Source organism: Alligator mississippiensis, chromosome 2, assembly GCF_030867095.1.
Source record: "Alligator mississippiensis isolate rAllMis1 chromosome 2, rAllMis1, whole genome shotgun sequence".
Classification (NCBI taxonomy): domain Eukaryota; kingdom Metazoa; phylum Chordata; order Crocodylia; family Alligatoridae; genus Alligator; species Alligator mississippiensis.
The window spans coordinates 241,785,737-242,939,169 of record NC_081825.1 but is presented as its reverse complement, the minus strand read 5'-3'; the positions used below and the strand labels follow the sequence as shown (position 1 = coordinate 242,939,169).

The following is a 1,153,433-nucleotide window of genomic DNA, read 5'->3' as shown; positions in this document are numbered from 1 at the left end:
GAAATAAAAGTTCATATTTCATAGGATTTCACAGAGGAATCAATAGATAGAAAACTCCTTTGGGCAGGCAGGTCTTAGCTGGGTAGGCAGCTCCAGCTAAGAACTGCCTGCCTAGAGGAGTTTTCCATCTATTGATTCCTCTTTGAAATCCTATGAAATATTAACTTTCATTTCTACCCAGGACAAGCTTTACAATCTTTTGCCTGATGAAGGGTGTTTGTGCCCAAAAGCTTGCAATTAAAGACTTTTTTTTTTGCAAAAAATCTTGTTGGTCTAATAAAAGATATCACTTCTACCATGAGCCCTGATTGCTATATAAATGATGGCATTTGATATGAATGTAATTCTTAGTTTCATATTTTGGCTGAGACTGTTTAGTAGGACAGTGATTAACTTAAAGTATTCCTCACCTATTCACACTTGAGAGAAGTAATCACTGATAATTAGCACCCAATATGGGTATATTTAATGGCTTTTCCCGACTTGGTCTGAGGCACATGACACTGGACCATCCAGACAATGACTAATTTGCATTTTAAAAGAAGAGACCCATAAGACAAACACTTGAGAACAGGCTAACAGGGAAGGATCTTTCTCATAGTGAGGAAAGAGATATTGTAAGACAGTATCTTTGGGATATAACATTAGAAATTTTTGTGTCTGAAATACGGTGACCATGCATCCTGGTTTGGTAGGGACAATCACAGATTTTGTAGAATCATAGAAAATCAGGCCAGTCCCAGCCAGTTGGTGAAGATTAAAATGAGCATCCCAGGCATGGGGCTCAATCCAGTAGAGGCAGAGTGGCGCAGCGCAACAAGAAGGCAGGTGAGCAGGCAGGCACCACTGCTGCCCACCTGCCTGGCACACTATGCCGTTCTGCCTCCACCTCTGCCCGCAGCAGTGCTTTTGCCTTGGAAGTGGGGTTGGCAGTGTTCTGGCAGATGTTCTGGGTTTCTTTATGGTCACCCTAGTCTTAAAGGATATAAATATTCTCTGGTTTATAACTAGACCAGGAAAGACTTCTTGTCTGGTAAACAAATACATTCTTGTGGGGCAGGAAATTATGAGCATAGAATGGGAGCCCCAAGAAGCCAATAGATAATGTGTATAAATGAACAGATAAAAAAAACATACTTAAGCTTTGTCATGGGAACAAGTTTTGTCTTTAGTTTGTTCCCAGGCATAAGGAATGACTTTAGGCCTTCAGCCAGTGGGCTGGGTGAAACAGGCTGCGGAGAACTTCCAAGTGTCCCTGACAGGAAGGTCAGAGGGCGGAGCTACTTCTTAACCTGTTGAGCTGAGTAGTGGCTGTATTCTCAAGTTTAAGATACAGGGTAAAATCAGATTATTGTTCTGATTTTTCCTTGTGTTTATTTATTCTTTTATCTCATCTCCCTCTGTATCTCAACATCGAGTTACTAATGGGTGGGGATTTCTAATGGGTGCTTGTGCTTTTATAATAATTTTTTTTGTTATCTTTTATAACTTACTGTTGTCAGTAGTAAGTGGGATTTCAGATTTTTTGACTATGCATACAGGCCTCTTCCAAGACCAGGGTGAAAAGTGTAAAGCCTGGCTGCCACTGGTGAGGGAGGTGACTTTTGGAGCATCTCAGTCTGTTTTCAGTGGTCAAGCAGCAGATGGCAGAGGGGATTTGGGGTTAAAGGGCAGTCTTGAAGCTATGAGAACACCCCATCTATCTCAAAGGTGCACCTGACTGCATTTGGGGTCATCATGTGTCACAGTTCCTGTTGAGAATTTTATTTCCAGAGTTGTTACAGAGATGCTCTCATAATCTAAAGATGTAATACTACCATCTGCCTTGCTTTGAACTCAGTTTCTCCAAAGCAAATGTGATACTGCTGGCTTGAGGCAATCAAATTCCTAGCTACAAGAGTTTAGAAGTAGGAATTTAAACATAAACCAGAGCTGCTAACTGTTCATCAGGGAAACATGTACACAGTTAGGATTCCATTACCAAGCTTTTACGTTAATCCATGTGATTTACTGTGTTTAGGGCTCAGTTTCCAGATGTTATGTAACCCAGTGTCATTTGTCCCATCTTTTCTTTCAGAAAATAATAAATGAGTAAAACCTATCCATGCCTCTATATTATCTAACCTACTTTATATCACATGTGCTTCCCAATAGTAACTAAAACAATTTAACCTCAGATTGTAACAAGATTTAAAAGAAAAACAAAATAGGGTCTTTGTTCACTTTATCTGAGCAAAACTTTCTTTGGCTTTCAGGAGAGTGTACATCAGTAAGGATTTGCACAGACTTGCAGATTATATTTTCATCCACACTTCTTTAAATCATCCTGAATTCAGGGACTTTGTGGAGTTTTTCCAGATTACAACAATGAGATCTCAATCAGACATAGATTTATCATTCCAATGATTTCAAAATGATGTAAGCAACAGTGTTTTTGGAGAATGAGTTCTTGATCAATAGGAAAAAATAAATATGAGGACTAATGAATTCCTTGCTCATTTCAGTAAACTCAGCTGAGTACAGAAAAGTGTCAGTAAAATGTCATCTGAGGGAGAACAGTGGGGTTGCAAAAAGTGAAATCTGGAATCTATTAGTCCTCTTCCTGCTTTCTTTCAATCAGCAACTCATTCCTTAAAACCTATCATTGCTGAAATCCTTAAATCCTCACAATAAACCCTCCTCTGGTATAGGACCATTACAAAAAACTTAACAAAGATCAGGCGGCTGATATGCTGAGACCCCCACCTATCATCCTGATGGTACCATCTCATTGTTTTCTCATACTTCTCCATCTCTCTTTATCCACCTCTTCTCACTTGTCCTGTATTGAGAAGAAGATTAACTACCTTCTTAAGCTCCAGAGCATCATCAAGTCCTTCCACATTGGTATGTGTGGAAGGGTGCAGTTTGATGGGTCACATTCAGAATAATTTGAAATCAAGAGTAGTGTCAAACAGGGCTGTGTCCTAACTTTGACGCTTTTTGGGATTTTCTTGACTGTGCTACTCAAATATGCATTCAGTGACAGAATGAGTATACCTTTGGACCAGATCCAATGGGAAACTACTTTAACCTCACTCATCTCAAAACAAAAACAAAAACCCAAGAAGTTCTTGTCCATGAAATGCTCTTTGCTAATGATGCAGCAATTGTTAGTCATTCAGAAGCAGGACTGCAAAATCTCATGAATCACTTTTCTCGTGCTTGTGATTTCAGTCTGACCATTAGCCTAAAAAAGATAGTAGTCATGGATCAACAAGTTGACCCCCACTCCTGAAGTTAAAATAAATAATGAAAGCCTGGAAGTGTTTGAAAAATTCACTTACTTGGTGTGACGGCAGCGTGCCGCCATCACGAGCACAGACTGAGGTCAGGAAGAGTTGCGGGGCAGACACAACCCCGAGACAGAACCCCGGGCGGGGTTACTTACCTCCGGGAGAGACGGCGGAGTCGGAGCCAAGACCGTGACAGCAGCTGCAGCCGCAATTACAGCCGCACGAGCCAGCACTACGCTGGTTATTTAAGCAGCTGTTCCCGGTGAGGGAAACAGCTGAGCCAATCATGGCGGCCAACACGGCCACCGCGGGAGAGTTTAAAAGCCCCAACAGCACCTGCGGGCAGGGGGAGCGAGAGAGAGAGAGAGAAGGCGGGCAGCACGTCCGGTGTGCTGCAGCTCCCCCTTGGGAAAGGCCCCAGCTAGGCTGCGCCAGACCCATGCTGAAGCTGAAGCAAGGTTAGGAGCCTCTGACAGAGGCAGGAGGAGGCTCGAAGCCTCTATCAGAGGCAGGTAGCAGTAAGCTCCCTGTAGGGAGTGGAGAAGTACCAGGATCCCTCTTGGGAGGAGGGAATCAGGGGGAGCAACAAGGCACCCTGCACAGATTAGTAGGGCCCCTAAGGGAAACAGAGACAGGGATAGGTGGAGCAGTCCCTAGGGGTTGCTGGGTCCCGGACACCAGTCCGGGAAGTCTCCCCACCCAGGCAGAATATTATTTCTAGAGGAAAAAAGGGAGGGAAGAAGGACCTCCAAAGCTAGCTGAGGAGCCAGCAAGAGTAGAAGACAGGCTGGCCCAGTGATATCGCTAGGCCTGGGTCCCCACAGTTGGAGGAAACCAACGGCAAGCAAGCCTGCAGTGCACCGCAGGCCACCATCCCACCAGCACGTGATCGGTTGGTGAGTGGACGGGGTGTAGGGGTGGCGGAGCCCCGTGGAACAACAGAAGCGACAACTGTGAGTACACCCACATCGGGGAACCCCTCAGATAAAGAACTCTACTGAAACCCTCTCACAAATCAAACATAACAGCAAAGTGGTGGCAGGCGGGACGAGGGGTGGGGCTACCTAGACGACGGGTGATACCGGACTCGAGACGTCCATCATCACACTTGGGCTCCACCGTCTTGCAAAATCTTGGCTTGGAAGCTGAAATTAACGCTGTCATTGTAGAGAGAAGCAATGCCATGACTTCAAAAGAGAGTTTGGAAAACAGAGCACTCACTCTATCGACAAAGATGTCCATCTACAGCACTTGCATACTTAGCTCTCTGTTGTACAGCAGTGAAATGTGACCTCCTTATGCCAAGGAAGACAGAAAACTGAACAGTTTCCATCTTTGGTGTCTCCGCCATCTCCTGGACATAACATGGCATGACGAAATCTCCAACTTGGCTGTTCTGGAATGGGTCAAGATACCCAATACGTTCATGCTCCTGAGACAGAGACACTTTTATTGGTTAGGACATGTGAATTGTATGAGCGATGGCAGAAACCCCAAAGACATACTCTACGGTGAGCTAGCTACTGACAAAAGTCAATTTGGGTGGCCCAAACTCTGTTTTGTTTATGGCTGCAAGAAAAAATCTTTGTGAGCTACACATCAATGGCCAATGCTGGGAATCAATAACTTCAGGCTGCTGCGAGTGGAAAGCCACCATGAAGCAAGGCCTACATCACTTTGAGATGGAGAGGCTCAATGATGAGAGAGAGAAGAGGCGTCAGAGGCAGGCAAGACAAGACAGTACTCAGCATGCCGCCACAAGCTCAACCAAGATTGTATGTGCAACTTGCTGGAGGGTCTGCTTGTTGTATATCAGACTCCTCAGCTGCTCAAGAAACTGTGGTGGTACCTGGTAACCCACCAAAGGTACAATCTCTATGGTCTCACAAGACTGATGGATGCCAATAATCACATTGGTGGCTCATTGTCATCTTCTGGCTGCTTATTGAACCCAGGTCTTTCTTCTCTTCTAGTAACCTGAACTTTATTCCAGACCACTTGATTAAATCTGTCTAGTGCTTGCCAGTACTCAGTCTCTTATGTATATTTTTAACAGATTGCTTGCTGCTGCCATTACAAACAAAATCACTGACAATATAAGACCAGCTAATTCCCATCTGCTTGCTACGTCATACAGTAGCTTCCTGGCATAAAGCAGAATTGCTAAAATATGTATTGTGCCTGCAAAAATATTTTGCTGGCAATGACCTAATTATTTGGGCTGTGCTATTGAAAGATGTTTCCTTTAGCAACTCTGTCCCAGTTCCTAGGAACTAAATGCAATAAAATATTTTTTTTAATCTTTTCTTTCCTCTGTTTACTAATTGGGCTATAAGAATTTAATGTACCAATAAAACAAAATTTTTCCCTTTCTTAACTCATTATTAGTTTTTCATGCATATAATGGAAATTAATTGTGTATGTATGAAAGTCTCTAAAGGAAACTCTTCAGGTTTTTTATAAGGAATATTCTGTTAGCAAATATATTATTTCCTTAAAATCAAATAATAGATTGTGACACAGCACATGACACTCTAGAGAGGGATTTGGGGGCTTATTTCATTCAAAGTCTATTGGATATAAATAAAACCATAATAATTCAACCCAGTAGGAATTTTAGTAAACATCTGTTGTATGTTGGACTTGAAGTCAGAATTCAAAACATCAGCACAGCTGTAAAATATTTCTTAACTGGCAGGCCCTTCAACATAGATTCTTTTCTAGCTGAGTCACATAATAAATAGGTAAAGTTTGCATGTTTAATCATCGATTTGGAGGCTCTGTTTAACAAACAACAGCCAGTCTCATGGGGGAAAAGACCAGCAGCAGAGAGGGTGGTGAAAAAAGTCTGTGGGATCTTTTTAAATCCCAGGTGACTAAGTCACCAAGTTTCTAGCAGAGAGGATACATCACCTCATTGTAAATAACTGAGTCCTTTTCCCAGCTTTCATATTGAACCAAATCATTTTTGAGCATTACTATTTTTCAATAATGCTCTTTACTTTTTTCACATTATTTTCCAGATTTGGAAGTTATAATAAAGATTGAACTTCCTGGCATTTCAAACCCAACTAGACCCAGGAAGTAAAACTAATTTTTTACTAGCAATTTTAACAGGAAAGCTTGTTCATACCAAATTTCCGATCTGATTACTACATTAAAAAATTCAGATTATACCTTTAAATAAAGCATCTATACCATTGTATGCCAGGCTTTCTGGAGGCAGATAAGGTTCTTTGGGTAAATTTGATATCTTTTTGAAGTTAATCCTATAAAAACACAAGTCTTTATATTTGAAGTCATCAGAAGATAGAAGAGCACACTTCATCTGCATTATATAAAGATACAGAAATGCAGAGAGAGAGAGAGAGAGAGAGAGAGACCCTTGCTAATATATATATTATTTAAATATCCAAAGCAAATAGATCAATATGGATAAAAAGACAAAAAATATTAGCTATGGGTCTGAACTAGATCTTTGTGAAGACTTTGTACCTAGATCAACCTCCACAGGCACTACCCCATCCCAGTAATCCACGTCACCAATGTTCATCTAATCATAACATCCTAGACACAATACAATGTTATGCAAAATTATATGAATAAGTATTTATAAAATGTCTTTACAGCTGGATAAACTTCAGATTGTTTCAATAAACTTAAAGCAAAGTGCTTTATATAAAAGCACAATGAATAGACCTAAAATTATAGAATCCGTTTGGATTCTCCTATTGAAGTCAGTGAAAAATTCCCATTGACTTCAGTAGGCCTGCATTTCATCTCACATCTTTGTATTTTTGTTCTCTGCATGCCAACTGTAATACTTACAAGAAAACTATTACCTTGTGTTCACTGTTTAGACTAAAATCAATAACACAAAAAACATTCAAAATTGAGACTAAAACGTATTGGGTTATACTAATATCTAAAATAATTAGGGGCTCATTTCTATCAGTGTGGCCAATTTTAAAAATATACTGTATTTATTCAAATATAAGATAAGGATTTTTCTCCCCAGTCAGCATGAGGAAAAAAATCCCCTCATCTTGTATTTGTATACCAGCAACCCCTCTTCCCCTCCATTAAAAACATCGACTATCATTAAACTGCTGCTAGAAGCAGCTTGAGCTCAGTCATGGAAACCAACTACGAAGTTGACTGAATGCAGCCCATGGATGCTTATAAAACACATGATCCATAGGTCATGTCCAGACGATCACAGCTGTGTGGTATGCGTGCTGCAAGGGAGTGAGCAGTATGGGGGGAGGGGGTTGACCCCTGGACATCCAGAGGTCAAAAAAACCCACATAAAAAAAGGACAGAGTAGTGCATGCAGGGGCAGCACATGCCACTCAAAACCAGAGTCTGGACGGCTGAATCCATGCTCCAGCTACTGTATAGGCTCCAAGCAGCAGGATCACCTCTGTTGCAGCCGCAGGAGGCCCCCAGAACTCCAGGTAAGGCTGCTGGGGCCAGCCCAGTAGTGGTCCCAGCCTCCCGTACCCCACCCAAGGTAACCTGCTGCATGCCAGAGTGCCACTGCTAGTTGTCCCCAGGGAACCAAATGTCCACACTCATATGGACATGGCCATGTTAGTCAAACACATTGAACCTACCACAAAGCTAAAGTAGCACAGTCCATCTGAATGATACAGTGCCCATTGTGCTCAGTCTCCCTCAATACCAGCTCATTTTTAAGTCACGGTGAATCATTATTTTAAATATGTTTCAATTTCCCCTTCGCTGCCACAAGTGAGGAGTGCCTTCTTTTCCATTTCCAACTATTCCTTTTTTTCATGAGTCTTAAATATCTAGCAAACATCACCAAACTTTATGTAGCTGAGAAGCTCTGCACCTCCTCTTTCAGGCTGTTGCAAGTGATCAATGTGGCCCTGTCCTCTATGGCGTGGAGACAGACCAGGCAGCCCCGAGTCTCATCTAAATATAATTTTTGGAGGACTTGTGACAAGAACACCAGGTTTCAGTTGGAAGTGAGGAGGGTGGGGAGCTAATTAGCATGTGGACCCTTTGTGGAGAGTATCTGAGCAGTGCTGGGCTGTGGGGTCACCATGGCTTGAAATGCTTTTGACTCTGATGGGGCCCAGTCCAATGAACTATATGATGGTAAGTCATGAGATTTTTGGTTCCAGAGTAATATCACAAATAGTTTGTGCTATGTGTAAGCAGGCAGCAAAGTAGTGCTCAAAAGCGTGTTTATGGAATACCTATACTGAAATTTGCATCTGTCAGGGCTGGGACCACAGTCAGATCCACAGGAGTCTCCTGTTCCCCTCTTCAGTTTCTGCTCTGCTCTCTGTCCCTTTCTCCCCCCTTACTGTCACTTTCACAGATGCCTGGGGAGGGAACAGAGCCTGAGCAGGTTCTGCAAAGTAATGAGGGGAAGGCTGTAGGGAGATGTGGGGGGACAAAGGACAAGGGGATCAACTGACCCCCTCTCCCCCATCCACTATTTTGCCTACTTTAGCAGTGGGAGGGGAATGCTTTCAAGACAACACTCCAATAATTAGTTTCACACCTGGAAAATGATAACAAAATTAAACATTTTCCATATATAGACTCAAATTATTGGGGGCTCATCTTATACTCAGGGTCATCTTGTATTCAAGTAAATAAAATGAGTTTTAATATATTACTAAATATCTGCTTCCTTCCTAAAATTTTAATGATGTAATGGCCCAGAGAGACACATTTAAATGCCAAACTTGAAGAATATAGCTGAAATCCTTATTGGGAGACAGAGCACTCCAACAAGATGCTTATCAGCACAGAGACTGACCTCTTCTCAGTCTTGAAGATGTCCATTCATTAGTCTATCCCACTGGACCTTAACACACAGTCAAAATTAAACACACTAAGTTAGCACCAAAGACAACCTATCAATATCTCACTGGTGGGAGATAACATGAGGAAGTTTGCAGTGCCACTGCATGTATTCTTCCTGTGCGGCAGATAAAGGATTTCCTTCCAGGGCTTTCTGGAATCCTTCACTCGCATCACGTTTAATTTAAAAACAAAATAAGCCATAAAAATGGAAAGGTAATTTGTCCGTTATTAGAAGGATTCTGAGTAGGTCACATATTTTACAGATGAACTAGTCTGAAAAATATTGTAGGCAGTTTTTTTTCACGGTTAATAGGCTTTATCTTTTATATCCTTCCTTGTGAAAAGTTGATCCCCAATACCATGGCCTACCTGACTGAATGCTTTTTAGGAGGGTAAGTTAGCCTCTGTACTGCTACAGCTAGACTGTTCCTGGAACTCAAGCTAGTTTATTTAAAGCTACATCAGGTATCTCTACACTAGATCAAGGTCTGCCATGTACCCTGAGTTTCACAGATAGAGATCAAGCCAGTTATGTTATACCACCATAAAGCCGAACTAAGTGAATTGATTATAAGACCAAAAGAGCTGTTATACAAATGTCACATTCTGAAATAGTGGTCCAGCACTACGTTTGGGGGCCCAGCAAGATGATATTGTGGCACAGAGCCCAGTGTGGGTGGCTATCTGCCAACAGCAGCTGTGTAGTGACAGGTTTGGAATGTCCTCTGAGTAAGACTGGTTGCAGATCTCCGAGGACTATGAGAGTGGGATGTTCTTGAATGGCCTGAGAAGTATGAAAGCTTCATTCAATAATGACGAAGAAATGTCATTAATACTTAGTCATGCCACAAGAGAATGTGAAAATAACCTTGCAACAGTGCTGCTATTTATTCTGCTAAAAAAACAAAGTCCCTGTTCTCATTATGTTTCATATACACTTCACTTTTTCCAATGGGTAGCATTCTGCAGACAGGATTCAGACTGCATCTCAGAATGTAAAAGTACAGATTGTATTAGGCTGTAATCCTGCTTTAAAGGGTGAACTCTGGTTTTGGTTGGTACCACAGATTTCAATATGCCTCAAAAGGGCTACTACCTTGCAAGAAACCCTAATTCTGCTGTCTGTGGTCAATAACAATGGGTCATTGTTTGAGTAATGGGGTTAATTACTGTAACATGGGCATATCATCTCTCTCAGATGTCCAAAAAAGACAAAAAATCTTCATAAAAGTCATTCCCTGTACTTTTTTGTTTTGAAACCTAGCAAGAGGACATGCATTCCACCCTAAAGGAATTCAGAAAAATTAATTTAACTTACATTACACAGAAGAATAACACAGAAGAAATGAGGATAATTGTATATGGGGTATTGCAACAATGTTTAACAGTATCAAGGTGCTGTACAGGTCTTTTTAAAAAGCTAATAATCATGAACTCCTTTAAAAATGTAGTTGCTAAAAACTGAAAGTGGAGTCTGGGAACCTGAGAGGCTCTAAGAAGTCCCATTGCCTGAGCTGTAAATTAGTTGCCTGCAAATTTGTGATTAATCTGCATATACATAATAGGCAAGTTACACTTTAGGCAAATGCATTAAAAATCATGCATGTATCACCCAATGAATGCAACAAAAAGCAACATATCCCAGTTTAGCAATATACCTGTTCTTTTAAACCAGTGGTGGCAAATCTTTTTCCATGGCGGGCCAGATTGGCAGTGCCCAGACTATCTGTGGATTGGATCCAGCCTATGGTCTCAATCTGGTGCCTTGGGCAGGAATGGCAGGCACCATCTGGCCACAGAGAGGTGCAGGGGGCAGCGGGCAGGCCAGCTGGAATGCGACCTCACAGAGGAAAGGAGCTCCACCATGCTCCACAGGCAGGAAGGGGACATGGCCCATACCAACCCAGGCCCTGTAGAAAGGGAAGGGGGCATGGCTTGGCCCTGTGAGAGGGGCAGGGGGGTGATATGTCCAGGCCCCAACTTGCCCCTAACAGGAGAGATGAGTCACAGCTGGGCCTCAACCAGGGAAGGGGATGTGGCCTGGCCCCAATTCATAAGCTACACCCCCTTCCCCTATCCATTGTGGAAGCGGGGTGTAGCTTCACTCTGGCCAGACGTGCAGAGGTTTGGGAATCTGAGAGGGGGAAGGTAGCCATATTAATGGTCACCCATTTCCTGCTGCCAAATTTCTGGACCCATGGAGAGCCCCATGGGCCACATGGAATGGCTCTGAAGGCCACATTTTCCCATGAGCCACAGGTTGAGCACCCATGTTTTAAACTAATAAGATGATAGTTTTGCCTTACTTGCCATATTGACAAGAATATCATTAGTAAAGGTTTCCTGCTATCTCCTGCAAATTCACACTGTCACACTCATATCATAGGATAGTAATCTGAGGTCTCACTGCTGTAAGTGAAATCAGCAAAATATACCTGTAAGTGGGAAAGCTCTAATGAATTAAACATTCTGTAGTGAAATGTGAGTTAGTTAGGGAGCCAGTTCACTCTGCAACTCTTTGGAAAATCAATTCAGAATTTCTCAGGAACCAAAATATTGTTTTAGGAGCCTAGTTTTAGGCAACTAAGTCTAACAGAATTTCATAGACAGCCTATAGAGAATGATCTCCATTCTGCAGGTTTATTTTGAACTATTCTGTAATACTTAAGGCAAAAATTAAATTTTTACTTAAATGCTTATGGTTGCTTTTAAAAAAAATGACTACAGAAAGATTTTCTTTGAAATTCTATAGAAATGTTATGTATAATCTCCATAGATCTACAGGAGCACTGACTCCACCATGTGCTCAATTTCATTCATAGGTCTCCAGCATAAACAACCTGATTTCTCCATCAGCATATGCTGCTTAGGAAGCAATTCTGTTACTGCTAGTTCCAAACCATGCTGTAACACCACAATGACCAGCATCAGAAAGAGCTAAAATTTAATTTCCTTTTTTAAATGAAATCATTTAGTAGTAGTAGTAATAGTATTTAGACTTACTTTCAATGATATATAAACTCATAGCAGTTGCAAGTTAGTCACCTTCCTGAAAAGAAAAGCAGCATTTCTGCTTGCATTCCCATCCTACAATCGAAATGCTGAGAGACAATCTTGTAATAACAATGAAACTATTCTCTCAAAAGACCTGTATGTAATAAACCAGAAGACAGGACCAACAGAGTGTAAAAAAGCTACAGCCTTTTTAAGTAGGGTTGGAAAAGCACAAGGAGATAGATAACATCTGGGCCGCCAATGTGGAGATTGGGCTGCTAATGTGGGGACGCAGCCAGGAAGGCTAACCGTACCTTGTCATGCTTCCGTAGGTGCATCACAAGCAGGTCCAAGGAGGTGATCCTCCCCCTCAATGCGACATGGGTCAGGCCACAGTTGGATACTGAGTTCTGGACGCCACACTTCAGGAGGGATGTGGACAGCACTGAGAGGGTCCAGAGGAGGGCCACTCGCATGGTTAGGGGGCAGGAGGGCAGGCCCTACGAGGAGAGGCTACAGGACCTGAACCTGTTCAGCCTCCACAAAAGAAGGCTGAGAGGGGATCTGGTGACCACCTATAAACTTGCCAAGGGGGACCAGCAGGCAATGGGAGAGTCCCAGTTCCCTCGAGCACTACCAGGGGTAACAAGGAACAACAGCCATAAGTTGACTGAGAGTAGATTCAGGCTAGATATCAGGAGGCACTACTTCACTGTCAGGGTGGCTAGGAACTGGAACCAACTTCCAAGGGAAGTGGTGCTCGCCCCTACCCTGGGGGTCTTCAAAAGGAGGCTAGACAGCCACCTAGCTGGGGTCATTTGACCCCAGCATCCTTTCCTGCCCATGGCAGGGGTTGGACTAGATGATCTGCTTAGGTCCCTTCTGACCCTACCAACTATGAAACTATGAAATGTGCCATAATTGGCACTATTGCATATTAGTGCAGATTAATGTTTTTGTGTGATGCTTAATTCCCATTGGACTAATCTACTGTGCATTAGCATATTAGCACAGTTTTTTTGCCAGCCATGCTAATGCACAGTAGAATTAGTTCAATGGGTATTAATGGGTGCATCTACACATGAACCTTAACCTGCACTAGCTTATTTTAATGCACATTAAAGAGTCACTAAAATAATGTTATTTAGTTAATGCACATTAAAATAGGCTAACGTGCATTAAGCACCACTTAAAAACTGTGCTGTTTAGTTAATGCATATTAAGACAGGCTACTGTGCATTTTCCTAGTACCTCAAAATGGAAGCCATTTTCACATGTGCTGTGGGATGCGGCACTGAGTGCCTTAATTAGCAAGCTGAGCTAATTAAAAGTGCCTGTGTGTCACATGTATCAGCATCACCACACATCACTGTGCTGAAAAAATGGTGGTGGGGTGCTTTGAACTAAAGCTGAAACGTGTTTAGTTTCAAAGCACACCCCCCGCTATGTTTTCAGTGCAGAGATGCACCGCAATGCGAATACATGTGACGCAGAAGGCTGCCAGAGCACATCAATGTCTGTGCTCCAGCAGACTCAATTGAGTCTTCTCTGCTGCGCTGGATTTCCAGCACATCAGAGCAGACTCCACGCACATGTATGGGAGCCCAAAGGTACTAAATTTAATGTGCATTAACAAAAGTGCATTAATGAACATGTAGATATACTCTAAGCATCTTGTGTAGATGCACCCTGGGAGACTAATAAAAGGTGGCACCAAAAAAACCCTTGCCTCTTGTACATTTCCTGGATTAGAATGAGTACAATACTCCAAATTACTAGATCTAATATCTGTCATTATGGTCCTGGTATGGTTAGAAAGAGTTAACCATAGGAACTTGATAATTTCTTGCTTTAAAAATCTCTAGGTTAGGGCACTATCCCAAATGATATCAAACACTAATTCCTGCAAAAGCTAGGGAAAATGCATACACAGGGTGCATCTACACATGAAATGAGCACAGTAAAGCATATGTGTAGATGCCCTCACTGACTATTTGATCTGGTTTAACAAACATTCTTATTTTCAGATAAGTAAGGCTGCAGTACAGATTATTTGATTCAAAACAAAATCACTTTCTCTGTCTTCTTTATGTATTATAATATCAGGACAACCCTTCACTTCCTGCCCTTTCTTTAGTATTAATGGAAGAGATACACTGACATATTGGTCCACATCATATCAGCACCAATAAAGGGAAAATTGACATTATTGGCAATTGGCTTTTTCTGGCTGATGTGGCCAATAATGTTGCTGATAAATGCAATGTACATATGTGCAACTGCCAGGAGTGCAGCCAGGCAGCTTGGAGAGCAGTGTACAGCTGATAAGTCTGTTGGGAGAAAGGGGCATGGGAGAGAGAAGGGGCATGGGGGGCAAGTTGAGGCTCCTGCAGTGAGGGAGGGAGTGGGGCTGGAACCAGGGAAGGGGTTGCACAGCCGGGGTGGGGTGCAGAACAGAGCCACAGCTTGTCTGAGAGGTGCAGGGGTGCAGGGAGTGGGGTCAGCTCTCACTGCTGTGTGCATCCCAGAGGAAGCCTGTGGCAGAATGCCATCCCTGTCTCTCTCCAAAACTCTGCTACCTGACAATTTGGTTATCATGGTCACCCCTCTGCCCCATCTCTTCATGTGACCCTGAGCTGGATACATTTCTGAGGGAGGGGGGAAACCTGCTCCCTTCACCTACCTGACTGGCATCACATACCTGGGTGAGGGGCTTAGGCAATTGTTCTAAGCAATGCCAGTCTACCCAGCAACCAGTGATGCATTTCAAATTGGTTGGCTGGCACCAACAGGTGCAGGCCTCCATTGGACCAGGCAAATGAGGTCATAAGTTCTATATAAGTTAAGGACTCCCCAGGAGGAGGAGGAGTAGCCATTATGAAAAAAACTCAGAGAGAGAAGCTGGACCATCTGAAACTTGCTCCCTTTCCTGAAACTCATGATCAATGAACTGCTTGCTTCCAGAGGGAATCTCCACCTGCCTCTGGATGATACTCATGAGTAAGCTACCTGAGATCTAACTAGATATATAGCTTGCAGTAACTCAGATGCGTGATCAAAGGCTACCCAGCCACCCTGTTTGTTCTATGGGATTTCTTTGATATTGCTTTACCCTGTAACCTACTCCAAACCTACTCCTTGTAACCAATAAAGTTCTCCTTTGTACCTAGTGTGGGAAACTTATTGGGAGAGGGGCTAGATTATGCCTTGGGGTCCCCTTGATTTGGCTGACTAAGGGAGACCACTATTTGTGCTTCAGACTAAGGGAAGCACCCCAAGTTCTTGAAATGGGCCAAGAACCCTCAAGGACTACTAGGCCTGTGTTTCCTAGGGGGCACAGAGCCAGAATCAGTCCAGACCCTGGGTGGTGGCAGTGTTGCTCCAGGAAGGGAGCACCAGACATAAGGCGGCCCCAGGGAGGCACTCAGAGCCTGGAAGTTGGTCAGGTGCAATGAGGTGGATGGCTCAGTGTGAAGGCACCCCCTACTGGCCAGCCACAGAGCCAGCCCACTCCCTGTTTAGATAAGCCACATCTCCGTCCCATGCTCCATCCAGCCCCAGCTGTGAAGCACCTTCCCCTGCCCCAGTCCCACTCCCTCCCTCACTGTGGGGGCCTCTCTCTATCCCCACAACCCTTTCCTACCACCTACCACCCTTTCCCCCGCAACAGATACAGACTTATCAGCCAGACGCTGCTCTCCAAGCTGCCAGGCTGCATATTGACAATTGGATCAGTATTGGCTGATATGGCTGGTTAATTATCAGCCAGTAGTATTGACCTAAAAAAAATCTTTATCAGTGCATCCCTAATTAATGGGGTTCTTAGCTCCAAATCAGAACTTTGAGCTGGGCTGTTTCTGATCCTTGGGCACTGGAAGATCTGCTATCTTCAGTGTTAAGGCAGTCTGCACCACTGTTTGGCTTGTATCAGAAGTTCAGCTAAATCATACTGTCTTGGCAAAAAGGTCTGCTTTGCTGAATTGGCAAGTTCTTGCAAACAGTTTTTCATCCGACTTTTTCCAGCCAACTTTATCCATAATTACTGGAAGACAAATTATGTTACAGGCAACAAGCTATAAGGCCTCAATAATAATGCTGTTAATTTGGGGGTTGAAAAGCATTATGCCAAGGTGTTTTTCCATCCTACATTCTAAGCTAATAATACATCATACAATATGGTTGGTTGTATTGATGTGCAGCAAGGACAAAAACAAGAATGGTTTGGAATTTAGGATTAGTAAAAGGCTGAGTGCTACTAACATTTTTTATTTTTTCTAACATCTGTGCTATAAATATTTCCCTTTCAGTGACAGTTGACAAATGTTCTACTAGATCAGAAATAATAAAAAACAACATTTTTAGACATAAAATTTACTCATAGCTTTATAATACTCAGTGGGATGTCCATTTATATTAAGTACTATTAAACAATGAAGTTATGACTAAATGTGTTCTTTCTTTTCACAAACTGCAAAACTGGCATAATCAAACATGATGCAAAATGAGAACTACAAATCTAAGCCATGGGTCTAGTTCAGAATTCAGAGCTGTTTGGGTTTTTTTAAATCTTTAGTTTTAACTTCTCTTGAAATAAAGAATAGAGTACAAACTGCAAACTCTTTGAGACATAGAATAAAAATGTCTCCCAGACAGCAGACAACTGCCAAAAACTTCCCAATGGAACAGTGACTAACCCTTAGCCAAGGGTGCTTTGAGAAATGGAGGAGTTGGATTGGGTCTAGAAGACCAGGCTTTGGGAAGCCCAAAGCTGTACTGTCTTGTAAGACACAATTCATGCATTGATAAGCTATATAAGAGACCACTGCTTTAAATTATTCTATTTAATTTTTCACATCATACTAAACTACCCCATAAGGCTGCATAGTCTCCCTGGAAGACTGCCTAGAAACAGGAGACAAAAATAACTGAATCATACAGCTCTTTACAAAGACTATCTCCCTGATCAGCCCCAATACTTCTACTATGATTGTTTTCCTTTTCTTACAAAATAAAGAGATACAAGAAGAGGAAAAAGTAGTAATTTACAAAATGTAGAACTCCCTATACATAACTTTCCTTTGCCAATCTTCCAAAACCTAATCTCTACTATATATTTAGCAATGTGACTAACTCATCGTGAGTATCCAATTCGTTTTAAACCACCTCACTTATTTTGATTTCATTTCAGGTGATTCATGTACAGTTCGCTGTACATGGATCGAAGAAAATCAGTAATTGTAAGACAATCAGTACTTGTAGGACAACCAGACAAGTCACTACACCAATGATTCTCAAACAGAGTACCACAGCACCCTGGATGTTAAAAACATTCTGATCTGTTGTGTCTTTTTGAGTCCTTTGCAACAGAAGAATTGCTCTAGTATTTTTCATAGTCAAAAAACAAGTGAAAACTAAGAGCTAGCATTTTCTGAGGTGTGCCTCGAGTCTTATGAGGGGTACTTCAATTCTAGAAAGGCTGAGTACCTGCATGTACTAGAAAATGGCACATTAGACTAATCTACCATGAAGTACTTGATGTAGATGTGTTATTGTGCATTAGATTAGTCTAATGCACAGTAAGCATCTCATGTAGACACATCCAGCATGTTCCAACACATGCAAAGTGATAAATTGTCATTACTTTTAAAGCAGAAGAAGGGTCCTGTGGGAAAGTTATGGCACAAAGTGAAATGAGTTCACTGTTTGAGATGGGTTAAAGTTACCAAACACAAATGGGATGCATTTATCGTGTCCTGTGTAATGTCAGTGACAATATAACTATAATAAAGATGATGTCAGGCTAACGTTAAAGCAAATTTGCTCACAGAATTCTAATAACATGACCGCTTTGGGAGTACAGAACAACAACAGTGATTCACTGACTCAAGAAAACACAGTTGTGATGAGATTAAAGTAAGGGGAAACTTCCGTTATAATTTCTTAGCAATTTAACGTAGGAGGGTAAAGTAATCCCAGAGCATAAACCCCAGCAAACTAAAATGGAAAAGTGAGAAATGTTTATTCAATGGAATATTTTATGGTGAATTCTTGTTGAGCATTTTAAAAAATCCCTCCATAACAGAACACTTGCCATCTGATTTATGACTATGAGAAAATAAAATATTAAATAGAGAATATAAAGTACAACATAAATAAATCATTTTGGATAGTTCCAAGGAAAATCTTCTTAGCTTTGTGCTGTCAGGCCCATAAACTCACAAAATTCCCCATCCCCTGAAAAATAAAGAATCAGTTTGTGAGGGGGGAGGGCAGTGAGGGGAGAGGGGAGAACTTTATGGGTTTGTTCAGCTTGGAAATTAATAGCATTTTTCTTGAATCAGGCATTTATTAGGCCTGTGCAAAGTGGCTAGTATTTGCTTTGGATTCGGCTGATTCAGGGGACAGTGATTTGATTTGGTGATTTGAATCACTATCCCAAATCAATTCAGCTGAATCTGATTTGGAGCTTCAGCTGCTGCCGAATCTATCAATCTCTGAATCACCCAGGCCCAGCCCTGGCCTGTTCTCCCAGCGGTCAATGGCTGCCCTGCCCACCCCAGCTCCTGGCACTTGGAAAAAAAAAGCCCAATTCACAGGGTTTTGCCAGGTGGGGGGGTGATCCCTGCTGCCCCTGCCCCACTTTGTGTGGAAGGGCTCTGCACAAGCCTGCTGACCCTGCCACCCCCCGTCCCTGCTCCCACAGTCCCCTCCCCTGGCTGCCTTGCCCACCCCAGCTCCAGCCCCTTAGGAAAAAAAAATCCAAACCCCCAACACACTGGTTCCTGCCCAGTGAGGGGCAATCCCCACTGCCCCACAGGGGGCTCTGCAAGAGCCGTCTGAAGCCCTGAGGCCACTGCAGGAGGTGGTGAGTCCCAGAGTTTTTCTTGTTTTGTTTTTTTTCTTAAAGGGCCGGAGCTCAGGTGGGTGGGGCAGCTGTCGCGGGAGGGGGGCGGGGGATCAAGGGGGCTCAGGAGGCTTGTGGCAGAGCCCCCCATTCAGTTTGGGGCAGTGGGGATTGCTCATCAGGCAGCATGTGCAGTAGGCAATGCACTGGGAAGGTATGTATACATATTTAGAAAAGGGGAAGAGGAGGAAGAGTGTATCAGTTCTAATATGCTATAACCCCAATGATGGAGTAGTTAGGGCACTCACCCAGATATTTAGAGTCCTAAGTTCTAGGCCCTCCTCACCCAATGCTCTGACCACAACACCACATTTTGGCAGTAGCTAGTATTCTTTCCCAACACTCCTTCTAAGGCTGAACCACACCCCCTGAACCACATCCCCTTTTAATAATCATTGCCCAAAGGATATGGAGTGAAGCAAGGAATTTTCTGCCCTAATAGAATCAAGGCCCCAGGTTGGGACCTGGGCACTGCTCTTTCAAGGACAGCATCCAACTCATCAAGCCTTTCACATTAATTTTTGTTCTTTTTTTGACTCCACATCTCCCTCTCTTAGTTTTACATCACTCAGCTGTTGGTGTAAAAACACATAAAGACCGCTCTTCTCTGGAGTCTAACACCTGTTAGCCAGAGGCCTTTAGACAGCTGTATTTTTAGAACGTAGATGCCAGAATGTGTCCATAATGTAGAATACATTGTCATATAGCTGCCAGCCAGTGTGAAGCCTATTGTGAATGCTCAGTCTACACATACATGCTTACATGTCCACACTACAGGGGAAGTTGAATTGCTAACTTTGCGTAAGGGCCAAAAAATGCCACCTAACATAGTTGCCATTATGATGCACAAAGTGGGGAAATAGAATTCTACTCTTAGCTGGCTCCTAGGTTCTCTCACGCTCTGAAATCTGAAGTCATTGATCCAGATACCTATATTTGCAGTCAACTCTATTTGCCAAATCAAGGGAGAATACAGCTAATTTGTAGCTACGGTACCTTATGCAACTTGCCCCACTATCTCTAGTGCCTACCCTGCTGCCACCCAGCCTGGATCTGGCCCGGGGATCAGAGCGTATTAGACTACATGATAAGCGTACTTTAAGCACACCAGCAGTCTAAGCATGGTTAAGTATTTTGTAGCCAGTCTGGTTTGTGTGTGTATGTGGATTTGACTATCTAACTGTAAAGCATGTATCCTTCTAAGTGTTCATTAGTCAGGGAGATCAATGTAGGGCTGTGCAAAGCTTTGGGTGCTGATTTGATTTGGAGGAGATTTGTCCCGATTCGGTGGCCAAATCTCCAAATCTGAATTGAATTAGGGGACCAATAAAAAGGTCTGAATTGATTCAAAGGGCCTGGGGGGACCAGCAGAAGAAGCTGAATTGTTATCTGGATATAAGGGCCCCAAACACCACTTATGCAGTTAGAAAACTGCCATTTAGATGCACAGAGGGAACTAGCATTTTTCCCCAGGTGTCTGAAATAGGACTTGGGCAGCATGTTAGAATCTACCAGAAGTGATCCAAAATAACTGTACACTGGTGGCTAAAAATCAAGTAGAGGCCCATATTTCAGATAGTGAACCTAAATAGGGCTTCCGCACATGATCAGAAGAGATGCAGACCAACACCAACACACCTGCCTCTCACCTAGATTCTGCTGTTATCAAGATATGAGGCTTATCAGTGCTTAATTGCTGGAGGGGACCTGCTCAGTTGGGCATCCTCAGAGTATGCCTAGGTCATGCTGATACTATTGATTTTATTATGCAATGCAGCAAACATGGTCACTAATTTAAAAACACCACAGGAGCTACTCACCTTCAGCGGTGGTTATAGAACTTATCTAGGAAGTGCAATCCTCAGTACCTTGAAACCTTACAATAACAACAGGAGATGGAAAAGCAGGAGTGGCAGAAACAGCATGTTGTGGACCAAATCAAGAACCCAGAGCCACCCACCTGACATGGACACACGTGCCCAAGCTGTCACAGAGCCTTTCAATCCTGAACTGGCCTCATCAGCCATCTTCAGACCCACAGATAAGGCAATCAAGGAAAACAATCATTCTCAACTGTGAGGCATTTCCAATGATGACGAGGAAGTGGGAGACCAGGATTTTAGACCCCTGTCAGCCTCAGGGGACTAGTATCTTTTACTGCACAGGGTAAGTAAAAGATCACCAGGCTGTAGATGTGAGTTGGTGCAGTTTCCACCTCACCTTATGAAGAAGCTGGGCCACATGGCAGCCAAGACCATAAGAGTCATGAGGCCAGGAGAGCAAGCAAGAGGATTCCTTGTGTCGAGGAGAAGCCCTAAGTTCTGGTTTACAAAAATCACTTTAGGTTGTCAACAGTTAAAAAACTGAAACAGTGCAAAGAACAGGGACCAGAACCCAGACATCCCCATCCCAGCTAACTGCTCCAACCACTAGCCTAAATAGTCAGACTCTGTCTTATTGGCCCCCTCTCTCTGTGCCTCCATGACTCTTGTCTTTTGGCTATACAGTAGCACTGCTGTTTCAACAGGAAAGATAGAAGCTGTTCTCCTCCTCCCTAGCTGTTTTATAACCTAGTAGTAAGCAGTAGCATAAGTGAGGGGAGGTACTGGGGTAGTAGCCCCAGGCATCACCTTTGTTGCAGGGGATATAGAAAAAGCCCATGACTGCAGCAACTGATGCACTTCCCAGTGCATCATATGGCTGCCCTGGCCATGCCTCTGAGAAGTGCAAGATGTGGTGTTGAATGCCTTCTGGCTGAAGAATACCTAGATCCCACATCACTCGTTCTGTGGGTTATCAGTCAAAATGTGGATTTCTTCACCAGTGTCCCTGGTGCTCTTGTTCCTGAGTGAACAGATGTGTTTAATGTGCAGTCATATGTCAGGTAGAGAAGCATACCCCCATACATAATGTTTCCTACTGGCATTCAGGGACCATTGGGCTTTCTGACTTATCTTAGGAAGTGCCCTTTGTACAGGGAGAATAGATACCTAATCCTGATTCTTTAACCAAGCTCCCGAAGGCAGGTACCATTTAGGTATTCAAATGTCTAGCTGGAGGCACATAGCAGGATGTCCACACTGTAGCAGCAGAAAGCCTCATGTGGAGCAACCCTGAAAATGAGGCAGTGATGATCTCTGGGGCACCACCCAAGATTCAGCTTTTGAGCATCCAGGAAACCTAGGTCTTAAGTGCAGTGCCAGAGTGAGATGTCCCTCAGGCCATCCTAACTGCTTAATATCTAGAGCTGATGCACATGGAGCAGGAGTACCTAGTCAGGACTTACTGCCTTGAAGGCCACTGAGGTGAATATGACCTCTACTTCAGATTCCTGTTCCCTGGACAAGTGCCCCTGAATGGTTTGAGACATTGCTGCTACTTCACTTCCGGCAGGTATGTATACAGAGTGATCCTATTTCTACAGGGTGAAATAGGATCCCAGACTGCATAAGTGTAAAAAATGCAGTTGTGGGATTGCATTTACACCATTTATTCATATAAAGTGAAATAGGATTTAGCCCCATGTGTCTAAAATTTTAACTACCTTTGAAAATATCAGGCTTTATGATAGTCATGATATTTTTGCTGCTCTCACCAATATTTTTCTGTCTTTAAATCATTGAATCATAGAAAATTAGGGTTGGAAGGGACCTCAGGAGATCAGCTAACTAACTCACTGCTCAAAGCAGAATCATTGCCAACTGTATCATCCCAGCCAAGGCTTTGTCTAGCCGGGTCTTAAAAGCCTCCAAGGTTTTATGTATAATCTTATTTCTGTTCTGTTCTATATTTTATCTTCCATGTGCAAAACCACTTTGCACATTTCACCAAAGCTGTGATAGGTGCAGTTGTAGCTCTGGACTAGGTCTTTCCCCTTAGATACATACACAAAACAAACAACTATGCATCAAGGAAAAGCAAATTCTGTGCAGTGCAGAGTCAAATATATGTTCCAGTCTTCAGGGAGTATATTCTCAACCAAATTAGTTCTCACTCTTCCTCTTGGATCTGTTGAAATATGCTTTCTATTATGGTTTTGGAGAATTTCCATTTACTGTAAGTCACAGACTGTATTGGTGAAGTCACTGTTTACTTTGAATGGCTTCTTTATTGAAGAAAGCAAGCACAATAGAGTGAGTCTTGCACGTAACATATTATTCAATTAATTCTAGCACAAGTGTATATGTCAGCTAACAGGACAGCTACTGAATGTTGCACATGGAAAGGGGCAACTTTAATATCACTGAGATCATTCAGCAATATGTGAGCCTTTAAGGATCACCATTGTTGCTGCATACAACTAAACAAACAGAAATAACATACTAAAGGGGAAGGTAGTGATGACATGGGGACCTTCCTGTGGAGTGGCACTGCAACAAATGTTTGTGCTGCTATAAATAACATTCCCTATCCTAACTGGTGGCAGGGAAAACTCAAAAGGCTCAGAGGTTACATACTGAAAAGCACCCATATCTTGCCCATAACTCTTTGATAGGGAAATGGCTGGCAACACATTGCCAGCTGCATTACTAACATCTTGTCTACGCTTAAAAGGTTTTCCAAAAGAGATATATCAGTAGAGATGTACTGGAAATCACCAAGTAGAGATTTAGCTTATCCTGGCAAAAAGAGTTCTTTTGACAGTAAAATTTAAATCAGTTCCCTAAACAGAATGACTTACCTTAGTAAAGAGACTTTTTGCTGGTATAACTACAGCTGCACTACAACTTAGTGAAGCATGGTTTTTTTCATATTACAAACTGACATACTACATTGATAAAACTTTCAGTGTTTTGGGTCCAGGCTTTTGTGAAAACCAAAATCAAGCAAGCTTTGCCTTTCTGCTCCACAGGAGGTTTCTGTCCTCCCTGAATTCACCTTCTGTTTCTAACTCCACAACTGACACTGGCCCCAGAGCGGGTCATACCCAGCACATGCCAGGCATTTGGAGTCAGAAGTGTCTTACAATAGTCTAGTAGTGACTGGTTTTGAAGATAGTATGTTAGAAATGTGTCAAAATGTCATATTTGCCTATACAGAATCCTCATACCAATATTATATAAAATAACTGATCCAGACTCCACCATCCTTTTATTTATTTATGGGCTGAGGTGAACAGGAACACTTAAGGAGTGAAGTACTACTAACATGCAGAATTACCAAATACAGCCCTAAAATATTATCATTCCAGGTAAAGAAATATCTCAAAAGTAAGATTAAGAAAAATTGCTATATTAGAGATAATCCATGCAAATATTTCAGTACCTCAAGATACTACCTGTGTGGGTTATGAAGAGGAATCCCTAATTTCCTAGTGGTTAAAGATAGTTTTTTGCTAAAAGATCAATAAGTCACTTGGCCATTGATCCACCCCTTGGGATAGCCAATGAAAGAGCCTGACTTGACAAGCCAACCCATCATAAAAATAGTCTGCTTTTTTTCATAACAATAGTGGTTTCCATTTTAAGCCAAAGTGAAATTATCAAGAACTTAGACACTGGCCTTTGAAGTATGTATAAACAAATCATATTTGAGGAAAAAAGAAAAAAAATAAGTCTGTGTTCTCTCTGCATTATATCCTTGAGAAATTGTCTGAGACACTTCAAGGAACACATTTTTTGTTTAGCAAAGGATATTTTTATGAAAAACAATTATTTAATCACTCTGTTTTGCACATCAGAATTATTTATGACTTACAGGGACTCATTAAGTAGACCAAATGAACTTCATCTGCAGACCTTAGAAAAAGCTTGATTTTATGATATTTTCTTTAGTGTGTGTTGCTACAAGACTTCAGTGAATGTGTAGTACATGAATATATACAAAGCTCTCAAAAATATGTTTACTTATACATTAACATGTGTAAGGTTACGTCTCTAAATTATAGAGTTTAGATTATTACACCTTGCTCAGTAAAGAACTGGGGTCTATGTTTCAAAATAAGTAAATGGATTTAGGTCTTTAATGTAAGGTAGCAATACTGTGAAGATACAAATGCACTGTTAAAGTACAGCTTAGAAAACTTGTACATTCTTTCTAAGCAACAATACAGGAAAAACAGCATAAACAAAACAAGGTGATGATACTACAGTATATTACTAAATATGGGGGTCTCACCAGGACCTTGTGTAATGGCATTATACAAGGCCCTGGTGATGCCCCCATCTGTAGTACCGCATCTGTTTAGAGCACCTTAGCTCACTGAGGATGTGCACATTCTTGCAAAAGTTCAAGAGAAAAGCTTATGGGCCAGATGCTCAGCTGGTGTATATGGACATTGCTCCATTGAAGAGTGTTTTAAAGGAAATGGGGATTATATTTATAAACTGAACATTTCAAAACACATATTATCATGAACAAGAGGAACCCTAAGGGATCTTCCCAGGAACAAACTTTGCTTTACATGCTCTAAATGGGGTCTTTAAATCCTGAAGCATTTATAAATATATGCCCATATAGAGGCACATCTGATTAGGGAACAGAGGAACTTGTACTTGAAACAGCTGCAAGAAAAATATATTAAGAGAAAGAAGCTTGTTAAACAGAATAATACAGGGGAATAAATTAGAAGTGGAATAGGTACATTTTAAATCTTGGTGAAGCGATATGTATCTTTACAAGGAATATGGGGTTATACATTCTCTTTCAAAATATCCACTTAACTGGGTAGAAAATGATATACAAACCTAAGTCATATCTATTAGCCTCTGTCAGCTGTCATCCTAGTCATGGGATAAAAGGAAAATTGGCATGTTTGAACACAAATTTGGCTATGTGAGTAGGAAATGTAAGGTAGTCATAAATGGAAAGTATTCAAGCTAAAAGTCAGTAGTGGAGTGTGACAGCAGTCAGTGTTAGGGATCCAGCTTTGAAATATTTACACAAATATAATTTATATGGTGATGTGGAGAGCAGAGTTTGCAGATAACACTTAATTAATGAGTACAGCAAATAATGAGGTATCATGCAGCCAGAAATATGAGATTTAGATGGTATGAAATCTTGGACTAACAGGTGAGCAAATCTGTAATTATAGCATATTTTTCAGGAAGAGGCAAAGGAAGGAATGTTTTCAAGTTCAACTTTTATGAAAGACATCAGCAACTGCTTTCTGCATATCTTACTGAGGTTTCTTAGAAGACTCAGCATTGTGTCCTTCTGAGACTTTCCCTCTAAATTTACCTCTGATGACTGAGTCATGGCACCAGAATCATTTCACAGTCCATTGTAGAAACTTTGATTCAGATATACAAAAGGTCCTTGATGCCTAAAGTGGTATGAAGCAGCATTTAGATGCTTAAGTCCAACAATGTGACCTTCAAAACCCCTGCCTAACCATTAGGCACCCAAGACTGCACCAATAAAATTCCCTAACCAAGTTCAAGGTTCCTGACTGTGCTGATGTTGTGCATTGTCCCACCTAAAATTTAAGTACATGTGCCCCTAGGCAGAATTTAAAAAAAAGAGTCATGACCTCCATACCATGAACAGATATGCCTGATCCCATATTAATTAGGATTCACAGCAACCAGTGTACTGTGCAAGGAGATGCATATTTCAGCCAATAAAAAGTAGGGGAATGTATGGTGCTATACTCCTATCCTGGAATTAAACAGCAGAATTTATACAGTCTCCTACAGTCCCCAGTTAGGCATTTTGGTAAGATGGGATCCACAGACACGAACCCCTTTCTACACTCTATCACTTAAGGCCCTAGCCTTATTGAATCAGGTGGAGGACAGTTTAGCTACCTTTGTCCAACAGCATAATAGGGTACTTGTCTAAAAAATGGGTTGAACCCACTTCTGTTGGCCAAGTTATGGGCTGGCAGGGCTGAGGATATCTTCCATCCTCCTTCTAAAGCTATTCCAATAAGCAGTCATGAGTGCAAATTTCATGTGCCCACAGGGATTATGACTCTGAGTCCTAGTGAGGAGGGCACTGCCCTAAAAGGAAGGGAGCCTGGGATGGCTTGTACATTTTGCATCAAATAGTTATTGAAGAAAATGCAAAAATAGAATAAAGAGCAAGGACCAGAAACCAGGGAGGGAGTCCAACATGAAACAAGCAACCTCCCAGCATGCATGAGGAAGTTTCCACAACAGGCGCACAGTGAGCTGTAGCTGTCCCCAGTGCCATGGGCAGGGCCAGTTTCCAGACACCATGTAGAAGCCCACAGCTAAACAACCATTCATCCAGCCAGTGTGAGGTCCTATTTGTGGCAGAAGCTCTCCCTTTCTGCAACAGTGACTGGGTGATATTTTCAGCTTGGATGGTGGGCTGAGCTCTCCAGCTAGGACTTTTACTCTATTGTCAGTAGCAAAGCCCAAATGCCCATACGCGCCTCTTATGGGACTCTTGTCTAGACAGGTACATCCCACTTGGATAACCTCAGGCGAAATAGGATTTGGCCCTAGCTGTCTTGTGAATGTAATAAATTTAGCTGTAAGTGGTGATGCTCAATGTATTTACTCCAATGGTGAAATAGGCCTCACACACTTGTGCATTAATAAAACATGAATGATTTATGGAAGTGCCACTCACTGATTATACCATGAAGATGATCATGAATGGATAAATTTAAAAAATGAATGCAATCCCTAGGCAATGTTTCTTTTTGGAGGTACTTTTCAACAGGTTATGTATAAAAAATGCATATATTATTACAGTGGAAGCCATTCCCAGGAGCACTGACTTTTCATCTTAATTTATTTTCAGCAAGTGGGGCCTAGGCAAATTCGGTGTGGGAGAATGTATTGTTTTCCAGTAACACTAATTCTAAAGGACCAATCTGGGCTTGATACACGGAGAAGCAATTCTTTCCATATGTAATACTGTGCCATGCAGAACCAGAAGATGAAGAAACACAGTTTGTTTTTTAACAGTTGAATGGAAGATAAAAAATGGGCTCAAACCAGAAACTAACAACAATCTTTCTATTTGGGATAGATTAGTTCAAGCACTGGTCTTTGAATTTGTTCAGTAAGGGTGTAAAATGAATGTACTTTATACTTTTGAATCATATATTTACATGTTAATATATGTCCAGTTTGACAAAACATCAAACTTTTTGTTTTCCTTTTTTAATTACCTCAGTGGGTGTAGGTTTCTAGAATGCTGCAAATGGAACAAATTTTAATCTCCGCTATCTTTCATAATTTTGTTTTTAATAAAAATATAGAAGCTATACATTGGTAGCATTCTTTTTTATAAGTGCACAGCATGAGATGTTTCATGTTACATGTGAGTGTCTTTTGATAAAATATAAGCCTTAAGCTGTGGGATCAGTTTCTTAACAGTTCTACAGAGAGTTCTGCTTTGAAATGCTAAAACAGATGCAAGAGGGGAATAGTGATGTTTTTATTCTTTTAAGTTGAAGAAATTAGGGCCAAACCTTATTTAGATCATGAACTTCTTGAATGTATTCAGAAAGGTCTGGTTCCTATAACTATTTTGTCCAGTCATTAATCAAAGCAGCTTTATCTCAGGGTGGAGTATGAAGAATGTTTTGAGCAGGATTGGCAACAGCTGATTTTTATTTTCTTTCCATTATTGTCCAGAGAGATCATTTCTCCCGGGGAAACTGGACTGAAGTACAAAATCCTAAATGTTGCAGAGTCAATTGCAGTCAATAATTTCACATCTGAGAAATTAAGAAACATACTATCCTTTATATCAGACAAATTAAAACTGTAGCAATAATGACACCAGCTGTGTAACTTTATGCCACCCATCCTTGTGATGTATGGATATTTTGTGTAGTTCGTTGCCATATCAGAGAAGAGTTACAGCCTCTAAACGCATGTAGTATGCTGCTCTTTAAGGCATGTAGAGAGATTTTAGTCCTCAAGAAAAAGGCTAGAGTAAAATTGGTACCAAACTACCATAGATAAGATTTTGAATCACCATTATGTTAATCTAGTGTAGACCCTTTATATTAGTATCATGACACTGACTTAAACATGTAATAGTGCAATGATAGGCCCCACAGTTGGTTCAAGCTAGATTTGTACACCCAAGACCCAACCACAGTTTATTCCATTTGACTGCTCATCAGGGATCTGGGTTTTCCGGGAAAAACAAAGAAAACCATGGATTTTCCCTTTTACCACAGGGAAACATGGATTTCTCAGTTAACTGGATAACCCTGTGGATTTTGCACTTTTGCAAAGAGCTCTATGCAGGCTAGCAAAGTTCCAGCCTGCGAGGGGGAATGGGAGGAGGGCAGTCAGGAAGGGGTGCCATGTGCATGTATATGCGCATGGCCACCAGACAGCCTGGAGAGCAGCTCCCGTAAGTAAGTGGAAGGAAGGGGGAGATAGAGTCCCCTATAGTGAGGGAGGGCTGGGGCTGGGGCTGGGGTCAGGTGAGGTGTGGGGCATGGGGCCCAGGGCTTCAATGTGAAACCACAGGGCCCAGGCAGGGAGTGGGACAGGATCACAGGTGGCTCGCCAGGAGGGCAAAGGGGGTGGGGCCAGTTCCTCAACTGCTCTGTGTATTCACAGGGGAACAGGGGGAACCCGTACCCCACAGATCTGTGCACAGGGCAGGGGTGGGTACAGGCTGCCTTATGCAGGCCCAAGCTCCCACCCTGCTGCCCTCTCCTGGTATCTCCAGAGCCCGGCAGGTATGACCTGGTGCTGCAGGGCACAGCGAAGTTGTACAGGGATCTCCTTTATGTTCTGAGCTCCATGCTGCCCTGGCCACACATCCCATGTGTGCACAGCAGCAGCAGGGGAGGCGGCATGCCCCTCACTGCAGTGATGCATACAGGGGATGTGTGGCCAGGGCAGTGCAGAGCTCACACAGCTCCACTGTTCCCTGTAGCATTCGGTCACACCTGCCAGGCTGTGAAAGCCCTGGGGAATGACAGCAGAATGGGAGCCCACTGCACACGGATTTGGGGGACACAGGTTCCCCTTACCCCCCAGGAGTGCACTCAGCTGCAGGGAGCCTCCCCCACCCCCAAGCAGGCAGCAGGCAGTGGAGGTGGGGGAGCTGTGCTCTGTACTCTGCTCTACTGCAGCAGCCACCTCCTCCTGCCAAGGTCAGGGGGCTACAGACCTAGGTCCCTGGCCCCATAGCCTTGGCAGGTGGGGGCCCCCTCCAGCAGAGCTGGGGGTAGCAGGGGGCTGGGACTGGCGGGGTGAGGGGCACCAGCAGGGCTGGGAGGGCTATGGGGGCGGGGAGTGAAGAGCCGTGGCCATGGGGCTGTGGGGGGGAGGGGGAGTGAGGGGCATGACCAGGACCAGGGAGCTGGGTGGGGCTTTCATTTTAATCACGGATTTGGAGATTTTTATCAGAGAATGTGCAATGTTTTTAATCAGAATATCAGGATCCCTGCCGCATATGAATTTCAGCAGGCACTTAGGGAAAAGTTTGTAAATTCCCCAAACTTCACATATTTTAGCATAAATTATTATTTTTCTACCGTTCTCACTGAAAACTTCTTCTCTGTTTGAAAAGAGAGTCACCCTTTCAAGACAAGAAAAACTCGCACTGATAAACCAACAGGAAAGTTTATGCTACTTTTAAATACGGGGTCTGTCAGATATGAGTGCAATGGGTTTATATGATATATCCCAAACAATTTACGTAGTATAAATAGCATCTTCAGAGGGTGATGATTTTTAGGAAAGAATACACAAAAAGAATAACTGGCCAATTCACATAAACATAAAAACCATTTAACAGAACATTTAACAGTTAGTTCAGAAACAGGTGGCAAAACCTTATCCGGACTCACATCATCTCACATCTTCATTGCTGCAACATCCTTCTCTTTGGCCTTAACAAATGAGATATTGAAAAATTATAAACCTTTTGCTTTAGCCATGTCAGTGCTGTCTTTGAATACTGCCACTAATATTTAAATGCTGGTTTCTGGTATTCTGATTTGGTATACATTCATGACCTAAAGTGACTCTTGTGTTCATCTCTAATGGTCAGTGGATAATTTGCACTTGATAATTGTACGCACATGGTGTTGGGAATCCTTTAACCAGCAGAATTTGAGGCTTTTGATGTATACTGACACAACAGACCCCAAAATACAAAGCAAAACCAAGTAAAAGCAGACACAAAAATGGATTTCGTGTTCAAAGGATGAGGACAACCTTTCAAGCTGACAGTCTGAAGCTTTACTGAGACATGTGATATTGGAAAGGAAAGTTGCCATACCCTAGAACTTCAACCTATGTAAACCGGTCACACAACTAGAGGCAAACCCACTAATCAAAGGAAACTGCTTCCTGTTGGTGCCTTGATCTCACCTCAGTAACACTGTTCCCTACCCTTTTCCCACAAACAAACAAACATGATAAGTAGATACCAGTGCTGAACAGCTGGGAGAACCAAGTCAAATAAAATAATATGCAAATGAGCTTCCATCAGATTAAATCCCAGACAAACCTTTTTTGTAGTTTGAAGAAGTTGTGGTAATTCTCACCCCCAGGACTCACTGACATAGTTTTTGCAAGATATTGCAAACACCTCCTGATTCCAGCTGGGACTGGAAGTGAAAATGCAAAATACCTAAAGGTGGTGGCTTTGCAACTGGAAAGTCTGCTCCGGTGTGATTTCCAGGCTAGTTTTTCACAACAAAATATAGCTATGTACTTTGGATAACATCCAAAAATCTAAGGCAATGTTTACAGCTTAACTTCCAAGTCTCTTCAGTTTCTTAAAAATCAAAGATGACCTGTTTTGAAATATAATTCTGGGAACAAATCCTCATTTATGCCTTTCATCTGAATCATCGTCACTGGTATGAACATTATGGACATTAACTGTATGTGTCCATGTAAAATTGGGACAGAAAAGTTCAGATAAGATTTTAGTTAGAGAACTGATCAGGAATGTTCAGCAAAATAATAATCTGATAGAAAATAAACCTTCATCAAAACTGAAACTTTGTGGGGACATAGAGGAACATAGGTATTCAATACATAATGGAAGAGCTAATCCAAGCCAGTGAGAAAGAGAGGGGGCCTTGTTACACATTAATTGTAGGCGGATCCTGGAGCTGTTAACCCCTAAACTGCCCACACATTAACACCTGAAACTAGTTTTAAGCACCATTTGGGCAGCTTAAAGTCATGCCACTCCAAGTAGGTTTTTCCCAGCTCATGTTACGCAAACCTCTAGCCACCCTTGGCTGCACATTCATGTAAATACCCCACCTGCCCTCCTCCCAAACTGGCCTTGATTGGGCCAAGTGCCCCCTGCCCCCAGTATCCAATTGGTCTGCCACTCCCCCACAACTAGTTGACTGGGGGGTAGGCTTGATTTGGGGGTCCTACCCCCCAGCATGCCCGTTCCCCACTCACCCCACTCTTTCTCCCCCTGGCTTACTGTTGGCTTCTGGGCTGTCCTGGCAGGGAGGCCAAGGAAGGTGGAACCTGCCTGCCCAGCCCCCATTGCCACAATTGTTGCCACCACCTCTGGGCTGGGCTCAGCCCAGAGAAGAGCAGCAGTCTGGCAGCAGTAGTGGCACTTATAGGGGCTGAACAGGTGGGTTTCCCTTCCCTGCCTGCTCCTCCAGGACAGCCCAGTAGCCAAAAATAAGCTGGAGTGGGAGATGGGGCAGGATACAGCTGGAGAGAACCCCAAGGGGTGGGTGGGGGGTGCAGCCCTGGAGGCAAGGGGGAATACGGGGAGCCCCAGGGGCAGGGGAAAGCCTGGCAAGGTGCAGGAAGGAACCACCAGCCCATATTGGCCCACTGTCCCCCTAACCTCCTCAGATTGGCCCCCTGCCCTCCTATCATCCCAGATCCCCACTCCCCCTCAGCACCTGGCTTACTTTTCGCTACTGGCATTGATTCGGAGGAGCAAGCAGGGAAGGGGAACCTGCCTGCTCAGACCCTGCTACCATCACTGCCACCCTGTGGGCGGGGTGGGTAGCCACATATAACCCAAAGGACACGGAGGGTGCAAGTGAGCCACAAAGTGGGTGGGGGGAACAGAGCAAGCCCTGTGGGGCATGGGAGAAGCCTGTTATAGGAAGGGAGGGGAAGGAAGTGTGGGATTAATTTGAGCAGCTCAAAGTGTAACGAGTAACAGGGCCTAGAGAGAGTAAGTTGAGTCTCTCTCAATGTCTCTTGTGTTTGAGCTTTTTTGTTTTATATAAGTAATTCAATATTCATGGGTCAGATAGAGAGCAAGGCTTTTGGTCATCCTAGAATAGCTAAGAACCTGACAATTATTTTACTCACCTTGGTTATAAAAGACTTCATATTCAAGTCCTAGCTCCAAAGACTGTTCATTTGTTTATAAAAAAGTGAACTAGCTCCAAGAAGACAGAGGAAGACCAACCCAGAAACAGCAAACAGCCTGCTGGTTAGGGCACTTATTCCAACCAGAAATTTGAATCTGAGTGCTACATCAAGGGTAGTTCCCTTAAAATAGGAGGTATTGGCTTTTCATGGCTAGGTGAGTCTCTCTTCATTTTTTTTGAAAGGTCATTGTTTCATCTGGATGTGGAGAAGGAATTGGGATAGGTATATTGTTTAAATGTTGCGACTTACAAGATAGGAAAACCATTCCCTCTGCTAGGTCTATTTAATAGCACTTACTTTAAAAGGGGAATTCTAACAATAGAGGCATGAGTATATTTATACATCTTGATTCTTCAGTTTGAATAAATATGTAGTTTTCAGTCTTCTGTTTTACATTTCATAAATGGCAACACATGTATATATTTCTCCAGTTTTTAGGGTTTAAATACAAACATTTGATCAAAAAAGTGTTTTTCATGCATCCTTGTTTTAATTTAAAAATCTGGGAAGGAAACAAATAAAAACAATGTTCTGTTGCTCAATATGTTCTAATATATTGAAAATGCCAACTTAGAAAACAATCTGAAATTCACAAACTATTGACTTTTGGATATTACATATGATAAAGTTGAGAAAATAGGTCATTCTGAGGGCAGATGACAATAATGAAAGCTCATCTTGGAGTTAATCAGAAGTGAACAATATTTTCCTTAGTAATAGTAACTATTGTCATGTTGATGGGACAGCATTATTTTAGTTTTTGTCTTTTAAAAAGAATTTTAAGTAATGTATTGGCTCCAATAATTTACAATGATGCAAGCTCCAAAACTGATTTTGCAAATTATTTTAGACTGGTAAACAAAGAACATGTGAAGAGAAAAGAAGAGAGATTAATAACATGCTCCTATGTCTCATGATCCTTAGAAATGGTCAAATGTAGATAAATTATCTTTTTTGAGGACACGTGCACAATGGCTGCTCATGGTGTAGGTATACTTGAAAAACACTCACAGTGGCCTCATTTCATGGCTCAAGGAGAAATGAATTTGCTGATCTCAATCTTGTTCCCAGTAACCCTTGACTTAGGTTAATTTCAGATTCTGGAAAATGTGGGTAACAGGAATGAAATATGGACTATATCACAGTTTTTTATCGTGTGTATATTTTAACAGTTATAGCATAATTTTCAAAATTCTTTTTGGGGACAACATGTACACTTAGGAATAAAAATGTCCTGAAATGTAAATACAGAGACAAACACAAAGCCATGTCTAAATGTTAGCAAAATTAAGAAACAAGGCATAGCCAAGGCAACATTTTGTACTTCTGAAACATATGTTGAACATTAAAAATGTGCGCTATGGATACTGCAATATACTCTATGAAAAATGAATTATTTGTGGTACCAGTACAGTAGACTGAAGGATTTCCCGACTTTAGTGTTTTCTCTCCCCATTCACTAATGTGATATAACTACCTAAGAAGCTGTACTAATTTTTAGGCAAGACTGTTATCTACACTTTTTAAAATAAATTATATGAGGTTCTCTGAGCTTACCCTACAGGATGATGTTAGATTGGATCAATGTACTGTTTCAGAAACACAGGGCCTGAACACATGGCACACTCAACAGTGTGATATACATCAGTTTTGTTCAGCAATATAAATTACACAAAGAGTCAACATGCACAGATAGCCACCAATCTGGGGGGAACTGCCTGTTGCTTATATCAGTTGGGTTGCCATGGATAACTGTGGACACAGAACATTTAATGCTTACAAAACTTACATCAGTGGAGTTTCACCTCACTTTTACTTGGGAGCAATTCTACACCAGATTAAAAATTACACCACCATAAGAATATATGTGTTCTGTCTCCTTCCTTATGCTCCTGTAAATGCTGATTGCATCCATGCAAACTTTTTTCCTGAAGCCCAGACAGCTGTTTGCAATCATTCTGATTAGTGCATTAGCTGGTTGCTATGGAATTGCTCTTTTATGTAACAGTTAGCAACTACGAACTATTTGTCGAGAAGGCTGACCAGTGAAAACCACTACTGTAGTTATTATATATAGATAACACCTTAGAACAACCAAACATTCCTTCAGCAAGGTCTGCATTGAATGGAAAATTTTCTAAAAAAAATTCCCTCTGAAAATCCATCACAATCCTGTTCAGAAATTGTACTCTTCATTTGTCTATATTGCATGTTTAATGTAGAATGAATCCTATAAATATATAGGTAGATTTTTATTCTCTGTGACAACAAAATTTTCCTCCCTGTTTTTCTTTACTACCTTTCATCTATTTGAGGGATGACATACTCAGGAGTGGGAAATGAATGTATAAAATATACAGTTTGAAGTAAAATTCAATACAAGGAACCTTAGCACCCCCTGACCAATCAACCCTTTGTTGATGTGGCATGAGTGCCTTTCTAATGAAATTCCATTTCAACTGCAACAAAACAATGCACAGAATAGAGATGAATTATGGCCTGCCTTTATCATGTACTATTCTCATCAAGGAACCATCAGGCATTTTTCAAGTCTCCAGTGCAATTGGACAAGGAATCCCAAGCATAAATCAACATAGCCAGGCTATTTCATTGAAGAAGAATCTGTCAAAAGCTGAAGCAATGTTTATAAACCTCTATAAACTACAGATTGTTCATCATAACTTTAAGGCACTAAGCAAAATTATAGAATCCAATCCAAAGGGCCAATCAGTCAGATGAACTCCTGTTAACCTCATATTGGTATTTTGCTTAGTACCTTGAATCTAGGTAAAGCTCAAGGATGGGAGGAAGAACAACACACTTCTCTACCCTGAGTGATTTTCTCCCCTGCAAAATGTTCTATTTTTCCTCCATCTTTGATTGTCTGCTAATCCTCTTCTTCTCTCTAGCAATTGAAATGCTGCATCTGCTCTCTATTGATTCTACCCTCATTAAAAGCACTAATGACAACATAGGCAAATTTTCAAACCTTCTCAGCATGCACCACATGTTGCAATGATATGGAAGAAACACTACAAGAGCAAAGGAAACCTACAGGTTTGGGGCACTGTATTTACCTTTTATAGTCTAGCAGCTGAAGTCTACAGGGCATTTTCAAAGCAATCCATAATAGTCCAGAAATAGCTCCCAAAACTTCAGCCTCCTTGTCCTATGAAGTACAGTGGCTCACAACAGAACAGAACAAATTCAAATTTCACCTTTCTCCCAGAATGCCCTCTGCTGTTCAAAATATGGGCCACTAAGGAGGGCCATATTATATCTGACCAATGAGGGACAGTACCTGGGGAAAACATTTCCATTGTTTTCATAACAATTTTAGCTTTCAAAAAGGCTAACACACCTGTTAAAATGTGGTAATAATGAACTGTCATCATGGTTTCAAGTCACCCTATCGTTTTCATAAAATGGATTGAGAATCAGAATCTTGTTGCTTATGTGCCTTTACCAATTATACCTTTTACAAGGCTCTGCTGTGGTATTACTTATATTCCACTAGTCAATATTTTATGTATTGTCATAAAAAAATCTCACTGAGTACCAAGCAGGCATGAATATCAGAAAAGGATTTTTTAGGTTACACTGAAGCATTTTGATCTAGCAAGCAGGCTGCTGAAATGATGAGCAAAAGGGCTTGTGCTTGTTAAGTCACTTTCTTTAACACATTATTTTCTGTCACATCAGAAGACCAAATTTAATTCTCCTTTATAGTGGTGTAGCTCTGTAGGTGCAATTCAAACCAACATTTGGCCTACAGCTCCTCTTGCTCTCTGTGCCTTCCTGCTGTGCTGACCAGGTCAAGCATTTAACCTGAAGGGTCAGAGGGCAACTAAAATTTGCCCTGGCCTGACTCAAGTGATCAACAATAGCACCACATTTCAAAAAGTCTTTTCCCTAAGTATCCAGCTGAAATGATAATTAACTAGCTAGCCGGTAAGATTTAAAGCTGTATCAAAATCTACACTGTGTTTGAGGAATTTTAATAGCAGAGCAGCTGCTTCCCAGAATGTCACACTTGGTGTTTCTTCTGTTAAGAATTTTACCATTTCACCTCTCATTGTTTGCAACCTTTTTATTCTTGTGTGGCACAAGATATAAACTAAAAAACTTTATACAAGCATTGTACAAAATAAGTTCACTAAACTGGTTTTAAAAAATATAGGGATTCTTTTTGCACAAGAAATAATTTTTTTAAGAAAAGCAATATTTTTCTAAATCCTAGACTGAAGAAGAGACATCATTTGGTCCTGCGGAAGATTGTGCAGAGTCTGTGTTTCTGCTCAGAACAGCTAAGAGGCTTTCAGGAGGCCATCACAATTCTGACAATGCATCTATACCAGCCCCAAACATAGCTTTGGGAATGTTGTCCTAATCTAGGCCAGGTTGCCATGGTCCTTTAAAGGAGTACTCTAAGAGTATGTCTATATTAGGGTTACCACACATCTGGGTTTTCTTGGATATGTCCTCTTTTTGGGTCCTCCAATCTCCATCTGGGCAGTTTTTTAAAATCTGAACAAATGTTCAGTATTTTGCTCTGCTCCGCTGGTTGGAGTGGGCGGAGGGTGATTGGAGATAGGGGTCACCACGTGCATCTGCGTGCCCACATGCACGTGGCCAGCATACAGCCAGGCAGGGTTGTGGGAGCAGCTCCAGCATCTGGATGCAGGTAAGTCTATGGGGGGTCGGAGGGCCAGGGTTTGGGGAGTGTGTGTGTGTGTGTGTGTGTGTGTGTGTGTGTGTGTGTGTGTGTGTGTAGGGGATGGGTGTGTGAGGGGGGGAGGCAAGTGCCTGCTAGCACTTGGGGAAGCTGTCAGGGGGCTCGGGCTGGGGCTGTAGCAGGGCAGGTAGTGGGAGGGGAAGCGCCTGCCCATCCAGCAATAGAAGGGGTGGGGAGGCACTTCGAGGGCAGTTGGGAGCTCTGTGGTCAGGCCAGCAGCACTGGGGACGGTGCCTGTGCTCACTGGGGCAGAGTGGCCAGGAGACGCTGCCTGGGGTGGGGTGGGGGGGTCATGACCAGGCCGACTGATGCAGTATGCAAGCCCCAACCCAGGGTGAGGAGTGCCACAGGCCTCCTCTCCTCCCTTTAGCCCATGCCAGGGCTGAACTTACTCCACCGCCACCTGCATGAGTCAGAGCTGTCATGCTTTGGCCTGGTTGGCAGTGGAGGGTCCCCTCTGGCAAGGCTGGGGAGAGCAAAGGGCTGTGGTTGGGAGTGAGGATCACCAGCAGGCCTGAGGAGGGGGGGCCTATTGCTTGGGAGTGAGGGGCACTGGGGGTGGGGGGCTGAGGGCTGTGGTTTGGCAGTAAGAGACACTAGCAGCACCGGGGGGGATGCAGGTTGGGAGTGAGGGGCAGCAGCATGGCCAGGGCGGCAGGTTACTGTGGGTTGGGAATAAGGGGCACCAGCAGGGCCAGGGGTCTACAGGCTGGGAGTGAGGGGCAGCAGCAAAAACAGGGGGCTACAGGTTGGGAGTGAGGGGCACTGGCAGGGCCAGGGAATTGTGCATTGGGAGTGAAGTGTCCCCCATTTTTTTGGAACTGGAAATATGGTAACCCTAATATATATGACTTTGGTGATGCTCATGCCTGACCATGTCCCACTTATTGCTGTTCCTGCCTTAATGTGCCAAACCTAGAAATGTGGTGCTGAAGGCATACTATGGGGTGTCTCTGTATGTCCGCTCTTAAGACCTCTGCCTCTAGCATGTTTGAGATGCAGGGGGCACCCCCATACTGGCTTCAGCACTGCATTTCTAGGTCAGGTGCTTGCAAGTGAGATGGAGTGGGAAATGCTTAGAAGCCTTCCTCTAAAAGAGCACAGCAAAAGCTGTGTAGATATAACCTCTTTGCCACCACCAACACAAACCCTGTTGGGTCCAAGTGAGGCAGGGTCCTAGCATACCAAATGATAATTTCCCTCCACTGCCAGAGACAGGCAAACTGCAGAACATGCCAAGATCTAACCAAGAAGACTTCATAATATTCTCCACCCAGAAGGGATTCTAAAGAAATAGTTTTGCAAACTGAGTTACAAAATGATATACATTAGCATGTTTACAGTAAAATGCTCTTCATTAAAAATAGCTCATTTAATTCTTCCCTTTGAAAAGTATATTGTTTCTACAGCTCAGGATCAGCAGCATACCTTCTGGCATGGAGGAGAGTGTTGAGGCCTAGTGTCTTACCACTCAAGTGAGTTAGGATGGGAACATTATATAACTAGAAAGAGAAGGCTTACAGTTTAGTGGATTATAAAGTGATTTCTTCCAACTCTGAAAGATCATGAGATACTGGAAATTAAAGCAACAACATAATGTTTGGTACACACCAAAAACAACATTAAAAGGACATTATTAATGTTCCAAATCAAGCCCTCAATAGTCAAGCCATTCCAGAATTATGTTTTTCTATAAAACTTTTATTTGGTCCTCTTTTGCATATGCATGATAACTTGTTCTTTAATTACATTATTACGTGCCATTTTTTCCATAGGAGCTCTCATCTCTTTCACTCAGTCTCTTTACTTATCTACTTCCAATTCTCCCCTGTGCCCTGACTCCTTGGCAAATTTCTCTTCCTTTCCACTGTGCCACTTTCTCGTCTGCCCCATGGGTTCTCAGCTCCAGTCTCAGTCTCTCCCCATGTACTTTTCTGCAATCCTTTCACCCCGCCTTTTCCTTTTCCCACCTCCCAGATGCCGTCTTCTTGCCTAGCAAAACCCAGTCTCTCTCATCCCAGCTCACAATCTCTTCTTCCAGCTCCCTGTCTTCCTTTCAGCTCCTTGCCTAGCCAGTCCTCAGTCTCTCCTGATTCCCAGTCACAGTCTCCTTGCCTTCAAGTTCCACTCTACCCCACTCAAACTCCTAGGCCAAGTTTCCCTGCCTTCTGCCAGCCTCTAATCACAGTCTTCCCATTAGACTTCTCCTGCCCTTCCATCAGTCAATTTTTGTCTTCTCTGCTTTGAGATCAGACAGCTTCTTCCTCCACACTGCTCAGGCCCATCCCTAACTTGCCGTGTCACAGCCCAGGCTACAATTACAGGGAAAGTCATGATCATCACTTGGCTGGAACATGCTCAGCATAGACAGAACCTTGAGGGACTTTAGCTGTAAATCTCCAAGACTCTACCAAACATGTGTGAACTATAATTTTTTAAAGCTTATAGTGTGGCCAAATTTGGGTAGATCATCACCAAAGCAGTAAAAAGTGAAACTGGAACACAAAGGGAAACCTCTGCCAATCGTCATGCTTTTGCTCCAAATCCTAGTAGCTCTAGAGCCTTGCAAAGAAAAAAATCATCAGAATTTTTTTAATGAGGGCAAAACAATGTATTTTCCCCTAAACTTATTCTTGGAAATGGCTGAACAATTCTGACAGAAATTTTCCAGAAAGATTAAGCAGACACCCAGCAGGAAAATAGGCCAAATAGTCAGCTTGGCAGACATATGAGCAATAAAATAAAGGGCCTTGTGAAGGAAACTGTTTGCAATCTTACTAATAGGAGGTGCCACCAGCCCAATCTGTAATATACAGATAAGCTATTTCATTTTTTATGACTTGTCTGGAAATGTCTATGAGGTTTTTTTCACCTAAATTTTACATTTTTTTGCTGTTGCATCTCCCAGAAATAGCTTGTACTAGGAATACCAAATATGTTGTAGTCAGTAGTTCTCCAAGAGACCTGCTGAAGAAAATTAGGTGGAAAATCTCAGCAGTGGGGGAAAAAGCAGGCAGATACATCTAGACAGAAAGGCATGGGTGGCAAAAGTTTCAAATGCATGCAAGAAAAGACAAGTCTCTCTTTTCACATCCAGTGATAGTCTCATAAGTATTACTGCACTAACCATTTGCAAAATGATAAAAGAAAAAGAAAGAATGAAAAATAAACTTATTTGGTGACATTCCAGGAGCAATTCCAGATTTTACAACTACTTCCAGAGACAGCTTGGCTAGTGTAGGACTTAACAATTCCTTATATTTATATATGTCTCAAGGTGTCAATGAAAGGCGACAAAGCACTTTAAGACAGGTTTATGCCATTCGTTTTAAAATGAGTTTTTAAATCACTTTAAAAAAAGAGTATACAAATAGAACACAAGGCACTGCCATCTATGACATAGTGGGTGTGTCTACATGTGCATTTTACAACACTGTAGACTAATTTACTGTGCAGTAAAGTGCCACTGTCTATGCATGGGCGGTAATTAGGCTGGGGTAGACTAATTTACTGTGTCATCAGTTAGTCTTGTCAAACACATATCTGATGGCACAGTAAATTACAGAATTAAACATATGTATAGATGGTGATGGGGCTCGCTGGAGCATGAGGTTACATCAGCATGAGGTTAGCCAGCAGACAGCTCCTGCACTCAAGCACCCTCATGCCCCAGCCTACCACTCCACAGCACATGAAGCCCTGTCAGAGCAGCCCTGAGCTGGCAGACTGACCTCCACGAGTTCCATGCCAGCCCAGGCAGCTCCCACAAGGCTCCATATGTTGTGCATGAATAAACTCAGGAGCTAATTGCTCCTGGGCGCGTGTTCAAGCAGCACACCCAGGAGCAATAAGCTCCGGAGTTTATTGGTGTACATTAATTGCACATGGAGATGCACCCAGTGTTAGGCAAATTAAGGGCACTGACAGACATGGCAGGGAAAAATGCCATTTACCAGAAGCAGCAGTACATTACTTTGACCTGTCTCTGCAGTGTCTGTATTTCAGGTGCTTCAAGCGGGGCTTTTTGGCACTGTTAGCTAAAGCTGATTCAATCAGCTATTAGATAGAAGTGCCAAAAAAGCCCACTAAACTGCCTGATCTATACAGATGTTAGGAAAGTCATGTGCAAGTAACGCACTGCCTCTTCTGGACATGTGTTGGGCTTGGCACAGTAATGCGCAGAGTTTAAAGTAAAACACCGTTTTGGTTCTTTTCCCCACATCTGCAAACAGCCTAAGTTCCTAGTTCTGCTTTTACCTTGAAAAAGCTGGTCATGTGCTGCCCTATCACATGCTTTCTCCTTCCTAATATTTCTAGAATTTAAATGCCTAGATCTCTCTCTCTCTTTCTCTCTGTTGCTCTTTATCAGTTATCCTGCAAACTGGATTTAAGAGCTCCAACCTCCAACTGATTTGCGTAACCTTTTAATCCTACCTTATAATACAGATGTAGAAACAATTTAGTAACATTTAAATCCTTTTTAAGCTCTGAAAAGTAAAGTCCTCTATTTATCCACTAATCAGGTACAAGCAAAACAGTTGTTTCATAAGTGATACTCACATATCAGTACAGTGAAGTGCCTTATCTTTGACCTGGAAGACTCATCACTTAATGGTGAGGGAATGTTTCCATCTACATGTCCAGGCCTTCTTGTCCCCTCTGCTGATAGTGCACATATAGATGCCAAATATGAACATCAGTACTAATCGTGATGTGCAACGGTCATCTGTTGAATGGGAACTGAAGTTGAATGCCATTTCATTCCATATGTATTAATCAGCCATCGGACAGCATAGCATACCTTTGGTTATCCGCATCTCAGTTTTCTGAAACCTTGATTATCTGACCAGCAACTTTATTTTAATAACTTGTAACTTCTGGTATCTATAACAAATGGTTCTCTTTGACATGTTACTGTCTTCAATGGCCGTATTTTTGTTTGGCACACATTGTGCACCATGTGTTAACAGGTATCATTTCTTACAATATGCTGTTGTTTCATTTATCTGAACAAATTCAGCTACCCAAATAGCTTTTCAGGGGATGCTTTTCAAAGGGGTTGGATAACTGAGGCTATACTCTAACAGTTTCAATCCATTATTGAGAAGGGCAAGTCAAACTGAATGTGAAATTCTTCAATTATCCTTTAACAATCCTGGAAACAATCCCTTTATAAAGCCACAATTTCTTTCTATGAATTTTTTATTATGTTTAGAAATAATTTAAATTACAAACAAGAAAAAGTTTATTAGAACTGAAAGAAAAGGAATTCAAGCATTTCTAAATGTTATTTTAAGTTCAGTATAGAAAAAGAAACATGTTACAGGAGCTCTACTGTCTCTGGGAATCTGACCATTTTTAAAAAATGTGAATAAAGTAAACTATGCCAGTTTCCATTCCAACATCTGCTGTGCATGTACATGAATCTTTACCACCTCATCATTCTCAACTGCTACCTTTACCTACAGCTTTGGGACAATTTGTTCTACTGGGACACAGACTTTTGAGAGAAAAGAATATTTGATGACCACTCAACAGTAGGACTTTGAGCATTGTCCTGGCCTCACGTTGTTTACAGCACTAAGGAGTTAACATTTAGAGAAGAAACTCTTCTTCCATCTCATGGACCTATGATAACTCAGTTTTGCTTCAGTAAAAATTTAAGGTTCCCATCACGCAATCCAAGACCACTCATAAAAAAAATATGCACCGTTTTAAACCTGGAGACAAATGCAAGTATTACAGAAAAGGTGTCCACAACAGGTGAAAGGCACCAGGAAAAAGTAATAGGCTCTCAAGTTAGGATGAACTGCCACTGGAATCAAAAAACAAATTAATGACATGAGTATGGAAACACTTGTGAGTGTTATTAATGTTACCCAGGGAACTTTTTGTTGTTTCGTCATATGCCAATCCAGTTTCAGCAGATGAGAAATGCATTCAACTTAATAAAAGATCAGAGGCTGAAGCAGAGGATATAAGAGTAGGAATAAAGCATGCTCTTATAGTTGTCTCCATCCTACAAGACCTGTTTTATTGGCAGGAATGGGTGTGGAAGAATGACTGGGTTAGTAGTCTGAATCAAAGGAGCTGTTAGATCACACACACAATCTTCCAGCAGAGAGCACTGTGTACACTATAATAAAGAGATAAATGCTTGGGAGATAACGTTATATCTAGGTTGAAAGAGATATCTGAAACATGCCTCTTCAGTATTTAGGGCTACTTCTGCCAGTCCTGACACTCAGTGGGCATGTCTACACAAGATGCTAGAAATGCAGTAGATTAATTCTACGGTGCATTAGTGCATCATGGTGAAAGCTGTGCTAATGCACTAACGCACAGTAGAATTAGTCTTTTGCACACTAGTGTCATCTAAAAGATGTGTGCCAGCACTACTGCGCATTAGCACCAATTACAGCACATTAACTTTAGTACTCATAATAACAGGTACTAACTTAACATGCCGTAATTATGGTGCATGAATACACATATATGTGCCTAGTGTACCTTACTCTACAAACAGAAGAGGTACAGTGTGGGCAAGTGATGTGTCTAGTCCACTTCTTCATGAAGACTGCCAACAGAAGTACCAATCGGGGTGGGGATTAGGTGTGCTAACATGATTCACAAGATAAACCCAGAGATTTCAAATAGGAATCCACCATATTAAAAACTTTCTGACCTGTTGTGGTCTTGCTGAGTTCTTTGCAACAGAATAATTGCTCTAGTATTTTTCTGTAGTCATATAAGAGTGAAACCTAACAGCTAGCAATTTCTGAAGGAAAACTTGAATCTATCAAGGCATACCTCGAGTCTACAAAAATTGAAAACCACTGGCATAGACAGAGACAGACTTATATATCCACTATAATGACATGAATAAAAGAAACAGGAGAAGTTGCTATGTTCCCAATGTGACCTTGAGTCTTGTTGATAACTGCAGTGCAAGAATGAAGCTCTGAAGCATTAGTAGAAGGTAGCAAATTATGTTCAGCTTTACTCATCCAAATTGTAGTTCCTCAGACGTTCCATTTTTTTCAGGATTTAAAATTAACATCCATCTTGATTCAATAAAGACAACTGCTATAGGTGCAATGGAATAAGAACGTAAACTACAGGTGCTGTAGGTTATGAAGAACTTATTCCATTAAGTCAGAAGCATTATGCTCATGAACCTTACTCAGACTAGAAGAAGCAGGGCAGTTATACATGGTGCTTTGAAAATACTTAACTTGATGCACTCAGCCACACAGCTCAGTTTCCTGCAGTCTGTCTAAAATCAAAAAATGATCCAAATCTAACTAATTAATGGCTTTTCAAGGCACATTGGGAACATAACAACTACTCCTGTTTCTTATATTCATGTCACTATAGTGGATATTCAAGTCTTAGGCTTTCTATATGGTGCTGTTTTCTTATTTTAGTTAATCTCAAAGATTTTTTCTCCTATACCCTCTGCACCAGAGTTTTTTTATCCCTACACATAGTATCACATAGTATAGTATAGTATCACATAGACCAGTGATTCTCAACTAGGGTGCCATGGCACCCTGGACAACCATAAAATCCTTTCAAGAGTGTCAAGGGTGCCACACATTAGGTGTGCTACCATGACTCACAAGATAAAGTCAGAGATTTCAAATAGGAATCCACTCTTTAAAAACAGTCTGACCTGTTATGGTCTTTCTGAGTTCTTTGCAACAGATAAATCAACACAAAAAAAAATTAGGTCTGCCTTCGTAATGTGTTTCCCAGAATTTAAAGGCTAAAACCACAAACTATCAAGATGCTTTGTCTCCCAGAAATTTTCTGATCACCCCATCTGTTCATATTTCTCTAACTATAATACACATGAGAAGTTTATTTCCACTAGTTTTAATCCTGAACACTAGGCTTTTCACAGCGTTGTATACCCTGACTTTCTGCACATCCTTTATGACTACATAGCCAGTGTGAATTTAAAGGACCATTTTTTCTCTGACATTTGAGGACACTTCCTAGGACTGGGCTCAGTAGACTTGCCAGGGTAGGAATTAAATAAGGACTTAAGCATTTGACCTGAATTATAAAGTGCTTTGGATCATTCAGACTCTACAGAGTATTAGTTCAAATGCTTAGTCTTTTGGTTACATTTCAAAACACAAGAAAAGTAATGATTCATTCATCTAAATGAATTTTATTTTTTAATCAGGTCTATAGTACAGTACATTTTCTATGAGCTGAAGAAGGAAATGAGTTTGAAAACATTTATCTTGGAGCAGGTTGCATTTTTTTTTAGATTGGAGCTAGCCAAATTGTGATCTTATCTTCTGCAGAGTGAATTTTCTTAAAAAGCAATTCACAGAGTTCGTCTGAAGGATGCAGGAGCTGAATGGGAGTATGTGGCACAGCCATGAAAGATCTGGCTGCATGGGCTGAAGTAATTCAGTATGCTCAGACTTTTGGAAAAGCAGAAGGCACCTAAAGGTCCTCACCCACGGAGGATGGGTGCACAAAAATATGAAAGGGCAGAAAAGAATTTGACATCCTCCCTGAAAGGTTCTTTTGCCATTTATTCAAAATCTTCTAAGATCAATCAGAAACCATGGAAATTACAAGTTCCAATATAATAGCCAATATCTGTCCTTGTATACGACCAGAAGAAAATGAGTTAAATGGTTTGAATCTGTCTGAAGTTTAAATATAATGTGGTCCCACAAATTCATTTTCTAATGCCTTTTTTTTTTTTTTTTTTTTGATGAGCGCAGCTCCTGGATATAGTTCACTTAAGTGCACATGGTTCAGCCTCCTGTCTGAATCAATGGAAAGACATATGAAACATGACAACATCACTAGCTGGAATTAATCCACAAATTTGGATTCTGGAAGCCGGGAATCAGACACCTAGGCTGCATCCACACAACAGCACATGTGCATTTTGCAGCACCTCAAAGGCTTCTGAGGCACCACAAAATGCACCCTGTGCATGTGATTTGGTGCCCTGTGCTTCATATTTGCAGCAGAGAGCCAAATTTAGATCCTGGGAAATCTCAATATCAAAAAAAACAAACATACAGAAAAAAAAACAGGGTGGTGCATGTGGTGGCAGTGTGCACCACCCAAAACTGGAGCCTGGCCAGCTACAGCAATGCTACCCCACCTGGAGGATTTTCCCCCACACTAACCCCATGTGCAGGAGCATACACTGGGGCAAAAAGCAGCAGCATAAATTTGTGTCACTGCTTTCTTCCTCATGGAAACCACATACCTCTGCTCATGGGGATGTGGCCCTAGCGTGCTGTGACATTCCTTGCCACTCTTTATCATGTTTTGTGGTGTTACTGAAAAGGCACAGCTGGTTAGTTTTTATGTCACAATACCATATCCATGGGTTGAAGAAGGAGCCATCTCACTCTTTCTGAAAGCAGACATTATATTTGCTGTAGTTCCAAGGAAAGCAGTAGTCTGGAAAGGTTCAAATCTATCTTTTGGACTGTAAATAGGGGTCTGATTTTTCAGGGGTATTGAACATCCAACTCTGAAGGATATCATATGAACATTAAGGTTCACAACATCTTTGATAATCAGGCCCAATATTTTGTCTGTCCTCTCTGATCTGATGAATAACAGTAACACTTGAGTGAAAAAAAGAACTAGCTAATATACTGATGATTGTCAATGACATTAGTCACCAGGGCCATCCATCCCTGGGAGGAGTGGGGAGCAAATCAGGATGACTGCCCCAGGCCCCTCACTTTGGAGGGCCTTGCAGGCAGTGCCAGACAGGTTCCACCACAGCCGCCACATGCCAACACTGCTGAGAGCCACCAACTCTGCTGCTGTCGAGCACTGCCAGCTCCGGCCACTTCTATGCCCCCCTCCCCCGCCCACTGCCAATGCCGCCACCAGCTTCTGCAGGTGGTCGCCACCCCCACCCCCCGGCCCTGCACTGGCTGATATGCCCTGGGCCCCACACACCCCTAGGGATGGCTCTGCTAGTCACCATTAAAAAGAGTATATGCCTATAAACTCCCCAGCTATTTCCAAGTGTTATGTAGTTAAAAAAGTATGATTTACATACAATTCAGTACTGATATACATTGCACCCATTTCAGCCAGGTAAACAGGGGTCCTCTGTGCTTCCAGTAAGGAGGGATATCTAGGGGAAGGCAGGTGAAATCTTGCTTCCAGTGGCTAAGGACAGACATTCAAAAAGTCTGAGCCTGAATTGATTCAATCTTTGCAGGTAGTTTAACCTATCTAATCTAAATCACTTTGTAACTGCACAGACATCCCAGAAATGCAGGCACTTGCCTGCAGTGGCTCAGGCTAGAAGCTTGGGGGGTGCTAGAGCAGCCCACCCTTCCCTTCCAGACTACTGAGCTGGGGGGGGGGGGGTAGGGAGCATGGCCAAGCCCCATCAGGATGATCTGATTAGCCCAGCAGGGAATTGATAACAGTGTTTATCACCCCTAACTTGGTATTTATCACCCCATTAAGAAGACAACAGTGTGACATTACCAACTAGCTGTTGATTCTACCTGTTTACTCAGCAGGGACCATAGCTAGCAGACCACATGCTAGCTAATACATAGACACCTTTCTGCAAGGCAGAGGGGACGGGGGAATTTCTGCTTAGCAGAGAGTGGTAAGGGGGAGGAGAGAAGCAACCCGCAGTCTCTGCTGGATCTGCAGCCAGGGGTAGAGGGGAGGAGCCAGCCCTGCTGTGGAGCAGAGAGCCCTGCCCAGCCCAAAAAGCATGCTGGGACGCTGAGGGAGTCTGGTTTATCTTAAACCAGCAATGGGTCTGGAACAGACATTGCATAAACCGGTTTGACCCAAATCAGTTAAGTCTGATACTACATTCAGCCAGGTTTATCTCAAACCAATTTCAGTCATTTTCAAACTGGTTTATGTGTACTAAACATCTGTTCTGTTACAGGTTTAAACAAGTTTCTGATAATTTAAACCAGTTTATGTGTAATGTTTGTCCCTAGCCAATGAACGCAATTGTAAAATGTGTTGGTGACACCACAGTTTTCAGCAACAGCTTTTAGATAATTTAACTTCATTTAGTGACCTGGCCCATTATTAAGCCCCTTCCACTGTTTTGATAAATTGGATAACAGAGCACAGTTACATTATGGACTCATGTTGTCGGATATGGAAGCTCACCATACCACACCCATTCCTGGTTATTTTTCCTTACAGCCCAGAGAAGACAGAAAGACTCAGCACCCCCTCTCTTTCCACAAATGACTCTCACAAATCAGGAAAACTCTTTTAAAGAAATATAGATAAGACTCAGATACACATATTTGCTTGCACATCACCGCTCTCAATGAGGCCTTAATTAAGATAGAGGCTGGTTGGTAAAACAAGTAATAAACACAAGTAATAAACAGGAATGACATAACACCAACACAATTGCCAACATGGATGCAACTTCTAAAGAAAGAGAAATATAATAGTACAGGCAGTCTTTGACTTACAACGTTTCGACATACAGCGTTTCACACTTACAACATTTATAAATTGAGACCTTGTTTCAACTTTCTGAATTCAGTTTTGACTTTGCAAAGCTTGATCTGATGCCACACCACAGCAGTGAACAAGTTCATTGCATTGCCCATCTCCCTGGATAACATCTGTCCAAACTTCCTTGGACATTTTCTTTACAAAAGCAGACAAGGCTCCAGAAAAACCTGCAGCCAAGACTCCTGAGAAGATTTGAACCGAGAGCCCTTCAAAAAGTCCAGCAAATTCACCTCAAATAAGTCCTTTAAAATCAATATAATTGCTATTTACAATATAAATACATGAATGTAGCTATATTACTCACCTATAATTAATTGAGTACAAAATTCTGGGTTATTTTTGGTGAAGATAGGGTATCGGGCCTTGGTTCAGGATCCAATCCCCTTTTTATAACATTGTTTCCTATGGAAAAATCGGTTCTGAGTTACAACGTTTCGACTTAAGAAGTAGGTTTCAGGAATCAATTGTGTCATAAGTCTGAGGAGTGCCTGTACCCTGTACAGTTTATAGTCTATATTTTCTTTCCATACTAAAACATTTATTTTCCTATCTATCAATCTTTAGCATAGTTTGATCCATATGCATGGATGCTCCATTTTCACTTAGAAATTCTTTATGTTGGCTTTATTATATGAAACAAGTAAACATAAAATAAAATAAAATAAAGGTGGTGGATGCCTGACTGCAAGTAGCTTGGCTTTGTGAGAAAGATGCCAGCTTTCAGTTCAGTAGATGGAAAGACCTAATGTTCGGTACTTACCTCTCCATCCACCTTGCATTCTCTTCAAAACCAGAACCACAAAATCTACGTTGATTAAGGCTTTTCCATGACAGCATTTTGACAGCATCTGAGATAAAGTTTTCATTCCTATGACTCTTGGGGTGAACAGAAAAAAACATTTTATAATTAGAAAAGAAAAAAAAACTATTTTTGGTCTGTTCCTTTCCTGTCCCTTAAGATATTTTAGTTAATAAGCTAAAAGGAAAACTTTTGATTGAGGGAAAAATGCTGAGAACCCACAGTTTTTATATGTTACATATTAGTGGCACCTTCTATATCACAAGAAATTTGCACATTCCTTATAAAATAAAGGATTGACACAGACACCAGTATCCCATTTGAGTTGAAATATGCTGCGTAAAGTTTCTACATGCATTATTGGGAATTGCCATTGCAAAATATGTGAGAATGTATTCCCAATAATGCATGTAGAAACTTTACACCTTAGTATACAGGAGCAAGGAATAACTGTTTAATCCTTTCACACTTGTTTTGTTCTTATGGTCAGATATTAGAAAGAACTCTTCAATTGTCACTTGCAAAATGCATGCATATATCCAACTTTGCATGAATATTTATGTGGGCAAGCAGGAATATCCATGCAGTTTTTATATAAATGATTTAGGTACATCCTGTGGAAATTTGCCCTTTAACTTCAAAGCAGCCAGTGGCAAAATGCATTGTTATACAAAATGGTCATGTTTTAATTTAGCTAATTAACCCAGGTCATAAAATGAATAATTGTTAATGCACTGTAAACAGGATTATGTTCTACATTCTTCAACTATTAAAAAGACTTGTCTTTTTTCATTTTAATTATAGGGGTGGTGGTGGGAGGGTTACAGTAATGCGTAAGAAGTACAAACTTGACTCACCCTTTGTTAGACCCCAAGATGGGAAGGCTTGTGCAATTGCCTACAGCTTTTTGGCAGCACCAACAAGTATTTCACCTCTGGTTCATTTCTGTTATCTGTGGAAAGTAGAAGTCTGACATGCTGTACCTGTGAAACAGATTTAAATAGCACTGATGGTCATTACTAACACAACCTACATGATCTTTGCAATATAGTCACTGCCTAACTATTCATCCCTTTTCCTGTTTAGGTTTTATTCTGTTAATTTACAGGAAAGGGAGGGAATGAGCAGATAGTCAGATAAAGCTTTCTGACCCTAAAGTTTGTAGAAAATCAGGTATTTTTGGATTCAGAAGAAAATGATTCAGAGTATCTAATCTCCTCACTATGAAGGCATATAACTTTCATTCATGCCAACAGAAATGTTGAGCCCATATGAAAGAAACTAGAGCACCAACCTGAGAAAAACACACTTCTGTACTTTACTGTTAGCAGACCTGTGAGGATATTGGTCTATGAGCTCATAAAAGAAGAACTTAAAAAACAGAGGGTCAACAGACTCACAGTCTTTCCTGTTTCCTGCCTTGAAGCTCTCCTACTGGGGCTAACCATTGCCCCTAACTGATTTCCTGGCTTGCTGTAACCTAATTCCCTTGCTCACTATAGCTGTCATGTAAGCTGATGGAGCCGGTCTCCCACTGGATTTCTTCCTTGGTTCTGAACTCCCTTGCCAAACTAAACTTTCTTACAGGCTTCCCCAATTTTCCTTACTATTCTCAGTGTTTAGCAAACCCATGAATGCTTGGCTGAGTAACCACTAACTTGACCCCAATTACATTAATTTGTTGGCTTGACAAATTAATGACTAGCGTGCTATTTACTGGATCTTTACCTGCCTTTCTCTTTCAGAAAGCTGCCAGTAGTCTTTCATGGGGTAAACTGCATAGGTGCCATTTTTTGATCAACAGCTTGTGATAGGGTTTCACTTTATTCTTTACCTAAGATGATAGGAACATAAAGCTAGACCACTAAAAAATGTTAAAAATCAAGCATCTTATTCAAAGCTGTCTGAATTAGGAACAATTGGCCATTTCAAACAGCAGTCTTTATGAAAAAAAGTTGAGACAGTCCAAGACCTAATTTTAAAAAATACCCTGCAAATTAGTCAGTACTCTGAGTAGGAATGTCAAGCAATGTATGTGCCTGGAGACTGAACAACATTTTTACTTGCAAAAGCAACTTTCTCCATGTCCAAGTTTAAGCACATTGTCCTGATGGTACAAGAAGCTTGACAGCGGCAAGGGTGGCCATCATAGAGGACATTCCTGTTTTCTGCTACTCTGTCGTCTGTCCTCTATTGGTACGAAACTCAAAACCTTTACATCCTCTGTTTTTTTCTTGAAGAGAAAGGCATCAGGTTTTGTATCAGAGGACAGAGGACAACTGGACTGTCCTCTATGATGGCCACCCGACCTGCCACTCTCCACACCATGTTTGTTTCAGGCTTTGATACAGAATTTCAGATTCTATGGCTATCAGCAAAGCTCCATCCATCCGCAGCAAATTTGCTTCCTTTCAAAGCAAAAATCCTGTATTATTTCCCTTCTTTGTTCATTTTGCTGTGGGTATATTTGACTTGGGCTCATAATCTATTGGGCTTCTTGATTTTTATAATTAACTATACATTTTTTGTCAGAACCTTTTTATAAATTAAATGTTTTTCTTCCATTTTTTTAAAATAGATTTGATCCACGTTTAAAACGTTCAATATATTTAGGATGTTTGTAGGCAATTTGTTTAATAAAGCTCCTAGAAATATGAAAATGCCTTGGAAGTGAATTATGTTATATATCTTCTATGCACATTGTATCACAACCAAGTAACATGAATGTCGTATAAAAAATTATTTTGCAGGTTATCACAGAAACTTAATGCATCTCTAATTGGAGTGAAAATTAGGAAGCAATGTAGGTAATTAATTTGAACAATAAATTTATATAGAATGATTCATTTCCATAAATGTAGTGCTGTGGTACAAACAAAACAGATACACAGCTATCTCATCACTGTATGTGGGTAAAGAGTGGACAAGGCAACTGCACAGATGTGTATGAAGTAACATCTTATCTAAAGATTAATTGTTATCAAGATGACAGCCTGCATATCCCCTTACTGAATTTACTGCAAGCTTTGCTCTGCATCCCAGAGATGAACACACTGATTGCTTTAAGTGCATCTCTGCTCTCAGACAGAATCTCATAAAAATAGCAGCTTCTTAGTCAGCAGATCTGTTCCCTGTGTGAATTCACCATCAGAGTTGCTTCTCTCATTGACAAAAATAAGATTTTTTACTACTTTTCTTCCTATTGTTACTGCAGAGCTAATGCAATTTGCAGAAATAAATTAACGATTCTCTTTCTTCTTGTATATCATCAGCAGAAATGTTTACCAAGTTCCACCTTTATGACCAATCACTGAAGGCAATGGGATTGCACAGATGTCACTGTATACATGCCACATTTGTTACCTTTAAGCCTGTTGTGGACCCGCATAAAAGAAAAATCTAGCTTGATTTTCAGTCTTAGGTTGAATTTCCAGGGTGACAACAAAAACGAGCTCCCTTTTTCTTGTAATCTATCCATAGGTGGTCTGTAAATCAGCTGAAGGCAATAAAGATGCCTCCTCATAGTGCCAACTTACAGTTATTATTCAGAGTGGAAACGTTCAGATATTGTTAGATACAATACCTGAATCTGCAAAGTGCTGAGTATCTTCAACTGACCCCTCACAGAAGGCACTCAGGCCCACAAAAAGAGTTAGGTGCCTACAGTTGAATTTAGGCACCTTCAAAATCCCCAACTAACCTCTCAGGCAACTCAGGTTTTGTCAGTAACTTCCCCTGGGTGCCTAAAGTTCTGCTTCTCTGTGTGCCCAGAATTGCCACTGCCTGAACAGACTCAGCAGTTTAGCATCCACCTCACCCTTAGGCTTAGTCCTTCCTCCAGCTCTCCCTTTTAGGTGCCTGATCTGGTAAGCATGCTTGGTTCATGCCTAATATATGCTAACAGCACTGAGCTCTGCACAAAACACAGCAGGCACCACTATTTTGATTAAAAATCACGGCCAGAGGAGGAGGCAGTGGTCCCCTTTTATACAAAAGTTCAGTCAAATATTCACCCAAGATATGAGATAGCCACAGGTGTTATTTTCCAGTAGACTGCCTTAACTGCCTGACTATTGCCTGCCTTTCTCTGGCTCGATAATCATGTGACATACCCAGGACACCATCATACAAACATACTAGTTATTCATCATAATGCCCCAGTGGGGCAAAAACAGGTCTGTATAACTTTGAGCTGCCCTAGTACAGAGCTTGCTTAAAGAAACCCTTCACCCTTCTTTCTTAGTTACATTAAATTAAATTAAATTAAATTAAATTAAATTAAATTTTGTTACCTTTACATATGTGGAAATTAGGTGTTCCTTCCTTTTAGTCTCCTGAAAGGCACAGAGTGGTAGTTCTCAGATCATGCTTAATACATCCCAACAGGCTCTGTCTCTTGTGGATCTGCAGTTATGGCCACTGTTTATTTCAAACAAAGTAGAGGTGGCAGTAATCAGCTTTTATATCAGTGGTCTCCTACTTTTTTAAGTAGGAGATCACCTTTGGCATTTAAAAGCAATCCAAGCTCTACCATGGACCAATGTCATCCCCCCCTCCCCACCCCCACCCAGCAGGTAAGTCTGTGGGGAGGCAAGCGGGTGAGGTGGGGCAGATTGAGGCAAAAGGAGAAAAAATTATTTGGGAGCCTGCCTTCCCAGCAGGTAAGTCCCACCCGGCCAGGGCCCCACTCAACTTACCCCTGCTCCTGCCTCTGCTGCACTGTCCTTCACCACGGGGGCCTCAATCTAGCCCCTGCCTCTTCCCTCCCTCATGGACTGACCTGCTGGGCTGGGGTGTGCGTGCATGCATGCAGGCACTCAGCCCCTCACCCCAGCCTCAGATCGACTCCAAGGGGCTCCAAGATCTACTGCAAGAGGCTTCGAGCTCTACCGATGAACTGAGATCCGCTGGTTGGTGACCACTGTTTTATATAGTGGTTATAGTGTTAGCCCAGGAAGTGGGAGAGCTGCATTTGGTTTTCTCCTTAGTCTAAGGGGATTCAGACCCACAGTCATCATCTTCAAGTTGACAACCCTCTCCAGCTGGTTACAGGCTCTTCTCTGGAGGGAACACTTTTTACACATCATACTGAAGCTATGTCTCCTTGCAAAATAGAATTCAATATTCATTAGACCAAAGAGAGGGAACAAGTGAGGGTCCTGATCCCTAGACTAAAGATTCATGTCCTCTTTTGCTCCTTCTGTTTTATCTAATTAATGTTGGTTTGGTTGTTTTTTTTTAAAGTGAAATAGCTTCAACAGGAGAAATAGAGTTTGTCCCAGGGTAGCCTGTAGCCAAGTGCTTATAGTGCTCTCCTGTAGGAGAAAAGACAGAATTTTGAACTTTGCCAAGCAGAGGAAGAAACTGAACCCATGCCTCTCACAATCTGGGATGAACTCTATAATCATTCAGATACTACATAGAAGAGGGCACCACTGCTTTCTCCAACCATATGCTCTGTCTTTAAAGGGACAATTTAGGCTTTTAAGACCAGGATAGGATTTGGGGCTGTGAAACCTGATCTGAAATTGGTACCTCCTGAAGCCCCACTAAGGGGTATGGTTAAAGACACACCCATCTCTTCAGCATTTCCTACTGGGTAATTTAAATAGTTCCTCTGCTAAGCATGCTGCTGTATTAATCCCATGTCAAGCAATTCTAGTCCACTCTTTCTTTGCGATTAGGCAGTAAACTTGGGGCTGTGGATTCCACTCCAAAAGCCCAGTGCCTAAGTTGTTTTGTTGAATTAACTGTTAATACTTCCTAGAATCAGGCCTTGCAGTTTTATACAGGATGCAGATTATTGTTCAGTCTAAGCAGCCATTGTCTAACAGATATTGCATTACTTATTGTAGCAATAGAAGTTGTAATTTAGAGTCACTACTTTACTCAGAAGACTGTAGACATTGGGAATTGGGACATTCCCTCAGTTAAGGGAGTTAATTAGAAACCAAGACCAGGTACAGACTTTACACTTTCAGCAGTATAAGTGATTGGAAACTGGTCTATACTCATAACAGAACAGAAGATTGACACACAAAAACTGGTCTATAACCTTAACAGAATACAGGTGCAGCACACACAGACTGTTTTAAAAACAGCAGAACCTGGTCTACATTTCCACCCCACCAAAAGGCAAATGTGTGCTCTGTTTGCTACTGATCTCAATTATGTCACATAAAGAAAACTGCCTAACTTAAATCATCTGTACCTAGCACAAGGGTCTGCAAAGTTTGCCTACCTCTGCAGATTCATTGTTCAGTTCTACTCATTCATGTGATCCTGTATTTACTGAGCCCAGTGATGTCTGACATCCAGAAAATGAAATGATCATATCTATTTAAATGTATTTGGTTATAATTTTAATGCTTATAATTTTACAGCAGAGAAATCACTTCAGCTGTCTTTTAAAAACACAAGACCAGTATAAAACTCAGGAGTCAATTTGGGTATTCCTAGTCCTGCAAACACACTCAAGAAAGACAAAGGGGCACTTTGAGGAACAAGATATGGCTAAGTAACAGACAAGATAGCAATATAAAGCCAATAAGGATCAATTAATTTAAAAAATAAATAAATTACAGGCTGAACACCAGTTACAGAAGAGTTTAGCATCTGGACACTGCAGTTAGGCTGCCTGTTTGCATGTGGTTCTGGGAATGCATGAAAAGTTTAAATTGCCCAACCTGTCCAAATATGTTTTAAAAACTATTCTCCTCCCATTTGTATTGTAGTGGAGTATTCATAAAAGAAAGCACAGCCTCTAGAGAATTTAAAAAATAAAGATTACCCAATTTTTAATACATTTGGTAAATTTTACTAAGTGAACTAACTGAAAGTACATAGTACTTCACTTCACTTTGAAATGAATTTGCCTTTCATAAAAGTGCTTAACTCATAAACCAAAGTGCGTTTAGTTACATGTTTTAACAAATGTCTCCCCTACCTAATTTGTTTTCCTGACTGTGTGCACTGAAACACTAACGTTCTGAGCAGAACCTGGCTTGGTGCCATTCACTCATGTAAAGGCACCACAACTCTGTGAAATAAATAATCCTAATGATTTTATCAGGTATTCTATGTTGCAGCATGCTTAAACACACCAAAGGAAACTAGATTAATGAGGGGGACGTTTTTTATAATCTCAATGTTTTTAAAATAATAGTAACACAAGCCAACTAAAACAAAAGTCCCTTCTGAGAAGCCTACACAGATGTAGCCTACATTACACATCTGCAGACATTGTTATTAGCTGTGTCTTAAGCAAGGCATTGCTAATTCACATGCCTTCAAAGTTAGCAATTTTATCAAAACACAGTCCTTCTACACCAGGGGTGTCAAATATAACTGGCCTCATGGGCCATGAGTGACATTGGGCCAGTCCACAGACCAGATTGAGCCCACAGCTCCACTCCCCTAACATGCCCGATCCAGCACACACAGTGCCTGCTACAGAACTCGTGCCCCACACAATGCCAGCCCTGACCAGTCAGGGATCTGTGCTGCACATGTAGGGTGACCATTAGGGCTGTGTGAAGCTTTAGTCAATGATTTGATTCGGTGGAGATTTGGCCCAATTCGGTGGCCAAAACTCTGAATCTGAATCGAATCAGGAGACCCTTTAATCTCTCCGAATCAAATCAGAACCCTCCAGATTGATTTGGAGAGATTGGGAAAGATTCAGCGATTCAGACATAAACCCAGCTTTATATGTTTTTTCCACATACCTCAAAGTAGGAGGCGGCTCATGAATGCTGCAATGCTGGAGTGGATGGAGTGTCCCACAGGAGCATGGGGGGCTCCCCAGGGCTTTTGTCAGCAGACCCAGAAGTGGACCAGAAGCACTTCCAGTCCACTATGGGTCTGCCTGGGAGCACACAGTGGGGGCCCCCGCACCCCCCCTCAGCTCAATGACTGGTGCGTCCTGGGTCTGGGGGGAGCACCCAGGGTCCCCCCATGTCCGATCACTGAGCATGGGGGGGGGGGGGGACCCAGCACACTCCCCGGCGGACCTGGAAGCAGACTGGAAGTACTTCCAGTCCACTTCTGGGTTCACCACCGAGCACATAGGGCTGCCCACCCTGTTTTTCCCCCCCACTCCTGTAGGATGCTCCATCCAGCCCAGCATCTCAGTGTTCACAAGCCACGCCTGGTACCTCAAGGTAGAAAAAACATTTAAAGTTGTGTCTGTGGCCGAATCACTGATTCTCCGAGTCAGCATCAAATCTTCAGATTTGGATTCGACCGAATCAAATCGGGGACAGTGATCCAAATCAACGAACTGAATCACTGTCCCCGATTCAGGCTGAATCTGAATCGAATATGGCCCATTTTGCACACCCCTAGAGACCATATGGGACAATGTGAAAACTGGGACACTGACCAACCCTGCACCCTCAACTGCTGCAGGCAGAGGTAGGGGGCAGGGTATTGCTGGTATTACTGTTCAGGCAGCTAAGGAGTCAATGGCCAGTTAATGACCCATTGATTTTTTTCACAGGTTTTAACAATCCCCTTTTTAATAGTCATTCCACTAATCAAGGTAATATTTTAGGGCAACTTTATAGTCTGCTAGGGATTCCAGTTTCACAGCTCCTGCAGTTCTGCCTCCCTGCCCCAAGCCTGGGACGCTCATTTTAGTTTTCACCAGCTAACCAGGATTAGCCTCCAAAATCTGGGATGGTCACAGCCAATCCGGGATGTATGATCTGCATGATCACCCTAAACATATGGCACCCCCCACCTGGGCAGTCAAGGAGTGTGCCACACACAGCACCCACTCCAGCCAGTTCAGGACCCAGGCTACATGTGGCACTCATGGGCAGCACAGGTCCCAGACTAGCTAGAGCAGGCCCTGCACGAGGTGCACATTCTAGGCCCTGCACACCGGGCTGGCCTGGCACTTGCTGTGTGGCCTGTGGATCAACTCAGACAGGACGGAAGGCCAGATGAGGAGGCTCCGCTGACCAGATGTGGCCTGTGGGCAGCATTCCCTCTAAGCTACATGGCATGCATGGCCACGCAGGTGCTCCTGGAATTGCGGCATGAAAGCACCTGTGCAGCTGCGCATGCCGTGCAGCTTAGAGGGAATGCTGCCTGTGGGCCACATCTTTGATACCCCTGTTCTATACAGATGGATAGATAGGGTTCAATACTCAGTCGATGGTGTGGATGTCTTCTTCTCTAGAAAATCTGTTCTAGACAAAGCTTCGCTTTTTCTATGTTTTCTGCATTTCTTCCTCATTCTTTACTGAAAGGAACAACTGCATTAAAAGCAAAAGCTAAGTAGCTCATCTCTATGGAGTTTCCATCAGTTGACATCATAATCCTTCCATCAGTTAACATCATAATTACAGTTTTTTCTAGAGCAGCTATTATAAACAAAGATAATTGCCTAACTCTAATCTTACTGCATTTTTACACGATTGATTTTAGGAGTAATTACACTGCTTTTCATTATACTTTTGATTTCAGAAATAACTCCATTGATTTATACTAGTGTAAAGAAAACCAATATTTGGCCCAATCATTTGTGTATTTAACTGCATTTTATGTAGTCATTCATATCAATGCAAAGTAGATGTAAAATGGTACATGCTGTTTAGGTAGAAGGTAATATTGTTTTGCAAAGGTGTAAATGAATATACATGGTACAGGGCCATGAATTACATGTCTTGAGTACACATGAATGGAATCACACATTGGTACAGCATGGGTAAACTTGAAGTGCCAGTACTTGTACTTCTCCTCTGGACATATTGGTGGGTTCAGTACCTTCAATCTGATACTCCATTCATTTAAATCATTTAAATTAAAACGTTATGCAATTTTAATTCCAGAATGAAATGCTTTGCACCATGCTAATGTTTTTTCTAGTTTCTAGGTCTTGCTAATTAATGCCATAGGTTCCCAGACAGGCTGCAACACAAATAATTAATATAGGATGTAAATGAACCTGAAAAGTAAAAATCAGCTGTTTTTAGGCCTGAGTGTGTAAATCACTTAACTGTATTTTACAGCTATAGCCTGAAGGCTTTAGCAGATAGTTTACAACAGGGAGATCTGAAGGGAGGTAAACTTTCTAGTGTTGGACTATAAAGTAATATTGAAAACAGAGATTTGTTTGCAAGCTAGAAAAAGGTTTACAAAAGGACAACTAGGTTGTGTTTTCTCATAATGTCCTACAGAGTACATAGAGAAGAAAATTCTGCCATACAACACTGTAAATCCAGAAGAACTTTAGTGAAGATTTAAGTTTGTGTAACTGAAAATTCACTCTCTAATGTTTAACAAATGCAAGTTAAGAGGTGTTACCTAAACTCAAGTATTAAAAGTACAGAAGTATATAAAAGGCAAGTCTTGCAAGATGTTATGAAAATTATCAGATTTAGAATTAATCTAACCTTTGAAAAACTATTCCTAAACTTAACCCCCTGGACCAAGAATGCTTTATTTCCATGCCTATTTATCTGTGGAGAGCTTTGTGACTGTATAGTAGCAGAAGCATGCAGCTGCCCTGCTTGGTCATAAGTAGAGTGAGGGTCAATGAAATAACTGGATCTTGTTCTGTTTGATGTTTTTAATGCTGGGATGCAGGCCTTAAACTGCCTGTGGAAAAGGACTGGAAATTTGTGGAGGGGTGATTTCTTCACAACAGGAGAAGGTTATCTCCTGCATCAAGCAATTCCTTTTCACTGTTGCCACTTTCAGCTCAAATACTGCTCAGTGGGCATGTCTACACAAGATGTTAAATGCAAATTAGAATAATTCTACTGCATGTTAGCGCATCATGGTGAAAGCTGTGCTATTGCACTAATGCTCAATAGAATTAATCTACTGTGCATTAGCATCACTTAAAAGGCATGTGCCAGTGCTACTGTACAGTAGCACATGCAGTAACCACATCACATTAATGCAGTGTAGGCATGCCCAGTTAGTTACAACAACCCAGACTGGAACCTAGAGCAGTATATTTTCAGTCTGATACTTAAAGGGGTAGTGGTTCTCTTCATACTAATAGTAATGCAATCAAGAGGGATTTTAGGGGTTAAAACCATAGGCAGAAAGTTGAAAATATAGCTTCTAAAATCATAACTCTTAAGGAGAAAAAACAAGAAAAATAGAACTACCAAGCATATGGCTTTTGCACAAAACTAGCAAAAGAAATTATTGACCTCATCATAGGACTCTCAGATAAACTGTTAAAATTTCATTTCTGTCAGTTTGATTACCTGCATACATGTTTTTTTCTCCCTGATAAATTAATATAGATAGAATTTATTCATGTCACTTCTTTGCTTTCCCTGATTCATTTCAATTTGATATCAGAGGTAAAGAGGAATCTTATCAATAAAGATCCTCTCACAAATTATGCCTATGTCCTCTTCCTACTTTCCTTGTGACATTCCCACCCGTTCAGTTCTTAAACTCCATTCTGGGGGCACATCATAAAATATTCCACGTTCATCACAGTTCAAGAACCACCACCCGGTAAGAGTCAGTTATGCAGTAAAAGAGAGAACGAACCAGGTTATACCTGGCATTCCTTTTCTAGGCAAACAACGATTAGAACAGGTTGGTTTGTTTGCCAGACTGAACTGCACAGTGCTAACCAGGTAACCAGTGAATGTGTTCTTTTAGGTCTGTATCAACTGAATGCACTAAAAATTACAAAAGGATAAAGCATTTTCTACAAGTCATTGATGTGGTTTTATATCACATCTTTAATCTTTTATATACAGCAATCACATCTGTACCCATTTCCCCTCCCAAAGTTACCTAACAATGTTGGATATTTCTTTAGTTCAGTTTTCTACTGTAGGTAAAGTACAAAGATTGGTCAAGATTGCTAGTTACCTGTAGAGTGGCTTTATCAAGCTGAAGTACTACATATGGAAGCATCACCTTGGAATCATACTGGATTTTTAGAAATATTCATGGCATACTTTATCACCTACAGCCATATCACCTTGAGCTGTGATGTCACAGATGGGTCTGATCTTTACCCACAAGGAAGACTTCAAAATAATAACATATTTACCCAAATCCAAGCCAACCTCAAATTTAAGAGGATCTCCCCCCCCAATAATTAGATTCTATATGTGGAAAATTATAAATTTGTTAGAATTTTCCATGTATATAATCTAGTTTTGAAAGGTCATTTTAAAGTGGTCACTGACTGCAGTGGGGGGGGGGGGGGGGGGGAGGGAAGGGGAGAGGAGAGGAGAGGAGAGGAGAGGAGAACATGCAGCCTGCCTCTGTACCTTGCTCCTCTACCATTTGCCCCCTCTGTGTCTGTGGCCCTGCCACCTGTCTCCCCTACAACTTTTCCCTCCTTCTGCCTGCCCTGCCTACCTGTTTCCTGACCTATGATGCCACTCAGCCCCCTGACCCATGCTACACTTGCACTGCCACCTATTTCCCAACCCGTGCTGCTACCCAATCCGTGACCCTAGCCAATGGCTCCTGCCCCAGACTCACCACAGCTGCTGCTGTCTCCATGGCTGTGACTCCAAGCAGCTGCAGCAGAGGCAGCTCTTGGCTTAGCCCTAACCCAAGGCAGGCAGCAGCTCCAGCCCCAAGCCTAGGCCAATAGCCAGGGCTGAGGCCAGGGCAAGAGCCTGAGCAACCACCTGCCCCAGGTTGGTAGTCAAATCCAAAATGAGGCTTGTTTCCCCCCATGTTGAATGCGGGGGTGGGGGGGAAAGGATTTATCTTGGATTCATATAAATATGGTAAGAATATGCAACAGGAGGACCTATTGTTGACTCATTGGGTGGCACAGTTCCCTTTGAGTCAATACTGAACTGATAGATTGTATTAACACGAGGTAACACTGCTGGACTTTGCCTAGTTCTGAGGAAGCCTGAAATCATGTACCTGGCTATTTGTATTTAAAGAGCCTATGCCACTTTTCTCCAAAGCCAGTAATCCTGGCCAAGGCCAAATGTCAACTCAAACAATTACAATCTATTAACCTAAATGTCTCCTGCAGCTTTGGATAGGAAAGGCATTCCTCCCTTTTTAAAAACTATAGTATTGCTGGTGTGAAATGGTCATTGTGTTCTACATCAGAGGGAGCAGAATTTGAAAGTAAAGTAAAATTTGTACATAAAGCCTGTAAATCTTCTGCATGGCAACTGTAATACTGTAGATGTAATTAATAATTAAACAACAAAGGGTGTTCCAGAAACAAACCAGTACATTTTGGTACTTGAAGGTCCAAATGTCCTGATCTTGTTTCATTGATACAGGGAGCAATATCCAGGAGAGTCCTAAAGAGAGTATGTCTAAGAATACACAATGAGCACACATTTCTTCTGCCTTCTTTCTGCCCTCTTCAGCTCTGCACTAATGGGAAATAAAGTTCAAAATAATGAAAAAAATGTTTGAAGTGAACTAAAACCAGCTGTTACTGTTAAGTGCAATAGTCTTGGCTGGGCAGAAGTAACCCTATGAATTAGATAAGGGCATATTTAAACTGTAAAAGCATTTATTCAATGCAAAACAAAGCATAGTGAGCTTGTATCTGTGGCCAAAAAGCTAATGTGTATAGCACATTGTGAATCAGAACAGTTCTGTTACATGCTGAATGTAAAAAATGCAGCTTACAAGTGTCTTAAATTCTTGAGGAATTCAAAAGCAAAAGCAGTCTTGCAGCGTCAGTAAGAGCCTGTACTGAGCTGATAAATCAGCAGGATGATTTAGCAGTCATGTCATTCCACGTCAGAAGTGCTATCAACTGGAGAAGAGAAAATCTATTCAGGTAAATTAGACTGGGTTTGTTTCAAATAACCTTCTCGTTACCTTTCTGGCATGTCTATCAGAAACTTTACGTTAGAGAGGTAGCAAAGGGACAAAAAGTATAGGATTGTTCAGGGTAAATGCACATTTGTCATGACTGTGGGTAGTTAGAACTTTGTCATAAAAATTTGCTGTGCCATGAGAAAAGCTTTGATTGGAAGCTAGATCTTTTCCTTGCTAAATAATTTTAATTTGATTATATCCAAACTAAAAGAAATTGATGGTGGGTAGATAATTTATAGTGCTGTGCGAAGCTTCAGGTGGTGATTAGATTCAGAGGAGGTTCGGCTCAATTCAGTGGCTGAATATCCAAATCCCAATCGAATCAGGGGACCAATAAAAAGGTCCAAATCGATTCGAAGCTGTCCAAATCTTCAGAAAAGATTCGGAGAGCTTTCATTATTTGGGCAGTCCCCACCTGCTGCAGCAGGTTGGTAAGTAGGAGGAGGAGGAGGAGGGCTGGAGGAGGGGGGAGGGGACCACGGGGGTACCCCTGCCAGGCCCCATCCCCTGCCTGCTCCTCCAGGCGCCCCCATGCCTGCCCCGCCCACTCCTGGTGCTTTAAAAAAAAGCCCCCACTCACTGGATGCTGCTGGACAGGTGTCAATCCCTGCTGCCCCCCAATGCCCCATGCTGTATGGGGGGCTCTGGAACGAGCCCCACAACCCTCCCCATGGCTGCCCCACCCACCCCAGCTCTAGCCCTTTAAGAAAACAAAACCTGAAAAAACCCCAAACTCACCAGTTCCTGTAGCAGCCTCAAGGCTTTGGGGCACTCATGGAAGAGCCCCTCCCACATGGCACGGGGCAGCAGGGATCACCCCCCACCGGGCAGGAACCTGTGACTCTGGGGTTTTGGGGGGGGGTTCTTGAAGGGCCAGAGCTAGGGTGGGCAGGGCAGCCATGGGGGCGGGGGTTGCGGGGCTCATGCAGAGCCCCCCCATGCAGCATGGGGGAGTGGGAGGCAGTGGGGATTGCTTCCCACCCAGCAGCACCCTGTGAGTTGGGGCTTTTTTTTTCAAAGTGCCGGGAGCTGAGGTGGACAGGACAGCCATTGCCAGGGCTGGGAGAGTGGGTTGGGGATGTGGCCTGGGTGATTCAGAGATTCAGCCAAATCAATTCAGGACAGTGATTTGAATCACTGTCCCCCGAATCGGCCGAATCTGAATCCAAAGCGAATACTAGACACTTTGCACAGGCCTAATAATTTAGACATTTAGATTGTCTTTTATAGTTGTATAACTAATGTGGGGTGACCAAGGCAGCAGCCCCAGGCTCCAACTTGGAGGGGGAGGGCAGAAAAGTGACATCTGCACATCTGCGCTGTCAGCACCAGAAGCTGGAAGTAGTCACTCTCCCTAGACATTGCCACTGCCTTGTGTGCCCAGATTAGGGTGGCCATCATAGAGGACATTCTAGTTTTCTGCTACTCTGTCCTCTGTCCTCTATTGATACAAAACTCGATGCCTTTATGTCTTCTATTTTTCTCTTCAAGAGAGGCCATAAAGGAGTCCAGTTTTATATCAATAAAGGACAGAGGACAACCGGACTGTCCTCTGTGACGGCCAACCTAGCCCAAATGCTCTGTTATCCTTCTTTTCTTTCACCATTATCTCAACCACTGTAGACAACATCAGCATACTAACCAAGCAGTCCAAAAATAACTTTGGTATCATCCTCCAGCCTCACTTTAGGTCTTCACATCCAAACAATGTTGAAATCCTTCTATATACCAGCTGGAGGTACATTTTTTTTTAATCCATCCATGTAACTAAAAATCTCCCTAGGCTTGAGTCCTTCACTGCAATTTGTGCAACAACCTTTTTTTGGCCTTGACAAATACAGTTGTGTCTAACTCACACCAACTCAGAATGCTGCTACAAAGATAGTTTCCATTGTCTGTTACTTTAGCTATGTTACCTATCTCCACTGGCTCCCTTTTTTCTGTTGTGTCAGATAATGGCCATCTATTTGCACTTTCAAGCCCCTTTATGACTTATCCATATTATCATTCATGCTTTCTTCTGTCCCTGCACAGCTTTCTGTAAACTTCCACAAGGCAACCTCATGGTCCTCTTGCAGTTCCTCCTTAAAACTCCCATTACTGTGAAGCTTCTGAAAAGTTTGACAGTGGTTAGGCAGTACTGGATTACTGCTTACCATGATGCCTAATGATGTCTCATGGCCTGTGTGTACTTCCCTGTCTGTTGCTATCTGTCTGTTGTCCCTTGTATTAGTTTTAGATTCTGAACTCATTTTCTGTGCACAGCATCTAGCACAATGGGAATCTGGACCATGGTTAGAGCTCTTGGGGCTGCAGTAATACCAATAATAACTCGTAAAAAAGAGAACATGAGTTCACTGTCAAGTTCTCCATGAATGAATGTGCCTGTGAGAATGTGTTATCTCAATAATAAGAAAAGGAAAGTCTAATGACATTAGATACTAGCTGGAAAGAGAGAGTGCCAATCAGCTTCTGAATGGCCAATTAAAGCTGACGCTACTTAATTCTGAGTATGTTGGGAAAGGTGAAAGGAAGCAGAATAAAAGCATAATTCTCCAGTGAGTGTTTCAGCTGCAGTTAAGAGGCACTCTTAAAGATAAATGTAGACAAGGATTTGAAGTCTCGGAGGACAGGTGACATGTTTGGAGGATGTTTTGAGACTGTAGCCGAGAGTTTAAAGCAGCTTTCTGTTGAAATTACATTTCTCTGTTAAAAATTTGATACCCCGCTTCCTGCCCGTAGTGTATCACTACCATCACACCACAATCCTCACCAGCAAAACATTTCATAGATAATAATTAGATCATTAAATCCAATATATATTGTTTGCACTCTCACCTTGCTGCTGAACATTTTTTACAATGTTCCTATGAACCACTTTCCTATCATCCACTGCTAAGTGGTTCGACCGTCTCTCACAGACTGAAGGATGCCACTATCTTCACCATCTTCACTGCTAAGAGCTTTTAAGGCAAAAGAAGGTTTAAAGCAAATTTGAGCAAATGTTATATGAATGATACTTTCATCGAGACAATTAGAGGATGATTCTAAAGAGTCAAATAAAACTACACTGTTATTTTCACTTTCCTTCTCTCTAAACATTCAGGTTTACAACTAAACCACAGCTTCATTCCTCCCAACGGTATACTTTTGTCTACTTTTACCTAAACACATACTCATGAAGTTTCCTGGAGGTCAGCCAAGGGGAACCAAACTGGAAAAGACAGAATTCAACAGATACAAATTCTCAACCTGCTGCTGGGGGATGAGGTGAGAGAGGGTATGAAATTAGTAAAACACAGCTCACATATTTTCCATGTCATGTTATACATTATTTTAGATATAAAATGTTTTTAAGTGCAGAAAAAGACAATACTTATGGAAGAAATTAACCTATTACAATGAAAAGAAAACAATTCTGGGAAAGCAATAAAATCATGTGCCAAAGGTCTGAAAAAAAAACCACATAAAAGAGAAAGATGTCATTCAAATCCATAAGGAAAACAAAATTAAAATTGTGATGTCCACTATGAAAGTTTTTCTTGTGGAAAAGAATATGAATATCTACCAAATTCTTACCATTATATCATTGTCTGTTGATTTGTACTGGCAACTGGAGGATATACACCTGTGCCTACATAACCTGTGATCCCCATCAGCAGCTACACAAACCCATATTCACCTACAAATAAACAATCAGGATCATGTTTACTGATTTTGCATTCATGCATGCTCATTTTCAGATACAAATTTGCATGTGTATGTTTGGGCAGAAGTGGTCTATTGTTATGGTCTTATCTTTTGTAAGCAACTTTTGAAAATCTGGTATACTGATATTGTCTTCAAACAACCTTTCCAACCCCGAGTCACAGTGGATAGTATAATGCTATGCCAGCTAGAATGTGTGGAGTGTTGTTTCAAGCAGGAGAGATCCATACTTTCATGGTAGATAAAAGGGATTCTATGCCGTCTTCTATGCATAGAGGCCATGTCACTCTATGTGGATGTTGATGTTTCTTTGACATTTAAGAATTGGACTGAATCATCCTTGAGGTCCTTTCCATGCCTATGGATGTATAATTCTATGATAATTAACACTTTTCCCTGCTTTCTCTTGGCCCTTAGATATTTCTCATAGTCCCATTACTGTAGAGTCTTTCTTTGCATTAATTAGTTGAATCCTGCATGCCAGCCTGGCTCTTTGAATGTCAATCATAACAACTGTGCAGAGGGAATTGCAATCCCTGACCCTTATATCATGATAGCACCTCATTATGTTCATCAATGACATTGATATAATACCATACATGCACAATCATTTGCTGTGTATAACCTCTTTTCAGGGCCAGGACTACAGTAATGTGATGAGGGAAATTGTAAATGAAAGTTGTTCTGCAATGTAAATCTCTCAAATTATTTGTTTTATCCCTTGTATTTTAGCAGCATAAATTTAATTTTACTTGTATGGGAATACAAATAATGGGAACATACAATATTAAATTATGGTCTAGCTTCTAATAACTTTCCTACAAATCTTAGCCATTTCCTAGATTCAGGAGTAGAGGTCTATTTTTAAATCTGAAAACCCAAGCTTTTAAGTTAATTGGCCCTTTCCCATAATCTCACATGGTTGAAAACACAGTAGCTGTAGTTAGATATACTCTCCTTACCTTGCATTCCTTATGCAGAAAAACTCCAACTGAAAACGATAGGGGTTTTATTTTACAGGAACTGTAGGAATTGATGCATGGATATATAGCCACACAAGCATGCAACATACAGACAAACTCCTGCTGTCCTGCATATTGTGCAGTAAATTAATCAACACAAACAAAAATTCAGCCTGTACAGCATCCATTAGAAACCAGCACCAAAAATCTAAGGTGTTCATCGCTGAACTTTTCTCTCAGAAATATCTTCTGGCTGTTACATCATGTGCTAGACTGTTTTTACCAGGAATGTATACAATAATGCCCAGGGCCTAGACACATTTACTCCAGTGTAATTTACATCAGCATTGTAGACCAGTAGATATGAGACCAGGGTCCATAATCAACAGAGGAACATCTATCTCAGGGTAGCTATATGCAGTAGGTGCTATTCCAAAACTTTGCCAGCATTATACAGACTGAGTGGAGTGGAGCTATCTGCTAACTGTTTCAGGTACAATCATGGTCCTATTTTATAAAAAGCAAACCATTTTTAAGAGTCTATTTTAAAATTCTATTTTAAAATGACAAATCTTTGCAAAATCCCTGTCAATTTACAATGCAATTATTATTTTGTAACTTAAAATTCCAAACTGTTTTACTCCTACTCTCTACAGTATCCTGAGACCTGGTTTTATCAGCCTTGTGACCCATTCATGGGATGAAATGATAATTTATTTTGTCATTTTTGGCAACTAGTTAATGCCTTCTTTTAGATATAATACAAGTAAAATGCTGAAGGCAATAATTCCTTAAAAATCTGGAGAAAGATAATTGGCTGTAACCCATCTGAATGACTCTTTTTTTGGCTATGCTGTTATAGAACGAATTATTTACATCTAAATGGAATTTATTCTGGAATAATTTGTCCCAGATATAACATATGTTTGTTTGCTATGTGCTTCATAACTGAACTGGGAGAAAGGGCAGTGGGTGGAAAGGAGGATTATTCCAGTGTAAAAAATGTAAATACTGATATATATTACATATTGCATGCACAATATAGAAAAATATAGAAGAATGCTATTAAGGTTATAAAGTCAAGAACTCAAGAATTAGGGAAGTGCCAGAATCAAAGTTGACTGAGCAATCATAACACAGTCCTATACATCATGAGAGTCTTTAGTTTCACATTCACAAGCTGTTTTTCCCACAGGACCCCCTGCCTCATTCAGTATATGGGTTCGACCAGTTCTGGATAAAACCAGAGTTGTCTGGAGAAGTTGGAAGGCATACAGGAAAAGAAGCAGTGGCTAGAATAGTCCCATGATTAGGGCAGTTAAATGCTACCTTGGATAATTTGATATAGTCCCTGCCTTTTCTGTCTTACTATCACAGCACTTAAGGTACACATGAAAAGTTTAGTTTATTTTCTGATGCCTGACTTGAAGCCCTGCAGCCTGTTTTGCAGCTGCTACTGAAGTCAGTAGAGTTCTACTTAGAACATGCCAAATGCTATATAATGCCTCATGCTTTGAAATATCAGGCCTTAATCTCTCTAAGATTATGTTCCCCAAATGTAAAATAGGGATAATCCTACTCTCTGCTTTCTTGGGATGGCTGAAAACATAAATTCATAATAAAATTAATTCATACTTATGAAACACTAAGAAACCGAAGCAATAAAAAGCTCATGAAAAACATAAAAATTCTGTCTTCAGGAGTTTGACTAGTATCTAATACATGATGCCTATGACAACATATTGAATGATAAGAATAAAACAAAACACTGAATAGCAATTCATTAATTGAATGCTGCTCATTCTGTGCACTGAATTAAGCAGGGATCCTTTGGGCATGATTATGATTATGATTGCCTGATTATGAGCATGTAAGAAAACACTACTGTAGTGCACGCTCCTGAGGGAGATGAATCAAAATTCCAAATGCAATCTTTAATTATGGTATTGTCAACCTTCTGAGTACCTGACAACCTGAATAATGTTGTATTAACATAGATTTGTGGATAGACAGCAATCTGGGAAAGAGAGAGTGAGAGAGAATAAAAAGTGGAGTATGTACACGAGAGAAAGATCCGAGCAGGGTTAGAATCTAGATCCACACGATAGTAGTCAAGAGCCATATCTGGCCCCCAGGGCCATGCCATTTTGCCCACAGGACTTCCCACAGATCCAAGAATTTGGGCCCTGCACACTTGATAGGGTACACAGGATGGTGCAGTCTGATCCCAGTGCACAGGGCTGGGCAGAAGCAGTGGCAAACCCCAGAGCCTGATCCCAGCATGTGGGGCTGGGTGGGGGAGTGTAGGCCAGATCCATGTGTGCTGGTATTGTGTGGTCCCGGCGCTGTATGGGTTGTTTCCATAACGATTCATGCCCACCAATGCCATGTTGCTGTAGTCACTGCAACATGGCATTGTATACCTGCTACATCACTGTAGCTCATTGCTATGCCAATGTAGTATCTCGTGTAGACACGCCCATTGAATTCAAAGCTAAAGCCTGGTTATGGAATCTTCAGACAATTTAGCTGCAAAACTTTCCTGAGCATCTTCAAAATCTATTCATAGATTCATAGATTTTAGAGTCAGAAGGGACCACAATGGATCATCGTGTCTGACCCCCTTCCCCTGGCAAGAAAGAGGACAGAGGTCACATGACCCCAGCCAGGTGACTATCTAGCCTCCTCTTGAAGACCTCCAAGCTAGGTGATAGCACCACCTCTCTTGGAAGCCCATTCCAGATCCTGGCCACCATTACTGTAAAAAATTTCTTCCTAATATCTAACCTAAATCCACTCTCAATTAGTTTACACCCATTATTCCTAGTCACTCCCTGGGGCGCCTTAGTAAACAGCGCTTCCCCTATTCCCCGTTCACCTCCCCTAATAAATTTATAGGTGGCCACAAGATCTCCCCTCAGCCGTCTCTTGTGAAGGTTGAAGAGATTCACCTTTCTCAACCTCCCCCCGTAGGGTCTATCATAAAGGCCACTAATCATGTGAGTGGCCCTCCTCTGGACCCTCTCAAGATTCCCCGCACCCCTCTTGAAGCGTGGTGCCCAGAACTGGACACAGAACTCTAACTGCGGCCTGACCAGTGCCGCATAGACGGGAAGCATCACTTCCTTTGTTCTATTAGTCATGCACCTGCTAATGCACAACAAGGTGCGATTGGCCTTGTTGATGGCCTCGTTACACTGCCAGCTAATGTTCATCTTGGAGTCAATTATGACTCCAAGATCCCTCTCTGCCTCCGAGCTGCTGAGAAGGACACTCCCCAACCTATAGGTGTGCTGGGGGTTCTTCTTTCCCAGGTGAAGTACCTTACATTTATCTTTATTAAATTGCATCCTATTTCTCTCTGCCCATTGATCCAACCTGTCCAGGTCTGCCTGAATCTGCTCCCTGCCCTCCGGTGTACTAACTTTGCCCCATAACTTGGTATCATCAGCGAACTTGGAGAGGGCGTTCTCCATGCCCTCGTCCAAATCGCTGATGAAGATATTGAATAATATCGGTCTGAGGACCAAACCCTGCGGGCCCCCACTGCCCACCTCCCTCCAGGCTGAGAAGGAACCATCCACCACCACTCTCTGGGTGCGGTCCCTAAGCCAGTTGGCCACCCACCTGACCGTGTAGGCATCCACTCTGCAGTCTGCTAGCTTCCCAATGAGGATAGGATACAAAACTGTGTCGAAGGTCTTCCTAAAGTCCAGGAAGATGACATCAGCCTTGGCTCCCGCATCCAGGCAGTGCGTGACCTGGTCATAGAAGGCTACAAGGTTTTTCAGGCAGGATCTACCTGTGACAAACCTGTGCTGGTTTCCCCTCAGCATCGTTTCCTCTGCTGGGCCTGCACAAATGTGTTCTTTGATTATTTTCTCTAGCATTTTCCCAGGAATAGAAGTAAGACTGACTGGTCTAAAGTTACCCGGCTCATCCCTTCTCCCTTTCTTGAAAATGGGCACCACATTGGCCCTTCTCCAGTCCTCAGGGACCTGGCCAGAGCACCACGAGTGCTCAAACAGCTGTGCCAGTGGCTCAGCTATGACACTGGCCAATTCTTTCAGCAGCCGTGGATGGAGGTCATCCAGGCCTGCTGACTTGTACCCATCCAGCTCTTCCAGGAGCTCCTTAACTATTTCAGAACTAACCATAGGCGGACTGGTGCCATGTGGACATCCATCAATGATTGAGGTGGGGGAATCGGCTTAGTTGGTACACAGAAATAGTGAAGCGAAGAACTCATTGAAGAGCTCTGCTTGTTTCCCCGCATCAACCACCAACTGTCCTGATTTGTCCTGCAGGGGCCCTATGTTGCTCTGAGCTTTCCTTTTGCCCGCTATATACCTGAAGAAGGACTTTTTATTGTCCTATGTTTTCAAGGACTTGTTACTTGGCCAAATATGGGCACATTGAAGAAATATCTCCACTCAGTTAGGTCATGAAAGCTTGTGATAAATATATCAAGTAGAAAGCAGGGTAGATTTGCATCTTATAGGGCCCTTCTACGTGTGCAGATAAAGGCACAATGGAATCTAATGTGTGATCCACACAATCGTGCCTCCTACCATATCACATGTGCATGACAGGAGGTGCAATTGTGGGATTGCATATTATATGCCATTGTGCCTTACTCTCGGTACAGGGCAAGCCTGGGATCACCAAGCGCTAACCTCCCATGGCTGGGATTCCCCCCCTCCCTCCCAGTTGAGCGGTTCCCAGATGCGGTGTCACCTCTCACTAGGCCAGTGCTATGCTATTCAGTTTAAGATCAAAGCAAAACCAACTATAAGTGTATAGGAGCATGTACTGATTTACTAGATTATATATCAAGCTTGAAAAAAACCACAACAAACTAGATAAAAATAGTGAAAAAAATAAAGTTTTATGAGTCCTATTGTACCTCTCTTATTTAGATTCATCAAACAAAATATGACCTTCTTGAGCATTGTGATAGTGCCTCCAACATGTTACTGTCAGTCCTTTCTGCACCTGAGTTAACAGTATCGCATCAAAGTTAAGGCTTCTGGCTAGACCTAAAAACAGTCTGCAAAGCTGTGAAATAGAAGAGAGACAGTCCTAGGAATTTCTTATAGATGGCAACACTGCGGAAGAAAAGAGAGCTTGGTTAATGGACCATCAAGACCATGAAAGAGGAGAGAGGGTCATTAGCACCTGTGGAGTGGAGAGAGATTAGCAAGAATCAGGGAGATGACAATCAGTCATGAAGTCAGTTGACTCCCTGACTGCTGCCTAACTGGAATGCTGCTGTACCTCCCAGACAGTTGGTTTTAAAGACTGGGTGAAGCTTGAGTTAAAGGAGGAGAGGTGGGGGGCACTGCACCACTCCATCCCCACTGGATCCACCTCTAACAAGAACCTTGCTGAGCTGGATGATAAGATGGAGGTGAAAAGGAAGAGAAAGACAGAAATAATTCAAGGTTTTTGGCTGTTCAAAAATAACTTTCAAAGTTCCTTTTTCACTTATTCCATGGCCCCTTTTGTCTTTATTTAATAGATTTTTTGTTATGTAAATGTTGAAATCTTTTAGCTGATGAGAGGAAATTACTAGGTCAGCATTTGTTTTAGGCAAAAATATTGATCATTCTGAACACAGGAACAAAAAGTTCATAAGAGCCAAAGCAGAGAGCTTTTCATACTTACACTACAGTTATTCAGAAATAAGCTTTTGGTGAGTAAGGAATTCTACACATTTTGGCTGCTAATGTCTGTCAGAACCTTTGGGTCTGAATAGCATCTACACAGTTACTGCAGAATAACCATACAGTCAGTCTGCAAATCAGACAGACGCACAGAGGAAGTTCAGGAAAAATCTGTACAGTTAAGGATTGGTAATTACAGAGCTTCACTACATTCTGAGTAGCCTAGACTCATCCATTTCACTGTAATAAGAGATACAGAGCAGGAAGTGATATTTATTTATCATGGACATTCATTTCCTAAATTAAAGAGGCATGTGTTGTAAGGCCACGTATTTTTCAAAGTTCAAAGTTCTGTATATGAAAGTACTGTACATCCTTTCACAAAATGTATGAGCCACAGGAAAGGGAAAAGTTAAGGAAGTACAGTATATGTTTAGGCCCAATGGGATCTAATGCGTGATCCACACAATAGCGCCTCCTGCCATGCCACATGTACATGTCAGGAGGTGTGATTATGGAGGTCTGAGGTCTGATGCTGGTCAGGAGGTCTGATGCAGGAGGTCTGATGCATGTCAGGCATCAGATCCTATCAAGCCTTATTGCTGGTACAGGGGGTGACTGGGATCACCATCCTGGGCTCCTCCTGCACCAGCAAATAGCAAGCTCCTACAGCTACGAGTACCACAGATGGCAGGACTCTTGATCCCAGCTGTGTCCCATGGCTGCTGAGGCTGAGAGTCCTGCAGCTGACAAGACTCTCAGCCCTGGCTTTCATGGGGCACCCCCATGGCTGGGAGATTGTTGCAGCTGTGGTATCCCACCCGTGTGGGGCACAGGCTACACATACAAATTAACTCTAGAAATCAGCTATAAAATTGTTACTGGAAAATATGTCATAACTGTATAGTTGGTTGGACCTTTGTAAGGTGCCATAGTTAATTTGCATGTGTAGCCAGTCTGAATAAATTGCATAATTAACCCAGGTAATTGTGTAACAGATGTAACATCTGAAGGAGGCCTTTGTCTCATAGAAACTAGACCCAAATGCAGTAGATCCAACACATAAATATGGGCAATCTAATGTTATTTTAATGTTGTCAATTTCCTCTAAACTTGGTTGGAAAAATCAGATCACATGATGGAACGTGCCCAATACCACATTATACTTCCAGTATGAAGCCTTGTTTTTGTATACCTAGATGACTCCAAAATACTTTCCACTTATTTGCTCTCTGATTCTCATCTCATATCCATTAGCAACTACTACATTATATATTTCCAATGCTTTAAATCTTTTTTTAAACATTCGTACTGTTTGATCTAGTTTTCTTAATATTTGGTATTCCTTAAAATTAAATTCCTTTCCTTAAAATTCCATTACTTAAAATTCAGCATTAGCAAAATGAAATAAAAATAATTTTATAAAGGTGCCAGTTCAGTCAAATCCCTGTTTTGGAAACCATTTAAAACCTACTGAAAAAGAAAATAATACAAGGAATAAATAATCAGTTTTCAGTATGGGAAAATGTTTATTTTAATTATGTGACAAAAATGTTATGTAGCAAGGTAGCAAAGTTTGCGAGCAGTTATTTAGGGCTTTATTCCATATTGCACTTTAAGCTGCTCAAATGTTGATTGGTATTAGTGCTAGCTCGAGTTTGGAGCTGTCATGTTTTAAGACCTTAAGGCTAAAAACCTCCTCTAACTGTTCCCTACCTCCACAGCTAATGTTTGTCACTAGATGGCTGGCAAACCTGGCAAGGTAAAGGCATGTGAGAGATGGGTTGGGGCAGGGAGGAGGAGGGTAGGAACATAAAGCTGGAAGGCAGGGAGTTAATGGGATAGGTGTGGGTAATGAAATAGGAGGTGGAAAGCGAATAGGAGTGAGAGAAAGGTGGTGAAATGAAGTCAGCCAGCCACTGAAGGATAAAATAAAAAGAAGGATAAAATAAAATACAAATGTAAAAAGAAATGAAGAGAAAATAAATTAAACAAGGCCGCATATTTTAATAAATTGGGATTTTGGATTGGGGTGTAGGGGGTGCTTGTCATGTTTTCCAAGGTGGCTGGGATGAGGGAGGGAGCAGTAAGGAAAGGTGCTTTTGGAGGAACCTGAGAAGGAAGTCCAGCTCCTGGAGACTCAATCTGGCTACCTACCTTGTTCCCTCCACTCTCCTTGACTCTACTCCTGGACCTGTCCATGCCCTGCAACCTGGCTAGCTGGTATGTACTCTGCAGGCTGTTTGCATGAGGTTGCACCCCTGGGGGTGGGTAGTTCACACCCCCCAAAGTGGGAGAGAAAGTCAGCTTGGTGCCAACTCAGGCAGTAGATTTTAGGGAGTGGAAAGTCTGTCCACAAGGACAGCAGGGTGGGGGAGGAAACACTTTATCCTGGGATGCTGGAAGACTGCATCTTAAGCAGCTCATCCGTGAGGAGTGGCCACACATTAATGGAACATGAGCTTGGTAACACAGATCAGAAATAAACCTGCCCTGCAGTGGCGTAACTTTAAGCCACCTAAAATGTGCTTAAAACTAGTTTCAGGTGTTAATATGTGGACTATCCAGGAGTTAACAGCTCCATAAAATTAATGTGTTACAAGTCCTTTAGGTTAAACAGGCCAAGAGTGGAAGTAACTTCAGGTAATGCTAACAAAACTGGATGAATGGGAAGTAAACAAGGAAATGATTGTGGTAGTTCTACTAACCAAAATATGCCAAGAAAGAAAGGAAATAATAGAAATATTTACATACATTTCTGAGTTCTCAGTTAACAATACCTGCTTAAGTAAAAGTATAAAGTTCATTGTTGGCAAATGAAAATCGCAACAGCTATTAAAAAAGCCAATAAAACTTCAACTTTTCTAAAGAATACTGAAAATATGACCATTGCTTCCATTATTCCCATTAGTCATTACTGTGCAGTCATCTAGTAGTTGTATAAACAAGTACTAGATGACTGCACAGTAATCAGAGTTACTGCACAGTAGTGTCATCAAATGGCTTTTTCATGATGCTGAAGGCACAGTAGCCTGAGACTACTGCACAGTAGCATTGGGTCATGCTTCCTGCCAAGAAACACTAACTGCATAGTAGTCACGGGCTACTGCGCAGTCAGCATCTTGTATAGACACAGCCAGAGAGTAGCTCCCTATGGCATCAAGAGACTGAAAAAAACACAATACAGAGAAAGATAGATAAATAAAGGCTGTTGAGAACAAGTGGTGGTAATCTATGCCAAGAAAAATAGAAAAAAATCAGACATTTTGAAGGAGTTTCCAAGTGAGTTTCTCTGAAGTAGAACATTATTCTTCAGCAATGGCTGATGGAGAAAAACAAAGTTCTAAAGAATAACAGCAAAAATTGCTTTTAATCCTAAAATATTACTTTAGGAAACACTTACCTATGGCACCCCGCACACCTATTAAAGACTCATTTCTTGCCAGATTTTGTCATTAAAAGATATCTAGACTAAGATTATTGACAAAAAGCATGTTCAAGTGTCAAATGTCTTAACTGCTGTCTTCATAATAATATAGGACCAAGGAGACAATCATTGACAGTGAGAAGTCTAGAAGAGATCAAAATTTTTTTTTATAGAAGCATAGGCAACCTGAGACACATTTTTACAAAAAAAATCATTGAGGCCTACAGCCTAATAGGAATAAAAAAGAGGAACAGACTTATACCTCAATAATAAGAACAGCTACCATTATTTTACAGAGAATAAAAATACTATATGGGAACACAAAGGCCCAAACTTTAAAGTTTATATCTATCAGTAAATTACTTCCTACATGGGTAGGTCATTCCCATATTTGGGATGGAGACTTTTTTGGTCAGGGTGGGGAGGAGATAGCTGGTTGGGGTTTTTTTGCACTATCTACTGATCATCTGGTACTGGCAACTGTCAAAGACAAAACAGCAGATGAAAAGGGTCAAATGATATCTTCAGTCATTAACTATAACCTCACTCCCCACTCCATAGTCTGAGGAGGAAATAGTATGGTAGGAGAGATCTCAGCCGTTTAAAGTAAACTGATAGCAAAAAACTGGCCTGAAAAATCAGTAGTTATTTCAAGTTTACAGCAGTAGTAGATAAGTCTCTGATTTCATTAGCTCCCATTAGCTCCCATTGCATGATTCATTTCCATTAGATAAACCATACGAGTGAACAAGTACATTGCAATTGTAATGAATTATGTTTAAAACACTGAAATCAGTTACATCACTAGTAAATGAAGCAAATTGTTCAATAATGTGCATATTCCAGAAAGTAGCCTTCTAACAGATCCTTAGGGCGACAGAACTTAAACGCTTGCTTACAGTTAAAGAAGGGCATATATACTGCCCTAAACTGGTGTCCATATTTTGTGTATTACTATGGAATTACCACCAAAACATTTATCTCAGGCCTTTGAAAAAGATGCATCTGCTTAGATAGCTATAAATCAGCGCAAAGTGCACAGCTAAGTTTCAGGTTTTATGGGGAATGCAAATGATTAACATTCTGGTGATCAGATTGCAGTCCTGTAATGATCATTCTAAAAAAAGTTTGGGTGTTTTTACAGCACAGTTTAGAAAATGAAGTTCAATAACTCTTGCATTCTGTGACTAATTATAGATAAAACCAATGTAAAACCCACAAAATTCCAAGACCATTTGGAGGCTGTCATAGCAAGACAAAGGAATCTGACAGTTCCAGAGAAAAAATTCAATTTCAGGGTAATGCAAGGAGAAATAAACATATGCAGTGCACGCATATATAGAGGGAATCTTCAGTTTGAGTCCTGGTAAATCATATCAGATGGTATGAGAATGGCCTGATCCTGAGCTCTGAAATGTGACATGCACACAAACTGACAAGTTTTGCACAGAGAAGTGTTTCTATTAAAGAACTAAGAGTCCTTTAAAAAAACATGGTTCCTGTTAACCTGCCTAATATCCTCTCTCTGCACTGACCACCACATACTTGACCATACCATGTCCTTGTAGAATAGGATGAAATTATACAAATTCCTTACTGAACTGGTAATTTTGTTGAGTTACTTTTGGAGAGGTAAAAAACAGCAATCGAAATTAAAGGCACATCTTTGCAAAGTCATATGGTTTAACAATAGCTTCAAGGTTAGAAAAAGATAAAAATAACAGCTCTGATATTTCTGGCAATCTGTTATTAGAAAAATGTTAAGTTGTGGTCCAGTAAGCTTCTTTGTTATATCACTTGAACTTTCATCTGCAAGTCCCTTTTGTGTCTGCCAACTGATGGCCAGACACCATTGCAGACCTAATGATTTACTGGACTCTCCACATCCGGTGTTTAAGCTCACTGTGTATATACTTCCTGGACATTAACTACTGTTGAGACTTAAACCAAGACCCTTGTGGTCTGAGCATAGCAACTCTACCTGAGACAGAAGAGATCCTCCCTCTGAATAAATCAGTAGGGGCTGTGTTAACTAAGCTAGTCTCATCTGGCAGCCTTTCGTTGCATATCTTGCTGGTCCCTCCCAGAAAGCACAGAAATATGCTGGCAAAGAAACAATGACTGAAAAAAGGATTCTTTGTTCTCTGAGTTCCAGTACAGTTTGATAAATAGATATAAAGATACCCTTATGCCACTGAAGTTTAATATTTCATGTGGCATTGTTATTGATTTGATATATGAATAGAAAAACCAACGTGCAATCGCATGAACAAAGTGGAAGAGCTCTGCCACTCCAGAAGCTAATGATAGTAATAAATAAAGATAACTTTTGGGCAGTGTCCCAGCTATTATCCAGGTGGCGTGCTGGACGGAAACCAACCATTTCTGGATGCTGATGCTGGACAAAGATTGTTTTTACATTTAGTTTACGCACTTAATGCTAAATTCCAGGTGCCACTTACTTGGTGCTGAACGTATCAGCTATCCACTCACTTGTCCAAACACCTTTGCTACCCAAAAGGAAAACAGTTTGCATATTACTAAAACAGTTCCAGAGAACAGGATGTATTTGATCACATGGTCACTTTCCAAAGAATAAATGAAAAACCCACAAGAAGTTCTCAGCCTAATCCACAGACAGGATGGATAGCTGATTTTTTTTCAAATTAACCTCAGGCAGTGCCCAAAGTAAACAAGACATGGCCGAATTATTTCTTTGAAACATTTTTTTTAATTAAGGGTGTTACCCTGTCCTCGTACCTGTTAAAATTGGAAATTTTTATCCTTATTAAAAACAAAGAACAAATTACTCTCATTCTTTCTTGAAGAAAGTAACAGTGGTATTATTATGTCAGGACGGATTGTGTTTTAACTGAATTATCATAATACAGTTAAACTCGGTATTGGCATATGGGTGCCTCTTCCAAGTAGCCTGAAACCCACACATTGTAGTTTAATTTCTTCGCCTCTCTGGAATTCAGCATTAGTTACATTGGAACAACATTCAGCTAAAGTCTTCTCATTTTTTGCTGCATGTAAGGTTCCTATCTCAGACCTGCCAATGCTATACCTGATAACTTCCATCCAGAAATGCACTCCTACCTTCTCTATATGTTTGATTAAAACAGATCGAAACAAGAATAGGGAGTTCTCACCATGCTAGCCAAAAGGACAAGGTGTTGGAAAGTAATGCTTACCAACACCAAGGAGAGGAGAAGCTCCCTCTCTGCTTTAAGTAAAGGTGAAAGAGCTGCTCTCTTGTCATGTGTCCTTCCATAACTTTAGAGCCATGCTTATCAAGGTGGTTATAAACAACTGCTGCTGTGACTCAGCAGAACACATTAAACTTTTTCTAGCAGCACAAGCTAACAGGGAGGAGACTGCAAGTAAACACATCTATTACGGCAAATTGGGAGCTGCTTCTGTATTTTGTAAGAAAAGAAGAAGGAATTAAAAAAGAAACTGCTGGTATAAGTTCCAAATACATATGTGCATGAAATATGAATCTACCCATAGATAAAGCCCGAATACAACAAATTCACTATATCTGGCTTTTTAAGCAATGTGTTATTCAGCCTGCCACTTGAATTCATGGGACTTCTGCATGCAGATCAAAGGAAATACATAACCCTTAGGTGGACTGAAATATGGAGAACATGCTTTTACACAGTTACGTTTGCCCTTGCACAGAAAGATACCACAAGGATCGGAGACAGGATGTGGGAAAATGAGAGGTCACCATAAGAAAGTATAAAGTGAAGTGGCAATTTGTTATGCACTTCCCACATGGACCATTCACTAAATTATTTACCTCGGCTATGGAGGAAATCTTTTCTATGTTAACCAGCCCCCCGTGATTAATAACAATGAATCAACATGATAAATTATTTCTTTAGTAAAAACAAATGACACCACATCTTGAACTCAAAGAAAAAGGACACAGCTTTCTTTAAAAAAAATAAAACAAGCCAAAACAACTAAGCATTACACCCATTCAGCTAGAGTCCATACATTCTTCCAAGCAAATAAACCATTCCTTCACTGTTGCCCTAGCCCCATGACCTTTGGGAACAAAGAAAGCTCTCCAAGCCTTTCATATCACCAACAGCAGCAGAACAGTCTAGAATCATTTGACAGCATCAAAACCAGTAGGTCACAAAGTCGTAAAAGGAAGAAAATACACTAAAACTGCCTTTCTCGGAACTGATATTAACTCAGTGGGTGCATGTACACGCGTGCTTTACTGTCAAGTTGAGTAATTAGCTGTGCAGTAAACCATTACAATCTACACATGCACCAGTATTAGGGCACCATAAATTAATTAACTCTGTTGTAGGATAGTCCTGTCAGGAACAGCACTATCCTATGGTGGAGTAATTGCATGCGCTGAAATGCACATGTAGATGGTGACAGGAGCTGACTGGGGTGCAAAGGTGCTAAAAAGTGGGGGCTACCTGCTGCCTAGCCCCACACTTTAGCACCCTCATGCCTCAACCACCACCCCCTCCGCCACCCAATGCCATCACTTGGAGCCTAGGGCTGCTCCCATAGCTCCCTGCCAGCCTGGGGCTGCTCTGCCCCAGCTCAAAAGTGCTGTGGTCCCAGGCACATGTATAGACGCTGCACCCAGGAGCAGCCAACTCCAGCACAAACTGCAACAGAGTTTATTTCATCGCCTTAATAGCACATGTGGATGTACCCAGTCTGCAATTCACCTCTCACACACAGGCTTGGAAACACTCCTTCCTCTCACTTTCTCTCTGCCTCCCATGCTAAAGACCCTCCACTTAACCCCATTTAATATATCACAGGATACAAACAAGCCTTCACAGGATCCAGCTCAGGTTTAGTCAGCCTTGTTACACAGTAATTTTAGGTGGCTTCTGGAGCTTTTAACCCCTGGACTGGCTGCACATTAACACCTTTTAAGTGGCTTAAAGCACTTGTTATTTGGCTTAAAGTTATGATACTCCAGGGCGGGGTTATATCTAATCCACCCAATTTTGTTCCTGCTCCATTAAGGTGTGGCCACTCCAGACAGCTATTCCACCCAAGCTGAAGTCCTCCAGCATCCCAGAATGTAGTGGCCCCTCCTGAGTGGGGATGCTGGGGCACAGCAGGGACAGGCATGGCACCTCTGCCCCCACATCACTCACTCTACTCAGGCCCAGCAGTGGGGGGTGTACAGGGATGTGACTTCCCAACCCTCCTGTGGCTTGGTAAGTAGCTGAGAGTGGCACAGACTCTCTACCTGCTCTATGCAGCCCCAGCCCAGATGGGCAGCACTGAGCCCTGTGCTCTGTGCCCAGAGCCGCTCGGCTGCTACAGAGGGTTCAGGGGCTTTAGGCACCCACCAACCAGTGGCTTCAGCACAGTAGGCTGAGGTCAGTTCCCACTGATCCCATGCTCCACCAGGCTGCGCAGGGTCTGGCTACCAGCTCCCCCTGCCTGGTTTACCTAGCAGTGACTGCAGTTAGCAGGCACCCAAAGCTCTAAGGGGAGCAATGCTTTTCAGACTTCAGGTAGCACCCAGCTGGCCAGCAGCCTGGGTGGGGGCAGCACAAAAGGGGGCAGACTCCAGAGAAACATGGATCAGGCCCCTCAGAGCTCAAGCAGAAAGCTGGTCCTTCCCCTATCTCCTAGTCCTGCCTCTGTTCACCAAGCCTCTGGTGGCAAGTCACAGCTGTTCAGGTGAAGGACACCAGAGATGGTTTTTCACCTTAAGGCGTGACTGCTTCACTAAGCCGAACAACACTAAGATGATTAACATTTGTTTGGCTTACAGCATAAGGTGTAACAAGGCCCTTAGTTTAAGACATCTAAACCAGAATTGGGAACTTCAGATGCAAACTTTTGACACTTGCTGGGAGGAGGCGCAACTTACTGAGATGAGGCGCAGGCAGTCAGAGGTAAGTTGAGGGGGAGGTGGGCAGGGGGCAAGTCTGCTGGGGGGAAAGGGGTGACAGATCCAGAAGGGATAGTGAGTCCAGCAGGGAGCTGCCTAGTCTGGAGGCAGGCTGGTTTGGTGGGGTGGAAGGAGTGGTAAAGATAGCCTGGTCAGGGTCAGTGGAGGGAAGGGGGGCCCTGGGGCTGTGGCTGGGCTTTCCCAGTCCCAAGCCCGGCGGTGTTGGAAATACATGGAAGTTTTCGTTAGGCTGAATTAACCCCTTTAGGCTGACTTAACCCATATTGACATAAAGTTGATTCTTATCTGTTGAAAACTAACTTTTGTTCAGACCCACCATATTTAGGGAGACCTTAACCCTGTGAACGCTTGCACACCTGGGCATTTAGATTGCCCTAAGCTTGGTCAGAACGATCTAAATGTAACACTTATACCTACCCTCTCTTGCTCTTGTATGAGCCATATGCGTGTCTGTCATGTCTCTTCCCCTACAGTTAAGTGGAGAGAGACCATTACAGTCGCAGCTACTGAGGCAGTGTCAGAAGGTAGGAGCAGGCCTCAGCATGTGAATATTATTCACTTTTGTTTCTAAGATTCCCTCTCCTTTCCCTCCTCCCTCTGAAGTTGTATCCTCTGCCTCTTTCTTTTCTCTCCATCATTAATTTAGCTGCCTTTTTATCTCTCCCCCTCTTCACTTTGAACAAGCTAGCCCTATTTGCCTTCCCTAGTCTTGGACCCCTTGGCCATATCCAGATGAGCATGGACGTTTAATCCCTGGGGACAACTAGCTGTGACACACCTTGTGCTGCTGCTAGTTATCCCCGGGGAACACCCATGCCACATGCACTGGCATGCGGCAGGTTACCCCAGGTGAGGCAAGGAAGGCTGGGACCAGCACTGGGCTGGCCCCAGCAGCCTTACTTGGGGCCCTGGGGGTCTCCTGGGGCTGCAGAAACAGTGATCCTGCTGCTCAGAGCCTGGCCAGCATCTGCAGCATGGTTCCTGCTGGCCAGGCTCCAGTTTTCAGTGGCGCATGTGGCCCTCACATACACCGCTCCACTTTTTTTGGCATGGGCTTGTTTGACCCCTGGATGTCCAGGGGTCAAAAAAACCCTGTGCTGCTGCCTTGCAGTGCAGAGAACAGCTGAACATACCAGTACGTGGTGCTGCATACCTCATAACTGTGCTCATCTGGACGTAGCCCTTTTGTCTTCCATTTTCCAGTTTAATTACCACTTTGTCTCTTCCTCTCTCTCTCTCTCTTTGCCCTCCACTCAATTCTTTTTTCTTCCTCTCTGCATTTCATATTTATGTCCAATTTGCTGTCCCTCACTCTCCAAAACCCATACCTCCAGTCGGTGCCCCATTCCTTCACTAACTCTTGTCCCCACTTTGGCTTTCCTTTGGTCCCAAATTTTTAATTTATCCTTCCTTCATTCTTTTCTCTCTTCACATTTCCCTCTGCCACCCACTCTCTGTTTATCTATTTGTATTACAAAGCAATGGGTGACTGGACAGATATTAGAAGTTATAGACAAAGCTCCGGACATTCATTACAAGTGTCCTGGTGGGAGTCATGTGTCTGAAGCTACAGAGGCTTGAAGAGCAATGAAAGCTTCTAACAGTTCAGTATTCTAACTCCAGTGCACAGATGATCTTAATACACATAAATATATATTCTTTCACTCTGTTGACTTATTTAGATCAACAGGACTGCAGCATATAAATTAACTGGAGAGGAAAAGGGGTTGAATTGACTCTGGTGTCACTTTAGGTCTCCTTGGCAAATAATTTCATACTGTATTTGTACAGATTGAAAACACTTGTTTATCAGTCTGTGTGGGCAGTGGGAGGCCTGAAGACAAGTGTAAGTACCAAAACCAGTACTGTATTCCTAGAGAGTCACGAGAAAGGAAAATAAATTGGGATTTTCCCAGCCTTCTCCCTATCGGGCGCTTCTGTTCTGGGACTAGATAAGCAACAACAACTTGTCCATTTACAATCCAAAATAAATTAATTGTCAAGTCAGTTATCCTTGAGTTCCTTGTAACTCTTAATGTGAGTAGAGATTTAAGAATCTTCTGTTCCTTTAGCCTTTTCATCCCTCCATCATTTGAAAATAGAAAGAAAAGTTCCTGGGAGGGGGGACCTCCCAGTCTGTGAAAGATCACAGGCCCATGAATTTTTCTTTAATCTGCCTCCCTGACATGGGAATGAAGCAAGGGGCAATAAGATGTGAATGAAATAGAGGTTTGGGAGGTTTGAAGGAAGAATAGGGTAGATGCAGCATCCACACTCACTCCACATGTTTTCAGATATTCCCAAATGTTATGTACCAAACTGAGCCACACGTTCTAGATCTTCAGATTCTATACAAGGATATATGTTTTGAATGATTTAAGCAGGTGAGGAGGGGGGGATCCTAGAATAAAAACTTTATTACTGATTAGTATGCATTTTAACAGAGAAAACCTTATTCTATGGAAAGATAGTGCAAGAAAAACAATCACTAATCAAAATCCACAGTTAAAATTATATCAAATATATTATGCATCTGCCAGTAAACAGTTGTCTCTTTTATGACATGTCACTCATCATATCCAGACTCAGAGTATGAAATGTCTATGTAGGTATTTTACCTGCACAACATTTCTGTACTTTATTGTCATCAGTGAGAATGAGCATCAATGAAGGGTGTTTGTACCCGAAAGCTTGAAAGAAGAATTTTCCCAACTATTTTAGCTGGTCTAATAAAAGATATCAGATTTACCCAAAGAACCTTGTCTGCCTAGCATCAATGAAGGTACTTTTCAGCAGTTTATTTTGGTTTTCTATTGACCTTTGTCACTGAGAGAAGCACCCATGACTTGAAAATAAGTCTCAAAACATTTCCTGAAATGTACATTTACAAGAGATATTTGGAAGTTTTTATCTATGCAGAGGTTGTAACTGACAGTCACCCTGATGGAGCCACCTGGCTGGACAGGGAGTCTAAAAGGATTTGTTGTAAATATTAAACTTTGCAAAGATATGGATAGTCCCATGAACAGTGCAAAACTGGCAAATCTCCATATTTAGAAATACTGTTTAAAATAGCTGAGGACATTAACACATATGTTGTGTAATTTTGGTCAAAACTAAAATACTTCCCCAATGGGCTGCACGTACCATTATCCCATGGTATATGTACCAAGAATGACATCAGGTGACAAATTCAAGTAAGGTGTGCTGTATCAGTTACATCCACTTTAAATTTTTCAAGATCTTCCTTCTTTACAAATGTGAGGACTTAAAACCATATTTAAAAAAATAAGAACTCAGTTTCTAAAGCATCCATTTAATGTCAAATAGTTTCAATAAAAGATTCTGTTTCAGAAATATATGACCACAAACTTTGCAATACAGGGTTTGAAAAAGAAACTGGGGGCAGCCTACAGTTATAACAGCTTCTCCACACTCACAACAGTCCTAACCTACTCCACTGATTAGTGTCCCTGGAAGTGTGAAATATCAGCTGCCTCTGAGGTCTGGGTACAAGCTTTATGTCATGGCCTGTAAGGCAAGCTCTATCGGCCCTCCAGTCACTAGGTCCTTCAAATTCCAGGTCTTGGTAGGGTCTCAAAAAGGTTTGTGCATTATGAGAAACAGAGGAGTCCTTTATGATGTCTTTCAATAACAAATGGTGTACATAGTCAAAGCACAGATAAATCCAACAGTTTCCAACTCAGCTCTGGGGACACTTCTTAAAACATGTAAGTAGCAGTCTCAGTATTAATTCTTTCTCACTGTTCTCCTGCCTTCAGGCAGCTGCCTTTTCTCCAGCAACATGTTTTCTGGGTCTAGCTCCTATGGCCTCTAAACTTCACCTCCCAGTTTGCTTTGGCAGACAGCTCCCTTGCTGCTGGATCCCCAGGCTGGTATTGCACTACTCAGCCTTCAGCTCTTTCTTAAACCTGCTATGCTGTATTCTCTTGTATTCCACATGTAAAGGAATAGCTGAATTTTGAAGTGGGTAGTAAAAGTACCCAGTAACAAGGCAGCAGAAAATGCTGCTTCTATCAAATTAAAACATTTCACAGGAACCAATAAATATTGTTGTTTTTTATGGGAAATTATTGAAAAAAATTGTTCCAGAAAGGTCAATAAGTAAGTAAATAAATAAAATATTGCATTTCTATGAGTTCAAACATTTCAACTTTATCATTTCTTACAGTCTAGTCTATCTAGTCTTCAAAGGGTTTCAGATATAATATTCTACGATACTATACTATACAGAGGGATCTATCAAAGTCAAGGCACCTGCTGGCTGATTTCATGGGCAGGCAGCCATTTTTGTGGGTAGAGAGTGGCAAGGGGCAGAGCTGTATGATGGACAGACCTCACAGGTAATCAGTGGCAAGGGGCAGAGGGGGCAGCCATATTATCATGCTGGTAGCCCATCTCTTGCATTCTTCCCTCTCTCCCCCAACCCCAGTGGGCTGCACAGCCAGGCCACAGCAGCCTCAAGGACTGTTGGCTCCCCAGCGGGTGTGAGCATTTTATTTTCAAGGTTTGTTTTTTTTTCTGGGAGCCCGCCAAAAGCATGGATCCCATGCTTTTTTGGGAAACCTACCCGAAATCACAGTTTCCATGAAAATCGCAAAATTGCAAGTTCAGTAGTTCTGTAACTATGCAATATAATGAAAATCATATATTTGAAACTGTTTCCATAAGACTGAAACTAAATATTTTGGAATGTTTTGTTTCACAAAGATTTCTTCATTTCTACTTTTTGTCCCAATTTGGGATGAAATGAAACCTCAAAATCTTGAAATTTATTGTAACATAGAAATTCTGTTGTTGGATTAGTTCTAAGGAAAAGGAGAGACCCTGGTGGCAAGCAAGTAGAGAATGCAGCCAGAAAAAGGAAATATTTTAAGCCAGGTAGGGCACACATTTGCTAGTTGACTGGAGGATATTTTATCACTGTTAGTCTAACTTTAGGCTAAATTAAAATGCCATTACTTGTAAAGTAATTGCAGGAGTTGACAACAATGAACTCGTGTTTTGTGGCAGGATATTGATTTTTATCACTATACCCCAGATCTCATGCTTCAAACTAAAAATACAGGCTAGCAAATCCATATGGTTTCTTACATGTCTCTGGCTTAGGTTTTGGCATGCTTAAAACTTAGGTACCTGAGGCCACATTCAAAGTAGTTCAGTAGAGCCTACACTGGGTGGGAAGCATCCTGTGTACCTGTATCTCTGTTTCTTCAGTACACAAGTGCCTGATGTAAAATGGCTCAACAATGCTAGGGCAAGCAAGAGGGAGCCTGCCTCTGTAACCTACTACATGTGGCATTCCCCAGGGAGGCAGGAGTCCTGGATCCTGTTCTCTGCTGCCAGAACTATTTATTCATGATACACTTCACAATCATTGTTAATAAACAGAAATAAGCCTGGCAGCAGAGTCTAGTACACAGGACAGAAGGCTGAGAAGGCTGAAAGGTGATCTTGTGGCTGCCTACAAATACATTAGGAGGATGCAGCAAGGGATTGGAGATGCTCTGTTCACCAGGGCGCTTCTTGGGGTAACAAGAAACAATGGTCACAAACTGACAGACAGCAGATTTAGGCTACATATCAGGAAAAACTTCTTTACAGTAAGGGTGGCCAAAATTTGGAATGGGCTTCCAAGGGAGGTGGTGCTCTTCCCTACCCTGGGGGTCTTTAAGAGAAGGCTGGATAGACATCTGGCTCAGGTCATCTGACCCCAGCACTCTTTCCTGCTTAGGCAGGGGGTCAGACTCGAGGATCTGTTGAGGTCCCTTCCGACCCTAGCAGCTATGAATCTATGACACTCCCCACCTAGTGAAGCCAAGGACTGTCCCCCCCCCCTCCCCCAGGAAAGGCTATGACCTCTTGACTACACCGGTCAGTTTTAATAGGAAGGATGGAAAGTGTCTCCTTAACCTACAACCTGGGCCATTGTCGTAGGAAGTGGAATATGTAGGTTAATAATCATTCTAGGACAAGAAGGGCCAGAAAATCAGGTCTCCCATTTTCTGAGCAAGTGCTGTAATCGCTAGGCCATTGGGCAAGAGATAAGAACCACCACTATCTTTGACTTTATTTCATTCCTCTCAACATAAATTAGTATGTCTCCTTCCCCCTTCCTCCACCCCCAGTCTAGTGGCCTAAAGCTCTCCAGGGACTTCAATAGAGTTTAAGTGCTTTCCAGGAATAAATCTGAAATGTAAGAAAGTTTAGGCAGAGGTATGGCCCTTCTGTGCCTAGGCACTCAATATGAAAGACTCTGAGCATGTTCATAAGCCCTGGGGCAGCCATTATAAGAACACTGCAGTCTGAAATGGAGATACCAAATTAGTTTTATGGCTGATGGTAAAAGGTCAATTTGAATCATTCTTTGGACTGTGTCCTATTTAGACAGCTACAGAACCATTTTGAATCCTGCCCCTATCTGGATCCTGGCCAGGTTTCTTAAATCAAACTCCCTTGAGCCAGCCCTTATTCCAGTCATTCTGCATCCATCAAGAGACAAACCAAAATCAATTGTTCATTAGACTGGGAATATTGTGTAGTCTCTCTGCAGAATAGAGAACACACAAGGAAAAAAAGTAAGAGCATTGTGCTGTACTGTGAAGTAGCTTGCTTTTCTGTGTCCTTGACATTCTAAAGTACTGCTGTGGTCCTCACTCCCCAAGTCCATTTGTATCACTGAAAGGTAAAGCACTCTTTACTGATATTTCTTCTGCTTCTGTGGTCTGTATTGCATGTTACTTACTGTCATGACAACAATGTTTACAGGCACAATTGCCTACTAGAGCAAGTAGTGCTTATCACTAAGAAATTTTATCCATGAATCCCAGTGAAGCTACTTAAAATGGTACGTGTGCTGAAGTTCACATGCCATGATTCATGGGCACCTTGACTGCTTTTCCACATCCTCCTAGTGCTGCAATGAATGTTAGGCTATCATCATATCATTTTTTAAAGTTTCACTTTGTTTCTTTCTTGACTCAAGTACTTCAGTAAAAAAAAAACAACATAGCCCATGTTTACAAGCTTCACTTTCTTTATAAAAACAAGACCTTTCTACCAATCATCTAAAACAAACAAAGAAAAAACTAAGCACATTGCACAATATTTTATTCTTGTCATATTGGACATACAGAGGTGTGTGCAGGCAGTCCTAGGACTTATGACACAATTGGTTCCTGAAAACTGCATCTTGAGTCGAAACGTCGTAACTCGGAACCAATTTCCCCATAAGAATAAAGTTATAAATGGGGGATTGGTTCATGAACCAAGGTCCGATACCCTATTTTCACCAAAAATAACCCAGAATTTTGTACTCCATCAATTAAAGATGGGTAATATAGCTACATTAATGTATTTATATTGAAAATAGCAACCATATGATTGGAAGGACTTCTTTGAGGTGACTTGCTGGATTTTTTGAAGGGCTCTTGGTTGGACTTTTTGAAGGGTTCTTGGCTGGAGTCTTCTCAGGAGTCTTGGCTGCAGGTTTTTCTGGAGTCTTGTCTGCTTTCTTAAAGCAAGTGTCCAAGGAAGTTTAAACAGATGTTCTCTAGGGAGATGGGCCACGCAGCAAACTTGTTCACTGGCATGGCATGGCATTGGATCAAGCGTCATAAAGTCAAAACTGACATCAGAAAGTTGAAACGGTGTTAATTTATAAACATCATAAGTGCCGTTCATTGTAACTCAAAACATCTTAAGTTGAGGACTGCCAGTATTAAAATGGGAGTAAGCTTGGCTTCAAGCTTAAGTTTGAAGGCTTAGAGCAAAATTGTGGAGCCCTTAATAGCTTGATCAGCACTTCTTCAAGGGAATAGGCCAATTATGAATATTTTCTAATACCTGGTAGTCTTTGGGACTATTTTTATGGGTAACTAATACCCAATTTCCTGATTTGGATTGCAATAGTGCTGCTAATTGTTGACAGAGGGAATACATTCAGACTAGAAGCACATCAGAACAAATTGAACTGATCCTGAATCACTTCATTTCAAGTCCAGTCTAGTTTCTAGACATCAGATGGCATACACAACAGAAAGCAATTGCATTTACTCCTCTCAGACTGGTTCAGCAAATCATTAACATCAGTTAACATAATGGTCCAAATAGTTTTAATGAAAGAAAACGTGAATTGTAAAAATGAAATCTTTTTCCCCTCTTCCAGATTCTTGTCTACCACTCTGTATGACATCTCAATACAATGTATAGATTTTATAGAGCTGGACAAAATCTTTAGAATAAAAAAAAGTCATTGAAACTGTTAACAATAATGACATGCATTTTTTATCTACTAAAAATGTTCTTTTTTTCAAGTAAAACATTTACTAAAAGCTCTTGTAGTAAATGTAAAAAATAATTTTCAAATAAAAACTTTAATAATGTATTTGTTAAAATGTATGCAAACACTTTATTAAAAATAAAATACCTATGAAATTTCACACTTGTGATCTTTTATTTTTGGAATGGTTCCAATAATTTATCAATGCATATGACTTGATAAATAATCAAGACTATTAATAGAGCTATAGCATTCTGTTAACCTAACAGATTCTTTCTGTGTCTATTGTAACTTGAGTTAATTGGAGATGAGAAAGCTTATAAATAACAATTGAATAATTGCCCCTTTTTAGGTTGACAAAACCATACCATAGTAATTCAAGTCAAACAGTATAGTATTGAAAGCCAACCAATTTGTTATTATTAAATCAATAACACATTTCTCCATAGAAAGCTGAAAATATTCTGTACTGCCTTAATAAATTAGAAAAGTAAGATTTGAAAAAAAATTTTTTTTTTTGGTCCACAATTTTCCTGTAAACGTGTGTTTTTGACAGCTTAGAATTCTACATTGCTTGGTATATACTACACATTTTTTGTCTGGGGTGAAATGAGAAACAGATATCAAAGCAGAGCCAGTCTAAAGGAGCTTTGATCTTTTATGTTAGATATGACCTGAAACAAGGAAACTAAATTGATTTTTCCCCTGTGTAGGACTAAATGACAACCTCTACCAGGTGGTAGAGACTGATTCATCAGTTCTGAATGGCAGTGTAATAGCAGCACTTCACTGCCAGGTGGAAATACTCTGGAAGGGTCCAGTAACATTTAAAAGATAGAAGATAAAACTAAGCTCTTCTGCAGACCCACAGAGGATTACTTGGTACAGGAATGGTGACTTTGTACTTTACAAAAAACAAAAAAATCCCAGACTATGAGAAAATAATTAAAGTGGGCACGATAAGGATCATTTTACAAAGCTGCAGTTCTCAAAAGGAGATTAACACGAGTAAAATATTACTTAATGGAGTTATAAATGAACTCTTTTGATGAATTTTGGTGATCCTGAGTTTAAAGTTTTGTGTCCACAAAAATTACAGCTATTTTTTAATGACTTACATTTACTTCATTTATTTTTACTAGTTAGGTGGCATAAAAGTCCATTTCTGGAAAAGAAAGGGGCCAGGGCACTGGCAGCAGGCAAACTGGGAAGTGGCCATCTCTAATACTGAAGGGAGTTTATATCATGGAGGAACTCTCCAAGCCAGTTTGTTCCCAGATACTGCCAAACACATACCAGTCTAACACTTTATTTGCCACTAATTAAATCTACAGGAAACCAACACAAGTGACAACATTTGGATGGGGGTAGAAAATTCCCTCAACTTTGTTCTCATGTGGTGTTTGATTAAAACATGTATGGCAATGTAACTAAGGAAAGAATTACTAGTTGGGCAATTAACCCAGATCTGCAGGACTCAATTCACTGCACAGGCCTGCTCAGGAAATGTTTATTTATGAAAATAAAATTATAGCTAGAAATGCCTGACTTCATAAGATAAGGTGGGTTCTGTACAGCAATGCCATTGCTGGTTTGGTTGGGGGGAGGGGGGGTTAATCACCTTTCCTTTTTAGTCTGAAGCAGTGGTTTATCTTAGGCAGGCTATATAATTTCATTAGGAATCCCTGGGGTTTAAAACAAGTTCTAAATGTCGCCTCTGTTCTGGTGTGAAAGAAGAGAGATATTTATGGCAGCACACATGGGTATCAGAATAGATGGCTATGCAAAAGTTATTATTCTGGCTTGTTTCATGGAAAACCTTCAAATCAGAGGCAAGCATTGGTTATTAACTGAACTTATCAACATACATGTCAAAACTAATCTCTTTTTCCATACCAAACATGGGATAAGCATGTATTTGTTCAACACTGTTAGCTATTCTGAGCATAAATCTCAGCTTGGTTTGATCTAGGTGTGGAAGGTAACAGTTTTACAGAACACAGAAGTTTTCATAATGCATACATCTGTGCCAACCCTGCAGGCCCAGAAACTGGCACAAGAAGCAAGGGAAAGTTCCCACTTTTATACAGAAAATCATAGAGGTTAGGGTCACAAATCAATGGGTCAAAGGGAGGGAACAGGTAAAAGGTAAAGAAAAATCAACACTGTGTAGGTTTACCATATTTCTAGTTTTAAAAAAAGGACACCTGTGGAGAGGGGGGCCGGGGAAAGAAGGAGGTATATGATTGTTGGGGAGCGATGATATGCCCGTGCCCTGCCCCTGCCCCTCACTCCCAAGCCTCAGTCCCCAACTCTCCAGACCCTGCTGGTGCCTTTCACTCCCAACCTACAGCCCTCCCCATCCCTGTTGATACCCCTCACTCCTAACCCTCAGCCCCCTTACCCCCCACTCCTGCCAGTGCCCCTCACTCCTGACCTACAACCCCTTCCCTGCCACAGTCCTGCTGCTGATGCAGCTCCCTGCTGCCCCTGAATGATCAACTCTGTGTTGCAAGGCACTAGGATGTTGTTTAAGAGAACAAGCAGCCTGAGAGGTTGCTTGCAGGTGTCGGGGAGAGTTAATGAGGGTCTCATCTGACCAGAAGAGGGCTATATAAACTCAGAGCCTGCATGCGTCAGGTAATTTCTCTCCTAGCAACAATAGGTGGTGGAAGGCCAGGGCTAATGGGGCCTAGCCCTCCCAAACTAATTTTGCAGTGGCCAGCAACAGCAGCAGCACCATGTCGCTGCTGTCCCACAGCGCCACCACCCGCAGCACCACAGCACTGTGCCCGGTGCTCCCACCACGCACTCCTCTGCTGCTGCCACATACAGCACCAGCACATGCCAGCTCTGCAACGGCCCTGCAGGAGGGAGGGACAGGGGCCAGTCCCCCAAAATAATATTTTCTCCTGCCGTCTATGCCAACAACTACAAAGTGCGGAGGTCCTGGGTGCAGGGCAGCAGGGCTCCTAAAGAGATTTGGATGGAGCAGAACAACCCTGCAGTCCTCGGAGCAGAGGCAAGTTCCCTAGGCAGAGAAAGACTGGTTTGTAGACAAGTGACTTTTGTTTTATGTTAGCCTCTAGAGGGTTTGAGGGGCCTACCAGTGGTCCATGAGCCCAGGGAAGGGCTGAGCTGGGACCAGAGGGTCCAAGGGTTAGGGTATAGCTCCAGGCTGGAAGGAATACCTGCTGGGAGATAAGGAAGGTTTGCTTTCCTAAAGGGACAGAGGGCTGCTTCTGCTGTATGTGTCTCTATTATAGCCCAGGGGGTTATGGTTTAGATTACTGTTTAATCTGTGGTTTGGGTTGGGACTACAAGGGGCAGTACTGGAGTTTCCATTAGTGCCCGAGAGGCATTAATGCCAGAGGCAGACTAAAGGCCTGAGCTATTATTGAGCCCAGAAAGGGGCAGAGTGAAGGAGCACAATGAGATAGGGGCCAGGAGCTAGGGCTCAAGAGGAGCACAGTCCCACAGTGGCCCAGGGCCCAGCAAGCAGGGGCCAGGCACTCAGTGACTGAAGGTGATCAAGTGAAGTTAGTGCCTTGAAGCCAGGTCTGACACAGTGGACCTAGGCTAGAAGGCCTAGTGAGACTAAAGGGGCAGAGGCTGAGGAAGCTGTGGCGTCAACAGAGGGAACAATGTTACCATACACCTGCGAGGCATCGGGCACAGTATAGGGGAGGATTTGGAGCCACACAATTAACCTGTAGGACTTAAGGTGCCCTGAGTGGCACAGTTATGGAGTGAGGCCCAGTGAGGGAGCCTGAGGACCAGTGAAGACTAGTGGGGTGCCAGGGAACCTTAACAGGGACTCAGGAAAATTGGGGCCATGCAAAGGCCCGTGGGCAGCCTCCCTATTTATTTATTCCATCAAGCCATGGCAGGTGAGACAGGAAAGTGCCCTCGGGGCAGAGCAGGCACAGTTGCAAAGCCACTAGGGGGTGTCATGGCCACCCCTGTCATCCCAATATGTTACAAACTACCTCAAAATGGCCAAATGATTGTGAATAGTTTAAAAGCAATCAGAATTTTCAAATGAGTTTAACTACATGCTGGATGACACCTTTAAGAAAGAGGGAGAGAGAGAGAGAGGAGAAATCTGCATGCTACATGACAAGACATGAATCAAAATGATGCCCCTAATAGCCAATGGTCTTCTTTATGTACTTAGATCATAATGAATGATAAAGACAAACAGTTTTAAAAAACAAGCTTTATTTTTAAAAGTTTGAAACAAGTTTACTGTTTAAAAATGAGGATCAATTTTAGGAAACAATCACAGAAATCTTAGTTCAGAGTACTATTAACAGCAAATATAGGCATCAATGCACATATACACTTGCGGAATATCTTTGTCCCTAAAACTTTTTAAACTGTCCCTTCAGTTTTAAATCATTCCAGCATGGTACAGTGTTTCCTGGTGATTACTAGCATTTAACATTGACAACTATTCTAAATCTAATATACAATCATTAATTATGGTATCCTGTACATGACTGCAGTGCATTAGTTGAAAAATCTGCATTAGTACATGTATTATGAGCTCCCTCTGTGTGTCACCACAACCGAATTACTAGCATTTTCACCTTTGCATCAGATAGCTATGGATCCAACTTTTCCCTTAAATTTGGATTTATATTCTACTGTGACAAAGCAGTTCTGTTGCATGCAAAGTCCTGCACTATTAAAAATGCTGAGCTTCACTTTCCTCTGATTTAGACTGGTGTTATTTTGTTGACTTCAGAAACTGGATTACTTCATTACTACGAGCATAAATTACAGAAACCTCACCCCTGCTGTTCTTTACATCAGACATTAAAGAGAAGACCCCTTCTGACATTCTCTTTAATGTCAGTCTGGTCAGAAGTTAATAATTCCATAACATTAATGAAGAGATCCCAGGATAACCCAGTGCCCTGACCAATAACCCCTCTCACTGAAACAGATTCTAATTAGGGCATTGTAAACCTGAATTGAAATATGACAAGGCCTAGGAACAAAACTGAGATTTCTAGCTTCTGAGGTTCATGTTCATAGCCTGGTGTAGCATACCAGGAATAAATTGTCCCTGAGTCTTTAGCTAATACTTGGACTCATATTAGATCACTAATAACACATCCTATTTTATCATGGATATTGTATGAAACCCGGTGCCATGTCTATGGGGAAAAAGCTCCCATTGACTTAAATAGGCTTTGATTCTGGACCTAATTGAAAAGTTAGCAATCTACATGACAGTGGCCATGTCTACATGAGTTGTTTACTACAGAGCTGACTACACTTGCAGTCCTATTAGGCTTCAGTAAACTAATTAACTCCTCCATAACTTAGTGCTTGTAACTAGATACAAGTACCATCCTATGGCGGCATTCTTTAGCACACAGCGATGCACATCTAGATGCTGATAGGGCTGGCTGGGGCACAAGGATTCTTCATTGAGGGGGCTGCCTGCCATCTAGCCCCACACTGGAACACCCTTGTGCCCTAGGCCTCTATTTCCTAATAAAAAGGCATACTTGATATTTATATTTCAGCTCCTGTGTAAACTACACCCTATGGGCTTTTTACATGTGCAAGCAGCGCAGTGCCGGGCGCTTTGAAAAGCACCTGGCGCTGTGATGTGTGCAGTTGTATAAGTGGCAAAATGCACATCAGCATAAAGAAAATGGGGGCGGTGCACTTTTGAACTAAAGCACCTCAGAGGCAGCACACTGCACATCAGCTCGCATGTGGAGCAAACTCAATTAAGTCTGCTCTGAAGCGGCAGATCTCCAGCACTTTGCAGCACAAAAAGGTACGTGTATAAATGCCCTGTGTGTATTATGCAGGAATGGAGAACAATTTCTGTTGCTAAAGAGTGTGAAACTACTGAAACATCTGATTTTTCCATTATTTGTAGCAGACTACATATTTTGGAGAAGATTGAGATACTCGAGGCATATCAAACAGTTTGAAAATATATCGCTCTCTGCAGGTTTGGGAGTTGTGCAGTAGGATTTGTATAATTTTTAAGGCATGAGTTGACAAATTAGTTCAAAGTAGTATCGCTTCATTTTTTCCCATGATAAAAAGTTTGTTTACTACTTGCTTATGCTATAACCTGCCACATGCATTCCATTGTGTTGTCCAACTGAAGTTGGTAGCTTCTTCAAGTCTGATATACAGACCACTTCCTGGAGATTTTCAGAATAAAGTATTTTGAGAATTAGAGTGGGAGTATTGTTTTGGAAAAGGAGGGGATTCCAGAAGAGCATCTGTCTCTTACCAAGTCCTTTGCTGAATAACCAAGTCAAAGAATCACTGGTTTAAAGAATTAGCCATGACAGCTTTAGAGAGATCTACATCCACAGATAAATAAAAATACACATTCAAAATCAGCAAAATGAGATCTTAGGTTCTGGGCACATCTACATGAGATGCTTTACTTAAGATTAAAGCAGTAAGTGTTACCATCTACACATGCAGATGTTTACCATGCAGTAATTTGCTCTAACTGTGAGTAAATTTGCTACCTGTAAATACAAGTAGCAAATTTACTTGAAAGTAATTACTGCACAGTACAACACATGTAGACAGCCAACCAGGAGAAAATGTGCTCCCAGTTAGCCATGCAGCAGGGGCAAAAGATTGCTCTCTGCCCCGGGGAGCTATCTGCTGCCAGGGCAAGCTCTGCCACTGGAGCCCAGGTGAGGCCCCTGCCCCGGTAGCAGGGAGTTGCCAGCCCCTGCTTCGCAACTGCAATTCTTATCTCCCAGGCCCCACTCCGCAGTCATGGAGAGGGGGCTGGGAGATTCTTATACCTTCCAACCCCCACTGTAATCATGGAGCAGGGGCTGGGAGGTCTCTGCTGCTGGGACAGGGAGATATTGTCCCTGCCTAGACTCCAGTGATAGTGCCAGTCCTGGCAGCTCCCAGGGGCAGGAAGCAATCTCCCAGCCCTTGCCACAAGACAGCTGTCTCCTGGCCCCTTGCTGCCTGCCAGCCCAAGAGCTAACACCCAGGGGGAGCCTAGAGGGGCAGAAGTAGACTGCTGCCATGAGCAGCAAATCTGCTCCTGCTTCCCAGCACATGTCCATGCCTGTTTGGGGTGGGTTTACTCTAGAGTAAATTACACTAGAGTAAACTCACCCTGGAGCATTTGCACGTGTAGACACATCCTCTCTATTATAATCCCAGAGAAGTCTTAGTCTCTAAAGTTGTTCTTTATGTTGTTCTCTACTGATTGACTCTGGGAGTGACACTAATGAACTTCAAAAGGAACAGTGTGGTATTCTATTCTCCTGGCCTAGCTGCATTGCTAAAGGGTTGATGGGAAGAGTTGAAAGAGAATAATATTGTAATAATATTATTAATAAGTTCAGAAGTATTTAGGCAGTCTCTTACTCTTGTTTAGCAAAAGCTCTCAAGGCTCTGCCTCAGCCACAAACTGTTGGCTTGCTCATACTTTTCTGTTTGTTCTTGCCATTTCATAGTGTATCCTTGGGGTATTACATAAACTGTGAGGGGCTTTTTGCATATAGACTAGTTCTAGAGAGACTGTATTTGTTTGCTTCACAGAGATTTATGTATATTTTTTACTGCAGTTCAAGTTCAAGTGAGTTTAAGAAAATCAAAATGAAACTCAGTCAGAACTGTGTTCCCCGTGATTCAGTTGCACTAACAGGCTAGATACAGCAAATTTCACAGTTAAAATGGAAATGTCATTCATTTAGGGATGAAGTAGGCAGATTTGTATAAAGTAACTGGCCAAACCATTGTCCAAAACCTCTAATCATGTCCTTTTTGAGGCTTAGGCAAACTCAAAAATCATTTCTATTTTTTATTTTTGAACTAAATAAATGTCTCCTCTTTCTCTCTGTCTCTGAGATAAACAGTGGAAATAAAATGTCCATGAGAAAGTCTATTCTTGTGAGTCCCTATGTTCTCATCAAAAATGCATAACAACATACCAAAAATTAAAAGTGCCTCGATAATTCCTAAATACAAGTCAAAAACTCCTACTCAGCATGAACACTTACCAAGTTACAGCACAAAATGGTCCCCTAGAGAAAATCCTAAAAAGCAAAAAATGAAGAAAGAATTGAGGGGGGCAGGGGAAGGGAACCTGCTTTCTGTCCCTTCCTCTCTTCTCCCTCTGTTTTTTGTTCTTTTCTTTTCTTCCACCTTGTGTAGTGACTGAGTGACAAGGCTGGTTCTGTGCAAGGCTGTTTTAGGTAACTGATCGGTTGGGCTAGGATAGGTAGCCTTATAAAAAGGCAGCCCCTAGCAAACTGGAAGCAGCAAACAGAGGGCAACAAATGGGAAAGGAGTTTGCCCAGGGAATTCACCCAGGAGGGAGCCAAGGAGCAAGACACTCTGTGCATGCAAATGTGTGTGAGTGGGAGTGTGAGCAAGGATCCGGGTGCAGGCGTTTGATGTGCAGGTTCGTCATGTATCTTCCCCCACCTCTCTCTTTTTTTCATCCGTACATCATAGGTGTTCTCCAGGGAGCAAGGGAGGCACACATGGAGTCTGGGTCAACTGTTGTGACCTGCGTGGGATATGTCATGATCATGTTCCTCCTAGAGGGTCAGGAGCACTTCATCTGCACCAAGTGTGAGCTGGTGTCTGCCCTGGAGGACAAGATTAACAGTTTGGATGTACAGGAATCTATGCTGCATTATATCTGGGACCAAAAAGATTACTTGGACAAGAGTTATGAGAGCCTTGTACTGCAGGGGCCGAAGGGCAATGAGGAGAAGTAGCAGCATGTGACTACTGAAAGAAAGAAGGCTCCCTGAATTGAAGAGGAGTGGATTGAAGTCAGCAACTGCTTTCAAGCACTATGCAGTGGAACTGATGAAGAAGAAGCAGAGAAGAGGACGTCTGCAGACATGAGGAAAAGGGAGCAGCAGCAAAGTAAATTTAGTTGCAGAAAAGTTGCAGCACATTACATTTAGATTGGATATCCAGAAGAACTTATTTACTGTGAAAATAGTGAGGCAGTGAAATAGACTGCCTAGGGAAGCTGTGGACTCTCCATCACTGGAGGTATTCAAGAAGAGTTTGGACAGACATGGGGATGATCTAGTCCTGGCTATGCCTATTTTCTACTATGGGTATTTCCCATGCTTCTGGGCTTTGCTGGTTGCTCCTGTCCTACTTTCCCCTCCCCTCCCTATTTTATGCTATATGTGTCAGGGTGTTTTTAAGCCTCCCCAGAGGCACTGGGTGTTGGCTACAGCTAAGTCTGGGTAATTCAACTTGGGTGTGCTGAATCTCCTGCTAGGGGATAAACTGTAGGTTCTGAGCTACAGGGTCTTACCCCTCCACTCAGGGTCAGACCAGTCATCATATTTGGGGTCAAGAAGGAACTTTACCCCCTGGTCAGATTGGTATGGACTGTGGGAGTTTTTGCCTTTCTCTGTAGATGGGTGCTTGGACCTCTATCCAGGACCTCTTGAGCATATTTTGACAACATTTTATAGAAACAGGACATTGTCTGCCATGGCTCCCCTGCTTTACCTGTGGCAGGTTAGGGTGTTATGCCTATGTTGGGTCAGGGTTGAGGGTGGATTTATGTAGAGTTTAGATTATGTTTGTATAGAATGGTTTGGGTAGGGATGATCCTGTCCCTGGAAAGGGATTGAACTAGATGACCTCTGATGGCCCCTTCCAGCTGTACTTCTCTATGTTTATTACTATATGAGGTGTACCTCAATGGAGATTGGTAAAAATGTTTCTTCTAGGCATTGGACTAGATTTAGGTTTTGGATCTGAAGACTTAACTTTGAATTTGGATATGCATCCAGATTTGCACCTTTGGCCTATCTCTACTTTCATTGGATCCTCAGGGAAACAGGAGGCCATCAGCAAATAATGGGAACATGCAAGCTGCATGTCAGACTACAAAGGATCATATGAAGATCAATTTGTGGCAAATAATAAACTTGCCCTCTGCTATAGATGTTGCCACATAGGGTTCTGTATAGTGCTCAGTTACCAGCCTCCTTGCTTTGAAGGTAACTATAATTTTAACCTCTTTTCACTAGACACACCACCACACACCTTCTTTGACCTCATGAAAGCCTTTGACACTGTCAGCCAAGAAGTCCTATGGAAGAACCTTCTGAAGTATGGATGACCATCAAAATTCATCACCATTCTTTGCCTGTTTCATGATGGCATGCAAACAGTGGTCCTCAATAATAGATCTATCACAGATCCTTTTGAGGTTAACATGGAAATTAAGCAAGGCCACATCAGCGCTCCAACACTCTTCTCAATATTCCTTACAATGATGCTACATCTGAGCACCAACAAGCTTCTAGTCGGAGTGGAGCTAAACTACCAAATGGATGATAAACTGTTTAATCTCAGCTGACTCCAAGCCAAAACCAAGACCACCCAGACCTCAATCACTGAGTTCTAGTATGCTAATGATGCTGTAGTGTGTGCTCACTCAGAAGCAGACCTTCAGGCAATCATCAATGTTTTTACCAAGGCATACAAGAAAATGAGACTGATGCTTAACATTCAGAAGACTAAGGTCCTCCATCAACAAGTTCTTAATAAGCAGTTGCTAGCTCTAGTAATTCAGATTCACAATAAGACTCTGAAGAACGTTGAGTATTCTTGTACCTTGGAAACAGTCTCTAACAGAAGGCTGACATCAATGAAATCCAACATTGCCTGAAGAGTGCAACTTTCAGACACCTGAGGAAATGAGTATTTGAAGATCACAATATCAGATCCAAAACCAAGCTCATGGTTTATCAAGCAGTCACGATCCCCACCTTATTGTAAACAGCTGAGACATGGACAATGTATAGGAGACACCTTAAGTCCCTGGAGAAGTACCATCAATTTTCCGGTGGAAGATCCTTCAAATCCAGTGGGTAGACAGACACACTGACATTAGCATCCTCTCACAAGCAAACACCATGGGCACTGAGGTGGTGATCATCTGACATCAACTGTGCGGGACCAGCCACATCATACAGATGTCTGACTCCAGATTCCCATAGCAAGTTTTATTCCTCCAGCTCAGTCAAGGCATATACTCAAGAGGAGGGCAAAGAATGCACTTTAAGGACATCCTCAAGGCTGACTTGAAAAATGAAACATCAATATCAACTCATAGGAAACTATCACCCAGGACTGCCCAAGATGGAGGAAGAGTCTGCTGCAAGAATCTCAGTACTTTGAAACCTTATGATGCCAACAGGAGACAGAAAAGTGTCAGCAGCAAAAACAGCATCGAGGACAAAATCAAGAATCCAGAGCTACCCACTCCACATGGAAACACATGCCCAAGTTGCAACAGAGTCTGTCAATCCTGGATTAGCCTTGTCAGCCATCTTCAGACTCACAGATAAGACAATCATGGGTCAATCACTCTGGACTGTGAGAAATTGCCCATGATGAGACACACCACCAGCTTCCATCCTAACCACACCATCCAATCCATCATCTACATAACTGTTATCTGCTCTGATACCACTGACCAGGATGCATACCTTGGATCTGGAGCAGGAATTCATTTGCTTACAATACAAACCCCACACCATAACCATTCAGATCAACAGAACCATACTCAAGCTCCATTCTGACCTACTATGGTACCAGCCTGTAACAGGGAGCCCTGGCCCTGTAGTCAGGTCAGCTGACTGGGGGGCATCACATGACCAGAAGAGGACTATGGCCAGATCTACATAAACCCTGGGATTGAGCCAGTCAAGAAGGCCAGCCCTGAGAGTCATGGAGTGCAGTGCTTGGGGCAGCAGCACAGTGGGATCCCTGAATCTACAGTGGGGCTGGAAGAAAGCAGTTCTGCAGGCCTGAGAACAAGAAATAGCTACCCTGGGCAGAGAGAAAGAGATACTTGTTTTGCAGGCAAGTGGCCTTTATTTTATATTAAACCCAGCAAAGATTTGGGTGTCTAACAGGAGGCTGAAGTTTTTTTAATTTCAGTTGTACTGGTGGCTTGGGTTTGGGACTAAAGAGGTAACTTGAAGGTCCTGTCCTAGGGGCGTATGATTGTCTTGAGCCTGGAGCAGGGCAGAGATGGGGGCCAGGGACCCAGCACCTGAGAGGGGCAAGACCAGGGCTGGGGCCCAGAGGCCAGGCCTAGAACAGTGGGCCTCAGCTGTGGGACCAGCCAGAGTAGAGGGGAGGAAGCCAGGAAGGCTAAAACCCCAACAAAGGCAGGGAGGCCTGAAGTGGCCTGGAGATGTGGCCTGAAGTAGCCACCTGACTGGTTACTCAAAACACCTGTGAGGCATGGGGTGTGGTGTAGAGAAGGAATGGAGCCATGCAATTAGCCCCTAAGGCATGGACCCCTGACACCTGGGGATCATTAATGTAAGATCAGGGCAGCCTCCAGTGCTTTAATAACCATTTATATCAAGGCATGCTGGATGAAAAAAGGGTGGATTTCCCCGAGAGGAGGGTGTAAGGAATTTGCTTAGCCTCTAGCATTTTATGGCCACCCCTGCAGATGGCACCCTGTTATACAGCCCCATGATGATAACAACAGAATTCCTCTTGTCTCCGAAAGCCCCAGGTTTGAACATCTTGGATCCATCATTAATGACCTCCAACCCCTCCTGAAAAATGATGATCATCTCAAGGAAGCCTTGGGGACAAGCCTATCCTACCTTACAGGCAGCCCCCAACCTCAAATGACATCTCTCCAGAAACAGAGTACCTAGCTCCTATATTCACCATGGCACCAGGTATCATTCCAGACCCAGATGCCAGCTGTGCCCCCTCATCAACATGGATCACATCATCACTAGACCAAACCACAGGGATTATAACACTTGGGGTTCATTCACCTGCTTCTCTACCAATGTCATCTGTGCTGTCATCTGCTTACTGTGCTGCTCTGCTGTCTTCATTGGCCAGACGGGGGTGATCCCTACACGAAAGAATGAGAATAAGTGGACACCAACCTGACATCAATTCCAGAAAAATACTAAAGTCTGTGGCAGAATGCGTTAATCTCCATGGATATTCCATCACTGATCCCCAAAGAGCTGTTCTTAAACAGCAAACCTTAAAAAAAAAAATGGAATGAAAAATTGCAGAACAAGGCATCACGGACAGACCAGGTTGTATTAAATATGATGTCAACAGAGACTGTGGATTCTTATCCCATTATCTGTTCTAGCTTTTATAACACTTATGTCCCTCAGTGGATTAACCACTTTGTTTATCCTATTTGATTTCTTCAACCCATCTTCACCTTTCTCAGCAGTGCCTCCTTCCCCTATCTTGTCCTCCCTCCTTCACCATCCTTTGAATTTAAATAATTTTATTCCTCCATATTTAATACCCCCTGCTCTCTGCAAGTCAATTCATAGTATCTAGTGAAGTAGGCTGTCACCTACGAAAGCTTATGCATTTCTGAATGAGGTGCTACCCTACCCTATCTTCTTCCTAACCTTCCCATTACTACCCTAAGCTGAATTTAGGCATGTCACAGCTATTGCTTCATATGTTCAGTGTGTTTATATTTGTTATGAAATAGATTCATTCCTGTTATGGAATATGACAACTTCTTTTCTTTCATTTCATTGTAGTTGGCTATAAAACACCATTAATGCTTAAAATATTTTGGTATTCTGTGGTAAAGGAATTACTCTGCAGTTAGCGGAGCATTGCCTGTCTCTCTGGAATGCCAATACTGTGCACAAGCAGGAGTGTAGGTAGTTATGTCCCCTGAGGCTGGCTAGTTTGAATTCCATAGTCAGATTATAAATTAGAACCTTTTGCATTGATAAACTATAGCCAAAATTACTATATTTTTTCCTGCCATGGTCAGACAGCCACTGCATTATTCTTTTACTTTGTTCTCTCAGAACTGCATACCAGCTCTAATAGTCTCATCTGCTTTCATTAGTAATGCAATACAATTAGCTGACAAAAGGGAATGTGGACATAAACTACAATATTGATGTAGATTCAAATGATTTATCACAATCCAATCCAATAAATTTACCAGTTGGAATGGGTCAGTTTAGAGAAAATGGCAATCAATTCATATTTTGTCTCAAAGCAGCAACTAATTTCAAAATCTTGAAGGAGGTAGGCCACTATTTTTAAAGCTGAGTATTTAGAGTTAAATAACTACATCCATATGTAAGTATTAAATAAGGGGCTATTTTATTTCAAAGGTGTTAAGCAAGCACTCCCAGTTGCATTTGAAGTTTTCATGCACACTTCTGCCCAGCTTTTTACTGATCATGGATACTAAATTCTCGATTGAGCTCTAAATGAATGATTCAAAGATTCCTCTTGCCAGGAAATGCAGTAATTTTAAATGAAGCAACTGTTTAACTTTTAAGATGGAGCAAAATGATATGGAAGAGGAAGTTGACTGCCATCAGTCTTAATAAAAGATTGGTAGGGATTATAATAGGACACCAGGGTGATAGTCCCTGTTTTTATTAATAGTATCCTAACTAACAGCAAGCCAGGGCCTTAGTTTTATGTCAGTTCTAAGCAATTTGTGTGATTACTGTGTTCCCATTATTATTATCATGAACGTATATGTTCCTTTGGTTCATTATGGTTCTGACTGCCATTTTTTCCCATTCTGATTAACTTTACCCAGCCCACAGGGACTGGTTCTCACTCTTGCATAGGAAAGGAGCCATAAGGCAGGTATCTATACAGTTCAGAAACCCACTAAAGCTCATCATCCTGTCAGAATGTATAAAGAGGCCTTAATATAAATGAGAACCAGATTATCTGATTGTGCAATGTGATGGACCAGGAATGTGTGAAAATGTAGGAATGGATAACATGAACAAAAAAGTAACATCTGGCAGAACCAGAACCATAAGGAGAGAACCATAAGACAGACAATACCTCTGTTTCGGAAGGTTCCTACTTTTTTCTCTTTACCATGAGTCAATATAAAAAAGCACACAACTACATCAAGTATTAGTTATGGTCCAAAACAAAATGCTGTTGTCCTGGACTCTGTGGTGCTAATGAAATCACAAACATTTAGGACTTGTCAGCATTTCCCCTGTGCTGAGCCTCGAACTGGAACTGACAAGTGATTCCTGCCCAGTTGCTCCTCCTTAGGATGATACACCAAACCTCTATAATTAAGCAATGTAGTGGCTTAGAATATATCAGGTTGTGTAATCCAGCACCACTCTCAGGTTCTCTGTGCAGCATGTGCTTACTGGTGCACCTTCAAGGTCACCCTAACTAGTAGGGCTGTGCGAAATTTTGCCGGCAATTTCGTTTCAATGCTGTTTCGACTCATTTCGAGCTCAAAACAGTGAAATCAAAATGAAACAGAGAGCTTTGAAGCAGTCTGAAAACAAAATGAGGCAAGTTGAAACGATTCAAAATTTTCTAAATGTTTCGAGTTTCGAAGCTCAAGCCAGGCTTGCCTGCAGGGAAAAAGAAAAGAAAGTAAGAAGAGGGAGGAGGAAGGCAGGGGGAGGACTGCTCTCATTAGTGACTATGTAGCTGGCCAGTGACTGTCAGCCTTTCCTGAGGTCTCTTCCAATCCCAGTGCTCTGAGGGAGGGATGGAAAAACTGCATAAAAAGCAGCATTGTTTTGCCTGTCAGCAGCATGAGGTGCAGAGTCCCAGGACCCAGACTCCCCCTGCACCTATCTCTTGACAGCTGGCAGCCTTCATGGTCTCAACAGGGCCTAACAGACCTGCAGTTTTCAGTCCCCTGTGCCCCAAGACAGACAGTCAGTTTCACAAGCACCCATATCATGAGTTTTGCCTGTCAGCAGCCAGAGGTTCAAGGCCCCAGAACCCCTGCACCTATCTCCTTGACAGCTGGCAGGCTTCATGGCCTCAGCAGGGGCTAGCAGGCCTGCAGCTTTCACCCTGCTGCGCCTTAACATACACACAGTGTCATCCATGCCACAAGTTTTGCTTGTCCGCAGCTTAAGATGCAATTTCCCCAAAACCCCCACACCTATCTCCTTGAAACTTGGCAGTCTGGATGGCCTCAGCAGGGGCTAGCAAGCCTGCAGTTTTAACCCTGCTGTGGCTTAACACATACACGTGACATAAGTTTTGCTTTCAAACCTTGAGGTGTAGTTTCTCTGAAACCCCTGCACCTCTCTCCTTGAAACTTGGCAGGCTTCATGCACTCAGGAGGGGCTGCCATTTCTACAAGTGTCATCCAAATCAAACCAGAAATGACAATGTTATAGGCTGTTTTGAGCTTCCCTATGGGTGAAACATCGAAACAGCAAACTTGTTTTGATTAAACAAAACAGAACAGCGGTTTCAAATCAAAACAAAATTTGAAACAAAATGCTGTTCCATTGAAATGCAAGTCAAAATGGAACAGTACCATTTTGCACAGCCCTACTAACCAGTCACCTGAGTTTTGGCAGGTGCTAAATGGAAGTGAGTGGATAGGGCTTACCTCTCAACAATAATCCTGGGCTAAGCACAGAGACAGTGAAGATGTGGCCTAAGAGTATTTTTTTTAAATCTATGTAGAGAAAATATTTCAAAATAAAAGACATCCGGTGCTCTGCTAATAATTAAATAAAACACACAAAAACGACAAAAATGAATTCTGCTTTCCATGTGCTGTTTGGTGTGCAAGCAGTTCCAAATTGGCTCTTTCTTTTTTTTTACTTTCTGGTCTTGCAGACATTTCTGTGAGAGAAGAAAAAAAAAAAAGGAATTAGTCTCAGAGGCCAAGAGCAAGTCATCTGCAAAGTCCATTTTAATGATGGAATGCAGCTTGTTGTTCATTCACTCTTTGTATAGGTTCTGCTACTTTTCACCAAGGTAAACATCTCAGGCATGTCAGGATTGAATATCCAAAATGTCATTTCTAACCATTGCTGCCTACAAGTCTGACTGCTTTGTTTTAGTTAATTTTATCACAAAGCAATTAAAATTAGCAGCATGTTTGTCAAAGCTGGTAATATGAGTGCAATCTCTTGCATATTTAGTGCAGGTCTGGTCAAGATGACTACTCCTCATGCAGCATCCTTGAAGACTCCCCTTCCCCTATTTCCCCTTATTAAATTCTCCTCATCTAACATTTTTAATCTCAAAACCATCATCTCATCTCCCAGATCATATTTTTTTTATGGAAAAGGCAGATCTGTAATTATTCTTTAAACCAGTCAAACTTTGCGCACAATTATAATAAAACACACAACTGAAGAGATGAAAAAGACCCTATATAACAAGTTGTCTCCTCATACCAAAAATGTAATTATTTCCTCACCTACAGGAAAGCTTAGAAAAACAGATCTGTTTTGCAAGCATATCCTGTGGGACTCCAACTCTTTGATAAAGGAAGATTCTGCCTATAATGTTTTCATTTTGTCAATAAGAATTTTGTGTGCGTGATAACCAACCACTGGGTAGGAGAAAAGTGGCCTAAAAAATCACAATACCTAGAACAGCTAGAGGAAAAGCCATTCTCTGCCTTTTCCTCTAGCTGTTCTAGGTATTGTGATTTTTTTTCGAGAGAATGCTGGTACTACTCACTCTGATAATAAAATAATAAATGGTAATACTACTACTGCCACTAAACAGGACTCTCACTGACAGCACAGGCTGATACCAGGTCACATCATCCACAGGTGACTGATAGGGGGGTATGGTGGGGGGGCACATGCCCCCCTGAGATTGGCCCCCGAAAGTGGGGCAGTTTTTTTGCCGCAGTTTTTTTGCTGCGCAGGCAGGCAGCATGTTGGAGGAAGGGGCACTAAGCCACGAGACAGAAGTATACAAGTGGATATGGGGCTTTTGGCCTGCCCCTGGTCCCCCCACAAATTGTCCCCCCCCCCCCCCCCCCAGACTCAGGAGGCACCAGTCACCCCTGACATCATCTTTATCAGGGAAAACTCACTGTCTTATGCCAGTTATAGACAGAATGAAAGAAAAAAGAAAAATCTCACGTCTTCTCCAGCCCCCCAAGCCCAGCTATTCATTATTTTTAGCTCTAACAGACTTGTTTTTAATGTCTAGTTTGCCACATGGTTCTCTTAAATCTTACTTTTGTTGCTATAATGATGTAAGCACAGTTAAAGCAGCAGTTGCTCTTATAGCAATACAAAAACACATATTAGTGTAACTTATCTTGAGTCAAGAACCAAAACAAACCATGTAAGTATAAAGCACCTTATTTGTTAAACTACATCTGTTAGGACTTTTACCAACATAACAATGTTGCCAAAAAATCACACCACTGGCCAATATTGAAATCATAGACCAGTCCCACCATGTTCTAAATTACCTTTATATATTATCTCTGATTAATTGAGCAGCAACCAAGAATAATATGCATTGAACTTTGCCTTGGTAACTCAGTCCCCACAGTTGTCAGAAGAACTGATATACAGTATTTCTAGAGCCAAGTTACACACAGGTATATATGCCACAGCTATAACCAACTTGAGTTTATCAAGAAGCCAGAGAATAAAAACTTAAAGAGTTCTGAAGAAATTAAAGCTTAGAAACAAGTTTATTAAGTAAACCATGTAGCAAGTAAATTACAATAGTCTAATCTCTTCAGATTATTAGAACTTGAACCAACACCTATAAAATAGGACAATGTGCTTCATTCAATGTATGCTCTTTGCAAGATATTATCAACAGAACCTTCTATTTTTTCAGTATGGTCATTAAATTCAGAATCTGGTTCATTCAAGGGATTTGTACAGTATACACAGTTTTTCTCCTCAACCCCAGCTATTCTCATTACCTTTTTAATGTAACCAGGTACCTGATTGAAATTAATAGCAGTTGTACATCTAAATACCTTGGACGATCTGAGAAGTGACTTGCTCAGGGTCACACAAGTCTATATTGACACAGGGATTTGAACCTGGGACTTCCAACCCAACCCACTTACTGCTGAACCAGCTGTGTTATTGTAGGACTATATGAAAGCTGTTGGGTGGCTCAGAAGTTTGATGGTTTCAGCCTAACTACAAGTGAACAAATTACAAATTTTTATAAAACTACCAGTTACATTTTATCACAGCATCATGCTCACCATCTGTTTCCCTAGAAAGACTTAGGCTTTGGATGCACTTTGCATTTGTAGTGCTATATACACCCATGTAGCACTCAAAAGGTGAATGTGCTTATCAGTAATGCCACAAAATGGGAGGATTTGCCACAAAAATGAGAAGGGCAGCAAACTGTCAGGCAACCAGTGCTGCCCCAGTTGCCAGCAATGTGCTACCCTCCACAGGAGACTGACAGTCTGCCCAGTCTTCCCTTCCCTTGCAGAGATGAGAGCAGGCTGTCAGTGACTGGGCTCCATGACAGGTTCCCTTGGGGCAGGGGGATGGAAGGAGCAGCCCCTATCCCCTCCTTGCTGGAGAGCATACTTTTTCAGTGACTATGTAGCACTCCAGCCAGGAGGTTCTGAACATGCATACAGTCTAATTTTTGTAGTGCTACAAAGCAGAGGCAGTTGCTTTGAATGTATATCCAAGGCCTTAGGCAGACTACACTTTGGCCTTTATGACTGACCATCTGTACTTTCCAAAATAAAATTTGTTTAAAAAGCCTATAAGAAAGCATTGCCAAATATAGACAAGATCCATTGCTCTACATAGAGCCAGCAAAGGTCTTGTGAGCTGCTTAAGTCCCACTTAATCTTTATTTTAGATAGTTAGTGGAACTGATGTGGCAAATGGAGGGTGTATCTACACATGCAAGTAGTGTACATGAATAAATTCTGGAGCTTATTGCTCAGGAGTTTTTTGCTTCTGAGCATGAGAATTGAACATGCACCTGGGAGTGGAGCAAACAGGTCTGGAGTTTATTCATGCACAGCATGTAGAGCCTGGTTGGAGCAGACCTGCTGGCAAGGGGCCCTGGGGATCAGCTTGCTAGCCTGGGGTTTCTCTGACCAGACTCAGTGTACTGCAGAGGGGCTGGCTGGGGCACAGGGGTGCTTCAGTGTGGGGCTAGCCAGCAGGCAGCCCCACAGTGAAGTACCCTCATGCCCAGCCATCAGACTCAGCATTATACGTGTGTACTGTGCATGAAAAAACTCTATAGCAGGGTAGTAATTGTAAATACAAGTACTACCCTGCTGTGGAGTTTATTAGTTTCCTGCACCTCAATAGGGCCAAACATGTGGCCCTATAGACTATAGGCCCTATAGACTGGCAACTATAGGCCAGTCAGTCTCACCTCCATGCTTGGCAAAGTCTTTGAAAAAATTATCAAGGCTCACATATGCAAGAGCCCGGCAGGACAAATTATGCTGAGGGGAAACCAGCAGGGGTTCATGGCAGGCAGATCGTGCCTGACCAATCTAGTCTCTTTTTATGACCAGGTTACGAAACGCCTGGACACAGGAGGAGGGGTGGATGTCGTATACTTAGACTTCAGGAAGGCCTTTGATACGGTATCGCACCCCATACTGGTGAACAAGTTAAGAGGCTGTGACTTGGATGACTACACAGTCCGGTGGGTGGCGAATTGGCTGGAGGGTCGCACCCAGAGACTCGTGGTGGATGGGTCGGTTTCGACCTGGAAGGGTGTGGGCAGTGGGGTCGCACAGGGCTCGGTCCTTGGACCGATACTCTTTAATGTCTTCATCAGCGACTTGGACGAAGGAGTGAAATGTACTCTGTCCAAGTTTGCAAATGACACAAAGCTATGGGGAGAAGTGGACACGCCGGAGGGCAGGGAACAGCTGCAAGCAGACCTGGACAGGTTAGACAAGTGGGCAGAAAACAACAGAATGCAATTCAACAAGGAGAAATGCAAAGTGCTGCACCTAGGGAGGAAGAATGTCCAGCACACCTACAGCCTAGGGAATGACCTGCTGGGTGGCACAGAAGTGGAAAGGGATCTTGGAGTCCTAGTGGACTCCAAGATGAACATGAGTTGGCAGTGTGACGAAGCCATCAGAAAAGCCAATGGCACTTTATTGTGCATCAGCAGATGCATGATGAATAGATCCAAGGAGGTGATACTTCCCCTCTATCGGGCGCTGGTCAGACCGCAGTTGGAGTACTGCGTGCAATTCTGGGCGCCACAATTCAAGAGGGATGTTGATAACCTGGAGAGGGTCCAGAGAAGGGCCACTTGTATGGTTAAGGGCCTGCAGACCAAGCCCTACGAGGAGAGACTAGAGAAACTGGACCTTTTCAGCCTCCGCAAGAGAAGGTTGAGAGGCGACCTTGTGGCTGCCTATAAGTTCATCACGGGGGCACAGAAGGGAATTGGTGAGTATTTATTCACCAAGGTGCCCCCGGGGGTTACAAGAAACAATGGCCACAAGCTAGCAGAGAGCAGATTTAGATTGGACATTAGGAAGAACTTCTTCACAGTTCGAGTGGCCAAGGTCTGGAACGGGCTCCCAAGGGAGGTGGTGCTCTCCCCTACCCTGGGGGTCTTCAAGAGGAGGTTAGATAAGCATCTAGCTGGGATCATCTAGACCCAGCACTCTTTCCTGCCAATGCAGGGGGTCAGACTCGATGATCTATTGAGGTCCCTTCTGACCCTAACATCTATGAATCTATGAATCTATGTAGATACTGAGACATTTAGTGTGGAGCTAATTAGTAGGCCTGTGTGAAGTGGCTAGTATTCACTTTGGATTTGGATTCAGCCAATTCGAGGGACAGTGATTTGATTTGGTGATTCGAATCACTGTCCTGAATCAATTTGGCGAAATCCAATTCGGAGATTTGGCTGCTGCTGAATCAGCTGACTCTCCAAATCACACCGGCTCCATCCCACACCTGCTCTCCCAGCCCTGCCCAGCCCCAGCTCCTGGCTCTTTGAAAAAAAAGCCCATGCTCCCCAGCTCCTGCCCAGCAGAGGGCAATCCCTGCTGCCCCCCACTGCCCCATGCCATGTGAGGGGGCTCTGCCATGAGCCCCCCGACCCCCACCCATTCACCCATTCTCCCAGCCACCCCATGGCTGCCCCACCCATCCCAGCTCCTGGCCCTTTAAAAAAACAAAAAACAAAAAATCCCAGAGTCACTGGCTCCTACCTGACAACCTCTGCTGCCCCTCACTTCCCACGCTGCATGGGGGCCTCTGCCACAATGCCCCAAAAGCCCCGAGGCTGCTGCAGGATTTGGTGAGTGTGGAAGGTTTTTGGGTTTATTTCTTAAAGTCTGGGAGCTGGGGTGGGCAGGGCAGCCATGGGGGGCTGGGAGAGCAGGTGAGGGTTGGAGGGCTTGTGGCAGAGCTCATGGAAGCTCAGAGGGGCTGGAGGAGCAGGCAGTGGATGGGGCCTGGCTGGGATCCCCCACATGGTCCCCTCCCACCTCCTCCAGTCCCCCCTCCCCTGTCCCCTACTTACCAGCTCAGAGTCCGGGTCCAGCTCCCTGCTGCAGCGGGCGGGGACTGCCCGAATTGCCGAAGCTCTCCAAATTGATTCAGAGAGTTTTGAATTAATTCAGACCTTTTACTTGGTCCCCTGATTCAATTTTGATTCAGAGATTTGGCCACTGAATCGGGCCAAATCTTCTCCAAATCGAATCAGTACCCAAAGCTTCACACAGCCATACTAATTAGTCAGCTCCACAGTAAATGTCTCATATAAATGCAGCCACAGACCTTGATTACCTTTCTACACTGGGGGGAGGGGGGCCTTCATCCTATTATTTTAGATCCACAAAGGCATTTGAGCATTAATTCCCATTGACTTAAATAGGAATTAAGGGTGCCCATAGACATACAGGATACCTGCTCCAATATACTTTGATTACAGGGCATCGGAGCAAGTTTGATTAATCCCTGAGCCTCAAAATGGCACTGGGGGCACTTTAATTAAAGGTCATTGGATGAGCTTTAGTTAAAGCACACCTGCTGCCATTTTAAAGCATGGGACACTGAGTACACAAGACACTGAGACTCTTTAATTAGAGTGGCTACCAAGAGCTGTTCTAACTAAAATGCCCTTCCCACCCCTAGAACATTTTTAAAGATGCCCTAAGTGGCTAAATACCTTTGTGGATAAGGGCCTAAGCTCTACAGAATGTAGCCATTATGGTCTCAATAACTGTAGTCTAACTAAACACCAAATGAAAGGTGCCACCTGAAGCACCTCATTTTGTAAAAGCTTCCAAAGAACTTCTTAGCCATCACTTTATCAAAAAAACTTTTGCTAGAAACAGCAAGTTGGAAATTGGAAGACAATGATTGGAATAGCAGAGTAGAAGTGGTGCATTTTCACAGAAAATTAATAATTGCTATTTCCAAAACAACTGGAAACTGACCAGGAATAAAAAAATCCTAAAACCACAGCTGTCACAGACAGTGATTCTTTCATAACCCAGGTAAAAGAAAGTATCTGAAGAAATGGCTGGATACATTTACCAAAGCACTTTAGCAAGCTTAAATAGATAAACAGTGAGGTACTTCTATAACAATTTATGCACTTTAACAGCTGGATCTGGCATGCTGGGCCACAGAACTTTAATTAAATTAGTTTTTCTGCTGTAAGAAATTATTAAACTGCTCACCTATCACCCTTGAAAAGAAGTTAGTATGTGCAGATGAAAATTTGGGGCTCTAACAAGGAAAATATTGGGAAAAACTAATCACTGGTATATGTTCCCCCATGTAGATGAAAAATGAAAACTGAAAAATCTGGCAGTATCCAGGCATTTTCTATCACTGGATGCACAATTAATTTTAACATAGTGAAATAAATACCTAGTTTTCCATGTAAACTCAAGTCAAAGGTATGTCCTGTTTATACCATCTTTAAAGCCACAGGCTATGAATGATAAATAATTATCCACATATAGGGCACACGTGCATTTAAGCACATCTAAATTTAATGTTCATTAAGCTATTTTTTGGCAGGTGTCTACACGTGCAGGGACTTGGTACTAAAGTTAGTGCATTAATGCCAGGTCCCTACAGCCCTGCCATATGCCCCAGTTGCTGGGCAGACCTGGCACTAAAGTTAGTGCCGGGTTGCATCTACATGTGTGTTAATGCACTTTAAGTAATCATGACTAAATGTGATACTTGCATTTGTAGGTATCAAATTTAGGTGCAATTAGCCTAATTTGGCCATTTTTTATGCACAATAAGGGCGCACATGTGTAGATGTATGCCTGTCATGCACTTTAAATTAGGCTAATGTGCATTAATGTGTCTCATGTAGACGTGCCCATAGTGCAGTATGTTCATCTAGAAGTATCTTATTGATGCCTAGAGATCATATAGTATTCATTAGTAAATTACAGCCACTTCTCATGTAGAACTGGGCAGCTAACCCTGTTTTGGAGAGGGACAGAAGAAGGAATATGTATATTTACTCTTTTGGAAATTACAGGGGAAACTCCAGGTAGAGCTGAAGGGTATTTGCAGAGAGGTATTTGGTGGAGTAAAAAGAGCTTTGTGGAAGGAAAATTAGAATCTCCAATCTCACCACTGGAGACAGCCAGGGAAGTAATTCATGAACAGAACCTTAGTAAAACCAGAGTATAACTTTTTGTAAGGCTTGCTGGGTGCATCTACACATGCAGTTAATGTGAAAGGATAATAAACTCTGAAGCTGTTTGAGCCAGAGTACACTGCTCCCAGCCACAGCATCTACATGTGCACCTGGGACAGCAGCAATTTGAGCAGCCTTGATGGAACAGGCCTGGGCTGGCAGTAGGCTTGGGGGATCAGCCCAGGGCTCTGGGAATTAACGTACTAATCTATGGCAGTTTTGGGCATGTCTACTCTGTGTCATGTGTGAAGAAACCTGATGCAATGGCAGAGCAGTTACAGTAACTTGCTATAGCAGATAAGGCCTTATTTCAATAACCATATCCCATAGCAGTAAATGCCTAATCATTCAGGATGTGGAGGCATAGGCGGCCATGCCATACTCTTGTGTTCTGCTAGCTACAAAAACTAGACACCAATGTGATGAGTTATTCAGCCCAGGTACCTTTGACCTTTATGGTTAAGGCCCTGGAAAAACCATATTTGGAGTATTGTGCATAATATAATGAAGAAAGGCAAGTTAACACGAGCGGCAAAAAGCTAGGCCCATTTAGCATAGAAAAATGAAGGCTGAGAGGTAACATAATTGCTATCTATAAATACACCCAAGGAATGCTGCCAAACACCAAGGAGGGAAAAGGAACTATTTAAATAATGGCACAAAAATAAATGGGTATAATCTGACCATGAATAAATTTGAGCTAGAAATCAGAAGGTGACTGGAACCAGTGTCATAACCAGGGTGGGACAACTAGGGTAGTCACCTTGGGGACTGACTTAAGAGGGACCAGAAAAAGATAGCTACTGCCACTACCACATAGTCTTACTAGTGGTGGTGGCAATCGGAAGTTGCTGCTCTCCCTGTGTGGCAGATGTCCTAGGTGCCTGGACATGTCATTACACTTCTATCTGGAACAGTCTTTGAATAACAGTAGTGAGGGCAACAAATCTAACTGCCTTTAAGACAGAACTTAATCCATTTATGAAGGGATTGGAATGTCCTAGAAGATCATTTTTTAGTCCCATGTTTCTGTATTCCTGATTATGGTAAAGTTTGTAAGGCACTATGTGGATATTAAATATTATTAATTTAAATAGAAATGTATGTGGAAAGCAACTAGGAATATAGAAGAGAGACTGGTTAAGCTAATATTTAGGGTTCAGGTGTGAAGGGAAGTCAAGACTCAATCTTGTATTCAGTAATACCAATGGAAATGTTACAAGTTTGTCTTCTCTACATAAGATGCTGACTAGTGTTGGCTGAAATCTCAAATAGTTATCTATTTGTTCAAGATTGCAAACATATCTGAATCAGAGCTTGGATTATAGGCTCTTTCTCTCTAATATTTGAGCTTGAATTTAAAACACAGGAGCTGGTTTAAATCTTGGGGTTTACATTTAAGCCTTCAAAAGCAAAGTCATATGGATTTGATTTAATTATTGCACAAAGAAAAGAACACAACAGATTTATAGAAACAGAGTTAGAGAGATGAGACAAGGAACAATTGCTGCATTGATTTAAAACACAGTAAGCAGAAAAGTGTAATTGTTTGTCACCTTTTCTATAAAAAAAACTGAAAAATTTGAAGATGGGACTTTGATACACAAATCATTTAGGCACCTTTGAAAATGTTATCCCTTCTGCCTGAATTTGTGATAATAAAAAAAGAAAACAGTCTGAAAATTTTGCATCTAATTGCCACAAAAGAAATAAAATACAAGATATCCCATAAGAAAATAACCTGTGACTGATCCTCGTGCCCACCAGTGTTAAGTATGTTAAACTATGGAAAGTCAGGTAATTTATTGTATCTCTTTTGCTATTGTAGAAATGAAATACTGTTATCAGAGGAAATGAATGGAGCCTGACACACAGTTATTCATTTGTCTGATCTATGAAAGAAGAAAATTATCTTCTGCAAAAAACAGCCAAAACTGCACAGTAAGGACAGAAGTCTATTTTGCTTTACCTACATAAATGGCAGTTATCCAGCTGCATAACTACCATTTTTGGCACTTACGTAGTGTTGGATGCTATTTCATCCTGCATGTCTATCTGCTGAAATTGAAGTGGGGGGAGGAGGCAAAGGAGGAAGAAGTCAACCTTTACTTTTTTTAGCCTAATGATTAGGGACTGATCCTGGAAGTGGGAGGCCCTGGTTTTAGGTCCCTTTCCTTGAGGCAGTTTAAATAAGCCTCTCCTGCTTCCCAACCCATTATTCTAAATACTAAGCCATAGGTTATGCATTATCCAGACCCTGTTCCACCCCTCCTCTTGAAGCTGAGTCTCTCAACATGCATACATCTCAATGACATGGATGCTATGGATAAGAAGGGGGCCCTGATTCTTGCCTCAGCCCTTACTCTGAATGGGGCAGAAAGTCCCCTACTGCTCTTTACCTGTTTTATCCAATGAATATTAAGTGCACAGTGCAGTGGCTTCAAAGGAAGGATGCAGAGCGGCCTAACACAAGGCCTTGTAGTTAGAGCAATGTGCTAAAAAGCAGGTTATGCACTTTCACATGTCTTCTGTGTAAGAAGGGCTTAGATCCTGGTTCTCCTACTTCCTGGGCTAGTGCCCTAGCCTCTAACTTTTTGGTCTAAAGCACAAAAGAGTCACCCTCCTTCACCATCTACTACCAGGCCTTATGCTCATATTTAGGCAAGTGAACAGTGCCATGTACCTGCCTAGCCAAAGTATAGCCCAACTATACATGCTCAGTAGACACATAAAAGCTTGTGCCCAGAATTGAATCCCAAACTGTGCGTAAGTATCAAAAATGGCAGTTACATGACTGTGCACATGCCTTTTAGTTGCCTAAAATGAAATAGGAATCTGCCCTGGATGAACATATTTTCGGGTCTTGAGAAACAAATTATACAAAGAAGCCCTTACGCCTTAGCTGCACTGGGATGTCAAAGCTATTAATATGCTACTGGCAAAAAGCATATTCCTTTCATAGAGTCAGATATATTTCCTCTAAAAATGCTTAATTACTTTGATATGTAACTGAGTAAGCAATTCTTATAATTAATAAGGTCTTGATTCAATGCTAGTTGATGGCAGTGAAAAGAGGGTTCAGTTGATTTCAGTGAGTACTGGAGTAGGCCCTTATGGTAAACTGAAAAACGTAGCCATTTGTCCTGGAAAAAATATGAGCCTGGTAAATCATTGTGTTAATTACTAAATAAGAGTTATTCAGTTACGTAAAATGAACTGGGTATCAAATATAAAGGCTTGCTGATTTACTGGCTCTTTAGATGATAAGCTCTTGAGAAGGTCTTTGAAATATGAGGATCGTGCATTTTAATGTTTGAGGACAACTGACCCAAAAGCTAAATGATGAAAGGTGGTTGTTGGCTTTGTTTATCTTTCTGATATGCCTTTTGCAATATAACCATTTACAATGTGTTTTCCTACTGCCTTAGAAGATCATGGGAAAATACACTTAATGGGATCATAATCTATAAGTTAAACACAGAAATTATAAAATAAACACATATGTAAATGTTTCAAAATCTCCACTGATGTGAATTTGGCAATTGTGTAGGCTTGGAACTGCCTTTTAACATTAACTCCACTGGTAAATCATGTCTGATGATACATTTTAAGAGAAGAAGATCCGATATGCAGACAGAGAGAAGCAGGAGATTTCAATAGCAAGTTTTAGGCAAATACTGAATGGTTTTGCTTTTTTTAAAAATTTCTGGTTCAAACATGGTTGTACCCAGAACAAATATTAAACTTCTCTAAAAAGATTGGCTGAAATCTCCTCCGGGTCCCTTTGTCTCTGTGGTTATGAATTTCCTGTTTTGGTGCATGCCATCAAGCAAACAATGTGATTCCTTTCTGCTTCTCCATTTCATGAATGAATTTGTCTCGCACCAAACATTTGAAAGTAATAGCTGTTAGCAAGCAAATAATTTTTTATCTTAGAACACAAAACAATAATATATTTTACTATCCAATTCAGAAGTTCTTTTTTAAAGGTAAAATTATCATGTTCATAGATAGGCTGTAAACTAAGCCTGACGGGGGATGGGGGGACTACTGCTACTGCTGGCCTGCTGAGCAACCCTTGCAAAGCCAGCAGGCCAAGGCACTCTAAGAAGACCACCCCTGCCCCAGCCGTGGAATGAAATGTAAGCAAGGCAGGGGCCCCCAAAGGGACAATTGTGTGCCTATACACAAATGCCAGGAGTTTGGGGAATAAACAGGAGGAACTTGTCCTGCTGCTAAGCACAAATAATTATGATGTCATAGGGATAGGGAAGACCTGGTGGGACCCCACCCATGACTGGGCCACGGGTATAGATGGCTATACCCTGTACAGGAGAGATCGAGTGGACAAAAGCAGCGGGGCTGTAGCTCTATGTCAAGGAAAGCTACGTGTCCCTGCAAGCTGACATTGGCATCCAGGGTGGACGACTAGAGACCCTCTGTTAAAATCTGTGGGGAATATGGCACAGGTGACACTATGGTTGGAGTCTACTACAGACCCCCTACCTAGGATCAAGACCTTGACCAGGAGTTTGCCAGGGAATTGGCTGAGGCCACACGCTCCTATTGCACGGTTGTCATGGGAGGCTTCAGCTACCCAGACATCTCGTGGGAAGAGCACTCGGCCAAATCCGAGTGGTCGCAAAGCTTTCTCTTGTGCATGGATGAGCTCTAACTGATGCAGGAAGTCTACGGGCTGACAAGAGGTAAAGTGCTGCTCGACCTGGTACTGGCAACCAGGGATGACCTAATCAGTGACCTAATGATCGAAGAGAACCTGGGTGACAGTGACCATGAGCTGATCACCTTCACCATCCACCATAAAGCTGGCAAATCAGTCAGTAATACAGAAGTCCTCGACTTCAGGAAACCTGACTTCAACAAGGTAAGGAGGATTGTCAGTGAGGCCCTAAAGGGCCACAACCCAAAGGGGAGGGGACTTCAGGACGAGTGGTTGCTCTTCAAGGGAGCAATCCTGGATGCTCAAGCAAAGTCTATCACATCTCTGAGGAAAGGCAGCAAAAGGGCACAGCAGCCCCTTGGCTCTCCAGGGAACTAGCAGACCAACTGTTTCTTAAAAGAAAGATCTACAAAGGATGGAGGACTGGATCCACCTCCAAGGAGGAATACTCTGCACTGGTCCAGACCTTCAGGGAGCAAACCAGGAAAACCAAAGCTGCGACCGAACTCCAGCTAGCTACAAATATCAAAGACAATTAAAAGTCCTTTTTTAGATATGTGGGGAGCTGAAGGAAAAGCAAAGACAACATTGGACCCCTGCTAGACCTGATGGGACAACTGACAACCAATGCCCAGGAAAAAGCCAACTTGCTAAATGGGTACTTTGCATCAGTTTTTCACCAGTCCCATGGAATGTCCCTGCCCACTATAGGACAAGGAGGGCCGAGTGAGGGAGATTTCTTACCCTCCATCAATGCTGACCTAGTGAAGAAACACCTTGAGAGACTGGATACCTTCAAGTCAGCTGGCCCTGACAGTTTACACCCCAGGGTACTCAAAGAGTTGGCTAGCGTCATAGCCCATCCCCTGGCACAAATCTTCAAGAACTCCTGGTGCTACGGTGAAGTGCCTGAAGACTGGAAGAAGGCTAATGTGGTGCCTATCATCAAGAAAGGAAGAAAAGTGGATCTGGCAAACTACAGGCCCATCAGCCTGACCTCTATCCCAGGGAAGGTCTTGGAAAAGATTATCAAAGAGGCCATCCTTAACAGACTGGCTGACAGCAACATCCTGAGGGATAGCCAGCACGGGTTTGTTGTGGGTAGGTCTTGCTTGACCAATCTCATTTCCTTTTATGACCAGGTGACCTATCACCTGGACAAGGGAGAAGAGATTGATGCCATACATCTTGACTTTAAAAAAGTATTCAAGCTGGTATCCCACGATCACCTCTTGGCAAAGCTGGCTAACTGTGGCCTTGGCCTCACAACACTCCACTGGCTGGGGAATTGGCTCTGCAGTAGGACCCAGAGGGTGGTGGTTGACTAAAGTCAATCATCATGGTGCGCTTTGACCAGTGGGGTCCCTCAAGGCTCTGTCCTAGGGCCTATATTCAGCATCTTCATTAATGATGTAGACATTGGTGTCAGAAGCAGACTGGCCAAGTTCGCCCACAACACCAAACTCTGGAGGAAAGCATCCACACCTGAGGACAGGAGGGTGATCCAGACTGACCTTGACACGCTCAGGAAATGGGCAGATAAGAACTTGATGGTGTTTAAAACCAAAAAATGCAAGGTTCTCTACCTTGGGAAGAAAACCCTGCAGCATGCTTATAGGCTCAGCAGTGTTACACTGGCTAGTACTATGGATGAAAGGGACTTGGGGGTCATTATTGACCACAAGATGAACATGAGCCTTCAATGTGATGCTGCGGCTAGCAAAGCGAGTGAAACGCTGGCTTGCATCCATAGATGTTTCTCAAGCAAATCCCAGGACGTCATTCTCCCGTTTTACTCAGCCTTGGTGAGGCCGCAGCTGGAGTACTACATCCAGTTTTGGGCTCCACAATTCAAAAAGGATGTGGAGAAGCTTGAGAGAGTCCAGAGGAGAGCCACGTGCATGATCAGAGGTCAGGAAAACAGACCTTATGATGAGAGACTTGGAGCCATGGGACACTTCAGCCTGGAAAAGCGCAGGCTCAGGGGTGATCCAGAGGCCACTTATAAGTTTATCAGGGGTTCTCACCAGGACCTGGGGGAACATTTGTTCACCGGAGAGCCCCAAGGGAAGACAAGGTAGAATGGTCACAAACTCCTCCATGACCGTTTCAGGCTGGAAATAAGGAAGAACTTCTTTACTGTCCGAGTCCCCAAGGTTTGGAATAGACTGCCGCCGGAGGTGGTTAAAACACCTACTTTGAACACCTTCAAGAGACATGTGGATTTTTATCTTGCTGGGATCCTATGATCCCTGCTGACTTCTTGCCTTTGGGGCAGGGGGCTGGATTCAATGATTTTCCAAGGTCCCTTCTGGCCCTAGTGTCTATGAATCTATGAAAAAAAAATTAGTCATATACAGATGGAAGAGTAACTTTTACCAACACATCATCTTCTGGATTGTCACCTGTAATTTCTGAGAATCAAATCACCGAAGAACATTTTGTGTTCAATGCTGAAACTATTTCTCAACCATTGTATAAGAAGACCTTGCCAGGGTCATTGAGATGTTCACATCTTAAAATGGTAGGAGAATATTATTTTTCCAACAAAACAGGAAGATCAGTTTCTAGAGCATGAATATGGCATCCTTTAAGTCAAACACAAGATCACAGCATAGAGATGTGGTTCATTTCATCTTGGCAAAACAGAATTATGGAATATAATAAATAAAATAAGAAATCTTTGTTTGATGGCAAAGGAAAGCAAATTATCTAACCACTTCAACAACTGTTTGTGGAAACAAAGTGTTCTTGTTTGGGAATTTGGTTAAAACAAAACAATGATTTCCTGGCTCAATGGCAAAAATGGCCATTTCTAAAATAACTGCTTATAATATTTTATCAAAGAAAACAAGTCTCATTCTAAGGCCTTACTTTGAGTTTCAAATGGAACCCTAGGTATATTAGTGATGCTACATCTCTCTCTTTATATACATAGTTAAAATTCATTTTGATATGTTTTTTAGAGTTCCTCAAGAATACCAAAAGAGTATAACATACAAAGTCAATTCTCCCCCTAGTGAAATTACCTGGACAATTCACTGGTTTGCAGTAAGATCAGTATCCCCTTCCAACTAGCTAGTTTTCAATAATAATTTTTGGCCAAAGCATACATATTTTTTACAAAAGCCACTTTGCATAGGGGAGTGGTATACAGAATACACAGGGATGAGTCCTGTCTCTTCCCTTTTGGTTTGGAGGTTCTTTTGACAGTACAAATCATACAGTCTCTCTCCTCAAAGAAAGGAGAAGGACTTAGGGGATACCACACTGAGACACATATTCCTTTTTGGTGTGAAGCCCAAGGATGTGGGGTTTCTCTGCATGCTAGTGTATATTAGGGATTTGGGAGCAGAGGCATAGGATTCAGCCTCCCATTGAATCTCTTCCCAGTCTCAGGAAATTGATAGGATTCTGACTTCAGTCCTAGCTGTCAGGTTAGAGTAGCTTTGGAATTCAACAGTCCCAATAGGTACTTATTGAGGTAGCAAAGATGATCCAGGAAGAATATTCTTTTCTTGAAAGGCTTTGTTTTGTTTTTTTAAGAAAAAGGTAAAACTTTGTAGACAAATATTAACCAAACAGCTAAATTCAAAAGCTCATCAGCTATTTACCATTTGTTCCTTAAGAATCCAATGAGAAATAGTACCAACAGCCTACAGTGAAGCTTCTTGTTACATTCAAAGGATGTTCTAGAGTTCTCCACAATAGTGGTAAAATTTTAAGTTAACGCATGTATATGAAACATTTACAAGAAAAGTCCAGCTCTAATAACAGCATTAACATAACATAATTGAAACAAAGCAAGTAATATTTATTAGCAATATAAATAAACATTATTATTATTATGCAGAATAAGATCAATCCCTTAGACTAATTATTTGCCCGTTACAAATATAAATTATTTGCTCTCATATTTTACTTGTATAATAAATATAAAAGTTAACTAGAAGTGTCTTTCATGCTAAATTTTCAGCCATAGATGATGCCAGTAGTCATTTCATTATACCACATGAACAAATGGAATAATAGTAATTGTATGAGAATTCTCTTCAGTTAGTACTTCCATTGAAATACATACATACAAACATACATATATGTATGTCTATATATATGCATATCCAATATATGTATTTCTAGAAGGTTTCTTATTCACTATTTGTTTCACAATGATGTGGAAATTGACTGTAGAATAGATTATGACAACTAAATTGGAGCTATAATGTACAGGACCACAAAATGTTTTTTACTAATGTAGGATCTTACATTGTCAGTTCCTGACATGTGTTAGGCAGCTGTATGCCATTTCCAGCCTTCCATTGGATTTTAAATTACATTTTTGTTGAGCATGTAAGGCTCTGAGAAACCTGTTTCTTATCAAATTAATGTAATTAGAGAAAATCTAACACATACATCTTAAATTGAAAACTATACGAAAGGGCTTGAATCATTTTAAAACAATAGGCTGACTAACATCCAACAAGGAGCTTGTGAGTAATTGCTAGATTAATCAGGATGTGACTCACAATGTATGTCGTCCGTTATTTAGAGACTAAACTACCATCCCGCTGCACTCAAAAGGAAAATACCCCATTTTAAATTAATCCCAGAAGGGTTTCCAACCCAAGAATTTTTTTTACTGACAATCTTCAAGCTTTTACTGATAGCCAAACTTTTTTACTGCCACATGTTTTTACTGATATATGTTTTACATAATGTAAATATAACTCTTCTGCTAGGTTGTGCCCTGCTGCCAGGCCCCAGTTAGAAGAGCAAGGTTCACATTTAGGGTTTTAACATCAACTATAGTAAAAAAGTAAAGGAGTCTGGTTGTTAGCAAAAAGTTAGTAGTAAATTTAAAAGATTCTTAGGTTGGCAATCCTGCTTGACTGCAGTGATGGATTTACACTGTGCTACCCAATACCCTAATGTCCCTGACTGTACCCTGCACCATTCTGCTCCCCCAAATCCTGGCATAAACTCCCAAAGAAACTTACTTGCTACCCAACAGTATTACATGCAGCCAGCAAGCAATAGCACAGGGCAGAGAGGAAGTGTACCTGGTGCTGCACTCTTGTTTAGACATCAGGTAGTAAGCCTGTGCTCTGTCTACCAGAGCTTCAATCAAGCAGCAGCTGATAAGTGTTTTTTACTGAAAACTAAAGGGTTTGGTTTTTTTTACAGATTTTACTGATACCTATTTTTAGCCTGTTTTTTTTTTACTCACAGCCAGTAAATTTACTGACATTTGGCAACCTTGCATTTTAGTCAGTTCTAAAATCCATCTTAGATACAGTGCATCAGCCTCACCACTTTTGTCACCAGCAATCCCTCCATATGAAGATGACAGTTTTCCAGTAAATAGAGAAGCTGATCTGAGACCCATATGTTCAACTGCAGATGTGTCAAATTGTTCTGAGAGGAAGGAGCTGATCCTCGTGATGTCAAGTCACAGCTCTTTCCCTTTCTCTCTTTCTTCTATCTGCTTCCATAGTGAGATGAGTTTGCTCAAAATGACAGATGTCTGCCCATATATCACAGTGCTATTCAGTGCTTAAGTTTCCCAAGTATTGATGACAGTACAATATCTCCAAACCAGCAGCATAACTGAAGAGGCCAAATGGGAAGTAACCCCAGGCATTGTATTTGGGGAGAGTGGAAAAATAACCATTGCAGAAACCGGTGGTGCCCCCTGCACTGTTGCTGCCCAGAGCGGGGAGCGGCCCTATTACACTATCTACCATGTGGATCTCTGGGGAAGATCCCGGTGAGTCCTGAGGAGGAGGTCCTCTCTCCCAGGGCCCCGAGGAAGGCACCAATGCCACCGCAGTGCCTGATGGGTCTCCACCCCCCACCTCCCAGAAAAACCTTGCTATCAGTCCACCCTATGGCCCCACACCAGAGGGGGTCGAGGTGGGGTCCCCTGACTGACAGGCCAATCTTGTTTAGGACCCCACACAGACCTCCTGGGGTTCCAGCTCTGCCTTGCCATCTTGTGAGGGAGTCCCACCCCCACCCTTACCCCCATCCCCATCCCAAGGGGCTTCAGAGCTCTCAGAATCCCAACCAGAATCCAGGGTTGTAGCAGACAAGGGGGTTTAGACAGTGCCTAAGGAGCCCACTGAACTCCAGAACTGGGAGGAGGACGCCCAAGAACCAGCAGGCTCCATGAAGCCTGCGGGCCTCTTAATCCTTGCGGAACCAGGGGTGAGCTACTTGCATTCCTTGCAGTCCGCCAGCAAGAAGCAGCTCTCCTTGGACTGCTGGGGAGATTTTGACAGTGTCCTCAGCGCTGCAAGGGCACTGGTGGGGGAAGGCAAGGGGCCCAAGTGCTGCAACGCCTGGATCTATAGTTGGCCCTGAAGTTTAATAGATGCCCTCTGTGCTTATGGGAGGGTACCATGCAAGCCGGTTGCCCCATGCCAAGTGCTGAGGTATGCAAGGCCCCTGCCAAACAGTCTGCATAACTCCCGACAGCCATGAGGTTGTTTAAGATTGTGATCCTCAATGTCCATGGCTTCAGGAAAGGTCTCCAGAGATGCTGGATGCTCAGGATGGGGGGAACCCCATGGTATTCTTGCAGGAGACCCTGACTACTCCAGCCGACCAGTCTAACTGGTGGCTGGATGGGGAGGCAGGGTCTTTTACAGTCACCTCTCAGACACCTCTTGTGGAGTGGCTACCCTGTTCTCCCCAGGCCTGCATCTGGAGGTTCTCCAGGACATTGAGGTGAAGCTGGGCTGCCTGCTGCACCTCTAGGTCTGAGTGCATGCTTGTGCACCACACGATCCACCATGCCGCCTCAAGTCCTGCCCAGACCCCAAGTGGCAGGACCTGCTCAGCATGGGAATAGCAGGGGCACTCCAGTGGCTGAACCTGTACTCCACCCTCTTCCCAAGAGGCACTGGGGACCTCAGCTGGCAGCTTCTCCATGGAGTCATCACCACAGGCATGTATGTGGTGAGCTTTACCAACACCCCAGTCTCCTGCCCCTTCTATGGGCAGAGGGTAACCCTGGTGCACATCATGCTTGAGTATGCCAGGCTGCAGCCCTTCTACCTCCACCTCTGGAACCTCCTATTGAGCTTCTGGATGAATTTTACTCCCCACCTTTTTAATTTTGGCTACCCCATCCACAGCCCCACCAAGTCCCAGGATCTTCTGGTCAACCTCCTCCTGGCCCTGGTCAAGTGGGCCCTGTACATGACCAGGAAGGAGGCTCTGGCCAGGAAGGAGCCTGGGGAGTGTGAGGCCATGTTCCTCTCACTGGTCCAGACATGTTTCTGGGCGGAGCACCACTGGGCGGCATCCGCCAGCTCCTTAGACGTCTTTGAGGCCTGGTGGGTGTCTCCCTGGGGGCTCTGCTCCGTATCCCTCTCAGAAGCACGCATTTTCACATTTTGACCTTTTGATCCTCACATCACTCCTGTCCTGTTTTTTGCCATTGCTGTCCCAAGAATTTTGTTGTGTCATCCATCCATTGGGCCCATACTGTAGGGGCTACTGGTTAGCTGGGTGGGCCTCAGGGCCCATGATAACTGGATGATATAAATAGACAGGAGCTTCTGAGGCCTAGACAATTGGTATCTGGGGACAGTACCCCTTGTGCCAGCTGGACTGCTGAATCAGCCCCAACTGAGAGTTCCCTGCACCCTCCACCCACTGCAGCAGTCTGGCAGTAGGGGTTGCTGCCTGGCTGTGACCTGCTGCCACCTGTGACAGCATTTGGCCCCAAGCCTGCATGCCTGCCAGACCTGCCAAACACAAATGGGGACTACATGGCCACAGCAGAAGCATCTGTACCTCTCGGCCAGCTGCCAGTGGGCTGTGGCTACACAGTTGGCCTTTGTGTGGCACTACTGCCATGTGTGCCACCACCCTGCCACCTGGGCAGCTATGCCCCAGAAGATATTCTCAGTGTTGTGGCCTGTTTTGAACTGTCAAAGCATGTCTTACTGGCCCCCAGTGTCCAGGAGGTCAGCCACCTCCAGCTGGGTCCCACGTGCCAGCCCTGATCATTCTCTTCTGCCTGGGTCCTGCCACTTGCCTCACTAGCAGGAATTTTAAAAAGGCAAAATCTCTGATTAAAAAAAAAGCCCAAATTCATGCTTTAAAATACCCCCAAATCTATGTTCTTTCACAAGTGAAAAAAAAGACCACAATTATATATATATATACACACACACACTAGCAAATTGCCCATGAAGCATGATGGGTGGGGGGGCGTGGACAGAGGCCTATGTCACGCCCCCCCCCCACTGCCTTGGGTTGGAGTCTGGCTTCCCCTTTTCCCCGCCACTGTCTCAAGTCCAGGTCCTCACCCTCCCTTCCCTGCTTGCTGCTTTGGGCCTAGGTTCCTTCCCCACCCTTCCTCCCATTGTTTTGGATCCAGTTCCTCCCCACTGCTTTGGGTCCTGGCCCATGCACCCCCACTCCCTGCCTCCCAGGACTAGGGAGGGAGGAGAGCTTGCACATGGCACTGCCCCCTGCTTCCCACTCCTGTCCCTCCCTCCCCTCCTCCCCATTGCCGGCTGTTGTTAGGGGGGCCTGATCCAGCCCTTGGCTCCAAGGAGCAGGGCGGGTGGGGCGAGGCCCACAGATTCCCCCCGAATGGCCCACAGCTCCCCACTAAGTGGCATGGGGCCATAGCTCTCTCCCCAAGTGGCACAGGGTCTTGGGTGACAGCCCAAGAGGGCTGGAGCTGCCCAAAGGTGCACAGCCTTGCGCCAAGCCAGCCCAGGCCTGCACGGTATGGCACAGGTAGCACTGGGTGGCAGGTGGCCAGGGATGAGCCACACTGCCCTACACCACATGGGGGGCTGTGCCAGGAGGGCCCCAAGTACCCGGGTGGTGACTGCTGCTGTGGGTGAGTTGTGGGCTGTGTCGGGTGGGGCTGTGGGTCATGGCAGGGGGGCATGTGGGGGACCCACTCTTCCCAAATGGCTCTCCCATGATTCCCCACACCCTCACAGCCCCCCCTCCAATCCCCTCCCACTCCCTACTAACCTGGACCGTGGACTGGGTCCAGGTCACTGCAGCCTGAATTGCTGTTTGCCCTGCATGGGCAGGTAGTGTGCTGCAGCATCAGGGCAAGGGGCAGGCATAAAGACTCTCTGGCTGGTTACCAGAGTGTCTCTTTGGAGGACCCAAGCCTCTGGTTACCTCAGGGCATGGTAATGTGCCATGCCCTGCTTTTTTGGGGGGAAGGTTGTTGATACCTGGATATCCAGGTATCAAGTTTTGAGCCTCCGCTGCAAATATGCAGCGTGAGAAATATATTTTTGTTCCCAGAGTGCCTCTTGCCATGTCTCAAACTGCATGTGTGGGTTCATTTGGACATGCCCTAAGGGGCTATCTACACCACATGGAATTCATGTGATTTTCAACACCTGGCAAGCTACAAATGATTTTACTTGAACTATTCTTTCTTACACACTTTAATATTCCTGAGTAATATGGAAATATTAATCAATTGTGGGATTTTGTATTTATTGAGAAACCTTGTTTCTGTTTTAGAAATCAAGCTAGCCCCTTGTGTCTTATGAATTTGTGGAGCCCTTTTGAGTAACACAAGACAGTACAGGGGTGGCCACATAAGGAAAAGACAGCTAAAGATATGGCTGAAGCCTTTCTTTACAGGTAATGGAAATGACATTCCGGAACCTTGTTAGGGTGAGCTGTGGGGGGAGAGAGAGAGTTTAATTATTCTTAAAAAAAAAAAAACCCAAAAAACAAAAAACAAAAAAACCCTGACATGTTGCTGATTACATTTTGGTAGGGACCTACCAAATTCACGGGCTCCAATGGCCAGTTACATGGCTGTAACATGGCTGAGGGCTCTGATTTCATGGCCATATCATGGCTGAGTCAGCCATTTTGAAGGAAGAGCAAAGTGCCCCCCCCCCCCCCCGATTGGCTGAGTGGTGCCACAAGTTCCACCCCTCCCAGGCATTCATTAAAAGCCCTAGCTGGAGCTACCTGGCTTGTTAATTCAGTAATTAGCACCCTTTTCAAGGGGTGGAGGATGATAATTACTGAGTAAATAACCAAGTTAAGTGTGGCAATTAAACAGTTCCTGGGCCCAATTGTACTGTAAAGCCAGCTACCTGGCTTATATAAACCAATGGAGACAAAGAGTTTGGGTGGGCTTTTGCCTCCTCCCCTTCTCTCCCCTCCCCTTCTGGAGATAGAAATACAGGAACTTTTCCTTCCTCTCTCTCCGCAACCCCCTCTGCTTCAGGAGATGGGCAGCCTGCCTTTTTTTGTCTCTTTGCTGTCTTCCCCCTTCCCCTGCCCTTCTAGGAGACAGCTTTGTGCCAGCTCTTTCCCAGCTCTGAACATAGCCAGTTCCCCATGCTTTTTCATGGGGAACTAGCTGTTTCATGGGAGACTGCCATTTACATGATTTCTGTGAGATCTGTGAATCATGTATTTGGTAGGTCCCTACATTTTGCAAAAGGGAAATCTCCTGCCAGGGCATCAGATGGTTTTGGCCATGCCATGACGTAATGCCATATGCTGCAAGGAACTTAGTTCAGATTTTACATATGCTCATTTTTGTTGCCAGAACCTAAAATTCTGTGGGTAGACTGACTATTATATTTAAGTTATTGAACATCAAAACCCTCCCTCCTGATGCTTGTGGAAAATAAGTACCATGTGTATTGGCTTTATCTCCCTTGTAAAATATAATACTAGAAATACATATAATTCCTTACATCCTCACATAGAAATATGAATTCTCACAATGGCTCTTAAGTGGAAGGGGCCTATGCTGCTGGAGTTATAAGGAGATGAGTTCTGTCTCCATTTGTGACTATGAAGTTTTTGAAGATTTCTGGCGCACACTACATATCCAACATGCACATAGTCCTCATTTCACTAAAGTTGTAATTTCTCAGCATATTAGTTTTACTTATCTTAAATGTCTTTCTTTTTTTCTTTTTATGTTGGGCCCTGACTTTGCACTTCAGCAAGGCAAGAGGTTGAGACAGGCAAATGTTTTATGGTCTACAATCATGGCTGTCATGGAGCAGAACCAGAAGTGCCCTCAGGTTTTAACTCCTAAACATGATGGATAAAGACCCACTAGATTAGGCTGAGACATATTTCTATTTGGCCTTTCAGCTAAGATTTCAATTTGACCAAGAGTAGGGCCAGGTAGGAAAAAAATTACTGGTAAAATGAATTGAAGGTAAAATGCACTTTCTAAATATTTTTAAAGTAATTTTGAAATATATTAGGTTTCCCCATTTACTTAACTGATATAAACATACCATTTAAGAACAAGCAATATAGCAGACCTATTAAATGTGATTATGAGAGATAGCTGAATCATTGAGAAAGGTTATGTTCAAAATATTTAGAAATTCATTGTTATAAATTAGTTTTTCAATAATTTTATTGGAATAATCTGGAAACTTCTGATGTTTACAATGATAACATAAAATGTGATTTAGGAACACATCAAAGAGAATTATGGCTAAGGGTACCTCCCCACTTCATTTACTTCATTTAGCACAGCCTTCCCATCTGGTTTAAAATGTAACATGCCCCAAGTGTAAAGCATTGTTCTACTCTAAGGAAAATTGACCTTCAGTTTTGATATCAATAAAGTATATTACACAGGTAGAAGGCCTCCTAAGAATACACAGGCAGCTAATGTGAACAAACTGCAGGGCCTGTATTGTTGAATGAGAATTAAATTGGCACAGGACACTATTGATACTTAATCCCAACTACTTGCCTTTCAAGGACAGAGACAGTTTGTCCATGAACATAACAAACCAGTCTCATTAGACCTTAGCCTGCAATCCTGATGCAGGACATTCACACACAGAAACTTTTTTCCTCTTTCAAATACTTTGTGTATTTGACTAATTTAATTTGACATTTTATTTATATATTTCAAACAATCTTTTTATTGTTGCATAAAAAGGAGCTATGTGAAGAATGGACACACATACCTAGGCAATGAAAAAAAAATCAAAGGAAAGATGTAGACCATTTACCAAATACCTAGACTGTGAGTCAATAGTATTTTGGATGCTTCAAGTCTTACCAGTGTTGTGGAAATTGCTAAAATTGAAGACAGCAAGGCTACTGCTAGTAAATTATGGCTTAGAATTAAACCAAACTATTTGAACCTTAAATCAGTCAATTGGCAAAGAAAGAGATGCAGAAATACACAACATGAAGTAATCCTGAAGCAAAATAGGTGAATTTGAAAAGAGGTCTCTATATACTAGTGAGACGCAGAAAACAAGGTAATCTTATCTAGCAAGAATGGGTGTTCGAAAGTGTAGTAAATGGCCAAAGGGACATGTCTAATTCATTCATCATTTTATCACTTCATGTGTTATATTATACTATGTTTCCCATATGGCTAGTAAACTTGCCAAAAGTTGACATTCTAAGAGCACAGAAAATATTAAAGTCCCAGACATATTTTCAAAGAAATTTCCAAATTTGGCTTCATTGTATTAGGAGGATATGAAAGGGCAAGTGGCTTGGATTATCTCCAAACTGCCTGCAATACCTAGGAGGAGTTTACCTCAAGGTCTCTGATTCTTTCATATGGTCAACTGGCAATCAGACAGCAGTTGTTATATTTTTTATTTTGGTTTTGATCCACCTAAAAAAAGAAAAAAGGCAATGAGTTTAGCAGTTTAGAATCAAATGCTTCTGGAAAAATATCCGCAAACCAATTCAGCGTGGAAATATTTTCTTGCTGGATAAATTTTTGCAGCTTTTATTGTAAAATGGAAAAATATAGAGCTGTTCATTTATACCATAAAAGGACAAGGTACTCATTCAGTAATGTCTGATCCAAAAATATACTCATTGCTCAATATAATATGACTCGCTAAATCATACCCTTGATTAAAGCTTGATTAAAGAGTGGTTTCTTTTGAAATGTCTAGTAAATGATCACAGCACTAGCTAGATTGTGTAGCAGGAAAGGGGTGTTTATAACTTTTTAAAATGAATGATCCCTTTAAAGAAAACAAAAATATCTCCTACATCGCTGGAACTTTTTGTTGAGAGGTGAAGAATAAGCAAAGAATGCTTAATCCTGATGGCAAAAAAAGTACTAATTTCTCTCAACTCATGTCAAGTTCAACTGAGTCTAAGGAAAAAATAATGATCAATTTCTGATTGCCCTGTAAAATGGTATCATAGCAGCTGGTTTCAAATGCTGTTGAAACATCATCAATAAAACCAAGTATAGATTCATTCATTTATTAAATGAAAAAATAATGAAGTCTAACATTTATGAAAGTTGCTAGATTGTCTGCCCTGGTGAATAAAATCAAAGTAATATTTCAAACCTCAAAACAATCTGTCCGAAGTCCTTTTAAGACACTTGTCCTCACAGTTTGAAAGCAACCTTAGATATTTATTATTTGTAAAAAAGTAAAGCATGGCTGTATCTATATGAGACACTAATGAGCAGTGGTTACTGCACATGTATTTAGTACTTGTTTATACAAGTACTAAATAATACAAATACTAAATATAAGTACATTATACAAGTACTAAATACATGCACATTAACCTGAGTTACTGTGTAGTAGCACCGGCAAACACCTTTTGTGTGATGCTACTGTGAAGTAGCCTAATACTACTATGCAGTAGCATCTTGCCATGGTTTTTGGACACGTAATGCTACTGCACAGTAGTATTGGGCTACTGCATGGTCAGCATCTTGTGTAGATGCAGCCCCTGTGAGTGAGAAATATATGTCCAACAAAAGTGTCTGTGGCCAGCCCTGATATGGAAAGATCTGTAAGGAACCCTCTGAGATTTCCAATAATGGTGCTAATAGAGCTACTTTTGCTAGTGATTTTGTATTGTGAACACCTGTTTAATAGGAAATGTGGTGAGATCAACAAGTCATTTCACAAAGATAAACTAACAAATGTTAAATGGCATTATTTTTTGGTTCTGAAAGGCTAGATTCAAGCCAGTAGCCTTCTTTAGTATTCTTAGAGAAGTCCCCCTATGCAGGGTAGTACATTTACTGCTGCAAAAATTGCAGCAGCATAAATTTGTGCTTTTTGCCACTGTGTATGCCCCTGCAAGTCAGGTTTGGTGTGGGGCAATTAGTCCCAGGTGGGGTAATGGAGACGGGGGCCAGCACCTGTGCTGGTCTCAGCAGCCTTACCTGGGGTCTTGGGGGCCTCCTGGGGCAGCAGCGGTGCCAATCCAGCCGCACAGAGCCTGACTGGCAGCTAGAGCATGGCTCTGGACAGCCAGATTCTGGTTCTGGCAGCACATGATACTGCCACATGTACCATATCACTTTTTTGACACGTAAAATTTTGGCACCATGCTGCAAATTAGCTGTGCAACAAACAGTTGCACATGCGCCACATGTGGTTTGTGGTGCCTCAAACAGCTTTGAGGTGCCACAAACCACGTGTGCATATTTGTCTGGACATACCCCTTGTGGCTTTCCATTAAAGTATTTTGGCTGTGATAATGTATTTTGTCTTTGTTTGTGTCATCTTTCTGAGCTATTATAAGCTAACTAAAACAGTGCAGCAGGAGATAAAAATGCTGTACATGGCTGTGGGTTTTATTACTCTCACAGTTTAATTATTTGCACGTAAAGGTATTTTGTGGGTTTCTTCTTCTCCCTAGATTATAATCAGTCCTCTATCCTGCTGTAACACAAGTGGCACTGACAGATATAGATATTGCAAAAACAGATATAGAGGGTTATTTTAGTTTTATTAATATTTTCCAACTATTTTCTTAATTACCTGCTAAATTTCTGACAGAAGAAAAAGAGAGAGAGAGAAAAAACTAAAGCTACAGGTTGTAGACATCTGCTCTGAAATTTTTTGAGAGTAATTAGTAAACTGATACCTGTGAGAAGTAGGTCATGTCAGTATTATCTCCAGGTGGTTTGCTATAGTGATATTTACACTATCAGCACATATCTAATATTACTGTAGATTTTTTGTGTAGAAAAGAAATAAATTAGAATCCTATATGAAACAAAAGAAAAAGAGTACAATACACAAGTCAAGTCAAACCTCTTCTCTGTTCATCTTGCATACTGAAGGTAATTAATATCTATTGCATTTCTAAATCAGACTGCCATCTGCAGCTGTGAAAAGACAGAAAAAAATCATTTGCCCCCTTACTATAGAGGCACCATTCATGCTGCAATACAGATATGGCAAAGGGGATTTCTTTTTTTAAAGCCCATCAGGAGTGGTAGACTGCAAATAAATTAGAATCAGATTAAAACAGCGAAGTATACAAGCTCCTTTCAAAGTAGCATATTGGGTGGGGGGGCGGAGTTCATAATTTACAATGTTATTAAGTTGCTTTACTTTTAGCTAATAGTGAAAAACACATGTTTGCAGTATTAGATGCTTTTTGTTCCATTAAAAGTGTAATAAATAGCTTATATAATGAGAACTTTCAAGTTATTAGTCCAAGCATACTGTAATATTTAAGAAGGCTGAACTATTATTAGAAAATGGTTATGGAAAAGTTAATTAATACTTTTTATTGTATTTTTTCATGACATATGCTTCAATGCTATGCTAATTCACAAAATTGCATTAAAAGTAATATGACTACATTCTGTCACTAGAATTCCCTCAAAAAAGCAACACACGATAAAATTAATACTTGCTATTCTTGGTATGCCTAGTATAATATAATATAGGTAAAACATAGGGCTGTGTGAAGCTTTGGTTGCTGATTCGGAGAAGATTTGGCCTGATTTGGTGGCCGAATCTCTGAATCAGGGGACCAATAAAAAGGTCCAAATCGATTTCAAGCCTCTGAATTGATTCGGAGAAGATTTAGAGAAGCATTAGAGAGTCTGAGATTCAGGCAGTCCATGCTCAGTGCCACAGGGAGCTGGACTCGGGCTCCATGCCAGTAAGTAAGGGGCGGGAGCAAGGTGGAGGAGGAGGGAGGGGACCATGGAGGGGTCCCCGCCAGGCCCCATGCCCTGAGTGCTCCCCGACCCCCTCCCACTCTCCCAGCTCCATCAATGGCTGCCCCACCCAGCCCAAGTGTCTTGGCACTTCAAAAAAAAAAAAAAAAAGCCCCACGCTTACAGGCTGCCGCAGTGGCTGTCGGGGCTTCTGGGGACTCGTGGCAGAGCCACCCCATGCAGTGTGGGGCAGTGGGAAGCAGTGGGGATCACTTCCCCACCTGGCAGGACCCAGTGAAAGCAGGGGGGGTTTTTTTAAGTGCCTGAGCGCTGGGGCCGGGTGAGGCAGCCATTGATGGATCTGGGAGAATGGGCAGGGGAAGAGGCCTGTTTCATTTGGAGATTCCACCGATTCAACAGCAGCCAAATCTCTGAATCACATTTGGCCAAATTGATTTGGAATAGTGATTTGAATCACCGAATCAAATCACTGTCCCCCAAACTGGCCGAATCCGAATCCAAAAGGTTCGGTCCTTGGACCGATACTCTTTAATGTCTTCATCAGCGACTTGGACGTGGGAGTTAAATGTACTCTGTCCAAGTTTGCAGATGACACAAAGCTATGGGGAGAAGTGGACACGCCGGAGGGCAGGGAACAGCTGCAGGCAGACCTGGATAGGTTGGACAAGTGGGCAGAAAACAACAGGATGCAGTTCAACAAGGAGAAATGCAAAGTGCTGCACCTAGGGAGGAAAAATGTCCAGCACACCTACAGCCTAGGGAATGATCTGCTGGGTGGCACAGAGGTGGAAAGGGATCTTGGAGTCCTAGTGGACTCCAAGATGAACATGAGCCGGCAGTGTGACGAAGCCATCAAAAAAGCCAATGGCACTTTATCGTGCATCAGCAGATGCATGACGAATAGGTCCAGGGAGGTGATACTTCCCCTCTATCGGGCGTTGGTCAGACCGCAGTTGGAGTACTGCGTGCAATTCTGGGCGCCACACTTCAAGAAGGATGCGGATAACCTGGAGAGGGTCCAGAGAAGGGCAACTCGTATGGTCAAGGGCCTACAGACCAAGCCCTGCGAGGAGAGACTAGAGAAACTGGACCTTTTCAGCCTCCGCAAGAGAAGGTTGAGAGGCGACCTTGTGGCTGCCTATAAGTTCATCACGGGGGCACAGAAGGGAATTGGTGAGTATTTATTCACCAAGGCGCCCCCGGGGGTTACAAGAAACAATGGCCACAAGCTAGTAGAGAGCAGATTTAGACTGGACATAAGGAAGAACTTCTTCACAGTTCGAGTGGCCAAGGTCTGGAACGGGCTCCCAAGGGAGGTGGTGCTCTCCCCTACCCTGGGGGTCTTCAGGAGGAGGTTAGACGAGTATCTAGCTGGGGTCATCTAGACCCAGCACTCTTTCCTGCTTATGCAGGGAGTCGGACTTGATGATCTATTGAGGTCCCTTCCGACCCTAACATCTATGAACCTAACATCTATAAAACAAATACTAGCCGTTTCTCACAGGCCTAGTAAAACACCTTTTAAAAGCTGATTAGTCCACAATACTGTGGTTAATATACCCTGACAACTTTCCCTGCAATGTTTTGGAGTCAATATTTATATTATAGTGTCAATCCACTAAGAATAATATACCAAGTCTGAGAAATTCCACAGAAGGAATAAAATATACACTACATTCTTAACATACAATAACCCCCCCCCCCAACTCCACCTCCAAATACCAACCTCAGAGAAAGAATTAACAATGAAATAATCAACAACAAATACTACCATAACAACCTCTCCCTCTCAGAGAGAAGGGCCATAGAATCTCGAAGTTCCAACCACCAATAGTAATAACACATAAAGGAGGAGCTATAGTTATCCTTAACCATGAAGACTACATAAAAGAAGCTGACCACTTCTGACACCAGCTACTATTAAGAATAGAGGAAAATGCTACTCCCCTTTTCACCTCAAAACTCAAAATCGCCATCACATCATTTCCATATGAACTACAAGAAAAACTACAGAACTTACAAGTATCAAATTTACTCATGATTAATTAGTGTGGTAATGCACATGCAGAAACAGCTAGGGAGCAAATTTGCTCCCAAGTCAGCCCTGCCAGTAGGGGGACAGCCTGAGGCTAGCCCCAGAGCTCTGGGCTGGGAGCCTCTCCTGCCCCAAGATTGGGCTGACTCTATGGAAGCCCCTGTCTCAGGCTTTTAAAAGCCTGCAGGCATTTTGAGCTCCAGGCCTCTGTGTCCTCCTGGATAGGCCACAGGCCAGCTTCCCCCATGCTGCAGGCTCTAGCCAGGCCTGTCAGCCCCCAGGTCCGGCTGCAGGCAGCTTCTAGCTGTCAGGTCCAGCTCTACCTGCCCACAGCCCACCCCCAGCCCTGAGTTTGCAGGTGCTGCAGGGTATTGCCCCTGCCATGTGTCTGCCAATTCCTTGCTGAGCCCCTAAACTGGGTGCTGCAAGGCAGCTGCCCAGCCCTGGCAGCATGGGGACAGCTGCACGGAAGGCCAGAGAGCTGGTGCTGGACCCATGATGGCGTCGTCTTCACTGATGCCCATGCCCACCATCTGGGGCCCCAACTGGTTGCAGGAGGAGACTGGCAACCTCATGGCACTGAGACATGAGGCAGAGATGCAGCACCTGTTCAAGTGGGATGAGCACTCCAATGCCCACATCTCTGAGGGGCTGTCAGGACAGATGTAGGAGTGCAGGCACAGCCAGTCAGCACAGCAGTGCCACATAAAGGTCAAGGTCTTGTGGGCATGATGGGTTGTCATCACCGACCACAATCTTCAATCAGGGAATACCCATAAGTCCATGCCCTTTATGCTTGTGACAGGGGGCACAGTCGGGGCCGAGACTCAAGCCAGCCCACCCACCTGTCTATGGGGCAGTCCACCCAGTCTTTCCTGCCATGACTTTGCTCTTACAATAATCTGTTGGCAAATGCAGGAAGCTGCCCATTACATGCCTCCATGGCTCTGTACCATCCCTACACCATGGCCCATGCCTCACAGATGGCATCATAAGTTCTTAATGGCTCTGGCTCATGGCCAGACTAAACTCACCCACAATTAAGTCTCTTTCATTCTTCCCAGTTATCGACCTCATGCATACAGCCCCACTCTCACAGGGGCTTTGTTCACTCCCCTTGTCTCTCTCTTATACTGCCCTCTCTTGGGCCACACATAACCCGCCCCTGTAGAGCCATCACACTTAATCCCCTGCTCTCCTCAGCCAGCAGGCATGAAGCCTTTGGGGCCTTTCTCATGTGCTCATCTGAATGTATGCTGGGCAATTCACAGAACTGAGGCTGACTTCACCCCACTCCCCTTTCCAGCCCACTTCTCCACCCCTATCACTCTAGGGCCTCATTCTCCACCCCGTCGTCAGGGTTCCACACTGGCCCCATAGGCTCAGGTGTCTGCCTAGACGTGCTTGTCCCACCAATTCTAATTAAAGACCCACTGGATGGTGGAGACTAGGGTTTAGGAACCCTCCCCTGTCTTTCACTGGGGTGGCAACTGGCCTGGCATTTATCGGGTACTCCTCTGCCACCAGGATCCCCAGCAGGCCATCCCTCCTCAGCAGGGTGCAGTTTTAGATCATACCAAAGACCACTGAGGCCTCCTCCTCTCCCACAGCCTCCCTTTTACCTCCAAGATGTTCTTGGAGCTGGAGCTCAACAGGGAGATGTTTCTTCCCTGCTGGCTGGTCACAAACTGCTCCCTTCAGCCCAGAGAGCTGGGCATTAAATAGCCACCCTAATCAGGCACCTGCCCTCTCCCTGGCCTAGCCCTTAAAGGGCAGCAACCACAGATGCAGCAACCAGCAACCAACAATGCAGCAACCAACAGATATCCTTGCATCCCAGGACCCAGGCCAAAGCTGTGCTGTCTACAGCAGCAGGGGGAGCCTGCCCAAGCCCCCACCCCAGACACGTCACTGGGGGAAGGGCTTCTTGGGCATCCAACTGCCCGTTCCACTGAGCTCCCCAGCTGCATCCTCCACCGCAAGCTCAGGGACCCTGGGCCAGCCCTTTCTGCACCAGCTATGCAGCCCCCACCCCTGCTATGACGTATGGCTTGCCATGACACCACCAGCCACCAGCAGTGCCAGTTCCTTCCTAGGGATGCCCCCAGCCAAGTGCTCACCTGCTGCACCCTGCCATCCGAGGATACTTCCCAGAGCTGCATGCCATCACTGCCAAACTTGACCATGTGGAGCTACCACATGGAGCTACCAACCTTGCCAGCTCCAACCAGTGGTATCTCAAGTGGTGTCTCGAGGCAGGCTTCAGCTTCCTGGACAACGACCCGCACATTACGATGAGGGACATGCTCAGTTGGGATGGGCTTCACCTGTCCCCCAAAGGTAAGCGTGTTTTCTTCTAGGTTGGCGGATCTCCTCCGGCGGGCTTTAAACTAGGCTCGTCAGGGGGAGGGGAAGATGAGGGTGGGGGAAGCTGTGGACCACCAAACCATGTGACACCCACAAGGACAGCCCAGTCTGAAGAAGGAGAACATTGGGAACCTGAAAGCCATGGGGTGGCCAGCCAGCACTACAGCACAGGTAAGCAATGAGAAGGTAAGAAATAAGGGGCCCCTTGGGACTCGGAACGGGGGGGCAGCAAAGGCACCAGTCGCAGGGCTCAAGTGCCTATATACTAATGCTAGGAGCATGGGGAACAAGCAGGATGAACTAGCGCTCCTGCTTGCACAAAACACCTATGACTTAGTAGGGCTAATGGAAACCTGGTGGGATTCGTCCCATGACTGGGCTGTACATATTGAGGGCTATAGATTGTACAGAAAGGACAGGGTGGAGAAAAAAGGGGGAGGGGTTGCGCTCTATGTCAATGAGCAATATACATCAACCCTCATCAAGATGGAATCAAAGGATGAGGAAGTAGAAGGATTGTGGGTTAGGCTACATGGGGGGCAAGGAGAAAGGGATTTGGTGGTAGGGGTCTGCTACAGACCCCCACACCAAGGGGAAGAACTAGATTCGGGGCTCCTGAGGCAGCTCTCGGAGACCATAAAAGCTAAAGAGGCGGTAGTTATGGGGGACCTAAACTACCCAGACGTCTGCTGGGAGATGCAGACACCAAAGTCCCACCGTTCACGCAGGTTTCTAACCTGCGTACAGGACCTCCACCTGACACAGGAGGTACATGGTCCCACTAGGGGGAATGCCATACTGGATCTGGTATTGGCAACAGGGGATGACATGGTAGGGGACCTACAGATCGGTAGCCATCTGGGGGACAGTGATCACCTAATGATAGAATTCACCATAAGACGTTGAGTGGCTAAGGTAACTAGTAGGTTGAAAGTGCTAGACTTTAGGAAAGCTGATTTCAATGAACTCAGGCGATTAGTGAAGGACGTACTGCAGAGTAGGAGTTTTGAAGTGATGGGAGCCCAAGAAGGGTGGCTGTGCCTTAAGGAAACGACACTTTGGGCACAAAGCGAGACGATCCCGATGCGAGGAAAAAGAGGGAAAGGGGCCAGGAGGCTTCCTTGGCTGACCAGAGAAATCCAGGGCAGCCTAAGGGCCAAAAGGGGAGCACATAAAAAGTGGAAACAGGGAGAGATCACCAAAGATGAAGATACCTCCTCTGCTCATGCTTGTAGGGAGGCAGTTAGACGGGCCAAAACTACCATGGAGCTGAGGATGGCATCCCAAGTAAAGGACAACAAGAAATTGTTTTTTAGATATATAGGGAGTAAAAGGAAGGCCCAGGGAGGAATAGGACCCCTGCTAAATGGGCAGAAACAATAGGTGACAGACAGGGGGGACAAGGCTGAACTCCTCAATGAGTTCTTTGCCTCAATGTTCCTAAGAGAGGGGCACAACAAGTCTCTTACTGGGGTTTTAGAGAGGCAGCAGCAAGGCGCCAGACTACCATGCGTAGACCCTGAGATGGTGCAGAGTCACTTGGAAGAACCGGATGCCTTTAAGTCGGCAGGCCCGGACGAGCTCCATCCGAGGGTGCTGAAGGCACTGGCCAACATCATTGCAGAGCCACTGGCGGGAATATTTGAACGCTCGTGGCGCACGGGCAAAGTCCCAGAGGACTGGAAAAGGGCCAATGTGGTCCCCATTTTCAAGAAGGGGAGGAAGGAGGACCCAGGCAACTATAGGCCAGTCAGTCTCACCTCCATCCTTGGCAAAGTCTTTGAAAAAATTATCAAGGCTCACATTTGTGAGAGCTCGGCACGAGAAATTATGCTGAGGGGAAACCAGCATGGGTTCGTAGCAGGTAGATTGTGCCTGACTAATCTATTCTCTTTTTATGACCAGGTTACAAAACACCTGGACGCAGGAGTAGGGGTGGATGTCATATACTTAGACTTCAGGAAGGCCTTCGATACGGTATCCCACCCCATACTGGTGAACAAGTTAAGAGGCTGTGACTTGGATGACTACACAGTCCGGTGGGTGACAAATTGGCTGGAGGGTCGTACCTAGAGAGTCGTGGTGGATGGGTCGGTCTCAACCTGGAAGGGTGTGGGCAGTGGGGTCCCGCAGGGCTCGGTCCTGGGACCGATACTCTTTAATGTCTTCATTAGCGACTTGGACGAGGGAGTGAAATGTACTCTGTCCAAGTTTGCAGATGACACAAAGCTATGGGGAGAAGTGGACACGCCGGAGGGCAGGGAACAGCTGCAAGCAGACCTGGACAGGTTGGACAAGTGGGCAGAAAACAACAGGATGCAGTTCAACAAGGAGAAATGCAAAGTGCTGCACCTAGGGAGGAAGAATGTCCAGCACACCTACAGCCTAGGGAATGACCTGCTGGGTGGCACGGAAGTGGAAAGGGATCTTGGAGTCCTAGTGGACTCCAAGATGAACATGAGTTGGCAGTGTGACGAAGCCATCAAAAAAGCCAAAGGCACTTTATCGTGCATCAGCAGATGCATGACGAATAGGTCCAAGGAGGTGATACTTCCCCTCTATCGGGCGCTGGTCAGACCGCAGTTGGAGTACTGCGCGCAATTCTGGGCACCGCACTTCAAGAGGGATGTTGATAACCTGGAGAGGGTCCAGAGAAGGGCCACTCGTATGGTTAAGGGCCTGCAGACCAAGCCCTATGAGGAGAGACTAGAGAACCTGGACCTTTTCAGCCTCCGCAAGAGAAGGTTGAGAGGCGACCTTGTGGCTGCCTATAAGTTCATCACGGGGGCACAGAAGGGAATTGGTGAGTATTTATTCACCAAGGCGCCCCCGGGGGTTACAAGAAACAATGGCCACAAGCTAGCAGAGAGCAGATTTAGATTGGACATTAGGAAGAACTTCTTCACAGTTAGAGTGGCCAAGGTCTGGAACGGGCTCCCAAGGGAGGTGGTGCTCTCCCCTACCTTGGGGGTCTTCAAGAGGAGGTTAGATAAGCATCTAGCTGGGGTCATCTAGACCCAGCACTCTTTCCTGCCTATGCAGGGGGTCGGACTCGATGATCTATTGAGGTCCCTTCCGACCCTAACATCTATGAATCTATGAACCACATGGTAAGATCCACACTGGGTCCGACTACATGGTAAGGTCCACACTGGGGAGAGGATGCTCCCCACCCCTGCCCCAGCCCAGCCCCCAGCCCTTGCCCCCACTCCCTACCCAGCCTGTCCACACTCCCCTGGCCCTGTGTTCCCCCATCACAGCATGCAGGGAGGTGGGAGACAGTGTAAAACTTTACTGATCAGGCTGTGCCCCTGCATCTAGGCAGACATGGGCCTCTCACACACTAAGGAATGTGTTGATGCCAACAGCAATGTCCTTCTTGGCTGCAAGGGGCAGTGAAATGCAGCCACAGGTGGCCCTCCAGGTGGCAGAAGAGGTTGCATGGCACCATCAAAACTCAGGGTCCCATGCCAGATGCACAGGTGCACCCAGGAAACCATGGCCATAAGCAGCAGCAGGGCATAATGAGTTGGGCACTCCTTGGTCCTTGAAAACAGTTTCTCATGCACCTCCCAGGGCACATGAAGCAGGGGCATGCTTGCGGAACAGTGGCAATACAGGGGTAGGGGGATGGCCCCAGGGTGCCTCCCCAGAGAAGCCCCCTGCAGGGAGGGCAGGGATGTGGGCAGCTTATGGTCCCAGTTGTCCAAGAGCCCAGCACCTCCTAAGCCCAGGTGCCCAGCAGAGTGGTTAGCCTGCAGTGGGGTGGGGCAGCCAGGTCTGGAGTCATGGTAGCAGATGCCGCCAGGAATCTGGCTGTTCCACTCTGAGAATGGGGTGGGGGAGGCAGGCTGCCTGTGGCCATCACCCAGAAGCCCACTGGCCCCAGGAGAGAAAGCAGGGATGGGGGGCTCAGCAAGAAGCCTCCTGGTTCTGGGCCTGCCCACCAGACTTACCATGGTGCCAGGGCACCTGCACATGCCCCAGCCCTGAGACCAGGCACCACATGGCCCCTGGTACAGAGCATCTTATCTCTGAAATGTTACAATCTCACACAAACAGTTTCTTTCTCATGGGCCTGCAGCTGCACGCAGGGGAAAGGCCATGCTTGGTAGCTGGGATGCAGCATCTCTGACACACACAACCAGGACCCTGAGGATGTGCTGGCTCTGCCGGAGAAGGACCCTGGACAGGATCCTCCTCCTGGACCACCTGGTTATAGTGTTGGAGGATCAGCTGATGGATGCTCAGGTTTGATGGGTGGATGACATGGCCCACCAGGACAGGTGGCAGACAGAGGACATCACCTGGGATGATGCACAGGTCCAACACAAGGAGGCACAGGATTGGCATGAGGAGGCACAGGACCAGATGGACACAGATTTTCAGGTACAGCTCCTGGCCCTGGAGGGCGAGCAGGTAGAGGCACTGTGGAAGCAAAACATCATCCTGGCCCAGGCAGTGTATGCCATGAACTATGACTGCTGGGTGCTGGTCACCATTCCGGCCCTGGCAGTCACCTTCATGCCAGCTGCAGACTGGCCCCTGACCCCTGCCTCACTTACTCCCGGCATCTACCCACCATCAAGTAGTAGGCTCCTGCCAAGCCCCAGGAGGAGGTCCTGTGCCACCTCCAGTAGCCCATGCCGCAGGTCCAGTGCCACCTGGCCCCCCTGCCTGGGCCCAGGCCCTCTGCTCACCCTGGTTCCATGTGGGCATGGAGCTGAAGCTGCCTGAAACAGGGCCAGGACTGTATACCAACCCTGCTGGCTCTGAACACTGCCTGCCACAGACTGAGACACCCATGCTGGCGTAGCACTGGCCACTGTCACCCCTGAACCACCTGACCACCACACTCACTGTGGCATGCTCACCTGTGGGGCAACATCCAGAGGGTGGGATGCTGGCTGCCTGTCCCCAGTCACTAGGTTATGGTGTCAGGATTTTCCTGCTTTAGCCAAATAAATCTTGACATTTTTCCTGCATAGTGAACCAATTTCCACAGAAGGGCTGAAAAATGTCTCAAACCAGCATAGTCTGTAGCTTAAGGTATTCTCCTGAGAGATGGGAAATGTGGATTTGAATTTTCTTAGGCTAAGGAGGGAATGTATTCTGGGTCTCCAGACACTTGGTTATTATACTAGGTAGGCACAAGTGCCTTTTATTTTAAAAAAAGGAGTAACCACACCTGCATCTTGTTAGGACCCAGATTCTGCTGTTGTGTGCTAGGCCTGATCTTAGAATGCCTACTGAATTGTAGCATACAGATGATTTACACAGAGGAACACCTTATGTGGATACCTTTTAGACTCACTTGTTAGCTAAGCACCACACTGCTCATACTGGAGAAGTTAAAGCCTGCAAAGCAATTCATAAGGTATTTAAAGTCAAAATGTAAGATGTCTGTGGGGTTTAGGTGCCTCTAAAGAGCGGAGGAGTTTTGGATTGCAATTTGGGACCTCAAATATGCCTACACCCTTTCAGATATCTAGGTCTATGTCTATACTGTGAACACAGCTGAGAAGCCCAGTACATTAAGCTATGCTGAGATCTGGGCAGCCACAAATCATCTGCTATGGGTAGCCAAGCTGGCTATGTGAAAGTTATCTAATATCTGTACACTACAGTGCACTACTTCTATGACTGCGGTTGTGGTGTAGACACTAGACCTATGTGAATAGGAAGTATTCAATTCAGATTTGGCCAATTCAGAAGACAGTGATTCAGTTTGGAGATTTGGATCACTGTCCCAAATCGATTCAGCTAAATCATGTGCGACTGTGTGTGTGTTAAGGCACAGTGGGGTGAAACTGCAGGGATGGTAGATTCATAGATTCATAGATGTTAGGGTCGGAAGGGACCTCAACAGATCATCGAGTCCGACCCCCTGCATAAGCAGGAAAGAGTGCTGGGTCTAGATGACCCCAGCTAGATACTCATCTAACCTCCTCTTGAAGACCCCCAGGGTAGGGGAGAGCACCACCTCCCTTGGGAGCCCGTTCCAGACCTTGGCCACCCGAACTGTGAAGAAGTTCTTCCTAATGTCCAATCTAAATCTGCTCTCTGCTAGCTTGTGGCCATTGTTTCTTGTAACCCCCGGGGGCGCCTTGGTGAATAAATACTCACCAATTCCCTTCTGTGCCCCCGTGATGAACTTATAGGCAGCCACAAGGTCGCCTCTCAACCTTCTCTTGCGGAGGCTGAAAAGGTCCAGTTTCTCTAGTCTCTCCTCGTAGGGCTTGGTCTGCAGGCCCTTGACCATACGAGTTGCACTTCTCTGGACCCTCTCCAGGTTATCCGCATCCTTTTTGAAGTGTGGCGCCCAGAATTGCACGCAGTACTCCAACTGCGGTCTGACCAGCGCCCAATAGAGGGGAAGTATCACCTCCTTGGACCTATTCGTCATGCATCTGCTGATGCACGATAAAGTGCCATTGGCTTTTTTGATGGCTTCGTCACACTGCCGGCTCTTGTTCATCTTGGACTCCACTAGGACTCCAAGATCCCTTTCCACCTCTGTGCCACCCAGCAGGTCATTCCCTAGGCTGTAGGTGTGCTGCACATTTTTCCTCCCTAGGTGCAGCACTTTGCATTTCTCCTTGTTGAACTGCATCCTGTTGTTTTCTGCCCACTTGTCCAACCTATCCAGGTCTGCCTACAGCTGTTCCCTGCCCTCTGGCGTGTCCACTTCTCCCCATAGCTTTGTGTCATCTGCAAACTTGGACAGAGTACATTTCACTCCCTCGTCCAAGTCACTGATGAAGACATTAAAGAGTATCGGTCCAAGGACCGAGCCCTGCGGGACCCCACTGCCCACACCCTTCCAGGTTGAGACCGACCCATCTACCACGACTATTTGGGTGCGACCCTCTAGCCAATTCGCCACCCACCGGACTGTGTAGTCATCCAAGTCACAGCCTCTTAACTTGTTCACCAGTATGGGGTGGGATACCGTATCGAAGGCCTTCCTGAAGTCTAAGTATACGACATCCACCCCTCCTCCTGTGTCCAGGCGTTTCATAACCTGGTCATAGAAAGAGACTAGGTTGGTCAGGCACGATCTGCCCGCCACAGACCCGTGCTGGTTTCCCCTCAGCATAATTTCTCGTGCCGAGCTCTCACAAATGTGAGCCTTGATAATTTTTTCAAAGACTTTACCAAGGATGGAGGTGAGACTGACTGGCCTATAGTTGCCCGGGTCCTCCTTCCTCCCCTTTTTGAAAATGGGGACCACGTTAGCCCTTTTCCAGTCCTCTGGGACTTGGCCCGTGCGCCACGAGCGTTCGAATATTCCCGCCAGTGGCTCTGCAATGATGTCGGCCAGTGCCTTCAGCACCCTTGGATGGAGCCCATCCGGGCCTGCCGATTTAAAGGTATCCAGTTCTTCCAAATGACTCTGCACCACCTCAGGATCTACGTATGGAAGTCTGGTGCCTTGCTGCTGCCTCTCTACAACCCCAGTGAGAGACCTGTCGTGCCCCTCACTTAGGAACAGTGAGGCAAAGAACTCATTGAGGAGTTCAGCCTTGTCCCCCCTGTCTGTCACCAATTGTTTCTGCCCATTTAGCAGGGGTCCTATTCCTCTCTGGGCCTTCCTTTTACTCCCAATATATCTAAAAAACAATTTCTTGTTGTCTTTTACTTGGGTTGCCATCCTCAGCTCCATGGTAGCTTTGGCCCACCTAACTGCCTCCCTACAAGCACGAGCAGAGGAGGTATATTCATCTTTAGTGATCTCACCCTGTTTCCACTTTTTATGTGCTCCCCTTTTGGCCCTTAGGCTGCCCTGGATTTCTCTGGTCAGCCATGGAAGCCTTCTGGCCCCTTTCCCTTTTTTGCCTCGCTCGGGGATCGTCTTGCTTTGTGCCCGAAGGATCGTTTCCTTTAGGCACAGCCACCCTTCTTGGGCTCCCATCCCTTCAAAACTCCTACTCTGCAGTGCTTCCTTGACTAATCGCCTGAGTGCATTGAGATCAGCTTTCCTAAAGTCTAGCACTTTCACCCTACTAGTTACCTTACCCACTCGCCGTCTTATGTTGAATTCTATTATAAGGTGATCACTGTCTCCCAAATGGCTACCGATCTGGAGGTGCCCTATCATGTCATCTCCTGTTGCCAATACCAGATCCAGTATGGCATTCCCCCTAGTGGGACCATGCACCTCCTGTGTCAGGTGGAGGTCCTGTATACAGGTTAGAAACCTGCGTGAGCGATGGGACCTTGCTGTCTGCGTCTCCCAGCAGATGTCCGGGTAGTTTAGGTCCCCCATGAATACCGCCTCTTTAGCTTTTATGGTGTCCGAGAGTTGCCTCAGGAGCCCCGCATCTATTTCTTCCCCTTGGTGTGGGGGTCTGTAGCAGACCCCTACCACCAAAACCCTTTCTCCTTGCCCCCCATGTAGCCTAAGCCACAATCCTTCTACTTCCTCAACCTCGGATTCTGTCTTGATGAGGGTTGATGTATATTGCTCACTGACATAAACTGCAACCCCCCCCTTTCTTCCCCGACCTGTCCTTTCTATACAATCTATAGCCCTCAATATGTACCGCCCAGTCATGGGATGAATCCCACCAGGTCTCTGTTAGCCCCACTAAGTCATAGGTGTTTAGTGCAAGCAGGAGCGCTAATTCATCCTGCTTGTTCCCCATGCTCCTAGCATTAGTATATAGGCACTTGAGCCCTGCGACTGGTGCCTTTGCTGCCCCCCCACTCCATGTCCCAAGGGGCCCATTGTTTCTTACCTTCTTGTTTCTTACCTGTTCTGTAGTGCTGGTCTCCCCATGGCTTTCAGGTTCCCAATGCTCTCTTTCTTCAGGCTGGGCTGTCCTTGTGGGTGCCACATGGTTTGGTGGTCCACAGCTTCCCCTGCCCTCGTACTCCCCTCCCCCCGACGAGCCTAGTTTAAAGCCCGCTGGAGGAGATCCGCCAACCTAATAGAAAACACACGCTTACCTTTGGGGGACAGGTGAAGCCCATCCCAGCTGAGCATGTCCCTCGTCGTGATGTGCGGGTCATTGTCCAGGAAGCCGAAGCCTGCCTCGAGACACCACTGCCGAAGCCGCCAGTTGGTCTCTCTGATGCAGTTCTCCTGCTGTCTTCCTCGTCCGGTCACTGGTAGGATGGAAGAGAAAACCACCTGTGCACCGAACTCCTTCAGCACGCCGCCAAGAGCACTGTAGTCCGCCATCAGGTGATTGGGGGTTCTCCTGGCCGCATCATTAGTACCCACATGGACTAGGACCATGGGGTAATAATCGGTGGGCTTGATCCTGGCCTGGATTACCTCCGTCACATCCCGAATCTTTGCTCCAGGGAGGTAGCATACCTCTCGTGCCGAGGGGTCCTGGCGACAGATGGGTCCTTCTGTACCTCTCAGGATGGAGTCGCCTATGACGAGCACTCGTCGCCTCCTCCTCTGGTTCCTCGTGGATCTCTTGTTCTGTTTGGAGTGTGAAGAACGTGGTGTTTCTTCTTGCCCAAGGGTTTCCTCCTCCCCTTCCATCTCCTGCAGGGTCGCCAGGGCCTCGTACCTGTTCACCAGTCAGACTGGAGAAGCTGGTACCGGTTCGCTGCGAGCTGCTCCGGTCCTGGCTGTGACCGTCTGGCTCTCTGCTGTGGAGGGCACTCCCCGGGCTGCTTCTTCCTTGGGTGCCTGGGCCTGCAGGGAAAGGAAATAGCTGTCAATTTCATCCTCCGCCTCCCTGATCCCCCTCAGCCTGCTAACCTCCTCCCGGAGCTCTCTCACCTGCGCCTCCAGAGCCCTAAGATGGGCACCTGCCGGACAGGTGTGGGGGCCCCCAATCTCTGCCCCCCCCCCGGCCCTGCTAGGGATCCCCCAGAGGCCAGGAGGTAGGGGGACATCAGCTCCCCCATGGGCTCAGTCTGGGTGGAGGCCTCAGATCTGCCCCAGGTAGACTTGCCCCCCTGGGCAGAGGCCCTAGCAGCACTCCTCATAGACACCATTCTATAAGCTGCTGTTTGTAGACCTGCGCGGTGTCTACGCCCTACCCCTACAGGAGTCCCACTCCTGGCCCTCCTGGCCCGCCCTCTGGTGTGAACGCCTGCGCAAACGCTGGCGTGCTCTTATAGAGCGCGCCTGTTTGCGCACTCTGTTCGTGCCGCGCGGCTCGGGAGCGCGGCTCCCTACCGGCTCAGCTATATGGGACCCGGGGGGCTTCCCCTCCGGATCCGGCTCAGCTGTGCCGGGTCCCTCCACCCCACTTACCTTCAGGGGATCAGCTGCTGCTGCTGCCCCCGCTGCCGATTCCTCTGTTGTTGCTGCTGCCGGCGCCTCCTCCGGTCAGTCGGTTGGTAAAAGGGCACATGTGCGTGCGGGACACACGTGTGCTGCCTCCTCTCCTTCCCGCTGCTGGTTCCTGAGTTCCCGAGGTAGCCCCTGTTCTCACCCTCAACTCCACTGCAACCAGTACTCCTCAGGCCTCTCAAAGATCTTACAGGTCTGGGCTTTCCCCAGCCAGGACTGTGGTGGCTAGAGGTTATGGTGCCTCCTGATCCTACCCGCCTTTCACCAGGGAGGTTTGTGGTCCTGCCATTTCCTGGGACTGCTGCGCCATCGGCAGTCCCACCCAGGCCTCCCTACTCTGGCATGGTGCAGTTTTAGGTCATGCCCAGGATGATGTGGGGCCTCCTTCTTCCCATATAGCCCCAGCCCATATACCTCCAAGTTCTTCCTGGCATGGGAACTCAGCAGGGAGATGTTGTTCCCCTGCTGGCTGGGAAGAACTAAACTGCTGCCTCCAGCTCTGAGAGGGGGGTATTAACTTGCCACCCTGTCCTGCCACATACATTGCAGGCATGAGGGAGGCCTGCCAGGTTTCAGGCAGAGCAGTGCAGGGGTTTCTGTTGAACTGCACCTCAAACAGCTGAAAGCAAAACTCGTGTCACTTGTGTGTTAAGGGGTGTAGGTTGTAGCCATGTTAGTCTAAGGACATAGCCCAGACAAGGTTCTTAGGGTCAATCTGATATCTTTTATTAGACCAACAGAATAGTTGGAGAAATTCTTCTTTGCAAGCTTTTGGGTTTAAAAACCCTTCATCAGGCTGAGGAAGCACCTGCAGTTGGTGTGTGCTTTTCCTGGATGAAAGGAATAATAAAGAAGACCGAGGCTGGCATGCAATGCAGGCAAGAAAGCCAGTCAGTGAAAATGGAAATGGAGGAGTCGGGGGGAAGAGAGACAGGAGGGAGAAGGGGGACATAGCAAGTAAAAGTGGAGAGGTACCTGCTGCTACCAGGGGAGTCAGATGTCAGGCAGGTCGTAGTGTGTTGTAAATCCAATGCCTAAACTGAGTCCATTCGTTTCTGTATCTAGGAGGTTGATGGAGTGAAGTTCGTAGGCCCGTCTGTGCAAAGTGGTTTGTAAATTCAAATAAGCACTGAACCTCACTAACCTCCATCACCAGAAGCCAACTTCCTACAGCCCAAAACAGAAAACCTACCAACATATCACCAGTACCCCCACAAGCTGCACACCAGAATCTATCAAAGACAAGAATACCCGACCACCTGTGGGGGCACATTTCTCACAAAAAAAACAAAAACTCTGTCTCCAGTTTCTCAGGCCTGATCCTCAAAGGGAATTTACAAACCAATTTTGACAGACATGCCTATGAACTTCACTTCATCAACCTTCTAGATACAGAAACTCATGGACTCATTATAGACATTGGATTTATGACAGACTACAGCCTGCCTGACATCCAACTCCCCAGGTACCTCTCCACTTTTATATGCTACATCCCCCTTCTGCCCAACCCCAGCCTGTCTCTCTCACCCCCTGATGCCTCCATTTCCATTTTCACTGACTGGCTTTCTTGCCTGCATTGCATACCAGCCTCTGGCTTCTTTACTATTCCTTCCATCCAGGAACAGCACACACACACCAACTAGATGCTTCCTCAGCCTGATAAAGGGTTTTAAACCCAAAATCCCATTCCTCGTAGATGGCATTCCAGGCAGCTAAACTGAGCTCACTTGGAGCCTCAGAACTCCACTGCAACCAGCAGGCCTCAGGCCTGTCAAAAATGTGACAGGTCTGGGCTTTCCCCAGCCAGGACTGTCCATGCATCTGCAAATTCAAACAAGCACTGAACCTCGCTAACTTCATCACCAGAAGCCAACTTCCTACAGCCCAAAACACAAAACCTACCAACATATCACCAGTGGTGATGGTGGTTATGGTGCCTCCTACCCACCTTTCAACAAGGAGATCCTCAGTCCTGGCATTTCCTGGGGCTGCCATGCCACCCTAAGTGCAGTTTTGGTTGTCATGCCCAGGACCTGGGGCCTCCTCCTTCCCCATAGCCCCAGCCCAATACCTCCAAATTCATCCTGGCATGGGAGCTCAGCAGGGACATGTTCTTCACCTGCTGGCTGGTGATGCAGTGGGGCATTAACTGTTTTTTAAAAAACTCAAAAAAGGAAATTGGTGCAGATGGAGTGAGGAGGGTGGCACTCAGTCCTTCTGCTGGTGGAGCTTGGGGAACCCCAGCAGTGGGAGTTTAACCTTCCAGAACACCAGCTGCTCCACTAAAGCAGGATCCAAGCAGGTGCGGTGGGGTGTCACAACATCTCCAGCAATACTGAACACTCTCTCGCTTGGAACACTGATTGGTGGACAGGACAGGTGTTGCCGGGCAACCTTGGCCAGATCCTGCCACATCTGGCTTCAGCTTGCCCAGTAGGCTAAGGGGTCACAGTCTAGTGGCTCCACATCCTCAGTGAGATAGGTAGCCACAGAAGCCTTGACGCTACCTGCCCGAGGCTGGGGTCTGCTGCATTTGGACCTCAACATTGAAGTCATGCCCTTGGCCCACCTTGGCAGTGGCTGGCATGGAGGAGACTGGCTGGTGCTGGTACTGGTGTCAGTGCTGGGAGTGCTGGCACAGGAAAGTGGATCCCCCTCTTCCACATCCCCTCACCTCTGCCCTTCTGCTTCCCTGATTCTGTTCACCAGCACCTGCATCCACTGATCAAGGGTTTTGGTGCTGCCAGTGCACATGCTCCCCTTCACCCTCAGGTTGCACATGCCCGCCAGCATGTGGACCATAGTGGATTGCAACAGATCCAGCCATTTCCTGATGCCCTCCTTCAGGTGCCTCACCAGTGCCTGCACATCCGGTAACAGCAGCTTGCCCCAGCCAGGAACATTGATCCCCTGGAACTTCTCCATTCAGTTAAAGTCCCCTCACTATGGGGATCACCTGAATAAGGAGGGCATCACCAGTGCTGAGGGCCTCAGGGGCCTCAAGGAATGGCTTGAGGATTGCCAAGATCTAGGAGATGGTATCCCACACCACTTTGTTAAGAGGGCTGCTGATCCCAATATCCCCGAGCAAGGCCATCTCATGGATGGCCTTCTGCTGCTCCACCAGCCTTTCCAGCATCAGGTATGTTGAGTTCCACTGAGTCTCCACATCCTGCATGATTTTTTGCTGTGGGATGCTCAGCTCTGCCTCTTTCTCCTGCAGAATCTTGCCCACCTTGATGCTGCGGTGGAACTAGCCTGCCACCTTCCTGCATTTTTAAATCAGCTGGGTGGTAGTGATGGCATCATCACTGGCAGCCCTGTTCCCCTCCAAGGTGTCCCTCACTATTAGGTGGAACTTACGTGCTACACATCTCATGTAAAACTGAGGAAGTGATATTCCCACTGTACTCAGTACTGGTGAGACCACAGTTGGAGTACTGCATCCAGTTCCAGGCACCGCACTTTAATAAGGACGTGGAAAAAATTGAGAGGGTCCAGAAAAGAGCCACCTGTATGATCAGGGTCTTGCAAGGCAAGCCATATGAGGAAAGGCTGAGGGACCTGGGCCTCTTTCACCTAAAGAAGAGAAGGTTGAGAGGGGACTTGATAGTGGCTTACCACTATATCAGAGGAGTGCATCAGGAGCTGTTCACTGTTCACTATGGCACCCCCTGGGAAGAACTGGACCAATGGATACAAACTCCTGGAGGACTGCTTCAGGCTTAATACCAGGAAAAACTCCTTCACAGTCAGGATGTCCAGACTGTTGAATAAACTCACTCCAGAGGTGGTGCAGTCACCTACCCTGGTGGTTTTCAAGAGAAGATCAGACAGTCACCTCGCTGGAGTTATCTAACCCCAGTTGTCTTCCTGCCTAGGGTGGGGAGGCTGGACCCAATGATCTATAAGGTCCCTTCCAGCCCCTAACAACCACTTCCTGGTTGAGGGTGGGGATCGCGCCCTATCCCCTTCCTCAGCAGGCAGAGGCACAACAACAGGAGAAGCTGAGCCACCTGCCCCCACAACCTCCCCTGAGGTGCCTTTCTGAGAAGGAGATCTGGCTCTAGTGGAGTTTGAGGGGTGTGGAGCACAAACTCAGATTCCCCCTCAGTCCCCAGAATTTCTTTTGCTGGGGCACTCAGGTCCCTTGGTTCCAGATCCAGATCCTCCTCTGGCAGTGGGAGGCTTACACTGGGAGATGAAATTAGGCTGGAGGACTGTCATTCTGCTGCTGGTGGCTATTTCTGGTGTTAGGGGAGGTGGTGCAGGTGCAGGGACAGGTACTGCTCCCGCCTCCTTGATCCCACTGGCAGCAGAAGCCTCATGTCTGCCAGGAAAGAGGATGCATCTATGTTTGGGGGGTGGAACTTGCAGCTCTAGCTCTCCCCCTACCTCCTCTAGCCCCTCTACCTCCCCTGCCAGAAGACCTGGCACCTCCCTTTCCATCACGCTTCATATTTCATAGATTTCATAGATTTCATAGACATTAGGGCTGGAAGGAACCTCAGAAGATCATCGAGTCCAGCCCCCTGCCCAAAGGGCAGGAAGTCAGCTGGGGTCATAGGATCCCAGCAAGATAAGCATCCAGTTTGCTCTTGAAGGTGTTCAATGTAGGCACTTGAACCACCTCCGGTGGCAGGCTGTTCCAGACCTTGGGGGCTCGGACAGTAAAGAAATTCTTCCTTCTGTCCAGCCTGAAACGGTCTTGCAGTAGTTTATGACCATTCGACCTAGTCATCATCCCTTGGGGCGCTCTGGTGAACAAACATTCCCCCAGATACTGGTGGTCACCCCTGATAAACTTATAGGTGGCCATCAGATCACCCCTGAGCCTGCACTTTTCCAGGCTAAAGAGCCCCATGGCTCTCAGCCTGTCATCGTAGGGTCTGCTTCCCTGACCTCTGATCATGCGCGTGGCTCTTCTCTGGACTCTCTCAAGCTTCTCCACATCCTTTTTGAATTGTGGAGCCCAAAACTGGACGCGGTACTCCAGCTGCCGCCTCACTAAGGCCGAGTACAAGGGGAGAATGATGTCCCGGGATTTGCTTGAGAAGCATCTATGGATGCAAGCCAGCATTTTGGTCGCTTTACTAGCCGCAGCATCACACTGCAGGCTCATGTTCATCTTGTGGTCAATGATGACCCCCAAGTCTCTTTCTTCCGTAGTGCTAACCAACATAGCATTGCCGAGCCTATAAGGATGCTACGGGTTTTTCTTCCCAAGGTGGAGAACCTTGCATTTATCGGCGTTGAACACCATCAGATTCTTGTCCGCCCACTTGCTGAGCCTGTCCAGGTCAGCCTGGATCACTCACCTGTGCAGAAGAAGTCAGACACTGTAATACATCAGAGAAGAAAAAGAGATATTAGAGCTGCACACACACACAGGCACATGTTCCAGAACAGGAAAGATTTCTCCAGTTGGTCATTATGGTAACTAGCAAACCATGCATGTAACTTGCACAACCTACAGCAAGACTGGTTGGCATATGAAGCCCTACAGTGGCTGGACATTACACAAGATTTCCTCTCACTCCTGTGAGATCCTCCACTGAAATAGTACCAAACATTTTCCCACCATAGTCACTTGAATTTAAAAATGAGTCTTCTTAGCCGTGTTTGTGCTCCTTTTTAGGATCATTTTATTTAAATAATAAATATGTCAATACAGTTTGTGCATGTGCATAGTAAGGAGGAGGTGTTATGTATAGCATGACTCAGTTGAACTTGATTTAAGTTGAGAGAACTTAGTACTCCATTGCAGGTGCTAAAACCAAACATAATCAGATTTAAAATCTCAAATAGCATTTCATAATAATATTAAAACAATATTCAGATGGATATAAATCTGTGCCTAAATAGCAATTCAATGCAACTTTCTCTTATGGGGCACAAATATACTTTTATATTGTCAGAATTTCCTTAATGTTATTATCATTTGCAAAACACTGATGCCATCTGTGCTTTAATATGAATCACTGATATAGTACCAAAGAGAGAAATATGAGGATGGATTAAAAAACTTCATGTTTTGACAGTTATTAAGCAAGCATTCCTACTTTGCAACAAGGAAGACTCAAAAATATTTAGAGACTTACATAATTAAGGGTGTGTGCAATTTATTCAGGAGAAAAATAAATAGATAGCCTTCAGCTGTTTCAGTTTCTTTGATTGTGTATAATTCTGTTAAACAAAAAACAGACATTGGGCTCTTCTGATAAAATATGATACTCATATGTAATCTGAAGCCATATAACTTCAAGCTGCCTGGAGTCTGATCTTCAGCTAAGAATGCTTAGGTCAAGTGAATAGCTGCATAGCAGATCTCTAAGGAATAAATACTTGTCCCTGATGTGATTAGAGAATCTGTAGGTGGCACTTTTTGAGTTAGTATTTAACTCATTTTTACCTTAACACTAGCAGAATTAGTTCTGCTTGAGGTGCTATACTCTGAAATTTAGGTTGTAGACAGGCATTACATTTCTAGCTGCAGAAATACTGCTCTCCCACTAGAAATTGTCAGTGTACAGGCATTCATTCAGTTCTTGCAGAGGAAACATGCCCCACCCATGAAAATAATCTTCTACTTTGACACCTAGAAAATCTTTTCTGTGAGAGTTTCTCTCACCAGACTTTACATCTGTATGATCAACCTCTCCATGAGTTCCTCCTGGAGCCAAGGACAATAAGAAGTCCTTGACTTCTTAGCTGATCAACTAAGTTGAACTAACTAAGTTCAACTTCTTAGTTGGTCAACGTCTCCATGAGTTCCTCCTGCAGTCAAGGACAATAAGAAGTCCTTCTTTAGGTATGTAGGCAGTAGAAGGAAAACAAATGGAAGTGTGGGACCCCTGCTTAACACTGTGGGACAGCTGGTAGCCAACATTCAGGAAAAAAATGAACATCTGAATGCCCACTTTGCTTCGGTATTTCACCGGACCAAGGGGAAAGTCAAGTGAGATAAGGCTCATAGGGGACATGCTGGGACTGAAAGCCTCCCGACTGTGGACATTGAGTGGGTGCAATACCGATTAGAAAAGCTAGACATTTAAAAGTCAGCAGGACCGGATGGACTCCATCTGAGAATGCTGAAGGAAGTGGCTGAGGTCATTGTGGAACCCCTGGCAAAACTCTTTCAGAATTCATGACTGCCCCAGGGGGACAGTCACTGGGGAACAGGAGACCCTTCCATGCTAGGACTTGGGATGGGGGTGACCCATCCCTACAAGAAAAGCCCTGAAACCAGGGCAAACTTACCAGTTTCAGGCTGAGGGCAGCTGGACAAGCCGTGCCAGCATGAAGCGCCCGTGGCTTGTCCAGCTGGAGCTGGCATGGGTGGATGACATCATCCCAGGACACCGCCTGGCTAGAATAAAAGATGGCACTGGGAATAATGCTGGGAGGGCAACACGGAGTGGACAGCAAGAGTGTTTCCCATGCCAGGCACGAATGACGCCAGCATGCAACATGGGACAAACATCACACCCACAGGAGGAGTCCTCAGCAGGGGAGAGGACCTGGAAAAATGTCAGGGGACTGTTGGGGATGCTGGCATCTTGTCCATGAGTGGGGATGGGCTACAGCCCTCCCCCTTTATCCTACTGTTAAAATTCTCTTTTTTTTTTCCTTTTCTCTTTTTTTTTTTTTTGCCAGGGATGGCACAGAGAGGCCCCAAGATGAGGACCGGAGCATGGGCGGCGCTTCAAAAATAGGAGTGGCTGAGGAGCCATGACAAACAGCCAGGCATAATTAAGACATTCCAAAAGATCAGGTCAGCTCAAACATCCCCAGGGTACAGTGACTGGGAGAAACCAACTGTAGCCCAGTCAATGAGAGGAGCAGGGATTGATGATACCAGAGGGTGAGCCACACTGACACCAAGTGGCCATCCTGAAGGCTAGTGCATGGAAGTGGTATAGGGGAAGCAGAGCCCCACGGATACCTGCCAAGGGTTGCAGCCAATCTGAGGGAGTCCACAGAAGGGGAACCCACCACTGAGGGTACGTTCAAAGTCAGGCCTTCCCTGGGGTAACCACGGACCCCTCCACAGATTGCTGGAACTCATGCAGTGGTCAACACCTCGAGACCAGACGGGCACAATGGCACACTAGGGAAATCCCTGAGGGTTGGAAGAGGGCCAACGGTGTGGCCATCTTCAAGGGAAGGCCCAGAAACTCAACTGCAACTTTTCCTGGGCAACTATAGGCCAATCAGTCTAAGCTCCATCCCAGAGAAAATCCTGGAACAGCTCATTAAAGAATCTATGTGCGATATGCTCACAGAAGGTAAGATTCTGAATGACAGCCAGCATGGCTTTGCTGCAGGTAGGTCTTGTCCTACCAATCTCATCTCCTTCTATGACCAGGTCTCCTGCCACCTGGACACAGGAGACGTGGTAGATGTTATACATCTAGGCTTCCAAAAGGCTTTTGATCTAGTATCCCACAATATCCTTGTGGGAAAACTGGAAGATTGTGGGCTCAGCTGCTCGACGGTTCAGTGGGTGGGGAACTGGCTACAGGGTAGGGCTCAGAGAGTTCTCATTCATGGATCTGTGTCATCCTGGCGCAAAGTGGCCAGTGGTGTCCCTCAGGGGTCTGTGCTTGGACCAGTGCTTTTCAACATCTTTACCAATGATTTGGATGGGGGAGTGAAAAGCTCACTGGCCAAGTTCACAGACAACACCAAGTTATGGGGCAGTATGGTCTCGTCAAAAGATAGGTTGCAGAGACAGGTGGACATGGACAGGCTCGAGAGTTGGGCAGACTGGAACCAGATGAAGTTTAACACTTCCAAGTGTAAGGTGCTCCATCTGGGGGCAAACAACCTTCAATGTACATACAAGCTCAGTGGTGACAGACTGCCTTGCACCACAGCTGAAAGGGACCTAGGGGTAATGATTGACCATCGTATGAATATGAGCCATCAATGCAAGGTGGTGGTCAGCAGGGCAAATAACATGTTGGCATGCATCAACCGATGCATCTCATGTAAAACTAAGGAAGTGATATTCCTGCTGTACTCAGCACTGGTGAGACCACACTTGGAGTACTGCATCTAGTTCTGGGAACTGCACTTCAATAAGGACATGGAAAAACTTGAGAGGGTCCAGAAAAGAGCCATCCGTATGATCAGGGACTTGCAAGACAAGCCATACGAGGAAAGGCTGAGGGACCTGGGCCTCTTTAGCTTAAAGAAGAGAAGGTTGAGAGGGGGCTTGATAGTGGCTTACCACTATATCAGAGGAGTGCATCAGGAGCTGTTCACTGTTCACTAGGGCACCCCCAGGGACGATCTGGACCAATGGATACAAACTTCTGGAAGACCACTTCAGGCTTAATACCAGAAAAAACTCCTTCACAGTCAGGGTGTCCAGACTGTTGAATAAACTCACTCCAGAGGTGGTGCAGTCACCTACCCTTCTGGTTTTCAAGAGGAAACTAGACAGTCACCTTGCTAGGGTCACCTAACCCCAGTTGTCTTCCTGCCTAGAGCAGGGGAGCTGGACCCAATGATCTACAAGGTCCCTTCCAGCCCCTAACAATCTATGAATCTATGATCAGGAGTCATCAAGCAGCAGCTTCTCCTGTGTCTTCCCCAGACTGTGGGACCCCAGTCTAAGGAAGGTGCAGAAGCACCCCACAACTCAGCTCCTCCTGTGATCAGGAGGAGTTGAGCTGCCTCTGATCTTCAAGTCATTCCCAGATCAGTACAGGAAGCCTCTCCTGGCCATTCCACTCCTCCCAGGGTCCAGGAGGAATGAAGCAGCAGCTGTTCCCTGTGTCTTCCCCATACCAGGTGCATAACCCCAGTCTGGGGAAAACATGGAGCGCAAGGGGCATGGGGACATCTGCAGGCTTGAATGTCCATATGTTTCATCCTTCAGGAAGATTTCTATTGTTGCAAATTTTCTAGAAATTTGCAGCAGTAAAAATGAATGCCTGTCCACAGCCTTAAAATTACATTGCAGTCCATTTGTGATTAAAAAAAAAAAAGATATATATATTAGGGAGTATAATAAGTTTCTGCAGAGTGCAGGATAGGGCTAAGGGCCCCATTGGCCTTGTGCCTGTTGGGTCTGTGCCATGAAGGAGTGGCCTTGTTATCCTTTTAGGATCAAACAGCAATGTGTGCCTGGAGTCTCACCAGCCACATCTTGATGTAACATATATGCATTGGGAGGTGTTCTTCTTGCTGTAAGCTCACTTCAAGGATGTTAGACCTGCTCCTCTTTGGGTCTCCAACCTCCACTTACACCCCAGCCAAATGCCACCCAGTTGTTCAGAGATCTTAAGAAGCTTGCAATTTGTTTTAACTTCTCCTCTGCTCTTTTTCTCTTTTACACTTAGAACCCCTTCAGCATGATCCTCTGACAAAGCAGACAGATTGAACCCCAAGGAGAGCCACGTGCATGAACAGAGGGCAAGAAAATAGGCCTTATGATGAGAGGCTGAGAGCCATCAGACTCTTCAACCTAGAAAAGCTCAGGCATGACCTAGTGGTGGTCTATAAGTACATAAGGGATGTGCATCAGGATCTGGGGGAACATCTGTTCACTAGGGTGCCCCAAGGGATAACAAGGACCAACAGTCATAAACTTCTCCATGACCGTTTTAGGTTGGACATAAGGAAAAACTTCTTTACTGTCTGAGCCCCCAAGGCCTGGAATTGACTCCCCCCAGATGTGGTGCAGGCACCTACTCTGGACTAATTCAAGAAACATTTGGATGCATATCTTGCTGGGATCCTTTGACCCTAGCTAACATCCTGCCCCTGGGGCAGGGGACTGGACATGATGATCTCTCAAGGTCCCTTCCAACCCTAATCTCTATGTCTATGAAAATGTTTGGTCACAGCTAAACAAAGGAAGCAGTGACCACCAATGGACACAATATTCTAGGTAAGTACTGGAACTCCTGACAGCTCAAGGAGTATTAGGCACTTCATTTATCAGTTCTGTGGGGCCCTTTCCCCGGACACTGAGGGCGATCATTGTCTGAACACAGCAGCCTTGCAGGTAATAAGACTTCAATCAAAAGGGGAAAAAATGGAATATTTTCACCTTCCCAGAGATCCAATCTTATTTTCAAGACTCAGAGATTCCCCAGCCCCCCTTTTCAATAATGCCCCCAAATCAGTTCATCACACAACTTTCTTTGCATAACGCAAACTTAAAGGTAAAAAGAAAAGAAAAGAAACGACCTTAATCCTCCAAGGGGCTCACAGCTGCTCCACAATTACCAGATACTGTCAGTGTTCTCTCTGTAATCATTTGCAGGGAACAGCAGCAGGCACGTCCAGTTGTAATCAGAGCTTCTCCAAGCCTCAGGACTAAAATTTGTTCCTCTCCCATCCCCAGGGTTCTCGCAGCAGAAAGCTTCAGGTTATGATAGAGAAACCTGATCTGCTTTTCTGGTTGGCCTCCTCCTCCTCCAGCAGCACCACCCCACTGGAAATATGATGTCTGCTGTGGGAACACCAAAGTGGAAGGCCCAGCGGCTGGCAAAGCAGCATTCTGGTGGCTGTGGCGTTCCCATCACCAGCACCATTTCCAGCAGCTCTGGTAGATTCTTCCAGTTTTCTTCCATCATCTCTGAAGAGGTGAAGAAAGCCTCTTCACAGTAAGAACTATGGAATTTATCTCTTCTATGCACAGAAAAAGAATTGGACAAGGAAACAGTCATCATGTTAGGCCCCAGCCCAAGTCTGGGTTCGTGCCCGGTATGCAAAGGCCAATAAAGATACCAGGGGTGAAAGTATAAAAATGATTTATTGCTAGCAATAAAAGGTGCAAGCGGAATAATCTCCCAAGACAAGCACAAGCACATTCAATACTGAGCCCCTTATATACCAGAGGTTGAATCTTCATAAGCATCCTTGTTTGCTAATTGGTTATAAAGGAGTGACGCAAGGAGTTCTTTACTGAGCATGTCTCTATACCTGTGTTTTAGCTATGTATCTCATTAACGTACATATATGTTCCATTAGCATATATCTTCCCCGCCTCGGGGTGTGATTTTTAGTATTTTAATGAGCTCTTTGCTCCAGTACCTCTGATTCTGTTTTTTGTTTTCAAGCTTCCTCTATCTAAGACTGTCTGCCCCTTATCATTGCAGATGGGCATTCGACACACAACATTCACTTTTGCTTAGGCTTTGCATAGTAGTTTCTAGGTCAAACCTTACAATCAGATAAGTGTAGAACTTTTAGACAGTTTTCTCAAGTGTTTCATTCCTGAAACCAGTCACTGTCTAAGAATGACACACAAAATGTGAGCATCCACATGTTAAGGTTTGTTAACTGATGCTAAATGCCCTCCAAGTATCTCAAAGTTACACCACTTCTGGTGAGAGTTAACTCTGGGGTGTGCTACCTAGCTCATGTTAGGGTAACTTCAGTCTCCAAAGAGATAAAATGAACAAATTTGCAGTCCTCCAGCATCCCAGGATGCAGTTTCCAATTCCCACCTTCTCCCCTACCCAGACCTGGAATAGATTTCAGGTGTACTGGCTTCTAGACACACCCATACTTGTCAGCTCTCTAGTGGCAAGTCAGAAATATGCAGGCAAGAAACAGTATTAACCCTTAATGCATGGCTGTTCACAGCATGTTCTAACTTTAACACTATTTAACATTCCACAGATTTAGTATGGTCTAAGTGTAACATGTAACTTCACCTTTTTAGAATTCATTTAAAAAAGATGAGAAATTCTTGAAAATATCCCCAGTACTTTTCTGTACTTTACTTTCCTCAACAGTTCATAATTTTGAAGAAAAATACCAGCAATTTTGTGCACCCAATGGAAGCTTAACAGAGATCTCAAACAGGTAGCTAATGGTAAGCACTATTTTCCTTAATAGATATAATTTAAGGAACAATTTAGTAGGTCAGCCATTAAAAAGAGTCATAATTGTTATCATCCCTATCTTGGTTTTACTGACAGCATTCATCAGTATAGTATATAAATGTCACTTAGGTACCTACTTTTTCTCTATTATTTCCTTCTCACTAAACCTGGTAGCCCCACTACTTTATACTTTTACAGAATTTACTAGGTCAGGGCTCTTTATATTGTGTCTAACTCACCTTTTTCAGGAATAATTCTCCTACCCTTGCCTGCTTACAGTGCAAACAGAGAAACAATGTACCCAGTATCTCCTGGTACCTATTTCTCACCACGAAATGTTCAAATGCTGTTTTGATAAGCATCTCACCTTTGGCATAAGCATCAAACTGATAAGGTCCATAGCATCCCTATTTCAAAAGCATAACTCTGTAAGCGTATGGGTGTTCTTTGTACATTTAGACAAGGTTTGACAACAGAACATAATGATTTATAGATTGTCCAATTTGAAACTTTGAGAGGAACTTCATTTTCAGGAGGTTCTGAGTAACCACTTTAAATTCCAGGGCATTTTTGAAGATCTCAGGCTGGATACTGATGCCCATAACAATTATGATGATCAGTCACCTTGGAAAAATGTTGCCATAGTACATTATATTTTATTTCAGGTGCAATTTATCCATTAGCAAATTTATTATTCTTTTCTCAGCAATCAAAATGAGAAGGGATTTTAATTTTCTGTTTGGGTTGAATGAAAAAATTTTGAAGTAATACAAGATTAGGCCATTATATTTCAGGTTACGTCCATCTACCAGCCTCATATGTGCAAAAATTCTATACAAAAGATGGGAAAACATAAAATTTATTTTTAATTTTCATTGAAAAATATTTTCTTCCTACTGAACATCATATTACCTTTTTATAATTGGCAATATAATGAACATAAAGTGATCTGCCTGTCCAGTCTCCAATACCTTGTCTGGGTGATCTTAATTTATAACAGTATTCAGAAATCAGTACCTGCATGGGGAAGCAAAGGGAGAATGCTAATGTTCTTGAAACAGAGGTCACTAGCTTTATATATATATCACAAAAATAAATAAATGTGTGTGTGTGTGTCTATGTTTTGTTTATCATTTTGTTTATATATAATAATAAAGCTAGTATTTATCTGCCAAACAGTCATATATATATATATGACTGATTGGCAAATAATATGCAGACAGTTTCATAATAAGAATACTCCCTACCAGCCTCTCTCACAGATTTACTCCTATATGCCTTGTGATACCAAGGAAAAAGGGAATCTTGCTTTTCCATTTCAATTGCATAAAACATTTTGCCACTATCACTGCCCCTGTCACTGGTGATCGAATAAATCATTTTCTCAATTGTTATAATTATCTATCAAAGAATCTGGCTCAGAAAAGTCCAGCACCAAAATTATGTTTATTGGTCATCCTTAGGAGGTCATCATTTGCCAACAGTTACCATCAGCTCATATTTTTCTATCATCCATCTCTCAAATTATCTATATTAGGTATTTATAGCATACTCATCACTTTGATATCTAAGCATGACACTTGGCATATCTGGTTCAGCAGAGGCTCCTTCCTACCTTACTTTGAGTAAGGTAGTATGACTAGGAGACCAATGACCAAGTCCTGTGATGTACTGGCTACATTAACAAATTAATAATAAAGTATACCTAGTGTAATATGTCAGGTAGATAATGCATATATGTCCAAACAGCTCCTACACAGTGACCTGGAGTTCAAGAAGAAACATTAAGCTGTACCCTTGGCCTGGAAAGGCATGTAAGAGGAAGGATGTTGTTGATCACTAGAGAATGCTATTTAGAGGTTTCCTTTAGGGAATTGGTTTGTAGGTGAAGTAGATATTGCATTAGAACAATGGTCCAGAGGAAGAGCAAGTGTTAATTGGTTTCTAAAACCCTGGTTTTCACAAAGTTTCCTTCAAGGCCCACTGTGTCTGAAGCCAGCAGAAACACAGCCTGAAAAATTGAAGATATGCTCCGCACTGTTCCATAACATGAGATAAGGCGGCGTTAGGTCACAGTGCCAAACTGCACAACTCTTGAGATTTCTGGTTTTGGTGAACAGACCATATTAAGAGACCAGTGAAAGCCCAAATTAAGATGGATGTGTATTATGGGTTTGTTGGAACAAAGGAATATGCTGACAGGACATAATATGGACAGTATGATGACCACTGGGAAACCAATCAATGATGCCTGTAGATGAAGAGTCATCAGAGGGAAGAAAGGATGCAAAAGGAGAGATTTCAGAGCAGCAAAGGCTCCCCAGAAGGGGAACCTGAGGCCGCTATGAACAAAAGGCATACCACTAGCCCATCTCACCCACTCCACTGGGGAGAGGGCATGCTCAGCCTTCAACCTCCAGGCTGCTAACATCTGACATTCAAGAGTGAAAGAACCTCAGGGTGATGCTCACATACCGGCCAGACATACCTTCCCTCTATGACAGCTCTAGGACTGGTATATATAGAATTGTTTACATTATTCTTATCTACCATTACTGTGTATCAATAAAATTTGTCTATTATTAAATGGAGAGGTTGTGGTCAGTCTAAGGGTTTGGGTCTATCTGGGTCATAAATCCAGTGCCAACAGTTGTCAGCAGCTGCATTGCAACAGAAGCTGAATGGTGCTGCAAATCTTGTGATAAAAGAGGTGCATCCCCACAAGCGTGCATGTGTAATTTGTGCAGAACCACAAACTGCATGCACCACACATGCATGCATTCACTGGACTGCTAATTAGCGGCATGGCAGGTTTTTTGACACTGGGAAATCAAAAAAACCCACACCAAAAAAAGTGAGGTAGCTCATGTGGCTGCAGTATGTACTGCCTAAAACCAGAGCCTGGCAGGCCAGAGCCACACTCTAGCTGCAGCAAAGATCAATATGCATGGATTTCCACTGCTACAACCCCAGGAGGCTCTCAGAACCCCAAGTAAGGCTGCTGGGGCCAGCACAGGTGCTGGGCCCACCTGGGGCAATTTGCCACACATGCAAAACACGTATGCAGGGGCATGCCCAGGGACAACAAGCAGTAGCACAAATTATGTGCCACTTCTATTTGTCCTTGAGGACATGCTCATGGGGATGCACCCAAGGAGCTTATCATAAATCAGCCTGCATAATTATCTGTGCACCCAGCAGATGATTCAGTCCCTTCTACTGTAGCATGGTCATCCTTGAGAGACTTACCACAGTGACCCCTGCTCTTGATTTGAAATTGCAGGGAAAACAAATATAGAGAGCAGGGGATAAGTTGGATATTCTCATGACAGCCTATGTTGTTAAGGAGATCAGCTAGTTCCCATAAGTGCTAAAGACTTCATGCCCAGGTGTACCATATGGCTGGAGATTAAGTGAAAGGTGATATGTGCATAAATAACCAAGGCCAGATCAAGACCACCAGGTTAGAGAGAATCTTCTGGAAACACTAGAAATCATTCATTATAGATGCTGCTATGCTGCTATGTCACGATGTGACAGTATAGCACAAGTGAGGAATCCAAGTCTATGGACAGACAAAACAGTTAAATAAGTATGCCAATCAAGCTTATACATTGTAACTGTTTGGTGTTACTCTATCCCATAGTGTGGGGAATCATCACCACAGTAATTTAGCATAATTTTCATTCACGCATAAACTGATCCACTTGCTACCAGATGGAGCAGATATATAAACCATTACAGTGACTCATCTGAGGTGTACTCATGAGTGGTATATCTTCCCCTGCTCTACCCTTTTTATTTTGCTATATTTCTGTTGTCTGTTGATACCATGGGTAATCCCTAAACTCATTGTAGGTGTTTGCCTTCAACAAAAAAGTCTGTAAGTGTAGTGTCTGTGAAGTCCTTAGAATGCATTCTTCACTGAGAACTATACATGTTTCAAGCTTAATATTTCAAAATAAAGCTGTTTTCATCTGAGTTTCACCAAAAGAAAATGTGTTTTTTTTAAATATACAGGTGGCCATTAAAGAACACAGGAACAGGTGACATGGGTCATTAAGTTCGGTCCCCTAGAATCATAGGCAACCATTTAATAGATATTAAGTCCAAAGGGGTCTATATGAATATCAACTCCAGCTCTTCCTACAGAACATAAGTCACAAAACACATCTAATATATTTTGATCACACCATCCAACTAATCTTGACACACAAAAGGAATTTCATCTTTGGCCTGAGGACCTGAACTCATGTAGTATTTTATCCTAGGAGTTCATTTTCTTTGGAAAATTATAAGCAGCTCATTAACACAGATTTCAAGTGAAAATAATTCCTTAACAGTTGTAAATAAAGAGAAAACAGACTATGCTGATGAGCAAAACTTCCAACTGATTAGATAAATTAAATGTTTTGGCCCACGCATCATTGGATAACAAAGTCATTTAAGACAATTCTGTGATCATTAAAAATGTTTTGTTTTGTTTTTACAATGGTTACAATATCATTGCCGTAAGTAGTTTATTTTGAGTAAGCGAAAGGGGGGATGCTTGTTATTTTTATGTTTATATCTTTGGACAAGTACTTATAATTGCTGGTGAAGGTTGAGAAATCATTATCTGATGAATGAGAGATGCTTTGAGGAAAAGTTCCTTACCAGGGAGAAGAGAAGAATGGAAAAAATGCAAACAGATGCTTCTGTCATTCATCAAAGTCACTAGAAGAGACAGACGACAAAATAAATACAAGATTTGCATTCTTATGGGTAGTTTTTTTTACTCTAATGCAATCAGTAGTTACACTGGCTATGTACTGCTTTGCTAAGTTATCAGCCACTGAAAGTTTGACTTGAGTGTGTAAAGAAGAGGATCTAAAGTATCAATTACTTTTATTGTTTCAAGTCATATACACATCCATCAATACAGTGGACATTAATGGTAAGAGTTCAAGTTCTTTTACCCTGGAAAAACAAACTTGGATTTCCACATTTTTTCCACATTATTTTTGTTAAACCTTGAGCAACTCCTGGAAGTTCATGCCAGTCTATTAGGTCTTTGTGACCTGGGCACCAACCACATCACCAGAAATTAGAGATAGCTATTTCTGTAAACCAAATTTCTATCAACATGGTTTAGAGTTCAGCCCAGGTCCACATTTTTTTTGTTGTTTTGCTCTTTCTTAACACAGATATAACTGTGATGATAGAAAACTCAGTCTTCGCACCAAGGCAATAAGCCTTGCTTACCTGCTCCCATTCTATGCATGTCCATCCCAGAAATATGTTTGTGAAAACAACTGGGGGTACCACTGGCATGGTGCTCAAGATCTGGTTTCCTGCCTGCTCAATAGCAGGAGGTTTGGGCATCCTCCCGTTGTCTATAGCACCTCATTTCTGGGCTAGACATGCACAAACTGCAAGAAATTGATATCTTTGTTGCTGAAATGCAGATATACCCTTATTTCCACATAGGGTAGTGCCATATTCCCTAAATATCCTAATCAAAGCTGGATTCAACAAAGCCCTTAAAATCATTCTCAACTTTAAACTCCCAAGTAGCCCCACTAGGCATGTCCAGATGAGCATGCCTGTGCCTCTTGCGGCATCTCAAACCAGTTTGAGACACCACAAGAGGCAAACTGAGAATGAAAAAAATGTTTCCCGAACTGCATATTTTCAACACAGGGTCAAAATTTGGTAAATGGATTTCCAGGTATCAAATAAAATCACCACTGAGAAAAGTGGTGCAGGTAAGCCTGGGCTCAGACCTCCAGCGATGCTCTGGCACCTGGCCAGAGCGCCTCTATGGTGCCCCCTACTGTCAAGCTGTCCCCAATAAGTAGAGACTGGGGGTTGGGGGAAATGGTGGGGAGGGGGTTCCTGTGTGGGGGTTGTGTGGGGTGGGGGTGGAGGGGCTGGATGAGGGGTGTGGGACCCTGCAGGGTCCCAGTCCCCCCTCCCCTTGCAGGGCCCATAACTGACCTCCTCAGCAGCAGCAGCCGTGGAGCGCTCAGGGCCCATTGAGGCCAGAGCCTGCACCAGTGGGGAGCATCCCCAGTGCCTCAGTATGGTGCTGCCTCTGTCACTCAGGGCCATGTTACTTCAGGCAGCACTGGGGCCGCTTAGCCTGGATATCCAGGTATCAGATTTTGAGCCCCTGTTGAAAATATGCAGTGCAAGGAATGTTTTTTTTTGTTCTCAGCATGCCTCTTGCCACGTCTCAAACTGCTTTGAGACGTGGCAAGAGGCACATGCAGGCTCATCTGGATGCGCCCATCAAGTCAAGTTCAAAGCCCTGGCATAGTCCCGGTCCCGCCAACAATCATCTGATTGTTGGCTAGAGGGACTACACTGGGGCCACTTGGAGATCCTGGTATGGTCCACCCTCTTTCGGATTCAATTTAAGGCATGATAGAAATCAGGCAGAAAAATATTACATTACACATTTTTTCTGTGTAATAATTTAGTGGCTTATTTCCTATTTTGTTGTGATATTAATTGCCTAAATGTGTGGCCAAGGTACACTTTAGGACACAATTAACTGGTTAATTGTGCTTTAAGTGTAAAATCTGCCAAGAGCCATAAATGCATATTTAATACAAACCAAACCAGAAAAGGCGGGAGGGAAATTATCAAAGCCAATGAAAAAAGTGCATCTAACAGTAAAGTAATCATCCTACAATAGGCAGTTTTGTGCCATAAAAAGGAAGGGCACACAACTGAATGTTCCTGAGACAGGAAATTATACATATCATCTATCCTTGTTCTCTTCAGTGACACTGTTCTCGGAAAGGAAACTAGTTTCTTCATTTTGGTAGTGTTATTGGCCCCTATTTGACAAGGTACTAAAATATGAGCCTAACTTCAAGCATATGAGTAATCACATGCTTAACATTCAGTATGTAGCTATATATCTTGTTAAATTACATCAATGGAAGATGAAGACTATAATGAGTTCCAACAAGGCTGGCCTTACAATGCACTGGACTCAATGAATTTAGAAGGCTGAGATAAAAACATCTGTGTTGTTCCCCATGTGATCTAGAAGAGTAGAGCAAAGAGAGTTTCATGTTGGGTTTGACTCTTCCCATCCAAGTGGATGTCCTGATAAAACTGAGCACGGCCTATTACAGAGTTTGCCTTGGACCTGGGATATGGGAAAAAAAACAGCGCCACAAGCACCCACTTGTTTTGACTGTGCATAAAAACTGCCTTAATTTCAATGGATACTATGCTTCTGAGTCACGCTGCAAGGATAGGCTCGTACAAAACAGTTTGGGCATGGTGAACATTAATAAACAGCTTTGCAAAAATACTGTCAGTTAGCTCAAATACAACAAATACAGTGAGTCAGGGTTTTGAATCATAAGTACTTAATTTCAAATTCTGGCACTCCAAATTAAGAATATCAAACATCTAAGTCCCCAAATATTGCAAGTGTAACAGAAATACAATTTAGTATTGTATTTAATAAATATCCTTAATGTTATTCTGAGATCTTTCAAATTACAAAGTCTGTTGTGTATCAGTCCCAAAACATGTCATATGTGACAAATGCCATTAATCAGAACTTACCAAAGAAATCTTGCTGTTTTGTTAAATTTTAATGTCCATTACTGAAAATCATGAAACTGGTGCCAGCACACCAACTGTCTCCCAAGCCATGGAAATGCAAAAACTCTGTAATAACCAGTAAGATGAAAAATGCAGAGGGGTACTACTGGGAATCTCAGGAAAGAAGGATATTTATGGGATCAACTCTTTTGAAATCACTCAGCTCTTGAAATAATATTTTTCTTGGACTAGCCTGAAAGTTTAACTGGAACTAATGTGACTTTATATATTTACTTCCCACTTCATTTTCCTGTGAAAATGAAGGGAAAAACAACACCAAACATTTAAAAATGTGCAAATTCAGTCTTTCTACATACAGACAGACTACATAAAAAAGTAGGCCTTGAAGGCTTGGTATCTGGACAGTGATACATGCTCTAAAACCTTCAGCACCCATTATATTTAATAGGTTTCTACAGAAAGTCAGGGTGCCATCTAGCCTTAAAAAAGTGACATATCTGTTCTCAAGAAGGCATCCTCTGAGCTGCAAAATCTTGCTCAGGTGTCCACCCAGCCTCTCACCTTCCCTTTTTCTTCAGAAAAAATAACTAGATATATTAGGTTCCATAGGTTCCTTACTAGGCATGGATTGAAGATAGTATTATAAATTCATAGGCAGTTTCTTTGACTATATAAAAGTGAAGTGTCCATGTTGATCCCTGTAATGCTGCAAACAGCCTTCAATACTATTAGTCAAAAGAGGCTGTTGATGTTCTTGTAGACTTCGTCTGTGGTAGACCAGATCAGTGTTAGGTAGATCTATTCTTTCTTCTTAGAGAAATCCTGAACATCTCTGCTGGATAAAAGTTTAGGTGCAAGAGTTCCACAGAGATTTAATTAATTACCCATCCTATTCAATGTACATTATGAGGACACTGGAGGGACAATGATACAACTTTGACAGAGATTCCATGAGTATATGAACAGATGCATAGCTAGCTATTTGGCATCCTGGGCAGAGCCAGAGATGGCAGAAGAAGGTTGTGCTGAGCACAAGGGAATGGGAAAGGGTGGCAATCAGAGTCTTAGGTGCCATAGCCTGGGCTTGCCCAGATGTGTACCCAGCAGGGGGCTAGAGGTTCTGGCCATTTGGAGCAGGGAAGGACCCCCTTTGTCAGCCTTACTTCCCAACACCTGTAAAGTTAATCCTCTTACAGGTGCTGCACAACTATAGGTAGAACAAGACTGTAAAAGCCTTAAATCAGTGGGGGCTGTAGTATGGGTAACCCAGTAGCTACTGGCACCTCTCCCTGAAGCAGTCACATTTCCTACAGGGGAGGGACAGGAAGAAAGACATTGATGAGAGGACTCCTGCCTGCCCTAGCTTCAAATGGCTACATCCTCCAGCCACCTGCCACCATTCTAGTGCCCCTGTCCCCGCTTCATCAGCTCCTGGGGCTCATGCCCACTTCACTCACCCCTGGTTATACTACTGCATATGAAGACATCCAGCTGCATGTCTCTTTCATTGAACACTACTAAGCCAGTGATTTTGATCTTCAAATGCCTGCCTGACATAGAGAACTGAATGACAGTAAGCTAATTGAAGATCAAGCCAAGCAAAATGGAAGAGGGACTACTAGATGGGAAACCATCAGTATTTAGATATCATGCTGATATATATGAGGTTTTATCTGAAGGCTACCTACTTTGTGGGTGGTATCTTCCCCCTCAGTTGCAGATTGTGTTCATCTTTTGTTCATCTTGGGACTCAAGTGCTACTTTTACTGGCTGCAAAAAGTGGTTGCTAAGGCTTTTCTTTGATGTTGTTACAGTTATTCATGATGCCCATTGTAATGAGCTATACAGTGAGTTATCTTTGAATGCTTCTAGTTTTTTCAGTTACAGCTAAGGTCAGAAGATCACTAAGCCATGCTGGCAGTGGCGCTTAGTATGAAAGATTCCCTTTACAAGGACATGTGTGTCAACTCATCTCTCAGTACCTTTATCCAACTATCAATGTTAAGTTTTCAGAGGTAACCTCTTTTTGAACCACTGCAGGCCCATGTGTAGAATTCCTTTCCCTTATTGTTAAAAACATTATTTATTAAACCCAAAACATGTTTGTTCATTAATGAAAATTAAAAATTGTATCCATGTTATATTGCTTTGTGATTTTAATTGTGCTTTACATTATATTTTTGTACACTCTAGCAATGTCCTGGCTGAAGCCATAGTGGAAAAGATATTATCAAATTTATATTGGAGTAAATCCACAAATAAGAACTTTGGGATTTCACCCAAAATATGTACAAGCAAAATTGGAGGTTAAGTTGAAAGTGGCTGAAAAACTGACCTATACTATCATCCACTGAAGGATGTTAGAACATTTATGTTTCTGAATAAACACTGGCCAATTCACATACTGATTAGGCACTTCCCAAGACAACTAAAGACGTTTTCCCCATAGGTCTTTTTATCAGCCCTGGCTCCAGAAACTGTCTTTGGCCAGTTCCAGAAATCTTTATTCTTTTTTGCAACATAAGATTTATTATTGTACAGAAAAAGGCATTCATCTTGATATGTTATGCTTATGGACAAACTGAAAGATCTAAAAAGAGTCTAATAAAATAAATAAAAGCAGTTTCACTCAGAGCAAGAACACAAAACACATCAAATGCAAACGTGCTGAAGCCATCATTTTCAACTAATTCCACTCATTTCAGCTAAATCACTTAGCATTCATTTCAATTCGAGGTACTCATCTGAATGGATAATGTGTGAAAAATGGAGGCTTTAACAAGAAAAGATATCTTCTCTGTTTTAGCTGGGAGAGACATCATTTCACAACTAAAAACAATTATAGTGAATTTTTTTCTGTATAACCATATATAGCTTTATATTTTTAAAAAGGTGAGATTTGTTTTTATGCTGTTGCATGAGACTACCCTCTTCAGTCATATAGATATTCAGGGCATAAATGATACATCCACAAGGAACAGACTTTGTGCTGCCTTTCCACATCAAGATGAATTTCCCCCAACACTATCGATATCTCAGTGTGAGAAAATTGAAAAGCACAAGACTTTTCTAAAATCACTATAATGTCCACCAACACAACTGTCCTCTCTAGCAATGCTGGCAGTACCATATGTATGACACCTAGAAATTAGATTGTAATTAATCTATAAAGAACATATCTTTTAAAACAGGGGTGTCAAATTCACCCAGCCATCTGGGCTGGATCCAGACTGCAAAAATCCTCGCAGGCTGGATCCAGACCATGGAGATCCTCACAGGATGGATCTGGATGCAGCAGTGGCAGTGGTGGTGACCACAGAGGTTAATGCCATTATCGCTTGCTCCCTGTTATTGACACATGTCCCCAGTGAGGTTCTGCAGCCCAGATTTTGGCAGCAAGCCCCACCTGTTCCCCCTGCCCCCAAAGTCCCAGCCCTTTTTGGAGTCCTAAGGGTAAGGGGTGCAGGGGAAATAGTCTGCAAAGGGGGAATGGAGGAGGTGGGGGAGGAGGCAGAGTGGGGGAGGAGAGGCAGGCAGCAGGCATGGGGGTCAAGGGGTGGGGGTCAGACAGAAAGGGCAAGCACAGATGCAGAGGAGCAGGCAGCAAGGGACCACATGGCAGCAGACATATGGGGGCAAACACAGGGGGACAAGGGGCAGGGGACAAGGGGCTGGGATTTGGCCCCTCACCCCATGCCAGTGCTTTCCCCACCACAGTAGTGGGCAGGGGGGGAGGTGGATTTAAGATCACCTTCCATTAACCTACTGTTATACATGGAAAACTATAACAAATTTAGAAATTTCCATGTATAAAATCTAATTATTGGGGGGATTGTCTTAAATTCGAAGTTATCTTGGATTTGGGTAAATATGGTAAAGATGATATATAAAACCCCCCCAAGCAATCCTCCAACCTTGCTTGCTAAATGTCTACCAAAATGAGAAGGTGCTGCAGTGCTTCTGGAAGATGTCTGGGCTTGGGTTTGGGCTTGGGCTTGGGCAGATGATAAGGGTGAAGGCATTCCAGGCTTAAAGCACTAATGCTGAAAATGAACTTTCACATGTTTTCATCAAGCAAATTTGTCATGCAGATGACACTTGCAGAAGTTTGTTCTCAGCTGACCATAAGGAAATGAGGTGAAATGTAAAGGAGAAGGCAGTATATATGCCCAGTTTTGATCTCTATATATAGGCCCATTCAGGACCTTAGAGATCAAAACCCAGCACTTTGAATGGTACTTGGAAAACTGTTGGGAACTAGTGCAGATTTTAGAACACTGCAGTAATGTCTGCTGCTAACCCACTCCCTTCATAAGGGGGTAATACCTTCTGCAACTGTTGCAGCTTCTCAAATCTTCTAGACAGGCATCAAGGACAAGTCTACAAAAACCGCATTGCAATATTCTAGCCTCAAGGTTATGAACCTTCAAGACAGGATGCTCACGGCTTTCAATATTGCTGACCGCATTCAGCTATATTGTATCTGCAACTCTTTAACCTCATATTTTAACCTCATATACCTGAGAGGGATCTTTGAAGTGGTTTATGGGAGGCAGCATACAGTGCTGCCTTATAGTGAATCATAGAATGACTATGAGGTTTGTATATCCACTAGATGCTGAAACCTGATATGTTTTAGGACTCAATTCTTTGTCTTCTAAGTCACTTCAAAATTTACAAAAACCTTCATACTTAGATTAACACCGAAAGGTGTATTTTTGTCAATTGTAGATAAGCAAAATATTTTGGCTTTTCAATTGGCAAAATATTCTCACAGATTTTTTTTGCCTAGTTGAACTGGATTTTGGTTATATCTTGTGAAAGTCAAAAGCTATAATATACCATGAAACCCTTTAAGAAAGCATGCCTATTTTTAAACATTTAGAAGAGTTCTTATCAACCATAAAAACATTTAATATGCTCAAGATGTTAGTGTCTTCTTCCTACATGATGCTATGGTATTTCTTTTGCTGTACAAGAAATGACAAGAAAAAACCACAACAGAATGAACATTTCTTCTGGGTAAGTATTTCCTAACAGTTTTTGCCACAGGCTTACAACTGAAGGAATTCACTACCTTGTGTGTGCCTACATGAGATGCTTTACCACACAATAGAGCTAATTACTGCGTAGTAATCATCACCGTCTACATGTGCTGACTCTTACTTTAACTGCTGAGTAATTACTATGCAGTACATCATGTGAAGACGGCCAACCAGGAGCAAATTTGCTCCCAATCAGCCAGGCAGCAGGGGGTGCTCATGGGAGCTGCCTGCTAGGACAATGATTACATAGATATTAGATTTCATAGACATTAGGGCTGAAATGGACCTCGGAAGATCTTCGAGTTCAGCCCCCTGCCCCAGGGACAGGAAGTCAGCAGGGGTCATAGGATCCCAGCAAGATAAATTTCCAAATGTCTCTTGAAGGTGTTCAAAGTAAGTGTTTGAACCACCTCCAGTGGCAGTCTATTCCAGACTGTACCCGCTGGGCCTCGTACATCTTACCTCAGGCTTCCTTGCTCCGAGTGCTTGCCGGTACTCGTCTTGCCGTTGCAGGTGGCCTTACGGGAGATCTTCACACGTGTTTCAGGCTGCCTCTTCTCGCCTGCCACGACTTTGAATCTTCTAGTAGGTGGGGCTTAGTGCGATGCGGTCGCCCTCGTCGGTCGCCTGCTTCTTTGATGTCTTCTGCGAGGCTCCTCCTCCCCTGCACCTCACCCATTACCCAGCCCGGCGGATCCTGATCGCTTCCTTGATGGACCGTACGCATCTTAAATACTTAACTATGAGCCCTCCTCTCACTCCCTCAGTCTACCTCCACACCACCTCAGCCCCTTCTAATATGGGGAAACATAAAACACCTTTCACAACTCAAATGAAAAACCTAGTAAGTACCAAGAGAGGCATAAACTTGCCCCTATTGGGCTTCTTCGTAGAACACCCCTAGCCCCTCTATACCTCCACTGGTTGACAGAGTCACCTCCCCGTGGTCCAGCTCTGTGCCCCCACTCCACCTATCAACGCCACTCCTTCTTCAGTATCCCACCGGCGTGACCCTCTCTCTAGATCTCTTGAGAGCAGTGGCCCCCTCTCCGGGTCTCCGCAGAACCGTTGCCCTCTCTCTGGGTCTTCACTACGGAGTTGCCCTCTCTCTGGATCCCTGCCTTGTGGCTGTCCTCTCTCTGGGTCCCCGCCTTGCTGCTGCCCTCTCTCTGGGTCTTCTCCGACCTGCAGCCCTCTCTCTGGGTCTTCCCCGAACTGAAACCCTCTCGGAGTCTTGCCAGAGCAGCAGTCCTCTCTCCAGGTCCCCAGCTCTTGGCTCCCCTCTCTCTGGACCTTCCCGGCGAGGCTGCCTTCCCTCTGGGTCTTCCCAGGTCCATTGACCTCCCCAGGCCCTGGGATCTCTTACTGCCTCACCTCATGGTTTGCCTGCAGCTGTTGCTCTTACTTCGGGCGCGGGCTCGCTGCTGGGCTCCTCCGCTTCACTGCAGCCGGCATGCGCAGTCACTCCTGGCTTCTCGCGCCCGCGGCTGACCCTACTGGCCAGACTCTCTCCCAGCACCCACGCGCCCCTGCTCCCTCTCACCGCTGGTCCTTTTATTTCCGCTGGCCGGCGGTTGTGAGTGACGTCATCCACCGGCCGCAGGTGCCATAAGGTGTGATCAGCGTCCCGCCATCCTTGCTCCTCCTCCCATCCTGCTGTGAGTAAATTTTCTTTTTTTACTTTCTTTTTTTCTGTTCCACCCCTGGCTCCTGGCCCTGGGGTTCCCCTCGTGGACTCGGGAGTCTCCCTGGTTTTTCTCTCCCTGTGACACAGACCTTAGGGGCTCAGACAGTAAAAAAGTTCTTTGTTATGTCCATCCTGAAATGGTCATGGAGGAGTTTGTTGGTCATTCAACCTTATCATCCCTTGGGGTGCTCTGGTGAACAATTGTTCCCTCAAGTCCTGGTGAGAACCCCTGATAAACTTATAGGTGGCCACCAGATCACCCCTGAGCCTGAGCTTTTCCAGGCTGAAGAGTCGCATAGCTCTTAGCCTCTCATTGTAAGGTCTGTTTTCCTGACCTCTGATCATGCATGTGGCTCTCCTCTGGACTCTCTCAAGCTTCTCCACATCCTTTTTGAATTGTGGAGCCCAAAACTAGATGCAGTACTCCAGCTGCAGCCTCACCAAGGCCAAATACAATGGGAGAATGACGTCCTGGGATTTACTTGAGAAGCATCTATGGATGCAAGCCACCCACAGCATCATATTGATGGCTCATGTTCATCTTGTGGTTAAACATGACCCCCAAGTCCCTTTTGTCTGTAGTGCTAGCCACCGTAGCACTGCCAAGCCTATAAGCATGCTGCAGGTTTTTCTTCCCAAGGTGGAGAACCTTGCATTTTTTGGTGTTAAACACCATCAGGTTCTCATCCGCCCATTTCCTGAGCCTGTCAAGGTCAGCCTGGATCGCTTTCCTGTCCTCAGGTGTGGACGCTTTACCCCAAAGTTTGGTGTCGTCAGCGAACTTGGCCAGTCCACTTCTTATACCAATGTCCACATCATTAATGAAGATGTTGAATAGTATAGGCCCAAGGACAGAGCCTTGAGGGACCCCACTGGTCACAGCACACCACGATGATTGACTTCCATCAACTACTACCCTCTGGGTAGCTCCCAGAGCCAGGCAGGGACTATTTCTCCCTTCCCTGGCAGCAGGGAGCCAGGGAGCTTCTTGGTCCCGTTCCCTTATCGTGGAGCGGGGGCTGGGAAGAAGGAGGCTAGGAACAACTGAGGAGCAGGGACTGGGAGCTCCCTGCATGGGAAGAGTTCCCCACCTAGCCTGGCACTGGATAGGACCTGCTCCTGACCAGGACAGTTCCTGGACAGCTTCAGACTGCATGAGGTATTCTACACATGCAGCCTGGAGGTGGCTAGGAACTGTCCTGTTTCAGGCAGTCCCCAGCCAGCTCCAGGCTCCACGTGCAGACTTCCCTGTACAGCCCAGGGCTGGTAGGGAACTGTTTTGGTCAGAAGCAGGTCCCGTCCCTGTGCCCCAATTGGGCAAATGAGGCATGGGGCTTGGAAAGAGCTACAGGGGAGGGGCAGGTCCCAGCCCCCTGCCCCAAGCCATTGGTGGGGCAGTTGGCAGTGAACCCCCAGCTGAGTGGGGAATCCCAGGGGCTCACTGCTAGCTGCCTCACCAGTGGATCAGGGCAGTGGGCTGGGACCTGTCCTTCTCCCACAACTCTTTCCAAGCCTCCTGACCCTGATCAGGGAGCCAGGGCCAGAAGCTCCCTGCTACTGGGGCAGGGGGGCATTGTCCCCACCCAGGCTCTGCCCCTGGAGCCTGCCCTGGCAGCAGGCAACTCCTGGAGGCAGGGAGCAATCTCCCAGCCCCCACCAGGAGACACCTGTCTCCTGGCCCCATGCTCCCTGCCAGTCCCTGGGCTAGCACCTAGGAGGAGCCGAGAGCTCCCCCAGGTGCTGCAGGGAGGCAGTGCAGGGTTGAAGGGGCTGGGAGCAGACTGCTGTCAGGATCAGCATATCTATTCCCACATTCCTACACACGTAGACACCACCTTGGGCTGGATTTACTCTAAAGCAAAATTACTCTAGAGTAAACCCACCCCTAGCATTTGCATGTGGAGATGTGCCCACTGTTGCAAAAAGTATCTATACAGATGATAAAACAGATCTATATTAACTTACAACATTAATGCTATACACAATAAAGCCCTATTTTTTTAATGAATGCATTATATATTCTGCATGGTATAGTGTAGAAAATTGCTCTTAAACCAAAACTGATAGTTAATCTGGTCTCATTGCAATTCACTTTTCCTGCCCAAAGCTCATAATGGGCACGTCCATGTCATGACCCAAAGGTATGATTTTGTGTGTGCTTCAGCACTAGAATTATCCCCGTGGAATTACAGCTTCATTGCACGGTGGAGTTTTGCTGCATAGAGAACCCGCGTGCAAGGGAAACGTTCCCGCCACTTTGCAGCTGTCTTTGCGGCGTGCATTTCTCAAGTTGCAACAGAAATGCACGGTGCAAAGGATTTCCCACCACCCATATGCAGATGTGTTCCCCGCTATTGGCTAGTTCTAAATTATTCCCACGTGGCGGCTAGCGATTGGCCTGCTGGCCGTATAAGAGGCTCGAGCGGTTTCCGCCCAAGCCGAGGAGGACTCCACACCGATCTCGTGGGGACTCTGGGTACACGGCAGGGCAATAGAAACCTTGTGTGAGATCCAGAGGAGTTTGGCAGCAGTTTCCATTTCAGTGGCGCGCTTGTCCAGGACATTCGGAGTTCTGTTTATGTGGAGCCTAGCAAACTCCACGTGATTGTTCGTGTTCTTTTTGTTTGTAACCGCAACTCAAGCAAGTTTTCCAGCCTGCACCGCAACCATCCCGGTGTAAGTAAACAATCTTAAAATCTACCATTACGTGTCTGTGCCTAATTCTAGCTCGGCGCCCACCCTCTCGGACTCGGCGTGCCTGGGCTGCCGGCCACAGCCCGCGTGCAGCGCGACAAGGGCCGTGGATTCGCACCCGGCCCACACAGTCCAGACGAGCATGCACGTAGTTTGTGGCATTGAAGATCCATCTGCAGCACCACAAACCACATGTGCCACACATGCTGGTGTTCACTGTGCTGCTAATTTGCAATGCAGTGGGGGTTTTTTGACACTGGCAAATCCTTGTGTCAAAAATCCTGCAATAGAATAAAGTCAGGTGGAACATGTAGCAGCAGTGTGCACCACCTGAAAATGGAGCCTGGCTGGCTAGAGCCACACTCCAGCTGCCAGCCAGGCTCTGCATGCCTGGATCACTACTGCTGGAGCCCCAGGAGACCCTGTCAAGACTCCAGATAAGGTTACTGGGGCCAACCCAGGCACTAGCCCCAGACTCCCCTACCCCATTAGTGGTAACTTGCCACACGCCAGAGGGCACATGCATGGGTGTTCCCTGGGGACAAGTAGCCATGGCACAACTATGTGTCACGGCTATTTGTCCCCAGGGAAACACATATGCAGGCTCATCTAGATGTGCCCGATATGTTTTTGCACTAAAAGACTCCTAATTTCTAGCATAGCCTCTTTTCCTTCATGCAAACCAAGTTTTAGAATTAAAATGAAGGAAAATTTACAGTATTACACTACCACAGTAATTTTTTACAAACTATAAACATTTCCTCCTCTTGTAATTTAGGCCATAACTATACTGCAATCAGGTGGTGTGACTGTAAAACACACTAGAATATCTGTGTTGGCCTGTTCTAGGTAGCTTGGATGTCAAGAATAGTGAAGACCTGACGGTGAAGACTTCAGTACTGGCTGTATGGCTCTTCCAGGGACCTTGGGTTCTTATGTGGGTAGCTGAATTCTGTGCCGTCATATCTTCACTGATGTTCTAATTCAAGTTATCTTGACCAAACCTGGCTTAAGTATGTGCATTCACACTTCCCAGTTGCAATGAAGATATAGCGTACATAAGGCTGGTATGGGAGTACCTTTCCATGGCAATACCCAAGCCAGTTCTGAATGCATTAGCTTGAATACTGGAAGCAATTTAATTCAAATTAACTACTTTTTGGACCACAAACAATTTGCTTCTCAGAAGGTCTAAGAACCCATCCCAAAAGGGAAAAGGACCTGTGCATTGACATTTGGCACACTTTTAATGGGTATCGCTTTTTGTATTTGCAGATTGCACATTTTCACTGTGTGCATGCTGGGCAGCACTAGGATATGAAAGGATTTCAGTCACAATGCTTTAAGTGCTGTCTTTGGTATCATATAGACCCAAGCCATCCCAAGCACTGGTTGGTAATTAACTACCATAAAGTTGCAATAGATATCCCTGAGCTGTTTTATGTCATTCTGCCAAACAGAAATGAGACTGAATCAAAACCTTGGCTCTAAATATGCTTCCCATTAGGAAATTTCAGATAAGTAAGGATCTGGAGCCAGGCTTTGAGAACATGACAGAGCGAACCAAAGATCTAGTTGAATAAAATAGTTTGGATCCAAACCAAACTTTGTAGCTCAGGACCATATCTACTAACAATAAGACTTGTTTAAGATTTTTATTGGTTAAATCATTCAAATTTTAGAAATTCACCTTTGGAATCTCCTGCCTGCAATATCCTAGTAGGCAAGGTTAATGGCACGAAAGTTCATTAATGCAACAGTTTTAATAAGAATATTGCAGAATATTCCCATAAAGTTAATTTCAAATTTTTAATCATGCGTAGTCATCTGGAAAAATGATTCAAAGAGCTTTTCTCACCTCATCAAGGGAAAGAAGCAGTGCCATTAAACTTACATGGCCAACACAAGGAACAAACATTTTCTAATTTCTATTGATGAATACTTGCAATGAAATATTTACAAATGAGTAACAGACAGAGAATTATTCACAGACGTTAAATGGCTTTTTATTTTGGCATAATAAATCAGTTAGGGAAAACTGTTAACTCTTTGCAGACATAAAAAGAGATTAAATTATTTCAATGCATATATGTGAACTACTTACTCAATTCTCGCAAAAACCTACCAAGTCAAAGACGTAAAAGAATTTTCACAACAGATTCTCTCTGCTGATATTCTAATAATTCAAGTATTCCTCCTTTCGTTACTATTCAAAGTAGAGGGGAAAATAGCGTCTCAATTTTCTACAATTAATAATTCTTTAAAAAAAATCAAAGAGTACATCAAATTCCTGCTCTGTATTAACCTATTTAATTAATGCAATTTGCTAATAAAGGATCTGATACATGCTTCATTCTACCTCCAATTTGCTATGGTTCTAAATAACAAAGAAATGTCTTAAAACAGTTTGAAAAAATATTTTTCTATAAAAATAAAAGATGGACCATAATGTTACAACACCATATAAGAAGCAGTGCTGAGTCTGCTATTGTGTCTTGTCAACAGTTTTTTGTTTAGGTCTCCCATCTCATTCATCATCTTTTGAACCTTCTAGAATGGGATAGGAAAAAAGTTGCTTATTTGAACTTTTGTCTGGATGGATTTTTCCCCTCCATTGAAATTTGCATTATGATGCATAATGTGTCATGAATAAGAATATAACATAAGAAGTGCCATACTGGGTAAAACCAGTCCCTCTAACCCGGTATCCTATCTCCAACAATGGCAGAAGTGGTTGCTATAAAGGGAAAATATTGAACAGGGTATCTCTAGAGAAGTGGTTTTCCACCTGTGATCTGTGGATCTCTGGGGATCTGCAGAGTATGTCCATGAAAGGTGACCAGGGATCCAGGTTTTCCATTTCCCATGGAAAAACAGAGTAAAACATGGATTCCCCCCTCACCAGAATAAAACACGGATTTCTCATTTTATCAGAGAAACCCACAGATTTTGCAGTATTGCAAAGAGCCCTCTGTAGACAGTCAGGGAAGAGGGTGGTCAGGCAGGGGGCACTATGTGAATGTGTATGCACATGGCTGCCAGGCAGCCTGGAGAGCAGCTGTCACAGGTAATTGGGGGCAGGGAGGGCAATTGAGGCCCCCATAAGGAGTGAGCTGGGCAGGGCTGGGGTTGGGGCTGCTGCCCAGCCAGGTGGTGCATGGGGCTTGGGGCCCAGAGCTGTAATGCATGGCCACAGGGCCCCAGCAGGGAGCAGGACTGGGCCATGGGCAGCACACTGGGGGGAGGGGCCAACTCCCTGCTGCTGCACACAGTCCTGGGGGGCAGGGGGTACCCATACCCCCCAGATCTGTGCACAGGGCAGGGGCATGCTACCCACTGCAAGCTCGGGCTCCCACCCTTCTACCTTCCTCTGGGACCTCTGAAGCCTGGCAGGGCGACCCAGAACTGCAGGGCACAGTGAGGCTTTGCAGGAAAGCTGCTTGCTGCTGCGAGCTCTGTACTGCCCTGGTGACACATCCCCTGCATGCAGCAGCAGTGAGGGGCACAACACTACACCACCAACCCTGCTGCAGCCATGCACACAGGGGATACATCACCAGGGCAGCATGGAGCTCACAACTGCAAGCAGCTTTCCTGCGTGGCCTTGCTCGGCCCTGCAGCACTGGTCACACCTGCCAGGCTGCGGAGGCCCTGGGAGAGGGCAGCAGGGCAGGAGCCCAAGCCCTCAGTTGGCAGCCCGTGCCTGGCCCCACCCTGTGCATAGATCTGAGGGGCATGGGTCCCCTCTGCCTCCTGCGAGTGTGTGCAGTGGCAGGGAGCTGCCCCCTCCCCCGCACCCCCCAGCCTGAGCCTGCAGTAGGGTGGAGACCTGGGTTTCACTCTGCTGCAGCAGCCACTGCCTCCTGCCAGTGGCAGCAGGCTGCAGAGCTGGGTCTCTGGCCCCGTAGCCCAAGCAGCTGGGGGCCCCTCTGGCAGGGCTGAGGGAGCAGGAGCTGTGGGTAGGGAGTGAAGGGCACCAGCAGGGCTGGGGAGGTGTGAGAGGGGAGTAAGGGGGTGAGCAAGGCTGTGGAGGGGGCTGTGGGTGGGGAGTGAGGGGCACAGGCAGGGCCAGGGGCTGATGGGTGGGGAGTGAGGGGCACCAGCAGGGCTGGGGGGATTGTGGGGGGAGTGAGGAGCACAAGCAGGGCCAGGGGAGCTGTGGGGGGGACCTTTCATTTTAATCATGGATTTGGGGATTTCTATCAGAGAATTTGTGATTTTTTTTATCAGGGAAAACCAGGATCCTTAAAGATGACTATGATCAATAAAAAGTATGTGAATACCCACACTGACAATTCAAAAGGGTCTGCACCTCCATTTAAAAGTTTTTAGTGGTCTATGAATGAAAAAGGTTGAAAACTACTGCTTTAGAATGACCTATCCCCTATTCAGTACCCTCCCAAGCACAGGTGACTGGTAGGGGGCACCGGAGGGGTACATGCCCCCCCTGATATTGGCCACCGACTTGACACCACTCAGGATGGGGCAGTTTTTTTGCCATGCAGGCCAACAGTGTGTTGAGGGGGCACTAAGCCATGGCAAAGAAGTATAAGAGTGGATATGGGGCTTTTGGCCTGCCTCCGGGCCCGCCCAAAAATTGTGCTCCCTGAGACTCAGGAGGCACCAGTCGCCCCTGCTCCCAAGCATCCACCATTTATTTGGTTTGACATGCTGGAGGAAACATCTCCAACCATTCTGTTCAATAGCCATTAACAGATATATCATCCATGAATTTATCCAGTCCCTTCTTGAACCAGGTTATGCTATCTGCCTCCACCACATCCTGCTGCAATGAATTCCAAAAGCTAACTACATATTGTATAAAAAATACTTTTTATTGTTTCTTTTAAACCTGTCACCTATTAATTTCAGCCGTACACCCTAATGCTAGTGTTCTGGGACTTGGCGAACAACAGTTCCCTGTTCACATGGTCCATACTCTTCATGATTTTATAGACCTCCATCCTACTCCCCCTCAACCTTCTCCTTTCCAAACTGAAGAGTCCTAGTCTTTTTAGCCTTACCTGCTATGGGAAATCCAGGCCCCTGATCATTTTGTTTGCCCTTCTCTGTACCTTTTCTAATTCTACGACTAATCGGGTACGTCTACGTGTGTTGCTATGGTGATGTTGTTACCGCACTGTGATTTACTTCTTCATTTTGGAAGTACTAAATCATGGTGCAGTAACAGCCTGTACTGTGCCACACTCACAGCCTATGGCTACATTTAGCAGCTACTTTGCTTTAGCAACACGCTATACCAGGGAGAGTGTCAATACAGTGTAGTATAGCATCAATACAGTGTAGTATAGTGCTGGGCATGTGTAGATGTCTGCGGGTGCTAAGTCACTGTAGCGCATTGCTAAGGCAACGTAGCATCACGTGTAGATATGCCCATCCTGGCATAAACTGCTGTTGTAAAATACCACTGGGTTCACTGGAGAAAACTCAACTGGCAAGAAAAGTGGGCTTATGGAGAAAGTCAGTATTTAAGGTTTCCAGCTTGCCTGTTTTGAACAGCTTAATCAACTATTTTGCTTTCTTGGAAAAAACCTCCTAAAATATTTTAATAGTTTGTTTGCAGTTTTCTGAAATAAGTTTTTAAAATATTTTAATGGGAATCACACACTAGCATTCTCTTTTCAATTTCCCTGCCGTGTCCTCCCCTTACACTCCCCTACCATTCCTAATCCCTTTGTTCACTGTTGGGGAAAAAAGGATAGTATGGGCAGGTGATAAAATAGTGAGAGAGAGAGTTGGATTTTTCACAACAAATCGTGTGAAATAAATAAGTCTGTAAAGAAAAAAAAGAAACAAAATTTTGCATGATTGAAAAAGTATTTTTTCTAAAAAAGTTAACAGACCGCTCTGCAAATATTTGTTCAAACCCTACTGGCCTTTTCTGGATTTGAATCACTAATCTAAGCATAAAGGCCCCTTATACTACTATTAGTAGTAGCCTGAGCCCTAAAAAGTCTTAAGCTGCATATTTTCTTTATAAAGACCCTTTGCAAGTTTAATTGCTGCTTAGCCTAATGGTAGAATGATAGAATGTAACCATTGTTGACTTGATGCACAAAGAGCCCTCCAGCATCATGGAAGAGGGACAACCAGAGAAGGCATAGCAGTCAGAGGACCAAATGAGTCTCAGAAAGCTTTCCTTGACATCTGGGATGCAGGTTGCTGGCAGGCAGCAGACCTCCCAAGCTAACCTTACAGGCCAGCAGATGGATGCCTCTCTGCCCACCAGGAAGGAGTTGCCAGTAACCACCCCCCATTGTTTCCTCTTGGAGCTATAGTCTCATTCTCCCTCCCTTCAGGATGCATGGCTTAGCCTCCCCTGTCATTGCCACAACCTTTTCAGATAACGCCAATGCTTCATACTTTTGTCTAGCTGGACAGCCACAGGCCTAGAAAAGGAGTGCTGTCTGTTGCCAGAGGTGACAAGCTTCCAGCTTCCACCTTTCACAGTACTTGTCTATGTCCTCCTATGCCTTCTCTAGTTATCCCTCTTCCATGATGCTGAAGGGCCCTTTGTGCATCAAATTGATAACAACTTCATTCTCACAGATGCTTCTGAGCCTAACCAACTACTCCTTTAACTGATTCCTGAGAGTCCACCAGGAGGCAGCTCTCACACCACAAGCACTCCCCCGCCTGGCTGTCCCTGGCAAAGACATGCAGACTGCAGTCCCTCCAAAGAAAGGTCAGAGCTTGAGTGGAAGCCTGGATGGTCATTGGCCATGTTTGGACAGAGATCACGTAAGTACAGGCAGAGGAAGAGCTGGCAGGGTCTTTGGCATTGCAATGTCTTCCAGCCATCCTGGCAAGGGACAGACATTACACATAAACTGCTTTAAGTGATCAGAAACTGGTTTAAATCTGTAACAGAACAGATATTCAGTGCACATAAACCAGCTTGAAAATGGCTGAAACCGGGTTGAGATAAACCTGGTTGAATGTAGTATCAGACTTAACTGATTTGGCTCAAACCAGTTTATGCAATGTCTATCCCAGACCTCTTTCTGGTTTAAGATAAACCAGAGACCCCCAGCATCCTGGCATGCTCTTTGAGCTCTTTGACCATTCTGCTTCACAGCAGGGCTGGCCCCTCCCCTCTGCTCCCTGGGCAGAGCTCCTCTGGCACAGACTTGCAAACACAGCAGGGTCTGCTGCCTTTGCCGTGCCCCACTCCCCATCCCCCTCCCCTCTCACAACTTACTGCTTAAGCAGGGATCCCTTCCTCCCCTCTCCCACAGCACAGACCATAGCCAGTATGTGGTATGCTAGCTAGTGCTGTATAAGGCTCTGGCAGAGACTGCAGACACAGCAGGGTCTGCTGGCTTCCCCCTACCCTACCCCCCATCACTGCTTAAGCAGGAAATCCCCCCTTCCCTCCCTCCCTCCCATCTCCCACAGCACGGACCCCAGCCCCACGGCATGTGGTGTGCTAGTTAATGCTGAGAGGGGGGTGTGTGTGTGTGTGTGTGTGTGTGTGTCTTCAATTTCATTAGGACAGGCAGGCAAACAGAAAAGAGCTTCTGGAACTAATCAACAGGTCACCCTAGTAAGCTGTTTAAGAAGAGTTTGAAGTAATGAGAGAGAGGCTGTTGTTTTGCTAATCAGGTGATAAAGACTCTTATCAGCTCCGGGCTACCTTGCTCACCTGTCAGTTTCCTGCAGACAGTCTGACAAGCAGGGAGGGAAATTGAAAAGCTCTATAGCATCAACAGATGCATGCACAGCACCCCCTCCCCCTTGCCTCAGAGTGCTAGCAAGGATCTGGGGGCTGACAACTCTCCCACCCCTTGAGCAGCCAGTGGGGAAAAGCCTGGGACCATGCAGGCAGACCTCCCTAATGAGAAAGTCCTGCTAGGGCCTGCCCCACCCCCCCAACTCAACTTTGTGCAAGGGAAGAGAAGGCTACTCTAGTGCCCCCTGGCTTCTAGCCTGAGCCACTGCAGGCATATACCTGAATTTCCTCAGTCCAGAGAGAATGTCTGTCCAGTTTCCAACTAGTTCAGCCTAGCCAGGTTAAACTAACCTGCAAAGGTTGAATCAATTCAGGCTCAGGCTTTTTTAATGTCTGTCCCTAGCCCCTCTTGATTCACCTGCTAGTTCCTTTTTCCTCATCTGCTGCTATATCTTAGGGAAAAAATTCCTCTTCCTCCTTCACCTACTTCCACACAACAAGCTTTCAATGAAGGAAGGATAAGATTGAAAGCATCCTCAACAAACTCCCCGCTTAAATTCTCACTTAAACCACCCTGTTTGTGGTCTGTTCTGCCATCTCCAGTGTCACTGTGATCTGGTAATCCTAGCCTTTCTGCTTTAGACAAGCCCCACCTTCTTGCTTACACTTCAGTCAGCCACAACCAGATCACTCTTCCAAGCAAACCTGCAAAATGGCTCCCAACTAAAATTATGCTAGCAAGGCAAAACCAGTCAGGCCTTCCTACTCATCAGCATTCACAAACTCTCTCCTCAGGGAAACATGGCTTCCTGCTCCTCTCCCAAGCTAGGCTCCTTTTCAAATTCCCCTCTTTATGGAGGAAATTATCAAATATCATTAATATCTCCAAATATGTGTCGTTTTCTGACTGCACTCTTGTGACACAAAATTTATCTCAACCTGAAGGGGAAAAATGTGGTGGGAGCAGTATTAAAATATTAATAGCACATTTACACTGCTATTCACGCAGGAGCATTTGAAAACATTTTCACTTTTTCCTTGTTGACTTGTGTCAAGACCCAGAGTTCATAGAAATGCATGCCATGGTTTCAGCTTCACTGAATTTTTGTGCACGATTTGGCAGCTGGAATTGCAGTAAGTATTCTTTACTTTCGATCATCAGACTTTCAGGTCAGGCTGCTGCTGTCATCATGTGTGGATCTGCTAGATCTGCCTATACTTAGGTTGGCTTTCCTGTATGAGGGCCTGTTCAGACTTGCCTGTATTTTTGCCAAAGCTAAGCCATTTGAGCTATTTTTTTTTTCTTTTTGGATCTATGCTGAGTATGCACCTCAGACTGATTCTTTTTCACCCATGGAAAATTTCGACAAAAATGTTTAATCTTTTTCCCCCAAAGAGACTATGGGAAACCAAAAGGTTTATTCATATTATAAAGTTTGTATAAACAACTTAAATATGAAGCCTAGTTTCTCCATGCTTTGGAGTAGGAAGTTGACATTTATCAAAAGCATGTGTCTTTTGTTGTCTTCATGAAGCTATCCCATTTTGGCCAAGTTGTAACCTTTTGAAATGTTAGTATATACAGTCTCAATAGAGACTTTTTAGAGCTTGGTGGCCAAATTCTGTGGCCATACTGTCTACACTAAGACCACACTCCAGACAGGAATGCAGGGCAGTCTTTTCTGCATTCTCAATCCCATTCCCTCAAACCTGCCCAAATGTTGTGGAGGACTTAACCTAACATGCCTCAACTGCAGAGAGTACAAGAACTGAACCAAGGGACAGGTTTGAGGATGGAGGGAAATTATTGGTACAAGGGACCTGCAGTCAAAAGAATGGGACTAGGATCTAATAGGGAGTATAAGCTGGGACTGAAAGATTTGGGTAAGGTGGGGAGAATGAGACCAACTGAGCAAGAATCCTGGAAGCCAGAGACAAAATACTGGGCTCGATGGTCGCACCCAGAGAGTGGTGGTAGATGGGTCATTTTCGACCTGGAGGGATGTGGGCAGTGGAGTTCACCTGGGGCTTGGTCCTCAGGCAGGCCTGTGCTATTCAATATTTTATCAGCGACTTGGAGGTGGATGTGGAAAGCATGCTGTCCAAATTCACTGATAACACAAAGATGTGGGGAGAAGTGGGCACACTGGAGGGGAGGGACAGAATCCAGCTAGATCTAGACAGGTCACAGAGGTGGGCAGATGAAAATAGGATGGAATTCAATGCAGACAAGAGCAGGGTACTGCATCTAGGGAGAAGGAACCAGCAACACACCTATAGGCTGGAGAACACCAAAGAGAAAGGCTTTGCAGTTTTTTTCTAATAGATGGTCCAAGTTCTGGGACTGTTCCATAGCTCCATCTCCTCAATTGAAAAAGCTCTGTTCCCAGTTGTCTCAAACATAGTTCCTCCTGGGGCTTGTAATTTCTACTCACATGCTTAAAGTTAAAGACATTCATAATTTTTTACAGAATTGATATTTAAGAAGATCAATTGATAAACCCTCATTAAGATATACTATGATGGTATGAGCAACCTGGATAAGTCCAGCCTTTGTTTAAAGTCAGGCAAGTGGATCTAAAAAAGTGACTCTCCCCTGCCCCACATTTTTACTCAAAAAATTAAGCTGCCTGTCCATCCTTGCTATATCCTTCAGGTTACTGATTAAAATAACATTTTACATACATTTGCTTTTCAAAGCCATGACAGACATAGTAGAATGGCTTCATTCTACCTCATGCATGATTGACATCATTGTCAGTTAAGTTCTGGTGACGGGCTCTTCAGACGTAGGAACAATATAGAAGTCATAAAGCCTAGGTAATTTTCACCTTACCTCAGGATCAGCAGTTTGGGATCAGCATTTATCTTGCAAACAGAGTGAATCTGACATCAGCTTACTAATAGTAAAGAAACATTGCACTGTGTGATCATGTTAAGAAACATTTCTCAGAATAGAAGCCTGGTAGTTCTGGCAGTTGTGAAAATAAGTGAGATGCCAAGTCAGTACCCAAAGGGATCTTTCTAGGTCATTAGATATCTCACAGAATTGATGTGATCTTTGATTTAAGAACAAAGTGAAGAAAACTTGATGTGCCACCTTTCTTTGTGCATCCGAGAAAAGAAGAGGAAAATATAATAATTGTAATCCTAATTAAAAACATTTGAAAGCAATATTTTGGGGCCATCATCCATTTTCAATTGTTGATCTACAGAGAGCTTTGCTGGTGAAAGTAGCAGAATTGCATTTACAAGTTAACCGAATAACCATGCAAATGGCAAAGTGATACATATAATTAGCCTAACCAGTTCTCATTTACACAGTGAAATTTTTGTCATTTACCTCAATGGTAATTGAATGAGAGCCTTCAGAAACAAAGGCATTATCTATGGTACCTTAAATGATTGACAATAGCACTTCAGTAGAGCTTCAGGACTCAATCCAGCACGCCAAAAAGCACTTCCAGGAAAACTGAAGAAAGATAAGATAGACTTGAGAAGTAAGGTACTTGCAAGTCCAGTTAAGACCTATATGGAAGAAGATTGTGAAGTGTATATCCAAGTATCAGGTAATTATTCATGTTATGAGTCCTTCAGTTGTTTGAATGCTTAAACCACCTCCTGTCTAACATTAAAAAGAATAAGATAATGTCAGCACAAATTAATTACTGACTTGAGCTATTCTTGACATACTTCATGGGACGTACTGTTCCCTCTTCCTTGTTTCAACATCAAAACAAGATCAACTCTTAAAATAAGGGAGATGATTGCTGCCAAGGAATGCTAAAGCAATTTTGGGGATGTGGGGGGAAAAGCAAGAAATATTCATTAAAGGATTTTCATTTCAAATGATGGCTTTACCAACTTAACCTCTAAACTGAAGAAAGCGTATTGCCTTTCCTTGAGTTTTTACAATAAATATTTGTTTAAAAACCTCCAAGAGGTTTCGTTTACATACCCATGTAATATAAAGTCTTTGAATCCTGAGGTTTTAAACATTCTATCTGGCTTTTCTCATATTCTTTGAGGTGAACTATATTGCCAACACTTAGCTGTGGTAGCTTTTTATGCCTGAGGCACTTACTTGGAAATCCAAAGAATATGCCTGCTGCCAAAGATGCTATAATACTATAATAACTGTTAATCATTATGTTTTTGCCACTGACTTTGGCACTTTCTTATTAATTACTGTTTTGGGGAATACTTTTGGAGAGTTTGACTATAAGATTCATTTTAAAACAGTGAATCACCATAAACAAAACAACATTCATGTTCAAACGGGATTAAATGTTTGCATATAAGGGCCTTGTTACACATTAATTTTAGGCATCTCCTGCAGCTCTTAACCCCTGGATTAGCCATACATTAACACCTGAAACTTGTTTTAAGCACACTTTGGGCAGCTTAAAGTTATGCCACTCCAGGGAAGGTTTATCTCTGATCTGTGTTATCCAGCTCATGTCCCATTAATGTGTGACCACACTCCCCACAGATGAGCCACTCAAGTTGCATTCCTCCAGGATCCAGTGTCCCCTCCTCCACCTTCCTGTTCTGTATGGACAAACTTTCCACCCCCTAAATTCTACTGACAGGGGTGGTTCTGGCACCAAGCCAATTCCACCTCCCACTCTTGGGGGTGTGACCTTCTCGCCCCGGGGGTGCAACCCCATGCAAACAGCTTGTAGAACACATGCCAGCTAGCCAGGTTGCAAGACACAGATGAGTCCAGAAGCTGTGCTGGGGAGGTGGGAAGGGGGACAAGGTAGAGGGCCATATTGGAGCTGGGAATTCCCTCCTGGGGCAGGGGCAGTAGCTCCCCCAAAAGCACCTTCTCTCACTGCTCCCACCTTCCAGCCACCCTGGGAAGCATGACTAGCACCTCCCACACCCCAATCCCAAATCCCAATTTATTAAAGCATGAGCCCTTCTTTAATTTACTTCCTCTTTGTTTCTTTCTAATTTTTTTAAACTTTTTTAAGTTTATCCTTTGGTGGCTGACTTCTTTCATTTCACAACTCATCCCCCATCCCCCACCCCCATTTCATTTCCATTGCCTGTTTCATTACCCACCCCCATCCCATTAACTTTCTGCCTCCAGTTTCATGTTTCCATCCTACCAGCCCATCTCCCACACACCTGTACCTAGAGCAGGGATAGATGCATGTTCTGGCCCACCAGCTCTCTAGTAGCAACTTGCAGCTGTAGCTAGTTCCTAGTTCAGCCCCTGGTTGCCAGCCCTATAGTGAAAAGTCACAACTGTGTAGGTGATTAACACTCATAGGTTTTTAGCCTTAAGGTGTGACTGCTCCAAACTCAAGCTAGCAGTAGCACCAACCAACATTTGCATAGCTCAAAATGCAACATGTAACAAGATAAAAGGCACAGACAATAAAGGAGTATGTGGAATAGCATGCAAAATGGCCCTATCTTATAAAGATTAATGTTTGGATTCTCAGTTATTGTAAAATACATGTAGGTCTCAACAGCACTACATTACTTTATACCACTTGATAATTTGACTACCAAATATCAATTTTTTGAAGCTTTGAATGGATGGGTGAACTGTTTTTCATAAAATAAGAGCCAGCCTGGTTTTTCATGCAGACTTGAACAACTCAGAGATTATTTTTTTAGGGTTTTTTTTAACTTGCTTACTTTAAAAAAAGTATCTTTGAATACCTGCCTGTATGGCCCCATGGCTGAGCAGATTAAAACTCCTGTCTAATAAACAGGAAATCCTGGGTTTGAGTCCCAGTGGGGCCTTGGTACTCCCATGGTAGTGACCAGCTGTTCAGCAGCTTGCCCTGCATGCTGTGTGTCTTCAGGCTTCCTGCCTTGTTTTAGGTTAGATATTAGGAAAAACTTTTCCACTGGGCAAGTAGTGAAGCACTGCAACAGGCTACCCAAAAGGTTGTGGAATCTCCATCCTTGGAGGTTTTTAAGTGTGGCTAGACAATGCCTTGACTGGGATGATCTAGTTGGGAATGGTCCTGCTCTGATGAGGGGGTTAAACAGTGAAAAGCAAGAGAAAAGCAACTTATCATTACATTTTCTGATAGGCTGAAATCAGAAAGTACTTGGGATCTCAGATGAAATTATGGCATTTATTTTTTTTTTATATATTTATCCAGTGATTTTTATTTGTGGATAGATACCTGAACTGACCTTCTTCATGTTTTGTGTATTGTTCTTAACTATTTTAAACTACAGATATGTGAACAGTTAAGATTTTAGCATTTTATTTTAACTGTGGGGAATAGTGTTTGCTCTTGTTCCAGTAAAAGTCCTCATTAAAATATGGATAGAAAAACTTTTATGCTAATCTGCCTCATATTCATTTTTTCTCTTTGGAGAGGGAAATATGCTATGCTAGCACTTTTCAACTTTGTGATGATATACCAACTCCATCAGTCTGTTCTGAAGGAAGGCTGCATGTTAGGGTGTTGTATCATCTGACTTGATGCTGCCCAATCAATTAAATTATATCTCTCATTGCACATGACCACTGTACAAAACAAACTTAGTCAATTTATGACTTACTGTTTACCTTAAAGTTCTAGAGGCCAACCTTACTGTGTATAAGCAACCTCATTTCTCAATGTCACTGTTTTCCAAGAAATATTATATAAAGCCTGGATTCTCAGCCAGTTTTAACTCATTGTAAGGGTAAACTGGAAACCAGACAACAGAAGTAAGTTTCAACACAATTCAACAAAAAAAATCACTTCCAGATAGGACAGCATCTCAAGATTCTGACTTCATGTACAGCGATTTTATAGCCTAACTTCAGTGTTGCTCCTGATTTACACCAGTAAATATAAAAGGAGAATTAAACTCATTGGGTGCGTCGACACAAGATACTTTCATGCAAAGTAGCATAGTTTATTGCTCAGTAAGAATGTGTTTACATGTGCACATGCTTACTGCACAGTAAATCTCATTAATCATGAGTAAATTTGCCACCCACAAATGCAAGTAGCAAAATTACTTGTGTTTACTAAATGCACAGTAGCGCTCATGTAGATGCCTGACCAGGAGCAAATCTGTTCCTGGTCAGTCAGCCACCAGAGGGCAGGAGATTGCTCCCTGACCCTGGAAGTAGCCTGCTACTGCAGTGGACTCTGCCACCAGAGCCCAGGCAGGGTCTATGTCTCTCTGCCCCAAGGAGCTCCAAATCCCCTGCTCCAAGATCACAATTGGGTAGTAGGGCCCGGGAGATCCTTATCTTCCAGTTCTTGCTTCACCATCACAAATGAGGAGAGGGGAACTGGGACCACAGAGCTGGCAATGGGAGCTCCCTGATGGTGGGGCCTGAAGAACCTGCTCCATACCCAGCTCTGCAATCACAGAGTTGAGAAGGGAACAAATTCTCCAACTCCTGCCCTACAATTATGGAGTGGAGACTGGGAATTCTCCCAGTTAGGGGAAGGACCCAGCTCCATGCTCCAGTCAAGCAATGGAGTCATGGGGCTTGGCAAGAGCTGTAGGAATGGGGCAGGTCTCAGCCCCCTGCCCCAATTTGCCAATGGTTCAGTGAGTCCCTACTTGAGTGGGGACCTGCTCCTCCCCTGCAGCTCTTTCCAAGTCCCCTGCCCCAATCAGGGAGCTGGGGCTGGGAGCTCCCTGCTGCTGAGGCAGAGAGAAATTGTCCCTGCCCTGGCAGCAGGCAGCTCCCCAGAGGCAGGTAATAATGTCCCAGCCCTGGCAAGTAGACATCTGTCTCCTGGCCCGGTGCCCCCTGCCAGCCCCTGGCCTAGCACCTAAGGGTAGCCTTGAGCTTCCCCTGATGGTGGCAGGAGCCCATCACAGGGCCTCAGGAACAAAGAACAGTTTGCTTTAATTAGCACCAAATCTGCTCCCAGTTCCCTACACGTGTAGCACCTCTGTAGATGCCTACCTGGGATCATTTATTCACGAGTAGTTTACTTGCAAGTAAAATGCTCCTGGATCTAATGCACATGTAGACACACCTATTGGGCACATCTACGCATGCACTTGACTGTGCAGTTGTTACTACGCAGTCATTTAGTACTTGCTTTAGCAAATACTAAATGACTACACAATAACTGGTATTACTGGGCAGTCCCAATGTTGCATGGTTTTTTTTCCATGCTACTGCACAGTAGTATTGGCATCATGGTTTATACCTGCTGATGCTACATCACCATAGCAACAAGCTGCAGTGATGTAGCTTGTCACTATGGCAACACAGCATCTCATGTAGATGCACATTGTGTAGGAAATACAACATATGCATAATCTTAAAGTAAGGTTATATTTGTTTAGATTACATGTTGCAAGACTGAAAAGAATCATTGTCTTATGCCAGACAGATACACACAGTTGATATTCTCAAGGGCTTATCTTTATTAGCCTCTAGAAAAAAGGTGGCTTCGTATATTCTTAAAACTTTGAATGTATATACTTTTGAAATGTTTTCTGTACTTATAAAGAGAATTTCCCCATAGTTCCATTCAACTGTACGTATAACAATAATAAGACTTGAACCACTCCAAACAATGAACTAGCCAATGACTTTGATGTGTCGGTTGCAGGCAATTAGCACTTCCAGATAATGGAAGAGGTTCTTCATTTAAAATAACCAGCATTGACAAAAAATGATTTTTTTTTTAAATTAACGTGAGGGTTTTCCTGAGTTCAGACATTAAGAGATGCTGTGGGGAGCTCTGGAAGAAGTTTGGTTTTGTTAATGACATGCTGTCAATGAACAGGTCCCCCCGTACAAATGAACTGTAAAAAGGCAGATCACACAATTTCAGTATATTCAGAAAAGCCTATGATTGTTATGTGTGTCTGTGTGCGTGTGTATAAATCCTGGATAGATAGATAGATAGATAGATAGATAGATAGATAGATAGATAGATAGATAGATAGATAGATAGAAAGAAGTTTTTTTGATCAGCTGTTTTAGTTATTTGAATTATTTGAATCAAATATCAAGTAAATACAGTTTGTGTACACACATACACTGTGTTTACTCAAGGCTAAGATGAGTTTTGCCCCGCCATTCAACATGTTGAATATCCTCATCTTAGAATTGAGTATAAGGGCAGTGGTGGGGAGAGGCAGGCAGCGACTTGAGCTCCCACCACTACCTGGGGTTGGAGCCATAGCTGCAGCTGCTGCCTGCCCCCCCCCACACCCTGCCATCTCCCCCCTGCAGCCTATTTCCCCCACTTCTTCCCCCTCATACAGCCTCTGCCCCCCAACTGATGCTCTCCATTGCCCCCTCAGCCTTGCCTCATGCTGGCAGATTCCATGCATGCTGCAGCCTGGGACACTGAGCACAGCCCCAGCCCAGCCCATAGCAGCAGTGTTCAGCCTACACATTAGGGCTATGTGAAGCTTCAGGTGCTAATTCAATTCAGAGGAGGTTCAGCCTGATTTAGTGGCCAAATCTCCAAATCTGAATCAAATCAGGGGACCAATTAAAAGGTCCAAAGCGATTCGAAGCTCTCCAAATCTTTGGAAAAGATTCAGCGAGCTTTGAAGATTTGGACTGCCCACAAAGCTGGTAAGTAGGGGCAGAGGAGAGGGTGCTGCTGAAGGAAGGGGGATGGGACCATGGTGGGACTCCTGCCAGGCCCTATCCCCAGGCCCCCGTGGCTGCCCCGCCCGTCTCAGCTCCCAGTGCTTTAGAAGAAAGCCCCAACTAACCGGGTGCTGCCAGGAGGGGGGATGATCCGTGCTGCCCCCTACTGCCCTACACTGCATGGGGGGCTCTGCCACAAGCCCCCCCCCCCCATGGCTGCCTCCCCAGTCCAGCTCCACCCCTTTAAGGAAAAAAAAACTGAGAAAAATCCTGGGACTCACCAGCTCCTGCAGTGGCCTCGGGGCTTTGGGGGGCTCATGCAGAGCCCCCCCACATGGCATGGGGCAGCAGGAGGTGGTGCAGATCACCTCCCTGCCTGGCAGCACCCAGTGAGTTGGGGCTTCTTTTTTCAAAGTGTCAGGATCTGGGGCAGGCAGGGCACCCACTGCCGGGGCTGGCAGAGCAGGCGGGAGATGATTCAGAGAGTCAGAGATTCGGTAGCAGCCGAATCTCTGAATCAGATTTGGCCAAATCAATTCTGGACAGTGATTCAAATCACTGAATCAAATCACTGTCCCCCGAATCAGCCAATCCGAATCCAAAGCGAATACTAGCCATTTCACACAGGCCTACTACACATATGTATATGTATATGTATATGTATGTATGTATTGCACTTTTCTGTACCACATTCAGCAGAAAGACCAAAGAAGAAAAGTCATGAAATATAATGATATATTATGGTCATCTCTACCTTTAAGGGCAACAGAGCAGTTCTAACTACTATCTACATTTCATGGATTGCGTTTGCTAGACGTCAGAGCCCATTTAGCTCTTCCAAAATGGTATTTGCACTGCCGTTATCCAGCAGGAGTTCTTGAAAGGTAGCTGTACTGTAGGAACTGAAGTTGAAGGCTCAGGAGGCCACATCCACTTTTACATTCCAGTGAAGTATGGAAGCCTAGCAAATGGATGGAATCCCTTCCTCACCATGCCCACTTACTTTCCAGTGTCAAGAATACCCACTTGAAGGGGGCACTCACTTTCTATAACTGCCAGCACTGCACCTTGTCATCTTTTCACTAGCAGGACATTGTACCACACCAACAGAAATTGTCAAATCCCATTTCTAAACCTACCCTAAAGACTTTAACAAGTCATTTGAGGATGAAATATAGTCATAGAGCCTTCCCCAAGAAATTCATTCAACATTTGCTAACTTTTACTATGCCAGAGGTGCTAGACGCCTGGAAATACATGCTCACATACCATGGTAGAGCAGATGGTGGGTGTTAATTGGGGACTACTACAAATGTTCACCTTATATAACAGGAGCTTTATGAATCACATAAATAACATTAAGGAAGCAGTGACTGTAAATATTTTTACATAGTATACATTGTAGGATACACTGCATATTTGTTATTTTTAACTAGTAAACTGCATTGGTGTGACCTTTGTTAGTTGAAAAACAAAAAAAAATCAAAATAAATAGGAGACTAATAATGTTACATCATATACACTGTATGTATATGATGTTCTTCTGGGAACTACAGCATGTGCTTTCTGTCACATGGGATCACTTGGACTTAAAATGCTCAACTCAAGGCTGTACCTTGGTTATAGCTATTGGATCTGTCTGCTGCAATGAGCCCCAAGAGGGTGGGCAGAGATATGTGTGGTGGACTGCTTACAAACTCTCTCTGGTGGATGGTTTGCAGAAGTATTAAAAACAATTTCTCCCACTGTCAGGCTTCAGAATGTACATGGAAGAAGAAAAGAGGTCCTAGGCAGAAACTAAGAAACTATTAGTAGGTCACAGGACCTGTAACTTAGCCCATCCACAGTTTGAAGCCCTTCTGTTAGGGACATAGAGCCACTATTTAAAGATATATTTGACTGGAGAAGTCATGAGGTCAAGGAAAAGCCTTTCCTCTGGTATTTACCCAGCACCATGACAGGGTGAAAGATTTAGATAATATAAGGTAAAAGTATATAAGTTAATAGGATTTTAAGTGCCTTTCTGGTTCCCTTGAAATATATACAGAGAATTTAACTGCCTTGAGTTATGTGCTAATAATTACAGGAGAAGAGTAATAACTGGAAAGGGACATTAGGCCTATAAACAGCCTCTCAATCATTCAAAGAACAACATTCATGAGCTATTATCATACACAGGGTCAGTGCAAAATATGTAACCTCCACTTCTGCAATGTGCTTTCCCTGATTTAAATAATTGAAATCTAACTTCAAGTTGAATTTAGCAAAATATAGACTGCATGAAGTGTCTGAGGCACACAAAGCGTGAGGTTGCTCATGCATCATCTGCTTGTCTCAACAGGATTTTTCATGCTGGTCTCAATTTAAAATTCTAGTCACCTTCCAAAGCATACTAGTTCCTCCAGAATTTCAAATATCAAACATCTGATTATACTGAAGTGACAGTAGGCCACACAAAGATGCTTTTGAGGGTTGGAAGGCCAAATTTGAAGGACTCAAACAGTTGATAAAAAATACTGTATTGGGATAAAAACGTGAAGGAAATAATTTTTCTCCCAGGACTTTCCTCCTTATGAGTGACCAGCAATGTTGATTGCTTCATTATGGTGGAACAGACCTTTGATATGGATACATATGTTGACATATTTTGCAGTTGGAGCACACTAAATTCTACCATCACGCAAGGATGAAAAGAGCAATGCAGTTCCAGTAGATAGGATACAATGGCAAGAACTACCAAGTTCTGTAATCCAAGGCTTACTTTATGTAGCAGAGATCAGGAAGAAATGTGGTGTTCTACATTTCAAAAACTAAAGCTAAATACTATGACAGGTCCCTCCACCCCAGTGTCTTTTCTCGATTCCTTAGCTACTTCGTAATATCCAGGTAAGGGACAGAGACACCATTTAAACTGCAAGCTCTATGGCATGGAAGCAGGAGAATAGCTCTTTCTCTACAGTACTATCTGCCCCAGGCAAATTATACTACTAGACTGCTAGATCTTTTCACTCCATGTGGCCTTCTGCTTGATTAAATGGGAAGGACTCTGTACAGGAATTTAGCCAAGTGACCAGGATTAGCACAACTATTATATTCCTGTAGGAGTTCTATGAGTGTTGATGCCCACAAATCACAAAAAAAGATCTTTTGTTCACCATCTCCTGAAAATCTGCTGTCCCTTTCAAGTATTAAACATTTTGGAAGTACATGAGATCCTGAAAAGGTACTAATAGTGGCTTCTATCAACTGTACAAACATATACATCTTTTTTCTTCAATACACCACTATGCATAGTAAAAGATACTGTTTCTGGACACGTTTTGATAGGCATGCCTGAATGCCCTGCTTACTTCGAGAGTCAATAATAATAAATAATCAATAATCATACAATTCTATATTGCAGGGGTGTCCAACCTTTTTGAATGTGGGGCCGGATCATGAACTTTTTATCACCCAGTGGGCTGGCAAGCCATATTCAACCTCTGTCCTGGGCCAAAGAAACCCTGCCTGTGTAGCCCTACTGCACCTGCCTGTTACTGCAACGTTCATGGCTCAGCTGCACTTTCCCCCTACCTGCACCGGTCAGTCCTGAGCAGCACACGGCTCTGCCGCCGCCTCTGCTGGCTGGTGCCGATCTGTGCGGGTCTGTCCCATCCGAAGCAGCATGCAGATGAAGCTGGATTCCCACGTGCTGCTGATCCTGAGAGGGAACAAATTACAATGCAAACCAGTTTTCACGGCCGGGCCTATGAACTTCACCTCATCACCCTCCTAGGTACAGAAACTGATGCACTCAATATAGATTGAGTGGAATTCTGACACACTGCAACCTGCTGGACTTCTGACTCCCCACTGTCCCAGGTACCTCTGAACTTTTACCTGCACTGCTACATCCCCCTTTCTCCCCCACCTCCCACCCCAAACTGTCTCTCACCCCCTGATGCCTCCATTTCCATTTTTACTGACTGGTTTTCTTGCCTGCATTGCGTGCCAGGCCAGCCTCTGGCTTTTTTACTATTCCTTCCATCCAGGACCAGGAGACACACCAAGTATAGGTACTTCCTCAGCCTGACAAAGGGATTTTCAACCCGAAAGCTAAGCTGAGCTCACCTGGAGCCTCACAACTGCACTGTAACCAGCAAGCATCAGGCCTGTCAAAGACATGACAGGTCTAGGCATTCCCCAGCCAGGACTCTGTGTGTGTGTGCACATTAGCTAGAAGTTATGGCACCTCCTACCCACCTTTCACCAGGGGATCATTGGTCCTGGCATTTATGGGGCTGCTGTGCCACCAGCAGTCCCACCAGGCCTCCCTTCCCTGGCAGTTTTAGTAGTCATGCCAAGGACCTGGGGTCTCCTCCTTCCCCATAGCCCCATCCCATACTTCCAAGTTCATGCTGACAGGGGAGCAAGCTCAGCCAGTGACATGTTCTTCCCCTGCTGGCTGGTGATGCAGTTAGTGCCCACTCCAGCTGAGAGCGGGGCATTACCTAGCTTTAAAAAAAACAACAGAAATCAGTGCAGACAGAGGTCTGGTGCATTTGGACCCCAGAACTGAAGCCATGCCCATGGCCCACATTGGCAGTGGCTGGCATGGAGGAGACTGGTTGATGCTGGTGCTGGTGCTGGCACCAGTGCTGATGCTGGGAGTGCTGGCATGGGAAAGTGGATCCCCTTCTTCCACATTCCCTTGCCTCTGCACTTTGGCCTCCCTGACTTTGTTGACCAGCACCTGCATCCAGTGATTGAGGGTTTTGGTGCTGCCAGTGCACATACTCCCCTTCACCCTTGGGTCACACATGCCTGCCATCATGTGGACCATACTGGACCACAAGGGATCCAGCCATCTCCTGATGCCCTCCTTCATCTGCCTCACCAGTGCCTGCATGTCTAGTGACAGCGGCCTGCCCCAGCTAGGAACACTGATCCCCTGGAACTTCTCCATTTGGTTTTCCAGTTCCCTCACTAGGGGAATCTCATGGATGGCCTTCTGTTGCTCCACCAGCCTTTTGAGCATCAGGTATGTGGAGTTCCACCAAGTCTCCACATCCTGCATGATTTTATGCTGCAGAATGCTCAGCTCTGCCTGTTTCTCCCACAGCATCTTGCCCACCTTGATGCTGCGGTGGAAGTAGCCCACCACCTTCCTGCATTTTGCGATCACATGACTTGTAGAAGTAGCGGTGGCGGTGCCATCACCGGTAGCCCTGTCCCCCTCCAAGGCATCCCTGACTATGTGGCATACAGCAGATAGAAACAAAGTTGGCATCACAGACAGCCTTCACCATATTGGCCCCATTGTCAGTGACCATAAACCTGTGGGTGAGCTCATCCTGCCCAACAAATCACCCCTGCACCATGCAGTTCATGGCCCTCTTGATCTCCCTTGCCATATGAGACTCATCCAGCACCTCAGCTTGGAGGAGAGCCCACCGACAGCCTGACTGATCGCACCAGTGCCCTGTGAGGGAGAGGTAGGTATGATCACCATCCTGGCTGCTCCAAATGTCGAAGGTGAAGTGCAAGGTTACCTATGGCCCTGCCTTGCACAGCTCCTCCCTCAAGTTCTCCCTGCATGCCTCATACAGGGAGGGCACCACCGTCCTGCTAAAGGTGGTGCATACGGGCACTTTGTAAGATGGGGTCAGAAGCACGATGAGCCACCTGAACCCTGGCAGCACAACAGGAGAAAGGCTGGCTATCCAGAGCAAGCATCTCCCTGATGGTCTGGCTGATCTCGCTCATCTTTGCAACTCGCCCCCCTTTGTGTCCACCTTTCCCCCACTATTCCAGAGTGGCCTGCCTCTGCTTTGCGGGGGAAGGGGGTTTTGGAGACTTGGGGACTTCCCTTTCACCATGCTCGCACTGGTGCCAGGCTGAGCAGAAAGAAGGGCAAGGGTGTGCTGCCCCCTGAGATGCAGCAGCATTGCCATGGTGGAAAAGTGTTTCATGTCCTTGCCCTGGCTGATGTGTCTTCAGCAGTGCTGGCAGAAAGAAAATCTGGGATCATCTGCCAGCTCAAAATGCTCCCACACTACATTACTCACCCACTTCTGGGTTGAGGGTGGGGATGCTGCCTTATCCCACTCCTCAGCAGGATGAGCTGCCTCAGCTGAGCCACTTGCCTGAGCCTCCACAACCTCAACCTCCCCTGAGGTGCTGCTTTCCAGAGGAGACCTGGGTCTAAGGGAACTTTGAGGGGTATAGAGCACAAACTGATTCGCCCTTGGCCCCCAGAATTGCTTGAGCCAGGGTGCTCAGCTCCCCTGGTTCCAGCTCCAGCTCCTCCTCTGGCAGTGGGAGGCTCACACTGGGAGATAACATTGGGGTGGAGGAAACAGTGATTCCATTGCTGGTGCCTATTTCTGGACTTAGGGGAGGTGGTGCAGGTGCAGGAACATCACGTGCAGATACTGCTCCTACCTCCTTGCTTCCACTGGCAGCAGAAGCATCGTGGCTGCTTGGGAAGAGAATGAATCTATGTTTGCGGAGGTGGGACTTGCAGCTCTAACTCTCTCCCTCCCCCCGGTTCCTCCCCTGCAAGAAGACCTGGCACCTGACTTTCCAGCACGCTTCATATGAATCTTTCCTGTGCCACAAAAGGTGTGTGACTGTGTGTGTCTGACTTCTTCTAGGTTCTTCTTCTCTGGGGTGTGCGACTAACTATTTGATTCCTTGTGTTGTGCGCTCATATGTTTGTGCATTGCTTCTTCTTCTCTTGGGTATGCAACTATTAGATTGCTTGTGTTGTGCTTTAATAAAGTTGTGCATTGTTGTTTCTTCTCTGGGGTGTGTGACTATTAGATTGCTTGTGTTGTGTGTTAATATATTTCTGTGTTGTTCTTCTGTGATGTTGGTTCTTGTTTTCTGGGTTGTGCGATTATTAGATTGTTTTGTGTTGTGTTGTAATGGACTGTGGCAGGCTAATGAATCTGATTATTGATTATGAATAATAACTATGATGTGTGTTTTTCTTCTGTGACATGATGTCTATAATAACTAACTATATACAATCTCTTCTTCTATGAATATATGACTTCTTCTATGATCTGTATGAGTGTGTGCAATTGTGCTTCCCTGCACAGTGATGGATCACACTACAGTCTGCCAGGGAAAACACTGAGCTTTCTGTTTTAAAAGTATTGCAAAAAAAAGAGAACAAATATGTATGTAAACTAATTATAATAATATTAATAACTACTATATATAATCTGACTCTCTTCTCCTCCTATGAATATCTGATTTTTCTTCTTCTTTGTGTGTATATTATAAGTGTGTGTGTGCAATTTGTGTGCCTCCCTGCATAGTGATGGATCATGCTGCCAGGGAAAACACCGGGCTTTCTTTTTTCAAAGTTTGCAACAACAAAAAATTGAGCACATACAAATTGAAAGAAATGAATCGAATAGTATTAAGTAAAGAGATTGTAAACTAACCTAAGATAAGCTAAATCCAATCCAATCCTTTCTAAGAACAAAAAGGAGTGGGCAAGTTGCAACTGACTGACTATGAAGCAAGCCAGGCAGCACAGTACCTTTCTGATGCTGTTGCTCACTCAGAACTGGCTCACAAAAGGCACAGCAAACCTGCAGACAGAGGCTTTTATGCTGTTTCTATGTCCCTCCCCCCAGACACTGTAATTGGAAGTGCAGTCCGAGAAAAATTATGCTCACTGGTCAGCTAGACATGCCAGTCCTTCCCCCTCTGTTCCCCCTCCCTCTTCTAAGGGAGCCAGGAGCAGGGAGGTGAGGAGGGATCTAAGCACATGTGCGTCCTGCACACACGTGTGCCCCCTTACTAGACCCGGAGGCAGACACAGCTGCAGCGGAACCAGCAGTGGGGGCAGCAACAGCTGATCCCCCAAAGGTAAGTGGGGCAGAGGGACCCAGCACAGCTGAGCTGGATCCGGAGGGGAAGCCCCCTGGATCCCTTTTAGCTGAGCTGGTAGGGAGCCACATTCCTGAGCCAAGCTGCACGAACAGAGTGCGCCGGCATTTATGCCGATGTTTGCATCAGACAGCGGGCAGGAAGGGCCAGGAGGGAGACTCCTGCAAGGGCAGGGCGAAGGCACCACACAAAACTCTAAGTAAACAGCAACTTTGACAATACTGTCGATGCAGAGTGCTGCTAGGGCCCCTGCCTGGGGGCCGCTGCCTACCCGGGGCTTGTCTGAGGCGTCCACCCAGACAGAAACCATGGGAGGGCTGGTATTCCCCTGCCCCCCGGCCTGCGGGGGATGCCCAGCAGGGCCAGAGGGTCAGGGAATGGGGGCCCCCACACCTGTCCTGCAGGCACCCATCTTAGGGCCCTGGAGGCACAGGTGAGGGAGCTCCAGGAGGAGGTTAGCAGGCTGAGGGGAATCAGGGAGGTGGAGGATGAAATTGATGGTTATTTCCTTTCTCTGCAGGACCATGCACCCAAGGAAGAAGCACCCCAGGAGGTGCCCTCCACTGCTGAGTGGCAGACGCTCACATCCAAAACCAGGGCTGCTCGCAGCAAAGCAGTACCAGTTTCTCCAGTCCGGATGTATAACAGGTACAAGGCCCTGGCAACACTGCAGGAGAAGGAAGGAGAGGAGGAAACTTCCAGTGAGGAGGCAACTCCACTCTCTTCACGCTCTGAACAGGCTGAAGGAGTCAAGCAGACCCGGAGGAAGAAGCGTTGAGTGATCATCATAGGCAACTCCATCCTGAGAGGTATGGAGGGCCCCATCTGTCGCCAGGACCCCTCAACACGCAAGGTCTACTGCCTCCCCAGAGCAAAGATTCGGGACATGACAGGGATGATCCAGGCCATGATCCAGCCCACCGATTACTACCCCATGGTCCTAATCCACGTGGGTACTAATGATACAGGCAGGAGAAGCCCTGATCACCTGATGACGGACTACCATGCTCTGCGGGGCGTGCTGAGGGAGATAGGAGCACAGGTAGTATTCTCCTCTGTACTACCAGCGAGCAGACGTGGAAGACGACATGAGACCTGCATCACGGAGACCAACTAGTGGCTTCGAGAATAGTGTCTCAAGGCAGGCTTCACCTTCCTAGACAATGACCCGCACATCACGACGAGAGACATGCTCGGGTGGGATGGGCTTCAACCTTTCCCCCAAAGGTAAGCGTGTGTTCTCTTCTAGGTTGGCAGATCTCCTCCGGTTAGCTTTAAACTAGGCTCGTCGGGGGACGGGGAAGATGAGGGCGGAGAAAGCCTTGGACCAATAAACCAAGAGACACCCACAAGAACAGCCCAGCCTGGACCAACAACGAGCAGAATGAATACCCAGGTAAGCAACTGGGGCCCGGGTAGCACTGAAATTAGGGGGCCAATGCACACATCTTCAGGAGGCCTCAAATGCCTCTACACAAGCGCTCATAGTATGTGGAACAAGCAGGAGGAACTTAACCTCCTGCTAGCTGACACCAAGCCAGACACAGTGAGGCTCACAGAAACATTATGGGACCCAACGCACAACTGGGCAGTGAATATCAAGGGCTATAGGCTGTACAGGAGGGACAGGACAGGGAGGAAAAGTTGGGGTGTGGCGCTCTACATTAAGGAGGAATACACATTCTCATCTAGTAGCACAAGGTCAGATGAGGGGCATACTGAAGTGCTCTGGGTTAGAATACAAGGGAGTCGAGGGGAAAGGGACTTAATGGTGCGGGTCTATTACAGGCCACCGAACCAAGGAGAAGAGCTAGACCAGGAAGTCTTAAGTCAGCTCACGGAGGTAGTTAGGTCAAAGGATGTGGTCATCATGGGTGACCTGAACTTTCCAGACATCTGCTGGGAAGAGAAGTCAGCAAGGTCTGACTGCTCATGTAGGTTCCTAGCCAAGATACAGGACCTCCATCTAACTCAGGAGGTGCATAGCCCCACAAGGGGAGATGCCTTGTTGGATCTGGTGCTGGCCACAGGCGATGACCTCGTGAGGGGGCTGCAGGTGCTCGACCACCTGGGCGACAGCGATCATCACCTGCTGGAATTCACCATCCAGCACAAGGTGGCAAAAGCCTACAGCAAGGCAGCAGCCCTGGACTTCAGGAAGATGGATTTCAATTAAGTAAGAAGAATAGTTGGGGAAGTACTGAGGTCCCAGAGGGGAGGGGAGTTGGGTGTCCAAGAAGAGTGGTCGTTCCTTAAGGAGACAATCCTCCAAGCCCAAAGGGAGGTAATCCCAACAAGGATCGAAGTGGGCAAGAGGGCGCAAAAACCCCCACGGCTCACCAAAAGCATATGGGAACATCTCCTAGCTAAAGGGAGGCATACACCCAATGGAAGGGAGGGGTCATCACCAGGGAGGACTATACCTCAGTTGCTCGGGGCTGCAGGGGTGCAGTCAGGGAGGCCAAGGTGGAGATGGAACTGGGACTAGCTATCCAGATCAAGGACAAGAAGTCCTTTTTTAAATACATATGGGGCAAAAAGAAGGTACCGGGTAACGTGGAGCCTCTGCAGGGCATGCTAGAAAATCTGGTTGTCGCACCAGACAACAAGGGTAACCTATTTAATGATTTCTTTGCCTCCATTTTCCTGAGCAGGGACCAGATCAGCCTGTCTGCTGGGACCCCCTCAGGCCCCGGGGGAGGCATACGCAGGCCTAGGGTCAGTGAGGATCTAGTCAGGGAACTTCTGGAGGGACTGGATGTATTTAAATCAGCTGGTCCTGATGATCTCCACCCCAGAGTGCTGAGGGAATTAGCAGAGGTCATTGCGGGACCCCTGACACGGCTTTACAAGCACTCGTGGTGCTCTGGTGTGGTGCCAGAGGTCTGGAAAAGGGCCAATGTGGTTCCCATTTTCAAAAAAAAGAAGGAGGACGACCCAGGAAACTATAAGCCAGTTAGTCTTACCTCGATCCTGGGTAAGCTTTTTGAGAGAATAATCTTGGCTCATGTCCACGACGGGCCAGGAGGGGAGGTTATGCTTAGGGACAACCAACGCGGGTTCATTCGAGGCAGGTCCTGTCAGACCAACCTGGTGGCCTTCTATGACCAGGTCACAAAGTCCTTAGACGCAGGGGCAGCAGTGGACGTAGTATTTCTGGAATTCAGGAAGGCCTTCGACACTGTCTCTCACCCCATTCTCATTAAAACACTAGGGGACTTTGGCATCGACACCCACACAGTCAAATGGGTCGCTAACTGGCTGGAGAACTGCACCCAGAGAATGGTGGTGGTTGGGTCATTTTCGACCTGGAGGGATGTGGGCAGTGGGGTCCCCCAGGGCTCAGTCCTCAGACCCATGCTGTTCAACATCTTCATCGGTGACTTGGACAAGGAGGTTAAAAAGCACCCTATTCAAATTTGCTGACGACACCAAGATGTGGGGGGATGTGAGCATGCTAGAAGGGAGAAATAGGCTGCAATTGGACCTAGACAGGTTACAGGGGTGGGCAGATGAGAACAAGATGGGTTTCAACACTGACAAGTGCAAGGTGCTGCACCTGGGGTGGAAGAACCAGCAGCATACCTACAGGCTGGGGAACTCCCTTCTCATCAGTGCAGAGGCAGAAAAGGATCTTGGAGTCATTATTGATGCCAAAATGAACATGGGCCGACAGTGTGGGGACGCGGTCAGGAAGGCCAACCGCACCTTGTCATGTATCCACAGATGCATCTCAAGCAGGTCCAAGGAGGTGATCCTCCCCCTCTATGCAGTACTGGCCAAGCCGCACTTGGAGTACTGTGTCCAGTTCTGGGCACTGCACTTCAGGAGGGATGTGGACAGCATTGAGAGGGTCCACCTGCATGATCAGGGGCCAACAGGGAAGGCCCTATGAGGAGAGGCTAAGGGACCTGAACCTGTTCAGCCTCCACAAGAGAAGGCTGAGGGGGGATCTAGTGGCCATTTACAAACTAGTCAGAGGGGACCAGCAGGCATTGGGGGAGTCCCTGTTCCCCTGAGCACTACCAGGAGTGACTAGAAATAATGGTCACAAGCTGGCAGAGGGTAGGTTCAGACAAGACATCAGGAGGTGCTACTTCACAGTCAGGGCGGTTAGGACCTGGAACCAACTTCCAAGAGAAGTGGTGCTGGCTCCTACCCTGGGGGTCTTTAAGAGGAGGTTAGTCGAACACCTTGCTGGGGTCATTTGAACCCAGTACTTTTTCCTGCCATGGCAGGGGGTCGGACTTGATGATCTGCTCAGGTCCCTTCCGACCCTACCAACTATGAAACTATAAGTTTCTGTTTCCCCATACAGACAGCCCTCCAAATCCCCAAATCTTTTCCGAACCAATTCAGAAGCTCCAAAACGATTTGGAAAGCCTAAAACCTCTAGTGATTCGATTTGGACTTGCTGATTCAACCTCCGAATCGTCCGCATAATCTCCAAATCTGAATCACAGGCCAAAGCTTTGCACAGCCCTAGTAAACTCAAAACTATTTTGCGGGTTTTGAATGTGCATACAAAATCTTTGGATATTTTCTTTACCAAATCTGCAAGGTTATTTTCATCAGCTTTCCTCACATAATGCTGAATTGCATAGTCCCTCATGGGCTGCACTTTTTCTGTTCTGCTAGTCAGCCGATAGAACAAGGAGTCAACAGCATGAATAACTCAGACAAAAATCCAAATGAAGCCAACATTTTGTCCTAATTTTTCAGACTCATTGGCCTAGGGTTTTGCACACTGGTCATTTGCAGAATTTGTCAATACTGGTTTCTCTATTGTTCGTTACTCTCTCCATCTCCCTCTTTTTTTATCTGGAAAAATCAACTGAAAAGCAGAAACAAAAGTGCATAGCTTTTAATTTTCTGCCTCTGAAAAAAGGAGGCCTGGTGTAAAGGACCAGAATGGCTAGAAAAAAGGAGTAGTGTTTAATTTCAGAGCAGTGACAGCATTTGTAGTGATGTAATCAATATCTTATAGGAATCCAGTCATGTAATACTAGCTCATATAAAAGCTTTAATACAATAAAACTTTTAACACATCTGCATTTTCATTAACAGAACTGATTAATCACATGGTAAAGCTGTTATGACATGATGTTACTCATCATATTTAATAAAGAAAATTCGTTACAAATACACCTCATTTAATCCCTGAAACAACATTCATTCATAATTTCCATTGGCCAACTTGCTCTCCAGTTAAGAGATGCTTTTATGCAAAAACTCCCAGTCATTAATTTTTATAGATGTTCCTGATATAGGGCATTATAAAATATTCATAAAATATTCTGTAGAGATCAAAGTTCCTGTATTTGCAGAAACCACAAATAATGAAGAATGAAAATAATTCACCAGCTCCATAGCAACCCTGTGCAGGAGGGTATTTCTGAAGCCAGCTCAACTGGCACTGCAGTCAGCTGTTGTAATGAGTCTGTGGCAGAAGTTAGATTTAGCATCAAAGAGGTTCTAAGCTTTTTAAATACCATCCCTTCACTTGTTCAAGAAAGCATAATTTGTTAAAAAGTCCTAGGATTTTATGGACTGCTAAATAGCAAATGTGCCACCTTCTTTCATTCATACCAGCACTACTATCAGCTTCCATCATCTTTTAGCTGATGTGCATTTTCTTCAACATATTCCCTGCTAAGCTCTGGTTTTTATACCTTTCTATTCTCACTTACCATGGCCTTGACCTGGTTTTTAGAGGTATTAGGAAGAAATGAGGAAGCTGAATTCCCTGAAGATTAAGTCATGGTTCTTTGGGGTATATACTGTGCAAGTGTGTAATGGGAGTGCCCTCCCTCAAGAGCTATTCTCTGAAGCCAGATAAGTTAGGAGACTTGGCTAATAAACAGTCAAAACAGTTCAGTCTGAACATTTTTTTTTTAAATTAACTTTAAATTAACAGGCTAAGCAACCAATTCTACTGTAGCTAACAATTACCATGACAGCATTTTCACAAGCTTTCTCCAGACCAGGCCAGTCAACAGTCTGGGAGATTTTCAGAATTTTTTTCCATGCGTGTTTTCTAGCTTAGACTCTGAAGAATTTTAATTGTTAGGATGTTGTCTATAAACACACACTGCAAATTTGGATTATTCATTTCTAGACAAAGGGCACATCTGTAAATTTAAAACCCACAAATAATTCCCCAAAGCTTTTTTTCCTTTACAATAGGCACAGCTCAAATAAATAAAGAGAATTTCCTGGAATCTTATAGAAGTGTAACATGCTTTAGTACTTGTACTTCATCTTGATCCTACTACATACTATATGGCCAAATTATTGGTTGATGCATGCCTGTTCTATGGAAATAAAGCCATCTTACTCTTGCTTCAATTTTCTTGCCTATTTGTAAAATTAGTTAAAAAGGTACTCTGGCTGAGGTAAAACTGCCATTGCAACTGAAAAATGTTTTATAAACAAAATAGAAACCAGAGCATCAGATAGAGTTTAAATTTAAAACCTCAGAGGGTGTGTCCACACATGCAATCACATGCATTTGCAGCAGCTCAAATAGAAGCGTGCAAATTTGATCCGGGGCTTTTTGCCTCTGCGCACGTGCCTGGACATGCACTTTGGTGTGGGACAAATTGTGCCACTTGGGGCAAAATAATTCTGCCTGGTTCCTCCTGGATCTGCAGATAGTGGGAGCTAGAGCCTGGGGCCAGCACCTGTGCTGCCCCCAGCAGTATAAAAAGCTGCCCTGTCCTGGCCCCATCAGTACAAAAAGCTGCCCTGGCAAGTAGCTAAGGGCTACCCACTCTTAGGAGCTTCTGGGGCCCAGCCAATTGGTACCTGGGGACACTGCCCTTTGTGCCAGCTGGACTGCTGAAGCAGCCCTGAGAGTTCCCTGCACCCTCTACCTACTGCAGCAGTCTGCCAGTGGGGGCTGCTGCCTGGCTGTGACCTGCTGCGCACCTGCCAGACCCAGATGGGGACTGCGCAGCCAGTAGAGGGTGACTGTGGAGGGATGTGGGGGGCTGTGGGGTGTATGGGTAGGTGTGGGTGGATTTTGGAGAGACTGTGCAGGGGGGCTGCTCAGGAGCGGTGGGTCCCCTGCCCCCCCACAGGGTGTAGCCTCCCTGCACAGCTCATGGACAGCCCCCCCACAAAGCTAAAGCCCCCCCACAGGGGCCACAGCCCCCCCAACAGGGGTTACAGCCCCCCCACAGACCCCTGTAAGGACTACCACCTCCCCACAGGGTGAATATGCCCCACCTCCTTGCTCCCTCAGCCCCCATATTACTGCCTCACCTGGCCTCATCGCCCACCAGCTCCTGCAGCCCCCCCAATGACTGCCCCACCCAGCCCCCCCTGCTTGTACCCATAATGCCTTGATGGCTGCCCTACCCCCACATGCTTCCCCAAACCCCCCAATGGCTGCCCTACCTGGCACCATCCCCCACTTGCACCCCCAGCCCCCCCCATGTCTGCCCCCCCAGCCCCAGCTTCCAGGCACTTAAAAAAAAAAAAACACCTCACACTCACCAGCTGTAGCAGGGGCTGTGGGGGCTCTGGGGCCTCATGACAGAGCCCCCCTGCACAGCTCAGGGCAGCAGGGGGCAGTGGGGCTCCCTGATTGCCCCTCCACCCAGCCCCACCCCTGATGCTCCCTCCCCCCCACCCGGTCCCAGCAGTCCAGGACTCAAAAAGAGAAAATAGGCCCACACTCACTGACAGTAGCAGCTGCTGTGGGGGTCACTGGGGCCTCATGGCAGAGCCCCCCCCCCCCATGCAGCATGAGGCAGCGAGGTGCAGCGGGGCCCAGCCCTGGCTGCCTGGCATCCATACTGCCACTGCCCCATCGCGGGGGTGCAGCCAGGGTCAGCAGGGCACTGCACAGCTCCACAAACTGTTGGACAGCTGGGGACACTGCAGCTGTCACCCGGGCCCTGTACTGTGTGGGGGGGGGCTCTGCCACAAGGCCCCCATGACACCAATGGCAGCTGCTACTGCCAGTGAGTGTGGGCTTTTATTTTTTTAATTGCTGGGATGCTGGGGCCAGGTGGGGCAGTGATTGGGGGAGCTTGGGGGTAGGCAGGGGATAGGGCCAGGTAGGGCAGCAATTGGGGGGGGATGGGGGAGTGGGCAGGGGATGGGCCTGGGCAGGGCAGTGATCTGGGGGCCTGTGGAAGTGGGTGGGGCCAGCAGGGGTCCCCCCATGGTCCCCTCCCCTTCCTCCAGCACCTCCAACCCCCTAGTTACCAGCAGGAGCCCGGGTCCAGCTCACAGCAGTTGGCACATTGCCTGCCCTGCATGAGCAGGCAACATGCTTCAACACCAGGGTGAGAGCCAGCCATAGAGATGCTGTTGCTGGCTCTCAGAGTGTCTCTGTGGAGGACCAAGCCTGCCATTGCTACAGGGAATGGTCTGGGATCATGCCCTGCCCTGCTTTTTTCTCCAAGGTTGTTTTTTTTTTTTACCTCTGGAGGGGTCTAATTTTGCCCCCGCACTGCAAATTTGTAGTGCACGGAATGTTTTTTCATTCCTGCACGTGCCTTTTGCAGTATCTCAAAGGGCTTTGAAATGCTGCAAGACGCACATGCGTTCTCGTGTGGATGCGCTCATAAAAGTGACGTTTCACAGTTGCTGAATGTAACTTAATGAGGCATTATTTTCTTTTAACTTGGCTGTAGCTTTTATATTGGAAGGATTTTGGAGTCTGTGTTGATTTGATCTGGGCAGTATGGTTTAGCATCTAGCAAAGGGTATTGGGAACATACACTCTTTGGCTATTCTCCCCCATATCAGTAATGTGCTCTGAATTTACATGAGATACATAAGACCTGGCTTTCAGAAATTCTCAGCACCTGCAGCTCATATTGACTTCACTGGGTGCCTTGGAAAATCAGAGGCAAGGATTTTTTTGTGGGGGTGATAGCTTTCATTGGACCAATTGTATAGTTGGGAGAGATGTCAGGAACGTTTTTAGACACAGAGGATGTCTCTACACATGCTCCAGAGGTGTGAAGGGGGGGCATTTTAAACAGAGAAGCTCTGAGAGCCTCTCTAATTAAATCACCTACAGCATCTCATGTATTCAGTGTCCTGAGCTTCAAAATGGTGACAGGGGCACTTTAACTAAAGCTTGATCAATAAGCTTTAGTTAAAGCACCCCCACTGCCAATTTGAAGCATGGGGATGCTGAATACAAGAGACACAGAGGCCACTGGAGCACACTAATTAGCACACACTGGCAGACTCGATTAATCAAGTCTGTGTATAAAGAGCATTGGAGCAGTATCACCGCACCCAAAGGCACCCAAAGTGCCCTCCCTCAGTCTGACCTCATAAAACTAACCTGAGGAAGGGCACTTTATGCCCAAAGCTTTTCTAACATCTCTCCCTACTCTTGTATATTTCCTGGGCTGTCACTGCTATAACTACACTCCAAGCCCACTTAGGAATTCAAGACTTTTGAAATAGGCTGTTGACCATTCTGTTCTTCAGTGTATACTTCTGGAAAATGGAGATATGTACCGATCTCACTTAGTAATATGAAGGTATGAAGGAATAATAGCTACAAGACAAATACAGATTATTGTTAGCTAAGACTGCAACCTTTAGGACCCAGAAATTGTTATGTAATGAGTGATTTATACCAATTATGTATAAATTGTACCAATGTATGTATAAAATGTACCAATTTTTGTTTTACTATTAACATGGGATTCAATAATTTAAATGTTACCTAGAAAATATCTGCTAGTACAACAGATGAAAGAATGCAATGAATGTAGTCCAAGTACTTCATTTTTAGACTGTCTCGCTAAAAATGTTATCCATAAATACTAAATTACTGTTTTAAAGTAGTAATTTGTTGAGGGAAGAAAATAAAGTACTGCTTCACTCTGTCATGTTTATGAACAGTAAATACCATTTCCAGTAATAGCTAAGATTCTTGGTGGAGGGGAAGAAGAAAAGGGAAGGCAACAGATCAAAGAGTCATATTCCTTTCCTTCCTCATACTCCTTGAGTTAAGCTTCATTTGTCCATGGAAAAATCCATAATAGCCTCTAGAAGTATCAGAACTCTATATTGCCAAGTATGCAAGCTCTGTTAAAAAAAACCAACCCTAATCAAGTCAAATTTGCTTGAATTAAATATAGACTCATTTTGTTTTCAACCTAATACATTGTTTTCTTTCCTAATAGCTTCCTGATTCACAGAAATGTACATTTCTGGAAATCACATGGGCACAATACTCTGGAGACATTCTTTTTATCTGTCTCTTTATATTTTAGTCTTAATTTTGTGTGTTTTCTTTTTTTGTTGAGAAAAATTTTAGGCCTGAATCTTGAAAATCTGTTGATCTGCTTTTAAGTCTGAAGGGTACCAAGAAATTGTTGGAGGTGTCCTTCTACAGCAGAACTACAAAGCTCTATGAGGGTACCACAGACTACCATGGGTGACAGAAGGCTGGGGCTAAGGGGGCTTAGCCTCCCCAAATGCAGGCAGCCCAGGCACAGGCTCTGAGCAGAGGCAGTGGCAGGGGGAGGGGTGTGTCCAGATGGAGCCTGCAGGCAGTGGGAACTCAGCCTGGCCTGACTGTGTGTGGAGCAGCAACCAGCTGAACAGGTAAATGTGTGGATGGAAAGGGACTCAGGAGAGCGAAGAGGCATGAGGGGGGGCAGATTGAGGCCCCCGTGGGGTGGGGGGAAATGGGGCCCTGGGACGAGTTGTGGAATACTTGCTGTCTGGGCAACTTGTTCAGAGGTGCATGGGGGCTCCCGCCGCTATGCATACCCCCAGAGAAGGCACAGGGGATATGTGTCCCCCCCCACAATCTGTGCTGTGTGCAGGGTAGAGGCAGCACCCTGCACCCAGCTGCCAGTGCCCCATGCCACATGCACCCAGATGCCAAATGCTTCCTGTACTCTGGCTGCCCGGTGGTGGGAAGCACATGGCATCGCATGGCTGCTGTGGCACCGGCAGCGGGGTGTGGAGTACAGCCCACAGTGGCAGCCATCTGTGCCCCACAAACGGGGGGCACTTTTCATTAGCTTGGAGTGCAGCCCACAGTGGCAGCCATCTGTGCCCCACAAACAGGGGGGCACTTTTCACTTTTCACACATGGGGGGGCACATATCCCCTGTGCCCGCCCTGGGGGTGTGCACAGTGGCAGGAGCCCCCCAGCACCCCTGGACAAGCCACCTGGGCAGCAAGCATTCCACAACCCACCCCGGGCCCGGGGCCCCATTCACCCCTGCCCCTGTCTCGTCCCACTCCTCCCTCACTATGGGGGCCTCAATCTGCCCCTCACCCCGCTCCTTTCCCACAACAAACTTACTCGCTGGCAGGGGTGGTGCATAAATATGTGTTCTTGCGCACGTGCACATTCAACCATCCCAAATCATATTTTCTTCCTCCACCTATGCAAACTACCTACTCTTCTTCAGAACTAGGCACCAGTTTTCTCGCCTTCCCACCCCCTTCCTGGCAATGCTGGCTGTCAGGTGTGTATCAGCATTCTCAGGGTTGCATGTGCACCCCGTGCACCCCTTATGCATCTCCACTGGATTTTGATGTTTTGCAAAGAAGTGCAGGCTGGCAGAGTTCCATCCTGCAAGCGGCTGGGTGAGAGCAGAAGGAGGGTGGTTAGGCAGGAGGCACCATGTGCATGTGCATGCTCACACATGCACATGGCTGCAAGGCAGCCCATAGAGCATCTCCCACAGGTAAGTGTGTGGGGTGGAGGGGAATGGAGGAAGGGAGTTGGGCTGCTACCCAGCCAGATGGTGCATGGAGCTTGGAGCCCGGGGCCATAAGGCACAGCTGCAGGAGCAGAACAGGGCTGCAGATGACCCAGCTGGGGAGTTGGGGTGGGGGGGGAGACTGGCTCCCCACCACTGTGTGTACTCCCAGGTGCCTGGGGGGACCCAGCCCCCCCAGATCTGCACATGGTGGGCAGCAGGTGAGGGCTGCCCACTGAAGGCTGGGGCTCCCACCCTGCTGCCCTTTCCCAGGGCCTCCCAGCCTGGCGGGTGTGGCCCAGTACTGCAGGGCAGAGTGGGGTCACACAGGAAAGCTGCTTCCTGCTGTGAGCTCCATGCTGCCCTGGCAGCAGCCACAAGGGGCACAACCCTGCACCGCCACCTGTGCTGCTGCCGTGCAGGCAGGGGATGCTGTGCCAGGGCAGCGCAGAGCTTGCAGTGGCAAGGAGATCCCCGCATGACCCCACTATTCCCTGCAGTGCCAAGTCAAACCCACTGTTCTCCATAAGCCCCAGGGAAGGGTAGCAGGGCAGGAAGCCTGAGTCTGCAGAGGACAGCCCACCTCGCCCCTGCCCAATGCACAGATCTGGGGGGCATGGGTCCCCCTGGCCCCCAGGGGTGCACGCAGTGGCAGGGAGCTGCTCCCTCCCAGCAGGCAGGCAGCAGGGGTGGGGGGAGCCAGGCTCTGTTCCACTACATCAGCCATAGTCTCCTGCCGGTGACAGGGGGCTGCAGACCTGGGTCTCTGCAGCTGAAGTCCCCCTTCAGTAGGGCTGGGAAGGCAGGGGGCTATGCAGGGGGAGTGAGGGGCATGAGTGGGGCCAGAGGCTGTGTGGGGAGGAGTGAGGGGCATGAGCAGGGCCAGGGAGCTATGGGCAGAAGTGAGGGCCACCAGCAGGGTCAGGGGGCTGTGAGGGGGAGTGAGAGGCACGATCAGGGCCAGGAGACTGTTGCAGCGGGGGGAGTAAGGGGCACCAGCAGGGACATCAGGAGGGCAGCAGGACAGGAAGCCCGAGCCTGCAGAGGGCAGCCCACCCCACCCCAGTCGGACACACAGATCTAGAGAAAAGGAGGCTGTTAGAGAGGAAGGGGAAGGGTACTAAAAGAGGGTACCATACTAAATTGCAAACTCATAGCTAATCCATTGTCCCTAATCATATCTGTTGGAGCATTTCTTCCTTTTATTGAATTTTGTTTTTAATTTTCTCCCACATGTGGGAAATTACACCCTATCATATATTGAATCCAACTTTTCCATCTCTTCCCTACATTTTGTTGCACTTAACTATTTAGGGGTTTTTAAAAAATTGAAAAAAAATAGATCATCAGAAGCAAAAGAACAGTCAGAAGGTAAAATTGCATTAATGCTTTCATTTTACACATAAATAAACTGAAGTACTGAGCAACTTACCTAATTGGAAGGGAACAGAGCTCATGCCTCCTGACTCTCAGCCGTTTGACCTCTCAACTTAGCTACCCAGCCAATCATCATCTTGTTTATTAAATGTACGTGCAGGAATTCAAATAGTATTCTGCAATATATAAAGCAGAGCTTTCATTTGTTTTCTCTTCTCTTGACATCTTAGATCCTGGACCATTGTTAACAGTAATAACAATAGAAAATTTAAGCAGGTAATATTATATTCAATTTATTTTGCCTTAATGAACTCTGCCTATAATCATTTTCATAATAGAAACTATTTTAAAGAGACTGGAACAGAGACAAATGTATTAATAAAGTACTAACTAAATGCACAGTACCTACACAGTAACACCAGCACACAGTTATTTAGTGATGTTTACTGCACATTAGCCTAATAACACTGCGCAGTAGGCTATTAGCACAGTTTTGGCCATGACACACTACTGCACAGTGTTACTAAGCCAATGCACAGTAAGCATCTCGTGCAGATATGCCCTTTGTTATTCAGCTGCTATTAACTCTTAGAGAACTGAACTATGGCAGTTAGCCATGGAGAACAAGGCTACCATGACCCAAGTCCCTCTGCAACTTGTAGCCAGGAGGAGAGATGGCTGAACAAGAGCTCCTGCAGCAGACAGACTTCCATCAGAGTGAGATCTGAGGCATTGGAGGAGACAGGGTGCATGCCATGAACATTGTAAATATTTTCTACTAGATCAGACTATAAAAGTATTTTTCTACCATTATGTTTCTTTATTGGACAGGCTAGCAAAGGTTAATTAAACAGTTAATATAATTAGGGGTGTTTTTTTTACTGTCAGTTTCAGTGTTTGAAGTCCCCAGGACCAGCAATGCATCTTTTCCAATAGGGAGTTCTCAGATTTATAATCTAAACTCCTGGGCTCCCTGCCAGAGCCCAACTTTACTAACCTTCAGAATGCAACATAAATCAACATATTCTGTTTTCGTTCATGGCCATTTGGTGGGTTTTATATTTAATCTCACAACATTTGAAAAAACCTGTTATGTCCCTTAACAGTGTACAAATAATGAGGTGATACTGTCATATTTCACAGCAAGTGGTCAGCAAGGTACAAAATTAGCAAGATATGGAAACACATTTCTTATCAGTCATTTTGTGTTCTCCACATGAGCTTTGAAGACACCCATTGAACTTCACACAGCACAACACAGCACATTCTAAGCATGCTCTATATGAACCCACTCCTTCATAGAGGATGTGAATCTCAAGCCAAGAGCTAGCATCTAACAAATGGCCTTTACAGGTTATAAATGTGGATTTATCATTTTTCTGCTGAGTATCAAACCACTGTATGCCAGAAACAAACATCTACAGATGTTCTTTTTCTTCCACAGATCTGAAGGAAATGACGATAGTCTTGAAATTATGGATGTTTAAAGAAAAATTACTGCAGATGGCAGAATTCCTTACCAAAAGTCTTTCATCACCTGCTCATCCTTCATCAGTGCAGCATTTGAGTAAATCCAACTTAGAGCTAGATTAATTTGTTAAAGTGAACTCTTCTGAATTGGGGTTAGCAGGAATTTTGGCCACAAAAGAGCAAGGGTTACTTTCAAGGAGCTGAGAGATTCATTTATTTAAAAAAAGAAAGCCACTGCTCTTTACTCCTTCGATGGATACTTTGAGTCGCTACAAGAAAGGGCAATGATCTGACCAAGTTTCATAGATACCCTGTGCAGCAGGATGACTTAATCTGCAAGCTTGCTCTGGGGTATTCAGATAGATGAGGATCTGTTAAGACAGTGGTTTTTAAACTGGGGCTGCACAATAGGTCATCGAGGGTTCTGCAAAGAGATTGGGGGTAACAGAAGAGTGGGCCCAGAGGTGGTGCATAATCATCAGTGGGCTGCATCACCTGGGTCCTCCTCAGTCTTTAGGATAGGGGTAAGGGTTCTGCAGCAGGAGAAGTGGTATGAAAGGGTTCCATGACTTCAGGAAGTTTGTTAAGATCATGGGTGGATCTAGGATTTTCAAAAGGGGAATGCAGGTGATGTGGTGCATCATCACAAAACACATTACTCTCCAGGTGAAAAAAGCCTAGAAGCTTTATTAATATACCAGGGGCTTAGGGCTATATTATTCCATTCAAGATCAAAGCAAAAACAAATACAACTTTATTGGAATGTGCATTCATTTGCTGTATTATATATTATGTATAAAACACAACAAACTAGGCACAAATAATCAATAAATATTGTTTCTTTAGTCCTGTTGTCATTAGAATTAAATTTAACATGTCTTTCAGATTCATAAACCACAGTTTAGCCTTTTTCAGCATCTTTACAGTACATCCAAGCCTTCACTGGATATTTATTCCACACCTGAGTTGATGTTACCCTGAGTTAGAGTTAAAAACACCCTGAAGGCCTGTGAAATAAGAGCTACATTAAGAAGAGCGGCTAACAGACAATAGAAATGCAGAAGAAAGGATAGCTTAATTAGTGGAATATCAGGACCATTAAAAAGGACACAGGCTCATTAGCAACTGTGGAATGAAGCATTTGGAAGGAATCAGGTAGATTATAATGAGCCATGAAATCAATTAACTCTCTCAGCACTGCCAGAATAGAAATGCTGCTACCATAGACAGTTGGTTTTAAACTTTGAATGGATCAGAAATCAAAGGGGGGTATGACTACACCAGTGCAGCCCTCCTAGATCTACCCCTGGTAGCATGAATAAAAAACAAAATGATCAGGTTAGAACTTCCTGATCTATAAATCACTGCTTAATGGCCAGGACAAGAAAGCAGCTGCAGTATCTCAGAACCTTGTCTGCCTATGTCCTTAGACCAACACGGCTACAACCTACACCCCTGCAGTATCTCAATGCACTTTCAACCCAGAAAACTCCTTAAAATACAAAGTTAAATTGTACAAATGAAATGGAGTTTTGCATTCTTAGTTTAGTCCTTGCTGTATGTACATGTCCTAAATATAAATACCACCAGGGAGTCCGTGGGAACTCAAACTAAGTGTCTAGCTATGTGTCACAGAAAGGCTAGCCTCTATAAGTAAAGGAAGCCCCAACTCGGTGACAGAACATGTGCCTACAACCAAATTAGGAAGGTGAGGTATTTGTGGCTAATAGAGGAAAAAAGGTGCAAGAAGAAAGAGTCAAGAGATCTTTTGGGAAAGCTGTATGTGTCTTGTAGAAGAAAGATGGAGTAGCAGAGCAATTTGTTTCTTTGGTTCCCCAAGCCAGGAACAATACATTAAGCCATCTGATGACCTCTCTAAACCAAAAGGTGAAAAGGATGAGAACTGTGGGGCAGCAGAGGGACTTCCCTGTTGGCATGCCCAGAGCAGAGAATTAACAGTGCAGGGAGAATGGTGGACCTTTTTCTGATGAAAGAAGAATTCCTGTGTAGAGAGACTTGGGAGTTCCTTCTGGAAAGGAACCAGTTGAAACTGGTAAGCCATTTGGGTAAAAAAACTGAAACTGAATCCAGATAAGACAGAGGTAATGGTGATGGGCTTGAAATCCCATCGCTGATTGGGTTCAGCCTCCCCTTGTCACTTGGCTTCACCACATTAGAGTGCTCCTGGAACCTCTGCTGCACCAGGATCTTCCTACGGCAATAGTGGCTAAAAGCACCTTTCACAACTCCATCTGGTGAGAAGGCTGCAACCCTTTCTTTCAGATTTATATCTGCCCTCCATCATCCATGCCTTTGTAAGCTTGAGGCTAGAATACTGAAATGCACCCTTCATAGGGATGCCCTAGGGAAGCCACAACTGGTACAGGATGCAGCAGGATGCCTTTTGATGGGAGTGGTTCACCAAGAGTACATAACTCCAATACTCCAGGGTCTGCACTGGCTCCCAATAGCTTTCTAGGTGAAATTTAAGGTTCTGTTTTGACCTAAGACCCTAAATGGTCTGGCCCTTACATACCTAAGGTACCATCTTCTCCCCTACACTCCAACATAATCTCTAAGATCAGCTAAGAGCAACCTCAGCTCTGGAACTCACTCCCTCTTGAAGTGCATGAGAGGCCAAACCTGAACACCTTTTGAAAGTTCTGTAAGAGCTTCCTATTTGGGCAGGTATTCAGTGTCCAGAAACACTGGCAGCAACACTGGAAGTGCTGCCAGGGGACTGAGTATCCCCTAAAGGGCCCAGCCACAGCCCCCTCTCCCCCCGGCCAGCACTAGGGGATATGGTCCCCCCTGCCCCACCTGTTGCTACGCCACTGCAGGTATTTAACAACTAAAACTAGGCAAAACCATTGTTTAGGAGGTTTCTGGCTTGTGTTGATATTCTGATTTCCATTTGAGTTGTTTTATCTTACTCCTGTTTTATAAATATTCTGTTTCTCTTATTGTAAGCCACTCTGAGATTTGCTTGAAAGAGTGACATATCAATCAAATAAATAAATAAACTCATAAAGGCAGGGGGAAACTCCAACAGAAAGGGCTAAAGTGTACATTTCACAAAGAGGACTGTAGGAGACCTCTGGAAATAGCAGGAGATGTTAGAGCTGGAATATCCATACTAATGTATTGTGCTTGAAGTATCACGGGACTATATGCTATGTGCTCTAAATAAAGGTTATACTAGCTAAGAGAATGCGGTAGAACCCTCAAAAGGCTAAAGAAAAATGGAATGGATACCACTTCGGTATCATACCTCCTACAAGGGGGAATTTTGACAGAGAGGCTTAAGTTACATCGTGTCGAGACGGAACAATGACAGCTATAAAGAGGCATTTTTACAAGTTGTACATTTCAAATGAGCACCTGAATCAATAAGTTATTTCTGGGGTGAATCTCAGGTTCTAAGCAGGATTTCAAAAGGGTACAATTTTATTTCAACACGGGAGAGAGAAAAAAATGAAATCTCAAAGCTTTTAGTGAAATGGAAGCTTGTGTAACAAAAGAACAATACATGCCAAAGCAATTAAGAGGATTTTCTGGTCTATCACAAGTTTTCTGAATGCTGGATTTCTAGAGTGAAATGTTAGATCTATAAGTAGGCCTTCCCAAGATGGTGCTTTCAATGTTAATAAAGTATGTTGTTTTCCTCATGGTATGATCAGAGAGTAGCCAATAACAAACAGTTATTGGTTGGTGACCAGTACAAGAACTTGTATTAATTTTTTCTTTACTAGTAAACAAGGTTACATGCATCACTGAAAACAAACTTACTGAGATGATAGTACAAAGTAGTTAAAACTAAGAATTTGATTAGAATAATTCTGGAGGCAATCTATTTTTATATTACTTTCTAAACATTGGATTCCCCAAATTCAAAATATACGTTTATGCTCCCCATTGTTCCAAAGGAAAAAGATTCTCAGAGACAAGTGATTTTTGAATACGTCACAGTAAATTTGATTTCACTTGTGTTCCTAAGTCACTGAAGTATTGTGTAGGGTATGGCTGAGATTTCCAAAAGCATCTATTCACCCCTTAGGTCCAACTTGAACACTTAAAATAGGGTCTTAAATATAACTTTTATTGGTTGATTGTAGGGGGGAGGGAAACTCTTCAGCCCAGGGTAAGTTTCATCCATAAAGATAAACCAATGGTTGATATCCTCAACCCCTGGTAATCATTGGGTGAGGAGGATGCAAGTAAAGGCAGCCTATAGAACATCCTCCTCAATTAGCCTACTCCTCCCTCATATCAAAATATGGAGTTACAACTCAACTTTGAAATAGTTATGATCCATCTGATTTTAATTTTAAAGCCCCCCAAAATGTTAAGTAGAACGTTAGAAATCCCTTTTATTCTGTAAAGTCTAAACATGGAAAGAATCTGTAAAAAGAAGTAGACAATCCAGGAAAAGAAATATTTTTTCCTAATAAAACATTTTCAAATTGGAAAGTTTTTATTAATTACTGGTTTCATATCAGCTATTCCATGTAGGCAACAACAGACTTAAAGCGAATCAGACTTTTCTCAGTCAAAAATAAGAGCTGAAATAGGACAACATGAGTGCGTCCACACATGCAGGCATGTGCGTTTGCAGCAGCTCAGATAGAAGCGGTGCAAATTTTAGCTGGGGCTTTATGCCTCAGCACACATGCCCAGACATGCACTTTGGCGTGGTGCAAGTTGTGTCACTTGGGGCAAAATAACCCTGCCTGGCTTCTCCCAGTTGTACAGCCAGGGGGAGCTAGAGCCTGGGGCCAGCACCTGTGCTGACCCCCGATGGCTGTCTCACCTGGCCCCAGTCTCCTGACACTTAAAACAAAAATAATAATAATAAAGCCCCGCACTCACCAGCTGTAGCAGCAGCCATGGGGGTCACTGTGGCCTCCTGGCCAGTAACTGGAGGGGGCTGGAGGAGAGGGGAGGGGACCATAGGGTGACCCCCACCCAGCCGCAGCCCCTGCCTGCCCTCTGAGCCCCCATGATGGCTGCCCTGCCTGGCCCTAGCACCCCAGCAAGAAAAAAACAAACCCCACACTCACCAGCTGCCATGGGGATCACTGGGGCCTAGTGGCAGAGCCCGCTCACACAGCACATACTGGGGTGGAGCAGGAACCAGCCCCAGCTGCCTGGTACCCACACTGACATGCCCCATCACACAGGTGAGCCCCAGTTGGCAGGGCACTGTGTGGCCCCACACTGTCAGGCAGCTGGGACTGCTGCAACTGTCATCTGGGGTCAAGCACTGCCCAGCCTGAGTGGCCCCGGCTGCCCAACAGTGCATGGAGCCGTGCAGCACCTTGCTGACCCCAGCCGCACCTGGGTGATCAGGCAGTGGCAGTGTGGGTGCCAGGAAGCTGGGGCCAGTCCCCGCTGCCTCCCTATGCCCTGTGCTATGTGAGGGCCCCAGTGACCTCCACAGCAGCTGCTACTGCTGGTGAGTGCAGGGCTTTTTTTTTTTTTTTTTTTGCTGGAATGCTGGGGCCAAGCAGGGCAGCCATCAGGGAGGGTTGGGGGGGGGGGTCGGGGGTCAGCTGGGGCTGGGCAGGACAGCAATCGAGGGGTCTCAGGGAGTGGCCAGGGAAAGAGGCCAGCAGGGGTCTCCCCATGGCCCCTTTCCCCCTCCTTTAGCCCCCTGCTCCCACACACTTACCAGCATGGAGCCTGGGTTCAGCTCCCTGCGGCTGGCATGCTGCCTGCCATGCATGGGCAGGCAGTGTGCTTCAGCACTGGCGTGAGGGCCAACCATAGAGATGCTCTGACTGGCTACCAGAGTGTCTCTGTCGAGGACCCAAGCCTCCGGTTGCTTTTTTCCCCCAGGTTATTTTTTGACCCCTGGATATCCCCCCTAATTTTGTCCCCATGCTGCAAATTTGCAGTGGGGGAAACATTTTTTTGTTCCCACACATGCTTCTTGCAACATCTCAAAGCCCTTTGAGACATTGCAAGATGCATGAGCCCATAATTTCTCATGACAAGGTCTGGAGTGAGGAAACATGAATGTTCTGAATGTAATAGGTTCTTCCTGTGATTTCATAGCTTTCTCAGATACCACTCTAATGCAGACCAGTCTCTCAACTTACACATTCAGTGATAAGCATAATATGACAGATGCAAATGTTTAAAACTACTGCCATGATCTAGAACTGGGAAAGATGTGTTTAAATAAAGGCATTTTCATTCCATTTAGAGTAGATTTGGCTCTGTGAAAAGTATGGAGTTTTTCAGTGGAATGTAATACATCAATAATTTCAAGCTCTAGGGAACTTTAAAAGTGAATTAGTTTACAGCACAAGCAGAATTGTTAGGTTTGAATTCCTCTCATCTTTTTCTCAAACTTCTCATCACCACATTGATTGGTATTTCTACATGTTATAGCACTTTAGGTCTGCTTGGTCTAGAAACAATTGCAGGTGCTCCTCACTTAACGTCGTCCTGGTTAACGTTGTTTCATTATTACTTCGCTGATCTAATAGAGAACATACTTGTTTAAAGTCACGCAATGTTCTGTTATAATGTTTTTTTGGCCGCCACCTGCTAGTAGGTAACTACTGTGATATAATTGGATTCACTTAACATCATTTCACTTGAAGTCACATTTTTCAAGAATATAACTACGACATTAAGCAAGGAGTAGCTGTATAAGCAAAATGCTTCACGAAAAGGTGCAGTAGCTGTAAGAGGCACTATGAGTTTCATCAGCATAAAGTTGCAGCATCTGATGTTACTGTGCTTCAGATTACATTTTTTTTTAATATTTCAATTAATATATGGATAATTTTAAGTCAATAAGTCTAAATTCCATGCACTACCACTCTTACACACTTTGGTTACATTCTCCCAAAGAAAAATGTCATGTAAATAATCTCAGTTTGGACAAAGGACATCAACTATGCAGAAGGGTTACATTTTCAGGCATCTTAGATCTCATGCCCTTGTTTTCACATTTTTGCATCCATTGAATCAAATTAAGCAAAGTACATGGATTTTTATGCTCACAGTTTATTGAAGGTAAACAAAACTCATCCTAAACCTGCTGCTAGCGATAAAGGTCAATTGAAATGCCTGACCCATATACTTGCCGGAAAAACTTGTTATTTTGAAAAGTAGGTTTACAGTGCCAGATTATGACGTGCTGAGGCCCTAAACTATCTCCAGTTTAAGAGACTCCATATGATAAAAAAATAATCCAATGTATGTATTTTTTGTCATGTTAGAATGAAAATGTCCATATTTAGAGATTCATTTTCCCATATCTCCTTTATTTATGAACTGATTATTATAAAACTTGATGTTGAGTCAGGGTTTTTTTTCTAATTTAGAGGCCCCTCATATTGTGAGGCCCTAAACTATAGCTTAAGTAGTTTAAGCCTAAATCTGGCACTGGAGGTTTATATGACTTTACACAATCCATCCAGTGATCAGTTGCACTAGTCTTCATGATATGCACCATTTTAGCTGCTTCTTCCTCATTTCCAGGAGACAAAGGTTGATCCTGGAGCTTTAACCTCCAGTTGGGGTGGTGAGTACTTCTCTTTTACAAGCTTGTCCATCTGTTGGAGAAAACAAGCCTGTTCCATCTGCTGGAGAAAGGATTGTAAATAGTGACAAGACTCATCCCATTATGTTCACAACAATGCAAATACCCTCCTCAGAACACCCAGGTCCTGAATAACATCTTTCTAGAACAATAAATCCTCGGGAGACAGGGGAGCGGGGAAAGATAGAGGAAGGAGAAGGCATCTCCTATCCTCTTCCCTAAAAGATTAAACTAGCAATGATCATGCCCCAGTGCAACTTCACAGTCTAAAATACTGCCGCTGTGCAAGTTAAACTGGAGGCAGACCCATTAGCTGCAACATATAACAATAGAAATTGTTGAATGGCAAGCCTACTTCTTGTTTCTATCTAATTGTCTTCTAGGCTGCAAATTGAATAAACTATATTAGGGCTGTCCAGAAGGCTCGTAGGCCACACCTGGCCTATGAAAGATTAATATGTGGCCTGTGGGCTCCCACCCTGACACCACTCCTGCCATTGCTTCTGCCCTTGCTGCTGAGTTGAATGGAGTTTCTGGTGCATGGTGGAAGGGGGCCCAGTACGCTCACTGCCCATGCGATGCCAAGGCGAGGCGGGGCGGGGGGGGGGGGGGGGGGGGGGGGGGGGAAGGGGACAGGGGACGGAGATCTTGTGCTGTATGTTTAGCAGTGATGGCAGGAGGGCCTATAGCCCATGTGGCAGGGGCAAAGGTAGGGGTGCAGGAAGTCTACATGGTGTGTGGCATGCAGCCTGTGTGACGTGTGGCCCAGAGCCTGAAACTGGTGAGGCAGGTGCCGTTTGTAGTCTACAGGAATAATCTGTTCACCGACTTCTGCCACATTTCTATCCCTTCATTACCTTCCAGCATACCAGAAGCCTAGCACAAAAACCATTTTGGAAAATAAGAAAGTTTGGAAATTTAAAACATCCTATAGGACCCATTCTGGCTCATTATTTTGTCTTCCAGATAGTACAACTATCTTAGCTATTAATGATATCTAGTCCCCTCCCACTAGAAAAAGAATGTCTGTCTTAATTATGTCTCTCCTCCTCTCTCTCAAAAACATACATAGAAGTAAAATGACCTGAGAGATAATATTTCTATATTTGAGGTGTTAAACACATTTTCCTTCTGTGCAATGTGTCTATGCTTCACCTGCATGCATATGTCATTAAGCTACATGAGGAAAACCACTTAGAGTTTTGAAATAATAAAAACATATCAAGTTTTTAATATTGATGAAATATAGTCTTGGACGTTCCATTTATATGTAGTTCCATTTAGTTGGAATGACATTTTCAGGCTGCCATCCCATTAATGTGTTTAGCCTTATGCTGGGTGTTGTGCTTTCAGAGTAGCTATGGTTCCAAAGTTTGAGCCCTATCCCAGACTGCTACCAGTCTGTCCAGTACTAAATATGTGTCTGGCCATTCAAACTGTGGAATCAAAGGCAGCCAGACATAATACTAGCTATGTCACTCCCTAGAATACTGTTGTCTACAGAAACTGGCCCTAACTGTACAAGACTGATAGGCCATTCAGCTTTGATTTTGAAAACTAGTTAATGTTTGCTACTTAGCATAGAATTAGTATACGCCAGGATGGTATCCAAGCCTACCTTAAATATCTACAGAGCAAGATTACAACCCACAGTATAGACCTAAAGATATTATTGAACTTATACACTTCAATCTCACACACAACAACTTCACTTTCAATAACTGACACTTTCTTCAGACCACAGGCACAGCTATGGGCACCAAAATGGTCCAACAATATGCCAACCTTTTTATGCCCCACCTCCGAGAAGGATTTCTCAAGAACTGCACCACAAAACCTATGCTATACCTAGGATATATAGATGACATCTTCATCATTTGGACAAAAACCTGCAATCTCTGATTGATTTCCATCACAAATTCAGTCATCATCACCCCTCCATCAGACTATCTCTTGAATACTCCAGTACCAACATTTCCTTTTTAGATGCTATGATCAATATCCAGAATGGTAAAATACAAACCACCATATACAATAAATCCACAGACCAACATACATATCTACACAGAACCAGCAATCACCCTAAACACACCAAGAAAGCTGTAATATGCAGCCATGCCTCCTGATACCACCTAATTTACACTAAAGAGAATACCTGTGGTCACCACCTGGCAAATCTCAAAAGGGCTTTCACCCAACAAGGACACTCCTCCAGAGAGATAGATCACACTTCTCAAAGTGCCATGCAGATACTATGTGAAGAATTGCTGCAATACAAAAAGAAAATCCCCACATTGAGCCTGGCTGCGAGCAGCCAGGGCTGCTCTGACTGAGTTCAGCATGCTGTGGAGGGGCTGGCTGGGGCACAAGGGTGCTTCAGCATGGGGCTAGATGGCAGGAAGCTCCCACACTGAAGCACCCTTGTGCCCTAGCCAGCCAGGCAACATCTACACATGTACTACTGTGCATGAAAAAACTCCAGACAAGGCTAGTACTTGTAAATAGTACTTGTAGTAGTAGTACTTATACCATTATTGTATCAATGTTGTAAATACAAGTACTAGCCTGCTCCAGAGTGTATTAGTTTCATGAGCCCTAATAGGGGTGCAACATGTAGACATGGAGGCGTTTACTGCAGAGCTAATTAGGCAGCTCCACAGCAAATGTCTTGTGTAGATACACCTCGTGTGTTGCCAATTTCTTCATTTTACTCTTGTGCTTGGTCATAATCCTGCAGGGTGAGGCATTTATTCTGTTGTATTATCTATTTCCTTTTACAATATTGATACTATTCTTCATAGAGGAATACCTTGCTTGGAGACCTTCACACAGATTAACACTAAACGTAGTCTGTTTTGGGTCCTCAGCTTTTGGGAGTACTTAAAACATGAATGATTTCACTTTAAGATTCATTAAATAGTGCTAAGTGCCCTTTAGGCATCTTAAAGTTATGTCAATTCAGGCCAGGATTATCTTCAAGCTGGGCTACCAAGCTTGAATTAAAATTAACTTCTGAGTTTACCTGAGATAAAGCCAACAGTTTGCAGTCTTCCAGTATCCCAGGAGGCACTGCTCCCAGATAGACTAGCTATCATCCAGGACTTTGACCCTTCACTGACAGCTGGAACAGAGAGGAAAGAGTTGAGTGGGGAGGGAGAGAAAAGAGGTGAGGAGGGGTAGGGAAGCCTGGGGCAGAGGCATGGGGAAAGAGGAGTGAGTGAGTGGATGGGCAACTATTGGGCTGCTGCTCCCTCTTACCCCTAAATCACCCTCTCTCCACGTGCAGGTCACTACCCTGTCACCCCAAATTCCACCCCCGCCCAACAACTTTGCATAGCTCTGGCACAGATGGCAATAATAAAACATGGCTTTATTCTAGCAATCATTATGAACACAGCATTTTTCACATGCCTAACATATTGTTTGGGTTCACCATGTTGAGATCCATATATCAACTATATATAAGCTTGTAAGTATATAGGTAATAAGCTTGTAATTGACAATTCAAAATTCACCTAATTAAATTAGCTTCTTTTTCAGCCATAGATCATTTCCAAGGAGATTGACTAATTTCAAATAATGAAAAAATGGCAATGTTTTTTTTCCAACTTTCCTTTTAGAGAGCAATCAGAACAAGTTCTCTATGAATATACAATATTTGAAGTTTGGGCTGTGGTGTTTGGTTATGATAGCCACATTGTTGTATTGCTGGATGAGCACACAAGTACTTCCAAGAGCTCAAACACTGGCACGTGTAAATATTAAATCTGGTTTATTGTGTGCCAACAAAACTGTGTTGGCTCAAATGTTTACGAAAAGCATATACCAAAGGAGTAGAGGACATTCATTATAAAGCTGGAAGAAAGTTTATGTCTTTACTTGCTTGCCTCTTCAGCCTTTAAAGCCACAGGAAAAGTTACCTCTCTGGCACAAGCTGCTTTAGATGCAACAGAATCCATTTTAAATGTCTAGAAACAATTTAAAAAGTTACAGTGAAAGAGTTAGAATGATATATCAATTATCTCAGTTTGGGCATTTCTTGGGAATTGATCAGTATTTGGAAATTGCTGGAATTGTGCCAATACCCTGTGCTAAAGTCACTATCCTTACTGAGTCAAAAACTTGAAGTCCTTATTCAGTTAAATCTTAGGAATTTTGCATGTTTAAAGACTGCAGAATTTTGCTTGTAACACACTCATTATTTTATGACGTAGGTAGTATGACTGTTTTATAGGTAAGAGAATTTCATTTGTCGCATAGAGAACATTTCTATGGACAAATGCCCTGTACACTTATTTGTTAATCAAATGATTCAGATCATATTTCAAAATTCCATTGAACATATTGTATGTTCTGCAAGTGCTGTTGGAAAAGTTGAAAGGACCTAACTGAGCAAAGCTTTCTCAAAAGCTTTTCTTGCTGTCTAAAATAGGGCTGTATCTGCACTTTCTTGCCATTTCACTCCAGTAAAGGGTACAGAGGTAGTTTTTTAGCGGAAAAACATAAGCACAGTAATTTCCTCTCTACCTGCTCCCCCCTCATTATTCCTTATTAGCAGCTCATTCACAACAGCCTTAATTAATTAATGTTCTCTTCCTTTAGCAATGTTGCACAACTCCCTCCCCATTTCCTTTTTACACAGTTTGGGAGGAGCGTTATCAGTTACAGCTGTCTTTTTGGAGAAAGAAAATCCAATTTCATTCTCATTTTGCAGGAGCTTTTTCATGCCAGAACTTTTTACGTATTTGCTAAGAAAAAGAAATTTCACTGCGTAATGTTTCAAATGGTTTTATCATCTGCCAAAGAATTCAAGACTATGCAAAATGAAGACATTCACAGGAAATAATAAAATACTATTGCTGGATATAATTAAAAATATATTTCCAACACTTGTCAAGAAAGTGTAGATTGTGGCTTTTTTTTTTTGTGTCACAATCTTTTCTTATCCAAGGGTGACCTTTAACAATGTTTTTCAAGAGCTTTCATTCAGGAGGGGTATTTCGTAATTGGTGACTATACCATCTTCCTCTTGATCAGTATCTGAAGCCAGTGGGTTGAACAGAATTTCAATTTAATCATCACAGAGCTCTGAACCTAGGGATCAAGTCAGCAATGCTAGAGCTGGTGAACAGGTAGCCACCGAAAGGTGTATGCTGCCATTCTTGGCCCAGGAACCTCAAGTAGGTAAGTACAGCCTTTACTAAGGAGGCATGTGAGAACACAGCTCAGCTGATCATGGGCATTAACTGCCCTATTAAAAACTAGGAGAAACCATGGAGCCACATAATTTGAATTCACTGTTCTTTTGGCTCCTTTCTTCTGAGTGAAAAGGACTGTAGGGACTACCTTTCCCACTTGTATACAGAGAAGGTCACATTGACAAATGTACAAGTTTCTGTCCCTTTACCTAGTTCTGTGGCCAATGGAAAAGAAGTTGGATAAATTACCTAAGCAGTCTGCCCCCCCTGCTTAAGTGGGCAGTAGACACTCTGATGAAGCAGACCCCTCTAAGGAAGCAGGGGTCTACATTTCAAAGTGGACAACAGGCACCTTGTAAACAGTGCCACCCATACCAGAAACATGATAAAACCTGTGAAAACTGGGTACACAATGAACTAACAGACAAACTTCCTAAGGGGCAAAGGACATGCCATTGTCAAGCCAACCAAGGGGGAAGAAGAGGTGCAGATCACCCATAAAAAAAGCAACCAACAATAAAACAAGGGATTTCTACCCATCTGCCAAGAACTGCAGGCCCCAGAAAACTTCTAAACACCTGGCTACAGGGACTATATAAGACTTATGCAAAGTTTCTGATGTGTCTTAAGTAGTTTTCTATTGTTTCTTCATCTCATTTTGTTGTCTTAGACAAAGTTTTCTGTTGTTTCTTTGTCTTATGCCTAAAATTGTAAATTGCTATACTCAAACACTCTCTTCAGAGAACAGAGTATTCTTGCCCAAGTCATGTTCATGACTGCAGTGCCACTACATAAATTCTAACACTATGGCTAGATAACAGTCACCCTCTCCATATTGACCCCAGTGGCAATATGGCCAGGTATTCAAAGCCCACTACTTACCCAGCCAAGAGCCATCTGCCTCTACAAAGCTAACTAAAGTAAAAATCTAGTAAAAACTTGTGAAGGACTCAATATTTATGAGTAATAGCAGAGCACCTTGGCATGCTTGTAACCACAGCACTATGACCACAGACAAGCCTAGACAGGAAGACAGATCCTCTTGTGGTTAACCCAGATGTCTAGTAGAACCAATAGGAGATAGGAGACAGGAAGAGAGCTAAGTGATACTTGGTCAGTTAAAGAAAAGAGAAAATTAGGGTATAGGTTAGGCTAAAATAATAGCTGGCATCCCCTTTCATGTTGCCAAGGAGATAGGAACAAAGGCAAGAAGACTAAAATGGATCTCCTGGATCAGTGACTCTTGCTTCTGCAGGCAGCCACATTATATAATCTGTTTTTAAAGGGATCAGGCTTCACCTGAAAATTGACTAAGGTTGCTTGCCCTTGACAGTTTTATTGGAAAACTACTCCAGAATCGCACTGCTTTGATAATTAGAAACTTTCTTCTAATGTTCAGACTAAGCTTATTCCTGGACAGTTTACACTCATGTAGCAAAACCCCATTTTTCTTTTTTTTATTTAAAAATACATTCCCTCCCCTTCCCCTAACCATTTCTGACTTTCTCTCTGCCCTCTCTACTCCTTATAAGTGATTACAAGTAATACTAGGTAAGCTAAGTTCTTGTATACTATTATTTGTAATAAGCCCCATTTTATATTGTAAATAGTGTTCTGTTATGTTTGTATTGATTTTTACTGTTTTATATTGTATTACTATCATTTTTGCATTGATTATTGTTTTAGATTGAATCTATATAATTTAGGCCTATGTCCATAAAGTAATGTCAAGTAATGTCATCTTGTGCCCCCTGATGTTGTAACCTATGACTCATACCTACCCCTCCTATGTAAATTGGTTCCTGAATGAATGGGGATGCATGAGAGCGCTTGAGAGACAATGGCAGTAGGTCTAAAAATAGCTCCCTCTGAATGACCAAACCATCAACTCGATGACCCAACCATCACCCTGCATTGACCCTCCCTGGCTCAAGATTTGGAAGACAAAGACTGCTGCAGAAACCAGCCAACCCACCCTTGTGCCAAGGCTGCACATGCTCAGTATGAACATCTGGAACCCTCTGGAACAGGACTGACTTTGCCTGGACATGCCCTTTCCATAGGAGATCACAGGTAGTCTTCCCCATAAAAAGGGGTAATGAAGACTGACTGCTTGAGATGCCATCTTCACCTGGACCAGACCTGCTCCACGTCACACTGCCTATCAATCCAGAGGCCCTGCCAGCAACCGCCCTCTGGACAACACCTGCTAGAGAAAGACCCCAACTGACCATCAAGGACCCCTTCCCAGCATGGATAGGTAGCTATCACCCTCACCCTCTCTTCAAGCAAGGACTTGGACTCTGCTTTTCTTCCCCCACCTGGACTCCAACCCTTCCACTGAGTCTCTTTCTCCTACTACCATTGTGTGAGTGTGTGTGGGAGTGCTTGTGTGAGTGTGTGTAGGAACCAAGCTGTACAGTACAGCATTCATTTAATAAAACTGTTATTTGGAACCCTGAGTTGGGTTTTGCTGTAGTATGGTTCCAGCCCTGCTCCAATCTCTGCTCCTCACCCCTCTAATTCTTCCTCATTTCTCCCCTCCTGCTTCTGGCTCACCACCACCTCCAACACGTGTCCCATGCTCCTGTGGCTCCAGCCATCCTGAGCTCCTCTTTGCCTCCAAACCCCTGTTTCTTTGCTATTGTCTCATCCCCACTGCCTTTTCCCCTGATCTCTGCCACTGTTATTGCCTTGTCCCCACTGCCTTTTCTCCTGATCTCTGCCACTGCTATTGCCTTATCCCACTGCCATTTCCCCTGATCTCTGCCACTTGCTCTTTAGTTACCAAGCACCCCAAGCATAGGTACCACAGGCACCAACACACACATACTGTCACCTGAGTCAATGTTTAACCTGTGTGTATATGTGTATGTATATGTGTATTGTGTATGATTTTATGTTGTTATCATTAAAGAATGTATGTGCTTGAATTAGTGATAGCTATGCATGTGCCTAGGCTGGTAATCTTGGATGTGTATGTGCTTGAGTTGGTAGTGCGTGTGTGTGCATGCCTGGTGGGGGTGTATGCACCTAGTGTGTGTGCATACACCTAATGTATATGTATGCACCTAATTGATTTTTGTATGCGTGCACATGCAATTGTATACCATGCTCTCCTATCTAACAGCACAATATTGAGATCATGAGCGTTGGTCTAACCACACGGGGCAACACTCATTTGTTCTTGTCTGACATTTTTTGCTTTTTAAATGGGTTTTGAATGGGAGATGAGGAGACTCAGAAATACATTAAAGATTATCAGAAGGAGTTTTAATATGAAAAGAACAGAACAAATATCATCAACATCCTTCAATTGGCTCTCTGCTTCACAATATGTCTTCTTCTAAAATACAATGCCCATGGTAATCTAAAAGTAAAAACTTTCACACATGTTTCTTTTTCGCCCATTTTGGGTACTTTGTAATTTAAGATTATGGTTAAGAACTATTGTTAAATGTAAATAATAACCTTTTTATAAAACCACCAGCATTTTATTTTAAATTGAAATACAGGTGCAAATCACCAGCAGTGAGGAATAAAGGAACAAACTAGATAGTTTTCTACACAAATTTGGTTTTATAAACTTAAGTCACTTTTAGCTTCAATATGCATCTATCTAAACATTTGTATTTCTTAATAGTACAAGCCAGTGAGTAAAGGCTGAGCCCTTTGCCAATCTACCTGGGCCATAATGGGAGTGACTCAAGAAGTCCCACAGTTTTTGCATCTCTATCCCAAGCTGAAATTAGCAGGTTGGAGCCAATAGGAGTTACTCTGTGGGGTGGTTTCAATAAGGTCCTGCCATTACAAAAGGAGTGGCACCAGGAGAACATCCTATATCCACCACCAGTTACATGATGGTATTAAAGCCTTCAAATCTGAATTTCAGTTGCCTCACATTTAGTTGGCCTGCTTATTGATTGGTCTTCAGAGGAAAGCAAAAAGCAAGATGACAAACTCTCTCTGCGCCAGTGTCTTATTCTCCCTGACCACCATGCTCCTCTCTATTCCACCTCTCTTAACTTCTCCTCTGTCCCCATTTACACTCCTCCTCTTTCTGATTCCATCTTTATCAAACTCCTCCACTCACTCAAATGCTCCTTTTTTCTTCAGAAACAAATAATGGCAGTTGCTGGGAAGGTGAAGAAACTAAGATATCAAATTTCTAAGTATGTTAAATGAGAACCGTTAGAAGACACAAGTAGAAAGATGGAGCTGGGAACATGCAGTTTGGGAACATGAAAAGAAGGTATGAGGACAGGATACAACAGAGGTGAGCAAAATACAGCCCACGGGCCAGATCCAGCCAAGGAATTTTGTCCAGCCCATGGTGGGATCTTTGGCCCGGCCCAACCCAGTTGCAGGGGGCAGCCTGGGCCATGGCCCATGTGGCCAATCCTACCACCCCCAGGTGTGCAGTGGAGTTGGGGTTGCAGCGCAGCACCTGGACTTACTTCCTAGCGTTGGCAGCTCCTTCTGGCTGTCACTGCCAGTCTCCACCACTGCTGCTGGACCGGGCCCCACTGCCCAGGCTCCAGCCCCTCATTGTCACAACCCCATGATCCTAGGGTCTCTATAGAAACCAGTCAGGATCCCCATGGGCAAGGCACATGGCCAGGTGGATGGGATAGGGCTGTGGCTGGGTGGGGAGCAGTATCCAGGAGCAAGATGGGCAGGCGGGGTTCAAATCAGAATCAAGTGGCAATGAAAGTGCAGGGCCAGTGCCAGGGTCCGGGGCACAGCCACAATCCACTCCCTGCACACCCCTGTGATAAGTACTGGTTCTGCAGGCAGGGGCATGCAGGGAGTGGATTGTGGTTCTGCCCTGAGCCATAGCCCCTCCCCAAGATTCTGGCCCTGGCCACCCAGCCCGATCCCAGCCACTGCTTCTCGCCTGCCTGCCTACAGCTCCATTTCATCTGCCTGGCTGCACTCCCTGCCAGTGCAGGTCTCAGCCTGTCTCCATGGAGACCCCGGAATTCACAGGGTGGTGACAGCACAGGGCTGGGGCCTGGGGCAGAGCTACAATCCACTCCCTGCACACCCCTGCCCGCAGAACCAGTGCCCAGCACGGGGGCATGCAGGGAGCAGAATGAGACTCTGCCCCAGGCCCCAGCCACATGCTGTCACAGCCCCAAGACCCTGATGGGAGCTCAGACCGCACCCACCCACCCCTAGATGCTTCTCCTCACCCACCTGTGGCCCCATCCCATCCACCCTGCTGTGCACAGGGTAGAGCAACTAAGGGAGTTTTGGTAAGCTGTTGCAGGTGAGGGGTTCAGGGAGGTGCTGGCTTCCTAAGTGGACCTCCCGCTGAAATAACTGTCCACCCCTGGATATAACATGGAATTATGAAGATGAGTACTGAAGGCAACAAACCAAATTAAGGACTACAAAAAGATGGGAGGATGAAGTATAGAAGAATATTAATACACAAAATATTAATGAAAGAAAGATAGTGGAATGAACAAAAGAAATTAATGGACTTCTCAGTATACATTGTCTAAATAGTTAATGCCTGGATGAAAGTGAAAAAAAACCAGCAGTAAGTAAGGAAAATACAAAAGATGATCAATTGCTATTCTTTTCTGGCAAAACACACTATGTGTAAACAGTCTTACTGTAAATCAGTTTCCATGCCCTTCCAATTCCAGCATTTGGGTGGAATTTATTATTTCATTTGTTGAATTTACAAGTCAAACAGATTTATATTGTTTGAAGAGTATTTTCAATAATGCTAAGAGATTATCATAAGGTTGCCATATGTGAATATCAGCAATAAGTTTAGCTTGGAAAAAGACGTAACTCCATTTGATGGAGATGTACAGAATGCCAAAAATGAATTTCCTGACTGAATGAAGGAAATAACTGCCACCTTGTCTTTCATGTGATCCACTTCAGATATGTGTTGGAGATACTGGTGAGTCTAATGCACATGAAAGGGGAAGAGAAAAAAGACATTCACAGCTGAATAAAACAGGAATGACGATGGTGTTTCTCAATAATTTCTTGCCATATATAGCTTGGCATTAAGGGTAAAAAGGCATTGAGGCATAGAATTGGAGTTTAACCATGATATTTCTTGAACCTTAAAACAGACACGACAATATTTACATACACTTATTTACATATTTACAGACACTTAATTTTACAACATGCGGTAAAGACCACATTCCAAGGATGGCACAAAGGTGGCCAGAAAATACTGGCAACATTGGGATACAGCCAGCCACCTATTCACCATGCTCCACTGATGAGCTTCTAAAAACTAGAGGGCACTTGTTAGTTTTCTGCCTACCTTGTATAGTTTCACATAACTTTGTCTCAAATGTGGGTTTGCAGAACGCAAGCAATTCAGACTTAGTTCTGCTGATCAAAAGCTGTTCCACTTAAGGTCTTTTTGGGCTCAATCCCTTACCTGAAATGTAGCATTTTTTAGATTTAATTCTACCTATATATTATTAGTTATGAATAAATAACACACTGAAAACCAGAGGCGAACTTGGACACTCTCCAACAAAGCCGTTAAGTCCAAATCCTGGTGATAAAACATCTAGTCTCTGTCATTCTGTTGATACTTGTGTGAGCGTACGTACACACAGAGACATAGACTGAGATCTGACTTTGAATCAGTAAAATTCTGTTGAACAGATGGAAGACAACAACTCACTAAATCTGTCATCACACATCATACTAGTTAGTTGCTAAGTCATACAGCAATAAACTGAAGAAAACACAGATTTTAGTTTGATTACTCAATCCTTTGAGCATCCAGGCCTCTGTAATAAGTTTCAAAGATTAGCTATTTAACTATTTTCAGGAGGTAGTTAGCTACTGCGCAATCCACAAGGAAATGATGGTGTGCAAATGGATATCCTACGCTATAGACTGTCACTAGTTCCTTTAATTCCCTATGACATATTTGAAATTGGTTTTCTGTACCATGGTCAAAGGCAGGAATTTAATATACAAAATCAGTTCTTTTATATGATCAATGCAAATATTTTGTAAGACTGGATTAATTCCAAAATTGTTGTTGCTTACCCATTTACTCAAATTAATGGGGAAATATATACATATTCTGAACTAATTCATCTCATGATAAAGAACTAAAAATATCCCAGTGTACCCTAATTAAAGTAAACCACAGCAGAGGGTACAATCTAAAATTGTCACATGCTGGCTGCTGAAGGACTTATGTGGACATTCACAAACAATTATGAGAGTGCTTCTAGACAAAGTAGCCAGAAGTGACTGGGATGCTGCTAGTCATATCTCTGCATTCAAGTTGATAAGAACCACTTGGAGAGGACATCCACCCACATCATGTCAGCCACAAAACCATCACAGTGGAAAAAAAAAACCTTACTGAAAGCAAAAGCCTGGGGTTGTCCAAAGATAGACTGTTATTTGAGGAACTGAGATCTTATCTTTGAAAAAAATCCACATCCCTCTATTCCAACACAGAGGCCCCTAGACACCATGAGATTTCTTAGTCAGACATTTCTCTCATACTCTAAAGAGTGTGAGGGTGAAAATGGGGAGAACTTTCCACTCTGCTCTGCCTTCTGGACAGGACATTTTAGAAAATAGTTTGATGCTGTTTCTCACTTGAATAAGAAAAATCACATTATTCAAATGAGGTTAAATTATTTGATAAGCACTTACGTACTAAGCTAACTGTGAAAATTTAACAGGTACCAATGTCTACTGCAATAACTCATTACAATATCTCATTATTCTATTCTGATGTCATTTACTACATGTCTTTTCAAGCCATCTTACTAAGTTTAATATTTTCTGCTCAGGGCATGGGAGATGAATATAACCCAGGAAACTTTAGACTTTACATTTGGATGCTGATCTTGCTGGGATCCTTTGACCCTAGCTGACTTCCTGCCCCTGGGGCAGGGGGCTGGACCCGATGATCTTGCGAGGTCCCTTCCAGCCCAAATGTCTATGTCTATGAAATCTATGACTTTCATTTGCTTAAGCTTACATGACTGCCCTGCCCCCCTCAACCTATCAAACAGATAGTCATTCATTTTTCCTCCATTTTGTTTTATATCCACATAGTGGTAAAAATTTCTAGAGCTACAAATAAAACATGTAATAATTTGAGGAGAACTGGACCTAGGTTCAAGTTTGAACTGACCTAAATTTCAGGCTTTTGTTATTACTAAAACCAGGAAAAGGAGTAGCTGTGAAGTCCTTATCCAATTTAGATTCAGAGTTCTCCAAAGGTCAGAGTTCCTGACATCTCATTTCACAGATATGTTAACTGGCGTATCTCAGCTGTTCTACTCTTATCATCCAGGGAATAAGTTATATGAAATAAAGTCTAACATTGAGACATATGTCCAATCCAATCTGTCAGTCAGTCAGTCAGCATGTGCATAATTGCTGAGCCATGTGAGAGCATCCTCAGTGGCCATGTGCAGTTCCTGTAGTTCACCACTGAACTTAGTCAGCAGGCAGTCATGAACAATATGCGACATGGTGTGTGTTTTGTCACAGCTACAGTCTGCAAAGACCCCAGTGGTGGAGGTTGGGGGTACACAGACCTTGCCCTGTCCGGGATCTATTCAGCATGGCCCACTAACAGCATGGCAGGTTCAAGCCAGATGGGCAGACTGTAGGATCTGTGATAAGGAACTTGTTTGATGGTAATGTCAACCTCCATTCCTTCAATCCAGTGAAAAAACAGCCTGTTCTAATAGCTCTGTCAATGATCTTGTTTTCTGCCTAGATTTGTGTAATTTTTATTTAGTTTCCCTGTGCAAACTATAAAAATAAAAGGAAAAATAAAAAGGAAGAAGAGCTGGAAATCCCCCTATGTGATATTATTTTAAATGGTGATGAGTAATAAATTCTGTACAACAGGACCTTTTTTGGAAATATCCAAAAATGAATGACAAATCCTCTTCCTACTTCACTGTTCTATGAAGCTCTTGCTGGTGGTTAGTCTTGTAGTTACGTGTCATAACTAGAAGTCAAGGGATTTGGGTTCTATTTTTTTCTTTACTATGTAATGTTGTCATGTAGTAGGAGTGGGACATTTCCAGAACCCACAGGGCTAGCCAACATGCTAATAGAAGTGGGGAAAATACATTTTAATGGGGATGTAATCACACAGAAGAAATTTGACTTGTGAGAATTTACAGGAACAGTTTTTGGTTATTTATCCTCAGTGTTGGATTCAACGGGATTTGTTGACCTAGAAATGGTCAACTTCAATCAGTTTTGGGACCTAGAACATCAGAACACTCATGAACAATCCTAATAGCAAACACCCAGAGCACTGCACCATAAGCATGGCTCAAGAACTCAAGCAGCACAATATTGATGTTGCTGCACTGAGCAAAACCCAGTAAATGGGAGATGGGCAGCTGAAAAACCAAGGAGGCGGTGGTTATACTCTCTTCTGGAATGGTGAACAGGAAGGAGAATGTTAACTTCACAGAGTTGGTTTTACCATTAAGAATGAATTCATAAACTAACTCAATGAGTTCCCTATCAGAATTAATAAGCAACTCATGACTCTCCTCCTTAATCTGGTAGGGAGCCAATGAGCCACTATCACTGTATGCTGCAACTCTTGATGCCACCAATGAAATCAAGGAGGAATTCTATGCCAACCTTGACCAAGTTTTTCCTGATGTTCCAGAGGGAGATGGGCTTATTCTGCTCAGTGACTGCAATGCCAGAATCTGAAGGGACTCAAACTTCTGGAATGCAACCATTGGTGAGGAAGGAGTGGGAAGGTGAATTCTAACAGCATCCTCCTCTTGACAAAATGCATGGAACTTGGATTCACCAGCTCATCTCTACACCAGCCAAGGAAAGATAACATCTGCCATGAAGATAGGTAGCAACACTACAGAGATGAAAAGTGTTGTGATAGTGTAGAGGTGATGTTGTTGCCATGATGGTCAAGACACATATGAAAGGGGCAAGAATTCTTGTGGGTGATATATTTTACTGGACCAACTGTATGCCTGGGATAAACATAGGCAGTCTTGGGGGGGAGAGGGGTATCACAGAACACTTTCTCAGGCCTCAGAGGTAAAAAATGCTATTTTTCACATTAAGGTTACTGATGTCCAAAAACCTTGTCCAGGAATTCTTCCAACTATACATTTGGTCCAATAAAATATATCACAAAAAAGACTCACTTCTCATACATGTTGTAAATTTAAATAACAACATAAATAGCTTGATAAGAACTGACCTTAATGGCTATTTAAATGCAAGTTGATCAGCTACAGTTTTCCAACACATTCAAATCCAATGAAATGGGCTAAAAAGGTACAGTTATCTTGAGCCAGTCACTTAGCTTCTGCATTTCTCAATCTGTAAAATGCAGGTAATAATGCTTACCTGCCTTGGGCATCAGATAATTTGCCTTTCTTAAATGTTCTGAAACCAGTGGATGAAAGAGTGCTATTTATGCACCTGTCATTACAGCTATTACTGCCTGGCTTTCTTTAGTCCCCTGCATTCACTCCAGTGAGCAAACCTTGTAAATGTTTTCTTTTTTCCATGTTTTAACTCAAGTATAAAATACACTATACATAATGGCTCTGTTAACAGACGTACCCCACTTGACAGGCATGGACTTGACTGAATGTAGCTGGTGCCTGATACACTCAAACCTCCTGTTCAGTAGCCAAGCCAATGTGTGTACAATGCCTCATTGTTAAACTCCTTATAGGTGATAATGGAGCTGGCATTAAATTCCCACCCCTGAATGGTTTCAATGAGACTTAAAAAACACTGTTTGATACTCCCAGTATTATATGACATTCTTAATTTCAGTGCACACAAAAGCATTTTCTTGTCAAATACCTTATCTCTGGGTTTGTATGAATAACTCTATGTGAGTCATGCTGGACATCGGGCATTTTTGTGTTTACATGTGGTGCATAGTAAGGATTTCTTCTAAAGACCAGAGTTAAATCTCTCCGCCAAAGCCATGTCAACACATTAACTTGATTATCACTTGGGTGGCCCTTAATTTACTTTGGAGGTGGCCCTGATGCACTTGTGTCTGTAGGTAATCAAACGTTACACCGAATACAGAAGAGATGATCACAAGCTAATTACATTACGCTATAGAAAAGTTCCCTAGGATAAGTAAGCTTCAAATTGTGATTTAAAACTTCAACAGTATCAATTGTAATAAACTAGGTTTTTATTTCATAAGCTCCTGAGCACTTTGATTCCAAACCAGCACGGCCCCAAATCATGTGCTTCACTTTAAAGACATAGATAATCCTAAGGATTTCAGCAGAACTAAGCATGTGCTGAAGTGCTGTGCTAGCTCATGAGTGCGCAACACTTCACAGGACTCACCCTTTACTGAAGCTCATTAACCCATAACATGGAATACAATTGTAATTACCATTATACTGCATAAATTATGACACAGTAAGAACCATGTGATGGTGATTATTTCTTTTGCAGTGAGATTTCTCTTTAAGTGGATCTAAAATAAATGTTATAATGTTTTGAAAAAAAATATAATGCATGTGCAGAGATGCTCATGGATGGACCCAGTATAACAGCAAGCAGGGTGTGGCCACCTCCCCTTCTGTGGTGTGGCACAGGTGAAGGCAGCTCACTGCATACGTGTCACACCTCTAAAGCAAGTGTGGCTGTATCCCCCTTGCTGGGATTATGGATACCAGTGAGGTCTCTAATATTAACAGTGTATCAACATAGCCTCTTCCTGGAGTACCAGATGTGCCACAAGCTCTCTGAGCTCACCAACTGATCAGCATGAGATCTGCCCAGATTCCTGCTTTCAAGCAGCTCTGGAGCCCAGGGGGTGAGCACTGCTATTGTTTACCCTTCCCCTTCCTCATACCCAATGCCTGAATTCAGCCTTAGGAGAAAAGAGGAGAGGGGTAAGTAGTGGCCATGCTTAGCACTGTTTTCAGACAGCTCCAGAGCCCAGAAAAAGTGTCACTGCAGTTGCTTTTTCTCTCTTTTCCCCTCCCACTGAATTCATTAGGTGGATGCGGGGAATGACAAACAACACCAGTGGTCACCCTCTATCCTCAAGGAGATCGTGGCATGTGCAGGAGTTGTCACTGACATGCTAGTGAGCTCAGACTGCTCATTGTGTATGCAGGACAAAGCTAGTGGGAGGAGGCAGGGCAACCATACCACAGCAACCCCCTGGATCCACCCCTGCAGATGCTTATTCTTACATGATCAATGAAAGGGGGCCATCTAACATTACAGGAAGCCAAAAGCAATGGCCGATGTTCTGGAAAAAATAAACAAAATTAAAATATATATTTCTTTGCAAATTATCAGAGATAATTATAAGCTTGCATTGTTCCTGCTAACATTAATGAATGAAAGTTGTGTGTATAATCCAAATGCAATAACCTGGAATTCTGATGATGTTTAAGATGGCCAGGTTTGTAGAGAGATTTATTTTATTGCTTTAGAAAGCAGCAAATGTTTAAAATACCAGTGCTGTACTCTGGAAGAAGAAAATATAAATGATCACCAGGTATTTCTACACAAGATAGGATAAAAGACTTTGCCAACATGTTTTAATAGGTTATCCCTATTACAAGATTTTACCAGGTAATAGAGGGTATTATGTAGTTTTTCCAAGTAAGAAGTATTTGAAAGCATGCTTGGTTCATCCATCACTCAAAACCAGTCCTCCAGGCATGCAGATTATAGGCTCTGTTCTCCCATGACTGTCTCTGTTTAGTAATTCCCACTAAAATTAATGGGGGATGTATGCATGAATCATCTGGATACATGGTATGTATGTGTATCAAGAAAGATGTGCCCCATCTATGAACTTTCCTTCTTGGCCGAACAAAATAGAATGTGCAGCAATAGAATGTGCTGTAATCCTTGATCCAGCCAGAAGACAGATCACAAGTCTCTTGAATTTACTGTTAGAAGGCATAAATAAAGTTATATCTGGAAAACCTTCGTTGCAGAAGGGTTATTCAAACATAGATCCCCAGGGAATTTGAAAACTGTGTATAAATACCCATTATTTTATATACAAAGAAATTAAGAGTACAAAATAAAAAGTTATTTACAAAAGACAGTGCAACCTCCTGGTAGAATTGAGACTAAAAGCCTAGATCTCCCAATCCTAGTTTAGGTTGGGTTAGCTTTTTCTAACAGGAAATTTAAGCCAACTGGAGGGGGGGGGGGGGAAAAAATCAGTCTCATTTAAAATTTCAAGGAGTTTTGGACAAGTGAAAGAATGAAGAAAAGACCTTGGAAATATGTGGCAACACTTAATTTCAGAAGCTTCCAGAATGACCTTTTTATTTTCTTTTTTTGGGTGTGGGGGAAGGGGATAGCTAGATTTACTGCAGGATTTAAGTGCCATTTGCAAAACTGAGGAGGACATGCTCCCTTTATTCCCAACAGGGCAGCAACAGGACACTCACCTGGGTTCAAAAGCAGAACTTGGTTCAAATTCCTGGCTCAAAAATGTAATTTGAACCAATTTTTCCCAGCTCCAAAGAGAGCGTATTAACCCTGGAGACAACCTCTCCTGCTAAATTGCCTTTGTTGTATAAAATACTTAACTGTTCATTGGAGCAGTGAATGGAAATCAGGTCACTGACATCCCAGGTAAGTGTCCTAACTGATAACCTACTAGAGAGTCACTTCTCTCTGGTCTGGCCCAATGAATATTTAAGCTTTTTAGGGAAAGTGGAATGATTTAGCATAGACCGAAATAAGCCAAACAAAGCAACAACCAATTACTGGCACATCTAATTCTAGCCCTAAGTCATGATCACCAAGTATTATTGTTTCTATGTTAAATCACTGTTCTACACAAGTGACCATGAGAGTGATTAATACTGACGTACTGGACTTTCTTGGGAAGAAATATTCCTTGGGAAGACAATTGCTTAGTTTAAAATGCTTGGGCCAGTTAGCATAGGTAGACACCCCTCCCCAAAGCTTTGGTGGAGAAAGTGCCTAACAACCCCTCTACATATAGATGTAGATCTGTTTGTGCGGCATATTTACATCTGGATAAGGATCTGGAAGCAGCACAGCTTAAAAGCTGCTGTGAAATACAGCATTAAGTTGTGAAAAGATAAATTCCTCTAGCATTGGTTGTAGCTGATTTCAATTGTAGCTACAGAGCCTAGCTGCATTACAACAAACAAACCAGTTAAAAAAATTTAATAGCAATACCATAGAAGTCTGATTTCATCTTGCAGACAGTAGTGGCCACATACCTCTTCTAAAGAGCACATTAAAAAAGTTCTTGGCACAGCAATGTAAACATTTAATGACGGAAAAATTATCAGTAAGAGCCAGCCTTCGGGTCTTGGTTGAATGTCTCTTCTTCACCCTATGACTGAAACACACACACAGCTATTTGGATTAGTCTAAAAGACATTTTCTTGTAATGAGAATAATTTTCAAACAGCCTTTCTCAGTTCTACATCATTCACACAAACTCTATACTGATTGCCTTTGGAGGCAAATACACTATATGCAAGGATGTAAAGTGCAGGTGCTCATATGCATCACTCATGATTCCTGAAGAAAACTTTATGCTCAAACTTTAACGCTACCAGCATGCTAATTATGCAAACTTGAGTAACCATATTATTATGAATGCCATGGTGCTAGCACTGCTATAGAGGACATTGATCGATGAAAGAGTTCACCATTGAGAAGAGAAAGTATACAGCAGACCTAAATAACCATTTGCCATTGTTATTGTTTATAATATATCATGGCTTTTTAAGGGATACTTATGTTAAACATTGGCTGACAAAGTTAGTGGGAGTTGCATCTGTATAAGAGCTAAGAGCTGCAGAATCAAGACCAATATATACAGGCAGAACAGGAATAGTTCCTCTCAGGGAACCTCTGCAGGGGAACTGGCAGTTGATTAAATACAGACAGCAAAGTATCTTAGAAATGGAAATAAAATATTATGTTGCATTAAAACTTCAAGAGGAATTTTAGAAAGGTAAAATGAAGTTACCATTAAATGATATTTGAAGAACAAACTGATGTTAACCTATTCATTCTTGCAAATAATAGTAATAGCAGCTACCTATAGTAAAAACAAACGTTCAGCATGTTTCACTCAAAATAAGAAATTATGTGGTTACAGATGACTGTTTGTACTAACAATTTAAATGTGAGAAATTAAGTCTCTCAAGCTATTGAAATCACATCCATCCAACTGACTATAAGCAGGTATGCTGTAGACTGCATTTTCTTTCCCCCCCCCCCTTTGAATTCTATCAAAACAATTTTTAGTTCTAGCAAAAGCAAACTGTAAATTTTCAACTTGACTTTTTTTTTTGTTTTCGCCAAATACAAGTTAGTTTTATATATGCAGCACCTCTTAATTTATACTGAACAACCCTTTGATAAGATATTTCAGTCTGAAAAATAAATAGTATGCACATTTGTTGAATTATCAATGAATGAAGAGGTAAGCCTATTGCAGGCTCTTCTGTCGAATACATTACTGATGACTTGCAGTGTGACTAGCACTTACACCCCAACACTAAAAAAGTAGTAACTAATATGATTAAGGCTGCTTATTTATACAATGTTCAACAATAGGTAGACAAAAAATTAAAATCTTGGGTTATTTTCCAGGTAGGAAGCCTATATACAGGTGACCCTCACCATTCGCGGGGGGATATGTTCCCGTGATCCCTGCAAATGGCGAACACTGTGAATAGGGCACGTTGTTCATGAACACAGTGCCCCCGATGGTTAGGGGTGGGGCACAGCTCCAGCAGCGATGGCAGGAGCCCGGCAGTGGGAGCCCGGCAGCAGCAAGCACGGAGCGCCCAAGGAGTTCCAGTAAGTGTTTAAAATGTATTTAAAAATGCAGGTTCAGCATCTGCGAATATTTGAAACTGTGAATACTGAACCCGCGAATACCAAGGGTTTCCTGTACATACTTATTCCTTAGCTCTATAGACTGGAAATCACTGACTGTTCTCAAAATTTCTACCATCTCTTTCTGCCAAAAGCACATTTCCCATTTCTGGTAATTAACATTAAGAACTCATAGGTTCTACTCAATATTATTTGACCATCAACTTTGCACCAACCAAGGTGAAGAACTCCATTCAAATGGTTTTCCCAGAGACGGTTATCTCATCTGTCTTCCATCATCCTAACCATATCTATACATACCCTATTCACTGAAGTCATTAGAATTTCACTATATTTTCTGTTTGGTTCTTCATAAATCTTCTGTACACATAATTTTCAATGAACTTAACAAAATTACTCTAAAAAAAAAATCTTTATTTGTAAGATCTTTCTTCCTTCCTCATAAGTGCCCTGCTCTAATACTTATATAAAACAACAGGCCTTCTAATGGTGGTAAAAATTTAAATTTGGCTTTTCCCACTAGTTGTTTAGAGTTAAAATTATCTCCAGAGGACATGTCTACACATGTGTATTTACTATGCAGTAACCAAAACTACTGCAAACTATGGGCATGTGTCTACATGTGCATGCCTGTGCTGCACAGTAAATATGGTGACTTGCACTGACTTGAGCATAAATTTGATACCTGCTTTACGCAGCTATCAAATTTACGACTGATTAGTTACTGCACAGTAACTCAAGGGTAGACACCTTACTGCACAGTAACACTGTGTGTGTGGACTGACATGGGACTAACTTTAAAAATGGCAGCCGGGGCATTTGAACTAAAATTTGCTTGATGAGCTTTAGTTCAAGTGCCCTCCCGCCACCATTTTTAAGCATGGGGATGCAGATACATGAGACATGGCTGCACTTTAATTACAGTTGCCCTTGGAGCTGCTCTAATTAAAGTGCCACTGCCCCAACCCCCTAAGAACATATAAAAAAGTGTCCATAGGTACTAAATTTAATGTACAGTAGCAAAAGTGTATTAATGAACGTGTAGACGCACCCACATACTAAAACATTCTTTAAATTAGTAATGTATTATACTACAAAATTATCCCTCCCTCAAGGAATGGAAAGAACAAACCAGTAAAATATTCCTACAATCTGTATTATCATAATTCATAACTAAGTATAATAGATAGAATCACTTATACTGCCATCTTACTCTGCCTTCTGCCTGTTTTCATACTAACAGGACCAACTACCTCCTTTCTACTGAAGTGAAAATGATCACATAATGAATGCATTGCACACTGTCAGCTCATAAAATAAATGCTTATACTTTTTAAATACTAAGAGTAACTCTTCCTCAAAAGAGCCTACACAAAACAAAGCTGATGTTCCTACACCAAGCTGGTTGTATAGGTAGAATAAATCTAAAAAGCATTAGAAAAACTCAAAAGCAAACTGCAACCTCAGTTTCCAAAATCCACAGCAAAATCCTGAAGTCAATGGGAGTTTCACATTTAATTTCAACAAACCAGAACTTCTGCCATAATTTTAAAACTTTACCGATTTTTCACCAAATTTATTTGAGGGGAGATATAGCTGGCAAAATCTTGGGAATTCAATTTTTCTTGGAAAATTATATTGGACGGCACACGAGCCTTCACTTAAGTCATACATGGGATGTTTAAGTGTGGATTACGGATGATAAAAAAAAACAAAACAAAAAAAAAAAAACACAACACACAGAGGTGTCTGTTCAGATCCTGCACTCTGAAGGTAGATCTGTAAGAACAGCTTCCAAGGAGAATGACTGATGTACAAGGTGTACAAGCTTCTGGAAGAGTAAGGTAAGTGTTGGAAGATTTGTGTTTAAAAGTAGCTCTTCTCCCATGTAAGCTGGACTAGAAGTTGATGAAATTGTACCATAGCTGTGTGTGCCTTAGCTCCAAGTTGGAGGTCATAAAATGGACGCCCTCCCTTTAATGCAGCCTCATTATCCTATCTTTATGCGAGTGAAGTGAACTTTACCTAAATGATTATCAGCTAAATGAAGTCGACTATTGGGTGCCATAGAGGCTCAATACGCTGGCTTTTGGGCTATAGATACAGTGCAGTACAGTAACTCCAGTTATATAGTGATTTTGTTGGCTGGGTTGTTAGATTCGCTGATGAATTCCCTATAGTCTGATAGCTTGACTGTTTCATGCAGTTTTGTGATGAGAAGAAGTGAAGATAAGCCATTAAGAATGCAAAGAGAAACAGATAAAGAAAAAAAATGCCTTTGTACTTTTGGATCCTTGTTTTAAAAGAGAGGAAAAAAACCTTGAAATACTGTAGAAATTCTGTAAAGAATCAATGTTCATGAGAATTGTGTTAAGCAACAAAAACCAAATGCCTGAACTATTGCCAGTTACTCACTGGAAGGAACTAGTGGCTGCAAAAGATAGCTAGTTCATAATTGTCTAAACGACAAGGGGTAACCTATCTTCTTCTTGTGCTGTTTTTTTCCAAATGAATTCCTAATAAGTTACACACTTTAAAAAGGAAAATGGGAGTCAGCTGCAGTATGTCACGACATGAACTCTGGCCTACCCCACAAATAGCTTCCTGCTTTTTTTCAGCCTTCCTCTCTACCACCATTCTAGCAATGCTCACATAGTATATCGTGTTGACAGCAGTGATTTTTTTTTGGTTGTTTCCTTTATATCCTTTACAAGTTTTCCCAACTATTTAGTTGGTCTAATAAAAGATATCACGTCTACCCAAAGAACCTTATCTGTCGTGGGGATGCAGTAATTTTTGGGAATTATAACTAATAAATTAAATGTACTGAACAGAAAATAAAGTGTTGTTATGACAAACCTTGGTCTCACCCGGGGGTGACCTCAGAGCTCCAGGTTCTCTCCCATGGCCAGCTGTCCTGAAATCACTGTTAGGACCAAGCTGTAGGGTAAAAAAAAAAGCCAAAACAGGCCTACTGCATAACACAGATAAACAAAAGAAAGAAGTTGTTAGGTTTGGAGATAAACATACAAAAGCCAAAACAGAGATACTACACTGCTACTTTCTAACCTAAAGTAGCTTCCCAGTCTTCCACTTCCAGAAGCCAGAAATCCTGCTAACTTCTTGGGTGAGCCTCCAGGCTCATTGGCTGAATTCCCTCTTTCCTCTAAATGCTGCACATCTTCTCTTTCTTCCTTTCTATTTCCCAGGGATACATGGAAATCCTTTGCCTAGATAAACATCTGAAGTTTGGCATCTACCTGAAAAGCATGTTAATAGAGTTCTCTTTCATATGCACCAGGCCATTGTTTGATACATGTGCTATTTTTTGTAAAAATTCCCAGAAATTTTTTTCCTACCCATAGATAGGCAGAAGCTAGGGCACAATGGCACCTTAGAGACAGCATCTGATGACGTAAATCCTCTTCTAACAAAATCTTATGCTACACAAATCTGATTTAGTTATTCTAGTAAGGCAAAAATCTACCATGCCTTTTGCTCAAGTTCAAATTAACATGACTAACTACCACTCTCTGCCTTAAGGTGTGTGCAGACGTTTGCCTCACCTGGGGTGCATCTTCAAGTGTCCCTATGGCACCTTTGAACTGCGCTATGTTGCCATAGCAACATGCTATAAGAAGGGAGTGCTTTGCTATGGTGACGTAGCTGCGGCATCACAGCTTGGTCCCAAACTGATGCTAAGTCTCTATAGTGCATTGCTACAGTGGCATTGCATCATGTGTAGACATGCCCTGGTCTATATCCACGCAGCTCACTTTAATTAAGGATGGGAAGAGAGGCAAACAGATTCGGAGGGGGTGCAGGGGGTCTGCCAGGTCTGTGAGAGTAGGGGTGAGTCCCCATGTGGTGGTGTTCATCTGGGGGTGGGGGGTCATGGAGCTAAAAATAGCCCAGTCAGGGTCAGAGGGGTAGAAAGAGCACAGTCCCAGGGCTGGGGCAAGTAGCTCAGCTTTCCCAACCCCAGGACTGTGTTCCAACTACCTAGATTGAGTTAACCCATTTCCAGCCTGAATTCCCTCCTCAGGTTGAACTAATTTAAGATTAGGCCTGCCATTTTTTGGCTCGTTTAACCCCCTGGAATGCCTGCACAGATGGATATTTAGATCAACCTCACTAGGGTTAGATCGATATAAATGTAACATTTATACATACCCTTAGAAACTAACACCTTGTCCCAACTTCCTCCTGACTTCAGACTAACATAATTACCACCTCTCTCCCTATCTGATAGGTATTCTAATACTGTTTTCTTTAATATGTACCAGATTATTGCCAACTAAGAAGCTGTTTCTATCCCCAGAGCCGACTATACACAAAGTGATAATTTGTTGATTGGGTGGGTCTGACTGCTAAAATACAAAAATATAAACCCATGTGTGTCAAATGTCACATTTCATACAAACAAATAAAACTAAAAATGAACCTAGCTTATTATTAGCCGTTGATAGAGATCAAGTATGAGATTAGTTAGCCCAGTTTTGGGGCATATTTTGTGTGTGTAGAAACTGCATCCCCCAAAATGAACCATTGCACATTTGGGATATCCCATGACAGCTGTCTTTTAATATACCAACAAGAAGTGTATTAAAGGGAAGCTACAAGTGAGAGGGCATACAGATAAAACAAATTATGGGATGTTAAAAGGTCAATGCAGAACAGAGCTAAGGTTATTTGGGTACCAGAGTACATTAGCTAGTTATTCTGCATTTGGAATGCAATGAGTCCGTACACTCCACATACAAGCATATATTCACTGTATATTACTTGCTACCAAAAATTGGGAGGTTTTTATGAGTGTTTAAATATTTTTTGTGACCATATTTATCTCTCTTCTCATGTAAAGTCAGATGCTTTAGCTATCATGAATTCAAACTTAAAGTGCTTAGAAGTGGGCCCCAAAGCCACTTCTAATAGCTTCCTAGGTGTAGTAATGCAATTATTATTTTCCCAAAAAGCCTCCCTTTTCCAATTATATGAACCTCATCCTGTTCCTCAATACTGCAAGACTTTGAAATTGTGGTGTTTCCACTTACAAAAAAACAGTTCCTAAGATAGAGCTGAATGTTGTCATTCTTGTTCCTCAAGTCTAGTTCATTTTGGGAGGAAAATCTAAGATTTATGGGTATAAGAAAGAAATACTTCCCTCTCAGATTCTTTTTTTTTTTTTTTTTTTTTTTTAAATTCAAAGTGGTGGATTATGGAAGTGCTACAATGGCAGATTCATGTGCAGAAGGAAAGTTGGCTAGCCCAGGTTTCTAAATAAATGGACTTCATGGCTCTGAATATCTTCAAAGCCGTGATGGTCAAAACAACAGAAGTTGCTTCCAAACACAATCTAATTTACTTGTAATCCCAAATCTTCCCAATTTTACTTTATATATGTAAAGGTGCTACACATTTACAGTATGGTCACAGAAAGTATACAAAAGGAGTATGAGTGCTCATTTAAAATACAAAATGAGGAATAAGCACAATTTAAATTAATTGGTCTTTCAACAAGTTTTAAAAAGTAAAAAAAAGAGAGGCTTGCCCTTTTTTTTTTTTTTTTTTGCAGTATTCATTCCACTCTAATATGCTCATTTGATCTCTAATAGTAATGACAATACTCATGAATAAAAGGCTTCTATTGTATCAGTTTCTTGGTGATAATCATAAAACACCTCAAGTTATCCTAACTCTCTGCACAGAAAAACATAAGAAACATTTTATCCAAGATTTGAAGAAAGAAAAGAAAAAAAAAAAATCAAGCCTTTCTAGTTTGGAACACAACAATTTAAGTTTAAACCTGCTTAGTTTTGGAGATCTGAGAGCACTGTCTGTGGTCATCGACACAAAAATATGATGCAACACTTTTCAGCAAATATATAACGAATGACTGACTAGTTAAATAAATAGGCCACAAAGTGCCTGTGACACTTATTTGGATAAGAACACCCACCTATTTTTAATTATTTAAGGAACAAAAATAAGACCCTACAATGGAACTTCTATTTTATTTTCTCTTCTTTTCACCTAAAATGATTTACCAGCTTATTTTTCTGTAATATGGCAGAATAAATTCAAAAGCTCAAAGACTGTATGCCAATATTAAGTCTGAACCACATTTTCTGCAGTTGAATAATATGTTCAATTTATGAAGTTAAAAACCATGTTTATACATTGAAGGTGCCGACATCACTTTGTAGACATGAAAACAGTTCCCCATGTAATTGTTGTTCTAGTAATTATGCAACAAATAAAATTAAATAATGGATTCTTAAATTAATCAAAAAGGAAAAAGGAGAAAATTTTCAAAAGAATTCTTTTTTGTAACTGTTAGTATTATTTGGGTCACACTGGGCGCATCTACATGAGATGCTACTACACAGTGGTTACTAGGCATTTATTTAGTACTTGTATAAGCAAATACTAAATAAATGAGCAGTAACTAGAATTACTGTACAATAGAGTCAGCAACACCTTTTCAGTGACGTTACTGTGCAGTAGCCTAATACTACTTTGCAGTACTGTATTGGTACGATTTTTGCCACATGACACTACTGCACAGTAGTATCAGGCTACTGTGCAGTCAGGCTAAGTACAATCAGTCAAAAAGCCTGAGACTGAATTGATTCAGTCTTTGCAGGTTAATTTAAGATGCAGAGATTAAATTGAAACAGAAGTGAACAGACATTTACCATTGATTCAGGCAATGCAGCCACATGCCTGCAGTGACTCAGGCCAGAAACCAGGGGGCACTAGAGCACAGCTCTCTGTCATGTAGCCAGCATGAGCGGTGTGTTTGCTTCCTCTTCCTGCTGCCCCTGAGTTCTCTGGGATTTGCTGTCCAGAATTACAGCAATGGGACTCTGCAGCATTGCTCATCACTTCCTCTTCCTGCTTCCAGGTGCCTCTGGGATTTGTGGTCCACAGTTGCAGCCAGCACTAAGTAAGCAGGGCAGGGAAGCCAACTACTTGGGGGAAGGGAAATTTAACCCCCCCTCCCAGACCCCATCCATGGTTTGCCTGGTGGGGGAGGGGAGGGGGGGGTTGCAGTGAGCAGGCCAGTGAGCCTGCCCTCACTGCTGCTGCTAGAGAGCAGAGGGACGAGGCCAGTCCTGCTCTCTGGAACAGACAGCACAGCCCAGGACTGCAAAATGTTGGGGGACTCTGATCCAGGAAGGGGTCTGGGACAGAAGTTTGATAAACTGGTTTGACCTACATCAGTTAAGTCTGATACTACATTCAACTAGGTTTATCTTAAACCAGTTTCATCCATTTTGAAACTGATTTGTGCGTGCTGAACTTCTGCTCTGTTCCAGATTTAAACCAGTTTCTGCGTGATCACTTAAACCAGTGTAAGTGGCATTTCTGTCCCTGGCCACTGTTGTTTAGGTGTGCCCATTGTGTTTATTTTGGTGTAATCTGAAAGTAAAACCACAGAGGTGAAGAGTTAAGGTTGTACTTACCGAGTTATGGGCTGTGCATAGGCGAAACAAGAGGTGTGCGTGCATGACACTTTAAAGTGGGCTAAATGCTTTTGCACTGCTTTAATGGTGTCAGCGTTTGTATGCCTCGGTGGCATATTGAGCATTAATTCCAGCCACTGTAGGAAATTTGGCAGTTTAACATGCCTTAAATGACTTGGGGTGCAGCAAATTAAAACTCCTTCGAGGAGTTTCACTTTGCTGCCCCCAGAGACGCGAAGCGAAGCACCAGTCTCTTTCTTGAAAATGAAAAGAACTGACAGTTCTAGACTTTTCTAAGCACAACTAGAAGTTGGGTCCAACCACAAAGTTGAAATCCAGAATTTGCATAATAAGAATAATAAGTTTCAAATGCCAAACCTGGGTCTTTTACTCACTTCTGTAAACATGTACAGAACTTTAAGCATATAGCATATATGTCCATTTCTATTCAACAAAGCACATAAGGGTATTCTTCAGTTTCCTGGAGTCTATCAGAATTAAGAAGATGTTTAAGCATTCTTCTGGAAGAGGACAATCTATGGAAATTTTAGAGAAAAAAAGTATTTCAAATATCATTAGGGACTTAGAGTCCTCTTTGGAAAAGCGTTTTTATACCCATATATTTCTCCGGAAAACTTGTTCAAAATAAAATGATTCTCTGGTAAAGTTTCCACTGAATCAGGGGCCCCAGAAAACATTTGCCAAGAAAGTTTGGTTTGGCCTAGGTTCTGGCTAAGAACTCAGAGCACAGTACTCTTTAACCACGTTTTTTTTCCATTAACGCACTGAAGCTAAAAATGTCGCTGAGAGCCAGAAAAAGGTTGGAATACAGGTTACTCTGCCCTCTTACCACCTATCTGAAGAATCTGATGGGAATTCGAAATTATCTGTAGGTGCTAGAATTAAAAGAAAGGGATATTTCTTTTTACAGTGAAGATTTTAAGAAGGTTGTCTCAAGGGAAAAAAGAGCCTGAGAATATGCAATGACTAGTACGGGTATAAAAGGTCAGGTAAGAAGGTTGCAAAGAGCTGAGGGACAACAATCTATAAGGGGAATACCTCTTCTGTCTTCTGCAAAATTATTTACTTAGAACTATGAAGAGATTAGGCTCAAAATTGCAAACCTCACTATTAGTCACCTAATAGCTTAGGGTAATTAATAGCTCCAATTTAAGAATCACTGGGCACAGAAAGAAGTTACATTTTTTTTGCATGATTGGCCCCTTGTTAGCACTCTACAGTCATGCCGTGATACAGGTGCACAGCTACAAATTGCTTTTAAAGTGGCCAATAGTGCAAAAAAAAAAAAAAACCCTTCTCAAATGAGGTATCAAATGAAGCCACTCTGCTTTAGAGTGACTTAGGGAACTCCTCACCTCTGTGGTTTTACTTTCAGATTTTTTGAATGTTCAGGGTTGGCTGTCAGCAGGAAGGGAGTGAGGAGAAGGATGGGGGAATCCAGCAGCAGCAAGCTGCCAGATGAGCTTTGTCCAGCCTAAGCTGGAGGGGAGGGGTGCATCAGAACTCCTCCCTCCCCCCCAAGTCAACTGCCCCACCCCCAACCCAACCCCATTGACTGACCTACTGGTGGGAGCTGGCCCAGGCCTGTGATGCAGGGGGGTTCCAATGCAACCCCCTCCAGATCAAGTTGGGCAAGACAGCAGCTTCTGCTGCTCCTTTCATGAGCTGCCAGCTTGCCTGGCCTGAGGTGGAGTTGAGGGGATGGATTGGAGCCTCCCTGCCTCACAGGCCCAGCCCAGCCCCCCACAGTACACCAGCTGTGGGAGCTAGGAGGAGGCCATGAGGTAGGCCAGGGGCTCCAATCCACACCTCCCCCACAGCTCAAGCCAGGCAAAGCCCAGCTGGAAACTTGCTGTGGCTGGCTTCCTTCTCTATGACAGGGGGCAAGCTTGGGGCCAGGTCTCAAGTTGGCCCACCCACCTGTCTATATAAGGTAGTCCACCCAGTCTTGCCTGCCACAGTCCTTCAGCCCTACTCAAAACATCCCCAGGTGCTGCCCTTCAGACTATCCTTCAGCCCTACTCAGCACCTACTAATGCATAGTCCTTCAGGATGTAAGGATGCACCCTACTCTGTGTGGGTCACCTCTGTTCTCACACCCTCTCTCTGAGCTACATGACTGCCCCCTCACCCTGGGGCCTCTGGCACCTCACACCCCTGTGGCATTCAGGTGGCTGTAGCCATGCCTATCCCACACTCCTCCACCAAGGTCTTACACCCCCTGGGGCTCAGGGGGCCTCAGCCATGCCTGGCCTTCTAACCCACATTGTTGTGGGGGCTGGGGTTATTGAGGCGCCCCGACCTGCCTTTCACTGGGGAGGTTAGTGGTGCTGGTATTTCATGGAGGCTGTTCTACCACAGACAGTCCCACCAGGCCTCCCTACCCCAGCAGAGTACAGTTTCAGGTCATGCCCAGGACCAGGAGCCTCCAAGCCATCCCTGTAGTTCCTGCCCTTACCTCCAAGAAGTTCCATGAGTAACAGGGGAACCAAATGGTGTTACTCCCTTGGCTACAAGCTGCTAACTGCTGGCTCTGCCTGGCTTGCCTTTGTTTGAAAATGGCTGCCTTAATCAGGTACCTGAGGGCTGCCTGCTCCAGCCCTTAAAGTGGCAGGCACCAAAGGTGCACTGCCACACCCTCCCTTCTTCATCTCCCTTCCTGCTGACAGCCCTGGAGATGGCAGGGGTGGTTGCTCAGCTGGGGAAAGGGGCAGCCTCTCAGCTTGCTGCTCACCTGCAGGCAGGTTCAATACTCCTTTTCTCCCCCCGACACATTAGGCGCCTTATGTAAAGCACTATGAACTAGAGGAGCATCTGAACATCTGTCAGTGCCCAGTGTTCCTAATACAATGCATAGGGACAGTTAGGCACCTAAGAATATAAATTACAGAAATAAGGAGCTGCCTATGCTCACCAAAGAAATGTGGAGGACAAACATATTTTTTATATTTTTTCTAGGATTTAGGTGTATTTGACTGCAGGGAGATGACTTTGTCTGGGATTCAAACACAGAACCTTCTCCTGGAGCTAGATGGCTTTACCTACTCTTCCTTACAAAACACAACCAGAGGAAATAATCTTTTATCCAATGGCACAGTGATGAGAGCACTTAGCCAGAAGGCAAGAACCCTGGATGTAATTTTCTTCTTCTGCCTAAGGGGATCTGCACTGGAATTTACCAACTTGCGGGAGAATGGCCAAGCTGTCAGGCTATGTGGCACTTTGTATTTGGTCTTCCTCAGTCTCTTTGATTGAAGCTGTTGAATTTTCAGTGGAATAATTAAACATCCACTGTCTGCCTGCTCAAGTGTAAGAGGGAGTGGGACTCTACACTACTGGATAGGGCATTATATGGGCAAAAGGAGATACAAGTTCCAGTCCTGCTCCAATGAATATTTAATATAGAGTATTTAAACCAACTCTTGAGCAACTGGGTAAAAAGAGGGCTGGGCACTATCTCCTCTAGTAATGTTTTGAGGGGACCTAGATCCAGTAGATGTGCTCTGAGATCACCTGCTAGATTCAAGGGTGCAGGCTCCAGACAAGTAACAAAGGTGGAGGAAAAGTGTTCAAACAAACTATGGTCTGTTCAATACTGCCAAGTTTTAGGTTCTGTGGGGCATTCCTGGAAGTAAGCCTTAAGGTACTTTTACACAAGTGCGGAGACTGCTCCAAAGTACTGCAATTACCATGCTCCAGCAGCCTCCCAGTGTCCCCATGCTTAAAAATGGCAGTGGGGCACTTGAACTAAAGCTCATTGAATGATGCAGTGGCACTTTAATTAGAGCAGCTCTTAGAACCACTCTAATTAAAGCACTGCCTCCCCCCACACCCTCCCACAGTACGTGTAAAAGTGCCCTTAGTGCCTTGACACAGGTTACCTTAAAGCCAGCATAAAGGAGTTAGTTAATGGGTGTTAAACTGTAGTACCCCCAAAATCAGTGGCCACCAACAAGTGGATCCCGGTCTACCAGTAGATCTCGGAGCCTCTTGTGGTAGATCTTGGAGCCTCTTGGAGTCAATCTGAGGCTGAAGTGGGGGGCTGTGTGTCCACATGCATGGTCAGCAGGTCAGTTCATGGGGGAGGAAAGGGGTGGGGGCTAGATCAAGGCCCCCATGGTGAGGGACAGTGCTGCAGGGGCAGGAGCAGGGGTAAATTGAGTAGGGTCCCGGCCGGGTGGGACTTACCTGCTGGGAAGGTGTGCCCCCTCTGCCTCAATCTTCCCCCCCTCTTACCTCCCCACAGACTTACCTGCTGGGCAGGGGAAGGGGAGGGGGGTGGCAGTGGTGCACAGTAGATCTTGAGTTCCTCTTAAATACCAAAGCTGATCTCCTACTTAAAAAGGTTGGAGACCACTGCCCTAAATGTTTTAAAGAAGCCACTCAAAAGGAGGTTTGTATTATAAATTTGTTACCCATGCTGTTCCAGGGCATTGCTTGAATAGTCAGGGGAAGTAAAACATTTTGCTTTAATTCCTCCATCATCCCAGAATACACATCTCCCAGCCAGTCTACCCCTTGCTAACATCCAAAACTCTAGTTGTTCCCCTCCTACCCCCTCCCTGCTCTGAGCTTAATTGCAGGGAGACCATGGAGCCAGGAAAGCCTGTTCCCCCCAATTGCTTCATCTTGCTGAGAGTAGCTCAAGACCAGAGAACCCATGGAAAGCATGCTTCCCCAGGGCTCTGTGCTCTCACCAAGCCCCTGCCACTCTGTGATGACAGCCTGGTGCCCCACTCTTAATGTGGAGTGGCTGCTTTGCTTTCTCTGTGTTCTGACTGAAACTGATGCAGTCAGTCCATGCTGAGAGCAGCTTATGCCCACATAATTTTGTACATGAAAAGCATGGCCACGCATACATGCATAATTTTGCATAAGTTAACTGCAGCAGGCTCTGTGGCTCCACCTCTGCAGGGCTCCAGGCACTCCAACTGGGAGCCCCATGATGTGGAGGCAGAAAGCCATGCAACTGGACAGTTGGCTAAATGAAGATGGAAACCCCTACCTGCGGGGGTGGGTGTGTAGGTGGGTATGGACCACATGTCATTGGGCTGGGCTGGCCAGCTGGCTCCATGCCTCCACATGGGACTTCCAGCACTCCCGCCCAGCCCAATGGCACGTGACTCCCTGCCTCCATGTAAGGCTTCCCGCTGGAGTGCTGGAAGCTCCATTTGGAGGGCCAGCCCAGTCCACTGGCACATGGACTGGGAACCACACACTATTGGGCCACATGGAAAGTTACACACTGAGGCACAGAGTCACATGCTATCAGGCCGGGTGGGCTCCTGCTTGCCTCCACATGCAGCTTCCTGCTGGAGTGCTGGCAGCCCCACATGGCAGTATGAAGCCCACCTGGCCTGATGGCACACAACTCCCAATCCACACACCATCAGGCCAGGCTGGCTGTCTCCATGCCTCCATGCAGGGCTACCAGCACTCCAGCGGGAAGATGTACATGGAGGCATGCAGCCCACCCAGCCCAATGGCATGTGGCTCCCACCTGTACTACTGCGATTCACATGTGCTGGCAGAGCCAGCCTAGTCTGGTCTGAAAGTGTGAGCCAGTGGGCTGTGTCAGCTCCATGCCAGCATATGCAGCCCCCGGGTCTCAGCCAAAGGGACATGTTGACAGAGGCTCTGCCTGCCACAGCCACAAGCACCCTGAGGGCCCACTGCCTGCTTCTGCTGAGGAGTGGGGGCTGTGCACCATGGGGCTGTTGTGGGGGGTCTACATTCCCCTACAAACCCCACAAACACAAATCCCCACAAACCACAAACCCCCACACCCACCCACAAACCCCAGACACCCCTCACACCCCTTCACAACCTCTCACAAACCCCACACCTGCCAATAAACTCCACATACTCCCATATCCACATTCCCCACAAACACCACACCCCCTACATCCACCCACAAACCCCACATACACCCACACCCCCACACACCTTCATAACCCACCACAAACCCTACCCCTCACACCTGCCCACAAATCCCCCACACGCCCCACACCCCTTCACATTTCCCACAAACTCCACACCCTCCCACAAATCCCACATACACCCACACACCCCACACTTGCCCACAAGCTCCCCACATACCTTCACAAATCCTCCCCCCACACACACCCAACATCCATCCCCAAACCATGCAAACTAACTGCATATATTTCTAAAGAAGGTTCAAAGTGTTATATTTAGTTTTTTGGGGTTTATTTACAAAAGTAATTAATTTTGCATAATTTTGAGTTTTCCTGCCCATAATTTTGAATTTTTCTGCACATAATTCCAGGGAGTTTACACAATGGAGGAATAGAGTTCTGTCTCTTGTCCACACTGCTGTTCACCATCCCTCCAGTGGCAAGTCAGTCATTCAGGTCTGAAACAACATGAAACCTTCACCTGTGACTGCCCTAAAAATGCCCTTATTTTATGGCATCGCAACATTCCACAGATTTCTGGCATTATACAAGTAATCATGGTTGAATGTAGTATCAGACTTAACTGATTTACGTGAAACCGGTTTATGAAACTTCTGTCTCAGACCCCTTCTGGGTTCAAGTTAAATCACAGTCCCCCAGCATCCCAGGATGCTTTGCAGCCCTGGGCTGGGCTGTGCTGTATGCTCCAGAAAGCAGGGTTGGTCCTGCCTCTCTGCTCCCTGGCCAGAGAAGTGATGGCTGGCTGACAAAGGGGTAGGGGTGGGAAACCCAGCTGGGGACTTCAGCCAGGTCTGCCTGGGGGAGGGAAGGAAGGCAGCCCCTGCCAGACTTTTCCCCATGGGAGCAAAGGGGGTGGGGCAAGGTGTGTGTTGGGGGAAGGAAAGCCTGGGGAGGGACTGCTGCCCCAGGCAAGCCCCGGCTGTTTGAGTTTTTTTACCAGTTAATCATTGTCATTGCTATTCCATGCTAGGAACATGAGTATAGAACTTCAGTCAGAAACTAGTTGTATATCTATTTTATACTTCATTTGAAAAATATGTAAAGTTCAGGTACCTGATTACAGTCTCTTATGCATAATCACCTCATTATAATATCTTTACCAATTTAGCTAGTCAGGACAAAAAATTGCATTGTGTAATAGTCAAGCACTTTCACTCCTGTGTTATATAGTCTGTGTAATTTCTACTGTCAGATGAATCATCTAAGTTTGAAAGCCAGGAAGAATAGCTGAGAGGGTAAATAGTTTTATCTTTAAAATTAAGCTTTTGTATATAACCAAGCTGATTGTCTACCGTCAGAGCTGGGACTCCCCCCACACACACTTCCTGGAGCCCCTCTGTAATCTGGATCAGTGAGATTTGGCAGAGCTCAGAAAAAATTTGCTTCTCAGCTATGCAAAGTCTGGCCAGCCTGACAGATGTAGTGAGGGATACACAAAGCAACCCAGCTCTAATCCTAACTAAATCAATGTAGTCATCTCTCTAACCGTAATATAAAACAATAACCTCTGCTGATTATTCTCTCTTTCTTCCAGACTAGAAACAGGATGATTCATAAGATTACACACAGACAGGGATACTGGTCAGTGTACTTTTTAGGGGGACGCAGCTACAGCGTGTGCGCCTTGAGGCAGCCTCCTCACCATCTTTCATTCATATCCTCTCCACTAACACCAGCTTCTACAGGAACTACTCTCATGGTGAAGTGTAGTCAGTCCACAGCCCTAGACACAAACGTTCTCCATTCACAGGTACAGATCAGGCAAAAGGAGCACAAGTTTCTCAGTTGAGGTACCTGAATCACAACATGCCAAGAGACCATCTTCAGCGGCGAGAAGGTAGTTTGTTCTTTGCATTGTTTAATCTTCTCCTGAGGTCAGATGTGCAATTAGATTTGAAATACTGTTGTGCTATGCCAAATACTATTAAGTCAGGGACTTAGTGAGCTGGTGAGGGATATACAAGGAAATCTAGCTGTAATCCTAGAAAAATCAGGTTGGGCCTACATATAAATTATAAAGGTTAATCCACATGCCCTTTGTGTTATTCTTTCCTCATTACATATTGAAGACAGGTTGAATCATCAAATGGAGCATCATTTGCACAGAATAGACAAAACTATGAGTAAAATCTTGTCTGAATATTTTTCAGTGCATTTCCTTATCCCAGCTGCCCAAAATTTTAAAGATACTACTATTAAAGGATTAAGTGTAACAGCTGTCATCAGCTTCCTGTGATTTACATGTTTCAAAGGAAGTAGGCATGATCCAATAACAAAGTAAATATGATCTAACAGAACTGCTGAAAGGATCTTATCAGAATCAGAATACCATCTCCCAATGTTCCCAAAAGCATTCTTTGCCTCCCCGGTCTCTCAAGTAACCAATAGTGCACTCTATGGATACCTGTGCAGTCAGGCAGGGACGCTGAATGCATGTTAAACCTCTTTTTTTCTATAGGAGAAGAGACTAAAAAGGTTGGGATTGTGAAGTTTATAAAGACAAACAAGGATGAATACAAGAGATTGACACCAAGGAATGGTCCATATAGAAAAAAAGAAAATTAGGCCCTTCTACACACACTTTCACATAGTATAAAAACAGAGGACCGCCAATGAAATAGATGATAATTTTAAATAGTGGGTAAAATGAAACCTATATATCTCAATATTATGTCATTGTGCCTCATAAGACTACTGGGGAGCTTAATCAGCTAAAATTTATAAAACACTTCTGGAATATTTAAATGTCAGGTCCTAGAGAAATACAAAGCAAGATTCACTAATAAACCATCCCTTGTCTACTATGAACTCATTGGTAACATAACAGTTTAGACTTGTGGATTCCTCGTAGCTGACTGAGCAGTATGGGGAACTGTAGAAAGGAAAGGAAGGACCCTTGAGGAAAATGTTATAAAACTGATAAGCCTTTTAATACATCCTCTTGCCCAATATTTTGATGGTCCCTACATGATTTTGACATGTTCCAAAAGGTGGAAACAGTATCAATTGTCATGAATGGCACAGAATCAGAATTAACATACATTTATTTTAATAGTTGCCACTGCATTTACATTTACATAGAAGAAGAAACAGCAATGGCCTGTCAGAGGATATAGAGTGGGCTAAATCCTGAGCTTTAATTATGGCTCAAATGCTTTCTTATTCTTATTTGTCCTGCAGCAGTGTCTGGTGTGCTTATTATCTTACAGAAACCACTCTAGATAGTTTCTGATTTTGGTCTTCACTTTCTCATTCTAAAATGTTACTAATTATGGCTCCAGTCAATTTCATATTTGCATCATCTGACGCTGTATTTTCCTTGTTATTGAAGTGGAAAAGGAGTGTAGAGGTATGTCTAGCTACCATAATGGTATATAGTTTTAGTTTTAGGAATCAGTTTAATGTGAAAGAAAGTAAAATCCACATACACAAGTGAAAGGAGCCCAACTGCTGTTCATTTTATCAACCCCAGACAACCTATCTTCAAAATCATCAAACAGTAATAAGTGTCCCATGCATTGGCAAGCATGTACCTTACACAGAACCAAAACTGTTTCCATTCATAACCCTACAACTCACTGATTTTACACAAAATGTAAGGTTTTTCTATTTTTCTTTCATCCAAAGCATACAGAATGCAAACAAAACTGACTGAAGGAAATTGTGAGGACTATACAGATTCATACTGAATTAATTTCACTTCACTAAGAATGAAGGAAAAACAGATTTTACAAGAGCAACTTTGACTCTAGCTTTTTATTCATAACAATAAAAACTGGGTATGTATCCAGAGGCTTTTTTTGGAAAAAAAATATATGCATTTGTGATTTTTATCATCTCTTTAAAAGAGCTATTTCTTGAATAAATTACTGTTTTCTATAGTTCAGTTATTTCTATTTATCAGCATTCATTTTATTGATATTTAGTCAGACATATGACCTGAGTTCATGTGTTGTCCATGCTATGCACAAAAATCAACATCACAATTGGCATCTTTGCAACAGGTACAGGTAGCGTTGTCCCTCAACTCAGAGTTCAGAGATACATTCTTTTCTGACCTTAAACTGTATTAGATAATGCTCAACAACTAATCCATAAAAACCTGGTTTTAGAAAACATAAATTTAATGCTTTAATATGGCACCAAGGCCTGGACCTGAATAACACATTTACTTCCAGAGTGGTTTAAGAAAATGTGCCAGACACTCCTAGGGACTTAAGTGCCAGGGACAGACATTACACTTTTACTGATATAAGTGATTGGAAACCAGTCTATACCCATAATAGAACAGAAGTTCAGTAGACTTATTCTGGTTTTAAAATGGTACCACCCAATCTAAGATTTGCCCCCTTCCCCCCGGCTCCCACCAAAGGGCGAATGTGTTCTGTTTGCTACTGATCTAAACTATGCCACTTGTATAAAACCACGTAACTGAGATCAATTCCACATCAGGCCGTTTAAATGTCGGTACCTAGCCTAGGGGAGAGAAACACAGTGTCATTCTCATAACCGTTGCTGTAAGTCATGATTGTATAATTTATGAATGTTGTAATTTGACATTCTCAAAACGCCTACTGGAGTGTTTGCAATTTGCTGGTTCCATAAACATTTTGGCTTTTGATGTTTTCCACATAAATCATGTGGGAAAGAATCTGAACAACTTCTTGATTTGTTTTGCTTTTTTGATCTAATTTTTTTTCTGATTTTATCAGATTTTTCCCTAAATTTTATGGGTTTTCTCCCTTTACAATAATAGGCTCTGAGTCCCTTACAGCCAAAACAGCAGTACAAATGGACTCTTTCAATTAAATGTAAAGAACAGGATGATTCACTTTCTGAATCTTAATAATTGGAATGCTTTCCTCCACAGCAAGGCTTTAAAGACTAAGGAAAGATAAAATGAGTTATTAGGTGCTGGACTGTCTAATATCAGGTCATCCAACCATAGTCACTATAAAGTCTCCTATTCAGTATCTTATCATCTTGACAAACTTTACCCTGTTGGGCTGTTACTTTCCATAGGATCACAGCAGAGTAGGTCTGGAAGGGACCTCAGCATCATCTAGTCTGGCCCTCTGTTCAAGGCACAATAGTCACAGAGTAAACCAACTCAGCCATCTATACCTTCCTAATTTTCTCCCTGCACACCCATGAGAAACTCTTATCCTCTTCCCTAGTACTATGACCAAGTTTCCCCTTATTGTAGGATTCCTTTTTGAGTTTCAGCTTATTGAAGAGACTGCTATCTAGCCAGACTGTCCTCTTGTAGCACTACCCATTCCTCCATTACATTAGTATAGCTTGTTCTTGCACCCTTAAAAAGGCCTTCAAATACAGCCAGCTTTCCTAGACTCCTTTTTTCCTTTAGACTTGCTTCCCAAGAGATTCTGCTCACAGTTCCCTGAGTTTAGTAACACTTGGTTTTCTGAAGTTCAGTGCCCTTATTCTTCTGCTGTCCTTCCCGCTTCTCCTTAGGATCTTGAACTCTATCATTTAGTGGTCAGTGGGCTCATCTACATAAGACGTTGACTGTGCAGTAGCTGAATAATACTGTACAGTAGCCCGTCACAGCACCAACAGTGCTAATATGCTACAACACAGTACTATTAGGCTACTGCACAGTAGCATCACTTAAAAGGTGCTCACCAGCTGATTATACAAGTACTAACCAAATGTGCAATATCGATTGTGCAGTAGCATCTTGTGTACATGCGCCCACTGTCACCCAAGTTGCCTTCCATCTGAACCCAGTTCCTTCCTGTTTGTGAAAAGCAAGTCGAGAAGAGCTCCCCCCCCCCTCCCCCCCGCTAATTGGCCTCTCTACCATCTGTATCAAATAGTTATCCCCAACACAATCCAAGAATTTGCTGGACTGCTTGTGCATGGCTGTTTCCCTCCCAACAGATGTCCCAATAATTAAAGTCCCCCATGAGAACTAGGTCCTGCAATTTGGAAGCTTCCATCAATTGTTTAAAGCAGGCCTCATCCATCACCTCCTCCTTGTATGGTTCCTGTAGCAGATGACCACCATGACATCCGTTGTGCTGCTGTCCCTTCTGACCTTTACCCAGAAACTTTCAACGGGCTTGTTTGCTGCTTTATACCACACCTCAGAACACTTGTACATTGACTCTATATATAAGGCAACACTTCCTCCTTTTTCCCCCTGCCTATTCTTCCTGAAAAAACCACCCATCTGTGACCCATCCATCCATGCTGGATGTCTCCTGCTTCATAAAGATTCTACAAAATGTCAACCTAAATGGTTTGGCTGTTTCTGAAAACAATAAGGAAAAAATACATTTTCTAGACACATTAAAATTCTTGAGACATTTTTTCTTTGAAAACTTTTGATGCTCCACACTGGAGTAGGCACATTAAATGGGCACATCCTTTGTGTGAGGGATATGCTTTTTCCCTTCCCCATGAAAATCTACTCAAATTCATCCACAATAACCTTTAAAAAAAATCACTGTTCATGCTCACTCAGGACAAATTTTAATAGCTATATAAATAGACACATCCCCAGGACTGCATCCACTGTGGGCAATGGAAGGGAAGTTAAGGAGACCTATCCAGAGGCCAGGAGAGAAGAAAGATGCATAAAATGTGAAAACGGGAGGGAGAAACATGGACTGACTGAGCAAGGGGATTTGCAGCAGGGGAGAAGACTGGCACTGGAGACAGAGAATCTAGGAGTGTGTTTGCAATGAGACTGACACTGAAATGAGCAGCTGAAGAAGGAGAGACTGGAAGTGGCTATGTAAGGAGACCAGGACTGGCGCAAGGAGCCAAGGATAGCAAAGAGATAGGACTGAAACAGAGACAGGTTGTCGGGGGTTGGCAAAATGGATCTAGCTGAGGATATACAGGCAGAAAAGCCAGTAGTCACTAGAGAACACACTCCACCAAAGCTTCAGATTTAGAAATTCTGGATCCAATCTCATCGTTCATCTCCTGCCAGCAAACGTCTGTGAAAATCCTCTGCAAAGCATCTCCCCGCTTTGTGGTGGCCCAGATATAGGATGAGAATCTGCTACAGCTAGCAATTACTCCATAGGCTCAACTAGCAGAGATCTCTGAAGTGGATCCAAACATTTCAGCCCTGCTGATTAACCTTTTCCTTGCAATGAAGGATTATTAAAGTTGTGAAATCAAGCACTCAGAGATTAGGGAATGGCAGAATTAAAGTCACCTCATCAATCTTATGCATATGCATTATGATTCAGAACCTAAGTACACAATCACATACTATTTTATCCACAGGAATTCTGCCCCATTCAGTGCTTCATGTGCTGCCAAGATGGTGAAGGACTGCAAGAAGAAAGGAGGCTTCATGACTGTGCAGAAATGCTACCCTGGAGAACTCAATACTAATCTACTCCCTCCACAAACTGCATGCGATGCTAAACAAATCACTTCAACTAGATTTGTCGCAGGTGGTCAACAATTACATGTTAATCCTTTTCTAGGTGCCTGATTTGATAGCCTCGGGTCTGATTGGCAGAAGTACCAAGCATGCAGCGATGCATGTGAAATCAACTCTGCCTAAAGATATAAAATGTTGATAAAGCAGGTGCCATATGTCTCAAAGTGGGCCCCCAAATTAGTGAAAATTTTTGTCATTAATCTTTTATGTCTCTTAATTCTCAACTATAAAATGAGAATGCTCCCTCATCCCAAAGTGTTTATTGTAAATTAATTAGTGTTTGTGAAGCACTCAGATACTATAGTGAGGATCACCATAGGAAAGCCACAAGAAACATTATAATCCTGTCTTCAGAGCATGGTTTGAATACTAAATAAATCCTGTGGCCACCCAGTAAGCAACAAGGAGGAAACAAAATATTGACTGACTGTTCATAAAATGAGTACTCCTTCTCTTGCACACTGAATAAAGCAGGGATCCTATAGAAACTAGTATGCAAACACGTAATTAAAGACTGCATATGCTTATACATGAGGGATTTAAATTAAGAAAGCATTCACAACCTTAATTCTGGCATTGCTTGACTTTACAACCATGACAACATCCATTTAAAATAGTTTGGGTGCACAGCACAGAATAAAGTGAAAATATTAACCTTTCCCAACTTTGTGAATAAGGAATGGTATCACTTTTACATTTTTCAGAAACGATATATAAACAGCAGAAACACATATTTATAAGTGATTGGTAAAACGTGGTAATGAAAAAGTTTATGGTTATAATCAGTGGTAAAAAATGTGCTTGTAATATGAATAGTAATCAAGAGACACCCTCTTCCTAGAAAATAAAATGACTTTTAACCATAAGCATTAATATTGACCATTTAAAGGAAATGTGGTTTTAACATGACATAATGATCCACAGTAATCTGGAAAATATCTAGGAGACAAGGAAATATTCCCCTCCCCTCAAATGTTAATCTTTACCGCATTAATGAATAGGAATTTATTTTTTAAACTGAAAATATTTTTAAAGCTTAACCAGGACCAATGTATGAAATTATTTTTTATACGCACCTCAAGAAAGGTATGGAAACAGTTATAGGTCTGCCATCATAATGAGGGAAGAGCAAGATACTATGTTTAGAGATCACAGAAATCCTCAGAAATAGTTTTACCAGCATTAAATGTCAATAGATATTAAGGTCATTACCTTAGAGAAGCAAAGTAAGTATTTCAGCATTCTCAGTGGGCAGAAATGAAGCAGCCAGGAAAAATGTAACATCTATTTAAGAAATTCTATGCTAGTTACTGACATCACCCTGTATTTTTAGTTAAAAGCAGCACTGTTACATAAGAAGATCTCAAGCCATATCTGCTGGCACAATAGTTGTTCAACTGTGTTCCATACACCTATGGGTGACTCATTTTGATATAATGTGCCTCACGTAATAAAGATATAAACATAGATATAGACATAGATATCATTTAAATATATATATTTAATGGTTTGGTCAATACTCAAACCATGACTTTTGGGCTATGATGAACCTAAAACAGAGTCTGGTTTTGTTATAGCAACACCACTTTTGCATTTACATGGCCTTTTCATCCAGAAATCTGAGAGCAGTTTATGACTATTAATTATGTAGATATTTCAATGTTCCTTTGAGTTAGGTGTTGTTGTTATTTACAGAGGAAAAATCTAACACATGGAAAAATTAAGCATATCATGCAAAGTCATATAGTAAACCAATGATAGAGGGAGAAATAGAGTAAATAGTTCATTTTCTGTGGTCTAACTATTAGGCAATACTTCCTGGCTATTTCTGCTACTTTAAAAAGATCAAATTAACTGAGTTCAGCTTTGCTAAAGAATTAGCACACATCCTAGAGCTCCTATTTATAATATTTTTAGAGCTGATTAGAAAATGGATTCCCCCATTCTACCACCCCCCCCCAGCCCACCCACAAACACAGAACCTTTTTGGAGACAAAATAATTTGTCCTGTCCTTAGCTGGACAACTCACATCAGCCTCATTTCTTGGTTACCTTCCATGAAGCATCATGGGGATTGCTGGCTGTAGCGCATGAGGGTAGATGTAGTTTGGCAAGTGGACCTAGGGAGAATGGAGGCATGAGGCATGGGAAATGCAAGTCTCAAAAGGTGTTGGAATGGAATTTCCAAATCAATAATTTTGGGGGAAAGACTATGTGTGTGTGTGTGTGTGTGTGTGTGTGTGTGTGTGTGTGTGTTCAATTTTTTGATGAAAATTTTAAATTTTCCACAGAAAAGAGACACTATGAAAAATGAATTTTTATTATTTCAAACCCAATTTTCCACTGAAAAACAGTTTTAATGGGTGATTTTTGATCATCCCGGATATTTTTATTTCCAGTATGCCAATGTTCTGTATACAAACAATATGACAGAAACAAATGTGCACATCTATGGTTTCGAAGCTGCCTATGCCAGGCAACTATAACTTATTTTTTATCCAAATATTATTTGTACATCAAAAAATATTTCAGCTGTTACATTTCATGCTTTTAGAAACTCAATTCTTACTCAATTTATAGCCAGGAAGAACATACCAGTTTATTATTTATGTTTATGTTTTATCAAGACTTAATGCCACCTAAGTCAGGACAAACCTTTTGAAGAATTTATCAAAATTGTATTTAATCGAATAAAAGACAACCCTGATTCTACACACAGACAATTTATAAATGTGTTTTAATTTTCCGTGTATGGAGGATCATCTGAAATGCGTGTGTCCTCCCACTTCCCCCCCTCACTACTGCAGGAGAAGTGATGAGGGGGCAGTAATGGGGCAGGCTTTAGGGGACAGACAGTGGGGAAGGCAGAATGGGGGCATGTGGTAGGGAAGGCAGGAGGGCAGTAAGGGGCAGGCAGTGAAGCAGGCAGTGAGAGAGGCAGGCAACTTGCCCCATGCTGCCTGCCCCCATCACTTACCTCCACGTTGTGCCTGCCCTCCCCCCACAACCTCAGGCTGCCCTGATTCCCCGTTTCCTTGTTCCCCTGCTCCTCTGTCCATGCTGTTTCCATGCTGCTGCTATGGGGCCAGGCTGAAACAGCAGTGCCAGCTCTGCATTGCTACTACAGGACTGGCCTGGAGACATGCTCCATGCCCTGGGCTGCAGAGAAAAAGGTAAGAAGTGTGGCAGAGAGGGCATACAGGGTGCTGGGGAGAAGTGGCAAGGTGTGCAGAGGCAGTGGCAGGGGCCAGGTAGCAAGCTGTGGCTCTAGTTCCAGCCCCAAGCCCTGGCTGCAGCTGGAGCCACAGAGCTGCCTCCTTCCTTCCCCCTGCTGCTATGTACTCGATTGTAAGGTGAGGGGCATTTTCCCCCTTGTTAAATGGGCGGGGGCTCGTCTTCTAATCGAATAAATATGGTAAGTGTGCATGCTTTGGCGAGTAGAGGCAATGACCTGTATACACTATACAGTACATCAGGTTAGGTGATTTAATGGGTCTTTGTGGCTTGAAATAATTTCCCAGTTCTTAGACAATTCTTGGTGATTTAACTGTACATAAGGTGAAACTAGAATTCCCAGATGTAGCCTCACCTTCCTGCTCTCTTGAAGAACATAACCAATGCTGAGACAGGATTTTTTTTTTTTTTTAAATTAGAAGCCTAGGGCCTTTATTCTGGTCTTAGTACTTTCATGCAAGTTAGGAATAACATCCTTGTAATTAATGGAGTTTTAACAGTTACTAATGAATTCAGGGTATTCAGGATGTGTCCAGAGTTTTATAAAGATTCTCTTAGTTATTGCTGAGGCCACATAGTCTCAAATAATTAACCCCCACCTCCAGTGAAAACAAGCACTGTGCCCATTATACTCAAGATGCGTTTGGATGTAGTGAGGGGACAGAAAGAAAGACAAAAATAGGCATTTTGTTCTCTAAGGGCAACATCTTTTAAAAACTGCAAATTCCTCCTAAACTTTCGCATATCCAAATCCCTCTCATGGTTAATGCTTCTCTAAGACGAATTCAACTTGATAATCTGCCATCCCAGGTAGACACAGCAGAAAAATGCATACTTGACCTTAAAATCACTTACATTTTTAAAGCCATTTTATCATGCTGTCATAAGGTGGTTCATGACAAATACAAAACTGCAGTTCAGATTACACTTTATAAAAACAAAAGTATAATTCTGCTTTTGGCCTGAATTTAGGGCTTCATATAAGTGTATTCCCGAAGAGCACTGTGTGGAGCTGAGATAGATAAATTCTTCAGCTTCCTCAACAGAGTGGCCATTATCTTCAGGGTCAGATTTGGAACCTTGGTCTTAGTCCAAGACAGATAGAAATCAAGTGAAGAAGTTTTTGTCTCAAAATATTCCATTGTCGATTCCAGGTGAACTGGCAACTTGCTGAAGAGAACTTTGTCATCTATCCAGACAAAGGCTGTGAAGCATATGTTGCAAACCATCATTTCTGAGTCATGTGGTACCTTTTCTAAGACCCAGTTGATGGCATGACAAAATAGCACTGGGGCAGGAGGCAGCCTGGCAGTATGTTCACAAGTTAGCTTTGGCTTCTCAACCCTATAGGAAGGTAGCATACAAAGTTCAGCAGGATATCCTGGATGCTAGTGCCACACACAGCCTTTTATCACGCATCTCTGTCTAGTACTCACATCTCTGATTACTACGTGCACCTCAGCCAAGCTACCTGTACACCACCATTAAGAAGGAGTCAACTTGAAAAGTGCTATAGCAGCTCTGTTTAACCTGAGTGTTCCTATATGAAAGATAACTGTTTTGTGATGGGTTACCAAGTTTTGGAATAGCCCTGGTGGACTAATTTATGGTTGCATTTTGCCTGTTTTCTATTCTACAACAATCAACACTCTATACGGGCTATCTTTGTGCAATATAGGTTTTTTCATTTCCCTCAAGTCCACATGAAACTTTCTTTTTGCTTATCTTTAGATACCACTGCACTGCCTGGATTCAACTTTAAATCTCTACTTCAAATAAGTTAAGAAGTGCATGGTGAAACTCAGGTCAGCTGTCTCTGTGGAGAGGAAGAGAGAGAGAGAGAGAGAGAGAAGGAGAAAAGGAGTTTTCTTTGTTTGACTATTTTTAATTTTGTACCATTTCAATGCAAATGAACTGACCCATATTTACTCAAACCAGTCATGAGCTTTAACAAAACCAGGAGTTTTAAGTTTGTAAGTAAGCTTGAAATCAGCTGAGTTTCACCTGGTTTCAGATTCCTCTTGTAAACAATTTTTCACATCCTCACTATCAAAAAAAAAAGGGGGGGGCCAGTGGGGAGGAAGACAAAAAAGCTTCATGAGCCCAGGAAATCTCAATCTTTATGCAGAATGATATTTCCATATCATTTTTGGCAAGTACCTCTATAGTCACCTGAATGTGTTAATGAACAGCAAATTACCTCTATAACTGTCCTTTATTTACATACTCCTTGCTCAGACAAATAACAATATTCTAAAAGTGTTGGGGTCTAGCTTAAGTTTGTAAGTGAAAAACAAACACAGTGAAGTAAATCCTGAGCTGCCCTGATTTTCTTTTCATTGCTTTTGCAATCTGCTTGTACTTAGCTATTTCCAGATTTCATTTATGGAACTAATCTATTTCCAATAAGATCATTCACTGAAGCCCCGCCAAGAACCTTGCTCGTTGGAATGGACAACATGGTTAAAGCTATAGCCATCTTGAGTATTGCTCATTTTTTAAACCACAACTTTCATCATGAGCAAGATGCTGGAACACAGTGTTGAAAAAGCATTGCGCAAATCAAATTTACTGACAACTCAAATTTTGTTAGCCAGAAATGTTGTTGATTCCCTTCTTGACATGTGGATATTATGACAGGACTTCACCACATGAGTGCTGGCCATGGCAATGTATGGTTTTAAAATCCGTAGCATATTTTCACAGCTTCATATCCTTGCGCGCACACCACATCCACACATGGGGTGGTGCTATGTATACCATTTCAAAGCCACGTGACACATAGCATTTAGCATGTGGCTTTGACTACTTCATCCGCCTTCTGGCAACAAACCCATTTTCCCTGGGACTACTTCTAACGTTCCAAACCTCTGAGCAGCTTCAAACAATTATTGTTTTTCAAAAGTCAACCTGCCACAAATATGTTGTCTTGTTTCCCCTCAAATATGGAATATCTCCCAAAAATAAATTACACTGGCCCAATGCCTATGATGGACTATATTCAGTCTTGCAGCAGTAAGGAGCCTGAATTCCAGCAGCTTCTTACTTTGAGAAAGGGGACAGAAATCACTTGCTTCTTGCCTCAGTAAGACCATAGATATTAGATTAATGAACTTTAAAAAAACTATGATTTTTTATAGATAAGTTATATTAGCTCATACTGCAAATTTGTTGCAATATTTAAAAATATGTTCCTAAACATTGGCTTCTTTCTGTCTAGACCAGCGGTCACCAACCAGTGGATCTCGATCCACCGGTAGATCTTGGAGCCTCTTGGAGTCAATCCAAGGCTGGGGTGAGGGGCTGAGTGTCCCATGCATGCACGCGCACACCCCAACCCAGCAGGTCAGTCCATGGGGGAGGGAAGGGGTAGGGGTTAAATTGAGGCCCCCGTGGTGAGGGACAGTGCCACAGAGGCAGGAGCACAGGTAAATTGAGTGGGGCCCTGGCCGGGTGGGACTTACCTGCTAGGGAGGCATGCCCCCAAATATTTTTTTCTCCCTCTGCCTCGATCTGCCCCTTCCCTCCCCACAGACTTACCTTCTGGGGGGGTGGAGAAAGAACATGGTAGATCGTGGGTTGCTTTTAAATGCCAAAGGTGATCTCCTACTTAAAAAGCGGAAACCACTGGTTAGACACTAACAAGTGACCTTAAGTTGTTAAAGTACCAAGTAATCAATACCTTCCAATTGGTAAAAATGGAGTTTCATTCATTCACAGCAGTAGATAATTTGTCCTGAGGTGTGGTTGTTACCTCTAACTAACCCTAAAGGAGGCATACACCTCAGTTTCAGCTGAAAGTCTGTCTGAATTGAAATAGGCTATTGGTTTTCAAATCAGTGTGCTCTTTTCTTACTCATATTCATACTCCTGCTGCTACATTACTATTTATTGCTTTTGAAACAATAATTATACTTGATAATACCAGATTTTGCTCCATACAGACTTCACATTTCTTCAAGCCTCCAAAAGCTTATTCTTATTTATGCTAAGGCCTACTTAGACTGCTGGAGCTATATAAAGGAGCCCTAGGTCTCTAGAATAAGAGATCCATATACAATAGTCCCTTTAAAAAGTAATGGCAATAGTTGCAATTGAAGTCAAACTCCTATTGACTTCAATGAGGCTAGAATTTCACCTACTAGTTCCAGTGTAATTAAAAACTAAGAGCAAATTTGGTTGACAACAGATTAGATTAAATGTTTTCTTCATAGGTTTAAGTAAGAGTGAATGGAATCTACCCAGAAGGTTTGTCTACAAAATTTTGAAGCCATTCATTCCTAAAATCCCGTGACTGTGAGTCTAAATTAGAGTAGAGTATACAGGCAGCCCTTGCATGAGTACAGCATTGTGAAAATTTGTTCTGTTCTCTTTGCCAATTTCTGCACATATAGGGAAAGAAGCTATAGTACATTCACTTATCTTGCTGGAGCATTAGCTAGATATACAGACCACAGAAGCTGAAAAGCACTTTTTCCTTTCAGCTCTAGGTCTCGTACACCTCACAAATAGAAAAGTCTGATTTACAGTGACATTCAAGAAAGATTTTTTATCTTTTTTCCTCAATGTAGTCAAATGCCAGCAGGAATGTCATAATTAGGAAATGCCATGAGAGTTTTGGTTCACATAGTACACCTCTTCCCCATAAATTTAACATAGCAGACTTTGATGCAAGGAAGAAGCTTCTAAAAGGGACGAATATGTGTGAGACAAATTTTGTAAGGCTTAGATGCTGAGAGACCACCAAGCTTTGAGAGAAGTGACATTTTTCATGCAATAGGCCCTCTGAACATGCTCTACTGCCAAGTCCTGACAGAAGTGTATGGCTGTAGAATACTTTAAAAGTGCCCAATCATGCAACAAATGAACCCTCATTACCTGAGGGTTCAGATGAAGGTGCTCATGTCATTCCCTGCACATGACCAGGGCTGGGCAGAGGCAGCTCAGCCCCATCCCCAGTACCATCTCCAGGAGGGGAGGGGAAAGAAGGGAGGGCAGGGAGCTCCAAACCAGGGTTTGTCCAGCCTGATCTGGAGAGGGGGTGGATTGGAGCCCTCCTGCCTCACAGCCCCACCCCCAGGCCCCTCCCCCTCCAGCTGAAGCTGGACAAACCCCAGCCCAGCTCTCTCTCCCTTCCCCTCTCCCCTCCCTTCTCCCCCACTCCCATCCTGCAGACAGCACCAGAGCTGGCAGAGGGCAGGGCTAGGGGAGAGATGCTACAGGTAGGCAGCCTTTCTCCACTGGATGGGCTCCAAAGTGGACCTTGATTTACCTCCCTCAATCCTCCCAACCAAACAGCAAACATCTGTTGTGTCAGGAGGGTTGCTCTAACTCATGGCACTTTCTGTGAAGCACCACGAGTTAGAGCATGGACCTGCATATCTGTCAGTGCCCTATGTGACATACTTTGATGGGAGATACTTCATTAGGACAACAACTGACAGAATTGGTTTTGTGACAGGCAGCTTTGCCCAAATCTAGTGAGAAGAATAAGTGAGAGCAGCAAATACCTTTAAGAATAATTAGTCCTAATTAATAATTAGGCTAATAAGAGAATCAATTAAGACTTTATTGTTCTACATAGACTTAGGAAATCCTGAAGGTCAAGCTATGGGGGATGTTCAAAATTGGAGCAGTGGACAAGACAAGACAGTAGCCAAGAACCAGGAATTTGAGAAAGTGACTTCTGTGTAACGTAGCCCAATAGAGATCCTAATGAACCTGACTCTAGAGAGATATTCACAAGAACACCAAATTGGTGAGCTTCTACAGACTTAACTAAAATCTCCAAAACATATCAGAAGAGCTTCCTAGCAATACAAGTAAATTGAGACAGAGCAGCCTATGATCAGATAAACATTCACTCATCCCAAAATGTGCAGGAAAAAGAAGCTTAAATAATTGAGGGTGAAGGGGCTTCCCAAAAGGGTTCATCATGTCCAAGTAAAGTGGTGAGTCAAATCAATAAGGAATTAGTATTGCCAGGACAATGAAATCAAAAGATTTCTTCAAGAGTGGGCAATTCAGCACAGTAAAGTGCAGGAGCAGGGCATCAGGAAGAAATCATTTTTATCATATGAAAGAGAAAAAGAAAAAGAAAAAAGTCTTTTTAAAAACATTATTGGATAAATTGCATAGAGGGTGGTACAGTGAAAATGTAAAGAGGAAGAGTGAGTGAGGGAAGACAAATATTTAATACACAGGAATGACAGGAATGAAACCAATATGCAAAACTCATCCTTGCATTTCTCCCACATGTCCCTATGATATTCATAGATGTCCAAGCAAAATATACTAGAAAGCAAATTCAGATATGAAGATAAATGCCACAATTATAAAACCAAATGCTCAGCATTAAATGTACCCTTCACTAAGAAATGGTTGATTTCTTTTTGCTTGCTAATTTGTAGTCACTCAGGGACTCATCAAAATGCTCACTGAAGTAAACGGAGACTTTCTTGGACTGACAAGAGTTTGGATCAAGCCCAAAGATCTATGTGATCTTAGATTGGGTCCTGCTTGTACAGACATTCACTCATGCTGGGAGCCATGCCAGGAACCCATTCTAAGTAAATCAAGGTAGGGGAAGGGATGCGTGGGATTGGAGGTGTAGGAAACTAGTGGGTCTGTGTGGGCAGGGGTTGGTAGGTCCACAGAAGGGGTTGTCCATTAGGAGGTTGGGAGGTCAGGGGCTAAAAATAGCCTGGTTGGAAGGAGGGGGAGGTGAGGGGGTAGGAAAAGCACATCCCCTGGGGTGGGGCAAGTGTTTCAGTTTTCCCAGCCCTGGGGCTGTGCTCTGAACGTGTACAGATTTTGGTATATTGAGCTAACCCATTCCTGATCTAACTTAGTTCACCACCTTGAATGAACTAATTTAGATTAGACTAGCCATTTTTGGCCCAATCTAACTTCCCCAAACATCTGCACAGATCAACACTTAGTGTGACATCTGTCTGTACTCTAAGTCAGGGGTGGGCAACCCCTGGCGCACATGCCAGAGCATGGGACATGAAGCCATTTTACTTGGCACACCACTGCCAGCCCAGGCTCTGGGCAGCTGCTGCCAGCCATGGAGCCCAGTCCGCTCACAGCAGGTGGCTGGGAGGCTGCAAGTAGCCTAGGCTGTGTAGCAGGCAGGAGCTGCCCAGAGCCCAGGCCAGTTGTAGCAGGCAGCAAGGAGGCTGCAAACAGCTACATCAGGGTCTGGAGCCCTGGTGGTGCTCCATGGTAGTGGTGGTTGCACATGCACCTCAGGGTGCAGTGCAACCCTGGCCCCTTCCCTGCCATGCACCCCCAAGCATGCATGCAGCCACCACCACCACAGAGCCAGTGCTGGGCTCCAGACCTTGGTGCAGCTGTTTGCAGCCTTCCTCCTGCCTGCTGTGAGCAGCCCAGGCTCCATGGCTGGCAGTGGCTGCATGCCCACCTGAGGGCACACAGCAGAAAAGGGGCAAAGGCAGCATAAACCTGACCCCTACTCCCCCATCTGCCTGGAAGGAGGATCAGACCCCTCATAGCACACCAAGTTGGGGCGTGGGTTGAGGTTGTGTGTTTTTGGCACTCCAGCCAAAAAGGAGGGGAGTATGAGGGCAGGGGAAGCTGTGGACCACCAAACCATGTGGCACCCACAAGGTCAGCCCAGCCTGAAGAAGGAGTACATTGGGAACCTGAAAGCCATGGGGAGACCAGCACTACAGAACAGGTAAGAAACAAGAAGGTAAGAAACAATGGGCCCCTTGGGACTCGGAGCGGGGGGGCAGCAAAGGCACCAGTCGCAGGGCTCAAGTGCCTATATACTAATGCTAGGAGCATGGGGAACAAGCAGGATGAACTAGCGCTCCTGCTTGCACTAAACACCTATGACTTAGTGGGGCTAACAGAAACCTGGTGGGATTCATCCCATGACTGGGCAGTACATATTGAGGGCTATAGATTGTATAGAAAGGACAGGTCGGGGAAGAAAGGGGGGGGGGGGGTTGCACTTTATGTCAGTGAGCAATGTACATCAACCCTCATCAAGACAGAATCCGAGGTTGAGGAAGTAGAAGGATTGTGGGTTAGGCTACATGGGGGGCAAGGAGAAAGGGATTTGGTGGTAGGGGTCTGCTACAGAACCCCACACCAAGGGGAAGAAATAGATGCAGGACTCCTTAGGCAACTCTCGGAGACCATAAAGGCTAAAGAGGCGGTAGTCATGGGGGACCTAAACTACCCGGACATCTGCTGGGAGACGCAGACAGCAAGGTCCCATCGCTCACGCAGGTTTCTAACCTGTATACAGGACCTCCACCTGACACAGGGGGTGCATGGTCCCACTAGGGGGAATGCCATACTGGATCTGGTATTGGCAACAGGAGATGACATGATAGGGGACCTCCAGATCGGTAGCCATTTGGGAGACAGTGATCACCTTATAATAGAATTCAACATAAGACGGCAAGTGGGTAAGGTAACTAGTAGGGTGAAAGTGCTAGACTTTAGGAAAGCTGATCTCAGTGCACTCAGGCGATTAGTCAAGGACACACTGCAGATTAGGAGTTTTGAAGGGATGGGAGCCCAAGAAGGGTGGCTGTGCCTAAAGGAAACGATCCTTCGGGCACAAAGCAAGACGATCCCTGAGCGAGGCAAAAAAGGGAAAGGGGCCAGGAGGCTTCCATGGCTGACCAGAGAAATCCAGGGCAGCCTAAGGGCCAAAAAGGGAGCACATAAAAAGTGGAAACAGGGTGAGATCACTAAAGATGAATATACCTCCTCTGCTCGTGCTTGTAGGGAGGCAGTTAGGCGGGCCAAAGCTACCATGGAGCTGAGGATGGCAACCCAAGTAAAAGACAACAAGAAATTGTTTTTTAGATATATTGGGAGTAAAAGGAAGGCCCAGGGAGGAATAGGACCGCTGCTAAATGGGCAGAAACAAATGGTGACAGACAGGGGGGACAAGGCTGAACTCCTCAATGAGTTCTTTGCCTCAGTGTTCCTAAGTGAGGGGCACAACAAGTCTCTCACTGGGGTTGTAGAGAGGCAGCAGCAAGGCGCCAGACTTCCATACGTAGATCCTGAGGTGGTGCAGAGTCATTTGGAAGAACTGGATGCCTTTAAATCGGCAGGCCCGGATGAGCTCCATCCGAGGGTGCTGAAGGCACTGGCCGACATCATTGCAGAGCCACTGGCGGGAATATTCGAATGCTCGTGGCGCACGGGCCAAGTCCCGGAGGACTGGAAAAGGGCTAACGTGGTCCCCATTTTCAAAAAGGGGAGGAAGGAGGACCCGGGCAACTATAGGCCGGTCAGTCTCACCTCCATCCTTGGTAAAGTCTTTGAAAATATTATCAAGGCTCACATTTGTGAGAGCCCGGCAGGGCAAATTATGCTGAGGGGAAACCAGCATGGGTTTGTGGCGGGCAGATCGTGCCTGACCAACCTAGTCTCTTTCTATGACCAGGTTACGAAACGCCTGGACACAGGAGGAGGGGTGGATGTCGTATACTTAGACTTCAGGAAGGCCTTCGATACGGTATCCCACCCCATACTGGTGAACAAGTTAAGAGGCTGTGATGTAGATGACTGCACAGTCCAGTGGGTGGCGAATTGGCTAGAGGGTCGCACCCAAAGAGTCATGGTAGATGGGTCGGTCTCGACCTGGAAGGGTGTGGGAAGTGGGGTCCCGCAGGGCTCGGTCCTTGGACCGATACTCTTTAATGTCTTCATCAGTGACTTGGACGAGGGAGTGAAATGTACTCTGTCCAAGTTTGCAGATGACACAAAGCTATGGGGAGAAGTGGACACGCCGGAGGGCAGGGAACAGCTGCAGGCAGACCTGGATAGGTTGGACAAGTGGGCAGAAAACAACAGGATGCAGTTCAACAAGGAGAAATGCAAAGTGCTGCACCTAGGGAGGAAAAATGTCCAGCACACCTACAGCCTAGGGAATGACCTGCTGGGTGGCACAGAGGTGGAAAGGGATCTTGGAGTCCTAGTGGACTCCAAGATGAATGTGAGCCGGCAGTGTGACGAAGCCATCAGAAAAGCCAATGGCACTTTATCGTGCATCAGCAGATGCATGACGAATAGGTCCAGGGAGGTGATACTTCCCCTCTATTGGGCGCTGGTCAGACCGCAGTTGGAGTACTGCGTGCAATTCTGGGCGCCGCACTTCAAGAGGGATGCGGATAACCTGGAGAGGGTCCAGAGAAGGGCAACTCGTATGGTCAAGGGCCTGCAGACCAAGCCCTACGAGGAGAGACTAGAGGAACTGGACCTTTTCAGCCTCCGCAAGAGAAGGTTGAGAGGCGACCTTGTGGCTGCCTATAAGTTCATCACGGGGGCACAGAAGGGAACTGGTGAGTATTTATTCACCAAGGTGCCCCCGGGGATTACAAGAAACAATGGCCACAAGCTAGCAGAGAGCAGATTTAGATTGGACATTAGGAAGAACTTCTTCACAGTTCGAGTGGCCAAGGTCTGGAACGGGCTCCCAAGGGAGGTGGTGCTCTCCCCTACCCTGGGGGTCTTCAAGAGGAGGTTAGACGAGTATCTAGCTGGGGTCATCTAGACTCAGCACTCTTTCCTGCTTATGCAGGGGGTCGGACTCGATGATCTATTGAGGTCCCTTCCGACCCTAACATCTATGAATCTATGAATCTATTGCCGCCCCCTGCTCTCAGTCTTTTTCTGATGTCAATGACTGGGCTCTAAAGAGATGAAACTGCAGTACCCTTTTTTAAGTGAAGTAGACATTCAGCTATAAAAATGGTAAAACTGCTGTTCTACTAAAATATTTTAAGAAATATTCCCTAATGTGGTTTTATCCTATTAAAACAAACATGCATTTATAAGCAATGTACCCTCAAGAAACTGGAAAATAAACAATACTAAAAAAATAAGCCAAACCCTGAAGACCTTCTTCAGCCTGCCCCGAGGCAAAATTCTAACAGACATAATTAGAAAATTTTTAAATTCTATTGAAGAATTCAAGCAAACACTTTAAACCCTGGCACTAAAACAAGACAGTATTTTGGATCATTTTAGTCTGAGAGAAAGATATAATCCAAATAATTAAAAAAAGAGAAGAACCATTATTTTGTTAAGAGATTCTTTTTATTATTGGGTCATATTTGCCAACCCATAATTGTAAACAGAAGAGTCCCTTTCCCACCGCTAAACTCTTCAACTTCATCACTTCACCTTCTCCACTGAAATTATGTGAGCTATGATATACAGCTCCAGGCAAAAGTCAGCTTTGAAGCTCTATCTATAGAAGTGATCTCCAACCTTCTTATGGTGAAGATCACTTTTTGTAAGTAAAGGGCACGCCCAGGATTTACCACCCCTGCCCCGCCCCACCCGCCATTTCAATTTAGGGGTTTTATTTTTCCATCACTGTTACAGTTATGGACCCAATCTTTTTTTTTTTTTCTTCAGCAGAGCCTACCTGCAGCAGGGGGGCAGGGGGGCAAGCAGCCAGCAGGCCGAGTGGCCAGTGAGATTCAGGGGGCCATGGTCCTTCCTTCCACAGTGGCAGCACCCCCTGGGGCCACCCGGACAGGTTGCTAGTGGGCCAGATGCTGCCCCAGCTCGGAGACAGCAGCAGGCCCGATCCAACTCTTCCCTGACCCTGACCTAGGGCAGCATCTGGCCCGCTACCAGCCTACCCAGGTGGCCCCAGGAGGCACTGCCACTATGGAGGGAAAGACCACCCCTCCCAGCTCAGGAACTGCTCGGTTTACTGGCAACTTGACTGCCGGGGAGGGAGGCATGCTTTGGTAAAAAAAAACAAAAGGATCTGGCAAGTAGCCTAGGCTCTACTGAAAAAAAACAAAGGATCTGGCCCCTTGCTGCTTCTGCCTTCAGCAGGTGCCTCCTGAAGGCAGAAGCAGTGAGGGTCCTGATCCTTTTTTTCTGCAGAGCCTGCCCGCTTCTCCTGCAGCTGGGGGGGGAAGGGGGGGTGCAGTGAGCTGATTAATAGCTGCAATGCATCATTGCAAACTCAACTACATTGGGATGTAGTTTAATTTGCAACAATGCAAGCTCATTTAACATCCCCAAAACTCTTGCACATGTACAGTGTGATGCCATTAAGCCACACAAAATGACATTTTCATCACGTGTACATAGTAATGGCATCACATGTACAAGTGCCCCTGAATAAGTTAGCCTGTATCCTGAAAGCAGCACCTAAGAACTACTCTCACCAAAACTGGGCTAGCTAATCAAGGTATAAAACAGAACCAAACTGTCATGACTCCAAAAGTGTTACCACTAGAATTTCCTGGGTTTTTGTTTTAAAAATATCATTACTTCATACTATAGGACTAAAGGAGAAGTAAATTATAAAGACTTTGGGCAGAATAATATTACTCTTTATGCAACTAAATGGCACTTGCCAAGCTGCAGAAGTGACGTATTTGTTTCTTATGCATAGTTTATGATTCTATACCCTGTACAGTGTGTATGCATAAACATCCACATAGGTACTGCATGTGCTCAGTAGGATACACACTGTTTGGACTGCTATGTGGCTACGTATGGGCATGAGTCACAAAAAAAACCCAGGAGGAGAACTTTCCTGTCCTTTAGCCCCTGTGCTGAGTAGTTAGGACACTCATCCAGGAAATAGGTATTAGCTACACGTAATAGAATCATAGAGAAGTAGGACTGGAATTAGAGGGAATTTGAACTTGAATCTCTCAGACTGCCCAGTACCCCAACCACAATGCCACAGTTTAGATGTTGATCTAGTCTTTCCTTCTGCCCCTCTTGAAGCGGAGCCATTGCACCTTATATTTAACAGTTATTGGATAAAATGGATGGAAAACAGTAGAAAATGTCTGCCCCATTGGGAATAAAGATTTAGACTGGAAACCCAGGCCTACTCTGGACTAAAGCAGCAACTATCTCAGTGAGCCATACACCCACTACTGTGTCCCCTCCTGATCCCACATATGTCCCCCTGTTAGATTTTGGGGTACAAAGAAAGAAATTAGCTTGAAAGGGAAGCTGGAGAAAAACTGAATGATTCCTAGGCCACGTTGTTGTGGTTACAACAATGGAGTGGTAAATTGGAGAGGATGCAGGTTCTAATGTCCACTGGGCAAGAGAGACCCTAGACCCCAAGTCTCCTGCTTCCTGGACAAGTGTCATGGTATGGGGTCCCCAGGGATGGCCGTGATACCCCTAGGGCTCCTTGACCATGCCAATCCTGCCCCATGAGCACCATCTTTCTTTCCTACCACATCTTCTTGATAATTCTAATAAATCGGGAAGCTGCCCTCAAGCTTGTATTCTGGACACGGTCTTGATGGACCCCACTGAACCCTGAGAGTTCTTAGACCCCTTTTGGGTCCTGCTTCAAAATGGATGCCTCCCAGGACCCCATCAGCCTTATGGGCTAGATGTGTAGCTCCAAAACCACCCCTTTACCATGCCCCAAGCCTTGCAGATGGTATTTAAATGTTGTCTTTCCTGGGGCCTTGCTATATCTCGGCCTCTGGTCCTCACCGGGCTCTCCACAGCCCCGTCTCCTCGCCCTACACTGGCGCCGGGGTCTGTTCACCCCCTTTGGCAGTGTGCCCCTCTCTGGTGCTGGGGTCTGCTCACCCCCTTGTTGCTGCACCCTTCTCTGGTGCTGGGGTTCCCACCTTGTAGTGGGCCCCCTCAATGAGGCCTCCTCCTTCCCCAATACCCTCAGTCCAATCCACCAGTGTATAAACAGCAAATAAAATATGAGCCCCTGGGCTATATCATAAAAGGAGGAGTTCAGGGGTTCTCTGTCCCTTTAACAAAAATCAAAATTCTCCTAAAATTAAGTACCTTGTAGGCTAGGGCCTCTGGTGAGCTCCTGGAGCCCCTTAATCCTACCCAGAATAGAACAGGCAGTCAAGTATGTCTGTTAGCTCCTTGTCTGAGAGCTCCTTCCCCCTTGGCTGCTGACAGAGAACTCCCTCCCTAGTCCCAGCCCTGGGGTTTATATATGCCCAGAGCCCTGCCTCTTCTGGTCAGCTGACCGGGTGCAGGTGCAGGCTAATTTACTCTTTAGCCTGTTGCCATAGTAGCCTGCACCTGTGGGCTTCTGTCTAGCTTTTAGGGCCCTCTCCCTAGGCAGTTTCTGCCTTTAAAGGAGCAGGCACCTTAGTCTCCTGCAACAACAAGGCCTCTATTTCTTCAGCTATTGGAGCTAAAACATCAAATGGCTTCCCTCTCTGGGTAACACCTGTTTATCATAGGCTTTCACTTTCAGGCAGAAATTTGTGACTTATGCACACCTATTGCATGCATATAGAGCATGCATGCATGTAGCTGTCCAGCCAGGGCATAGCTTTCTGACCATGTACTGAGCATGTGCAGTAACTGTTTGAATACTTATGCTCCAATTACTGCATGGGTAATAGAACAAACTCTACATAAGTGTCATTTAGGTACATAAAAGGTAACAGAATTTAGGGTATAGTCCTCCTTTCCCCTCATTTCTTAATGATAGAACTCTTAGGGAAAGATTCTATAAAATATAACAAAAGATGAAATATATCTATAAGTGTTTAGAACCAGTCTATAGAAACTAAAAGACATTTGTATTATCTTCCTAGAATTGCACTGGTGGTACAAAAATAGTTCAGACATTGCAGATAAGCTTATAGCAGGTATCATATAAATTAGAGTTAAAATTCTTCAGAAGCATTGAAGTGACATGTAGTTGCAGCTGGTTGTATCTCAATTATTGCCCACTAGTCATAACATATTTTATTTGATAACATAAAATCTGGAGGGTTCAAGATGGCAATGATGTTAAAAGAAAGACAGACATAAAATTAAGTTAAAAAAAAATAAGGATTTTTCAGAGAAGTTAAGGCTAATATATAACAATATACATATACCCTTCTGTAACAGGATAGGGTACCTAGGGGTGGCCGTGTTACCTCTTCCCACCCCCCCCCCCCTCAGGTCCTTGACCGTGCCAGTCTTTTACCCTACAAACACCCTCATTCTCGCCCGCCACATCTTGTTGGTATAATAAATATAGGGAGACTGCCCTTGAGCTTTAGTTTTGGCCACAGTCGGGCTAGATCCTATTAACCCCGTTGTTTCTACCCCATTTGATGTCCCGCTTCACTGTGGATGGTTTCCGAGTCTCTCAGCCTTATGGGCCATATGCGTGGCTCCTACCACCCCTTTACCATGCCCCAAGCCTCACAGATGATACAGGCATTGTCTTGCCTAGGCTTCTTATTAATCTGGCTCCTTGTCCTCATTGGGCTTTCCTCAGCCCTGTCTCAAGTGCGGTGCCCTCTCTGGTGCTGAGCTCCCCTCAGCCCTGTCTCAAGTGTGGAAGCGGGCCAGATAGCTTCACCCAAACTACCAGTTGTTATCAGACAGCACACACTCAACCACCAACCACCATGAGTCCCTGGGCTGTAACTTAACACAGAGCTCACATCATTCTCTGCCCCTTTAAAAGAGTAAAACTCCCTCTCTGAGGCTCGGTGCCTAGTAGGCAAGGATACCTTATGGGCTCCTGGGGTCCCCCTTTGTTCTAAGGGTAGTGTATCTACCAGCTAACACATGTCTGGGCCCTTCCTTCTCCTGGAGGCTCCTTCCCCTTTGGCTGCTGGGACTAACTGCCTGGTTCCAGCCTTGGGGTTTATATGGGCCTAGGGCCCTGCCTCTTCCAGCCAGCTGACCAGGTGCAGGTGCGGCCAATTCCATCATTAACCAGTTGTCCTGGCAACCTGCACCTGGGTTCTTACCTGTGCTCTAAGAGGAGCAGGCACCTTAGTGTCCTGCTACACCTTCCCAAGAGTAGATTCAGTCATCATTATGTATATCATGTATATCTCATACAGATTTAGTTATCATTATCTTTGAATTACTTGGCTTTTACTGATTTCAGTTAGATCATAAATATTTTTTTAAATCTTACAGTGTATTTTTGTCTACAGAAAAGAAAAACCACTATCTTTTTATATAGACAGTGTTATCTTAAACCAAAGTGGCGGCTGAAATAATAGTAGCCGATGAAGAAGGGATCTTTGCTTCTCATATTTGTCTATAAGCTAAAAGAAACAGAAATATAACCAGACTATGTATCAATTAATTCCCATGGTGCTTAATCAGGGCATGATACTGCCCACTACACAGAACTGAGGCAAACTAGCTCAGCTAACCAAGAAGAGCTGCCAAGTGCAACTGAAAGAGATCCCATATGCTTTTCTAAATCAAAGCAACATGTTTAGTTTTTGTGGTTCTCAGAACATTTCACTTGATAGACTGCTACAGACCATGGTGTTTGAAAATGTGCTATGGAAAGATTGCACTGATTTAATATTATATTTGATATGGTTTGGGGTTAAGGTGGTTCTTGGCTATGAGAAGGAAATGCTTTCTCACTGCCACCTACAGTTACAGTTTCCACACATTGAAACGGTTACACTTTCATGGAGCCTATGTTTTTGCAGCTGAATGTTCCTACTCTGGGACCTACTTTTCCATGACATTTAAATGTTGCTGTCTATATGGCAGGGGTTTTTTTAATTTACGGATTGATGGCCCCTTCCTAATAGTGACTTTGCAACACAAGCTCAGTTCCTATTCCTATAGAAGCTGCATTGTTTAAGAATAGGAAAACTGGAATACTTTAAAGCTGGAAACCAGAACACTAAAACACAAATTTCAAATAAAAAAAAAATCCTCATTATCTTCTTCATAGTCATTAGTGGTAGACAGTGCTGCCCAGGTTTTCTGGTGTGGCTATACCCACTACAGGACTGGGGATTGGGATAGGGACAGTGGCCTTACTCTATTTTTGTATTCTATCAATCTGTATGTGGTGATCCTACCCTCAAGTATAATTTAGAGCAGCCTGAAGGCTGATCTAAAATATGTCTTGTTCCCAAAGGGCCACTCTAGAAGCCAAGGATCACTGATACACAGTAACAATAGTATTGGTATATTTTACATAAAGGACTTTTGGAGTTTTCATTAATTGAAATTGAAATCTTAGTTTCCCAAACTTCCTTTTTTATTATTTTTTCAGATTAGATGCTCAGCATCCACAACTTCTTGTGACTCCCTCTGAAAACTGGGGCATTTCTATATTGCTCTTAAATGTGGATTAAGGTGCACAACTTTAGCCTTTTAAAAGGTAAGGCAATAATGGGGTGATACCCCTTAGAAAATTTTAGAATACTTAGAAAATTATAATCAATGCAGACACACAAGAATAACCTAATCATATAACAAAATAAAATGGGGGTCAAGATAATAAGTCAGACACCCCACCTTGGCCACAAAGGGGCCTCTGGCAAAAGACCTTCTCCTAGAATCTTACAATCTGTGAGCCTAATCTAATTTCATTAATGTTGGTGGCAAGACTCCCATTGACATCAGTGGGACTTGGATAAAACTAAATCAGAAGCACAGAGGCATAATAGCAATAGCCTTCTTTTAAATAGGATTTTTATTGTGAAATGTTCCTTTGGACTTATAAAAAAGGCAAATACTTTACAGTTTTTTTCTTTTAAAAGAATGGGTCCCAGACTTTTGGAAAACAGCCACTATGAGTCACAGAAACATAAGACTGCGAAAGTACCCGTTTATGTAATCAAAGCTGTTCAGCTTCACAGTGTGATATACATGTCGGCACACCATATGAACTATTTTGGGTATTCCAGGGGCAATTTGAGATCAGACATGGTCTTGGCAAGCTTTGCAGATCATGTCTCAGCTTGACCTGAAACTTCAACCTCACAAAGGTAGAGCAGCAGCTCTAAACTTTCTCATGCCAGTGAGTAGCAACCTTAGCAGAGAGGGTCAAACACATCAAAGAACTCTTTGACTGCGAGTTATGAGGAGACTCCCTCTCCCAAGGAAAGAGGGGGTCGGGTGGGAGACAGCATATTTGCTGTGTTAGCTTTAAAAAGCACACACTGTTTGTGGAAGGGGTTATCTTGTGTCCACACTCTCTGATCTGAACTAATGTTTGTTTACCGAGACTGGAAAGTAGGAGGACTGAAGAGCAGGAATGTTTCAAAATATTACATGTGGCCTTCTCTATAAAGGAATCTTTGATATAATTTTCAGAGAAAAAATATCACCTGCAACAGCTACCTCAGGAGAGGCCTATTTGCAGGAAAAAGTCCACCTCCATTTGGAGGGTGTTAGCAACCATTTGAATTTATATTTTGCCTTCAGTGTTTTCATGGAGAGGGGAAAGTTAACCACAAAGAGTGTTATAGGTAGGGCTTAACCATTTATACAGGTGGTGGGTCTAATTCATAAAATCAAAGACTCTAAGTCACCTACTCATTCAGCAGTTTCTAGGCACTTTTTCCCTATAGGCCACCTTGGATGGTGTCTACAATTTTGTGCCCTGTATTTCCAAAGAAAAATAGCCTCCCAAAAGCCTGCCACAAGCAATACTTAATAGTAAATGCAAATCATGCTGACAGAAATCACCTTTTTATAAATTGTGAGCAAAACCTAGAGCATCAAAATACTAAAGGATTGTTAAAAACCTCCACCTCTTTTGCTCTTTGCTAAAACCGTTGTTACACCTTTCCAAAGTCTAACTGAACTTTAACCCCCTCCTCTAGTCTAATAGGCAAAAATCTCCAAAATCCAGGCAATCCAAAAGACTATTTAGCCTCCCTTACAGGGGAATTGTGCAAAAAAAATGCATGGGTCAAATTTTCAGCCCCCTACATTTATACTGCTATTAGCCTCTTACAGAGGCTAGCTTAGTGTCAGCCCAACTGGCCAAAGCAGATATTGCCTCTTGGAGCAAGTATATATAAAATTAAATCTTTGGAGTGGGACCTCTGGGAACCAATATATTATACAAGGAGGAATGGATTGTTTTCATCTCTCTTCCAACTTATCTGCCAGACTGGTTCTTTGGAAAAAATGGCCTGTTCGTGCAGCCCCTATTTCTCTTTGTCTGCTAGGAAGAACGTGAAGGAGGTGCTTTTTGCTTGATGTCCCAAAGTGCCCCAGCTACACTATACTGCAGTAAGGAGTCACTACCTGGTCACAAACTAACCTACTAAAGAAGGGGTAGAGGTTTGGCAGTCACATGAGAGCCCCTTACGATGTGGAGCTCTGTGTCCAAGCTGTGGCTTAGGCCTCAACTATTTATGCTGTAGTTGCATTTAAAAGACACACTCGGAGTCCATTTTTTCCTTCATTTCTTTGCATGGGGTCACAACAGCTTATTATGTCTACATTTTCATTCTGTTGTGATCCCAACAGCATATTCTGTTTACCAATGAGTGGATAATAATAGCTTGATGCTGTTTACTTATCTAGGATTTCTCCAAGTTACTTTAACAAGTCAGTTAATGAAAATTTTTAAGGACATTTTTTTATTTGCATTCTTTAGATTAAGTTTCCAACTGTTATGAGAAAAGGTCACGTTTGAGTCTGTTGCATTTAATGATTATGAGTCAAGGATTCTGTCTGTAATTCCCCAGATTGCTGCCCATTATGAAAGCTCTTATCTCTAAAAATTGTTTGAGGAATGATATAAGCTAAAATAGCCCATTGCCTTTGTGTTGTTTACAGTAATTCAATGGAACAATTTGGGCTGGAGAGGGTTAAAATGGCTTTTTAGTTATAATAATATAATGAAAGAAGTTTTTGAAGACATTTCAATTGATATGGGGTATTTTTACAAAACCTGTTTAAGAGCCTAAATCAGGAGCTATTTTACTTTCAAGTGCTATGAAACTACACATGCATAATTTAGGGCTGATATACTGGTACATCATTTGTGGGCTGAAATGTGGCAAAATCCAAGAGCACGAAATAAACTACATAGTTTCCAAGTACTGCAAAGAGTGCTGTGCTCTTGAGAGGTGCCTCCATCAGGTGCATTTGTTGTTGCTCAAATTCTGGGAAATAGCATACATTCAGAATAATGGTTTGTATTCAGATGTTTTCCATATGGAATCATTTACAGATCATTTACCCATCTGTCCTGCAGAACTGTCCTAGGAAGCTACAGTAATCTCTTTTGCCGTTCTGGTTCTTTTACTCCATAGGTCCGTCCTGTGGCCTGGTCATTCCTTTGGCTCTACCCAATTCCTTTGGCTCTCCCCTACCTTGATCTCAGAATACTAATTCCCACCAGGTGCCCACCTCTGCAGTACATACAGGGTACATATGTTTGTACAAGCTTTCAAATCCTGATTGTCCACTAATGTGGTATAGATATAGGTGGGTCCTTTTGAAGAGACATTGTGATTGCTACCCAGATAACTTGTTTAGTGCCAAGTGCACCTGTCCGACTGTCAGCTCACTGGGGCTACTACGTACTATGGTAATGCAGATAATGATTTATAAGAATACATCATGTATTTGAAAGTCCTTAAAAGGCAATTTCCCCTGCCTTTTGTGACCTCATCCTGTAAAACATGCCTGCAACATAACCCAGACATTTTTGTCCCCATAAGACAGACATCCCCAAAGGACTAAGCACATTGGAATTTTGGAAGATTTCTCGGTCTGACAGTGACAACAAATGACAGAAGCCAATTTGGATTCTCCCTTTAAAAAAATCTGGTTTCCCAAGAACACAGTTCAGTTTTGTATTATTCATCATATTAACATTTCATTTCTTGCTGTGAGGTGGGTGAGGTCCTTGGAGAATACCAGCTTATAGCTTCCACCAAAGAAAAAGGGCTGGGAGTAATCTGTTTCAGTCTAAATTATTTTAATAGCAGCATTGAACTCTTTTTAATAAAAAGTCATTCAGAAGACCACCAGTGAGATTGAAAGAGCAATAGCAATTTACACCAATCAGCAACAGCAGTTTACACCAATCAGGCTCATTATGTTCCAGGCTTCATCCACAGTTGTGGTGCTGTCTCAAAAAATTCTAATTTCTCAAAAGAATTCTAATTCTGTGTTATGGCTGAGGTCTCTCACATATAACATGGCATATCAGCTTGTTAGAGCACATGGGGTTCAGTTTCTTGTAATGGTTTTTTTGTGATGCAGTTTCTAGGTTTTAGATATTTTTCATTATCACATAGCTGGAGCTCCTATTGCCTTGGACAAACTATAACTCTTCTGCAGGAGAACATACTAGAAGCACCAAGTATTCCCAGAATTACTTGAGAGGTGGTATTATTTCATTCTGATAATTGTGGAAAATATTTCTCATAGACCGCTTACATCTTCACAGTGGTAGGTAGAACTAAATGATATTTCCAAGTTCTAAAGCCTGATTCTTTTTTTTCACTTGGCTGTGTTGAAAGCCTGTGAGTTGGTGGTCTTTGGGCTAAAACTGGACTAGGCATCAGGTCTCCTGGGGTGCCTATAGACATACACATTTGAGTTCTAATTAGAATGCCTCACTGTCATGTGTATTAAGCCCCTGCACATTTCAAAATGGCCACAGGACCGTGTTATCTAAACTTCATTGAATGACCTTTAGATAAAGAATCCTGTGGCCATTTTGAAACACGTGAGAGCTTGATACACATGACAATGAGCCATTTTAATTAGAGTGGCTGTCCAGAAACCAAATTAAAGGGTTAATTAAAACAACTACACTCAAATTATAACAACCCCACCCCACCGACAGAGCCAGGGGGGCAGGGATTGGGGGCCCCCACACTTGTCCTGCAGGCGCCCATCTTAGGGCCCTGGAGGTGCGAGTGAGGGAGCTCCAAGAGGAGGTTAGCAGGCTGAGGGGAATCAGGGAGGCGGAGGATGAAATTGATGGGTATTGTCTTTCCCTGCAGGACCATGCACCCAAGGAAGAAGCACCCCAGGAGGTGCCCTCCACAGCAGAGTGGCAGATGGTCACCTCCAGAACCAGGGCTGCTCGCAGCAAAGCAGTACCAGTTTCTCCAGTCTGGCTGGAGAATAGGTATGAGGCCCTGGCGACACTGCAGGAGAAGGAAGGAGAGGAGGAAACCTCCAGAGAAGAGGAAACTTGACATTCTCCACACTCTGAACAGGCTGAAGGAGCTAAGCAGACCTGGAGAAGGAAACAGCGAGTGATCATCATAGGTGACTCCATCCTGAGAGGTAGAGGGTCCCATTTGTCACCAGGACCCCTCGACATGCGAGGTCTACTGCCTCCCCAGAGCAAAGATTCAGGACGTGACAGGGATGATCCAGGCCATGATTCAGCCCACTGATTACTACCCCATGGTCCTAATCCTTTAGGGCACTAATGATGAAGCCAGGAGGAGCCCTGATCACCTGATGACTGACTACCACACTCTGGGGGGCATGCTGAAGGAGATAGAGGCACAGGTGGTATTCTCCTCTGTCCTACCAGTGAGCGGACGTGGAAGAAGACACAAGACCTGCATCAGAGAGACCAACTTGCGGCTTCGAGAATGGTGTCTTGAGCCGGGTTCGGCTTCCTAGACAATGACCCACACATCAGGATGAGAGACATGCTCGGGTGGGATGGGCTTCACCTTTCCCCTAAAGGTAAGCATGTGCTCTCTTCTAGGTTGGTGGATCTCCTCCAGTGGACTTTAAACTAGGTTTATTGGGGGAAGGGGAAGACAAGGGCAGAGGAAGCCTTGGACTACTAAACCAAGCATCACCCACAAGAACAGCCCAGCCTAGACTGAAGATGAGCAGAACAAATTCCAAGGTAAGCAACAGGGGCCCGGGTAGTACTGAGATTAGGGGTCCAGCACACGCATCTTCATACATGCATAGATGCATAGATGCTAGAGTCAGAAGGGACCTCAATAGATCATCGAGTCCAACCCCCTGCATAGGCACGAAAGAGTGCTGGGTTTAGATGACCCCAGCTAGATGCCTATCTAACCTCCTCTTGAAGACCTCCAGGGTAGGGGAGAGCACCACCTCCCTTGGGAGCCCGTTCCAGACCGTGGCCACTCTAACTGTGAAGAAGTTCTTCCTAATGTCTAGTCTAAATCTGCTGTCTGCTAGCTTGTGGCCATTATTTCTTGTAACCCCCGGGGGCACCTTGGTGAATAAAACCTCACCAATTCCCTTCTGTGCCCCCCTGATGAACTTATAGGCAGCCACAAGGTCGCCTCTCAACCTTCTCTTGTGGAGGCTGAAGAGGTCCAGGTGCCCAGTCTCTCCTCATAGGGCTTGGCCTGCAAGCCCTTAACCATACAAGTGGCCCTTCTCTGGATCCTCTCCAAGTTATCCACATCTCTCTTGAAGTGCGGTGCCCAGAATTGCATGCAGTACTCCAACTGCAGTCTGACCAGCGCCCGATAGAGGGGAAGTATCACCTCCTTGGATCTGTTTGTCATTCATCTTCTGATGCACAATAAAGTGCCATTAGCTTTTCTGATGGCTTCGTCACACTGCCGACTCATGTTCATCTTGGATTCCACTAGGACTCCAAGATCCCTTTCCGCTTCCGTGCCACCAAGCAGGTCATTTCCTAGGCAGTAGGTATGCTGGACATTTTTCCTCCCTAGGTGTACCACTTTGCATTTCTCCTTGTTGAACTGCATTCTGTTGTTTTCTGCCCATTTGTCCAACCTGCCCAGGTCTGCTTGTACTTGTTCCCTGCCCTCCAGCGTGTCTACTTCTCCCCATAGCTTTGTGTCATCCGCAGATTTGGAGAGAGTACACTTCACTCCCTCGTCCATGTCGCTGATGAAGACGTTGAAGAGTATAGGTCCTAGAACTGAGCCCTACGGGACTCCACTGCCCACACCCTTCCAGGTCGATACCAACCCATCCACTACGACTCTCTGGGTGCGACCCTCTAGCCAATTCGCCACCCACCCGACTGTGTAGTCATCCAAGTCACAGCCTCTTAACTTGTTCGCCAGTATGGGGTGGGATACCGTATCGAAGGCCTTTCTGAAGTCTAAGTATATGACGTCAACCCCTACTCCTGCGTCCAGGCATTTTGTAACCTGGTCATAAAAAGAGACTAGATTAGTCAGGCATGATCTACCTGATACGAACCCGTGCTGGTTTCCCCTCAGCATAATTTGTCCTGCCGGGCTCTCGCAAATGTGAGCCTTGATAATTTTTTCAAAGACTTTGCCAAGGATGGAGGTGAGACTGACTGGCCTATAGTTGCCTGGGTCCTCCTTCCTCCCCTTCTTGAAAATGGGGACCACGTTGGCCCTTTCCCAGTCCGCCGGGACCTGGCCTGTGCACCATGAGTGTTCAAATATTCCCTCCAGTGGCTGTGCAGTGATGTCAGCCAGCGCCTTCAGTACCCTCGAATGGAGCTCATCTGGGCCTGCTGACTTAAACACATCCAGTTCCTCCAAGTGACTCTGCACCATCTCAGGGTCTACGCATGGTAGTCTGGTGCCCTGCTGCTGCCTCTCTACCATCCCAGTGAGAGTCTCATCTTGCCCCTCACTTAGGAACACTGAGGCAAAGAACTCGTTGAGGAGTTCAGCCTTGTCCCCCCTGTCGGTCACCAATTGCTTATGCCCATTTAGTAGAGGTGCTATTCTACTCTGGGCCTTCCTTTTACTCCCTATATAGCTGAAAAACAATTTCTTGTTATCCTTAACTTGGAAAGCCATCCTCAGCTTCATGGTAGCTTTGGCCCATCTAACTGCCTCCCTACAAGCGCAAGCAGAGGAGGTATACTCCTCTTTGGTAATCTCTCCCTGTTTCCACTTTTTATATGCTCCCCTTTTAGCTCATAGGCTGCTCTGGATTTCTCTGGTCAGCCAGGGAAGCTTTCTGGCCCCTTTCCCTCTTTTTCCTTGTATCGGGATCGTCTCCCTCTGTGCCCAAAGGATCATTTTCTTAAGGCACAGCCACCCTTCCTGGGCTCCCATCTCTTCAAAACTCTTACTCTGCAGTGCATCCTTGACTAATCGCCTGAGTTCATTGAAATCAGCTTTCCTAAAGTCTAGCACTTTCACCCTACTAGTTACCTTACCCACTTGACATCTTATGATGAATTCTATTATTTGGTGATCACTGTCCCCCAGGTGACCACCGATCTGTAGGTCCCCTACCATGTCATCCCCCGTTGCCAATACCAGGCCCAGTAAGGCATTCCCCCTAGTGGGACCATGTACCTCCTGCGTCAGGTGGAGGTCCTGTACACAGGATAGGAACCTGTGTGAACGGTGGGACTTTGCTGTCTGCGTCTCCCAGCAGCTGTCTGGGTAGTTTAGGTCCCCCATGACTACTGCCTCCCTAGTTTTTATGGTCTCCGAGAGCTGCCTCAGGAGCCCCAAATCTAGCTCTTCCCCTTGGTGGCTCTTCCCCTTCAGGTGGCCTCAAATGCCTCTACACAAATACTCACAGTATGGGGAACAAGCAGGAGGAACTTACCCTCCTGCTAGCTGACACCAACCCAGACATAGTGGGGCTCACCGAAACGTGGTGGGACCCAACGCACAACGAACAACAATATCAAGAGCTATAGGCTGTACAGGAGGGATAGGACAGGGAGGAAAGGTGGGGGTGTGGTGCTCTACGTCAAGAAGAAATACACATCCTCAACAAGTGGCACGGGGTCAGAAGAGGGGCACACTGACATGCTCTGGGTTAGAATACAAGGAAGTTGAGGGGAAAGGGACTTAACGGTGGGGGTCTACTACAGACCACCCAACCAAGGGGAACAGCTAGACCGGGAATTCTTAAGTCAGCTCACGGAGGTAGTTAGGTCAAAGGACGTGGTCATCATGGGTGACCTGAACTTTCGAGACGTCTGCTGGGAAAAGCAGTCAGCCAGGTCTGACCACTCACCAAAATACAGGACCTCCATCTAACCCAGCAGATGCATAGCCCCACCAGGGAGACACCTTGTTGGACCTGGTCCTGGCCATGGGCAATGACCTGGTGAGGGGTCTGTGGGTACTGAACCACCTGGGTGACAACAATCATCGTCTGCTGGAATTCACCATCCAGCACAAGGTGGCAAAGGCCTGCAGCAAGGCAGCAGCCCTGGACTTCAGGAGGACGGACTTCAATGAGGTAAGGAGAATAGTCGGGGAGGCACTGAGGTCCCAGAGAGGGGAGAGGAGTCAGGTGTCCAAGAAGAGTGGTCGTTCCTTAAGGAGATGATCCTCCAAGCCCAAAGGGAGGTAATCCCAACATGAATCAAAGGCAGCAAGAGGGCGCAAAAGCCCCTATGGCTCACCAAAACCATACGGGAATGTCTCCAACTAAAAAGGAGAAGAACACCCAAAGGGAGGATTATACCTCGGTTGCTCAGGGCTGTAGGGGGGCAGTCAGGAAGGCCAAGGTGGAGATGGAACTGGGACTGGCTACCCAGATCAAGGACAACAAGAAGTCCTTTTTTAAATACATAGGGGGTAAAAAGAAGGTACCGGGTAATGTGGGGCCTCTGCAGGACACGCTAGGAAATCTGGTCGTTGCACCAGACAACAAAGCTAACCTATTTAACAATTTCTTTGCCTCCATTTTTCTGAGCAGGGACCAGGTTACCCCTCCCCCCACCAGGACCCCCATAGGCCCCAAGGGAGGCGCACCCAGGCCTAGGGTCAGTAAAGACCTAGTCAGAGAACTTCTGGAGGGACTGGACATATTTAAATCAGCTGGTCCTGATGATCTCCACCCCAGAGTGCTGAGGGAATTAGCAGAGGTCATTGTGGGACCCCTGGCACGGTTCTATGAGCACTCATGGTGCTCTGGTGTCGTGCCAGAGGACTGGAAAAGGGCCAGTGTGGTCCCCATTTTCAAAAAAGGGAGGAAGGAGAACCCAGGAAACCATAGGCCAGTTAGTCTTACCTCGATCCTGGGTAAGCTTTTTGAGAGAATTATCCTTGGACATGTCCGCGAGGGGCCAGCAGGGAAGATCATGCTTAGGGGCAACCAACATGGGTTCATTTGAGGCAGGTCCTGTCAAACCAACCTGGTGGCCTTCTATGACCAGGTCACAAAATCCTTAGACGCAGGGGTAGCAGTGGACGTAGTCTTTCTGGACTTTAGGAAGGCCTTCGACACCGTCTCTCACCCCATTCTCATTAAAAAAACTAGGGGACTGTGGTGTCAACACCTACACAGTCAAACAGGTCACTAATTGGCTGGAGGGCTGCACACAAAGAGTGGTGGTGGACGGGTCTTATTCGACCTGGAGGGATGTGGGTGTTAGGGTTCCACACTGTTCAACATCTTCATCAGCAACTTGGACAAGGGGGTAAAAAGCACCCTGTTCAAATTCACGGACGACACTAAGATGTGGGGGGAAGTGGACACGCTAGAAGGGAAGAATAGGTTGCAAGCAGACCTAGACAGAATACAGGGGCGGGCGGGTAAGAACAGGATGGATTTCAACACTGACAAGTGCAAGGTGCTGCACCTGGGGAGGAAGAACCAGCAGCATACCTACAGGCTGGGGAACTCCCTTCTCATCAGTGCAGAAGCAGAAAAGGATCTTGGAGCCATTATTAATGCCAAAATGAACATGGGCCAACAGTGTGGGGACGTGGTCAGGAAGGCCAACTGTACCTTGTCATGCATCCACAGATGCATCTCAAGCAGGTCCAAAGGGGTGTTTCTCCCCCTCTATGCAACACTAGTCAGGCCACACTTGGAGTACTGCGTCCAGTTCTCGGCACCACACTTCAGAAGGGATTTGTACAACATGGAGAGGGTCCAGAGGAGGGCCACTCACATGATCAAGGGCCAACAGGGCAGGCCCTACGAGGAGAGGCTAAGGGACCTGAACCTGTTCAGCCTCCGCAAGAGAAGGCTGAGGGGGGATCTAGTGGTCGTTTACAAACTAGTCAGAGGGGACCATCAGGCATTGGGAGAGTCCCTATTCCCCCAAGAACTACCAGGCATGACTAGAAATAATGGTCACAAGCTGGCAGAGGATAGATTCAGACTAGACATCAGGAGGTGCTACTTCACAGTCAGGGAGGCTAGGATCTGGAACCAACTTCCAAGCGTAGTGGTGCTGGCTCCTACTCTGGGGGTCTTTAAGAGGAGGCTAGATGAACACATTGCCCGGATCGTTTGACCCCAGTACTCTTTTCTGCCATGGCAGGGGGTTGGACTTGATGATCTGCTCAGGTCCCTTCTGACCCTACCAACTATGAAACTATGAAACCCCTGAACACATAGGCAGCCCTGTGTTCTCCTCAAAGACACAATGCATGAACTCGATTGAGTCTCTCACCTTCTCCACCAATATAATGGAAAAACTACTACTGCCCACCTCCAGGGTACCATGAGGGCCATACTGTGACTAGAAAGTTTTGTGGGAAGGATGCAAGGAATGTTTTCCCTCTGTGTATTCTGCACACAAAGCCAGTCATACCACATTTCCTGCATCTAGGGGAAAGCAAGAGCAGTTCCTGGGAATCCCCTGGGGGTACATAACAGCCCCAAGAAAAAGGAGGTAACAACAGTATATAGCTCCATCCCATTTGCTTGGTACAGCAGAAAGAGCAAGCTACGAGTTGAGCAAAAGCTTTGTGCTCCTAGTAATACAGGAGCCCAACACCACCACTTCTCCCCACTGTGGCACAGGGCAAAGCAGATACAGTTGTAATGTATAATTTGTTTTAGACAGTGGAACTGGTAAAGGGCTTTAGGTGAAAGCTGGTCTTTTCCCATTACCTGGATTACCTGGATTAGCCTATGAGTTTATTGCTTGTCTGCCTCTCCCAGCACTGTCCCCTCTCCCTCCCCCCTCCTTCCCTTCCTTCCTGTATTTTGTATTCAGTTCATTCTCTCTGTTTTGTACATTGCTCTGTGCATAGGCAATGCATAGGGGAGGCACGGGGTGGGGGGGCACATGCCCCCCCCCCAAGATTGACCACCACCAAAGCCACCACCAGCTTCTGCAGGCAGTCACTGCTCGCACCCGCCCCTGCTGCCAACACCGGCAGCTGTGGGTGGTCCCCACTCACCAACACCAACACCAATGCCAGCAGCTATGGTCAATCCCTGCTCACTGCCACAGTGCCCCCCCAGTCTCAGGAGGCATCAATCATTCATGGCTCTGTGCCACCCCATAGACACCTCTCCCAACCGCTGAGCTGCATACCAGCAACCCCTTCACCACCACTATGCCATGCACCCTCATAGGCGCTCCTACTGCACCATGCACCTGAGATCTCCCCCTCCCCACCACTCCCCATCCCTGCTACCTCATGCCCCAGGCTCACCCTCAGCTCCCTGCACTGCTGCACTGTCCCATCTCCTTGGGCAGGGCCAGAAAATGTCAGCCAGAGGAGGGAGTCTCTGGCTGTAATCAGGGGGGAAGTGGCAGCCAGGCAGGAGCCTGGGGGCTGCAATTTAACTTCTTGCAGGATATATGCAGCCCATGGGCTACCAGTTGGACAGCCCTGCATTAGGTTATCATCACATAAAACTTCCTAGTCCCACAGACTTGAATCAAAGACTTCCTTTCCCTATGGGTGTGCCTGTAAACACTAGGCTACACAACCATGCTCCCTCATGTCCTTTCTTTTTGGCCAAGGGTTCTTGCCAAACCCTTAGTGCACAGAGGCACAGTCTCAGTAAGAGGGAATAAGGATTCCCACCTCAACTTCCTTCCCAACCCCATAGTATGTTATAGTCTGGTGGCTAGGATCTGCTTCAGGGAAGTGAGAGATAGGGGTTTGAATCCTGTCAGGCAGAAATAAGAAGAAATTTAACTGAGATTCACTACTTCTTTGGTGAGTGGGTTCTTATACAAAAGAGAAGTACCTCCTCCCAAGACTGTGCTTAAAAAGAAAGCAGCAGATATACAAAATATACAAAATATATTGTGTATGGAGCCAACCAGACTTAGCTGTGAACTACATGTTAAACTGCACCTCTAGTCATGTGCAGAGGCATGACTGTAGACACTGAGAAATTATAAAGTAAAAAGTAAAGCACCCATGGTGATTAAGCACCTCCAGAGTTAGGCAGTAATGGTACATGTGTTTCAGGATCTGAATTCTGAACTTTGGCACCCCTATTCTGCTAAATGCTGCCTTTTTTTGCATCTGGACTTTAGACTCCTGGTTTCTTTCAAGTAAAAGTTTCTTCTGTCGATGCAATATTTTATCACTGTACAATACACTGAATTTCCATAAGGAACAGTCAATGGCCATTTTCTAATGGTTCTTCTCAGCAAAGAATTGGCTTCCAATGCTTCCAAAACAGGCTTTTGTTTCAAAATGCAACAGGTTGGAAATTCAAAGAGGATTTTTACAAGAATGACATGTTTTTAACAATCCTTATCTCAACCCTTTATTTATGCATTAAGGATACTTAATATTGTTTTCCGAATGTTAGGAATGGGTACCCTGTTCTTTTCAGAAATAAAAGAGACTGTGATCAGACACTGATTTTAAAAAACATATTGTTCTTTGAGGTGCCTACAAGGACCTTGCAATAAGAAAGTCCATAATAATTTTAATCGTGTATTTTTTTCAGTATTTATGAGTCAGTAACACTCTATAATATGTAATCGTGAATCAGTTCAATGAAAATTCCACTGGCTCATCATTGACTCTTACACGTATTTTCCAAGCAAATACATTTATCAAGTTTAATGTAACTGCAATAGATAGTTATGCAATTAATACCCATTGGTTTGGTATACCTTGGGCATGTCTACACATGTAATTAATGTGCATGAATAAACTCCAAAGCTTATTGCTCCAGAGTTTTTTGCTCCTGGGCATGCCATTTAAATGTGCACACAGGAGCAAGAACTCCAGAGTTTCTTCATGCACAGCACGTGGAGCCATGTTGGAGCAGCCCAGAGTCCCGACTGGGCTCCACGTACTGCAGAGCAGCTGGCTGAGATAAAAGGGTGCTTCAGCACAGGGGCTACCTGCTGGCTAGCCATGCACTGTAGCACCCTGTGCCCCAACCAGCTGGGTCAGTATCTACACATGCACTGCTGCTCACAAAAAATCTCCACACAGAGTGCAGGGTGTATTCATTTCATGCACCCTAATAAGGGCACACATGCAGACACCAAGATGTTTACTGCGCAGTTAATTAGTCAACTGTGCAGTAACTGTCTCATGTAGACATACCCCTTTTGGTGAATTTTAATAGCAATAAAAGTATTTCAAAAAGATAAATCAGTAACACCATCTCTCATTTTTCAAGTATGCAAACTGAGGCACAAAGAAGTGCTCAACATTTAGCAAGTCAGGATAAAAAGGAGTTGCCATCAATATCTACCACTTCTGTGGATTTTGTTATGATTAAGTAGAGCTGATGGGGTATGTCCACTGTGCAGTTTACTGTGCAGTAAGAGGGAATAGGATGGCATCTACACATGCAGGTGTTAAAGCATTAACACTCTGTGTGGACTTACTTGAGACTAAAGTTAGTCACAAGTCAGTCCACACACACAGTGTTACTGCACAGTAAGGTATCTATATGTGTGTTACTGCTCAGTAACTAATCAGCCATGTATTTGATAACTGCATGATTCAGGTATCAAAATTACACTCAAGTCAGCTTAAATCACCATATTTATTGTGCAGTACAGGCATGGACATGTAGATACATGCCCATACTGTGCAGTAATTAATGTAGAGTTAGCCAACATGTACATGCACCCCATGGAGAAGTAGTCTGAGTTCTGTCCAGTAATCAGTAACAATTCAGGGAGAGAGAACTAGGTAAATGCCTAGGTTTAACCTCTCCAGAAGCAATTTCTGCCATCTTCTTTCCATCAAGAAAAGCTATTAAGCCACAATTTACATAGAAATTTAGGCATTTGGGGTAGGAAGTTCATCTGAATTTCCTAATCCCAATTTGCTTTATGCTGCATTTCTTTCATCAGAAGGAACCCATGCCAGACAAAATAATAAATATTATTAAACCATAAAGCCAAGATAGCTAAAGTCTTATCCTCCATTTCTCCTTTTTATTCTAATGGTCATCTTTAAATTATGAAAATATTTAGTTCTTTGTGTTCAGAGTAGAATCCTTTGTACAGGAATGTCAGAGACCAAGGTGCTCTGGTTAGTTCCAAATGCACAAAGGAAACTTGCCCTTAGATGAGTGGTCTCCAAACTTTTTAGGTCAGAGATCACTTTTGAAATTTAAAAGGACCGCAAAATGTACACAACCCTCCCCCACCACCCAGCAGGTATGCCAGTGGGGAGGGTCAAGGGGAGGGGAAAGGACCATGGTGGGGGCAGGGCAGATCAAGGCAACAGCCCTAGCCCCAACCCCTCCCTCACTTCTGGGGCTTTGATCTGCCCCCACTCAACAGCAGTGAGGGAGGAGCAAGCTCTACACAGCTGGGGAGGGGGACAGAGCCATGAGCAGCTCATCCATGGTGCATGGGGGGGCATATAGCCTAGGAGGGCATGGGGGGGTGTGTGCCTCCAGATCTGCATGCAGGGCAGGCTGGGGCCAGGGTGGCACCAGGCTATTTCTGGCTGGGCTGTGCTCAGGCCAGGCAGCTACAGTGGTAGCACTGAGAGCGGGGCCCCAAGGCAGGTTCATAGCCCCCCAACCCCTGTTTCCAGTGCCACCACCAAGCGCAGCATAGGCATTTTATGGGGTGCACGGAGGTGTACATGCCCCCCCTGACAGGTCTGGTGACCCCCTGATGGCTGACACTGATGCTGTCGGTAGGCCTGGTGCCCCATCTGACAGGGCCGCCACTGTCAGTGGCTTCTGCGGGTACCCCCCCACCCCACCCCAGATTCAGGAGGCACCGGTCACTCATGAAGCATGGCACAGGCCAGGCCCAGAGGGAACAGCCTGGCTCAGGCATCCAGCCCTCCACCCCTGCACCTGCCAGCCCCCAGCCCTCATGTCCTCAGGGGAGGAAGGGGAGGAGAAGGCTGTGCTGGGCTGTTCCCACTGGGCCTAGTCTGCTCTGCATTTGGTGGTGGCACTGGGAGCAGGGATTGGGGGAGTTGTGGCCCCACTCCTAGCGTCGCTGTCACCACTGCAGCTGCCCAGTCTGAGCACAGCCCAAACGGGAACAGCCCAGTGCTGCTGCCGCCCCAGCCCTGGCCCCAGCCCCACCCCACCCTGCCCACCCCGTGTGCAGATCTGAGGGCACATAACCCCCTCCTCGCATCCCCCAGATGAGCTACTCATGGCTCTATCCTCTGCCCCAACTCGCCCCACCCCAGCTGCAGGTGTGGCTAGGCTTTGTGCCCTGAGCCCTACTAAATGTGTCCCCCAGGCCTCCATCCCTTCCCTCCCCCACTAACTGACCAGCTGGGCTTGGCAGGGGTAGCGCATGCATGTGCTTAGCTCCCGCAGCCCAGGATTGACTTCAAGAGGCTCTGGGATCCACCAGTCGATCCCGATCAACCAATTGGTGACCACTGCCTTAGATAGAAAGTCATGTTTTTTCATCTGTTGGATAAAAAGAAGAAACGCCATAAAAATTGTAATTCCTGAGTAATCAATGTATTATTCCAAAAGGTAGATTTCATTCAACTTTGCAAATTCCAACTGGGTCATAGAAATACATTTTCTTTTTAATGGAGAAAAATGGAATGATATTTAATATTACTCCAGGAAAAATGTGCCAGATTTCATTTCTATTAAAGATGAACGATCTATAATTATTTTATGGTTTTCTTTCCATTTACCAGTGTCTCACTCATTCCAGAATTCATGACACCATTTACAGCAGAAATGTTATAGGACATGTAAAATTATACTTGCCAGCCAATTAAACAAAACCATAACCTTATGGAAATGTTAACAGCTCTATAACAGTTATTATAACCTTTACTTTTCATTTATGCAATAATATACTTTCCTCTTTGTATGAAGCAGGACAGAGTAATCCATCTAGCTTCTATGGGTGTGGACAGATATAACAATTGAAGGGCTTTAAACATCTTGAAAATATTTCAGAGCCAGCTGTACATGCCCTTTGAAACATTCCAAAAGTAAATGAAGTGCCCCAAAATAGTACCTCTTTAAATGAGGTACTATTTTGGAGCATTTCACTTTTTGTTACGTGTATACAGGGAAGGGAGGGAGAGTTGGGTAGATAGCCTGTCAGCTGTTCAGCAACGGGGTCCCATTCTGGGTTACATGAAACTCCCAGGTCCCCACTGGAACCCCCTGCACTGACTGCTGCAACCCCTGCTGCCAGTGGAGCCAGACATCCCCACCTCCAACCTCCCCTGCTAGACTTCTGACTCCCAGAGCCCCTACAGTCACTTACCTCCCCCTTCCAGTACTCTCCATGCTCCCCTCCCCTCACAGGGAAGAGGAAGCAGAGAGTGGAGTCACAGATCACTGCAGCCTGTCACCCCCTGGCAGATGCTAGAGGAAGCTGCAGCTGTTTGAAATATTCTAGTCTGGCGAACATCATAAGGGTTGTACATGTGTCCCATGGATGAAACAATTTTTTTTTAACATTTTCAATTGCGGTGCACTTGGGAACCATTCAGTGATTACATTTCTCTGCATCCATATAGTCCACATAAAGCAGCTGATGAGAGAGGAATTTTCTGAAACTTAGCACAGAACTTGGATGAATTTTTGGCTGGGCCCTTGCATTGTTCCCACTATATGGTCTGAATTACAGCTTCTGGGAATACTCACAAAGCCCCAGTCCTGCAATGTGCATAACTTGAAGCCTAAAGTAGCCCCATTATGAGACTAACCATGTTTAATTTTTTTGTAATTATTTTATTATAGAAATATATATGCAACATATAGAATCAGATATGAATAGAGTACAGTACTGCTGGAGGAATACAGGAGGAATGATTCTCTCTGCTCTTTATATGGAAAACATTCATTGGTTTTCCCATTTCCTTTCCAACAGACCCATGTTCTATGTTGCTCTTGCTGAGATACTTCCCAGTTAGAAGCTTTGCTCTAATTAGGCTGAGTCATGTAGTTCTTTGTGGCCTATGTGGTCTGTCCATGCAACCAATACTGGTTTTGGGTCAGGGTCATAGTGACTCTTGGCTATCAGTCAGTTTAGAGAGAACATGAGTCAGAACTAATTGGTTTTGTTCCTATTTTTCTATTGACAAATATAACCTTAGACAAGTGACAAACCAAAATGTATTAATCTGAAAAAACTAGGGTTACAGCTTGTAGCAGGGGAATGAGCTTGGACCCTGTTACAATCATTCCCCAAGAAGAGTCTGGCCAAGAAAGACAGCCACTAAGGGCCCTGGGGCTGGGGGAAACTACCATCGAACGAGTTAAGCAGCATGCACTGCAAGCAAGTGCAGCTGGGGTTGGTTCCCATAAGGCTGAGGGAGTTCTGGCCCTCTTCAAAAAAAAAGTGGAAAGTGACCTAACATACAACTCCCCTGGAAAGGGGAAAGCAAGAGGAGACAAGTACCTTGCATTTCATTTGAAACCACAAACAACACCCAAGGATAAGAGAAAGACTTCAGCCACTGAAATGGAGGTCAGAGGCCAAAGCTGAGATGACCACCTTGCAGACAGGTCTCAGCCTAACAGTATGGAAGTTCCCTCTAACAAAGAGTGAGGGGAATCCCGGTCATCTCCAAAGGTGAGTAGTGGGCTCCAATTGATCATGGAGACTGATTGAAGAAGGAATTGATTAATGAGAGTTGGCACTATTGTATATGAAGCATTGAAATTAATTAGCCTGATCGAAGATGAGTAGTGAATAATGAGAGTATGAACTAACTATATTATATGAGGCATTGGAATTAATTAGCCTGACTGAAGAAGGAAGTTGATTAATGGGAATAAGGACTATACCAGGCAAGACGCCGAAATAATTTAGAGATTGATTGAAGAAGAAAACTTGAGTAGTTGGGGAAGCTCTGCAAGATCAAGAAGAGTCCCCCAAAGGGACTTGGGGAGGGGGCATTTATAACTTTCAGTCCACAGGAAAGACCCCACTGAGTCAACTGGGTCGGTTGATGAGTGATTTAATTTAATTTAAGTTCAAAATCTGATTGACACAAACCCGGGAAGTACAGGTCCAGGTGAGGATCAAAAAGGTCCAAAAAAAAGGAGGGAAGGTTAAGAGAGACCTTCGAGTTAAAACCTATTCCCCAGGGAAATATCAATCAGGTGAGAGACCAGGGTGTAGCAGAGGAGCCTTGTAAACAGCCATAGAGAACTTTCATTTCGATCCATTAGCAGGGCATCTGCCTCCCCTGTTTATTTCAATATCATGTCAGCATGGCAGGTAAAAGAAAACAGGTGAGCAGTGACAAAGGGCCAATTAACAGCTGAACGGGTGACAGTTCTTACTGCAAAATGTGATTACTTAGGCCCCTGCCAGACATGCCGGTAAAGGTGTGATGGGATATGTACATGATCCACACAATCACACTTCCTGCCATGCTTATCATGCCTTCTTGCTGGTGCAGGGGTCATGATCCCAGGCTCCTCCTGCACCTGCTAGTAGTAAGCTCCCATGGCTGAGAGCACCTTCAGCTGATGGGACTCCCAGTCGCAGGAGTGTACCATGTACGCTTGTGGTTAGGAGCCTTGTCAGCTGATCCACGCTGCCAGCCACAGGAATGCACCATGAAATGGTTCAGTGAAAGTCCTTTATTATCTTTTTTATTACTACTGTTGCTTATTATGAATGGAATTCTAGGTAGAATGAGTAAAAACTTTTTATATGCTGACATAAAGTTACAATAGCAGAAGAGAAATATTGTTTCTAGTCACATTTTAAAATGTCCCAACCCAAAGGTTTTGGAGGAAAATGTAAATCTGCACAGTATATATTACAATTATTAAACTTTTTATTATACATGTTATTGGATCATTCCATTCTTTAATATACCTAGTCCTTGCAGTTATTAAGCAATCACATAGATTGAATGATATAACTTAATATATAATAAAGATATTGTAACATAATCTGTTATATGTATTATATACATGCTATGTATATTATATATGGTATGGATGTTATAATATACAACAGATATAATATATTTATACATTATGTTATATATGTGTGTATATATGTGCATATATACTATATATATTTATAACTATATATGTACAGTGGATTTTGTAGAATTGCTGGTTAATAGAATCACCTGCTTATTTGAATCAATATGGGAAAATCAAAATCATTTGTATATTATTACACATAAAAATTGCTCATACTAGAATCACAATTCTTGGTTTTTGGAATTATTGACTGGAGAAGTCCAGAGATTTTGCAGTTCTGTGAGGAGCCCTCTGCAGGCTAGCAGAGTTCCAGTCTGCAGGAGGCTGGGAGGGAGCAGGAACAGGGCAATCAAGTGGCGGAGAGCCATGTGCACGACTCCAGGCACTTGGAGAGCACCTCCCACAGGTAAGTGAGGGGAAGGGGGGGAATTGAGCCCCCATAGGGAGGAAGGGAGTTGGGCAGAGCCGGGGCCCCAGTGGGGATTGGGACGGGGCCACGTGCAGCTTGTCTGGGGGGGCAGGGGCCGGGCTCCCTGGTGATGTGCCCCCTGTGTGCGTAGTAACTTTGAGAGTGCAACCCCACACCACTGCCCTCGCTGCCTGCACCCACCCCCACCCCGTGCACAGACCTGAGGGCATGGGTCCCCCCCTTGCCTCTCCAGGAATGTGTGCCTTGCCAGAGAGCTGGCCCCATCCCCTGTGCCCAAGCCCACAGCAGGCAGCAGCAAGTGTGGAGCTGGGCTCTGCTCCACTACAGCAGCCACTGCCTCCTACCAAGGGAAGAGAGCTCCAGACTTGGGTCCCTGGCCCCATAGCCCTGGCAACTGGGGGACCCCCCTCCAGCAGGGTTGAGGAGCAGGGGGCTATGGATGGGGGGGCAAGGGGCACCAGCAGGGCTGGGGGAGTTGTGGTGGGGGGGGGAAGTGAGTGGCATGAGCAGGGCCAGGGGGCTGTAGGAGAAGTGAGTATCTGTGTTCTTACAAAAACAGGTCTCCTTTTAATGGAATCAGCTGATTAAGAGAGTCAAATCACCATTTCCCAAAGTGATTCCAATAAGAGGAATCCACTGTATATACTATATGTATATATGTATACAGGCATACAAGCACATATACTTACATATAACAGTGTGTGTGTGTGTGTGTGTGTGTGTGTGTGTGTTTATACACATACACATTATATACAAGTGTGTGTGTGTATACATATAAACACACATGTAAACAAAACAGGGTTTATCCTTCTAAGCAGCCTTGTGCAACAGTTTGCATGACTGGAACTTAGAAATCCTGAAAGCATAGGGTGAGCAATGAGTGGATATTTTCTGCTTAGATTCTGATTCTTCACAAATTCTGTGGAAAGGCAACTTTGCAGGACCACTGTGAGAGGGGATGCAGAAGAACATTCCAGGGGAAGGCCTAAAGGTCAGAGGCCATAGTCTACAAATCTGTGCACCTAGGATCTCTGACACAGCAATGGAAACAATGCATTCAACCCACACAGATTACACAAAATGAACCCAGAAAATGTTTTTGTTTATATTTTAAACCTTCATTTCAGTGAGAGGCTTTATTTTTAAACTGTGTTTAAGTGAATATTTTCAGAGATAGAGTTTCAGATCTAGGTATTTTATGTCAGTTCCAAAGCAATAATTAACTGATAATCAATTAGAGAACAGCGGCCACATTTACACGAGACTCTGACTGCTCAGTCATTACTGGACTGTCATGTAGTACTTTGTGCCCGCCTCCGCTCGACCAGGCGCTCTCGGACTGCTCTAGCCCGAGTGGCCGTTCTCACTGGCCACGAGCTCACGAGAGGGCCCCGGGAGGTGCCTCGGGTGGTGACGGGAGGCCCCCTAACCTCGCCTGCCACGACTTTGAATGTAACCTCAGTGGTGAGGGTCTCCGTTAATGCCACCTCCCAGGGTCGTTGCGCCTTCGGCGGGCACTCACGGGGCTCTGACCTCCCCTACACCCCGGCCAATCACCACCTGCTGCTGCTGGTCTTCTAGTGGCCTTCCTCCAATGGCCACACCACGTTTCCGGTCCTGAATCTCCCGGTGGTCCTTATCCCAGGGGTCCAAACTACCCAGGCTGGAATCTGCTTAGGGGTCTCACCCCTCCTGGTTTCTCGGCTGCCCCTAGCCCGTATGGTCCCGAGGCCTCCGCAACACTACAACCATGAGCTAGCCGCAAAAGAAAGCGAATACTGAAACTAAACTCCAACTCCTATATCACGCCTAGCCCAGGCTCTGACCCGGGTGCCTAAGCCCCGACCGATGAGCTCCCCCTGGCTACCGGCCTGTCAGGAGGCTTAAGGCCACTGACTTCCCCGGGTGCCTACTCCCTGAGCTTGTGGCTCCCTCTCTCTGGGAGTCTTGTTCCTGGAGTTCTCTCCCTCCCCGAGTCCACTGCCGGCACCCCGCCAGCCTGTCTGTCACTTCTCTCGCGGGGTCCGCGCTCAGTTGCCTCACCGGTTTCGCCACCCGCACTCCTGCTATGACTGTAGCCAGTTCCTCCTCCCGTCGTGCTGCCGACGTCGTCTTCTTTTTTGTCCGCGGCTCCTTTAAGAGCGCAGTCCTCACTACTGTAGCCGCAGCTTTCTCTCCCGGCTCCTTTAACGCGGCGGCTCTCTCTGCCACAGCCGGTGCTGCTATCACCGCCGGTCTCCCGGCAGCTGCTGCAGGTAGTGCCGCTGCCTCGGCTGACCCCGTCGGGTCGGATGCATGTGCCCTGCTGGCACGGGTCCCACTCTCAGGGTTCCCTGCGGGCTTCCCCTACCTCTCTCCTGGCCCTGCTTCCGGGGCCGCCTTTTATCTCTGCCGGGCGGCGTCTCCCGCCAGCGTCGCCCGGCCCCAGCTGGATATAAGCACGGCTTACAAACCGCGCTGGCGGTCTCCCCACGCGCGTGTCCCTGCTTGCTCCAGCCTCTGTGTGGGGTAAGTAAGTGGTTACTTCCCCCCTGGTCCGGCCCCAGGGTACCCTTCTAACCCCGGCGTCCCTGGGACATACTTATATAAACAAGTATTGACTGCAGTCACCTGAGTTACTGCAGAGTAACACCCATGAACATCTTTTTCATGACACTATGCCTAATACTATGTGCAGTAGCATGGCATCACGGTTGTTGCCACGCGACTCTACTGTGCAATAATGTTGGGCTACTGCGCAGTCAGCATTTCGTGTAGATGCGGCCAGTATCACTGTAACTGGAGATGTAGGAACATAAATAGGGACGTAATGAGTGCATCTACATGTGTGCTTTATTGTGGAGTTGACTAATTAGTTCCACAGTAAAACATCACCATCTACACGTATGCTGGTATTAGGGCGCAGTAAATTAATTAACTCCGCCATAAGACAGTAAAGTTGGGGACAGTACTAGCTTATAGTGGAGTCCTTTTCTGCATAGAAATGCACATGTAGACAGTGACCAGGGCTGGCCAGGACATGAGGGTGCTAAAGTGCAGGGGCTGCCTGCTGTCTAGCCACATGGCTATGCCCTTTTGGCACTCTTGTGCCCATAAGCAGAACTAAAAAATATTATTTGGGAGGGGATGGGCAGTGCAGAGCACACACACCCGATCCTCCCTCCCTCCAGGCCATTCTGTGTGTGCAGCAGCAGAGGAGCACACAGCAAGCGTGCTGGGTGCAGTGCTGCAGCAGCTGTGGCACTGGAGCCACTGTCATTGGCCCAGTTTGGGGGGGGTTAAGCCCCATTAGCCCCAGCCTTCTGCCACCTATGCTTGTGCCCCAAGACAGACCCAACACCACCCAATGCCACCACCCAGAGCCCAGGGGTGAGCCCCTAAGTCTTCTGCCAACCAGGGACTGCTCTGTCCTGGGCACACATGTAGACACTGCACCCATGAGCAGTGTACTCCAGCTCAAATGGTTCTGAAGTTTATTACATTGCATTAAGTGCATGTGTAGATGCACCCAATGCTATGATCATATGCTGTAAAAAGTTGATGAAGTTATAATATAAATAGGCCTGTGCAAATAGGAAAGTATTCAATTTGGATTCAGCTGATTCAGTGGACAGTGATTCAATTCAAAGATTTGGATCACTGTCCCAGATCGATTCGGCTGAATAGACTTCAGAAGATTGGGTGCTGATTCAGAAATATTTGATGATTCGGCCATAGACTATAATGGGGAATCACTTAAATACCTATAACTTTTGTCACTTTTGACAGATTTGGATGAAAACAGCAGGGAAGGTAGCCCCTTCTGAGGGCATGAAGCCTGCCAAGTTTCAAGGAGATAGCTGCAGGGGTTTCAGGGAAACTGTACCTCAAACTGCTGAAAGCAAAACTTGTGTCACTTGTGTGTGTGGAAAGGCAGATTTGGATGAAAACAGCAGGGATGGTAGTCTGTAACAGGGGCCTTCCCAGTGCCGGTTAGATGTCCACCCACCCACCTGTTTCTTGCCCAGCCTCCCACCCCTCCTTTGCTCGGACAGAAACAGCTCGCAAAAGGGACAGAAAAGCTGCAGACAAAGGCTTATACGCTGTTTCTATGTCCCTCCCCTAGAGCACTGTGATTGTAAGGGGACTCAGGGAGAGATCACAGTCACTGGCCAGCTACAGATGTCAGTCTTCACCCCCCGCCCCTGCTCCCTCTCCCTCTTCTCAGTTTCTGTTCCCCTGAAAGACTGCCTTTCAAATCTCTGAATCGCTGAATCTTTTTTTAATTGATTTGGAGGCTCCAAGTCAATTCAGACAGATATTTTGGTCTCCTGATTTGATTTGGATTTGGTGATTTAGCCTCCAAATTGGGCTGAATCTTCTCCAAATTGAACCAGCAACCGAAGCGTCGCACATCCCTAATAAATACACCCTCATTAACTATTACATAAATATTGGCTGTATTCAAAATTTAATGGGATAATGACCAACATTTGACAAGTAGAAATGTCAGTGTGGCAAAGTGGGGTTCCCCTCCTAACCACAGTGCTAGGTTCCCCACTTGCCTTTGGGCATGCCCCCCACCTGACTCACCTGCCATGCCTTGTTCTTAATTAATTATGATGTTAATTAAGGTGGGAGACTGCCCATTCATGCCCTGATGCCAGGGGGCACTATCTGCAGCTCCGAACCTTCCCTACACCGCAGCCCATGCCTCGCAGATGGCATCCAGATGTTTACAGTGCTCCCGGCCTACAGCCAGACCAAGCTTAGGCCATGCCATCAGGCCTCAGTCACACACACATTCATACCGCCCTCCTCTCACTAGGGCCTCTCTCACTTCACCCTCTCTCACAGGGTCTCTTTCATACATCAACAACTCATCCTGCCTTACTCCCTCTTGAAGCAGGCCCCTTAGGCCATAGGCTTAGGTAGTCCATCCTTTGGGTGGCAGACGTACCATCTTTTGGGCCTCTCCTGTGATCCTCACTGGGGTAGTGGCCAGCCAATTACCCAACTGGGTCTAAGCTTGCTCTAGCCCCTTCCAGGAGCAACTCTATATACATAAATATACAGGGCACTCAGCCCTCTGGTTTTCCTTCCCCCCAATGGAGCTCTTCATCTCCACCCCTTTCTGGGGCCACCCCTCACCAGGGCATCCTTATCCCCTCACTCAGAGCTCCACACCACCCCCTCATCTGGGGCTCCAGATCTCTGCCCCCCTCACCTGGGGCTACCCCCTCACTGGGGTCCTCATTTCTGTCCCCCTCAATGCAGTTCCACACCACCCCCTAACTTGGAGCCATGGGGCTTCGCTCCCCGGTGGACTCAGGTGGCTGTAGCCATGCCTGGCCACACTCTTCCTCCTCAGGGTCTCTTGGGTTCTTGCACCCCACACAGGGCTCAGGTGGCCTCAGCCATGCCTGGCCCCCAACTACCTCCAGTATTACTTAACCCACATCATGTAGATGTGTATTACTTAACCCACCCAAAGGTGAAGGCTAGGGTTAAGGTGCCCCTACCCACCTTTCACCAGGGTGATAACTGGCCTGGCATTCCCTGGGGGCTCCTGTGCCACTGAGAGCCCCACCTACTCATAGCAGGGTGCAGTTTTAGGTTATGCCTAGGACCAGGAGCCTCCAATCCATCTCCTACAGCTCCTGCCCTTATCTCCAGGATGAAACATGAAGCCTTGCAACCAGGCAATGTTGCTGCCTGGGTTGCCAGCAGTGAACAGCCCCTGTATACGTGGGCAACCAGAGATCTAAAATGGCTGCTGCAATCAAGCACCTGCTGGCTGCTTGGCTCCAGTCTTAAAGTGGCAGGCACCCACGGTGCCCTGCCACACACCTTCCCCCTTAAAATGGTACCTGGGTGAGGTTTCCCCTGCTGCTCCTCCAAAGCAGGCTCTCCTCAGAGCCTGTGAGAGCCCTCAAGTGGTGAGCACCCCCAAAGGTGCTCTGCCACAGTCAGAAAGACTAAAAATAATCTGTTTCTAAATATTATTAATAACTGAAAAAAAATCGATCATTATCAAGTAAAGAAATGCTTTACCTGTAAAAGACAGTTTTAGAATAAAAGTGGCATATAAATAATTTAAAGCATCATAGATAGAGAGGTGTATAATGCCAATGTCATGATCATTGTTATAGGGGTGCTGAAAAAGAATGAATGTTCTAAGACAATGGGTTTCAGCTTACCATCCACAGACCCCTGGGGGTTCACAGACTATGTTTAAGGGATCGATGAAAGATGACTATGATCAATCAAAAGTATGTGAATACCCACACTTCCAATTCAAAGGAGTCTGCACCTCCATTCAAAAATTTTTAGGGTTCCGCAAATGAAAAAAGGTTAAAAACCACTGTTCTAAGATTTCAACAAAGTAGTTACAAGGAAATATATAAACATACTTTGGGAACACTGTAAGTGGCTTCAGAGGAATGTTTAATTCTCCTTACTCATACTTTCTGTGTTCAACTAGATAATCAGTTCCTATTATACAGAAGTTATATTATACAGAGTTTTCAATTATACAGGGGAATAAAATATTCCAAAAAAATTCAATTGATTATTGCTGAAATTCATTGATAGAACTGTCTGAATCTTCTAGGGCTGAACATCAGCTAGAAGTCTAAGGGAGACCAGCTCTCCACTGAGCTTACAGTACTCTTTGTTCTCCCTGAATCAGAAACAGAAGAAAAGCTCCTATTCTTGTGATCACCTGTTATATTTACCATATTTATGCACATACTACACTCACCCTTTTTCCAAAAAAGCAGTCTTCAATATTAGAGTGTGTGTCTTAAGTAGAGAAGCACAGACACACTGTAAACTGCTGCTTCTTTCCCTTTTCTTCCCTCTAACAGATGCACAGAAGGAGTGGCAGTGTCCAGCAGAGGTAGGTCCAGGGGGGCGTTCAGTGGTATGGTTCCTCTCCTTTGATTCCTGCTCCATCCAAAGTTTAGAAAAAAATTCCCAGCAGCAGTGGCATTTCTATTCAGACTGATGGAGTCAACTGAATTCATGATTCATTACAATCTACCTGTTTTCTTTTAATGGCGCTTCACAAATGCTAATGACCCTCTCTTCTTTTTTAATGGTTTTGGTTGTCCAATAGTTAAGTTATCCTTTCTTCAGCAATTTTTGCTGTCTGTTAGTTATTTCTGATTTATCTTCTCCTATTTCACGGTGCTTCCAACTGTTTTTAGCCCATTTCAAAATCCTAGATCCAGCCACTGAGTCCAGTCTTCAGCAGTAGCTACAATTTCAGCTATTGAACAAAATTCAAACAATTCAACTGTGAAAGGGTTAAAACCCTAGCTTATGCCTGAGCAAGAAAGGGAGAGTGAGTAAGCTGAAGATTAGCTCTGGCCCTGCTCTGTGTGACCATAACTCTGGAAAAAAATCTATTTTTTTTATTTCATTCTGCCTTTCAGAAAACAAGGTGTGTTTCTTCCATGGGGGTGTGTGGTATGCGATAATATATGATGCCTCTGCTCAGAGCCAGCCTAAAGGAAATCGGCCTGGACAAACACGCATTTTGGTGCACCCCTGGGGCCACCCACTGGTGCTCCCCACCCCCACCCCCCATGATGCTCCTCCAGTGCTGCTGTAGGCTGAGGCAGGCAGGCAGGGGCATGGGGTGCTGCCTGGCAAGGAGATGGGGCCACCCACACTGTCTGGCCTTTCTCCTCCTGAGCAGCAGCTGGGACAGGAATCAGCCAGGGCAAGTGGGGAGGAGTGGGGAGAGAGGGCTCTGTGTGTGTGTGTGGTGCTCCCCTTGACCATGATGCCCTGGGAAGTCACCCATGTAGTCCATCCCTAAAGCTGACTCTGCTTCTGCTTTGGGGATATGATAACTATTAAAGAAAAATCCTACAGATTATTTTACACTGAATAAATAGTCCTTAGAATTTTTAAGCCAAATCACAGAATTCCAAGATACAATTCTATAATGCATTTTATAGATTGATCTATATTGCATATACTTTTCCATTAAATTCTTTAGATACTTATGGAAACATCTAATTTCTCTAGAAACATCTTGTTTCTCCCCTGTTGAATTCTATAGATTAAAAGAGGAAACTGAAAGACTCCGGACAGCATAACAAAAAAAAAGTTAGCTACATTTTTAGAGACATAAGGTATTTTCAGGCTTGAAACAGGCCTGAGTTTGAGGGAAGAGTTTGACCTAGGTCTTTATTTATCCAATCCAATGTCCCCATTACTATTTAATATGGAATGGGTGCATCTACATGAGCAATTAATGCAAAGCAATAAATTCCAGAGTTTATTGCTCCCAGGCACACCGTTTGAATGTGTGCCTGGGAGCAATAAACTTGGGCAATAAACCCTGGAGTTTATTGCTGTTTGTACATGCACCCAGGATCGCAGCACATTGAGGTGGGCAGGAGCAGCCCTGGCTGGCAGGGGGCCCTGGAGGTCAACCTGCCAACCCAGGGCTGCTTCCACTTCCGGCTCAATGTGCTGCGGAGGTACTGGCTGGGGCATGAGGATGCTTCAGTGCAGGGCTAGCTCACAGGCAACCCCCACACTGAAGCACCCTTGTGACCCAGACATCTGGGGCAGCATCTACATGTGCACTGCTGAGGAGGTTTTTACTCCACAGCAGGATAGTGCTTGTATTTACAAGTAAATTAGTTTACTCCAGCCTAATAGGAACACACATGTAGATGCTGAGATATTTACTGCACAGCTATTTAGTCTACTGTGCAGTAAATGTCTCATGTAGATGTGCCCAATTAGTTACAATATATTCCCCCCACTTAATTATTAACAGCGACATTATACTCGGTAATAACAAGGCACCTCTGAACAAGACATTTACTGCACAGTAGACTAATTCACTGCACAGTAAACATCTCAGCATCTACACATGCACCCCTAATAGGGCACAGGAAACTAACAAACTCTGCAGCAGGGTAGTACTTGTAAATACAAGTGCTACTCTGCTGCACAGTCTTTTTGTGTGCAGCAGCACACATGTAGACACTGACCCAGCTGGCTGGGGCACGAGAGTGCTTCAGCGTAGGGGCTGCCTGCTACCTAGCCCCTACATTGAAGCACTCTCATGCCCCAGTCAGCCCCTCCACAGCACATTGAGCCTGGTTGGAGCAGCCCCAGCCTGGCGGACTGTCCCTCTGGGCTCCCTGCCAGCTGGGGATGCTCTAGCTGGGCTCTATATACTGCACCTGGGTTAACTCTGGAGCTGATTGCTTCAGAGTTACTTGCTCCTGGGCACACATTCAAATGACATGCCTGGGAGCAAAAAAACTCTGGAACAATCAGCCCCAGAGTTTATTCATGTGCAGTATTTGCACATGTAGATGCACCCACTTTCAAGGATGCCAAGTACGTGGCGGCCCAAGGGCTCTGGCCCCCCTCAGAATAAGGGCTATCACCTGAAATGTATAAAACTTTCCACAAGTCCATCATCAGGACTCCTCCTCTGGCAAAAATACAAGTCAGTTCCTATGTCCACTGTCATGTTACTGTATCTACTATGCATGTAGTAGTTATTCTTTTAATTAAACAATGGAGCCAGCTGGCTCTAATCAATCCTTGTCAGCCTTTGGTTTATAGAGCCTTAGAAATATCTAGCATTTTTTATCCTGATGCAGTATGATATAATGTAGCCTGAAACTATGATTTACTGTTTTTGTCAAATCGAGATTGAATATGTGGACTATCATATCCTCCAGATCTAGACACAGTGGAAACAGAAGAGTAATTTCACCACTGAATTTATGTATTTTACAAGGAACTGAAGAAACAAAACTCAGTGGGGTAAAAGTTTAGTAGCAGAGATATTGAGCTGCTGACATTCAGTCTCCTGAACTGTGGTGCTCATTAATAAATTCTGGATGGGAGCCCTAAAGACTCTAGACCCTTAGATTGATCAAAAGGCTCTGCAGCAAGTATGGAGTCATCAAAGCACAGGTCTTTTGCTTACACATAGCCTCTTTGAGAATCCCCCTTGTGCCCACCTGGCCTCAGACATCTTGCTCCGTGTCTCTCTAGTTCAGGTGCTCACCGGGACCTGCCCTGCCATCGCAGGTGGTCTTACGAGGAGGTCTTCACACGTGACACAGATCACCCCCTTCTCGCCTGCCACGACTTTGAATCTTCTTCATTGGGGGGGCTTAGTACTGCGCAGTTACCCTTGCTAGCCACTTGCTTCTTCGGCAGTCTTCCGCAAGGCTCCACCTCCCCTGTACCTCGCCCTTTACCCAGCCTGGCAGGTCACTGTCAATCCTGCGGCCGATCTTGTACCCCACGAGTGTCCTTCAAGCAACAAGCATACAGCTCCTCTTTCCACCTTTCTCACTTCCCTCCGCCTCAACCCCTTCCAGTACGGGGAAACACAAAATACTCAAAAGACAAATACAAGAAAATCGCCACCACCACCGTGCCCCCTGTGGGTGCCCAAGATAGAACCCGTGCTCCTATTTGACCAATAAGGTCCTTTCTAGTTCAGCTAGCCCCGCGGCTTGGTCCCTACCGCCCTAGCTATGGTTGCTCTCCCTCGGTGCCTTTCCAATGTTGTTGCCCTCTCTCCGGGCCTTCAGTATCGTTGCCCTCTCTCTGGGTCCTCAAAACCTCATTGCCCTCTCTCCAGGCTTTCACAACCCTGCAGCCCTCTCTCTGGGACTCCCCAACTCTGTAGCCCTCTCTCTGGGACTTCACAGTGAGGCTGCCCTCTCTCCGGGTCTTCACAACCCTGCAGCCCTCTCTCTGGGATTCCACAACTCTGCAGCTCTCCCTCTGGGACTTCACAGTGAGGCTGCCCTCTCTCCGGGTCTTCACCACCCTGCAGCCCTCTCTCTGGGTGTTCACAATATTGCCCCTCCCTCTGGGGTGTCTCTTCAAGTACCCTGGGTCCTTCCACCATCCCAGCTGTTTGGAGGCTGTGAGGAGGACCAGTGTCTCCCCCTTCTGTGCGGAGGCAGGTTTGTGCAGGTTTGCCAGCCAGTAATTGCTGCTGACGTCACCCGCTGGCCGCAGCTGAATGAAAGCGCAGCTAATGGCCTGCACAGGCTTTTCCCGTCGTTCCTGTTTTGCCTCAGGTCCTGCTGCAACTAAGTGTTCTTTTTTTACTTTTGTTTTTCCTGCTCCTCCCCCATTTCCTGGCCCCAGGGTTCCCCCCTTGGGCTTTGGGGTCTCCCCCATTTGTCTCTCCCTGTGACACCCCTAATCAGGTTCTGCAGCACGGGTAAGGCTCCAGATAAAAAATTAAGGCAGCTCTGGTGGTGTTACTTTTCCTCTACAGTTCATGCCAGGTGCTAGATGAGCATCCCACAAGCCCCAATGTCATGTCTGTGGGGCCCATGGAAGACCTGTGCTCATCATAGGTTTCACTGAGTTACTTGTAATCTTCAGTTTTCATATAATACCATTGACCTCAACCTTACACTGGTGTGATGGGGGAAAAAAATAAACTTGCGGAGATATCCTACCATCAAAAGTTACCTGTACACTTGTCTCTAGAGGGCATCATTTTCCTACCATTAAACAACCATATAATCCATGCTATCAAGGTAAGAAGGTGGACAAAAAGCCCTTAGGCCTGCTAGGAAATGTGTCACTACAAAGTTAAATATGAAATGTGAAAGTGTTCCACCATTCAGTAACTGTACTTTTCCACAAAACAGCATATCACAGGTAGTACCAGTAAAAGCCCTGGGCTGACCTCAAGCTCAGTGATTATACTCACAGAAAGACTCTCATTGAACCAGTCTCTTTTTACCTTAATACAAGCCTGGAGGCCATGTCTAGGGGTTAGAGGGTAGGTTACCCATCAGGCAAAAATTATGCTTGCCTCTGCTGAGACTGTCTAGGACTCTAGCTGAAATGGTATCTTTTGTGACATGGATGTTTAATACTTAAGAACTGGCAGCATTGGGGTATAAATCTTAAGAGTACATTGAATTGATTTCAGAAGATAACCACTTCCAGTCACTCTTAATTTCTGGCATAAATTCATCTCCCATACTGGGGTGGGGGTTGGAAGGAAAGGAAAATGGAGCTATGCAAAGAAACTTTCCAGAATCTAGAATGGACAAAAATAGGTCATGTGTCTGGGGATCCCAACTCAAAAGCCTCTCCATATCTGCGCTATTGTGCAATATTTGTTTAAAATATGTTAGTATAATGTGGAACATATGTAGACAGAGTCAGAGGGGAATATCCAAGTAATCTATGTTGATGGCTGTTTGAAATAACTTTATCTTAGAAGAAGGGTATATTCAGCTTTCATTCAGAGTATGGTATGTACTAGGTAGATAACCAAACACTGAAGCCCCATGGTGCCCTCATCATAATCTATATCCCATGTTAATGGGCAGCTTATAAAGGCATGAGGTTTCCAATGATACCATCACTGGAAAATATAACACAAAGTGTAAATAAAATGGAGTGCACGCTACCAAGTTAAGCAAGCTCATGGCAAAAACAGAAAAGTAACCAAGGGACCTCAGTGATTACTATTCTTCATTTAAAAAGACATACCAGGTCATTTAAGGCCGAATCAGGCTTTAAACCCTGAATCTGCCAGTGTGTATGTGCATACATTTATGTGAATACAATTTAGTTTTTTACTCAAAAAAGGAATTCTTATGTGAAAGACAATTTGCAGTCTGAGGTCTTTTTTCTTGTATAATGGCAATTGTAACTATCTTGGGAGCAACGGACTTTTCATTAGAACTTCTAAATCTTATCGTAGGGCTGCTTGTTCTTTTTAGTTTTATTAAACCCCAATAGATACTATGTGAGACAGCTTAGCCCTCAATGATGAAAAGACTAGAGTAAAAAAACACTTAATAAAAATTACTGGTGAATCAAACTGAACAAATGTTCTTACTGTATATATCAGAGTCCTGTCTGCCTGCTTAAGTAAGATAAATGCTTGCTGGTTTTGCTCCTATTTCTCCTTAGTTTAGATTCTTATATTAGTCATGTCATCAAGATACTAGAGTCTTTCCTGTGCAACATGTTTACTTCTTTTGGCAAGGTAAGACTAAGCAGGATGAATACCTTGTAGGGAGGAAGAGGAGGCTGACATCTATCCTTCCTCGTGTATCATCAGCAAAATCATATACAGGCAGTCCTCGGACTTACAACACAATTGGTTCCTGAGAACCGCGTCTTAAGTCAAAACATTGTAACTCAGAACCAATTTTCTCATAAGAAACAATGTTATAAATGGGGGATTGTTCCTGAACCAAGGCCCCATACCCTATTTTCACCAAAAATACCCCAGAGTTTTGTACTTGATCAATTATAGATGAGTAATATAGCTACATTGATGTATTTATATTGTAAATAGCAATCATATTGGTTTGGAAGGACTTCTTTGAAGTGACTTTGCTGGACCTTTTGAAGGGCTCTTGGATGGACTTTTTGAAGGGTTCTTGCCCGGAGTCTTCTCAGGAGTCTTGGCTGCAGGTTTTTCTGGAGTCTTGTCTGCTTTCCTAAAGAAAGTGTCCAAGGAAGTTTGGACAGATGTTCTCCAGGGAGATGAGCAATGTAGCAAACTTGTTTGCTGGTATGGCATCACATCGGATCAAGCGTTGTAAGTCAAAACTTACGTCATCAAGTTGAAACAGGGTGTCAATTTATAAACATTATAATTGCAAAATGTTGTAACTCAAAACGTTGTAAGTTGAGGACTGGCTGTACTAATCATGTAGACACCCGTGCAATCATATGGGAGGTGATGAGGTTACATAGGTGAAACAGGCCGCGTCTACACAAGCGATGGACTGCACAGTTGTTACTTAACCAAGTACTAAATGACTGTGCACTAACTGGCATTCTTTTTAGATGTGATGGTGCAGTAGCAACAAGCTACTGTACCATAGCATCTCATGTAGACACGCCTACAGAAGGAAGAACAAGAATAAAATTGAGTTGGGCACACATGAGGTAAAGTTCTCAGCACTGGGCACTTTGGGTACTTAAACAGACTCCAACATATCTGAAGAACTTGTCTTAGATGCAAATTTAAATCACTGGTGAATGGGAATCTATCATCTGGCATTTACATTATATAGAATCAGAGAGCTGACCCGTAATCCAAAGCCATGAATTTATTCCGCCCTACCACATGTGATCCAAGTCAATGTCAGACAAATCCCAGCTGTCTCAAGCTTGTTCTCAGGCTGATAATGATTGAAAATGAGCCAGGTCCTGGGAAAAGTTTTTCACGTTGTCCAGTTGATAATATGAGATTACTCACAAGAGGTGTAATACCATTCTCTTAGTGGGGGGTATGGTTAAGCAAAGAGAAGATGATCCTGTGTGTTGGAGGAGATGAGAATTGAGTTCTTTATGGAGTGTCAGAAGAGCATTACTTGAAACAATAAAATACAAAGGTAAAAGAGGAGTATAAAGTGACATATGGGTAGCCTTTTACAAAAGCTTAGGAATTGGGATAAGCAAAAATCACCTAATGCCAAAGTTAGCACCAATTTTTTTTCCTGGGTATGTCTGTTGTAGAAGCTTTCCTGGAGGGAAAGCAGAGAAACATGAAGCTCTGATTCCAAATGGGCTCATCAAAATGGGCTCATCAAATTGACCAGAACCAAATAATAAAATATCCATAAACCTAAGCCAAATTAATTCAAATTAGCTTAAAACATGCACATAAAAAACCCTAGGAAAAATACAAAGAAAGATTTGTGGGGGATCAGAAGGGAAACAAAATATAACACGAACAAGGAAATGAGAAAGCACCATCTTGCTTTTTTCTCTCTATCATAATATGTCACTAAAATGCATACCTGTATTATTATTCATTTTCCATCTCCTCTTTGTGATTAGTCCTAAAAGCAGTTTTAACACCTCTGCTACCTATACCAAGGAGGTAAATTCCATTATTTTTACTTAAGTTTCTGTGTGCATCGCTAATGTATCAGGGCACTTCATTATCATTTTTTGACATCTTGCCATTGCCCCAGTGGTAACATCAAGAAGTTGAAACATCCAATTTTTTTTAACTCAAGGGCAAAAGCAAAATAGACTCCCAGCTAAGAGATGACAGGTTTACTGCACCAGTGCCAGAGGCATAATAACTTGGCCTGGTGCCTGTGGCTGCTGCCACAAACAGGGGCAGCAGCAATTTCTGGTTGTCACCACTGCCATCAGTGTGATTGTGCAGCTGCGACAGCAGCTATTTTTTTCTTTCTTTCTCCTAACTTCCCAAGACAGTTCCCAGAGTGGCTGCTCCAGTCACCCCACCCTGGTTACACCACTGGCCAGCACAATTGTCTTTTTAGGATTTGTCATTCCCCTTCTCCCAGGCCGTTCTGTTCCTCCCTGTGTAGGTCTGCCTGCGACTGAGCAGACAGTTGCAAAGGAGGCTATAAAAATGTGTTGCAGCCAATGGAATTTACCCTTTGACTCATGCCCTGAAGAAGCTGTTTCTTTGGTCTTCATGAAGGAAAAATGAAATAAACTGCAAAAGCAAAATAGGATATTGATTTTCCCACTAATTTCTCTGGAAATCTATCCTCCCTGCCTTCTTCATTACTGTGTAAATACAGTCACTAATAATAGTCTCTTTAAAAATATTTACCTAACAGCTGCTAGGTTTTCAGCCAACTTTAGCTAGGTTAAAAAGAAAAAAAAAACCTGAAGGATGAACCAAGCTTCAAATTTCAACTGGAGATCAAGGATTCAAAATCCCCTCCCTTCATCTTCTCCCTCCTCCGCACCCTCACTTACACAATTCAGAGTTTGGATTTGGCTGATTGTAAAGAGATTGGTATGAACCAAACATTAAATTTACTGTAAATCCAGGTTCAAATTCCAAACTGACTACCAAAAATTCAGAGTCCCATATTCAGATTCCTGTCTTTAAAAAAAATTACTTAGACTCACTGACTTTCCCTTATTGGGTCAGTTTCAGATGAGAAAAACAATTCATAGTTTGAAAGATGGTGGTTTAAACCTGTCTCGGACGGCCAAAGCCGACTTGAGGTGATTTAATAATTGCTCGTTCGTCGGGCGGGCTGGTGAATAGAGAAGCCGAGAAAACGTTATGGTTGTAAAACTTTACTTACATCGCTTGTGGTTGCGACGAAAATGGTCCGGTCGTCTGAACAACTACGTTAGTTGTTCCAGCTGGCAGGGCTCAGGCCAGCACGTCTGTCCACAAATCAGGCCAGCAGGGAAAAGGATACGTCTGGGATTGCGCTCGGCGACGGGGAGAAGAATCGATAGGTGATCAGTCTATCGATCAGCTCAGCCACAAGTCAGATCTCTTCAGAAGCACTCTGCAGCGTGCTCAAAGTTCTCTGACTTGGGCGGAAGTCGCGCTAATTTTTAAACGGCTAGCAAGCCAATTACTAGCCGCCATGTAGGAATAATTTAGAACTGGCCAATAGAGGGACACAAATTTGCATTCGAATGGCAGGAACTCTCTTGCACCGGGGGTTTTCTGCTGCAACAGAAAACCTTTACTTTGCAAGAGGCTCTCATGTGGTGGGAAAATTCTACCGTGCCAAGGCTCCAAAATCACTGGGTTGTGACAAAACCATCCAGGCAGGTTTATTGTCTATCCAAGGATAAAAGGCTCTAAACACCACTTTGTCCTTCCTGCCCCACTTCTGTTGTCTGGCCTTTCATTATAATGTGCTTAAAGTTGTATGAGCTAAATAGATGGCTTTTATTTAGGCTGGAACTCTGTCAGTCAGCTTGAAGCGGTAGGGCTACTGTACATCCAGGTTTTCCCAGACATGCCCTCTTTTCTGGCCCCCTGTCCTCATGTCCAGGCAGGTTTTTAAAATGCGACCAAATGTCTGGGTTTTTGCTCTGCCTCTGGCTTTTCCCAGGCACAAGCAGCTTGGGTGCTTGGGGCTGGGAGCAGCGAGTAAGATATTAGGCTGTTGGGGGATCACGTGCTCTGCTCTGCATGGGCCCCTGCAAAAGTAAGTGTGTGTGTGTGCGTGTGTGTGTGTGCATGTGCGCACATGCATGTGCACTGGAGCTGCGTGCATAGTACGGCTGGGGGATCAGGCGGCTCTGGGTCAGGAGTCAGGGGCACCAGCAAGGCTGTGGGGCAGGGTACTGCAAGTCGGGAGTGAGGGGCACTGGCAGTGCTGGGGTGGGGGCAGGGTCAGGAGTGAGGGGCACCAGCAGCACAGGGCAGGGGCAGGGAAGCAGGTCAGGAGTGAAGGGCAGCAGCAGGGCTGCAGGGCAGAGTGCTGCAGGTCAGGAGTGATGGGCACTGGCAGAGCTGGGGGGAGCCAAGGGCTGCAGGTTGGGAGCGAGGGGCACCAGCAGGGCTGGGGGGGCAGGGGCTTAGGAGTGAGGGGAAGAGACAAGGCACAGGCATATCACTGCCCCCCCAATCATACATACCCCTTCCCTCTCCCTCCCCCACACCAGCTCCCTGCCCCTGCCCCCTTCCCTTCCCCCCCTAGTCCCCTTCTACAGGTGCCCTTTTTTGATCCTGGAAATATGGTAACCCTATGGAGGGGTGGTATGGAATTTACTGGGGCTCAAACAAAGGGGAGGCTAGTTCAAGTAAGTGGTGTTTATGAGGACCAAAGCCTAAATTTGGTTGTTCAGGGGTGGAGGATATTCCTCAATAATGGAAGGAGCGTGGTCTAGTGATCAGTGGAGCTGCATCAATTTACATTTGCAGAAAATTTAGACTGGTTTTGAAACCCAGGTTGACCATAAGTTTGAGGAGCAATTGTGTACTCTTTGCACAGGTTAGTGGGCATTTAGTTATGCAAATACTTTCAATGAAGTCAATGGAACTCCTCAAATGAGAAGTATTCATCAATTGAAGCGAGTGGCACAACTGAGCCCTTAAGATGTGACCTAAGGTATTTCCTTAAGATCTCTGTGCTGCATTTGTCACCTGTAAAATGTGAATAATAAATAACAGTTACCGACCTCACTGGGATGTTGTAAATCTTTTGTAAAGTAGTTTCAAATCTCCATTGAATTCAATGGAGCTACAAGAGTTTACACCAATTGAGAATCTGTCCTTGATAAGTGAACAATTTGAACTGGGGTTTATTTTTCAGATTCCCTTTTATTTTTAGTTCAGCTATTGCTAATCATTGTCTTTATTTATTACATTTATAGCCTCTGCAATCTGCTTGGGTTTAGGGAAGGTAATATAATTTTTAAAAGAACAGATTCTGAGCTGTGTGGTCATTTTCAACTTAATGAAATTGTCTTCATGTCAGGTAATTTAAAGCTGAGCATAAGGACACCAATTCCGTAATCTGCCAAACATCTGTTTGTTAGAGTTCTGCCAAGACCCACAGATACTTAGTGTGATCAGTACGATTTCATTGTTTACACAGACAGAGGTCTATGAGAGGACAGCAATAATTAAAGTAAAATCTGCCAGCCCTACTGTATGGTACCAGAGAGAGTTAGTGTTTATATGAAAATAGAAAGGATTGCACCAGATATACCAACACGTCATCTTTTTTGGCAGAGCTGTATTGAGATTTGAAATTATTCTGGTTATGTTTAATTTTTCAATTACTGAGTTAAAACTCACAATGTCTCCTAGAAAATAATGGGAGGAAAAGCTAAGGAAACATTTTCCCACTTTTTCAGGCTCTTATGGAATAGTCCTAAATCATTTAATAGCAAAAAACTCCATACTTTAATTATTAATTTAAATTAATTATTTAAGAAACAAGCCTCCTTTGCTTTGAAATTCTATAGAATTGTTCAAAAAATAATAGAAAGGAGGTCACACTAGGAAATTCTATTGATTTCACCTATTGAAATTCTATTGATTTAATCTATTCATTTCTATTGGTGTCCTTTAACAATTGGTAAGGGTCTGGGAGTGAAAATAAACTAATTTATAGTATGAAGCTTGATGTTAACATTACATACACAACATGCTGGAGGCTCACATTACTCTTAGCCATCAAATCCTTCCATAGAAGAATATATAAAAATCTGTATTGTGGTATTAGGTCTCTACAGACTTGCAGGGTGCATCTATACAAGACGCATTAATTTGCATTAACCTAGTTTACTCCACAGTAAACTAGGCTAATCACAGTAAATGGCTAATCACAGCTAAATTTGATACCTGCAAATGCAAGTATCAAATTTAGTCATGATTAGTTAATGCGCAGTAACATATGTGTAGACGCACACCAGCACTAACTTTAGTACCGGATCTTTCCAGCCACTAGGGGGCTGACCTGAGCCCAACCCCAGGGCTCCTGGCTGGCAGCCTCTCCTGCTTCAGGGCTGGGCTGCTCTCTGACAGCCCCTAGCTCCAAGGTATAAAACTCTGCAGCCATTTTGTGCCTTGGGGCACACTACACAGATGCCTGCTGGAGCCTGTGCACTCCTTGGGACCAAAGCAGGCCTCATGTTCCCCCTTGACAGGCCACAGGCTGCTACTCCCTGGCCTGTCCCCTCCACAGTTCCACAGGTAGGTGTTGAAAAGGGCTACTGCTTGCTCCTTGCCCAGCCCTGATATCCCCCCAGGGCTGCTGCCTGGTTGTCTCTGGCAGCAGGGGCAGCATCTGCTCCCTGCTGCTGCTCACCCTCAGAGTGTCTTCTGTCCTTGCATGTCCTGTGGTGAAGTGCCTCTGCCATGTGGCTCCCTGGCTGTGCCCCGGTCTAGGCACTGCTATGAGCTATCCAAAGCCAGCATCACAGGGACAGCCACACAGGGGCCCAGAGAGCCAGCACGACACATCATGTCAGCAACTTTGTCCCCATCAAACCCTGGCCCCATCTGCATGTGCACACCCTTGATGACTGCCCAGGCCCCCAACTGGTCCCTGGAGGAGGTTGGAGACCTTATGGCACTCTGGTGTGGTGCCAATGTGCAAAGGCAATTTGTACACTTGAACACTCACATTTATGAGGCTCTGTTGGGTGGGATGCAGGAGCAAGGGCACTCCCAGTTAGTGCAGCAGTGCTGCATTAAGGTCAAGGCCTTAAGGGCACAATGGATGGCCATGACTGACCACAACTGTTGGTCTAGTCCTACCCACAAGACCATGGCCTTTATGCAGGAGCTGACCTGTATTTTGGCACCCCAGGACCCAGGCTGCACCCCTGTGACTGTCACTAGCAGTGGTGGCCTACCTGAGCACCCACCCTTCCCTGACCTCTCTGGTGACACATCACTGGTGGAGGGGCCCTCAGGTCTTAAGCACCCCTTCCTGTTCTCCCCAGCTGCTGCATCCACTGACAGCTCAGGGAGCCCTAGCCAGTGGTTGCCTTGTCTGCTCTGCACCTCCAGCTCCTGCCACAAGGAGTGGCTGGCCAGGACAGCCCTGGCCACCACCAGTGCCATCCCCTCCCTGGGGGTGGGCCCTGGCTAGCAGCCAGCCAACACAGACTGTGGGTAATGGATACCAGGCACAGCTGGTTGCCCATGCCAGTGGAGAGGCCCATGCCGAGCTGCCAGCCTCACCAGTCCCAGACTCGTGGTAAGTACCACACTAGAGGGAGGGCCCTCTCTGCCCCTGTCTGTGGTCTCAGCTTCTGCCCCTCCTCCCTGCCTGGCCTTCCTGCACTCCCCTGGACACAGGTTCCCATCCTCACAATAGAGCAGTTAGCCTGCAGGTTGTGGGGGGAGGGGGAAGCTGGGCCTGGAGCCACGGCAGCAAGGGCTGCCAGCAACCTGGCCTGGCTCACCCTAAACAGGAGGCAGGGGAGGCAGGATGCCTTCCAACCTGCAGTGGTCTGCTGTTCCAGGGGAACAGCCACCTGTGCCCAGGCCTGCCCAGCCACTTACCATGGTCCCTGGGCACCCGTGCACAGCCGACCCATGATCTGAAGACAGGCAGTACACAGTCTCTGGTGCAGAGTATCTTATCTATGAAATGTTGCAAACTCTCACAAAAGGCTTCTGTCTGTTGCCTCTGCGGGGCCAACATCTGGATATGGGGGGGGAATCCCACCAGCCCTAGCAGGGATACAAGCTCTGGGTCATTATCACCCACTGCTGGAGCTGTCCGGATGCACTGGTTGTGCCAGCAGCTCATCATGGACTAGACCCTCCTGCTTCAGCTGCTGGTGGCAGTGGTGGAGCCAGAGGTGCAGGAGCAGGCCTGGTGGGCAGAGGATGTCAGTCAGGTGGAGGCATGGGACCAGGTGCAGCAGGACCACTGGGCCCAAATGGAGGCCCTAAAGCTGCTCTGATAGCAGGGGGACACCAACCTCCAGGCCCTGGACACTCTCCTGGGCCTGGTAGCCACATCCATGCCCCCTACTGCCTACCTCCTGCCCATGACCCCACAGGGCCCTTGGGTCCTGCCCACTGCCCTGCAGCAGTCCCCCGCCTGGATGTAGGAGGAAGTCCTAGGGCACCTCCTGCCCCCCAGGCCCTCTGGCCCAGCCTCTACCCCAGACCTGCCATCACCTGTCTGGGCTCAGCCCCACCACTCTCCCCCACACCATGCACCCAAAGACCCAGCTGTGCATGAGACCACTACCCACTGGGGTCACCATGGCCCCTGGACCCATGGGGGAATGTATCAAGATGGGGGTGCTGGGCACCTGCCCCTGGGATCTGTCTTCTAGGCCCCTCCCATATAGTCCTCCACTCTGTGTTCATAACCCAGAAATATTATAAATAGTTTTTCAATTGTACATAGTTTCCCTACTGTAAGTGGGTTTTTTATTGTTGGTGGGTGGGAGGGTGGTTGAGGGGCTCTGTTGGTTGAGGGGGGTGGAGATGGGGGTGGGTGTTGTTAAGGAAATAAAGTTTTTTTGTTTTTTCTCCCCCTCAAACTAATCTATCACTTCCCTTCCTTTCTGGGCTTCACATTTTTCTTCTTCCTCTCTTTAGTGTTCATTTTATATCTCAGTAAGAGGTATACACTGTTATTAGCTGGCCTAAAAAAGTGATGACTCCTCTCACTTGCACCATCTTGTCTATAAAAACAACCGCTTTGATCAAATTGTAAATGAATTTTCCATTGATGGCTTTCCATCTTCAGCCATGCGTACAGATGCTGAGGAAACCTCTTCGCAGGGACAGAGTCTGGTGAGTTGTTTCTGTCAACTGGACACTGTTGCAGTATATTTAAAATAAACAGATTCAAAGGGGAAAAAAGTCTCTGCTTACAATAAGAATATGTGTATTCTCAGAGATATTATGGTTACCCTAACACAGGGAGTCTTAGGATAGCAAAGAGATGGACTTCATTAGGAAGCTTTTAAGTATTAAGTGGGACCAAGGGCAAGAATTTTAGCCTCCAGGCTTATAGCACAGTTAAGGCTTGGAAACAATTCAGAGAATTCCAACTGTTCCTTGCAACCTGCAAGAGTTGGTTTATGCCCAGTAACTCCATGTGAAATGTTTAAATGAAAGACCACTTTGGGTGGTCTTCTTTCTAACAACTGCTCTTAGATAGCTGCTCAGTGAATTCCTTTAAAGGGGGAGAGAGGGGAGTTACTTATAGCCCTACAGGACTCCTGTTCCTGGCCAGCAAAAGAGTATGACAGTGAAGCAATTCCACATGGCTGAAACCAAAGCGAACAGAAATGGGAGGTAATATTTATGTCCGTGTCAGTAAAATAGCTTTGTCAGTTTCCTCAATGACATATTTGGAATTCTTCCTGCTCGTGAATAGTGTGTTTCATTGCAAAATTGATATTTCTCGTCCTGAGAGGTTCCATGCAGTTCCAGTTCAAAAGTATTTTCCCTATGTTTATCACTCAGCTGTAAACAACATGTTTCCATTTCACTCAGGGATCAATGAAGGAATGCCCTCAGCAGTGTAGATGAGGCTAAAATTTGAGGCTGACCTACCCTATATGTCAGGCAGTCAGGTGGGGGAGGGAAGGAGGGACTGGAGAAAGTGCCCTGTGTGACAGCCACCCTACTGCAGGGTCCATGCGTTATGTGGGGTGATCTGTCATGAGGGCATCCCGCACAGGGCACAAAACGTTTGTCTGTCAGATAGGCCCCCAGTTTGGGGCAATTGCTCCTCCTGTACCCATACACTATATTTTTTTTTGCTCCTGCAACCACATATGTATGTGTAGAGACTCCCAGAGGGTCTCACACAGCACTGATCCCAAGTGGTGAGAGAGTGGCGCTTCCCCAGTGGTGGCGACTGTCAAGAGCGCTTTCAGTGGTACAGTGGCAAATGGCAACTGTGGCAGGCAGTGTCAGTGATGAGAGCATCCCCACACCATTTCCCAGTGCCAGTGACAGCTGGAGCCCTGGACCAAACTCCCTCAAGAGACAGCAACAAACAGCATGCTTTAAAGTGGTAGCAGGCAGCACAGAGCTAGCAGCAAGTGACAAGGGTAGACACAACAACCAAAAACAAAAGTCTTCTTAGGGGACATGGGAATGAAGCCCTCTGCCCCAGGCTAGACTGGGCAAGATCCAACTCCATGGAAGGAGAGGGGATTGGCCACTCAAAACTGCAGCCCACAGTCCAGACAACACATATTTTATGTGTCATTTGGTATATTTGTGAATATTTTTAAGTGTCTAATATTTAAAAGACCTGATATTTTAGGTTAATTAATATTGAGAGTATTGATAGTCAAGGTAATTAATATTTAAGGGGCAAACATTTTGTAAGGTTGGGCATTTCAGGATTGTTGTTTGGGAAATGTTGGACAACTGGGGTATTTCCTGTTTGGTGTCATAATAGCTATGGAGTTCAAAGAGGAATCGGATAAGGATCCATTATTTTATTAATTTATTTACATTTTAATAAACCAGTCCCTTGATTTAAGTTGCTTGTGAGTGGGGAAGTGTCCCTCTAGGACCTCAGTAGTATATGTTTTCCCAGGTTTCTGAGTGGGCTTGAGCCAAAAAAACCCTATATTGGAACCCAGCCCTTGTACTGCCCTCAAACCCCTGCAGAACAGTTACATTCATTTGCCAAAAAAGACTTTTAGGGCCAGATGCTTTTCCACCCATTTGGCATGTAAGTAGATCTAGATGGCTACATCCAATTTTATTCCATTTGAATCCCTGAAAGTTCTAATAATGCATCTACTTTTGTTAACAATCCTCTTACCCATACAACTGAGTCATAAAACAGGAACAAGTAAGAGAAGACCCTACCTTTTTATTAACAGTTTTTCAGGGACTTAAGCAGAGTGGAACAGAATTACACTTAGATGGTACATGCTTAATATGTGGAATAGACTCTAGCCTCTAATGTCTAAGAGAACGTTAAATTTTGGACAACTTAAAATGCTTTATCATCTTTAATTTGCCTTTGGGGCACAAGGCTTGCTTGCCAGACTGATGGAGTTTGGAAGATAAACAATCCAAAAACTAAGTTTTCTTTCATTCCTCGGTTTCACAGTAGTGCAGACATATGTGGCAAGCAAAACTTGTGTAACAGGATGGAGTATAAACTCTTATATATTTAAAAAATACTGGATCAATCTTCTACTTCTTTACACTCATGTAAAGTGGGATTGCATGAGTTTAAACTAGTAATAAATCTGGCCTGAAAGTATAAAAAATACATTTTAAAGAGGGATTGAAGCCATCCATCAACTTCAAGCAAAAATATCTCTTACCATGAAATACAATAGGCTGAGGAAAAGAATAGCATGGTAGTCTCTTCACCTTTCTTAAACTTTCCTTCTCTTTGGAATCTGAATCACGTCTGCAGTTCTCCAGTTCATTTGTTACTGAAACTCATCAGGTTTCATGTACGTTCCATGGAGAGATTTCAGGGAGTTACTCTAATGTAAAAATAGAGCTATGCCGCAATGAACCTATTTTCTAGAAACTGAAATAGTTAGCAACATTTCTATCACGTATCAATGTGTTTTCAATAACAATCCTGGCAAAATGGAGAATTCTTTTTCCCATCATGGAAATTCTGCTTTCAGAAATGAGAGTCTGGTTCACCTCATATAAATGCATTGTGGGTCTGCTGCTATCAGAACCAATTTGACTCTCTCTACTGATTTTATATAGGAGCTGCCATGCCAGGAGAGATCAATGAGTTAGTTAGTTCAGCAGTCCCTCCCTAAAAGACAGCTAATTTCTCTATCAATCTCACCTGGCCCTGGGTCCACGAATCTGGCCCATAGGCCTCTCCTTCTCCCACAGGCCAGATCCTGTGCCCACAGCATTCACTCTGGCTGGTCTGGGATTGCACATCACATGGTGCCTGCTATGGCTGGATAAGAATGTAAGCCACATGTAGTGCCTGGTCTAGCTCGTCCAGGGTGGATGCCACATGCATAGGGCCCTGAGAAAATCATGGATTACTTGTAAAAAAAAATTGCAACACGTGCACAGGTAAAGTATCATTTTTCACAGAGTATTCATGGAGCTACCACTGATCTTGGCAAGTGGGTTCTGGTAGTTCCGTGAATATTCCATGAAAAATTATACTTTACCCGTGCACATGCCACATGTGCAGCAGGCACAAAGCGGTGGGGGAAAATATTATTTTGGGGGGGATCAACCCCTCTTGATCCCCAGCCCTCCCTCCCACGTTGTGGGACCAGAATGCACTGCAGCTGTAAGCCGCAGTAGAGGAGCAGCTGCATGCCAAGCACTGCCAGGTGCTGCGTGACAGAGGTGCCATGGTGCTGCTGCTATTGCCAGTCTCCATGGAAAGTTTAGGGGCTAAACCCCATTAGCTTTGGCCTTCCACTGCCTATGGCAGGCAGATACACACCACACCACCTCACCCTAACAGTCCCTAAGCCCTGGCCCTCCAAACCCCCTTTCCCCCCTGCTCCCTATACACTTATCTTCATCCAGCTGCCTGGCTCCATCCTGGCCATGCCCCCAGCAGCTGCTTGCAGGCTGGAACCCTGCGAAAGCCTGGGTTTCCCCTTGCAGGCTGGAACACTGCCAGCCTGCAAAGGGAAACCTGCACTTTCGTGCAGTTTTCTGGCACAGGCTTGTGACCTTTAAAAAAATCACACTGTGGGGCTAATTTCATGGTATTTGTGCAGTCTGTAAAATCACAATTTTCTCAGGCCCTACAAATGCAGCATAGGTCCTGGACTAGCTGAACCAGGCATTGCATGTGGTACAATCCTAGACTGATCCTGTGCAAGGCCAGCACTAGGGGTGGATGATGTGGCTCTGCAGGCCAGATCTGGCCCATGGGCCCTATCTTTGACATCCCTGCTTCGTCACAAAAAATGTTGTTCACTTCATTGTCTCTCGTAACCATTAGAAACACAAGAAAAGTAACAAAGAGGGGATGAACAAAGTGTACACCTATATATTTCTTTAATGTAATAAAATGTCTCCTTTATTTGTTAAACTTAGCATAAAAATAGGAAAAGTCTATAGGTGAGCTAGTTCACATGGGAATTTTTTAGTGAAAGCACAACAGAATGTGTTTATGAAGCCGTCTCACACATTGTTAGCATTTGCAAAACATCTTTAAAATGTTACACTTTCTGGTCCTCTCTTATCTTGCTTCGTCATTTGTTTTGACGCTTTCTTGGCACCCTTGCAGACTCTGTCTGACTTAGATGAAGCTAAGCTCAGAGTCTACTGCAGGCCAACTACCTAAATCAATTTAGAGCAGCTAATGGAGAAGGACTACGTGTTCTTTGGTGAGTATGCTGAACAACTACTACGCTGCCGACCTCTTTTAACAAGCCACTCCTTGGAATATTTGAAAACACAGACCATCAAATTGAAAGACCGTGCATGACACACTGGATTTTTTTTTTTTAATGTTAACTTTCGGGAAATGTCTAAGCAAAGAGTAAAACTGTTTTCAAGTTCAAGGCATAAATTGGATGTCAGAAAAAATGTGTTCCATTAATCATGGCTTCATTTTACTACAGGGTCACAGATGAAAGGTTCAGAGCAAACAAATGTGTTTGCCCTCCCCCCAAAGGAACTGAATTTTCAAATAAGAAATTACAGTATATTAAAGGTTCTTCCTTTTAAAATGTGGGTATGTGTCTTCAGGAGTTTGTTTGAACAAATGTCATGGGTTGAAACTTGATCAAATGACCAAAACTAAACACATGCTATTGCTCCAAGGTGACAGGTGTACATTCAAATGCAAAATAAACAAGGGACATTATCATTCAGTGGCATAACTGGCACTGGGCAACCAGGTCAGCCAACCTGGGAACCACCTCAGGATGGGAGGAAGGGGAGAGGAAAGAAACTGCTGCTCCTGCAGCCATGTGATCAAGATCACACAGTGCGGTAGGAATCAGAAGCTATCTTTTGTGTGGCAGTAGCACCAGGCACCCCGCTGTATGCATACACCTGTGTTATCATTGACATTTGAAGTGCCAGTATTGGCAATGAAATAAGGTTGGCACAAGTACCTGGGAAAATCAGGACCCAGAAAGGAAAATATGGGTGCTCCAGCCATATGAAACTGGGGTTACACCCTCTGAACAGAACATGAGCCAGAACTAAGATCTTACCTTTAAAAAAGATTAGCCTTGACCCCTCTGGCCCTCCTTCCAAAGACAGGTACTGATCTGGAGAGAGCAAATATAAAGGAACTAGCCAATTGTCCATCAGAAATTATGTGTGGGGGTGGGAACAGGGATGGAGCACCGCTACCCCCATGCTGCCACCACCTCCCAGGAGCGGGGGGGAGGAGTGGAAGCTTGCCCCACCATCCCCACCGTCCAACTCAACCAGTGCCCCGTGCTGCCACCGCCTCCAGGGAAAAGGGCTGGGGAGGTGGGGAGCCAGGCCAGTGGCGCTGGCCTCACCCCCCCCCCCACTCTGTTCACTCTGCCACTGCTGCCACTAGGAAGCAGGGCCCGGGGGGTGAAGCCAGCAGCATCCCCACTGTCATAGCATTGCTCCGCTGTGCCGCCACCTCCGGAATGCTCTTCGAGCACTCTGATTGATTATTTCAGTCAGCATCATGATTGGCTGCTGAATCAACCAATCCAAGTGTGAATAAAGCGTTACAGACAGACACACTAAGGCTTTTATTATATTAGAATGGGGAAAGAAAAGAGCACAATAGCAAGGGAAGTTTACATTAGATATTAGGAAGAATTTTCTCACCAGGAGGGTAGTAAAACACTGGAACGGGTAATCCAGAGAGGTGGTGGAAGCTCCATCCTTGGGGGTTTTCAAGACCTGGCTAGACAAAGTCTTGACTGGGATGATCTAGCTGGGGATGGTCCTGCTTTGAGCAAGGGGTTGGACTAGATGATCTACAACCCTAACTTTCTATGATTCTATGAATAACCTCTCCCTTCCTCTTAAGACTACTTTTGATAGCTAGCAAGGGAGCACAGACTGTCTCCTTTTCCTGAAGAGTGAACTGTCTTCAGCCTTTCACGACCGCATTTTTGATTTTCAGAGAAAAAGGTTCTGGAGCCTGGCTTATTGCTCCTGAGAGCTGGCTATGCCACAAGGAAAGGAAACCACACAGCTTTTTTTCAATATGTAACTTAATACCATGAATATGGAAAACGAGGAGTGAGAACAGCGGTGTAATATTTTTTTCTATGAGTGAATAGATCGTCCTAGCAATAGTTTATGTAAAATATGTCCAGATTACCCTGACTGCCGGGTCACGCAGAAGCAAAATTCAGGGCCTGACTCCAGATTTTGTAAAATTTCCTTTCCTTATCACACCCTTCACCTATGATTGTGCATGCGTAAGGAATCCCCAGTATCTCTATATATATTGAAGTGAAATAAGTCTTGACACAGCACATTCAACACAGATGAATCAGGACACTTTCAACAGTTAAACCATGTAAGGGGAATTTTTCTTGTTTACTTAGCATGAGTCAGTCCTAATGAACAGAAAAATATCAGTTGTGACAATTCACTATCCCTTTTTTGTTATATTTATACTAAGGTTTCCTGAGTTCATTCTGTCTCCCAGGCAGTATTTTAGCCCGCAAGTAAAGGGTTTTAATTGCAGCTGTAAGGATACACACCCAGGAAGTTCATGTCACTTTGCAGTAAGACTCAGTCAAACATTCAGTAAAGAAAAACAAAATCCCCTTAAACAAGATTGGAAACAAAAAGCCTGATGCATCTCAGCATGTAACCAGTTTTATATTGATTTTTAATGGCATTGTGCTGACATCATTTGAAAAGCGTAGTGTGAAGTAGCAAAGCAGGTTCCAAACTAGTACAGTTGCACACTGCTACTGAAAATACATATGGAAAATAAGAGCGGATCCTATCCATATCACTGCTGACTTGGAAGAATTTAATTTTAACCATCTTATCCCAAAAAATTTTAAAAGTAACTCACATAAAAAATGCCGTAGCTTTTCAGCTGGGAAGTAACAGACCACATCTCAATAGTCTACATCTTTATACAGGTTGCCTGAGTCGCTTGTAGTTTTTAGAAATTTGATATATCATTTTAACACAACTGTAAATGATAACTTATAGTTGTGTTTTTTATCAGCCCTGGGCTAAACTCACAGATGATGTAAATCAACACAGTTCCACTGGTTTCACTGAAGCTAAGCTGATTTACACCAGCTGAAGACCTGATCCAAAATATTTAATAACATCATAATTGCAAGGGCTCAAATTTTCATCAGCATTGCACTGTGAAGCACAATGGAAACCCACCAGCTGCAGAACACAGAGAGGAATTTGACCCCTTCTTGTCACTAACTTTATTTAGTCCCTGAACCAAGGAAGCACTTACACACATACTTAACTTTAAACATATGTTAAATATCCATCAAAGTCAATAAGGACTTACACAGGCTCAAGTACTACCTTGAATAAGTATGCTTACCTGAATTAATAGAATGGCAAAGATCTGAGGAAAGATTTCTTGCACTTATTACATTATGTGGGGCTGCAGATGCGGTAGCAAAGTATTTACCTGTGTGGTGCAGACTGTATCCTCAATTGGCTCATCTCTTTGGCTTCAATTATACCATGTAAGACACTATTATTTAAGAATAATGAGAATAGCCAAACCTATCATATACCCACCTGCTCAATACATTTCACTCTTGAATAGTAATAGATGGAGAACTTCTCTAGGCATTCTCCCTTGAGAGGTTGAATTTTCAACTAATATTATCCTACCTTTCATACAAGTATTTTGTTAAAAATGAATGAATATTGCTAAAAGATTCTGGACATGCAACACTGGAAGTGAAACTGTCTCTAGGGAGAGTACAGACACTGATGGTTCAGGCTTCTTCCATTTGGAAGGAATGTTCCTCATCTCCGATCAAATGGGACTTCCTCTGTGGGATGTTCATAGTTCAGCAAGGATTCTGTCATCGGCCTGTCCTGAGACAGACAATAAGAGAATGCCAATTAGTTCCAGTTGAGATTGCAGAATTAGAACTAGATGGAAGCTATTGGTTCATAGATTCATAGAAGTAGGGTTGGAAGGGACCTTGTAGATCATCAAGTCTAACCCCCTGTCCTGGGCATGAGAGAAAACTGGGCTCAGATGACCCCAGCCAGGTAGACATCAAGCCTCTTCTTACAGACCCCCAGGGTAGGAGCCAGCACCACTTCCCTTGGAAGTTGGTTCCAGATCCTAGCCACCCTTACTGTGAAGTAGTGCCTTCGGATGTCTAGTCTAAACCTACTCTCTAACAATTTGTGACCGTTATTCCTTGTTACCCCGGGGGGCTCTAGGGGGAACAGGGTCTCCCCCAAACCCTGCTGGTCCCCCCTGGTGAGTTTATAGATGGCCACCAGGTCCCCCCTCAGCCTTCTCTTGCAAAGGCTGAACAGGTTCAGGTCCCGTAGCCTCTCTTCATAGGGTCTGCCCTGCTGTCCCTGGATCATGCAGGTGGCCCTCCTCTGGACCCTCTCAACTCTGTTCACATCCCTCCTGAAGTGCTGCACCCAGAACTGAACACAGTACTCCAGCTGCGGCCTGACCAGTGTTGCATAGAGGGGGAGGATCACCTCCTTGGCCCTGCTTGAGATGCACCTGTGGATGCACGACAAGGTACACATAGCCCTACTGACCGTGACCCTGCATTGTTGACCCATGGTCATCTTGGAGAACGTTAACCGCCCAGTCATGGGATGAATCCCACTAGGTTTCTGTGAGCTTTACTATGTCTGGGTTTGAACAGGCTATTCAGAGGGCAAGTTCCTCCTGCTTATTCCCCATACTACGAGCATTTGTATAGAGGCATTTAAGGCCTTCGATTGCTGCATGTGCCACCCCCCAATTACCAAGACTATCTGGACCCCTTTTACGTACCTGGGTACTCCTTGCATATGTCACCCGTCTTGGTCGGGAGGTGTCCTTAAGTCTTCCTGTGGCCCCATCCCCTGGCAAAGCTAGTTTAAAGCTTATTTACTTAATAGCTAGTTTAAAGCTTATTTAAAGTTTAAAGTATATTAACTCTGTTCCTATAGAAAAATTTTTAAAGTGATCAGGCAGCAATGAATTGGGGTTTAACTTCTTTGTTTGAAAAATACCACACAACGAAGGAGGAAAAATATGTGCCGCTGCTTGCTATGAATGACAGGCAACCCTCTGACCATTGCAGTTCTCTCACTGTATCAGCCAGCTCCAAATTCACCAATTATTTCCAATCCAGCACAACAGCTGTGATATCGTATATAGATGCCTTAATTCACCACAGAGATGGACATTTAGGGATAAGTAATGAGCACCCTCAGGGACATATTTTTAAATAAACTTAAATAATTCCACTAGGTTTTCTTTTTATCATCTCAGCGCTGATGATTTACAGATTTCACAGGAAGCCTTCTATCAGCCAAAGCATGACTGCACAATCAAAGCATCCCCATATTTCAGGGAAATGTGTAGGCCAATTGTTTGCTGGAAAAAAACTACAGATGTAATCAGGGAACGCTCAGAAAGCTTCCTTTTTTTTTTAGACAGACATTCCTCATCTACCGGAACTTGTGTCCTTATATGTAGAAACACGAGCTGCGGCTTCCTGTGACATGCACTGGAAGCACATACATACTGTTCCTTTAACTCATCAAATTTTACAGACTGCTGCTTGCTCTTTGATGGAAAGAATGTCATTGCACATATTACACACTGCTCCCAATTTGAGCTCTGAACAGAAATTCCCACCTGAAAAAGAAAACAACTTCTAAATATGCTGCAGTAGAAATACCACCAAGGATGCGTGCTGGCGAAGGGAAGGCTTTTCAAATGAGAGATGGTAGACATCAGCTCTCTCAGGACAGTTTCTGATTTTTATACTTTGTTCAACCTTACAACCCTTTACTTTGGAGCTACAAAAGCTCAAAATGTTTATAGGAAGACAAGGTTCCTTGGGTGAATTTGATATCTTTTATTAGACCAACCCAAATGGTTGGAGAATAGTTATTAAGCAAGCTTTCGGGTTCAAAAACCCTTCGTCAGGCTGAGGAAGCTTCAGCAGTTGGTGTGTGCTCTTCCTGGATGGATTCTTGGGGAGTGGGGGACCGGGAATAGAAAACTGCATAGGAAAAGACAATCAAAAAGTTATTAGTATATATAAAAACAACAGAAGAATCTGTGCCATGTTCTAATTTATATATTGTTTTCATCACCATGGTAAACCATGGGTATTCATAGTCTCTGAGCATTTTCTAAGGTGGTTGGGTTTCTTTCTACGACTTCCCTTTCTCCAGCCTTCAATTCTGCTCTTTCATGACCTTTTTCCCCTCTTCTCTTTCCTAAATACAATGCCTAAACATTTCATAAAGTATGTTTACCTCCCAATAAATTGGTATACACAGACCTTGAAAATCCTCAGTGAATGGAACCTGAGCTACTCTGATTACTATCAGCCACTTCAGCCCATTGGTTAATGCTTTTGATTAAACTACAGCTTTGGGAGGAACTCCATTTATTTTCTTATGATTGTTTATACTAAGCATTGGGAAGCATAAAAACAAAACTAAAGTTATTAGTAAATAAATTTAAAGTGGGTTTGTCCTTTCTGACTAAGAGATATTGGAGAATCCATTGAAAAAACAAATGCTGTTTCATATATGAAGTTTGAACAAATTCTACAAGAATATTGTCAAACAGTTGCTTTTGCAAATCTATTGTAACTTAAAAACAACCATAAAAATACTAGGAAGTGAATGTTTTTTGGGTAAGTTACTGAATGAAGGGGAAAAGGAAGGAAATGGTCAATGGCAATGCCTTTGAAACAAAGATTATAAAGCCACAAATAGGTGCACCAAGCTTATGTCTTTGCTTCTTAATAATATATACCACATGCAAGGAAGAAAAGATTTGCAATGCTCTCAAAGTACTGAAACATTTAGCTACTCTTGCTACAATATGAAATCTGCCCATGATGCATCTGCTGCTGATTTGGTTTCATAAGTGAAAAAATCTCTAGGGTGAAGGGTGCGTTCAGTTTTCCCCGTAATTTTACACAGAAATGGAACAGCTGCTGTAAATGGGCACCTAATGTTCCAATCGTCACTGCTTGACGCTGTGCGGGCCGGGAGCGGTCTGAGGCCTTCGGGGGCGCGCGACGGGCTGTGGCCAGCAGCCCTGGCACGCGGGTCGGGGAATGCAGGCCGGCGGACTAGAATTAGGCACGGACGCGTAGCAGTTGATTAAAGATTATTTTACTTACACCGTAGATGGTCGCAGTGCAGGCAGGAAAAACTTGCTTGCGTTGCAGTTACAGACAGACACATGGAGTTTGCTAGGCTCCACAACACGAACTCAAACAAGACCGGCAGAAAACTCGAACCTCTTGAAATAACTAGGACAGAGCTCTGGATACACACACACACGAAGCTTGCTAGGCTCCGTGGAACAAGTGCGCAGGGAAGGGGTTCGTCGAGGGATCACGCTCGGCGACGGGGACAGGCCAGAGGTTGATCAGACCCCTATAGCCTTCTTAAGGCACACACTGGGTCCGTTAGGCTCCGCAGCGCTTAGAGTTCTTCACGAGACGTGAAGTCCTCCTCCTCCACTAGATGGTTGTGGAGTCCTCCAGCTTGGGCGGAAACCGCTCAAGTCTCTTATACGGCTAGCAAGCCAATCGCTAGCCGCCACGTGGGAATAATTTAGAAACAGACAATAGTGGGGAACAAATTTGCATGCGGGTGGCGGGAACTCCTTTGCACCGGGGTTTTCTCTTTGCAACTGAGAAATGCACCCTGCAAAGAAAGCTCCTCGTGGTGGGAAATAATTTAGCAGTGCCGAAGTGCGCACACACAAAATCACACTCTTGGGTTGTGACAGACGTTTCAGCACTGAGAAAATTTAATGATTCAAGTGAAAATGCTTGTGCAATATAGTTGAGTTTCACTGACGTGTCTACAACTCAGTTCCATAGAAACACAATTCTTAAAATATATTCATATCACCATAGACATAAGCACTGTGATATAAGCTGAAAATCAGCTAAAGGGCAAAGCCTCAACAGTGAAGCTACGGATGATCCCTGAAGAAAGAGTGCAGTAAATTTGTAAAATAAATGATGCATTGCAATGTTTTATTTAACTCAGATTCCAATCTGTGATTTCTTATGGTCATGGTTTGTCTCTGTTGAATGTTTTGGACAAGGGGTCAGATCTTCAGCCTATCCACTAATGATTTTCCAATTAAAGAAGTTAACTGGACTTTTTTGTTAGCTGCCATCCATTGGATTTGAATTCTAGATGACTGGGGGCAGGAATGTTTCTGTGAAGCAAGCCTCAGATCTGGAATTTGCTTCTCCTGTTAGCTTGGCAGAACTAGATGTACTGGCTATTACACTACAGGTAGAACAAGACAAAACATACCATCTATTTTTCACAGGGATTTTTTTACATTTTCATTTTTGTAGAAAAAATGTTGGGAAAAGGTTTCAGTTAGTTTTTATGAATATCTGTAATTAAAATATTTCCAGTCTTAAACCAAAAGCTACATTTTAAAATAAGAAATAGAGCAAAAAAAATAAAATAAATTTACCAAAAACTATGTGAAGAACCTTTGGTTTCCATTGTTGGCAACAAAAAATAGTAATGGAACATTTTGACCAAAGTGAGAATTTTAATTTGGGGCAAAAAGCCTTTTTTCACCAAAAAAAAAAATGAATCAAAATCAGAATTAGACTTCAGTGAGATTTACCTTTTATTCTGAGTTTTGCCAGAAGGCAGATGATTAATAAGGATATGGGTCTATGTTTCAGGAAAGGATTTTTTTTCTTAATTGTCATTCTTTTGGTCTTGTGTATCAATACAGCATGTGGTCAGAAACGCACATGGAACCTGTTCAATGTTTGCCTACTCAGAAGACCCATATTTCGAACAAGTTTCAGTTGAAAGGAGGTCAGTGACCCCAGGAACAACCTATTATTGACAACCAAGTTACCACTATGTAATAACTTATTTTAGAAAAAGAACAGGTTCCCCTAGGCTAGTGGTATAGTGGTAAGAAGAAATAAAGAATGGGAAATAGTTTCAATAGATAAAATGACAAACAGATTAATATGAGGATTTAAATTATATATTAGATTAGATATTATTAATGAGATGTTAGAGTATACCATGTACTATTAGATTACTAATACCATAGTAATCTACATATAGTAAACTCTAACATCGTATTAATGTAGCCCAGGTAACTCAGGTATATACTCCCCTTCTCCGATTGAAGGGAATTGTTAGCTGGCAGGTGGGCTGTGGAGAAACTGCAGACTGCTCAGTTTCCCTCCGTCCCTATAGAACCAGGCCAGGATGGTCAGGGGACTTAACTATATACAAATTTATTTACATTAACTTATCATAAGGAAAAGAAACATGGAGATATACGTACATACATACATACATACATACATATGTGTGTGTGTGTGTGTGTGTGTGTGTGTGTGTGTGTGTGTATTTATAAGATATCTAAACAAATAACATAAACAATACCCTCTGGGTAAATGCTATAAAACTGTACACCAGTGCTCCAGGTACAGGTAAACCGCGGCTTTACGAGGGCTCGTGGTGCTCGGGCCAGATGCCAGATGATGGGAAGATAGCAAATGTGGTCCCCATCTTTAAAAAAGGGAGGAGGGAGGACCCGGGCAACTATAGGCCCATCAGTCTTACCTCAATCCTGGAGAAACTCTTTGAGAAGATCATCAAGGAGCACATCTGTGATGGGTCGGCATCGGGGATGATGCTCAAGGGCAACCAGCACGGTTTCATTAGGGGCAGGTCATGTCAGACCAACCTGATTGCCTTTTACGATCAGGTCACAAAAGCATTGGATGCAGGTGTCGCCGTGGATGTAGTCTTTCTGGACTTCAGCAAGGCCTTTGACACTGTCGACCACCCCATCCTCATTAAAAAACTAGGCAACTGTGGCATTGATGCCTACATGGTCAGATGGATTGCAAATTGGCTGAAGGGTCGTACTCAGAGGGTGGTGGTGGACAGGTCATATTCGACCTGGGGGGAAGTGGGCGGCGGAGTCCCCCAGGGCTCGGTCCTTGGGCCCGCACTGTTCAATTTCTTTATCAGCAATTTGGACGACGGGGTGAAAAGCAACCTGTTCAAATTTGCTGATGATACCAAAATTTGGGGTGAGGTGGGCACATTAGCAGGGAGGGAAAGACTGCAGCAAGACCTGGATAGGTTGCAGGGGTGGGCTAACAAAAACAGGATGCGTTTCAATACTGACAAGTGCAGGGTGCTGCGCTTGGGCAGTAGTAACCAGCAGCACACTTATACGCTGGGAAACTCCCTTCTTGAGAGCACAGAGGCAGAAAGGGATCTTGGAGTCATCATTGACTCCAAGATGAACATGGGCCGACAATGCGAGGTCACGGTCGGCAAAGCCAACTGGACCCTATCGTGCATCCACAGGTGCATCTCAAGTAGGTCCAAGGAGGTGATCCTCTCCCTCTACGCGAAATTGGTCAGGCCACAGCTGGAGTACTGTGTCCAGTTCTGGGCACCCCACTTCAAGAGGGATGTGGATAACATTGAGAGGGTCCAGAGGAGGACCACCCGCATGAGCTGGGGACAGCAGGGCCAACCCTACAATGAGAGGCTACGGGACCTGAACCTGTTCAGCCTTCACAAAAGAAGGCTGAGAGGGGACCTGGTGACCATCTATAAACTCACTAGGGGGGACCAGAAGGGTTTGGGGGAGACCTTGTTTCCCCTAGCACCCCCTGGGATAACAAGGAATAATGGCCACAAGTTGTTGGAGAGTAGGTTTAGATTAGACATCTGAGGGAACTACTTCACAGTTAGGGTGGCTAGGATCTGGAACCGACTTCCAAGGGAAGTGGTGCTGGCTCCTACCCTGGGGGTCTTTAAGAAGCGGCTTGATGCCTACCTGGCTAGGGTCATTTGAGCCCACTTTTCCTCCTGCCCAGGCAGGGGGTCGGACCTGAAGATCTACAAGGTCCCTTCCAACCCTACTTCTATGATTCTATGATAAGTATCTGATATGAAACAGATAAACCCCAAAATAAACATAGATAGCTAACAGATAAACTATAGATAAGTATGGGTGAACAATAAATAAGCCACAAAAAATACAAATAAACAACAGGTAAAATAATAGCAACAGGGGGTCCCAGCAGAGCCCTAGGACTCTACTCATCTACTAATTTACAAACATGAGAGTTCACTAAATATAAGACATTTCATCATACCACTTATGCCGCAAGAACCCCAAAGATAAACGTAATCCCAAGGGGAAACCCCAATGCCCTTGGGCTTTTCTCAAACCCTACAAGGAAGCTGGTAACTTGAGGGAGGCCCTCCCAGTGGGACCTCCACTTTTAGGAGCCCTTACCTTACCAGGGGGGACTCCCCCTTCCCTGTGGGAATCCTCTTTTCCCTGCAACTCACGGCTCCCAGACCTGGAGGATGGCCCTCTTCCTCTGCACCAAGCTGCTTTCTTGCCTGCGGTGGGCTTTGGGGGTGGGGAGGCCTCTGTCCCCTGGAACAGGGCTTCACTGTACAGGGCTTCTGGGACCTCTGGCTTGGCCCTGTCTACTGGCTCAGTAGCCTGAGCACCATCTGGCTCCCTAGACTCAACCTTTTGCTATGGGTTCAGGGCCTGGGCAACCTCATGGAACACCAGGCTCTGTCCCTCCCGGACCCTCCATGCAGCACCTCCTGCACTGAGCTCCCAGCCTCGTTCCGGGGATTGAAGACCTGAGCCACCCAAGCGCTCCAAAGGTCCTGCTCTGTGCACTGGCCTGTGCACCGTGTCTCTGGCCGCATACCAGAGGTTGCAGACCTGAGCTGCCTCACATAGCTCCCAAGATCTGGACACTGGGTGCTGTGCTGCACGCCAAAAGCCTAGCCACTGGAGTCATCTGCCATTCCCCGCTGATGCAAGTCTTCAGGGGCACTTCCAGGCTACTGCTTCGCCCTGCTGAGCAGCTCTCCTCAGCTCTTCTAAGCCCCACTCTTCTCTCTTCTGTGTCCCAGATGTGTTCCCCTCGTGCTGGGCACGCAGCTCCTTTTATATGCTCCAGGGCTCCACCCCTGAAGTCTTCTGTTGCAGTCTTCAATCAGGACAAATGGCCACCGGATGAATGGCCACCCTAGTTCCTCCTGGATTGGACAAGGCTTGGGTGATGTCACACCAGGTATATAAGATCAACTCACTACGGTTCTGGACCTATTATTCATCTGCCTGCTGAGAGCTGCACAGCTACATTGACAGCCAGAAAACCTGCTCCCCATTGGTGGGGGGTGGTCTCCCTCCCTCTTTGCTGAAGAGGCAAACAAACACTATTTAAAGGGAAGCCTCAGGTAGAGGAAGAGAAAGTCTGTTTTGGAGCTTGAAACTCCTATTTCCTCCCTCTTTCTATTCCTTTTTTTCTTAAGTGAGATAATACCATGGGGTATTCATCCCTGAAGCAAACTGCCCAGGAATGGGTCCTGGCAGTTACTGGCTACAGGGGCCTGGTCCTCTCTGTTTTGATAGTGTATCGACTCAGCATGGGGTATAGGTGAGATTGGATGTCCAGGCCACAGCCATAGGCCTGGGCCTTTTCTCTGCTGTTTCTACAGCTGTAGTGTTTCAGCCTGGCTGTGTGGCTGAGCCCCAGCTGTGAGTTCATGCCTCAGCACAGTATAGGCCTGGCCAGCTTTTGCTTCCCAGTTCAGGTCCAGTGGGATAGGTCTGACCTCTGCTTCGAAGTTTTCTTTTTGCAGTTTCTGTCCAACAGAGCTGGGATAGGGAAGAGGAATTTAGGGATGTGGCATGCTGTCTGGAGCCACAGTTAACCCCTCAAGGCTGCTACAGAGCATGGGTCTTTTGTGTCACAAGGGGCCCCATAGTGCTCCCTGCAACATTGTAGGGTGATGCTCTTGTAGGGAGCAACAAGGGGCCCCTTGCAACACAGGAGGACCCATGCTCTTTAGCAGCTTCCCGTGGCCCAGTGAACCCAAGGAACAGTTCAGAGGACTCTCCAGTGAAGCCCCCCTCTCTAACCCATTGCTAAAGGACAGGTATAAGGGGCCAGGTGTAGATGAAACAAGAGGCATGCTGCATGACACTTTAAAGTCGGTTAAATGCTTTTGTACTGCTTTAATGGTATCGGTGTTTGCATGCCTTGGCGGCGTATTGCACATTAATCCCAGCCACTGTAGGAAATTCGGTGGCATAATGCGCCTTAAATGACTTGGGGTGCAGCAAACTAAAACTCCTTCAAGGAGTTTTAGTTTGCTGCCCTTACAGCCACGGAGCAAAGCACTGGGCTCTGTGCAGCTCTGCGGCTCTGCAGGAAGCCCCACAGGCACCCTGGCAGCAGCCTGGGAAGGCAGGCTCTGCTCAAGAAAAGCGGCGAGCACAACTTTTTATTTCCCTCCCCCCCAGTGCCTGCCTGCCTGAGCTGTGCAGAGACCCAGTGCTTCCCTCCATTGCTGTGGTGCCCCCCAGGACCGCCTGAGCTGGGTGCCTGCGGGCGGGTGCCACCTTGGGGTGGGGATGCAGCTGCCACAGAGAGAAGCACCAGCCCCCCTCCCCTGCCTGCAGCCCAGGGACCGCTTTGCCCACCAGCAGCTTGCCCTCCCCTCCCTTCCCCTCCCTGCCAGAGAGGCAGATAAGTCAGCAGGGTGTGTGCACAACACAGTGGTTTAATCAGCCCTAAATTGAAGTGGTGTTTTTTAAAACCCACCACTTCAATTTAGGGCCCCCGTTTTGTCTACACACACCCCAAGTCCCTGGAACTGCCTTTTGGGTGAGCCAGACTGCCTGGGCATGGGTGAAGCCTCCCCAAGAGGGTGCAATCTGTGAGCTATGCCTTGTAGTTGGTAGTGTTTTAAATCATATTTAGTATTTTTTTTGCCTTTTTTTCTGTAATAAATTTGTTCTCTGTGTTTATACTGCTTGCAGGAGGGGATTTTGTTTATGCAGGACACCTTAGTAATTTATGTACTGTTTCCCAGGTGGTCTGGGTGGGGGCTCGAGCCAAGATAAAATATATTTAGACCCCAAAATTGAACCTGGCCCTTGTTGCTGCCGACCAGTGCCTGGCAGAAGGGTTACACATATATATGTATGTATGTATATAGATATGGGGGGGGGGTGTAAATAAAATTAGGACAGATCTAATCTTACCTTTTATATTGCATAGCTCCCAAGTTTGGGTATAAAAAAACAAAAATACAAATAATGAAACAAACTGAGCAAATACAGTTTAGCCTTTTAAACACAATAAATAAAGATTCTGAATCAGATTTGTTAATTTATATATTTCAAAAATAACACATTATTTTGAATCAATCAGATTGTTACTGGCACTCAGGTTCTGCTGTGTAGCTTTCACCTAATTCCATATCTTGTCTTTGTTTCTGTTTGCATATTTTTAAGCCAACTTTCAGAAGGGACTTTTCAGGGTTTAAGGCCTGCCAACACACTGATTGGATCTTAGAGCTCTTGTCTGCAAACTTTGTGTTTACTGGACAGTTAAAGCACATTTATACCAAGAATAACTGGGTTTTGTCCTTATGAATCCTTGTCACCTTCTCCTGCCCTTTTCCCTGTAATAATGAGGGACATAGCAATAATCTAGCAGGATAAAACTTTTATTAAAGAGAGGTGTGACTGGATGCCCACTAGTTTGTTTGGTTATTTGAACGAAAGAGGCAAAAGGAATCAAAAAGATCACATGCCACCCAGGCAAAGGCATGGCATGAAGTATTTATGCACCTCCTAGAGGGGATGGAAGTGTCTCAGATTCTCAGATGCAATCCTGCCCTGTTTATTATGTTTGCAAATTTGTTCAAGTTCTCCAGGTTTTTTCTTTCATCTCCAGGTTTTTTTCCATGAGCAGCTGCAGGCGGCATGTTGGAAGAACTGTTTGAGATGGAAGAAAGAACCCAGAGAACTTAAATGAATTTGCCGCAGTTTTTGTGCAGACATGAAAGGTTGCCTGTCCATTGTGGTCAGGAAGATCATTGAAGGGCTGACACAGTAGCTTTCAAGCTGAAAGTGAAGAACAAAATTTTTGTGGAGCATAAAGCACAAGGAGGGGAGATAACGTATGACTGATCTAAAATACACCAAAACCAATGGGAGATGCATACATATCCCAAACTTAGTCAGATTGTACTGGGAGCACAAATGACTGGATATTTAACTAAGCAGTTATTCAAGCTCGTGGAAGCTCATCCACACATATGCACATGCAAGTGCAAACAGTCTGATTTCCTGAAAATGTCCATCTTTCTCTTTGCATATTAACAAAAGCCGTTTGTAATCTAAAACACCAAAAGGCTAATGTAAAGCCAGGGTTCAAATGTGTGGGAAGGCGGGGACGTTGCAGTGATACATCCACCTTCTCTCTAAGCATTCTTCTTGTGCCTATACTTAAAGTTTTCATTGTAAAAACACTGAATAGCAGTTATGGTTATAAAGAAAATCTTGAGATATGAACTGAATGCAATCAGTTAAATGATGTCTGTCTGAGTTTGCAGCAAGCCTAAAACAAGAAGAATGAACTTTCCCATCCAGCTGTAAAGAATGTTAATGCAGGTGCCCAGTGATAATACTTTCATATCAACATTGTTAGGTAAGACAGGAGCTTCTTTCATGTGATAAAAATCTGAGCAATTAATCCTAAGTGACTTTGAGTGCCACCAGTGGGTGCCACATGGCAAAAAGCCCAGCAGGACATCTCAGTGCTGGACAGGGGGAGCCATGCCAAGAAAACTCTGAAAAAGTATTCATGGTCATGAATTGGATATCTGTAATCATCTTCTGTGAGTGGTCTTTTATTGTCACCTCTCAAATGAGTCATTAACATGTGCGGTTTGGAAGTGTAATACTACCTGTCCCCTCATGAACTGCAGTCCAAAAAGGACAATTTTAATACAATGGGAAAATCCCACAACTGTCATTAGAAAATTTCTTTCCTAAATCTAATTTTCTTTTATCCTTTAATCAGGTTTAAGTCAACTAAGAAGGCCACATATAAAACTGCACCCAGGAAGCCATTTGCAGTGTACAAGAGCTTTATTAGTCCCATGAAATATGGAACTATGGAAGACATCCTTGAGTGTATAAGCGATGGGAGAAAAATGATTTGTGGGGGCTGAGCACGTGTGTGTGTGTCCCCCTACCCCACCCAGCAGGTAACTCTGTGGGAGAATAAGTGGGGGGGAGGGAGAAGGGCCATGGGCAGGGCAGATTGAGGCCCCCACAGTAAGCAAGTGGGGTAAGGGCAGGGGCTGAGGTGAATGGGGCCCCAGCTGGGCTGGGTGGTGGGACATTTGGAGCCCAGGTGGCTTCGTCCAGGGGTGCAGGGGGGCTTCCACCACTGTGCGCACCCCAGTGGAGGCCCAGGGGGCACATGCTCCCCCCATCTGTGCACGGGACGGAGGCAGTTGCTGCTGCACATTGCGCTTTGCACACTGCTGCCCCAGGAGTGGCGCGATGCCATTGTATCCCACCTCCAGGTGGGCAGAGGGCACAGAACAACCCAGCAGTGGCAGGCACATGGCATTGCACCACTCCCAGGGCAGCTGCAGTGGCGCGCAGAGCGTAGCGTGAAACAGCAGCCACCTCCACCCCATGCACAGATCAGGGAGGCACGTGCTCCCAGGGCCTCCACCAGGGTGACCATAATTTGGAATGGGCTTTCAAGGGAGGTGGTGCTCTCCCCTACCTTGAGGGTGTTTAAGAGAAGGCTGGATAGGCATCTGGCTGGGGACATCTGACCCCAATACTCTTTCCTGCCCAGGGCAGGGGGTCAGACTCAATGATCTGTTGAGGTCCCTTCTGACCCTAGCATCTATGAATCTATGAATCTAGAGTGCACACAGTGGCAGGAGCCTCCTGGGCTCTGATTGTCCCACCACCCGGCCTGGTCAAGGTCCCATTCACCTCTGCCCCTGCCTCTGCCCCACTCCCTCCCTCACCCTGGGAGCCTCAATCTGCCGCCCGCCCCTCCCCAGCCCCTTCTCCTTCACAGAATTGATTGGTACTTGCCTGCCATGCTGGGCAGCCAATGATCCACACATGAGCTGCAATGCTGGCTGGATGCGTGCCCCTCCCCACCCCTACTACAGCCACCTGGAGCACTAAAGCATGACAAAGTATGGATGGTTACTGCACTGTGCACGTGGCACATGAGTAAATTTCGCTATACCCAGGGAGTGCATCACTATAGCAATATAGCTGGCAATCATGTGTAGACACGCATGATCTCTATATCATCATAGCATGCCATATGGCGATTCATAGATTCAAAGATGTTAGGGTCAGAAGGGACCTCAATAGATCATCGAGTCTGACCCCCTGCATAGGCAGGAAAGAGTGCTGGGTCTAGATGACCCCAGCTAGATGGTTATCTAACCTCCTCTTGAAGACCCCCAGGGTAGGGGAGAGCACCACCTCCCTTGGGAGCCCGTTCCAGACCTTGGCCACTCGAACTGTGAAGAAGTTCCTCCTAATGTCCAATCTAAATCTGCTGTCTGCTAGCTTGTGGCCATTGTTTCTTGTAACCCACAGGGGCGCCTTGGTGAATAAATACTCACCAATTCCCTTCTGTGCCCCCGTGATGAACTTATAGGCAGCCACAAGGTCACCTCTCAACCTTCTCTTGCGGAGGCTGAAAAGGTCCAGTTTCTCTAGTCTCTCCTCGTAGGGCTTGGTCTGCAGGCCCTTAACCATACGAGTGGCCCTTCTCTGGACCCTCTCCAGGTTATCCACATCCCTCTTGAATTGCGGCGCCCAGAATTGCACGCAGTACTCCAACTGCAGTCTGACCAGCGCCCGATAGAGCGGAAGTATCACCTCCTTGGACCTATTCGTCATGCATCTGCTGATGCACGATAAAGTGCCATTGGCTTTTCTGATGGCTTCGTCACACTGCCGACTCATGTTCATCTTAGAGTCCACTAGGACTCCAAGATCCCTTTCCACTTCTGTGCCACCCAGCAGGTCATTCCCTAGGCTGTAGTGTGCTGGACATTTTTCCTCCCTAGGTGCAGCACTTTGCATTTCTCCTTGTTGAATTGCATTCTGTTGTTTTCTGCCCACTTGTCTAACCTGTCCAGGTCTGCTTGCAGCTGTTCCCTGCCCTCCAGCGTGTCCACTTCTCCCCATAGCTTTGTGTCATCTGCAAACTTGGACAGAGTACATTTGACTCCCTCGTCCAAGTCGCTGATGAAGACATTAAAGAGTATCGGTCCAAGGACCGAGCCCTGCGGGACCCCACTGCCCACACCCTTCCAGGTCGAAACCGACCCATCCACCACGACTCTCTGGGTGCGACCCTCTAGCCAATTCACCACCTACTGGACTGTGTAGTCATCCAAGTCACAGCCTCTTAACTTGTTCACCAGTATGGGGTGGGATACTGTATCGAAGGCCTTCCTGAAGTCTAAGTATACGACATCCACCCCTCCTCCTGTGTCCAGGCGTTTCGTAACCTGGTCATAAAAAGAGACTAGATTGGTCAGGCACGATCTGCCTGCTATGAACCCGTGCTGGTTTCCCCTCAGCATAATTTGTCCTGCTCCCGATGTAGCATGTCACTATGTTGCCATATGGCAACATGTAGATGTGCCCCATTTGAAGTACTGCAAAAGAAGTTTACCCATTACTACCACATAATGCGGTGAGAGTATACTATGTATATAATCCAGGGCTCCTGACAGTAAGTAGACAGCTAACCCTCTGATGTTCATCATGGGCGGGGGGAAATCCATACTGGATAACATGGAAACATGTTCTAGAAGTTCATGGAGATGCTCTGTGTCCAGCTCATTTCCCATGGATAGCTAAAGATAGCTCAAGTAGCTAAAGAATCCCAAACAAATTCCTTCTTCCACTTGAAGCTTAGCACAACAGTACTTAATACCCAGGAAGCATATTGGTGCTGTTTGGCTGTCTAAGAACCTTATTATCTCTTTGAACACTCTACAGAGCTATACTCTAAAAATAACATGGTCCACATATTGCAAGGTTTCAAATAACTCAAGAGAGTTGTACCTTGTTAATCAAAGCCAGGGGTAAGTTTAGCTAGAGGATTTTTTAAACCTGGGAGCTGCCTTAAGCACTGAGAAATGAGGCAGAGCTCAAGTGGAAGAGGAACTGCAGATACTTCCCCAGAGGCTTCTGTGAGAGGATGAGAGGGAAAAGATCCTCCAAAGGCAGAGATGATGATATTAAACAAAACGCCCTTTCACAGCCAAGCTCTCTTCTCATCACAGACTGAGCCCAGCATCCTATGTCTGTCTAGCCTAGACTGAGCCCGTCTTCAGAGCTTGCTCTTTTTATTGGTGCAGGATGAAAATTACCTGCAGATGAGCCTAGTCATTTCCTTCATGGCTCAGTTCCCTGGCAATTCCTGTGGTAGATCCTCTGCTCAGCAGTTAACCCTTCCCTAACACCTCACTGCATGCCATCTACATACTAGTCACACTCAATACACTGCACCACAATGCATTAGACATGAGATTAGATGTAGTTCTCAGGATTTATGAATTTCAAATGCATTTGATACAGCAAAGATTCTTTGAACTGGGTCAGGGTGCCCCTGCTGTGACTTGCAGGAAAGTTATTTTTTAAATAAAATAGATATACAGGCAAAGCTAATGAAAGCTTCTAATGAATGCAAAATGGATGGCAGGATTTTAAAAAAGTGAGAACTTCAAAGACAGAGGTCCATGCGGGCCATCTTTTCTAAATTCACTGTGTGGCAGGTTTTCCAATAGCAGCCCGGCTCACTGGCTTGAGCCGAAAGGCTCAAAGAGACTGGTGAGGGCATTTCCCTTCCCCACCAATCAGGAAAGGGAAGTGAAAGTGGCTTGCCCCACCTCAACCTAGGGTCGAGGTGAAGAGGAGGACCTGAGAGGGAACTAACCCCTCAGGTTTTCCAGTTGGTCTGATCCCAATTCAGGAGTGGAGCCTTCTAAAGGAATAAAAAGGCAGCATGCCCAGCACATGGGCAGCTTCGATGAGGGGCAACAAAGAAGGACTTGGGAAGAGCTGGTTGATCTGACCAGCGGGTGGAGCAGTTGCGCTAGAAGTGTCCTGAAGACACCAACATCCGAATGGGGAGCAGCAGGCAGCTGCGTCCCTGCCCTGCCATGGAGGGAGCTGCAGCGATGGTGCACAGGTTAGTGCATGGAGGATCCAGGAGTGGATGGGACCTCAGCAGCTGCCTGAGGCAGCTTAGGTCTCCAACCATGCATGAGGCAGAAGCCGAGCCTCATTTGGTGCAGGGACCAGAGCATGGAGGCTGGAGCGCCCAGTGCACAAGTCGGTGCATGGAGGGTTCAGGAGCTGATGAGACTATGACAACTGCACAAGGCAGTGCAGGTCTCCAGCCCTTCATGAGATAGGAGCTGAGCCTCATTCGGTGCACAGAGCAGTGCACAGGGACTGATAGAGTTGAAAGGGACTGTAGCAACTGCACAAGGCAGCACGGGTCTCCAACCCTGCATGAGGCAGGAGCAGGGCTATTGGTGCACAGAGTGGTATACAGGGCCATAGTGCAGACAGGATGCCAAGGGCTGCCCTAGGCAGCTTAGGCTTCCACCCCTACCTGCATGGGGCAAGTGCCCCTCCAGGGCACAGGGCGGTGCATGGGCTGGGCTGGCAGGCCTGGAGATCAGCACAAGGCAGCTCGGGCCTTCCCTCAGGGAGAGGGGACGCCTCACCCCTCCAACCCCTTCAAGCCCGCAGGTGTCATGAGTCACCCGGGAAGGGGATACCCAGAGGGGAAGAGGGCACCTCCATGCTACAGGAGGCTGAGGCAAAGCCTTTGGCAGGAGGGGGCAATTCACCCTGGGGTGTAAAAAGTGACCCAAGGCTCCTGCTTGTCAGGGGGGTTCCCGGGTTAAGGTAACCTAAGCAAAGGTAAGGGTGTCCTATGATGTGATGGGGTCCCTGCTTGGGTTGTCATTTCTTTGCTGGGCACAGCTGCTGTGCCACTGTTGCATTCTGTTCTTCCATGCTGCTGGGATTCCTGTTGTAATCCTGTGCCTTTATTATTGTATTAGAAAAAGGAGTATAAGCTGCCTTGTGTTGGTATTTATTGCATTGATTGTTTTATGCAACTGTGTTCTATTTGATGTAACCTTATTGTATATGTTTAATTATTGACTCTTCACTGCCTGTTATTCTTGCTATTGGTCTATTGAGTAACTTCTGTTTTACCCTTGAGTGCCCCCATTCCCCTCTGGCCTGGAGGGCCCTGACAAGGGGCAGAGGCTTCAGCCAAACTCGAAGGACACCAGGAATCAGGCCTATTCTTGAGTTTCAGGGTTAATTACAGCTTTTATTTGGGTAACTTCATATCTGTAAATAGCCTGTGTATACATGTAGATATAGATATATATTATGAGATATAGATATATATTATGAAAGTTTGGGGTTATAAGTTGTATATTATTTTGTAATATTAAACCTGTACATAGCTAAGAAGCACTGTGACTCCTGCTCTGCTCTGCTCTATAAGGAAAGAGGTGAGCTGGGCTACAGCTAGGCAGCCATGCTCCCCACAACATACACACTCCCACTAACATCCCTTCCATCTGAAAAGGGGGTACCTCCCACGTACCACCTGGGTTACAACTGTTGTTTTTTGGTTGTTTGTTTTTGGGGTTTTGTTTTGTTTTTTAAACCATGGGAAAATGCCATTTTCCCCAGTCGGGAGGATCAAAGGGGAATACAATTAGGGGATGATTCATAAGGCTGTTTATTCTAAAAGGGATTTCTAAATACATTTGCATCCTTACCTGTGGGACAGACTCTCATTTGCTTTTGCCAAAGGATGTCATGTCTTTAGGCACTGCATATTCTTAACATTCACCAGAATCGAGCTTGACCTCCTGGATTGCTTATGCTTTGGTTTCAGTTCATTGCTTTGCTACTACTATCTGCAATACAGGGGGGGAAATGTGCTTTGCTTTTGTATCTGGTGACATACAGTTTTGCTAGAACACACCACAAGTTTAAGCTTCTACAAAAAATAGCTGCTAGGAGTGAACACATCACACGAATGTGGCCTGGTTGTTCCTTGTGATATTAGGCAAGCTAGTACATGCTACTTTGGCAATGTCCCTGCAAATGTTGCATTACTGTCTTGTTTTGACATTACAGATATACATGCTGAGATTCCCTTTTGCAGTCAGTAAGTCTTGATCCAGATCTTCCACCTGTGCAAATCATCAATACACCTCACTGACTTGAGCATCAAAACCTATTACAAGTGTCCAAACACCCAAACATCAGCTTAAAAAGCAGGCAGAGCCATGCAGGGTAAGACCCTTGTTCTGTGTGCAAATGAAAAGGAAATTTAGGGGAAGCATGGACATCTTGATAAAACAATATGTTTTATGCATTTTTTCATGGGTTTTTTCCTATTTCCTTTCAACCCAGTTTTTAATTCTTTCTAATCTTTTTGGTCTCCTTAATCTCTTTTTCTATATTTTCTTCTCTAATTTCAATTTCAAGTCCTTCTCTTTTCCAGTACCCTGTTACCAATCAAAATTCTTACAGGATCAGAAGTTTAAATGACAGGACCATGTCTCTTGTCTAATCCCCCTGCATCAGACTGGGAAATCCCTCTACCCCCCCAAACTTCTATTCTTATCAGCTCTAACTTTGCTTTAAAGTTGTGTTATACCCCAAGACCATGCCTATGCCACCTCTGTTCTCAGCCCAGGACCACGGCATTAACCTCTTGCTCCAGCTCCCTTACATACCAAAGCCTGGCAATTAAACAACTCATGTCCTAGAGCAGTCCTGGCAGCATGCTCTCTCCCTAAAGGCTCAAAACCCAGAAGAAAAATGTAGCAACCCAATATGTGCTACTTAAAAGAACATTTGTAGCATTAACCCAGCTGTATGATTTGTGGGACCTGCATCATGTTTTGTGAATGCTTATTCAGTCTTATGATTTGTGGTACCTATCTTCCAAATATTAAATCCTCACTAAATATAGTCATTTAATCCTCAATTTCTGATTACATGAAAGGAGAAAAGCAAATTAAATGTCCACTTGAATTTTTAAGTCTATCCTTACTATTTATATTCAGGATTGTTTCAAGAGCATAAACTGTTAGGATCAGGGGGCAATTTTCATTCTCTTCAGTTGCAGATGAGGATTTATAATTATGCAGGTGGGGGGAGGTACAATTACAAACCAAAGTCTTCATTAAATAGGTAAATATTTGGAAGAGCTCCACTGAACTCATTAATGGTATTTCTTAGTTTTCATGGTTGGTTGCAAAATTATTCAGTGCTTCGATGCATTGTTATATTGTATATGCCACACACAGTTTAGAAATCATTCTGATATTCTGCTAAATTGTCACAGTATTAAGTATATTAAAATAAAAGTGCTTCGCCATGTATCATGAACTGAGGTAACGACTAGTTGCATTTGCAATCAGAAGACAAAGGCAACAGAAAAACTATCAATCAGCAAGCAGCTGAAAAGCATTAATCAGCATGTTCTTTGAGGGTAAAAGTATGAGGAGTCCTAATAGTTACTAGAGTGAATGTTTACAACCTTCAATGTCTGACAGAGATTAATGAAGCCGCTCTGTTATACAACACATGAAGTCAGCTTCTGTGGGCTGTGCAGAGCCTTAATATGTTCATGCAGAATGGAAAGAGTCATTTTGTGTACGTGGCAATTGTAATAGAGATTGCAACTTTAGTAGAGATTATATTGCAGTCAGTTTCTACCAATCCTATCACTCTTTGGGGTGAACACTACTGTAAGATCACAACACTCATCAGTACTACAGGAAGTTAAACAGCAAAATCCCATATCCTGTGCTCAATCCTTGCTCCTAAAAAGTTTATGTCTCAAACATAAATAAGTTTTAATACATAAGAGAAACACTTCATCATATAGGCAAAACCTCAACTGTAATTATTGCACATTGATACATTAATGGAAGGTGCTACTCCCATAGCCTGCTCCACCTTGGCTATTTTCTGCCATGATTTATCAGCTCTGAATTCATCTCTCTACAAACATTTTAGGATTGTTTCCAGACAGAATTATGAGCTGGGAAAGAAATGTTATATTTTTGCATATCCTCATAATGAAATGGAGCATTTATCCAGCAATTAGGGTTCATGATATTCAATATTACCCTTTAAAATGGTAATTTCCTGTGTAAAAATAAACCACTGAACTCTTTTGCATCCCTAAAGATTCAAAACAGATTTCCTCCTGAGATGGCTGTTTAAACTGTAGCTATAACCAGTCAGAGCAAACATACAGGACGGCAAGAGTCCTGTACTCCTTTATACCTGATCTATGTAAAAAATAAATGATAAATGAAATACAGAAGCTTTTAGTATTCCCAATTGTGTCATAGTATATGTTTCTATACAAACAGCCTTATGTTGCTAAGTTATTTCCCATTCACAAAAACAACAGTTAAGGAGCATTATAATTCAAATTAAATGGAAAAGGTTGGAAACTCTCAGTTAAGATTTTTATTGATTCTTATCAATCTCATAGTAGAAAATTGATTCTTAAAATTAAACCTTAAACCTTGCCTTTAGAAAAAATGGCCCCCGATTTCACTCCCATTTTTTATACAACTTGGGCTTCATTTTCAGCGTCACTGAGTTTCCACTAAAATGAGTTGGTATTGTAGATCATGGGCATCACAGCCCAGCTATTTCAAGCTGAGCACAAAAAAATGGAAGCACCCAAATGTGGTGGTTGCTCTTGAAAATTTGGTTTCAAATTCAAAAAGTTATAGAGCAAAAAGAAAAAAAACTGTACACATACATGCAGTCAGGACTATGGGAAGTAGTAACACTGCTGTTTGGATCTTGAATGGAGCTTCAAGATGAAGATACAGATGTGAAAGCAGCGGAGAGAGACCTAACACTGAACTTCTGATTGTCCCAGAGGCACAACAAAAGGGAAGAGATCATTAGATCTAGCAGAATTTTCCAACTCTCAGAAGAAGCTGCCAGTGAAATTTTGTTTTTCATGGACAAACATCTCCTGTAAACCCACAAAGTTCGTAATAACTTTATTGAGCATTATTTATGAAGTTTATTACTATTGTGTCTAGAATGGGAAAGAGCTCAGCAGTGTGCAAATACGGTGAGAAACAATCTTTGCCTAGAAGAGTTTACAATCAAAATAGATAAGGCAGACAAAGAGGTGAAGTGATTTGGTGCAAGTCACACAACAAATGAAAGGCAGAGCTGGAAATGCAATCTATATTCCCTGGGTCTTATCCAGAGTCTTATTCATTACATCATACTGCCTTTGACAAACATCAACAAGAAGATAAGGTAGATATGCACCTTTATAAACTACCTAAACAAGATATATATAGAGAGAGAGAGAATACAAGCTTTCATGAACCCAAGTTAATTCCATCAGATGCTGTGAAAGGACATGCACAAGACCATGCTCTGCTATCTCATAGCTCACCAAAAGGCAAGGAGACTTCTTGCTCTCAAAAGGACTTTGTTGCAACAACTAGCATGCACGCGCACACACACAAACACACACACACAAAGATGGCTGACTACTTCCTGTTGATGTCATCATGTCAGCTCTCATCACGTCAGCTCGTTGGAAGAGTCAACTCTTACTACTACATGTGCTGTAAGAAGCAGTTAATATTAACAGTGGATATACCTGGCCTCCATGTAATCAAATGGAGGGACAGTTTATGATAACAGCGAAATTGATTGCTATTTTAAACGTATCTGTTAATCTTGAGCAACATTTAACATTCAGTACATATCACCTATCGTGAGTTGAGGAGTTTCCATCAAGGGTCATCATTTACCAGCAGTAATCATGGTACCTAATTTTATGTTCTTCATCTAAGAGCATTCTGTTGGCCCTTACAAAGAGTGAAGAAGAAATTACAATTACAAACAGAAAATACAATTACAACAGACTAGAATTACAAACTAGAAAATAATTAAATATCACAGCTACATCAGTGTGATAAATGTTGATGCTTGTTGGCAATTTAGAAACAAGCAATGGTAATAAATTAGCTGCTGTTTCCATTCTGTTCAGTTCCGTGTTGCTTTCATTTTTCACTGTTTTACAGAGAGCGTTCGAAAACTTTCTAACATTGAATTCAATCAGCAAATTCAAAATAAGTCAGCAAATTGTTCTGTTCTCTTTTCTCTATGTAAATAAACTTGAACTTGAATCACGGCAACTTTTCACCTTGCCTGGTCTTCAAATAAATCATTGTCAGTTGCTCTTGCCCATTCCAAGTACAGTTTGCCTCTGTAACCAGACCCCAAAAATACCCCTTGCTGTAATAAATGATGCTCTTCATTTGGCACTCAAATTTGCATTTGTCCTATACAAATCTGTCATTTTATCCTCTCTCCACCTTTGTAAATTATTTACAACAGAAATGGTAACTCCTGAAGCAGAAGCCATACAAAATATGATTCATGTTAAAGAAACATTGTTCTAGGCTGCCTCAACAACTCTTTCTTTAGGTTTCAGTTGGAATCTTTATTCTACACTTGAAAATATTTTTTATTCTACTGGTAGAGCACTATGCATGATAAAAAAAATTATATTTGAGTGTTATTAGTGGCCAGTTTGAGAAAAACTGAGATGTCCTTTACTGATGCCAATAGTATAGGACACCAGAAGAAAAAACTTGGGAGAATGGAGAGTAATAAGAGAACAGGAATTACACAACCAGTTTTACTCTCATTACCCAGGCAGAACAGTGATTCCACACCCCGATAAGAGGCATCGTGTGTAGGGGAGACCACCTCAAGATTTTGCTCCACATTTACAATGACCTATGCCCCTGAGGCATAGATGCTTAGGAGAATGATAACTATTCTATATCCTTTTGTTTTTTCTTGCTGTTTGGATAACAGTCAAAACAAAAATGATGCTTTGCTTTTTTACTTGATCTGCTTAAATTCCACCTCAGGGAATAAAGGCCTGTAAAATAACTAACTCTTCCAACAGCAGAATATGGCTTTTGATGTGGTGATCTGTATCTCTAACAAACATAGCCTGTTAGCATATCTAGCTCATGCCTTTAGCCATAGAGAGGGTTCAGATTCTGTAACTGAATCTTGGGGTGAGTTGTAAAATCAAAATCTTCTGAACCAATATAAAGGCTTGAAACCTTTGCTGGCTTTCATATTTTGAGAATTTTGCTCTATATGTATCACAGCAAAGTGTAAACTCAAACATATATTTTGAGAAATGGAACTGCTTAATGTGAGCACCTTACCTCAATTAAGAACTCTAAATTATTGGATGAAAATTAGCACTTTTATGCCATATTCTCTTCCAGACAAATGGCCTGGGAAATATATTGAGAATCACTGACTCAGTATTTTCCCTGTGTTTCAAACAGGACATAATGAAGACTGAAAGATGCCAGCATGCAGACAGGTATGCAAGCAGTTAGATTTTCATAGATTTGCCAGTACTTCCACACATCCAGCACTTAAGACTTTTTTCCAGATGACACTTTTATTTTCTAATCTCTCACAAACCCTCTACCATTCGCCCACTTGGCCATTCTATTCCTCTTCTTCGCTCACTCCAGAAATTCACGGCAAGAGCTGAGAGGCCCGAGTACTCATGAGAAGAGGATTTCTTGTTATTTCTAATATTCAAATACTTCACAGCTAATTTTCAAATAGTTCACAGCTAATGTCAACTGTGCAACTTCACATGTTGCATGTGAAGGGAGAGCATGGCTTGAAGAAGGGCAGCAGGGAGAGCGTGGCTTGAAGTTCACAAACGTGCAGCATCCATTGAACCCCCAGCTTCCAAAGGGTTAAAGAGAGAAATGGAAAAGTGATTGTTCCAGCTCCCCAAAAGGAACGAAACTCCATGGAAAAATACTGGAATTGCATTAGGGATACATGTTGCTGTGCTGCAGTTAGTGTCAGTAAGTGCTCACACAACTGAAACTTTAACATAAGATGTGGCACAAAGATGAAGAGAAAAGCAAAATGCATTCAATTAGGTCGGCATGCAAGGCATATGCCAGAAAAAAAATCTGCATTGGGATGAACCATCTGGGAGAGCATATGAAGCAGAAAACAGAGAACACTCCAGCAGGGCAACAAGTGTTTCTAACAGCACGCGACACAAACCACATGAAAGAGACGCTGCCTTCTCTGCAGTCAAAACTATAAAAACAAACAAAAGCAGGACAAGCATGGGCCATAAGGAGGCTAGAAGCAAATGTTACAGGTTTTCGGATAGAAAGGGGATGCTCCGAGTATTCCAAACAAGTGGAAAATCACAGAATTGGCAACAGAGGAGAAATGAAGCCTAACACTGGTTGTATGAATTCAGGTCCAGGAGGGGTGGGGGAGGCAGTCAGGGAGCTTTCTAACACATCACTGTTGCTGCTGCTCTCCGGACAGTCATGGAAGGCAGGAGTGTCTGCAAGATGTGCGGTTCCTTTGGTTTATCTTTTATGATAGTACAGCTTCCTCCCAAGTTGTAATGCTATCATAGGGACCCCTTCCAGCATCTGTACTGAGAGTACCCACTTGGGAACTGCAACCCTGTGTTCAGTGGGTGTCAGGGACAACGAAGCTTAGAATTGTATTGACATAACACACTGTGTACCATATGGTAGCATGTACCCAATTTCCGTCAGCTTTCTACATGTTACGGGTGAAGTTCAGCAGGCTGAGTTTGGGTCAGCATTTCAAAATCTTAGTGCTTTGCCTATTTTCTTTTTACATGTTACGGGTGAAGTTCAGCAGGCTCCATTTAAGTAAGCATTTCAAAATCTCACTGCTTTGCCTGTTTAGCCAAATCTTCTTATGCTTCTACCTGAAGATTATTTAACATCGTCAGCACAGCTCAGCCCACCAAGTGCTATTTGTAATGTTTTGCCTCTGACCTACAGTGTAAAATCTTTGGCAGGGGGACTGTATCTGGTTTGTCAGTAAAATACCACATACGCTGTTATAAAATGTGATGATAATTCCCTTTTCTGGACTGAAAACTTGCAAAATCAAGCCGCCTTACTACAATCCAAGTTCTATTTTCAGCTAGACTAGACTAGAACTACCACCAGAATAGATTTTTTTTTATTGTTCAATACTTCCCCTAATTGAAAGCAAAAAAGTATAAAGATTAACAGTTGGCCAAACTCTTTCAAACCTAGAAAAAACATTCAGTTCCTAGTTTGAGTAGTCTCATGTCTAGTGTTTTATATCTTGTAAGTAAACCTGCATAAAAATTGGCATGAAAATCCCTTATAGAAGGCCAAAGCCATGTGCCACTGAATTCCAGCATGGATAAATGTGGTCCATTAAGCATAACTGTAAAACAAGGTCACTGAGGATGAATTTGGATTTATGGAGGACTTTTACTACTATTTATACATGTCATTTATCTTTATATGTTTTCCATTTCCTGATCCTACACACCCCTATTATAAAATAGAAATGTAAAACAGAAAAACAATGCTTATATAACCAATTTTTACTGCATTCCTTTCATTGCATTCTTCAAATTACCCTTTAAGTTAAAAGAACCCACACACTGAATTGAGAACGTGTCATCATAAAATAGACCCAATGTACAACACTTCAGTTTTTCAGTTAAAGGGAAGGATCACAGCTATCTGAGCCCAGTATTGTTCGATGTCACGATATAGGAAAGCATGTACCTCCTCCAAGCATGCCTTTAGAAATAACTAAAAGAACTTTCAGGCCTCATTTCTTCAAAGGGCATTTGAGGATATGCTGTTGTTGTCATATTCAGAAATATAAATGTGTTCAATGAAGGAATTAAACCCAATTTTCCTTTAAGAAAGATTTTTTTCCAGCCTAATTTGTAACACAGGGCAATCCTGTCGTGGGGGGGTTGTTTATTGAAAGCTTCTCCAAGTCTTTTGGTAATTTATACATCTATTAAATAAATAAGTAAAAGTTCTTTAAGTGGGCCTTTAAAAGGATGTTATTCCCATTGCCCAGTAAGTGTTTGCTTCTATCTTCATCATGTCTGGCTCAATTCATTGCATGTCCAGAGACCAATATACCTATTGACTGAAGGGGAAATAACCTGCAAATGTTTTTGTTGAAGATGGTACAAAGACAATGAAGACAGATGGCAGTTAAACAGAGGAATGTAGGACTCAAAACCTTCTAGAATACATTTCCTTCTATTTGAGATCAAAGAAACAAAACTTAATGTTTGCTGCCATTCACTGTTGTGTTATATAAATGCAGAGATGTCTGTTTCTTCCTTATGGCAATGGGTCCTGTACGATGCATATGCCTCACTAGTGTTAAGTGCACATCTGAAAATAAACTTCAGCCCTGCAACCTGTGCTGTGACCCATTAAGCATGTACACTACTACTGTAAATTCTATGCTTTGAACGACAGCTGTATACCACTTTGAGCATCCAATTGCTATCTCCTGTGTTGGAGTTCTCTCTTCTGAGTGTTAGTTGGCTTTGTTTTTCAGGCATCCACTAGTGATTGTTATTTTAATTGCCTTTTACTAATTATTATTTGTAATACAGTAATGTCCAGAATCCTCAAGGAGATTCAAGAATGCAAAGCTCTGGACAAACATCTGGTGAAAGCCAGTTGTAGTGTAAATAAACTTACAATATAAATGAGAACAAGATGTTACAGTGGAGTGTGCATCACTGAAGCAGACAGAAGGGTATTAAATAAAAGATAGGCAGAAGGTATGGTAAGAGATGTACTTTATAAACTAACAATCAGAGATGCATAAACTTTCATGAGCAACATGTCACTTCAGCAGATGTTATGAAAGGACATGAAGAGAGCAGGCTATTAAATAAAAGTAGTGATTTAATTACAAAAGGGAGACAAGGGAGAAAAGAGGGGAAGGAAGGCAAGAGGGCACTGCTGAGAGAGGCAGAGGGGTATGAAAGAACAAAAACCCAGTAAACCCATAGGGACATAAAAGCTAATCCAGGTAACGGGATAAGAATTAGCAGTCCCTGGTTAGACCATGCTTAATACAATCCAGTCACTGGATGTCTTGTTCTGTAGTTTCACATTCAAATCAATTTTTAAAATTCCACTGTTTGAGAACAGCTCCTTGGAGGTCAATGTTGCAATATCCAGGGAGGTTGAAGTTTTTGCTATAAACATGTATATTTCTGGACTTGATGTCACATTGGTGTCCTTTCATTTGTTCACAATGTAGACAGTAGGCCTGTGCAAAGCTTCAGTCCCTGATTCGATTTGGCGGAAATTCGACCTGATTCAGTGGCTGAATCTCCAAATCCAAATCAAACCAGAGGACCTTTTAATCTCTCCAAATCAAATTGGAACCCTCTGAATTGATTTGGAGAGATTTGGAAAGATTTGGCGATTCAGACATAGACACAGCTTTAAATGTTTTTTCTACATACCTCTAGGTACCAGGTGGCTTGTGAATGCTGTGATGCTGGGGCAGATGGAGTATCCCACAGCAGACCCAGAAGTGGACCAGAAGCACTTCAGGGCCACTTTCGGGTCCACCTGGGAGCGCACTGAGGGGCCCCCCTGCGCCCCCCCAGCTTGGCGACTGGTGGCTCCTGGGACTGGGGGGGGGCACCCAGGGTTCCCCTGTGGCCTATTGCCAAGCCAGCAGAGGGTGTGGGGGGGGGGGGGGTCCTGTGCACTCCGCAGCAGACCCAGAAGTGGACCAGAAGTATTGTGAGTCTACTTCCAGGTTCACCACCAAGCACATGGACACTGCCCCCCCCCAGCCCTGCACTCTTGTGGGACGCTCCACCTGCCCCAGAATCGCAGCATTCACAAGCCACGCTGGTACCTCGAGGTATGTAGAAAAAACATTTAAAGCTGTGTCTGTGTCCGAATCACTGATTCTCTGAATCAGCATTGAATCTTCAGATTTGGATTTGGTCAAATTGAATCAGGGACAGTGATCTGAATCAACTAATTGAATCACTGTCCCTGATTTGGGCCAAATCTGAATTGAATAGGGCCTACTTCACACACCCCTAGAAGACAGTAGAAAGACACTATGAGCAGGTGATGGCATAAAACATTGGTAGAGGAGCAGGTGAATGAACCTTGGATGTTATTTGATTTAGTGATTATGTGGTCTGTATTGATTAGAGAGCACAGTGTACATCTGGATCTGGTGCAAGGCCTGGTGCCTTGGAAAGAAGAGTTAGGTAGCCTGTTGCTGGAAAGAGACCAATTGAGGTTAGAGAGGTTATCTGTAAAATAGGACAGGTTTGTCCCACATGGCTACCTTGAAATGGTAGCAGAGGTTGGAGGTCATTAATATGTATCCAAGGTATGCAAGCAGGAGCTGTAGGTAACAGCAGAGGGATTGTGTTGTCCTTGTCTTGGGGTTGGTATTGCAGCAGGCTGGTGTGGAGTCTGAATCTGTCTCTGTCTCCTTGAGTGGCTAAGGTTTTGAGATTATTCTGTAAGTGTAGGAATCCTTGCTCCAGATCCCTAAGGTGTGCATCCCAGTTATTGGGCATGTCTACAGGTTCATTAATGTGCAGTTGTTACTGTGCATTTAATTTGGTGGTTGTATAATCAAGTACTAAATACATGCACAGTAGTCAGAGTTACTGCACAACAGTGCAGCTCTTGCTTTTTTAGTAATGCTACTGTGCAGTAGTCTAGTAATACTGCACAGTAGCATATTTGCGCTGTCCATGCTGTGACACACTACTGCACAGTATTATTAGGCTACTGCACAGTTAGTGTCTTGTGTAGATGCACCCAGTGAGATCAGAACTGATATGGTTGTAATGGAGAGGCTGGCTATAGATGATGGATCTAGTGGTGTGCTTAGGATGGAAGCTGCTGGCATAGAGGTAACTGTAGTAGTCAATTTCCACTGTATTTCCAATACAGAGTGGTGGTGATATGGCTATTGCATACTTTCACTAGGGTGTCTAAAAAAAATTAATTTCCTGGATCAAGTATTCCAGAGTCAGTTTGATGGAGGGATGGAAGTTGTTAAAGTTCTGGCAGAATTTCTCTACAGATTGCTTCGCATGGGTCCATATAATGAAGATGTCATTTATCATTGATTTACCTTAGATATAATAGGGGAATGAGAGAGCAGCTGTGGAAGAAGCAAACTTCAAGGTCTGTGTAGCAGGGAACCCTATCCCTATTACCAGAAGGCAGGTTGGTCCCTTTAAGACCAGAACTTTCTGGGTACAGCCTGCTAGCAGGGAAGGAGTTAAAAGCTGAGCCTGGCCAGCTAGTCAGGTGACTGGAAGGGGCAGGCCAGAACTACAAACACCCTCGGCTTGGCGGCAGTAAGGAGGCAGCGGCCAAAGGGGAAAGTTGGGTGTGGGAGCTCCCCAGAGAGGCTTAGCTGTTGGTCTGACTGCTGCCAGAAGGGAACTGCTGCTGATCCTCAGAGAAGTGGCAGAAGCACCACCAGAAGTCACAGGCAGTGGGAAAGCAGAAGCACCAAGCCACGAAGAGAATGTAGCCTGGCATTACTGCCTTCTTCAATTTCTATTTTTTTTTGTTGTAGTTAGAACCAACTCACTGACTGTATGTGTGTGTCTATATATATATACATCATCACCAGGTGACTGGTAGATTAATATATATAGAGAGGTTGATTGATAGACCAGTGGTTTTTGGACGAGACTGTAGGTGTGGAGCAGGCCTCATTAGCACCTTAGGCAGAGTCATAAAAGGCCAGTGTGGCCTGGTACATAGCTGTGTGTTTTTAGGCTGGGACAGTGGGGGTTCGGGACCACTGCCCAGCTTTGAACTTGCAGCCCCCTGGCTGCGGAGCTAGTGGATGGGCCTCTAGGCCAGAGAGCCTGGGTTCCATATTGGAGGCAAAAAGGAGGGCCATTAGCCCCAAGGTCAAGGAGCTAGAGCCTTGGAGTCAAACTCTATCTGGTGGGTTTAGACTGGGAGGCTTAGCTAGAGAAAGACAGGGGTCAAGGCCCATGGTGTCTGAGAACCCCAACATAAAAATACAATAGGCAGTCTCCCGCTTACAAGAACATCTGTATAATATTTCCATCAATACGTGGCAGGCGAGTAAAAGTGGGACACAAGAAACATTAAGGGACTTCAAAGGTGCCCCTCATAGGTTGCAGATAACAAGCAAAAAGATGCCACTGGGGAGGGCGACCTGTTACAGTCTGTCATAAATATATTGGCATACTGGAGGGCATACATGTGCCCATGGCAATGCTGTTCATTTGTAGGTGTAAGAAGTATCCAGATCTAAAATAGTTATGTGTTAGGATACAGCAGGAATGCAATGGAAAAAGAAGCAGTGTCCTTGTCAGGGATCATAGGCAATGCGTAGGGGGTGCACGGGGGTGCGTGTGCACCCCCTGAGAATGCTGGTGCCCCGCCCTGAGAGTGAGCTCTCTCAGCTTAGGCAATGGGCGGGGGTGGGGGCAGGTGGAGCGCTGGTGCCCCTCCCAAAAAGTGCCACTGGCACTTCCAGGCACGCTGCCGGCACTTCCAGGCATGGGGGACCCCCCCCGCCCCAGTTGGCAATCGGCCACCACCAACACCGCCGCAGCCACCTGTGGATGGTCTCCACTCGGCCAGCCGTCCCCACTGACACCCGTGTCACCGCCCACGGGTAGTCTCCATGCCCCCCCAGCCTCAGGAGGCACGCATCGCCTATGTAAAGGATTATGTTCTTTATGATCTGTTTTCATGGGGGGGTGTTGTGTGCAGAGATATGACATCCATGGTGGCTAATATGGTGGGTGATGAAAGCTTGTCAATGAAGTTTAGTTTTCTTTAGAAAATGTGTCATATCTTCTAAATAGCTGGCAATTCCAGTGGCATGTGGTAATAGGATAGTGTTAATGTAGTTAGAAACTCCCTCCATGATGGTGCCATTGCCAGAGACCCTGGGGTGTCCTGGGTTGCCAGGTTTGTGGATCCTGGCAGGTTTCTGGGTAATAAGCAAAAGTTACCTGGCCCAAGTTCCATTAATCCTCTGCTGTGTTTCCAGAGGTAGCATCTTTAAGAGGTTGATTAGTTCCCTTGGTATTCTGCTGTAGAGTCCTGAGTCTGGAGTTTGTAAAACTCTGTGTTGGAAAGTTGTCTCCCAGTTTTTTGTATGTCTGCAGTATGTATAGCAATAAAAATTAAGTAAAGCCTCAACCTACCTTGTGAAACACTGGAAAGCACTGCTAAGCTAGCACAAAACATAGTGTGGTACTACACTGAAAAGGGGATATAAATAAATGGCACCTTCTCACACAAGAATCCTAAATTTGGGGTACCTTAATAGTCCTTTCTGTTTATTTTCCTGACACTCAAAAAACCCCAAATTAATCAACCAACCACAGAAACAAACAAAGTCTCCACCTTTTCTGTAACCAAAGTGACAGGATAAACATTTCAATACCTTTAAAAAATCTTGCATACAGGTAAAAAGCTCTTTGCATCCTGTTCATTTAACTCCTAGCTCTTTTCCTATAAATCATAGGGACCCCAAGGATGGAGGACTTCATCACAGCAGAGCAGGCTAACACCTTTTAAGTGACACTTCTGTGCAGTAGCCTAATAATACTGGACAGTTGCGTATTAGCACTGTTAGTGCTGTGATACACTCCTGCACAGTATTATTTGGCTATTGTGCAGTTAGCATCTCATGTAAACGTGCCCAGTAAGACAGAAAGAAAGCTCTTTCATACAGCACACTATACATGTTAGGTCCCATTTATATCATTTAACACCTACATCTTTTGTGAATATTTTTTTCTCAAGATCCATAAAGGGGTTACAAGTTTTATGTAGTAGTTCTTCCAGTCTAGAAATCTAACACAACATTGTTTGTTAAGAGAACATAGAATGAAATGCTAGTATAGAGATATTATTCTACACAAACTCTTTACTGAAGGCACCCTTATGAGTTCACACTCACCATTTTATCGTCTAGAATGGCATCCATTTGTCATAGACGATGCAGAAGCTATACTGCAACTAGAGAAAAGCTTTGTTCATCTCTTCTTCACAAAACGTTCAGAAAAGGGCAGAAAATCATCGAAATAATATTGTATGTTTCTATCCAGGAGCAAAGAATTAAGTTTCACTCCTTTACTTTTGGCATAACAAAGAAGAAATTGCAGTTTTTGACTCCTTGCTCTTTCTTCTCTGCCTCTGCCTTTCTCTTTTCTGAAACTGCTCAGTCCTGGGATTTTTGGTCTGTCTTCCATGGCGAAACATCAAGTTTGTATGTATGTATGTGTATATATACACAAAGATGCATATGCATTCACACAGTTGTAGAGATATGTGTACATTCATATATTATATTAAATATTTTATGAGGCAAGGATAGTTGTGGGTGATATGTTTTATTGGATCAACTGTATAATTTATTTTATGTAATATTTTAGATATTGTCATCATATAGTAGGCAAGTGTTGATCCTCTGGATCATGGTGTACTTGTAAAAGGTCTAGTTACCAAGACCTTAGTTGCATACACCTAGGCAAGAGTATGGAGGAGTGGAGGCTGCCCAAGACCTATCATCCCCACTGTAAATCACTGAGACAGAATCCAAAGGTCAGACCAAGTCCAGATGTTCAGTGCCTCGATGGTTGTCGCTTCTGCCACAGAGCAACAGATAAGAGTTGCTGCTGACTGCCTAATGCCTCAGCGAGGGTGCATTTTTGTCAGGATGACGTTCCTTAGCCTTTCTCCAAACAAGAAGTACTCACAAAGCAATAGGGGTAGGGTTTTGAGGCACCCTATACTCACCGTACTCTGGAGGTTACAACTTTGTGGTATTTTATAGAAGCTACCCTGCCATGAGTAGCCCCACCATGTTGCCCCCAAACCCTCCAATCAGATGCAGTTTATGGCCATACCCAGGACTCAATCATCATATATTTTTAAATAAATATTATATGTAAATGCACTTATATATAAAGTATACAAAAGTGTGTGTGTGTCTATAAATTATAATAAAAAGGATTTCTGGGACTTGGTTACATTGAAAAAGCAGGCTTGTGAACCCAGTATGGTACTAGCTTGGGTGTTTTAGGTGGGATGGCAATAGAAGACATGAATTTTCTTGAAAACTCTGAGTACAGATAAAACAAAAAAGTTGTTCCAAATAATTGCTTCTCAGAGAAAAAAACATTCACCTCTGTCTCGGATCTGATTTTTTTTATCAGGTGACTGGTAGATTAATGATTGGAGGGAACTAGTGAGCTACAAGTGAGGACATGCAGAAGGGGAAGTTTGCTCTGCTGAGAAGCCTGACAGACGTGTTAGACTTCCTGCTGCATGAAATGTTCTCCAGCATCATTACCCAGGAGTGGACTAAAATTCAGGCCAGTATAAACAGGATGCTGAATTAGGATGCAGGAGCATAGAGCCACCGTTGATGTGCCTTTGCAACACTTCCATCCCCCTCCCTTTCCTCCCTCTCCCCCCCGACAAAATACTTTCCACCCACGGTAGCCAGATGCCGGATCTGTGTTTCCAAGGAGCTTTGCAAATAGGCTTAATGCCATCACAGGCCATGCAATGGCCATGCATCCTAGGCCAGTGTTTTTTCTTTTAAATTCTTGGTTGCCTCTGAAAGCACTATAATGCTAATGCCAGTTTGAGAAAAAGCACATGACAATGTATGCAGTTCACAAGTGCTCTTGGAACAGGTAGGGGAGAAAACAAGCAGGCTGCTTCTCTTGTTGGGGTCTCCACCAATGGGAACAGGCTGCCACTGACCCTGCTCTCCTTTCATTTCTCCACAATTTTGGGAAGCCACCGCATGTTGCTGTGTGCCTGTCCCTGTGCCTGATACTATTTTTCACACTATCTTAATGTTCTGCATTGTGCACACATGAAGCAGTGTGTATCCTAAGAAATCATTCCTGGCATGATTCAAATTACTTTTTCCTTCCTTGGAACCCATTTTTAACTGTACATGGATTGGAAGTTGCCCCTCGGCTTCAGAACTTCCTCCCCCTTGAGGCCTACCAGAGACGTCTTCCAGAAGCACTGTAAGACCTTCTTATTTGGGCAAGTATTTAGCAAGCAAGGCTAATCTGGGATATCATTTAGGGAGTTTTTTTTTATATCGCATTTTAATACTCTACTTGCTTTTGTAAAATAGTTTCCTCTTATTGTAAGCTGCCCTGGGCCTTTGTTAGGAAGAGTAGTGTATAAATGTGCGGGACGCGAAGGAAGGGAAGAAGGAAATAAAAATCTTTCTACCGTCAAGAGCGGCTACAATGGTCATTGTATAGTATGTTTTACCCTCTGGTATGTGACATCAAACAACATCGTAATAGAGATTGGTCCTGAGTAGGTAATGATGCCCCCCTTATGCTATTCTCTCTCCTCTATAACAGTGGTGATGCATCTTTTCCTCATCCAGTTGAGGTGATGTGGGTTCTCCTGCTTCATCCTCCCAAATCAATGCCTCTTCCTAATCTGTTACTTCATCCCCTCCTACATGGATCCTGGGAGTTTGTATTCAAGCAGTAGTTCTTGTTCTACCTCAGCTGAGATGGCTGTGGTTAGTGCTAGCACCTGCCATGTCTACACTTCCTCTTGCAGGTCTGCACAGATCATCTGAGGTACTGGAGGTGTTAGAAGGTACACACAGCCTGCATGCTTGAGATAACTCCAGTCCACCTTCTGATGGAATAGGGATGTTGTAGAGGAGTTACTGTACTGTGAGTTCTGTCATTTGCAATATGAGCACTCAACACATTTGACACGTGTAGAAAACTACATGATAAGGTGGACATCTCCAAAGTAGAGTATTTATCACAGCTTGGTGTAACTCTGATCTAGAACTTCCAGTCTACATAGATAAGCACAACAAAGACCCCAGGGGATTTTGGGAAGTCCCAGGAGACAGCTAGCATTCAAGTAGGTTAGCTGCATCCACACAGCATACTACAGCTTGAGCACCAGGAACGTTTGAGATTCAACCTACAATCCTTATAGTCCTCTTCTAGCCTGAGTGTAATACACCACAGTTGAGCTGGAGCTGTACAGGTGTGGATAAGAGTCAGTGGCAACACCTAAAGTATAACTTGAGATAACTTTGCAGTGAAAACAAGCACTTTGGAACTTTCAGACTAGTCCTGATTCCAACCACAAATAGATAATACAAATCTACACACACACACACACCAGCTACTGGCCATATTGGCTGGTTAGATATAGTTTATCATTGGGTATTTGGAGTTTATGTGTATTCAAATTCTATTTCTCAAACCAATAGAGCAAGGGGTGTAACATTTGTCACTATGCTACACATCCCAGCCATATGAAACTTCAGAAGCAAAGCGAAATAGAACCCTGGTCTTCCTGCTTCAAAAGCCATACTCCTTTGTGCTACCACTAAGGAAAAATCCCATTGGTTATATGTGCATACGTTGTTGTTGGTTTTTTTAAAGGTCTGAATAGTACATTTCTGGAAGAGTGTTTGTTATGTGTGCAGCAATACCTTATTTGCATCTCTGAACATTAACAATATACAACACCAGAGTTAAATATTTCAAAGAAAACAAATAATTTAGCAATGATGACATACTGCAGAACAACAATAACCATTTTCATTGTCAGGAATCTCCTTTCATGAAGGAAACAAGGAATCTCCTTTTTGCTCTTGTAATTGGCATGGAAAAGACTGCATTTTTATATAACTTTGTACAATATGGCCAAGCTGGTGTCTGACACAGATTCTTAGACAGATTCGAATCGACATTTTTGAAAGATTTCCAAATATGTCTGAACTGATACAGCTAAAATATCCAGTGTGCTAAGAATCTCCAAGCATGTGTGGTGTGCATGGTGTTTAGATTTTCCAAGATTATTTAGAACTCAGAAGAGTAGTAATTACTGATGTCAGTCTAACAGCAAAGCACTCTTATTGCTCCTAACATTTTTGCCAGCTTTCACCAATTAACATCTTTTGTGAAGTCATAAGTTTTGCCCTTATACACCATGATATTTAATGGTAGATTTGGACTACACACACCAGCATCTAGACTTCCAGGGAATGATCACCCTTTGCTATACATTTGTTTTGATGCATCTAACTGAATAATTAAAAAGTGGTCCTTTCTTGTAATTTAGCTATAACACTCAGTTCCACTCTTATCCTTTAAATATCCTGTTTTGGGAACTTGAACAAAATATCCACTGAATATAGCTCTATTAAGATGGAGGTGGCTCCTGAAATGGTGATGGTTACATGGCCGCAGCAGGATTGAGCCCAATAGCTGCCTATAGTTCCCAAAGCAGGCTAATGTGGGGGGTGGTCTCTGAATCTGGTGCAGTCAGCTGGGGAGCAGTTCCCCAATCCCCAGAGCACCTCACTAACATCTGGGAATACCCATAGTGCAAACCCTCTTTGCTGACAGCCTCAGCTGTCAGCTATAACCACTGCCACATGGTATAGGAGTGGCATATGCTTGGGGCGAACAGTATCGGTCCTCACATTCTGAATAAGAGCACCATCTGCAGGTGCCCTCTTTTCTCCAGGCAACTAATGACCATTGACCACATGGTATAGTGTTTGCAGACCCTAGCCACTGTTGAGACTGGCTGGCAGAGACCAACTGTCAAGCCCCCTCTGGGCTGGAGGTGGTGCTCATGGCCCACATAGGGTGTTAAGTACTGACAGTCATTTGGGCTGGCTGTGTGTTGAGGCCTTCCCTTAAGTCCATTGAATAGCCCCAGCTGGGAGGTGTCCAGCTCTTGTGACTATTAAGCATTGATGGTCATTTGGGGAGACAAAGGTCAAGGCCCTTAGGTCTCTGCTGCCATCACTTAAGGCCTTCACTCTGAAACAGGAATTTGATGGATGTCTGAGCAGAGGGTGGTTCTATATGGCTTATCTTGGGTGTTAAGCACTATGGTTGTTTGAGGGAGGTATGCTCCCCCCTCTCAGGGCCGCCCATATAGTGTGCCTCTATACCTGAGCCTGGGGGGTGCTGCCCCAGCTCATTTTCCAGGATCAGCCCATTGACCATTTGAGGGGTTCATGGTCTGTACAGATCATTGTTCTTAAGACCCATGGGAGGGATAGATCTGATCAAAGCCAAGCTAGGAATGGTGCTGACTAGCTTGATGAACTACAATTTGCTAAGCATCCTGCCTTGTCCACCTCAGCCACAGGTTTCACATCCAAGTTTGGCTGTCCCCCCTTGCTTTTCTCTTTCTTGTTATTTCATATGCAAGTTTCTCCTTTCTGCTATGCTGTTTTATCTACAGATGGGCAGCCTTGTAATGATTAAAACAACCATGCAAGTGGCTGATAATGGATTCATGGCAGTCATCACTGGACTTCTGCCTCAGGTTAGACAGACCACCTAGGGTTTTGACCCTGAATAATCCAAAATAAGTCCCCCTCTTGGGTCCTCTTAAATAGCCTTCATAATATACAATTCTGAAAAATAAATTGCAGTTCAGGACAGCCTTACTCATATGCTTAAAACTAAGCATGCACTTAAGTTGTATAGGAGGAACCAGAGTAGAGACCAGGATCTGGCCAATGTTGGACTATACAGGAAAAAGTCACCTCTATGAGAATAACAAAAAAGGCTGAACTTATTTAAAGAGAAACTTTTGTAGACAAGAATGAGAAAGTCACAGTGATACAACAGGGTGGAATTAAGACCAGCTGTTTGTGTCATATGGTAATCCCAGATAAGCAATATTAGGAATATAAATTAAGAAATACAGAAAGGAACAAATACCACTTTTGTTAATGCAAGTCAACTGCTGGCAGTAGTTCTGACATACGAACATCCTTTCACAATATTCCTGAACATTTCATTTTATACTTCAAAGTAAAAGGCTGAATCAGGCACTCTTCATTTCTCTGTTCATCTCCTCCTCCCCCTCCCCCCAATATGCTATTATCATGTCTTCCTATATTTTTATTACTTTCCCCATCTACACTTGAAATATTATCTGCATAGTGTAGTTTACTTTAAAGTAAATCCCAAAATCTAGTGGCCATAACAGTCCAAGAGAGGGTGATTCCAGTGTAATTCCTCTCTTGAGTAGCTGTCAGCAGAAGAATACCATTGTTTTGTAGCTGGTTATAGTGTGGTGTTTTGTAGCACCATCCTGGAATACAAATATTTTCATCAAAGTTACAAGAGTGTTTAGCTGTTTGGATGCTGTCTGAATATCTGTCTGGAAAAATAGCTCACGTTAAAATTCTGAGAGAAACCATGGAACTAATTCTGTTGCAGAGCTGAAAAAAGCATAATATATGTGGAAAAGAATAGCACCCATTTAATCAAAATCAGAATTCAGCACCTCTTACAAGAGCTATTCAATAAGAATTTTAAATAATGAATGCAATAAACAACTTCTGAAATCATCATTGACAATGACACTTTCTGACACGGAAATGGGTAGAATCCTTTTCCCTATCCATTTTTAGGTATCCATTCTCCTAGGTAAGATACTCTTTCATATGAGATGCATATCTTAAAATAACTAAGTTCAGCACATAGCACTCTGCACTTCCATATTTAAAAATACTTATCTGTGGTTATTTAGCATTAAGATCAGACAATTGTTCACCACAATGCAAGGATTTCAAAGGCGATCTACAAAGAGAAATTTTAAAAATCCAGCCCCTCTTAACCATATATGTTGGCTGTCGCAAGTAAGCAATCTAATAGTTGGACTTACCACATTTGTTTAAAACTGACATTTCCCTTGCATTAAAAATAATATGTGACAATGTGACTGAAGACAGTATCAAACTGTAGCTGTACAAAACAGCCAAATAAGGTTGTTCAAGTTATATTAATTTTGACATTTTCTAATTTTTGAGTGCTTTGCAATCTTAAGAAAGCTTTTTTATGTAATGTACAAGAAATAAGCCACTACCCTCAGAAGAGGATCCAGGCTTCTCTTTGATCCCTGCTCTGCTCACACTTTAAACCAACTGCCTGGGTGGGGATGTGGTATTTCTATTCAGGAAGCACTGGGGAAGTCAAATTACTTCATCGCTCATTAAAGTCTACCTGATTCCTGCTAATTTCTCTTTACTTCACAGGTATGAATGTTTCTTTTTAATGGTCTTGATGTTCCACTATTCTTTCTTCTGCAATCAAATCTCCAACAAGTCAAGGCAGAGGTCCAAAGGAGGACCTGAGATATGAAGAACAGAGGGTAGGAAGACAAGGCAAAGGAGATTCAACAGTTCACTGACATTCACCATAAGCACAGGTTTTTTTCAATGCCACCAAAGCCAATTATGGTCCAAGCACTCAGGGACTATCCCCCTTGAGACCTAAGGATGGAATAGACCTGATCAAGAAAAGGGGACACATCAGTACCCATTAGAATAAGCATTTCAAAGACCTTCTCAATTGAGATTCTGTTGCTGATGAGAGTGCTCTCAACTCCATCCCACAACACCCAGTCAGAAACAATCTCAGAATCCCTCCAACCCTTCATGAGGTGAGGAAATCCATCAAGCAAGGGAAAGGAAAGAGGGAGAATTCAAGACCAGTTGGCCTCACCTCTGTCCCCATAAAAATCATAGAGCAGGTCTTCGAGGAATCCATTTCTAAGCATTTGGAAGAGAAGAAAGTGATCATGAGGGATCCAGATTTTCCATTCACCATGGGAAAACATGGGAAAACCCAGATTTTCTCATGTTAAGGAGAAAAACCTGGATTTTCTCCTTTAAAGGAGAAAAACACAGGAAACAGTGGGTTTTACCTTGTAGGCTGGCTGAGTTCCAGCCTGCAAGGGGCTGGAGGGGAGTGGGTGGAGGGCGATCAGCAGGAAGCACCATGTGCATGTGCACATGTACACACGCACATGGCTGCCAGACAGCATGCAGAGCAGCTGTCATAGATGTGGCAGGGGGCATGGGGATTGAGGCCCCCATAGTGAGGAAGGGAGGGAGTTGGGCAGGGCTGGGGCTGGGGCTGGGGCTGGGACTGGGGCTGCTGCCCAGCTGGGGTGGTACATAGAGCTTTGGGCTGGGGGCTGGAATGTGTGGCTGCAGGGCCCGGGCAAGGAGTGGGATTTGGCTGTGGGCAGCTTGTCTGGGGGAGCTGATGGGGGCTGGTTCCCTGCCACTGAGCACACTCCTGGGAAGGTATGGGGGGCACATGCCCCCCAGATTTGTGTGTGGGATGGATGTGGGCTACCTGCTGCAGGCTTGGCTTCCACACCCTGCTGCCTTTCCCCAGGAATATCCACAGCCCAGTGGGTGGGACCCAGCATGGCAGGGCAGAATGGGGCAGGGAAGCTTGGTGCCACCACTGCAAGCCCTGTGCCATCATGGTGAGGTGCCCCCTGCCTACCCAGCAGCAGTGGGGCTGGTGGCATGAAGATGTGCCCCCCACTGCTGCCGAGTGGGCAGGGGGCACCTCACCATGGTGGTACAGAGTTCCCAGTGGTGGCAATAAGCTTCACTGCCCAACTCTGCTCTGCCCTGCCATTCTAGGTCTTGTGCACTGGGCTACAGAGGCCATGGGGGAAGGGCAGCAGAACAGGGAGCCCAGAGTCCATAGTGGGCAGCCTGCATCTGGCCCCACCACAGGCTGTACTCCAGCCATGTTGCCCATGGGGGAGGGGGAGCCAGGCTTCATACTCCACTCCACCACAGCCACCGCCACTTCCCATGGGTGGCAACCAGAGCTTGGGTGATGCTGAGAGGGGCATGGGGCTGTGGACCCCAGTCCCAGGCCCCATAGCCCTGGCAGCTGGGGGGCCACCTGATACCTATATATAGTGGCATTTCATTTTAATTATGTAAAAACATGGATTTTGCAGGTTTTGATCAGAGAAGTTGTGATTTTTAAAGAGAGAAAACCAGGATCCCTGGTGACCAGGAAGCTTTTAGCATAAGGTGTAACAAGGCATTACATTGCCTTGTTCCATTCTCCTTGTTGCATTTCAACAAGGAGAAATGCAAAGTGCTGCACCTAGGGAGGAAAAATGTCCAGCACACCTACAGCCTGGGAAATGACCTGCTGGGTGGCACAGAGGTGGAAAGGGATCTTGGAGTCCTAGTGGACTCCAAGATGAACATGAGCCGGCAGTGTGACGAAGCCATCAGAAAAGCCAATGGCACTTTATCGTGCATCAGCAGATGCATGACGAATAGGTCCAGGGAGGTGATACTTCCCCTCTATCAGGCGCTGGTCAGACCGCAGTTGGAGCACTGCGTGCAATTCTGGGCGCCACACTTCAAGAAGGATGCGGATAACCTGGAGAGGGTCCAGAGAAGGGCAACTCATATGGTCAAGGGCCTGCAGACCAAGCCCTACGAGGAGAGACTAGAGAAACTGGACCTTTTCAGCCTCCGCAAGAGAAGGTTGAGAGGCGACCTTGTGGCTGCCTATAAGTTCATCACGGGGGCACAGAAGGGAATTGGTGAGTATTTATTCACCAAGGTGCCCCCGGGGGTTACAAGAAACAATGGCCACAAGCTAGCAGAGAGCAGATTTAGATTGGACATTAGGAAGAACTTCTTCACAGTTCGAGTGGCCAAGATCTGGAACGGGCTCCCAAGGGAGGTGGTGCTCTCCCCTACCCTGGGGGTCTTCAAGAGGAGGTTAGACGAGTATCTAGCTGGGGTCATCTAGACTCAGCACTCTTTCCTGCTTATGCAGGGGGTCGGACTCGATGATCTATTGAGGTCCCTTCCGACCCTAACATCTATGAATCTATGAATAAGGCCCTAAAATTCTGTAGAGGCTACAATGCAAGAAGAGACCTTTCAAGTCCAAGTAGCAAAGTGTGCACTTTCTTTTCAAGACATGAAATAATAAAAAGTAAGTAAAAAGTACCCCATGCATAAAATATTTGATTAACTTATCAGTAAAGTATAGAAATAATTGTAGGCTTCCTGGCTCTTTCCCATCTTTATATTATTTGACAGTAACCATCTATTTCTGTAACACAATGCAGAGGAGGGCACTGGCAAAGAAAGTAAGATAATTACTGTCTTTTTTCTGTATATCTTTAGGGAATTCTCCCCCTTTGCCTTTAAAATGCTGCCTACTCTCTGAGTAGCTAAACTATAGAAACATCTGTGTACCAAATATACATATCTGTAACCAAATATACATATCTATATTGTATGTGTGGAAGTGCAGAACCAACTGAAGAACATGCCATAGGCTAGCTATTTAACTTAGGTTAGGTTTAGAAAATCCATTAGGACAGAGAAGTCAACCGATGACTCCAGTGGTGGTGCCACCATGAAGGCCTCAGCTTCCGAAACCACAGCATGCACTTCAGGGATAGAGGACTCCTGGGAAGGGGCAGCATCCACCTCACATGGAGAGGTAAGTCCCTGTTCTCAGCCAAAATGGCCGATCTTCTAGATAGGGTTCTAAACTAAGATTGCTGGGTAGGGGCCGGGAAACATTGACTGGAGCTTGCCCGTGAACTGACAGACAAGAAAGCTCCATAGATAGGGACATTAAGAAAACCAGTCTTGTGGGAGATGAGGGAATAGTTCCACTTCAGAATGGCAGGAAGCCAAGGGTCTCAATAGGAGGACTCAGCTGCCTGTACACTGATGCCAGGAACATGGGCAACAAGCAGGAGGAGCTAGCCCTCCTGCTCTCTAGTGGGCCTTATGACCTAGTAGGGATTATGGAGACCTGGTGGGACTCCTCACATGATTGGAGCGTAGCCACAAAAAGCCTTCTAGGCTATGCCTTGCATAGAAAGTAGGGAAGAAAGGTGGAGATGTAGCTCTCTGTGTGAAGGAACAGCACACCTTCTTGGAAGCCAACATCAGCTCCGTTGTTTCATAGTTTCTAGGGTCGGAAGGGACCTGAACAGATCATCAAGTCCAACCCCCTGCCGTGGGCAAGAACAAGTGCTGGGATCATAATACCCCAGCCAGATATCTATCCAACCTCCTCTTGAAGACCCTCAAGATAGGGGAGAGCACCACCTCCCTTGGGAGCCCATTCCAGAGCCTGGCAGCCCTAACCGTAAAGTAAAGCCTCCTGATATCAAACCTGAACCTGCTCTCAATCAATTTGTGGCCGTTATTCCTTGTTACCCCAGGGGAAACAGAACCTCACCTATTTTCCGCTGGTCCCCCTGGTGAGTTTATAGACGGCCACCAGATCCCCTCTCAGTCTTCTCTTGTGGAGGCTGAATAGATTCAGGCCCTTTAGTCTATTTTTGTAGGGCCTGGCCTGCTGCCCCCTGACCATGCAAGTGGGCCTCTTCTGGGCCCTCTCAAGGTTAGCCACATCCCTCTTGAAGTGCGGCACTCAGAACTGGATGCAGTACTCCAACTGTGGCCTGACCAGTGCTGCATAGAGGGGAAGAATCACCTCCTTTGACCTGCTTGTGATGTATCTGTAAATGCACAACAAGGTGCAGTTAGCAGAATGGCTCCAAAGCAGAATGGCTTGAAACCCTGTGGGTCAAGCTCCGGTGCGTGGGAAATGGGAGGGGGGCAGCAAGAGACACCTAACTGTTGGTGTATACTACAGGTCACCAAACCAAGGGGAGGAACTTTATCTAGAGCTTCCCTGAGAACTGGCAGAGGCTGTACATGCAGTTATCCGGACGTCTCTTGGGAGGAACACTCAGCCAAGTCAGATCGGTTGCATTCCTTAGATTAGCAATGGGAATCAAGGACAACAAGAAGTTCTTCTTTAGGTACGTAGGGAATAGGAGGAAAACGGAAGTGTGGAGCCTTTGCTCAACAAGTCAGGACAGCTGGTTGCCGGCACTCAGGGGAAAACTGAACTCCTGAACGACTACTTTGCTTCGGTATTTCACCAGGCCAAGGGAAAAATCATGCCAGATAGGGTATAGAAGAAGCAGGGCAAGAATGACTGCCTTCCTACTATTGCTGTAGAATTGGTATGTGATCAATTAAAGAAATTAGACATATGTAAGTCAGCAGGACCATATGAATTCCATACAAGAGTGCTGAAGGAGCTAGTCAAAGTCATCGCAGAGCCCCTGGCAAAACTCTTCCAAACTTGTGGCACTCCAGAGAGGTCCCTGAGGACTGGAAGAGGGCCAATGTTGTGCCCATCTTCAAGAAGGGTAAGAGGGAGGACCTGGGTAACTATAGGCCAATTAGCCTAACTTCTATCCCAGGCAAAATCCTGGGAAAATTCATTAAGGAGTCTATGTGCAATAGGCTTGCAGAAGGAAGGATTCTGAATGACAGCCAGCATGACTTCATCGCAGGCAGGTCTCGTCTTACCAACCTCATCTCCTTTTATGATCAGGTAACTCGCCACCTGGATAAGAGACAGGAGGTTGACTTTATATATCTTGATTTCCAAAAAGCCTTTGATCTGGTGTCCCACAAGGTTCTCATGAGAAAATTGGAGGATTGTGGACTTAACTGCAAGACAGTTAGGTGGGTAAGAAGCCAGCTATGGGGTAGGACCCAGAGAGTCCTAATGAATGGATCTATGTCATCCTGGCAAGAAGTGGGCAGCAATGTGCTACAGGGGTCGGTGCTTGGTCCAGTACTTTTCAACATCTTTATCACTGATTTGGATGTGGGGGTGAAGAGCTCGCTGGACAAGTTTGCAGATGACACCAAGTTACGGGGAAATGTGGTCACACTTGAAGACAGGCTACAGATACAGGTGGATATGGACAGGCTAGCAAGCTGGGCAAGTTGGAACCAGATGAAGTTCAACATTGAGAAGTGTAAAGTGCTCCACCTGGGAATGAACAACCCCCTACATGCCTACAGGCTTGGCAGCACCAAACTGACCAGCACCATGAATTAAAGAGACCTTGGGGTAACAATAAACCACAGCATGAATATGAACCGGTAGTGTGATGCTGCAGTCAGCAGGGCAAATAATACTCTGGCATGCGTCAACCGATGCATCGCCAGCAAAATCAAGGAAGTGATTCTTATGCTCTACTCAGCATTGGTGAGACCCCAACTGGAGTTTAACAAGGATGTGATAAAGCTTGAGAGAGTCCAGAGAAGGGCCACCCATACAATCAGAGACTTGCACAGCAAGCCATATGAGGAAAGGCTGAGGGACCTGGGACTTTTCAGCCTGGAAAAGAGAAGGCTGGGAGGGGACTTGGTAGCAGCTTATCACTACATCAGGGGAATACATCAAGGGCTCAGTGAACAACTGTTCACCAGGGCAAACATGGGGAAAACCAGGAGTAATGGCCACAAACTCCTGAAAGGCCATTTCAGGCTCAACATTAGGTAAAACTTCTTCACAATTAGAGTGTCCAGACTATGGAATAAGCTCCCTCCAGAAGTGGTGCAATTGCCTACCCTGGAAATCTTCAAGAGGAGACTGGATGGGCACCTTGCTGGGGTCACCTGACTCCAGTTGTCTTTCCTGCACAGTGCAGAGGGCTGGACCCAACGATCTTCCCAGGTCCCTTCCAGCCTTACAATCTATGAATCTACACCAACCTATTAGGAATTTGTTTTATTTTTGCCTTCCTATTTTTATGGGGAGCTGATCAGACACTTCATGGTGGTACCTAAAGCAACGATCTAGCAAGTTTTAGCAACTGTCTCAGATACCAGAAATTCAGCCAGTCTTTAGGTTTCATGGCTACCAAACAAGTTAAAATCATGAATTAGTCCAGGGATAGCCCATGTCTTTTGCTAATGTTACTCCATTGAGGTCAATGTATGATTATTGATATATACTAGCTGGATACATTTGATTGCTACTGTCAGTGACTAGGCACATCAGATATCTTCTGCAAAGACTGGAGGGCTTTTCAAAAGCAATCCTTCCTTGGTGAAGGCTGACCTGTATAATAAGATTCACAGGATCTATTATGATCACTTGGAAAACCTTAAAGTGAACAGGATGTGTTTCTTGTGATAAAAGTTTTTTTCTCTGCTCCAAGGTGGTAATGTATTACTCCAACAGCTTACATCTTTCCAGTTCATTACCTTACAAATATCAGCAGTCACACTGAAAAGTTCCCTTGGCACTGGTAAGGTCCAAAATTGATTTTAGGAGCATCTGCTGCCTTTAAAGTGGAGCCTACTTAACTGTAATGATACTTAAATCATTTGTGTAATGAGTTTAACATGGCATCTGGGTAATACCCTATGGACTAGGGACTTTAGCCTGGTCTCTACGATTGCCCTTCTAATTTTGCATGTATAGATTTTTATGGCACAGGTGCCTAATGTACACACATACATACTTTACACTTGCCTGTGCCTAGGATTTGGTGTGTGTATGCTGATGACATTTCCACATGCAGCTGTATAAGCACAGATTTTTTAATCTGTTAGAACTACTCAGGAAAGAGCAGGTTTACAAAAAGAAATATCATTTAAAAAAGGCAGAGAACTACTGTTTTCCTGCATTTTGTTTAGTGTCCTACCAAGATAGGCTCAAATGCCTATTTGCTGACTGGCAGCTACAGAGGTTTCAATGTTGTTAACCTTTTTTAAGAGAGCAGTGAAACCATATGAGAGGCTTACATGCACACATGCAGAGCAGTATTCCTTTGCTGAACATAGATTGTTTTCTAGTGTATTTTGCAGCAAACAAACGGATCAATTAGAGCCAGGTCAGACAAAAAGAAAACTGTTCCAGTTTCTCTAGGTGGGGGTTTAAAGTGCATGTGACATCTATGAAGAAAATAAAATAACTGAGAAAAACATTCTATAAAGAATCAATTCTGCTTCGACTTCAGCTGTTCTCTGAGGGAGTTTCTCCACTCATTGCTTATTATTGAAATATTGGCATAAAAAGGTTCTTTGTTTGTTCCAAATCCATCTGTTCTTGCTTCTTATTCCCCATAGGTAAAATCCACCCTTGAACAGAGATCCAGCACAAGGCCTAGCACTGTCTAAGCCCCAGGAAATAGGATATAAGTGGGACTTCAGCAGTGGACCAGGCACTGGCTATCCCAAAAGGTATTTCTACTTTTCTGTAAGTGAAAGGGGCAGTGTCGTTATTGCCTATCAGCAGAACACGTAGGGCCAGATAGGGCCAGAAGTGCATGTGGGGTGAATCAGCTTAGTTCAGCATAGCTATGATGATTTACAGGATCTTATGATTTGGCCCTACACATTAACAAACAACCACTACAGAACATTTATAGTATGAAGGGATGCCTGTTTAAACACATGGCATTATAACATTACTCAGGCAGCAAAATTAGCTAGTTTTAAGTGAACACTTTACCATTATACTTTTAAGAATAAAATTCAGGATTAAATGAGACTTGTGAATCAGCCAGGATCTGCTTTAACTTATTTATCCACATTTACCTTCTTAATTAAAAGATACAGAACTACAGATTTTGCATACCATTTGAGGCATTATCCTTAACTCGTGTAATTCAGGATTGTACCACAAGCTTCTATTTACACTAGCTAAGACTTTTTAGCACAGGTTGTAGCAAACCAGCCCCATAAGGAAAAGATGTACACTGCAAAGGGAGCTGCAGTTGCTGATCTTCTGATCTACTGTCAAAGGATAATAACCTAAAGTTCTGTCCCCTTGTTCCAGAATTTTGATGAATTATCCATTGATATAGCTAAATGACAAATGTGTTGACTAGTTTATATATTCTGAATAGATGGTACTGTCACAGAATAGACTGTAATATTATGTGCCTTTGAAACTGTGCTCTGGTGTACTCACTATAACAAATACAGGTGTCCATCCAACTGAAAAATGTAAGACAGTGCATAGGAAAGATTCTTAATGTTTTATTTTGTTTGCTTAATGGATGTGTGTGTGTGTGTGTGTGTGTGTGTGTGTGTATTTCTGTAAACACATACATCCCACATACATATATAAAAGCATTGTGGATTTGGAACTAGTTTTCAGGTAATGAGTTCTGATTCAATTGCATTAACATCTTTTTCTGTCAAGCCTTTCCCTACTCAGTATAAGAATTGCAAACAAGTATTTTCTAGTTTTTATTTCTATAGTTTTCATATATAGAGATATAGGGAAAAAAAAGTAGAAAATACTTGTTTGCATTTCTTCAGCTAGACCTTTGATATCAACATACTGAGATTCTTAAATTGTCTGTCTCCTTATGCTTGGAACAGAATCCTTGTGGAAGGAAATAAATTCATTCCTAAAGTTTAGAAGAGGCGTATTATTTTGTAAAATTCATTGAGGAAATGGTGTTTCTGCTCTGCTGTTCCCCAAGGGTTTCATGTGACTATCCCATGAATAACCACAAGTGTCTTTGCCTTAACATCCATAACGTCCTTACCCTTTAGGAGACTCCAAATAAATAGTGTTTTCCCAGGCATGGACATTTCCATACAGAATGCCTGTTGTTATTCCTCTTGAGTTGTTCTCTGCATTATACTATTTTCAAGCTGTGATGGAATTCTCAAATCTCTAAAATCCCTAAAACAAGTTAAAGGAGAACAAATGTCACATATTTGCTGTATCAACTTCTAAAACCACAACACAGACAAGAAATAAGCACAAGCCAGAAAGGTTGAACTACATCCAAGACGTGAGCTGTTACAAAGAATGTGGATTCAGATCCACTGTTCTGGTCTGGACTCAGCATTATTGTAGAAGATAGTTATTTATACTGGGCATGCCTACATGAGATGCTTTACTATACATTAGACTAATCTAATGAGCAGTAAAGTGTCACTGTCTATATGTGTGCAGCAATTACTGTGCAGTAGATTAATTCAAAGCAGTGTTTGCTAGTACTGAGTGTGTCAGAGCACAAGTTGTGCCTGCCACTTTAAGAGGTTTAAACAGGCTGTGGAGCAGCCAGAGCAGGGTAGAAGCAGGCTATAAGCCCAGGACCTAGGAGCAGAGCCAGCAGTTATATCTAGGGAACCAGTGAAATAACATTGCACAACCTATGGAAAGCAGCTTCTGGAACACATGGAGGTTAGGGTAGGAACTATGGGGATGGAGGAGGTTCCTATTGGTCCTGGGTAAGACCTGAAACTCCACCCTGATGAGGTTGAATTGTGTGGTGGGGCTGCCGGTGGCAGGGCAGTCTCCAGGAAATGCCACACCTGGGCCTCCCCAGTGAAAGGCAAGGATGGGGTGCTGTAGAACCTCATGCTCTGCTGCCTTGAGGATACCCCATGGAGGGGAAATGCTGGGGGGATACCCCAACAGAAAAACACAGGGTCCAGGCTCATAAAGTTGGGCCTGAGGCAGGGACCAGGCCCATAGAGAGTGGGGCCTGAGACAGGGGCCAGGACCCACTGAGTGGGGCCTCAGACCCAAGGGGCTTTAGGCCAGGAGCCCAGCGAGGGGTGGAGTAGTGGCCCCAGTGATGGGCTGAGAGTGGCTTGGAGAAAGGGCCAGGAGACCAAGGTCCACACAGTGGGTCCTGATGCCAAATATAGGCCATACACCGAGTGCACCCAGCAAAGTGGCCAGGGGAGTTATAGTAGTGATTGGATACTATCTGTGAGGTACAGGACATTGTGTAGGGGTGGTTTGGAGCCATGTATTTAAGCCCTTGGCCTCTGGGCAGTAGAATGGGCAGCCTCCCGCACATTAACAACCATTATTGTAACATCAAAGGCATGGCAGGAGAGGCAGGATAGACTGCCCTAGGCACAGGGTGGACCAATGATGTAAGCGGCCTGTGGGTGGAGCTTCTGGCCACCACCTCACCCCCCAGTCACATCAATCCAAGTATTAGAATATGGTGCTTTAAACTAATGCATTGAAGTGCACATGCAGACACTGACCAGGAGCAAATTCCTCTCAGTTAAACTAGGCAGAAGGGAGTCACAGAGGGTGGGGAGAGCTGTCCCCAGCTCCACCAGCAGCTCCCAGCTGCACAGAGCTCAGGATTGGGATTGCAGCCTGGCCTGGTGGCCCTGCCTTGGGGCAATGACCTGTGCCCAAACAGCAATGCCCAGTGCCTGGGGGAGCCAGGAGCTGAGGAGCTCTGGGACTAGGGGGACTCATGTCTCCCCCATGGCAGAGGAGGATGGGGCATCTGGGGGTGCTGTGCTATGCCATGGGGCATGAGATTGGGGATCCCAGCTCATTGCTGCCCTCCCTCCAACTGAGTGCCTTGGGAGACAGAGCAAACCCCCAGGTGCAGAGGTGGCACTCACCAAGAGCCAGCCTTGGAAACCAGAGCAGGGCCTGAGACCACCATACAGATGAATGCCTCCTTACCTTTCTTGATGATGGACTGATTTAGCAAGTTCATCCCAACCTCCTCCACCACCTGCAAAGTGAGGTGAGAGACCAGGGCACTGCTGCTGCTCAGACACGGGGCATCACCCCAAGCCAGCGCTGCTGAGCCAGGCTGTGATCCTAAGCTCCATGTAGCTGGAAGCTGCCCCCGGAGCTGGGGACAGCTCCCCCTGCCCTCCAGTGCTTGGGGAGAGCCTCATGACCCCTGCCAGCCCAGGGCTGCCCACAATGTCGGCAGGGAAGCCTGGAGCTCCCCCTGGCTGCTGCAGGGGGCACAGCAGGACAGGCACAGCCCTGGACTGGGCTGCTCCTGTCTGGCCAAATTTGCTTCCAACACAGGTGTACATGTAGATGTGTGCCTGGGACCACTTTAATGAGCCTAAATTTACTGCACAGTAAATTCAGGTGCATTAATTGCATGTGTAGATGCAACCACTGAGTAGGGAAATGTTTGACAGAAAAATATGTCAATACAATTGATTCTGACCTCATTACCTGAAAACTAGTTGCAAATCTACACTATACAAATCCACACTATACTTAGGACACTGTTGTATTAATTGCATGTGAATCTCTAGTCTAGGGATTCTGGCTGGCTTCCAACCTGCTACCCGCTTAAAGCCTTTCTTCACCCACACACTGTTCACCTGATCCTCTATATACTCTTCCCTATCCATTGCCTCCCTCCTCCACTCCTGATTTAATTTGGTTGATCCTAAGCCATACAAGGTTTTTCTAATGTTGCTTAGTCTGTAAACTGTGGACCAGTCACCTTTGTATGGTCACCAGCTTTTCCTCTCCATCTTTTCAACTATCAGACAAAAATTTTGCATGTTCCTTCTTTAGGTCTGCGAAAACCTGGAGGAGGAAAGGAATGCGTACTGGCTTACTCAGCTAGCTGTTCTCAGAGGTTCTTGCAGGATGGGGCTAATACATTTGCAATAACTCTCAGCTGTTCAAAAATTACATCATCTCCCAAGAGGCCAAGGGGCCTGAGCAGCCATCTTTGGAGTGGAGAAAAATGACCACAATCTTGCTTTTGCCGTTTGATGATATTAGATCTCAATGGAAATATTATTCATGTTATAAGAACGATCAACTGTCTTCCTTTATTAAACATTGCATGCTCTTATTAAGAGGTTCCATATGTGAGATCCCCCAAGACCTTATTGGATGGAAGCTGCTACTTTGGAAGACAAAGAGTTGGTTTACAGTTCCCTAGTTTTCCCTGCATCATAGCAAACTGCTAGCATTTATTGCTTTGTAGTTTGAGGTAGAAAAGGGGTTAGGTTAGGATGGCTCTTGGGGACAATAATGCAACTGAGAAACTTTCACATCTGCAGCTAAAACGCCACCTGTTCTGAAAGTGATTTCTGGTCCCACAGAGTCAAATCTGTGATATAACACCACGTTCTAAAAAGACCCTCCCTTCCTGTAGGCCAGGGCAGACAGGCTGCGGAACTAGATGTCACAGTTCAAAACCATTCAGGGTCTGGAAAGGAGAAATCAGTGGGAGTTTTTTTCAGTGGATATTTATTCACATTCTAAAACAGATGCTGCTTCTATCATTTTTGTGACCCTTTTTGTCTCCTGAGCAGTCAAGCTAATAAATAAGAATTCTCATCTAAAATGGGAATGAAGCTCAGGTGTTCGTTTGCTGAAAGCAAATTTTGAATTGTATAATTGACTGCAAAACTGGAATGTCTGGTTAGCTGTACAAGACCTTCAGTGAGGGACACTCAAGTAATGTCATGTGCCTGGGACACAAAGTGTGAATATGCTCAAAAAAGTTTAATTGTCTCCACCCATGTTAAGTATAGGATTAAGACCTGTACATAAAACTATTGGGAGAAGTGGATTTCCATTAACAGCATAAGCCTTAAGTTTTACTGGCAGGCCTATGAGAAGACAGATCAAAAGCAACTCCATGCCTTAATACTGAAGTTGAAGGAACTATTATCTATTCAAAGAGGGGAACGGATACAGGAAAACCAGTACATACGTAGATTTTCTCTTCAGAGTGAAGCCTCCTGAAAACTACAAATATGCCTACCACCCAACCCATTACTTTATATGTGGGAATGTAATATCTGGCCTTCTTCAGACACTGGTCTTTTCCTGGGCATCTTTCTGGGACAAGGGGCATAAATGTGCCAGCCATGAATCAGCAAATTGGAATCCTCTTGGACACTGTTGCAATTTATAACAGCAGCAGCAGTTATTGTTAATCAATAGACTTTCTAGCATTTTAATTACTTACAAAAGATTGAGTTGACTTAGCGAACGTAAGACTGTACTGCAGTGGAAAAGTGTTGGGATGGCTTGAAATTACTCTAGGAATTTCTCATGAGCCTCTGAGTCCCAGACATTTTTAAATAAGCCTGTGACCCCTTATCTGTATTGATGATAGACCTATTACTCTTTTCTTGCCACCTCAAGCCGAGGGGCTGGGGTTGAAGCCACAACTGCCAAAAACACAGGAAATATTTACGTGCTCTTTTATTTATAATTTAAAAAAAGAAAACAAATGAATGAGCCAAGACTTGTATGAGAAAAAGCAAACAGGAATATTTAAATATGTGGAATTAAATTGTTTGTTTGTATGCTACAACCACAACAGTCCCATGATCTACTACCAGTATAAGGACTAGAAATCAAACACAGATCTCCCTTATGGTCAGGCAGATTATTAATAAACAGGGTATGTATGTGTCTGGCTCCTGCTACTCTAACATTCCAGTGACCTACAGCATAAGGAATGGGAATCAAAGAAAGTTTCCTAGACAGGACACTAATATTCACTCCCTAAAAACCCAGAGGACTCTGAATCATCTTACCCTTTGCTTTCCTTCTCCCACATGCAAGGCCCCATGTCCAGAGGCCCATCTTTCCATCAGAGAAAGGCTGGACACAGCTTTTCTCTTGAGCCTGAGTAATGTTGCTGCTGAATTGGCTGGAGGGATCATTGCAGAGTGAAGAGAGGCTGACTGCACTGCCAAGCTGGGAGCAAAGACGGGAAAGTTGAACTTCAATTTCCCACATCCCTGTACGGTAGCATACGGCTCAGTCAGCTGCTAAAAGTTGTTTTCAACCATATGTCAGATTATTCTAGCTCTTTGCAGATGAAGGAATGCTAAGAAAGTAAACAAACTCATTTTCCATTATTACGCATCTGTCCTTCAGAAAAACCAAAACAAAATAGACTTGTTTAGTGCAGAATGCCAGAGTTTTCCAATCCTATTTATCCTGCCAATTTCAGCAAATGCACATTCATTCAAAACAATGTCAGGTCTATTTCTAGAGAACGTTCCTGCCATCCTATCTTTGCAGTGGTGGGGATTATAATATTATTTGATATTTAATATGCCAGTTCTTCTCAAGTAATCACAAGCACTTTACAAACGGATATATACATCCTTCCAGGATCATTTCATTCATCAGTACAGTTCAGACACTATGACAGCAGAACAGGCAGTTTAACAGTGCATTGCAATAGTAATTACTGACATCTAAGGCAGAAATTGAAGAATCATGCACCGGATTGAAGCAGGTTTTGGTGGGCAACAAATGCAGTAGTGTCAGCTACTGAACTGCTGCTATCTTTTCTTTCTTTACCTGTGGCTTCAAATGCTGTTGTTTTCTTTATCTTGTGTTGAAAGTACCTTACTTATTTTCAGGCTAGGCAGGATAAAACTATTCTGAGAAGTTTACAGAGAGCATTCATAACTGAGACCATATCCCGCTGTTTTCTAGTTGGGGATGATGCCTGTTTACTCTCCTCTACACATCATTGATGGGTTTGAGTTGCCATGATGACTCAGTAGGCTTGCAATTTTGGATCTCTACATAAGAGCGATTCTAATGGAGTTTGACGGTTGGCATTATAAGGCTGATTTGGATGAAGTCTACTTTGTTCCACAGTTCAAGCTTTTTACATAAGAAATTTTCATTTTATCCCCCAGAGAATTCTCTTTGTTTGTCTGTTTGGCAACATTTAAGGTAGATCACACAAGCCAGTTATGAGACAGCTTTTAAAATAATTGCTATTCTGCTTTCTGAAAGGTCATTTTTATCTGCCATCACCTCTGTCAAAATTGTCTTCGTCTAGGAAAGCAGAATGTGTTGTATAAAATATTTAAGGAACAGAGTCTATTTAAGGGATGTACAAACACCAGGATGAGACACCTGTACATTTCTTTTTTTTTAATAAGCTACACTGGGATGAGTGAATAATCTCAATTTATAGGCACAAAGCAGTGTAATACTTTAATATTTCTCAAGCCCCTTGTCATGGAATTACATCTTGCCTCATTAAGGGATGAACTCAATGATCTAAGCTATTTTTCCATCTGTAACTCCTATAACAAGTCAGTCTTCAGTGCTAAGAGATTCTATTTTGCTGTCATGAGTGGAGAATTCAATCCACATATAGGTTTTTTAGCCCTTCTGGGACTAGGGACTCATAAACTACCACCAAAGCCTTCCATGAACCCATTCTGTTTGGGAAGATTTCCTCCATGACATAATAAGAAAAATCTTTCCCCTCTTAAATGTATAAGTCCATGCTAATTAAATTACATGTGTATGGAGTAGTACAGTATAACCTCATGAATCCGGCATGCTTGGGACTGAGCACCTGCTGGAAATGTGAAAATTCCAGGTTTTGGAAACTGGAGCGGTGGCCAATCCCAGAGTGGCAGAGATGGGGAGGTAGCAGAAGCCGCATGCAGAGCGGCAGCGTGGGGTGGTGGATGGTGGTGGCAGTCGCTGCATGCAGACTTCCCCCTCTGCTGCTCCGGGACCACCCACCGCTACTCCCCAATGGAGTGTAGTTTTTAAAATGCCGGATTTTCGATAATTCTGGATTTTTGATTTCCAGATGTATGAGGTTACTAGGCAATTGCCCATCAAGAATGATTGGGCCGGGGGGGGGGGGGGGGGCTGGGGGAGGCTGGGATGGAGTGCCACCACCTAATGCCCCATGCTGCAGCTGTTCTGCCTCTTGCAGGGAGCGGGGTGGGGGAGCTGAGGCCAGCACGACTTCAGCATCATGGCAACACTCCCCCACGCTTGGAGCACTCTGATTGGCTGTTTCCATCATATATTGAAATAGCTACATATATTGTTTGCAACAAGCAAGAAATAGGTTTGTCAAGAATATTCTTGACCTTTGGCTTTTGATCTAGGCTCCTTTCCCAAACAAATAGTTCTATTAAGCTAGCATGTGCTCCAGCAAATGGATGAAGCATTCACTACTCTATAGCTATAGTATATTAGCTGGAAAATATACACAATAGTCTGTTCTTCCACCAGAATTTGGAAGTGGGGAATCAGTTAAGGAACTTTAGTATAATAAGGGCATTAAAAGTCCATTGAAGACCACAGGAAACTTTTTATTGTATTCATTGGCCTCAAGTGAGGACTAAAATTAATAAACTGGATCTACACATTATGCTGAACGTGTCTTGGAGGTGTCTTGGAGAAGCCCAATGGGCCTGTAGGCCTACTCCAAGGAAGTTTAGCATGTTTACCCTTATTTTCAGTAGTTATATTTTTCCTTTCACTATGGTTTCTTCTCTGTTTTCTCTGGCTTTCTTGCTTGGGCTGAATACACACATTCTGGAATCATAGTCATTTCACAGTTTTGCCTTGAAGTTGATTAAAAATGAATGCTAACAAATAACATGGGATAAAAAGCACATGCACACACACATACACTTGACAAGAAAATTGTGGCAAAGCAGCAAACCACACTGTATAAAGATCCCAAGGGTAAGATGACTTTAAGGATATGCTAGTAATATCTCTGAAATTGTTCTTTAAGTCTAAAGTTTTAGCTAACGCTTAGTCACAACTGGAGAGTTTGAAGGCCTGTTTACCAGCCAAGAGTTCTGTGGTCAGAATCAAATCTAAATAAGGCTTAGAAAAAAAAATTCCAATGTGACATACAAAATAAGTTTGGTTTTGGTAAAATGTATGGGAAGAATGAAAACTCGGGACATAACTTGAAGATAATATCAGCTTTCCCATGGAGGAACACACACACGTCCCAATAAGGCAATGATGAACTGATAGGAAGTTTGGGGCTCTTACTCATGATTACCAGTTCACAGTTTTAAAAATGGTACAAATTTGTGGATTCAAAATCAACTTAATGATGATGACTCCTAAGGAAACAACTTAAAGAAACTGAGCGAAATGGAAGAGATCCTGGTGCTTAACTCCATTTTTTTTCCCTGGATTTAATAGTATAAAAGGGAGAGACAGTTGTACTAAGAGGGCATTCAGGGATTCTGGCAGCAGTATGTCCACACTACAGTCATAAAAGCAGACTAAATTAACTCAAACCAAGCTCTAAACTTGTGTGGACAGACTCCTACTGGTAACCGAGGTAGCAGGTTTAAAGCCATCTTGAGTATCTCTACATCATAAAAACATGCTATTTTGACTACAGTGAAAATGCATAGTAATGAAAAATCTCCACTTATTCCCCTTAGATATCAGCAAGCTTAGCAGGGTTTGATCTTTTTAATCAATAAATATCCATTTCAATTCTCACTCACAGACAGAGGGAAAAATATTTCCAGTGATAATAATTGAAATTCACAGAAAGAGAACAGTAACAGGGAACCTTTACCCCTGCTATTGGACAGTGGAGAAAGAGGGACAGAGGGACAGAAGGTCCCTTCCAACCCTAATTTTCTATGATTTCTATGATTTAAAGTGGGTATGATTTATTGATGTATGGATATTTCCTTTTTATATTTTGACATGTGACTTTATATAGCTTCTAACAGTATACTGTTATTACTAAATTGTCCCACACCCCTAATTTTGCAAAATCCTGAAAATTTTAATTTATAAAAATCAAAATAAATATATATTTTTAATCAATATTTATTTTTAGTATTATTACTTTAAACACTCAAAAAGTTTTAAAAAATTAAAAATTTGAGTTTGGCCAAGCCTAAAGATAAGGCAGGGAGTAAACAGAACAGAAGGTGATAGGGTAGCCAATATAACTAATAGATGCTATAAAATAATCCAAATTATGTTGTGGCTGTTTTGCTCTATAGCCAACTCCAGGACTGAAGAAAGTACCAGAAGTCTCACTTGTACTAGGGGGTATCTCAGTCTATTTCGGTTATGTCCATTTGCTTGTCCAGCTATAACCTGCTGTCTTGCAAGCCAAGATGATCTGCAGAAAGTGTCCCACCACTGCCTTTCCCCAGCTGCCAGCTTGATCTTGCTGATAAGACATTAGGCCATCCAACTTTGTGACATGCAGGCTGCTTCTGCCATTTGCACTGTATATACGACTAGCTTAGTTTCTCTTGCTTCTGGTTGGCAGTCCTGATGTATCAGGTTGATGGGCAGAAACCTAAAGAACTCAAGTGACTCACCAGAGAGTAGCATTGCTATTAGCACTGGTTCCTTTTAAAGAAGAGTTTCTCTTAATGGCAACAAAAGTTCAAAAATTGGAGCAATCGCTTGATCAACATAATCCTACTGTATTGTAGGATTCCTTCTGCAAGTATCATTGGTACATCAAATCACTTGGCAAAAATGTGTGGGAGGTCATTCTCAGCAATTGCTCCTCAGTACTGGAACTGCTCCCTCTCGAGGCTTGCCAGAGCCTGAGCCTGGACTTCTTTCTGAAGCGCTGCCTGACTTTCTGTTTAGGCAGGAGTTTAGTAACCACAAGCAGACTGGGATGCTGTCTAGTGGATCTTTGATTTATTTTGCTTTGTTTTGTCATTTTATTTTAGTTGCCCTTTTACATTTCTGTCTCTCTTGATGTAAGCCGCCCTGAGACATGCTGCCATTCCCAGCACAGAATTAAATAAATAAGAACTTGCATTGTTTTTTTCAAGCTATCTAGGCCCTGATTCTTGTATCTGGTTGAAATCTGACTGCAATAGTGAACTCAGATTGCTTAACGGCACCTTTATACTGTCCAGTCATCAACACAAATTAGATCAGCCTCCTGTAATAGATGAGGTAATAGTTTTTACCTGCTGGTAGCAGAGCCAGAAGATTCGCAATGCAGCAATACCCTGGCCAGCACTCTTTCCCCCAAAACACTGCTCACCCACACTGAAGAATTAACACTATCCAAACATTCACTTCTTCTGAAGGAATCCTCAGATGACTAATCTGCGTTTTTGTGGTGTCTTTGTGCCATCCAAGCAGTGCAAATGAGGTTATATTATGGCCACTGATCTGGCGTATGCCTCTCCTGCCAGCAATATATTTAGCTATATTGGCCTTTCAGGAAGCCTCCAGAGATTTAAGCCATTGTTTTAATTAGTGGAGGGCTCTGGCAAAAACATCCAAAGTAAAATGTGTTTGTCATATACCAAGGAGAGGATGAAAACCTAGCTCAGAAATCTGAAAATGGGGGGCAGAATGAATGAGTAATATGAAAACCATACACATTGTGGAAGGGAACAAAGCCCGACATGAATGAACTTTAACTTTTTCTGGAAAATGCTGACCACAAGATCTTTGGCATCACTACCAGAAAACCCCTCATCAATGGCATTTTATGTGTTTAATTCTTTAAGCTGGATTTGAGCTAATGAAGGGTCTTATATCACTGTCTCTTTTCTGCTTAAATGGCAAACATATCTGGTGGCACAATCCCTCTTCTGTTTAAGTACAGTTACCTTCTATAGAAATATGAAAGAGGCAAAGTTTATTTGCCAACCAGCAGCAAAACCTGTGCCAAATTTTCAAGCACTCATAGTGAAACTGCTTAGTGGGTTCAAAAGTTAGGTAGCAGCATGTGGTCACCTCTTCTAAATTCCAGAGTAGGCAAGAAATTAACATATCCCTCTCATTTAGATATTTATTAGTGGCACTCAGCACTGAGAAAGCACAAAGAAGTTTGTGTGTGTACAATCTTTATGAACAGTCTTTTGCTGCAACTATTTTTCCTCTAATAATAGCAATAATTCAGTCAGGAGAAGAAATGGCTCATTATGTCCATTGTATCACTAAGTTATCAACATGTAAATGACTGAAGGAAAAAAAGGGTTCCCATTCCTCTTCACCGTGTATTAGAAATAATTCAGATAATTTAAAACCATCATGGGTTAACAATACGATGTAGCAATGAGAAAGGAAACCATCCCTAGGGCGTATTAGTCAAGGTATTGCTAAGAGAAAGAGGAGAGGCATAAATGTCACAGTTCAAGGTAGTGACATAATATACCTCATCTGGTACATTATGTACAATTCTTGCTACCCACATTCAAGAAAAATGAACTCCAGTTTGAACAGGTGCAAAAAAGGGATATTAAAATGATAAGAGAAACTAAGTCTCTTATACAATCAAAGGCTTGTTTAGCCTAACAACATAAACTGAGAGGAAATATCACTGATGTCTACAAATAATTTTGGAGTGGGGGAGCACCAAAGAGGGAGAAGAGCTTTTTAATGTAAAAGTCAATGCTGTCCAAAATACATGGATAAAATTCATCTGTGAATAAAATTAGGCAGGAAATTATAGGCGGTTCCTAACCATCAGAAAAGAGAGGTTCAGGAGCAACCTTCCAATGCAAGCAGAGGCACAAAAATATAACTTCTTTCTAAGATGGAGCCCTGTGGTGGGGCATTGTTTGTGCCTACCACTTTAAGGGCCTGAAGAGAGCAGCTGGCAGGTGCCTGATTAGGGCAGCCATTTTGGATTCAGGGCTGCCCATATAAACAGGGCATTTTGCTGCTGGAAGGCCAGGCAACAACATTGCCTGGCTGCAGGGCTACTGGTATCATCTGGAGGTAAGGGAGGAACTGTAGGGGATGGTCAGGAGGCTCCTGGTCCTGGGCATGACCTAAAACTGCACCCTGCTGGGAGTGGGTGGCCTGGTGGGGCTCTCAGGAGTGCAGGAGCTCCCAGGAAAAACCAGGCCAGTTACCACCCCGGTGAAAGGCGGGTCAGGGAGCCTTAACCCCAGCTCCCACAACCGAGTGGGTTACCCCCTTGTAGGGTCTGGAAGGACCCCAGAGAGAGAGTGGGGCCATAGACTCAAACCTATCTTGACATCCCCCCACTGGTCCATGCAGGGGTCAGGACCAGAAGGGTCAAAGGGCCAGGGTCCCACCATGAGGGACGCCCAGAGCTGAGGACCTGGGGTTCCGAGTGGCCTGGAGGTGGGCCAGGGCCAGTAGAGCCAAAGGTCCTGGGGGGACCACACCTGTGAGGGGGAAGCAGCTCATGGAGCTATGCAGCCAGGAATGAAGGTGGAATAGGCCGCCGGAATGGAGGGATCCAGGTGTGGTTCAAAGAGCAGGATTCTGGGGCCCAGTGTGGGGCTAATGATGTGGATAACAATTGGATGCCATCTGTGAGGCTTGGGCTGCGGTGTAGGTGTGGAACGGAGCTGCAGATCACGCCCCCTGGCATTGAAGCAAGAAATGGGCAGCCTCCAGCTTAATTAACATCAATTAACAACAAGGTGTGGTCATTAGAAGGTGGGCGGTTAGCCCAGAAACAGGTGGGCATGCCACAGGGAAATCAGCCCTGAGAACCCCCCTGTTACAAGCCCCTGCAATAGCAGGGGGCTGGAATTAGTAACCTGGGATGACCCTTCCAGTTTTATATTCCCATCTAAAGCAAAACTAGTAAAACTGTTCAAATGTGCTTAAAAGAACCATAATCTAACATCATATTAGCAGATATTTGATTTCAGATTTAAACTGCTCTAATCTCATGCGCGAGCCTTAACTGGGGTTATATATTGCCACTGTACAGTATCTTCTTCCATAACACTCCCAAAGGATAAGCATTCTTCCTCCCCGCCCCCAATCTCGGCAATATCCTGTATGTCATAGTGAGGTCTTTTGGAAAAAAAGTTCCCCCTCAATCTGCATTTTCTGAGTGCAGATTCCAAGTGCATTTTTTAGGAAACACCAAATTTCATAGAAATTATATTCTTGTATTTTCTTCTACCCTTTCCTCCTCCCTTTCTGTAGGTAGGTAATGACTCCAATAGCTGTCTCTCAGTTACAACCCTTACCATTACCCATATGAGAGCATGTAAGTTACTGGCTATTGAACAACCTTTCTGCAGGCAGATCATGATGAGGTTGTATACAGGGGTAAAAGCAATATTTTTAAGTCAGTCTCCCTACTGAATAGACTCTAAGAGTATGGATACACATAACACTTAACCTGGTCTAAACCTGAAATAGACATACAGGGCACTGACAGACATGCAGCTTCTTGCTGTAACTCATGGCGCTTCACAGGAAGCATCATGAGTTACAGCACTCCCCCTGACCCTACAAATGTTGGCTGTTGGGTCCAGGTGATTGGGAGATCAAGGTCCAGTTTAGCGCAGCTGTGTGTCTGCAGCTGCTGTCTCCTAGCTCTGTCCCTCCCCCTTCCCAGCTCCAGTGCTGTCTTCAGAATGGGAGCAGGAGAAAGGAGCTGAGGAAGCTTGGTCTGTGTGTTTGCCCAGCCTGTGTGGAGGGTGAGACAGGTGGATTGGAGCCCCCCTGAGATGGGGCAGTTCTAATCCACCCACCCCTCCCTCCACACAGGCTGGGCAAACCCCAGATGAAACTCCATCCCCTCCCTTTTCCCTCCCCTATTCTGAAGACAGCACTTGGGGTGGGGTAGGGTGGGGTGGGGCTGGGCTTCATCAGCCCAGCCTTGCTCCCAGCTCACACTGACAGAAGTTAATGAAGGTGTTTCACTTTGGAGCACCTTCATCTGAACCTTGTATGATCAAGCATTTTTAAAGTGCTCTGTAGCCATGCACTTCTGTCAGTACACGGCTGTAGAGCACTTCGGGGGTCTGATCATGCAAGGAACTGCCACTTCTGACAGTGCTCACAATCCCATTAAAACAGTTTAAAGTAACTTGGAAAAGCAGGTACTATTAGGTACTATTTTAAACCGGTTCATTGTGAAATGGTTTAATGTTATGTGTGGATGCCAAGCATTCTGTGACACAGGGCAGATCAGTCCTTCAGGCATCCCACACTGCATTGCTCATCACCCCCACCCCCATACACACACTGCTGCAACCGACCACTTTTGTAAGCAACACAAACTCTACTTCCTCTTCCCCACCATCACCCCACCCTTTTCCCTTTTGTTAGCACTTTTTAGCAATGTGGCCTCTTGCATTGTTTGCTCAATAAAAGCTGTCTTTCTAACAACTGGCTCTGTCCTCACTCCCTACTGAACCACAGCCCCTCATTATGGTTTTTGAAATGCCTCAGTAACTTCTCTGGTCTACAACCCTGTGCAAATGCTACATCAGAAGCAGTGCTCATGTCATTCCCAAACTAACTGCATGGCCATATATCTGTTTATAACAGAGGGACAAAGTTGAGGAATCCTTGCAATAGTTATATTTCCCAAATTAGTTATAAATATTTTTCTTTCATATATATACTATCTCTCTGTCTAACTACATGGATATATATAGGGTGTATGTGTGTAGGCATCTACATGACTATATAGCTATCTAGAGATAGAGATAGATATCTATATCTACATTATAGATATGAGTTAACCTTTGACATGAAATATAGATACACTGAAAGTCCTGGTCATTCTAAATAATGTAGAAAGTCATTTTCTGTACCACTCTATTCCCTTAATGAGTGGTCCACAGAATGCAAAAAGGCCTGTGTATAAAACAAAATAACCAGTGGTAACGCCTAGGGGGTGCACAGGAGAGCACATGCACCCCCTGAGAGCACTGGTGCACCCCCTGTTAGGCCATGCTCCCCATTTAGCCAGCGGGCAGGGGGGCAGGTGGGAGCACCAGTGTCCCCCCTGAGAGCACTGGCTGAGGAGAAGGGCCACCAGCAAAAGTGGCCATGCCACTTCTGGAAGTGGCCACGGGACTTCCAGAAGTGGCACAGCCACTTTTTGGCAAGATCAGGGGCAGGGAACTGTCCAGTCAGTGCAATCCTCAGTCAGTGGGATCGGCCACCAGGGAACCCTCCCCCCACCCCCCTGGTCAGCACAATAGGCTGCTGGAGGACCCCCCTGGTCAGTATGACTGGTTGCTGACTCAGGAGGCACTAGTCACCCATGAAAATAACCTTCATAATATTTAGATAGAAGGAACAGATGTCCAAAATTTGGGGAACTTGTGTTCAGTTAAGCATCTTTTTGCCTAATTGAATCTCTTGAGTTTCTTGAGAATTCTGAGTCTTAAAACATCCTGCTGGATTAGGAACATTGAGAGAATGTGTGCAATAGTGGTTTGTGGTTTGGCTGCTATCAGAAAATGGAGCCCATGTCTATAGGAGTTACTATGCTGGAAAAGATTGACACATTACTTAGTTCCACAGCCCATCTCTAACAGTGGCCACAAAGCTGGCTGCTTTAGAGTGAAGTTAACTATGAAATATTCATTACCCATTTTAATTGTAAAATGAGCTACTACAGGAGCAAAGGCAGAATTTGTTTCTGACAGTAATATTTACTGACAAAAATATTTCAGGTTTATGTCATTTTAGTACTCAACAATACCAGTCTCCAGACAGCTTGACTTAAGTTGCATATGCCCATTTCTTTAACATGGTGTGCCATTCACTTCTATGTTGCCAGGCTTTTCAGATATAGTTTATAGCACCTATCTATCATGCAAGATAACTGCATTGTTTATAAGCTTATGCATAGCTGTGCTGTACACTGATGTTTCAGTAACTCATTCTGCCCTCCAGCCTTAAAATAAAACAAACAAACAAAAATCCTGAGACTTGAATGCTGCCCCATTAGGAAGAAAGTATGAATCAACTCTGAATACAAACTAGATGACAAAGCAATCTGTGCCCTGAGTGACTGCCAGGCCAGCTAAGTACATGAAGCCCAGACATGTTTGGGCTCTGGGTCCCAATAAAATAACACACCCAATCTCATTGGCTGTGGTTTCCTCAAACTATGGTGAATGCCTAGGAAATAAGGGATTATAACTATGCACTATTGGAGCTCCAGTTGGCGCATAAAAACAGAGGCTAGGTTTCTGACTCAATTTAAGAGAGGGGGCATGGATAAGAGTCTACTTTCACTACCCCTAGAGTGTGTGTGTGTGTGTGTACATGTGTGTATGTATGTGTATCCATAATCTGTACAGGTTTCACCCACAACAAAGGCAAAATCATTACAATGGCAAATGCAGCTAAATATAGATATCTACCATCATCTAACAGTGAGCAAATGAAGCCTAAACTTCTTAGGGAATTTTACTACCCAAGAATAGCTTATCATTGTCCCTGCTCCATGCCTTTTCATTGTGGCTACCAACAAGTTTTGTTTTAGAAACATAAGATGAGTATAAACAACTGGCCTAGCAACTGTAGGGGTTTTGTTTTTTTTTCACTCAGCATTTTCCTACCCATGACTTTGAACTGCAATACACTACCAATTCATCTGCAAGCAGAAACAGCCCAACCCCTAGGAACTGCATGTTAAGTCTAAATACCTCTAACTAGTTGGAAGCTGCTGTTATATCTCTTTCCTGGCTGTCTTCTGCAGGCCTGATTGTATCTTCATTTCCTCACCCTGCCTTAATCCCCCACTCTCTTCACCTGTGGGAGTTTTAAGCAGGATGTTAACAACCCTTTGCCTGCCTCATCTCAACTGAGACCTCTAAAATAAAAAAAAGTCTATGGTGATTTTTAAAACTCATCACTAGATAAGCTCTTCATTCCATTGGCTACTAATCATTGTCAATAAGGTAGAAGCCTTAGTATGTTGTGTTAGCTACAAGACAGCAGTTTATTACCTACCAGTGAGATTATCAATCTATCATGCATACACATGCATGCATATTGCATTTTTTATTTGAGGTGCTCAGAGCACTTTATAAACTCTTACAATTTACCTTAGGGAGTGGTAAATTAATATTTCTGAGTAAACTGAGGCATATCTGGATGATGTATCTTGCTAGTATCAGACAGTAAATGAATGGCAGTAGTAGGAATTGAGTCCAAAACTCCAGACTCTTATGTGCTGAGCACTAAATAGCTGTATTCTCTTCCCTTACTCTGGTGAAATCCTAATACTTCTTGTCACTGCCTAAGTGATTGAAAACACTGGATATATTAATCTTTATGAATGACCTACGTGTTCTTGTGCTGCTATCTAAATCTTCATTATAATAATTGTCTATGCAGCATTTCTTATACTGGATTGGAAAAGGATTAATTACATGAGTGCTGTATGTTCCCTGAAGATGAAATAAAAATGGGAATTAATACTGTATTTAAAAGGGTTTTTTTCCAGTTAAAAAATATGAATACATTCTAAAAACATAGGTGGAATTGTTTCTTTGTCCCTGAAACTTTCATTATGAAATGACTATAAGCCAATGTTTTTAAAGTATCATGTACAGATAAAAAGTTTTAAAATCATCCTGCCTTAAAAGCAGATGAGTGATCACAAATGACTTAAGGTTCTATTTGAAAATGTATCAGTGCATGCATTATAAATGCTGTCAAGATTTCCCTTTTGTGGTTACCAGTGGCATGCAAATTAAAAGCCCCATCACCTTTATAAAAATACATTTTTCATTTTAGTTGTCTCTCTTTAGGTACACAGAGCCCCTAACCGACTCCTATTCAGTATCTTGTTTATATTTAAAGATGTTCAGGACACAGAATGTCTTTTTCAATGAAAATAACTTCAAATGCTGCCCTTCCATCTGAATAAGATGCAGCTGGCAATCTGTTCTCCATCAAGTAGGGATATTTATTAAAGAAGGAAATGATTGATTTAGCTGACAAAGCACTGTACATATTATGTGTATGAATAATACAGTGCTAGTGATTAAATCAATGCAGGCTAGCTACTTTAGAGTCAAGGTCCAGAGCCAATCCAGGGTCATAATTGATACTGATAAAATATTATACTCCCATTTGTGAAAAAGAAATCCTGCTGTGCAACCTTATGGCCACCTTATCCTCTATGGGCATGTGCAGACAGATAGGTCAACTGATCAATAGATATATGTGGAATTCCTTGCTTCCCATTCAGGTCATGCTGTCTGTTATTACAGCTACATCCTTTCAGTTGTTTGCTCCCAAATTTAGAGACACAAGCTGCTCAGAATTTCTCCACAGACAGGCCTTTCCTTAATATATCATATAACAGTGGCTTTTGGATTTATGTTCCTTTCCCTTCTAGCCTTCATGACCTCAAATAACACCTTCCAGTAGAGAAAAAAAGTATGAAAAAGGAAACTGTCTACATATTCCATGTCACTCATGCATTCCACTGCATTTTTTAGTTTCTGCCTTCCAAAAGTTCTGATTAACCATCATTTCATACTTGTTCTTGGGTTGGGTATTTTGTAGAGTATTGCTTATTTATAAATAAACATCTTGTCAAATGCAAAGCAACACAGACTGATTTATATACAGTAAAAGCTGTGTTAACTGGCATTTTACTAACCAAAATATTCTATTAACCAGAATTTCCAATATCCCCCAATACAAATCCTCACTTTAGCAACCAGAATCTTTGCCGAGTCTATCCAGCATGTGCATCAAGTATTTCTGGTTTTTTACATTAGTTGGTGACACTGCCGATAGAGGAGCTTCCAGGAGCCCTTCTAATTGATATCTGCATAGGCAGAGAGAAAAAAAAAATTGGGGGGGGGGGGGGGTTGAGAGCGCACATGTGCATGCGCACACATACCCCCCGAGGTGGGAAAGTCTGCAGGGAAAGGGGCAGGGGGAGGGGAAAGGGATCTGCACAGGGAAGGGCGGGCTGCCGCTGGGGGCTGGGGCCAGTATAACTCTCAGATAACCAGAATTTTTAGGTAACTGGCACCCCTCTTACCCCACTCACGCCAGATAACAAAGCTTTTACTGTACCACTATAAGACCTGCTCCTAGCATGCAATGAACTGAAATACTATACATTCCAGAGATGAAATGTCCTCCTGGTTTACAATGTTTTTGACTATTTTAACTAAAAACAGAGAGAGATTCTGTTTATCTGTCTCTGAGAACATACCTTTTATTAAATACAATGTGTGCATGTGTGTGCATGCATGTGCGTGTATATGAAGCCAAGAATACATACAGGTTTAAGTGTTAAACTACTTAACTTTGGTTCTGTTCTATGTATGTTTTTCATGCCCTGAAATACATTTAAACCAGTTTTATTATAACTATACCCTAACTAATATTTTTCTCTTCAGCTTTGTGAAAGGTTGTCCCATAACCACACAAAGAGATACTGGGAGAACTGCTTCCTATAAAAGAGTTACTAGAATATGGAATAAGTTATTAGGAAGGGCCATGAATGACTGGTGCCTCCTGAGAATGGGGGAGCACCATTTGTAGACAGTAGCATTGGCGGTGAGCAAGCACTGCCCGCAGACACTGGCAGCAAGGGGGAGGGGAGTGGCGAATAGTGAGCAGGGACCGCCTGCAAACGCCAGCAGTGACATTGGTGGTGAGGGGGTGGAGGGTGGCAAGTAGCAACCAGCCTCCCTCCGTGCCCCCTCTACAATTTGCCTATGGGAAGGGCCATAGGAAGAAAAAGTATACATTTTAATTTGACAGACACCTAGGTTTCTTTGTGGAGGAGATTATTGGCATGGTAAAAAAGCAGGAAGGAAGACACAAAAAAATAAAAAACTCAAACATGCAGGCACTTTGGATCAGGCATAAAGCTCTTTTTAAAACATATGTCTTATGGGTATGGATGTCTACAAGAGCATGGACTGGGCAGACCAAGAGATCTAAAGGCGTTCCTTTGCATTACAAATTAGATCACCAGGTTCTTTTATAATGCCCTGGAGTCATATAGGTGAAAGCTGCCCAGGGGAAACTGTATTCAGTATCCCCAATTCTTGAATTGAGGACATGTAAAAGAAGCCAGGCTGCCAGCACTGAATATGAAAATCTCTGAGTAACCATTAAATAAGTATAGGACTGGGAAGAAAAATGATCTTGTGGGCTTGGAACTGAGAGCCAGGAGACTTGGATGCTATTTTTGGCTCTGCCATATGACTTAGGACAAGTTACTATGGTGCAAAATTTCAAAGAACTCTCTAATTTTGGGTGCCTGGATTTTGGAGTATTCAACATTTGTTACCCACGCAGGGGTCTGTTTTTCAAAGATGTTGAGCACCTGCAACTTCTGTTGAGTTTAATGTGATTTGTGGATAGTCAGAGCTCTGGAAATTACACCATTAATTAGAAGAATATGCTTCTGGAAAATTAACTGTACTCACCCAGCTTTAAAGATTTTGGTCACTACGTCCGCCATTAGGAACATTAAATTCACAATGTCCAAATTAGAAACCACGTTTTGGAAATGTGTCCTCACTTCCTCTGGTTCTCAAATTTCCTGTCTGTAAGATGTAAATAATAAAATTAGCTTATTTTAATTCATTAATGCTTGAAATGTTCCCAGATATGTCCTTATACATCTTCAAGGTATTTCCCTGAATAGAGTATTTCCAGCCTAGAGTATGCACCTGGTTGAAATTGACTGAAAAATCACTCTCAAAGAATAATTATTCAGAGCTGGCTGTGAAACAGCAAGCATTTCAAGTGGATCCCACAGCAGTCCATCCTGGCTCCATCTCTATTCAACATTTTTGTTAACAACCTGGATGAAGGACAATTCCATATCTCTGACACCAATACAGAAGAGTTTTCAAGCACTTCACAGGATAAGATCACAATTGAAAGGATTTGTCTATACCACTTCCCCAGCTTTCTCAGGCAGAAATTTTCTTGTGTGTGTCCTGCCCACCTGCTCTCATTTGAATGGACCAAAACCAGAAATGTGGTGTGAAAGTTACACCAGCAATGTAGATGTAGATGTCTCATGGACCTCTGTTTGTAGCATGCTTGAGTGCTGGGGAGGCTTGCCCCCAGAATGGCTTCACAGCTGAATTTCAGGTTTGATTTGTGTGTTCAGGAGTAACTCCTTCCAAGAGCACAGTGGAAGCCCAGCAAACCTATCCAAAGTGATCTTGAAAATTGGAGAGGAGGTCTGAAATCAACTCAATTACATTCAATAAGGATAAGCGCAAAGCAATGGACTTAGGAAAAATGAAATGCATTAAAAAATGTGAAATAACTGGCAAGGCATCAGTATTCTAGAAAAAGATCTGGGGGTTAGAGCATGCTCTAAACTGAATGTGATTCAACAGTGTGATGCTATCATAAAAAAAGGTAAATCTCATTCTAGGATGAACAGGAGGTAATTATTCCATCTTCTTTGGCAATACTGAGGCCTGACTTGGAGTACCTTGCCCAGTTTTGTACACCACTTCTCAGCGAAGATGTAGATTCATTAAAGGGATCCAGAAGACAGCAACAGGAATGACAAAAACAAGTTTGGAAAAAATGGTCCGTGTGGAAAGCTTGAAGAGATGGGGTTTGTTTTTTCTAGAAGAAAACACTAAGGCAGGACATAAGTTTGCCAGATTTATAAAGTTTAAAAGATGGTGGTAATCTTTCTCCACAGCCACTGAGGAAAGGATAAGCAATTAGTTTAATTCAAAATAAAAGAAGACTTTAGGATCATAAAACTTTGAAGCAGGCTATGAGGGGCTATTAAAGAATTCCCTTCTCAGAAGGTTTTCAAGAACGAGCTAGATACATATCTGTTGTAGGTATATTTGACTATTTGCAGGGAGCCTAGATGATCTCACACCATCCTTTCCAGTCCTACATTTCTATGGTTTTATGTAATATACTCTCCCATGTGATTAGGATACCATTACATCACATATCTATAATGAGCTTTACCTTGTTAAAAACTGAGTGAAGCCTGTATGATCCAGCCACTGTAATGTTACTGGTGTCAGGAGGTGGCATTATTGCAGATACTCTAACAAGTTTACTGAATGTATACTATAGGACCTAGACCTTGGGAGACCCATTGTATTTGTAACAGTTTGGGGGGTTGTTTTTAGAAGCTGTGATGTCACTGGCTATGTTTCTTCACTGCCTGGATGACCTGAAATAATCTAAGGGGTACAGAATTGCTACCTATCACACAGCTGGACAACTCTGCAAACCCTTATAAGTAGTAAAAAATTCTAATGACTTTCTTTACCAATCGTATGATTAAAATGAAGAGTCAGCCTTAGCCATTTTCTTATACTTACTACACTCTATATGATTTGAACTCAGGAGACACAAGTCATAGTAGGATGCATTTCTCCTCATTGTTGGCAGAGATCCCTCACAGCCAAGAATGATTACTCCCACGGATCAAGTAAAGGGTTGTAAATGAGTCCACTGATGGCCAATCCTAGAGCTGCAGACTCTCTGGCAAATGCCACAGGTGGTGGTTAAAGGAACGGTTGGACCACAGACTTCTTGGTCTTGTTTACTTTCCTTCCATCTCTGTCATTTTTCTGCCTCCAGGGCGAGATATTTTTCCTCAAAGTAAGATGTACCTTCTCTCACAAGGCATCACTATGTAGCCCTGTACCGAGCTATTTTTTTCCAGTTTGTGATGGTAATGCCACACTACTTAACATTCACCTTGAGATGTCCTTGAAATGTTTCCTCTGGCCCCTGTGTGTCCTTTGCCCTTGGCTGAGTTGGGAGTATAGCAGTTGTTTTGGCAAACATACATCAGGTATGTGCACACAGTGCCCTGTCCACTGCAGCTGATGTTGAATAATCAAAACTTCCATAGTGGTACTATTAGCGTTGGTGAAGATACTGGCACTTATGTGACAGTCCTACTTTATGCCAAGGATCTTTCAGAGGTAGCCCTGGTGATGGCGTTCCAGACTTCTCAGGTGTGCTCCCTGTAGGTCACCTAGGCTTCACAGCCATAGAGAAGAGTTGGGCTTACCACAACCTTGTATAGTGGGAGCTTTGTTCAAGTCCTGAAATAGTGATCACTGAACATACAGTGATACAGTCTTCCAATGGCAGAGACTGCACAACAGATCCTATACTGGATTTCCTCATCAATGTTGGTCTTCTTTGAGAGATGGCTGCCAAAGTATGCAAAGTATTCAATATTCTCCAGCTCCAGTCTGCCAGTGAGGATCTTTGAGTTGATTGGCCCGGAGCAGGCTAGTGAAGCACCTTTTGTTTTTCCAGTGTTAAAAGTCAGTCTCAGGCACTGGTATGTTTGAGAGAAGCAGTCAAGGGCCATTTGTAGGTCCTCCTCCATAGATGCAATGACAGCATAATCATGAGTGTACTGAAGTTCCACAATCAAGGCTGAAGTAACTTAGGTTTTTGGCACGGAGGTGGGAGAGGTTGAAACAGTTCCCATCATCCTGAATTCGATGTTGATGCCATACGGCAGATGGTCATGAAGCTCCTGAACTGAGAATCAACAGTGACTGATGAAACCATCAAATCCATCCTGCAGCATCCAGTAAGGGAAGCACTTACCAGTTCACCTATCTCTGATGAAGTTCACCAGGCAATAAGACAGATGAAAAACAACAAAAGCCTCTGGCCCTGATGGCATACCAGCTGAGGTCTTCAAAATTGGTAGGCTAAACTATGACCAGTAAGGTCCACACACTGGTTCTCAAAACCTGGAACACTAAGGAAATTCCTGCTGACCTAAGGAATGCCAATATTGTCACCATTTTTAAAAAGGGAGATAAGTCTGACTGTGAAAACTATTGAGGTATTGCCATCCTCTCCATGGTGGGGAAGATCCTTGCTCAAATTCTGTTGAACCAACTTCTCCCTCTTGCAGAGGAAATCTTTCCCAAGTCTCAGTGTGACTTCAGACAATTGAGAGGCACTATAGACATGATTTTTGTGGCCTAGCAGATCCAAGAAAAGTGCCGAGAACAACACTACGAGCATTTTACGACCTTTATTGATTTGATGAAAGCCTTCAACCCTGTTAACCATGAGACTCTATGGAAGATTTTATTGAAGTTCAGCTGCCCATGAAAATTTATCACTATCCTAAGAGTCCTTCATGACCAGATGACTGCCTTCATCCTACGCAGTGGCTTTGCCATTCGAACTGGTGTCAAAACAGGGCTGTGTGGTTATACCAATTCTGTTTTCTATATTTCTTGCAGACATCAAGATGCTCATAAATTTCTAGTTGCTAATTTAGAAGAACCCAGTGCTGCGAACCCTTGTGCAGACCAATCCTTACATATATAAGTCAGTCAACAAGATTACTGATGTATAGCAGGAATTAGTAAGGTTCTGGAGAAATTAATAGCATTGTTCTCATTGTGACACAGAAAAAGCTAAACACAATTTTAAGATAAAAGAAATCTTCACATTTCATATACACTGTACAGCTAGTATATACATTATATAATGTATGTAGCAAATTGTATAGATGCATGCATGCAAATTTCAAGCAAGTGAATCCTGTTTCATTTACCTCAAAGCCTTGGAGACATACCTTCATGGATCACATTATGCTCAAAATAATAATCTGGCAAGTTTTCTTACTTATACATAAGTACAAGCCATTGCTTGCAATAAAATCCTGAAAATAACTATATCAGCCTTCTCAAAAAAATTAAATGGAATCTTTTGCTGCCTGCATACTTTGTAAAAATGCCCACAGCCTTGTGGCTCAATGTGAATATTGTATGCTCAATGTGAATATTGTGTAGCAGCTGCTGCATCAAACTATTGCCAATACTCAGAATCAGTGAATCACTTACAGCCTATGGTATACAGCCCAACTATGCAATGTCTGCTACAGCTTGTTAACTTAAACTAAGTTCACGCACAAGTAATTGCTGATGGAGTCTTCTTTATTAGCTACCCAACAGAATAAACAATCAGATACACTGTGATTATATTTTAATGTGAAAAAAGGATTAGCCATTACATGTCAGTACTGTCATGAAGATTGGTAGCTGAAAACATCATGTCTGGAAAGGCACAGACCCATCAATTCCTAGTGCACAGTATCTTCCTTCTCAGGAGCACATACAGTTTCTTTCATTTCAAGTTATTTTAAATAAATAGCATTTCCAATGTGTAATGACCACACAGACATTTCTAATATATGTATATGCTTTTAACAGAGTATGCTCTCTCAACCCTATCGGCACCAGCTTTCATCCTTTTCATTTGAAACTACTAGAAGTGGTACAGAGAGAACTTCCAGGGCTCTTTTCACTGGTAATTAAAAAAAAATTATACAGGTATGCTATATTAGTAAAATAAAAATTAAAAACCTATATTTTGACTATTTGCAGCTAATTCAGGAGAAGACTGTAGAAAAAAGCACCTATACATATACATACAGGGTCCATCTACATAAAATATTTACTGTGGTGGTGTTCTTTATTGCACATCAATGCACATTTAGACATTGATGGGACTGGCTGGAGCACGAGGGCTCTTCATGATTGGCTGCCTGCTAGCTAGCCCTGCACCGGAGCACCCTGGCACCCCAGCCAGCCACTCCGCAGCACACTGAGCCAGGTCAGAGCAGCCCCAGGTTGGCAGACTGATACCCTCTCCCCGCAGTCCACAGGGGCTGCGTCAGCTTGGCTCAACATGCCGTGATCCTGGGTGCACATGAAGATATGGTGCCCAGGAGCAATGATCTCGAGCACAATATGCGCCAGAGTTTATTGCTTCACATTAATTTCACATGTAGATGCACCCACATACTTGCTCTTCTTCAAAAAAAATTAAACCTGTCTCTCTTACCTTACATGACAGTAATTCAAAGACTCAATCATACTATAATGGGAAAGATTACAACCCCCTTTTTGAAATGAGTGGGAATTCAACTAGCCCCTTTCCTACAGTATATGTGATTTGTCAGGGAAGTTCCATTAGATAAGGGGCGAGCAAAATATGGCCCATGGGCTGGATCCAGCCTGCCAAGTCATTCTATCCAGCCCACAGGGCCCCTAAAAAAATTAGTAAATTAATATTTATTTGTTCCTGGCTGCCTGTCAAAGATGACAGGAGCCAGGGGCAGTAGGACCCAGGGGGAGCCAGCAGCAGGACCGAACAGCACAGCCCTGCCCCACCCCAAACCATTTCCCTGCCTTCCTGCCCCCACACTACTCCAGCACCACATGGCTCCCAGCTGTATCGCCAGACTGCAGGAGCATGGGGCTTGCATCGGTACCCTGGGGGGTGGGGGGTGGAAGGGCAGAGAGAGAGAGAGAGTGTGTGTGTGTGTGTGTGTAAGGAGTGGCAGAGTGTGTGTGTGTGTGTGTGTGTGTGTGTGTGTGTGTGTGTGCATTCGTACAGGCACACCCCACCATACACATGCACCCACACTCCCCCTTGCACTGCTATACGTACAGAACCCCACACCCCCTCACACACACCATCCACCCTCCCCCACGCACAGCACCACACAAACCCCATACCCACCCACACCCAACATATCCACACACACACCCACATGCTCCCTCACCCTATACCCACAACCCCACATGCTCTGCACCTATCCACCCCCAACAGGCACACCCACACCCCCTCTCACACCTCACATACCCACACATCCACAGCCCCTCACAAACCTATACCCACACCCCCATGCTTCCCCCCAACAACAAACAAGAGTAAGACTTTGTTTTAAGCTATTGTGCAATCACCTCCATGTACACTACACAAATGAATGTAAATCAGGACAAAAATATTTTTGAAATGAGATTAATTAATGTTGTAGATGTTCACTTTTTAGAATATAATTTGGTATTTTTCTGGTTACAAAATGGCAAAACCCCTTGCTGAAAGGAGTACTTCTGGGGGCAAGGGGAGGGACTTATGGTGCCAAAGTTCAGGGGCTAGGGGGACTTCTGGTCACAAGATGGCAACAGGGGGTAGGGCACCTGTCAAGAGGCGGGGCTACCCATGTGGCCCTCAACAGCTTTCCAAAACTCAGTAAGCGGCCCTCCACCCAAAATAATCACCTGCCCCTGCATTAGATCTCCATCTGCTTATGTATAGTACAAGAAATTGCACTGGGCCACATCCTGCTCTTTGAAGAGAAGAAGGTCTTATTAATTCCACTAAAAGCAAGTCCTGTTAAGTCCTGCTGGTAAAGTCCTTACTTTACCTCTTCCTTATTCAGCAATGCATTTAAGCATGTGCTTAACTTCAAGTCTAGACAGAAGACCAAAAAGAACAATTCTGTGTGCTTCAAGTTAAACATGGTCAAATGATTTCCAGGGATCAGATGTTTCAGCTGAGGTTAAATTTGATCCATTGTTAACAATGTAAACAAACTGAAAAGTTGACACTGTAATCTTTTGACTACCTACAATATGCAAATAGGAAAGGACATTGCATTAACATTTGACTTTTTTAACACAAACTGCCTAGTTCTTTTTTTCATACAAGAGGAGGAAAAGAAACATTTTCACATCACTTCATAGTTTTTTTCTCTTTTTTTAAATAGCAATATGAAATATAACCATAGAAGAAGATCATCACTTCCCTAGAGCTTCTTGTTATATAGCAAAAAAGGCAACTCCTCAAACTTTACAGTAGCAATATTTTAGGTTCGGGGGAAGCTTGTTTTGTTCTTTAATTTATATTTTAATTCAAATTAATTTAATTTAATTTTCTAGTGCAGGGGTCGGCAAAAGTTTTGAGCGGAGTGCCAAAAACAACCCAACCTTGACTTGTAAGATGTTGGCATGCCAGGGGCAGACAGTGAGGGAGCTACAAGGGGCCTGATCATTGTTGTGGCAGTATAGGTCCAGGCTCTTCCCCGCTGTTCACCCCAAAGTATGCATGCCAAGCAAAATGCCTTCATATGCCATGCTCTGGCGCCTGTGCTGGGGGTTGCCAACCCCTGTTCTAGTGAAATATAAACAGCTGAGTGGGAGGTAAGCTGTCTTAAACTGTTGGTCTCCTCTGCTCTGTTTGTGGTTCTGCTGCCAGTAATACAGTAGCTTGTGCAGTTGACTGCAGAAAAGCCCACTCACTACAGCATCACTCCTTTAAAGTACATTCCTCACATCAAGCTGAACTATCCTTTGCCAATGCTGAAATCTGACTAATGGCAAACAAATGTGCCTGTGCCTGTATTGTAATGCAGGAGAAACTCAAACAGCTGTGAATATCTTCTCTTATTAAATAGTTGGGACCAATTCAATAATATATCAGTTAGTTGGGCCCTTGCAATTTCCCACAAAATATTTGACATGCGGGTAGGGCTGTGTTTGATGCAAGAACTTCAAAGACAAAATGATCCAAAGTCTGAATGTTGTATGTAGCCAGCCCACAGCTGGGTCTGGATGAGAAAAAACATGCAAACAAAAAATACTACCATAAAGAACCTTCTGCACAGATGCATTCCCCCATCCTCCCTGCATCCTTTTCCCCTACACAAACACGCATAGATAATTTCTTCCAAAATCCATGTTTTTACCACAATTTGTACGAGCTCTCTTTCACCTAGATGAAACTAAGATACCCAACACTGACACACCACATGACATGTAGAAAGAGTCCTGGCCTGTACATTCCCAACAATAGTTATCCATTTTTCTTCTTTGGCTAAATATCAGTTTCCTTAAAACAAACTGCAATATGGGCAATTCAGATGTTCATACTACAGTGAACTGGAAAGATGCAGTATACAGCCTCTTCTGGGATTTTTCATTCATGTGAATAAGATATATAAAAACAGCTGGCACGTATCAACATAGTTTCATTTACTTCAATGGCACAATTCTGATTTATAAAACCTTAGGCCTGTGGTCCCTATATTCACAATACTTTGGTGTATATCATTGTAATAGGGACCTCTATGAACTGCACCTGTCAGGGTAAGAAGCTTGCCTTCTTCCTTTGTCAGAAAGATTCAAGGGCAAAGATGATCTTACAGAAGGAGAGATACATGCTTTCAGTTTCTGGTTGGGTTGTTTTCTTTAAATCATTTGACAAAGTCACTCATGCTGGATGGAGATATACATTGGACACATCTACACATACTATTAAGGTTAAACAATAAACTTTGACGCATATCACGCTAGAGTTTATTGCTCCTGGGTGCCGCATTTACCTGTCCATCCAGGACGGCAGCACGTTGAGCTGGCTCAGCACACTACAAAGAGGCTGGCTGGGGCATGAGGATGCTGTAGTATAGAGCTAACCGGCACGCAGCCTCCACATTGAAGCACCCGCATGCCCCAGCCAGCTCCATCAGTGTCTACACATGCATTGCTGCGGAGTAAAGAACTCTGCCACAAGATAGTACTTGTATTTACAAGCACTATCCAGCAGAGTTAACTAGTTTATTCTGTCCAAATAGAATTGCATGTGTAGACAGTGAAATTTCACTGCAGAGCTAATTAGGCAACACTGCAGTAAATGTCTTGTGTAGATGTGCCCATCACATAGCAAAATCAGATTGGGTTTGATCCTCTACTGCCTTGCATCTCCTACAGTCACTTAAAGAAGGGCAAGTGGTCATGATGCATAGGTATTCTCATTAGGTAGTAGGTTATAACCACCTTGCACTCCAGTTATACTGCTCTAGAGCAATGTTTCTCAGCCTGTGGGTCACAACCCAAAAGTAGGTCACAAAAATATATGAAAGGGCTGTGAACAAACTTTAAAAATGGATCTTTAAAGGAGAAAAACATCAAAACTGTGGCTTTTTCATTGCAGGCTGGCAAAGTTCCAGCCTGCAAGGGGCTGCTTGCCCCACACATCCACACACTGCCCCACACATCCACACACTGGGGGGCTAGAGCATGGGGACTGCGGGCAGTGGGTCTGGAGTGAGGGGCACTGGGGGACTGGCCATCGATGTTTACAAATGGGTCCTGGTACAAAAAAGATTGAAAACCACTTCTCTAGAGGATGACACAGGGTCCAGAGTGGCAATGAATTAGATCCAATATCAGGGGTGAGCAGAAATGGAGTTATACCTCCCTACAGCACCTGAAAAAACAATCCCATCATTTTTAGCCATCCCAGGCTTTCAGTACTTTGCAGCCTACATTAGAAATCATATCAGATAATTTCTGATATTTTGCTTACAACATTCTAACTAAATTATGTTTATTTTACAATATAAGAAGTTAATGTTCACAAGGATGTGGTGATGAAAGGCATGGTATGTTAGAGAAATTTTTCATTACAGTAATTTCAAGAGATGGTTGAAACTCACTCCCAGCACATAACCACTGACATGAATGGCACAATCATAAAAATTAATCTATCCCCAGATCCTTTATTGTGTTGTGCATATATGCATTCATTATGGGCCAATGACTAGCATAGAATTATGGAGTTATGTCAGTTCAACATTGGTATAACTGAAATCCATTTAGGTTGTTATAGATATTAGCTGCATTATACAATTCTAACCAGCAAACGTATTCAGCATGCAGTCCCAAATAGTGCTGTATGGACAAATACTGATATTGTATTTAAAAAAAAACAACTGGCTGAGAAGAAAAGGTGAAATTTAAAGACAATAAAATTATTAAGGAAGTGCCATGAAGGATGTGGTGCACGTGCTACTGGTATATAGCATGTACAATAAATGCATCAATAAATGCATGTGGGAGTTCACAACATACAGTTCCCAGCTTCAGCACACCTAAAATTCTAAAACATATAAGCAATTAAAAATAAATATGATTGAGGGTATATTTTTCTTGCATCTGATATGCACATAAGAACAAACTGATTCAACATGCCAGGTAACCTTTGCTTCCCTTGTACAGTCTTAGTGCCAGATTCTCCTTTATAGTGGTGTAAACTGGGAGTAAAATGCCAGTGACATTGTGAGAGATCTGAAAAAGAAATAGAGCTGGGAGTGTGGCGGTTCCGGAGCAGCCGCTCGCTGCACATAAAAGAGCCTGGCACAGGACCATGTGGGGCAGAGGTGGAGATGGGAGCGGAGAGAGGCATCTCCTCCTACGGAGAGAGTAGAGAAAGCGCCACGGACCCAGGGAACTCTGGGAATTTGGTTCAATGTATTAGAGAAGGCTGGACGAAGAAAGGAAGCAAGGAATCAACGAAGGAGTTACAGGACAAGAAATAGAGGCACAAGGAAGGGAGAAACTGCGAGAAGCCAAGGAGGGGTGGATGCTCCAAGAGAAAAGGGGAAGAACAAGAGAATAAACAACGAAAAGCAAACAAACGAACTCATTGGGAGTTCTTGGTTTTGACCTTTATATTGTTGGTGTTAGAGACAATTCTTAGAGGGGTTTTGTTTGAGGGAAAAGAAAAGGAAGATTTTGTAAAAATAGTTATGAGTGTAAAAGAACCTGAAAAATAATAAAAAGCATAGTTCGACTGCACCCAGTTGTGGTTCGAGTGACATTCTTAATTTGGGCATCAGGCAAGAAGGGCATCAGATAAGTGAACCACTGCCAGAAACGGTGAGAGATTGCCAGTAACCTACTGCAGCAATAATACCTCCCGACTAGTAGCATCAAAATTAAAGAAGACGTGGCAGGAAAGAGTCGGAACCGATGCCAGAGGTAAGAAGCAAGGCAGTTAGCGAAACCATCACAGACATCGACAGAGTTTCATCAGGGGTGCTGACATCAAAATTAGGTCCTAAGAACTTTGGAGATGCTTAATGACTTGGGCAAATTCTGATCTCAATTACTGCAGTGCCTTTTTCGAGTAATCCCAGTGGTTTCTTTGCAGTTACTCCAGGTCCACACTGACATAAAAGCAGAATTTGGTCCTATAAAAAACTAGAACTCTTGGTTCCAAAATGATACCTTTTATTAGACCACCTGGGAAATCACAAAAAAATTGTCCTTTTCTGCAAGCTTTCAGGATCAAAGTTCCTTCATCAGGCTCTGGGAAACATATAGATGGTACAAGATGGTAAAAAGTCCCCATAGGTAGGAAATAAACTTGATTTTTCCACAGAGGGAGCTGAAGATGGAAGACCATCCCTCTGGGTCCCTGAGAGTGTCTTTGTCAGTTGTGCTGAGTGAGTAGCTCTTTGATGTGTAGATCAGGTAGAAATCCTTCCCTGGAGATGTCAGATGGCAGGGAGGGAGGTAAAACATCTTTCTTGTCCTACAATGAAGTTTAAAATCCCAAATCAACTAAGGTTCAACATCTTCCATGTTTCAAGAGTGTACTTGGTAGTCGTGTTCGTCGGAGACAAGAAGACATACAAAAAACTAGAACTCTTGATCCCAAAATTATACCTTTTATTAGACCAACTGGAAAAATTGCAAGAAAATTGTCCTTTTCTTTTTTGAATTTTTGAATTTTGAATATTTTTTGAATTTTTTGAATTTTTGAATTCCTTTTTTCTGAATGTGGTCCTATTTATTTAAGAGATTTATTAGCAGGGAGCCCAAGTTACAAAGTTTGGTTCTGGGTTTGAATATTTTTCCAACTCTGAGCAAGTTTGGGTTTCCAGTTTGGCCCCACTTTAATTTAAAAGAGCTCAAAACAAAAGCTTTTTGGAATGACACTTTATTGATGGCACATGACTTCCGTGGTTCACTTTAGCAGAGAGCCAAGGGGAATATTCTGATGCCAGACTAAGCATATGCACATACATTTTTAGGGTGAAGTAAAGGATTGGGTCTGGGGAGTTATTCTTCATTTTAGAGATGGACAGTTTCCGGAAGCCTGCCTTGTCTGCTTGTTTCACTTCAAAATACTTGAGGTTATTCACTGATCTTTTAAATTTAACCTCAGCCTAACGGATCTCCATGTGTAAACTGTAAAAGAGCCTAATCCAGTCATTCTTTCACATAAGTGTATTTATGTATGTGAGCAGTCCTTTTCACTTCACTAGAACTGCTTGCCCAAGAAAGGTTACTAGCGTGTCCAAGGCCTTACTGGACTGAACCTCACAGAACACACAACTGCCCATTACTAGATGAACACCAAATTCTTTCAGCATTCAGTCAGTCTCTCTCTCCATCTCTCATGTATTATGTTTTTCCTGTCAGGAATCTATCCTTTGACTTCTTATCTAGAGGGATTTGAGGTTTTTTGTTTGAATCATTATATAATAAAAAGATCTTCTTCAGAACTATATACTCACCCTCTTAAATTAAAAGGACTAACAATCATTCTGGCTTTACACTAATATGTACAATTGTGTAGCTAGCTCATTCCTTTAGACAAGAATTCCCAAGGCATTTCCTGGAATAATCTCTAGATAATTAATACTTAGTATATTAGCCAGTCAGGTGGTCTGATGTGTTTTATGTAATTTAGCTTAGAATCCAGTTCAATCACTTCTGAGGGCTGCCAACCGCACCCCAATCCTTCCCAACTACATACGCAATGTGCTGACGATATTCTTTTTTTTTTCTGGTATTCCACCTCTCTTAGCAAGCACATTTCAATACCAGAAAGGCTAAGAAATCCAGAATAAGTATTTTAAGCATTTCTACAGTTTGGACAATACTGATTCAAAGCAGCTTGGGACACACACAGGCCATTTATGGCTTTAGTCACATAGGGTGTATCTACACATGCGCTTTACTACAGAGTTGATTAATTAGCTCTACAGTAAAGCGCCACCATCTGTGACAGCTGAAAATTATGTCTGTGTGATAAAGGTGCTTGCTGAAGGCTCTACGAAGATTAGCCCAAGTGTTTTTCTGTCATTTGTTCAGATATTAAGCTATATGTTGTTGTTTAGAGCCTAATTAAAGTAAAAAATGTAGTGAGGCCTAATATGCTGCTGCCTCTCTACAACCCCTCTCACTGGGGTTGTAGAGAGGCAGCAGCAAGGCGCCAGACTTCCATGCGTAGATCCTGAGGTGGTGCAGAGTCACTTGGAAGAACTGGATGCCTTTAAGTCGGCAGGCCCGGATGGGCTCCATCCGAGGGTGCTGAAGGCACTGGCCGACGTCATTGCAGAGCCACTGGCGGGAATATTCGAATGCTCGTGGCGCACGGGCCAAGTCCCGGAGGACTGGAAAAGGGCTAACGTGGTCCCCATTTTCAAAAAGGGGAGGAAGGAGGACCCGGGCAACTATAGGCCGGTCAGTTTCACCTCCATCCTTGGTAAAGTATTTGAAAAAATTATCAAGGCTCACATTTGTGAGAGCCCGGCAGGACAAATTATGCTGAGGGGAAACCAGCATGGGTTTGTGGCGGGCAGATCGTGCCTGACCAACCTAGTCTCTTTCTATGACCAGGTTACGAAACGCCTGGACACAGGAGGAGGGGTGGATGTCGTATACTTAGACTTCAGGAAGGCCTTCGATACGGTATCCCACCCCATACTGGTGAACAAGTTAAGAGACTGTGACTTGGATGACTGCACAGTCCGGTGGGTGGCGAATTGGCTAGAGGGTCGCACCCAAAGAGTCGTGGTAGATGGGTCGGTCTCAACCTGGAAGGGTGTGGGCAGTGGGGTCCCGCAGGGTTCGGTCCTTGGACCGATACTCTTTAATGTCTTCATCAGCGACTTGGACGAGGGAGTGAAATGTACTCTGTCCAAGTTTGCAGATGACACAAAGCTATGGGGAGAAGTGGACACGCCGGAGGGCAGGGAACAGCTGCAGGCAGACCTGGATAGGTTGGACAAGTGGGCAGAAAACAACAGGATGCAGTTCAACAAGGAGAAATGCAAAGTGCTGCACCTAGGGAGGAAAAATGTCCAGCACACCTACAGCCTAGGGAATGACCTGCTGGGTGGCACAGAGGTGGAAAGGGATCTTGGAGTCCTAGTGGACTCCAAGATGAACATGAGCCGGCAGTGTGACGAAGCCATCAAAAAAGCCAATGGCACTTTATCGTGCATCAGCAGATGCATGACAAATAGGTCCAGGGAGGTGATACTTCCCCTCTATAGGGCGTTGGTCAGACCGCAGTTGGAGTACTGCGTGCAATTCTGGGCGCCACACTTCAAGAAGGATGCGGATAACCTGGAGAGGGTACAGCGAAGGGCAACTCATATGGTCAAGGGCCTGCAGACCAAGCCCTACGAGGAGAGACTAGAGAAACTGGACCTTTTCAGCCTCCGCAAGAGAAGGTTGAGAGGCGACCTTGTAGCTGCCTATAAGTTCATCACGGGGGCACAGAAGGGAATTGGTGAGGATTTATTCACCAAGGCGCCCCCAGGGGTTACAAGAAACAATGGCCACAAGCTAGTAGAGAGCAGATTTAGACTGGACATAAGGAAGAACTTCTTCACAGTTCGAGTGGCCAAGGTCTGGAACGGGCTCCCAAGGGAGGTGGTGCTCTCCCCTACCCTGGGGGTCTTCAAGAGAAGGTTAGATAGGCATCTAGCTGGGGTCATCTAGACCCAGCACTCTTTCCTGCTTATGCAGGGGGTCGGACTCGATGATCTATTGAAGTCCCTTCCGACCCTAACATCTATGAATCTATGAATCTATGTAATAAGGCCTACTAAATTTAGCAAAGCCTTGTAAAAGTAAGCTTTGTGGCATAGTTAAAATTAACCTTATCAAAAGAATGCAAAGCTTGTACTGCTATTAGTCAGTCCTAAGGACAGTTCAAATAAAGAAAATCTAAATAGCTGTAAGTTATGAGCATAGCTCAGAAATTATAAATTGGCTGGCACATCCAGAAATCATTTTAATAAAAAAAGATGCAGCTCTATAAAAGAAGCTCCTAATTTAAGATTAGCTGCTGACCTGGATCAGTGGGCCCGTGGATCTCAAGGAACCCAAGAAATGAATACCAAGGTCCTTCCCAGTACCTCTTGGACAGCGCTGATCAGGGACACCTAACTTTGCTGAGCTTTGCAAAAGACAAACTTGTTGTATATCAGGCATCAAAAGGAACTGCCAATAAGTTGCCAACGCAAATTATTATTGTCTGTTGTTTTATTATCTGTGCATAGCTGTGTTTTTGTTAAGCCAATAAACCTTTCTTACCTTTCTACCCCCGACCATACTCTCAATCCCAAACCCTCCGCAGGTGACTAAAACAACCATCTACACATGTGCCAGTATTCGGACACAGTAGATTAATTAACCGTGCCCTCAGATAGTACTGTTGGGAACAGTACTATTCAGATAGTACTGTTGGGAACAGTATTATCTTAGGACTCAGTTACTTACTGCATCAAAGCACACATGTAGATGGTGACTGTGGCTGGCTGGGGCACAAAGCTGCAAAAGTACAGGGGCTACCTGCTGCCTAGCCCCACAATTTAGTACCCTTGTGCCCCAGCCAGCCCCTCTCTGGAGCCCAGGGCTGACCCCCTGAGCCTCTGCCAGCCCAGGGCTGTTCACCCTAGCTCACACTGCTGCAGTCCTGGGCTCAGTGTCTGCATGCACACCCTGGATCACAGCAGTTTGAGCATCTACATATGCCATTAAGGTGATGTGAAAAACTCTGCCGCAAGTTGTGCTGGAGTTTATCACGTTGATTTAATGGCATGTGTTGTGTAGATGCACCCAGAGTATATATATTATGAAATAATTCTACTTTTTAACCATTAATCTTCCCCAAACCCTTAAACATAGATTGAGGCAGATCCTCAGCTGATGTACATTTGTTATATGTTATAGCTTCACTGAATTTAGATGATGACCTTCTTGGCCGCATCCAAATGAGTGGGCCACATACCACATATTCAGGTGTTCTCTGTGTTGCAAGGGAGCAGCATGGAGGGATTTTTGACCGCTGGATATTTTTGGACCTCTGGACATCTAGGCATCAAAAAAACCTGCAGGAAAAAAAAGCAGAGCGGCAGCGTGCACCGCCCAAAGGATTGCCACTGTGCAGCACCGGGAGGCCCCCAGGTAAGGCTGCTGGGGCCAGTCTAGTGCTGACCCGTGTCTCCTATCCCACCTAGGGTAACTTGCTGTGCACCAGAGTGCACACGGCACAGATCTCTCCTGGGGACAACTAATGGCAGCACAAGATGCACCGCCACTAGTCGTCCCTGGGAAACCAGATGTCCATGCACATCTAGATGTGGCCCTTGTGTCTGTTTCTCTACAAATCCTCCACTGAGGGACAAGGATTTCTTAAAACAAATGCAAGAGGGTTTATTTTCCAGTCATACATCCATGAGGTGGGAAATCTCTTCCTCAGTTCCTGCTCCTTTTGCAATGTCAAACATTCTACCTTTTCCTTCCTATAAAGAGAATCTAGTTATAGACTATCGTGCTGATGCAGGAACAAAAAAGAACATAATTCACTACAGCAGGGGTGTCAAATATATGGCCGGCAGGCCATTATCTGGCCGAAGGAGCTGTTCCATGAGGCAAGCCAGGGAATTTGGAGATGTGGCTAATGACAGGTAAATCCTGCCATAGAATCTGTGGCCCTGTTGCACATGCCCCTCAGTGGCCAGAGTGCATGCCAGCACTGCCCTGCTCACTCTGCTGCAGCTTGGGGCCACCTCTACTTGGCTTATTCCATTTGCTTGGTGAATGCTTTGCCTGCAGCTGCTTGCCCTGCCACTGCTGCTTGTCCCACCTCCACTGTGGCAAGTACGTGCTTGCCTCATGGCTGCTTTCCCCACCACCTCTGCTGCTGGGCCTGCCACCACCACCACTGCCTCCATTGCTCCTACTTGCCCCGTGGTTAAGGCCTGCAAGGACCCCCCCATGTCCAGATGTGAGCCAGGGCATGGAATAAGTTTGATGTTCTTGCAGTATTTTTATGGGCCAAAGTAACCTGCATTGTATATTGGAACATACTGGCAGGAAGAGGAAGAAAAGGGGGCTGTTTTGTGTTTTTATTCTTGAATAAATCAGAATAGCTTGTTTCAGTTGAATTTAAACTATTAAAAATGATCAACTTTGGGCTGTTTCCAAGGTCTAAGTATGGGAGATTTCATTCCAAAATGAATACAAGAAAGTTCTGAGTTCCTGAAACAGGGGGAAGGGGAAGCAATTAAAGCTGAAGTTAGGCAGAAGGCAGGGTAGGCTGATACCTAACTGGTTGAGAGAAGTCTAAAGTTTCACTTCTTCAGATGCTGTGAAAAGACTTGCAGAAAACAGGGATACTAAACAGAAGGGAATTTAAATACAAAGGATAGGTGGAAGGGGCACTACTGAGAAAAGAGAAGGTGGGTTGAAGAGGTCAATAAGGATAAATAAAGCAGTTAACCCATTGAGGGGTGTGGCAGGGCACTGTTTGTACCTGCCACTTTAAGACCTAAGCCAAGCAGCCAGCTGGTGCCTGATCATGGCAGTCATTTTAGATTCAGGGCTGCCTATATAAGCAGAGCATTTTGCTGCTGGCAGGCCAAGCAGCATCATTGCCGGGCTGCAGGGCTGCTGGTATCATCCTGGAGGTAAGGGCAGGTGCTGTAGGGGATGGCTAGGAGGCTCCTTGGTCCTGGGCATGACCTAAAACTGCACCCTGCTGGGAGTGGGTGGCCTGGTGGGGCTCTCAGTGGCTTGGGAGCCCCCAGGAAATGCCAGGCCAGTGATCACCCCGGTGAAAGGCAGGTCGGGGTGCCTTAACCCCAGCTCCCACAACTGGGTGGGTCATCCATTAGTAGAGTCCAGAGGGCAGACCCCAGAGAGAGAGTGGGGCTGGAGGCTCAGAGGCCTGATGTAGAGTATCCTCGAGTGGTCAATGCTGGGGCCAGGACCAGACTGGTCAAAAGGGCCAGGGGCCCACCAAAAGCTGAAGGCCTAGGATTCCTGACTGACGTTGGAGGTGAGGCCAGGGCCTGTGTGGCCAAAGGTCCTGGGAGACCATGCCCGAGAGGGGAAATAGTTTCAGGGAGCGAGGCAGCCCTGAATGAGGGCAGGGTAGGCCGCCTGAATGGAGGGATCTTAGAGGAGTCCTGATTGGAGGATTCTGGGACCCAGCGTGGGGCTGGTGAGTAACATCTGTGGATACCATCTGCAAGCCTTGGGCTGCAGCGTAGGGGAGGAATGGAGCCGCAGATAGTGCCCCGTCATTGGGGCAAGAAATGGACAGCCTCCCGCTTAATTAAGACCATTAATTAGATAACAACAAGGCATGGCAGGCAAGAAGGCGGGCAGTTGGCCTAGAAACAGGTGAGCAGGGCAAAGGCAAATCGGCCCTGAGAGGGCCCCCTGTTACAAGAGGTTATAAGAGCTAGAACTGAGTCTCCCTCTTTGCTCTAGCATGCACTGACTGCTCCCACTGCCTCAGCGATGTCATCTAAAAACACTGGCCTATTGAATGAATATGTCTTAAAGAGTTTATTAAAAACAGCAGTTTGAGGAGTAAATGGTTTTTTTTAATCTAAAGCATATGGTCCAGAGAATTCATTTCTGTAAAGGTAAAACATCATCTTCATCAAGAAATGTCCATTATGAAAAGCTACTCTTTCCCAACAGAAAATCAGCTTTCAAAGTGAATTTGTATTTATGCAGCCCAGTACCTGAGGTATGGTCTGATATATCAGTTAACAGGGAAAGGAAGCATGCTTTAGGGCTGAGTTGAAATTTCAATTTGATTTGAATTACGCTTTTCTTTCCTGATGCCCAGTCTGCAAACTGTGTTCACTGCCTACTCCATGTTGGATTCACTACCCACCCTGTGCTCCTCTGCTGCATTCATCTAACATGAGTTCTGCAGGACACGCATTACATTTACTTCACTCACCCTTCTCCCACAGGCTGGATACAGGTACTTACCTATACACTGGCACACTGCCAAGCACAAAGACACTACTCGCGCACAATGCTCACACACTACCCAAGCCCATTATGCACATTACACTGGATCCAGGAAGGATGCACTGGTGCACCTCCACCCCCCTACTTTGCTTCTTGCCCTACCCAAAGTTTCAAACCAAGTGCCTGGCAGGGCAGCAGCTTTTCTAGTCAGGCCTTGCTGAGGGGGTCAACTGACTTCATGGCTCACTTGAATCTACTGGATCCCTTCTAAACTCCTGGTTCCACAGGTGTTAACTACCATCTCTCTTTTAATGGTCCTGATGTCCCACCAGTCAAGCTATCCTTTGTTCTGCTGTCTGTTCCCTGCTCCTTGGAACCTCTGCCTACTTCCCAGCCCCGCAACCTGGTTTTAACTCATTCTGGTGATGCTCTCTTAGGGGTTGTCTCCATCTGAAATGGTATCACCCAGGCCTAGGCCCCCAGTACATCTCATTTCCTGTTAGCTGCAGAAAGCTCCCTGCTGGTGTATGGGATGATGCGCCTCAGCGCCTGCACCCCGCTTCTCCCAAGCCTAGATCTGCTGAAGCTCAGCTGTTCATGTCTGCTGGCCCCATCCTGCATACGGTGGACAAGTATCACAGAATCAAAGAAATAGAAAACTAGGGTGGGAAGGGACCTCAGAAGGTCTCTAGTCCACCCCCCCTGCTCAGAGCAGCACAATCCCCACTACATCATCCCAGCCAAGGCTTCCTCTAGTGGGGTCTTAAAAACCTCCAAGGACGGCGAGTCCAGCACCTCAGTGCAGGACTTTGCACTTGTCCCTGTTGAACCTCATGAGATGTCTTTTGGCCCCACTCCAATTTATCTAGGGCAGCGTTTCTCAACCCATGGGTCGTGCCCCAAAAGTGGGTCCCAAGAATATATGAAAGGGTCACAAACTTGAAAAATGGATTCTCCTTTGAAGGAGAAAAAATGCAGGAGACCAGGGCTCTTCCCCTGCAGGCTGGCAGTCAGGGGAGCTGGGGCCTGGAGGTGGGGGGCAGCGGGGCAGAAGTGAGGGGCACTGGGTCAGAACTGGCCGGGGTGGGTCCTGGTATGAAACGGTTGAGGACCAGAGGCGTAGGTCACGCTGGATCCTAGCCCTTCTGCCTCGACGTCTCTCCAGCGCGCTCCCTGAGGGCTGTTTGGCACTAGTGCAGCCGCTCCGGCTGGGGGCTGCGGCAGGGCAGGTGCCCTTCAGCGCGGAGCACCTCGGGGGAAGCCGCCGCCCCGCGCCTCTGGGCAGGAGGCAGGATGACTGAGGCGCCCCCGGTCCCCGCACGCACGGCTGGGATCCATCCGGGCGGCTGCAGCCCGCGGGGGGCCCGGCCCGGCCCGGCCGGGGCGAGCCGACAGCCCGAGCACAGCCCTCACAGCAGCCCCGGGGCACGGGGACCACGGCGAGACTTGCAGCGAGGCCAGGCGGGCGGGAGCTGAGCGCCGCTCCGGGATTTGCTATAAAAGGGAAAAACACCCGTTCCCTCTCCCCCGCCGGGCCGGACCGGGCCGGGCCGGACCGGGCCATGCTGATGCCTATGCGAGCTCTCGGGGCGCCCCCCGGCGGCGGCCTGCGGCAGGCCGCAAGGATCCCGCCAGGCAGGCGCGGGCCGGGGACTGCCCCGCCTCAGTAGCGCTTGACGCCCAGGGCGGGAGCCCGCTGGCCGAGGCGCTGGGCAGCCCCGGCGGAGCGGGGCCGGCGGCATCCTCCTAAGGGCGGGCCGTCGCCCCCGGCCCGCCCCGCCCCCCGCTGCCTTTCCCGGGTGTCCGGTGCTGCTGCTGGCGCGCCCCGCAACTCCCGCGCCGTGAGGTCACCTCGGCCCGGGCAGGCCCGGCCCGGCCTGTTTCCTGCCCGCCCGCCGCTGATTGGCCCGCGGGGCCCTCAGGAATGCGAGCGACCCCTTAAAGGCCAGCGCGGCGCCGGGACCCATCAGTGCCGCGGCGGCGGGCAGGCAGGAAGGAGCGAGCTGCAGCGCAGCTGGGAGGCGGCGGGAGCTGCGCTGCTTCTGGGATCTTTTCGCCTCTTCTTTCTCCCGTTTGAAGGTGAGTGCTCAGCAACGGGAGCCCGGGTCGTGCCTGAGGCGAGAAAACCGAGGCAAAGGGGAAGGATGTCAGCCCGTACGTGTGCTGTGTACGCGGGTGCTGTTGGGCATCCCCTCTCTGGACGGCTTGGAGCTTTCCAGTGTCTTGTGCGTCCCGTGCGCCCCCGCACCTGCCCCCTTCTCCGGTGTGAGGACGGACGGCCCCGTGACTCTCCCCTTTCTGCTCTCTCCAAGGTGGGTTGGAGACCCTGCGCTCTGCCATGGGGGTGTCCGGCGGACTCGTGCTCCTTCTCGCGCTGGGCATCTGTGAGGCCAACCGGATTGTCGGTAAGAGCACTGGCACGATTCTGCATCTGGCACTTAGTGGATAGTAGCAGGCAGGGATTTTTGTTTGTTTGTTTGTTTTTTTTTAACAAGCTTTGTGGGATCTCTTGTGCTGGCTTTGAAGGGATGAAAGGAAATCTCTTGACTGCAAAAATGTTTAACCTGAGGAATATCCAAATTAGGAACAGCGAAACCCCCGCTTCCCAGAACTTGTAACCTTCAGACAAGAAAGTATTGAGCCCTCATGAACTTCAAAGTAGCTTGTGGCTTATCCACCTTCCCACATCATTTGGGGGGTGGGGATGTAGCTGAGGAGGTAGCTTTAAAGCAAACAATCTGTCAAGCCCTACGGTGCCTGATGTCCCAGTGCTGGCTGTAGGGAATTCTATGAAGCGAGTCTCTATAGCTGTTGGGATGGCTGTGCTGGATGAGGGAGATCTCCTTCTCTTGCAGTCTAGAACGGGCTCTGGCAGGTGTGGGCACTCTGGGCACTTCCCCTCTGTTAGAGCCCGCTGAAGAACTGCACTGTCCTTCATGCATTAATCAATGTTTCAGTGACATTCCTGTACTACCAGCACCCCTAAAAGTGCCCTTTTGGCACAGTAGCTTGTTTTGTGAGACCGAAATCCAGTGTTATTCCTGCCCTCTGCTTCCTCCTCACCCATTTCCCATGATGGGCTGAACTTAAGATTCTCTTCTTTTGCAATGCCCACTGCTCAATTTCCCACCCCCCCCCCTTTTTTTTACAGATACTGTATGTGTCATAGGACTGTGCTGGCTTTGCAGCATTCAATTGCTTCAGATTCCTCCCACTGCTGGTTGGCACCTTACTTATGGTATTTGCCCTGGTTTCTCTGCAGAGTCCGGGGGAGATGATAATAGCGTGTTTGACCTCTTTGAGCTCATTGGCATCACTCGTAAGGCACCTGGGCGCCGGGCACTAGGGGTGTATCTGGTGAAGGGAGCTGAGATCTCCAGCCCTGCCTACCGCATTGAGGATGCCAGCCGCATTCCTGCTGTCTCTGATGACAAGTTCCAAGACCTGCTGGATGCCATCTACGCTGAGAAGGGCTTTATTCTGCTGGCCAATCTCCGGCAGCCCAAGAAGAGCCGTGGTGCACTGCTGGCTGTGGAGCGCAAGGATGGCTCTGGCCATATCTTCAACCTGGTATCCAATGGCAAGGCAGACACCCTGGACCTGAGCCTGTCGGGCAATGGCAAGCAGCAGGTCGTGTCGGTGGAGGATGTCATGCTGGCTGATGGGCACTGGAAGAATATCACCCTGTTTGTGCAGGAGGACCGTGCCCAGCTCTATGTAGGGTGTGAGAAGATGGAGAATGCTGAGCTGGACTTTCCCATTCAGAACATTTTCACCCGAGACCTGGCTAGCAGTGCCAGGCTCCGTGTTGCCAAGGGGGGAGTCAATGACAACTTCCAGGTAAGATTTCTTCTGCCATGTGTCAGTCATCAGCATGGTCCTCCTCCCCAAAAGGGGGTTTCTTAAAAGCATAATAGCCATGCAATCAACCTTAGCTCATACAGAAGCCTGCCAAAGAGAATGGAAGGCATGCAGCCACTTAGAGCTTGTGCAATAAGTTGTCCACTAAGTTTCCAAATCTAGTTGAGTACTTACATGCTAAGCTGTCTTAGAGGTCAGCCTCCTAAGGCAAATCAAGTGCTTGAAGTTTCTGGAAAAAATACATAGCCGACTAACCAATTTAAGTATATGAATGCTCAAACCCCAGAAATATAAGAAAGGAGAAGAGGACATCATTTGTCAAGAGTTACATTTTTTTTCTGACTCTGAGGCTTTTTTTTCCCCCAGAAGTATGGCTTATGTCAGTATATTTCTGGTCAACTTCCAACTAACTTATTAACATCTGATCACTACAAGTAAAATGTTGACATAATTGCTGCTTTCCTCAAACATGCACATCTCTTTACAGGAAGGAGTGGGTTTAAAAAAAAAAAAAAAAAAGCTATAGTTCTTCTTCTCCACACAGGGAGCACTGCAGAATGTGCGTTTTGTCTTTGGAACAACCCTGGAAGCCATCCTGAGGAATAAAGGTTGTTCAAGCTGTAAGTATACAACTGTGTGAATCCACTGCCCTATTGAGAATAGGATCCTTCAGTATGATAGCAAGATGAACTGAGACTAGAATTTAAATGTGGGTTGAAATGCAAACTAGAATTGCATTTTAAAAAAAAAAAAAAAAAATTCATTTCCTGTAAACACACAAATGAACTGGAGACACAGTTGTGTTAGCAAGTAGTAGGCATCCTTCAGACAATATAGATGCATTTTTCACTGTCTGTGTCATGTGTATATTTAATATTATTATTATTTTAGCCACCAGTGCTATCATTACATTGGACAATCCAATCAACGGCTCCAGTCCAGCTATACGTACCAACTATATTGGCCACAAAACAAAGGACATCCAGGCCATCTGTGGCTTTTCCTGTGATGAACTCACAAATATGTTTGTGGAATTGCAAGGATTACGGTCCATGGTTACAACTCTTCAAGACAGAGTGCGCAAAGTGGTAAGTGCCAACTGCATTCACAACCATTTCCAGAAAGTAGGGTTTAGCAAGTGAAATTATGACTTATAAGGCTCGAATGAACAATAATCTCCTCTTCTCTTCCCCCCCCTCCCCCCCCCCCAACACATCTAGTGAAGCTGAAAGTAAAACTTAGCACAGACAGCACCCCTAGGCCAAGTACAGGTAGTCAAAAAGCCCAAGACCAAATCAATAAACTATGACAAGACAGTTTCAGGCTGGACATAAGGAAGAATTTCTTTACTGTCCGAGCCCCCAAGGTCTGGAACAGCCTGCCACCGGAGGTGGTTCAAGTGCCTACATTGAACACCTTCAAGAGCAAACTGGATGCTTATCTTGCTGGGATCCTATGACCCCAGCTGACTTCCTGCCCTTTGGGCAGGGGGCTGGACTCGATGATCTTCCGAGGTCCCTTCCAGCCCTAATGTCTATGAAATTCAGTCTTTGCAAGTTAGTCTAAGCTGCATAGATTGAACTGATTAAGTGAACAGATCTTGATTCAGGAAATGTAGCTGCCTGCCTGCAGTGGCCCAGGCCAGAAGCTGGGGGGGGTGCTAGAGCATGCCTCCCTGCTTGGCTGGAGGAGAGCTTGGGCAAAGGCTAGCTCACCCACCCTGTGAGGAGGTGGGGAGGGGTTCTCGGGGGGGGGGGAGTACAAAGCATCGTAGGATGCCTAAGGACTGTGAGTTAACTTGAATCTGGAGGAGATCTGGGACAGAAGTTCAATAAACTGATTTTTAACCTAAATCAGTTTAAGTCTACTACATCCATCCAAGTTTATCTTAAACCGGTTTCAGACACTTTGAAAGCAATCTGTGTGTGTGCACTGAACTTCTTTTGTGTTTACAGATTTGAACTGGTTTACAAACACCCATACTGGTTTATGGGCACATCATGATGTGCAGTTAAGTCAAAGCAAAAGCTTTTATTGCTTCAAGGGTGCCACATTTTATGTGCGTGCCTGGAAGCACAGCACGTTGAGCTGGGTTGGAGCAGCCTCAGGCTGGCAGCCTGACTGACTCCCTGGGCCCCCTGCCAGCCAGGGCTGCTCCAGCCCAGCTCAACGTGCTGTGCTTCCAGGCACGCATGTGAAATGTGGCACCCATGAAGCAGTCAGGCTGCCAGCCTGGGGCTGCTCCAACCTAGCTCAACATGCTGCAGAAGGGTTGGCTGTGGCACAAGGGTGTTCCAGTGCAGGGCTAGCTAGCGGGCAGTCCCCACACTGAAGCACATGTGTGCCTCAGCCAACCCCTCCATCTAAACATGTGTTGCTGCGAAGGGGAAAAAAAAACTCCAGCCACAGCAGGATAGTACTTGCTTTTACTGCTGCAGAATTGATTTAGTTTATTCCTGCCTAATAGCACTGCACATGTAGATATGAGACATTTTTTATTGCAGGGCTAATTAGTCAACTCTGCAGCAAACACTTAGTGTAAATGTGCCGTATGTGTAACTTCTGTCCCTAGTCTCGGTCTCCTTTTTTTCATTAAGACTGAAGAAAATGAATTCATTGCCAAAGTAGCCCAGATCACTCCTGGAGTGTGCATTCACAATGGAATTCTGCACAAAAATAAAGAAGAGTGGACTATTGACAGCTGCACTGAATGTACTTGCCAGGTAAAGACTTCTAAAATTCATAGTCTCGGTATGCTTTGGCATTGGCAACATCTGCCTAAATGACATTCATCGTGTAAAAGTGAATCATAGTCCAAAATAGACTCGCTTCATCCAAAACCAGTAATGTATTCGCTTGCGCTATAAATGCGGCTTTCATATGCCGATTCTAAAGAAGCATTTTGAGAAGTGGAGTATGCTAATATACCAAACTGATGCAGTGGTACACTACCATATCTATTTTAGTAATCCGGGAAACGCCTGTATATTTACACAGAACAATATTTTTTTTTTTTTTTTAATAGCAGCTGCCATGCTTCCTTCCTTTGAAATACTCTGGTTCCAAATTCTGTCCTCCAAAATGCACTGTTTTCTCACTTGATAGGCAAGCATCTTTTCTATTTTATATGAAAACCAGATGTATTGAAAGAAAAGTCTGACTCTTTAACAGCCCCCCCCCCCCCCACCCCGGAGGAAAAACAAAACAAACAAACAAACAAAAAAAACTAATGCAATTCAGTTTGACTTTTTTGAGGCCTGCAAGGAGTAGCAGTTAAGCATATGACACGGGAAGCATCATGCCCTGTTCCAGTGGAGTGTTGTAAGTTACGCTAAATGTAACTTTTCACACTTGTCTTTGAAGCTCCTTGTATGATCTTCCTCAATCTTATTTATACACTTGGCTTAATTTATTTTTGGGGTACAGATCCACCACATCAAGTCTCTTCTACTTAAATTTGGAAAGCACAGGCTAAGTATTAAAAGTATATGGATATTTATTTGTAGCTGTGCAATACTTGGCTTTGGGCAAGGATCTATATTGAATAAGAAGAAGGTGGATTTTTTGTTTTTGTTTTGTAGATCTTTACAAGCTTCCAACTTGTATCCTGTTAATGGTATTATAATCCTCCCCACCCTTCTACATGTGAAAATTACTGTACTTGAAAACAGTGGGGGGGAAAATGCCTGTAATAGCCAGTCTATTCCTATGACTCAGCTGTTGCTATTGTCCTTCTAAGAAACAAAACTGTCAAAAATGAACACTGCATTTTGGTTCTCATTCAGATGAGGTATATGTTCTTGTTTTGTCTCTTGGCTCAAAAATCAAGGGCATCAAAGTATAACTTATGGATTGGGGGGGGGGGGTGAGCCAACTCCACTAACCTTGCTTTTATCTTTTACCCATATAACTAGGTTTAAATTCAGATAAACAATCAAGAAACCTTAAATCTTTGTTCATTCTCTCTTTTTAAAGTCTGACTTTACCATAAAGTTTGACTCGTACATTTGGCAGTTTCCCTTGTTGTGGCTTTGTATAAGTTAACCACTTTCACCCTTGACTGAAAAATAATTGAAGAATAACTTGGGGAGAACTCGGTTACAAGTGACTGAACAAATACTGCTATTGTATTAGCACTAAGCCACAAGAAGCCATGTACTATACTTAACATCAAATCTTTTTGAAGTGTTGCCAATGAGTCTCTCTTGCATTCTTCAGCTAAAATTTCAGAATTCCCAGTTTAAATATATATTTTATTTTTTATTTTTTTTAATTTGCTTAATTCTTATTTGTAGAACTCTGCCACCATATGCCGGAAAGTGTCATGCCCTCTCATGCCTTGTTCCAATGCCACTGTTCCTGATGGAGAGTGCTGTCCACGATGCTGGCGTAAGTACTTAAAAATGGCTAACACTTCTGTATAATGTGTTCCATTAGTCCCATTTTACTAGGCCTACTGTTCTGAAAAGCATTCTAGATACTATAATCCAGTTATAGGATAATACCATAGAAGTACCATTAGCCTTGCACTGCTTATGATTAACTGTTGACTGAGACTCTCTCAAATGATTATGCTGACCTCTTCTAAATAGGCTGTAGTTCAGAATTTTGCTCTACTAAATAGTAATAGCCATTTCTCAAAGTTATGACCTCTGTCCTCCTAGAAACATGAGGACACTCCAGGTAGACTAGGCATAGAATTTACCGAATGTCTATAATCAAAGGAGTGATGGGTGAAATGTTTACACATGCAGCAAGCTACTTCTGAATGTCTCTTGAGGTGTGTCTACATGTTCATTAATGCGCTTTAGGTAATGCGCATTAACTCTAGTACCTCCATTGTGAGGTACTGGAAAAGGTGTATTAGCCTATTTTCGTGTGCATTTGCAAGCACATGTATTTTATGACACTTTAATGTACATGAAAATGGGCTAATGCACATTAAAGCACATATGTAGATGCACCCTAATGGCAATCATCCAAAAAAACATAACACAAGTGGATTTGCAGTATAGGCCACTGGGGAGAAATTTTTAAATAAATCTAGTCTGATGTACTCTATACTAAAACTGGAGCATTCTGAAACTATTAGAACATAAATTCTCTCTAAATCACTTGGATTTTCAGTGGACAACTTTCAAAGTAAAGTAATCATAACTTTTTCTTGTTTGTAATTATAGAACGATGAACTAAACCTTGTTTACATTGTCCCAAACTGGTTCCTGGAGAAAATTTGATATGATTTTAATTTTAAAACGGAATAATACTGTCTCCCCACAAAGTGCATTAAAAAACATCTCCCAAAGAAACAGTGCTTTTTAATTGGTTTTTCTGATAAGATCTCTTCTCGATGCATATAATACAGATCTTATAAATTATAAGAAGATTCTAATGATGAAACGCCCACAACTCCACTGTCTAGGTCCCAAACAAGTCTTCAGTAACTGAACTGTGAACAAAGAATAACACTAATGTATCTATGAACTTAAAAAAAAAAAAAACCAAACAAAATAGAGTGCAAGCTGTAAGGGCATTTAATTTTGAAATATTGCAGCTATTGCTTGACTAGGATCTGAACCTAGAAAGTTCTTATACAACTTGCTTGTTTTTTAAGCATCTTAAAGGGGGTGATGGAGGAAATAATGTAAGCATCAGTTTCTTCAAGATTTTAAATACAGATGTGCTCCTTTCCAGCTAGTGACTATGCAGATGACGGTTGGTCTCCTTGGTCTGAATGGACTTCATGCTCTGTGACCTGTGGAAATGGAATTCAGCAGAGGGGCCGCTCTTGTGATAGTCTCAATAACCGCTGTGAAGGTTCCTCTGTACAGACTCGGACCTGCCACCTCCAGGAGTGTGATAAGAGATGTAAGTGTTTTAAGAGTCAAAGACTCTGTTTTTGGGGGGTTTTTGGTGTTTTGCTTTTTAAATATAAACTTAACCTGTGTTAGCCTTTGGCTTCTATAGTCTATTACACTAACAAGTTAGGTTAATATACCAAGCTACTTAGAAATGGTATAAGAATTGAAATATTGAGGGTCAGGCAGAAAGTGGAGAAAACAGAATGTATGTTTACTGACTCATTATGGACTGAATTAAATGCAGCATCTTGCAAGACCACACACGTTCTATTTGACTTTTTTTTTTTTCCCAATTTCCTTGTGATACCATAAAAAAAAAAAAAAAAAAAAAGTGCAGGTTTGTTGTTAGAATTGATTGTTAGCTCCTTGTGACATATTTCCTAGGACTCTTTTCCTACTATAATGTTGTACCTGTAGTAACGGATATGTCTCCTATTTAGTTAAACAGGATGGTGGTTGGAGCCACTGGTCACCCTGGTCATCTTGTTCTGTTACTTGTGGCATGGGCATGATCACTAGAATCCGCCTCTGCAACTCTCCAGTTCCACAGTTGAATGGCAAACCTTGTGCGGGTGACGCAAGAGAAACCAAGTCCTGCCAGAAAGATCCTTGTCCAAGTAGGTACATTCAAATGAAGGCCATGAAATAACTTGACACAAGGCTTATGGTTGAGCTAGAAGTGCAACTTGTTCCTGATAGCTGTCATCACTTAAATCAACTGTTAAGTAAAAATAATAACAAGTTTTGGGGTTTGTTTATTTTTGTTGTTTTTTTTTTTGCCCCGAGTATTTTCGTTTTTGGTAATACTTAAGATGTGACCTTTTCAGTTGGCTACTTGAGGCTGACACTCTAGCCTACATTGTTCCAGTGGCAGGATGCCATGGCATCTTACATGGATGCATCAGAATCTAGTCATAGAGGGGTTAGAAGCTGGCATTTTAACTTCCTGATTTTTTTTTTTGATTTTTTTTTTTTTTTTTTATTTGATTTTTATTTTAAAGTCAGTTCTCTGGATGTTAAAGAGGTTTGTGTTTTTCCTCTTCTCCTTCCTTCTTTCTTTGCCCCCACCACCCTCCATAGTAAATGGAAACTGGGGACCCTGGTCTCCATGGGATGCCTGTACAGTCACATGTGGAGGAGGCCTTCAAAAACACAGTCGTCTTTGCAATAACCCTGAGCCCCAGTATGGCGGGAAGGATTGTGTAGGTGAACCCACAGGGACTCGGGTATGCAACAAACAGGACTGCCCAATTGGTGAGTAAAAATATAAAAACCTGTATGCTAGTACTACTTTACTGCACAATGCCCTAAGGCTAGAAGAGTTAAAATTACAGTGTTCTGAGGCCTATGCTGTCTGCATCTTTCCAATATGGAAAATGGAGGAAGTGTAAATCTACTTTCAGTTGCATTGATTTCAGTGGCATTACTTGGATTTTTCCCTCTGGCCAATTCAGTTAAACATCACTGCCCTAGAAAATCTTTAGATCCGATCCTAGTTTTACTACTGGAGTTCCAATTCTCAAATCTTTGCCACTAACTCCTACATGTAGCTGAGAAATGCAAATGGTAAGCAGTGGCTCTTCTTAATTTGGCAACCTAATATTGGTTTCCATATAGAATTTTAGCTTTACTGATAAATGAAGTTGCCTCCAAGAGGATGGGGTTTTTTTGTTTGGGTGGGTTTTTTTTGTGTTTTGTTTTGGTGTTTGTTTGGTTTTTTGTTACTATTGTAAAATACTACCCTCAACCTCTGAGAAACAGACCCTAGAATTGTATATATGTTGTTAAACATCAAACATTTGACAGGTTAGCACTTTTTTTCCTAATCTTGTTTCAGATGGGTGTTTGTCTAATCCCTGCTTTGCGGGAACTACATGTACCAGCTCTCCTGATGGCTCCTGGAAGTGTGGTGCCTGCCCCACTGGTTACCATGGAGATGGTGTTCACTGTAAAGATATCGATGAGGTAAGGAGGCTACAACTTTTTTTTTTTTTTAATGCAGATACTCTAAAAATTCAGTAACATCTCCCTGTTGTAATCTCTCACTCTGCAGTGTCAAGAGGTTCCTGATGTCTGCTTTGTCTTCAATGGAGTGCACAGGTGTGAGAACACTGAACCTGGATACAACTGCCTGCCTTGCCCACCACGTTTTACTGGAACACAGCCTTTTGGCCGCAGTATTGAGGATGCCACAGCTAACAAGCAGGTATGGCAAATGAGAACTCCTTCCTGGTTTTAACAAACCTCAGAACTACCTTCTGTAGTCTAAAGCAACTTCCAAAAAGGCTTAACATGTCCATGAAGGGCAAAAAGTAAGCTTTTTATCCAGCTTTCGCAGTTTGAGAAACTTAAAACTCATCTGAAAAGAGATGGACTAATAAGCGCAACTGAATAGTGTGGGGGTTGGGGGGGGGGGTTGTCTTGCTTTGTTTTTTTGTTTGTTTGTTGTTTTTTGTTTTTTTTTTAAAGCAGTGCCTCCATCTTAATAGGTTATGAAAAGGTGTCTCAAACTTGGGGGAAGAGTAGCTATTTGTGTTGACATTTAGTTGAAACTTTAACAAGGTCTAAATGAAGAAGTACTTAGTGTAAATACTTAATGCTGTGGTTGCCCAGTTCCCTTTTGAAGACTAAAAGTTCGACCAAGAAAAATGTACGGTTGCAGTCTCGGTAGTAGTTTAGTATGGGGGTTGGGTAGTGGCAACAAGATCTGTGTGGTTCCTCTTGGGTCCTAACAGATTTGGGATAAAATTGCTGTAAGTGTTTTTTGGGGTTTTTTTTACCTTGCTGGTACATACGTACCTACATACAGGGGATCTGACTTTACTCTTGTATGTGGTCTTCTAGGTCTGTAAACCACGTAATCCATGCACAGATGGAACTCACACCTGCAACAAGAATGCCAAGTGCAATTATCTTGGCCACTTCAGTGACCCAATGTACCGCTGTGAATGTAAACCTGGCTATGCTGGCAATGGCATTATCTGTGGGGAAGATACCGACTTGGATGGATGGCCAAATGAAAACCTTGTCTGTGTTGCCAATGCCACTTACCACTGCAAAAAAGTAAGTAAACTTCCCTGTTTCCCTATGTATTCTTTCAGTAGTATATAACTAAGGAATGTGCTAAATGGCAAACTCTTATGAGACCAAAGCAGGCCCATAGCTAATTACAGGTATTTAAACTTATCTACAGTGCAACTAAAAGCACATATTCCCAACTTCGGGGATCTCCTGACAATGCTGCAACAGTGTTTAATGCCAAGATAAATGGCAAACCTACTATTATGCTACTTGGTTGAGTCGTCCCTGCAGCATAAAGGAATTGTTAATTCTCCAATAACCATAAAATAGCATGTGCAAGCTGCTAGGAAGAGCTTATTCTTGGCCACCCTTAAACATTCATGAAGAAAAGCTTTAGTTCCTCCCCCTCCCCACTCCATTGCTAGACCAATGGAAATACAGGGAAAGACCTTTTCTTACAAGCACCAAGACTTGCTTTTAAAAAATTACCTTCACTCTGGCTCCCAAGTCATTTAATCTTAACTACACTCCTTAATTAAAGAACTAGTTTCATTGTAACAAGATTAGTGAGAAAACAACATTGGGATGGAAAACTTCTTTTCTAACAAAGAATGTATTGATTATACCTTCTGCACCTTCTTCCTAGGATAACTGCCCCAACCTTCCCAACTCTGGCCAAGAAGACTACGATAAGGATGGAATTGGTGATGCCTGTGACAGTGATGATGATAATGATAACATCCCAGATGACAGGGTGAGGTACCAAGAAGCCTTCAATGCCTTTTTATAGCAGCTTACTGTCTCCACCTCACTATCTCCCAACTGAATAACCAATTCCTAGCATCTGACCATAAGTTTAACAGGAGCCCCACAGGATATTTTGAGATGTAACTAGTAACTTTCCTTCTCCTGCTTTACAGTTCTCAGTTCAAAAGGATATGCTAACAAATAGTTTCAAACTGAAATTACAATCTTGATCATTTATTTGCATCAGTGCTGAATGTAATGGAAACAAATACAAACAAAAAAGTTCGACTAATTTCAGTGTGATATAGGATGTATGATTTTTCTGTTATTCCACTTCTTCCCTCCCAGATGCCATTGTAACCTGGAACGTATAGTGGGGTTTGTTTGTTTGTTTGTTTGTTTGTTTTGGGGGGGAGGGGGGAAGGAGTGTGTGAACTTGTAACTGAGTGGGGTTTTTTGTTTTGTTTTTTGTTTGTGTTTGTTTGGTTGTTTTTTTGTTTTGGTTTTTTTTTGTCAGTTGAAGTAGTAAGTTCAACCACTGAATTTTTGGGCATTTTCTTTCAACTTGCACATAAATCTCCTCAGTCCTATTAATAGTGGTGTCATGCCTTTCTCCTTTTGCAGGACAATTGCCCATTTATTTACAACCCACAGCAATATGACTATGATAGGGATGATGTTGGTGACCGTTGTGACAATTGCCCCTACAACCACAACCCTGATCAGATAGACACCGATAACAATGGTGAAGGTGATGCATGCGCTGTGGATATTGATGGAGATGGTAAGAGACTTTCAGTAAATTAAAAGTAAAAAAACTTCCACCCTCCCACTATTTTTAGTTCAAGGTTTTTGGACCTGTTTCTGAAGTAAATAGTCTTGAGTCCTTATCTTATTCCCTACCCAGTGGTACAAGTAATGAAGTCCTGTATTTTATCCCAGGGCTGTAACAGGATCTCTTAAGTTATTATAGTATGCAGGGCCAGAAGTATTGTGACTTATCATTTTTTACTTTCCACAGCAAGCTTATTGCACTTTTATAGTCCTCTAATGCCACTTACATTTTTTTTTTTATACATGCTTTATTTGCTGTCTAGGCATTCTAAATGAAGGGGACAACTGTCAATATGTCTACAATGTAGACCAGAGAGATACAGATTTGGATGGTGTTGGAGATCAGTGTGACAACTGTCCTATGGAACACAATCCAGACCAGGTACACTTTAATACTCTAGTGTCTAAAAATAATAACTATAGCAAAATATAGTATTTAACTGTTCACTACTATAGTGACACATAGCAAACAATAACACGTCACTGAGAGTTTATGCAGCTATGAGCTATTCTTTGAAAAGCAAAATAGTGGAAATTTTTTTTTTAGGTGTTTTGCACAAACTCTGAGTCTCTCTGGAGCACTTCCAGTGGGAGGCTCTTGGGACTTTGTCCATTGCAGCAAGTCCTGAAAGAACAGCATGAAGTTAACAAGGGTAACACTTCTTTAAATAGTGTGTATATATTCTCTTTTTGATCCCACAAGACAGTGTAAAGTATGGCCATACAGATATTCTAGGTAAGAATAACCAGGAAACTATAAGTTACAAATAAGACATGAACTGAGGTTAAGGAGTTTGGATGCAAAATGTTTAAAGTGGAGGAGAAAAGTGGAAAGCAGTGGTGGACTTCTCTGCCTGAGCTTATACAATATATTTCAGGCATTGACATTCATAGTGTATGCTAGCAAAAGAGGTAGAGTATAGACAGGACTGGAGAGTCATAGCACATTGCATTTTGCTTTGTATAAATACAAGCTGCTTTCTTAAGGACAAAGGTTATAGTGACTTTTAAAGGCAACATTGCTCTTTGGCAAATTGACAAAGGCAATGCTTTGTCTAGATGCCTGTTTTTTCTTTTGCATCTTTTTAGAAAACTGCATATTCTAACACTTGTAAAGATTTATATCTTTGTATTGATCATAAGAGGGAAGACCGTTCCACTGTATTTGCTGCTGCTTAAACATTTCAAAGGCAGCAGCAAGCGAAGCCTGAAGTTATCTTTAATAGGCAGTAAGATTAATAGCTTCAGGGACATAACTGGAATGCTTGAGTAGTCAGAACAGTTGCTGCAAATCCATGGAATCCAGTGTAAGACTACCTGTAGGGTGAATTAGTATTGCATGTGAAGATTTGAATCAAGCTTATAAAATGACTTGTGTCAAGGGACAAGTTTGATTCCTTCCCAGGGCTTTTCAGGTGAGACAAGGTGGCTAAGTGATCCATTTTGCAATCCGTTTCTCCCCACCCCCACTACAGCTTTCATGGATTTTTCTCCCACCAAATGTACAACTATTGACCTGTAAACATTCTGAGGATGCAGAATATTTTGAGGTACAGGAGGAAATCTTCCTCAAGAACCAGTAGCCATTCAGAAGATACATGAAGTGCCTACAACACCATGAGAGGAGTTCACAAACCAGTAGACTAATTATTGAGGCAGCCTTTGGGGGCAAAAAAAGGAGGAAAAACCCAGAGACCCTTTGACCATAATACAGAAACTGAGTAAATAACTAGATGCTAAGCTGTACACAAACTTCACATAGGAGAAGAATAACTTCTAGCTAACCATTAAGGGAACAACTGTCTTCTTTCAGTACTACTTAACAGACATACAGACAGGATGTTCTTTCTGTGATTAAGAACATGGACACAAAACAACAGCTATAAAACAATGTTTTGATAGGCTAGATACTAATAGCCTTGATCTCGCATGGTGCTTTGAGGATCTAGAAGTCTGTGGGCACAAAAGGGAGGGGAAGAGAAGTGAGATCTTTACAAGTCAGAAGGAATAAAGGATGGTAAAGTAGCACAAACTAGCAACAGAAACAGCTCATTGGTAACTGTACTCCATGTGGGAGGGATTGGAGCCCACATTCTGCTACCAAAAATTCAGTTAATTAAGCTAGAGGCACTTTTTTTTTTTTTAAAGAGAAGTAGCTCAAAACAAGGTAAAAGCTCTTGTATTAACTAAGGAATCATCATTTTTAACACCTTACTGCTCCCCACTCCTGCCACAGTCCTTGTTCCGCAAGTGAATAGAAATCCTAATTCATTCCAGCCTTGAAGTCCTATTTGTCCCACTCTTGTTGTCATCCTCATGTGGTAGAAGAAGTGGAGTGTGTGTATCTTTTATAATTTAAAAAAAAAAAAAAAGCTTGTTCCTCAAGTTCTTTTGTTTCTGCCCTTCTTTCCTACCAGGCAGACACAGACTCTGACCGCATAGGAGATAAATGTGACAGCAACCAGGACATAGATGAAGATGGCCATCAAAATAACCTTGATAACTGCCCCTATGTACCTAATGCCAATCAAGCTGACCATGACAAGGATGGCAAAGGTGATGCCTGTGACCATGATGATGATAATGATGGTATCCCTGACGACAAAGATAACTGCAGATTGGTTGCCAACCCAGACCAGGTGGACTCTGATGGTAAGATAACCAGTACAATATCAAATAGTAAATACCCAAATAGCTTGTCTAAAATGCATAGATTCTTTTTTTTTTTAAATTGCTGTAAATAAATTCTGAATCCTTGACCTATTTAATATTCTTCTTTAAAGAGAGAGCATATATATAGGCTGTGTTTAATGTTTATGGTATTCCTTACTCCTGTGAATTTAGCATAAAATCTTCCTATAAAAATGCCTAGCTACAAGAAATATATAAGGATGAGGAAGAGATTAGCATACATTACAGTAGCCAGAATCTTTAGATTCACCTGCAACTTTTTTGTGATATGACAACATTGTTTTAAAGACCTGCTAGGCTTCTTGGCTAAATCGATGGTTGGCTAACTCTATGGTTGGTCCAATAAAAGATATTGCCCTAAGAAATCCTTGCCTCTTGTAGGCTGCTTAAATGAATTCTGCCTTGTGGTTATGCCTGTCACAGCCAAAAGCTTGTAAATGAGACTTTGTCGTCATATCGTTGCAAGACTTGTTAATTTGTTTCCTCCTCAAATATTTATGCCAATACTTGCTTTTTCAGATTTTAATGCAATATTAAACCTTTCTGTAGGTGATGGTCGTGGCGATGCTTGCAAAGATGACTTTGACCAGGATAATGTGCCAGATATTGATGACATTTGTCCAGAAAATGTTGATATCAGTGAAACTGATTTCCGACGATTTCAGATGGTTCCCCTTGATCCCAAGGGAACATCCCAAAATGATCCCAACTGGGTTGTTCGTCACCAGGGTAAAGAACTGGTTCAGACGGTCAACTGTGATCCTGGTCTTGCAGTGGGTAAGTAGAGCATTTTTAGATCCTTTCCCAAATTTGGTAACTTGTCTAAGCATCTAGGACCTGTATAATGCTAATAAGCAGAAGGTCAAACTTGCTTTCCTTTAACTTTTCACCCAGGTTTTGATGAATTCAATGCTGTAGATTTCAGTGGCACATTCTTCATCAACACTGAGAGGGATGATGACTATGCTGGCTTTGTATTTGGTTATCAGTCTAGCAGCCGTTTCTATGTAGTGATGTGGAAGCAAATCACCCAGTCCTACTGGGACTCAACACCAACCAAAGCTCAGGGATACTCTGGTCTTTCTATCAAAGTAGTGAATTCCACCACGGGTCCAGGAGAGCACCTGCGTAATGCTCTGTGGCACACAGGAAACACTACTGGACAGGTAAGAACTGCAGTTTTTGGCTCAGTCTTTCCCACACCTAAGGTCAAGCATAGCAATTCTTAAAACATACATGAACATATGTGAGCAGCATAGGAAGGATTTTTTTTAAACTGCTAAACTTGCAATTTTAGTATTAACTTATTTTCTCTTGCATTCAGTGAAGGGAACACATGAAGTGCATGCTCTGGCAGTTCATTGTCTAAGCAAAAAGAGTTCATTGTTTCTGACAGCCAGGTTGAGATATTCAGTTATACACATCCAACTTAAGTGGAATTATTCCGATCCTAGAAAGGTTCTCACTTAATTATTTGAATAAAGTGGGTTTCAAGAGACTCCAGTTTTGGAACGTAGAGGTGTATGACTACTATATTTTTAAGGCCTTTGGCTCATGGTGTCAAAATACTAACTTAAAAATTCAAATGTCTCTGGCTAATTAGTCTTATTCTTATTTGATAGGTGCGAACTTTGTGGCATGACCCTCGTCACATAGGCTGGAAAGATTTTACTGCCTACAGATGGCGTCTCAGCCATAGACCAAAGACTGGCTACATTAGGTAAGTATCATTCTAATATTTGAAATGAGGGAAAAGTGTTTGGTGGTGGTTTTTGTTTTCTTTGTCATTAGTTAAATTTAAACTCATTCTAAAGATGGTATCGCAATTGACACTTTTTCTTATTCTTTTGTTAATGCCCTTTGCAGAGTTGTAATGTATGAAGGAAAGAAAATCATGGCTGATTCAGGACCAATCTATGATAAAACTTATGCTGGTGGTCGGTTAGGATTATTTGTCTTTTCACAAGAAATGGTGTTCTTCTCGGATCTCAAATATGAATGCAGAGGTAAGAATAAGATCTTGTTGGCATAGCATCTTAAATATACTGAAAATATTAAAATTTCCCACCACCCAGGTAATTCTCAAATTAAAGAAAATTTTAAATGTTACTTTAACTTGGGGGGTTTGATTTATATTCATGATTGCATTTATACTCTGGGGTCTTAATAAATGGGAGTTAGAAAGCATCCATTTAGTAAACTTTGTAGTTATGTTTTTTTGGTTTTTGTGGGATTTTTTTTTTTTTTTTTTTTTTTAGCATCCCTTTTAAAGTGAAATGTTAAAAGCCTTTGCCATTGCAGGATATGATGTTTTAAGAATATTTTTTTAACTACCTGTAGCTGTAGATACAAATATTTTAAAAACACTTGGTCAGTTTCTCACCAATGTGAAATGCAGAATCTCAACTTAAGTAAAATGGTACCTATGAGCACATGAAAGTACTGTCCGTAATATGTGCACAGCTCCTGTGAATCGGGACCGATGTGTGCATACATACCTGAAAATCTAGCCCTATACTATATTATTTGATCTCTTTCTTTGCCATTTCAAAAGCATGGCTATCAAAAGGAAAAGACTTAGTTTTATAGATTTAACTGGTAGTTATTTGATTAGCAATATCAAAATATCTTAATGGAGTCTAATTCCCCCCTGCCCTTCTTTTTCTCCACAGATCCGTAATAGCGAGACTGTTGCCTTTTAAAGACTATTTAAAAATGCTGGTATTGCACCTTCTGAAACCATTTAATCTTTATGAACCCTGGGACCATATGTTGTTTGTTTGTTTGTTTGTTTGTTTGTTTGTTTGTTTTAATACCTACATAAATGTGGACTCAAAACACATGACCTGCCTCGAGTACTTTTGAGCGAATGCAAGTGAAAGCAAACGCAGTATTTGATCTCTGCTGACATGAAAGGAAATGTGTCATTTTCATAAATGAGAAATGTCTTCCTCTAAGAAGCACACACTTCAGTAGGAAAGACATTTTGTTCTGGTGTTCATCACAGTGCGGTGTCACTGCCTCTCTAACTGGAGGTCCCATGAAGTAGCATTTTCATAAGAAGAACATCATTGGATGTGCTTTGGACTACTTTTAAAATAAAATAAAACCTTTCCTTGTAGTGAGGGAAGGGATTTGGGGTGGGAGGGTAGACTCTTCTTGAGCAAAAATTGCCCTGCTCCCCTAAAAAGGGGACAGTGCTCCCCAGGGTTTAAATCCAGGTAGCTTGGAGGGTCTGTTACATATTTTGTCCTAAACATGTTTTTCAGGTGAAAAATGTTGTCCTTGATCTTGTATTGTAAACTAGCTGTATTGGCTAGCTAATTTGTACAGTATAAAACATAAGTTGTTTAACTTAGTGGAGGTTTGTTTTTTGTTTTTTCCATTTGAAGAAATGAGGGGGCAATGAAAACAGGCACACTGGATCACACCAGTGTGGTGAGAATTGGGATTCCCAACTGGAATCTGATGAAAAGTAATGTACTACATGACATTGCCTGATTTTTGTTTTTTGGGGTTTTTTTAAGTGTGTATATTTGTACTTTTTTTTTTTTCTGTTCCAGTTGTAACAAGAATATGAAGGTGCCAGAAAGCACCACCAACTCAATTGGCACTTGTGCTGGCTTCCAAGGTATACACATCTGTTGTTTGTGGGGGGCAAGAGGGGGTTAATTTTTTTTTATGGTTAAAAAGGCACAAAATGATAGTAGCAATTAAATGAGAACATTCCTTCTCTAAAGAGAGAAAGATACTGACTTTTTTTTAATAAACCTCCTCACTTTTGGCAGAGGGGGGCCTGTAGATAAAACATTTTTTAAAAAATGTAAAATATTTATTTTACCTTTAGACTATTGATAAAGCAGGAAAATAATGCGTCAAGACTATCCACATAATCATTGTTACTAGTCTTCATGACTTTATGACTGTAAATACAGATTATTTATTAACTCTGTTCTATACTGAACCTAGATTTTTAGTTTAGAGTTGTGGTGTTTGGTGTCTGTCTGTTTGTTTTTTGTTTGTTTGGTGGGGTTGGAGGGGGCAGGTTTGAAGAAGATGATGGAAATGGAAATGTATTAGCTACAAAGAGCAACTTTCCCATAAAGAATGTGGGTTTCAAGAAGACTAGCAGGTGGGGATAGAATGTTGTTCTCAGTCTGCACTTCTTATGTCCCTGCCCCTACCCCTTCCTTCACCCCTGGTAGTTGGTGGCAGTCTGGCAGCCTACCATTCTGCTGCTTTAAGAAACAACACCTGCTTTTAACAGCTGTTGGCTCCTTTCTCTCTGTCTACTGCTTGAGAGGGGAAAGCATCCTTTTATCTAGTGCCGTTAAATGTACATGGTGCTTGACCGTTGGTCAGTGTGCCAGACAGAACAGAATCCCTGCCCAAAGGAAGTTGCAGACTGGGAGCACAAATGGCTACAATCTCTAACCATGCAAAGAAGCTCCTTTTTTTTTATTATATATAATTTGCAGACCGCACATTCTAACTAGCAGTGTGCAAATGCAGAAGTAGGAATGCTTCACATCCTACATGGGACTTTTGGGAATCCCTTGTGGGTGAGGGAGGGGCTTGATGTATGTTAATGGAAGATCATTCTGGGTATAAAAGGCAAAATGATTATACCTATATGTATCTTTAATTTTTTTTTAATCTTTCCAAAAAGGAAAAGAAATGAACAAGGTGAAACTCTTATGTACAAATATTACCTCATTGTTGTATGACTGATAACCTTTTGGATCAAGCAAAGTTTAAATGTATAGCAAACTTTTTAAAGCTACTGTAGTACTAAAAAAATCTAAATGCTGTACATAATCAAAAAAACTCTTTGCAGAAAAATATATTCCCAGTAAGGAAATGGCATTGGAAGAAAAATGTTAAATACTGTTTCTAATGTTGTGTTTTATATTTCTTTTTTCTGTCATCTTGTATACCATTGCTTGTGATATAAATTATTTTCTCATTGCCATAGGAATAGTTAATCACAATTGTATAGATACGCTATTTAAATAATTTATCAGAAATGCTACTTGTAGCGTTAGTATTTCTATTTTTATAAAATGTTTGCACACTGAATTGAAGATCGTTTTTGCTTCCCTCCCCATGTTTTTTGCTATTAGCATAATTTTCTAAGAATGTGCTCCTTTTTTTTTTGTATACTTAACCATGTTACACTTTAAAGCTGTGTAAGTTGTACAAAAATTTCTTGCATACAAGAGACAATAAACCAATATGGACATTTATATTTATACCTCCTTATGTCTGCTTCATTTCTTCCCCATGACTTAACATTTGATGGGTCAGTTTTTAAGTGGTCTAAATATTTGAATCTGGCTTTCAGACCTGAATGAAATCTAAACAGCAGTTACTGCATGAACAAGCCCAAACCTGCATGTAGATGCCATGAAATTGGGGGCATTGCTATAAAGAGAGTAGGACCAGGTCCAAAATACCCACCATCCAGTGATCCTGGTCAAAACGAATAAAATAGCAAGACTCCTATTGATTTACAGTGGATCTAGAATTTCATCCCTTCTGCTAAGCACAAAATTTAAGAGCTGGTGGACTTGCCAACATGTAGTCTGTATTTAAATATATATTACAGCAAGGGTTGGAGGTTAACTTGAAGTTTGACTAAGTTGATGTCAATTCCATCTACTCACTAGCTCTTGTCACTTGCTGCCATAGTAAGTTTCTTCCTGGTACTACTATGGTGATTTCTTTCATTGCTAGCAGAGGTTGATTAATGTGAAGTTGTTCCTCCTCTCTTCCCCAACACACTTTTAAGGAGGCTCATATTAGAAATAATGTTCCCCTACAAGGCTGAATGAAGAAAGCTACTATCTGTGGAGTATATTTGTATCTAAGTGTGCTTAACCTCCCATCAGGAGATGGCAAATTATGTATCCCTTTTAATTAAGAAAACATGGCATCTACATCAAGTAAACTAGAGTCTGGCATATACTTGGGGGAGGGAAGGGAAACCTTAATGGTGTATATGAGGATGAAGGTTGGAAAGTTATGAAACAGAAGTTCAATTGCTCTGAGATCTCCTAATTGCTTCAGGACTACATCTTGATAACCATTTTAAAAAAAAAAAAAAAAGCCAACTCTTACAGAAATCCCTGCTGGGTTTCAGCAGCCAGTGCTACTTGGTCAGTTCTCAGCTTCTAGAAAAACTCATTTTCTGCAAGCTAAATAACTACAGCAGACATGAAAAGCACACAGATCACTGTACTAGCATCCATACCCTATCCTTAATTGTTACAACTGAAAGGTTTTTTTTAGAACATTTCTTCTTTGAAAAATCAGTAAAAGGTCCTGGCTAGTTTTTTGGTGCCCTAGCTTTGTTTGTTTTTGGTTTGTGGTTTTGTTTTTGTTTGTTTTTTTTTTTTTGGGGGGGGGGGGGGTTCTACCTCAAATGTATAGATATGGGTACTGCCTCACTAGGACTTGTTCTCTGTAAAAGCTGGGAAATAACTTTGGAAATATCTGCTATGCTAAATAAGCATTTGCTGCAAGGAATATTGAAAAAGGAACCAGCAGACCATTACCCTTTGTAGAATAATTTCCTCCATAATATGGATCTCCATAGTTTTCTAAAAAGTATACACACATGGCAGTAGACTAGTGCACTGCTATAACACTGCTTAATAGGAGGGAAAGCAGGAATAAAATCTTAATTTGGTTCCTCATATCTTGTGCAAGTAGCAGAAGATCTGAATTTGATTCTCCATAGCTTTTTGAAGTACTTAGTACAAACTCTTTACCACAATCAGGATTAGATTCTTAGTGGCACAGAAAGCCTGGCAGACAGCTAAGTTGCATGTGTCTACACACACACATGAATGCACAACCCAGTTCTTTGTACCTCCTAACCCTAGGCCATGGTTTCACTGGTCCAGGCATTGGTGGAGCTTTACGCAGCCTCACAACTTCACGTTCTTCCCTCTCAGCCTTACACCCAAGGAACTGTTCAGCCATTGAAACAAGATGGTTAGATGTCAGAAGTAAATTTTTTCTAACTGTAATTTTTCTTTCCTTGCAGTAGGCTATGATGCTCCACATCCATTACAGCAAGATTATTTCCCCTTACCTTCTAAGCAGAAGCATAAGTAGATTTCTTCAGTGAACTGATTGCCTCTCTAACTCTACAGCCAATGACCCAGATTGAAAATGGAAATGACAAAATATGATTAATAACCACATTGAAAAATAAAGAATCCTTCCTGAAGTTCATTAATCTTCTACCCATTGATCCTTTTATTAGAGTAAAGATGAATCTGAAGTTGCATAGCAAAGTAACATCCCACTGTAAGGAAATGTTAAGATTTCTTCATCTCTCATAACAGAAATGAGCCCTAAGGGAAAAAGGAAAGATTGAAATACTACCCCGCCCAAACAGCAGGGCAGGTTCCTCCCACCTGTCAAAAAAGAAGGTTAAAAAATTCCTGTGGTCATAATCAGTTGCAATCCACTGCATCTGTGTGGCTTTGTTAATCTGGGGGTAGTGTCTTTAAAAAGGAGGACCCCTGCACTGTGAAAAGCAAATATTCTGAAACAAGCTCATCAGGAATGAAGAGCTTTCCTAACATGGGCTCTAGAGTTACGTATGGGGAATGACATATATGTACCACCTGCATAAGCTTTTCCGAGTAACAATAGATAGGCTAGTTTTGCTTGTTTATTATATTATTATTATTGTTTAACATTGAGACCCAATTTGAGTTTTAGCTAAATGTGAACAAGACAAAGATTGAGGCCTCTTCCAAGGGCCTGAGGAATTAAGTGGATTCCTTTTTTTGCCTGAGCCAATAGGAACCCAGCCTGCTATAGATTATACAAGCACTTTTATCTTGGACTGTTTCACACCACAACAGGGTGGGATGCCTAGGAGATGTAGCCAGAATAGAATTAGTCTATAGAACTGCTATCAGCTAGGAAGGGTGCCTGAGATGAGCAAGATTCTTTATCTCATTGTGGTACCTAGGAAACATGAGCTGCAAGACCCTTCCAGCTGGAATTTCATGCAAGGGAGGTTATGCCCTGGATGGGGTCTCATGGAGTTCCAGACACCCACTTCAAAAAAGGAAAAATTATAGCTAGGTAAGTGAGCATGGCCTTTCCACCCGCACCTCCCTCTTCCCCTCCCCCTGAGCCCGCCAGTGCTCTGTGATTTAACACTGGGAACTAGCTAGCAATAAAACAATTGCAGCTAGCCAGGAACTTAAAACATCCAATAAAAACTGAAATGGGAGGAAAGGTGGCTATTCTTGGTAGATAGAATTTCTGTTTTTCCTTCTCTGTTATGCAACATAAGGAAAAATCAGAAAGAGACTGTATAACCCCTTGTCCAAAAGTCATATCAAGCAAGGGCACCAATCTGTCTTGGAAGTGGAACTCACTGAAGACCAAGGAGCCATATGGCAAAATGACCCAAATAAACCTCTTCCTTGAAAACAGCCATATTCCTGATTGTGTGAGCTTTAGATGAAGAGGGAACTTTTACAATGAATTTATGAGCTTGACAAACCCTGCAGTTAGTAATTGGGAAAGGCTAGGGATTCATAGATTCATAGATGTTAGGGTCGGAAGGGACCTCAATAGATCATCGAGTCCGACCCCCTGCATAGGCAGGAAAGAGTGCTGGGTCTAGATGACCCCAGCTAGATGCCTATCTAACCTCCTCTTGAAGACCCCCAGGGTAGGGGAGAGCACCACCTCCCTTGGGAGCCCATTCCAGACCTTGGGCACTCGAACCGTGAAGAAGTTTTTCCTAATGTCTAGTCTAAACCTGCTCTCTCCTAGCTTGTGGCCATTATTTCTTGTAAACCCCAGGGGCGCCTTGGTGAATAAAACCTCACCAATTCCCTTCTGTGCCCCCGTGATGAATTTAGAGGCAGCCACAAGGTTGCCTCTCAACCTTCTCTTGCGGAGGCTGAAGAGGTCCAGGTGCCCCAGTCTCTCCTCATAGGGCTTGGCCTGCAAGCCCTTAACCATACAAGTGGCCCTTCTCTGGACCCGCTCCAGGTTATCCACATTCCTCTTGAAGTGTGGTGCCCAAAACTGCACGCAGTACTCCAACTGCGGTCTGACTAGTGCCCAATAGAGCGGAAGTATCACCTCCTTGGATCTGTTCGTCATGCATCTGCTGATGCACGATAAAGTGCCATTAGCTTTTTTGATGGCTTCATCACACTGCCGACTCATGTTCATCTTGGAGTCCACTAGGACTCCAAGATCCCTTTCCACTTCCGTGCCACCAAGCAGGTCATTTCCTAGGCAGTAGGTATGCTGGACATTTTTCCTCCCTAGATGCACCATTTTGCATTTCTCCTTGTTGAATTGCATTCTGTTGTTTTCTGCCCATTTGTCCAACCTATCCAGGTCTGCTTGTAGTTGTTCCCTGCCCTCCGGTGTGTCCACTTCTCCCCACAGTTTTGTGTCATCCACAAACTTGGACAGAGTACACTTCATTCCCTCGTCCAAGTCGCTGATGAAGACATTGAAGAGTATTGGTCCTAGGACCGAGCCCTGCGGGACTCCACTGCCCACACACTTCCAAGTCGATACCGACCCATCCACTACAACTCTCTGGGTGCGACCCTCTAGCCAATTCGCCACCCACCGGACTGTGTAGTCATCCAAGTCACAGCCTCTTAACTTGTTCACTAGTATGGGGTGGGATACCATATTGAAGCCCTTCCTGAAGTCTAAGTAAACAACGTCAACCCCTACTCCTGCGTCCAGGCGTTTTGTAACCTAGTCATAAAAAGAGACTAGATTAGCCAGGCATGATCTACCTTCTTCAATAGGTCACCTACATTCTTCACTAGGTCACCAGTCAAATCCTAAAACTGAAAATGGACTCCAACCCCTCTTCCCTCAGAATAGTTTTCACCTAAGCAGAACTTTAATGTCCTGGGCCATATCTAAAGCATGCAACAAATTCTTTTATGGATTAGGAATGCAAAGTGGTTTGAGTGAAAATCCTAATTCAAGGGACAGAACATTCTAAGAAGCAAACTAAGAATTATCTCATCCAGGAAATACTGCACAAAAGATTCCAGAGGGATTAGATTTAGTAACTTCAGATTTTAAGTTTCCTGGCCCATGTAGTTGCTATCAGGAAAAATACTTTACTACAAAGTGTAAAGGTTTCCTGCTTATTGAAAAGAAGCTTCAGAGATTGATTCGTTGTTTCAGGTATTGTACTAATTTCCTGTCGGCACTTCTGCAGAGCCAGCATTAAGGAATTAGGAAATGAAGGTACTGCAAAAAAGGGGCTCAAAAGAAGAAAAGCATGTTACAGGTCCCTGGAGACTTGGACCTTCAGATAATTAGGAGTTTGCCTTCCAATATTCTGCCTGAGAGACAAAATGGGGTTCTAATCCTTCCAAGAACACCACGATGCTCAAGGTCTTAACAAATCTGTGTCCCTGCAAGCCGATATTGGCGACCAGGGTGGACGGCTGGAGACCCTCTGGATTAAAATCTGTGGGGAACACGGCACAGGGGACACAATGGTGGGAGTCTATTACAGACCTCCCACCCAAAGTCCTGAGCTAGACCAGGAGTTTGCCCAGGAACTGGCTGAGGCAGCTTGCTCCAGGACCATGGTTGTCATGGGTGACTTCAATTACCCAGACATCTCGTGGGAGGATCGCTCAGCAAAATCTGAGCGGTCGCAGAGCTTCCTCTCGTGCGTGGATGACCTCTACCTGACTCAAGAAGTCTATGGGCCAACAAGAGGCAAAGCGCTGCTCGACCTGGTGCTGGCTACTGGGGAGGACCTAGTCGGCGACCTAGTGATCGATGGGAAGCTGGGTGACAGCAACCACGAGCTGATCACCTTCACCATCTGCCGAAAAGCTGGCAAGTCGGTCAGCAACACGCAAGTCCTTGACTTCAGGAAAGCCGACTTTGACAAGCTCAGGAGGCTTGTCAGTGAGGCCCTAAGGGACTGTGACCGCAGGGAGAGGGGAGTTCAAGAAGAGTGGTTGCTCCTCAAGGGAGCGATCCTCAATGCACAAACTAAGTCTATTCCATCTCGGAGGAAAGGCAGCAAGAGGGCACAGCAGCCCCCCTGGCTCTCCAGGGACCTAGCAGACCTCCTGAGGCTAAAAAGAAAGGCCTACAAAGGATGGAGGATGGGAGTCACCTCCAAGGAGGATTATTCTGCACTGGTCTGGTCCTGTAGGGAGCAGACCAGGAAAACCAAGGCTGCAACTGATCTCCAGCTAGCTTTGAGCATCAAGGACAATAAAAAGTCCTTTTTCAGATATGTGGGGAGCCGGAGGAAAAGCAGGGGCAACGTTGGACCCCTGCTGAACCAGATGGGGCAACTGACAACTGACGCCCAGGAAAAAGCCAACCTATTAAATAGGTACTTTGCGTCGGTCTTTCATCAGCCCCATGGGACGCCTGTGCCTGCTACAGGGCCGGGAAGTCCGGGTGAGGGTGATCCCCTGCCCTCCATTAATGCTGACTTTGTGAAGGAACATCTTGAGAAGCTGGATACCTTCAAGTCAGCCGGCCCTGACAATCTTCACCCCAGGGTACTCAAGGAGCTGGCGAGCATCATAGCCCAGCCTCTAGCGCGGATCTTTGAAAACTCTTGGCGCTCTGGTGTAGTGCCCGAAGACTGGAAGAAGGCCAACGTGGTGCCTATCTTCAAGAAAGGGAGGAAAGTGGATCCGGCTAACTATAGGCCCATCAGCCTGACTTCTATCCCGGGGAAGATCTTAGAAAAGTTTATTAAGGAGGCCATCCTTAATGGACTGGCCGACGCCAACATCTTAAGGGATAGCCAGCACGGGTTTGTTGCGGGTAGGTCTTGCTTGACCAATCTCATTTCCTTCTACGACCAGGTGACCTATCACCTGGACAAGGGAGATGAGATTGATGTCATATATCTTGACTTCAAAAAAGCCTTCGATCTGGTGTCCCATGATCGTCTCTTGGAGAAACTGGCCAATTGTCGCCTTGGGTCCCCCACGATCCACTGGCTGGAAAATTGGCTCCGGGGTCGGACCCAGAGGGTAGTAATTGATGGAAGTCACTCATCGTGGTGTCCTGTGACCAGTGGGGTCCCCCAGGGCTCTGTCCTTGGACCCATACTGTTCAACATCTTCATTAACGATGTGGACACTGGAGTCAGAAGCGGACTGGCCAAGTTCGCCGATGACACCAAACTTTGGGGCAAAGCATCCACGCCAGAAGACAGGCGGGTGATCCAGGCTGACCTGGACAGGCTCAGCAAGTGGGCGGATGAAAATCTGATGGTGTTCAATGCCGATAAATGCAAGGTTCTCCACCTTGGGAAGAAAAACCCGCAGCATCCTTATAGGCTAGGCAGTGCTATGTTGGCTAGCACTATGGAAGAAAGAGACTTGGGGGTCATGATTGACCACAAGATGAACATGAGCCTGCAATGCGATGCTGCGGCTAGTAAAGCGACCAAAACGCTGGCTTGCATCCGTAGATGCTTCTCAAGCAAATCCCGGGACGTCATTCTCCCCCTGTACTCGGCCTTAGTGAGGCCGCAGCTGGAGTACTGTGTCCAGTTTTGGGCTCCACAATTCAAAAAGGATGTGGAGAAGCTTGAGAGAGTCCAGAGAAGAGCCACGCGCATGATCAGGGGTCAGGGAAGCAGACCCTATGATGACAGGCTGAGAGCCCTGGGGCTCTTTAGCCTGGAAAAGCACAGGCTCAGGGGTGATCTGATGGCCACCTACAAGTTTATCAGGGGTGATCACCAGTATCTGGGGGAACGTTTGTTCACCAGAGCGCCCCAAGGGATGACGAGGACGAATGGTCACAAACTACTACAAGATCGTTTCAGGCTGGACATAAGGAAGAATTTCTTTATTGTCAGAGCCCCCAAGGTCTGGAACAGCCTGCCGCCGGAGGTTGTTCAAGCGCCTTCACTGAACACCTTCAAGATGAAACTGGATGCTTATCTTGCTGGGATCCTATGACCCCAGCTGACGTCCTGCCCTTTGGGCGGGGGGCTGGACTCGATGATCTTCCGAGGTCCCTTCCAGCCCTAATGTCTATGAAATCTATGAAATCTATGCTCGAATATGTGGACGGTTTCTCATGAATGCTCTAAAAGTCAAAACCTCTGACATTTCAGAAAAAGAACTTCAGGTGCTGGGAGTTTGATAGGTCTCTAAAACAGAGGTCTCCCCCAGTACAGGGGAGTCAACGATGCTGATTACATCTTACTGATGAATCACGGATGAACAACCAAAGAACCCTTTGGAAGGGGAACAACTGTTTCATATGACATGCTTGCAGTAGCGTCCTTTGCTGCCTTTTCATGGACTAGAGGAAAGAGGGAAATCAGGAAACCTTCTCAGTGGGTGTGTCTACAAGAGATACTAATTGCGCAGTAGAGTGATAACACTGAGTAGTAGCACGTCACAGCATGGGCGGTGCTAATATGCTACACTGCAGTATTATTAGGCTACTGCACAGTAGCATCGCTAAAAGCAGTTCACCAGCACTACTACGCAGGAACTCTGGTTACTGCACATTTATTTAGTACTTGGTTATACACTGCGCATTAATGAATGTGTAGACACACCCAGTCTGTCTAATGTGGAATTTCATTTGGAAGTGTGAAAAATCCTGTTCTAAAAGGGGGGAAAATAATAAAAGCACAGAGTGAAAGTGAGCTCTCACTCTCTATATTCCACCCCCCAGGGGTGGCAGGCAGTGAAATATGTGAAGGTTTCTTAGTGCAGATTTGAAATAATCACTTCAAAAATAGAAGAGCAGCTTCCCCTATTGAGCTCCCCACCCTTATGCCTGTAAACATTTTGCTTCTGCCACAGATGCAACTTGTTCTTTTCCTTTAAGAAATCATAAAATGCCTTTCTGAACACTGAGAACCTGGGCACAGAGGGTGTACAAGGCTGACCATAACAACTCACACTTAAAGTCTTGCTCATGCACTAATTGTTTGAACTCTAAATCCTCCCTGAAGTGGTTTGCAGCTGCATAACAATGGTGTTTTCCTCTCAATGCAAACAGTTCAGTCCCACATTGCAGTCCTTTGGGCTGTCCATTGCAACAGGCAGTCCCAAGGTATAATCAACATCATGGGGTGCAGACAGAAGTGACAATTTTTGCCCGATCTGGCCACAGAAAGCAGTTTTAAGCAGTGACCAAAAACAAGTGCATGGCTGCAGACAGCTTCAAAAATGGCCAATCGGGTGAAAATCTGACCCTTCATTGCATAAGGTATCAGATGAAGACATTTCAAAATATAGCATCTTTTGTAACTTGTGTTTGCTCTGCCTCCCAGCCTGTTGCTATTTTCAGAATGGGAGTGGGGAAAGCGAGGAGAGGGAGTTCAGTCTGGGATTTTTTCATTCCCCGCCCCTGAGGTTGGGGTGGGTGTATTTGAGCCACACCAAGGTGGGGGAGGGCTCCAATTCAATTCAACCACTCCACTCTTCAGCACAAGCTGGGGAGCCCCACGAATAAGCTCCTTTCACTGCCTTTCCCCCCTCCCATTCTGGTAACAGCAAGCACCGGCAGAGAGCCATTGCTGTTGCTATGCGAAGCTGGCTGCAGGCTCCCAGCCCACAGCTAGATACCCCTCCTCCTGAAACCAACAGTGAACTTCTGTTTGGTCTGGGGTAACAAAACACTTTGCAAAAAACACTCTGAGTTACAGCTGGGAGCTGCACTTCTGTCTGCAGTGGTCTCAGCAATGTCACTTGGATGAAAGGTGCCATCATGCTTCTGTCACCCTGACAGCAAGCAGAATTATAGTACAATGCCTCCTGTCACACCATTCTCCCTGCTAGTAGATAGATGCAAACACCAATCAGAATTTGGTCTAATAAGAATCTCTTATTGTTTTGCCAACAGAGAAGCAAAATGTACAAATGTGAGAGGAAAAATATGCTAAGGTTCAGGTAACCTAAAAAATGCTCTCTAGCAATAAATATATACTTTTTATGTATGAGCATTACAATTTGCTCCTTTTTCTTTTTAATAGATGGAAGTGTCACCTGTAGAAATGCAGATTCAGTTGAAAGTAGCAAACTACTTCATATACACACAAAGCTTTTATGGCAACCACTGTACTTGGATTTCTTCCAAGTCTTCAGCAAAATGTATAATTGGATAACTGTAGGTTATAGCTTTAAACGGTCTTCAAGAACTCCCGTTCTATTTAAAAAGGGAATGCTTCTCCAAAATTCAGTTTCAAGTAAAAGAGTACTTGTTTAAAAGAAAACAAATAAATCTTTTAACAATAAAGATTGGATTTTATAATTACTCAGGTGTTTTTATCTAGATTTCAAAAACCTTTATCTTAACACCATCCTGTGTATTGTGTAACACCATCTCTGAATTCCATAGGGAAACAGAAATAACATAGCACTCTGCAGATCAAAGGGAGATACTGATTTCTAATTTAAAAAATCAGTAGATGAACATTAAAAAGGTTTCAAATTAGAGTTTCACTGACAATGGTAGAATAAATTGGTTATTTCATGCTCAAAAACATGTGTGCTTTGCCAAAATATTCTCTTTACAGTTGTTAAAGTGCCAAAGACTGTGCAAGAGAAAAAGAATAGTCTGGTTACTCACTTGGTAAAGCACTTTTAGTAAGTCTTACAGTTGTGGAAATGAATTATTTTCAACATGCTTTGAAATAAAACAAGAAATATAAATTAATATAAAGCTAAACATAACCAACCCTTCTCTTTGCATCTTAAAATCCAATGGTCACAAAACAGAGAGTTTGTGGAGTAACTTTAATTGTTAGTCTCCTTAACTCTGCCATGTGCTGGGACAGGCAGACCTGGAAAGGCTTAAGAAAAACATATATGGTTGTTAAATGCTATTCTATTGCAAATGATTCTATTGAAATAGAATTGAAATAGTGCCTTTTAGTTCATGAAGACATCTTTCAAAATCCTCAATTTGGTCACAAATGAAAAAGTATTTAAAGGTCTTAACCACTGGTGTTGTATCACCACACAAACTAACAGTCCCTTACGTTTCAGCCCAGCTGGCAGTCTGTTCAAGACTGGTTCACAAGGAAAGGTTATTATAGGTCATGTCTGTAAAGCACTGGAAAAACTAGGGGAAAAAACAAAGACAAAACTATTCTTCTAGGCCCAGTCTGTCCTTCCATGTTTCGCCACTGGTATTTCAACACATGGAATATTGTCATCACCACATTCTGTCTCCTTCGATGTTTGTACAGTTCAGAAACAGAACATCAACATACATTTTAAAAGTTTTGTTTCCTGAGATATTACCTAAAAGAATTTTAAGGCAGGTTTATTTTTATGTCTCAGTTATAAAACTGTACAAATAACACTACTCAAGAAATGTGGTTATAATCAAGAAAATTAGCTGTGATTTAACTAGCTGTGATGAACACCAAATGCAAATGAACGTATGAGTCTATACTTTCTAACTCATTTTCTGAGTTTAGGTATCTACCCAGAGATACCTAAACTCTGGGCTAGATTTTTACAGATAAGGACTCACAGCTTCCACAGACATCGCTGGAGATCTGAGTGCTCAGCACCTCAAACTATTAGGCTGACCATGCTTCAAGCTGAGCACCCAAACATCCAAGGCAGCTTTTTCACATTTTTAATTATTACGTATCTTCAAGTCTGATCTTTGAAACAAAGGCTTCAAAACCTTGCACTACTAGTGTGATGGAGCAAATGATTTTTTACTCTTCATCCCAACAACTGCAAAGTCTTAGTTAGGAGATCTCTTCCAGGAAACAGGCAACCAGATGAATCCAAACGGTTCCCAATGAATTATAGTGTGAACTGTTTCTTACTCTAGGCTTTCTACCTACCTTGCTAAGATGGAATTAAACTTGATTGCTTCTATGTGAGAACTGCACCATCTGCTCTCCTTGGCTAGGGACAGAAGTTCCACATAAACCGGTTTAAGTAATCAGAAACTGATTTAAACCTGTAACAGAACAGTAGTTCAGTGCACACAAACCAGTTTCAAAATGGCTGAAACTGGTTTAAGATAAACCTAATTGAATGTAGTAAAAGACTTAACTGATTTGGGTCAAACCAGTTATGAAACTTCTGTCCCAGACCCCTTCCGGTTCAAGTTAAATCAAAGTCTCCTAGCATCCCCACATGCTTTGCATGGGCTGGGCTGTGCAGTCTCCTTCAGTAGAGAAGAGTTGGGAGGGTGGGAGGCAAGGACTCCCTGCTCTCCCACTTCCCCTGGCAAACCCTTGCTGGGATCTGGAGTCAGGGAGGGGGTTAAACCTCCCCTTCCCCCGAGTACAGAGCTGCCCTGCCCTACCCTGCCCTGCTAAACTTACTGCTAGCTGCGACTGTGGACTACAAATCCCAGAGGCACAGTGCTTCTGGTCCACTTCCAGGTCCACTGCTGAGCATGCTGGGGCCCCCCTGCACTCCCATGGGATGCTCCATCTGCGCCAGCATCTCAGCGTTCACGAGCTGCCTGAGGTATATAGAAAAAACATTTAAAGCTGTGTCTATGTCCGAATCATCAAATCTCTCTGAATCGATTTGGATGGTTCTGATTTGGGGAGATTAAAGGGACTTCTAATTTGATTCGGATTTGGAGATTCAGCCACTGAATTGGGATGAATCTCTGCTGAACTGAATCAGCAACCCTGACTGTGCAGTAAAGCATCACCATCTACACATGCAGATGCTTACTGTACAGTAAATTAGTCAACTGTGTAGTTAATATGCTACCTGCAAACACAGGTAGCAAATGAACTATGTCATAGTTACTGCACAGTAGCCGACACGTAGATGGCTGAACAGGAGGAAATTTGCTCCTAGTCAGTTCAGGCAGCAGGGGTCAGGAGAACAATCCCTTCCCCCAGGAGCTGCCTGCTTACCAAGGCAGGTTCCGAGTGCAGAGCCTGGCTGAGACAATTTCCCCTTGCCCCAGCACCAGGCAGCTCCCAGCCCCAGCTCTGCGATCAGAGCAGAGGTTAGGACATTGCTCCCTACCCCTAGAAGCTGCCTGCTGCCAGGGTGGGCTCTGAGCACAGATCCCAGGCTGGGACTATGTCCCCCCGTCCTAGCAGCAGGCAGCTCCTGGCCCTGACTCCACAACTGGAGCAGGGGCTGGGACATTGCTCCCTGCCCCCAAGAGCTGCCTGCTGCTAGGGCAGGCTCCAAGCACAGAGCCTGGGCTGGGACAATGTCCCCCTGAACCAGCAGCAGGTGGCTCTTGGCCCCAGCTCCACAATCAGAGCAGGGACTGGGACATTGCTCCCTGCCCACCAGGAGCTGTCTGCTGTAATTAATACATTACACAGAATAATTTTCCCACAGGAGAAATGCATACGATGGAACTCTTCAGGTCATACTACAAAGAACCAAATACGTCTCTTTGCATTTCAAAAAGTTGTGTAGATTATTAATTTTGCAATGCTAAAATGAAGATCAAAAGGCTCAAGTAGATCAAAAGATGCTCACAGTTCATAATCAAAAGACCCAAAACAAAAAGGACAGAATCTTATTTCACTTCTATGTACTCAAATAATAGTATTCCATCTGTGTAACTTGTATTTTTGGTACTCTGACTTCCCAGGCCCAGTGGTCTAACCCCCCCATGTTGCAGGTTTGGTACTACCCAGTCCCCTCTTCAGCTCTCCTTTTGAAGCTGGGCCACTGCATCTTGTATTAAACATTTATTGGCTAAACAGAGAGCAGTGCAGGGGGGGAGTTTCTTCCCACTGGGTGCTAGAGTCCAGGCTAGAACCCAAGACTTGCCCCTTTACAGAGCAGCAGCCATCTCATGAAGGCAGACTCCCCTCTAGTTTTTGCTTTTTCTCCTGAGAAAGATAGAATGCGTGTGCCCATATATACATACTTATGTATTTCACATATTTTAATACAGTAAAAGCTGTGTTAACTGGCATAAGCAGGGTAAGTGGGGTGTCAGGTTCCGATTATCTAAGGTAGGGGTTTTCAACCTTTTTTTAAACCCCTTGCAGATTGGCGGGGGGGGGGGGGGGGAGAAGGGAGGGGAACGGTGTGGTGGCAGCTGTACATGGAGTAGCAGCAGTGAAGGGTGGTGGGTGGCAGTGGCGGCCACGTGCAAACTCCCCCCCCACCCCCTGGCGTCCAGCAGGTAATTCCAATTAATAGAGTATTCCAGATAGTAGAATGCCAATTAACACAACTTTTACTGAACGTATATAAAAAGAGATTGTTAAGAATTATATATACACATATATATGCACATATGCACACACACACACACACATACATATATATATGAATTATATGCGTATTTTTTCATATATATAATATACAATTCTTAATCTATTTCTATATATGTATTAATACTCATATACATATAAATATGCATTCTTATGTATAGTAATACTTGCAAATCAACCGAGTAGACAGAAAACATTAGAAGTTATTCATGTTATCTAGATAGATGGAGTAGAGTCATAGAAAGCCACAAGAGTAATTCAAAAAAATAATAATCTGTTTCAAAGCAAATACCTGCAAAAGTTTCTCAGAGTCATTTGGAAAGCATCCTACAACATTAGGTATTCTACATAAAACAAACAAACCTAACTATGGAACCCTGCAAGAAAATGATGTAAATATTTAGGACATCATTTAAAAATGTTACCAACCTTGGCTGCTTACAAAAAAAGCAAAAGAGTGCTTTAAACTCAGCACGCTCTCATGCCAACCCCAGTGCATGCCAAAAAGCACTGCATTAGTTGGACGTGGCTCACTCAACATCTGTATAGATTGGGCGCTTTTATATAATAAATGATTGATTTTTTAATTTTTTCTATTTTATATTTATATTTATATATTTTATTATATATTTTTATTTTTTATATTTATATTAAATTATTAATAAAATAAATATAATAAATGATTGAATCTACATTAAGTCTCAACATGGACACAACCTATAAAGCAAATATGAGAATGAACTAGAGAAACAGTTTATAGGACAACAGAGATAGAATCCAACAAGCATGCCCCACAAAAACCTGAATAGACCAGCAGAGGGCCAAAATTAATGATGGAAATGCCATGAGGTCTAACAGAGGATAAGGAACAACCCTCTATGTTGATTTTCCAGAACATTTGGTACCTTTGAGCAATATTATCAGCCTTTAACTATTGAAAATAATGTTTTCTTACATACCAGGAGGACCTGAGAGAGACGGACAGAATTCTGAATATCTTTGCTCTTTGAGAGACCCTGGTGCTGTGATTGCTCCTCATACTTGAGTCAAATATTTTTTACTTCATTAATCCCCTGGCTCAAAATCTGTGAAGCTACCATTGGAAACAGTGATGCAGGGAAAGCTACAGTACCATCACTATACAGCCAACACTCAGCTCAGTGCTACAAATAAATACGTTCTTTGGCGATGCAGTTCTTTAGCTTTCCCAGTTATCCAGCCAAGATTTTGGCTTGGGTAAAGGAGAATTTTCTGAAGTTCAGTCCAGAGAAGACATTTGCTACTAACAAAAGCAGATAGGGTAAATGACTGAATTAATATTTCCCCCCAGTAGGCCTGCATTTTTAAGTAAGGTATAAAGCTGGGTGTCCTATTAGATCTATAGCTACTGCTGAAAAAACTGCTCACCAAAGTTAGCCATAATCAATTCCATACAAGATTACTGCAATGTGCTTTACATGGAATATGAAAATACTGTTAAAATATGCCTCATGTAGAATACTGGACTGCCTGCTTAATACTTGTAACCCAGGTATACATGGGTTTGTACTCCCCTCTCCAATTGAGGGAATTATTGGCAGGGCAGCATGCTGTGGAGGGACACAGCAGCCCAGCGGCCACCACCATCCCCTATAGAGTCAGGCCCAGTCACTTAACTACAGGCAGTCCTCGACTTACATTTCGAGTTACGTTTCAAACTTACAACATCAATAAATTGACACCCTGTTTCAACTTTCTGATGTTAGTTTTGACTTTACAACGCTTAATCTGACAGAACACCACACCAGCAAACAAGTTCGCTGTGTCACCCATGTCCCTGGAGAACATGTGTCCAAACTTGCTTAGACACTTTCTTTAAGAAAGCAGACAAGACTCCAGAAAAACCTGCAGCCAAGACCCCTTCAAAAAGTCCAGCAAAGTTACCTCAAAGAAATCCTTCCAAATCAATATGATTGCTATTTATAATATAAATGCATTAATGTAGTTATATTATTCATCTGTAACTGATTGAGTACAAAATTCCAGGTTATTTTTGGTGAAAATAGGGTATCAGACCTTGGTTCAGGAACCAATCCCCATTTATAACATTGTTTCTTATGTTGTTTCCTATGAGAAAAATGGTTCCAAGTTACAACGTTTCAACTTAAGATGCAGTTTTCAGGAACCAATTATGTCGTAAGTCCGAAGACTGCCTGTGTATACAAATTTATTATTACAACAAAACCATTAAAGGGTAAGGACATAGATTATATATATGTACAAATTTACAAAACAATAAACCCTATACCATATATATACACAACCAATTATTCAAAAATACAAATGAACAATAGAACAACCCAGAACAAAATATATTGATCAGGCAACCTCATATCTCTATTAATATACAAACTATTACTTCAACTTATTCACATAAACTATAAGGCACAATCTACAAATATAACAAGCAATCCTTAGACTACCTGGGTGCCCTCCAGGGCAGGGGCCCCACCCCCAAGGTACCACTACAGGAAAGGAGGTGGGGGGAAAGAAAAGGAAAGGGAGAGTCCAATGACTCCTAAGCCCCGCCTATCACCCAAGAGTGGCCCATGTGGTGCCCCTTCACAACCCTGGGGGTCCCTCCCCTGTGGGGACCCTCTCTCCAGGGTTACTTACTACTTCACAGTACTGGAGGGTTGCCTCCCGTTCTCTGGACTGAGCTCTGTTCCCCATAGGGCTTTCCTGCTGCCTGATTCTGCTGCCACTGGCCTGGCTTAGGGCCACATGCACTGCTGTGTGTAGCGGGTGCTTCACCTTGTGCTAGGGGTTGGAGGCCCAGGCAGCCTTGTGCGGCATCGAGCTCAGTCTGCTCCCAGACCCTCTGTGCAGCAGCATCTTCACTGAGCTGCCAGCAGCTGTAGACCCAAGCCACCTCAAGCGGCTCCCAGGATGTCTCACCCTCTGCGCAGTGCCTCCTGCACCGAGCTCCCGGTCTCGTGCAGAGGTTGGGGACCTAAGCCACCCAAGCTGCTCCAAAGATCCTGCTCTGTGCACCGTGTCTCTGGCCACATGCCAAAGGTTGCAGACCCAAGCCACCTCACACAGCTCCCAGGGTCCGGACACCATGCGCCGTGCTGTGCACCGAAAGCCTAACCACTGGAACCATCCACAGCTCCCCGCCGATGGAAGTCTTCAGGGGCTCTTCTGGACTACTGCTTCGCCCTGCTGGGCAGCTCTCCTCAGCTCTTCTAAGCCCTGCTCTTCTCTCTTCTCTGTCTCTGACGCATCTCCCTGGTGCTGGGAATGCAGCTCCTTTTATACTCTCCAGGGCTCCACCCCAGAAGTCTTCCGGACCTGACAGTGTTGCAGTCTTCAATCAGGTCTGGGAGAGCTCTCCTTCCCCCTGCCCCCTCAGGAAAGGGGCATGACTTCATTTCTCTTGCTGCCTCCTGATTGGTGGATGGGCTACACCAATCAAAACAGCAGAATCTCAAGCCTGGGACTCAGCCCAAGCTCCAAAAGGCAAGCCTGGTACATACTGCTCTATGTACAGACCATGCAATAAGCCCTATCATCTGTCCTTCTTTGTTTCAGGATATAAATTAAGAAAGGCGTGTATTCACCACCTCTTGATAGTGCTTGAGCGATACACTGAAGCACAACACTCTTATTGGTCACACACTCCAATGCACTCTAAGGCAGTTACATTACAACTGTGTGAGGGTTTAGCAGGTCTGAAACAGACATACTGTGCTTCACTGCAGTGCTTCCTGGCACAAATGTAAGGGAACTGAGTTATGCCCACAGGCAAGCTTTTCTTATCTTTGTTTGTACAGCACCCAGCACAACAGGTTCTTGAACCTGACTGGAGATTTGGGATTCTATCTTGATAAGAACAGTTAACAATAATATCATTTGACCCCTGGATGCCTCAAAGACAACCTGCAATGTCTTCTAATGTTGTGGCTGTAATGCCTACAAAAATTGGTAAGGTAGGGTGCTGGTGCACTAATACACCTGCCTGTCATGCTGACCAATTTTGCATCATTGTTTCCTTGCATTCCCATCTGTCTGTCTGTATTTATCAGTTATCTCTTTAAATAGTCAGATCTTTGGAGTAAGGAACAGCTTTTTGTTCCATATTTGTATAGTGTCTAGCATAAGGGGGTCCTGCTCCATAACCTGGGCTTCAAGGAAATAGGATGGTATAGATAATAATGATGATTAAGAGATCTCAGATTTAAAAGGGGATAAAACTAGCAGGGCATTTTCAGCAAAGGGGCCTGGTCTCACTCCTGCAACTGGCTCCTCTCCAGGCTTACTTTGCTAACCTCAGATATGCTGCAATACCTATCTATTTACAAAGACTTTTCCTTTGGGTTTCTGGCAACAAACCTTTTTCTTTTGAAGAAGGTATCTGAAGTGTTTATATGATTTCAGTATGATTTAGGTTTTGGAAGATGATGGACCAAGGGAGGCAGTAGTTATGATGAAGGTTTCCTGACTTTCTAATCTTCTGACCAACCTCAGCTCTAGTGAATCTGTGAGGCCATATAAATCATTATTATAATTTGAAGGTAAACTACTTTAAGAATGAGCTATTACCTGTCTTAATCTGCCACAAAGCTGTTATCACTGTATATGAAAGAAAAGCTTCGTTTTCTAGTATAAGGCTTCCCTCAATAACCACTCTTGCAAGATATATGTAGTGATATTAAATTAATACAGTAGTGCTCAACCCCTGGCCCACAGACCAGATCCAGAGGCACTGCTTACAGAAACTCCATGTGAAAATAAGTGAACTGTTAAAAGTGTATAGCCAATGTATAGCTCAGCATGAGCACCATATGCACATAAAAATGCTACTGAACAGCCAGATGTCTTAACTAGGCTTGATTACATTTATGGTATTGAATAGATATTAGGCACAGATTTATAGCTTTAAACACTCTTCAGAAATAAATTCAATTGAACAGCTTTGCACAAACTTGGTGAAATCTGCTTGCTGTGAGCAGATTCCTAATTTTATCCAGGGCAGTGTGGACATGTAAAATGTCTAGCTCTAGTGAAAATATTATTGTTAATTGATTTAGAAATAAAAAATTGAAAGACTGGCTACAAAGTAACATGACTGAATTAACTTTCAAATCTCTACAGTAAAAATATTAGGGGCACATTTGCTTAATTGAACTTTCAAGAAGTATAGTCTTTTTATGTACAAAGTGTATTATCACTGACTATGCATATATATCAGTAGACTATTCAGTTACATTACCTGCATGTGCAACATGGATTTTGCCTGAACTAATATTTGATTGATGCCCTGATTTGAAAATTTAGCTGTATCATTCTTACTTACTCTTTCCATCTTTCAAAATTGTCAGACCAAATTCATTTGAGAGGGCATCTCAAAGAAGATCCCAAGGGGTCTGTCCTGGGACCAGCTCTATTCAATATTTTAGTAATGATTTGGATGGTGGAATAGCAAGTATACTTATAAAATCTGTGGATGAAATTAAGCTGGAGAGAATTCCAAACACTCAGAATTCAAAGTGATCTTCAAAAATTGGAGAGACAATCTGGAATAAACAAAATCAAATCCAATAATGACAAGCAATTTGCTACATTTAGTAAAGAGAAATTAAATGCATGAATACAAAATGGCAGACATTTGGCTACACAACAGTATGACAGAAATAGATCTGGCAGTTATAGCAGATCACAGACTAAACATGAGTAATGATATTGCAAAAAATTAAATCTCATCTTAGCATTTATCAATGTTAAGATTGTGTAAAACATCAAATGTAATTATTCTGCTCTACTTGGTGCTGGTGAGGCCTCAAATGGAAAAAAATGTCCATTTTTGGTAACTAGACTTTGAGAAAGATAGAGATCCATTGGATATAGTTTAGAAAAGAGTAACAAAAATAAAAAATAAATTTAATAAGCATGGGCTATGAGAAAAGGCTGAAGGAATTTAGTTTGTTTAGTCTAGAAAAGAGAAGGCTGAGGGGAAACACAGTAACAGACTTCCAACAGTTTTCTGGATTAGCTCCTTCTATACTTTACCTTAGAAAGAGGACTAGAATATGAAGAAGGAGGTGCAATAGGCAGCATTGGAATATGGCTTTCCAATAAGAGTTAAGCAACACATCCACAATGAGATCTTTTCAACTGTTTTTACATGGCAGACAAAGTAGGTGAGCTTCTCTGTAATAAATTTGACATCCAAGCTAAGTAGCTCACTCGGTATTCATGAAAAAGGGACATGGCTGGGGCCAGAGAATTTGGTGTTCTCCAGACCAGCTCACAGAAATCAGTGAAAGAAAACTAAAGAATATCTGGACATGGCAGTTATAACAGAGTTCACGCACAGTTTCACAAAAATCAGAATGACTTTGTGCTAAAAGTTTTTATTAACCACTGTATTTAAAATACATATATAAACTGAAGGTAATACACAGAACACTACTATGTAACACATTCCCAAGAAGTTCAATTAAAATGAGTATTTCTTCTTTAGAAGTCAAACTAGCAGTGTGTAACATAGTTTCTTATGAGGAAAATTGTTTCACAGTAATAACTCTTCCATGCAATGATTAGTCACTGTATCCAGAAAATCAGAAATGATCATATATTAATGTAAAACCTGCAAGGTGGAATTTACTAATGTTTTATAAACATGACTGAGTAGATAATTACTCCTCTGCTGCATCTTTAACCTTCAAACCATCTGCACAAAAGAAGAAATTATACACAAATTACTAAAATATTAGTAATATTCACAAACATAAATGAAAGCAGTAACCATTGATTTTAACCAATCCCAGACACATTTAGACTAATGTAATGTATATTATTTTTGAGGACCAATGTCAATTACACTGACATCCTGAGTGGACAAATAAGCAGCTATCTAGACACAGATGCTTGCAGTCGGCAGTGTTACAGACTAACTAACATGAGAGAAAAAGAGCTGGTAAACGTCCCTCTGCATACAGCAAACAGTTACCCTTCAGTTATGCCTACATCTTCAACTCATGTAATTTACACCAGTGTAATTTTACCCCTAATTTTTCAGAGACTAACTTCCTGGGATTCAGTATTTTACACTGATGCAGAGTTGTCAATATGGATATGTTGATATTGGTGAGATAACCGTACTTTAAGAAGGCCCTTTTAAGGGTGCAGAAGCATGCTATCTCAATGTGACAGAAGAATGGGGAGTGAAACAGGAGGCCAGCCTGCCCACTCTCTTCAATGGGTTGAAACTCGAAATAAATCCTATAGAAAGTGGAAATTCAGTCATAGTACTAGGGAAGAGTACAAGTGCATCACATGGGCGTGCAGGGGGGAAATTGGGAAAGCCAAGACGCAATTTGAGATGCAGCTGGCTATGACCTTATTAAAAAATAAAAAAGGGGATTCTATAAGTATATCAAAAGTAAAAGGAAGACCAACGAAATAATAGGTCCCTTACGGAATGCAAAAGGCAATATAATTATGAATGCAGAGAAGGCTAAACTATTTACTGCCTTTTTTAGTTCAATCTTCATGAACAGTTATAACTATCAGATGATGTGTACAATTGGCAGAAAAGCTAGGGAAGGAAGCAAACACCTTAGAGAAATGGTAGAACAGGTTAGGGATTACTTAGAGAAGCTAAATGATTTCAAGTCAGCAGGGCTGGATGGAATGCACCCTAGGGTACTGAGGCTGAGGTAATTTCAGTGCCATTAGCAATCCTCTTTGAAAACTCATGGAGGTCAGGTGATGTCCCAGATGATTGGGAAAGGGCAAATATAATACCCATCTTAAAGAAAGGGAAGACTGAGAATCAGGGAATTACAGACTAGTCAGCCTGACCTCAACCCCTGGAAAGATCATGGAGCAGGTCCTCAAGGAATAAATTGTGAAGCACCTAGGAGAGAACAGGGTGATCAAGAACAGCCAGCATGGATTCACCAAGAGCAAGTCATACCTGACCAACCTGATTTCCTTTCTATGATAAGGTGACAGGCTCCGTGGATGGGAAGAGAGCAGTGGATGTGATGTACTTTGACTTTATAGCTAGGCTTTTGACACAGTTTCCTATGATGTTCTCATTAGCAAGCTAAGGAAAAATAGATTAGAAGAAAGTACTGTAAAGTGAATACATAAATGGTTGGATCATTATGCTTAATAAATAATTTTCAATAACTCAATGTATAGTTTCGAGAATGTATTAAGTGGGGTTCCCCAAGGGTTTGTCCTGTTCAACTTCTTCATTTATGATTTGAACAACAGGATCGAGTGCATACTTAGCAAATTTGCAGATGACATCAAGTTGGGTAGAGTTGCAGACACACTAAAGGGCAGGGCTAGGATCCAGAATGATGTAGATAGACTGGAGAAATGATCTGCAATCAACCAGATCAGATACAGCAAGGACAGGTGCAGTCCTGCACTTGGGACAAAATAATTGCATGCACAAATACAGACTGAGGAACAACTAGTTGGGCGTTACTACTGAGAGGGCCCTGGGGGTTATAGTGGACCATAAGCTGAATAAGAACCAACAGTGTACTCTTGTTGCGAAAAACACCAACACTGTATGGTATTAACAGAAGTTTAACTTGCATAACAAGGAAAATGATCCTTCCACTCTATTTGGCACTGGTGAGGCTTCACCTGGAGTGCTGTGTCCAGTTTTGAGCTCCAAACTTAAAAAAGGATGTGGAGAAATTGGAAAGAATCCAGCAGACAGTGATAAAATGGTTAGAGGCATGGGAAATATGACTTATGAGGAAAAACTAAAAGAACTAAGGTTATTTAGACTGGAAAGAAAAAGATTAAGGAGGGATTTGATAACAGCCTTCAAATACCTGAATGGTGATTATAAAGAGGATGAAAATGGGCTTTCATCTGTGGCCATATGTGACAGGATTAGGTGCAATAGCCTCAAGATACAGCAGAGGAAATTTAGATTGGAAATGAGTTGGAACTTTTTGACTCTGAAGGTGGGCAAACATTGGAACAGGCTGTGGAAAAGTAGTGGAATTTCCTTCCTTGGAAGTTTTCAAGAGCAAGCTGGGCAGACTCTTGGCTGGGATGCTTTAGGCAGGGATGATCCTGCCTTAAGCAGGAGGCTTGACTAGATGACTCCATAAGGTCCCTTTCAGTCCTACTTTCCTATGACCCTATGTCAACTGACACTGATGTTAAGAATCATTACACCAATGTAAATGTCATTTGTCCCACAAACTTTAATATTCACACCCTTACATGTACATAAGTTTGGCTTCTATTTGTTCTAACAGGCAGCATATGTGCATCCAGAGGCGCATTTGACCCTAACTGCATGTCCTTACCAACTCTCAAGACATAACTACATGACTTCTCTCTAGTTGTAATCATAATGATTATGTGATTATTTTATGATAATGCTAATCATACTTCTTTTAAGGTGTGTTATTTTGTTTCTATATGTAATTTTGCATCACAAATCACAATGTTATACAGTCTACAAAATTAAAATAGAAGCACTTTTGGCAACGAACAAGTACCTTTATACTTCTACATTACCTGAAAATCTAACATTAACCTCTACTTAATTTAAACCACCCCAGAATATGTCTGAGTTCATGAACTAGGGAAAAGGCTTAAATTTCACTGAATAAGAGTTGGGCTACAGAGCTGTACTGACAGCTTCTTTCCAGGTGAAAAGTTCTTTCTCAAAACAGGCAGGCAGAAAGAGAATAATTAACAGCAGGAATTTAAGCAAGATAACTTGGCATAGATATATTTTAACCCATATTATTAAAAGCCTTTTTTTTTTGCACAAAAAATTTACTCAAAAGGGCAACCACTGTTGCCTAAAGGACAGTGCCCTCCATGGAACTCGGGACTCCTGGGCTGCATCTACATGTGCACTTTAATGCGCAATAGCCTATTTTACTGGGCATTAAAGTATCACGTAAAAAACTGTGCTATTATGCTTATGCACAGTAAAACAGGCTACTCTGCATTAAGTGTCACTTAAAAACTGTGCTCATTTGTTACTGTGCATTAAGGCAGCCTAATGTGCATTTGTTTAGTACCTCACACTGGAGGTACTAAATTTAATGTGCATTAGGAAAAGTGCCTTAATGCATGTGTAGATGCATCCCTGGTTTCTAGTTCCTGCTTGATTACTAGCCTTCTTGGTGTCTGTGAGCAAGTGAATTCACCTTCCAGTTTCCCCACTTAAAATGGGGATAAGCACATGGACCTCCTTTGTAAAGTGTTTTGAGAACTGGTGGCAAGAAGTGGTATAAGAGTAAACACTGTATTCTTATTTAATTATTTATTATTACTAAAAGCATAAAGTGTATGAAAAAGATTAATGATATGAAGAGAAATACACCTAAAGACTAGTCTATTATATGGTTGTACATTATGTGCTTTCTATTTAACACAATTATAAAGATACAATTAAGAAGTCAGCTGTCTCAGAAAGAGGTCTCTAGCAGCCATTCTATGGAGTGCTTCCCACCAGTCTCAAGTTACTTGCCTACTTTCATGCCTTATGGAGTTATCTGGCAGAGGATTATTTTTCACTTAGGACCAAAATTGTAACTTTTGTTTGGATTCTTCCATTCTGCCTAGGCTGAACGTGTGTTTTTATTCAACAAAATGATATGGCAAGATACCACATTTCTTGATGGTTAATAAGTTCTATTTACTTTTTTAACCATAGGAAACAAGGTGAAAGGGCCAAATTCTGTTCTTCGTTGATCAGAGCTCTAAGAAATCAGCCTGCATCTTGAGGCAAAATTTAGCCAACTCTTTGGGAAAAATGCCTGTGTGAAATTACATGCTGCTTTATTCTTGTTTTCTTTTTTTCCCCCCTGATATTGAAATGCCTGCCTTACATTTTCTTAAGACAAGTTTAAGATTTTCCACGCATGCCTGCATAGTAATACATGGTCAAAATTTTAACTCTTAAGGTATAAAACAGATATTGATGTAGCTGATTGTTTCTGAGTACAGAGCGTTTCTGCACTGACTACTACAATGGAAATTATTGTGAAGGTCTGGATGTTTGCTGCCTAAACTTCTCCCTATGTTAAGGAAGCTGATCTAAAACTACTAGCGTATCCGGCAAATGAATTTTACAAAATAGGAGGTGTCATGGCAAATATTCAAAAACAGGTCAATAGCAGACACAAGCTTTTGAGTTTCTCATTCTAGTTGTTTTTGGAGGGATACCATATAATATCCACTTCAACAGGTAACAAATGTCAATGCTCAAGAGCTTTCTTCTATTCTCTGAAGTAATACATTTCCTCAAATTATTTAAAGAAAAGCAGATGTGATACAGAAGCTCAGCAAAGGCAACCTTTTAGAGCTTGTGTAAGACTTTCCTTTCCTAAATAAGATATGGCACAATGGACTTTCTTCTCTCCTGAGCTTTGAATAGCCCAATGTCGTTCTTACAAGTGCTACATTATTTCTAGTAAAAACAATAGAAGCTTTAGTAAAAATTCTCCACAGTACAAGTAATAATTCCTTGACAAATAAAAATCATGTAAAGCCAACACAGACATTCTGTTTCAGAAGGACAACAGGTGAATGCCCACACTCCACTACCCTTCTAGGACAGTCTCATCTGAAAACTTGATCAAGGATTACTTAATATGATTGCAGTGGAAAATACTTATATTTGAAGCAAATTTACCATATGTAAAACATCTGGTATAACAGGGTTTTATATAGTGTATACACACACACACACACACACACACACACACACACACACACATATATATATATATACAAACATGTGTGTGAGAGGTTCAACATTCAGCAGTACAGTATATACTAACCCAAATATTTTTTTTCATAGAATCAAATGTATATGAACAGTATGACTTAGCAGAGCATGTATCATGATACATCCTAATGTTATTTCTATCCTACAGATCAGTTGTTAATTCAGTGCTCTGGATCAAATCTTGCCTTTAAGTAGCTGTGTTGGAGCAGTGGCTGGCAATCTGTTAAGGCCTTTTAAGACCCAGTTGGGTTCACCATGGGTAGGTGGGCACTAGGACCCAGTCATCACTTCTGCTTGTCCCTGCCCCAGGAAAGGGGAAAACACCCACTGCTAACACTTCTCTCTGGTCCAACATGGGAAAAGTACCTGTTGCCGCTGCTTTTCCCTGCACTCAAAGCCAACACAGGAAAGGTACCCACCACTAGCATGAGGAAGGCACCTGCCAGTTTTACACTGGTATAACTCCATCTGTTTAAAAATACCACTTTAAAGGCCCAGGAAAAGTATATACCACAAATCAAAAAGGGTAGCAACTAGACCAATAAAATCCCTGCATGGTTTAATAGCAGTTAAAGAGGCCATTCAAGGCAATAAGGCATTTTTCAAAAAAAGATGTAAGACATGCCCAAATGAGCAAAATAAGAAATGTCACAAACTCTGGCAGGTAAAGTGTAAATGCTAAATAAGGCAAGCAACAAAAGAATTTGAGAAGCATCTAGCAAAAGATGCTAAAGTTAATAATACAAACTTTTTTAAATACCTCAAAAGCAGAAAGCAAGTGAGAGAACTGCTGGGATTATTTGTTGACCGAGGTATAAAAGGTGCATTCTGAATGATAATGCCATAGCAGAGAACCTAAACTAATTATTTGCACACAGAAGAGGATAAGCACAAGGAGAGAAAGTAGAAAGATGCCAAGCGTCTCAAGAAATGTATACATCTCCTTTGCAAGATAAGTTATCACAAGAAGGAAAGAGTTTTGTCCATGAACATCTCAAAATTCACCAGAAAGGTAACCTGTGCCCTTATGATGTGCAGAACCATGCCCAGTACAAGCAGGTCAGGAATTTTTTCCAAATGGCCAAAAGCCTCAGAACAGCTGATGGTGATGTCTCTGGTCTAGGATAGAAGGCAGAAGAACTTTAATTCCAGAGTAAACTTGGATTTGAATGCTTTCCTGGAACAGCTTAGCAACTATTCAGTGAAGACTCTAAGGAATGTGACTATCCCAAAATAAAAGTATAACCAGTTCATCACAAACATGAGGCCAAGTTTACTAGAAGGGGGAGATTTGAAGATGGAGGTATATATTCTTTAGATAGACTACATATAGGAGGTCTTCCTTGTACAAAATCTGTAGTATGGACTGAGGGACCCTGAGCTTAGTGTGCTAGAGCAAAGGGTACAGTAACCTCTTTGGTTTGTTGTCCAATTACCTTATATTTTAGTGCCTGATTTTTAAGTCAGGTGGAAGTCAGAGACAAATGTCTCTAAATGAAGAGGGACAATGCCTGGAACATAACTCAATGGCAGAATGTAATATAATTACCCAAAATGTCCCAGGCATGCAGAGGCATGGGCAGGATTTTTGATATAAGGAAAAGGTTTCTTTCTAGCATGGGAGAGGCTACTGGATGTAGTCGGGTTGTTGAAAGTGTGAAAAGTGCTGCTGGTTAAGACAGCCATGTCTGCAGGAGGAGACAAGCCCAAAGAGAAAGGACAAAGTAGACAAGATACGGTTTTTACTATGGTATAGGCCAGGGCTGTCCAAGTGGCAGCCTGTGGGAGGCTAAGTTGTGGCCTCTGGGCTCCGGTCCAGCCACCTCACCCCACCATCACTCCAGCTGCAACAGCAACCAGTCTCTAGGCTCCCTCTCTCCCGCTGGCTGCTGCTTCCTGCCTCCACCCCAGGAAGGCAGGGCAGGGTGGCAGCACAGGCACGTACGGGTGAAGCTGGTACCACACGGTGCAGTGGCAGGGAGAGGTAGGAGGGAGAGGTGGTTGCTGGTGCAGCACAACATCAAGGCACCCACCCACACAAGCACATGGCATAGGAGGGGATAGAGGAGAGGGTATGCATGCAGTGGTGGGAAGTGGGAGGGAGCATTCACAGGGCGTGCAGCCTAGGGGGTCTGTGGCTCACCCTGGTGCAGCCCACAGGGCACACAATTGACACAGGTGCAGCCCATGAGGTGTGTCATCCCCAGACTCTTAGAAGTTGAACAGCCCAGGTTTAGATCACTAGGGAAATGCAGAGTTCTTACAGCAGCAGAGCAAAAAGAAGGAGCAGGGGTGAGGAAGAGAGAGTTCAAAATAGGCAGCAAAAACCCCTGGGGGGGAACTGAGAAAGCTTCCGATAAAAGGGGAGGCTTGTCCTCCAAGGAGAGGCTGGTTTTTGATGAGTAACTGAACTCTGCAAAGAAAGATACTGGCTTCCTGACTTATCTTATGTTCTTCTCCAATCTTTCATCCTCATATTTGTCACTTCATTATTTCTCTTGAGAAGGAAAACAAAAAGGAGATCTTGTAGGGTTGCTTTTTCATGCTCCCTGAATGAGAAAGTAAGTAAAGACTGGGTGTGAAGAGAAGGGCCACATTTGAATAGGCTTAGTTACTGACAGTCTTCTTTATGTCCTGCTTCCAGGTATGTGAAGTCATGTTAGCGTAACTTACAGTATCTTTCCTACAGAATGAAAAAAGAAGAATAACATACAATCAAAGAAACAATTATAAGCAAAGCTTGACAAACTAATGCCATAAGAAGATGATAAGATACTCTGCTAAGTTAGAAATTAATCTACAAAAGCACTTTCCCAATTTGAAAGAGCTTACTAACATAATAACAACTCATAATTTGGCAAACTAAATGGGATTTTAAGGTCCTCTATAATCAAACAGCCTCAGCTCAAACTCAGTAAAATCATGACTTGCTACTACTGAACAGAAAAGACAAAAAGCAGTTTGTAGAAATGAACAGCTTATGCAGTGTTGTGGCATGTCAATGTCTTTTTGTCATACAGGGAGGAAGTTTCAGAATCAATTTGATTGTTTTTCTTCTAACTAGATAACGTAAGTTTATTTTTAAAATATATTATTTGTCATATTAAATAAACATACACAAGAGGTATCTCCTAGGACTTTTATGTGAATTATGGGAACGACTATGAGAATACAGTTTCTCTGACAACAGAAGGAAAGTTCAGATGAAAAAATGAGGAACATGATTTTCTATTATAAACCAACACTCTATATGTGTAGCCAACTTTATTTTCCAGTTGACAGAATTAATCACCATCAAAAGTATATTTCATAAGAGGACTAATCTCATGGCCAAATATGTCAAGGTAAGAATTTTGATAAACATTTAATTCAGTTTTTTGTGTTATTTCTGGCATAGTGCTTTGCTTCATAAAAGTACATCCTTGCCCCACCATAGTAATCATAGTACATTAGTGCATACCTTTGGTAAGAACTTGCTTGGTATTTTCATCATAATCAAAAGCCTATTTAAAAGATTGTTAAGAGCCTCACCTCCTTTGGTTTGCAATGGTATGCTGGGAATGTCAGCCTCTGTGGATAGCTCATTGTTCACACTGATGCCATAGAATGGTTCATCCAAGAAAGAAGGTTTTTTCAGGCTTTTTGTGCTGAGTGCTCTTGACATAAAGTAACCTTCAGCACTATTCATATCTGCAATTTCCTGTAGACTTTCTAAGTCATTAGGTTCTTCTGTTTGGACCACCAAATCCTTTGATAAATGACTATCAGCTATTGCTTTGGTGAGACAGAAGCCTGGGGATTCATTCTCTGCACAATTGTGTTCATTTTTGTCCTCAAGTCCAGCATTCTCCTGATCTGCTGACATCCTTACACTATGGGTTTCACCCAACGGATTAGAAAGAGTGGACATTGAGAGAAGGGTAGCATCTTGAGTTGTGTAACATGAGAAAAAATTTTCATCAGAAAGCAATTCCTGAGATTTTGACATGGGAACATTGCTTATTGTTCTCTGAGACTGCATACATTCTTCCAGAAGGGTCTTGAGCTGTTCTTCAGAGAGACAAGGTAGCTCTTCAGGCTGGAAAAAAAGGAAACATTTCTTTCTGTCAAAATAAAGAATAAACAATTTAAAAGACACTAAAAAATAACTGGGATCCTTAAACTGCAAGGCCTAGGTTTTGTGGCTAATACTGAGATTAGAAATACTTATACATAATAGTACTATACAAAATCTCTCCACAGAGTGCAAGGAGAATAAGACACTGAAACTTGTGAAGAATGTCTGCTGTATAGTGTGCACTGAACAAGAAAGGTGGTTCATTTTACCTAAGATCTCCCACACAATTTAAATTTGTTTCTTAATGATAAAAGCACAAGTCACAAAGTTTAATATTTACTTCTAAGTTTCAGTTATTGAGAGAAAAAGAGTATCTAGCCAAAAGATGCATTGCTGTTTGGCTAATATATTTGGAGAGCTTGCATCATATATCCTCTCCTCAGTCAATTTCTTGCATAGACAATAGCAAAATGGAGAAAGCTTACATTCATGGATATTTCTTAAAATCTGATACTAAATATGGAGGAGGTCTTAAGTTAGCCTATTGAAGTATCATAAAAGTATTATAAGATTATTGGAGGGGACGTTAGTCATAGTTGAGCCAAAGCTTAGTTATAAGCAATGATTTAATTACAGCTGCACTCATTTATGCCAACTAATATCTCCAGCACTGCAGTATCTACCACCTCCATTCTGGGATGCTGATCTCAACTCTCGGAGAAGACTGTCACCAATCAACAATAGTGCCTACAATACCTGCGTTTGCTCTGCAGGTCACTTCACCCAGCTACTTACTTTAGGTACATGAACTGATGTGATCACAGCCTGAAGAGAGACAGTTGTACGGTTTACAAGGTAAAACTCTTGATTCATGTTTGTGAATGTAAAGAGCTTTCAGTGAGGAGGAAATTAATGCTATTTTGTTAAACATATCTTGCTTATTCAAAATGTCAAATTAATGTTACAAAGTCAACGGGATGGACATAATGGGTAGAATTCTATTCCCTTTTGTGTGTCCAAATGGCAGCTTTCTAGTCATGTGAGTGGCATTTTTGTATGCATACACAGTATATGCACATAGGCTAAGAGTGTGCAGTAGGATATGCACTGTCTGGGTACTTATACAACTACATACACATGCCCAATCTGTGTCTAAGGCTTGGAACAGAAGTTACACATAAACTGGTTTAAGTGATCAGAAACTGGTTTAAACCTGTAACAGAACATAAGTTCAGTGCTCATAAACCAGTTTCAAAATGACTGAAACTGGTTTAAGTTAAACCTGGTTGAATGTAGTATCAGACTTAACTGATCTGAGTTAAACCGGTTTATGAAATTTCTGTCCCAGACCCCTTCCTGGTTCAAGTTAAATCACAGTCCTCCAGCATGCTTTTCAGCCCTGGGCTGGGCTGTGCTGTCTGCTCCAGAGAGCAGGGCTGGCCCTACCCCTCTGCTCCCTAGCTTGAGCAGTGACAACTGGCTCACTAGCCTCACTTGCTAGCTCACTGGCCACCCCAGGCTGGGATCTGGGGCCAGAGAGGGGGGTTAAACTCACCTTCCCCCAAGTATGGAGCTGCCCTGCCCTGCCCTGCTAAACTTAGTGCCGGCTGCAACTGTGGACTACAAATCTCAGGAGCACCTGGAAGCAGAAAGAAGAAGTGACAAGCAACCCTGTGGAGTCCTGCTGCTCTGATGCTGGACTGCAAATCCTAGAGACATTGGAGGCAGCAGGAAGAGTAAGCGAATACACCTCCCAGGCTGTGTTTATAGTTTTTAGTTTATAGTTTTTCAGAGAAAGAACTATTCTTGTTCAAGCTTTTATGAATTCAGTGCTAGTAGAGCTCCCTCAGTCTGAGGCAGAGCCCTGGGCTGGGGCCTGGCCACACCCCCTCTCCTCCAGTGTGGAGCGGGGAAAAGCCTTGGAGGGCATTTCTCTTCCCTCCTGTTCAGTGGTGCCTGGCAGGCATGCTCTAGCACTCTCCAGATTCTGGTTTGAGCCACTGCAGGCATGTGGCTGCATTTCCTGAATCAAAAGTGAATGTGTATGTTCATTTGCTTATCATTTCAAATTGCTGCAGCTTAGACTAACCTGCAAAGACTGAATCAATTCATCCTTGGGCTGTTAGACTGTCTGTACTTAGCCAGATCATGAAACTGTAGGAAAATCTTGACTAGTAACGAGCGGGGAGGCGGTGGAGGACAAGGAGGGCCCCCCCCCATGTAGGAGTAGGGGCTTCCCTTGCATTTAACAGTCATTGGATAAAATGAATGCAGAGCAGTGCAATGGGGAAGTTTCTGCCCTGCTGGAAGCAAAGACATATCTACCACTTGTGTCTGCTGAGAGGCACCTTCAAAAGGAGCACTGGAATACAGCCTGGGTAATGCATGACATGTGGTATGGTGGTTAGAGTGGTTTTTATAGGTGGTTTCTCCATGCTGGGAAGTCACAGAGATACAGTGTAAAACCTACTCTGGGTAAGTGCCCAGACCTGTGTTCTGCATAGTTCCATACTTACTGTACTTACAGATTAATAATTTACAAAAGTTTCCTTATAACCATTCTTTTAGATTACTTGATTTTTGTTGGGACAGGTCTCTTGTACCTACCCTGGTCCCTCAGACCACATCCGAGGGGGAAGGGCAGGAGTGTGTCAACAACTCTACCTCTGTAGAATCCAAAAATATGCACTATACAATAGTGCAACTCAAGGCAGCATCAGCTCTCCCATGAGCAACTGGTGCCTCCTGAGTCAGGGGAGGTACTTCCCTCCCCCCCCCCACCTCCCAGCAGCCAGTCAGTGACCGGGGAGAGGTCCCCCCTGTGGCCGATAACACTGGCCTGGAAGTACCAGCAGCATGCTGCTGGCATTTCCGTGTCGGTGCGATTGCCCACGGGGGGACCCCACCATTCGGTGCAATTGGCTGCAGGGGGACCGCAGGGATCACTTCTCCTGGTGCTCTTAGGCACATGCACCCCCCCTGTGCACCCCCTATGCATTGCCACTGAGCTCGCCTCAACTTTATCTGAGGCTGAGAGAGATTTTGGTGGATGGAGAACAAGCAGAACACTTTATGTGGCTCCTCCTCAGTGCCTTCTCTCCTTCCCTCCACTAAGTTTTATGAGGACAAGTCAGGTAAGTATCCCATCACAGTACCCTTTCATGATTTGTTTTACTGATTTTTTTTAAAATAATATAACTTTAACATTTAAGACAGGCACAAATACTGTAAAGAATTCTATCTATAATTCCATGTTACTAACTGTCCTTGAGATGAATTTCGATAAATAGTTGTATATTTTGTAGCTTCTAGATAGGACCACACTAAGTGTAGACAGCTTCCTGAATAACCCTATGTTATTTCTTCATAAATTTGGGGCACACAATCAATACTTAATTCAGATCAAAACGGCTGTTTTTTGTGTGTCTGCCTAACTATGGAAGACTGGAGAGTCACTTTAGGGATATCAGAAAAAATAGAAAATAAAAACATAACTTACATTGAAACCTATTATATATTTGCAACCAAATGAACACTTAAATACCTATGGCACTATACTGTATCAAAATGTAATAATTGTATTTGTGTCAAAAAGGTTATTTTATTGTTAATTGTAAGCAGTTACAAATCTCAATGGTCAGGATAAACTGTGTGGTCTAAAGCAAGTACTAAAGACTGTAATTCTCCTCAGGTGTCTTTACTCTAGAATACTTACAAAATTGTACTAAGTTACACTAAAGACAAAATATTTACAGAGATACTATTTTAATAACATATAAATGTGCATGATGTGTATTATTCCAAAGATGGAAATGGCATACTGGACAAAGGGAAATGAGCAATGAATTCTGATTCTTATTATGACTGGAAAAGTTCTAGTTGTTCTCACTAATTTTTAATATGAAACTGAGTACTATTTAATCATTAGGCTTTTTACTGCTAATGGTCCAAGAAATGAATTCCTAGCCTGGAGATTGGGATGCCTGCTAATGACCTTTTCAGTAGGATTCTGTTTGTGCATGCAGCTAATGTTTTCTGACCACAAGTTGCCTTTCTGTACCTGAGGGTCTTTTGTGTTTAACTGAATTCCTCTGAGGCATCTCTCTATAGGAAAAGCTTTACTGCATGTGGTAGGAATGCAAACTTGTAGTTACTCTGTGTACAGACCTACTGTGACTCCGGGGTTACAAGTACAACGCTTCAGGACTATTTTCAAAGTGACACAGTAACAGATATAGCCTACCACTGAAAAGTCCATATATTATGTCTCAAGACAGGGAGAGAGATAATATATCAAAACTGGGAGATTCTAAATAGAGTAAAAGAGCCATATATCACTTGCAATAAACAAGAAAGCAGGGTTCAATATTTTTCAAATATAGAGTATGACTAGAGAGAAGAGGGAATTAGCCTCTCTGCTTTGTGATATTTGATTTGGACAGGGTGACAGTAATCTGTTATGTCTATGCCTCTATTTGTTTGAAATTATCACTTTGATTCATTAAAGTTCCCATGGATGTATTTAACTGCAGTGAATGTCAAATGTATGGTTGTAATCTCTGAAATAACCTTTTCCCTTCCTGCTGAAAAAAATCCCTTATAAAAGTGCAATAATCTATTAAAAACACTGGCTTTTGGTATATCAGAAGTGGTAACTTTTGGAAGTTTTAGATTAGTGATCCCTAAAGTGCACAGCTCTACTATGTTAGTGATAAAGAAATCCTTGTCCTATACTCTGTATTACAATCTCATGCCTACATGTAATATCATTTGAAAGGCAATGTCATGCATCACTTTCCTTCATCAACAATTCCACGTATTTTGTCAGTCAACACCACTCTTTCAGAATATTTAATACCTTCACATGAAAATCAAATGGAGACACTTTATTGTTAATGATTTGTTTGAAGTTTTCCAAAGCATACTAATGAAGGCACAGATTCTACAAAGACACACATGCTTAGCTTTAAGCAAGAGAGTAGCTACTTGCTAAAGTAAGGACTGTGGTCTCAGAACTCAAAAAACTGATTTAACTTCCAGGATCTTCAGCTAACAAGACCCATAAACTCATCTTACGAGTGCAGTGACCATATGACTAATGCATTTCTAAATGTTTAGCAACGCTAAGACCAGAAAAATAAAGTGAAGACTGCAAAGAAAAAGATTAGTCTGACATCTGTGGGGTTTATTCCCATAAGATGAAGAAAAACAGTTTAAAAAGATGGACACATAGCTGCACCAAGATGTCTGGCCTAGTGTTTACAGAGAAATCCTGTGTTCTACAGACATTAGCTCTATTTTTAATGGCACAAAGTTAAAGGACTGAAGTCAGACTAAATTCCTTTAGGTATCACTATGTTTGCATACCTTAATAAGAATAAAATTGTCTTATTCTGAACACGCTAACCAGTTGCCCATCAAGAATACTGGGTGGGGAGGGGAAGGGGAGGACAGAGCGCCACCACCCACCCACCCGCACCACTGCTGCCTCCCAGGAACGGGGGAGTACTTGCACACAGTGGCCGCTGCCACTACCCACTGCCTGGTGCTGCCTCTACCCACTGCCTGGCGCTGCCACTGCTCTGCGTCTGGCCTCATACAACCTTCCACCCCCTCACTTTGCCCCCCCCCACTCTGCGTTTAGCCCCGCACGCACCCCCCCCTTGCTGTTCTGTGTCTGGGCCCACACTAACACCCTGCCCCCGCACTGCCTCCATGTCCAGCCCCATGCCCAGAAGTAGATTAATGTGTATTGGCTGGGGCCCTGGACAAACAAAAAATTTAAGGCCCCCTCCCCCCACAGGAGCTGGGCTGCACGTGCCCACCTCTTCTCCCTGCTCCCTGCCCCCTGTCCTGCTATGGCCAAACATACACACACACAGGCATGCACACAGACGGGCACGCACTCTACTCTCACTCGCTCTCTGCACATGGACACACAGAGACAAACACACTCTCCCTCTTGCCATGAACACAGACACACACATGCATGCACTGAAGCACGCATGCACACACTGACACGTGCATACACACAGACAGACAGGCACACAATTTATTCACTCGCTCTCTGCACATGGACACAGAGACAAACACACACTCCCTCCTGCCATGAACACTGACACATGCACACATAGACACACGCATGCACACACAGATACATGCATGCACACATGCAGACAGGCACGCAGTCTACTCACTCACTCTCTGCACATGGACACACAGACACAAACACACTCTCCATGTCATGAGGAGGAGGAGGCAGAAGAACAGGTCCCCAGAGAAATTGAAGCTGCTCGACCTACATCACCAGCTCAGAAGAAGCGCCCTGAGAAGAAGGAGACACAAAGTTCTGGTCACTGGGGACTCCATCCTGAGGGGAACCGATGGTCCAATCTGTCGCTCACAGCCCTGGTCGCGGCAGGTCTGCTGCATGCCTGGAGCGAGGATTTGCAACATCACAGAGACCATCCCTAAAATCATCAAGCCCTCTGACTACTACCCACCGGTTGTGGTCCATGTAGGTACAAATGATGCATCCAGGGGCAAGCCGGATAACATCATGGAGGACTACAAGGCCTTGGGACACCAACTGAAGGAGACAGGAGCCCAGATGGTATTTTCCTCCATTCTCCTGGTAAGCGGATGGGGTAGGCATCATGAGGCCTGCATTGATGTGGTTAACCAGCAGCTTCAGAGCTGGTGCCACAAGGCAGGGCAGGCTTTGGGTTTTTTGACAACGACCCATGTTTTTGTCAGGAGGGCATGCTGGGGTTGGATGGGCTTCACCTCTCCCCTAAGGGCAGACGTATCTTTTCCTCTAGGTTGGCTGATCTCATACGGCGGGCTTTAAACTAGCTTCACCAGGGGAAGGGGCCAGTTCGAGTGGAGAGGATGCTTCACCAGCATGGGTGACAAGTGGAAGGGAGGCCCAGGTAAGCATCAACATCCTGGGAGTAGGGGGCCACAACTGTCCTGGGAGTGGGAGGGAGGCTCGTACACCCTCAGGAGGCCTCAAGTGCCTCTATACTAATGCTCGTAGTATGGGGAGTAAGCAGGAGGAACTGTCTCTCCTGATTGCGAGTAAGAACCCAGACTTAGTAGGGCTCACAGAAACCTGGTGGGACCCTACCTATGACTGGGCGGTGGGCATTTGGGGATACACCCTATATAGAAGAGACAGGACAGAGAGGAAAGGTGGGGGGGTTGCGCTCTATGTCAAAGAGCACCTCACATCATCAAGGATTAGCTTCGGGTTAGAGGAGGGTCGGGCAGAGACACTATGGGTCAAACTACAAGGCGGGGCGTGGCGAAAGGGACCTTACGGTGGGTGTCTACTACAGACCATCTGGGCAACCAGGGGGAAGAGCTGGACCAGGACTTCTCCAGTCAGCTTATGGAGGCGGTTCGGTCAAGGGATGTTCATAGATTCATAGATGTTAGGGTCGGAAGGGACCTCAATAGATCATCGAGTCCGACCCCCTGCATAGGCAGGAAAGAGTGCTGGGTCTAGATGACCCCAGCTAGATGCCTATCTAACCTCCTTTTGAAGACCCCCAGGGTAGGGGAGAGCACCACTTCTCTTGGGAGCCCATTCCAGACCTTGGCCACTCGAACTGTGAAGAAGTTCTTCCTAATGTCCAGTCTAAATCTGCTCTCTGCTAGCTTATGGCCATTATTTCTTGTAACCCCCGGGGGCGCCTTGGTGAGTAAAGCCTCACCAATTCCCTTCTGTGTCCCCATGATGAACTTATAGGCAGCCACAAGGTCACCTCTCAACCTTCTCTTGCGGAGGCTGAAGAGGTCCAGGTGCCCCAGTCTCTCCTCATAGGGCTTGGCCTGCAAGCCCTTAACCATACCAAGCCCTTAACCATACGAGTGGCCCTTCTCTGGACCCTCTCCAGGTTATCCACATCCCTCTTGAAGTGCGGCGCCCAAAATTGCACGCAGTATTCCAACTGCGGTCTGACCAGTGCCAGATAGAGGGGAATTATCACCTCCTTGGTTCTGTTTGTCATGCATCTGCTGATGCACGATAAAGTGCCATTAGCTTTTCTGATGACTTCATCACACTGACGACTTCTTGGAGTCCAAGATGTTATTGTCATGGGTGACCTAAACTACCCAGACATTTGCTGGGAGAAGCAGACAGCTAGGTCTGACCGCTCGCGTAGGTTCTTGGCTGTATTACAGGCCCATGACCTAATCCAGGAAGTGCACAGCCCCACTAGGGGTAACGCCTTGCTGGACCTGGTCTTGGCAACAGGGGATGACCTGGTGAGGGGACAGCAGGTCCTTGACCACCTGGGCAATAGCGATCAACACCTGCTGGATTTCACTATCCAACGCAGGATAAAGCCAACCAAGGCTAAAGCCCTTGACTTCAGAAGGGCCAACAACTTCAATGAGCTTAGGAGGGGACTAGTCGGGGAGGCACTAAGGGCCCAGAAGGTAGAGGAGATGGGAGTCCACGAGGGATGGTCGTACCTTAAGGAGGCAATCCTCCAGGCCCAAAGGATAACAGTTCCTGAGAGAAGCAAGAGGGGTAAGAGTGCTCGGAAATCCCGTTGGCTCAGCAAGGGCATTCAGGAATGCCTGAGGACTAAAAGGGGGGCGTATAACCAGTGGAAGGGAGGAGCTATAACCAAGGAGTACTCTTCCTTGGCCTATGAGTGTAGGAGGGCTATTAGGAAGGCCAAGGCACAGATGGAATTCAGGCTAGCATCTAGGATTAAGGACAACAACAAGTCCTTTTTCAAGTACATTGGGAGCAAGAAGAGGGCACCAGGCAATGTAGGGCCCCTGCAAAACGCAAACAGTAATCTGGTGGCTACGCCAGACAAAAAAGCCAATATTTTTAGCAGAGTCTTTGCCTCTGTTTTCTTGAACAGGGACCGGGATATCCCACCTACCAGCGGTAGGGACAATCTTGGGGATAGCTCTGTCAGGCCTTCAGTCAGTGCAGATATAGTTCAGGATCTTCTGTAAGGGCTAGACATTTTTAAATCTGCAGGTCCAGATGCCCTCTACCCAAGGGTGTTGAGGGAGCTGGCAGGGGTCATCGCGGAGCCCTTGGCCAGGCTGTATGAGCATTTGTGGTCATCTGGCCAGGTGCCAGGGGATTGGAAACTGGCTAATGTAGTCCCAATTTTCAAGAAAGGGAGGAAGGAGGACCCAAGTAACTATAGGCCTGTAAGCCTCATCTCGGTGCTCGGGAAGATCTTGGTGAGAATCATCAAGGAGCACATCTGTGGGGGGCCAGCAGGGGAGATCATGCTCAGGGGCAATCAGCATGGGTTCATCAAAGGCAGGTCCTGCCTGATCAACCTGACTGCCTTTTATGACCAAGTAACTAAATCCTTGGATGATGGTGTTGCCATGGACATAGTCTTTTTAGACTTTAAGAAGGCCTTTGACACTGTCTCTCACCCCATCCTCATCAATAAATTAAGCAACTATGGCATTGATGCCTACACAGTTGGATGGGTAAAAAATTGGCTGATGGGGCACACCCAGAAAGTAGTGGTGGACGGGTTGTACTCAACCTGAAGAGATGTGAGCAGTGGGGTACTCCAGGGCTCGGGCCTTGGGCCTGCACTGTTTAACAGCTTCATCAGCGACTTGGACAAGGGGGTGGAAAGCACGCTGTCCAAGTTTGCTAATGACACTAAGTTGTGGGGTGAAGTGGACACACTTGACAGGAGAGAGAGGCTGCAACTAGATTTAGACAGACTACAAAAGTGGGCAGACGAGAATAGGATGGGGTTCAACATAGACAAATGCAGAGTGCTGCACCTTGGGAGAAGGAATTCACAGCATACATACAGGCTGGGGAGTTCCCTTCTTGAAAGCACAGAGGCAGAAAGGGATCTTGGAGTCATTACTGACTCCAAGATGAACATGAGCCGCCAATGCCAGACTGCAGCCGGCAAGGCCAGCCATACCTTGTCCATCTCAAGCCAGTCCAGAGAGGTGATACTCCCCCTCTATGCAACTTTGGTCAGACCACAGTTGGAGTACTGTGTCCAGTACTGGGCACCGCACTTCAAAAGGGATGTGGCCAGCCTGGAGAGGGTTCAGAGGAGGGCCACCCGCTTAGTGAGAGGGCAGCAGGACAGGCCCTATGAGGAGAGACTGAGGGACCTGAACCTGTTCAACCTCAGCAAGAGGAGGCTGAGGGGGGGACCTGGTGGCTGCCTACAAACTCCTCAGGGGAGATCAACAGCAAATAGGTAGAGCCCTTTTCTCACCAGCACCACCTGGGGTGACAAGGAACAATGGTAATAAGCTGATGGAGAATAGGTTTAGGTTAGAGATCAGAAGGCACTATTTTACAGTTAGGGTGGCCAAAATCTGGAATCAACTTCCCAGGGAAATGCTGCTCGCCCCTACCTTGGGAAAATTCAAGAGGAGGTTGGATGATCACCTGTCTGGGGTCTTGTGAACCCAGCATTCATTCCTGCCTGTGGCAGGGGGTCAGGCTAGATGATCTGTTCAGGTCCCTCCTGACCCTAGCTACTATGAAACTATGAACACAGACACATGCACACACACATAGACATATGCATGCACACATTCAGATGGGTGCGCACTCTACTCACTCACTCTCTGAACATGGACACACAGACACAAACCGTCTCCCTCCTGCCATGAGCACAGATGCAGACACGCACAAGCATGCACACACAGACACATGGATGCACATGCAGACACACGCATGCATGCATGCACACATGCAGACGGGTGAGCACTCCAGTCACTCACTCTCAGCACATGGACACACAGACACAAACAGTCTCTGTCCTGCCGTGAACACAGATGCACACATGCACATGCACGCACACGGGCGCACACTCTACTCACTCTCTGCACATGGACACATGGAGACAGTCTGCCAGCCACAAACAGTCCCCCACCCCTACCCCGATGGCCCTCAGTCCCGACCCACACCCCCAACCCCCTTCCCTGCTGGTGCCCCTCATGCCTTACCCACAGCCCCCCAGCACTACCAGTGCCCCGCACTCTCAACCCACAGTCCCTCACCCCCACCCTGGTGCCCCTCACTCCCAACCCACTGACCCCAGCCCTGCCAGTGCCCCTCACTCACCAAGCTGTAGTACCCTGCCCCATGGGCCCTGATAGTGCCCCTCACTCCTGACCTGCAGCCCCCACCCCCCAACCTCCGTCTGTACTGGTGCCCCTCACTCCTGACCCAGAGCTCCCTGGTGCTGCCAGTGCACCCTGCACTCCCAAAGCACAGTACCCAGCCCCCACCTGATGCCCCTCACTCCTGGCCCAGAGGCCCCTGCCCCACCAGCCCTGCTGGAGTGCCCCAACTGTGCCCATCCTGCCCGGGCCAGAGCGTGGTGTCTCCGATTCATGCAGGTGGTGGTGGAGTGTGTCCAGCCCCAGCACGGGCTGGAGGGAAGAGGAGGGGAGGCTTGTGGCACCCCTGCCCTGGGATAGGGTTGCAGTGCCCTTGTGGGCAACCTGGCCATGGCACCGTCCCCCTCCTTCCCCCCATCCCCAGTCAGTGGCTCCTGGCTGCTCAGGCCCTCCAAGCACAGGCACCAGAGCCAACACTGCCACCCGGCCATGGAGTTCCCGGCTGCCTCCGCACCCCTTTCCCCTGCTAGAGAACAGGCAACCCTCCCCCCTCCACCCCCACCCCGGGGGTGGGAGTAGTGTGGAGGGCAATCAGAGCCAGCAAGGAGCACCACATGGGTCTGCACGCCTACATAGCTGCAGGCGGGTCCAATACTCCAATTTGTTGAGATCCCTCTGAATCCAAGCCCTATCCTCCAGTATATCTACTACTCCCCACAGCTTGGTGTCATCCACAAACCTGCTGATGGTGCACTCCATCTCATCTTCCAGATTGTTAATGAAGATATTGAACAAAACTGCCCTAGGACTGACCCCTGGGGCACTCCACTTGATACTAGCTGCCAACTACACAACGAGCCATTGACTGCTACCCTCTGATCCCAACATTCCAGCCATTTTTCTATCCACTTTACAGTCCAGTCATCCAACCCATACTCCCTTAGCTTGCCAGTGAGAATGTTGCAGGAGACCGTATCAAAAGTCTTGCTAAAATTAAGGTACACCACACCTACTGGTCTCTCCATATCCACAGAGCCAGTCATCTCACCATAGAAGGTAATTAAGTTGGTCAGGCATGACTTGCCCTTGATGAATCCATGCTGCCTGTTCCTAATCACCACCTTCTCCAAGTGCTTAGAAATGGATTCCTTGAGAATCCGCTTCATGATTTTTCCAGTGACTGAGGTGAGGCTGACTGGTCTGTAGTTCCCTGGATCCTCCTTTTTCCCTTTCTTAAATATAGGCACTACATTTGCCCTTTTCCAATCATTCAGGACCTCTCCCAATCACCCTGAGTTTTTAAAGATGATGGACAGTGGCTCTGCAATCACATCAGCCAACTCCCTCAGCACCCTCAGGTGCACTCCGTCCATCCCCATGGATTTGTATATGTCCAGCTATTCTGAATAGCCCTTAACCTGTTCTTTTGCCACAGTTGGCTGCTCACCTCCTCCCCAAGACTGAGGTGAAAAAGGCACTGAGTATTTCAGCCTTTTCTGCGTCCTCTGTCACTACATTGCTTGGACCCACACTTCCCGTGATCTTCCTCTTGTTACTGACATATGTATAGAAACCATTCTTGTTACCCTTCAAGTCCCTTGCTAGCTGCAACTCCAATTCTGCTTTGGCCTTCCTGACTTCACCCCTGCATGCCCAAGCAATACTTTTATACTCCTCCCTAGTTGTTTGTGCAAGTTACCACTTCTTATACGCTTTCTTTTTGTGATTTAGCTTACTAAAGAGTTCCCTGCTACGCCAAGCCAATCTCCTGCCATACTTACTAGTCTTTCTGCACATTGGGATGGTTTGTTCCTACACTTCTTTAAAAGTACAGTCAGCACCCCTGGACTCCTCTCCCCCTCAGACTGGCTTCCAAGGGGATCCTGCTCATTAGTTCCCTGAGCAAATCAAAGTCTGCTTTTCTGAAGTTCAGAGTCCTTACTCTGCTGCTCTCCTTTCTTCCTTTTCCTCAGGAGCCTCAACTCAATCATCTTGTGGTCACTGCTGCCCAGTTTGCCATCCACTACTACATTCCCCACCAATTTTTCCCTGTTTGTGAGCAGCAGGTCAAGAAGAACATGGACCCTAGTTGGCCACTGCAGTACTTGCATCAGAATGTTGTCCCCAACACTCTCCAAAACTTCTTGGATTGCCTGTGCACTGCTGTATTGTCTTCCCAGCAGATGTCATGGTGATCGAAGTCCCCCATGAAAACCAGGGCCTGTGATCGGGAAACTTCCACTAGCTGTTTGAAGAAAGCCTTAAGGCATCTTTACACATGCGCAAGGGTGGAGGTGGGGGTGCTTTAACTAGAGTGGCTCTCAGAAGCTGCTCTAATTAAAGTGTCTGCAGCGTTTCGTGTATTTGGCATCCCACACTTCAAAATTGTGATGGGGTGCTTTAACTAAAGCTCGTTCAATGAGCTTTAGTTAAAGAGGCGCCCCCGCTACCATTTTGAGTGCAGGGATGATGAATACACATGACACTGAGGCTGCTGGAGCATGCTAATTAGCACACTCCAGCAGACTCAATTAATCGAGCCTGCCCAATGTGTGCTAATTAATACACATCAGAGCAGGAGTCAGGTATGTGTGTAGGTGCCCTTAGAGACTAACTGATTCAGAGAGGCATGAACTTTTGGAGGCAATAACCTACTTCATCAGATGCTATCTGCCTATGAAAAATGAAAGGCACCACCACCCTGTGTACCTTTTGTACTGTATTATACATGTTTGTGTATTGCAGCTAGAATTGCCAGACCTGGGTACCTAGATCTGTATTTAGATGCAATGATACTGGATAAACAACAGTATAACTTAGATTAGTTTTGTACACAAATAAATACAACAGTGCCCAGGGCATGCAGACAACCTGCTCTCCTGCATAGCTTCTTCATGAGGCAGTATTACAATTCCTTGAGATAGTGGATGCCAGAGGAGCTGATAACAACTTATTTCCACTAAGCATAAAGCTACCAATATATGTTTACTGCCAAAGTTTTCAAGCAAGTCTGACCACTGAACTAGGGAAATGGTTAGCTAAGCATTTGGAACCAGTGTTTGTTGAAGCAATAAACTAGACTTTGACAGTTATAGCCTTTTCTGCAGGTACAGTAAGAATACTCTCTGTGTGTCAGCATATTAAGTTTACTTCAGTTCAAGAACTAATTTATTCAAAATGAAGAAAACAACTGGGAGTTGAAAAAGCTGGAACATTTCCGAGCTATGAATAAAAATGAGAAGCTGCTAACATCTAAAATTTTGATGAACAAGGAGACCAGAAACACTAAGCTTACTTTATTAAGTATAGATAATACTTTATTTGTGTAACAAATCAGCTCATCTTAAATGCAGAACACATTTTTATAAACTTTTCCCTTATATATTTGACCCATTTAATGAAGCATTATTTAACTAATAGAAACACATTTTAAAATGCTGTTAAACAGAATGCTATTTCCATCCAAAAGCAGCTTGACATAAACCACTAGTAGAAAGTACTCAAGTAAATATAAAATATTGTTCACTATTTGCTAACATACTTAAATGAAAAAATTAAGCTATATCATTGTTTAAATGTATCCACAGTGTACCTGTCAGTTAGCAAAAGCAGTAATAATTTAAAGCAAAGGCTATATACCTAATGGTCACCAATCAATAGTAATCAATGCATTTTTAAGGAAAATAATTAAAAAGAGCAAATGCAAATGAAGATAAAATTCATTATTTAAATCAAAGTTTCTCGTTTGCTAATTTAATCATAATTAAAATCAGTTTGTACTTAAATCAGTCTGTCCTCAGGACTTATTAATTAGAAGGAATTAGTTTGGATGATTTTGGAACTACTAAATTCAGACCACTTGAATGTCTTATTAGCAGATAAAAGAATAAAACACTTTATTGTTGATCACTGTATAAGACTTTTCATTTCTAAAATCTGGCTTAAGTTAAAGGAAAAAACAAATGCTTTTATAATTATATAAACTAATGTTTATATAATCCCATTCAGCCTTCTTTCCCTTCTGCTTATTTTAGGGGGGAAAATAAATGTTTTTGTCTGGACATTTATTCTTCCTGCCCAAAATTCTGCCCAACATGAATTTCCGTTTTTTAAAAGGTATAAATATGTACAGGATTTCATTTGATAAAATGTGATGCAACTATATCCACTGAATATTATTAAACTGTGGCTTTAATTTTCAGCAACCAATGGAGAAGACCAAAAAATGCTTAGATGTGGTTGTGGCTGTTTCCTGTTACATAACATCCATACACTTTTCTTTTTTGCTCATGTTTCCCTTTATCTTCTTAGAAGTACAATATGAAGTAGCAAGAGGAAAGTATATTACCCATTATCTCAACTTTTAATTTCTTGTACAAAATCCAAGAAGATACTAGGAAAACTCATGGGTCACATACATTCCTAGATGTAGTGAAGAAACAAAAAAAAAGTCTGAACAAAACTAGTAGCATAAGTTGTGTTTTTAGGACATCCCCAAAAATGACTAAGAGTGATAGTGCACTGATACAATTAACATATGTCTGCCCAGCTAAAGAAAATAAAAACACAGCGGGCACATCCAGACAAGCACACACGTGCCTCTCGCATGCTGCAAATCAAAAAATGTTCCCCGCACTACATATCTGCAGTTCAAAATTTGATACCTGGAAATCCAGGTATCAAAAAAATAAACATGGGGGAAAAAGCGGGGCAGGGCATGGTCCCGGACCATACTTTGAGGCACTCTGGTTTCTGGCCAGAGTGTCTCGATTGTGCTTTTGTTGCCCCAACACATGGGGCATGCACCCTTAGCATGCTGGGGCAAGCAGAAGAGCAGGGCAAGGCTGCGGTGTAGGCACTGTCCCAGGTAAGTTAGGGACATGGGGGTGGGGGGGGGTTATGGGTGTGGGTGGGAATGGGGGGTGTGAGAAGTGGCAGCGGGTGTGGGGGGGATGTGTGGTCTGTGGGGGGGGTTTTGGAGGGTCTCGAGCGGGGGCTGCCACATGCCTGCCCCTCCTCCCCACCCCCCCGTGGCACTGGCAGCAGCAGCCAGCGTAGCCTTGACCCACCTGCAGGCACAGCCTACAGTGGCACAGCGCTGCCTGATGTGGGCTCTACATGCTGAATGGACCTGGCCTGGCCTGGCCCACTAGTGCATGGCTTTGGACAGGACCAGGAAAGCCGTGCGCTAGCAGGCCTGGCCAGGTCCATTCAAAAGAAAGCCTGTGTCATGCAGCACCGTCACTGTCCCGGCACTGCAGGCGGTGGGTGAGGGGACAGGCATGTGGTGGCCCCTGCTCGAGCACCTCCACAAACCCACCCAAAAAGTGCACATCCCCCCACACTGCACACACCTGGGGCTAGCAGCCAGCCAGGCCATGCCAGCAGCAGTGCTGCTAGACCCGCAGTCTGTGCAGGGAGAAAGCATGTGGCAGGACATGACCCAGCCAGGCCCACTAGCACGCCTTTGCACAGGACCAGGAAGCATGGATCCAGGACACACACCTCCTAAACAAAGGTGCATGCTAGCTGGGCGGGTCAGGCCAGGTCACGTCAGATGCATTCTCTATGAGGCTCAGGTGGTGATGCATGGCTGTGGCACTGTACCTATAATAGGCCATGGCACATTGCCACCTGAAACTCACAGAAAACACGGACAGCTGTCCTGACATAACCTGGCCCAGCCTGTAAAGCTAGCGTGCACCTTTGCACCAGAGCCACACCTCCTGGTTCTCTGCAAAGGCACACTAGTGGGCTGGACTGGGTCAGGTCAGGTCCTGCCGAGCACGCTCTCTCCACAAGATCCCCACTGAGTGGGCGGGGGTCAGGGGGCCCATGGCAGAGCCCCACACACAGTGTGGGGCAGCAGGGATCGCTCCCCCACCCGGCAGCAGCCGGTGAGTGGGGGCTTTTTTTTAAAGCACTGGGAGCTGGGGCGGGGGGGGCTGCGGGAGCAGGCAGGGGGTGGGGCCTGGCAGGGTCCCCATGGTCCCTTCCCACTCCTCCCATCCCCCCTCCCCCCCACCACTTACCAGCTCGGAATCCGGGTCCAACTCCCTGCTGCAGCTAGCAGGGACTGCCTGAATCACCAAAGCTTTCCGAATCTTTTCCAAATCGATTTGGAGAGCTTCAAATTGATTTGGACCTTTTAATTGGTCCCCTGATTTGATTCAGATTCAGAGATTCAGCTATTGAATCAGAAGGTTCCGATTTGATTCAGAGAGATCAAAGGGTCTCCTGATTCAGTTCAGATTCAGAGATTTGTCTGTCGATCTCCTCCGAATCGAATCAGCAACCAAAGCTTCACACAGCCCTGCAACCCAGTATACTACTGGCTTTTTTGCAAAAAGAGCATACTGTTTGCTCACATTAAATTTATCATCCATTTTAACCCCCATGTCCTCTTCTACAGTACAGCTGCCAAGCCAGTCATTCCTCAATCTGTATTCGTGCATGCAATTATTATATCCCAAGTGCAGAATTTTCCATGTGTCCTTGCTGAAATTCATCTGGTTGATTACAGACCATTTCTCCAGGCTATTCAGGTCATTCTGGATGCTAGCCCTACCCTCCAGAGTATCTGCAACTTCACCCAACTAGATGTCATCCACAAAGATGTCATTGGCCAAGTATGCACTCAATTCCATCATCCACAATATTAAGGAAGATATTAAACAATACTGTACTAAGGCCAGACCCCTACGGAATCCCACTTAATATCTCCTCCCAACTAGACCTTGAACCATTGATGACTAGTCATTGAGTACAATGATCTAAACAGCCACCTGACAATACATTTAGCATAAACCTTAAGGGGCGAGATAAAAATCAGAGGGCAAATTGATTAAAGTCTTTAAACGATCCCCATAGAAATAACTTTGGCCCCTAGTAGATGCTAAAAGAAAGACGTAATTGGTATCTGAGGAATTTTATGCCCAGACCTAAACATTGTACATCCTGCTACACCATATATGGATGGCAGGGTGCACAATGTTTGGGATGGGGCGTAAAATTCCTCAGATCCCAAATTCATGTCTGCCAGAGCCAAGCCAGGTCTTGGGGCCACCCCAAGCCCATCCTGTGGGCAGCAGGCAATTGTGTCTTAGACACCAGGGCAGCCCCATGACTGATCCCAATGCTCAGTCCAGCAGCGTTGGGCACTAAGAATCTAACTTCAGTGAGCCCATTTGCAAGGCTCAGCTGTGCACTGGGATAGGACATTGGACAGCCCCAAGTCTAAATACCTGCAAGTAGGCCAATTGGGATACACTGCAGTGTTTAAAAGCCTGAAGCACAAGAACCAGAGATCATAGAGAGTTCCTCCCGTCTCTGGCTCCTGGCACCATAGGACTCTTAAAAGTAACACATGTGCGCTGCAAGGCAAGGCTACAAACACACTGGTCCAGGGTGGACACAAACATAATGACATTTAATAATCATAAATGCAAGGTACTCCACCTCGGGGGAAAAAACCTGCAGCATACTTATAGGCTTGGCAGTGCTAAGCTTGCTAGCACCATGGCTGAAAGAGATGTGGGGGGGGTCATGATTGATCACAAGATGAACATAAGACACCAATGCAATGTTGCAGCTGGTAAAGCAAACAAAACCCTTGCTTGCATCTATAGATGCTTCTCAAGTAAATGTCAGGATGTCATCCTCCTGCTGTACTCGGCCTTGGTGAGGCTGCAGCTGGAATACTGCATCCAATTCTGGGCTCCACAATTCAAGCAGGATGTCAAGAAGCTTGAGAGAGTCCAGAGGAGAGCCACATGCATGATCAGCAGACAAGAGAATAGGCCTTATGAAGAGAGGCTGAGAGCCATGGGACTCTTCAGTCTGGAAAAGCGCAGTCTCAGGGGGGCCTGGTGGCTGCCTATAAGTACACAAGAAGTGTTCATCAGGATCTGGGAGAACATCTGTTCACCAGAGCCCCCCCAAGGAAAAACAAGGACCAACAGTCATAAACTCCTATAAGACCGTTTTAGGCTGGACATAAGAAAAAATGTCTTTACTGTCCGAGCCCCCAAGACCTGGAATAGACTTCCTCCAGAAGTGGTGCAGGGACCAACCCTGGACTTATTCAAGAAACACTTGGATGCTTATATTGCTGGGGTCCTATGCCCTAGCTGACTTCCTGCCCCTGGGGCAGGGGGCTGGACTTCATGATCTTTGAGGTCCCTTCCAGCCCTAATGTCTATGAAATCTATGAAAGTTCTGGACCAGGATAGCACCACCCAGTTCTAGATCAGGGCTGTCCCAGCCTAATGCTGACAAGTAGCTGCCAACAAGCCAGCCATAAAGATGTTCTACACAGAGCAAGAAGTAAAAAGAGCAGCAGCAGACTGGGCAGGAGCACAGGGCAGGAAGCAGCAGACTTGACAGGGGGAGAGGATTAGAATGGCACTTGGGGAGGTTGAAGGGAGTTTGTGACATGCTTGCCAAAAAGGTTGGCTTCTACTGTTCTATACTCTGTATGGAATATCTTGGAGGCTGGTTTGCTTTCTATGAAACCATAAGTTAGCTGCACATCTGGAACGTTACAATTTATGGTGTGATAAACATGTTAATTGTGTTCAATTGTGATTAACATGTAAATCTGCCATGGCCCTTTGAGTCTTCAGTTTTCAGTCCCACTGTCTTTGTTGTTTTGTATTTGTGATTCATCTTACAAAAAGCAATAAAATTCAGGTGTCACATATTCAAAATTCAGGCAGGTATTCTTGCTCTAAAATGAGGGTATCTATTAAATTATTTAATCAGTTTTTATTTATTAATTATTACATTTCAGGATCTTTTAACCTGTCTTCTGATCTTGAGTCTTTAAGGTACATACAGACCATGTGTTTATACTTGTTATAAACTTGTTTGTTTATGCTTTAACAGAAGCTAAGATTCCCATGTAATCAATAGACTTCAGGAGGTAGTGTTAAAACAAACCAAATACTGTAAGACACATGATACAACTGAAGAGTTGATAATTAAGTATGCATTTTATCGGAACTGAGATCTTTGTATCACTAGATCTCAGCCTAATTAACAGAAAGGGCTTCACAGACAAAAATAAAATAAATAAAGCCAAAACAGAGAAACCATTTCAATTACTGATCATTATCCCTTCCATTTGCAACCACTAGGCTCCAGCTGAAGAGGCACTTCACAAAAAGCTGTAAAATTGTCAGTTTTTGAAGAAAACCTTTGTGCTGGTGTACAGATAAAATGGAAGGGTAGCCTTAGCATAACTGGTTTTCTGGACAGATCAATTTAAGGACTGAACAAGCATGGAATTTGAATTCCCTGACAAATTCAGTGAGGTTGGTTGCTCCAGGGCAAGGGTGAGGCTGGTAGTAAGCTACTGTGAAGAACTTTAAGTTGCAGCTGTGCTCAGCAGTGTGTGCATACATTTTAATGGAGCTATAGAAAATATACTTGGAAAAAGAAAAGATTTCTGACTATTCTCTTGCTTCCAAAATGAAAGCAGAATCTTTAGAAAGAGGTACCTACACTGGGCTCTTCTGCTTCCATACAAAACAAACAAGAAAAGCTTTAAGGAAGAATGTGATGAACGAGGTACTTCCTCAGGGAAAACATTTTCTTAGGCTTTCAAACCTGTTTGAACTAGTTCCAGTTTCCGAGCAAAGAAACTAAGTGCAAGGGCATGAATTAGCCTAGCAGATCAGGAATGCACATTACCAGTATTCCTATCATATACTGAAAGAAAAGTGAAGCAAAGCCTAAGATAAACCAATAGCAACATTAATAATTCAGCAAACAATCTGAATATACCTTAAAGTTATTCACAAAAAGCTCAAAGATAGCATAATTAGTTCTCTCTTCCAGTCACAAAATAGTAAAGCTTCAGTGGGGTACATTTAAAAAAAGTGGATTTTGATCTCTCATCAACACAGTCGAGACATCCTGAAAGCACTTAATATTTCTCTTCAGGTATGTTCATACTTACTTAGACAAGGTTCTTTGGGTAAATCCAATATCTTTTATTAGATGCTTCCTCAGCCTGATGAAGGGAATTTGTACCCAAAAGCTTGCAAAGAAGACTGTTTCCAACTGTTTTGAGTTGGTCTAATAAAAGATATCGGATTTACCCAAAGAACCTTGTCTGTCTATATCCGCTATCACAGGCAATGCGTGCGTGTGGGGGGGTGGGAGGGGGCGGCACAGGGCCCTGTGTGCCCCGCCTGAGATTGGCCACCGCCAAAGCCACCGCTGGTTTCTGTGGACGGTCGCTGCCCCCTCTCCCCCACTGCCAGCAGGGCTGTGGACAGCCCCCACTCACCACCTGCTACCCCCCCTCACCACTGACTCCGCTGAGGCTGCCTGTGGGCAGTTTCCACTTGGCCTGCCCACACCACCAATGTCTCTACAGCTGCCTGCAGGTAGTCCCCACTCGCCACCACCACGCCCCCACCACCAACACCACAGCCTGCAGGTGGTCACCGTGCCCCCTCAGCCTTAAGAGACACGTGTCGTTCATGTCCAGTATATAACAACATAGCTACAACCTATACCCCTTCATACTTACTTGGCTTTTGCCTATATTTTACAGCAAAGATGAGAAGTACTAATAAAACTGATCCTGCACCAATGATAGCTTTCCTATATTATCAACAATATGACTAAATACAGTATTTCATGATCTTGCCAAACTAGAAACAGTGTAAGTTTTATACCACTGGGCAAGGTGGCCAAATTCCTGTCAAAATCCCTCAGTTTTCTTCCATAAAGAATCTTCACTGTTCTTTCATGCCACAGAGCTTAGCTTTTTAAATCCTCTGGACCTCAGAAATAAAACTAATTTTAGATCTCTTACTGTTGTTCTTTCCATTGCTAAATGTAACAGGTCACAAACCCACTGGGGTGGCTGTGACACCTCCTAATGGAACTGCGGCTCCTGTCTGATTCAAACTCTATGGCGTCTCCCTCTAGCTTACTCACCCACTGTGCCTTGATCTTACTATTCAAGAGTGATTAAGGGAGGCTACCAACAGGCCTCAGAGTGAGCTTCAATCCAAATAGTTGATGATCCATACTTCCAGGATAGGGCCTTGCTGGGACATGACAGTTTACATCTCTCTCCAAAAGGTAAGAGTCTGTTCTCTTACAGGTTGGCAGACCTGTAGAGCTTTAATCTAGCTTCAGCAAGGAATGGGGATGTCAGAGACAGGGTGAACCTAGGAAGGACAAGCCACGAACCACATGCTGGAATAGACCAGGTATGTAGTAAGGGGTCCACTAAGCATTAGGATAGGGGAGTACTAAGGGCACCTAATGGGGGGCTTAGATGTCTCCATACTAATGCTAGGAGTATGGGAAATAAGCAGAAGGAACTTGCACTCCTACTTGCAGACAAAGATTTCAACCTGGTTGGGCTAACTTAAACCTGGTGAGACCCTACCCACAATTGGGCAGTGAGCATTGAGGGCTACAGGCAATACAGGCAGGATAGATTGGGAAAATATGCAGGGGGGGGGCAGCATTGCTGTATACATTAAGGAACATTATACACCTTCCGTAATAAATGGGGACAGAAGAAGGGCAGATCGAAGTCCTATGGGTCAGACTACAAGGGGGTAGGAGTGAAAGGGACTTGGTAGTGGGGGTCTGTAGTAGACCCCCACACCAGATTCATAGATTCATAGATGTTAGGGTCGGAAGGAACCTCAATAGATCGAGTCCGACCCCCTACATAAGCAGGAAAGAGTGCTGGGTCTAGATGACCCCAGCTAGATACTCATCTAACCTCCTCTTGAAAACCCCCAGGGTAGGGGAGAGCACCACCTCCCTTGGGAGCCCGTTCCAGACCTTGGCCAGGTCGTTCCAGAGCAGGAGGAAGAGTTAGACCTAGAATTCTCGAGACAGCTCTAAAAGGCAGTATGCTCAAAGGACCTGGTTGTCACGGGTGACCTTAATAACCTGGACATCTGCTAGGAGGAGCAGTCACCCAGGTCTGCCCATTTACATAGGTTCCTAACCTACATACAGGACTGGCACCTAACACAGGAGGTATGCAATCCCACTAGGGGAAATGCCTTACTCGACTTGCTGCTGACCACAGGGAAGGGTTTGGTGGGGGATCTGCAAGTCCAAGGTAACCTAGGAGATAGTGACTGCCTGTCGATAGGATTCACTATCCAGCGAAATGTGGGAAAAATAACTGATAGGGCAGAAGTGCCAGACTTCCGAAAGACCAACTTCAACAATCTCAGGAGATTAGTTAGAGTGGGACTGAGGGGTAATAACATAGTGAGTTGGGAGTCCAGGAAGGGTGGTAGTTCAAGGGACTGATCCTGCAGGCACAGAGGGGTACCATCTCAGTACAAATAAAGGGAGGCAAAAGAGCCAAGAAACTCTCTTGGCTGAGCAGGGAAATCCAGGAGAGCCTATAGGGGAAGAGAGAGGCTTACAGGTTGTGGAAGCAGGGGCAGCCACCAAGGAGTATACCTGCTTGGCTCACACTTGCAGGGAAGCAGTGAGGAAGGCCAAAGCAGAAAACAGAACTCAGGCTGGCAACAAAGATTAAGGGTAACAAAAAGTCCTTCTTTAAGTACATAGGGAGCAAGAAGGCGGTGCAGAGTAACATAGGACTGCTACAGATTGGTAGGATGGATACAGCTGAGCTTTTAAACAATGTCTTTGCATCGGTGTTTCTGGACATGGATACAAATACACCTCCCAATGAGACTTTAGTCTGGCTTGAGAGAAATACCAATCCACCAGCAGTTAGCGCTGACCTAGTGAAAGCACACTTGGAGGGGTTGGAAGTATTTAAGTCAGTAGGCCCCGATGATCTTCACCCAAGGGTACTAAAGGAATTGGCCAGTGTCAGCAAAACCACTGGTACAACTGTTTGAGCACTTGTGGCACTCAGGACAGGTCCCAGAAGACTGGAAAAGGGCCAAAGTGGTCCCTATTTCAAGAAAGGGAGGAAGGAGGACCCGGGTAATTATAGGCCAGTTAGCCTCACCGCTATTCTTGGCAAGACCTTAGAAAAAATCATAAAGGACCACATTTGTGGGGGATCAGTGGGTAATACAATGTTAAGGGGCAACCAGCATGGGTTTATAGCAGGCACATCCTGCCTGACTAACCTGGTCTCTTTTTATGACCAGGTCACAAAGTGCTTGGATGCAGGAGTAGAGGTAGATGTTATTTACTTGGATTTTAAAAAGGTTTTCGACACAGTGCCGCACCCAATTCTTACAAGTAAACCAAGTAGCTATGACATGGATTTTTTCACATTCAGGTGAATGGAAAACTGGCTTATGGGACGCACCCAGAAAATAGTAGCGGATGGGTCGGTTTCTACCTGGAGAGATGTGGGCAATGGTGTCCTCCCAGGCTCTGTCCTTGAACCAGTACTGTTCAATATCTTTATCAGTGATTTGGATGAGGGTGTAGAAAGCACTCTGTCCAAATTCGCAGACAACACCAAACTATGGGGTATAGTAAACACACTAGAGGGTAGGGAGCAAATTCAGGAGGATTTAGATAGACCGGGGAAGTCAGCGGATCAGAATAGGATACAATTTAGCAAAGATAAGTGCAAAGTGCTGCACCTGGAGAGAAAGAATCACCAATACACATATAGACTGGGAAGTACCGTTCTAAGTAGCACAGCAGTGGAAAAGGATCTTGGAGTCATAGTCAACGCAAAAATGAACGAGTCGCCAATGCGATGAGGTAATAAATAAGGCTAATCGCACTCTTTCCTGCATTAGTAGGTGCATCATGAGCAGATCTAGGGAGGTGATACTTCCCCTCTATGCAGCATTGGTGAGGCTGTAGCTGGAGTAATGCATCCAGTTTTGGGCACGCCACACTTCAAAAGGGATGTGGATAACCTGGAAAGGGTTCGGAGGAAGGCTACTCATATGGTTGAGGGCTTCCAGGTAAGATCCCATGAAGACAGATTGAGGGACATGTATCTCTTCAGCCTCCACAAGAGAAGGCTGAGAGGTGATCTTGTGGCTGTCTACAAGCTCATTGATGGGGTCAACAGGGAATAGGAGATACTCTGTTTACCACGGCACCCCTCGGGGTTACTAGAAACAACGGCCGTAAACTGAAGCAGATTAGATTTAGATTGGACATCAGGAAGAAATTCTTTATGGTGAGGGTTGCCAAAATATGGAATGGGCTTCCAAGGGAGGTGGTGCTTTCCCCTACCTTGAAGGTGTTCAAAAGGAGATTAGACAAGCACCTGGCTGGGGTTACTTGACCCCAGTGCTCTTTCCTGCCCAGAGCAGGGGGTCGGACTCGATGATCTAATACAGGGGTGTCCAACCTTTTTGAATGTGGGGCTGGATCATGAACTTTTTATCATCCAGTGGGCCAGCGAGCCATATTCAAAGACCTCACAGGAAGTGGTATCACATCACCCCCCCCAAACGAAAGTACAGTGTTTACTTCATTTCCCATTGCAGCACCTCGGGTCTCAGAAAACAGCTTGGAGGGCCACATGGCGGCCCACAGACCATATGTTGGACAAGCCTGATCTAATAGGTCCCTTCCAACCCTAGAAATCTAGTTCCTTCCCAACTTGACTAGATCCCTGTAGGGCACCTGTAGCCTTAGGGGCAAATTGCATGGATCTTTTCCTTCCCTACGCCATGCCCCAAGCCTCACAGATGTTATCATAATGTTGTTCTCTCCTGTTGGGGCTTCAGCCTCCTTGGCCTTCACCTTTTTACCCTAGGCCCACAGCATCGGGCCTGGTTTTGAGGCACTAGCATCCATCTACTGCCTTTGGTCTCCAGGCCCTTGGCCTCTGTCTGCCAGGCTCCTGACCTGCTATGGTTGTGTTCCTCTGGCACCAGGTCCTTGGTCCCATCTCCTTCAATTTCCAGGTTGCTGGCCTCTATCTGTCAGGCCCTTGAGCTACTATGGCTGCACTCCTCTGGTGCCAGACCTGTGGCACCTATGTTGCTGTGACCCTCTAGGCCTAGGCCTCTGGCTCCTGTCTCACTGCGCCTCTCTCTGCCCCTTTAAGAAGGCAAACTTTCTTTATCTCCTTACGGGCATATCTTTCTACCCAGAGCTATTCCCTAGACTATGTATTTGGCACTCTTGGGCTTTCAGCCCCTCTAGAGGGCACCTCAACCCTCTGGGACTAACAAAACCAAGGCCACTTGCCTGTAACAGCCCACTTCCTTTCTCAACCCAGGGCACTTGCCTTCATTCCCCAGTCTGCAGAGACATTCATTATAAACCAGGATCCTTCAGGGACACTGCTGCCTTACAGCCAGGAGCTCCTGCCTGCATGATGGTTGGGGAAAGACTACCCGACCGGTACAGGCTCCAGGCTTATATAACTCCAGCCTGAGCCTTCTTCTGGTGAGGTGAGCTTCCCATCAGCTGCCCTCTGCCACCTGCAAACAATCTCTCAGGCTGCTTGTTCTCTTAAAGGAGCAGGCATGTCCCAATGTCCTGCTACATTAAGCATACCAGGCAGCTGGAAAAGTAAAGTAATTCAAATTGTTGTGATTCTAACAATGTCTATTATCATACCATGTGACCAGGGACCCAACTGTGCTCATGCAGCTAAAAGACAGAATAAGGCTCTGGTCTGTGTACCTTGAAGTTGTGATAGTCTTAGGCCTATGACATCTATGCAGCTGTAAAATACACCTCCCTGTCCTTGTTCCCGCCCTGCACCTCCTCCAAAAAAACAGCAATTCTAATGCTACAGGCTAATGACAGATGGCTAGAAAGTCCACCTATTTTATTTTGAACAGGGCCTCTCAAAAAGTGAGAGAGAGCACCAATTGGAACATTCCATGTTCATCCTTTTCCACAGAATTGGAAAACAAATACCCCAATATTGCTTTAACTACAGAAGTCACTGCAGAAAAATACATTTTATGGAAAACATGTTCCTAAAAGAAAGCATTATGTAAACTGATCATGTATTTGGGACACAAGTGACTCAACTGAAGCTAACTATGTCCTTTTTGCTTATGAGGTCAAAGTTCACATGTCACTCATAAGGTCTGAAAGATTCAAAAGATTCATTTACAAACAGTCTGCAGGATCACATTACAAGGTCAGTGGTTTAAATACAAAGTGCTGTGAACCGCAGTAGTTAAGCTTTTTTTTTCTTTGCTTTTTTTTGGCTACGGTTTGGAATCTTTTGCCCAGTTGCTTTGATAAAAAAACAACTAATATTCACAGCTGTGTTCCTGATGTGAATTAGTGTTGACATTGTTTGGTTTAATAAGATACTGCACTATTCATATCTATGTGGAATTTTTATCATCATGGCTACTGAATCAGTAGGCAATGCCATAGTCAAGTATGCTGTATATGACTTTCAGGCATTTAACAGAGGCTGCTTTGTTTCATAACACTAATTCAGACAGAGAGCTCCTATGGAAACACTACATGAAAAAGATTCATTGGTTTTTATAAAACACAATAGTAGCAACTTGGGGTGGTTGAAAACTTCTCAAGTCATAACTCATCTTGCCAAGAAAAAGCTAAATCTAACATGCAATTGTTATTGAAGTTGGAGCATTTAAATGGTTTCAGCATGGCTAAGCAAACTTTTAGAGTTAAAATGTGCTGGAGCTCTGGCTTAGTCATAGGTCAAACTTAATAAGAAAAATACCAGAGGCATCCATGAAAAAAATGTGAGCTCCTCTGAATGTGTATGTTCCTAATCTCTTGTACACTTTATTTCCTTGATTATACCACCATATATATACCTGTGAATGCTGAAGTTCTGGAAATCTGGTTTAATGTTAATTATAAAATGCCCTCATTTTGAATCGTGATAGGCTCACAGCCACTATACCAGCTGATGGGCATGCCCCATCTTCTGGGCCCTATCACACCTGGGTCTATTTGTCTGCCATGACTTGTTGTTATACTGGGTTTTACTTCCATAGGTGGTGTTCACTGGTTCCCATAGGATCCAGGATGACTCTGCTGGCACATCTTCTGTGCGGATTCTCCTCCACTATACCCCACCCCTTTCCACTTGGGTGTTTAGGATTTGCCTGGATGGTGCTCGGATCTGCCAGCAGGGCCCTCTCCTCCTGCGCTGAGGCCTGTTGACAATGATGGCTGAAAGGGGTTTGGCTGTGTCCCTGTATGCTTATGAAAATTACAACAGAATGACAATTCAACTAAAAGAACTTGGACAGTGTGGTAGGCAGGATAACGATGCCCCCACGCCAAGTGCTTTCCTTCAACATGTGGGTGACTCTGTGCCAGTCACACCCTTCTCTCACAGACTCTTAAGTTAGAAACACCCCTTCTGGGCATACTTTCTGATCCAGATTCCACCTGGCCAGGTACTGTAATGCTGTAAGACATGTCCCTTGGCGATTGCACAACGCTTACAGTTCCGCCAATCCCCCGCCAGGGTGCTCTGGGTCTGCAGACACTCAATTGGGATGTGCAGTGCTAGGAGGAACCCATGCTGGGTTATCCTCTCAGCAGGCTCTGGCAGTGCCCACAGGGCCACGCTCTCCCAGCCCCAGCTGACTTGCATACTCTGGCATGGGCACTGCAGGTGCCAGAGACAAGTGTTGAGTCTGGGCCACTTGACCCACCAGTTGCAGCTTTCAAGCTGGCACCTGGTCCAGTCCACGGTGCCTCCTAGGCAATCCAGGCTTTCAGGCTTTTTCTGGGAAGCTTAACACCAGGGAGAGCATCCAGCTTCCTGCCGGCTATATGGAATGTGTCCAGCTCCTCCCTAGATGCTCCATTAGCACGATGGGCACATGCTGCTTCTTTGGGTGTGCTGGCCCTGCACAGACACACCAGGTCCCTTCCAGCCATGGGCAGAGCACCAGCTCTGCTGCTGGTGCTCCCACATGTGTCTTCCCCAACAGTTTCTGGGCTTCCTTTAAGCCTGGACACCTTCAGGCGCTGGACCAACCAGTGGAGCTAATTCTGGCCTGCAGACCAGCCACATGCATGTCAGAGAGGTTCAATTTATTCCTCACCTTAGAAGAGTCAAGGTGATCAGGCTATAAAGCTATTTAAAGTCAAAAAGAGAAAGTAAGGTTCTATAGACTAGGTTAGGGTACTCAATCAGAAGAAGGCTGGTTCCTACTCCCAGACATATGTACTTTATCCAATAACTGCTTAAACTGAGAGAAGGTACCATATTTCCCCATTCATAGCTGAGTGCCTTATCTATTAACCTCTGTCTCCCTCTCTCCTTCCTCCAGATCGTGACTCTTGTATTCCTTTCTACACAGTAGGGCAACTTCAACAAGGAGGTAGAGAGTGTCCATAGCTTACCCTGGTGGTTAAGGCACTCTTCTGGGAAGTGAAGATGCAAGTTTGAACTCCCTCCCGCTGAGGAGGGTCTCTAACCTAAGTTTTCCATTTGCTGGGCAAGTGCTCCAATCACTAGGCAACTATAAAAAGACAAGCATCTCTTCCTCCTCTTTCTCTTGCTATAAGAAAAGTGAGCCCTGCTTAGTTCTTTGAAAACAAAAAAAAGCACATAACCACATTCAGGATGGTTCCAGATACTTATTCTAATTAAATAGAGCAGAGGTTGCCAACATTTGTGGCAAAAGTACCAAAATCACTCCAACCTCCACCCACACCTCAACTTGGTGTGCCAGAGATTGGGGAGCTGCAAGGGACCCAGTCCTCATTGCTGGTGGTGGCTTCACACATGCCTCTAGGTGGAAGGCAGGGGAGGGGCCAGGGTTGCATTGCCCCAGTCCCTTCCCCGCCATGCGCTGTGAGCTGTGTGTGTACCCACTGCCACCGCAGAGCTGGTGCTGGGGCTCCAGAGCCCAGCACAGCTGTTTGTAGCCTCCCGGCTGCCTGCTTCAACTTTTCCAGGCTCTGGGCAGCTGGAGCAAGCAGACAGGAGGCTGCAAATAGCTGTGCCAGGCTCTGCAGCCCTGACACTGGCTCTGTGGTGGCTATGCATGCACCTCCAGGCAGATGGCAGAGGAGGAGCCAGGGTTGCGCTGCCCCAGCCCCTTCCCTGCCATGCACTGTGAGCTGTGCGTATACTTGCCATCACCACAGAGCCAGTGCTGGGGCCCCAGAGCCCAGTACTGCTGTTTGCAGCCTCCTGGCTGCCTTCCACAGCCATCCCAGGTTCTGGGCAGCTGTAGCAGGTGGTTGGAAGGCTGCAAACAGCTGTGCCGAGCTCTGCAGCTCTGGCAGAGGCTCGGTGGCGGCAGCAGCTGCATAAGCCAGGGTTGTGCTGCCCCAGGCCCTTTCCCAGCCATGTGCCCAGAGGTGCGCACATAGCTTCCGAAGCCACAGGACTGGTGTCAGGGCTGCAGAACCCCATGCAGCTGTTTGCAGCCTCCTGGCTGCAGCCAGCTCGGGCTCTGGACAGCTGCTGGCAGAAGCTGACCAGAGTCTAGGTTGGCAACTCCATGCTGCTGTGACACAAATGTCTACATTCCAGGGAGCAGAAGTTTCAGGCCGACTCCAATGCTCATTATTTTTTATTGGTCAGAACTAGACAGCTCTCTGTTCAGCTTGTTGGGTGGTTTGCATCTCATTCTAAGGCACCATTCTCACCAAGTACTTAGTACTCAATAGAGTGTTCTGCAGGGTTTAGGACCAGATCCAAGTCATTCTTGTAGGAATCTGAATAGGACACAGGTAGAATTTTTAGATGCCTAAGTACAAAAAAAGCAATTCAGGTCGACATTGTACCAACAGTCACAAAAGACATCAAGATTCATGATGTGCCTTCATTCTGGCCTGAAAAGATCATCTAGCCTGCGGATTCTGACCATGCTCAGAAACAATTCACATCAAGTACCTAAGTCTTTAAGTGTTATACAGATCACAGCCAGGAAGCATATAAGCTCTGCTTATGATTGAAACCCATTAGTTGTCTACAGAACATGGACCATTACCATACTAAGCAGCCAATTATATAATACAAAAATCCTCAGCATTTGACTCTTAGACATGCCCAGGAAATCTGGTTCACAGTGTACCGAAAAACCACAAAGTTAACCCACATGTTCAGGAAAATGAACCATATGGAAAAACCCATCTTTTAAAAATATTCAGGAATAATAACCAGACTGACAAAAGAATGTTAATCAATTATATAATAAAGGACTTAGAGAAAAGTCCACGATGAAAAAAAACTGGGGGTGGGGAGGTGGAATAAACACTAATAACCAGCTACCCTGGAACTATCCACTGATGAGATACTAGCTACTGGATACTAGCAGTGGGGAGGAGGCAGATGGCAGGGGGGCATATGGCAGAAGGTACACAGCAGCAGCTAAGCACAGGGTGGACAGGGGACCAAGGGGCAGGAGTGTGGCCCCTCACCCCCCACTGCCGCTTTCCCCTCCACAGTGGGGGTGAGGGAGGGGATGAATTTAAGACAACTTCCAGCAATTAGATTCGATACATGAAAAATGATAATAATTTGTTTTCCACGTATACAAGCTAATTAGTGGAGGGGGGTGTCTGTCATAAATTTGAGATCATCTTGGATCCAGATAAATACAGCAGAATCCAGTCCTGCAAAATATATTAAACAGTGCAGTGTTCTCTGTACTTGCAAAATCTTACAATATCAGAGCAGCAGTCAACTATAAGTAGAGCAATAAAGCTAGATACAAAATAAAATGTGTATATGTGAGAAGGTGATGTCTGAATATTAAGAAGTTGGAGATGTGACATCCTAAATGACTTAATTTATTTTATAACAACAGTTTGAGCATTAGAAACTCTATTCAAAATGCTTTACTGAGAACAATGGCAATGACTGAAGATGTGCTATACTGACTGACAATGAAAGGGGACTTGTCTATAACGCAGTGGCAATAGCCCCAGCACTTCCTTTCCTTTTTCATGCCCTTGTAAAAACGTATTTAGCAGAATTAGCAGATCTGTTGGAATATGACAAGGCCCCGCCATGAGCTTTTCTGCTATAGCTTCGAACTTGAAATCTCTGGGCTGTCAACCATGCTCCTTAGGACCCATGCCAGCCCAGCCCCTGCCCTAGCACTGAGAGGCCAGAGCATGCCACACCCATCTGTGCTTCCCCAGAGGCTACATTTCCACTCAACATCTCCTTAGCACTGTGCACTGTTGTCCAGCCTTTGCCAAGCGTGAATCCAGAAGGGAAATGTGGTTGCACCCCTCTTTGGATGTGCTACACATGAGCTTTTGGCATTTGGGTCTGCCAGTAGCCCCTGCTTGCTTTCATGTGACTTGGGAAATCACAGGTAAGCGCTGCCAATGATGCTCCTCTCCCCTACTGCTCTGGAGCCATGCAAAAGCAGGGGTTATAGCCAGGCCATGTCCGAATCAGCTAGATCACAGATCATGCTTATGTGAAATCTGGCAAGAACCCACACTGATTAGGCAGTAAGCTCAGGGCAGCACAGCCAAATTCGGGGGACCCACATCCCACTTTGGCCCATTCCTGGATCCACTACTGGCCCTTCTCCCTTCACTTACACCATGTCTCTGTATCCAATACTTCCTGTCCCCTAACTTCACACTTACGATGAGTTCTTAAGGCTGTAATGACCTTACAGCCATTATACTGGAGGAAATGTCCTGCTGCCAGATATGGGTTTTAAGACCCCTTTTAGCACTCTGATGTTTTACTCCATGCATTTCTTTGGCCTCAGACTTTTTAGAAATAAATGACATATAAGCAATGGGATCAAATTAAACTTGCACAGGCAACCTCAATTCTGGCACTTCAAACTCTTCAAAGTGTTTAACTTCTAATCTTATATATTCTTAATGTCTCTTATATGACATTTTCAAGGATATTTTTAATAAAAAAACTGAAAAAGTTTAAATATCATTAAATGACAATTTACTGATCCCTAACCCAGATCATCAGCAAGAGCTGGAACTCAGGACCTTTAAACCCAAGACACAGACTTCTGCCACTAAATGAAATAATTGGAAACAACAACAGACCACAATCCCTTTGTATAAACAAGTCAATGGAAAGGATACTTTACCAGTGACTAAACGTTTAACTAAACAATGAAGGAATATAAAGAATGAGGAATCCTGATTTCTGTTCCTGACTCAGGAAGGGCATGTTCCTAGTAGTTACAGACAGGAAAGCTGAAAATATCAATTTCGCAAATTCATTTTGAAAAGTAGCTTAGCTAAGGAATGAGACTCGATATATTAGAGACCTGAGATGAAATATTGGTCCTTCATTCTGAAGTCAAAATTAAAACTTGAATTGAGTTCAACAGGGCCAGGATTTCACTCCTGAATTGCTAGATTTGAAAAGGAGACAAAAGGAAGTCCATATTTAATTGCTCACTGACACCTGAAAAACTGCTACATACACAATGATTTCATTTTTCTTTGCAACTGACTGAAAGTATATTCTTGAATACAGCTCATTAGGTCAATGAGATATTTCTGTCTAGACTAGATTTGACACTTCCAATCTACTGAACTACTCCTTATCCTGACCTTGCCAAAATGTGGAAAAAGTCACAGATCACTGTTATCAGGAGCTCACATGACATTATTTTTAAAATAAAATGTGATGACGTATGTTATCCGTATGCAGGTTAAATAAAACACTTCTTCAATTCATGATCATAAAGTATTTCTTTCAGGTCTTGATAAACATTAATTGCATATGTAGACTTGTCTGTTTTTAATCAGCATGACACAGGCAATCAGTACTGCATGTCTTTCCAACAATTCAACAAAAGGAGATAATGCCAGAAAATAATAAATGAGAAAAGCATTTTGGTTTGAGTAAATCTATATACATAAAAGGCTTAGTCTGTCTGTCTGTCCATAACGCTCTTTAAATGTGAATAGCTTGAAAACTGTAAGAGATAAAACATTTGTGTCTTCAGAGAAATTTCTTTGCTAAACCTTAGCATTTGTTTAGTGACCATGTCAGGATGATCCTAACTTCCAGAATTGGGGAAAAAAGTCAGGGACCAGGGCTGTTTCTACTGAGCTCCTCCTAGGAGGGTGCCAGGAGCCCAGGGCGGTGGGGAGGGCAGAGGGAGGGGCCGGCTGAGGAAAAGTGGGAGCTGGGCAGAGGCGTGAGGCAGCAGGTGAGCAGCAGCAGCCCCATCCCAAGCCCGGAGCAGGGAAGGAGGCGCCTGGGGGCGGCGCAGAGGAAGCCTCGGGGTGTGGGTGGCTGTTGCGAGGCGCGGAGCTTGCCTGCCCTTGCCGTTGCCCAGCAAAGAGGCATGTAAGCGGCAGCCGGGCAGCAGCATGGGCAGGTGTGCCTCCAGCCTGCTGGATCAGAGGAAATGCAGGAAGAGATTGGTATCTTCAAATGTTCAGCCTATTTTATATTTAAGTTTTATAAATAACAGTGAATCAAAGTTGCAAATATTTTCTATCAGATATAAAAACAAATCCTTCTGAATTGCAATTCAGAATTCTGTTCTCAATTGCGCAACATATAAATGGTTTCATTAAATTTGTTTCAGGAGGCCAGATTTTCATTATGGTTATGCAGGTCCAAATAACCATACTGATTAATGCATGAAGGTCAGATTCAAGCACTCTCTCAAGAAGATTCCACATGAGTTTGAACCATTTGACTTGCTGCAACTCAGTCTACAAAGACAATATCCAAGATCATATCTTTTTTATAATACCATACAATATAAAGTTGATCTGATATTAATTGACTACCGTTTGCCCTAACAAAAATACGCAACATAGTTAAACTGTATGAAAGATATTTTACGTATTTTTTAATGTATTTTACCACATACCACATGAAGCTCTTCAGAACTGTTTTTTAAAAATATTTGTTAGTCATATTCTCTAGCTTGCAGGTGAAGGGTATATTTTAACAACTTGATGCAGCATTGGACTAATTATGATAGTAACAAATGGCTGTGTCATTTACACATTAATAAGCCAGTTTAAGTCAATGTTAATTGCATGCCTTCTAACTGAAAAAGAAGAATAAACTCAAAGATGATTACCATTTTATATTAGACCCTCTAAGACTCCTTTATTGTTACTTTTTCTTCTGGAGTCTCAAACTCCTAGCAGCTTGCAGTATAACATTATCTGGTTTATATCATAACTGATGTAAACATGGAGCCCAGGAGTAAAAATCCCCAGCATGATAGCAAGTGTAGATGCACCCTATGTGAACATGCCCTAATTCTTTCATAATAAGGAACAGAAAGGGGTTGGATCAGGGTAAGTAACAACTGACTGACTGTTAAGAAGTAAAAAAGGAAAAGAAAAAGAAGAAAAAACGGGTATTTTTATTTAAAATAGATTGTATTGTATATATTTAAAATAAAACCTGAATTTGATACCAAATATATTACTAATAAGCCTAACCTTATTATAATTTATTTTAACATTTAAATAAAAAAATAGACTGAATCCATGGGCCTCTATCAACTTTAAGTTACAGACCATGCTTTTCTATTTAAAAAAAGAATTGGGGGAAACATGACTAACACCAGAGGCCAAACATTCTAAATATGGCTCAAACTCAATAGCTCATGCCCTATGTATCCGTATGTATATACTCGTGTACTTTGTGCGGGCCGGGAGCGGTCCCAGGTTCTCGGGGGCGCGCAGCACGGGCTGTGGCCAGCAGCCCTGGCACGCGGGTCGGGGAATGCAGGCTGGCGGGCTAGAATTAGGCACAGACGCTTAGCGGTTGATTAAAGATTATTTTACTTACACCGAAGATGGTCGCGGTGCAGGCAGGAAAACTTGCTTGAGTTGCGGTTACAGACAGAAAAGAAGAGAAGCGGACAAGAGTTCCTTCCACACGAACCTCTAGCCCAATCCGGTTGAAGGCTCTAAACACGTGAGCCCGTCGTGTCAACTGAAGAAAACAACTCGGAGAAAGAGCTCTGGATACACTCACACAAAGTTTGTTAGGCTCCGTGGAACTTGCGCGCAGGGAAGGGGTTCGTCGAGGGATCGTTCAGCGACGGGGAGAGACCAGAGGTTGATCAGACCCCTATAGCCTTCTCAAGGTACACACTGGGTCCAATAGGCGCCGCAGCGCTTAGAGGTCTTCACAAGACATGAAGTCTTCCTCCTCCAGATGGTTGTGGAGTCCTCCAACTTGGGCGGAAACCGCTCAAGCCTCTTATATGGCTAGCAAGCCAATCGCTAGCCGCCACGTGGGAATAATTTAGAACTGGCCAATAGTGGGACACAAATTTGCATGCAAATGGCGGGAACTCCTTTGCACTGTGCACTTCTCTTTGCAACTAAGAAATGCACCCTGCAAAGAAAGCTCTGAGTGGCGGGAAATAATTTAGCAGTGCCGAAGCACACACAAACAAAATCACACCCTTGGATTGTGACATACTTAAGGGTTTGATCCTGTATGACACTCAGGGATGTGCTACTGGGCACAAGAGACTGACAAAGCTATTGCAGGGACAGGCAATTATTTGGGCTGGTGGCCCACTTGATGAGTTTTGGTGACTTGTCAAGGACCTGCCTCTCTCTCTCTCTCCCCCCCTCTCTCCCCCTCCCCCTACCTCTCCCCCCCTCCCCCCCTCCCTCCCTCCCTCCTGGGGCTGTGACCAGCATGGAAGCCTGAACCCACCTGCAGCTTTAGCACCCCCATACCCTGAGTCTGGACCTGGCAGCTGCCAGCTGCATCCAGAGCTGCCCAAACAAGGCCAGCAGCTTCCGGGTGTGGGATTCAGGTGGGGAGCATAGGGTGGGGCTTCCTACAGTTGGGGGCAGCAACCAGTGTGGAATCCTGAACCTGCCCACAGCTACACCCCCCATTCCCCTCCCCCTGCACCCAGAGCCCCAACCCAGAAGCTGCCAGCTGTATTTGAGCTGTGGATGCAGCTGGCAGCTTCCAGGTTTGGACTCAAGGGGGTGAGGCATGCTACAGCTACAGGCAGGTTCATGCTTCTGCTTCTGCATTGGTGGCAGCCCCAGCCCAGAGAGAGAGAGAGAAAGAGAGAACATGAGCCTGGCACACTAGAAGCAGCCCTGCACCCCTCTCCCTGCACCCAGAGCCCCAACCCAGAAGCTACCCAGCACCATGCAATAGCCGAAGCAGATGCCTGCCCATGGGCTGGGTCCAATGAGCTGACAGACCAGATCCAGCCTGCAAGCTGTATTTTGCCCATGCCTGAGCTATTGGGACCCAGCCTCTTATTCTAGGAGATATCACATCAGGATTTAATTCCACTTACCATCCTATAGTAGCTGCCTGATACCAATCATGAACAGAATTTAATTATCTAGTACAGCGGTACTAACTCTGACAGACTGAGCACCACCAATTTAAAATGATACCACCAGCAAATACCACTTAAGTACCACCAGCAAATGTTTATCATATAAAGTAATTATAGGAATTTCTGTTAACGCGTATCATTGACAGGTTGTCTATGTACCACTGGTGGTACACATACCACAGACTGGGAAACCCTGATCTAGTAAACAATATATATTCATGCAACCGGTGGGTTGCGTGCGGGGTACGGTGACCCCGGCCCCAGTGAGGGGGCAGCCCCAGTGAGAGAGGGCAGTGGTGAGAGCAACCAGTGGGTTGCGTAGCCCCAGTGTGAGGGGGCACTAGTGAGAGCAGCCCCAAGAGAGGGGGCGATGATGAGAGTCCCATTTAAGGGGGGAGGTGTGTGGCAGTGCACTGTGTGTGCCTGCCACTTGCAACCAGTGGGTTGCGTAGCCCCGGTGTGAGGGGGCAGTAGAGTGAGAGGCCCCAGTGTGAGGGGGCGGTGATGAGAGGCCCCAGCGAGGGGGTGATGATTTAAGGGGGGAGGTGTGTGGCAGAGCACAGGGTGTCTCTGCCACTTTAAGGGCCTGGAGCTGGCAGCCTCCAGGTGCCTGATTAGGGCAGCCATTTTGAGGCTTAGGCTGCTTATATAAACAAGGCAGTTTGGCTGCAGGAGGTCAGGCAGCAACATTGCCTGGCTGTAGGGCTGCTGTGAATGACCAGGAGGTAAGGGGGAGCTGCAAGGGGTTGGCAGGAGGCTCCTGGTCCTGGGCATGACCTGAAACTGCACCCTGTCGGGAGTGGGTGGTCTGGTGGGGCTCTCAGTGGCGCTGGAGCCCCCAGGAAATGCCAGGCCAGTTATCACCCTGGTGAAAGGCGGGTCGGGGCGCCTTAACCCCTAGCTCCCACCACCACCGGGGGGGTTACCCTTGAGTTTGTTGGGGGGTCCAGATGGGCCAGTGTTGTGAGGAGCCCAGAGAGGGCGGACCCCGAGAGTGGGAGTGATGTGGGCGTGGTGCTATTATTTAAATCAAAACTTTCCTTGGTGACTTAAATAATGATCAAAATTGATGATGCAAAATCAATCCACCCAGAGTTGCACCAAATGTCATAGCACAGGCCCATACAGAAATTTGGTATTTGTGCACATAATCAGCCCTATCATGGGCTGCCTTGCTGGTCGCTGCCTCTCAGCATAGGAATAAATTTATATAAACCACTGACAACAGGATTAGCATTAATGTTCATCTCAAATCCCTACAATGTTATGCAATATTGGGATCTTTTCACTATGGAATCAGATCTTGAGTTTCAGGAGTCAACTCGGTGCACATCCCCGATGAAGAACATTTTTCATTTCCACATATACACCCAACTAAGAATCAAATAAATGATCTTGGCAGTGTTATACATACAGCTAATGAGCCATCAAAGAAACATCCCCTTATGATAAATTACACTGTGTAGTACATGGTAATATATCTTCACCTAGTCAAATGCTTCCTCTCCTAGATCTTTTAATACTTGTGGATGTTTTACATCCATTTTCAAAGAAGCTGTTCATTGCATTGCCTGCAGATATACAGTAGTTTGCATGAAGCATTTTGAAAGGATTTAAGAAACTCAGACCTTACTTTTTTCCCTACATTAGCACACCAAACCACTTCAGTTGTTTCTTTGCTTGCCTTTTTTCTGTAATATTTCTCACTGTTGCTAACACAATTAGTTACAAGTATGAGTGCAGTTGTATAGAAGGATGACTGCCTTTTAACAAACTGGGCCCTTCACCCATGCTGAGGGATCTCCAAAACGACAATGCTTAAAAGTGTAATGATTCTCAGCCAAGGTGCTGCAGAACCCGGGAGTGCCAGGAAATGCCATCAGGGATGCCACAATGTCTGGCCCCTGTGCAAAGCAGTAAGTGCATTGTTCACATCTTCCCCTAGCCCACCCCAAGATCCCTCAAACAAGGGACACCCATAGCTGTCCCCTTCCACCCTCTGGCAGCTAGCTGCTCTGAGCAGTGTGCTCTGCCACAGGCAGGTGATGAACAGGCTCAGAGCTGTGCTCTTCAGCCCAGCTCAACTCTCAATTCCCTGCATGGTCCCAAACCTGGTTGGATAGGTGGCCCTGGAAACCAGTGTGCAAGTCCCCAGAGGAGCAGCAGAAGCAACAACAGGGACTGTGCTTCGCTCCTCAGGTACAGACTGAAGGAGAAAAAAGGAGTTCCTCTCTTCCTCCTCTATATGTTCTGCTGCTCCCACTCCATCCTTCCAATCTCCTCAACAATCTCATGTGCCTGGCACCTTGTCCTTTCCAGCCAGGTATCCTTGGGTTCTGTCTGCTTTGGCACTGGGACCAATTCAGGAGGTCCTGGGTTCAGGATTGCCCTGGGATAACTAAGGCCAGAAATTGGCCCAGTGGTTCCCTGTCCCCAGCAGAAACCTGGACCACAGGTGTAAGAAGTCCAGGTGCCACAATGGGAGCAAACAATGTGCATGGGGCCAAGAAGAACCAGTAGGTTCACCACCAGGAGGTGGTGCTCTCCCCTACCCTGGGGGTCTTCAAGAGGAGGTTAGATGAGTATCTAGCTGGGGTCATCTAGACCCAGCACTCTTTCCTGCTTATGCAGGGGGTCGGGCTCGATGATCTATTGAGGTCCCTTCCAACCCTAACATCTATGAATCTATGAATCTAGGAGCAGCCTTAAGGGGTGATTTTACAGTGCAATTTCTCAAAGACAAACATTAACCTACAGATTAATTAGACACGCATTTCGTAAACTGGAACATATCATTACTGCAGAAAATGTTAGAATAGAAATATTCAACCATATTATCCATGATCAATAAGAAACATAAAACGGAAAACATGCTGTTATCTGCTAATTAAAGTTTGCAGAAAGTGAAAAACTTGAATAGTTTTAGACATGCTAAATAAAAACCCTATTTTTCCTTATACCTTTTTCCCCATTCTCCCATCAGCAGACTAGTGCCTGGCAGGGACCACAGTAGGGTCCATTTCACTTTTTGTTGCACCATTAATTGCCTGAACATGTGGTCAAGTTACACTTTAGACACGATTAAGTGATCTGCCAGGGGCCCTAGTTGCTACAGTGCAGAGGTTCATGATCCAATCAGCTGCATTTCTCCTTTTGAATCAATACTGAATTTGGACCCTTGAAACCAGTTTCAGGACATTGTGCTAAATGAGATGTAAACTCAAGATCTTAACTAATTGTCAAATAAAATCCAGATCACTTTAAGAATATAGGTTTCAGTATTATTTTTTTGGCTAAATTCCAGCTTACATAGCACACTGCTTACTTTAATTCTTCCTCTAAATTCTCCTGGATATTTTCTATCCTAAGTCTGTTGCTGCACACTATTAACACAGCTACGTTTCCATGATTTTTAATGATTTTTGTGAAGGGTGAAGTTTATTAGCTGCTGTGCAAGGGGAAAATAACAATATTTCTAAATAGCAAAAAAAGATGGAAAATTTTTTAAAATAAAAATATTGCTCTAAATTATAAGCATATTCCTTTAAACATCTGTATATCAGTGAAATACTGATAAATGCGTGAAGTCAATAATTTGGTTGTTTCGAACCTGTCTTCCTTCTGCTAAGAGTCATGATTTTTTTTTCAAAACAATAATGCCCTAGGCTGACAACTGCTTTTCTTTTCATTTCTGTTACAGCAACTAGCAAGTTTGATTCAAGATCAGTTCAGCTTGGAATGGACTGCAATGAAAGTATGCCCCTCAGTTTCAAATACCTATATAATCTCTCACCTTTATTAAGAACATCTGCAGAGACTCACTGCATTCCGCAGAAGCTACTTACTGAGAGACAAACGAGATAAGCATTCAAACACGTTTGACACTTTTTTCATAATACAGATTAAAATACCACTGTAGATAGATACTTAGTAAATATAGATTCTCAAAAAATTAGGGTCTACAATTCTATATGGTAAGCTAAGTTTTTTTTTAAAAAGGAATTTCTGGAAGAAAGTCAATAGTTGCAAGTTAGTTTTGCCAACTTCTGTCAACATGCTGAATAGCAATAAAATAAAGCATATCTATAAACAAGCCTACCAGAAAAGAAGAAGGAACTTGACCAAAATTGAATTACCTTGTGAAGCAGCATCCACTGGTAGGAGCCAATGATATCAATATTTAATTTTAATCAAACATTAAAATTAAGTAGGAAAAATATTAAGACAGCTGCTAGAGAAAAATGTATATAATATTTTACACACTGTAGGGCAGTTACAAGAAAATCTGAACCTTAGTATTAAGCAGGCCTCCAAAGGGACAGGAAAATGGAGGGACAAAAAGCTGTTAAAAGCAACTAGGAGCAGTAAGGGTTTAGGCGTTCGGGGGATTTTGAGAGTAGGTATTCATTAATGCCCAAGTTCTCTGACCACCCTGCAAAGGACTACCAAAAGGCAAATCAAAGCCATAGTTACCTCAGTTGCCATTTTAGAAAATATGCAAAGATCCACATTCATTTAGCCAGGTGTTTCTGACATGGTCAAGTTCATAGATTCATAGATGTTAGGCCCGGAAGGGACCTCAATAGATCATCGAGTCTGACCCCCTGCATAGGCAGGAAAGAGTGCTGGGTCTAGATGACCCCAGCTAGATGCCTATCTAACCTCCTCTTGAAGACCCCCAGGGTAGGGGAGAGCACCACCTCCCTTGGGAGCCCGTTCCAGACCTTGGCCACTCGAACTGTGAAGAAGTTCTTCCTAATGTCCAATCTAAATCTGCTCTCTGCTAGCTTGTGGCCATTATTTCTTGTAACCCCCGGGGGCGCCTTGGTGAATAAATAATCACCAATTCCCTTCTGTGCCCCTGTGATGAACTTATAGGCAGCCACGAGGTCGCCTCTCAACCTTCTCTTGCAGAGGCTGAAAAGGTCCAGTTTCTCTAGTCTCTCCTCGTAGGCCTTGGTCTGCAGGCCCTTAACCATACGAGTGGCACTTCTCTGGACTCTCTCCAGGTTATCCGCATCCCTCTTGAAGTGCGGCACCCAGAATTGCACGCAGTACTCCAACTGCGGTCTGACCAGCGCCCGATAGAGCGGAAGTATCACCTCCTTGGACCTATTCATCATGCATCTGCTGATGCACGATAAAGTGCCATTGGCTTTTCTGATGGCTTCGTCACACTGCCGACTCATGTTCATCTTGGAGTCCACTAGGACTCCAAGATCCCTTTCCACTTCCGTGCCACCCAGCAGGTCATTCCCTAGGCTGTAGGTGTGCTGGACATTTTTCCTCCCTAGGTGCAGCACTTTGCATTTCTCCTTGTTGAACTGCATTCTGTTGTTTTCTGCCCACTTGTCTAACCTGTCCAGGTCTGCTTGCAGCTGTTCCCTGCCCTCCGGCGTGTCCACTTCTCCCCATAGCTTTGTGTCATCTGCAAACTTGGACAGAGTACATTTCACTCCCTCGTCCAAGTCGCTGATGAAGACATTAAAGAGTATCGGTCCAAGGACCGAGCCCTGCGGGACCCCACTGCCCACACCCTTCCGGGTTGAAGCCGACCCATCCACCACGACTCTCTGGTTGCGACCCTCCAGCCAATTCGCCACCCACCGGACTGTGTAGTCATCCAAGTCAGAGGCTCTTCATTTCAGTTCATCCATGCAATCAATGAGAATGTTCCACTGGGCCTCAGTTACTCCTGCTCCTTTATCAATTAGATAAAAAAGCCTGAGCCTATGACTCAAACCCCTAGATTCAGTCTTCTGAAATCAGTGTCATTTACCTACTGGGGGGTGGGGAGAGAGGAATAGCAGGGCAAAGCTCCCCCACCCAAGAATGAACACTTGTATACTCCCCAATATACTCTCAGTCTGGGAGGGTAGTAGAGCAGCAGACAAATCCCCCATGTGCTCACCAGACCAGGAGCCTTGATCTAGGGAAGAGGTTGGTGGGCAGTAAGCAGCTGCTCCACTCCCCTCTCAGACCAATCCAGAAGGGGACTGGAGCAGCCACCAAAGCTCCCTTCCCACTCCCCAAACCAGGGATCCCCAGACTGCAAAGTAGATGAGAGATCTGCCCCACCACTTCTCTCCCGTCTTATACTAGACCATGAGGGGAGTGTACAATCATTCATTTTTCTAAATTCTTGTACATTTGTAGTTTCTACCAGACAGTACCCTGTATGCGGCCCATATTGCAGCAAGCCACATTCTCCTACTCCATTCCACAGCCCTGCTGCAGACAACAAGTGCTGCTGATAAAAGATCTTTCCTGACAGGCTAATTGTAATTATTTTCTATAAATGTATCCATTTTGGTTCAAAAAACGTTTCAGTTGCCCCTTATCCGGTATACACTCTTTGCAGCAACATTTCTCATAGTTATGTTTATGAAGCCTTATGGCACTGAAGTAAGAATTTCCCATTAACACACAAACGCTATTGGCATTTTTGTGTCTTGCATATTTTTTGGTTCTACGGGGATTCTTTATTTTACCCAACAGTAATCCAGATGGACACTGAATTCTTCCTGATAAGTATTTGGGCCCACAGTAGTGGAAGGATGCATTCCTCAGTGGTTGACAATTCCTAAGTACCTTTAACTCATGCAGATGATTTTTTAAACCAACATACACTTGTTCAGGTGCACTGAGCATCAGAACCAGCAGAAGACCACAGATATCCTGACTTCCTGTCCCAAGTTCTAACAGTTATGAAATTATTCTTCCTTCCATTCAATTTTTTTTCATATATTTAATAATATTTCACAAAATTCCAGTAGCAAGAAAATCAGAAATTTGGCTACCCTTACTTTATTTCATCTCTTCAGAGTGATAAGTAAGTTACACTTTACAATTATGGTAAGCAAAATTTACCTCACCAAGGAAAATACCCACTGTATTCCAGTTTTTTATTGCATTCTGTGGAAGCAAATTAGCTGAGCTGCAAAAACCATTTGTAAGAAGCACTGTGACAAAAAGTCTACACAATTTTCCTAGACTCTTAAGAAAATCTGCCCCCAATCAGCTCTAATTAGTGGCTAAATTGTGTTTCATTTTCTTTTTCTTTTATAAAATGATGGAATTTAATGCACTAACTAAAGCTTCTATACCCAGCTTAAACCCGCGCTGACTATTGCAACAAAAGAAACTGGAGTTGCATGCCCATTGGCTGGCTAGATTTCTGCCACTTCTGTTTACTATATAACACAATACCATTAACTTATGTCACAGTAGAGGACTTTTTCTCCCCTGGAGTCACATATTCTGGAGCAGTTAATTTTCAGGACAAATATGCCAGGTTCAGTACCTGATTTCAAATCCATGCTGATAAGGATTGAAGGGAATGCAAGGACAATATGCAGTAATGCCTTGCAGTACCTGCAGCTATATTCATAATCACATAAAGAAAACCTATACTTCATACTCACAACACTTCCTTACAATATAAAGTTAGGAATGGACTAAGCCACTCTCATTGAGGGGAACTTGGGCAGAAATAACAATGTGTGGTGAATTGAGAGAAATAATGTAAGAAACAACAGGGGTTGAAGGATTAAAAGCAGTCTGAATTTAGATAATAAAAGAAGCAGACAAAGGTATGAAAAGAATAAGTTTGAAATTTTTTTAATGTTTTTAAAGCATTATTCAGTGATCCACTGTGCTCTATTTAAGTCCTGTTTTAGTAGGAAGAAAAGAATCTCATCAGGGTAGGTATTGTGAAGTGGAATTCAACATTGTTCACAGACATTGTCTATTCATCTCTGCCACCTGGTTTCGAACCCAGTCTCACTAATGGCAACTAAAAGCTTCTTGAATTGAAAAGTTTTAGAAGATTGCAAGTGAAATAAATGCAGAGAGCCTCAGTAGAGCTTTAAGGAAACAAGGATTTGCAGTGCATGCTCTGAAGAGTGTAGAGAATCCATGCTTGGACTGACATGAAAAGTGAGGAGTTGTAATTTTATGAAATGCTTAAAAAGTAATCTACCACTCTCAGAAATCTATAATGGAAGCAGCCAGCTGTAGGAGTGCATAATAAAATAAGGGACATCATAAAAAGCCTATAATAATGATAAAATGAAAATTGTTTTTTTTCAAATAGTGATTACTGATACCCTCTATCCTGATTAACCTGATTAACTGATATCCTGATTAAGCTCTAACTTCTTCCCCTTTTTAATCACATATGATGACGTCTTGTAGATGCACATAAAAACAAAAATCTTCCAGATTCAATGACTATTATAAAAATAATCCACTTCAGCAATATCATGCTTTTAACCCAATTGCTTTATCTGGGGACTCACCCAGGATGTGAGAGACCCAGTTTCCAGGCTGCCCTCACCCACAGGGTTTTGAACTCACAAGCCACGTCCAAACGAGCGTGGCTGTGCAGTACATGGTGCTGCAGACACGTCTGTGATGCCACATACCGCACATTCAGCTGTTCTCTGCACTGCAAGTCAAGACCCCATGGATATCCAGAGGTCAAAAATAACCCACAGAAAAAAAAGCAGAGTGGCGCATGCAGGGGCAGTGCGTGCTGTTCAAAACCAGAGCCTGGACAGCTGGAGCTGCACTCCAACTGCTGGCCAGGCTCCATGCACCTGGATCGCTGCTGCTGCAGCTCCAGGAGACCCCCAGGGGAGACTGTTGTGTTGGGGCCAGCCCAGTGCTGGTCCCAGCCTCCCCTATCCCACCCAGAATAACTTACCGCGCACCAGAGGGTGTGTGGCACAGGTGTTCCCCAGGGACAATTAGCAGCAGCGCAAAGTACACTGCTGCTAGCTGTCCCTGGGGAACCAAATGTCCACACCCATGTGGACGGAGGGCACAAGGCTCCTCTATGCGCCTGTTTCCCCCTACAAGGCACTATCCAACCTGCCTCTTGAGGCTGAGCCACTGCCCCTTGTATTTAATATTCATTGGATAAAATAGATGGAAAGCAGCACAGAGGTTTCTACCCCATCAGGTATAAGGGCTCACGCACACCCAGTGTAACAATCATCTCACTGAGACATGTACCACCTAACCTACTCATTTCTTCCTGGCGCGCGTACATGCTTTCTCTCTCTCTCTCTCTCTCTCCCTAGCTCATTACCAACCAGTGAAAAGAACAAAGATACTGTTCATAAAAGCACCATCTGTAGGAACAAAAACATTATAATGATAGCTGCTGAGATTTCCAAAGAAGCAAAAGGGAATTAGGCATAAAATGCCAATCACTTCAAATAGGTGTTGGGTGTTTTATTATTTTAAGATCACTTGGGGAAAAAAACCTTTGTCATATATTATTTCCCCTCTCAGATGGAATAAATTTCCTGTTTCAGGATCTTCAGAGTTAAGAGGTATTTGTCTTTAAAAATGCCACTGGGTGTTGCCTACCCAGTATCTCAGACAAATAACTTAGAAGGAAATTTTGCATTTTGTGAGAAAAATATTTTTGTGGCAGAATCTTAAAAAGATTTTTAAAAAATGAAAGAATAGCAGATGTTTAAATATAATAACAGGTTTGGAATATTACTACAATTTCCAGGGAAGATGCATTGATGGATAGACTTTTGGTCCAGGATTATAACAAACTTTAAAGAATGGTATACTTGAAAGTTTTCCCCAGTATAAATAAAGTGTTGTTCTACAGAAACTGCAGCCCCTGAAAACACAAAATGCTTCCAGAGATCCCCTAAATTGAAGAGTTTAAATTGGAGGCACTTTTCAGTATCTGTGGGAGTATGTCAGTGCTGACAGGGAAGCAATATGACCTTTAAAGAACCAAAAGAGCCATGTTATGTCCCCAGAAATAATTTCTTCCTTGAAGCTCTCCTCAGATTTTAAAGGATATCTTTGTGGATTCAATACCTACACATTGTACTCCTAAAAACCAAACAAAAACAGTGAAAACCCCATAAAACTGCCTTTCCTATTTTGTTTCTCAGTGTCACCATTATTAAAAAAATAAGCAACTGTTCAAAAGAAATCTACATACAGTACATACCATAACTAAAATCATAATTTTTAATAGCAGGTGTGCACAATGGTGGAACAGGTGTTAAATTAAACCATTCTTAATGTCAATATGAGAAACCTAAGGTAAGTAAGTAACAACAACTTCATTTGCCAAACCAAATACTTTAAAAGAAAGGAAATGATAGTTAAGCACATCATAAAAATTACTTTGATCCCATTACAAACAGACACATTAGCTAAGATTTTAAAGCTGATGGAGAAACGTAGCCATACAATGACCATTCATTTAATTGGAGCTCTGTTGTTAAATCCTCTAGGCAGCTTTGAAAATGTTAAAAACGGTTTTCATTAACTGTAAAAAAAATGTATTTCATCACAGCACATTTATCTAAGAAATATTACTGTTGATCAGTGAATAGAAGATTTCTTTGATAAAATAACATTATGTGTTTAAATTTAGTGGAAAGGGGGTATAAATATTGCTTGTTCCTGTCACAGTCTATAATGTAAGTGGACTTACATTTGAGATTCATCACTGTGCTACTTATAAATATATGCAGGATGAGCTTTTCAGAAGTTCTCAGCATCGGGAACTAGCTTGTTTTTATTAAATTTGAAGAGCTTTACAATTGTTTTTTACAATTCTACCCATAAATTTAGTTTAATTTTTTTAAGTTCTCAATTAGATTTTTACTTTGGGTTTACTGATTATTCCTGAGGTCAGAAGTAAGATTGTTGAGAGTGTGATGAAATATTCCTCTCTCCCTCTGTTTTATTAGAATTACTGCATTTAAGTTTATTATGTGTAAAGAAGTCTAAATTGTATTATGTCATTTACTACTCCTTTAAAGTTTGTGCCTGCAAGACAATAGGATCCTAGGGAAATAGGGCTGAAAGGAACCTCACAAGGTCATCTAATCCAGTCTCCTGCTTTAACTAAATAAACCCAGCCACGTGTCTGTCCGACTTGCTCTAGAAAATTTTCTGGGACAAAGATTTCACAGTTTCTTTAGGTAGCCTATCCCAATGCTTGATCACACACATACTCAGAAAGTTCCTCCTCATCTCCTGCCTAAATTACCTCTGCTGCAGTTTGAGGCCATTTCTCCTAGTCCCACCCCCTACAGCCATAGAAAAAAGGTCACCTCTATCTTCTCTATAATCACCTTTGAAGATTGTTATCTTCAGTCTTCTCTTCTCCAGACTAAATTGTTCTAGCTCTTTCAATCTCTCCTCATAAGTCATGCTTCCCAGGATTCTAACCATTTTTATTACTCTCTGCTGGACTCTTTCCAATCTACCCATATCTTTCTTGAAGTGTAGGGCCCAAAATTGGATGCAATACTCCAGGTAAGGCCTTACCAGCGCTGAACAGAATGGAGGACTCACTTTCCTTGATTTGCAAGTGACACTCCTGATGATACAGTCCAGTATGCTGTCAGTATTTTTTGCAACAAGAGCACACTGTTCACTTACATTCAGTTTACATTCACTTACATTCACTGTAACCTCCAGGTCCTTCCCCGTAGTTCTGTTGCCTCGCTAGTCATTCCCTAGTCTATATTTGTGAATGCAATTTTTTCATCCCAAGTTCAGGACTTTGCACTTGCCCTTGTTGAATCTCCTCTGATTGCGGATTATTTCTCCAGTCTATCCAGGATCCTAACCCTACCCTCTCGAGCAGAGGTTCCCAACCACCAGGCCGCGAAGGGTTGGCTGCCAGGTCATGGCTTCCACTGCTGGCAGTCACATGTGGGGTTAAAGCTGGGCAGTAGGGCAGCCCCGAGAGGGAGGCACCCCTCTCCGTGCATCCCATCCTGTTCCTGCCACCATGGCCAGGCCTGGCAAAGCACTGCCCACACAGCTGGGCCGGGCAGGACCCTCCAGCCCTGCCTGCAGCTGGGAGCAGGGGAATGCGGGCAGGTAAATGCCTGGGGCAGGGGGCAGCTCCACTCCTTGCTCCTAGGGAAGGCAAAGGAGCCCCTTCTTCCCAGGCAGCCCCAGCTGGGTCCCCCTGGGCCACCGCCTACACAGCCCCCTCCCCTGCAGGATCCCCTGGTGCCCTGGCTGCAGTGCCCAAGCCCAATCTGATCCTTGCAACACCCCCGCTGTAAAAAATAAATGTAAATATGTACATTACATTTAAATATGTAAATCAGATCGTTTCTATACCAGGTCCACCAAAATTATTTGAGTGAATTTGCTGGTCCGCAGTATAAAAAAGGTTAGGAACCACTGCTCTAGAGATTCTGCAACTGCACTCAGCTTGATGTCATACACAAATTTGCTAAATGTGCACTTGATCCAATCATCTGAATCATTAATGAAGATATTGAACAATGCTGAACGCAGGACAGGCCCCTGTGGAATCCCACTTGATACCTCCTTCCAACTAGACATTCAGCCATTGATAACTACTCATTCAGCATGATGATCCAACCAGTTACATATCAGTACTTTGGTCTAGTCTGTATTTCCTTAGCTTGTTAATGAGAATGTCATTGCAGACTGTGTCAAAAGCCTACCTAAAGCCATGCTCCCCGCCAGCCCACAGAGCCTGCCACCCTACCACAGAAGGAAGTCAGGTTGGTCAGGCATGTCTTGCTTTTGGTGAATCTGTGCTGGCTCTTCCTGACCAACTTGATCTCCTCTAGGTGCTTCAAAATAGATTACACAAGAACCTGTTCCATGATCTTTCTAGGCATTGAGGTCAGATTGATTGGTCTGTAATTCCCTAGATTTTCCTTCTTCCTTTTCTTAAAGATGGGCAGTATACTCAGGGGCAGCAGAAGGGGGCAGATAACTGGGCTCAGCCCACACAAACGTGGTCTAGTCTGTATTTCTGCGGGCAGCAGTAGGGCTGCAAGGTAGCCCGACTAAGGGCTTCCGGTGCAACAGGGGTGGGGAGGGAGTGGGGTTGGGGCTGAGGCTAGGGGAGGGACAGGCACTGCACAGCCGGTGAGGTGCGGGACTGAGCTATGAATGGATTGTCCAGGGGACATGGCTTCTGCTGCTACCCACACCCTGGGAGGCACAGGGGCGCGTGCCCTCTAATATGCATGAGGCAGGGGAGGTTGCCACTGCGAGCTAGGGCCAGGGCTACACCAAGCTGTTCCCAGGAGGGCAGGGGGCTGGGCTGGGAAGAGCCCAGCACAGCCTCCACCCCAGCCCACAGTGGCACACTGCCCTGTCCCACACAGATCCAGGGGCATGTGCCCCCCATGTGCTCCCAGGACATGTGTAGTGGCAAGAGACACCACCCACTCCCCATGCCCCCGGAGAGCAATGACAACTCAGGGTGGGGCAGGTGCCCCAGGGACTCCATCCCTTCCGGGCTGGGGTTGCAGAGTCATTGGTGCGGGGGGCGCTGGAGGTGGGCAATGACCCTGGGCACGGGGGAAGGGACAGCCTCACAGGCACAGCAGGCCCCGGCTCCAATCCCCAGATCAGCTTGGCTCCGCTCCCTCCCAATCCCTGCCTGGTCCTAGGCCCACTCCCTCCCCCACTCCCACAGCCCTCTTCCCTCCCCCCACAGACTTTCCCACCTGGGGTGTGTATGCACATGCGCATATGCACTCAGCCCCCACCCCCCAAAAAAATTTCTCCATTTGCCTATGACTATACTTGACCTTTATCGATCATCTAGGTAAAGGGCATCATCCAACCTCATGTTCTCAAGAAGGACAGTTAATGGCTCTGAAATTACCTCAGACAATTCCTTCAGTACCTTAGGGTAAGCATCTTCAACTCCCACTGAAAAATCTTCAACTCCCGCTGAAGTTAATAAAAACTAAAGACACTCTGCAATTTGTAAGAAAAGACCTTATTTGCTTCTAAGTGCCTAGATTTTGTAGATGAGGTGATAGACAAATACATATTTAATGATTTTTTAATACAAATTATAAAATAAGCAGTATTAAATAGACAAATAATATGGACACTAAATAATTTATAGTATTATTAAATATATTTCACCTTACAAACCTTCCACAAACAAAAAAAATAAATTTCATCTTTTCATGTTAATCTTGGGGTCAAATATGCTCTTCATAGCTACCTAATTTAAGTAACAACATTAACATTTGGCAGTAAATCACCTTCAATGTTTTGAATGCCTTTGGTATTGAATCCTAAGTCTACAGCTAGGAAGAAAGACCACTCTCCTCCTATTACTCAGCAGGATATGGATTCCTTTTCCTAAGTAGAATTCCAGACATTCCATCTGGTTCCCATAAAAACAGAAAATAATAAGTCTTAAAGAGGATCAGTAATGGTGCACCTACAGTAAAACACCAGAAAAAAAAAAGCCAGCCAATATACCTATTGTAAAAACAATTCTGTCTTTTTCTAGAATCAAAATATATAGATAATTACCTTCGAATCCTTGATGTGTGTGCATGTGTGTGTGCGTGTGTGTGTAAATATATCAAGCTGTTACTCTCAATACATACACACACACACGCGCGCACACACACATTTGGAAATCTACAAAATAGTTAAGACCATCAAAAGGATTTCAAGTTACTTAACTAGTAAGCAGATAAAATCAGCTCTGAATCAGATTTACAAGGCTGCATCCAAGCAAACTTGCAACTATGAGGACAGAGAAAGATAGAAATACCTCTCTCCCATGCCCTTTCTATTCTCAATGATATTGGCATCAAAGCCACAGACTCCTATGATTTTCTATCTGGTCAACCATAATTTTTTCACATGGTTGGATCCATGGATCTAATTATATGTACAGAATACACACACTCCTATTGTATAAGCAAATCCCTACATTTCCATGTGTAAATCTGGTAACTGCTTATGCAAATTTGCATATGAAACTGCTCTATTCGTTTGCACAGGAACATATGGGCATTATGCACAGTTTGCTAACTACTCCAGGCTCTAAAAATTTAGACTCACTTTACTAAACTATCAAGAATAACCTTAAAGACACAAAAAAGTTAATCCAACATTAGGTCTCAGATCTCAAAATAATAGAAACTCCAGAAATTCAAAGAATTTCATTTCTGTCTCCTTTTTATCCTTTATATACATACTGGGTGCATCTACACATGACATTAAGGCGACGTGATAAACTCCAACGCAGTTTGTGCTCAACTCACCTGCTCCCAGGCACACCATCTGCATGTGTACCTGGGACCACAGCAGTTTAAGTTGGGATGAAGCAGCCCCGTACTGGAAGGGGAAGCAGGGGGTCAGTCCTGGGCTCCGGGTGGTGGCATTGGGCAGTAGAGGGGCTGACTGAGGCACTAGAGTGCTAAAGTGCAGGGCTAGGTGGCAGACAGCCCCCACACTTTAGCACCCTTGGGCCTACAGTAGCCTGTCTCCTATGGCAGAGTTAATTAATTGACTGCCCCCTAATACTGGCATACATGTAGACAGTGACTCTTTACTCTGGAGCTAATTAATCAACTCCATAGTAAAGCACCTGTGTAGATGCACTCATTTAGTACATAATAATCTGGAGATTGAAATGAAAGATGTATATAATTTACTACCTAAAAAGTTCATCTAAACTCTTAAAAAAAGTAAAAGCATATACTTTTGTCATCTTCAAATACAGCAAAATTTACTTTTTAAATTTTTTTTTCCAAATTAATCCACCTTTAGAATTCAGTGAAGATCTATGGATTAAGTTCTTATTCTGTCACTCTCACAATTTCTAAACACAGAGTTTATGGAGTCAAATCTGAAAAACATGTATATGGGAAGCTTTAATCATGAATAGTTCTTTGAATTCACATTCTAGTGTCAGCCTCTAGGATTAAGCTCTAACAGGCATAAATAATATAAAATTGTGAGATGGACTTAAGATACAATATTGTTTCAATGTATAATGTTTCTACCTCTTTTAGACCCTGAACCTGGAAAAAACTGATATAAAATGCTAGAGGTGAAGTGAAATATAGTTTCACTAAGCCTACTTGTGTACTTGCGAATAAGCATGTGCTTATGTTTTTTGCAAGATCAAGTCCTTAAATTGTTATGACTGTTTGTATACTTAGTGCCTAGATTCCCTAATCATTGACCAAAATACTGTCTGCCAGGCAATGTATAAATATGGAATAAAAAGAAAGTCTGTTTCTTTTTACCGGTGTTCTGTTTACTGGTGAACAAGTTAAGAGGCTGTGACTTAGATGACTACACAGTCCGGTAGGTGGCGAATTGGCTAGAGGGTCGCACCCAAAGAGTCGTGGTGGATGGGTCGGTTTCGACCTGGAAGGGTGTGGGCAGTGGGGTCCCGCAGGGCTCAGTCCTTGGACCGATACTCTTTAATGTCTTCATCAGTGACTTGGATGAGGGAGTGAAATGTACTCTGTCCAAGTTTGCAGATGACACAAAGCTATGGGGAGAAGTGGACACGCCGGAGGGCAGGGAACAGCTGCAGGCAGACCTGGACAGGTTGGACAAGTGGGCAGAAAACAACAGAATGCAATTCAACAAGGAGAAATGCAAAGTGCTGCACCTAGGGAGGAAAAATGTCCAGCACACTTACTGCCTAGGGAATGACCTGCTGGGTGGCACGGAAGTGGAAAGGGATCTTGGAGTCCTAGTGGACTCCAAGATGAACATGAGTCGGCAGTGTGACGAAGCCATCAGAAAAGCCAATGGCACTTTATCGTGCATCAGCAGATGCATGACGAATAGGTCCAAGGAGGTGATACTTCCGCTCTATCAGGCGCTGGTCAGACCGCAGTTGGAGTACTGTGTGCAATTCTGGGCGCCGCACTTCAAGAGGGATGCGGATAACCTGGAGAGAGTCCAGAGAAGGGCCACTTGTATGGTTAAGAGCTTGCAGACCAAGCCCTATGAGGAGAGACTACAGAACCTGGACCTTTTCAGCCTCTGCAAGAGAAGGTTGAGAGGTGACCTTGTGGCTGCCTATAAGTTCATCACAGGGGCACAGAAGGGAATTGGTGAGGTTTTATTCACCAAGGCGCCCCCGGGGGTTACAAAAAATAATGGCCACAAGCTAGCAGAGAGCAGATTTAGATTGGACATTAGGAAGAACTTCTTCACAGTTCGAGTGGCCAAGGTCTGGAACAGGCTCCCAAGGGAGGTGGTGGTCTCCCCTACCCTGGGGGTCCTCAAGAGGAGGTTAGATAACCATCTAGCTGGGGTCATCTAGACCCAGCACTCTTTCCTGCCTATGCAGGGGGTCGGACTCGATGATCTATTGAGGTCCCTTTCGACCCTAACATCTATGAATCCATGAATCTATGAATCTGTGCTCCAAAGAGCTTCTAATCTAAATCTAGCACAAGAGGCAATGGATGTAGATGGAAAGGAGGAAGAAATAAAGGGAAAGAATGAGAAAACATGGTGGGCTGATCAAAAGTAGTCATAGTACATCAGCAGCCTAACCACTCTCGAGTGTTTTGCAGGCATCAAAAAAAGGACGAGATTAATAAAGATAATAAGAAAGCTTTATGTATGTGTGGCAAATGTGCAAGCTCCCAAACCAGCCACAGTGCTGGTCTCCCACTGCCTCTAGGCACACCGCCCATCTCTCTCTCCTGCCATGCCTTGCTGTTAAGTAATTAAGATCTTGATTAAGTGGGAGTTCCCCATTCTGGGCCCTGATGTCTAGGGTCTTGAGTACACGCTCCTACCTCCCCTTACGTGTCCCACGCCTCTCAAATGTTTCTAAAAGCTGTGTAAAATTCCAGCCTGAGGCCAGGCCAACTCATTGCAGTATTAGGCCTCCCTCTCACGACATGCTCTGTTACAGGCCACATTCATACCACCTCCCTCTCACTGAGGCCTCTCCCACTCCACCGTCTCTCACACGGTCTCTTCTCATACTGCCTTTGCTGGGCCTCACTCATACCACCCCTCTTTTTCCCCAGGGTCACACACACCCTGCCCTCACCCGGAGGGTCCTTGGAATTGATTCCCTTCACTCCCCGGCTAGCAAGTGCGCGGCCTTTTAGGCATCTCCTGCTGCCCTCATCTGAGCGAGTGCTGGGCAGTTCGTAAAATACTGCACAGACTCTGCCCTTCTCTTGTAGCCAGGTAACTCCACCCAGCTGCTCTCCATACAGGGCTGCTGACTCGCCCCCTTATTTCTCCATGACTCCTCCTCTGCTGCCCTCCAATCAGCCTCAGGCCCACCTGTGGCCTCAGGTGCCTAAAGACTTACCTGGACCAAATTTGATCCCCCAAGTTAACAGGACCTCGACTCATGTCCCCTACTCGCAGGGCCTCCACTGGTTCAATTACTCAGGTGCAGCTTTTCACGTGCCTATCTGCACCCAGCTCTGCACCTTCTCCTCCTCCGAGGCATATACTCTGCCCTCTTCTCTGGGGCCTGGGGTCAAACACCCCCCGAAGGCTCAGGTGCTCGTCAGCATGCTTGGCCCACAACTCTCCTTCTCTCCCCATGGTCCCACACCCTACAGGGCTCAGGTGCCACCCATGGGCATGCCTGGCCCCCATCTCCCTGTTACCAGGGTCTTGCACCCCCAAATGGGCTCAGGTGCCCCACTACCCAATTCAGGCCTCATGCCCCATTGGACTCAGGTGTCCCACATAGACATACCTGGCCTTATCTCCCTCTGATGTTACTAGTCACCCACTGGATGGTGGGGGCAGGGGTTATTAAGGCACCCCAACCCGCCTTTCACTGGGATGGTCCTCGAACCTGGCATTTGCTGGCCCTGCCCTGCCACTAGCAGGACCACCAGGCCTCCCTATCCCAGCAGAGTACAGTTTAAGGTCATGCCCAGGACCAGGAGCCTCCAAGCCACCCCATAGCTCTTGCCCTTACCTCCATGTTGTCTCCGGTGCAGCAGCTCGACTGGGAGATGTTCCTTCCTCAGCGACAAGCAGCAAACTGCTGCTTCCAGCCCTGCTGGCCTGAGGCTTAAGATGGCCGCTTGTCAGGACTGGGTTGCACCTGCCTGCTGCCTGGCCCAGTTTTTAAAGTGACAGAGCACCCTGAGTGCTCTGACACGCACCTTCCCCCTTAAAATGGTTCCTGGAGAGGGTTTTCCCTACTGCTCAGCTGACAAGCTCCCCCTAAAGCTTGCAACCCCTCACTGGTGCTCCACCACAGTATGAGTAATGGGAGTGGGTGCTCATTTGAAAATACAAATAGGCAATGGGTTTACACCATGGGCTAACTGGAGGCAGGGGCTGACCTTTAAGGCATTTATTGACATGCTCTGGGAGGCAGCGGGGGGGGGGGGGCAGGGGGGTGTTAATTAGCACAGATCTGAGTGCCATGCTAATTAAAAGTGCCAGGACTAATCAAGTTTGCTCTGATACGCTGTAACTACAGACAGTCAGAGCAGCCTCCCTGCAAGTATACAGGAGCCAAGAGAATTAGATATGATGGGGATAGATTAAATGGCCTGGAAAAATAAAGACAAGCAGCTTAAATTTCAAGTGGTAGAGAAGGGGGAGCCAAGAGAAGGATTCACAGAAGAGATGGCATAGGCAAAACAATGAAGGGACCATCTAAGAAAATTTTGCTGCACCAGTCTGCATCTACAAAGTAAGTCAAGATGTAAATAATACCAACAAGAATTTGTTCATCTCAGTCAAGTTCCTAGCATACACAATGTCATGTCAAGTTAACTTAACCTCTGTTGTACTACATTTGTGTAGTAATATTGTCTCATTCCAGGTATAGTAGCAGAAGCATCCAACTATAGTTGATGGGTCCTCTTTCCTCATTGCTTTTGACATACCTTTTATATACACATAACTTATGCCCAATAACATGCATTATTGTTTGGCAGAATTAAAATAATTATTTTGTTTTGATGGAAACCTGTGTTTTTAAGGAGCCATTACTCAGAGCCAGAGAGAACATTTTCAATTAAATTTTAAAACTGTGGGCTGCTCTTCTGTTTGAAACTCACATAACTAGCTACTGTTTACTTGCAGAGCAAATCAATTGGTATGTGCAAATCTTGGTTTCTGAAGATACTATCTGTTTTGTGAAGCTGAACATACTACATACAAGTTATAAAAAATCCATTTGTTTTGGACAGATTCACACCTACTATAAGTCAACAGAACCAAGCTAATTTAAACCACCTGCATATATAGCTTATGTCTTACACTAAAATATTTCTGAGGTTTAGCTCAAAAAGTTACATACATATGCTAAAAGTTCACTCTTGGAATTTGGAGTACATGGTTCTTTCTAGTATGAAAGCCAACTTCCTATTACAAAGTTCATTGTAATGGCTTCTGCAATCAGATCTTTTACAGCCTACATGCTCTATAAAACACACAAAATCGAGATGCCCCAAAATATTAGACTTAAAAAAGTCTGTTTGATGCATGTAGAATTTACATAAGTTACAAACACTAAAAGAATTATGTGTATATTCCCTTTTGGGCACCTCCAAGGGACTAAACCTTACCTCTGTCCAGCTTATATGTGCCTGATTATAAAACCAATTGGGAATTATAGCTTGGGTAATGAGTCTCTGGGTGAAAAGCATAATTCAACTGTACTCTTCTGAAATGTTGAGATGGATCTCTAGACAACAGACTGGTAAAAAAACAAGATGTTTATATTAAGCCTTACACTTTTAATGATACCATCTGTAGGTGGTTCTTAAGATTCTATTGTACGAAATTACTACAAGCCTTAGCTTACAACCTTAAACTAATCTATGCACAAGACTGCTTGGATGGGCCTCCCGTAAGAAGCTATTAAGCTACACAATTTTAATATAAATTTTATGTTTTCAGAGCTCCAAATAAATATGTTATACATTCACATGATATTCCTTAGCACTAACAGAGGGTAGGAGATGGTGGGTACATTAAAACAGGAAAGAACTGTGTTGAAATGTAATGTATATATATTTATAGAACATAAAGCTTTCCATAGTAATTATCACAATAGTATTTACGTTCTAATCTATACAGCATGGTGTTTGGATTTAACATTTAGAAACAGCCTTTATTTACAGATGCATCATTGTGTGTAGAAAAACTGACAGCGTGGGCTTTTCTCATACGGTCACATGAGAATACCAATGAAAAATTAAATCCTTCTCTCTGAACTTATCTTGTATTTGCACACCCACTCCAAAGGTACCATTTCAACTTCTGGGCTGTAGTAACTTACACAGGCCACTCACTATACTGCCTCCATACAGGGGTTTTGCAGAAGTGTAATTATTAAAGATGTCAGATGGTATGACTTCCTACTTTCTAAATACTGTAATATTTCAGTTAAAAATAATTGTAAAAACCTGACATACATGTGCTGTTTCTGCAGAATGATCAAGATGCTAAAGAGAATCCAGTTTATTCTTGTTTTTATTAAGGCTTAATCATTTGTAGACTGCATTTCTTGTAGAAACATAACACTAGCTTATCCAGTTGAAATATGTATGATAATTACTTTTAAGTATTGAACACATACTGGACAAACAGAAAAAAGTAATTCAACAAATATCCCTATGATTTTAGTATGGATTTATTTTAAACATGACTTTAAGAGCTATTTTAATACTAGGTGGTAGATGTTACTAACAGTTAAATACGTAAAAATGGAATTTCCTGACATTTTCAAGTGGTGATGATAATTGGCTGCCTACATAGACTAAATAAGCTCATTGCAGGGGGTATTCATTTATAAGACTTATGTTAATGATTAATTTAGCTGTAATCTAAATGATGTGATTGCTATTACAGACAATGTTTAGCTAAGTCAACTGCCCTTCCTCCTTACAAGCATTAAGTTTAATACTTAACCCTTGCAGCTCTGTAAAAGTTACAGAATTGGGTAGGAAAGTTGTCTTTTCTTTTGGTTCCAAGTCAAATGAAATATAGTTTTCTGGTTAATTACCTCGACCAGAGGGCAGAGTTAATTTCCAATTCAGCACTGAGGTTAATGAAAATTTGATGCAATAACAAATAAGGTTTACAATAAATAACCAAAAAAATGACTCAAAGACTGGACAACAAATTTCTGATTAACCAATCTGAATGTGAAGATATTGTCCCCATTTTTCTGAGTGCAACTTTTTTTTATAAATGAAGTAATTCCTGCCCATATTTATATAAAAGATAGATTTAATAAAAATAATTAACTCCAAATGCCTTGAAGTGTAGTACAGCTCACAGCATATAACACCCTGCACCAAAATCAACATTGAAAGCCAATACAAACAAAAAGAACAGAAGCTAGCTATGTGTAATCCTGCATCAAGCATTAAATATTTAAATTTTACATGTTCAAATAATGTAATAATGCTTGCAAAGATAGCAGAAGAACATTTTTAAATATAATGCTTTTGTGGCAGTCCTAGGGTTCATTTCAGGAAATCACTGGGAGAGTATTAGTGAATGCTGCTGAAGAGAACAGGACAATGAAATTGCACTAAAACAGGAAAGAACCATCTGAAAAGACTGGGAACACTCATGCAATACCTCTTTTTGATTCCAGTAAGTGTACTTCATCTCTCTACATGCTGTATATTTATTCCTTGGCAGATTCATGCAAGTGTGAGGAGGTTCAGGTACGGGCCTAAGCATCAATTTCAAGACCAGAGGAAAGAAATATACACCTTTTAATCAGAACCTGAAATTGTCTCTGCATCTTATACATATTGGGAATCCTCTAAGTTGGCCGGGGGGGGGGGAGGGAAGGAGGGAGGTTGGGAGGGGAAGGGGCAAACTTCTTTGGCAGGTATGCTACAAATTAGCCCTGCAACCTCCCCTCCCACCTCCTGAGTACCACTCTGATCCCCTCTCCCCTGCCTAACTGGCTGGTTTGTTTTCTGCCCCAGCCTTGAGTTCCCTGTATGATGATCTGCTGCTCTGCTTTCAGCTCTCTGCACTGTGCTCCTTGGCTAATCTGCCACTCTGCTTTCTGTTCCATGACCTATCTGCTACTATGCTGCCTGTCCCCACCCCATTCTCCATCATGCTGCACACAGAGGCTCCCCATGTCACTTGTGGTACACATGCCACAGTGGCCAACCCTACTCTAAATGAAACAAATAAGTGTGCCTTACAACTCGCTGTGCAAGTTGTCAGAGATCCAAAAATGGATCTAAAAGACCAGGACAAAATCTTGGCTTCACTGAAGTTAAGAGGAAGATTTGCCATTGACTTCAGTAGGGCCTGAAGATTACCTTCAGGCTGAGAACAGATGTTGCCTTTGTCCTGGCACAAGTTGTACCTGTATTTGTCCTGGAACAGAAAAGTTCCAGGATTGGCATGTACACCCATCACCTTTCCAATCAAGGTTTAGTCAATGGCTGAATGTGCTGCTGCTTTTCTGCCATTGATTCAATTATGTAATCCCAGGAAAAACATTCAGATGTATGCCATGATGTCCTGGGACAAAATATTAGCACTTTCTATCCTATAAACCTTTTAAGAGTTTGTCCCAAGTCAACCAACACAGATATCTGAATGACTGCACTTTGTCCTGAGATAAAATGTCTTCTTGCAGAAAACTGTTTGTAGCTTTTTAGTGATCACACTGGATTACATTGATGAAACTACATTAAATGAACTAGTTCTGCTTCATGCTGAAGCTGGCAACAAGTAGCATCAATGTTTAGTGCACTATGACATCAAGCTAGGAAACCCTAAATATTGGCACCAAACATGCAATATGTATGAAATGTTGAAATCCAGCGCATTGAATTCTGATGACCTTCTTTCCCTCTCCATTGGTTGGTGTAACTTGCTGTGCCTGTCCTGAGCTCCCCCCTTAGGCTTTTCTAGCTGCTCAGAGCCAACCACAGCCCTGCAGGCCGACAGTTTGCCCTCGGCACCTGTTACCTAGACCACCAATGCTTCTTGCCTGCCACATCTTTGACAGAATTTTAATCTTGGGGTTTGCTGTTACTCCTGGCTCCGTGGAGACTTGCTTGTGTCACTTGTTAGTGTAAGGGTATTGGGGATCTGCCTCCCCTACACCTCACCTAGTGCCAACCCATTGTTACTCTGGTATTGCATGGATGCAGTCTTGTTACCAGTCGTCACTCTCATCCTGTCCTGTAGGTCTGCCGCCATCCTCGCTACACTCTCCACAGCCGCACTTCCAGGTCTTCTCTTCAGGTAAGTGTACTGACTCCACCGAGTCAGTTCATGGGGGCAGCTCCCCACTCGGAGGCTGCCACCACCCATCTTTCTCAGGATCTCCACCCCAGCCACAGCCTGCCCTCAGCTGCCGAACACTTCTTTCCAGTCCCAGTGCTGGACCAGAACGTGGGGCTTTTATCTCTGCCCTGCTGCCCCTGCTGGGGAATCAGCGCCAGCACATGCTTACGCAGGGCGTCCACGCCAGACCTGGCTTTTTTTCTTCATCCCATCTCTGGGCTTCTGTTGGCTGCAGTGTGGGATGCTGCAGCATTGCTGGTAAGTCCTGCAGCGCAGCAAACCTGCTGCCGCCGCCACCCTGCTCGTGGGTCTTGGGGAGCTGGGTCATCGCCAGCGGGATTTGTGACACAGCAATCCTGCCTCTGCTGCCCCCTCCCGTGGCTTTGCATGTTGTGGGGTTGCCAGCATTGCTTGCAGCACAGCAATCCTGCTGCCGCCGCCATGCTCCCATGGCTTGGCAGTATGCAGTGTCGCTGGCAAGCTCGGTGGCATGGAGCTTTTGCCATTGCCACCGGGTCTCTGTGGCTCATTGGTTCCCTTGCCTCTGCCACAGTTGGTCAAAGAATGAGAAGCCATTTGCACCCAATCTTCCTCTCTTCCTCTTGCAAAATTCTCAGTAAAGTAATTAGGAATTTTGTCAGAGTAAGGACCTCAAAACATCATATTTTGGATATAACAACATGGCACAATGCAGTGCCATATAGAAACATGTGAACTAGTATAAACACCTGAAGCAGTTATAAGGACATAACTGTGGCTTTCCACAAATGATAATTAGCATGGCTGTTAACCAGGTGAAAAGCTGTACTAAATACAGCACTTCTGTGTTAGTACCACTTTTGGCACCTGAGACAGCTCATGGACTTCAGAGCTCTATGTATTTCACAGACTTTAGACTCAAAAATGAAATCTTTAGGTCTTTTCATATAAACTGTCTTTTTTGGTATACTGAAGAAAATCCTATTTAGGACCCTGAACTTTCAAGTGCATGGATATGAACTAACATATCTTCCTTCTTACCTTCCTACTTAATTTTGTAAAGCGCATTCCAACAAATATTTAATCAAAATATGCTGCTAGCATATATAATTACACAGCTCAATGTTTAAAACGTAAGCAATATTTCTGTGTCAAGACTCCAGAATTCTGTATTTAGATTGTATATCATCACTAGTTCATTTAAACTAATTTTATGGTAGATTCGATTAGTCAAATGGCAAATCAAGTGGAAGATCACAGCTTCGGAGCTGTTACTAGACAAAATATGGTTTGTGAGACATGTTAAAATGGATGAGATTAAGAATGAACTGAGCTAGGAAGTGAAGCACATTCTGTTCTGAAAATAAGGGAAAGCATAAAGTGAAGAACAAAACCATACATTAAAATTTGCAAACACCACAGTCAAATTTCTTTCTTGTTTTCATGCACGGTAGAACTTTTTAGAACAACAGGATTTACTACCAGGTTCAAAGCTGTTTAAAAGTAACAGGAACAGCACAGAAGCATATTCTATGGCTTTCTAATTCTACAGGCACACAGGCAGAGCTGGCACCAGATTTTATTAGTGCTGTATATTGCGGCTAACCCATTCATTCCACAGTGCGCTGTAAAGTGAAACACAAACTAATATGGACTCCAAAGAGGCCTAGAAGAAGGAGAAACAGAAGAAGGAGAAAGGGGGAAGCAAAGCAAAAGCCCTCCAGAGCACATTCTGCATGGTTAAGTTCTGGGAGCTTAATTTTTAAGGAGCTATACAAGGATCCTAAATCCCAACACCAAACATGAGATGCTATGATGGTAAGTATAATAAGAACTTAAATAGGATCATCATAGAAGAAAATCAGGTAAGAATACACAAGCAGGCAACAAGCTGAGCTGACTGCAGTTCACTATTGAAGAGCTGCCACTCTATACGATTCACACCCAAACCACCTGAACTACAGCCAACACAACAAGCGAAAGAGAGTGCTGCTTCTAACATGACAAGCCAATTAAAAAAACCCACCATACAGCATACAAGATAAGAAGACAAGAAGAACTGATGTTTTCTCACTATCAGGGGACTGTTTAAATTTTAAAAATCAAACATCTTCAAGGTTTCACAAGGTATCTGTGTGCTGTTGTTAATTAAAAGCATACATGTTGCACTTACATTCCCTTTCAGGAGAAATTTTTAAATCCTGAATAATCCTGCTTTCTCCTGCTTGATCCTGCAGTGAAGTTTCTTTTCTTTTCTTTAAGACAGGTTAAATTATTTACAAGACAAAGAATCCACCACAACAATGCAATATTGTTAATTCATTAGAAGGTCCAGTTGAAATAGATGATGGGCAATAAAGTGATATGTTCTTATTCATCCTTCCTCAAACAACAGCAAGGGAAAAAAAGGAGCACTGAGAAAACATTAATCAAATAATTAATTTTTATAGAAATATTTTATTTTACTCAAATTTGTTCTAGTATGAAAGACACTCCTTAAAACATTCATATTGCTGCCTGGAAAATGTTTCAGACAATTTTTAACAACATGAGAATTACATACAATGGCCACAAATTGACAGAGAGCAGATTTAGGTTGGACATTAGAAAGAACCTCTTCATGGTAAGGGTTGCTAGAATCTGGACTGGGCTTCCAAGGGAGGTGATGCTCTCCCTCACCTTGGGGGTCTTTAAGAGACTGGACAAGTACCTAGCTGGGGTCATCTGATTCCAGCACTCTTTCCTGCCCAGGGCAGGGGGTCGGACTTGATGACCTACTGAGGTGCCTACCAACCCTAACAACTATGAATCTATAGACCTTTTTTAGGGAACTGAAACATTTAAAGATATTTAAATGACCACTGACTTAGAAACTCTAAACGTTCTGACATATAATACACTTAGGTGAAAGAAGACCAGGCAACAATTATGAAACAACATTAAAAAGAGAAAAGTATTGGCAATATATGATCTTCAAACAAGGAAGATATACTTTCGCAAAAAGCAGGGCTGCGCAAGTGTAAGGGCAGAATTTATTCTATGCTGATTAAGCACAGAATTTTTTCCCAGAAAATTCATTTTCCTATGATTTTTTCTATCCTATGGGATAACAAGGAAGTCAACCACATATATACAAATAAATATAAACTTATCCCTTTGCAAACCCAGCTAAAAACCAAATATCTGGTCAGATGTAGCATATTCAGCGGTTTGGGGATCATTTATTTTTACATGAAGCAGGTTCAGTGAACTGCTGAGATTTAACCCCCTTCATCTACTTTTAATACTAAGTAGCTGTCACTATCATAGTGTCATAGTTTTATAGATGTTAGGGGCTGGAAGGGTCCTTACAAGATTATTGGGTCCAGCCAGTGAGATGACCCCAGCAAGGTGAGCATGTGACACTTTTTGAAGATGGCCAGGGTAGGTGACTGTACCACTTTTGGGAAGCCTGTTCCAGACCCTTGGTACTCAACTTATAAAGAAGTTTTTCCTTATGTCTATCCTGAAGCAATCCTCAATCAGCTTGTGCCCATTGTTTCTTGTGTTCCCCTGAGGGGCCTTGGTGAACAGATGCTCCCCCAGGCCCTGATGTACACCCCTAATATATGTACAAGTTGCCACCAAGTCCCCTCTGAGTCTTCTCTTCTCTAGGCTGAACAGTCCCACGTCTTTCAGCCTCTCCTCGTATGAACAGTTCTCAAGACCTCTAATCATACGCGTGGTCCTCCTTTGGACTCTCTCAAGCTTCTCCACATCCTTCCTGAAGTGCAGCGCCCATTCAGAATAATGGTAGTTTACTTTTCAGTGTTTACAGCTGCATTTTCAAACTACTTAGCATCAAGTACAGAGAAAGTATCATCATGCAAGTGTTACCAAAAAACTGATGCACCAGCAATCCTGCCCATGGGCACTAAGTATGAACTGGTGGATCAAATATCAACATTATCTAATACTTTGGGAACAAATCTTACATGTGGTGATTCACAGTGGAGCACATTAAAGATTTTTTTCAGGATCCTTTTTACAGCAAACAGCTATTTTTTAAATGATGCCTCAGGTATGCACATCTCCACCATTACTTTTTGGAGCACTTCAAAGACACTTGAAGCGCTTTAAGCAGGTCACTTAGCCTGCTGGCTTTTGGCAGAAGAATTTTCTCCCTAAGGAGCTCTTCAGCCAGTTCTCCAAAGCACATTTCAAATCTTAAACAAACAAACAAGCCAACTAAACAAAAGGAAAACCCTCTGCCCTCTTCCAGACACTAGAAAGGGAACCCTTTTCTGCTCTGACCCCAACACAGCAGCCTCACTCTCCCTTGCAATAATCTGCTGCATTCACAGCTTGCTTTTAAAGCTCCCTTCTTACCCAAATGCCCCACAGCTGAGCTTTCTTACCAGGACTTCCTTACCAGGGCCTGACACTATTTAAAGGGGCCAGGCACTTCAAACGTTACAACTGTCCATGTCCTAAGGCACTACTCCACAAAATGGTTCTGCATGGACAGATCTCTATGATCACATAAAACTTGCTAACTTTAATAGGGACTTTATACGAGATCAGGGGTCATTCCACAGTGAACTATTTCTAGGACTAAGTCCTTAAAATAAATGGAAACAATTCTAATGAAAGTGTTTACTTTGCTGAGCAGACACAAGCAGCAGCTATTTTGGCAGCTTCATGGCATGCACAGTGTCTCCAGGAATATTCCTTAAAACACACACACCAATTTTGAGGGGTTGATTTTTAAGAGAAATGTGCGTGTTGTATGTGAGAAAATATGGTACTAATACTCTTTTTTTTCTTATAAGACATTCCTCAAGTTACTTATTCTCCAAGAGCGAGAATCCTGCCCGCATGATATCTGCAGAGAAGGAGGAATTAATTACCTTTAACTCTGTTTCTCGGAGGATATCAATCTCATAGGTTTCTCACTCACTGATCTCCCCTCAGATACTAGTTTTGTTTGCAGAGCATTCAAATGACTAATTTTTTAATCATTTGTATTATGCTCCTGACTCCTTTTTTGGGGGGGAGCATTCATTTTCTACTTTAAACAGCAACTGATTGGAAGGTTCTAACTGAGACAATTAAGAGTCCTGGCTGATAAAGAAATCCATTTCTTCTGATCTAAAAACTAAAAACATTCAAGTTTGAGGAGTTCTCCCTTTCCACCCATGGGGTAGAAAATGATCCAAGCAATGAGACTCTTTCAAACAGGTATCTTTGATAACTCTCTTTTCCAAGAAACACTAAAACTTCTTTATTTTGCTAAAGTCTCCTTTATTAATAGAGCAGACAGCTACCTTTGAAGTAGCCTTAGAGATTTTGAAATGCTCTTGAGGGATGACATTTTATTTATAGAGAAAATACCCTAGCAAATGTAAACTATAATTCAGGCTGCCTTAATGGAGATTCCATGACTCTCATAGGAGGAGTTATAGCAGCAAAATTAAAACAGGGGAATTTTATTTAAAAGACTTGAGTTATACCCTCAAACTTGGTCACCAGCTAATTGAGTGATATGGGGCAAGTAACTTTATTTTCTGACCTCTGCTGCTGAATCTATAGCAAACCCCACAAGTATACTTCAAAATGCTTGTACAAAGTATTATGCCCTTTGTAGTATCACACAGGGATTTTTTTCTTTTGCACACTTTTGTTTTCATTATAGTGTTTATGGTTTAAAAAAAAATAAAATCAAGATCAAACTGGCTTACTGCACTACTTTTTATACCTACCAATATTCCTAATTTGCATAGAAATGTCTAAGGATACATACAGACATTCAGGGAGGTTATAGGAAGTTAGACTGAGTTAAAAATGGCCAGCTGATCTAAGGTAAGTCAGGTGTGGGGAGAGGGTAGCACAGTGGTTTGGGGAGATTAGGAAGGGAAGTGGTGTCCATAGGGGGGATCAGGAGGGCAAGTGGGGTCTGCAGGGGGATTTGGGGGGGGGGGGGGGGGATCAAGGGAGCTAGTGGGGTTTTCAGGAGAGGGTTGGAGAGGCCCTCAAGGGTTTGCAGGGGCAAGCAGGATCCACAGGAGGTTGGTGGAGTCCAGGAGGGTTTGGTGGGATCAGGGGGTTAACAGGGTCCATGGAGGGATTTGGGGGGTGGAGGGGCTCCCTTCCCAACCCCAGGACCAGGGCTATTTTTAGCCACCTGGCTCCCTGCACCCCCAGATGAACAATACCCCCTCAGTGAACCGACTCATCCCTCCCCCAACCCTGAATTGCTTTCTTGGCTCCCAGCACTGTTGAACACTGGTAAAACTGGCACCAGGAGCAGCTTGCAGGATGGGGGTTTTGCAGGCTCAGGGGGCCAGGTGGCTGGTCCATAGGGATGGGTTGTCCATCTGGAGGTGGGGCAAGGCCCTGGAGGCCTAAAAATAATAGTCTGATGTTAAGGTAAAGAGGTAGGAAAAATACAGCCCCAGGGCTTGGGCCAGCGGCTGAGCTTCCCCAGACCCAAGGATGCACTGGGAACCGTATGGAAGTTCAATTAGATCAGTTTCGCCAAACTCAATGTACGTTAGACTAACTTGGAGGTACACTTAACTTAGATGAAATCAGCCATTTGTAGACCTATCCAGCCTTCCTGAACTTCAGTACAATTTGCACTTAGATTGACCTAACTAGGGATCTCAGGGTGCAGACAGAAGTGCAGCTCTCAGCTGTAACTCAGAACAATTTTTACAAAGCGTTTTGAGTTACAACATTACCCCAGACCAAACAGAAATTCACTGTTGGTTCCAGGGGGGAGGGGTATCTAGCTTTGGGCTGGGAGTCTGCAGCCAGGTTTCCATAGCAACAGCCAGGACTCTCTGCCAGTGCTCGTTTTCAGAATGGGAGGGGAGAAAGGTAGTGGAGAGAGCTCATTCTTGGGGCTCCTCAACTGGTGCTGAAGGGTGAGATGGATGAACTGGAGCCCCATCACCTTGGGTAGGCCCCAATACACCTGCCTTACCCTCCAGGGACGGCTGAAAAAACCTGGGACTGAACTCCTCTACTTCCTTTCCCCACTCCCATTCTGAAAACAGTGATAGGCTGGGAGCTCCACAGAAACAAGTTATAAAAGATGCTACATTTTGAAACATCTTTACCTGATACGTCATGCAATGAGGGGTCAGATTTTTACTTAATCAGCCATTTTTTAAGCTGCCTGCAGCTGTGCACTTGCGTTTGGTCACAGCTATAAACTGCTTTCTGTGGTCAGATCAAGCAAAAATTGCCACCTCTGTCTACACTGTAAGTGTAAGCTCCACACCTGGGCAAACTAAGATCAGGTGGCCATTTTTAACATGATTTAATCGCCCCCTAACCTCCCTAAAATTAATCTGTATGTACCCTGTCTAAAGCCCTGACTTTATTTAAATTTAGTGAGGCTGGTAAAGAGATCGGAATCAAACTGTGTGCATTAAGAAAAAAATGCATAGCAAAAAAAATTAATCCATCATCCATTTCAACTCAGTTTTCTATTTCTATTGCAGTTTAATCCCATCAAATCTCAGAGTAAAGCCTGTTACTATATAAAAGGGAAGTGCAAAGCTCCTAATTTAAGGACTAGTTACAACTCATTAAAGGACACACATAATTTGAAGCATAAGAATGTATGCTGAAATATAATTAGTGGCTATGAATCAAACCTGGATGGATTAAACTAATTCTTGGAATGCTATTATGGAGAGTACCTTGTGCAGAAAGAATGATCCTTCTGTTTGCACAGCAACTAAACAGCTTCAATTTACTTTTAAATCAATTTGAATAGAGATAAAGGCCCAGTATTTCAAAATGTGGCCTTCTAAACATAATCAGCTTGAATTATGCCTGTTTCACACTGCAGTACTTGCAACCTGGTTACAGGCAGAAGGGATAAGACTGCACTCAGCTTATTTCACTGCTTAATTTATATGGTAATTACAGCACCACAGCCAGAATGGAGAGCATCTGCCAAAGTTGAAGGCTCAACAATAATAAAACTGACATGTGCTGTGATATTGTTGAAGTGCTGACTAAGAACTTTTTTATCTCCTCTTGAAGCTATAAAATGGTATTCGTGTTATTAGTAGCAGGGAATTTTAACAGCCTTGCAATGACAGCAATTATGTAACACATGCACAAAACAATAGAGTTTCACATCACTTAATAAATCCTTGAGCTCTCCTATTTCTCTCACTGGCTGGATTTTATGGTCTGGTAGCTCTATCTGACCTTCTGAACACTGGAGTATACAAACCACAAAAGGAATAGAAAGTTATTAGAAAAAAAAAAAACCTGGCTTCTCCCCACCCCCCTTAGATTTATTTAAAGGGAGCATGATACATAATCATGGGTTAATTAAAAGATTTTCTCACTCACTTTATTCTCTGAAGCTAAATCCTGTTATGAACCTCTGGCCAGAAAAAAAGATAAACACAGGTTTACCTTTTTTAAAGAAAATCCTTTTATCAAACAAAAGCGATACAAAAAATGGAATTGTAGTCATGCCCCATACCTTTAAAAAACAAAATTCCATTTGATTTATTTTGGAGGGAAATTTTATGACAAGCAACAATGTTCACTGAATTTCTATAAATACAAGGAAATCTAAATATGCATAATATCAGTCAAGTATCCAATTAGCCTCATCTGCCCAGACCTCCTGATACTAAGCTTTATTGTATTTTGTATTAGTAGTTGGCATAACACTTAACTCAAGTGCTAAAAAGCTTGATGCTAGAAATGTTATTATTACAAAGTGTAGAAAAATTATATATACCCAGGAGAAGGAAGCTTGGCTAAATGGAAAATAAAGGGTATAGAGAAAAGTACAGCTATAAATCTAGTGTGGACCTTTTATAAATACAGCTATATGCATACAATTCTTTACCCTTTCTTCAAATAACATTATTTAATCTTTAAATAATTGTTGTAGTCAAAGCTAACCAACACAGCTCAACAAATATGAACCCATAATGAGCTTCTTGTGAACAACCTAGAGATTAACAGAAGCCAAAATTATTCAATCATTAATTTAAAACTTGAAAAATCACACAGCTTGCTAACAATTCACAAACAGAAAGAAAGGCTATTTTGCTTTTATTTATTTTATTTGCTAAGAATTATGCCCCCCTCCCCATTTTGCATAAAAAATTAGCATAAATTTTGGTTAACTAATATTTAGTACTTTATGTATTTTTTTAATTAACCCCAGAATAGTTTAGCATTATTGCTGCCAAGTCTGAGATGCAAGCAACAAAAGATAAATAATCCTCAAAGAAAATATAAAGAGCCTTTACCAGAACATATGTAGGATTACAGCTTCATAAATCTCACCATCACAAAGTTTTCCTGAAATTCACTTTTAATTTCCCATTCTAATGTTGTTCCATAGATCCTGTGTAATTCCTCTCCTCCTTTAATTTTGTTCCCCTTTACCCACTATTTCTTGATTATCTTCCAAGGATGTCCTCCATGAATGGTTGCTTAGTGGAAACAAGAAATTCACCATTTTTAATGTCAGTAAATCAATTCCTCCATGTACCAGAGATGTTGTTTCTATTCCAGAATTCCCTCTATTCTGTCACTCCCTCTCTGGTAAAGAGGTACCCAAAGTTCAGGATTGGATTTGAAATCCTGTCACATAATTCCATACAGAGATACTTCAGTGTATGATGCTTCTGTGCTAGCAACCCAAACTTTCACTGCCCTTTTTGTTGGTCTATTACAATGCAAACTCAGGTCTCATTTGTTAGTCATTATCTCCTCCAGCCTTCTTTCACCCTTATTGCCTTCCAGCTTTCTCCTTTCCATGCATCATGAGTGAGTGTCTGAGATTATATTTACAGTCTGGCAGAACAGTAGCAACTGGCCACATTAAATAAACAATATTACCATTGCTATCCAACTATATGGGCAATATCAGTATTTACAAGGTATGTCTAAAATCATATGACATGTAATATTTTACATCCACTTACTCTAACATTCCTGAAAATCTTTTAAGAGAACAGTAACTGCAAAAGTACATGATTGGAAGAACTTTCTTGATGAAGAAACGATAGGAATCTATTTAAGCAGCCACTAACAACATAACTTTTACGACCAACAGTCGAGCTTCTATGGACAGCTGCTTGACATTGTGAAGTTCTTTCAATGCATGTCTGTTGCACCAAAGCCAAGATTAGATACCAGGAAAAAAATTCCCTTAGAATGAGGGGTCCCTGATGTGGGACTTTACTTCATTTTGAGGCTCCTCTGAAAGAAAGTTTGGCTATAGAGAAAAAAAGGTCCACTAGTCAACCTTTGAGGCATGCAAAGGTAGTAACCAGATTTGAGTAATTTTCTCATAAACATCACAAAAGATCAAACTGTTCAGGAGATTTAGATTTCTCATTCCGATCCCCTCTGCCCAAGGAACATCTTTTACAATTCGTGATGAACTACATATATATTATTATTCCTCTTCTTTTTTATGGGGTTAGTAAGGAAGCTGAGTTCCTCGGAGAAAAGAAAATTACAAAACACCTCTGGCACTGAGATTTTCCTGAAAAAGTCCTGATGTTATGCAGCTGACACATGAAGACAGCTAAATCCAACTGGAAAGAAAATGCTGACTGCCTTAAGCAATGAAAAAGGAAATGAGCCAATGGAGAATGGTAGAACTAGTTTCAAGCTAAGAGAGAAGATGAATTGTGGTTGGGAGCAGAGCACTCCTAGAGTAGTAAGAGCATTTACATGAAAGATTTTTGTATTTGAATTGCCATTCGCACCCTGAAGGAAAACCCTTTACTTGAGACGGTTCTGCACTCAGAAGAAAGCAAGAATATATCATTAACGCTCTTGAAACCATGTGCTAATTTAAAAGTGTCCAATTGTAAAAACCTATAGAACACAATTCAAACAAAGCTGTCCTCTGCAAAGGGGGCATAAAGTAGGGGCTTAAGAGGGGGGGGTTTGGTTTTTGTTTTGTTTTGTTTTTTACTATGAAGCCCATCTAGTTTACTCAACCATTTACCTCAGAAGAGCTCAATCTTTTCATCTGCTGGGTCAGACTGGCAGTGCCTGGTCCATCTGTGGGTCAGATCCAGCTGGTAGTCCCAATCTGGTGCTCCCGACAGACACAGTGGGTCCCAGCCAGCTGCACAGAGAAAGGCAAGGGCAGCTCCACCCCAAACCAGCCTGCTGGGGAAAGGGGGCTTGACCTGGCCCTGCAGCAGGGTTAAGAGAGATTGACCCAGCCCCAACCTGGCTCTTCAGGGGTGAGACGGGGTCTCGTCTTAGCCCCAAACCAGCCCCATGGGGTTGGGACAGGGGAGGGCAAGGTTCGGGCCCAATCCAGCTGCAGGGAGGAGGGGACATGGCTCAGCTCCAACCTGCTACATGGGGTTTGGGAATTTGGCAGCAGGGGAAAGTGGCTAAATTAACAGCCACCACACCCACACTGACAAATTTCCTGGCCCATAGGGAGCCCAATGAGCCTGATGGGAAGGCTCTGTGGACCGCATTTTGTCCTCCGGCCAGAGGCTGAGCACCCTGATCTACCTAACATTATCCTCAGATAAGGACTTTCAGTACTACTTGTATTGATGAAGAAGGTGAAATATTACAGGAGAGTCCCTCTCCAGACACCATACACATCAAACACTGTATGCATGGGCATCTATACACTTGCTCCGGGGGGGTGAGGGAGGGGGGGCAGTGCTTTAAGTAGAGTAGCCCTGAGAGCTTCTCTAATTAAAACATCAGCAGTGTCACGTATATTCAGCATCCCACACTTCAAAATGGTGGCGGGGGTGCTTTAACTAAAGGTCATCGAATAAGCTTTAGTTAAAGAACCCCCCCCCACCATTTTGAAATGCAGGGATGCTAAATACAAGTGATGCGGAGGCTACTGAAGCACGCTAATTAGGATGCTCCAGTAGACTCAATTAATCAAGTCTGCTTCAATGGTGCTAATTAGCACATGTTGGAGCAGAGGTTCATCACGTGTATAGGTGTCCCATGTGACTAATATTATTGAGAAAAATTAAGTGAAATTTCTCTGAGCAGAAAGCTAGTGCAATCTACCTGAAAATATTGCTGCTGCCACCAAGGAGAAACAACTTCACGAATCCTGTTCAACAGGTGACATAACCCATTAGGCATCCCTACCATTTATGACTAAGGCTTTCTGTAAAACTAGTTATGGAGTGTAGGGAGTAATGTATGCTATTACTTTATCATACATTTATATTTATTTATATATTCATGAAAGTATTTTAAATATTTTACAGAAGTTTTCAGCTCCTTTGCCATTTTAACTGAATATAAAATGGTTACATATCCTGAGAAGACAGTATGAATGAACATGCCTGGGTTTTGCTTTTACTCCTAAAATAAAAGAAATACAAAATGTTTCTCTTGTGACTATTTATTTATTCAATGTATATGCTGCCCTTCCCAAAAAAGGCTCAAAGTAGTTTACAATAAGGCTAGACTATAAATAAGTGAGGGGAGACAAAGGAACTGACAATGCCAATGCACTCCACTGTCATGCATGTTTTATTTCTTTGGGAAGGAGGAGTCACTTAATTAAAAGAATTTTTATCAATCAAAAGAGGCAGAAGCAAAGAGCCCTAAAGAAAACAGAGAAAAATTACACAGTCAAAGAAAAAGGGTATTTAGAAGCATCACAAGTGCTTCAAAAATAGCCAAAGTGCTTCATGAAACTTTGGTGTTCTCTGACAACAGATTCTCAGTTAGCAGAAATGGTAACTACTCCTGCTTCTGAAACAGGAGGATAAGAGTTAGTTCCCTGCTGGTATATGAAATGTGAATTACCACAGCATATAGCATAGTGATGAATGGAAGTCTCTCATGGCCATTGATTTCTGACACTATATATGTTCAAAGGAAAAAATGTAGATATAAAAGATTTTTTTTTTAAATGGGGAAAACATAAAAAGTTGAAAAAAGTGAGTCTGGGACTAAAGTTCTATTACCACCTCTTATACCGATCACACCATGCAACTCTAGGGGAGTCGCATCATTTCTGTGCCTCCATTTATCCATCTATATACCCCATTTACCAATTTCAGAGTAGCGTGAGTCCTAAAATCACAAAATCCCAGTTGTTCACATGCTAATTTGTGAATAAACTGCTGCATGTATACAGATGTTCACTGTCTTCAACAACATTTATGGAGTGTGTCAAGATACTTCAAAGTGAGCTATGCTGCAAGTTTTCAGTGTTATATGACCATGCTATGGGTATATTCAATTTAACATTTTTTTCAGTATCCAGCAAAAATATGTGCATGCTTCAGATTAATAAGGTTTTGTATGAATAGTAACTCCTTTTATTTTTTAATGACTTCTTTTAAACTAATTCATAGATTTTCAAATGAAAAAGTTCATATAAAACAAAGTTCATACAAAATAATTTAAATAAACATCTATTTCTTGAACTTGTCAAGGATACTGTGAAGAGTTGTCAATATGCACTTTTTTTTTTGCTTTCAAGCACCTAAGCAAAATAATTATACAGCAGTTAATTTGTTTTCTATTGTGTATTATTTGTGGCAGTTCTTTCATATACCATTTTTTTCTTTATACAGTAAGTGTTATGTGCAGAACATTTGGTTTTCATACTAATAATTACTTCCAGGAGGAAAGTGCTACCACTTTTCATTCTGAAATAGTTTTGTATCACCACATGAAAAGAGTGCATACTGCAAGCTTATATAAGCAAAATCTGGCTGAAGTTGTTTACCAAAGCTTCAGTACCTGCTGGCTAATAGTGATTTCCTGAGGAGAGATCAACCCAATTGACAGAAATATTGTCTTGGTTAAAAAATTTGGTATGCTTTTTCCCCCCTTCAGTTGGTGCAGTGAACCATTTGATGGGAAATCATGCTAATAAAAAATATTGTACTTTTAAACACAAACATGCGTCGCTGAAGAAGCCAGATGTTTAAGGATGTTGTGCATACCAAAATATAAATGTTTGCTACTTACATACTACTGAACCTTATGTCAGAACCACCCCCATTAATCCCCAAACAAATCCTGAAAACTCACTGAAAACAACCATAACATTTTGCTTAAATAGTAAAGATCACCAAAAAAAGCTTTATAGGTGATGTATTCTGAAGTCATGTGAACAGATAACTTTACTATCAGTTTAACATAAAAAAATATCCAGAAGGCATGTGCTTCCTTTTTTCTCGCCTCATTACTGCAGATGATGATTTGTCTACATAGAGACTGCAGAATCAGGCCCAATGAGTGAATTGTACCCCACTAAAAGATTTTGCACAATACTATATGCACCGTTAAGGCCCAGAGACAGTCTTAACAGGACTGCCCAGGTTTGCCAAAATTCATGTTACCCTATGACTCTTTTTTCCTTCACAGACAAATGCGTCCTCCAATATTAGGGAATGCTACCTTATAAATAATAGGCTCTTCCATTCAATATTTTCTGAAGGCATTAGTATATGCTAATATTTTCTGATTTTCAAAGATTTGTTTTATTTTTTATGCTCTTCCTATTCTAAAATGTTCCTTTCCTCACAAGGCTCTGAAAAATATTTTGATATTGTATATACTGTGTTTTATCCTGTTTTGAGATTTTTTCTCTGATACAAATTGTAGCAAACCTCAACCATGGAATAACTGCTAATTAAGAAATCGTAACAATATTTTATGTTTGGCAACTAAAGCACCTGTCTGGACAAAATATTAACAGAAAAAACTTTTCCAAGAGCTACACAGACCTCTCTGATGACAGCGATTGTCAATTTAAACAGAAATATGGTTGGCTTGTGAAGCAACATACTTTTTACACATGAACAGAATATAAAACGTAAGTAATTTAAAAAGTAGTTGACAGCGTCTCAATCAAGGTAATAGATCACCATTTATCTATATGCTATTTAAATTTATGTTGCAATTGTTTTGGTATTTACAGGTACCTAAAAGCCACTTTTGGCACTAAGGAATCAGACGCTATCATCAGAAATTTATTTGAGCAAATATCCATGTGGACTTCCTATTTTCACTTCTGTTAAGCCACCTGGACATTTGCTTATATCCAGCTTAACAGCTTGCCTACTTGTGGATCCAAATCCACCACTACATAAACTGCAGAAACTCACATATCTTCTAAGTAGGATACTGGATTATTGTGAATGGCTTCAGTTCCAAAAAAACCTCCCAAAAAAACCTTAACTAGATTTATTATCCTTTGTATACAAAATTCTTTTTATCAATGCTCAGCAACAAGCCTTTGGGAGCCAAGGATTTTTGAAGTAGTAATGACAATGCAATTCACTAGACAAAGATAAGCTCGATGGTTTCCAGGAAACTGAAAGGTGAAAGAATGTGGAAAAGAGTCTGACATGGTTTCAGATGAAGAACAAGTGAATGAGGTCAAATTGTAAACCAAAAGAAATTTTAACACAGGCCTCAAAACCATAGTCCAGATACATTTCAGTTGGACTGAGACTTCAGAATGTATTTTCAACCATTCATATAATGCATTCTTTGGCATGCTATTCCCCCCAAGGAAATTTTTTTAAATGGGAAGGAAAGTCAGATTGCAGTCCTTATCATTCTTTATCTACTTGGAGCACAGCACTACAAGTGATTCCATTTTTAAATACTAAATGTATTAATCAAGATGAATGGCCTATCCTGTTATCCTTACTTTGAGGGTTCAGCAGCTTCCACATCCAACAGAACCAATGGAGATTCCACTATACTGTAGACATGATGTAGGGAAGTGGTTGATGGAGGTAGGTAGGTGGAGGTTGGTGGTGACTGGCAGAATTTTGGAAGTCAAAGCAACAGTAAACATCTACTGGACATCATGCAGTTTTCTTCCATAAAGGAAGAGTCGGAGTGGAATGAAGGATCTGCATTGTCGTGAATTCAATCGGTCTGTCTCCCCAGTATGATCATTATCTTACTGAAAATGTTGCCCCCTTCACTAAGTTAACTGGTGGATGCAATACAATACTCTCTTAATAAAAAAGCAAAATATAACAAAACAATTGTTGCAAGCCACTTAACACACTTGGCTATATTCTGTACACTGCTAATACTCAAGTTATCAGCTATTCCTGGTAAAGCAATATACGAACAGGAATTTTATTTATTTTAAATTTCAATTTATTTTAAAAAAGTGTAATATCTCGATCATCAAACTTTAGTAATATCACATGAACACATAAAAATTGTAAAGCCTTTTAAAACTATGCAGAGAGGAATAGTGTTCCTTAGTGATGAAATGCAGCCTCCTCTAACATAGAAGTTCTTATAGTACAGCCACATTATAAAAAAGCCTAAAGTGAAGGAGAATCTCTATCTTGCCATCATCATTTTGTGGGTTCAGCAGGTCCCAGACCCAGCAGAAACAATCAGATTCCAGTGCAAACACCCTAAATGGAACAAGAATTTTAAGTGGACCGAATATGACTATCCCGACTAGACTAACAACTAGACAGTAAAAACAAACCTTAACTTTTGTCAAAAGTACCATGTCATATTATAATCTCTAAAAGACAGCATTTCTACCAGCACAATGTTTCCTAACACCACATCCAGGCATTACTTTACTGACTCAGAGTGAAGAGTGCCACCTACTGACTCAAACTATATTTCCTGAAGAAACAAATATCTGTTAAACATTTGCCATCCAAATACTGCACTGCCTAAGGTACCCAGTTTACCTTTTTCATTAGGTCGTTCAAAGGCAAGAGTTGTTTAAGTTATTTTTGTATAGAAACCATACTTATTATACAACCTTTAGATGACATCACCCCAGTAATCTTAATGACATTCCCGGAGATAGCGTGTTGGAAGCAAAACTTTAAAAGTGATCTTGGACATATTTGTTACCTCACTTTCTCAAATGCAGTAATTTAAAATGATGTAAAAAGGGCTTGCTTCTGTATCTTTGTTTCTATATCGCATACATACACATACACACACACGCGCGCGCACACACACACACAGAGTTACTATATACTGTATATGTAAACTACAGCCAAAATTTTCAAATTTGTGCACCTTAAGTCAGGCATCCAATCTATATGTAGGCAGCTGAGTAAAAACTGTCTGATTATCAAAGATTCCAAACTGGCAATTAAGGTTATTTCTTTAGTCCCTATATAATGACTGGCTGTACAAATATAAGCTCCCAATTATAAACTTTGTCACTTGTTACTTCAAAATTAAGATACTAATGCCATCATGGAAAGTAATACAATTTTACAGCATCTATCTTTTTAGTCAATACAATATACTTTCTCATGAGTGACTGGTGCCTTCTGAATCTGGGGGGGGCACCCGCAGAAGCCGCCAATGGTGGCAGCCCTGTCAGGGGGGGCACCAGCCCTACCAACAGCATCAGTGTTGACCGTCAGGGGGGGCACCAGCCCCGTCAGGGGGGGCATGTGCACCCCCATGTACCCCCTACCAGTCGCATACTTTCTAGTCTAGAGCTCTAAAAATCAGGTGTCAATCATAAAATCCTAGCAGCTTGCATGTAATATTTTGCTGATAGTTTACTGAAAAGCAGGTCCATTTTTTTCCTGTCATTTTAAATACAGCATTTGAGAAAGTGGTCAATATAATTTGTAAAAGCCTTCCTTCCAATGTGCCACTTTTGGAAATGTAAGGCAAGAGTAGTGGGGTAACATCATTTGAAGGTTGTTCTACCTTCATCACAGATATACATATTTTTGTTCCATTTAAGTTTGTATCTATTATTTAAAACATATGGAGGACTGGACCAAAAGAAATCTCATGAAATTCAACAAAGCCAAGTGCAAAGTCCTGCACTTCACACAGAACAATCCCATGAACCAGTACAGGTGGGGGACTGACTAGCTAAGCAGCAGGTCTGCAGAAAAGGACCTAGGGAATACAGTGGACAATAAGCTGAATATGAGCCAAAAAGGCTAGCAGCATAGTGGGCTGCATTAATAGGAACATTGCCAGCAGACTGAGGAAAGTGATTACTCCCCTCTGTTCAGCACTGGTGAAGCCACATCTGGAGTACTATGTCCAGTTTTGGGCCCCCCACTATGGAAAGGATGTGGACAAATTAGAGAGATTCCAGCAGAGGGCAACAAAAATGGTTAGAGGACTGGAGAACAGGACTTCTGAGGAGAGGTAACTGGTCTTATTTAATGTAGAAAAGACTGAGGTGGGATTTAATTGCAGCCTTCAACTTCCTGAAGGATCATTACAAAAAAGATGAAGCTAGATCAGGGGTGGGCAAATACAGTCCGTGGGCCAGATGTGGCCCAGCAGGCCACTATCTGGCCCGCAGAACCCCTAAAAAATTTAGAAAATATTTATCTGTTTCTGGCCACCTGTCAAAGATGACAGGAGCCAGGGGCAGTAGGACCCAGGGGAAGCCATCAGCAGGATGCAGCAGCCCAGTCCCGCCCCACCCCCAGCCATTTCCCTGCCTTCCTGCCCTGGCACTGCTCCAGCACCACATGGCCCCCGGCTGCATCACCAGACCAGGCAGCATGAGGTTGCACTGGTACCCCGGGGGGTGTGTGTGTGGGGGGGGGGGTGAGTCCCACAAGCACACCACACCATATACATGCACCCACAACCCCCTCACACTGCCATACATGCAGACCCCCAACATCCACACTCCCTCACATGCTCCAGCCACCCACACACACACCAACATGCTCCCTCCCTCACCCCACACCCACACCTATCCATCCCCATAAAAAACTCCCCCCACACACCCAACTCCCTCTCCCACACCCACAGTCCCCCACAAACCTATTCCCACCCCCTATTCCCCCACCCCCCTACAATGTACAAGTCTAAGACTTCATTTTAAACTACTGTGGAATCTCCTCTATGTACATTACACAAACACATCTAAACCAAGACAAATATTTTTTAAATCAAATTAATGAATGTTGTAGATGTTTGCTTTTTAGAATATAATTTGGTATTTTTCTGGTTCTGAGATGGCAAAAACCCCTTGCTAAAAGGAGTACTTCTGGGGGCAAGGGAAGGGACTTCTGGAGGCAAAAGTCAGGGCTTAAAGGAGGGACTTCCAGTCACAAGATGGTGACCAGGGGGCGGGGCACCTGTCAAGGGGCAGGGCTACCTATGCAGCCCTTGACAGCTTGCCAAAACTTGTTAAGCAGCCCTCCACCTGAAATAACTGCCCTCCCCTGAGCTAGACTGTTCTCAGGGGTGGTAGATGACAGAACAAAAAAACAATGGTCTCAAATTGCATCAGGTGAAGTTTAGTTTAGATAACAGAAAAAACTCACTAGGAGAGTAGTAAAGGAGAGTGAAACTGGCTACCCAGAGAGGTTGTAGAATCTTCATCCTTGACATTTTTTAAGACCCAGGTAGACACAGCCTTGACTGGGATGATCTAGTTGGGAATGGTCCTGCTTTGGGCAGGGGGTTGGACTAGATGACCTTCTAATGTCCCTTCCAACCCTAATTTTCTATAATTCTAAGATAGGATTCCTATGCTTTTATTTATTTTATTTTTTTTTTACACAGTACAAGTATCCTAGAAAATTCTTAAAATATAGAATATGCCATAACCATGTAATGTTGCAAATGTATGTTGTAAGCTCAGTCACAAGATTGACAGAAGCTGATACGAAGATACAGGATGTCCATCTGAAGTACCCTTATTAACTAAAACATTATGATGCTTTTTGCAAACTGTATTTAAGTTAACCTAGCCACAGATTACTCATTGATATAGGCTGTTTGTATGTTGATAAACAGTGTAAATAAATAACAGGGTCTATCCATATAAGGTTTTAAGTACATATAAACCTAACTAAAGAAAAATGTTTGGTATGCTGTAAGGATTTGTGTGGCACAGCAGATACCAAAAAAGGCTGCTGTGTTATACTGATAAAGCCTTGAAGCTGACCCATTAACATTCCCAACAACATTTTAATGAATTAGTAGCCCGTTACATTCCAAAGTTCAATAATGTCCACTGGTGGACCACCACAAAGAACTGCAGACATGCTGCCTAGGATTGCATTTGCCTCATTACCAAGGGTCATTGAGGAAAGAAAACTATAAAAGGGTCAGTGACTAAAAAGAGATGACATAATGTGGTTTTATTTTACCAGTTCACAAGCAGGCCTATTCAATTACACTGACAGTTCACAAGATTGGCTTTAGCAATTTGCCCCTATCTTACATCTAACAATAACAATCACTTACATGGGAACTCCAGTGTCCTAAACTTGAGTTCAGCTATTGTTTGGACTCTGTAAACAGACAGTGAGTTAAATATGTTGCAATGCTTCAGTGGCACACAGCTGAGCAGAGTCTTTGAACCTAGAATTTTATTTTACGACCTTTGGACATGATCCTACACTTCTAAAGTAAGTAAAATTCTTAAAGCCAGCCAGTTAACTCAGTGTGCTTGTCTACACTTCAATCTGGGGATGGGATTGAAGCTCAGGTAGAAACCTAGCTTGGGAACTCTTAATTATCTAGCTGTATGTAGCAGCATAGGCTTCAGCAGGAGCTGCACAAATCCAGTGGCTAAGTCACTGTATGTCCTTCACACTGATGATGACTATATTTGGGTACACCTACAGCCACCTCCATTCCCTCTGATCAGTACTAATGCTGCCTCTGAAAAAAAAAAGAGCACTCAATTCTCTTCAAGAGCTCCAGAGAACAACTTCCCAGGTATTAGATCCAATTCACCTTGAATTATATAAAATAAGCATTGTTTAGATTTTTTGCAGAACAGAGGAAAAAAGAAAGTTCTCATGAATTTAACAAGTAATCTATTATAAAATCCTCTGGTTTGACACTAAAATATTAAAGTGACAGTAGATTTGTATACAGCATCTTGCTCTTCAGATATTATTATTTGTTCCTTAATTGCATAACATTTATAGAATATCACTGGGTATGTAAAAATCAAAATCAGGCCACATGCAGCCCCACATGCCCTATCTAGCATGCAGGACCGTGCTATCTGGGCTACAGGGTTCCACATTAATCCCAAAATTTGGCAGCAGGGAAGTGGCAACCGCTCCCCTACCACCAAATTTTTGGACATATGGGAAGCCCCTTGGGCCAAGAGACACTGCTCTGAGGATCAGATCTGGCCCATGGGGCAGGGGTTGATCACCCCTGAGCTAGTTAACAGATCATTTATCCTCTCTGGAACAAAGTTACTTTGAGCCAAAGCAGCAAAACAAGTGAATATCTAGAACGGACATAAAAATCCATCAAAAAAAAGTTAAAATCCATTACATTAGTGGAAAATCTTATCAGGTCAACAAAACTGCTCCATTTAACTACTGGGAGACCTTAGCCCAAGCTGTCAAGCTAATTCATAAACTCATAGATGTTAGGGTTGGAAGGGACCTCAATAGATCATCAAGTCCGACCCCCTGCATAGGTAGGAAAGAGTGCTGGGTTTAGATGACCCCAGCTAGATGCCTATCTAACCTCCTCTTGAAGACCCCCAGGGTAGGGGAGAGCACCACCTCCCTTGGGAGCCCATTCCAGACCTTGGCCACTTTAACTGTGAAGAAATTCTTCCTAATGTCTAGTCTAAATCTGCTCTCTGCTAGCTTATGGACATTATTTCTTGTAACCCCCAGGGACGCCTTGGTGAGTAAAACCTCACCAATTCCCTTCTGTGCCCCCGTGATGAACTTATAGGCAGCCACAAGGTCACCTCTCAACCTTCTCTTGCGGAGGCTGAAGAGGTCCAGGTGCCCTAGTCTCTCTTCATAGGGCTTGGCCTGCAAGTCCTTAACCATACAAGTGGCCCTTCTCTGGACCCTCTCCAGGTTATCCACATCCCTCTTGAAGTGCAACTCCCAAAATTGTACACAGTATTCCAACTGCGGTCTGACCAGCGCCCGACAGAGGGGAATCATCACCTCCTTGTTTCTGTTTGCCATGCATCTGCTGATGCACGATAAAGTGCCATTAGCTTTTCTGATGACTTCTCACACTGACGACTCATGTTCATCTTGGAGTTCACTAGGACTCCAAAATCCCTTTCCGCTTCCGTGCCACCCAGCTGGTCATTTCCTAGGCAGTAGGTATGCTGGACATTTTTCCTCCCTAGGTGTACCACTTTGCATTTCTCCTTGTTGAATTGCATTCTGTTGTTTTCTGCCCACTTGTCCAACCTGTCCAGGTCTGCTTGTAGTTGTTCCCTGCCCTCCAGCGTGTCCACTTCTCCCCACAGTTTTGTGTCATCCGCAAACTTGGACAGAGTACACTTCACTCCCTCGTCCAAGTCGCTGATGAAGACATTGAAGAGTATCAATCCAAGGACCAAGCCCTGCGGGACCCCACTGCCCGCACCCTTCCAGGTCGATACTGACCCATCCACTACGACTCTCTAGGTAAGACCCTCTAGCCAATTCACCACCCACTGGACTGTGTAGTCATCCAAGTCACAGCCTCTTAACTTGTTCACCAGTATGGGGTGGGATGCCGTATCGAAGGCCTTCCTGAAGTCTAAGTAAACGACGTCAACCCCTACTCCCGTGTCCAGGTGTTTTGTAACCTGGTCATAAAAAGAGACTAGATTAGTCAGGCATGATCCACCTGCTACGAACCCGTGATGGTTTCCCCTCAGCATGATTTTTCCTGCCGGGCTCTTGCAAATGTGAGCCTTGATCATTTTTTCAAAGACTCTGCCAAGGATGGAGGTGAGACTGACTGGCCTATAGCTGCCTGGGTCCTCCTTCCTCCCCTTCTTGAAAATGGGGACCACATTGGCCCTTTTCCAGTCCTCCGGGACCTGGCCCATGCACCACGAGTGTTCAAATATTCCCGCCAGTGGCTGTGTAATGATATCAGCCAGTGCCTTCAGTACCCTCGGATGGAGCTCATCTGGGCCTGCCGACTTAAACACATCCAGTTCCTCCAAGTGCCTCTGCACCATCTCAGGGTCTACGCTTGGTAGTCTGGCGCCCTGTTGCTGCCTCTCTACAATCCCAGTGAGAGACTTGTCTTGCCCCTCACTTAGGAACACTGAGGCAAAGAACTCATTGAGGAGTTCAGCCTTGTCCCCCCTGTCGGTCACCAATTGCTTATGCCCATTTAGTAGAGGTCCTATTCCACCCTGGGCCTTCCTTTTACTCCCTATATATCTAAAAAACAATTTTTTGTTATCCTTAACTTGGGATGCCATCCTCAGCTCCCTGGTAGCTTTGGCCTGTCTAACTGCCTCCCTACAAGCACGAGCAGAGGAGGTATACTCCTCTTTAGTAATCTCTCCCTGTTTCCACTTTTTATATGCCCCCCTTTTAGCCTGTAGGGTCCCCCAGGTGACCACTGATCTGTAGGTCTCCTACCATGTCATCCCCCGTTGCCAATACCAGGTCCAGTAAGGCATTCCCCATAGTGGGACCATGTACCTCCTGCGTCAGATGGAGGTCCTGTACACAGGATAAGAACCTGCGTGAAAGGTGGGACTTTGCTGTCTGCGTCTCCCAGGAGATGTCTGAGTAGTTTAGGTCCCCCATGACTACCGCCTCTTCTACAAAGCTTAAAATATACTTCTACAAAGTTTAAAATATACTGTAGTTTCATGGGGAGAACAAAGAGAGCAACCTAATATGAACAGAAGAAGGGAAGAGAAGCAAACCCTCAATGAATATGAATGAATTGACAGTAGGCCTGTGCAAAGTGGCTAGTATTCGCTTTGGATTTGGATTCAGATTCAGTGGATTCAGGGGATGGTGATTCGAATCACTGTCCTGAATCGATTTGGCCAAATCTGATTTGGAGATTTGGCCACCACCAAATCAGCCAAATCTCTGAATTCAAACAAGCCCATCTCCCACCCGCTGTCTCAGCCCCATCAATGGCTGCCCTATCCAACCCCAGCCTCCCAGCTCTTAAAATAAATAAATAAATGCCCCACCTCATCAGCTCCTGCCAGGCAAGGGACGGCAATCCCTGCTGCCTCCCACTGCCCCACGCTGCATGGGGGGCCCTGCCATGTGCCCCCATAAGCCCCAACAGCTGCTGCTGCAGCCGGTGAATGCAGGGGGGCTTGTTTGTTTGTTTTTTGAAAGAACCAGGAGCTGGGCTGGGCGGGGCGGCCATGGGGGGAGCTAGGAGAGCGGGCAGGGGATGGGGGCTCGTGGCAGAGCCCCCCACATAGTGTAGGGCAGTGGGGATTTCCCCCACACCTGGCAGGAGTGGGGGCTTTGTTTTGTTTTTTTTAAAGAACCAGGAGCTGGGGTGCAGTGGGGCAACTGGGAGAGTGGGCAGGAATCAGGGGCCCTCAGGCTGGACAGGGGGAGCAGGCAAGGGATGCGGCCTGGCAGGGGTCCCCCCATGGCACCCTCCCCCCTCCTTGGTGCCCTCCCCTCCCGCCATCTACTTACTGGCATGGAGTCTGGGTCCAGCTCCCTGCAGTAGAGAGCAGGGACTGCCCAAATCTCCAAAGCTCTCCGAATCTTTTACGAATTGATTTGGAGAGCTTCAAATCTATTCGGACCTTTTTATTAGTCTCCTGATTCAATTCAGATTCAGAGATTCGACCACCAAATCGGGCCGACTCTCCTCCGAACTGAATCAGCACTCGAAGCTTCACACAGCCCTAGTTGACAGCAATGGGATAAATTTTTTCTCTTGGTTAAGTCATTCTCACTGGACAGGAAGACACGATCAGTACTCTAATACTACACATAAAATTGTATCTTGCCCTGTAGATCTTGTAATTTCTGTCTTAGGAAAACCACATCCTTATGCAAGGAAGACACAGCTGATGTTTGGAAAAGGTTCTCATCATTTGTAGCACATCCATGTAATATACCCTCACTTATTCTAAATAGCTCTTTCCTGTTTTCCATTTCTTGTTATTCCCTTCAAACCTCTACCTAACTGCCACTCTCTATTTATCCTCCTTGGTTATGTTCAGCCTCTCAGAGATGTCAATCTCTATCTTCCACTATGTCTTCTTCTATGCAGAACTTCTTTCTTGAATTTATTTGCAAAGCCCTAGTTTCTCTATAAACCAGTTCTGAAAGTCATGTCTATTATACTGCCTATGGAATATTTCCTCCTCCCTGCATTCCAGGGCAGCAGCTCCTGGCGTTTAGGGTGCTCCGGGCACCAGGACTCCCAGCACTTGAAGCACTCCAGAGGTCCCAGGGCTAGAGTGCAGAGAGCAACTACTAGGTCCTAGGTCATTGCAACATGCTTAACAAAAAAGGAACAATCAACAACAAAGGCACCATTTATGATTATTAAATATACTAATATGCAGTGCGTCCTGCCATGTACCCCTCCCTCCCCCCACCCTCATTTTGTTTTTCTGGCGTGCCAGCACTCCAGCACCTTCCAAGGTAGACATTGTGGTTTTTTCAGCACTCCGGCCAAAAAAACATTGCCTACCCCTAAACTAGGAGCTTGGCGCTTGCAGTGCCCAAGTACCAGGAGTCCTAGTGGCTGAAGCACCTGAAACACAGGGAGCAGTGGCATCCCAAGTGCTAGGAGCCTCAGCATTCAGGGAGTGCAGGAGGATGGGAGGTGCAAGCAGTAGCAAGAATGCTGGAGAAAGGGTGCTGGGGTGGGGGGGACACTACATTTTGGAATCTGTTTTGGGACCAATAACCCATATGGACCCTAGGGCGGAACAAAACAGAACCTGCAGGGAGCAGGTGTTATTATACCATGCTTGGGGACATTTTATACCACCCATATGGTCATATGATCTATACCACACTTAAGATTCACTTAATGACCTGTTAAGCTGTTACCCAGACACACATTAATACAATTAATGGTGTGATGAAACACAGCATAAGCCACAAAGTCATTACACAATAACTGTAAAATGTAAAAATGTAATTTTTTTTTGGCTGGTTTATATCATGCCATTAAATGAAAGGATGAGCAAGCTGGGGCTTCCAGCTGTGGGACATGCTCCCATGGCTGGGAGCCCAAATCAGCTGAGGGGCTCCCAGCTGCAGGAACTTGCTACTTGCTGGCTCAGGAAAATCATGATCCCAAATTCCCCCTGCATTGGCAATAAGATGTGATGGGATCCAGTACTGGATCCCACAATCATGCCTCCTGCCATGTGGCATGGCAGGAAGCAAGACTGTGGGGATCCTTTCTACCAGGGGCTAAACGCATTTCAAAGCCCCTTGAAACATTTAAAGTGTTATGTCTGTCCACAACTTTGGAGAATGCCATAATAACAATGGTTGTGACTTCCCAAAATTGCAAAGCAAAAAACCAAAGATCATGAAGTTAAATTATTAAATAAAATAGACAAGACTGTTCAGCCAGTCCCCTAAGTCCAATATGTTCCACCTAAGATGGTCTGCACACCAATGGCAGCAAAGTATTAATAAAAAAAGTGTAAGAGGCTTTTTCCTTCCTAATTTCCTTTCCCCCACATCCCTTGTCCTGGCAAATATGCCCAAGCAGCATATTTCTTTTGTCTCCATTTAGAGGCACTGTATACTTGAAATTTAGCCAATTAAAATAACGAACTTCAAAGAGTTTCAGATAACATCCCTGGCAGAAAATTGAGTTTCTGCCCATTTTTAGTTTGACAATCTCATTTTCCTAACTTTTAAGCACTTTCTTTTTGCAGTGACACACATAACTGCAAGGGAAAACTAATTGGCTGACTCTACACTAAATTTTGTCAAACATGCAAAGTATCAGGCTGAAAACTGAGTATTTTCTCTAACATTTTCCAGCTATCATGATCTTAGGGATCACTAGCTGAGAAGGCTACAGGAGATCTTGCATACCTTCTTTTCCATTCAACTTAAAAAGCTTTTGTTCAAGTAATATGCTAAACATCTCAGAGTAATCTAAAAACAATTTATAATTTCTATTAAAGTCAGGTCTCCTACATAAAGTTGTCCACGCCAACATTTTCCCTCTCTTCAGTTTCTTGTCCACTATTGTACATATGTTCCCTTTGACAAAACTCCAAGGAATAAGCCCCCTACTGCTTGAAGGTGAAACATTCCAATCCAAAACTCATGTCCTATGTTCAAAAAAATAAGTACTCAACAGTCCTTCACAAGCTTCAGCAGTTTCTCTCTTTACCCCTTCTGAGATTCAGTCAATAGTCCCCACCAGGGTTTGTCCCAATCAACATTCTATTTCTGTTATGCAGAAACAGAATAAGGAGGCTTCCTCCCAGTACTTTTGGATCAGGGATGTCAAACTCAACAGGCCCCATCGGGGGGGACAGCCCCGTGCACCACATGCAACATATGCCCTGAACCAGCCCCGTGCACTGTGTGCTGCAGGAAGGGCCAATCCAGTGCATACCGCATGTAGCATGTGGATCCAGTCTGAGACTCACTGATGGCACTACAGACTAGATGATAAAGCTCTGTGGGCTGAATCTTTGACAACCCTGTTCTAGACATTTTAGCTGGAGCCCTATGTGAGAATCAGTACCAACACTGGCTTCTAGTCCACATTAGAAGCATACAGTTCCAGGGCACCTTTTCATTTTCCTCTATATCTTCCTGGACCTCCCATGCCCTACCCCTTTACATTTCTTCTTCACAGCTTCCACTGGACCAGCTACCTGTCTGGTTCTTTTGGCAGAAGTCCATGCCACATCTGACCTTCAACCAGACAGCTTCACCAGCAAGCAGCTGCTCTCCCTTAGATATCCCCCTTCCCAATCTCTCTCTCTCTCTTCCTGTCTTTCTCTCTGAGGAAACTAGCTGACAAAAAAAAAATCCTTGAAGAGCCAGAGGTTCACCTAGCATTATTATTTTAGTTACACTGCTTTCAAGTCACAACAAAAAATGTGTTCTTAAATTACAGTTTAGATTAGGGGAAAGTTATTACTTGAAAGACGCATATGATCCTTCAAGTTTGGGCTTGTTGTCAAACTCACCTCTATGCTTTAGGCATAAATACAGTATATTTGCTGCTTTTCAGATTAACAGCAGGATGGTCTTAAATTTCAGGTCTACTTTCCTCTATATTCTTTTTCTCCAAAATAAAGATTATTGTTAAAGATGAGATGTTATGTAGTTTATTCTAAAACATTAGGGATTTGCAATTCACATTTTACAAACTTAACATTTCACTTGCTCTTACTGCCTTGGTTTTCAGCCACCATAGAGAGTGAGATAAACAGCTCTCAAGAGTTTAAATATATATATATTATTTGGGTTAAGCAAAATCAAATCAGACTGTGCATTCTAGGTGTACACCACATTATTCTTTTAAGACCATACATGAGGCAAAACTAAATTCTAAAACTATTCTAATGTATGCATAGTGGTTATTCTTGAAAAAGGTCCCTGCCGTTGCAAGATATCTTACCTATTTGAGAAATAGTCCATCTACAGGTAACAGCAAGAGAACTGGGACTCTTACAAAACAAGAAAAACTAAGTATATATGATTTTCTCTATACATAGATCATATATTCCTTCTTTTAGATTTCATTTCAGAAGTATATGAAATTATACACTCCAGCAGAGATTTCAAACTTAAGAAAGACTTACAAGATTTCCCAGCAGGTTTTTTAACTGTTGATCTATTTCTTTCAGCCGGACTTGTTGATCACGTTGTTCCTTAGTGTCTCGTAGAACCTTCTCACCTGGGGCCGCTTCCAGGTTTCTATTTGCATAAGCCAGAGATTCCTGACAAAAAACAGAAATGGCCAGAATTAAACTATGTTAAAGTACAAGACTTTAGCAAAAGAGCTAAGTTGACTTCTACAGAACTGGAAATATTTCTATTTAGACATTATTTGTTAATTTTACATTTTGAACAATGTAAATTTTGTGTTACACATATGTTTACATACAGTATTTAATCTTTGGATAGGATCAATGCAACAAAAAATACTTGGTAACTCTGTTCAAATTGGAAAAGGAAAATAAGTGCTCATATTCAAAATTTCTATTCTAAAATTCTGTTAAAATACACAAAAATATTTAACAGTGATGGCAGTATTTTTCAAAATTGCTCAACATCGAGTTAACTGCCACTGACTTAAGAAGGAAAAGAATTAAGTCACTTTTGAAAACTCATACCTGTGACAATTCTGTCACCCACAAAACTTGTGGACTTCCTTTGCACAATGGACCACGTGAGGGTGTAAATGGCAAAACCCTACTCAATCCCAAACCTACACAATAAGGCACATGCAGCTAAACTGCAATCACTATATATTACTGGCCAGAGCTCTACAATTTTAAAATATTCAGTAGCTAAGGACCAGATTTAGATGGTCTTACTCACAATGAGGATTATCTTGCTCCCTGAGTGAGCTTACTGAAATCATTCAAGAAGCATAGTACTACCCAATGCAACTATGAATAGTGTAGAACTTAACCCACTTGGAGTGCTAAATGTTGGCAAAACTGCAAAGTGGCATATGAATGACATAATAAGAGTTTGCCTTTGGTAACCAAGGAGCCAATGCAAGAATCCAATTCATAGAGTAGTCCAAGAAATAGCAGAGAATAAAACTTGACAAAGTCTAATTACCTTTAACCCAAAGAGCATGCCCAACCATTTAAATAAAATCTCAATTTAATCAATCACTCTTATTTTCAGAAGCAACTGAAGCATTCCTGATTGACATACACTCTTAAGCAAAGAAACCAAGTAGTGTATCTCACTGGAAGGAAAGAGTTTTCTAGATTTCTACAAAAATTCTCAGCTTCACTTTTCAAAGTTGCGACAATTTTAAAACAAATATTTTTCAAATCATTATGCATATGACAGGTAAGCGAGCTCTGGGCTTTAAACCATAATACTTTGTATAACATGCAACTTATTTCTCAATTGACTAAGTGCAGTAAGCCTCAGAGCAATAGTTCAAAAGAGGCCTATTGGGGTAGCATAGTTAAACGCACATCAGTTTCTGTAGCCAAAGGTACACACAAGAGCCACTGGCTACAAAAACTGGTGTGCCCCCCACCATGCAATATTGCATCTAGCCACTTTTGACTTCCCAGCCCACCCTCCAACTCAAGCCAGGTATGGCAGCCCAGCAGCTGCTGCTGTCGCTCCCTTCCCTCCCTCTCCACTGGCAGCCCCACCCCTGCGTGAAAAATTAACCCTTGTGGTAAGACAAGTTCCCTACAGTGTGCTCTGAAGCAGAGCATCTTAATATGTTACCTGATTAGATCAGAGTTAATTTTTTGCATGGTTGGTCATTTTAGAAGCACTCTGTAACCATGCATGTGTGTTTGATCATAGCTATCTTTCAGGAGCTAGATTGGGCAAAAAATGTCACTTCTGTCTGCACCCAAAGTTATGAGGCTACAGCCTCTATGAAGTACATAAGCATTTTTAACTTCTTTTTTTACTCAAATTTAAGATGCAGACCATTTTTAGAAGAAACATTTGTTTTAAAAAGTACACCTTACATTTAAAGGGATATGGTATATATACACACAATATACACTTAATTATGTATTAAGATAGAATTTGATATTAATATAGAGTTCAAATATAAGATTTCTTTCAGGCACAGCATTTTTGATAACTAATTAGAGCTTTCTTCTCCAGGTATTGAAATATAAGCAAAACAGTCAATTAAAGTGAAAAAAAAAGCCTGAGGCAGTTTATTTAATTTGTTTTACAAGTTATAGCTCTTTTTGCAATTAAATTACAATTTTAAAGCTAACTTCTTGATCAGAACATTTCCCCTCTCTTCAGTTTCTTGTCCACTTTTATGTAATGTTCACCTCTAAGCTTTGACAAAACCTAAGGGAAGAAGCCCTCCCCCAGTTTGAAGGGGAAACATTCCAATCTGAAACTCATGGCAGAATCTGTTCTGTGGTTATCATTCAAGTTTATATTTATAATAAAACTAACCAATTGCCCATCAAGAATGACAGGGGGCGGGGCGGGGCGGGGAGGGGGTTGGGATGGAGTGCTGCCAAGCCCCATGCTACTGCCCACGGGTGGGGGAAAGCCGGGCCAACCTGGCGGGGGGGGGAGCAGCGGGCCCGAGCCAACCCAGCAGCAGCACAGGGACGGGAGGCTCAGGGCTGACGCGGGAGAGCGGGGGTGGGGAAGGAGTGGGCCCAGGCCCGACGGGGGGAGGAAGCTTGCTCCTCCCCTCCCCCCGCAGCTGCTCTGTTGGGCTGGGCCGGGCTGGGCCGGGCCGGGCCCGCTGTCCCCCAGATACTGCTGCGGCAAGCCAGCTTTTCCCCCAGCTCTCGCTCACTCCCCCACCGCGTCAGGCCCAGACCCAGTCCTTCCCTGCCCCCACCATCACACTGACACCACGGTGCACCTTCCCCTCCTCCCTGCATCAAGCCTGCTCGGGGACAAGAAGAGTGGGCTTGGGGCTGATGCGAGGGAGGGGAGTGGAGGAGAGGTGGGCCCAGGCTCAAGCGGGGAAGGAGGAGGCCTGTTCCTTCCCTCCCCCAGCCGCTCCCATGTTGGGCTAGGCCTCCTGTTGCCCCCCATCCGCCATTGCAGGCCGGCTTTTCCCCCACTCAGGCCTGCTCTGATTGGCTGTTTGTCAGCTAATCAGAGTGCAAATAAAGTATTACAAACAGATAGACAGACAGACTTAGGCTTTTATAATATTAGAATGATGGTTATAATAATAAAGCTATGGTTATAATGTATTTAGAAAAATAACTGTCTGTCACAAATATATATGTATATATGAGAACATATAATTAGTGTAAATGAGACATCACTAAATGGTGAATTGTCTTTTCCATTAAATTTTTCTACAGCATTTCCTTTGGAATTTATTGGCATGGGGCTAGCAGGTAGATATTTTTACATGAACTTAGACTTCAATAAAGAATTCAGATTGACTTCAACAAAGAACTCAAATTGCATGTAATACTATTGGAAAATATTTTAAAAGGTAATGATGAGAGAAGCCACTTAAACCAAAAATTATTGTCTTCAAATTCCTTTTTCTCCCCCTTTATGTTTTCCTGAACAAAGTGAGTTGCCGAGGGGCAGTGAGGAGGGAATTACTATCATTGACTTTGGGTCCTATATAAACTATGCTTTACTTTTTTCACATAAAAAGTTTTATTGACTTGAGAGGAAATACTCACATAAGTACTTGTGGGAGAATGCCCATGGAAAGACACTGTGTCCCAAGTTATATTTCATTTTGCCACTTTATCCTTCTCCAAACCACTCTTTAAATATTCACCTCTGCTCTAAAGCCTAACAATCCCTACCAGCTGACAATGCTTAGGCAAATACTGAACACTGAATTAAAATTACTGCCTACCAGCTGCTTGTTTCAAATTTTTCTTATGAGTTCTCCCCTACCCTTTTTTCCATTCCAAATGTTTCCTCTTGTCATATACCAAAGAGTGAAATGGAAATAAAGTACAAATTTTCTATTTAACTTTAGCAAAACCATTAGTAAAATGTAGTCTGTATTTCCAATCAGGGCTCTAACAACTACCACAAATGTAATCTATAATAACAAAAACAAGCAGGGCATTTTGTTTGGAAAGTGTGCCCTCCTGGGAATTTTTGGACCTCTGTACTCAGCCAAATAAAATTATCTACATTTCTAGGAGGTAAACAAAAAGACATGCAATGACTAATACATCATTTACCCTTTAGTCGGAGAAAAAGAACAAACAAACAAACAAGTCATTCAGCTGATTTAACTGCATACAAGTAAGTTTCCTCCACTACTGACATTTTTACTGAGTTTTAGTCTGAAACAAAAGGTTCATAGACTTGGCCTTTGAAAATAACTGATAATTAAAGAGCAACAAATCAAGTGCTACATTAGGTTAAAAGTCTATTAAAATAATCTACCATTCCAAAATGTTTGTAGAACTAAAATGTACGTCATAAATAAAAAGCTAAAAGAAGTCTCCAATTAAGGCAACTTTAGTGCACATGCCATAAGCCTACATGTAATAACTACTCCGAGGAATTGTGCATTGCAGCAGAAACACCCAGCTGCACACACATTTGATACACAATGAATCAAATTCTGGACACAAAAGCCTAAGTCAAAGTTTAACATTTTCTGTAGAAATATTTGTAAAGTAAACGTAGCAAATATGATTGAATGGAAAAAGCTTTAGGTAAGATCTGAGGCTTTGCTTTTGAATGTGATTCAAACAAATTTGGATGAAGTTGGAGACACCTACACACGGCAAAATACAACACTCCTAACTACACTTACCCATTCTAGTCAACTTCCTTACCAAGTCCTCTTACTCTACATCTGTCTCTATTTATCCCAACTCAGCCTCACCTCCATGATCTTTATCTCTGTTAAGGTCCATATAAACAGCAGTATAACAAATGCTTGTAACATTCAGTTTTTTGTAAAGGCCCAGGTTCTGGTATAAGCTTATTAAACAGTTTTTTTCAATCTTCATTTTAAGTAAGTTTGTTTCCAGAGCTGTAGACAGAAGTTAGAAAATGTTAAATTTATACATTCAAATCCAAGAATTCAAAGAAAAAGGACGTCAAATTTATTTAAATGATTTTAAAGTCAAATCTCATGGGTTTTTGGGATCCAATTCCCAACTTTTTTTTTCCAGTGCTTGGAATTAAAAATAATGTTCTAAGTAATAATGAGTTCTGTTATCCTTCCATCACCACTCCCCAACAGTACAATTCCTCTTCCCCCAGGGCATTTGGTGCACTGGATGAGATATATAACATTTCTGGAGGTGCAGCTATAAGTTCCAGGAATGGCGATGATTCTGTTGTGGGGTGTAGTTATAGTGGGGGTGGTGGAGATATGTTGGCAGGTTTTGTATTCCTTGTCCTGGCATGGTCTGGATCCATTTGTTAATGTCATTTGGGTCATAGGGAACCTACCCAGCACCTTCCATAGATGAGCTTACGAACTTCACTTCCTAAATCTACTGGATACAAAAAATCATGGACTCAATATAGACATTGGTTTTATGACACATTACAACCTGCCTGATATCTGATTCACCAGGTACCTGCCTGACAGGCTCTTTTCTACTTTATACTCTATCGCTGCACTGTCACCCTTCAGCCTTTTTTCCCCTGCTCTCTTCCCCTTCTCCCTTCCCATTCCCCCCCTCTCCCTTTGCTTCACCTTTTGTCTTTCTAATTCTACCAATTTACACTTTGACTTACATCCTGCCACCCTCTTAGCTTCTTTCATTTCTGAGAATCTCAGAACATCAGAGACTCCCCATGCCTGACAAAGGGTGACTGGCCCAAAAGCTTGCCAAAATTTTTTTTCCAAATACTCAGCTGGTCTAATAAAAGATATCGCATCTACTCAAAGAACCTTGCTGTCCTATGTCCTTAGACCAACACGGCTACAACCAAAAACCCTGAAAATTAAGTGCATTTTTGAAAGTTTATCTATGTTGTGCCTGGTTCATATGATCAGAAACATGACAAGAAATGTCTTGCATTCAGAAGCTTGTCTAACTTCATTCCAACTACAGAGTTGGCCCAAAAAAATATATCACCTTAAAAATCCTGCGCACACACACAATTTCTGGACTATCATGGTTACAACATCACTCTTACACTATCTAAAAATTACCATATTTTAACCTCTGCTGATTCAAAAAACATTGAGAGAAAGCTGAAGCATGGTGGTTATTTAGAAGCAGGGTGGTTATTTAGAAGATTTCTACCTTGCTTTCTAAGGAATTTATTACAAAACTTTAATAACTGGGTTGAAAAAACAGATTCAATAAAAATTCCCTTAACACTAGCCATTCAATATTTGATGCCTAACAATCCATATCCTAAAATTTAGTTTATTTAAAGAAGTATTCAGCAGAAGTATGATATTTGCATCTTCATTTTCAATATGGCTATGTTTTAAATATTACTCTATGGTTATAACTTTTTACTCAAAGTTCTCAAATATGTTTACAATTACTTCTCTGTAAGCTGGATAAATATAATATCCCCATTTACAGATGAACAAAATAGGGCCCATGCAGGCTAAATCATAGGTAGTCAGTAGCAGAAACATTAACAGGATCCACAGCTTCTACCATATTGTTCTGTGCCCCATTTACTACAGTACACTCATATGCATTCTCAGAGTTTATTTTTGTTTTGCACTGAAAAGGACCTGAGCCATTTTTTGCAGATAGTGCAAATACCATGCTCTAAAATGGAGAAGATAGAAAGATCATCTTTACTGGACAGAAGACACTAGCAAAATGAATATGTAATACAATATGCATATACATGGTTAAAAGTATGTGTATGTATTTTATACACATTTATAAAACGCCAGCACTCTTCCCTGCCTAGGCAGGGGGTTGGACTTGATGATCTGTTGAGGTCTCTTCTGACCCTAGCATCTATGAATCTATTTTATATTTATTATTATAAATGTATTTATAATAAATTTCATATGTAGATATAGAATCACATATTCCTTATGCTAGTTTCCTCCATCTCATAAACAAAAGGGGAAAAAATCCAAAATAAGACAGGCATCTATAAGATGGCTAGGATAGGCAACACTAAAAAGGAAACTTCTTATTTTGTTAATGCTGGATGTCCTCATTTACTCTTATACCTTCATTCAGATGTTGCCCTTCAAAGTAAATGAATTAATATTTTACAAATGTGAATCATCAAAAAATGATGCTATGACTTCCCTAATGTTAACAGGAAACTAAAGAGCTGTATAAATTACTAAAATACAAAACAAATTTAAGTTAAAGCTGCATATTTATGACATATTTCTTTATTTTCCACAAAATACTGTACATCGTAAGGCTAATAGTCACTGGACTTAAAAGCTACATGCCTTAATTAGCAGCAGAGTAGACATTCCAGGTGACTTATGATTCCTACTCAAGTAGTTTTCTTCTACTAAAGACCCACAGCTTGGGCTCTTCCTGTTGATATTAGCTGAGCCCATAAACGTGAGTAAAAATGACATGGATAGAGAACTCGTGCTGGCCTTCTTGCATTGATGAATGCTTACACGTGAGCAGTCACAGTACCCTCAGCAGAACTACTTGAGTAAGGACTTAGCAATGTAGATATAAACTGCACCTTCTAACCTCCCTCTTTCAAGTGCTCCATTAGATTATATTACTCCTTCCTCTAAATCAGTGATTCTCTGCCTTTTCAGATGCAAGGCACCCCTCATTAGACTCAACATACCCCTCAGAAAATGCCAGCTCTTAATTTTCACTCTTTTTTTTACTACCTAAAGAATAATAGAGCAATTCTTCTGTTACAAAAATCTCAGAAAGACCACTACAAATCTCAATATTTTTAACACTACAAGGTCTTATTTGAAATCTCTGGGTCTATCTTATGAATCATGTTTGTACACCTACCAGTGCCAACACTGTGCAGCACCCTTGAGAGAATTTCAGGGCACTCCAGTGTACTGGGGCACTCTGGTTGAGAATCGCTGCTTTAAAATGTGAAAGCCTGTATCATAAAATCTGTTTCCATAAAAAAATACTTAGCAATGGTTAGGTTCAAGGGCAGAAGGGGCTTACTGCCACTTGCTAGCTTGTTGAAGTCTAAGTGGTTTACAACCCATTTAATTTGTAGCAGAGAAACAGAGTTTGTTGAGCTTTTAGCTATTTTACTACAGTGAAAAGAAGGGAAAGCCAATGGACTTAATTAAAAAGGCTGGTGGTGGAAGGCAAGCGACAGGTGCAATGTAGTCAAACTAATAGAAAAGGAATAATGTTTTCAACAATGTTTTCAGTGCTTTCATCATTTCCTTCACAACAATGTTTTGAGTAAATACAGAAGTACAAGGTGGAAACAAGAGAAAACAATGCAAAATAGGCTGAACTGGGGATGAATAAAGCCCTAGAGAGGGTTTTAGCTTTAGAGATGAAACAGAAAGCATAAATTTTAGAATTGCTGTGCAGGAGAAAAAGTAAATACTTGACAAAAGCCTAGATATAAAAGTTGGTTGATCATACATCCCATTTTCACTGGGACAATCCCTTCTTAAACACCTGTCCTGAGCGTCTCACTGATTTGTTGAAGTGAATGTTTTTGTCCCATTTTCAGAAACCTTCACAACTGAATGCAGTGGGTGGCAGTCTCCACTAATAGACACAATACAAAGTAGCCAGTCTTCCAGCATCCCGCAGCACTTAGCTGAGGGTTCTGGAGAGTGTGGGGCGGGGAGCAGAGCCCAGAGACAGGAGCCCAGAGACAGTGGAGCATGTCCGAGAGCAGGGCAGGAAAAGAGTGTTCAGGATACCAAGCACCTTTGAAAATTAAGCACTTAGGTAACCCCCCCTGCCAAAAACAACACTTTTCAGGTTATCCCATTTTAAGACTTGGGAAATAGGGTCACCCTATATAAAAAGAAAGGGAGGGAGGGAGGGAGAGAGAGAGAGAGAACTACCACCAAACGATAATAAGTTTGAATAATAGGGAAGGGAAAAATTAATCTGAAAAAAAATATTTACCAAATTGTTCACTCCTTATTCAAGCAAAACTTCAATTTAAGAGAGACTTGATGAAATGTGTTTGTGCTCTTCAATTTTCTTGCAACACAAAGACACTCCAATAACTAATTCAACTGATCTACTAATAACTGCCCTCTAACCAACACCCATTCCTCATAATATAGCCACCAGTTCATCCAATCTGTTATGGGCCTGTAGGGACTAGAAATGCAAACTGACAAAAGATTCCTTAATCAGTTTGAGGGAAAAATTCTTTTCCACCTATTAGGAGCATAAGTGAACTTAGGCACCTAACTATAATTGATTTTAACTTACCTGAATCCCTGAAAACCTGTTAATACTAAAAGTTGGGTGAGTCCTCCGCTTCTTCCTTTTCACTGCTTCTTTGCAACTCATTTTTAAAGCTAAAGTGAATGGGCCTTCAGAACTTGAGCAGGATCCACAGGATTGTACTTGCATGCCTTAGAGATAGAACAGGATCTGGCGCAAGGTGTCCCTTGTACTCTTTTGAAAAATTACTTGGAAAATGCCTTGAAAAATCAATGTATTTATTGTAGCTTATTACTGCAACAATTTTTCTAACAAAGATAAATGGAGAGCCAAGAGGTTAGTTTGACTGAGTTACACCAAAAGCGCTGAACAGCTTTCCTTGATTACCAATCCTTATGTTTTATTCTTGCGTGAGTTTTCTAATTGTTCAAGCTACAGTCACTACACTGAATTTTTCATCCTCTGTCCTAACCTGACAGTTAAACCCATTCCCACTTTCCTCATATCCCACTCCTTCCAAGAAGTAGAACTGAGTTTGGGGAAGGACAACTGCTAATTAGCTGCTATGGTGCATTTTTGGTCAATAAAGATCAGACTACTTAGTCTCACCCATGTACCCAGCCACTAGGTGTACTGCATTTTATTTTCCTTTTGCCTGCTCCCATCCCTTTTTCAAGCTTGATCAATTTTTTCTATGTCTTCAAAGAATACAAATTAAGTCAAATTAAGAGAAAGGCACTCCCAAAAATAATTAAGCTGGTATAAGAATAAAGAAATGCTTCAGAGTGAAATAAAGTAATGAGAAACATTTCCAAGTAAAAAGAATGCTAGTCATGAAAAGGCATCCTGGATCCAGCTGGACACATTGCAAAAGAGATTAATAAAGTATGCTTCTCTGTGACAGCCAAACTGTGTTACTATAAGCTAATTTAAACCAGGTGTCAAAGATTTCAGAAACAGAGTCACAGCATAAGTCGTAAATTCTGCAAATATAACTAGAAGCGTCTGGAAGTAGATCTCTCTGCAAACCAGTGGTAATTTAACAACCATTGTTCCAAATCCACAAGGGGAAACTGGGGGGGAAGCAGGGGGGTTGGATTTACTTTGAAAGTACTATCAAATACAGTTCTCAGAAGGAAAGAACACTTAGGCTTACTGAATATAACTTGAGGCTATGGGCCAGATGCAAATCTCTCACATAAGCTCCTCTACTTAGCCATTGCAATACCCAAAAATGAAATGTCTTATGCCAGGAGAGTGAGCCTAAATCAACAGGGTTAGTGTGTAAAATCCCTAAGCAGTCAATGAGAAATTTACAGGACTCCAGAACACTATGCAGGAACCAAGCAAGGGAAGCAGCTACCATATTTACTAGGCCTGTGCGAAGCAGCTAGTGTTCGCTTTGGATTTGGATTCTGCCGATTTGGGGGACAGTGATTTGATTTGGTGATTTGAATCACTGTCCTAAATCGATTTGGTCAAATCTGATTTGGAAATTCGGCCACCGCCGAATCAGCCAAATCTCCGAATCAAACAGGCCCCATCCCCCGCCTGCTCTCCCAGCCCCATCAATGGCTGCCCCACTCAGCCCCAGCATCATGGCACTTAAAAAAAAACAACAAAAAGCCCTACACTCACCAGATCTTGCCAGGCAGGGGGGCAATCCCCACTGCCCTCCACTGCCCCACACTGTATGGCGGGGGCTTTGCCATGAGCCCTCTTCCCCCACCCGCTCTCCCAGCCCCATCAATGGCTGCCCCGGCCTGGCCCCAATGTCCCAGCGCTTAAAAAAAAAAAAAAAAGCCCTGCACTCACTGGCTACTTCCAGGTGGGAGGGGCAATCCCAGCTGCCCCCCACTGCCCTGCGCTGCATGGGGGGGAGCTCTGCCACGAGCCCCCGGAAGCCCCAACAGCTGCTGCAACAGCCGGTGAGTGCGGGTCTTTTTCTTTCTTTTTTTTTTTAAATGCTAGGAACAGGCAGAGCAGCCATTGACAAGGCTGGGAGAGCAGGCGGGAGATGGGGGTTCGTGGCAGAGGCCCCCATGCAGCGCAGGGCAGTGGGGGGCAGCAGAGATCACCCCCCTGCCTGGAAGAAGCTGGTGATTGCAGGGTTTTGTTGTGTTTTTTGCAGGGATACTGGGGTCAGGTGGGGCGGCCATTGACGGGGCTGGGAGAGTGGGGAGGGGTTGGGGGGTGCTCGGGGGGGGCTAGGGAAGCAGGCAGGGGATGGGGTCTGGTGGGGGTCCCCCCATGGTCCCCCCCCTCCTCCTGACCCCACCCCGCCCCCTACTTACCAGCACGGAGTCCGGGTCCAGCTCCCTGCAGTGGTGAGCGGGGACTGCCTGAATCGCCAAATCCCCTCTGAATCTTTTCTGAACAGATTCAGAGGCTTCATATTGATTCAGACCTTTTTATTGGTCTCCCGATTTGATCCCAATTGAGATTTGGCCACAGAATCAGGCTGAATCTCCTCTGAATCGAATCAGCAACCAAAGCTTCACGCAGCCCTAATATTTAACCTAATCCAAGACAACTTAGAATCCAAGACAACCCTCCTATAATTGGATTCTATATATAGAAAATCTATAAATTTGTTATAATTTTCCATGTACAAAATCTAAGTATTGGAGGGTCATCTTAAATTCATCACCGCTCTCTGCTACAGTAAACAGCAGCAGGAAAAACAGCAGCAGCCTAGGAAGCAGATGGTGGCGGGGCAAAGGGGAGGCAGGTGGCCTGACCTCTACCCCTTGACCTGCCATTACTTGTTACCCCTGTGCGTACCCTCTATACCTGTGCCCCCTCCATGACACTGCAGCTGCTGCTGCTGCTGCTGCTGCTGCCACTGCCACTGTGTGGCCAAGCTGAGTTGACCCAGGCCAAGACAGAGCTACTCTGTGCTACATGTCCCCAGATGGAATGGGACTGGACTCACATTGGACAGTAGCACTGGGGGATGGGATGAGTATTGCTGGGGCTCAGGACAAGCATTAGGGCCACAACAGCTTCCCCCCCCAGTTATGAGAACAATTTGGATCTGGCCCTAAATTTCTTAAATGACTTCCACTATTTTAAAGCAAAAACAGATGATTTAGAAACTGCAGCTATATATTCCTTCCATATTCATATAATTCCATATTCCATTCCATATATCATTTACACATTGTTCCATTTGTTCTGGTACAAGGGTGAAATTCAGGTCCCACTGAAATCAATGGAGGTTTTAAACACTGATTTCAAAGAAGATAGGCCTTCATATCCTTTGTCTAGATCTTCTCCGGTAGGAATTACATCCACATTAGAATTTAGACTTGTGTGCTGTGCAGAATTAAATCACACCAGGAATGGTTATTTCAGGCTAACAGATACTGTTTATAAACTTATTGCTGTGCAAAAAAAAAAAAAAAAATCGATCAGTCAATTAAAAGCTCCTTTACTCACCAAATGGCTTGTGGAAACTTAGGAAACTGGTAACAAAATCCAGGGTATTTCAATGGAAATTCTGTCAGTGACAGCAGAGCTAAGTTTTCACCACAAGTCTCTAATATAGTAGATCCAAGTCCCATCTGCTTAACTACATGGGCTCTTAATAAGAATTGGACAAATTTAGGTTCTTCAGCTTTTGGGTTGTAAAAATGAGCATGTTCCTGCATGTTTAACTCTCCAGTTCAGTTTCCTATATCTTGTCTAGTCTACGGAGGATAAGAGCTTACTACTGGTGCCAAATGGAGTTAATAGCTGCCTTATCCACAGTATGCATTGGATAAAGCAGGATATTCAAGGGGGAAAAAAAAAAAGAAATCATAGAAATATAAGACTCGAATAGATGTTTAGAGTTCATCTTATTAAACCATGTGCTCTGAGCCAGCATACTTGCCCCTAGAACATCCCAACAGATGTTAATATAACCTATTCTTAAAAAAAAACAAAACAACTTCCAAAAGTAAATGCCACTGCTTGTCTAGGCAACTGCCAGTGCTAAACTAGCCTAACAGTTATAATACTTTCCCTAAAATCTACCCTAAAGTATTTTTCTTATTGCAATTTAAGAAAAAAAATTCTTGTCCTAGCCCTAGGGGACCTGGAGAACTACTGATCGCTATCCCTTTTACAGGCAAACTTTTACATAGTGGAAGGCCTGTTATGTCCCACTCCATCTCTCTCAAGCCTTTTCTTTTCTAGACTAAACAAACTAAATTCCTTCAATTTTTCTTCCTAGGTCATGTTGTCTAATACTTGCATCATTTTTGTGGCTGACCTCTGGACTCTCTCCAATCTGTCTACTTCTTTCATGTAGAGTACTGTGCCTGTTTTTGGACACCATTCCAGTTGAGACTTCACCGGATCTGAGTAAAGCAGAAAAATTACCTGCCCAGGCTTGCACATAAAAAATCCTGTTACTACATACAAGAATATTTGCTCTTTTTGCAATGGCATGACACCGGTGACTCAGATTTAATTTATGGTCTGCTACAATTCCCTAATCCTTTTTTGGAGTATTGCTGCCTATCTAATTAATTCCCATCTTTAACTGTACTTATGACTTCTCCTTCCTCAGTGTAGAAATTTGTACTTTTCTTCACTGATTTCAGAACATTTGTGTAATTTATCAAGATAATTTTGAATTCCAATCCTGTACTCCACAGTGCTTGAAACCTTTTCCAATTTGGTTTGGCGGATTTTAAAACTGTACTATATAGTCAATCATACAAATCACTAGCAAAAATACTGACAACTAATGAACCCAAAACAGATTGTTTTGGGGTTATACAGGGGTAGGTGCAGCAAAAAAAGGAAGAGATACCTGAGAAATGAGTAGACAAACTGGAAACTGCTGGGGAGATTGACTCCCAGGCCAGTAAAAGGTGAATTTTAATGGAGTATTCCAATGAGGTGATAGGTATATGCGGTGAACTGGTGAAAGCTGCAAAAAAGCAGCACTGAAGAATGAATGAAGTATCTGTGATAAAATTAACCCGCACCCATTTTCATGAAACCATAACCGTTGTTGTTCTCATGGGGTAGCTTGTTACCCTACAATTCGACATTGTTGGCCTCATAGGGTAGCTTGTTACCCCACCCACATGAACAAAATGGAATCAGTGGCAACAGTATAAATGTACCAAAAAAATATTTATTAAAAATACAGATTGTTTGAAAGAGTATTTATGATGACTTGAACCCAAAATATTATTTAACTAGAACTATGAACAAAATTTAAACTTTTTTTTAGAGTTTGAAAACATGAATGAAAAATTTGCTAAGTCTGCAGTTCACGCTGTCTTCAAACTAACAAGTACTTCCAAAAACATTTCTTGACTGTTTTAACTAAATATTGCATTCCTCACGAAGCCATGGTAGTATACTGTGGGGCACACAAGCAAATCGCTTACAATCTTCACATCGTTTCCAGGTTTTGCGGTTATCTATCCTTGGACAAAAAGCACAATATCCACTCATGCTTGCAGAAGGTTCTAACAGGGTGCATTGTGGCAATTTGTAATTTAGAGCCGTCATGCCAGACTTGATGGACTTAGACAGATTACGTGTATCCATTGTTCTTCATTTTATTTGTCCATCGATCAACTGTTCTCCAAGCTCCTGCAAAAACACACCATCTTCTTAAATGTGATCTTTGCTTCCAGTTTGCATTGTGGCCTATCCAAATGATGAGGCTAGCAATGGCAGCCACATCCAGCATATTGAAGAATAGTGTCATTGGCCACCTATTGATTTTCCATCTGCAGGTGGTCATACAGACTAAGTGGCCAAGGTTATCCACCCCACCCTTGTTTTTACTGTACTCATGGATGATGTCCAGCTTTCTTTGCTCTCCACCACTGACAGGTCGAAGCGCATGCTCGACAGCAACAGCACAAATTTGGACTTCTTCGGAACATAGAAAATTAGGGTTAGTTCCCCATCAAAAGCAAAAATAGATTAAAAGTTGTCCCTTCTTTGATTTGCTTGCATTTCGTTTGGGACATCGGCCTTGTTTTTCCGAATTGTACCCACATAGGTCAAGTCCAGCTGTAGCAGTCTTTCTGCCAGGTCAGTACTTGTGAAGAAATTGTCACCCACAATATTACTTCCTGTCATGCATCAGGGATGAACCAGTTTTTCAACAACCCAGGTACCAAGATTACCTTGGCATGGTGCTTCTGGTTGCTTGCCCAGGTAGATGTCTCCAGACAAGGGGAATGATGTTGTTGCATCATAGCACCACCAAATTTTCAAGCCATATTTGACAGGCTTGCTGGGCATATACTGCCTGAAGGGACAGTAACCCCTGAACACAATGAGCTGCTCATCAACCATCAGGTGTATTCCTGCTGGAATTTCCTGAGCTGCTCCACAAATTGTGTCCAAATATCTCTGAAGACAGCAAGCTTGTCCACAGCTCTCCTTTCCTCATGTGTTAATTTGTTGTCAAATCTCAGGAAGTTGGTGATTTGGCAATTGTTTTAAACTCTTGGTGACATGGAAACAAGGACACCCACTGCATTGCTCCCACAATTGCTCCAGTGCCTTGTGACCACCATGGTATAGACCACTCAGTATCAGGAGGCCAATGTAGGCTTTCAGCTCTGTTTCATCCAGCTTTTTCCACTCCTTTCTATTTTCAGGAATCAGAATCTTCTTTCTGCGTCTCTATTTGTTTCCCTTATGATAACAGTCAGGATATCTTGTGAGAGAAACAGATGGAATGTTTCCATCACAGTGTCTTTATTACTTTCTCTTGCTGGCCCTGCAGTTTCATGGACTGTGTCTTTGGCTGTTCTCCGATGATGTATTAGCCATGGACTTTTTTTCCCCCCACACTCTGTTATTCCTTCCTCTAAAGGTGTCATCATCTGTAACGTTTTCTGGGGGTGGTAGCAGTGGTTCTGCTCTATGTCCTGCTGTAGCTCTCCTCAGTCTTCCATGGTGGCCCTGGGCTGGTCCTCTTCCCTTTCCCACTGGAAGTATTGGCATCACTTCTGCTTGTGGCACCAACTCCTCCTTATCTGAGCTGGATGAAGGTTCCATAGACACATGGTCTTCTTGCTCTGAAAAATCTCCCATGTCTGGAACAAAGTCAGCATCCTCACTGCCTTGGGATAAAATTGCATCAGTGGATGTGTTGCTGTCATCCCCGGTTACCTGTGCAAGACAGGCTTCAGCACTGAATATGTGCTGCCTTCCCATCCTGGACTACAGAAAAAAAAAGAAAAAATTGATTACTGCTGAATGTATGTAAATAACAATCAAGGACAAGCCTGTCCACCTATGCTGTCACAGAAGCAATTCCGCCTTGCTCTATGGCAGCATAGGTAAAATCCTCTCTCCTGGGCACAGAAGCTAGAGACCAGCATCCACCCTTTGTAGGCAAGCTAAATATGGATGGATGCTGTCTGGATATTACACATGCAGAGACTTATTGAGAGCAGGTCAAAGGATATGGGGGGTGTCAAGTCCTTACCATTGAAGGGGACTCCAATGGTATGTATATGCTGTATTGCAGTATGATGTTGTTCTATTTCTTCTTTCCCTTTGCTCCTTGTCCTCACTTCCAACAAAGGCAGGGCAAACTAGCTTGTATGTTACATAAAGGGCAGGTGAAGCAGAGTTTTGCCATGAAAAAGGAGAGCAGAGGTGGATTTGGGTGTGACAAAGGGTTGAGGTTTGGGTATGCGGTATGAATGAATGCTGACCTTTCAGATGCATCCACTCAAAGAGGCAAACAGGTCTAAGCTCGTCATTAATACAGAAATTGCATTGGGGTAACAACTTACCTTAATGTGTTAACATGGGCTTGGGGTAAGTTGTTACCCCATATGGAAAAACACATTCATGCCTGGGGTAACATGTTACCCTGGGCAGTTTCTCATCCACAGAGAGCAAACCATTCATGTAAGCTGGCTGTTCTTTGGGGATATTTTGCACTGGGGTGCTAGTGACAATGTCCTAAAAAGAAATTTTTTTAGATTAATTAACTTTAAGATACTGCAGAAAATGTGTGTCTGGGGTAAGAAATTACCCCATGGGAACATATGAAGGTTAAATGAAAAGGGTATCAAAGCTGAAATCACTGAATAAGCAAAGCAGCAAACCAAGTCAGAAATGAAAGGAGGAGCTCTATGACATGAAGTTGGGAAAGCAAAAAAATGAAATTTGAATGTAAATGCTCATTACAACAAGAAGCCAGTGGAATGGCTAGCTGGACAGGCACAGCATGACTGAAATAACAGACAAGGAAGGATTTGGCAGTGTAAATTTGGACAAACCAAAAAGAGCAGCGGTTAGTATTGAAAGATCAAGAGGAAGTTGTTACAGTAGTGAAAAAGGAGATGATGAAGTTATAGACAAAAGTAATTGGTTGTCAAGGCAGAGAGGATGAATTTTAGAAATATTATGGAAGAAAAAAAAGAGACTTCCAAAATCCAGATGTGGGGAGAGAAGAAGAGAGAGAAAAAAATGCTTTCTTGGTCTTTTTGCTCTTTACAAAATACCCTGCAAGATCAAAATCAGCTTTTCTATCACATCTTCCGAAGAATTTCTCCTGGTACAAAGGGAACTCAGACCAGAAACAGACATCACCTTTTGTCATCTTTGTGCCACCATAAACATTTTTACAGCAGCACATAGCAACAGCAAATAGATGCCTACACCTTTTGTTGTGCCACAGTGTGGCCACAACAAAAAGGTATAAACTGTGGCAGGCCAGGTTCTTCGGGTAAATGTGGTATCTTTTATTGGACCAACTAAACAGTTGGAAGAATTGTTCTTAGCAAGCTTTTGGACACAAACACCCTTCTTCAGGCATTGGCGAGAGTATGCTGTCTCCTGGGTAAATTAGAAGCCAATATGCAAAAATGCAGGTCTGTGAAAATGCAAATGTGTGGTAGACAATAAGTGTGGGGGGGGAGGGGGCAAAGGAAGAGGGATGTTGATCTGGTGAAAGAATGCAGCTAGTAAACTGTAAAGAGTTTACCTGGGGTTACTGGATGGCAGGCAGGTTATAATGTGCCATAAATCCAATATCTATATTTACTCTATGATTTTTTTTTATATCCAGTAGATCTATGAAGTGAAGTTCGTAGGCTTGTCTACGAAAGGTGTTTTGTAAATTCCCTTTGAGGATAAAACTGAGAGATTAGAGAGAGAATGGTTCTCTTGTGCGAAGTGTGTACCCACCAATAATTGGATATTTTTGTCTTTGATAGATTTTCAGTGTGCATTCATTCTGGTGCACAGTTGTTTGGTTTCTCCTACCTATTTACTATCAGGGTATTTGGTGCACTGGATGATATATATTACATTTCTGGAGCTGCAGGTGTAATTTCTAGGAATGGTGATGGTTCTAGTGTGGGATGGAGTTATTGTAGGAGTGGTGGAGATGTGTTGGCAGGTTTTACATTTCTTATCTTGGCATGGTCTGGATCCATTCGATGTGTGCCATAAGCAGTTTGCTTCTGGTAATGAGGCTAGCAAGGTTTGGTGCTTGTTTAAAAGCAACGATGGGTGGTTCTGGAAAGATGTCTTTGAGAATTGGGTCTTCTAGTATGGGTTGAAATTGTTTGACGATTTTCCGTATATGTTCCAGGAAGGATGGTATGTCATAAATAATGGTATGCAATTTGTGGGGATTTTCTTTTTGTATAGCAGCAATTCTTCAAGTGCTATCCGGATGGCTCTTTCAAAAGTGTGATCTATCACTCTGGAGGGGTGTCCTTGTTGGATGAAAGCCCTTTTGAGATTTGCGAGGTGGCAATCGCAGGTATTCTCCTCAGTGCAAATTAGGTGGTATTGGAGAGCTTGCCTCCAATTATAGCTTTCTTTGTGTGTTTAGGGCAATTGCTGGTTCTGTGTAGATATGTCTGTTGGTCTGTGGGTTTCTCGTATATGGTGGTTGTATTTTACCATTCTGGTTATTGATCATAGCATCTAAAAAGGAGATGTTGGTGCTGGAGTATTCAAGAGATAGTCTGATGGAGGGGTGACGATTATTGAATTTATGATGGAAATCAATTAGAGACTGCAGATTTTTGGTCCAAATGATGAAGATGCCATCAATATATCTTGGGTATAGCATGTATTTGTTGGTGCAGTTCTTGAGGAATTCTTCTTCCAGGTGAACCACACAAAGGTTGGCATATAGGTTGGTTGTAGTGCCATTTTGGAGCCCAAAAGCTTGCAAAGAACACTTTTTCCAACTATTTATTTGGTATAATAAAAGATACCACATTTACCCAAAGAACCTTGTCTGCCTATGTCCTTAGACCAATACAGCTACAACCAACAACCCTAATAAAAAGTGTGCCGCTTTATTGCAGTGGATGTCTTTTTGCTTTATGATGGGAGACCACAAGCAGAGAAAGGTAGTTAACCAGGTTAAGTCTGAAGGCAGTCAGAAGGCAGGGTAGATATACAGCTTCACAGACTAACTAAATAAGATATAGAGAGAGAGTACAAGGGAGCTAAAGCTCCCTTCAACAAATGCTGTGAAATGATATGCAGAAAACAGAGTATAAGGAGAGAGAAATTAGAATACAAAAGACAAGGGGGGAAGAGACAGAGAAATTGGGGGGGAGAGGGACAGTGCTGGAAGAGACAAAGAAACATTAAACCAATAGGAAAAAAGAGGTCACAAAAACTAATCCAGGTAATGAGAATAGAATCCACAGTCTCTGTTTAGACCATATTTAACACAGTCCAGTTTGTGGATGATCTCTTGTTTCAGTTTCCCATTCAAACTGATTTTAAATTTTTTAGCCTGAGGTCAGCAATCCTGAGGTCAGCAATGGCGTGTTCGGGGAAGTTGAAGTGTTCTGCCTCAGGCTTTCGTGTCTTATGTTAGACAGGTGATGGCATACATGACATTGGTAGAGGTGCAGGTAAATGAACCCTAGATGTTGTACTCCTTGTTATTAAGTCCAGTGATGATGTGGTCTGTATTGATGTGGAAACACATCAGGCATTCAGGTCTATTGCAAGGCCTAGTGCCTCACGAGAACAGAAGTTACCCAGCATATTGTCTGAGAGACACTGCTTGAAGTTGTGGGGCTGCCTGTGAGCCAGGACAGGTTTGTTCCTAAAGGCTACCTTGAGACAGTTATCTTTTTCCAGAAGGGATTAGAGGTCACTAATGATGTGTTCAAGCTGTTGTCCTTGTCTTGAGGTTGGTATTGTAACAGGTCAGAAAAAAGTTTGAGTCTGCCTTTGCTAATTTCAGTGGTTAGTGTTGGGGTTGTATTGTAATTGTATAGGAATCCCAGAAGATCCGGTTGTAATATAGAGCTTGGCTGTAGACAACAGATCTAGTGGTGTGCTTAGGATGAAAGCTGATGCCATGAAGATAGATGCAGAGATCAGTAGGTTTCTTTACAATGTGGTGGCAATGTGGCCACTGCAAATTTTCACTGTGGTGTCTGAAAAATGAATCTGCTACATAGAGTATTCTAGAGTTACATTGACAGGGGCTGGAAGTTGTTAAATGTCTTGGCCAGAACTGCTGGCAGTCTCCTGCTGCCCCGTGCAAGTACACCCAAGGCTTAAGGGGCCCAATCCTGTACATCTCAAACCTCAGAAGTTTCTGCTGGTCTTTCCTCACTTACAAAGATGCTCCCTGAAATCTACTGGGGTGCCGTATTTCCAGGGTTCCCTATTTCCAGAGACTCACCATGGAGTTTGCCAGGGGAGCATCTATGGAAGGGGGAGAACCCTGACTTTCCCCCTTTGCAAAGACACACCCAAGAGATCCTGGGGGTATATATCTGGAAGAGAGGAAATCTAAAACACTCCAGTGAGGTCCTGGGGCTAAGAAATGAGGAAACCTGACTTTCACTCAGTAGTGAAGCCATATTAACAAATTCAAGATTTATATGAGCAGTAATTATTATCTAGGTACACATTAGCTAACACAAAAATGTTTAAAAAGCTATCACCTCACTTAATAAATGCATTAAAGACATTTCAAGTTCTTTTAAATATTTCAATTACAAGATACATTTCATGCAATTCACTCATAAGCTGAAAGTGTATTTTCATGCAAACAAAAGGTATCTTACAAAATCCTACAAATAATTTCCTAAATAAGACTATCTAACAAAAACCTACCCTATTTATTCTTCAGACCTGAAAGTCACTACACAACTTCTATTGTCTATACCTAAATTTTAGTTTCTAAATGTTTATAACTATACAAGAAATATAATCAAACGTTTAAAAAAGGATATTCTAGTATAGTGATTCAGGCGCAGTTTTTGTGGTGAAATCAACATAAAAAAACCCTGTGGATTTCAGAAAAATACTAATGATTGCAATTAGAGTATTTTAGTCCAGTAGTGTGTTTACCACTGCCTTCTTCAATTAGACTCATGGCATAAGCACTTTACTAGATAACTATTCATGTGACTGGACAAATGAGTCATGTAGGTGATTAAATTACCACCAGATGGGGTTGCTGCTTCACACATTAAAAAGCCATTGCTAATATGAAATTAAATATCAGCATGAGAAAGTCTCCATTTGTAGTCTCATAACTAAATTATAAACTGGGATAGAAATAGAATGCTAGAAAGGAGTTAATCTAGAGAATGTAAAAATAAAAGTAAAATAAAAAATACAACTAATAATATTATATTTAAAAACTGCCACAGCCTCAATGAAAACAATAGTTCAATTACTTTAGCTCTTTGAGGAGATGTTTTTCACCCCCACAAATAAATGAACTAGGATGCTTGGCTGTGCAAATATATATTTCAGGATGTCTATTTCACAAATAAACACACCTCACCCAACTACCCCCCACTCTGCAAGCACCAATCCCAGAAACAAGACAGGGAAGCCACCTGAAAGCACTCCCCCAACACTAGTCTCAAGCATACCACACACAGAGATCACAAGAGCAGTGGTGAGAGGGATGAACCCAGGACAGCTTCACTAACTCAACTTCAAAACTAGTGTATGTCGAGTAGGTTGCCAGAGTGGCATTCCTGGGGAGAGCCACACAGAAGTGACAAGGACATACCCTTAGGTGAATCTGTCCAAACAGCATATGAGCTATAGCACAAGAGAATAAACACATTTGTGTAAGAATATTTCATATCAGGGATATCATACTTTTATTTATAAGCATTAATACCATACTGTACATTTTTATGAAGTATTTAAAAAAGCACACTAGTATTTTTACATTAGCTGCCACAACCTGCCTGTTATCTTATGATAAACTACATCCCCAAGAGACAAGAATGAGAAAGAACTTCACCTATAAAGTTTGAGAATGGGGGTGAACCCCAACAGCTTTTACCAGCCTCTGAAGAATAATTAACCTTTCAACATCCTTTACTACTCTTTAACAGACATACTTATACAATCTGTCAGGGGATACCTTTTGAAGCCTCAGAATTGAAAGCAAGCCTAATCTGTAGAGGTGCACTGGTATTTCGGTCCATATCAGACTGGAACTGATAAAAAGAAAAATCAACATTATTGGCAATCGGCTTTTTATGACGGATAATGTCACTGATAAATGCTGCGTGCATGCACATAAATGCAGCATGCACACAGCCAGGCACTCAGCCCAGCAGCCTGGAGAGCAGCATCTGGCTGGTAAGAGTGGCAGAGGGAAGGGGTGTTGGGGGGACAGATAGAGGACCTCACGGTGAGGGAGAGAGTGGGGCTGGGGCAAGCACTACCCAGCCAGGGTGGGGTGAGGCCTGGGCCAGAACTGTGAGCGGCTTGTCTGAGGGGCACTGGGGGTGTGTGGAATGGGAGCAGCTCCCCACCACACATGCATCCCTGGGGGAGGAATGGGGGCACATGCTCACTGGATTTGTGTGCAGGACAAGGGCAGGCTGCCCGCTGCAGGCTCGGAACCAGGGGATGCGCCAGCCTCTTCCTGGCAGGGGTGGCCTGGGCTGGGACTGCACTTGGGGTTGGCAGGGGCAGGGAAGGCAGCACTGGGAGAAGGGGTTACAGGAGAGGGCTACAGCAAATGTTGGGGTGGCTGTAGCCCACACCATAGCCCCTCCTCCCAGCACTGCCACCACATGCCCAGCCCCTGCTCGCCCCAAGCACAGCCCCAGCCCAGCCCCCCCTCCCCCCCCCCCCCCGGGAAGAGGTTGGCACAGCCCCTGGCCTCGATCCTGCAGTGGACAGCCCACCCTCACCCCATGCAAAAATACGGGGGGCACATGCCCCCTATGCCTCCTCCAGGAGCAGCAGGGTGCTGGCCTCATTCCCCACCCCTACAACCCCAGGATGAGCCACCCATAAGCTCTGTCCTGCACCTTGCCCTGCCCCAGCTGGGCAGCGCCTGCCCCTGCCCCAGCCCCACTCCCTCCCTCATCATGGGGGCTTCAATCTGCCCCCTGCCCCTTCCCCCCCACAGACTTACCAGACAGATGCTGCTCTCCAGGCTGCCAGGCTGCATATTGGTTATCAGATCAGTACTGGCTGATACGGCTGGTTAATAATCGGCCATCGATATTGGCCAAAAAAATTTTTATCTGTGCACCCCTACTAACCTGAATGCCCAAAAGATAGTACTGCCATTGATAATATGATACCATATTTAATTTGGAACTAATGCCCAATGTGTTTAACAAAATTCAAACTTTGCACAAAATATTTGCTGATGAAGCCACAAATTTTAGATCCAAGCTCTGTAATAAACGCTAAAAAAGTAGAACATGCTTGAAACATACTCCACTTAAAAGGAGAAGATGATGTACATTTTCTCACGATATTCAGAAACAGACAAGACACGCCAGTGATAAAAATGACCTCATTAAACCAAATTCATTACTTACCTATTGTCAAGTACATTGAGATCAGACAAACGCTGAAAAAGTACAAAATGCATTTAAAAATATATTTATTTTCATTTGACCCGAAAACATATTTTATGCAACAAATCTGTAATTTATAAGTACTATACAGTACTGTACCTGATAAATCTGGCTTGGAACATTAGAACAGGAGCTATGAATTATGGAGAAATCCCCATTAGAAACTATTATTTGGAGTTTAGCAGCTATTTCATTTAGGTGATGAAATTCCATTGGTTCAGGTGTGTACCCTTCTCCAGCTACTAGCCAACCAGATGTATCCTCCTGTAAAAAAAAGAAGTAAAAGAGTCAGTTCATCTGTCCAAAGGAAGTGGCTTTAAGGCAATCAACATAACTTATTTCCCAAAGAAACAATATGTTTAAGAACTAAATAAATTAGGGCTGCACCAATATATATCGGTTGGCTATCAGATTGGCACTAATAAAAGGAAAAATAACCTTATCGGCTATCAGCTTTTTTTGGTCACTGTAGCCGATAATCATGCCCACATGCCAGAAGCACCCTGGCAAGCGTAGTCCAATCCCCACATCTCACTGCCAGCCTGAGCCAGACTACAGGTCCTGGCAAGCAGCGGGAGCAGGCGCCAGGAAGCAGTCACAAGGCACCTCCCCCATTAACAAAGGGACCGTTACTGGCTCCTGCTGCTGCTGCCACTGCCACGGCAACATCGCGTGTGCAACAGAGGCCTGAGCACCAGAGCTGCCACAGAGACAATAGGCTGTGCACAGGTGGGGTAAGGCACTGCGTGAGAGATGTTCTGCTCTGCCAGGCACTAGGCGCCTTTGCAAAAGTGGTTTCTCCCCAGCAGCCACAGGAGCTCAGCTGTGCAGGGTCTGCCAGTGCCGAGGCAGTGGCATGCTCTGGGGCTTCAAACACGCCCAGGACCACTGTCCACATGTGGGCTACATGGGGAGCTGTGGGCAAGATGCATGGCAATGAGGTGGTCACTGCCTTCTTCATCAAGGGCTGGAGCAAGCAGGAGGGGCGTGTGTGTGTGTTATAAATGCAAAACAAAAGGTTAATTTCATCAGTAGTTTAAAATGCCTTGCACTATTACAAAATATCAGCTATCAGACTGGCATCTGCCGATATGGTTGGTTGATCATTGGTTATCAGTATCAGCCAAGAAAATCTTTATTGGTGTACCCCTAGTATAAATCTAAACCACTGATGATGCATAAGTGTTGCCGCGCAGGGGGGGGCAGGGGGCATAAATCCGAGCCACTGCCACCCCTACTGCTGCCAGGTGCCACTGATCTTATGTTACCATATTTAATTTGCAACATTTAAACTTTGCATAAAATATTTGCTGAGGGAGCTGCAAATTTTAGATCCAGCTGTTTATCAGCATTAGGAGCAGTATAGAAAAAGAATCAAGACAAAATGAGACCCAAATTAGTAAATGTCCAGCATACAGCTGGATGCAAAAAAGTGTCATCTGGATAGAAGTCCACACCAGTGCTTAGTACTGCTTTATATTGGCCATATAGGCACAGAGTTGGACACTGGGAGCTGCGCTGTCCTCTATGACATTAATGTAAATAGAAGTGATTTACCCTGGATTTATAGCAACACACAGCTAGCAACAGGTGATCCCTACCTTTTTTTTTTAAAGTAAGGGGATGGGAGAAATAAGGTAGGGTGTGTGTGAACTTGAGTGCAGAGAATTCTTCAGCTAACAAATGATTTTTTTCAATAATCCTACAATTTTTGGCATATGGAAATCCAAGTGAAATCCCTTGAAACTCTTCTTTCCTATAATATTATATTAATGTTTGAAGAACTGATGAAAAATAACCTAATCCAGTTCAAAACAGTTAAGATTTGTCATAACTCCCTTGATAATTTCCTTATGATCTTCGCTATAAAAAAGGAAATGCCCAAATTGGATTATAATTTAAATAAGAGAGTTGGGGCATGCAGCCTGATGGGCCGGGGTGGGGGGAAGGGGGACCAGTGTTACCCCTGTGGTGTGCAGCCCACACTGGTGTGGTCCATGTTATAATGAGGTTGGACACCCCGGTGTTAAAGATGTATTATCTTCTTTCAGGGTGTGTAGCTTTTTTTTGTTTTTTTTAAAAGAGAATCAACCTTCAAAAAAAGAGTTAGAATTTTGCAGCACTACAAAAATCATATCTGTAGTAAGCCAGATCAACCTAAGTATGAACATTAAAAAACATTCAAAAAGGGATAAGGTTGTTGTTTTCTGTGGCAGGGTACATTATACACCAGTAGCATTCAACCTAATCTATAGACCAGTGGTGTTCAAACTTGTTGCCCAGCAGGCCAGATGAGCTGTGCCTGGTCTGACCACAGGTCGGATAGTGGTTTTGATCCAATGCCTGGGGCCAGTATGGCAGCCATCATCTGGCCATTGGGCAGGGAGTGGGGCAGGAGCAGCCCAGCCCTGCACTGGGAAAAGGGAGCTTCACCATGCTGCCCTGTGGAGGGGGAGGCAGGACATGACCCGGCTCCATGCAGGGGGGTAGAGGGAGTGACCCAGCCCCAACCCAGCTGCCCAGGAAAAAAGGGGCATGGCCCAGCTCCAACCTGGCCCCCATGGAAAAGGGGGCATGGCCAAACCTTGTGGCGGGGTGGGAACAGGGCATGGCCCAGCCGCAGGGAAGAAAAGAGGATGTGGCCCAGCCCTGCAGGGAAAAGGGGTATAGCCCAACTATAAAAAAGGAAATGCCCAAATTGGATTATAATTTAAATAAGAGAGTTGGTGCATGCAGCCTGATGGGCCGGGGGCATAGCCCAGCCTCAACCTGGCCTTGCAAGGGGAAGGGGGCACATCCTGGCTCCAACCAAGCACATGGGGCTTGGGGTTGGGGAATTTGGTGGGGGGAGGGTAACCATATTAATGGCCACCACTCTCCCGCCAGCAAATTTCCTGACCCACAGGCCAGATGCAGTGGCTCAAGAGTTTGAGCCATAGTTTAAGCATTCCTGCTATAGACTATGGAGCAGGGGTTCAACCTTTTTGAATGTGGGGCCGGATCACAAACTTTTTATCACCCAGTGGGCCGGCGAGCCATATTCAAAGACCTCACAGGAAGCGGTGTCACATCAGGAAGTGATGTCACATGACCTTTGACATCAATGAAGTTGCAGCAAGTGACAATGAAATGGGCCTGGAATTGTGGTTTAAAATCCAAAATAAAAACAATATAAAAGCAACAATGAAATAATACTAAACACTTGACTAAAATAAACACTGTCGTGTAAGGAAAAAAGCATAATGCAAGTCAACAGATCAAATGTGGAAAAGATATCAGCCAGAGTGGAAACTAATCAAAGGTGGAGGGATGTGTCTTGGCAGGAGACACCTGCGCAGCGCTTTGCAGCCTCCACCGCTCACTGCCTTGCAAGTGGGAGGGGAGGGAGGAGGGAGCGGGGGCTCCTCAGTGCATCCGAGAGGCTGCGAGAGAGACTTGCGACTCAGCTGGGTACTGCTGCAGCTACAGCCGGGTACAGAGCGGGGCGCAGAGAGCTGCTGCCACGTGCAGGAGCCCCAGTCCAGGCTCCTCCTTGTCCTCCCGGCCACAGCCTCCCTGGGATGTGCGGCAAAGGTGCCCTCTGCTCTGCCACTTCCCACCTCACTGCCCCGGTGGCCGCATGTGCCCGCTCCGCCTCCCGTCCTCAGCAGCACGTGAGAAGCGGCCCCCTCGGGACTCGAGGCCTCATGCGCGGGCGGCTGGGCCCAGAGAGCCGCAGTGCCCGGGGGGAGACTGGCCGGGGGAGCAGACACCACCTTGCTATGGGGCAGGGCAGGGCAGCGGGGCTGGCAAGGAGGCAAGCACAGGCCGGTAGTGCCAGCAGCCCGCTGCTTGGCTTCCCAAGGGGCGCCGCTCCGGCAGCACAGGGCCCGGGCACGGGCTCGTGCTGGGGCGGGGAGGCGGGGGCAGGAGCATAGCCACTCCCAGACGTGCATGCTCCCCGCCAGCGACCGGCATGTCCTGGGCCCGCGAGCGGAGCCGCTCCTCCGCCACCTGGCAGCAAAGTTCTCAAGTGAATGCTCTGTCCTGCGCCTGCCCCGAGCCCACGGCACTGGCTGCGGCCGCCCGGGCAGCCACTGGCTCCTTGGGGCAGGCGGGCAGGGCCACTCAGCAGCCGCAGCCAGCACCGCCTCTGGCGGGGGCGGGGTCCAGCCCCGCAAGGGACCCGGCCGGGCCGCGCCGTGCTGACGCGGTGCATGTGGGAACCTTGCCCTTCCTCAGCCCTTCAGCAACCATTAGGAAGCTGCTGAGGGGCTGGGAGAGGGACAAGGGGTTTCCCATCGCAGCACCGTGGGCCAAAGAAAATGCCTTGGTGGGCCGCATGCTGCCCGCAAGCTGTATGTTGGACAAGCCTGCTATAGAGCATCTGATGAAGTGAACTCAGGTTCATGAAAGCTTATAACATATATTGTTTATTTAGTTAGTCTCCAAGAAGCATATACATATGGATTCACATGACCAATTTCTCATTAGGGCCATGTACAGACATTACATTTTTACAGGTATAAGTGATCAGAAACCAGTATATACCCATTCAGTTCATTCATTGTCGCTATTACTGTCCCTGTCAGTTTCACTGCTGCTGTCATCATTGCTGTCTCCACCTTCCGCTGCCTTGTTGTCCTCTTCTCTGTCACTGTCCACTCCCCTTCTGGGGGTGCTCTTTGAAAAGCCTGTGCCAAGTGTCCCTTTGCCAGTTGGAGTTGCCTGCATCCTCCTCATCCTCTCTTACTGATTTCTGGTAGTAGGACTGGAGTTCGCTCAGAGGCATTTTAACACAGTCTGCCACCTCAAGGTTCTTATGTCTGTACATCAGGATGTTCCTGGATTTCTACAGGGCACTCCTGATGCAGGACACAAACTGATTGAAGTGGGCTGGCGGTCTCCACTAGTGTTCAGACAGGTGCCAATATAGCACCACCTCTCTTGTCAACTGTCCGACCTCTGTAACAGCTTCATAGAGTTGTTTTACCTTTTTCCACACCTCCTTGGCATACAAACATAGCCAAATGAGGTGATTGATGGTTTCTGTGCCACCTTGGCAGGTTGCCCTAGGGCAGCTCAGTCTACCTCTCTGCCCCTCTCTGTGTCTCTGTGCTTTCACTGGGACAGCTCGGTGGGCTATCAGCCAATTCAGGTCTCTGTGGTCTTTCTGCAGGTCCTTGTGGAAGATCTGCTCCCGCACAGCCTGGCAACTATCGCTGGGGAGCTGGTACATGGGTGACAGTATGTCCCTGGCTCTCACCGCCTCCTGTATCTTTCTGTGGTTAGCCATTGTGGCAGGGCCTTCATTCTGTAGCCTGTACCAGCTGCAACACTTGTTCAGGATCTTTGAGAACCATGGTGGGTTTATGATCCATGGTCTTCTATTGGTCAGCATGAACACCCCCCACAGTCTCAGAAGGTGTTCTGCAAAATATCTTATAAGACAAGCTGTTTTGAACTCTGTGACTGCCTCCAGCTTACAGATCTGGCTCGTACCTTGCCCACAAGTACAAGAGGATGTCTGGCATTCCCCTGCCCCCAGTTTGTTTTGTCTTTATACAGGGTCTTCCTCACCACCTTCTCTCATCTGGATCCCCAAAAGAAGATGCACATCACTCTCAGATAAGTTAGTACAGCCCATCCGAATAAGATATACGCCTGCAATCTCCCTCAGTGCTGACTCTTTTTCAGGTCATTGTGAGCTACTACACTGCATATATTTAGTTTTCCTCTTCACTCCCACAGGTGAGCTGTGCCTTTCCTTTCTGTTTCCAATTATTCCTGTTTCTTCACCAGCCTTAAATGTCTGGCAGACGTTAACAAATGGGGCCCCAAACAGTTCACCCAGAATCCCTGTGTTGCCCCCTCTCACAGCTTGTCACGTAAGATTAGTGTGGTCCCACCATCCCTGAGGTGTAGTCAGACCAGGTTGCCCTGCATCTCATCTACGTATAAATGTTTGGAGGATCCGAGGACTGGTGACAACAACATCCAGTTCCAGTCAAGAGTGGGGGGCAAATTATCACATGCATCCTTTGTGGGAGGTATCTGGAGTACACACACATACTGAGAAGTGGTGAGCTATGGTATCACCAGGGCTTGAAATGCTGTTGACTCTGCTGGGGGCCAGCACAAATTACATGGTAAATCATGAGCCTTTTGGCTTTGAACTAATGTTATTCATGTTTTTTACTGTATATACATGCAGGTACAAAAGTGCTGCTTAAAAGTATATTTGTAGAATCCCTGTGCTAAAACTTGCATCTGTTTAAAAAAAAAAAAAAAAGGTAAAATGCATCAATTCGTCTGTCCGTGTTTTCAGATTTGCCCCTCACCTCCATGTGCTCAGGGAGAGCAGAGTCTCACAGTAAGGTGATATGCAGGCTGCAGAAGGAAGAATTTGCCAGGCAGAGGGCAAGGGGGGCACCTGACCCCTCTCCCCCTTATTTTCCCTGTTGTAGCAGTGGGAGGGGGACAAATTTGCAGGGACAAATTTGAGGCAAACCTCCAAGTTTATAAACTTCCCATATATAAAATCTAATTATTCAGGGTTGTCTTATAGTCAAGTAAATGCAATAGTTCTTGAGGTTTTAAGTCAGAGAATCATCTCTTCCATACAGGGGAAAAAGAGAAACGACCTTCTAGTCTGACCTCCACCATTTTCAGGGGTTAAGAAAAACCCATGCCTATGGGACACCTTCAGAAGATTCTGTTGCTCTGCAAGGCTTTGGGCCACTTGCAGGTACTGGGAATATGGAGAAGGCAACCAAAATGTATTCACTTTCTATCCCAGTTTTCTGCTCAAAGCAGAAATGTGGGGCGGACAATTTTCCAGCGCTTTATTTTTCTGTGGGAAATTTTCCATTTCTAAAAATTGTTTCTTAAAATTCATTTGTAACAATGAATGGATGCCAATACAATGTTAGGCAAGCTTGGCAGTAGAGCTGTGTGAAGCTTCAATAGCCGATTCAATTCGGAGAAGGTACAGACCAATTTGGTGGCCGAATCTCCAAATCCAAATCAAATAAGGAGACCAATTAAAAGGCCCAAATCAAATCGCAAGCCTCCAAATCAATTCGGAAAAGATTCTGATGTCAGAGGGATGGACTGATATACAAGGAAATCCTTTATTGAACATAATGTTAGCAATACCTGAATCAATATTCCTGAAAGCAATTGCTAACAAACCTTCTCATCATACAGGTGCATACATAGCTAAATTACTGAGTGAAGAGACTGAAAATGCAGATCCCTCCAGGCTACAAGCCCTTGTAACCGATAATGCTAGTAACATGAAAGTTTCATGGCAAATATTAGAGGCAAAGTATCCTCATTTAATAGTATCTGGCTGTCTTGCTCATGGGTTGAATCTTCTGGCAAAGAACATAGTCAGTGTGAATACAATGAAGACAATACTGGCAAACTGCAAAGCGATTGTGAAGGTATGCAACAATCTTCATGTTGCTAATCAGACTTTGAAGAAATTACAGAAAGAGAAGCAGGGGAAGGAAACTGCACTTTTTTGCCAGGAGAAACTAGATGGGGCTCAGCTACAAAGTGTTTGCATAGTTTGCTGCACACAAAGAACTGTTTGCCGTGTGCTTCAGTATATCACACAGTATCCCAGATTATTCCCGTGAACATTCGGAAGCAGATTCTTGACAATGATGTGTTCTGGGTTCGCGTTCAAGGAGCATTCAATTTGCTACTACCAGTTTCAGTGGCTATCAAGAAACTTGAAGGAAATACACCAAGCCTTTCAAATATTCCAGAAATATGCAGACAAGTGAATGAAAATCAAATTGAGCTTTTGCCTTCTTCACCTCTATCCAAAAAGATTAATTATTTACTGCTCTTGATACAATTATGGAAGTACCTAAGAATGTCCTGAACATTGACAAAATAGCCGTGATGACAGGCATTGCCGAGTACCACGCAGAAGAAAAACTTTGAAGCAAAGATATCATTTGGCAGGCAGCAGAGAATATGTCTCCTCTCACATGGTGGAAGGGATACTGTAACACCTGACTTGTCCAGGATTGCTCTAAGGATCCTAAGCATTCCACCAACAGCAGCTTCTTGTGAACAGGACTGGAAGGCTTACAGCTCAGTCAAGACAAAAAAGAGGAATAGACTAATAAATGAACGCACCACTAAACTTGTTTCTATTTCTCAAAATCTCTTGCTTCTGGAAAATCAGTCAGAAGCACAATTAGTGAAGATACAGTATGATAATACATTGCCCTTGCCCATAGACTCATTGGTAAAACCATCCTTTAGTGAAAGAGAATGTGGTTCAAGTAGTTCTGAATCAGATTTGCCTCAATCTGATTTTGAAATGAAACTAATAAGTAGTGCAAGTGATTTTCTGGAAAATTTTCCAATTCAAAATTTACTGGAAAACCCACATCTCTGGCTCAAAGTGAGGAGGTTCATTTCAGCATGTCTGCCTTATATAACTATGCTTTACCATTTCCAAAAGAGTCAGTCTGTTTGATAACTAATTTACAAAACTATTTGGGGATACAATATCAAGAAGGCTTGTAACTTACCTGCAGGACAGCATCCTTAAATTCAAAGAATCCTTTTTTTGAAAGGTAAATTGGCATTACAATCTATTTGAGATAAATGTCATTACAATGCTTCTATGTTATGGAATGGTAAAATAGTTACAGAGTCCCTAGCTTACAAACTATCAACACTGTTATACCATTGAATCCTTGCTTAGTTTCAGCTCACTGCCATTCAACTAATGCTGTTGCTATAATATGTACTTATAACATCTACAGTGATCTCAGCATTAACTGATGTAACACCATTTTCATCATCCATAATGCTTGGCAAGTGTCAAGCATAATATGATGTGAACATATGGCAGCTATAAACTTTATGGGGGCTTGGTAGCCACTTGTTATAAGCAGTAAAAAGACTGCACAGTAATTAATATTAAAGTAATTTTAAGAGAGTAGACTCTGATACTACGAAGAGATTAAGATCATTACTTTGAAACTTCACATCCAAAAAACCCATAAAACACTATTAACAGCAGCTGCATCTACACATGCACTGAACTGCGGAGTAGACTAATTAGCTGCAAAGTAAAGCATCACCGTCTACATGTGAGATGCTATTAGGCTGCAGTAAACTAATTAATGTAGCCATAAGACAGTAATGTCAGTGTGAAAGTCTGAGGATCTCGGAGAGAGATATGTGAAGTAATCCACCCCAGATTTGTTAATCCTCTTTGGTACTCTCCTGCCACGCCTTTGATGTTAAAGGAAATCCAAAAGGAAAAAGTAAATATTTGGAGGTAACTGTTCTTTTTCAATGAAACATCTCTGACCACCCGGCCTCTTCACAGGGCTCTTTCATCCCCATCCCCTACCCTTACCACACCAAATGTTTTGGGGTGTAATTCCTTAATTATATTCCATGCTCAGGGAACCAACGCAGTCTTAAGAGTGCTTATAAAGCACATGCTGCGTGGGTCACAAACCATTCCCAGCACTTGGGCTTACACCCCCACAAGTACCCCTCTAAGTCTGTCCTTAGGCTTACTTGCCCTTAGAATCTCAGATTAATACTTCTACGAATGTGTTCATGATAATCTCCTACAGCCAGTGTTCAAATTAAGGACCGGAATTTCAGTTTTGTTCTGCTTTAATTCACAGGGTCCTTATCAGGAAAATAGCCAGTTTAACTCAGTTCCTTGGCTTAGCCCTGTGTTCTGTTCCTGTTGAAGGGGAGAACCCTCATTTTCACAGGACAGATCCCCTTAGCTATCCCATCTCTTCTTCTTCCATTTAGGTAACAGACACACAAATGCCTCACTCACTGGATCAATTCCTTGCAGGCCTCCAATGTGATGCTGTTACACCAGCTGTCACCTCAGGTAAGTCTCGTAGCTTTCAGATCCTCCTCTGCTGGACCAGTTGAATCCTGGCTGAGGTCAGGTAATCGCTGCACCTCCGCACAGCTGCACAAGCACCTGCTCCTGCCGGTCTCCCTTCTCCAGGGAAAACAACTCACCCAACCCCAGGCTTTTCTACTTCTGGGTCAGCTGCCGGAACCTATCTAGTCAGCTCCCCATTAGCCTATTCTTCCTGCCAGCTCCAGCACCATCAATAAAGCCATAATTCTTCTCAGTTCTCACTTTACTAACTTCCCATAAAAGTGGGGCAACTCTCATTCCCTCTGTTCCTCTGTCTTCTTACCAATTGTGCCAGGACATAACTGCTGCCCTGTCACAGTCAGGGACAGTACTATCTTACCGCAGGGTTATTAACTGCGATTAGACACAGACTGCAGGTAAATTGTGTGGGTAAACTGGACCTGGTAAACCCAAACAGCAGAGGGCCAGGCTCTTGCCTGCCACCTAGCCACAGAGCTCCACACTTTCAACACCTTCATGCCCCAGTCAGCCCCTCTGCCACCCAATGCCACAACCTGGTGCCCAGGGCTGCCACCCTATACTCCCGGCCCTGGCATAAATTGCTCCACCCTGGCTCAAATTGCTGTTGCCCCAGGTGCACGTCTAGATGCTGCACCCAGGAGTAGCTTACTCTGGCTCAACCTGCTCCAGACTTATTGCTTCGAATTAATTGCATGTGTAGATGCATCCAATAATAGCATACGTTAATCTTTATCATTTGAACCCACTACTTAAAATTTTAGTTTGACTTTAAGAACATATCCAAATTTATGTTTTAAGAAGTCATAAGTCAGTAGAAATAAAGCTTCATACCTCAGTGTCCTGAAGTTCATTTCCATCTTCTGTATCTTTCAATAATTCAATTAACCTCTTCTTCTCTTCCTCAAGCATAACCACTTGGTTCCCTGAATCCTTTGCCAACTGAAGTATTTACGGGTAAAATGCATAATAAAAACACTTAGAAACTAGGTTTGTTCATAAGACTGAAGATGTTTAAACAAGCAAAACTTTTATTCTCTGCGCAGACAATTAAAATCTAACCCTACATAACAGTACCTAATGTTATTACCTTCTTTTAGCAAATCTGGTGGCTACCATAAATAAGTTGGTAGTCATATTCTAGTTCCTGATATAGAAGACAACCCACCTCTATCATAATAAGAAACCTTACTGCAGAGAACTTTGGCAAACAGGTCAAAAACCAAAACAAAGCATGGAAAGTTAAGCTCTGCCTACACGAAAGTTGAGGAATTAAGACTTACCATAAATAGCAAACAGCTTGCGTTGCACTGGTATACTTATTCTATAGGCAGATAATTTTAAGACTGCCCATCCAGTATGCTAAAGCTATATTAAATTATCTTTTTTCTTGTTTTTGGAAAAAAAAATATAAAATAATATTTGTCCAAAAATGGACTAGATGGGGAAGTACCTTTACTGCTGCTATACAATCATCTAAAGGCACATTAGTCAAAAGCTAATTTGGAATTGCTTCTAACTTTTAATTTTGGCAACCAATGGAGACTCAATTCTGATCTTAACAATACTTTGTACTATTAACAATTTATTTTACAATTTCATTAATTTTAATCTGATTAATTCTTATAAAATCTTTGATTAAAGAATCCAACTGTTTAGAGAACATAACTTTTTAAAAATAGTTTTCTGTAATTATCAGTAACTTGCTCGGTCATTTTTAATTTTGAGGCATTAATACATACCTCAATGTTCTTTTTAATAAAATCCTGATTTTTTTTAATTCTGGTGTCACTTCCATAGTGTGATTTTTCTGCTTTATTGAACAAGCCACCGGTTTCCATTTCATTTTGACAGTCTGTAGTTAAAACAGTTGTAAAAATGTGATTTGCTTCTCGTTAAACTAAATCAGTACTGAAAGGACAACAATTCCATTTTTTGCCTTGCTTAAATGTATAAAGTAGAACACAATCTGACAAATGGTGAAAATGATAAATGGAAGGGAATTTGGTTTTTTTATTGATAGTATTAACTGGGTAATCATAGAGTCATAGAAAATGAGGGTGGAAGGGACCTCAGGAGGTCATCTAGTTCAACCCCCTGCTCAAAGCAGGACCATCCCAAACTGTATCACTCCAGCCAAGGCTTTGTCTAGCTGAGTCTTAAAAACCTCCAAGGCTGGAAAGTCCACAACCTCTCTGGATAACATGTTTGAGTACTATACTACTTCCAGTGTAGCATCAGAAGCATTTCAAGAATGAAAATATAGTAAAGTTTCTTGAGATGCTAACATATTAAAGTTTTCTTATATGTAAGATTACAGTTTTGTGAAGGCTAACATTTTTTGATGGAACCTCACCACAAAATGTTAATATATATTTGCCTTTAAAAAAGGCGTTTTAAGCCTTAAATTAGATAGAGATTTTTAAGAAGAAATACAACTGTCTGGGGACATTTTAAGTGCAGTTCTTAAATAAAACAGATGAGCCCCTGGATGTTCTGAAGAGGTCTGTAAATCATTTTAAAAAACAACTCACACTAGAACTTGCAAGTTTAAAGTTGCTCAACAACAGTCTTAAATATATTAGTCATGACAATTTACATTCAAATATATGTTCTGAAACAAGTAAAATCCTTTAAGCAGTTAATTCAACTTTGGGCTATTATCAGATGTAATACTTTTGTGCGGGCCGGGAGCAGTCCGAGGCTTTCAGGGGCGCGCAGCGGGCTGTGGCCGGGAGCCCGCAACGGTAGTGCAGGTATTTTTACACGACAGACTAGAATTAGGCACGGACTTGTAGCAGTTAATTAAAGATTGTTTTACTTACACCGTAGCTCTTACAACGGGTTGTTGAACTAAACGGGTAAACACAAAATCAGACAACCTAATAAATTCGTCCTCCAGGGATCGAATCAAATAATAGCCGGCACAAATACATACACACATAATTATATTCATAATAAAGAATTGAACTATTAGGGCTTCAGTGGGCGTCATGGCGAAGTCGCACGTCAAGCCCTCACTTCTTCGACGATGTTATCCTTCTTGGGGCTTCTCTCCGCCACGCACTCTGAATTCCGGATCTGTGAAAAGAATTCTCTTAAAACAGTTATTTCACTAATATTACAAAATTCACATGGAACCGCACAAGGCAGTCAATTAAACTCACTATCATTCCCAAAACATATAATACAGGTGTTTGAACACGACTCTACTCTGGACAACCCTCTCTTGTACACTCAACAACATGAAAGCATTGAGGATTCGTCATCCGGTTCTTCTAAATAATGAAAACTTAACTCATACGCCAGTTGCCATTGGCCTGCGTCCCCTAAAATCCGAAGTTGCCGCTTATTGAGTCCAGAACGCTGTAGGAGAAATCCAAACATGAATCGCTCCTCTGGTGTTCTCTGTGGCAACGGTGGGAGATCGGATTCGCGATGTCTTGCACCTTGAGCCTCGGTCAGGTATCGATGTTCCCGATCGCTGGATATTCTTGGCTCCATCAGGATACGCAGTCGTGACAACTGACGAAGAAGATTACTCAAACTCCATGGACGTGAGTCCTAGCCATGAGGCTAGAGCCTCGTCGGATTTCATCCCAGATTTTCCGTAAAGCTCTTGTAGCTCCGCCCAAACATGAGTGCGACAGGTGGCAGCGCAAAATGCACCCTGTGCATCAGTCACTGGGGTGATCGTGGCTACAGGATGAGCTGTTACTTCGGGAGTCAGTGCTGTTATCGTTTCAGGCAGGAGGGGTGGATGCACTCCTCCGCTCGATTCTCCCTTCCGTTGGCAAGAAGGCGTGGTCGCCGGAAGCGACACTGCGTCAGTGGGTGGGGTCGCTGGCCGAACTCTCGCGTGTTCCTCCGAAGCTCCACCCTTCTCTTCCGCTTCTTCCACGCGGTCTCCCTCTTGCTCGGTGCCATCTTGGAGTGGCGTCTCAAGATTTTCTTTCGCAGCCGCCTCTTTGACTGCTTGAACGGCCATACGCAGCTGGGCTCTTAAACTTGCATTTTGCTGAATTAGATCAGTTACAGTACGGAAAGTTGCAACCAACATTTTCCCCTTGTCATACCTCAGGGCTACCCTCTCATCTGCGGCGCGTTCCTCCGTCTCCAGATCTTTGCGGAGCTCGGATAGACGCTCGCAACCCCTCAATTTAGACACCACCATAAAGGGGGCGAACCGGTCAATCGGCACCGGTTCTTCACTCTCCTGAGCACATCGCGAGCAACAGGCACACTCCTGGGTGAGGGTCGAGTTTACTGCGCCTGCCGGGTTGACTCTGGCGAGGGACACAGTCTCGAGGGGCCTAAACAGGACCCACTCATCATTGATTATACAGCCGAATGCCGCGGGGTGAAGATACACTTCTCTCTCTCTTGGGGCTCCGTCTTCGGAAGCTCCCTCTTCTCCCTTCAGCGAAAGATGTCCGCTGATAAACCTTTCACCCGTTCCGCCCTCCTGGTGGTAAGCGATATGCACCTCCAGTTCCATGATGTTTTCTACTTGGCGTTTTCCACTGTACCAAGGGCAGTTCTTAACTAATTCTAGTTCCATCGTGCCTTCCCCGGATCCCATCCTTGTCGCCATGCGCGGGCCGGGAGCGGTCCGAGGCTTTTGGGGGCGCGCGGCGGGCTGTGGCCCGGAGCCCGCAACGGTAGGGCGGGTACTTTTGCACAATGGACTAGAATTAGGCACGGACTCGTAGCGGTTAATTAAAGATTGTTTTACTTACACCGTAGGTGGTCGCGGTGCAGGCAGGAAAAACTTTCTTGAGTTGCAGTTACAGACAAACACAAGTGGAGTTTGCTAGGCTCCACCGAAGACACATGCACGGAGTTTGCTAGGCTCCGCAAAACAAACACGACAGAGCTCTGGATACCCTTGACGAGCGCACAAAACCGTAGATATGTCTTAAGAATTTAACGAACAAGACGGGAAGAGGCTGGTGGTTGATCAGGCTGCCGAACTCCTCTGAGACACACACAAAGTTTCTATTACTCTGCCACGTGCTCAGAGTCCCCACGAGATGGTTGTGGAGTCCTCTATCACTTGGGCGGAAACTGCTCAAACCTCTTATACAACTAGCAAGCCAATCGCTAGCCGCCACGTGGGAATAATTTAGAAACAGCCAATAGTGGGAAACAAATTTACATACGGGTGGCGGGAACTCCTTTGCACCAGGGTTTTCTCTCTGCAGCTGAGAATTGCACCACGCAAAGAAAGCTCCATGTGGAGGGAAATAATTCTGCAGTGCCGAAGCACACACACAATCATTGGGTCATGACAACTTTCTGAACAAAAGTTTTTAAAATCCCATATAAAAAGTTTGTATAATATGGTTTGTGCTATTTGGACTTTTCGTCTCATTTTAAAATGAAATGTTCTCTCACAACTATAACAATGATCCCACTCCTGCAGATTTATAAACTGAAAAATCCAAGCATTCGCAGGCAACGGACCTTACAAAATGATCTTGCTGCCCTAGATATACAACAGATCTTTCTTATTTCCTTTAAATTTTGGGATTACAGGTAGATCTGGGAATTATCTGGCCTAGACAGGGGAATGTGTTTACTTCTCTTCAGATATTCTCTTTAGATTTATCAAAGATGCACTAATCACAGCTTTTCAGAGTGTGTAAATTGCATTTAACAAAATAAAATTAGAAGAATTCACATTCAAACAAAGAGAGTCAACTAAAAGCAAACACCTTAGATTGCAAAAGAAGCTCAACTCATCCCTCTACACAGCATATACATAGGCCATACAATGTTCTCTAAAGTCAAAGACATCCTGGCTTTTTAAGTAAGCAGGAAGTGAATTTCCCAAGCAGAGTCCTCCATCCGTGCCTCCCCCATAAGAAACACATCTGCTGCCCTTCAGCAGTTCAAATCCAGGACTCAATGGTAAGAGTTTCCAAAAAACTTGTCTTAACTGTTATCATGGAGAGAGATGACCTTGAAGTTAGCAAAAAAACTCAGAGTTTTATGAATAAAAATGAACATGATGAATTTCATCCACAAACCAATAGCCCATAAAGCATAGTTATATCATGTTCCTTATACAAAATATTGATCAGGAAGGAACCAGCTGTGTTCTGAACTTGTTGAAATTTCATTTGCCTTCACATTTATTCCTCACATAAAATTTGCAAAATTCAAATGTAAAAGTTATAGAGAGAGACGATGGTAACAAGAAACATCAAAGGACTGCAGCTTGCTGTCCGACCTGGATGAAATAAAAACCACAGCTCCAATCCAGAAGAACATTTAGGCACCTGTTTGACTTCAATAGCACTAGTTGAGTAGACCCATTAATTTCTCAAGCAAGTGCTCAGAATGAAGCGCAAACTTTCAGAACCACTTCTACCAATTACTGCTATCTGGAAGTCTAGCACCAGCCAAGGAAGCAACAGGTCTTAAGCTAACAAACCAAACAAGGTAAAAAAAAAGCCTTATTTGAAACAGTCTCACCTCTGCACTTGTTTCTAGTTATTGCTCCTGCTCTCTATCCCTCCAGTTGTGAGGGAGTTTTAGCTAGGTCCCTCTCATATTAAGCACCTGTTCTTGGCCAGACAAAAAGGAGATTCTTCTGAATCAGAGCTGTCCAACTTTGCAGCAAAGGGCCACATATCCCATGGGCTGCACATCCCACCAGCCACACCAGTGGGGATGTCACAGATCCCCAGGATGCATACTGCATGAATGCCCCCCCTTCCACTGCAACAGCCCCACATGAATGCCCCCTCCCACTGCTGCAGCAAATGCCTGCATAGATACCTGCTCTACTGCCACACCGTGCACCAGGTGACCCCAGCCTCACCCTGAGCTCCCCATGCTATGCTGTGGTGTGCCATGCCACCCCCTGGGTGGGTAGGCGCAGAATGTGGACGCTGGAGGAAAAAGAGGGAGCCTAGAGACTCCAGCTGCTGTTGCAGACAAAATGGTAAGGGGAGAAGTGACTTGGTGGGAGCCCAGGGACTGCAACTTAATCACTCACAGGCCACCAGCTGAACAACCCTGTTCTGAATCATATAATGTAGAAAGAGACAAAAATGAGTACCTTCAACATGGTATTGGCCATGACAACGTAAAGTACCTCACTACTAGTCCAGTGACATCATGCATACACAAAAATTAACCTTCTGAGTAAATAATCAATTGCTTTTTGAAAAAAGGAAAAAATATTGATACAGTACATAATGCTTTTTCTTTCATCATTAAATCTGAATTTTAAATTATAGCATTAGAGCTGGGCAATTTCTTTTCAATAAATATATTTGCTAAAAAATGTTGTTTCCGAGTAAGCTAAACTAGCCACAAATTCAGGTCAAATTAAACAAGGAGTATTGACTGAAAATACTGGAGAAAACTTTAAAAAGTGTCCAAATGTTTAGCGCTACCATTTTCAAAATAAAATGTAGCTTTGGAAAAGCTGATATTTTGCATTTTGAATGGGTTTTTAAAATAAAAATATAACATTTTATATCTAAATGGCACTTCATTTAAAACTGATCTTAATTGAAAAAAGGAAGGTGTTAAAAAAGTTACATCAGGCTGAAAAAAGTCTTTCAGGTTGACTAAAAACAATTTCATTTTATTGTATGGTCAAAAACTTTAGATTGTTGTTCTGATTCTACCTAAAGCAATTTTTTCCCCCAATTTTTCACCTGATTCTACTGGCTACACTATGAGGTATGAACTCCACAGTTTTACTCAACAATTATAAGACTGTAATAAGTATTTACCATAAGCAGACTGTTTTCCATTGTAATCATAATCATGTGAATAAATCTGTGTATTAAATATGGAAATAAATGTTTCATCCTCTTCAGAATGGGAAGGTTCTGATAATTTAAAAAAAAAACCAAACATATTCAATAACTGTTGAGTATTTTTTTAAATAGGTTTCACTATTTAATAGGATATATTGGAGACCATTCTCAAAAGTAAGCTATAACAGTCATAGAAATACACTGCTGGTTTTCTTGCAGTAGATACAATAATATTATAATAAAAATATTTTACAGAAGATAAAGGAAAAAGGTAAAAAAAAGTGCTTATATGAGGAGATAAAGGTCATTATGTACAAAAGTAAATAACTTTATGATACATTTTAACATTATTTGCCATTTTTGTCTATAAAGTCTGTTAGAGCAGGGGTTGGCAACCGGGGCTACACGCACCCCTGGAGGTACTTGGACAGGTCCTAGGGGTGCACATGGACGGGCGGGGATGGAGCGCTGCCACCTCCCAAAAGCAGGGCCAGGGCAGGGCAAGGGCAGTGTGGGGCGGGGAAGCTTGCACGCGGAAGCTTCCGCCACACACTCCAGCCCAGTAAACTTCCCCACCCCATCTGGGTCCTGCTCCTGGGAGGTGGTGGCGCTTTGTCCCCACCCACCATCCCCACCCACCTGCTCGGTGTCCGACCACGCACTCTCCACCCCAGCTTGTCGTCTGGCTGCGCACCCCACTCGGCATCCAGCTGCCAGGGGTACTTAGACTAAAAAAGGTTGAAAACGTCTGTGTTAAGAGTTTTTGAGCAAAAGAATACAAGGAATGGGAGGAGGGAGATTTTTGTCTAGTTATTTTAATTCTGATGCAGTTGTGGGCTCATATAGTGCTGGTGATTGTATAGCAAGGGATAAAGCCCAAAGCCAAAATGTTCAAAAATTTCAGTAGACATGAACAGCCATTAAACCCAGATGTTCCATCAAGTCTTTAAGGCTACTCATAGACATTAAAAAAAAAAAACCCTGCACATTACCAGAAGCAACAGCACAATACTTCAACCCAGCTCCACAGCATGTGTACAGATTGGGAACTTCAGCTGGGCTTTTTGTTGCTTTTATCTTATAGTTCATTCAATCAGCTATTAGATAAAAACACCAAAAAGCATCACTAAGCACCCAATCTATACAGACATTGGGCAGGCTGGGTTGAACTAACACATTGCCTCTTCTGGGTATGTGCTGGGCTCAGTGCATAAGCACACTGAATTTAAAGTAAAGCACAGTTTGGAGGTGGGGGTGGGTTTAATGTCTGCAAGCAGCCTAAGTGCCCAAGAGATTTTCATAGCTGATATCTGGCTGCACCCAAACTGTTAAGAGTTCCAAGTAGCCTGGGTCAAGAGTATGATCTGGAAGAAAGAGTATCCACACATCCCAGTTCTCAACAGCTGCCTTGAGTATTTAGAAAGTTACTCATGCTTCCTGCAAGAATTAGTCATGGAGTGCAAGTTAAAATATTCAAAGGGCAATCCATCTCTGCAATCTGGAAACATCTGCATACACCTGAACTCAGAGATTTTTGTCTAGCATTGCTCATGATAACTATACATGAGGAACCACCTTGTGTTTCACACAACAGTTAAAAAAAAAGGTGGTGTGAAAACTCCCAACCACAGAATCCCAGGTAGAAAATGTCTCTGAGACTGAGATGGTGAGCAGGGTGCAGAATATACATATGGACATGACTTGGAGAATCCCCCTTACTAAAAAGTAAATTCCCATAGGATGGGAAAACACATTTTGACCCTTTATTAGTGCATGCTGCGCCAAGGTCACCAAGAGTCTTGAGTTTGGCTGAGCTTAAGGATAGATCATTCTGTCTGTCCACAAGAGTACAAGATCCTTAGCACTCCTAAAGATTTTTAGCTCTCCTAGTCTAGGGACAGGCAATACACATAAACTGGTTTAAGTGATCAGAAACTGGTTTAAACCTGTAACAGAACAGACATTCAGTGCACATAAACCAGTTTCAACATGGCTGAAACAGGTTTAAGATAAACCTGGTTGAATGCAGTATCAGACTTAATTGATATGGCTTAAACCCGTTTATGCAATGTCTGTCCCAGACCCCTTGCTGGTTTAAGATATACTAGAGTCCTTCAGCATCCCAACATGCTCTCAGGGCTGGGTTCTCTGCTCCAGCCCAGCCAGGATGGCCCCTCTGCTCCCCAGCCAGAGCAGGGACAGGCAGGGGTGGGGGTCTGGCCAGGGAAGGGTTTAGTTCTCCCCTCCCTGTCCCACTGGGAGGGACCCCAGCTCCCCCATCCTGCTGCAGCAGCAGGTACCATGGCCTCTGAACCCTGTGCTGGCTCCAGGCTCTCACGTCTGAGCTGACCAGCTGCTCAGCTTGAGGCAAAATCGGCCCTCCCCCTGCCGCTGCTGGCATCTGCTGAAGCCACCCGAAGCCGACACCAGACTGCCCTGTGTCTGCTCTGCTGGCACGGCTGCCCCAGTGATGTGGTGGAGGTGGCTGCACCTAGAAGCGCCAGCAGCAGGATAGGGAGGGGCTTTTGCCCCCCGCGCTGAGCAGCCTTTCTCTCCCACCGCTGCTACTCAGCCTGGACTGGCGAGCCTGGAGCCAACTTGGGGTCAGGGCTGCACACACTGGTCCCTGCCTGTACCACAGAGCTGGGGCCATGGCTAGCAGCAGCAGCAAAGGAGCTGCTGGAGCCCAGCTGCCAAAAAAGGCAGTCCTCCTGTGGAGCCCCAGCCCTGCTTCAGGCCCAAGGAAGGGCACCTCAGCCCGGTGGGACTAAGAGACCTGCTGGGGGCCAAACAAAGCCCCTGCGCATGCCAGATCCACCCAGCCCATGGCATCTAGCCATGCCCCTGGCCAGCTGCTGGAGTGGCAAGGGGAGAACAACTGTGATGGGGCAGGAGCCCCTTCCCAGTGGGGGAAGGGCATGCTGCATGGTGAGGAAAGTGGCCGCAGTGGCAGTGCTGGTGGAGCTCTGGCCCCCTCCAGGCCCTGGTGCTGCTGCACACAACCCACCACAGCTCTGCCCACGCTGCAGCATGGCCCCCACCAGGAAGGGGCTTGTGCTGCCAGACAATATGATGGGCTTCTACCCCCTACCAAGGGCCCTGCCCCCTCCCACTGCAGTAGGCCAGCGGGGGCACAGCCAGCCCATGGGGCCCTTTGGGGAGGGGTAGGCAGGGATGGGGTTATTCCCCCTCCCTCCATCATCCCATGGAGGGGACAGCAGGGGCCTATTCTGCTGCAGGGAGCAGCCTGCTCCTACAGCAGGAATGGGGAGCAATCGGCAGACCCAGCTCAGGTCTCTGCCGGTGGCACAGCAAGGGGGTGGAATTAAATCCTTCTCTGGCCAGTTCAGCCCGGACTGAGCAGGCCCCCCTCCCAGCACAGTTTCTCTGCAGCTGAGGGCGTGCGCTGGTACCCGTGGCTCCTGGCCTGAGCAACTGCAGGCATGTGCCCGCATGCCTTTTTTGTTACAAAGCACTCACCCTCTGCAGGCCAGACTAGCCTGCAAAGGTTGAATCAATTCAGGCTCCTGCTTTTTGAATGCCTGTTCCTAGCCCTAAAGACACTGATAACTTAAAAGTTTTCTAACATACCAATAAAAGAACCTAGCCTGTTTTGTCAGGTAGGTCTCAAAAGCTTTTCTGCTGTTGACCAAGATGCCTCAAACAGCTAATCCACTGGATGAGGCTTTTTCAGGGACATTGCAAAGCAGTTTGACAGCCACTGTAATAGCCCCATGCTGCTGAGGAGGATGAATCTCTGAGATAGAGAATATGAAGCTGGGAAGGAAGGGAGATAGGACTCCCCTTCCAGCTGATGATATAGCAACCTCTTGCATGATACTCCTCCAAGAAAGGGGACCCTAGTGGATATAAAGAAAACAGTGGCAGTAGTGGGGGATTCAATCATTAGCTGGGTTTGTGATGTCCAGGAGGACCACATGATAACTTGCCTATGCTGGGGAGAAGCCAGTGGTCACAATTCATGTGGGTACCAGTGACATGGGGAAGTGTGGGAGAGAGGTCCTGGAAGCTAAATTTAGGCTGCTAGGCATGAAGTAAAAATCCAGCAGGATATCCACAGCTGTGTTCTCTAAAATCATTCGAGTTCTTTGCACACAGCCAGAGAGAGAGGCAGAGCTCCAGAGTCCTAGTACATGGATGAGATGATGGTTCAGGGAGAAGGGGTTTAGGTTTATCAGGAACTGGGGAACCTGTACAGAAAAGGTGGACTTCACCTGAATTAGAATGTTACCAGACTGCTGGCACTAAAAATTAAAAATGGTATAAGCAATTTTTTAAACTAAAAAGTGGGAGAAGCCAAAAAACACAGAACAACATGCAGGTCGGGTTCATGTAACCCCAAAAGGGGGAATCATTCAGATGCTATACAGTCTTGAAGAAGATAAAACAGGAGTGGGAAGTAAAACTGTAGATAATGTTGAGGATAAGTCCTTTGGATGCTTTTGTTAACAACTGAAGAAAAATAGCTTAACTTCCTGATTAAGTGGTTTGTAGTAGACTTCTACCATAGCACCTCTTCTGTTCTTTCCCCGCATCTCCCTTCTACCTTTATGCACAAACTTCCAATACGTTTACCTCCCACCTCTTTCCATCTTCAGTGCAAATATTGCACCACATCCTCTCTTGTTAATTTGCTTTTCTTTCCTAAAGGGAAATTCCCTACCATTCTATATCAATAGTCCAGTTCAGTCCAGTGATTTATCCCACCAGACCTCTGCAATGCTGATTAAATCTTAATTTTTTTTCCTTACTAAGACTTCTGATTCTTCCTGTTTGTTATGATACACATATCTATGGCATGTGGCAGACTACCAAGTCTTTTCCTTCCTGTATTATCTTACACTCCATTTCAAATGTTTTTTTTATCCCTCATCCTAAGACTTCGACCTTTTGACAAAGCTGCAATTTTTTTTTGTTCATCTGAGCAACTTTTGTCACCAAATCTCTTTGAACCAGCCTCCTGCACACCGGGACTGAGTCCCAGAGGCCCAGCACTGCCACCTCCAACTCCCTATGTACCAAGATTGGGCCCTAGGGCCTGGCACTGCTCTCCCAGCCCCCCACATCGGGATAGGGCCCTGGGACCCGATGTCACCTTTGCCAAGCCCTGTGCACTGAGGTTGGGCATCCCATCTAGTGCACAGATCCCAGGATTTTCCATGCATCTGGAAATTTGGCAGTAAGGGAGCAGTGGCACCGCTCTCATGCTGCCAAAGTTCTAGACATGTGGAGAGACCTGTGGGCCAGATGACACAACGCCACAGGCCACATCTGGTCCATGGGCCAGGCCTTGAGTACCCCTGCTCAGAACCAAGACTACAGATTCTTACCTGGATTAGCTTTATAACCCTTTTGTCCCTCAAAGAGTTAACTGTTTTTTCCCCCTCTCCTACCCACCTTGACTCTCAGCAGTACCTTCTCCTTTTTCCTCTCACTTCCCTACCTTTCCTATTCTAATCACTACTTTCTATTCAGAAGCTCTGCTTCTTGCAGTCCCTTCACAGCACCTGACAAAGCAAGCCCTGGGCTTACAAAAGCTTATGCTATAGATCTCCAATTTAATTAGTCTATAACTTGCAAATCTACCCTTCCTCTACCTATTAAGCACTGGACTCCTAAAGTGATTAAGTTCCAGTTTGCCTTGCAGCTGAGACATTCTCTTTCAGCTCACTTACATGTTTTCTGTGGAGCTCTTGCAGCAGATACTCCCCAAGCCAGGTGGCTCCCTCTGCCTGGCTTTCCTCAACATGGAAATATAGACTGCATTCCCAACAAAACAGGACCTCTAAGGTCAGAGTTCCTGGCCTACAAAGACCCTTCCATCCCCTCCCCAGGTGTAAGCAGAGGAAAAGCTAGCAATGGCAGTTGTTTGCTACCCATTGTGCGTCCTCCTAAGATACCAACAAGAGAAGTAGAGAACCTCTCCCTCAGGCATCTCAAGGTGGCAGATCTCTCAGCCTCCCAAATCCAGTAATCTCTTATGCAAAAATCAGAGATAGAAGTTATGCAAAATTCACCTATTCTGCTCTGTGATCCTTTAGCCTTCAAGGCTTTTCAGTCCCTTGAAGTAATGTAAAATTACTGCAAGCATGTATCTATCAAGCAAAGCTATGTTGTGAAGATGTGAGAAGCAGCAAAAACAATTAAGTTTCAGGCTCAGAAAAAATGTTTTTACACACTTTCACATGCAAGGACTATTTCATCAATAAAGATTAACAACAGCACTTATAAGAAGTAATTTATTAAACAGTATCTTAGAACTTATAAAATGTAGCTTTAGTCAACATAGGAAACTAAGTTTTTTAATCAACATACAGGTTAATCTTAGCAGAGTATTTAACATTTACCTGTCTTTCTTACTTACCAGCTCTCTCATGCAAAGATGAGGTTAAAGCTAGAAATGTATTTGTATTTTCTATCTCCTCATGACTTCCTGAAGCACTGAGAGTGATTACACACTAATAAAGAAAGTATGGAAATATAAAAAGGTAACATGAATTTAATCAAATTAGAATTATATTGAAAGACTCCCCCAACCATCTAGTCCCAAAGTCTATCAAAATTCAAGCAATACAACTTTTTCTTCAAGCAAGCTTTTGGATAAACCTGGTTTCCTTACTACTTTTTCCTTCTTTTTGAGCCTCGATGAAGTTAAGGTACATATGTTTTTAAAGCTGTTGTTAAACGCTTCCCAGACATGATTACTGGAAATAAAAGTAAAATCCTTTCACTCTACACATCCAAATGACATGTTTCTAGATACACAAGTGTCATTTTACACTAGAGTGCATCCAACTAAACATATTCAGTAGCAACATAGAAACCTACAGGTCCACACTGCACAGGAAGTAAGATCAAACACTAGGTGCAAGCTCCAAAAAATAGTTCAAGAACTGCCACTGGGTGCATAAAATGAACAGGATTCTGCCCTAAATCTCTTTACATACATTTCAGTCACAGCAGACTTGCAATAGTATTGCAATTTCATGCTCTCAGTAACCACTGCAAACCTAAGAGCAAGTGAATGAGACCCTAAATCTCTCTTCTCTTTCCTCTCAAGTTCAGGCTTATATCTCTCATACTAACTGCTTATCTCATGCTCAATTTTATTTTTCAAGCAAAATAAGGTGAGGGAAAGATGCATTGTTTTTAAATGTTAAGAGAAAAAAAATTGTGACAACCACCTCAACTCCCCATGCATCACACTTTCAAACAGGCTCTTAAAATTTTTGGTAGGACACGTGGTGACTTTGTCAAGGGTTTACCATTTGTTTCACCTCTGTAAATCTGTCCAGGTTTAACCAAATTACAAGCCTTTGGAGGGGAAAAAAAAGATTCAGTTCACATATGCTCAGGAGTAACATTTTATATGTTAAGGAATGAAATCTCCCTGAATTCCATGAATAAAGATGATCCATTCCCTCACTGCACCTCATCTAAACATGCCATGCTTACAGAGTAACTGAGTGTATTCCATCTCAATATTACAGGGGTAAAACCAGACACTTGAACTGAGAGCAGGATGCTTGTCTCACCTATGTTTTTAATACCACTTCTCCCCAGACAGCACAACAGGAGTGTAGCAGGTAAAGATTACGAGTTCAAATACAGAAGGGACATGATCACATGGGGGGAAAAGAAGGGTAAATAGAGACAAGAAATCTTTGAAGACTGGGACAAAGATCTGAAATATGAAAGACTACAACTGGCTGAACGAGAAAAGAGAAGCACAGCTGGCTCAGTGGGAATCACTAAGATCTCTCAAAAGACTGGAGTCCAGGGTTTAGAAAACTAGGACTGCTTGATATAGAGCCTTGAGGACCAGAAGCAAGAACATCTTCCTAGGAATTGACCAAAGCTACTTCCCTAAGTAGTACAGAAGGCTATCTGCTTTCTAAACTGTTATAAGATTTGGATAGTCATCTGCTAGAAAAGGGGCAAGTTTGATACAGCCAACAGGCCAAATTCAGTCCATGGAGCCCATAATCTGGCCCCCAATACTGCCCCAGTCCACAGTGGATGCATATGCAACATGTCAGAAAAGCCCCACATATAGGGCCTGGAACATGCAACCGCACATGGCAGCCCCTCTACCAATCTGTGATGCACACTGCATGCAGAACCCATCTCCCCAGGATATGGGCCCAGCACCACTGTGGATCCACTGGTACACTTGCACCCCCGCTTTGATTCCTGCTCCGCCCAAAGTTTAAAAGCAACTGCCTAGCAGTGGCAGCAGAATTTCTAGTCAGGCAGTGCTGAGGGAGTCAAGTGATTTCACGGCTCTTATGTTTTACCTGATCCTTCCTAAACTCTTCATTCCACATCTGTTAATGATCCCCTCTTCTTTCTAATGGTCTTGATGTTCCGCCAATCAAGCTATCATTTGTTCTGCAATTCTTTTGCCAGCTGTTCCTGGTAATGAATCTCCTATTTCATAGCTCTGCAGACTGTTTTTAACTCCTTCCAATAAAATTATATTTGTTTTTTTCTTCAATACAGCCCTAGGTCCTTAGCATATTAGTAAAGATCCTAATTTATTTTTCAGTGGAGAAAATGTGTTGTTTCATGTGATGATACACCTCATCATCTTCATTCCCCCTGTTCAAAGTTCTAGATCCGCCCACGTACATGCTGCATGTAGTACCCACCCCAACTGGTCTGAAATGCACACCACACACAGTGCCCACTTCAGCCCGGTCCAGAACCTATGCTGCACACATTGTGCCACCCACTCCCACAGCTACTCCAGGGAAAGTGCCATGTGCAGCATGGGTCCTGAACAGGCTGGGGTAGGCACTGCCTGCAGCATGCGTTCCAGGGCAGTCAGAGGAAATACAGTAAGTACTGGATCCAACATTGGGGGGGTGGGGAGGAGGGTGGAAAGCAGGCAAGAGCAGTTCTGTGGGCCCGTTCCAGAAGCAGGGCTGGCTATGTGCCATTCATCTGGCCCATGGATCAGGTTTGACACAACTCATCCTGCCTGTGTTCTGTATCTAGAACTTACACAAAAAACACAGTATTAAAGTTGAAAAATCAAGCACCCCAAGTTAGGAATTGTCAGACTTAAAACTGGCTATACAATCTAAACCCAGTCTTTTTTTGTATAGTCTGTAATTAGATAATCACAAAGAATACAGGATTCATGCCTCATTCATCACACTGAACAGACCTGTTTTAGACAGAGGATTAGTTAGGGTTATGCAGTCAAGAGGGTTATTTATTTTAGGAGCTTCATTTCATGCATTTCAAGAGTTGGAAGATGTGAAGTAAATAAAGCAGGGCTTTGCAGAAAGGAGGCAGCTGAATGATACCTTGAAGAACTAGACTGTATGCCTGCAACAAAGCTCCTTCTGGTTCAGTTAAACCAGATTTTTCCTCATTTTCCAGGTGAGTGACTTCAGATACTGTGGATCTTTTGCAGAAGTGCTGAGCATTCACAGCTGCTACCAAACTTAACTGGAACTGTTTTGGACACAATTTTTTCATATAAATGAAAAAAATCTGATTCTAATCGTCTCCAGTTGGATATTCATTGAAGATTATGGACACTTTCAACCTTAATCTCCCTCTGCATCTGTTCCCCTTAAGTAAAATGGGCAAGCATTTACCTCATTTCTCAGCTGTGAAAAGGGATTAACGTTTGTGAAGCACACAGATAATGAGGTAACTGGTACTGCAGAAAGGTTATAAGGAAGACCATTTTTTTCTATATTCAGAGCAAGGTTTGACAGTGTGCATTAGAGGAAGTAATGGCTTAGACATTGAACAGTGAGGAAATAACAAGATGCTAAATAGCTGCTCACTACATGAGAATTGCCCACTCTGCATGAAATGAGGTAGGCCTGTACAAAGCAGCTAGTATTCGTTTTGGATTCAGATTCAGACGATTTGGGGGGCAGTGATTCGATTCAAATCTCTGTCCCAAATCAATTTGGCTGAATTTGATTCGAAGATACGGCCGCCACCGAATTGAACAAATATCCAAATCCAACAGGCCCCATCCCCCACCCACTATTCCAGCCCCATCAATGGCTGCCCTCCCCAGCCTCAGTGTCCCGGCACTTTTTTAAAGTGCAGCATCCAGTGAGTGCAGGGCTTTTTTTTTTTTTTTTTTTTTTTTTTTTTAAGTGCCAGGAAGCTGGGACCAGACAGAACAGACATTGATGGGGCTGAGAGAGTGGGCAGGGGTCAGAGGCTGCTCAGGGGGGGCTGAGGGAGCAGGCAGGACATGGGGCCTGGTGGGGGTCCCCCCATTTCCCCCACTTCCCTCCTCCAACCCCTCCTCCCTGCCCCCTACTTACTGGCACGGAGCCCAGGTCCAGCTCCCTGCAGCGGCAAGCAGGCACTGCACAAATCTCCAAATCTTCTCCAAATCAATTTGGAGGCTTTGAGTCAATTCAGACCTTTTTATTGGTCTCCCGATTTAATTTGGTGTCGGAGATTCGGCCTCTGTATTGGGCCAAATCTCCTCTGAATCGAATCAGCAACCAAAGTTCCGCACATCCCTAAAATGAGGCATGGACATTCACCTGGATAGCGCCATCATTACTGAGTATACCAAGTTTTGAAGGAGATATTGAGCTTCATATTTCAACATTTAAGCTAATCTATAACTGCTAGAGACCAGGATGAGGTGTATATGGGGGGAGGGGGTGCATATCCCATCACATACACTTCAGAAGCAAGTTAACAGTCACTATAAGAGACAGAATACTGGAATAGATAGCCTTAATACCTGTCATCCTAGTTGCTCCTAGTAATGTTTCCAAAAACTAGGTCACGGACTATTTTCCCTCCCTGCCCCATACCATCACAGCAAATGGTGATTTACAACCTGCAGCATGAGGGCAACTTATCCTTTCTGAATGTTTATCCTAACAATAGATGGTTTTATTAACCAGAACCTTTTAAAATATTAATGAACTATTTATTGAAAATTGCTAATATAATGATCTCTACAAGTTACCCATACAACCTGTAAAAAGTATTTTTTTAAATAAAATTGGATGTCATACAAAAAAGCTATACTTTTTCAAATGTTAGTCATGATTTGTCAGTTATACATTGGCTTAATTTTTAAGAACAACTTAGTAGTTTCAAGTATGTCATAGTCAACATCAGTGTAACTTTGAATAATTTTAGATACCCCTCAGATATCCAAGTAATGGCAGAATGCCTTGCACAACTTTTTCTTCCTTCTCATGTTGAGGTTCTTGGTCAGCCAGTAACAACTGAATTACAACTTGTGTTTGTGAAATCACGCTGTTCCCTTATATAAGATGGAAGATATTTTATTAGTATGATAAAAAATGACATATTTCTAACCTGAAGTTCTTCCCAGAGTTTTGTCCTCATTTCTCTGCCTTGTTTTTTAATTGTTCTCTCTTGAGATTGTTTCTTTGCCAATATCTTGTCCAGTTTATTCATCTTTCTTATAGCTTCTTCAATCTTAGGATCCACATCTTTTTCTTCAGAAACTTCTAGATTAGTAAAATGTAATGCAGTTAAGATTTAAAAAAGGATGCTGGCTTAAAAAGTTTTAATTAAAAGAAATAACAAGCCAATTAAAGTGCCAGTGATTTTGCCAGGAATTTCAGAAGGAATACAGTTCTTCACTGGCATTTGTAAGTATGTGGTTTCTACCATTGGATAGCTGCAGCAGAATAAAAGTAAGGGTTTTTCTAGCAGATATCAGAGCTGCTCTTTGACCTGAACAACTATTTCCAAAGCCAAGGGAGGGAGTACTAGACCCAGTTAGGCACAGAGATTAACTGTGGTAGAAGACAGAATTCACCATGAAGGATATTAGTAGTTCTACCAAGTTTAAATATCTGTTTGGGCTCAATATGCATTACAAGCACAGAAGATAGCTAGGACTGTCTCTTCTAGCTGGCCTGGATCTTGCTGAATTTGAACCTGAAACTACTGGATTCTTGAATGGGGCTTCATTTAATTAAGTCCTGTATTTAGGACAGAAGAATTCCATGTACCAGTACAGGCTGTGGGCTGACTGGCTGGGCAACAGGTCTTTAGAAAAGGATCTGGAGATTACAGTGGACAGTAAGATCCATATGAGCCATCAGTGTTGCCAAGAAGACTAACGGAATACTGGGCTGCATTAGTAGGAAGGTTGCCAGCAGGTCAAGGGTAGCGATTATTCCCTTCTATTCAGCGCTGGTGAGGCCACATCTGGAGCAGTGTTCAGTGTGCCTCCCCGCACCCCACCCCACTACAGAAAGGATATGGGCAAACTGGAGAGAGTTGAATGGGGAGCAGCAAAAATTGTGAGGGGGTTGGGGCACATGACTTATGAGGAGAGGCTGAGGGAACTGGTCTTATTTACTCTAGAGAAGAAAAGACTGAGGGGGGATTTAACAGCAGCCTTCAACTACCTGAAAGGGGAGTTCAAAAGAGCATGGAGCTAGACTGTTCTCAGTGGTAGCAGATGACAGGACAAGGAGCAGCAGTCTTACCCAGAGAGGTTGTGGACTCGCCATCCTTGGAGGTTTTTAAGACCCGGCTAGACAAAGCCCTAGCTAGGATGATCTAGTTGGGAATGGTTCTGCTTTGAGCAGGGGGTTGGACCAGATGACCTCCTAAGGTCCCTTCCAACCCTAATTTTCTATGATTCTAAGTCACAAATGAGCAAGTGGCAGACGAGTGGCACAGAGATGGTCCATGCGCCAGCCTTACTTGACCAGAATTGGGCCTTGTGCAAGACCATGGCCTGTGGGTTCCCAACAGATACATAGGGAGCCCTGCAAGCCACGTGACAAGACCCACAGGATGGGAGTTGGGCACCCCTATTTTAGAAGGCTTGCACCATTGCTCTAAAAAGTTTCACCATCACCAAGTTCTCCTTGCTTATTTGCTTCTGAGCTGACAAAACCCAGCATAGCATCAGGAACTTGGGTTGGTTTTATTTACCTGAACCTTTTAGAATCCTAATGGTCTATTCACTGTAACATCTAGTACAGCCTAATGAGTACTATTGGGTAATATACCCACTAAAATATGAAATGTATATCCTATGTGTAAATTCTTAATTTCATGCCACATGCACATTGTTTTCCTTCTTTTACTGCATTAAAAACATACACACATTCTTAATTAAGTCCTCTACTGACATATCTTACTGCCACACTTAACTGAAAGAAGAGAGAAGGAATCGAAACTGCACTATTCACTTAATACATCTCATAATACCTTCTTTTACATTAGATGACTGCTCTTGAGAAGCTTTATTTAAATTGGGAGGCTCAGTTTCAACACAATCCTCTCCAGAATCTGAGCTAGAAATGTATTCTGAAAAACAAAATCAATAATAATAATAATAATAAATTATTTGAAATAATCTATAATTAAAGATGACTGAAGCAGTCATCAAGAGAGTTAAATACATGTTTTCATGTCAATCATAAAATACACTCATTACAATTCCCCACTGTATAGAAAAAGGGTACTTATCATTATGTTGTGATCTGGGGGTTAAAACACAGGACAGGGAAATCAAGGTACCTCTTTTATTCCTAGTTTTACACAGAATCTCTATGGGTAGAAATAGACATTGCAACCAAAGTGTATCAACTGTGTTAGGACATGTCCAACACACACATAACTGTGGACAAGCGGGTGATACGTTCCCCTAGATGCAAGACAGAAAGTAACCCAAGGAATCCCTGGGCTCCATACTGCCCCAAGTCAGGTCCTGTGCAAGCACAGGTCAACACAGTTCCCAGTATGGGGCGGTGTAAAGGTACATGGTGGCACAGGAGCTGGGGAATCCCTGGTGTCCCATGCCTCCACATGGGGACTTAGGCTAACCTGTGCCAACAGGGTTCCTGGCAAGGAGGTGAAGGGCAATGTAAATTTCCTGGATGCCATTCTCCCATATTCCTCAGCCTGAAGACAGGTTGGTGCAGGGACTACACAGCTCCCACTCTGGCCCATGCCTCTACCTGAAGCACAGGTCAGCACAGGTCCCAGCCGGGGAGGTGCAGGTTGGCACAGAAGCCAGGGAATTCCCAAGGCCTTCTGCCTCTAAACTGGAACCTGCACCACATCCTGAACCAATCCAGAGGCATGGGTCAGTGCAGATCCTGGCATGGAGGCACAGGGTGCTGGGAATTCCCCAGCTCCTGCTCTTCCCTGTACCTCCTTGTCAGGGCCTACACTGACTGAAGCTTCACACAAAAGCACAGGTCAGCACAGATCCCAGGACAGGGTGGCACAGGAGCCAGGGATTCCCCAGCTCCCCATGTCTTCATGACAGAACCAGTGCTGACCCAGGCCTCCGCATAAAGCACACGTCAGCAAGTCCTATTGCATGGTAGCAGGGGGCCTGCACAGGCTTTCCCACTTGCAGAGATGCCCCTAGAAATCCATGGACACCCAGGGCATCTCTGTAAGTTGGACAAGTCATATAGGTGTTCTGCAGCCTAGAGGGATGCAATCCTACCCAGGACTTAATCCCCCAAACTTGCCCACACTCTACCACAGTAGAGCAAATAGACATCAGGCACAATAAAGCAACACAGTGATTTGATATGATGTGTCTATTTTCTCAGAATTTGTGCCACCACAAAAATTATTAAAGCAGCACAAACACTATGTCAGGCAACATCGGTTTCAACCCTACATAACTTTGAGGCAGCAGATAAATAACTTGTTCCATTTACCAACCTGTAAAACAACAGTACAGTTTACTTTAAGTGCACAACTTCTGATCTAGCACTATATTTATTACAGCAGTATCTCCAAGCAGAATCTAGCCAGTTATTCAAATACTATCTTCTGTAGAGCTAAGCAACAGGTTGAAGTCAGTCATTGTCCTACCTGACAACTCAGAATTCTGCATCTGCTGGAAAATGCAGGTAGTTTCCTCCTCCATGGTTTGTTGCAATGTACTCATTTTCTGGGTTTTATATTTCACTCTACTATCATACTGGTTTCCTTCTGGACTGCTCTTTCCTGAATTGTCTTGTTTATGATCACTATCCAAATCACCTTGATAATCCACCTAAAATTGGGTAAAATTTAATACTAATCACAAATGTAGGAATGACCTGTTAGGAAAAAAAATCATGCATTGTTATGAATGTTAAGAATATACTTGCAAGTATTCTTAGCCAAGGATCTCAGCCTTCTTTACAAATAAAGTAGTACTCTCAACTCATACCAAGAAATCTTTCATAGAGAGCTGGCTAATGCGTCTCTCTCACAGGTTCAGCGTCAAACTAAGTGGCAAATTTGGGATGAGGAAGAAATTTTTCTCCATGTCAGATTGGAATGGACCTTACGTGTTTGGCATGTACACTGATGAATTTCCTGCTCCTAGAAGGCACCTGGCATTGTGGTACATTGACCTCTCTTATTCAGTCTTTGGGAGATACACAAAGCCCTACTCCAGCTGAAGTCTTTGAGTTTAATTTAGGGGTATCTGGGCAAAATTTTAATGGGCTAACTACAAGAGTGCAGGCTAGATTATCTGATAGTCACTTCTAGACTTTATCTGTAACTATGACAAAAAACCCTTACAATATTTGCACACCAAACAGACACTTACCCACATTATATTATCTGAATTTAATATAAGATAGGCTGAGAACATATAGAGCACTGTCAGCACAATGGTATTAGCATCACCAAATCTGATTAGTTCCCATCATTTTCAAGGCTTCTAATTGTCAATCTAGTTACAATATAAAGCAAATACTACTAGTTAAAGTAAACAAGCAGTTAAGTGAAATAAAAAGTTACAAAAAGCGGAGCTGAAGTACATTGCTATATACTTAAGCATTTATGTACTTGGTCAAAAAGCAGATAACCAGAATTTATTACAGTGTACAGATTTCCCTCGCTTTATGCAAGTTCTGTATGTGCGAATTCGGTCTTATGCGATGACTCTTTTTATTCCAAAAATTCATTATATGCAAGGTAAATTCACCCTTATGCGATCGGTGTGGTAGAAGCCCGCAGTCAGCTGCTCTGTGCAATGCATTGTGGGAGTGACATACACCAAAATATAGCCTTCTGTGTACATCTGTTCTCCTCACTCATTGTCTGCGACACGTTTCTGTAGTTGCTATTCCCATTATGGTAACATTCACTACAACCCTGTGCTTGTGGGTACTGTCTGCTGTTGGTGAGTACCAAAATTGTCTTGTAAAAGTGGTAGAAATGGGTCCAGGGGTCAGTACAGTTGAGGTCTTGGAACATATCCCTATTTGTTACATTGTAAAGTGGGTTTCCTTTACGCGAATTGGAGTTATGCGCCATTTCCCAGGAAAGAGTGTACAGCATAAAGCAAGGAAAACCTGTACTAGGACCAGTATTTTGTAATGCAATTCAGCAAATTATGCACTTATATAAGGGCCTGGTTACGCATTAATTTTAGGCAGCTCCTTGTGCTCTTAACACCTGGATTCAGTGGCATACCATGGGTCTCCGGCACCCAGGGGTCAATGCTTCCATTTGCGCTGCCCGCCCCCCCCCCCCGCAGCCAATTGCCGAGTGGGGGGGGTCCCCCGGCTGCTGAGCAGGGGCAGTGGGGCGGGAGAGGGAGCCCCCTGGTGGCCGATCGCCAAGCCCAGAAATGCCGGTGACAAAATCACAAGTGCCGCTGGGGGACCAAGTATGCCCCCACTCCCCCGTTACTATGCTACTGCCTGGATTGTCCACACATTAACACCTGAAGCATACTTTAGGGTGTATAGGGTATTGGTTTTGAGTCTACCATTTCTTTTGAAAAATAATGATGAGCACTTACCCAGCAATTTGTATCATAAACCACAAAGCACTTTACAAAGTTTCAACAAGAGAGATTTTATCTTTTCTTCTTTGTCAGACAAAGGTTGTGATGTGCCAAAGATTAAAATAGTTACCTTTGATAAGCATGGCTCTGGTGTTAACACCTCCAAAGATGCGCTTGAAGCTCGGCTACCAAGATGAGCTCTGGAACTAGAGGCAGGCCTCGAAATTTCATCTAGGTTTCCTCTTGTAATATCCATTGTGGTCTAAAATGAATAAAAAGCCAAAAAAAAAAAAAAAAGAGCTACTACCTAATAATAACTTGCCCCCTTACCCCACAAAAGTTAGGCTACAAATCAAATAGGACTAGAAGGCCTAAAACATTAGGCATCTTTGATGAGAAATATATACAGCGAGCATGTCTACACGTGCATTTACTGCACAGTAACTGAAATTACTGCAAAGTACGGGCACACATCTACATGTGCGCACCTGTATTGTGCAGTAAATATGGTGACTTAAGCCCACTTGAGTATAAATTTGATACCTGCCTGAGCCAGGTATCAAATTTATGTCCAATTAGTTATGCCCAGTAACACACATGTAGATGCATTACTGCACAGTAACCCAGAGGGCCTCCCTGCTGGGTCTGCCCAGCCACTAGGGGGCCTGCCTGAGCCCAGCTGCAGGGCTCCTGGCTGGCTGCCTCTCCAGGCATCAACTTGGGACTAAAGTTAGTCCCAAGTGCTGGCATCCAGCTCTGGCTTGAATTCGGGACTGAAGTTAGTCCAGGGGTGGGCAAAATACAGCCTGCGGGCTGCATTCAGCCTGCCAAGCACTTCCCTCCGGCCCACAGAGCCTTTCAAAACACACGTAATGGCGGCTGTTTCTCTAAAAGCCTCCAGCAGTACCAGCCACCGGCTGCAGGATCTCAGGCTATTTACTTGGGTTCTGGTTCCGAGGCAACCAACCCTGACCTCAGCCTGACGCTGCTGGCCTCGCCCCTGGCTCAGGCCACGTTTGCAGCTGGGGGGGGGGGGGAGGGGGGGGGCTGGGCCAGAACCTGTGGCACCGGTGAGGGGAAACAGTGTCTGGGCTGGGTTCTGCTTTGCTGCACAGGACTGGAAAGGGCCCTGCCCTGCAGGTAAGCCCAGGAAAGTGTCTGCTGGGCAGGCTTCCCCTGTGCCGTGCCACTCGGGCCGTGCAGGGTAGGGCTGGGCCGGAACTGGGGAGGGGAAGCAGCAGCTGGATGGCAGCTCCAGCCCAGTCAGAACCAGGGAGGAGAGGTGGCGGCAGAGCCATGTACCACTTGGGACAGGATGAGCCCAGCCGAAGCAGCAGGGGCTCAGGTGCATTTTCCTCCTACCTGCGCTGGTCAGTCCCGAGAGGCACAAAGCTCCACTGCTGCTTCTGCTGGCTGGTGGAGACCTGGCCGGGCTCGCCCTGACCCCAGCAGCACACAGGAAGCTGGCTTCAGCCACATGCTGCTCTGGATGGGACGGACCCGGCCGGGTCTGCACTGGCCAGGAAAGGTGGCATGCAGCTGAAAGGGGCTTCTCGCATGCTGCTGGGGACGGGAGGATCCCAGCCAGGTCAGCACCAGCCAGCAGAAGCAGCAGCATAGCCATGTGCTGCTCAAGACTGACCAGCATAGGCAGGGGGAAAGTGCAGCTGAGCCCCTGCCGCTCTGGCCGGACTCGTCCCATCCCGAGCAGCGCACAGCTCCACTGCTGCTTCTGCTGGCCACTGCAGACCTGGCCGGGCTTCTCCTGTCCCCAGCAGCACGAGAGAAGCTGGCTTCAGCCGCATGATGCTGGGGGTGGGAGGAGACTGGCTGGGTCTGCACTGGCCAGCGAAGTGGCAGCGGAGCTGTGTGCCACTCGGGACTGACTGGTGCAGGTAGGGGGAAAGTGCAGCTGAGCCCCTGCTGCTCCAGCTGGGCTCGTCCCATCCTGAGTGGCACATGGCTCCACCGCCACTTCTGCTGGCCGGTGCAGACCCAGCCGGGCTCCTCCTGTCCCCAGCAGCACGTGGGAATTTGGCTTCAGCTGCATGCCACTTTTCCTGGCCAGTGCAGACCCGGCTGGGTCATCCCATCTGGAGCAGCATGCGGCTGAAGCCACCTTCCCATGTGCTGCTGGGCACAGGGCGAGCCCAACCAGGTCGGCACTGGCCAGCAGAAGCAGCGGCAGAGCCTCTTCCTTTTGGGACCAGCTGGCACAGGTAGGGGGAAAGTTCTGGGGGAGGTCTGATGCCCCTAAAGCCCCACTGCTGGGGCAGGATGTTAGAGGGGGTCACAATCCCTTGTTACCTGGTAAGTTGTGCAAGGGGAGGGACTTCCGGTGGCAAAGGTCAGGGCTCAAGGGGCAGGACTTCTGGCCCCAAGATGGTGACCATGGGGTGGGGCAACTGAAGGGGCGAGGCTACTCATTTCGCCAAAACTCATCAAGTGGCCCTCCACCTAAAATAACTGCCCGCCCCTGAGTCAGTCCTAAGGGCTGGCAGCCATACAGTCAGAAGCTGGAGCTCCCCCCAGTGGCCACAAAGGCACATGGCAGGCTGCTCTAACCAAGGACTAAATTTAGTCCCAGGTCGCCTGCTCACGTAGGCGCTGACCTATTCCTGCTTAGTGCACAATAACTTACTGCACGGTACATTTAAGTCAGTATAAATGCACATGTAGACATTCCAGGTATTCATTAGTTCTCCATTTTTCTTGGCTACATTTGTATGGAGCCACTGACTCAAAGCAAAAATTAAGCAGGCTGGTTACAAGACCTGCAAGCATATCTAAATAATATACCCAAACCCCCAAAACATTCCTTCAGTAAGAGTAGTGCTATTATAGTCCTCTTTAAACCTGAACTCAACAAAGTTAGTGCTAACAAAATAGCAGCTAAGTTGAAGTATTTAGTAGGTTCATAGAATGTATCCAGACATGATACAAACAGTGGAGGATAGTCAAATGGCACTTTATTTCTGTGCACGACACAGCATATTATTATTTGAAATCACATATATGGCATATTACATCTATATTTACACAGCATTTTACAAACATAGGTAAGAAGAAAGTATGACAAAGAAAACAATTACAGTGTTTATTTTCATTTGTAAAGCATAGTTGTTCAATCCATTGGCTCCTGATCCTACGCTTTGGAAACAACACTTTCAAATTTATACTCATTGAGATGTTAGACATAATAATTATGTAATAACAGAGTGGGTTGGTCTATTTATTTATGGAGGGATGAGCAATCCCAAACATTTGGAATCCCTATTAGACTTCCCAGACATTCAAATGCCTTCCTTCCCACACAACTGAGATGCATGAGAAGACTTGCTGAACATAAGGCAAAGTTAATCAGAGCAAGAAATGCCTAAAGGGTACCCAAGTGGTTTAGCAATGGTTGAAAATGAAGGAAAAGAGAAATCTCAAGGACATAAATAAAACCATCGAACAGGGCCGAAAACCAGATGATGGTAGTAAGAAATACTTGATGCTAAAGCTACAAGCCTGGGAGACAAAAGCATGTGTGTGCGCCATCCAACACAGTAGCCTCTCACACATCAGCAACTTAAGCCCTGCCACACTCTTCTATAAACAGCATCTCACAATGGTTAACTTAGAAAATATGCTGGAGTTTTAAGTGTTACGTACCAACAGTAGAGCTGAGGCTTGAAACAATTGAAGTTTCTTAAACAACACATTGTCATCAAAGGCTGTTTAGCCCTTAATAAAATCTCAGTGAAGACTTAACTTGTTGCACCTTCCCAATTGTCAGAAACAGCCCCTGGTAAGTTGTCATCAAGTTTCTTGAAACTGAAAAGCCTCTTTCACTATTATTACTACTACTCGGGCCCAGTTCCACTCCTTCCCACTCCCACCTCAGCTCAGAGCCCGCTCTTCCTGTCCTCCCCCCGCCACTACAGGGTTTGCCCAGGCCCACTGCTCCCCCGCCACAGTGGCCCGGCTTCTCCCAACCCTTGGGCCTGGTCCTCCCCCGCATCAGGCCTAGGCCCACTCCTCCCCTTCCCCCACCACCACCACTGCCATGGTGCACCGGCTATTCCTCCCACTGCTGCCCCATCAGGCCCTGCAGGCAGCAACAATGGAAGGGGGAAGGGGCAGACCAAGGCCAGAGCTGGTGGCCTGCTCCTCCCCAGCATCCCAACCAAGCTCTCCCCCGTTCTGCCGCCAACATGACCTGTAAAGAATAAAGTCGGGGTGAGGCCAGCTCCAGTGTCCTCGCCCTCCCCTGTTCCGTCCGCTCCATTGCCCCCGCCTCCAGGGAGCAGGGTGTCCCCCCATCCCCTGTGGCATCCCCCCCATTCTCTGTCCCCCCATCCCCTGTGTCCCTACCATCATGACAGCATTCAACTGCTGCTAGCTTCTACTGGAATGCTTATTCGCACTCTGATTGGCTGTTTGTTAGGGTGGGGACAGAGCCCCATGATCCCTCCCATCCAGACCCACACCCCCTTTACCTCCTGCTGCTTGGGGTCTGGGCCTGCTCCCCTCCCCTCCCCACCACCGAAATGCATATCCCTATGGGCCTTCTCCGGGTTATAATGCCAACAATGATTCTGGTTATAATTATTACTACTATCACTGTTAATATGATGCTTATTACTAAGGGCGTTCTCAGGATTGCTATTATGATGGTTATTAGTATGCCTACAATGATGACTGTTTTAACTGAGTCATCACTGAATATTATTATTCAGTCTGTGTTTCCCCTCCCTCGTGACAAGGGGAAGAGGGGTAAGGAGACAGCGGCATCCAAGGGAAGCAGCAGGCAGAGAGGATGCTGCAAATACTTGCGCGCAGAAAATGCAACAGACAAAGCCGGGGGGGCACGACCGCGACGGCCCCGGCGCCTTGAGGGCCACACGCCACACAGCTCAGCCCAGCCCGGTCCACACTCACCAGCCACACCGCGGCCCATGCCAGCTTCGGCCAGCAACGCCATTTCCATGCCAACTCCCCCCCCCCCCCCACACACACTTCCGGGATTGCATCCTCGCGAGAACAGCCGCTCACTGCAGGGCAATGCCATCCGTGCAGAAAGGGCGGGGGCGGGGCGGATTCGGGCCTGCTGCTTTCAAACCCTCTGGATTAAGTCTCTGCCCCTGGCTGCTGGGGAAGAAAAGCTGCACAGAGAGGAGTGATCTGTGCCCGCGCCCTTATGCCCTGCAATAAAGAACCTCTATGGGAGCTGGGTGCTGTGTCTTAACCCGACCAACCCCATGTGGGCTCAGTGGCTTGCTCTGCGCACGTGCAGTAGCAGGGGTGCGCGGGCTCGGGTGGGCTGAGCAGGGCAGGCGGCAGCATCCCGGGGCAGAAGTGGATGGGGGTGGCTTGGACCGGGGGGGGGGACTGAGGCAAATTTGGGGGTCTAGCCCTCCACCCCCCAGCATCACCTCTGATAGCCAGTAAGGCAGCTCCTGCCTTTAACTGACAGCCTCCCAGTGAGACCCAAGAAGTAGTGAAGGAGTCACATTAGGGCAAAGCTGGGCGATAACGGCCCTGTGGTGGCTTGCCTTGTGCCCACTTCTCAGCCATGTAGCTGCGCAGTTCTGCTGATTCCTGCTGTGCTGAGTGCAGCCCTGCATCAGTGCCACTGTGGCAACAGCACCTTTTGCCCCCCAACCCCAAGACAGCTCCTTTCCTGGTCCTTCCTGCCTGTTACACTAGTGATGCTTCTTGATTTCAGTGTTTCTGAGAGTCAAAATCTTAAATCAATTCTTGTCAACTACTTCTTGCAATTTTTTAGGTGAGGCCTGAAGAAGATGGAAGTGATGACTCAGCAAACAAGTTTGCTGAGCAGATGCTGACCAGGTTCCCTGTCGTGCATCAGAAATTGCTGCCCCATGTCCAAGAAATGAAAAATGGTAAAGGGAAGCCATTGCTGGTAGTATTTGTGTCGTCTGTCAAAAATCCTGGTCCTGGATTTGGCTCCTAATTTTCTTTTCCCACCAGTTCTCATGAAAGATCTTATTAAACAAAAAACCTTTCCCAGCTATGTCTACAAATGTATTATGGCATTCCTTGGCAAATGTATGTGAGGTAGCCTGATTTTGGCAAACCAGGTTAACTTATTCACTTACCGAACAAAACTTACAATGTCTAAAAGGCTAAGCGTGCTGTCCTTATGCATATTTCCTGCCTAATTCTGCAAGTCATCCCTTTGCAATCAAGGATATGCTTTCCTTAGGAAGCTACTAAACATGAATATGATTAGCAGAGTTGGACTGGAAGCAAACACAGTAACCATGCTACTATAATCCATATTCTGTCTCTCAGGTCAGTCCTGTGCTACAAACTTCAGACAGCAGATCAATGTCAATTCAAGATGCAATTCTTGACCAACTGGTATTCCAGCATATGAGTGTCTCTAGGTAGTAAGCTATGATTAATTCACCTCCCCAAGGGAAATCCAAATATTGGTGAATTATGCAGTAGTGACTGATTATGAGTTGATAATTGAGGGAAAAGAATGGAGGAGCTGGTGGGAAATCAGAACAATAGCAACTCAAACCATAGCGGTGAATTATTCCATAGAAAAATTAATCCTAGTTCACTGTATTGGCAAAATTCCACCAGGGTACAGTTTATTTGGCTTGCTTTTTATGAGAAAACAATCTTCTAATAATAAGTAAAATGTAAACAGGATTTTTAAACCTACTTCACTTCCATAAGTTTAAAAAGTTGTCTGCAGAATGGTATGAAAATGGGGTTTTAAGATACCCATAACTTTTAAAACTGGACTGTTGCATCTTTTTTTTATTATTTAATACTAAAGATATTCTTACATTCCCCTTTCCATCCACTAGATGGTGAAGCACTCTAATTCAGGGCTTTTGCACACTGTTCCAAAGTTTCACTGGGTATCTGAACTTCATTTGTCTTTAACTTGTTAAAGTTTGAATATTGTTAATTTTAGCTTGAGAAAAGAGCTGTAAGGCAGGAAACTGTAGCCTGAGTTATAACAATCTTCTCTGAAGTCCCAAAAAGGAATATGTTGTTTTTTCCAGTAAACGCAAATGGACTTAAGAACATTGCACTATAGAGATCACCCATTCCAAGTATCAGCCTGTTAAACAATTTATCCAACATGACAACTGATGAATCTTTTTATCTTTTAATTTTGATTCATTTGTATAACAGTAGTTTCCAACCTTTTTAAGTAGGAGATCACCTTTGGCATTTAAAAGCAACCCAAGATCTACTATGGACTGCTGCCACACTCCCCCCAGCAGGTAAGTCTATAGAGAGGGAAGGGGGGCAGATTGAGGCAGAGGGAGAAAAAATGATTTGGGGGGCATGCCTCCCCAGCAGGTAAGTCCCATCTGGCTGGAGCCCCATTCAACTTACCCCTGCTCCTGCCTCTGCGGCACTGTCCCTCACCATGGGAGCCTCCACCCCTTCCCTTCCCCACAGACTGACCTGCTGGGCTGGGGTGCACACGTGCATGCACACAGGCACTCAGCCCCTCACCCAAGCCTCGACTAGAGTCCAAGAGGCTCCAAGATCTACCAGTGGGGATGGAGATCCACTGGTTGGTGACCACTGTTGTATAGTTTCCCATGCATAAGTGCTTCCTTAGTTAATAGGATTATGTTCATGGTTATTTTTAAAATACAGTTTTCAATGAGCCTATTAAAGTCAAGCATTATTCTACAGTAATGTGAATCTCTATTCACTTTACTGTATAAACAGCTCTAAAAGTAAGAAGGGATGGTAACAGGAAAAAGACTAAACTAAAAATGGTCTGCCCTGACTAACACTCATTTTGGTCAAGTATCAATGCAGGTGTCTGATCTGGAGAGCCACTGAGAATGTACACATCTTGCAATGGGTCCTTCCAGGCAGCTAAACAAGTAGCTAATAAATGACTTAGTAAAACAGTACTGTGTCATGGGTTAGTTTGGATTCAGAGAATGTGGCTGCCAGAATGTATGTTAGTTTTTGGGGCCATGTGACCGCTATCTGCTACAAGATTCTGACAGACACATACACACTCAGAGCAACATATGGCTTTTACAACTCCTTGCTGGTATGTGTTGTTTTAGAGCTGTTCCACTTTTATTGGAATTATTCTGTTGTTTAGTACAGTAATTATGACAGGATTCACAATTAAAGCGGATATAGATAATGCAGAAAACCCTTTAGTATGTATGAAAACCCAGCATGTATTTTAGTGGGCTACATTAAATTCAAATATGCAGAGCTCCAGGTGCACTAAGACACTAGCATTAATCCAAGATTGATATTGCTGTGCTTAAATGATGTTTAACAGCTTCAAGGGCTCTCATGTAGATTATATATAATGCAGGGGATCATGTCTGAAAGTACATTATCTACAGTATGAAAGTACATACCTTGATGCATCATGAATTGCAGAAATGAGTATTAGTCAATCTAGCAATCTTAAATAAAGTTGAGACTGGATACTGCCACTAGAATATAAGAATTTCTATTATAATTACCATGTACAGGGTTTTCATTACTACAGAAGCATATTTGGATATATTCCAAAGGCACAAACTGCCACTCTGATGCAAATTATATATACTAAAACACTTGGACTGCCTTGGAGATCTAGCAGGTCCTCAAGCACATACCACAGAAGCAAGAGCATGTCAGCTTGGGTAGGTGATCTCCCTTTTGCCCCACAGAGCTATTCTGAGGCACACAGCCAGCCAGATTCCCCAAACCAGTAAGGCTTGGAGTTATCACCTCATTGTAATGGGCTACATTTCTCAGAGCTATTGTTGCAAGCTCTCTACAAATGATGATTTACAGCATTGTATCAGTTGTACATGGATCACATTCTCAGTCTTCTTATGCAGCGGTGAGGACTAGAAATTTACTTGCTTTTTTAAAATAAAACCTTGGTTTCTGATAGCCAGAACTTAAACGGGCAGGACTGGGCTCAGGTTTAGTCCAGTACTGCCTGGTGAAGGCCATCCCGGCCGCAGAGGGGGAGATCTCTGAACCGCATCATCCCATGCTACAAGAGCCAGATGCTCCCCAACATCACCATTACCCATGAGGGCCAAGACAGTCGTGACTGTAGATGTCACCATCCCCTTAGAGAACCCGTGCCAAACCTTCACCGACGCCTGGGCTCATGAGCAGGAGAAGTACGCCCCACTGGCCAACATCTTGAGGAGCCATGACTATGACATAACAGTCAACGCGCTTAGTGTGGGAACACTTGGAGCCTGGGACCCCAGCAACAAGAGTATCCTGTGTGCCTGCTGCTACACCAAGCTGATGCAGCACCTCATGGTGTCCAACACCATCCACAGGTCCCACAACACCTACATCAAGCACATCACAGGCCAGCTTCAGTACACAGACCCCAGTGTTGCTGCCATAACTATTCAACTCTCTGAGAGGCAGATGCTTTGGGTTAAATGGACACCTTTCCACTTAGGACTACATTGAAACCACTGAACAATCAACACAGGATTGTTTACTTTTGTTCCATACTACTGTGAACTTCAACTGCATTTGAACATTATACAAAGACTTTGTCTTACTACCTCTATTTTGAGATATCCACTGCATCTCAAACAATGGTACATTGCATTATGGCAATGATTTGGCACCCAGGTTGGTGCCAAAGGCTCTGAGGTTGACATAACATTTGAAACATCTCACAGAAATATGTGGCGGTTGAGTGGCAGGCCGAGGCTATGGCCAGTAGCCCGAAACAGCAGGTGGGTACTTTTGACCGATGGAGCGGAATTAGGCACTGAAGCGTGTTGGTTGAACAAAGAGATTATTTACTTACGCCGTCGGTGTACACAGCGCAGGAAGAAACCGAACAAGTTGCAAACCGAACAAGATGAAAGCTTTCTGAGAACGAAATGAGATGTCCGTGAACAGCTTAACGAGCATGCAGAGCGGGGGCTACGTCAGTAGGTCGGCGACAGGGAGTCATTGGTGGGTGATCAGTCCGCCAGGTGTACTCCGAGATGTACAGAGTTCTCCAACCTGGAGAAATATGCGGAGTTCTCCGACTTGGGCAGAAACTGCTTTAACTTCTATATGACTAACAAGCCAATCGCGAGTCACCAAATATGAATAATTTAGAACCGGCCAATGGTGGTGTGCGTGTTTGCATAAAGTTGGCGGGAACTTTTCTAAGCTGTAATTTTCCATTACTGTGGCATATAGTTATTGGGTTCTGACATAGCGAAATTTTCCACCATGACCTAGTTACTGCCACCAGCGGAATTTTCCACTGTGCCATAACATTCAGAATGATTGACAGCAGAATGATTGACAGCGGGATGTTCCACTATGGCACATGTATCAAACCAATGGAATTTTCCACTGTGCCATAGGCATACAATTACTGGGTTCTGACAAAATATATCTGCTACAACATGAGAAACTCTGTGTCCTGCCACTAAAGGAATCCTAGGTACAGGGAGCATCCCATGTAAAGGTAGAGACAGAAGGAGACAGGCCTGCTGGGACCATTACAGCAAGACAACTGTCAAAGATAGTCCTGAAGCTGCCATGGGCCTAGAAATCTAAATAGGAGAGGTGCAGCATTCTTTGGACACAAGAACAGGGATTGACCTAACCCAGGGGTTGGCAGCATACAGCCCATGAGCCAGATCTAGCTGTTAGAGGTTGGATTCAGTCTGGGGCACCACCCAAGTCACCCATTCCCTCCACACCACCTGCCGCCACAGCCCTTCCTGCTGCTGTCTTGTATCTGTGTTCACCCTCACTGCAGAGGGTACCTGTGCAGTAAGGGTAAGCACAGGCGGCTTGCTTAAGATCTCTGTGGAAAGTGTAGATTTGCATCTAGCAGCAGGGGAATGCATCACAAGCTCCAGGCCCATAACAGCAAAAGATTACCAACCCCCGATACCCTAATATGTCTAAGCCCTCATGACATATGTTTTACAGAGAGGTGGAATCGCACTGCATTTCCCATTGTGCTTCAACCAACGATATCTTTTTAGTTATATGATTTAAAAACTTGAGCCACAAAAATCCTCCACCTTGCTCAGGGTCTGAGCTGCATTCAGAAGCCAGCAGCCCTTCATTCTATGCCTATAAACTTTCTCAAAGTTTCCTGGGGATGTTCTAAAACACTTCCTGCCTGTTTACAGGCATTCAGAGGCTACTTTTCATGACATAAGTTCAGATTCAGACCTGGTTCCCTTCAGGCAAGTAGGGCACAGTAAATTGAGACAAAGCACAACTTAACAGGTTAGGCACAATGAATTCAATGCGATTGCCACACAAATTAAAGGGGAAAATGTACTGGGTGTTCTCGACTTGTATTTTCTGGATGCTCATAACATGACTGTGAACTGAAGAACAATGACTTCTTAGCACAGTGCAAAGTGTGGAATTGCATGGAGCCCCAACCTGGTCAGGGATACCTACTGCATTACAAGTATGCTCTATTAAGGCTAGTAAAGAGTGGGGATCTTAAACTGCACCTTTGTATAGCCCCCAGCAGACAAACCCCACCTGCTGCTGGAAAAATACCTCAGACATTCTTCCAACTGCAAAAAATAATATTTCAGGGCAGAACATAGAACACTGAGAGTGGACGTTACATATTTAAGCAGGTGGTGAGCACATGAAACAGCAGAGTTACAATGGAAAGCTTATTTCAGACTTAACAATGACAGTGACTACCAGCACCTCCTATCCATCCCTGTAAGAGTTATATTATACTGTAGATTACAACAAAGTAATCCAGGAGTAACAAAGCATTCATGTGTAAAAAACAAAACAAAACACAGCCCATGATTTTCTCTGCATTACAAATACTAGAGCATCCCACATATATTCTTCATACCTGAGACTCCTACTCACTGTCAGCACTTCCCACATGGCAAAACTTCTGCCGCCTCACAAGAGCTGCTGAAAGTGCAATCTCCAACTCCTTCTGTGTCTGCTAAGAAGCTGACATAAACCCTTTGAAGAATGAGCCAGCATGTAAGAATACATTTACTATTGCTGCTTCTCTCCACAGAATTAGACAAGGATTGCCACCAAGCTGTCAAATCCAATAGTTAATGATATTGGTTCATCAGTAACATTTCAAATAAGAGCAATGTTATGACCCCTGAGAGTTATACGTCTTAGAACTAGTGGAAACCTGAGGAACTATAGTGTCATGTAGTAGTTACACCAAGACTGAGATGGAAGCTATGACTATCACAAAACCTATCTGTGCCTGACTTTTCCTGTACATAGGACATGGATAACAGTTTCAGGCATCATACAATTAATGTAAAAATGAATGTTTAGCAAGTGTTTTGAGATTCTTAGATTATATCAAACTGCTATAGAAATATCAAGCACTTTTTACTTTTTTATATCTGAGACTTCACAAAGATTCAACACAAACCCAAGGATCTCAGACTAGTCACTCAAGACTGAAAAGGCTCTTTCTTTTCATAATGATGAGCACTATTGTGTATTGTCAATGTGTTTCATATATTTTTCTTTAAAATGTGCTATCATTTCCATGGGTTTCATGAGACATTGCCCTGCTTAACTATTTCTGAAATAAACTAATTTTCTATACAGATAGACAATGCGTTCAATAAGTGCACCTTGATATAAATGCACAATAGAATTAGAGGGCCTGATCCTGATCTCATATGGTCATAAATCAAGAGCAGCTTCCACTGCATAAGTGGTATTAGAACCAGCCCACAATTCAATTGTCCTCTTACATTTGTTTGGTTTTTTAGCTGAGATGCATTTAAGATGCCTAAGCACCATACAACAAGTTTTTATTCCTACATATCACTAAGACAGTATTACTGTCTGAAACTCAAGAAGTATAGCATTTAGAATCAATTCAGATAAATATCCAAAATGCATCTGATTTTCAGCTATCAGTGTGGATTACAAGGACCACATACTAGTTCAAAACAGGGCTGCAAAGCTCTTCTAGAAAAGGCTTTCATGAGGTTTAATTTCAAATTTCCTCTGGTCTTCCAGATTTTGTTCATCACAGTTCTTCCTGCTCTCCATCTTGTTGCCCATAACATTCCATTCCCTCTTCATGTCCATATCTGAACCCTTCTCTTGTTCTTATATTTTCAATTTCTTCTGTGCCAACCCTCTGCTTGTAATTCCTTTCTTTGCTTTGGCATCAGATAAAACTATCAGAGGAACTGAGCGCACACAGTTTCCACACAAGTCATTTGGAGATGTAGGTGCTGTGCCCACAAAGAGCATAAACCAATGGGAATCAGGCTCGATACTAGTATATAGATACTTTTAGGATCTGGACTGAAGCAACCAATCCTCAAATTCGAGTCCCTTTTCAAAAGCCTCTTATTCTATCAGTCCATTCTACATTAAACCGGAAGGGGACCCCACGCCGTTTACCATTTGGATCTTCCATTTCCATGTGGCAACAATATGCTAGATCTGTATTGTCTAGATCTTCATTTAAATAATAAACCCCTTGGTGGTTGGAACTGTATGATAAAAAATGGCATGAGTGCTCAGAAACAGCCCCATGAACACTTTCTTCAGTGGGTGTCAAGCAAGTGCAGCCTCAAACTGGCCATTTGGCAACGGGTCTCTGCTTCTTGTACTTTTCTTTTTCTTATGGTTGAGGAGTTCTTTATGCATGTACATAGTGCTGAGTTCACCTCTAGCACTTAAAAAAAGAAACTACTTATTAAGTAGTATTTATTAAAGGGAAAGTAGGACAAAGTCAGCTTCCAAAGTGCCAATCCTAACTATTTAAAAATCTTAAGTCAGGCCTTCAACATCATATAGTCTTTAAAAAGAATTTTAGAAATGGGTCTTTTTCTTTGTCCACTGGTCTCTCAGCCTTTTTGGTACATTCAAAACATTTTTAAGCATTGCTCCCCAACATAGGAAATTGAAGCTTAAGGGCTTTTTTAAATTATGAAAATTGGCATTCTCACATAATTACTTGATTCCAGGAGATAAAACTCCAGATTACCACCAAATGTAATCAGCCTCACTAAAAAAAAATGCTGCTGTACAGACTTAACACAAGCAACCTAACTACATTCAGTGGAGGTGCATGGAGTATAAATCCGGGCACAAATACTGGTAAATTTACACTAAAGATGTCATAATTTAAACAAAGATGCTGAAATCTCCCCAGTCTAAGAGCACAATAGAACAAGGCCGTACCTATTGAGTGAAGTTTACACTGTAACCAGAGCATGAGAAGGATGCCATTTTCTCTCTTCCTTTCTTGTAACAGATCAGTTTTGTTCCACAATAAACCAGAAAGTTCTATGAAACAGAGAAGTGGAGGTTAGGTTTACCTGCAGAAAACTCTTGTGAACAGAGGCAACACAGAAGGAAAAAAGCACTCCAAGCTGTGCTTGCTCTTCATACTAAAAATTAGTATCTTGATGAGGATGCATTTAGACCAGCCTGCTTGAGACCTAGAATACAGTCTCCATGCCAACTGAATTCATTTACCCTTCTCCCTAATCTAATCAAGAAAAATAAAACAAAAAGTGCCATGGAAAAATCTTGTTCCTATTAGTACTACCTTAATTTGCACTTTTCAGTTTAAACACAGTTTTAGCATATCTGCTTTTTCATTTCAGCAAAACTGAAGCACCAATTTCAACTGCTTTAGAGCCGACTGAGTGGCAAAACGTCAAGACTGTTTTTAACTCTTAGGCTCATTTGTCTTCTGCATCCTGAATATTTATTCTCTGTGTCCCCCCCACCAAAGGTGGTTTTTCTTGGCAGCACCCAAAATTCTTAGGGTAGCTGGTAACCAAAAAGCTCCAGTGAACAAGTCAAGACAGCAAAGCAAGGTATCATCAGTTATTTTTCTCTAAGTTTCAGGCGGAGAAATGAAGTGCACAAGTAGTCTTCTATCCAGGGTACGTTAAATGTGAACACTAACCTAACTTTTTCTTTTGACTTGTGAGCCATGCTAGTCTCAGGTCAGAAGCAGAAGCGAGACATTCCAGAGATCAGATTGTGAGGAGAGAGAGAGGAGTCCCAGAGAAGTAAAATGGCCCCACCTGTACTGCGAAGACGGCCGCAGGGCTCCTTCCTCATCCGGTGTTGCAGGAGGGGAGGAGAGTCAGCCGCAACGCCAGGGGAAAAGGAGAGGAGACGCCGAGCAGGCAAAAGGGGGACACAGGAAACCGGAAGAGACTGACTCGCGCAGCGACGGCGGCAGGGAGAGGCGGAGGCGCTGAGGAAGCAAGGGAGCCCGGGCTGAGGGAAGCAACTCTGTGGTGGGAAGAGAGCCCTGAAGGAATGGCCGGGAGAGAAACAGAAGAAGCACCTGCGGGGAGGCAGTTAGAAGGTACCGCAAAGATCCTAATAGCAGGGCTGAAGAAAAGGGGTACCACAAAGTTGGGATTATAAGGGCAGAAGAAGTGCCAGTTTGTTTTTCTGTTCTCCTTTACATCAGGATGAGAGGAAAGTCGCCCCAGATAGTGTGTTTACAACTATCAGGACAATAAGCCAAGAAAAAGACTGGCTAGGATTACTGGCGGGTCTGCGCCAGGTTCCAGCCGGCAGAGGCACAACCAGGCCCATCGGGATACTGATTGGTTAGACCTAGAGGCCCAAGGAGCGTCTTTTTTGTACTGCTCGAAGGCAGATTGCGGAGACAACTGAATTATCGCCCGGTGGACCGGGCGAGGGTGTAGGGGTTGGTGGAGCCTTCGCTACACTAAGACAAACTGCAAGAGCCAAAGCATCAAGACCCACACACCCTGGCATTCGGCCTTCTCCCGTAACAACAAGTTGTGGCAGGAGAGATTGCGGGTGTGTGGGAGGGGCCAGCAAGACATCACGATGAACTTCAGCTTGTTAGCCAAGGTGCTAAATAAAGTAAGTTGTCTTGGTGTAGAAGGTAAAGTGTAAAAAAAATAAATAAAAAGGGTGGGGGGGGAGCTGCTCGAACAAGAGATGAGCTCCAGAGATTGACGACACCTAGATCAATAGAGACAAGCCTCTACCACAGATAAGGGCAGGACTTTTGGGGTGAAAGCCCACTACTGGACACACACATTAGCTCTCACAATTAACTTAACTGTGGCATTGAGCACATCACAAAACCACGGCCAGGCCAGTCCAACACAATGGCCAATCCATCAATAGACTTTAACCATAGATCACAAAGAAATACTTGCTCTAACAGGTACACAGACTAATCAGACGGAGCATAACATGAACAGGCAACTAAGGCCAAGATATTCAGTGACTTTTACAAAGCTATTCAAGACATTCTGCAAATTAAGTCAAGCCTCCAAAGTCCTAACTACCACTTCCTTTCTTATCTTTCCCCTGTTATGAGAGCTGCTTTCCAAATGAAAGGAATCATGGGCATCAGACCTCCAAGAATTTAACTGGCAGCCTCACTTGCAACAAGTGTTTGTTGGGTTTTTTTAGGTTGGGGAGAGAGGGTAACAAGATGCTTGCTGTGCAAAATGAACTTTTGAATTTAAGTTAAATCTTCATCATGATGCAGTGAGTTTAGCCTAGCTCCCTGGCAGGAATATCAAGAATGGCTCAGATGTGCATGCACAAGAGGTGTTCAGGAATGAAAAAATGTTACCACAGCATTCTACATTTTTGTTAGTTTCCTCAGGAACATCAACCAGAAAAAAATCGGTCTTTCAGGACTCTTCAATAAACTTGTCTGGTTTAGCAGCTTAAAAACTGATATAAAATGAAGATTAATCTTGGCAGCTCCCCTGCTGTTCCTCCCCACAACCTCCAAAGGAAGAGGAGAGAGGATTTAGCATCCTTCAGTGAAAGGGTAAAGAGTTTTAGTCTTAGCTCTGCAGGCATGCAATTTGTTTGTTCATTTGTAGAAGTGTATTACAGACTGGTACCTAGCTCTCTTTTTTTTTTTTTTTTTGTGCCCTCCAAACTGTTCTTGAAGTACAAGTTATTGAAAATTAAATAGGGCTAGTCGCACATTTCTAGACCCCTATATGCAGAGAGTGTTATATCTCTTCTATGAAATATACTGTAATACCTCTAGTATTGTATAGAAAAACCACTGTTAGCAAAATTAAAATTCAAGTGCTTTCGGGTGTATTCTTTTCTAAGATTTGGAGGTACGGCTCTTTAAAAGTGATTTCTATTGAAACTGAAATGAAACCAAATGAAAAATTTCTTGCATTCGAAAGCTTGTCTGACTATCTCACCTGTGCAGGTGGTCCAATAAGATATCACCCTAAGAAATTATTGTGAATTGAAGCTGTACTCTTATTTTTGGGGAGTTCTGAACGAAAGTAAGATGCATCACATTTTGCACAGTTAAACTGTATCTACTTAAATTACACCATTAAAACTTAATAGATAGAAGCCACTTAAATAATCTTTGCATATTCCACCTTGTAAAGTTTTTATGTTCTATTTAAAGTTATTCAACAAAAGAAAAGACATAAGCAATGAAGAAATTCTAAGGTCTGTAGGTTACGGAAAGACCTAGGAAGTTATCCAATTTCCAGAGAATTGATAAAGCCAGAGGCAGAAAGGAACCAGGGGAGTAGGTTGTGGGATTATTTTAATACTTTCTGTTAACCTTTCATTTCCATCACTTTGTTTTTTTTAAGACTGTAACAGTCTTTACAAACAACTTTCAACTCAAAACCTACCTTTAATGTAACAAAGTTTTTGATCTGTTGTTTGAGGGGTTGGTGTGGTCTAAAACATCACAAGATTTATAAGGTTGATCATTCAAACCTAGGGTGTGTTCAGTCCCTTACCAACTGACAAGTAAAATGCTGGCAAGCAGGCTTTTAATTACAATCACCAATCACAGAAAAAAGATTATGCTTTTCTGGGAAATGTACATAAAAGATTATTTATACATGTACAGTATATTACAAATCAACCATGTTAAATTATTGCAAATTCAGATCTATATATTCATATAAAAGACTAATGGTTCCCTACCCTATCATTTCATAATACAGTACAGCTTCCTAACAAACTCTAATTATAACAAGCCTAATAGCAGGAACTTTTTTTTCTTTATTATGTTGTACCAAACTGACCACCACTATTATAGCAAGCACCCTTTTTAATGAACTTTTCTCTCAGTCCAATGGGTGTTTATTATAATGAGTTTTACTGTAAAATACGCTGTTGCCAAAGCAGCCAACTTGCACATTAATAAAATGTTGAAGAACTGCTACACAAAAATTGGAATAACTTCAGGGGTCAACCTGAAAGCCACATATTGACCCTGTCTTTCAATATGTAGCTTTCCTTTTAAAGGATTTCCTCTTCTATATAGTATTAGCTATTTATTTCTTCCAAACGACCAGAATTTGGATTTTGTCTCTCCATAATATTATTCTTAAATAGTGAAATTAAAATCCCAGTCTTTTTGCCTGGTGCAAATTCTCTCTCTCTCTTTGCCTCTTCTTCCACCCACTACACCACCTCTACTTTGTCTCGCCAATGATTGAATATGACCATTTATTCAGTTTTTGGGTAGTGACAATAGTTTTTGTCTTTCACTTTGCCCCATGTTTAGGCTAATAGGAAAAGGGAGACCTCGTAATCAAATTAATCTTCATAATGGGTTTCTGGAGGGCACCCTGACATGTTGAAATCACTGCATAAAAGCCAACAAAATGGCAACAATTTAGAGTTACTAGTGATCTGGCTGACTTCTAACCAGCGTTCCAAAGTGAAATACCCCATAATGCCTTACCAGTCTCCATAATTCTGTTGTGTTCCTTTACAAATGTTCTATCATAATGTTACTTACTATTATTCTGTTGAATTAAGCACCTGTATTACAAGATATCCAAGGATCAGTTCTTTCAAGGAATACAGATGTGCTTTTGTATGGCTTACCCTAATTCACAGAAAAATTCAAATAAACTCTGCTGAAAATGAACCAAAATAAAATGGTTTCCAACTATCCTATTATAAGGCAATTCTTCACATGCAGAAAATGCATTCTTATTGATTTGTTTGCTGAAGGAATGCAATGTCTTTAGCCAGTCTGCTGATAAGTACAAGCCAGCTTTTAAATACCTCCTGTGTGAATAGAATAATGCATTTTTTTTAATCTCCATAATCAAAACCAGCTACTACCACCTGCCTTCCTCAATACTAATGCTAATAATACTAATACCAATAATAATAATTCAGGATTCATTAACACCAAATCCATGCCCAGTATATATCTGAATTTGGTTCATAATATTTATCATTGACATTATATTGAACTTGAAATTAGAGATGAACAAAATCAGTGGCGGTTTTGTTTTCTGTAGGGAGGTTCAAACTTAGGTTCCAATTTTATCAAACTAGCCAAAGTTCAGAGGAAGCAGAAGAATGCTGTCTCTTGCTTATTTTTCCTTGAAAGTAGGCCACAAATGCTTAATTTAGCCCAGCCCTTACAAGGAAGATACTACAGCTGAGATCTTCCTTTTATAGATGGTTTCTACTTTTCTAACAACTTGGAAAAACAAGCTCATTCCGTTACTATATTTTACCAATATGCACAGAAAATAGCCTGGTGCTTCTCAACGTTCTCCATATGTGGATCTCCCTCTTTCCCCCAACAAAATCTACCTCCTTTTCTGGCCAAAATCATGCCAGACCACTTTCCCATTTTGCAATATGGAAAGAACAGGACAGCTGTAATGTCTCTCAGCAGTATGGGATCCTGCTGAGGGCCACAACTCCCAAGACCCCTGATATAGCACATATAGAAGCACAACTTAAAAGGAAAGAACAAACGCGTGTAATTTACAGTGGTGTTTAGAACCCACACTACATTTTATTAAAATGCTTGCTTTTAGTGATCTGTAGAAATGAATCACCCTTAGATCCATCTGAAGCTACTGTCCTGCTTCAGATGCACCAAAGGAAGAACTGATAATATTCACCAATCTCTGGCTAGGCAGAATTTTTTCTTGCTTTTAAACATATTTGCTATGTTATTGTAAACTTGGCAAGGTTCTTCACTTAATTCTTTTAAACATAGGTTTAAAAAAATCACTCTGATAAACACTCAGTAAGCTACAGGTGAAGGCTTGGCATGCAATGAAGATCTAAACTACAGAAGGAACACAAGAACACATAAGGAGTATTAGGGAATTATCAATTTGTGCTTTTGATAAACTACAGTGTGAGACAACAGCAAATGCAGAGAATGAAGGAAGGAAGGAAGGAGGAAGGACTGCTTGTAACAGAATGAGGATTAAAGTGCTGGGATACGGTAGTTTTCAGGTTTTACAGGTTGTAACAGTAAAATTCACATTCAAGATACACAAGACAATACATCTGCAATAATAGAAAAGAGGCAAACTACAGTACAATGTATGAGCACACTAACATAATGGACAGTTTTGCTCCGATTCACATAGGATTTAAGTACTTGGTTTGGAAATCTGATTTGCAATTAATGCCTTCAGTGATCTTCATTCCACAGCATGACCTAACTTACATTGGCATGTTTGGGATTTATGCCGACATATTGAAAGGAAGGAAAAGGTTCCTCTCTCACCATGTCTTCCAACCCCTGCCCAAAGAAAAAGGAATGCACTAACATTTACTCTCAAGGCAGAGGTTTATCAGTTTGGCTATTTACAATATGCTGGCCTTTTATACACTTTTGGCATTTATACTATGCTCATCATCATAGTATCAAAGAGCTTCAGTTCTATGACCTCAACATATATGTGCATGTATGCTGGAGCTGAATCAGCATCACGTGACCTGCAATCTACCTGTAATTATACTACAGAGATGCTTCAGTTTTCAAAAGACAAATGAATATCATAGAAGCTTTGTCCTACTAACGTTAACAATTTTTGAGCCTCCTATCCAGGAATGAGGTATCCTCAGGCTTTGAGGATGCTCTAGGCCAAGAGTTAGCATGTTTAATCTAAGAGAATGGCAGAGCCAACTGATAAAGAGCAACATGTGTAAAGAACAAATGGGGATTTTTTTTACTTTGTTATGAAAGGCAAAGTGGGCATATTTTTATATTTCATTAATGAAACATGCAGAAATGTACCGTCCATTTCCAGGTAACTATGTATAACAGGCCTGACAAGTAAACTATTTTGCCTCCATTTTGTACTCCCTGAAGCCCTTTCTACTAGTCCACAGATTTGTTTTGTTTCTGTTTACTGAGTGCCCAGTAAACCAACTGCCAAACCTCAATATGAAAGTCTTGAATCAGACCTATACTACTGTATGTACTATATTTCACAAGTAAAATTAAGAATGGCTGTCTATAGATATATTTTTTTTAATAAAAACAGGTTCATAAGGAACACTTACATATGTTTCCCTTTTGTTTTGTTTTTAAGTATTTGGCACAAAAAATCAGCCTGTAACAAATTTCAGCAAAACAAAGATCCATGGGATCACACATACATCAGAAGGTAACCTTCTTTTGTCACATAGAGATCCTGCTCTTACTAGGAATCCACCTTAGGAAAGATACTGACTTTATTGTTCCTGCTAATTTTTCTTTCTGCTTTACCCTTGGGTTGCTTTGTCTGGATGAGTTCTTCTGGTGTGTTTCCCAAAGGCGGCAGCAATCGCTTCTTGCTGTTCCGATTTTCTGAGAGCCACTGCGGAGGCAGCTCAAAGGGCCCAAAGCCAAACTGCATGGAATATTTGTCATTGGCCATATCTGCTTCTGTGGGCATTGCTGGGGCCACCTGAGCAGCAGAGTCTGCAATGGTTTGTGGTATACATTTTTTAACCAAAGTCTGTTCTACCTCTAAACTGGTAGTTGGAATTTCCTTCTGCTGAAAGTCACCAGAGCCAACAGATTTAGTTTCATTCTCTTCATCCTCTGTGGGTTTGAAGATCTGCTGCTGCCCAATGTGAAACATCTCCAGGAGCTGGCTACCAGAACGGACACTGGGCTCCAGGTTGGTATCTGCAACACCCCCAGAGCTGACAATATTTCTCCTGCTGTACCTCCGGTGTAGCTGCACTACGGTCCCCACTAAGCACTTCCGTACAGATTTGTTAACAGTCAAAAAGAGCAATGGATTGGCTAGCAGAGAGACCTTGGGCAACCAGATGGCAGTGAGGTGCAAGAAAACCGAAATATCAGAAATATTGAGTATGGTTCTGTAAATCACAAGAGTCATATAGGGGACACTGCAGAAAATAAAGATCATAACCATGGAGAGCAGCATGGCATGTAGTTCAGCTTCTCGTTGGGAGGCATATGGAATAGAAATAGTATTCTGAGGGGTCCTTAAGGCAGCTATGATGACTTTCTTCTTCTGGCTGGCACTCAGTGCCCTGCGAATAAGAATCATAAAAAGAAACACCACTGCTACTGGTACAATCACAGTTGTGATGTTATAAATGATGACATACACCAGGTGGCCAAGGGAGTAACTCCAGGATTCAGTACAGGTAGACATGGCATAAATGTCAGATACATTGGTCACAGCAAATACAGGAATACTGGCTACCACAGCATGGGCCCAGATGTATATAACCAGGTCCCGAGACTTTGCATCAGAAATTTTTCTTTCCAGTGGGTATAGAACTGAGTAGTACCTGCCAAGAATAAAACACAACAATTTAAGAGAGACAGAGAGAAAGACATAGATTGTTTGGGATCGCATAGTCATGACTTGGAGAAGTGGCACTGGGACAGTGCTTAGGGGGAGTGTCTTGGTAGCTGTCAGGGAATGATGAGGGCTGCTAAATCACTATTCTTTCATAAGCAAGAACGGGTTTACAATTCTGGCCCACCAACAGCACTATATTCAGAAGATCTAAACTGGGAAGCAAACTGTCAGTGACCAGCCACCCTCTAGCTCTACATCTGAAATTATATTCCAATTTGTTTTAATGTGCACTCATGAATCTATAGAACTATTGATCTCTTCAAAATTAGTTATCTATAAATATCCTAAATAAAGCATAATTGTAAGCAGCAACTGGAATATGACTGGAGCACAGTTTTCTGTACTCTGACACTTGTCATACAAAAAGCAGGGTAGATTTGTACTTTATGGATTAACTAAATCAAAGATGCATAGCATAAGCTTTTGTAAAATTGGAAATGCATAGTATAAGCTTTGACAAGAGCTCAGTGTATGTATTTTTAATCATTTAGTCCATAAAGTACAGATTTACCCTGCCTTCTGCCAGACTTCAGACTAACACAGCTAACTACCTCTCTCTACTCATTTGTCATACAAATCAGTGAAGTGAGAAGCCTATCACATCCATGCTTTTGTGTGTAATAAGTCACCCAGGCCATGTAGGAAAGTATGACCTCTGTCTATTAGTGGTTCAGAATTCAAGAATCTTAGTTGTACCTGTCAAGAAATAACACCAAAAATAAACAGCAGCTATAATTCTAGCAGGCATGTACATGAAAACAGAATGAGGTCTTAAAATCATGTTGCTTTGTAGAAAGGTTATTAGCAGTGCACAGTGCTATACACAGCAATTCCTGCATATGCTGTATAGTCCTGTGTTCACCCTTTTACTGGAAACATACTATGGACTTCATTTGCAAAAGATCTAGTAGCAAGGGCATTGAGCAAATAGACAGTTAGACATATAATAGCAATGTGCATGTGAATCTCCAATTTGTATATCCATCTGTGGAAGCTGAAGTAATTATATTAAAAATTATTTAAATATCAGACCTTGTGTAGCAGATCTAATAATGTGATTTTTGTTGGTACTGTCCTTTAGATGGTCTATTTTCAGTCAGAGGGAATAGAGATTCTCTTTATCCCTGGGGATAGGGCTTAATGGTTCTTGATACTGAAAGTCATAAACTTTATTCCTGATCTCAGAAAATGCACATATCTTCCCTCAAGATGTCCAAAGTAAAAGACATCTTCAGTGTAAATCCAAACCAATTAAAAACCTGTAGAAACTAACTCATCATACTTCAAAAGTATCCAGCAGTACCACAGTTGTGGTACCACAAATGCAGTATTAACAGTTTTGTAGCTCTGGCTGTTTATGACATGTCATGAGCACCTAAAGTTGCACAGAGTGAATGAACCTACCTTGTAGAAGAGTTCTTTCATGAAGAACAGTTTGATTGGATATAATTAGTTATGTTTTCTCTGTGGCCATTGTGAAGTGTCCATGCAGTATCTCGACAGGAACATAATAATAATAAATAAATAAATAATAGACCCTGGGGCTTTAAAAATACGTAGTCTAAAAAAAAAAATCAGACCCTTTGTTTATCTTGTTTTTAGGGAAAAATATGACATTTTTAAAATTTCTCTTGAAACAAAACAAATCAAGATTATAGGAACTGGGAATAGGTTTAGCTAACATGACTCTGAAGCAATTTTTAGTAAAGGAGAAATGTCAAACAGAGCTGTACAAAACAGAGCAATATGGGTTCATAAAACCTATTAACCTTTCTTCATTTCATTCATGTGGGTTTCCATCCTCAATTTCAGAATAACGTGTGTATAATTACATGTGCACTCCTACAAGCCTCATGTAAGTGTGTAACACTCCTACCAAATTCAGTGGGATTGCACCCTATATTTATTTAGGAGCATTATCCTGATGCTCATTAAGCACTGTATGCAATTATGGGACAAATGAATTTCTCCACTGCTTTTATCTGGATTCATGAATTTATTTTGCAGTGGATGAAACACAATCCTCCCTCCTATTTATGCCCAGTGTGCTGTGATATATGGGAGCCTCAAAACCCTAGGGGTAATTTTGCCTTTCTTCTTATTTTACTACCACATGGGGAAAAGAAACTGGGCCAAAAAGTATGGAGATTATAATGAAGACTAAAGTGGCACTTCCAGGCATAGTTACACATACAAATTTTGCCCAATATTAATTGAAATGTATTGGGACAACATTTATAAATTAATTTAACCCTACTGAAGTCAATAGAGGATTTGGTCCAGTATGGCTAGGACTCAAGTTAACTACATGATTATCAATAAGTTTGTACAACAGCCTTCATAGCATCCACAATGTAGGTATCATTATTTGCAGCAAAATTGCAGTGTCGATGTCAAGTAACATATTTTTGTGATGAATTATGCAGTCAATTCATATCATCACCATTTTTCTCTATAGTCTGCTTTCCTTTTTCAGATCTAACACTGATTTATACTGGAATCTGACAGGAAGACAATCTATTTCACATTAGTCATATCAGTATGCTGTATATAAATCCATTCTTTTGGAATTTTGTAAAACCAAAAATAAAAACAGCACGTCAGTAAAGCTGATCTTACCTGTCCAAAGCAATAGCAGGAAAACTAAGGATGATCACTGAGCAGAAGACTTTGTGCAAGAACTTGACAATTTTACAAAACATCATGGTATAGATCCACCAGCAGCACTGTGGACTGGCACTGAGGACAATGTCAAAAGGCACGCAGACTAGGCTGGCACAGATCCCAGAGCAGGCCAAGTTTTTAATTAATCTGTTTGTTACTGATTTAAAAACTGATGTTCTGCAGGTTGACCACAGCACCATGAAGTTTCCTGTGGCAATAAAAAAGATAAGAAAAAACCCATATCTTAAACTAATTTTCATATTTTATACAAGTACAAATAAAACCATTTGTTTCAAAATCACTATACCTCATTGATAGGATCTAATATCTTTATTCAATACATACAAGCAGTACATAGAGGTTGACCTAATCAGTTAAACTTTCTACTATATGTACCTAAGCAGAGTACCCAGACCAAGCACTTATAATTAAAATTGGAATTCCCTTACAAATATCCAAAACATGGAAATCTGCTAAAATGTCCACACTTGAAGAACTGGCACAGTATTTACCAAAAATACACAGTATTTTTAAAGACAACCATCTATATTAAATTAATATAAAGCTTCCACATCAGTGATTTTAATTGCTTATACGTGTATGAAAATGATCCAGTGGCTTGCTTTTTCCACTTCTGAAAACCTTGGTACATATTTCTAGTAGTAAATTCAGATCTACAATATTCACCTGAAACTGAACAGGATTTAACAGATTCCTTTTATACAGTAATGTCTAAATATACCGAGGAAGGGGAAAAAAAGAGGAACATAAGATACAAGCCATAAGTTTTTCTAATATTCAAGAGGTGCACAGTTCAGTTTGCACAGAAATATGGGTGCAGAAAAAGAAAACAAAGGCAAAAATCCACAGAAAATAACATTAGTGTAATAGTATTTAATCACTGATAGGTGGACTCATACTCTACTCCTGATAGAAGAAAGTCTCATAGCAGAGAAATGGTGATTCCTATGCAACCTCCACATGACTTCAAAATCTCACAGCAGCAGCACAGAAAAGAAAAGAAGCACTCTACTGCACAAATTCTGGGGACCCTCCCATTACATACCAAAAATGCCAAAAGCTCAGACTCAATATAAAGCAAATTCAGATTACCAAAAACAGATTTTCAAAGATGAGAGAAAAATTACCTAGCAGGAAAAGTGCTTTGAGAGGGAAAAGGTTTAAATGCACCGTATGAAAATAAAAAGATGCATTTATTATTCATCTTGAATACTATACAGCAACCTTAACTTTAGAGCATGTTTTTTGCTGTTTCAAATAGTACGCTGGGCACATTCTAATGATCATGCACGTGCGGTTTGCAGTGCCTCAAACCTATCTGAGGTGCCGCAAACTGTACACAGCACATGTGCAACCATTCATTGCACTGCTACTTCGCAGTGCAATGGTTTTTATGATACTGGGAGATCCTGGTGTAAAAAAACAAAACAAAACAAAACAACCCACCGCTAAAAAAAGTGGTGTGGCGCACATGGGAGCAGCATGTGCTGCCAGAAACCGGAGCCTATCTGGCCAGAGCTGCACTCTGGATGCTAGCCTGGCTCCAAGTTGCCAGCCTGGCTCCGCTGCTGCCCTGGGAGGCCCCCAGAACCCTAGGTAAGTACTGTTGCCAACAGTACTATTTTACGGCAGAGTTAATTAGTCTATTGCACCCTAATACTGGCACACGTGTAGATGGTGATGCTTTACTGGAGAGCTAATTAGTCTACTCCACAGTAAAGTGCACATGTAGATGCAACCACTGAAAACTAACTAGTTACTGAAGGAAATGGAAAGATGTATTGCCATAGATATGCCAGTTTACCTAAAGGAAATCATACGCTCATCAATATTGTGGAAGGGGTCAGATTGGTTTTCCTAATCTAAATATTCCATGATATACATCCAGGAATCTGATTCTAAACTCTTTCCCTCATTCAGAGATTCATCGGTGATATGTATGTAACTTTAAAACTAATTAAAATCATAAAAGAGCTGAAGAACATACAAAACAATTTAAATAAATAAAAACAGCCCCATCTTGAAGAAAGGTGCATGTTTCTAAATATTTAGAGAACTCAAAACAACAGCAGAGTCTCTCGATGCCTCAAGAAGGGTGTTTGTGCCTGAAAACTTGCAAAGAACTTTTTTCCCAACTATTTAGTTGTTTTAATAAAAGTTATCACATCTACCCAAAGAACCTTGCCTGCCTATTTCTAAATATGGGGTCCCACTAGTGGACTGGAAAAGTACACGTGTTTAAGGAAAAAGGCGGGCAAAAGGAAAAAAGATAGGTAATGGTTTATTATAGATAACAATGCAAAAAAAGAACTACATCAATTACTGGTAGGATTTTCCTTGCCTGATCTTCTTCAGCCGTTTTAAACATTTCTTTGAGCCTCAAAGGTCTTTCAAGCTTTCAGAAGAGGATCTCTCTCCTTATTTTTCAAAATAAGCTTCTCAAAAAATGAAAACAAACTTACTTTATTCAGTCTTTCCACAGTAACTATCAAAAGCCTCTTTAACAGTCAGAGAAAATTACTATTAAAGAATATTTCTCTTGATGTCACTGTGCAGTTAGATAAGGAATTCAAAAAAGAAATTATAAGTGCATCTCTGCAGGGCACTAACAGACTTTGGTAAAACATCTTATCAGACTACAAATTGACATAAAATAAATACAGTTAGGTTAAGGTGTTGGTATTTGATAAAACATTGTTCAAATTATCATACCAAAACACAGCTCTGATCATTCCACATTGTCCAGTCCATTATACATCAGACATACTTAGTTCTGTACTAAAGCTACAGAGATGCTTGATAATCATTAACAGCTGTACACACCACATTTAAGCCTACAGTAAAATTTTCAGGGCCAACCTGTGTTCAGTATGGCACAGAACGCTAAACTGCATGCAGTGAGGCACAGAAATAGAGATGGGCAAAAGTGGTTTTACAAATGGTAAGCTAAATCTGGAATCCCTATGTGTATTGTACCGAGGGAAGACATACTGGGGTCAGTGAAATAATTATTTTGACATAGCTACATGAGTACAAAAATTACCACCACAGGTAGGGATTTTAATGTGATTGCACATTGTTATATCATTCTTATGCAGCATCTTCACACTTACCAGAAAGTCATACTTTTCATTGCTTTATGGAGGCTGAACAAAACGGAGAGAAAGCAGCAACCTAAAAACTCTCACCTGTGATATCCATAAGCAGAAAACCTATTTTTTTTCTTGTTTTCCAAATAATATTGTCAAACAAACAGAAAACACTGTCAGCAGCATGAGCACAGTCCTTGCTTTGGTAGGCCAGTTTGCATTACAGGCAGACAGACACAGAAATACCAGTGAATTGACTTGTAGATCCTTGCTTCACTTGGTTAAAAAGGTTTTTAAAAAGTGACCCATATCTTCAATGTATTAAGAATATGCAGCATATATGCCAAAATCAAAGTACTACTTAGAATTATAATAATTATAGTAAATAAATAAACCCTCGTTTTTCCATTTTACATAACGTGTGAAGTATCTTATTACCAAAATTACTGTTTCATATCTGTCAAAATATTTAGCTAAGTATTTACTATCTGATATATTTTAAATAGTGGAATGATCATCTAGTTTTAACAGTTTCCTTGGGCGTGACAAAATATTCACCAAGCAGTATTCAATCAGCTATGTTTAAAGCTTTGTAAAGTGCTAAGAGGTATTCAGTCAATCAAACGATTTGCTTTGCAAAAAATTCCTAGCCCTTCAGTTATTAGGAGAAAACCTTGCGCGGTAACTACATCTTAACTGTGATGCCCGGGAATAGGAAAGAAACTGGTGCTTGGTTTTTTAAAATGGAAACCATTTATTCATTTTAAATTGCTTTAGTAGCTCTTCACCTCTGTAAGGCCAAATACAAATAAAGTACTACAGAAGAGTTGATTATTTGGAAAGCCAATTAACCAAAAGGCTTTGTATTACCATAAAAAACCATCAGCCACAGTTGGGTTTTTCTGTTGGCAAGACAACTATGCATTGTTCATGTACTAGGTGCATTGTTTATGTGCTAGTGCTTTTAGATTTAAAAATTACACAGTACCATATATTTCTTGGGGGTTTTTTAAATATTTATTTTACGGTACAGGTACAACAACAATTAAAATATAGTTTAAAGCACTTCATACTTTGGTGTGTGATTTTCTAGAAAAATGATTATCCAAAATGATAGTGACACTATTCCAAATAATCAACATTCTACTGTATTGAACTTAGAGGGAGTTTCAGTAATGATTCAGATGGTGGCAGACAACTGTGAAGCGAAATGTCTTGATTCTACAGTACAGTTTCTGAACTTGCAATGAACTAGTGTGTTCTCTTGAATCAGACTGCACATTAAAATCAATAGGTTTTTATAAACCTAGAACTGCCATACAATGTCTTCTAATGAGGCACAGATGAGATGAAAACACCACAAACACTGACCAAACCTAACTGGTAAGCAAGAGGAGCGTAGCCTACAAGGCACTGTCCCTCTTTCTAAGTAAGAAAGGGAAAGCCTTTTTAAACAAACTGCATTAAGCTGCAGACAGTGTGACTGGTTGGTGTTGTGGCGCTGCGCGATAAGGCTCCCGGGTGCCCTGGGGATGGGGTAGATACCCTACTGACAGCCCCCACTTGACAGGGGATTGTGGCCCAGAAAAGGCTGAGGGACAGCTCAACTGAACTTCAGGCAGCTGAGCCCCAGGAGCAGAGGCACGTGCATCTCTGCCACTCCACTTTAAGAGCACGCTCTCCCTGTGCGTGGGAGGGCATGCTGAGAGTGACGCCATAAAAAGGTGTCTGGAGCCCTAGCATGCAGCAGCAGCTGACTAGAAGGGAGTAGCAGCAGGGAGGCCCTCCACCGAGCTAGCTGGGCATGACATGGATTCTGGAGAGCTGCCACTGAGCCAGACCAGAAAGAACCAGGAGGGGTTCTTGCCCCTGAAGACAGGGACAATGAGGCACCCAAGCGATTGGTGAGACTCACCCCAGGACTAAGACTGAATGCCAAAAGCGTGAGTCCCTTGCCCCATGCAGCACCACAGCTGGAGCACTCTAGGGCTTACCTTATCTCTGATTTGATGCAAGGGAGAGCCAACAGAAGAACCCTGGTGCAGCCTGCTGCAAGGGACAGTTGATTTTGATTTGATAAAAAGGGAGAGCCGATGCAGGAGAACCCTGGTGCGGCCCAATGAAGACCAGTTACAAGGGCCAGTTGATTTTCATTTAATTCAAGTGTGAGCGCCAATGTGGGAGGGTCCCTGCCTGGTTCATTTCAGCCCTACTAAGGGGAATAGTTTAGTTAGAGTATGCCTAGGGTAAACACCCAGGCAGCACGGACTTTAAAGGTGTTTGGACACAAACATTAGGGCTGTGTGAAATTTTGGCAGCCGTTTCATTTTGTAGGTGTTTTGGGCTCTTCTGGTGCCCGAAACACTGAATCCAAATCAAAATGGAAAGCTCAGAAACATCTCCAAAACAAAACAAGGCTTCTGAAACATTTCAGAAAATTTAGAGTTTCGGAGTCAGGCTTGCAGGGAAACAGCTGTCCACTGCTGCCCTGCCACGCGACTCGGCTCTTCAGGGAGCAGAGATTGCCCCAGGGGTCTCCTCACCACTGCTGCCCGCCCTGCGCTGCCCCGGTGATGCAGGGCAGCACCGGGCAGGCAGTGGCGGCAAAGAGACCCCTAGCATGGACTGCTCCCTGCGGAGCCAGATTGCATGGCCTGGCAGTACTGGTCCCTGCCACACAACCTGGCTCTGCAGGGAGCAGAGATCCAGGGCTGCACAGGGCGAGCAGCAGCAGTGAGAAGACCCCAGCACAGATCTCTGCTCCCTGCAGAGCCAGGTATTAGAGATCCACACAGGGGTCTCCTTGCCTGCATGGAGGGCAGTGGCCCTCCCCCTCCTCTGGACAAGCTCCTCACAGCCTGGTGCTGCTCCTGCTCCCCACTGGGGCCTTGCCCTCCCCCAACACACCTTCCCCTGTCAATTTCAGTTGCCAGGAGCAACTAAAAGACCCAATTTCAGGGATAAGGAAGTGGGGAGGGGAGGACAGAGGAGCTGAGTGGTTAACTCCTTGGGCTCTAAAGTCATGCTGGAACAAAGCTCCAGCAGCGGCACTGAAGAGCTCTGTGGACTAGATCAGGTCTACAGACCATAGGCTAGGGACAGAAATTACACATAAACCAGCTTAAGTGATTAGAAACTGGTTTAAACCTGTAACAGAACAGAAATTCAGTCCACATAAGCCAGTTTCAAAATGGGTGAAACTGGTTTAAGATAAACCTGGTTGAATGTAGTATCAGACTTAACTGATTTAGGTCAAACCAGTTTATGGAACTTTTGTCCCAGGCCCCTTCCTGGTTCAAGTTAAGTTAAATCACAGTTCCCCAGCATCCCAGGATGCTCTCTGGGCTGAGCTGTGCTGTCTGCTCCAAAGAACAGGGTCGGCCCCACTCCTCTGCTCCCTAGCCAGAGCAGTGATTGGCTGGCTGACAATCAGGTGGTGGTGGCAAAGCTGGCTGGGGACCACAGCTGGGTTTATTGTTGGGGGGGGGAAGCCCCTGCTAGACTTTTCCCTGCTGGTAGGGGATTTAATCCCCCCTTCCCGAGCAGGGCCAGTAGGAGACCAGCAAACTCCACCCCCTCCCACCTCTGGCAGAGACTGAGACAAGCAGTTGATAAGGAAAGGGGAAGGGGCGTAATTTCCCTCAGCTTCCCCAGGCCATGGGGAAGGGAGAAGAGGCTGGGGAACTGGAGCTGGAGGGACTGGTCCCCTGCCACCTGTGAGCACAAGGCCAAGCCCTGCAGGACCAGACTAAGGGGTGGGAGGTGTTGGCAAAGACCTGGCACAATCATCACAAATATGTGCTGGAGATGGAGCTAAGGGAACAGGAGAGGGTCCCAGACTGCTTGGACTGGTCTGACCAAAGAAAGGAGAAAACTACATTTACATTATAAAGCAGAACCTGTAAAAGGTGGAAGACTGGAATACCTAGGAAGAGGCAAAAGACAATGAATGCATGGGAGTCCTGCCAAAGTGCTATAAGTGACAAGCATACTAATGTCAAGGTGGGGAAGGGGGTATAGAGATGAGACCTGTGGGATCTCCACTCCAATGCCTAAGATCACCTGCTGATTCCCCAAGAAGGACTTTCTGAATACCTGGCTATAAGGAGACATTCTGGCCTCAGAATTACATAATTCTGCCAGGCCTAAAACCTCGCTTCAGGAGTCTCCCATGGGGTGCCTACAACCATCTGTCCTGTTTCCTGGAGAACACCCACAAGCCTGGGGTAACACTGCCACCACCCAAGCACTGGTTTCTGTTAGGCCTCTCTGCAGCCCGGGACACACACACTCTGTAAAACTCGGGGTTGCTTTGCCTCAGGTAATATTTCTGGGTGCATTTTTCAGACTGAGGCATCCCAAGATAACCTCAGGTAGGACTGAGGGAACATAAACAGGCAAGCTTCGCTGGCCAAGCTAGGAGCAAAAAGGCCTACCTCTCCCCGTTCCACAATACAACAGCAAGGCATGCTGTAACCCAATGACTTTATTGATTAGAGGGGAAGGGGCGGGGGGAGGAACAAGGAAGTCAGAATACACCTTGAGCAAACATAAGCAATCAGAGTCTTATTCAGTCTTGGACATAATAATCCTTTATAAAATGCATCTGGCCTAGACATACATCCTAACTCCTGGCTAGTTTCCAAGTCCTTACTTACGGAAAATCATCCAGGCAGAAACCTGGAGGCAAGTTGCTTGTTGCTTTCCAAAAAAGCCCACTGCCAGAAAGCAAGTATTCCCCCCCTCCCCTCAGGAATTTATCCAGCCAGGTCACCTGGTTAACCAGCCAGAACCAAAAAGAAAGCGAGAGAGAGACAAAGGGGTCCACCTGGAATGACCCAAGTGAGGGGCAGAGACAGTGGAATTTCTTCACATATGTCAACTACTTTAAATATCAGTACTCAATTAACATTTTCATTGTGCTGTATTAGGATAGAATAAATGCTTGCTTTAAATTGCTGTTTTTCATTCAGAGATTAGGTGGAGTCCATCGTAAACAGGATTACAGTAGAGAAAAGGCAGAGAAGTAGATTGAGAAAAAGAGAAAAACAGTAAATATAAGCACAGTGATATATCATACTTGGTATGCTAAGGCAACAAACTCTAGCAGATGTTTATGTTTCAAGTCTGTAATATCTGAAGGGAGTAATAGAATACAACATTTAATGCTCTAAGTATAATTCAAAGCAGTTAAAAAAACACCAAAACTTTTTTTCAGTACACCTTTTCCCCTCCAAATTGGAGCCTTCTCAAATTTCATTGCTAGACAAAGTGTTGATCCAGGCATTAATAGCTAAGTAAGATAATTCTGTAATAATATCTCTTAGCAATAATTCTAATAATATACAAAACCCTGAATAATATCTTTAACAAATGATGATCCCCATGGAAACCTGAGATGATTATCTAAAAGGGAATACATCTGCCACACAGTCAGAAAAAAAAGGTTTGTTCCCTGCAATCTACTAATGGAACCTTAGCTAATGTACCCCACTGTATTTAGTCATTAATTGGGTAATAAATTATACCTTTATTATTAACTTCAGCCAAATCAGGACTGAAACAAAACTCCCCCCAATACAAATCCTGCATGCTTTCATTTTTTCATGATATCTCTCCTTTTGTATTTTATATTTATCCCTTTCATCTAAAGCAGGGTTTTCTGGATGTACAAACAGATATGAGATAAGCAATTAAAATGTTTGGAACTTTTTCCATGGAAAGAGATACTGGGGAAAGAATCCACTTTGGTCATCTGTTTAGTGGAAAAACTGATATCTGTTGTTGAAAATAATTAACAATTTAAGGCAACAACAACACCACGTACACTGGGTTTTTGCTTTCTGACAAACATTTGAATGGCCTTAAAGAAAGTAGTGTAGGAGCAATGTTGTAGCCATGATGATCCAGAAATTATGCAAGAGGTAAGGATTTCTTAGGATGATATCTTTTATTTAACCAGCTATGTAGTTGGGAGAGAGTCAGATAAGCTTTTGAATGCAAAATGTTTTGCATTCAAAAGCTTCTCTACCTCTATCCCAAATACTAACTAGATAACACCCTTGCGTCTCACTCAAGACAAGTAGACACCTTCTGCAATATATTTCATGTCGACAAATTTGTATAAAATTCATATTCGACAAATGTGTATAAATTTCATGTATATATATTTGTCAACATGAAATATATTTGTGTGTGTGTGTTTGTATTAAATAACACATTTCTAATGGAAAATTTTGGTGGTTATCAGTCCTTTTATTATATCCTGAATCTTTAACTACAAGAGACTCATTGCTCGTCTCCTGAGGGAGCTGTGAGGGGATTCACATTGGCTGTTACAGAGTGAAACATGCACTATCTGCATTCTCCTGAATATTTTACCTTTTTCTTCCTTTACTGTTTGCCTCTCAGCTAGAACAAGAGTCATCTAGACTGATAGAGTTCTCTTTGCAATTGTGAAATATAAAGCAAACTTTCTAAATTCCCTAAAAAACATTGGCATTACTTACTTTTTACTAATACTGTTACCACAATTCTGTTAAAACTATGGCAATACATTTTTATTCAATTTTTGTACTTTTTGATTTGGGTGTACATGCAAGGAGCTAGCAAAAGTAGGTTGGAGCAAAATTAATTATAAAACTGAACATTAATTTGTATTTTTAATAACCAGGCATTTTTCCTTTTACTAATCTGGGCATATGCTACTTAATTTTGAGATGCAGTTTCTGTGCCATATGCTTGCATTTGTCATTTATATATTACTTTTGTGATAGATTTGAAATTGGTATGCAAATTTATGGCCAATATTCCCTCCTCCTGTTCTATCTGTGGCCAGTGCATAAAACACTTGTATTATATTCTCTGACTTTCAGGAACAAAAGTACATTCTGGGATTATTTTATGTACATGGCTTTCTTTCAACAGAAAAGCTTTCCATTTCCTCAGTCACACTGAGATTTTACTAACATACATGCTTTCCCTCTCCTTTGTACCATAGACTTCATAGATTTCATAGACGTTAGGGCTGGAAGGGACCTCAAAGATCATCAAGTCCAGCACCCTGCTCCAAGGGCAGGAAGTCAGCTAGGGTCAAAGGACACCAGCAAGATAAGCATCCAAGCGTTTCTTGAATACGTCCAGAGTAGGTGCCTGCACCACATCTGGAGGGAGTCTATTCCAGGTCTTGGGGGCTCAGACAGTAAAGAAATTTTTTCTTAGGTCCAGCCTAAAATGGTCTTGTAGGAGTTTATGACCGTTGGTCCTTGTTTTTCCTTGGGGCACTCTGGTGAACAGACATTCTCCCAGATCCTGATGAACACCCCTTGTGTACTTATAGGTAGCCACCAGGTCCCCCCTGAGCCTGCGCTTTTCCAGACTGAAGACTCCCATGGCTCTCAGCCTCTCTTTATAAGGCCTATTCTCTTGCCCTCTGATCATGCGCGTGGCTCTCCTCTGGACTCTCTCAAGCTTCTCCACATCCTTCTTGAATTGTGGAGCCCAGACTTGGATGCAGTACTCCAGCTGTGGCCTCACCAAGGCCAAGTACAGTGGGAGGATGACATCCTGAGATTTACTTGAGAAGCATCAATAGATGCAAGTCAGGGTTTTGTTTGCTTCACCAGCAGTAACATCACATTGGTGGCTCATGTTCATCTTGTGGTCAATCATGACCCCCAAGTCTCTTTCAGCAGTGGTGCTAGTAAGTGTAGCACTGCAGAGCCTATAAATATGCTGAGGGTTTTTTTCCCGGGGGTGGAGTACCTTGCATTTACCATGTTATGGATTCAATAATTCTAATATTATAAAAACCTTAATCCATCTATCTGTCCAGAACGCTTTATTTGCACTTTGATTGGCTGACTGAAACAGCCAATCAAAGTGAGAAAACAGCATTTGGACAGGAGGTGGCGGCACAGCAGAGTGCCACCATGATGGTGGGGACATAGGGGATGGAGCCAGGGGGGTGGGGGTGGGCCAGGCCAGCACAGCTGGCCTGGCACCACCCCCCCACCGCCTTGCTTCCTGGAGGCAGCAGCAACAGAGCAGATGGAACGGGGGGGGGGGCCTGGTCTTACCCCCCCCGCCCTGCTCCCTGCAGGTGGCAATGATAGAGTGGGGGGCAGCACAAGGGCACCAGAGCTGGCCTCTCCCCACCCTTGCTGTTGGAGGTGGCAGTGGTGTTGGGGGGGCGGGGGAGCAGGGTCAGGACACTGCAGGGGGGGGCGAGGCCACCGGCACTGGCCTCAACCTATCCCTCCCCACTTCTGTCGTTGCTGCCTGCAGAGCCAATGCAGGCCGATGTGGTGGCAGAGGGGGGAGGAGCAGGCCCGACACAGGGGAGGATAGGGAAACAGGTGTGCTGTGGCAGCAAGCGGGGGAAGAATGGACCCGGGCTGATGCAGCAGCGGCGGCACCAGTGGGGGAAGGGGAGGAATGGGTCCGGGCCCAACACGGGGCAGGGTGGAGGGGAGGAGCAGTGGGCCCGGCCCAACACAGCCCAATGCAGCAGTGGCGGAGGGAGGGGAGAAGCAGGCCTCATCCCCCCTCAGGCACAGGCCCACCCGTCCTCCACCCACATCCCCCACGTCAGCCATGAGCCCACTCCTCCCATCCCCTGCCGCCACCAAGTTGCTCCGGGCCTGCTGCACCCCCTGCCGCTGTGGGCCAGCTTCTCCCCACCCTTGGGCCCAGTCCTCCCCCACATCAGGCCCGGGCCTGCTCCGCACCACTGTGGCAGGGAGGTGGGGAGCAGGCCCGGATGGGGAAGCCACAGGGCTCCATCCCCACCCGCTTCCCCCCACATCATTCTTGACAGGAAATCGGCTAGTCTTAAGATAATAGCTTTGAAATGGCCTTCTGTTACAAGCCGTAGCTCATACTTAGCTTCTCCCATGTATGTACATGGGCTCAAACAGCCAACACTATCCTCTCCCTCCCCTGTCATGCACATGCTCACTCCCTCATAATTTTCCATCAATGCAATATCTGAGTATGGATTGCTGAACACTTTGAACCTAAAACAGTCCAAGATGTATCCCTGGTACAAGCAAACTGAAGCCAATGGATGAATTTGCCAAATACATACTGGTAATAACTATCTGGGAAATATTTGGGTACAGATTTGAAAATCTTAAGAGTGCTGCTTTTGTCCTTTCTTTTACCAGGTGTAAAGATATATATTAGCAAAGTCAGAGGAGCCTCATTAGCAAGTTTTGTGAAAACATTCCTCTTGTTGAAATAATAGATGGCTAGGGTCCCTGGAAAACTATACAGAGAAGAAAGTGGGATTTCATTGCTATTGGTTTATTGTTTATAACAAACTTAATAAACCACTTTGCCCACTGAGGCATTAAAAAGCTTTCTAGGGTCTTAAATAGTGCACTTAGCTCCATAACATGGAGAATATAGAAGCCACCCTCACCTATTTCCCATTTTCTTTATAGCTTGCTGGGAGGTATAAAGTGGAGTTTTCAGGTCTATCTAGGTACTTGTACTGACACCATCATCAGTACTACTTTCTCAGTGCCTTAAGTAGAAGCATCAAATCACCCAAGTCCCAACACTCAAAGTTCAAATCTCTATCCAAAGACCTGCCTATGCACCTCTTATTTAAAGGTATGGAGGGATGTGGACTGCAACCCTTTAGCACTGGCTTGCTTAACATACGGCCTGTGGCCCACCCGCCAAACCATTTTCTGAAGCCCGAGGTGCTGCGACAGGAAACAAAAGTAAACAATGTTTACTTTCGTTCTCAGCAGCTTCCTAATGGCTGCTGAAGGGCTGGGGAACGGACAAGGTTCCCACACGCAGCCCACAGCGAGCAGTGCCCCACAGCGGCACCTGGACACACATGCGCTCCCCTGGTGCCCAGATGACTTACCGGGCATCCTTGAAAGCAGGCAGAGGTGGCGGTGCGGGGTTGGGGCCGGGGCTCAGGGGTGGAGCCGCACAGGGCCAAGTTGGGAGCGGGGGGCAGCATGGGCACATGCGGCTGCCAGGGCAGTGAGGCGGGCGGTGGCAGAGTGGAGGGTGCCATTCCCGAACATCCCAGGAAGGCTGCAGCTGGGAAGATGAGGAGAAGCCCACAGTGGGGCGCCTGCATGTGGCAGCAGCTCTCCCTGCCCCGCTCCACTCCGTGCCCGGCTGCAGCTGTGGCCGTGCCCAGCTGAGCCATGAGTCTCTCTCGCAGCCTCTCGGATGCACTGAGGAGCCCCCGCTCCCTCCTCCCTCCCCGCTGCTGGCCCCCTGCAAGGCAGCGAGCGGCAGAGGCTGCAAAGTGCCACGCAGGTGTCTCCCGCTGAGACACATCCCTCCACCTTTAATTAGTTTCCACTCTGGCTGATATCTTTTCCACATTTGATCTGTCGACTTGCATTATGCTTCTTTCATTATGCATTATGCAAAAGTGTTTATTTTAGTCAAGTGTTTGGTATTATTTCATTGTTGCTTTTATATTGTTTGTATTTTGGATTTTAAACTACATTTCCAGACCCATTTCATTGTCACTCCCTGCAACTTCATTGGTGTCAAAGGTCACATGACATCACTTCCTGATGCGATACCACTTCCTGTGAGGTCTTTGAATATGGCTCACCAGCCCACTGGGTGATAAAAAGTTCATGATCTGGCCCTGCATTCAAAAAGGCTGGACACCCCTGCTTTAGCACCACAGGCTGCATTTCATCAGGTGGGTGAACTTTGAATCTGCCTGAGCTATGCTGACTCACAAATAAAGTTGAGCCTGAAACACATTAATTACAATCTTAAACCTACACTTTACAGCTCACATACAAGTACTATATATGTGGCAACTCAAATATGTTTCTACACATATGCAACAAAATTAAAATAAGTCTTAAACAGATGCTGGAGATTGGTGCTTATTTTCTTTAAATACCTGACTGGATAAAGAACATCCATTCAAAGAGTAGAAATATTTAGAGTAAACACTGTGCAGTGGAGTTTATTGTTCCATAAAATCCCAATTTGCCAGAGAACTGTGTGTTCAGAAAGTCTCTCACCCTTCTGCCTCCATGATTTTCTCTCTTCCTTTTTAGTTATAAAAAACGTATATATTTACACTCTCCTAACCGCAAAACACACTGGCATTTTGACTAGGAGATACTATATCCAATGACTACACTACATGTTATATCATAAGGACCTGACTGTATGTACACAGCATCTCCTGTTATTCTTTATTTTTCTGTTATTTCCTTTCTTCCTGGAACTTAGACTCTATATTTACTGCATTCTATAAAAAGAAACAAAATAGGACCCCAAGTGGAACATTAGGCAATATAGGTAGTACCACCCAAAAAAAAAAAAAAAGAAAAGAAAACCAAAAAAAACAAACAAACCCCAAATCAAAACAACTTCCCGTGGAAGGGAAGAAGCAATTTTCCCACTGCAAACTGGAAAATTATTTATTCACTGTTATCTTCCCTAACAGGATTTCCCTTTTAAGGAAATTTCCTATTCATATATCACCATCATTACATCTCCACATATGGTACCAGTGGTAGGGAGGCGATATAGATAAGGCACTGCCTTTTTACCATGTTGTGTAATGTTCCTCTGAGCAGTTAGATGACAATGGTTGAAAGGCCAACAGCCTCTCTATACTAACGCTATTCCTGTTTTTATTCACAGCAGTGGTAGCAAAAAAGGAGAAGGTGATGGCTGGTGCAGACAGACTAGGAGTTTTCTTATACTAGACAAAGACTATTAACAAAGATAAATATTCCTTCTCCACTCCATCTGAAGACTAGCTGTAGAGCATCTATTCATCCTTTGCACTTTTGGGGGGCAATGGAAGCTGGCTTATTGAAGAATAAGGCCTTATTAATAATCTCAGGCCAAATCTAATATCGAGAACTGTAACAAAAACTTCCCTATCAATGATGCCACTGGCTCAACTACACCAGTGACCCCACTTATAGGCAAGAATTTCCAGGTTTCTAGCATTTTTACCACAGCATCAACCTGCTCAAAGGGCTCCTCTGTTGCACTAAACTGGTTGTAGGACTGGTAGGAATTCCTTGTTAAAATCCCCTAATGACACACAGCTTCAAGCCAAGACTACTCTAGGAAAAATACTTGTTACTGACATCAAGCACCAGCAGTTGAATGGACACAGCTGAAGCAGTGCTAATCAAGTAAAGCCAAGAAAAAAGATGATTTATCCTCACAATAGCAGTTGTTTTGTGTTCTATGTTGGGCCATATCTGCTGCATTATAAATAGATAAATGAGTGTGCATGCACACAATGTACTTGAGCTGGGGACTTTTGCTAAGGGTAGAGCATGTCCCCTCCATACCCTCATACTTTCAGATAAAACCCAAGGGGTATGGCCACCCTGCCTCCCTCTCAGCTCCTTTGAATTAGAAATGATGGTTAGAAGTCTAAAGAGGCAGGAATGGAGGAAGGGTATGCAATGTATAAACACATCTAACTGAAAAGGCAAGTAATCTGTTCTCCATTGAACAACTGTATACACATCCATTCAGCTACTGAAGACTTGCTAGCACCTTATACATTCAGGCTGTGGGGTTTTGGAGCTGGTGGAACAAGGAATGGAGAACAGTCTTGCCAAACTCATCAGTAGACTATGAGGTTTAGAATATGGTATAGTTTGAGAAAAAGATATGGAAGAAAGTCCACATGGCAACAGCCCTACAGATATCCCTAGTCAGCTCAGAAAAGCAAATGAAGTAGCTCACACTTTAGTGAAATGATGTCCTAGGGCAGGGGTTGTCAACCGGGGGTACACATACCCCCAGGGTTACTTAGAAAGGTTATAAGGGGTACGCGCGAGCAGGTGGACGGGCGGAAATGAAGTGCGATCTGGGTTGCAGTGGCAGCATCTCCCACGGGGAGGTGGAGGGATGTGCCAGGTGCCACTGGCCCCACGCAGCAGTGCTACCCCGCCCCCCACTCCAGCTCGCTCTCCTGATTGGCCACTACTCCCTTACAGCACAGCTGTAAGACTCTGAATGGTGGGGGAGAGGGGAGTGTGTTCTGTGCCTGCCCCTAGCAGCGCACGATTGGCTGAAAGTAAGGCCCATCAGCAGCTGGCAGAACCACATATGCAACTGGCTGTAGGAAAGCAGTGCGGGGTGTGGTGGCGGCGGCAGCAGCAAATGTTTGTGCAGGTGCCTGAAAGTGGTTATTGTAAATTGAATTAGTGCCTGATTAATCTGTTCCCGGGCCTGCTATCCTAGCAGGGTGCCTTTGGCAGTGCAATTGCTTTCCCTGAAGGGCAGTGGGGCTCTGGCAGCCACCCTGCCCCCAACTGCTCCCTTGATGCCCCCTGGATGCACCGCCAGGCTCCCATTGTTCCAAGACCTGGCCTGGCCCAGCCCCTCATTCAACCCTGCCACACTCCTTCCTGCACTGTGGGGGTCTCCATCTGCCCCCCCAGCCCCTTCCCTCTCCCCTGCCCTACCCCTTCCCCCCACACACACACTTACCTCCGGGGGGGGGGGGGAGGAGTGTCTGCAAGTGTGTCTGTCTGCATCTGCATGTATGTCTGTGTGTATCTGCATCTGCGTCTGTCCCCTGCCCCCCTGGCGGCAGTAAGCACATGGCATCACAAGGCTCTTGGGGCAGTGGCAGCAGCAGCGGGGTGCAGAGTCCAGCCTGCAGCAGCAGCTGCCTCTGCCCTGTGCACAGACCTGAGGGGCACATGCCCCCCAGGCCTCCACTGGGGTACGCACAACAGTGGGAGCCCCTCACCCCTTAAAAACAAGAAAAAATATAAAAGAGTACATGAGCTGAAACTTTGAGGTAGAAGGGGTACACTTGCTGAAAAAGGTTGAAAAACCCTGTTCTAAGGCTTGATACCAATGACCTAATGAGTATCACATTTTATACATGCTGTAACCTGGTCAGAGATTCATTGCACTAGAACTGCCTACTGTTGTGATCTGTCTGCTAGAGATTCTTGACAAAGCTCTGAACTGCTTCATTATGTTACTGAAGGACAGCATTCTGTGAACATTGAGAGAATGAAGTCCTTCTTCATCTCTGAGGAACTGCATCTTCAGAAAGAATATAGGTAGCTACACTGTTTGATTCAAGTGAAATTCCAAAATGGCTTTTGGCATGACTATGAGTGTGGCTTCAAGGAAATCTTATTCCTGTGGAGCATTAAGTATGGTGGCCCTGTTATAGCCCCTGAGAATGAAGGAAAGTATAAAAGCTGCTCTCCTGATCATGGAAGAGGAATATATCCATTAAAGACCCAGAGTTTTCGGTCACTCTAACACTTGTTCAAATAGGTGGTGAACAGTTCCCTCATACACTACTCTGGATACTACTTTGACTTGCAAGAATCATTTGTGACTGAGACAAGAGGTCTTGCTCAGAAAATCTATTACTGAGCGTATTTCTCCTGGTAGATGTAATTTGGATGTGCATGAAAAAAAATCCATGACAGAGGCTGCCTGTTGTTTCAACAGGATTGTGCCTACAGCCCCTTCTCTATTCACAGAATCATAGAAAAGTAAGGCTGCAAGGGACCTTAGGAAGTCATCGAGTCTAACCCCCTGCTAAGGCAGGATCATCCCAGGACTGGCGGCAGAAGACACTATTCTGTGGGGGCCATGACCTCCTGCTGCTCGCCCAGCTGGGGCAGGATGGAGCTGCTGTGCTGCCTCCAGACAAGCAGCACACAACGGCCAAGGCCGGCCCAGCCTCCCCGCACCTCCCAGCCATGCCCCACCATGGCTGGGCGCGCAGCAGCAAGACATGGGGGGAGGGGAGGGGTGTGTGCCCCTGGAACTGTGGGGGGCAGTTGGGGCTGGGGCTGCACTGGGCTGTGCTCCAGGCAGGCAGCGGGGGCTACAGTGAATTTTAGGGTGGCTGCAGCCCCCCTATAGCCCCTGCTCCACCGCCCACCACCCGCCATGCCCTGCCACGACCCACCCAGCCAAGATGGGGCAGGGCAAAGTCGTGGCTCATCCAGAAGGCAGAGGGAGGCTGGGGCGACTCCAGCCACCACGCGTTGCTTGTCCATAGGCAACACAGCAGCTCCACCCTGCCCCGGCTGGGCGAGCAGCAGGAGGGTACAGCCCCCAATCCCAGAGCCTTCTGCCACCAACCCAGAGCACAGCTGGGCACAGCCCTAGCCCTGCCCACCCTGCGTAGATTTGGGGGCACATGCCCCCCCATGCCATCCCTAGTTTAAACTACCTTAGACAAGTGATTATCAAAACTGTTCTTAAGAACTTCAGGAACAAACCCTCATGTGCTGGTGTAATGTCCAGAACATAAAAAAAACCCTTCATTTTTATATAGGTGAAGGCAACAAGGGCACTTTCAATGACCTTCCATTGTAAGAGCAGGTAGCAGTTTGTTCAAATTCACTCCAGAGATCCTAGGAAGAGGGTTGTGCCCCCCGTTATAAAGAAATGTGAAAACCCCACACAATCTGCATCAGTCTGACCATGGAATAAAGTTCCTTCCTGATCCCAAATGTGACAATTAGTGTGATCCTCAGTGGAAAAGCAAGACCACTGGGTAGCTAGATAGGCACTGGAATAAGTGTTTGTTCTTATGCTTATCAGGTGACAGTATGAAGTCAGGCTATGGATCAGTCTCTTGCCTCTCTTCTGACCTAGGTGGAGATAATTAAGGAAACTAATTGTATTTTAATTCTGTGTCTAAAGGATAATAATTGAGGACATTGTAGCTGTACCTTAATTCTGTACCTAAGTACAAAACAGGTCCTGCTCATGCCTTGTCTCTAAAAGCCAAACAATCCTGAACTTTTGGTAACAGTTCCTGCAGGCAAATTTCTCTTCCTCATTTGGGAAAGGAACGATTTTACACAAATGTAACAGATGTCCCTTAGGTGGTTTTTCTGTATGCAAAATACCTAGCAAAAATGTCCGTCATCCATGGGCATAACTACCTTACACAGGGGAGGTCTTCATTGTAGTAGAAATCTTGGAGTTAGTTTGTATAAATATATGACAACTGATAACTATAATGCATGAATGGTGCGTGCCCCCAGTGGCTGGGGGAGGCACAGCTGTGCTGGTGGTGGCGGGAGCCCAGCAGCGGTAAGCACAGCACTCCTGCAGATGCCACTGGCACTGTTGGGGGGGGGGGAAGGGTGCAAGCAGTGACCACCCATAGGCACCACCAGCAGCAGTGGTGGCGGCCAGGGATGATTGTTTTTTGCAGGAGTGCACTGCTATGCTCAGGGAGTGCACATGCACCCACGTGCACCCCCTATGCATCACCCCTGCTATGATGTGTTTAACAACTTACAAATAGATTAGCTTAGCTATGTAAAAGAAAAAAAATTGCTGCAGAGGTATGGAGAATTCATATTCTCACTACAGGCTGTGAGAAGAAACTAAAAGGGAGATGAAGCTACTACACTTTATTGCTGCCGCTGAAACCACAAGGACACACAGAGTGCATGTTCCACCACAACATTTCTTTTAGTAAAGCTTTCTGGCATGAGTGCACTGGGTGCCTACACAAAACACACACATATACATCCTGTAATAGAACTGGTATATAGGCAGACCTCGACTTACGACTTTGAGTTATGACAAATGGCACTTATGACCTTTGTAAATTACAACAGTGTTTCAAGGTTCCAACGGGGTTTCAACTTTACGACACTGGGCACAGCTACCTCCAGCTGGTAAGTCTGTTGTGGTGGAGTGTGGGGGGCAGATCAATGCCCTGCAGCGAGGGAGGGATTGGGGCGGCTCCCGCCATTGCACACCGCCAGTCCAGGAGGGCATGGAGGGGCATGTGCCCCTAGATCTGTGCGGGGTAGGTGGGGCCAGGGCTGCGCTACGGACCGGTGGCAGAAGGTGCTGGGAGTGGGGGCTATGACCTCCTGCTGCTCATCCAGCCAGGGCAGGACAGAGCTGCTGTGCTGCCTCCAGACAAGCCGTGCACAGCATCTGGAGCCAGCCTGGCCTCCCCACACCTCCCAGCCATGCCCCACCATAGCTGGGTGAGTGGCAACAGGACATGGCAGAGGGGTGGGGGGGGGTGGTTGTCCCTGGATCTGTGTGTGGTGGCTGGGGCTGCACCAGGCTGTGCTCCAGGCAAGCGGCGGGGGCTACAGCAAATCTTAGGGTGGCTGCAGCCCCCACATAATCCCCTCTCCACCCTAATATGGGGAACCCCCCCCATGCCCTGCCACCACTCGCCCAGCCAGGGTGGGGCGGGGCAAAGCCACGGCTCATCCGGGAGGTACAGGGAGTCTGGGGCAACTCCAGCCACCGCACGTCGCTTGTCCATATGCAACGCAGCAGTTCCACCCCACCCTGGATGGACGAGCAGCAAAAGGGCATAGCCCCCACTCCCAGCGTCTTCCTCCCGCTGGCCCAGAGTGCAGCTCTAGCCTTGCCCACCCCACGTAGATCTGGGGGCACATGCCCCCCCATGCCCTCCCAGACTGGCGGCACACACTGGTGGGAGCCACCCACTCCCCACAGCCACCCAACCCTGGCTAGGCAGCCCTTGCTCCAGCCCCTGTCCTAGCACCAGCCCCAATCCCTCCCTCACTGCAGGAATGTTGATATGCTCCCCTCCCCCCACCCCCACCACCGACTTATCAGCTGGAGGCAGCTGAGTAAAGCATGGTAAAGGAACCAATCCCCCATTTATAACATTGGTCCTATGGGAAAATTAGTTCCAACTTACAATATTTTGACTTAAGATGCGGTTTTCAGGAACCAGTCTAAGAACAGCCTGTATTCAGTTGCTCAAAAAAGGGAACGAAAAACCATGTTGTACAATAGCTAACAAATATGTTTAAAGCTATATTCTAAAGAAAGAGAAAAACTCTGGGCCCACTACTAACCTTTATGAGTGTGACTATGTACGAAGTGCATATAGCTCACTTATGCTGCTCCAGCAAGCATTTCTATTCTAATCTTACTTGATTTTACACCTTGCATTCTGTTCAATTCTCCTGCTGTTTCTGACATCACCAAGGGATGCTGCTAGGGCATAAGCAAGATGAAATCAGTAGAGATGTGACCTCTGATTTCTCTATTGCAAGCAGGAGACAAGAGGAGATGGAAAGCATTTCCTTATGCATCAGACTGATTTTTCTCTTCATAAATTAAGGGGTTTCAAGTTGCTTCAGTATCTTGAAACTGAGGAAAGTATGGCGAAAGTAAATAACTGATACTTGAAATCCCCTAAATCTCAATAAACTGTATCTTAACAATTTAAAACAGTGGTGCTTAACCTTGCAGCCACACAGACTAGATGAGAGGCACAGGTCTAGTTTTGCAGGCCAGATCCCATGCAACAGGAGAGAGCTGATTAATGTTACCACCTCTCCCTTGTGTTACCTGTCAGCTCTGTGTTCCTGAGGGAGCCCTGGTACCCAGCTTGCTGGACTTACAAAGGACTTTTTCTAACCTCCCCTCCCCCCCACACACCACTCCCTCATCTAACCAGAACTAAGCAGAAGAAAAGTTTAATAGGCATCTTGGGCCATACATTCCCCGGTCCCAGTATGGGAGGCCTATTTAAACTTGATTGACTAAAACTTGGTTACTGGGTTAGGGAATCCTGAGGCAAAAGACCGAGTCAGAGGGGGTATGGGCAACATTTGAACAATGGTTAAGGGTTCACCACAATGTCCAGCCCATTGGAGCCCTGACCACAAATGCTGTCATACTTTTCCCAAGATGACTGGTGGAAGTCTTCCCCACAAAGTGGATGAGCACTCCAAGTAATCCCCTAAAGTATGTTAAAAGACTACAGCAAGATCTGAAAGTCATGCTAAGCTGAGGCTTATTCACAACAGGTAAGATACAAAACACTGATGCTGACTTCACAGTACACGCACAGCTAGGCCATCTGAGAAAAAACAATGTGGTATCCCTTCCAGTATATCTTCTGTATTCATAATAATTTCAAGCTGGCTCCTAGGTGTCTGGTTACTCCTTAAAACTTTGTTTTTCCTGGTTGTTCATCAGTTTATTGAGATGTTCCAAACCAGATAATCCCTTGTCACTGACAAAGGCAATTAATTTAAATTGAAACTGTTTATATAATAGGATTTTCCCTGTCAATTATGGCTTGGGACCCTCTTGATTTACACACTTAAAAGAATGCTTTGAAGAGGCTGGACTAAGGGTATAAAAAAGCTGTAAAGCAGTGTCGCAGGGCACCTTAATGCCTGCTCCTAAGAGAGGAGAAACTGCCAGGGAGAGAGCCCTGGCAGAACCAAGTGAGCACAGCTGCGGGTTGCCGAAGCAACCAAGCGGAGCCAGCTACCTGTAGGGGGCAGGGCCTGCCCCTTATAAAGCCCAGGGCTGAGGCCAGGCTGGCAGTTCTCTGCCAGCAGCCTGGGAGGCAGGAGCTTTGGGAGTGAGGATGTGGCAAGTACAGCTCATGATAGCCCTGGAGGCTTGAGCTATGATGATGATGAGTTATGGCCAGGTGGCTTGCATTTGTGTTACAGCCTAGGGGCTTGTGGTTTTGCTTTGTGTTTGTATTATTACACCCGGAGGCTTGGGTGAGGCTGTAGGGGTTGGAGGAGGCCTCAATCACAGGGACCCCAGAGAGTGTGGGGTGCCCTAGCGCCAAGAGGGCGCATTATTGTTCATAGCGCCAGGGAAGGCGCAGCTCGCACGCCAGTGCGTGAGCAACTAGCGGCAAGGAGCACGGCCAGTAGGTCACGGGCGCAACCCGTAGGTTGCAGACGGGGACCTAGACCCCGGATTGCGTGTGGGGGAGCATAGACCCCGAAGGCGCAGCTCGCACGCCACTGTGCGAGCAGCTGGCGGCGAGGAGCATGGCCAGTGGGTCGCGGGCGCAACCCGTAGGTTGCGGACGGGGACCGAGACCCCGGATTGCGTGTGGGGGGAACATAGCCCCCGGCCCCAGGAAAGGGGCGGTATTACTGAGTAGCCCAGTGTGGGCACGGCGAGCCCCAGAGAAGGGGGGGAGCGCCATACTGAGCAGCCCTAGAGAGCGGGGCCATACTGAGTAGCCCAGTGTGGGCGCGGCGAGCCCCAGAGAGGGGGAGCGCCATTGTGTTTTGTTGAGTAGCCCAGTGTGGGTGCGGCGAGCCCCCAGAGAGGGGGAACGCCCTTGTACGTTATTGAGTAGCCCAGTGTGGGCGCGGTGAGCCCCAGAAAGGGGGAACGCCATTGTGCTTTGTTGAGTAGCCCAGTGTGGGCGCACGGGCATAGCGAACTCGGCCGCAGGCTAGTGTGGCAATCCCCCTCAGACCAAGGCAGGGCGCTGCGGTTGCCCCTGAGAAGACAGGGAGTAGCAGCGCAGGGAGCCAGAGTCAGGGAGGGTGTCCGTGCGGTTGGCCCATAGGACCGGAGGCCCGCTGGAGAGTCCTGGAGCGGAACCACACCGGCAGGGGAGGCCCAGAGTGGGCTAGACGGGAGTCCCAGCAAGAGGCCGGGCACGAGAGAGGGAGCCCAGAGTGGGCCACATGAGAGAGGAGGCCCGGGAAGCGGGCGTATAGACCAAACAACGTCCATTACATCTGCGAGGCTTGGGGCGTGGTATCAGGGGAGGTAGGAGCCACGCATAGCCCATAAGGCTAGGGCGCTTGGGTAGCACCCATTATACGGGGAGACCCACGAGGGGTCCAGGAGCTGACAGGCCCGAGGAAACACAAGGCAGCCTCCCTATTACATATATTCCATCAAGACGTGGCGGGCGAGAATGGAGGGTGCCCTCGGGCCGGAGTAGCGCGGTGAGAGGGCCTCAAGGAGATCACGGCCCTCTGCGAGGACCCCGCCATGACAAGCAGCAAACAGTGTGCTTCAAGAGGGAGAAATCTCTCTGACACCATCTGCTGTTGTTCTCAAGAAGCATTAAGGATTCTGGGATAAACAGATCATCTCTGTTGGTCACCTGTTTAACCTTCAACTATCGTGCTAGGAACTTTGCCTGTCAACAAACAACTCAAGCGCCTTGGAACAGTGAAATCCCAGCTCTCGCTCGTTCTCTCTCAGCATAGCTTTCCGAACCTGAACTTTATTAGTTAAGCTTGAGCTATTTTTCCCCAAATATTCAATTGAACCAGGGTAATATTGTAATTGGTTTTTGTTTGTTTTTCCTGGCATGGCTATTATTACTAGTACCATCATAAATTTCATATACTTAGCAATAAATAACTTTTAGAGTCAAACTGGTGGTAACTGGGTGTATTTTTCCTTCTCTACTTCCCCTTCCCCACTTGCTCTGCAGCAATGCTTCTTTTACCTAAGCCAAAGATCCCTGTAAAGTCTCAAAATACTGTGGAGTTTGCTCATCAAGAGGCTACCACTACTAGGAGTGTTAGGGCAAAAGATTGGGATGTGTTGAGTTTGAGACACATAAGGGGATCAGCTTGTATAGGCTGATTGACCCAGTTTGGCTCAGACGTGCCCTAATGAACTGAATGCTGGCCCATGAGTGTCAGCTGGACACCCAGCCTGATTCGGAGGTATTCTATTCACCTGTGTGCTTGCGTCTGACTGCATTTTATTGTTACCTTGATGAACTGATTCCTGGCATATGATGGTGTCAGCCTGTACATGCTGATCAACCTAGCCAGGTCAGGCATGTTGAGAGAGAGAGAGAGAGAGTGTATTTGACTGATTTGGTGGCTGGAGGAACCTAGCACCATTGAAACTGAGTCCTTTAAGATTGATCCACTGGGGGTGAGGACTTGTAGAAGGGAGAGATACAGCTCCATATAGAAATGCAAGTAACACAAGCAACACGTTGATAGAAATACAGAGACCCCAGAAACATACCCCTAATAAATGAACACACCCCAAAGTGACAGGCAAATCTGGTAATACCTGGCACCAAATTCCTGAACCTGTAAGGAGCTCCACAGTCTGGATGACACAGCTGTGCAGACTGGAGACTGAGCACCACTGGTTTAAAACAATGAAAATGATTTTGTAAAGTAGAATCTGCCTCATCCGCAAGTTTCATGGTCCCATAGGATCTGCACTTACTGATATTTCTTGCTTATCTGAAAGGACAAGAAATATGAGTATGGCCTTGTGTCATTTGGCTGAGATAAACATCAAGCCTACATGCTCATCTATCACCTTCTGTCCAGGAACTTGACTATAAACATTTAAAAAATTTTTGTACTTCCTATTTTGGGACAGATCAGAAATATCTTGACCATGTAATGCTTATCTTCCCCTAAAAACATTTTGATTATAAACTATTAGATCACATTAAGGAAGACTATAAAAATTCCTCAAAAAAAATTAGGGACAGAGTCTTGCTAAAGTAAATCAGCACAGCCTCCCTGAGGTCACAGGCAAGACAATAACTTATACTAGCTTTAAACTTTTAAAAAAGGTCACAGGAGCTGCAAAACTGTTAGAGGGATGGTAACTACTCTCCAAATTTAAAAAAAGCTGTTCAGAATTTGTTATTTTTAGTACAACAAGTGACAAATAATGTACAAAGGCTGATATGGAAAAAGCAGCAATTGAATTTTCTCTAAGTTAAGTTCCTCTGTTAATTGAGAACACAACAAAGAATTATACAGAACCTTAAACCAGGTCAAAAGTTAAGCCAGAAACATGTAGATCACGAGGTAAACCAGGAGTGTAATGACCCAGGGCTAAATGCCAAATGTTGGATTAATGGTTTTGGATGAACACATACAGAAATAAGTGTCATTATAAAACTTTACTCTGGACAGAATGAGGTATTTTCAGTTTTACACTCAGATTTTGGGTTTACTTGATCCAAAGACTCATACCAAACCTCTGTGGTTTGATGTGGAAACAATGCATAGAAAAGTGCACAAAATTCCTGCAAAATGAAACTGCGAAAACTGAATCTAAAAACACTGGGTATTTGTAGATGACACATTAAAGTGGATTAAATGCCCTTTTGCACCTCTTTAATGGTGTTGCTGTTTGCACGAGTTTGCAAATTCAGCGGCATATTGTATGTTAATTCCAGCCACTGTGGCAAATTCGGCGATGTAATGCGCCTTAAAAATGACTTTGGGGCATAAACTAAAACACCTCCAAAGAGTTTTAGTTTGCTACCTTACAACTGCAGAGGGAATCCCTGGGCTATGTGTGGCTCAGGAAGTGTGCAGACAGCCCCAGCAGCAGCCCAGAAAAGCAGGCTACACTGAAGGGGGGGGAAAAAAAGCAGCAAGCCTGATGTTTGGGTGGGTGGATTCCCTTCCCTGGAGTCTGCCTGCATGCCTGAGCTGCATGGGGGCCCAGTACTTCCCTCTGCAGCTGCAGTGCCCCCCAGGACCGCCCAAGCCAGGTGCCTGTGAGCAGGTACTGCCTGGGCAGGGGGGGGCTGCGACTGCCAAGAAGGGAAGCACCAGCCCCCCCACACCCTGCAGTTCAGGGGCTGCTTGGCCCGCCGGCAGTTCACTCTCCCCTCCCCACTACCAGAGAGGCAGGTAAGGACACGGGTGTACACAACAGGAGTTTACTTCACACTAAATTGAAGCGGCAGTTTTTAAAAAACCATTGCTTCAGTTTAAACCCCGGGGTTGTCTACAAATGCCCACTGCTTCCTCCCTACCTAGTCTGGCGTGTTGAAAATTCTTTAAGCAAGAGGAATATTTCAACATACCGTGAAACAACCTGGATTTGAAAAAAAAATGTTTAATTATAATAGTTTTTTCTGACTTTCTTGATGGTTGCTACCATCTTGCTATAAACAATGTAATTTATCCCACTGATGGTGTGAGAGCTAATTTATAACTTGCTATATATTGATGTAATACTCCTAAAAGGTTAGTATCTAACATTACTTTGAAATGTTTACCGTTTGAACACCAAATCTGATATTGAATGCCCTTTCAAAAATCTTAAATTAGGCTCCCATATTGTTAGTGTCAAATTTAACACACTTCCTTCCCCGCCCCCCCTCCTCTTACAGGTAAATGATTCTTTCAGCAAACAAAACAAATCCATCTTCTCCTACACACATCATCCTTTCCTCTTTTCAAGCACCATTATCCCATTTTCAGTCATTTCACTTCATTTTTCCTCTCCTGTGCAGCAATTTGTTTCTTCTGGTGCCCTCTGCTACAGTTAAACAGAAACATATTCATTGCAAAACACCTCCACTACTGCAGCTTTATGATGTGGAATTTAAATACCAATTGCTCTTGCATAGCACATTCCAAACTCAACACAGTTTCCCATGATTAACTAAACCCCACAACATCTTTTGGAGTTTGATGAGTTAGTAAACACACAAACATCAACAAATTCAAAATTTTGGTCCTTTTAGCTTTCCTAATTTGTCCTTTTTGGGTGTAGGTAGAAGTGTCTGGGCACATCTACATGAAACATTAACGTCACAGTAGACTAATTTTACTGTGCGTTAGCACGGCTGGCAAAAACTGTGCTAATGCAAAATAGAATTGAACTACTGCACATTAACATCACATAAAAACAGTTTATCTATGATAGTGTGCAATAGCATGCATTAAGTTATTACCTGTAATTACAGGACATTTGTACACATGTTTGCACCACGGTGCTGGACACTTTTAAAAGCACCCAGTGCTGCAGCTCATGCATTTGTGTAAATGGCGAAATTCACGTCAGCACTGAGAAAATGGCAGTGGTGTGCTTTTGAACTAAAACGGATTGAAGGTGTTTGGGTTCAAAAGTGCACCATCGCCATTTTCTCAGTGCTGACATGCATTTGCCACTTATACAAATGCACATGATGTAGCATTGGGTGTATCAGCTCCTGTGCAAAGCAGACTCAATTAATTGAGTCTGCTCTGACGTACCGGATCTCCAGCGTGCCAGATCTCCAGCATATCAGAGCAGACAAACGTATGTGTGTAAATGCCCACAGGTCCTAAACTTAATGCTCTGTAAATGACTGTGTAGATGTGCCCTCTATGAGTGTAAAAATGTGGAAAATGCTATGAGGAGCAGTCTTTCTTATCATATAATTTGTCTGTGCTTAAATCCTCAAACTATCAGAAACTGTTTAAATCATACTAGTAGGTTATTGAATGATCTCTGGTCATGGAAATACTGTATCTAAACATTACTGAATGAGTTAAAGTTGGTATGATCAGACTAACATGGCTAATTACCTATCTGCTCAGAGAAGTAGCTGCCATTTTTGGCAGGCCTGTTAGAACACACACCTCAAAGATAATGAATTTCTATCCATCATTATTGTAATCTGATACAAAAGTAATCTGGAGATATTTGTTAGGAGGATTTTTTGGGATACCTCACAAATCTAAATGACTCACATTAGATCATCAACATTTATATATATGAGGGAGCCTTTTTGAATCCTCAGATGCTGGCTACAGAACGGCACTGGAGCTGCTTATTCTTTTCAACCCAGTGAACAATGTTAATGTATGTAGGTGTATCTCACTTTACACTTGCAATGCTATTTTCATTTGTTTAGATGAATAGTGTTGGCACAAAGAGCTGATGCATTTATACATCAGATACTAAATCATTTTTCTTTAGGTATAAGTTCAGAGTGTCAAATTCAAGGTTTTGGCTCTGCAAGCCAGATGAATGGTGGAGGGCTAGTCCGTGGTTCATGTGGGTTCTGTGCTACCCTTGTGCATCACCCCTGCATGCCAGGATTGGGCCTGGGGGCCCCACACCCTCTACCCCTCTGCACAGCCCCATACTACCCACACCTGGCCCCACCCACTGATATCAGGCCCCAAACCACCTTGCACACCCAATCTAGTGTGCAGGGTCATGGTCCTCATGGATCTCTGTGGCCCAGATGACACAAACGATCCTGTCTCTGACAGTGGAATCAGTGAATGCTTTAGACAGAATGCTGAACCAGACATATCTAGAGTGATTTATCCCTATTCATACCTTCCCTGGCATCTACAATCATTGGTTTAGAGATGCCAAAGGAAATATCTCCAACTGTTCAGTTCAACAGCTATTAACAGACCTAATCATTCATGAATTTATCTAGTCTCTATTTGAACATGGCTATGCTAGCTGCCTCTACCACCTCCTGTGACAATGAATTCCACACGTTAATTACATGTTGCATAAAAAAAGTACATTCTCATGTTTGTTTTAAACCCGTTACCTACTCATTTCAGCAGATCCCCCCCTGGTTCCGGTATTCTCGGACTTGGTGAGCAACAGCTCCCTATTCACTTGGTCCATACCCTTCATGATTCTATAGACTTCTCTCATATCCCCTACCATCCTTCTTCTTTCCAAACTGAAGAGTCCTAGCCCTTTTTTGTGTCTCCTGGTATGTCAACTATTCCATACCCCTGATCATTTTGGTTGCCCTTCTCTGTATCTTTTCCTATTCTACATCCTTTTTAAGATGGAAAGACAAGAACTGCACACAGTATTCAAGATGTGGGCATACAGGCTAGGGACAGATGTTACACATAAAACAGTATAACCTCCATTTCCAGGTCACAGATGAAAACATTGAACAAAATTGGACCTAGCACAGAACCCTGCAGGACCCTATGTTTGACCTCCCTCCATCCTAAAAAGTGACCATTTAGCTGTACTCTTTGCTTCATATCAATTAACCAGCTCTTAGTCCATGAAATAAACTCCCTTCCAATCCCATGGCAACATGGGTTTTTTTTAAAAAAGCCTTTGGTGAGGGACCTTGTCAAAAGCTTTTTCAAAAGGCCAAATACTTTACATCAGCTGGACCCTCTGTCCCCCCCTTGCCCATCTACTTGTAAACACCCCCAAAGAACTCCAGCAGATTGAGGAGGCAGGTTTTCCCTTTACAAAAACCATGTAGCATCTTCCCCAGCAGATCATATTTGTCTATGTGACTGCTGATTTTATTTTATTTTATTATATTTTTTTATAGATTCTACCAACTTGTCAGAGATAGTTTGTATTTCCGAGGATCACCTCTGGAACCCTTTTTGAAGATGGGTATTATGTTGGCAACCCACCAGTCTTCTGACACGGAGGCTATTTGGAACAATAGGTATTTAACAATAGGCACGTAGCTATTGCCAGTAGCTCTGCAATTTTCCTTCAGAACTCTCGGGTGAATGCCATCCAGTCCTGGTGACTTATTAGTAAATATTTATTGATTTGTTCAAAAGCTTCTTCTGTTGTCATTTCAATGTGCTCCAACTCTTCAGACCTACTACTTCTTATTACTGTGAAGGACTGATCCAGCATGGGAATTTCCCCAGTATCTTCTGCAGTAAAAACCAATTCAAGGAATTCATTCAGTTTCTTTGTTATGGCTTTATCATACCAGAGCAGACCTTTTACACCTTGGTCATTTAAAAGTTCCTCTGATTCTCTCCCTGAATTCCTGCTTCTGATGTATTTAAAGTTTTTATGAGTCATTTCAGCATCTTTTGCTAGATGCTCTTCAATTCTTTTTTAGCCTGCTTTATTCCACTGTTCCACTTGACCTACCAGAGTGAGCTTTCCTATTGTCCTTATTTGGGCACACCTTCCATTTTTTGAAGGATGCCTTTTGCCTTGAATGGCCTCCTTAACTCTACTATTAAACCATACAATGAGACACGCTGAAGCATTTAAGAAAATGGGTACCAAGGAACGAAGGATACTTTCCCTCAGTTTTTAATGCGATTCAGCTGACTAGTATTTTTAAGATAGATTGCAATGTCTGTGTTTTTCTAATGATACTTAGTACTCAACAGTTTTCATCCAAGAATTGCAAAGCAAGTCATGCTTGACCAACGTGATTGCCTTCTATGACGAGGTGACTAGCTCTGTGGATGCAGGGAGACCAGTGGATGTGGTGTACCTTGATTTTAGTTAGGCTTTTGATACGGGCTCCCACAACATTCTTGCAGGCAAGCTAAGGAAGTATGGGCTGGATGAATGGACTGTAAGGTGGATAGAAAACTGGCTGGAGCATCAGGTTCAGAGGGTAATAATCAATGGCTTGATGCCTAGTTGCCAGCCGGTATCAAGTGGAGTCCTCCGGGGGTCGGTCCTGGAAGATGGAATAGAGTACAGCCTCAGTAAGTTTGCAGATGACACCAAACTGGGGGGAGTAGTAGATAAGCTGGAGGGTAGGGCTAGGATTCAGAGTGACCTGGACAAATTGGAGGATTGGGCCAAAAGGAATCTCATGAGTTTCAACAAGGACAAGGGCAGAGTCCTGCACTTAGGATGGAACAATCCCATGTACCAATACAGGCTGGGGAGTGACTGGCTGGGCAGCAGCTCTGCAAAAAAGGACCTGGGGGTTACAGTGGACAATAAGCTGAATATGAATCAACAGTGTGCCCTAGCTGCCAAGAAGGCTAATGACATACTGGGCTGCATTGGTAGGTGTGTGGCCAGTAGCTCAAGGGAAGTAATTATTCCCCTCTACTCAGCACTAGTGAGACCACATCTGGAGTACTGTGTTTAGTTTTAGACCCCCCACTACAAAAAGAATGTGGACAAATTGGAGAGAGTCCAGCAGTGGGCGACAAAAGTGGTGAGGGGGCTAGGGGACATCACTTATGAGAAAAGACTGGGGGAACTGAGCTTATTTAGTCTAGAGAAGAGGAGACTGAGAGGAAAACTTAATAGCAGCCTTCAACGACCTGAAGGGGGATTGAAAGAGGATGAAGCTAGGCTATTCTGAGTGGTAGCAGATGACAGACCAAGGAGCAATGGCCTCAAGTTGCAGCAAGAAAAGTTTAGGTTAAATTTTAGGATGAATTTTCTCACTAGGAGGGTAGTAAATCATTGGAACAGGTTACCCAGAGAGGTGGTGGAAGCTCCATCCTTGGTGGTTTTCAAAACCCGGCTGGACAAAGCCCTGGCTGGGATGATCTAGTTGGGGCTGGTCCTGCTTTGAGTAGGGGGGTTGGACTAGAAAACCTCCTGAGGGCCCTTCCTACCTTAACTTTCTATGATTTTATGAACATCAGAATAATGACCAATCAGATCTAGTTTTCTGCCTCCGGCACTGACCTATGCCTAATAATTTTTTTACAGAAAGGTAGAGAACTTATGGGAGTAACAGAGGGGTTTTGTGATGGGCACCCTGGAGTAAGCAAGAAAAGGGAAAGTAGGTTGGAAAATTCTGTGCAGTAGGGCAGCTTGGCTAGGTGTAGAGAACTTTTAAAGTCTCGTGGCAACACTCCGTTATGGAACAAACTCCTCTATTTCCACAAAACAATTGCCATTTTGAGTACACAGGCAAGGAGTAGAACTCAGAAACGCTACCTGCCCTCATCCATCCACCATGACAGCATCAAGTGGATGGACTGGGGAGGTGAGGCAGAAGAAATCACTGCTTATTTATAATGCAATTTAAATTTAAGATATCACAAATATTTACCAGCTGTCAGACTGGGTATACACATTAGCTTGCTTTCAGTTTGCCCTCGTCTCTTGCGCTGCATTAAAAGCAAGATCTCTTCCCAGGGCCAGATTATGATAGGGTGGGGCCCTAAATTAGGGGTTCCCAAACTTTCCATTCTGCTGATCGGCAAACTGCAGACCAGAAGCAAGCCAGCCCAGAAAACTGCGAAGCCCCACAGCTGCAATTTTTGGCTGGAACGTGGGTAAAGTTACTTCCACGCCCTGGGTGGGAGGGTGGGCCAAACCTCAACTGCAGCTGCCACGGACCTTGAGGGAGGAGTCGCAGCCTCTCTGCTCAGCTGCGGTCACTTCCACTTCAGCAGCCAATGCTTAGAGGCCCCTCATAATGTGAGGTCTTAAGGTATAGCTTGATTAGCTTGTGTCTAAATCTGGCACTGTCTCTTTCAGAGATTCCCAGTTGGTCCCAGTGGCCATGACAGCTGTAATTCCCATGGCTCTATCAAGCATGCAGCTTGATAGAGGGATGCTGAGATAAAATCCTATTTACCTTAGCATAATGTGAACAAGTGGCACAAGTGTGACAGGAGTTCCAATCTGTCTCCTTGCTCCTGACTAGGTCTAAGATATAACTCTGGTCATCCCTTTACAATGGCTTGGCATACATCCTTCTTGTGATAGTTCTTCCTAAGGGCTTCCTGACCTGAACCTTTCACTTCTTCTCAGTGGGTGAGGAGATCCAGAAACCCTGCATAGCTCCATGCCAGTACCAGAGGCACAACAGCTGAAACATGATTATGGTGTCTTCAGAGACACACTACTGCAAATGGCCTGACACTAGCTGTGAACTAGCATTTAAGAGGGAGGCAACATTTAGTTAACATAATGCCAGTAAGGGAGTAAAGACACACTGTAAACAGACGTGTCAGTTCTGATGGGATGCAAAGCTCTATGGGATCACAAATGGAAGACAAATATGAAGTAGAGACACACCCATACAAGGGCTAATCTGCACTAGTTTAATGCATGATGAATTTAACTTACTTCAGGAGCAGAAATATAGAAAAATGCATTATCTCACCAGTTAACACAGCTTATGGGTACAGGCACAAGACAGTTAACCCACCACAAGTTAAGCTGTCTGATTTTAAACTTCTGGAAGCACATGACACAATCCCTAGTAACAGCATAGCCTCACTCTAACAGTGGCAATTTACCTAGAAGAATCATGATAATCAAGATCAGCCTTGTCCTATTTACAAATGCGCACCTTTGATCATGCTGCAGCAGCTGAGCATGGTCTGCTCTAACCTATGCCTCGAGCTTAGCCTCCCCATTCATATGACCATAACCTAAGAATTTCAGCGCTGATGGCCCACAATCCCAGGCTGATAGCCACACAGTTAGTATCTTAATCAACATATCAACATACCTCGCACTGCTACAGTCAACTCAAACTCACTCTGGACAGCTCATACATCTTGTTTCTGTACAGTATTTTAAAAATAATAGCAAAGGCAGGTTTTAAAATATGATTTTGTCCTGAGGAGAACGTATTTAATAGAAACTCACTGTTGATGAACCCAGTAATAAAAAATTTGTCCCATGTATTTTCTTTTGTTTGATATTTATTATGAGAACAAGGAAGTGTTATACTGTCAAATTTTCCCAGTCCTCTGCCACATTCTTTCATTTTTTCCCCATTTCTATCTTATTAAAAATCCAGTTAGTGGGTTTTCTTGTAGGATCATTATTACGCAACATTGTGGTTGCTGGGAGGATTAGGGTTTTTGTTTGTTTGTTTGTTTTTTGCAGGGCTGTTGATTTTAATCTTCCCAAAAGACCACTAAGCAGCTTATTCGTCATCTCTTCATACAAATAGCTGATCAGAGATGCAACATCAGGTTCATTCATTTTACTACATAATAAAATATCATGACAATAGTTTGGGAGCTCCAAAAGGAGACCCTCCTAATATTCTTCAACTGATCAGAGCAATCTCTAGAAAGATGACACTACCTCCAAAATGAGATTGTTCAAAAGCAACAAAATAAGGGAAAACAAGCATGAACATGAGAGCACACCTCTCAATGGCTGGATTTGAGCATTTCTTATTGCAACTGGTTCAAAAGACTTCCCTCCTTTGTGTTTTTTCAGCAGTGCACGTACCTTGACAGTTAGTGAGTTAAGTAATTTTAAGAATTATTCTTACTTTCATATGTGCTACAAGACCTGTCTACACTCATTATTACTTTTGGTCACTGACTAACCAACCAACAAAATCCTTCCATCCAACACTTTCCCCTTGCCTCCCTTCCTTTGAATGAACTGCAATAAATATCAGAGCTCCCAAGATGATTCAAGCCTAGTAAGAGAAACCAAACCCTTGTTTTACTGAACTATGCTCATCTTGATACAATTGTGTACATCTGTATTTACTGTAACACTGATATCTTCAGAGAATTTGAAACTATTCCAGATCCTTTGATAAAACGGATATATTAGCATATCTTTTATCAGCACCAACAAGAATTGGGATTGTTCCCTCAGCAAATAACAGTATAACATTTTAAGCTACTATCAACGTACAAATAAAAATAAAATAAAATTCTTACAAAACTGAATCCAGATTTTCTATTTTAATCATAGGAAGCACATAAAACTTTAAAAGAGTTATTGTTTGCATTCTGATTATATTAATTGGCCAGCTGAATCAGGGCTGAACACTGTACTAACATATAAGACTCGATACTTGTTCCAAAAGAACCTATAAAAGACAGGCAGGACAAACCAAGGGTAAGACAGACAGAGATACAGAAATGTAATCATGAAAAATAATTTGCCCAAGCACATGATACATTAATGGTAGAACCAGGGATAAAATGTGCATCTCCCAAGATTCGGCTTATTGTTCCATCTATGCAATCAGGATGCTTCTCAACTAAAAAATGTCTGTAGCTTTCAACTACCAAGATCTGTGTCATTAAATATCAGGTAGCAAATCCAAGATGGTAACTGGAACTACATGCTTGCTTCTAAGTCTTTGCCCTGAAGCACCTGACACTTCTGAATTGTCAACTGATACACTCCACTGCAGAGCTTATGCAAAAATCCATTGAACAGCTTGTTTTACTGCATTATATTTCAGAAGGTTTTCCTCTCCATTTTTTAATAGGAAAGAAATGCAAAGCTATGTCCAGCTTATTATTAAACAAAACATGCTTAATGGAGGAGTATGCAGCTAAAAAGAGAAATCTATAACAGCAGAGGAGGTTTTTTAATTGTGAAAGAGCAAACTTTGTATTGTTATTATTGTTAAGGTCCCCTTGTATTCTCTCTCCCTGTCTCAAGAGCCCTGGCTTCTCACCAATTAGCATCAACCTCTATTTACTTTAGAAGCTTAGACTTTAAAGGCTGCAGCCCAAAGTTACCATAGCAACAGTTGTTATGTGAAGCTCAAATGATTTTCTCAGAATATAGACTTGTCAGTCATTTTTGGGGGGGGCTGGGCTGGTTTTGTTTTGTTTTGTTTTGGATTTTTTGCATCCAACAGCCCTTGATGATCTTCTGCCATTTCTGAACCAATGTGACAAGGCTTTTTCTTCCCTTTAAAATGCCAAGGAAAGTGAAGAACCAAACCAAAGTCCAAGTTTATTCCTTAAATATTTTAGCAAGGTAAATACTCACTAGGCCACCTACTGTTCTTAGGGTTCATTTTATTTTGTCTGTTTAAATACAGAATTTCTTTATACAAAGATTATCAGGACTTGAAGCATTTTTAGTATTATAACTTCATTTTATAACTTTGTTTATAAAAAAAAAAGATTTGAAGCCTTGATTTGATGTGGTCTTTGTACCAAAAGCAATTCCCACGGTGAACAGTCAAAAAGTACAAGCCAGGAAGAGAGTGTCAAGACAGAATTATCCTAATGGAGTTTCAAAGATTCAGGCATCTGGCAATGCATGATATTAATTCAATGAATTTTTCCTTTGACTAAGACCCAGATGACATCATAGTAATCTATAAACAGCAGAGTTCTGATGTCACCAGAACTGCTTAAATAAAGAGTACAAGAAATAAAATCCACATCTCCTTTCTGCATCACCTTGTTAACAAAGGAACATTCCTTTAATACCATTGTAGCTTCCACTCCCTCCAGCTGTCTTATACTGTATTTTTACTCTCTTTTCTAGCCACTACCTGGGTTCCTATCACCAAAAGCAATGCAAATACAAAAGGTGTTTGCTATTTCCAGCTTAATCCTTTGAACTCTGGCACTTTTCAGTCCAAGAAATGCCTCAGATCTCTTTGTGTATATCAGATGTCCCCATGGAAAACCTGACTTTTTTGCCATCCTCATCTGTTCCGCCTGCAAGCATCAAAAAATTGGTAAAAGCGTATTTCAGACCTATCCCAATCTGTATCCCCTTCTTCAAGGAAATGAAAGCACGTACCTAGGTCAGAATCATAGAAGACACAGTACTATCAATGTTGCAATGAAAGGGATCAGATCCATCCACACTAACCAAAAAAAATGCTGTAAATGAAAACAAGACAAACTCATTTAGTCTTAGGAGTAGTGGTAGGAGGATTACACTGCCAAACAGTATTGCAACAAATTCATGCTGGAGGCCACACAAGATTCAAATTTGATTAGTTGAGGGCTAGAAGGAAAGAGCCCTCTCTCCTGAAATGAGGAACAAGTTAATCTTTCCATGCCATGTATGCATTTCACATCAAATCTTCACCTTCCTCTTGTCATCAAAAATTTTTCTCATATTAGTCCAACATTATTTAAATCTTCACTGCATTTAGAAAGCTGAGTAGTCTATACGTATCCAGATATTTTTGGGTGAATATTGTTAGATGTCTAGACAAGTTCTGCCAAATCTACGCTTGAGTGAACTTACATATCTGATTTAATTTCTTTAAATTCTGACCTTCCCCTATATCTGCTCTACCCTACTGGCTAGGGATGGAGGGAAGCCGGGGGGGGGGGGGGGCGGTGACTCACCTTTTGATCTACCAAGAATCCAAAAGATTCATTAAAGAAAAGGGAATTGTGGCCATCCTCCCTCTCTTCCCATGCATTAGATGCACGCTTACTAAAAAAACACCAAAACATTCTTTAGTCTACATTTCTCCTTGGTCCATTTACCAGGACAGCAGGCAATACATCCAGAAGCAATCACGGATCTAATAATTGAATTTGATTGTTTGAATTTACTCTATCTGATATTGCAAAACATGTATACATTTCAATGAATTCCATGCATCTTGCCCCGTTCTAAAAAGTGGCTATCCTCCTGTTTCCTTCATACAGATCTCTTTGCCCCCCTGCAACCCCAAGACATGCTACTCCAGGATGGCAGAATACCAGTTTTATATAGTTACATGATAAAAAGTATACAACCATTCTCCTTTTAGACTGTATAGGGATTTCCTCAACTACAAAGCCAGCACCAGTAATGATAAAGTTTTTCAGATATATGCGCACCATAACAAAACAAAACAAAACAAAACAAAACAATTCTCCAGCTCACTGTTATGAAAGTGGCAACAAAAATGTATGGTTTATCACAGAGATCTGCAACCATTACAGTGCAGGAATAAAAAATAATAATTTTTAAAAAAATCATATTTCTGTCAGCAGCTGTAGAATAAAATCTGAAAAAAGCCACAAAAATACAACGTAGGGAAAAGTTGTCTTTATACAGTGCAAGAGTGACATTGAATTCATTAGGATTTTTTTAGCACTCCTAATAAGACCAAAACCAAATAGGTTTATTAAAATAAATCAAACTAAGCAATTTAACAACAGTGAGGAACAAATTATAGAATGATCCAAAATGTAAAACTGAATCCCCGAATACTCAAGGCAGAAAAAAACAAACTAAGCAAGCCAGGGGGAAGGGTGGGATTACATGGCCTGATCCTGCAACCCTTTTTCCTGTGACTAATCCCAATTAATTTACTCTTTGCTCCTACACATACATTACACAGGTGCAGAACTCATCCTTAATGACTCGATTGTGCCTGGTTCTGAGCACACACATCCATTTCAGCAAAGCACTTCAGCACACAGGAATAACCCTAACAGTAGTCAATATGATTACTTATGTGTTATTGCACAACTTTGTTGTCCACATGCTCTGCTTCCCACAGCACTAACCAAGCGGAAGGACCTTGTTAGTTTGTGGCATCAAAGGTGAAACAAAACCTCTCTCCTTTGCTTATGGCACCAACTTCCTCCATTCAGACTAGGGACATCCTCCTCAGTGAAAGAGGGGGACTGTCAACCACGTCCTTTTATTCACCTTCCCACGGCTGAGAATTCCTTAGTAATCTCAGTCACTGTCCCCAAGTCCACACACTGAGCAGAAACAGAGGGAGGGTCAGTGATGTCTCTCTCAGCCATGTCTCTAAGGGAGAACAAGAGTTGGACTTCTTCCCTCATCATTCTCCCTTAGCTTCTCCCAGTATGATCCTTCTCCCACCATTAAGACTAAGTACAGACAGTCAAAAAGCCCCAGGCTGAATCAATTCAATCTTCCCAGGTTAGTCTAAACTGCATAGATTGAACTGATAAGCAAGTGAACAGACATTCACTTTTGATTCTGAAAATGTAGCCACATGCCCACAGTAGCCTAAACCAGAAGTCAGGGGGCACTAGACCATGCCTCCTTGCTCTGCTGGAGCAGATAGCTTGGGCCAAGGGTAGCCCGCCTACACTACAAGGGGTGGGAGAGAGGTTTACAGGGGAAGTGCAAAGCATCTGGGATGCTGGGGGCTGTGAGTTAACTTGAATCTGGAGAGGATCTGGGACAGAAGTTCAATAAACCAATTTAAACTAAATCAGTTAAGTCTGATACTACATCCCTCCAAGTTTATCTTAAACTGGCTTTGGCTATTTTGAAAGTGGTTTATGTGCACTGATCTGCTATTGTGTTACAGTTCTGAACTAGTTTCCAATCGCTTATACCGGTTGACATGCAATTTCTGTCCCTAGCTTAAAACTCTCTGGCTGTTTCCTTCCTCATCTACAGGAATGAATCTTCTCCTCCAGAGCACCTTCCAAATGCCACTCATGGGGACTATACACAGGTCCCTTGCTGTCACTCACTCTGTTGGGAAGGAACAGAATTTACCATCCAACACAGGCACAACCACAGAGGTAGAAAAATAAGAGAACAACCCCAACCTCCACTCCAGCATCAGCATCCAACAAAGCAGCCAGCTGGTACAGATTCTCTATTGACTGTTCCAGCCAAAGCTATTTCAAGTGGTTTCAGCTATACCCTGCAGTTCTAGCTGCTGTGGCATGCTTAGTAGGTGGCTTTTCTCCTTCCCCTATTACTGCTTCACCTGCTGGCTCCCTTTCTACATTTGCTATCCTCCAACAATACTCCCTGCTCCTCAACATAGCGCAGAATATCAGGGTTAAGAGGCAAAAACTATAAAAATTGGAGCAGCACTAGTATCTTCACAATCAGCAGCTTGCCTCTTGATCCTGATGTCCAGCTGCCCAGGCAGCTTACACTCACCAGGGAGCCAGGAAAAGTAAATGGGGTAGAGGGAGAGGGTTAGATAAACATAAGGAAAATGGGAAGAAATGCTCATAAGGTGAATGACATACAGAAGGATCAGACTGAGCAAACAGACAAAAAAAAGGTGTAAGGCAGAGAGGAGAGAAAATAAGCAATGACAGTGAAACAGCATATGGGAGAAAGAACAAGACAGAGGGGAGAAAGCAGGAGGACTGAGAATTGCCACAGCACCCTGGTTGAGAATCACTGCCCTAGATAAAAACTCTTCCCCTTAGCACCTACTATCTTCCCCTGTGAGATACTGAGCTAAATGGACCGGTGGTGTGACCCAGGACAGCTTTTCTTACATTCTTAGTTGTTTCTCCTTCTGTTAAACATAAGAGTGTTGAGGGAGGGGGAACCAGCTCCTATCTTAATGTTACAAAGCAGGCTAATAATGCATGAATAATGAAATTAAGAACCCAATTTTCAAACTCACAGACCTTAATAAGACACAAAAATCTATTTAAATACTTAATTTGATACCTCAGTTGATAAGTACTTGTCTTAGAATCATAGAAAATTAGGGCTGGCAGGGACCTCAGGAGGTCATCTAGGCCAACCCCCTGCTCAAAACAGGACCAGTCCCAACTAGATCATCCCAGCCAAAGCTTTGTCTGGCTAGGTCTTAAAAACCTCTAATGATGGAGATTCCACAACCTCTCTGGTTAACCTGTTCCAGTGTTTTACTACCCTCCCAGTAAGAAAGTTTTTCCTAATATCTAACCTAAGCTTCCCTTGCTCCTTGTTTTGTCATCTTCCACCACTGGGAACAGGTTAGAGCTCCATCTTCTTTGTAAGCACCCTTCAAGTAGTTCACAGAATAATAGAATCGACCAGAAGGGACCTGCAAGATTATCAAGTCCAGTCACCTGCCATGGGCAGGAAGTTATTGGTCTCAAATAAGCTCAACAAGGTGCTTATCCAGCCTCATCTTGAACACCTCCAAGGATGGCAACTATACCACCTCTGCTGGGAGTGTATTCCAGATTCTGGTAACCCTTATGGAAAAAAAGTTTTTTCTTATGTCTAGCCTAAATTTTCCCTCTATTGGCTTGTACCCATTGGTCCTCGTCCTCCCCTGAGGTGCCTTCCTGAAGAGTTGCACCCCTAGAGCTTGATGCTCACCCCAACATACTTGTAAGCAGCTATCAAGTCACCTCTCAGTCTTCTCTTACTCAGACTGAACAGGCCTAGTTCACAGTCTGTCCTTATAGGACCTATCCTCCAGGCCCCTAATCATATGGGTGGCTCTTCCTTGTACCCTCTCAAGCTTATCCACAACCTTCCTGAAGGGCAGTGCCCAGAACTGGATACAGTACTCCAGCTGTGGCCTCACCAACGTCGAATAGAGAGAAAGAAGCACCTCCCTGAATCTATTGGCAACACATCGTTTTATGCACGCCAGAGTTCTATTTGCCCTCCTGGCAATTTCGTTGCACTGTTCGGTCACCTTCCGGTCAACTGTAACCCTTAGGTCCCATTCAGGTGCTATGCCAGCCAGTGGACCACCACTCATCACGTAGTTCTGGTGAATGTTCTTCCTACTCAGATGAAGAACCCTGCACTTCTCCCTGTTAAACCTCATCTGAGTCCATTCCACCCATAAAACCAATCTGTCAAGGTCATCCTGGATCCTTACCCTATCCTCTGACACGCCCACGTTTCCCCACAGCTTAATATCATCTGCAAACTTAATCATTCAGTCGTCCACCCCTTCAGCCATGTCATTAATACATATGCTAAAGAGCACAGGTCCAAGCACAGATCCCTGGGGGACACCACTGGAGACGGGCTTCCAGAATCAGGCCATTCCATCAATTACAACTCTCTGGCTGTTGAAGGCTATTATTAAATTCCTCCTCAGTCTTCATTTCTCCAGACTAAATAAACCCAGTTATTTAAACCTCTCCTCATAAGTCCTGTTCCCCAGCCCTCTAACCATTTTTGTTGCCCTCCACTGGGCTCTTTCCAATTTGTCCACATCCTTCCTGTAGTGGGGGCTCCAAACTGGATACAGTACTCCAGACATGGCCTCACCAGTGCTGAAGAGAGGGGAATAATCACATCCCTCAATCTTTTGGCAATATGCCTGCTAATGAAGCCCTTTACATCAAGAGTACACTGTTGGCTTATATTCAGTTTGTTGTCCGCTATAACCCCCAGGTCCTTTTCCACAGAGTTGCTGCTTCTCTAGTATGTACTGGTGCATGGGATTGTTCTGTCCTAAGTGCAGAACTTTGCACTTGTCCTCATTGAAGCTAATGAGACTTCTTTTGGCCCAATCCTCCAGTTTGTATAGGTCTCTCTGAAACCTAGCCCTACCCTCCAGCATATCTAACACTCCCTCCAGACATGGAGGATGAAAAAATTACTTGTGGGGGGGGGCTGAGCTCACCCCCCAGCAGGTAAGTCTGTGGGGGAAGGGGTGGTAGGAGGTGAACAGGCCATGGGGGGGAGAGCAAAGCTGGGGCCAGGGCTGGGACCGGGACAGACCTTGCACAGCCAGGGTGGGGCACAGGACAGAGCTGTGAGCAGCTTGTCCAAGGGCGCCCAGCGTGGGGAAAGAGTGGTGGCTTCCGCCACTGCATGCACACTAGGAGGCATAGAGGGGGCGTGTACCCCCAGATCTGCATGAGCTGCCTCTGTGGGCTGGGGTCAGGGCTGTACCGGGCTCTTCCCGGCGGGGTGGCTGGGTCATGCTGTGCTTGAGGCAGGCAATGGTGGTGCTGGGAAGGGGGGTTGAGGGGGCTACAGTGATTTTGGGGTGGCTGCAGCCCTCTCCATAACACCCCCCCCAGTGCCGCCGACCCCTGCTCTGAGCACAGCACAGCCCAGCCTCTCTGCCGGGATGAGCCCAGTGCAGCCCCGGCTCCAGCCTGCAGTGGCAGCCTACCCTGCCCCACACAGATGCAGGGACACACACCTCCCATGCCCTCCTGGAGTGTGCGTAGCAGCAGGAGCCGCATCCCACAAGAAGAGCTGCTTGCAGCTGAGGTCTGCATCCCACCCTGGCTGTGCAGCACCTGCCTCAGGCCCAGCCCCACTCCCTCTGTCACCGCTGCGTGTGTGCCCCTCCCCACCCTACCCCTGCTGCAGCCACCAGAAGCCTGTGGCCAGGCTGCCTTGTGGCCCTACAGCTGCCCTGCGTTTGGGGGGGGGCTAAGCCCCGTTAGCCCCCCCTTCCACTGCCTATGACTCCTCCAAGTCTTGTGCTAATATGAGAGTCCTTATCCAGGACTAGAAGTTCTATTATAATAGCCATGCTTAGAAGTGGGGCCCAAAATTTTGTTTCAAAGAATATAAGATATTTAACTTTCAGAGGGCTCTATGTATGGCATTTTCTAAACACTCATAGCAAAGTGTATGATGTTCTGTGTAGTGAAGCATTAACAAAAATAAAGTATTCTTGGTGAAGTAACCTGACAGCTAACTAATAGGCATGAAGAGCAGTGACTGCAGCAATTATTAAAATCGAACACTTCTCCTGCTGTTATAACTTCTCTAACTTTTTACCTTTGCAGCAATATGATTTGAAACACAACATGACTCTTAATATAAAAGCAACACTGTATACTCCAAGCATAAACTGTAGGAAAATATATGGAATTCAGAAATAGCTCCTGTAATTTAAAATGACGCCATGCATTCTCTGGAGTTTAAGCCACCAATATTTCCCTGAGTTTAACTGCCAAAACTCATTGACCTTTAATTGCTTCTCGTTGTGGACCTGTATTTTTAGTACCATATAGACACCATAAAGAAACCTGAAAGCTTCCATTCATGAATCACCAACACCTGCAAGTTTGTTTCCCATATACTAAGCATTCATAATTCAATTCACATCAAATAGCAACTTGCTCATTTGATTAGTACCATTAAATTTAAAATATTCATACTGGGTAGAATGTATTTGTAAGAGATGTAAAATTAGGACCTCAAATTTTAGCTGATCCTGGAATGTTCTTGCAGCAGATAAAACCATGAGCTCTTCAAAGGGAGCACAGGCCAAATAATTGTATATGATAATATAATATTTTTCTATTATATATATATATATATATATATATATATATAATATAAAATTTGGCCTCTTGAAGGAGCTCATGGTTTTAACTGCTGCAAAGAGACCACAGGCCAAATATATATATAATAGAAAAATATTACATTAAATTATCATATAAAATTATTTAGCCTGTGCTCTCTTTGAAGACCTCATGGTTTTATCTGCTGCAAGAACCTTCCAGGATCAGCTAAAATGTGAGGTCCTAATTTTACATCTCATAAATACATGCTACTCAGTATGAATATTTTTAAGTTAATTGAACTATATACACATTTCCTGTGAATAATGGTTTATTGCAAAGCTCCTCAGCTAACTACAAATGCTATCCTAAACTGGATGAAAAATGTTCAAATCCATTCCAGTGGCATAAATTTCTACTGTTGTCTGCATTTGGTTAGGATATGAAACCGTCTTTTAAAGTTACTCCAATATGATGGAAATTCCACATACAGTTAAGTCTCAAAAGTGTCAGCATACTGCAATTTGCAAGTAGCAAACAACAGTTCCCATGGATTTTTTTGAAAGTTTGGCTTGAGTAAAAACTGCAGGCTTGAGCCCACAATGAATTTCCACTTATGCAGTCAGATCCTGTCATCAGTTATGTATGCATAATTCCCATTGAAATCAACATGAATTAACAAGAGGTCAGACTCTGAGCTACAGTAATACTGTCGTACAAAAAGAATGATCCAGTTACATGATCTATCATATTGCTTTTGCCCTTAACTTTACAGTATAAGAATCAACAAAATAGTTTCTGCATTATACTAGACAAATCAAGTTCTAGGGATTTTCTTATTTAAATTTCTAGTCGATTGGAGTCACCCAGTATTTAGTAGTCTCAAACTCAACTTTCTCCTTATGTGAATGTCCATTGTTATTGGTTAAATTTCTGAGGAAAAAAATCCTTTCAAGAAGTCATCAGACTGAAACAATCATAATGTTATTTCCTTTCAAATGTCGTTTTGTCCCAATTTATGTTCAAGATTGTTTTCATATTCTTTATTACTTGCACAAGTTATACACTTGATTGTATGAGTAATGGACACAAGTTAAGTTAACACTCCTGGCTGAAAAAAATGTAGGGCTCTATGCTATATATTTTAGATTTATAAGAACCTATTTCTGTGTCATCTCATAGTAATATTATATAGAAATAAGTGAGTATAAACTAAGAACAGTCCTCGAATAAGGGCAAGTCGATAAACTATAAACTGAATGAATGAGGAAAACACAGATAAATGAAGGAAGAAACAGCACTGCATAGAACTATCTAGTTATTTTTTGTACAACACCCACTGTTGTATTATTCAAGTGCCATTTCAAACAAAAACAAGCATTTTCACTGGAATGTTTCTATACGTTATTCTTAAATAGGCAAACTAATGAATATGTATTTTGGGGCAATCTTTTACAATTGCACATTCTGAGAAAGGTGCTGCCTGGAAAAATGAATTACTGAATAATAATAATTTCAGAAACTCTCTCTTCAATCTTTAAGAGACACTAAAAGTAGCCGCTCAAGTGCCAAAGTGCCACTGGAAGTATAAATAGCATCTAATGAAGAGGCATTCATCTAGCCACATATAATACACTGCGTGATCTTGCCCTCCTTTCTGATTTTGCAATGGTTTTACTTTAATAAAAAGCAACATTCTTCCTCACATTGAGGCAAAGTGTCAGGAGACTTATCTGCACTAGAACAATTTTACAATTCAGCAACCAATTATGTATAGGGCAACAATCACATAAAAATTTTTGGAGGCTAGCTCAATGTATGTCAACTTGGGCACATATTTAAGTTCCTTCCTGATTTAAGTTAAATCCAAGTCCCCCAGCATCCCAGATACTTTGAAGCCCTGGGTAGGGCTGTGCTCTTTGCTCCAGAGAGCAGGGCTGGCCCTGCCCCTCTGCTCTCTAACCCAAGCAGGGGTAGGGGCCTGGCCAGATATAGCCCCCTGAGGCAAAGGGAGCAGGGAAGATTATTCTCTGCCCCCCACCAAGGGACTGCAGCCCCCATCAGCCGCTCCCTACCCCCCCAATCCAGCAGCAGGGGATGAAGCACGGCCAGAGCAGCTACGGCTGGGGCTGCAGAGCTCAGTCCAGCCAGTCTACTAGTGCTGCTGAGGGCAGAGGCAGAGGGGCCAGCACGGGCTGGGCTGCTGGGTCCGGGTCCTTCCCAATGGGCTGCAGCTGGGGCTGGAGCTGCACGGCTCCCTGTGCCCAAGCTGGGTGGGGCTGTCATAGCCCCAGCCAGCTGAGTAGGATCCTGCATGACAGCCTGGCCTGGCAGCATGGGCAGGGGCTGGCTGAGGAGCAGGCCCACTCAGAGGCACCAGTGGGCCCAGAGCCCGGCAGCCACTGTGCCCCCTGCCCTGTGCAACACCTGGGACTAAAGCCACACAACCAGCAGCAGGCTAGCCAGGGCTGTTCTGCCCCCAACTCCAGCTGCCACGGCCATGCCACACCGCTCTGGGTGGGGGAGGGGGACAGCACTGAAAGCTTCAGCCCCGCAGCCAGAGCCATCCCTAGGGGTGTATGGGACCTGGGGCATATCAGCCTGTGCAGGGCCGGGGGGGTAGGGGAAAGGGGTGGCAAGCAACCAGAGCCAGCAGAGCCGGCAACTCTCAGCAGCAGTGGCACATGGTGACCGCAGTGGGGCCTATATGGCACTGACCGCAGGGCCCCCAAAGCATGGGGCCCAGGGCAGTTGCCCTGATTCATCCCATACCCACCCAGGGACAGCCCTGCCCATGGCTTCCGCCCAGCACGTGGAGCTTGGGCTCCAGTCCCCAGGTGCCTTGGAAGGCAGAAGATGTCTGGGTGGAAGACGTCCAGGGGCTGCAGCTGGAGCTCCATGCGCTGGGCAGATGCCACCAGGCTGAAGCTTCCCACCACCCAGAACAGTGTAGCACAGTCGCAGCAGCTGGCTGGGGCTCCATGACGGTCCTGGCCAGCTTGGGCGCAGGGAACCGGGAGCAGTCTGCCTGCACAGCCCCCGTGACCCCAGCCTGGGCTTGCCCCTCTGTCTCCACTTACAGCAAAATCCACAAGCCAGCTAGGCTCAACCCTGCAGCCCCAGCCACAGCCACAGTCCCAGCCCTGGGTGGATAGCAGGACCATGCCAGCTGGCTCTAGCCAGGCCCCCAGCCACCCGAGCAAGAGCAGGAGGGAAAGCTGTGCAAACCACGACTGAGGTCCCGTGCCTGCCAGGAGACTGGGGAGTTTAATCCCTACCCCCACCCCACGTTGCCTGAGGTGCTGCCCCAGCCGGTGTCTGGCCTAGGGGACACGCCTGGCAAGGGCTGCTTCCCTCTACCCCTCTAGGCACAGCCTAGACCCTACAGACCAGGGTGGGGATTTAAATCCCTCCACATTTATACTTAGCCCTTAAGGGGGGCCTGGTCACGGCTTCCCAGTCACCTTCCCTCCAAGCCTTGCAGCTGTTGCAAAGGGAAGGAAGGGCTGCTCTAGTGCCCCCAGCTTCTAGCCTGAGCCACTGCAGGCATGTGCCTGCATTTCCAGAATTAAACATTAATGTCTGTGCACTTGCAAATCAGTTCAATCTTTGCAGGTTAAACTAACCTACAAAGATTGAATCAATTCATGCTCCGGCTTCTTTAACATCTGTCCCTAGCCATGGAGCCTCAAAGTGATGAGCAATTTTAACAGTGCCTTGCACAAAACTGTGCAAATGGGGTGACTAACCATGCTACAAATAGCTGTATAGACTTTAGCAATGACTGGTAGAAACACTCACATGTTTGCACATCCATCTACAGGAAAATTTAATCACAGAACCATGAATTGGAAGAGACCTCAAGGTCTTTAGTCCCAAGGTATCTGGCCCAACCCCCTGCATGAATACAAGAACAGACTGACTTTTATTAGTAGATGTTTAGGATTGTGAATCCAAAAAAAGATGACAAAAGCCAGTAGGGAAATACAGATCACCTGAGTGAGGGACTAACAATAGAAGGATGGGGGTGAGGAGAGGAACGCAACTAGGTTACAGGAGATACAATGATAGCCAACTAAGCCCAGGGGTGGGGGGAAGGGAAGGGAGGGGGTTCGCAATGCTGAAAGAGAAAGAAGATAGATGCACACAAACCCGTTACAATGGTCCACAATGGTGGAAGAAGTAGTTCAAAGAAAAGTGTCTCAGTTCATACAGAGTCTCATCGCAGGGGTCCTCTTCGGGTGGAGCAGGGTCGTCCATTGTTGAAGAATCCTCACAAAGTGAAGGTCCATGTGGTGCAGAGGGAGGTTCAGGCGGTCCCCTCTGGGTCCAGTCCAGCGACAGTTCGTTTGGTGGGGTCGGAGTACTGATGGTGGCCCATGATGTGTTCCGCATAGATGTCGCGGGACCAAAAGATGGTGTTGGACACCATGAGGCAGCACATCAGCTTGGCATAGCGGCGGGAGACGCGGCAGGCACACAGGACGCTCTCGTTACTGGGGTCCCAGGCTCCAAGCATTCCCACGATGAGTGAGTCGACCATCATGCCGTAGCCATGGCCCCTCAGGATGTCGGCCAGCAGGGCGTACTTCTCCCGCTTGCGAGCCTGACCAATGAACCAATTTCTATAACAGCTTTTATAAAGAAACTGAAGCTGAAAAGCCACACATTTTTGAAGCATCATCTAAGAACAGCATGGTTCCATTTTAATTAATTAGATTTAATTAAAAATAGAATACAAGGAAAAAAGTTATAACTAGAATTGGCTTTATAACCTTCAGAGTTTTAAAAATTGTATGAATCCATCAGGAGAAATACAGCATGGTAGTAGCTAAGCTTACACGATTCACACAGTCCTTGTCTTTGTATTCAGACTCTAGAGAAGGTGCCAGAAGTGGCTGCTGTTATGAACCCTCACTGCTTTTAAAAAACCTTGTATATATCCAGCCTGTAGAATTGGCTTTAGCATAAGTTGTTGGGTTTTTTAAGACAAAATAATCCACTTGCATTTTTGCTAACATATTAGATTTAACTACTTGATATTCAACAGTAGGAGAAAAAGCATTTTTATTCAATTTCCAATCTGCTTTTAAGCCTACAAAAAAAAAAGTTTAGCTTCAGAAACCAGGCAGTCATTTCAAAAAACAAACAAACAAAAATCAAGCTCTATGATAATACTGGTAGCCACAGGAACTCAGATCCATATTGTAAAATCCTTATTTCTACTAGTAGGCATTTACTTGCGTAGCCCCATTGACTTGACCATGATCTGCTTGTCCATGAATAAAGGTTCACAATTTGATCCTAAATTACTTTGCTTAAGTTTTTTTATTTTAAATTTATAGTGACATTTGATTTGTTAGAACTTTTCAGACTAGTTTGAAAACTAAATTTCTAACCTTAAGATCATCAGCTTCTCCAGTCCGACTGGTGAACAGGTACAAGGCCCTGACGACCATGCAGGAGATGGAAGGGGAGAAGGAAACCCTTGGGCAAGAAGAAACACCACGTTCTTCACACTCCGAACAGGTCAAGAGATCCACGAGGACCCAGAGGAGGAGGCAACGAGCGCTCGTCATAGGCAACTCCATCCTGAGAGGTACGGAAGGACCCATCTGTCGCCAGGACCCCTCAGCACGAGAGGTATGCTGCCTCCCTGGAGCAAAGATTCGGGATGTGATGGAGGTAATCCAGGCCAGGATCAAGCCCACCGATTACTACCCCATGGTCCTAGTCCATGTGGGTACTAATGATGAGGCCAGGAGAACCCCCGATCACCTGATGGCGGACTACAGCGCTCTGGGTGGCGTGCTGAAGGAGTTCGGTGCACAGGTGGTATTCTCTTCCATCCTACCAGTGACCGGACGAGGAAGACGGCAGGAGAACTGCATCCGAGACACCAACTGGCGGCTTCGGCAGTGGTGTCTCGAGGCAGGCTTTGGCTTCCTGGACAATGACCCGCACATCACGACGAGGGACATGCTCAGCTGGGATGGGCTTCACCTGTCCCCCAAAGGTACGCGTGTGTTTTCTTCTAGGTTGGCGGATCTCCTCCGGCGGGCTTTAAACTAGGCTCGTCTGGGGGAGGGGAGTACGAGGGCAGAGGAAGCTGTGGACCACCAAACCATGTGGCACCCACAAGGACAGACCAGCCTGAAGAAAGAGAGCATTGGAAACCTGAAAGCCATGGGGAGGCCAGCACTACAGAACAGGTAAGAATCAAGAAGATAAGAAACAATGGGCCCCTTGGGACTCGGAGCGGGGGGGGCAGCAAAGGCACCAGTTGCAGGGCTCAAGTGCCTATGTACTAATGCTAGGAGCATGGGGAACAAGCAGGATGAACTAGCGTTCCTGCTTGCACTAAACACCTATGACTTAGTGGGGCTAACAGAAACCTGGTGGGATTCATTCCACGACTGGGCGGTACATATTGAGGGCTATAGATTGTACAGAAAGGACAGGTCGGGGAAGAAAGGGGGGGAGGTTACACTTTATGTCAGTGAGCAATATACATCAACCCTCATCAAGACAGAATCCAAGGTTGAGGAAGTAGAAGGATTGTGGGTTAGGCTACATGGGGGGCAAGGAGAAAGGGATTTGGTGGTAGGGGTCTGCTACAGACCCCCACACCAAGGGGAAGAAATAGATGCGGGGCTCCTGAGGCAACTCTCGGAGACCATAAAAGCTAAAGAGGCGGTAGTCATGGGGGACCTAAACTACCCGGACATCTGCTGGGAGACGCAGACAGCAAGGTCCCATCGCTCACGCAGGTTTCTAACCTGTGTACAGGACCTCCACCTGACACAGGAGGTACATGGTCCCACTAGAGGGAATGCCATACTGGATCCGGTATTGGCAACAGGGGATGACATGATAGGGGACCTCCAGATCGTTAGCCATTTGGGAGACAGTGATCACCTAATAATAGAATTCAACATAAGACGTCGAGTGGGTAAGGTAACTAGTAGGGTGAAAGTGCTAGACTTTAGGAAAGCTGATCTCAATGCACTCAGGCGATTAGTCAAGGACGCACTGCAGATTAGGAGTTTTGAAGGGATGGGAGCCCAAGAAGGGTGGTTGTGCCTTAAGGAAACGATCCTTCGGGCACAAAGCAAGACGATCCCTGAGCGAGGCAAAAGAGGGAAAGGGGCCAGGAGGCTTCCATGGCTGACCAGAGAAATCCAGGGCAGCCTAAGGGCCAAAAGGGGAGCACATAAAAAGTGGAAACAGGGTGAGATCACTAAAGATAAATATACCTCCTCTGCTCATACTTGTAGGGAGGCAGTTAGACGGGCCAAAGCTACCATGGAGCTGAGGATGACAACCCAAGTAAAAGACAACAAGAAATTGTTTTTTAGATATATTGGGAGTAAAAGGAAGGCCCAGGGAGGAATAGGACCCCTGCTAAATGGGCAGAAACAATTGGTGACAGACAGGGGGGACAAGGCTGAACTCCTCAACGAGTTCTTTGCTTCAGTGTTCCTAAGTGAGGAACACAACAAGTCTCTCACTGGGGTTGTAGAGAGGCAGCAGCAAGGCGCCAGACTTCCATACGTAGATCCTGAGGTGGTGCAGAGTCACTTGGAAGAACTGGATGCCTTTAAGTCGGCAGGCCCGGATGAGCTCCATCCGAGGGTGCTGAAGGCACTGGCCGACATCATTGCAGAGCCACTGGCGGGAATATTCGAATGCTCGTGGCACACGGGCCAAGTCCCGGAGGACTGGAAAAGGGCTAACGTGGTCCCCATTTTCAAAAAGGGGAGGAAGGAGGACCCGGGCAACTATAGGCCAGTCAGTCTCACCTCCATCCTTGGTAAAGTCTTTGAAAAAATTATCAAGGCTCACATTTGTGAGAGCCCAACAGGGCAAATTATGCTGAGGGGAAACCAGCACAGGTTTGTGGCGGGCAGATCGTGCCTGACCAATCTAGTCTCTTTCTATGACCAGGTTACGAAACGCCTGGACACAGGAGGAGGGGTGGATGTCGTATACTTAGACTTCAGGAAGGCCTTCGATAAGGTATCCCACCCCATACTGGTAAACAAGTTAAGAGGCTGGACGTGGATGACTACACAGTCCGGTGGGTGGCGAATTGGCTAGACGGCCGCACCCAGAGAGTCGTGGTAGATGGGTCGGTCTCGACCTGGAAGGGTGTGGACAGTGGGGTCCCGCAGGGCTCGGTCCTTGGACCGATACTCTTTAATGTCTTCATCAGCGACTTGGACGAGGGAGTCAAATGTACTCTGTCCAAGTTTGCAGATGATACAAAGCTATGGGGAGAAGTGGACACGCCGGAGGGCAGGGAACAGCTGCAGGCAGACCTGGATAGGTTGGACAAGTGGGCAGAAAACAACAGAATGCAGTTCAACAAGGAGAAATGCAAATGCTGCACCTAGGGAGGAAAAATGTCCAGCACACCTACAGCCTAGGGAATGACCTGCTGGGTGGCACAGAGGTGGAAAGGGATGAGCCGGCAGTGTGACGAAGCCATCAAAAAAGCCAATGGCACTTTATCGTGCATCAGCAGATGCATGACGAATAGGTCCAAGGAGGTGATACTTCCCCTCTATCGGGCGCTGGTCAGACCACAGTTGGAGTACTGCATGCAATTCTGGGCGCCACACTTCAAGAAGGATGCGGATAACCTGGAGAGGGTCCAGAGAAGGGCAACTCGTATGGTCAAGGGCCTGCAGACCAAGCCCTACAAGGAGAGACTAGAGAAACTGGACCTTTTCAGCCTCCTCAAGAGAAGGTTGAGAGGCGACCTTGTGGCTGCCTTTAAGTTCATCACGGGGGCACAGAAGGGAATTGGTGAGTATTTATTCACCAAGGCGCCCCCGGGGGTTACAAGAAACAATGGCCACAAGCTAGCAGAGAGCAGATTTAGATTGGACATTAGGAAGAACTTCTTCACAGTTCGAGTGGCCAAGGTCTGGAACGGGCTCCCAAGGGAGGTGGTGCTCTCCCCTATCCTGGGGGTCTTCAAGAGGAGGTTAGATGAGTATCTAGCTGGGGTCATCTAGACCCAGCACTCTTTCCCGCTTATGCAGGGGGTCAGACTCGATGATCTATTGAGGTCCCTTCCGACCCTAACATCTATGAACCAGTTTTTTGCTTCATGTCTGAAAGTGCCTCAAGGGTGGAAAAAAATATAATGCATTTCAAGTAGGGAAAAATGTGTTTAATGTTTCATGCTTCACTTATGAAATGAGCTAAAGGGAATTATAATTGATTGATTACAGTCTTAGATAAGTATTTCCTAAAAAAAAGAATGCCAACTGTATACATTATATACAAAAAGAAACCACTAATGTAATGTGAAGGTATTTATGTATACATAAAACAATCCAGAAAATACAATGTTGCTATTACTCTTAATTAGTAGTTAGCATTCTCATTACAATGATAAACTCACTGATATTGCACAAATTGCTTAAGCTTTGCATTTAAACCATTTGAATAGCTGGCAGTGTGGAAGAATTAATGTTGCCAGCATTTCCCTAATCTTTCGTGGATCTTCATACTTAAACACTTTTTTCTAATATCCTTTCTCTGGACGTGTCCCCACAAACAGGAACATGTTTCCCTGGGGGCAAGTAGCAATTGCATACCTCATGCTGCCACTACTTGTGCCAGGGAATGTCCATGCCACATGTGCTCTGGCGCGTGGCACGCTGCCCTGGGTGGGGTTTGGGAGGCTGAAGCCAGCAACTGTGCTGGCCCCAACAGTCTCACCTAGGGTTCCCTGGCACTCCTGAAGCAGGGAGCCTGGCCGGCAGCCAGAGTATGGCTCCGGCCAGCCAGGCTCCAGTTTTGGGCGGCGTGCACTGCTGCCACACGTGCCACCCTGGGGTTTTTTTGTTTGTCTTTTTCAGGTGTGGGTTTTTTGGACCCTGGGATCTCCTGGGGTCAACCCCTCTGCCTCGCACTGCACAGCAGCAGTGCAGGGAATGCCTGCTCATGTGTCATGTGCTCTCACAGACAGGTCTGAGGCACTGCATACTTCACATCCATGCTTATCTGGACGCACACTCTACATTCAAATTTGAGTCCAAGAACAGGCACAAACTATTGCTCAATCTATAGCCTTAACGAGGTTCTCATTGGTTCATGGATTCCCCCAGAATGTGGGCAGGCCAGTAGATATTCTATGGTCTGAAAGTTTCCTTCACAATTACACATGGGCTTTAAACTAGCCTCGCCGGGGGAGGGGGCTGCAGGAAGACGAGGAGACGCCACCCGAGCAAGACAGGTGACACATGCAAGGAGTGCCCAGGTAAGAAACAGGGGTCCAGATAGTTTTCCTAATAGGGGGGTGGCAAGCACAGCTATGCAAGGCCTTAAATGCCTGTATACCAGTGCTCGGAGTACGGGGAACAAACAGGAGGAACTCGCCCTCAGAATAGCCAGTTCAATCCCAGACATAGTAGGACTTACAGAAACGTGGTGGGATTCATCCCACGACTGGGCAGTTAGCATTAGGGGCTATAGGCTCTACAGGCAGGATAGAGAAGGAAGGAAGGGAGGAGGTGTGGTGCTCTATGTCAAAGAACAATACACATCCTCTGCCAGCAAAATGGGGTCAGAGGAGGGGCAAGCTGAAGTGCTCTGGGTCAAGATACAAGGGGGTCATGGGGAGAGGGATTTAACGGTGGGGGTCTACTACAGACCCCCAACCAAGGGGAGGGGCTGGACCGGGAATTTTCAGGCCAGCTTGCAGATAATAAGACAAGCGGTGTAATTGTCCGGGTAATTTAGATCACCCGTGACATCTGCTGGGAGGAGCAGTCAGCCAGGTCGGACTGTTCCAGGAGGTTCCTGGCCAAGATACAGGACCTCCACTTAACCCAGGAGGTGCACAGTCCCACCAGAGGAAATGCCCTGCTGGACCTGGTCCTGGCCACAGGCGATGATCTGGTAAGGGGCCTCCAGGTCCTTGACCACCTGGGTGACAGCAATCATCACTTGCTGGAATTCAACATCCAGCGCAGTGTGACAAGGGCCTGCAGCAAGGCGGTAGCCCTAGACTTCAAGAGGGCCAACTTCAATGAGTTGAGGAAATTGGTGGGAGAGGCGCTGGGGTTCTCGGCAGGGGAACTCAGTGCCCAAGATGAGCGGTCGTTCCTTAAGGAGACGATACTCAGGGCCCAAGGGGTGACAATCCCAACAAGAAGCAAGGGGGGCAAGAGTGAGCTCTCTGGCTCACAAAGGACGTCTGGGAATGCCTGGTTGCCAAAAAGGCGGTGTACACCCGGTGGGGGGGGGCTATCTCCAAAGAAGAGTATACCTCCACTGCTCAGGCCTGTAGGGGGGCTGTTAGGAAAGCTAAGGCAGACATAGAGCTAGGACTAGCGTCCAAGATCAAAGATAATAAAAAGTCCTTTTTCAAATATATAGGGAGGATGAAGAAGGCACCGGGAAATGTGGGGCCCCTACAAGATGCACTGGACAATCTGGTAGTTGCACCAGAAGAGAAGGCAGACCTCTTTAACAAATTCTTCACCTCCGTTTTCTTGTGCAGGGACCAGGACTCCCCCACTGTGTTTCAAGACGGACTCGAGGGGAACGCCTCAAGACCTAAGGTTGAGGAGGACCGGGTTAGAGTGCTTCTGGAGGGGCTGGACGTGTTCAAGTCAGCAGGTCCAGATGCTCTCCACCCCAGGGTGTTGAGGGAGCTAGCAGGGGTTATTGCTGGGCCCTTGGCATGGCTTTACAAGCGCTCGTGGTGTTCGGGCCAGGTGCCAGATGATTGGAAGACAGCCAGTGTGGTCCCCATCTTTAAGAAAGGGAGGAGGGAGGACCCATGGAACTATAGGCCCGTCAGTCTTACCTCAATCCTGGGGAAACTCTTTGAGAAGATCATCAAGGAGTACATCTGTGATGGGCCAGCATCGGGGATGATGCTCAGGGGCAACCAGCATGGTTTCATTAGGGGCAGGTCATGTCAGACCAACCTGATTGCCTTTTACAATCAGGTCACAAAAGCATTGGATGCAGGTGTCGCCGTGGATGTAGTCTTTTGGGACTTCAGCAAGGCCTTTGACACTGTCTCCCACCCCATCCTCATTAAAAAACTAGGCGACTGTGGCATCAATGCCTACACAGTCAGATGGATTCCTAATTGGCTGAAGGATCATACTCAGAGAGTGGTGGTGGATGGGTCATATTCGACCTGGGGGGAAGTGGGCAGCGGAGTCCCCCAGGGCTCGGTCCTTGGGCCCGCGCTGTTCAATTTCTTTATCAGCAATTTGGACGACAGGGTGAAAAGCAACCTGTTCAAATTTGCTGATGATACCAAAATTTGGGGTGAGGTGGACACGCTAGTAGGGAGGGAAAGACTGCAGCAAGACATGGATAGGTTGCAGGGGTGGGCTAACAAAAACAGGATGCGTTTCAATACTGACAAGTGCAGGGTGCTGCACTTGGGCAGTAGTAACCAGCAGCACACTTATAAGATGGGAAACTCCCTTCTTGAGAGCACGGAGGCAGAAAGGGATCTTGGAGTCATTATTGACTCCAAGATGAACATGGGCCGACAATGTGAGGTCACAGTCGGCAGGGCTAACTGGACTTTATCGTGCATCCACAGGTGCATCTCAAGTGGGGCCAAGAACGTGATCCTCCCCCTCTACGCAACACTGGTCAGGCCACAGCTGGAGTACTGTGTCCAGTTCTGGGCGCCCCACTTCAAGAGGGATGTGGACAACATTGAGAGGGTCCAGAGGAGGGCCACCCACATGATCCGGGGACAGCAGGGCCAACCCTACAATGAGAGGCTATGGGACCCCAATCTGTTCAGCCTTCACAAGAGAAGGCTGAGGGGGGACCTGGTGACCATCTATAAACTCACTAGGGGGGACCAGAAGGGTTTGGGGGAGGCCTTGTTTCCCCCCCAGCGCCCCTGGGATAACAAGGAATAACGGCCACAAGTTGTTGGAGAGTAGGTTTAGATTAGACATCCATAAGAATTACTTCACAGTTAGGGCGGCTAGGACCTGGAACCAACTTCCAAGGGAAGTGGTGCTGGCTCCTACCCTGGGAGTCTTTAAGAAGTGGCTCGATGCCTACCTGGCTGGGGTCACTTGAGCCCAGTTTTCTTCCTGCCCAGGCAGGTGGTCGGACTTGAAGGTCTACAAGGTCCCTTCCTACCCTACTTCTATGATTCTATGGTGTTTGTATTATTAAAAGTATCCCTAAAGTTGTGTGTTTAGTCTTACTGACCCCTGTTCAGAGGTGGTTCAAGCTTCTCCAATCAAACTCTGTGCCTGCAAGAAGATGTTAAGCAGTTTTGATATTCATTCCAACTCCCTCCTGACTTATCTTTAGTCATGACTGCCAAATTTTTATTTGTGTGACTTGTTGGTGTTTCATCTAGTGGCTGTGGTGGAGAGAGGAGACTTGCCAGGTCCCAGTAGACTAAAACCACAGAAATGTGGCCATATAAGTGGGTACCCCTATCTTCAATCTTCTAGGCACATTCAATTGTACTTGCTACTGCTGTCTTGGGCTAAGTACAGACATTCAAAATGCCCAATCCTTAATTGATTCAATCTTTGCAGGTTAGTCTAACCTCTGTAGATTGAAGCAAGTGAACAGACAGATGCCAGAGCATGGCACGCAAGGCCATTTTGCTCACCACGCCATGGCTGGCCTGGGCTCTGGGCAGCTGCTGCCAGCCACAGAGCTCAGCCTGCTCCCAGTAGGTGGATAGGAGGCTACAACCCCTGCTGCAAGCAGCTACCCAGAGCCTGGGCTGGCTGCAGGGGCACCAGCCTCTTCCTGGGTGTGGAGAGGAGGACTGCACTGTGGGCAGGAGCAGGGCAGGTGGCTACAGGGGAGCTAAGGTCAATTTTAGCGTGGCTATGCCCCCCACTAGTGCTGCCCTGGTGGGCTCCAGAGCCCTAGCTGGGCTTTGTGCCAGTGGTGGCTGGGTGCACCCTTCTGGGTGGATGACAGGGGAGGAACCTAAGGCAGCACAACCCCAGGCCCCTCCCCTGCCCTGTGCCCCAAGAAGCATGTGCAGTCACAGCCAGCTAAGAGTTGATGCCAGGGCTCCAGAGTCCCAGTACCAGCTCTGCACTGGTGGTGACTGCATATGCACCTCAGAGAGGATGGTGGGGGTAGGGGAGAGGCCAGGAGTTGTGCTGCCTCAGGCCCCCACCCTGCCATCCGCCCAAAGGAATGCACACAGCCACTGCTGGCACAAAGCCTAACTAGGGCTCTGGAGCCCACAGGGGCGGTGCTGAGGGAGGGGCTGGGCCGGGGCGGCAATAGTCACCCCCAAAATTTGCCTTAGCCACCCCGTAGCCATCCCTCCAGTGCCATCTGGGCCACTGCTATCTGCCCCACTCCCACCAGCTCCAAGTTCATCCCCACCACCAGAGAAAGAATGGCACTGCCCCTGCCAGGAGCACTGCACCTTTGCGGGCTCAGCTGCATAGGGGCAGGCAGGCAGTAGCCGCACTTGGAGGGGTGGCTGCAGGGGACCTAAGATGAATTTTGGGGTGGCTATAGCCCCCCCCAAACCTCTGCCTAGCACCACCCCTGCAGCTGGCTGATAGGGAGGCTCCGGACTGGGGCTTCAGCAGGCCAAACTGCAGCCCGAGGGCTGGCTCCCCAGGGAAGCACAGGGACTACAGCAGGCCCTGGGTATCATTGAGTCAGTCTTTTTCCCGCAGCCTGGCTGCATGTATATGTGCGCATTTCTGGTTCTGTGTGCATGCATACATATATGTGGTGCTGTGTGCATATGTGCATGAACACATGGTTCTGTGTGCATTTGTGTGCATGCATGCACGCACATGTGTAGTTCTGGGTGTGTGCATGCATATCTGTGTGCACATGAATGCATCTGTGCGCACACATGCATGTGTGTTTGGTTCCATGTGCAGGTGTCCACGTGTCTGTTCTGGACATTTCTGTCCGCAGGTGTGTCTGGTTCTCTGTGCGTGCGTGCATGCACACGTGTGTCTGTTTCTGGGCATGTTTCATGGGTGGAAGGGTTGGAAGGGACCTGAGCAGATCATCAAGTCTGACCCCCTACCACGGGCAGAAAAGAATGCCGAGGTCAAACGACCCCAGCAAGGTGTCTATCTAGCCTCCTTTTAAACACCCCAGCGTAGAAGCGAGCACCACTTCCCTTGGAAATTGGTTCCAGATCCTAGCTGCCCTGTGAAGTAGTGCTTCCTGATATCTAGCCTGAATCTACTCTCCGTCAATTTATGGCTGTTATTCCTGGCTACTCCCAGTAGTGCTCGGGGGAAACAGGGACTCTCCCATTGCCTGCTTGTCTCCCTTGCCCAGTTTATAGATGGCTACCAGGTCCCCTCTCAGCCTTCTCTTGTGGAGGCTGAACAGGTTCAGGTCTCATAGCCTCTCCTAGTAGGGCCTGCCCTGCTGCCCCCTGATCATGCGAGTGGCCCTCCTCTGGACCCGCTCCATGTTGTCCACATCGCTCCTGAAGCACGGTGCCCAGAACTGGATGCAGCACTCTAACTGCGGCCTGACCAATGTCATATAGAGGGGGAGGATCACCTCCTTGGACCTGCTTGTGATGCATCTGTGGATGCATGACAAGGTGCAGTTACCCTTCCTGACTGCATCCCCACATTGGTGGCCCATGTTCATCTTGGAGTCTATAATGACTCCAAGTTCCTTTTCTGCCTCTGTGGTGATGAGAAGGATGCTCCCCAGCCTATAGGTATGCTGCTGGTTCTTTCTCCCTAGGTGCAGTATCTTGCACTTGTCAGTATTGAATCCCATCTTGTTCTCATCCGCCCACCCCTGTAACCTGGCCAGATCCAATTACAGCCTGTCCCTCCTTTCTAGCATGCCCACTTCTCCTCCCCACCTTAGTACCATCCGCAAATTTGAACAAGATGCTTTTCACTCCCTCATCCAAGTCACTGATGAAGATGTTGAACAGTGCGGACCCAAGGACCGAGCCCTGAGGGCCCCCACTGCCCATATCCCTCCAGGTCAAAATTGACCCATCCACCACCACTCTCTGGCTGTGGCCCTCCAGCCAATTAGTGACCCATCTATGTAGGCATCAACACCACAATCTCCTAATTTTTTAATGAGAATGGGGTGAGAGACAGTGTCGAAGGCCTTCCTAAAGTCCAGAAAGACTACATCTACTGCGACACCTGCATCCAAGGATCTTGTGATCTGGTCATAGAAAGCCACCAGGTTGGTCTGACAGGACCTGCCTCTAATGAACCCACATTGGTTGCCCCTAAGCATGATCTCCCCCTGCTTGCCCCTCGCAGATGTGCACCTGGATAATTTTCTCAAATGTGCATATGTCTGATCTGTATGTGTTTGCGCATGCGTAATTCTGTCCACTTGTGTGCATGACTGGTTCTCTCCCTCTCCTCTTTCTATTTCCTTCTCTCTTTTTTTTCCTTCTCTCGCATCACAACACGCTTAACAAAAAAAGAATACACAACAACAAAGGTGGTATATAAAGCTTTATTGACACCTGGTTTAGAATTTTTAGAAAACCTGGTATTTACTGGGGGGGAAAAAAGCAACATTGATGATTATTAGCTATATTAATATGCAGTGCATCCTGCCATGGAGGTCCCCCCCCAGTTTTGTTTTTCTGGTATGCTGGCACTCTTGCACCTTAGAAGGTAGACACCGCAGTTTTTTCCGCACTCTGGCCAAAAACAGTGCCTACCCCAGAATAGACATTCACTTTTCATTCCAGAAATGTAGATGCCTGCAGTAGCTAAGGCTAGAAGCTGGGGGGCACTAGAGCAAGTCCTCCCTTCCCTTTTGCAGTGGCTGGAAGGCTGAAGGAAAGCTGAGCTGCAGGGGGGAGGGGGAGGTGACATGGCCAGGCTCCAGCAATCCAAGTATAAATTGGGGAGGGGTTTAAAGCCTCAACCTGGCCTGCAGGGACCCCAGCTGGTGTATACCTGGAGGGGGAAGGAGGAAGTGGCATTTACCAGGCTTGCCCTGACCAGTAGGGAACAATCGCCTGGGCAAGGCCTCAAGCAAAGTGGGAAGGAGGAAAGGGGATCAAACCCCCCTGCCTCCCCTCTCCCACCAGCATGGGACCCCAGTAGGGATCTGCCCAGCTTTTCCCCCCTGCTTGCTGCTCAAGCAGTGAGGGGTATGGGGAGACACCAGTCCAGGCAACACCTCAGGTGAAGGGGAGGGGAGTGGGACGGGAATTAACCACCCCCCCCAACTTCCTGTCTCACCAGAGCATCACCAGACAGTGGCCTGGGCAGTGTCTCAAGTGAAGTGGGAAGGAGGGAAGGGGATTAAACCTCCTGCCTTTCTGTCTACCACTAGCATGGGACCCCTAGCCGGAGTCTGCTAGGCTTTTCTTCCCCATCTGGCCATGCCCCACCCTGCACCACTTGAATAGTGAGCAGGGGGGAAAAGCTGGGCAGACCCTGACTGAGGTCCCTTGCCAGTGGGAGGGAGGGAGGGGGAAGCGGGGGATTAAACCTCCTTTCTCTGCCTCACCCCTACCTGGCCCAGCTGGGGCATGGCCACACCCCCTGCTCTCCCTACAGCAGGGAGCAGGTGAGGGCAGGGGGGAGACCTGAACTGGGGCTTTGTGGGCCATGGAGGGAGTTTAAACCCCCCTCTGCCCTCTTCTTGAGCCTGCTGGCCCATGCCCCCAACCCCCACACTCCAGCAGGGAAACGTTTGGCAGGGGCTGCTTCATCCCCACCAGGCAGACTGGGCTGTGTCCCCAGCAGTGTTCCCCACCCTTTTGTCAACCAACCCTCACTGCCCCCACTAGAGAGCAAAGGGGCAAGGCCAACCTTGCTGTGCTCGAGCAAACAGCGCAGCCCAGCTCAGGGCTGCAAAGCATTCTGGGATGCCGAGGGACTGTGATTTACCTTGAGCCAGGAAGGGGTCTGGGACAGAAGCATCATAAACTGGTTTGACCTAAGTCAGTTAAGACTGATACTACATTCAACCAGGCTTATTTTAAACCAGTTTCAGCCATTTTGAAACTGGTTTATGTTCATTGAACTTCTGATCTGTTACAGGTTTAAACCAGTTTCTGAACCTTTAAACCTGTTTATGTGCAACTTCTGTCCCTAGCCCTGATGTTTGGTAGGGTGATTCGGGCAAGTAAATGGAAATTATTGACATTCATTGGTTTAATACATCCAATAAGGCACTTGCAACTTCGGTTCATTTTCTTTATATGTGCCAATCTTTCTCAAAACACACCAGGAACACATATTCATCTGCTGAATAACAAAGAGCAAGTGCAGTAGTTTGCATCATTGTTGGATTAGCCCCCCATTTGAGGTTGATGAGATCTTTAATATGTTGCTCTGGGAGTTAGCTTTACAGTTCATCTTTTCTACATGTGCTTTATACAAAAGCATGTGGTCTAGTGTCACTCCCAAGTAGATAAGGAGTAGGGCTGTAGATGAAAGCTATTCAATTCCAAGTTAGGTTGAATTAATTGCTAGTATCTCAGTTCTGGAAGAGGTTAACCTGCGTTTTATTTGGACTGGCACATGGTTGATTTTTGATATAATAGTCTAACAACCCACTGATCACTGGTGCCAATATGGTCTGGACCCAGGCAAAGTTCTTAGTTTGGATGATGGTACACAAATAGTCTGCATAAATAAAACTTCTTGCACCTAGGTAAATTGGTTGATCACTGGTATAGACCTTTATTAGATAGGTGCAAGTACACTTCTTTGAATTAGGTCATTCCTTTATTTTCACTAATCATCTCACTTCTTACATAATTCAAGGTAGAATTGTTGATATTCTAGCAAGGATTGTATTATTCATAACAGCTCTTTTATATATCATATTTTTGCAAGGAGCCTCCCATGGTTTACAGTGTCATAAACTGCTGACAGGTCTATGACAATGGTATTACTGACCATTCCTTTTTCAAAATCATCCTTAATGTGCTGCATGATGTTTAATACTTGACTGGTGCATGATTTTCCTAGACAGAAGCCAACTTCCTCAGAGATTAAGCGTTCGTCATCAACCAGTGACAACCGATTTAAGATGAGGCTTTCAAAGAATTTGAAAAGACGATACAGTAAGGCCATAGATCTGAAGTTCTTCAGATGTGAGGGACTTTTTCTTTGTTTAGGAGTTCTACACTACATGCTTGCTGCCATATCTTAGGTACTTTGTGTGTGGTTACACACATTTTGTGCAATTGAAGTAGCCAGGCCCTTGTCATTGGTCCAACATGTTGTATTTGTTCTGCATAAATATCATCAGGAGCAGTGGTTTTTGCCATCTTCAAGAGTATTTATTGCAGTTGTTAAAATGCAAAATGTGTCCCAAAATGATGAACCTCATGGTCTTCTCTTGATTCAAACCTTGGGTTGTTTATTTGGTGCCCTACCATTTTCACTGAGTTGATGTGCAACCTGATTCAGTGACATTGTAATATCATTCTTTAATTTTTGGGTCATTGGTAAGTTTCCAGATAGTTACACATATTGTTTTTTGCCAATGTGTGTCATATCTACATTCTCAATGAAGTTCTGCCATGGCTTTCTTCTTTCTACCGCTAGTATGGTAACCAGTTCTTCTCCTTCAGAGAAAGTTTCTTCAGCAAACAGGTCTGCTTCATACAGCCTGTTGTATTTTGTGTATCCATCAGCTGATACTGGTGTTAGTCTTGGCATATAGTTCATTCTGCAGTCTCTTGGGTTATGTCTTTTTAAGACACTACGTAATGTTTTTACAAACTACTCACAGTTTTCTGGTATTGATGTTTACTATGATGACATTGAGGCATCTGGTGAAAGCATCCCATTTCCCTTTCTTGAATTTAAAGCAACTTTGACTGGGAACTAAGACTGATGTTATGGCTCCTTTGATTTACAAGAGAATCGGTCTGTGCTGTGAATGAGGAATAGGTTCCACAATAGCTTTGTGACAGAATCCAGCGTTGTGGCTACTAATGAATGCCAGGATAGAATTATAACCCCTTTTCTAGTGGCTACTGTTAAGGAATTGGGAAATTTTGCATCATGGATGAGGCCTTCGTTGTGTTGTATCCCCAGCTGATGCTATGGCGGCTAGGCTATTGACAGACATTCAGTTGAAAGCATAATGGGATCTGATCTGCAATTCAAACAGTTGTGCCTCCTGCCACACTGCACATGCATAGCAGGACATGTGATTTTAAGATCAGAATCAGTTTCTGATCACACCCTACTTGCCTGCACAGGATCCCAGGCTTCTCTGCACTGGCAAATGTGCCTGACAATCAGCTGATTGTGGGCTGGCTCTGGGGACTCACCCAGTCAGTTCAAGCCCCAAGAGCTGGCCACTGATCAGTTGATTGGTGATCAGCAGGGACCACATCAGGGCTCATCTGAGCCCCAGTGCAGTCCATCTAGCCGTATGTTCATTTTAAGGTATGACTGAAACCAGTCACAAAATTATTACACACTTCTTGTATGTAAAAATTGTAGCTAGTTTTGGCTTTTGTTGAGCCATTAATTGCCTAAACATACGGCCGGATCACACTAAGATGCAATTAACTGGCTTATCATGTCTTAAGTGTAACATCTGCCAGCATGTTAAAGTCATCAACAATTTCTCAGCTGAGGTTTGATGAACTTAAGTTAAAGGTTTTGGTAGTTTGTAGACTGATATCATATAAATTCTGCAGGTATCTATTGTTTGGATTTAAATATTTTCAGTCATGGCTATTGTGTTGATGACAAGGTCAGGTTTAATGAAGATTGAACTGCTGTACTGTTTGTGTGGTCTATCAATGGCATGTTTGTTAGGGCATCCCTGTTATGTGGGGGCAGTTATCACTTGTCCCTTGATAAGTCTCAAAGACACAGTACTTAGCAATCGCTATCAGCACACAGTTTGGCAGTAAATCCTTCTTTAACAGCTAAGAGTCCTTCAACATTCACAGACATTGTCAGTGCTGGCACTAATAGGGGCCTTTTTAGAATGTTTATGATGACTCAGTATAGCTTTGATTGTGGCTTTGGGTATACCTTTAAATCATACCTTTGATTGAGGTGATAAGTATGTGGCAAAATTTGCAGATTCAAGGAATGACACAGGCCATGACATGAACAGTTCTAATTATTTTGCAACTAATTACCAAAAATCCACTCAGTCAAATATATGGCTAGGATTTAATCACATGACTCACTATAAGGTTAATGGTATTCATCATGCAACTAAACCTGTTCAGCGCTTTGACCGATTCTACAAATGAGGCAAGCAACTAGCAAAGCCAGTAGAAGTTAGTCTTTTCAAAGTTACATATTTTTAATTTGATTTGTTAATGCTCTCTGTAAAGAAATGAAGAAGTCACAAGCAAATGTTACAAACTCATAGGGCAAAACAAAACTAAAAAGGCCCCAGCATCTATTTCAGTTCCTTAGATCCTGAGCAAATGCATGTGATAGCACATAAGAAGCAATACACTTGATATTCCAGAGATCTCAGGTGCCTCATACAGGACCAGTATTGACTAATACCTAAAAAGGTTTCATATCCAACCCTAACCCTTTTTACTAGAAATACGGATACTACAAAACCTGGAATTCAAAAAGGCAGCTCATATGGTAAACAATACAAAACCAAATCTCTCTTCTCTACCCCCTAAGTTCAGAGTTTCTCCATTGTGGAAACAGACCACTGATAAAACTATGCTATTAGAAACATGACTTGACTGCATGTAGGAAGAAAAATTGCCTCGCACCCCTGCTCGCACCCTTGCAGTACTAGCCATGGTATGTGTCATAATCAAATGAGTTGAGTGCCCCTGTCACAATAGAACTGTCCTGAATAACCGCAGTTACTTTTAAATTTGGTCATGTTCCGCTGCATTAGTATTCAGTCCGTTATTGGCTACTCCGGACATATAAAAGTTCATGCAACTTCCGCCCAAGTCGGAGACCTCTGAGCACGCGGCAGAGTAACCACAGAGAACTCTGTAGCACGATCGAGGAAACTTGGCGGACTGAACACCCACCGATATCTCCCCGTCACCGGGTCCTTCTGACGTACCCCGCTATCCTGCAGGTTCCTTTTTGTTCGTAAACTCGTTACCTCGTAACTCGTTTTGCTATCCGCGACAACGCAAGCAAGCTACCTCGAGGCCTGCGCTGCCATTTTACACGGCGTAAGTAAAAGCAATCTTTTAAAACCAATAAGCTGTCTCGCCTCTCCATCGCCGGCCCACCTGACGTCCGATTAAACTAGCGATCCTCGGGTCAGCTCCGGCTGCTCGAGACAGTATGAAGAACAGGAACCACATTACCAGTATTCCTTGCTGCGAGTGAGCAGAAAGGGGCATGGAAGAGAGAGAACTCTTGCACCACTCTTTGTCTCCTCGGAAGACTCCCAAAATGAGAGTAAACTATGCTATGAGGAGGGGCGAAATAAATTAGTCCTCTCTACCCCTAAAAAAAGGAAGCACCAGGAAACAAAATTATTACTCTTAGTAATGTGCAAAAACATTGCTACAAACAGATTAAAGGCAAATGTGTATAAAAGAGCTCTTGCCTCCCAAAAGCACAGGTTTAAGACAGCAAACAATCCAGATGGGGTTTTACCAGTTTTAGAATATTTCATTCTTTCTGCAACAAAGCATTTCAAAGCTGGGAAAGATTTTTCTTGTGTTGCTAACACCCTTAGGCACCAATCATGTGGTGACCTCACTTCACCACTGTGATCAATGTAATGCAGCCTGACTCTCCCGACTGTAATCAACCAGAGGAGTAAGAATGTATTATTTAAATATAGTTAATATCCATTTACAGCAAAACCTGGTAAGAACAGGCACTCAAGAGGAACACTTTCTCTGGGCACATTTTCCCAACCATGTATTTTCTGCCCAGGAACAGCAACATAGAGAGTACTTTAAGAGCAACATTTGTGATCTAAGAGATTCTTGACCTTGCTGCATCATAGGCCAATGCTGATCCATAGTTGGGTGCCAGGTCTGTCACACCATGTCCTCCATGTCCCCTTGCCTTGCTTAGAAACTCAGGCTAGGTACAGACATTACACATAATCAGCACTAAGCAATTAGAATTCAAACCAAACCCATAACTGTACAGAAGTTCAGGGCACAGCCTCGACTAAAAATAGTAGAACCTAGGTTTAAGACAGTCCTGGATTAGCATGCACTCAAACTTATTCAAATTAAGTTAGTCTACAGCATCAAACATCTGTACCAGATCCCTTATTGAATCAAATTAGTTTGCTGTCCTCCAGCATCCCAGGCTCCTTTTCAGGCCCATGTTACACGGCCCTCTCCCCACCATGCAGGGAGGTATGCCGAAACCCAGCCCACACACTTGACTGCTCTGGCCCAGCCAGCCCTGCCCCCAGGCTCTTACAAAGTGTAGTCAGCACCTCCCTGCCATTCATGCTCCCCAGATCTAGGCCCACTCATGGAAAGTATGGAGGTCCTTGGGTGGGTGTGCAGGATCTCACCCAGGGCCCATGCCCCCGCCTCCCAGAATGGATGTAGACTCAGGGAGCAGACCATGTGCTGCCTCCACTGCTTATCTGAAGCAGACAAAGGATGGCCAAGGAGACAGAGCCTGTGCCCAGAAACCAATCAGTGGTGGCCCAGCTGCTTGTTTGTGCTCAGCAATGCAGAAGCACCCCCAATCTGCTGGCCGCAGCCAGTGCAAGCAGCCTGCATGCCCCTGCCAAAGAGCAAACTTATGTTCTGTTCACTACCAAACTAACCTAATCCACTTAAAGAAACCCACATAAATTAGTCTGAATCCACCTCAGGCTTTTTGAATGTCCGTACCTAGCCTCAGAGACAAAATTCTCAGAAGCATCTCTCCTGAAGAAAAGAAAAGAAAAAAAAAGAAAAATCAAGATTACTTGAGACTTCAAGTTCCTGAGACTAATCAGAACAAACTCAAACTCAGGTCAAGTAGGACTTGCATGAGTTAGCAGCATGCAGAATTTAGAAGCAGAGGGATTAATTTTGGCAGACTATGAAGACTACCAGGAGATGAACAATGAAGGAAAAGTCCTTATTGTCTATGAACGAGCATTGCTTTCCGATTAAAAAAATATATATATTATTCAAGAAAAGGCCTTCCAGATTATGGCTGCAGCTAGATCAGTCAATTTTAAAGTAAGCAATGGTTTAGTTTACGAGGTGGAAGAAACCTCAACATGGCACACAAAAGGAACATGGAGAGAGAGAGCCCACAGGAAAATATGCAACTGAACAGCAACAGACTGAAAATCTTCCTCAGATTCTTGAGTGTTTTCCTGGCTGATATCTACAATGCAGATAAAACAGGACTTTACCTGAAAATGCTCTCTGACAGAAGATGTGAGGAAAAAAAAAATAAAGGAATGAAAACTGGGAATTATGAAAGGACAGGCTAGATTTGCTGCTCTGGGCTAACTTGGATGAGAGTGGGAAACAACTGCTGCTGACAATTGAGAAGTCAAAAGGCTCTTGATGAAGGATATTACTGACCTTTCCCTAAATTCAGAAAATGTTTGGATGACAAACAATCTTCTCTTCATATGGCTGAAGTAGGATTCTCAATTCTACATTCAGGGCCATAAGAATTGCCTCTTGCACAGCAACTACACAGGAGTGACTCCTACTAATGTCAATTTGAATTTCTTATCCCTGAACATGGACATTCGTGATACAATTAGTGGATCAGGATATGATTAAGAGCCTAAAGATGACATTTTTGAACAAAGGCCACAAATGGATTATTGTTGCTTTCAATCAGGATTAGAATGTGCACATCATTCTGAAATCCATGAACTTGCTAGATTGAGTTCATCTTATTGTTGAGGTTTGGCAAGAAAAGAACCCAAAAATCAATTTCTAAGAGTTTCAAGAGGGGCAACTTTGTTAAATTCCATTCTGTGCCCAATGGAAGAGAATGAGACAGATATGAAAGAATCTGGTGATCCCCTGAACAAATGTTCCACTTTTTGCCAATATGACAAAGAGGAGTTGGTAGCTAGTGGCCACATCTGCATAAGACACTGACTGTGCAGTAGCCTGATACTACTGCATAGTAGCGTTGCATGGCAGCAACTATGACAAGGTGCTACTGCACAGCAGTATTAGGCTACTGCACAACAGCAAAAAAAAAAAAGACGTTTGTCAGTGCTACTGCACAGTAGCAACTGCGCAGTCAGTGACTTGTGTAGATGCGGCTACTATGGTTGCGAATGAGGACTTTTCCATGTACAGCACACTGATCAGTCTGTTGCTAAGTCAGATAAATTACCTTGAGTCAAGAAAATATAACAAAGTATAGTGGGTAAGGGTTGTAAGGATAAATTTTAATTAAGTTCTATTTCTGAGTACCAAGATGCCGAAAGTACTGTGCATCATTCAGCATTTTTGACAACAAGGGTTCAGGGAAAAGGTGTAAGGGTCTCTTAGGGACACTGAATCCCATCTCCAGAACAAAACTAGAACTTGGAAGAAACAGCAGAGCAAATTAACTGAACTGTTTCACATGAATCAAGTGTTAACATCTATTTAGAGCTGACCTTTCTGAATTCAGTTACAGATAGCTACCCACTGTGAAATAATGCACTTTGATGTAGGATCTGACTTTAATTTTAAATTGTGTGAGCTGTCATGGTGGTGGTTTGGCTGTTCTTTAAACCTAAAAATAAAACTTGACACTTATTACAAAAACTCAATTAATACTACCATGTGGCTAATAGTTTTACTGGAAACAGGCTGCTGTTGGTCAGACCACACTCCATAACAGTAACAGCTACATGAGAGCAGCCTAACACCTGGGCACTGACATGTTGCTATTAATTCTTGTTGACTGAACTGTCATTTTTTTCAATTAAAAAAAATCCCAATAATACAATTATTACTCACACTGCTCAGTATGTAAAGCTGTAGCACATTTCAATGCCTACTGTATTTATTCAGCTTTCATTTTGTTGATTTATTAAGGATAAAGCTATCTTTCATCTCATTTATGTTGCCAGGAAACAGAATAACACATTGAATAACAAATCCAAGCAACACAATAAGATCCTTTCCTCCCTCACACACACTTTCCCAATGTTACTAATGATCCTAATAGATTATCTATCAGCTACAAGGGACCACTGATGAGCTCTAGCAGAGTGAAGAAGCAGAAACTTTGAAGTAAAAACCAAAGCAAACAGCTTTGCAGCACACCCTTTACTTAACAACTATCTATGAATTAAACAAGTTGCAAAAACACCCAAATACAAAGGATCTACTGTACTTGCTTGTTCATTTTTGGTGACTGTAATAGCTCCTAAAAGTTAACTATAGATGACAGTTCACATAACTCAACTAATTCTGTACAGAGGTAGATAGCACGTTATTCCAAACAGAAGCAGAAAGCAGTGTAGCACTGCACCTTATAGACTAACTGAATCAGAGATGGATTAAGCTTTCACAAGCAATAGCCACTGAAGTGAGCTGTTACTCACAAAAGCTTATATACCTCTAATTCTTTAGAGTGAGCATTGCCTCTTTCTGCTTAGAGACATCTGCTAACAGATCAGTAACTCAATTTACTCATTTTTAATTAACCACAAACACTTTGCTATGAGTCTTCAGTATGTAATATTCAAAATACCAGTGCATGAGTTAATTATGACTGGTCAACAAAGTTCTGGTATTGTTTGTTTCACCTGAATGTTAAAGAATCTTTCAAAAATATGAAGAAGGCTTGAAGAAACCCCTAGAGGTTTTTAATCAATTCAGGAAATATAGTGAATAGAATTTCATACAATTTTGAATCACCATTGCAGCATGATATACCAAGAAAAAACAACACCATTATAAAGATTTAGACTGACAGTAAAATTTTCAGGAGCATCAATAGGACTTAGAAGTCTAACTTACACAGAATTTCAACAAGACTTAGGCTCTTAAGTGACCTGGTATTTTTTTAAACTTCATCTTTGTGCTCATCACATCCAAGCAATGTAATTGTGCCCTGGTTTTCAATACACCAGGACTTTAAAACACATTATGTGTTAATTAATATTGAGTTACCAGAGAAACCTAACATAGACAAGCCAGTGTGTTTTCTGACAAGCTTCACAAAAGATCTTCTAATTAATATTAGTAATACAAAATAAGTTAGATGCAATTAAATAGAGGAAATTTATTAACTCATAGTTCAGCCAGATCCAATTGGTTCCAAAAGTGCTTAAGTGGGACTCAGGTGAAATTTAGGTGTCCTGGCATGATCCAGATTGACCCCGTTTCACAAACCACAAAATCTCAGAAACATTTAAGTTCAGGCAATGTTTCTAATTTGGACCACAGAGGTCTTTAGGTGCCTACCATTAGGCTCCTGAGCATGCCCAGAAGGGATCCAGTCTGATCATCTTGGTGCCTTACTCCCACTGTGCTGCATGCCAGATTCATGCTATGGAGATGTCAAAGTCCCTAGAGGACTCCAACCTACTAGACATGCTTGGAGGATAACTAGCTCACAATGATAACATTGAAATCTGGATTGTTCACGATTGGGAAGACAAAAATGCAAGAGTCATATGGCCAGAACATAAGAACTGCCATTTACTGGGTTAGACTGTAGATCCATCTTGCCCAGTAAGTATCCTGTGTCACGCAGCGGCACAGAGCAGATGTTGAAAGGGAGAGCGAACAGGGCATGACTAGGGTTTTTTCCACTGTTCCTCTCTCACTTGCAGCCTCCAGGATTTAAAGGTCTAAGAAGTTGCAAGACAAGAGACTGTACCTCTGACTCCCATGCTCAATAGCTGCAGATGCACCTTTCCTCCAAGAATTTGCCCAATCCTCTGGTTAAACTGTCAGCATCCACAACACTTTATAACAATGAATGCCACACTTCAATTACACGCTGTATGAAAAACAACCTCCATTTGTTACTGGCATCTCTTTTCTAAACTGAATAGGTCTAGCCTCTTTAGTCTTTCCTCATATGGAAGCCCATCCATGCCACTAAACTTCCTTATTGCCCTACTCTGTACCTTCCTAGTTTTTCTATAATCGTTTTTGAAGGTGTGGGAACCAAAACTGAGTATGAAATTCAAGGTGTGGATATATGATAAAGGGGCATAATTATACTTTCTGTTTTGTAGGTAGTTCTTTTAAAAGCTATCAGCTCAGTGTGCAGCAGCCACCAAAAAAGCCTATAAAATATTGGGCATCATTAAAAAAAGGAATGGAAAACAATGGAAGAGCATCACTAAGCCACTATATAAATCCATCATGTACCCACATCTTGAATGTAGCATGCAGTTCTGGTCTCCGTATCTCAAAGAGGACGTTCTAGAAATAGGAAAGATACAAAAAAAGGGCAAGCATGATGATCAGGAGTGTGGAGCAGCTGTTGTGCCAAGAGAAACTAAAAAAGCTAGGATTCTTTAGTTTGGAAGGAAGGCAGAGGAGGAATATGATAGAGGTCATAAAATCATGAAGGGTGTGGACCAAGTGAACAGGGAACTGTTACTCAGCAGGTCCCAGGATACAAGAACTAGGGGGCACACCAAATTAACAGGAGACAAGTTTAAAACAAAAAAGAGGAAGTACTTTTAACATACAATTTACTTTCATCCTTCGTGGGCAAAGATGACCACATCCAGCAGGGGGAGGGGAGGGAAGAAGAGGGAAAAGTGGGAAAGAAAAAGGGAAGGAGAAAAAGAGAAAAGGAGAAAGAAGTAGAAAAAAAGGAAAGGGAAGAAAATGAAGAGGGGTGGAGGCTAGGTCACATGAGTACATAGGTGACTTATAAGTCTGATCTTTGTTTTGAACAATCTGCTGCAGCAGGGGCAGGAGAACGATGAGGACTGGATACAGAAGATTTTCATTTTCCTGGCCACACATTTCTTCATTGCTTTTGCCGTGCATTGCTGTTCAAAAGCCAATACTCCATTCTGGATTTGGGACCTCCAGGATGGACAGTCGCGAGCGATTTGCTCCCACAACTCTGGACTGATGCCGAAATTCTTTAGGGACACTGTTAGGGTGTCATTGTACCACTTCTTTGGTATACCATGAAAGCATACTCCATTTGACAGTTTGCCATAGAAGACTTTCTTTGGCAGGCGAGTGTCAGGCATTCTTCAGAGGTGGCCAGCCCATCTTAGCTACGCCAATTTCAGCAGGGTGGGAATACTGGGGAGAGTTAATCTTCCAAGCGCCTTAGTGTCCAGAATCTTGTCCTCCCACTAGATCTTTAGTATCTTTGATTATCTTTTAAACACACAAAGGGTGCATCCAAAATGTGCAATTAGTGTACCTAAATTTTCTGTGCAAAGAATTCAGGTGCATTAAACTGCACCCCTACACACATCTGAACATGCGCCTGTCGGGAACAAATTGGCTCCTGATGGAAGCAGTTCAGTCTAGGGATACTTCTCTACCCCCACCACATGCAGTAGCCAGGGGGAGCTCCAGGCTCCCCGGGGTGCCAGTCCCAGAATGACAGAGGGCACAAGGGGCAGTCCTGATCTCCATAGGGCAGGGGAGAGCTGTCCCAGCTCTTGGGCAGCTGCCTCCCAGCCACAAGGAGATTGGGACAGGTCCCGATCTCTATGTGGTTGGCAAGCAGTGTCCTGTCAAGCCAGGACAGCTCTCCCTGCCTCCTGTGGCCCCCTACTTCCTAAGCTAACAAGGAGCAATTTCCCCCGGGTCAGCCTCTACACATGTGCTTCAGTGCATTAGTTTAATGCACCAATTTCTAGTACCTGTACCTAGATGTACTAGAAAATTGCACTTTAGACTAATCTACTGTGCAGCAATTGCCATACACATGTAGAAAGTGATGTTTTACTGTGCATTAGGTTAGTCTAATCCACGGTAAAGCATCTCATGTAAATGTACCCACAATGTAATGGACTTGTGGAACTCATTGTTACCAGAGGCTATAGAAGCAGATAGTATATCCAGGTTCAAAAAGATATTAGACAGATTTATGGAGAACAGCTCCACTGATAATAATTATAATGAACAGTCAAGGATATGTCCTCTGAAATCCCTAAATCAATGAGGGTTGATGCCAGGGAGAGTATGGGGGGGGGGGGAGGCATTGGGGATGGATTACACTAACATACACTGTCCATATAATGCATCTCGAAATCAGTGGTTCACAATTGGAATGCCACTAGACCCTTTCAGAGGTGCTGTGGTGCTTGGCTGCCACTGCAGCAGCACCCAGGGAAGGGCCCTCGCACCTTGTGAGCAGTCAAATAAGCCTAAAGCAGGAAGGAGCACCAGGTCCTGCTGCAGCCCTTTCTGATCCACCCCCTATGCTCTTCACAGAAACAGAAGCATGCTGGGGAGGTGGAACTGTCCTGTTCATCTCTGTTTCCAGGATATGTGGGGTGCTGGACCAGAAAGGGCTGCAGTAAGAGTGGGAGCTACTGCCTGCTTTAGGTTTACCTGGCTGCGGACAAGGCATGCAGGGCAATTCCATCTACCCATTGCGGCAGCAGCACCCCAGTTGAGATCCACTGAGGTAAGGTGATAGACACAGCGTAACAGTGGTTCTCAACTGGAGTGCCACCAAATTGTAGGAAGTGTTGGAGTGGTGCCCTGAATCTTAAAAAGGTTGAGAACCATTGCTTTAAAGTATGCCCTACTTGTAACTGTCAGAGACAGGCTACTGTGTGAGATGGATCATTGGTCTGACCCAGTATAACATGGCCTATGCTATTATGCAAGTACAGAGAGAAAGTTATTATCACTGATGAAGAAATCAATCAGGAGACCGAATGACTCCAGGTATAAGTCAAATCCATATATCATGTAACTATTTCCTTCAAACAAGGGAATGTGGCTGAATATATTTTCAGTTATTTCTCCTAGTTAAACTCTGTAGCCAAATTCTGCTCAGATTGCTCTTGTTTTTATATTGACCTTACTGGGGTTGAAAGAAATGAAAATCAGATGGCCTTTAGTCTTAGCCAACCTTATAGTGTCAGCAGGGAGACAACTATTGTTGAGGCAAAGGGCTGAGAAAAATCAAGTTATTTAAGATCTTCTGCTTTTAGCAGATTCTCCTCACTTCATATTTTTTTTAATGTAGTCTTCTAATGCTGTAGAATAGGGCAATCCAACTGGGGGGCCTGTGAGGGGCTAATTGCTGCCCCTGGGCTCCTACCCAGCTGCCACTCCCCCCATCACTCTGGCTACAACAGCAGCCAGGGACTCCAGACTCCCACTCCCTCTGGCTTCCACCCAAGGGTCAAGGCAATGTGGTGAGAAGTCTGGGGCAGCCTATGGCCCAGGAAGACCATGGGGAAGTGGGGGGTAAGCGCACATGTCCCATGTTCCCCAGCCAGTGTAGCTTGTGGGTCCCACAGCCTCCAGCTGCATAGAAACTGGACAGCTCTGCTATAGAAACATTAATGCTCTTATTATCTTTTCTGCTCAGAAGCTACGTATAATCTTGTGGTCAGGAGCTGTGTAGCACTTTTGCATGTGATGATTCTGAATGCTTTACTGTTCCAGTTTTTAGCTGAATGACATCAAAGCTGGCTTTCACTAAAATGACAAGAACCTAAATTTGCAGTAACTTCCTCCTAGTGTCACATTCCTTTGGCAGGATGGTATCAGATAGGTACGAGACAGGATTTCCTGGCCTAACTTGTGTGGAGATAAGGGATACTGCATAACAGCTAGTAATGTCATTTAGCTGTTTCCTATTTCAGGAGGGCAGTTACTGTCACCTTAATAATCCTGTTTAGAGCAGATGACTTGTTATAGATCCATGATAGCCTGTTAGTGACTTACCACGCAGTTTTGCATAAATTCATTAATACTAATGATATCATTGTTCTGGAACAAAGCAAAGATTTCACCACCTTCACGTCTGTGGTGGAATGCTTTCAGTGGTGGAAGCTCTGCACTAGTACCTCCAAAACTTCTCACCTGAACAAACCCAACACAAGACATCTCAGGGTCAACCTCTGAAGTTATTGGCTCCAAAAACAGGCTTCCATCTTTATATCAAGCCACTTCTGAAACTATTCATTGGTTTATTAATCTGGACTTGGCTATTCAAAACACCTCTGTTACAACACAAAAGCAGCAGCAGCCGCCGCCACCACAACCACCACCACTGCTGCCAAGAGGAAGACTGAATAAATACAGCAACAGTATAAATGAGATTCCATTCCACTGCCCTCCTGCTCCCCACCCAGTCCATTTTAATAGGGATATACAATCCAGCTACTCAGATCAACAGTTATCAGCACATTTGCCAAAAACCCTCTACTCAGATAATTTAAACTTATTTTTCCCTGCTTTGGAGTCCCACCTTCTCCTACCTACCTGCATAATTATAAGGCTTATTATTGATCAGAGCTCAAAGATAACATTTTAAAGAATGGACATCTGTGCCATTTGTTAAGTACCAGTGGCCGTGTTCTCTGAAGCCACCGACTTTTGATCCTACAGCCATGAAAATATATCTATGTTCTGCCACCAGAATTCTGTAGGCGTACAGCTCAGCCACCAGAATATGAGCACAGCCCCAGCATGGGGGCTATATGACAGCAGAACACACAGCACGCCCTGAGAAGGCATCCCAGGGGGCATTTGTAATATGCTTTAAGCAAAAGTATTGTAGGTTAAATGCGACTGGCAATAAGAGATGCCAAGACCTCCCCAGGAGTAAGCCCAAAATGCTTATCTCAATCTGCATCAGCCTTTTTACAAATACCCACTGTTTATCACTGTGTCCTTCCCTGCTCCTCCTGACATGAATTCCCAAGGCTCTAGTCTAGAGCATGGCCGAGTCCACCCTCATGATGAACTTTGCTATTCTTATGCATCTGCATCACATGAGCAACAGAAACAAGCAGCACCAGTGCTAAGCAGTTGGAAAGGAGGAATAAATAGGCAGAGGACAAATAGTTTCACCCACGCACACTAGTTCTGTATGGGGACTAGCAGGGATGGGTGGGATCAAGCTGTCCTGCAAGTATGGGATGACCAACAGCACCTGCAGAACTTTCACATATGCAAGGCCACTTCTCCTCACTCTGCATGGTGAGCTTGCCACTCTGCTGTCATGTCCTGACATGAGGATGAGAGCAGTTTTGCTTAGTATGGAGTGGGTGGCAATTGCATTATGGAGACTGGTAACCCACATCAGTTACAGGTCAGTTGAGAACCAGTTTTGTGTCAGGGAGTCCACAATTGAGCTGTTGTCATCGAGATACGTCTGGCCATTATATTCATCCTCTTGCAGAGTTGTGACTCTGGATAACTGACAGCTTAATACAGAGATATGGGGTGATGGGATGCCTGAAGTATGGGATGGGGTAGTTACAAAATGGGGCTCATACCTATTCTGTCCCAGGTGTTAGGGAAAGTCAAATGTTAGCTGGTTGGGAAAAGTCCAGGATGCCTCCATATTCAAGTCCAGGGGCCTCTTCAACAAGCTGCGAATAGGACATTCTTCTTCTGTGAGCTACATCCAAATTGTGAACGCTGATATTCCTTTAGGTATTAAAGGGCCTCCCCTTGTATGCTTTCATGCTCTGGCTCATGACGTTGCACAAAAGCTAAACTTGACAGTACCGACTATTTGATGATAACGATTCAAAGAAAAATGTCACTGTAGTGTCTTGAAAACTGGGGGAAGAAAAAGACACCAACAGAGCAGCTGCCACCTTGAGCCTTTTTAGGGAAGAAAGTTATATAAATCTAATATATAAATAATTTATTATTGCCCAAGGGAACATACTGAGGTTTCTGACATCCACTCATCCCTTTCTAGGTAAAAAACAAAGACAAGAACTCCCACTATTTTCCCCCTTTGTAAGACTAACCCAGTTCTACATACTAAGAAAAAATTGTTAAGTTCAGAATTATCATCAGGCAGAGACCACACAGGTTAGCACTAAAACAAAACAAGGAAAAAAGGACTGGTAATTTAGTTACAAAACCATGCCTATGGCTCTCAACCGTTTTTAAATTCTATTTTAACACCAGCACCACTTTGCCCTTTCCACCATGGTTTTCCTAAGAGATTTTCATGAAGAAGGAAAAAAAAAAAAGGGAGGGGGGAGGGGAGGGGGCCTGTCAACACAGCTCTTGCCAAAGTACTACAATAATAACTGTCACAGCAGGGAAACCAGCACTAAGCCACATACTTGGATGAATCAAAAACTAGTCATAGACTGGGTAGCTTTGTTTAAATAAACAGATTCATCCAGATAGTACTAAATCATCTTCATATAACTACAGGAAAAATATAGGCTTCTTCCTCTCTTGCCACAGCACCATCAATGCATCATATTTTTGAATAGCATTTTCCATCCACATTCCTATCTACTTCTTAAGAAGATATCTCCTTCCTTTGTTTTAGTAACCTCAAATCCCATAGTTGTGGAATATCTATATAGCACAGACAAGGCCAAGCCGATACCTGAGTTAGCTTTACATGTGTCCACTCTTAACTGAATGCAATATAGTTGTGTTAGGGTAATTTTGCCCCTGAGCTAATAAGTACTGCTTAAGAAGGGATCCAAAAGTATCACTAGTCTTCTTAATCTTCTTCACTGTAACTCATAGCAATAGCTACCTTCAGGATTTCAGCTGTGCTCTGTAACTAGCTTCCAAAGAGCAGGACATGAAGTGTGAACAACACTATCCAGCACATCCTCTATCCACCACAAAGGCAGCTATACTTAAACGGCTTGTTGCGAGAAAGGCTGAGATAATTTTGGACTCAGTACCTACTTATTATGCCTTCCATGGAATCATTTGCATAATTTGGGGGGCTTTTTGAAAGGTAGAGTGAATAGACATTCACTGGGTCAGAAAGCAAGTTCCGCATCTCCAAATATGGTGTACAGAGAAGCAAATTCACTGGTTTGCCCCTCTCTCCCTCTGATGCATACAAAGTGTGTTTATCATAATAACTAAACTTTAAACAGAGTTTTTACATTTATAACCCTGGCAGGATTCAAAGTTTATTGATAGACCTTGAAAAACACTGATATCATCTGACACTCACAGACCAAAGGAAAATTACTTGTTTCAGTAATCATCACTTACATAAAGGAGATATAAAAAAAATAATAATAATAATAATAAAGGGACAGAGGTAAGGAAATCTAGGGCAGGGGGTACTGTACAGCATTGCACAGTTGGGGGCTGTGCCAGTAATGCTGTGCTGGGTAGTGGGGGGTGCAGGGTGAAGGCTAGTAGCAGCAAGGAAACCAGTGTCATCGGCCACTTGCTTTATCCAGGTCCCAGCCATGGCAGGAGCCAAACTCCCATTGAGCCCGGCTGGCCCAGCCCCTGCATGATTGGGGCAGGGGCCAATTTCCTGTGGAGCCCATTCCAGCCCTCATAAGAGTTTAGCCCTAGCCCTAGCCCTAGTCCTGACAGCTCAGCCTGGCCTGGGTGCAGGGAGCCTAGAGCAAACCAGGCTGGGCCAGGCCAGGCTGCAGGGCCAAGGTCCTTCCCAGCTGGAGGTGTGGCTCAGGCTGGAGCCACAAGAGCTGTGCACCTGGATTGCTCATGACTCCTTGCACCTGGGCCAGGCCCAGTTTGCTCCCAGCCCCCTGCACCCAGGCTGGACCCAATTTGCTCCCAGTTCCCTGTGCCCAAACCCTGCTGTCAGGGAGCTGCTGGGCTCCCCCCTTCTCTACCTCCTCCCCCACCACAGGGCTGAGGGGGAGTGGAGTCTGTGTAGTGCTGCCTCAGCAGCTGGGCCAAGCTGTCAAAGGGCTCTCCCCTTCCTCCTTTTCCTCCTCCTCCCCCACTGCAGGGCTGGGCTCTGTGCAGCTCTGCCACAGGGCTCAAGGCTGGAGAGAGACAGCGCTAGGCAATGGCGACATGTAAAGGGTGCACACTCTGTGGTGATGGCCACACTCACCACTTAGGTGATAGATGGGGGGGGCAGGCAGGAACACTGGTGCCCCCCCTGTGAGCGCCAGCCAATCGCTGTGCTCGCTGCAGCCGCTTTTGCAATGATTAGCCACTGTGGGATCCCTCAAGTCCACAGGATTGCCCATGGGGGACACCCCCCCCCCAGGTCAGCGAGACTGGTTGCAGTGGGAACACGTGCCCCCCAACCCCCGCTGTGAGGCAGGGGAGGGAAACTGGCCACTGTGGAGCATGGGGGGGGGGAGGAACTGCTCCTGGCTCTCCACAACCAGGCCAAGCCAGGCTGTCGGGGAGGTGCTGTGGTGGGCAGGACTTGTCCCCTCCTCTTCCCCTGCCATGGAGGGGTGGTGTTTGGCCATGCCCCTGTTCTTGCTGCTCTGTACCAGTCAAGACCTAAGATCTGGCCACATTCCCATCCCCCCTCCCCAAAAGCCTGGCAAGGGCTGCTTCCCTCCTCCCACTCCCCCTCCAGGCATACCCTGGTTGGGGTCCCTGCAGGCCAGGGTGGGGGTTTAACACCCGCCCCCCAATCATACTCAGCCTGCTGGGGCCTGGCCACCCTGCCTACCCCCCCACTCAGCTCAGCTTCCCTCAGTCACTGTGGAAGGGAAGGGAGGGCTCACTCTAGCGCCCCCTGATTTCTGGCCTGAGCCACACTGAAGGCACATGCCTGCATTTCCAGAATCAAAAGTGAATGTCTATTCACTTGCAAATTGGTTTAGACTAACCTTCAAAGACCAAATAATTTCAGGCTTGGGTGTTTTGAATGTCTGTACTTAGTCCAAAGCAGTGCAGCTATGAATCTATTGGTCACATTGTCAAGGCATCTCTCTATTGGAAAAGTCCCACACAGCATAGCTTTGCCGAGTAAGGGGTATAGTTATCATTACTGCATCTTTGTCCCAGTTGTGGAGAGCCATATTTGTCCACTCTCTCAAGAACCATACATGGTCAGAGAGTGAGAATGTGGTCATAGAAAGAGAGGACAAGTGTTACAGATATGCCACATTCTAACTTCTTATGCACTTGCTCATTTGGTTAAAACCTCGTTCTGTAAAGAACTATGCTACTAATTTAAAAATATTTTATTTTATTCTTCCCTAGACTCTCTTCTACACTGACTCTTGAATGTTAGTTTTTTTTTTTATTTGAATACTACTTAAAAAAAACAGATCATATTGTCAAGTATGAGTTAGAATCACTGCCAGACAGTGTGCTCAGGGGGTACATTTTGAGGTGAATAGAATATTGATGATGGAAAATAGCTAGCAAACAAGAGGGCTGCTCAGATGTGATTGAAGAGGTGTGCTATTAACCCGAGTAACTCAGGAAAGCCTGAATTACGGTGGGCTTTTGTCAAATACTCATCTCAGGATGCTGGTAATACAATAATGCACCCCCACCCCAGTTGACCTATAGCTGTATATAGTATTGTTTGTCATTTTAGACATTTTTTCATTACTTCTGTTACAAAGCATGTCATTAAAAAAAGCATTTATAATGTCAAAGTATTGTTTTTAGACAGTGGTCCTGCCCCCCTACCACTTTTCTCAAAACCAACCAGGAGCCATGCCTATGTGAAGATACTTTTATCTTGATATATAGATATAAAGGCCTGCTCCTTAATAAGTGGAAAAGTAATAAGACAGCCTTCAGTCATTTCCATTTATAGTCTGCAAAAGTAGAACAACTGAAAGAACAGAAGAACCTGCGAGATCTCCGAGGAGGATGAGGTGGTACTAAAAGTCTAAGAGCAATAGATCACATAGATATAAGGAGATCGATAAACTCTATTAATCTAGAAAAGCTAACTTGAGCTGAAGGTTGAAGTACAGCCACCTCCCTTATAGGAGGTGGCTGTACTTCCCTGAAGGAAAATGTAATTAATGGTATCTATGTACATTCCAGAAAACTACTTATTTCAGTTTCAGCAAGGCAGCTACCCTAGGACTGGTTTGCTACAGTTAAAACATAACACAGCCTAAAGCAAAAGCTCCCAAATATAATCAGAAGCTATCCAGGATCCTCACGGCTCCATTAAATTGAATGGCACTTTCAGAAGAGCGTGTCTTGGATAAGTACTGTTGCAGCACAGTGCTATAATTTAATGCTCCCTATTGACTACTAAAGTATAACATTCGTGACTGCCGCTACCAGTATATGTTGCTGCTGCAGCCAGTTACCATATAAAAGGCATCTCTCTCAAAAAGCAGTATTCATTCCATGCAGGAGGCACAGTAACAGAACAAAAAGCCAGAGGTTAAAAGATGAAGGAGGCTAGAGTAGGGATAGGGGGAAAAAAGTAAAATTCTTCAATCTGACTGTCCCCATCTTTTCTATAGAATAAAATTAGTAGAAAGGAAGTAGCCGTGTTATTGTGAAGTGAGGCAGGAAGCAAGGTAAGGGTGGCACCTAGGCACTAACTGCTTCAGAAGGGCATAAGTTTTTGTGGGTGACAGTATACTTCTTCAGATGCTGTTAGTATCTGAAGTAGGCTATAAAACAAAATGTGTCCCAACTTTCTCCAGTATCTACAGCCAGCCTTTATCGGCTTTAGCCCACTCCTTTTCAGGCTGTGCAGCTGCTGTGAGGTAAAACAGCAAAGGAGAGCATAATTTGTAATTGTATTCCCCTGAAACAGTCACAGTCTGTAATCAATTTTTCAAGCACGCCTGAGCTGTAACAAGTTGTTCAGAAGACTCTCCAAGTACTGGTAGAATTCTTCAGGTCAGTGGTGGTATCTGGTTAATCAAGGTCACTAAAAAGATGCAAAAATGTGATTGTCAGAAGGGGTTTTAGAATTAAGATGCATTTTGATAGGGAAATTATTAAAATACATTTCAAGAAAAGCTTGGCTGAAACAGAAAAGAGGATTAAAATCATGTTATTTTCAATAAAAATTAGCTCAGAACTTGATTAACATGGTAGAATTACCAGAGAGAGAGAGAGAGTCTAGCTATTGATTAAAACAAGGAACAGAAATAAGTAAGACTGTTTCTGCCCCAGTTTTTTTTCCTGACTAGATCCATCACTTTTGGTAAGTCACTTTAGACCAAATCCACAAACAAGTGATGCTGAGTGCCTGGCCATAGATCTAAGCTTTTAAGCAGCTGACACCTGGAGTGAAATCCACAGATCAAAATTCACCAAACAGTAGGGCTGTGCAACGCTTTGGATCATGATTCAGATTTGAAGATGATTTGGATGCCAAATCTACTAATCCAAATCAGTTAGTGGGAAGCTTTAGGCTTTCCAAATTGATTCTGAAAAGATTCAGAGATTTGGCCATAGGGTATAATGGGGAAATCAATGAAATATCTATAATTTGTTGTCTTTTGGCTGATTCAGATGAAACTTGCAGGGATGGTAGCCTCTGCTAAGAGCATGATGTGTTCCAAGTTTCAAGGAGAGAGGTGCAGTGTTTTTGAGAAACTGCACCCCGAAGTTCTGAAAGCAAAACTCATGTCACGTGCATGTTAAGCCACAGCAAGGTCAAAACTGCAGGAATGGTAGCCCCTGGTAAGGTCACAAAGCCTGCCAAGCTTCAAGGAGATGGGTGTAGGGGCTTGGGGGAAAACTGCACCTCAAGCTGCGGACAAGCAAAACTCGTGCCATGGGTGACACTGTGCATATTAAGGCACAGCAGGGTGAAAGCTGCAGGGATGGTAGCCCCTGCTGTGGCCACAAAGCCTGCCAGCTTTCAAGGAGTTAGGTGCAGGGGCTTCTGGGGCCCTGCACCTCTAGCTGCTGACAGGCAAAACTCATGTCGTGTCATGGGTGCTTGTACAACTGTGTCTGTCTTGGGACACTGGGTGCAGGGGGGGGAACTATTGCAGGCCTGACTGCTAAGCCCTGCTGTGGCCACAAAGCCTGCCAGCTGTCAAGGAGGTAGGTGCAGGGGCTTCTGGGTTCTGGGGCCCTGCACCTCTAGCTGCTGACAGGCAAAACTCATGACATGGGTGCTTGTGCAACTGACTGTGCCTGTCTTGGGGCACTGGGGGGTGGGCAGTGAAGCTACTGCAGGCCTGGCTGCTAAGCTACTGTGTTACCAATCAATCATGATTCACTCAGGGACCAGCTCAATACACAGTAGCTAGCTAATGTAATGAGTTAAAGAGCAAGGATTAACACCTACAAAACCACAGACTAAGGAGAGGAAGAAAAAAAAAAAATCAATACAAACAATCAACTGCCCCAAGACAGTCAGTTGCACAAAAACCCAAGGTCACAAGTTTTGCCTGTTAGCAGCTAGAGATGCAGGGCCCCAGAACCCCTGCACCTATCTCCTTGACAGCTAGCAGGCTTTGTGGCCGCAGCAGGGCTTAACAGCCAGGCCTGCAATAGTCCCCCCCCCCACCTGGTGTCCCAAGACAGACAGTTGCACAAACACCCATGACATGAGTTTTGCCTGTCATCAGCCAGAGGTGCAGGGCCCTAGAACCTATCTCCTCAGCAGCTGGCAGGCTTCGTGGCCTCAGCAGGGGCTAGCAGGCCTGCAGCTTTCACCCTGCTGCGCCTTAACATACAGTGTCACCCATGTCATGAGTTTTGCTTGTCCGCAGCTTGAAGGTGCAGCGGTTTGGGGGAAACTGCACCTATCTCCTTGAAACTTGGCAGGCTTTGTGGCCTCTGCAGGGGCTACCATCCTGCAGTTTTCACCCCACTGTGGCGTAACACATACACATGACTAAGTTTTCTTTCAAGAATTTGTGGTGCAGTTTCCCCTGAACCTATCTCCTTGAAACTTGATAGGCTTCATGCTCCCAGCAGAAGCTACCACCCTGTAAGTTTTATCCAAATTGGACAAAAAACAACCAAGTTATAGATACTTCATTGATTCCCCATTATACCCTACAGCTGAACCTCCGAACCAGCTCCGAAGCCAATTTGGCCTAATCGAAGCGCAAAACCAATTCGAAGCTCAGAATCGAACCACTGGCATCTGAATTGGCCAAATCTGAATTGAGTAGTTCCCTATTCGCACAGGCCTACTAAACAGTGCATAGGGAGAGTTCAGTGCCCAGAAATGGGATTCACAACAGCCAGCAAACTGAGCAGAGCAAGAGGCACTTAAAACAACAGGATGGAAATTCTGAATACAGTGGTATATCTGAAATCCTGCTTCTCTCTAAAGGTTAAGTATTTCCCTTAAGTCCAGAAGTTAGGTATCTATGTGAGTTTGGAAGTCATAGCTCAAAACCCTTGTGGATTTAGCTGCCTATGTTGTCTCTGTCACAGAGCACTTAGGTGCCCTGCTCCTAAAGAGGAGAAACTGCTAGAGAAAGAGCCCTAGCAGTGAATAAGGAGCTCAGCTGTTGGTTGCCAGGGCAACGGGAGTCAGCAAGCAACCCACATATGCCAGCGGTCAGCTGACTGTAAGGGGCAGGGCCTGGCCTTTATAAACCCTAGGAGCTGAGGCCAGGGGGAGTTCCCTGCCAGCAACCACAGAGGAAGGAGCTCCCTGACCAAAGATGTGAGGAGAAGCCTGATACAGGAGCAGCATCTAACATGGCTGGGAGACAAAGGGTCATCGGTAGGATTGAGTGTTGTTATGGCTGGGCAGCTGCAATTTGAGTTATAGCCTAAGGGCTTGCATTTGTGTTGCTGTTTGTTACACTGGTGGTTTGGGTGAGGCTAGTAGGGGTTGGAGGAGGCCTCATAGGGGACTCACAGCAGAGTGCGAGGACCCCAGCGCCAGTGGGGGCGCTGCATTCAGGGTGCACAGACCCCAGACCCAGAGAGGGACAGTTGACAAGCCCCAGAGGAGGGGGCGTTGCAGAGAAGCCCCAGTGCGGGTGTGGTGAGCCCTGGAGAAGGGGGCAGCATTGCAGAGAAGGCCCTGAGAGAAGGATGCGGAAGGAGACAGAGAGAGGCCGAACAACGTCTATTCCTGCTGCGAGGCTTGGGGCGTGGTACAAGGGGTGGTTGGAGCCACACATAGCCCATAAGGCTACGGTGCCCTGGAAGCACCCATTGTAGCGCGGGACCCACAAGGAGTCCGGGAGTTCACGGGGTCCGAGTAACCAGCTAGTAGTGACCAAGAGGGCATAAAAGGCAGCCTCCCTAATATATTGGAATATCAAAGACGTGGCGGGCGAGAATCTGAGGGTGCCCTTGGGCCAACTTGGCACGGAAAGAGGGCCTTGAGGAGATCACGGCCCTCCTGCAGGACCCTGCCATGACAGTCTCCTATGAAAACAGAAACCTGGATCACCCTTTTAAGCGATGGGTGCCAGAAGAGGATCCACCACATATGTAAAAGAAAAAAAGAAGGGAAAAGAGGAATCCAGTTGTTGAAGTACTCACGCAGGAAATGAGAGACTCGGGGCTCAATATTCTGTTCAGGGGATTCAGACCCACAACTTCACTTCCCAGGAGGGTGTCCCAAATACCATACTGAAAAGCTGTACTGGGGTGGGGGATATTCTCCATCCCTCCTGGTGAAGCTGAGACACTGTGGAAAGAATGCAAGATTCATGGAGCCAGAGATACACTGCAAAAGAAAGCCTGAGTAATGTAAGGGTGCTCAAGTGCCAGCCCGCAGGCCAGATATGGCCCACAGTGCTATGGGGTCTGGAAATTTTGCAGTGGGGGAGCAGTGGCACCAGCCCCCTGCTACCAAATATTTGGACTTGTGGGGACCCCCAATCTCCAATGCCAGGTCCGTGGATCCCAACCACAGTGCACAGAGGTGGGTGGCTCCAGGCACTAATCACAACACACAGGATCAGTGCCATTCCCCCTGGGCCCCAATCCTGTCACAGAGTAGCGAGTGGAGTGCCAGGCTCCGTAGCCCAATCCTGGCTGGATTGAGTCCCATTTGCCTGCAGAACTAGCCTTACAACGCTCATCTAGCCTGTAAGGCCAAAAGCACTACTGCTCTAACTCAGTGTTGGAGGCACTCATCTGGGGGAGAAGAGTCCTGGGTTCTAGTCCTTGCTTCTTACAGCTGTTTGATGCATAATACAAAATGCTGTGAAGTGTGTTCCTGAAGTGTTTTCCCTTGGTATAAGGAGTTATAACATTGACAATGCCAGCTATCTAACAGCCCCTGCTCAAATGAAATACACAGACAAAATGAAATCAACTGAATAAATGAAACAATCTTTTGGTAGAGAAAGCTTATAGCTCTCCTCCCCTGCAAAAAAAAAAAAAAAGTCAGTGATTCCAGGAAGTCCACTAGGAATTTTGGCAATGATCATACATGGAAGGTGCTCAGATAACATTACTACTGCCCCACATCATCACGGTAAGAATAACTTTCTGATACAGGACTTTCTCCCACCATGTGATCTCTTCCATGCTCCCCCAGCTGAATACTCCCTCCCCTGATGCACACACCACCCTGGCACAGGACAGACACTGGCTCAGCTCTCACCTGCCTCAGGCCAGTACTCAAATCTAAGACTAAGCTTCTCTGCTCCCCGCCCCCCGCCAAATGCTGACTGCAGGAAAAAAAAAACCTTATCTTGGATTTGAATAAATATAGTTTCATAGTTGTTAGGGGCTGGAAGGGACCTTACAGATCATTGGGTCCAGTCCCCCTGCACTTGGGCAGGATAGACTGCTGGGATTAGATGACCCCCACAAGATGGGAATCAAGATGCTTTTTGAAAAATCACCAGAGTGGATGACTACCACCTCTGGGGGGAGCCTGTTCCAAACCCTCCGCCCTCAACTTGTAAAGAAGGTTTTACTTATGTCTAGCCTGAAGCGATCCTCAATCAGCTTGTGCCCATTATTTCTTGTCCACCCCTGAGGGGCCTTGGTGAACAGATAGCCCTGATGTACACCCTTTATATACTTATAGGTTGCCACCAAATCCCCTCTGATCCAGGCTTACTCCTTTATTAAAAATATGTAATTGCTATATAAATAATGGACCTCCTCCCCAAGCCACCCATTCTGACATACTAAGGTAGACACACACACACACACACACACACACACACACACACACACAGGATTTTGGTGTCACAGACACAGAGGGTGCAATTCCAGCCAAAATAAGAGAGCAAAATGTAAAAGGTAGTTCATGCCATGTTTGATTCTGAATTCATCAGCTGACATAAGCTAGACCAGGAGTTCTCAAAAGGGGTGACACAGCACTCCAGGGTGCTATAAGCTCCTGCTGTGGGTACTGCAGGGTGCAAGAAATAAGCAATCACTTTTCACTACCCAGCTATTATGCCAGAAGGTAAGCACAGGCTCATTTCTCCTTGGCTCCAGTGAAAGGAGGTAAACTCACACTTGTCACTGCCAAACCCTAGATAAGTGCACCCATAAATACATTAGTTACTAAACTTAGGTGCCATTCAATTCACAGGAGTTATGGAGGGGTGCCAGGAGTCTAAAAAGGTTGAGAACCACTGAGCTAGACAAACCATGAGCCTTTCAGCATCTAAGAATTATAAGATATGAGAAGCAGGCCGTATTGGATTCAGATTCAGCCCAAATCAGGGACAGCGATTCAATTTGTTGATTAAGATCACAGTTCTCGATTCGATTTGGCCAAATCTCAATCTGAAGATTTGATGCCGATTCAGAGAATTGGTGATTTGGAGATGGACACAGCTTTAAAAGTTTTTTCTACATACCTCAATGTACCAGGTGCAGCTCATGAACACTGCAATGCTGGGATGCCTCAAGCATCCCACAGGAGTGTAAGGGGGCCCTCCACGTGCTTGGTGATGAACCCAGAAGAGGACCAGAAATACTTCCATTCCACTTCTGGGTCTGCCAGGGAGCGTGCCGTGATCAGCTGCAGGGGGACCCCGGGTAACCCCCCCCCACCAGACCCAGGAGGCACCAGTCACTGAGCTGGGGGGTGCAGGCCCACCCCCTCCCCACATCGTGCTCCCCAGTGGACCCCGAAGTGGACTGGAAGTGCTTCTTGTCCACTTCCGGGTGTGCTGCCAAGCGCATTGGGGAGCCCCCCATGCTCCTGTGGGGCACTCCATGTGCCCCAGTATCCATGAGCCCCTGCTACCTAGAGGTATGTAGAAAAAAACATTTAAAGTTGTGTTTATGTCCAAATCTCTCCGAATCACTTCAGAGGGTTCTGATTCGATTCGGAGAGATTAAAGGGTCCTTTGATTCGATTTGGATTCAGAGATTCGGCCACTGAATTGCGCTGAATCTCCTCCGAATCGAAAAATCAAGGACCAAAGCTTCGCACAGCCCTATAAGATATATGGAATATAACAGCCTTCTGAATGTGGCCTATACAGAGGCTCCAAGGGAAGTGGTATAAAGTGGTTATGCTTTCTGCATAACATCTAGGAAAACTTTTTATTTCAGGGAAATTTTCCTTTCGCTAGGTTTACCTTCCCTTTATGTTACTAGAGCAGCATGACAGAGCCATATTACTGCTGTTAATTGTGGCCAGTATCTGCAGGCACACAGAATATGCTGGTTACAGAGAATATCTGCTTTTCTCCAAAAATCTATAAGCAGTACAGAAATCCCACAGCCCAAAACACCTATTTTCCACCACCATTCAAGAAATATTGTCTTATGCATGTTATGTCACTCAAAACTAAATTCTCAGAAAGCCATGTTGAAAACTTCTTTGAAACTGCATCAGTATGGTCTAACACGCAAATACATCTGAAAATTAAACTAAGAACATACCAGTTTATTAGGAAAGGGCTCATTTCTGTATTTTCTAGAGGTGCACCAAAACATTGGTCTGATATCTGATCAGTAGCAATATAAAGAAAATTTGCTGCATCGGATATTGGCCTGATGGGACCGATAATTTAGCCAATAAATGCCTGTGCTGCACACAGCCACAGCACAGCATTCGGGCAGTAAGGAACAGAGTCGGCAGTGTGGAGAGCTGCCTCCAGCTGGTCAGTCCACTGTGGTAGAAAGGAAGAGGGGAGGAAAGGGACATGGGGGAGGCAGATCAACGGCCCCCATGGTGAAGGAGGGGGCACGGGCAAGTGGGCTGGAGTTGGCACTGTGCGGGGCTCTTCTCAGCAGGGGCTGGGCTCAGAGCAGGCGCCAGCAGCGCTGGGAGGATGTTCCATCCACCCCAAGTTTTACTGCTTCTCCATTCCCAGTGCTGCCACCGCCAGTCACAGTCACAGCCCCAGCTCTTCCTGGCACATGGGTGAATGCAGGGCCATTGAGCTGGGGCTGCACCAAGCGGCAGGCAGTGGTGACGCTGGGAGCAGAACAGTGGTGAAATCTGAGGTGAATGCAGCATCTTCCCAGTGCCCACTCTGACCCCAACCCCTGCCAAGAAGAGAGCCCCATGCAGCCCTAGTTGTAGCCAGCCCTGCCCCGTGCATATCCAGGGGGCGCACGCCCCCCCCCCCACCTTCCTGGGGTGCAAGCAGTGGCAGGAGCTGCCTCTCCCCCACAAGCTGCAGCTCTGCCCCTCCCCCCACCTGGACAGCACCCATCTCCTCCCTCACCATGGGGGGCCATTGATCTACCTCCCCCACACCAGACTTACCAGCTGGAGGAAGCTGTATCGGAAATCAGATTGGTATCAGCTGATATGCCTCCTTAAATATCAGGTATCGACCCCCTAAATCTCTACTGGTGCACCCCTAGTATTTTTCTTTTTTTTCTGTAATGGTTACTGGATTCTCTAAATTAAGCCACCACAGAGAGGGAAATTCTGATGTGTAATTAACAACCCAGGAACACATTAATGACCTGCAACGCTCCTTAAAAGGAAACAAGTGCCATAACATAATTTATAGATTGTATGCAGAAACCATGCCCCCCAAAAAAGTCAGCATCCAGATATACAGCACTGCAAAATATTACACTCTAAAAATAGCACAAAGTCTATTAATTTAGCTTGTTATGATACTTAACTAGTAATAAAGAATAATTCTAAATTGCCAAGTTTAAATGTATCCATTTATATAAATGCCTGTCATATGATATTTGCCTACATTTCTACATTTTTTTAAATAAACCATAAAGATGAGTTATTGTAACCATTGTAAGCTAGTAGGCCTGTCAATATCTTTATTATAGTGTAACAGGTGCCTGTTCCATACATTTAGGCATGGGTGACTGGTGCTTCCTGAGCCTGCGGGGGCACCCACAGAAGCCAGAGGCAGCGGCGGGGACAGGGCTGGTGAGCACCCACAGAAACCACTGGCAGTAGCAGCAGGGACAGCTCTGTCAGGAGGGGCATGTGCCTCCCTCCCCATGCCCCTCCTACTAGTCACCTATGCATTAAGCCATGTGAAAAAACTTTTTGAGCACCTTGGGAGCCTGGTTTTTGTTTTTTCATACCCAAAAAGTCAAGTCAGCCAACCTACCAACCCTGGACCAAGTAAGGGCTGATGCCAAATAAGATAAAAAAGGTGACTACTTATACTAAGGTATTCAAATGTGTCTTGGTGCATTATGAATAATCAAGACAATAGTCAAGTGCTTTCCACCTCCACTTTTTCCCTGTGGAGCTAGGACTGCATTTTTAATTTTCACTAAATAAAACTTTAAAACATTTTTTAAAAGATAAGATAAAAGACCAAGACCTGTTATTTTAAAATAGAATTAATTCACTCAAAGTGCCAGACTGTACTGGTTACATGCTTGTTTCAGCAACGTGCCTATCAGCTATGATTTTTCTCATGTCTATCCCATTCTGTAAGTCTGTAATACCAATAGGCACCTTAGAAAACTTTTATTCAAAAGCTATTGGATTTCTTTATTTAAACTACACTTCAATATTTTGCATCTCATGCAGCCAATTCCAGCATGAATTTTCTAAGTTTTTGCAGGCCAAAAATGCAGAGAACAGAAAAGATTGGTGCAAGTATAATAAAAGAACCTCCTGTAACACACTGTCTTTATTGCAGCTTTTCCTGCAGCTACTATAATTCCCAGATATCTTCAGAGAAGTGTGCATAAAGTTGCATTGCATCACTTTTTTTTTTTTTTTTTTAAATCGTGGCAGGATTCTCCTCCTTAAAGTGTGCATACTAAGAACAAACTGAGCCTAGCTCTACCTTAATCTGTGTTTCAAGAATACCACATATGTGCCAAAGAGTGACACTGATGGTAACATTACTAACCACTAGGGAATGAATGCTGAATTATATACACAATATTACTCTATGTATATGTGCAGTGTATAGTGAGAATCTACGTGACACGACTGTAACAAGGGACCGTCCACAGCCCCTGTTCCAAAAGGAAAGACAAAGACATCAGCGCTGGGGGAACCAACTTACCCAGACACAGAGCTGGCCAACCATCTCCACCAAGAGTGGTGGCAGGGACTCTGTTGGGGAAAAAGAGGGGATTCCCCTGCACATATTGAGGCACACTCCAAGGGCTGGCGCTGACTGGTCCAAGAAACTGGAAGGTAGGAAGAAAAACTTGCCAGTTCACTCTCCCCAGGAAGGGAGACATACAGGCAATCGCAGGCTGCAGAGCAATGGAGCAGAACCAGGAGCACCAGGAGCCCAGAACAGGACTGAGAAACAGATAAGTTGGGAGGACAATTGGCATGGTGAGTTGTGGTGGTGGAACAGCTAAGAGTGGCTGGATTAGGAGCCGAAGCTGTGCTTGGGAAGGTGGGGGTCCAATCTGGAACCCTGCTGAAGAGGAAGATTGCCCAGACTGACTATCCAATTACCTGCTAAGGAGTCTAAATCCACTGAATAAAGAGACACCTGCATGTCAGACTGACTGTAACCCAGCCTGGACAATTGAAGGAAAAATCTGATTTTTATAGTCAATCAATTGACCCCCGTACTTGAAGGAGAGTGGACTTGTTCCCCAGAGAGATGTGTGTGAATGCTGATTGACAATGGACAGTTCCTCTGAGAATGGAACAATTTATATAAGGAGTGATGGGGGACCGAGTGCTCCTCCAAAGACGGATCAATTTTTATGAACACTGAGGGGCAATTGAGAATTCCTCCAAAGAAGGAGCAATTGACATGGACTGATGAATGACTGATAATCCCTTTGAGCGAGGAATATACATTTAAGGTTACATTGACTGTGCGAGGCGTGAGTCTGGACAAGTTGGATTCAGCGTGCTCAAAGAAACAAAAGGAACAGGACATGTTTATATGAAAGAGGTAGATACCAATCTGACCAGGTGTAGTGAGGACAGGGTGTAGGGATGGTGGAGCCCTGTGGAAAAGGTCTTGCTGAACTTACATCCCAGTATCGACCAAACTGACTGCTGACCTCCCCATTCTTGTTTATTTCTCTTTAACATCAAGGCATGGCAGCAGAGTGAAGAGGAGGACAGGGAATGGAGTGGATGGGAGCCTATCAGACATCTGCCAACAATGACTGAGACTTTGTGCCATAGACCTGAGCTGTACAACATGGAAAGGACATATTTATTAAAAAGCAATTGGAGATGCGTCTTGCCGTTATGGAATACCAGTGACTTTAAAAGAAAACGAGATAGGCATTCAGTTGTTTAATGATCAGAGTGCATGCACTCATTCTCCAATAAACTGAAGCTTGAATTATGAATTACATGAACTTAAAGTGAATTTAGGCACAATCATTTTGATTTGGAAGTAAATAGCTGAAGGACAAAGTAACAGAGAATGAGGCTCCATATGTTCAGACTGAACAACACATTGCTTTATTTTGATTTCAATACTCATTCCATGAAAAAGAACCTCTCCTTTGCCAATAAACAGTCATAAAAAGTCCATTCCAATGTTCTCTCATCATACAACAAACACACTAGCAGCAGCTGAAAACACATTTCAGATCTCTAATGTGTTCCACCTAATATTGCATGACTAACACTTCAGAGCTCTAGTCATGGACCAAGACCCCACTTTGCTAGCTTGTGTACAAGAACAGACCATCTCTGCCCCAGACAGCTTACAAAGTTAGTCTAAAACAAGAAACTGGTGGATATAGACAAAGGGTAAGCACAAGGAAACATTCAGAAAAGGCTGGTCAGCACAGCATAGCATAAGCAATCACCATCTTATCACTATCACTTCTTGTAGGGAATCGCATCAAACTAATTCTAAAGACAAATCCAAAAGGAGAATAATGGAAGGGTGCAGACAGAAATGGCCCAATTGAAGGGGAGTTCCTCCCAAACACAGACTCAAAAAAGGTAGTTGAAGACTTCAACAAGTGAGTAATGAAGGTTGGTTGGATTGGAGGCAAGAACCAACCTTCTGTCACTGAATGGGAGATGACAGATAAAGCAGAAGGATAGGCTGAGAAGGGCTCTGAAAGGAAGTGTTTTACATTTCATACAATTGAAAAAAACATTGGCGGGGGAGAGGAAAGGAGGAGGAGTTAGTGGAAGGATTTTATAAAAAAGGGGTGGCAAATAGTGACTGCCTAAGAAAAACAAAATCTTTTCAACAGCAGGAGCCACTGCCTAAATCATTATGAACAGGACAAAGTTGCATTTTTAAGGCCAAAGAAAAGTAAATACTGAAGTCATCGATACAAGAGATGAGAGCCTCAACCAGAGTTTTAGCTGCATGGAAGGATTGAAAAGGCTGTATCGTACAGTTTTACCTAGGAAAAATGTGCAAAAATGCAACGACACAGAAGGAGGTCCAAGCCAAAGAGGACAACTTGCCTATGGGATAAAACAGTGGTGTTCAACTTCTGGCCCATGGGACAGGATCCACCCGCCATGGGGCCTGGGGGAGCAGCCCCACGTGGCAAGCCAAGCAGCAGCCGCTGGCACTGCCAGCCCACGCCTGCTTCCTCACCCGCCTGCTTCAAGCCAGCCCCGCTGCCCTGCCCCACAGCAAGGCGGCGCCTGCTCCCCCGGCCAGTCTCCCCTCGGGCACTGCAGCTCTCTGGGCCCGGCTGCCCGCACGCGAGGCCCTGAGGAAGCCACTTCTCATGTGCTGCTGGGGATGGGAGGAGCCTGGCCAGGTCTGCACTGGCCAGCAGAAGTGGCAGTAGAGCCGCGTGCCGCTCGGGATGGGACGAGTCTGCACCAGACAAGCCTCCGCCACCACTTCTGCTGACTGACGAAGACCTGGCCAGCCTCCTCCTGTCCCCAACAGCACACGGGAACCCAGCTTCAGCTGCACGCTGCTTTTCCTGGCCGGTGCCGACCCAGTTCTGCCCAGGTGGGTCCTGCAGCACCATGTCAACCCAGGCATGGCACCAGCAGGCCAGGCGGGCCCCCAAGTTGACCCCGGCCTGGCCCCGCGGCTTCTCCAGCACCAGGTCAACCCAGTTGTAGCCAAGTGGCTCCTGCAGCACCATGTCAACCTGGGCATGCATGCCGTGTCAACCAGCACCATGTCAACCCCTGCAACTTCACTGGTGTCAAAGGTCACATGACATCACTTCCCGATATGATACCACTTCCTGTGACGTCTTTGAATATGGCTTACCAGCCCACTGGGTGATAAAAAGTTTGTGATCCGGCCCCACATTCAAAAAGGTTGGACACCCCTGATCTAGACTGTGGATCTCCCCATGGGTCAGAAAATTTGGTGGTTTGGGGAGCAGTGGCAGCATTAATTGCTGCTTTCCTAATTCCAATTTCTGAACCTGTAGACCAGCCCCTGTGCACAGGATCTAGCTAGCTCACAAACCAGCCCCACATGCAGGACCTGACCTATGGAGTTAGAAGACTGTGCACTGCTGGGATAAAAGTTGAACGCCTCTGCTTCTAGGAGACACCATGCAGGGTCTGAACACAAAGGCCTAAAGCATGAATCAACTCTCCCACCTGATTTGGGTTCATCAGAGAACCCCGAGTAGACACATACCTACGTCACAGTGAGACGACAGGTTTTGCGCAGTCCACTTGCAGAGTACAGAGCCCATTTCACAGGCATTTTGCTGTGGTCCCACCCCCCACTGCTTCACCCCTTGCTGCCAATTAGCAGAGGGCACCTTCACTCAGTCAACATTACTACTGCTTTTTTTTTTTTTTGGTTGATTTCACAGGAAATCACCGCCAGTGCCAGATCTCCCAGCAATTGTGGACAATGCTGTTTTTCACAGTTTCCACAAAACCATGATTTAAGTAGGTCCCATCTAGTGAGGCAGGAGAGTGCATGCATGCTCCAGCCCTTCCTGGTCTAGCTGTGCACAAGGCATGCAGACACTTTTACATGGTAGTGGCCATGGTATCTAGTTGAAAAGTTGGCAAGTTGATGGAACACAAACAGTAGCCCCCAGTGAAGGATGCCCCCTAAATCAAAAGTTGGGAAAGGAAGAACTGACTCTCAAAAGGTTGAGATCACTGGGTTAAAAGGGAGACCAGGGAGATGAAGCAACAGGAGGCAAGTTGGAGGGTCACATTTAAATTTTCTTTGGGTTTTCTTTTCTTTTTGAAGATGGCAGAGACTAAAACATGCTTATTCTATCGGAGGTTAAAAAGGAGACAGGAGTGGATATGAGGAAGGTCAGGAGATGGGATGGGATGGGGTCACAAGGGTGAGTGGAGTGGTTAAGGAGGACAGCAAATGGGAAGCTTTTGCTTATGGAAGAGGGGAGAAGTGAGCAGCAATTCTGAAAATATGTCAGCTGAATTAGTACTTTCTTTAAATTTCTGTCCATAGACCCAGCATGGAAAGAGCTCCCCAATTCTGGATGTCCAGCTTGGGATGCCATCATCCCTATCTTAGGACATAACCATGTGATTCTCTCACTTTCAGACTGGCTCCTTTACTGCAATCCTTTTTGAACAGTTATGAGTACCAGAGCAGGTCTGACCTATTTTCAGTGCCAGCAGTTCTGTTCTCCCTGGAAATAGCTGTTTGCTTAGCATCCTCACTTTCTCAAAGCAAAATTATTTATTTAGAACAAAGCTGTCCAGAGAAAATGAGTCTTAGAAAATGTTTATGTGCTTGCTATCTTCCCTCAAGGCTTACCATTTTCTGGGAACAGAGGAAGACCTGGAACTGCTTTCAGGCATCCCTGAAGGACCTATGTCTTACTTCCACCACAGTTTGTTCTTATCTGACAACTGACACCTCCTTCTCTCCTGGAAGTCTTTATAACAAATCAAATGATTATAAACAAGTCAAGAGTTACTATCAACCATGGAAAAACAGCTCTGTAGCCTCAGCCTGGGAATACATCATGAGCTTATAGCTTTGGTTGAGATCTTGGTTACTGGTAACTACAACATTGCTTTTCTGATCATTCTTCCAGCCACTGCCTTAGTAAAAACTAAGATCTAACATTTACCAAAAGGGTGCCTTGAGTGTGAACAGGTTGGGAACCATTAGCCTATTAAATCAAATATCCTCTAGGATCTTCAACTTATCATAGAAAATTAGAGTTGGTAGGAGTCTCAGGAGATCTAGTGAAGCCCAACCCCCTGCTGAAAGCAGGACCATTACCAACTATATCTTCCCAGCCAAGTCTTTGTCTACCCAGGTCTTAAAAACCTCCAAGGACTGAGATTCCATAATGTCTCTGCGTAACTTATTCCAGTGTTTCACTACCCTCCTAGTGAGAAGTTTTTTCCTAATATCTAACCTCAACTTCCTTTACTGCAACTTGACAGCATTGCTCCTTGTTCTATCATTTTGGCTAGGGACAGAAGTTCCACACTGGTTTTAGTGATCAGAAACTGGTTTAAAATTGTAACAGAATATAAGTTCAGTGCACATAAACCAGTTTCAGAATGGCCAAAACTGATAAAAGTGGTTGCATGTAGTATCAGAATTAACTGATTTGGGTCAAACCAGTTTGTGGAACTTCTGTCCCAGACTCCTTCCTGGTTTAAGTTAAATCAGAGTCCCCCAGCATCCCAGCATGCTTTTTAGCCCTGGGTAGGGCTGGGCTGTCTGCTCCAGAGAGCAGGGTTGGCCCCACCCCTCTCCTCTAGCCAGAGATCCAGCTGGCTGAGAAAGAGGTGGAGACTGCAGGCACAGCAGCATCTGCCTGGTTTCCCTGTCCCCCCCCCCCCCCGTTTCTCTTTTCCTCCCCTCCCTCCACCACTCAAGCAGGGATTTCCCCCCCTACCTCCCCCTCCCACAGCATGGACTCCAACCAGCATCTGGTCATGGTCATGCCACCCCCGTGCTAGCTAATGCTTGGGGGGGGGGGGGGGGGGCAATTTCACCGGAACAAAGGCAGACAGAACAGTGTCTGCTTAGGGCTTTCCGAAATTAAAATCAGCAGGTCAGCTGGTAATGTCCCTCTGTTCTTCCTTACAAAGGCTTTGGAAAAAGCTGGGTTTTGTTTTCTTGATGGGCTGATAAGCTTTGTGTTCTGATAAGCTCCCTGCTGGCTTGCTTCAAAGGTCATGATCTGACAGTGTTCAAGAGGGGACAGAGAGAGGTGTGAGAAATGACCTGGTTTGCAATACATGGGACCTGTGAGTGCCATCAGTTTGCTGCAGACAGTATGAAGAAGCAGGGAGAAGGAGATTGAAGATTTCAGTATCATCAACAGTCCTCCCCCCCCCCCGCCTCCCCTTGGCCCCTTTGCCTCAGTGCTAGCCAGGGACTGGTGTCTTGCAACACTCCCACTCCTTGAGCAGCGAGTGGGGAGAAAAGCCTGGCGAGGGCTGCTTTCCCCTCCAGGCACAACCCAGCTGGGGACTGTGCAGGCCAGGGTGGGTCGGGGTTTAAACCCCTACCTAATCATAGGGTCCTGCCAGGGCCTGGGCACACCCACTCTTCCCCAGCTCAGCATCATGAAAGGGAAGGGAGGGCTTGCTCTAGCACCCATTGGCTTCTAGCCTGAGCCACTACAGACATATGCCTGCATTTCCTGAATTAAAAGTGAATGTCTATCCACTTAGACATCGGTTCAATCTCTGCAGGATAGACTAACCTGCAAAAACTGAATCAAGTCAGGATCGCGCTTTTTGAATGTCCGTCCCTAGCCTTCGTGGTCACTGCCACCAAAACTGTCTTCCATCTTCACGTTCTCAACCAATTATGCTATGCTATGCTATGCTATACACTAGTCACTCAAGTTAGTGAAGCTGCAATGATCCTCAAATTCTTTCATACTCTTAAGCTGATCATAACCAGGTCATCAGTAAAAAAGCAAAAATGTAGTCAACACAACAGTTCAGAGTTTTGTCTATTGCTGGGCAGTCTCATTTCTCTAAGCAGGAAATTGTTCTTCTCTCTCTCTAAAGGAAATTTTAAAAATATATAACTGAGTTGCAAATTCCAAGATACTGAGAAAAACACATATTTAATAGAAGATGTGCCTAGGAAAAAAATTAAAAGACAAAACTGGGATTTATTTTAAACATCTGAGAAACAAGTTTTCCCTGTACTTTTCCATTACCAGGTCAATACACAAAATCAGTAGTACAATTAACCTGATGCAAATTCCTTCCAAACACCATTATGCAGCCATGTGCCTACAATATAACAATATATGTAACAATTATAACAATATAACAATATTACAAATCACCATCTGTTAACAAGAGGAGCATGTCCAAACACTATTCCCAAACTCTTTAAAGACAGCTGTTTAGATGCATCTGCTGATAGGTATGGATTTTGTATTGAAGTCATCAACTTACCCACAAATATTAATATCTATTTACTGCGTAAATATGCATGTGGCAAAGATGATAATTTCAAAGCAGAAAATAAGTATAATGATGCTGATGCTTTCTGCCTCATTAAGCTCAAATTATTATATGCTGTTACTGTAGATAGCTATGAAACAATCATGTTAGATGAAAACCCCCTCCCCCCCCAAATATGGCCATGAAGTTGTAGAAACCAAAAGATAATTGTTTATTAGATAAAATAATAAAAGGTAGATTAAGTCCCCCCAATCATGGGACACACCACTTGTTAAACTTCTAAAAGAATGATGATCCCCATTTTCTAAAAAAAGGCATGCTAATCTTGACACAAGAGTAGATTTTTACTCATCCAGCCATTCATATTGAAATGTCTATATGGAATCTTGCCTATAATCCATAGAATAGTCAAATAGCTTCTTATTTTAACAGCTGCTACTAACGTTCTCATGCATAGGGTGCTAAAACCTAAACAAGGATTACAATGTGTGCTGGTTATTTGCAATACCTAGGTCTCATTTTAGCATGGGAAGAGGATGACAGAATCTAGACTTGAATTTGTATCAATTCCACCAAGACCCAGTATAAAGGATAAGAACTAGCAATTAAACGGAATACTTCCTTCTTGGCTTAATGATTATGTTGTATTGACTACTATAGCCCGTCTCAGCCGTGACACATAATACATGTCCCAGTTCAAAGCCTAGTAGCAATAGAATATGTTGCATTTTACTGGCTAAAATGTGTAAACTGTTAATTTGTACATTGTATATTATGCATAATGACACATTTTAATAACTAATTAGCTTCAGTAGTTTAAATAAAAAGAAAAAGCAAAACAAAGCTACAGCAGCTTATTCTTTACAATTTCCTACAATTAAATTTAATGATCTGGATTTCCAGCATTGTAATCTCTTCCATCACTACAATGAGTTTGAATCAAAATAGTCCATGAAAACGAAGGCTAGCTCAAAACATACACATTTTTATAAACATTGGAAAAACAATATCTGTTCTATAGCCTTAATTTTCTTCAATATAGTGTTCTTGATAATTCTCCAAATCAAAGGATTGCAATTTCAGAGAATAATTGTTGTCTAATTTCCTCTGTGCCCCACCCACACCATATACTTCTGTATATGAATAGTATACATGGCAGCTAAGGTACCCAATCCAAAGACATATAATACAAGTGGTTAAAACAAGTTAGAGGTGTACCTTATAACCTAACTCAATGATTCTCACCCAGGGTGCCACAGCACCCTGAGGTGCCTTGAGGTCCTTTCAAGGGTGCTGTGGGGTGCACAGTTAGCACATTGAGGTGTGGAAGCGTAATTCACAAGATAAACCCAGAAATTTCAAATAAGAATTACAGTATTTAAAACATTCTGACTTGTTGCGGCCTTTGAGTTCTTTGCAACAGAAGAACTACTCTATTTTTCCCCCCAGTCAAAAAAAAGCCAAGAGACAACTTAAGAGCTGGCATGTTCCAAGGGATGCCTAGAGTCTGAAAAGGTTGAGAACTGAAGTAACTAAATCAGAGATGCATAAACTTTCAAGAGCCCCAGCTCACTTCAGACACTGACAAGTGCCCATGTACAGTTCCACTGAAGACACAAGGTAAAACTGAATGTTGTATATGATGAATACACATTCTAAGAGTCAGAAGGTTCCTAGTAAATGTAAACAGCTGAAATATTAAGTTTGAAATATCTGTCAGACTATTCCAAAACACAAAACTCAGATGTACTTAAACACAAAACTTATATTTAACTGAAAAATAGTCATTGACAATGAGACAGATGCCCACTGACATTTTAGCAAGCATTGCTCAACATAATACCGAGTTATTTAATCAAAGAACCCTGTTGCAGAGCTGGGACAACATTCAGCGGTGATTGAATATTGCAACAGGATGGGCATCAAATGGAATCTCCTAATTTGGAAAAAAAGTGACAATGAAGCAATGTTTTTATGCTTAGACACCACACTGGTTAAAAATCATGAAAATGCCAGATTACAAAGTACTTTACCAGCTTAACACAAGCACCTAAAGTAGATCATAAACCCAGTTAAAATGGGATTAATTAAATACATTTTAAATAGTAGTATATTCAAAACAAAATAATATATGCATCTTAACTAGCATCCCACTTTAAATAACCTCAAATGGTATAAAAGTCTCCAACTGTCAGGATCACCCTAATACTCTCCAGCCAGGATCTGTCTGCAGGACATCCCCCATTCAGTAACATAACTATGGAAGAGTGACCAGGGAAGCTGTCCTGGGTGCCAACTCAGGGGTGGATACAGGAGATTCCATCCATTGGAAGAACATGCTGAACAGCTGATTAAGCTAGCATCTAGCAATTTACACAAAGCAACTGCATCACAGAACAGGATTTGGCACATTGAAAAAAGTGTGCAAAGTGTTTCTCTTTCTTGATAGTCTGGTGTTTCTCTGACAAACATTTTATCAAAGGGTAACTATACAACTTTTAATTGTTCAAGGAAGGAAAAGAGAGAGAGAAAGAGGGTAAGGAAGGAAATTACTACAGCCTTTACCCCAAAAGTTGTTCCATGTAGGTTAACCCCTCCATCTGAATGATGCCCCATTGATTTCCAGTCATGGTCTGTGTGAGTATAGCTGCCTGACCACACCGAATCACCTGCTTGATGAAGACCTAAATAAGATAATACTTAAACTATTTTCTTCAAATAGACCTGGAAAGGTCACTCCACTCTCAGTAGACCTGTTAACATTATCATCTTTACTCCTGAAGAGTGGGAATAATAGTATATAGCTACTACCCATCATTTACATTCCAAAAAATTCCCTAAAAGATATGCAATATCATTAGAACACTAGACATTGGCACATGGTATAAGTATGCATCATTACATCTACAGATTTCTGTCCTATAATCCAGTTATTTCTTTTCTCATTCTACATTTATTAGTGTGAGAAAGCCTATTTAAATTGCAATCAGCCAAACACCAGATAAGGCACCTCTTCTGAAATGTGAAAAGAAAAGAGTTTCCATGGTGACAAGTACCAAGGAAAGCCTACAGAATGCTTCCAATTCCCTCCTCAGCTTTTCTTACACCGTGGTTTAAGTATTACTTCATTTAGAGATAAAAACTGAAGCATGCTGCCCCAATTCTCCTCCCCCCTCCCCCCAAAAAATCTTAAGATTAAAAAAGAAAACCCCAAAAAACCAAAAGCCTCTTACCTGTTTCCTGCCCCCCCCCCAAAAAACCAAACCTGAATCAGTAATTCAGGTTGAGTTTTATTATACTTGAGAATAGTAACATTGTCACAAAAGCCTAGACATCCTAAGCATACTAGAAATCTTAAGCATTCAGCTGGACACATAATAGCAACATACACAGGCAAAGTGATGGTACAGATTCAGCTGAATCAGAGTTCAAACAGTTTACAATGGTGACCAAGGGTGCAAATAAATGTTCATGGGACTCAGCTCAACCCGAGCTAGGTCCCACCCAGATACATATATCCACTGCTTCCCAGGAGGAGGGTTGAGCAACTGGAGGTAAATCGGGAGGGAGGGGCCAATGGAACTAGGGAAGGAAGGCCAGAAAATAGCCAAGTCAAAGTTGGGGGGTTAAAGCAGCACAGCCCCAGGGCTGTGGCGACTGGCTGAGCTATCCCAGCTGCAAGGCTGTGCTATGAATAATGTGCAGGCATTCACAAGGCTGGATTAGCCCTTGCTACATCAAACTAACTTTAGATCAGCCTGTGGTTAATATAACTCTGAGATGAAGGGGTACAGGTTGTAGTTATGTAGGTCAAAAAAGCAGAGGCAGACAAAACTCTTGGGGGTAGAAGCAATATCTTTTATTAGGCCAACTAAACAGTACCAAAGAAATTTCTTTCTTTGCAAGCTTTTGAGCCCAAACACCCTTCGTTAAGCAGAGGAAAATTCAAAGATTGTAAAAGTTCTCCCAAGTGGAAAAGAATCTTCATCTTGCACAGAGGGGGTAAAGGATAGTAGGGTTCCCCTGGATTTGGGCCCAAAAGCTTACAAAGAAAGATTTATTTTTTTTTGTTACTATTTGGGTGGTTTAATAAAAGATAATCGCTTCTACTCCAAGAGTTTTGTCTGACTAAAAGGTGAACTAACTTTTGACTGGGCGCACCATTTTAAGGGGACCTAAAGCCCTGTGAATGTTTGCATGCTAGGAAATTTAAGTTGTCCTAACCTAGGTTAGGCAACTGGAGCAGGGAGCTTGGTGCTCCTACTACTTAAGGGAAAACTGGCTGCAGGAGAGAGGCCAATCAAGGGAGCCACATGACCCAAAGGGGGTCATCAACAAGCAGAGCCACAGATCCTATAGCCCAGGCAGGGTAGAATCTGTTGGAAGTAATGAAGCCTGAATGCAGGAGGGGCAGAGAAAGCAGTCCTAAGCCCAAGGTACTGAGGTCCAAGCCCAGGAAGGGCATGGATGGTTAAAGGCACTGGGGCCAAAGATCCCAACAGTGGCAGAGACCATTCCAGGTTTAGAGGCTAATATTGACTGGAGTTGACGCTGGGGCTGAAGACCTTGGATGTGAGAATGATCAGATTGGATAGTGGGGCTTAATGCCCAATTATTGGTAACATCTGCAAGGCCTGGGTGTGGCTAAAAGGAGAGGTGAGGAGTAACACCTATGCTCATGAATATGAAGTCTTGCTTGGGAAGCCCTTTTCACAAGTATACATTTACCTCAAGGGATGGCAGGTAAGTTGAAGGGGAAATTGTCCAAAGAAAGTAAAGGTGACAAGGGCTGAGGGGGCTCCAGGGCAATCACGGCCATCCCTGGTGCAGGACCCTGTTACAGCGATCTAAATGTAACACTTGACCATACCACAAAAAACACCCTACATCATACCAGTTTAGAAACAGATACAGTGTACTCCATTTAAGAGTATAACCTTGGAACAGAAAAAGGCTATGCACTTACCTAGAGTACTTATTCAAATTCAAATGTGAACAATACTCTTAAGTACACAGCACTCATTTTCAAGGTTTCTAAAAGCCTTGAAAATACAGAGAGAAAACATCCATAAAGCTGACTAGCTCCATTTATTTTAAGGCTCTTAATAGTGGCCCCTTCAATGTTCCTGAAGCAGTTAACCAGAGGACAAGAAAAGTGATGAAGTACGAAGATGAAAGATGCCATGAGCTATCCAAAATTCAGCTGCCAAGAGAGTAACAAGAAAGCAAATGGCCTGATCCTCCTCCTTTACCTACAGACCCTGTCTCATCTCTTCTCAGATCCTAATTTTCCCATGTACCCACTTCCCCCTCCCTGCCATTATCCAGGGATGTGTTTCTCTTTCCCACACTCTTTTTAAAAAGAAGACATGCCACCCACTTGCCTCACCAAATTCTCTCTTTTCTCTTCCAGCTCAGATCATGGGCACATAAACACATTGTCAGCTGGTAAACAAGCACAGGGATTTTGATACAGGCTTGACTGCCTGCCTCTGCTCCACCCTCACAGTAAAGGAGGATGTGGCTAAAAGTAAAACAGTCCTTCAGCTTCTCTAACTGATTCAACTTGGATCGCTGTCTTCTGGTGTGTGTCCCTACCCCTCCCTTGTAAGGGAGGCATGCTAGCACTCAGCTCAGGGGCAGGTCCTGCTGGGCACTTGGCAGGAGCAGCCGAGTGTGGGCAATCTCAATGCTGCGCAAGCCCAGCCCTTCTGCCCCACTGTCTCCAGCCTCCAACCACCTGTCAGCTACAGGAGGAAGCATGGGAAAGCAAGGCATCCATTTCTCCTCACAAGCCCTAGGACCTAGGCACCCAAGTCCCCATGCCACGCCCCCACAGCACCAACACCTGGTTAAGCAGCACCCCACACCATCCATGCAAACCCCAACACTGAAACCAGGAGAACCCCAATGTTTGGGCACAGCCTCTCAGCCCCTGACCCTGGCACACCCCTGGCCCCACACTTGGACACAGACCCCAACCCTGGCACCTGCACACTGATAGAGAATTTTTGGGCCAATACAGATGGATGATTTCTAAGGAGCCATGTTGGCAGATACTGACCTTTCTCCGATTTGTAACCGGGAAGCTTGGAGAGCAGGTCCAGCTGTTGGGGGGGGGGGGGGGGGGGGACATACTGAGGCCCCCATGGTGAGGGAGCAAGTGGGGCAGGGGCAGGCACTGCCCAGCCAGGGCAGAGCACAGGATGGAGCCGCAAGCGGCTCGTCTGGAGGGCATGAGCAGCTGCCAGGAGTGGAACATCTGGGCTGGGCCTACACAGAGGTGACCCTGACCTCCACAGCTCAGCCATTGCTGGCAGGTCATGTACTCCTGGGGTGCTGCAAAGGCTTATCTGGCTCAAAGCTACAGGGTCCCAGAGTACTAGGGCTGCTGAGCATCCAAGGTTAGGCAAGCAGATGGATGCCCCTGGAAATGTTAGGAGCAGGCAGGGTGTGGCCAGTTGCCTCAGTGTTGCAGGTAGAGGATAGTGGAAAATTTCCAAGCCAGGGCATGGAGTGCTGCCAGCATCATGGCAGCATCTACTAGAAGCTGCTGGAAAGTTTGAGGTCATGAGAGTGGCCTAACCAATGGAGTCCTGGTCACTCTGGAGCAGGGGCTGCACCCAGCTGGAGTGAGAGGGGGAGCCATGTACCAGGACCCACACCTATGTATACACACTATTTTTTCCATCCATCCATCCACTTCCTCACAGCTGGACCCTCACCCACCTGTGAATACCATAACCCCATGGGTACCACCACAGACCATGGAAGACCTGTCCTGTCCTCCTCCAGTACCCAACTCCGAACTCACAAATAGAGCCATGAGGAGATGAGGGATCTCAGTGCCATCTAGGGCGAGCAGGAAACCCAAGATCAGCTCCATAAAAGGCATCACAGCAGAGACATGGGCAATGTGCTTAAACTGTGACTAAACACACAACCCCTGGGACACCATTTTCAACATAGCTACTATAAGCACTCCACTCCCACTCCTCCAACACCTCCCCACTACCCATCTTCCACACACAGTGCCCCCCAGCCCCTTGACTACCAATGCAGTGGTTGCTACTGCAGCACCACCCACAGCACCCATGCCCAGCCCTCCACCCAGCTCTGGTGAAGACTCTGGCATTGAGTGAGGACACACTCCTACCTTGCATGGTACAGCTTTACCTGCTTCACGTGGCCATGGCAGGAACCAAGGCACACATGGGAGAAGGGGGAGGGAAGAGCAGAGCAGACTGGCCATGCCCACAGCCAGCAGGGTAGGGAATTAGCAGTATGATGATGGCCTTCCAGCCCAAAGCCCTCTATGCAAGCCTGTCATCAATGCCAGAAGACATTCACAGGACCCAAACTACTCTCCTCCCCCCTGACATACTAGTGTCCACTACAGGCCACTCCCATAGTCAAAGCCCTCTCCCAGGCTAAGAACCCCAAAAGGGGAGGTCTCGTACACAGACAGAAGGGTGTGGGGGGCCAGCAAGTGACCCCACCCTGACCACTCAAATGGGAGTCAAGGCCACTAATTGCTTGAGAGATTTCAGTCTTTCAGCATCAGACAAAAAAGACTCACCCCCACCCCTCCCTGGGAGGTCAGGAAGCCACCAAGCCCCTTCAGACTTGGGCAGTTAGCAGACCATTTCCCATTCTGTGGCAACGTAAGTCTGCTTCATCTGCACCACCCTGCCCCCTTTATTTCTCAGGACCCTACTCAGCTACTGGGAGAAACAGAGCCTCCTCCCAGCTGCCTAGAGCATTGGTTTTGAAACAGCCCCTTCTTTCCCCTTCACACTTTTAGCTTCTTTCATTCCTTGGAAATCTCAGAACAGCAGAGATTCTCTATGCCTGAAGAAGGATACTTGTGCTTGAAAGATTGTAAAGAACTTTTTTCCAGCTACTCCGTTGGTCTAATAAAAGATATCACATCTACCCAAAGAAGCTTGCCTGCCTATGTCCCTAGACCAGCACAGATACAACCAAAAACCCTCCCTTCCCCTTGCACTCATGGAAAGGCACTAAAAGAGTTTGAGCTCTGCACACAAAGCATAAAAAACAAACAGATATGTGCCAGCACTCTGCACCCCATCCTGGTTAGCAGCACCATGGGTCTGGGTGGCAGAAGACACCAAGGTCAGGAACAGGAGATAACACACAGCTGTCTATGTGAACCACTGGAGTTCCAGTACAGCAGGAAGGAGAAAAAAAATCCCCCTTGCTATAGAACCCTTCTCCATCTCTCCCCCCCAGTCCAAGAAAGGGAAAGGTATGATAGCAGGGTCCTGCTTGGGAACCATTATCTCAACCAATCCAGTTCCACTGCCAAGATGATTCCAGGGTCATGCATCTGGAGAGGCTTACAAGTAGGACTCCAGCACTTGTGCCCTCCCGTTCCCCTCCTCCACCCCCAATTCTGATCCAGTCACGGGAACCAGGCACCTCTGAATCTCATGGCACAGGCAGTCACCGTACCAACCCCTCAGGCAACCCCCATCCCCTCCTCCCACAGTCACATCCCCAACCGGGTCCTGGACAGTGCCCGATCCCTCCTGCAAAGCACATAAGGGAGGCACTGAAGAACCAAGGAGGAGATGCTGCAGGTTGTGCGCGCCGGGTCTGACCCCGGGTCGCTTACGTCGCTCTGCACGCAGGCTATGGCCAGCAGCCCGGGCAGGCCGGGTCGGAGAGGGCGGGCGCCGAGCTAGAATTAGGCACAGACATGTAACGGTTGATTTTAAGATTATTTTACTTACACCGAGATGGTCGTGGTGTAGGCTGAGAACTTGCTTGAGTTGCGGTTACAACAAAAAACACGAACACACGTGGAGGTTGCAAGGCTCCACGCAGACAGAACACGACAAACTCTGGATGTCCAGGACAAGCGCGCATTAAACTCGTCGTTACGTCCTATAGTAGGCTCCGTTCGAGGACAGGAAGAGGTGGGCGGTGGATCAGGCCACCAAACTCCTCTGAGTGACACACAGGGTTTCTATTACCCTGCCGCGCACACCCAGAGTCCCCACAAGATGGATGCGGAGTCCTCTTCAGCTTGGGCGGAAACTGCTCAAGCCTCTTATACGGCTAGCAGGCCAATCGCTAGTCGCCATGTGTGAATAGTTTAGAACTAGCCAATTGCAGGGCACAAATTTGCATACGACGATCGGGAAATCTTTGCACCGTGCATTTCTGTGTTGCAAAGGAAATGCACCCTGCAAAGATCCCTGCAAAGTGGCGGGAAAACTTCTTTGCACGTGGGTTCTCTGCGCAGCAGAACTCCTCTGTACAACGAAGTTGTATACCCACGGGGATAATTCTTAGTGCCGAAGCACACAAAAAAAATCAGACCTTTGGGTCATGACACAGGTCATTGCCTCTAAGCATCTGGCATGCACATCTGACTCCTGGCACCAGAAGCAACACAAGGAGAGACTCCAGATGTGGAAAGGGGATACACTCAGGCTGGGGAGGTGCAGGAATAGGGGCTTGAGATGGCTACCTGCTGTTTGGAAGAAATAAACCGCACCTTGGTGGAAGTGGCAGAGTCCCAGTGCCAGGAAAGGGAATTTATGGCCAGGGTCCTGGACCACTTGGTGGCCACCTATGACACCCCCGAGTGGCACCAGCACTGTCTCCTGCAGAGAGCCCATAGCCCCCTGGGCTTAAGGGTGCTGGGAAGTTGTCACTTGGCCCCCAACAGCATACCATGCTTCACTCCAGGGAGTCTTCCCAGGGGCGATGACAGGAAAGGGAGTCCTGCAGGAGGACCCCCTGGATACTAGATGGTTGGGGGGGGGGGGGTAGAGATGATCCCCACCATGCCCTGACTGGGAGCTAGAAGTGGGAGGTGAACCTAAGACAGGAGGAATGGGGCAGGTAAGCCAGTGACCCATCGTGCAAGCATAGCCCCTGATGTGGTGATGCCTTCCTTCCCACAGCCACTTCCCCTGCTGCCCCATCAGGTGGACAGTGGATTCAGGATCACACATCTGTCCAGCTCCTACATAAAAAAGTCCCTCGTCTTCACTCCCAAGTCTGGGAATTAGTGTGCCAGGTCTAAAGCCCCCTGCCCCATGCCTCTCCTCCAAGTTTCTCTATTGAGGTCTGCTCCTGTGGCATTCCTCCCAACCCCAACCTCCTCCCCATCCTTGCTCCCTTTTCCCCACATCGCAGTGTGCGCCCTGCAGAGGAGTGGGGAGACATGGAAAAGAGGGCAGACAGCCATGGTTGTGGGCAGTTGCCTGGGATGAAGGGTCAGAGGAGCTTGGGGCAGAAGATCCATCACTTGGTGCTAGGGCACAGGCACTCAGTTACTCCAAGCCCTCTTGCCCTACTCATGCAGGAAGTGTTCCTGGTCCCCATGGGCCAGAAGATAGTTTGCCAAGGCTTCATGGACCCAGACTCCCTGCCAATATGCAGGGTCATACCTCTCTCCCCACATGGGGGGTCCCACCCTTTCTCCCCAGCCTCACTGTGCTGCACATGCTCAATGCTCAAAGAGTCATGTACCATGACTGGTCTGTGCATGGTGCTGCCTCTGCACAGGCTTCATGGAAGACCTCCCCCTGGTCTTGACAATCAGGGGAGGATGCATACAGTAATGCTCAGGTGCAGCAGGTTCTCCTTCTCCACCTTGAGGCGCATGCTGAGAGTTCTCCAGCCTGCCTTGAGGCAGTCAAAAGGTATACTCCACAATCATGCAGCACCTGCTCAGGCAGTAACCAAGGTGCCCTTTTCAATGGTCTAACTGTCCCACATAGGGCTTCATGAGCCAGGGCAGAAAGGGTAAGCTGGGTCCCCAATAATGAGGGGAGGGTTGATGACAGTGTTAGTGACAAGACTGGGGACTCCTGAAGTGTAGCACCTACCCTTCATCATCTGGGGGAAAGGGATTTGCGGAAGACAGGCATTGTGGATGTTGCCCACACAGCCAGAGAAAATGTGGGTGGAGCAGCCCTAGAGGTTGACAACACCCTAAAGGATGACAGAGACGTAGCTCTAGCAATTGATGAATACCCAAGTGCCTCGGGTTGGGAAGCAGATGGGAATGTGGGTGCCATCCATGGCCACCACACAGTTGGGGACACCCATGTGGCAGAAGCCAGCGACCACCTGCTGCAGGTTCATTAAGCGGATGAAGTGTCTGATCATCCAGAACATCCTGGTCAACCACTCCTCCCGGACAGCATCTCTGGCCCTGGACTTGCCCGTGCTGAACAGGTTGGTGACGCAGCAGCAACTGCTTGGGGGGGTTGTCAGTTTCATGATAGTGATGGCCACCTTCTTCCTTGGAGTGAGAGGTGACCACATGCTGATGTCCTGGCACATGATATTCAGGACTACCTGAGCAACCATGTCCATGAAGGTGGCCCAGTGCATGTGGAATGTCTTGACCCACAGTTTGTCATTCCAAGGGCCCCAGTATCCAGGCCCAGGCCCAGAATTAGTGCTCAATAGTCTGGAGGTAGTGCCAGAGCACCCTAGCATCCATGGCATCCTGAGTGGCCTCATCCTCATCAGCCACATGGAAGTTAGTGGCCCAGTCCAGGACACTTGGCAGGCAAAATGTGCAATAGCTGGCCCTGCACAGGATGACTAACAACTGGCTCAGGGGCAGAAAGTCACATCACATAGCAACCAGCTGTCAGATTGTGTCTGGATGGCCATAGATGCTGTCCTACAGCCTCTGGTAAGAGTTGCACAGGGTGACAAGCAGGACATGCCACAGTTCCTAGGTCTGTGCTCTTGGGCGTGGGTGGTGGGGTGCCATAGTCGAGTGCAGGCGAGCTGGGACACAGAGGCATGTGCAATTAACAAAGGGGGGCACTCGCTCTTGGGCTCCTCTGGAAGCCTCAGGTTGGAGGTGCAGGGGAGGGTCCACGGTGAGGTGGCAGGCACTGTGGATGCCCCCAACATGCTGAACACTCCATTTATGATAGGTTTCAAGTGTTTCTCTCCTTTATTTCCACCCTGGACCCTGTTCAGTGCAGCTTTTTGCCCCTTGTACCCAGCTGTAATTCAACCAAATTCCCTAGTGACCTTTTCTTAAGTGACAAGCCCAAAACTAGTACTCCAGCCTCATCATCATTGTCTTGCCAGCACAGGTTTGGCTGGTACAGTAATTAAACTTTATGGCTGCTTACAGACTTTAAACAACACACACACACACAAATGAACAACTGCACTTTACCACAAGTAGCAGCATGTTAGTTGGACTCAACTCTGTGGTGTCTGGATAAATTGGGCACTTCAGCAGGGCTTTTTGGTGCTTTTAGCTAAAGTTGATTCAATCAGCCATTAGATAAGAGTGCCAAAAAAGCCCCACTAAAGCGCCTGACCAACACAGATGTTGGGCGAGCTGGATCCAACTAACGCACTGCCTCTTCTGAGCATGCACTGGGCTCAGCACAGGAGTGCACCGAGTTTAAAGTACCACTTTCGGGTTGTGTGTTTTTTTAATGCATGTAAATAAACTATATGTGCGATTGCTACCACTAACTACACTACACCAAGGAATTTTTAGTCCAACATTATTCTATCCAATCCAAACACAGGGTTATCCAATTCTTTATTGGTTAGCTTAAAATCTCAGGGCAGTGAGACAGCAATTCGAAATCAAATCGAATCACTGTCCCCCTGATTCAGCCGAATCCAGAGCAAATACTAGCTGCTTCCCACAGGCCTAAGTATTCAACTCACATTACGAGTATAAGCCCTACATATGTATAGCAAAGATGCTGAAAAGTTAGCACAAAAACAAACATCTAATGCCCACCACCATCTGTGCCTTCATCCCATGTCCCTGCAACAATGACTAACAAGATCACCACAGCTCATAAATGAACTACAGCAGATGAAACGCACAGGAAGTTAGAATGCTAGGAGGTACAAAACTATATTCTGAATCCATCTGTCAGACACCTCTTATGTGGCTACATCACTGCAGTAAAGGAGCAAAAACATGCCACCCCCCCCCCCCCCCCACAATCAATGCAGCAGAGTTGGGGACCAGCAGAGATCCTTTACCTGATTAACTAAGAGCCAGACTGCATAGCCTAGAAACCAAAACCAAGGACAGAGAATACTTTTGTTAAGATCAACCAGACAGATATGGAACTAACTAGGAAAGAAGTTGCAGATATAAAAAGGGGTGGGGAAGGGAAATATACAAAACTTCTTTCTTAAGACAGACTGACAGACCATGCTACCTCCCAACAAAATATCCCTGATCAAGTTTGGCCCTAACACACACAGTATTAAGCCCAAAAAGCACAGACCAATATTATCAGCACAATGTCCTGGCCGGTAAATCAGTGAAGAACAGCCAGTGCCCCTCCAAAGAAATATACATACCAGACTTCTGGAAAGCCACCATTGTTCATCCACTTCTGAAGTAGCCAGCACTCAACCCGAGACCTTCAACTACTATCCCATTTCAAGTCTCCTATTCAGACAATTGCAGGGCAAAAGAAAGTCATTATTCAGCTCCAGCAGTAGATGTCACATGATATCACACTAGATGCCTCAGTCAGTGACAGAGTATAGAGTCACTAGAACTATCTCTGTATTTAAGCTCACATACAAAGGAAGGATCTCCAGGCTTATATTGCTGGATTTCTTGGCAGTTTTGACACAGTGAACCACAACGTACAGGTAAAATGCCTACAAGATTGATAGAGAGTAGATGAGCCAGCAGACAGTTGTTCCAATTGTTCTTTTCCAGAAAAACTCAGAGAAGTAATGAATAATGCTCTTTATCCCCAAAAGCTTCACTTCCACAAGGATTAATCCCTTCCGTTCATTATCTACTTAAGACCATTGGGAGAGACAGAAAGTCCTAAGCAGTCTTGACGTTCCGCTATACATCTCAAACCTCAACTGCTGCAACACTGCCTACTACTAAAGCCTATAAATATCTACAAAAAAGAAAGATTTAGCTCTTGTATGACAAGTAGCTGGCCTAAAATGAACTTAGGCAAAACCAAAGAGATGCTGGCGAGAAGGTAGAGACACTTTGAAGACCTAGCCAAGATGTTACCTCCACCTTCCACTAAAGATGTACAATTCTCTTTGCAGATCAGTGAAAAGGTTTGCCTCATCAATAAAAGCTTTGAAGTATGGGTAGCATATGCATCTAAAAATGCCTCCTTTTAGTTCCAACTGTCCAAAGGAAGAAAAGAAAGGACCTAGTCACAGTAAGCCATACATTTGTCACCTCCAATTTATAATGCCATAATTCACTGCATCAGAAGCTGAATGCAAAAGCAAGGTGCAGTTGGTGTATAAGGCACCTATTCAGTTGGCCATGGCTTAGGCCACCATGTGTACATCAAGCCCATGCTAAAATGCCTCTCACAGCAAAAACTTATTTGCCATGTTAAAACAATAGTTAGGGTAAAAATTGCACAGGTAGAACCTAACTACAGTACATTATAAAAGGAGAAGTTTTACCCCCAGGTTATGCTTGTGGGCTACCTGTACATGGGGGTTTAGTTCCCCTAAATTAAAACAGTGGGCTTTTGTGACAATTAGAAGCTCACTGTTTCAATTTAGGGGCTTCTGTCACTGTTACAGCAAGGGGCTTGATCCTTCCTCCTCATCCCGCTTTCTTCCTGGCAGAGCCTGCCCATGGCCAGAAGCGAGTTGCCAGCAGGCCAAGCAGCCTCTGAGCTGCAGGGGCCCCAAATTTTCCCTCTTCTGTGGCAGCACCCCCCCCCCCAGGGCCTCCCAGGTGGGCTGCTAGTGGGCCAGATGCTGGCTTTGAGCTGGGGCAGCACCTAGCCTGCTAACAGCAAGCCTAGGCAGCCGCAGTGAGGCACCACCACTGCAGAGGGAAGGACCGGGTGCCCCCCCCACAGCTCAGATGCTGCCAGCATCCCACCCCCCAGCCGTGGGTAGTCTCTACCAGAAAAAAAAGTATCAGGCCCCTTGATATTTTTTTCCCCCCTCCTCCCCACTGACAGCCCCATGCACTGTCCCCACCACCTTCCCACTGCCTGGGACCATCCAGGAATGGGATGGCTTGCCCCTGGGGCAGTGCAGGAAGGCAACAGAGGACAGCTGGGTGTGCTAGTGGCTGGAGAAGACAGTGGGGATGGTGCACAGGGCACTGGAAGCCCACCAAGCCTGAGCTTCTCTGATCCTGCCTGGGCTTTCAGCGTCCTGTGCACCATCCCCACCACTTTGTCTGGACGCGAGGACACCCAGCCACCCTCCTGCCACATCCCTGTGCTGCCCCAGGGGCAAGCTCTGGGTGTGCTGGTGGCTGGAGAAGGCAGCGAGGATGGTGCATGGGGCACTGGAAGCCTCGGGGATGGATGTATCACAGCAAATGTGTTAGGTAGCAAATTAAAATACATTGGGATATATGTTTTAGTTTGCTATGTAACAAAGCAACTTACATCGCAATACGCCACTGCACGTGTACAGTGTGACAAAATTCAACTGCTATAAAAGGGTGATTTTGTCATGTATGCAAAGCATCCATCCAGTCCAAGCCTGAGATTCTTTATTCATACTGTCAAATTCTGAACAACAAAAAAGTGTTTATAGAATTTAAGTCCCCCATCATTCCAGGCCTCTTTCCTGGAATCTCCCATTTGCACTTGCCAGTTAGATCCTTTGTCACAATGTAAAAGGTTGCTATCCACACACAGATTTTAACAAGTTAGGATACAATCCCCTTTAAAAGTAAGCCAGCAAAAACACAATCCAATAACTGAGCTTAAAGAATAAACCATTTGAGAGTGCTGTGAGTGCATTTGTTAGTAGTAAAGAAAAACAAATCACTGGAGCTTTGTTTACTTTCACCTCTATATAAATATCAGGAAAAAAAAAAAAAGTCATACTAAACATCTTCACCAGATACAAGAAAAACTAACAGAAGGACACCACCTACTGTTACAAGTCTCCTGACAAGTTGTGGATGAGATTAAAAACACACAGAAGTTTAAGACAGACTGATTGCTGTTACATTTTTAAGGGCTTGAACCATGTTAGGATATTTAAGATTAAACCTTGTGAAACTATAGTTAGAATATAAACTGAGGGCCCAGTCCTGCAAATCAACTCTCACGATGAGTTAAGGAGGCCTGATCCAGACAATATTTACACACATGCACTATTTTTTACGATCAGGCCCAAATCATGTGACAAACAATCAGAAGTAGAATCCATTCCACCTTGAGATAGCAACAAACAAGGTATTATTTGCAACATGTGTCCACGCATTCTACTGGAGAGGAATGACTGGCCAGTAGTCAGGGGCACCTATACAGATGCACCAAGGCTGTTCTGACGCACTGCAATTAATTGAGTCTGCACCAGTGTGCTGTAACCTGGTAATTACCATGAGTAATTACCACACTACAGCAGACTCCAGCATCACGTGCATCAGTATCCCTGTGCTGAAAAGTGGAGGAAGGGGCGCTTTAACTAGAGCTCATTCAACAAGCTTTAAAGTGCCCCCATTGCCATTTTTCAGCGCTGGGATGCTGATACATGCAACATTCCAGGCACTTTAATTAAAGCGGCTCTCAAAGCCTCTCTAAAGCACCCCCCCCCCCACACACACACACTCCCAGAGCACATGTATAAATGTCCTAGGATACCAAGCTGGAATTTCAGAAAATAGGATTTAGTTCTCTGCTCTCCTATTGACCTCCCACATGACCATGGGCAAGAAATTTAAGGCTAAACAAAAGATTCTGGGGTGTCACAACACCTAAGTTTTACACATGACCTATGCACCTAGACTCCCTATCCAATGCATGGTGAAGAGTTTGGTGCTTCAGAATGGTATTAAGTAGGTGCAAGGCCAAACATGAAGCCACTTAAGGTAGCTACCAGGAAATGTTCTTAAGGATTTCAGTGCCTACCCATGGGCTACAGAGGCAGTCTGCAACCTTCTCCTGGGTTTAGGTACCTAAAGCAGTTCTCTCAGAAGGGGAGGAGAGATCATTCATTTCCTTTTTAAAAAGCTGCAGATGGTGGGGAGGGGTCTTTTAGATCAAAGCTTAGGTTGCCTATACACAAGCGGCGAGGCTGCTCCAGCACGCTGCAATTACAGCGTGTTGTAACAGGTTCAATTAGAGTCTGCTGGAGCGTGGTAATTACTGTGCTCCGGTATCTTGCGTATCAGCATCCCCATACTTAAAAGTGTAGTGGGGGTGCTTTAACTAAAACTTGAATGAGCTTTAAGTTAGTGACCCTTCCATCATTTTTAACTATGGGAACGCTGATACACGAGATGCTCTAGGCGCTTTAGTTAGAGTGTCTCTTGGAACCACTCTAAAGCACCCTGCCCCCCACATACACTCCTAGAACATGTATAAATGCCCTTAGGGGTTAGGAGCACTTCCCTAGTATGTGAGATACAGGCTCTATAGTTCTCTCTTGCTTCTCCCTCATGTGTAATAGACTTATGCAGACCACAGAAGCATGCAGGCCCCCATTTCGTTCTATAGCTGAATCTATGCCTGTTGATAGAGCCCAGATGGAGTTTGTTGGGGCCAGGCTTCATAAGCCAAATTGCAGTGTTGTCAAATTACATGATTATGGTGATTTTTGTTCTATTTAGTATATTTGTTCAAGTCCTAACTCCTGGATTACATTGACATTTTTTTTTTTAATTGAGATTCTTACTCTTGATAAGGTAGTGGGAAAACACCAGTCAAAAAGACGCTCTGACCCTGAAGCCCAAGAAGCAAATTAAAAGAACTCAATATTTTCTTTTACATCTCATTACATTTAGGTTGCTCTCATAATTTGAGGTTCTGGGTTGTGACTGAATTAACAATACTCTTATTATCTATATTACAACAGCATTTAGAGGCCACAGCTAAGTTTGCAGCTCCTTTGCAGTGGGCACTGTACAGACACAAGCATTAAAGGGCTCGCTCTTGCTTTTGTCTATTTAAATCATAGTTATTCATAAGAGATGAGAGATACTGTCCCCATTAAAATCTTGTAACAGGGAAAGGATCCACAGGACCCACTAACATGCAATTTCATTGTGGGCAGGATTAAGCAGTTTGCAGGAATTGGCAAGAACGTACTTTGGTTGCAGATGTATATTACATTTATCCCAGAGTAACTTAATTCTGCAGAACAACTCAAATCCCTGTACTGAAAAGACACAGGCCAGCTTTCCTGAGGTAACAGTTTGCAGCAGGCACTATTTCAGTTCCTTGCCATTAGATGTCAGGAAACCCAGAGTCACCTTTGTTACTTCAGTGAAAAGAGTTACCCAGAGATGAACTTGATGAGAGTTCTGGACTTGCAACACATGCACAACTATAACTTTATTCAGTAATGCCGTCTGTCATGTGCCCACTCCACTATTACTACAAAGTCAGTTTACTCTAGGGTGAGCTTTATATTTTTGCACTTGTTGTTTCCTCATTTAAGAAAACAAACAAATAAAGTGTGTTCCTGGTGGGGGTCTGAGCAGGATCTAAGTTGTTGCAAGTGAGAGAGGACAGAAATGCCAGAAAAAAGTGGGAACAGACATGAATAGGAAAGTTTCTGTGGGGTATGATGAGAACAAGATTGAATATAGTCCTACACTGGGCTATAATCTCCATGCCACGGATGGGAAACTAAACCCCAAAGAGATTCAGTATGTAGACATACTAGACAACATTCATAGAAGTCTGCAGCAAAGACAAGACCAGAACTCAGTCCAATAACTTAACAAGACCAGTTTACTTTCTTAAAATACAATTCACAAGAGAGTTCTTTAAAACACAATAAATGTGAATGGTCAAGAGAGGAATTCATGTTTAGTTACCAACATCCAAGAAACATACTATACCACTATTGAAAACATTTGGTCAATTATGACACCAAACTGTGGCCTAATCTCAAAAGGTAGGAACTAGCTGCAAACTCTCACTGAAACTCCAAGCTTGAAGAGTTGCAGGTGTTCAGAGACTCAAGATCAGACTCTATGTAAAACCTTCATGTTATTCAAGTTACTTGCTTTAAAAACTAAGCATTAGTGACACTTTAATATCCAATTTATTGATCTGCCAAACTGCATAAATTAAATCCACCTGTAGATGACAGCAAAAAACAAACAAACAAAAAAACCTTGCTTCCTTACTTGTCAAGCATGTCATGTAAATGCATTGCTCGCACAATTGTTTTCTAAAGACCTGCAAACAAGCCAATATATACAGATGTATCAATTATGTAGTCACAGTTACTATAATGCAACTGTATAAGGTTCTTTATGTACAGTTAACTGTTAGACAGCAAATAAATTCAGCATCATTGGGATAGCAGTACGTACAGCACAGAGAACACTTATCAGTGATTCAGTTGGAATCTGCAGGAGATCAATAAAAGATTAATTTGGTTTCAAAATAAACACTGCTTTGAATAAAATATACTCTCTAAATTAGCTAATAAAATAAGTCATATCCCACTGTTTTTGTGAATAAAGATGCTGTTCTTATATCTATTTAAAATACCTAAAGCAAGTTTTACTAAATAATAAATACTGTGACAAATTTCAACTGGGAGAAACCAACTAGTTTTTGATGGCAGTAATCGATATTACCCATTAGAAATTCACAGAAAACTTGAAAGAACACTTGATTAATTCTACCTAAGGAAATATTCAGAACCCAAAATGAATATCAAGAAGGGACAGTATGTTAATAACTTGCAGGCACATTAATTATTACTTTACTAATGGCTGTCAGAAACCCATGGACAAACTCAGAACAGAAAAATTGCAACAGAGCTTACTTACCCAGCAGTGAGCCTATAAAGATGACAATTTGCACAGTGGTAGTGAAATGTCTATAGGTTTGCTCCTCACTGTACACCCTGTTTTCCAAGGCACCAATCCCACTGGAGCTTCTGTTGTTCTGTCCAATTTCTGCAGTTGACACATTCCTAATTTCTAAAGCTCTGGTGACAGCTTGATAGAAGGCATGCTCACTTTCATTTCTTGAAATCCAACTTCTATTGTACCCCATGGTGAGCTTTCTTTCTTCTTCCTTCCTATCTAAGAGTCACACGTTATTGAACCGATACCTTTTGGTGAATGTAGCATACAGGCAAAAAAACCCCAAAACACTGCTTTGGTGACTAAATCTTGGCTCATCGTACCCAACATCGTCAAACGTGTGTCCTGAAAAGTGGGTTTGGCTTTCTGCGTCTGCCTTATAAACCTTTATACTCAGAAACAGAAGAAATGAAAAGAACTGGCTATGCCTTACTATTAGCTGTCCCATATTTCTTGTTTCTCCATGCCAGCGTTTCCTCAGCATGTTTTACTGCAACAAGCATGAATGAGAAAAAATACAGTCCACAACATATGCATCAGTCCCCCAACAGCCCAGAAGGTTACCAGAGCAGAAACAACTTACTGTAAATGAAACCAGGATTAGAAAACTTGCAGAACAATGGAACCTGTTTTTCAGCCCTACCCTCAGTCTCTGCTTAGCTGTTTCACAACCTTGAGAAGAAGAACATCTCTTTTTCAGGACCAAGTCTCCTACAGCTGTCTCCCTACTTACTCTGTCCACTTTTTCTTACAGTGAAGAATTAGCTTATCTTGTATATGTTCTTGCTGTGTGACACTTGATGATTAAAAAAAAAAACAAAACAAAAAAACCCTTCAAATTCCATTCAGGGGAAAATAAGTTAGTGTTCAATGGCTTCCACGGAGCACAAGCTTGCTTTTAGGAAATAATAATTTGTCCTGGAATCCAAAAAAACCAAAAAAAATACCACACCATTCTTCACAGAACCAAAAAATACAAACCTAAATAACAAAGCCCTCCACATTAATCCTATGTAAGCTTCTGTTAGCATACCTCCAGATCAAGCACAATTCCCTTTAAGAACTGGAACAATGTATATTCAAGCATCTGAATGATAGACTCTATCTGTATTCTTGTCACTCCACAGATTGCAGACTACCTTCAAATCCTCAGAGCTCGCAGCAAGGCTGCTACACTGGCTCCTAGGCAGCTTGCAGCACTGACTGCTGAACTGCCAGCTGCTGTGTTCATAGAAATCCTAAAGAAGAGAAATGAGATCACATGACCCTCAGCTGAAGGCTCTGGTTTTTGATGGCAGCCATCTTGCTCAAGGAGTTGTCAGTTCAAAGTACCTGAGAAAGAGAGAGGAAAGCATGAGCCCAAGTTTGTTTTCGGGGAGACAAGTTCCTATTGTGATAACTAAATAGAACGATTCTCAATACCTGGAGGGAGGAAGAGAATATTCTCTTCTCAGTTTCTGCTCCTAATGCTCATTCGGATCAACATTCATTTTCTGACTTTGTATTTTAAAGATCAGTCCTACAACTTTTGGAATACAACTTTCCTAACTGTCTCTTCCCCTCCATGAACATATCACGTGTTAATGCAGTAACTCATCTGGGGATGCTGCTCCTATTTGAACATACACACTGCGTTATTTGATTACACAAAAGGTTTTGAACGTGCATTGTAAACTGCTGGCTTAAATAACTTTTCAAATATGGCTCTTATACTGGGGGTAATTGTAGCTACATCACTCATTAAAGTCATGACAAGTAGGTTTTTGAAAATTCACCCCTGAAGATTCCCTACAAGTATTCTAGTATAAATTTATTCAAAGATACACAGTTAAATTTAAACATTGTTAAATTAATAAAGCCAGGTAAAGTGTCACTCAGTTACTGGTGATCAATTATTTCTTGTTATAAGTATTGTTAAATTCAGTTATGTATTACACCTACATTCCCCTCTTGTAAACTGAACATGTTAGGCAAACTGAGAGCAAGTTCCTAAGGGACCATCTCAACTCCTGTGACTTGATTTCTTCTGACAGCTATCTTCTACTGGAATAATGAATTGACAACCTAAAGAGTGAAACTCATGTGTGAAGGAAAGAAAGATTTTTAGCAACTGGTCATCAAGTCTCAATTCACTCCCCTGAATTAATAAGGATGAGCATGAGTTTTAACTCCTTCATAGCAAAATGCAAAACCTGGCCTTCTCATAACAGCACTGATATTTTTAAATATATAAAAATACAATACAATATAAACTGTTCTCATGCCAAATTCTGTAACCAAAGGTATGCCTCTTTAGAGCATGTATAATAATCAGGGACCATGGTTTTCTCTAATTTAAAAAAAAAATCCCCGATTTTTGGTTAAAAATAGCAACCCCCAATCTACATTTTCCCATGATTAAAATGAAACACCACTATATAGATAGTCTCCCTCTAACTTTCTGGCACCTACTCTGATATGCTGTTCTCTCTACCATTCCTCCCCCTCAAACCTTCCTAACTCCTTGTCTCTTTGCCTTGTCCCTACCAGTTCTCCTCCATACCGTGGCTCCTCATTAAATGTTTTCCCTCCCACCTGGTTTTAAATCCCTTCTCATTTCCCTCTCCAATCTTTTCCCATCCCCAGCTCCAGCTTTCCATCCCCCCACTCACTGCCAGTCTCTATTAGCCCAAAGGCTTCTTCTCTCAACCTATACTTTCTGCTTGGTCTGGTTCTTGTCTACACTACATTTGAATCAGGCAGTTTTCATGTCTACGCTGGCTGAACTAGGCAATGTTGGGAATGGTGGAGGCACCTGCATTCAGTCCCAATATCTGGACTCGGCACAACCCATAGCAGACACAACTACAACTGAAAGGTTTGATTCATCCCTGTATGGGAGCAGACTCAGTACAGAAACAATCTTTGCAGATTTTTTAGCTTCAGTCTAATGAGTTTCCCAATTATAATTTGTCAGAATCTATCATTTGGACATATTTTCACAGAAATGGCAAAAGACACATCCCTTACATAAAGGCCACCCACTGCTTAGTTCAAATTCCTGTTCCAAAGCATAGCATCATAACAGTCTCTAACATGGCAAAACAATATATTTTTCACAAACCTTGTTCTTGGACACAACTGAACCATTTCATCTGAAATTTTCCAAAAAAAAAACAAAAACAAAAAAACACTCTAGCCTAACACAGTCATCTGGCATGGAATAGTCCAAATGTTTAAACTCTGGCAAAGTTATAAACAGGGTCTTATACTGGGAAGAGTTGGGCAACCTTCAATATATGTGCTATTATCAGTCCTGTAATTACTGCATCACACTAAATAATTTTCTACCAGCATATGCAGAGGTGGATCCAGGATTCTACTAAGGGGGGTGAGGGAGCAACAACTGGTGCTACAGCAGGTACTGCAGTCCTGCTCCAAGACCCCCCTGCCACCACAGGGGTAGCAGGGTTCAAAATACACTCTGATTCTTGAAGGGTGGTCTGCAGCAGTGGCAGCTGGAAGTCAGAAGAAGCCATTGCTGCCACCTGAGCTGCTTAGAAAAGCATGGGGTAGGCCAGGGGCTCTCATCTCTTATGGTGGGGCTCAGCCCCCTCCCCCCCATCTCCCCATGTTTTGAACCCTGGGGGTAAACAGACCATGCTAAGAGAACAGAAGGCAGCAACTTCTTTAATCCCCCCAGTCAAGTAAGGACCTTTCCTCCCCCTCTCAATTTCCTCTTCCTTCCCCTCCATGCTCAAAAGCACATCTCTTCCCAGTCCCCCTGCATACTCCAGTTGATCTGGGGGCAAGGAGAAAGGCTCCAGAGTTACTTCTGCCTAACCCCAGCCAGGCTGAGAGCTGGGCTCAGCCTGGGACAGCCACAGCAGCAGCAAGAGAGCTTCCTCTCCTGAGCCTGCTCACAAGCTGGCAAGGAACACAGAAAACCAGGCAGGGAGAAGCCTGCATATTCTCACTGCCACTGTCCCTGGGCAGATCCAGGGGGGACGTCAAGGGGGTACAGTGGTACAGTCATACCCCTCCCACCTGGATTCCTGGCCTACCCAAAGTATAAACAAACTGCCTAGCAGTGGCAGCAACATTTTTATTCAGGCAGCAGTGAAGGAGTCACTAGACTTCATGGTTTATTATAATCTACCCCATCCCTTCTAAACTCTTTATTCCACAGGTGTTAATGACCCTATTTCCTTTTTAATGATCTTGGTGTTCACTAATCAAGCTAGCCTTTCTTTTTCAATTCTGCTGTCTGGAAGCTAGTGGCTTCTGGTAATGTAGTTCCTATTTCACAACCTAGTAGACTGTTTTTAACCCTAGATAAAAACTTTAACTCAAGGGTAGAAATAACTTTTAGTGAAGTATTGGATGCGCTGTCAAGATATTCAAGAAGTCTTGATTTTATGAATCTGAAGGAGATGTACATTTAATTCTAATGACTACAGGACTAAAGAAACAATTTTATTATTTTGCCTAGTTTGTTCTGTTTTTTAAATATAAAATGTATAACAAATTCATGTATATCCGTTTAGGTTAGATTTGTTTTTGCTTTGATCTTCAACTGAATAATATAGCCCTAAACCCCTAGCATGTTAGCAAAGCTTCTGGTTTCTTTTTACTTGGAGAAAAATATGTATTAAGTTATCTGTGGTGATGTACCACACCATCAGCATCCCCCTTTTCAAAACCCTAGATCCACTCATGTCTCCAGCTGATCCTGGCTCCCTGCAGAGCCCAGATAGAGTAGAGCAGGAGTAGCTTTGGAGCCAATTTAAACCCAGGGCAGATGGGGACAGCATCAGAAGTGGGTGGTAAAGGGGGAAGGGGAGGGAAGGTGTCACTGAGCAGGGGGGAAAGGAGATGGAGAATCCTTACTTGTTTTGGGGACTTAAAAAAAGTTCTGATGCTGCTCTTGCAGCATCAACTGAAAGCAGGGGAGGGGGAGGGGGGACTGCATCCATACTGAACGCCCCCAGATCCACCCCGTATATATGTTGCATCTTGTATTAATACATGCTATTCTATGTATGCCACACAAGCAAAATCAGCAAATGAATTGATTCAAAATGTGCACAGTACTTACACATGTTCTATGTCTGTAACAGAATTGCAGTGAACTTCTACTGTCATATATACATATATATTACACACACACACACACACACACACACACACACACACACACGCCACCTAAGTTTTCAGGTAAATTGCTTTTACAGTCAACTAATTTGTGTTCTTTAATGGGCCTAAGAAAGTCAGTATCCAATTGTTTATCATTTCTGTATGTATTTCAGTAAATAAACATATTTCACAGACTATAAAGAGAAAGTGAGGCAAATGTTTACATATCTGTCTATTCTCTGTAAACCACTATTACCAATATTTTTCTTATCCACATACAGAAGGGATAAGAAGGCACCTATCTAGTAACCAACAGTGAGCCTTACAGCAACTTTGGTTGGAAAGATCTGAGAATGTGTGTGTGTTCGTTCTCACATGCTTCCGCAGGTCTGTGAGGAAACTTTTAGGACAGGAAAAAGTATGTAATGACAGAAATGGATGTGACATGTATGTGACAGCAATATTAATAGGTGTTTGCCAAGTTTTAAATGAGTCTTGCTCAATAAATTTAACAATTTCTTCTGAAAAGATTGTGATTTCTACTGAATTTAAATTAGTTTTGCTGTGTTAAGGAATATTTTATGCATTAGCCCAGGGGTGGGCAATTATTTTGAGAGGAGGGCCACTTATCCAGTTTTGGCAGGCTGTTGAGGGCCGCATGGGTAGCCCTGCCCCTTGACAGGTGCCCCACCCTCTGGTCACCATCTTGGGACCAACATCCCAATGTCTTGGGACCAATGTCCCAGGGCCAGCACCGGTGGGGCCCAGAGTGGGGCACAGGCTGGCAGGGGTCAGTGGAGCCAGGCTGGGCCGCACCAGCAGGGAGGGGGAAGCTGGCCTGGCTCCATAAAGCCCCTGCCAGCTGGGACCCCACGCTCCTGCTGCCCTGCTCTGGGTCCTACCGGCACTGGCCCCAGGACACCGGTGCGGGCCCGTGCTCCCACTGGCTCCCCACCCACTCATACCCAGTGCCCCCCAGCCCCGCGGTACAGGCGGGGGGCAGCACACAGTCCTGACCCCCTGCTCACCGACAGGGAAGAAGCTGGTGCTGATCATGGGGAAAAGTGGCCCCTCACCTGCCCCATGGCTGGCACCCCATGCTGCAGGCGCTCACAGCCCACGTGGGGCTGTCTGGAGCAGGCACAAGCAGCCCCAGGTGGACTGTGAGCGGCTGCAGTGTGGGCAGACGAGGGGCCACTTTTCTCTGCGCAGGGAAAGAGCCCAGGGAAAAGCTGAGTGGGGGGGGGGGGAGAAGCAGCCCCTCCTCCGCCCCATGCCTGGTGCCCCACGCTGCAGGCGCTCGCAGCCTGCATAGGACTGTCCAGAGTGGGCACAGGCACGCCACGCAGTCTGCAAGCAGCTGCAGCACTTTCCCACCACGCTCCTTCCCTGAGCTTCCTGAGCTGGGGCAGCCACATGCTCCCAGCCCAGAAACCTTGGCTGTGGCTTCCGGCTGGCGGAAGGGGCCAGGCAGGTCCTGCTGTTGTTGGAGTCCACTGGGCTTCCCCTGGGTCCTACTGCCCTTGGTTCATGTCATTTTTTACAGGAACCAAGGGCAGAGAATAATAATTTTTCAAATTTTTTTTTTTGGAAAATTGTCCATGAAAAAATAAAGCCCTGGAAATTTTTCTGCCCCGCATCTCTGCTTGTACTGCCAAATTCCTAAACCCCATAGACTGGATCAGGGTCAAGCCATGTCCCATACAATGATACATTTTATATCAAGCCATGCAGCCTGACTGGGGCCAGGCTATGCCCCACACAGCTGGATCTGGGACAAGCCATGCCCCCTTCTCCTTCAGAGCCCAATTGGGCCCTGCCTCACTGCCCTGTGCACCAGATGGAGCCCACCAACCAGATCCAGCCTGCTGGTAGACTGAGCACTGCCCACCTCACCGGAGCAGGAACACCACTGATCTAGTCCTTTTTTGACACCTACTAAGGTCTTAACCTCAAGGCTGTTTTATGACAATAAGTTTCAAAGGTTAATTATCCATTGCATAAAAATATTTGTAGTAAACTTCTTGGGACTGGGATCATGTCTTCATAGATGTTCAGGCAATATCTAGTGTAACAGGATCCTTATTTTGATGGGGCCTCTGGGTAAATAATTAATGACAACGGACTAACTAGCATTGCAGATTGGAGGGGAAGAAATTTTCTGGCTTATTTAATCAGATGCTTTGTGGCTGTGGTATGTACAAGGGACCAGAGTGAATGTTCTTATGGATCCCTTTGGGAAATCAGTCCACTGCAAATTGGGGGGGGGGGGGGGGGGGGGGGGGACTGGATTTGACAGCTTGGGAGGTCCTTCCAAGTCCTTTGTTTCTAGTTAAGTTGTTATTTACTATGTCTACCCACTCCAAAAACTACAGCACAGTGACTACAGTGGCTGGTCCACATAGAAAGAATGGAAGCAATCTGGACACCAAACAAAGCGCCCCTTGGCTGTCAGAGGGGACAAAGCCACATGGACAACCAAGACAAAGATGATGTACTGTCTATGGACACGAAATGTGCATGACTGGAGATGAAGGCACAAAACAGATGGGAATGGATGAAGATAGTGGAGGCAGCCAAATCCCTCTAGGGCCGATAGTGCTAAATTATTTTACTTTTTATTTTACTTTTAGTCTAAAAAAGAGAATTATAATTCTGTGGGATTTGTAAAAACTGTAACCCATCACTTCGAAGATATCTCAAATCTGTTAAGTAAATCTCAGACAGAAGTCCTTGGGAAATGCATTGGTCTTGTTCAAAGCACCATTTCCCCCACTGGTGGTCTAGGCTCGTTCCCTGCCCTTTACCTCTGAGGAGCGCAGCAAGATACGGGTGACTCCGCGGGCGATTCGAAGAGGCCATGTCAGGAATCACTGCATTTACCTCTTGCTGACAGTTGGACTCTACCTGGGTCCTAGCCTGCTGGGATGAGGCTGGCAAGACTGAAAAGATCTCCCTTCAAGGAGGAATTCAAGCGAGCGGCGGCAGAGGCAGTCCGCTCCTTCCCGTGTGCTCGGCGCCGGGCAGGGCGCGAGCAAGGGGTGCCCGGTACTTAGCGGAGCACCGGGCGGGCGAAGAGGCTCTTCCGAGGCCGCCCCAGCAGCGGCGGAGCGGCGACAGGTCCGCCCGCGGCCGCGGGGGGCAGCAGCGGCGGCGGCAGCGTCCCGCGGGGCCTGGCGGCTGCCCAGGCAGGAAGCGCTGCTTCAACCGCGGCCGCCGCCGGCGCTCGGCGGAGCCCGGCCATGGCTGCCCCCTGCCGCCGCTGACATGGCCCGGGCGGGCGCGGAGCCGCCGGAGACCTACCAGCTACGCCAGGACAACGAGCTACAGGCGCTCGAGTCCATCTACGGCCCGGACTTCCGCGACCTGCGCCGGGCCTGGCCCCGGCCCCGGCCCCGCGCTGCCGAGGTGACCCCCCTCCCCCCCCAAACCTGCGGACGCGGCCTGGCCCCGCTTCGGCTGCCAGGGCGGGGCGAGCGCTGCGGGGCCCCGGAACAGGGGAGCGGCGCAGCGGCTCACCCTGCGCTCCCCTCCCTCGAGGGACACGGGCTCCTCGCCCCGGGCCGGCCCCAGCCAAACAGGCGGGGACAGGCCTCCCTGAGGCCCCCGCCACACCTTCGGGCGGCATCGTTGGGCCCTTGTAGCCGCCTGGCTCTTGGTTTCGAGCCGGACGCGAGCTGTCATGGCGGGGGCACCGCTTTGTGGCGGGTGAGAGTTGTGGCGCGGTGCCCGGGGGAGGTGTGCTGCAGGCAAGGGGCGCAGCATCCTCAGGCCGGCCGGCCGGCCGTCCTGCCAGCCCCTCGTGATGAGGGCACCGTGCTCTCGGGCCCATCACTGATTAAAACAAGTTAAAATCAAGCAACAGGGACAGGAGTGAGAGGCATGGGTTCAAAAGGAGCGCACCAAGGGGGGACACCGAGCAGGACACATGGGACAGCATCACCCTCTAGCTCTCGAATGAGTCAAGGGAGCAGACCAGGGACAGGGAAGCGGCCTCACAGGTCCCAAGGGCCCTCTCAGCCCGTCTCTTTCTTGGGCAGACAGACCATGAGCTAGGCTGGCACCAAGAGGAGGTTGACTCTGAGGTCCCGGGATTTGGTGGCGTCGCAGGTGGGGAGTGGGTAGATGAAAAGGTGCAGCCAGAACCTCAGCAGCAGGCAGCGAAGGAGCTGCAGCCTGGCACGCTCTGGGCACTGTCTGGTGTGCTTTGCTCCGTGTTCCCCCTCATGAACATATGACCCACGTGCCAATCCCTGTTTTGTTTTTATTTTTCCCGAGGAATTAGCGAGCATTACGCCTTTAGTAGCCGCTATCACCAAGGGGTGCTTATAGCTCTACTCAGTGGGCTTTGGCCTGCTATCCCAAATGACGTATCAAAAAGCCTGGCGCTCTCCAGGGAGGCATGCCCCAGGGTCTCCCTCTGCTCCTGGAGGGGACAGGAGTCAGGGACATCCCTAAACCACACCAGATCCCTGCTGTAACACAGCTGGAAGGGCAAATAACACCAATTATTCCTAATTGTCCCAAGGGAAAAGATCTTGTGTTCTGTGGGGAGAATCAGTTGCCTGTTTTTAGCATTTGAATACCACATTATCTCTCTAGCTAGCACTTCTTACCATGGCTCTTGGAGTAGGTCTGAGCAGGGGGCTCCTTTAAAACATTTTGAATGCTTTGTGGCTGCCATCAGCTGACTATTCTCTGATACACTTTGCCTCTTTTGGGTGCCCATGTCTTCCCCTTCTTTGGCTACCATCTACATGACTGCCAGTGTAATTAATGCTCAGCACTAAATACATTGTTTTCATAATTAATGCTTGTGATATGACTTGCTTTTTAATTAAATGTCAGTATTGCTCTTTCCTCCCTAATCAATTAAAGCCTTAACTAATTGTATAACTATATATCTGCTTAATTAATTTTCCTCACATTGCTTTACAGTATGTTAAAAATTAGGAGTCTAAGAGTAGGGTCTTGTTTAACTAGCCTAGTTTTCAAAAGTGCCATTCACATCACCAAGCCTGTTTAAAGCTTGCTTCACCATTCCCTTTGCAAGCTTCTGTGGTCCTTGCCATTCTCTCTTCCCTTGTCCTAAATTGTTGCAGAAGGAAACTAATGGGGAAATTGATTGGCTTCTTCTAGGTACCCTTCTCCCTTTCATTTTCCCTTTATGTAGCTTATTTTACCTTTTCTCAGCGTGCTTCCATTACATGCTACTCAACTTTTTCCTGACCTTCCAGTAAATCTAAATTCCCAGTGACAGAAATTTAAACACGTTTCTGTTTTGAGTTGGAGTGTTCCCATGATGGTCCAGGAAATGAACGAGAGGCAAGTGATACCTTTTATTAAACCAACTTTGTAGCTGGGAAAGATGTTGGACAAGCTTTTGGGCATCAAGTGTCCTTCCTCAAGTGAATTTAGGGACCCGAGGAAGGACACTTGATACCAGAAAGCTTATCCAAGAGTTCTTCCAACTATACTGTTGCTTGATTTAAGATACTAAAAAGTTTTGCCTTTCTGTTTTAATGCATAATTGTTTTTCTTTTAAATTATTCCAAAGGCTGCTTAAAAAAACAAAAGAAGGAAAAATAATATTTAGCAAAACTCCTAAACTTTAAAAAAAATCCTCCTTATGTCCCAGCAAAAGGATATAATACATGTGATGCTATAACACAGCATTGCATCAGAAAGAACATATTTTGCTCTGATATTTTCTTAAAGGCCAAACACAAGCAGGAATAAATTTAGATTTTATTTATGTATTTATTTATTCATTTGTTTATTTATTTTTGCCCTGTCCCCTGCAGCCTCTGCTCCCCACACTGCCATGCCTTTGCTTCCCGCTGCTTACCTTCCTCGGGCATCTCCAGCTTCTGCTGGGGTCTGCTCCTGTTAACAGCAGGTAGCACAGCACAGAGCTCCATCCTGGCTATGCAGCTGTAGCAGCTCTTGCTCTAGCTCTAGGGCTGAAGCTGCTGCAGCTGCAACAGCTGTTGTGTGGGGCCAGAGTCAGCGTGTGCTCCATGCCCGCAGCTAGACCGGGCCCCAGTGGGAGTTAGTGCTGCAAAGTGGGGGGGGAATAAGTAGAGGGGCAGGTGCTCAGGGGTGCAGGCACCGTGGGGAGAAGTAGGTTGTGGGGGGCAGGTTAGAGGGGGACAGGTGGGAGAGCTGCAAGTTGTGGGGCAGGCAACCGGGGTACAGGCATTGCAGGGGCAGGTGTGGGGAGTGCAGGCACTCCTGCTGGGGCCTGCAGGCACAGGTATCTCAGGGGTAGGCAGCTGGGGGGCAAGTGGTAAGAGGGACAGGCAGCAAGGGACAGGAGTCAAGCCATTAGAGTCCCCTGCTGCAGCCAGGGTACAGGGTGGGGACAAATTTAAGACAACTCTCCCAAATTCGATTTTAGACATGGAAAATTATAACATTTACATATTTTCTGTGTGTAGAATCTGATTATTGGGGAGTCATCTTAAGTTCAGAGTCCTTTTGGATTTGGGTAAATACGACACTCATGACATTTAAAAAATAACCCTAAATTCTACCCATTAAAAGAAGAATACTGGGTGGTCATCTTTGTCCATTAAAAAGCAATATAAAGTGTTAATGTTTATTCTAACTCGTTGAATGCAGAACTCCTTCTTATTCAACTTCAACTCATATTAGGATACAGTATAACCTCATAAATCCGGCATGCTCAGGACTGTAAGTAAAGTGCATGGAGCAGGGGTGAGGGGAGGGGTAACAGTGGCCGGTCGCTGCCCGGCCAGCTGGACGTGGAGAGAGAAGCTTGCACGCAGCGGCTGCTGCTGCATCCACCACTCTGAACCGCTGCTCCGCATGCATCCGTAGCTCTGGGATGAGCTGCTGAAGTGCCGGCTTTCTGAGAATTCCAGATTTTTAAAACCCAGATTTATGAGGTTACTGTACCACTCTTTCCAAATATTAGTAACCTGTCCTGCCCCCCTCTATGAAGTTCCCCAGATCTGCTGGATGAACTGTGCATATTTTCAAACTCTGCAGCAGTATGTTTAACATAACACAGTCACTGGGACTACTATAATTTTTTTACTGAGCAAACATAAACAACTTTATAGCTTTAATTTTTTAATGATCACCTCTGGATTACACAGGCCAAGGACTTCTTTCAACTGATTTATGTTTTAATTAAAAGCTTTTTTTTATATTGTAGGTAAAAGAGCCTCCTGAGATTAGTTTAGTTCTGTATCCTCGAGGATTGACTGGTAATAAAGAAAGCTATGTCAAAGTTGATTTGTGTGTCAAATGCCCACAGACATATCCTGATATGTGAGTAAACAACAAAGTATATGCTTTTCTTTATTTTCTCCTTGATAAAATTCAAATTCAAAGGTATTTTATCTAGGGGGGCAACAATAGTGACTTTTTTGGGGCCGTTACCAATGGCCGATTTTTAAGGATCCATATCGGCTGATACCAATCCAATTCCGATATGCAGCTGGGCAGTATGGAGACCAGCTTGGGGCTGCTAAATCTGGTGTGGAGGAAGGGGTGGGGGGGCAGATTGAGGCCCCCTCAATGAAGGAGGGAGTGGGACTGGGGCAGATGCTACTCAGCCAGGGCGGGGTGGGGCGTGGGACAGAGCCATGAGCGGCTCCTCCAGGAGGGGTGGGGGGGGAACCATTTCCGCTGCTGCATGCTTCCTGGGAGGGCATAGGGAATGTGTACCCCCAGATCTGCATGGGATGAGGATGGGCTGCCGCTGGGGGGGCTGGGCCAGGCTCTTCTTGGGGTGAGCAGCAGCAGTGCTTAGAGGGGGCAGTTGCCCCAAAATTTGCCGTGGCGCGTGCCCCCCCCGCCCGCCCGCCCCCTTCCAGTGCCACTGCCACTGCCACTGCCACCTGCCCCAAGCACAGCTCCAGCCCAAACCCCCACCGGGAAGAGTCTGGCCCCGCCCCACCCTATCCCACATGCAGATCTGGAGGTACCCCCCATGCCCTCCCTGAGTGTGTGCAGCAATGGGAGCTGCACCCCCCAGGCTAGCCCCACACCCTGCCCTGTCTGTGCAACACCTGCCCCTACCCCAGTCCCTCCCTCATTGTGGGGGCCTCAATCTGGCCCCCATGCTCCTCTTCCCCCCCCCCCGAATTTCCCCAGAACAGACTTAACAGCTAGATGCTGCTCTCCAGGCCACCAGGCTGTGCTCCTGGTCACATGCATGCTGCATCTGTGCATATGCACAGAGCATTTATCAGCCACATCAGGCAAAAATAACCAATTTCCAATACTGTCAATTATCCCTGTATCGGTGCCGATCCAATATGGGACCGATGTATTGGTGCACCTCTAATTTTATCTAATTCATTGCTTTTATTCTGGCCTTGAACATGTCTGTTTGTTAGATGTGGGGTATAGAAGTGGGGGACTTCTTGAGTGATCCATCTGGCAATGAGCAATCCTTCTGAATCGTGCATTTGAAACGCATCATCCCTCATTGTTCCTCATGTGACACAGCTGACAATGTTAGTTAGCATTTTAAGCTCCAGTTCAGCAAGGTACATAACCACATGTGCAGCTTGAACTGTGTGAGTGCATATTTCTATAGAAATTAGTGAATTTACTTGAGGACTTAAAGTTAATATGTGACTTTACTGAATAAGAGGCAAAATAATTATCTTTAAAGTTATGCACTTGCCCTATTTAAATCTGCTGTTCTGTACGGTGCTGAATAAGCTTTTTGGTGCACTGATGGGTATTTTTCTCTCAAACTATAGAAAAGGATTTCAGGTGATATGTCCTTGTCTAGGGTTTGGCCTTGATAGTACTTCCATAATTTTCTGGTTAAGTTTTACTCTGGTCGAATATGCCAGTGGATAATACAGCACATCTGCTTGTGATGTTGTCCACTGCTAGATACTCCAAACGCAAAAGTGACTCCATTTTAGTACACCCATTTGTTTTTGAGCACCAATTGTTTTCTGAATAGGAAAGGGAAACATTCCTAACCAAATGGTGATTTGGATTTGATTATGTCCTGAAACAAATGGCTTGTTAACCCTTAATGTTTGTATTATTTAAACTAGCATAATTGCAGATGTTTTTTTCTTATGCCTAAAGAAGCTTAAACTTTTAAAAGATCATGCTGCTATTTATCTTAATATATTCCAGTGCAGTGTGTGGCTCAGACTAATTGTATATTGCCAGTGTATTGGATAAGGGAATCTAAATCTAAAACATCCATATCTCAAATCAGTAATATGTCACATTTTCAGTACAGGTTTCCCTCGCCAACCACAGTTTTGAGTATCCATGCTTAATATTCTATATACCATTTTGGCTACCGCAGTATACCATGGTTTTCTGTGGCCGTGCATCAGCCCGCCACTTGCCATTTTTCCAATAAGCCTTTTGTCTTGCCAACCACAGTTTTGCCAACCACGGGAACTTTCAGGAACCTAACCCCAGCGGTTGGTGAAGGAAACCTGTATGGTCTTTTAAAAAAGAAGTTATTGGTAAGAGGTCTTCTTAGCACAGCCAGCAGGAATATCCGGACAGTTCTGCTAGTTGTAACTGTTTAGACCCTCTAGAGCTAGGAAACTGGACTGTTGTAGATAAAGTAGTTTTGTTCAGTAGTCTTGTGGACAATAAATTACTTGTTTGGGTATTGAATAGTGATTGTTGGCTCACTGCCAAGAAAACCTTTCATTGACCTGTTTTGTAGTGTACATGGTCTCTGATATGCATCTGATTCTTGATACATGCATTTCTTCTGATTTCCTTCTCCCAGTGTCCCTGAAATAGAGCTAAAAAATGCAAAAGGCTTGTCAAATGAAAACATTAATTTACTAAAAAAACAATTGGAGGAGTTGGCAAAACAGTGCTGTGGAGAGGTAAGAGTTTTTTTTGTTTTGAAAAGCCTCATTTACTCCTAAAGAGTTTTGAAAATGTTGCAAAGTTAACTATTGTCAAAATATGGAACTACAAATATATCAAAATTAGGAGATGGTTATATCTCACTTTGTAAACTGTAAATTCTGCTTCCAGGCTCATTTTTATACATGTTTACCTGCATAGAAATATCCTACAGATAAACACATCTGTGTTTAATTTTCTTTCTTTTACCTTTTGACATGGAGAAAAACTAAAAGTGTTAGTTCCTTCAGTATATTAAAATAGGAAATTGAGAGCAAAAATATCCTTGTAGACCTCTATGTCAGTTGCCTTCGCACATTGGTCTGGCCATATTTGCTTGGCTTGTTTTTTAATTATACGGTATATTTCTGTTCTATTACATCTAATAACTCTCTGACAGCTTCTTTTAAAATATTCCTTCAAAACACTGTCAGTGCCTCTGGGAACTAACAGTTTACTATTGGACTCCTGACGTTTTTGTAAAAATGTGCTAAAGATAGTGAGACCTAATATCTGAAGTTAGGTGAGGGTTCTCTAGTTGCGATGCATTTGCTGATGATTCATGGAGAATTACTTGGTCACATCATGTTGATACTCATCCTTGTTTCTAGTTGTTACTTTATCTTAAAACAAACTAAAATCTTTAAATATTTTTCTAATGCTACTCTGTTTCTGTATGCAATTGCTGTCCTTGCTACAGGAATATGTTCTAAAAACATAAATTGGAAAAGAATTATTTTCACTAAAGAACAAGATGGTAGACTCTGAAAGGGTTCTTTATTAAATGTAGTCTGTGCTATGAGACGTTTAGGGGGTTTCCATACCTAGTCCTATTAAAGGCATGTTATACCAGTGGTACCCAAACTTTTGACCTGACGGGTCAGGTGGGTGGTGCCAGACACTTCCATGGGCTGCATCCATTTGATGAGCACAGTCTAGCTGTGCAGGGGTTGTGCAGCTCAACCTTGATACGTCCCAGTCTGGACACACATGGTGGAGGAGGAAGCAGCCCAGTCCCCGTTCAGATGCACAGGGTGGAGCAAGTCACGTCAGGCCTGGGCAGCCCCAATCTGGATGTGCAGACTGGAGAAGGGTTGGAGTGGTTCCAATCCAGATTGGCGAGGGGTGGGAAGTTAGGGTGGGGAAAAAGAGAGCATCCTTGCCCCAATCCAGATACGGCCATTGCCCATATACGTGGGCAGTGACCCAGGGCAAGACTAGAGCTGGCTGTGTGGAGCTTCCACTGCTCTCCATTGCCAAGTTTCCAATCTAGGAGAGCCCCGCAGACTGAATGTTATGCCTCTGTGGGCCTCATTTGGCCTGAGGGCTTGAGATTGAGCACCCCATGTTATACTATAGAAAGAAGGTTATGCTTTTAGAGCAGTGGTCCCCAAACTTTTTAGACCATGGATTGGCAAATGATGGACCGGAAGTGACCATGGACCAGCAAACTTCAGACCAGCATACTGTAGTCTGGAAGTGACCAGCATACTGCGGACCAGCAGCCAACCCTTTTTTAAACTGAGTATAAAAAGGGGTTGGCTGCTGGTCCGCAGTATGCTGGTCACTTCTGGACTTCCGGTCCAGCAGCCAACCCTCCTGCAGACCGGCAGCCAACCCTTCGGAGCCCAGTACCAGGCCACAGCCCAGAGGTTGGGAACCTCTGTTTTAGAGTGTTTAGAAATGTTTTTTTTTATTTGCTTAAGTGTATCTGGGCACATGTTCTTAGTTTAAAGTGATACCCTAGAAAAGGTGTTTTGTTTTGTGCATGGAATAAGAAGATGCATGCACAGTGCAGTATGCCTTCTGTTTCCATGTTGCCCTCTGGCTTTATTATGTGCAAGCAAGGGATTAATTATTTAAGATGCTTGTAAATCTCTTTGCTTGAGGCACTGTGTGCAGTATGCTGTTATCACATACCTTCTTGCAACTACAAACCTAGCCCTATCTGGGCCTATCAGTAAGTTGCTCAGGTGAGGAGGGAAAACTTTTTACAGGGTGTAGCATTAATTTTGGAAGAATAGTTGCCTTTTTCATGTTTAGGATTGTTGAAATTAAAAAATGGGCATTATTTGATTGATACAGTGGGTCATCCAACCCAAGCGGGCAGTGACAGAAAACTATTACTGTCTGGCAGGACTAGAAGTAACCCTGAGTCCTGGGCTCAGTCCACATCCTACTGGATGATGGAGGAATAGCTATCCTAAATGATTCTGTTACATCTATCGTGTAATAATAGTCAACTGAATTGGTACCTTTTATGATAGTCTTAATAGAGAGGCTAACAACTGAATGGGTTCAGGAACTGGTCTATTCTCTGAGTGTCCTGAGGCAGTCTTTTCAGATGATGGTTGAGATATAATTAGGAGCTTGTAATACCAGTCACTGTCCATGTTATCTGTTCTGTTTAATATATTTAGGAGTTTGAACTGTTGGTGTGATTCTTTCTATTTTATTATAGAAAACAAATTTAGTGTGAGAGGAGAATTGTGGCCTGATGGCTTTGACAGTATGGCTTTTCATTGCTGATCTGCCTAAAATTTCAAACTGAGCCGTCATGCTCTTGTATTTCGTCAGGTTGCCAAGTTATCTGAGATTGAGAGCTGGTTACCACCAGGGTGGTTCTGCAGCTGTAATGATGGGTCTGAGATGCAGGGGAAAATCACAATATAATAATAGCAATTAAATAAACAATTTATTCTCAGCAGTCTATGGAGAGTGTGCAGTTTTTGTAATACATTTTTTGACCATTTCAGTAAAAATAAAATCATTAGAATTGGGAAATGATTTGTCTTAATCAGGAGTATTTCATATTGGGATTGATATAAATGAAAATTATATAGCGAAAGCTGTCTTTGTTGCTCTGGTTAGTGATTATCCAGTCACAGTTACTAATTACAATTCTGTCAAATAACTGTGTCAGGAAAAGCATGCTCCTTCTCCTGATGCATAACTGAGCATTGTCAATAGGAGTCTACTGACTTAAATGCATTTCTAAATTGGGTACCTCATTACTACATTATGTTGCTGTACTTTTACAGTATTTTGAAACTGGGTTTCATTTATGTTTACTTTTGTTTAGGTAATGATATTTGAGCTTGCAGACCACATACAGTCATTTCTCAGTGAGTACAATAAGCCACCTTCTAAATCTTTTCATGAAGAAATGCTAAAAAATCAACAAAAAGAACAAGAGAGACTGGCCCAAGAAGAAGAGCGTCAGATTCAAGAAGTTAAAAGAAGAGAGGAACAGGAAGTAAGAATTAAAATGGGGGTGGTCTCACTGTCATTTTAGATAAAGTCTCACTTCAAGAAGGGAACTTTAACAGAAATCTTATTAAATGGTCAATACATTTTTTAATAAATGATTGCTCAACAGAAATGGATAATCAGTCCATTGAACCAATAGGTTCCTTAAAACTGTGGCTTATTACTGATGTTCCTTATCACCATCAGCAAAATATAGCATCTGAAACAAGATCATAAATATATTATTGATCCATTATAAACAATTAATGGATATAATCTGGAATCTGCTTCCCTTCCCTCTCTCACGCCTCCTCTCTCTCTTCCCCCACCATGAACATAGAAAAAACATTTTGTCTTCAGCTTTAGAGGGAGGTTAGTGTTTTAACCCCCAGTGTTTAACACCTTTTATAATGTCAGAAAATTACAGTATCTTGGCCTCTATTTTGGAATATAATAAATCTCTGTCAAATAGTTGTTTTGTACCAAATACGTGGCTTATGTTAACCCACACAATGTTCAATGTAGGGTAAAAGTATCCACATTAAAAGTTAGGGCTGAATGGCTACTGCATTTTAAATCTTCAAGTCAGATTATTTCTCAATATCTTTTCCATGTATATGAGCCCTAAGAACTTCCTTTTTAACTTGAGAGCTCTGAGTCTTTAAAAGTAATTTTCCTTTACCTATTCCTTTTTTCTTTGGCATAACATTTTATTGATGTAGCTAAGATCAATTGATTTGACTTCAGTATTTTGTGTTCCTGGGGTCATTAGATCCTCTCAGGGGTAGGATCATAGGTTACTTTGTGTTTGATTTTAATTCTCTGCTAACAGTAAAATGTATTTCAGCAACGTGAAATTCTTGATGAGATTCAGAGAAGGGAGGAGGAGAAAAGAGAAGAGAGAAAAAAGAAGGAAATGGCAAAACAGGTAATCATGTAATAACATTGGTTGTAAGCACTTGAGCACATGTTTTATAGCAATAAGGAAAATCAGATGATTAAATTAGGTCAAATGCTTTCTCATTTTTCCCTGTGACATGCATCTGATGGATGTTGATATGTTTTAAGAAACGTTTTGTGTTTTGATCAATGCAATTTCTTAAATAAATTTGCCATGTAATAAACTAAGATAAATAAAATGTATTTTATTTTTCAGTTGACTGATATTTTTCACTTGCAAATGATCAGAGAGACTGAAATAGATTATACAAAAATTATAAATTGTATTTAGTATTAAATGTCCTTGTGTTATTGCCAGTAGGTAATTGAAAGACATTCTTTTTGATTTTCGGTACTACTTCCCCAACATCATGAATGAATTTATCTTGGGAACCTAGTTATCTAAGTGTCTTTGCACGGTAACAGTGAAGTTGATCCATGCATCTTAAAGAAAAAGTTAATCCCTTTCTTTTTCTTAATTCTCAGGAACGTTTGGAAATTGCTGCTTTGACCAGCCAGGAAAATCCTTCTGGAAAAGATACTGGAGGGCTCAAATATGGTACCAATTTAAATGGAGGCTCTCTGGAACATGGAGGGAACAATAAACATCGTGCACATTCCATTGGGCGTTCAAAGTAGGTATTATTTTGTTTTGGATAATGTAGAAGGTTTTTTTTTACTTAGAATGTTAGAAGTTAGATGAAATGTCAAGGGTTGTATCTTGCAGTAGTTCATGAGCTTTTTATTTTTTTTAGTAGAGAGGATTTCAGAAAGTCATATACCAAGGCATAGGTGGTCTAATGGTTTACACAGACTATTAGCCAAAAGTCTGAGGAGTAGGAAGTGTCAAAGCCAGAGGGTCAGAGCCCTAGCTGGGCCTAACACACTAGGCAGAGCAAGGTCATGGAGCAAGCTGGGTCTGATACCTACAAGAACCAAGTTCCAAGACCTGAGATGTAAGCAGAGGTCAAAGTCCAAGCTTGGTTAGCAGTGGATGGTCAGATATAGAAGCAGAGCAAAAAGGCAGAGAAACAGAACAGTCCAAGGGCAACTGGAGCCTTGTCTGGACAGCTTCCCCAGGAAACAGGAAGCCTTATATAGGTGGGAGAATCCAATCCAGGGCCAGGAGCCCCAGGTCAGTCAGAGGCTACCAGTGGGAGGTCTTTCCCTGTTGGGACTTCCATGCCATTCTTCTTTCTTCCAAGAGTTGTGACCTGGTGGAGGATCAAGCTGGTGCTTGGTCCTGGAACACCAGGTCAGGAGTTCAGGACTGGGGTCTGACCTATAGCTCTTTGCAGAACATGTTATCATGAGTTTTTTTTTCTTTTGTTTTACTGAGTGCATTGGTTTCATCTTTCTCCTAAGTACGAAAAATGCAATAAAGTTGCTTAAAACAAGATGTAGATAAAATATTTAATAAGCATTAGAAGAGGTTTACCACTTAAAGTATTTTAATTCAGGAGTGTGTTGTTATGCCTTTTTTTTTTTTTTTTTTTTTTTTTTTTTTTTGTTAAACAACTCACTTTGGTTCCTGAGCCAGTCAGGGCTCAGTGTCATTGATGTATGAGGCTTAGAACAGCATAGCAAGCGTAGAACTTGGTTTCCCATTAGTAGACTTGCTAGTAAAGAAACATCTGCAAACTCCCTAAAGGGGTTGCAGCTTCTGCCAGTTCCCCAAACAGCATCAAGTCAATCTTTATTTCATGCAAAAGGACATTTTGCTGGTATAAGAGCAGCTACAGAGCTGTGTCGTTTAGGTGTGTGTTTTCTTCCGTCTCCCAAGTGGCACAGCTATATCAGTAAAACTGCAAAGTCTAAACCAAGGCTTAACCCTAGAAAGACTCCTTTGGTTACCAGACCTTCAAAGAAAACCCTGTGATACCAGCTAGGTGTCTAATGGAGTGAAAGGAGATTAATGGAATTTCTGTTAGAACTGATGGGCAATCTTGGTCCTGGGTATGATGATAAACTAAATCTGGTTGGAGGGCTTGGTGGCAATATGGTGGGGCTACTCATGGTGGGAATACCATCCTATAAAATACCACAATGTTGCAACCTCCAAAGTAAGACAATTATAGGACAACTCAAAACCTTACTTTCCACCACCTTGTAGTACTCCTTGGTTGGAGAAAGGCTAAGTGTCATTACCTTGACTTCTAGAAACACGCTCTTGCTGACTGCTTGTTAGGCAGTCAGCAGCAGCTCTAATCTGCTGCTCTGGCAGAAGCTACAACCGTTGGGACATTGAACATCCGTACTCAGTCTGACCTTTTGACTCTGTCTTGATGGTCTAAAGAGGGTGTGATAGGTCCAAGGTAGCCTCTGCTCTTTCATGCCCTTGCCTAGGCATATGCATTGAAGGTCTTGATGTGATGGTCACATAGATCTCTTGCATATACACCATGATCCAGAGGATTGATGGTTGCTAAAACCAGATGGACAATCTGGAACAGTAGAGGGTGTGAGCTGCTGAAATTCCAAATCTTGTCTCTACAGAATAACCTGGCCAATTAGTTTGTGTTAGTTCCTCTGAGGCAGAACAGGAAGAAGTCCTGTTCTTCTCACTCTGGCCTCTCTAGTGTCCATGTAAGAGACCTTGTATCATTTAGACCAGGGCTGTCCAACTTCTGGACAACTGGGACACCATGTGACCCCAGCCCCCCCCCCCCCCCCCGCCTCAATCCATATGTGAAGCCCAGATCCTTTTCTTTCTTAGACATGAATGTAGGCTCCCTCCCCCTCAGCACAGGCAGCGTGGCTGCTCCCTGGAGTACCTGCCTCCCCCCTCCCCCATACTGCTTTCTTGATTGGGTGGAAATAGCTGATGCATTGAAGTAAAGGTAGACCATAGTTCATGTGCCACCACCTTCCAGGGCATAAGAGGAAGATTCAGGGAGGTATTGCCTGTCACATGAAGAACTGCACCTATAGTTTTTATTGTGAACAATGTGAAGCTTAGTGCTATTTAAAAATATGGGAGCAGGAGAGGAAGGTTGACGTTCAAAAACTGTAAAGCCAACAAGACACCAGAACTTACCAGCTCTGTAAAGCTTTGCTTCCTGTTGCTGTCCACTCCTTCATGGGTACAGACAGAAGAGCAGCTCCCAGTTTCTTCTAATAGCACTTTGCAGGAAGCACTATAAGTTGCAGCAATCTCTCAGACGTACCAGAAGTTTGCTGTTAGGTCTGGGAGTTGGGGATTCCAGCTGCTTCCTGCCAGCCTACAGCCCAGTCTCTGCTGCAACACCACTCCCCCTCCCAGCCTGGATGCTGTTTTCAGAATGGGAGGGGGAAGGGAGCAGAGGGAAATTGTTTTTTGGGTTTCCCATTCAGTGCTGGAGGGTGGGGTGGGTGGATTAGAGCCCCCCCCTTGGGGGCTCCAATCCATTCAAACTCCCTCCATCCCTTTCCCCCCTCCCATTTTGAAAATAACAACAGCTCGGTAGCTCTGGAGACACAAGTTATAAAATGCGCTCTGTCTTGTTGCATGTTCATCTGACCCCTCATGCAGTGTGGGTTCAGATTTTTGCAGAATTGGGCCCTTTTAAAGTGGTCTGCAGCTGTGTATTTCTGTTTGCTTATGACTGTAGACCACTTTCTGGGGTCAGATCAGGCAAAATTTGTCACTTCTGTCTGTGCCCCATGTGTATGTTGCTGATACAGATTGCACTGCATTCTTTCTTGGTTGAAAAGCACCTTGCTCCTCTGTTCTCTCCTCTTACTCTCTTGTTATTGGTTGCATTTTCCTTTCTTGTTTTTTTCCCTCCTTCATAGAATCATAGAAAATTAGTGTTGGAAGGGACCATCTAGTCCAACCCCCTGCTCAAAGCAGGACCATCCCAACTATATCCTTCCAGCCAAGGCTTTGTCTAGCTGGGTCTTAAAAACTTCCAAGGACAGAGATTCCACCACTTCTCTGGGTAACCTGTTCCAGTGTTTATGTATCTTTTTTAAACATTTTTTTTCACAAATATTTTACAATGGGTACAGATATCTTTGACAAAATTTCTTAGGCCTCCTTTGTGTGCTTCTGTGATAGTTGTGTTGTCCTTCCTCCATTGTCCCTCACTATTCATGTTCGACCAGTATTTCCATGAATTTTTTATATTACAATGCTCTTTTTCATATCTTTTCCCTAATAAGGTTTCACTATTCTAGGATCATTTATTTTTTGGCCACTATGCAAAGACAAATATCCCTAATAGCTTGCATTTACTCATGTAATAATATGCTTTAATTAATACATCTCTCTATAAAATGAATTCTTTTTACAAAGACTTGGCACAAGATGATTTCCATTTTATATATCCACATGAAATAAATAAAGATACCTCTCATAGCTGCTGTTAACAATGTTGGAAATAGACAAAAAGGTGGAAGTTGAAATCTCTGTCACTACCACTGTTAGTTTCATGTTGCAGAATTAAGTGACAGCTTGGCAGCTGAATTTTCTGAAGGTCATCTTCACAATAAGAATGTCAAGTGTGCATGGGGAACCTTTTTTTGGTTAATAGAACCTGGCCAATTCAGTTAACTCCTGGGAATATGTAAGAAGATTTGTACATCTTATTGAAATATTCAGATGTCTCTCATATTAATTAGTATTTGCCGTACTATTCCATCTGGGACAAATATTTTTATCCATTAAAATTAGAAATTAATGGATATTTCAGGTACCCAGTTTAAGGGCTGTAATTCTTAATCTTTGCAAAAATCTAGGTTTCATTTCTGTAGTTTTTATTTCCATGGTTATATTTTTAAAATATAGATTGCATCTAATTTTTGTATGTATATTTCTTTAGGAATATTAAATGTGTGCAACCACTGCTGGTGGTTTTACAATCTTTGAAAAAAATGTGAATTTGAGTTTACTAGCAATACTTAGCTCCTGTTATTGTTCTTTCTTCAAATTGCTTTAAATATTAGTATAGCGATTGGTCAGCTCTGCCTTCATTATGCCTTTATAGGAAATGTGTGATCTAAAATTCCGTTTAATTGTTGTTCCCTGGTAAATGGTAATTTAATCATCGTTTCATAGTAGCTAGGGTCAGGAGGGACCTGAACAGATCATCTAGCCTGACCCCCTGCCACAGGCAGGAATGAATGCTGGGTTCACAAGACCCCAGACAGCTGATCATCCAACCTCCTCTTGAATTTGCCCAAGGTAGGGGCGAGGACCACTTCCCTGGGAAGTTGGTTCCAGATTTTGGCCACCCTAACTGTAAAATATTGCCTTCCAATCTCTGACCTAAACCTGTTCTCCATCAGCTTATTACCATTGCTCCTTGTCACCCCAGGTGGTGCTGGGGAGAAAAGGGCTCTACCTATTTGCTGTTGATCTCCCCTAATGAGCTTGTAGGCAGCCACTAGGTCTCCTCTCAGCCTCCTCTTGCTGTGGCTGAACAGGTTCAGGTCCTTCAGTCTCTCCTTGTAGGGCCTGTTCTGCTGCCCTCTCACCAAGCAGGTGGCCCTCCTCTGAACCCTCTCCAGGCTGGCCACGTCCCTTTTGAAGTGCGGCACCCAGTACTGGACGCAGTACTCCAACTGCGGCCTGACCGAAGTCGCATAGAGGGGGACCTCTCTGGGCTGGCTTAAGATGCACCTTTGGATGCATCTTAAGCCAGGTATGGCTGGCCTTGCTGGCTGCGGTCTGGAATTGGCAGCTCATGTTCATCTGGGAGTCAATAATGACTCCAAGATCCCTTTCCGCCTCTGTGCTTCCAAGAAGGGAACTCCCCAGCGTTCCTTAGAGCCCATTCTGTATCTGCCAGGGCATTCAGCTAGCTGCATGTACATTGGGGAACTCCATGCCACACATTTAAGTTAAACAAAGATGTTCTATATTTAGTGGCTGGTTTGCATCATGCTTCAATGTACATGCGTGTCATGGAGGTCCCCAATCTCCAGGGCTGGGACCAATAATTGGCTGATTCTCAGTCTCAGTCCTAGGATTGCACCCATTCACTGGGCCACCTGACTTTCTGCTTGTTGGTGCAGAGGGAGCCCAAGATCACCCCTGACAAATAGTAACGGCACAGTTGGGATCTGATCTCCAATCCCAAAATTGCACTTCCTGCCATGCCACATGCGTGGCAGAGGTGCTATTGTTGGGATCGGGGAATAAATCCCACCTCGTCATTAATTGAACATGTGCTAGGGACCTGAGTAATTCAAAAATATTGATCTTTCTGAGAGCTGATGAACTAACAACATCTATACTTTTGAGGTTGGGGAGACTGAGGCACAGAAATTAAAATTTTAAAAAGCCACTAATTTTGGGTGTATTCAATTGGAGATGACTAGGACCTGATTTGTTAATTTATTTAGATATTTAGCAGTCTTTGGCACTTTTTATGTTCAAGACAATCACCACTGAAAATGGTTGTGGGCTGTTAGGGCTTAGGACTTCTCCAAATCAGAGCCCAGAAAGGCTCAGATTGGACACTTGGAAAATGAAGAATGCACAATTTGTGACCACTTGCAAAAAGTTTTAAGTGGTGACGTTGTTAGAGGGAGACAGAGAATTCAGTTCTCCCAGGGGCACATTCATTTCTCTTTCTATAATCGCCAGCCTCCTACCAACGTCTGAAACAAATGAGGTAGGGGTTCTTTAGACAAGTCTCCTTCACCGTGCAAATCTGATTCCTTTCTAAAACATCTCATCTCTTCGTAATCCAGTAGCTAACTTGGGACATTGGGATCAGTGAAACAGGAGTCCTATGGGGAAAGAGATGGTATGTGGTTATCATACATATGTACGAGAGTCAAAATAAGTTAATACAGCCATCCTTAACTCTGGCATTCCCTAACCTCGGATTGCTTTTTTTTTAAACTTTAATAATAGTCTTTGATAATAAATATTCTGCATGTGATGCATACAGAGTGGTTGAGTGTCAACTTACATGCAGTGAACAGTATTTAATCAGCATGAGCAGGTTTAGGGGGGTGATGGACAATTACTGATATGCCTTCTAGGAAAAGTCTGTTTTGATAATTGGTTAGATAATCCTTAAACAGTTGAAAAAACTGTTCATCTGCTTGAGCAGATTTTGTCTGTATCTTGTCAGAGGAATTTGTAAATAGACACAGTAGTAGTTTGTACATTTATCTGAAGTGTCAGCCACAAACTTAACTGGGTCTTGTAAGTTTTTAACTTTCTAAAAGTGGCTACAGGCTACATTTGAAGAAGGAAGGTAGGGAGGATTGTATATCTTTATAAAGAGATTTATCGGCTATAATCTAGGCCAGTGGTTTTCAACCTTTTAAAGTAAGTGTACCCCTGGTGGCCCCCTTTTTAATAAGTGTAAACCTGGGGGGGGGTGGCAAGTGGCCCGCTCCGGCCCTGCTCCTTTGAGGCAGTGGTGCGGGTGGCAGCGCTGTGTACCCCTTGCGACCTTTCAAAGTACCCCAAGGTGTACATGTATTCCCAGTTGACAACCCCTGATCTAGGCAGATCTAAAGAGGGTGAACACTTACGCAGTGCTTAGGTTCTAAACCTAAATGCGTAGCCTATTTGAAACCAGACACCAATATTTTCTGTGCAAGTACACTGATTTTTTTTCAAATGTTTTGGGGAGCAGTTGTCAAAAAAGTGTGCCTTAGAAATGAAGTGAGAGGGTTAGCAATGTGCATTACCTTTCCTTGTTTGCGACAGTATTTAAGGATAATCACGGATGGGGGAAAAAAATTCTGTCTGTTTTGGGATTTGGGGGGGTTTTTTAAATACCTTATGACATCTAGTAGGGATTTCCGTTCTGGTTGACTCGGTGACATTGGCAATGTAAGACAAAGTAGAATTCCTCAGACTATCTTTTGCATATTCAGCCCTGGGAAATTAAATAGTAATATAAGAACTGCAGCTTCTTGTAGTCCTTAAATTCTGTTGAAATGTAGGTATATAGATTTGCTGGTGACCAGCACAGTATGCCAGGTACAGACTTTGACATTCCCAGTGCAGATGTGAGCAAATTTTCCAGTCAAGACCCATATTATGGTGCTACTCACAACTCAGAATCTTATTTTCAAGAATGATTTAGCCACTTTAAGTTCTTTTGATCATTTTGGGTGCTTACAGGCATGGGGGGGAAAAAACCCAGTGGTTTACTTTCAGCTTGGTGTGGCCCTGCTGAAGAGGAATTCCCAGAAAAGGAATCTTATGAATTTGATCCAGCTCGCCCAGCATCTGTATAGCTCACGCGCTTCAGTGAGGCTTTTGGGCACTTTTATCTAATAGCTGATTGAATCAACTATTAGATAAAAGCTCCAAAAGCCTTGCTGAATTGCGAGAGCTATACAGATGCTGGGGAGCTGGGTCAAACTGATGCAATTCCTCTTCCAGTAAAGTGCTGTTGTTTTTTGTTGGGGGTTTTTTGTTATTGTTGGTTTGTTTGTTTTTTTGAGTGGGGGTCCACATTTGTCAGCACCCTTTAACTTGAGTCTCTAGCCACATGCAAGTCATTGGATGGAAAACAACTGAAAAATAACTATCCAGTTAACAGTAGTGCTTGAAGAGCTCAGTCTTGCTCTTTTAACCATTGTTGCTTCACATAATTGTTATTACTGCCTGGAAGGATGTGTTTATATGGAAGAACTGCATGTACTCTAGCTGGTCTCTAGCATTCAAGCAACCAGGATACAGTACATATAAATGAAAGTGTAAAGTGGTGGTGGAGGAAGGCATTTCTGTTAAAATACAGCCTCCAGGAAATCTCTAGTCATATGATTAGCGTAACTGGGAGTTGCATGATTGCTTCAGGTTTTATATATTTTCCACCATGAGATCTTTCATTGTAAAGTACAATGTAATTCAATCATTTTATTTAAATAATGTTGTGGTGTATATAGCATATCTTAATTTAGAAAATTAAATGGACATAGTTGTGCTTTTGTAAAACTAGTATATATTTCATTTTCCAAAAATACTATCATAAATGCCTTATCTCCTTTTAACTGTTTTTTTTTTTTTCCCTTTTGGATCCACTGGACTTTTGAAAAGAGCTTTTAGCTTCTATGCTGACTCTTTCATATATTTAAGATATCTGTAGCGTTATTGAATTTTATTGGAAGAGTGTATTGTCTGATGGCTGAGTTTTGAAGTCAAGTTACATCCAGGTATATCCTAGACCTGCTACAGTGTAGATTATGTGATTTGGTTTTAGGAGACTGCCTTGTTTGTCCTTAAGTGTTCTTTGTGACATTCCACACACCCACAGAGCATTATTTATTTTAGCTCTGAAAAACACAGAAGACTAGGCTGTATGTATTTGAGATAAGTGCTAGCTGTGATTGCTTGTTCAAAGTGCACTGTTGAATTAAGCATTCTACGCATGAGAGAAATTCCTTGGGCTTCCAGTAACACTTTAGTTTATTAATATGAAAATATATTTAAAATATAATTTTACTCTTACCAATTAGCTAACTAATATTATTTCTCTTCATGCAGCTCAAGCAATGAAACTAAACTGGACTATTGCATGCACTGATTTTCGTGTATAAGCAGAAAGCTGTTGCATTTAGGTTTAGAGTGCTACAGGCAACTGTAAATTAAACAAGTTGTCATTTATGTTCCCTAAAAAAAATTAAGAACTTTCTACAAATATTTACGTTTTTAAAAGCTCCCTAATCTCTCCCCCTTTTGCACAAGACTTACATTTGGGGAGCTAGGCTGCTAAGTATTCCTTTAAAAAAGTGGGCTTTTAAGTTAGATTCTGCATTTATTACTCCTCTTAAAACAAAATATAATTTCTGGAACTTAATGGAAAACTTTATATGTTTATTTCTTTAAAGCACTTCGAAAATTGCTAAAACATCAGATATGTATCCATTTATTTTCAGAAATACAGTAACCATTGTAGGCAGTACTTAGTTCCAGGGGGCAGGAGCATGAAGGCCTGCATTCGGTATTTGGGCATAGGCTTAGATGCTTTGCTCAGTTAGCGTGTATGTACGGTAGAGACCCAGTGCAAGTCACTATTGCAAACAGAAGTTTACACTCCTACAGACCCATTCACTTCAGTGGGAATATTGAGCCTTGTCTATGCTATGGTCTCTTCCACTAAAAGTATATCAGTAAAGCCCCTTATTGTAGCCACAACGTATTCTAATAGAAGGAATTTTCTACTAGTTTAGATACACCATCTTCCTAACCAACATAGGCTAATTCAGGAAAAGCACAAAAACAAACGCATCTGTACCAAAGGCTTTGCTGATATACATTTCAGCTAGGGGAAGTTATCTTTTCATACCCATATAAGCAGGTTTCCTAGGAAAATGTTGTAGTATAGACTAAGCCTGATAATCCACAGTTCTGCAAATGCAAGTTGTAAAACTGATGCCTGTTTTGATGCACCGATAATATATTATGAATTGAAGAAAAATTATGTTCTTGCTTACATTATAGGCGGGAACGTCAGTATTCTGTGTGTAATAATGAAGAGTCCCCTGGAAATCATGAAGTTTTGTATTTCAGTATTGCTGGTACTGGGCAGCTTGTTGTCCACAAAGGAAAATGTATAGGTGAGTAAATAGCAATTACAACTTTAATATTTTTAAAACGTTAGTGTTTGCATAAGAAGAATGCATGAATTAGTTGTCCATTAAATGAAGGTGAATCGGCCTGCAGGGACATTTGAATAATGTTATGGGCAAAGCTGGGGAGAAAGCTGTAAGAACATGGAGAGCCCCTGGTAAGAGTGGGGCAGAGTAATGCAAGATTTTTTTTGTGGCTGAATTTGTATTTTTGTATTTAGGAGTATTTGCAGTTAAATGTATTTAGAACTATAGAAATAATTTATAAATTCATGGTATTTCCAGGAGGAGAAAGTAATAATTTTATTACTTGACACCTAAAAAACTCATGAAAAGACTTTACTACCAATCTTGAAACTACAGATATTGATACTACCTTTAAGGCCATATATAAGACTAGGACTAGAAAACAACCCTAATTGAAAATTTTTACAAGAAACATTGGGGTAAGCAAGATGAGAAGCTGAGATAAGCCTGTGGGCTTTAGAAAACCTGTGAGAATTGAACTAGCAAAACTTTACAGCATTGTGTCTCACTATAGCTCCTTAACCTGGGCAGTGGATTTGCTGTTGAAAATTCTACTTTCTTTGAATGTAGTTTTGTTACTTTTCATACTGAGGATATATGATGATGTCACTATGTAGAGATCAGCAACTGAAGAGGCTAGCAAGTGGGAAAAGCTTTTTAGTTGCTGAAACCACAAATTCCTTAAAATGTGTAATAGTTTATGCCAGTGCAAATTTTGTGTTCGTGTGCTCATTTAATTACTCACTAATCTTTGAGTTTGGTTTATGTATAATTTGATTTCAATTGAGCTAACTTTGCGCAGACAATGAAATGGAGTTACAGATCTTGTAGTTTGGGTTAGGTTTATGTTTGAAGATTTTTCAAACTTATAAGAAACAAGCTTTTTAATTTCATTCAAAAGCCATCTATTAGAATGCTGTCAGGGGGAAAATGATGTTTTTTCTTCTCCTTTATTTTATGTGTAGATAGGGATGAGCAGCTTGGTAAATCAGTCTACAATGCCTTGGAAATACGGAGTGGCGATTTTGTCTTAGTACATGAATGGGTTCTTCAATGGCAGAAAAAAATGGGAAGATTTCTTACAAGTCAAGAAAAAGAAAAGATTGATAAATGCAAAAAACAGGTATTAAACAGCTTTTCCTCCAGTTGTCAATATATTGTATAATTGTTGTTATCCAGCTTTATTAATCTGAGACCAGTTACTGAATTAGGGTATATCAACCAACCTCTTTCAATGTTCAGCTGAATAATTAAGTTGCCAAGGCAAAGGAGAACCAAGGTGTCCTGAGCAAGGGTGTTGAAACACCAGGATGAGCAGTAGACCCTAAGGATCCCAGAAATGCTACAGGAAAGGAGTTTTAGGGCTGTTCCATCCTTCACCTTTCTCCGCAGTCCCTTCCTGAGTATGTAGCGTAATGGTATTTTGGAAACTCGCATGGTCAGCAGCTCCGAAACTTTGGGCACCTATATACATGGCAGACCTCTGCTCCGACGCATACTAATTAACACACATCAGAGCAGACTCGATTAATCAAGTCTGCTGCAAATCTGCTGGAGCATGCTAATTAGCATGCTCCAGTAGCCTCCGCATCACATGTATTCAGCGTTCTCACTTTTCAAAATGACGACAGGGGCACTTTTAACTAAAGCTTGTTCAATGAGCTTTAGTTAAAACACTCCTGCTGCCATTTTGAAGCACAGGACACTGAATATATGTGACACTATGGGCACTTTAATTAGAGCAGCTCTCAGAGCCACTCTAATTTAAAGTGCCTTCCCTTTTACCCTGGAGCACATGTATAGATGCCATTGGTGTTTAACTTTGATTCTCATTAGAACAGATTTCATTAGACCCTGCTGGTCATATTGTTTAAAAATACAATATTATATTGGCATCTTTCAAAACCTTTGGATTATTAGGGGTTTAAGAATTAGTAATGGGAGAAATCTCAAAGCCATTAATATTTATCAGTGTAGCACCCACAAATTTGGATGTTGGTTGAAACCTTTGTTGAATTTCTTGAATGTGCAGACTAAATAGGTTGTTCTTAAGGGAGCGGACTTTGCTTCCATATAAATGATGGAGGTAAGAAGTGCAGAAGCACATGAGAAGTCACAACAACTCTTGTTCAAATTATTCATATTTCTCAAAAAATGGGTTGAAGTCTTGGGCATAAGTCTGGTTCTTTTCTTATTCATATCAGTTGACTTGTCCCTGTTAAAAATGTACTCCTTATAATGCTGCTCCCGTGACATAGAAGAGATCCATTACTGCTCTTGACTAATCCATGGTATGTTGTATTTCTCTTAAACAGATTCAGGGTACAGAAACAGAGTTCAGTTCACTGATGAAGCTGTATCACCCAAACATAGTACGTTACATATCTATGAGCGTTAAAGAGCATGACGACTCTATTGTGGTAGACATTTTAGTGGAGCATGTTGGTGGATCCAGCCTTTCTACATACCTGAGCAAAGAGACCCCTATTCCCATTGATCAGCTGCGCTGTTATGCAACCCAGCTTCTGTCAGCTCTCGACTACTTACACAGTAATTCCGTGGTGCACAAAGTTCTGTGTGCTTCCAGTATCCTGGTAGATGCTGAAGGGAATATCAAGGTGACAGACTACAGCATTTCAAAGCGCCTTGCTGATATCTGTAAAGAGGATGTTTTTGAACAAACTAAAGTTCGATTTAGCGAGGATGCTCTACCCAACAAATCTGGAAAAAAAGGAGACATTTGGCATCTGGGCTTGCTACTGCTTTCTCTCGGCCAGGGGCAAGTTAGCAGGGAATATCCAGTCACTGTTCCTAATGATTTACCTGCTGACTTCCGAGATTTTCTGCAAAAGTATGTACCTGATGTTTTATTCCTTTTTCTTTTGCCATCTTTTTTTTTTTCTGCAATTATCTCTGAAAGAAAAATATTCAAAAGTGAAAACAAATCCATATAGTTTTCTGCCAGCCTGGGGGTGCTCACATATACCAACCCTCATGGCCAGCTGCCTAAAACTGCAAAAGCCAACCCAGTGGCAGCACAGGCCCGATGGACTGCTGGGCACAAGCCAACAACACCCCACCCCCCGCCCGCTGTCAGCTTCCCCAGCTGCAGGAAGGGGAGAGCTAGCAGAAAATCTCTCCCTAGCTTTCACCTCTGAGAGAGGGGTGGGGAGGGGGAGCACACCACCCAGCCCTGGCACCCTGCAGCTGGGGTCTGCCTAGCACGGGAAAAGTCCCCACTGAGGTGCTTTACATCCCCTGCAGCCTGTCTAGCAGTGCTCTGATTGGCTCAGCTCTGCCCTGTGCCTGTGAGAGGGGGTGGGGGGGGAATGCACACACCTGGCCAGACACCAGTCTCCCTCAGCTGGGGTCTCCCCAGCATGGGGGAAAGACACCCCCACCCCTCCGTGGTTTTTTGCTTCCCCGGCCCAGCTTGCCGGGCTGGGATCAGCTCAGCTCAGCCTTGCCCCCTCCCCAGCCCCTGTCTGTGAGAAGCATGGGGTGGTAGGGGGCTAATGTACCAAGCTAGTCAGGCAGCGGGCCCCCCAGCTGGGGGCTTTTTGCTTCCCTTCAGTCCACCTCGCTGGGCTGGGATCAGGTCGCATCCACCCCCTCTCCAGCCCTTGCCTGTGAGGGGCACAGGGTGGGGGGCAGACACTGGCTCCCCCAGCTGGGGTCTGCCCCAGGGGGTGGAGAGGAGTGGGGGAAGCCCCCATCAAGGGCTGCTCATGCCCTCACAGCCCAGCTTGCCAGGCTAGCATGGGCTCAGCCCCACCTCCTCCCCTTTCCCCCTACCTGTGAGGTAAGGGGAGCAGGAAGGAGAATGCCCTGGCCCAGCACAGGACAGTGCAAGTCCCCACCCTTCCCCCATCCCACCTAGGTGATAGGTGCTGGCTGGGAACAGAGGCTTTAGCTTTGTGATAGCTGGGGGAGAGGCCAGTCCTGCTCCAGTGGAACAGACAGTACAGCCCAGGGCTGCAAAGCATTCTGGGATGCTGGGGGGCTGTGAATTAACTTGAAACGGGAAGGGATATGGGACAGAAGTCCCATAAACTGTTTGACTTAAATCAGTTAAGTCTGATACTACATCCAACCTGGTTTATCTTAAACCAGTTTTGGCCATTTTGAAAGCAGTTTTTGTATGGATTGCCTGTTCTGTTACAGGTTTAAACCCATTTCAGATCACTTAAACTGGTTTACTTCTGTCCCTAGCCCTAGCTAGTGTACCTGGTCAGAGCAAGCTTTACACCAATGGCTTTGAGCTCAGCACACAGCACAGCAGCCATACCCACTTTCACTGACTAATACTGGATTAAGAAGAGAGTGGAGCTGGTACCCACCCTTTTTATAGTAGTCTGCTGGTTAAAGCACTTGCCCAAGAGTTGGGAAACATGGGTTTTGAGAGTACGTCCTCCTTCTAGGCCTTGGGTCCCACTCCTGGGAATGCTTATCAGTTTTGCGTTAAGGAGAACATAATTCATTTTGGCTGTAATTGCCTTCCCTCCCTTCTTCTCCACAGGTCTGTGGTTATGCAGTCACACTCCCTCTTACTGACTTTCTTTCTGGTTCATGAGTTTATCATTCTTGGATGCACAGTGGCTTATCTTCAGCCGGAAGAGTCAAGAGTGTTGCCAGCACTGCCTAGCTTATAACAAATTCCCTCAAGTAGAGATGCGCCCAGGACCCAGCTATCTCACTGGGTTCCTGCCAAGTCCCTCCTGCACAATGGGGATAATGCTGCTTTGCTTCCCTTCCCATTTAAAAATATAGAGGGAAAATTCGACCCAATGTTCACATGTGTTTTTGAGAAGTCTGTGTTTTGTTTGTTACCAGATGCGTTTGTTTGGAGGATAAGGAGAGGTGGAGTCCTCAGCAGTTGTTACAACACAGTTTTATACACTCTTCCCAAATGAAAATACCTGTAGCAGAAGAAAATGCAGATGGTAAGAAATTCAGTCTCTCTTTCTGTGTCCTAGGCTCTAAGTAATTTATCACACAAAGGTAAACACAAATGTATATATACAACTGCAGCTTTTGCATTTAGTTCAAGATGTGTTACAATACTGAAAAACTGTATGTGTGTTTTTTTTAATAAAATAGTCTAAAAGGTAAAGTCTATAGTATTTTCAAGTTCTATAGTTTCCTGGTAAGAGCTGCCTGATTCCCTACCCCATCTTCAACACTGAGCTGTGAATTAGTGTCCAAACAGTTCTTTTCCTGGTATTTGGCTTTATTGGTAACTCAAAAAGCAAAAGAACAATGCAAATCATAGCCTAATCTTCCCTTCCGTGAAGCTTTTCTGAAAGATTTCTTCCTCTGGTCTCAAATTTCCATTGCTATTGTGTTCTTGTTGGAATTGATTTTGTTTACCTACCAGCATGACTCATTCTAAATTAAAAGCCTTCATTAAGGTTCAGATTAATACCTGAGCTTTGTTTGGCACAGCAAAAGAGTTTTGCATTCTGATTTTTATTCTGTCATCATGTCATGCTAGTGGTTCCTTAAAATGTGTCATTATTCCTGATAGCTGATTAACACTGCATCACTTTCCACATTCAATACTTTGACTGTGGTTTCAGATCTTTTGGTTATCTTTTGGTTTCAGATTCAGCAGGAATAGATTGCCTAGAGACAGTTATTCCCAGTGGTCAGGTGTCCAATGCTGCATTCTTCACAGAAACACAAAGGCAATTGTCACGTTACTACAATGAATTTGAAGAACTACAGCTGCTTGGTAAAGGAGCTTTTGGAGCAGTCATCAAGGTCATTCCCCTTGTAGACCCATTTTGTGTGTGTGTGTGTGTTTAGGGGGGAGGGTTGGTGAAATATATATATTTTAAAAAAATGTGGAACTTGTATTATAGATATTATCTTTATACTACGACAATCAATCATTCCCATGACTGTTCACATGATTTTTTTTAATGTATTAATCACACACATGGTTTTGGAGCCCGTTCCCGGGCTCCGCTCCGCTGCCATCGCGGCTGCCCTGGGCTGTCCTGTGGGGCAGTGGTGGCAGTGCAGAGGACTGCAGGGCAGCCCGGGTGTGGGCTCCAGGTGGCTACAACAGGAAGGGGAGGGGTGCACACAGACACACAGCCACAGCCTGCAGGTGGCCAGGAGCACAGCCCGGCAGCGGGTGGAACAGCACCTAGCAGGGAAGTCTGTAAATGTGAAGGGGCACAGGAGGGAAGGGGAGTAAGGGGAGGGCAGATTGAGGCCCCCATGGTGAGGGAGGGAGTGGGGCACAGGTAGGGACAGATGCTAAGATGAATAGGTCCTCGGGGACAGGGTGGGTCGTGGGATGGAGCCGCGGAGCTAGGGGCATGGAGGGGGGGTGCTTCCACCACTGCATGCACCCCTGGGGGAGGCATGTTTCCCCTGGATATGTGTGTGGGGTGGAGGTGGACTGCTGCTGTGGGCTGGGGCTCTGCACCCTGCTGCCATTGCCCTGGGAGCCGCGTGATGCCGGGCATGCAGGGGATGCAAGAGGCAACCAGCATGCATCTCCCAAGATAAAGGCAGTGGGCTGCAGAGCCCCAGCCCACAGTGGCAGCCTGCCTCTACCCTGCACACAAATCCAGGGGGCACATGCCCCCTATGCCTCCTTTGGGGGTGCATGCAGCAGTGGGAGCCGCCCCCCGCCACGCTCCTGGACGAGCTGCAGCTCCGTCTCACGACCCGCACCGGGTTCTGAAACCTCATTCGCCCCGCCCCTACCCCTGCCTCATTCCTTCCCACACCATGGGGGGCCTCGATCTACCCCTCCCACCCCTTCCCTTCCCCACACCCCTTCCCTCCGCAGATGTACCTGCTGGGCTGTGTCTGTGTGTGTCTTTGTGTCTGTCTCTGTGTGTGTCTGCTCCTCACTCCCAAGTCACAGCCTCCGCCGCTCTGCTGCTGCCCCTCACTCCTGATCCACGGCACCCTACATCCTGCTAGGGCATGCAGGAACCCCGCACCCCAGGCTCCAAACCCCACACCCACAGCTCCCTACACCTTCACACATCTCCCCCCCTCCCCACACCCACTCCCCAACCATACAAAGTACCTACATCATTTTGCATAACTTTGACTTTTTCTGAACATAATTTCGAGTTTTTAGCTATGTGATTAAAATCACGATTAATTGCAAATAATTTTTTTAATTATGCAACTAATAACGATCAAATTTTTTAATCATTTGACAGTCCTACTTTATACCAATCAGTAGTTCTCAGCAGAGACAGAGAACTGAATAGAACTAAACGCTCTTTTATCACGATAACCAGCGATCCTGGTTTTCTCTGTTTAGAAATCGCAAGTTCTCTGGGTTTGTTTGTTTTGGGTTTTTTTTAAACCCCATAAATTCTCTGATTAAAAACCTCAAATTCACATTTTTCCATGATTGAAATAAAATGCCACTATAATATATATAGGTATCAGTTGAACACAATTTTTATTGATATATTTACAGTTTTAAAGCAGTTTGGAAGCCTACCAGTGCCTCAATCACTATAATAAAATAAAATCTAAATACCTATACATTTTGGTATTTGGTTTTGGGTTTTTTATCATGAAAAAGCAGAGCTCCCCCTGCCCCCTTCACTCGCCAGGATGTGGGTCCAGCTGCGGCTGCCCGCCCCACCCTCCGCACTTCTTTGTAGTGTTGAGCAGCCCTGATATGCCAGTGACCTGCCTATGCCATTGAACCTTACTCCCCACCCCCTGCCCTGCTGCAGAGGGGCCCCCAGCTACCACAGCTATGGGGCCAGGGACTTCAGTCCACAGCCCCCACCCTCCACAGAAGCATCTGAGCTCTGGCTGTTACCTGTAGGAGGTGGCAGCTGCTGTGGCAGAGTGGAGCCCAGAGCCCAGCTCCCCCTCCCCCACGGACAGCACAGCTGGAGCGCAGAGCCCATCAGAGTGGCAGAAGCAGGTTTCCTGCTGAGGGATCAGGACTCCCTGCCCTGCTGCCCTTCCCCCAGGGTCTCTGGGACTCGGTGTGGCAGGGCAGAGAGGGACTGGGCAGGGAAGGCTGTTGCTGCTATTGGGAGTTCCACGCTACTATGACAAGGGGCCCAACTCTGTTTTTCTCCTTTTAAAGGAGAAAATCCAGGTTTTTCTCCTTAGAATGAGAAAATACAGGTTTTACCCTGTTTTTTCATGGTGAACAGAAAACCTGGATCACTGTTGATGACAGTCCTGGGGGTGCACAATAAATGTGCTTTAGTGAGGCAACATAGTGAACTTTACAGTTGCTTAAATAGAGAACTTGATTCGTCGGTGCTGTTGCTCTGGCATCTTGCATGGGCTCTGATAGTGAATGTTAAATTTGCTCTAACTGGCAGGTACAAAATAAGCTTGATGGCTGCTGTTATGCTGTGAAACGTGTTCACATAAATCCTACCAGCAAGCAGTTTCGGAGAATTAAAGGGGAAGTAACATTACTTTCTCGTCTAAACCATGAGAATATTGTGAGATACTACAATGCTTGGATAGAAAAACATGAGAGCCCCCTCCTAAGTGCATCAACATCAGAAGCTACAGGAGAGAAAAAAATCTTCACCAAGTTAGAACTTAATGGGAAATATGAAGGAGAAACTATGGATGAAGTGGAGGCTAATGCCCCTCCCCCTGTTTTGACCAGTTCTATTGAGTGGAGTACCTCCTGTGAAAGATCTTCTAGCAATAAATTTAGTGGAGCTAATCAAGAATCTAGTGATGATGATGACGACGACGACGATGGTGGAGGGGTGTTCTCACAGTCATTTTTGTAAGTAGGCTTTAGTATTGGCATTAAGTGGGTAGTTACCATGTTTTGATAATGTATTAAAAGGCAGATTTTCTTTAAATTTCTTACACACACACTTTAAATTGATGAAGGTTTGCAGCATAAGAAGGAAAAGAAATTCAGTCCTAAGCTTCCAGGGAGGTCTTTTAAACAGTGTCACTGCAGAGTGTAGGACCACTCCAGCTTGTCCTCTTGGAGTTTTCCCAACTTAACAAAAATGTGACATGCTGTTCTCCATAAATCATTAGCCTTGCTACCAGTATAAGACACTAGAAGAAAGAGAACAAAACTAAGAAGTCCAAGTTGTCTGCCCTGCAAGCAAGCATTTGAGGAAGGTTACTCCTGTAAGTAGTTCAAGTAATTGCAGGATAAGGGTGTAAGATAGTTTTTTCCAAAAACAAAGTCAAGGCTACTGCTGAGCACAGACAAAGTCACATCATGTAGAAAAAGTCAATTTAGGTGACAGGAATTGGCATAATAGTAGGAGAGGAAGATCAGATCACTTGATTTTAAGGTAAGGAAAATAGATAAAGCATGAAGTTTCTTTCTCAGACGTTCCCTACCTGTTCCCTACATGTGCCTTATATTTTTTGTCATTGGTGGGATATGGAACTTCTGAAGACGTATTTTTTATAGTAATCAGCAACATTAAAAATAGTTTAAAAGTTCTGAAAATATCTCATTTTTGTGCTTTGTAATTTTAAAAGAACATTGCATAAAACTGTTTCTTTCTGTTTTCACAAGTTTTAAGGATCTTTTCTTGTTTTGTTCATTTTTGAGGTCTTCAGTTACTTTATTGAAATAAGTGAATTCTTGTCCGTAAGGTATAGAAATAAAATATTCCATTTTAAGTACCTTTAAATATTTCATTTCAATAATGGTAACTAATGGGACCAATCTGTTATATTTAACCTCACACTTTTGGGTGTATTTTTGTAAGGAATATAAAAATGTCTCTACTCTAAACTCAGATTTTCTACTTTTACAGTAAATAACCTTCTAATACTGTTGCAAAATGGGTGGTTTTACATAATCAAAAAGGCACTTCCTTTGTTTTTTCTGAACAGACCAACCACGGATTCTGAAAGTGAAATCATATTTGATAATGAAGGTGAAAATAGTAAAAGTCCTTCTCTGGTAAATATTATATTACTTAATACTGACAGTGTTTTTGTGAAATAACTTTTGGAAGAGGAGATAAGACCATACATTACACAACACAGATCTGTCTTGAGCTCAGTCTCTTTCCTCAGTACTGGTAGTACACCTTCCAGAGTATCACCGTTGAAAGCCAATAATGAACAATCTATTAAGCTACCTACTGTAATAATAGAGAAAAAAAAGTGGTGTCTTGATTATGGGCAGTCCATAACCTTAGTTTCCCCTATCGTGCATTGAATGAAATAGAACTACTCTTTTGTTACTTGTAAGCATTGATTCCTGGAGGTTCAGGGCTTTTATATCTGATTTTTAGTACCTGGTCTCATTTGAAAACTCAAATTCTATGCTGTTTTAATCAAAGTTATTGATTTACAAAATAATGACTACTAGCATATAATGACTTAAAAACAAAGTGAGGACGGGAGGGTGTTAGGATGATGTGTTGATTTTTTTATTTTTTTTTAATATCCTCTTCCTCACCACTTGCTGTGTGAAATCAGTGCAATACATCACTTAAAAGCTAATATATCCATTTTTCCTGCAGCCTACAGACCATGGGCTGAATTGGCCCATGGAGCAGTGTTATCCAGTCTGTGGGCTCCCCCTAGGTCCAGAAATTTGGTGGTGGGGAGCAGTGGCAGTGTTAATTGCCATAGCTCTTGTAGCTGTGACAGTTAACACTGTTTCTCCTTGTCCTGTCACCAAATTTTTGGACCTATGGGGAGCTCTGTGGGCCTGATGCTGGCCCACACCCTGGATACCAGTGACCTACAGCACTTAGGATTTCTGGCCTTGGTGGTTATATTTGCCCTCAAGTCAGTTACACTTTCCCTCTTCTGTTGATGCTTTTTTGGAACTATGTATCTATCGTACATTAGTGTAACCTTCAATTCTTAATTTTAATGTTACTACAGAAAAGCCAGTCACTTTTGGTCACTGAAAAATAGCTTGTATATTTTGTTGTTGTTGCTTGGACTTGAATTCAGCATTTACTTTTCTAAATGTTTTGACCATGCTTTATTTTTCCATTTAATATTTTTTCCTTTTCTAACATAAGGCAATTTGAGGTTCAGATAAAATTTAGATGTTGCTTTGTGTTCTTTTAGCCTGTTACTACCAGGGAGTAGGCAATGTGTTAACATTTTGAAAATGAGAGATGATTGATGAACATGTTTTGAAGCAGATTTCGAAGCAGTGTTAATGGGTAGGAACATGTGCCATGTGTTATCTGTCTTATTCTCATCAAAATCCAGCCGTGGAAAGTCAGATTGCAGGAATGTATTCTGACAATCCAAAATGGTTTGATGGGTGAGGAGCTAGACTTCTCTGTGTTTAGCTAACTGTTGTTGTTATGTTGTAGAATGAAGAACACAGTGAAAAGAATAGTCACAGTGAAGAAAATAAAGTATCGGTGGTTCAGACGATACACTACCTATACATTCAGGTTAGACATCTTGTGGGGTTACTTTATGGTTGCTGCCCTGAACCCCTTCCTTTGCCCAATTTGCTGCTCTGCTTTCTGCTTCTTGTCTTCTGCTCCCTGCCTCACCTGCTGCTCTTTCTGCTTCCTGCCCTGTGCTCCCTACCTGAACTCCTGCTCTGCTTTCTGCCTCCTGCCCTATCAACCCCTGTACTCCCTGTCCCCTTACCCATCTGCTGTGTGCCACACAGAGGCTGCCTGTGCCACTTGTGGCATCCGTGCTACAGGTTGGCCACCCCTGTTCTAGCTCAAGTACTGCAGGACATAAGTTGCATAGCAAAATCTAAAATTCATGTGTGCATAAGCATTTGTTCGGATCAATTCTGAATTACATTACATTAAAAACACACACAGTCCAGTTAAGAGAGGACTAATGCATAAATACTTTTTTGGAAGTGGCCCCTAGTTACTAGAGATAGGAATTAATATCCACCCTTTGTGTTTATGTAACTCTTGCTTGCCATCTTTACTTGGACTAATTTCCTAATCGGAGCATCACTCCTTTTCACTGTTTTGCAATCACAGTGTTGCTTATGAACCTACTTCCAATTGTGGAACTTAAATACAGCCTATTAATTTCTAAAGATCATGGTCGGATTGAATAAATGTAAAAGGCAAAAGGTTGGGTAGGGTAGGGTGGCATCTTAGAGACTAACTGGTTCAGAGCTTCTGATTCTGTGAGTGGACTGGCAGAAAAGAAAAGGTTTTATACAGGATGGGAAGGGATAGGAGGGGAGCCTGCTCAGAGAGGTAAAGAGTTAAGTTGATTAGATCAGTTGGGATGAATAAAGCAGATCACCTTTTGAAGGATACTGGAGTTAACAGCTAGTCCAGATAATGGACTACGAATTTGTAGTCCCAGTTGAAAATGGTTAACACAAGCCAGCCTGTGGATGATTTCTCTTTACGCAATTTCCTGCTCAAGTTGGTTTTTAAAGTTGTGCATGGTTGTTTGTTTGTTTTTTAAGGATAGCTACTCTAAGGTCAGTGGTAGAATGTCCTTACAATACAATCCTCAAACTATAGCCAGTGAAATCAACGTAGATAGACTCAGACCCCACTGACCTGCTACAGTAGCAACCCTATGACAAGGCAAGAGTCTGGTTGTCACTTACAGCCTCCAGGTTGAACACCATGGACATCACTAATGAGTTCCAACTCCAGTTGGAGTCAGTCCAGAACTATTTAAGAAAACAGTTTAAAACAGTATTTCTTCTAGATTTGAGGTCCACTGAGTTTTTGTTTTTTATTTTGAAGTCAAGGAAGGGTTTCTTTTATAAGAGTTGGAATTTTGGAAGTTGTGGCAATAACAGCAGATGATAGTTCATGATTTTTGCTGGTAGATAAAGACCTCACAGAACAACATGAGCTGTTGAATGATATAAACGAGGGGTGTTCAGTCCCCAGACCACAGACCAGATCTGGCTTGTGGACTCATGCCATCCAGCCTGCAGGGGTCCCCAGAGGTCTGAAAATTTGGCAGCAGGGGGAGCAGTGGTACCAATTGCCAGTCTGTTGCTGACAAATTTCCAGACCCCTGGAGAGTCCAATAAGCCAGGTAACATGCTAGATTGGTGTACAGGCATGGCCTGGGGCCCAATTTGGGCACACAGGCACCTGCCAGAGGCAGCTGAGGGCCCCAGGGAAGTGGTACAGGGCATGATCTGGCCCTGCACCACACATCCAGTCCATGGCCCCAAAAGGCTGAGCACAGCTGATCTATACAATTTGCTCTCAGCTCTTTTTGTGGTTGTAGAACAGAGTAAAGCATTAATATATTTTCAGAGATAAGCATCTTTCATTTTTTTCTTAACTAAAGCAATTTTTTTTTTTGCATGTAAAGATGGAATATTGTGAAAAGAGCACATTACGGGATACTATTGACCAAGCATTGTGTGAAGATACCAGTCGTCTTTGGAGACTTTTCCGAGAAATTTTGGATGGATTAGCTTACATCCATGAAAAAGTTTGTAAACATTACAGTATCTAGAGTCCTTATTAACTGTCTTGAGTCTGTAAAATAAGTCTTGTCTTGTTTTGTCTTTTTGTATACTCTATTCCATTATTATCCATTTTTATCTGAAATAGCTTCATAAACTTTAATTAATTGCTCTAGACTTGCCTTAATTAAGCAAATTGTTATGTTTAAAAAGACAACTTTTACCACTGAAAATTGATAGCTGCTAAACTATAGTCTTCAAGCATTATCTCAATAATAATCACTAATTTTGTAGACTGTATACAGATCCAAAAGAGGTCATTGCTAATACTGTTTCATAGCGACTTATAAAAGAGAGGTTACATGTATCTAGATAGATAGGTATGTGTGTAGGGGGCGGGGTGTGTGGGGGTACGTAACCAAACGCGCACATGCATCCAGCCCTTCTCATTCTTCTCTTTTTTTTTTTTTACTTCATTAACAGGGAATGATTCACAGAGATTTGAAACCTGTAAACATTTTTTTAGATTCTGAGGATCATGTGAAAATTGGTGATTTTGGGTTAGCTACAGATCACCCAGCAAATACAGTAAGTGCGTTAAGTAAAATTAAGGTTTTTTTATCATAATATCCAAACAATATCAGAAACTGCATGAAAGCATTTTTATTTGATGTAGGAGTAATGTGGCAGGAACGTATTAAATAAAAGCTAATGTTCATTTGATTTTTAGTGCATAGCTCCTTTATTTATTTCACTACTTAATTTAATTCGACTCCATAATTTAAGGCATTTTTTGTGTTCATACCTACATGCGCCAAAGAGTAAAATGCATTTCTTACTCATTAACTGGCTTTATCATTGTCTAGAATTGAAGCGAGCGTGTTGTTTGTTTGGTTTTTTTTAAGTTAAAGCCAAAATTTTCAAACTTGGGAGCTTGTCATACTCGTACATTTGTATTCAGGAATGCAGCCTAATACATAATTAAAATGTTTCATTCTAAATAATTTTCAAAACAAATTACTATATTAATTGCAATCATGAAACTATAAACTGATAATCTGAAAAAGCCAACAAAAATCTTTTAAATAATAGATGTATAATTTCTCCTCTCCCACCTCCTCCCCCCCTTTTCAGGCTGATTCTAAACAAGGGGAAGATCATTCAGACGGCAGTCTCACTAAGCCTGACCCATCGGGTAAATCTAAAAATATATATTTTTTGCATTTAAAACTAGTTTCAAGAAAAATCTTCCAATGGTCTTTGCTTTATGTACTTGAACGAGGTGAAATCCTCCAGTCTCCATTGCTGAAAAGGATTATAAAACTCATACCCTCTCAATTCAGGTTTATTTTGTTCAGTCATCCTTTTGCATTTGCTATACTAGGAGAGAAGTCCAGTGCGTCTGCAGAAAAATGAATTCACCTTTCTCTCCAAGGTTTACTACTGTACAGCAGCAGATCCAGGAACACAGGGGAGATGCCTTCCCCCTCCTGCCCCTGTCCAATCCCCTACACACACATACTGGAGCTCAGAAATATCTGCTGTTTGCCCTTCACCTTCCTCCTGCTCCCACTGAATCCAGCAGCAAGGGAAAGGAGGAATGGTGACAGCTCTCAGTCTTTGTGCTCTGGAACCACATGAAAGCAGGGGCTCCAGCCGGACTCTGCATCAAGAGCTCATGTGCAGCATATTCAAAATGTGATATGACTGTACTGCCTGCCCCCTCTTGATCCACCCTTGCCGCTGTAGTTTAGTGAAATTCCCATCTGTGGGTACATGTGTTCAGAGCTCTCTACGTGATCAAGCTAAACTTTCATCCATTCTGTCCAGCCTGTGCATGTAAAGTGCAATTTTATAAATAGAAGATGCATAGCATACAAAAGAAAAGAGAATCTTCTAAGTCATGCCAGTTTTTTGTACTAAAATCCTATTTAAAGAATAAGGAAACTATATTGTCTTAACCGTTTTGCTGCTATATTCCACAGCAGTTTCTTTGAAACTAACATTTTAAGTATGTTTACAGGTAACTTGACAGGGATGGTTGGCACTGCATTATACGTGAGCCCAGAGGTCCAAGGAAGCACTAAATCAACATATAATCAGGTAATATTGATATGACTTAATAAAACACATGATGAAATCTGGAATACTGTGCAAAATTATTATCTCCCTTATTCAAGAAATATAAATTCAGACTGGAACAAGGAGAGAGATACCACTAGGAAGATCAAGGAAATGAAGAGCCTAACCCATGAGAAGAGTCTAAAAAAGCTTGTCTTGCATAGTCTACAAATCAAAGGTTGAGAAGGGCTACACTTGCTGTTGTAAACACAGCAAGGAATTAAACACCAAAAAGGGAGAAGAGCCTACCATATTTATGTAAATGTAAGATGACACTGTATTTAAGACTATCTGCAATAATTAGATTCTATACATAAAAAAAAAAATTATAAATTTGTTATAATTTTCCATGTATAGATTGATTGTTGGAGGGTTTTCTTTAATTCATCCCTCCCACTGTTTCAGGAGTGGGGATGCAGGTGATGTATGTGGGAAGGTCAAGCAACTTGTCCCCTGCTTGCTCCAGTCCCCTGGTACCTCTGCTCCCTATCTGGCACCCCAGCCTCTGCTTTCCTCCTTCCCCAGCATCTGCTGTCCTCCTTTCCCCCTAGTGTTTGCTCCATGCCAGCAGGCTCCATCCCTATTCTAGTCTTGGGCACTGAGCACAATTCCAGCCGAGTCCCCCATATCAGCCCTGTGGGCTGCTCTGGTGTTGGGCTCGTGCTGTGCTCAGTACTCCAGGCTGCAGTGTGCATAGAGCCTCTCTGCATAAACCGAAGGTAAGAGGGGGGGGAAGGGAGAGGGGCCCGTGGGGGAATGGGGATATAGTATGCGGGGGGATGCAGAGAGGCAAAAAGTAGCTGTAGCTACAGCCTGAACCCTGGGTAGGGGTTGGAGCCCGAGCCATAGCAGCCGCCTACCCCCCATTTAGAATTCATGATTCTAAGACAAGGGTCTCCCCCACATTAAATGTGGGGGGGAACCTCACCTTGGAATCAAGTAAATACAGCAATATGCAAGTTTAAAGATATAGTTGGCAAAAGAACATATGAGTATTCACTGATTATATATCAATCTAATCCTGAAATGAGGTGTCTAATCATCAGAGGACTGGGTTTCTGGAGCAGCTTTCTGATGGGAGCTTGAGGACAAAAAAAAACCCCAGCCTCCCTAACAAGCTTGATAGAGAACATTAAAAATTCAAGTAAGATTATATGATATAGTTTGCTACAACAGCAGGGAATTGTACTCCATATCCAGAGCCCGCCCAGTCTTATTTCCTATGTTTTTTGTGAGTGAATAGTAACAGTCTTCTCTTCCGAGAGACATACCATAAAGTCTCTGTGTAGTAAACTTTGTCTATCTGTAAATTGTCAGGTACAGATATGACTAAAATTTAAAAGCTTAAAAGCTGAAATACTGCAGCCCTGTACACTAGTTTTAAAAATATACACGGTAGCCATTGTTTAACCTTGATTATACAACTAAATTAATTTAACAAATAAAAATCAAGATGCCTATTAAAGCTAGAGGGAAACAAAATTTAATCTTTTTTGAGTCTTAGTTTTGCCATTTTTGGTCTTGCTAAAATGTGTTTTGGGTTACTTGAAATAGTTGTAGTACCATGTACATATGATAGCATAGAACTTATGTTGTATGGGGAAATCTAAATGATGAACTATGTTTCTATTAGGAATAATTGCTCTTCTGGACTCCCAGAAGAGAATGGAAAGTAAGTTATTTTTTGTCTATTACTTCGATCATGTCAGAAATAACTATTGCAATTAGTTTCATTACTTGAATTTTTCTTCCCTAGAAAGTGGACCTGTTCAGCCTGGGGATAATATTCTTTGAGATGTCCTACCATCCTATGAGTACTGCATCAGAAAGGATCTTCGTTCTGAGCCAATTAAGACTTGTATGTATAACATCGTTGTGGCTGTGTCTATCATACTTTAGTGAGTAAGACGGGAAAAGTGCATAGAATATTGCAAGTAAATGTGCTATATATTGCATCTTGAAAGATTTTTATAGTTGGATAAATGGGAAATTGCATAGCTACCATGGACATTTGAGTTTGTCTCACATTAAGGTAGTGAAAGAGTGTTGCAGTTGTGATGGTCCAGAAATTATGCCAGAAGCAAGGATTTCTTAGGGTGATATCTTTTATTGGGCCAACTGTATAGTTGGGATAGAGTTAGACAAGTTTTTGACTGTTGTGAGATCAAGGGGGTAGTGTGTTCACTATCTCCAAATTTTCTTTCAGAGGGTTGTTGCCATAGACAGGTTGGGGACTTTTCTTTATAACTGGGTAACTTGTAAAAATAGAGACTGTCTTTTACTTTGTATTAAAAACCCCATAAATAATTATAAATAATAGTGGAGTGCTGTCTTGACAACCTTAATTATGACAACTGCATTTTTTGGTTTTGAGTAATAAAAACATCTAGACTTACTGTGTCTTCTGTATATACATATTTTAATAAGGTTAGTTCACCCAAGTTGGATTCACTACTGTAATTCAAATGTATTTGATCTTTTATAGCCTACTATTGTATTTCCAGAAGACTTTGATGAAGTGAAACATGCAAAGCAGGTAATTTTACAGTCATTTTAATTAGTAGGTATTCTATATTAAGAAATGTTAATGATTATTTTTCACTTCATTTTAGATTAGTAATCTCTTCCAAGTCATTATCACATGACATGAGAACAAAGTAAAAAGAAAACTCAAAAGGATAAAGCAATTACTACAACTGACGTTACATATACTTAAAACACAAAGGCCTAGATCCTATTCTGCCTTTAAGATGTCTTTGTCTTTGCTGCCACTACTCATAAAGTAAATATCTCACCTCTGGAGTTCAGTCCTGTTCACCCAGGGAGATGTCATTCTCCCATTCTGTCATTGAGTAGTCTAGTGTTCCCCTAGAGGCCAATCCTGTTCCATCCTGCTTTCTGACAATGAGAAGCCTTATGTGACTCCAAAGACAACCTCTTCTGCCTAGGGAGGCATGTGACTCTTATACTCAGTGGAGGGTCTTTTAAACTTCAGTCACATATAGATCTTGCTTAGTTTTACTTGCTCAGAAGGGCAAGGCTCAGACATCTTTTTGGGATCAAACTTGCTCAGAAAGGAAGATGTCAAGTTAGAGCACTTGCCCCAGAAGTGGGAGGATCTGTTTTATAAGTCTTCCTCAGGCCTATAGGGTATGAACCTATATCTACCCTACCCCTCAGCCTACAAGCTAGGCAGGGTTGAGGATGTCTTTCATCCCTTTTGTTGAAGCTGGCTTCCTGAGCATCTAAAAATGCAGGAGGGGGCCCTGACTCTAGTCCAAAGAGAGAGGCACTCTCCTGGGAGAGAGGGAGGGAGATTCTGGCCTCTAGTCCCAGTGCTGTTTGTTATTGGTAACAACCACTAAACAGCCTCATTGTTGTACTTTCAGGTTTGCATTTTGCCTGTAGCTCTGCAAAATGCAAACCTGGTGGGGTGTGCTTGGAAAAAGACATACAGCTGTTAAAGCACAGATGAGCCCTTAGCTGTCTAAAAGCCAGCAGGTGCCAGTTAGATTCCTTAGAGGCACAATAGGATCTGGACTAAAATTCTCCTGTGCAATCATATCTTTTAAAGTGAAATTGAAGCTGTGTTGCATAGCAGTTAGTCTAACCTTTATTTCAAATGCAGAAAATGTGTCACAGAAAAGAAAAAATATTTGTGAGGTAAAATTATTGTTATAAGTTTGGCCCAGCTGCAGTGGCCACCAGAGGTTCATTTTGGCAGTGGAGACAACTGGAGCTCAATGGAGTCATACACAGTCTTGGGATTTTTTTTTTATATTCCTCCCCCTACCCCTTCTCAGCTGGGCCTTCATTCCGTTAGCCAGGAACAGGGTGCTGTACAATCATTGTGCCAGGGATTGGCAACATTTATGAGCAGAGTGCCAAAATCATCTGCAACCTTGACTCATAAAATGTTGGCATGCCAGGGATGGACAGCGGGGGAGCTGCAAGGGGCCCAATTCTTGTTGTGTCAGCATAACCCTTTCCCCTTCACCGCTGTCTGTCCTGAGGTGTGCAGCCAAAGCAAAATGCTTTCACATGCCACACTCTAGCACCCATGCCAGGGGTTGCCTACCCCTGGTTATACACTCTTAGGCTGGCCATATGGAAATCCGGGACATTATCCTGGAAATCTGGGATGCCGCCCACCCCCCATCCCCTCAACAGTCTCACAAGTCAGTGGGGGCAGGCTGCATGGAAGCCAGAAAGTGGTGTGTGCCTGCAGGTTACTTCATGCTGCTCTGATTCTCAGCCAGTCTGTGCCCCCCACCCCTTTGTTTCTGGGGCGCCCATTATAATTCCCAGCAGCCAGCCAGGACCAGCCTCCGAAATCTGGGACTGTCTCACCTAAAACAGAACATACAATCTCCTCTATATCATCTAGAAATTTCCATTATCCCAAGGCAATGGTCCATGGCCTGGCCCTGTGGGAGGGAAGGAGGTGGGGTCCAGCCTCAGAGTTGGGTGTATAGCCTGGACCCACAAGGGGAAGGGACATAGCCTTTCTCTGACCAGGCACAGAGGGTTTGAGAATTTGGCAGAAGGCAAGGTGGCCATATTAATGGCCACGCTTCCCTTCTGCCAAGTTTCCTGACCTGTGGGAAGCCCCACAGGCCAGATGCAATGCCTCCATAGGCCACATTTGGCCCCTTCCTTTTTCCTACCATTTCTGCTAATTGGTGGAATGGGTAAGTGAGTTTAGCATTAGGATGGGGAGATTTGAGCCTCCACTGGCAGAGCCCTGGCGGACCTAGAGCTCTGGCAGCAACACTATCAGTTGTGGCAGGATAAGGAGAGTAGTTCTTCCTGCCCCTTTCCACCCTTACAGGGTGAGAAGGTTGTCTGTGGTAGCTGCTGCTTTTGAGCAGCTGCCAACTAATCATTAACAACTTGCCTCATTCCCCAGTAGAGGGGAGGACAGACTGTCAATTGCTGGGTCCCTTAGGGGCAGGGTTACCCAACAAGCAGCTCCTGGTTGCCCCCTGGCTGGAGAGAGTTTGCTTTTGAGGTGACTTGGTAGCCCTTCAGCCAGGAAGCTGGTACACTTGTATGCCCCCACATCCCTTTGCTACATTTTTCTAATGCTGCAGATTTCCTGCACTTTTGCAGTGCTGCTGTTAAATGCCTGTCCCTAGCCTAAGATTCTTGTTTTTATTGTGTCTATAGTTTAAGAATTCTTGTTGCATTTTTTGCTAGATAGTCTGTGGTCTCTTAATCAGTATAATAATCATCATTTTGTTGAAGTTTTTACATCTTTTTTCAGTTATGATATCATTACCTAGCACCCTAAGAGCTGTGACGGAAGTAATGAATTTTTTGTGGTGTTTATATACTCTGCCACTGTATCAGTAAAATGTATTAAAATAATGAGAGAACATTTTTTACAAGATTCAATATTAGCTTTCTCTATGGAGCCCCTAATTTTACTAACTTGTAACTGGTAATGCCATCTAAAACATTCCTGCCATGCCACTTTTGATAAAAATTAACATGATGGTATTATTTTTTTGTTTAATTTGTAGAGATTGGTTATTAGCTGGCTTTTGAATCATGATCCTGCAGCACGGCCAACTGCCATGGAGCTGCTAAAGAGCGAACACCTCCCACCTCCCCAGATGGAGGAGTCTGAATTGCATGAAGTACTTCACCATACCTTAGCCAATGTTGATGGGAAAGCTTACAGGACTATGATGAGTCAGATATTTTCACAACGCATCTCCCCAGCAATAGACTATACCTATGATAGCGATATGCTAAAGGTTAGTTTCAAATTAATTTTTTTTTTAATTGTTGCAGCTAAAAAAAATATGGATATGATAAGGCTGAAAGCCTGCCTTTCATGATCATTTCTAACAATGATTAATATTTCAACTGGGGTCCCTTAATAAACTGTTAGATCAGGCTCACTGTTCTGATGTGTTCATCTAATTCATAACTACTCTATTTGACAATCCTATATTTGAACGAAAACTTAGACTTTGTCTGACTATGGGAACATTTGCTTCCTATTCTTAATTTTTATTGCATTAATGGCACTTGTATCTGAGTACCAATAGAATATATTTGTTTTTGGGACATCACCGTGTTGTACCCTTTCAGATCAGCCCTTTAATGATAACAATTAAAACTTGATTTTCTAAAATACTTTGTAAAATATTTCTAAACTTTTACAACTTTTATAACTCAGCACTGCCCAGTATGTGTGTGGACTCCAGATACCCACCACAAAGGATGCATGTGCTAATTAGCCCCTGTTTATGACTGGAACTGGGTGTTCTTGTCACGAATCCTGGGATCCTCTAAAAATGTATATGCAGATGAGGCGCAGAGTAACCTGGGGGGCAGGGCTGCACTGATCATCAGGGATCCTGGTTTTCTCTGATTAAAAAATTGCAAATTCTCTAATAAACCCCCCCAAATCTGAGATTAAAATGAAATGCCACTCGTGTGTGTGTGTGTGTGTGTGTGTGTGTGTGTGTGTGTGTGTGTGTGTGTGTGTGATATAGGTATCAATTAAATATAATGTTTTATTGAGATATTTACAATTTTAAAGCAGTGTGGAAGCCAACCAGTGCCTCAGTCACTATAATAAAATAAATTCTAAAAACCTATAAATTTTGGTATTTGATTTTGGTATTTTATTATCATAAAAAAAATCAGAGTTCCCCTGCTCGTTTAGCTCGCAGAACACAGGTCCAGGCCCCTCACTCCCAAGCCACAGCTCTGCTGGAGGGGGCCCCCAGCTGCCAGGGTTATGGGGCCAGGGACCTAGATCCACAGCCTCCTGCCCCCTGCAGCAGCACCCAAGACCCGGCTATCGCCTATGGGAGACAACAGCTGCTGCAATGCAGCACAGAGCCTGGCCCTCTCTCCCCCGTAGGTGGCATGGCTAGAGCCAGAGCCCATGGGTGCAGAGATGCAGGCTGCCTGCTATGGGCTTGGGGGGGGGGGCTTGGCTCCCCACCACTGTGTACACTCCTGTTGGAGGGCCAGAGGGGACCCGTGCCCCCCAGATGGGGGTGGGCTGCCCACTGCAGCCTTGGGCTCCCTAGCCTGCTGCCCTTCCTCACAGCATCCGTAGCCCAGCAGGTGGGACCCCACGCAGCAGGACAGAGTAGGGTAGCCATCATAGAGGTCATTCCAATTTTCTGCTACTCTGTCCTCTATTGATACAAAACCCAACACCTTTATGTCCTCTATTTTTCTCTTCAAAAATGGAGGAGTCTGGTTTCGTATCAACAGAGGACAACCAGACTGTCCTCTGTGATGGCCACCCTAGGGCAGAGCGGAGCTGGGCATGGACTCCTGGCCGCTGCGAGCTCTGTGCTGCCCTGGTGACATGTACCCTACATGCCCCAGCAGCAGCAAGGGGCACTACTCCGCGCCTCTGCCCCTGCTGCTGCCAGGCAGGCAGGGGATGCTTCACCAGGGTGATGTGGGGCTTGCAGTGGTAAGCAGCTTCCCCACCCAGCCCTGCTGTGCCCTACCGTGCTGAGTCCTGCTTGCTCGGCTGCGGGGTAGGGCAGTAGGATGAGGAGTCTGAGGCTGCAGCAGGTAGCCCGCCCCATGCCCAAATCTGGGACACAGGGGCAGGGAGCTGGCCCCACCACCTCCACCCCCAAGACGAGCCGCCCATGGCCCCATCCTGGTCTCTGCTGGGGCCCTGGGCTCCAAGCCCCATGCACTGCTCAGCTGGGTAGCAGTCCCAGCCCTTCTCAACTCCCTCCCTCCCTATGGGGGCCTCAGTCCCCCCTCCTCCTCCCCTGCCAGACTTACCTGCAGGAGCTGCTCTCCAGACTGTCTGGTGGCCATGTGCATATACATGCATATGGTGCTCCCTGCCTCCTGCCACCCTTAGAGGCTGGGACTCTGCCAGCCTGCAGAGAGCTCTTTGCAAAAGTGCAAAATCTGTGTGTTTCTCCATTGAAAGAAATATGCATTTTTCTTGGGTAAAGGGAAATCCACATTTTTCTCAGTTTTTCTGTGGGAAACAGAAAACCTGGATCCCTGATAATCATATGCTACAGGCTGAGAGAGGGAGCAGTGCAGGAATTCTGGGTGAACTGTTTGGGACCCTGTTTAGTGATGTTTGCCATACATTTAAGGCTGTGAAGAAACAGGAATTATTGAAAGGCACAGCTCAGCTGTGGGAGTGAAGAGGAAATCTAAATACACGCAGTTTAGTGGCTCACCATGACTTAAAAAAGAGCATTGATAAGGACTACACGCAATGGGCATTAGTCTTATTCAGGTGGATTGCATTAACCTATCCTTTGCTTGCCTAATGTGTAAGGACCTACCGAAATCATGGTGGAAGTGGGCTGTGAGGCAGCTCTTTTAATTTTCCAGGTTTCCCCCATGCTCCCTCCTTGCCCTCTCATTGTTGGTGCCTGAGAGGGGCCCCAGTGGCCCTGCTGCTTGTTGCTGACTGGCTGGGAGGGAAAAACCATATTTAAAACCACAGTTTTCGCCTCCCAGCTGATCATGAGGAGGGGCCCTGCCATTCGCTTCAATTGGTGGGGAGAAGTGGGGAGCATACAGGGGAGCCTGCAAAATTAAAGGAATTGCTGCTCAGCCCACTTCCACCATGAATTTGGTAGGTCCCTACTAACATGGGCCAAGTGTTTTATAGTCACATTCAGTGTTGGCTTTATTTTAGTCAACTTCATAGTTGATTTGCATTACTGAGCACATGCTGCTTTTGGCAGCAGTTTAAGGGATAGACAGTGTATTTAATGAAGTTTCATTGTATGCAATTGTAAGATGAGGAGCTTTTTTCACCCATGCTGATTTGAGGGTGGTGGGGGGAGGGACCTCATCTTATATTTAGTAAATATAGAAGTTCATATGATGATTTCTGCATCTAAGTCTGTGTATAAGTGCTACTTCTTTAAAGGGATTTTTGTCTGCAGGGTAGTTTTTCGATTCGGGCAACTAAGATGCAGCAAAACGTGTGTGAGACTGTCAGCCGGATCTTTAAAAGACACGGTGAGTTTACTTACAATTGTTCCTTCTTTTTTCCCTAAGGCATAACTTTATATATAAGGGATTTAGAGAAGTCCCTTATATAGGGACTTTTGCTAGTACAATGATTTCAGTACTAGCAAATTAGACACAAGGTTGTATTGACCAATAGATGCAAATTGTTGAGGTTTTAAAACCTTTTATTTTTATTTTTACATATGAGAAACTGGCTTTAAATTTCAACTCGTACGTGGGCTATGGTGAGGTTTTCAGATCTTAGTCTGTTTAAGTCCCATGTCTTTCAATGTATACTGAATTATCTTGTTCCAATGACCAACACTGCAGAGCTATTTAGAGTAGGAGTTTCTTTATAGGTATTATTTAGGTGACTGCATAACACTAGTGCCCAACCTTCCAGCCTTCTGGGCCACATGAGTGGCACAGGTTTGGGCTGCATGCTGGATCCTATGCAGGGTCACCACTTAGGGTCAGTTCGCAGCTGTGATTTCCACGTGCCCCAACCTGGCCACAGAGTAACCCCTTGCACCTGCCCAACTTCATGCTGTTATGATCTAGTGTGCAGGCTGACAATATCCAGTTTTCAGAGCTCCCCACAGGTTTGGAAATTTGGCAGCAAGTTAGTGGCAATTAGCGCTGCCACTGCTCCCCTGCTGCCCAATTTCCAGACCTGTGAGGAGCCTTGTGGGCCAGAGGTTAACCCCCGCTGATGTAGATTAAAGCAAGGTAGTAATAGTTAGTATTTCCTTAATAGTAATTTAAGCAAAGAAACAAAGTCTGGGATCTTTTACAAGTGCTAATGCTGTTTTACCAATGTTGTGCAGGAGCTATCAAGTTACCCACCCCACTGCTAATGCCTAGAAACAGGAAACTGTATGAACATAATGAAGCTTCATATTTCATGGATCACAGTGGGATGCTGGTGATGCTGCCTTATGATCTCAGGGTAAGTTGTGTACTCTATATTTTAAGCTGGGTTTGGGAAATATTTTGTGTTGTTTTCTTTGATTTGCGCATCAAGATTTTTGGAACAGGAGTCCCTTTTTACCTCCCTGTTACCAGGGATCTTGCGATGCAGGTCCCTTCCTATCTTCCCTTGGATACAGTTTTCCCTCTTTGATGACCATTTGATCAAGTAGAGAGGGAGGACAGGAAAAGGGCCACTTGAGAAAAGTAGCCCATACGAGCTCTACTTTTTTGCATCATGATCAAACTATAGTCACAACTCCAAGGAAGCATGTCCAGTCAGATCTGTCCCTGTATTTGTCTTCAGTAGTAACCATCCCAATGAACTTCTGAGTAGAAGAAAAACGAATTACTGAAAAGTGCTTCTGCTTTTTCCATTCTAAAAAATCATATTTAAGAAAAACACCTAAGCAATAAATGTGGTGTGTGACAGCGTTAAGGTTTTGTTTTGTTTTCCCTTCGCATGCACCTGTGTGAGGAAAAGGATTTCATTCAATCGTTTATGGTCCATTCCTTCACACATATAACTCGGGATAATAATGTCCCCATCCCTTTTGTTTACCATGTATATGTACTGTACCATATGTATATATGCATTGTTGTTCCTGCAGCAGTGTTCACAACTATTCTCAACAGATCCTTAGTGATGCTGTTTCAGAGGAAGACTGCAGGCTGGTCTACAGGCTGCTGGTATGCCAGTAGAATTACTGTCGCCATCCCCTGCTTCCAGTCAGGTCATAGATTTTCTCCAATGCCGCTAGGCAGTAACTGCTCTAGATGTCAGATGCATAATTCAGTTTAGCCTTTTGTGGTTTAGTTGATCATTTTACAAAAATCAAGTATAAAATGATACTTTGCTAAATTGGCTATGAAACTAAAATGACAAGATATTTCCAGATAACCTTGACTTTTTATAGTGAAAGTTAGTAGGGACATTTTTTCCTTGCCTGTGAAAGCTACAGCAGAAAAGGCTTCTCTGATGAAGGTCCAAGGTAGAGGGGTTATGTGCAGGTTCCACCTGCCCATTACAGTCCCTTTTTCTCTCCTCCAACAGGGTCTGCCCTTTACACAAGATGGTTCTTTCTTTGCTGAGACTGAACAGTTTGTCATCTGGAAATGTTTGCTTTTGTGTGTCATGTGTACATAGGAGTTCCAGGAACCACATTATTATTATTATTATTATTATTATTATTATTATTATTATTAATAATGATGATCATAATTTGCCTACTGCATAACATCACAGCTGCTTATCATTCTAGAACAATACAGTGTGTGTAGTATCAGATCACTTTTTTTTTTAACTGTGTCCCTGTCAGTTTTCTTTCTTGGATTCCTCTGTAATTGTTATCCAAATAGTTCTTCACAAAATTATTTTTTCCAGCTTGTACTTGATTGCCAGCTTACACTTCTATAAGTAGAAGTGCGGGCTAGAAGCCTTTAAAGCAGGGATGGGGAACCTCCAGGCCGCTGGCTGGATGCAGTCGGCCAGGGACTCCATTTCCCAGCCGCCCCTGCCCGCACAGCTTGTGCCGGGCTCCATGGAGACCCCAGCCTCAGCCACGCCAGCAGCGCATGCAGCAGAGCAGCGCAGGAGGCTGCTCCAGAGCTGCTGGGATCTTGCAGCGGGACAGCTTGCTCCAGAGCCAGGGCAGAGCCACAATCTGTAGCCTGCACCCTCCAGGTAGGGGCATGCATTCAGGGAATCGTGGCTGTGCCCCGACTCTTTGCAGCAGTGACAGCCTGTCTGGAGCCAGGGCAGAGCCACGATTCCCTAAATGCATGCCCCTGCCCGGAGTGTGCAGGATAAAGATCGCCGCTCTGTCCTGGCTCTGAAGCAAGCTGCCCCTGCTGCAAGATCCTAGCAGCTCTGGAGCAGCCCCCTGTGCTGCTCTGCCATGCCCACTGCCGGCATGGCTGAGACTGGGGTCTCCATGGAGACTGGCACAAGCCATGTGGGCAGGGGCAGCTTAGAAATGGAGTCCTTGGCCACCTGCATCCGGCCTGTGGGCCAAATGTTCCCCATCCCTGCTTTAAAGTGTCTTTCTTCATAAATGGTAGGTAAAAAGTCTTATTTTCCCCACTGCCACGCTAGTTTTAAGCCAGTGTGATACCACTGGAATAAAAGGAAAATCTAAGTATCTGATAGGCAGGGCCCTCATGGTCTTGATCTCCTTGCTGGAAGCAGTGATTCCTGAGGATATTGTGGACTCAGCAGCACTGGCTTGGTACTGCAGTTTATAACTTCCTAATACATCACTGGGAACTGAGCATGGCTACTTCTTTTGGATAGTGCCCTGTATTTGCTTTTTGGATGCAAGTCTTGTGCTTCTCTCCCCATGTCTGTGTAAAGGATGAAATAGCATTTTCCTAGAAAATACATCTAAGATACTTGCAGCTACTTCAGTACTTTTAGAGACTCTCACAGGTGGGAGAATAAATGGGTAATTGTATAGTGTATAATTCCATGTTATTCTAAGGGCACAAGTCAGAATGAAATTGTATGTGTAAGCGCAGACGCGCGTGTGTGTGTCTATATACACACACATGTGTATGTATAATGTAATATCTCAACCATCTTTTTGTGTTTGCAGATTCCTTTTGCAAGATTTGTAGCTAGAAATAGTATATCAAACTTGAAAAGGTAAGGGAAATGGCTGAGAGGGATAATACCTATTCATCCAAAGAAGGTTTAACATTTGCCCATTGTTCACATAACTGTTCAACACAATGACTGCTCTATATGTATTGATTTATCCTTTTGTTTTTTGTAGGTATTGTATAGAGCGAGTTTACAGGCCTCGGAGATTAGACCGTTGTCACCCCAAAGAACTCCTGGAATGTGCATTTGACATTGTCACTTCCACTGGAAATAGTTTTTTACCTATAGCAGAAACAATCTATGCCATTTCAGAAATCATCCATGAATTTCCAGTTCTACAGGTTGTTCCTCCACTTTGCTCTGCTGACTAGTATATTCTTTTTTCTTTCTCTAGCTACTTTTATGATAATGTGTTGTTTTGTTGGAGAGGAGATCATAAATAAGGCAATATGCCAGCAAAGATGACTACTAAGAGAGACAATTTTTATCTGCCAATGAAAACATTTTTGTGTTTCGACTTTTGATAAAAATTGAAAACTGCATCACTGTGACTGAAAAATGTTTTGCAAATGATATTTCCAGTGAACAGTAAGTTGTTTTGCAAAGGATGTTGCAGTAGAACACTTGAAATATAATGGCTCTCTTCCTTCAAGGGAATATTTCTCTCTTGATACCAATACTAAAGTTGGTGTTAAAAAAGGGCACAAATCTTGCCAGCTCTGGACTGTACAGAGGGGAAACTAAGATAACAGGGAGGTTCAGAATTAGTCTGGATAAAAGTGAAAAGTTATTTTACGTTTTGGAATGCCCATAAAATATTGTATTTTTCCTCTCTTCTCTTAGGAAAGAAACTACAGCATCTACCTGAACCACACTGCTTTATTGAAAGCTATACTCTTGCACTGTGGAATACCAGAAGATAAACTCAATCAAGTTTACATCATTTTGTATGATGTTGTGGTAAGATTAGTGACAAATGCAAAATTTAGTTTAAAAATTCAAATGTGGAATGCTTAATAAAACATTTCATTCATTTTTTTTCCCATTGGTTCATATTTTTCGAATGTGGGTTGAGGCTGACTTTCACCATTCAACTTTCTGACATCTTGGTACCCCTCCATTCCCCAGGTTATTAAGTAGTAGTGGGTCCCTCTGTAAAATAAGTGTACATGGTATAGAACTTCAGTGTGGCTCTAGATGTTGTTCCAGTCATAGCATTGCCTTCCTTACATGATGAAGACATTGCGCCATGTCCATGGGCTGCACTTGTATAGGGCAGGTTGTCAGGAAGAAGAAAAAAGGAATAACAGTTTGCACTGTGGTTGCTGACCAACTGGGGGAGCTCTCACTGGTCAGCAGCACCACTGAAAAAAATAAATGACTCTACTAAAGAGTAATCAATCCCCAGGATCCCTGAGGTTTCCCCAGGAAGCAAGATGGTGGTGGGGGGAAATCTGACCCCAGCTCCCCCGACCTGCACATGGAGTTGGGGACACTATGCCCAGCTGAAGTAGATCCTGGGTCTCCCAGGCAGCAGCAAGCTGGGAAGGGCGGGAGAAAATCCCTCTCTCACTTCTCCACAAAAGTTCAGTGAGGCCCTGGTCTCCTGGGCAGCAGCAGGCATGGAGGGTAATCCCCTGCCACTTCCCCTGCATAAGTACAGGGAGCAAGGGACACCCTACCTGGCTGGAGCAGAGCCTAGATCTGAGCAGCAGCAAGTGGGAAGGGGGAATCCCTTCCCCCTAGTTCTTCCCTGCACACATGCAGGAAGCTGGGGATACCCTGCCTGGCCACAGCACAGCCTGCTCTGAGGAGATTACCCACTTCTACTTCCCCTGTGCTTGCTGCTGCCCAGGAGACCCAGGCTCTGCTATGGCAAGGCACAGCGTCTGTAGCCCCCTGTGCTTGTGAAGACAAATGGTGGGGGGGATTCACCCCCACTCCTTCCTGCTTGCTGCTGACTAGCAGATCCGAGTTCTGCTCCAGCCAGACTGGATGACCCTGGTTCCTGGAGGGAAGTGTGGGGGGGGGATTTCCCCTGTGCTTACTGCTCAGCCAGTGTTGGGTAGCAGCGTGTCCCTGGCTCTCTACCCTTGTACAGGATAGTGTATAGGGGGGATTCCCTCCCCCCTATGCTTGCTGCTGCTGCCCAGATGCTATAGTTCACTGTGGCAGGGGTGTCCCTCCTTATCTGCTCTGTGTTTGCATGGGGAAGGGGGGCAGTGTTGCCCCAGGATTCATAGATTCATAGATGTTAGGGTCGGAAGGGACCTCAATAGATCATCGAGTCCGACCCCCTGCATAAGCAGGAAAGAGTGCTGGGTCTAGATGACCCCAGCTAGATGCTCATCTAACCTCCTCTTGAAGACCCCCAGGGTAGGGGAGAGCACCACCTCCCTTGGGAGCCCGTTCCAGATCTTGGCCACTCGAACTGTGAAGAAGTTCTTCCTAATGTCCAATCTAAATCTGCTCTCTGCTACCTTGTGGCCATTGTTTCTTGTAACCCCCGGGGGCGCCTTGGTGAATAAATACTCACCAATTCCCTTCTGTGCCCCCGTGATGAACTTAAAGGCAGCGACAAGGTCGCCTCTCAACCCTCTCTTGCGTAGGCTGAAAAGGTCCAGTTTCTCTAGTCTCTCCTCGTAGGGCTTGGTCTGCAGGCCCTTGACCATACGAGTTGCCCTTCTCTGGACCCTCTCCAGGTTATCCGCATCCTTCTTGAAGTGTGGCGCCCAGAATTGCACGCAGTACTCCAACTGCGGTCTGACCAGCGCCCTACAGAGGGGAAGTATCACCTCCCTGGACCTATTCGTCATGCATCTGCTGATGCATGATAAAGTGCCATTGGCTTTTCTGATGGCTTCGTCACACTGCCGGCTCATGTTCATCTTGGAGTCCACTAGGACTCCAAGATCCCTTTTCACCTCTGTGCCACCCAGCAGGTCATTCCCTAGGCTGTAGGTGTGGTGGACATTTTTCCTCCCTAGGTGCAGCACTTTGCATTTCTCCTTGTTGAACTGCATCCTGTTGTTTTCTGCCCACTTGTCCAACCTATCCAGTTCTGCCTGCAGCTGTTCCCTGCCCTCCAGCGTGTCCACTTCTCCCCATAGCTTTGTGTCATCTGCAAACTTAGACAGAGTACATTTGACTCCCTCGTCCAAGTCGCTGATGAAGACATTAAAGAGTATCGGTCCAAGGACCGAGCCCTGCGGGACCCCACTGCCCACACCCTTCCAGGTTGAGACCGACCCATCCACCACGACTCTTTGGGTGCGACCCTCTAGCCAATTCGCCACCCACCGGACTGTGCAGTCATCCACATCACAGCCTCTTAGCTTGTTCACCAGTATGGGGTGGGATACCGTATCGAAGGCCTTCCTGAAGTCTAAGTATACGACATCCACCCCTCCTCCTGTGTCCAGGCGTTTCGTAACCTGGTCATAGAAAGAGACTAGATTAGTCAGGTACGATCTGCCTGCCACAAACCCGTGCTGGTTTCCCCTCAGCATAATTTGCCCTGCCGGGCTCTCACAAATATGAGCCTTGATAATTTTTTCAAAGACTTTACCAAGGATGGAGGTGAGACTGACTGGCCTATAGTTGCCCGGGTCCTCCTTCCTCCCCTTCTTGAAAATGGGGACCACGTTAGCCCTTTTCCAGTCCTCCGGGACTTGGCCCGTGCGCCACGAGCATTCGAATATTCCTGCCAGTGGCTCTGCAATGATGTCGGCCAGTGCCTTCAGCACCCTCGGATGGAGCCCATCCGGGCCTGCCGATTTAAAGGCATCCAGTTCTTCCAAATGACTCTGCACCACCTCAGGATCTACGTATGGAAGTCTGGCGCCTTGCTGCTGCCTCTCTACAACCCCAGTGAGAGACTTGTCGTGCCCCTCACTTAGGAACACTGAGGCAAAGAACTCATTGAGGAGTTCAGCCTTGTCCCCCCCTATCTGTCACCAATTGTTTCTGCCCATTTAGCAGTGGTCCTATTCCTCCCTGGGCCTTCCTTTTACTCCCAATATATCTAAAAAACAATTTCTTGTTGTCTTTTACTTGGGTTGCCATCCTCAGCTCCATGGTAGCTTTGGCCCGCCTAACTGCCTCCCTACAAGCACGAGCAGAGGAGGTATATTCATCTTTAGTGATCTCACCTTGTTTCCACTTTTTATGTGCTCCCCTTTTGGCCCTTAGGCTGCCCTGGATTTCTCTGGTCAGCCATGGAAGCCTCCTGGCCCCTTTCCCTTTTTTGCCTCGCTCGGGGATCGTCTTGCTTTGTGCCCGAAGGATAGTTTCCTTTAGGCACAGCCACCCTTCTTGGGCTCCCATCCCTTCAAAACTCCTACTCTGCAGTGCTTCCTTGACTAATCGCCTGAGTGCATTGAGATCAGCTTTCCTAAAGTCTAGCACTTTCACCCTACTAGTTACCTTACCCACTCGCCGTCTTATGTTGAATTCTATTATTAGGTGATCACTGTCTCCCAAATGGCTACCGATCTGGAGGTCCCCTATCATGTCATCTCCTGTTGCCATTACCAGATCCACTATGGCATTCCCCCTAGTGGGACCATGCACCTCCTGTGTCAGGTGGAGGTCCTGTACACAGGTTAGAAACCTGCGTGAGCGATGGGACCTTGCTGTCTGCGTCTCCCAGCAGATGTCCGGGTAGTTTAGGTCCCCCATGACTACCCATGATTCCTTTTACCACAGACCCCTAAGGATTGACACAGCCCCTTGTCCAATTTGGTATCAAGTGAACTTTATTTAGTAACCCCTAGGCTCGTTACAAGTATTCTTCCTTGTAATAGGACCTGGCAAGCAGTTCCTTAGACATTAAAGCAGCAACCTTCAGTGATACCAGCCTCGGATCCTCTGCTGGGTGTGTGGGATGTTAGTTTCTGGATTCTTTGTTACTCAAAGCAAGAATTCCAAGTCTGCTTCTGTCTTCCCAGGGTAGCAACATAAACACACACTGTCTCTTTGTTTGTCCACTACTTTTGTAACTTTCTCATCTCAAACTGTCCAATCCTCGAGTGTCTTACCTCATCTTTTTAGATAAGATACTCCAATCCTATTCCATTTTTTATCGTCTTTCCTTTTAGGGAAACTACTGTACCTAGTTAGCCCACCGTACCAATCACAGTACTCATTTTTCCCAGTGCCTTATAAGGCGCTTTGTACAATTTAATTGCTTAGATCCAGAAAGGCCTAAAGTTATGCTAAGAGCCTGAGCATAACTCAGTTTGCCTGCTACAGTCAGGGCATGGTGTTTCTGCTGGGTGCTGCTGAGTAGGAGGAATGAACGTAGGGCTTAGAACTATGCTGGAGTAGGGGTTTCCTCCACGTTCTTTTTCAGAGAAGTTTATACTGGAGAGGGGGTAATGTACCCAGGGATGCCGGAGGACCAACAGATTGTGTAACAGCAATGTATTCCTTGCTACATGTGCAAATTAAGGCTGAATAGCAACCAGCTATAAAGTTGTTACACAAATTGCCAATTGCTCAAATCCCGAGCGAGACTTTATAAAAGGGGATAAGGCAAGGTACTGCGTTTATTGATTACATGAGTTAGACATAGAGGTTCGGGCACGCTATTCATACAAACACACACAGATCATCATACACATCATTACACACAGGCATACACATACATGAGACAACTATTTCATCTACACATACACCAGATATAGTTGCTCAATATCAGCCCAGGGTGGCCAACCCAGGCTTATTGAGTAGATGATGATGATTTGAAGATAGCAGATTTAAAGATAACGGCTGGAGCGGGGTGAACAGATGCATCTGTGCTCCGATGAAACAGCAGTAGAGAAAGAGACTTGCCCAACTTGGCATTTTCAAAGTGTTCTTTTATAGGGATTGGCATCCTTTGTTTGAGTGCTTTGGAGTTTTTCTATACCCAGCTTTTGTTTTTGTGGTGGTTCTTTTTTTGTCTTCAGCTTATCTTAGCATTGGAGTGTTCTTGTTGCCCATCTTGCAGAATTTTTTCTTCAGTTATTTCCTTTGTGCCTTAGAGCTTCAAAGGGATTCTTCGGCTGTTTGTTAGTTAGTTACTGGCTGTTAACTTACATTTGGTGCCTTGTTGCTTACATAAAAAGTTAAATCTTCTTCTCCTATCTCTATGCCATTCTTTCACCATTCACCCTTTTACACACACTCATAAGTAAAGGCTATGCAGAGTTCATTCACTTGTGTCAAGCAGAAGGATACAAAATGGAGTTTTCAAGTTGCTTACAGGACAAGACTAACATGGTTATATTTTACTATTATTACACTCTATGTTAACCTCAGCTACATTCATAGAATCATAGAAGTAGGGTCGGAAGGGACCTTCTAGATCTTCAAGTCTGACCCCCTGCCTGGGCAGGAGGAAAACTGCGCTCAAATGACCCCAGCCAGGTAGGCATCAAGCCTTTTCTTAAAGACCCCCAGGGTAGGAGCCAGCACCACTCCCTTGGAAGTTGATTCCAGATCCTAGCCGCCCTAACTGTAAAGTAGTTCTTATGGATGTCTGATCTAAACCTACTCTCCAACAACTTGTGGCTGTTATTCCTTGTTATCCCAGGGGGCGCTAGGGGAAACAAGGTCTCCCCCAATCCCTTCTGGTCCCCCCTAGTGAGTTTATAGACAGTCACCAGGTCCCCCCTCAGCCTTCTCTTGTGAAGGCTGAACAGGTTCAGGTCCCGTAGCCTCTCATTGTAGGGTCTGCCCTGCTGTCCCCAGATCATGCGGGTGGCTGTCCTCTGGACCCTCTCAATGTTGTCCACATCCCTCTTGAAGTGGGGCGCCCAGAACTGGACACAGTACTCCAGCTGTGGCCTGACCAGTGTTGCATAGAGGGGGAGGATCACCTCCTTGGCCCTACTTGAGATGCACCTGTGGATGCACGATAAGGTCTGGTTAGCCCTGCCAGCCAGGACCTTGCATTGTCGGCCCATGTTCATCTTGGAGTCAATGATGACTCCAAGATCCCTTTCTGCCTCCATGCTCTCAAGAAGGGAGTTTCCCATCTTATAAGTGTGCTGTTGGTTACTACTGCCCAAGTGCATTACCCTGCACTTGTCAGTATTGAAACGCATCCTGTTTTTGTTAGCCCACCCCTGCAACCTATCCAGGTCTTGCTGCAGTCTTTCCCTCCCTACTAGCATGCCCACCTCACCCCAAATTTGGTATCATCAGCAAATTTGAACAGGTTGTTTTTCACCCCGTCGTCCAAATCGCTGATAAAGAAATTGAACAGTGCGGGCCCGAGGACCAAGCCCTGGGGGACTCTGCTGCCCACTTCCCCCCAGGTCGAATATGACCCGTCCACCATCACCCTCTGAGTACAACCCTTCAGCCAATTTGCAATCCATCTGACTGTGTAGGCATCAATGCCACAGTCGCCTAGTTTTTTAATGACATTAGTTCAGTTCATGCTACAAAGTTACTACATACTTTCGAGGTCTTTTTAATAGCGTGATGGGTGCTTTTCGCATGTAGCTGATCTCAGTTAACTATGCAATTAACTAGTTAATTGCACAATAACTGTAACATGTAGAGGGGGCCTCACTGTCCAACATCAAGCGCTATACTGTGAGTTAGGTGCCCTTTGTTCTAGCATACATATAACATATCTGATTTTAATTTAGCTCTGACTCTACAGATATACTGAGCAGAAGGGAGAGTTGAAGAACGTGTTCCTGTTATTTAAACAGTTTCATATTTTTCATAGTTTTTGCTATTCACATTGCTCAGTCAGATCAGAAAAAATGGACTGAACTTCATATTATAAATGCTAGAGGGATGTTTAAATACCTACAAGAGCTTTCCATATTGGCTTTTACATGCTCATATAAATATTTGTTTAGCATTAATTTCTGTTAAAACTTTTAGCAAAAGCTGATTTTTTTTTTGTATGAACTTTTTTCTTGTAAAGTGACCGAAGTGAAAGTGGTGGCATTCAGAGACTAATACGGGATTTCAGTTTTACCATTCTTACAGGGAGGTTTCAGAGGGTAATTGCACTTTTGAAGTAGAATTCTTAAAAGGAGGAAAAAAAACACTTAGTTATGTCTTAATCCTTGTCTCCAACAATTTGATAGATTTTTTTTATCAAAATTGAATTTTTTAAAAGCTGCTGATGCATGATGATTTGTTTTGCTTTAGACTGAAAAGCTAACTAAAAGAGAAGTGGAAGCCAAATTTTGCAATCTTTCTTTGTCACCAAATAGTGTAAGTATTTCAATTAAGCTTTATATTTCCTGGCAACTTGCTATAAATCTGTGGTACCTTAATTTTCATAAAAACTCTACTAAGACAGTGCAATCCATGAAGAGAGAGATGCCTCTCTCTTTTGCAGCTAGAATTATATTGGTCTCTTTGCTGTTTTATCACTGTGGGAAGGGCCCATTATCACCCTGTATCAGCATTCCTGTTTTCCAGGTTTCTCCCATGTTTTGAATATTAGTGTTTCAAATTATGCAAATGTTTGGAATTAAATACAACATTGTGAATTAAAATTTCCGGAAGAAAAATGGTGTGTGGTGTTCTAAAATCAGATTTTGCAAAATTAGATGCATAGCTATAAAGCCTGGGTGGAGATAGACCTTCACCTTCCAACTTTCAGACATTCTGTATGCACTCGAGTTTACTAATAAAGTAGTAGACCCATGTGCAAAACAAGGGAAAATAATACATTTCTCTCTGTCCCATTCCAAGTTACGTGCTGTGGTGGGGTTCCTCTTGTTCAAGCTTGTGTATAGCATTATCTTTTTCAATTTTCAGCTTTGTCGACTCTACAGGTTCATTGAGCAGAAGGGAGAGTTAAGCAGCATATTCCCAATTCTAAACACAATGATAAAACAAAAAACAGGTGTCACGCAGCTGGTGAAGCATGGCATGAAAGACTTAGAGGAAGTCATAAGTCTCTTAAAGCAGCTTGGCATAAAACTTCAGGTTGGTTTGTTTGTTTGTTTTTAAAGAATTCTAGTTAAATTGATTGATTTATAAATTTGGAGACAGAATTGCTTTTCCTAAACATTTCCCTGGGAACCAAACCACTCATAACCTTGAGCACAGAGCAGGTGCCATCAACTTGTAGGACTGCATAAAATGACTGTTAAAAATGACCCGTTTTTAGATTGCCAAGGGTCTTAGGGTGAATCTGATATATTTTATTAGACCAACTTAAATAGTTGGAAAACAATTTTTAAGCAAGCTTTGGGTTCAAAAACCCTTCGTCAGGCTGAAGAAGTTTCAGCAGTTGGCATGTGCTCTTCGTGGATGGAATGAGAAGTAAAGAAGCCAGAGGCTGGGCTAGTATGCATGCAAGATAGGCAGTCAGTGAAGATGTAGATTGAGTCAATGGGTGAGAGACAGGCTGGGTATGGGGGAAGAAAAAGGGGATGAATAGTGGAGAAGTACCTGGGGAGTCAGATGTCAGGCAGGTTATAATGTGTCATAAATCCAATGTCTGTAGTCCATGATTTTAGTATCCAGGACGTTGGTGAAGTGGAGTTCATAGGCTCATCTCTGGGAAGTGTTTTGTAAGTATCCTTTGAGGATCAGGACTGAGAGATTGGAGAGAGAGTGGCTTCCTTGTGAGAAATGTGCCCCCACAGGTAATTGGGTATTCCTGTCTTTGATAGATTTCCGGTGTGCGTTCATTCTGGTGCACAGTTGTTGCTTGGTCTCTCCTACATATTTTCCATCAAGGCATTTGGTGCATTGGATGAGATATATTACATTTCCGGAGGTGCAGCTGATGGCTCTGTTGTGGGGTGTAGTAATTGTGGGGGTGGTGGAGAGGTGTTGGCAGGTTTTGCATTTCTTGTCATAGCATGGTCAGGATCCACTTGGTGTGTTCTGGGCCTGAGGAAGTTTTGCTTCTGGTGATGAGGTTAGTGAGGTTCGGTGCTTGTTTGAAGGCTAGGATGGGTGGCTCTGGGAAGATCTCTTTAAGAATAGGGTCTCTTTCTAGTATGGGTTGCAATTGTTAGAGGATTTTCTGTACGGGTTCAGGGGAGGGGTGATATGTCATAACCAGTAGTGTGCTATTTGTGAGGGGTTTTCTTCTGTATTGCAGCAGTTCTTCACGTGGTGTCCGGGTGGCTTTCAAACATGCGATCTGTCTCTCTGGAGGAGTGTCCTTGTTAGGTGAAAGCCTTTTGAAGGTTGGTGAGGTGGCAATCCCGAGTGTTCTCTTCAGTGCAAATTTAGTGGTATCTGAGGGCTTGGCTGTATATCACAGCTTTTTTGGTGTGTTTAGGGTGATTGCTGGTTCTGTGCAAATATGTATGTTGGTCTGTGGGTTACTTGTATAATGCGGTCTGTATTTTATCATTCTGGATACTGATCATCGTGCCTAAAAAGGAGATATTGGTGCTGGAGTATTCTAGAGAAAGTTGGATTGAGGGATGGTGATTGTTGAATTTCTGATGAAACTCAATCAGAGATTGCCGGTTTTCAGTCCAACCCTTTTCAGTTTTTCAGGTTTTCAGTCCATCAAATCCTTGCTATAATTAAGATATATCAATGACATCTTCATCATTTGGACTGAAACCTGCAATCTCTGATTGAGTTCCATCAGAAATTCAGCAGTCACCATCCCTCCATCCGACTTTATCTAGAATACTCCAGCACCAACATCTTTTTAGACATGATGATCAGTATCCGGAATGATAAAATACAGACCACATTCACTGACTGCCATCTTCACTGACTGCCGCCTGTCTTGTATGCATACCAGCCCAGCCTCTGGCTTCTTTACTTTTCATTCCATCCACGAAGAGCGTACACCAACTGCTAAAACTTCCTCAGCCTGACAAAGGGTTTTTGAACCTGAAAGCTTGCTTAAAAATTGTTTTCCAACTATTTAAGTTGGTCTAATAAAAGATATCAGACTCCCCCAAAGAACCTAATCTACCTGTCCTTAGACCAACACAGCTACAACCTACACCCCCATTTTTAAATCTGCACTTTCACTTGTATTACCAATTAGAGAATGCTCTTCTTAAAATTATTTAGATCTAAATAACTATAGTAATTTTTAATAAACTATATTTCAGTTAAATTATTGACTGAAAATCATTTTCTTTGTATATTACTGAAAAGGGGCTGTTACCTTTAAAAAATGAAGTGTACAAAACAGAAACTATGGAACTGGCTCTTTGTATTGAGAGGTTTTCAATTTGGGGTTTAGATGTGTTGTAATTCAAGTTCCCTGTAATATTTCAGATTCTTTTTTTCTGATTTTTGGATTTCGTCCCGACTCTTCAGGTATCATTATTTTAATCACAGTCCTCTTTTCTGTCTTAATCTTCTCACATTCTATGTTAAGTTTTGAAAAGTGTCAGTTCAGTGCCATTTAAGATACTGAAGTGGATAGACAGAACTGTTGTAGCACTTAGCAAGCTTGTAATGTTTATTTCTGTTTTCCAGGTTTCTATAAATTTGGGACTGGTATACAAAGTACAGCAGCACAATGGAGTTATCTTTCAGTTTATAGCATACATCAAACGGAGACAAAGAACGGTTCCTGAAATCCTTGCAGCTGGAGGCAGATATGATCACCTGGTACATACTTAACTTTGTGGGTTTTTTTTAAATGTATATATTTTTTGATATCTTTCTAACAGAACTATTTCTTGTCTGCTCAGATTCCACAGTTTCGAGGGCCACAAACAGTAGGACCAGTTCCTTCTGCTGTTGGAGTCAGTATAGCTATCGATAAAATTACCACTGCTGTTTCCAGCATGGAAGACCCTGTAAGTCTCAGCTCCTGCTTTACTTTTTTTATTATTATTCCTGAGATTTCAGTAATTCCATATGAAGCCAAAGACGGGCAAGAAATATTGACAGTCTGATAGGTCCTAAAGTAATTCCATATTAAAATAGCAAACAGAAATCTTTAGGCAGTAGACTTCCTGTTACTTCCTTTTTATGTAGATATTTTAACATTCCAGTGAGAACTAGAAATATTCATCAGAAAACTGAAATGCAGAAGCATAATGGCATAAAATACCTTTTGATGTCTATTTAATGATTCGGATCTCAAAAAGAAAAATGTTTGCACCCAAAAGATTGCAAAGAATTTTTCTAACTGTTTTAGTTGGTCTAATAAAAGAGATCAGATTTACCCAAAAAACCTAACTTCAGCCAACATCCCTTTCACTCACTCGTGTTTCACACAAGTCCGAAGAATTACAGTCCTTTCTTTTAATAAACTTTATTTACTCAAATATAAGATGGCTACCTAATAATGAGATTTTATATATGGAAAACTTATCAATTTGTTATGCAGCAGTGTCAGTCAGCACTGCTGATTGTCCGGGCAGGGGAAGGAGTTTCCATGTGCTTTCCAGCAGTTGTCTAACAACTTGCTCATGTGTGCCTTATTCTCAGGTTACTGTTAGCTCCTGTGATTTGTTGGTTGTAAGTGTTGGACAGATGTCAATGGGGAGAGCCATTAACATTGTTCAGAAACTCTGGACTGCAGGAATTTCAGCTGAAATCATGTATGACTGGTCCCAGGTAAGGCTTCTGTCTACCTATTGGTTACCTGCATATCATTTTTACTAGGGCTGGTATTACTGAGGTTCCCCATTAGAGGTTGTGTAATTATAAAATGTTAATATTGAGCATGTGTAGCTTACAATTCAAATATCAATTAATGTTTTCATTGCCCTTGTAGTACTGAGGTTATGATCAAAAGTCCATGGAAACATTCCTGTTGAATTCAGTTCTGAACCATCCCTTGCATCTGTGGCCCAGTGGAAGGAAAACCTATGTCTTTTTGGGCGCCTATACGTGAATGCCAAGGTTGCTTTGACGCACTGGAATTCCAGCGTGTCGGAGCAGGCTTGATTAATCCAGCCTATTGGAGTGTGGCAATTGCCACACTTCCCCAGCCTCCTGTATCTTGTGCATCAGCGTCCCACACTTAAAAATGGCAGTGGGGACACTTGAACTAAAGCCTGTTGAGGGAGCTTTAGTTCAAGTGCCCCGCCACCATTTTTAAGTGCAGGGACACTGGTGCAGGAGACACGATGGCACTTTAATTAGAGCCTAGAGCCGCTCTTTCATTTAAAGTGTGTGGGGTCATATGTTTAAATGGAAATGAAGGTAATAACTACATTCTGCTGTTTAATGACATTATTAAATGAATTGGAGCCACTCTTGGAGCCGCTCTAATTAAAGCACTGCTCCCCCCACCCGGCCTGGAGCATGTGTAAAAGTGCCTTCTGTTCCAAGTCCAGTGCTATATCCACTAAATTGCGTTGCCTTCTTGGAATGAGACGGGTAATGCTAATACTTGTATTTATGAAGAGCCCAAGGTTCTTGAGATGCTGTAAACTTTAGATAAATGCTTTACCAATGATCACAAACAGTACGGTGTTTGAGTGGAAAGGGATCAGAGTTAAGGATATGTTCCATATCCCAAGGCCGACTATAGATTTATTATACAGTATACCCTCATGAATCTGGCATGCTTGGGACCTGCCGGAAATTTGAAGACTCCGGATTTTTTTAAACTGGAGCAGCAACCAGTCCCAGAGCTGGGGCTGGGGGGGAGGATAGGAGTAGCAGTGACTGCACGCAGAGAGGCGGTGCAGGGTGGTGGATGCTGGCAACAGCCACCATGTGCAAGCTTCCCCCTCTGCTCTGGGACCAGCTGCAGCTACTTCCCGATCTAGTGTAGTTTTAAAAAGTGCCAGATTTTTGAGAATTACGGATATTTGATATCTGGATTTATGAGGTTATACTGTACCTGGAACTACTGAGCAGTGTAATTGAATTACTGCTCTGATAAACAATATTGCTAGAATTGTTGCAGCTACATTAACCTTTAAGCATATCCAGGTATTTAAAGGCTTGAGTCCCACTGAAATCCAGCAGATAAATGTCTAGCCTAGATAATTGGATTGTGGGACAATGAAGTACTTGAACACCTTGCACTTCTCAGGCAAATTTTAGATTTTTGCAACCATTGCTCAGTTGGGTAATTGGTAAATGACAAAGGAAATATCATGGCATCTCCTTTTCTATCATTGATAGAATCATAGAATCATAGATGTTAGGGTCAGAAGGGACCTCAATAGATCATCGAGTCCAACCCCCTGCATAGGCAGGAAAGAATGCTGGGTCTAGATGACCACAGCTAGATGCATATCCAACCTCCTCTTGAAGACCCCCAGGGTAGGGGAGAGCACCACCTCCCTTGGGAGCCCGTTCCAGACCTTGGCCACTCTAACTGTGAAGAAGTTCTTCCTAATGTCCAGTCTAAATCTGCTCTCTGCTAGCTTGTGGCCATTATTTCTTGTAACCCCCGGGGGCGCCTTGGTGAATAAATCCTCACCAATTCCCTTCTGTGCCCCCATGATGAACTTATAGGCAGCCACAAGGTCGCCTCTCAACCTTCTCTTGCGGAGGCTGAAAAGGTCCAGGTTCTCTAGCCTCTCCTCATAGGGCTTGGTCTGCAAGCCCTTAACCATCATGTTTGACTTATTCCTTCACCAGCTCACAACAGGGTTTTTGAGGCACTTAACTGCCTTGAGGTGACTGTATTATCTTAGCATTATCTTCATTTTTTCTAGTTTTCCTCACATTTGGCCATATGCTGGAAAAATGTGAGTGCAATTTGGGGCTAATGCCCTTTTAGTCATGTGGGTTTTTTTGTTTGTTTGATTTTGTTTTTCTGTGTCCAGGTTGCTTTCCTCTTTGTGAAGTTGTTTACAGAGTGTTGGCCTGTTTTTCTTTTGTTTTTAATCTGGCTATAGAATGTAGCTAGAATAGCTAAGCTATGCAGTATCGTATAACTGGAGAATGGCTGTACTTTTATTCTGGTATAGCAAGAATTGGCCCTGATTCTGCTCCAAAAATCTCGCAGGAAAACCCCAAGCCTGCATAAAGCCTGACTATAATCAGTGGAGCAGTGGGCAGTGCTCTACCCTACCCATGTAGTTTGCAGGCAGGATGTGGGGCTGTCTCACAGAGAAAGCTACATCACAATGACAGATCATCAAAAATACATCATTGCTTACAGATGGAAACATTAAGCTTTTGCTTCTTAATCTTGCTGAATCCTATCCAAGTGGGTCAAATCAGGGTGATCCTATAGATGGCCTGTAAGAGTGAGCAGCGGAAAAGTGTTCTTCCTGGACTGATATATAAAGTTTTCTCCTGCACAGAAAAGAATAGATCCACTAATTATAGCCACTTCCTTTCAGTTTAATTGAAAGGAAAATACTCTGGTTTTCTATATATTCATTTAATAATTCTGTCCTCCTAATTTACCAGTTTTCTTTCTTTCTTTTAGTCGCAAGAGGAATTGCAGGAGTATTGCAGATATTCTGGAATTACATATGCAGCTCTTGTCTCTGATAAAGAAGGAAATCATGTAAAGGTAAAAATTGGGGCAAGGGAGATTTTTTTGTAAATGTTTCACATGAATAATCTGCTCTTCTGAATCTTTCTCTTAAAGCTAATACTGGTACCGTATTTTCTGGAAATTGAACTCTTAACAGTTGAATAACAGATTACTGATTAAGTGTGAGTTTCTGAGTAACTAACAAGCATACCATTACTCTGAAAAATGAATAGTAGATACACGGCAGACCCGTCTTTTTAGCTTTTGTCCAACTGTCTATATCTTCCAGGAAAAACAATTTCATAACTTTTAATCACAAATCACATAACTTTTAATTACAATTGAAAAATTATGGCAGTTGTGTTTCATTTAAAGTGCGTGGGGGCATATGTTTAAATGGAAGTGGAGGTAGTAACTACATTCTGCCACCACCTAATGGCTGCTTCATGACATTATTAAATGAATTGGTGGTCTGTCTGTTTTTAAGATGACAGATGTCCACATCCCAACATAAATACCACCAAAATTGACAGCTGATAAGGCTTCAATAGACATGGATACCAAACCACGTTATGTCTTCAGGTCAGGGTTGATTTGCAGAGGTCTGCTGTTGGGAAAGCTTTAATTGTCACTGTCTGTACTGTATCTGTTAGTCATTGGTGCCCAAAGTTCTCAACAAAGCTGGTACTTTTCATAAGCCCTAAAAATTTACAGTATTTAAAAAAAATAAAATATTGAAATGATGATAAAATATCACTGTTTCTGAGTCATTGCCATTGTTACTGTCTTTGTCTTAATGAAAAACTCTTAACTTATTAAAGTCATTTGACAGTGTATGGCATTATTGTGTGATATAGCTAATATGCAATATTAAAATGTGTTTCACTTTGTTACTTCTAGCAAAATATCTTTATGAACAGGTTGATCTTGAAAATTATTTGATCAAAAAGTGATAGAAAGATGCATGCATGCATGATTTTTTTAAAAAATGAGTGCTCTATCAGAGAAAAAATATACTATTGTATTGTATGTTAAATGGCATCCTTGCTCTCTGGTTTAATTGTTCATCTCCAAATAAATAAAAACTGGGAAAATGCGTGTAAATTTTGAAATTTGGAAGTCACCTCTGAAAATTAGTGAAAGGCAGCTACATTCCAAATTTAATTATTTTTAATGAAATAATTTAATGAATGCAGTATACTGTGAATGCTGTGTACCAATCAATCCTAAACTGATTATTGCATATTAACAAAGGCAAATGGCCAAGCTTAAGCAGTGGAAATGCAACGGAAATTATTACTAGTTGGGTTGCAAAAATCTAATCAAGCAAACCAGAGGATTTAATTAACCAGTGATCATAGGAAGTGAGTCTCTGTCCACCTGATTATTTCATCCTTAGTAGGTGATGGATCTAGTAAGACTTTTTTTTTCTTTCTCTCCATTTTTCCAAAGTATATTTACTTATCTTTTAAGTAATATCAATCTATGAATCCTTGAAACATTTAAATTAATCTTTTGTAGGTGAAATCGTTCGAAAAGGAAAGGCAGACAGAGAAAAGGATTTTAGAATCTGATTTAGTAGACCACCTGGTCCAGAAACTGAAGACCAAAGTCTCTGATGAAAGAAATAACAGGTAGGAGCATAAAAAGTGAATGCAACCAGTTAAAATTAGAAATGTTTTCATAAACTGAATTAAGTTTTCAATATGGCATTTTAAAGGAGCTCTCCATGAGATTTATTTTCAATAAAAATTACCTTTGAGAAAGCACTGCCTAATTCCTTCTTAGGGTGGGTAGTGGGATTTGTATTATTCCTGTGTCATAAGACTCTCCAGAAGGATATTTATTTTTACTAGCAACTGAGACATTTTGAAGCAAAATTCATATGCTTTAAAGAGTTAAGGCCAATTTTTTATCTGAGGTAAATCGTTCCAATGTTGCATGTTAAAACACCTGCCTGGACAGGTGCTGTCCTAGTTTATGCTGTAATTCTAGGAAAGTCCTTTATATGAAAGGAAAAGTATAGTTAGAAATTCTTGACATTAACATTCCAGGTATGAGAATATGGGCTGTTGTCTAAATAGATAGGATGCAGGAATTTCTTTGTAGTACAGAGGAAATGTAAGGATTGTTGTTTATTCTCTTGTCTGCTAGCTCATAGCACTTAGTGTACACAAGTTTTTAGGAACAAATGCAGGTGTTATAGGGCTTGTTAACTAATAAAAAATGCAGAATTTAGTTTGCAAATATGTGCCTAAAATCTCCTTTGTATTTTAAGTTTGTTCATGTTTATTCCACTGTACTGCTTTTAGATTGCATCTGTTTTTTTAATTCATTTTTTATTTGCTCGCTTTTAGGGAAACTTCAGATAATCTCTCAATACAAAATTTAAAGGGATCATTTTCTAACACTTCAGGTATACAGTTATTGATTATTTAGAAACATCAACTGTGTTCATTTCTAATACTCTTTACATTTAAAGAATTTGGTATTATATATTTTTAATATACACTATGAGAAACATAATAAAATAAAAATGTCTTTTTTCTTTTTACCAACTGTTACATGGCTAAAGGCACTTCTCAGGGTGGTGTATAATATATTCATGTGTTTAAAAAAAAAAAAGATTACATTTTGAAACATTTGCATTGTAGGTTTATTTGAAATGCATGGAACTTCTATAGTTCCAACTGTGAGCATTATAGCACCTGAGAAATTGTCTGCCAGTGCCAGGCGACGTCAAGAAATTCAGGTAAATGCAGGTGCTTTCTTTTTCCCCTTTCATTTCTGGCTTGAAATTTGTTTAAAAAACCCACTTGGATGACTACTTATGAAAACTTCTGCCAAATGGACATTAAGTTTTCAAATCAAGCACTCCGAAGTTAGGAAATGCTTGACATCATTTCCCCCTGTAGCCTTAATTAAATGATCACAAACAGTTTCTTTTGTGGGATCCATGCCTCACTCAGGATGAACAGTGCATAAGGCCCCAGAGGGTTACAAGGAGAAAACGGATGTGTCTGCATTGGAGAAGGACCAAACAAATAGGTTCCCAGTTGTCTCAGTCTCTTTGTAATGTGGAACTGGGTTGTCATAACGCATGTGCCCAAGGAAGCTCAGTTAAGATTGCAGAACCTTAATCTTAGCATTTTCTAACTTTTTTGAGCGTCCAAAATAATTTAAATTACAAGTTCAACATACATTTTATACAAAATGTATATCCAGGGCACTCAAACGTGTGTCCCTGTAGTTTAGTATTTCATTCACTCTCTTAAACTACCAGGAATAAGAAAAAAATTTCCCGCACACTGTATATAAGCAATTACTTTTTTTTATTAAAATAAAATGTGTAGTGTTGTAATGATAGAACAGCAATTGTCACCCAGGGTGCTGTGGCATTTCGTGTGCATTTTCATGCCACCTTGCAGTTTGCCCCAGGAGACAGGAGTGCTATGGGGCCACATGCACAAAGTGGTCAAGTTTCCTGTGCTCCCACATAGGCTAACTTCTTGCAGTAGTATATATGGACCATAGTGCATTCTGGGACTGTTTTCTGTGCCATCACAACTGCAAGAGCATCTCATAACCTTGTAAAAGATGGTATCTACTTAACCACATAAACAAAAAGATAGACTATCCAGGGAAATTCACAACCTTGTATGCCAAGTCTTGTTAGTGTCATCTAGTCCTCTCCTAACACACACTTGTATTTGGATGGCACAAATATTCTATGAATGAGCATGAGACCTACACTTGCATTCCTGAGAGCCATAAAATATTTCAGTCTCACACTTACCACCTAGCACAAGGATTGGCAACCTATGACCCATTGGAGCCACTGGATCCAACCTGTAGTGTGGGGGCTTCAGCAGCACAGTGCTTTGTCTGCACCATGCTGCATCATGGCCAGGTGGCAGAGAGAAACAGCAGCCCATGGGTCTTACTGCCACTCTGCTTTGGACCTATAAGCTGGGTCATATCAAATTTCTAAGCAAAAATTATACTTTGTTTTCTTTAGTCTGTAAGACAGTGGTCTAACAAATCCAGTGGCTGGTAGTTAAGGCTTCCCAAGTTCAGACTAGATATACTGTGCAGATTGTTAGTAGTGAAAGTAATTAACTTTTCGACCAGCTCACTGTGAGCGTACGTGTTAGGACTGAATTGTATTTCCAAAACATCTGCTCTAGTTCAAGCAAGAATTAATCCAGGGAAGTCCTTAGGTCCATAACCTGTAACAGGTTAGAGGACATTATTGCAATGGCCTTATAAACTGTGAATCAGTCATGTAGAAAACAGAGTTCCTCAACATCAGTGTTTAACAGGAGACCTTTGTCTACTACTTTTACCACTAAAATATTAAACTTAACTTGCAGGTGCAAACAAGACTGCAGACGTTCATCACTAACTTGCAACAGAAAATAAGCGAGATTGAAATTTTGGCAGTAAGTCATTTTGCTAAGGCCTAAAAATAAAAACAGTACATCACTAGTTTTGTGGCAGGTTTGATACTTGGATCAGCATTGTTAGTTGCTGGTGACAGCTGCCCAGCTAGCAGGAATCTTCTGCTTGAAGTTTTTTTAACACTCTTATGCTATTGTGATGAAAGGCTTCTCGTGGTAAAATGAAGTCTGTGTAATATTTAGTTAACTCTCTGAGAAGTGTTTTTCCAATGGGTAATTGGATCTCCTGCATACAGCAAAATGTCTACATTTTAACTATTTAATTGCTGCTAACTGTATGATGTAGAGTTGCACAGTTCCACCCAGCACCCCAGTGCCAGTGGATTTGATGTAATTTGTTGCTGCCACAGGTTACTGTTACCTTATCACCTAGAGGGCTATGTTTCTCCTAGGCAGACAAGGTTGTTTGGGTGAATATGATATCCTTTACTAGACCAACTTAAATAGTTGGGAAAAAAAATTTTAGCAAGCTTTCAGGGTTAGGAATGTTACCCCATGATCAGATTGTTATGGACTATGGGGGTTTATGCCTTCCTTTGTAACAGGAAACATGGCCCTCTTCCTTGGATCTCTCAAGTACATTTTAACAACCCTTGCAGGACACTGGCTGCAGGTTGTCCCTCCTGCTTTATCCATGGCAAATTAGGGCATTATGCATATTATTATGCGATAGGGTTGACTGTAGATTTAGTAATAGATTAGATAAGGACTTTTATGGGATGGTTTGGATAGGGATACTGCCTCTGAGACTGGGTCGGACTAGATGACTCTAGAGATTTCCTTCCAGCCATACGTTCTGATTCACATGACCAAACTAGTGACAGGAATACAGTTGTTACTTATTAAACTATGTAGTGTGATTCTTTGATATTGACTTCTTTTGCCCTATTTTTGCAGGTTGATCTACCAAAAGAAACTATAATGCACTTCTTCTCACTAGAAGTAAGTCCAAAGTAATCGTATAACGTGCTAGATTTTTAAAAGTTAATGGGGTCCAAATTGAAGTTAATTTTGAAATTAATCAGAATTTTCCTTTTAAAGTTTGAGGTAGGCATTAAAAACATCTGGCTGCTTATGACTGTCCCAAACAGTGGCCAATTTAAAATTAACCACAGTTCCAGTTAGTTTCCCAGTTGCTGTCAGTGCCCCCCAGTGGTATAGAATGCTTTTCACTCTACTACAGAAGGGAATGCAGTTCAATAAAGGCACACATGCTTGAGTTAGAAGGAGATGGACCTAAAAGACTGACGCTGAGGATAGATTATGTCACTGTGCACCACCTCCAACACAATCTCTGGAGTATAGGGTGCAGGAAAAAGTTTCTTCTCCCTTCAGTTCAGGGTAGCTTCAAATGCAGCAGGTGCCTACCATACAGAGGTTAATTTGAAAGGTAAACCTAATGTAGTCTAGCATCCCTTTAATTTTTCATAACTCTCAATAGGGAGGTTAGTCCTGTGACAATGAAATACTGGATACACTTGTCAAACTTGGGCTTCCAAAGATGTATGAATGGCAGACAATTTGTTTAATGAAGGGGTTCTATGCCTTTAGCAAGTTTGAAAACCACTGGACTAGAGAACTGCAAATTACTTTTGTAACTTGCATATTGTAGGACACAAAAAAAATTGAATGGAAAAATCAAAGAGTGTATGGTGCACAATATAAAGTGTTGTTAATGATATTCATGAACAGTAAATCAGCCGCATAAAATTGTTTAATACAAGTGGCCAACCTGTGGGAGGTTGGGGAGGTGGCAGGCAGAAGGGGATTTGAGTGGCACTTCAGGGAACATACAGGGCTAACTTGTGGCACACCTGAAAAGTTGGCTCCCACTGATATTATATGGGACCTAAATATTAGAGGAGCCAAAGAAAACTAAGGCTCATGTAGCAGATAGTACCTAAAAGCAATTTAAGTGTGTACAGGATTACATAAGTGGCCCTCTCCAAAGAGGAGAAACAGAACACTTGAGCCTTCCCAACATGATGCTGTTCAGACTGAAGGAGAGAACTGCCCACCAGGACCCTCTATCCAAACACTGCTGCTATAAACAGATCCAAACCACAAATGCTGTTCTATCCATTTTTTACAAGAAGCTGGATTTGTGGTAGGCCAAGTAGGAGGGTATTGATATTCCATTCGTATCAGAAGCATGAACTGTCCTAGATGCAATATTTTTTGCAGTAAAGTATAATACTGTATGAAAATGCCTCTTGTTATTTCTGCCTCCTGTATCATAGTATGATGGAGACGAACAGTCATTTTATGCAACTGTGAAACAACTGATGTCACGATTACCAAAGCAGAAATACCTACAAGCAGTTTGTGATGAAATTTATAATATCAAAGTAGAGAAGAGGTAAATCGTTGTTTTACTGTTGGTGCTTTAAGAAGTTGAGCTGCTTAATACATCTGAATTTTAGTGAACAGAGTTCGCTCTTCTTTCTCTAGAAGAAAATAAACCCTGTTGAAAAATCTCTTATTCTTTGCATTAGTCTTGGCCTATAGGTACCCATTAGGCCAGCCCAGTTAAGGCAAGCCAGTTTCTGCAGCCATTGTCACACACAGAAATGATGTTGCTAACACTGCAGCCAGCCACCTTTTGACTCTTCCCACCCCAAATAACCAGATAGCCATGTAGAATGGGTCAGCTGGGGGTACATTATTACAGAATCTGGAACTGGAATAAGACTTAAATTGCTGTCACATCTCCCCTATTCCAACTATCTAGTTCCCTCTGCCTTACAGAAGGCTCACTGGGTTAACACTGCATACCTGCTATGAGGTAGACAATAAAACCTTGGGCCATTAGAAGTCAGTCCACACATACCAAGCATGTTGTAGACTCGCCTTTCTCCTGTTTCCAAAGACAGCTCGTTTAGAAGCTTTGGCATGACTGCTATATTATCTGCTGTTTTGAAGTCTAACATTCTTTCTTTTCCTCTGCAGAGTTCCTGTGCTTATCCTGTACAGTTATCGAGATGATTACTACAAAGTTCTATTTTAGTTCTTAAAAAAAACCCTGTTACTGGGGTGTTTCAGTAGCAGCACTTGACTTTAGAAAAAACTCCATGCCCTAAACAAAAAACATTCTATCAACTTTGCCACTGTTTTGTACATATTTCAAGAAGCTGTGATAAAAGCAAGGCAGGGCAAATACTGTTTTTATTTTTTTAGTGTAAAGTGTCTAAGGTTTTGTATGCAATAACTGTAACATACATAGTCTAAACAAATTCAAAATAAATGTTTTATAATCATGCACTAGCCATGCATTGTATTTTAACTGGACTCCATAATAATAGTATTTGTTTGCTCAGTAGCAGCCATGTTGACACAGCAAGTGTACTGTGCCAGACAAAAGTACCCTCAAATGCCATGTGCCTCTGGAAAGGGAGAGCAATGCAAGTCCCACTTATATTCTGGTCTGGGAGGATTAATTAATAAGGCAGTGCCACTCAGCAATAGCAATTAGTGCCTGGCACATGTGACCCTAATTACTTCTGATCCAAGAAGCAGCAGCCTGTAGGAGGCAGCACATACACTGCTCCCCAGTGGAAATGTGTGATGCACTTTGAGCCTGAAGACTGATTCTGGGAAAGGAATTTTCCCCAGGTGAAGACTCTAAGCAGAATTCTTACTGCACATTACTTGAAATTTAAATAAGTACTGAAGCCTCTTGAAAGAATATGACTATATCTATACTTCAGAAGCAAGTTGTGACACAATTCTTGTGATCCTCTAAAACTGAACATTGTTACTTACAGACAGGACTGTGATTGGCAAGCTGAAACAGTCTTTCAGTTCAAAAGCTCTTACTGAATTTCACTTAATTTTTGTTCTAGTTCTAGAATAGTAAGACAATGCACTTTATCAATTTTTTTTGTATTTGTACTGCATTTACTCAATTCTAATAAGGTGTCCCATCCCCCCTGCAATTTAACATGGAAGAAAAAAACCCTTGTCATAACAATTAGGACTGTAAAGCTTCAGTAGCTGATTTGGTGGAAATTTGGCAGCTGAATCTCCAAATCAAAATTGGGAGACTTATTAAGAGGTCTGAATAGAATCAGAAACCTCTGAATTGATTTGGAGAGATTCAGGGCTAATTTGGCTCTAGGCTATACAGGTTTCCCTCGCATAAAGTGAACCCACTTTATAATGGAACAAATAGGTATAGGTTCCCAAGGTGGTGAGGGAGGCTGGGAATTGGGGAGGGGTGGCATTTCTGGGGCTGCACTGTGCTCTGCATGTGCCCCCCCCCCCACCTGGGCTCTGCCTGCCCCCACTCGCCCATGCTGTGGTACAGGCAGCTGGTGTTGGTTGCTTCCAAGGCCACTGCAGCAGAGGCTGGGGGGAGTGGCAGCAAGCAGGTGCAGGACCCAGCGCAGCCTGTCCACTCACCCTAGCCTCTGCTGCAGTGGCCCTGGGAGCAACTGGCACCAGCTGCAACGGGAACTGTCAGTGGATGTGGGGGAAGGGTACATCCCTTACTGCTTTGCACCCCAACCTCTGTGAGGACTGTGGGCTGTATGTTCCTGAGGGGGTGTGTGCCCCAGAATCTGCACAGGGGATGACAGCAGGCTCCTACTGCAGGCTGGCTGATTCTTCCTAGTGCTCAGGGTAGACACACCAAGCACCAGGAACAACCCATACTGTCCCATACAACTATATCAAGAAGACTGAAGTTGACACCAAACTCAATGGCTTTAGGTGTTAAGTAGCCTTAATCCTAGATATTTATATCATACTTACACAACTGCCTTAAGAAGATCCTTGAGACTCAGGAGTATAACTAGTTCTTCTACTTCCACATAATAAACTAACCTAGAACAATTACCTATCTATAAAAGTTCTTCCATGTACTGAATTAGTAGGGGTTTTTGGTTTTGTTTTTAAGTATATTACCTTTTATTTTAGTTAAATTAGTTTTGTGCCTGTATAGATGCTTCTAGTAACCAAACTTTTCAGTACTGCAGTTTTCCTTTACAATAAAATGTAGATACCCCATTTCTTATAGCATAATCCTGAACAAATAGTGGGGAGGAATCGCTTACCTCTTTATGAAGGAAGAGAGACCTAATCAGAAATTCAGGGCATTTCAAAGCAAAACTGCAGGAGGTGGGCTTGGTTCTTACCCCTAGGGCCTGCAAATGGTGTCAGAACTGTTTGAATCCCAAGTACACATAAACAGGTTAATTCCTAGTTGTTTACTGGGGAATGTTATTAAGAGTTATTTTATTCAAATTGATTTCTTATTTTGTTTAACTGAAACAATTAAGCGTAACCATTTTGTATCTACTCCTAGCAAGGAGCTACCACAGTAGTTACAGGTTAACCATTTATCTAAGAATCAAATCTTTGTATACATCTTAAGGATGATGCTTTTTACCACTATTGATCTATGCTAACTCCTAGAAACCATGAAGGAGAGGTGAAAAATAAAATGTCAGTGTTCCTAAGATTACTTAGTGTCCACTTTCCCAGTAGTTCATACTAGGCTTTCAGTCACAGAGACTCAAGATCCTGTCCTGGCATTTCCTTGTGACTAGGCCACTCTCCTTCCCTGCTGCCTCCCTCCCAAGTTTACACTGGCTATCTCAAGTAAAAATACAAAATAGAACAGCAATACAAGTACAAGACTAGTTGGCAGCTGAGTGAAACTATTTCAGCATAACCCAGTAAATATTCCCACCATACAGGAATCCACAGAAAGTACTCTTTGCCTCCAGTTTAAAAAACTATTGGTCACATCCCAGTATTCTCCTGGATGTAAAGCCAAAGCTATCTAAGAAATGGACTTTACTGAAGGCAAGTATCTGGATGAATTGCATTGATGGGAGACATTCCATTCCCTCACTGCGTTGCTTTACTTTTCTTGTTTTTGCTTTTCTTGTCTTTCTTCTTCAAGCCATCCATGTTGGCTCTTAGCAAATTGGAATAGGCCTACAAAAAACAAAACAAGTCTAAGACTCTCCCAGGATGGATCAGAGAGAATTTTATTAGACTTCCATGGATTGTTAATTAACATCCCCCCCCCCCCCACACACACACACACACCAGAAGAGCAAAAGGGAAAACAAAGGTATAGAACAGCGTTTCTCAACCAGTAGGTCGCAAGAACATATGAAAATGAACAAACTTTAAAAAACAGATTCTTCTTTAAAAAAGGAGAAAAAAGTGGAAAGCTATGTCTTTTCCCTTGAAGGCTTGCAGAGTTCCAGCCTGTGAGGGGCTGCCTGGGGCCTCCCCATGCCCCACACACTTACACACACCCACCCCGCATGCTGGGAGCACTGGGTCAAGACTGGCCACCGAAGTTTACAAATAGGTCCTGGGATAAAAAAAAAAAAGGTTGAGAACCACTGCTATAAAAAATACAAGACCTCATTCCCCTACAAAAAACTTACCATCTGGAATTTATTTACTTCCTTTGAGCTCACCTGTAAAAAGCAGAAAAGGAGGTTAAGCGGTAAGGTGCGAGTCTTTCCTAACTAGTAACTAGTTGTGCTATCTCTTGCCATCTGATCCCCACCAGCAACTGAAGCTGTCTGACCAATGGATCAGATTCAGTGTTCAGTTACACGGATATTACTGTAGAGGGGCACACAAGAAAGAAAGTGATTGGTGACAGGTCTCATAAGTTGAAAAAAAAAAAAAAACCTCGGTCAAAATAAGCCATTTGTCAGAAGGCAGAGAGTCCAACTATTTGAAAATAGGCTTTTTTTGTTTTGTTTTTTATACAAGAGGCTATTCCACAGCATGTTCCAAATTAATTTCCAAACACAGCACTCTTTTCTTATCCATTCACACTCAGATTCTACTGTCAAAAACACTTGAACATGTTTGGATGCTTGGAGACAGCTCAAGTTACCCTGAAAACTGCCTGGCTCCAATGCTTGACAGAATTTTAAGTACCACTTGTGAAAGAAAGTTAAAGTTTTGAGAGCTACAACTGACAATTAGCCTAAACAATGCAAGTAGCTATTCAGGGTTTAAGTGGAGTTGCACGTTATTTCTTTAGCCCAACTTTGCTGCTTACCACGGTGCTAATCTTCTTTTTCCCATCCGTTGCCCTCAGAAGACACTTGTTATCTGCTGGCTCAAATCCTTCTACGTGGCCTTTCCGTGGGATTGGTTTTGTTCGACCATCATCTGTATTAAAAACCATACCAGGTTTCTCTTTTACCTTCAGCCACTTACCTAACTGTCACCAGAACTAGAAAGTTGATCCAGCAATAATCAGGCCAGGAAGAAGATACGAGCTTCCATCCTACAGCTGCAAGTCAGCGTTTTTCCCCAGCAGTCTTGAGCCCCCGGCACTAGGTGAGACTCTTCCAGTTACAAAAGCTCTGGATGGTTACACACCCCGAGGCCTTGTGCAGTGGAGACCATCTGCCACACAAGGCAGTCAGCAGCAGCAACCAGAGACTGGCCAGACTTTTCTTCCCACAATTTCTAGGTCTATAGCAACCGTTTTGAGAATTGAGAGAGAGAAAAAAAGCAACCCATCTGCAGCATTTCACCCAGCATGCCAGGGATCCCCAAGCAAAATAGACTGAGGCTGGTGAAAAGCATCTTTCTGTTATTCATCTGGATCAGCGTGCTCAGCCTTGCGGGCTGCACGAACGGCCCGGCGCGTGGCCTCCGCCACCCGGCCCGGAGGGGCGCCCACAGCAGTGGCGATGAGCGCTGCAGCCGCTCCGCCTGCTGCCCCAGAGCCGGAGCCGGAGCCGGGCGCCCCGCGGGCGGAATGACGTGGCCGAGCTTGGCAGGACACGCGGCGGCGCCGCCGGGCGGACGCGGACGGAAGAGGCTCCGGGCGCCCGCTTGCGAGCGCGGAACAGTGCCTGTACAGCAGCTCTGGCGCCAAGCGGCTGGGCCTCCCCGGGGGGCACTCACATTTCTTGAGAGTGATGAAGACGCTGCCCGAGGTGCGGCACTTCTGGAACAGCCTCGTCAGCTCCGTCAGGAACTGCGGAGACACGGACACGGCGCAACATTAGCGGGAAGGGAAGGGAGAGGCCGGCCCGACAGCCACGCGGCCCCGCCACCCGACCCGACCCGACCCGCACCTGCTCGCTCTCCAGCAGCACCATGGCACCACCACCCCACTCTCGGCTCCGCGCAGCCTACGGCCCGGAAATGGCGCCGGAACCGGAAGCGCAGGCCGTGCGCCCCCGCCCTTCCACTCCGCGCCGCACCCCAGGGGTTGTGGCCGCTGTTCCTGCCGGCCGTCTGGCGCACGCTGCGCTGGTGGCCAGGCCAGTGGTTGTGTTTGGGGTGAGGGAGGTATTTCTCCTCGTGGCGGGTGGGTCTGGGCTTCCGGGGCCTTTGGAAACAAGCTGTGCAGCCGCCACCCCCCGTGGCAGGCTCCGGCGTGGGGCGAGGCTTGGCCACCGTTTTACTGAGGGGGCTGATGACGGGCTTGTGGGGGAGGCTTTGGGTTTGGAGAGGGATGATCCTGCTTCAAGCAGGGGCCGAGGGAGGAACTCTTCCGAACTGGAAGGCAGGCCACGTGCCCGCCCCGCCCCGCCCCGCGCAGAGCCGGGGAGGGCGGGGGAGGATGCAGACTGTGCTTGGCGGCTCCCTGCCCCCGGAGCCCGCGTTGGCTGCGCTGCCATGGCGGCGCACCCCCTTGCCCACCCGGCAGCAACAGGGGTACAACTCTGCTGTTGCTGCCATCCCCGCGGGCAGGGGGCGCCTCACCATGGGGGAGCATGGGCTGCCGGGCCCCTGTCCCCAGGAGTGTATGCAGCAGTGGGGAGCTGCCTTCTCCCCTCCCCTGCAACACACTCCTGGACAAGTCGCCTGTGACTGTTCCGTTCTCCAGCCAGATCCTGTGGCTGCACTTTCCTGGCCCATGTGGCTGGGCAGCACCCAAAGGTGCCAACCCTGCCCCACTTCCTCCCTCATCATGGGGGCCTCAGTCTGCCTCCCCCTCCCCCCCCATTTACCCACAGGCAGCTGGGGAGCTGCTCTCCACTGCCTGGGGCTGTCTTGCCAGCCATGTGCACGTGGCACACCCTGTGTCCCACTCCCCCTAGCCCCTTACAGGCTGGGACTCTGCCTGCAAAGGGAAACCCGCCGTTTCCTGTGGTTTTCTGCACAAATGGAAAAACCCAGATCCCTGCACAGAGTACTGGGAATCTAGGACAAATGCTGTCCTGGAGTCATGCAGCCCAGGACTGGAAGTTGATCTTTACATTTCAGGACTGTCCTACCCAATTATGGATGGGTGGTCACCCTAACTAGATGACCTCTGGGGGTCCTGTCCTGCCTGACTGCTCTATGATTCTGTGATCCCTATCCAAACCTTCCTACACAAATCTATTGTCTAACCTCCTAGCAAACTCCACAGCCAACCCTGATGCTACACCAGACAATACCATAGGCACTGACTTTTGCCAGGGAAGAGGCCTAGGACGATGGACATGTAAAAAAGTTTTACGCATTTCAGGTGACAGCCCTCTTCCCGAGCTAGGGCCCTTGGGCCCCCACACACTTGGTGCCTCTGCATAATATAGCAACCTGACCCAGGCAGTGTGGGGAGGGGGAGAGGGGACCATGGCTGCCAATGCCCTGCTGTAGAAAGAAAATCTGAGGGTGGTGGACACCGAATGCAGCTGGTTGTTGGTTCAGAGAAGAAAGCTTGACTTTGACAAAAAGATCAAAGCCTATGAGACTGGTGCCGTGAGGGAAGCAGAGCGTGGCAGGGCGTGGAGGAAGGGCACACTCAGTTTGTGACTTACAGTCAAAGTTCTGAGTGGGCACTTCCTGTCAGCCCCACGCAAGTTCAGTGCTGAGGGCAGGGCTTTTTGCAAGAATCAATACTTGTTCTACCAGTTTCCTAATAAAGCAGTGAAGAATTTTGTCTTTTGTTCTCCCTGGCTCTAATTCCCTTCCCAGTCTGCCAATGAAGAAGGAAAGAGTAATGGCAATCCTCAAGACTTTACCTTGATGAATATACCTCTGGGCCTACAATGTCAACGAGGATGAAAAGCTGATGTCACCACTCACATCAGTAATGGTAGGGATGTAAGCAATTTTTAGAAGGGAGAGTTTGATGTTCCTCAGAAGGATGGCTCAATAAATTGTGGAAGAGAATTGGTGGTCCTTTTTATCACAGCCCCTTGTGGTGTGTCTGCAGATTGCTGAAGTGGCAGTAGGGGGTGCTGTAATTACACGGACAAAATGAGGGACAGTCTGTGCCAAAAGTGCAAATGAAGAAATAAGACAGGTCATCATAACTTTGGCAGATCTCAACAAACTACCTCATTTTTATTTATTCTTATTTTGTCATCAGAGCAGGTACTTTTCACAGACCTCTGATGCTGAAGGGTCCCCAGTCATCCATGTCTTTTCAAGTGCTGTATTATTTTTCAGGAAAAAAAGGTTACCAGACAATTGCTTACATTTGTTCTCATAGTGTATACCATACAAAACCTTGGGGCTTGAAATGTGACAGATTTGTTATTTTTCCAAGTCCTCTGAGAACTGATATTTTAATGGGACATCTTCAGTGGCAGTAACAGAAACAGCACAGTGGTAGCACCTGGAGACCTGGACCCTAGTGCACTAAGAGACCATCTCTGCCCAAATGTATTAAGATTGAAGTATAAGAAAAGAAAGGAGCCCAAGATGATCACAAGATGATACTTATGCCGTCACAGCACACAAACTCCCTAACCACAGTTGGAGATTTGTGCAGAGAACACAGCAGAGGAAAATAAGCTGTAAACACCTGTAAAGTAATGCATAAGGTGTATCATGGGAGAAGGCACAGAAGTATCCATCTATAACTGTCCAAAGATGCATTCTGTGTATGTTGATGAAACAGAAGGATGGAAGTGGAAAAACAACAATAATTGCACCACATACCTCAGACTAAGTTCTTGGTTGTGACTCTTATTTTCACCATATGCTTCTTGTGTGAACTTCAACAAGTTCCTTAACTTCCACTTAAATTATGCAATGGCAATAATTATCCCTCCCTTCTCCACAAGGTTGTTGCAAGGCTCTATTCATATTTGTGAAATGTATCAATGAACATCGTAGAAGGGATTTTTTCCTTTGACCCACAGGCTGCTAAGCAACTTCTGGCAGCTACAGTAGCAGCTTTCTTTCAGTGCTTTTGTTTTATTTACTGCTGTCTCTTCTCTGAGTGAAACCTCTACTGCATTCAGAGGTATGATTGTGTCAGTGTAGTCATGCCCAAGCCAATTTTAATCTGACTAGCCTGGGTACTGGTAAGCATTATGGACAGGGAAGCATGAGCTATAAAAGCCTGGTTGGGACATTAAGTATGCACTTGTGGGGCCAGCCTGCACTGAAGCCATGTTTTGTCTGGGTAGATTAAGAGGAGCTCAGGTGTTGCAATCACACTTCCAGTTACAATGTGGATATATGCTCAGTCTCTTGCCAGACCCCCATCAGTCTTTACCAGAAAAAACAACTTGTCTGAGGGAAGTATGGCGGAGAATAAAGAGGAACTCAAGGGCAAACAAGCATGGAGGAAAAGATGGAAAAATATCTCAGGGGTATAGATGAGATGAAGAAACCACAGTGAAGGGAGATGCTACAGACACCAAAAAAGAGCATGTCACCACAGACTGCATAGTAAGAGTCAGGCAGAAACAGACTGCAAGGGACACTTCTGAAGATGGTAGAGGTAAAAGCAAGTATATCATGTGTCTGCAGTATACCCTCTTCCTAAAACAACAGTACAGTGATGTCACAGTAGCAAAAGAAATCAGTGGGTACTGATACATAGCAGGGGCATTGCTCTTGTGATTGGGGTCAGGCAATAAAGATAAGCCTCTTAGCAACACTTCTGTTTGCTGCACTTCAGAATATTGTGGCAGTAGAACACTAGAATTTGGGGAAAATGGAGCAAATAAAACCACCTGAATCATTAAATCTTGAAAGAAACCTGGCAGAGAACTGGAGGAGGTTGTAATGCTTCCAAACTTTCCTGGAAGCAAGCAGCACTGCAGAGAATCAGAGAAGGTGAAACCCTCCGCGCTGTTACATGTGGTAGCAGAGGCAGGAAACACAATATGTAAAACCTACCAGAACTAAATTAAATTCTTGATCATGCTTGGTAAACACTGAATTAACTGGGGAAGATTACTGCTCATTTTGGACTCATATATAGATATTTTAAATTCAGCTGTTGCGTACCACATTGAGCAGCAATGTAGTACTGTAGTGTAAATTACAGTTTGCTCATCGTGAGACTCCAGATAAGTTAATAACAGATAATGACCCACAATTTACAAGTGGCTCACTTGGCAACCCTCTTTGATCTCCCAGTTCAAGCACACCACATCAAACTCCAACTATGCACAGTCAAATGCGTTAGTGGAAAAACCACTATGCAGAGCACAGAACTTGATAATAAAAACAACACAACCCTGACATATTCCTGGGGTCTGTAATTAGCACTGTTAGATACTGAAGCACACCTCTGCTTTATTAGGATCATTAGTTCAATGGATAATGGCCAGAGGATAAAAATTTTCAGTGCCAACATCTTATAGGTCCCTTGAGCTAAGTACAATTAATGCTGAATTACAAAAAAACTCAAACCAAGCCAAAACAAAGCAAGAAAGAAACCTATGTGCCAGGAAACAATTAGAGAAAATAATACTATGACAAGAATGCCAAACAGTTACTCCCTTTACAAATGGGAGAGAAAGATATATTTTAAACAGAAAGTGACCGGCAGCCTGCCAAAGCAACAGGTTTGGACCATCAGCATCAATCAGACACTCTAGCCTTGAATGTGGGTCACTCCTACAAAAGAAGTAGAAGACATCTAGACCAAAAAAAAAAAAAACCCAAGGAAGATACTGGTTCTTTATTTTCTGAGGTTATTCAAAATGCTATGAACAGCATTCTTGGGCAGACAGAAGTAACATTTGCCTATCCAGTCACCAACAATGAAAAACACCGGGAGCTCCAGGCCAGGTGTCAGATCCTGCTGGCAACCAAGCAAGAGATTGCCAAAGGAACTGTTTTAAGAACATGTAGCCACGTGATCAGAAAGGCATCCAGATTCACAAAATGGTAGTTATGGAAAAGATGTTGCAGAAGAGGCAAAAACATCTTCTCTCACATCTTAGAATTCAGGTCATGTCTTCCAACTTCCATCCTAGACATTTTTATTTGTATGTTTTATTAACTGGCTGTATTTGTGAGTGCTTTAATAAGTCCCTTTAACTATTTTCACGTTTAAGAGCCGCTGTATGGTTCCCTTAGTGCTTTTCTTATGTCTCCAACTGTACCCCAATTTGACATAAGGGTTGGGGGAATGGGACAGGGGAAAGCTGAATGATCATGGCCCTCCCCTATCCTACATTCTGAACAGGTTCTCATAGGTGCAGATAAATCTGGGATAAGTTCCTGAAATTTTGCCTGCCTTCTCTTCTGCTTTGGCAGTGCCCTTGGTAGCAGTTTGTGTGTACAGGGCTGGGGTCTGGGATAAAGCAGCTGGCTTTTCTTCGTCTGTGATTCACCTGGGCTGTTAGAGGACATGCATCCAAGAAAATACACAGCTGTTTTAAAAAGAGTGTAACATTTTAGCCCTTAATACATTGGGACACAAGTAGGGGAGCTATTAGGAGCAGAGGAACAACGCAGAATAAAGCAAAAAACCTACAATTAAAAATCAAAAGGCAGGAAGAGAAGGGGAAAAATGGACAAAAGGAGTGTTCCAACCAAACAGGTAGGGAAGCAATGCTGATATTGCAGTTAATTTATATAATCTGGTTACATTTTCTTCATCCTCCCTGCTCCTCATTAAGTTTTTCCTTATTCTGGCCACTGTTTTTCTTCTTCCCAGCTCTCAAGAGCCTGCAGTTAGTGAGAAGAGCAGAAGTAGCCTGTCTCCACACAGAATTTTTGTAAAGTAAGACCTACCTCCAGCCACTGTTCATCTCTAGGCTGCCTTTCAGCCTCAATAGCCAATACTCTTCTTTTATTCAAGCTAAGAGGTGGAACCCCTCCTTCACACTCACAACTGTTGGCTAACAAATACTGGCTAACAACTGTTAGGCCTCTTGGCCCTAATCATGGATGGATACCAAGGGCTTCTTTCCATTAGAAGGAGGAGTCTCCCTGCTCCCTGGCCTTCGAGCCGGGACATTAAGAAGTGAACATGGGGCCACAGACACAGAGACACTGCGTCTTCATTCTTTCATGCACACGCACATACACACTTGTGACCTTCCCCTTCATTATCTCTTTTCTGAGAAATCCCCAGATTCTAGGAGAATAAATCCAAAGTTATTAGAAATTAAAATAATAATAAATAATTGATAATAGTAACTGCTTTGCACTTTATTATCGAGCCTCCCATGTGAAGAACTCAGTGTACTTTGTAAACACTGAACCCCAAATTCTCCTTACAGTTACATTCCACTGATGTCAGTGGAGTTGCATGGTGTAACATGGGGCAGAACTTCATATATTTCTAACTGTAAGTACTTTAAACTGCGATATTTGGGGCAAAAATCATTTTCATTAAATAATTCACAAAGTATGGAGGTTGATTCGGCTGCCATTTAAGTTAATTGCAAAACTTCCATGATGTTCAGTGGTTCAAGATCAGACCTGTACATCACTGTGTACACTACTGTATAGACCATACTTACGAAACCTCACAGTTCATCTCCCTGGTAGAAAGGGATAATATGGTGGTCGCTCCTTTATCAATAGCAGATTCTTTATATAGAGGCGTAATATCTGATGTAAGAGTTATGCAAAGCAGCAGAGAGCTAAATAAGTCAAAACTTTCTGGCTGCATCCAGACATGCGCTTTAATGTGCAGTAGCCTATTTTGCTGCTCATTAAAGCATCACGTAAAAAACCTGTGATTATGCTAATGTGCAGTAAAATAGGCTACTGCACATTAAGTGTCACTTAAAAACTGTGCATTCATTACTGTGCATTAAGGCAGCCTAATGGACATTTCTTTGGTACCTCACATTGGAGGTACTAAATTTAATGTGCATTAGAAAAAGTGCCTTAACATAAGTGTAGATGCACACCCTCTCTTTCTTTCACATGGCATTAGATATCAACTTCCAAATCTATAAGCCACTGTCTGGCACTGTCGTTCAATGTGCAGATTTCATCTACCCCATCTGGACATTTGTAAAGATTGCAGCTTCTGCTTAGGTGCTGTGATGTTTGTTGGACACTGAATTCACACAGGGGGCTGTCCAAGATTTTCATCTTGTGAAGTGTTGTTCTGAAGCATCTGTATCCAGATCTCAGTTGGCTTGACCCATGCTTCTCTGTCAAGGTCATGTCCAATGGGCAACTCACTCGGTGTTGATATAAAACTGTAGGAATAGATCTGACCCTTTCCAGTGGTTGGCCCACTCTGTTGCTGCCCATAAGTTTGGTTTAGCCCTCTATTGCTGCCCATAGGTTTGGTCCTCATTCTGTTTCAGGAGCGTGTGGGCTTCACGTACAAGTGGTTTATGACTTCTAAGCCTCCATCTGTTTGGGTGTTCAGCTAACAGTTGATGGGGCAGGTGATTTTTGTAATCTCTTGCCTTTATTGCCAGTAATGATGTAAGGGTGTCTTTTGAGTTAGAGCTGAAGGGTAGAGAAGTGATAGGGATTTGCTTGACATCAGTTCTTTCTCTTTGGAATGCTGTAATTTGAGAAATAACAGCTATGCAGTTTTGAAAAGGTACCACCGCTAATGTTACAGCTCTAATTTGGTTCTACTACAGTGATTTTCAACCAGGGTGCCACAAGATCCTTTTAAGAGTACCGTGCAATATTAGTACTGTTAGGTGTGCGAACAGCTTCACACGATTCACAAGAGTATCAAAACCTTTCTGACCTGTTATGGTCCTTCTGAATTCTGTGCAACAAAGAGTAGCTCCATCATTTTTCTGTAGTCAAGAAAGCTAAGAGCTGGCAGTTTCTGAGGGCTGCCCTGAATCTAAAGAGATATGCCTGGACTCTAAAAGATTGAGAACAACTGTTCTACAGAACAGTTTGGGAGACAACATGAAGAATATTGTATGCAACTGAAATTGCAGTGTGGGAATTGTAGGTCAGTGAAATTTGGTTAGAAACTGGAATCTGGACTGGGAAGGTACAGTTACGCAAAATTGCCATGAGGTCTTTAATGGCCCCCATTTCACATTTCATTAGGATGCTGGAACTCCTAGATGTATCAGCTCCCCTAATACCATGTAGGACCTTGTTTCCTTAGGTGGATAAGGGCTGCTTATTGATTTATAGCATCATTCCTGTAGTTCCTATGTGCTCCTCAGAGATCACACAACCAAACAGACCTGACTTGACTGTGAGATGTAAGAATCACAGCATAAGCCAGGGGTAAGCAACGTTTTTTGGCCAGAGTGCCAAAAAACACCACAGTGCCTACCTTGGAAGGTGCCGGAGTGCCAGCATGCCAGAAAAACAAAATGAAGGCAAGGGGTACATGGCAGGATGCCCTGCTTGTGCCCCTTGCCCCCCACCCAAAGCCCCTAACCCCCAGCCCTGCCACCCTGTGCCCCCCACCCAAAGCCCCTGCCCCCCAGCCCTGCTGCTCTGTGCCCCCCACCCAAAGCCCCTGCCCCCCAGCCAGGCTCTGTGGCTGTCAGCAGCTACCCCAGCTCTGGGTAGCTGCTGGAGCCCGGGCTGCTCCCAGCAGGGCTTGCAGCATCCCAGCTGCCTGCTGGGAGCAGCCCAGGCTCCTGGCTGGCAGCAGCTACCCAGAGTCAGGGCCGGCTGCAGCCGGGAGGCTCCAAACAGCCGTGCTGGGCTCCGGCATCAGCTCCGTACAGGCGTGTGCACCTTGGAGCAGACACGGGGCAGCACAGCCCGCACCGAGGTGCCCGTGCAGTTGCCACCAGCATGGAGCTGATGCCGGAGCTGTGGAACCTGGCGCAGCTTTTTGCAGCCTGCTTGCTGCAGCTGCCCAGAGCCCAGGCTAGCTACAAACAGCTGCACTGGGCTCCAGAAGCCTGCCATCAGCACTGTGCCAGGAGCGGGGGAGAGACCAGGGCTACGCTGCCTCAGGTATCTCCCACTACCCACTCCGAGGCGCAGGTGCACGTGCCGGTACGGAGCTGATGCCGGAGCCCAGCACAGCTGTTTGTAGCCTCCCGGCTGCAGCCGGCCCCAGCTCCGGGTAGCTGCTGCCAGCTGGGAGCCCGGGCTGCTCCCAGCAGGCAGTTGGGACGCTGTGAGCCCTGCTGGCAGCAGCCCGGCTTCCAGCCAGCAACAGCTACCCAGAGCCGGGGCTGGCTGTGGAGTGCTGAGCAAAATGGTCTCGCATGCCATGCTTAGCACGCGTGCCGGGGGTTGCTGACCCCTGGCATAAACTGAAGTGAATACCCAACAGACCGAGTGAGAAAATATAAAGTCTGATGTAAAAGGTGTGCAGAGCACCAAGGAGGCAGTTCATTTAGAGTTCAGGAGCAGTGAGGTAACTGAGATTGGGTTGAACATTATTGCTTTTACTTCACTGTACCCTAATTGCACTAATACTGAGATGCAGTTTTTAAATATTTCTATTGAAGAAGCCCAGTGAATGCTCCAAGAATCTTTCTCCAAAGAACTCTGAAGAACTGCTGATTTTACCTACATATTCAGACTTCACTTGTATTTCTCCCTCTCCATAACATGTCTCCAAAGATCCAGGCACTTTCCAGGAACAGGTTAGTATAGCAGGGCAACTCTCAGCTACCAGCAGCTGGCTGTATTCACTGGGTCAGAGGTTGAAGGAAACGGTTTCCTGTTTTGCTGGTATTCAATGCCATTTAACAATAGGGGGAAAGAAAGCTGCTGTTTAAGACTGCAGGATCTAAGTATGGGGATATTGTTTTTAACATTAATAGAGTCTGCACATCTCCCTGTTTTACTCCTACCCTCACCCCCATCTCTTGGTTACAGGTCCACAAGTGGGAGGTGTGAAGAAATTCTCTGCTCTCTCTCTCTGTCCCTGGGCCTGAGACCTCCCATCCCCCTGCCACCTCTTGTGGTGCAGAGACCCTTTGTGTCATGGTCCCACCCAGGTACCAGCCAGGCCTGTTTGGTGATGCTGGGCCCACCACCTGGGGATGCGGACATCTTTTAAAAAAGATTGGTCTGCCTCAACTAATGCCTGTTGCTGGTTGGGACTTAGTGTTGAGGTCATAAAGGTTATAAAAAGGGTTCAACTCCATCTTCGAGGAGGAGAGACATTTTTAGGATGCTGAAACAAGCAAAAGGGCCTCCAAAACTCCATCAGTCTCTGGATGAACATGTGAGTAACTCACCTGAAATTAGCCAGTAATTTAGGATCAAGTGAACTAGAAGCATATCGAAAGGGCCAACAAGCTCATTCTGCTTTACTCAAGGTACTGTTTTTCTAATACTCATCTGTCTTGTACTCCTTCCCCATTCTCCTCCTCTTGGATTAATAAAAGCTACCTGTTACAGCACACCTAGCTGTGAATGCTTGAGAGGAGGGACAGGCCTTTACACTCCTAGTACAGCTCTGTGGAGTATTACCTGAAAACCTCCTGGGTGGCTCCAGGCTATAAGGAGCACCCAGAAATACTACTAGTAGGCAAAGCACCCCCAAGGTCAGCAGGGTCTGTATACCCCGGGCAGCACAGAGCCCTAATGGAAACCCAGGCCTGGGTGGTGGCAGCAATTACCTTAGCCTTGTGGGTATGCTCCAGGAAGGGAATTTGGGGGAGGGGAGTCGGCCAGACATGGGTGCCCCAAAGGAGACAGTCGAAGCAGAGTTTTGGTAGGGCATAGTGAGGTGGGTGGCTCAGAATGGTAATGCCCCCTACTGGCCCACCACACAAGGTAGCAGAGGACAGAAGAGGAGGAGAGACAGTTTGGGCTTATACAGCATGCACTTATTATAGATGTCTCGTCATAAATGGCCTAGAGGTCGGAAATACTAGACTGACTAAAATTACTGGCTTATATCCCTTCCCTTTCCTTCCAAGTATGAGACAATGAGCTCCATGTGTGGATCTTTGGGAGCCATGGTGGCAGCAAGTCTCACTTCTGATTTCCATAACAGTGTTGAAAACATAGTGTCCTCCCTCATCAGCAGTTGCACTGTTTTCATCACTCATTCAAGAGAACTCCGTCACAGCCATTTTCAACAACAGGCCATTTTGCTAGAGTAGACGGGGCTTCAGTCAGGGGAGTCTTCATCCCTTCCCCTTTCAATATAGTTTTTATCACCTACATTTTTCTTAATATAGAGCGAGTGCTAACCCTTCCTATCCTTTTGACTTCACCAAGGTGGAAACAGACGTAATTTTTGTGCCGCCATAGCAAGTTTTATGGTGGTACCAAGTGGAAGCAAATAGATATTCATACACTTTGTCGCAGCACAAATGCCCACATTTGTGGCTGCAACAAAAGGTAGTTATAATTTGTGCCCCTTTATTGCAGCTGTGACAGGGAGCAGACTCCCAGGCCCAGTCACAGTGCAAGCCCGCATACCTGTCTTTGGGCAATCCACCCAATTAATTTACTCTTCTGCCATGCCTTGTTAAATAATTCTGATGTTAATTAGTCAGGAGGCTGCCCTTCGAGCACTCTGCTGTTTACAGGCAGTAAACACATAACTCTCCTATCGTGTCCCATGCCTCGCAGATGTTCCTGCGACTTGTGCTATGCTCTGGCTTGAGGCCAGGCCCAACTCAGCCCAGCGTTAGGCCTCACTCATACTGCCCAGTTCAAGGGCCTCACTCATACTGCTCCCCTCTCACTCCGCCCTCTCTCACCTGGCTCCTTTTACTCATGCGCCTTGCTGGGCCACATTCACTCCGCCCTTGAGTGACCCTGGAAGGCCATCAGGCTTGACTCTCCACTCCTCAGCCAGCCCTAGTGCAGCTTTTTGGGCCTTTCCTGTGACCCTCATCTGAACGGTTGCTGGACAATTAGCAGCACACTAGGCTGCCTCTGCCCCTCACTGAGTAACACTGCCCACTAGTTCACAATTTTGGGGCTGATGACTCATGTCTTTCACTCATGGCTCTATCTCAATGCTGCTTCTTATGGCCTCAGGCCCACTTACGGCCTCAGGCACCTAAAAGCTTACCTGGATCTCTCTGTCCCCTTTCTCCCAAGGCCTCAACACACTTGCCCCTCAGCCAGGGCCACAACTCAACTCTCGCCACTTCTTGGGGCTCCAGGTTCTTGCCCCACAATGGGCTCAGGTACCCTTTTCCATGGACATGCCTGGCCCCACTACCCATCTATATAAACCCATCTGTTGGTGAGGGCTAGTGTTAAGGTGCCCCTACCTGCTTTTCACCAGGGAGATAACTGGCCAGGCATTTCTTGGGGGCTATTCCACCACAAACAGCCCCAACAGGCCACCTTTCCCTGGCAGGGTGCAGTTTCAGGTCATGCCCAGGACCAGGAGCCTCCTGCCATCCCCATAGCTCCTGTGCTTACCTCCAAGATGTTCGTTGAGCAGCAGCTCAGCCGGGTGGTATTGCTCCCTCGGCCGCTGGCAGCATATTGTTGCCCCAGCCCTGAGAGGCAGGATCTTAAAATGGTTGCCTCATCAGGGCTGGCCTGCACCTGCCTGCTCTTCTCCTTAAAGTGGCAGACAAGAAAGGTTCTCTGCTACCCACCTTCCCCCTTAAAATGGTTCCTGGGGGAGGCTTTTCTGCTGTTCACAAAACAGGCTCACTCAGAGCCTGCTACAGCCCTTAAGTGGCAAGCACCCCACTGGTGCTCTGCCACAGCTGCCAATATCTACTTGCTTTACAGAGGGAGAGCATGGGCAGCCCAGAGCTGCTTGTACTCTCCAACAGCCCTAGGTAGGCACTCTTAGGGCTTGAGGACACCAGTCCTGTGCACCCTGGGATTTCCCATGCAGGATCAGGCCCATAAACCCTAGGAGAGCCTGTCCAGTTTTCCCCTCTTACAAAGGAGAATATACATCTCTTTAGGCCAGGAACCCCAACTTTCCCAGAGCTTTTCAGATTCCCAGGGGGAGCGTCTCTGTAAGTGGGAAACATGTCACTCAGTGAAGTGGACCAGCTCTGCTGGGACACATCCTGGGACAGCTTATCTGTTTCATTTGGCAATGTCTATTTATAGCCTGAATGTCTTTGTTCCTGTCCTCCCTCATTCTGTTGCCCCTGACAGTATACTTGTATAGTACCTCTTACCTACAAATCCCATACTGTCCCCATTTCCAAAAGCAAGTTCTAAAGCTGACTAAAAGTTTAGGGAATAAGTAAGTAAAGTGCTGGTTAATTAAGCTGAACAATATAGCTAACTCCTGGAGGCATTCAACAACAGGAAACAGGTGTTTCTAGAAACCCAGAAAGTAATTTGTCACCTTCCCTACCACTTAGTTTCAATGCACCCTTCTCCTCCCCTCCCATCCACCTTGTCTGCTACTCCTGAACATGTGCTGCTCTCAAAAATGCAAAGAGCAGCCACAGGCAGACTGGCAGTTGTAGACTCTTCTTTAGCACTGACTGCAGAAACCTCGTGTGAGTCACTTCAACCTGTAGTAGCAGATAACCCAGCCATTGTCAATCAAGTCTGAAAAGCCTATAATGCAACATTATCAAGGGGCATCTTCCAAAAAAACAAAGCTTGTAAATGTAATTTCTTTGCAAAGGTGCATAACCATAAAAAAACCCTCATAATCATGACAAATTAATCCTCCAGCTACATTCCAGAATGATTTTGCTTTTAGCCACAGGCATCACATATTGAGATAGGGTTACAGCACAGTGGGAGAAGGACATCAGGGACCTTCAAATCTTAGGGTGCGAAGAAGAGAAATGCACCTGTTATATCAATTGCTCTTGCTCTGAACTGGTTGGCTGTTAGTTATAATGCCAGAGCAAAAGAAGAAAGAAAAAGGATTGAGAATGCCATAGATAGAAGGTATGTGATGTTGTTGTAGCCATGATGGTCCAGGGAATAAGTGGGAACAAGATTTGTCTAGTAATGTCTTGTATTGAATCAACTATGTAGGTGGGAGATATGTTAGACAAGCTTTCAGGTCTGCAGACCTAAGGAACAGCATTTTGTGTCAGAAAACTTGTCTAACATCTCTCTCAGCTATGTAGTTGGTCCAGTGAAAGATATTACCAAATAATTTTTTCTTTAAGGATAGAAACAATCAGGACATAGTGCCAGCTGAATGGGAGACTGTAAAGAATTAGATAAATGCAGCAATGTCCCAAGCATGTTGTATCACTGTCTGGACACACCAAAATGTTAAAATTACATTGAGGAACAATACTCTAGTTCTTTATCAAAGACAGTGTCTCAGCAGGGTATTGAGCATCCAAGGACAAACATGGCAACATAAAGCACTGGTCATTGGAGTGTCCTACCACATTCCACACTGTGAAGATAACCTAGTTACACAGACCAAACTGGAGGGAATACAACTGGTGCTATTTAAGACAAAAGTAAATTTAAAAAGGCAGCCATGTACTAACTCAGGCCTCTGGCAAGAGCAACAAATAGCTGACACACTTACCATGCATTAATCACGTGTGTGGACGCAGACAATGTTTGAAGAAAACCATGTCGCTATCTGCTTATACACTCAGCTGAAAATTACAGAACAAAAAGAGCCTAGACTATAATATAATAAGCAACTCATCACTGTAGTTGAAAGCCTCTTCTTCAGAGGTAAGCTGAAAGGAACAAGGTAGAGTCTGTTGAATCTTCTCCACTTATAGTTTGGGGACAAGAGATTGTGTTCAGATACCTTCAAGTAAATGATCTGCTTTGTTCCATAGCACAAATGGCTTTTCCACATTAAGAAGCTTGTCAGTATAAAACTCTTCATCTAGGAGCAGGCAACAGGCATTTTATTATCTCAGAGCTCCTGATTATCAAGATTATTAAGTTATCTTTTGGCAGAGAAGTCCTGGCAACAGGCAGCCTCTTAAATCTGAAAGAGATTAGCAGCTTGACGCCAGGCCTCTGCCTATGCGACAAATCAGTCTCACAGCACCTTCTGCAGCTGAAACCACAAGGTTAAGGGACTGACGCCTTTCTAGAAGTCAAGTGGTTTTCCATTTAGTCTGGAGTAGAGAGTACCTTTTAATTCCTTTCAAAGACTGACCAACTGAAAGGTTGGAGGTATGTATGAGTCAGGTGCTTGATGACAGATGACTGGGCAGGCCTTTGGTTCAAAAAACAGTATCTGGAAATAGCTAGATTTGGCAATTCTGTATGTATGGAGTCTCTAATACTATGGACAACTGGATCTGAGAGGCTTCCTTGGAATTCTTGCTCTTTGGGGATTACATGTATGGGCCTTCCAAATTTGTAATTGGAGATGGTAATCAGGAGCAGGATAGGCCTTACCAGAAATACTGCTGCTGCTGCGTAGATCATATGTCAGAGAAGCCTTGCTGAAATCACTGTTGGCACATGTTAGGTGGTAGTTTCTGGTGTTGGTTGACACGTGAGGTCTACCAGCTTTCTTATTTCCTGCCACACACACACTTCATATCATGCCATGACAATGCGTTGCAATATAGTGATATTAAGTCACATGCTATTTTATGTGAGTAGATTTCAAGTCTTTTAAAGTGGCTGGCAAGGTGTGGGAGTGACCCATAAAAATCTGAGCAGATTCAGGAGAACAGGGTGACACACGGTTTTCTTTGCTCTCAATTGAGAATATGAGGGAAGCATAAGGATGCAGTAGAGTTACTAACTAGATACAAACATACAAGGCCTAGCTTCATATACACTGCTGACCTTTCAGGTTCTGGTGCTTTCTACAAGAAAAGAAAATAAGGGATATTACCCAGTGCCTATCAACCCCAGGGAGGAAGCCACAAATTGAAATTTCATGGAAGAAGGGGCCACAAGAAAAGTTTGAAATATTTAGTCAGCTTTAAGCCTCTGATGGGAAAACCTCCATCAGCAAAGCCCAGGAGCTGCTGGCAGGAAGTACCACTGCAGCTGGCTGACTAGAATGATGAGGTGATAAAAAGAGGAAGACATTGTTCCAGTGGAAGATGCTGAATTTGCTGAAAGTTTTTATGTCTTGCTAATATGGCACATTTCAGAAATTACAAACTCTTCTCTTTCATCTGCCCATTTACCCTCTTTAATTTTGTTTTTTTTTACCTCTGATCAAGGACTGTGGACTTGCTAGTACTCCTACCCCTTGATTTTTAGAATCACCAGTCAGGACGGTGACTCCACTATACATATATAAGAATGGTCCCTGCCCCAAGGAGCCTACAACAAAAGCAAAGACCACATTCCCGTATTGTATTAAGTTTGCTTATTGTCCCTAGCTAAAAGGTGTTAAAGCTGGGAAAGCCCCTGTCTGTGTAGAGTGAAATGAAAGTCCCGTCTGGCTGGGTGAGAGAAAAGCTGTATAGCACTTTCTCTCCTCTCCCCAGCTACGTTTTGCTGCTGACCATAAACTACAAAACAAATCCAGTGGTTCAGGGACTGCACAAACTACAGTTTGTTCTCAGCTGATCTTGTTGCAGAGAGAAAGTCCCCCTGGCTGATTCACTGGCTGTAAAAATAAACAGTCTGGGGAAGGGGTGAGGCTGGAGGGTACTGCAGGAGTAGGAGCAGCAGCAGCAGCAGCAGCTGGTGTTTTCTTTGCTGGTTTTTTTCATGGGATTTAGGCAGGTTGGAAACGTGAGTGATTAATGTTGAATGATAACACCTCCTCTCCCCCTCGTGGAGGAACAGCAACTCCTTATGTATCACTGCTTTTCAAACTTTTTCCATTTCAACCCTTAAACACCCATCCCTTCAGCTGCAGTTTTGAGGGGGCTGATGGCACATCTGCATGTATTAACAGCACACCGTGTGGTTTCCATGTGTGCTGCGGCTTTATTCCGTAAGTTTCAAGTGCTGCACTTAGAGACTTCCCTCTTGGAGTTGTCCATTTCCAGGGCAGTATACCATAGCATGCATTTGTAATCTATTGTTTTCTAGCTGGTTCTGTGCCAGCTTCTCTGGAGTAAAGCAAGCAAGGATAGAGCACTTTGCCCTCCAGTGAAACCTTCCCTTAAAATGTCTCTTAGTGTGCTCTAGGATGAAGCATGCAAGAAGCAAACAGAAGAATGGCAGAAATCCTTTTTTGCCCCCCACCCACAGGTGTGCCAACTGTTTGTCTGGCTTCATTTCTCTTTGAGAATAATCATATGTGCCTTTGTTGTTCTGTGCATGTAGTAGAGCAATCTGTCTTGCTCTTTCCTTTTTTGTGCAGATGAAAAAAAATCCAGCAGACACAGGAGAGCAAGGCAGGCATTTAGCTTCCAAGGGCAGTGACCCACATAGGAGGGGCCACAGTACTAATTTATGGAGGAAGATTTCCACAAGAGATAGCAAAAGTCTTGATGTTGTGCTTAAGTGGAGTTGCTAAAGGCACAAAAAGTAGGAAGGGTGTAAGCACAAAAAGTAGGAATTCACTAGTGCAATTTGTTAATAAAGAAGAGGATTGGCATATTGCTCAAGAATGACTGGATTATCTAAATAACCAATATATAAGAAACAGGATGAAGTTTAATAGGAAAAAGAGCCAAGTTACACACCCAGCCTAGGGACAGACATTACACATAAATTGATTTAAGTGATCAGAAACTGGTTTAAACCTGTTTAAACAGATGTTCAGTGCACATAAACCAGTTTGAAAATGAATGAAACCAGTTTGAGATAAACCTGGTTGAATGTAATATCAGACTTAATTGATTTGGGTAAAACTGGTTTATGCAATGTCAGTCCCAGACCCCTTGCTGGTTTAAATTAAACCAGACTCCCCCAGCATCCTGGCATGTTCTCTGGGCTGAGTGGGGCTCTCTGCTCCACAGGAGGGCTGTCCCCTCCCCTCTGCTTCCTGGCTGGAGCTTGACAGAGACTGCAGGCACCTGCCTGGCTCTCCCCTGCTCCCCCCCCTCCACTCCCCATCTCCTCTGCCTTTCACAGACACCTCCCAGCATTAGCTGGCTATGGTCTGTGCTGTGACAGACAGGACAAAGGCAGAATCAACAGGTAGCTGGTAATGTCCCTCTGTGTTTTCTTAATGGGATGATAAACACTGTGTTATCAATCTCCTGCTGGGCTGGTCAGAAGAAGGAGGAACCTCTCCCTAATAAGTGCATCCTGCTGGGGCCTGGCCACGCTCCCCTCAGCTCAGCACTGATGAAGGGAAGGAAGGGCTGCTCTAGCACCCCCCCAGCTTTTAGCCTGAGCCACTGCAGGCATGTGGATGCATGTCTGGGATGTCTGTGGAGTTACAAACTGATTCAGCATAGCCAGGTTATACTAACCTGCAAAGAGTGAATCAATTCAGGCTCAGGCTTTTTGAATGTCTGTCCCTAGCCCCAGAGAACAATAATTTCTGCTAGAAATTTCTGGAGATCTCATGTAAACAAAAGAGATGACCTGCATATAATAGTGCCCACAAGATAGCAATATGATGTGGCCATGAAACAGGTAAACATGATGCATTAGACAAGGTATTTCCAGCAGAAAGATAGAAATAATAATGCCAGTGTTTAAGAAAGAGGAATTCAAGCTGGAAGAGGTACAGAGAAGGGCAACTATGATGGAAAATGGGGAACCTGTCTTAGGAGAGAAGACTAAAAGAGCTTGGCTTATATTGCCTAGTAAAGTGAAGGGAAATGACTGCCTTCTATAAAAACATCAGGGAAGTAACAACTGTGGTGGGAAAAGGACTATTTGATCTAACAGGCAGTGTTGGCACAAGAACAAATAGGTCTAAATTAGCCGTGAATAAATTTAGGCCAGAAATTAGAAGAACATTTTTAACCATCAGAGGAATGGGGTTCTGGAACAGGAGCAGAGCAGGCAAAAATACATTAATAGCAAGTTTCAGGTGGATTTTGATAAATTATGAGTGGGATTATATGACATGGATAACCCAGAAGGACACTTCCAGCCCTGTGTCTTTATGAAAAGTCTATACAGCTTGTCCATTAAGAACAAAAAAATCATTGTGTTTACTCATTTAGCCTAGGGACGAAATTACACATAAACCAGTTTAAGTAATAAGAAACTGGTTTAAACCTGGAACACAATAGAAGTTCAGTGTGTATAAACCAGTTTCAAAATGGCTGAAACTGGCTTAAGATAAGTCTGGTTGAATGTAGAATCAGACTCAACTGATTTAAGTCCAACTGGTTTATGAAACTTTTGTCCCAGACCCCTTCCTGGTTCAAGTTAAATCACAGTCCCCCAGCATTTTGCAGCCCTGGACTGTGCTGTGTTGTCTGCTCCAGAGAGCAGAGCTGGCCCCGCCCCTCTTATCCCTAGCTGGAGCAGTGAGGACTGGCTGCCTCACTGGCCCCCACCCAGGCAAACCTCAGCTGGGGTCTAGGGCCAGGAAGGGGTGTTAAACTTCCCTTCCCCCAAAGACAGAGCTGCCCTGCCCTGCCCTGCCCTGCTAAACTTACTGCTGGCTGTGAGAGTGGACTACAAAACCTACAGGCATCCTAGAAGCAGGAAGAGGAAGTGATGAGCCACCCTGCAGAGTTCTGCTGTTGTGATTATGGACTGCAAATCCCAGAGACCTCAGGGGCAGCAGGAAGAAGAAGTGAACACAGCCCATGCTGGCTACATCCCAGACTGCCATGCGGTTGTACACCCTGGCTTCTGGCTTAAGCCACTGCAGTCATGTGGCTGCATTTCCTGAATCAAAAGTGAGTGTCTGTTCATTTGCTTTATCAGTTTAATCTGTGCATCTTAGACTAACCTGCAAAGACTGAATCAATTCAGCCTCGGGCTTTTTGACTGTCTGTACTTAGCTTTAGAGAGCCAAGACAGGCTAATTCTATGGGCCAGTGAAGACTTTCATATCTAGGCCACTTGCTGTATTCCAGAACCAGTTACAAGTCACTAAAAAATTAACTCTTTGCCATATGACTGTTGATTGGATTGTGAACAATGATAGGCCACCAATTTCTGGGGAACAGGTACCCATGAGACAAAATCACCATCAATAAGAGACCTTCTTGTTGGCAGTTGCTACAGAAAAAAGACCAGAGGTAGACAGTCGAGAGAGAATGAACAAGCCAGAAGGCAGAGGCACAATGGCACAGCAGTATAGAAATGTTCACACCGCTACTGGCTGAGACTTTACCTGTTCTGTGCACAAATGAAGGAACTCAGTCTCCAGGATTGTCAGCCTGGCACTTGCTGCTTTTCAGTACTGAAACTTACCTCCCAAAATGTAGCCCAAGACCCTTCTAAATGGAAAGGTTCTGTTCTTTTTCATGTGTGTTGGGATGCGTGCTCCTATCTACGTGCAACATGCATTTACTTGCTTTTATAATTGTGGTTGTGACAAAGTCCCGATTTATGGGAGTACAAATCATGCATGTTTGCAAGACAGTGTGTGAAGTTCAGTGTGGATGGGCCCCTTGTTTGTGTCTGTTCCCAGCCTGTATCAATGTGTATTTTTTTTCCTCCGTGTGTGCATGGGGGTGGGGGAGAGATGAGGTCTGCTAAAGACCGTGTTAGTCACGAACATGTTGGAGTCTTCTTTAGTTTTACTATCCAAGCTGGTTCCTGCCAAGACAAGTGCTGGCACATCCTGCAGCAATGAGGAGGAGGGAGGGAAAAAGGGGAGGAAGGGAGACCAGCAGAACAGAGCTGATTCTCCCACTGCATCTCAAAGTAGCGAGTCTGAGGTGAGAGAAATGTGTGTGCCAGCATGTATACAACTATGTGTTGTAAAGGGTGTCTTTGCAGATATATATGTATATGGGCATGAGGGTGTGTGTTACTAGGGCCTTGTCTACACTGCTAAAAAAAGGTTTATTTCCTACCTCGGTATAACTCATTGCCCAAGCTATCCAGACAGTGTTGAAAAGACATTGGTTTTAACATGAGGTAACTAATGCAAGGTCAGCCCATGCCCTTGCTCTGGATGGCTGTCACTTAACTTAGCTCATAGTAAAACTAGCATGCCTTGTCTTCACTGTGTTTTTTAACTCTGGATAGGTCACAAGTGAAGGAGGTAAAAAAAAACAAAAAAAAACCCCACTTTGTTTTATCAGTGAAGATGGAGCCTGGGGGAGCTGTAGCAGTGATTAATAGCTGCAGATAATTAATGTGTCAGCACGTATTAGGATGTTACTGATTTTGCAAATTTTCTCAGCTTTTGATAGTTAAATAGTGGGCCTGTTGCAAGCCCCGTGCATGCTGCTAGTTTAACCCATGGTATGGTTTAATTATAGGCAGCATATCTTGTACCCTGACACAGTTTTGAAACCATGCTACAGGACTCTGCTGGAGGTGCACTTTAGAAATCAGAAATGCAAGCGAGATAACTGCTGCCTTGTAAATGCCAGAAGAAGGTAGGGCATGAGCAGCACCGTAGAGATTAACTTGTTCAGAGAAGCAAGACCTTTTGTAGGCAAGGGCCTATCATGGCAGATGCCATCCATTTGGAAATGCAGTGTGCATGTTCTAAACCAGTTTTGAGAAAAGCTTCTGAGAGAGTATGGGTAGTGGTAGGAAGAGGACAGGATATTAGAGGAAACGAACCACATTTAGAGTTTTTTAGTTCCTTTTAGGAAAAGTGAACACTCCAGTGGTATTCTAGGGTGGGAGTGCTCCACCTCCGGCCTGTGGGCCAAATGTGGCCCATGGAGCCGCAAGTATCTGGCCCATGGGGCTCCGCACAGACCAGGAAATTTGGCAGCAGGGGAGAGGAGTCAATAAATATGGCTACCCACCCCTGCTGCCAAATTTTCAAGCCCCAGGCCTTTCACAGCAGGTTGGGGCCAGGTCCAACCCTCTTCCCCCACCCCTGTGGCTGGATGAAGCTAGGCTATGCTCCTCCCCCTGAACTGGGCCATACCTCCTGCCCTCCATGGGACCCAGCTGGTGCCAGGTCAAGCCCCCTCCCTGCCCTGCAGGGCCAGGTCAAGCTGCCTGCCCCCTTGGAGCTAGGCCACGCCCCTCCATGGGACGAGGTTGGAGCCAAGATGCCCCCTGCCCCCTTCCGCAGATGAGGACCACCAGCTGGATCCAGCCTGTGGACAGCCTGGGCACTGCCCATCCTGCCTGCCAGCTGAAAAGGTTGAACACCACTGTTCTAGGGTATCTCCAAACATAATTTTTGTACTGCTACAAAGTTTCTAACACTACAAAAACTACAAGTGCTGCCAGCAGCCATGCATTTAGACGCCCTGGCTGGAGTGCTGCAAAAGCAATTAGGGGGTAAGAGGGAGCTGTCCCATAGCCAGACAGGCTCACTAACAGGTTTCTGGCCCAGCATCTTTTAAGCTCCCAGGCTGCAGTGCAGACAGTCCCCTCACCCTAACTGCCCGTAAGCAATGGTGACCAGGCTCTCTATGAGCCTCTGGTGATGGAAGAAGCTAATTGGGATCCAGGTCTCTGCCCCCATTAGCCTCTGCCTCTGCCTGGACATTTAAAGCACACGCTTGGGACAAGACAGCTTGCAGGCCTCCCTGACAGCTCAGCCTTGGGCAGGAGGGAGAGCAGAGCACTGTGCAATCATGAGGGTTTCTTTCTGTGGCCACATGTTCAGTTTGTCCCAGCACAACAAGGAAGTTGCTATTTAAACTTCTTTGTTTTGCATATGCCATTTTTGCAGCAGATCCACCATTTTTGTTGGGGAACAAATTCCTTTAATGCCTGACATGTTACTAGTTGTTACAGGAAGCTTGCACATATCCTGCAACAAATGTAATGTTTGGAGGCACTATTACACTATCACTACCTGTTACTGAACTTGCATTATGTCCAGACAGCTGTCATCCATCTCCCGCCTGCCCAAGTCCCCCACTCCATTCATAGGTTAAATGAAGCCAGAACCCTGGCTGCTTCAAGCTCATATAAATATTCCCCGATTTCTTTCTTGCGCTACATATTTCAGGAAGCAGAGTGGCATTTCTTCCGGTAAAGCCCAAAGCCTTGTTAATGGAGGTGAGAAATGTTATTAAAATTTATCACACACTCAATTAACAAATTTTCTCCAACTGTCAGTGATTCCTATACCTCCCAGTGTGGGCAATATTGTTATTTAACCACAGCCTGAACCCAGGTAGATGTGGAAACATTACACCAGTGGGAGTCCCTCAAGAGACTGAGGCTCCCAGACTGTGCAGGCCTGTTATGCTCCTCATGCCAGTTCAGCAATATCATCACCCTACTCACTTTGGGGTATTGGGCATTATGGGCAGCCCTGTTCTCCTGCTCCTTGTGGTGCCCAACCTTCCCCAGTAGGCCCAACCCTACGGGGTGGTGAGGTGGGACCTGATCCAACCATGTGCTGGGGTCAACGAGTAGCCCAACCCCAGGTAGGCACCAGGGGGAAGGGGGCTTGGTCCAGCTCTGATCCAGGCACATGGGAGGGGGGCATGGCCCAGCCCCGACCTGGCTGCTCCATGGGCCACATGCCATAGCCGTGCAGGCCATTTTTGGCCTAAGGCCTGGAAGCTGAGGACTCATGTCTTAGCCAGTTCAAGACTAGCATAATCACCAGCTGTTGGCTCAGGATTCCAGCATGTGGAGACTGTATGTAACCACACTCCATACAATCAAACAAGGTTGACCCCAGTCTGGCCCCAGTTATCTCTTGGTATACTCTATGAGGACATTTTAACCTACCCAAATCTCTTCTGAACTTACTAAATCAAAAAAATAAATGTTTGTTGGGAAAAAAAATGAATTGTTAAAACAAAAATTCTTCTGTGAAACATTTTATGAAAAATCTTTTTTTCTCTATTTAGCTCATTGTGGGGTCATGTTTATTTACAAAGCATTTTGCATGAAAAGATGAAACTAACAAAAATGACTATATTTCCTGACTATAACATAAAATAAGTACCAGCTAGCTACCTCTCTCTATACTTTAACATAACGAAATGTAACCTAAAAGAGGCAGGGCCTTGATAGTCTGAAGTTCCATCAACCTGGAGCTTACTGTAGAATTCATCAGTTGCCACAAAATTGTTTTCCAGTGGCTTTGCCCCCATTTAAAAAGTGTTTCTATCTGTTCTGGTTATGAAAGGCTGGATGACTCATTAAAATAATTATTAGTGAATAATTACTTTGGCAATCAATGGAGAAATGTTGCCAATAATTTGACAACTATTCTTTTCCTACCCCTAGAGTTTGGTGGTTAATGGAAAAATATATTCTCTAGTCTACTAAGTCAATGACTGACAGGAAAAATGTAATCAGATACATTGTTAAAATTATACAGTATTACTGAGTGCGAACTGAATAATAACATATTACATGGGTAATATACAAAGATGAATAGGTAACATGCAAATAATTGCATCTGACAGATTTTCAATAAATTGTTTACACACAAGGGATTGGGGCAGATCCAGCAAAGGGGCGTAGAGATTCTTTCTCCACCCAAAATATAAAACCAACTGCCTTGCTGTGGCAGCAGCATTTCAATTCAGGCACAAGTGAGGGAATCTGTTGACTTCATGGCTCATTATAATCTACCTGATTCCTTCTAAACTCTTATTCCACAGGTGTTACTGACCCTCTTCCCCTTGTAATGGTCTTGATGCCCCCTAATCAAGTTAGCCTTTCTTCTATTAGCTGCTCCTGGCAATGAAACTCCTAACAGACATTTCACAGCCCTGCAGACTGTTTTTTTAATTCTTGCTAAAAACTTTAACTTGTGTGCAAAAATGACTTTAATATTGGATGTACTGTCAAACTACTCAAGAAGACTACATTTTGTTTTTGAAATGTGAAAAGATGCACAATTAATGCCAATGACTACAGGACTAATAAAACAGCATCTGTTGCTTTTTTTTTTTTTTTTTTTTTTTTGCCTAGTTGGTTGCATTGTACGCATAGTCTGACATAGCAAACTAATCCACATTCCAATAAAATAATTTGTTTTCACTTCAATCTTAAACTGAATAATATAGCTATGGGCCCCTAGCATATTAGTAAAGCTTCTAGTTTCTTTTTAAGAGGAGATAAGTATGCATTGTATTATATTTGTGATGCACCACAACATCTGCACCCTGCTTTAAAAAATCCTAGGTTGCCCATGCAAGAGATGGACAAGGAAATGCCAGTTATTACTGGGGGTCCATACAACACCTGGAGCATTAGAATACTGAAAAGAAAGACATTTGAAGGCGGATGATTGAAAATGTTGTGCTGGTAATGACCATAACATGAGGAGTCTTGTTATCATGACTGCACCAGCCCTCTAGAATACAGGTCAGTAAAAGGTTCTCAGGCTGAAATCTGCATGGATTAATGTTGAGGTCTGGGGGTGAGCTGCACCTGCAGTCTCTCCCCCTGTCTCTCTGTGGGTACCGTTACCAAATGACAGGCCTGCTGCTACCTGCAGTTTTCTGCTCTCACCACATTTGCTCTACCCAAGCAGCTGCTACCTGCTCACACCCTCTGCCTTTCAGGGCAGGGGTCTTTAATGCTTTAGCGCCCTTTTGATCCCAGGCTTGGACCTCAGAAAAATTAACCTGCTTGCCCAGTTGGAGCTAGGCAGGTGGGCATTTCCCAATTAAGAGCTGCCCTATTGTTCCCTTAAAGACTTTTGGTATGCTCTCTGACTTATCTGTCATTATTCCATTTCTAGCTCATTTCCCCCTAACTGCCTGCTTTGGTTTCATTCCATGCAGTCAGGCAGACTAATACCAAACAGGTGTAAGAGACAGTCAACAAAAAAAATGCAGATACTTCTTCATTCTCCACAATTAGCATAAAAAATGTCAAGAAATGGGAAACAAAGCTGCAGGTGGTGTGTGGGATTGCTTAGCATTTGTGCTTTTTTCTAAACAAACAAGAAGTACTAGATACTTTCTAACTGTTCACAAATTACTTTACACTGATGCAATCAATGCAAGGAAGACTTAATGTAAAGTCTCCTTGAGAAAGCACAGTGTGGGCACCTCACTTGAACTGAAACTGCTCCCCAAATGTGAGGGTCTCCTGGCACACAGGATGGCTCCTTAGATAATACACAGTGTGGGATGCAGAAAACAGTCATGGCAGCCACAAAGCTGCAAACAGCACAGAACTGAAACCTTGAAAGGGAACTACTGCACTGCCCCTAAACAGCCCCTCCCTTACTGTTAGCAATGCCCTTTTTTTACCTTGGCTCTTTTTGTGGGATCCTAGGGCTTGACTGCTGGGAAGGGAAAACAGTTGTGGGGAGAAGTGAGTGAAGCCAGATGTCAAAGCTTGAGAGCTTTCACCTGGGTGAACACCCACCTATTTTGAGCATGTGAAGTTCATCCAGTCCTAGACCAAAGGCTCTGTAGGTTTGAGGTTCAATATGAATGTTTTGAGCAATGGCACATGTCAGTAATTCATCTCAGTGGGTTGGGTTATTTTGGTTTGCTCAGATATTGGTAAAAATGAATGCGAAAGAGTCATCCTTTTCGTCTAATACCTAGGTGGACTCCAAAAAAAGCCCTTCTTTTTATCTGTTGCTTAAGTGGGTTCAGTTGTTCATCTGTGTCTGGATATCACGCTCCCATGCATCAGCTTTCCTTTGCAAATCCATGTTACTGTCAGCTGGAAATAATGTGTTTCATGAGAAGCTGAGAACAGGTAATGGAGCCATGACAAAACTTTAGTAGGGGAAAACTATCCCCTCATAAGCTAGTGGGAGTCTTTCCTGGTATTTAGTGGTAACAGCAATGCCTAAATCAAAGGCTGTAACGGAGCTATCACTACACAATAACAGATTTCTTACAGAAGCTAGTGACTGTGTGCACGTCTGTGACTGTTTGCATATATTGTGCCTGGGACTCTCTTTTCTATTAGCAAGGTAACCCCCCCCCCACACACACACACACCAGCTGAGCTGTGGTGGATCGGAGAGGCTGTGGGTACTTGATGCTGATTAAATTCTGCTGACTGAGGAAGATGTCAAACTCTACCCAAAGCAGAGAGCCGCCAAGGAAAAGCTGCTTTTCTTTGCTTTTGACAGCTGGAGCCATGAATTTAAGCAGAGGTCTCACCTTCAGGCAAGTCAACAGCTGGGCAGAGAACAGTCCTCCTTAAAGGGAGAGTGCTCTAAGTTTTTCAGGAGTTCAGCGTTACTGAAAGGTGAATGAGCCGAAGTGCAGCATATTCATCTGAAAGAACCAGGTGCAGCTGCTCTGGGGGTTTTTTTTGTGTTTTTTTTTTTCAGAACATTGTTTTTTTTTCTTTTGCTCAAGAAGCACCAAGTGACAAACAAGAAAGAGGAAATGAAAGCCCAGTCTGAATTCCCACCCTTGCTGTTTTCTTTTCTTCCCTTCCCCTGCCCTTAAGATACGGTGCTGAAAAAACAAAGAGGCACCACTTGATTCCTACTGCAGGAAGTTTGCAAAGTTGTGTGTCGTGAACTGTAGTGCTGCGGGAGAAACAGCTGTGCACTTTGCATCACCTCTCCTCTTATGTTTGTTAATGCGCCCATGCTTTGGGAGTCCGTGGCTGAGTAGGCTGGGAACAGGTGGGTGCAATCTTTTCCTCTAGGTCACCTGCTTAACTATCTCCCATATTCCCACATCACAACTTTTTGCTGGCTACTGGCAGCTCAGCTAACTCAGTGACTTGAGTTTTCTGGTCTCTGCTCAACTCAGCTGTTAGTGGTTAGGTGTCCATATAACAAATATCACTGCCACCATGGCACTAATTGGCAATCATTTGATTGCTGGAAAACTCAATGACTGAATGGTCACTGAAACTGAATTACTCTTTTTGCTTCTAGAAAAGTTGCAAACCTTCTGAGAGTGGTGGACCAAATAAGTGCCGTTTGCCATCACTCTGCCTGCCATTATTCCCTATAGCTAGTGTTCCACAGTCTCGGTTTTTACCAATTTTTCACTGATAAATTCCCTTTTTTTCTTTTTAAAGTCATTTGGTTTTTACTGATTTACACCTGTTTTTCAGTTCAAATCCCTGTTAACCAGCACAAGTGAGGACTGGCCCATTCCCCACTCATGCTGGTTAACAGGGATTTGAACTGAAAAACGGGTGGTGCCGGTAAGTTAAAAGTGCTTCTGTGCTGGTTACATGAGGCACAGGTTTCCGGCTGGACATGGGGGAGGGTAGCACATGCGAAGTGGTGGGGTGGTGGTGGCCATGCGGGGGAGGGTGGCTGGAGCCGCTGCCTGGGGGCGCAGGACTCCCGACTCTGACCCTGGGCAGGGTGGGACTGGCTGCAGGAATCGTTCCTGGGGTGGGCAGGTCTGAGCTGCACCCCTGCGGCTCCAGCTTCAGCCCTGCCTTGGGCACTGGGAGCCCTGCCGGGGGGGAGGGCAGGGACAGGGAGGAGAGCCTGGCCCTGCTCCCTGCAGGCTGGGGCCGGCGGCAGCACCGGGCTCTTCCCAGCGCTCAGGGTGGGTGGCAGCCTGCTCTCATCCAACACATAGATCATGGGGCATGCGCCCTCTGGGAAGCGTCTGGCACAGCCTGCAACCCTCCCATGGGGCGCGTACCCTCAGATCTGTGCACAGGGTGAGAGCAGGCTTCTGCCCACCCTAAGCACTGGGAAGAGCCCGGTACTGCCACCGACCCCAGCCTGCAGTGGCAGCAGCAAGAACAAGCTGCTGAACGCCAGGAAGAGCCCAGTGCCACCACTGGCCCCAGCCTACAGCAGCAGCCTGCTTTTGTCCCACACGCAAATCTGGGGCCACGTGCCCCCCAGGAAGAGCCCGGCGCAGCCACCCAGCCTGCAGCCCTCCCGGGGGGCGCATAGCAGCAAGACCCGTGCCCCTGTGCCCTGCACCCGCTGACAGCTCCCCCCACTTTGCTCCCTGCTGCAGCCGTGGGGGTGGCCAACAGGCTGTGCCACACCCCTCCTGCCACCCCTTCCCTAGTGCCAGCCTTACTCCCTCCCTCCCCACTGAATTTTCCCCGATTTAAACCGATTTCCTCCCCCCCCTTCTTCCTTTTATCCCAATTTTATCCCAGTTTTTATGTTTTGAAGATAAACCCCCCAAAATTCCTGGATTTATTTATTTTTAAATAAAAACTGAGAATGCGGAACACTACCTATGGCTGAATTGCTGCTGATATTCCAGCTTCATGGGCATGATGGATTTGCTTTGCTGGCCATAGGTTGCCAACCCCTATTCTAGCTAAGGCTGGTAATTTTTGGGTCCCTGACTCACAGAGTCAAATCTAGATAGAGCCCTGAGGAGGTTCAAGCCACTCCCTCTCTCCTTCTAAGAGAATGCCTCATTTATAGGTCAAGCTGTTGGCTATTCTGGGGGAAGGTTGTCTCAGAACTACCTGTTCCAGTTGTTCCATATCGCATAAAAGAATTCAAGATTCACTGGGAGGGACGGGGGAACACAGCTCTGGTCTACTTACGGTGCATCTACATGTCACCCTACGTTGTCACAGCAATGTGCAACATTGCCATATGACACACTGGTGATGTAGCAATCACGTGAGTCTACAAGTGACTGGCAGCTACTTCACCATAGTGATGCACTCTCCTGTTTTAGCATGCTCCTACAGCAGAGTAGCAGCCAAAACTAACTGCGCCATGTGCACAATGTAGTACAGGTGGTTACTATGCTATGCTTTAGTACTTCCAAAGCAGTTAGCAGATAAAATATCTAAACAGCCCCGAGAATAAAGACTGGAACTCGGTGCTCCTTTCTTCCCCCACTTCAAGTGTAAGCTGGAGAGTCCAGTGAATCATTCTTTTTTTTTGCAACACTGCAACAGAATAGCCCATAGCCTCATAGCCTGGTGATATGGGTACTTACCAAAGAGGTGGAAAATGTGGCTTTGAATTCCCCTCAGATAAAGGAGAGAATCATACCAACATCTCCCACAGCCTGGGTGAGTGCTAAAGCCTCAGAACTTGTATAAAATTGGACTTCCAAAATACAGTAATTTTTCTTTTAAAGCAATATTGACAGTGGTTGTACGCAGCTCAATCCAGTAAGCACCCAACAGGTGGGGGAAATGCCTAATTCTGGATCCCAGTGTGCTTAGGTGCAAGAAATCTGCAACTGCCGGCAGAATCCAACAAGAGAAGCCATTGTCATGGTACTAGTAGTCCTTGCTCAGCTTGAAAGCAGGGGAAAAATCTAGCGCACTATTTTTTGCTTGTGAGATTGTCAGCCCAATCTGAGAGACCCATGTGGTTCTGCTAAGCATCTGAACTGTTGAGTACTTCTGAACCAAATCTCTGAACCTTTCAGGGATCATTCACCATCACTAATTACAGTAAAATCCAGGATCTAGCTGAAATAATTGAAAGTAATAAACTAAAACAGCACTCTTTGTTGTGGGCATTAAAGCTAGGAATTGGCAGCTTTGTGAGTTTGTCCTATGAGAGAGAAACTGAGCCACCACCACATCATAATACTTATGGTGTAAAGCATGATGAAGTGTGGGTGGATTGTAATACCACATGTTGTTACTTTACTGAAACTTCATTATACTATAACCAAATGATGTTATGGTGTAGCAGCATATCATCACCTTCTGTTACAATAATACAGCTATGGCTCAGATGATCCTGTTAAGTCCAAAAATATTCAGTTAAAACTTGGCTTGATTGTGTTTGCTTTACTTTAAGGTTCTAGTAAATAAGACTACTGAGCTTGATAACTGCAGAAACCACAAATTTAAGAGAATTCTGGAGAACTTTTGTGCAAAATGAATTTAAAATTTGATTTCTGTGAGCATTCAGACTAGAAGCCTTATTCTCTGAATGAATGGATGTTAACTAAGAGAGCAGAAACATGCTATGCAATTCACGTAACCTGTTACATAGGCTCAGTTTCAGAAGGCTTTGATTAACATTATGCAAAATCATTATAAGCTCACAACTTTAAAAATCTATTAATAAATATTTCATTAGAAGAATTTATTAATTATTCTCCTAACTCTAATTCCTAAATGTCTTGTGGGACAAAAGTGAGTTGTGTTCTTCAAATCTCTCTCAAGCTTAGAGGGCAAGACATAGAATCCCCCTATTAAAAACAGAAGTGATCCTGTTAACTGCTAAACTAACAGCAGTGGGTGGGGGGCACAGCTTTTGTATACCACTCGGAAAATTTAGGGCATGTAGTATATAAACTCAGCTTGGAGTAAATAAGAATCCTGAATCTCCTGGCATTTGTCATTCAAGTCAGACTCTTGAGGGTCTCTTAAGTAATTGAGCATTTGATTGGGCAGTAGCCTCTCTCAGTTCATGTACAGACTGTTCTGGAGATCTCAATGAAATAATTTCATATATGCTATATCTCTGTGTTCCTATTACCAGGAAATAGTTAATATTCTTCCCTACCAGTGCCCATATGCACCTGCAGGTCTGTGGTGTGTGGTTTCTTCTCACAGCTGCATCTTTGACTCTACAGCCTACATGGAGGCTTTAAAGTGTAAATGGAGAGTTTGTGAGACTACACTTCAGTGGTAATGCAGCCTTAAGGGCTAGTGCAGAGGTAACGAAACCACTATGCTTGTGGGGAACAATTTTTGTTTGGTGAGCAGTTTCAACAAAGTGCGATTCTCAGCTGTTACAATACTTCCCACTTTTACTGCACCTTCCATTTGAGATTTCAAAACTCCTTACAAACTGCAGCATATGTATCCTTACAACAGTCCTGTCCTGATTCCCGAGGCAAGGAAAATGAGGTAGAAAAAGCCTTAGTGATTTGCCCAAGATCACAGAGATCAAGTCTGTGGCAAAGCCAAATCTAGAATGTGGCTCCTCTGATTCTCAGTCCTGTGTGCTACGCACTCAATCATCCTTCTGCACTCACAGTTAGACATCTAGATACTTGAAGTGAGAGAAGAATTATTAGTCACAACAATGAAAAGATACGGTCAATTATATCAGCTACTTTTCAGAAGTGAGAAGGTTATTGGGGTCAATAATTACCAGGGAGAGTTGTCAGCCAGCTCTGGGCTGAGAGAATAGCGATTAGGATCATCTGTTACAAACCCGAGTCACATGTTTTCAGTGAAATGGCAGCAAAAGGGCTTGAGCCTTTCCTACAGCTGTGATCTGTGTGGTGCAAAAGTTGGGGGAGGGATGGTCAATCATGGTTCCCTGAGTCTGTGGGTTGGTGATCTGACATGAGTTAGAGCAGCTCCTAGGTTGTTCAGACCAGTTACAGGATTCCTTAGAGACCATGTATCAGCAGAGCTGAGTAAATCTCCACCCATTCTTTCCTTATTTCGTCCTTCCCTCTCCCAGCATATCCTCTAAGCTAAAATGGACTGAGGACCACTGGCATCTGAGCCAAATTCACTGTCTTTAAGCCAGCTGAGAGCTCTCTGCTGCCAGGAGAGTTTTTATTAAAGGACACCTGTATATGCCTCTGTTCTTAAGGAAAATGCCTGGGTATATCTTGAGCTAAACTTTCTAAAAAGGAAAAGGAGGTTCATATGCAGAAAATATAAATATACATGTGCACCCAACTATACTCCATCTACATACATGGAGCAGGCAAGCATTACTATGCACAACTGTGGTTGCACATTTACACAGGGGAGTTTTATGTAATGTCTGGGCAGTAAAGACAGCATCTCATTTCTACCCAAAGGACTCTTGTGATATGGAGCGACTACATCCCTGGAAAGAGATGCTGTCATTCATTGTGCCTGTTGCACTTCTCCCTGCTGCCTGTGAAAGCAGCTGTGTTTGGCTTTGTGTTTTGGTCCAGAACCAGCACAAACTGAACAACAGCACTTCCTCACTCTCCCTCGTGGAGGCTTTATATTTTTTTCCCCTTTCTTGTTTTTGTTTTCTTTAATTTGAAATAAAAGTGATCCATATTGTTTTGTGCATTCAAAAGCTTAGCAGACCCCTTTGTCACAGATCTCCCTCACAAGAATGAAGACTTCATGTTCCTGGGATTTTTATATACATTATCATAATGCCTAGGAGCCCCACGCCATCAATCAGGTCCCCACAGGGAACAAAGAACACACAGGGAACAAAAAGGCAGTTCCTGCTCCATAGAGCTTATAGCTAGACCCACAAAAGGTCTGTGGTGCTTAAGTCCAACATTTAGGTGCCATTGAGATCCTCACTTGTGCTCAGTTACCATGTCTGCCTGTAGATGCTTCAGTTTCCAGGACTGGATGTGCACAGAACTATCCGAGCCCGATAGTACTTTACTGCACAGTTCATCCACCTAAGTCTTGGTGTGGTTCAACTAGCAGGTGTGCTTCCACTTGTCTTGCCTGTGTTACAGCTTCTCAAATCATGCCTAGACCACAGGACCAAGCTTCTGTTCACCACAATATCCAGGAGCCCAAAGTCAGAGCATAAGAAAGCCCAGCTTTGGATCCCCAAGGAGAACACCCTGACCAGTGCTCTCAATTCTGAGATTGAGCGTCTCTCAAACAGTCCAGTTGAAGCTTCTTCCCTTTTACCTGATTAACTACTCATTGGAGCAAGGACTTACAACCTCATTCTCTCCCATCCAGGTAGGCACCCTACCCACTCAGGTAGAAAGTCAATGTCTTCCTCCTCTCTAGCCCAAAGAACATGTAATAATTTATGCAAATAAAAACCTGAGCAAGACCTATCGTAACAGTGTGCTTATTAGGACATTTGTCTGGGATGCAGACAACCTGGGTTCAAGGCTCTACTCCAAATTAGGGAGAGTGGGGATTTGAAAATGGGTCTGCATACCCTAACTGTGAGGCTAGTGGAGTTCAGTCGGTTAAGGTACTTAATTCGAGGATAAGGTTCACAGCTAAGAAGCCTGACGAAAAGCAACATCTCCCTCTGGGTTGGAGTTGGGCATCTAGTTGCTTCTGGGGCAGAAGGCTTAGACCCTTTCCTTAGACCCATTTTCTGTCAGTCACTTGAAGCATTTCCCTGATCATCTTACTTGTTTCTGAGGGTGCCTTTCTAAAGCTCATAAGTCTCTTTGTCCATCAAAGGAAGTCTACTTGCTTAACTGGGGGCTATGAATTCCACTGGACAGAAAGATGCTTAAGTCCCATTGTACATTTGAGGCCAGACCCAAAGAGATTTAGGCACCAAAAGCAGGACCTGGGTGGACTTTAGGTGCCTTAGTTCAAAACTGCAGTCAAGACAACTGCACTCAATAGCTGGCTAATCCTGGAGACACTGTCGCTAAGTACAGACAGTCAGAAAGCCTGAGGCTGAACTGATTTGATCTTAACAGGTTAGTCTAAGCTGCATAGACTGAACAGAAAAGCAAGTGAACATTCACTTTTAATTCTGGAAATGCCCCACATGCCTGCAGTGGCCCAGGCCAGAAGCCAGGGGGTGCTAGAGCATGCCTCCCTACTCATCTGGAAGACTTGGGCCAAGGCTAAACCACCCACCCTGTGTGTGTGGCGGGGGGTGCAAAGTATCCTGGGGTGCTGATGGACTCTGAATTAACTTGAATCTGGATGGGATCTGGAACAGAAGTTCAATACATGGGTTTAACCTAAATCAGTGAAGTGTGATACTACATCCATCCAGGTTTATCTTAAACCATTTTTAGCCATTTTGAAAGCAGTTTATGTGCACTGAAATTCCGTTGTATTACAGACTGGAACTGGTTTCCAATACCGGTTTATGTGTAATGTCTGTTCCTAGCCCTAGAGGTCATTAGATACAGCTCCCTGTTTAGCCCAAAGGTTCCTGCAGTTCCCCCGTCTGGACTGGCATAGAACAATCCCTAGCAGCACAGTGTGTTGTTGCCTAAGCATTCCTGGGTTGCAGAAATTAGGCAGAGTCTTCTAGGCAGTGCCTAGGGTCCTCTGAGGGCTCTCAGTATAGAAAACATACTCCGAATAGCCTGACACACCAACAGGATCAGGTCCTTCATATATTGAAGCTGCAGACAGAAGAGAAGGTGGTACCACGCACCTGTTATACAAGTTTAATGGTTAGGGCACACATCCAGGAAGTGGAATATCGGGGTTTAATTTCTTCCAGAGTCCAAGGGAATTCAAACCCATATCTCTCACTTCCCAGCAGAGTGCCCCAATTACCAGGCTATAGGCTAGGCTAAGGATGGACACTTTTCATCCTTCCTGTGGAAAGAGAGAGCACAAGATGAACCACACCATTCAGTTCCACCATTCACTGGGGAACAGGAAGCCCTGGGGTCTGATCTCTGCTCCTAGGATTATGCCTGCTTTTTATCCAATGACATTTAATGTAAAGTGCATAAATTGTCTCCACAACAAGAACCAGAACCACCTCTACCATTCCCAACCAAGCATCCCCCATCTAGGCTACAGAACTATGGTCCCCCTTGCTCTCCCTGCCCCAGGAATTTTCTGTGCAGTGGTGCAACTTTAACAAGAGGAATGATGATGGCTTCCATGCCAGGCTGGGGGACAGACAATGTGGGTTTGAACCCCCTAAGGCTGAGGAAGGCCTAGAACCCAAGTCACTCACTTCCTGCATAAGTGCTCCAATCAGAAGGCTAATCTATAAAAAGGGGACAGCAGCACCTGATCCTCCAACTGTATTTTAAAGAAAAAAACTCTGAGCCCTTCTTCATTATTTGAAAGACCAGTTGGCAGTGCCTCCACTCAGGAGAGGACTAGAATCTAGGGCAGTGGTCTTCGACCTTTTTAGGGTGAAGATCACTTTTTAGTAGTAAAGGGCACCCCAGGATCTCCTGCCTCTGCCCCCATAGAGATGGGAGAAGCCCCCCAGGCTCCAATCCTCCCACCACCTGGCCGAGCTGGGGCCCTACTTACCTTCCCCTGCTCCTGGCTGGTCCACACGGTCACTTGCTTACCATGAGGGCCTTGATCTGGCCCCCACCCCTTCCCTCCCCCACAGATTGACCTGCTGAGACTGGGGGTGGTAGGTGTGTGCATGTGCGCATGCCCAGCTGTCCCCCCAGCCCAGGATCTACCCCAAGAGGCTCAGATCTATCTATCGATTGGGAACCCCGGGTTGGTGACCACTGATCTAGGCACTGGAGCCCAAGTAGACTGAAGCACTGAGTATAGACTGCTGGAGAGAGGGTGGGATTTCAGATGGGCATTTCCTACTGGCTTTCTCTACATGAGTGTTTTGGATCCCATTTGAGGCGCCCAGTTCTCACTGTAATTATATACAGAGCCCAAGAGCCTACTACAGAGTTCTGGATTCCACGTTGGTGCCTAAAATTAAGGCACTGCACCATCTAACTTGTCAACATCAACATTTTTTATTGGATACCCTTGCAATATAACTTTTAATTTTAGGGTATTTTAAGGGAATCCCTTTAGCGTAACCTCAGCTGAAATTATTCCTGAGAATCAGGACATAAGTAATTCCATACGTAATGATGCTATGCCACTAAGCCATCTGCCTCTGACCATAGTGATGTACTACACACTCTTCTAAGGAACACAGGTAATAAAAGACATTGCCTGTTTTGTACAAACTTTTATTCTTCCTTAAACTGTTTTTAGTTAAACAACTTTTAGCCAAGGAGCTCTGCCTATGTCCAGAACTGCCCTGATCACCGGTCCTGTTACTAGGGACTTGAGCTTTATGGCCCTCATAACTCTGAAAGGTGAAAGGTCAAGCTGTGGAGCCATTGTGCCAGCCCCACATTTCTTTTTAAACACATGCGAGACACAAAGCTCCCCTGAGACCCCTATGGAAAACTGCCTGGGGGAGAGGGGGAAGGGAGAGAGCAGTGGCCTGGCAGATAAAAGCTACATCAAAAGAAGCAGGGAGCAGCTGTCCATCTCTCTCTCTCTTTTTTTTTTTTTTTTAAGAGTGAAAGAGAGGAGACTGTCTTGGAGCATAGTTTCAAATAATTTTGCATGCACAGGGGGAAAAAAACAACCCACAAGGGGGAGGGCAGAAAAACCCTCACAGCAAACAGAAGGAGGTGCTCCTTGGCTGAGATCCCAGGCTGAATCACTTAAATCACTTTTAGTGCCTCCAATACAAGCCACTGCCTCTGTTTATAGTGTCACGGTGAGAGACCCAAAGTGAATGCATTTCCCAAATCAAGAGTTGAGCTCAGAAATGAATCAAAACTAACATCATAAACTTCAAAACCCCTTAGTTCTGATGAAACTCTTGTTCTGTGGCTGTATCCATTTTAAGCAAGTATCTCCATAAGCAGACATAGCCCGATTAACACAGTCCCTCCAGCAAAACACGGTGAGCTGTTTCGTTACAGAGTCTCCAGAGTCTCCTAATAATAAACCCTCAGCATAATAATAACTGTTGATTATCTCAAGAGTACAAGTTATCCTCCAGCTCCAACAGTGACAGCTTCAGGTACATGTGCATTTTGATTTAGATAAACAAAATGCTGCAGTCCCAGGCCTGAGGTGTTTTAACTGTTGATAACCACAATCCATACAACAAACAAAACACCCCAAGGAAATCCAGCAGGAAACCCTGGCCCGCATAATAAAGCAACCAGCTGACAAGAATCTCTCTCACGTTCAATCCTAACAGAGACCCTTCCCCCACTTCTCTTTGCATCTGAAGTCAAAAAGTTTAGACCTTAAATGTAGGTTGAAAGCATCCCTTCAAGTGTCCCTATATGTAGTGAGAGATGTATATACTGGGAAGGAAACAGAGGTCATTTGCACTTTCAATGTTACCCTCAACTCCCATTAAGGTGTTTGGAATATCTAAGAGAAGCCCAAACTGTAACATGTGGGTGCTTCTTATCTCCCTTCACCCCAAAAGTCATCCATTGCTCCTCCAAGTTTGAAGGATATTTAAAATCTGGCTTCTAATATCCTATCCATCTTTGATTCTAATATAGCTCCTATTACTCAAGAGCCTCCCAACCATTTCTGTATTTCCTTACAACATCCTTGGGAAGTAGGGAAATACTCTTTTCCCCATTTTACTGATAAGGAACTGAAGTACAGACAGCCTAAGTAATTTCCCCAATGTCACACATACAGCCTCTTGCAAAGCAGGAATTTAAATCTACATTAAGCATCAGGTTAGTGTCCTAGCCATTGAACCATCCTTCCTCGTGAAACAGAGATTGGAACCAGATGTGAGTTGTAGATCTTGATCCAGGTACGGATTCCAATCTTCCCCAAATTTTGTGATTCAGTTTGGGTTCATCTTCATTAAAATTAATATGCTTTATACATACCAGATTGTAATGGTTGGACCAGGAATCATCTGGCTTCAGGACAAAAAATGACAACCTGATGTGTTCTCCATAAAGTTCTTCAGCTAAGAAATGTAGCCATGCATTACTGGCTCAATGTACTCTGAAATGTCTCTCCCTTTTTTGAAGCATCTGGCTTGAGTCAATTGCAAGAGACAAAGCACCAGACCAACAGGACCAATGGTCTGTTCAGTTATGGTAGCATCTACAGTAGTTGCTTTCACTGAGGTCATGCTGAAAGGTCCATCCCAACTTAACCATGCTAGCCCTATGGGCTGTTAAGGCACACCAGTTTCTGTTGCCAGCTGTGGACAAGGAAGGGATATGGTTAGCATCATATCTGGCTGCCTTTGCCTTCTCAACCCAAATAGACAGGTATCCCTTTACAGCTAGATCACCTTGGCAGGGAAGCTTTTGTCATGAGTTCAGAGTAAGGACTCAAACTCCTACCTCTAGGGGTGTTGGTCTAATAAAAGGTATCATTTTGGAACCAAGAGGTCTAGATTTTTGTATTACCTCTAGCGCTGACACCTTAACTAACTGAAGTGGATTCACGAACAGCAAGGGTTTCCTGTACTCTGTTACCACAGCTAAATGTGCCTTTGTATGTATGGCTTAAAATTGTCCCTTCAGACAGTGAAACGCCAGTAATTTCTGCGCATCCTGCAGGTTAAGGGCAGCCGTGAACATGCTTCTGACACTCCCCAGCCCACACTGTCTGTCTGCCCAGCTGAGTCACACTATGCTGTGTGCTATCTCCCACATATCAGCAAGTGTATTTCCAAATGCCTAAAACTCAGCCCACATGTTCTAGTACTTACAGAACAACTGGGGCATGCTGTCTACAGAGCACCTCACTGCGAGTGACACTGCGTATAATGTTTCAAGCCCCATTACCTCAGGTGAACAAAACAAGAACTACAGTGTGTATCTTTGGGATTGAATGAAAAGGTTGTCCTTCTGGATTTCGTGTACTGCACCATTATGTGGAGAGGAGCTCTACTGCTCTTTATAGAGGCAGCTAGGAGGGACCTGACATTTTGTGTTTCAGGTTAAATGAAGCATCCTCCTGCACCCTCCAGTGCATAAACTAAGACAATCCCAGTGACTACAAACAGCAGCTTCCCAGCTCTGCACCACTCTGGCATGTCCTTGTAGGTCCCAGGATTCCCCTTAACGTATTCTTGCAGCAAAAGCTCCCAAGGTGGGGGGCATCCAGGACTTCCTATACTGCTGCTCTGCCAAGATGGGCTGTCCACTGGATTCTGGTACAGAAGCAAGGTCAAATATTCCAAACTAAGTCACTGCAATCTCACCGTCTCTTCCCTTCCCCTATGGAGGCTTGATAACTTTGCTTGCTCTTTGTTTGTTGTCCTTTATCTGAGATAAAAGTCACCTAGACAGAGATATACATGTCTGTCCTTGTACGTGAGAAAATACGTAACACTGTCAAAAAGGGTCAGTCCAGAACCTATACGTGCCACCGTCTATACTGGGTTGTAGTCTAGCACTTGTAAAATTCACACTGACATCACAGGCACCTTTTTCAGGAAGGAGGGAGTTTTCAATAGTTCTTTAATTTAGAAACCTGTTCATAAGCACAAAACTCAGAGTGCCATTAGGCCCCCACTGGTGCCTAATCCTCCCTCCCAGATTTGGGATCAGAATGGGAACAAATCCATAGCTTTACTCAGTTTGGGTCTTCCATTTTGCTTCAAGCCCCAAGAACTGTAAAGCTAGTGGCCTCAAGTTTAAAGTGAGTCCTGGTGGCCTCACTTTTAATCCCTTTTGTCTCCAAGGTTACATCCAGAATAGTGTTTTTTTCCCCTTTATAATTTCTCATGACTGCTGTTACCAGTTTTGCTCCACTGGTGGCAGCAATGGCAGGAAGATTAGTCTGATTCTCTTCCTATACAAGTGTAAATGAGGAGTAACTTTACTGTTTTGATGAGGATACTCCAAATTTATTCCAGGGTAACTGAGAACAGAATCTGGCCTTTGTTTGGAATCCATTCAGCCTTGTGGCTAAAGCCAAGCCCATTTAATCTTGTGTAACCCTGCTTAATAACCTGTGCACTGTTGCAATATTAGCAAGCCATGTACATAAAGCAAAATGAGTAGGGCCAAGGAAAGGCATCTCTGATGGCTGCTCCTGAGCTGTAACATTTGCCTCTGGTGGAGGTCCATCAGAGCTTGAATCTTGCCGTGTTAGCAAAACCTTGCTGTTTGGGGCCTGAAAAGAAACTACCTGTAAACCAATCTAGAGAAAAGGGAAGCAGAGCTTCCTCCAGTCTGAAGGAGAGATCCACAGGAATTTCACAGCTGGGGAGGAAAACCTAAGGAGTCTTCCAACTGTCCACAAGATTTCCTTTCTCCCCATCCATCTGCGCTCAGTGGGATATGCAGGTATAGAGAATCCGTGGGGAAGAATCAGCATAATGAAAAGTGACAGTGTTAACTCAACACTCTCATCAAACCATAGAAAATCTTCCACAAGGCCTGGAGGAGCTTCTTTTCCTGAGCTGTTTTTAACCTCTGCCTGTAATGAAGGGGTTACTGTCTCATGCAATGCAACAGAGAGGGCTGACTTGGCTGGAACAGACATTAACTTCCACAGTAAATCTGGCAGGAGCTGGTAATTACAGAAAAAGCAGCCAGGGGTCATGGCCCGCCAAGGCTCTGGGGTAACCAAGCAGAAAATCAAAACAGAGGGGGAGGGGAAATCAGATTCATCATAGTCTTAGGGCTGGGGTCGGTCTCCTCTGAACTATCAGGAGCCTGTCATCAATTGTTATGTTTAGAAGGAGCCTCTGGAAGATGAGGTAATAATAATGTTAAACATTAACTTATTAGTGCGCCTGCTGCACTGTAAATTCACCTCCACCCCAGCACAGCTGGGAATGGAAGAGTACTCTGTGGGGATGGTTAGCAAATCCTTCCCTAACTGTGCTGTTAGATTTCCCTGCTGAGTCCTGACACTGGACTAAAGGATCCCCACTTCTTGAATCCTGCACTCTCCTTCCCTGCAGAGTTCCAGTACAACCGCCCAGAGGGCCCTGCCCCTTTGCACACAAGTCTCTCCCCACTACTGCCACAGGGCTAAGAAATGGGACTAAGAAAAGTTGGTCTCTAGAGACATCATGTTGTTTTTAAGGTGGTAGGTAGATTACACCTCCACTTACTAACCTACAGAGTGGGAGAGAACTGGTTGGTTTATAAAGTCCAAAAAAGGGGAGACTGAACACATGACCAGCTTTCAGAGCCTTGGATCCTAGTACCTCTTCTTGATTGAAATCAGTGGTTCTCAACCTTATTAGACCCAAGGCAGTCCTCAGGGTGCCAGCTCTTAGCATTCACTCTTTTCCCCCAAGCCACAGAAAAATAGTACAGGCAGCCCTCAGACTTAAGACACAATTGGTTCCTGAAAACCTCATCTTAAGTCAAAACGTCGTAACTCGGAACCAACCTTTTCATAGGAACAAGGTTATAAATAGTGGATTGGTTCCTGAACCAAGGCCCCATACCCTATTTTCACAAAAAATAACCCAGAATTTTGTACTCAGTCAATTATAAATCAGTAATATAGCTACATGAATGTATTTATATTGTAAGTAGCAATCATATTGATTTGGAAGGACTTCTTTGAGGTGACTTTGCTGGACTTTTTGAAGGGCTCTTGGTTGGACTTTGTGAAGGGTTGTTGGCTGGAGTCTTCTCAGGAGTCTTGGCTGCAGGTTTTTCTGGAGTTTTGTCTGCTTTCTTAAAGAAAGTGTCCAAGGAAGTTTGGACAGATGTTCTCCAGAGAGATGGGCCATGCAGCAAACTTGTTGGATCAAGCGTCATAAAGTCAAAATTGATGTCAGAAAGTCGAAACAGGGCGTCAGTGTATAAATGTAAGAGCTGTTCGTTGCAACTCAAAACATCTTAAGTTGAGGACTGCCTGTAGAGCAATTCTTTTGTTGCAAAGACAGCAGGCAGAATGTTTTTGATGCTATGGATTTCTATTTGAAATCTTTGGGTATCTTGTAAATCATGTGTAGGTATTTGCACCCTGCAACATCCTTAAAAGTATCTCATAACACCCCAGAGTGCCATGGTTGAGAATCACTGATTTAAGAAAAGGCCTGCTACATGACACTATCCCTAAAAACATCCATGTGTTACCTTGTCTCACACAGTGGGGGCACAGCAGCATGGAAAGGGGGTAACCTCTAGGCCTGTTTACAAATTGTAAAAGCCACCTTCCCCTGTCTCAATGTAAATCTGACTTTTCAGCATCCACCTGAACTTCCCACGGATCCTCTTCTACATAAAGTCACACTATCATGCTGTCCCCTTCAGGCTCCTACCTAAATTCCTCAGCCCTGGACCTGTGATTTGGATTAACTATACAATGTATCTGAGCAAGAGTAAAAGGACAACATTAGTTTGGAAACATTGTGTTTTATCTCTGGCTGTGCCCTGCCTTCCTGAGTATTCTTAGGTAAGTGACTTAGACATCTTAGCTGTTAGTCTTAAATCAAGTAGAAGCAGAGTAGATTTGTACATTATAGACAAACTAAACCATGCATGTGCACGCACACAACTTAGTATATATCTACTTTATTTTGACATCTCTCTCAAGCTTTCATGGGCTAGAGCTTACTTTTAATTCATAAGCGACTGAACCTGACCAGCCTCTTCCTCATCTATCCTATCTGTAAGATAGCGATAATAAAACCTACTTTGCAGGTGTGCTGAAGCTTAAACAATTCACATTTAGCTCCTCAAAAGGGTGCTATAGAAACATAAAATATTATTATTGACCATGGGCATTACTGAAGTTCAATACACTTATAGATGCATGTGAGGTTAAACTGGGCTCTTGAAGAAGTCATTCACCATGTGTAATTCCACATGCTTTACACACAATTTGTTCACTTATATTGCAGCTGTGTTCTGCTTCAAGAAGCAAGCCTCTTCACCATCTGCTGTAGGCTAGAGACAAGAACAAGAGCCCCTTTAGTTGCAAACTGGTGTCCCATCTAAGGCTGAATGACCCTGAATAAAGCTGGGAAAATGGTTTGTTTACTCATTAAACTGCTAACAAGCTGCCCCTATCTGCCTCTTCCAGTGCATTATATGTTGTTTAATGAAGCAGAGATACACTATAGCAGAAGCCATCTTATTAAAAGCTCAGGGCTATGAACTTAGAGAAAAGTGTATAGCAGCAGCAGCAGCAGCAGATCAAAGGTCAGCTACAGGTCAGGAACAGTGCTTTTTGTCTGTGGTTACTAGGCTGTTTGTTACTTCTTGACTCACTTTACTCTGTAAGAAATATTAGTTTTGCAGTAACCTCAGCAGATAAATTTCCACTGGCATATTAAATGACTGAAAATGCCCTTTAGAAGATAGCTAAAGCATTTCTGCTAAAGGTAACTGGACTTGTTTAGTTTTCTCTGAGTCACATACCAGTTTAGTGATTAATTTTCCAAGCTTGCTTTCAGGAAGACAAAAAGTTTTTTTGGAAGGTCTGTAGCCTAGAATCCAAGCAAATGCTTCCACCTGGTAGTGACTAGCAGATCCTAAAACATCTGTGATAAGCTTTGAAACACAGACAGACAACAGAGGCACTGTGTAAGGTGGTATAATTTGAACATCATTAAGTGGACATACAAGAATTTTAATTAGTAGAACGAGTAATAAAGTACAAGTTAGTCTAATTTCATATATACTTTCTTATGCCCTACAGGAGGTTGTTTTTCTACTTCACCTCAGTCTTTTTGTTGCCAAAACGGCTAGTTTCGTTCCCCTGGAGGCTTGTTCAATTACCCTCAAGGAAAGAGTCACACATACAGGCTGGGTCCATCTAGGTTTATTGTTTGCAAACAGTTCGACCGAGGAGCAGAGAGCTCAAATCAGGGCCGACGATAAGTCCGGCCTGGAATCACATTTTTATAGCTTACATTCAACAGAGTCTTGACGTACTAGAAGTTTATTGGCTGCAGTACCAGTTCCTAATTGTGACATCTTATCTTGTAGGCTGTACTTAACTAGTTATTGGTTAATGTGACTTATCAGGGTTAGTACGTGCACACTCAAAAGTAGAATTGCAGCATGCTCAGAAGAAAAGAGCAATTTCAACAAAGTTAGTTAAACTTTAGTAACTTCTTATCTTAACGTAACCTTAAGGCACTGGACAGAGATGATTTCAAAATGCAAGGCAAGCAGTAAGAACCACAGCTTGGACATCAGACCTCCTGATCTTTACACAAAAGGGTCATAAGATGGTCATAAGACACTTCTATCATATGGTTGTTGCTCAAGCATTACTGCAAAATTATGGGGGCTAACATCTTTTTACTACAACTCCCCCCTCAGATGCTTTCTTACTCTAAATTTTTAATAAGTGTCTGCAATAGCCAATTTCTGATAGTGTACAAACATTTCACGGTTAACAACTGATCGAACAGTCCGTCTCAGAAGGGTCATGATGCACGGTAGCCAAAAAAAATAGATTAGAGTCCACATTTGTGTAAACGTAACTTCAGATCTCCTACTGGTTCACTTGTCCACTTGTCGGCTTCTTGTTCCCGGGTGTTGTCAGCTTCCGGAGTGACCACACCCTGGGAGTTGGTGTCCTCCGGATGAAAAGGCTTCACTCTTGAATAGTGGGTCCACTTGTCGCTGTTTGATAAGCGGACAGCCGTGTGCGTAGTCAGCAACACCTGATAGGGTCCTTCCCACTTTTCCGCAAGAGGATCTTTTTTCCACTTCTGTACCAGGACCTGGTCACCCGGTTTGAAGTTGTGGGCTGGTGCATCAAGCGGAAGGCTCTGGAAGGATGCAGCAAACCTGTGTAGAGAAGACAAAACAGACTGCAAGGCAATAACGTGTTTCCAAATTTCAGATTTACCAAGTTCTACAATAACTAGTTCCCTCCATCCTGCTGGCAAGACCCTGGGAGGCATACCAAACATCAATTCAAAAGGTGATAATTTAATTCCCCTACGTGGTGTACTACGAATACGAGTTAAAGCCAGTGGGAGTGCCTGTGGCCATTTCAAATGAGCCTCAATACAAATTTTTGTCAACATAGCCTTCAGTGTCCTATTCATGCGTTCCACCTGGCCTGAACTCTGGGGTCTCCATGGAGCATGGAGTTTCCAAGTGATATCTAAAGCTTTGGACACTTCCTGTACTATTTTCCCCACGAAATGACTGCCTTGATCTGACTCAATAGACTCAGGTAACAGAAATCTGGGTATTATCTCGTGGAGTAGCACCCGTGCTACTGTAGATGCGGTAGCTGTTCTCGTTGGGTACGCTTCCACCCACCCAGTTAACTGGTCAACTAGTACCAACAGGTAATGGTATCGGCCGGATCTAGGAAGTTCAGCAAAATCAATCTGCCAAGCTTGTCCAGGATATTGAGCCCACGGTCTTCCTCCCATGGGAGCTGGTGGTCTGGCAGATTTTGGATTCACCTTCTGGCAAGTCAGACACTGAGAGACCACTCTCTGGGCACCCAAATAAAGTCTGGGGGCTACCATTTGATGAGTCAACAAATCTCCCATTGCTGTGCTTCCCATGTGAGTGGAAGAATGCAATTGGTGGAGTATCTCTCCCAGCAGGGCTCGAGGTATCAACACTTTCCCTCCCGGTACGATCCACCATCCCTGTGAATTTTTACTAGCCTTGAGTTCAGCGGCTAGCTTATCTGACCCTGGACCATATTTTACTTCACAATTTTCTAAATAGGAAGACACTTCATGGGCCGTGCCCTGGAACACTGCCTCTCCTCCTGTTTGTGCTGCCTCTTTGGCTGCCATGTCAGCCTTTGCATTTCCCCTTTTCTGGCATTCATCTGCAGCCTTGCCATGGGCTGTTACATGTACCACGGCCACCTCCTTTGGTAGCCAGAGGGCTTCCAATAACATTATTATTGGTGGGCCATCAGCAATCTTTTGTCCAGAGGCCGTGATGAATCCCCGCTCTTTCTACAACAACCCATGGGCATGAACAGTGGCAAAGGCATAACGTGAGTCTGTAAAAATGTTTACCCTTTTATCTTTTCCCAATTCTAGTGCACAAGTTAGGGCCATGAGCTCCGCTGCCTGTGCTGACCATGTCGCAGGGAGCTTTTCTTTCCATACCGTTTCTGTCAATGACACCACAGCACATCCGGTATATCGCACACCCTGTATCACACTGCTTGAACCATCTACAAAGAATTCCTCCTCCGGGTTCTCAATTGGGTCATCGTTCAAATCAGGGCGAATTAGTGCTGTCTGTGTCAATACTTCTAAACAATCATGACCCGGAGGCCCCGGCTCCAGCAGTAGAGTCGCTGGATTTAAGGCAGTGGTGTGCTTGAAGGTAAGACCTGGATTAGATAAAAGAAAGATTTCATATCTCGATTGTCTGGAGGGGTTCAAAAATTTCCCTCCTTCTCCTCCGAGAATCTGGGGAACCCCATGTGGAGTGTGTATCTCCATGTCAGCTCCCATCCCATTCAAAGGCAAACAATTTCTGACTATCTTCATGTAGTGGAATAGAGAAGAAAGCATCTTTTAAATCTAGCACAGAGAATACCTCAGCATCCGCTGGAACCTGGGTTAAGATGGTGTGGGGATTTGGGACTGTATGGTGGTCCACTAAAATCTTTTTGTTTATGGCCCTTAAGTCTTGTACCAGCCTAAAAGAGATTCCATCTGCTTTGGGTACACCCAAGATTGGGGTGTTAAAGGGGGATGATCCCTCTATTAACCACCCATACCTCTTAAATTTTTCAATTAGTGGCTTCAAGCCTATTCGAGTGGCTTTCTTCAGAGGATATTGATTGACACACACAGGACCTTCTCCTTCCCTCAGAGGAATTTTTAAAGGGTGTACATATTTTGCTCGGGCAGGAGTTCCGTCTACCCATACACAGGGATCCACATTTTCTAAAATCTCAATCCCTTTGGGTTCTGATCTTGTCTCAACTGTCCGTAAAGCCATCTGGTAGTTTGAGCCTTGCTTTACCGGTAATTGCACTACGATTTGATCTTCACGGAAGAAGATTTCCGCTTGCAGTTTTGTTAGCAAATCCTGTCCCAATAGTGCTACTGGGCAGGCAGGTGATACTACAAATGCATGCTCCAGCTTATTATTCCCAATCTTCGTGAGGAGGGGTTTATATACAGGCAATCTGATCCGTCTTCCCTCTATCCCTTCTATCGTTACATACTTTCCGCTTCCTTTAGCTAAAGGGGGTTTCACAGGAATCATTGAAAAGGTGGCCCCAGTATCCACTAGGGCCTCATAATCTCTGCCACCTACCCTAATCTGTACCATGGGATCCTTCCGGGTGTTTGTCCGTAGGGCAGTGGCCTTGAATCCCTGGACCCTTCAACTAGAATCTTCTCCCGAGGATTCCGCTAGCATCTGGCGGTCCCCTCGTTGGGTTTCCCTCTTTTTATCCCGTACCTTAGGACAATCTTTTTTCCAATGTCCTTTTTCCCGGCAATATGCACATTCATCCGGCTGCGGCCGACCTCTTCCTTTCTTCTGCCCCCCCTCTGGTTGCCCTTTCCATCCTCCATTGCCATTAGTACTCTTGCTTAAGGCGGCTGCTAGCATGGCCATTTGCTTCTGTCCACGCTTCTCCTCCTTCTTTTCTGCTATTTGATCCCGGTTCCCATAGACTTTATACACAATTTCCACTAGCTCTGAAAGGGGTTTCCCTGGTCCTCCTTCAACTTTTTGCAACTTCTTCCTTATATCGGGGGCCGCCTGCCCAATAAACAGCATATTCACCATGCGGTGATTTTCTGAAGCCTCAGGGTTTATTTCACTAAATTTCTTAAAGGCATCATACAACCGCTCGAGGAAGGCTGAGGGAGATTCATCCTTTCCTTGGCGGACCTCGCATATCCTGGAGAGGTTTGGTACCCGTGGTACTGCCTTACCCAGAGCTTCTACTATAATCCCCAGATATTGACGATTCAGATCTCTCCCTTCCTCTGAGTTGTTATCCCAATTGGGACTCTCAACAGGACATACAGCACGCAGGTCCCCTCCAGGGGCTACTACCCACTCCTCAGCTATCTTATCCGCTACTCCCTGTACCATCCGCCTTTCCTCAGAGGTCAGGAGGGTATGCAGCATCATTTGAACATCAGCCCAGGTAGGACGGTGGGTTTGCCCTACTGACCAAAACAGATTTTGCATCTTATCGGGGTCTTCTCTAAAAGAAGGATTTTGATTCTTCCAATTAAACAAATCTGATGTGTGAAAGGGTACGTAAATGAAGGTTGTTCCCCCCCCTTCTCCTGGAGTCACTACTTGTCTCATGGGACAATTGTAATTGGTGTATTTGGGGTTCTTGTTAGGGGTACTCCGGGGGATTTTATCATGCCAGGATTCCACGAGCTTTAACGCTGATTTGAGCTGAGCCAGCCCCTCTGGGAAGCTGTCCGTTTCCTCATAAGGGGGAGCTGTTGGTGGGAGATTCTCTGGGTCTTTTCCCTTCTTTTCTCCTGAAACCCCGAGGCCAGTTAGGGGTACTACTGAGGGACTTTCTGACCTCTCCCTGCCCAACAAGTCAGGATCCTCTTGGAATGATGAGGATGATGGTGATGATTCCTGGCTCCTGGAGCTGGGGCTAGAGTCCGTCTGAGATGATGATGGTGACTCCTGACTCCTGGAACTGGGGCTGACAGGTGACTATGTTCTAACTCTGTGTCCTGGTCCCTGAATCAGATCTCCCTCACTACCAGAATCAGGAAGGACTTGGGCTGTTCTCCCAGTGTCTTTTGCCAATAACATCTTACACATTTTCTTTTTACACTTCTGAACCCATGGGGGAACAGGATTCATTATAGCACTTATCCAACAATCTATATACGGCCACTGATCCCAGTGGCCGTCCCGGGTTATCACATTTGAAACTGCATTGGCTAATTTTACATTGTAAGAACCAACTTCCGGCCATCCAACCCCGAAAGTGGACCATTCCTTCTGACAAAATATAATCAAGTCATCCTTTGTCATTTCTATTCCATAGTCTCCCTTAAATTTACCAAAATTCCTCAGCATGCATCCTAATGGGGAAGCAGAATCTTCTTCTCGGGAGCTACCCAAACCCATTGTGTCTACCAATATACAAATGCACTCAGGTCCCTGTCCACTGAGTCACGAGGTTCCAGCTGAGCCCCCTTGCGTTCGACTCTACCTTGTTGGGCAGAATCGGTGCGGCTAGGCTCAGCTATAGTCTCAGACTTGGTCAGCGGCTCATTTTTCTAAAGGGATTCCCCGGATCCAAAATCCAGACCAATATGCTAGATACCAAAACCAACACTTAAATCCTCAGGGCTCCCCAAATTCCCTTAGAGACCATTCAATTGACACAAGGAAAGTGAATACTCACTCTGCTGGACCCCTGGCCGCCGTCTCTTCGGACCCACTCAGCCTGGGTGACTCGTTCAAAGGAGTGCCTTTGACCTTTCAGGTGCCCGACTCACGGACCCGGGGGTCGTGACGGACTCCAAGATCAGTCTGGTGGCCACTTCACGACTCCCCTTTGCCGATCTCGTCGTGCCCTGAAGTAGTCCAGAGGGCTCCTGGCTGGCTCGCCGAATTGTTGCCAAAACGGCTAGTTTCGTTCCCCTGGAGGCTTGTTCAATTACCCTCAAGGAAAGAGTCACACATACAGGCTGGGTCCATCTAGGTTTATTGTTTGCAAACAGTTCGACCGAGGAGCAGAGAGCTCAAATCAGGGCCGACGATAAGTCCGGCCTGGAATCACATTTTTATAGCTTACATTCAACAGAGTCTTGACGTACTAGAAGTTTATTGGCTGCAGTACCAGTTCCTAATTGTGACGTCTTATCTTGTAGGCTGTACTTAACTAGTTATTGGTTAATGTGACTTATCAGGGTTAGTACGTGCGCACTCAAAGGTAGAATTGCAGCATGCTCAGAAGAAAAGAGCAATTTCAACAAAGTTAGTTAAACTTTAGTAACTTCTTATCTTAACGTAACCTTAAGGCACTGGACAGAGATGATTTCAAAATGCAAGGCAAGCAGTAAGAACCACAGCTTGGACATTAGACCTCCTGATCTTTACACAAAAGGGTCATAAGATGGTCATAAGACACTTCTATCATATGGTTGTTGCTCAAGCATTACTGCAAAATTATGGGGGCTAACATCTTTTTACTACATTTTGGACAATCATCATCATCTAAATTACAACCAGTTAGACTGGGGCTGTCTTTTGTCCACTTATATACTCTCGCTAACATGTAGGTTAGGGACAGACATTACACATAAACCAATTTAAGTGATCAGAAACTGGTTTAAACCAGTAACAGAACAGATGTTCAGTGCACATAAACCATTTCAAAACTGGCTGAAACCAGTTTGAGATAAACCTGGTTGAACATAGTATCAGACGCAACTGCTTTGAGTCAAACCAGTTTGTGCAATGTCTGACCCAGACCCCTTGCTGGTTTAAGTTAAATCAGACTCCCTCAGCAGCCCAGCCTGATCTCTGGGCTGGGCAGGGCTCTATGCTCCACAGCACGGCTGGCCCCTCCCCTCTGCTCCCTGGCTGCAGCTCTAGCAGAGTCTGCAGGCACCTGCCTGGCTTCTGCTCCCCCCTCCTCTAAGCAGGGATTCCACTGTCCCCTTGCCTTACACAGACACACAGCATTAGCTAGCAGAGGACATGCTGGCTACGGTTCATACTGTGGCAGACAGGACAAAGGCAGAATCAACAGGTAGTTGGTGATAGCCCTCTGTTGTTTTCTTAATAGCATGATAAACACTGAGTTAGGGGTGATAAACACTGTGTTATCAATTTCCTGCTGGGCTGGGGAGGCCAGGAGCCCTTTCCTAATCCGAGCATACTGCCCACACCCCCCTCAGCTCAGCACTGTAGAAGGGAAGGGAGAGCTGTGCACCCCCTGGCTTCTAGTCTGAGCCACTGCAGGCATGTGCCTGCATTTTTTCAGTCCAGCAGGGATGTCTGCACAATTACAAACTGGTTTAGCCCAGCCAGGTTAGACTAACCTGCAAAGACTGAATCAATTCAGGCTCAGGCTTTTTTAATGTCTATCCCTAGTCATATAGTCTACATCTGCTTACACATCACCTTTGAATTTGGTCTCTTGTATTAGTTTTATTTACTTGATTTGACAGAACATAGAATGCCCAAGTGGCTACAGAGACTGCCCGTGTCTTTGAGACTCTAGTTCAGTACAGAGTAATACAGCTGCCATAAATGACCTATCTTTCAGGTGATTAAGTGAACTTGGGTTCATGAAAGCTTGTGTTTGCTCTTGCTCTCATACATATATACATACACATATATAATTAAATTTAGTTTGTATGCATTGGACTGATTGATAGATAATTTCAACAATAGGCAGGATATATATAATCTATACATATACATAAATACACTTTAAAATGAACTATTTTTGAGGTTAAAAATGTTAGTTTTTGTATTTCATCTTCACCACTGCCTCTGTTCTAGGGTGCCTCACTGGAAGCAGAAGTACAAAAATAGTGAGACTGGTTGTTCTCCTAGTATTTCTGGCTAGATAAAAAGCAGGAAGTACCAGAAATCTCAGAGAGCCTTTTCTCATGAGATTTCTAGCCCAGTTTTGCAAAACCAAGAGATTCAGATTATCAGAATAAGCATCAGATATGCATTCAGACATTGGAGTGTTAATCTGAACTGAACTTCCAAATTTTCTGAGGTTCTTCCAAAACTGGGTTAATAGGTATTCATGTCACACAATTTGTCAAACGCTACAATTTGTCTGTTGTGTTCTCCATGGCTAGAAACAGGCATTACACATAAACATGTTTAAAGTGATCAGAAACTGGTTTAAACCTGTAACAGAAGAGACATTCAGTACATATAAACCAGTCTGAAAATGTCTGAAACCAGTTTCAGATAAACCTGGTTTAATGTAGCATCAGAATTAACTGATTTGGGTCACACTGGCTTATGCAATGTCTGTCCCAGCCCCCTTCCTGGTTTAACTTAAACCAGAGTCCACCAGCATCCCAGATGCTTTGCAGCCATGGGCGGGGCTGGGCTGTCTGCTCCACAGCAGGGCTGGCCCCACCCCTCTGCTCCCTAGCTGGAGCTCCTGCAGAAACTGCAGGCACAACAGGTTTGCCTGGATTCTTCCTGCTCCCCCGCCCACCCTCGCTGCTCAAACAGGGATTGCCCCTTCCCCTCTCCCACAGCATGGACTGTAGCCAGCATGTGGTATGCTAGCTAATACTGAGCGGTATCTGTAAGGCAGATAGGACAGTGTCCACTTAGGGCTTTTTGGAGCTAATCAACAGGTCAGCTGGTAATGTTCCTCCATTCCTTCCTTAGAAAAAGTTAAGAGAGCTTGAACTAATGAGAGAGGCTTTTGTTTTCTTGATGGGGTGCTAAATGCTGTGTTATCAACTCCCTGCTGGCTCCCTTGCTGCTCAGGAGCAGCCGGGGGGGGGGGGGGGGGACAGAGGGGCAGAACCCCTCTCTAATCAGACCATCCTGCCAGGGCCTGGCCACATCCTCCCCCACAACCCTCAGCTCAGCACTATGGAAGGGAAGGAAGGGCTGATTTAGCGCTCCCCAGCTTCCAGCCTGAGCCACTGTAGGCATGTCCCTGCATTTTCCTCAGTCCACAGGAAATGTCTATGCATTTACAAACTGGCCATAGCCAGGTTAGACTAACCTGCAAAGACTGAATCAATTTAGGCTCAGGCTTTTTGAATACCTGTCCCTAGCCCACAAGACCAAGGACTGAATGGATATGGTGGTCTGAATACACTCTCAATATATGAAGAAGTCAATGTATAGGAAGCTGGCACTAGGGAATCCATGTGATACTTGTTGCCTAAAGACAGAGACTACCTGTATTCCAAATAATATTAAAAAGGCATCTTTTGATAGCATCAAATTCACTGAGGGTAAAGAAAGCCAAGGCCAAAGTACCACTTAAACACTATTTGAGCCATAAAAGATTAAAGCATAAGCAAAATAATAGTACAGAGACCTTAAAATGATGTGGGAATAACGTTAACCATAAGTACCATTTTTGCTAACCTCAAGTGTCATGATTCAGCATTTCTAAAGTAAATAATTTACAATAACAAAAGTGTGAGAATATCGGGTTTGTGTGGGATGAAGGTAAATCTTAATTTTGCAATGTGGAACAGTTGAGAGGTAAATTATGATGAAACAGGGCATCTTGATCCTAGTTTGGAGGAAAAGCCAGATCCCCCACTGCTAAACCCAGGCTGAGTCATTGTTTAATGAACTGAACATTGCTAACAGAAGCTCAGCTCTAAGTTACTTTTTCTTATTTAAAAAAAAAAAGTGCCAATATTTTTATATCGAGTTAACAGTCTTAAGGAAGAGTCACAGAGCTACACTTTGCCTTAGAAACTCCTACTGCATAGTAGCAATAAATCTTAAGTGTAACAAAAAGGTCCAAGATTAATTGTTTATTTAACCTTTTTAACCTATCCCTCCACTTTTGCAACAGCACCTAAGCCCACTCTGCACTCATTAAGAATTATGAAGTCCGTTCTCAGGGTCACTGATTTTTACACTGTGGTTCTGGTGTAGAAACCTTTCTGTTCCCAGGTTCATTTGCTAGTTCCATTGGCACTGAACAACAGAGAATTGACAAAACTTAAACCCAAAGAAGTTCAGCAGGTCAGATACTGTTATGTTGCATTTCTAGACTTCAGCATCTTTCTTCATCTATAACCCAGTTTTGTAAAGTACTTGGAGATCAGTGGATGAACCAGGCCCACAGGGTAAAGAAAGACCTTGCCTATACCACAGAAATTTTCTAGAACTGCTTCAGTTAGCAGGATGAGGATTCCTAGAGGAGACAACCCCGGAAGTAGAGTCCTGAAAACAGTGGTGAGATCCACTTATCCAGAAGCTCTGGGCAGCACTAACCCCAATTGTACCATTCTTTAAAAAAAAAAAAAATCCCATGTGCAGAAAGGAACTTGCTCAAATCACAAGACAAATTAAGGTCAGAATCAGGAATTGGGAGAGTTCTACGTTCCCTACACAGTTAGGGAGCTGAGTAGACATTTAGGCTGGAGACCTGTCATCACTCCTAATGAGGGAAGTGAAAGTGGGAGGCCTCTCTTAGAGGACAACCATGCTTTTATGGCAGAGAAACATTGCAAAAAAATTGCACAGTGGAACATGTTCCAGAGTCAGGAGTGAACTCAGTCTTGATTAGCTTGATTCCTTTTGCAGCTGGAAACATGTTACAGAAAATCCACAGCATATCCTAGTGCTAGGAAGCAGTGGGGCTAAATGGTCCAAGAAGCCTTTTTCATATGAAAGCACTTTTCTTTCTAACATGCAGCTACCCAGAAGTCAGGCTTCTTTCTTACACTGGCACAACGGTCAATACAGACTGCTATACAGCAACACAGATTTTGGTCTGTAAAAGTCACTGAAGATTTACATGTAGTCAGATGACTAGTTGTTTGGTAACTGTTAGTGCAGACCAGATATGCGCAGATTCAAATTCAGCCTCATTTCATCACGCAGCCCTTTTTCCTTACCCATTGACCGGTCAGTTGGAAGGCTACTGACACAGGATTTCAACACTCCACTTTGCTTACAGTGTCTCAGGTACCCACAGCCGCCAAACACCCAGTAATAGTTTGTGTTCTTGACTCCCTCACCTTGAACCTCCTTGGATCTGGTCAACAATGCAGTTGGTCACTGATGTGTGAAAACCAGAATTTGCTTGCTTACTCATTTGCTTTCATTCTCTTGCAACCTCCACCCCCCATGGCCACTGAAATGTTGCTTTTGGCAGGAGCTGGGGCACAGGGGAGGGACAATTAGCATGAACACTCATTGTTTTCAGAATGTTTTTCTTAATGCCTCAGAAAAAAGTGAGGTCAGGTTGAAAGGTCATTCAACCTCTTTGTTTGCTTTGGAATGAGAGATTCAAGCCCTTCAGAAAATGTTTTATTAGCTCTTCTGAGCTTTGCTTTCCTCTTTGGTTTTCTCTCTAGCAAGGCTATTTGGAGGCACTAACTGGGAGTGCCCGTGTTTATCAAACCAAGGGTGACTTAAGGAGAAGAATAAAATCTATTACTAGGCAAATGGAAATCAGTTCTTCGGGTTTAATTAAAAAAAATGGAAGAAAAAAAAATCTACTCCCTTACTTCCAATGGAATGAATAATTCAGGGGACTGGTAAAGGAGAACAAAACCTTATAGGCTCAACTGACTCCTAATCAGGACAGCACTCATTGGAAGATGCTTAATCAACTCTAGTTCATAAACTGATGAGCAGTTATTAGCAATCAATAGATTTGTGGCCCTAGATGATTTTTTAGAAAGCAGACACCCTTATCACAAACTGACAAAGTAGCTCTTTTGATTGCATGCTCCTGACTAAGTGTGGGAACTGCCTTGCCCTATAAAGACAGTGTTGCCTACTGGGTAGAACAGTAGACTGGAGGCTAAGTACAGACAGCCAAAAAGCCCAAGGCTGAATCCATTCAGTCTCTGCAGGTTAGTCTAAATTGCAAAGATTAAACTGAGAAACAACTGGACAGACATTTTTACCTTTGATTCAGGAAATGCAGCCACATGCCCACAGTGACTCAGGTCAGAAGCTGGGCGGGTGCTAGACCAGGGCTCTCTGGCACTTCCTCTTCCTGCTGCCCCAGAGGTCTCTGGGATTTGCAGTCCAACAGCACAAAAGCAGGACTCTGCAGAGTTGCTCATTAGTTCCTCTGCCTGCTTCCAGGTGTCTCTAGGATTTGTAGTTCACAGTTGCAGCCAGCAGTAACTTCCAGTAAGTTTAGCAGCAGGGCAGCTCTGTACTCTGGGAAATGGAGGGTTTAACCAGGGGAAGGGAAATGTAACCCCCTTCCCTGCCTTAGACACCAGCCTGGGTTTGCCTGGGAGGGGCAGTCCCTGCCTCCCCCGCAGCCCTTCTCCACTGGAGCAGACATCCTAGCCTAGCCCAGCCCAGCCCAGCCCAGGGCTGCAAAGTATGCTGGGGGATTCTGATTTAACTTAAACCAGGAAGGGGTCTGGGAAATTTAATAAACTGTTTTGACTTAAATCAGTTAAGTCTGATACTACGTTCAACCAGGTTTATATTAAACCAGATTCAGCCATTTTGAAACTGGTTTATATGCACTGTGCTTCTGTTCTGTTATAGGGTTAAATCAGTTTCCAACCACTTAAACCAGTTTATATATAAACTTCTGTCCCTAGCCTGGGTGCTTAGATGCCAGGTTTGAGGCAACTCTATGCCTCAGTTTCTCCTTCTGCAAAATGGAAAGAATGAGATCTACCTCTTCTGTCAAAAAAACTTTGGTTAATGAGAGGCACTATGAAGGAGCTAGGTATTACTATTTCTTTCTTTGAGGGTGTCAGTCCAGATAAGGTTTGAGATACATTACTGTGGGAAAAGCTTGAGTTGCTGCTGGCTGTCCTGTATTTATTCTGCAATTAAATACAAGACTCTAGTCTCTAATCCCTTCAAACGAGTACCTTTAATGAACACTTTATCAAAATAAAATGCATCTTTAAAAAAAAAAAGTGAGTTTACTTATAGGAAGTGTTTAGAGTTAAAATCTCAAGACTTCAGTAAGGATGAATTTTATACTTGCCTGTATTTAAAAAAAAAAAAAAAAAAATCTCAAAAGCAGATACCGGTGTTAATCAGTGCAAAGTATGGGTGAGAAATGGGAGGACAGAATGGAACAGCTGGGGGACAATGTAAAAGGGAAGTGAAAAGAGGGAAATAGTGGAGGAGGGAGAAACAATTGGAGGAGAGGAAGGAAAAGAACAGCTAGAAAAATTAAAGAAAAGATATAACATGAGAGAAAGGAGAAAAGGCAGGAGAAACTTAAAAGATAAGAAAGAGGAAGCAAAACAAGAAAGAGGGGAGATTTGATTAGAGATGAACCACACTGATGTAATTCAGCTTCAGATATGGGTAGAAACAGTCTACACCACAGATTTCCGCCAGCAGAAGTTTGCACAAGTCTACACACATATTCCCTGCAAGGCAGCAGAACCCCTCATTTTTCCAGCCATGAGACAGCATCCATCCGAAGGACAGAAGACCTCCCATGCCACATGGCAGTGAGCAAAAGGCCTGTGTAGACTGGGTCATCCTTAGCAGGCCTCCCACAGCAATCCCATACTTTCTCATAGTGAGCAAACCTGAACTTTACTGGCCACAGTTCAAACTGACTGGAAGCCTGAGCCCACTTTAAAAGCCCAGCAGACCACCATTTTGAAAACCATCACTCATTGCCAGCACATGTGTTTGAGAGGGCTGGCACCACACACGAGATAGGCCTTGGCTCCAAGCTTGTCTTGACCGATAGATATGCTGACTACTTGGAGCAGGAGGGAGGTTTTGGATATCCTCAGCCTTTGGGTGAGGGCCTGTTCAGTCCCAGCTTTGTAGGGACAGTAGAAACCATCATGTGTGTTTTCTTGACAGGCAAAGGTGCACTTAGCCCTGTGTTAGACCATCGTAGCACAGCACAGAGACTGGGAAAAGTGGCTTTCCATAAGCAACAGGTCATACTTGCAGGACAGTTTAATCTCACTAATTCCTGCTAGTCTCTCAAGTCCAGAACTGGTGCACAAGTGATCTATGTCCACCTCCAGAAACCAGTGACTCCTAGCCATTCACTGCAGTGCCCGCTCTTTGCCCGTTGTTCCTCTGTGGCTGCCCAGTACTGCTGTTGCTTATTTCTATTGCTCAGGTGAAGCAAATACACAGTATGGCATAGCTCAGAATGAGGAAGGACTCAATGAAGTTAGAGGGTCTCTGTGAGGACAAGTGGGGACAGGGATTGTGGCAGACAGTAAGCATTTGAAAAGTGGCAAGTGCAGATGCAAAAGAGCCAAGGTTGAGAGAAATGCATTGGAGGTTGAAGCCTTTGCTTGCACACAACGCCGTCAGGGAAGCTTAAACATCCTGTAATACTGCTCATGTTCATCCCATAATGATATTTCCACTATTTCCCTCTTTTCACTTCCCTTTTACATTGTCCCCCAGCTGTTCCATTCTGTCCTCCCATCTCTAACCCATACTTTGCACTGATTAACACTGGTATTGCTTTTGAGATGTTTTTAATACAGGCAGTATAAAATTCATCCTTACTGAACTCTTGAGATGGTTACTCTAAACAATTCCTATAAGTAAAGCTTGGTTCCAAGGAAATAAAGACCACCAAGAGGCATTTCACGTTCAGCCTGCACAGCTGCTTTAGCAGGGATAAGTGGCACGATCAGCAGTAGAGTGCTGTGTCCATGCTTTGGCAGCTTAGCAGTGGTGGTTGTGGTATGTCGGTAGAACTTCTGGTAGCAAAACTTTCTAGCATAGACAAGGTTTTAGTCCTAACAGAATCAAAACCTTGCAAACCCTTCTGTGAGATTTCAGCCCAAAATATTAGAAACTCATGAGGCCAGCTGGGCTCTAGATATTTTCTTCTGTTTGGGCTGTATCCGAACTGATTGGTTTTGATTCCAAAACTATTTTCATTGGGATTAGCGCAAAGAATCAAATACTAATGTAACCAATATGTGAATAAGGGAGAGGGGTTTAGGTCTAGGCATCTGGTTTGGAGCTCACTATATACGTGACCAAAAAACAAAAATTCTTTTAGGGGTAAGGGAGTGAGGAGAAGAGATTTAATATGTCATTTGGTAAGCATGCCGATTAATCCTGAACTGTCACGTTCAACTGTATGTAGGAACTCCTCTAACAGTAACCATCCTTCTGTGGGTACAAACAAGAACACCATTTCTAAGCCCTACTGAAGAGGTGACTGTCCAAAGCACACAAACTTCTGCTCATGAGAAACAGTTTTAAGATTTACTTGGCAATGTCAGGACAAAACGGGCCTCATGCCTGTACTTTCTTCTTCTGCTTTAGAGTCTATGAAATATAGTATTTGTAAAATATGAATACCTAGCTCCAGCTGCACTTTTCATTCATAGATCTAAAAATACTTTACAAAGAATGTCAATATCATTATCTCCATTTATATTTAAATGTGCATGTATTGATTCAGCATATGATATATTTGATGACAATAAAATGTACATTATTTATTGTAAAGACCCTGGTTGCAAGTGCAGTTTTCTCTGTGTGTGCAGGACACAGGGTCTACTCTCAAGGCTCCACAGTGTGTTTTCCTTCTCCCCATATTTACAAAACCAACATGAGGTACTTCTTCCTCCCAGAGGTGGATTCTGCTGCTTCTAAAGTGCTCCTACCAGCTCCAGAAATCAAGAGACCAGATGAAATATAACTTTTTTGAAGAAAGAAAAGAAAAGAAAAGAAAAGAAAAGAAAAGAAAAGAAAAGAAAAGAAAAGGTCATTTCTTCCCCTACCCTTCTCAGAATTCATGGAGATGCTACATATATCTTTAGTATAATAGAAACTGTTATATCCAAAGACACCAGACAACTTTGGGTAGGTACATGAAGTCTTGCTTTGGATTTTAAGGGGGGCAATGGATAGGACACATTTATATCAGGGAATGCCATAATGCTGTATTTTACCAGTGCAGGAGTTTTGTTTTGCCATATGGGTTTGGTATATCCAGATCCAGTCCTACACAGCAAACCCACTGAGAGTTACAGATTGGATCAGTGTGCATTTGGAGGCAGGAGGTGTACGTGAATATGAGCTACAAAAACAAAATTTTGATCCTCTTTTCAAGCAGAGTGACCAACGCCCTGGCAGCTCTGTGAGCGCTTTTGACTCTGTTACCTAATCTCCAGCTGTGGGCCCCGCTTCGTGCCAAGTCTCCTTTGGCTCTGTCTAGTAATAATCGTTTCTGGAATCCAGCCAGGGACTCCTGCCAGTTCCAGTCACACTCTGCTAATGTGAGAGGCAGAGTTTATTAATTCATCGCCAAGGCCCATTGTCTGGGACACTGCCTGGCTGTTTATTTACTCCAATATGGTCTGTATTTACTCAGACAGAGCAAGCGAAGGGACATTGTTTAACTTTGCAAGACCTTCTGCTGAAGGAGACATGTGACCTTATGCAGGACTCCAGATAAATGTTCAGAACTCAGAAGTCTTTTTTTTTTTTTTTTTTTTTTAAAGTGTGGCCTCGAATAACACCGGTAGCTAGTTTGGGAGAATCATGGTAAAGTATAATAAAGGAAAGTAAAACATAATAGCCTTTTCATTTGAAATACGTTTGTTGTTGCTTTGATCTCTTGAAGATAAAAGAAGAAAAACAAGTGCATACCCTATAACTAAATACACAAGATTCAGACTTCCAGCGACAGTAAAATGCTTTCCAAAAACCAAGATGTGCAAAGAAAAGGCTGCGCTCTACCTTTAATTGGCCCCAACATGCCTGAGGATTGTGGGGGTCTTAAAAGGGTATACGGCCTCACAAGATAGTAGTGTATTTGCTATAAGGCTTAAGGGAACAGCAGAGGAAGGAACATAGGCTTGGTGTGTGCACGTGCACATGCACATGCGTTCACCCCCCCCTTGTAACTATATAGATTAGGCCAGGATTGTCCAACTTTCAAGTCAGTAATTCTCGATCAGGGTGTCACAGCTCCTTGGGCTCTTTGCAAGGGTGCCATAGGGTGCAAAACAATGTCAGCACTGTTAGGTTTACAAGCATGATTTACATAATAAACCCAGAGATTTCACAAAGAAATCTATAATTGTGGTATGAGTTCTTTGCAACAAAAAAACCCACTCTATTATTTTTCTGTTGTCAAAAAAAGTGAAAGCTAAGAGCTGACATTTTCTGAGGGGGGTCTTGAATCTAAAAAGGTTGAGAACCACTGGAGGGGGCTGCATGCCAGATGGGCCACACCAGCAACAGCCACAGTACCATGAAGTGTGGGCCCCCAGGCCACATGCTGCATGGGCACCCCCACTGTTGCACCATGTGTGCAGGTGGTGCCCTTCCCACTGCACTGTGCATGCATGCAGGCACCCCCACCTCCCTGACCAAGATCCCTGGCTGGAGGTTCATCTGTACAGACAGGGACCCTGAATTACACTGTGCTGCACCACATAGGTGATGTGTGCCTCCTGAGGCTGGGGGCTACAGCAGCCGCCCGCAGGTGGCGATACAGACATCAGCAGTGAGGGTGGGCTGAACGACAACTGTCTGCAGGTGGCCGTGGTGGTGTCAGCGACCGGGGGGGGTGTCCACCCACGGCCAATTGCCAACCAGGGCGGTGGAGGTCCTCTTGCGGCCGGGTGCCAAGCCCAAAAGTGCTGGCAGTGCGCCTGGGAGTGTCAGTGGCACTTCCGCAGGGGGTGGGACACACCAGTGCTCTGAATGCCCCCCCTCCCCCATGCCTGTCACCTAAGCTGAGAGCGCTTGCTCTCAGGGGGGAGGGGAGAGGCACCAGCGCTCTCAGGGGGTGCATGTGCATCCCCGTGCACCTACTACGCTTCGCCTATGCTGCACCGCCTTGCACCCTGGGGTGGGACCAAGAAGCAGAAGCTGGAGGAAGAGGGGGAGCCTGAAGACCCTGGCTATTGCTGCAGCCAGAGCTGTAAGGGAAGCACCAGCTGACTGGGAACCTGAGGACTGCAAATTAACCCCTCCTGGGCTATATGTGGCCTGCAGGCCAGCCGTTGGACAGCCCTGGATTAGGCCATGCCTATGTGGTCAATACACTGTGCCTACCGGGGTGCCCTCAAGTATACTGTACTGCTCTAGGAGAGCTACTGCCTCAGCTGAAGCCAGCATAGCCATGTTTGTGTAGTGCTTCGTGCAAGCTAATCAGCCCTGCTGAGGCAATTAGCTAATCAGACCACCCAAAACTATGCAATGATGGCTTCACTACTTTTTATTTTGGAGGCAGCCTGCCTAGAGCAGTGTAGTGTACTTGAAGACATTACTGTCAGGCACGGTATGTTTATTGTAACCTCAGAGAGATTATTTTTATCAGTAGATTTCTACCACTAAACCATTTTTGTGCAATGATAAAATTGTAAAACCAACTTAAACTGGTATAACTTATTCCCTTTCCCAAGTGAGGATAGCTGTACTGGTCTATAACCCCTTTTATTCTGGTATAATTTTGTCCACAATAAGGATACCATGCAGCTTTAATTGTGCCAGCATAGTTAAAAGTTCTTCAACTGGGTGCATAAAGACAAGCCATTAGACGAGTAGGACAGAGTGGCAGCCTGAACTGGGTTTGCTCTTGTCTGGGTTGATTTAAGTCAGATCCGTTATGCTATTGTAGCACAGTTTTGTATTTAATTTCCTGTGTTTGTAACTAAAGCCCATTTCCACTGTTGCATGTGTGAATGTTTGTTTGGGTTTCTGTAAGGGCCTTTCTGTTGTAGAGAAGCATATGGTTTTTAACACTGTTAACACTGCACTGAAAACCCAATCATGTTCCTGTTGGGGTTAATGTTAAAAATCCTAGGATGGGAACAACATGTAAGCACAGATTCACCACTGCTTTGCATCTAGTCATTCATATGAGCTGAGGAGGTAAAATGCTGCCCAATCAAAAGGAAATCATTTTACTCCCACATTGTGCAGATGTTAAGGACTATAGGAATGCAGGCACTGGGAAATCAGCTCATCAAGTCATTATTTGCTTGATTTTTTTTCTCCCCCTTTTTGACATAGTTTATAAATGCCTCTGACTATGAATATAGTCACTCACCACAGTTCTCAGTATTATCATCAGAATGGTTTCACACCCTGCACGTACACTTTGTCTATGAACAATCAATACTATGACTCTGAAGCCTGCTGGGAGGTGGGGCTGGTTTTCCACAGCCACTATGAACAGTTGACTGTCCAGGTTGAAAGAAGGGGAAGAATACAACCCCTGGGAATCAATCCCAAGAAGTGCCCACTGGCTTATCTTTGCTATGCCTTTTCCTTTGATATTTCCCCAGGGATTCCATAGCATTACCTTAATAATGTTTAGCCATCGCACCTGTGGCTGTCACCTGGCTGCCAGTATGGTTTCGCTGCAGGTAACGTGTTGGTTTTGTTCCAGTTATGCTATGATGCCACAGTTCGTTGTGCTCTGCAGTAGTATAGCCCCATCTTTGTTGTGCCGTCAGTAGAGCTATGTATACACTGCAGTACTCCCAAGGGCTGTTTCCTTGGTTTTTGCTTTTCCACAAACCAAAAGAGACTATCCAAATGTGTATAGTGACTAATGCCACTAATTTGTTTACTGGTATTTTCTGTGTGGAGCTCATTACATTTGTGTTCTGTAAACTGCGCTTGCTTCCACTATACTCAGTAATTAAAAAGAATGGATTCTTGATTCCAAGGCCTGCAGTAATGAGGCCCTACATTCCTCTAACTTGTGACACTGAAACTATTAAGATCCTCCAAGGTACTCATCTGAACAGTCCTCTTGGTTTAACTAGGAAACGGCTGAGGGCTTGGGTGTTTTTAGAGAAGAACTTTTAAACTTGCCTCCTCCACTGTTTTACTTGGACCCAAAAATATTGCCTTTTGGATCATGCCGCAAGCCATATCAGAAGAGCCCACACTTTTTCTGGGACAGTATTGTTCCAGGGGAGCTATACAGAGCAGTGTGGAAAAGCAGTTTGGGAGGGCTTTGGATCCATTTTTAAATAATCCAAAATAAAAACAAATAAACTGCTTAGCATGTTCTTTTGGGCTGTAAGATATAATAAATCAAGAAAAAACAATTCAACACAACAGAAAAAAATGGACTGAGAAAACAGACACCAAATGAAGGAATAAAAAAGCAAAGCAATATATATTGTAGAACGGGGAATGTACAGGATTGTGGGAAAATAAATGAAAGCAGCATAAACATAAGTTATTTAAAAGGAAACTTAAACAAGATCCAGTGCTTAGACATTGCCATAAACAACATGCATGTGAATTTTTGTGAGAGATTTATGCAAAAGAGTGTAAGATGCAGTTCTGAAAAATCACCAATAAACTCTAACACTTGTCTGCATTACTTTTGCCTCCCCAAAGCACAAAAGTTTTCATATGTATTGCATTAAATATTACATGCAGCTGTACAGAAAATGACTCTCCCTCTCCTGATGGTGAAAGTAGCTCCATCTGTGGTAATGAAAAGAAGAGGGAGCCAACCAGGGGATCTGTGAGGAACAGAAGACTGGCTGCTGCTGAAGGGGTTAGAGCAGGGGTGTCAAATTCATCTGGCCCCATGGGCCAGATGAGTGGTGTGGGACTGATCCACAGGCCAGATGAATGGCACTTGGCCAGCCCTGCAGCTGGATCAGGCCCACAGAGCCACCCCCTCCCCCCATGCTGGATCCAGTGCGCACAGTGGTTGCTCAGAGTGCTCTGGGACCGGAGTTGTATGTGGCACCTACCCTAGCTGGGCCAGGATGTCTGAGAGCCACACTGCATTTGGTGCCTGCCCTGGATCAGCAGGGAGGCAGGGGGTTTGCTGCATACAACACAGGTCCTGGACCAGACCAAAGCAGGTACTGCATGTGGCATATGTTCTGGATCACTTGGGGCAGGCACCAAAGTGAGGGGGTGCCATGTTCAGTGCACATCCTGGGCCCTGCATATTGGGCTGGTTTAACACACGCCGTGTGCTACATATAGGTCCACTCTGGAACAGGGCCAGCACCGGGGGCTAGATAATGAGGGATCTATGACCAGAACTTTGCTACGGCTGGGTTGGAGAGAACAGTGTACCTCCCCTCCCACCAAACCTTATTACCTGATCACTGCTTTGATAGAAGAGGGAATTCTTGCAGCCAACATGAAGGGACAAAGCTAGGCCAATGATGACTTTCATATGTCTTCATGATCTTTGCTGCAGCAGAACTTAGTGACTTGAGCCAGTGTAGCTTGTTCCCACTGTGAGATCATTTGTTTGATGGCAACAAGAAAGCACACGTTACATGTTGCCATACCAGTATCATTATGAACACACAATCATTATACTTGATCTGTCCTATGGTCTGTTTGTTCTGCTAACAGCAGAAGGTACCAGCAGTTTGGGAAGGTGCTACAAACCATACAATACACAGTTATGGAATAACTTGCTGTTCTGGGAAGATAAGCACCAGAAGAAGGGGACCTCCCCCCATAGCTGGACAAGGTATGGGACAGCCCACCCCACCATAAAAAGCCCTAAGACAAGGGCAGACTTACCTGTTTCAAGTAATGGAGGAGCGGACACGATGCACCCGCTCCAAACGGCCACGTGGTTTGTGAGCCACACCTACTTCCGGCTCGAGCTGGCATGAGCTGGTGACGTCATCCCCGGAGGCTGCCTGACAAGGATAAAAAATGGTGCTGAGGGAGATGCAGAGGGAACGTTGTAGGGGAAGGACTCTGGAGGTGCTTCCCTCACCAGGCAGGTGCTATAGCAGTGGACACTGTGGGATCCTGAGCAGGGGCACCAGGAAGAGCCTCCAGCAGAGGCAAGAGCAGGGGAACACGCTGAGGGATGCTGAAAGCTGTAAGAAAAGGGGTAGACCAGACACTGCCCTGGATCAAGGGTGAAAGCCTTGGTTTTTTTCTTTCTTTTTTCTTTTCCTTTCGTTGACCCAGTTATGAAGGGGTCTTTGGATACCTCTTTTGATAAGGACTAGCCCCAAGAGACTCTGAGGCCAGGACAGGGGCACCCCGAAAGGCCCTGAAATAAGGGCTGGGGGGGTAAAGACAATGCTCCAAGAGAGAGGAGCAGTGGTAGATGATGGCCAAAGGCCAGACCTAGTCAGAGGTCCATCAGGCAGTCCGGAGCATCTCGACAAGAGAGAGGCGACACTGAAAGGTGAGCTGGGGAACAGCGGCAGTCATTGTGAAGGCTGGGGTGTAGAGGAGGCGGAGCCTCACGGAGACTCGCTGAGGGTCACAGTCCATCCGAGTGAGCCCATTGAGGGGAAGCCCACCACTGAAATTACCACTGAAGTCATGGCAGGAAAGTCTCAGGGCTTTTCCCAGGGAGACTGTGGGCTCATTCAGGGAGGGCTAACGCCCACGTCAGTCAGTCTTGGGTGCATGCACCAAGGCGGCACATGAACGCCTACTGGAGACCAGGCGGGCACACATGCCTTTGGGAGAACCTTCTTCCTAGCTCCCATCAATCAGTACAAGTCTAGATTATGCTGTATGTATTTATATCCTTCCTAAAAAGAGATTTTAGCATCTTAAATGTAATTGTGAACATTCTTTCACATAAATATCTCTTTTTTAACTTCTGCATGCTTGGCTTTGATGGGTTCCACAAGTTAATTATATATTGAATAAAATGCATTGTTTAGATTTCTTTTCACTAAAGAATGAGTGATACTGCTGTAATCCCATATAACCATAGCCCCAACAGTTTCTTACCAACAGAAATACTATTGTATCACTAGTTTACCACTGGCTAGCACCAGAGTGGTAAATCCTGACCACCACTTACAGCACTCAAGGGAACTGAGTTGCAGGTCACACTCTTCCCTGCCGCAGTTTGTATTGTTACCATACAGCTGCAAATATTGTTTCAAACATATGTAAATTGTGCAGGCCCTGCAAAGTCAGACTATGTAACTCATCCCCCATTTCTCTTGTTCCCCTTCTCTCTTCCCACCCCTGTCCCCTCCTCCCCACTTCAATCTGAGTCTCCAGAATTTAACGGGCTACTTCTGAGACAGCATGCAACACATGTAACATCTCTGCCTGTATAAAGCAAACCTGGATTTATGTTGTTGGCACAATATTGGAAAAAGGTATGAGCTGCACCTGTCCAGATTCAACAGTGTTTGGATTTGAGCTTATCTGCTGCAGCTGTAGTAGAGAACTCCTTAGTTGGATACTCACCAAGATGTCGTGCCAGGTTTCAGTCTACTGGACACATGTGGTCTTAAGTCTTAAGTTTCCCTTGACCTCAGTGGGCCACAGAACAATTTCTGGCATGACCAGTCTGGCACATTTCCTAGGCATGAGCTCAGTCTCTTACTTTTTCATGAATATGATGCTCAGTCATGCACTGAGTGCTCAACTGTGCACCCCAAGACTGATGCTGACCCCCTAACTCTTGAGGGCATTCTGGGTTTAGAGTTTAATTTTTCAGGAGGCATATCAGAGAGGTGACATACAGATGCAGACTCTACAGAGGATTCAACCCCCCCCCCTCCCCCATCTTGTTTCTTTTTCTTAAACCGAAATAGACACATGTATAGCAATAAGTTGGACAAGTCATTCCCTGCAAACGGAGATAGACAAACATATAGCAATAAGCCCTACAAGTAATAAGCCCTGTATAAAGCAAACATGTAGCAATAAGCCCTGCTTCATTTTCATCACCATTTTGGAGTTGCTTTTTGGTTTGGGGTTAATATCATGGCTTGCCTTTAAAATCATCAAGCCTTTCCAGGTCATCTAGCTGACTTCAGTTGGTCCCACAGTTAAACACAGATACCCCTGACAGGAAAGTATGCTCCACCCTTCCTGTCTCCTTCCCCAACATTTCCTGTGTAGCCCCGTGAGTTCCTCTGACCTATGTAAGTCTCTCCAATTCCAAAGGGCAGCTTCAGCAACTTGGTTTCATTGCTCTGCATTTAAGTGTTTTGCTTGCTGCATACTGCAGAAAAAAAGGGAAGAATTATTTTTTCCAGATTCAGTCAAACCATATCCCACCTGCACAGCTCACTGTTAAGGCTTAAGAAACAATTTTCCTGTCATAGACATGTTGCAGGCCGTGTCAACAAATGGCGGATTCAATATACACTAATACTCTATGTTCAGTACTTCAGCAACTTCATAGCATCAACCAGAATTCCTAAGAAGCACATGGATAGGTGCTTCATGGTCACAGGTTTGCTACCTAGAACAGCTGCTGGATCCCACCCTAGAATTGGATGCATACCAGTAATGGATAATTAAACCCTACATGCAATTTATAAAATGCATTGGGATCCTTCTTCATAAAGCAAACTATTTAGTACAGTTTCTTAACCTTCTCAACTGTTCTTCCAAGATTGAGACTTTTATAAGACCTGCCTGTCAGAGACTTATTCCAAGAGTCAAAAGCTGATGCTATTGGTTTGGATCAACCGTGAAGAGGTGATGTTTGCCCCTGTTATGAAGAGGGCTCCTTTAATATTCTGCAAATTGCACAGAAGGACCATCTTGGTGCTTATCTTATTCAATGACTGCTTCATTGCAATTAATATAACAACATCAACCAGTGTCACTGCAATGTACTGCATGATGTCTTGGAATTTAAACACAACACTGGAGACAGAACTCTGTCACTTATCCACAAACATCTAGCATTTTCATGCAGCAAAGGAAAATCTTCACTGTTAGTGCAGTATATCTGACACACTGGGCCATGTCTACATGAGATGCTTAATGCTCAGTAGCCTAATAACACTGTGCAGTAGTGTGCTGGGCAAAAACTGTGCTAATACACTACTGCACTGTAGAATTAGGCTACTGCACAGTAAGCATCACTAAAAAAACAAGTGCCAGTGCTACTGCGCAGTAACTCTAGTAACTGCACATTTAATTAGTACTTCATTAAACAAATACTAAATTAAATGTGCAGTAACTACTGCACATTAATGAATATGTAGAGGCACCCACTGATAAATAAATCTTATGATACACAGTAGAGCTTTGCAGTTTAACATATTTAGCACACTGAATGCATTAGGGTAAGTTCAAGCCTAGAACCAAATAACTCCAGAGACTTGGGGTATGTTTTTACTGAAGTTAAAAAGATAGGACTCCTATTTAAACTGTCCTATGCCAACTATCTTTAAATTAGCTAGCTCAAGTAGTGGTAACAATTTGGCTGTGGCAGCACAGATCATAGCCTCGGCTATCCACTTGAATACTTACCCGGCTTCTCAGGTGGGTCCTGCATCCTGTACTCATTTTCATGCTGCAGCAGCTATGGTACTAACAGTACCTGAGCTAGCTAGCTCAGGCATGTCTAGCTGAGTGGCAATCACATCTTGACTTGAGTATAGGTACACTCTTGAAGAGCCTTTAATTACTAGATCACTAGTTCAAATCTGGCCCTGGTTGTTATGTCATCTGAAGGATATTTAGTATCTGATGTGTAATCAATTAGTGGTCTTGGTTCAGTTGTTCCTATGATAAAATCATACTTACAATTTATTTTCATTGGTATTGTTGTTAGTCCTTTCAAGAAAGACACACAAATTGAATAGTCATATATAAAAGATCCTTGTCCTCTTTGTCAACCAGAAGATATCTATTTTAGAAGCTAAGGTCAAGCGTAGTACTTAATATGTGGTATTTGTTTTGTTTAAGTTTTGATGTTACCAACAGTACATTGTCATACAGTATTCGGTATAGACAATGCAGTTCTCCAAGTGGACAAAGGGAAGTGATAAACTGTTACTTAGGGTGCAAAGACTAAGTCAGAATAAAAAAATACCTGGTATAAAAGTACTTGGCAGTGAACTCCATGTGCTTCTGAAGAATGTAATGGCAAAGAGAAGAGTACCCTAGGGGAGCACTGAATGTACACTTGAGAAGTTCAATAGCTTTAGATCTTGGAAAAACTGAAGATTATATATTAAAGGCTGAGGAGTGGGCCTGAATAAGTACAGATAATCAATACTCCACCCTACTACCACTAAGTAATGGGGCAAACCCTGCTTTCCTATGATTCAATGACAGCTCTGTTCTGTTAAGGTTCTTACACTGTTACTATCTCTGAGGTATCCAAGCACTTGATATTGTTTTTGTTCCAATTTTTATGAGAACAGGTTCAAGTCTTAAATCCATTTTCATGGAAGCTACCTTTACTAGAGGTGTTCACTACCTCACTCAGCCTTCCTGCACAGGCAGTAAGGGGTAGCCTATTTGCTGGGTCAGCTCTCAATCCCTGGCTTCTCTGTGACTCTCTCATTGGGCTACTTCTATTCTCAGAGTGCCTCCTGAATAACATATACAGTTTCAAGCCAAAGGGAATTATGCTGTCCAGGCAGCTGTGGTTTATTTGTGTCAAGGTAGGGGCACTAATGTGTATTTGGCCATTCAGAATCACAATTCTTTCAACAACCCCTAAATCTCAGCTTCATCATTTCTACAGCAATAGTGTCTGGTAACTATTCCAACAGCTTAACTCTTAAATCACTGGAATTTATTATTTTTATTCCTAATGCTTCCCTCTTCATCTCTCTGTGTATGTGCACATGTGTTTCTATACTGTATGTCTTTCTGAAAGGGGTTAAAAACTAGGGGTGCACCAATAAAGATTTTTGGGCCCAATACGATAGCTGATATTTAAGGAGGCATATCGGCCGATACCGATTCAATATCTGATACAGCTGCCTCCAGGTGGTAAGTCTCTTGTGGTAGAAGGGGTGGGGGGACAGAAGGGGCATGGGGGGCAGATCAATGGCCCCTACAGTGAGGGAGGGGACAGGGGCAGGTGCTGTCTAGGTGGGGTGAGGGTGCAGGATGGCGGTGGTTCCCACTGCTGCTTGCACCCCGGGAGGGTGGTAGGGGGGGCTGCCTCCCAGATCTGTGCAGGGTGGGCGGGCAGGCTGCAGTCGGTGCTGCACAGGGCTCTTCTCAGAAAGGGCTGGGCTTGGAACGGGCACCAGTGGCACTGGGAGGGGCTGCAGCCACCCCAAATTTTGCTGCAGCTCCATTCCCAGCACCACTGCCACTGCCAACCACCCAATGCAGCCTCAGCTCTTCCCAGCGCATGGGTGGAGGTGGGACATGGAGCCGGGCTGTGTCTGGCGACGTGGGGCTGGGAGCAGACCAGTGGCGAAATTTGGGGTGGCTGCAGCCCCTCCCAGCTCTACTGATGCCCACTCCGAGCCCAGCCCCCGCCAAGAAGAACACCATGCAGCGCCAGCTTCAGCCCACTCACCCACCCGCCCCATGCAGATCCGGGGGGCATCCCCCCCCCCTCCTGGGGTGCAAGCAGTGGCAGGAAGCCCCCCCCCCTCCCCACGAGCTGCACTTCCGTCCTGCGCCCCATCCCACCTGGGCAGTGCCTGCTTCTACCCCCTCCCTCCCCATGCTCCATCCCACCCTTCTCCCCTTCCGACTTACTAGCTGGAGGCAGCTCTTCACACTGAAGCTCTGCTCCATGCTGTGCTGTGGCTGTGTGGAGCACGGGCATTTACTGGCTAATATCCAATATAGCAAATTTTCTTTATATTGGTACTGATCTGATATCGGACCGATGTATTGGTGCACCTCTATTAAAAACCCCTTGCATTTAAACTCTTTCCTCGACATCAGCTTTGACAGGGCATTTGTATGCATTAGGAAAACAGGAGTAAGAATACACAAATATAAATATCGTATATCTATCTTATTTCTTAAATATTGGGTACAGTTTTATTTCTTTCACCAAAACTTGATGCTTTTATGATTCCATGATTCCTTTAACTAATGTTTTCTTCTGTTCTCTAGATTTTCTTTCCTTAAAGTCTTTATTCTGTGGCCCTGCCAAACTGTCTACATTTACTTAAATTTTCATTTCCTCTGGAACTCGCTTCTTGCTCACAGTTAAAGTAACTTGAAAAAAAAAAGCAGAGATTTTACATTGAGACCAATTTCCAGTCTGTAATCTTCAGTTTAATATTGTTTTACCATTGACTTAATTCTCATGTTTCTGCTTGCTGAAAATATACCTGCTTAGTTTGGAAACATTAATTCACTTCAATGTCACATCTGTTTTTTTGTTGTTTTTTTTCTTAGAGTCTAGTCTGGCTCCTGTTATTAATTTCTATTTGCTGTGCATGAGCTTAATTTGTGCTTTGTTCTTGTTTTGTGTCAGATGGTGCTGATTACTCAAGGGACTGCATCTCTTCTCCCTTGTGCCTCATGGTGTTGTTCACAGCATTAGTATTTCGTGGCTAAAATCTTTTTCCCCTTCAAAAACACAAATACTAGTGGAAATCCTGGAGGGGAAAAAAGCCCATCTCCTAAACAGGGCTAACTCCTGCAATGGATAAAGCACTTCCAAGGCCATACTGATCACCTCTCAGGAGATGTTTGGCACTGCTGGAATTGATGTATTAAAAGGTGCTTTGCTCCTTAACATTTCTCATGAGAAACATGTATGTAACACCACATAGAGGTGGTGCCCCTCTTTGCACTGTTCTCACTAAGGAATGAGGGACATGATCCAATGCTTTATTGTAACAGAAGCAAAATAGTGACAATATTTTCCTTTAGATCTGTGACCTATGAACACCTTTCTAGAAATATTAATGACACTTCACGATGACATTCAGAAGTATGTGTTTCCAGCCATTTTTCTTCATGTAGATACTTTGAGTCATAAAGATGTCAGGGCCCAGGTTTTCAAAACTCTGGCCATGTCCACACAAGCATGGCCATGTGGTATGTGGTGCTGCAGACCTACATACCACACATTCAGGCATTTCCTGCACTGCTGCCTTGTAGCTCGGTGGGAGGGAGGGGGTTGACTCCTGGCAATCCAGGAGTAAAAAAAAAACATGCAGAAAAAAAAGATGTTCTGATTCTTCTGATCGGTTCTGATCTACAATCTCTCTCTCTTTGGCGAGAGAGGCAGCAAGCTGCTGGGAAGAGATGGTCTCCACCTCTCTCCCCTAGGGAGGAGGCTCTTCTCAGCCAGACTGGCTGACCTGCTCCACCGGGCTTTAAACTAAGCCCGCTGGGGGACGGGGGGACTACCGCCACTGCTGGCCCGCTGAACAATCCTTGCAAAGCCAGTGGATCACGGCACTCAAGGGAGCCCACCCCAGCCCCAGCCCTGGTAAAATCTGTGGGCAAGGAAGGAGCCCCCCAGGGGGCACTTGCCTGCCTGTACACAAATGCCAGGAGCTTGGGGAATAAGCAGGAGGAGCTCATCCTCCTGCTCAGTGCAAACAATTACGATGTCATAGGGATCACGGAGACCTGGTGGGACTCCACCCATGACTGGACCACGGGGATAGATGGCTATACCCTGTACAGGAGGGATCGTGTAGAGAAAAGGGGCGGGGGTGTTGCTCTCTATGTTAAGGAAAGCTACGCGTCCCTGCAAGCCGATATTGGCGACCAGGGTGGACGGCTGGAGACCCTCTGGGTTAAAATCCGTGGGGAACACGGCACAGGGGACACAATGGTGGGAGTCTATTACAGACCTCCCACCCAAAGTCCTGAGCTAGACCAGGAGTTTGCCCAGGAACTGGCTGAGGCAGCTTGCTCCAGGACCATGGTTGTCATGGGTGACTTCAATTACCCAGACATCTCGTGGGAGGATCGCTCAGCAAAATCTGAGCGGTCGCAGAGCTTCCTCTCGTGCGTGGATGACCTTTACCTGACTCAAGAAGTCTATGGGCCAACGAGAGGCAAAGCGCTGCTCGACCTGGTGCTGGCTACTGGGGAGGACCTAGTCGGCGACCTAGTGATCGATGGGAAGCTGGGTGACAGCGACCACGAGCTGATCACCTTCACCATCCGCCGAAAAGCTTGCAAGTCAGTCAGCAACACGCAAGTCCTTGACTTCAGGAAAGCCGACTTTGACAAGCTCAGGAGGCTTGTCAGTGAGGCCCTAAGGGACTGTGACCACAGGGAGAGGGGAGTTCAAGAAGAGTGGTTGCTCCTCAAGGAAGCGATCCTCAATGCACAAGCTAAGTCTATTCCATCTCGGAGGAAAGGCAGCAAGAGGGCACAGCAGCCCCCCTGGCTCTCCAGGGACCTAGCAGACCTCCTGAGGCTAAAAAGAAAGGCCTACAAAGGATGGAGGATGGGAGTCACCTCCAAGGAGGATTATTCTGCACTGGTCCGGTCCTGTAGGGAGCAGACCAGGAAAGCCAAGGCTGCAACTGAACTCCAGCTAGCTTTGAGCATCAAGGACAATAAAAAGTCCTTTTTCAGATATGTGGGGAGCCGGAGGAAAAGCAGGGGCAACGTTGGACCCCTGCTGAACCAGATGGGGCAACTGACAACTGACGCCCAGGAAAAAGCCAACCTATTAAATAGGTACTTTGCGTCGGTCTTTCATCAGCCCCGTGGGACGCCTGTGCCTGCTACAGGGCCGGGAAGTCCGGGTGAGGGTGATCCCCTGCCCTCCATTAATGCTGACTTTGTGAAGGAACATCTTGAGAAGCTGGATACCTTCAAGTCAGCCGGCCCTGACAATCTTCACCCCAGGGTACTCAAGGAGCTGGCGAGCATCATAGCCCAGCCTCTAGCGCGGATCTTTGAAAACTCTTGGCGCTCTGGTGTAGTGCCCGAAGACTGGAAGAAGGCCAACGTGGTGCCTATCTTCAAGAAAGGGAGGAAAGTGGATCCGGCTAACTATAGGCCCATCAGCCTGACTTCTATCCCGGGGAAGATCTTAGAAAAGTTTATTAAGGAGGCCATCCTTAATGGACTGGCCGACGCCGACATCTTAAGGGATAGCCAGCACGGGTTTGTTGCGGGTAGGTCTTGCTTGACCAATCTCATTTCCTTCTACGACCAGGTGACCTATCACCTGGACAAGGGAGATGAGATTGATGTCATATATCTTGACTTCAAAAAAGCCTTCGATCTGGTGTCCCATGATCGTCTCTTGGAGAAACTGGCCAATTGTCGCCTTGGGTCCCCCACGATCCACTGGCTGGAAAATTGGCTCCGGGGTCGGACCCAGAGGGTAGTAATTGATGGAAGTCACTCATCGTGGTGTCCTGTGACCAGTGGGGTCCCCCAGGGCTCTGTCCATGGACCCATACTGTTCAACATCTTCATTAACGATGTGGACACTGGAGTCAGAAGCGGACTGGCCAAGTTCGCCGATGACACCAAACTTTGGGGCAAAGCATCCACGCCAGAAGACAGGCGGGTGATCCAGGCTGACCTGGACAGGCTCAGCAAGTGGGCGGATGAGAATCTGATGGTGTTCAACGCCGATAAATGCAAGGTTCTCCACCTTGGGAAGAAAAACCCGCAGCATCCTTATAGGCTCGGCAGTGCTATGTTGGTTAGCACTATGGAAGAAAGAGACTTGGGGGTCATCATTGACCACAAGATGAACATGAGCCTGCAATGCGATGCTGCGGCTAGTAAAGCGACCAAAACGCTGGCTTGCATCCATAGATGCTTCTCAAGCAAATCCCGGGACGTCATTCTCCCCCTGTACTCGGCCTTAGTGAGGCCGCAGCTGGAGTACTGCGTCCAGTTTTGGGCTCCACAATTCAAAAAGGATGTGGAGAAGCTTGAGAGAGTCCAGAGAAGAGCCACGCGCATGATCAGAGGTCAGGGAAGCAGACCCTACAATGACAGGCTGAGAGCCCTGGGGCTCTTTAGCCTGGAAAAGCGCAGGCTCAGGGGTGATCTGATGGCCACCTACAAGTTTATCAGGGGTGACCACCAGTATCTGGGGGAACGTTTGTTCACCGGAGCGCCCCAAGGGATGACGAGGACGAATGGTCACAAACTACTACAAGATCGTTTCAGGCTGGACATAAGGAAGAATTTCTTTACTGTCCGAGCCCCCAAGGTCTGGAACAGCCTGCCACCGGAGGTTGTTCAAGCGCCTTCATTGAACACCTTCAAGATGAAACTGGATGCTTATCTTGCTGGGATCCTATGACCCCAGCTGACGTCCTGCCCTTTGGGCGGGGGGCTGGACTCGATGATCTTCCGAGGTCCCTTCCAGCCCTAATGTCTATGAAATCTATGAAAAAGCGGGGTGGTACACATGGGGACAGTGTGTGCCCCCCGAACCGGAGCCTGGCCAGCCAGAGCCATACTTCAGCTGCCGTCCAGGCTTCAAGCTGCAGGAGCAATGTGGCTGCAGCTTCCCCGGCCCCCAGGACCCCAAGTAAGGCTGCTGGAGCCAGCAACTGAGCTGGCCCCAGCCTCTCTTAGCCACAGTAACCTGACATGCGCCAAAGGGTGTGTGGCACAGGTGTTCCCTGGGACAACTAGCGGTGGCACAAAGTGTCCCACCACTAGTTGTCCCCAGGGAACCAAATGTCCATGCTCATCTGGACGCAGCCTCTATGTGCATAATTGTGTGCCTGAGTTACAACTGCACCTACAATCACAGTTGAGATGTGTCACCATGGCACACTTATACCACACACTTCTCTGAAAAATCTTGAGCCCAAAGGCCTGGACACACAACATGCTTACATCGATGAAAAACTACACTTACACCAGTGTAAAAAAGGAGCAGACATATGATTTATAGCCCTCCTCTAATGTTACTCACTGTCATTTGGTATAGAGTTATGTTAGGTAAAACAAGAGTAAAAATACACAGATATATATATCGTATATCTATAATTCTCCCAGAATATCTGTTTGCTTAATGCAACAGGCTATTACATGCTCCTTGCCACCTAGTGGCAAGACAAAGGGCTTCAGTCCTTAATATTACATCAATGAAAACAACAGACAGTTCTCTGATACCAAATACTAAAGAACTGGGGGACAAACTACTTCCACTTATCCTCCACTCTTCCACCCCAGGGATCTTCTATGTGCTCCCAAAGATCCACAAAAGGTAACCCTGCCAAACCCATCATATCCAACTGTGGCACCCTCACTGAACAGCTATTGGGATTCATAGAAAACATTTGGAAACCACTTGGCACTCAAAGAGTATGCTTTCTACAAGACACCCCAAACTTCCTCAACAGCAGCCAGAAGAACATCAACCATCTCTGCGAGAAGCCCATGCTTGCAACTGTGGACACTATTAGCCTGTATCCTAACATTACACACTGTGAAGGCACAGCTGCCTGCCTGAATTACCTACATGAACATTGAACACACTCAGATTTGTAACAACATGTTGCACAAATCATTCACGTCATCCTCACCCACAACATCTTCACTTCAACAGTCACTTCCTCCAAAACATGGGCACCTTTATGGGCACAAGATGGACCCTCAGTATGCCAACCTCTTCATGAGCCACCTGGATGAAAAAATTCTAGAAAACTGCACCATCAGCCCTGCTCTATACCTGAGTTACATAGATGATATTTTCATCACCTGGACTGAACACCTGGACTTATTTACTGACTTCCATCACAGGTTTAATAACTATCATCCCTCGATCAAACTTTCTCTGGAATATTCATTCCTACACTAACATCAAATAAACTACCATATATATAAAAAAAAAAAACCCTCGCAGACCATCATATTTACATCCACAAGAACAGCAATCATCCTAAGCACACCGAAAAAGCTGTAATCTACAGTCAGGCCCTCAGATATTATGATGTGTGCTCTGAGGCAAAGACTCCTGATGCCCCACTGGCCAGCCTAAAATTTTCCTTTATACAACATCAAGAACACTCAAGTAGACAAATAGACCATATATTTGAAAGAGCTATCCAAATACCGCACAGTAACCTACTATAATAATGAAAGAAGCCCCACTGTGATCGTATATCCTGGTGGTCACCCACACTGGAACCAATCAGAAGAATCAAACAACTACAGCCTATCCTTGACAAAGATCAGGCCTTGAAAGAAATATTTCCAGCCCCATCACTTGGTTTTCAAACAACCCTCTAATCTTGCCCAACTCATCATTTTCTGCAAACTCCCCACTGCCAAACAGACAGAGCCTCGGGACACAGCTTTGCCTTAGCAAGAAATACTTAACCTGTCAACACATCTCCACTGCTACTAGTCAACACCCCTCATAATGAAACCATTAGAATCCACGGTTCCTATCCTTTCCAAAAGCTGATGTTTCTGATACAATGCACCAAATGCCCTCAAGGCAACTATGCACCAGAATGAACTCTTAGAGAAAAAATATGAAGACAGAGACACACACCATTAGGAGCACATTTCTCACAGAACAACCACTCCCTCTCTGACATCAGATTTCTCAAGCTCAAGGGAAATCTACCCAACACCTATAAAAAGGTGAACTTGAAACCAAAATTCATAATTTAGCTGGACACTAAGAACCAAGGACTTAATACTCACATTAGTTTTATGGCTCACTATAACCTATCTGATCCCTGAATTCTCTTCACACAACCTTCCTTTTGATAGGCCTTAATCAACCAGTAATCAGGGTCTTTTCTTCTGCTAATTTCCTTCTGCTAGATAATTTTCTTCTGCTAATGCAGATTTTCTCCTTTAAAGGAGAAAAACCTAGGAAACCCTGGGTTTCCCCTTGCAGGTTGGCAGCATTCTAGCCTGCAAGGGGCTGCAGGGGAGTGGGAGGAGGGTGATCAGAGGCAGGGGGCACCACATGCATGTGCATGGGCACACATGCATGTGGTTGGCCATGCAGCCAGGCAGTGTGGTGGAGAGCAGCGGAGCAGCTCTTGTAGCTCCCTGCAGCTAAGTTTATGGGAGAGGGGTGGGCATAGGCAATGTGTGAGAGGGCAGAAGGGCATAGGCAATGCATGGGGGGGCACAGTGGGGGGCACAACTTGTGGGGAGATTGAGGCAGTGGTGGAAGCTCGCGCTGTTTGCACGGAGAGGAAAGGAGTGGGGTAGGGTTGCTGTTTGGTGACTGGGGCTGGGGGTGCTGCCCAGCCAGGGTGGTGCCTGGGGCCAGGGCTGAGGCCAAGGCTAGGGCTGGAGCAGGCAGGAATGCGTGGCTGTGGGGCAGCCAGGGAGTGGGATGGAGCCACAAGTTGGCCATCTCGGGGTGGGGGGCAAGGGACGGCTCCCTGCCACCGCTGCACTCATGGGGAGGGGTTGGGCCCATAGGCGATGTGTTGGAGGTGTATGTCCCCGACAGATTTCTGAGCCCACAGCAGGGAACGGGACTGCAGCCTGGCTGGACCAGCACCAGACACTGCAGCCCAGCTGGTAGGACCTGGCGCAGAAGAGTGGAGCAGGGTGGGGAGGCTCAGTGCTGCTGTTGATGCTGAGAGAGCCACACCACCATGGCTGCCAAGGTGAGATGCTGCAGTGGTGGCATGAAATTGTGCCTCCCACTGTGGTAGCAGGCATTTTAATAGTGTTGTTTCATTTTAATCAGGGGAAAAAGTTGACTTAGGGACTTTTAATCAGAGAATTTTGGTTTTTTAACAGGGAAAACCAGGATCCCCGCTTATGAAGAAGGTTTTGCATTCAAAAGCTTATCTAACTCTATCCCAACTATGCAGTTGGTCCAATAAAAGATCTTACCCTAAGAAATCCTTGCCTCTCGCATAATTCCTGAACCATCACAGCTTCAACATCACTCTCACACTGTAATAATTATCTCATGGATGCTACCGTGGGATAACTGGTAGTCTGTCTGTTCCAGATCCCAGCATAAAAATAATGTAAATTCCACTGGGGTTAATCTCATGTGACCAAGTTATGTTTACATGAGTCAGTGACAGTGACAGAGCTGGGAGTAGAACCCAGTAGTTCAGACTCCCAGTTTCTACTTCTCTTTAGAAAGTAGGATTTCTGTTCTTGTTTGTCATTTAAAGCAAGGGTTGCCAACCTATGGTCTGTTAGCCATATCCAGCCCATGAAGTGACTGGATCCAGCAACATACAGATTGGCCAGGCACATCCCGTCTTCTCTGCTCTGTGCCATGCCACTGACCTCCTCAGCAGCACCCCTCTGTAGTCCTCTGCAGTCCTCCGTGCTCCTCCGCCACCCTTGCAACATGAGGCACTGCTTACCAGTTGCTACTGAATTTTGCCCTTCACATTGCCATAGGGGGATGGGTAAATAAGTGGCACATGGTTGAGGTGGCAGCAGGCATCTTGGGCACTGTGGAAATGGGTGCTGCGGATGGGAGTAGTGGCCTGGCTGGGGTGGGGTAGTGAGGGGGTTGTCAATGGGGCCTTGCAGGGGGTGGGTCAGTGGGGAGTGGAAAGAGTAGTCTGAGCTGGTGGCTGGGTCACAAACAGTAGCCTGTTGCTCTAAAAGGTTGCCAAACCCTGTTTTAAAGGGCAATGGACAGTCCTGATCAGTGGATAAATTTTACAGTGAGGCTTTTCTTGTATTTATTTAATTCAGAAGGTTATATGACATACACAGAAAGGAAGAGAGGGAAAAACAATGTTTTTTCTATAAAATTTTTAAAAAGAGCATAATTAAACTGACAGCGGTAAGAGATTAGCTGTGACACAACTGAAAATCAATGGAGAGGGAGCCAGGACTCTAAAAGAGAAGCAGAGTCACTATCCACTATATTATAATAATAATAATAATATCCTCCCATGATTTGCAGAGTGTTTATTCAGATATGGGGCAGCTTCTCCAGTCTCCAATCTGATGTTTTAAAGGTGCAGGTGCTAAGGGTCACAAGTTATTAAAACAATGCCAGAGGAATTTGTAATAGGCAAGTTAGGAGAGCTGTATATGGGTTGACAGAAGCATGAGAAATGGAGTACTGTTTTGGTGGGGAGGAACTTCCTCCCAACCCAAATTATACAATTGGAGACTGAAGGAGAACCTGGTTTTCTAGGGGCAGCCAGAGCCAATAGAAAAGAAAGAGAGGCTGGCTGATCAAAGAAGAGAGGACCAGGATAGGATGAAAGCCCAGAGACCTCAATGCAGAGAGGTAAAGCAGAAGAGAATTGTTGGGTCCTGAATCAAAATGAAACTTGATCTTCTGAGAAGCAGAAGCCTGTGTAGGGATATCCTTAATTACATGACATTTCCCTTAGATTCATTGTTATTGTTCAGGTTTTTTTCTAGGAGACATGCTTTGGAGCATTTACATGTGCTATTAGTTTGAATAAACTCCAGAGCTTATTGCTCCAGAATGTATTTCTCCCAGGTCCTGCCTGTGTGCCTGGGAGTGCAGCATGTTGAGCTGGGTCAGAGCAGCCCCAGCTGGCAGAGGGCCTGGGGGGTCAGCCAGCCAGCCCAGGGCTACTCTCCCCAGCTCAACGTGCTGCAGAGGGGCAGGCTGGGGCACAAGGGGCTAGCTGGCAGGCACCCCCCACAATGAAGGACCCCCATGCCCCAGCCAGCCAGGGTAGCATCTACACGTGTGCTACTGAGACAAATTCACAAATAGTATCCTTCTGCAGAGTAAATTAGTTTATTGAGGCCTAATAGGGACAGACATCTGGACATGTGATGCTTACTGTGCTGCTAATTAGTCAACTGTGCAGTAAACAGCTTGTGTAGATGCGTCCAGTTGTTACATTTTTACCTCCAAGTGTAGAGAGCAAAATATGCTGCAGTTTTGTTTCCTTCACTCTTAAAAAAAAACTAAGCCTAGTCCGATACCTATGAATGGGCATTCTAATCATCTCAAGCACTTTCAAGAGATTTTTATGGTTAAGAAGAAATGAGTCTAACAACAGACAAATACAAAACAACCTTTCTCCATCTCAGATTGAAGCTCATTCATTTTTGTCTCCATGTGAAGGCCTTACACTCTGATGATAAAGGAGTTGGTATTATGTGTTGGAGGAGAGAGTCTTTATACTTGCTCTCCTTTTATTTTATTTTCATAGTTTCATAGTTTCATAGTAGCTAGGGTCAGGAGGGACCTGAACAGATCATCTAGCCTGACCCCCTGCCACAGGCAGAAATGAATGCTGGGTTCACAGGACCCCAGACAGGTGATCATCCAACCTCCTCTTGAATTTGCCCAAGGTAGGGGCGAGGACCACTTCCCTGGGAAGTTGGTTCCAGATTTTGGCCACCCTAACTGTAAAATATTGCCTTCTGATCTCCAACCTAAACCTATTCTCCATCAACTAATGACCATTGTTCCTTTTCACCCCAGGTGGTGCTGGGGAGAAAAGGGCTCTGCCTATTTGCTGTTGATCCCCCCTGATGAGCTTGTAGGCAGCCACCAGGTCCCCCCTCGGCCTCCTCTTGCTGTGGCTGAACAGGTTCAGGTCCTTCAGTCTCTCCTCGTAGGGCCTGTCCTGCTGCCTCTCACCAAGCGGGTGGCCCTCCTCTGAACCCTCTCCAGGCTGGCCACATCCCTTTTGAAGTGTGGCGCCCAGTACTGGACGCAGTACTCCAACTGCGGCCTGACCAAAGTTGCATAGAGGGGGAGTATCACCTCTCTGGACCAGCTTGAGATGCACCTTTGGATGCATGACAAGGTACGGCTGGCCTTGCTGACTGCGGTCTGGCATTGGCGGCTCATGTTCATCTTGGAGTCAATAATAACTCCAAGATCCCTCTCTGCCTCTGTGCTTTCAAGAAGGGAACTCCCCAGCCTGTATGTATGCTGTGGACTCCTTCTCCCAAGGTGCAGCACCGTGCATTTGTCTACATTGACCCCCATCCTATTCTCATCTGCCCACTTTTGTAGTCTGTCTAAATCTGTTTGCAGCCTCTCTCTCCCTTCAAGTGTGTCCACTTTGCTCCACATCTTAGTGTCATCAGCAAACTTGGACAGCGTGCTTTCCACCCCCTCATCCAAGTCGCTGATGAAGATGTTAAACAATGCGGGCCTGAGGACCAAGCCCTGGGGTGCCCCACTGCTCACATCTCACCAGGTTGAGTACAACCTGTCCACCACTACTCTCTGGGTGCGCCCCATCAGCCAATTTTTTACCCATCCAACTGTGCAGGCATCAATGCCGCAGTCACTTAATTTATTGATGAGGATGGGGTGAGAGACAGTGTCAAAGGCCTTCTTAAAGTCTAGAAAGACTATGTCCATGGCAACACCATCATCCAAGGATTTAGTTACTTGGTCATAAAAGGCAATCAGGTTGGTCTGGCAGGACCTGCCTTTGATGAACCCATGCTGGTTGCCCCGAGCATGATCTCCCCTGCAGGCCCCCCACAGATGTGCTTCTTGATGATCCTCTCCAAGAGCTTCCCGAGCACCGAGGTGAGGCTTACAGGCCTATAGTTACTTGGGTCCTCCTTCCTCCCCTTCTTAAAAATTGGGACCAGATTAGCCAGTTTCCAATCCCCCGGCACCTGGCCAGATGACCACAAATGTTCATACAGGCGGGCCAAGGGCTCTGCGATGACCCCTGCCAGCTCCCTCAACACCCTTGGGTGGAAGGCATCTGGACCTGCAGATTTAAAAATGTCTAGCCCTTCCAGAAGATCCCTAACTACATCTGCACTGATTGAAGGCTTGACAGAGCTATCCCCGAGATTGTCCCTACCTCTGGTAGGTGGGATATCCCTGTTCAGGAAAACAGAGGCAAAGAAACTGTTAAAAATATCATCTTTCTTGTCTGGCGTGGCCACCAGATTACTGTTTGTGTCTTGCAGGGGCCCTACATTGTCTGGTGCCCTCTTCTTGCTCCCAATGTACTTGAAAAAGGACTTTTTGTTGTCCTTAATCCTGAACGCTAGCCTGAGTTCCATCTGTGCCTTGGCCTTCCTAATAGCCCTCCTACACTCCTGGGCCGAGGAAGAGTACTCCTTGGTGATAGCTCCTCCCTTCCACTGGTTATACGCCCCCCTTTTAGTCATCAGGCATTCCTGAATGCCCTTGCTGAGCCAAGGGGGTTTCTGAGCACTCTTACCCACCTTGCTTTTCTCAGGGACTGTTACCCTTTGGGCCTGGAGGATCGCCCCCTTAAGGTACGACCATCCCTCGTGGGCTCCCATCTCCTCTACCTTCTGGGCCCTTAGTGCCTCCCCCACTATTTATCTTGCCCATTTGAATTATCACCAGGCATCCTGGTTTTCTCTCATTAAAAAAATCCCCCAATTTTCAGTTAAAAAAGTAACCCCAAATGACATTTTTCCATGATTAAAAAGAAACACCACTATTTATATATCTATATATTAGTGGTGTGTCATTAAAATAATGAAAACGTGGATTTGGGGTTACTTTTTTAACCAAAAACTGGAGATTTTTTTAAACCAGAGAAAACCAGGATCCCTGATCATCACAGTGACTGTGTATCAGTGCTCTATGGCAGGGAACTGTCTAGCGATAGCAATCTACTTGAGAGAGAAGGCAGAAAATCCTCCCAAGTGTTCTGAGTCAGAAGATCTCATGGCCTGGCAGACAAAGAGACAGAAAATAAATAGATCAGAGATTCAGACTCAAAGAAAAAGTCTGTTTAGCTGCAAAGGTCTGGTACAAAAATCTGTGAGAAAAGTCCAGTGCTGTGTTGGGATCTCTGTGAAATTATATACCTTTGAGGTCTGAGTTGAGTACTTCAGATCATTTTGTGATCTGATGTTGTCTCAGGTTTTCCTTGCCCCTGTGAAACAGCGGTGCCATACAATAAACAAGAGACTCACGAGAATTCACTGTGAGCGCTTGGAGGCAGAGCCCAAGGTGCTCCAGGAAGACCTGAGAGCCTTTGTCTGCCGAGGAAAGGTTTCTCAGCGACATCAGATTCTTGCAGATGGAGAAATCATGACACCTCACAGCCCCTGCCAGAAAGGCAGGTATTCTGGACGACTGAAGATTCTCAAGGTGGAGAAAAGGCTTCTTGACAACTCTTGGGTCTTGACCTTGGTATGTTTTCCTCTTGCTCTCTAGATACAGCTTTGACAGCAGTTAAGAGCTTGATTTTAAACAAAGCCAGTGTATTCTGAAGAGCATGAGAAAACACAGCGAAGGTGTAATGAAAAAATAATAGAACTGGGGAACCAAGAAGAAAAGTGACAATGTCACCTACTCTAATGGGACACAGTGCAATCAAAAATCCTTCACTATGTACACCAGTAGATTCTTCCTGATGGGGACTTCATGGGCTTCTCCCCCAAACTGTTCAGACCAGTGACACCGCTAACAAAAATGCTGGTCTTGAAAGATACAGGTGATAACCTTGAGATACCCTGCAACTTATCATACCAGACAAAGAATGCAATGCTCAAGTACAATATGCTGCTTCAACATATGCTACCTCCCATATTGGAAGCAGAAGAGTCTCACTCACTTGGCGCTGCAGGCAGACTAATTAGCACTGCTGAGAGTCAGCATATTCCTTGCCCAGCACTTGCAGCCCCTGCTAGATGCTACAGTTAGCAATCACAGTGGGAAAAAGAACTCCAGTCTCAGAGATCAGTGCAAAGCCCAGGCTTTAACACAAGTGGACAGCACCCAAAACAAAAATAATGATCTGTCATGAAGTGTAATTATGGTCAAAGCCATACAGCTGACATTGTGCCAAGAGATGATTGTAACTGCAATATGTAAAGAGAAGAACCAGTAATCTGTGTGTGCAAAAACATTATAATTTCTGATTCAGAGCCTCCAGTAAATTTAGCAACAAGGCTCTGGTTACTTGGATCATATTAGACACCTGCACAAAATCCTACAAGATCAGGGCCAACCCCCCTCCTCTTCCCTTACCCATATTCCACACATCTATGCTGTGGTACCAACAGAATGCACATGTCCCAAACTTAAGTATCTATATGATTAGCATATTCTCTTCTATTCTCCCCTTCCCCAAGCCACACACATTAATCATCATTCTCATATACTGGATTATATCCAAGTTAGCACTGTAAACTATTTGATGCAGGCATTTGGTCTTCTCTTTGTTATGGGTACTTCAGAAACTACTGTCAGACATGATAGTCTATCAATAAATAGTGATAGAGGCAGAGGGGCAGAAACAGCTTCACTGGGACATACAGCGTTTCTCTACAGGTCACTAGGTTGGCTTGGCCATGACTTAGAGTGGTTATTATCTTGCTAGTGTCAGGTGGCTTCTGAAAGGAGTTCTTTGAGGATGTCTAGACATAAACTCTGTCCCATTTGCCAGTAACGTATCCTTTCAGGTAGTCTCAGAAGTTGGACAAAAGATTGAGCATAAACATGGAACTACTTACTCTTAAATGCAGAGGGTAGAAGTGATCTTGGTAGGTGAATATTGAGGCATATTAGGGTTGGCAATACTGCTATCATACTAAAAGTTGAAAAATATTGAGTTAGACCAAAAAATTCCATAGGATTTGCTCCAAAATCTTAAGATACTTTTAGAAAGTCATGTTTTTGTTTGCCTCATCATCTTGTCATTTCTTATTCACAGGTGTGGGTCACTTATAATGTTCCTAACTCTCCTAAATTCATTGCAAGTGAGAGGATTAGTGAAATGTTGAGCATCATGATTCTTGGTTTCTATTCCTGGCTCTGGGAACAGATTGTGGTCTAGTGGTTACAAACATCATAGCCCAATATAATACACCCATATATGGAACATCTGTAGGGAGTGAACCTGGGATGTTAGATTGCAAAAGCATAAGGCTCTACCCATTGGGCTAAAGAACCAATCTCCATCCCAGAAGTAGTAGAGTAGCAGCTGCACAGTAGTAGAGTCATAAACTACTATGCAATATTTAATGTCCAAAAGATGATGCAGAAGCACCTAATTTGGCCTTTTTCTTTTGAAAAGTTGTGAAAGACTTGGTTAGTTACATTATATGTGAAATAACAAATGGTTATCCTTTGAGGTAAGTGATCTTGGTTCCTAATAAGGGCTTTGAAGGGTATTCACAGATTAACTGCAAGCATTATAAAATCTGGAACTAGATTTTATGGTCTCTGGGATAGCAAGGCAGTAGGGTCACCTCTCAAAATTTGACTTCCTTACTATGGGCGTTTCACTGAGTGTTGTAACAATCTGATGGCCAGCTGTCTGAGTGTACTTGTTCTAGAATGTGACTGTGGTTGTATTCTACCTGTAACTATGCTGTCTTCCAGTAAATATGCTGATAATATGACATCTGCTGCTGCAAATGATAATACAGCACAAGAACCGCCTTCACTTTTCTTAGCAATGATGACTCATAATTCACATGAGCAAATGGTTGGAGGGAAATCAAACAGACTTTCAAATTGCCCACAAACAACAGTAAACTAATGTTTATCAATCACCATTTTATGTGAAAAGCCACTTTAAAACACTCTTATATCACATGACCTAAAGTTGTGCAGCCACAGTTTTAACCTTACTTCTGAGCTAAGTATCATTCCTCCAGCAAGTCTCACCCACAAAAATAAAACCACCCTCCCACCCATCCCAATGATTCACCTACCCTCTAAAAAAATAAAGATTACTAGCAGTTCTGAAAGACAGTTTTGGGCAAATTCCACCACAGTAATTTTGCATTTAAGATGATAGCTACCAGATTCCCCCTTTCCTGTATTCCCCCGTTCCTAAATCTCCACTCTCAATTTGGGCATAGAAATTGCACAGCTTCAGCAGTATTTCAGAGGTCTGTTGGACTCTTGAAACTATAGGATATGCCCTATGTTTAATGTTTTTAATTGAATGGACATGCAGTGCTAACTTTCTGGATGCTGTCACTTGTAAGCTAACTCCAGGGACACAGAAGGGAATCATATTACATACAAGTTCCTGTATACAATCATTCTTAGCCATTAAGGCTAAAAATTTATTAGACTAACTGTTTAGTCCGTCTATAAGGCACAAATCTACAATGCCTTCTGCCAACCATTCTTAGTTGTAGATGATGATGGAGGCTGGTTTGTGGTGCAGTTGGACTTGCCTGTCTCTGGAGAATAGAGTTTACACGTCACTATCTCTACATGTTAGACTATGTAATCTATGCTACACGAGTCTCTCTTGCTTCCTTTTGATGCTGAGCTATGTTGAGGTCTAGAGCTTTTGAATGAAGAGAAGTTCTTATAGCTCTAGTAGCAGAAGTTCATTCTTTTAGATCAGGGCTGTCCAAATGGCAGACTGAGCCACATGCAACCCGAAAGGAGTTAGTTTGCAGCACACAGGCTCCCACCTAGCTGCTGCTTCCCCTAAATACCAAATCTGGAATCTACCAGGCAGCAACCAGGGGGCTCTGGGCTTGTCCTCTCTCCTCTGACTGCCACTTCCTGCCCTGTCCCAGAACTGCCTGTAGTAGATGCCCATTAGGTTGCTATACTTGGATCTTACACATTCTTACTTAGGAGTGCTAGATACAGTCTACAGCTCTGTCTTTGAGTGTACTCATTTCCTGTTTTGGGAACTGCATAATCATGAAAGCAAGGAATTAATCAACTTTATGCAGAACTTTTAAAATTAATAGACAATGCAAAAAAGATCTATGAAAAAAGATAGGCCAGTGTTTTACCTTCTGGATTCTTCTAAAATAGAATGAAAGAGACTCCTTTTTCCAAAGCTCCTGGGGGCCCCCCTGATCTTTAAGTCAGGTGACTTTTCAGAGTGGCTTCAGAGATAACTAGTTAATTTACTGACAACAGTAATTGTCCTAGGATGCTTCCACTTGAAAGGAAGTTCATCTAGGTGAACAGCTTTTGATTGCTTTCCAATGTTAGTCAATTGCTTACCTTTCCAGGAAACCCAATCTAAAATAGCACTAAAAGGCAGCAATGAGAGTACAGTGCAATACAGTTTGAAGATGAAATGGTATTCACAAAACTCAATGGGGTTTGTAGTTTGATAAAGATGTATGTTAATCTGTCATGTAGGTGAATAGGTCAAGTGGTATACCTCAATTTCTAGAGCATGAACCAAAGCCCACTGAAGATACTGGGAGCCTTTCTGTGAGTTTCAATGGATTTCACAGTGTGTGTGTGTATTAGCTATAAAAATGGTTTAGATTTATGTTTTTTTTTGTTTTTTGGCAAGGTAGTACAAGGGCATATAACTAGGCTAGTGGAATAAAATGGAGAGCACAAAAACCTAGGATGAATATTGAGAAAATCTTCCTGTCAGTGAGATTTATTAGGCTGTAGAACAGTCTCCCTAGGGAAGCAATGGAAAGCTGCTCACTGGGGATATTTAAAATTAGACTAATGAAAACACTGGAGAAAATCCTATAGGGAACACTTCTATACTGACAAATGGATAGACTACATGACCTACAGAGGCCTGTTTGTGTCAGAACTCAGAGAAGGCTGAGCAAGGTGTTTGTTCTTACTTGTTTCTTTTTTTCCCAACCCCCTTCCAGAAAACCTCTTCTTTTTTTCAGAAAAAATTTCTTCACGGTTCGTGTGACCAGACTCTGGAATAGACTCCCAGTGGAGGTGGTACAGGGGGTGGTGCAGGCACCTACCCTGAAGATCTTCAAGGAGACTGGATACACACTTTACTGGAGTTATTTGACCCTGGCAGTCTTTCCTGCCCAGAGCAGGGGGGCTGGATCTGATGATGTCACGAGGTCACTTCCAGCCCAAACTTCTGTGAATCTGTGAACTCCCAAATTATTCTAGCATTCCAGGTAGGTGCAAGAAAGGCAGGAGGGGATAGGAAATAGACTGGGAAGATCTTCTGAATGCTCCATGGGAATGCAATGCAAGACAGCAGCAGTTCTTCGCTGACAAGGCTCCCCTTTTATTTTTGAGGTTTTATTAGTTAACAAGTAAACAGAGAAAAAAGCAGGAGGCTCTTTGTTTCTGGGTATTATCAGTTTCTTGTGCTTTCTCTGAATAGTACTAAACAGGACTTCAGGCTTTTCAGCTGTTAATGAGACACTTCCCCAATAATAAATGTTTTAAAACATTTCTCCCCACCCTGCCTTCTCAAAAGTTACCATTTGTTGGCTGTTGAATGAGCTTTGCAAAAGGAGATGGCCATCTCAACCCAATTTCCAGTGACTGTCCCAGCATCAACTTTATGGAAAGCCAATCCCCCACTCTTGTACCCTTGCCAGAAGTCTTAGCTTAGTGATTCTCAATCACCAACTAGTCAACCTTAAGAGTGTATGAGTAAATGTGCACAACGACTAAATGTGCATTACCTGCTTTATGGATATTGAAGGCTTTGTTCATTCCAGCACCTTTCACAGATGCTTTTTTAATCGAGGAATTTAAAAGTAATGCCCCTGAATTTGGCTCTTACCCACTGTTTTAGCCAAAGTTTATATTGTGTAAATGTACAGAATCATTCCAGGGAATTAACTATAGTAACCTGAAGGGACAGGGCAGGAAAGCAATGCAGAGAAGTTATTTATTCCCTCACTGACCGTTACCCAACTATTAGTATTTCTATTCAAAATTTCCCATAAAGCTATGGAAGTTAGCAGGTTACACAAAATACTGGTTTTGATGACCATTTGCCAAAGCTAATCATCTCCATCAAAAGCAATTTTCACCATGGTTGCTGTTGTGATTTGAGCTAGACATAAACAGGGTCATCTCCAACCACAGAGGGTGGAGGTTTAGTTTATAGCACTGAGGTTAAGAGTGAAAGCATGTGACTAGGAGCAAAAAAACAGAAGAGCCTTTGTATATATCAAGAGTCCTGAGGCAAAATAGAGAGAGGGAGAATGCTGACACAGATTTAAATGGGGAAAGAAAAAGGGCCCATTATTATGTTAGAAAGGAGAAAATTCATTAATTTTAGGAGAAATCAAGGTTTAAAAGGCTTTTCATATGGGATGTTAACATTGATATCAGACTCTGTTTTGTTAAAGGGACAGAGTTAGACATTAGGGCATAGAAATAGCAAAAAAAAATACCTATATAAAAAAAGGAAGGAAGAAATCATAGAATCATAGCAAATCAGGGCTGGAAGGGACCTCAGGAGGTCATCTAGTCTAGTGCAAACCCCTGCTCAAAGCAGGACCAGCCCCAACGAGATCATCCCAGCCAAGGCTTTGTCTACCCAAGTCTTAAGAACCTCCGATATTCCACCACTTCTCTGGGTAGCCTGTTCCAGCGCTTTATGACCCTCCTAGTGAGAAGGTTTTTCCTGCTACCTAACCTGAACTTCCCTTCCTGCAACTTGACACCATTGCTCTTGTTCTGTCATCTGCCACCCCTGAGAACAGGCTAACTACAGCCTTTCTATAACCACCCTTCAGGTAGCTGAAGGCTGCTATTAAATCCCCTCTCAGTCTTCTCTTCTCTATACTAAATAAGTTCAGTTCTCTCAGCCCCTCCTCGTAAGTCACGTGCCCCAGTTTCCTAAGCATTTTTGTTGCCCTCTGCTGGACTCTCTCCAATCTGTCTACATCCTTTCCATTGTGAGGGGCCCAAAACTGGACACAGTACTCTAGATGTGGCCTCACCCGGGCCAAATAGAGGGGAATAATCACTTCCTTTGATTTGCTGGCAAAGTTCCTACTAATGCAGCCCAGTATGCCGTTAGACTTTTTACCAAGGGCACACTGCTGGCTCATATTCAGCTTATTGTCTTCTGCAACCCCCAGGTCCTTTTCTGCAGAGCTGCTGCCCAGCCAGTCAGCCCCCAGAGTGTATGGGATTGTTCTGTCCTAAGTGAAGGATTTTGCATTTCCCCTTGTTGAACCTCATCATAAGATTTCTTTTGGTCCAATTGTCCAATTTGTCTAGGTCTCTCTGAATCCAAGCCCTACCCTCCAGTGTAGCTACTACTCTCCCCAGCTTGGTGTCATCTGCAAAATTGCTGAGAGTCCCATCCGATCTTCCAGGTTGTTGATGAACAAAACTGGCCCCAGGACCGACCCCTGGGGTACTCCACTTGATACTGGCTGCCACCTAGACATTGAGTCATTGATTACTACCCTTTAAGCCTGATGATCCAGTCAGTTTTCTATCCATCAATCCATACTTATTCAGTTTGCTTGCAAGCATGTTGTGGGAGACAGTATCAAAAGCCTTGCTAAAGTTGAGGTATATCACATCCACTGGTTTCCATGCGCTCACAGAGCCAGTCAACTCATCATAGGGTAACCAGCTTGGTTAGGCATGACTTACCCTTGGTGAAACCATGCTGATTTTTCCTAACCACCTTCTCTTCCAAGTGCTAAGAAATAGATTCCTTGAGGACCTGCTCCATGATTTTTCCAGGGACTGAGGTGAGGCTGACTGGTCTGTAGTTACCTGGATCTTCCTTCCCTTTCTTAAAGGTGGACAATATATTTTCCTTTTTCCAATCATCTGGGGCCTCTCCCAGTTGTCATGAGTTTTCAAAGATAACAGCCAGGAGCTCTACAATCCCATCAGCCAACTCCCTCAGCACCCTCAGGTGCATTGTATCCTGTGTTATGGACTTGTACATGTGCAGCTGTTCTATATAGTCCCAAACTGTTCTTTTACCACTGTTAGCTAGTCATCTTCACAAACTGTGCTGACGGGTGCAGTAGTCTGGGAGCTGACCTTGCCTGTGAAGATCATGGTAAAAAAAGGCATAGAGTACTTCAGCCTTTTCTGTCTCGTCTGTTACCAGGTTGCCTCCTCCATTCTGTAAGGGACCCACACTTTCCTTGATCTTCGTCTTGTTGCTGACATACTTGTAGAAACCCTTCTTGTTACCCTTCATATCCTTTGCTAGCTGCAACTCCAACTGTGCTTTGGCCTTCCTTATTTAATCTGTGCATCCCTGAGCAATACTTTTATGCTCCTCCCTAGCTTTTTGTCCAAGTTTCCACTTCTTGTAAGCTTCCTTTTTGTGTTTTAGTTTACTGAAGAGTTCCCTGCTAAACCAAGCTGGTCTTCTGCCATATTCTGCCATATAAGACTAGCAAATCTTCTGCCATATAAGACTAGCAAATCTTCCTGTGCATCCTCAGGATGGTTTGTTCCTGTATCCTCAGTAAGGTTTCTTTAAAATACAGCCAGTTCTCTTGGAATCCTTTCCCCCTTAGACTGGCCTCCCAAGGGACCTGCCCATCAGTTCCCTGAGTGAGTTCATGTCTGCTTTTTCACACTAATTTTACTAAATGTTTACCTACTGAATCAAATTAGTATCTTCTTATTGAAATCCCTGCTGGAAACAGATTTGCTTCCTTACATAATTATGCAGACAAATGGCTGGCCTCACCTACCAGAAAGGTGGCACATTTCCTCTATTCTTCCTTGCCTGAGCAAAAAAAAGTCTGAGTTATGTGACACCCCAGAAATCTAGGTCTTGACCATTAGTTCTCAACCGTTATAGATGCAAGACAAAATGCTTAGTTTTTACTCATTTTTGACTACATAAAATTATAGAGCAATTCTCCTGTTTGCACACCTAACAGTGGTAACATTGCTTGGCACCCTGCAGCACCATTGAAAGGAACTTGAGGCACCCTAAGGTGCTGCAGAAACCTGGTTAAGGATTACCAGCCTAGAAAGTCATTTTGTTGTTCATGGTTAATGCTGTACCTTGCAAGCCATAATGTGTTTGACTGACAGAAAGCCTTTATAAGTTTTCATACTTTTAGCCATTACTTGAAGCCCCTTGAAACTCTCAAAAATGACTTTAAATCTCTTTGCTTTACTGCTCCCTTACCAAAATGAAAACCCACAAATCAAGGATTTGGGTGCAGAAATTAACTTTGTGATGTAACTTTTCAAATTAATCTCAGCCATTAGTATACTTTCGTATGTGAATAATTCATTATGTTGCTTGCTTTCAGTAGCTGTTTTCAACCTACAAAACAGTAAGTATGTGCAGTACAGACGCTTGACATACAATGGAAAAATTCACAGATGTTTAATTATAGCTTGTTAGACATGCAAGTAGCATGTTTTTCCTTATCATCATCAGAAATCAACATCAGAATATAAGGCTTTGTGGATTTGATTGTGCAACTGGAAGAGGTGTGTGTGACGGGTTCTGTTGTTTTGCAACACAGGAAGGGCCCCTTCTTGATAAATGCTTTTCCTGAAGCACTAATCCTACTTAAAACCTTGTGTTTAGAGCAAAGCATCTACAATTTGGGGGGGGGGGGGGGGGGGAGGAACTAGTAGATATGCTGGAGGGTAGGACTAGGATTCAGCATGACCTAGACAAATTGGAGGACTGAGCCAAAAAAAAATCTCATGAAGTTCAACCAGGACAGCTAGGGACAGACATTACACATGAACTGGTTTAAGTGATCAGAAAATGGTTTAAACTTGTAACAGATGTTCAGTGCACATAAACCAGTTTGAGAATGGCTGAAACTGGTTGAGATAAACCTGGTTAAATGTAATATCAGACTTAACTGATTTGGCTCAAATCGGCTTATGCAATGTCTGTCCCAGACACCCCCAGCATCCTGGCATACTTAGGGTTACCATAAGTCCAGGTTTTCCTGGACATGTCCTCTTTTTTTGTGTCCGGGTGGGTTTTTAGAATAAGAGCAAATATCTGGGTTTTCTGCTCTCCTGGGCTGGCTCCTTGGAGCTGGGAGCAGAGGGCAAGGTGATTGGCTGTCGGGGGTCACGTGCTCCCTGAGCAGGCTCCAGCAAGGTAAAGAGACAGAAAGAGTGCATGTGTGCATGTCTGTGAGAGAGAAAGCAGGCATGCATGCAATGCGGGAGCTGCTCAGGCAGCAGGACAGGGGAAGGCAGGGGTCTGTAGGTTGGGAGTGAGGGGCACCAGCAGGACTGGGGGCAGAGGCTGTGGATTCAGAGCACGGGACACCAACAGGGCTGGGGGGCAGGGCAGGGGTTCCAGGTCCAGAGTGAGGGGCACCGGCAGGGCTGGGAGGCGGGCAAGGGACTGCAGATCAGGAGTGAGGGGCACAGGGGATGGGATGAGTGACTGTGGGTTGGGTGTGCAAGGCACTGGCAGCACCAGGGGGCTGCAGGTTGGAAGTGAGGGGCACCAGCAACGGGTGGTGGGTAGAGTACTGCTGTTTGGGAGGAAGGGCCACTGGCAGGGCTGGTCAGGTGGCTTGTCAGTGAGGGGCAACAGAATGGGTAGGGGCAGGGCACGGGCAGGTCACTGTTTCCCCCACCATCATATTCCCCCTGTCCTCCCCCTGACAGGTGTCCTCTTTTTCGGACCTGGAAATATGGTAACCCTAGGCATGATCTCTGGGCTGGGTGGGGCTTTCTGCTCCACAGCAGGGCTGGCCCCTCCCCTCTGCTCCCTGGCTGCAGCTCCAGCACAGGCTGCGGGCCACTCCCCTCCCCCCCCCATACTCCCTGCTAAGCAGGAATTCCCCCCTCCCCTCTGCCTCACAGAGGAAGTGTCTGTGTATTAGCTAGCAGACTACATGTTGGCTACAGTCCAGATGAATCAAAAGGTAGAATGGACAGGCAGAATCAACAAGTAGCTGGTAATGTCCCTCCATTGTTTTCTTAATTGGGTGATAAACACTGTTATCAATTCCCTGTTGGGCTAATCACAGCATCCTGCCAGAACCTGTCCATGCCCCACTCAGCTCCATGCTGTGGAAGGAAGGGAGGGCTGCTCTAGTGCCCCGCCCTTCTGCCCCCCAGGCTTCTGGCCTGAGCCACTGAAGGCATGTGCCTACATTTCTGAGATGTCTGTCCAGTTACAAAACTGATTTAGCCTAGCCAGGTTAGACTAACCTGCAAAGATTGAATCAATTCAGGCTCAGGTTTTTTTGAATGTCTGTCCCTAGCCAACAAGTTCGAAGTCCTGCACTTAGGACAGAACAATCCCATGCACCAGGATGGAGGCTGGAAGCTGACTGCCTGAGCAGCAGCTCTGCAGAAAAGGACCTGGGGGTTACAGTGGACAATAAGCTTAATATGAGCCAGCAGTGTACCTTTGTTGCCAAGAAGGCTAATGGCATCCTGGGCTTCATTGGTAGGACTGTTGCCAGCAGGTCAAGGGAAGTGATTCTTCCGTTCCACTCAGCACTGGTGAGGCCACATCTAGAGTACCGTGTTCAGTTTTGCGTGCCCCCCCCCCCCCCTTCCATGGAGAGGATGTAGACAGATTGGAGAGAATCCAGCAGAGGACAAATGAAAATGTTTAGGAGACTGGGACACATAACTTATGAGGAGAGGCTGAGAGAACTGAACTTATTTAGTCTAGAGAAAAGAAGACTGAGAGGAGATTTAATAGCAGCCTTCAACTAACTAGAGGGTGGTTCCAAAGAGGATGGAGCTGGACTGTTCTCAGTGGTGGTAGATGACAGCACAAGGAACAGCAGTCTCAAGTGGCAGCAAGCAAAGTTTAAGTTAGATATTAGAAAGAATTTTCGCACTAGGAGGGTAGTGAAACACTGGAACAGGTTACCCAGAGAGGTCTAGACAAAGCCTTGGCTGGGATGATCTACTTGGGGGTGGTCCTGCTTTGCATAGGGGGTTGGATTAGATGACCTCCTAAAGTCCCTTCCAATCCTAATTTTCTATGATTCTAAGTTAATAGCATAAAACTCAATTTCTGAAGTGTTATAGTATACATACAAGCTGGGGAGCTCCCCCCTTGTGAGCACAGAGGCGGAAAGGGATCTCGGAGTCATTGTTGACTCCAAGATGAACATGAGCCGCCAATGCCAGACCGCAGCCAGCAAGGCCAGTCATACCTTGTCATGCATCCAAAGGTGCATCTCAAGCCAGTCCAGAGAGGTGATACTCCCCCTCTATGCGACATTGGTCAGGCCACAACTGGAGTACTGCATCCAGTTCTGGGTACCGCACTTTAAGAAGGATGTGGCCTGCCTTGAGAGGGTTCAGAGGAGGGCCACCCACTTGGTTGGAGGGCAACAGGGCAGGCCCTATGAGGAGAGGCTAGGGGACCTGAACCTGTTCAGCCTCAGCAAGCGGAGGCTGAGGGGGGATTTGGTGGCTGCCTATGAACTCGTTAGGGGAGATCAGCAGCAAATAGGAAGGGTCCTATTCCCCCCAGCAGCACCTGGGGTGACGAGGAACAATGGCCAGAAGCTGCTGGAGAATAGGTTCAGGTTAGAGATTAGAAGGTACTATTTCACGAGTGGCTAGGATCTGGAACCAACTTCCTAGGGAAGTAGTCCTCGCTCCTACCTTAGGTAAATTCAAAAAGAAGTTGGACAAACACCTGTCTGGGGTCATGTGATACCAGTGTGTGCTCCTGCCAGTGGCGGGGGGTCAGACTAAATGATCTGTTCAGGTCCCTTCTGACCCCAAACTACTATGAAACTAGTAACAAATGCTTTGGAAGCAGAACAGATTACAGTCATCTCAACTGAGTTGCAGTTGAGATGACAATGACTAGAAGCAGGCAGAGGAGCACTGATTTAATCTAATTTTGATTAGTTTGCAGATTTCCCCTTCAGATCCTGTCTAAATTCAAAATACCATCTTCTCTGCACTGGTGAGCTTTCTGTGAAAATAGCTCCTTTCAAACTTAAATAATTGTATATGTTTGATGTCTCACCTAATGGAAATGATCAAGAATGGAGAGTTTGATTTTGAGGGCAGATCTCATTGGCTCTTTTCACCCCAGGTTTTAGTATATGAGAAAACAAACAAACCAACCCTTATTTAGTCACACTTGCATGTCAATTAAACAAGGCTGTGCTTACTCCTTGGAAGATCTCTACAGAATGGTCACAGACGTTTGGGTACCAGTCTATGATTCCAGTTAAGTGCAAGCTCCTTTTGCTGCTCTGGATACATTTCTCCATATTACAAGAGTACTACATTGAGTTCATATTAAAAACAGAATTTTACTTTGATAAGAGAATGATGAAAAGACCCAAACTGATCAGTGGTGAGATTTTAAATCACACAATTGTCAGGAAATTCAGCGTTAACTCTCCCCCTACTGCCCGTCTGCATCAATCTTACCCTGTCCCCTCATACAAGTGTATGACAATAAGCTCTTTCATGATCACATGAGACTGGGCAGGGGGACACACTTTTCAGCAGGCCTAGTACAATGAAATGAAATTGTACTTTTTTCTATAGTCTTACATGCACATGTTGCTTTTCATATTACTGCATACATCACATGTTCAAGAAATAAATGAAAGACCCTATTGTACTATACACACCAAAAGGAGGCAACTTAACCATGGAGTGGGGTCATTAATGCAGTTCCCTAAACCTTTTGGAGGGAATGTCTCACAACATTGTTTAATATAGAGGGAGAATTAATTTATATCCAAACCCTCATCATTTTATGGATAAACTATTGACATACATATCCCCAATTCTGCCCTACCTAGGCAGGACACTATAATAAAGAGATTTCCTCCAGTTACAGTAACACAATAAAATTGAATTGAAAGGGAGATCCTGATGTTTACTAAGGACAAATCTGCATTTGCTATCACTTGAGGAAGTCAAGACTTCCTCAAATTTTGCAACTGAGGGATGCATTATCATCTTACAAGGACCTCTTAGAGCCACAGCTACTCATGTATATTTCTTGCAAATGGAGAGATAAGAAAAAGTATTAACCTGAATCTTCACTGGTTTAATGAATGGCAATTGCATTCATCAGAGCCTACAGCTGAACAACTTTGAATATAGTTGTCTGGAAAGTATAGAGAAATAGCAGGCAGAGGCCACATTTTAGGAGTGTATACTACATGCTGGTTTAAGGGATACAATTCGCAACTTCATGATTTGGAGAGTGGTAGGTGAAACTGTGCTCCTGTCAACAATAGCCCTGTAAAGCCCTGTGTCCTGAGCTGAGAACAAAGCCTCAAATGACTTTTCTATTACATGTATGTGTTACATAATTCAGGTTCCAACAGACTGGGAGGTGCTTATTTCTTTTTCTGTGCAAGGATAGTTATTCTGTCTCAGAAAGAAATCTTGGTTTTATTACAGGCCTTGGTAAAGGCAATGTAATAGGGAGTACCCAATGAATACAACTACTAGAGTTGTACTACTGACTTTTATATTTTGCTGATCTTCAGATTCAGTCAGCTGCAGAGAATCTAGTCACTAGAATGGATTGCTGTCTTGGAGCCACTGAATGACAAAAGCAAAGGATGGCACACACAGAATTTAACATTTTTATTAAAAATTGTACCAATTATTAGAAAAAAATGACATGTATTAAAAAGCACCAGAGAGAAAGCGCAAAGCAAATATACTGCACAGATATAAAACGTGGAGTCCCAGTCACCATCAGTACACAGAGGAGTCCTGGAGGCACACAACCAGTATAAACAAAATGCTACATTCTCACTGGGTCTCAGTCCATGGCAAAGGAGGTTGTGTATACTTCAGGACCAGTTCAGGTAGGCATCTCACAGGACAGCATTGGTTGCACTTCTTCAGCTGGGAGAGCATATAATGCTCTCCATGAACAGTAAATAACATTTTAATAATACACCAAGAACCTCTATCCCCACTCCTCCTTGACCCTGAACTTTGTTGCTTTTCCGAGGCAACTGAGGATACTAAAAAGCTTTAAAAGTTCATGTGTCCTATAAACAAAGAAGTCCAGGGTGGGGGATGATTCCACATTCAAGATATTCTCATCTATGGATCCAAACCCAGAAATGCGGAGGACACCTGCGTACATTTCTGATACTACAGAAGGAAAAGGAAGAGGATTTGGGAGTGGGAGGAGGGGGAAAGATATATATGATTAAGTTGTATTTGGTTTTTAAAAATAGCCTAACTTTAGGCATCTAAAGTTCATATTTAGTATCAGGATTTTCAGGTATACCTAAGAGGTTGACATTCAAATCCCTTAGGCTCTTCTAAAAATTCCCCCTTAGAAGCCTAACTTAGGCACCTATTTATTAAGGTCTTTGTCATACTTTCTTATATCATGTGATTATAACAAAGAGTGGTTATATAGCCTTTCTAACCTCAATTTTTCCTTACATAGCTGTCTGACCAAAACTGGAATTGCCTTCTGAATGGTGCAGAGTTGGCTCCCACAAGCTGAGTCGTCTGTGGTGAGGCTCTCCCAGGGCTGAGTCCACAAGTTTAGGGAGACTCCACTAGGTTTAAGGATAACTTTATACATGCAAATTTGTCATAATAGATTTTAAAGTTTAAAGATCTACCCCACCCACCCCACCCCTCCATTTCCCAAAGGCAGCAAATAGTCTGAAGACAGAACTGAAAAAATGGCTTTAAAAGAAAAACCACAGACATAAGTTTCACTTCCCTGAAGCCAACTTCCAGCATGGTATTCATAGGAACTGACCCTTTGTTCTGTGGGAAGAGGGGTCGTTGGGGTGGGGAGAGTGGAAGGTATGGAGGAGAGAAGGGATGTCAGGCTGCACATCATTTAAGAACATACACATACAATTATGATCCAGTGCATTTGATGTGTTTGGTCTTTTCTGCTTTTCCTTATGGGTAAAAACTGAGCTGTGTACCACCAGGATGGACATGTACAAACCAAAGAAACAGTGACAACAAGAGCTCTTTAGGAACCATAAAAAAAAAATCACTGAACAATCTTTTACCAATTCCTTGAGGTATTTCTTTTTCTTGCTAAAACAGTCAAAAGAAACACATGAGCATTTTTTAAACAACCACAAAAACTGTTTTTAAAACAATATTCTTTGGAATGATATAAAAAGCTTTTCCATCAACTTATTTTAGTATGCTACAGCGTTTGGCTCCCATACAGAAGTCCCACTGATGTAAACGGGCATATGATCCTTGGTTCAGAATCCCCAAAACAGCCTGGCAAGGTTGGTAATAGTAATGTGTAAACTAAGGTAAGCCCTCCAAAGTTGTGTAATGTCTCTAGCTTCCAAAGTACCTGCAGAGTCCACTCCAAGGACTTCCCTTGGTTCAGAATGGGGCTCTAAAAAGGTACCAGCTATTTTACTATTTGTACAGTCTCACTAGAGAGCATTATAGATGCTGCTGAAGATCAGCAGAGGTAAGGATTAAAGTGACATTGCAGAATTTGTACACTACAGATTGCAGCAAATGCCTGAAGTCTCTATTTTACCTCCTCCTACTTTATCAGAATTTAGAACTTCCAAAGGGAAAGGCAAAAAAATCCCTGAGCCAAATACATCCCTGGCATAACTTCACTTATTGTAACAGAATTACACTGGGCGCGTCTACACATGCAATTAATGCAAAGCAATAAACTCTGGAGCTTATTGCTCCCAGGTGTATTGTTTGAATGTGTGCCCAGGACCACAGCACGTTGAACTGGGCTGGAGCAGCCCGGTTGGCAGAGGGCCCCAGGAGAAGCCTGCCAGCTTGGGGCTGCTCCCTTCGCTTGGCTCAATGTGCTGTGAAGGGGCTGGCTGGTGCATGAGGGTGCTCCAGTGCAGGGCCAATAGGCAGGTAGCCCCTGCACTGAAGCATCTTCATGCCCCAGCCAGCTGTGGCAGCATCTACAAGTGCGCTGTTACAGAGTAAAAAACTCTCCAGCAGGACAGTAGTAGATACAAGTACTATCCTGCTGCAGAGTTAATTTACTCCAGCCTAATAGGGGAGGATGTACAGACACATGATGTTTACTGTGGAGCTAATTAGTCTACTCCACAGTAAACATCTTCTGTGGACACAGCCACTGAAGCTGAAATGGCATCATGGGGGTCTAAGACCAGTCACATCTCAGACATCATTTATTCAAGCTTTGTTTGAAGCTTGAAGGAGCAAAGGCTATTAGTTCTTCCCAGAAGCCAGTCAGAAGAAAAAAAAGTGTTCACTAGTGTCCTGGTTCTATCACAGAGGATTGGTTTGCTTTCCCCCTACCACCTTCTTGATACAAAGCTTAAGAAAAGGCTCACAAGAATGGTTCACTCAAGAGCCTGCCTCCCAACAAGAGTTCAGACATCAAGAACACTGACAAGTACTTACTGCTAGCAGGCTGCTTAAATTGTCTGAAAATGACAGACAGACTTGATACAAAAGGAAAATAGATTCCAAAGAAATAACGACAAACAAATAGAACAGTAACAGTTAATACACACAGTAAGTTATGCAGAAGTCCATACCTAGCAGAGACCATCAGTACCTTGAGAGAAGTCTGCAGCCCACATATTACCAGTGGCCACTCCATCTCTCAGAAATCCGTTGCATCCTCTACCTGCACATTGTCCTAGTCATGGCAGTTTGCAGCTACTTTTGGATAGTCACTTTATGATTACTGGCTCAGGTTTCAAGAACTGCAGGAAACAAAGTAGGGGATACTTAGTTTTACTAGCACCAGGCTTACTGGATCCAGAGAAGGTTTGGGCAATATAGATACTTGAAAGAGCAGAAGGACACAAATTAACATTTACCTAGAACTCCTCCCCTCAAATCAAGAAAATTAGGGTCTGAAAACATTTTGGTAATCCTGAGAGGGGAAATGGACTTCAACACTACTGGTGCCATCAATTTAAGATCAATATACCCCAAGAGTTTCTCAATTAAATAAGAATTAGCTTACGAGAAAGAGAAACCTGCCAACTTCTTAGGAACACTTTAGCCCACATTGAGTATATAGAAAGCGACTAAACATTGAAATCCCACCAGGTCACCAAGGCAAACCAGCATGTAGCCATCCAAGAGCGTCCCATCCCCTTGTTAACTAAAAATGCTTCTCAAACCAATCTACACATTTCTAAAGGTGGCCAAATGTAATAAAGATGCTGAGATGAGCATGCCTTTTGAAGTACATGCTAAACCATCCCTATTTAGGCACAACAGGCAACAACTATTGCACAGATGAGGTGTCTGCTGCTAACCTGTATAGGAGGAGATCTACACTGCAGGATGAAGGGAGAGGATGAAGGAGGAATCCACTATTTTTAAGACAGAGTGAGATGTTAAGTAGCAAGCAGCTCATGTTCTCTATGAGGTCAATAGCAAACTCTACCCCCCAGCCAGAAAAGAAAACTCTTGATTTGACTTCATTTTTTTAACCTCCAATATATGCAAACATGGGAGGTTCTTTAAAAAGAGCATCAGTGGTTGTCACGTTTCTAGCTTTCAGCAGCACCACAAGTATTGCAGGAAGTCAGACCTTGTCTAGAGGAAGTCCAGCATCTGCATTCAAGTGGTATATTTCACCCTTCACTGAAAACACAGAACCAAAGGATTCTAACTTAAGACACCGAGATGTGCAGCTTGATAAATTTATTGTTAGCAGTGGGCATCATGGCCAGGGACCTCCAACTCTTCCCGAGCCAAACACTTCTCTGTAGGCAGCCTGAGTACAAAGCTTCTTAAGTCAGGGGTCCACAACCTAAGGCCTGTGGCCTAGATCTGGCCCATAAAGATTGGATCCTGCCCACAAAGATCTGTTCCAGCCTATGTTTTTTTAACCATATACTTGTTCCCTGCTGCCCTCCCAGATTACCACTTTATGTGCAAAGAGAGTTGCTCTCTAGCCCCCCTAATGCAGGCTGTGCTTACTGTTGCTGCCAAATTAGCTGCTCCAGGTTGTCCTTCACCGTGGTTTTCAGAAGCACATTTTTAGTTGGGGTCATATTAGGGGAGTAAGAGAACAGCCCTCCACATAAAGTAGCCGGGGGATCAGTGGCCTGCAGTAGCGGCTGGGTTGCTGATGACACTAAGATGTGGGGTGAGGTGGACACACTTGAAGGGAGAGAGAGGCTGCAACTAGATTTAGACAGACTACAAAAGTGGGCAGACGAGAATAGGATGGGGTTCAACGTAGATAAATGCAGGGTGCTGCACCTTGGGAGAAGGAACCAACAGCATACATACAGGCTGGGGAGTTCCCTTCTTGAAAGCAGAGAGGCAGAAAGGGATCTTGGAGTCATTATTGACTCCAAGATGAACATGAGCTGCCAATGCCAGACTGCAGCCAGCAAGGCCAGTCATACCTTGTCATGCATCCAAAGGTGCATCTCAAGCCAGTCCAGAGAGGTGATACTCCCCCGCTATGCGACTGTGGTCAGGCCGCAGTCGGAGTACTCCGTCCAGTGCTGGGCGCTGCACTTCAAAAGGGATGTGGCCAGCCTGGAGAGGGTTCAGAGGAGGGCCACCCACTTGGTTGGAGGGCAACAGGGCAGGACCTATGAGGAGAGGCTAGGGGACCTGAACCTGTTCAGCCTCAGCAAGAGGAGGCTGAGGGGGGACCTGGTGGCTGCCTACAAGCTCATCGGGGGGGATCAACAGCAAATAGGCAGAGCCCTTTTCTCCCCAGCACCACCTGGGGTGACGAGGAACAATGGGCATAAGCTGATGGAGAACAGGTTTAGGTTAGAGATCAGAAGGCAATATTTTACAGTTAGGGTGGCCAAAATCTGGAACCAACTTCCCAGGGAAGTGGTCCTTGCCCCTACCCTGGGCAAATTCAAGAGGAGGTTGGATGATCAGCTGTCTGGGGTCTTGTGAACCCAGCATTCATTCCTGCCTGTGGCAGGGGGTCAGGCTAGATGATCTGATCAGGTTCCTCCTGACCCTGGCTACTATGAAACTATGAAGCACTGTTCTGCCATTAGAAAAGGTTGCCAACCCCTGCTTTAAGCAGTAAAAGTTTCCCCGACTGAAAACAGAATTATAGATATGCTAGCAAGGGAGACACTACTGACTAACTCTGTAGCACACATACTCAAACAAAAAAAAAAGCAAAGTTGATCTGAGAATTGTAGCTCTTAACTCCAGATAAACATATTACTCTTCCTCTAGCTAGGAGGGAAAATAATCATTTCACATGAGGAAACCTGCTTGTACTGAAAGACGATCACTGCAGAGATTCATAAGCCAAAAAACTCCAGGGAGCTGGTTTGGAGGCTAGACAAATCCTGCCATGGAAGAACAGAATGCCAGTCAAGTGCTGGGGTTGAGTCCAAACATAACTGTAGTACATACTGTTACCAGGCACTTTAAGGCAATGATGAGAGAGCAAGGGAACTGGATCATTACAAATGTGAGAGACAGAAAGGGGTTCTCAAAGAAGAGCAAGCAAAAAGAGAGGGGGAAAAGGAGGAAAAGAAATTTGTGCAAAACCTCCTGCTTTTCTAATACAGTGATGCTTTGGTGTTCACTGTTCTTTACAGCAGATTAGGAACTCAAGAACCTTACAATAATCTGTGCTGATATTCATAGGATGACTAAAAGTCACTCTCCAGACAGATTCTCCTCAAGCTAGCTTTCTAATTTGTGATTTATATTTTCTAAGGCAAGTAGAGAAACATTCTGCACAAAGCAGAGACCCTATTGCATTTCCCTTACTGAATCTGTCATTGTATTTGTTCTTTTAGTTCTACTGATAATATTTAAGACTACACATACACAAAAAGTTCCTTTGGTTGATAATTCTCCCTATCCTGTTCCAAAAGTGACAGTTACATGCATTTAAAAACTCCTGAAGAATCACAAATCACAGGCTGCTTGGAGCTTGCATTCCAAGTAATATCTTTGCTGCCAGTCACTGTGTACTAACACCAACTTCCAGGATTACTCAGTGGAACAATGGACTAACTGCTTGTACAAACCTGCCGTCTATGGGAATCAAACTAATTGCCAGCTAATTTCCCAGTCAAATATGAAGTAAACATGTCAGATGCCTGGGATTTTGAATTTTTTGACCAAGCACATGATAACAAAGGGGAAAAAAAACAAAAACAAAAACCAGAGGACTAATGGAAGTGTAGAGATCAGCAGTTCTAGAAGAATGAGTCTTAGATTATATTCAGTTTTTATCAGATCCATCCTGGCTAATGGGCACAGTATATTGTGTACCCGACCTTTGCACAAAGATATAGAAAAGCCATCAATACTTCCTGGAAGATTTTAAGAATGTTCTTCTTATAGAAACAATTCCATTTGTTGGTGATAATGACAAGGAACAACTTCACGTGATGGATTTGCAGAGGCCAATGAAACCATTAAAAGAAACAAGATTTTCATTCAATTCTCGCTAGTAATAAAAATGCAAGGAAATGAAGCGTGTTCCATCTGCTGTGAAATATAAAGCCACTTCCTTGTCATTGTTTCTAAAAAAGAACTTTTTTCAAGGCTATCCCAAGGAGGAGACTACATTTTTAATTGGAAAGGTATTCAAAATATAGTTAAAGTCAGTGGTCCCAGACCCCATCTTTAGCCAGTGGTCAAACTGACAAAATGCTGCACTCCATCAACTAACAAAAGAGAGCAGAGGAATCTGTTAGTTTAGTATCTGCCTTGCTTGCATAGAGGTTTCTGATTCAAGGATTGAGCAGCAAGCTTTACCAAACACATCCACATTCTAAGACTTTCCTTCAACAGTGTTAGACAAGAGCTCCCAGCCATGGGAGGCAGGAAGCAACAAAGAAGAGTCCTTAAAAAACAAAAACAAAAAACAACTTTGTCAGATGATCGTAAGAGTTTCAAAGTCCTCACATCCGTCTGACGGCATGCGTCTCTCTCCTCCAAACCAGTGTTTGTTCAGTGCTCCCTGCAGACTGGACCTGGAACAGGTGGATGAGTCTCACCTCTGACCTGCTGGATTCCTGTTTGCCTCCACATTTAGGGCCAAATTATGTAGGAAGAGAAGTATCTGCCACCACACTTGATTTCTGTTCTGCTGATGCTGTAAAGACAATGGTCGAAATGAGGTTATTTATATTTTAAAAATTGCAACACACTACTTCTCTTTTCCAACAACTCTGTTACATTTTTCAAGAGCAGACACTTTAATCCCATCAGTACAACAAGGGGTGGGGAGAATAAGTTCTCCTGAAATAATTGTAGCTCTAACATTACAAAAAGAAAAGAGCAGACCCTTTATGCATTGTACACAAGAGGATTAAACTTTTTTTTTTTTGCTTTCAGGACTTTGCAGAGTTTAGCCAAATGCTGTTTTTAATCAGATTGGCTTCTGAGCCTCTCAAAAGCCCCAGCTGCATGAACAAACAACTTTCTTAAAAAAAAAAGAAAAGAAAGCCCCCCTCCCCCCCCCCTTCACCCCAAAAGTAGGGAAAAATATAACTGGTGATCCATCTGTAAGTGATTTGACACCATGAAGGTCAAAGGGTTAATCTTCAATTTAAACCACACTGCTGAGACAGCAAAACTCTGATTCCATCTAGTACAAGAAAACACACTCGCGCGCACACACACTCCCCCATTCCCTCCCCCACTACATTTTCCTTCCCAGCATCTCCAAGATAATACTGCCCTTTTTATAGCTACTTTTGACAGTAAGCCATAAATAATCAGCCTTGGAGCCCTTTCCTACTGACTGGAGCCAATTAAACTTTAAGCAAGAACATACTTGAAAACAAAAAACCCAAAACCAAGAGGTTATTTCAGGTCCCATTGTCAGGCAAGAAATTTGGGAGTTGAATTTCAGGGGGACACCAGACCACATAATACCGCTTTTGGGAAGGAGCACTGTTGCCTCTTTTGTTATATGTAACCACCTCTGTGAAAGTGGTTCCCATTATACCCCCACCTTCATGTATTTTAATAGCATCCCATACAAACAGGTGGGTTTCTCTTTACACTGCACAGCCTGGGATACTGTTTCACATCACAAACCAACCCTTAATTATAAGACCAGCATTCGCTTATTCATCCAGAATTCTCTATTTGTTAAGTGGAGCTGCTGACCTAAAAAAAAGAGTCCTCGGCAAACGGCAGAGAGGAAGACTGGCTTACAGTGACTTTGCCTCAGCACATAGGACAGCATGATAGGGCACTGAAGCACGTTATATGAACAAGATGTTTCAAGTTAGATTAGTCCAGCAGGGAAGAACCACATGATTGCAAGGCATTCTTTACATAATCATGAACTGAAGAGAGCCTTAATTGTACTTCATATACTGGAGTTGTTTCAAGAGAAATCTTTAACACATTACCATAAACTCATTAAATTGTGCTTATAGCTTCAGGATAGCTACAGTTGTATAAAAAGGCGCAATCTGAATCACTAATGCACTCAGAACAGGCTTTGAAAAGGTATTTCCTATATTCACACCATAGCAACAGTCCATTTGTATTTTATTCTTATCTCCAGATTTAGAAGGGTTTACACAGCCCTAATTACAACGTTTCAATGTCAATGTGTTCAATGCAAAATCCACAAGCAGTGATTGTGGAGTCTGCCATTACTGGGATCAATCCCCACAAACAGCCTCTCTATTGGCAGTGTTACACTTACAGGCAAAACCAACCCTCTCCACTAGCTCTTCACAATACTATTGTCAGGGTTGTGTTACGTGTCACTGGACCTCCAAATTGCTCTTAAAAAGACAGATTTCTCTCTCTCTCTCTCTTTAAAAAAAAAAACAAAAAACCCCCCCTCCTCTTTGTTAGACTTTGGAAATTTTACTCATTCATTTCTTTCCCTTCCCCAAGGCCACGTTTCAGAACCTGCTCTAACATGCATGTTCACCCACAGTGCCCTAAGAATATTTAGAAAAATGTCCAAATACTTGTTAAATAAAGGAAGTTTCTGGTAACAAAATGGGGAGAATTTGAAGGTACAAAAGCTCCAATCTACATCATTAGTGTTCAGCCTAAAAGAGCAAGAATGGGCACAAACACTCTACGACATTCCCAAGATAACACAAGCACGTGTGAAACCAGATTATTTCATCCTCTTGGTAACCTAACACACTCTTCTTTAAGCAATCTGGTAGGGGAAATTTAAAAGTTGGTTTAAATAACTGGTACCCAAACTTGAAATACAATATGTAGCAGTGAACTGGTGGCCCTTCTTTCCTCATCTGCTCAAGTTGCATTTTAAAATGTGCTTATTTCAGTGCATGTGTGTGGGAGGAAATGCATTTGTCTGAAGTGCATGCAATTCAGTCCTCTACAGAGGCAAAACCAGAATGCCTATACTACTGCCTTATTTCAGGTAAGAGGATTCTGATTTTCTTGTGCAACAAGGAAGAGATTTCTAAAAGTCAGTTTGTCTTATGAGGCTTACAAGGTGAACTTAAAAAACAAAGCAGGAGGAGAGAAGAGAGTGCTTGTCACTTTGCCAGATAAAAGGTCTGTAGCTATTTCCTCCTCTGCAAAAAGTAGTAGCTTTTAAAAAAAATATATATGCTCCAGGAATTCAGGCTGTTTCTACCCTGGAAGACTCACTGGTTGGCTGAAGAACTAGCAGGATCTGATATCACAAGTATCAAGGAAGAAAACTCTGACTGAGATAGGAAGCAAGTTTTATCCAGCTTCTTATGTGTTTATTTCCTTGGTCTATTTCAGTGGTTCTTAACCTTTTTAGATTCAAGGTACTCCTTGTTAGACTCTATGCATGCCTTGGAAAATGGCAGCTCCTAGTTTTCACTTATTTTCTGACTACAAAAAAAAAAATAGAGCAATTTTTCTGTTGCACAGAACTCAGAAAGACTTTAATAGGTCAGAATTTTTGTAACACTATTAATTTCTATGCAAAATTTCTGGGTTTAGCTTGTGAATCATGTTTGTACACCTAATAGTGTTAAACCTGAGTAGCACCCTGGTTGAGAATTACTGTCTATTTCATTCTGACACCTATAGTAAAAATCCCTCTTTGTCAATTGGAAGCCCTGACATTTTCAGTGAAGAAGGGTCAGAAATATGTATCCAAGATCCTGTGAGATTTCCAGGAAACCTCAGAAAAATTGGACTAGGTAGCATGTGGGGGAAAACACACCATATTTCCCTTCCCTCCTCTCCTCTCTAACAAATCGTTCTTATGCTTTTTATATATAAAGCAGTAAAAAAAGCTAAGTACTTAGTTTTAGTTTTCACAATCCCCTTCTTTTTTAATTGGACAGTATCTTTAAAATCTCTACAAGCCACCTGATTTTTCAATCTCTAATAAAATAATACCACCATCACCCACTCCCTTCTAATAATTGATCTCAAAATGCTGTACAAGAGCAGTCAGTACCACAGCTTGAGAAAAAAAGGCAGAGAGAGGTAACATTTTTTAAGTAAATTGAGGGTGGCCACTCAGTAGGCCAACGTCAGAGCTGGGAAGGTTGCTAGAATATCATTCCACTGTCCCACTCACTGGGCTATACTGCCTCTATTTTTCTCTGCTCAGGTTTAGTCAGATTCAAAAGCACCACTTCTTCACTCTAACAGGATGCTTTGTTTTCAGCCATATGAATTCAATGTGAGACAAGGGACGTGGAGAAAAAATAGCAGGCACTTTTTACCACTATAGACAGAAAAGCCACTTCAGAGGAAAAATTGACCCACACCTAAACAGGGCCTTTTTGGAATTTTCAGTAAGTATGAGTAACTTTTCTGTGGACATGCTTTTGCCAGGATGGAGCACAAAATACTCAAATATCTCAAGGAAAGATTTTTTCCACGGTATTGCTTGCCTGCCAGGAAGGACCAGAAATCTCCGGAGAGCCAGTTCATGAGTTATGCAGTGTGATTTCTGACATGCAGGTTCAGTCAAGTTACACAACCTTCTGCAATTCACCTAGCACTATGTCTGGTGCAGACCGATATTCTTCCTAAGGTTAACTATCCTGCAATATGTCTGATAAGAGCATTCATTAACTTTACTGTCAGAGAAAAACATTATGAAAATAGTTTGCTACTGATTCTAGAAGTGAGGGAGCCTGCCTACCCCCAACCCCCTCCAGCCCAAGCTGTGAGTAAAGCAGACTACAGTTGTAAAATGCCATAAGCCAACAGGTGACGCAAAAAGCTTAAAGCACATAAAATGGTTTCCTATTCCAGCTGCAGTCTTTTAAAGGAGGATATCCTTCAGAGATTGTCTGTCCAAGATGGTTTCACATATGTTTCAATGAGTCACAAGAACAGTCATTTTACAGGAAAATATCCAGTACAACAGGTAACACACCCCGTTTCTTGAACTGTCCTGGTATCCACCATGATATGGGTATATAAACATGTTAACAAGCAACATATGAGTGGTAATACATGGAAGTGGACCAGAGACAAAAATTAGGCATGTGTTTTCAATAATTCAGTATTCCTTCATGGCGTTGGACAGTGTGCACAATAAAAGGTATGAATATCTCTGTCAATAGCCAGCCTTATAGTTCTCCCACTTGTCAAAGCACTTTTATTCACACTCCACCCTTGGACACAGCACCATCATGAGATGTCAGTGGATGTGAGACATAGTACCTAAGAGGTTTTTCCTTGTCATACAGCTCCTTATATCAAAAGTAACAGTTGACTGGTTGTTAAGGAAGTTTGTTTTCCTTCTGCTGAAGAAGTACAGTGGATTTCTTCCTTACAAAATAAATCACATGATTATCAATACACACTTTGACATAAAGTTTGTGTAAGTGTATATACAAATCACACATGCATCCTGTACTGCTGGTGGTTCCTTATTACAAAATAACAGACCTATATTCATATTATGGCTGTCAGCAGCTCTTGGCTTTACTACATCTCTTCCTGCATAGTTGTTTGAAGGATCAAATACTGGTCTCAACCATAGTTAGCAGAACCATGATTTGTCCAAAAGTGACAACAGTACAGAATAAGAGGAATTCTTGTGGATATGTATGTAAGTCTTAGTCTTCCTTTGATGACTAATACAAGTGTTGCCAATATTACCTTTTCTTTTTTCTCCCCCAAAACAAGTAATACTTGCAACCTAGAAGTCACTGGCTCATTGTTGCAAGCTAGCTGTGGTTGCCAGGTGGCTGGAGACACATTGTGCTACCACATAGCAGACCTTAGTTTAGTAAGCCTGTAAGTCATCCCGCCCTTCCCCTCACAAAACACTGGAGGGCACACAAGGTGACGCCCAAGAAAGAGGTGAGGACAAGGGAGGAAACAAGGGAAGTCAAATTACCACATCTCCAAGTGGGCCTCCTAATGACTAGGGAGAAAAAAATACACCTAAGAAGTTCAGTTCTCTTGCTGTCACACTTAAAATGGGGTTCAGCAAGGAAGGCCAATAAGACCCTTTGTATGACAGGACACCGAAACTCCATCATGTGAAAGTTACATTTGCAAAAATGGGAGAAACCTGCCGCAAGAACTATGTGGCTCTTTCTGCAATGCCTGAATTAGAAGCCAGATAGTCAACATGGGGAGCAAGGGGTTCAGAAAGGCCAGGATGGCAGAAAGTCACAGAAGGGAATAACCAGGATCCTCACCACAAAAAGTCTGTTTGAAGTGACAAGCAGCTACATTTAAAACAGGCTCTCCAGCTCCCAGGACAGTTTGGCAGGTAAGCCATTTCTTGGAAGTCTTTATAATTCAAAACAACCATCACACCACTTGCTCGTTCCTTCCCCCTTTGGCCTGAGCCTACAGGAAGTGGACGCAGACAGACACCATGACAACAGCCAATTGACTGTCAACCTGGAAAGGGCAACTCAGGGCCAGTACTTTCCCAGGCCCCCCAGCATGTGGCACTTCCCATCTTGTGCAATCGGGAGGGGTACATTTATTTTGCATTTAGGGTGAAAAAGTAGGAAGGGTCCTTCGTTCTCCTATCAGATAGGCTCATGGGATTTCTCTACCTGCTACTTTTATGCTCAGAGCCCTTGGTAAGGTAGTTAGAGCCCTCATCTTTCCATCCACCTAAATTTGTACAGGATCCCTTTCCAAGTCACAGAGTATCAGTTACAGGGGTCTAAACCCTCCCTATATTCCCACTCTGAAAAAAAAAAACAGCCGCTGATTAAAGGCTTCCCCTGATTTCATCCTTCCAAAACTGAGCCTTAAGAGACAGAGGAAATTTGTCTCTGCTGATGAAAGTGACCCAAGCTAACCTCTCGAGCGCCGCCTGCTCATTCTGTTTGCTCTCCACATCGTCAGAGCACCTCCACCCCCGCCTCTGATTTCGCTCAGGAAGCGGAGGCAGATTTACCAGCTTACTCAGCACTAAACTTGCTAAAAATATGGAATAAAACCTTTTACAGGTTCACTGTGAAACAAACAAAGCGTCTCATACTGCTGCGGTGTTTGTTGTCAGAAGTTTTCTTTAACCCGTGCTCTAGAACTGTGAGCAATGTCAACCAAAAAAAAAAGACCTTGGCTCTAGTAGCCAGGAAGGTCCTCCTGATCTTGATGCTAAATCAATCCCTTCTCCATGAAGGGTGAAGTTTCAGAGGAGTTTCTATATCTCATGGGAGGGCAGGAATGACCCGTCTCCCTGTTCTTGGAGATTTATATTCATCTTGGCTTTTGCTTTAAGTGACACTTGCAGATCTCCTGCAGGAAAAATACCCAAGGAGAGATTGAACTGGAGCGGTTTTCGAGCAGAGCTACATACACCCCCACCCTATTGGGAACACACAAAGGCAAGCAGTCAGGTGCAGTGCTGGAGCCTGTGGGTAATTCAGCCTCTTGTCAGCAGTTCTGGTGACTCACAAGCTAAATATAGACAGTGATATAAACAGAGCCAGCCACAGAGCAAACACTGCTGAGCTGATCCATCTCTCACGCACAGTCTCTCTGAAACTTTTCCTTCTCACTAACTCTTGAAAGTCATAAGACATCCAGTGAGGCTCAGCTCTGCTCCAGAGACCTCTCATTGTGCTGCCAAAGGTGCAGCTCCCTGTCGACACCTGAGGCCGTGTTACATCATGCTGCCTAATCAGGGTTAATGAAAGCCCCGCAGCTTTAAAAGAATAGCGTAAAGCAGAGAGGAAAATATAATGTTGTTTTTAAATAAACCAAACTTGCTGCTGGCAAGGATAGCTACTGAAAAGACAATGACAGGTTAGAACAGTCTTGTTCAGCGTCTACTATCAGAGTGTGGAGCAATCCCCAATTCAACCGTTTCACTGTCTGCCTTCCATGAAGTCTGGGCAATACATACATACATTTCTCAACAAAGAATCAACCCAAATCTATCCTTACTCTTACAAATAGATGGCATTATGTTAGCAGAGCTGGGAACTGGAGCCAGGACTTATGTCCTATCAACTGCTCTGCTCCTCTTTTACTGGGAAACCTTGAGCAAGTTTCAACTTCCCCATCTATAAAAATAGGATAGTACTTCCATTTGATTATAGAATAAACTGCAGTATCTTAGACACCACAGTGTGGCAATGCAAAACGTTGACTTGCTTGGGGGTAGGGAGGGGGCTCAAGTCTTCAAGACGAAGTTACTGCTAGAAGTTTCTGAAGGATGTTCAGATTCTACAGTGGCTCAAAATGGGTTGTAAGTTCCTTGTGTCAGAACAAGGCTGCAGCAATGCAAGGGATGCTTCAAAGCAGGGGTTAGCAACCTTTTGTAAAATGTGGGCTGCACCTTACAACCCAGCCACCTTCGCAAGCCACCATTCCCCTCTGGCCACTTCAGTGACAGTGAGCAGAGGCTGCAGCAAGAGACAGCAGCCCTCCATATGGGCTGTGGGAGGTGGCTGTAGCAGTGGAGGCAATGGGTGCATCATTAACAAAAAGCAGCCTGATCAAATGGCTGGGGAATCAGTGCGCCCTTAGTAAAACATGGACTGGTTTAGAGCTTTGCATGCCAAATCTGACCTACAAGTTGCTGGCCCCTACTATGAAGCAATGCATGTCCTGACACCGACACTGTTGTCACACTTCATCCTTTACTGAGGGAGACCAAATTCTTAGGCTGCATCTCAATGTTGTTCCAAGTTTCCCCAGCAGATTCCACAGGCCTTTTCCATTCCAGGCTAATCCTTGAGAACCTGCATTTTGCCTTGTGGCCAGGCTGTTCCTTACTTTCCACTTTGTTTCACCAGCAAGCAGAGCCATACAGGACACTTTCCTTTCCTGAGATGGACATTTCCCCACCCCTGCCTTTTCCCACCCAACAAAGTCAGAATGAAAAAATAAAATAATGAATATGTCTGTAAACTGAATCATAGAATCATAGAAGTAGGGTCAGAAGGGACCTTCTAGATCTTCAAGTCCGACCCCCTGCCTGGGCAGGAGGAAAACTGGGCTCATATGACCCCAGCCAGGTAGGCATCGAGCTGCTTCTTAAAGACCCCCAGGGTAGGAGCCAGCACCACTTCCCTTGGAAGTTGGTGCCAGATCCTAGCCGCCCTAACTGTGAAGTAGTTCCTATGGATGTCTAATCTAAACCTACTCTCTAACAACTTGTGGCCGTTATTCCTTGTTATCCCAGGGGGCGCTAGGGGAAACAAGGTCTCCCCCAAACCCTTCTGGTCCCCCCTAGTGAGTTTATAGACAGTCACCAGATCCCCCCTCAGCCTTCTCTTGTGAAGGCTGAACAGGTTTAGGTCCCGTAGCCTCTCATTGTAGGGTCGGCCCTGCTGTCCCTGGAACATGCGGGTGGCCCTCCTCTGGACCCTCTCAATGTTGTCCACATTCCTCTTGAAGTGGGGCGCCCAGAACTGGACACAATATTCCAGCTGTGACCTGACCAGTGTTGCGTAGAGGGGGAGGATCACCTCCTTGGACCTACTTGAGATGCAACTGTGGATACACGATAAGGTCTGGTTAGCCCTGCCGACCGTGACCTCGCATTGTCGGCCCATGATCATCTTGGAGTCAACGATGACTCCAAGATCCCTTTCTGCCTCCGTGCTCTCAAGAAGGAAGTTTCCCATCTTATAAGTGTGCTGCTGGTTACTACTGCCCAAGCGCAGCACCCTGCACTTGTCAGTATTGAAACGCATCCTGTTTTTGTTAGCCCACCCCTGCAACCTATCCGGGTCTTGCTGCAGTCTTTCCCACCCTACTAGCGTGCCCACCTCACCCCAAATTTTGGTATCGTCAGCAAATTTGTACAGGTTGCTTTTCAACCCATCGTCCAAATCTCTGATAAAGAAATTGAACAGTGCGGGCCCAAGGACCGAGCCCTGGGGGACTCCACTGCCCACTTCCCCCCAGGTCGAATATGACCCGTCCACCACCACCCTTTGAGTACAACCCTTCAGCTAATTTGCAATCCATCTGACTGAAGATCTTGAAAAAAAACCCAACCTTGGCTGTGTCAAGCCAACACTGGAAATTTCATAAACTTTTTCTTTCAATTGTGACCTTTTAATTGTTTTGCCTATTAAGTCAGTGGCCTCAACTTTTTTAGACTCAATGCACCCTTCGTTAGATGCAACAGACCTCTCAAAATGCCAGGTCTTAGGTTTTCATTCATTTTTTGATTACAGAAAAAAGAATAGAGCAATTCTTCTGTTGCAAAGAACTCAGAAAGAACAGGTCAGATCAGAAGGTTTTTATCACTATGAATTCCTGTTTGAAATCTTTCAGTGATGTATTTGGTAACCGCGTTGGTCTGAGACAAAAAGAAATGCTTTAAAACTCTTGGTTCAGAGATAATACCTTTTATTAGACCAACTAAGAAATTGCAAAAAAAGTATGTAATGGACTGTAACAGAAGGGACACTCACCTGTAGGGACTGTCCCATGATGAGCCAAAGCCAGGCTGAGCCCGGGAGATTTTTTTGCCCCCCTGAGGACACCAGAACAAAAGGCCTGGAGCAATTGTGCTTTCAGGCCCAGGAAATGGTTCTGCAGCCAGAATGGGTAGCTGCCAGGGTCTGGTGCAGAAGGTGGGCCGTTGGGGACAGCTAAGAGCAGAGGGAAGGACAAATCACTGTGAGGAGACTGCAGAGATCTCACCGGGGGACCAGAGCGGCGACTGAGGGAAGCGAGCAGAGCCCGGAGGTGAGCCCCGGCTCTGACTGGAGGGGAAGCAGCTGGGGCTGGGAGTTGGTGAATGGCCATAGCCCATTCCTCTCGCAGTGGACACGTGGGGGGCCCCAAGGGAGTGAGCAACCAGGATAGTAGACCCACCAGCCCTTTCTGAGTGGCAGGAAGGAAGGGGTGACGTGGGGAGGAGGTTGTTTATGTATTATGGGAAGCCAAGCGTAGGCACCAGCCATCATCAGGAGAACCATCGAGGGAGCTCCCATCGCACCCAGACCTGAACTAAGGTGACATCAAGACACATCAGTGTCAACCAAAAGACTGTTATTTCGGGTGTCTACATCAGACTTATGGAGGGTGCGATCACCTACCTATAAGAGTACATATGTTATTACCAAGTTATATATATCTATAAGCCTTGAGTTCATTAGTTTTATCCAGTAAGTTGAGTTATGAATTAAACCTTAGAATAGATAGCAATGTATGTGTACAAATATAAATATATGTATGTATGTAAATACCTGAATACAATTTAATAGGTATATACCTTGTATATAATAAATATTGTAAATAGTTACCTATTCTGTCAGAGTGATGTTACAGAAGGTATCCCCGTACTGGGATCCTGAAGTTCCTCGTTAGCCTGAAGGAACCAAAAGGACAGGTGTAGCTGGTGCCCCAGGGCTCCACAAATTGCCACTGGCAGTGGTTAGCACCCCACAGCACGGTGTTCAACATATCTTTCTTTTTCCTTGTTTGAAATCTTGAGGTTTATCTTGTGAAACATGTTTGTACACCTAACAGTGCTAACATTGTGTGGTTCTCTGTAGCGCCCTTGAAAGAATCTCTAGGTACCTCAGGATGCCATAGCGAACTTCTTGAGAATCACTGTATTAAGTCATTTCAAAACAAAACAAACAGTCGTTTCAAGGTAAAACAAAGGTAAAACACAAAAAATACAACTTTTGTTTAGAATGTCTCAACAAGGACATGGATTGCAAATTGGCTGAAGGGTCGTACTCAGGGTGGTGGTGGATGGGTCATATTCAACCTGGGGAGAAGTGGGCAGCGGAGTCCCCCAGAGCTTGGTCCTTGGGCCCGCGCTGTTCAATTTCTTTATCAGAGATTTGGACGATGGGGTGAAAAGCAACCTGTTCAAATTTGCTGATAATACCAAAATTTGGGGTGAGGTGGGCACATTAGCAGGGAGGGAAAGACTGCAGCAAGACCTGGATAGGTTGCAGGGGTGGGCTAACAAAAACAGGATGCGTTTCAATACTGACAAGTGCAGGGTGCTGCACTTGGGCAGTAGTAACCAGCAGCACACTTATAAGATGGGAAACTCCCTTCTTGAGAGCATGGAGGTAGAAAGGGATTTTGGAGTCATTGCTGATTCCAAGATGAACATGGGCCGACAATGCGAGGTCACGGTCGGCAGGGCCCTATCGTGTATCCACAGTTGCATCTCAAGTAGGTCCAAGGAGGTGATCCTCCCCCTCTACGCAACACTGGTCAGGCCACAGCTGGAGTACTGTGTCCAGTTCCAGGCACCCCACTTCAAGAGGAATGTGGACAACATTGAGAGGGTCCAGAGGACAGCCACCCGCATGATCCGGGGACAGCAGGGCCGACCCTACAATGAGAGGCTACGGGACCTGAACCTGTTCAGCTTTCACAAGAGAAGGCTGAGGGGGGACCTAGTGATCGTCTATGAACTCACTAGGGGGGACCAGAAGGGGTTGGGGGAGACCTTGTTTCCCCTAGCGCCCCCCGGGATAACAAGGAATAATGGCCACAAGTTGTTGGAGAATAGGTTTAGATTAGACATCCATAGGAACTACTTCACAGTCAGGGCAGCTAGGATCTGGAACCGACTTCCAAGGGAAGTGGTGCTGGCTCCTACCCTGGGGGTCTTTAAGAAGCGGCTTGATGCCTACCTGGCTGGGGTCATTTGAGCCCAGTTTCTCTCCTGCCCAGGCAGGGGGTTGGACCTGAAGATCTACAAGGTCCCTTCCGACCCTACTTCTATGATTAGACCATCTGGAAACTTTTCCAAAGTACTTTTAAAGGGAAGAAAGTTATCAAGATCGACTTTCTCCTGCAAACAATTTTGGTTTCTTAGAATTAGTGCTTCTTGACAAAAAAAAAATTTTGTTGGGGGAAAAACCCGACCAATTTTCTTCATAATGGCATAAGACAATGAAGCAAGTGGGTTGTGGGAAAGGATGAGTAAATACTGGCCACTGTCCTGTGTCCACAGCCCCCACTAGATTGGTTTGGACTACATACTTGGGCTCACTACTGGATAAGCCCAAGCATTTGAAAGGAGGCATCAAGATTTCACTCTACAATGGAAGCTATGTGACAAGTTTCACTTTCAAGTGGAAAGTTTCCAGGAGGAAGAGGGAAGAATTATTTTGCCATTACACTGGTGAAGTGGTCCATTTCCAGAAGACTTCCCGTAACTTGTATAAATTGAGCCCTCAAGGTATAATGCTCAGGTCAATCCCTCTTTTCTTATACTTGCATCAAGAGATTATCTGCTGAACTGACTGGGGAATTTCCAGAAATGTAGAAATAAATTGAGATTTTGTATTGCTGAGTTTCAGTACTTTTTGAACATGGTCGGCACGTCCAAATCAGCTGCGGGATTTCTGATGTGTCTGAAGGGTGCTTTGTTGTTGTTTGCAATGCACTTATTTACCCAAGAAAGCTCAGCTCTGATTCAGCATCTGGTTCTCATTGAGGTTCTGCTTTTTTTAAACCAAAGTTTTCCAGCTGGGTTGATTGAAGCACAAAGAGGTCAAGCGACTTGTCTGAGGTCATGCAGCAAGTCAGTGGCTCCACTTGGATTAGAGCCCAGAATTGTCCTGGGCTACTGCTCCTTTACCCTTAAAGGGACAATTTCACCTTCTGTAAAGTGACCTTATTAGTTGGGGAAAAAGATGGAATAAACTGATTTCCACAAAACTGTAGCCTGTTCAGAGTCAGTTCAGCTGGAAGTTGATGAGTATTCCAAAGACTTAACATACTGAGAAAAAAAATGCAGAACTGGAGAGATTTGGGTCTCAGCATGACACAAGCTCTGTCACCTCAGGCTTGTGTGTTCCATGAGCTCACACAGAAACTTTTTACCACACCGGCAAGCACCCAGCATCTCATTTATGCTCTGTCCTAAAGTCTCCATTTATGTTCCATCCAAGTCTAGTGGCCCAGAGCAGAAGCAAAATTCTCTCCTAATCACAAAGTTGTTTTGGCTGCTCCTTCCGTCTTCCTGCCCCATGGTGTGGGGTTTGGGGTTGAGTGAGGCTCCATAGCTTCTGGTTAGTGCAAACTGATGAGGGGCACTGTGGGTATACAAAAAGGAAAGAGAACTACCTGGGCTCTTGGACATGCCAACTTTGCAAAGGGACCAACCCTAGCAGGCTCTGTTACTCAAAAATTCAGGACTCTTGCAGGGAATAGTTATAGTAATTAGTTATCTTTTAAAATGTTTTTCAAATATTAAGTCCACTGAGTGTTACATAATGGTGCATTAGTGTATTGACAGTGCACTAAGAATAAAGATAAAAAGTTTATTATAATTATATTTTATTGTAACATACCACTACCAAATAAAACCATAAAAGGTCTGAATGACAGGCCCTCTAGTATTGGAAGTCATTTTAGTGTGGCAATATGCATTGATTTTGTGGACTCATGCACCAAACACTTCATAAATTCTCTCAAATCTTACAGAGTGGTTTGAGGAATAGTTCCTCGGAACTAGTCCTACTTTCTGCCAGTCCTTAGGGAGGGTACAACAGCGTGGCTGTTACTTTGTGGCATACTGAATTGCTTCCTGATACCATCCAGGAATTAGTGGGTTGTGACCAAATTCTCAAAGTAGTTGGAAAGGAGCATCCACTGCTGCTTGGTACCACACCGAGACAGACATCTTCCATACAAGTCACAGTATAGGTTTCTAAATTTTACAGACTGCCCCTTCCACTACTCAAGAACAAACCACAGCCCACTGTAAAACAGTTGGTGCATCTCCAGACTGATTCTGGAATAGCTTGCAGCAGTGAGCTCCTGCATAGGACCCTCTTTTTTTGTGTGTGTGATTTGTGCCGACAGCCATGGGAAATCCTCTGTGCAGGGCAAGAGGTGAATGCGCTGGCATACATATGACAATAAAAGTCTCACTGGTCCAAGGCACAGCTGTACGATAACATGAGGTCTCCATATGTCCCTCACAAAGAAAATCCTTTGACAGTCCTAAAAGCTGATAACTATCTTGGGGCCAAGCTGTGGAAAACCACTGCTAAACTATTTCATGCTTGTATTTGGTCTACTCTTTTAAATGTTTGTAAATGAGAGACCTGTTCAACTCTTTGCCTTCCCAGTTCAAACAAAGACACAAGAGCTCTGCCTCTGCTGGTTGCCTGAGCTGGTAGTGCAGGCAGATGCTTTTGTTTACTAACTCTCCCACATGCTTGGCTGACATGCAATTCAATTCTCCTGGGTTGTCAGTCCCCACACGCCTGCCTTGCACTGCAGTCATTCGCGTGGTGTTCAGCGCCACTGCAGACCAAAAGCATGCTTCTTGCCTGGGGGAAGAGGAGCAGGGAGGGGACAGGCCAAGGTTTCTTTGTTGGGCTTTTTTCGAGGGGGGTGGAGATAGCATTCTTGGATGCATTTCCCAGACAGACATCGGATAGCTACACTCCCCAGATGGAAAGGGTCGAGTTACAACCAGTTCTACTGCTTCCCTTTAGGATTCTGGGCAACAAAGATTGTAGCTAGCTTTTCAAAGCAATGGGAAAGCTAACATGAGTGTGGCTTCAGGGGCAGATTGTGAAAAGGTGCCATTCACAAGCCGCCCCCCCCCCCCCGCTCCCCCCCCCAAAAACCCCAACAAAAAACCAAACCAACATACACTGCATAATAGAGAATTCAGTCAGAAGCTGGTTATTTCTGAAGGCTCAGAATGCCACCTCAGAGTCTAGATAGCAACATTGAACAGGCCTCCGGTTTATTTGTCTAGAATAATTCATGTTCAAGCAGCAGGACTGCAAAAGGAAGAGTTCCAAAACGTCCTTATCTTCACGAACTGAAGGCAATCCAATCTTTGCCCAACTTGGAGCCATACCAACGTCTGTCCAAGAGCCAAGTCCCCCTCCTAACTTGAATGCAACTGAAAGTGCTCTAGCGCAGTGGTTCCCAAACTCTGACAGATTGCATGCCACCAGTTTAAAACGGTACAACCTTAAGTACCACCAGTAAATTTTTGTCATATAAAGTAATTATAATAAGTAAGTTAACGCATACCATTGACCGGTTGTCTGTGTACCACTGGAGGTACCCATACCACAGACTGAGAACTGCTGCTCTAGGGTGAGGGAAACAGTCTATCATCCTCTGAAGCTTGCAGAAGAGTTGCTGTAGGTCATTGGTTAGCAAAATCTGGCCTGTGGACTGTATCCGGCCTGCCAATTAATTCAATCCAGACTGCCAACCACTGCTCAAAGCCTGAGGAGGGAGGGCTGTGCCTCACACTGCTCTGCTGTGCCACATCCAGGGCTTGGCCGTGCAGTGTGTAGACTCCTCTGCCACCCTCCCCCTCCCCCACATTCGTGCCCCCTCTTGGCTTCCTGTTGGTGCTGCAGCTGCGCACAGTCTTGGCACCATGGCCACCACAGCCAGGCCTGCATGGGATGGGGCACAACACAGCGTGCCGAGCAGCCATGCTGCCTGCCTGCTGCGATGAGCTGCTGCAACTGTGGTGCTGCCAGGAGGTGAGTCCATGCTGGCTGCAAGGGGGATTGACCTGGGGCAGCTACCTCCAACTTTCCCAGTGTAGTGAAGTGACAGCAGCTCATTGTAGCAGGCAGATGACACGGCTACTTGGCACAGTGCATCACGCTCCATCTTGTGCGGACCTGGCTGACAGCAGCCATGGTGCCAGGACTAGGCAGCACCAACAGGAAACGGGGCAGCGGGAGAGAAGGAGAGAGATGGTCTGAGGAGTCTGCAGGCTGCATGGCCCAACCCCAGCTGTGACAAAGTGGAGCAGGGTGCAGCCCTTCCTCAAGCTCTTGGCAATGGCCCAGATAGGATCAATTGGCATCTCCCCACTGCCACCACCCCCAGCTGCCAACAGCTCACCAGAACTTGTTAAGTGGCCCTCCAGCACAAATAATTGCCCATCCCTGCATATAGGTCCTAGCCTGTAGCCCTCCTTGATAAGATGGAGTTTCTTCAAGAGCAAGATGAGGCAAGCACACACTGGAGCCTGTGCACTCTGCCTGTTGGGCCTACATATCAAAGGGAAGGTCACCCTAGCCTAGGTCTATCCTATAACTTCGGGTGATCAGGGAGTTCCACTTCTTTTCTATTTAATAGAGATTAGAGGCAGGGAAGGAAGGAAAGGACAACTGCAGGATTTTAAAGATAAGTTTTTGTCATTATATTTTTTAAAAACCAAGCAAGAACATGAGATGAGGTTTTGAGACCTGATAGTGTCATACAGTGCCACAAATATGACAGGCATTGAAAAGCACTCTCTCACAGCAAAGACTGTAGCATAGTGGTTCTCTACCTTTTTGGACTCAAGACACCCCTCACTGGATTCAAGGCACCCCTCTATACCATATGAATTAAAAAGCACTCAATTTCAAAAATCTAATTTATATATAACAGTGCTTACCTACTTACAGAGGGTCTGGGAAGTTGGGGTCAGGGGATCATCCAAGCAAGGACAAGCCTCAGTCTGCACTTCTCTGCTTATCTCCTCATACCTCAGGGGCACCCTTCAAAGGATCTGGTGGTACCCCAGGGTACCCCAGCATCCTGTTTGAGAACCACTGCTTTAGCAACTCCAGTGTGACCTATATGTATTCTGAATAATCAACAAGAACAATAACTGTCCATAGAAAACAAGAAGAGGAAAATTCATCTGATCCAAATGTTCACAGAGTGCCACACTGGGATAACAAAATCCCAGTCTCCTACAAAAACAGCTTACCCTTTGTACGTGGAGCCGGTGGAACTGGTCTGCAATACACTGTAATTTCCGTGCAATTTGGACCTCAGCACGTACTTCTTGGTGACCTTCCTGATGTTCCTCTTGGAGGTGTGGACTCAGCGCAAAGCCAACTGGGGGAACACGTAAACGGTACCCAACGTTCCCTGAAAAACATGAGAGAGGAAAAAGCTCAGCAGTGAAAACTGCCAAGGTAAAGTTTGGTTCCCTTATTGCACATCATGATGGAAAAAACATGCATGTTATCCTGCATATGCAATACAGGCTGAAGTCTAACATCTGCAGCCTAAACAATGAATATTCATTCTAAGTAGTCAGTAAAACATTTACTTGGTTTTCCAAGTAGATTTATATTAATCGAGCATAAAGTGTTATGTTCTCTCTCATAACCAAATGGCCAGCAGGAAAAGTATCTCGTGCATGGATCAGGGTTGTTTATAATTCAGTCAAGTACTGGGATTTTCTTTCCAATTACAATATTACAATTACCCAACACGTATATGCCTCTGCAACACAATAATCTCATTGCATTAACCCTCACTGCAACTTCCAAGTCAGGCTTGCCATGATACCCAGCATTTAGGGCCAACCGGATACAAACGCATGGCTCCATTTCAACAAATACTGCATGTGAGAAGCCACAGGAAGAATGTGACTGTTAGCATGGATTGTATTTTTTACCTGAATGAAGTTTAAGAATGATGCATCTCTTATTCAGCTTTAACCAAAATTAAATCGTAGAGACCTGGTAACCTGTCAGTTACCATAGAAAAAATATTTGATCATGTTTATTTCCCCTCCCCACCCAATATTCTCCCTCTACAAAGAACTCAAAAATCAGGCCTACAACACTGAAGTCTTTGTACTTCCCCCCTCTGCACTGAGAACTCCTAGGCAGTCCCAAAGACATGGGAAGATTCATATAAGTAGCACATAGATTGGAGGGAATTAATACTTTGCAGTCAAGGGGAAGAAAAAGTACTTTTAAGTGAAGGAAACACTCCACCAAACTCTACTGCCTGCAGCTTTACAACTGCACTTAAGTATTAGAATTAACTCAACTGTAGTATAATAGCATTTAAAAGGCATAGGTGCATAAAGAATGGCAGAAGCAATGAGCAAGAGGATAGATCCTTCATTGAGCAAGCAACGATGAGAAACAAAGGAAAAAATCTTTTGTCAGGGAGTATAACAGCAGTAAGTAACCCTCTGCTGTCTGGTTGGGCTGGAGGAAAGAGAGAAAGTGCTAGAGGGGCACTTTCCCTGCTGCAAAGCTAGTGACTCTGGAGGTCTCTTACCATAGAAGAGTCTCTGGGGCTCTTCAGTGACTCCATAAGGCAACATTACATCCTGACTGGAAGAGGATGGGCTGAGTGTTTGAGTTGCCTTATCCTGCTGCTCAGCATGCCTGCTGCCAGGACCACAGCAGTGAGTGAGCGGGAAAAGTTGAAATCTCCCCAAAAGGCAGCTGTAGGACTGGTTCTGTGTGAAAATGCCAGTAGAGGTCATCTCACCAGGCTGACCTGCGAGTCCAAAGTCATCAGAGTGAAACACGTCATCATCCAGCCCATCCAGGCTGGAATAGTCTTCTTCCAGGTAGCTGGAGGGATCCATTTTTCCTGAAATAGACAAACATTTGAGAAAAGAGCTAAGACACAGACAGATTGCAGAATAGCATAAAGTCTCTCCAAGAGGAATACTCGCCAGTAAGGAATACACAGTTCTCCCTGCTCTCCCAAAGTCTTACTTTTCAAGAACTGAAGACCAGTCTACATGGACTGGAAAGATGAGTAATAAAATAATAGTTGAAGTCTGTGATCAAGTTCTGCAGGCCTTGAACAGAGAGCTCTGAAGTCAGCATGTGTCTAAAGCTCCACCTATGGTTCAAAGTCTTAAAATTCATTGATTGGTCACAGGAATAATGTCCCCAGTCTCATTCCCTAAAATCACAGGGGAGCATAAGGCCATTGTTTTGAAAATCATGCCAGTCCCTCACGGTGCCCCTCCTGCCTCTGCAGCCACCCATTCCATTCTGGAGTTCTTATTTGCCTTCTGGTTCTGAACTTTTAGATCCACTCAATCAACATTTTCTCACTTTAATTTGTGACCAAAAGAGTTGGCACCTTCATTAACCATATTTTAACAACAGATACTATAGTAATCACAGGACTACAGCAGCTAGGGCTTTAAGAGAACTAAATATCCAAAGATTTGCAAAAAGTTGATGAAGCTGCTTCTGCCAATGTTCTGTAAGATTCTTCCACTAATTATAACCCAAGTTTCCCTCCCAGTTACCTTATTCCCTACCCTCAGCCTAAGCAAAGAAGTGCCCAAATTTAATAATCCCACTATTGCATGCCCACTTCCCTGTTGTAAAATCTGTGGTCAACACCATTCCTTTAGACCCATGTAGAATTAGAGAAGTCAGAGGCATATTTAGTTTCAGGGTCTGAAGTGGGGGTTTTACATATACCAGTGATATTCCCAACCTAACACCAGCCAAAGAGGTTAGGTAAAAATAAAATAGCCATTTCAGAGTTCCTTGTGAACATGTGATAAGTAGAGGAAAGTTTGACAAAAGCCAGGAGTCCCTTACTATTACCTTGGCATCTAACCCAATTTGAAGACAGTCTCCTAAGAGATCCATCTCCAGGATTTCCACCCAGTTCCAACAAGGAAGTGTAATTCAATTCTTCTGAGCCTCTTCCTTTGCTCTGGTTTACGAAGCATTTAACAGGATGGAAGACTAGTAAAGGGAATCCCAGCCCTGAAGGAGATGTTAATAGGAATTTTATAAGACTGGATTCAACAGGTCCCTCAAGCCCACCCCCATATAAATATAAACCTGGTATTTAATTTAATTTAATCCAATTAAAGGAGTTACAGAGATAAAACAGCACAAAAATATCTGTTCCTCAAGAAACAATACAACTCCTAATAGAATTAGAATTGAACACATAGATCTATAAATATTCATGAAATAACTTAAAATGTGACCAACCCAAACCCAAGCTAGAAGGCTTATCAGGTAAACTAAACATTTAACAGAAGGGCCTTAACAGCAGCAGGAAATTCTGGTTCACATCCCAGCCTGTTTGGCTAAGATCTTAAAAAAATCTTAGCCCAACAGATATTTCTTCTGGACTCTAAAATGAAAATGTCAAGGTTGACAAGTCCAGACACTTACTTTCAGCACTCTGAAATAAAATCTTTTAGCCCTTTTCAAAGGAAATCTTACCAACAAACACAGACTATCATAATTTCTCAACTGGGACATGCAAACAAATCAGGGTTGTTTATAGCAGTGAAAAAACATATGCATACAATTTGCCTAGTGCATCTTTCATGAGAAAAAAGAAAACCTGCTGCCTAAGAAAGCTAGTGCATTGGCAGTGAAATTCTCATATGCTACAATTCATGCCTATTTTTGAGAACAGAGCAGGCAGGAAAAACAGAGGGAGGGTTCAGCATACACGTGCAAGCTAGCTTCCCACAACAAAGCTGGCTGGTCTAAGTTTAGGACTACCAAATTCCTTTAACTCTTCATTTCCTTCTCCTTCTGGGCTGACCTACTATAAAGTAACATTCATGTGGAGGATTTCAATATAATAAATGTTTGGGTTTGTTTTTTTTAAAAAAGGAACTTTAAATTCCTGAACAGACTCAATAGTAGAAATCTTCCCATTATCTGGATTATTGGGTGTTACTACGACTTGCAACATGGCAAGCATTCAGCACTGTGTGTACAAGGCACCATGTTACAGAAATACTTTGTGCTCTATGTAGTCCAAAGCATTTATTTCAACGCACATTAGCTGCCACCACTCCAAAAGCTATTTTTTCCCTTATGATCATTAATTTCTTTCAAATCACTCATTTTAAACCCCTGCCTATGGCAGGCACCTGACTTATTACTTTGTCAGTAATGTGGCAAATAAGTTTACTTACTGCTAAGGAGGCAAAAGGGCAAAAACATTTTTCCCCCACAACAATGTGCCTGAATCTAACAATAAGGAAATGATCTCATCAGTTAAAGAAGCTGCAACAGAGGTGTTTTTTTTAGCCTTAAATAAACCTTTTGGGAGGTGCACAGATACCATGGTGATGAGCGCAGTTACAAAAGCCTTGATGAAGTGAGATATTCTTAGGAACAAATGAGGACAACACAAATATGCTTTTATCTGGTGGAAGAAGAGCCTGATCTGACCAGATTGTTCAACCCACTGCAGCTGAACTCGCGAAAGGATGTAGCACAACAATAACTTTGTGGGCTGCCCCTTCAGGCAAGAGATGAACTACACAAAGTTCCCTAATAAGCATTTTTCTCTTTTAGTCTCCAGGAGTCCAGTGACTCTGCTAGTTACGTTTGAAGGCACAGCTAAGCTGAGTTTGAAGAGAGATGTCATCCCCCTATGCCCCACCAGTATGAGGTTGGTTAGCTCACAGAAGAAAGACCCCAAAGGCCAAGAGAGGCCAAAAAATAAAAAAGGAGGGGGAAAGGGGCATAATGAAACAAATGCTGGGGTGGGGAAGAGGAGCATAATGAAAAACAAGATCTGCAGACTACATGGAGTGGGCTACTCCCTGCTGGCATGGAGAGACCTGGAGTTTCCCGTGCCAGGGCTGGGGAGACTGAAGTTCATGCCTGTCCTCGGCAGTCAGCTGCAAACCTCCCAGATGCAGGCACAGCTCCTGAGCCCTGCCAGTCCCTGCCTGACCCCTGGGCCCGTGGCACAGATTGCTGCCACCTGCCCAGCTCAGCTTCTGCCCGGGACCGGCCCAGAGGCAGCAGAAAAAGCAGCAGGCACAAGTGTCCTCCCACCCAGCTCGCCCCCATCTTCTGCCCGCGACCCGCAGCCCCTTTGAGCCTGGTGCTGCAGCCCCTGCCCCGGCGGCGATGACAGCCCGGCCCGGGGAGGCGGCAGCAGGACCGGGCGGGCCGGCACTCACCTGCGGCCGGAGCGGGCAGGCCCCGGGTGCAGCCTCAGGCAGCGCCGCGCCTCATTGTTTCCAAAATACAGCGGCTTCCTGGCATCCCCCGAACAGCTGATAGCGGCCCCGCCCCCCGTGACGTCCCGCCAGGCGGCCAGCCAGTCAGGGCAGGGCAGGAAGGGCTTTAGGGACCGCTGCTCCGGGACCCAGGCGAGTGCCGGCCTCGCCACGGGGCAGGCGGGGGCGGGGCCAGGCCGGCTCGGGACTGCAGCCGCGACGGGCGGAGCGTGGGCGGGCGAGCGGCCGCGGCAAGCCCCGGGCCCGCGGTCCGACAAGCAGAGGCCGCGAGGGAATCCCTTAGCGTAGAGGCCAAGCGGGGAGGAGGGGGCGGCCATGAGCCAGCGGAGCCGCTCCGGGGTCCCGCGCTAGCTGCCTGCCACAAACCTCCGTGCGCGCAATCGAGGGGGCCTTGCACGGGAAAGTGGATGGGGAGAAAAGTGATCGGGATTTCTCGGGGGGAGCGGGGACGGAGGAGGGGAAGTACTTATTTTCTCTAAGTATGTCAAGGTCCCAGAAGTAGAGCAATGCAGTCTAATTGATATATAAATGATGTTCCCTGGCCTTCCAAAAGCACCACTGCATCTCTCTGGGCTCTGTTGAGGCTGTCAGGACACTTCTTGTGTCAGCAAGCCCTTTATTTTTATGCCTGCTTTGTAAGTTTGAAAGTGAAAAACCTGTTGTAAAAGCCGGTTCTCCAGTCCTATGACAATAGCCCCTTACTGTCACCCGAGGCCAACCTGGTGGCCTTCTATGACCAAGTCACAAAATCCTTAGACGCAGGGGTAGCAGTGGATGTAGTCTTTCTGGACTTCAGGAAGGCCTTCGACACTGTCTCCCACCCCATTCTCATTAAAAAACTAGGGGACTGTGGCGTCAACACCTAGTTAAATGGGTCGCTAACTAGCTGGACGGCCGCATCCAGAGAATGGTGGTGGATGGGTCATTTTCTGCCTAGAGGGATGTGGGCAGTGGGGTCCCCCAGGGCTCGGTCCTCAGACCCGCGCTGTTCAACATCTTCATCAGCGACTTGGACAAGGGGTAAAAAGCACCCTATTCAAATTTGCTGATGACACTAAGATGTGGGGAGATGTAAGCATGCTAGAAGGGAGGAATAGGCTGCAATTGGACCTAGACAGGTTACAGGGGTGGGCGGATGAGAACAGGATGGGTTTCAACACTGACAAGTGCAAGGTGCTGCACCTGGGGAGGAAGAACCAGCAGCATACCTACAGGCTGGGGAACTCCCTTCTCATCAGCACAGAGGCAGAAAAGGATCTTGGAGTCATTATTGATGCCAAAATGAACATGGACTGACAGTGTGGGGACGTGGTCGGGAAGGCCAACCACACCTTGTTATGCATCCACAGATGCATCTCGAGCAGGTCCAAGGAGGTGATCCTCCCCCTCTATGCGACACTGGTCAGGCTGCAGTTGGAGTACTGCGTCCAGTTCTGGGCGCTGCACTTCAGGAGGGATGTGGACTACTTGGAGCGGGTCCAGAGGAAGGCCACTCATATGATCAGAGACCAGCAAGGCAGGCCCTACAAGGAGAGGCTAAGGGACCTGAACCTGTTCAGCCTCCACAAGAGAAGGCTGAGGGGGGATCTAGTGGCCTGTTACAAACTAGTCAGAGGGGACCAGCAGGCATTGGGGGAGTCCCTGTTCCCCCAAGCAGTACCAGGAGTGACTAGAAATAACGGTCACAAGCTGGCAGAGGGTAGATTCAGACTAGACATCAGGAGGCGCTACTTCACAGTCAGGGCGGCTAGGATCTGGAACCAACTTCCAAGAGAAGTGGTGCTGGCTCCTACCTTGGGGGTCTTTAAGAGGAGGTTAGACGAACACCTTGCTGGGGTTGTTTGACCCCAGTACTTATTCCTGCCATGGCAGGGGGTAGGACTTGATGATCTGCTCAGGTCCCTTCTGACCCTACCAACTATGAAACTATGAATTAAACAATATATAAAACATGCCTAAGTGTTATCATCCCCATTCTTATGAACAAGTGAGGCCCAGGCATCAAGGCTAGTACTTCAACACTGGATGGAGTGTGGTTTGATGTACTTCATCATATCCAACCAACTTAGGCCTGACTTCAGTAGTGCTTAATGGTCACAGCTACTTTTGGACTTAGTTGGTGCCGTAAAGCTAGGGACAGAAGTTACACACAAACCCATTTAAGTGATCAGAAACTGGTTTAAACCTGCAACAACAGCAGTTCAGTGCACATAAACCAGTTTCAAAATGGCTGTAACTGGTTTAAGACAAACATGTAGTTATCACACTTAACTAATCTAGGTCAAACTGGTTTATGAAACTTCTGTTCTAGACCCCATCCTGGTTCAAGCTAAATCACAGTCCCCCAGCATCCCAACATGCTTTGCAGCCCCGGGCTGGGCTGTGCCGGGGCAGTGAGGGCTGGCTGACAAGACAGTGGGGGTGGGAGACCTGGCAGGGGACCACAGTTGGGTTGCAGGAGTGGGGGAGAAGAACAGCCCCTGCCAGACTTTTCTCCACTGGAGTGGAGGTGCCACCTGGCAGGCTCAGGCAGAGAGGAGGGACAAGGGTTTAAATCCCCTCTCCCACTAATATGGGACCCTAGCTGGGGTTTGCTTAGCAGGGACATAGCAGCCCCTGCCAGGCTGTTTCTAGATTGGAGGGGGTGGGGGCATGAAGCAGGGAGCCAACAGCCTGGGAGGGACTGCCCCCCACTTCCCAGGCCCTGGAGGGGGTGGGGGGAAGGAGGCAGTCCATCCCAGGCTGTTGCCTCTCACTGCAGGGAAGTGGAGAGAGAGAGAGAACAGGAGCTGCTAGAGCCATGGGGAACTGTTGGTGGTAGGCAGCTGCCTCAAGGAAGTGCTGGAGACCTACTCAGTCGTGTTGTGCCTCAGGTTGCCAGGCTGCCCTTGTGGGTTGCGCTATTCCCTGTGCCATGGGCTGTGCTGGGGCCGCAGCCGGGGCTGGCCTGAGGCCAGTGGTGGGACATGGGGCCCGTTGCGCTCCTGCGGCTGCCAGGGCTTTTTGAACAAGCTGATAATAGCACCACGTGGCCACAGTTACTACCACTGCTGCCTGTGCCACAAGCTGTGGGCCCACTACCGCTGCAAGCACCTCTCTATGCTGCCGCCGCCATGCTCAACCAACTGGTTCAGAAGTGGTTCCTGGGCAAGCACAGATAGGTGCGGGGCTGCAGGTGCCTGGGGGAGCTGCTGGTCCAGGGCTGCTTCTGAGAGGCAATGGATGCTGCCAGCCAGGTGCTGCGAGCAGGTGGGTGGGCATGGCCCCCAATGCGCATGATGTAGCTCTTATGGCATGGCCTCGCTACCAGCCCTGCTCCAGGGTGGAGCTGGCCCCAAGCGCCCAGCAGTCACCTTGGGGCTCTCTGCCTGGGCAGTGGGAGGGACAGGGAAGGACTCACCCATACGAGACCACCCCCACCCACACACACACACTGCCCTGTCATGTCTAAGCCTCCCTTCCCCCACTCCATCACTGCCTGAGCTCCTCTCCCCATTGCTGCCCTGTTGTGCCTAAGCACCCCTTCTCCCCCACCCCACCATCTCATACACTGTTGCTGCCCCGCTGTGTATGAGACCTCTTTCTACCCCCCCCACTGCTGCCCCATCATGTCTTAGACCACCTTCTCCCTGCCCCATCACTGTCCCATCCAAACAGAGTGGGAGTTTCTCTGACAAGTCCAAGTTTTCCAGTGTTCCCAGAGCTACCCCTTGTCATGCTGCCTGCAGGCACCACTGCCCCTTATGGCTTCATGTAAAGGGATGAGTCTGTACCCAGGGCCAGTGCTTTAAGTCCTAGGCTCCAGACCCCAGCCGGGGTTTGCCTGGAGGGGGCAGTCCCTCCCAGGCTGTTGCCTCCCTCCCTCTAGCAGAGAACGGGGCGTGACCACACCCCCTCAGCTAGCGCAGGAAGGGGTGAAAAGCCTGGAGTTTCCATCCCTTCCTTTTGGCAGTGGCTGGCAGCCATGTTCTAGCACACCCCGGCTTTTGGCTTGAGCCACTGCAGTCATGTGGCTGCGTTTTCTGAATCAAAAGTGAATGTCTGTTCACTTGCTTCTCAGTTTAATCTCTGCAGCTTAGACTAACTTGCAAAGACTGAATCAATTCAGCCTCAGGCTTTCTGAATGTGTGTACTTAAACTAAGTGCTTAGCAACTTTGAGAATCAGTTCTAAGTCCTGATGGAATGGACTGCCAGTGAAATCTCCCCAACTACAAAGCATCTAGAGCATTTTTGGCCTGTCACTTGCATTCTGCAGCAGATGCCTACTTTAGAGAATTCAAAATCTCCAGTAAGAACAAGATGCAGATTCTTGGAGAGAAAAGATGATTAAAAGATCCTCTAGAGCAGGGGTCAGCAACCCCCAGCACATGTGCTGATCATGGCATGCAAGGTCATTTTGCTTGGCACACCACTGCCAGCCTGGGCATTAAGCAGCTGCTGCCAGCCATAGAGCCCAGGCTGCTTCCAGCAGGCTGCTGGGAGGCTGCAAGCACTGCTGCAAGCAGACCAGGCTCCTTGGGCCGACTGCAGCCAGGAGGCTGCAAACAGCTGCTCCGAACTCCGGCATGTTGGCACTCCTGCACCTTCCAAGGTAGACATTGTGTTTTTTCTGGCACTCCAGCCAAAAAACGTTGCCTACCCCTGCTCTAGAACACCTTTGACCCCATTTGTTTTGGGACAGATCTGCTAGAGAGATAATGTATCCTTTTAGTAGCATTTTGTAGTTAAGGATAGGATTTGGGAGCCAATTTTTTGTTATTCTTGAACTCAGCTCAGCATAAGAAAGGACCTTTATTGAACTCTCATTTTCTACTTTGCTCCCAAAGTAGAAAAATATGGCTAGAGTACAGCAGTGTCCAATGCTGTGTGAAGGAAAGAAATAAGAGCAACAATAAAAGACTGCATAAGAGAGAGATTTTCAGGTTCAAATTCATCTAGTCTTGCTATTCAAACACCATTGTGCCTAGAACCCAGTAGGGGTATGCACAGTGTTGCCCTCTCTTCTGGGCCAGTGGTTCTGACTCTGCCAGAACAGCCATTGTAAGATGCCCTGGGAAGCTGTTGGAAGGCTTGAAGCTGATATGAGACTTCCTCCAGCAGCAGCTAGTTATTTTCAAACAAAAACATTGTTTTGTTTGTTTTAAAAGGCTTTGGTGACTTCTATAGGCTTTTGAAGTCCAAGAGCTCCACTATTAGGGTCAAAGAAGCACTGAAATACAGCACTATGTGTCATCTCCCTGAATGGAAATGTGCTAATATGCAAAAAAACAGATAAGCAGGAGGAATAACAGGGCTTAATATGGGAGGGAAGGCTCTTAAGAGGTCTTCCTGTAGAAGCCACCTCATAAGAATACAAGGTAGGAAAATATGCTGGGGTTTGGGTAACTACTATTGTTTTTATCTGACTCTAGAATTGCTTTCTTGGAGTCTTATCCTGCTTCCATTGAAGTCAACAGTAAAACTCCCACTGACTTTAGAGGTGCAGGAGTAAAGCTCTTAGACACAGAATGACACTGTGTCATGCTGTCTCTAAAACCAAGGTAACAAGATCACTTGGAAGGGATTTTTAAAACCCAGCTGGCAGCTGAGTAATGTTAATTGCTGTCAAGTCTGCCACAGAGTTATTGAGGTTTGTAATCTAAACTCAGGGGAGAGGTTAGATTCAAAACTGATTACCAGAAAGGTGAGGCAAGTACTGTGGGATCTTCATATAACATTCCCCCGACTGGGTCCTGTGACCCTCTTTAGTTAAATACTCCAGTGTCACATTGATTTTTGAGGGGATATTTATAACTGGCATTGCCAGATCCATTCGCTAATAACATGCATCCTCTCCAAAATACACATTTATTTACAGCTCCAGTTCCAAAGTCCAATCCTTATTCTTTTATTTGCCAAATTAAAGGTTGATCTTGTTCTGTGCACGTGTACGTAGCTAGTATATCCTTAACAAATGACAAAAAAAACCACATTTATTTTCAATGAATTGCTGAATCTTAATTTAATTAAGCCTAATTTTCTACCTTTGATATTTGGGGAACTGGAGGGATGTAAAGCTCTCTCTTATTAGAGAGGTATAAACTTTGTAAAATGAATGGTTAGACACTGGTAAACTTCCAGACACCCGAGGTTGCATCTAATTTGCATCTGCATTGCTATAAATAGGAAACAAACGCACTCCCATTTCAACAGATTGTATCCTCCATCATAAATAAAAATTTCTCGTTGGTTGGATTCATTAGCAATAAAAACTGTAACTGATGGGCTTTGTCTTCATTCTGCAGGTGAAAGCAGTTAGAAGCCACATTTTATATCCCCCGAGGCTGCACTTTGGGAATCCCTGCTGTGCAGAAATGTATGGTAACTGGAATCCATGTATATAATCAGGCTAGATGGTTATAGAATTCAGGAAGGAGATTTGTGCCTTTCAGTGATTAAAAAAAAAAAAGATATGGCAGCCTTTCTGAGAGACTGGACTCAGAAGGATTCCTTGAGGAAATTAGACATTGTTAAGAAATGGCTCCGAGTAAATAGACCGAAACCAAGACAGAGACAGTGTGTCTGAAATGGAAAATTGTGAACTGAGGGCAAGTTATACCAGCGACCTTATTGCATTCTGCTAATAATGAGCTGCTACAATAGCAGAGAAAGGCTCCTTACTTAGGAACTGGAGCCCCCAGTGTTGATGCTTTGCCAGTAATTTCTGCTTTTATATATATATATCTATATATATATATATCTATATATATATATAGATATATATATAGATAGAGAGAGAGAGAGAGAGAGAGCATGTTTATTTAAGAAGGGTTATCCAGAATCACTTGTGATAGTCTCTCAGTGACATATATAGCAAAAAAATATCACAACATCCCATTGCAATTAATGAAGAACAATCATTCAGTGTTAGACTGCTGGAATGCTCAAATAAGTGGTGGGACAAATGGCTTTTTATTTATTTGCCAGCTATATCTATTCCCTACATGTCTTCAGTGACATTACTGCTTAATTTACTGACAAAAAAGTGTTGATACTATTGCCCACATTAAATAATTGCAAAATAAATTGTATTCTAAAGCCTGGATCCTACAAGCTGCTCTGCATGTGTGGATGCCTGAATCTCAGCAGAGATGGCTTTCTACTTGAATCAAGCAATTGCATGATGTCAGCTTTTGCTTTAAAGCGGTAAGTTTCTAGTCTTCATGGCTGGAGGGAAGAGCTTCCACAGGTGCAGCTTAATGGCTCAAAAAATGAAGGTAAATTTGAAGATAAATAAAATAGACTATACTTCTTTTGTTTTAAAGCTGATAATTATTTTTAGCCCATGTCATGATTTTCAGGGGGGCCTGAACCACTGCTGAGTGCACAACTGGACAGTAGTGTTGTTTTGACATGTATTAGCAACATCTCCAAGTTACTTCTATCAGTTCAATAACCCTTTTTTAATGGTGCTTTATAAGGCATAAGAACAGACTAGGTTTTGATCCTCCTTCTGAAATCCTCAGGGGCTAACCCTCCATCCACTTCCAAGGGAGTCAGGCCTACATTTTGACTGCAGCGTTTTTAGGGTTGAACTGATAGAAAAAAAAATTACACATTAGGAACTGAGCTAAGCTTACAGTTAAGTTATTCGGAAAAAAAAAGAAAAAAACCCCTCATATCTATATGTTGATTTTTTGTTCCTTGAGAGGGGCTACATTTCCTTGAAAGGGCAATATTTTTCCTTGAAAGGGGCTACATTTTAAAATGTATTCTTCATAGTCATCCTTGGGGTCCTGTCCCTTTAAATTTTTCTGACACCAAAGCCAAAACACGTTTTTCTTCCCAGATCATGGAAATCCCCTTGGAAACCCATTCATTTTGTTCCAAGAAGGCATTTTGTCACTCTCTCTCCCCCCTCCCAAATGGGACCTAAGATATGGCCCCTCCTTTTTGTTTTCAACTTGGAAAATGTAAGTTTGTATAGTCCATTCTATGTTTCTCTTCAACTAGTTCTGTAACCTCAGGAATGAGCCTAAAAGCAACTTGTTGAAGGAAATACTGTAACTTCAGTAGACATGTGTATGTCAGGGTATTACATGCCATTTCCCACTCTTCTTAAATTCTTTTCCCTCCTTTTTTATTTTTTCCTTCCCTAGTCTGAGGGATTTGTTATAGCATCACACTTTCTTTGGGAAACTGACCCCATTCTTCAGAGTTTTTCCAGAAAGTAGAATTTTTATAGCAAGTTTAAAAAAGGATTTCTCCCTCTTTACTTCTGAAAAAAAATCTAGTACTCAAAGATAATGAAAAAGCTCTTGTTGTTTTCAGTGGATAAAGGATCAGGCCCTAAAAATGCTTAGCACAATTCTTGGTTGTGTACAACAAACATTAATACTTATTAATGGGGACTGAAATTGCTCAGCCCTTGGCCAGAGGCTCTCTGCACCTTTCAGGATCAGGCTCATTACTTAACAGAGGCAGACAAGGTTCTTTGGGTACTTAACAGTACTTAAGTTACTTTGGGTACTTATTTAATAGAGTAGCTTTCTACAATGACGTGTTATCTTTGAACAGTGTTACCTTGCAACAGCATTTAACGTTTTGGGCCTGATGATGCACTCCTTGCTTGGACTCTAATGGGAGCTTTGCATATGTAAAGACTAGATCTAGAATCCCCCAAATTGGTTATAGCTTTAAAGGAATCCCATTTGTCTGACTGAAAACTCCAGTTAAATATTAGTCATGGGTTTAAAAAGTATCCCAGGTGTCTTTAATTAGCTTTATTAAAATTTCTGATTCCCCCAGGTCATTTAGCACACCGGTAAGTGGCTTGCATTTCTATAGCACTTGGAGCCCTTAACATCTGAACATTCACACAGAGGCTTGACTGTGTCTTATGATCACCCACAGTGTGTATAGTACCTAAATGTCTACAGGACTGAGACTTACTGAAATAAATTTAACATCTTCCTCATATATCATCCCTATTTGGCAGAGGAGAATAGTGGATTTTCTCCAGTAACCATTTGCTCCAAGTATGACTTCAATACCATTGGTAGTCTTAGAGTCATGCTGTAGCCATGACTGTCCAGGAATTAGGAGAGGGGCAAGGATTTTAGGGTGAGATCTTTTTTGGATCAACTGCATGGTTGGGATAAGAGTAAGACAAGCTATCACCCTAAGAAATCTCTGACTGATAGCATTCACACCAGAACACATAATTTTAGTATTAACAGTGTTGCTATAGCTTATTATAAATTTAAAAATTATAGAGATTTGAGCCTCAGAGATCTTGAACACACTCATTTCTTATTGTACTGCAACTGTTCTTGGTGTTCAATACCTTGTAGGGGATGGGTCCTAAGACACGCAATCAAAATAAAAGAATAAGAGAACAAAGCCAATAGAACCATGCTGCCAATTTCCCTTAGTGCTCTGAGGAAGCATCCAATTTTGCCCTTTTGTCCCCCAGCAGTTCAACATTTATCTACTTCTTTAAAGACAACAAACAGAGAAATAGGTCAGGATTCTGTTTTGTTCCATGAGCCTACGTTTGATTGACAATTTCCCAAAGGGCATCTAGGCTGTCATATATAGACTGTAAAACGCTCATGGGAGAATTTTGCTGAGTAAGGGTTAGTAAGATCAGACTGTATTCGTCCGTTTAAAATTATATTATTTTTTTCTTCACCTACAGAGGTTGTCTCTCATAAGCATTTAGGATGTACTGTTTTGAATTAATGGTAGTGTTCTCTTTAAGTGTATTTTTTTTAATTATTATAATACAGGTTTTAAAGACTGATCATTAAGAGACAAAACCTATTTCGAGTGTGGAGAGGGTGAAATTATCATTTTCTGTAATTTGTACAGTACTAATTCTCACTGCAAATTGGATATAACTTTGTATCTAAATTGATGGGATTAGCATTAAAATTAAAAACTCATGTTCCTAAAAAGTTCAGTGGCAAATTTCCCCTAAAACTTCAATTTTGAAAGGAGGAAACCCCATTTTTTAGAGCAAACCGTTTTCCTACAAAAATTCCTAAACCGGGCCAATACACTGAAAAACAGAATTAAAAGAAAACCAGCCAAAACAGAAAATCGCAATGTCATCAAGCAGTTCTCTGATAGAGGTTTTCTTTGTATTACAATTCTGAAGCTGCTTAAATCAGCCAGTGCTGTGCTGAACATAATGTGAAGTATACCAAATATCAGAACTTACCTTTTCTTCCTGACCTAGTGAGGCACAGCCTTTCTGGTGCTGAGATCCTAGAAGCAGCAAAACTATCATCTGGAAAGGGTCCCCTGGTTTGGCTCCTTTATTCCTCTCCCCTTTTTAATAGATGCTGTTAGGAAGGCGGTTGAAAGGCTCAGACAGATTTTCATTTTTAATAACTGGGCTTCAGGTTCCCTGGGGAAAAAATGTCTTCCATTGGAGACAAGAAGGTCCTGTGTCACCCAAATTCTTTATTTATTAAAGAGACAGAGGAGATCCTCTTACAAAACCCCAGAAAAGACTCCTCCATAAATCTGGTGAGGTGTTCACTATTTCTTTCTTTCAATTGCTTTAATTTCCACTTCTCTGTCATGTAAAACCAGCAAGCAGCCCAATGCCAGAATTGAAGAGGCAGGAAGCATTGTCTAGTGGTTAAAACAAAGAACCTAGAGATCGAGAGATGTAGGGTATATCCCTGGCTTTGTGATTAAGTGATCATGTGACCTGAGAAATGCGCTTAATCTTGGTGCCTCAGTTTCTCCATCTGTAAAATGCTGAAAACAATCTGTATTTTACCTAGCATGGGTGCTGTGAGGTAAAATACACTGCAGGCTGAAGAGCATGATATCTCTCTGAAAAGGTGTTACAGAAGGACCAAATATTTTTGTTCACCCAAAATTTCTGCAGCTTGCAGAGGAGCAGGAGGGAATGTTCATCTGAACTCCCATCCCTACCTTACCGCTCACCTGTGAGGATATGCAAATAAAGATGCAGGTCAATAATTTTGGATGATTCTTCAATTCCATGGAAAAATTCAAAACAAAACATGAAAGTCTCCAAAGTGATTTTTGTTATTTGATTTGAATTTTAAAAATAATTAATTTTTGTGCAAATAAAACATGCTGAGGATTTCTTGCTCAAAACTGGGCCAACATGGACCAAGATAATGACCTACGCCCACTCAAAAAGAGTCTGACCTTTAGAAGATGAGACATTTTCAAAACATTCATTTTCAGGCAAAAATCAATTTGCAAATGAAAAATCTGTTCCCTTTCAAGAAGCCACTTCATAGAAATGTGATAAAACCCCAAAGACGGTATTTTGAAACATCTGTGTGCAAATGGCCTGACTTGTTACAAAAGTCAGGGCTCTGTGAGTTTGCATGATCGCAGAAGTGTACACCCATGATTAACAATCTGGCTCTGAACTTCTGGGTTATGAATGGGCATGGTTGTGGGGGGGGGGGGAGGCAAGTTTTTCCTCATTTATTTAATATTTGTTGCACAGTTATTGAAATACAGGGAAAGGTTGAAAAATGCTCTGGAACCTGGGGACTGCAGCAACTAAAGTCTTGGCAGAGGTTTGAAACATGGGAATTAGAACTGATGTCAAAGGAAACAGAAAGAGAGCACAAAGGAGGGGGGAGAAGAGATGCTAAGAGAATCAGTTGATGAGTTCAAATCCCAACTGTGGGCAGTTGTATTACAGGCAGAGAGAAGTGTGATAACAATAGGAGCATAGCAGCATCTCCTTCCTCTATATTACTCATAATTTGTTTTGAAGCACTTCAGTTTCACCACCCCCACCTTAGTGCAGCACTGGCTAATGCCTCACTTGACTCATCAGGAGGCAGTGCTTCCTCTTTGGGACTAACATGAGCTTCTATTTCTGGCCAGGTGAATTTTCATATTCTTTCTTTTATCTCTTTCCTCTCTTCTTTGATCTTTCTCCTAGGTTTTTTTTTTCTCTCCCCATTATCTCCACCTGTTTATTCCTGTTGTCTCTCTTTTCTTGTTTTTTTCCTTTGTTCTTTCAACACCCTTGCTTTTGCCAACTCCCTTCCTTCCACCGTCTTATCCTATTTTTTCACATCACTTTTCTCTTACTCTGTATCATTTTGCCAAAAGGTGTTAGAGATGCTTACTCTCAGCATTACTCTTTGGGGTAATTGCCATAATTACTGCTTTCCACCTTCAAAGCACTTTACAAATACTATGGTATCTTACCACACACATATTAGGTAGTTAAGCAAGTATCACAGCTCTATTTTACTGATGTAAAAGCCAAAGCAGAGAGATGGCTAAAAATATCAAAAGCACCTATATTTTGGACACCCAATTTAGAACCCAATTTAGTTGGATATGCACACTAATTAGCTACTTTTGAGAGACAGAAGTTGTAGCTATCTGAACTGTTTTAGACTACACAAAGTTTGTGTCTAAGCAGCATAACTAATTTAGATGACTTGTTCAAGGACATCCAGCAGACCAGGGATTAGAAAGCAGTCCTTAGCTATTGATTTACTTCCTGTAGTGGCTCCCAACCTTCAATGACCTATGGAGAACAATACACAAGTAATGTGCTGAGCAACATCCTTCTTTGCTTTTTGTTAAAATGGACCATAAGTGTGGTAGCCACAGTTTTAACATTTTGATTTCCTAAGGCTGCAGCAATATTGGAGGGTCTCCCAGTTAATTAGTTCCCCACAAGCCACAGGTTGAGAACCACTTCCCTAGACTGTGAGTTTGGGAACAAGGCCTCAAATGTCTGTAAAGCACTAGAAACTGCAGAAATAGTATAACAAGTTTCTGACTCCCAGCTTTGCACCCTGTTCAGTAGACCATGCTGCCTCTGCTAAAAGCTTTATAGAAAAATTCTGATATTCTACAGGCCCAAACTGCTAAGCAACATTATTGTAAACTGAAGTGTCTTAGCCTTTCCTGTAAAATGCTGTATAATTTTTAAAGGGGAAATTACAATTGAGGGACAAGATGGTTCACATTTGAAAACTCAGTGAGATGCTGGGTACCTGCAAAATTTTACTTGTGTTGCAGTTTTCTAGAAAACTTAAGTGACAACAATCCAAAAGCACTTTTCATTCTTTTGATTCATATGAACTTGGTGAGCACAAACTAAGAAAAGGTGTGTGTATTTAACAAAGAAGAAATAAGCATCATGTTTTCTCTCTGTACTAATTCAGTACTGTAGCTACACTCCCAAGTTTTGGAGGGTTGTTTTTTGTTTTTTTTTTCCAAAGTGTCTGTCCAGCTTCCTCTACAAATGGTGTATGCAGTAGCTTCTGTTCTTAGATGGTTCAATCCAGTGCCTGTACCAAGGGAGTAAGAGCCAAGAGACACTTGGATACTCTTCTAGACTGGCATTAAATCTGTGTGATCTCTCGCAAGTCACTTCACCTCACTTTCTGACTGTGAAACAGGGATAATTTTACCTAGTGAGCTTTATAAAACTCTTAGAGATCTAATGATAAAAGGGGTTATATCATTGCAAAGTTTTATTATAATAATTACATTGTTGGATAGGTAATTTTCCTTGTAATTGGATTAAAGGCCTTGATTATCTTCGCACTTATCCCAGTTTCATATCAGTGTAATTCTACTAATTTAAATGCTCTTAATCCTAATTTACACTAGCCTGACATAAAAAGGCAGGATCATAGTTTCAGATTTACTGAAGAATTCAGTGCCACAATAGAGAATGTATTCTCAATAGTCCATTTCACAGACTGGTATCTCCATTAATTCCCTTTATCTAATCCAGAGGTTGGCAATTATTTCAGCTAGCGAGCCACTTAAATTTTGGTAAGCTGTGGAAGACAGCACATAAAATCTTTCACAAGATATCATTAACAAATTATGGATAAAAACCAAGCATATACCAAAAATCAACCACCTACTATAACTAGGAACCTACTGAATTTACAATTTCGCAGATTCCACAGAATCTGAGCAATGCCTGCGAAATCCATGGGGTAAAAAAACTGAAAAAACCTTACCAAGTGCTCACCAGGGTGGGGAAAGTGGGGCTGCCCACTCAAAGGGCTGCTGCCCCCACCCCTTGCCACTAATTGGCTGTGAGGGATGCTTGTCATGTGACCCCACCACTCTCCACCAACCAGCAGTGAGGGACCCTGGCTGCATGATGGACAGCCCTCGCAGCCAATCAGCAGCAAGGGGTAGGAGCATGACAGGTAGCTCCTGTGGCCAATCAGTGGTGAGGGGCAGGGCCAAGGGGGCCTGTGGGCCAATTAGAGGCATGGGGGAGGGCCCATTGGCTCCACTTGCAAAATGGCTGCCTAGGCCCACTTCTGCTTGCAAACTGGGGGGTACACCCTGTGAAGTAGGTAGCTCCCTAAATATAACATATGTTAATTTTATTTTTTTTAAATGTGTATCCCAATTTTTTTTGAGTAGTATATATCAAAACAATAGCATAATAGCTCAAAATAAGGTATTACTTGTGTATAGGGTTGGGTGTGTGGGTCTGTCCATGCGGTAGGTCCTGGGAGCTGACTGGGGGTGAGGGGAAGAAGGCGGACTGATGGGCATGTCCAAAAATGCTTGCTTGGACTGTGCAGTGCAGGTGAGGACCATGCTCCCTTGCCTCCCGATCTGGCCTGCAGCTGCCCTCGCAGTGCTCCTGCACAGGGCAGCCTATGCCATGCTCTCCCTGACAGCACCGCCCAGGCCCTGGACCTAGCCCCAGCCAGCATGCACAGCTTCCCAGTGGGGCTGCCTTCTACCCACTTGACTACCTGCAGATGGCTGCTCATCACGCTAGGTGGGTGGAGTGGGTGAATGGGAGCTGGAGCCCGATGCACTGGTGCAGGAGCTGCCCAGCTGCAGCTTCCCTCCTGCCTAGTTAGGTCTGTGATGCCCAGCACGCACCACCATGGCTGCTGCTGCTGCTTCCTTACACTACCTGCTGCTTGCAGCAGTGCAGTAGGGGCAGGAGGAAGAGGAGATGCCACTGGAGGCAGGGGGAATTGAACAGTACCTGGGTAGCTTCAGCAGTATGTGGAGCAGCCCCACCTGTGCAGGATGTGGAGCAGCGCAGTGATGCACACTGGCTGGGGCAGTGCTGTTGGTAGGTGTGAGGCAGGTACAGGTGGAAACACAGTGCAGGCTGCCCTGGGCAGGAGTAGGCACAGTTTGGCCACATGCAGAATGCTGCAGGGGCAGCTGCTGGCTGGATACAATTAAATGGCAGACTGAACTGGTCTGTGGGCTGTGCCGTATGCTGTTCACTCCGATCTAATCAATAAGAGAAATGCCATGTGATCCTTGGGATCACAAGTAAGCAATGACACTTGAATATCAAACATAAAAAGTATTCTGCAAGAATGTTGCTGAAAAAATTTCAAACATTAAAACCATATGTGGCTACTGTCCAATGACATTTCATACAAAACTGTCAATGTTCATCACACCATTTATTATTAACTGTTCCCTCAGTGTTCGCACTAACAGACTGTAACAGGTGCTGCATCCAGTTCTGCATAACTGGAATTCTGATGGGTTGTCTAAAGAGCAGGAGTCTCACAATGAGCAGTGAAGATCCCTGGGGAACATTAAAGAAACTGACATTCTATTTAATGAAGCTGGGACAAAGGACCTGACTGGCTTATGAATGATGGAAATCTTCTAAACACGGGGAATATAATTTCATAAAAGATAAAACAGTAATAAACAGGTTTGATAATATTCTGTGGAACGAGAAAGATGACCCCAAATTTGCCCCCAGTATAACTCCGCTGGTTTACGCTACAGGGATGAATCCATTTCTAATATCTACAAATATTAACGCTGCATGTACTCAAAGCCCATATTGTACATAACCTGTTGTTTTTTTAAGTGGACTTACATAATGTGTTGCGACTCCCATAATGCACAGAACCAAGAGTTTGTGAATTTGTGTGTTCCCACATGCATACGTGCAGCATGGCACAATCTACACTCTGTGTAGGCATCTATATATAGAAAGTAAATATATGCATGCAGGCAGAGGGGGAGGGGGAGGCCTTGGCCCTGATCCATTACACCTGGCCTTTCTAGAACACTATTAAAATTTCATGTTGTTTTCCTCGTGTCTCCTGGGTTCTTTGTTCCACTCAGGCCACTGCTGACCAGTCTGACTCTTAGATCAGACAAAAGGGGTGGAGGGGGGGAAGAAAGAGAGATGGTCTGTAGTTTGTGTTTCGCTGGTCTTGCAAGTTCTAATGAGCTGTCAATCAAAGGCCAATTTCTGCAGAGCTTAACTGTGACTAGTGAAAGGGGCCAGCACAAGGGATTCATTCTTACTTGAGAGTGTGTCGCTGACCCAGATACAAGACAGTGCATACAAACACCTTTAGCATCAAAACCAAAATTTCCCTATGAATTTTTGTCACATTCACTATCTCCCAGGAATACTTTTTACTTAGTCTGACAGCAACTAGATGAGCTACATTACCTTATCATACCTAGCTCCATAGTTAGGTTGGCAGGACAGACGGTCTTGTGCCAGACAAGCTTGCACTTCAGGAGTGAACTGGCTTACCTTTTTGGCAGTAAAAGAGGAGCAGCTAATTTCTTGAGATGGGTCAAAACTGGAACCATTAGCAACCCGTCCCCCTGCCCCCGCAAAAAAAAAAACAACCAAAAACCCCACAAACTATAGAGGTTAGATTAAAAATCAGGGCCAGGATCTAAATCACTATTACTTAGGCTTGCAAAGCCAAATCTCAAACTGATACTGTTTTACAAAACCAAAGCTTTATGATTTTCTTCTTTTATATACAGAATTAACTGTTTGGCTGGATAACTGTACAATATTCCTCCTGAACTCAGTAAGAGCTGCAGATACTTAGCACTGCTCAAGATCAGGCGCTAAGATTTGCTTATCTAGGACTGTTGGCAGTTTTCCTATTAGCCTCATTAAGTCTGGTATCTCTTGAAACCACACTGAACCATGTGAACTGACTACTGAAATCTCTTCTCTCCTTCTTGACAATGCAGTCATAACCTATGATCAGTACTGATTCTTAGGGGGAGAGGGCAGAAGCTAAATTGACACCCCACCGTTGATGAGTTGAGCAGTTTAAGACTACACCTGGATGAAGCTGCTACTAAAAAAACCCAACAAACAAACAAAAAAAAAAAAACCAAAAAAAAGCCCAAAACCCCAAACAAACAAACAAAAACAACCAACCACATTTTGGAAAAGTTGATCTGTTCAACTTTAAAACAAAACAAAACCAAACCATAAAAACAAGTTTTCCTTATGATCCATTGCAGCAGCTACTTCTAGGGTATTTTGCTGTATTATGATACTTTATTCAACAGGCTGTCTGAACAGTTTTCTTCACTCTCTAGAAGGGGCAGGGGCCTCCTTCTCCTGTTACTTATGGTAGTGCAAATCAGAAATAACTCCACTGAAGTAAATGCATTTACAACTGGTTTTACATCAGTATAAATTAGGACTGAATCTGACCAAAAGCAAAGACGTCTGTGTCAGATGCAACACCAGTAATAATCTGAGACACAATGACTCATTATGAAGTTCTTTAGGGATCCAGAAAGCTCACAAAGCGTGGCAGACTTTGTCAGCTGAAACGTTTTGCATGAGAGAGAGAGAGATTGCCTGTCACTTTATGGTTTCCTGAATCATTTTTAACATAATAGGGAATTCCTAGTTTAGATTAAATATCTGGATTTTTAAATGGTCAGCAGTTGATTCTGTGACTGCTTTGTCATTAGTATGTAACTCATGATATGATATGGCCCACATTACAACCATGTCTGAGTGTACCTCATAATCTCTGATATGTTTAGCTCACAGCATATCTATGATTTAGGGAAGTGTTATTACTTTTCTTTTAAAAAAAGGAGAGAAACTGAGGTTAAGAAAGACTAAAGGCCAGAACCACAAGAGACAGGAGCATGGACGTTCTCAGCAAGATCAAGCTTAACCTTAGGCGTCCTATTCCTAGAGTGGAATTCATAACCCTGAGCAAGGAACCCAAATTCCATGGAAAGGCTGAAAAGGCCGAGGGATGGGATTCACTATAGGACATGCTAAAGGGCGACTGAAGCCCAACCTCTCTCCTGGGCTTTAGAACCTATCTGTTTCTCTAAATTAGGCACCTCTTAAAAGCTGGGATTCATGGGCCAAATGGACTTTGCTGCATATATTCTTCTTTTGGAAATAAAAGACTGACTTCTTTTCTTTCAAAAGCCAGCTGTCAAAGGAGGAGGAGGTAGTCATGCTGCACACCTTTTATATATTAGCCTAGTGTTCAGAGCACTTACCCAAGAAATGGGAGACCTGGGTCAAATCCATATCTCCACCTTCCAGAAGAGCGCCCTAATCACTAGGGTAGAGACAAGGGGCACTTTGCATTTAAAGCTATGCCATTGGGTAGAAAGGAATGGATGATTCTTGAGGCCACAGAGAGACTGGGCAAGAGGCAACCTGACTCTATAGCCTAGTAAAAAGGGCAATCATTTGTGAGAACCAAGACCTTGCCTGTTCCCAAGACTGATTATGCATTCTGCATTAGAGTCATTAGATAAAATAGATGAACAGTTTCTAAACCTCGTGATTAGGACATTCTCCTGGGAGGCAGTTTTGACCCAGGTCTCCCCAGCTAGGGATAGAAGTTACATATAAACCAGTTTAAGTGATCAGAAACTGGTTTAAGCCTGTAACAGAACAGAAGTTCAGTGCACATAAACCGGTTTCAAAATGGCTGAAACCAGTTTGAGATAAACCTAGCTGAATATTGTATCAGATTTAACTGACTGAGGTCAAACCAGTTTATGGAACTTCAGTCCCAGACACCTTCCTGGTTTAAGATAAATCAGTCCCCCAGCATCCCAACATGTTCTGCAGCCCTGGGCTGCGTTGTCTGTTCCAGCCAAGCAGGGTTGGCCACATCACTCTCGTCTCTAGCTGAAGCACTGTCACGGCTCCAGTTGGCTGAGAAGGGGGTGGGGATGCAAAACCCTGCTCTGGAGTGCAGCCGGGTCTGCCTGGCAGGGGGGCAGCAGCCCTTGCCAGATGTCCCCAGACTCTCCACCCCTGCTCGCTACTCCAGCAACAAGAGGGAGAGCGTGGCCAGAGGCTGGCAGTCTGAGGGGAAGTGGGGGTTTAATCCCCCCACTGCAGGCAGCAGCAGTGTGGGCACCAACATGATGCTGGCTCCATCCCATGTTTAAGATCCCCTTGGGCAGGGCCCATGCCACAGTGCCTGGGCCAAGTCCCTTGGAGGAGCAATGAGTGGCACCTGATGCAGAGGCAGGTCCAGCTGCGGGGAGGGGGCAGGGGAGGAAGACAGGCCACTGCTTGGCCTGGACAGAGAATCAGTGCCAACTTCAATGCATCCAACAGCTTTTGAAATGCAGGCGCCACATTGTTGTCCACTCACGTGATTTTACTGCGAGTCTCATGATATTCAGCAATTTATTTATTTTATTTTAATTTTTATTTTATTTCCTCCCCCCCTCCCCCCCTTGAAGCTCCAGCTCTTGGAGTCAAGTGATTGTGAGACAAACTAAGCTTTCCTTTAAAACAAAAACACAAAAGGCATATCTCCATGTATTATGGAAATGCAGAGCAATTACTTTTGAGCCATTATAATACCTTTTTTTGGCTTGATTCATGATTTTTGAATGCTTGGAGTTGACAATACTGTGGTTCCCATATGTTGTTCCAGTTTTGCAAAAATAGGTCCTAGGATAACACAATAAGAGACAGCAACTAGTAGGGTGGGGGGACAGTAAGATTGTGTGATCATCTGGATGAGTGTGATAACAAAGATTCTGGAAAAATGGTTGAGTGAGAAAAGTCCAAAACTGTAGAGACTTAGAAAGATATTTAATAAAAATCCCAGCTCACTAACAAATCATTGAAAAGTAGGGCTGAAAGGCACCTCAGGAAGTCACCTAGTTCAATCCCTTAGATAAGGATGATGTATTTAAATCACCTTATTACAAATCACCCCATGCAAGTTTTTGTCTAACCTGGGACTATCCAAGTGGTGGACCATAGACTGTGCATGTGGCCCGAAACATGGGGCCTGTCGCTTCTCACCCAGCTGCCATTCCCCCTCATACTTGCTGAGTGCCTGAGCTGCACATGCAGCTGATTGTGGGGGAGGCGGCAGTTGTACATGCAGGAGAGCCAAACTGCCTGTGCTGAGAGTGGGGCAGTCCAAGCAGCACATGTAGCTGCAGGGGGGATGATGAGGGGGGAGTTGGGCTGCCTATGCTGTGCAACTGGCAGGGGGTGCTGAGCACACTGGCTCTCTCCTCTGCCAGCCACATGTGCAACCCCCTCCCACCCAGCTGCAAGGGTATGGCTTCCCCTCTCAACTGTGTGGGCAGCATCCCTGCCTCCTGGCTATGCATGGCGTGCAGGGGGAACTAAGCTCCCTGCACTGGGGGGAGTTGGCTGCACTCTGGGCAGCCCATTTGGTGGGGGAAAGGAGGAGGTGGAAGCAGGGGAGGGTACCAGCACAGAGTATGGCCCCATAATCTGTGACCTAAATAACATGTCCCTGGCTGCTAGAAAGGCTGATGCCCCTAGGCTACACCAAGGCTATTCAACAAAAGGCCTGCGGGCTGGATCCAATCCGTGGATCACTGGACTGACCCCAGCCCTACATGCTGCATGCAGGCTGAACCTAGTGCTAACAGTTCTGCATGTAGCATAGGGTCGGTCTATGGCATGCACTGAGTGCTGTGCCTTGCTGGACCAGCTCTGTGTGCTGCCCCAGATTGGGCTGTGCTGGATTCAGTTTGCAGGACCAGTCTGGTGGATTACCACATGCACTGCATGCCCCATGCCAGCCTCCTGTGCTGTGTGGAATGTGCATGGCCAGTTCAATCCAGCCCTGGGGCTTACTGTGCATATGGCAGGTGAGGCCAGCATAAGTTTTGCTGCATGCACAGTGAGCCCTGGGGCCAGTGTGCACTGCATACAGGCTGGATCCAGCACTACACAGGGGAGTTGGTCCCAGTCTGGCCTGCAGGCTTGCCCAGTTACTCTCATCTGGTCTGGATAAGTTTGACATCCCTGGTATAACCTATTTTAAAAACTGTACAAATAACCCTCTTGTACGACTAACTTGGCACAATGCCCAAAAAGATCAACCCCCACCAACACCCAAACTTGTCATAGATGAAGGAAGACAAGGCCATTGTCAATGGCCTGCCACTGCAAGGACAAGAAATTTATTAAAATTACACTCAAGACTTCCTTTTGGCACAGGGTAACAACTTGCATGTGAAAGTATTGGTTTGGAGTTGTATGCAAGCCTTGAGCTCTGCTTAGTCTGGTAGTCTTGAGGGCAAGGTTTTCCCACTCCCTGGAGCTCCTCATGCTGTTCCAACATTATTGTCATTACATAATTTTAAAGTGAACGGTATTTTTATGGGACTTTCTTTGGAGGAGATCTCACAGGAGCTAAAGCAAAGTTCAGCTGGAGGTTTAGGGCTCTGCCAGATCTGTGAAGTAGATGTATGATGCTGGAATTCAAGCCCATTGGACCATATTTCCATCCACCCTTTCTTTAATTCATGAACTGCTCTTAAAATACTGCTTTCATAATAACATCCCATTATCTGATCTGAAATGGGCCCCTGGTAGATACTGCATCCTTTTTCTCCTTAACCAACAACATTAATCTGGCACAAAGTGAAACAGCATAAGTGGCTCTTCTTACTAGTCTTCACCAAAACCACCTGTAGGACCTGGGCTCTGATCCATTATAAGTCCAGTAGAGATTTTGGAAAAGGGGTAGGAACCAGAGCCCTGCACTCAGAGTAAATACATGTTAGTCCTGGAGCCCTTTCTTTATGGTTAGGGCAGAACATGTCTTATTTAAAAGAGAAGTGAAAGATACTGCAGTACAATCCTGGTGTGAATAATTGAAGTGGAATCTGGAATGCATACCACCGTATCGGGAGTTCTGAAGACCACGTCTGATCGGAAGAAGTGACTGTTACCTGAGAGGTAATAGAGAAGATGCTGGCCCAAGGCTCTGTAGTCTCGGCCTGCTGTGGAACAGAGACACCAAGGTTAGGGGAGTGGGGGCACCCCCTATTAGTGCACAAAGTATACAGGATCTGAAAACTCGGCACCAGTCCAAGGTCTAAACACAGCTTCACAAAGTGATTGCTCAGAGATGCCAAAGTTTGCCTCTGAGAAAAGGATGCCACGATTTCCGATACAGATGCTACAGGAGAATGAGACAATCCAGCAATCTCGTCTGCCTTATATCGACCATCCTTTCAACAAGTCCACATGACATGGTATTAAAGAAAAAAAAAGTCTATATCCTGCTGTACTGCAGTTTAAAATGTTAGTGAAACCAGTGCAGCTGTACCTATGTTACATTATTATGAAATAGTTAAGAGTGTTCAAGTGGAGATGGTGCGGTACTACTGGCGAGCTGAATGATACTTTCTTGGAACTCCCACAGACAGCCCCTAAAAACCTTCCAGGGGCAGGTCTAGGAAGATACCTGTCTTAGGAAGATAATCAAGATGAAGTTTTAGGGGCAGGGGATGTGTTTCCTGCATATGGAAAAAAACAACTGTGAGCAAGAGCTAGAAGGGAGATATCAGCTGTAAAGAGAGGAGTTCTCTGGCTTAATGAGTTGGTATCTGCCTCCTCATTTTCAGGAACTCACTTGGCTGAACTAACCTACCAACAAATGGATCTCCAAATCACACAATGTTATACGTGATATCTAAGCATTTGCAGAATAGAGCTCTGTTTACTTGCATTAAGTAGCCTCATTAGCCGGGGGCCTCAGGCAGAACAGAGATACAGGCTCCTCATGCATTGTACACCTTTGTTGAAATTTACCAGCTTTAAGCTTGCCCCATCCTTTTATATCATGGAAAGGGTCTCCATACCAGTTGTCATAAAGAGCTGAAAAGGAAGGCATCCTGGGCAGGCCATATGAATCTACATTTACATGCATTCAGTGGCCTCAACATTCCACATCATCACTGTGGAGGGGTTGGGGATGCTCTTCCAGAACAGCTGGGGGGTAAGGAGGAAGAGAGATGGTGAGATCACCTAATCGTTTTGAATACGGTGCTACAAATTTTCTCCACAGCTGCTCTATGCTCCTCCACACAGAGCTTCATTACTGTAGGTTTTTGGGGGTGGGGGTGGAGTGGTGTTGACCTCCCCTGACAATACTCCTAGTCAAGCACTTCTTAGTGATCCTCTTCTTCACCTGCACCCCCACCCCATGGATTCCCTTCAAGTCTGCCCAACAGCTCATTGCATCTAACTACTACAGCAGAGGCATAGCTGAGCAGCTACGCATGCAGTGGGCTGCTATTTTTGCATGGCCCCTTAAGTAAGCACCTGGGGCTTGTGCCCGCCTCCTCCTCTTAGTTATGCTACTGCCCTGCACAACACATTAATCAAAAACAAGGCAGAACATGCAGGACATAGATGGCAAATGTTATCAGTGAACAGAAATGCAAATCTCACCTTAAAAATACAGTTGAGTTTTTCTGGGTTTCTACCTTAGGTATTTCTTAACTTAATGATTACTTATTTTATACAGGAGCCATTAATGTAGCTGAAGACACGGCAAGAAGAAGAGTTTGGGATTATCCCAAGCATCCTGCTGGGCAGGGATCAAACGCTGCAACTAAAAGACCAAAGCTACTATTTCTCTGGAATGGAGAAGAATATTAACAGGGAGGGAGAGGCATCTGTACAGTACATAGTTGTATGGGGAGAAGATGGTTTATTTACTTGCTTCTCAGTGACATATCTATCTTAGGTGTTTCTAAGATGCCCATTACAGCAGGATCTAAGCTCCATCTCAACTGTCTGGGACCTAGTAACAGAAAACTGCTATTTGATCTCACTCCTTCTTTATCCAATCTCATCTATCAGGAGCATGCTAAACGGCATGGTATCTGAGCGCCTCAAAGAAATTACACAAAGTCATTAACCTTCCTTGGAATCTCATTTGTGTGTTTAGAATAAAGACATATTAAAAGAAACAGGAAATCCAAATGGGTACTTTGTGATTTATCCATACCTGCTCATCTGATGTGTAAAAAGAATGTAATGTACGGTTGGAATGCATAAATGGACCTTTGTTGAATAATTGTATCAGCACCACCACCAGACCTAAAGTTTCCAAGTTTTGTGCAAATCTTACCACCACCACATGGGAAATATTAGCCCTGTTCAATAGATGGGGAAAAGTGAATTAAGAGGAAATCATATGTCCAAAGTCCTCCACTAGACAGTGACAGAGCCAGGCATTAAGTCCTTGGGCCTGGATAACCTACCCTCAGTATAGGACCCTGAGGTAATTAGAACTGGGTGGTTTTACCATACCTATGTATACACAATCCCCAATATTGCCCCAGGGGACAGGTTGACATCTTGAAGAAGTCAGAGAAGCCTCAGTAGAACCCTAGTAGCCAGCTTCCACACAGTTACTGGGCAACTGGGAATCATCAGAGTAAGTGTATACTCACAAGCAACACTGCCTGCACCAGGAACTGTGAAGGTGGAGGAAGAGAGCTGGAGGAATCCTTTGACTGGCCACTCAGGCAAGTTCAAGGCCATACCAGAAGTGCTCACAGCACAGACTGTTAGATTCGAATGAATCTGCAAATTCTGCTAAATATCTTGTCACAAGGAAACTAAGAGAAAAAAGACCTGCCTCAAGGCCTGTTTGGTGTCTCCAGAAACATACAAAGGAGCCTAGCTAAATATCTGCCCCATATCATATGTATAACCATTATCTCATATACTCACGTACGTAGAAGAACTGCTTGTTTCAGCTTGTTCTTCAACCTGTCTTGAGCAGGGGTGGGCAAAATACAGCCCATGGGCTGCATCCAGCCCACCAGGCCATTCCAAATATATATTTATCTGCTCCTGGCTGCCTGTCAAAGATGACAGGAGCCCGGGGCAGTAAGACCCAAGGGGAACCAGCAGGAACCAGCAACAAGGCCAGCCGAGCCTGCCCCACCCCCAAGCCTCTCTTCCCCAACCAGAAGTCTCTGCCTGCCACAGCCTTCAGACTGCTCCAGCACCACATAGCTGCACTGCCAGACTGCAGAAGCACAGGTCTGTGCTGGTACCCCAGGGCCAGGAGAAGGATGGAGGTTGGGCATGTGTCCATGCAATGAGGGAGGGGGGGAGAGAGAGAGAGAGAGAGCAATGAGGAAGGGAGACTGTGTGGGGGGGGGAAGGAGAGAGAGAGAGCACAATGAGGAAGACAGAGTGTGTGTGTGTGTGTGTGTGTGTGTGTGTGTGTGTGTGTGTGTGTGTGTGTGTGTGTGTGTGAGAAATGAGGGAGGGGGAGAGAGGAGAGTGTGTATTCATAAGGTGAGTCCCACACCCACACCCCCCCTTGCACTGCCATACACACAGACCCCCACACCCCCTCACACACCCCAGCCACCCTTCCCACCACGCAGACCATACCCACCCACACCCCACATATCCACACACATACCCACATGCTCCCTCATCCTACACTCACACCCACACCCTCCCCCACATACCCACAAACTAACAGTCCCATGCCCCCACCCACCCACAACATACAAGAGTAAGACTTCATTTTAAGCTATTGTGCAATTATGTATATGTACACTACACAAACACATGTAAATCAAGACAAAACTTTTTTTTTAAATCAAATTAATGAATGCTGTAGATGTCCAATTTTTAGAATACAATTTGGTATTTTTCTGGTTCTGAGATAGCAAAACCCCTTGCTGAAAGGAGTATTTCTGGAGGCAAGGGGAGGGACTTCTGGTGGCAAAGGTTGGGGGTTAGGAGGCAGGACTTCTGGTCACAAGATAGTGGAACTTGCCAAAGGGCGGGGCTACCAGCACAGCCCTTGACAGCTTGCAAAAACTCAGTAAGTGGCCCTCTGCCCAAAATAACTGCCCACCCCTGGTCTTGAAAGACAAAGAAGAGTCCTTTACCAGGCTGGTTTTCATCATTCTCACAGCTCAAATTCATTCTAAACTCTACCAGACACCAATGCACGTAGGTCTCATGAGAAATAAATAACACCCTTGGTGTATAGCCATTATTTTAATTTTAAGAATGTTAGGCAACTTACTGCATACTGTGTATCAGGTCCACAGTTCAAATCCCACCTAAACTTTATTCTTTCTCCTTCCAAACTGGGTAGACCAATATTTCTCCCTGTGGCACTGGTCTTAATTCACAACTTGTTAGTGCCAGCTGAAGAGACCCAGAGCTATTACAACTGTATTTCAAGTCAGCTAATCTAACAGAGCCTGCAATTAATAGGGGGATCATGTGCTCAAGTCCTATGAATAAATGAAAGAGACAGAGTCATCCCTCAGAGGCTCGTCACCTTTTAGGCACTCATGCATACCTTAAATGCACTGGGCCAGCACAACAGCTCAAGAACAAAATGAGCAATTAATTAAACAAATGTACAGTAACAGAGGTAATGGAGTAACTATCTACACAGTGGGAAAGCTTCCCAGAGTCATGTCACCTGATCAAAGCCCCAGCTGCGAGAGAAATGAGGAAAGGAAGAGAGTAAAGGAATCCTGAGTAAGCATATGATAAACCAAGCAGTTATGACTCCAACATGTGAAGGTCTAATTCTGGCCTCAGTCAAATATAAGGGAGTTAGGATACTGGGTTGGGCTCTACTACATGGTCATAGTTTTCTTCTAACTTGAGGGCAGTTGTACTGGTGACCTTAACTCTCGTACCTCAATTGCAGTAGCTTCATGACAAACATCCTGCTACTTAAACTGCTGTACTCAAGGACAACTGTAAGCTATTGTGCTATATGCAAGAATTATTCTTTGGCCTGGCAACTGGTTATACAATGGTTATAATGGTTCTTTCTGGCCTTAAAATATACGTGTGCATGCATTTTTGAGTGTTGTAGATGCACTGACTTCAGTTAAATTATTTCTGAATTGTGCCAGGAGTGGAGGATGAGAATTAGGACCAGTAGTTGCAGAACAGCAGTCCAGGGCAAACATTCTGAGAGATGAAGAAAGAGCAATGGAATCTTCATTCCCACTGTTTTCAGTGACAGAGATTAACATGATTTTTTTTTTTAATCTTGCATGAAAAATCACAATACTGATGTCAACACTTGGTCCCCTCCAAAGTGGGGAATTGGCAGTGGTCATCAACCGTTGGTTTCAGCAACTGATTTTTGAAAACATGGTTAACAGGTAATATAAGCAAGCCGACCAGTACTGGGCAGTGTGCATGGAATATGCCTTCATTAAGTTGTTGAAAACTGCTTCCTGAACTACTTGAGAGAACTTGTTTCACTATTGCAAAAGTAGGGTTTCACTATTTGAAAAACAGGGACTTGCCAAGCAAAGTTGGTGCAAAAGTATTACCTGAAACTGGGTTCAGAATTAATGGCTGAAAATCATTTTTGTACATAACTAATTTCCCAGTTTCACATGGCCACAGAAAACGTGTAAGAAGCATTACGTAAGTGCCATCCAATGGACGGGCAAGACAAAGAAGCAGGTGATGGAGAAGATGGATTCCACAAAGGATCTGGCAGGGAGGGAGTTAAAATACTTCCCCAAACAGCCAGCTTTGTCTTGCACTCAACTGGTAATGATGAGTTGATTTAACAATTGGTTCCCATGGGAATGCGGAAGAGTCTCACTGCTAGCAGTTATAAGACTAGAAACCTTATTCTCCACTCCTGGATTTATTTTAATGCAATGCTGTTGACTTCAGTGGAATAATTCCTGATTCACCCTGCTGCAATCATATTAGTATGAGAGTAACTGGTCAAAAAACTTCTGCAGAAACTAACCAGAGTAAATCTACCATATTGTACCATGGCTGGAAGGATTCAGAAACACACTCTGACCCTCTCCCAGGCAGGAGACAAGAAGCTTGGCTTCAAGACAAGAATCAGGGCTTGAGGCAACTAAACTACAACTCCCATGAGATCTTGTGGCAGCATTTTAAAAGCAAAATATGTTGATGTACACATTTTCACCAATGAATCAAAAGTGTCCAAAAGATTTTTCTTTTTAATTTTTACCAGAATTTTCCATGGAATAAACCCATCTTTCAACTAGCTCTAATTAGCATGATAGTGACTAAACTAATTTCCACATGAAATCTGTATATCCTGTAGGAATGAGATGTTTCCAGAAGCCTGAGCAGACTGGATATGCTTTGAGTATTTGTATGGCTGATGCCTACTCACCCATATCAAACTGAGAAACAAATTGGGGAAGCTATTCTGGGGGAATCTTCAATGCACATCAAGCATATCAGGGAGATCTCAGGAGTTGTGGGAGCAGAGCAGCTTCTCCATATCTCCAGAGCAGCTTCACCACCTCATTTCTCATTTGGTGCATGCAGAAAAGGATTGTGTGCGATTCAGAATGACACCCTAGGAGCACCAAAAAAATGGTGTAGATAGGCACTAAAATATTAGAGGTCTTCCTTCCTAAGTGGTGTGAGTGCTTTTTTTAACTACCACTATTACAGCAGACCTGCATATTTCCTAGTAAGGGGAAAACCTGGGCAAAGACTGAGGTTCTCCAAGTAAGGAAGGCTAAGGAAAGAAACTGTGGGAGTGGGAAAGCATGTATGTGTTTTGGTAGGGAGCAGAATGGGATCCAAAAATCAAAAAAATTACACAGAAAAGAAAGCAAAGGGACAAGGTGGCAAAAGGACAGACAGACAAAGGTAGAGAGAATGGAAGGAGATGAGATGCAGAAACTTCATACAAACACAAAGGAGCACAAAGAATAGATGTTTGGAGGGATCCAAGGGAGCCTGGGTGTGGCCTTGGTGTCAGCCTGCCCCAAAGATAAAAATCCAAGCCAGAAAAGTCTGGGAATCACTATATTATGCTGAACTGCCTCTTAACCTTAAAGCAGACTCCCAGATCAGCATAAGAAAGTAACATGTATATGGGAGGAAGAAGCATGTTTGTCTTGTAATCTTCTCTACGGTTAACTTTAATAGCTTTATTAAGATTGCTAGTGAATTCACTGTCAAACCATCCTGACATTGCCCATTTGTCTCACAACTATAATGGGAACATGTGGCTTTGATTTTCATCTCCACAAACAATTACTGCTAGAGTAGCAATGGAGACAGCAATTTCAGGCTAAGACAAGGAAGCCCAACATATATTCTTTCATTTATTCCACAGGGTGTTTAGTGTGGATGACAGAAAACACGGAGCTAGACACAATAATTGCCAAGTAGCCTTTGCTGTATCTAAAGAAACTCATTTAGAGCAAAGCTCTGAAATAGCACATTGCCTCAGGTCATCTTTGCTCTGTTTAGTCCAACTCCCATATTCTAAGACTCCCATCCCAACTGCTCCCTGATGATGCCCCCTATATCTCTCCTCTTCCACTTGACCAAGCTGCGCTCAGTTTCCCCCTTTGCTCCCTCCTAGTTCAAATTCTGCCACTTTTCAGGATCAAAATCCTTTTTCCTCTACTTGAAACTCATGCCCTCATCCTTTACCTCTGCCTTCTGACTAACCCCCCTCCTTCTGCCATTTCACTTAAGTTCAGAATAGTCACCCCAACTCCAGGATCAGAAACTCACTCAGCATTCTGGTTCACAAAACCCCTCCCACAGTTTAAACTATTGTTTGTATAACACGCCCCTCGCAGATGGATAAAAACTGATCAGAATGCATTCCACAACAAATCTTGGGCTATTCCCAGGAACTGACGTGCAATGTTTCTCACTCTTTTAAGTATGCCTATCCTGTTTTCTTTGGGCATGGCAGGAATGCTAATTACCTGGATGTATAAAGTGCTCTGTATTATAAGGATGATCTTTCCATGCTGGCCCAGCCATCTGGATTTGAACCTTACTAGCAACAGTCAGAAAAGATTGCAAGGGTATAAACACTAAGCATGGAGAGCAAGAGTTTAGCTCAATATAAAAGACGGTTAAGTAGAAGCAATGGGAGAAGGAAACAGGCTGAATATCAGGAAAAGTTCCTGCCAGTGAGACATGTTTGGCTGTAGAATCATCTCCCAAGGGGAGAGGTCAAAGACTCATTGTTTGGAAACTAAACTGCTCAGAATTGTTTTTTCGGAGCAGCGGAGGGAGCAATGAATGTGAATGGAAGAGCACCAAACACATGGAAGGGCAGTGGATGAAGAGGAAGTAGCTGAGGGAGTGATAAATGTACACGGACTAAATGAAAGGAGTGGCAGAGGACATGGTGGACACAAGAAAGGGCAAGTGACAGAACAGCAGATGCTGCAGGGAAAAGAAATGGAGGGATCAGGGGCCCCTCAGCAAAGAGTAGTAGATGTGCAGGAAGTAGAAGTGTACAGCTCAGTAGAAGCACAAGGATGAACAGCACCAGGGATCAGCAAATGCACTTAAAAGAATGGTGAAAGCTGCAGACATGCAGAGATGAACAATATTGAGGCAGATAGGTATACAAAGAACAGTGACATCAAGGACCCCCTCTACACATGAAACTAAAGGTGCGATGGGATCTAATGTACAATTCACATAACCCTGCCTCCTGCCATACCACACATGAAGGGCAGGAGGTGCAACTGTAGGATTGTGCATTAGATCTGATCACGGCTTGTTGCTGGTATAGGAGGAGCCCAATCCCAGGCTCCCCCTGCATCGACAAACTCGGGCAGCTAGGAGTCTCATACACCCTAGTTGAGGGGCTCCCAGCCATGGGGGCGCCCCATGCACCCCCAAGCCCTAGGGACTGTGGCAGCCATGATCCCCAGGGCTCAGGGGTTTCATGCTGTGCATGATACACCCATGCAGCTGGGAGCCCTAGGCTGCAGGGGAGACCCCACTACACATACAAATTAAAGCTTGATAGCAACCAGCTATGAAGTTAGTACACATTTTTTAGATCTAACTTTATAACTGGTTGGAGCTTTTACTGTGTAATAGCTACTTCGCACTCGTAGCTGGTCCATAATTAACCAGTTAACTGTGCAATACCTGTAACACGTAGAGGGGGCCAAGGTCTCATTTCTTCTCTTCAGGGCACCCAGCAGCCTTGGTACAGAATAGTTAAATATCACTTAAAGCTCCAGGATGAAGGCCATTCTCAACATCCCCAACCTTCAAGGCAACAAGGAACTTTCTATCCTATGGGTACAACTCATCTATAGAGCCAAATGAGAAATGGTTTTCCCATCCCATGAAACTTTTGGATGTTACAAATATCTCCTCAATCTGCACCAGGAAAAAAAAATAAAGATCTTACAAAGCTTTTCTTGAAAAATGAGGTTGAGACAGACAACTAATAGCCCTGTGCTCAGGGCATTCATTCAGGATGTGGGAGACACTATTCTGCCTGATTCAGACCAGAGATGCAAGGCTGTTCCCCACATCACAGGTAAATATCCTAGCCACTGGCACACTGGCTATTACAGGGTGGCACTCTCTCTGTTTGAACAGAAATTCAATCTTGCACCTGAGAAATTAAAATTTTGCTGAAATTGGTGTATACCTGCAAACAGTTCCAGTTTTGATGACTTGGCAGTTTCCAACAAAAACATTTTGTCAAATAAAATCCTGACTAATTCTAGTGCTGGAGACAGAGATCCTTTTGGAGCCAATCCAAGTCATGGAACAGAGGAAATAAAGACATCACTAAATTTCTACTTCAAGAGCAGGGCTCACATCCTCAGCCTGACTTGTCTAATATAAACACATAAGCAGGTATACTTTTAACAAAACCCTACCAAAACAAAACTGATCCAGCTCATTCAATTAGCAACCATGAATGATCCATATCACATAGTAGTCATATTGCCTAATGCACTCTGGAAGCTGCTTAGATAGTAGGGTGATGAGGGCAGTGTATGAACCTATATGGAATTATATTAAAAAACCTAAATTAAAAGAAAAGCAAGGTTTCATAGTCAAGTACTAAAAGCTGGAAAATGACAGAAATCAGATGACTTGTTAAACCCTAATTCAGCCCTGTTAAGTCAAATGCATGATGACACAGTCTTTAGTTACTTGATTTTTTACTATTTTGCACAGGCCTCCTGCCTCAGCAAATGTCTAGTTATTTAGAATTTATTGTTCTTGTACTCCTTGCCCAATATGTGGCTCCAGGCTTTATTAGCTTATGCCATCCAAAACCTCCCCAAACACAAAGTTACTGTACTGTTCTGATTGTCAGTCGACATCACCACCTCCCCCCAAAATAACCATAAAAAAAATAGCATTTGACTTGTACGCAGGGTCAGGCTATAATCTCGTCCCTGACAATCTTGATTTTGTACTTGCAGTGGTTTTGTGTATGCAATACAAATACCAAAACAGGATTTATTTTCCAGTGCAGTTTTTATTTTAGTATTATTCGTGCATTTACTTCTCTGAGTCCCTTATCTGATTCTCCCATGGAATTTTGGCAAGGCAACAGCAGTTCAAGGACTTTATTTGTAGTTACTGAAAAAAAACTGTTTTTCCTAAAATTGAACCTGAAATGTGGGATCAACTTATAATGGAGCCTGTGCCATGCCAGGCTGCCCTTCAGCTTCACCACCATCACTGCTACCTCTGGGCTGCCCAGCACAGCAGCAGTCACAGTGCAGAGCAGCCACAGGGCAGCCCAGTACAGCGTGGACTCTGGGCGGCTGCACCAAGAACTGCTCAGCAGCGGTGAGGGGGAAGGGCCACTTTTCTCCCACACCGAACAACAGTTTCTGCCTGGCAGCTGCCATTGCTGAGCCTGGATGGGCAAATCTGGAACCGGGCGCGAGGTGCGCCAGGTCAGAGCTGAGCTCGTGGGTCCCCTCCAGTACTGCAGGGCTGTAGACAATGGTGGCGGTAGCCACCAGAAAGAGCCACTTTAGCCCCACTGTGTGCCCAAGGGGCTGCAGAATGCTCTACAGAGCAGACGTGAGGCAGGCTGTGGCAGTGACAGGGAGACACTGCAGTATGCATGGGCTCAGGGCTGTTGCAGGGCGGGGATAGGTGCTGACTGGCTCAGGGGGACATGTGCAGGGGGGCTCCCATGCACACCCCACCATACCCTCACACCATCCCCCACAAACTCCATGACCACACCCTTCCCCCCCACACAATCAAACACTGCACCCACTCACACCCTACCTTCACCCCACCACATCCCCCACACAACATACCTGCGTGCCTCTGAGGGAAGCCCCACTCTGTGCTACAAGCACACACCGCACCCCACACATAGCCACTCTCCTCCTCCACATGCCCGAGCCCCCACAAACCCCATACCCACCCACCCACATCCAAAAATACCCTCACAGCCACACCCTCTCCCACACACTACATACACACATCCATCCCCCACAAACCTCATCACCACCCCCACATACCTCCTGCAATATACAAAAGTAAAACTTCATTTTGAGGTATTATGCAATCACCTCTATATACACAATGCAAATATATACAAACCAGGACAAAAATATTCTTTTAAAATAAAATGAAAATATGTTGTTGTGAATGTTTGATTTTTAGTATATAATTTGGGTTTTTTCTGGTTCTGAGATGGCAACCCCCCTTATCAAAAGGAGCACTTCCGGGGCCAAGGGGAGGGACTTCTGGTGGCAAAGTTCGGGAGAGCGGGACTTCTAGTCCCAAGATGGTGACCAGGGGGCAGGGTGCTTGTCATCTTGCGGCCCTCAGCAGGTCACCAAAACTCATTAAGCCGCCCTCCAGCCAAAAAAAATGCCCACCCCTGATTTATAATCAGAACAATATGGTATTTATTTCTTGAACATGATGTGGTGCTCTTGCTGTATCACTTGAGTGATTCACAAATGTAAATTAATCAATGTTTGCACCACTCATATTAAAGTTAGCGGTATTGTTATCCTTTGTTAACTATCCTTTATTTCATACACATGGAACTCGCAGAGAGAGAGGCATTAATATAATTAAGGTGCACTAAAGTGGGTGCCTAAGTAAAAACAAATAGGCCCCGATTCTCCGGGGTACTTAGAATTGTATTAGCACATTGTATATTCACAGCTACAAACAACTTCAGTTGCAGATGTGAACACTCAGCACTTCTGCAAAACTAGCCCTGGGGTCTCAAATACATTACTCAGAAAATGAGAAACAGTAGTTAGCAGCCAACTGAAAACTTTTGGCTTAAGTGTCTTGCACAGCAGCTCATAGGGACTCTCTGACACAGACACAAAGTCCAATTTTCCAGGGTGGCAAATCAACAGCTTGAATCACAAGCCCATCCCTTCTTTTCCTGCAATCCTTTGCTTTCTTCACTTCACTCCTTCCACCTTCTGGAACCAGTGAGGCAGTAGTCCTACATACAACAGTCCCATTAGATCAGGGGTGGGCAATTATTTGGATGGAAGGGCCACTTAAGTTTTGTTGAGCTGTTGAGGGCTGCACATACACATGCACACATGAGCACTACACAGCCCACCTGATAAAAATCAATTGGTGGGCCACATTTTGCCCATTTGACCCTGAATTAGGTTCACAACCATGATTCATCCTCAGATCAAGTCTCTCCTGTACAGGGAATGAAGCAGAGGCTCTGAGAGAAAAACAACATGTGCTTACATATTCAAAGACTATGCCATAATGAATTGACAAAAAGGAAGCTTTATTAAGGCTGCACTCCTAACTTTTGAATGCTTGTTGATGCTAGCTGAAGCCAAAACTAGGTCTTTTCCATTTTAATGTTGTATAAAATTGTTTATTATCTGACCTTTTCTTTCCATTCTGTTTTGTGAAGAACCCCCCCCATGTGTTCACTGCTACTAAGGATTTATTCCTTTCACGCTACACTTCATACAATGCAAACTCATTACAAGATGTCTGTTCGGTAATGCAGTATTGACTCTCTATTCAGACTTACCATCACTACAAGGATGACTCCTAGAAAGTTTTTCCATTGGAATCAGTAATACAAAGGTCCCTTCTCTTAAAATCTGTCGTTTTTCTCCATCAGGAATTAATCTCAAATGCCAATATACAATATGTGTGGCAGATTAGCTATATGACCTGCTAATTTAAATAGAATTCAGAGATTCTGGACCATAACATTTTAATTCTCTTCCCATTCTACTTTTATCTTCACTATTAATGCTCTGTTTAAAAAGCAGCATCATTTGGAGGATTTAGTATAACCTTTCTATTCTCCTGACACTTTTTCCAGCTGCCTTCAAAGGAACACTCTAAAAGAATATTTAAGACAGAGCTGCAAGATGGCAAAAGTGCCATTAAAAGGAAAAGCCTTGAGCAACTTTATGGTGTGGAAAGCAGAGCCTCTGTAATAATGCAGATGAGCTCCTGATCTTCAAAGTCAAAATAGTTTTAAAATTCCTAACACAAGTGGGATCAATCTGTTGTAAATCCACTGAAGTTACTGGATTTCTTCATTTCAGATTTATAGCATAACTGAAATCAGAATCTGTTGCTTTAATTTTGTTGCAGTGTTGTGAGGAAATTGTTTTAAAGCAAAAGGAATTATCAAGTTTGCTAGATCATAAAATGAACTTTATTAGGCAGTGGAGGAATCAAGGGGCAGTCTATGATCATCTCTTGATTGCTAGCCTAACTGAGATGAAAAATAATCAAAGTAAGTTGTTACCATCCAAGTACCACTGAGGTGGCCTATATGAAATGAGTTGGTTCCTGTTTAGTTCCCAGCAGACAAGTCTCTAAAATTGCCTGTCAGTGCCAATCACATGGTTATCTCAACTGAAGTCCAAATATAAAAAAAATAGAGACTGAATTATTCTATCTAACCTTAAAATGTTCCTTCATGTCAGGGATAAGCCCTATTGATAGTGTGATAGGGGGTAAGCAGGAGAAATTGTGTAATGGCAGATTTAATTTTCATTATAATAATAACTGGCATTTAAGAAGTTAAAATATAAAGCATATGCTGCTGGGGTATGTGAGCAACTGGTAAATCTAGAATGGGGCAGGCAATAAGAAAATGTTTGGGAACCTCTATTCTACACAGAGGCGTCTCGCCCATTAACCCATTCTTTTCCACAGTCACAACTTAAACAGCACCACTGATAGAGTCTAGTTGTGGCTTAGTGCTTAATCAGCAGGCAACCCATAGCTACCAACCCTGCACAGAACACTTGCCCAAGTTGCAGCAGAATTTGTCAATCTCAAATCAGCCTTGTCAGTCACCTTCGGACCCAACTGAAAGGGACTACCAAAGGAAAGGCAGCCCTATGAAGAGTACATTAAAAAGAAGGGGTGCCTATAGACATTCAGCGAGGCTTCGCCAAATGCACTGTGTGTTAGAGCAGAATTGAGTCTACTGGAGCGTGGTAAAAAATTATACTCCAGCAGACTCCAGCATCATGTGTACCAGCGTTCTCATGCTGAAAAATTGTGGCGGGAGCTCTTTAACTAAAGCTTGTTCAACAAGCATTAATTAGAGCACCCCTGCCGCCATTTTTCAGCACAGGGTCACTGATACACGAGGCCCCCGCCCAGCACATTTGCCCAAGGTGACAAATGCCTTGTGCATGGTAACAATCATACATTTCCTGACTTTTTAAGTACTCCCTACTTTCATGTTTTTAAATATGTATTTTAACACATTATTACATTTGCCACAAAACAACCAGTCCCCATCTGACTTTACAATCCTTGTGTTCAAACAGAATTTTCAGAACACCTACAGAAGGCAGGTCTGGAAATAGAAATTCGTAACCCCAGTGGACAACAAATTGCCCAGACTTGATACAGACAGTGGCTTTATGGCTCGTTACAACTTAACAAATACGATTTCTAATCTCCCTGCACTTCACAGGTAATAACTACTCATTCCCTTCTTGAATGGTCTCTGCCACTAACTAAATTGCCTATTCTACTACACTTTTGTCTTATGATGGCTCTTGACAATACCTCTTCACTCCTGGTTCACAGCCTGGAATCTTTTCTCTTTTATTTAGCTCAGTCTGTCTGCTCCTCTTAGACCTGAGGAAGGGCACTTGATGCTGGAAACTTGTTCAGCAGCTCTCCAAACTATATAGTAAAAGATGTAATAAAAATCCTTGCCTCTTATACCTTTTTAGCAGTTTATGTAACAAAAGTTTATGCCAACATGCAATAGCTTTAAATTTACACTGATATTATCTGAAATCAAAACTTTAGGAAATTGCTGTATGGATGATTCCAAATATCTTCTGAAAGGCTGGATTTGAATATAAATGAAATTCATCATATCCCTAACATTTAGCACCTCTCAAAGTCAGAAGAAAAATGTACCTGCACCTTCTTTTGCATATTATCTGCTTCATTCTGGTCATCAAATCCAAGAGGAACTTCTAATATCTGCCAAGTACTATTCCTGTAATTTGTGTTTGAGTTCATGCATGTGATTTACTTTAGCATGTAGCTGGTATACAAAGAGCCCACAAAATCTGCCCCTATACCAGGGATGGTACACTATTAAAGTAATTGGAATAACAAGCTGAAAAGTCCTATTAATAGAACTGTTCTACACATCTTGCCTCTAAGTTTATAAGCATCAGGCATATGCTGTTTAATATTCTCTTTGGAAGTTCATAGCATCCTAGTAAACAGCACTTTTATATGGAAGCTACTGCTGATCTGATACAAACAATTTGAATTTTTAGTGGTAAAAATTGCGTATTCTAAACAATCTCTCTCCTCTCAAAACCATAACAAATCTATGCAAAAGAAAAGCTGTATCGCAGCATCATCTAGTGGCCAGAGATAACTTTGTAATCATTCCTATTTTAATCTAGAAGGCAGCACAGGTGGCACCTTTAAATTTTGCTTTACTTCAGATTAACACTGCTAACTACCTCTCTCTATCTTAATCTAGTTGCTGAACTAAAACAATGAGAAACACAGCTAGGAACAAGAGATTAAGAATAAAGGAAATCTGATAAATTCAGAAGAAATATTAAATTAAGGGCCTACCTACATTAAAGTTGTTTTATCCCCTTTTATCTATTACAGTGCAGCTGCACAACTCAATACTTTCCATTTCATCTGTAAAATCCATTGGAAAAAAGGCACAGGCATTACAGCAGTGATTCTCAGCCAGGGTGCCATGACACCCTGGGGTGTCTTGCAATCCTTTCAAGGGTGTTGTGGGATGCCACACAATGTTAGCACTGTCTGTTTGGCATGTAAACATGATTAACAACATAAACTCATAGATAGCAAACAGGAATTCAGAGTGTTAAAAGGTTGACAGCCCCGGTACTACAGATACATGCTTGAGGTTCTGGCTCCTGAAGTCATGCAGTTTTACCAGAATCTTGGTTTTCATTTTTAAAAAGTCCACTCCTAATAGGAGTGCATCTATTGAGATTTTTTGGGCCAATACAGACGGCCGATTTTTAAGGAGCCATATTGGGCAATACCAGTCCGATTCTAATATGCAGTTGGGCAGCTTGGAGACCAGCCTTGGGCTGGTAACTCTGTTGTTGGGGAAGGGTTGGGGGGCAGATCAAGGCCACTGTGGTGAGGGAGGGCGTGGGGCTGGGGCATTGCTCAGCCGGGGCAGGCTGGGGTGTGGGACGGAGCCATGAGCAGCTCGTCTGGTTGATACAGGGGGGTGGTGGCTCCCGTTGCTACAGGCACCCCAGGAAGGCATGAGGAGCATGTGACCCCAGATCTGTGCATGGGGAAGGAAAGGCTGCTGTTGGGGGCTGGGGCAGTGCCGGGCTCTTCCCAGGGGGGCTGGGTTGTGCTTGGGGTGGGTGGCAGCAGCGTTGGGAGTGGGACTATGGGGGGGAGGGGGGGAATGACTGCAGCCACCCCAAAATTTGCCATAGCCCCCCCCCCCATAGCCCCTCTCCTAGCGTCGCCACTGCCTACTCCAAGCACAACCCAGCCAAGCCCCCCCCCCCCCCCCCCCGTCAGGAAGACCCCAGCGCTGCCCCGGCCCCAACCCACAGTGGCAGCCCACCCTGCCTCACACATCTGCGGGCACATGCCCCCCATGAGTGTACACAGCAGCAGGAGCTGCCTCCCCCCCTGGACGAGCCACTCATGGCTTAGTCTTATGCCCCACCCCGGCTGAGCAGTGCCTATCCCAGCCCCACTCACTCCCTCCCACCCCACGGGGGCCTCTATCTGCCCCCTCCCCCACATCCCACAGACCACCAAGTGTTGACCCTGAGATAGTGCAGAGTCACTTGGAAGGACTGGATGCGTTTAAGTCAGCAGGCCCAGATGAGCTCCATCTGAGGGTACTGAAGGCACTGGCTGATGTCATTGCACAGCCACTGGCAAGACTATTTGAGCACTCGTGGCGCACAGGCCAGGTCCCGGAGGACTGGAAAAGGACCAATGTGGTCCCTATTTTCAAGAAGAGGAGGAAGGAGGATCCAAGCAACTACAGGCCAGTCAGTCTCACCTCCATCCTTGGTAAAGTCTTTGAAAAGATTATTAAGGCTCATATATGTGAGAGCCCAGCAGGAAAAATTATGCTGAGGGAAAACCAGCACAGGTTCGTAGCAGGTAGATCATGCCTGACTAATTTAGTTTCTTTTCATGACCAGGTTACAAAACACCTGGACGCAGGAGTAGGGGTAGATATCATTTACTTAGACTTCAGGAAGGCCTTCGTTACAGTATCCCACTCCATACTGGTGAACAAAATAAGAGGTTGTGACTTGGATGATTACACAATCTGGTGGGTGGCAAATTGGCTAGACGGTCGTACCCAGAGAGTAGTGGTGGATGGGTTAGTATCGCCCTGGAAGGACGTGGGCAGTGGGGTCCCGCAGGGATCGGTCCTTGGAGCGATACTCTTCAGTGTCTTCATCACTGACTTGGACGAGGGAGTGAAGTGTACACTCTGTCCAAGTTTGCGGATGATACAAAACTGTGGGGAGAAGTAGACATACTGGAGGGCAGGGAACAACTACAGGCAGACCTGGACAGGTTGGACAAATGGGCAGAAAACAATAGAATGCAATTTAACAAGGAGAAATGCAAAGTGCTGCACCCAGGGAGGAAAAATGTCCAGCACACCTACTGCCTAGGAAATGACCTGCTCGGCAGCACAGAAGCAGAAAGGGATCTTGGAGTCCTAGCGGACTCCAAGATGAACATGAGTCGTCAGTGTGACAAAAGTCATCAGCAAAGCTAACTGTACTTTATTACGCATCAGCAGATAGACAGAACTGTGCTTTATCATCCATGACAAACAGAACCAAGGAGGTGATACTTCCCCTCTATTAGGCACTGGTCAGACCGCAGTTGGAATACTGCATCCAGTTTTGGATGCCACGCTTCAAGAGGAATGTGGATAACCTGGAGAGGGTCCAGAGAAGGGCCACTCGTATGGTTAAGGGCTTGCAGGACAAGCCCTATGAGGAGAGACTAGGGCACCTGGACCTCTTCAGCCTCTGCAAAAGAAGGTTGAGAGACGACCTTGTGGCTGCCTATAAATTCATCATGGGGGTGCAGAAGGGAACTGGTGAGGCTCTACTCACCAAGGCGCCCCCGGGGGTTACAAGAAATAATGACCACAAGCTAGCAGAGAGCAGATTTAGACTGGACATTAGGAAGAACTTTTTCACGGTTAGAGTGGCCAAAATCTGGAATGGGCTCCCAAGGGAGGTAGTGCTCTCCCCTACCCTGGGGGTCTTCAAGAGGAGGTTAGATAGGCATCTGGCTGGGGTCATCTGAACCCAGCACACTTTCCTGCCTATGCAGGGGGTCGGACTCGATGATCTATTGAGGTCCCTTCCGACCCTAACATCTATGAATCTATCCCCTCCTTTTCTCCACAACAGACTTACCAGCCAATGTTTCTCTCCAAGCCGCTGGGCGTGCTCCTGGCCGCATGCACGCTGCAGCTGTGTACGTGCATGGGGCATTTATGAGCCACATTAGGCAAAAAAAAGCCGATTGCCGATATTTCCCTATATTGGTGCCAATCCAATATGGGACTGATGTATTGGTGCATCTCTGGTTCCATTCCTGGTACACTACAAAGACAAAGCCTGAAAATAACCTGAGTGCAACCAGCGCAGGGATAACTGCCAGAGCTGGTAGAGACTGAAAGAATAGCTGTGAGAAGTGTAAACTGCCCCACGCATACCAGTGGAGTGCCACTTCTCACAACACAATCATTACTCCCTCTCTAATTTCTCAGTTGTAAATCTTAAAGGGAATTTACAAAACACCTTTCGCAGACAGGTCTACGAACTTCTCTTCATAAATCTACCGGATACAGAAAATCATGGATATAATATTGACATTGGATTTATAATACATTACAACCCACCTGACACCTGATAGGCCAGGTAAGCTGTCTCCAGCTGATCACTTACATTCCTTCACACACTTCCCCCCCTTTCCTCCTCTCCCCTTCTATCTCTACCCATTGCCTTCCAAACTTCCACTCATTTGCATTTTCACAGACATGCGTGTTGTAAATTAGTTTCTTTTCTATCTTGGAGAACACATAACAACAAAGTCTCCCTATGCCTGAGGAAAAGTGTTTGTGCCCAAAAGCTCACAGACTACTTTTTTCCATCTATTTAGTTGGTCTAATAAAAGATATCACATCTCCCCACAAAAAACCTTGCCTACCAATGGAGTGTCATCTCTAAGATCTTGGGAGCTTGCCAACACCACTGTCAAACTGTTTGTGGCAGGAGAAGCTGGGGTAACTATTAAGTGACACCCCTGATACTACCAAAGAAGAGCAAAATGGAAGGAAGCCCCAAGCTGCTATCCCTACTTCCCAAAAAGAAGAGGGGGATCAACTCTTTCTTCAGTTTAGTAGGACCAGGAACTGGTACAATAGTGAAGAGATGGGACCATGGCAGGTGAGAGGCCCTTCATCATATGCTTAGCCTACATTATAAAGTTCTGCCATTTGCAGAGTTGGTAGAACTAGCAGCAGAAAAACTCCTTCAAGGATATGTTGCATCTTCTTAGAAGTTTTGCCACTAGGGCTCTGCCACTGTAGTTAGTATCAGAAGCCCTATAGACCAGCCTATGGTATACAGAGCTCTAGACTGTTTAAACCACCTGTGATAGAGTGAACACCAACTGCTGGAAAATGCTTTTAACTGAATGGTAGCATTTTACAAAACACCCACTTAGTAACAACACCGCACTAGTGTAAATGACTAGGCAAAAGGCAAGATACTGGTGCAGGATGTGCTGTACCATTGTACAAAAAGCTGCTTAACACTGGGTTTCAAACCAGGGAAATCTGCTTAGATTTTTCTTTCACTAGAGCATGCTATAAGTAAAACCGTACCTCATTAAAGAGGTATGGTTCTAAGCCTTACTATTATTTTTACTGAGGATTTATCACATCTTAAGGGCTGGACATAGAGGATGTTAACTCAGGCATAATTTACATCAATTCTGTACACTAATGTAAAGGATACCTGGATCAGAAGTTGACAGAGGATCACTTATGAATCATGGGGTAGCTGCTGCAGTAGATATAATAGAGTCTTGGCACTAGGTGGCAAGCAAGCATGCAAGAGCCTGCCTGCACTCTGCAGATGAGTGCCGCTGGGATAACTGTGGACACACAACACAACACTGGTGTAAATTACATAACTGAAGCTTCCCAAAGAATAATCTATCTGGACCCAGATGCCAGCTGTAATACCACCTCATTAGCACAGCCCCATCATCATCAGACCAAATAACATCAGAGGTTCGTTCACCAGTTCCTCTACCAATGGCATAGATGCCATCACCTGCTTACACACAGTTGCATACAATGGGTAGACCAAGTCACCTCTGTGCAAAAAGAAAGAATGAATGAACATAGATTTGACATCAATTCCAGAAAAACACACAAGCTTGCGGCAGAACACTTCAGCTTCCCTGGTTATCCCACCGCTGACCACAGAGTAGCTGTTCTTAAACACTGAAGCTTTGAAAACTGACTTGAACAAGATATTGAAGAATAAGAAATCAACTATGGACTGGATTGTGTTAAGCATGGTATATCTGTCTATATACATCTGCATCTCATGTAGTCAGTCTATACAGGTGCCATTTTTCCACTGCGATTCTGTATCTAGCCTGCCTTCTGTCAAACATGGTCTACATCCAGTACTGCTCAACCTTTTGGCCTTGCAGGCCAGATGAGTGGTACAGGGTCAGTCCATTGATCAGACTGAACGCTGCATGCTAGGATCGGACTCCCATATCTGAATTGGTCCCTTCAATAGCATCTGATGAAGTGAGCTATTGCTTACAAAAGCTTACGCGTCCTTGATTTAGTTAACGTAATGCAACTCTGCCCTGCCTCATGCCTCCATGGCAAAATGCGGTGCTGTGCAGATACCTGAGCTAGTTGCAAACAAGGTACCTGCCAAGAGCAGGCAGAGGGCTCCCGTGTCCATCCTCCGCTAACTACCTTTATTTGGCATCTCTAGGCAACCTTGTGCTGTGCCACTTAGATGCACCCCATGTCTCTTAAACTTTTTTATTAATGGAAAATTGTTCGTGTCCCAAGTCAAATCAGCCAAATCAATTCCAAATCCTTGTGAATCATTCAAAAACCATATGTGGCACTGCCATGGGCAAGCATCCTCCACCTCTGCCTGGGCTTTCAGATACTTCCAAATTCTTTGGCGGGTCTCCTATGCACAGGCCCAAGCCTGCAGGCTTGGGGTTTGGATACCCCTTATGGCTGCAGAGCAAGCTAGGGAGAAGGCTCTTAAACGGTTTGAAACAGAGAGGAAGGTAAGCAGGCAAGTCTGGAGCACCTTTAAAAAAGAAAGCAGGACTCTTTTTTTTGGTGACGGGTCTTGTTCCTTCACAGGCCCCAGGCACCTCTAGTCAGGTAAGCGTCTCTGGCTGGAAGATTCCTTCTGCAGCCGCCCGCCCCGCCGGAACGGCAAACACGAGCTCTCGGGGATGGAGCCGAGGCTGCAACTGCTTCTCTTCTCTCCCCGCCCCGGCCCAGCCCAGCCCAGCCCAGCCAAGGTACCCAGTCCCCCGCGCCGCCGGGCACATGGCGGCCGCCGCCACCGCCAAGCCCGCGCGGCCTCAGGAGTTGCTTCTGCCCCGCGCGAGGGGCGCCGGGATTTACCGGGGGCTCCAGCGGGGGCCTCCTCCGCGCAGGGCGGGACCCAGCATCGCGCCTCGCAGCAGGAGGGGAGCGGCGCCGTGGAGGTGCAGGAGCCGACGGGCGCCAGCGCTGCGCTGCGCTCCCCGCGCGGCCGCACAGGGCGGACACCGCGCCCCTCGGGCCATGGCGAGGCGGGCGCAGCAGCGCGAGCCCCGCAGCAACGGCCGCCAGCCCCGCGCGGGGCCGAGGAGAACTACCACTCCCGACATGCACTAGGCGCCGCGCGCGGGGGCTGCCGGGGGGGGAACAATCGGAGGCGCCAGTGGCGGCGGCCCAGACCAATCGGGGGCCGCGGCGGTTGGAGTTTGAAGCGGAAGGCGCCGGGCTGGACTAGGCTCCCGGGAGACGCACGGATTCTGCTGTGGTAACCGCGGCGTGGCGTGGAGTGCGGCGCGCGGGCCCGTGGGAAGGATCCCGCGGGAAGGCCCGGCGCGTGGTCCCCGGGGCCGGCCGCCCCAGCGCCCGCGGGTGGAGGTGGTGGAGGGGACCCAGTGCCCTGCCAGCTGGAGCCGGCGGATGTGCAGAGGCCCTTGCGGGCGTGGGGCTTGTTCAGCCCGCTTCACCCCACATGCTCCCAGGGCTGTGGGTGCACATGGGTGGTGGAGTGTGGGTGCCCGTGTGAGTTGGTGGAGAAGCAGCTTGTTCCCTCAGGGTCAAGGAGGGGGCATACAGGAAGAAACAGGGCATCGAGGGGTGAGGTCTTGCCCCGACTACCTGTGCCAGGCACCAGCCAGATTCTAGTTCACTGGAAAAATTATGGAGGGTGCCTGCAGGCTGAAGGGGTTGAAGACCGCTGCTCTAACTGCTAGATCACATTTCCTTTCTCACTGTTTTGCTGAAGGCACAGTAGTCATCTATGGCAATGTCTCATGATGGGAATGAATGGGAGCTGAGTAAAGAGAACGTGCAGCCCCTGAGACAGGGGCGGGTCATGTCCACCCTGCAAGAAGCTTTGGCTCAGCAGGATGCTTCCAGCCACACAGCCATTCAGCAGCAAAAGCAGTGAGTGTTAACCACTTCTCATCTACCTTTCCCTAAAATTTGCTGAGGCCACTACCTGTGCTGGGTCTGTCAACAGCTGTGTGCCTTGCACGGGGGATATGTTTGGTAGCTGTGTTTGTCTGAGACCAAAAGAAATGCAAACTCTAGAGCTCTTGCTTCAAAGAATATACCTTTTATTAGACCAACTAAGAAATTGCAAAAAATGATCTTTTTCTGCAAGCTTACGGGCACATGTGCCCTTCCTCAGGCTCAGGGAAAATTAAAGGTGATAAAAAGTCCCCATAGGTAGAAAAATAAATGTGCAAAAATTAAGTTAATTTTCTATCTATAAAGAAGGTAAAAAGTCCTCAATTTTCTCTGGCAGTTTGTGGGGATTTTTTTTTTGTACTTCAGCAATTCTTCACCTGGTATCTGGGTGGCTCTTTCAAAAATGCATTCTCTCTCTGGAAGAGTGTCCTTGTTGAGTGAAAGCCCTTTTGAGAGTGATGGATATTCAGTGTGTGCTCAAAGACAAAAATATCCAATAACCTGTGGGTGCCCACTTCTCACAAGGCAGTCACTCCCTCTCTGATCTCTCAGTTCTAATCCTCAAAGCCAACTTATAAAACACCTTTCATAGACAAGCTTATGAACCTCATTTCATAAATCTGCTGGATACAAAAAATCATGGATTTGATATAGACATAGGATTTATGACACATTACAACCTGCTTGATATCTGACATGCCAGGTAATCTGCCTGTTAGCTGACCACTGGCTTTCCTACGCACTCTTTCCTCCCCCCTACATCTCTACGCTTTGTCTTCCAAACTTCTACTCACTTGCATCTTCAGACTTCTTGTTTACTTTAGCTTCTTTTCTAGCTTGGAGAACTCATAACATCAGCAGAGTCTCCCGTTGTCTGAAGAAGGGTGTTTGAGCCTGAAAGCTTGCACATAACTTTTTCCCAACTATTTAGTTGGTTTAATGAAAGATATCGTATCTGCCCAAAGACCCTTGCCTGCCTATGTCCTTAGACCAACACGGCTACAACCAACAACCCTGTCTTCATTATAGTAATGCACCAGAATGTTAGTAGCGCACCAGAATGCAAGAAGGATCCCGTCAAGTGGAACTGTATCCCTCAGGATAGTGATTTATGGAAATGTATTAAAAAGCTGTTCTTGTGCTGGCTCTTGACAATACCTCTTCACTCTTGGTTCACAGCCTGGGATCTTTTCTCCTTTATTTAGCTCAGTCTGTGTCTGCCTCATGCATCTCTTCTTGTTCATGCTTAATGTTAAAGTGGGAAATTTGTTTTCTTCCTTATTAGAACCTGTTCAGTTTGGTTCAATATCAAAAGATGCAAAACTGGATTCTTGAACCATTTCTTTGGCACAGAAATGCAAGAGAACTTTTTAATATTAAGTATCATTCGAGACGCTGAAACAGCCTTTCAGTATTTAAATATTTCTTTCATTGGAGAAGTAGTAATATGAGGGTGGGTCCAAGGATATTGATTTCTAATGTGCTGTCTATATACAGTGATATTTATGTGTTGTGATATTTCTTCTAGGGAATTTGAATCTGAAATCCGCTTTTACTCTGGAGATGATCCACTGGATGTTTGGGACCGGTAGGCTTCCTTTACTTTCAGTAGAATGGGATAGTTCAATCTCTTGTCACTGACATATGTAGAGAATTCTACTGAGGTGTGTTAATGAAAGGAGAATACAATAATTTTATTTTTGTTAACAGAAAACCCACTGAGGGCAAGGTTTACTAAACAAGTGCTTATTGCTATTGAAATCCATGATTTTTCATAAATCTCACTTTTTTCCTCAGCTGTCCTTATATTGTACATAAATTGAAGTCCTATTATTCTGTCTCTAGATATATCAAATGGACAGAACAGACATTCCCTCAAGGTGGAAAGGAAAGTAACCTTTCAGCAGTGCTGGAGAGAGCTGTGAAGGCACTTCATGAGCAACATAGATACTACCAAGATCTTCGCTACCTCAGTCTTTGGCTGAAATTTGTGAGTGTCCCTCAGATTTTTAGAGGCATGGGTTGGAGTGCATTTTCTGAGGCTTTTGGATGCCACTTCAGACATAACTGACTTGCTTTTCTTGGTACATTGCTATCTTAGGGATAGCTCGTTCACATCAGTTGAGCATGTATGTGACTGCATTTCACAATACAGGTTTTACAAGGGTGAGTCAAAGCAGTACCTCCTTTTTTTCCCCCTCAATATTGGGGAAAAAAAATATTAAACTTGCGTACACAATTAGTACATCTTTGCTGAACACAAAACTGTGTTTCAGAATAGTTTCCTTCCCCATCAGAGGTCTTTTTTTCACTAGTTAACAATATAGAAGTTCTTGTCCTCGTAGTCTGTCCTCCATTCTCTGGGCTATGTGGAAGATGGGAAAGCACTGTGCATCCAAGCAATGAGATTACCTCTGGTGTACAAGCTCATGTGTAGGCAGGTTGTCTGAAGTGCTGCCTCTGCATGGTATTTTTTTTTCAGGATGGCTTTCTTCATACAGTGTTTCATTTTCTTTAGGGTCTTGATATCAACCTCTGAATTTTTGTCCCATTAGTCAAGAAGTCAACAAGAGGACATCCTTCATATCTATGGCTTGCTTAAAAGATAAAAATTAGATATTACTGTGACTGATTCTTGTACAGTGTCCTTGTTTATCAGTGGAAAAAGGCCACTGACTGAATCATAGAATTACAGAGAAGTAGGGCTGGGAGGGCTCCAGAGGTCATCTAGTCCAAGCCCCTGCCTGAGGCAGTATCATCCCTATCCAAACCACCCTTGTAACCATAATCGAAACTCTGCGTAAGACTATTGTCAACCCTGACACAACATAGACCTAACACTCTAACCTGCCACAGGTAAAATGAGAACCACAGTAGCCAATGTCCTACTTCTGTAAAGTGTTGCCAGTATACTCTCAAGAGGTTCCGGGTAGAGTGCCCTACCCTTCCACTACAGAGAAAGACAAAAGCCATCACAGTCCCTACCAATCTGACCATGGGGTAAAATTAGTTCCTGACCCCAAATATGTGGGATCAGTCTGATGCTGAGTGGAGGGGCAAGACCTTTTAGCCAGGAACCTCCGGCTTTGCTTTCAGCAGGAACATTGTCACACCCCAGTCAAAGTCTACAACCGTGGCTTGTAGTCAATACCTAATGCCTCTAAAAAAGCTTAAAAACACCCTGACGTAGTAGAAATGTGGGATGGGAGCAGACAACCAGCAAAGCTCAGAAGCATGGGAAGTACCCATGGTAGGACATAGACATAGTTATGCTTAGATCATCCCTGACCAGTGGCTGTTCAACCTCTTCTTGAACACTTCTAAGTGATGAAGAGTCCGCAACTTCCCTAAGCAGTCTATGCTGCTGATTCTGAGAAGAAGACTATGTTGATCAATAGCTTTGTTGTCAGTGATGATGTATAAACTTTCTGTGCAAGTTGAATACTTTTTTTTCAAAAATATTTGGCTGAGGAAAATATGTAGGAGGTATTATTTTCTGACTGACCCAGTTCTACTATTCAATATGGGTAGAATTCTCAGATGGTTTCCAGGATCATTACACCTAAATATCTATGCAACCTTTTTCAGAAGTATGCATTTAACAAAGTAAAACCACATCTTTCTTCAGTTTTCTTGGTTTTCACTTCGTCACTTAAACCTCCTCCTGCTCTGTTCATAAAAACAAATCTGAGTTGAAACGTGTTAAAGAAATTTGAGGTACTTTATTCTTATAGTTTGAGGCCCTGTGATTCAGTATAACTTTGAGCTTTATCTTTTTATTTATTTATTTTTACAGTATTCTTCTCTCACTTGTTGCTGCAGGATAGGCCCACACACAGAGAAAAAACTAACAGCAGAACTCGCTATACACAAAGAAAATGGGAATCGGGGGGGGGGTTCCTTTTACTCTTCCAGGGTTGCTTTTCTAATAATCTTTCACTTGCACTTATTTTAAATATTACTTGTAAAATAGTGGATGTAACACTTAAATGCAGGGTTTTATTTTTGCTTGGTTTTTGTTTGTTTAAAAGACACAGTTGGATCATTTGCAATAGTGGCCCAGCAGCCTCTCTCTGACTCATTTTCCACTCTATATAGCTTTACCAAGTGAGAGTACTTCCTTTGATGTTTTAGTATTTCACAGAACATTATATTTGCCTAGCTCCTTCTTCTGTATTATTTGTCAGGAGGGACACTATCTTTAAGAATATAAACGTCCTGCATAATAGGTGGTTTTCTTGCTAGTATCACATAAACACTTTATAAAGTTCATATCCTTTCTGCTGTCCTTAAGACTGATTTCTGTGGTACTTCAACTGGAAAATAAGAAATTGATCCTGAAATTGTTCCAAACCTCTGTAGTCAAGATGAGGTGAGAATCCTGCATTGTGAATTTTAATTTTGATTTTTACTGGAAGGAAAGCAGGCTTGTGGAAAGACGTGATTTGTTGGGACAAAAGAAAGTGTCCCTTCTCTTCATAATTTATTTAAAACAAATTTAAAAATGTGAGACTTAGCAAAATGTGCATTTGCATTGTTCTGTTTTTAGATGGTACATTTGTTGAGGGCACTGCATCTAGATGGCTTGAGGTTAGTAATGCTGGTCTTAAAGTCGCTGATGTGAATTCCATCTAGGCTGTGAGTGATTTAAAGTTGCAGCTATAGAATGCACATTCAATGGTTTTGCTCTGGTTTCCAGTAGTTTCTGTTCTTTTTCCAGCCTCCCAACATTTCTGGCTATTGACAAGGTCAAGCCTTGTGATTTATTTTTTTTTTTCCCTGAGGATTTACAGGACATCTGCCCTCAAATTCTCATAAAGAAAATGATTAAAGCAAAATACCCATTGATAAGTTTGTCGGTTGGAATTAAGTGAGTGGTTTTAACAGTATCAAATATAGCAAGTCCAAGCAAAAATAGATGTTTCTCTCCTAGTATTTAACTGTTCACTACTGAATTATTTTCTATATCGTCTATACATTTAATATGATTTAGCACTAAGTTCTGCCCTTGAAACTACTCTTTTGAAACTTGCCTTCTTATCAGTGGAAGCCTTACAAGAGTATCAACTAGTGGGAACTAGCCCAGAAGTTTTTCCTTTGAGTTTGGTACAGTGAGACCTAAAACTTAAAATTTGGACTATTGCAGGGAAACTGCTGCAGTGAACCCTTGGATCTGTATAGTTATCTGCACAGCCAGGAAATTGGCACATCATTGGCATTATTCTACGTCACATGGGCAGAAGAACTTGAGGCAAGAGGAAATTACAAGAAAGCAGATTTAATATTCCAGGAGGGAATACAGCGGAAGGCTGATCCTCTGGATAAACTACAGTCCCATCACAGGTAAGCATGACTCCCTAATGGGCAGAAAAGCGAGTTTGTTTTTCACAGTTCTAAATGGGTGTCATATACAGTGGAGTTCACACTGGTATCTGCATTTCTTTAGGCAGTTTCAGGCCCGTGTCTCTCGGCATATCATTCAGGGACTTGAGGAGGAGGGTAATGATGAAGAGGAATTCAGTCTTCCAGGCCTTGCTGAACCTCAAAGAAGTTCGCTGGCAGAGCTGAAAGGCAAGGGGAAAAAGACAATGAAAGCCCCAATAAGTCGCATAGGAGATGCTCTTAAAGGTAAGGTGAGCTGGGCAGTCGTCCTGTTCCTTGAAAAGTGGTGTTTTATGTTGCAAAAATGTGCAAAAAACTGACATCTGCATTTGAGTGTTTATATCCAACTTATTTTCTTGCTACTTCTAGTCTCAAACCGAGGCCATAGCATCCTGAATCAGAGCTCTCAACAAATGTCAAATGGTCCAAATTTTGCTGTGTTTGATGAAAATACAGCTTCAGCCTCTGGAACTGAGTTTCCTATACTTACCCCTCAGCCATGGGCAGCACTTCCAGCAGCAAGGGCTAAAGAAAATGAACTGAGAGCAGGACCTTGGAATTCAGGCCGGGTAAGAAATGTCAAGATTTGTTCGCTTGAGAGAGGATGAGGCTATATGAATAGGTGACTTCCTCAATCTCTGATACAAAACCTATGTATGCATGCTATTAAAGGTCATTATTTTTCCTTCATTGAAGATTCATTGTTTGAATTTTCATATTTTCCATATTTTTTTGTGTATCTCACACCCCCAAATAAGGTGCGCATCTTTTTTTCTTTTCCCCCTCCAGAAGGTGCAATGTAGAAAAAAAATTTTTTTTAGTCGTGGCTGACTGTGACAAGATTAAGTCCTCCTGGAAACACAGTGTGTCCTGGAAGTGTGTATCACAGGAGGCAGTCTGGGTAAGGCAGCAGGAACTTTCTGGTATGGCAAGATGGCAACATACCAGGAGTAGGCAAAATGCGGCCCACAGGCTGAATGCGGCCCTCCAGGCCATTCTGTCTGACCTGTGGGGCCCCTAAAAAATTTAGAAGATTAATATTTATCTGCCCCTGGCTCCCTGTCATGCAGCCCTTGATGGCTTGCCAAAACTCAGCAAACGGGCCTCCGCCCAAAATAATTGCCCGCCTCTGCCCTATACTCTTGCAAGGGCAGTAGCAAGACTGTTCTTTATTGTAAATAGTTCTTTATATAAGATCCTGTACATCATAAGTTGTTTTCCACACCACATGCGTCAACAAGACACTACAGCCTGCATGCAACAGACTTGCTCTGAGCCAGCTCAGTTGCTGTTTCAGGGATGAGCTACAGTGCTCAGTCAATGACTACAGTAGCTATGAAAGGGTTTATACACCTTCTGCTTGCTAGGACCAGAGAGAAGAGGCAGCCATTAGAGCACAATGTTTACATGCTTCTATTCCAATGAAGAAACATCAGTTCCCCCGCTTAGCACCTTGCATCCCAATTCTTGTGTAAAAGTTGCATATTCAAGCAGATATAATTTGACAATAATGAAATGCAAGCTTCAACCTAACCAAACTTCACAAGAAAACTTATTCCTAGAATTTCCTTAAAAATCATTCAGTCTAGATTGCTCTCAGACTCTTTTAACTCCATTGGGGTTAACTAAGCTTCTCTTGTCATAATGAATTATTGGAATTTAGCAGCTTTCTGCAGAGTTCTAATTCATGCTAACTAGGGTGGCAAGCCTCTTTTACTCCGTTCCTGACTCCATTATACAAGGAGCATGAGAGGTAAAGAGTTGGTGGCCCAAGAATAGGGGTGAAATTGTATGTTGATTGTTGCATTATGAAAACCAAGCAAAAAGATTGATTAGTTAAAGTGAAATTGACCTTATACAACCTGTGGAATGAAAGGTGTTGGGCTGCACTGTTTTTAAATTCATGAAAGGGTAGGCAGCAACATTCAGCAGGTTTGATATCTAGAGAACTCCTAAAGGCATGAACTATTGTAAGTCAAGCTTGAAAGTAGACTAATGAGTTAAAATGTAGACTTAATAAATAATTGATGGGAAATTGTTTAGGCACTAGTTTGTTCCAGCACTATATGGAAGTTTGCTAATAGATGAAATAAGGGTATAACAGCTGACTCCAAGATTACAGAAAACGGTTGCAAAAAGGAGAGTTGAGTTAAAGATGAAGTGCTTCTTACCCAAAAGATGCAGTTTAATCTCTGATGTTGACTGAAGAAAGCTGAAATGAAGTTCATTTGGTCTTTGTAGGCACTTAGACTTCCTTTGTCACATTCCTTTGATCAGGGCAAATGGAGAGCATGTACAGGAAGATGGGAGGAGCTGAGTGCACTGAGTGAGGAGCTTTTACACTTTTATTAGTGTAAAAGTAGTTAAGCCTGAAGGTTACAAATCAGTAACTGAGAAGGAAAAAAACCCCTGTGAACTTTTTGGGAACCCAGGAAAAGAGATTGACAGCAGATAGAAAAAGGAACTTGGTTAAAAGATTGGAATAATTCATAGAACTTTTGGTTTAATTAAGTTGAAAGGAATGAAGAACTGAAAAGTTTGCTTATTTGATAACTTTTGTCACTTCTGCTCTTGTCTGGTTTCAAGAAGAGAATGCAGTCATTATACTATCTCAGTCACTTTTTTGTTAGCTTTCTTATCAAATTCGCCCTGCTTAAGCCAGATCCAGACCCACTGATGGAGGTGGCATGAGCGGCACTTTGTCAGCACAGCCATAGCTTGCCCTCCATCTACCAAAGGCTGTCTCCAACAGGACCTTGAAATTCTGAATTCTGGGGTAGCCTCTATGTCCCCACTTGCCTTTCTTCTGAATTCCTGGATCTGGTGGCTTGGTATGGGAGGCAGCAGTACAGGGTGGTGGGTAGCGGTGCTCTGTCCCCGCCTACCCGTGCATACCCCCTAGCCCCTTTCCTAGTACCTCCGGTTGACACCCCCTGATATAGAGCATTGATTTATTATTTTTTGTTAACATATGTTTTTATATTTGTCTTGCTTATAAACAAACAAATCTTATTACTTGAAGCTCTTTGTGCCTACATATTGCATTGTATTTTGAGATGCACAGAAGCAAGTGGTGTCTCTACTACAGTCAGAATGAAATGTTTAAGGATATAAGGTGAAAGTTAATGGGAAAGGTTTGCCAGTAGTTTTCAGACAAAGGTATTATGTGGTGGAGTTAAGGGAAACTTTGAACAAGCAGGTAGGGAGCAGATGTGAGGACAAGAAACCACCGTGTCCTATCTTGTTATTTGTCCCCAGGATCATTTGGCTTTGTTTAAGGGCTTTTGTGATATCAGAATGGTGTGTGAGGTGGAAGAATGATCTGGAGGCTCTTAGCAAGGAAAGGAGAGTATAGTGCCATGTAACAGGCAATTTTAGATGAAAATAGGAGAATATAAAGGTTTGTTGGTATCATTTGGAAACAAAACAGGAGTTAGATATCTTCAGCATGTCCAATTAGCAAGGATACGTACATTTCTTGGAGGACATGGGGAAAGGATATGTGACTACTTTTCCAGTTGCTAATGGCCACTTAGAGATGTATAGGTGGCTTGCATTCCAAAATGAAACAAATTTTGCATAAATACGGCTTTTTTGGAGAAAAGGGTTTCTAAGGGCTGTAGATGGGTTGTTGTCATAAGGGTTGGGCAGAAAAAGTTCTGAAGACTAAATCAGGCTTGAGAATCTAGGAATCTTTAAGCTGTTAACACATGATTTCTTCTCCCTTAGTGCCCTCGAAGTAACATGAACTCTGGTGTAGAAGTGCCTTGTGTACTGCCTGCTTTTACCCCATATGTAGAGGAGTCTGCCCAGCAGCAAGTCATGTGAGTTTCAGTCTCTCCACATTTGTTAGATGGGAGCTGGCAGGGTAGGAAGAAGGATACAACTGCTTTGAAAGCCTCAAAACTGCCTTCTGCAATTATGCTGAAAGCGGGATTGCAACTCTTGTAGACTAGGGATGTGAAACTCATCTGGCTGCATGGCTACATAGAGCCATGTGCCCTTTACTGGCTCCCTGTCACATTCAGTGTGCATGGCCAGTCCAGCCCTACATGCTGCATGCAGCACACACAGGCCCCTCTCTGAGGGTTGCATTGCATGTGGTATGTGGGCTGGACCTGGCAGCACAGAGGGTCTGAGGCACAGGCTGTATGTGGCACCCATGCTGGACTGACCATGCATGCTGACTCCAGGGTGAACCAGGTTGGGCCTCAGGCTGTCCATGCATGTCCTGCAGTGCACGCCCCATGATAGCTTCCTGTGCTGTGTGCAGCATCTGTGGTGCTGGGTACAGCATGAGGAGCCAGTTCAGTGCATGGGCTGGATGTGGCATGCAGGGGCAGTCCAAGACTCATAGGCCAGATTATAGGGCTCCATGGTCTGAATCTGGCCTGTGGGGCATATATTTGGAACCTCCTACTGTAGACAGACCTGAGCTAAGCTTAAAATTATTAGTTTTGATACTGACAGTCAGTTTAGCCATGGCAGCAGAGGCTCTTGTTCAAGTTGCTCAGCCCTGCTCAGGTTGCTTATTGAAAAAGGGCTAAGTGTAGCTGTACAGACATCTATATCTGAGCTAGCTACTAGAGGTGTGCAAAGCGGGCCCAGTTCGATTCGGATTCGGCCTGAATCGGGGACAGTGATTTGATTCGTTGATTCATATCGCTGTCCCTGATTCTATTTGGATGAATCCGAATCTGAAGATTCAATGTTGATTCAGACGATCAGTGATTCGGACCGACACAGCTTTTAAGTTTTTTCTACATACCTTGAGATAGCAGATGTGGCTTGTGACCACTGTGATGCTGGGGCACACGGAGCATCCCACAAGAGTACGGGGGGCCCTCCATGCGCTCGGCGGTGAACCTGAAAGTGAACCAGAAGTATTTCTGGGTCTCCCAAGAGTGCTCTGGGGGGGGGGCTTCTCCCCAGCTTGGCGATCAGCCGTGGAGGGGCCCCCCAACGCACTCCCCAGTAGACCCAGAAGTGGACCGGAAATGCTTTGCAGCACTCATGAGCTACAGCTACCTAGAGGTATGTAGAAAAAAACATATAAAGCTGTGTCTGTGTCTGAATCTCTTCAAATTGATTCGGAGGGTTCCAATTTGATCCAGAGAGATTAAAGGGCCCTCTGATTTGATTCAGATTTGGAGGTTTGACCACTGAATCAGGCCAAATGTCTGCTGAATCGAATCAGGGTCCGAAGCTTTGCACAGTCCTGCTAGCTACCTCAAAGCTACCTCAGGTGTCTGCATGTGCTGCAAAAGAACCTTTGGACTATGGGCGTCGTATTCAGGTTTGTAGCTGTTTTTTGCTATCTCTGGACTTCTTGAGACTGACTGTATATAGGATTTTGTTCTGAAATAGACTGTCGAGGTTTCCATGACAACCATATCACTTAAATATGGAGAACTATTGTTGTTTTCCTTGAAATTTGCTTCCTGCTTGTATGCAGTTCTTGATAAAAATGCCTATAAATCCCAAGAGACAGTGATGTTCCATTGCTTCATATAGCATGGAAAATGCTATTTAAAAATAAATTTTGAAAGTCTCTCTTTTTTTCTTTTCTTCCTTTTCTTTTTGTAGGAAGAAAAGGAAACTGGCTGGGCAGTAGCTATGGCCAGCATAACTATGTTGCTATAGAAAATCTCCTTTTAAGATGGAAATTATATTCTAGGCTTAGTCAGAAGGGAAGAAAACAAGCTTTAAGAGCTTGTGCACAACTCAGATTTCCTCTGACAGTTTCATCTATTAAATGTGAAACTTTAGCTGTATCCAAAAGTATACCATAATTTAAGACAGGTATTTTAAATTTAAGACACCTTTAAAACAAAACTATAAGACAAGCCATCTGTTTTTTTGCTCTTCCTCCTGACATGTATTGTATGTTCTTCTTTTAATATGAAGGTATATGTCCTTATCTAATAAGCTCTGCAATAGTTCAAGGCTTGTGCTTGTTGGTCAGTTAACACAATTTGATATATATGTTAGGGGTAGTGACTGATGGCAAATGCTTGCATACAGGTTATTGGATCTAAAGATACAATTTTCCACTCTAGGATGTGCAACCCATGTAAAGTAGCATGTATATTATTTACATATGACTACCTTTATTGGCACATGTGTTATTACTACTTCCTAGGAGCATCATTATATATAGCTAGATTTCTCTTTCTGTGATTTCGTTCAGTTTTTTCTCTGTTGCTTGTTTTTCTTATCATATTGCCCATATTGTTCTGAACTTAGATCCTTCATACAGTGACCTGATATTATCTCTGTTCTTCATCTGTGCTTGCTTCTTTGGAGGCTATGCAGCAAATATTAACTCTCTATTTATTTTCTTAGTACACCCTGCAAAATTGAGCCCAGCATAAATTGTGTTTTAAGTGTCCGTAAACCTGGTAAGGAGGAGGATCCACTACAGCGAGTGCAAAACCATCAACAGGACACTGAGGATAAGAAAGAAGTAGTTATGTACTGTAAAGAGAAAGTTTATGCTGGAGTGGAAGAGTTCTCTTTGGAAGAAATCCGAGCTGAAATCTACAGGAAGAAAGCAAAAAAGAGAAGGGAAGGTATGCATCAAAATATGATCTCCAGCTTCCTCAGATTGAGTCAGGGAAAAATACACTTCTGGATTTCACATAGGCTGTGTCTGTTCTTACGTTCCTCTGGTGGCAAACAACAGCTGCTAGAACGCATGCAAATCTGCATCCACGAGTGTGGTGGCTTCAGTTGGTAGTTGTGCTGTTAGAGCAGGGGCGGGCAATTATTTCAGGCAGAGGGTCACTTACTGAGTTTTGGCAAGCCATCGGGAGTTGCATGACAGGCAGCCAGGGGCAGATAAATATTAATTTTCTAAATTTTTAGGACCCCCGCGGGCCGGATAGAATGGCCTGGCAGGCTGCTTTTTGCCCACCCCTGTGTTAGAGGGCAAAGTGCACCCTGGGAAGGTACCAGGTGCTGATTGGCCCTCAGTAGGTGATTGAAGGTATGAGTGTGTGTATGTATACCAGTGGTTCTCAACTCTTTTTTTAAGATTAAAGCCATCCCTGGATAGACTTAAGGCACCCCTCAGAAAATGCCAGCTCTTGGTTTTCACTCTTTTTTTACCTACAGAAAAATAATAGAGCAGTTTTTCTGTTGCAAAGAGCTCATAAAGACCACAACTCTGAATTTCTATAGCTTATCTTGTGAATCATGTTTGCAAACCTAACAGTTCTAATATTGTGCGTGTCCCCCTGGCACCCTTGAAAGGATCTTAAGGCACCCTTGTTGAGAATCACTGATTGGTCACGTTCAGTCAGCTGTTGAATCACTGCAGAAGCCTTACCTTTCTTGCCAGAGGCAGAGTAGCTCTACCAGTAGAGTATAGGATTCTGCTGCCTGGGAAGGTGTTTAAATGTGAATCCACTTCGTTTATTGGCAGAAGTGAAGGTTTGCTGACAAAACTGTTTAGTTTGGACCAGTTGTGCTCACCTTCTCTGGCCCTTTGGGCTAGATGAGTGGTGCAGGGCCATTCTACAGGCTGGATCCAGTGCAAAGTTAGTCCACAGGTGCAATTCTGTGTGCCAAAACAAGCCACAGAGTGACTCTACACCAGCATGATCCAGAATGTAGGGCCATGTCATGCAGAACATGGGTATCCATCCCCCTTCAGGTCTGGAAATCTGGCAGTGGGAGAGCACTTACCATGGCTCTGGAAGCAATTAATGCTGCTTCTGCTCCCCTGCTGCCAAATTAGTGGACCTGTGGAGAGCCCCCTGGGGCAGAGATTGCTGACTGTTGGTCTAAACTAGTGGTGCTCAATGTTTTGTGATGGTGGGCCAGAATGGCGGGCTCCATGGTGGGTCAGTGCTAGGACCTAGCTGTCGCCACTGTTGCTTCTCCATGCCTTTTTAGCAGCAGCATGGCACAATAAAGCTCTTTGTCACCTAGCCATGGTGTGGTGTGGCACTACATGAGCAAAGTCCTCGCTGCCAAACACCACTGAAGCTCCAGTTCCATGGGTTTAATCCAGTGGCTCTGTGAGCTGCATTCTCACCTGTGAACCATAGATTGCTGATCCCTGGTTTAGACCATTTCATAGTGTGGCAGTTTTTGTTGCTGTTTACTTGGTACATTTATTTTATCCACAGTGAGATACTAGAAAGAGCAAAACAGCTGGCCACACTGTAGCTGAACATTTGTTTATGCTCAATGTAGAATATGAGCAGCAGAGAGAATCCAAATGTATAAAGAAAACTTACATAGTGTCCCAAAGATTATGGGGTGGTATATGTCACTGCTACACAGTTTTATTGGGTCAGTCTTACTGGCTGACAATCCCAAAATGATTTGAAAGAAGAAATCTGATCTTTTTGTTTCAAGGGTTAATCCAGAACCATCAGAAATTAAGATGTACTTGGCAAATATACCTTCTTATACTGACTGATTCTTCATTGTGTTTTGTTAATAGCCTAGAATGATGGGTAAGGGACTTATGAACCAGAGGATCTGGTGTCTTCCTGTGGCTTTAACAGATATTTTCAGCTTAGCTATAAGCTACTCTGTTGTATATCATACCTTATCATACCCCCACTCCCTTCCCCCTTTAGAGGAATTTTGGGCCATAGCACAGAAGAAGGAAGAGATGCAGAAGAAGATTAAAGAGCTAGAGAGGATGCTGAGGGATACACGAGACAATCAGCAGCAGAGTGCACACGAGCAGGTAATGTAAGGCTTACGTTTCTACCAAAGTATTGAAATAAAATATACTGAATAAATGATCCCTCCTTAAGTTAAAAGTATTTGCTTAAGACCTGCTTTTTAAAATCAGAAAGTGGAGGACATCTTTAATTTTTTTATCTAGCTTTATTAATATGGCATAGCTCGTTATGCTTTAAGTATAACTTCTGTTGTAACCGTTTTAGGAGAAAATATGCTTTTTCCTATTTTAAATGTATGTAAGAGTATGATAACTTTTAACTAACTGAAATGCCGAGAAGTAGTTTGTTTTAAACAGAATTCTAATTTCCATCCAGCGGACACAACACAAACATGGAAAAAAAAAACTAATTGTCTAGTAAAAGATTCCTTCAAGGATACACTAAAATTCAACATGTTCAATATTCATTCATACACATGAGGAAAGGGTACTGTGATACCTGGAAGCTTGTCTCTGTCTATCCTAACCTTTCAGTTGCTCCAAAAGATATCACCCAGAAGAATTCTTGCCCCTATGCCTTTAAGCAATTTATTGTTTAACAGAAACTAAGAATCTGAACAAGTAATTTTTTTTTCAACCATGATTTTATGGCACTCTGGAGTGTCTTTGAGATTCTTTTAAAGGTGCTGTGGGATGCTGAGTACGGTTCAGTGTGCAGATAACTACACGCAATTCACAAGATTACATTCAGAGATTTCAGATAGGAATCCATAGTGTCACAAGCATTGTGACCTGTTGTAGTTTTCCTGAATTCTTTGGAACAGAAGAGTTGCTCAGTTATTTTTCTGTAGCCAAGAAATAAGTGAAAGCTAAGAGCTGGCACTTTTTGAGAAGTGCCTCCAGTCCAACAAAGTTGAGAACTACTGATCCTAGACCAATATAAAAAATGTCTTTTTCAAATAAAATAAAAAAACATACTAACCAATGATAATGACATTTTACCTAGGGAAATAACAAAAATGTATAAATAAAGCTATTTAAAATTGTTTTTAAATCATGATTGAAATGAGTGATTTAAATCAGTTCTGTCTGGCTTTAATTTTGGACAAGGTTGTTAAGTGCACTTTATGGAAGTTGGTAGCATGGTTTGTTATTCCATCACAATCTCATTTTTTTTTTTTTTTTTTTTTTCCTCCTTGATGGCCACAGCTAACAGAAGAAAAGGAGCCCATGAGAATGGAACCTGGTTTGATGGGAGCTTCAGCACCTCTTAAAGAGCAAGACGTATCTTTCTCCAGTGAAACAGTGCCTGTGAAGGAACTGCCTCATGTACAAAGGTAGTGAAGCGATATTTTTGATCAGGCAGTAAAAGGTGAAAGAGGCTCTTTGTTAGCCTCTCTCTCTTTTTCTTTTTTTTTTTTTTTAATTTGTTTCCTTCTGCAGGTAAACCTGCTTAGTCTTTTCACAAGCTCTTGGGCTGGGGGTTTTGTGGGGGGAGGTAAGGGGGGTCTCCATGTAGAGAACCATGCTCTCCTAGTATATCAACTTCTGAGCAGAATTCTTCTGAGGAGGTTAATGTTGATGTATTAGGTGACACAACTTTTTTTTAAAGTTTGCTAGGGGTTGAGAAAGGTGTGAGAGAGCGAAATATAAAATGTACCTGTATCTTATTCACAGCAGTTCCCAGCTGGTGGAAGATAACCAACAGCACAAACCACCTTGCTCTGACAGTAAGTACTCTTTAAACTGATAAAGTTTGGGGAGAAGATTATACAATATTTCCTTCAATTTAATATCAAGAGAAAACCATGCCTTAGAAGAATGAAGATCAGAACATGCTAATTATAAAAGGTTCTGGCCATGTTCAAGAGCTTAACAATCTCAGTGGTGTATGTTCAGAGAGCTGTGATTATTTAAAGTGTCTTTCAAGTTGAATCACTTTTTTAACAGTTGAGGGGCCTTCCCCCTTTTCCTGTGCACATTCTAGAATTTCATATTGTCATAGAGAGCAATACCAGTGTAGAAAGGCTTTTGAAGGAGCTGGAATAATTTGGAAAGAAAAAAAGTTTCTATAGCATTCCAAGTGTAGAATACTATCTATTTTATTTTCATTGTTGTGGAGTATGTAGACTAAATACATTTTTCTTTTTTATTTTTAACCTATGGTTATACCTAACTAGTAGAGATAATGTAGCTGTTAGCTGCATGCCAAGAGACTTGGAAAAAAATGTGTTTTTTGGATGGTGAGGTTGACAACAGAAAGACAAGATCAAGCTTAGAAAAAAAGGGTATAAGCTATAAAGAATACTCCAGACAGATTGGGTAGTCTGACAGATCTCAGAGAATAAAAGTATCACTCTTCAACACAGCAAAACCAAGTGTCATTTAAGCTCTACTGAGCTACTATTGTGCTTAAATACAATACTATAAAGTTAAAAAGCATCCTGCTAGGACTGGTTCTTTTTGTAAGATCTTGAGTGGGTCCTGAGAACTACTGGGTCTTTGAAAAACTGTCCATACCATAAAGTCTCTTGTTTTCTTTTCTAGGTGAAGGTTATCTTCCCTCACAGAGACCTACTGTGCCTTTTTCCATATTTGATGAATCCTCTGCTTCGATAAGCCAAAATGTCAGGTAGAATCATTGGAACTATATATTGGAGAGTGTGGAAATCTTATGGACTAGTCTTACACTTTACCTACTCTCCTTTCTGTTAGCAAGATTACTTTCTGTGTTGTTCCTTATTGTCTGTCTTTTGGCTTGTCTTATACATTTTCCTTTAGGAGACTCCATTAATCTCATAGCTATCATCATCTGGAAAGATTGCCTTAATATTCATCCTAAATCTTTCCTATATGCCGCCCTTAAAAAGATTTTTCTCTGTTACTGGTAAGTAGCTTTTGCAGTCAGTGGGCAGATAAGCAGCACCTTCCATATCAAAGCTTAAGTGGTGAACTTGAAGTGCTGACTGAAATAAGTCTCTGGAACAGAGACACTACTTTTATAAATGTTTCATGAAATATTGTTTCCTCTTAGTTGTCCTCTAGGCCTTCCGCAGAGAAGTGTCCGGCACCCACTTGCTGTTCGTAAACCTTCAGAAAGTATCACCTCCAAGGAAGATACACCACCAGAAGCCTGTGTAAGGACAAATTTCCCTTATAGCAACTTTTGAGGGGGGGAAGAACAGGTATAAAACAGTAATACTGATGGGGTATCAGCTGAAAAACTACTGTTAGTGATTAAGTAACACTTGTCTGCCAGCCCCTGACAACCTTCAAATGACATTGCGTATGGCTTGCTTATTCTTTCAGGCTTTCTGATTAGCCTCTTTGAGAGAAGTACTGTAACTTTTATGGGCTGGGAGGGATGCTTTGAAATGTGTTACATAATCAATGTTAACATAATACTATAATCACATGATTCTTTAGTTCTTTTGAGGATCTGAGTCCTAGTCCTTGTCAGAATTATCAGCTTTCTTATTTTGTCCAATTACATTGTCATGGACAACAATATTTGCACAATCATAGAAGCTCTAATAATTTTTAAGTAGCAGGTGAGATTGCATCAGAATGGAATTTGGTTACAGAATAAAGCCAAAGAAGTGGAGAAAGTGAAGAAAACTTTATTCCAAAGGAAGTTATTATTCTGAGCATAAACAGTTTCATGGAAAAGTCATTAAGATGAGAAGGGAAATGGTTAAGAGACCAAGAAGAGTAGCTGGGCTACAGAGTGAATTTGAGGAGGAATAATGTGGGAGGGCAGTTAAGCAGTCTCAGATGAGCTTCAACTTTGAAGGAGGTAATGAGCAAGTAAATGGATTTGAAGGGTGTAGGAATATGTAAACAGAATAGCAAGATGGAGACTACTGGATATAGAATAGCTTGACAAGAATAAAAATGAATGTCAGGGACAATAGAGTTTTAGGAGGAAGATGATGAATTCATTTTTTGGTGTGATATGGTGATCACACAAATATGGTGTGATATCTTTGGGGATATATGAGTCTCCTCAGAATAGAGAGGTAAACAGGAATGTGCACCGTAGTGGTTGGACCTTGTGTGCTGATGTTGTCAACCAAAAGGCTAATGGATCCAAGACAAGCTTTTAGAAAACAACCCAAAGGAAGGAAGGAGGCTAATCATCTACTAAAGATGGTTCTAATAGCGAAGGACTGGCTAGAACATTAGGAGGAGAACTAGGAATAAACCATTTTAAAAGCCGAAGAGACTGTTTCAAGGCAAGTAGGAGACCCATAGTGTCAAAGGGGCAGTGGGGGAGCATGAGTACAGAGAAGAGATCTTGAGGAGATTAGGCATAATTAGTGACTTTGAGGGTCATGTATTTTGTGTTGGGAAGGTATTTAATGTTTGACATTTTTTTTGGTCAGTACTTATAAAGGAGATAGCTGCCAGTGGAATTCAAGAAATGTATTCAGGAATACTTTCATAAATCATTAAAATGTAGCCATCTCTACTATGCACTGTAGTAGCCTCTAAGTAGTTCACATCAACTGTACATTAGACAGTAGCTCAGGATTAAGAAATTACTATCTAATTGAAATGATACAGGTGAACCCTAAGTAGTCAGAATTCAGTTGCCCAGTTTGAATGAATGGTAATACCTTTCATAAGAAAAGCCGAAAGGAGAGAGAGAGAGAGAGATGCCCTTTAATAATGATTGTTCGGGGGAGGTAGGACATATTTGGTGACTGGATTGGATAAGGGGGCAGTCTGAGGAGGTGTGAAAAGAGTGAAGAAAGAACAGTCTTTAAAACTTCATTGCTGCCTCCAGTGCACTGGAAAGAATTTTAGAGGGGTAGGTAGGAGACTGTAGCATAGTAGGTGAGCCTTGTGTGAGAAGTACCTAATGGAAAATCCAAAGACAGGTATTTAGGAAACATTCAAAAGCAAAGTTGAAGGATAACCATCTAAGGTGATTTTAATAGTTTTATATTTGCTTATGAACTGGTAAAAAGCAAAAGACCATGTACAGTTTATTAATAAATATAAATGACAGCACAACAGTCTGCCACATAGAAGGGTTAAGGCTGTTTATGTGTGGAAGGAAGGTGAAAATATGTAGCGCTCTTGAGTTGGAGACAGTGGGGAGCACTTGGATTGTAACTGAAATGGTTAGAAACAAAATCCAAGGGCTTCTTTTTCTGCTTGTTTCAGAATGAGCTCAATGGAATTGAACCCTTGATTGAAGATGCCATTTTGACAGGCTCCTACAAAAACAAAACCCTTTGTGCCAATCCGGAAGATACCTGTGACTTTGTTAGAGCTGCCCACTTGGCATCAACTCCCTTCCATGGGGTAGGACTACAGAGAATCCAAACTCCTGCTGATCCTGAAAGTCTCCTGAAGAAAGAGTGTCCGGAATCCAGGAACATGTGTCTGAGCCAGCAAATCCCTGATTGTGAGGGTACTTACAGTGAAGCTCTTTGCATTAAGAAGCTGAGGTAATATTTTGTAAATTGCACATTTTGGCTGCTTGCACATATTAAAAAAAATAAAATATGGTGCTTTAAACTCTGTGCGCTCCTGTGTTGAGCCCAACACCTCTTCTGAGCATGTAGCACATTAGTTGGACCTGACTCACCCAACATCTGTGTAGATCAGGTGGTTTAGTGCAGTTTTTTGGACACTTTTATCTAATAGCTGATTGAATCAGCTATTAGATAAAATGACAAAAAGCCCTGCTAAAGCTCCCAATGTATACAGATGCTGCAGAGCTGGGCTGAAGTAATGAACTGGTGATAAAGCTGGTTTTTGGGTTTGGGGTTTTTTTGGGTTTTGTTTGGGGGGTTTTTAACGTCTGCAAGCAGCCTTTATGTGCTTTCTTCCTGTTTTGAGTCCAGTTGTTTGGAGGTTTTCTATTCTGCCTTCAAAAATTACCAATGTGACAAATATTACAGACTAGGTGTACTTAGTGTCTCATTTAGCACTTTTTTAATATGTACAATAGTACTGATTCTGGACAATTCGGGACTGGGGGGAGAAGGAGCTTAATAAATGCAAACAGGATAACTGGGGTTGAAGTTAAACAAAATGCTGGTGAACAGTTAGTTACTGTTTTGTACTGTTGTAAGTAAAATGCCATAAGCTATATAGTGTGTCTTTACTTAATCTAGAGCTGACTTTGACTACTCAGGGTACACATCACTAGATGCAAGATGTGAATGTATCTGGCCTATTCCCTGACCAAGTTTGGTAGTAGTCAGGGAGAAGAGCAATGTTGATGCATGAGAGAGTGATGGTTGTAGTTTCTTAGTAAGCAACATGGACTAGGTTTTAGTAACCTAAGAGAGGTGAGAGCCAAAATAAATTCTACAAGGATCTCTTGTATTATACCAGCATTCTTTATCTGAGGACAAGCAGGGGCTTAAAGTATTTAACTGGGACATGAAGGGGAAAATTTAAGTGAAATGTTTGTAGCATCTCAGATTTTGAGTATAAATAACATGGTTCCATCACAGGATTAGGCCACACAGAGTTAGTTCAGTCTCTACTGCAAGATGAGAAGGGGTTTGTGTCTAGTAGAAGAAATAGGGATGTCTGGCATAATTTGGTAGCATAGGGGTTGGCATTATCCAGGCACTGCATCTAATAACAGACTGAAATGCTGATAATTTTCTTATTTACAGCCCAATTATGGAAGCAAGTCAGGAAGATGCCTGCTCTTCAGGTTCCTCTGTCTCCTCAAGATCTTCTATTTCCTCTGTCACACAAATTTCCACTATTAAATACCTCCATATCCCTGAGAAATTGGAACTTGTTCAGAGCTTGCCTGTTGAAATGGCTAGCGATCCCAGAGGTATCACTGAAAACACAACTAGTAAGTGCCAGGACTGCATTTCATTTGGGGCAGATATGTTTCATGATATGTCTCATGGACAAACACACATTTTAGCTACTTTTAAAGGGAAGGCTTAGCTACCTTTTAGGAGCGTGCAGTGACTGTTACCATCTAATGGTTAGGTTTGTGTGAGGGCAGGGGGCTGCACTCAGCAGGTCCTATAGCTCCAAAGCAGACCAGAGGCAAGATTCCCCTACTAGCCTCTCTCCCACTCCCCTCTGCTGTGCAGCAACTGCTGGAGTACTTTGTTAACCCTTTCACAACCAAATTAAGGCCTTTACAGCCCTGATCTACACACAGACTTGTGCAGCTGTGAGAGGGTGAGTAAGGGTGAGGCAGGGAGCCTGCAACCCCTGGTTGAGCTTATAAGCTTTAGTTCATAAATGATCGCCAGCAATGGGTAGAAATCAGAATATTTAATTCAGTGTAGCTTGACTGGATCTTGTGTTCAGATAAATGTATTTAAATGTGGGGGGTTTTTCCCACCACCCCCCCAAAAAAAACCAACAAACCAAAACATAACAACCTAGTTAAAGGTTTTGCACCCTTAGATCTGAAAGTAACTTCAAGGGAACTAAGTATTAATCATTCCACTTCACAGAAGAAACAATGGGCAAAAAATTGACTAGCCCAGAGTGAAACTCATTCACTAGTGGAGTGACAAGTGCAATTAAGGTTTTACAGCGGATATGCTGGCTTCACAAAGGCAATTCACAATTAGGTCTTGCCCATCTACCAGTTTAGTCTATTACTTTCTTCCAGATGACTCAACCAATTTGTTATGGACCATGGAGAAATGCAAACAGCTGTTGAATCCTTTACCAGAATTATTGACTACATCTCCAGATTTTTATTTAGAGACTGGGCCCATGCCTTTGATGGAGTTAGAGAAAGAAATTGAACTGGGTAAGTAATAGGTAGAACTTTCTGGGTTGCTGTTCAAACTGGTTTTGGAATCTACTTAGTTTTCTTTTCTCCTCAAACTGAAAGTTTGAAATAAAACTGTGATAGCACATTGCTTCTAGAGATCTTAATTTTCACTTTTTTGTGATCTTTTAAACTTTCACAACAGGGAATGAGATTTACAGTATTAAACGGGAATATTGGACCAATGAAAATGACAAGATGTTCTTTGCTGTACTAGCCAGCTCTGCCCAGTTAGGTGCAAAGGGATTTGCAATCAAGGTAAGGCATATTGTCATAAACATTTTGAACTGTAAAATGTTAACTTTTCAGTCTCCAAGGTAACTTACAGTGAGATAAAAATCTGGTCATGGTATTGTAACTGTTTTGGAATAGAGAATCTCAGATCCTGTTTCTATTACTATGGAAGAACAGTTTCTGACCCTGTATAATTTGAGCTTCTCAGTAAAATGAAAAATGGCTCCCTAAGCAGTATGTGAAGATGAACAATTTAGTTTTGCCCCATCAGTAACTTGTATCTTTTATATACTTTCTTGCAGGTGTACTCTCAGCCTGTGCCATGGGATTTCTATATTACACTCCAGTTGCAGGAGCATCTAAATACTGACTTTGACCAAAGCTTCAGTGAAAATTGCAGCTGTTTCTTATACCAGGATGGCTGTGTTGTTCTGCATAGGGAGATAAATTGCTATACTCTCTGGGTCAGTGCAAACAAACCAAATGAAATATAAAAAGTAGGGGTGCACCAATATACATTTTGGGGGCTGATACCAACAGCCAATATTTAAGGAGGCATATTAGCTGATACTGATCCAATTTCTGATACAGGTGCGTGCAGCTGGTAAGCTGGTGTTGGTGAAAGGGAAGGGGAGAGGAAAAGGGGTTGGGGAGGTGCAGATCAACGCCCCCACAGTGAGGGAGGAGTGGGGCAGCGGCAGGCGCTACCCAGCCAGGATGGGGCGAGGGCAGGACAGAGCCGCAGCTCGTTGAGTTGAGTTGAGTTCCTGCCACTGCCTACCCTGGGAGGGCATGAGGAGTATGTGCCCCCAGATCTGCATGTGGTGAGTGGGTGGAGCTGGGGCTGTGCCAGGCTCTTCTCTGCTGGGCTTGGGTTGTTGATCTGCTGCCTCCTCCCCTCCATGCTCTTTCCCTCCCCCCATCCCCTTCCACCACAACAGATTTTCCAGCTGCATGCTACTGGGCTCTGCTCTTCATTGCCTGCGTGCTGCACTGTGGCTGTATGCACACACGGGCATTTATTGGACAAATTATCAGCCACTTCAGGCCGATTTCCGATACAGCCAATTTTCTCTCTGTTGGTACCGATCTGATATTGGACCAATATATCGGTGCACCTCTAGTAAGAAGACTTGAAATGTAGTTTAGGTACAAATACTGAGAGTTCTGCATCCTTGCTGGGTGTTGGACAAACACAGGTGACTTGGGAGAGGTGGATTAAACAAAAGACCCCATCTAAACACAAGTTTAAACAAAGCGTGTTTTTATTTGCTATAAATATATAGGCAGGTTGCCCCTTCCTAGTCTTTTGTTTCCTTGTACAAGAAAGAGTTCCTTAAACTCTAAGCTTTCTGGTCATTGAGGGCAGTGATAGTGTACTGAAGCAAAACCACTTACCATCCCTCAGTAATGTTTATGTAGGATTCCTAAGTCCTGCCCTTGGGAACCGGTGTGCTATAGGGAACCCAAACTTTTTGAACCAAAAGATTAAACTTTAACTTCTTCCAGACCTCCGTTCACCTGTATGAGACATTAATTGTTCCATTAGGGTTCACAGGACAACCAGCTGACCACTTACCATGGCTTTGTGGACTAGGTCTTGGGAACCATTGTTCTAGCGAGTTCTGCATTTCCAGGCTACAGTGACCAAGTGAATAGAATAGCCTTACCTGTTAAAAGGTCTCCTGTTTTGAATTAACTTTGGTCGATACAGTTTGGACTGTAGCAAAAACAAGACTTGGTATGAATGCTAATTTTCAACTTCAGTTAAAACACTTTTACCCCTGGAATCTTCAGCTATTCTTCAACAGCTGAGCATACTAAGGATTTGCAGAGGCTTGAATTGTGTTGGGTTGTGCCAGGGGAAATCTGATTATATATGAATCTGACCAGGGAAGCCTGAACTAGAAAAACTTTGTGGCATCTCCTAGAGCTGACTGAAAAAAACTGTCACAAACTAGTAACATTAACAACTCTGTTTTGAAGCAGAAAGGTTTTATATTGTTCTAAGTTCGCTTTTCTTTCTTTAGGATGTTATTCAGAGCTGTAAAACTATTGGTGAGGAGGTGATTATGTTGGTTGCTTACAGTCTGCTTGATTTGGTGGAAAAGCTACACAAAGCCGAAATTGTCCATGGACATTTGTGTCCAGAGGTGCTGTTCTTGGGAGACAGGTTAGTTGCCTCTTCAGAGGTCTGGATTAATGCATTTAATGCAAGTTCTACCCTAAGGTTTCTGCTTCCTTTCTTCTGCATGACTTGCTTGTGAAGTTTCAGGAGTAGAAGGGAAGTAGGCTAGGAAAGTGTGGAAAAATATAAAAGTTATATGTAAAGGGAGGAATATTTCTAAACTAAATACTCATCATATGGTTACTGTTCTAAATTAGCAAATTTATTTCCATTGATGTCAATTATAGGAGCTTGAACAATGAGGTTCAAAACACTTGAATATTCTATTCTCTAAATAATCTAGTCAGTTCCTCTCAAGCTTCTATTCTGACTTGGTTCAGAGGATGGCAGTATTTATTCAAACTTTTGATGCAAAAAGCTTCCCTATAATTCCTTTGTTTAGTTCCTCTACCTCACAGTTAGGTAACCTTTTTCAGCTGTGGGCCAGAATGACCCACTCCAGGGCAGATGCTAGGACCCAACTTCTGTTGCCACCTGGGAGAATACCTGCAGCCAAAGCCCCACATCCACAGGCTAGATCCAGTATCTAGTCCACAAGCCTTAGATTGCCAGCCCCTACTTTACTTTGTTGCTGAGGTTGCTTCTTTGTATGCATTTGTTGCTTCATTCTCCCCTCATTTTTGTAGCCTTGCTGTATCATTCTTATGTGGAACTTAAAAGCAAGGAGATGAGAGAGAGTGTTTGTTTATACCTTCATGGAAATTCCTATGCTCCACTTTAACATTTGTCCCTGTCTTCCCTCCCTGACATCTCCAAAGAGTCAGTGTGCCCTTCTCTAAACAATGTTAATCTTTGTTAAATGAACTCTGTGTAGCTGAGTATTAGTGATGGAACTTTTGCTTTGCAGGTAATATGGTAAATTCTGATCTGTTTTGTATTAGCATAAACCCAAAGTAAATTCACTAATGTCAGGGGTATCAAACCTGGTTTGTGTCCTGGGCCAGATCTGGACCTCAGATCTCCTTGCAGGTCAGATCTGGACCTCAGATCTCCTTGAAGACCAGATCTAGCTCAAGACACAAGGAAGCAACAGCAGCTCTGGCTCCCACCTGGAACACAGAGCAACAGCAGCTCCAGCTCCCACTTGGAGCATGGGGCAGCAGCTTTGATGCTGCCCAGGCAACCCCGATACCCTCCAGACACCGGCTCCTGCCATTTGGCAGCTCCAGCTCCAGGATGGCATATCACAGGGGCTGGTGGCTGGAGGTTGTCCAGAGTTGTATTAGTCCTTGCTCACCCTTTTGCTTCTGATCACTATGTCCACCAGCACTCAAGGACACTCAGATTCTGTAGCAGGCCACTTCTTGGCCACACCCTCCAACTTCCACTGGCCCAGCTTAGGATAGTTGTTTTTTCTTGAATAACCAAGAGCTATTTTAGGAAGAGTCGCTAAGAATAAGTAGATGAGATTACAATTACTGAATAGGCCCACAATATACAAGGTTGAGAGAGAATGGTACTGGATCTGGATCTGGATTATATTGTTGGTTCTGCTGTATCCTGTGTGATTTTGGGCAAACTGCTAACCTCTCTCTTCCGTGTGACTTTTTCTTTTGTTGTGAAATGAGGTTACATCACAAAGCCTAACCCATTTTTGTTCAAAACATTTTGAGATCCTTGAAGAGAAGGCAATTCAGAAAGGCAAATGTAATGTATTTACTTGAATACAAGACAGCCCTGATTATAAGATGATCTCTCTTCCCCTGCCCCCCCATGCTTAGATTTTATGTAGGAAAAATGTATACATTTCTCATAATTTTCCAGGTATAGAATCTAATTATTGGAGGTTTGGCTTGAATTTCTTCTTCACCCATTGCTACAGCAGGGAAAATAAACCTGGGGGGATTTGGTAGCCACTTTGCTTTCTGCTTTTCTTTGCAGCCCCTCCCTCCTCCTCTTACTGTCATATCCTGCTTTCCCTGAGCACATGGAAGTGAGGAACAAATTTGAAAACAATGACCTTGAAAATATACAAATTGCCATAGCCATGTTTATAGTCCCTATGACTTTAGCTCAGCAGTTCCCAACCTCGGGTCATGACTCAAATGAGGGCTGTAGGGGCAATGCTGACGGTGCCACACACAAAGGATGAGCGGCACCGCATGCCAGGAGCTCCCCTGCCCCCGAGTCGCTGCCACCATGCTCTACTCCCAGCAGCGGGTCGTGGCAAAAAAAAGCTTGGGAATCACTGCTTTAGCTCATCCAGAATTAATGCATGTTACCTTTTTTTTTAAACTACTGTAAATTTTAACCCAAATACTCCATACACACACTTTTAACAGCACTTCGGCATTATGCAAGATATTAGTCCAAAACCCAAAAGGCTTGATCAGTATTTACCATAGAGTTCACTGGGAGCAGCATTTCAAACCATGGTGACCCCACAGCCTAGCACTGCTCAGTATGTGTGTGTATTCCAGATACGCTGCCCCCCTCCCCACCCCCAAAAAAAAAAAAAGAAAAAGAAAAAAGATCCATATGCTAATTACTCCCACACACACTCATGACTGTCATGAGTCCTGGGATGCTCCAAAATTTATATGCAGATGAGGCCCAGGGTAACCTGGTCTGGTTTCACCACATAGAGGGTAGGCCCATATTAGCATGCAACAGGCTGAGAAAGGGTGAGTGACAGAGGGATTCTGGGTGAAGTGTTTGGGTCTCCTTTAAGTGATGTTTGCGAGGCACTGAAGGCTGATGAAGACACGGGAGACATTGGAAATGGGAAAGAAAAATGCAGCTTAGTTGTGGGAGTGAAGAAGTTGAAATGTATGCAGTGACTTAGTGGCTCACCATCAATGTAAAAAAGTCAGTGCTGAGGGTGGGGCTGCACTTAATGGGCACTAGCATGTGTCTTATTCAGATGGGCTGCACTAACCTACTCTTGTGGTACTTACCTGGCAGGGGACATACCTTGATCCTGTAGGTGAGCCCCTCCCCCCCCCCCTTGCTTGAGGCAGAGCAATGGGGGAGATGGAGAGGAGGCGGGTGCCTAGTTTAAAGGAAGAGATGGCGTGGAGGCAAGTGATGATTACGGAACACTTTGGAGAAGTGAGTGAGTCGTCTAAGGCCCTAAAAGCCAGCATGAAGACAATGTTTGGTGAGATGGCAGAGGGCATGGCTGAGGAGGAGGAGGTTGGGGAGTGGGCTGCGATTGGCCAAAGAGGCAAAGTGGTGCCTTTGGAGAAGGAAAAGAGTAATGACACTGCGGTGCCAGAAGTTTCTGGAGAGGGGGCAGCCCCGAGGCTGGAAGAGAGGCGGAGCTATGCAGAGAACAGGGATCCCGTGGGGATGTTTCCGGACCCTCCCTATCTTTTGTGGGGAAAAGGAGACCCACCAAGAACAGTGAAACTGCGTGTTAAAGCCACCCTGACCCCCGAGGGGGTGAAGGGGCAGACCACTACACTGAGAGCAGACTTTATGAACAAGATTCTGTTCGAGGAATTGCAAGTGAACCCGAAAGACTTAAGTTGCGTGGTGGCTTTTGATAATTTCCGCCACTGGAACATTAACTTCTGGAGGATAGAGGTGTACTCTGCCTTCTGGGCTTGGTAGGCTGAAGTGGCAGACAAAGAGAAATTGCAGGGGCTGCGTTTTGAAACTCGTCAAAGGTCCCGGGAGAGGGCTTTATATTTCAAGATGTATTCAGATGACCTAGAGCATGAAGATATGAGAAGGTGGCTGGAGGGGCGGGTCGAAAAGATCCTGGATATCCAGCGTGTCCTGGACCAGTGGCAGATCTGGATCGGGGCATGGAAAGCCAGAGCGGTCCTAGAAGAAGACCTGAGACACCCTGGCGGGGTGAGGCACCTGCCCTCTCTAGTGTCCGCAGGGGCCCACCACGGGTACATAACTTACCACGGCCAGCCGAAGCTGTGTAGCAGGTGTGGCTTGGAGGGCCACCTAGCTGCTTTCTGTAGACTGACGGTTTGCTACAGGTGTGGCGGCATGGGGCACCAGGCCAAAGCCTGTAAGGAAAAAGTGGAGTGCACCTTGTATGGAGGTGAGGGGCACCTGCAGCTCCAGCGCTCCCTGTCCTACATGAACAAGGCACGCGAGTTGCACGCAGCAGGGGAGAGGAGCAGAGAAGATCCGGGAGACGAGGAGACCAACATTTTAGACACAGACATCTGCATAGTTGAGGAAACACCGGAAGTGGAGCGGAGAAACGATGTGATCGAGGCAGTCAACCAGCTCACTGAATCGGAAGAAGAGCAACAAATGGAAGAAGAGCAGAGTGAGGGAGTGGGAGAAGGGACACAAATATCTGAGCTAGCAGCCATGGACCTGAAACTGGATGGGGATCAGGAGAAAGAGGTTTCTTCGGTGAAAAGAAAGAAGAAACGGAGTGCAAAGCCAAAGAAAAAGAGGCTAGAGGAGGAAGGGGAAAAGGTCCAGGAGACAGAAGGGGGAGTGCTGGAAACAGAAAGGGGGAAAGGTGAGGAGCTGCCTGTGGAGAAACAAAATGTTGAGGAAGGGGAAGAAAGTGATGGTTACCTGAGCCCCTCTGCGATTGCCCTTTTGGTCAGGACTACGGGAATGCAAAAAGGTGGGGGAGACATCTCAGACCTAAGTAGCGACACGGATGAGATATGATGCAAGGTTTACTCTTCTGGAAAACAGCCTTGATGGCATTGACCGTGGCATCTTTAAATGTACAAAGTTTATACGGGAAGCAGAGATGGGAAACAATGTCAAAAACCTTAAGGGACCTGCACACGCAAGTGTTGTGCTTGCAAGAGTGCGGGATCCCATGGGGGAGAAATTATAAATATTTGGAAGAGCGATGGGGGGTTGGACCGTCGTGGTGGGGGGGTTCAAATGAGAATAAATCAGCGGGAGTGGGAATTCTGGCAAGGGAAGGCAGCTGGAAAATCAAAGACTAGCAGGTTTTGGAAGAGGGGAGACTACAGAAAGCAGTGGTGGAGGTGGAGGGTGTGGATGACTGTGTACAATGTCTACGCCCCAGTCGAGTATGCGGAGAGGATGCCCTTTTCACATAAATTGGGGTTGTGTGTGGGGGGTGGAGGACCGCGGATTGTGCTGGGGGATTTTAATTGCATCGTTGAGGAGGGTGGGCGAAATGGAATAGGGCAGGGAGTCGGGATGGGTAGTACGGGGAAGTGGCTGAGGGGGTGGATTAAAGACGAGGGGCTCCAGGACATTTGGGAAGGGTCGGGGGTGTTTACTAGAGTGGATCCGGAAGGACAGGGGCAATCGAGGATTGATTTTGTACTGGTGTCGGAAGGGTTGGAGATCCGCAGCAAGAGACTGATAGACGTGAGTTTCTCAGACCATCGTGTGCTGTGGGTGGAGGTGGGCATCGGGCAGGGGCTCAAGCAGGGGAAACGAGTCTGGAAACTTAATGTCTCGTTATTGGACGATCCCCAGGAATGCATTGCCTTTGGAAGGGCGTATCGCCAGTGGCAAACCTTGCAACCCTTTTTCCCAACCCGGTGGGACTGGTGGGTAGAAATTAAGGGGCACGTGTGAGAGTGGTTCGGTGGCACGGGAAGGAGAAAGGCACGACGGAAAAAGAAGGAGCTTACACGCTTGCAAGGGAAAGTTCAAAGATTGTGGGAAGAGTTGAAGAAGGGGGAAGCAGTGAAGAGAGAATGGGAAAGGGTGAGAGAGGGGGTGAAAAATTGGTTCCGGAACAGGATGAAAGAACGGATGTTCTTGGCCAAGGCGCAGTGGGTGGATGAGGGGGAGGAATGGGGAAGGTTTTTCACTTTACGGGTGAAAAGCAAAAAGTGGGTGATGGAGGCAATTCGCATGGCTGACGGAGGAAGGGTGGAGGACGTGGAAGGGGTCTTGCGGGAGGTGACTAGATATTACAAGGATATTACATAGGGAAGCGGTGAAGTGGGAACAACTGGAGGGACTGGTGGGGAGTTTGGAAACAAAGGTTGGGGAGGAAGGGAGGGAGAGTCTGAGAAAAGGAATTGATGGAAAGCGAAATGCTGGGTGTCTTATGAATGATGCCACTAAAGAAGACACCGGGAGGAGATGGGATCCCGGTGGAATTCTATGGGAAGTTTTGGGACTTAGTGAAGGGGGATCTCTTGGCCCTTTTTAAGGAATTTATGGCGCGGGGTCAGGTAGGGGAGGGGTTTACCCACGGTGTCGTGGTCCTGATTTACAAGAAAGGGGGATGGGAGCACATTAAGAACTGGAGACCAATCACCTTGTTGAATGCTGGTTATAAATTATTCTTCAAGATCCTAGCAGCGAGGTTGGGGGAGGTGTTACCGCAGGTGCTGGGTGGGGAACAAATGTGTGCAGTAGGGGGGCTGTGAACGACACAAGCACTCTGGGTGCTTCGGGATACGTTGTCGTACGTCACGGAACGGAAGTGGAACGCACTAGTGGCGAGTCTTGATCTGCAAAAGGCGTACGACAGCATTGGGCACGAGTTTCTGTTTCGGGTTCTGGAAGGGATGGGGATGCTGGGAGAATTTGTGGGGTGGGTGCAGGCACTCTATGGGAAGGCTACGAGCAGGGTGTTGGTGAGGGGTTTCCTGGGGGAAGCCGTTACAGTGGACTTGGGGGTGAGACAAGGGTGCCTGCTGTCGCCGGGACTCTTTGTCTGCACCATTGAGCCTCTGGCACAGTGGATCAGGGGGGATAGGGTGATTAGTGGGGTGAGAGTGCCGAGGGGAGGAGAATTGAAAGTCCTCCTATACATGGATGATGTGACATGTGTAGTGAGAGATATGAGGTGTCCCTGGGAAGAGTTTTGAAGCATGTAAACGAGTTTGGGGAGGCATCCGGAGCGAGGGTGAATGCGGACAAGAGCGTAGTGCTTGCGGTAGGGAATTGGGGGGAATTGAGAAACTTTTGAGTTAGGGGTGGAAAGGGAGGAACTGAAGATACTGGGTGTCTGGATGGATACCCAGGGGAAAGGGAAACGGGCTTGGGAAGTGTTGGAGGGAGGAGTGAAACAGATGGTGGGGTTGTGGAGTACACAGGGTTTATCATCGAGGGGGAAGGTGCAAGTGATCAAACAGTGCTTGCTGCCGATAATCCTGTACACAGTGATGGTGTACCCCCCATCCTGGCTACAGACCCAGCGTGTCCAGCGGGCCTTGTGCCTTTTCTTTTGGGGGGGGGGGAGATATATAAGGAAGAGGGGTTGGGGGGGATGGGCTTCCCCAACATAGAGACCTTTGTTTACGTGCACTTTCTGAAGATGGTGGTGAGGGAAGTGAGGGGAGCAGTGGGGACGGTTACCAATTTCTGCAGGTTCTGGGGGGAAGGCTTCTGAGAAGACTGGGCCTGTTCGGGAGTGAGTGGCAGGGAGCGTGGGGTTTGGCAGATGTCGCTGCCCTACGCCCGACTTGGAGCCTTTGTCGCGAACGAAGGATTGGAAGGGTTAGGGATCGAAGGGCTGGGAGACGCCAAAAGGGTCTTTAAGTTCCCGAGAGGGAAGCAGAAGATGTCAGATGTTGTGGAATTGAGACCTGAACAAGTCAGTAGGGTGTGGAAAGGACTGGTGGGGAAGGACTGGAAAGGGGAGCATGAGGAGCTGACATGGAGAGCTGTGCGTAATGTTCTGGCAGTGCGATAGGTGCTTTATCGCTGGGGACTCTCTCGGTCCCCCAAGTGCCCAAGGGAGCTCTGCGATGAGCCCGAGTCGGTGACACGTGCTGCGGGACTGCTTGTACGCACAACGGGTGTGGGGGAAGGTGACTACTTATTTGAAAGATATGGGAAGGGGAATGGGGGTAACTGTTAGAAATGTTCTCTATGGTTTATCAGAGGGGACGGATGGGACATGGGGGGTGAGGGTTTTAATTACGTGCACTAAAGTAGCCCTATGGAAAGTACACTCCTTGCTGGCTCTAAAGGGGTCGTGCTTTTCCACAATGGAGTTTCTGCAGTTAGCAATGCATGAGCTGCACTTCTATAGAGTCAGAGAAAGGAATACAAAAGAAGGAGGGGAGGAAAAATTCTGGCGCGAGCTGGACTTCAGGGGTTTGTTTCAGCCCCGCACAGGTATAGGCTAAACTAAGAGTCAGTCTTTGTGAGTAGAAAAGGCTGGCAAGGGTTGCACATGGGATAGGGACAACAGAAGGGACCTGTATTGCACACAGTGTTCTCGCTTTCCTTTCTCCGGGAAAGTACAAGATGTCTAACACTATACGTGTAGTATGTGTTTGATAGAAAATACTCAGGGATATTTGTATATGCTGTGTTAAAATGAGATGACGAGCAATATAATATCAATTCTGATGTGTTTTATTATGTTATGTTGAAATCTTATGTTGTATTATCTTTTGTGAGGCCTCTGCTGGGGGTTGTTTTGAGCCTTTTATTATGGTTTGTTTTTCCAATAAAATGTTTAAAAGTTTAAAAAAAAACCCAAAAAAAAACTTACCTGGCAGGGTAAATACCGTGATCACAGATGGTGTCAGGGGAAATACCCTGACTGAGGTAATACAATTAGTGTAGGGTTGCACCTTTGTGTGCTTGCAGACAGGATTCCCTACTCTCGTAGTTAGTTTCGCACTGGCTAGTGTCCAGCGGGAGGATCTCGGCTACACTCCGACTTTATTGAAATGGGAAACTACTCCCTAGCTAGCTCCTGCAGCCATATGGCTAAGGGCAAGCCAAACTTGGGGGTATCCAAACCCTAAGTTTCCAGGCTTTGGCCCGCATGTACGATGACTGCCAAAGTATTTGAAAGCATCTGAAGCCCCAGTCAGGGGTGGAGGATGTTTTCTGGTAGTAGGGCCAGATTTGGTTCTTGAATGACTCGTGGATTTGGAATTGATTTGACTTGGAACACGTAACATTTTTCTTTAAAAAATAAATAAATAAATAAATAAATAAATTCTTGTTGATAGGATGGGAACTTACAGCACATTTGCCCAATATGGGCCATGTGTCTTATAGTCATACTCAGTGTTGGTGGCTTTTAACCATTTTCATAGTTGGTTTCCATTAATAGTACATGTTACTTTTAGCAGCAGTTTAATGATAACCAATGTAGTTAATGAGATTTCCTTGTATGTAAATATAAGACCGGGGGAAAATACAGTAGTATAATATTAAAATTTCCTCTGCATCACCTCCTTCTATGGAAGCTAGGGTTGTGACACAGCAAAACTGCACTATCCATGAAAGAACTTTTCTGGAGCCTCCTGTAATCAAGCTTGGTAGTGATGACTTGTTACTTAAGGAGTAAACAAACCTATGTGTGGATTTGACTTCAAAAGAAGAGTGGGAGCTGTTGCTTGGGAGTGTGCAGCAGGTGATATTCTGTAACAGTTACCTGTGATAAGCAGTGAAATCTGTGTAGCAAAACTTCTAGCTTCAAGTTTTGTTTCACACATGAGAAAAGTTTGGGGTGATGTCTCACTTGTTTGTGCATCATCCTGCAGCAATACAAGTTGTAGCGTAACAGCTGCTGCATGGTCCCAAGCACCAGCACCTCCCCCGCACCTTTGAAGCCTCTCCAAGTGTATGTTTGTCCACGCCTTAAGTTTCCTTATGCAATTAAACTGTATCACTATAGGGTTGAGTCCATTTTAATAATGCTTCCTAAACAAACCATCAGAGGGGGCTATTGGTGTGGTTAAGACTGATAGTTTTAATGTAAGATTAAATAAAATTAAATTATTGCTTTCTAGTTTTATTTCCATGAATTCTTTCCTCAGGCTCTGTGGGCTATTTGGTAATAGTGAGATTACCAATGCTCTGAAGATAGTCGACTTTTCTCATAGCCTGGACCTGAGGTTGCAGCCTAAAGTGAATTTGCTTAGCTTTCCCATGGGTCAGACCCAGCATGGACAACAGATCCTGGCCAAGTGTGATCTTCCATGTCACGTAAGTGCATATTTACCTACTGTAACTACTTTCAAGTGTCCTTTGACAAGTATGTTTCTGTAGTGAAGGCAGAATGGTCTAGTGATGTAATTTTGTGCACGTTTGGATGTATGTTGGTGAGGTTTGCTTGTTTGTTTTGTACTTATCAATTAAAAAAACATTTCATAACTGTCACCACATTTAGTAAACTCTCCACTTGGTTCTGTTGTGCATCAGCTGAAGGAAGTGGAAAAATTGATTTGTGGTAGTTGTGTACTTAATTCATCTTATAGTTGGGGTTCATTATAGATGGGTAAACTGTTTATAGAGTCTCATTCAAAATTTATTAAATAAGAATTCTGCTTTCTATAGTAGTTCTCTAGTTTCCTTAGAAACTTGCTGGAAAATCATAACCACAAACAGCATAATTCAGGATTAACAAGTACAGGGAGTCATGCAGTAGAACCAAAACTGCTATTGTGCTAGGTTGAGTGTATGTAGGAGAATGCTGAGATGGCTGCAGAAGTCAGCAAAAATTATTTTCTTATTTTGATTTATTTTGGTTTCAGGTAGACTTGATCAGTATTGCAGATATAGTCCATTTGATGTTGTTTGGGGAGCACCTCCATGTCTATCAAGAAGATTCCCTCTGGAAAATCAATCAAAATTTGTCCAAGTATGTGTGGTTTTTTGTTTGTTTGTTTTTTTTAACCTCATCCTTCTAGAAGGAGTTTGGGCAGGGGCGGATAGGGAATGGCTGCTTTAACTTTATCTACCTCTGTGGTATTACTATCTTCAAAACTACACCATTGCAGTTATGCTATTATTTGATAATGGTGAGTAGTATATTGCACAAAGGGTTCATTTTTAAATTTTGTACCATTGTTCATCATGTAAAATGAAGGCCAGAGGTAACGTTTAAGTCAGACTCCCTCACATCAACTCACCAACTTTCAGTTGCTCCCTGTTGTGTGAGGGAGACTAAACTGTAATTTAGTCACCATGGAAGCTGGAAGATGGTGTAAATTAAAGTGCATTAAAGGTCTAATTTATCACTCTTGTGACTTCTTTTTTTTTTTTAATTCTCCATTAGCTTGGACACTTTGACATAGTAGGCCAAATTTAGAGATAGGTAGATATGTGGGAGGGGAAAAGAAATTATATGTTTAGTGGGAACCATACTAAGAATAAAATTCATTTGAATTTTAAGCTCTTCACGTTGGGCCTCACATGCTGTAGGTGTGACATGATGTAGGGTTTCTGCTGGGATGTGGGAGCAGTATGATGTAGTTAAATTCTGCTACAGTGTATATACATAAGGGGTAGAATTAAGAGGTGCCTATACATGTGCCTAAGGGCGAGGGGGGGCATTCTAATTAGAGCAGCTCCTGGAAAGCCCCTCTGATTAAAACACTGCAACATCATGTGTGTTAATCCCCCCATGTGTTTAAAATATCCACTCAGCAGTCATTTTTAAACCTGTGGGGGCATATACACGTGATGCTATGGCAATGCTAAAGCATTCTAATTAGAACATGTTGGAACACACGCATAGGCACCCAAGGTGCACATGTTTTAACTGTCAGGCATCAGGAACCTGCTGCTGCTGCCTGGGAGCTATGTGGTTTGGGGAATGGGCAGTTTGTTCCTAATGCCTACAGTTCTCCAAAGGAGATTCAGCCTGCTGAATTAGTTGTGCAAACTTTTGGGATTTAAAATGTTCTGAGAACATCAGTTCTGGCCTCCTGCATTGGCCATGGCCTCCTGCCTAAGATCCTTCTCAGCATACAGAATTAATTGCATTCAAACATTAAGTCCATGTTTGTCTTACTCTCCTGTTCTCTGTAGCTTCTCCTTTTTCCCTCCCTTGTAGGGTCTTCTGTAGTTTGTCCTGTTTCTGTTTTTTTTAACCTGGTGTAAAGCTAAGCCCTGCAAGATTTTTTCGTACTGTATTTCTGGCTACTGATAGTTTTTGGTCCTCATTCTCAAATGTCTGCATAAGCCAGTTATCAGGAAGGCAATTCAGTCCTCTTCATTGGACCTTGTGTTGGACCTGAACATGAATTTAAATTTGACTGAATTTTGTGTTTTTATTTTATTTATTTTATGAAATACATACTGGTTAGAAGTTAGTTGCCTTTTTTCTGTACTGTGCTGTTCCATAACTGGTTAATGGCAAAAATGTGAACCTGGGCAGAAAACTTAGTGTGTCTGTACCACCCCAGGGTTGTGCCTAAGCTCCATGCTGCAGTGAAGCATGCTATGGCCTCTCTGTGTGTGGTGCCCACCAAAACTGATGTCCTGTTGATGTTGCCTTAGTGCAGCTCTGGGTACATGCCAATAAACTCACTCACATGTGTTTTAGTGCAGCATTCCCCAAAGCAGTCACTTAGCAGGATATACGTGCCTTTGGCAGTAGGAATACAATTTGTACCTATTTATTCTTAGCTGGATAAATATTTTTATATAATTTTTGACCTTGTGTCAAGATCTACTTTTTGCCTACACGCTACAGTATCCCCTGCAAAACTTTTTTATTTACCTGCTTTCTTTTAAGATTTTTCACTAAAATGGACCTGGAATGGATTTTTTTGCTATAGCTGTGTAGTGTCCCCCTCGGGTCATCTTCATGGTTATTCTGAAGTTGGGCAGGGGCAGTCATTGATACCAGTATATGTTGCAGTTCCTGGTGATCTGGGAGAACTTTCGTTTCCTAACATTTTCTTCTACATCAAGGGCTCGGTGAGCAACTGTTCACCAGGGCACCCAAGGGGAAAATTAGGAGTAATGGCCATAAACTCCTGGAAAACCAATTCAGGCTCAACATTAGGAAAAACTTATTCACAGTCAGGATGTCCAGACTGTGGAATAAGCTCCCTCCAAAGGTGGTGCAATCACTTACCCTGGAAATCTTCAAGAGCAGACAGAAATTTTGAGAAAATTATCCAGGAGCACATCTGTGAAGGACCAGCAGGGGGGATGATGCTCAGGGGCAACCAGCATGGCTTTATTAGGGGCAGGTCCAGTCAGACCAACCTGATTGCCTTCTACGATAAGGTCACAAAATCATTGGACGCAGGTGTTGCGGTGGATGTAGCCTTTCTGGACTTCAGGAAGGCCTTTGACACTGTCTCCCACCCCATTCTCATTAAAAAGCTAGGCGACTGTAGCATTAATCCCTACACAGTCAGATGGATCGCAAATTGGCTGAGGGGCAGCACCCAGAGAGTGGGGGTGGACGGGTCACTGTGGGCAGTGGAGTCCCCCAGGGCTTGGTCCTCAGGCTCGTATTGTTCAATTTCTTTATTAGTGATTTGGACGAGGGGGTGAAAAGCACCCTGTTCAAATTTGCTGATGACACCAAGATTTGGGGCAAGGCGGGCATGCTAGAAGGGAGGGACAGGATACAACTGGACCTGGACAGGCTACAGGGGTGGGCGACTGAGAATAGGATGGAATTCAATACTGACAAGTGCAGGGTACTGCACTTGGGCAATAAGAACCAGCAGCATACCTACAGGCTGGGGAACTCGCTTCTTGTAAGCACAGTGACAGAAAGGGATCTTTGAGTCGTTATCAATTCCAAAATGAACACGGGCCGCCAATGTGAGGATGTGGTCAGGAAGGCCAACCGCACCTTGTCATGCATCCACAGATGCTTTACAAGCAGGTCCAAGGAGGTGATCCTCCCCCTCTATGCAACACTGCTCAGGCCACAGTTTTTCATAGACATTAGACATAGACATTAGGGCTGGAAGGGACCTCGGAAGATCATTGAGTCCAGCCCCCCGCCCAAAGGGCAGGACGTCAGCTGGGGTCATAGGATCCCAGCAAGATAAGCATCCAGTTTCATCTTGAAGGTGTTCAATGAAGGCGCTTGAACAACCTCCGGCGGCAGGCTGTTCCAGACCTTGGGGGCTCGGACAGTAAAGAAATTCTTCCTTATGTCCAGCCTGAAACGATCTTGTAGTAGTTTGTGACCATTCGTCCTCGTCATCCCTTCGGGCGCTCTGGTGAACAAACGTTCCCCTAGATACTGGTGATCACCCCTGATAAACTTGTAGGTGGCCATCAGATCACCCCTGAGCCTGCGCTTTTCCAGGCTAAAGAGCCCCAGGGCTCTCAGCCTGTCATCGTAGGGTCTGCTTCCCTGACCCCTGATCATGCGCGTGGCTCTTCTCTGGACTCTCTCAAGCTTCTCCACGTCCTTTTTGAATTGTGGAGCCCAAAACTGGACGCAGTACTCCAGCTGCGGCCTCACTAAGGCCGAGTACAGGGGGAGAATGACGTCCCGGGATTTGCTTGAGAAGCATCTATGGATGCAAGCCAGCGTTTTGGTCGCTTTACTAGCCGCAGCATCGCATTGCAGGCTCATGTTCATCTTGTGGTCAATGATGACCCCCAAGTCTCTTCCTTCCATAGTGCTAACCAACATAGCACTGCCGAGCCTATAAGGATGCTGCGGGTTTTTCTTCCCAAGGTGGAGAACCTTGCATTTATCGACGTTGAACACCATCAGATTCTCATCCGCCCACTTGCTGAGCCTGTCCAGGTCAGCCTGGATCACCCGCCTGTCTTCTGGTGTGGATGCTTTGCCCCAAAGTTTGGTGTCATCGGCGAACTTGGCCAGTCCGCTTCTGACTCCAGTGTCCACATCGTTAATGAAGATGTTGAACAGTATGGGTCCAAGGACAGAGCCCTGGGGGACCCCACTGGTCACAGGACACCACGATGAGTGACTTCCATCAATTACTACCCTCTGGGTCCGACCCCGGAGCCAATTTTCCAGCCAGTGGATCGTGGGGGACCCAAGGCGACAATTGGCCAGTTTCTCCAAGAGACGATCATGGGACACCAGATCGAAGGCTTTTTTGAAGTCAAGATATATGACATCAATCTCATCTCCCTTGTCCAGGTGATAGGTCACCTGGTCGTAGAAGGAAATGAGATTGGTCAAGCAAGACCTACCCGCAACAAACCCGTGCTGGCTGTCCCTTAAGATGTTGGCGTCGGCCAGTCCATTAAGGACGGCCTCCTTAATAAACTTTTCTAAGATCTTCCCCGGGATAGAAGTCAGGCTGATGGGCCTATAGTTAGCCGGATCCACTTTCCTCCCTTTCTTGAAGATAGGCACCACGTTGGCCTTCTTCCAGTCTTCGGGCACTACACCAGAGCGCCAAGAGTTTTCAAAGATCCGCGCTAGAGGCTGGGCTATGATGCTCGCCAGCTCCTTGAGTACCCTGGGGTGAAGATTGTCAGGGCCGGCTGACTTGAAGGTATCCAGCTTCTCAAGATGTTCCTTCACAAAGTCAGCATTAATGGAGGGCAGGGGATCACCCTCACCCGGACTTCCCGGCCCTGTAGCAGGCACAGGCGTCCCACGGGGCTGATGAAAGACCGACACAAAGTATCTATTTAATAGGTTGGCTTTTTCCTAGGCGTCAGTTGTCAGTTGCCCCATCTGGTTCAGCAGGGGTCCAACGTTGCCCCTGCTTTTCCTCCGGCTCCCCACATATCTGAAAAAGGACTTTTTATTGTCCTTGATGCTCAAAGCTAGCTGGAGTTCAGTTGCAGCCTTGGCTTTCCTGGTCTGCTCCCTACAGGACCGGACCAGTGCAGAATAATCCTCCTTGGAGGTGACTCCCATCCTCCATCCTTTGTAGGCCTTTCTTTTTAGCCTCAGGAGGTCTGCTAGGTCCCTGGAGAGCCAGGGGGGCTGCTGTGCCCTCTTGCTGCCTTTCCTCCGAGATGGAATAGACTTAGTTTGTGCATTGAGGATCGCTCCCTTGAGGAGCAACCACTCTTGAACTCCCCTCTCCCTGCGGTCACAGTCCCTTAGGGCCTCACTGACAAGCCTCCTGAGCTTGTCAAAGTCGGCTTTCCTGAAGTCAAGGACTTGCGTGTTGCTGACCGACTTGCCAGCTTTTCGGCGGATGGTGAAGGTGATCAGCTCGTGGTCGCTGTCACCCAGCTTCCCATTGATCACTAGGTCGCCGACTAGGTCCTCCCCAGTAGCCAGCACCAGGTCGAGCAGCACTTTGCCTCTCGTTGGCCCATAGACTTCTTGAGTCAGGTAGAGGTCATCCACGCACGAGAGGAAGCTCTGCGACCGCTCAGATTTTGCTGAGTGATCCTCCCACGAGATGTCTGGGTAATTGAAGTCACCCATGACAACCATGGTCCTGGAGCAAGCTGCCTCAGCCAGTTCCTGGGCAAACTCCTGGTCTAGCTCAGGACTTTGGGTGGGAGGTCTGTAATAGACTCCCACCATTGTGTCCCCTGTGCCGTGTTCCCCACAGATTTTAACCCAGAGGGTCTCCAGCCGTCCACCCTGGTCGCCAATATCGGCTTGCAGGGACGCGTAGCTTTCCTTAACATAGAGAGCTACACCCCCGCCCCTTTTCTCTACACGATCCCTCCTGTACAGGGTATAGCCATCTATCCCCGTGGTCCAGTCATGGGTGGAGTCCCACCAGGTCTCCGTGATCCCTATGACATCGTAATTGTTTGCACTGAGCAGGAGGATGAGCTCCTCCTGCTTATTCCCCAAGCTCCTGGCATTTGTGTACAGGCAGGCAAGCGCCCCCTGGGGGGCTCCTTCCTTGCCCACAGATTTTACCAGGGCTGGGGCTGGGGCGGGCTCCCTTGAGTGCCATGATCCGCTGGCTTTGCAAGATTTGCTCAGCGGGCCAGCAGTGGCGGTCGTGCCCCCGTCCCCCAGCGGGCTTAGTTTAAAGCCCGGTGGAGCAGGTCAGCCAGTCTGGCTGAGAAGAGCCTCCTCCCTAGGGGAGAGAGATGGAGACCATCTCTTCCCAGCAGCTCGCTGCCTCTCTCGCCAAAGAGCGGGCTGTGGTCATGAAAGCCAAAGCCTTCCTGACGACACCAGCGCCGCAGTCCAGTTCTGGGCACCACACTTTCGAAAGGATGTGGACAGCATTGAGAGGGTCCAGAGGAGGGCCACTCACATAATCAGGAGTCAGCACGGCACACCCTACAAGGAGAGGTATGGGACCTGAACCTGTTGGCCATCTATAAACTCACCAGTGGAGAATGGGTGAAACCCTGTTCCCCCAGGCACCTCCCGGAGTAACAAGGAATAACGGCCATAAGTTGTTTGGGTGTAGGTTCAGAGTGGACATTAGAAGGCACTACTTCACAGTCAGGGTGGCTAGGATCTGGAACCAACTTCCAAGGGAAGTGGTCCTGGCTCCTACCTTGGGGTTCTTTAAGAGGAGGCTTGATAATTATCTAGCTGGGGTCATATGAGCCAGTATTCACTCCTGCCCAGGGCAGGGGGTCAGACTTGATGATCTACTTAGGTCCCTTCTGACCCCACAACTATGAAACTTTAAGACTAGATAGTCACCTTGCTGGGGTCACCTGACCCCAGTTATCTTTCCTGCTTGGTGCCAGGGGGTGGACCCGATGGTCTTCAAAGGTCCCTTCCGGTCTTAGAATCTGTGAGCTCTAGTTCAAGCATTGCCGCCACCATTTTTAAGAACAAGGATGCTTTTAACCGGAGCAAAGCTGAGCAGGGTGAGGGCGGATGTGGGCTGCTTGCTGCAGGCTCGGGGCTCTCTGCTCTGCTGCCTTTCCCCTGGGAGCCCCATGCTAGCCACATACCCCCTGCCCATCTGGCACTGGGGGGCACAACTCACCACCCCCACTGCTGCCAGGTGGGCAAAAGGCACGTGGCCAGCGCAAGGCTCCCGTGGCAAAGGCAGCAGAGCCAAGAGCTCCAAGCCCAAAATAAGCAGCCCCCCCACCCACATGCCTCCCCCGGCAAGGTGTACACAGTGGTGGGGAGCCATGTGCCTCCCCCCCATGCACCCTAGAGAAGCCACCCACAGCTCCGTCCCACTCCTGGATCCCATTCACCACTCCCTCTCTCACCATGGGGGCCTCGATCTGAAACCCCCCACACTCCTTCCCCTCCACAGAATTACCTGTAGAGGGAGCTGCTGCCCGGCTGCATTCCCGGCCATGTGTCTGCATGCAGCTGCAAACATGCATGCAGCACCTGGGGGCCTTGGCCAGAAGGCATAATTAATTATATTTATTGGTGAACATTATTGGGCTACACTGACCAAAGAAAACCAATAGCTGATAATGTAAATTTCCCTTTCATTGGTGCCAATCCGATATGCAACCGATATATCGGTGCAACTCTACTTCATGCGGGAAGCTTGCAGTGTTATCAGTCAGGAATTTACAATGAGCTTAGATGACAAGATGTGGCAAAGAAGGTAAGCTAAGTATGTCCAGCTCTTGTAAAGCAAGTGCCTCTTTCTGTTTGGGTCAGATGGTATATTCTTCAGTTTCTTGCTGTAGTGAACCTTTGTCCTAGGGGTTTGCACAGTTAGCTGAATCTTCCCACATGGAAATTCTTCCGAGATATTGGTTGATCTTAAGCTTAGTCCTTTGTGTTCTGCCAAGTCAGATGGTGCATTTAGAAAATTACTTACCTTAATGTATCCTCTACACACGTGGGGGATTAAGATATAAAAGGGGAAAAATGACTCTTGCACAAAGTCTTGTATTGAATGCTGGGGACATGGGTCTAGCATTCTCCTTGAGTGAGTTTTCTAAAAGGTTAGCTGTGTTGAATAAAGAAACTGTTGGCTAAATATGTAGGTGGGTTAAGTAGGGGCTCTGCCAGCTCAAGAAAGGACTGAGAAGTTGGGAATTTGAGGACCAAATCCAGTTTTTGTAGACTTTTAAAAAAGGTATCATTTAAACATAAAGTCTATGAAACAAATAGCTGGGATTTTTGTTTTGGGAAGACCAAGACCAGTTCATGGTGATGAGTTGGAGTGCTACCTACATCAAAGCTGATGCAATAATTGCTCTACATTCCCTGTGAGACAGTTTCCTTCAGGTGAGCCAGCTTCTTTGCTGAACAGCCAATGTAACATCTAGCATTGAAGCAGTATGTTTTGGCAGACTTCAATACAAGATTGGGGAGCAAGAGTTCCTTCTGTGTGAATCAGCTCTGATATAAATGTTTGTTTGTTTGCTATTTGTCAAGTCACGTAACCTTTTTGTTTTGAATATCTCTTGTCCTGTATATGTGGAAATCGCCCCTATAGGAGACCCATTACAACTAATTCTGAAGCACTCTATTGCTTCTATAGCTTCTAGCTCAGAAATTATTTTAAAGTTTCCTAATATCCATATCCACTTTATTTCCATGGAAGGAATCTGTCTTTCTTGTGCTATCTTCCCAAGATACTCTGGCTGGCTGTTGGCTAAATGTTAGAGAAATTAAATATGCTGGGAGAAATCATGATAGAAAATAGAATTTTTATATATATAAAAAATGTGTAAAGAAGGTCCTGGCAATAATATCAATTATTAGGACTGATATTTTACAGGATTAAGGCCAGAACCTCACTTGTAATGAAGGCCCTGGCAAGACGCATGACCAAAGACTTTTTCTTTTTTACATATATAAAATAAATTCTCTCTTTCTCTAGATATATTGTCTGTCTGTCTGTCTGTCTGTCTGTCTGTCTGTCTGTCTGTCTGTCTGTCTGTCTGTCTGTCTGTCTGTCTGTCTGTGTATTTATATAGCTAGATAGATGTATAGCTTGACAGTGCACCCTCAAGTTTTGCTCTGTAATTTGGCTTTGTAGCCTAATACTATTTTAGACTGCAAGCCAGTCCACAGGCTATTACATATGTGTTGAAATACTGAATTGCCAGCTGTGTTCATGCTGTTTCATTGAAAATTGCTTTATCTGTTTTTAGGTCTACTGACAGTGATTTTTGGAGTAAATTTTTTGGGAAGATTTTGAATGCAGATGGTAAGTCCACAGTACTTACACTGGGGGAGCTGAGAGAGGAAATGAGTGGCATGTTTGACGCCTCTTTCCAAGAACGCCTTCATTATTCCTTCTGTCATCTTGGAGAATTTGCTCTGCCTCTTGTATAGAAGGACAAATGCCCTCTATATTTTTTTTTCTGTTATAATGGGAATTTGCTAATGATACTCCTTTTTTAAACATATTTTTAGTACTAAACATGGGAAATGTCTGCAGCAATTTCAATGATACTTGATTATAACACATGTTTATTTTGTGAGTTAATGTCTAGCTGTTCTTTAAACTTGCTTTAATAAACTGTGTATCATCATTGTCTTATCCATTTTCTCTAGCAATGTTTATTTAATACCAGGACTGTATTTGTGATCTCCTTAGCCTTTCTGTCATGCCTTTTTTCTTTACAACTGCTGGTTAATCACTGTTTAAGTAATAAAGCTGCATTTTTGTCAGCAACTCTGTCTCATGGAAATTTTACTTCTAAATGGTCTTCCAAATGTATTGACTCTAGGGTTTAGTAACTGATCTGGATTGACATTTCTGATTTGGGGATTTTTCATGGTTAGATGCAGATGGCTCTCATTTTAAATAGATAGTTTTCATAGCTATTCAGAGTCTTTGGGGTGCTTTGGCTAACATAACTTCATATTCCAACTGGAAACATTTGTGCTTGTTAGAGCAGAGAAAATAGATAAAATCACAGCTCAGAAAAATGCAGAATTGACTACCTTAATAGCCAAGTCATGTTTTATTTACTTTGTTGGGCTCTCAGTGTCTGGCATTACTGATTGAATTGACTGTTTAACAAAAACCTATTTGGGGACTAAATTTTCCAGCTGTGTAAGTAGGGCTTTCTGCCAGACTTTTGGTAACACTATTAAAGATTATAATGCATCAAAGATTGGTGCAGGCCTCGAATATCAGTTATTAGGACTGCTATTTTACAGGGTCAAACCCAGAACACCCACTTGTAAAGAAGGCCTTGGCAAGATGCATGACCAAAGACTTCCTCTTTCTGTACAGTTTCCCCATTTAATTTGAGGCAGTGTGTGTAATGGAATTGATTGTTCTTAGTAACTTTCCCCCTCTTCTGAAGACAGTGAAACACGTGATAGCTGTGCCAATAAGTAATTTTGCAGTGGGAAGAATCTTATCTTTGATGAAGAATCTTTGGAGGGATAAAAGCTAGTTATGACAAAAGTAAAACTTGTCTAATTCAGGTTCAAGAAATCCAAACAGTGAGTTCCATTAATTCATTCTTAGAAGAAAGGACTTCTTGACATCACAAAATAGTAAAAAAATACTCTTTAAAAGAAGTGCCATACCCCTACACCCTTCATTTAATGGACAAGAACTGTCTTTCCATTATTATTAGGTTGTATTTGTCATTTCGGATCTTAAGGAACATTTGGTCGTGTGTGTCTACTTTAACAAACAAAAAGCTATCACCCCAGATGTTGAGCCTCTTGTTATTCTATCTCCTGGTGTGGAGTTCTGCAATTTTCTCACTCCTACATAGAATACTGTCATCCAGGGCCTTGTCAGCCACACTTAGCCAGCAGGTCTGGCTAGATATTTGGCAACTCTGATTCTTTTTTTCTGGAATTTCTGACCAAACATCCTAGTTAAAACCAAAGCATTGCTTAATTCTAACAGAAGGAACTTTTGAAAAGCATTTAGAATATAATTTTAAAACTATGTCTCTCTTAAAAGGGTCTATTAAGTAGGTAAACTTCTTGAGATGCACAGACTGTCAGTCTGATCCCCCAAAGACTTGTCTTGATTAACCCTGAGTAGCTGTTCCCCTTTTAAAGATAGTCCTTTAATAAATTGCACTAGTTTTTTACATCTTTTGGCCTTTCTCTATCAAGAAGATAGTCTTTCTTTAGGCTTGCTTTGCTTAAAGCTCAGGATGTTAGCTTACTGAAGCTGCCTCTTATACACTACAGAGGTTATGCCTATTTAATTACCAGGGGTTTCTTGGACAAAAAGGTGTTCTTTCCTGCTTAAGCCTTACTTTATTGATGATAACTGGTGAAATAACTGTGTTTGGCATGCTCTGTCCTTTGACACTATAACTCAAAATGACTGTGATGACTGCCTCAAACTAGTGGGAGAGGAAAGATGGCTTTTTTTGGTGATATCTTTACTAGACCAACTGTATAGTTGGGAAAGATGTTAGACAAACTTTCAGGTATAAAGGATCTCTTCATATTTACTGAGCCACTGTACTCAAACTCCTGTGACTGACTTTGAGACCAAACACCTGGTTGTGTTAAACTTAAGTACATCTAATTTTCAAAAATTCCTGTACTGCACTGGCTGATGTCAGATCCACCTCCATTTCAAAGTCTAGTGTGTGTTATTCAGTTTGGCTGTGCTCAGTATGGTGATTTTTTTCTCTCCATCTTAATCTTTTATTAGATGCAAATGATGATTAACATCATTGGCATCCAACTAGAGAGATGTGAAGATGACTAATATAACCCCAGGAAAATACTATGAAATCTAAATCTCACATAGCAATTCTCCTATATTCTGTATTTGGCCCCACACTTACTAGCTGAGGTGAAGACCTTGGGCCAAATAAAAATGAATAGCAAACCTATTTGGAATGATCTTAATGCTGACTTAAATACTGTAAATCTAAAAGTCTCCCATAGAGTAACATTTTTTTAACCCTGGTCTTGGTGTCTTAGTGCAACGTCTATGTTTAACACTATTCACTTCCATGGTAGTCTCAAGATTCCTAGGTTTTATTTCTATATACTGATTTATTGCATGGTTTTAACCAAATAACTGAAACTGACACTCATGTCTTCCTATATCATACACGGTGATGACCACTTTGTGGCTCTCTGTTGAAAAGCAGCATAAGTACAAAGCATCTATTATACTTAGTAAATTTGGGGTAAATGCCAGAATGTTAACACTTGTCCATGGTCTGCATAGTCTTGCACAGTATAGTAGAAGCAAAGCCATTGTTTTGATTTCTCAGAAAATCAATTACTCTCTTCTCAGTACATGATGGGTCTCCAATTTTTTCCTTTCAGTTAAAAAAAAGAAAAAAATACTGCTTGGGAATCTGACCACGCGAGTGCTTTTTGACTCTCAAATATTTTAATTTAGTCACTAATTTGGTTTTACATGTAACTGATGGACATACAGAAAAAATACACTTGGTCTTAGTGGTGGGTGACGGCAGTACATTTTCTTTGGAATAAGTTATAATATAGAATCCAGGTGAATGCAAGTTAAACACTAGAAAGTGAGTTGGAATTTGCCCTGAAGATGTATTTAATAGCCTTTTACACTACATTTGGAGCAAGACTGTATTAATTTGAATGCATTTTTCTGTTAATTTTTCTATTGTTGGTAACCAAGGTAACATATTTACACACAGCTTGATTCCCCCATCCCCCCCTTTTGCCTAACGATAAGGGGCACTTTGACTGTTCGCTGCTAAAGGTATTGAAATGATTCAGGAATGAATCTACAAATCTCTGAAGCAACTGTGCGCTCGCTTGCTTGTTCTCTCTCTCCCCCTTCTACAAGATCAGTCCAGATCAAAATGGAAAAAAAAAAATTATATCTGGCCTTCATGAAAAGGTCTTGTAATCTTCTAGCCCTACAATTTTGGATTATATCCTTTATATCCTCCACCACAAATTACTGGACCTCAGCATCAGTTCTTCCAAGCTACATTTAGCTGCCCTTTCACCTTGCTTAGACCTCCTTCCCTGTTCAAATGTATTATGTTTTTATTTTTTTTCCTATCCCATCCTCTTTATTTCAAAATTACTTAAAGGACTGGTTTGCATTTACCCCTTCCTATTTGGAAGCTTCTCCCACCCCAGAACCTTAATGTAGTTCTTAACAATTCTCTTACCACCATTTTGCAATAAAAACCTCCTTCATGCTACCGGTTACCTTGGCAAAGAGGCTGATGAAATTAATGAGATCCAAGCACTAATTACAATGCCCCAATAAGTTGGTATTAAGACCCCACAGTAATTCTGCACAAAAGTAGTGTCTGATTTTCAAGTAAGCTATTATCTGCCCCATTTTTCTTCAGTTTATATACAAACCTTGGAAAAATTAAGCTCAGCATTTTAGCTGCCTCCTGAGAGTGCTCATGTATAGACAGGACAGGCCTTCTCAGGATATTGATAGGATTGACTTACAGTAGGGAAGGTGATGAATCCTAGGGTACATCTAGATAAGCAAGCACATGTAGGATGCGGTGCTGCAGACCCATCTGTGGTGCTGCAAATCACGCATGCCGCACATGCAGGCATTGCCATGCTTCTTATTTGCAGGGTGGTGGGTTTTTTTGACACTGGGAGATCCTGATGTAGAAAAAAACCACCCCTGAAAAAAAGTGGGGAGGGGTGCACATAGCAGCAGCTTGCACCACTTGAAATGAGCTTGGCTGGCTGGAGCCATACTCCAGTTGCCAGCCAGGCTCTGTATGCTAGATCAGTGCCGCTGGAGCCCCAGGAGGCTCCTGGGTAAGGCTGCTGGGGCCAACCCAAGTCTCCTACCCCGCCCAGAGTACCTAGGCATGGGCATTCCTCAGGGAAAAGTAGCAGCGGTACAACTGTGGGGAAATGCATGTGTATGCTCATCCATGCGCAATCCCTGGGGACAAGTAGCAGCAGCACAACCATGGGGAAATGCATGTCTGTGCTCATCTGGATGCACCCCCAGAGTTTATCCAAGTAGATCACATATGAGTAATCATTTCCTGTCAACCAGAGGATATGCATCATTTTAGGTATTAGAAATCACTGAAGGAATCACTGAACTAGAGCCCAGTCTATCCCTACAGCATACCTAAGCAATATTCAGGTATTGGGAAAATGCAGCACAGCTACTTGAAGCTCAAACTGCTCACATCAAACTTTGTCCTGGATTTGGGGACTAGGTCAGATACCAAATTCAAGAGAACAGTTTCACAATCTTTATTCAGATGGCCATAGCTAAGACTAGGAACTACTAGATAATTACCAAAAGTGAAAAATATGAATAGAATCATGAAGACTGAAGTTGTTTGCCTGCAAGTAAACTGTGTTTCTTTGAGACATTTTATCATTGTAGTCTATTTCTTTCCTTGTGCGGTGGAGTTCATCTCCTATGATTTTAAATAGTGAGGAATTATAAGGTGCTCTGTACTATACTACCTTGTATGATGACTTTAAGTAGGAAGGGTGGGGGACAGCCCCAGCAGGTGCTGTGGATCAAATGATTTAGTCTAGTACACAGGAAGCTCGTATGTGTACTACAAACAGGTTCCACAATGACAAACATTCTTGGAAAACTAGTTTTCAAGATTTTCTTCTATGAACCTGAAGGAAGCTTCAAGCTCTGTGCTATGAATCTGCTCAGCTATTTTCTATAAGCTGACCTAAATTCAGGTTGTTGCAAGTGGGTGAGAAAGACCTGCTGTCATCCTTCTGAGGGCCTATCAAAACTACTATTACTAAATTTGCACTCAAGGCAGTGATGGTGAAACAGATTATATTGTCAATATTCAAGGATCTCAGAAATCTCAAACTATGAGATGCATGTATGACTTCCATTTAAAAATCTTGGCATAAATAAGCAGTAAAGGTATGGTAAGAAAGTAAGAACCAAAAGAGAAAAGATTTTTAAAAATAATGAAAATAACAGGGGAAATCATCTTGAAACCTCTCTAATAAAATGTTAACTTCTAAGCATGTGCCCAGAGGATTGAAAAGGGTCTTTGCAAAGACAGCCTGTAGCATTCTCAGAAACAATGGTATATTGATAATACTTTACATCCCAAAAGACCTCTTTAAAAAATCTTGTCAGCTGCAGCACAGTTAGTACTTGTTAGTTAATATTCGAAAGGTTGTATAAGTCAAGTATATAATACCACCTGGGTTTATTTGTGATAAATGATCTAGCTGCCTAAACTCAGATGTATTTTACATACTTTAGTGTTGGAGACCCTCATACAGTTTAGGAATATGATACGCTTGAAAGAGCAATTCAGCAGCAGAAATATTCAGCTATTTTTTGTGATGCATTCTCAGGTATGGCTATGCTTGGTGTTGTGGAGTAAGGGATTAGTTAGTAGAAAAAATTTGGAATTGGTTAAGAAAGCAGCTTAGTGCCTGTTTACCTGTCTTATTTAAATCACAGCCTCAAGTGATGCATAAAAGGAGCCATTTTATGAAGATGGTGTATAAAATCCAAAACACATATTTACAGCCCCTTTTATTGAACGATATAATTTTATGCACCCTTGTTTACAACCTGCAAACGTGCATATAACTCCAGTAATTGATTTAATAAAAAATCGGAGCAATACATTTCAGAAATAGACAAGATGGTTAAATTAGACTATAAAAGAAGCTGAAGTATATATATACAAAGGAGATCAGCAAGATCATTTTAAGCCAAAAACAAGATGAAAACATTAATTGTTCTCTTACATCTCAATTATGCAAAGATTAAAGAACCTGCCTAATTTTCATTCAAATATAATTACAGTATCATGGTCTTGAGGGTCCCTATTTGGATAAAATTTCTGAGGGGCAGTGTTCCATTGTTTTTGTAAAAGATGTACTGCTGATGCAGGTAACCTATTTGAGTCTGTGTGGTAAAAAGGTTTCAAACTATTCAATAAAAGTGAAATTATTCCAGGTTTCTCTTTCTTATGTTTAATGCAAACAGCTTGTTATTTTACATTGATATTACACAATGCTATTATTTTATGCACATTGTGCTTGACACTTACTTCACCAGTTTGTTTTATATACACATGCACACACTTTTTAGTAAAAGCTCAGTCTATTCTTCAGTTACTAGTCGTACCTTTTAGATCAGTGATTCTTAACCAGGGTGCCTTGAGATCTTTTTGAGGGTGCAGCACAATGTTAGCACTGTTATGTATGCAAATATAACTCTGGTGGCGGCGCTACCCACAGCCACGTCCACATTTTTGGGATCCTGGGGTGATGATAGTTCTCGGTCTACTCCCACTCCATCTACAAGCTGGGAGCCACCACTCATTGGAGTGCTCTCCCGTGGTCCTCCCTGTACCAGGCCACATACTAAATAACTATTTGCAGTAATTTATTATTTACAATAATAACTGAAAGACTGCCAAATTCAACATTCCATAAATAATAAACAAAATATTTTTAATGAGCTCAATAATAATCTCTACCAGCAGATAAAGCAAATACTTATCATATAACAAAAGCAATTATGTTATCAACTTTAACACTCAGGCAACTTATAATAGGTATGTACACTTAATCAGCCAGGTCACCACAAAATCACTCTGCCCGCAGCAAAGTAGCCCACTGTGGCTGCTGTGGAGCCACAGGGACCAGTACTCTCTCTGCCTCAGAAGATGGGTGGCAATGCTGTCATCTGGACAGAAGATGGGAGTGCCTGTTAGGACCTCAAGTGCGGCTGCTCCGGAGACCAGGGTTTCTTCCCTTGTCCAGTCTTTCGTGGTTGCCTGCAATCAATCACACCATTCCCCAGACATTTCCCAAGGCAGCTCCTCTGTGTTTGGCACCTGGAGTGCCCCTTCTTGGCTGTATTTTATTGAGCTCTCTGCTGGAGCTCCCACACAGCCATGATTCCCTGCTGCATTCTCTAGCTCTCCCCAAAAACCTCTAGCAACCCCTGTCCCTGATTCCCTACCAGTGACTCCCTGCACCCAGGGATCTTAAGAGTGAACCCATTTGCACAACCCCTGCTCCTTTAGTAAAGGATACCAGGCAATCCTGGGTACTCATTAGCTGATGGCTCCTCTGCCCTCAGTAGCATCTCACTTGGTCACAATTTTTCTGCCATTCATCTCAGAAGCAATTGTCCTGGTATCAGTCCCTTTCTCAGCACAGATTCAGCTACCCTCTCCCCAGCTAGTCTCCCCAAGAGTGCAAATACCCTGATTAAGCTTGCAAGCTCTGAGGAAACCCTTCAGCACCTTTACACAAGCATGACCCGACATTCTAGCAAGGAAGCTAAAGAAGTCTCGGTTGGACTGTAAGGTAGATAGAAAACTGGCTGGAGCATCAGGCACAAAGAGTAGTAAATCAATGGCTCAATGTCTAGTTGGAAGCTAATAACAAGTGGAGTGACCGTGGGGTCAGTCCTGGGACTGGTTTTGTTCAATATCTTCATCAGTAATCGGGAAGCTGGGTTTGACTGCACCCTCAGCAAGTTTGCAGATAACACCAAGCTGGGGAGAATAGTAGATATGCTGGAGGGTAAGGTAGGATTCAGAGAGACCCAGACAAATTGGATGATTGGACCAAAAGAAATCTCATGATGTTCAATAAGGCCAAGTGCAAAGTCCTGCACTTAGGACAGAAAAATCCCAGGTACCAGTACAGACTGGAGACTGACTGGCTAAGCAGCAGCCCTGCAGAAAAGGACCAGTGGATAATAAGCCCAGATGACTCCAGCAAGATGGGCATCACGATGTTTTTTGAAGATCACCAGGGTGGATGACTACCACCTCTGGGGGGAGCCTGCTCTAAACCCTCGGCACTTGTAAATACGTTTTTCCTTATGTCTAGCCTGAAGTGATCTTCAATCAGTTTATGCCCATTATTTCTTGTGAATAGATGCTCCCCCAAGCCCTGATGTACACCCCCAATATACTTACAGGCTGCAACCAAGTCCCCACGGAGTCTTTTCTTCTCCAGGCTGAACAATCCCAAGTCCTTCAGCCTCTCCTCACACATCTTGGTCTCCAGGCCTCTAATCATACGTGTGGCCCTCCTTTGGATTCTCTCAAGCTTCTCCACATCTTTCTTGAAGTGCAGTGTTCAGAACTGTATCAGTCATCCACCCCGGCAATCTTCAAAAAACGTCTTGATTCCCATCTTGCTGTGGTCAGATGACACCGTACCTGTGTTGCCAAGAAGGCTAATAGCATACTAGGCTGCATTAGTAGGAGCATTGCCAGCAGACTGAGGGAAGTGATCTTCCCCTTTATTTGGCACTGATGAGGCCACCTCTAGAGTATTGTGTCGAATTTTGGGTCCCCCATTACAGAAAGGATGCGGACAGAATCTAGCGATGAACAACAAAAATGGGTCGGGGGCTGAGGCACACGGCTTATGAGGAGAGGCTGAAGGAACCGGGCTTATTTAGTCAGGAGAAAAGAAGGCTGAGGCGGGCTTAACAGCAGCCTTCAACTACCTGAAGGGTAGTTGCAAAAGGGATGGAGCTAGTCACTGGTGGCAGATGACAGAACAGAGAGCAATGGTCTCAAGTTACAGCATGGGAAGTTTAGGTTAGATATTAGGAAAAATGTTCTCACTAGCAGGGTAGTAAAGCACTGGATCAGGCCACCCAGCGAGTTTGTGGACTCTCCATCCTTGGAGGCTTTTACAACCTGGGTAGACAAAGCCTTGGCTGGGATGATCTAGTTGGGGATGGTCCTGCTTTAAGCAGGGGGTTGGACTAGATGACCTCCTGAGGTCCCTTCCCTTCCATATGATGTTACATGATCATATGATTAGAAGATAAACACAGAAATTTCACATAGGACTCTATAGCTGTGGTCTTTCTGAGTTCTTTGTAACAGAAAAACTGCTCTACTATTTTTCTGTAGGCAAAAAAATAGTGAGAACTAAGAGCTGGAATTTTCTGAGGGTTGCCTCTAGTCTATCCAGGGTTGTCTCATGTAAAAGAACTGAACACAACTTCACCAGTTACATTGTCTCTCTACATTTGGCAAATCACTCAGATTAATAAAATTAGATTGCATTCTTAACTCTGGTGTTCCTGCATTAATATAATTCAGTTTTGGTTCATTAATATCAAGTTATGCCTTCAATAATGTTTTTTCATTTCAATTAAAAAGTAAGACTATTTCATAGTAGCTTTTACTTTAGAAGGAAAGGAAAGTAATTCTAAATCTAGGGTTTACATCAAATTGTTTCTCTAGGTTATAACCATATTTATATCTAGCTGGGGTCATCTAGACCCAGCACTCTTTCCTGCTTATGCAGGGGGTCGGACTCGATGATCTATTGAGGTCCCTTCCGACCCTAACATCTATGAATCTATGAATCTATATAATGCTCCTGGTTTGCCTATGCAGCCATCTAAAGTCTCAATCTGTCTTCTGTGCTACAGCTGATTTCCGAAATAATAAATATTCCAAAATGGCTCTGGGCTAAAATCTTAACTTGTGATGTGTAATGAGTGCTCTATGCTATGCACTAGAAAATTCTCTTGTGGTTCTTAACATGTCCTAATGCTTAGCAAGGTGGTTCTGAGTTATTTGATTGTGGTACAGAGAACTGGAGGTTAGAAACTGTCATTTAGCCCTGGGCTATGGGCACTGCAGTTGTGCTACCATGCACACTCTCAGAAAGATTTTCCTGAAAGATTACTAGCGCAAGACTGCAGATTCTGAAAACTTCCTGCTGTTTCATATGTGTTGGTTTATCCCCCTGTAGGTTCTCTCTACTTAATCTATGCTTAGTTAGTCTGAAAAACTGACACCTACATCAGGACACTCTTAGAAATAGGGGTGGCTCTCTACAAATTATTCTAATAGAGTATTTAAATAGAGCATATACAGAGACAAGATTATATACAGATATGAATGAACACTGATGTTACTCAGCTAGAACAGGAAAATGTCACATCCCTCTACTGTTGCTTTGTCAATATTTGTTTCCTTCTTTTCTTGGGTCATTAGTTCTGCCTACAGTCGTTTAATTATTGATCCTATGACACTTCTGATTGACAGAGTGCAAATGGAAGAAATACCTCTGTGAAAGTGTGACTGTCCAACAGTCAAACTTAATATATCACCATGGCGAAAGAAATCTTCCAGATCAAATTCAATATATAATCACCCCTTTATGAGAACAGCAATTAAAACCTAGGAAAACACATAGAAGAAATTAAGCTCATATCCATCACCTTTTGCCCCTATACATAATAATATTGAATTTAATCTAATAGTATGTTAGGAGGCTTTAATATCTGGGAACATACAGGTATAATACATTTTCAAATAAGTTATATGTAGATTTTAAAAAGAAATATAATGTATTGTAAGTGAAATTAAAATTCCATTTTCCAATACCTGCACTTGAGACATTTTTCAACGCATTCTCAAAGAAAGGTAAACCTCAATGGAAATTTGACAGCATTTGAGAAAATACTGGTCACATCTCAGAAACGCACAGGCCTATTGTCTGTGTTATATAAAGCAATTTCAAATAACCATAATAGAGAAAAAAACACTGTTTATGACAAAGTGCGGTATTGACATTGGATCATAAATAAGTGCTGAAGAATGGGCAAACATCTGGAAGAATGGTCCTCACACATAAATCTGCATGATAATAGAAGAAAATTATTTTCAAATCCTCTATCCATTGTATCTCACCCCACTTAAAATTACATGCATTTATGGCAAGGGCTTTCAACCTTTTTTAGTCTAAGTATCCCCAGCCCTAGGGGGGAAGAGGTAGCACATGCCCAATTTATGGTTATGATTTATGATATAAGAACAGGCAAATGTTGGAGGATTCTACCACATACGGATGCATCCCAGAGTTAAGGTGTTCTGGAAGAAGGTTGGATATATAGCAAGGGAAATAACAGGATGCAAGCTATCAGATAGCTCCATAGGCCATGTCCACACAAGCATGGATGTTTGGTTCCCCAGGGATAACTAGCAGCTGCACACCTTGTACCGCCATTAGTTGTCCCCGGGGAACACCTGTGCCATGCTCCTCTGGCAGGTTACCCTGGGTCGGGAAGGGCTGGCCCCAGCAGCCTTACCTAGGGTCCTGGGGGTCTCCTGCAGCTGCAGCAGTGGTGATCCTGCTGTTTGGAGCCTGCCTAGTAGTTGGTGCCAGCCAGCCATGCTCTGGTTTTGAGGGGCACACGCTGCCGCCTCATGCACTGCTCCATTTTTTTGTTGGAAATTCTTGGAATTTGCAAAAGAAGAATTTTGTTGTGCCTCCAAACAGGAAGTTTGAGAAACTTCTTGAATATTAAAGAAAGTACAAGTTCTATAAGCTTATACTTAAGAACAAATTTATAATACAGTTTAAATTTAAAAGTAGAGATAAGTAGAAGATAGTGAATTCTTATATGGGGATGAAGAAACACAAAGGCTTAATAGCTATGGAAACATAAAGGAACTTTCGAGAGACTGAAAGCAAGAGGAGAAAAGAACACAAGCTAGTGGGCAATAACTTGGGTTAATGGAGTACTGTTGATAAAAGTTAAATATCTATCTCTATAGTTTAGGGGGTTGGATGCACATTTAAAAATTAAATTTGTTATATGTTGAATTTATTAATAAATAAACTTTAAAATAAGTACTTTTGAACTTATCTTTAGTCTTTTGCTTGGTTTCTGTTTGTGAGCTTATACTTACATTTCTAGGGTTTTGCAGTTTGCATAGACACATTAATTTTGCTCTTCAGTTTTATAGGATCCCCTATAAGCCAGAACAACATTGTACTTTTGTGTAGGAAAATAATTTAAAGAGTAATTTACCATGTAAGTAGCCCGTTTGATTAGTTCGTTCTGATCCCGTAGTAAGATGAAGGCTACAACTTGTCTTTCAAATGTACTTGGGCAGTATTCCATTCCCCGGATGGTTCAGATCAATACCTTCAGAAAGGCCATATATTAATATAATACGCTGCTTTGTTGATAGGTATCTTGGGGATTAGTTCCAAGATTTTCTTGGACTGTGAAAAGACAAAAGTGTACAAATGAAGTAGTGAATTGTCTGTTTTTAAAAGGAGGATGCAGATGATGGGTAGGGGAAAGATCACTGCATGTGCATTGTACCATGCTATGCCAAGCTCACCGTGCCTGTACATGTGTTGTACCATGCCAGGCTCAGGAATCAAAGGGGGGATGTGACCAGATTTCCGCATCTCTCCTGGATCCATCCCTGTCACTTTATCCAGCTCCTCCAGGGGCACCATATATTGCTCCTTCTATTCAGATTCACAATAGCATATGACCTATTCTTTTCAAATGTTTGAAAATTCCTGGAGTGACTACAGCAGCAACCTTCGTATCAAATTTAAGAATGCAGATAAAGGCTGAAGGCAACCTACTTTGGCCTAGAGGACAGACCCTTAGAGACAGCTTGTGAAGGCAACCATGAAGATAGTCACTTACTGGCTTAAATATGTGAAAGTGTGTAATAGAAGTATGTGGTCTTTATAGGGCTGTGATTCTCAACCAGGGTGTTGTACCATTGTGGAGTACCTTGAGATCCTTTCAAAAGTGCCATGGAGTGCCACATGGTAGTAGTACTCTTAGGTATGCAAATATAATTCAGAAGATAAATGCAGAGATTTCAACTAGAAATTCATAGTGTTCTCGTCTTTTTTAGTTATTTGCAACAGAAGAATTGCTTTATTATTTTCCTGTAGTCAGAAAAGGAGTGAAGACTAAGAGCTAGCATTTTCCAAAGGGGCCAAAAAAAATTTGAAAACCACTGTTATAGGGTTTTAAAAAGAAATAGCCTTCTCAATAAAATATTTTTATCTGATGAGCCAGAAAATGAGGAAGAATCTACCACAACCCTTGGTAAGTCATTCCAATAGTTAATTACCTTCAGTGCTAAGAAAAAAGGGGGGTTGCCTACTTTGAGTGTTTGCCTATGATGAAATATTAGTGTACTTATGTCCTGTGTGCCAGGATTAGAACACATGTTTTACTTCTGTCTGATAAATTAAAGAGTCTACGGTTAAAATTCTGTTTACTGTGTAGGTACTTAGATGGATTAAGTCATGCTTTAATTTTTCCTATAATAGGTTAAACCAAAGGTCCTCAACTCCTGGCCCATGGGCCAGATCCGGCCCCTGGTACCCTGTCATCCAACACATGGGGCTCCTCACAGGTCCATGTGGAGCCTTGCTGGACCATGGTCCTTCCCGTTAGATCAGGCATTCTGGGTGGTGCAGACCTGATTGTGGTACACAGGACCAGGCAGAGGTGGCATGAGGTCTCTGGGACTTGATCCTGGTGGGTGGAGCTGGTGCAGGTCCCTTGGAGCTTAATCCTTCAGGATGGAGGTGGTATGAGGTTCCAGGGCCTGATTCTGGTGGCAGGGTCCAATCCAGCCTGTGGACTAGCCCTGCATCCCTCATCTGGTCCATGGGGCCAACAGGTTGAGTGCCACTGGGTTAAACAGCTTGAACTCCTGTCACCTTGCTTTATAAGGCATATCATCAAAGCCTTTAATTGTACATGCAGCTCTTCTCCAAATCATCTACCATTTATCAACATCTTTCTTAAATTGTAGACAACAAAACAGGACACAACATTCCAGTAGCAGTCGTTCCCATGTCAAATAAAGGTAATAAAACCTCCGCAGTCTTACTGGATATTTCTCTTGATATTTCATATGCTGAAAGTGCTGTTGTTTCATATCCTGCTGCAGAGTTATGGGAAAGGTAATGTTTGGAAAGTTGCCCTAATGTCTATAACATTTGTAGTCCAGTTAACTTCTTTATTAAAGAAGAGGCAGTAAAGCCAATAGATAAGTCACTGGATTACATGTGGAAGACTCAGGCTCTTCTGTCAGCTCTGTTCCTGCCTTTCTATGTGACACTAGGTAAGTCACTAAACCTCTTGGGTTTCCTGCATATAAAATTAAAGTAAATATATTTATCCACCTTTTAAAGTGCTTTGACTACTATAGATAAAAAATGCTAGGTAACAGCAATTAGTACATTTCGCCTGCTAGCCTCTGAACACTTCTAGCATCTTAATTTCTCTATAGCTCTTAATTTTATAGAGTGTTAGGGTGAAATACATTAAATGATGCTTCACATGCTTTGCTTGTGATTCTATAGTCAAAACCCAGGGAAGAGCTGGGAGGGGGGATAGTATGGTCAAATTCATATGTGGAAGTTCTTTCTCATGTGAATTTAGATATTTAGGATTTTGTTGATTGATGTGGGAGAATGGAGAAGCAGAGATATTCCGTGTTGAATTTTCTTTCTGAGTTGGAATATTACTGCTGCACTCATCATATACAATAAAAAACTCTTTTCCTTAATATCCAAGTTCCTGTCTGCTTTGAGTAGATATTATTCAAGCCTAAAGTTAAGACTTGGAACCCCATCCTTGTGGATATCCTGGCTTAGACATCATCCAGTTTAGGAATCTCACCATACTGTAATCTCTTAGTCTCACAGGAGATTACTTCTTTATTGTTTTCTTTGTGTATGCAAATTGCCATCTTGATGCCATCTTCTCTTCTCTGGACTACCCCCTTGAGCCTTTCCACCCATTGTAAGTGTATATTAGAATAGCCTCTGCGTATATTCAAATCACTTACCTTTTTTTCTCCCCTGTGTCCTGGTATTAAAAAAAATCATGGAGTCACTTAAACCTAGAGTTCATTAGGCTAATATGGTTATAACATGCCAGTTTTTGAAGCCAGTAACACAAAAGGGGGTGATATGCCTAGCATTATTTCTGGCCACTTTGACTCCACAACCCAAATAATCAAATATCTATTTACAGACAGGTCAACTGCAGAAAGCCAAAGCAAAGCTGGAATTTATGTCTTAGGAACCAAAGTGAGACATATTAAATAATGTGCCATTATGTCATATTGTTCTGTTGTTCAGGGCTCCTGATTGTGTTGCTTAGTTTTAATTGCTTTATATTAATATTTGATGATATTGCCTTTCACCTTTAGGGCAGGTGGAGAGTCACTTGATAAATGAAAGTGCTATAAGGAGCCCATGACACTTGCATAAAAGGTATCTATCACAGTGTCCTTGTCAAAAATTTCCCCTTGCTTCACTACTGTGTAATGGGTTATTTAGCTACAGCCCCTCACCCCAGGGGTAGCTGCATTTCAGCACTACTGTATGACTCCTTCAGAGTGAAGACTACTGTAAAAATATAAAATGTTATCTGACTCCCATTTAGGCTTTTACTCAAAAGCAGTTCTCAGTTGGAGAGCAGAGCCCAGCTATAGGGAATGAAAATCTGAAACCTAACAGTATTTAGTAGCTTCAGGGACTTGAAGCATTTTCTGACAAGAAAATTCATTCCTGAGACTTGCTGACAGGAACATGTAGTGTGGAACTGCTGCCTGCCCTTCCTCCTCCAACCCAGTGCAAAAAGAGAAAGGAAAAAAAAAAAGGAAAGGAAAAAAGAGCTCTTTATAAATAGCTCTGTTCCTGTCGTATTTGTAAATTCAGTGCTTTTTGTGTCAGTGACATCACCCTCCTCTCCATGGCAACTCGCTACGATTTCAAAATTGCCTGGCACTATTTGAGAAACTTAATGCTGCAGATGAACACGTTGATTCAGGATGATTTAATTGAGAAATAAAACAGCACAGGGGGCGGCAGGGGAAGAGGTGGGAACCATGAGGAAATGGGTTGCTGTCAACTCTAATCCTCTGGAAAGCTTGCATCTGTGATGAGTGCATTTTAAACCTACTTGCCCAGTTTCTCTCCTTTTTCTAACTATTCTGTCAAGAGGAGGAGGTGGGTGGGCATTTTATTCTTTTATCTCCACTATGTTGGGGGAGAAGCACTACAGGTGACTAAGTAGGAGGATCAAGACTGACTCAGTCCTGAGCTATTTTCTCTCTCTCTCCCTTTTTTTGTTAGTTTTTACCTTTTGTCCATTAGCTTGTATTTTTATCCCAGTCCCAATGAGATGATAAAGAAATATCAAAGCCTGCTGCTATTACTGTTTGTGAAAACATGTGCCTGTGGTTATACAGGTGAAGAACTAAAACTGAATCCTAATGGCAAGAAAATTGACATTTCTTGCTTGGCAGCAACGTTTTATATTAAAAATAGCTTTTGTTCTATGAATCTTGTCCAGAAGATGCTAATTGGCATGACCTGGGAGCAAGCAAGAAACAGCTGTCAGTCTGTTTGTGAAAATACATAATTCCCCCAGGGGCAAATCTGCTGGTTTTAACTTGATTGCTAAACTAACACCTGTAGCTAGAAGGTCATTTACCTGGATCATTGTTTACAAAATTGGATTTTGTTGGGTTTGATCTGGGTTTCTGATGGTGGAATTGTAATGTGTTCAGCTGAAATGTGTACAGGAATCTTCACCTGATGCAAATTGATGTTTCTTTGTACTTCAGAGGCACTGGAGTGATATAAACCAGCTGATGATCCGGTCACACTATTTAAGTCCTGAGACAGTCTTCATTTATAATGCAGGCTTTTGGTACTACCAAGTCCATTGCTGAAATTCAGCATCCATCAAATGTTGCACATCATATTTTAAAAAATGTAGGGAATTGTAGTCACATTCTCTTTTCAAATGAGCTCACACCTCTCATTTTTCCACTCTGCAAAGCAGGCAGACCTGTAACTAGATCCTAGAAGTGTGAGGCTGAGTTGCATTTGTTAACACTCCCACCTGGAGTGGACTGCAAGGCAGTCATCCTGTAATGTCATGGCTCTGCTAAGGAAAATGCATGTATATTCTTTATACATTGGAATCCCGGCAAAAATGTCACTCTGTGTATAATCCTATCCTCTGTGCCAAGATCACAGCATCAGTCCACAATAAATACAGTCCTTGAATAACATCTTATGCCTGCAATACAAACCTTGATAAGAGTGAATACCTACAATGGGATCAAATCAGTTTCAGCTGCAAGACTGTAATAGAATTTGTCACTGAAGTCTCGTTCTCTAAATGTGAGGGTACTGTAACTTCTTTGTATTCTTCTAAACCTCTGCTTATTGCCAGAGAGAGGGGGCGTCTGGCACTTTTGTATACTCCTCCACAGCAGCTGGCATCAGGCTAGTGCCGGTGAGTAAGCAGCTGGCAGGATGATGTGTGTTTGCGTGTGTGTGAGGCACTGAACCAGGATCTTGCCGAAGAAGCTTTAAGATAAAATTGTGGAGAATTTTTGCCTGAAGCAAGGGATGTTTCCAACATCTAAGGCAAGCAGCAGCCTGCAGTCTGAGAGAAGAAGGGTCTGAGGTCACTCCAGACGTGGTGATTCTCACAGATCTTCTGAAGGTAAGATCCCTATGCCACTCAACAGGATCCCCAAGGCCCCCCCATGAAGGCTGAGCGTAATTCTATGATTTTTAAGCCTGGGAAGGGTTAGAAGATCACAGTATCAAGAATGTGTGCCCTTGGCTGGCACTCCCTTTTCAGGCTGCAAATTTAAATCGACCAATGGGAACCAATCTTCTCAGTTGTGAAGCCACAAACAGAGGGAGGGGGAAGAGGAAAGGCTTTTAACTCTAGAAAGTCCCCTTCTAGCTTGGACATACAACAATTGTGAATGATTGGTAGTGAGGCTCCTAGTTCAAATGCATAGATACTAGTGTGATGGCACTATAGGACCTCAAGGACAGACAGGTAGGCTTGTGACTCAGAGAGAGTAAAGCTCTCTAAATAGAGATCAGTTTGTTAATAGCATTTAGTATTTTTAAGAATGCTAGGGCACTACAGGGTTGCTTGGTAGGATAAAGAATGAAAACAGTCCCAGTCTTAAAGATCTTGCTGGCTTTGTGATGCTTATAGCAAGGGTTCCTGATTTGAGAATATTACCTGAACAAATGCTTCTGAAAACAAGTTTGAGAACAGGCTTTTCTAATGCATGCATTCACATTAAATCTTACCTACCAGTTCTAGCCAGCAGCTAATACTAAAGATCTCTGTCCAAGCAGTATTGGAGTATTAGAGGATATTTGTTAATGCATCTTGAAGAACTAAAGTAATTCTACCTCACTGTCTAATACATGTCATGAAAGTATCTTCTTTCTTATCCTTAAAGCTGAAAACTTTCACAACAGAAGACAAGATGGGAATTTTATGATTTTGGCTTTGGAAGATGGTTGATTACTGTCTACATAAATTCTATAATCTTTGCTTAAATTGTGCACTCTGCTGTACTTTTATAAAGATGCCAAGGCCACTAACCTGGATTCTGAAAAGATATCAGGGTACATCTGATTTTCCTTTTTTTCTCTGTGCCTTAATTGCTCTAATATCAGCAACAATTCCTGTTTCACTGCAGTCACATTTCAGATGAGTAAAATGTGTCCATATAATCAAAAGCATCTCAAACACAAGAAAGTTCATATAGGCCGAATGCAGTAGATAGAGTTGGTGTGGAGGAAAAAAATCTCAAAAGGGATGTCTTGAGAAAAAGCCTCACAGTCAGCCTCATAGTTCTTTTTACTTTGCCCTCTCCCAACCCTATATTACGTGGCCTGTGCATAGATCTGTTGCATTAGGGAGCTTGAGCAAGCTTGCCCATTGAATGATATTGGTGCCCAGACTTCAGGCAGGGAGTCAAAACTAAGGAGGGGATGGTCAGCAAACATGGCTTAATTTGATGCTGTTCTCTACAGTACCTGGCAACACCAGCTGTGCAGTTAACGCCATTTGGAAGCTGATGCTGGCCAGTTTGATTTTACTTTGCTAGGATCCATTAATTACTGCCAAGTTTAGAGTTAGAAGAAGTGCATTTTACTGGCATTGAGAACTCCTAAAGCATTAATCTAGGACTGTTTCCAAGTATTCTTTTTACTTGGAGAGTGGTTAGAAATAAACCATTTTTTGATTTAGATCCAGAATGATGCCATAAGGAGGGAGATTTGGAAAAGGCAGAAACATTTAGAGTACCTTTATTCTGGATGTACTATGAACAGCTAAGGGCAATCTGCCTTGATGATCTTTTTATTTATTTTTAATGTCCTGTTCAGCAGTAAATTCTGAGCAGATGGGCACAGCAGCAGTAAGCTAGTGGCAAGAGGGCAGGGGAACCAGGGCAACTGCAGACCAGGCATAGGTGGGTATGGTTGCTGTAACAACAGAGGGCAGTGTGTACACTGAAAAGAGTGGGCAGGGGACAGCAACAACAGTATTCAGTAGGTGGATCAGCAGGGATAAGCAGCAGGCTGCCTGCAGGTGGGTGTTCTAGAAATGTGGACATTACCATTTCCAATATTGCATGACATCAGTTAAACTTGCTGGAATTCTGAATAATTTATTTTGAACATTATGTCACATTCTATGTGATATTTCCCTTGCTTTGCCATACTGTCTCTACATTTTTGTCTATGGTATCGTTTTTGAGCTCTTGGCAGGTCCTGAACTTCCTGTAGGTGCTAGAATGAGTAGAGCCAGGCTTCTAGGGAATACAAATTGTGTCATTAGTAGAAGGTGTTCTTAATTAAATACTAACCATCCTCCTCAATTAAAACTTCCACAGAAAACTAGGCACTTGGTAGTAAAATAAATAATAGCAGGTCATGAGTAATACCTCTCAAGGGAGCACGGGAGACAAAATTACACTAATGTAATAAAAGGGGTATGTCTGCAATGGCTTAGTGCAGTGATTCTTTACCAAGGCACAGTGAGATCTTTTGAAGGGTGCCACACAATGTTAAAGTTAGCTGTGTATACACCTACACATGATTCACAAGATTAAACTCAGATATTTCAAATAGGAATCCTTAGTGTCAAAGATATTCTGACCTGTTGTTATCCTTCTGAGTTCTTTGAAAGAGAATTGCTTTATTTTTTTTCAAGGGGTGCCATGAGTCTAAAAAGTTTGTAAACTGCTGCCTTGAAGGTGCAATAATGGAATCAGGAGTTTTTCAGGGCTAGGTTCAATCATGGTTAAAGCCAAAGTGACTGAAGTCCATTTCAACCTCATGGCTTTTTGGTGATCTCAGACCATTTTTGCTACCCCAAACAACACTCCGTGTAGCAATATCAGATGAGAGGCTGAAGACGGAATAGGCTACACAGAGTGAGCTGCTCCTTTTGTACCAGCAGTAGTCCTAACAGCCCAGATTTAAGATATGTTGGTGGAGGAACACGGAGGTTGGTACTACCGTTGTTCAGTCTGCACATACGGTGTGGATAAAATGAAGTTTTCAGGACCAGATGGTGGATTGACTAAGCAAACACACATGGTCTAACTTGAGATTGCAGGGTGGTATTATGATCCCTTTTCTTTTTCCTTGTCCCCTTCCAATCCTGGGGCCACTGTTCTGGTCTCTGGCATAATGTAGAAAAACCTGCAGGGTCCAGTGTTCTTCTTCAGGTTCATTTTCAGATCCTTATTGACCAGAATGTCCACTGTGGCTAGGTGTACAAGTGGATAAGGAGAGAGAGGTAGTTAGCCGTGTTAGTCAGAAGTCAGGCAGAAGGCAGGGTAGAGACCAGCGTTCCCTCTAAACTGTGCATCGTGTACAACCATGCAGGTGCACCTGACAGCACAGCAAGACTGCACCTGCACAACTGTGCACAACACACAGCTTAGAGGGAATGCTGGTAGAGATGCACCTAATAAGCTAACTAAAACAAAGACGCATAAGTTTTTGTGAGCCAAAGCTCACTTCATCATAAGTGGATGAGTGACAGGTTCATTAACTTTCCCTGTGTGTATGATATATAAAACTATAACCGTAAAACCTGAAAATTATTTCCATAGTTGGTTTAGCTAGCATGTTGTTAGTCTGCACCTTATCTTTTCTCTTGTCTCCTACTCCTACCTGTTTACATAAACTCACTGTCTAAGTACAGACAGTCAAAAAGCCTGAGGCTGAATTTTTCAGTTTTTTGCAGGTTAGTCTAAGCTGCAAAGATTAAACTGAAAAAAAACTGAACACACATTTACCTTCGATTCAGGAAATGCAGACACATGACTGCAGTGGCCCAGGCCAGAAGCCAGGGGGCACTAGAGCATGGCTCTCTGGCACTTCCTCTTCCTGCTGCCCCCAAGGTCTCTGGCATTTGCAGACCAGCATCATGGCAGCAGGACTCTGCAGAGTTGTTCATCACTTCCTCTTCAGGTTTCCACATGTTGTGGAAAATTCCTGTGTTCCCATGGTAAATTCTCTAGCACCCTGACTGCTTTGTTTCTCTGCAACAGACCGAAGTAGCCTAGATCAAGCCAGGATCCTACTCCTTGGTCCCTAGAGCTGTCAGCGTTGAATACTTCATTGGCACTTCATAATATTTTTAAATATGAATTAAGTTGACTCTGATTTTAAAATTCCTGCATAATCTATGTGTATACTTAAGTGCTTTGCTGCATTGAGGCAAGAGTGCTTAGCATTCTCATAGGATCAAGCCCTGAAGCAAAGTGAGCAATAGCATTTGTAAATATCCATGTTCCAGCAACATCTGCAGATGAATTAAAATCAAGGAAAAGATTATGCTGTAGAGGAAGTGGGGACTTTTGGTATTATTTTTATGAAGTGCAGAGGTAACTCCATGTCCTCTGTCACTTTTGTGTTATGACTTCCCTTGGGTAGAAGAATACTTGATGAATGTTGTTCATGTAGAAACATAAGCCTAGAGGAGTGCCTCCCGAGACACTGGGTTTAGTTTCCTGCATTTCTAGGCAACCATTTGTTGAAAGGGTCTACAAAATCATCTACTCCAACTTTCTTACATACCAGGGACACAAAGCACCCCTTGGAAAAAAACCCAAAACCTATATTATTCCTCATAGGTGTAGTGGAAGCAAGGTGGTGTCATGTATTGTCACTGCAGTGCAATGGAATTTCTTAAGTTAATATATGCTCATGGCAAATCGGAGCTGTTTTGACATTCTCCTGAAGATGCATTAAACTAATAACCAGATGTTGACTTGTAATGATTGACAGAGAGAAAAAGCATGTAAAAACATGGCAAAGCTTGAAACCAAGAAATGAAATGTGTGGACACTGAGCTAAGAACTCTTCTGCTTAGTGCAGGGGGAGAGATGGAATCATTGACATTTTGTGTCAGGGGCAGGTAATGCTGCTAGCATAGGCATGCATTTAAGCTTTGCTTCTCTATTTGACCCTGAAGACCATAAAACACTGCATTCTTGTTGCCTAATAAAAATTATCTCATCTTGAAAAGACTGTCCTGTGCCTTTACCTGTAGAGCTAAAATCTTTATCAGGAGTTCAGGGTCTTTGGACTCTATGAAAGAGCCACAGTGAGGGATAGTGGTGTTGAAGCTAGGTCCTCATCTCAGAGTAGTGGAGCTATGGAAGCTGACACCACTCCCAAAGCCTCCCTCTTACAAACAGTGGAAGCCCAGGGTCTGGGATTAAAGGGATAAAGCCTTGTGGATCAATGATATCTCGTGGCGGATGGTAGGATGCTTTGTGCAACAGTAGTGTTTTGCAAAAAAGTAACCACGGCAGTGCAAACAAGCTTAGTCAAGGAAACAGATGGGAGAAAGTGATAAGGGTAAAGAGGGGGAGGGGCAGAAAGGGTTAAGCTTTGATGTGTTAACCAAGGTGGAGCATGTTTATAAGGAAGATCCAATACAGAATCTTGATCTAGACTTGTGTGAGGGTTTAGGAAAGTTGTCCAATTGCCAGGCTCTGTTAGGGGGAGACATTGTTCTGAATGAACTAGTCATATAAGGTGTTTAGTTATAAGAACAAGAGTTTCTTTCAAGCTATAATGTAAAAAAGCAAAGCTATTTTGGGAGAGACATCAATGCTGCACATGTTCATAATGGCATTTTAATGGCTGTAAATTCAATTGTTTTTCCCCTAAGAATCTGGTGATATTGGGCTGTCTGTAGCATCTGTCTTGGCTTATTCACAATCTCCTAATTTGCATATTTTCTGATACACGGTGCCTTACTATATGCAGTATTTTATTTTTATTACCCTCTGTTACCATTCTAATTAATTGAGAGAGAAAATTCTATTCTGTAAGCTATTCTGTGATTGCATGTTTATCAAAAGAAGTGCTGAAGAAGAAAAAGCCTGAAATATCTGGGTTCATATTTTCCAAGAGGGATGGAAGTACTATGCAACCTATCATATTGTGGACTGCCTTTCTTCATAATGGGTCATATCTTGAATTTCTGTATGTGTGACAGCCACCATTTTGGCAGGTAACACTGATGACTGAATAGAAATCAAGCAAAACTACAACTACTCAGACATCTCATGGGAAGAGCACTCAGTCAAATCCGATCGGTCTCAGAGCTTCCTTATATGTGTGGATGAACTCTACCTGTCTTGAGAAGCTTATGGGGTGACAAGAGGTAAGGCGCTGCTGGACCTGGTACTGGCCGGAGGGGATGATCTAATTGGCGACCTAAGAATCGAAGGGAAGCTGAGTGACAGTGACCACGGGTTGATCACTTTCACTATCCATTGCAAAGCTGGCAAGTCAGCCAACAATGCAATAGTCCTTGACTTTAGGAAAATTGACTTTCATAAGCTCAGGAGGCTTGTTCCTGAGGCCCTGAGACGCCATGATTCCACAGGGAGGAGAGTTCATGATGAGTGGTTGCTCCTTAAGGAAGCAGTCTAGAAGCACAAGGGGAGTCTCTCCCAACCCATAGGAAAGGTGGTAAAAAGGCTCAACAACCCCTTTCACTCAACAAGGAATTCATGGACCTCTTATGTCTAAAAAGAGAGGCTTCTAATGGATGGAAGATGGCGAAACACAGACCAGTGCAGAATACTCCTTCTTAGTGGTATCTACAGGGAGCGAACTAGGAAAGCCAAGGCTGCAACTGAACTCCAAATGGCTACACAAATCAAGGACAATAAAAAGTCCTTCTTCAGATATGTGGGGAGTCAAAAGAAAAACAAGGGCAACAGTGGTCCCCTGCTAAACCAGTTGGAGCAGCTAACTACCAACACCCAGCTCCTTTTCACCAGCCCAAAGGGACCACCCTGTCAAACCTGATGCGGGATAACCAGGGTGAGGATTAATATATGTCCACCATTGGTGTGGATCTCGTGAGGGAGCCATCCTGAGAGGCTGGACCCCCACAAATCAGCTGGTCCAGATAGATTGCACCCAAGAGTGCTAAAGGAACTGGCAGACATCATAGCGTAGCCACTGGTGAGGATATTTGAGAACTCATGGTGCTTGGGAGAAGTATCTGAATATTGGAAGAGGGCCAATGTGGTGGCCATCTTCAAAAAAGGGAGGAAAGAAGACCTGGGAAACTACAGGCCAATCAGTCTGACCTGAATCCCTGGGAAGGTTTTGGAAAAATTATCAAAGAAACCATTCTTGACAGGCTAACAGAAGACAACATTCTAGAGGGATAGCCAGCACGAGTTTGTTGTGAGTAGGTCTTGCCTGACCAATCTCATTTCCTTCTATGACCAGGTTACATATCATCTGGACAAAAAGGAAGAGGTTGATATTTATATTTGGACTTTAAAAAAGCCTTTGACCTGGTGTCCCGTGATGTCCTTATGGAAAAATTGGGCAACTGCGGCATTGACTACTCCACAGTCCAATGGCTGGGGAACTGGCTCTGAGGTTGGACCCAGAGAGTGGCAGTTGACAGAACCAAATCAACATGGCACTCGGTGACCAATGGTGTCCTCCAGGGCTCTGTTCTCAGACCTGTACCCTTTAATGTATTCTTAAATGATCTGGACACTGGTGTCAGAAGCAGACTGGCTAAATTCACTGACGACACTAAACTTTGGGGAAATGTGTCCGACTTGAGGATAGGCTGGTGATCCAGGCTGACCTCAATAGACTTGCAAGATGGGCAGATAAAAACCTGATGGCATTCAATACAGAGAAATGCAAGGTGCTGTACCTTGGGTAGTGGGGGGGGGAACCTGCATCACACTTAGGCTTGGCAATGCTACACTTGCTAGCACCATGACAGAAAGAGACTTAGGGGTCATGACAGACCACAAGATGAACCTGAGCCACCAATGTGATACCTCAGCTGGCAAAGAGAACCAAACTCTGGTTTGCATCTACCAATGCATCTTGAGCAAGATCCAGGATGTCATCCTCCTGCTGTACTCGGCCTTGGAGAGGCCACAGCTGGAGTACTGGATCCAGTTCTGGGCTCCACAATATAGGAAGGACGTGGAGAAGCTTGAAAGAGTCCAGAGGAGAGCCACGTGCATGATCACAGGGCAGGAGAACACGCCTTACGAAGAGAGGCTATGAGCCAAGGGACTCTTCAGCCTGGAGAACCACAGGCTCAGGAGTGACTTGGTGGCAGCCTATAAGTGCATAAGGGGTGTGCATCAGGATCTGGGGGAACACCTGTTCACTAGAGCACCCCAAAGGATGACAAGGTCCAACAGTCACAAACTCCTGCAAGACTGTTTTAGGCTGGACATAAGGAAAAACTTCTTTACTGTCCGATACCCCAAGGCTGGAACAGACTCCTCCCAGAGGTGGTGCAAGCACCTACTCTGGACACTTTTAAGAAACATTTGGATACTTATCGTGCTGGAATCCTTTTACCCTAGCTGAGTTCCTGCCCCTTGGGCAGGGGTCTGGACCCAGTCGATCTTACAAAGTCCCTTCCAGCCCTAATGTCTATGACATCTATGAAAAGTCTTGAGTCTTGAGCCTCAGTTAAAAAAAAGTGTGTATGTGAGAGAGAGAGAGAGAGAGAGATTGAGAAGGACACTGCACACTGACTGATAGATATCACATGCAGTTCAGAGATTAAGTAACCAAATGATCTAGGACCTTATCCAGTGCCCATTAAAATCAATAATAATTTTGCCATTGACTTCACTGAGAGTTAGATATGGTATTATCCTTCAAAATGAGTACTTTGGTCCTGATCCATGAATGTACATAAACATTAAAGCACATTTCGTAGATTTCATAGATATTAGGGCTGGAAGGGACCTCGGAAGATCATCGAGTCCAGCCCCTTGCCCAAAGGGCAGGAAGTCAGCTGGGGTCATAGGATCCCAGCAAGATAAGCAACCAGTTTGCTCTTGAAGGTGTTCAATGTAGGGGATTGAACCACCTCCGGTGGCAGGCTGTTCCAGACCTTGGGGGCTCGGACAGTAAAGAAATTCTTCCTTATGTCCAGCCTGAAACGGTCTTGTAGTAGTTTATGACCGTTCGACCTAGTCGTCATCCCTTCGGGCGCTCTGGTGAACAAACGTTCCCCCAGATACTGGTGGTCACCCCTGATAAACTTATAGGTGGCCATCAGATCACCCCTGAGTCTGCGCTTTTCCAGGCAAAAGAGCCCCAGGGCTCTCAGCCTGTCATCATAGGGTCTGCTTCCCTGACCTCTGATCATGCGCGTGGCTCTTCTCTGGACTCCCTCAAGCTTTTCCACATCCTTTTTGAATTGTGGAGCCCAAAACTGGACGCAGTACTCCAGCTGTGGCCTCACCAAGGCCAAGTACAAGGGGAGAATGACATCCCGGGATTTGCTTGAGAAGCATCTATGGATGCAAGCCAGCATTTTGGTCGCTTTACTAGCCGCAGCATCACATTGCAGGCTCGTGTTCATCTTGTGGTCAATGATGACCCCCAAGTCTCTTTCTTCCATAGTGCTAGCCAGCGTAGCACTGCCGAGCCTATAAGGATTCTGCGGGTTTTTCTTCCCAAGGTGGAGAACCTTGCATTTATCAGCGTTGAACACCATCAGATTCTTGTCCGCCCACTTGCTGAACCTGTCCAGGTCAGCCTGGATCACCCGCCTGTCTTCTGGTGTGGATGCTTTGCCCCAAAGTTTGGTGTCATCGGCGAACTTGGCCAGTCCGCTTCTGACTCCAGTGTCCACATCGTTAATGAAGATGTTGAACAATATGGGTCCAAGGACAGAGCCTTGGGGGACCCCACTGGTCACAGGACACCATGATGAGTGACTTCCATCAATTACTATCCTCTGGGTCCGACCACGGAGCCAATTTTCCAGCCAGTGGATCGTGGTGGACCCAAGGCGACAACTGGCCAGTTTCACCAAGAGGTAATCATGGGATACCAGATCAAAGGCTTTTTTGAAGTCAAGATATATGACATCAATCTCTTCTCCTTTGTCCAGGTGATAGGTCACCTGGTCGTAGAAGGAAATGAGATTGGTCAAGCAAGACCTACCCGCAACAAACCCATGCTGGCTACCCCTTAAGATGTTGGCGTCGGCCAGTCCATTAAGGATGGCCTCTTTAATAAACTTTTCTAAGATCTTCCCCGGGATAGAAGTCAGGCTGATGGGCCTATAGTTAGCCGGATCCACTTTCCTCCCCTTCTTGAAGATAGGCACCACGTTGGCCTTCTTCCAGTCTTCGGGCACTACACCAGAGCGCCAAGAGTTTTCAAAGATCCGTGCTAGAGGCTGGGCTATGATGCTCACCAGCTCCTTGAGTACCCTGGGGTGAAGATTGTCAGGGCCGGCTGACTTGAAGGTATCCAGCTTCTCAAGATGTTCCTTCACAAGGTCAGCATTAATGGAGGGCAGGGGATCACCCTCACCTGGACTTCCCTGTCTCATAGCGGGCATGGGCGTCCCATGGGACTGATCAAAGACCGACGCAAAGTACCCATTTAATAGGTTGGCTTTTTCCTGGGCGTCAGTTGTCAGTTGCCCCATCTGGTTCAGCAGGGGTCCAACGTTGCCCCTGCTTTTCCTCCGGCTCCCCACATATCTGAAAAAGGACTTTTTATTGTCCTTGATGCTCAAAGCTAGCTGGAGTTCAGTTGCAGCCTTGGCTTTCCTGGTCTGCTCCCTACAGGACCGGACTAGTGCAGAATAATCCTCCTTGGAGGTGACTCCCATCCTCCATCCTTTGTAGGCCTTTCTTTTTAGCCTCAGGAGGTCTGCTAGGTCCCTGGAGAGCCAGGGGGGCTGCTGTGCCCTCTTGCTGCCTTTCCTCCGAGATGGAATAGACTTAGCTTGTGCATTGAGGATCGCTTCCTTGAGGAGCAACCACTCTTCTTGAACTCCCCTCTCCCTGTGGTCACAGTCCCTTAGGGCCTCACTGACAAGCCTCCTGAGCTTGTCAAAGTCGGCTTTCCTGAAGTCAAGGACTTCTGTGTTGCTGACTGACTTGCCAGCTTTTCAGCGGGTGGTGAAGGTGATCAGCTCGTAGTCGCTGTCACCCAGCTTCCCATCGATCACTAGGTTGCCGACTAGGTCATCCCTAGTAGCCAGTACCAGGTCGAGCAGCGCTTTGCCTCTCATTGGCCCATAGACTTCTTGAGTCAGGTAGAGGTCACCCACGCACGAGAGGAAGCTTTGCGACCGCTCGGATTTTGTTGAGCGATCCTCCCATGAGATGTCTGGGTAATTGAAGTCACCCATGACAACCACGGTCCTGGAGCATGCGGCCTTAGCCAGTTCCCGGGCAAACTCCTGGTCAAGCTCAAGACTTTGGGTGGGGGGTCTGTAGTAGACTCCCACCATTGTGTCCCCTGTGCCGTGTTCCCCACGGATTTTAACCAAGAGGGTCTCCAGTCGTCCACCCTGGTCGCCAATATTGGCTTGCAGGGACGCGTAGCTTTCCTTAACATAGAGAGCTACACCCCCGCCCCTTTTATCTACACAATCCCTCCTGTACAGGGTATAGGCATCTATACCCATGGTCCAGTCATAGGTGGAGTCCCACCAGGTCTCCGTTATCCCTATGACATCATAATTATTTGCATTGAGCAGGAGGATAAGCTCCTCCTGCTTATTCCCCAAAAATCCATTGATTATGGAAAGTCCTTACAGACCAACTTCTTTCCTAACATATCCAGTCTGGACTAAGAACCCCTTTTCTGGCAGCCACTGAAATCAATAGGAAGACTTGCACAAGTTTCAGTAAACTTTGGATCAGGTCCTAAGATCAGACAATATAGCAGATGCTGGAAGGAAGTTTCTCTCTGTGTGAATAGTCATTCCTGTGCTATAAATGCTACAATGAACTGCCCAATTTAGGCACATAAATGTAATTAGAACAAATCAGAGATCTTGTACATCAGAAACAGGTGCAAAAATTGGTATTCACAAATTTAGAAGGCACCATTAAAATTTTGGCCAGTAATGTAACAGATGTATGTTTTTTCATAAACTTGATATATAATTAGATTTCTAATAAAGTATATTTTAAGGATACTTTGGAATTTCTACAGCTAATTCTCTTTCAAGTGATTGTCTCTCTATAGCTGCACTGTGGGTGCATAAGTGCTCTCAATGAGACTCTTAACTTATTTTTTGATTTTTTTTTTTCTTATTTCTATTAAATTTGCTAAATTCCTGTTTGAGTAATTGGCCAAATGCACATTCTTGCTGTGGGTGTCTCGAATCTTGAGCTTTGACTGGATGGTTGGAGACATTTTTGCCTTAGTAGTCCCCATAGAGTACACAGTTGCTCCACCCTTTCTCCAACCCCTGCACCTAGATGTGAAAAGGCAGTTCCTTTCAGTTGGCTGACTAGAGAGGGAGAGGTTCATGATTCTTTCACATAACCTTCATGCCATGGTATTTTCTTTAGTCACTGATTCCTGTATATTTATCTGTCTCTCCTTTTTCCTTCGTTTTATTTGTTTTACTTTGTTAATCTGGGGAGTGAAACAGGCTAGCCTTCTAAGCCTTTAGCCTACAGGTTAGGTCTTGACGCTGTTTCCAACTTGTCCCCTAGCTCCTTTTGTACTGTGCTGTCTTGCCACTGATCCCAGTATCACCTTGCCAAACCCAGTGTCTTAGGGTGTGTTCTGGGACCAGCTAAGCCTTGGGATTTTCAACAGCATAGTTTGAAAGTTTTCATCTAGCTTCCCACTCCTTGAAATCATCCAACTTTCCAGTATGGGGACATCTTAGTTGTTGTATGTCCAGAAGAAAAAATGTTGCCCTGTGGTCCTTGAGAGATGATTCCAAGAACCCTCTTTGCTAGATGCTTTCTTAGTATTCTCTATTGTTTTCCTACCTGAGGATACAGAATTGTTAAAAAATCTCACCAGGGCTAGGGATGGAAGTTGCACATAAACCGGCTTAAGTGATCAGAAACTGGTTTAAACCTGTAATTTAAATAGAAGTTTAGTGTGCATAAACCAGTTTCAAAATGGCTGAAACTGGTTTAAGATAAACCTGGTTGAATGTAGTATCAGACTTAACTGATTTAGGTCAACCAGTTTATGAAACTTCTGTCCCAGACCCCTTCCTGGTTCAAGTTAAATCACGGTCCCTAGCATCCCAGCATTTTGCAGCCATGAGCTGGGCTGAGCTGTCTGGTCCAGACAGCAGGGCTGGCCCCGCCCCTCTGCTCCCCTGGGAGCAGTGAGGGCTGACTCACTGGCTGGCTCACTGCCCTCCCTCTCCCAGGCAAACCCTTGCTGGGGTCTGGGGCCAGGGAGGGGGGGTGGGTAAATTTCCCTTCCCCTGAGTATGGAGCTGCCCTGCCCTGCTTGCTTAGTGCTGGCTTTGACTGTGGACTATAAATCCCAGAGGAACTTGGAAGCAAGAAGATAGAGTGAGGAGCAACCCTGTAGAGTCCTGCTGCTGTGATTCTGGACTTCAAATCCTAGAGACTTCAGGGGCAGCGGGAAGAGGAAGCAAACACACAGGCCATGCTGGCTTTGTGCCAGAGAGCTGTGCTCTAGCACCCTCTGGCTTGAGCTACTACAGGCATGTGCCTACATTTCTTGAATCAAAAGTAAATGTCTGTTCATTTGCTTATTTGTTCAATCTTTGCAACTTAGACTAACCTGCAAAGACTGAATCAATTCAGCCTCAGACTTTTTGACGGTCTGTATTTAGCCTAGGGAAGATATGCATATCAACCCATACCTTGGTGACTCAAGCATACAGGGTCCATCTAAGTTGGCACTGCTAATGAATAAGGTGATTACAGACCCCCCCACAAAGATGGTATAGTAGATGCTAGCTTCTTGCTTCCTGGCAGCAAAATGGGTTAACAAGCATTCCAAAGTCCCATCAAAGATGTAAAGTACCTTTAACTACCTCTTGGTTCCATCTTCTCTGGTTGTTACAGATGTGAACAAGAAGGCAAGGCAGTTCAGACCTGCTAAGAATTTGGACCTCTTTGGAAAGAAGGCCCAGAATATTAGACTCTACAACTAGAAGTCTCAGAAGGCTAATTCATGGCTTAGACATCTCTTCAAGCAGCCTGAGGTACAGCCAATACCACATCCATATCTAATGGTGTTGGCAGTGAAGTATACACAGACATAAGCTTTTAGCTAGAATTGCACAAAATCTTGGGAACCAGACAGGGCATCTGATGGTATGGTTAGGACAGGGGTGGGCAAAATGCAGCCTGTGGGCTGGATGTGGCCCACCAGGCCATTCTATCCGGCCCGCAGGGCCCCTAAAAAAAATGTAGAAAATGAATATTTAGCTGCCTGTCTGCCTGTCATGCGGCCCTTGATGGCTTGCCAAAACTCAGTAAACGGCCCTTCGCCTGAAATAATTGCCCACCACCCCTGAGTTAGATGTGGAAGATCCACCTGCAATTTCTTTTTCCATGGTGACTTAACACTTCATGGGCTCAGATTGCTTCAAACCAATGGGTCTTGGACAAAGTAGTGAACAGGTATTTGATCCAGTTTGTCTTGCTACCTAATCCAGTCCCCATTCTGCATCCGTTTTCAGCAACCTTTCCTACTAGCAACAGACGAGGAAATTCAATCCTTAATATTGGGAGAGAGTTCCCCTACATCTTAAAGGAAAGGGATTTTATCATGGTTATGTCCTGATTTCAAAGAATAATAGAGGATGTTTACTGATTTTGGCCTAAGAAAGCTCAGCATGTTTATCCATAAGTTCATGTTTAAGATGGTCACTCTGACAGAAATCATTCCTAAATTAAGGTTTGCATCTCTTGAATTACAGAGCACAATGTCGTGCTTCAATAAGGCTTTAATGCAGGTGGATCAGGGTCACTACCAGTAAAATGTCCTGACTTCTGGTCTCTTTGTAGCTCAGAGAACCTTCACCAAACTCCTCTCAAGTAGCTTCTCTTCTCAGGAGGCCGTGGATCACTGTTCACTGCTACCTCAATGACTGGAGATACTCCAAAGAACGTTGAGCTTTGGTCTCATGAGCTTGCTTTGGTCTCTGGGTTTAATGGTCATCCTTCAGAAATCTAAACTGTTTCCTGTATGTCTTAGCTATGTGGGGGGGGGGTTATCAAGAGCAGGTGGGCCAGATTCTGTCTCCCTTTGTGGAGGATCTAGGGAATTAGAAACATGGGAGGGAGCACATACAGCAGGCTTCCAAACTGTGGAAGCAGGAGTGCATCTGAAAGCTCCGAAGAAGTTGGACAGCCCTGATGTAGATGGTTCATCTCAAGGAAGACCAGTTGCTGATAAATAACTTTCTTTTACTTAAAGAAGTTCTAACATACTAGTTGCCAGAGAAAACATAGGACGTGTATTAAAGCCCTTTAAAGCTATTATTGTATATATATTTTTTAAAGTGATAAGCACAACTAGGTTTTTGGTTGGTTTTTTTTTTTTCAAACCTATCATCACTGAACTAAAATGCATTAGTTTCTCTTTTATAAATGATGTAAGATAGATTTAGTCTGGGGTTGACTAGATATCAAGCGTTTAATGTACATATTAGTTTGACTAATAGAAATACTTAATGAACAGATGTAGTTGACCTGGGGTCGACGTGTTATTGTCTCTACATACACAGAAAAAATACAGTGACTGGAATTTTAACATTTGTGAATGCACAAGCTGACAATGCGAGGAAGTGGTCAGCAAGGCTAACTGCACCTTGTCGTGCATCTACAGATGCATTGCAAGCAGGTCCAGGGAAGTAATCCTTCCCCTCTATGTGGCGTTGGTCAGGTTGCAGTTGGAGTAGTGCATCCAGTTCTGGGCACTGCACTTCAACAGGGATATAGCTAGCATTGAGAGGGTCCAGAGGAGGGCCACTCGCATGGTCAAGGGGGCAGCAGGTCAGGCCCTACAAAGAGAGGCTAAAAGGCCTGAATCTATTCAGCCTCCACAAGAGAAGGCTGAGAGGGGATCTGGTGGTCATTTACAAACTCGCCAGGGGAGACCAGCGGAAATTGGGGGAGGATCTGTTCCCTCAGTCGCCACCAGGGGTTATTAGGAATAATGGCCACAAATTGTTGGAGAGAAGGTTCAGGCTGGACATCAGGAGACATTATTTTACAGGTAGGGCTGCCAGGCTCTGGAATGGACTACCAAGTGGGGTAGTGCTGTCTCCTACCTTGGGGGTCTTCAAGAGGAGGCTGGACAGATATTTGGCTGGGGTGTTATGGCCCTAGGACTTGTTCCTGCCTGGGGCAGGGGGTTGGACCTGATGATCTGTTTAGGTCCTTTCCAGCCCTAAGCACTATGAAACTATAATGCAGGCTCTTAGATGAATCTTAAAGGCAATCAAGAAGAGGGTTGAAATACATATTGAAATTGTTAGGAGAATAAGGAAACAGATATTTTTATAACTGTTAGATTTTATTACCATTTTGCCAGCCAATAGATAGGTTATATTGTATCTGAGTTTTAACTGATACGGCTATTGCAGGTAATTGACCTAGCTAGCTATGCTGAGCAGAAGTTAGTCTATACTCCTTTTAACTCAGTCAAGGATTTCAATCTGTACTTCTTTAGCCATTTCAAGGATCGCAAAACACTTGGAAAACATGAAAAAGTCTCATAGTATCTCTTTGAACAAGACGCTGCTAGAACCATTTTACAAATGGAAAAATAGGAAAGTTAAGTAATTTACCTAAGGTCGCCCAATTAGTCTGTGGGGAAAAATCTATATAGAGAGGCTAATGACTGTTGTAACTTTGGTACTGCAGGAGTGATTAATTTGGCACTTGTCAGAAACATCAAATGTGCCTATGATTAACTTCATGATTATACCTGTTGGAACATTTCTGGGACTAAACATTACATTATTTTTAGTTTAATTTAACAAGTCTATGAATTTGTTCTAAATAAGAGATTTCGAAAAGTACATGGAAACGGCTCTGTGACAATTTTATCTACAGGGAACATTTGCTACTCCACTGGAATTTTATTAATAACAACATGATATTACCATGTCCAGGTGTTGTAGTATCCCATCAAAGTTGGAGGTGCAGCTTTCCAAGACCATTTTTTGAGATAAACTTGATGCTTTCCTCTATCTGCCTCCTTTCTTATGACCTTTTCACTCCTATTGGTATCCCACTATGCCAGGAGCAAGCCAAATCCTGAACAGTATTGTCCAGGAGATTCAAGCCACCTAACAGTGCTCTCTGTAAATAACACATGGGCTTCCCAGAACCCTTGAATGGCTGACTGTGGATACCTTCTGGTCTCCAAAGCAAACTCTTTTTTTCCAATAGGTGTGAGAAAATTGCAAAGAGAAACATTCCCCACCCCACTCCTTAACCACTTGTTCTTTTCTTTCTTTCTTTCTTTTTTCGAATCTAGAAAAAGAAATGTCTAATATACTCAATTGGAAACTCTTCAGAAACAGCCCCCTGTCCAGCTTTGAACTCTAGGGCATAATTATCAAACTCATCGGGCCCAGCTGGCTGCATGACTGACATAGGTTAGGTACAAACAGTCAAAAAGCCCAAGGCTGAATCAATTCAGTCTTTGCAAGTTACTCTAAAATGCACAGATTACATTGAAACAGAAGTGAACAGACAATTTACCTTTGATTCAGGAAATGCAGTCACATGCCTGCAGTGGCTCAGGCCAGAAGCAGGGAGGTGCTACAGCAGAGCTCTCTGGCTGTGTGTTCACTTCCTCTTCTTGCTGCCACCAAGGTCTCTGGGATTTGCAGTCCAGAACTACAGCAGCAGGACTCAGCAAGGTTGCTTATCACGTCCTCTTCCTGCTTCTGGGTGCCTCTATAGGATTTGCAGTCCACAGTTGCAGCCAGCAGTAAGTTGAGTGGGGGAAGGGGTGTTTAACCCAGTCGGGCTTGCTCCCCTACCCCCTTGTCAGCCAGCCCTCACTGCTAAGGAGCAGAGGGCCGGGGCCAGCCTTGCTCTCTGGGGCAGACAGCAAAGCCCAGCCCAGGGCTGGAAAGCATGCTGGGGGACTGATTTAACTTAAACCAGGAAGAGGTCTGGGATAGAAGTTTCGTTAACTGGTTTGACCCTAATCAGTTAAGTCAGATGCTACATTCAGCCAGGTTTATCTTAAACTAGTTTCTGCCATTTTGAAACTGGTTTATGTGTACTGAGCTGTTTAAACCAATTTCTGATCACTTAAACCGTTTTAAGTGCAACTTCTGTCCCTAGCCATGGGGCTGGTCCACAGGCCAAATCGGGCATGCAGACCAGCCCCATGGGCTGGATCCGGTGCACAGGGCACATGTGGCCCTGCACACAGCATGTGCCAGATTTGGCTCTGTGCATAGGTCCAGTCCACGGTCCACAGGCAGCATAGCAGACTGAATGATAGGGCTCCGTGCACCGGATCTTTGACAGCCCTGCTCTAGAGCACTACTATAATATAGACAGTAAATTATATGAAGGGTCTTCAGCAAGTGCTGAAGCATCCCAAGAGAAGCTGTTGTAGGTTAGAATTGAAATCCAAGAACACAATAAAATAAAATAATTAATTATAAACAAAATACTGTGAGCGAGCCTTCTGATAAGATTCCCTGCCCAGTATTAGAAGCATAATACCTTCATGGTTCAGCCATGGGTAAGCACCTAAGTTTTAGAGAGCTTGTCTAAACTGCACCTGAACTCCAAGCCTATTGCTGAACTGCCTTTCCCAGCCTCTGGCATATACCCATCCAGTAGGAAGCCTTGCCCCACCCCCTGCCAAAAAACAAACAAAAAAAAAAAAGAGAGGGGGGAAAAAAAGAGGAAAAAAAGTATCTGAATTTCATCTGCTGCAACTGACAGATTGGGTTAGACACCGTGTGTGTGTGTGTGGGTGCTGGTGCTTTTTAGCCAATCTAGTGTGGATCTAAAGCAACAAGTTTTATCCCTTTTGGTGACATAGTATGTGGTGTGGCTGAGTTGGAATGAGGCTAACCAGTGCTCTCTGATTTTTTGTTTTGTTTTTTTTTTTTTGGTCCCCAGTCATGAATGACCTGTGATTAAGTGATGGGTTCTAAAAGAGCAGGATGCAGTACAACTACTATAAGAAGGGTGACACATATACGTATATTTTCTTGCAAAATTGTTCAGGGGAGCATCAGCAATAGTAGCAGCATGTTATAAATCAGCAATGGGACAGATAATGAGGAGGAAAAATAAGGGTATTTTTTATTCTTTGATGCATCCTTATTGTCAAAAGTGCTTGGGATTATGGAAATCAGTGTTTCAGACAAATACCTAAAAAATGTCCTAGTCTTCATTTATGATCCCAGGCTGTAGAGGCTCATATCAAAGCTGCTTTGGCTCCACCCAAATTCCTTGTCCTGGCTAGTAGAACTAGGTTCTTCCTCCTTTGATGAAACCTGTCTTCGTGGATGTGTCTCTTAAATCCATGTGAAATTACCCTGATGCAAACATAAAACCAGTTCCAAGCCCTGCATGACTAGTACAATATAAACTGATATTTATTTGTGCACCCCAAAATGCACCCAGATTGGCAAGGATCTTGGGGTGATATATTTTATTGAAACAGCTATGTAGTTGGAATGAAGTTTTAGACAAGCTTTCGAATGTAAGACATTCTTCCTCAGGTCTCTGATTGTAGGGAGCCAGCCAAAACATAGGGTTTATTCTACTACAGATCACAAACTCTGTTTAAATACAAACTATCACTATGCTGTGGCTGCCTTCCTGTGATCAGAGACCTGAGGAAGAATGTCTCCTATTTGAAAGCTTATCTAACTTTATCTCAACTGCATAGTTGGTCCAATAGAAGATATCATCCCAGGAAATGCTTGCCACTCACATAATTGCTGGGCCATCATGGCTACATCATTCTTACAATGCCCAGGTACATTAACCTTCATCATTTGGTACAACATCAAAGAACAGACAGAACGGATGCCATTGACAGTATGTAAGATTGTGACAGCCACCTCAGCAGCAGTTGCATCCCATGCTAACCTAGCAAATGAGAGATCATGTGCAGTTCTTGAACTCCAGTCCTCTACATGACAGGACTTCGCATTTTGCTGTTGAGATTGTGGAAGAGCTGCTGGACTGCAATGGGTTCTCTCTCTTGATCATTGTTTGATCTTTAACGTTATTAAGACAAACTTCCTTTTCTTGTTTACAACTGCTATGATACTCTAATTCATATAAGCCAATATTGAAGAAGCCAGTCCAATCTCCAGACAGAAAGGAATTTGGCTAATCTTAGTTCCTATAGCCTAGGGAAGTTGCTATGATGTAATAGGCAGGAAATCTCAGTTTCTTTAGCAAGGCTTGATGGGCAAGAGCTTGTAGGACAATTTAAAGAAGCAATGCTTGCACTTCCAGGAAAACTCCTTATGAGAGGTCCGAGGTTCTGAAAGTGAGAGGGCTATGAACCCGAGTCTGTCTAAAAATACAAAATTTATTCTACTACTGACCACAGACTTTTTAAATACCAACTCTGGCCAAGTGGTGCTATTATTCTTTACACTACTGTAGTTCCTATAGCTCCCAACTGAGATCCTAGGCCAGGTGTATGCAGACACAAAGTTCTGGCTCTGCACAACTGCAGCCTAAATAGATGAGACAAATAAGGGGTAAGAAAGGCAAAAAGAGGTACAGCAGGGTTCAAATGGCTTGTATAGACTCACACAGCAGGCCAGCAGTAGAGCTGGGAATAGAAGCCATATCCCCAGAGGCTTGCTTCAGTGCACTATTCAGGCCACAATGTCACGCTCACTCCCCATATAAATAATGACAGTTTAATTAGCTGGGGTTGCTTACACCACAGCTTTTTTTAAGGCCAGGACAGCAAAACTTACAAACAAAAAGAAATAAATGATGTGTTGGGGGGTTTTCTAAACCTGACTTTTACCTTTGCTCTTTGAACCTAATAACTTTGGTGTTAAAACAGCATTGCTTGCAATATACTGTTGTAATAGGCCAAGAATCCCCTTTATTTGACCTAAGGGAAGAACACTTATGAACTCTGACCTCCTCCTATCCCTCGCTGCTGTTTGTGTTTCTAATGCCAACACCTTCCACCTATTTACCCTGTCCCCTCTGCTGCTTGCTGATGTATCTAATGTGCTAGTGAACATGAGTCACATGCCGAAATGTCCGTTTCCAGGAGTCAATAAGCCCTGAGCTACAGCACAGTCAGAGCTACAGAATTATAGGGTGATAGGAGACAGTAAACCTCACAGCAGTGACTCACAACAGGCTATAAGGGAAAAGTAACAGCACCAGGTCATGTGCTGCATATCTGCAATGCAAATTAATTAATTAATTATCATATAGCCAGGCATGTATAAAACAATCAAAGCTGCCCCTGCCAGGAATGGGTAGAAAATTGTGGCAGGTCTTGAAATTCGCAGCTAGGACTACAGAGGAAAAGATGTCAGGATTCATTAAAAACCACAGCAGCTCTAGGCCCTGAGGCTGTGGAGACAAGAGAGAAGAACTAACAAGCAAGTCAGAGCTTTAATAGGTCAGCCAGAGAGGAGGGGGTGGGAGGAGACCTCACCAGTCTTGTCTGAGACCCAGCAACCTTAGCGACCTGATGAGACTTGGAGTGCATTCTCTCCCTTTCCTTCCAGAGACCAAAGGGAGGAGATAGTTAGGAGGAGAAGGAAAGAGGGTCCCAGGAGGCTCCAGTGTCAGCATTCGTCATGCTTTCTGGAACTGAAGTCTGAGGCTTTCCTGCGCTGAGTGTTTGTGTCTCATCCACCACACCCTGAAATCAAACTCGCAGCTTAGGTGAACCAGGCACTGTACAAACATGTCAGATTGTCTCCACCCCCTTCTCCTCTCCCGCGCTCTCCTACCTTCTTTCTCCCAAGTTTCTCAGCGCGTCAGTGAATTCCAGCACGAGACCGTACCTACCTCGCCTCTGGCTCCGGAGCACTGACAGGTGTGGGGTAAGCTTCATATCCTAGGTTGGGGAGGCATATCGAATTTGCTTTCTTTCCTTGAGAGAAACAAGGAAATTCTAATGGCCGCTGTTTCATCGGTTTACTGGGTTTGTCAGCTTAAGCTAACATCTCCGCTCTCTAGTGAACGTGCTGCTACAAGTTAACCCTTTCGCTTCACAACTGTGTATTAAATCTTGCCCCTGCCAGGAATTAGCATGATGTGGTCTCATGGGTTGGCAGTGCCAGCCTAGGGCAGTGAGAGGAGCAGTTCAGGGATCATGTGGCTTTTCCCTCGAGGGATGGGTCTAGAGGACAGAGAAAACCAGGAGTTGGATTCCTCTGGGAAGCAGTTTGCTCCATCTTCAATCCTATAGCCCAGCAACACTATCTACCAATCGGCTTTGCCATATGGTGATGGTGGAGTTTTCCTGCGGACCTTTTTCTCATCTCCCTTGGATTTGTCCTCTACCACCGTTGTCAGTAAGATCCTGTCTTTCACTTCCTCGTCCCTGTGATAAGGGCCAGCATGTGTGTCTGTCATGAGGGATGTGGTGTTTGGGACCTGGCAGTGTAAGCTGTCAACAGCTCGGATAATGAGAAATACGGGGTGAAAATGTCTTGCTGAACCTGACAGGGTGTTCTCTTAAAATGCTGGAGTAAGGAAGGGGTTAAAGTCACCCCCCTGTGGTGCCTGGGAAAGCAGACAGCAGGTCAGGAGCATGCATGCTCACTATCTTTATGCAAGATATAGCAATCTTTCCATGGAGGACTCTTACATCTGCAGGGATACTCGCCATACCTGTCAGTTACCCATTGCTTCACCAACTTGTGCCCAGGCCCCCTGATTTTTACCTTTCCTGTCAGCCAAGCTCATTTCAGCACATCTAGTGAAATACCATGCCATAATACTGTGTGTGTATATATACACTAAATATCTGGGACTGGTTAACTTCATACTATTTTAAATCCATTTCTCCAATTAGATAAGTACACACAATGTCTTTCAGCCGAGTGATAATTACACGTCATAAGTAGAGAAGGTAGCCTTGTCCAATCATATTTGCTGATCTTTTTGTCTTTTTGTTTGACAGGATATTAATGACTTAATATATTCAATGACTGAACAGTGAAGAAGAAGAAAGGAAGCTTGTAGCTGGTGAGTGGGGCTGGGGAACATGTAGAAAATATGGAAATGCATTTGCTGAAAGCACAAGTGGTAGACGCCCTCCCCCCCACCTTAGAAATCCTCTATGATAATACCCAATGCAGATGAAGCCATATGGAGCTGCCTGTGAACGAGATGCTGCTGTACTGCTACTATATACATTCTCTCTCCCCTTAAACAGTTTAGTTATTAATTATGTCATGAAGCTGTGCATTCATGCTCACACTGTGCAGTATTTTGCTATGAGCAAACAATGGCTTATAGATCAAATCTTGTTAAACAGACCTGGTCAAGTAATGGGAAGCCCCATTTGCAGATAGTTTGCTGAATTAGCAGCTGCAGTTCAAAGTGGTCTGTGTGTGCTCTTCTGTAGTTTGTTTTTGAACATTCACTTGAATAAAGTTTTACATGTATGAATGTTCATGGAAAGAACATTTTGGATCTGTAGATAAGATTTGGTTAACGGATAGATGAAATCTGTAACCAAACAATTCCTTTCAGTGGCAAGTACAAGTACTTTCTAAGACTTTCTCTTTCATGTCATAGGCCAGAAATAACACCTGATATGAGCCTTCAAGAGGCCGAGAAGCGATCTCCCTACTACACAAGTTGGGAGACCAGCCACAAATCTTAAAATAGAAACTTTTGAATATTGAATAACAGACTGGATATTTGCTTTAAAAAGTGTGAGCAACCCACAATTTGGTCATGTTTGTCTAAGCTATTTGATGCATTTGCAAAATCCACAATCTGTTCAAATGAAATTAATGAGCAGAAGAAAGGGCTAAATATTTTGAATGAACTGTTTGAAAGAATTAAGCAGTAAGTAAAAAAGGTAAGTAAAATGCATTTTACAACATGCATTCTATTCTCCAGGTTCATACAATATTTTAGTGTCTTACCTAGTCTGCCTGACTGCCTTGTTTTAGCTTCTGCTAATTAATATTCATTATACAAGGTCTTCATAAAGTCCTTGTGCACTTTTAAACTTTAATAACTTGGGTATGATAGAAACAATCTGCAAATGCCATTTAAAAGCAAATTTATTAAAGTTTCAGGGCAACTAGAATACACAATGCTAGACTTCATAAGTAATAACAAATTTGTTCCTAAATAAGATGGAGCTCTGTGCCACTACGCTCTCAATGTACAACATTTCCTAAATGATGTTTTCCCAGAAAAGTGGATAGGCAGAGGTGGACCAATTGCTTGGCCACCTTGTTCACCTGACCTGTCGCCATTGGACTTCTTTTTACAGGGACATGTTAGAAGTGTAGTTGACTTATCAAAACCACGTTCTTTGGTGGAACTTAGGGCTAGGATCATCAATGCAATTAGTGTAGTAACTCAAGAGCAACTGGGAAATGTTTTCAAGGAGTTGGAAGATCATATTGAGCACTGTATCATGATGGATGGTGGTTATATTGAAGTCTAGCATTATGTACTCTAGTTGTCCTAAAACTTTAATAAATTTGCTTTTAAATGCCATTTACAGAATGTTTCTATCATACCTACAACCTAAGTTATTAAAGTTTAAAAGTGTACAAGGACTTTATGAAGATCCTGTATATCCTTGTAGAAACTGTTTTATCCAAGGAGTTGTCTTAGCATGAGTCTACGTCGGCCAAGATTTAGATGAGGCTCTAGGGGAGCCTAGTTAACACCCTTCTTCTGTCAATTAAATAGTCATTGGAGGGTAACATAACATGCTGCTGTCCTTTCCAGCTCTGAAGATAGCAGGAAGCACATTGTCATCAGGACCTTTTTAGATCCCCACCAAGAGTAAGGTCTAGAACAGCGGTTCCAAACCTGAGGTTGTGACCCCAAATAGAATCACAGTGTTTAATGAGTGGGGTCACAAGCCTTACCAAAATTCAATTATAGTAGGTAGGTTTGAACCAGCTGCTGGGCTGCCAAAGAAAGATTGGGAATTGCTAGTCAAAATTATAGTGGAAATCATGCTTTTCCACCAAACCTACCAGTGCAAGCCTATTGTAACAGAGTAGAAAATCAGGCAGTTTCTATTTCATATTGCCCTTGTATTTAAGGCATTCATTAGTGTGGTATCTTTCTGGATGATCCTATATTATGCTGCTTCTAGATAGCTGAATTGACCCTTTATCAATATTGCTATTACCTCTGTTTTCAACTGATTTCCTTTGTTTTACCCAAAGTGAATACATTTGAGTTAAATGATAAAATAAACATTAGAAATCTTTCTTAATTCTGTTCCCTTTCAAAAGCCTCAAGAGAAAATTATCTTGCCTCTGGGATGAGTTGTTTTTAATTTGGAATATGATAGCAATTCGACTGCTTTATAACTTCTTGATGAGTAGGGTCAAGTATATGATAGTAGCAATTTATTTATTTGTAGTATTATAGCACTCTGGAGCCCAAGTTATGGTCTAGGACAGTGGAGGCCAACTGTTTTGGAAGGTGTGCCACAGATTAAGGCCTGCACCCTCCTGAAGTGCCACTTCTATCCCCTACCCCTCCCCAATCTGCTGCTCTCCTTTCTGCTCCCTACCCCCACAGTGATCTGCCATATGACACGCACACACACAGGCTGCCTGCACCGCTTCTGGCATGGGTGGTCTAGGAGTCTGTTATGCTAGGTGGTATCAACACATACTCTTGGCCGTACAGATAATGTATTCCTCCCTTTTCCTTCCATTCTAAGTCACTAAGAGCCGGATAATAGGATAACTGTTACCTCAGAAGAGCTTGGTCTGACCTGCTATTACTTAAATGTGGTTGCAGATCAGTGTAGTCTTTGGGCTCCAGCAAAGGACTGAAAATCCATCAGGATGCTGGACTCCAAACACAAGTTTTCTCACTATGTGACTTTGGGTAACCACTTTACCTCTCTGTCCCTCTCCATCTGTGAAATGAGGACAACTGACCGTCTCACTGGCTGTTGACAGATTTAATGTTTTCAAAAAGCCCTTTGAGATGTTCAGTATTCAATGCAAAGTAGTGGATTTTTACCTATATTGTGATAAATGAGGGATAGATTTGTTTTCATTGTTGTTAGTAACTGTCACATCCTGATAGCTGTGGTCAGTGCTGATGTCACTGTGGTCACACAGCATGGTGCTGCCATCCATTTAATTCCCTCTACAATGTTAATGCAAGAATCTCAGGGTCTGATCCCTCATTCCCTTACACCCTGGGTGGTCACAGTGAAGGTAAAATGATGCCATTCCGATTTGATTTGTACAAATGTAGATGACTACAAGATACTGAGCATTGGAGAATCAGATGGAAAGTGTCTCCCTTTCTTTATATATTGGGTTAAAAGGAAGGGACAGAGTCAGCAAATGCCTCCATTGAATTAATGGAACAAGGACCGTTATGATGCCAAGTTGGGTACAGTGCAATAACATGGTTTTTAAACTGAAACAGTTTATCACCATGTTCAGATGCACCAGCAGGAAGCAGCAGTGGGTCCTTGCAGTGCTGCAGTATAGACCTCCAATGCCCACCTGCAAATACAATGGAATTGCAGTTGTATGGAAGTGTCCACTTATGTAAAAGCAAGTGTGCATGAGGTAAGAGAGGTAGATAAGAAGAGTTTGTGTCTGACAGGCTAGTTCAAAAGAGTGAGTTCTGGGCAGTGCTACTTCCAAAATAGATGACAAAGTAGTCTTTCTGCTGGTACCACATGGATATTTACTAACTCTAGTGGACCTAAAAAGAACTGAATGGGGCTGCTCTTCTAGATCTTCCCATTAAAGCACTTTATTGGGACTCAGAAAAGTTGGCTTCAATTCCTAACTCTTCTATAGGCTTTCTTTGTGAACTTGGGCTACTCATTTGATCTTTCTATGTCATCAGTAAACCAAAGATAAAAAATAGGAGAAAGGACATTGTTATCAATTTCATCTGTTTAGATTGTAAGGTCTTGAGGGCAAGGATTCTCTGTTCAGTGCATGGCCACCTAATCTCAGGTGGGCCCTCTAGGAGAGAGATTTTCACATTATTTACAGTATTATTTCACCATCTGAAGGGTGTTTATGGTCTGAAGGAGGCTTGAGGACCTCATCCAATCCTCATGTACAGGAGGAATTACTGTGATGTTGGCGCCAAAGGGCAAAGGGAGGAGGATCTCGGAGAGTTCTCCGAACAGAAGAGAACTACATTAAAATACAATGATTTTCAAGTCACACCCAAGGTAACAGAATTCAAGTGTGGTGCAGGCTAAATAGATCACTGTGTGCATGTGTGCACATGTGCACAATACATACATAGTATTTACGTTCTAAGCTTTCTAGACTCCTCTGATGTTTGCCCTCCTGAGCTTTCTGACGTGATTATTATTTATACCAATCCATATATGTTCATAGCATTTGCAGACAAAAGAAAAATGACAGGTTCCTTCACTGACTGAGGAGCTTACAAATCTAAATGAGACTTTACACAGTAAGGAATGATAACAAAGGGTGGGTGAAGGGAAGAAAGATGGGAAAGAAGGTTTGATATCTGAAATTTTAGCTGAATGTGGTGCCCTGCTGTGATGGCTCCTTCCACCTTTATCTCAGGTATTGGTTCTAGAAATGCAGTTTTAGGTGCCCAGCTTTTCCTAAGGATGAGATGATGCTTGCCTGCTGTGTGTGCTATCACTTTTTGTATTTAAAGCCTGTCATTTTTTTTTCCTGATAATAAAGTATGTCTGGCAAAATGGGTGCTTCAAGCAACCTAGAAACACAACAAACTGATTTAATGCTTTAAATTCTGTGTGAATACGTAGTCAGGCACACAGATTAATATTCTATTAGAAATAAGCTTAGGAGAGACTTATTTGTTATATTGCTGGTTTAGTTTGTGGCAGATGACGAAGTTGGGTGCTTGCACTTTCGTTTTATGCATGGCTTTTCCCAAAAGGCTGAATAAGGTCCACAAAGCTGATTTATTGGGGTTTTTTTCCTTGATTAAGAGTAAAACCTGCAACAGGATGAACATATCTTTCCTAAGCTTTTTCTGAACTGTGTTTATTGCCATACTGCTAGGTGGGTTTTGGATGTACTGAGCCAAATTTATGCTAGATAATGTAAAAAGCTTTTCTAAGGCAGGAGCTTTCACAATTTGTGAATCTAATATCGGCATGACCCAAATGTGTGTGCACACACACATTCAGTGACAGAGGAGAATGGGGTTATATGCGTGCGTACATGCATAACACAATATAGGTGTAGCATATATGTATCCCATATTCACCCGTGGGGTTTATAAATGATATCAGAAAAAAACTGGTGAAATAACAAAGAATGAGTGAGAGCATATCTATCTCAGTATTTGAAATACTATATGACAACAAAGAACAATTCCTGTTATCATTGACTTTCTTCCTTGTTTTTCAGTCTAGCTAATCATTTTCTATGCCCCTGTATTCCTCTGATGTCAGTCTGACTCCCACCCACTCCTATGCCTTTTTTCAACTCTGATTCCCCTCTCTTTCTTCCAGTTCCCCCCCCCCCCTTCTCTCATTGAAGCCTGACCCTTTTTTCTCCCTGCCCCTCCTTTCCAGCTGATCCCTCCCACTGCTCTGAATCTGCTGGCTGTGGGTTTTTCTCATGCTCACTGGCAGATGTGACAGATTTTGGAACTGTATCATCTATGAAAAGCTGTATCTGGAGTTGAAAAATCTAACGTGGTTTCCCAGGCAGCAGAAATGGATCACTGAGAGAATTTCAATCTCCGGCTGCTTTTGTCTCGTGGTAGTGACTTTTATTATTTGTATTTGTGACATTTCTTACAGTGTAGCTGTCATCAGTAAATGAAAAGACTTGGGTCTAATAGTTTATTATAATATCAGTGTCATAGGGTGTGTGAGATATTGAATGGATGCTGTCTAACTATCTAAGACTAAATATAGGTTTGCTTAATTATAAAATCTAAACCTTGTATGCATAAAATATTGTTATGAATTTGTTATTGAATTACAATTTTCTTCTATTTAAACATTCTTCAGTGGTGATGGAAATCCAAACATAATAGCTGGTGCATGAGAACCACAAAGTGTGTAATGGAGCAGTCTCCTTTCACTGTCCAGTTTGAACGAAATACAAACCTTGAACAGGATTTTAAACACTTATTTGAAGTGTGTGATTTTTCAAACGGTGTCCCTTTAACTACAACCACCTGTCTGATGTGAGATTGTATTTATAATCAAAGATTGCTCTTGACAATGTAAAGCAAATGTCATTGAAAACTGGAGGTGTTATATGTACAGACTTGGATACAATTGATCATTATAATGCTCTGTTTATTAACCAAAAAAAAGGTCACATTTGCAGCCAGCCACTGTACAAATGACCATGAACTTAGTAGATAAATATATACCTGTATCTGTGCAATATGCATTTGTGTATACAAACTAAATGCATGCCAAATGATTATTAAAAGGTGCAGTTATCTAATGTGAATGCCCAAATGCAGTGTTTATGTGAATATACTAACTGATAGGCCACGATGGGTCCACTTCTGAAGCACAGCTGAAAATTTTGGTCCAGATGCAAAAGTGAACATTTTAATTCAGTAATTTAGATGGAAAACATTCAGTCACATTCTGAATCACCAAGGGATAGCCTTATTATGAATTATTGTGGCTTTTTTTTTTTATTTAACAACATCCCCTTCCATGGTAGACACTTTAAGGTAAATAAAAGGATGTGACTCTTCCCCTTTCTAATTACAAATGTCATGCTATGAGTCAGGCTACAATTAAAAGGAAACAGGGTGAAATGAGGAACTACAAGGGTTAAAACAAGATCACATGACTACTCTGTTCAAGAGAGTTTCCATCCTGGTGGCTCAAGGAATTGGGTTTTTTTTGTTGTTTTCTCATAATTATTGATTCACTTGTTGTGGCCGTGGCAGAAAGCTGATATTTGCATTGCTTTATCAGTGCTTAATGCTTCCTGGCTCTGTTAAAGGCTGAAGCATCCTCAGCTGTAGTACCTGTCCTGTGAATAGCATCAGTGCAATTGGCTAGAAAGACTACTTTTACATTTCTTCTCCTTTGAGCATTGCCCCCTGATTAATTATTATGGAAACTGCAGGAGATACTGGGAACCCTCATCACAGACAAGGACCCCATTGCACTTGGTGCTGCCAGCACAGAACAGAAAGATGGTCTATGCCTCAACAAGCTGACCACTAAATGATGCGTGCCTGGGGGGTGGCATTGGAACAGTCTCCAAACCAAAGAAGGCCCTGGCTGCAAAACCTCCCTAGGCACAGCAGTTGCATTGTACTCTTTTTCTAAATGCAATTTTTAGTGGTTTGGCTTTCTCCAAATTATCTGTTTGCTCTTCAGATATAACAGGAGATTTACCGTCTTTTGAACACAGCTTGATGTAGTACAGCAACACACAGTATTTTTACTTCAAAAGAATTTGTATTTCAGCACAGAATGGTGTATATATACCCTGCTGTAATTATAGTCTAAGGACCTGACCCTGAAAAACCTTTTAACACATGTGCTTAATTTTTACTACCTTGAGTGGTCCCATTTTTTTCCATTCCCTCCCAAGCTGATTTCAGTAGAGGTTTCACAGCACTCAATTTACACAGGTGCATAAAAATGTTTGCAAGACTCAAGGCCTAATTTTAGGAAATAAAGCAGTATGGCAAATAATGACCTTATCTGTAACTTGTATTGTAATCTGCACTTTGCTTTAAACTAGAGACCTAACTGTAACAACATGGACAATGTTATAGCCTTATATCATAAAAGAGCATGGCATTGTGTTGTGCTAATTGTAAGGCAAATGTCATGAGAAACGTTCGTCTCGACTGCAGAAAAAATTATCACTCTACTCACTCTATGCCTTTAACTCAAGTAAATATTTATAAAGCAAAAATCATCAGAAGCTGAGATACTGCAGTGGGGAAAAAAAAGATTTTTATGAAGTTTAAGAGCTTGGTAGGTGTCTGGAATCTGCTGTCAGGGAAACAGAGAAATCTGAAAGTGTCTGTGCATTAGTGGTTCTGTACAGATGATAATACTAACACAAGCAAAAAGCTAGAAATAATGAAATATTTGGGTTGGGCAATCAAACCCCAGATTTAGGAATATCTGGAATATGTTTTCTTCCATGTTGCTGCTGCTGCTGCTGCTGTTGCTGTTAAAGTCATTTATTAGACTGCAGTAACACCTGGACATTTCAGTGAAAGACCAGGACCCAATTGTGGTAGACGCTATAGAATCACAAGAAAAAGATGATCACTGCCTCATCTCTGTCTTTCACTACATGTATTAACAACAAACAGTAATTATTTAAGCTGAAAAGGCTACTAAATGCAACATAATCAACTTAGTTTTGAAGAATCACCTTCCATTTCAGTGTTTGAATTACTCACCTTAGCATCAATAGTGCTACTATTTTTTAATTTAATTAAGAAAGATGAAGACATGATAAATGGATTTCGATCCTTTGTCTTGGGAACCAGCATTGTGGCACTTGCATGAGAGTGCAGGACTTGAATTCAGATATTTAGTACTTTGCGCTGAAGAGCCAAGCAAATATTTGAGATTCATGTTTGTTTGTTCCAGTTGAGAGAGATGAATAGCTGGGGTGCCACTCTGACAAAGAAGGAGCAAGGAACTTGGACAAAGCAGGTCCTACAGGGAAACCTTAGGGCCTGTGGAGCTTGAGGAGAAATTTAGGCTCAGTTTTGTATTTTATTACTTGAATAACTCCAGGGAAGGGTTAAGTTTAAAGACTGTTCAAAACAAGGCAGAAATGTCACCAGTTTATTACTTGATTATGATAGTGTATGAGGCCCTTTCTAGACATTCGAGAAGGGATTGTCATTGCCCACCTAAAATGGTATAGTTTTGGCCCCTGCTGAAGTCTCCGTAGCCCTGCGTCTCCTGATGACCCTTCGCAAGCTGTCAGTTTTAAAAGTGCTGTGCTTGACAGTTCAGTTTTTTTTTTGAACTAAAGAAATTACTGGGTTCCACAGTTTGAGCTGAATAGCAAGGTATGTCTATTAAAAATATCTTTAAAACAGCATATGGAAAGCATTCTAAAAATATATATGAGGCAAAGATTTTTTAGAGTGAAATCTTTTTATTGGACTGACTCTGTAGCTTGGATAGAGTTAGACTTCTCTAGGTTAATGTCTCTTAGTTTAGTAGCAAAAGTGAGTATCTCCTGTTTAAATTGACCCCTTCGGAGTAGGTTAGGTGAAGAAGATTTTCTCAGATTTTTCAAAGTTCTCCTGCATCGGTGTGCTACATCCATGGAGTTGTGTTAGCTAAAGGGTTGCAGATGATGAGTCCCCTTGGGATGTTATGTTTCCTGTACAGGTTTAAGAATGATGTTCTGGCGTTTTTCTGTAGGTTGTGGATTTTCTGTTGTAAACATTGGATTTCAGTATCCTCCACATTATGGTAGTGGAAGAGTGATGCTGTAGCTATGATGGTCCAGAAATTAGTTGGTTCAGTAAAAGATCTCACCCTGTCTCTTGAATAATTTCTGGACCATCATGGTTACAATGTCACTAACAATATACATGAAATTGCTGCATTTCAACATTCAGCTTTAGTTCTAGCAGATGCTGTCTCCATTCAATATGGAGGCTGTGTGGGCTAGTGGGTAGAGTAGTGGGTAGGGACTCAAGAGAGACCTGGGTTCTGCTGGGTGACCTTGAGCTAGTCACTGATTTCCCTATGCCTCCATCTTCCAGTTTGAAAAATGGGAAATGTTCTTTACCTATATGAAGTGTCCTGAGGCCTACTACTGAAAATCAACACAAGACTCTTACGTGATACAAAAGCTACTGTGAAGTTCCTCTGTGGGACCAGATCTAATGTGTTTGATGTCTCTCATTCAGGCACCATGTTCCGCAAAAAGAAGAAGAAACGCCCCGAGATCTCAGCTCCACAGAACTTTGAACACCGGGTCCATACCTCATTTGACCCAAAGGAGGGTAAATTTGTGGGACTACCTCCTCAATGGCAAAATATTCTAGATACATTGAAACGCCCAAAGCCAGTTGTAGACCCTTCAAGGATCACTCGCGTGCAGCTTCAACCTATGAAGGTAAGATAGGAAATTTGAATTCTTCCCATTCTTTCCAAAATTCAGTGAGATCCAGTGAAGCAATGCCTCCCATGCTCTTGTAAAGGCAAACGATCTATTAACATTAAGGAATGTAAGGAATCCAGATAATGCCAGGATTTTGTAAAGTGGCAGAGAGGAGCCTTATCCACTCCTAATCTTAAAGAGAAACAACAGAGGCAGTAGTAGAACATTGGGAATATAGCTATGACAAATTGCACTGCTGCAGCTCAACTAACTGGTCATTCAATTACCCTAAAATAAGAAATGGACCGTGGAAAACTTCCATATCTATAGAGATATGGAAATATCCCCTTATATGCCACTAGGGAATATGAATCTTGGATTGGCTTAATAAACCACCTCTGAATATGAAAGGGTCTGTTTGTTTTCGCTATCTCACTGCCCAGTGGAAGCATGAAAGAGGATTTTGTGCTGCCCTGCACTGACCACTGCTAAAGCTGGTACTTTAAAATAATTTAAAATCATTGCTATTATCAAAGTCTGAAATGCTGCAGCAAACTAGAAGCTGCGAGGGCTGAGGTTTAAGGAGTGAATCGGAACAGAAAAAAAGACTTTCTGACCCAGTTGAATCAGATTGTTAGTCTGGGTTTCTGACCATTTTCTCCTAGCTTTTTCCTTTTCTCCACCTTTGTGTAAAGTGATGGAACCAGTTCTCAGTCAGTGCCTCAGCCACATTTGATGGTTAACAGAGCAGTTCAGACTGAAGATAAAGAGACAGATCAATATTTGAAACAGAAAGATATGTTACTACAGAGAGAATTTACCGTTGTTGGAGAGTTTATACACACAATGAAACAAATTTGATTGCTCTTAGATTACTTCTGTTTGATAGGATCTTTCTCCTCCACCTTTTCTTCCTTAATACAATAAGCCAGTTTCTCAAATGGTGCACCAATATTGTTGAGTCAGTTGACACCAACTAAATATTTGGTCCAGTGTAATTAACCTAATATGGTTGGGGAGAGCCCAGTTAATAAATTAACAAACAGGAAATTGCTTTTCATTCCAAGGGAAGATTTCCCTACATAGAGTGGATTCATACAGTGGTAGCAATTATACTAGTTTAGGTATTACTGTGTAGATATTCAGGTGGTTTAAGTTACCAGCAATTAAAAAAATTAAGTTTAACAATTCCAAAAAATGGTGTGTATGTAGGGCATGCTACTCATATAGAATTGGTGCCTTTTTGGATAGATGTCTTATTCTTCATCATTTGCCTACAAAATGGTTGTTAATTGCTTGTGATCCTTTGTTTCCAAGAATACATTTACCAATTTTAATTGCAATGGATTTGCCAACCAAAGGAGGGATGCAGATTTGGAACAATATGGATTTTATGATTGGTATTAAGATGCATTGACCCAAATTTGGAGAGCTAGAATTAAAATTAGTCTAAGGACAGCAGGTTGTGACTGAATTAACAGAACTATGGAGAAGAAATGCACTATATATTGGAGCAACAGTAAGATTCCACATAAAGACTAATTTTAGTCTAGGGTACTCCAAAGACTAGAAGGGATTTTGTAGGTCAGGATTTGGGGACATTAGGAAAGCACTATGAAGGAAACAATATTTTGCACTGTAACTTTAGCCAAACCTATGTCTTTGTCACAGCAGTGCATAGGTCATCAAACTTTTGAGGAGGAAAGCACTGAAAAGCAAAACATTTCATTTAATTTTAAATGACTAGGCAGACTTGAAATGCAGTCCCTGCTTTGGACATCCTGAGCCTTGGGTTGTAGAGCTCTAACTTTTCCCTTTTGTTTCTGCATGTTTGACAGACTGTGGTGAGGGGCAGCACTGTCGAAGTGGAGGGATATATCTCTGGAATACTCCATGATATTCAGAAGCTCTCTGCCATCAGTTCCAACACTCTGAGGGGAAAGAGTCCCACCAGCAGGAGGAGAGCCCAGTCACTTGGACTGCTGGGAGAGGACAGGGCCCCTGACATGTACCTTCAGAGCCCTGACGCAGACTACACAGACAACTGTGGAGACTACCTCAATTGTAATGGTGGGACCAAGGCGACCCGAAGGCAGACTATGTGGCCAGATTATAAACCCCGGGTGGATGGGGAGTCTCATTCCAATGGTATGGTAATGAAAGCACAGTCCCTTGGGCCTTCAGAATTCCAAGGTGTAGGCAGTTGCTGCATCCAGCTCGCGTTAGGTTCCCAGCACCAGCAGTACACCCCTATTCTGACTGGGAAGAGTGACAAGGCTGGAAAAAGAAGCTCAGAGGACTGTTGGCCTCAGCCCTGCTTGGTGGGACAGTCAAATCCCAGGCCTTCTGGGGAGGGCAGCCCTGGCTCTAAATCACGGGAAAACAGCTTGAAGCGAAGGTTCTTACGAAGCATGTTCCCATCAGCAAGTGGCGCAAACAAGTCGGGTCCCACCCTGCAGATAAAGGTATGTTTAGTTAGTGTATTAAATGTAAACACTATGGTGACTTTTCCATTCTCTGGGTTACTTCCACATTCAAGCAATTTTTTGGACAAACAATAGACATCAAGCTATTAGTGTAAAAATGTAATGTCAGAATCAGTCAGGGGAACATTAATCCAGATCCAAAGTAAAAGGAGAGCGTGAAAAACAGATGACCATATTTCTCTCAGAATAGTTTGTGATATATAGCTGAAAAGGACAGCCAGGCCTATCTATGCAAGAGGGGGTTTTTCTTGTATAGCCATATCATTTAGGGATTTTATTTTTAATTACCACAGTATATTAATAAAAGCCCTAGTTATACCAGCATAGAAGTGCTTCAGTTTGCACGACTTATTTGTTCAGTAAACCAGTATAATTTATACTGGTAGTGGTTTTTTGTTAGTACATGCTACATCTACATTTGGAGGGCTATCTAGAGTAAGCTATGCTTACAGACACAAACTTTTTCATGTTTGTAGACTATACTGACACATGGAAATAAACAGCATAAATAGATTCCAGCAAGACTCTGTTTAAGCATCAATGTCTGTGGAGATGGTACAATTCATAGCTATTCGTCTCCTAGGAAGACTCTTTTTTTTATTATTATTATTTGAATGAATAGAATTAAGAAAAAGAAAGAAAGAAAAAGAAACAATTGAGGGAAAGTTGAGGCACTGCCGATGAATATAGAGACTGTAGGTAACAACTTTCAGTTCATCCCAAATTGTCCAAGTGTTGTTACCAACTAACAGCTGTTTGATGCCTTCTTTAAAATGGTTTGGTACCACCAGGCCAGTTCCTAATGACTGCTCAACACTTAGTTTTCAAGTACAACTTTCTGACTCTTTAGAGCTCTGTCTTTCTGTGATTCTGACCCTTGGGGAGTGGTGTAGGAAAAAACACATTCTCATATGATGCAAATAAACCTAATTTCATTGATCTCAATTATGCTATGCCTGTTTTTCACTGGCTGAAGATCTGAACTTAAATCTCTGTAAGAAATGACCACCTCTGTCCTATCCTGTGATAGGGAAAAGGGCATGATATCCCTTGCGCTCTCTTCTCATACGAAGTGTAAATGTTATCAGTAATGTAGTATGTGTGTGTTCATACATGCATGCTGGTTGTCTGAGGAAAGGAAAGGAACAAGTATGATGTGTTCCCACAGGGAAATGTGTAACCAGGGACAGATTGATGAGAGAATACAGTTGGATAAAAATGGAAATAGGCATGCTTTGAGAGGCAGTGCAGGGACAATGTAAGATGGAGTGCTGTGGGCCTGTGATCTGATGGGTGAAGTGACCTGGGAACTTCCATAGCTATCTAACTGGGAATGGGGGAGCTTATTACCAGCCAACAGCTGTTTGATGCCTTCTCTCATATTGTTGACATATTGTTGAAGCAGGAATCTGTAGGTACGCTTGGTTAAACAGAAAGACGTGTATAAGCCTGTGTGTATCCGATGGCCTTTTGTGTGCTATGGGTTATATAAAAACTGTTTTTCTAAGACAAAACAAGAGTTCAGAAATAAATACCTTCCTGTCAGGAGCATGCCTGTGCTGGAACTCAGGGGTGGAGATTAGTAAAGAAGTAGGAAGTCATTTCCAACAAGCCATTTCTTGTGTGTTTGTGCACTCATACACAGGCCGGTGTCTACATGACCATGCTTGCACACACATGTATGACTGGATGTGAGTCAGTATATGAACAAACAAGTTGTGCCTCTTTAAGTTTTGACTGTTAATAGAAATCTGTGATAAATATCCAGATTTTTATAATTAAGGTCTAGTTTAGTCTATTTTTGAATGTTTAAGAACATTTAAAGGTGAAAAATTCTCTCTAGTGGTAACTTTCTACAGCTTTATCTCTATATAGTCCCATGATTGGCTTTTGACTGCCTATATAGTGATGGACAAAGGTGTGTAGGTACTGAACATTTTTTTCCCTATGGTATAAATGACTGACTTCAAAGTTGGTACTTTGGATTAGTTACATATTCAATAGATCACCCCATTTTATGTTTTTGAATGTCAACATCACTGGGACTAGTGACAATGCGTAGAAATCTTAAAACCTAAGTAATTTATTCTTTTTAGAAATCTATATTCTGTGTTAGCATGGGAGTATGCATATTTTGAAATCATATCTCTGCAGTTTGTCATTTTATTAGAGCTCATAGCCTGAGCAGGGTAGGACCAATTTAGTACTTGAGTGGGAAGTCTCCAGAGAGAGCCCTGAATGCTGCAGGAGGGAGTCATGGTAATTCGGATTCCTACTGAGTTGGTAATTTCAGATTCCTACAGTGAAATGGAATTAGGTGGCTTTGTGCTGCAGGTGTCACCTCACCACTTAGAGCTATTAAAAGTCCCATGGCACTTTTCCCAATACAAAGAATGTTAACTTTGATGTCGTGGCCAAATTTCAATTTTGTAAATTACATTCCACCTAATTAAAACTCTTCCTGTAGCTTCACTGGCTATTTCATAGAACACTTTTTGTCCATCAGTCTCCAAGTGATTTATGAATCCTTATTATCCATTTCACAACTGGAAAAACTGAGGCAGAGGGAGCCATGATTTTCAGAAGGGCCTGGTGATTTTGGGTGCCTCAGTATTTTTATTGCAAACTTGAAGCACTCTATAGCAGAGGTTCCTAACTACAGGGCCACGGCCTGGTACCGGGCTGCGAAGGGTTGGCTGCTGGGTTGTGGCATGAGCCCCATGTTCGGACCCCCATCTGTCTGCCTAGGTGACCGGCTTCACCACCAGCAGTCATGTGTGGGGTTAAAGCTGGGGGTGGGCAGCCCCAAGAGGGAGGCAGCTGGCTCCGTGTGCCCTGTCCCGCTCCTGTGCCGGTCAACGGGATAAAAAAAAGTTGGGAACCACTGTTCTATAGCAGCCTGCTTTCTACAGAATATGATGAGCCCCCATTTTTGATAATCAGGCCCATTTTAGCTGACTGAAGTTGATAACACAAAAATTGTGGCACCCAAATCACTAGGCACTTTTATAAATCTTAGTCCATGCAACTTGCCTTAGAATTACATAGCAGGCCACTGGCAAGACTGAAAACAGAACCCAGCTCTCCTGACTCCTAACGCATTGCAAATTTTATGGGAATAACATATATCCAGCCTTCTCTTTACTTGTTATCTAATCAGCACTCTTTTTTTCCATTCTTCTCAAAGCCTACTGCTTTCTTCAGGCCTCAGCAATGGGGCTCACCACGCAGCCCTGCATCCAAAGCCCAGTCTCTTCCCTCTGATCATCCAGCACAAGATTTTACTAGGATGATTTCAGAAGCCAGTACCCCTCAGAAGTCCCCAACCACTGAGAAAGCAGTTACTCTACAACAGGGCAGACCATCGCCAGCAGGGTCCCCCCGAAATAGACAGACTCAAACTAGTGCCAGCAACCTTCACCTACCCCTGGAATCTTCTGCTAAGGGACAGCTGGCCAATGAGGACCCTGTGGTTGTAACTCATGAGCAGTTCAAGGCTGCTCTTAGGATGGTGGTGGACCAGGGTGATCCACGGACCCTACTGGAGAACTATGTGAAGATTGGCGAAGGATCCACAGGCATTGTCTGCATTGCTTGCGAGAAGCACTCTGGGAGACAAGTGGCAGTGAAGATGATGGACCTAAGGAAGCAACAGCGACGGGAACTACTTTTTAATGAGGTGAGGATGAGAGTAGGAAAATGGAAGATACTGATGTCTATAATAAAGCAGTAAGTTCTCTGTTTTTAATGGGAGGGAGGTAGTATTAAGATGAGGATAAAATCAGAGAAAGTTAGGGTTGGAAGGGACCTCAGGAGATCATCTAGTCCAAACTCTGCTCAAAGCAGGACTATTCCCAACTAAATCATCCCAGCCAAAGCTTTGTCTAACTCGGTTTTGAAAACCTCCAAGGATGAAGCTCCCACCACCTCTCTGGGTAACCTGTTCCAGTGTTTTACTACCCAACTAGTGAGAAAATTCTTCCTAATGTCTAACCTAAACTTCCCTTGCTGCAACTTGAGACCGTTGCTCCTTGTTCTGTCATCTAAAAACCGTGTATCTCAGGGGCGGGCAATTATTTTGGCTGGAGTGACGCTTAAGTTTTGACAAGCTGTCGGGGGCCACAAGGGTGGCCCCGCCCCTTGACAAGCACCCTGCTCCCTGGTTGCCACCTTGGGACAAGGAGTCTCACCCTTAACCTCTGACCTTTGCACTGGATGGTTAAAAGGAGAAGAGAGGGGCATTTTTCTTTTACTGAAGTTAGCTTATTAATAAGAACAAGAGTAGCATAGAAGTATTCTGGTGCATCTGTACCATGTAGACCGTGCCTGGCTGTTGAAGGAGGTTGATTAATGGCTAAAGAGTATCTCTACACAGCACAATGAGGATCTGTTTAAACGTAACCCAAACAAGCTCAGAATGAGTTAGCTTAAGTGCTAGAGACAGTATAATCACGTAAGTGTTGTGTCTGGGTGCACTAGCCTGAGCAGAGGCACATGCTAATGTGGACATTGTGCTTCCGGTACCCAATAGTGCTGTGCACACATGCTAGTCATTTCCCATGTGTAATGAATCATGTTCCCTGTGCTTTTGCAGGTGGTTATAATGAGAGACTATCAACATGTCAATGTGGTAGAGATGTATAAAAGCTACCTGGTAGGAGAGGAACTCTGGGTGCTGATGGAGTTTCTGCAGGGTGGAGCCCTCACAGATATTGTCTCGCAAATCAGGTATGAAGTAAAACACAAGAAAACTGGCTTTGGGAAACTAGGTTTCTACCTGATGGGCAACAGAATGATTGTAGAAATCCCTTTGGAGAATACTGTTCCCTCCAGAGACTATGTAATGATCATAATTATAATGCCCTGTAATTATCAAATGTTATAATTGGAGTAACCTAGCCTTTTGATATAAGTGACGGTTCCTTTAACCTCTGAAGAGGGGAGGGCCATATGGAACACCAACTTCATGAAAGTCCAAAAGTGCCTCTATTGGTGACTCTCTGTTTGAGGTACTGGACTTAAAAAGTGTCTGTTCTTAAACCAGATTTGTGCATTTCAGGAAGCTCTTCAGCTAGCAACTGGAGAACCCCTGGAAGTAGTCTTAAGTGGTAAAACAGAGTAAGGTGAGATCAGTGGGTATATTCTACCTAATTTCTCCAAAGGCCTTTACGATTCTGATATTGCCTCAGATCACATCAACTAAAGACTTCAGTAAATGAATTATTTTCTGATGCTGAGCTCTTGTCTTCATTTGCTTTCATACTTATACCACTTTATAAAAGATACAATATTCTATGTGAGATAAATTGTTTTTCAAGTGACTGTTACATATATTCCCACTCTTAAATGCTCTGGCTATGCAGTTCTGATTAGTACTTTCTGAAGCATTTTCATATCTCTTTTTACTGTCCCTGAACATACTTATGGTAAAGCTATAAAATCATGAGCAATGCTCTGCCCATGGTATCTGAGAGACCAGGAATCTTTTTGGGCTGATCTAACTCAGTTTCAACCTCTTAATTAGATTTCTTAGTTAGGGTTACCTTGTTTATTTCCTTTATAGAAGGGTTCTTTTTTTTTTTTTTTTTTTTAAATTGGTCCCCATACCTGAGCAGGTTTACTGATCCTATGACTAATCTAGAGAGGAAGTAACTAGGATTTAGGGTGTGTCCCTTGTCTTGCTGCATTCTGTACTTTGCTTCTTACTTGAGGTATTTGGCTTGCTCAAGGAAAGATTACTGTCTCATTCCTGGATGAACTGCATGTCCTTCACTTTATCCTTTTACCCAACATGGATTTAAAAATAAAGATTCTGCAGAAGATTCTGTTCTCTTATAGTGTGGAAGCACAACCATTGAGCACTGTGAAACCCCACAGATGTCAGTCTCTGTTAGCAGACTCAACCCTTATAGGAATGCATCTCTGGATTTAATATCTCCACTTCTAGGTACGAATATGTCATGAGATACAAATCCAAGCTCCCCTTGGATCCCTCATGGTTAATTCTGAAATCACCCTGAAAGCTTAAGGCCACAGCCCAGGACGAGTCTATTTAGAACAGGGGCGGGCAATTATTTCAGGTGGAGGACCGCATGACAGGCAGCCAGGGGCAGATAAATATTAATTTTTAATTAGCCAGGCGCCCCGCAGGCTGGATATAATGGCCTGGCGGGCCACATCCAGGCCACATTTTGCCCATCCCTGGTTTAGAAGGATGTTGCTATCCTGATGTAATGGTGTGTTGGTTCTGGATGCTGTTTCTGACTCTTCAGTTCTGCCAGCATCTCCTATGTTGGTATATGCCCAGGGACATCTCTCAGGTTGCAGTTAGAATGAGATCCAGTGGTCACACATCTCTGCATTTCCTGGACTGCTCGGTAAGGGGAATAAATGAAACACTTTGGGGCCTGCTCCCGCTTTCCTGCCGAGAAAAAGAAAAACACTTCTGAAGCAGATCCATCACTCCCCCTCCACTATAATACTGGGAATCTTCTCCTTTTCAGCTTAATAATATCAAGACCATTCATTTTCCCCTTTATTTAATTGCCTTGGTACTGAAATTGGGTTTGCAGTCTGAGTCAGATCATGAATGACAAATTAATTTACTATCTTAGTTCCAGTCACCTGAAAGCAAAAGGGTATCCAGTTATATTTCAGATGGTTCAAATAGACAGATTGTACCCTTGTGTCACTAGGTATTATGATAAGGGTATTTGATTCAGAATATTGGCAGAATTGTCATTTAGTTCAGATGTCCTCACATGGCTCCAACCCTATCTAGGGATCAGGGAAGGCCTCATACATTGGTTCATTACTTCTGTATCAGTCTGCATCACTAGGATATATAGAACATATATAGAGAATAGAGTATATAGTCCTAAACACATTCTCAGAGGAGGACACAGATCTAGAGATTGTCTCTTGAGAGATCAGTATTTTTCCAATCAGAAAATGGCATTTAGTTTCACAAACTGGTGGTCAAAATAGTTCAACTTTAAAGATCCCATCTGTCTCAGTAGAAGAGATGTCTTATCTGCTGTTCAGTATACTAGAGAATCCTCCTAGCAACAAAATCTCACTTCCTCTGTGAGAATGGTTATTACATTAGATTTGTTGGGCAGGAGGACTTCCTGTTTAGTCTTGCTGAACATTAGAGTTTCTAATTACCAGCATATAATGTTTAGGTATCAGTACCATTTCCGGGAGAAAATGCTCTCATTTGCTAAAGACCTGCTTGAAGAATACAAAAGAGTGATTAATACCAGGATGATTAGTAGTTAAAGACAGAAGCCTCACTTAATTCACCCAGTGCTGCAGCAAGAGCAGTATTTTCAGCCATAGCACTGTAATGACATGGCTTTAAGTCCTCTGGTCTGCAATTTGAAAACAAAGAATACAAGAAAGATGTTATGTTTGAAGCTGATTAGGCCATTCAGTGCTGGGATGAATAAAGTCCTAGAGAAGATAAAGTACACTAGATCAATAGCTAGTTCAATAAGTGGTTTATCAACCTTCAGAGAGAGAACTTGGAACTGTTGTCTTAGATATTGTAGGCAGCAGTGCAGTTCTACATCCTTATTTTTGTGTTTCATTCAGAAACATCATTAACACCACCAACAACTTCCTGCTCAATAGCAACTGAAGAAAAAGAACTTCAAGTCCTTGACAAAGGATGGAGAAGCCATATTCTTACCTTCCACATCAAAGTTTAGACTGCAGGTTTGCTGTGGTCCTCACGAGCTGCAAAAGTCTTAATCTCTTCCTCTCCTTCCTCACCCTCATGCCTTTTGAGGATATACTTTCTTGTTCTTGCAACAGTTAGAATATCATCACCACTGTCTTGTGGATCCCAGAAATAGTGCAAAGGGGTTGTTCTATACAATTAACATTGTTCCTTCCACCAACCCTCCACATCCAAAAGCTTCCTCATGAGATCCTCCTAAGTATAGAAAACCCTCTATATCTTGATCTTGGAAACAATGGCCACAGAGGAGGCTCTAAAAGAAAACATAATAAAGAGAATTTATTCTAGATATATTTTGATTCCAAAGAAGGACGGAGGTTTCCAACCTATTTTTATATCTGAGAAAGTTCAACTCATTCATTAGAAAGTTCCACATATTGACTCTAGAATCTATAATTACTTCTCTATCTATTCAAAATTGATTTGAGGTTCCTGATTTCCAGTATTTATATTTCCACAACTTTGTCAGGCCTTAATGATGAAAATAGTGATCTTCCCTGGATGGAAAGCAAAAGTACTTGTAAAGAGTCTTTCCTTTTGCTATTTTCACTGTTCCTTGTTATTTATAAAGTATCTATATATGGTATTGGATCGTTTAAGACACTAGGGCATACCTGTATGCAGTAATTTACACAACTGGCTCAAAAAAGTGTCATCGGAAGAGTGTGCCAATTATTTGATTTGCATGGATACCCTTTCTTAAGAAACTGGGTCTCAGAATGTATTAGGAAAAATGACACATTTCCTACATAAAGAATCTCTACTGTGGGGTACTTCTGAACTCTGTCATGAAAAGCCTTCTTCCAGAGACATGATTCTCCATTTCCAAGATTTCCAACTAGACTTTAAGATGCTTCCTCAGGTTAATGGGCCTCATGGCCTGAGTTTTTACATGCAAGCACACACACATGCACGCACATATGCATACATATATACAAATATATGTATTTATATGTGCATGCACACACATACATATATACAAATATATGTATTTATACACCCAGACATAGGCACACATTTGTATAGGTAAATATAACCCTCTATGCTCAGCTAAGGCTGAAAGCTCTACAACAGTGACTAGCTAAAAATCATTTATCTGCCAAGTCATAGAACCACAGAAAGGTAGAGCTTGGGAGGCCATCTATTCCAACCCCCTATTCAAAGCAAGATCATACCTATCTACACCAGTCTTCAATGACTCCCAGGAGAAGTATATCTACCCTTCTTATGGTGAATGCAGGATAAAAGCATCCTGAAAGGAACAGCATTCAAACCCCAGCTTCTTCAGTAACTATTGCTTCTAGCACTTTTATCTTGGGATAAGGTATGTATGCCACCAATTTACTAACTCTCAATCACTGAAACCATTTATAGATTAAAGTGCATGTCAACATAATGAAGCCAATTTGCTGAGCTCTTAGGTCTTTCCTTTTTCATTGGTAAGTCAAACTGACCCAAGTTGTAAAGAAAAACATGAGAGAAATACACTAAGAGAACAAGAAAGGATGACCTCATTTCACTCATCTGTATAGGAAGGCATGTTACTGTTGTGATGGATACAACTGACAGAGAGCAGATTTAGGCTAGACATCAGGAAAAAATTCTTCACGGTTAGGGTGGCCAAAATTTGGAATTGGCTTCCAAGGGAGGAGGTGCTTTCCCCTACCTTGGGGGTCTTTAAGAGAAGGCTGGATAGGCATCTGGCTGGGGTCATCTGACCCCAACACTCTTCCCTGCCTAGGCAGGGAGTTGGACTTGATGATCTGTTGAAGTCCCTTCCGACCCTAGCATCTATGAATCTATGAAACTATCCCCACTTTACTCAGTGCCTGCTAAAGACAGCTACTAAACAGATCAGCTGAACCAAGGATGTTAAAGACTGTTTGCGCAGTTCTCTTAAATCCGTGATGGATGAGATCTTTGCTCTCAGGGGTTATGGAAATAAGTCTGTTTGCAATAAGGCATAATGCCAAAAGCTTGAGACTGCTTGAAAGCAAGAGCAGACCATCATTTCATTCCATATGTGTTCCTACTCAGCTGGGGAAAGGTCTCCTTTGTCCCCTTACCTATGGAAGACTAAGGAAGATGAACAAAGATGAATCCAAAATAGTTTTGATTGCTGTCTCATCTATGCCAGATAGTGATTCCCAGAATCCTGTCATCATTCCAGAGAAGTTTACTGACCTCATAGCCCAAAACCTGCTGTCTCAACAGAATGTCAGGATTTATCATCTGGATTCTCATTCATTGGAAGGATCTGATGGATCTAGAGACATATAAGCAAAATCTCATTAAATTCCAGGAAAAGACCCACTCAAGCAAAAGAAGGTTCAAGTTTGGGTACCCAATAACAATCTAGTCCTAAGGTCCAGTCTAGTCCTATATTTGAATACTGGTCTCTTCTAATCTGTGCAAATCTATTTAGTAGATGTTAAGGATCAGGGAAGGCTGCTCCATTCACCCTCACTGGTCTCTCTGAGGCCTTTCCACAAAGCCTTTGGCCTCTTGTTTTTATCCGTCAAGGATGGAAGCCCGTGACTTTCCTACTTTTGGCCTTGGGCTTGTGCACTGGCCCTGAGTTCTCAAGGGTTCCAACAGCTGTCAGCTCCTTCATTTCATAGATTTCATAGACATTAGGGCTGGAAGGGACCTCGGAAGATCATCGAGTCCAGCCCCCTGCCCAAAGGGCAGGAAGTCAGCTGGGGTCATAGGATCCCAGCAAGATGAGCGTCCAGTTTGCTTTTGAAGGTCTTCAATGTAGGCGCTTGAACCACTTCTGGTGGCAGGCTGTTCCAGACCTTGGGGGCTCGGACAGTAAAGAAATTCTTCCTTATGTCCAGCCTGAAACGGTCTTGTAGTAGTTTATGACCATTCGACCTAGTCGTCATCCCGTGGGGTGCTCTGGTGAACAAACGTTCCCCCAGATACTGGTGGTCACCCCTGATAAACTTATAGGTGGCCATCAGATCACCCCTGAGCCTGCGCTTTTCCAGGCTAAAGAGCCCCAGGGCTCTCAGCCTGTCATCACAGGGTCTGCTTCCCTGACCTCTGATCGTGCACATGGCTCTTCTCTGGACTCTCTCAAGTCTCTTTCAGGTCTCACATTCATTAGATGTGGTTAGTACAGTCACCAAACAGCCTCCTTAAAGAGCTGTTTAATTTTAGCATTAGGTGAACAGTGCAGAATAAGGGAGAAACGGATCCAAAAGCAATAAAAACTATGTAACTGTAACTATCTTACTCTCCAGCATCTAATGAACAGAACTCTTGCTCATGAATACTTAAGCATCTTTGATTTAATTAGTTTATAAGGTGTATCTCTGTTTTTATCTTACTCTAAGCTTACCAACCCCCATGGAATATTAGGGAAGCCAAACTGCTTCAGACACTCTCATAGCACTGGCCTTTCTGGCTAGGGACAGACATTCAAAAAGCCTGAGTCTGAATTGATTCAATCTTTGCAGGTTAGTTTAACGTGGCTAGATTGAATCAGTTTGCAACTGCACAGACATTCTCTCTGGACTGAGGAAATTCAGGCACATGCCTGCAGACTCAGGCTAGAAGCTGGGGGCATCGCTAGAGCAGCCCTCCTTTCCCTTGCATAGTGCTGAGCTGAGAGGGTGTGTGGCCAGGCCTTGGCAGGCCTTCTGATTAGGGAGGTCTGCTTGCAGCATCCCAGGTTTTTCCCCACTCACTGCTCAAGGGGTGGGAGTGTTGTCAGCCCCCAGTTCCCTGCTAGCACTCTGAGGCAAAGCGGGGGGTACAGTGCATGCATCTATTGATGACACAGCTTTTTAATCTCCCTCCCTGCTTCTTTATATTGTCTTACTGTCTGCAGCAAACTGACAGATGAGCAAGCCAGTAGGGGGCTGATAACAATGTTTATCACCTGATCAGCAAAACATTAGCCTCTCTCCATTACTTCAAACTCTTCTTAAACAGCTGACCTGCTGATTAGCTCCAAACAGCCCTAAGCGGTTACTGTTCCGTCTGCCTGTCCCAGTGAAATTGGAGACAGTCACACACAGAGACACCTCTCTGCATTAGCTAGCATACCATATGCCTAGGGTCTGTGGCGCTGGGGTCCCTGCTGTGGGAAATGGGAGGGAGGAAGGGGGGAGATTTCTTGCTTGAGCAGTGAGCAGCAGGGGGGGTAGGGCAGGGGGAAGCCAGGCAGATTCTGCTGTGCCTGCAGATCTCTGCTGGAGCTCCAGCCAGGGAGCAGAGGGGAGGGGCTAGCCCTGCTGTAGAGCAGAGAGCCCCACCCAGCCCAGAAAGTATGCCAGGATGCTGGGGGTGTATGGTTTATTTTAAACTAGCAAGGGGTCTGGGACAGACATTGCATAAACAGATCAGTTAAGTCTAATACTACATTCAACAAAGTTTATCTCAAACTGGTTTATGTGCACTGAACATTAGGGGTGTGCAAAGCAGGCCCTATTCAATTTGGATTCAGATTCTGCCCATATCAGGGACAGTGATTCAATTTGTTGATTTTGGATCGGTGTCCCTGATTCAATTTGGCCAAATCTGAATCTGAAGATTCAATGATGATTCAGAGAATCAGCGATTCAGACATAGACACAGCTTTAAAAATTTTTTCAACATATCTTGTGGTAGCAGGCACGGCTCATGATGACTGTGATGCTGGGGCTCATAGAGCGTCCCACAGGAGTGCTGGGGCCCCTCCATGTGCTCGGCAGCGAACCCGGAAATGAACCGGAAGTACAGCTATTGGATACAGGTGGCCCTCCCCCCCGGTTCAGTTCAGCTCAGTTCCCGAGCTGAGGGGGTGGGGGGGCCCAGTGCACTCCCCAACAGAACCAGAAGTGGACCAGAAACACTTCCAGGTCTGCCACCAAGCGTGCTGGTGAGCCCCCGTGCTTCTGTGGGATGCTCCATGTGCTCCAGCATCGCAGCACTTGTGAGCCCCTACTACCTAGAGGTATGTAGGAAAAAACATTTAAAGCTGTCTCTATGTCCGAATCTCTCCAAATCGATCTGGAGGGTTCTGATTCAATTCAGAGAGATTAAAGGGTCCTCTGATTCGATTCGGATTCAGAGATTTGGCCACTGAATTGGGCCGAATCTCTGCAAATCAAATCAGGGACCAAAGCTTCGCACAGCCCTACTGAACATCTGTTCCATTACAGGTTTAAACCAGTTTCTGATCACTTAAATTGCTTTATGTTTAATGTCTGTCCCCTAGCCTCTGTGTCAGTCTGTCCTTGCCAGCAGCGTGCTGATGGCTTCAGCATTCAATTCTTTGGAGTGTTACTTTTTAACTATTTCTGTTCTTTTGATCTATCTGTTCCCCTCTGGAGCAAAACAGCTGTTTAACTTAGATAGAAACTGTATATAGCATTTTCACAGTTTAATAGCATAGGAGGTGTTATCAGTTGTCTGTTTATTGGATGACTTTTATCTGATGCTGCTGTGTCGCCTCCCTGGTAATACTTTGCTATTACATTCAGCGTGTCTGAGCATATAGTAAATATTTTAATCATAAAGTAAATATTTCCCATGTTCAGTCATATACAGTATTCATTTATTAATACAGACCTCTATGTCCATGAAAACAGTCATATCAGGTTATCTAATTATTATTATTATAATAACTGATAATAGGACTTAAAAAGATGTGTAATCGGGCTATTAAGAATCTGTCTGTCAAAGATCCAACTCCATGCCAAAACCTTAGTCCAGTCACTAGTCAAATTTTGAAATCTCCTATGAGCATATGTTTGCTGTTCCATAAATCACTCAAAACAGGATTTAGAATAGCCATGGCACCTACCAAACAGTAAGCTAACTTTAAGTCCTAATGACTCTCAGTCCTTCAGAGTTTGCAAGGACAAAACCGGTTCTTCATTTCCATACTCATATTTACCTAAGGTGGTAAGTTTATGTCAGTTTTATTCATTCTGTTAATCTGTAAGTAATCTTTCTTAGGGCACATGGTCAAGTGAAGCAAAATTCCATCTACTAAAGCTTTAGCTTTCTACCCAACAAGAGCTAAAGTATTTAGAAAATCACCAAATGCTTTTTCTTAAATGGTAGAGGGCAAGCAGCTCTCTCTCAAAAGCTGTGTAAAAGAGCTAGTTTATGTATTAAAGAAATCTAGAAAACAACTGTTGTCCCTATAATGTAGGGATCAGGTCATATTCCTTAAGGGCATAGATGGTCTCAGTGGCATACTTCAGGCATATTCTCATTATAGAAATTTGTAGAGCTGCTAGATAGTTGTAATAACATGTTTATAAAACATACATTAGACTTTGTATCCCAGTTGAATGCCATGAGCGGAGGTATACAGAGGTCACTCAAAGAAGGAATAAAAGTTACCTATCTGTATTCAGAGTTTTCTAGATGGACTCTGCCTCTTCATTCTCTGCCAATTCCCCTCACTTCCTCAGAGTCCTATTTACAACCTCAGACCTGAGAAAGAGGTTGGAAGAACTGAGGTCACTAGAGTGCCATACACCATTTTATGGCCTCACCCTCAGAATATCCAGGAACAAAGAGGGGAGAAGCAGGTTGGTGCAAGAGCTGTTATTGCTATTAGAAGTTCTGCCATCAGCTGATAGGGGTGTATCCCATGAATGTGGATGTACAGTGATCGGTCTGAAAGGACTTCAGTTAAAGAGAAGACAGCTTAATTTATCCCCTCTTTATAGATAGGTAAACTAGGGTAGAGAGAATATAAATGAATGGTATGGGACTATAAAGGTTCTGAGTCCATACCCCAGAGAAACATGTCCTTGCAGAAGACTGAGAAATTTAGGCGTTCAGATATGGTACACTGAAGAGTCAAGGCTAGAAATGAGAAATTCTAGTCTATTGTCCTAGTAGTGCTGAGGAGATGTTGTATCCACAGTGGTCCAGGAAATATGTAAGAAGCAAGGATTTATTTGTGTGTTATCATTTATTGGACTGAGGGATTGGTGTAGACTAAGAAGAGTGCATTGAATTTGAAAGCTTCCCAGACATCCAATTCAATGAAAGATCCTTCAATCTCTTGCACCCTACTTATTAACAGGTCCATGTTGGCTTTAGGTATAGAGAAGGCAGGGTAGATAGTATACTATAGAGTATACTATAGAATATTGTAGGGTTTTGCAACTGCCTGGATCCAGGTAGTCTTCATCAAATTGCCTGCATAGATTCTCACGGGGTAGAGTCGCATGTAATATTCACAAGCCATTTAATATTTTTTTCTGATTATTTTTAAAGCCTTTCTCAGCAGGTTTTATGGTACCTTGCCCCTACTGTGAAGCAAAAGAATTTGTTTTATCAATCGCTGAAATAGCCTGAAGTGCTAGTCTGGGCTGTGAATATGGACAAAGCTCTTTTGCATACCCACAGTCTATTTTTTTTTAAGTTGATTTATCTGAATTCAGCATGTGAAAGATTCTGGACCACCAGGCTTTGAGACAATTCACTTCTTAACAGAACAGGAGCGCTAGCAGCAGCCACAGTGCAAGCTTTTTCTCAAGCTGCTGTTTCCACCCTGAGATGGAAGAAATGCTTCAGGGTAAAATGATAAGGTAGTTCTGGCTCTATACCCATTTTCTGTGCCCTTTCTGCTAAACCTACTAATACTGATGAGAGTTAGAGTTAATTATGCTAATGTTCTTTTTGTGATGTGGACACATTGTTATGGGTATTCAGAATAAATATCTTGAAAATGTACCACTAATGGAAAGGGAGCTTGGCTGAAGGACTGCACTATTTTACAGGCATTTTCATTTATTTGTATTGTTCATATTTAAATGCAATGCAGCAGCTTTGAGATTTTCATTTTTATTTCAGACTAAATGAGGAACAAATTGCTACAGTGTGCGAGTCAGTGCTGCAAGCACTTGCATACTTGCATTCCCAGGGCGTGATTCACAGAGACATTAAGAGTGACTCCATTCTCCTGACCCTTGATGGAAGGGTAAGCTTCCTCTGTCTGTCTTCCTCAGCCTGCAGCTCACCCAGAATCCTTTTCTTTTTCATCTTTTTCAGTTTTTTTTTTCCCTTTCCTTTTCATCTTCCACTGCTCTAACCTTTTTCTCTTTCTTCTTTGCTGTTTTCCATGTTTTTTTCTGCTGTCTCTTCATCTTATCTTTGTTCACTTATTTATCACTGCATGCTTGTCACTTTCCTCCTGGTTTAGATATTCCATCCATTACCCTTCTTTCATCTCTTTCGCAGGTGAAACTCTCAGATTTCGGATTCTGTGCTCAGATCAGCAAAGATGTCCCAAAAAGGAAGTCACTGGTAGGAACTCCATATTGGATGGCTCCAGAGGTCATTGCAAGGGTCCAATATACTACTGAGGTAATATACCAGTTTTCGAGTAAAAGAACTAGCAAGTAATGGTCTGAAGTAATATAAGTGAATCACTGAGGTAATAATCTGCTCTTCTTCTGACCAGGCACTTAAAGCCCAACTAAACATAAACACAACACAACAGGAAACTTGGCTATGACAAGATGGTTATCTCCTAAAATGGAAAAAAACATGGGTTAGTCTAGACAGGTGATAACTATATTCTAACCATGTCACCGATCCTTGCTATATATTGTCTACACATGTTGTGTGCGCAGACCTTTTGGCAAGGAACAGTTTAGAATATGATAAGCCAGGAATCACTGAATGAATTTAATCTCCATAGGGAATGAAGGTGGCAAGGGAAAGACACAAATGTGAATACACATTACTTGGGAAAATTGTGAAACTATGAAACAGGTGACAGAACCAGACTGAGTATCCTGGGGATTGAGTTCCTTTATTTATTCACAGAACTGATATAATTTGGACAGTGAAAATGCGGGCTTCTTTACCCTGCAGCACAACAGTGGCTCAGTCGTCGCCTAGAAGAGTCACTTCTTGAAGAGTGCAGTCTCCATGACCTATTCAGTCTTCATCCTCTCAGCTAAAATTGCTTTCACGGGGTCCAGTAGTATCCAGCTGATTTAACTTTTCACCTTCTCAATGATATCTGAAATATAGTTGGGATGTTGCAAGCAATTATTTTATAAATATAACCCTCCCCTTGCTGGAAAAAGAAAGATCATGAGTAGGAAGCAGAGGGATGTTGCTATTGATGATTTGGAGGGTCACTATTCAGTGTGATGTTATATTCTACTTCTGCAGGTGGATATCTGGTCTTTGGGGATCATGGTGATAGAGATGGTAGATGGGGAACCTCCCTATTTTAGTGACTCTCCTGTCCAAGCAATGAAGAGACTTCGCGACAGTCCTCCTCCCAAGCTGAAAAATTTTCACAGGGTCAGTATGCTTTCAAGGCAGTTGTGAATCTGATTAATTGTTGATTGGCAAGTTGACAGAGTCCTGAGGGCCAGGTTGATGATAACTTATTCCACTTTAAAAAAAATTGGTCAAGGAATCCCAGTCCTATCAGGAGACTGCTTTACGGAGGCCACAGGTAGGTAATCTCTCTTCAAGCGTAGTAGGTTAAGTTGCTTGGGTGTCTCCCTTAGCAATCAGCACCGTGGTAGAGTGCTGACACCTAGTGGCCAGTGAGAGAAATTTTGTTAGTAAAAAATGTTTTAGGACTGTTCTAAGATGGCTCATTCAGTGAATTACAGCCACTGATACTTAACCTGACTTGATCACTTGTTGTAGAAAACTGGTATCAAAGTTTAGAAACACAGTGAGTTCCTTTTCAGGCACCAGTCAAACTCTTATTTCAGGCAAACTCTTCTGAGAGCAAATCATTTGTATAGTTTTGTGAACTATCATACTTTTCCAATTATTTCTGATCATCTGCAGCTGCTAAACCTAAATGTTTCTACTGAAAACATTTAACATTTAAAATTCACAGTATAACATTAGTTTAAAATTTAAAATTCACAGTATAACATTGTAGAAGTTGCTATTTTATTCTTTTTTACATATGCAAAACTAATATTACATTTTAGGGCTAGAATCTGGCCTCAATGTACTTTTTAGGTGGCATAACATTAGCTCAACCTGCCAATCCTGTTTCTGTGCACCCTTTGGAAGTAAACCTTGGTTGGTGAAGTGACCAGTTAAGGACTATCACCAAAAAGTTTAACAGAGCTAGGAAGGGAGAGCATGACTATATGGCGTAGTACAGTGATTCTCAGCCAGGTTGCTGTGGCACCCTGAGATCCTTTCATACATACTGTGGGGTGCCATGCAGTTTTAGCACTATTAAGTGTGCAAACATGATACACAAAATAAAACTGGAGATTTCAAATAGGAATCCATAGTGTTAAAACAATTCTGGTCTGTCGTGATCTTTCTGAGTTCTTTGCAGCAAAATAATTGCTTTATTATTTTTCTATAGTTCATAAATGTGTGAAAATTAAGAGCTGACATTTTCCAAGGGGGACCTCAAGTCTATAAAGGGGTGCCTTGCATCTAAAAAGGCTGAGAACCACTTGCCTAGTAGTTAGTATACTAAGCTGGAAAAAGGGAGTCCTAGGTCCTGGTCCCCATTCCCATCACTGCTTATGCATTTTACAATAAATGGTCATGACATAAAAAACAGAAATAATCCTGGAAGCAGGAACAAGAACCACGGATTTGCCATTTACAGGTGAGTGCTGTAACCATTGGGTAACACAAGCCCCATTAATCTTGCTAGTAAGAACCCTTTGGGGATTACCCTCTAAGTAAGGTTTGCTCCAAGAGATGCAGGTGCAAAGAACCAGCAGAGTGAGTTTCCCATTTCACTGTACAGAGACACAGCTTCAACATCTGTTAAAGGAATGTAGAGTTAGCATGATGGTTAGGGCACTCTCCTGGGAGGTGTGAGCTATGGGTCTAAACCCCCTCCAGCTGAGGAGAGCCCAGAATGAATCTCCCACTTCCTGGGTGAGTGCTCCAGCCATTAGGCTATTATGTAAATGGGGGTACCATCACTACCTCTTCCTGCATTTTAAAAGACAGTGAGCTTTGCATACTTCTTTCAAAGAATACTTGTCAATGCCTATGTTCAGGGGAGAATTCCAGGCTTTGGATCCTGATCAATTGGAGGTACCTGACTGCAGACCTTCAGGAGCCTAAATTTCAGAAAAAATTGGAATTTTGGATCCACCAGTGTGCTCAGTGTTTCCTGTTGGCTCACTCTGTTGGGGATTTTGCTTAGCCTATGGTGTTTTAGATTGCTTCTCTAGGCATCTAACTGTTCCCAGGCACCAAATAGGGAACCTGGGGTTTTGGATTCTACTCTAGAAGCCGTGTGTCTAAACATGAATATTGTATCAGCTAATGGTTAGGGTGTCTGAGAGTAATGGCAAATGATCAAATGGCAGTGAGTTAAAAGTGGTGCTGACTTCCTGCACAGCAGCTAACACATGGGAACTGCCTTTGTGCTTATTCCCTCCTCTATGGAAAGTGAAAGCTGCATAACAGTAACTTCATCCATGTTGGTCAGAGGTAACTTACTATAGAGTAAGAAAAGCAACATGAAGAGTTACTGTGCACCATCTGCTCTGTAGTGAGTTCCCAGCCTATTGATTCAATACAGTTTGATTTTGTTCATGCATACAGTCTTTAGATCAGTGGGTCTCAACCTTTCTAGACTCAAGGCACTCCTCCTTAGACTTGAGGGACCTCTTGGAAAATGTCTATTCTTAGCTTCCATTCATTTTTTGACAACAGAAAAATACAGAGCAATTCTTCTGTTGTAAGGAACTCGGAAAGATCACAGCAGGTCATCGTAGCTTTAACACTATGAACTTGTATTTGAAATATCCAGGTTTGTTTTGTGAATCATGTTTGCACACTTAACAGGGCTAACATTGTGTGACACCCCACAGCAGCCTTGAAAGGACCTCAAGGCACCCAGGGTGCCACAGCACCCTGGTTTGGAATCACTGCTTTAAACTATTGGATCTTGCCCAAAGTCCCATTTTCCTGGTAAACACCTTGTTAAATATCATGACAGACACAAGTATGGCACCTAGTGTTAACATGAGGATTAGTAGAATATCTATAGCAGGGGTGGGCAATTATTTTGGGCGGAGGGCCGCTTACTGAGTTTTGGCAAGCCATCGAGGGCCGCACGACAGGCAGCCATGGGCAGATAAAGATTAATTTTCTAAATTTTTTAGGGGCCCCGTGGACCGGAGGCCGCATTTTGCCCATCCCTGATCTATAGGAAGTTTCTTCCCTCTCAAATTTTTATGTGAAAGGGCAGATTTCATACACGGAAGCAGATCTAGGATTTTGCAAAGCAAGTGTGGGAACAGCAACTGGTGCTGCAGGGGTGGCTGCATCCTCTGCTCCCAACCTTTGTCCTCTTCCCCCTGCCCTGGACTGGGGTGGGTAGACCATACCGCAGAAGCAGCAGGTAGGGATTTTAAGTCCCCAAAGCAGGTAAGAATTCCCCGCCCCCCCTTTCCCTCCCTGCTCAGAAGCAAATCCCCTTTCCCCTCTTCCCTGCCTGGCACTGCTGCTGCACTCACTGCCCTGGGCTAGGGAGAGACATTAAAAAAACCTGAGCCTGAACTGATTCAATCTTGCAGGTTAATCTAACTTGCCTAGGCTGAATCAGTTTGCAATTGTAAAGACATCTCATCTGGACTGAAAAAACACAGGCACATGCTTGCAGTGGCTCAGGCTAGAAGCCCTTCCTTCCCTTCCATAGTGCTGGGGGAGGCATGGCCAGGTCCCAGCAGGATGCTCTGATTAGGGAGAGGTCCCCCGCTTGCTAGACAGTGAGGGAGTCAGGGATTTACACAGCATTTAGTTACATAGCAGGGAGCATTTATCAGCCCATCAACAGAACAAAAGGATCTTTCATTAATTCAAGCTCTTCTTAAACAATTTGTTCCAAAGAAGGAATGGAGGGACATTACCAGCTACCTGCTGATTAGCTCAAAAAAGCCCTAAGCAGCACTGTGCTGTCTGCCTTTGTCCCGCCTCCCACAACACAGACTGTAGCCAGCATGTGGTATACTAGCTAATGATGAAGGATGTCCGTGCAAGGCACGGGGGACGGGGGAATCATTGCTTCAACAGGAAGTGATGAGGGGGTGGGGGGAACAGGGGGAAGCCAGGCAGACCCTGCTGTATATGCAATCTCTGTCGCAGCCGCAACCAGGGAACAGAGGGGAGGGGCCAGACCAGCTCTCTGAAACAAAGAGCCCCTCCCAGTCCAGAGAGCATGCCGGGATGCTGGGGGACTCTGATTTAACTTTAACTTAAACCAGGAAGGGGTTTGGGACACAGTGCATAAACTGGTTTGACCCAAATCAGTTAAGTCTGATACTACATTTAACCAGGTTTATCTCAAACCAGTTTCAGTCATTTTAAAGCCAGTTTATGTGCACTGAACATCTGTTTTGTTACAGGTTTAAACCAGTTTCTGATCACTTAAACCCGTTTATGTGTAATGTCTGTCCCTAGCCCTGGAGGTAAGGAGAGCTCCAGAGCTGTTTCCACCCAACTCCAGCTAGGCTGCAAGGGGGCCAGGCTGCGTGGGTTTCCCCCTCCCTGTGCCTGTTCCTGGGCTGCCAGGGAACAGCTGGGGGACCAGGCAAGGAGGGAGAACCTGCCCCTTGTGGTCCCAGACTGAGTCCAGCCCCTGCACATCCTGGCTGGAGTAATTCTGGAGCTCTCCCCTTGCCTCTGGGTTAAGTCCAGACAGTGGCAGCAGCGGGGAGGGGAAGATGTGGAGAGTTCATGCCTCTGAGCAGGGAAGGGAAGGGCGGGGGGAGTTTTACCTGCTTGGGGGACTTAAAAAGACCCTGGCTGATGCTCCAGCCACCTGGTCAGAAAGTGGGGTGCAGTTATGCCTCTGCACCCTCTCTGGATTCAACTTTGTTCATACAGGATTTCATCGTGCAGATTTGTTCTTTTTTAAGCCTATTATTATGTAAGCTCTGACCTGGTTCCTTAAGTGATTTGACCTGACTAGTTCTTTCTCTACAGACTTCCCCAGTTCTGAGAGACTTCTTGGAGCGGATGCTGACACGAGATCCCCTGGAAAGAGCAACAGCACAAGAACTTCTAGATCACCCCTTCCTGCTCCAGACTGGACTTCCAGAGTGCCTGGTACCCCTTATTCAACAGTACAGGAAACGCACCTCCACTTGCTGACTGCTCATGGAAAAATGCTGATTTTCCAGCACTGGAAATGCAATACCTATGCTGGAAATACTGTCTGTACTCAACTGAGACCCAGACAGTCTCACCCTGTGAATGGTGCTTGCCAGTATTCTTTCAAAAGGATGAATGTGAATACTCCTGAATACTCCCCTCCAGCCCATGGTCTCTAGCTGCTGCGTTTTTTTTGGCTGAAGACAATCAACAGAAACTAGATCTGAGTAAGACCCAATCTTGCTCAATAAGAAGACAATCTTTACATGACTTCTGAATTGCTCAGCTTTCCTACAAGAATGGCATTTTTAAGATAAGTGAAGTTGTATATATGTCTGCAAACTCCTGAAAACTTTAGCCATTGGTGACCAAATTGGAACTATTTCCTAAACAGAAATGTGATATTTGTTCTTGTATACCGAAGTCCTGGGCTGACCCAAAGCAGATGCATTTTGGGGCAGCTGACTCCTTTAAGAAACAATGCTGTTTTTCTTTAAGATGTTCTCTCAGAGATGATTTTTTCTCATTCCTGAAAAAACAGATGTGGTGTATGCTGTATAATATTTTCAAATGCCTCATTCACATGCAGCAAACTGCTTCATTTTTGCAGAAGATGTATGTGATTTAGCAACAAGACTAGCAGGTGGGCTGCCATGAGTCCATTTCACAATCTTACCTGCATGAAGGGTGATTCTGACTGGCACGATGTCTGCTCATAGTCTATTCTGCCGGCCACCAGAGCCCTACAGTTGAGAATTCCTAAAACCTAACACCCTGGTCTTCTCTAGCACTGCCTGGATTGGAAAGTGAAACCTTGTTCTTGGCAGGAAGAGTTTAAGAAAGCTTGTTCCAGGATCCAAGACCCCAGAGAGACATTAGACTGATGTCAAGATAAGCTTCCCTGAAACAGCTTTTGGGTAGCCCTGCATACAAGTTGTGAAACCTGTAACAGGTTCAATAAAACATTGAAGCTGTCCTGTATATCCAGTAAAAAGGTGATTTGTTTTCTTGGTGAGAGCATTTGGCTTCCACCTCCTGTTTTTGCTACAGCCGGACAATGCCAGGAGATTTATTTTGTTGTGTAATTTGTTATTGGCACCCTGCATCTTTGCTGATATGTCTGAAGGAGTCCTGAAACCATTTTTTAAAATATATTTAGACATTTTGTATGATAAGTTGTTTGATCACTGAGATTGTCAAGATCATTTGACATCTAGGTCAGGTGGTAACATGTATAGTAATGTGTATAATTGTGAGGTATCTGGAACATAGCCCTGCATGTGAAACTGGGATCCCCATTTGCAGCCAAATTACAAAGCTCACAAACATGTTGATTCTTTTGGGGCAGCCCTACTGCCTCAAAAATTAACTTTATAAATTAATTCTCTTAATTCACCTCTTTACTTTCACTACCACCCCCAGTTACAGAGCTGGCTTTAGATGAGTAATATAAAATTCTGTGGCCACATTGGGGAAATTTTGATGTCAAATGTTTCTATATTTCCAGATATCTATCCTTTTTATGAAAAAAAAAAAAAGCCTTTTAAAAGGCTTATAATTTGAAACAAATGATCCTTACTTTCTAAACCTGTGAATTGTTTGCACTTGTGCTTTAAATTAAAGTAGGTCTTGATTTATTCATAAACTAGTTGCACTTCTGAGATCTTATACATTACACCTACAGGGCTGAGACAGAAGGGAGCAGATACATCTATGAGTTGTAATGGCTGTTCTAACTCATTTGTATACTGAAGAGGGCATGCTTTCAAAACTGGAGGGAACCACAGCAAGAGGGATGGCCCTTGAAAGCAGGGTTAAGCAGGATTTGATCTTTGGCACAATGCTGACCAAAAAGAACAGAGGTGAGGGAAAGCAGAGCTCTTTGATGGAACATGAAATTA

At 44.0% G+C, this 1,153,433-nt stretch overlaps 8 protein-coding genes and 3 long non-coding RNA genes across 36 annotated transcripts; 5 read left to right on the top strand and 6 right to left on the bottom strand.

Annotated features, from left to right (window-relative positions):
- Positions 1 to 248,334: 248,334 nt before the first annotated feature.
- LOC132248413 (uncharacterized) lies at positions 248,335 to 260,062 on the bottom strand. Its single transcript, XR_009459602.1, has 3 exons — positions 259,987 to 260,062; positions 252,898 to 252,978; positions 248,335 to 248,521 (listed from the first exon to the last, which is right to left on the bottom strand). It is a non-coding gene; the product is annotated as an uncharacterized LOC132248413 (long non-coding RNA).
- Positions 260,063 to 388,781: 128,719 nt separating this feature from the next.
- FSIP1 (fibrous sheath interacting protein 1) lies at positions 388,782 to 644,637 on the bottom strand. 14 transcript variants are annotated; one of them, XM_019496473.2, is made up of 17 exons: positions 644,403 to 644,506; positions 643,667 to 643,771; positions 641,331 to 641,449; positions 639,291 to 639,493; positions 629,619 to 629,750; positions 627,571 to 627,754; positions 625,942 to 626,040; positions 624,061 to 624,215; positions 619,097 to 619,190; positions 606,673 to 606,785; positions 605,765 to 605,872; positions 595,135 to 595,299; positions 594,997 to 595,028; positions 593,574 to 593,649; positions 571,046 to 571,183; positions 480,694 to 481,240; positions 471,762 to 472,101 (listed from the first exon to the last, which is right to left on the bottom strand). In XM_019496473.2, exons 5-17 carry the CDS (start codon positions 629,742 to 629,744, stop codon positions 472,067 to 472,069), a joined length of 1,872 nt encoding a protein of 623 aa, XP_019352018.1. In that variant the 5' UTR covers positions 629,745 to 629,750; positions 639,291 to 639,493; positions 641,331 to 641,449; positions 643,667 to 643,771; positions 644,403 to 644,506; the 3' UTR covers positions 471,762 to 472,066. The 14 variants fall into 14 exon arrangements, 13 of the variants coding, with proteins under 13 accessions (XP_019352018.1, XP_019352021.1, XP_019352020.1 ...); XM_019496476.2 differs by having other exon boundaries at positions 641,331 to 641,437; XR_002093174.2 differs by lacking the exons at positions 471,762 to 472,101; positions 639,291 to 639,493; positions 641,331 to 641,449 and adding exons at positions 388,782 to 389,922; positions 409,929 to 410,048 and having other exon boundaries at positions 644,403 to 644,507.
- Positions 430,987 to 451,410, top strand: THBS1 (thrombospondin 1). Its single transcript, XM_014595463.3, has 22 exons — positions 430,987 to 431,222; positions 431,456 to 431,548; positions 432,406 to 432,983; positions 433,549 to 433,624; positions 433,896 to 434,092; positions 435,602 to 435,727; positions 437,300 to 437,393; positions 438,699 to 438,872; positions 439,306 to 439,482; positions 439,946 to 440,119; positions 440,703 to 440,830; positions 440,919 to 441,071; positions 441,710 to 441,928; positions 442,533 to 442,640; positions 443,258 to 443,417; positions 443,731 to 443,849; positions 445,885 to 446,119; positions 446,708 to 446,935; positions 447,053 to 447,324; positions 447,781 to 447,878; positions 448,025 to 448,164; positions 448,831 to 451,410. Exons 2-22 carry the CDS (start codon positions 431,482 to 431,484, stop codon positions 448,836 to 448,838), a joined length of 3,531 nt encoding a protein of 1,176 aa, XP_014450949.1. The 5' UTR covers positions 430,987 to 431,222; positions 431,456 to 431,481; the 3' UTR covers positions 448,839 to 451,410.
- Positions 644,638 to 644,724: 87 nt separating the features above from the next.
- Positions 644,725 to 650,781, top strand: LOC109285441 (uncharacterized). Its single transcript, XR_002093175.2, has 2 exons — positions 644,725 to 644,813; positions 644,922 to 650,781. It is a non-coding gene; the product is annotated as an uncharacterized LOC109285441 (long non-coding RNA).
- GPR176 (G protein-coupled receptor 176) lies at positions 647,017 to 782,659 on the bottom strand. Of its 2 annotated transcripts, XM_059723005.1 has the most exons (5): positions 781,813 to 782,177; positions 774,924 to 775,222; positions 773,852 to 774,109; positions 654,724 to 654,976; positions 647,017 to 652,030 (listed from the first exon to the last, which is right to left on the bottom strand). In XM_059723005.1, the coding sequence occupies exons 3-5, from the start codon at positions 774,078 to 774,080 to the stop codon at positions 650,923 to 650,925; spliced, it is 1,590 nt and encodes a 529-aa protein (XP_059578988.1). In that variant the 5' UTR covers positions 774,081 to 774,109; positions 774,924 to 775,222; positions 781,813 to 782,177; the 3' UTR covers positions 647,017 to 650,922. The 2 variants fall into 2 exon arrangements, with proteins under 2 accessions (XP_059578988.1, XP_019352027.1); XM_019496482.2 differs by lacking the exon at positions 781,813 to 782,177 and adding an exon at positions 782,525 to 782,659 and having other exon boundaries at positions 773,852 to 775,222.
- EIF2AK4 (eukaryotic translation initiation factor 2 alpha kinase 4) lies at positions 782,204 to 854,740 on the top strand. The gene is made up of 39 exons (XM_006275882.4): positions 782,204 to 782,413; positions 786,189 to 786,304; positions 788,763 to 788,865; positions 791,970 to 792,143; positions 792,984 to 793,064; positions 793,562 to 793,710; positions 803,475 to 803,590; positions 804,595 to 804,752; positions 805,945 to 806,480; positions 808,463 to 808,572; positions 809,235 to 809,392; positions 811,963 to 812,387; positions 813,473 to 813,542; positions 814,927 to 815,010; positions 816,890 to 817,012; positions 817,470 to 817,574; positions 818,121 to 818,181; positions 819,010 to 819,089; positions 820,864 to 820,965; positions 821,593 to 821,643; positions 824,633 to 824,869; positions 828,023 to 828,098; positions 828,917 to 829,038; positions 831,653 to 831,702; positions 831,833 to 832,001; positions 832,504 to 832,620; positions 839,821 to 839,886; positions 840,439 to 840,609; positions 843,094 to 843,228; positions 843,312 to 843,419; positions 844,057 to 844,185; positions 846,971 to 847,057; positions 848,543 to 848,655; positions 849,379 to 849,437; positions 849,676 to 849,773; positions 851,395 to 851,463; positions 852,379 to 852,423; positions 853,722 to 853,840; positions 854,431 to 854,740. The coding sequence occupies exons 1-39, from the start codon at positions 782,273 to 782,275 to the stop codon at positions 854,486 to 854,488; spliced, it is 4,971 nt and encodes a 1,656-aa protein (XP_006275944.1). The 5' UTR covers positions 782,204 to 782,272; the 3' UTR covers positions 854,489 to 854,740.
- On the bottom strand, positions 854,629 to 859,658 carry SRP14 (signal recognition particle 14). Its single transcript, XM_006275881.4, has 5 exons — positions 859,554 to 859,658; positions 859,381 to 859,453; positions 858,521 to 858,633; positions 857,889 to 857,921; positions 854,629 to 857,424 (listed from the first exon to the last, which is right to left on the bottom strand). Exons 1-5 carry the CDS (start codon positions 859,575 to 859,577, stop codon positions 857,335 to 857,337), a joined length of 333 nt encoding a protein of 110 aa, XP_006275943.1. The 5' UTR covers positions 859,578 to 859,658; the 3' UTR covers positions 854,629 to 857,334.
- A 98,236-nt stretch (positions 859,659 to 957,894) lies between these two features.
- BMF (Bcl2 modifying factor) lies at positions 957,895 to 1,031,493 on the bottom strand. 6 transcript variants are annotated; one of them, XM_059723000.1, is made up of 5 exons: positions 987,302 to 987,508; positions 984,954 to 985,118; positions 983,650 to 983,970; positions 982,334 to 982,497; positions 957,895 to 965,356 (listed from the first exon to the last, which is right to left on the bottom strand). In XM_059723000.1, exons 3-5 carry the CDS (start codon positions 983,963 to 983,965, stop codon positions 965,255 to 965,257), a joined length of 582 nt encoding a protein of 193 aa, XP_059578983.1. In that variant the 5' UTR covers positions 983,966 to 983,970; positions 984,954 to 985,118; positions 987,302 to 987,508; the 3' UTR covers positions 957,895 to 965,254. The 6 variants fall into 6 exon arrangements, 5 of the variants coding, with proteins under 5 accessions (XP_059578983.1, XP_019352087.1, XP_059578984.1 ...); XR_002093201.2 differs by lacking the exon at positions 984,954 to 985,118 and adding an exon at positions 982,016 to 982,207 and having other exon boundaries at positions 965,269 to 965,356; positions 987,302 to 987,520; XM_019496542.2 differs by lacking the exons at positions 984,954 to 985,118; positions 987,302 to 987,508 and adding an exon at positions 1,031,405 to 1,031,493.
- A 220-nt stretch (positions 1,031,494 to 1,031,713) lies between these two features.
- On the top strand, positions 1,031,714 to 1,076,790 carry BUB1B (BUB1 mitotic checkpoint serine/threonine kinase B). 3 transcript variants are annotated; one of them, XM_019496541.2, is made up of 23 exons: positions 1,031,714 to 1,031,807; positions 1,032,285 to 1,032,445; positions 1,034,001 to 1,034,060; positions 1,034,318 to 1,034,462; positions 1,037,619 to 1,037,815; positions 1,037,919 to 1,038,100; positions 1,038,224 to 1,038,423; positions 1,041,584 to 1,041,678; positions 1,044,200 to 1,044,426; positions 1,046,449 to 1,046,561; positions 1,047,708 to 1,047,835; positions 1,048,179 to 1,048,228; positions 1,049,046 to 1,049,130; positions 1,049,533 to 1,049,635; positions 1,051,671 to 1,051,957; positions 1,053,143 to 1,053,333; positions 1,054,117 to 1,054,260; positions 1,054,427 to 1,054,539; positions 1,054,818 to 1,054,979; positions 1,056,546 to 1,056,688; positions 1,066,366 to 1,066,534; positions 1,067,083 to 1,067,189; positions 1,076,264 to 1,076,790. In XM_019496541.2, the coding sequence occupies exons 2-23, from the start codon at positions 1,032,300 to 1,032,302 to the stop codon at positions 1,076,445 to 1,076,447; spliced, it is 3,231 nt and encodes a 1,076-aa protein (XP_019352086.1). In that variant the 5' UTR covers positions 1,031,714 to 1,031,807; positions 1,032,285 to 1,032,299; the 3' UTR covers positions 1,076,448 to 1,076,790. The 3 variants fall into 3 exon arrangements, with proteins under 3 accessions (XP_019352086.1, XP_006260749.1, XP_059578982.1); XM_006260687.4 differs by having other exon boundaries at positions 1,048,176 to 1,048,228; XM_059722999.1 differs by lacking the exon at positions 1,031,714 to 1,031,807 and adding an exon at positions 1,032,038 to 1,032,061 and having other exon boundaries at positions 1,048,176 to 1,048,228.
- A 5,756-nt stretch (positions 1,076,791 to 1,082,546) lies between these two features.
- On the bottom strand, positions 1,082,547 to 1,116,243 carry LOC132248787 (uncharacterized). Of its 2 annotated transcripts, XR_009460197.1 has the most exons (4): positions 1,115,987 to 1,116,243; positions 1,088,866 to 1,089,062; positions 1,084,991 to 1,088,287; positions 1,082,547 to 1,083,832 (listed from the first exon to the last, which is right to left on the bottom strand). It is a non-coding gene; the product is annotated as an uncharacterized LOC132248787 (long non-coding RNA). The 2 variants fall into 2 exon arrangements; XR_009460196.1 differs by having other exon boundaries at positions 1,084,991 to 1,089,062.
- On the top strand, positions 1,094,102 to 1,153,177 carry PAK6 (p21 (RAC1) activated kinase 6). Of its 4 annotated transcripts, XM_059722998.1 has the most exons (11): positions 1,115,626 to 1,116,021; positions 1,117,107 to 1,117,171; positions 1,117,727 to 1,118,015; positions 1,127,024 to 1,127,232; positions 1,129,056 to 1,129,682; positions 1,132,891 to 1,133,382; positions 1,134,298 to 1,134,431; positions 1,145,260 to 1,145,386; positions 1,145,647 to 1,145,772; positions 1,146,592 to 1,146,726; positions 1,151,365 to 1,153,177. In XM_059722998.1, the coding sequence occupies exons 4-11, from the start codon at positions 1,127,029 to 1,127,031 to the stop codon at positions 1,151,530 to 1,151,532; spliced, it is 2,013 nt and encodes a 670-aa protein (XP_059578981.1). In that variant the 5' UTR covers positions 1,115,626 to 1,116,021; positions 1,117,107 to 1,117,171; positions 1,117,727 to 1,118,015; positions 1,127,024 to 1,127,028; the 3' UTR covers positions 1,151,533 to 1,153,177. The 4 variants fall into 4 exon arrangements, with proteins under 4 accessions (XP_014450961.1, XP_059578981.1, XP_019352119.1 ...); XM_014595475.3 differs by lacking the exons at positions 1,115,626 to 1,116,021; positions 1,117,727 to 1,118,015 and adding an exon at positions 1,094,102 to 1,094,358; XM_019496574.2 differs by lacking the exon at positions 1,117,727 to 1,118,015 and having other exon boundaries at positions 1,115,627 to 1,116,014.
- The last annotated feature ends 256 nt before the right edge of the window (positions 1,153,178 to 1,153,433 follow it).

What these genes read in the sequence shown, in the direction of transcription:
- THBS1 (XM_014595463.3), top strand. Translation starts at nt 431,482, where the DNA reads ATGGGGGTGTCCGGCGGACTCGTGCTCCTTCTCGCGCTGGGCATCTGT. An exon ending in GCACTGAATGTACTTGCCAG is followed by an intron (nt 435,728 to 437,299) that starts GTAAAGACTTCT and finishes TCTTATTTGTAG; the next exon opens with AACTCTGCCACCATATGCCG. An exon ending in CAAACAGGACTGCCCAATTG is followed by an intron (nt 440,120 to 440,702) that starts GTGAGTAAAAAT and finishes ATCTTGTTTCAG; the next exon opens with ATGGGTGTTTGTCTAATCCC.
- FSIP1 (XM_019496478.2), bottom strand. Translation starts at nt 629,744, where the DNA reads ATGGATATTACAAGAGGAAACCTAGATGAAATTTCGAGGCCTGCCTCT. An exon ending in GTCATCTAATGTAAAAGAAG is followed by an intron (nt 624,216 to 625,941) that starts GTATTATGAGAT and finishes TTACTAATCTAG; the next exon opens with AAGTTTCTGAAGAAAAAGAT. An exon ending in CTCAATGTACTTGACAATAG is followed by an intron (nt 593,650 to 594,996) that starts GTAAGTAATGAA and finishes TCTTTTTATCAG; the next exon opens with TTCCAGTCTGATATGGACCG.
- GPR176 (XM_019496482.2), bottom strand. Translation starts at nt 774,080, where the DNA reads ATGGGGTACAATAGAAGTTGGATTTCAAGAAATGAAAGTGAGCATGCC. An exon ending in CTTTATAGGCTCACTGCTGG is followed by an intron (nt 654,977 to 773,851) that starts GTAAGTAAGCTC and finishes TTATTGCCACAG; the next exon opens with GAAACTTCATGGTGCTGTGG. An exon ending in CCTGCTATTGCTTTGGACAG is followed by an intron (nt 652,031 to 654,723) that starts GTAAGATCAGCT and finishes TATTCTTGGCAG; the next exon opens with GTACTACTCAGTTCTATACC.
- EIF2AK4 (XM_006275882.4), top strand. Translation starts at nt 782,273, where the DNA reads ATGGCCCGGGCGGGCGCGGAGCCGCCGGAGACCTACCAGCTACGCCAG. An exon ending in CTAAATCAACATATAATCAG is followed by an intron (nt 819,090 to 820,863) that starts GTAATATTGATA and finishes TTTCTTCCCTAG; the next exon opens with AAAGTGGACCTGTTCAGCCT. An exon ending in TCATGTATGACTGGTCCCAG is followed by an intron (nt 844,186 to 846,970) that starts GTAAGGCTTCTG and finishes TCTTTCTTTTAG; the next exon opens with TCGCAAGAGGAATTGCAGGA.
- SRP14 (XM_006275881.4), bottom strand. Translation starts at nt 859,577, where the DNA reads ATGGTGCTGCTGGAGAGCGAGCAG. An exon ending in TGCTGCTGGAGAGCGAGCAG is followed by an intron (nt 859,454 to 859,553) that starts GTGCGGGTCGGG and finishes GTGTCTCCGCAG; the next exon opens with TTCCTGACGGAGCTGACGAG. An exon ending in AAAAGAAGATTAGCACCGTG is followed by an intron (nt 857,922 to 858,520) that starts GTAAGCAGCAAA and finishes TGCTTTTTACAG; the next exon opens with GTGAGCTCAAAGGAAGTAAA.
- BMF (XM_019496542.2), bottom strand. Translation starts at nt 983,965, where the DNA reads ATGGATCCCTCCAGCTACCTGGAAGAAGACTATTCCAGCCTGGATGGG. An exon ending in GCCCCAGAGACTCTTCTATG is followed by an intron (nt 982,498 to 983,649) that starts GTAAGAGACCTC and finishes CATGTTTTTCAG; the next exon opens with GGAACGTTGGGTACCGTTTA. An exon ending in ACCGGCTCCACGTACAAAGG is followed by an intron (nt 965,357 to 982,333) that starts GTAAGCTGTTTT and finishes TTGTCTTTACAG; the next exon opens with CATCAGCAGAACAGAAATCA.
- BUB1B (XM_006260687.4), top strand. Translation starts at nt 1,032,300, where the DNA reads ATGGCAATGTCTCATGATGGGAATGAATGGGAGCTGAGTAAAGAGAAC. An exon ending in GCCATTCAGCAGCAAAAGCA is followed by an intron (nt 1,032,446 to 1,034,000) that starts GTGAGTGTTAAC and finishes TATTTCTTCTAG; the next exon opens with GGAATTTGAATCTGAAATCC. An exon ending in CCACTGGATGTTTGGGACCG is followed by an intron (nt 1,034,061 to 1,034,317) that starts GTAGGCTTCCTT and finishes TTCTGTCTCTAG; the next exon opens with ATATATCAAATGGACAGAAC.
- PAK6 (XM_014595475.3), top strand. Translation starts at nt 1,127,029, where the DNA reads ATGTTCCGCAAAAAGAAGAAGAAACGCCCCGAGATCTCAGCTCCACAG. An exon ending in GTCCCACCCTGCAGATAAAG is followed by an intron (nt 1,129,683 to 1,132,890) that starts GTATGTTTAGTT and finishes TTCTTCTCAAAG; the next exon opens with CCTACTGCTTTCTTCAGGCC. An exon ending in TCCTGACCCTTGATGGAAGG is followed by an intron (nt 1,145,387 to 1,145,646) that starts GTAAGCTTCCTC and finishes TCTCTTTCGCAG; the next exon opens with GTGAAACTCTCAGATTTCGG.